This window comes from Dasypus novemcinctus, chromosome 23 (assembly GCF_030445035.2).
Source record: "Dasypus novemcinctus isolate mDasNov1 chromosome 23, mDasNov1.1.hap2, whole genome shotgun sequence".
Lineage (NCBI taxonomy): Eukaryota > Metazoa > Chordata > Mammalia > Cingulata > Dasypodidae > Dasypus > Dasypus novemcinctus.
In genome coordinates this window covers 40,804,049-41,957,481 of record NC_080695.1, presented here as the reverse complement: position 1 = coordinate 41,957,481, position 1,153,433 = coordinate 40,804,049, and the positions used below count along the sequence as shown (strand labels likewise).

General features: G+C 39.7%; 13 protein-coding genes, 2 long non-coding RNA genes, 2 other non-coding genes and 6 pseudogenes across 44 annotated transcripts; 11 read left to right on the top strand and 12 right to left on the bottom strand.

Moving 5' to 3' along the window:
• Nucleotides 1-159,012: 159,012 nt before the first annotated feature.
• Nucleotides 159,013-159,130, top strand: LOC111763635 (5S ribosomal RNA; annotated as a pseudogene).
• Nucleotides 159,131-219,408: 60,278 nt separating this feature from the next.
• Nucleotides 219,409-223,089, bottom strand: LOC139437436 (uncharacterized; annotated as a pseudogene).
• Nucleotides 223,090-278,822: 55,733 nt separating this feature from the next.
• On the bottom strand, nt 278,823-279,529 carry LOC139437435 (carboxymethylenebutenolidase homolog pseudogene; annotated as a pseudogene).
• Nucleotides 279,530-404,126: 124,597 nt separating this feature from the next.
• LOC131275565 (ral guanine nucleotide dissociation stimulator-like) lies at nt 404,127-405,369 on the bottom strand. The gene is made up of 4 exons (XM_058286316.1): nt 405,288-405,369; nt 404,847-404,879; nt 404,390-404,511; nt 404,127-404,208 (listed from the first exon to the last, which is right to left on the bottom strand). Exons 1-4 carry the CDS (start codon nt 405,318-405,320, stop codon nt 404,160-404,162), a joined length of 237 nt encoding a protein of 78 aa, XP_058142299.1. The 5' UTR covers nt 405,321-405,369; the 3' UTR covers nt 404,127-404,159.
• Nucleotides 405,370-405,833: 464 nt separating this feature from the next.
• LOC131275522 (uncharacterized) lies at nt 405,834-407,712 on the bottom strand. The gene is made up of 3 exons (XR_011647250.1): nt 407,634-407,712; nt 407,068-407,152; nt 405,834-405,906 (listed from the first exon to the last, which is right to left on the bottom strand). It is a non-coding gene; the product is annotated as an uncharacterized lncRNA (long non-coding RNA).
• Nucleotides 407,713-483,493: 75,781 nt separating this feature from the next.
• Nucleotides 483,494-484,222, top strand: LOC101413063 (ubiquitin-conjugating enzyme E2Q-like protein 1; annotated as a pseudogene).
• Nucleotides 484,223-611,828: 127,606 nt separating this feature from the next.
• Nucleotides 611,829-640,407, top strand: LOC101435427 (acyl-coenzyme A synthetase ACSM4, mitochondrial). The gene is made up of 13 exons (XM_004474073.4): nt 611,829-612,072; nt 615,387-615,597; nt 619,377-619,584; nt 626,860-627,003; nt 627,712-627,868; nt 629,511-629,590; nt 631,326-631,449; nt 632,159-632,239; nt 632,353-632,454; nt 633,285-633,412; nt 633,497-633,596; nt 638,760-638,879; nt 640,054-640,407. The coding sequence occupies exons 1-13, from the start codon at nt 611,872-611,874 to the stop codon at nt 640,138-640,140; spliced, it is 1,743 nt and encodes a 580-aa protein (XP_004474130.1). The 5' UTR covers nt 611,829-611,871; the 3' UTR covers nt 640,141-640,407.
• LOC111759312 (U1 spliceosomal RNA) lies at nt 615,901-616,060 on the top strand. Its single transcript, XR_002793342.1, has one exon. It is a non-coding gene; the product is annotated as a U1 spliceosomal RNA (small nuclear RNA).
• On the top strand, nt 635,294-635,831 carry LOC139437475 (ribonuclease P protein subunit p25-like protein; annotated as a pseudogene).
• Nucleotides 640,408-643,055: 2,648 nt separating the features above from the next.
• Nucleotides 643,056-650,847, bottom strand: THUMPD1 (THUMP domain 1 NAT10 acetyltransferase adaptor). The gene is made up of 4 exons (XM_004474072.5): nt 650,425-650,847; nt 648,819-648,990; nt 647,645-647,893; nt 643,056-647,194 (listed from the first exon to the last, which is right to left on the bottom strand). Exons 1-4 carry the CDS (start codon nt 650,653-650,655, stop codon nt 646,773-646,775), a joined length of 1,074 nt encoding a protein of 357 aa, XP_004474129.1. The 5' UTR covers nt 650,656-650,847; the 3' UTR covers nt 643,056-646,772.
• Nucleotides 650,848-660,313: 9,466 nt separating this feature from the next.
• Nucleotides 660,314-693,521, top strand: ACSM3 (acyl-CoA synthetase medium chain family member 3). 7 transcript variants are annotated; one of them, XM_058286308.2, is made up of 15 exons: nt 660,320-660,569; nt 662,117-662,239; nt 665,676-665,945; nt 666,674-666,884; nt 672,438-672,645; nt 675,176-675,319; nt 675,438-675,594; nt 675,874-675,953; nt 677,876-677,999; nt 678,925-679,005; nt 681,088-681,189; nt 682,600-682,727; nt 683,093-683,192; nt 692,541-692,664; nt 693,049-693,521. In XM_058286308.2, exons 3-15 carry the CDS (start codon nt 665,745-665,747, stop codon nt 693,129-693,131), a joined length of 1,743 nt encoding a protein of 580 aa, XP_058142291.1. In that variant the 5' UTR covers nt 660,320-660,569; nt 662,117-662,239; nt 665,676-665,744; the 3' UTR covers nt 693,132-693,521. The 7 variants fall into 7 exon arrangements, with proteins under 7 accessions (XP_058142292.1, XP_071067390.1, XP_071067392.1 ...); XM_058286309.2 differs by lacking the exon at nt 662,117-662,239 and having other exon boundaries at nt 660,314-660,569; XM_058286310.2 differs by lacking the exon at nt 662,117-662,239 and having other exon boundaries at nt 660,319-660,569; nt 672,456-672,645.
• Nucleotides 692,512-700,832, bottom strand: ERI2 (ERI1 exoribonuclease family member 2). Of its 4 annotated transcripts, none has more exons than XM_004474062.5 (10): nt 700,752-700,832; nt 699,745-699,846; nt 699,350-699,417; nt 699,180-699,263; nt 698,521-698,648; nt 697,576-697,732; nt 696,562-696,662; nt 696,222-696,303; nt 695,571-695,659; nt 692,512-695,381 (listed from the first exon to the last, which is right to left on the bottom strand). In XM_004474062.5, exons 1-10 carry the CDS (start codon nt 700,772-700,774, stop codon nt 694,041-694,043), a joined length of 2,175 nt encoding a protein of 724 aa, XP_004474119.2. In that variant the 5' UTR covers nt 700,775-700,832; the 3' UTR covers nt 692,512-694,040. The 4 variants fall into 4 exon arrangements, with proteins under 4 accessions (XP_004474119.2, XP_023439127.2, XP_004474120.2 ...); XM_023583359.3 differs by having other exon boundaries at nt 700,435-700,816; XM_004474063.5 differs by lacking the exon at nt 699,745-699,846 and having other exon boundaries at nt 700,752-700,815.
• A 445-nt stretch (nt 700,833-701,277) lies between these two features.
• On the top strand, nt 701,278-808,021 carry REXO5 (RNA exonuclease 5). 5 transcript variants are annotated; one of them, XM_058286305.1, is made up of 19 exons: nt 701,278-701,415; nt 705,727-705,839; nt 706,918-707,044; nt 708,446-708,542; nt 743,507-743,650; nt 750,820-750,908; nt 751,941-752,056; nt 754,102-754,240; nt 754,408-754,502; nt 755,479-755,581; nt 758,169-758,269; nt 759,312-759,432; nt 778,922-779,026; nt 779,479-779,616; nt 780,420-780,512; nt 781,135-781,213; nt 782,660-782,778; nt 806,768-806,860; nt 807,030-808,021. In XM_058286305.1, the coding sequence occupies exons 1-18, from the start codon at nt 701,278-701,280 to the stop codon at nt 806,852-806,854; spliced, it is 2,004 nt and encodes a 667-aa protein (XP_058142288.1). In that variant the 3' UTR covers nt 806,855-806,860; nt 807,030-808,021. The 5 variants fall into 5 exon arrangements, with proteins under 5 accessions (XP_058142288.1, XP_058142286.1, XP_058142285.1 ...); XM_058286303.1 differs by having other exon boundaries at nt 781,135-781,351; XM_058286302.1 differs by lacking the exon at nt 807,030-808,021 and adding an exon at nt 781,541-781,728 and having other exon boundaries at nt 781,135-781,351; nt 806,768-806,953.
• Nucleotides 708,218-708,324, top strand: LOC111759313 (U6 spliceosomal RNA). The gene has a single exon (XR_002793343.1). It is a non-coding gene; the product is annotated as a U6 spliceosomal RNA (small nuclear RNA).
• LOC139437413 (uncharacterized) lies at nt 718,960-739,223 on the bottom strand. Its single transcript, XR_011647204.1, has 2 exons — nt 722,483-739,223; nt 718,960-721,839 (listed from the first exon to the last, which is right to left on the bottom strand). It is a non-coding gene; the product is annotated as an uncharacterized lncRNA (long non-coding RNA).
• On the bottom strand, nt 744,777-747,635 carry LOC139437474 (mitochondrial genome maintenance exonuclease 1 pseudogene; annotated as a pseudogene).
• DCUN1D3 (defective in cullin neddylation 1 domain containing 3) lies at nt 795,632-834,650 on the bottom strand. Its single transcript, XM_012531203.4, has 3 exons — nt 834,459-834,650; nt 797,786-798,321; nt 795,632-796,342 (listed from the first exon to the last, which is right to left on the bottom strand). The coding sequence occupies exons 2-3, from the start codon at nt 798,214-798,216 to the stop codon at nt 795,859-795,861; spliced, it is 915 nt and encodes a 304-aa protein (XP_012386657.1). The 5' UTR covers nt 798,217-798,321; nt 834,459-834,650; the 3' UTR covers nt 795,632-795,858.
• On the top strand, nt 834,118-859,877 carry LYRM1 (LYR motif containing 1). 9 transcript variants are annotated; one of them, XM_023583365.2, is made up of 5 exons: nt 834,118-834,232; nt 834,553-834,788; nt 848,271-848,429; nt 856,443-856,535; nt 858,061-858,660. In XM_023583365.2, exons 3-5 carry the CDS (start codon nt 848,271-848,273, stop codon nt 858,175-858,177), a joined length of 369 nt encoding a protein of 122 aa, XP_023439133.2. In that variant the 5' UTR covers nt 834,118-834,232; nt 834,553-834,788; the 3' UTR covers nt 858,178-858,660. The 9 variants fall into 9 exon arrangements, 8 of the variants coding, with proteins under 8 accessions (XP_023439133.2, XP_058142297.1, XP_004474123.2 ...); XR_188792.5 differs by lacking the exons at nt 834,118-834,232; nt 834,553-834,788 and adding exons at nt 846,598-846,802; nt 859,356-859,877 and having other exon boundaries at nt 858,061-858,251; XM_058286314.2 differs by lacking the exon at nt 834,118-834,232 and having other exon boundaries at nt 834,681-834,758.
• Nucleotides 859,878-861,390: 1,513 nt separating this feature from the next.
• On the bottom strand, nt 861,391-1,053,489 carry DNAH3 (dynein axonemal heavy chain 3). 3 transcript variants are annotated; one of them, XM_058286298.2, is made up of 62 exons: nt 1,053,153-1,053,489; nt 1,043,214-1,043,455; nt 1,038,952-1,039,056; nt 1,038,141-1,038,363; nt 1,035,015-1,035,087; nt 1,033,398-1,033,572; nt 1,031,391-1,031,580; nt 1,028,913-1,029,108; nt 1,027,307-1,027,432; nt 1,025,960-1,026,155; nt 1,024,040-1,024,219; nt 1,020,833-1,020,969; nt 1,017,889-1,017,994; nt 1,017,525-1,017,703; nt 1,012,816-1,013,000; nt 1,011,458-1,011,581; nt 1,006,911-1,007,064; nt 1,005,977-1,006,121; nt 1,000,008-1,000,219; nt 995,269-995,360; nt 992,293-992,407; nt 990,159-990,275; nt 989,029-989,208; nt 987,051-987,187; nt 985,084-985,285; nt 983,128-983,220; nt 981,969-982,079; nt 976,240-976,354; nt 973,747-973,945; nt 971,856-971,964; nt 971,516-971,629; nt 970,480-970,656; nt 968,369-968,460; nt 965,471-965,690; nt 964,700-964,834; nt 956,574-956,685; nt 953,286-953,527; nt 946,878-946,978; nt 945,295-945,400; nt 942,982-943,111; nt 941,620-941,865; nt 921,708-921,811; nt 919,449-919,743; nt 916,869-917,048; nt 907,014-907,137; nt 906,768-906,924; nt 906,403-906,546; nt 904,715-905,381; nt 903,200-903,365; nt 901,471-901,687; nt 899,958-900,140; nt 891,829-892,027; nt 886,779-888,920; nt 882,112-882,337; nt 878,808-879,052; nt 877,010-877,126; nt 874,086-874,240; nt 873,162-873,329; nt 867,612-867,754; nt 865,320-865,524; nt 864,518-864,655; nt 862,671-863,070 (listed from the first exon to the last, which is right to left on the bottom strand). In XM_058286298.2, the coding sequence occupies exons 2-62, from the start codon at nt 1,043,241-1,043,243 to the stop codon at nt 862,717-862,719; spliced, it is 12,210 nt and encodes a 4,069-aa protein (XP_058142281.1). In that variant the 5' UTR covers nt 1,043,244-1,043,455; nt 1,053,153-1,053,489; the 3' UTR covers nt 862,671-862,716. The 3 variants fall into 3 exon arrangements, with proteins under 3 accessions (XP_071067388.1, XP_058142281.1, XP_058142282.1); XM_071211287.1 differs by lacking the exons at nt 862,671-863,070; nt 1,053,153-1,053,489 and adding an exon at nt 861,391-861,560 and having other exon boundaries at nt 1,043,214-1,043,735; XM_058286299.2 differs by lacking the exons at nt 862,671-863,070; nt 864,518-864,655; nt 867,612-867,754; nt 1,053,153-1,053,489 and having other exon boundaries at nt 865,364-865,524; nt 1,043,214-1,043,735.
• On the top strand, nt 1,053,446-1,066,660 carry LDAF1 (lipid droplet assembly factor 1). 4 transcript variants are annotated; one of them, XM_071211288.1, is made up of 6 exons: nt 1,053,446-1,053,639; nt 1,056,558-1,056,751; nt 1,059,308-1,059,476; nt 1,062,415-1,062,553; nt 1,065,307-1,065,400; nt 1,065,835-1,066,660. In XM_071211288.1, the coding sequence occupies exons 2-5, from the start codon at nt 1,056,656-1,056,658 to the stop codon at nt 1,065,356-1,065,358; spliced, it is 456 nt and encodes a 151-aa protein (XP_071067389.1). In that variant the 5' UTR covers nt 1,053,446-1,053,639; nt 1,056,558-1,056,655; the 3' UTR covers nt 1,065,359-1,065,400; nt 1,065,835-1,066,660. The 4 variants fall into 4 exon arrangements, with proteins under 4 accessions (XP_071067389.1, XP_004474112.2, XP_004474116.2 ...); XM_004474055.4 differs by lacking the exon at nt 1,065,307-1,065,400; XM_004474059.5 differs by lacking the exons at nt 1,053,446-1,053,639; nt 1,065,307-1,065,400 and adding an exon at nt 1,053,700-1,053,938.
• A 10,721-nt stretch (nt 1,066,661-1,077,381) lies between these two features.
• ZP2 (zona pellucida glycoprotein 2) lies at nt 1,077,382-1,088,134 on the bottom strand. The gene is made up of 17 exons (XM_071211470.1): nt 1,088,073-1,088,134; nt 1,087,908-1,087,996; nt 1,087,037-1,087,120; nt 1,086,535-1,086,629; nt 1,084,819-1,084,971; nt 1,083,772-1,083,936; nt 1,083,040-1,083,136; nt 1,082,766-1,082,947; nt 1,081,972-1,082,098; nt 1,080,944-1,081,131; nt 1,080,749-1,080,840; nt 1,080,527-1,080,651; nt 1,080,197-1,080,386; nt 1,078,924-1,079,059; nt 1,078,756-1,078,852; nt 1,078,234-1,078,314; nt 1,077,382-1,077,518 (listed from the first exon to the last, which is right to left on the bottom strand). The coding sequence occupies exons 1-17, from the start codon at nt 1,088,132-1,088,134 to the stop codon at nt 1,077,382-1,077,384; spliced, it is 2,100 nt and encodes a 699-aa protein (XP_071067571.1).
• Nucleotides 1,088,135-1,111,799: 23,665 nt separating this feature from the next.
• ANKS4B (ankyrin repeat and sterile alpha motif domain containing 4B) lies at nt 1,111,800-1,131,344 on the top strand. The gene is made up of 2 exons (XM_004474054.4): nt 1,111,800-1,112,022; nt 1,129,084-1,131,344. Exons 1-2 carry the CDS (start codon nt 1,111,859-1,111,861, stop codon nt 1,130,168-1,130,170), a joined length of 1,251 nt encoding a protein of 416 aa, XP_004474111.3. The 5' UTR covers nt 1,111,800-1,111,858; the 3' UTR covers nt 1,130,171-1,131,344.
• Nucleotides 1,131,345-1,132,440: 1,096 nt separating this feature from the next.
• On the bottom strand, nt 1,132,441-1,151,612 carry CRYM (crystallin mu). Of its 2 annotated transcripts, XM_058286297.2 has the most exons (9): nt 1,151,350-1,151,612; nt 1,150,716-1,150,869; nt 1,147,920-1,147,982; nt 1,142,740-1,142,841; nt 1,140,753-1,140,936; nt 1,137,104-1,137,225; nt 1,135,949-1,136,033; nt 1,134,091-1,134,147; nt 1,132,441-1,132,554 (listed from the first exon to the last, which is right to left on the bottom strand). In XM_058286297.2, exons 1-9 carry the CDS (start codon nt 1,151,517-1,151,519, stop codon nt 1,132,457-1,132,459), a joined length of 1,035 nt encoding a protein of 344 aa, XP_058142280.1. In that variant the 5' UTR covers nt 1,151,520-1,151,612; the 3' UTR covers nt 1,132,441-1,132,456. The 2 variants fall into 2 exon arrangements, with proteins under 2 accessions (XP_058142280.1, XP_004474110.1); XM_004474053.5 differs by lacking the exon at nt 1,132,441-1,132,554 and having other exon boundaries at nt 1,133,806-1,134,147; nt 1,151,350-1,151,611.
• Between the last annotated feature and the right edge of the window lie 1,821 nt (nt 1,151,613-1,153,433).

The following is a 1,153,433-nucleotide window of genomic DNA, read 5'->3' as shown; positions in this document are numbered from 1 at the left end:
ACATAGAATGGACAAGATGCATACTTAGAAACTGTCAGAAAAGCAGGGGCAGAAAATGTGGGTGCTGAGTAAGACACAAGTAAAGGTAGGAGAATGGATGGAGCAGCAGCAGGGGACTGATCACATGAAATCCCAGAGATGGAGGAGAAAGGACATTGGGAACAGGAGCTACATGTACAGATTAAGAGATTCTGCTTCTGTCAATGGGGAATGGGACTGGAAGTCAGGGGAGGAGGGAAAAGGGGGGACACACAAAGAAGTTACACACCCCCAACCCATGCTGCCTCTGTTAGCATTCAGTTTGTCAAACACATACAGAGTCATCATTGGGCCACTTTTCCTTTTCACATTCAGAGAAGAGCCTGACTGCCATGTTCACTTAACTCTACTCCCTCCAACCAAAATACCCTGACCTGGTCTCGGATCCCTAAAAATTTGATCCCCTGCTACATGTTTGAGATATTTCATAAATAATGGGAATCATAATATTAAGCAACATCTCATTCTCTACTCTAGGTCAGTGTGGGAAATATTTAAATAAACCAAAAAGCAGGCCTTTGTGTTTTGCCAAACACCAAGCTTTCCTCAAGTTGCAAGCTCCTCTCTACACTTCCAGATCTAAAGTACAAATTCTTAAAGATGAGATTCTGGCACAATGTTCTTCAGATGTTTGCTCACAAAGGAATGAGATGAAAGATCTTTACCTGAAAACACCTCCAAACACAGGATCAATTTGGTCATAAATAGGCTGAGTGTGGCTTCACTCAGATCTGTTCTTGCAAGAGACCTGGAGGCACAGATGCCATTCTTCAGGCAGACAGCTTTCAGGTAAAATCTTCGGGACTTTGGGCTGACCACCCACAGATACAGGTGAAGAGGTCAATCTGGATTTCATTCCTCTCCTGCCCAAAGTCTTAGAGCGCAGCTGACCTGTCCTACTGACCCTAGCACTTTTATTTTTTTAAAACATTACATTAAAAAAATATAAGAGGTCCCCATGTACCCCCATCCCCATCACATCACCCCACTCCTCCCACATCAACAACCTCTTTCATCATTGTGGCACATTCATCGCATTTAATGAATACATTTTGGACACTGATGCACCACATGGATAATGGTTTACACTGTAGTTTACATACAATGTCCAGCAACTGTCCCTTTAGTACCACCCAGCACAACTCCAAGTCCTGAAAATGCCCCCACATCATATTTCTTCTTCCCTCTCCCTACCCTCAGCAGGTACAATGAACACTTTCTCCATATCAATGCTACAATTTCTTCCATTACTAATCACACTAGTTCCATAGTACAATATCAGTAAGTCCACTCTAGTCCATACTCTATTCCTCCATCCTGTGGAACCTGGGATGGTTATGTCCACTCCATACCTGTATCAAGAGGAGGCTTAGATTCCACATAGATGATGGATGTAATTCTCCTGCTTGCAGTTGTAGGCACTCTTGGCTCCATATTAACTTCAAAAAAGATAATAAGGAAATAAAATTAAATTAAAAAAAAAAAAAAGAAGCGGTAGAAAGTTCCCTAGAGATATATTCCTTCCTAACTATTTTATGGGGAATAGGACCTCAGTGCCTGGGAGCCACTGTAGCTTGGAGCATGTTCAGGCCCTGGCTGTGGATAACAGGCTGTACCATGCTGTCCATGAGCACCAAGGCAAGGAGGCTCTGCAGCATGAGGATGAGGAGGGAGCCTGTGGGCAGTGGGAGCCAGTGTTCCCTAAGGCCCTTAGTGATACAGCCCTGCATGTCCCTCACTACACACCACCTTCTAACCTCCCCCCACACCACACAAAGGACTTGCAGTCTTCTACCTGGCTCATTTGCTCAGGCCATTTCTCCCCCATAGTGTGACTTTCCTTCCTTTCTGCTGACCTCCTCCTCACCCTCCCTGGTCCAGTTTAAATGTCAACACTGTAAAGCACTCATACCTACCCTGGGCATGGAGAGTCACTTGCAAATCTGAGACAGTGCTGCTCCTTGCACGTCCAGCCCCATGTTTCAGGAAAGGAGTAATGATTCCCTATTTTGGTTGGGATTCTCCCTTCAACCTGGATGTCCCTGGACAGTAGGGTCTAGGGCTGCACCTCACTCACCTCTCCTTCTTTCCTCCCCAGTGACATGTCAATTACTTGAAAACCAACTTTCTCTAATCCTTGATGGTGAGTAGAATGCTCCACCAACTGTTCAGTCAAGAAATATTCCTCAGACCATCTCTGTGCCAGATGTGGGGCCAAGTGCTGAGAGCACAGAGCTAAACATGAATGTGAAGAAGGATGGTCCAGGACAGTTGAGCATATATGTATCCATAGACCAGGAGAGAAAATGGTCACAGAGAGACTCACAACATAGAGAAAAAAAGCAAGTGCACCTGCTCCATGAGTCTCAGACTCGAATCTCCAGTATTCTCTGGCTCAGGTTGGGGATGTAATAGAGTGATTGTTGATGAAGTGGGAGGAAGGAGGAATGTGGAAATCTCATATGTCTGGAGGATAGCATGTGTGATGGGTGGGTACAGACCACGAGGATACTGAAGGACATTCTACAGCTCATGGACAGGAATGTCCATGGGCTCCTGAGGGGAAAATGGACAGTGTTGAGAAGAAGCATCCAGATCAGACTTCTGCCTCCCCCATTGGACTCTTGACAGTTGATAAAAATGATTTTTTTCTAATTCCCCAACTTCTTGGAGGAGTTGAACCATGAGCAGCCTGCTGTGAAGCAGTCAGAATGCTGGTCTAATCCTCTGAAGCCAAAAGTGTAATCCCAAGAAAGGAACCACTGTGCATCTTGGAAAAGTCCCTCCTTCCCACCATGGGCCTCAGCCTCCCCTTCTGTGCATAGCTGCCTGTGGTGGTTCAACTCATGTGAGGACTTGGCTAGCTTATGCTGTGCTGTTGTGCAGTCAAGCAAGTACTGGCCTGTTTGTTAGAGTATTTTGAAGATGGAAGCTATCAGTTAATTGCATCTAGGGGTGATTATATTTACAATTAACAGAGGAGATTGCCTTCAACCATGAGAGGAGTCTCATTGAATCAAGTGAACACAGGGGAAGGAGTAGGTGAACTGCAGATTTGCTGGTCTCTGGTTAAACTACAATTTTGGAAATGTTCTTTTGGCAAATATGCAGGGGGAATTACTGGTATAGAGTGTTGGATGTGTGTGGGGGGGTATAAAAGATACGGTGCACCTGCAGGGGGGTGTCTGTGGAATATGTAAATGTTCATCTTGTCATATTGTGTTATATCAGTGGGCAGTGTCTCACACAATAAACAGGAAAATATTGAACTCCCATCCTGAGAGTCATGAAATGTTCTTTTAATCATCAAATGGAGATGCTGAAGTTTCCAACTGCAACATGAGTCTGGCTAACTTTACATTTAGTTTTAGCAATGTTTGCTTCATGTATTTTGAAACATTGTTATTTGGTATGTAACTATTTAGGATTATGTCCTCTTGATGATATAACCACTTTTTCACTATAAAATGGTCTTCTTTACTCCTAGTAATTCTTCTTATTCTGAAACTTATTTCATGTGATATTTTTAAAAATATACATTTTTTATTTTTTAAAAGATACTTAGATTTTATAAACCTTACATTAAAAATTAAGGGGATTCCTATATGTGCTGCTAACCACAACTCCCTCAACTGATATTAATTACTCTTTTCAGATTAATATTCCAAAGTGTGTGTATATATATATATATATATATTTCTATTCTTTGGCTTTTACTCTAGCCACATCTTTTTACTTAAAGTGGGTTTCTTATAGATAACATATAATAAAAGGGACTTGCTTTTTTATCTAACCTGATCATCTCTGCCTTTTAGTCGGTGTCTTTAGAATTTAGATCATCTGGCTGTTTTCTATTTGTACTTTTAGGTTTTCATTACTTTTGTCCTCTTTTGATGACTTTTTGGGGAATTGAGTATTTTTCCAATATTGCATCTTCTCTCCTTCATTGACTTGTTAGATATATCATTTGATTTTTTAGTGATAGCTCTAGGGCTTATAATATACATCTTTAACTTATCGCAGTCTATTCAAGTAATATTAACTCACTTTAAAACTGGTATAAAGTATCAACTATTGAACCCTTACAAGAATATATTTCCATTTCTCCCCTCCTGGTCTGTGTTCTACTGTCACCAAATGTTTTAAACCTCACTAGGTGGGTCAACAATGGCCTTACATCTAGAGCTATTTTGGCTCCTCTACTGAGGCCCTCTCCTTGATGTTGTGTGTGTAAAGAGGCCTTTGTGTGGACTGCTCTGAGCTGTGTGGTTCCACATGAGCTGTGTGGACTGCTCTGCCTGCTCCTTTGGGTGGTTCATTCCCCATCCATGGTTGTTTCCTCTCATGCATGTACTTATCAAACACTCAAGAGGGACTCCTTCATATCTCTGGAGCTTTCACTCTGTCCAGCTCTCTCCTCAATGGCACACTATCCTGTGAATTCTAATCACCATGGCTCCCCAAAATTTTGAATTCTGCTCATCTCAGGGAGAGCACCAGGCTCTATTTGGTTCCCCTCTCCCAGTGCTATGGCCTAGAAAATCTCTCTAGGGCTCATCTTGTTTGTCTATCTTCTTTCACTGTCCTTTGCTGACTATTATCCAATGTAGGAAAACTGCTGTTCCATAACTTGTGTCCATTTGTAGTTGTTTAAGGCAACTGGACCCTGTGACTGTATTATGGCTGATAGGATCCTCCACATCCCTAACTTGTATAGGAAAAGCAAAACCATGCCAACAGCAATAGAACTGTATTTGTTTCTAAGTTTAAAATGAAAAGGAATAAAATACCTAGATCCACCTCCATGGCTGAATCCATTTTTAGTTTACTTAGATAAAGATATTAAAACAAAGAGGAAAGGGTTTATAATCTTATTTGTTTAAAGGGGTCAAAACTTTTGAAATAATCCAGTTCATCTCCCTCATTTTGAATATGAGGAATCAAATCTTAGAGAAGTTAAGGAATTGTCAAAGGTCACCTTAATTCTGGGCCTAACAGGGAGTAGAACACAAGTCTCCCAACAAACAAGCCATTAAACCGTGTTACTTCTGTCGTGCCCAGAAATATTATTATAATTACCATTTTCTTTAGTACTTTAAAATATTACTTAAACATCCTGACAACCTTAGTAGCATCAGGGTATGTAGAACTATTACCACCTCTTTTCAGTTAAATAACCTGATTAATGACTTGTCTAAGACAGCAGTGCTCAAATTTTGGGCTCTGAAGCTCCTTTAGGGAATCTGCTAGGTCAAAACAATTTTTAGAAGAGTAAGTTATCATTTGACTTTTTTTTTTTTTTTATCATGTTGACATTGGCACTAATAGTGTAAAAACAAAGATGGGTGAAACCCCTTGCATCTTAGCATGAATCAAGCCAATTACAACTAGGAAGTCTCTTTGGTCTTGCCCAGTGTTAACTTCCTACTTCTCTGTGGTTTAAGATAGATTGCACATGGTCAGTATAGTAATTGTTTTTTCAAGGAATTGTTTTCTTGGGCACCTGAAGTTCCGATTTTATGTACTACAATGGAACCGACCACTGTGGCGTTAAGCCTATATTCTGCATGTACTTGTGGATTGTGGTAATTAGGTAAATGACTGCTACTGGGAAATGAAGTAACTCTTTGCTTCCTCCAAGGGAAATTACATGCTCTGTATTAAGGAAAAGTATGTTTTTCAAAGCTGCAGCGGTGGGAGTAGGGGAAGGGATTGGGCAGAGGCAGATTTGGGATGCTACTGGATGCTGATTCAGAGGTATTCTAAACTAACGGCAAGTCAGGCTCCTTGAGTGTTTGGGAGAGATGAGATGATCAACTCAGCCTGGTCTGAGCAGACAAATTTGGAGACTCATGTCAACAGTAGCTTCAACTCTGACAAGGAATTTATATTTATATCATTTGGGGGATGGGCAGGCAAGCCCCAAGATCCTGAGTTAAGGCAAGATGGTCCAAACATACCTGACAGAAGTATTAGTTCAGAGGAAGCTGTTAGAAACTGTCTCCTGAAGCAGACAAAATGAATTCTAAATTGATACACCATCACTGATTGACCTATAATCATTTATTGACATTTACTGAATGACTAAAATTTTATGTCGATAAGGGATTTCCTGCTTTAAAAAAATTGGTCTTGAGATTTTGGTTATACTTGGGACCCAGAAGCAAGGTCACTTGGTCCCAAATCCTAGCTCAGCCATTAGCTGAAGGACCTGTGGATAAACCATTCTGTGCCCTAGTTTCCTTATCCATGAAATGCGAACAGTAATATTACCCACATCTCAGAGCTGCTGGGAGCCGAGATGAACTAGCTGATTAAGAGATTTCCAGTCCTAGACACAGGACCAGGTGTCACCAGGATTGTAATGTGGATGACTCATTAGTCAGGAAGGGCAAAGGAGACACGGAGAGACTGTGTTTCTAAAGCCACAGCCCCGGAAGAAAGCCCAACTCCAGCACACACTGCAGTGATGCAAGAATGGCAAGCGCTGGCAGGCCTCCTCTCCTGTCCCCTGGCCATGTCAGGCACACTTGGCAGAAGTCATCCAGCTCTATGTGGACCCACATAATGACTGTTTCTTCCAGCTTCTGTCCCTGCTTCTTCCACACCATAGTGCACCCCCTGGTTTTGGATGCAGGTTACCTTCAGGAGCTGAAATTGGAGTTGCATCTGCTTTTGAGCCCTTTCAAACACACCCTCAGCCACCTGCTGGTCCACCCCTCTTATGACGGCATTGTTCATTCTCTCACAGGCTTTTGTGCAAGTGATCTGAGCTGCCTCTGCAAAAATGATAGCCACAGTCACACTACAGCAAAGACCTAGATATCTTTAGCATCAGGGAAAAATATGTGTGTATACATGTACATATATGTACCTATATACATACATATATATACCATTTCCACAGTGATGGAAATAGTTTAAAAATACAATGGCACAAGCAAATAACTCTCTCAATATTGAGATAATAACTATCATTCAGAAAATCTGTGCAAACTAAGCAGAAGTTTACAAAATCCAATCCCTCTCTCCTCTTTCACAATGGGGCCACCAAAAGAAAAAAAGGCTCTGGAAAGTGAATTTACATGTACTTAAAGAACGTAAGAATGAAGCATAGACTTCAGAATTTGGAGTCTAAGTAGCTGAGATTCAGCATGGTGAGGAGAAGCAAGGAATCCAGATAAAGAAAGCAAGTAAAAGTGTTTGTAATTGGCCTTTCCCCAGGCCCTTGCAATTATTTTGACCTAAGACATGGGAGGACAAAGACTTTGAGGAACGAGGGCAGTAAAGGTTGCTGACAGGCTGAACAGATAGCCCCTGAGGAAGCAGGGATTCTGTTCTCTTGAGGCTGCACCTTCATAGCAGGATTTCAGTTCCTTCTGAACAGAGGTGCTGAGAGACTAAGGATGTTGTCTCCCAGCCTCCAGGATGGCACTTACCTGGGAAGCCAGGGTAAAAAAGGCCCTTTGCTGCAATTCCTTCCAGAGCAGCAGGTGGGTGTTCCTGTGTGTGGCAGGAATTCCCCTGCCTTACATCGTGCTTGATTGCCTCCAGGCTGTCTCCACTACTGGGCTGCAAGCTTTACAGACCAGAAATTTGACATAAGACTCTATTAAACAAAAGTTCTTCCTATAGCACCTCGCACTGAGGAAGCATTTGGTAAATATTTGCCAAGTTGAACTCAAGCATGTGCCTTGAGTGGGATGGTACTGGAACAGGCCCTTTTGGGTGGGGGCACAGGCTATTTCTCTAGTGCTGCCATGTAAGTTGGGCTGAGCCTGGAAGAAAGTAAGCCACGGACAGGAATTTTAGGGACTCAAAACTAAAACATGATACTTTAACTTCTTTCAGCTACTCTACTTTGGATGATATTGTATATCACTGGCAAAACTGTTGGAGACAATAATGAAAATGTTAAATGATTTAAATTTTTAAAAACTAAGGGTTCTCTGAGGATTCCAGCCTCAGGATTTACTGTCAGTTGCTTTCCAGTGGAACAAACTTGGCCTGGGTGTTCCACTTCTTTGTAGCAGCCTCCCCCTCTCCCCTACCCCTTTATGGCTTGTATTTCCTTATTTATTTATTTGATTGTTTGTTTATATATCCCCACCCAACCCCCCATTGTTTACATTCGCTGTTCTGTGCTCTGTGTCCATTCACTGTGTGTTCTTCTGTATCCGCTTTTCTTCTCTTTAGGTAGCTCAGGAAACTGATCCAGGGACCTTCTGGACTGGGAGAGAGGTGCTCAATCACATGCACCACCTCAGCTCCCTGGTTTGCTTCATCTATTGTTGCTCCTGTATATCTCCTTTTGTTGCACCATCTTGTTGCGTGACCTCTCCGCATGGGCCAGCACACCTGCATGAGCCAGCACTCTGTGTGGGCCAGCTCATGGTGTGGGCCAATTTTCCATCACCAGGAAGCTCCAATATTGTAGATAGGAGCCCAATCACTTGAGCCACATTGGCTTCCTGTATGGCTAGTATTTCATAACTTCTCCTAGGAGAACTTTCAGACCCTGGAAACTCCTGGGGAATAAGCAGGAAGATAAATGGGCAAACTCCAAAATCTTTCTGGAAAGCCACTACTCAGCTTTGCTACCTTCTTCACTCTATAAAGAACTTATCTCCTGGATTAGGAAACTGTTTTCCACTATCATATTTTCAACCATTTCTTTTCCCAATTTCCATCATTTACTCCTGCAGTGAGTGCTTAAAAACAACTATGCAAGGCATCAGACCTGAACCAGAAGGGTTCCCAGACTTACAGAAGAAAACAGAGCAATATCTTAAGAGACATTAGTGGTTACTGTGGAGTAAAACAAACAAAAACTACCTTGTGGCCTTGAATATATTTCTAAGCAAATAGAAGGTAGATGAGACCTAACTGTTATCAAATGCTAATAATGTGCCAGTCAGTGTGACTGTACTAAGCCCTTGACTTAAAAAAAGCTATGAAGTTGATGTAATAATTATCATTTTATAGATGAGAAAACTGAGGTTCAGAGAGAATTACTGATGTATCGAAGGACACACAGCTAATAAGTGACAGAGCCATATTTTGCCTATAAAATTCATCAACTTTGCACTACCCAGTTGTTTCTACTTGAAAGGCTGGAACTTGATCTATACTTTAAAAGACAGGTGACATTTAGGGAAGTGAACAGAAGGAAGAGTTATTCACTATGGGGATAATATAGTGAACAAAGTTTCAGAGTATCCCAGGAGCAAGATGTAGCATGTTGCAGAAGAGAGAGTATAGGTTTTAAAATCTAGCTCTCTACTTATGGCCTGGGTGACATTGCAAATTTTGTGTAATTCCTCCCAATTTCAGGTTTTTCTATATAAAAAGACAGAAGCCACTTAATTGGGTTATTGGGAGGATTTGAGGATGTAATTCTTATAAAGTGCTCAACAGAGAGCCTGACACATCACAGTAACTCTTTCTTTCCTGGCAGGCTGGCCACAGGGCAGGAAGGACAGGAAAAGGCAACTGGAGAGTCTTGAATGAAACTCTAAGGATTTTGGAATTTATCCCACAGACTTCTAAACAGAGTTGGGTGGCTATAGATAGAATGGCCAAGATGCATATAAAGAAACTGTCAGAAGAGCAGGAGTGGAAAATGTGGGTGCCAAGTAAGACACAAGTAAAGGTAGGAGAATGGATGAAGCGGCAGCAGGGGATTGATCACATGAAATCCCAGAGGTGAAGGAGAAAGGACATTGGGGACAGGAACTATACTTAGAGATTAAGAGATTCTGCTTCTATTAATGGAGAAAGAGACTAGAAGTCAGTGGAGGAGGGAAAGAGCGAGAACACAAGATGTTAAACCCTCCAACTCATGCCACCTATGTGAGCATTCACTGTGTCAAACACATACAGTGTCATCGTTGAGCCAATTTTCCTTTTCACATTCAGAGAAGGTCCTGACTGCCATGTGTTTGCTTAACTCCACTCCCTCCAACCAAAATACCCTGACCTGGGCTCAGATCCCTAAAAATTTGATCCCCTGCTACAAGTTTGAGATATTTGATAAATAATGGGAATCATAACATGAAGCAACATCTCAATCTCTACTCTAGGTCAGCATGGGAAATATTTAAATAAACCAAACTAAGAAGGCCTTTGTGCTTTGCCAAACACCAAGCTTTCCTCAAGTTGCAAGCTCCTCTTTATACTTCTAGATCCAAACTACAAATTCTTAAAGATGAGATTCTTGCCCAACGTTCTTCAGATGTTTGCTCACAAGGGAATGAGATGAAAGATCCTTTGCTTGAAAATGCCTCCAAATTGGGATCAATTTGGTCATAAATAGGCTGAGTGTGGCTTCACTCAGATCTATTCTTGCAAGAGACCTGGAGGCACAGATGCCATTCTTCAGGCAGACAAAGCTCAGAGTCTGGTGAAAACCTTGGTTTCCTTTATTCCTTTACTTTTTTTCAAATTTCTTCAGTGCTCAGTAAAGAAGCAGTCAGTATTACTTTGTGGTTTTCTCCTGCCTGGGTTAAAGGCCACAGGCATGAAAAACAAAATACAACTCATTAAATGACTGAGTTTGAAATAAAAGGGACGAGCATGAAAACTTTGGGTAAGTATGTACAATGAAGCTAGTCTGACCAATTTCCCAAAAGAGTAAAGGGCCATAAAATAAAGATATATATAAAAAAATTAATTACAGAAAGAAATTAATGCCAACCACAAAAATGTAATTACACTGTGGTTAACTTCACATTTTGTACAAGGGCATCTAAATTAGTAATCCATAAAACAGGAACATCTTTCGCTTCCTCTTCTTCACTGTCTTTTTAGGTAAAATTTTCAGGACTTTGGGCTGACCACCCACAGATACAGGTCAAGAGGTCAATCTGGATTTCATCCCTCTCCTGCCCAAAGTCTCTTAGGGCACAGCTGACCTGCCCCACTGACCTTAGCTCTTGGCCAGGAACTGTCCCCTACTCTTCTATTTTACCCAAGTCTAGGGGCTGAGTTCTTGTTCTACAGCTGTGGGAAGATGTCCTGGGAATGACTGGTCATTGCTGCAGTGATTTCAAGGCCAAATCAGTGGTTCTAACACATTCTGGGGTCAGTTGACCTGGTCCAATTTTAATTTTAAAAAATCCATCTTCTACCAAAAGTCCACACACATTAATAAATGTAGTTGCATAGCCTTACTTCTTTTCTAGAATTACAGCCCCCACTGCTTCCTCCCAGGTGCTCCTTTATAAGCTGCTGCACAGTGCTGAGAGGGGCATCTATACTGGCTTCACCAGTTCTGCCACCTATTGGAAACAAAGGGCTGTCAGGTGAACTCTGTGTAGCAGTATGTGCATCCCATCTTCTGAATGTAGCCTATGTGACACTACCCCAAAGATCCTGTACATTTACATATTTTTTTATCAGCTTCACCCCATGTGCCATGATCTCTGATAACACACGTATATTGTAGATAGAGCATAATTCTTCCTGAGAATGCATTTTGCCCTAGAATTTACATTGGAAAACCAACTCCTCTTCTTCAGTTTTAATTAGTATCACCAAGAACTTCCCATTCATCTGTAGATACCACCGACTAATAAGAATAATTCAAATGGTTACTGAATAAAACATATACACATATAAACAAAAAGCTTATTATTTAATTAGGAAGAAGGCTAACTTTTTCATTCAGGTATTAAACAAGGAAAACAGAAGGAATTATTTCTATGAGACAGTGGGCAGAAAGGACTGGGAAAAGTGGTATATAAATTGCCATTGAAGCCAAGAAAGTGGAAGGTGACCCAGGCCTCTTTTTTCAGAAGGCATGGAAGTCACGTTGGATCACATAGAGAGAGAAACTGGGGTTTGAAGGTAACCCACAGGATAGGTGAAGTCATTTAAGGTTTTGGAACAAGGGAGGGACACAGTGAATACAGGGTTTTGAGAGCAACAGTGTTCAGGGTGAACAGGAAGAGAATCTCTCAAAGGAAAGGTCTTAGGCTACTGCCTAAGTGGCCATGAGGAGAGCAGAATAAGGACTGGAAATTCATCAGGTGAAGGAGGATTGTAGAAGGATGGTTAGAGCAATTTGCTGACAATGAGGGAAACTAAATAAAATTAAGAAAATTTCAATTTGTATATTCTGAGGAAAAATGATTAATTCCAACCACTGAAGAAATGGGAATATTTTTATACTTAATGTCCTCTGGGACATTATATGACATCTCACTCTATATCTAGAAGAGCAAAATATTGAAAACTGCCCAAATGTCCACCACAGACTAAATTCAAGAGAATATTATGGAGTCACTAAAAATGATGTAAATATGCATAGGATATAGATTGGGGAAGGAAACTAGGCTATAAAATAGTATAAAATATGAAATATAAAGTATCTCCATAAAAACATTTATTAAAATCCTTTATCTATTCTAAAAACTCTTTCACATACATACAGAAAACATTTCCTATCATCTGGTAATATAATTTCCAGTGACATACTTGCAATTACTTTTCCCTATCATCATGTATGGATATTTAGAAACCTGTAATATGTGTACAAGGTACAAAATGCTTAAGTACTAAGCAGTATATTGTATAATATCTTTCTTCCTCCCTTCATGATTCCCTAGCCACCAAATCCTCCTCCCCATGGTTTCATGTATCCTTTCAGTTACACACATGTGGTGCATTTTCTATTTGCACAAATGATAATATACTCTATATACCACTCTGCTCCCTTTCTATATTTCTTGAACAATGTACCTTAGAGATCTTCACATATTACATAGAATACTCCTTATTTTATTTTTCCTTATTTTTTTAATGTTACATTAAAAAATTGAGAGCCTCATATACCCCCGCCCCCTTCAGCCCACTCCTCCCACATCAAAAACCTCTTTCCTCATTGTGTCACATTCATTCTCCCAATGTAACAGAATTAGACTCATTTATAATTTCCCTACACATGACTCTTCTGCCCTTTTTAGTTGAACTCATGTTAAGCACTATATTCATTAAGTATATATCCCAGGTACTTCAATCTTTGGTCTCTTCGAATGTCGGTGGAGCCCTGAATCTCAGCAGAGTTGCAAAATCTACTCTCCAGTTCACTGGACTTACCCAGGACAACTAACAAAAGGATAACATCCATACGCAATAAACACAGAGTATCTACAATGGGAAGCAAGACAGCTCCATCCCATCTGCCCCATGGATCTAAGCCCCCACTCAATCAGAAACAGAGTGGCCATCACCATCCCAACATCCTCAAGATTGAGGAATGAACAAACATAAGGGGGGAAAGCAATTATGGACTAATGTAGACATTAATTTTCGAGCAATGGAAGAACTTGTAACATTGCCATAAAGGTAGTGGCCACCACAGTTTCTGAGGGGAAGGAGAGGGAAGAATTGGTGCAACATGGATATTTCTGGGACAATGGAATTGTCCTGCATCGCATGGCAATGATGGATACAGATCATTATACCTTCTGCCAAAACCTATAAAATTGGGCAGTGAAAAGTATAAACTATAATGAAAACTACACACCATGGCTAGTCCAATGCTTCCATATGTGTTCATCAATTGTAACAAATACACTACAATAACGAAAGATGTTAGGGGGAAAAGTGAGGGAGTGGTGGGGATGGATATATGGGAATCCTCCTATATTTTTGATGTAGCATTTATGTAATTTAAAGCTTCTTCCAAGAAATTGTATCACTGATGTGGAGAAAGTGTCCATGGTAGCTGCTGAGGGTAGGGAGAGGGAAGAAGAGATAAGATGTGGGGACATTTTCAAGACTTGGAGTTGTCCTGGGTGGTACTACAGGGGCAGATGCTGGACATTGTATGTCCTCCCATGCCCACTGGGTGGGCTGGGGGGAGCGTAAACTACAATGTAACCCACTATCCATATGGTGCAGCAGTGCTCCAAAATGTATTCACCAAATGAACTTAATGTGTCACGATGATGAAAGAGGTTGTTAAAGTGGGAGAAGTGGGGTAAGGAGTATGGGGAGTATATGGGGCTCTCATATTTTTTGAATGTAACATTTTAAAAAAATAAATAACATTTCTGATCCCTTGTGTTACAAACATGACTCGATGAGTATCCTTGAATATCAAAATCTTTGCCACCTATGTGCAGAAAATATTCATAGAAGTGAATGGAACTAAGTCTACGTGCAGAAAGTATTCATAGAGTATGTGCAGAAAATATTTGTAGAAGTAAATGGGACAAAGACAAAGGATATGTGTACCCTATATTTCCTTAGCTTTCAATCAATATCACAAAAATGCCCTGCAAACAGTGTACTAATAATTTACATTAACAACATAAAATAGTGCCTGTTTCCCCAATCTCACTAAAAAAAAAAAAAAAAAAATTCAGCCCGGTGCACCTGCTGTGGAAACCAGTTTGATGGGTCTTCAAAACATGACCTGGAAATTCCATTCTAGGTATATTCCAAAATAACTGAAAGCTGGGACTCACATATGTGTACACCAATGTTTAGGGAAGCATTATTCACAATAGTTAAAAGGAAGTGGAAAAACCCACATGTTCCCCAATGGAAAATGGATAAACAAAATGTGGTATATTTATACCAAAATGTTATTACTCAGTTCTAAAAAGGAATAAAGTTCTAACACTTGCTACAACATGGATGAATAGTGAAGACATCACGCTGAGTGGAATAAGCCAGACACAAAAGGACAAATACTGCATGATTCTACTAACGTGATGTGTCTAGAATAAGCAAATTCAGAGACAGAAAGTAGATTAGAGGTTGCCAGGATCTATGGGTGAGAAGAATGGGGACTTAATGCTTAAGGGGTCTTTTCTGTTTTGGGTAATGAAAAAGCTGTGATAATGGATGGTGGTGATGTTAGTACATTGTGCATGTATCTAATGCCACTATATTGTACACTTTAAAATGGCAAATTTTATTGCACCTATGTTACCATGATAAAGCCACATGTTTGTAGTGAATTAGGGATTTCCCTAATTCAGTTTGGCTTCACTATGGACATGGTAATAATCAGATGATATTATTTTATCTGGAAAAAATATTTCATCACAGTGTGGTGTGTTGATAGATCGATGTTGTTTGGGAATTCTGCATGTGTGCATGATTGTTTTATAAGTTTACAACTTTGCCATAAAAATTATATTTAAAAAATAATATTAGGGTGGTTTGGGGGGGAAATACACCAAATGTGAGAAAAGGACTATAATTAGTAGTAAGATTTTGACAATATTCTTTCATAATCTGTAACAAATGTCTCATGACAGTGAAAGGTGTTGGTGAAGGAATGATGTATGTGACCCCAGTTTAATGTTATACATGTTTGCTTTGTAAGTCCACAACTTTTACTATACACTTATTTCTTATGTATGCTCATATAGAAATGATATAAACTAATAATAATAATACGGGGGTTGGGGAAAACACTTTGGTTAGTAAAAATATTTTAACAATGGTCTTTAATCATTAGTTTAGAATGTTTAACAACAATGCAAGGCATTGGTGGTAGGGTGAGTTATGAGAGCCCTGTATGATGGTATCTATGTTTCTTTTGTAAGTTCACAACTATTACTATACACTTATTGTTTACGCATGTTTATGCATGAGTGGTATACTTCGATAATTTTTTAAATGAAAAAAATACATTGAGACTATTTTTTTAAAGCACAAGTTCCATAAGTTTGATGTTAAAAGTAAGAGTTAACTCTGTTGTGGTGACTTGGAGCTCTGTAACCCAGAAAAACAAGTTCTTAGAGTTAATCCATTCCTGGTGGTGTGAACCCTTGTAAAAAGGAACTCCTGATGTGGTTATTTTGGTTGAGGTGTGGCCTGAATGAATTAGGATGGATCCTAATCTTATTATTGAAGGCCTTACAGGAAAACTACAGAGAAAGAGAGAGTTTGGGAAAGAAGCCAGAAGCTGGAAATCAATGGGACCTGGAAGAGAAAGGAGAAGAGGCAGCCATGTGCATTGCTCTGGGAAAGAAAAGCCAAGGACCAAGGATCTCAGGCATCCAGCCCCAGAACACCAAGATATTCTGGCAGAGAGCACTGCCATGATGACACCTCGATTTTGGACTTCTCTTAGCCACAAAACTCTGAGCCAAAAAATTCCCATTGTATGGTAGTTCTTTTAGCAGCCAGGAAACTAAATCATGTATGAACTCTTCAGACACCTAGATTTAAGCTTCAAATTTTCTCAAAGAGACCATTGTTTAAAATGACCTTTGACTGGTAAGCTAAACAGAATTGATTGTGCCCAAATTACATTTGGAATAGTGCATAGAGAAGGGAAACGTAATTCTATAGATAGATTGGGAATATGTCATTTTTAAAACTATCCAACTTTGAAAAGGATCATATTTGCCCATCATGCTTATATCAACAGCATTTGCCGAATTCAGGAACACATGAAATACAATATCATCTTCCATGTATAACTGATGTATGGAACAGGAATGTGGACTTGTTATGCTACACTGTTTCCATTTTTATTAAAATATATTATATTCAAAGTTATGATATCATACACAAAATTGTCAATTACATAAATATTATCCTTCATAGCTTTATTCTGACAATTTTTTTAAAAGAAATCCTCAGTGTAGTAGAAGTGGAAAGGTTTAAAGGGAACTATTCTAACAAAAATTCTGAATTGAATGACATCCATGGTGAACAAGGAATCATCTGATTGCCATTAGTCCTAAGTCAGAAATCAAGACTAGACTGGAAGAGATCGCTTTCTCTGAATGACAGCCGTCAAAGCCAATATGGGAAATGTATCTGGCACTCTTGATGTAGTCTGTTAAAAACAGCAAAAGGATGCTAAGGTTGGCCCTCACACCTGCTAAACTTCACTTTGTGTAGTTGCTGGGCTTTCAGAAAGAAAAAAGGAAGAAAAGAAACCTAGCTTCCAGATCTGTGTGGATTTACTTTATTTTTATTTAATTTTTGCTAAAAAAATGTGTTTTTGTGTGTGGGTGTTTGTACTTGATTATTTCTTGTTTTTTTTTTCTTCATTTTATTTAATGGCTCATTACAATCTGACCACAAACAGGAAAAGTCTCCATAAAATAAGACTAGGCAATTTAAACTATTTTTTTGAGGAGTGGACTGTGTATAAATCAGTTTACTAGAATTTAAACTAACTTCTAGTAGTTTAGTATAGCTCTGCATAATATACTTTTATTACTCAATAGAAGAAATTACAGAAAGTTTCAAAGACAAAATTGAAAATAACTATGCAATATTCAGTGCATTGATCACAATAAATATTTCTTAGATTTATCACTTACTAAATAATGTAAGATACATTTTTCTCAGTTTTAATATATATTACAGTGACCATCAATAGATAAAGCAAACATAAAAGAACACCTACTTGTGGTTCTCAATAATTTTTCAAACTCTGGAAAGATGCTGAGGACAAAGCTCGAATCCCCTTTCTATTTAATATTGCACTGGGAGCCCTAAAGAGAACACTAAGGCAGTAAAAACAAACACATGTACACATGTAAAAGAGACAGAGACTGGAAAGAAAGAGATAACATTATCTATTTGCAGTCAACATGTTTATTTATATCAGAATTGCTCAACCTCCACATTACATTCAGTCGAGAAAAAGTTTGCTCTGTGTAGCTTCCCTATGCCATGTAATCTCTTTGGTAATATATTTACTCCCTCACCATTAAATGCCAGGAGCATTCTCCAAGTGATGAGAACCAGAAATGTCTCCAAATACCAAATATCTCCTGGGTCAGAAAATAACCCCCAGGAGCAAACCATTGGTCTTGCTATAAAATCATTAGGAGTCTAACAGAATACCACTGGGAAAATATGTACATTTAACCTGGATGCAGAATAGAAAGTCAATACACAGAAAACAATGAAATTTGTATAGATTAGCAACAAGTTTTTGAAAACTGGAATTTAAAAAATATATTCATATTTGCATAAACATAAAATATTAGGAACAATTTAACAAAAACTTTTAAGATCAGTACAATAAAAAGTATTAAGCATTGCAGATTAAATGAAAGAATAACTAAATAAATAAGGACCTAAAAATTCATGAATCAAATTATTGTTTTCAAAATGCTCATTCACCTCAAAAGGATTTATATAATTAAACACAATCTCAATGAAAATCCCAGGACGCATTTTTTGGGGGAATTGATAAGATATTTTCAAACTGTATGTAAAAATTAAAATGACCTAATATGCTCAACATGATTTTTAAAAAATAAATAATTTGGCGTTAACACAATCTTTTTTTCACACTTAATATTTTAGTAATCAAGCTAATGCCATGACACAAGTTTAGTCATTTAAATCAGTGGCGTGGAATGGTATCTACAAATTAATGCAAACATCTGCAAAGAATTCATTTTAATAAATGCATTGTTCTGTAAATCAGTTTAGGTAGAACTGACATCCTAACACATGTAGACTTCTAATACATAAACATGGAATGTGCTTCCATTTACTTGGGCCTTTGGCTTCTGACATATTTTGTAGTTTTCTGAATATAGGTGCTTTTCCCTGGTTAAGTTTATTACTAAATATTTTATTCTTTTAGTGACTATTGTAAAGGAAATTTTTTGTCTTACTACTCAAACAGTTCATTAGTAGCGTATAGAAGTGATAAGAATGAATCTTGCTCCCTCTCAAGTTGTTTATTAGGTCTAGTATCTTTGTTGTGTTTTTCTTGTTTCTTTTTGCATGGTGTTTTTCATGTTTTCTACTTTAATCAATTCACTGATTAACCTGAAATTAATCTAAAATTATAGAGAAGATTTGAACAAGAAATTTTTTTCAAGCATCAATGGATTTTTAAAATAATAATACATGGAACTTAAAATGATTATTAACAACATTAAAATGTCACAAACACAGGGAGTTTAGATTCTCTTCAGAATATGGTAAAATGGAAATAATAATGAATGAGCAAACTGAAAGTCCCAACATGTATGGAAATTAAAATATAGTATGATAAATATCACAGTTCAGATATGAATTCAAAAAGGAATTCAGAAAATATGTTGGAAGTTATTTTTAAATATTATTCATCAAAATATGTTGGTTGCCAAAAATAAAAGGTGAAGGAACATTTCTAACTTACAATGCATGATTTAGATACAAAGAAGCAAAGCAAAGTGATTGCCAAATCACAAAATTTTCCAAAATTGATAGAAAACTAAACTCAAAGGAGATAAATATAAGGAGAAAGAAAACTCAAATTAGTGAAATAGGAGAAAGAATAGACAGGATGAATGGAAGCAAAAATAGATTCATTGAAAAGATTAATAAACTTGATAAAGGTATGTTATGTCTGATCAAGGAAAACAAAGAAAGAGGCATAAATATCAACATCAGAAATAAAAAGACATAAATATTTTTCAACAGATAAAATGGTATTTCAAAAGTGGTGTGAATAGATTTGGAAATCTCAATGAAACAAACTCATTGTTAGTAAAACATTACCACATCTGGCAGAAGAAGAAGTAGGAAGCTGAATTTAGAATTCCATTCACAATTTAAAATCAGAATCATGAACATTCCCACAGAGAAAATTTTGAGCCCAGATTTCAATACACATTCAAAAAAAGTTTTTAAAAAGGTTAAAATGGTAACACCAGCTGCACCAGAAAACATGAATTATTATAAAGATATTTTTAAGACAGTATGGAGAAGAGCAAAGACCTGAATTGAAAAGGAGAGGAAAAGCTCAAGATATGTATTTATTCATTTGACTGTGACAAATGTGGCCTAAAAGCAAAGTGGGAGAAAAATATTTTCAATGCAGTCTGCTACATCATTTGCATACCTTAATTGAAATACTAATACTTGATGCCTACTCATATTCTATCCAAAATCAATTGCAGAACACAACAGAACACAAAATTCACAATCGGTAAGGGAGAATATAGTTGAATTGAACTAAATGTACATTCAAAAGTGATGTCATTGGAAAGATACATTTAAGAGTTGAAATGGCAATCCAGACAGTGAGGGTTGATATTTACCGTACGTTGCCAACTAATGACACAAGTCTAGTGATAAAGTTATGAAATAGTTTCAAAATGCTTTTGGGATTATTTTTGCCCTTTGATGGAAAAGATGTACATTTCAGTATAGACAAAACACCTGAGGGGGAATCATTTCTTAAAAGTGAAAACAAAATCTAGGAATGATAAAACAGTTGTGTGTGTGTGTGAGTGAGTGATATAAAAAGTTTAAACCAGGAAGGAAAATATTTCAGTGATCTTACATAATAATTTTAAATGCTACCTCATAAGAATCTTTAAATTAATTACAATGCAGCATTTGTCACATACAGCATTTAATGATTTTTAAAATATAACTATGAGAAAAAAAGGAGAACCCATAAAAATCAAAATATCTAAGAAGATAATTTACAAAAAATTTATATATATTTATGTTAGCATTAAAATAAAATGATAGTGAACAGTTTTTTCAAGAATCTGACAAACTAATAAAGTATCTCCACAACAATAAATTGGGATACTATTTGCAGTTGTTTTTTGACAATGTATAAAATATCTTGCCACTATGTGTGAAAATACCTAATGTATAAATTAACCATCTGGAATGTATATTCAGAAAAAAAAGATATTTTCACAAAGATAAATGTTACAAAATCCACTTACACAAATAGTTACATTATCAGAAGATTGAAAAACATCTCATGTCTACACCAAAGTATCACTTTAAACTGATGGATGATACAGAGAATCAGGCCCTGTACAGCCATTAAAATCAAGTTGCATGTAAATATTTATTGATACATGACACTGATGCATAAGAATGCCAATTACTAAATAATTTTAAATTCTAGGATAACATTATATATATATGATGCAGTAAGTGGTAAGATAACTTTCCGTCATTCTGATGGTTGTATTTCTATGTATTTTGGTCTCTCTTCTATATTTGTACTTTTATATGTTTACTTAAGAGCATAGCTATCACTTAGTTTAACAAGTGAGTTTATTCTATTTTCTTTATATATATATATTTGCCAATTTGGGATATTATATATAAAATGTGTCATACACTGTAGCAGTTTTATATGGTTTATGAATTCCAAAAATAGATATTGGACTATGTTTGTAAATGGGTCTGTCCTTCCAGGCATATTAGAGTATATTGAATTCAGAAATTTAACTTTTACTTAAGCAATGATTAAGGCTTTGATTGGGCAATGTTAGCAGGATGTTGAGTCCCCATCCCTTTGAAACTATACTGCAGAGAAGGGAGTTTCAGTTTTGATGTTGGAGTTCTGATGTTGGTGTTTTGATACTGAAGTTTTGATCTGAAGCCCGGGAAGAGAACACACAGGGAAGAACACAGAGGAATAGTGATTACTCCTTAGACACAGCAGAAGCTCTGAGGAGAGAGACAGAGCCATTCACCTGGTAGTCTACAGCTGATGTTGTGAAGAGAGCCCAGCAGCTGAACGGGGAGAGTAACACAGCGCTGGGAAGAGAGGAAACCAGAAAGCCAGAACACTGCCAGCACATGGCAACAGGCTATGATGAGGGAAGTAACTTATGCTTCATGGCCTAGTAACTGCAAGCTTCTACCCCAAATAAATACCCTTTATGAAAGTCAACAGATTTCTTGTATTTGATATCAGCACCCCTTTGGCTGATTAATACAGAATTTGGTACTGAGGAGTGGGGAAGTGTTTTTGAAATTACCAAGATGCTGGAACAGTTTTATAAAAGGCTAAGGGGTATGTTTTGAATGAATTGTGAGATACTTGGGAGAAAAGACCCACAGTGCTTTGAAGAGACTGTTGTAGTAATAGAGAATCTAAAGAGACTTTTTATGAGGGCTTAGGAGCAAATGATGAAACTATTTTTGGAAAATGGAGGTATGGTGAACTTTGTTTTAAAGTTGCTGAGAACCAAGCAAGATTAACTCCTGATGTTTTATGGAAGACAGTATTTAAAGAAGACAAACCTGGGCATTTAGCTGAAGAACTTTCCAAAGTAAACTGGGAGAATGCAACTTGGCTCTTCCTTGCACCTTATGGCAAAGAAGGAGACAAACATAAGCTGAGGACTGAACTGTTGGGCATAAAGAAACCAGAAAATGACTGGAAATTCCAAGCCTCTAAAAATCAAGCGCCAGGTTATACTGCCCCATTTGAGGACATAACCAAACTCAGAACTTGTAAATCAGGATTGAAGAGGCAGTTATCTTGGAAAGACTTGTGGAAAGTCTATCTGATGGCTTGGACCCCTGCTTTTTTTGCAGGCTAAACCAACAAGCTTATTGAGAGAGCTGTATGAAGAAAAACACTGTCAACTTGGATAAAAGTGACATGGTGAGGAGAGACTGAAGGAGAAACAGTTTTAAGAGAAAAATCATGGCAGCTGATTTCTTGAATTAAGTTGTTGCCTTGGGCAAAGAAAGGAACCCCACTCATGCATACAGAGTGGATGACTTTCAACCAGCTGTTGAAAAGAGTGGATATTCCCACCTGATGTTCAGGGAGAATTTGCAGCCTCAGGGCAGAGATGATGCAACACATTTTTCAAGGAAGAAAGCAGTTAAGGTCAGCACCCAATAGGCCTGAGAGGGGTGCACATTTCCCCATGGATTAGGGAAGACAGGTGGTCAACTCATTGCTCTGAGAGGATTGAGCATGTATGCCAAAAGTTAGGGAGGATGTTGCCTTCATCTCAATGTATTAAGGTGGTTAAGTCTCCAACCCAAAGATTGGGTAAGGTGTGGCAATCATCCCAGTGCCCTTTGAGGATAAAGTCTGGAGCTTGGTCACCACCTAGATGCTTGGTTAAGATGGAACCAAGAAAATGGCCATTAGGCAAGCCTATGGAAAGTGTGGGTCCACATGTGACACCAAGAAGAAGAAACCATCATCTTAACAATTACCCTGAGACTTTGAAATCTAATAGAGGTTAGACTGTAGGTCCAGTGAACAGTAAAGGAACCATATCTCATGTTTTCCTCCCAATTTCTCCTTATGGTAATGAAATGTTTATCCTTTGCCCATTTGTGTATTGGAAGCAGGTAATGGTCTTTTAAAATTCAGAAGTCTACTGTAGATGAGACTTTGCCCCAAGGCATACTGAATTTATTGAAACTGATTGCAATGCGATGCTATACTTAGCATTGCTACTGATTTAAGCTTGTTTTAAAAAATATTTTAATGTCTTTTTGGAATTCAGAGGTTGGTGAGTAGAAGTTTGATATGGTTTATGAATTCCAAAAATAGATATTGGATTAAGTTTGTAAACTGTTCTGTACCTCCAGGCATATTAGAGTGTTTTGGGTTCAGAGGTTTTGCTTTTACTTGATTAGGATTAAGGATTTAATTAGGGAATGCCAAAAGGGTGGTGGTCCCTTAACATTTGTTGGGCAAGGACTCACTGAAAAACTATGCTGCAGAGAAGGAAGTGACATATTGGTGTTGGGAGTTTTGATGTTGGAGTTTTGAGTGGGAGCCCGGGAAGTGAACACACAGGAGAAGAATACAGGGGAATAGTGACAGCTTCTTAAAAATAGCAAAAGCCCTGGGGAGAGAGACAGATCAATTCACCCATAAGTTATTTAGGCTTTTGTCTCAATCATAAATGAATCACATCTTTTAATATTTAATTGGTTTGGTTTTTAGATTTGCTGCATAGATCCAATCCATAATGCTCATGTTAGGTAATTCCTATCTCTATTAGTGCTATTTTCCCTTCCATCCAGTTTATACCTTTCTCCCCACATCTCACTGTGACCAGGTTGGCACCTGTCAGTATCAGCAGTCAGTTTGATAACTGGCAAACACCTACTGACTCTTTTGTGCTTCCCTTTTATCAAGTCTGAGACTCTGTGGCTTCACTCTGCTTCCCCTTGCAAAGACCATCCATGTGAGTGTGGTGGAAGGTTTAGGGATAAATTAAAAAACATTTTTTTGTGGCTATGGACGGTAAGGTTTAGGAAGTTCAGGGTATTCAACAAAAGACAGTCCCTCAATGATTGATCATTGTCCATCTCCCACATCAGGTATCTCTGGGCCAAGCAGGTCAATGTGGTAAGGCTGATGTGCATAGCAGTGCTGAGCCTCTGGAAGGCTCAATGAGACATTCTTGTTCAAGCTGTGATGACAGGGACCAGCATCTTTTTCTAAGGCCATATTTTCTCCTGTAGGGTTGAGATTCTGTGTCCTGTTCACAAGAAAGTTCTCAAAAAAAGACTCTTGACTAAAAATCAATTGATATCTCATCCAGAAAATCTTTATTATTCAAAGATGAAAAGATAATCAATTGAATTAACTCCCTAAAAATGTTTTATGGACTAATACAAAGGATACGTTATTCACAGATAGGGTTCTGAAGGTTTCCTTGAAAAGACAGAGTGTATCCCATGAGATCCTATCTTCTTTTTTGTTTTTCCAGTGTCAGAACAGAGGCAAGAAAGTGGAGAAAAAGGGTGAATTAAAAGGTAATGTTCTGCTCTTCCAACACACCTGCTCCAAGGTGAACCATACCCTCAACCCCTCAGAGCCCAAATCACCTTAAGAGTCTGAGCCTGTCAGTTGTTAAAGACCCCCTCAGAGAGCAGAGGTCCCAGAGGGTGTGAACACAAAAAGACTCACAGAACTTTGGACACTCTCATATCCTCCATGCATCCTTGTAAAGAAAGAGGGAAGGTGTTGGAGGTGTAGCAAGTGTGACATGCAGTGAAACAAATCTAGGAGGGATGGGAAGTTAGGAATTGAGTGGCCTTCTAGAGACAAAGAGTTGAATTGTGCTAAACCTGAGATTCCACCTGTGAAATAACCTTTATGCAGTTTAATTTACATGGTATTTGTAGGGATACAATTTGTGTGAAAGTCCTTGATAAAAGATGGCACATTAAACATGTGTGAGACCCTCCATTGTTTCCCCTGATCATTCAACATCATTTCCTCACTCTGGGAGCTCTTAGAATCTATTTCCCAAAGAGCCTCATTCAATGGGCTGTGGCATGCAGCCCCACAGCACATGTTTTACTCTTGCCCTCACCAATGTAACCCAGTCTCCTAATTTCCCACCTTGGAGAGCCTGCCAGGTAGGTGCCGTGGGAACACCAGGTGTGAGTCCTCCTCAGAAAAGGTGATTCATCTCTATGCCTTCTTTCTTGCTCTCCCCCTCCCCCCCCCCCCCGGCCCAAACATGACCTGTGCTATCTGGGCATCCAGAGCACACTAGGGTGGATAAGAAATGGAACCACAGAGAGAAAATGTGCAGAAGAAAGCCATGGGGATTTGGTAAAATGTCTCCTAGAAAGCCAGGGATGCAAGGAATCAGTTGGGACTGAGTCCTCAGCAGCCCCTTCCTGGCCAGGCCTGCTAGGGCCCCTGCTCCCCTTCTTCCTTTGATTAAAACCTCTGCTTTGTTTCCTGCAGTCCCATGTACAAGGAACCTGGACCAGACAGATACCGTCATGTCAACTGCCACACACGGGCCTTTCCTCCTCTGTGGGATGACTGCCTGCCAAAGGGGGACCAGGTGGAGGACGTTGCCCTCTCAGTGACCACTTGGTGGCCCAGTGTCTGGTTACCAGGCAACCTTCACACCTGCAGAGTGAACCATCTGTGACATCTCTGGCTGGGATCACTCCTAGTCTTGTCTCTGGTGGCTCACTCTTCCCTCCCGGGCACAACCACCTGCCTCTCTGTGGGAGGCCCCTGCATGACTGCTGGGGGTGAGACCCTCCCACCAGGTGGTGTCTGCAAAGCCCAACCTCCTTTCAGAAACTATCCTGGTCCTTTCCTTTTCTTCCTCTTTCCCACCCTTTCCCTCCCTCCCCCATCATTCCACCCTGGCCACCCCATCATCACCAACATCTTTGGCCATTTCCCTCATTCCAGAATCCTCCTTGGCACTACCCCCCATATCCCCATCCATTTTTACCATCACCCTGAGAGCCCCCTCACCCTTTCCTCCTTGGTTCCCCTCACCCCGCACTTCTTTTCTCATCTTCCTGATATTCTGATCACCCCTGTCACTGGATTTTCCATCTCTGCACCAGTAGACTTCTGGCCCATTCCACATGCCCTCCCTCTGTTCCTCCCTTTCCTCACCCCCAACCCTGTCCTACCTCCTAACCCTGCCCACACCTTCCCTTACCTCTCTCATCTGAACTCCTCTGTTCTTTCAGGACGTTTCTGGAGAGCATGGGCAAGAGGCATCCCTCTACCCCATCCACTTGCCCTCTCCCACACCTTAATTCAGGCCAGTAACACCACTAACATCAAGGCCAATCAGACCCTGTCCAGGAGTGCACTGGGCAGTTGCCCTCTACCCCTTACCCCTGCACACCAGGCTACTGCTGGTGCAAATTTGCAGCCAGAAGCAACCAAATCTCCCTCCACTGGGATTGGATTCAACATGGATGTAGAGCCACAGCTACAGGCTTGCCAAATTAAATTGAACTTGGAATCAGGTAGGTTGGCTTCTGGGGCCTCTCACTGTCATGCCCATAGTAGGAATGGTGGACACCTACCCACTATTCAAATGGTGTGTCCTGTACGGAGACCAGGGGGAGCAGCCTCCAGCAGGAGGACCTCCCTTATCTTCCTTAAAAAGAAGCAATAAGACTATATTCCATCCACTTCTCAAGCAGGACGGCAATCTACACCCCTCCTTAGAATTGTCCACCAGAAAAATGGCCAAGGGACCCCCCAAGGCCAAGGAAAGAGAAGGAAAGAGAAGCTCCCCACCGAGATCAGAGATTTTCCTGACAAACTCCATGATCCCCCCAGGCTTGGAAGACAACTCCCAGGGTTTCTCAAAACCCAAATGAATGAACATATTAAGGAGGGGCCTTTGTTGGATTTTGAAAAAGAGAAAGACAAAGGATCCAGGAAAGCTGCAAGGAGGTGGATCAGCCCCTGGGATGTCCTCTGACCCAGAAGAACATGCCACAAAGTTCAGGGACTCCCTAAAGTGAGATTCAGCTTCTTGGAACCTAAACCTGGAGCCTCAGGCTAGTCCAGGTGGAGACTAGGGCATCAGGAAGAAACAACCACTACATCCACAAAAAAAAATGTGCACATGAAGGACACCTCAAGTTGTGTACTTTAATTTCTACCTCTCCCCCAGTGAGCTTCTGCTAGGTGCACTGATTTTCCAGGTGGGAGTCAAACCCCAAAATCCTCAGGGAGGTTTTTTTAAGTAGGAGAACCTCTATTGCAGAGGATGTTTTCCCCACAGCTCCTGAATGCATTCTGAGAACAATAGTTATTCTTGTTTGAAGTCACTGCTTTTTGTGATAATTTGTATCAATTATCAAGCAACTCATACACCAAGCACCAAACAGTGGAAAACGCAAAACATCACAGTATCCCACAACTCCCTGACTCACGGTCTGTTTATGAAATTGGAGAATTTACCCCAATTTGTAATTCTGAAATTTGACATTTTAAGTGAGTGATGAGTGAAACCCTAAGGCAACACTTACATCTTGTCCAAAGTGAGTCATACTGAACAGCAATGCCTCAAAGGATTGACAGATTACTAATACTTTTATAAAGCATCTAAGGAACCTTTGTGTTTGACTCATTTGAATTAGATAAATCAAGATTTTTTGATATTGTTTTGATGAAAAAATGAGAAGACAGATGAATAATGTGCTGAAGGGATATCTGTTACTGATGGTTTAGTGGATCATCAGTCTTCAAGGTTCTTGGACCTACACATACCGACTCCAGCACCAAGTATAGATTCAAATAGAAGGTACAAAAGAGGCAAGTACAGAGAAGTCACAACTGAGTCCAACTCTGTCACATTCAGGAGAACAAACTCCAAAGAAGGGCCCACTGGCAAGGCACCAACTCCACAGCTGTCTGCCATGACCATAAGATCTAAGTATCTCCAGAGCCCTGAGGAGCTCCACTATTTGGCGGAAGTATTTACTTTGGCAGTTTATGAGATCCTGCTGAGAAGTGCATAAGCGTTACCTCTGGGATGAACTCCTGGCTCACTTTTTTCTCTCTTTGCCATATGAATCCATTTGTCTTGACCTTTCTCCATTTATTCAAGGTCTTTTTCAAGTTGCATGCTCAGTAGTGTTTGGTAGTAATGACTTGGTGCCAGGGAGGCTCATTTCTGATAGTAATGTGCCACACTGGGGGAAGGTACTGCATTTCTATGCTGACTTTGGCTTAGAGAGAGGGCACATTTGAGCAACATGGAAGCTGTCAGGAAGTAATTCTTAGGCACCCTATAGCACTAGGCTAAGTTGCAATTTCTACAGCAAAGGCTCATAAGCATAAGTGTCCATCAAAGGACCATCCTTCTTCACTAGTCCTTGCCCTGCACTTGGGGTATTGTTGGTGTTCCACTAGAAAATGTGGCAGAGCTCTCCAGGTTGGGAATTCAATATACTTTTGGTTATTGTATGAATATCCACCCACAGTGACAATGTCCCATGAACATTTGAAAACCTTTATGTATCTTATATGTATGCCCAGGAGAACTTCCCCCCATCTAGCCCCCTTCACTGACACCCCACACCAATAATCTTACCCTGTCATAGCTGTAGCCTTCTTGTCGTCCAAAACTTCTTCAAAAATTTAGCCAAGAATACCACCAAATACAATTAATAGGGAAATGAAATAATGATTGGTTTAAAGATAAGAAATGAAATATGTAATGATTTAGAAAACCAAAATGAAAATAAAATTTTAAACTTGGGATATTAAAAAAATAATGAAAAATATTTTTAAAAATTTCTATGAACATTTTGCCTTTCACCACTGTAATATCTGTTGTCCTGTATGTACAGTGATGTTTTCTTCCATTTTTTCCCCAATGTCTTACTTTTTTTCATTTTGTCTTAAAAAAAGTTTTAGGTCAGAGTAAAGTCACATACAGAACACAGGATACTTCCATACACCAAACATCCTCCCCTTTCCCCCTTTCCCATATCAATAACACTTTAAATGTGGATGGTATATTTGTTACAAATGATGTATGAATATTGAAATATAGCCATTGACCTTGGTCTACACTCTAGACCACATGCTTACAATTTTTTGATGGAATTCAGCATGACCTGTATCCATCATTGCAAGATCATGCAGAACAGTTCCATTACCCCCTAAATACCCACTCTCTTTTGTCTACTCTGTCTTTCCCTTTACCTCACTTGGGGCCCATGGTGACCAACAGGCTTCACTCCTTGCAGGACAAGATACAAAGTTACTTGCAAACACAATGAAGGTTTAATACATGGGTCTGTCCTCCACTATTAGGAACTGCCCTTCCTCTTGAGGGACACCCTCCCCTCTGTTTGCTAACATATCAGGCCACCCAAGGATGGAAGTCCAACTCCTTCTGCTCATTATGTGGGTCTCCAGCCACTGACACAACACACTTTAACAAAAAAGATCAGAGCACATTCTCTAGAATAATGCCCCAGTTGTGCCCTGTCCCAAATGCCCACTATCCAACACCCTAAACCAGCAACCTTCCTTGTCATATTGCCAAAAGAGTTTCCCCAACATCAAAGTTTCAACCACATACCTGCCAATGCCCAGTGTTCACCTGCAATCTCCCACAATGCTAACTCAGTTCCATGGACTAACCAACCCACCCTTCCCCAAACTAACCCCTGTCAAACCTGCATCATCCAACCCAATAGTATCACTACATCCCTATCATATCCTTTCAACATATAATTACTCACTTCCAACTTATAGATTTTGCCCATATGGGCATTTGTTCATAACCTTCTCCTTTTCTATTTCCTGTAAACCTTTATTCCAAACTGTACCTCTCTGATTCTGTTTGATTTCCTTAATTCATGTCAGTGAGGTCATGTAAAATTTTCTTTCAAAGTCTAGCTTACTTCACTCAGCATAATGTCCTCATGATTCATCCATGTTATCCCATGTGTTAGTGTTGTATTCCTTCTTACAGCTGAATAATATCCCATTGTATGTTATACCACATTTTGTTTATCCATTCATCTCTTGATGGGCATTTGGGTTGATTTCAACTTCTGTCAATACTGAATAATGCTGCAATGAACATTGGTGTGCATGTATCTTTTTGTGTCTTGACTTTCAATTCTTCTGAATATATACCCAGCAGTGGAATTGCTGGATCATGTGGCAGATCCATAGTTAGATTTTTTTTTTTAATTTTTTAATTTTTTATTGACTTTGTAATAATATTACATTAAAAATATATATGTGAGGTCCCATTCAACCCCACCCCCCCACCCCCCCTCTCCCCCCCCCCCAACAACACTCGTTCCCATCGTCATGACACATCCATTGGATTTGGTAAGTACATCTTTGGGCACCTCTGCACCTCATATACATTGGTTCACATCATGGCCCATACTCTCCTCTATTCCATCATGTAGGCCCTGTGAGGATTTACAATGTCCGGTGATTACCTCTGAAGCACCATCCAGGGCAGCTCCATGTCCCGAAGACGCCTCCACCTCTCATCACTTCCTGCCTTTCCCCATACCCTTTGTCCATTATGTCCACTTTTCCCAATCCAATGCCACCTCTTCTATGTGGACACTGGATTGGTTGTGTCCATTGCACCTTTATGTCAAGAGGAGGCTCAGATTCCACCTGGATGCTGGATGCAATCCTCCCATTTTCAGTTGTAATCACTCTAGGCTCCATGGTGCGGTGGTTGTCCTTCTTCACCTCCATCTTAGCTGAGTGTGGTAAGTCCAATAAATCAGATTGTAGGTGCTGGAGTCTGTTGAGGCTCAGGATCTGGCTATCACATTGTCAGTCCAGAGATTCAAATCCCCTAAATATATCTTAAACCCCAACTTTAACTGCACCTCCAGCACATTAGCATGAAAGTCTTATGAAGGGAGATCCCATCTGAGTCCAGATTCATCACACATAAACACCATTTCCAAAGAGGGGCCATCTGCCCTGGTAGTTAACCCCATCGGCCATGACCATAACTCCCATGGGTCTCTTTAGCCCTCAAAGGAACCAATATCTGGGAGTTGTATCTGCTTTATCTGTCTCTCTGACTCTGCTCAGTTGTGCATGAGGGCAAACCTTCTGCCAGCCTCCAGACTCTTTTTTAGAAACTCGTAGCCATATAAACTCATTTCTCCTTTCCATTTCCCCCTTACTTTAGGTCAAACAGCATTTTAAAGTCATGGTATTTTATGTAGACATGGATATTCTGCTGATCCGCATTGAACCTTCCGTATAAGGTCATTTTCCAGTTGCATCATCAGTTGGTAGTTGATAGTGGTCCCTCGTTGCCAGGGAGGCTCATCCCCGGGTGTCATGTCCCACGCTGGGGGGAAGGCATTGCATTTACATGCTGAGTTTGGCTTCGAGACTGGCCACATTTGAGTAACATGAAGGCTGACAGAAGGAAATTCCCAGGCACAAAGTTGCTCTAGGCCTTGTTCTTATTTTGGGTTTATCAGCTCACAAGCATAGTCATTAGTATCAGGGGCTCACTGTTGAACCCTCACTCCCTCCCGGTCCCCACCACTGTACCTGGGAGACTGTCGCTGCTCCCCTAGGGACCACGACAGAGCACCACTGGCCAGGAACCCAGTACCCCCCCTACTGTGGTTTTTAATTGTTGCCACTATGAGTATATCCAAACATTGCCATGCACCCTGGACATATGTTCAGTACCGCTCCCTGTCAGTCATATATCACCTGTCATTGGTATCCCATACCAGTATCCCTCTATTGCCATTGTTGAAACACTCTGTGATCCAGAACTCCCCGAAATTTGAAGCCCAATATAATGTCATGGTCCCTTACTAGGGAATGGCATATAGCGATGAGTTTAAAGGATAGATAAAGAACTTGGATAAAGTTAGATAAAGAACTTAGATAAAGAGTGTTGACTTGAAAAAATTCCACATCCTATTTTTTTCTTTTTTTTTTCTTTCCCCCCCCCCCCCCAATTATTCAGCTTTTCTTCACAGGAGTCCTAGACCACAGCAATGTATATATATAATATACAGCACTCCCACACATCCACCAGAAAACCTTTTCCCTTCCACAGTGATACTCTTACGCCCTATTCATATCATATTTACTTAAAGTGATGTACAGAGTCTGAGACATTAGCTTTCTAACAAGGTGACATCTGTGTTTACATTATGGTGCATACTTTAGGATACACAGTTCTTTACATTTTTAGTTATCCTATGTTTTACATTATGGTTTACATTATCAGTCTGTCATCTCCTATATGTTATGGTGTAATATTACATGTTTTATATCCATCCTTGTGTACTCTCAAGAAACTCCTCTCTTACCCCCCATTTACTTTGGTTCCACACATTTAACGTCCATTTTCCCTTCCACCTTGGTGCCCTCAGTGATAGCCAACCTCCGTTTCCTGAGGAGCCACTTCCAGAGATAGATGGAATAGTGTTCAGGGCCTAACTTGCTCAACTGCCCCAATGCCCTGGGAGCCACCCTTTCTCTCGAGGGATACAGTTCCCTCTATTGGATGGCATTAGTCCTCCCCAGGATGTGGGTCCTCCCCCACTCTCACTACTTGGGTTTCTACCCCATGGTGTCACCCACTCTGGCAGAATGAGCATTTAGACATTCCCCAGGAGCCCGTCCTGCATCAGACCCTCCCCTCCGAGCATTCTAAACAGGTAACCCTCTTTATTATATTTTGATATGATTTTCTCGGCATTTTACTCTCCACCAACACCTGACCCTCTCCTGATTCGTATGCTACCCCTCCCTCCCCCCACTTTTGGGCAACGTTACCCACCCGTCCCTCCCCAGCCACCCTCAAACCCGCAAAGCCCCAAGCAAAGGCAACCCCTTGCCCCCCTTTTATCTCTTCTTTGTGTTCATACTTACCACCATCTCATCTTAAATTCCACCCCTGCAGACATCGGCTCATATCCTTCCTCCACCCTCCGATTTCCTGCAAGCCTATCGTTCAGTCTCTTGCTATCTAGGGCAGCTTGTTTATTTCATATCATTGAGGTCATGTAGTATTTGTCCTTCAATGTCTGGGTTGCTTCACTCAACATAAGGTTCTCAAGATTCATCCATGTTATCACATGTGTTTGTAGTGTGTTTGTTCTTACAGCCGAGTAGTATTCCATTGTGTGTATATACCACATTTTATTGATCCACTCGTCTGTTGATGGGCATTTGGGTTGATTCCAACTTTTGGCAATAGTGAACAATGCTGCTATGAACATTGGTGTACATATATTGGTTTGTGTTCTTGTTTTCAGTTCTGCTGGGTATATTCCCAGCAGTGGTATTGCTGGGTCATATGGCAAATCTATGGCTAGTTTTTTGAGAAACCGCCATACTGTTCTCCAGAATGGTTGGATCCTTCTGCATTCCCACCAGCAGTGGATGAGTGTTCCCCTTCCTTCACATCCTCTCCAGCACTTGTATTCTTCTGTTTTTTTCATAGCTGCCAATCTTATGGGTGTAAGATGGTATCTCATTGTGGTTTTGATTTGCATTTCCCTGATAGCTAGAGATTTGGAACATTTTTTCATGTGCTTTCTTGCCATTTGAATTTCTTCTTCGGAGAAGTGTCTGTTTAAGTCTTTTTCCCATTTTTTAAATGGATTGTTTATCTTTTTATTTTCAAGATGTAGGAGTTCTTTATATATGCAAGTTATAAGTTTCTTATCAGATATATGATTGCCAAATATTTTCTCCCACTGTGTGGGCTCCCTTTTTACTTTCTTGACAAACTCCTTTGAGGTGCAGAAGGCTTTAATTTTGAGGAAGTCCCATTTATCTATTAGTTCTTTTGCTGCTCGTGCTTTTGGTGAGATATTCATAAATCCATTACCTATTACAAGGTCCTGTAGATGTTTCCCTACACTGCTTTCTAAGGTTTTTATGGTCTTGGCTCTTATATTTAGGTCTTTGATCCATCTTGAGTTGATCTTTGTATAAGGTGTGAGATGGTAATCCTCTTTCATTCTTCTACATATGGCTATCCAGTTCTCCAGACACCATTTGTTGAATAGGCCACTCTCTCCCAGTTGAGAGGGTTTGGTGGCTTTATCGAATATTATGTGGTTGTATATGTGAGGTTCTATATCAGAGCTTTCAATTCGATTCCATTGGTCTATATGTCTCTCCTTATGCCAATACCATGCTGTTTTCACCACCGTAGCTTTATAGTATGTTTTGAAGTCAGGTAGTGTGATTCCTCCAATTTCGTTTTTCTTTTTCAGTATGTCTTTGGCTATTCGGGGTCTCTTTCCTTTCCAAATAAATTTCATAGTTAGTTTTTCTAGTTCCTTAAAGAAGGCTGCATTGATTTTTATTGGGATTGCATTGAATGTGTAGATCAATTTTGGTAGGATAGACATCTTTATAATGTTCAGTCTTCCTATCCATGAACAAGGAATAGTCTTCCATTTATTTAGGTCTTCTTTGATTTCCTTGAACAATCTTGTATAGTTCTCAGTGTATAAGTTCTTTACCTCTTTAGTTAAATTTATTCCTAAGTATTTGATTTTTTTATTTACTATTGTGAATGGTATTTGTTTCTTGATTTCCTCCTGATCTTGCTCATTATTGGTGTACAGAAATGCTACTGATTTTTGCGCATTGATCTTATAACCTGCGACTTTACTAAACTCATTTATGAGTTCTAGAATCTTCGTTGTAGATCTCTCAGGGTTTTCTATGTATAGGATCATGTCATCTGCAAATAATGAAATTTTGACTTCTTCCTTTCCAATTTGAATGCCTTTTATTTCTGGTTCTTGCCTCAGTGCTCGAGCAAGTACTTCTAAGACAATGTTAAATAGGAGCGGCGACAGTGGGCATCCTTGTCTTGTTCCTGAGTTTAGAGGGAAGGAGTCTAGGATTTCTCCATTGTAAACAATATTGGCTTTAGGTTTTTCATATATACTCTTTATCATGTTCAAAAAATTTCCTTGTATTCCAATCATTTGGAGTGTTTTTATCAAGAAAGGGTGCTGTATTTTGTCAAATGCTTTTTCTGCATCAATAGATATAATCATGTGATTTTTTTCCTTCAATCTGTTTATATGGTGTATTACGTTGATTGATTTTCTTATGTTGAACCATCCTTGCATACCTGGGATGAATCCCACTTGGTCGTGGTGTATAATTCGTTTAATGTGTTGTTGAATACGATTAGCAAGTATTTTGTTAAGTATTTTTGCGTCTAGGTTCATTAGAGAAATTGGTCTGTAATTTTCCTTTCTTGTGATGTCTTTGTTTGGCTTTGGTACTAGGGTAATGTTGGCATCATAGAAGGAGTTGGGTAATGTTCTTTCTGTTTCGATGGTTTGGAATAGTTTCAGCAGGATTGGTGTCAGTTCTTTCCGGAATGTTTTATAGAATTCACCTGTGAAGCCATCTGGCCCTGGGCTCTTCTTAGTTGGGAGATTTTTAATAACTGATTCTATCTCTCTGCTTGTGATTGATTTGTTAAGATCATCAATTTCTTCTTTTGTCAATATGGGCTGTTTATGTGTTTCTAGGAATTTGTCCATTTCCTCTAGATTGTCATTTTTGTTGGAATATAGTTTTTCAAAATATCCTCTTATGATAGTCTTTATTTCTGTGGGGTCAGTGGTGATATCGCCTTTCTCATTTCTTATTTTGTGTATTTGCATCTTCTCTCTTTTTTTCTTTGTTAGTGTTGCTAAAGGTTTGTCAATTTTGTTAATCTTCTCAAAAAACCAGCTCTTGGTCTTGTTTATCTGTTCAAGTGCTTTCTTATTTTCTATTTCATTTAGTTCTGCTCTTATCTTTGTTATTTCCTTCCTTCTTCTTCCTGTTGGGTTACTTTGTTGTTGTTTTTCTAATTCCTTCAAATGTGCAGTTAGTTCTTCAATTTTTGCTCTTTCTTCTTTTTTGATATATGAATTTATGGCTATAAACTTCCCTCTCAGTACTGCTTTTGCTGCATCCCATAAATTTTGGTATGTTGTGTTATCATTATCATTTGTTTCAAGGTAGTCATTGATTTCTTTTGAGATTTCCTCTTTGACCCACTGTTTTTCTAAGAGTGTGTTGTTTAATTTCCAAATCGTGGTGTGAAATCTGGGCTTCTTTCCCTTGCAAATCTCCAGCTTGACTCCACTGTGGTCAGAGATAATGTTTTGTATGATTTCAATCTTTCTGAATTCGTTCAGCCTTTCTTTGTGGCCTAGCATATGATCTATCTTGGAGAATGATCCATGTGCGCTTGAGAAAAATGTATATCCTGCTGTGTTTGGGTGTAGCGATCTATATATGTCTATTAGATCGAGCTCCTCTATTATACTATTCAGATGTTTTGTTTCTTTGGTGATTCTCTTTTGAGATGTTCTGTCCAGAGTTGATAGTGGTGTATTAAAATCCCCCACTATAATTGTAGATGTATCTATTCTTTCACTTAGTTTTTCCAGCGTTTGCCTGACGTATTTAGAGGCACCCTTGTTAGGGGCATAGATATTTATGATTGTTCGATCTTCTTGACAGATTTTCCCTTTGACTAAAATGTAGTATCCTTCTTTGTCTCTCATAATTGTTTCACATTTAAAGTCTATTTTGTCTGATATTAATATAGCTACTCCTGCCTTTTTTTGGTTATTGTTAGCTTGTATGATTGTTTTCCAGCCTTTCACTTTCAATCTCCATGCGTCTCTGGGTCTAAGATGTGTCTCTTGTAGACAGCATATGGATGGGTCATATTTCCTTATCCAGTGTCCCAGTCTGAATCTTTTGATAGGTGAGTTTAATCCATTGACATTCAGTGTTATTACTATCAAGGATTTATTTGTGTTAGCCATATTTTGATTGGATTTGTGTTTGTCATATTTTGTTTGTATATTTTTTTTTTGTCTTTTTTGTTGTTGTTGTTGGTCTTATACTCTCCTCCAACTTTGCCTTTCCTGTTTTTTCCTTTCTTCCTGCAGCACTCCCTTTAGAATTTCTTGAAGTGGAGGTTTCTTGTTGGTATACTCTTTCAGTTTCTGTTTGTCTGCGAATATTTTGAACTCTCCATCATATTTGAATGCTAGTTTAGCTGGATAAAGTATTCTTGGTTGGAAATTTCTTTCCTTTAGTACCTTGACTATATCATACCACTGTCTTCTTGCCTCCATGGTTTCAGAGGAGAAATCAGCACTTAATCTAATTGAGCTTCCCTTGTATGTGATGGTTTTCTTTTCTCTTGCTGCTTTTAGGATTTTCTCTTTGTCTTGAGCATTGGATAATTTGACAAGTATATGTCTTGGGGTGGGCCTGTTGGGGTTTATGACTTGTGGAGTGCGCTGTGCTTCTTGGATATGTACATCTGTCTCTTTCAGTAGATTTGGGAAGTTTTCAGCCATTATTTCCTGCAACACTCTTTCTGACCCCTTTCCCTTCTCTTCACCTTCTGGAATGCCTATAATACGTATGTTTGAGCGTTTTGCATTGTCATTCAGGTCCCTAAATCCTAATTGGATTTTTTCTATCTTCTTATTGACCCCTTCTACTATCTGTTTGATTTCTGATGTACTGTCTTCCACATCACTAATTCTCTGCTCTGTCTCTTCTAGTCTGCTGATATTTGCTGCAAGTGTATTTTTGATTTCTTGAACTGTGGTGTTCATTCCCATCATATCTGTTATGTTTTTGCGTATGTCTGCAATTTCCCCTCCAAGTGATGTCTTCATGTTGTTAACCTCTTTCATTACTGCATCAAATTTGTCGGTGATAAATGTTCTGAGATCTTTCATTGCTTGTGCCAAGTTTTGCTCCCCTTCGTGATTATTGGTTTGTTGATTGGATTCAGCCATGTTTTCCTGATTATTGGTTTGGTTCGTAGATTTTTGTTGCTTTCTGGTCATCTCTTTATTTTGACGAATTTAATCAGTTCCTTAGCTTCTTTGTCTGCTCTTGGAGGTTAATTAGTTGTTATTTTTGCACAGGTGTTATATCTTCTCTTTGTCACTTTTTTCTTCTTATTCTAGTTACTTGTTGTTGGTTAAGTTCACGTTAGAGGAAAGTATTAGTGTTGGGGAAAGGCAATTGTGTAAGCAAGGGAAAAGTGTAAAGTTGTATTGGTGATGTATGTTAATAAAGCAGGAATATGAGATCTGGAAGGATGGAGGTTAGATTCATGTAGATTGTATAGAGTTATAGCTGTAGGTAGAGTACCTTTTATGAAGTTGATGACTGAATTTGGGAGGAATATGGTATGAACTACACAGCTATTGTTTTCATGAGAGAGGGAAAAAGAAAAGAAAGGTAATAGTTTCAAGAGTGGATAATAGACAGAAAACAGAACAAAGGTATTAGAAATTAAGAGTTAGACACTTTGTGGATCAAAGAACGGGAGGTGGGGGGTGGAATATAGGAGAGACAGTAGATGATAGTGGATATCAAGATGCAGAGGAAGGGGGATAGTGTAGGTAGCCTAAATCAGTTCACACAGAAATGAGGCAGTGGAGGATGGGAAAACCCAGCAAATGTGAGGTGTTCCCTGTAGCACCTATTGTATACTTGAATTAAAGTAAAAATAAGTGGAAGATGAGGGACAAGAGGGAAAGAGAAAACCGAAAAAAAAAAAAAACTAATTATAATAAAGAAAAAAGAAAGGCAAGAAGAAAGGAAGAAAGAAAAAGAGGATGGGCAAACGGTGGGGAACGGATAGGGAGAAGAGAGATACAGGTACACACGTGTCACAATTGCAACACTATCTAAAACAACAACTTCCCCCCGCTTTGCCCTAATACCCCCCCGTCTGTCTGCCCAAATGGGTCTGCAAGCACCTCCCTTCCCACAAACCCCCAATAGGCCGCCCAGGGCCCACGAACTCCCCGGTACTGCAGATGCTCAAAAAAAAAAAAAAAAAAAAAAAAAATTAAGTAAAATTAAAAAAAACAAAAAAACAAAAAAACAAAAAACAAACAAACAAAAAAAAAAAAAAAGAAAAAAAAAAACAAAACAAAACCAGAAACCCCTCCGCAGGCCCAGCTCCGCCCGCCGCGGAGGCTTGACCCGGCTCTGCCCGGCTCCTCACGCCGCCTTGGCCTGGCCTGGCTCCGCCCAGCTCCGCTCGCTACAGCGGCCCAGCCGGCTCCGGCGTCCACCTCCCGCCACCGCGGCCTGGACCGGCCCTGCCCCGCTCCGTACCCGCCGCGGCCTGACCCGGGCCCGCCGGCTCCAAACGCTACCGCGGCCCGCAGCCGGGGCCTGCACCGGCCCCGCCCGGCTCCAAGCGCTACCGCGGCCCGCAGCCGGGGCCTGCACCGGCCCCGCCCGGCTCCAAGCGCTACCGCGGCCGGCAGCCGGGGCCTGCACCGGTCCCGCCCGGCTCCAAGCGCTACCGCGGCCGGCAGCCGGGGCCTGCACCGGCCCCGCCCGGCTCCAAGCGCTACCGCGGCCCGCAGCCGGGGCCTGCACCGGCCCCGCCCGGCTCCAAGCGCTACCGCGGCCCGCAGCCGGGGCCTGCACCGGCCCCGCCCGGCTCCAAACGCTACCGCGGCCCGCAGCTGGGGCCTGCACCGGCCCGCCCGGCTCCAAACGCTACCGCGGCCCGGCTCGGCCTGGCTCGGCCCCGCCCGGCCCCGCTCCGGCGTCCGCCGCTGCGGCCCGGCCTGGCTCAGCCCCACCGAGCGGGGCTAGATGCCTAGTCTCCGCCTACCCAAGAAGGGAATCCTCTACAGGTAGCTGGGATCTCCGTGTATATTTCACAGATCCATAGTTAGATTTTGAGGAACTACTCAACTGTCCTTCATGATGGCTTGAAACTTCTACATTCCCAACAGCAGTGGATGAGGATTCCCATTCCTTCACATCCTCTCCAACACCTGTAGCTCTCTTTTTTATTAATAACTGCCAGTTTAATGGGGGAAGATGATATCTCATTGTAGTTTTGATTTGCATTTCCCTACTTGCTAGCGATGATACGCATCATTTCATGCCCTTTTTAGCCAGTTTTATTTCTTGTTTGGAGAAGTGTCTGTTCAAATCACTTGCCCATTTTTTAAATGGGTTGTTTCTCTTTTTATTTTTGAGAAACAGGATATCTTTATATATGCTGAATATTATCCTCATATCAGATATATAGTTACCAAATCTATTCTCTCATTGGATAGGCTGTCTTTTCACTTTCTTGACTAATTCCTTTGATGTGCCAAAGGTTTAAATTTTGAGGAGGTCCCATTTCTCTATTTTTTCATTCATTGCTCATGCTTTGGGTGTGAAGTTCATGAATTAGTTTCCTACACATAAGTTCATGTAGATGCTTTCAAGGTACTTAATTATCTTCCAAGGTATTTAATGGTCTTGACTCTGATATTTAGATCCTTAATTCATCTTGAGTTGGTTTTTGTACAAGGTGTAAACTGGTGATCCACTCTCATTCTTTGAATATGGATATTCAGTTCTCCAAGCACCATTTTTTGAAGAAGCCATTCTCTTCCAGTGGACTTGGTGGCATTCTGAAATATCAGAGACCTATATACGTGAGGATCTTTCTCAGAACTCTCAATTCAGTTCCATTTGTTGGTCCCTCTATTCTTGTACCAATACCATGCAATTTTGACCAATGTAGCTTTGTAGTATGTTTTAAAACCAGATAGTGTGATTCTTCCAATTACATTTTTCTTTTTCAATATGTCTTTGACTATTCAGGACCTCTTGTGTTTTCAAATAAATTTCATAACAGGTTTTTCCAATATTGTAAAAAATACTGTGTTGATTTTTAATGGGATCGCATTTAATCTGTAGATCAATTTGGGTAGCATAGATATCTTAATGGTGTTTACTCTTATCATCCACGAACAGGGAATATTCCTCCATTTATTTAAGTCTTCTTTGCTTTCCTTTAACAGCATTGTGTAGTTTTCTGTGTACAAGTCATATGTATCTTTAATCAATTTTATTTCTAATATTTTTTCCTTTATTTGCTTTTGTAAATCGGATTATTTCTTGATTTCTTCCTCTGATTGCTTATTTTTGTTGTATCAAAATGTTACTGATTTCTGTGCATTGACCTTATAACCTGTGACTTTACTGAACTCATTTATAAGCTCTAGAAGCTGTGATGTAGATTTCTCAGGGTTTCTATGTAGAGGATTTTGTCATCAGCAAACAGTGAAATTTTTACTTCTTTCTTCCCAGTTTGGATGCTTTTCATATCTTTTCCTGGCATACATGTTCAAACATGTAGAAAAAGATAGATAAGAACAGTGATCCTGGTTACCTTGTCTTGTTCCCAATCCAGAGGGAAAGCTTTTAGGATTTCACCCTTGTATATTAGGTAAGCTGTGGGTTATTCATACACCCTTTATCATGTTCAGGAAATTTCCTTCTAGTCCTCTACTTGGCAGTATTTTTATAAGGAAAGGGGGCTGTACTTTGTTGACTGCTTTTTCTGCATTTGTAGAGATGACCATGTGACTTTTTCTTCTGATCTGTTCATGTACTATATTGCATTGTTTGGTTTTCTTATGTTGAAGCATCCTTGCACAGCAGGGATGAAAGCCACTTGACCATGCTGTATAATTCATTTCATGTGTTGTTGAATATGAGTAGCAAGTATTCTGTGGCAGATCTCAACATCTAGGTTCATTAGAGGGGGTGGCGTATAATTTTCCTTTCTGGTGGCACCTATATTTGGCTTTGGTATTAGGGCAAAGTTGACATTATAGAATGAGTTAGGCAATGTTCCTTCTACATCTATTTTTTTTTTTGTAAGAGTTTAAGAAGGATCGATGTTATTTCCTTCCAGAATGTTTGGTAGAATTCACCTGTAAAGCCATCTGGTCCTTGGCTCTTCTTAGTTTGGTGGTTTTGGATGACTATTTCAATCTAATTACTTTTCACTAGTCTGTTGAGTTCATCAATTTCTTCTTTCATCAAAGAAGGCAGCTTGTGTGTTTCTAGAAATTGTCCCTTTCTTCTAAATTATCCTTTTTGTTGGCATATAATTTTCAAAGGATTCCTCTTATGATGCTCTTTATTTCTGTGGAGTAGTGGTGATAACCTCTATCTTGTTTCTTACTTTATTTGCATCTTCCTCTTTTTTTTTTTTTTTTGTCAGTCTAGCTGAAGTTTTGCCAGTTTTATTGATCCCTTTGAACCAGCTTTTGGTTTAGTTTATTTTTTCTACTGCCTTTTTATTTTGTTTCATTTAGTTCTGCTCTAATCTTTGTTATTTCCTTCATTTTACTTCCTTTGGGCTTAGTTTGTTGCTCTTTTTCTAATTCATCCAGGTGTGCAGTTAGGTCATCAATTTCGCTCTTCCTCCTTTTTTGATATATGCATTTATGGCTATGAATTGCCCTCTCAGTACAACTTTTGATGCATCCCATAAGTTTTGATATGTCATGTTGTCATTTTCATTTGTTTCAAAGTAGTTATAATTTCTTTTGTAATTTCCTCCTTGACCCACAGTTTGTCTAAAAGGATGTTGTTTAACTTCCATATGTTTGTGCCTAATCTGGTTCTCTGGCCTTCACTATTTCCAGCTTCATTTCCTTGTGGTCAGAAAAAATTATTTGTATCATTTCAATATTTCTAAATTGATTGATGATTATTCTCCTGCCTAGCATGTGGTTCATCTTTGAGAATGATCCATGTGCACTCAAGAAGAAAGTATGCCAGCAACTTAATATCAGACTTAGATCCTCCAGAAGTTGGAGAGAATAGAGTTCTGTTGTTTTAAGACATCCAGTGTATAGTATCTAGCTGCAGGCCTATAAAACCAATACACTCAATAAATCACTATTTTCCCAAATGAACAATGCCTTATGTTACAAATTTATGCATGGAAAAAAATCCATTAAATGTGAATATTAACTCAGTGAATTTTAATATAAGAAGCAAAACAAGTTAAGAATCATATTTTTAGATTCCACATTGCAACTAAGATTTAAGCAACATCCTCTTGGCAAGTTAAAGTATATTATCAAAAGAGAAAACTACAATTATCTACAAATTATGTTACAATACTTCTCATTTTCCCAATACATACCTGTATGAGGCATGATTTTCTTCATATACTTCAACAAAAAACAAAATATTTCAACAGATTGAATGTAGCAACTGATGAGTTACCCATATCCCATTAAAAGACATTTAAATATTGCAAATTCTTACTCATTTTTTTGAATAAAATATAGTTTTTTAAATATAAAATACAATATTTATGTTCACATGTAATGGGGATTGTTTTTTCTTAGTGCATTAATAAGTTCATTTTTCTCAGTTTTCATATATATTACAGTGACCACCAATAGATAAAGGCAAAATAAAGAACACCTACTTGAGGTTCCCAATAATTTTCAAAGTCTGGAATGATGCTGAGGATATAAGGCTTGAATCCCCTTTCTAGTCAATATTTTGCTGGAACCCCTAAACAGAACAGTAAGGCAGTAAACACACACACATAAAAGAGACAGACATTGGAAAGAAGGAGTTGACATTATCTATTTCCAGCCAACATGATTATTTACATCAGAGTTTCTCAGCCTCTACAGTACATTCGGTCCAGAAAAAGTTTGCTCTATGTGGCTGCCCTGTGCAATATAATCTGTTTAGTAGTGTCTTTACTCCCTTGCCATTAAATGCCAAGAGATTTCTCCTAGTGGTGAGAACCATAAATGTCTTCAAATGTTGCCAAATATCTCCTGGGAGGCAAAATAACTGCCAGTAGAGAACGACTGGTCTTTCTTTAAAATCACAAGGATTCTAACAAAACCACTTGAGAGTATGTACAGAAATGTACATGTAGAAAGTTAATACACAGAAACCAATAAAATTCCTATAGATTAGCAACAAGGTTTTGAAAGATGGATTTTACAAATGCATTAATATTTGCAAATACATAAAATAATAGAAAGAAATTAACAAAAACTTTTAATAGCTGTATAATTAAAATGATTAAACATTGCTAAATAAAGATCTAAATAAATGAGGACATAAAATATTTATGAATCAAATTATTGATTTCAAAATACTCAGTCACCTCAAAAGAAATTTATATATTTAAACACAATCTCAATGAAAATACCTGGAGGCATTTTTATGGGAATTGACGAGATGTTTTTGAACTGTATATAAAAATTACAATGACCTAATATGCTCAACACAATTTTTTAAAAACAAAAAATTTGAATAAGTTAATACAATCTCTTTTCCACATGTAATACTTTAGTAATCAAGCTAAAGCCATGACATGTTTAGTCATTTCAATCAGTGGAGTGGAATAGAATCTACAAATTGATGCAAACATATGCAATCAATTAATTTTAATAAATGCATTGTTCTGTACATCAGTTCAGGTAGAACTGACATCATAACATGTGTAGTCTCCCAATATAAAATCATGGAATGTCCTTCCATTTATTTAGGTCTTCTTTGGTCTAGGTTACAACATTTTGTAGTTTTCTGAATATAGTTCCTTCATGTTCCTGGTTAAATTTATTACTAAATATTTGATTCTTTTAGTGGCCATTGTAAATGAATTTTTTTCTCACTTCCTACTCAGACTGCACATTAGTAGTGTATGGAAGCACTATGAATCTTGCCCTCATCAGGTTCGATGAAATTGTCTATTCTAGTAGCTTTGTTGTGTGTTTTTTTGTTACTTTTTACATGGTATTTTTCATGTTTTTTACTTTAAGCAATTCACTTATTAAACTGAAATTAACATAAAATTGTATAGAAGATTTGAACAAGAAATTTTTTTAAATAACAGTATATGGAACTTAAAATAATAACAAAATTAAATGTCACAACCACAGGCAGGTTAGGTTCTGTTCAAAATATGGTTAAATGGAAATTAATAATAATGAATGAGCAAACTGAAAAGTCCCAACATGTTTGGAAATTGAAATATATGATCATAAATATCACATAGTTCAGATGTGAATACAAAAAGGAATTTAGGTAATATGTTAGAATTCATTTTTAAATACTATATATCAAAATATGTTGGTTGCCAAAAATAAAAGTCAAAGGAAAATTTCTAACTTACAGTGCATGATTTAGAAATAAAGAAGCAAAGCTGTCAATCACAAGAATTTTCCAAAATTTACAGAAAATTTAAACACAGAGGAGATAAATATAAGGAAAAAGAAAACTCAAATTAGTGAAATGGGAAAACAAGAATAGTCAGAGAGGACAAAGGGAAGCAAAGATAGGTTCATTGGAAAGAGTAATAAACTTGATAAGCATCTTTTTAAGACAAATCAAGAAAAACAGAAGCATAAATGTCGACATCAGAAAAAAAGACATTTTTAAACAAATTTTTCACCAGATAAAATGATATTTTCAATTAAATATTTTCATTTTAAAAATTTATCATATTTCAACAGATAAAATGATATTTCAAAAGTGGTGTGAATAGATTTTTAAATGACATTTTCATTTACAATTTTATTTTTAAATGACATTTCATTTAAAAATTTATTTTCGTTTTAAAATTTAGCATTTTTCAACAGACCAAATGATATTTCAAAAGTGGTGTGAATAAGTTTGGAAATCTCAATGAAATGAGCTCATTGTTAGTAAAATATTACCAAATCTGACATAAGAAAAATTAGGAAACTGAATTTAGAATTACGTTCACAATTTAAAATCAGAATCATGAACATTCCAACAGAGAAAACTTTGAAGTCCAAAAGATTTCAATGTACATTCAACAAAAATTTTTCAAAAGGAAAAAATGGTAGGGAAACAAACCACTAACATACCCATAGGTCAGATGTATTAATTCCAAGACTTATGATGTACTCTTACCATCTCTTTTTATTTTCAAACTTTCGCAAACAAGTTTTTACTAATTTTTCACAGATTAAACTTCAGCTTTCCATTCTCTAACCACATGCTATTGTCTCAAGACATATTCTAGCAATTAACTCCAGAAATTTGCTCATTATATTTAGCTCATAATAGAGAAATTAAAAAAAAATACTTGTCCTTTTGGACCTTGCTTGCTTGAATCGCCATAATGTCCTCTAGATTCATCCATGTTGTCATATGCTCCATGAATTTGTTTTTTCTGACAGCTGTATAATATTCCATCATGGGTATAGATGCAATTTGTTTTTCCATTCATTGGTTGATGGACACATGGGTTGTGTTCTTCTTTTGCAATTGTGAATAACATCACTATGAACATCAATGTGCAGATGTCTGTTCATGTCACTACTCTCACTTCTTCTGAATATATACCTAATAGTAGTTTGCCAGTTGACATAATAAATCCATATCTAAGATCCTTAGCAACTGCCAATGAATGCACCATTCCACATTCCCAACAGTAGCAAACAAGCATCCCTATCTCTCCATATCATCTCCAACACTTGCAGGTTTTTTTTACGGTTATCAATTGTATTGACACATAATAATAAAGGATAAATTCATGCAAAGAGTACAATCTCTGGTATTCAGTGTAATCACATATTTGTGCATTCATCACCCCAATCATTCCCAGAGCACTTTCATTATTCCAATAATAATGAACAAAAAGAACCAATGAATACCTATCACCTCTCCGTGTCTCTATGCCACATCTGCTGTAAATACCTGTCCTTCTTATATCTTCTCTCTAGTATACTTGCATTTAGATTTTGTAAAAACAGTTATATATATTCAATACCACCCATATTCATGTTTTACATGAGGGTTTGCTATCTTATACAGATTCATGTTACAATTTTTAGCTTTCCTTCCAGTAATATTCATGAACTTGGGCTTTCCCTTTCAAACACTGTCATAAGTGTATAATAGCTCTGTTAGTTACAAACATCATGATCTATTTTAATAATGTGGGTTTTTTTTCCCTTTCAGCCTACAGCAAACCCTATACTATCTCTTGTAGTTCTGGTCTTTGGGTAACATATTCTACCAATGTTTGTTTGTCTGTGAAGACTTTGAACTCACCCTCAGTTTCGAAGGACATTTTTTGCAGGATACAGAATTTCTTGGCTGGCAGTTTTTCTCTTCCAGTACCTTAAATACACCATACCACTTTCTTCTTGACACCAAAGTTTCTGATGAGAGGCCAGCGCTTAATCTTATCAAGTTTCTCTTGTATGTGAGGCTTTGCTTTCTTCTTGCTGCTTTTAGGATCCCCTGTTTTATCTCTGATATTTGTCGTTCTGAATAGGAGGTGTTTTGGGGCAGGTCTATTTGGATTTATTCTGTTTGGGGTGAGTTTTCCTTCTTGGATTTGATACTTATATCCTTCATGAGGGTTGGGAAGTTTTGGTCATTATTTCTTCAAATTTTCTTTCACCTCCTTTTCCATTCTCATCTCCTTCTGGGACACCAATAATGTGAATGTTTGTGCATTTTGCATTGTCATTTAATTCCCTGAGACTCTGTTTCATTTTTTCCATTCTTTTCTCTTTCTGCTCTCCTGACTTTTCCAGTTCAGAAGTTCTGTCTTCAAAATCACTAAGTCTTTCTTTGAGCAATTCAGTTCTGTTCTTATGTGCCTCTAATGTACTTTTAATCTCACCTATCCTGTCTTTCATTCCTATAAGGTCTGTTACTTTACTTTCCAGGCTTTCAAATTGCTCTTTATGCTCTCCCAGTGTTTCTTAATATCTTTTATTTAGCCATGTTTTCTTAAATTCTTTGAAATGATTTAGGAGAGTCGTGTGGTTATCAGTGATTAATTGTATTAAATCATGTATCTCTTCAGAATGTTTGATTACTTCTTTTGGCTGGGCCATCTCTTGGTGTTTCCTAGTATGACTTGTAATTTTTGGCTGATGTCTAGCCATCTGAATATGTTGGTGAATTTACTCTGATGAACAATTTCCCTATTGCCTACAGTCCTTTTCCCCCCACAGTTTTTCTTTGATATTTGGTTCACTTGATTCCATGTCTTTAAAATTGCTCAGCTTAAGATATGAAAATCAGGCAAGGGCCTCACTAGTGGGGCACACATTTTCTCCCATGGTAGGACACAGAGAGAACCAAATTTTTGTCCAGGCAATCTCCGTACTGGCCAGCATATGGCACACATCAGCGCACCTTTCCATGGAGTTGTTTCAGTCTGGGCTTTCCTGTATTCCTGTGTTGAATCTTCAGAGAAGAGATTCAAAGCAGACTCTGCTGGCCCAAGGCACTAAAGAGAAACACCGCAAGTTCCCCTCCATTTTCCCTCAAAACAGCTGTTGGGGATGGAGATGTCTGTTTCCCTGCAATTGGCTTCAGGAAGCCAAGGATTTTATCCCCAATGAATAATATCTTGGTGGTGGGAGAGCAGAGCACTTCCTGCTTCACATGAGCTTAGTAACTAACTTTTGTCCTTCTGGCTTCTTGATCTCTCTGTCCCTCACCCACTTGGAAGTTGGAAGCTTTGGAGCAATGTCCTAGTCTGCTGACTCCCAAAGGAGGTTCCCCCAGGTAGCTTATGACCATTTTTCCATTGTTTTTGAGACCATTGAGCTATGCCTCTTAGTTTGATGCCACCTTCCCACAGTTCTCATCTCCTACAGTTTTAAATTGAAATAGACTTCACATACCAGAAATTTCACCATATACCATATACATTGTATACATACCATATACCTTAGTTTATAATAAATGTATAAACTTATGCAGTCATTTCCATTGTTGGTTTTCAAAAAGATAATTATCCCATAAAGAAATTCCATATCTCTTGAATTACTGTACAGTTCCTTGCCCCGGTCTCCTGGCAAAAATATATTCTATTTTCTTTATATATATATTTGCCAATGTGTGACATTATATAAAATGCTTCATACACTGTAGTAGTTTAATATTGTACGATTTCTGAAAATAGATATTGGATTATGTTTGTCAACTAGTCTGTCCCTCCAGGCATACAAGAGTATATTGGAGGGAAGCGGACTTGGCCCAGTGGATAGGGCATCTGTCTACCACATGGGAGGTCCACGGTTCAAACCCCAGACCTCCTTGACCCACGTGGAGCTGGCCCATGCACAGTGCTGATGCACGCATGGAGTGCTGAGCCACGCAGGGGTGTCCCCGCTTGGGGGAGCTCCATGAGCAAGGAGTGCACCCCATAAAGGGAACCGCCCAGTGCGAAAGAAAGTGCAGCCTGCCCAGGAACGACAACGCACACATGGAGAGCTGACACAACAAGATGACACAACAAAAAGAAACACAGATTCCCATGCCACTGACAACAACAGAGGCAGACAAAAGAATAACATGCAATGAATAGACACAGAACAGACAACTGGGGCAGGGAGGAGGGGAGAGAAATAAATAAATAAATAAATCTTAAAAAAGAGTATATTGGATTCAGAGAGTTTACTTTTACTTGAATAAATAATGATTAAGACTTTGATTGGGCATGTCCATAGGACATTGAGTTCCCATTCCCTTGCTGAGAAGGGAGTTGGACTTTTGATGCTGGAGTTTTGATGTTGGTGTTTTGATGCTGGAGTTTCGATTATGGAGCCTAGGAAATTGAACACACAGGAGAAGAACACAGAGGAATAGAGAAAATTCCTTAGACACAACAGAAGCCCTGAGGAGAGAATCAGATCTATTTTCCTGATTTGTCTGCAGCTGAGCTTGACATAGCACAACAGCTGAGTGGGAAGAGAAACCCAAGAAGCCAGATCTCTTGGAAGAAGTCAACAGTCAACTTGCCCAAACATGTGGCAATAGGCTTTGATGAGGGAAGTAACTTATGTTTCATGGCCTGGTGACTGTAAACTTCTACTGGAAATAAATGCCCTTTGTGAAAGCCAATAGTCGATATTTCATAAAAGAATTTGGCTGGCTGGAAAAAGAAGTAAGGGCCAATGCTGAAGTGAAGGCAGAAATTCTCCTACTGACTCTGAAACCCCCAGTTCTGACTTTAAGTCTTCCCGCTGACTGTGTGAGGAGACTCCCTATATTGCAGAAGGTAATCTCCTTCTTTGATTATAGATATAACCCATTAATTATTGATGCAAATTCCATCCACAAAATGCCCTCAAAGTAACCAGCAGAGTAGTACTTGACTAAAGAACAGGACACTATAACCTTGCAAGCTGAGGTTTAACCATCACAATCACAATTTAACCAACCATCAGAATTTAACTATCACAATCTCTTTTTCTGGATTTCCTCCTTTATTTTGTGATATGTTGGGCAGTCCATGTCAAGAACCATCTATCTTGATTACATTAGCTTTATAGTAAATCTTGAGTTAAGTAGAGCATATCTCTACCTATATTCATTTTCTACTCCGGGTATTTTTGCTTATTTGTGTTTCCTTTGTATATGTATATTTTAAAATCAGTATGTAAATTATGTGTTAAAACGGTGGGAATGTGATTAGGATTCTCCAGTATCACTAATGGAAAGTGACATCTTAAGAATACTAAATGTATCAGCTGTAGAACATGATATAGCACTCCATTAAATTAAGTCTACTTTTATTTCTCTTAGCTACATTTTATAGCTATCATTGCAGAAGTTTTCTTCATTTCCTGGTAAATTAATTCCTGATGTTTATTGTTTTATAATACTTTAAGTGAAATTATATCTGCTTGTATTTTCTAATTGTTCATTTCTAGTATATAGTAATCAATGGATTTTTTCACACAATAATGTATTCTACACCTTTTCTAAAATCATTTATTAGTTCCAATTTTTTGAGAATCATTAGCATTTTCTATGTACATGATCATTTAATATTTAAAGACAGTTTAATTCTCTTTTCCTGCTTTTATTTTATCTTGCCTTATTGATCTTGTTAGTTAGTTGATTAGAAGTGGCAAAGCCATCATATTTATATTCAATTATTTACCATTAGTTATGACAATAAGTGTATGGATTTTTTTGGTAAATGTCCCTTTTTCCAAAAGAGGAAGTTCCTTCTTTTTCATGTGTGCTAAGTGTTTTTAACTTGTAACATGTTCAATTTTTCAAATTTTTTTTCTGCACCTATAGAAAACATCATATGTTTATGTTATTATTCTGTTACATGATGGATTAAATTAAGGGAATTTTTAATGGTAAATTTACTGCATTCTTGAGATAAACCTGCTTAGGAATGACATAGTATTCTTTATATTTATTGCTGAATTTGATTTGCTAGTATTTTGTAAAGGATTTTTGCATCTATGATTATAAGGCATATTGGTCCATAATTATCTTTCCTTTTAACTGTTTTTGTCAAGGTTTAATGTAAGTCTTTGCTGGTCTCCTAAAATGAATTCAGGTTTCCTTCCTTTTTTTTCTCTTTCTGAAAAAGTTTGTATGTTTGATATTACATTCTCCTTAAATGTTGGATAAAATTTACCATTAAAACCATTTGGACATGGACTTTCCTTTGTGAGAAGATTTCTGATATAAGTTTCTTTGATATAGTGTTGGCCCTCTTTTAATATCATATTTTCCCACCCTATAAGGTATGTTTTTCAAGGCCTTTATCCATTTTATCTAAGTTGTTTGATTTTTAGCATGAAATTGGCATGGCATTTGTTTAATATTCTTTTTATGTCTGCATGATCTGTAGTAATAGTAAATTTTATTCATGATATTGGCAATGTGAACTTCAATCTAGCTAAGAGCTTATCAATTTAAGATTTTCAAATAGCTAACTTTTGGCTTTGCCACCTTATTTGCCTTAATTCAAAATATTTATGTATTATTTCCTTCCTTTTATTCACTTTGTGTATATTTTTTTGATATTTTCTAATTTCTCAATTTCAAAACTTCCATGATTTCGTTTAAGCTTTTATCCTTATTAAGAGAATTTTCTCTTGTCCCTACTTTACCGGCATTCTAAAAATTTTCCTATAATTTATTTTCATTGTCATTTAATTCTAGATGGTTTATTTCCTTTATGATTTCTTTTTTAATCCATTTAATCCATGAGTTATTTTAAAATTTGTTACAAATAATGTCCTATTACTGAAGTCTCTTACAAGATAAGGAAATTCAGATAAAGAAAGCCACAGAAAGTAAAAACTTAAATCAACAAAACGCAGGAGAGAAAGAATAGATCAGGAGAAATCACCATGTGTCTTGCCATGGGACAAGTTAAGGACCAAAGCTCGCCAGCAACCATCCCCAGAACACCATAGACTTGGTTAGAAAGAGTTGCCTTGATCATGGCTTTATGTGGACATTTTCCCAGTCTCAAAACCATAAGCTAATAAATTCCCATTTTTTAACTTGTCCTATTTCATGGTATTTATTTGGAGAGGCCTAGCAAACTAAAACAGATTTTGGTACCAAGAGAGTGGGTACACAAAAACACAGAACAATGTGCAAACAGCTTTGAAATTTGATCATGGATTGATAGGAAAGGCCTAGACCAGTTTGAAGAAACTGTTCTCAGGATTATGGATGCTAAAGGTAATTCTCATGAGGACTTAGAAGAAAATGATGATTGTGCTATTGGAAATTGATGGAAAGGTGATCCTTCTCTTAAAGCTGCAGAGATTTTGGCAGAATTGAGTTCTGATGTCAGGTGGAAGACAGAACTTGACAGGGTTAAACTTGAATATTTAGCTGAGAAGATTTCCAAGGTAAGTGTGAAAAGTTCAGTCTGCTTTCTCCTTGCAACATATGTAAAATACAAGGGGAAATGGATAAGCTTAGAACTGAACTCCTGGGCACAAAGAAACCAGAAACTGATGGTTTGGAAAATTCTGAGTTTTTGGAAAGTAACTTCCTGGAGATTAATGTTCCATCCATGGGATTAAATGCACATGCCACCAGTTAGCAATTTCCGGGGAAGTCAGGATTGGAAATACAGTTATGCAGGAAGAATATGTGGAAAGTCCTTTTGACTGATGGTCTGGACCCATGTATTACGTGCAAAATCAAGTTTTTAGTGAGAGCTGTATGAAAAGAACCACTGCCAGCCTGGAATAAAAGAGACCAAAGAGGAACAGATTGAAGGAAAAAAATAATTTCAAGGGCAGAAAGAGAGAAGCTGAGTTTGGTTCTGAAGACATCTTCTTTGGCCAAGATAGTGGGTCCACCCATGTGTGTGGAAAGGGTGAGTCTGCCTGGCACTTGGAGAGGGTGGGCCTTCCAACCAATTGTTCAGGAAGATTGCTACCACCCCAGTGTTCAGACAGGGTGGAGTCTATACCATGGAGATTGCAGAGTCTGGCCACCAGCCCAGGGTTGTGAGAGGGTGGGGCCTGTGCCCGAGCACTTGCAGAGAGCCAGCTGCCATCCCATTGCTTGGAGAGCATAAAGCCTTCACCCCAGTGTTTGCAAAGAGCATGGCTGCTCTACAAGCTCTTGGAAGGTGTGGGGTTGCCACTCCATCAGACCCAGTGGAAGAAACATCATTCTATAGATAAATTACAGACCTTGAAATCTACTACTGTATATCCTGCAAGGTTTTAGAACTGTTTACAAACTGTGACCCCAGTTTGCCTTCCAGTTTCCCTCTAGGGAATGGAAATGTTTATCCTATGCCTGTCCTTCCATTGATTTTGATGAGATTCTAGACTAAGTATTGTTTCTGAAATGACTTAACACATTTGAGACATTGTAATAGAATTAGTGTATTTTGCATATAGGAAACATGTTTTGGGGGGTCTACTGGGGGGAGTGTAGTATTCTGAAGCTGTTATGGATCACAGGAAAATCTGTTAAATTTATTCCATTCCTGTGGGTGTGTACACACTGTAAGTAGAACCTTTTGATGATGCTACTTTAGGTAGGATGTGACCCACCTCAATCAGAATGGATCTTAATCCTCTTCCTAGCGTCCTTTACAAGAGGAGGAAATTCAGATACAGAGAGAATGGCCCAGGAAGTAAAAAGCTAAAACAAAAGAAACCTGGAAGAGAAGAACAAAACCAGGAGACACCACAAGGTGGCTTCCATGTAACAAGCTGAGGACCTTGGGTCACCAACAGCCATCCCCAAAACTCCACAGTCTTGGGGAGAAAATATTGTCTTGATGACTTGATGTGGACATTTTCCAAGCCTCAAAACAATAAGCTAATAAATCCCCATTGCTTAAGCCAACCCATTTCATGGTATTTGCTTAAGAAGTCTAGACACTGAAACATTAAGCTTCTATCACTTTGTAAATCATGGAGATTTCTGCTGCAGCTGAGCATATATTCCATTCTGGTGAATGCTTCCATTGCAAGCACACATTCACATAAAAATGTGCATTCTCCAATTGTTGGGTATAGTGTAATTTGATGACCAGGTAGTGTCACTTGAATCTTTATATATACTTACTGAATTTATATTAAATATTTAAGTGCATTTATTTTACCTTTATTTTTGAACAATAGTTATACATCATATAGAATTCTCTTGAAATTTAAAAGGTTTTTTTTTTTTTTTTTTTACAGCAAGTTGAAGTATGTTCCTGCATTCCCTTTTCTTGCTGCAGTTATTGGTACAGGTGAGAACTCAGGACCATTTGTATTGTTGTTACATGATGTATAATATGCTATTAAACTTTGTTCAGTCAATTTTTAATTTCTTATTATAATTTCTATTCTAGAATTATGAGTGTGTTATCGATTAGCAATGTTAACCGGACTCAGACTTTGAATATAGTTCCAATTGAGAGCTTTATTAGCCACGCGGTGACTGTCTTATCCTACGCAGAGGAGAGAGCAGCCCCAAGTCTCAGGGAAGAGGTGTTTTTATAGCTTTTTAGAAGGTGGAGGGGGTTTACAAGCAAGCAAGCAGGCACAGAAGCGGAACACTGCGGTTAGCTGAAGCCAGCGTATCTATTTTTTTTTTCTTCTAAAAGCCCCATGAAATTTATTGGCACTTTTCTTGTGGGCAGTTCTGAGTTATTTATTAGCACTCTCCTTGAGGCCACCTTAAGTTATTTACTGGCACTCTCCTTGGAGGCTGCCTTAAGTCATTTATCTATCTGAAGGCATTTGAAATTCCCACCTCCCAATGTAGTTCTATTCCTATTTTCCCAATGTGGCCTCACCCCTACAAGTGTTTTTATGTTCTATAATTTTGCTTAAAATTCCATCTATTTATGAATTATGTATATAATTTTAAATCCATGAATATATTTATATTAACTGCACTAAAGCTCTCGCTTCTTGATTACAATATCTGAGTTCCCTCAGCTTTAATTTCTATTGAAGATTTTTTTGTTCTGGAGAATTGGTCACATTTTTTTTTTTTTTGCATGTCTATTGATTTTTTATTTGAGTACTAAGCATTATGCCTGATATTTGAAAAGACTGCATTCTATGATGTTCCCATGAAGAGTGAGATTTGTTTTAAGGCTGGACCCTTAAAAAAATTTCTATTCATTTTTTAAACTTCTACCTGCTACAGTTTGCCAAACTTCCTATGTTCTCCTCATGCATTCACAGGTTAAGCAGATAGCCATATATTTAGGTAAAATTTGAATGCAGATTGTAGATTTTTGGGGTCCATTTTTTCTGTTGGCTTCCTCCCTCTCAGAATTTCCCTCTGACTTTCCTGTCTTATCTTTTAACCACAACTTTATCCTCTGACCTTAACCCAGTGAGCCTAAAACTTTCTGCCCTCAGAGCTGCACTCAGTTGGAGAGTGTCTTTGTCCAAAAGCCACAAACACAACATTTACATGTAACATTTCATTCTACTTTCTGCCTACATTCTGTTGTTGGCTAGTACTTTCAAATTTCAAATAGATTTGCTTTACTAGTTGTTTTTTTTTTCCTCTGTGTTAGTGTTGGTACTAACAAGTTATTCTGTCATTATCCCAAAGGCTTTTTGTTAGAAGCTAGACACATTCTTTTTTGTTAATTGTCTCTTGAATGATTTCAGTTTATTAATGATAAATCTGTTTTATTTGTATTAACTGTTAAAATTTATCTAGTCTTATTTCTTATTTTAGTCTAGCTGTGCATTTCTGTCTTTTATTGGTATGTTTTGCTTGGAGCTTCAGAATGATGGCTATTTGATGTAAATGTAATTACCAATTTTGTTATTTAGCTTCTTTAATATAGTGATGAGAGGACCAGAGTTATGAACAATCTCAGCAGTGAAATCTATATTTGTGTATCCAGTACCTCTGCATAGATTCATCTACAATGAAGAAGCATGTTGTAGGTGTCTCTGGCCTCTTTCCTAGAGCTGGAATGCATCACATCAGGAAAAAGTTTCCCCCACTTACTGCTTGAGTTCGCCACAGCATAAATCCCTTCAACTTCCTTTGCAATTATTTTGTTCAAAGTTTAAATGAGGTGTTATTTCCCATAAAATCATAAAATCCCCCATTATGTGTGTATAATGCAGTGAGATTTAGTAAATGTATACAGTTGTACAGCCTTCACCATAATCCAGTTTTAGAACACTTCCATTGCCCCACAAATCCCTCAAGTCCAGCTTTGCAGTCAATCCTCTCTCCCACCACCAACTCAAAGGAAATAATAATCTGATTTTCATCTCCATTGTTTCCTAGAAATTTCACATAAATAAAATCACACAATATGTGGTCTGTTCTGTCTACATTTTTTCACTTAAAATATTTTTGATATTCACACATATTTTTGCATCAGTAGTCTGTTCCTTTTTATTATGGTATAGTATTCCATTACAACAATATACCATAGCACCAGCTATGGACACTTGGGTTGTTTCTAAGTTTGAGGTTTTCTTTTTTTAAATATTATTGCTCATAGTTTAATGTCGTAAATATAATAAAGGAACACCAGAGCTATCCTGGTGGTCTGATATAGTAACTCCCATTACCTCCCCAAATTATAAGGTTTAGTGTGGGATTTTGATTTTGTGTCTAACAGTTATTTTCCAAGAATAATGAGATATTCTCAAAAGAATTAATAGTAAGTAGGTACATTCACTCAGTTTTGTGGCTGAAATTTCTTGGGTTTAAACAGTGCCCTTCCTTCCCAGGAAGAATGTTTGTAACATTGTTGGTCTGAACATTTGTTTTAATATTTTATTATTTAAAACATTGGAATCTGTGAGGAGAGGAAAGTTACTAAATTGCTGTTTCTTGGAAAGTCCTTACTGCAGTTTTTCCTCAAATTTGATCAGCAAAATCTTTATGCCTTATTTCTCTAAAATGCTAAGATTATATAAATCACAGTCTGTTTCAAGTCTCTAATAAAACTTAAAGAATATTACATTCCAGTAAATAATTCAAATCACTAAGAAATTATGCATTGACAGGTCTAGCTCACACTATGGACAACTCACTTCCAGTATTACTACATACCTTCTTTCATATGGCAAAGAGTTGTTTTCTGATAGATGTACATCAAAGTGGCGGTTCAGCAACTCCAGAAAACATCCTCATCTGATTTTTCACTTTGGCAGAGAAATCTGGAAAACAACCTTTTTCTGACTCTAAGATCCAAAACCATTAACAATTGAATAACACTGCCTCAGATGGAAACTACCATTAAAAACACATGTCAAACTAGTACATGATGTTGACACTCAAAACTCAGAACAAATCACACCATGCATGATTTATATGGAGCAGAAATTGAAGGAAAATTAGAGTCTAGATTTTTCATGTAGAATTTCCAAGATTCTCTTTTTCAGTGTTTTGCAGACTCCATCTATGCTGTGACATAGAAGTCATCATTGGAATAACATATATTTCAGAACACTAAGACATAATTTATATTCATCTTTTATCTCTTAAATTGTAATTTCTTGGGATAAGTGAAGTTTAGCTAACCATATTGTGGGGCAATGTAAGTGTTCTAAAACTGGATTATTCTGTCCTTCACCTATGTGCCACAGAATAAAAATCACTACAGAAATATTATATGTGTTATAGTGGCAATTGCAGGTGTGATTTTTACAAAGGAAACATATCTTGTACTTATGTAAAAATATTTTCTAAAAACAGGATGCCATTAATGTGAGAGATATTAGTTCTTAATTTAGGTGTTTTATTTTCCCTGTCTAACCATAAAGCCGACTATAATGTCTTCTTCTTTTTCTGGTTCTCAAGGAAGAATGTCAGTATAGATTTATGTATATATGTATATTTATAACTATACATAAATTATATTCCTTTGTAAGTCATCTTAATAAAAAATGGAAGTATTATCAAATACAATATTTTTGTGTCGCAAAACTCCAAATAAAGCAAAATATAATTTATTCTGAATTACTGACAGAATCATAGTTCCTTCTCAAATACCTCCTGCTTAAAGTGTAAACCTGTACTGTTCAGACCACATACACCATCCAGAGAATGCCTTGTTTGTTTCATTCTGCCTCTCATCAGCAGTCTCTGCTGCAGCAAACCCTTCTTAATGAATTTTCAGTCTCAAGTATTTATTTGATCCTTAAAGAAAATTTAAGTAAGCCTAAAGGGAAAATATCAGTAACGCCATTTAGACAAAAACAAAAATGGATAAGGGCTTTTAAGTGTGATTTGCCCATTTTTCTTAAACTGGGAGATAACTGATGAGTTTGAGAAAATGAGGAATAAATTATCCTAGCAATAGTTAGAATCTAATTTGTGAAAAACTCCTTTCCACCATTTTACTTCACCCCATATATCCAGATTATTCTACCTATACCTATACCTATATTGCTTTTTTTTTTTTTTTGCAGTTTACTATGGAAGATAATTGAGCATGGCTTACATTTCTCATTTTCAAATGCCTTGCAATTTTCTTATCTGCAGGTTAGAAGCTAGAAAATTAAAGCTACCTTTTCTATGATCTCTTAAAGATCAAGGTCCCCATGTGGGGAAGTTGTGGGGTGAGTGGGTAGAGGGTATATGGAGACCTAATATTTTTTAATGTAACATTAAAAAAATTAAGACAAAAAAAAGAAGAAGAAGAAGAAAAAAAAAGGTCCCCATGTGGCCTAGCATCTACCAAACATGAACCTTGAACCTTGCAACATGAGCTGGTTCTTAAAGCACTTGCCCAGGGTGCACACATCCTTTTGACTCCCACTTATTGACTCACATTTCTTTTACAAGAGCAAGTCACCTGGCCTAGCCTTCATCACTTGTGTAGCATATAAATTGCCCTCAGGACAGGCAGCACATATCTGAGAGCAATAACATCGTACTTTAAGCAGGAGAAGAGCACAATCTTATTTATTTATATCAAGAAATAAATTATAGGGAAACAAAAATGGAAGAGTGAAGCTAGTTAAGAAATGTTTCCAATGTCCAAGAAAGATATGATTTGTGGCTTCTACAGAGCATTTGGAAATGGAGAGAATGTGATGTGTTTTGGTGGAGAGTCAACATGACTGGCTGATGGATTAGATGCTGGGTATCAAGGAAAGGAATCATTCAAAGATGATGATGCCATGCTTTATTTAGCCAATTATGAAATAAAGCATGAACCCAAGAAAAGTTAGAATCCAGGAGTGGGGATTCACCAGGAAGGTGAATCAAATAATTCTTTCCCCAACTATGACATCCAAGGTACCAGGAGAAGATACATCTACATGATATGCCACCCCAAGCATTAAGGAATATATAATACCTATGTTGTATAAATTGATCCAGGGCCAAAAAATATATTTAATTAGCATATTGTGATACTGATAATAAAACTTAAAGGAGAAAGCACCAATAAGGGGAAAATGCAGCCTATCTATAATTTTAATATAGATTTCTTTGAAAAATCTAAATTCAAACTTAGCAAATTAAAATCCAAAGATTCTGAAAATAATGCACAATGACCAAATATTCTGTAATCTATGAACAAAAGTGTGATGCAAAATTTAGTAAATCACTAAATATAATAATCACATAAAGAGTTTAGAAACATCAATCATATCACCCCTCTCTCTCCTAGGACATATACCAAAGCCTTTGTTCTTGGAATTTTTTCCCAGAAGTTTGGTCTAACAGGGCCATTAGGCTCAAAACAAGGCAATTCAATTACGTTCCACTCAATTTTTCCCAGTCTCTCTCTAGCAAGTAATTTATAACTCAGTGATCTCCAATCTAAGAGGTTAATGTTCCCCTGACTTTTCCACACAGGATTAATTGCCTTAGGGGAATTCCACAGAAAAGACAATGAGTGCTTTTGGATTGTTTCATTTAACATTTCTTGCTTCTTTTACTAACAATCACAGTGGATGAGAAAGTTGGAGATAAACACATCTTGTAAAAATCAAAGTCCACAAACTACATACAACTAATTGGAGTTGTTTACTTCTTCATTTATTCACCCTCTCAACAAATATTTACAGTTTCTCTAATACATTCCAAACACTGTGCAAGGAAGTGGGAGTGAAAGTTCTTGAAGAAGTTCTTGAAGAATTTTTTATAGGTATATTACTTTAAAAGTCTATCCATATAAACATAGGGTAGATACATAAAGCAAAAAGAAAAATCAGTAACAAGGCACAAGTTAACTGAAAACAAAAATTGACATGATATTTTTGATTGATAGAAGTTTGGGATGTGATAACATAGCCAAGTGCTTGGCTGATCATCTTGTATGTGGTCCACATAAGTAAAACGTGGACAGAGGGTACTAAGGGTAGAAAACCGAGAGCAGAGACATTTCTCAATTTGTCTTTAGATCAGTTGTGGATCTAGGAGGAAACAGAAAGTACATACTTTAATTACGATTATTCATGGAGGATTTAATAAGGTGGCTAATTCCAAAGATGTAAAGAGGGGGTAGGGAAAGCACCTCCTGGGGGCAGGTTCTGGAGAAAGGACTGCAAAGGTGGCAGCAGCCTGAGACAAGCCAACAAACAGGCAATCTGGAAAAAAAATATCCAGCCCTCACCTTCCTTTTCCCTACCAATCCCCTGCTTGGCTCCCCATTGTCCAAATCCACCTATAAGTTAGAGCAAATATTAAATTACTTCAGATTAGCCCATTCAAACCAGAGAAGTAGAGCAAGTAGACCTGGAGGGAAAAAAGAGAAACGCAAGATATTCACCAAAGTCCTCTCAAAAAAGATGTAATAAAAAAAAAAAATTAATGTATAGCTAAGTACTATGATCATGAAATCCCATAGAGCAGCTGCATTATAATTCATTAGTGATGCTCTAAGCAGAGCCCATGTGGCATATAGTGTAGCTCCATGAATCCCCACAGATATGAAACAGCACAGGATACCGTTTTAACTCCAGGGATTCCACAGAGTGAATTCAGACTCTCAGTCCTCTGCTTCCCCCTCACCCTGGAGCTAGAATTTGGAGATGCCCTCTTGGGACAGGAACCCTCCCTTCAACTGCCACCAAAAAGCAGTTACTTCAGAAAAATCAGGCATGAGATCAAGCTGGAGAGCTTCTTCATGGAAGAGCTGACAGACCAGTGTGTCAGGGAAGAGGCCCTCTGCCTGTGCTCCTGATGCTGGACAAAGCAGCAGCCTCCCTGACACCTGGAGGTTCTGTGTTCAGACGGAGCCTCCTCCCTCCCCAGGGCCTTCACCTCAAACTGCGCAGTCCGTGCAGGCTGAAAATGACGCTTCTGAGTAGGATGGGGACCAACACCGCAGCCAGAGGTCTCAGGTCAAGGATGTCCCCTACAAAAATGGTGTAAGTTCACCCCACAGTCTGCCTTGGGCACAAGTCTACATCAGGTCCCCTGCTTTATGGGTGGAGAGTCATCATTTTTTTTTCAGTCCATCAACATTTAATACATGTATTGCTGTAGTTGGAGTCAACTATAGCATTTTATAAATAGTTTTGTGCCTGTTCTTTCTGTTTTTTAAATTCCACCCTTCTTTTGGATGATTTAAATATTTTCAGACTTTCATTTTAATGTCTGTTGTTTTTCTATCCATACTTCTTTGCATTATTTTCTAGTGGCTGATCGCGGGATGGAATTACACAACTTCAACTTTTTGCCACCTAATAAGAGTTGATCTTAGACCATTTCTACTAAAATATAGAAACCTTTTAATTATATAGGTATAGTTAATCCCCTGCCATTTATTCTATGAGCTACATCTGCGTATGTAATAAACCACACAAGACAATATTATGACGATGCTTTAAGTAGCCGTATGCTTGAGAATGAATTTAAGAATGAATATTCAATTATATTTACCATTTCTCATGCAATTCCTGCATTCTTGGAGATTGCAATTTCTCCGGTATCATTAACCTTGCTTAACAGAGTATTGCCGTCAATATATATTTTTTATAGAAAACGTGTTTGCAATCTAAGAAAAAAAAACATTACTTCACTTTTTTTTTATTGAATTACTAGAGGAATTTGGGCATATTTATGCAATTTATTATTTTTATCAATTAGAATACTTTGGTTTTTTTTTAATTTGAAGTTAATGAAAATAGCTGGTGTGGAAGCGGGGTAGGTTAGGAGACGAGCATGTTTGACCTCTGATGGACTGATTGTTCCAGTTATTTAGTAAGAGATGGGATTTGGTTACTTATTAAGCATTTATATATTGAAAATAATTTTAAGTGGTAAGGACCAAGAGAGAGAAAAATGTTAAAAATATCCATTGAAATTGTACTTATAATGTAAAAAGCTAAATATCTAAAGAGATATAGCCATTTAAAATAATATTATATTTTTTAAAGTAATGTGAAGACACATGGGCAATTTTTATATCGTGAAAAAAATCTAATGGGAAACGGATTTGGCCCAGTGGTTAGGGCGTCCGTCTACCACATGGGAGGTCCACAGTTCAAACCCTGGGCCTCCTTGACCCGTGTGGAGCTGGCCCATGCACAGTGCTGATGCGTGCAAGGAGTGCCCTGCCACGCAGGCGTGTCCCCCGCGTAGGGGAGCCCCACGCGCAAGGAGTGTCCCGTAAGGAGAGCCGCCCAGCGCAAAAGAAAGTGCAGCCTGCCCAGGAATGGCACGGCTCACACTTCCCATGCCGCTGAAGACAACAGAAGGGGACAAACAAGAGGCAGCAAATAGACACAGAGAACAGACAACCGGGGGAGGAGGGGGATTTAAATAAATAAATAAATCTTTAAAAAAAAAAATCTTATTCCGGGCTTGGCTTTTGGATGAGAAGCTCCCCAACCGCTCATAAATAAATTCTTTTTTCCTTCCCAAAATTATTACTGAGTCCTGGCCTTTCCATATGCAAATAATTGAACCTCTCTCGACATCTATACTACTCTAGACTCATATTTAAACCTTTGATATATGATGTGAATTATAACTCTAGAGCATACTTTTCTTTAAAAGCAATAATATGTTCCTTATTTGAAGGGTTTAATATTGTTCTGGAGACCTGCCAAATGCAACTTGAAGAACCAAAAATACTATCACTTATTTATCAAAATGTTTCAAAAACCTAAAATGAAGGCAGGAACCATGGAGATTCTAGGAGAAATTGTAGGAAAATATCTTAAAGACCTGGTGGTAGGTGGCGGATTCTTAAAGGAGATAAGAGGAGGATAGAGATGGACTACTGATTTTTAATATATGTAGTTTTACTTAGCTGTACTGTAAAAGTTTGGAAATGTTTAGACTGGATGGTAACAAAGAGTGAGTAACAACTCATTTATAAATGGGGATGTGGCTTAAAATGGCAGCCTAGGGATGTAAATGTTAACTGACAGAATGCTAGAGAATAATCTAGGAACTGAATAGCACAGTAAACCAAGAGGTGGATGAGAATTGTGGTTGATGGTCCAAATGCAAGACTGTCCTTTGTGAGCTAGAGCAAAAGTACATCACTAATGCAGGGTCGTGGGAATGTGCAGAAGCATGGGGAAAATCACCACTGGAGTGACCTATAGACTGTGGTTAGCAGTAACAATCTAATATTCTTGCATCTATGCCAAAGATGTATTGTGTTGATAATGGGGCAGTATGGAAAATATGTGCCAAATGTACACTCTGGATGTGGTAACAGTCAGGTGATATTATCTTATCTGTAACTAATGTTCCACCACAATGTGGTGTGTTGATAGAGGGATGTTGTTTGGGAATTCCGCACATGTTCCTGATTGTCTTATAAATTTACAACTTCATCATAAAATTTTTAAAAAATAATAATAGGGTGTATTGGGGGGAAAGTACACCAAATGAAAGATAAGGACTATGATTAGTAGTAAGATTTTGACAATATTCTTTCATAATTTGTAACAAATGCCTCACAACAATGTAAGATGTTTGTGGAGGGTTGATGTATGATACCCCTGAATGACGTTATGCATTTTGCTTTGTAAGTTCACAATTTTTACTATACACTTCTAGCTTATGTATGTTCATATATAAATGATATAAATGATAGAGTGGGTTGGAGGAACATACTTTGATTAGTACTATTTTGAAAATGTTCTTTATTCAATAAAGTGTTTAACAACAGTGCAAGCTATGGGTGGTAGGCTGTGTTATGAGAGTCCTGTATGATTTTAGAGATGTTTGTTTTCTAATTTCACAACTATTAATATACACTTTATTGTTTATGTGTATTGACGTATGAGTGATGTATTTCAAAAAATTAAAATATATGTATTAATATTTAAATAATAAAATGTTACACACAAAAATAATGATCCCCATATGCCCCACTGCACACACATCCCACCCTTCCCCGCATTAACAACTTCTCTCATTAGTGTGGTACATTCATTGCAATTGATGAACACATTTGGAGCATTGTCACTTATCATGAATTATAGTTTATATCATAGTTTACCCTCTCTCCCACTCAATTCTGTAGGTTATGGGAAAACACATAAAGGCCTGTATCTGTCATTGCAGTGTCATTCAGAATAATTCCAACTCCTGAAAATCCCCCATATTACATGTTTTATTCCCTCTCCCTGCCTTCACCTCCTCCAGGGGCCCCAGTATCCACATCAATGATACAATTTCTTCCATTGCTAGAATCCCGATAAGTCTATAGTAGAATACCAGTAAGTCCACTCTAGGCCATATTTTATTCCCCAATCCTGAGAATTCTGGGATGGTGATGCCCACTCCACCTCTAATTGAGAGGAGGTCTCATTCTCATATGGCTGATGGATAGGACTCTCTTCCTTGCATTTGTAGCCTTTCTCTGTTCCTTGCTATGATGGTTGTCCATTCTCACCTCCTTGTTAGTTGTCCTGGGTGAGTGCAATAAACTGGAGAGTAGGTGTGGCAACTCCATTGAGGCCCAGGGTCCAGCTGGTAAAAGGACAGACCAAAGATTCAAGTCTCTTGGATGTACACATATCAAATCCAGTGCAAACTATAGGTTCAAAAAAAGGGACAGAAGAGGCATGTGTAGAGAAGCCACACATGAGTCCAACACTCAGGAGCAAAAATTTGAAAGAAGGGCCCACTCATTGGTGTGGAGAAAGTGGCCAGGGTGGCTGCTGGGGGTAGGGAGTGGAAGGAAGAGATGTGATGGGGGGCATTTTTGGGGATTGGAGTTGTCCTGGGTGGTGCTGCAGGGACAGTTACCAGACATTGTATGTCCTCCCAGGACCCACTGTGTGGACTGTGGCAGAGTGTGGGCTATGGTGTAGACCATTGACCATGAGGTGCAGTGGTGCTCAGAGATGTATTCACCAATTGCAATGAATGTCTCATGATGATGGAGGAGGTTGTTGTTATGGGGTGAGGAGTGGATGAGGGGGGTGGGGAGCATATGGTGACCTCATATCTTTTGATTGTAACATTAAAAAAATAAAGACAAAAAGAAAAAAAAGAAGGGCCCACTGGCAAAGCATAAAGTTCTGGAGCTATGTAGGATGACTAGGATATGTGTGTTTCCAGAGCACTCAGGAGCCCCACTATTTGGGGTAGTATCTACTCTGGCAGTCTATGAGATCCTGATGAGATGTGCATAACTGTTATCTATGGGATAAACTCACGACTCGATTTGATGCCTCTTAGCTATACGAAATCATTTTTGTTTACCTATTTCCCCTTTTATTCAAGGTCCTTTTCCAGATGCAATGCTACTTGCTGCTCGTAGTAATCCCTCAGTGCCAGGGAAGCTCATCCCTGGGAGCCATGCCCTACACTGGGGGGAAGGTAATGCATTTATACACTGAGTTTGGCTTAGCAAGAGGCCACATTTTAGCAACATGAAGACTCTTAGGAGGTAAATCTTAGGCACCCTAGAGTACTAGGCTAAGCTGGAATTTCAGGAGCAAGGGGTCATAAGAATAGTCACAAATATCATGGGCCCAACAAGGGACCATCTGTCTTTACTAGTCATTGTCCCCCACTTGGAGGATTGTTGCTTTTCCATTAGAAAATGTGACAGAACTCCCTAGGAAGGGAATTCAATATTCTTTTGGTTAGTATGTGAAACTCCACCCACTGGGACAATGTCCCATGAACATTTCAACACAATTACATTATTTATATGTATGCCCAGGTGAACTTTCTCCCATGTATCCCCCATTACTGACACCCCACCGCAATGATTCTTCACTGCCACAGTTGTAACCCTTCCGTGATCCCAAACTTCTTCAAAAGTGAAGCAACGAATATCACCAAATACAATTAAAAGGGAAAAGAAATAACAACGATAGGTTTAACCATAAGATATAAAACACACAACAATTTACAAAAACTGAAACTTAAATAAAATGAAAAATATTTTTAAAATTTTTTGATGTTTTGCCTTATATTGCTGTAATGTCAGTTGTCCTGTATGTACAGTCACATTTTCTTCCATTTCTTCCCCAGTGTCTTAGTTTTTGTTTTTGTGTTCAAAGAAGTATTAGGTCACAGTAAAGTCACCTACAGAACACTGGGGACTCCCATATATCCAACATCCTCCTCCTTTTTCCCCTTCCCATATTAATAACCTTTTTAAATATGGATAGTACATTTGTTACAACTGATGTACAAATATTGAAATATAGCCACTAACCATGGGCAATGCTTTATATTATTTCTACACTCTAGACCATACATTAAGTTTATGATGAAATCCAACATGGCCTGCATCCATCATTGCAAGATCGTTCAGAACACTTCCATTGCCCCCTAAATACTCCCTCCTCCATCTTCTCTATTCCTTGTTGCCCCTCCCCTCAGCGACCACCAGACTTCGCTCCTTGAATGACAAGATTCACAGTTAAATTGCAACAATTCTCAGGTCTTGTCACACTGTTCTGTCCTCCTCAATTAGGAAACTCCCATGCTCTTGAGAGACACCCACCCTTTTGGGAACATATTGGCCCTCCCCTGGATGGGATTTCAACTCCACCTCACTCATTATGTGGGTTTCCACCTAATGAAACAATGCACTATGACAAAACAATCACCTCACACCTTCTCTAGATGACTGCCCCAATTGTGCCCTGTCCCGAATGCACCCCCATTCAACTCCCTAAACCAGTAACCCTTCCTTGTCATATTGCTGAGAGGTTTCCCAATATTGTAGTTTCAACCACATGCCCACAAATCCACAGTATTCACCTGCTCCTTCTTCCAGCCCTCTCCCCAGTTCCACAGACTGTTCACAACCCACCCTCTGCTCCTGTTAAACTTGCACCACCCAAACCAATAGTATCAATGCACCCGTCAGATCCCTTGACTGCACAACTACTCTCTTCCACCTTATCATAGATTTCACCTACATGGGCATTGGGTCACAATCTTTTTCTCCATTTCTATTTCCTGTAAACCTATCTTACAGACTCTAGCTCTCTCAGTCTGTTCAATTTGTTTAATTCCTATCAGTGAGGTCATGTAATATTCATCCTTCAATGCCTGACTTCCTTTACTCAACATAAGGCCCTCAAGATTCATCCATTTTATCCCATGTGTTAGTACTGTATTCCTTTGTACAGCTGAGTAATATTCCATTGTATGTATATACCACATTTTGCTTATCCATTCATCTGTTGACGGGCGTACGGGTTTATTCCAACTTTTGGCAATAGTGAATAATACTGCAATGAACATTGGTGTGCATATATCATTTTGTGTCCTTGCTTTCAATTCTCTTGTTATAGATGGAGCAGTGGAACTGCTGGATCATATGACAGATCTATAGTTAGGTTTTTGAGGAACCACCAAACTGTTCTCCGCCATGGCTGGACCATTCCACATTCCCAACTGCAGTGCATAAGGGTTCCCATTCCTCCATATACTCTCCAATACTTTTAGTCCTCTGTTTTTTTAATGGCAGACAGGCTAATGGGAGTAAAATTTCATCTCATTGTAGTTTTGATATGAATTTCCCTAACAGCTAGTGATGTTGAGCATCTTTTTGTATGCTTCATAGCCATTTGTATTTCTTCTTTGGATAAGTGTCTGTTCAAATCACTTGCCCATTTTTTAAATGGGCTTTTTGTCTTCTTTTTTTCCCCCTTCAAGGTATAGGATTTCTTTATATATGCTAGATATTAGGTTCCTATCAGATACATGGTTACAAATATTTTCCTCCATTAGGTAGATTGTCTTTTCACTTTCTTTATCATCAATCTTTTATTTTGTTTTTTTTATTTTTTGTCTTTATTTTTTAATGTTACATTAAAAAAATATGAAGTTACCATATACCTCCCACCCCCCTCACCCCACTCCTCCACCCATAACAACAACCTCCTCCGTCATCATGAGACATTCATTGCATTTGGTGAATACATCTCTGAGCACCGCTGCACCTCATGGTCAATGGTCTACACCATAGCCCACACTCTGCCACAATCCACCCAGTGGGTCATGGGAGGACATACAATGTCTGGTAACTGTCCCTGCAGCACCACCCAGGACAACTCCAACCCCTGAAAATGCCCCCACATCACATCTCTTCCTCCCACTCCTTACCCCCAGCAGCCACCATGGCCACTTTCTCCACACCAATGCCATATTTTCTTCAATTACTAATCACAATAGTTCATGAATAGAATATCAGTAAGTCCACTCTAATCCATACTCTATTCCTCCTTCCTGTGGACCCTAGAATGGCCGTGTTCACTCCACATCTATGTCACTTTCTTGACAAACTTCTTTGAGGTGCAAACGTTTTAAAATTTGATGAAGTTTCATGTATTAATTTTTTTCTTTTACTGTTTGTGTTTTAGGTATGAAGCTCAGGAAAACATTTCCTATTACAAGTTCCTGTGGATGCTTCCCTACATTATCTTTCAAGGCCTTCATTGTCTTGGCTCTTATAGATCAATCTTTGACTGGTCTTGAGTTGATTTTTGTATAAGGTGTGCAATGGTGTTCCTCTCTCATTCTTTTGGATATAGATATCCAGTTCTCCAAGCACCATTTGTGGAAGAGGCTATACCTTCTGCCAGTTGAGTGGGCTTGGTGGCCTTCTCAAATATCAGATGACTCTATATGTAAGGAACTATATCAGAACTCTCAACTCCATTTCATTAGTCAGGATATCTATCCTTTTGCCAAACGTGCCATTTTGGCCACTGTAGTTTTGTAGTATCTTTTAAAGTCAGGAGTTTGAGTCCTCCAATTTCATTTTTCTTTTCCAATGTGTCTTTGGCTATTTGGGACCACTTTTTCTTCCAAACAAAATCATGGTTAATTTTTCCAATTTGGTAAAAATGGTGGGTTAATTTTTATTGGGATTGCATTACATCTGTGGATGAGTTTGGGTAGGATGGACAAATTTTTGATATTTAGTCTTCCTGTCCATGAACAGGGAATATTCTTCCATTTAAGTCTTCTTTGATTTCTTTAAACAGTGTTATGTAGTTTTCTGTGTATAAGACTTTTACATCTTTAAATTTACTTCTAGGTATTTGATTGTTTCATTTACTGTTGTAAAGGGTATTTTTTTCCTGATTTCCTTCTCAGATTGCTCATTATTGGTGTACAGGAATGCTATTGAATGTGCACATTGATCTTATAACCTGCAACTTTAATGATCTCATTTATAAGTTCTAGAAGCTTTGTTGTAGATTTCTCTGGGCTTCCTATATATAGGATCATGTCATCTGCAAATAGTGAAGTTTTGACTTCTTCCTTCCCAATGTGGATGCCTTTTATATCTGTTTCTTGCCTCAGTGCTCAAGCAAGTACCTCTAACACAATGTGTTACACAGGAGCATTGATAGTGGGCATCCATAGAGGGAAATATTTTGGGATTTCACCATTGTATATGATGTTTGCTGTGGATTTTTCATATATACTTTATCATGTTGAGGAAGTTTCCTTCTAATACTATCTTTGACAGTGTTTTTTATCAGGAAGGGCTGGGGTATTTGGTTGAATGCTTTTCCTGCATCTATAGAGATGATCTTTTGACTTTTAAAATGTGATCTGTTTATGTGGTGTATTGCATTAATTGGTTTTCTTGTGCTGAACCGTCCTTGCATAACAGGGCTGAAACTCACTTAGTCATGTATTATTCCTTTGATGTGTAGTTGAATATAATTAGCAAGTATTCTGTTGAGGATTTTAGCTACTAGGATCATTAGAAATATTGGCCTATAATTGGTATTACGGTAGTATGGGCATCATAGGAGCAGTTAGGAAATGCTCCTTCTACTTCTAGTTTTTGGAAGAGCTTAAGCAGGATTTTTGTTAGTTCTTTTTGGAATGCTTGCTAGAATTGACCTTCATAATTATCTGGTCCTGGGCTCTTTATTTGGGAGGTTTCTGATGACTAATTCAATCTTGTTACTTGTGATTGGTCTGTTGAGTTCATCCATTTCTTCTTTTATCAATAGAGACTTCTTGTGTGTGTCTAGGGATTTGTCTGTTTCTTCTAAATTATTATTCTTGCTGGCATACTATTTTTCAAAATATCCTCTTATAATATACTTTGTTTCTATGGGGTCAGTGGTGATTTCCCCGTCCTCATTTCTTACTTTGTGTATTTGGGTCTTCACTCTTTTCTTCTTTATTAGTCTACCTAAGGATTTGTCCATTTTATTGATCTTTTTGAATAACCAGCTTTTTAAAAAATATTTTTTCTAGTCTTTTTTCCACCTATTTCATTTAGTTCTGCTCTAATCTTTGTTATTTCCTTCTTCCTACTTCCTTTTGGCTTAGTTTGTTGTTTCTTTTTCTAATTCCTCTGGGTGTGTTGTTATGTCTTCAATTTTACCTCTTCTTTTATGATATATGTGTTTATGGCTATGCATTTTCAACTCGGTACAGCTTCTGTTGCATCCCATAGGTTTTGATATTTGTGGATGTAATTTTCATTTGTTTCAAGGTAGTTACTGATTTCTTTTGTAATTTCCTCCTTGATCCACAGCTTGTCTAAGATTATGTTGTATAACTTCCATATCTTTGTGTCTAATCTGTTCCTCTCCCATTACTGATTTCCAGCTTCATTCCATTGTGGTCAGAGTAATCACTTTGTATAATTTCAGTCTTTCTGAGTTCACTGAGATTTGGTCTGCACACAAGCATGTGGTCTATCTTGGAGGATGATCGATGTGCCCTGAAGAATCGATGTATACTGCTATATTTGTGTATAATACTCTGTATATGTTTATTAGTTCCAGATCCTCAAGGGTGTTATTCAAAATTTTTGCTTTTTTTGGACTCTCTGTCAAGATGTTCTCTCTAATGTTGATAATGGTGTATTCAAGTCCACCATTATAATTGTATAGGCATCTACTTCTGCACTTAGTTTTTCCAGGGTTTGCCTCATGTATTTGAGGTTTCCCTTGTTCAGTGAATTAACCTTTACGATTGTTCTTTCTTCTTGAAAAATTACACCTTTTACTAACATGCAGTGTCCACCATTCTCTCTTAGTTTTGCATTTAAAGTCTATTTTGTCCAATATTATTATTGCCACCTCTCCCACCCTATTTTTAGTTGCTGTTTTCTTGTAAATTTGTTTTCCAGCCATTCATTTTCAGCCTTCTTGAATTCCTGGATCTAAAGTGGATTTCTTGTAGACAGCATATAGATGGGTCACATTTCCTTATTCATTCTGTCAATTGTGTCTCTTGTCTGAAATGTTGAATCCATTAACAATTATAGTTATTACTGTCAAGGAGTTATTTATATCAACTATTATTTTCCAGGGGTTATGTCATATGTTGTTTTTAGATATTTTTAAAAAAATTTTTACACTCTTCCCCCACTCTCTAGATCCTGTTTTTTCCTTTCAACCTGCTGCATTCCCCTCAGTATTTCTTGAAGGGCAGGATTCTTACTGGCCTACTCTCTTAATTTCTGTTTATCTGTGACTATTTTAAATTCTCAATCATTTTTGAATGCCAGTTTACTGGATATAGAATTTTTGGATGAAAGTTATTTTCTTTTATCAGCATAACTTTGTATTACCAGTGCCTTTTTGCATCCATGGTTTCAGATGAGAGATCAGCACTTATCCTTATTAAGCTTCCCTTGTATATGATGGTTCTCTTTTCTCCTACCACTTTCAGTATTTTCTCTTTATCTTGAGCTCTGGACAATTTGACAAATATATGCCTTGGAGTAGGCTTGTTGGGATTTATACTGTTTGCGGTATGATGCTCTTCCTGGACATGTACATCCATCTCACTAAATAGGGTTGGGAAGTTTTCACCCATTATTTCCTTCTGTCCCCTATCCTTTGTCTTCTCCCTCTAGGATATCTATAATACATATGTTTGAGTATTGCATATTCTTGTTCATATTCCTAAATCCCTGATGGATTTTTCCTATCATTTTATATGTTGTTCTACTATCTTTTTGATTTCAGATGTTCTGTCTTCCACATCACTAATTCTTTCCTCTGTCTATTCACATCTGCTGTTCTGCCTTTCTAATATATTTTTATTTCTTGGATTGTGCCATTCATCACCATCATATCCACTATCATTTTATGTATATTTACAATTTCTTCTATGTTCTCCCACTGTCTTCTTAATATCCTTGAACTCTTCCTTCACTTCATTTAGTTGGTTCTATAAACTGGGTTTTAATAATATGGCTTTACTAAAAGAAAAAAATGATGAGTCTGGGATCACACATATATTTACGGAAATTAAATTCACTAATATCCTTTTTCATCTTAGAGTTCCACATTTTGTTTATTGTTATATAATTAACGTTCTGGTTTAACATAAATTAAACTTTTTTTTTGTAGTTAAACCAAGGATATATTGGTTGGTTGCTGTCATTGAATGATGTCATTATGAAAAAAATTTTAATAGAGTAAATGGTTGTGGAAGTTTGTCCACATTTTGTTGCCAGAAGGTAAGATGTCTTCCCATAATACCTAGGACTGTGAATATTATAGGATAATATACCCCTCTGTAATTATGCTGTTAATTGGAAAAATGCAATTTTACAGATGTGATTAAGGTTACTAATCAGATGACACTGTGTCACTCAGAAGGGAGATTATGTTAAGGGGAAAGTAGTCAGTGAACTATTTAAAAGTAGAAAATGTAGTCCAACTTGTGGCAGAAGAGAAATCAAACTAAGTGTGTGAAGTCAACATGTCATTGCTGGTTTGAAGTTACAGGGAGTCAGGGAGCTGTGTAAGGAAGAATTCAGGCAATTTCTAGGAGTTAGGAAATGGGGACTTCATATGCAGGCAAAGAACTCTTTTCTGCAATGTAAATGAGCTTCAAAGTAGATTGAAAATTCAGAAAATGTCAACATAATCAGCACACACTTATGCATTACCTAATAGCCCTGTCATTAGAAATACTCTGATTATAAGCAGAGATCTTCTCCATTCACATATTTATTTGTTCAAACTGTCATATGCTGCCTTCTGCCAGTGACCTGCTTGGGGGTATAAATTGAGGACCTCCCAGGACTTTGGGTTTAGGGATGGGAGGGGATATCCTTATCCTTAGCTCTTAATGACTGTCTACTTTTACTTCTCAAGGTAAAAGAGGATGGGAGGAGGCTGACAGTGGTGGCGTTTACCCACCCATTTCTGGGTTCCGGCACCACACCAGCTCAGAGATCTAATTAAGCAGTTTCTTCATCATCTATTTTTAGAAGAAATATAACAAAAATGCATTAATACCTTTTGGAGCTATTCAAATCAAGGCTCAATATAAATGAGACTTTATCCTGCTCCTTCTTATCCTTTAACATTATACATGTGTGTGGATGGAGAACAGGTGGAAGTGGGGAGACTGGGATTAGAAAAGGAAATATCCCATTGAACTTGCAAAATCAGTAAATTTGAAGTAGCTTTTATAGTACATGAAATTTTGAGGAAGAATTTGGAGGTGATGGGACCCTGTATTGACACTTAATAATAATACAATTTCCAATGATGAGGAATAGTTGTCAGCTGCCCCAAGCATCCTTTCCCAGGCAACCAGATTTGGGGAGAAATGCACTGCTACCCACCTCTCCATGTAGCCTTGGTGGAATTCTACAGAAGACCAGCTACTTTCCCTCCTCCACCTTCACATACTTGAGAACAGGAGGATACTGGAAACTTCCTGATCTGTGGAGCCTAGGCACAGAGCAGGTTGGGAGGTGGTGGTACTCCTGTTCACTGACCTGCCTCAGTGGAAATTTGACCTTTGCTCAATGTCCTGTGTAAGAATGCTAAACTACTTTTCTCTTCCACGCTCAGAGAGGGAAGACAGCTTAGTGTGAAAGATACAGGTGTACGGCTAAGTGTGGAGTTATCTGGGCTAGGAGGCTGTTGTACACCATAAGCCTGGGTTTGAAGTCTGTGTGGAATTGGGGAATGTTCAGTAAAGCAGTATTCCTTATCTTCTTCTGATTCCTAACAAGGGGAGTCCAAAGAGAAGGCATATCAGAAAAAAGTACCAGCCAAACCGAGAGGCAAAGAAGCACATGATATTTTCACTTTATACAAGGTATCACCAACAATCCACAAGTATTCACTTTCCAAAATCTCATTGGGAAGTTACTTTAAATGTAGGTACACAAGATTAGACTCAGGGTGGGGTCATGTGTCAATGACTATCCCCATTCAGAAGGGGGTCTGGAACAGGAGCTAGTTTCTGGTGTTATCTGGATACAGTGCTTCGGTGTTTACTTTTTTTCCTCTTTTATTCTTAAAGACTTATTTATTTATTTATTTTTCCCCTTCCCCTACTCCATCCCTGCTGTTTTTGCTTTGTTGTCTTCTCTTCTCATTTTCTGTCCTCTAGGATTCACCAGGATTCGATCTTGGGGACCTCTAATATGGAGATAGGTTCACTGTCAATTGCATTACCTCATGTTCTGGTTTCTGCTGAGCTTTACCTTTGACTCTCCCTTTTTCTCTCCTGATGTGTCATCATCTTGCTGTGAGACTCACTTGCACAGGGCACTGGCTCATCACACAGGCACTCATGCAGGCAATCATGTGAACACTGGATTACCACACGGGCACTCAGGAAAGCAATGGCTTGCTATACCAGCACACTTTCCCTTCTTTTTCACCAAGAGGCCCCGGGGATGGAACCCAGGTACTCCCATATGGTAAGTGGAAGCTCTACACTTGAGTCACATCTGCTTCCCAGCTTAGGTGTTTCTTAAGGAGATATTCCTTGATGTATCAGGGACTGGGTGGTGTGGAGCCTAGCAGTAGGATAGGTGCTACATATGTATTTGGCATGGTTGTCATTTAACTTTGAACTCAACACTGAGGTCTCCCCAAGTAGTAGTTACCTTGAGGTATGCAGTCACCTCTCCACATTATCTTCACAGTGGCTGGCTTGAAAGTTCAGTCAGGTGGCACTGGAGATAATGTTTCTGGTGCGACCACATACACACCTTACGAAGAGTGAGGCATAAATTTAAGACAAGGTTTTGTGTTAACTAAGTAGAACAAAGAAAACAAAGAGGGAGAAAATGACCAGCTGATGAGAAGGAATGTAGGTACCCTAACAAACATTGATTCTCTCACTCTCTCACATACACACACACACACACAGCTCAAAGACTCAATTCATTGTGCCTGGCCAATGCTCTGAAGGGCACTTTGTTGCCATGTCTGTAGATTTCACATGGGCTTTGGATTTTGGTTCAAGAAAAATGGGTGCTAGTATTAAAATCTCACTTTCTGAGCAAGGAGAATTCTTCCCTTTTTTCCCTCCCTACTCTGTAAGAATGGCTTAGATCTTCTTGATATTATACTGTTGCCCCCACTGTGATTGGCTTGCTGCAAATTGATCTTTCTAAATTAGGTAGAACCATTTAAATCTCCCCTGATTCAGCCTCAGTACATCAACCACAGGTGTGTCCCATACTTTGCATAAAGATTACAGTGGTTTGGGATCACTGAATTCCTACCCAGCCCCATGAACTCTAAAGTACAAAATTCACCAGATGGATCATCTTTGTCCTTATCTACGTTTTCTAGCTGAAGCTTGTACAGGGCCAGAAAAAGCAACTTCTTGTTTCATTTCCCTGTCTACAACCTCCAGTACAAGGTTAAATAGCAATAGTTAGAATCTCCATCCTCTTGTTGTTTTGATCTTAAGTTTTCTCCTACATTGGTATTTGTGGAATTTTGTAGGTGGGATTTATCTGATTTAGGTAGTTCATTTGGTCTGCTTATCTTGAATGGGTGTTGGATTTTGTTAAATGCTCTCTCTGTTGATACAATCAGGTTTTTTTTTTACCCTTAATTCACTCCAATACTTTTGAAGATGAGGGGTATACAAGACCATTTGTAGTTCTGAGAGTAATAAAAGCATGGCCTGGGAGTCCAAACATAATTGCTTCATTTGTTTATGCCTCAACTATCAGTACTTTTTTAACTTAGATAGACACATTTGACTCCTTCATTCATTCAGCAGACATTTTAAAGTTCCTATATGAAGCTAGGTTTTTTGTGAAATTCAGGAATGTCATAGAAAAGAGGTAAGCAGGCCAAATATAATGTATTGCTTGTTTCTGTATGACTTGAGAGTTAAAAATTGTTATCCAAAATTTAAAGGGTTAAAAAATAAAAGGAAGCATAATATTTCATGCAGGAAAAAACTGTAGGAAACTCAGATTTCAGTGTCTGTATATAAAGTTTTATTGGAACATAGCCACACTCATTTATTTATGCATTGTCTATGGTTATTTTTGTGCTAACATGTCAGAGTTTGTAGCTGCAACAAAGACTATGTGGCCACAAAGCCTAAAATAATTACTGCCTGTCCCTTTACCAAAAATGTTTACCAACTCCTGCTGGTGATGCTTCAGATGCAGGCTTTATTTTGAAGTAACTTCAAGAAGGGGATGACTAAAAACTATTCAAGACAAAGTAATACAGATGGTACAATAAAAGGTCAATGGCATTATCACCGTGTCCAGGAATGCAGTGGAGTTTCAAATGTAGACTACCTAGTACCACATCAAATGAGAGGAGTATTCCCCTGAAGAAGACACTTCTTAAATACTGAGAAAAAACTTCACCATGCAAAATAATTCTGTGGCAGACATTTCAATCAGAACAAGTTGAGGAAGCAGGGAATATTATGGAATAAGTGGGTATTCTATCAGAATTAGGAAGAGTTATAAACAAACAACCAAAAAGGACATGGCAAAAAGTATGGCAGAAATATGATGATAAATTTGAGAAGCCACATCATGAAAAGCATTTTGCATCCTTGAGCGGGCTTCAATTTCATCTATTTTTGCCATAGGATCTGAAGTACTCAAATTACATGACCAGGTTTATAGGTTAGAAAATACGCCTGAGGGATGGATTTATTTTTTCAGCAGAGAAGATTTGAGTGACGAGTTTGAAAGCAAATAGAAGTGCTTGAATACTTAACAGGAGGTGAGAAAATGATTATGGTAAGTGTTCTGAAAAATATTCTGTGAGATAATTAGATGAGATATGGGGGGAATATTGCAAGGTTGCTATAGAGAGATGCAAGTTAGGGAGAAGAATTTTATGGTCGCTGTGATTTGAGCATGCATAAAGTTATGCATGAGAAAGTAGAGTGGGAGCTGTTCACTCTGAAGAGTGGTGGGGTAGTGAGAGAAGGAGATGTACTCTAAATAAGGTAGGACAAAATTGAACCAAAGGTGTGTGATGCATAACATCAAATATCATGAACCACACCAGGCACTCACACTTTGATGAAGGAGGTGATGACAAATTTATAGCAGGTATTCTCACAGATGAGGATGATCTATCATGATGGATGAAATGCATTTTTTTAGTAATAAAATGGGTTGCCTTGTAAGAACAAGGAGGTGAATTCATAGTGGGTTTGATGAGAGTGAGAACAGAGAGTGTTGGATACTTTAAAGAGAATGTGGCACTGGGTGCTTCTCTTAAGGAAAAACTGATATTAGCATCTTGAGTGAAAATCAGGTCAGGACACATTACAACAATATCATGTGTAAAAGCAAAGGAGTAATACAGCTCTAAAAGGCTAAAAATTTTGGCATATGCCTTAGTAGGCAAAATAGCAAAATTCACATGGTTTGTGATTTCAAGACAGTCTTTGAATCTACATTCTCAACTAGGAGCCAAGTTGCTGGATGGGGGGCAATGAATTTTTTTTTTCTTTGGTATTTTTAATTTTGATTGGAGAATGACGTGGGGAGAGAAGAGGTTGGAAATATGGATACAAATCATGTTACAAAATGCCTATATTAGAGTGAAGGTTTGAATTTTATTTTGAGGATAATGAGGACTCACTGAAGGAATTTAAGAAGGGACTTAACTTGGTGAAACTTGAGATTCAGGAAATTCACTCAATACAGAATTGTGGATGACACAAATGCCTGAAGACAGAGACTAATGCCATCGAGCCCGTTAGTGTCCAGTGGGAGTAGATGACTACATTGAATGTGAGTTAAAAAAGAAATCACTAGAAGTAGAATAGGGAGAATGGCGAAATGAAGAGATGTGTTGTTTCTGCTAACAAGTGTTCAATAAGAAAGAATACAGAAGTTCAGTATTATAAAATAAAACCATTTTATCATGCTGAAATATACCAAGGATCAGAAATGCAGAACAGGGAAACAGACTTGGTCCAGTGGATAGGGCGTCTGTCTACCACATGGGAGGTCAGTGGTTCAAACTCCGGGCCTCCTTGACCCGTGTGGAGCTGGCTCATGAGTAGTTATGATGCGCACAAGGAGTGCCGTGCCATGCAGGGGTGTCCCCGCATAGGGGAGCCCCATGCACAAGGAGTGCACCCCATAAGGAGAGCTGCCCAGCACTAAAGTAAGTGTAGCCTGTTCAGAAATGGTGCTGCCCACACGGAGAGCTGACACAACAAGATGACACAACAAAAAAAACACAGATTCCCATGACGCTGACAACAACAGAAGCAGACAAAGACGACGACGAAGCAAATAGACACAGAGAACAGACAAATGGGCAGGGAGAGAAATAAATAAATAAATAGATAGATAAATAAATAAATAAATAAATAAATAAATCTTTTTAAAAAAGCAGAGCAGACATAGGAGGGATGGTTTTTTCATATCCAGAAAGTATGGTATATCTCAAATGACTAAGGGCTGGAATAACTTAAGTTAGATCACCACTTCCATGTTCTAAATCTACCACACATGTGAAAGTAAGTGCCTACATACTTTTCCTAAATGAAGTGCTGGGGATTGATTTCAGGATCTCGTACATGGGATGCTGGAGCTCAAACCCCTGAGCTACACCCACTCTCAGTATAATCTTGACATGATAGCTCAACTGTAATGCAATATTTAAATGGCCTCAATAATTTTGGTCCTTAATTTCAATTAATTACTCAATGATTTCTAATGGGTACATTATAATCATTCATTAACTGCTTCAACTTTTATTTGGCAGTTGCTATTTCAGAAATTTCTTCCTCCACTTATTATTTCAGCATTCTAAAAATCATGCTGTATGTAGCTACATATACCCACAAGCACAATGATTGCATCTGTCTTTGGAACATATGATGCAAAATATTTGAATTATTTTAAAAGCATATATTTTTACCAAGTCCTGAATGTGTACAGAAGCAAAGCACAGAAACTTAGCATTTTATATGTATCTGGTTGTGTGTAATGTCAGAGAGTATCAACTTAGTTTTTACCTGCTTGAGAATATCATTGACTTCCTGATTTTGATAGTACTTAACAATTAAAATTAATCTATTCTTTCCATGATATAAATGTCTACTGCACAAATTATTGAATAGAGTGATTCAAGCGATGGTAAATAAATTTAACATTTTAATACATTTTGGAACACACATCTTCTTAAATATGTAGGTTTTGTAGTTTGATGTTATTTATGAATTCCAAAAAGAAATATTCTAGTTGTAAACTACTCTGTTTGTTAGGCATGATGCCCCTTTGGATGTATTAAATTCAGAGGTTTCATTTTTACTTCATTAAATCATGCTTAGGGCTTTGATTCTACCATGTCATGTAATGGCCTGGTGTAAAGGGAGGGATGGAATTTGGATTGTACTACATGATTTTTCAAGAATGGATACAGATCACATCAAACTTATCCAAATTTATGAAAGTGTATGGTCCCAAATGTAACACACAATGCAAATCATTGATAATGGTTAGTAGCAACATTTCAATATTTGTATATCAATTGCCACAAATATACCATCCACTCTAAGATATTAATAGGAGAAAGTAGAAAATGCACAATGAGTAAACGGGAATCACGTCTATTCTGTACGTGACTTTTCTGGAACCTAAAGCTTCTTTGAAAAAAATGAAAAAAATCTGCCTCTGGGTGAATGAATGTAAACAAATGTCACTGTACATACAAGACAACAGATCTTAAGAGTGATGATAGCCATATTTTTAAGAAAGTAAATAGTGGGACTCCTGAGGGCTCTGGAGACATCCAGACACTATAGGTAGGGCAGGCAGCCCAGGAGGTTGGCACCCTGTCAGGGGGACTTACTTTGGAATTCACGCTCCCCAGTGTGATAGGGTTGGACTCAGTTGTGTTTTCCCTGCACATGGCTCTGTTGCCCCTCTATCTGAACCTACACTTAGTAGTAGAATTGTTAGTTGTATGTCCAAGAGACTTAAATCTTTCGACTGTTCATGTGCCAGTTTCGCCCTGAATTTCAACAAAGCTGTAATAACTACTTTAAGGAGAGTTTTAAGAGCATTATTGATGAATACAGGTAAGAAACTAAGAGTTCCATTTTTTTATAGTCATTTTCATTCTGAATCATTGGAAAGACCTTTTCCTATATTTACTAATCAGTTTGGTAAATGCTCATTTAAAAATATGTGCATAATAGTATTATTTTGGCTGGTTGGATTTCTCCTGTAATGGAATCAAATTGGTTTCCATTTACAAAATGGGTCAATCTAAAGGAAGCTGCTAACATATTATTTCAACTTACTAGTTACTTTAATAGTTAACTCTGTCCACAGAGTTCCCCCTATAGCTATTATGTATCTTAAAGTAAAGTATACTGTGACAATATTAAATAAAAATGTCCTAAACAGTATCTCACACAGATATTCCAATGACTTATTAGGTCAATGAACTAAAATTTTAAAATTATATTTGAATTCTGGATGCATATTTAAATACCAAATTGCAATTAAAAAATTAATAAACCCCACTGTCTTCTTAACCATATTTTAACAATTATAACTACTTTTTAAAAATGAGACTTCTGTAAAATTATGTTACTGACAAAAATAATAATGTTTTGAATGTCTTAAGTCACTTTCAGACATATTTTTTTTAATTTATTTGAATGGATATCATAGTTTTAGATCATATTTTTTAGGTAAGTTTAGAATATACTAACTTTGTATAATAGATTCTTATATGACAGAATAGGAAATATTTTCACTGTATAAATACAAAAAAGCTTCATATTTCACTTTGTAAAATATATTTCTAGATTGATTACTTAAGGCTCAGAATTCTTGAATATTAATTGTCTGACTTGGTAAATTTTTTAAAAAGATGCCTAGGAGTTGTTCAAGATATCTATGTTTTTCTCTGAGATTCTTATGAATTCTACAGAGTTGGAGCCTTTGAAGACTGTTTTACGGTAAACTTGCCCTTATATACTAATCAAAATCTGAGAAGACTAACCAATCTGGAATAATATAATTCATTTTAAGAAAGGACTTTAGCTTGTCAACAGTGTTGACAAACATAATTTATTCAGAGCCAACCCAGTTTAACTGAACACTACTAGAAAACAGCCACGTTATTCTAATGAAACAAGGACTTAAATTTTTAAGGAAAGAGAACTTTCATGAACAAGAAAACTATTGTTTTAAAATAATTCCTTCCGCTTATTTTTTTGTGAAAATTAAATCCAGTATGGAGAAGATAATAAACACATTAGATGGCTGTTAGTACATTACTTTAATTGGTTTTAGTATTTACTCTATGATCTAATTTGAACATGAATTTTATGTTTTGGTCTTTATGTTCTATTTATATTATTAGAATGAAGAGAGATAGAACAGTAAAAGTATTCTAATGACATAATTAGAAAAGGTAGCATCACCTTGAAACAATATTTTTAAAAGATATATATATTTTTTTACCCCGACTAAAGCACTTATTTCCATATTTGGAAATGGGCTTGAAAACACAATGAAATCAAATTAAATTTTATATTCCATTTTTTATTTCAAGGCATGGATATACCATCTAACTATGAATTCAAAGATTCAGGTTAAAATTGCCAAGTAATTTATACACGTAAAAACATGAGTTTAAATGGAGTGTTGAAGGTTGATGATGGGAAGCGGCTGTGGCTCAATCAGGTGGGCTCCTGTCTACCATATGGGAGGCCCTGAGTTCATGTCTTGGGGCCACATTGTGAAGGCAGGCTGGCCTGCACATCATGGAGTGCCGCCCGGCCTGCAAGTGCCGCAGAGAGCCAACTCAGCAAGGTGACACAAAAAAAGGTTATGTAAAAAACACAGAAGAACATGCAGTGAATGGACACTGAGAACAAAGCACAAAGCAAGCCACAAGGGGGGAGCATAAATAAATAAAATAATTAAAGACACATAGAAGAACACACAGGGAATGGACATAGAAAGCAGACAACAAGCAAGACATGAGGGGGGGATTAAAAAAAGGTTTATTATGAGACATGATACAGCTATACAAAGTGTTATTAAATTAATTTTTTAAAATTATAATTGTACATAATTATGTATTAGACTAATATCAGGATTAAAGATTACAACTAAATAATTTTTTAGTTATTTTCAATAATGTGGAATGGTAAAATACAGAGGTGAAATTAATATTTTAAAAAGTAAACTGATGCTTTTTTTACTCCTTCACTAGAAATTTTATCCTCATGGGATGTAAGTATTTAGCATTTCAAAGGTCCACGGAGTTGGCAATTTCATTATTTTGCTTTCAAAGGTATTGTGTTTTTAATGTTAGAATATTAGTTTTAAAGTAACTTTTCTGTTTCATTTGCATTCTTCATAAACAAAGTACTTGAGCTATTTATTTTACCTTGATATTGCAATAATTTATAATAACTCACGGAAATGAGGTAGCACACAGAATTTTTAAGGTAGCAATCCCTCCTTAGAATTAGAACATTCAAAAGTCCAGGTCTCCCTCTCTCACCAGTCTCCATTAACTTCATTTCCTACTTCTCCTAAGAAACCCCCACCATTGTGCACTATTAAACTAGACTACTTTTTGAATTTTTTCCTAAAATATTCCTGCATGTCTTTGCTTATATGTGCAATGGTTTGAAGCTATATGGATCCCAGAAAAGTATGTTCTTAAAGTTAATCTTTTCTTGTGGGTATGGACTCATTATAAGTAGGAACTCTTTCTGGGTTGGATCTTAATTTAAATGTGACGCTCCTCATTCAGGTTGCATCTTACTCCTCTTACTGGAGTCCTTTATGAGAAAATGGAATTTAGACCAAGAGAAGTAAGCCATGGAAGCAAGCAGCTGAAAGCCATGAAACCCTGAAGAGAAGGGAGACACCCACAGATACAGCGATGGACCTTACCTTGTGGTAGAGGAGTCCAGGATCGGTGGTAGCTGGTTGTATTGCCTGAAGATGCCTTGATTTGGACATTTTTCTCAGCCTTGAAACTGTAAGCTTGCAAACTACTAATTTCCCATTGATAAAAGCCAACCTATTTTATGGTATCTACATGAGCAGCTTTAGCGCTGTTCTTCTAGTTAGAATGTTCCCTAGCTCAAAATATGAAACTACTACATATCCTTCTAGAACATACTGCTTCTTCTCGTTAGAATGATCCCTATCTCCAAGTATGAAAAATCCTTCAAGGCCCATTACTAAACTGAAATTTTTTAAAAATATTAATTAATATATGAGAATTATAAAAGTTAAAACAATAGAAAATATCTAGGGAAAATTAATAAACTCTCTTCCCCCTTTTAATCTCTCAATTTAAAGTAGGCTTTCTACAGTTAAATGCTACTGCCAGCATAAAGATTTATTTCCTTGATCACATTCCAAGTATATGTTGTACTTTGTACGTGCAAGTCATTATCATATTCTCTACGAATCTGGTTTTGCATAAAAATTTGTGTTTTATATATTCAGCCATAACCCACTGAATGTACTGGGGGAAAGTGTGAAATACAGGGTAAACTATTATCACGAGATGCAGCAGTGCTCCAAAATGTGTTCATCAAGTGAGATGAGTGTGTCACAATGATGGGGGAGGTGGTTGGTGTGGGAGGAGTGGGATGGGGAAGTGGCGGGTATATGGAAACCGCTTATGTTTTTTAATGTAATATTTTTTGAGAAGTATAGATCTTCAAAAAAATACCATTTACAAAAATGATGGGGATAGGCGATGGGGAGTGGGTTATATGGGAACCTCTTATGTTTTTAATGTAACATTCTTTGTGATCTATTAACTTCAATGAAAAAAATTGTTAAAAATTGCACACACTGTTTTAAAGAGAAAGAAAAGTTGTAAAACTGTCTGTACAGTATAACACCATTTCAAAATATTAATTATTCATATATATACACATGCATCATAAATGTATAAAATTAGCAATAAGGAAAATACTGGAATATATCCAAAAAATTGTGTTTATTATTTTGTTACCCTTTGTATTAGTCAGCCAAAGGTGTGCTAATGCAAAATACCAGAAACTGGTTGGCTTTTATAAAGGGTAATTATTTGGGGTAGGAGCTTACAGTTTCCAGACCATAAAGCATAAGTTACTTCCCTCACCAGGCTATTTTCACCTGTTGGGGCAAGATAGCTGCTGATATCTGCGAAGGCTGAGGCTTCCTGGGTTCCTCCCTTCCTGGGGCTTGCTTCTCTTTCCTCTCTAGGCTTACTTCCTGCGGCTCCAGCTTAAGGCTTCAGCATCAAACTCCAACTTCAGAATTCCAATATCAAAAAACCCTCAACTCTTTCCTTTGCCATGCCTTTCATCTGTGAGTCTCCACCCATTAAGAGGTGGGGACCAATGCCCTAATGACATGGCCCAATCAAAGCCCAAATCATAACTTTATCATGGCCAGGTATAGACCAGATTACAAACATAACCCAATATCTAGTTTTGGAATTCATAAATATATCAAACTGATACACCCTTATAATTCCCTGGAGTACCAGGGCCTTTTTTTTAAGCTCACTGGCGTTTGGTGTGTTCCTGAAATACCAAATAGGCTCAGTTTAGCAAAAGAGTCTCAATAAATATTTAAGTAAATTAATGAATTCTTGAATATGTTCATTTTAATATTTAATGTGTTAACATAATAAGAACATGAATTGCTCCCAAGAAAAATTACTAACTTACCATCACATCTTGGAAAAGGATAGCTCCAAATTCTGTTGATCATGTGCTGACAAGCAAGGACCGGATGGCCTATTAAAATGTACCCAGGATAATACTCAAAAGATATTGATTGTCTGACACCATAATCTGAACTGATCATATATCCATTTTGAAACGGAGGAGGATCTGGGCAGTTCTGTAACTCATAGTCTGAAATAAGCAAAGAAATAAAATCAAATTATGACATTAAATTAATCTAAAATTTATAGAAAAAATGATTACAAATAGCTTTTTATTTCTAAAGATAGGTTTTTTAAAACGAATTTTCAAATTAACATCTTGAAAAAACAAACAACACAGCAGGATTAAAACAACATGCATTTATGAAGACTTACTATGTCCTTTAGAAGTAATATAACACATACTAAAAATGAATTTGACAATGTTTAACTTAGAAAGTATATCGAATGAATTTGATAAAAAGTCAGTAATACAGAGGCTAATAAAAACGAGTCTATATGGAATGCCTGATACAAATATCCCTACTATTCCCTTTTAATTTAAAAGTGAAAGATAGGACCATGCTAAACAAAGTGCTTCTAAGGAGGAAATATATAGTTGTTTCCTTTTGTTTTTAGTTTGTCTGGTACATCCATAATAGTGAGATTTATTTGATTTTATTTCTTGAAAAAATACCTGTAGAATCACTAAGTTAGCAATTACCATCAGTACAACATTTTTATAACATATACTTTATTATACTTTATCATTAAGTCCTTTGTGTGCTCTAAAATAAATTCTAGGTAAGATGATAGATAATAAATGTTACTTGCAATCTGTGTGATTCAAAAATGTATCCATAAATTAATAAAAGCTAGATAATCCATAAATTAGGTGCAATTTCCTAATGATCATATCATCTTTCAACTAACAGAGACAACCTGCAGACAATTTCCCCCTATCTACGCTTGACAGGGGAATGAAAATTTTAAGCACTAGAAGCCCACTGTATCATCTTTTAGAGTATGCTGTTACACACAAAGGTGACAGAGAATTCACTTCTAATACAACAATGAAGCCAAATTGTGCAGAACCGACTCCAGAAGAAATTGTGCTCAGCTTCTCCTTTCCTGTATTCCTGCTGAAAACAAATCAATGATTCTGAATCACAGGCAACATACAATTTAAAAAGAACAAGAGGTAATCCATTATTTTCCTCACTATCAACTGAATGTAGAGTAGTAATATAAAGGTTGCAAGTGACTGCTAGAGAGGCCTTTCATAGGGAGAATAAAATAAAAAGGAAATTTTAATTTTATATTTAAGTTCTTTTATCAGGTGATAAACATTGGTGAATGTGTAGCGTTGAAATTTTAAAATAAATGCTGAAAAACTTTATGCTCTTTGATTTGTACCAGGGATTTCCCAGGGTTTGGAGTATAATTTTCTGCATGAATTACCTGACAAAATAGAGGCAGAAGAGTTGAGGATATGGCAAAAGGAACAAAATAGCTGAATGTGCAAAATTGATGGACATATGAAAATGTCTAAGGCAGAGGAATATTAAGTAGTTCTTTAAGACTGAAATACAGAGTACAGGATTTGGAAATGCCCAGAAATTAGACTTCTGTTTTCCTGGAAGAGGAATTGGACTGCATATCATACTAAGTGGACTGGATTTTACTATAAAACCAATGTGGGAAGTGGATGTGGCTGAGGCAATTGGGCCCCCATCTACCATATAGGAGGTCCAGGGTTCGATGCCCAGGGCCTCCTGGTGAAGGCAAGCTGGCCCATGGGGTGAGCTGGTCCATACAGAGTGCTGGCCTGTGCAGATTACTGCCCCAATCAGGAATGCTGCCCTGCGTAGGAGTGCTGGCCCATGTGGAGAGCTGGCACGGCCAGATGATGTAACAAAAAGAGACAGAGAGGAAAGATAATAAGAGATGAAGCCGATCAGAGAACTGAGGTGGTGCAAGAGAATGATTGCCTCTCTCCCACTCCATAAGGTCTCAGAACTGGTTCCCAGAGCTGCCTAATGAGAATACAAGCAGACACAGAATAACACAGTGAATGGACACAGAAAGCAGACAGTAATGGGGAGGGGAGGGAGGAGAAATAAATAAATTAATAAATCTTAAAAAAAAACAACCAACCAACAAAAAGAACAACGTGGGAACCCCCTGGAAAGATATTAAATAGAGCTACTAAGTGGACTTGAAATTTGAAAGATCAGTGTAGTTGCTGTTAGGAGTTTAGTAAAAACGTGGACATTAATCATCCTGTGGAGTTATGAGGTTTTATAATTAATAGATTTTTCTTATTTAATAGCTCAGTGAAACGGCATTTTCCTCTTTATATTTAACAATACTTAATGCTAGTGAGTGAACTGGATCATTTGATTATGGAAATATAATTTGCAATAATCTTTTGTGAAAGCAATTTGAATAGAGCTATAAAAAATCACTTACACCATTTGACCTAGTAATGTCATTTACAGACATCTATACTATGAGAAAAATTTCAAAGAAGAAAGAACTCAGTATTCACAGTTGTTAGTTACTATATATGTATTTGTTTTTTCATGTTTTCAAAATAATAAAGAGACCATGCTCCAGAACAAAAGACTAAGACGGTTAGACCCTGTGATGGTTAAGGCTATTGTGTCAACTTGCCCAGATGTTTGGTCAAGGAAGCACTGGGGTAATTGTAATTACAAGGGCATTTATGGACTTTAGTCACCATTGAGTTTACTGCAGTGGTAGATCATAGATAGCTGGTTATAATTACATCAATCAGGGAGATTACCATCAGCAATGAGTGACACTTAACCCAATCCTTAAATCCATTAAAAGAGGAAGTGATTCCAGCATTGAGAGAGAATTTCCTAGCTGGTCTTTGGACAGCCAGCATCTCCCAGACCTCGTCAAGAATCTTCGTTGGGCTTCCATCGGAGCTCCTGGTTGCACTTTGCCTGCAGAACCTGGACTTGTGCATCCCCACGGCTGCATGAGAGACTCTGATAAATCTCTTACTATTGACAGATATCCCTTGCTGATTCTGTTTCCCTAGAGAACCCTAACTAATGTCGACCCTTTCTTCAGGTAGCAGATTAGAAGAAATCCTGAATTTCACATTTCTGTTTTCCTTGATTTGTTTATTATCATATCTCCATATGATAATATGAAGATATGTTCATATCTTCCACTGTATAATGTCTCAGAACAAAAGTCAAGTAAGCAGTTGAAGAGAAACTGAGAGCAAGAAAGACAATAAATGGCAAAGGCTTTTTTCAACATTGTTGGATAATTCCTAGCATTGACTCCCCAAAGAACCAGAACTGAACAAAACCTAGTGTTAGACAAAGCCATACCATAATGGGAGTGAAGTCAACATACCTACAGGAAAGAACCGAAAAGTATCTGAAAATCACGACTCCACAACTCATTTTGTCACATAAACATGAGGATCTTGTGTAAATATTTCCTAATTGTTTCCAAAGTCACATCTTGATTGTACCATATCAAGATGGAATGAAGCACTTCCTACTCATCAAGATTGTAATGAAAATTAAATAAGTTAATTTATAGAACTTTATAAACTGTAATATGCTATCAATGGAGTAGTTTTGTTTTAATTTCTAACATACCTGAATTTTATAAAGAGTTACATATAGGATGTATTCGTAATATGAAAGAGGGAACAAGTGTCTGAAGTTGAGAATTTACAGTAATAGGATGCCATTCTTCCACAATATCCTTTAGAATTAAATGAGTCGGTGTAAGTTTTATTTACAGAAAATCAGACATAATTTACCAACATTAGAATGAATTTTATGGTGTTGCCTTTTTGGTGAAGTTATATTATACTATGGAACTTCCCACAAATAGAAGGAAACACTATATAAGAAATTATGCCAGGTCAATAAACATCATAAGCACAACTGTTAAAGAAATTTAAAGTACTAAAAATCATTTGCAAAAGGACAAGAGCTTTTAAGTCACAGTTATTTGAAAATGGAATTTGAGTTTACCATAAAGATGATACTTGCATAGTCTGTAAGAGTGAGTTTTCTGTTTTCACATCTTATAAGTAGAGTATCCGACTGCTCGAATCCTCCGCATAATACAGGCCTCCAAGGGAAAAATCTAGAGGTGTCCAAAGGAAAAGAGTATTCAAAACCATAAGAAATGAGTCTGTCATACTAGAACACACCCTCCTCGTGACGGATGCGGTGGTGCTGTGCTGTCCCTGGCCGGGCCTGAGCCACGCGGGACTCGGGACCGACATGGATGGGGAACGGGACCGCTCCCCGCGCTCTGCCCGCGGGGCCTGCCTCTTCCCCACCTGCTTGGCGGGTGCGGGGACGGGCAGGGGCTCGGATCCGGCCCTCCGGCCCAGTGGCCATCCCTCGTTCGCCTGTCCTGGCTCTGTGTTCCCGCTCGGCCCCTCTCCGCGGCGGGGTGGTCTCGCTGTCGCTGCGGGAACGCGCCTCGCCGGCCCCTCCTGAGCCCCTGGAGCTCTGCGGGTTGTGCCTCAGGCGCCCGCGGCGAGCGGTGGCGCTGCTCCCGTTCCCGGCGTCCCCTGCGCGCCGCCGCAGGCGCCTTTCCTGTGTGTGCCCCGGATGACGCCAGGGGGTCGAGGGCAGTTACGGGCACTCCTCTGCCTGGGAGGGTACCCGTGTGCGTCCCAGGGGCAGCGCCTGGCCAACTTTTGGCCAACTCGAGGGTTGTCCTGTTCTGCCCGAGTTGCCCCGAGGGGCCGTGTCGCGGGCCCCCCACAGACCTGGTGTTTGCAGGAGCTTTAGAGTTGGGCCTTCCCTAAGGAAATGCGCGAGGGAGGCCGGGAGCTGTGTGTGGTGCCTTTGGGTGCCAGGAGCGCCCTCGGGATGCCTGTCGCTATCCAGCCTGCTGCATCCAGTGGAATGGAGAGGGGACCTCAGCGATAAAAAGAACACACCTCAAAGGCTAGAGTGGCATGCCTCTCGTTATTTGATTTTCTAAAGTTATGCCCTGTGTGATAAACAGGGTGCTTGGAAAATTATGCTAATAAATGCAGAAACAGGAAACATTAAAGTAGAAAGTCAACACAAACCTTTCTTTCCCTTTCTTTTTCTCTATTTCCCACATATACACGCCTTTTTCCCGTTACTCCATTGTGCTTCTCCCTAGGACAATCTCATAAAACACAAAGCCAGGCCACTATTCTCTCTTCAAAGTGCCAACCCAAGTGAAGGTCATAAAAACACCTCTTGAAAGCCAGGACTAGTCGTCCGGGAAAGTGTCCACAGGACATGGTATCCCTCCTTACAAAATTGTTTTTTGACTAAAATTTTTTCATAGACCCGTGTCACAAAAAGAACAAATAATTCCGAATTGTGTTTGAACGATCAACAAATTCCCTTCTGAGTTATACTCTGTAGATAAAATGAGCAGGCTTGTTCTCATTCTTGTATTTGCTTGAAAAATAATTATAATATCAAGAAAGTCCATTGGAGAAATGAGTCCTCTAATATACAAAAACAAGGCTAAGAAAGAGAAAAAGCTATCAAAAATGGCTTGCCATTTCCATGGGAGGAGAATCAAATGAATTTACATTCAACACAACCTAACCCTCATTGGATGGTTTCACTCCTGATTTACATGCCTTTGTGGTATTAACACAAGCACACGCACACACACTCACACATCACTCATGCATTTTAACAAAACGTAACATAAAGCATTTTATTAAATTTTGTTATACAGTTTGCTGTATCGTTTTATGACTGCAATCATGTTCTCTTTAAAGCTAGATAAAACTAGAGCCGAAGGGTGCTGACCTATTTCTGCTAATATAATTAACCTCTGTCAAAGGGATCAATATGGAAGACTGCAAAGTTGCCCTCCAGGTTAAAATCCCATGATTCAAATAGCCATGGAATACTCTAATAGTTGAGAAAATTGATGTTTTCCCTCTCTTTTAATGGCTCTGACACAATTTTCCTGTGTGGGAAAATATATGAGGAAGTGTGTCTATGTATGTGCAAGAATGGTTTTTATCACCTCTTCATTTATCGAGTGAAATAAATATTATTTATTGTCTAAGTTATAAATGCTGTTATAAATGGTAACTCAACAGAACTGGGTCTTGCTCTCATGAAGCTTACATTTTAAGAAAAACAAAAAATTAATTGATAATTATACGAAATAGTTTTAAGTTGTTTTAAAATAAAATAAACAACTGAAATAAAAGCAAAACCAGGTCAAAGGTATGCAGGGGTGGTCAAGATACCCTCTTTTGAATAAGTGATGTTTTAGCTGAGTTCTAAATGGTGAGCTGGTATAGAGCAGACAAAGACCAAGGAAGGATGGCTTTTCAGGCAGAGGAAGTACTATGCTGCTCAAAAAAAGTCACTTACCTGGGATAAAGTGGAGAGGTCAAGGAGACAGACTTTTTAAGCCATTTCCCCCAACATTTGTGTTCACAACCTTGCTTGCTCCTATGACAAGAGGTACCAGAAAAAAATAGGAGAGCCAATCAAACATGTTTTAGAAATAAAATAGATACTTCTTCAAAGTCCAGGACTCATTTCTTCATCTCATAAGGAGTATCTGCCAGGCAATATCACCAGAAATGCATGACTTATTTCAGAAGTTTCTGAAAATATAAAAGGCCAAGTATTTTTTAAATTATGAATTATACAGGTAGCTTATAGATCAGTTAAAATTTTTAAGATCTTTGTGCCAAATTTGTTATTTAATGCAATAGTTCAGTATTTAAATAATGACATGAATGTTTTCCCAAACTTTTGATACATAACTTCACAAATCACTTTTTTTTGTGAATATCTTTGCTGAATTTGTATTTATATAAAGGACCATTTTGGGAGGCTCAGGTAAAGTAACTAATAGTAATAAAAATAATTATTTAGTATGCTAAAATAGATAATTTTTGGAAGACCCTTATTATTTTTTAGAGTAAGTGCAATAGGTTTTCCATTACCTGTTTTGATATTTATCATCACCTCTAAAGATTGTGGCACATAAAAGGGTATGGTTTGGGAGCAGCTGTGGCTCAATCAGTTGGGCTCCCGTCTACCATATGGGAGGCCCTGGGTTCGAGTCCTGAGGGTTCCTTGTGAAGGCAGGCTCGCCCACATGCTGTGGCCTGCAAGAGTGGTGGAGTGCTGCCAGGCCCAAAAGCAACACAGAGAGCCGACTCAGCCGGATGACGCAAAAAAAGGGAGACAAGCAAAAAAAAAAAAATGCGAAGAGTATGCAATGAATGGACACAGAGCAGACAGCAAGCAAGCCCCAATGGGGGGGAAGGGAAATAAATACAAAAAACAAATACAGACACAGAAGAACGCACAGTAAAAGGACAGAGAGCAGACCACAAAGAAGCTGCTGCAAGGGGGGGGGGGAAGGCAGTTATTTTTTTAAAAAGTGTGTGGTTTATTGAGGTATAAATTTGAATTATATGTACTCTAGGCTTGAGGATGGGGAAGCACTCAAGCCTAGAATCCTCATCAAACTGTCAGAATCCTCGTCCAAGCAAGGTTCTGTTCTCTACTCATGAAAGCATTAATCTGTATAAACTGATTTTTTAAATATGAAAAGTTTAAATTTAAGGAAAACAGCCATCAAGTAAGAGAATAAAAGTTAAAAAGAAAAAAACTTCAGGTGAATTTGATAAAGTAGTTACCTTCTAGTGTACAGAGGTAAAAAGCAACATTTTCAACTGAAGTCTAACAACTTGTTCATAAATTTCTACATTCATACTTGGCAATTGCTACAGGTTTTCAAAAATATTATTTAGTAAGTTGCATAAGATTTGTTGTACTATCATAGAAAATTGAAAGAGAATCATCATCAACAGAGAAATCTTCTTCAGAAGTCCAAAACCTTGAAGCAGGTTTGCAGACCAGCTCTGCGATGTGAAATAGACATACATTCCCCCATATAATGACTGTGGCATCTTGGATATATCACTTAAATTCCATGTCATCATTCCTTCATCTATGAAGGCACAATAAATATACCCTTCTTTTAGCAGAACTACAAGAATTAAATGTGATATTAAATGCAATGAACCATGATTTCCATACATTAGTTCAATAAAACCTAGACTAGCCTGCAAGGATTCTCTAGTTTCTGATAGAATATGTTACACAAATTAAGTTAAAACACTTGACCCACTTCTTATATAATCTCTTTGATGAAGGTAAACCAGAGAGAAATAAACTACTGCTTCTAATGTTAGAAATTAACGGGAAGGATTTTGAGAAAACTGAACCTTGGAACAGGGAGATGGCAGTTTATACAGTATACTAATTTGAAGCCCAACTTGAGATCTTGAAGCCGGGGTATCTGTAGAAGCTGAACCATGTATTGTGGTCCACAGACTTTGTCAAATCACACATGCATAAGCTTACCAGTGTCCTCATAGGCTGTTCTAACTTCCTTATAGAGTGCATCATGTGTCTTTTGTAACCAGAGGTATGATCCTGGCTTTCAGGTTTAAGATACATATTTTTTGCATAAATGTTAATGCCTTGATTTGGTACCTATTTGGGAAGCCAACCAATATTGTTAAAAGAGCAGGCAATCCTAGAATTTTGGGACTAAGTAAATCCTCTTCTGGGAGATCTTTAACCAAATTCCTTGCTCACAATTGCAAGTACCAGTGTATCTCACATTTGACTAACCAAGCAGTGAGTGTCCAGTGTTATTTATACGTTACAGCCTTTGCATTTTGGAGAAAGTATAAAGTTGACCCAGATGAACTGTTGAAGTCACTGAAGTCAAGGACGGTGGACTCACAAAACATTTGATTGTGAATATGCTGCCTGGACTCAGAATCTGTGATTTTAGCTGCCTCACAATTTTGGGTTAGACTTCGAAGAAGGACTGAGAATATGGATACCTGAAACTAGTTTGCAGGTGGTTAAAAAAAGAGAATAAGCCCCTTGCCCTTGCTCCTTCAGTTAAATCAAGGTTGCTCAGGATATTCTATTGAAAAGAAAGAGTTATTCAGTTTTAGAAACATTTCAATTTCTTCTAGAAGTTACGGTTGTATCCATAAGGAGCAGTTGATACAGCCATGCAATCAGTTAGAATGAATTCTTCAGTTACTCATTATACATAAAATCAGTTTAACTGCCTCTCCTTCCAAAAGGGAAAATGATATCTATAAACTACAGCCCATTTTCACATAAATCCAATTCATGCAAAATTCAGCAGTTTTATGATTGTTTTGAGGAATAAGTGGATTGAACATTGCCTATTATGTTTTTAAAAGTGTTTAACACGTACAGGATAAAGAAAAAGACAGAAGATATTCAACTTCTCCAAATGCCAAATTACAGAAACTAAAAGGAATTCACAAAAATTTTTAATGTGACAAAATTTTTAAATATTACGAAAAGTCTAAGGGTATGAAGCCCTATAAGAGTAAGGAAAGGCAGAGAATTTTATATAACTCAAGGCCATTTGTAAATAGATATCCACTGTTTGGATCTGGGGAATGACTACTACTTACATCTATCTATCCTGAGCATAAATTGTGTCATGTTTAAATCATAAGCACTTAATGTGACTGCTGATGGGCTCATGTATCATCTTTCTAATCTCTATTATATTTGGTAACTATTATCTAATTAGTTGAAAGCTATCTTTACCTAATCATCTGTTTTACAATAATTGATTTAAAAATAGGGTACATAAACTTGACTAAGTTAACAAAGTTCTGTCTCTGCTATTTCATTTCTCAATTCTTTATAAGTAATTTAACTCAAGACAGCTATATCTACAACCATTTTTAACCATTTTATAGCCATAAATATAAGACACGACTTAAAAGCAAGGTGTAGAACACAAACAGCGTTCGGAATGACTAGAAACATTTGCATGATTTACGCATCGTCTTATAAGTTATGAATTATATCCTTAGCTTATTATAAATCACAAACAGAATTTAGAAATTTTAAGGTGACTTAATAATGAGTTGAATGTCATTTTGCCAATTTATCAATTTTATAAAATGATAAACACTGATAAACTATTTAATTAAGCTTGAAATGTAAATATCAGATATGATATCCTAAACTCAAAAATATTTTTTATTTCTTAAATTCAATTTGTCTTTATAACTGCCAGTTATAGAAAATCTATTATGTATAATAAAAATGTGTATTTTATAGGGACATCTTTTTAAAAATGTGAATACTTAGAATCAGGTGTCAAATCAAGAAAACATTCAGTCAACCAACCAGAGGCTTGGCCTAGTTGAGGATTCACCAATTCAATGCTTATGGGGTCAAGCAGGCCACTTCAAAAAGCAAAGCATTCCAGAAGCCACAGAAAACTTTTTAACTTTTAAAGTAAATGCTGTCCCACTCCGAAAGAAGCTATTACTCTGACACCTCTTCTGATTGTCCCCATATGTGAATGCTGAATCAATGTTTTTAGATTCCAATACCAGGAGAGAAAAAGGAAAGGTGAATCTATGTGTATTTCCCAACTGATGTGAAATCTAATTCTAAATACTGACAGTACTTAGCATATTGTACGAGCCAAATACAAAAACTTTTCTGGTCTAGATGATTGTTAAATAACTGTTTTTATTTTTGGAGAGTGACCTAATTGGTAGCTTTTTAAACTCTATAGACATGGCTTTAATGAGCCAATTTAGAAAATATCAAAAGAAGTAAAACAAAATAAATGTATTTGAACCACAGAGGTTACAAGTTATGTAAGATAAAATATAATCTCAATAATATGTGATAAACAATACTAGGATGGAATCTAATTTGAGTTCTTTGTGGTTTAAATAAGGAAAGAAAATTAAAATTTGAATGGGGTACAGCAAGTATTCAAAATGGAGGAGGTTTCTTGAAAGGATTCAGTTTTAGTGGAGATAGACATCTTAAATAGTGGTTCATGGTTTAAGACATATAATTATATATTTTTTCCATGGCTCAACTATTAAAATCATGCTAATGAACCAAGTGAAGATTACTATCTAGTGACCTAATACATAATGATGATCAGGAATGAAATGTTGAGCTTTTAACAGAATGTATTTAAATAGGAATAAATGCAGGTCTGAAACTTATTGGAGAAAATAAAAAATTAAACAAAGTAGGGAAGAAGTGAGGCCATATAGAGAAACATGAAAAAGAAGCATAGAAATAATAGTAAACATTATTCCATTTTAAAATTTTAATTCAAGAGCCAGGTTAAGGTAACATTACGGAAGAAAATTTTGTTGAAGTTGAAGCCATCGTCTCTCTTTTAAGCCTGTGACAGCATGCTAAAGGATTTTGTTGTGTTCCAAAATCCATTCTCGCATTGAAGCAAATTTCTTTTCATTTAAAAATCCTTTAATGACTTCACATTGCACCTGAAGAAAACCAACAATCTGAGACCTGTGAATCTCTCAGACCTTATTCTCCATTATTTTCTAGCCATATTTCTCTCTGTTCTTTGACTGCATCAAACCTCTCTCCACCTGGAAAACATCTCCCTTGCATTTTGCAGGCTTGGCTCTTATCTGTCAATCTTAGCCTCAATTCCACTACTAATGAAAGGCAGCTCCCCAGGTCTCCCCATCATTTTCTTTCTATCACCCTAAGTGCTTCCTTCATAGCGGGTACCAATAATATTGCTTTTATTTTGATACACTTCCTCATCCACGCCTGAGATTCTAATAGTAAGCATCTAGAGGGTCTCTTTGCCTGCAGTCTCCCTCTGTTTCACATACCTGCTTCCTGCCCCATACAAGTTCCTCATCTACTCTATATTTGATTAAGCTTTAAATAAATGTGTTTATTACTATTTTAATTCCCTGTTTAAAAACCTTCAGTAATTTTTATTGCTTGTCAGAGTCCAAAACCTTTTATATATGGACTCTTTTGGAAATTAAGTGAGTCTATTAAACTTCCCAAAATAATGCTTTTGAATGCTCCAAATAAAATTCATTAGATTGCAAAGGAAATCAATCATATTAAAATATAATGATTAAGGTGTGTTAAAAACCAAATATGTGGCATAGTATTATATGGGCTCTTATTTCATTAAACGACAGGGGGCAAATTTAACAAATACCTGGTATAACTACAAAATAGTGTATAAATAGTATTTTGAGATATTTGCAATAAGTTTAATAAGATATGAAATTACCTGTGATTTGCTGACTAAGTGACATATGGTAATATTTTATTAGTTTGGCTGCCTATGATCAAAACTCAAGAATATGCAAAATATCAGTTAAAAGTTAGGAAAAATAAAGCTTTGACTGCAATATTGAATTCTATACATAGGTCCCTTGAATTCTATACGTAGAGCCCTCTAACCAATTTTTAGAGAATAAAATCAAGTTTTTAACACTGGGAGCAAATGACTTCAGTCAAAAATCATGCATCCTACCCAGTTTATTTCCATACACTTCCTTCAGTCACTCATGAATTTCTGATACTGATAAGTCCTTGACCAATCAAAGCTAATGATTCCCACAAAGGCTCTTTCTCAGTAAAAACCTTGTATGTTTGCCTAATCTGGTATATCATACAGTGTGTTCCCCTCTACTGGATTCTTCCAAATGGCTGCAGATACTTCAGTTAAAGAAAGTCTCTCATTGGATTTAATTTGTATTCAAATACCTAGTGCTCCCACTAAATTATGTATTCAAATATCTAGTGCTCCCACTAAATGAGTTTAGTGTTGAGAAATAAAAAGAATAACCTTGCAAAAATATCTCATAAGTCACTCATGCCCCTGCTTCTGTAAATCAGCCTGTGAAAACAGGGCCTTGCAGGAAAATATCAAATGAATGACTCCTACCCATTTGTCTATAAATTAGCCTGTGAAAGCATAGCCTTGCACCTGCATTCTGCTTCTCTAAACCTGCTTGGAAATTTCACCTAGCAACGCATTAGCCAATGAGCAAAAGTTATGCTAACCCCACCTGAAATCCTATACCAACCTAAGGAAACTGAAAAACAGGGCTCAGAATTTGAAGACTGACTCTCTTCTGGACCTGCACATAATATATCTGTTCCTCCACTTCTCCTGAGTGCTGGATTTGGGTTTCTTCTGTGGTTCAGTACTCTTGGCTTTGCTGCAACATTAGCACAGCAACCAAGACTTATTTTAATCCCTATTTTTAATAGGATTGTTAAATCCTATTAAATAAATTGATACCTTCAAAAAATTGACTTAAATTGCAGTTGAACAAGTTTAGATTATAGAGACTTTAAAAAAATATGTTTTAAGACCCTTAATATGGGAATTTTACAAACTGGAATGATTAAACATGGATCTATACTCTGAAGCTAAGCTGATTTGACTGAAATTGTCAGTTTTCCTTAGTTCTACTGAAACAGATCTACTTATTTGACAGACCTAGTATTTTATCAATAATGGAAGCATCAATCATAAGTGTTTACTATTTATGCAGTAAATGTTACAGCAAAACAAACAAAACGAGTGGCTGAAATTCCCTAGTCTAATTAGAAGAAAATAAAATGTCATGTTTATGTTCATGTTTTTTCATTTATAAAACATATTTGATATTAGAACATTATTATGATTTTGTCTTTCTATTTCTAGCACTCTGTGGTTATATGTACACATCTTTTAAATGAATTGGAATACTTTCACTTGGAAATATTCAAACTAACCTAATTTTATTTTACTTTATTTTTTTAGTTTATCTCCCCCACCCCCCCCAGTTGTCTACTCCTTGTGTCCACTAGCTGTGTGTGCTTCTGTGACCACTTCTATCCTGATAGTGGCACTGGGAATCTGTGTTTCTTTTTGCTGCATCATTTTGTGTCGGCTCTCTGTGTTTGCAGTCCTAATTTGATTTTAAATTGAATCCACAAGTCTGAAATATAACTGAGTTCTTCATATTAGTTGACAATTTCTACTGAGAAGTAAGTCAAAAGCAAAATTAGCCTTCAAAATGTAGTTAAATATATGCACGTGATCACAGTCTGACTGTATTGCTGCAGCAGGCTGCCTAGCCACCCTCACCCTTCCCTTTGTCCTTAAGAGAGGAGTCTTACTTTTCTTTGAAAAAGAATATGCCTGAGGTGAAAAAATATATATTTTCCAGCTTTTCTTTAGCAAAGGATCTTTACAAATCAAGTTTTTGCCAACTAAATGCAAGAAAAATTCACCACTTGAAATTCCCAAAGAGGCTCTTCAAAGCTGGTTGACTTTATTTTTTCTCTCCAGCCTTTCTTTGCATGTCTGAATGTGGCTCTGATATCGGAGGTGGAATAGCCATCCTCCAACAAGGATGAAAAGACAAAGCAACTCACAGAACCTTGTCTGATGTATTTCAATCAGTAGATTGGATAGCAGAAGTCCAGTCCACATCTGGACCTTTCATTAGGATGCACATTGAGAAGTCTTCAAGCATTTCCACTTTAAAAAGAACTGATATACATATATGTATACAAAATAATTTTATTTGTTTTTAAATACTGAATTTGAAATAAACACCTTCAGAGAGTTGCTTGTATTCATATACCGTCCTTTGGGAAACAACTCATCTTGTAGAAAGCCAGATACTGGTGTAGGTGTAAGCGTAAGGTCACATTGGGAAAATAGGAATAGAACTACATTTGGGAGGTGGGAATTGCAAGTGCCTTCAAATAGATAAATGACTTAAGACAGTCTGTAAAGAGAGTGCCAATAAATAAATTAGGATGGAATGATAAGGAGAGTGCCAATAAATAACAGGACTGCCTGTAAGGAGAGTGCCAATAAATAATATGGGACTGCTTACAAGAAAAGCCTTTCAAAAAGAAAAAAAAACATAGATACGTTATCTTCAGCTAACCACAGTGTTCCGCTTCTGTGCCTGCTTGCTTGCTCGCTTATTAGTAGACACCCCCCTTCCTAAAAAGCTATAAAACCACCCCTTCCCTGAGACTTGGGGCTGCTGTCTCTCCTCTGCAGAGGAATGAGTTGCTGAGCAGCTAATAAAGCTCTCAATTGGAACTATATTCAAAGTCTGTGTCTGGTCAGTATCGCTAGTCTATAACATAGGAAAGTCTAGGGGATTCTTAATGACACAAAACCTGTAACATCCTCATGTCTCTGGAAATTGGGCCCAAACAATTCTTTCTACTTTAAGTTGTAACTATTCAGGCAATTACTCACTAGGACATGACAGTCTAGTCTAGAGGCAAAGCCAATAATAATAAGTTAAGATAAAACTTCCCATGTGGAGACACTTCAGACTGGATAGCAGAAAACCAATCCACACCAAATCCACTTTCTTATGAAGTATTAAACCTGGACACAGGCAGTTTTCCCTTAATTAATCCTGTTCTGCAGGTTTACTGTCTACCAGGCTGAGACAATAATGTCTTCCTGGAAACTAATATCAGATACACAAAGATGGGATTATAGCAAACATTATGAATGTGATCAACAGCACGGCATTATATATTTAAACATGGTTAAAAGGGGATATTTTAAGTTGTATATATGTCATAAAAATTTTTAAAAAATCAATGGGACTGTACAACACCAACAGAGTACCATAATTTAAACCATGGACGATAGACAGTAGTAAAATGTGCTTTCTTCAATTGTAACAAATGTACTACATGAATGATAGGTGTTAATAATAGGATGCTATATGGGGACTCTATATGGGTATGATTTTTCTGTTAACCCACAATTTTGCTAATAAAAAATGATTTCATTAAAATGATTTTATGTAAAAATTAAAATAATGCCTATAGTGCAATATATATTATACATCTTTTTTAGCATGTCAGGATCTTCATTTCAAATGGAAAGTTTTAAAATTAAAAAAAAATTAGAACAGGCTTTTTTCCAAAAGTAAACTGCTGCCTGAAAGAATAATCATTTAAGTTATTAACTTTATTTGCATATCAATACTGCATGGAAGAACTTCAGATATCTGTGTTAAAGATGTTTGAGTGTTTGTTTAATATGTAATCTTTTTCCCCCCAATTTGCTTAGGTTTTATAGAAAGGGGAATAGCGATCAAAGTTTCAATTGTTTCAGAATCTACAAGGACAAAATCCAGTGACCAGCATCCAGTAAGAGCAATGACATAGGAACACAGGTATCCTGAAAAAGTAAAACATGGATATAAAGGCAGAAAATTAGCATGGATTGAATCACATAGAAATGTGTAAAGTTGTCTAATTATCTACTTATTTATGTCCTCTTTTATTAAGGTGAAAGGAGAGTGTGAAGTGAAGAAAGAAGCCAATTCAGGAAGCTGGTAATAAGTCATGAAAGAGCCATATGTCTTGACCCTCCTATTTCCTATATTGTTTTAATGTGGCTAGAATGTGAACTTGAAGATAAAATTAGGCAAATATAATTGTTAATGCTTGTTGTTTCAGGAAAATGACAGAGATGTTTATACAACTTAATTTTAGAACTTTAGATTTATTTGAACTTTGTTTCTGTTGTGTGTGTGTGTGCCCCCTAATCACTTTAGTGTTGAATCTTTATACTTATAAACTGAATTTTAAATAACCACAGATAATTTTGATGGATGGAAAATAAGGTAAGAGGCAGAAGCCCAAAGAAGAATGCTGCTATCACTCATCATCATAGAGTTTTCTTTTCTACTCAAGAGGAAGATGAGACAGTATTTGGTCAAACATTTATAGAAGAGATAAAATACTCAATTCATCATGTGAAGTTTTTCAAATCCTTAATATGCATGACTTTGCACTTTCTCTACTGTACCTCAGAGTCCAATTTTCCTCCTTGTTGCTCACTTCGTGTTTGTTTATTTTTGCACATATCATTATCTACCAATTTTCTTTTGGATTCTAGGAAGAGGACTAAGTGGCGTACATACATACAGTGTTGTTATCAGTACACCTGTGTTAATTGGGAGCTCCAGTCACTCTGTGTTGAGAGTGATGATGGGATTCCTGTACTAGTAGGGGTTCAGAGTCTGAGCGCCCAACCCTAAATTCATTCTCTACCCACATTTGGGCATGGTTGTTGCCTTGGCCTCAGGGGAAAAGAGAAGCCATTCTGAACAATAAAGGAGTAACAATATACAGCTGAGAGCATGGTGAGAAGGGCAATCAGGAAGGGACTGAGAAAAGCAGGTTAATAATATACAATGAGAGAAAAGATTTGTGAGAATGCACCCAAGCCTAGGCTTGGAGCATGCAGTGTGGTAGAAGTAGAAGACAAAGCTGGGAAGTTGAGAGGAGGAAGGATGGAATATACTGTAAGCATTAGCATGGAGAAGATCAGGTGACAGGTTTGCAGAATTTGAGGCAGCAGCAACTGCTGGTTGAGAGCACAGGCTCTAGCGCCAAAGGTCCTGGACTCAAATCCCCATCATTCTATTGACTAACACTTGGCCAAGATATTTGATGTCAAACTTGACCTCAGTTTCCTCACTACTGGTGATTTGGCCAGCAGAGGCCTGTTGTAAGAATTAAGAAAATGATTCCTTGTAAAGTTCTCAGAAAGTTCTATATAAGTGCTTGATAAATACATCATGGAGTAAGTTTCTGATTTTCAGAGGCCATGAAATTATATGATGCCTACAAAATTGCACCTGGATCTGTAAGAGGAGAGCCACAGCTGACATGTGGATTATGTAGGATACTAAGAAAAAAGCATAGCAAATCTTAAGGCATGTGTTAGAAATATTTATGGAGAACATTTGACTCATAGATTTCTAGCAAAGCTATTTTAGCAGCCTCAAAACTTGAGTTTAAAGAAGTAAGTCTGTCAGGTGTCATGTCTGCACACCAAAAAAAGTTATTTATGTTTTCCCATAGTCAGTGTTCTTCAGATAAATGGTTTACTGGTTTTGCAAACTCTGAGAGAAAATTGGACTTCTTAATCTCACCCTGTTATGATTTAAACACAATTTTTATATTAATGTGGTGACAAAAGCATTGAACTTAGAATCTAAAGATCTTATCATTTCCCTTTCTTCAATAGAATGACTACTACTTTGGAATCAAGAAGATTACTATGGGGTTGAATTTCAAATCATAATCTGCACATAGTTATTCATATCTCCACAGTTTGTTCTATCTCCTTGAGTTTCATTTTCCTTATCTATAAAAAGTGCATACTGTTAATTTAGAATTTAAAAGACAAAGCATGGGATGTGGCACACAATGAGTGCTCAATAATAGCTAACACTGTCATTATTTTTAATGTGCTAAAATATGGACATTTAACTCTTTAAAAACAACTTACACTATTTCAAGATCAAATGAAGAAGTATTATGGGTTGAATTGTGTCCCCCCAAAAGATATGTTGAGGTACTCGCCGTAGTACCTAAGAATGTGATCTTATTTGAAAATAATGTCATTTCAGATGAATTTAATTATGATAAAATGAGATCTAATTGGAGGAGGGTAGACCTTTAAACCAACATGGTGGGTACCCATATAAGAAGAGAAGAGATGGAGACACACAAGGGAGAAGGCCGTGTGAAGACCCAGGCAGGGGAGTTACAGTGCATGAGTCCATGGAGTGGCAAGAAATGCTGGCCACCTCCAGAAGTTAGGAAGAGGCATGGAAGAATTCTTACCTAGAGCCCTTGGAGAGTGCATGGCCCCCCTGAAACTTTGCTGACTTGTAGACTCCAGAACTGTGAGAAATACATTTCTGTTGTGTTCATGGTAACTTGTTATAACAGCCCTAGAAAGGAATAAAGGAAGCATATGTGAAAACACTAATAAAATACCCTTTTATTTTACAGATATAATTAGCATAGAAATATTTAGTTTATGCAGACTTTTGTTCAATATGTAAAAAGAAATTTGTTGTGCATTTATTTTTTTGGTGTTTCAGAGCCCCTCTTGCTTAAGGAAACTTCTCCTCTCTCTCAAACTATTCCAATTTCAAGAAGTCTGTTAATCACATTTTCTTACCATGTGACCCGAGCTGAACTTATATAGAGTACCAATCTACCTGGTCTCATAGATTGGACTTGGGAGTCGTGTCACATAACTCATGCTGGTCTATTAAGAATGTGCTCCAAAAAGCTGCACTAGGGAAGAAGAGTCCTGTTCTTACTGGCTAAGAAAGGCTAGAATGTTGCCATCCTCAGATCTCGAGTCCTAGATTCCAATCCTGCACCAAATGCCCTGGAACACTGAATTACTGCTTAGACTAGCTTGATTTGGGTTCCTGTCAGTTACAGTGGAAATAAAAAGTTTTCTTCCCTACAATATTAATCAGATCTAGCCACTAATTAATGGTACTTATTTATGGACTCCAGGTTAATCCAAGAATTTGATCAAGATTATGTATCTTCACTCTTTTATTTCCTACCAATGTATAAGCATATCTATAGAATTCAAAGTGAGCAGGGAATTAATTATGGTCCTTGAGGTTCTTCCCTTTAAGTTTTGGGGTGGGAATGGAGGAAATAGAATGAAAATAAGAAATGCATGGTACTGGTTTTTATTTCAATACTGGTAGCTCTACTCAAGGTACTTCCAAGGCTATTTGCACACATGGATAGAACAACCAGGGCCCGAGGTAGTCACTGATAAGCACTGCAAATCCCACCATCTTTGCTAAAACAGAAGGTACAATTCAAAAATGAGCCCACTAAAAACCAAACCATTATGATGGTTGGACATGTGATATTTGTGCCAGGATCTGCATTGGATAAGCAAATTGGCTAGCAATATCTGGCAATGAGTAGGGAATAAAAGAGATTCAATTTAATGATGCTGTCAGAGCATAGAACTTAACCTAAAGGGCTGTCTAAAATGCATCTGCAGCACAGCATAAAGCCCTTGGCAATTGCAGTAGTAGAGCATCAAGTATGTAGAGCACAATTATACACTGGGGACCTACTGTGAGTTAGGGACAGGGCTTCATGCTGAGCATAGAGCAAGGTAAAAATAGAAATGATTCCTCTCCCCGTGAGGTAAATTCTTTCTGATTAGACATTCTTTAAAATATAAATATACCATTAATTCCTTATCTTAATAAATCCTATGGAATATTATCCATAAAGGCTAATTAACACCACAGCAGCAAAAATCATTCCAATTTCATTGCTTGTGATGGCAGGAGGACTCTACTTATGGAGTTACTAAGAGACCCAGCCTGACTGAGCAGCCATCATCCTGGTGGCTGCTAAACTCCACTTAAGAAAGGGATGGAAGAGTAAACCAGGTTCTTATGACTCCCATTTTATAGGGCATTCACTTCAAGGTCATCAACCAAAGCAAGCAACACCACCAACAACTCTTAAAAGGGTAAGGCAGTGCATCATGACTCTGTATCAGAACTCAGAAGGATGGGATCCATTTGGAGAGCAGCACCAATGACTACCACACACAGAGAAGTCCGAGGTGATGTGAAGCTTCACAACAGGAGATTTAGCCTAGTCTGGGTGATCAGAAGATGCCTCTTTTAAGAGGCACAAACTGAGTGTAAAATGATTAACTAAAGGAGAGTGGGGTTAAAGAAGAGAGGACTGCATTTCTAAAAGCCCATCAGTAGAAAGAATCTTAGCCATATATGTTATTGGAAAGTCCATTTGGATGAAGTGCAGTGAGTGAGATTAAGGGTTCAGGAATAAAAAGCTGAAGGATTATGTCTGTTACAGAACTTTTTACTGGGGATTGATCCCAGAACCTTGGACATGCACTGAACAACTGAGCTACATCTACTCCCCAAAGAGAGTTGGTGTTTTTTCATTTGTTCATTTGTTTGTTTGTTTGTTTATAGGAGGTAACAGGACTTTGCACATAGGAAACAGGTGTTCAATCACTTGAACTACATCCATTCCCCTGTTACAGAATTTTCATTGTAGTATAAGAATATAGGAAAATATAGTGAGGACTTTAATCAAGAAAAGAACAAATCACATTTTTTTTGGAAAGATGAGAGAAGTAGTAAGAATAAATGTGATAAAACCTTTAAGAGGCAAAGAATTTAGTAGGAAAAGGGTGAGGATGGTTAAGACTATTAGTGGTAATGGAGATAGAGAAAATGAGGTGGATTCCAGGAATATATTTGAGGTGGATGAAGTCTTGGTGATTGGTTTAATAATGGGGTGATGAAGAAAAATGTACCCATGAAAGGCACGAATTTACAACTGGATAAAATGTGTACCATTCATTTACTATGGACAACACCAGAGAATGAGCATATTTGCCAAGCAAAATAGTAGAGATCGTTTCAGTCACAGAGTCCAAAGGCATGGTAATACCTAGTAGACATGTGGCATTGTGAGTTGGAGATCTAGTTCTGGAACACAAAGAAAGACTTGAATCAGGGATGTAAATATAAGAGTTAATTATTATTACTATCATGGTCTTTGAATCCATCAGTGTTTGTGATCCTCAGGGAAAGAATGCGATGGAAAAATATCGACCTCCAACTAATTCCTCTACTAAAGTTGTCAGAAGACAAGAAAGCACAGAAAATAAGGGAATAACCAATGTGATAGCAGAAAAAACAAGAAATTATGTTCTCATTGAAAGAAATGGGAAAAGGGTATTAATTCATAAGAAATGGTTAATGGTACTGAAAACTTCCAAGAAATATGAGAAAAGAAGACTACCAAGTGGATTTATTCATCCAATTGAAAAAAAAATGAAAGAACTTGTCAGTAGAAGAGTGCTAAAGCCAGATCAAAATGATTAAAACAGAAAGAAGTGTGGAAATTGAGTAAACTAATGCAGATAATTCTTCTGAATTTTTTCCTTAGAGCACAGACACTGGAGGAAGATAAGGGGTCAAAGATGCTTTAATATATATGAGATATATATATATATATATATATGCAAATATGCGTGTGAGAGAGAGTGTGTGTATACATGTGTCTGAGAAATTTTTGAGTATATTTTGAACGCTATTGGGAAAGATCTAGTAGAGAACTGACAGTTGAAAATGCATTGGAAGGAAGTTAACCCCCAGCTTAATTTTTCTGAATCAGTATATAGGAATGGAGTCTAGAGCCTAGAGCATGGAATGGATTAGACTTTGGTAGGGGAAACATGCCCATTTAAATGAGAGAGAAAGACCAGAAAATAGGTGCACATGCAGGAAGATTCATGGATTTGTTGTGGGAAACCACTTCTATGATGCCCCTTATCTGTTTGTGTGTGAGTGTGTCCTTGTATGCCTTTCAAATAAGAAGTGATAGTGTTTGCTGAGAAAGAAGGAGTATGCATGTATTTATGTAACAATTTCAGTAACAGTATCTAAGAACTTAACATAAATTAGTACTCTCTTTCAGTATTAAAATATTAAAGCTCTGTTTCCAAGGTCAGTCTAGAAAATAAAGGAAAGCAAGTGCTTTTACCAAGTTTTAAAAAAGGTCACTAGATTTGTCATTTTCTACTTCATTTGATTCAATATTCAAGAAAAGGGCAGCTAAATTATTTCATATGAAATGAAATTTTTCAACATTTTCATACATCAAAAATTCTTTGGTAATGTTGATTCAAACTTCCTTAATGATTTCATATTTAGATTGACTGAAAGGGATACAGTTCATTTACCGAGATTTTTTTTCCTCATACAATTCGAACATGACTTTATAGTACTTGTAGCCATTAATTTGAGCTGAGCGACCCTGCCACTGCCAGACCAATTTCACCATGAATTGACCCTTTCTACGGTAGTCAGGAAGCAACAGGAAAAAAGTACAATTGGTTAAGAGGAGACACAGTGGAAACTACTGTCTGAAAGTTTAGTGACAACGACCTTAGGAGAGAGTATAAAAAGGAGGAGTGTGGATGGAGCTGTGAGAATAACTGCAGCCAGCTATGCCTGCAGAGTCTACAGCAACAGCTCCTCTACTGATCAGACAACTTTTCATTAAAAATTATTTCCGTTCTACACTTTATTAACCAATGAGTGACCTGCAATATAAACATCAAAGGCACATTTGCACTTTGGATTCCTTACCTTGATAAGCCACTCTAAAATCTTACTGGCTTAGTGAATGATCACTGTAAAAGTGGAAGAGGGTTTCATGCGTTGTACTCAGCAACACTGAGGGTAGATCTGTACCACTGAACTGCCCAGTCATAGAGCTGCAGTGATAAGGGCCATTTTGAATTTCAAGGTTATCATGATTAGCTTCAGTAGAAAAATTCAGAAATTGACCACAGGTATCTATGAAAAAATATGCAAAATTAATGAAAATTAATATTGAAACTTACAAAATAAATGTTAGAAAAAAGAATTAAAATATTATTAGTTCCCCAAAATAACAGTTCTCTATGAAACAGAAGAGTGTAAAGACTTAGAGCACTTAGTTTGGATTACAACAGATCTTGCTTCAATTTTATCTCTGCCACTAGTGGTTGCATGATCTTTATTACAATTAACATCCAAGTCAGCTTTTTGTGAAATATGAATAATCATAGAACCTGTATCATAGAAATATATGGGTATAATTCTTAGAATAGTGACTGATATATAGGCCAATTATTTTGCTTTATAATTATTATAAACATACACACATGTTTATAATTGTATGTCTTTGCATTCATAAGTTAATCAACAGCTTTATCAAGGTAGAAGCTCTTATAGGTCTAAAAACTGTAAGAAACTTTAAGTGGCTTTTAAACCAATTGAATGATCAAAGCATTGTCCAAGAGATTTATTAGTTTAGCAAGTGATTATTTTCAACTGTATTTTATGCCAAAAAATTATTGATGTTTATAAGAAATCCAATCTGAAAAAAAGGTACCATAATTCACATGATTCAGTCTAACAGCCTGGCATAATTCACCATACCGAAAGCCAGTCTAAATGACTGGTATCACTGGTATCTTATTAATCTGTGTAGTAGATATACTGTAGTTGATAATTTAGAAGAAAATTAAAATAAAAATACTTTAGAGTTATTTACTCTGGGATTGTGTCATATTTGAAAATTGATATGATTACTGTGACTGAAATGTTTGAATACATTTCAATAGTTTGATTTGAGAAGTCATTAGGCTTTACACAAATCCATGCAATCAAGTTGGTTAGGAAACTGTGAACTAAAACTTCCAGAGCTAATATAATATTCTCCCAACATATGAGAAAGCTCTACTTTGCACTGATCTTCTGCTGCTTTTTTCTTTTTGTTTCTTTTTTTTTTTTTTAATAGGAGACAGTGGCTTTATTTTTACTTTTCACCTAATACGTTTGATACTTATTTCCCAGGTTGGGAATGCTATGGATAATACTTATTTTGGTTACCCTACATAAAGGTAAATTCAGAGAATCTTTCAGGGATAAAAATTTACATGGGTATTGAAAGAAAACACAGTTAACAAAAAATAGATTTTGGTGAAAAAAGAAGTTAAAAAAAAGCTCAAGTACACAGAAAAAACTAAAATTATTCAATAAAATTTAAAATCATCCAAGAAGAACAATTTCATAATTTATGAAGAAATCTTTGTGAGGACTAATATAGTAAATAATGGCCCTTTCTGTTTTTTTAAAAAAAATTTATTGAATCATATCCTTCATACATGAACATACATAAACAATAAGTGTATTGTAAATGTTGTGAACTTACAAAACAAACATGCATCTGGTACAGGGCTCCCATACATCACCCCACCTGTAACACCTTGTATTGTTGTAAAACATTTGTTACAAATTATGAAATAGCATCATCAAAATACTACTATTGACTATAGTGTGCTTCTTATATTTTTGTATTTTTCTCCCAATCCACCTGACTATTAACCCCTTTATTAGTAGTACACATGTAATGGACTTTTCTAATTGGACATATAGTAAGGCTAAAGTTATGGGGGGAATTGCATCCTCCAAAAATATATGTTGAAGTCCTAATCCCCAGTACCTCAGAATGTGAATTTATTTGGAAAAAAAGGTTGTTACAGATGGAATTAGGCAAGTTAGAATGAGGTCATTCTGGATTATGGTGAACCCTTAATCCAATATGGCTGTAGGCTTCCTAATAAGAAAGCTGACATATACTCAGATGCTGCAGGCAGAGGCTGAGTTAAACCACAAACCAAGGAATGCCAGAGATTACCTGCCACAAACGGCAGCCAGAAGAGAGGCATGCAACTTATTCTTCTCTACAGACTTCTCTACAGGGAGCATGGACATTCCAACACCTTAATTTAGCCGTTCAGCCTCCAGAACTGTAAGACAATGTATCTCTTTTGTTTCCAGCCATCCAATTTGTAGTATTTTGTTATGTAACCTTGGAAACTTAGGCTGTCAAGTATCATCACTGAGGATAGATTTATTAACTAATTTTTTCCTCACAATTGTCCAGCAAGGCAATCGATATTATTATTAGAATGTAACAGGTAAGTAAGCTGGTGTTCAAAAATATTAGGTATTGTGCCCAAAAGCAATACTGGAAGAGAAAGAGTTAGAATTTAAACCCAACTCTGACTTACAAAGCAGTCATAATTTCTTGTCTAGCATCCAAACATGATAGACAAGAGCTAGGAATCTTAGGATGTTAAAAATATTCTAATCCTTCTCAGATAAAATAAATTTGTATTAAATTTGTTCAATCTAGTTTGGAGGAGAATAAATAAAAGGAAGTAGAAATGTGGAATGTTTCAAGGAGAGGCAAAGGAAGCAAAAAGCAGAAGAAAGTATTCTTTATCAGATCAATAAAAAATTATTTTAGAATGGGTAATGGGGTGCATATCACATTGTCCAGCTCTATTTATTAGTAATACATCATCATCAGATGAGGAATATCCCCGTCTATACGTGTCCTGGTACTCTAATATCATATGCAATACACAATTTTCCTTTTATGATTGGAATTACTCTAAAATTAATTTTAAAACATTTCTGTAAATATTTGAAAATGTCAATTATTGATATTTGCTTAACAGCCTTCAATGAGCAAATAGTTTTTCTGTACAGATTAGCAAATATATTTGCAAAAAAAAGAGAAACACTGGAAGCAGGAAAAAGAAAGAAAAAGACAAGTGAGTAATAGCAGTGAAATAGCAGCCTCCACACTGCCCTTAGGGGTTGGTGGCCCAGGATAGCTTACACACCAGTTTCTGACTTGTTGCCTCACCCATTGCCCAAAACCCATTGACAAATTAAGAAGAGTTTCCTTTATAGCATGTCCCAGAAATAAGGCAAAAAATGTTTGACCCTAGTAAAAAGGTTGTACTAGACACTGTTTTTCTTGTGACTATTCTAGGGATGCCGGCCCATGACGTCTAGAGAGTTCCATAAATACCCAGTCTCCTCTATCCCAGTCAGGTGGAGTGTGAAAGCTGACACAAAAATAATCTGAAACAAACTTTTGAAGTACTGGTATTGCTATGTAGACCCAAAAGTATCAAATAGGACGTAAAACTAGGACAAGACTGGGCCATTTAGAAATATTTTATTCTCCATTTGGGTGGAAAATCAAATAGGAGAGAAATGGCTTGAATAGCCTAATTTTAAAGGTAGATTTGCAGGTTCAAGAAGTATTTATCATGAAGGATTTTGGAATTCATGGATAACATAAAAAAGAAAGAAATGGAAGACAGCAAGCAGATCAAAGGGTAAAAAATATTGAAGATGGCCAGTATCTTAGAAGTATAAGAAATAGTAGAAATAGTTATTTACTGATTGAGAATTAACCTTGAAGTGGAAATGGAATTACAATTATGACAATTATAGTACTATGAACAGAATTAGCATTTTAAGCAGGGTAAAATATTCATCCATATATCAAACCACCTAATACATATTAGGAAATAGAACAAAGCTCAGCTCTGATCTGCTTTAAGATAGATTTATTTAGCTATTTAATTTTCAGCTTTTTATTTCGATTTGACAGCATAATGTCAAAATGAAGGGATTAAAATAAGAATAACCTCAGTATCCTTTTATTATCTCACTGAATATTTTTTAATGTTATTCCAGCAGAGAAACCAATCTGAATGCGTGCCTTTGGGTGGAATTTACACAACACATTTTCATCCAATTCTACTTACATATTGAAAATTAAGTGCCCCTAAAGAGTTACCTGCACAAGGGTTTTTTCCATCTGTGCTTGGACCAAAATTGAATAGCTATGTGACAATGATTCAAAGTTAAACCTTCATAATAACTGATAGAACATATGACTAATAATCACTCTATTACACATCTTCTTCAGGTAAAAGTACAAGCCAGAATATTTAATAGTTACAGAATTCACTGAAAACTGTTTCTACAGAATCTTCTGTAAAAGCCCTGCCTTTCTTGATTGTCAAAAACCATGGTGATTTTGGACAGCATGATATGCAATTTTAGTGCACTGATTATTAAATTATAAATGTAAAGCACAGAATACTTAGCTTTCTATTTATTGTACTCTTTCAAGAAAACAGACAGAAATTCTGAGTTAAATGAGCGCATGCAAAGCAACACAGAACAGCAGCCCCAGTTTGTGTAAAAGAAAGAAAACTACCTCATGTTATCAGAGAATTTGATTTAACTACTAAAAGCAATTAACAATTAAAACTTGCCTATCCTGTATCAAGCATTTGTATTTACTTAATCCTCCAAAGAGTTCTATGAGATTGATATTTTATTATAGCTATTTATAAGATTAAAATAACAGGGTTTAAAAAATATTTTTGTAATCTGAGTAGCCAGTAATTGATAGAGCTAAGATTTCTAATCATCTAACGCAGAGCCCCAAAACATGAGAGACCATCACATACACTGCCCATGCATCAAATATTTTCTGCCAGAACTGCCTTTCATCATTGCAAGACACAGGCTGCCATTCTTTCACTAACACAGTGTGTAGGATAGTTGTCACTGGAGTGAAGAGAGAAGAGAGGAAACTGGTTTTCCCTTGATACCAATGCAACCAATCATTTTTGCCCATTCATATTAAACAACTGGCTGATTCTTAGAAATGGAAAAGAGGTATGATTAATCAAATCTGACTAAACTGATAACTGTTAACTAATGAATTGGATAATCTATTGGACAGTCTGATGTATATCCAGGCAAATGGAAAGATTTGAAGCACTGTGGTATATATGTTATTAGAATAAAAGTTTAAGAACAAAACAAAACAGAACTACACAACACAGAGAAGCATATCATAAATGTTGGACTATAGTTAATAGTACATTTACACAAATGCTCTTTTTTGCTTAAATGAATTGTAGCAAATGTACTGCACTAATGCAAGGTGCTAATAATAGAGTGGTATATGGGAACTCTGTAGTGAATGCATAATTTTTCTGTAAACCCACAACATCTCTAATTGAAAAAAATGCTCTGTTAAAATCCTCTATGAATGAAAGGCTCGAGAATAGGCAATAATGTCTCATATTCTAGATTAATGGCGTTATTCAGAGTAGTTGGAGGAGCAAGAGTCATTCATGCTTATCAATTCAAAAATCATTAATGTGATGGGCAATAAAAAATTAATACTGCCAGTGAAGGAAACAGGGCTGTACATTCAGATACTACAGAAAGTATTTTAAGAAATGAGGTAGCTAATTTTTTTAATATAAAACTTATTTTTTTAAATGCTCTATACAAGAAAAATAGGAACATTTTGGTCATTCTCTCTTACTAAATAATATACTAGCTCCACTTACAAGCTGCTAAAATCTTATGATTTTCACATTTCTTTTCACCAAGCCAATTTCTCCACCATACATAATATTTATGTGTCTCTTATGAAAATCTTTGTGCATTTCTTATCTTTCTAACATTAAAAGCACACTTCTATAAGTGCAGAGAATACTGATTCTAGCCTCCAAAATACCAAAAAGTGTTAGGTGAAAATGCAGAATACTTTATTCTATTCAGCCATAGGAACTGAATGAGAAAATCTAGGGCCCGGAAAGAGGAGTCTACATTTCAACAACTCTACCTCCTCCAAACATTCCTGTACACAGTAGTATTTATCACTGAACTAAGCTTGTTCTATTTCCCTTGTTACAAAATGTGCCAATAAATCTCAATAAGTCTAACATTCTCTTTAGATCCTAAGTAAGTAATATTCCCAGAATTTCTGTACTGATATTTATGGTGATACTGCAAGGACACATTTTATTTTTAAATTTTATTAATTTATTCACTAGAGTAGTTGTGAGCTTACAAAACAATCATTTATAATATGCAGAAGTCCTGTATGTCACCAATACCTTACATTGCTGTGGAACATTTGTTACAGATTATAAAAGAACATCATCAGACTATTATCACTAACTATGGTCCATAATGGTTAACCACACAAATATAAGAATGTTCTCCTGTGAACTAGAACAAACATATGTCACTAACACAAGGCAATAAGAATATAGTGATACATGGGAAAACTACAACTAATATAATTAATATAACTTATAGACTGTAATTAACAGCAATATTGTACTAGTCTTGAATCAATGTGGAAGAAGATACTATATCAAGTATCAAGGGCCAGCAATAGGGGCATGGATCTATTGTTTTGGACTGAGGAAAACATTTAAAGATTTCCTGGGTGGATGACTCTACAACTGCGTGATGACAGTGAGAGCCACTGAGCGCACACTTTGGATGGAATGTATAAGGCATGGGACTATATAACACTGTGAACCACGTGCTGGAAGATGGACTGTGGTTAACAGTACAAATCTGAGAGTGTTCTCTTATTAACTATAACAAATGTACAATGCTGACACGTGTTAATAATAGCGGGCATGTAGAAAAATATACCCAGCATTTTACTTTTTAATTATATCCTGAGAGAGAGCAAAGAGAGAGGAATGGTAGATCACTCTTCCCCTACAATTCCCAAAGCAGGAAATCTAGGGTGGACAAAAGGAGATGAATTGTAGTAAGTGTGCAAGTTTATAAACCTATCAAGAAAAGTTAGTTTGCTCTACATTATTAATGTAAACTACTTATTCCATATGTCTTTTCACAACATTAACAAGAAAATATCTTTTTACTTTCATCTTTGCCAAGATCATCCTGGCAGCAGAAATTTTGCAGGTAGACATTTATTGTGATCTCAGCAGGAATAATTGCCTACCCGCTCTACCCTCCTCCTTGTCTCACTATGAAACCGGGACCTTTTCTCAGCTGTATTTAGAAAAAATCTTTCAGCGCTATCCTCAGGTTGGGGAACTGAAAGGGAGCAATATGGGAGATTAAAGAAGAGGGGCAATAATAATGAAGAGAGACAGTGGACACCTTTGCTATGTTTCCCAGTTGTGTTTTAAAAAGAAGATTTTGGAGCTCTTGATTGAAAAATACAGATCCCTGAACTTCAACTCAAATGTACTTTCTTAAAATTTCTAGGAAAGAGATTTGAGGTTTGTTTATTATTTGGGAGATTCTGGGAAGCACCTCCTACTAAAACTAAGGAAACGAGAGCACCTATGTTAATGGTAGTGTTACGGGTATAATGACATAATGAAATAAGAGAATCTAGTTTGGAATAAGCTGATGAAAGGGGAAGAAGAAAGTGATAATTTTACTTTTATACCTATTGAATCTGAGGTGACCCAGGTAAAAATATTTCATGTGCACATGAAAACATGATTTGGCATTTGAGAACAAGACAAGGGATCTATTTTTTTTATCTTTCTTTTTAAAGACACATAAATCACACAAAATGTTACAATAAAAAATATAAGAGGTTCCCATATACTCCACTCTCCACCCCACCCCCCACTCCTCCCACAACCTCTTTCATTAGAGTGGTACGTTCTTTGCTTTTGATGAGTACATTTTGGAGCATTGCTACACAGCATGGAGGGATGCTGTTTTAAGAATCATATATGAAGAGAATTAAAGCTATGAGGTGATGATGTAGAGTAAAAGACTAGAAATGAATCTGAAACAGAAAGTGCGTTCAATTATAAAAAGTGATGGAGGTTTGAAAACTAAGCAGTAAAATCTTTTCTGCATCTTCAAAATATAAAAAAATTAGTTAAACCCTTACAAAGTACATCTAACGGGACTAGTGATATTCCAAATATCCACTCTGTCAAGAGACCAACCACCATTGTACCTTACCCTTCACTAATTTTGTAACTTCATGTTTTGAAGTGTATTTATATATTATCAATTCATAGCAGATAAATCTACTCTATTACTTAAATTTTATCTGTAGGAAATTGTTCTAAAGCATAAATTTGTCTATTATAAAAAGCTAAGGATGGTCATGCAGTTTTGTATGCATTTAAGTTTATTTTGTCTTTTCTGCTGGATGCTTTTTAAACCACAATACTATATAATATTGAATATTTTAAGACATTTTGTTTCATGATATTTCATAATTTTTTGGTGCTGTTGTTTTTTGGCCTTACTTCAAATAAATATTTTGCTTAGTTTCAAAGATCTTGATCATGAATTCAGACAATTTGGTTCAAATGATTTTATTTCCCTTAATTATTCTCTTGCATATTAGTTTATGAATGAAGAGAATAAGGATTTATACCAATCAAATCATCGTTCTCAGAAATTTTACGATGGTAAATTTGGGGTGAGAGAAAATAAAGGAAATATTTATACCTTTCAAGAATAAAACATTTCAAATGAGTTTTGAAGGGAAAGTGAGAAATATTTGAAATAATAAAAAAAGCTAACATTTTTACTGTTTAACATATGGCAAGCCCTGTGCTTAACTTCTCGCCTGAGTTATTTCAGTCAATCCTCACCAAAATCCTATGACATTATTTGAGCTCTTTAAAATTCTTGTATTACTTTTTTTTCTTTATTAAATTTTTAATGTTCCCCTTTGCCCTCAGGGCTCCATCATCTGTCTATTCATTGTCTGCTCGTCTCCTTTAGGAGGCACTGGAAATTGAAACCAGGACATGTCATGTGGGACACGGGTGCCCAATTGCTTGAGCCACATGCCCTACAGCAGTTTGAAAGTTGAAGAAATGAAGGATCATAGAGATTCATCCATTTTTGTACGGTCACAGCTCCAAAATGATGGAGCTGCAATTTGCGGTAGATTTTTCATTCTTTGCTATTTTCTACTAAGAGAATATGTAAAACAATGTAGAAAGCCTCTGTGGATCTGCTGTTGAAAAGCTCTTGGGTTCCATGTGTCTCTGATACAAACCTTAACACCTGACTCTAAAGAAAAGGACTAACCAAGTCCTTATCTTCAGACTTCAATCCTAAGAAAATTCCACACAGCTTTTGAGAATAACTGAGACTATGTTGGTTTAGTAGATTCAGGGTCCTCTCTTTTATTAAGTTCAGAGAAGAATCATCGTTTCCATGTTCAGAATGTTTATTATTTGAAAAATCAAATAAAACTAAACTAAAAAGCCTGGGAGAAATAGGGAGCTCCTGTAATCTTTTTTGCATGTGAAGAGGGTCTTCTTTCCTTATCGCAATGCCTTCTGGGTGAATCTTCAAGGACTCAATAGACATGAATTCCCACAGCTGTTTATTCCCCCTGAGGATGGTCCTCCATGTTCCTCCTCTCTCTCTGGTGTTGCACAGCATTTCAACATGTGCACACCTTTCCATACCCTCGCCAGCAGCTTCATGCCTGATTATTCCTCTTTTTTTTTTTTAATTCATTTTTTTAAAAAAAATATTACATTCAAAAAATATGAGGTCCCATTTAACCCCACCGCCCCCACCCCCCACTCCCCCCACAGCAACACTCTCTCCCATCATCATGACACATCCATTGCACCTGGTAAGTACATCTCTGGGCATCGCTGCACCCCATAGTCAATGGTCCACATCATAGCACACACTCTCCCACGTTCCATCCAGTGGGCCCTGGGGGGATCTACAATGTCCCGTAATTGTCCATGAAGCACCACCCAGGACAACTCCAATTCCCGAAAACGCCTCCACATCTCATCTCTTCCTCCCAATCCCCGCACCCAGCAGCTACCATGGCCACCCTTCCCACACCAATGCCACATTTTCTCTGTGGACATTGGATTGGTTGGGTCCATTGCACATCTATGTCAAGTGGGGGCTTAGATTCCACATGGATACTGGATGCAATCCTCCTGCTTTCAGTTGTAGGCACTCTAGGCTCCATGGTGTGGTGGTTGACCTTCTTCAACTCCATGTTAGCTGAGCGGGGTAAGTCCAATAAATCAGAGTGTAGGAGCTGAAGTCCGTTGAGGCTCAGGGCCTGGCTATCATATTGTCAGTCCACAGATTCAAATACCCTAGATATAGCTTAAACCCCACCACCAACTACAATTCCAGTAAAGTAGCATGAAAGGCTTGTGAAAAGAGATCCCATCTGAGTCCAGTTCCATCACGCAGAAACACCAGCTCCAAAAAAGCGCCATCTGACATGGCAGTGAACCCCATCTGCCATGACCATAGAACCTGTGGGTCTCTTTTTCCCTCAAAAGAACCAATACCTGGGGTTGTATCTACTTTATCTGTCTCTTAGACTCTGCTCAGTTGTGCATAAGGGCAATCCTTCTGACAACCTCCAGACTCTTTCTTAGAGACTCGTAGCCATATAAACTCATTTCTCCTTTCCATTTCCCCCTTACATTAGGTCAAACAGCATTTCAAAGTCACGTTATTATATGTAGACAGGGATATTCTGCTGATCCGCATTGAACCTTTAATTCAAGGTCATTTTCTAGTTCCATCTTCAGCTGGTATTTGGTAGTGATCCCTCGGTGCCAGGGAGGCTCATCCCCGGGTGTCATGTCCCACGCTGGGGGGAATGCACTGCATCTACATGCTGAGTTTGGCTTCGAGACTGGCCACATTTGAGTAACATGAAGGCTGTCAGGAGGAAACTCCCAGGCACAATGCTGCTCTAGGCCTTGTTCTTATTGCAGGCATATAGGCTCACAAGCATAGTCATTAGTATCAGGAGCCCACTGTTGGACCCTCATTCCTTCCTGGTTCTTACCGTTGCACCTGGGGGACTGCCGCTGCTCCCCTAGGGACCACGACAGAGCCCCCCCGGCCAGGAACCCAGTACCCCCCCAGCTGTTGTTTTTAATTGTTTCCACTACATAGAAAACCCTGAGAGATCTACAACAAAGCTTCTAGAACTCATAAATGAGTTTAGTAAAGTTGCAGGTTATAAGATCAATGCGCAAAAATCAGTAGCATTTCTGTACACCAATAATGAGCAAGATCAGGAGGAAATCAAGAAACAAATACCATTCACAATATTAAATAAAAAAATCAAATACTTAGGAATAAATTTAACTAAAGAGGTAAAAAATTTATACACCGAGAACTATACAAGACTGTTCAAGGAAATCAAAGAAGATCTAAATAAATGGAAGAATATTCCTTGTTCATGGATAGGAAGACTGAATATCATTAAGATGTCTATCCTACCAAAACTGATCTAACATTCAATGCAATCCCAATAAAAATCAACACAGCCTTCTTTAAGGAACTAGAAAAACTATGAAATTTATTTGGAAAGGAAAGAGGCCCCGAATAGCCAAAGACATATTGAAAAAGAAAAACAAAATTGGAGAGGAATCACACTTCCTGACTTCAAAACATACTACAAAGCTACAGTAGTGAAAACAGCATGGTATTGGCATAAGGACAGGCACACAGACCAATGGAATCGAATTGAAAGTTCTGATATAGAACCTCATATATATAGCCATGTAATATTCGCTAAAGCCACCAAACCCTCTCAACTGGGAGAGAATGGCCTATTCAACAAATGGTGCCTGGAGAACTGGATAGCCATATGATTATTCCTCTTGACTCCACTCTGCTGAGCAATCTGTCCTGGCAGTCCCATGCAATAGTCATATTACTACTGCCATTCTAGGCAGACATCCTTAAAGCCAAACCTGTGAAATCTTAATAGAAAAATAAAATCATCTTCTGGAGCAGTGATGCAGTCACACTTATATTCAGTCCTCATTCAACTAACATCTATTTAATGCATCGGTTCACTATTACTATACATCAGTATATTCGTGAGCACTCATATTGGTACATCTATTAGAGTGTGTTCTCGTGAGAAAATCTCATGTGGGAAAAACCTTGATTAATAGATTTTATCAGTCATTATAGTGAATTAATGCATTATGATTCAATAGAAACCATTTTCTCATAAGGAAGGGAATGAGAGGGAATCCTAATTTCACAAAGACCATGCATCTCTGAACACTGGTCAAAATGGAGTTTAGTGTGCATGGCAATTAAAAGTATTAACTAAGGTGGATAACCTGAAAGTTCATAAAATATTTCTGAAGGAATAATGTTTTCAAATTGTGTGTCATATTCAACACAAAATATGTTAGAATTTTAAAAGTCTGAAAAATTTCCAAAAGAAACAATACCCATTATTGAACTCTGGTGATAGATTTGAAAAGGAGGTATTATAAATACAGAGATAGATAAATGAATTAGAGGTGTTGCATTTTACACCTCACCTGCCCAGTTTATCATAATTCAGCTCATTTAATTTGCCTTGAAAAGAGCTGCACAGCTAACATGATTTTTCAAATAACTTTTAGTTTTAAAAGTGATTCCCCAGAGCTTCAATTTGTAAGCCACTTTCAATTAAAGGCACAGTTGTGTTAACAGAAGTAGGTGTAATTATTACTCAGCTTAATTCTGTTCAAGATAGAAGAAATGAGAAGGTGAACTTTAAGAATGTGAACTGTGTTCATTTACCCTAGCCAATAGGCAGTGAGATCTTCCTAGGGCAGTCTAGGGTGTTGGGGAAGCTGCCTGGAAATCCTGGACTCAGGATCACGGCCCCAGCTGGGCAACGTTCCTCCACATGTGGCTGTTAAATGAACAACAGCGTCAGTCCCGCGAGGGCATCCTTGTCTCCCAAAAACATGTAATTCAAACAACTCTACCACGCTAAGTGAAAGCAAGTCTTCAGGACTGAATTTTGTTTCTAATTACAGCACGTAATACAAATGTTTTACTTTAGTTGCTTAAGGGGCTTTTGCTCCCTCTTGACTATGAATCTGCTTAAGTTTAAAGACAATTTCTCAAAATGTACCTGTTCCTCGTACATGGAGGCTCTCAGTAAAAATTAAATTAATGTTTATATTTTGGTCACATATCTTTACTAGAAAGTATTTGTTAATGATATGCTACATAATATGCAGAAATAAATAGATCAATTCTCACAACAGCTCTAAAAGTTGATATTACTATTAATTAATTTTTTTAGGAGCTACCATGATGGAACCTGGGACCTCGTGCATACAAAGCAGGTGCTTAACCACTGAGCCCACTTCATTTTTATAAGGTTTAGACCTTACCACTGCTATCAAAAAGCAATAAAACAGAAAAAAATTTTATGAACCATGGTGTTTTATTTAATAGTATCAACAGATATATTTATTTGATCATTTCAAATATTAAAATTTGGACATTTAAAATATGCTGACATATAATTAGGATTAAGTATAATATCTCACAATAGATGTTTAAAATCCTGGCACTCTAATGTGGAAAAGCAAAGAAAACAAAACAAAGCCATAAAAAGACAAGTTCCCTAATTTGAACAGAAATACAGTTTAATGACTTCACCCACTATGGACCATAAAATGTAAAAGCTATGAAATAGACACATATAATAAGCCTCATCATGTCTCTGGAATTTATTGTAGGCATTAATCCAAAACCATTACACAAATTTCAAAATATAGTTTGTTTAAAACTTATAAATGAAAATTACTCTGAAACTTATGATAAACTTGCAATTTTTATCAAATGTTTAGAAAGGAAAAATAGGATTTTGTAGGTAAAATGAGTTGAAGTACATTTAGACAACTTTCTTCTACTTGGCATTGTCTTCATATTGATTGAGATGGTGAATTTTACCATTAGAAACTTAAAAAATATGCTATTCTAACTAAAATCTCAAAGTTGCAATGAATGAAGTAACCAAAGAGAGAGGAAAGCAATCCAAGTGGAGAGATCAACTGAGTTGGATTATTTGTTAGGGAAAGAAGTCAAAGAATATGTATGTGAGTACTTGAACATGCAACATATAGGTAGATAATCATACACACTATGGAAAATTGGGAAGACTATCCTCTATCTTTATTAAGAAGAAATCTTGCTCACACAGTTTAGTGAAAACAATTAAACAACAAATCTTTTGGAAAAATTTATATTTTGTAAAAATTCATCTTTCTTTATGTGCATTTAAGTATAATACAACCTAAGACAGAATTATTTTCAACTGTCTCTGTAAATCCAGACACAGATGGAGTAAGAAATCATAGCTTCACTTAGGGAGACCCATGTAAGTTTGATTATACAGAAAATAAATGACAAAATGCCATGGTCTCATAGACATAATATAAATGTGTTACTCTGGATACAGAGTTTTGTACCTCATTGTTTATTAATGAGTTTATAAACTTCCATAACCACAAACGTTATTGATTGAGAAAAGTCCATTAATAAAAATAACATCCAAGAAAATCAAAGCAAACAGTTTTTTCCCCTCATTTAATACCTAAGAAGTCTAGAGTGTATATGGAGCTAAAAATGTTTTCTTTTATCTATAAACTGTTGAACAGTTTCAGCCGACATAATAAACACTATTATGAATAAATGTTATTTCTATTCCTTAATTTCATTAAAGACTTAGTTTTATTATTTTTATTATTATTATAGATTATTGTTATTACATTGCTTGGGCTCTTGAAATCATAGGAGATTGTGTGTCCAGTGTTAACACAGATGATAAGATAACTTGGGGGGAGTTGAATATTTTATCCCCCTTTTGGTGTTTCATAAAGTATGTTAGTATACTAAAAACACAGAGAAATCCAGCAGGGATTCACCTTCTTCAACTTTATTTAACTCTGAAATTCAAATATTTAATTGATCACAGAGCAAATTCAGTCTTTGTACCACCCATTAGTAATACAGGGAGCTGGTGTTCTACAGAACATTTGAGAAGCACTGATCTTTTCCAATATTCTCATTTATAGATAACAATGTCAAGTCTCAGAGAGGTTTAAGTAATTTATCCAAGTTCCTATAACCAGAAAATGACATAATGTGGTTATAAGACCCAGATCTTATAAATGTCAGTTTCTTACTCATCCCACTAGCACACAATATAATCCTATGTGTCACAGCAAGAGTAAAATTGTCCTGGACCATTAACTTACTTATCTGGCTTGAGAGGACTATAAATCCATTGAGACAAAAACTGTTCATCTTTGTTCATTAATACACATACTGCAGCTAGCTTGCTGTCCAGAAGAAGCCAAGATGTACTTGATTTGTTAATAAAAAATTAGATGAAAGGATGATGAACTTTGACAAAAAATGATGTCAGTCATTACTTTAAGGATATTTTGGCTGCTAAATAATGTTTTTTTTTCATATTTTCTTTTAATAAAGAACTAATGCTATGAAAGGAGTTGCCTTTGATGAAATGTATCTATTTATGAAATAACAATTAACAGGTTAAGAGTGCACAAGACTCGTTATTCAAATTATTCCTCTCTTGCACTGAAAAATGAAACATCTGGCTTTACATAGGGTCCTGAGTTGTGTGTATATGGTTGATTTGAATTTTACGATTATTTTTGTGAATGGGAATTATTTTTTTTCTTCATTTTTTTAATGTTACATTCAAAAAATATGAGGTCCCCATATACCCCCCACCGCCCCCACCCCACTCCTCCCCCCATAACAACAACCTCCTCAATCATCATGAGACATTCATTGCATTTGGAGATACATCTCTGAGCACCGCTGCACCTCATGGTCAATGGTCCACATTATAGCCCACACTCTCCCACAGTCCTTATTAAGGATACAGTTGTGCCTTTTTTTTCCCATGGAGCTATTTATTATCAATGCAAACAACTTTTATGCACATGCAAAGTTATTAGACATACATGTGGCTCAAGAAATTTAGAAAATTACAATTAATTAGAATTTAAATATCAAACATTGCAATTGAACTTAGTCTCAATTACACAGAAATGAATTCATTGTATTTTATAGCATTTCTTAGTAAAGACCCATTTTATTTTTAATGAGATAACAATGACAATAATATTTTAAAGGCTTCTTAGGTTGCTTAATTTGTATATCAGCTATATTAAGATGAATAATGACATTAAATGTAGACATTTAATATAAGTGAATATTTGTACATATATGATGCATTACAAATAGTTCATATTCACATGGTTTCTGGATTTTTAATTTATACAGCAAGTACCAGATATTCAGATTTAATTAAAATCCTTAAAACCCACAGGCCAAATCAACAGGGAAACGGACTATTTCAAGCAGTTTTATTGAAATATTTAGTAAAAAATAACCATAATTTTCATAAATGTGTCTTGTTTCAAGGTTTTATAGTTGGAGTCAACATACTACATACTGAGAAAAATCGTTCCATCCCTAACTGTTTACATATAGTTTATAGATGTTACAATACTTATTATCCAGTTCCTTATATAAACATTTCTTGACTTGTTCTATAATGATTTATTTTATGCTCAAGATATAATCCTAAATTTTTAGATATAGCTATTTGATCATTACAATCAGATCTTTTTGATATTTATTGTTCCAGAAATGCGAGGAAACATGCTGGACTAATATATATATTCACAACATTTAAAATATAATGTCAGAAATCTATGCAAAGTAATCATATTCACATTGAAACAAAATGTGAAATAAAGTGACATAGAGGATTTTGATATTACTTAACATTTGCAAGTTATTAACTCTTAACCACATTTCATAACAAAGGTAATATATAATGCAATGATATACAATTATTCTTTGCAAATAAAATTAAGAAATTGATGGTGCAATAATGAAATAAAGGAATGTTTTTAAAAATTTCTGTTGCATGAAAAATGTGGATTAATTTACTTAAGTCATTCTATTGCCTGATTCATACTTTACCCCCACCCCAAGATGGCTCTGTCATCTGTTTGCTTGCTGTTTTTGCTTGTTGTTTATTTGTTGTTGTTGTTGCCCATTGCTTTAGCTCATCTGCTACTTTTTTTGTTTAACTTTTGTTTTTTGTTTTTTTGCTCATTGTCTGCCTGTGGTCTGTTTGTTTTTTCTTTAGGAGGTACTGGAAACTGAACTCAGGATCTTCATGTGGGAGGTGGGCACTCAACAACTTGAAGCACATCTGCTGCCAGTTCTTTGCTTTTGTTCATTGTCTCCTTCTTGTTTTTGCTCATTGTCTGCTGGTTATCTTTTCTTGTTGTCTTTTCTCATTGCCTACTCTTGCTTTTGCTCATTGTCTGCTCATGTTTTTGCTAAATGTCTGCACCCCATATGTGTGCTTCACATGAACCTACCAAGATCTCTGTTCTCATGCCCTATGGAATGTCTTAGTTCTGAAATCCCTGGTATCACCCTTCATTTTTCTGTCTCTTTGTGGAGTGCTCTCTTCATTCTCTGAACTGCCATCAGAGATTCTCTCCTGTCCGTAAGTCCCAGTGAAGCGTATGACTGACTAAATGCCAGGTGTGTTCTCAGGCCTAGTGGCTGCACAACTTGTGCCCTTTTGGAGTTGGGTTCTAACAATAGCCTTAGTAAATGCTTTTTTTTAATGACTACATGCATCATGTGCACCTATAGAAAATACAAGGCAGTTAATAAATACGTAAAATTCAAAAGTTATTCACACATTAAAGAGTTTAATTATAAATGTGTTTAAAATTCAATGTGGAAAGCAAGATATGACCACAGCTGCATCCCTAATCTCTTTAAGCATTTTCCCCAGATTTCATATATCAGTTAATAATTAAATATCAAGAAAACAAAGGAGCCAACAAAATTTGTTGAATTCAATGAGGAGATTAAAGAAAGAAGAAAGAGGCAAACTTGGGGGATCCTAACATTGCCTATGATCCCAAAGGGCTAACAATTTAATGGGGTTCAAAGGACCAAAAAGCAGAAGAACAAAAAGCAGAAGAGGAACAAAAAGCAGAAGAGAAAGAAATGAACATGAATTGATATATTCAGGACTTAGAGAAGGGAACATCTTGAGCAGTTCTAGAAGTATAATAAGGATAATTAGGAAAGTACAGGAGGCAAGGAGAATGCAGTAAGCGTTTATTTGAAAGTGAAAACTTATAAGGCATTTGAGGGACTACATCAGTCTGAATTAAAAGAAAAGAGACAGAGATATATCTTTTGGGATTATGAAGAGTCCTGAGTACCAAGAAAACGACATTGCATAATGGCACAGCACTGAAGGATTTTTAAGATGGTTTTAATCACATGATCAAAGTGACATTATGGAACAATGAAGAGTGCAACACTGTGATTAAAAAAAAGGCAGAGACAGAAACGTCAGAGAGTTATCACTTTAGTTCAAGAGAATGGAAACATTGTGGAGAACAGACTATTTTGAAATGAAAAATAAACAAGTGCCATAAAAAAAAGAAGTGCCATAAAAAGCTTTCTTGCAAATTTCACTTACTTTAGGAAGTATTTTAAGATTTCATGATAAACTGTGATGAGTTCTCTAGGAAAGGAAGTTGTTTTTTTTTTAATTGATTTTGTAAAAATATTACATTAAAAAAACAATATGAGGTCCCATTCAACCCTACCACCCCCACCCCACCACTCCCCCCCAGTAACACTCACTCCCATCATCATGATACATCCATTGCATTTGGTAAGTACATCTCTGGGCATCGCTGCACCCCATAGTCAATGGTCCACATCATGGCCCATACTCTCCCACATTCCATCCAGTGGGCCCTGGGAGGATTTACAATGTCCGGTGATTGCCCCTGCAGCACCATCCAGGGCAACTCTAAGTCCCAAAGGCGCCTCCACATCTCATCTCTTCCTGCCATTCCCCATACCCATATCAGCCACCATGTCCACTTTTCCCACTCCACTCCAATGCCACCTTTTCTCTGTGGACCTTGGATTGGTTATGTCCATGGCATCACTATGTCAAGAGGAGGCTCAGATTCCACATGGATAGTGGATGCAATCCTCCTGCTTTCAGTTGTAGGCACTCTAGGCTCCATGGTGTGGTGGTTGTCCTTCTTCAACTCCATCTTAGCTGAGTGAGGTAAGTCCAATAAATCAGATTGTAGGAGCTGAAGTCTGTTGAGGCTCAGGGCCTGGCTATCATATTGTCAGTCCAGAGATTCAAATCCCCTAAATGTATCTTAAACCCCAACACCAAGTACAATTCCAGTAAAGTAGCATGAAAGTCTAATGAAAAGAGATTCCATCTGAATCCAGTTTCATCACGCAGAAACACCAGCTCCAAAGAAGGGCCATCTGACATGGCAGTGAACACCATCTGCCATGACCATAGAGCCCGTGGGTCTCTTTAGCCCTCAAAGGAACCAATACCTGGGGTTGTATCTACTTCATCTGTCTCTTAGATTCTGCTCAGTTGTGCATAAGGGCAATCCTTCTGACAGCCTCCAGACTCTTTCTTAGAGACTCGTAGCCATATAAACTCATTTCTCCTTTAGGAAAGGAAGTTTTGACCTTATTTTCACTTATTGCGCAGAACATAAAAAGACCAGGCAACATTAGTGAAGGGACGCTGGGACAATCCAAAAGTTTGGGGAGTGGCCCTGTTCTCATATCCACTTCTAATATCTCTTGACTCTCATAACTATCCCTCCAACCTGCCTCAATTCCATTTATATGACCAACATCCACTCCCCTGTGTCTAGTTCCTTGATCAAAAAATCTAATAGGGTTCAGTTGATCATAAATGATTAATTGGTGGTTGGCTAAATCACATATCCATTAGTCATTATTTATTCCATTTCTAGCATCTTTATTCCCTAATTACTTGCCATCAAAATTTTGCAAGAGCTGTGATAGAATAGAGAATTCTTTCAAGTTTTAACATCCAAGAGATGATAGTGTAGCATCACAAAATTTATGGTCTGTCATTTTAAAAAATATCCTAAAACCAAAGAACTGACTTTAAAAATAGAGTAATAATGATTTTCAAGTGACTGCAACTTGTTAGTAAAATAATATATTTCTAATTATGAGCCCCTATTGAATTATATTCTCTGGAGGACAACCCCTTCCACGATTCAATTATCTGGTCATAGAGTATTTATATGAATACAGAAAGGGTAAAAGCAGAGAATTGAGAATTGAATTTGTCTTAATATTTTAAATAAGTACAGATAATGTAAGTTTAATGTCTATTAAATAATTTCCCTGTAGTTTTCCCAAATGTGGACTCATAAACCCACTGTCTGAACAATTTTAGTTTTCTGCAAAATCAAATACTTACATTACACGTTCAATTATAGACTAGATTCAAGTAAACAATGTAGCACTTAATGAAAGCAAACTAAAAAATAGATAGCTTTCAAAACCATAAAGAGAGCTGCATTACAAAGAAAATAAATATCTTGCATTTTTCAGAACTATGTAGATTCATATAATAAGCTAGAAACCCCAAATATTTCAGTTTCCTTCACAATTTATGTGCTAACTCATGCTGTAACAGTCAATGGGAAAAGAAGCACGCTGTTACGAGTTGGAAGTTTCAACATTTGCAGCAGACATTCAGAGAAGAAAACTGACAATAAACCCTCCACAGTTGGGAACAAATAAGAAAACAAGGCATTAAAAAGATGTAGCTAAGAGGCATGACATGAAAAGATGGTGGTGAGAGATGTTCCAGGGTTTCCTCCCAAACACAAAATCTTGAAATAACCAGCAAAAACTGACAGAGCCATCTTTATTTGAGTTTCCAAAAACAAAGCACTGCAGTAACTGGGTAAGTTCCAAATCTAGAAAAAGGTGATTTAAAAACTGCAGGAAAACTGTTGCTGGTTCTTTCCTCACCTGCTTCCCAGCACAGTGTGAAGCCAGCCCACAATCTCAGTGTGGGTCTCTGTTCTGGGTGCTGGAGAGAACCCCTTTCTGTATACTGGTGTCAGCCGGAAGGACTGAACCAGGACACTGTCTCAAGCTCACCGTCCCAGAACCTGACCTGTATGCAGGAACAACCCACCCGCAGCTAAATCAGTGTAAGAAACAATCAAATTCTAAAAGTCTGAGACAAAGGATTATCAGCTTTCAGAGATACAGTAAACTGTGTATTCTTTCTGTAATATTTCTGCAATTTTCCTATAAGTTTGAAATTATTCAAAATAAAACATTTTATGTTAAAAATTAAAGATATGTAGTAGAGTGATCAGGAGTAGGAAAAAAGACTATTTCATAGGGAAAAGAGGGGTCATCAGATCCCTGTAAAGAGGGAAAACATTAAGACCAAGAACAAATGCCCAGGACAAGACATACTTAGAAAAGACCAGACACGGCCCTGTTCAGACTGTTCTTCAGGTTCACTGAGAAAAGGAGTAAGCTCCAAAGGAGCTCAGTACCCAACACAGAGTCAACCTGCAGGAACTGTGAAAAGTATTTTTAGTTTGTATGTTCTTTGTTTTTGTTAGCTCCTGGTACTCAAGGAAACCCCTATCCGGTCATATAACTAGGTGGATAAAAGCTTAAGGATAGACATTTCTAGGGCTATATCACTGATTTAATATATTAAAATATTAAAAATAATAGACAATAAAAAATATTGGGAGGAGAAAAAAAGAATAGTGGGGATGGAGAGAATAGGAGACAGTAGAGATCCAACCTACTCTTCTTCCATAAAGGTTACATTTTTCAATATGAGAATATATAATAGCATATTTTGAATCAAATTCCATTCTCAGTCTAGTTCTCCAATTTTCATGGCCAGTGGGCTTGAGAGTTCATTTTATCCTCACTTAAATAAAATCTTATTTTTATTGTCATACTTTTATGAAAAACATCTTAAAAAATAAAATAAAATGTACATTGTGTAACAAAAGATTAAAAGGCATATGAAGAAACCAGAAATGACGGCCCAACCAAAAGATTAAGGTAAAACAACAAAGCGGCTCAATAAAGACCAGACTTTTTGGCCACACCATTCAAAGACATTAAACTAAATGGTCAAAAATATGCTCAAAGACCTAAAGAGAAACACTGAGAATGAAGTGAATCATATCAGGAAAATGATATATGAACAAAATGAGAATTTTGATAAAGAAAAATAAATTCTAAAAAGGAGCCAAACAGAAATACTGGACCTGAAAATTACCACAACTGAAATTTTTAAAAAATTACCTACAGGGGGTCAACAGAACATTGGAACTGGCAGAAGAGAGAATAAGTAAACTTGAAGATAGGATAAGTGAAAGGATTCAGTCTAAGATTAAGAAGAAAACAGATTAAATAAAAGTGAATAGAGGGGAACGGACTTTGGCCCAGTGGTTAGGGCGTCCGTCTACCACATGGGAGGCCCGCGGTTCAAGCCCCGGGCCTCCTTGACCCGTGTGGAGCTGGCCCATGCGCAGTGCTGATGCGCACAAGGAGTCCCGTGCCACACAGGGGTGTCCCCCGCGAAGGGGAGCCCCACGCGCAAGGAGTGCACCCATAAGGAGAGCCGCCCAGCGCGAAGGAGGGAGCAGCCTGCCTAGGAATGGCGCCGCCCACACTTCCCGTGCCGCTGACGACAACAGAAGCGGACAAAGAAACAAGACGCAGCAAAAAGACACAGAAAACAGACAACCCGGGGAGGGGAGGGGAATTAAATAAATAAAAATAAATAAATAAATCTTTAAAAAAAAAAAAAAAAAAAAAAGAAATACCCAACATGGCAACAGAGTATGTTTGGCCAAAATTTGCAAAAAAAAAAAAAAAAAAAAAAGTGAATAGAGCCTATGGGACTTGTGGGGCACACAGAGCATATCGAAATATGTGTTATTGGAGTCCCAGAGAAAGAAGGATAGAAAGGGACAGAAGGAATATTTGAAGAAATAATGGCAGAAAACTTCCCAAATTTAAGAAAAGACATGAATATAAATATTAGAAAGTTCAGCAAAATCCAAACAGAATAAATGCAAAGAGATCCATAAACAGAAATATAATCAAACTGTCAAAAGCCAAAGACAATGCGAATATCATGAAAACTGCAAGAGAAAAACAATATGTCAGGTACAAGGGCCTTCAATAAGATTCAGTGCCACTATCTCATCAGGAACTATAGGGGCAATAAAGCAGGAGGGCAACATAGATAAAGGACTGAAAGAAAATAATTGACAAGTGTGTTATATGTGGTAAAACACTCTTTTAAAATGAGGGAGAGATTAAGACAACCCCAGATAAACAAAGCTGAGGGAATCTGTCACCTTTAGAACTCTTCTACAAGCCAATGCTAAGGCAGGATTTTTAAATGGAAAGACACTAGATATTAGATTTTATAAAGAGAAAACAAAAGATTACTGGTAAAGGCAACTACATGGGTAATTATAATTACCATTATTTTTGCATTTTTGGTTTGTAAGTTACTTTTTACTCCTTACAAGATCTACAATGCAAAAAAATAAAAAAAGCAATGATATATCTGTGGTTTTGAACACACAATGTCTAATGATGTACAAGAAACAACATAAAGGTAGGAGGACAGAGGAGTATAGTAACAGTTTCTGTGTTATTGACATTTGGTATCAAATCAAATGAATATATTATAAATATAGGTTGTTAAATTTAATCCCTATGGTAAACACAAATAAAATGTCTTAAAATACTCACAGAAAAAAATAAGGAAATGGAAGAATTGAGGGACAGAAAAGGAATAAGACTTACGAAAACAGATAGAAAATACAGAAGAAAATCCTTCTTTATCAGTAATTATTTAAAATTAAATGATTAAACATTCTAGAAAAAAGGCAAACATTGGCAGAATGGACAAAAAACATGACCTAACTATATGCTTTCTGCAAGGGACTCACCTTGAATTCAGAGATACCAGTAGGTTGAAAGTGAAATGATGACAAAAAATATTCCATGCAAATAGTAAGCAAAAAAGAAGTGGGATGGCTATGTTAATATTAGATAAAACAGATTGAAAAAAAAAACTGTTGTATGAGACAAAGTAGGATCCTCTATATTGATAAAAGTGTTAATTCATCAGGAAGATGTAACAATGATAAATATATACGCACATATCAGTGGAAAGCCAGAATATATGAAGCAAATATAGACAGATTTGAAGGGTTAAATAGATGGTTCTCCATTAATACTAGGAGACTTCAGTATACCACTTTCAGAAATGGATAGACCATCTAGGCAGAAGATCAGTATAGAAATAGAAGACTTGAACAATACTCTAAGCCAACTAGATATAATTAACTGGCAAAGAAAGAGAGAGGATGCAAAGAAACAAAATCAGAAATGAAAGAGGTACCACTGATTCCAACCCCACAAAAATAAGAAGGATTATAATGTGATATGAACAGTTGTATGCCAACAAATTAGATAACTTAGATGACATGGGAAAATACCTAGAAACACAAAAACTACCTAAACTGACTCAAGAATTGGAGACCTTAACAAATCTGTAACAAGTAAAATAACTGAACAAGTAACAACAACAACAACAATAAAGCCTCCCAAGAAAGAAAAACGAGGACAGGAAGACTTCACTAATGAAATTTACCATATATTACAAAAATAATTAATACCAATGTGTTCAACTACTTCCAAAACACTGAAGAGGACAGAACACTTTCTAACTCATTCTCTGAGGTAAGCATCATCCTACTAACAAACAAAAAAAGATAGAGATATAAGAAAAGAAAATTGCAGACCAACTACCATTATGAATATAGGTACCAAAATTCTAGAAAACAAACAAAAAACAAGAAGTAGCAAACTGAATCCAATGGGATTATACACCTAAGAGGGATTTATCCAAGTAATACAAGTATTGTTCAATATATGAAAATCAATCTATATAATGAGCCACATTAATAGAATGAAAGCCAAAAAAAGAAAAAAGAAAAAAAAAAAAAACACATGGTAATCTCAATTGACACATCAATACCAATTTGCAAAATCCAATATCCATTTGTTAAGAAAACTGTATTAGTCGGCCAAAGGGGTGCTGATGCAACATACAAGAAAATGTTGACTTTTATGAAGTATATTTATTTGGGGTAGAATCTTACAGCTATCAGGCCATAAAACACAAATTACTCACCTCACCAAATTCTGTTGCCACCTGTTCGAGCAAGATGGCTACCGACATCTGCAAGGGTTCAGCCTTCCTCTTCCTCCTAAGACTCTGTGTTCCCAGCTTCTTCCAATCTTAGCTGTAGGCTGTGATAAGTCTCGTCTCTCCCAAGCCCATTTCTCTGTGGGCTCAGGTGCTTTGCTCTAACTACTAGGTCAGCTATATTCTATCAGGCTCTCTCTCTTCCTGGGGCCTCTGCTGTGTCTATGGAGCCATCTCTCTTCCTCTGTGTTCTTCTTCTTTGTGTATTTACTTCCTGGGGCTCCAGCATCAAAACTCCATCTCTCTCTTCTGCCAAGTCATTTTCTAAACCTCCTACTGATGTGGCCCAATCAAAGCCTTAATCATAATTTAATCAGGTAACATGAAACCTCTGAACATAATACAATCTAATATGCCTAGAGGAAGAGACCAGTTTATAAGCATAATCCACTATTTTTGGAAGTCATAAAAAATGCCAAACTGCTACACTCAGAAAACTTGAATAGATGGATCTTCCTCAACATTCCTCAACATGAAAAGGAACATATTTGAAAAACCCACAGATGTCATCATGCTGACTGGTGAATTACCAAAATCTTTCCCCCTAAGATTAGGAACAAAATAAGGATATCCATTTTTATCAGACTCTTCAGCACTGTTCTGGATTTTCTAGCCAGAGTTAAGTAGGTGAGAGAAAAAAAATACATTTAGTTTTCCAAATTGGAATGAAAGTAAAAAAAACTTTCCCTGTTGGCAGATGACATGATTCTACATGCAGAAAACCCTGAAAAATCTTCAAGGAAGATACTAAAGATAATAAATTCAGCAATGTGTCAAGGCCCAAGACAATCTTAACAAACTCATTCGTGAGTTTACACATCAGCAATGAACAATTCAAAAGGAAATCAAGAAAACTATTCCATTTACAATTCTAGGAATGAAATTAACCAAGGATGTAAAGGACTTGCAAACAGAACACTGCAAAACATTGCTTAAAGAAATTAAAAAGAAGAATTTTAAAAGTCCTAAATGAATGGAGAAAGCTTCTGTGTTCATGGAGTGGAAGACTAAATATTGTTAAGATGTCAATATTACCCAAAACAATTTACAGATTCAGTGCAATCCCAATCCAGATTCCTACCTCATTCTTCACAGGAATGGAGAGACCAATTTCCAGATTCCTGTGAAAGGGCAAGGGAGTCTGAATAGATAAAATTACCTTGAAAATGAACAACAAAGTTTGAAGACTTACATTTCCTGATTTTAAACACATTAGAAAGTGACAGTTATCAAAATAGTGTAGTACTGGAACAATGACAGACAAATAGAACAAGATCGATTTGAAATGAGAGTTGATCAACAAACCCCACTTCTATGGTTAGTTGACTTTTGACAAGGATGCCACGTCTGCTCAATGGGGAAAAACTCTCTTCAACAAATGGTGCAGGGATAGTTGTAGATCCATATACAAATGAAGGAAACTAGACCCCTCCCTCATACCATATGCAATAATTAACTAAAAATAGATCAAAGGCCTAAATATAAAACTACAACTACAAAACTCATAGAAGAAATTATAGAAGAATATATTCCAGACCTTGTGTTCCTCAACTTTACAGCAAAAGCATGAGCAACGAAAGAAAAAGATAAGTTGGACATTATCAAAATTTACAAAAATATTATGCATCAGAGTCATCATCAAGAAAGTGAGAAGACAACTTATAGAATGGGGGAAATAACGTATTTCATAAGGGTTTAATATTAATACATACAATATGTAAGTTCACCTACAATCCAACAACAAAGACAACTCCATTTAAAAGTGAGCGAAAGACTTGAATATGTATTTCTCCTAAGAAGGCACATATGACCAATATGCACATAAAAAGATCCTCAAGATTGCTAGCCCCCATCCCAAGGAAATGCAAATCAAAATCACAATGGGATGTCACTTTACACTATTATAATTAATAGAATCACTATTTTTTTTAAAGCAGAAAACAGCAAGTATTGGCAAGGATATGAAGATGCTTTCATTGTTGGTGGGAAGTAAAATGGTGCAGCACTGTGGAAAATGGTTTTGAGTTTCTAAGAGAGTTAAATTTTGAATTACCACATGACCTGAAAATTTCATTTTGAGATGTATACCCACAACAATTGAAAGCTAGGACTACAACAGAAATCTGTAACCAATGTCCATAGCAGGATTATTCACAATAGACAAAAGGTGAAAACAACCTAAGCGTCCATCAACAGATGTATGGATAAACAAAATGTGGTGATATGTATAATGGAATATTAATGCACTGTTAAAAAGGAATGAAGTTCTGATACACGTTACATGTGGACAAACCTTAAAGGTATCATCCTGAACGAAATAAGCCAGACATAAAGGGACAAAAACTGTGTGATCCACTTATATGAAATAACCAGAATATGCAGATTCATGGAGACAGAGAGTGGATTACAGGGTGTGCGGAGCAGGGATGAGGGTAGGGAATGCTGAATGGGTACAGAGCTTCTGTTGGGGGTGGTGGAAAATCTTTGGTAATGGATTTGGGTGATGGTAGCACAAACTTTGTGGATGTCATGAAAACCCATGAACTGTGTATTTGAAACCAGTTAAAATGAGAAATTTTATGCTGTATATAAGTTGCCACAATAAAAATTTTTAAAAGATGTTTATTTATTTCATCAGCAATCTTTATTGACCCACCACTTTAACGTTTTAATCATAAAATCACGTGATTCCTTAAAAATAAAAAAACAAAATATTTTGAATATTTATAAAAATTAAAACTGGAAGAAAATTTTTATCTTTTGCACCTTCATAGGAAAATAATTGAATATATATTTTCAGAAATCAGAATGTATTTGATAAGGTGGACTCTTTGGAGAAAGTATTTTTAAGTATCCCTCTTTCCTCCCGTATCTTGGCAGACAGTAATCAAATCAATTTTTCCAATCAAATAAAAATTTCACAGCAAAACTCTCGGGCATTCTTATTTCCCACTTTTCCTTATTCTCTTCGCCTATCATCACCGGCTGTTACTTCTACCCCCCATTTGCATTTCAAATCCATCTATTTTCCCCTGTCTGGTCATAGCTACACAATCTTTGATCTGGACTACTGCTCCGGCTGCCTGACCAAGATTTTTCTCTTGCCAGTCTCCATAGTGTTCTCTACTCAGTTACCCAAGTGATCTGTTTAAAATAGAAATCAGATTATGTCTTACTTCCCTGACTAAAACACTTTAAAGCCTTTCACTTGGCCTGAGAATAAAATCCTGACTACAAAGTCCTTCAACATATAGTTACACCTAATTTTCAAGCTCATTTCATGGCTCTTTTCTAAATGCTCATACCACTCCACTTATTCTTGACTTCTGGTTTGTTTCATGAATATGCCAGGTAGGCTCATTCCCACCCACAGTCTCTAAGCTGGCAGTTTCCTTTGAATAGAATGCTTTCCTCTAGATCTTTGTGTGGCTCACCAGGGCATATTTTTTTCACCCTTCTTTCAAAGAATACTTCCATTCTAAAGGAGAGTCAGCACAGTTATTCTACATCTCAGAACTGTTTATTTACTGAAAAGTGTTTATCACAATCTGTAACCATCATGGTTACTTAGGTGTTTTCTTGTTTATTTTGCTCCATCACTCAAATGTAAATTCCACCTAATCAGAGACCAGAACTGTTCTATTCTCACTACACTATCTAGAATACTCACAGTCTAGAGGATGGATCATGGCTATATAAGAGGTGTCCAAATAATTGGTGATGAAGCAAGGATACCCAAAATTCATTTTTTTTTTGATGATGGGTAGGAGGAGATGAAATAAAAAGTACATGCGCACACTGCTGTGAAAGCCACTCCACATGGTAAACAACATAAAGTGCTCTCCCATGAGTCACAAGGGCAAACTCAATTAACGACAACTATAAATTTGAAATCAAACTCCTTTTCATGTGTGAAACTCTCAAAGTAAGAATCAGCAGAATTTATTTAATGATTGACAATTCTCTCAAGTAATGACAGAGCAGCCAGCTAGTATGTGTAAAGTTTTCGATGCCTTTTAAATAAGTGCGGACAGAGTAGGTGACTGTTCACAAGATTTGACTTTATAAGACCATAGTTCTATAAAATCTACCCTTCCCCTGCCTTTCTCAGATCTATCAATTATTGAAATTCTAAAGACAATCAGATTTGTTAAGATCAATGGAGAAAATTTGTGAGAATTGCTTTATTTTAGAAGAAAGTAAAATGAAAAACTATGAAGTAATTTATATAGCACCCTTCACTTAAATTTAAAACCAGTTAAAATGTCCAAATATCCCAGGATGTTACTCTTATATTAAAATCGACACCACATAAATCTGGATTCTCCTGTCAGAAAATAGTTAACATTGAATGCCTAAAATTATCTTGTAAGAGAAAATTTACATTCCTATAAAGATCTGTTTGGTGTGAGATAGAAGACAGGACTTACAATATTTTGCATATTCCCATTGTCCTTAGTATGTTTCAAACAAGTCGGGAATGAGGGAGTCATGAACTGATCGAAGGCAGTTTGAATAGGAAGCAGGAATACACTCTTTGCTCATCAAATCAGAGTTTAAAAAGCACCTTAACAAAATTTTAGAGAAAATCTCAATCATTGAATAATCAACGTAGAACTATGTATAAAAAGTAGTTTAACATGAGGTCATTAGGAAGATAAGTTAATTATACCATCGAGAGAACACTCATTTAGAGAGCATCCATTTTGTGCAACATTCTGAGCTGTCATTTCTGGGTATCACTGAAGGAAATTTTCTGTAAGCATATTCAGAAGTACATTGAAGCTCACTCTTGTCCAATTTCTCATTACCTATCAATTTATTCCCACTTATCATTCAAGTTGAGAAATTTCATTAATATTGTTAATGTAATAGTAAAGTGCATTGAAATATATTAATATTCTACATGTATTTATAAGGATTATTGTAATCATAGAAGGCTAACCTAAGAGCTCAATATTCAGTTAAAATAATATGCTATCAAGATATTTAGTATTTCTCATTTTAAAAGACTTAAGTCATTTTCCAGATATTTAATCCTCCTTTGGATGCTTTCACACGCCTGTTTTGAGAGTAGCACACAAAGGAAATTGCAAGTAGTCCATTTTTGCTAAGAACTCTGGGCGGCCCGTGTGTTTGGGTCTGTGTGTGCTGGTGAGTATGAGCACGGGCAGGCAGCGGTGCCATGTCAGGGAGCTGGTCCACGTAGTCGCAGGGGTGGATCCTGAGCTGCCGAAACCGCTGTCCTGCTTTCCTGCGCGGGCTCCTTCAATCCCATTGTTATTTTAGGTCCGCTCGGGTCTAGCCGCACGTGGAGCCCGAAATCCGGGCTGGGCGCTACCGCGGCCTGGGCCGAGCGGCTTCACCGCAGTAACAGCGGCGCCCGCGGCGGCAGCAGCCTCTTCCCGGACAGGAGAGCACAGGCGGCCGAGAGCCCACACGGGCGTTTAGAGAGCACGGCAGACGATATTGATAGTGAAGAACGCTTGAAGCTCCTTACAAGACTTGCCTAACTGTATCTCTCCTCTACTCCCATGAATTCACCTTGATTCCACTGTGAACTGTCAATCATAAGCATGAGAACAAGTTGGGCAGTGCTAACGGCCATGAAGAACTCAGCAAAAAAATGCTTTGCATTTAAACTTTAGATCTTCTTACATGGAAGAGGTCAAATCCAGTTAGAAGTTAGAGCAAAACACCTTTACAGCAGAGGCCATATAACCAAAAAGTCCAAAGGCCCAGCCCTGGGGACCATTTACTTCAATGATGTTCAGTTCAAAATTCCACTGCCAATAAAAACATTGGAAATTCCCCTTTAAGTTGTAACAGGATTTGACTATTAGGGTGGGTTTTGATAAAGCTTCTTAATAAAGTTTAAATTGTTAATCGATTTTTTAAAAAGTGCATTTTAAATTACTAAACACAAGTATGGAGAAAAGGAATTTTAAAAGGACATCTTAAAGTAACGTGATTTTAGTAATTTTCTATTGGCTGATTTAAACATCCCCCTGAAAAAATTAATGTGAAGTATATCATATTCCCAACTTTTTATCAAAAATTGATGAATGATTGTCATGTAAAGATCATTTCTGTATTTTTTAGAAAATCTTTGTTTAAAGACTATCTCCCTCTCAAGTGACAAATATCATGTATAAAATAGCGCAAGTAAAGAGTTTACTTAACTGCTACTTCCTTTTTTAAAAAGATTTATGGAAAGAAGATTCAAATTTAATGCTTATTAATCTAGGAAGCTAGAAATATTTATATCCTCCTCTTTAGTTTGGTTGTCTTTGTAAAACTTTTATTTCCTTAAAATAATTGTATTTTTGTATACATAATATTTATTTTAAGTTGCATCAAATACTTTTTGGAAAGCAAACAGGTTATCAAGTTTTTAAAAAGTCTAGGTAATCATTTTGTTAATCATTTAACTATATACCTTTTGAATAAGATCTTATCTATCTATTCATGATATATAATGTTTGTTTACTACATATCTATCAATTACACAAATGCATATGTGAAAGGCTTAATCAGTTTTAAGGAACTTTTACTTGACATATTAATACTATATTTCAGAATGCTCTGAATAAATTAATATCTGCAAAATTTTTGAATTGTGAATGAAATCAGCAATGATATAGTAAAATATTTCATATGTTTAATAATGGTAAGAGATCATTTTTACTAATTACAGTAATTACAAATTATAAACATGCTAAAAATGTGGAAAATGTTTTTCATTTAATCCTACCTTGTAAAGGAATATCATTCAATAAAAACAAGTAATATTTACTTTATTTCTAATTTTTTCTCACAACTACAAATCACTGATTCAAATTCCTCCTTTTCTCAGAATAAATATAATGTAAATTTGCTACTGCAATATTTTTTATTTTCTTTACCTTTTCTTCTTTTCCTTTCCTTTCCCTTTTTCCCTCCCTCCCCTCCTCCTATTCCTCCCCCTTCCCTCCTTTCCTTCCTTCCTCCAACCATCCTTCCATGTTCCTTCTTCTCCTCCTTTCCTATTTCTGTCTTCTTTCGGATATGAAACTGACATTGCCACAGATTTTATGTTTCATGTTCAACTCCATCTGTGGAGTCTTTTATATGTGAGGGCCAAGGCCTAGACATAGGAGCATGGTTTCCACATTGGACTGTGTCTGCCTGCTAGACTGCTTTGTAAGATACCTGGGATTTATACTGTACAGTATAATTTTCTATTGCATTTGCCAGTAGTAAATGTTAACAGAAAACGCTATTAAAGGGAGTAAAATAAAAATGCTTCCACATTTAGAATTACATTGGTGCCACGTGAATCACTGCAAATCATTGTCACTAAAACAGGCTTGAATAATTGCTGCAAGCTTTCCCTTGAGGTAAAATAAACTGATCAGCTTTATGACATTGATTTTGAATAGATACCAGTAGGTGATGGTATTAGATGGCTCACCCTATCTCAGAAATTAACTATCTCTAGTGATTTAGCAGAGTATAAACTCACAACAATTGTCCAATTTAACAAAGAAGTTCTTAAAAATAAAAATATGATTAGTAACAAGTATTGCTATATATAAAATCAGAATGAATAGTTTCTATTTCAAGCAAACTCTAAATTGGAAACATATCCAAACTAGGTAAGATTTCCCTGCTAATTAATTTATTTTACTAATCTTCTGGTATTTTTCATAGTTATGATAAAAACTATATCACTACTTTAAAGTTATGTGGGTATAATTAGATAGATAGATAATTTCTTTTCACAATGGTCGTTCAAGAATAACTTTCTCCAAGGTAATGTTACGGATTGAATCATGTCTCAACAAAGAGATGCTCAAGTCTTAGTCCCTAGGCCTCTGGATGTGATCCTATTTGTAAAGAGGATCTTTGAAGATGTGATTAGTTAAGGTTGGTGCCATATTGAATAAGGGTGGATCTTATCCAATGTGACTGCAGTCCTCATAAGCAGAGGAAATTTCAAACTCATTACCAGGAGACAGATATGGAGAGCAATGACCACGTGACAGAGGCAGACATAGAGTTATGGTCTGCCTGCACAACACCACCAGGTTACTACAGACTTCAGAGAAAGCATCTTCTTACTGAAACCTTCATTTTGGACTTCCTGTCTCCAAAATAGTGAGCCAATAAATTACTGTTGTTTATACCAAATAGTCTGTGATACTTTGTTACAGCATCCCTGACAAACTGAGATAGCTAATCTAAAAAACCTTATTATCCACATACCCATTGTTGGCCCATACAATTAAAAAATAACTTATGATGGAAAGTGGCTGTGGCTCCTTTGATTGGGCTCCCATCTACCATATGGAAGGCCCTGAATTCACATCCCAGGGCCTCATTGTGAAGGCCAGCTGGACTGTGCCTGTGGAAAGCTGGCGGCCTGTGCCCGCAGGAAGCTGGCCCAGCAAGATGACACAACAAAGAATACAAGCAGACACAGAAGAATGTGCAGTGAATGGACACAGAGAGCAGTCAGCAAGCAAGCCACAAGGGGAGAAATGAATAAATGAATGAATGAATGAATGGAAATAAATCTTTTTAAAAAAAAGACTTTATGATGACTTCCACTTCCACTTATGAGGTAAAATCTGCAAAATAAAACAGCAATCCCACTTTAACAAGGAGAAATACTAGAGAATCTATAAAATCATAACTTTTTAATAATGCATCAGGGAGCTGATGCTGCAAGGGAAACATATAATATGAATTCAAAGAAGGACAAGCCTCTTCAAGGAGAGCTGGGACATACAAACTGCTCACTTTTAGCTAAGCACAGGAGGAACAGATACCAGCTTCCATGGAAACAGGTAAGAATAAATCAGTTAACATTTTAGCAAATTGTTAAGGCCAGGTGTAGGTCTCAGATAGCTCAAAGACCCAGACATAAGGGGAGTATGCAATTCCTTTCCACCAGGAGATTGAGAGAAATATTCAAGACACAGCCGGACCCTAGAGAGAGTCCCTCCTCAGGGTTCTGTGGAGGGAACAGTCAACAAACATATGACCATGCACCTCTCTGAACCCTGTACTCTTGGAAATCAAAAGTCTTAAATTATCAAAAAGCCTGCAGGAAACATGGGTGAAAATGAAAAAAAAACCAAATGAGTCAAATAGAAAACAATTGGAAAGATGGTAGTTTTAAATTCAGTCATTATTGATAATTACATTAAATGTAAATAGCTTAATTTCCCTACAAATTTTTGTTGTTTCTATTTCCCTGTGAAGCTAGTGGAAGGGTTCTCTCAGTGAAGAAGGCACCTAACTTTATACTACAAGACACACAGCATTTTCATTAAAGATGTTGAAAGAATTAATACAAGATGCATAGATATCTTATTGCCCTTTTAAAAGTTTTGATAAGTAAGACATTTGATACAACATAGCAAAAATATTAAATTACATTATTATTATGCCTTCATGGAAAATAAAATATACTGAGGAAATTAAAAACTAGACAGACAAATGTCCATAAGTTGAGTAGCTAGTCACATGAATGATTTTCTTAGAATAAAGGAAATACAGCTTTATTTTAAAATACTTTAATATTAGGGAAATTGGGTTAGTGGAGAAAGTAGAGCACATCAGAATACAAATAAAAAGAAATTCCCTGAAAGGATAGCAAACCTTTTTTTAAGTGTTATACTATCACATCGTATAAATGATAGAGATTCCAATGCCATGGCCCATGTGTTTAGTCTTTTTAAACTTCTTCTCACCAAATTCCATGCTGAAATGAAACTCTTATTTATTTGAGTATGTATATTTAGTTTAGCTGAGAGAGTGTGTGTGTATGTGTATGTGTATAGTCTCCTTCTCTCTCTAAATATGTACATATTATATTTTATGCGTTTTTTTTCCTGGTGAATTTAAGAATATTTACTGTATTCTAGTTTCCTCTCAGCAAGTTCCATGCCTTCAGGTCAGATTTTGTAATTTCCAGGATACACTAACATCATTATTGTCTACATATCCGTATTCTAAATTTTCTGGATATTTGTTCATTTATTTTGTTTTGTTTTGTTTTGGTAGTTTTACTTCAGAGAAGAGGCCATGTCAAGAGTGACAATGTGTATATTGTATTTCTTGCCTCTGGTCAAATATCAAATCAAACCACTAATAAAAAAGGAGGATAGATGGCAGCAGGAATATAAGCAGCATTTCAAATATCCTGATCTTTCAAGGTTTTACCTAGATTTTTAAAGTTAGCAGAAAATCTAGATCATACATATTAAAGTGGATCTCCTTGGAACTGCTTTGTTAATCATTAATATTTTGCATCCTATCACTTTGAATGAAGTTATTGTTTACTGTGTGAGATATTCTTATCAGCTTTCATTTAGAATAAGGGACTATTACATTTAAGAGGACCTAACTGTCCATTTCCAAAGGAGAAAAATGATGCTCCCCAGGTGAAAGCAAAGGTGGGAGAGTCATAAAGCCACAGGGTCCTAAAGCCAGACCACCTTGCTTTCCAACACCAGCTCACAAGCACTTTGATGTTCCATTCAATGTTTAATACTAGTGACTCTTAACACTTGCAATTGTAAAACAGGGCAATCTGCGCACTTCCTTTCTAATATGGGAGTTGGGATAGTTATAACAGGATAGTTGGGATACTTACAAAAGTTAATTGGTGAAGTGTATTTGTGATAAAGTATATTTTTGTGCCTCTGTATTCTATCAGTATTAGCAGTGTGACTGTGACCAGGGCAGGTTAATAACATTCCAAGTTCTCTTCTTTCACTTTTAAATACCCAGGATACTAATGCCTCACTAGCATTGTGTGAGGGGAGAGGAAAAAACAGTTGTAACATGCTACAAGCAAGATGTGGCACAGGATAAGTGCTTATTTTTGTTTTAATCATTGTTGTAGGATATAAATCTTAGGGAAAATCTCAGTTTGGAAAATTGCAAATTGGAAATACTTTGAGGTACATGAAAAAATACTGTAATGAATTTAAAACTTTGGCAATCTGTTGGTAACTTATTTCAACAGTCTTTGTACCCTTTGGTACAGATTTTATTAAGGTTAATTCTACAGATTCCTCGTATAATCCATATTTCAAACTCTGAAACAAACCTTTAGAATAGACAAATGACAGCCTATAAATCCATTGGAAGTAAAGAATGACACGAACCATTAGAATGGTGTGAGCATCAGAAAACAACCATTTAAAAAAGAAATAACACATGAAATGCTCACTTTAAATTTGTCCAAATAAACATAAATGAATTAAATAATTAAACTAAATCTTACACTCTTGAACAAGGTTCATTTCAATGATACAGTAGTCTTGTTCTTTTAATGAATTATAATGTTTTATTAATAAATAGGTTGTAGATAATTATATTTTTAGAGCTGAAGCCCATCTGTATATATAGAAGAGTTTGCAGAAAAATTATTTTATGAGCACCTCTTTGTATAAAAACCGAATGAAATGTCAGAAGCTATTTTAACAGGAATAGAAAAGAGCATTCATCAATTTTAAAATAGCTAAAATATTAGTGAATTTATTAAGACTATCATAAATCAATTTTATAATTTACTAACTACAGATGTTCACAAAATGTATCAAAGTAACAGATTTTTCCAAATATATCCTACACAAATAGCATCCACAGTATCATTTTATACTGTCATTAAAATGACCCTTTTCAAATAAATTGAAAAAAAGTTGCATACAAATACCTGTAATCAGTAGGGAAAGTTAACTAGAATGTGAAACAGCCCTGTATTTTGAGTCTAGTGGAAATCTGGCCTTTCAAAAATATGCATGCAATTACATCCTTGCAAACTGTTTATCTCAATTCATAAGATCACTTATTAAAGCTTACCCATGTATTTGCTTATTTGCAACTGCTTATTAAAGGAGATGAATATCAACATTAAGCATTTTTAGTGCTCAAAAACATGTTCTAAAATAAACCACACCCTCACTGGAAATTCTTACTTTGCTTTTACATGCACAATCTAACACCAAAGAAGATTTGTGATTTTTAACTTTGTCATCCCATTTATCAGACTATTAACTCAGTCACACATCTGTTTTTAAAAGGTTAGAGTCTCCTTTGCAATGCCTACTTCCAATTAAAAAAAAAAATACATGAATGAAAGCACTGAAGATACTGCCCTTTGTTAGTCCTGATGTTAACAGCTTTTGAGACTAGAAATAAAAAGGCATATAATAACCAGAATCTGCTTGGGAATTATGGTTTTCTATAGTTTTGGACACTTATAAGAATATCTGCTATGACTCAGAGAGAATCTGGTAATCTACAAACTATTTTTTTGCGCTTTCTCATGCGAACAATCCAAAATTTTAGTAGTTGTTTTATACAAGCACTCCATTCATTGACTTTTCAATTTTCTCATTAGTATTTCTTTTAAAATAAATATGTCATCAAGACAGGTTTTCTAAGATCCAATTACATGCAAATCTTAAACACAGTTTTAGAATAATATTATTTCCTTGGATAATAAGAACATCAATTTATTTTTTTTCCTTTAAGAAAATTCCTCAATATAACAAAGTTGGCAGCAGAAATAGTTGACCTTACTTTGTTATTCCAGGTGAAAACCAGCAGTGGCCACACTAATATCTCGTTGGAAATGTCAGTAGAGTCAATTGGAAGTGCTAGGACCATGCTTCCTATAAGAAATAAGGTAGATTTCACTTTAACCAATGCATTCACTTTTTCAAGTATTAAATATGTGAGGCTATTTTTAGGCTTATAAATCGCCGTAGTTTGTCTGATTTAATGTAAGGATTGGCATTTAGCATTATATATTGAGTCTTTCTACTGTTGATGGTACAACAAAAAGTTCGACTTCATCTTCTCTACCCTGCTCAAGCACAAGACGTGACTAGCTTTATATCATGTCAGTGAATATAAAATCTTATTATATTTTAACGGTGCATTTGGTTTTCTATATTGCTTTCTTTGAACATGTAATATTCTGCCTTTTTGTTTGTTTGTTTTGATTTGACATGTACAAAGAGGGAACAAATTCTCAGCCTAATGGGGCTGAGGGAGCAGTCAGTCTGAGGAGATGTGGATCCAATGGATTATTTTTATGCTGTTGCTTTTGATTATATATCTCTTTTCCATTCTTTGTGAGACTCATACTGAATCATGTTCCCCCTGAGATCTGTGAATAAATTCAACAAAGAATGTGTGAAAAGGGAAATATGGGTTTATTTTTATATAATGCTCTTTTTACTTAACATGTCCTAGCCTGTGTCACAGCAACTCAGGAGAATTACTGATCCAAGGACAAGGGCGAGAAAGCAGCTCTCACACTGGAAGATGCTGAGATAAAGAAAAATGGTCATGAGTCAGTTTAAAATATTTTGGCTCAATGAATTGTCCCGTGGGAAAATGCTACACAAGTTTTAATCATTTTTTTTCCTTAAACACATATGCTTGATATTCTAATATATTAAAACTATTCCCTAGGTAAGCACTGTGTACATAGTAGTTGTCAAGGAACTATCCATTCTATAAAACTCGCCACAGTACAGGCAAATTATTAGAGGAAGATATGATGAAGATAACTCCAATGTATGAACAAATAATATTTATGTAGTAGAACAAAGAAATAAGTTGATTATTCAAAACGTATAAACATTAATGAAAAGATAAGATACTCTGCGGTGGCTTGCTCGGTCGGTAGAGGTGGGGTCTGGCTGCGGACGAGGGGTCGGTCCAGCTCTGGACGAGGGGTCGGTCCCACTTGGGACGAGGGGTCGGTCCGGCAGCAGACGAGGGATCGGTCTCACAGGGGTTGCACGGTTCGGCTGACGGGGTCGCCCGGCAAAGCCGGCGACGAAGGGGTCACCCGGAGAAGCAGGCAACGAAGGGGTCGCCCGGAGAAGCAGGTGACGAACTGGGGACAAGGGAGGCCAGGCCCTTGTCGGGGGCTCTCAGGACTAGAGGGCGCACGGCAGAAGAACTACCGCGGAGACAAGGTAAACACGCAAGTCCAACTTTATTGAGGGAGAGGCAACAGTTTTATAGGGGCTGGGGAAGGCTGATTGGTCGAAGCCACGCCCTGTTCTGATTGGTTGCTGGTGAAAGGTCAGTGGGCGGTACTGGACGGGGGAGGGGTGGTGGTTAGGGGTTGGCTGTCGCTGTTGCTGGGGGAAGGGGCAGACTTGAGTTTCCCGCCCACGCCTAGCTGTTGCTGCTGTTGGGGGAAGGGAAAAGGGCAGACTGGATTTTTCCGCCCACGCCTGGCTGTTGCTGCTGTCGGGGGAGGGGAAAAGGGCAGACTGGAATTTTCCGCCCTGCGCCTGCGCAGGGAGAAAGAAGAAGAAGGGTGCCGCCCCACAGGCATCGTGTGGCGCCATCCGGGAGGAGGGGCGGCCGCGGAAGCATGGCTGCTGAGAAGGGGAGACCCGAGGGCACTCTGCGCCCATGCCGAGCTCCCTTCAGGGGTGGCGGTGAGTCCGACCAGCCACCCTATTATGGGGGCAGCGGCTTGGCCTGCCGCGGCTGCTCCCCCGCCAGGCCAGCAAACCACACTTCAGCCCGAGGGGTGACCGCAATACTCTATAATTCTTCATGTCTACTTACACAATACCAATGTCACAATATCATCCAGTAGCTTTAAATAAAGAGTTCCATGAAAGGACTCCTGCTGTCTCTTGATTATCCTAAGGCTTCATAAACTGAAAGTGTCCAAACCTGATCATAACCTGCCTCTGGCTGACCTCCCTTGTTCAATGTCTCAGTCAACAACACTATCAATCTCCACCCACATCCTAGCATAGGAAAGTTCCTTCCTCTCCATCATGCCATACTGCTCTCTAATCAGGCCATCAGGCCCTTAGTAGCCTGCTGCCTAAATCCCTCCCCCTTTCACTCACCCCATCTTTCCATCTTCGCAACTATCTGGTTCAAGCCACCAATTCTTTTAACCAGGATAAGGGTGATATTTTTCTAACATGTTTACTGAACCTACATTTGTCCCAATCCAATTAATATGCTGTTAGGCAGTTAGAAAGCTCTTTTATTGGACTTACCCTGGCCAGCTAACAGGGAGGTGAAGAACGTCAACCACTACACCAGGGAGCCAAGAGTGCCTACAACTGCAAACAGGAGAGCTGCATCCATCATCCAAGTGGAATCTAAGCATCCTCTTGATACAGAGGTGGAGCAGACATAACCATCCCAAGGTCCACAGAATGGAGGAACAGAGTATGGATTAGAGTGGACTTACTGATACTCTCTTCTGGAACTAATGTGATTAGTAATGGAAGTAAATGTTGCACTGAGATGGAGAAAGTGGCCATGGTAGCTGCTGAGGGTAGGGAGTGGGAAGAAGAGATGTGATGTGGGGGCATTTTCAGGACTTGGAATTGTCCTGGGTGGTACTGCAGGGACAGTCACTGGACATTGTATTTCCTCCCATGGCCCACTGGGGGACTGGGGGAGAGTGTAAACTATAATATGGACCATTGACCATGTAGTGCAGCAGTGTTCAAAGATGTATTCACCAAGTGCAATGAATGTCCCATGATGATGGAGGAGGTTGTTGTTATGGGAGGAGTGGGGTGAGAGGGGTGAGGGGTATATGGGGACCTCATATTTTTTTAATGTAACTTTCAAAATATAATAATAATAAGTAATGGGGAAAAAAAGAAAAATATAGTAATAGTTTTTATGATTTTCCAAGGAGCTTGCCTAAGAGCTTCATATACTATATTTTTTTAAAAAAATAAAAAATAAAATAAAATAAACATAAAATTATGTCATATTAAAATTCTCACAGATATCCCATCATTGTAAGATGAGTTTCAAATTCCTTAAATTGGCCTACTGAGCCTCCTCTCATTCTTTTTCACAATTCATTTCTCCTGTCACATGGCATTCCCTAAATATAGGCCTAGAATGCTTTTTTTACTTCATCCCTAGTCCATTTCCCCTTTCTTATTCCTACTTGTACAAAAGTAACCACTTCTTCCTTAACTAAGCCATTCACTATTAACTACCATGGGTTTACAACCTATGTAGAACTATTAGGCACCTCTCCAAATACACCAATTACTTTTTGACTCAGGACAAAGCAGAATGCTTCCCAATTAGGACTGAGATTAAAAAAATACCAGCTTCTTTAAATACTTTAGAAAGATGAACAGACCAATCTTGCCACACCGAATATGAGACCGTTAAAGTTTCAGTCATCTATTCTTTATTTCTACTGCCATCATGCTAGCCTAAGCCACCTTCATATCTTACCAGGACTACCGAAATCGCCATCAATTTAACTTCAAAATCACTATTTGCCATTCTATATACTCCTCCTCCTGCATGCAAAACACCTTTTGACAAATGCATATTATTTGTTAATTTTGTTCATAAACATGTGATATGGGCTATTTCCTTTAAATATGTGTTTCTTCTCTCTTCATATTTTTTAATATTTATTTTTTTAATTTTTAAAGCAGTTTCATTGAGATATATTCACATACCATACGATCTATCAAAAGTGTACAATCAACTGTTTTAGTATAGTCATAATATTGTGCATTGATCACTACAAAGAATTTTATAACAATTTCGTTACTCTATGGACTATTTCTTTTATTTAAACTCTGAAGTAACTTCAATATGCCCTGTGGGCCATTCTATAGAGTTGGGGGGACATTTCATCTCTAGCATTACTGAGGAGTCCTTCTCTGCCCCAGATATTAAATAGTCCCAACATTTGGTCCCCTGCTTTTTATTCCCAATATCCTCCTTTTCCAAGCTCATATTATCCCTTGAATTCTAGTGCTTCCAATACTCTCTTGCACATTTTTACAGAATGCGCTTTGCCAGTTAAGGCCCTGACCCTAGAATCTAGCCTAAGTACTTCACGCTGCCATTTTCATTCTGAGGTACTACCACCTCCTTGTGGTGCTGCAAGGATATCGTGATAAATTATGGGCTGATGGCCGGGCCAAGGGAAGGTCACTGACTTCCAATCTTGGCAGTCATTTTAACCTGTTGAACTTCGAGCCTTCATCACCATCCTCTCAGCTTCTTAAACAGTGAGCATAGACTTTTAAGTGTCCAAAGATGGAAGAGATTTTACCGTAGAAAATGGACACCTGCTGCTTTTAATCCAAGCCAAATGTTAACAACGATCTGGCAGTCTTCCTGGAATGAAGAAGAGAAAAATACCAGTTGAGCGAGACGCAAACACTTTCACAATAGTATAACCTGTCACAAATGCAAATGAGTTTTTAAAAAATTCCATTCTGAAAATACCTTAAGGACTTCTTGTTCAACTAACACAAAAAAATGTTTCATTGGGTTTAAAAGTTTCACCTACATTTCAGACATATAAACTTAACTAGTCATTTTAGCATTTTTGGCCAATCAGTACACTATGAATCTCAAACCATTATCAGCATGTATAGTAGGAACAGAGAAAAGGAGAGAAAAATATGTATCATCCACTCCTTACAAGATAATATGTGAGCCTGTGTGGATGACACATGTGCATGGAAAGGGGCTTTTGGAAATGGGATTCCTGACAGAGATTTAGGGTTTGTGCCGCAATCCATTTACTCACAGCCAAAGTGGGTTGACTTCCAGGAGTCTTTTCATTCCTGCATCGTTAGTGCATAGTTCACCCAAAGGATGCTAAAAAATGTGTTTCGAATGATAGACACTTTGAAATGTCTTCAGGTGTTACCCCTTTATGACCCTGGTAAATATATCTTCTAATTGAATAGTTTGGGAGGAGAAGCTATAAGTTTCTCCCTGCTGGTGAGCAGAAATATACAGAGAGACTACTCCTGACAGCTACATAGTAACTAACAGAAGCACATGGGGGCAATGCAGTAAGTGGGAGAGCCCAGGCCTTTTTTCCAAAAGAAGCAATCTTCCTGAGTCAAACCCTCTCCTCTGCCAGAAGCAAACTGCTGGCTGCCAAGCTGAATAAAAGAGCCCACTCTGTGGCCACGAATCCCAAGGACTTAGAGTGAGACTTGCGCAGGCCAAGGAAAGAAGCAAGGAAGTGAGGGAGAACTGGACTGTGCCTGTGGTTGGACCAGCTCTAAACCATTCTATACCAAGAAAAGAGACATCTACTTAAAACACCTGTTCTTTATATATTTATGATGTTTGCTGTCCTTTTGTCCTTTCACTAGGTTTTATTTTTACATTTTGGCTGATATTTGTAGAAAATACAAAATTACTATAGATCTAACTAATTTAACCAAGAAAGTTTCCATTGTACCATTTATACTACATTTTTCTGGCTTTCCTATGATTTGTGTTAATCTGTGACTTTTCGGACCACATTACTCTAATATTTTAATTAACTGTAAATCCTTGTAAGAAATGTTGTCCTTCCTTGCTTTCCTACTATGGGTGTCCTGTTACTGAGATGAGAATCAGCTCAGTTCTCACCCCCTCATAGAAACCACTCTTGGCCACCCGTGTTTGTAGTGGGATATATTTTCTCTGTATTGAAAGATACAGCTTTCCACTTCTCATACAATGCTTTATACTTGGTTCTTTTTTTTTTTTTTTTTTCAAATATAGCCTTTTTGGGAGATCAGACCCTCACTTATCTTTATTTTTGAAAGCCCACAACCCACAGCTCAGTAATTCACACATGTAGGTATTCAATACACATGCACTGGTTGTTTGACTGTTCTGTTTGTTCATTTTCCTTGGTTGCATTACTGTGGAAGGGTTCTGGATAGGGAATCAGAAAACCTATTTCCAGTCCTGGCACAGATGGAAATTAGCTCTGGCACCTTGACTAAGTCACTAAAAAAATTGAAATATATTCCTACGTCGATAAAATGATAATAATTCTCTTGTAGGAATTTGTAATGAATGAATTGTGTATATGAAAGTATTGTGTATATTTAAAGTATCATGCTCCCTCTACTGTTATTAATTGCAACAAGAAAACTCATAAGAAGTCCTGTGTGTAATTCTGTTACAACATATAATCATTTGCTATTCTACAAAAATTCTAGGTCTTGATGCTTCAGGTGGTAGTAAAGACATGCAGGTATCCCGGGAGGGCTGAGAGGATTCTGCGTACCTGGGCACCCAGACCAGAGCTGGACAGAGGGCATGCCCTGCTCCACCTCCTCAAATTGGATTTTCGCTTTGGGCTCTTAACTGAGTGGACTGTAAGAAAGAGCTTATTTCTGCCGTATGAAATAAAATTGATTTTTTTAAATTGCCAGATGCAGAATCTGTTTATCACGTTGTTTTACTGTGACCTAGAAAGACAAATAACTAAGAAAATGGAGAAAATTTTATTATAAACCCTACAAATTCTACCTTCAGCCCACTAATATTTACTTCCCCTTAACACTGTCAGCTACAAGTTGTCACCAATTTTGCTATATTTTTTGCATTTATAATTTATAACCTGTCTACCTCCAAATTTGATTTTAAATGGCTTACAATAAAAGACCAGATACATAGGACTACTCAAATGGAAATGAAAACTCAAAGCACAGAGCTGATTAAAGGAGTTTGTCAGCAAGTCAATCTTTTGTTCTGAATTCTTTACCTCTGCCACCGACTTACTTTTTTTTGTATTTTACTCAACAACTAACTTTTAAAATATGATTAATTTATCTTTCATGAATGTTTAACAATTTTGTCAGAACAAAATGTTTAAATATTGATTGCTTAATATTCTGACTGATTTGTCATTTTTTCCATATAAAGAGTTTTTTTAAAACTCTTTTAAAATTTTCAAATGAATAGTTGCAAGTAGACAACAACTCCCATATATCTACTAGCTATATATTCATCTTGATTCTATCTGTCCATCTATCATATAAAATGATTTTATTCTGAACAATTTGCAAACAAATTGCAGTCATGATAACCCAATATTCCTAAAAATTCCCTTGTATTTCTTAAAATAAAGTAGTTCTCTAGAAAAAAAGGGTGACATTGGGATAACACAACCATCTAATCCACAGACACATTGATTTTTCACCAATCTGCCTACAATGTCTTCTATTCAAAATGATTCAATCTACAAAAAAATCAGTGCATTTAATACCATGTCTCTTGTTTTCCTCATTCTTTGTCTTTCATCAGTTTGACACTTTTGCAAAATGCAAACTGTTATTTTGTTGTATGTTTTTCAATTTCAGTTTGCCTCATGCTCTTCATGATTAAATTTAGGAACTGTACTTTTGGCAAGATATCACAAATGTGATGCTATACTTTTCCTTTTTTTTCCTTTGAAGATTTATTTATTTATTTTAACCCTTTGCCCTCCTCCCTCCCTGCTGGTTTTGCTGTCTGTGTTGTCTTCTCATTTTCTCTCCTCTAGGATTCACTGGAATTCGACCCTGAGACCTCTGATAGGGAGAGAGGTTCCCTGTCATTTGTGCCACCTCAGTTCCTGGTTTCTGCTGCACTTCACCTTGACCTTCCCCTTGACTCTCTTTTGATGTGTCATCATCTTCCTGCATGATTTACTTGCATGGGGCACTGGCTCACCAGGAGTGCACTCGCACGGGCACTACTTGCCATGTGGGCACACTTTCTCTTCTTTTTCACCAGGAGGCCCTAGGGATTGAACCCAGGTCATCCCATATGGTAGGCGGAAGCTCTTTCACTTGAGCCACATGCACTTCCTGATGCTGTATGTTTCTTAGGACATTGTATCATATGGCACATTGTCAATCGTGTTCAGAAGCTGGCTTGTAAATACTTGCAGGAGGTAATTCAGCACATTTCCTCCCAACTGTGTATTCACTGATATTATATTGATGTCTTGAAATCTGGCATGGTGGGCATGCTTATACCACAAAAATGACAAATGCTACAAATCTGGATTTCTTTTTTTTGAGAACAGGTTTAACTATGAACCACTGATTATGATGTCCCATTTTTGGTGCTACCAACATAACCTCTTGGCTAAGATATTTTCTGCTAGATTTCTCTATTACGAAGTTACTATTCTCCTCTTCTGTATTACGAAGTTACTATTCTCCTCTTCTGACGATATGGGGTGATATATTGAGATTAGTAAGTGTCCTGTTCCTCATCAAAATTTTACCCACTATTTTTAGCTTCCTTAGCTGCTAAAAGTCTGTGCTGAATCAAATGATGGTGACCTAATTCCATCTTTCTTCTACACTTATTAGGTGGCATTCTATAATAAGGAAAACTTACTCTTCTCCAATTCATTCATTCATTCATTCATTTATATAAGCGTGGTTTCATAGATTTCTATTATACAAAATTGTTCATCTTGTATTTTTGTCCTGCCACTGTCTTGGAGTCAGCATTTCTCCAAGGAACGCTGTTTGTTTAAGGGACAATGGTGTTTTCAGTGATATGAAAGAACAAAGACTTGGGTACTTGGTTTGTTCATTGCCACTAGGCTGTTACTGTTTCTATACCTGCTACAAGTCAGAGGTAGGAAATACATTATACATGTACACACACACAGATACACATACACACATTTTATTTATTTCAATATCTAAAAATATTAAAACCATGAGTTTATACAAAATTGCCTCTAACTCAAATACAGCACTAAGAGGTTCATTCTATCCTTCCTCTTTGCCATTTTTCTTTTTTTTTACTTTTTTACTTTTGTTTTTATTTTTATTGAAGTATATCATTCGTACATGAACACACATAAACAATACGTGTATAGTAAGAATTGCGAACTTACAAAATAAACATATATAACATCACACAGGGGTCTCATATTTCACCCCTCCACCAACTCTCTGCATTGCTGTGAAACATTTGTTACAAACTATGCAAGATCCATCATCAAAATATTACTACCAACTATATTCCTAATCTTACACTTGGTGTATTTTCCCCCAAACCATACTATATTTTTAAAATATATTTCTGTTACAGATATTGTAAACTTGCAAAATAATTATTTTTTCTAATGCTCTTCTCAGACAGGTAGAAATCTGGTTCATGTGAACCTCCGTATTTTTCTTTTTGTTCACAAAATTCCCAAGCATGTGCTTCACTGGCATTTCCTGAGCCCACAACCCTACCTAGCTACCAGCATACTCAACCGCATTCTTGCTCAGCTCCTAACTATGCCAAACACATCCATACATATATGGAAAGAGCACGTCAGCCAATATGAAACTTTAAGATTCATTCTATCCCTCATGAAATTAAGATTATAAAGAAATGTGGCTGAGTTCACAGGGCAGTAAAACTCTCATTCTTCACTGCTTCAGGGATCTGACCATAATGAATAAAGAGAAGGTCACTAGCCAGAAGGGAAATGAAATTTCGCATTTTAAATTTGGAAAAATAACTTATAACTCTTGAAAGAGGCAGGGCTGTTGGTAATCTGACTTCGGGTAAATTTAGTAAGCCCTGTTTGCCTTGCTTTTTCTCTTATCCTGTTAGAACTTGGGACTTACTTATATGCTGAGGTATGCATGCAAAAAAATTCAGAGTGAAATAAACATAAAATAGATTCCAAATTCATTTACCCAGAAAGTGGCAGGGCCAAAGCTGGAACTCCCAAGGTACCTGTAAGCAGCCAAAACATTAAGAAAGAAAGAGAGAGGTCTATTCATATAAGAATAATAGACAAAGAGGACTTCAAATAATGGTTTGAATGGCAGGACCACACCACAATGGCTCTGCTTATTATATACCAATGCAATGAATATAAGACTCTCACTAAACAGAAGGGTCATTCCTTTTCCCTTGGGGAGAAGTGAGGAAAAGAAGAGAGTGACCCAAAATTTTCATATAAAACTAAGAAAGTCACAAAAATCCAATTGTCAATGGACCAAGACAGACAACCAATGTGAGACAATGAATACTCTTTTTTCCACTACCATTATATTACATGAAAAATTATATTGTAAAGAGAATATAAATTAAGGGATTTTCATGATGACTTTTTCTAATTGAACATGCAAATAGAACCATGACATCCACAATGGCCACAACCATAAACTACCTCAAATTCATCAACATGGCTCTTGCACATAGGTATTTTTTCTCACAGAATACATAAGTGACAAAGCAAAGTAACCGCTAACATGGGCTCACTCACGAGAATATTATTGTCTCAGAGCCCGGAAATGTCCATAACTGAATTTCTTTGTCATAGAAAAATTATATATCACTGCCTATTGAAGATCTCCATGATCTAAGCCTTTGATGTTAAATTAAGAAATGCGTGTACTGTGTTAAACTTCAAAAAATGTCTATTTGAAATTAAATGCACATTGTTTAAGGGAATGTGTTTTAAATTTAAAGAAATTCAAGTTAAGCGAATGTGAAAGTATATTGCCATCCTGACTCTTAAGTTTGTTGTTTGATTTTTATAATTTGCTGACTCTTAAGTTGTTAGAAAACTTATTTATATAAAATAATCTTATTTTACACTCTTTCCATTCAACTAAATTATTTTAATTGAATTTCTATCTTCATTTTTTTAACAAACCAATTTTAATGAAACTCTTAAATAGAATCCATTCAAAGTATACACTCAGTGGTATTTGGTGTAATCGCATAGTTGTGAATTCATTACTTCAATCATTTTTAGAGCATTTTCCTTATTACAATAATGATAAAAATTAAAAAAAACAGCCAACCAAAAAAACCTCGTCTCCTCTCAATCTCTCTGTGCTTCCAATACCATACACAGCTGCTAATCTGTTTCCAGCTCTCTAGTTTATTTGAATTTATATTTTACAAAAACAGTATTATTTTGATGCCCGGTCCCACCTGCCTGAGCCTGGGTCCTGGGCCGGTGCCTTCCCCGCCGGGTCCAGCCCAACACCAGCACCCACCACCCGGGCCCACTCGGGCCCGAGCACCTTGCTCTCCCAGGCGGACACCCGCTGGTCCACTGCCCGCGAGGCCTCTGGCCCGTGCCCCTCTGGCCCCAACAGCAGGCAGGAGACTCCTTCCCCCGGGGGGGGGGGGGGGGCGGGAGGGGGACGGCAGGGCCCGTGGGCCAGGATCTGTGCTCGGGGCACCAGGGCACACGAGGGCACGGCGAGCAGAGGCGCTGGTCCTGGCAGCCTGGTCCCCCGTCCAGTTGGGCTCGCGGCTGGGAGACCGAGGCCCAGCGGTGCAGGGTGTCACTGGCGGCGGGCAGGTGTGCGGAGGCCGGGTCTCGCTAGCGGGAGACCTGAAGGAAGCGGCCTCCCGAGGGGATCTCCCCCACGGGGCGCGCGGCGCGGGTTGCAAGGGTCCCTCCCGCCGGCGGCAAGCGCCCAGGCGCCTTCTGGAAGGTCTGGCCGAGCCGGCGGCCGTGTCGCCCTCGCCTCCCGCCAGGCGCATCTGCAGGAGCTGGGCGAGCTCCGCCGTCAGCAGGCGCTGGCGACAGCGAGGCCTAGGCCGGCTGAGGCCGGGACGCCTGGAGGGGCTCGGGGTGGCAGGGCAGCGGGCCGGGGCCCCAGCTCTGCGACCCAGGGCCTCTGCGAGGGGAGGCCCGTGCCCACGGCAGCCCGCAGGGCCCAGGCGCAAGTGCGCGGGCACCGAGGCCACGCCCACCGCCGCGGCCCGGGGGCGCTTCCGCTGCGTGCGCCTCGGGGCCTCCCGCTGCGGCTGGGCAGCCCCCGGTGCCAGGTGCAAGGGCCTCTGCTCTGGCCCCAGCTGCGCAGGCCTGCGGACAGCCTGGCCCCGATCCGGCCACCTGCCGCTCTCCACCTGGCTCCGCGGTGGGCGTTTGCAGCCAGCGCGGCCGCCCGCATCCGACAGCGGCTCGTGGCCGCCGCTCCAAGGGAGAGCGGCCGCTCCCGCGCACGGCGCGGCTGTGTGGCGTGAAGGCCGGGCGGCGTGCGGGGCGACCCCCGCCCTCCGCGTGGGCGTGGCTCCTGAGGGCGGCCCAGCGGCCGAGGGCAGAGCCCGGCGCGAGGCCGGGAGCGCGAGGTCTGGACGCGAGGACCCGCTGCAACGGCCGAGGGCCCAGGGTCCGAGCTCCGGGGGTAAGGCGTGCGGGGTGGGGGCGTGTGTGCGCGTGTGTGGGGGGGCCGGGGGCGTGCGGGCGCGTGGGCGGCAGGCCGGGACTGGGGCTGGCCCCGCCTCCTGGGCCGGGGCGTTACTGGCTCAGGGGCGCCGGCTGGGCGTGGTGGCAGGTGCTTGGCCCGGGCGCTGGGTGGTGAGGCAGGGCCGGCCGGCAGGGGGCGCCGGCGCTTGCGCCTGAGGCGGGTCGCTGCGGGAGAGTCGGGGGCCGGCCGGCCTGGCACCAGGGGTGCGCGTGGCGGTCGGGGGTCCGCAGGGCGCCGTCCACGGACTGAGCCGTCGGTGGCGCGGGGCCCGCGCCGTGGGCCCGAGAGCGGAGCAGGGTCCGCTGACGTGTGGGCAGGGGAGCGGCGGGGGTCCCGGGAGCCAGTGGCGTGCGGGGGAGGTGGGGCTCGAGGCCAGGTAGGACCAGAGCGGCGGGCGGCGGCGGCGGGCTGAAAGGCCGGTCCCGGAGGCGGCCGCCCTCAGCCTCCGGGGGCGGGGCGGGAGCGGAAGGCTGGCGGCTGACTGCGCGGCGGCCCGCAGCGGGCTCTTGAGGCTGCAGGGGGCGGCAGCCGGCGTCGACGCCCGTAGCACCCTGAACGCGCCCGATCTCGTCTGATCTTGGAAGCTAAGCAGGGTCGTGCCTGCTTAGTCCTTGGATGGGAGACCGCCTGGGAATACTGGGTGCTCTGGCTCTTGCCACGCGCCGTCCCCTCCCTCTCGGTCGCGCTCCTTTTGCCCGCCCCGAGCCCGGCTCCCCGCAGCCCTCAGGGCCAGGTATGCAGGCCCTCGGCCCCCGGCCCCAACCCCAAACCGCGCGCGCCCTTCCCTGGCGGCGCAGCCACGCAGGCCGCCACGCAGGCGGCGGCCACCCAGCCCTTCCTTGGAGCTCGCAGCCCCGCACCAACCCACACCTGGCTGGTGCACGCAGGGCCCCGCGCCCACTGCGCCTGGGCCCAAGAGCCCAGGCCCGCTAGACCTGTCGGCGTCCGGCGGGCCCTGCCTCTGGCCCGTGCCCTGGAACCGTGCACACAGGGCCTGCCCCTTCTCGCCTTTCCCTGCCTTGCCTTGAGCCACGCCGATGGGCCCCATGCCACAGACTTCCCGTGGCCCCCTGAGCGCAGGGGACAGGCCCTACCCAACTTGAATAACACAGTGAGCCCTATTGTAAACAATGGACTAGAGTTAATAATACATCTCTAAAAACGTCCATCCATTAATTATAACAAATGTACCTCTCTAACACAAGGTGTTAATAATAGGATGGTTGATATATTGGAACCTTTTGTTTTATATATTTTATGTAGTACATTTCTGTACATCTACAACTTATCTGAAAATATTAATTAAAAATGGTAAAATACACAGTCTGTCAAAATACATGTATGTTTAATATCTTAAAATATTATATTTTCCAAAAAATTAGTGGTAAGAGTGACAATGATTTTTTATATCCTTACAAAGGTCTTTAATGTCTGATTCAATAGAAAATACCTGGATTCTCATATCTGCTTCTTCTTTCAATCTATTTTACTATGCTGCCTTGATTGAAGTACATGAAGAAAATCAAGTTTCAATCAGATATGTATTTGGAAAAGAAAGGAATATTTTGACAAACTTTCCAGATCATGATGAATATTTTTCTTTGATACTACACCAACATTCAACTTTCCTTAAATAACGGTTTCTAATGGTTAGTTAAAACATGAAATCTGAAACCTCATCAATTAGTTTTTTGTGCTCTTACTTTAAAACAAATGGCCTCTCTCAGGAAACTATTAAACTCATGATGGCAAAAACAAATTTTCCAAAATTATAATTTTCTCAAAAGCCTGAATCTCATCAATTAGCCACAAATATTGTCAGTTGTTTCCCTTAAAATGACAGGTTCACCTGATTTCTTTTAAGAACATAGCTTCCAGATAACTTGTTCTGAGATTCCATGGTCTCTAAGTTATTCTTTTAAATAAAAATGTTGTTCTATGAATAAAGCTACTAGATCATCCCACAACTCATAGCAATCGTGCTGCACGTGCTTTTCCTGGATATAACCTTGTACTCTGGTATACAGCAGAAGTGCTTTACACATACTTCCATTTTGTCACAATGGATGTTTAAAAATGTGTGCTCATGGATTGATAACTAATGAAATTTATACATTTTTCCTGCTTTACCAAGAACATTCTTAGGCAAAACTGGTTTTGCTTGTATTTGTTTATTTTTATTGCAAGTACACAGAAGTGAGGGATATGAAAATAATAACTTGATTCTAGTGCCTTGATTCATGCTAAGACACCAACAGTTTTACTGCAATTGCTTGTATACCATCCTTGCAAATGTCAGCGCAGTGAAAAAGGCCAAAAATGTCCTAGTATTATTAAGAAAATTTCACTGACATTTCAGGCTCCCTTTAAGGATTTCTGGGATGCCTAGGGGTCAGAAGACCAAGCTTTGGAAATTACTGTTCTAACAGACATAGTCGAGTTACCTTCCATGATAACTACCTAGAGGAAATCTGCACTTTGATCAATCGCCTAAGAAGAAAGAGGCTTATGCAATTTTCAGAAAGGTGGCAATATAATTACCATATGTTTAGAGTCAGGAGAAACTAGGTTTTAATTCAGCCATGTAACTTAGAATCCTATAGCCTTTGACTAATTACTTAACTCCTGTTTTATTTATTTTTTCCTTTTCCTTACTTGCTAAAATAAATTAGGTATATTGTAAGAATAAAATTAGAAGGCACACATACACCGTCAATACTGGCATATTGAAAATATCTGATAAATAGCAGCCCCTATTATTTTTGTTCTTGCCAACAAAATATGTATAATTTAGTGGATATGTTTAACTTTTGATGCCTCTATCCAATGTTTACTGCATGAGCAATGTTACAGGTGAATGTGGATTACAGTAAAAGAGCCAATTTTAATACATGTGCCATGACAGGTGATTCCTTCTAAAGATAATAGCACTAGAAGATTAATGCAGATAGAATTACAGTATTCAGTTATTTTGAAAAAAAAATATTTCATTAATGTCTGTCCTTCCATGCATCACCATTTTAATCAGAGAATTTTGTTTATGAGTCATTGTGGCCCTGTGAGAAGAAAATGTCACAAGACTTGGTAGAGCTAATTAGCAAGTCTGGGACACCAGAAAAGAGTCACAAAAGGAATGGGCACTTGTTTCTTATTTTAGGAAAGTACTCTTCACATATGAAAATGACTCAACTCTTGCAAGAATTCAAGGCAAATTGAATTTTTATCTTTGTCTGACATAAGAATCTAAATTGTGAAAATGAGAATGGTGCAGTTATATCAAGATTGGACTTCCATTCTGTTTAAACCTATTTCGTTGCTATTAGCATTAAATGAAGACTGTAGAAAATGATAAAGAATGTTGGGAAGCTATGGCAAAAAGTCAGGTTGGATTCATGTTCCAGTTCTGTTACTTAGTGTATGTCTAACCCTGAGTAGTTCCTTAATTGCCCTAAGCCCCCACTTCCTCAGACGTGATGGAAAAAAATATCTACCTCAAGGTGGTTCTGAAGGATTGAAGTGGGGCAAACTATTAGAAGTACATAACATCCTCACGTGGAATGTGTTGCCTAAATATTTGTTTCTTTACAGCTTTTGGTCTAATTATTACATTACGGGAGGCTCACAGATGTACTAGTGAGGAGAGAGCATTTCAAATGGACACACTGGTGTGTAATCAGGTAGACATGCACACATATGCTTATTTATATACTCTCAAGGCATATAGGTCCTTCAGTTTTGACGTGTGTAGGGAAGCGTGGGATGTGTCTGGACAAGGAGGTAGTGATCAGAATTTGAAGAGTCTTATGTGTCAGGGTAAGGGAGAGTTGGGTTGTCAGTATCTCAACAGAAGCTTTACTTGGATAGTTCCTAAGTACAAGAAAACCTGACAAGAGTACATAATCAAAGCCACTCACTTTGTAATAAGAATTTCTAAAAATGTGTTAAAAGTTCAGTCATTTTAAGCCAAGTTTAGATTGCATTAATTTATTTTGGGGAATGAAGCTCTGCTATTTAGGTTTAGCCCTGAGGCCGATGGCAAGTTGTCAATATGGATTTTGGTGTTGAAGGCAGGGGACCCCTTTTGGCCGAGCCTGTGGGAAATCTTGCTTAACTGCTGAATTGCAGAAAAGTTTCCAAAGGCTTCCATCAGCCCTTGGTGGACAATTAGCAAAAGGAACTGCAGTGAAACAAGTACATTTTATAACATGCTAACAATTTACAACTCCAGGTGTTTTTTATGAGTAGAAATCTCAAAAAATCTTTAAAACACAGAGAAAGGGTTTTAGCAAAATTGTCAGTTGTACTTCGCTTTAAAACATAGTCTAAACATTTTGGAAATAGCGTGTAACAAAGAAGTAGATTTACTATGAAAATTACTTATTTTAATGATATACTAATGTAAGTGGGACAGTCCGCTAAAACACGGCCTCAGTGTATGCCTCACATCCTTGATAGTGGTTTATAAAATTCTAAAATGTCCACAGAACTAAATGCAGGTGTCAGAAACTACCTTCCCTCTCTAGCTTCTTAGTGTCTATTCCAACCAGGTGTTCTTAATTAGCTCCACCTGTAAACTTCAATCATTTCATTCCTGGAATTTGGCTGTTTGCCTTCCCAAAAAGCAACTATCTGTAAAACTCTTGCTTTACTTACAAGTCTCTTATTGTCATCAATGCCTTTCACAAACTCCCACATTTTTTGAAGATAGCTGGGTTCCAGAGTGTTCACCTCAATTTTGGCCACCCTTTTAGGTTTCCTCTTGGTTTGTGTCCATGAAGCTTTTGGGCAACTATTAGGAGTCTTATATTTGTTCCTGTTTTTTTACCTTGAATTGTTCACATTCCCTGACTAGATCTTATTTATAATTGTCTCCTTTTTTACAACTGGAAATGTGCTTCCTGGATTCAGAAAATTTTCCAAAGACCTTAACTAGCTACTCACATTAAGTTAGGACAAACAACCTTCTTTTGGTTTGTTTGTTACATTTAAGTGCAGTTTGAAGAGAAGTCAGTCTGATTTACATTTAAATGTTAAGTCACCTGGAACACTTTAGGAAACTTGCTCAAGAGTTTGAGGTCAGGATTTGAGGAGTACTCTGCTGTGCACTTTGTTTTTTGTTCATTTAGAGGTAGCTGGATCTGGTGGATCTTCTAGCTGGCCACCTCACTCACATGCCTGGCCCTTCTGACCACCCTCTTTCTCTGGGCATAGCCTCTTATCCTTCATGGCCTCTCCAAGTGGTTTGGCTTGTCACAGCCTAAAAGTCTCAGGGTTGTCTGGCTTCAGACATGGTAGCTAGCTCCACACAGAAGTGTTCCCACAAGCCTCGCTGGAAACTGCAAGGTTCCTTATATACTACCCTGAAAATGCCAACATACTCTTAGCATTCAATTGGTTAATCAAGTCCTAAAGCCAGCCCAGATTCAAGAGAAAGAAAATATAGATTATACCTGCAGCTGGGGGAAATGCCATGCACATTTTAAGAGGGAATAAATTGATGTTTGATGTGTGAAGGTAAGAAAATAAGTAAACTGAAAAAAATTTATAAACTACTTTTTCAAGAAGCTTGACTGTTGAAGTGAGAAATACAATAAGAAAGACTGGTAAAAAGAAGGAGTTGTTGTATTGAGGGAGGTTTTTCTTTTGTTATATGCTCTCCCATTTACCAGTTGTAAGAAATTCCAGTATATACTGAGGGAAAACAGAGAAGCATGAACTACTGGAAAAAACAAATTGACAATGGATTAATAGATGAATCAATGTTATTGAGCATAAACTAGGGAATATTAATAAAATTAAAAGATTCAATTTAGGTGGAAAAGGCAGTAGGAAATAGACTAGAGGATCAGGAATTGGAAAATTTTACCTAAGTTTTAAACTGAATTTATAGGGAAAGTTATCTGCTGGGACAGGGAGCGAGAGATGTACAGAGAACTTGCAAAGAGACATGAAAGTTTGTAATAGGTATTATAAGGACATAGTGGTATAACTCATAACTAATACAAGTAAAATTAATATTTAGTGCTGTGTTTAGAAACAGAGATTAAAAATTTAATTTCTAATGACAAGCATACACAATTGAATGACTTTTACTACTAGTACACAACAACCCTGAGCTCAAATGACTGCCTGACTCTTGCTGATGGGATAGCATAATGAGTGTATTTTACCCTTTCATTTATGCTTGAGGCTAAAATCCTATGCATTCAGTGTTCTTTTTTCTTTTTTTTTCACTTTTCCCTATCTTACATAGTCACTTCTTTCCTGCATAGATTTTTAATTTAAGGAACAATAGATGGTAATATATGAAAGAGATGAAATACACAATAAAATGGAGATGAATATCCCATTGGAAGATCCAGATAGCAGAACTCAATGTTTTTTTACATACTAAGAAGTTAACATTGTACAACAAATTCTTTTATACTTTTCTTCCTTACTGGTCTGATCCTATCTCATGGATTTAATTCTCATATATGCACTCATGATTTTCAAATCTATGTCTCCAACCCTGACTACTCCCTTGGGAAGCAGACATATTTATCCAACTGTTTAGTTAACATTTTCCACTTCTGTGATATATATTAGAATTAGGAGCTAGGCTATCATATTAGCTCTACCACTTATTTCCTATGTAACTTAGAGAAAGTTACTTAATATATCCCATATCAAACCTTTTCTTCTGAAAATGGAGGTAATATTTCCTATATCATGTTTTAGGTAATTGTGGATTGAATCATGTCCCCCACAAAAGGTGAGTTCGGGTCTTAACCCTGGTCCTGTGGGTGTAAGCCCATTGTACGTGGGACCTTTTGATGAGGTCTTTTCTTGTTAAGGTGTGGCCAGCTGAATCAGGCTGGGCCTCAATCCAATATGGCAGAAGTCCTTATATGCAAAGGAAATTGGACAGAGAAGAAGCAGCCATGGGGAACAAAAAGAAGGTGAAGTCAATAAAACCTGGAAGAGAAAGAGGAAGATGCTGCCATGTGTGGAGAATCTAAGGTCTAAGAAAAAGCCAATGACCAAGGTCACCTAGAGGCAGTCCCAGAATACCACAGTTGTTAAGGCAAAAGCCTCCTCTTGCTCATGCCTCGATTTGGGGCTTCTCCTAGCTTCAAAGCCATGAGCTAATAAATTCTCATTCTTTAAGGCAACTGTGGTGGTGAGAGGCTGTATGTACTCCAGAAAAACGTTTTCTTAAATTTAATCCATTCCAGTTCTGAACCCATTGTAAGTAGGACCTTTTGATGAGGATACATCAGGTAAGGTGTGGCCCACCTCAATCAGGATGGGTCTTATCTTGTTACTAGAGTTCTTTATAAGAGAATGAAGTTCAGAGAGAGAGAAAGCCAAAGGAGGCAAGAACCACATTAGAGGCACCCAGATGAGAAAGGAGAGACCAGGAGATACCGCCATGTGCCTTGCCAAGTGACACAGGAGCCAAGGAAGCAGGCAGCCAGCCCCAGAACACCATAGCCTTCAGGAAGAAAGCATCGCCTTGAGAATGCCCTGATTTGGACTTTCTTTTAACCTAAAACCAAAAGCTAATAAATGACCATCGCTTAAACCAACCCATTTCATGGTACTTGCTTAAGCAGCCTAGGAAACTAAAATACCAACCCATTGCATGATATTCCTTTTAGCAGATAGGAAACTAGGACAGTACTGATAAAGTATATTAACATATCCACAGTGTTAAAATTAACAGAAAAATATTTTTAGGTAATGTCTAAAATTTGCAGCTATTAAAGGAATTCTTGTAAGAACATATATTCCACCCAATTCTTCCCATAATATTTTATATTTTATTATTGGCATAGCCATCAACCCGGTTGCCTAGACTCAAACCAGAATGTTGCTTTTATTATTCTGGGCCCAGATCAATCCATGAACTAGTCCTGTTATCTCTCTCTTCAAAATATCTTCTAAATTCCTTGATTTTTATGACCTTCACTTTTATTTCTCTGGTCAAATCAAAAGCTATTTCTTATCTGGCTACTGCAAAAGCCCTGGTTAAACAAAATTTTATATTGCCCACACAATCTATAAAATAAATTTGAGACTATATCATCTGTAAATCATATACATTTATTATCTATCAATAAGTTTTACAAATTATGAATCATATGAATTTCTGCAGATAGAGTATTTTAGAGAAAACAGAATAATCTATGGCCAAACAATGTTCCTACATAAAAGAATTATATAAACCAGATAAAGTAAAAAATCACTTCTTTAAAAATATCAGAGCCACAGAAGCAGCAATGGCTATAAGTCTAACATTTTGGAAAAAGTGAATCACAGATTTTAGTGGACACTTTTCAGCCCCCTTTGGGACATTTTACCATACTTGGTGCTTAAAAAAGGCTTGGTCTGATGAACACATGCACATGATGAAACTCTCCAAGAAAAGAACCACCTGAGGGATCAAAGATAGCAGTGGCCACCTCACACACAGCACTGAGTGCAGCGCCCACTACCACCTCCCAGGCTAGTGAAGCCTCTTGATTCAGACGTTGCACCTAAATAGTGGAGAACAATTACCAATAGACTGCAAACTGACGTTCTACCTAACAAATCTTAAAAACAGGACCAAAAGGATCAAAGTGTATTCAAGTAACTTATCTGCATCCCAGAAAAGAGCTCAAGAATATTTTATAGGAATGGAAAAAAATATCCAACACCAAAGTCAATTGTAGTACTTGAAGCCTGTATAATTTACTGAGTATGTTAGCAATTTTCAAGTGTCCTCTGTAGCTGATAATACGTGTCTGTAATAAATAAGACTCCACAACTGTGGGTCATAGGAAACAGGGAGGACACACAGAAAGAGATCCAAAGAGAATAATTCAAAACCACTACCTCACCATTTCCTTGATGAGGATGACCTGGCCACTGATATCTGAATCAAACTTTCCATTCTTTGTGGTATTTTCAATATAAACACCACAATGAATTGAATATGGTTTTTATTAAAGTGGGTGGGATATAGTCATTCTCAACAAATCCTTGTGTAATTTTTGCAATTACCCAAGACAAAGAATTTCTCTTATGTATTAGTGCATTAGTCAGATAACATATTTTCCTTTAAATTCCGATAGACGTCTGGCCCCCTGAAAATTATGGGGCTGCTGTGAGGAATAAGCCAATCGTGGTACCTATTCTCATAGAGCCTGCAATTTAGTGGAGAAGTCTGGCATTAGCATAGAATCACAGATATTCGATTGAATATTTTATGAAGAGAGTTAAGAGGCTGATGAGACACAATATTCAGACCGGCAGACATGGGACTCCAGTGGGTAGCAGCACAGCAGCCCTCCTGAGGACATCATCCTGACCAGAAATAGTTATCTGTGTATGTTACAGGCAACAAATTCAGTCTCCATGGCCTAAACCAGGGGTGGGTGAGCTTTTAAGGAAAACAGCTCAGCAGCTGTCTTTGCCTGGCATTATTATCCTTACAACTGTCCAACAAAAAAAGAGTTATATTGGTATATGGCCATGAGATGTGATTCTGTATTTTATACACTGAAACACCCGCTTGAGAAGAAGCAGTTCTTGAGCTGAGTTTTTTCACACCAAGGATATCAACAATAACTTGTTAATTCCCTGCTATAGAAACTAGAACCATGCCTCGGAAGAATGTTACCCTCATTTGGTCCTGTTTACATTTTAATGAAATAAAACCTATGTCACAATAGTTGTCTGTTAGCTAGAGTTTATTTTTTTTAATGCACTTAAAGAAAAGTAAAATGAGATGAGACGTGAGCATTCTAAAATACCTGTTATATTTATAAAGGAGCAAAATGTAGTGAGGCTGGTGTGAGAAGAGGTTAGCATGTCCCATTCCACTTCTGAGTGCAGATGCTGCTCTCTGGTCATTTCCAGAAGATGTGCTCCCCTCTTGATTGTGTTCTCTATTTACTTGGCATGTCATTATCTGGTACAGAAGCTTGTTGCCACAGTCACTGACTTTTTCACTGGTTTTCAGCTATCTTTGGATACCCTGGTATAGACCCCAGTATTCTGCCATATTTTGGGTCAATCTTTCTGCTGAAAGCCTCCAAATGCTGATTAGCTGCTCTGTCCATTGCAGTACGGAGGACTCCATCACAAGCCCACCACAAGCTGGCAGGACAAAGCAATCTGGAAGACATCTCCTTATAGAATACTGACTTAAGGTGAATGAGATAAACTTTCATGAAGAGAGAAAATCTAGGTGGTAATAAAAGCTAGTTGTGTGGCAGTGTTAAATGCAAGTCACAAAAATTACTATAATTTCATTTCAAGTTCTAGTATCAGAAAAGCAAATTTATTAGTCAGAAAAGGGGTGTTGATGCAAAATACCAGAAATTGGTTGGTTTTTATAAAGGATATTTATTTGGGGTAGGAGCTTGCAGTTACCAGGCCATAAAGCATAAGTTACTTCCCTCCCCAAAGTCTACTTCTATGTGTTGGAGCAAGATGGCTGCTGACTGCTGTGAGGGTTCAGGCTTCCTGGGTTCCTCTCTTACAGGGTCTTGCTGCTCTCCAGGTTCAAGGTTCCTTTCTACCCAGGGCTTTCTTCTTCCTGGACTCAGGGTTCCTCTCCTCCTAGGACTGGAATCTCTTTCCTCTGTGAGCTTACTTCCCTGGGCTCCAGCTTAAAGCTTCAGCATCAAACTCCAACATCAAAAACCCTCAACTCTGTCCTTTGCCATGTCTTTTATCTGTGAGTCCCCACCCACAAAGGGGCATGGACTCAACACCCTAATAACATGACCCAATCAAAGCCCTAATCATAACTTAATCATGCCCAGGTACAGACCAGATTAAAAACACAATCCAATATCTATTTTTGGAATTCATAAACATATCAAACTGCTACAGCAAGCAAACCATTCTCTCTAAAGAAATGTGGCTGAGAGTTACTAACAGAGGCAAGAGAATATTTTTAATTAAAATATTCTGAGGTAATGTTAGTGAAAAATGGCAAGTTGAATTTTTTTCCTTTTACTGCTGAAATTTTGCCTTAATGACAACATGTACAATTGTGTGAGAGCTTAAGTCAAAGAATAAATGTAATTAACAAAGGCCTAAATTCTGAAAAATACCCATGTCAGCAGCTTCAGCCACTCTTGGAGGAGGAATAACCCAAAAATGATAGCAAATGTATAGATATTGTAAAAGTAAAATCAGTGCAAACACCCACATTAGAATCAATGGATTCATCCTCTTGATTGAACTGAAAAATGTGTTTGGCCTATTTGTCAATTCTTTTAATAATAATTAATTTATGTGTGAAACTCAACTGCTGGTATGTTCCTTAATATCTGTGTGGGTGCATGTAGTGGATGAGTAGGCTATCAGAGGAAGTTTCTGTTAAAGGAATACAGTCTCAAATAGTTCTGTTTAAAATTAACATGTATGTATATACGGTAGATGAGTTATTCCCTAATAGGCTTCATAAATGCAGGTCTTCTTTGATTTGGGTGATGTAATCAGAACAACAAGCCCAGTGGGGTCACATCCAAGTGCTTGTTCTCCTTTAATTCCTAGCACCTCTGAGCAGCTGCACCCAATCCACGGACAACACTCTTGGTTTCACACAGGGCACAGCCAAGCCTCCGTGTTTTTGGCAGCACAACTCTTCTCGGTGTTGAGCTGAACGCTCCTTTTTGTGAGTGCATCCACAGTGAAAACTCTCCACATCCTTTACCACAGGCTTCACTGCACAGGAAGAATACTTAATTCATAAAGAAATGGACCACTTTTTGATCCTCATCTCCAGTAAGAACACGGTATCGTATTTCTAGAAATTTAACAGCAGACAAAGGAAATAAGTTACTCGCATGCTAAGAAACATGATGCTGTTTGGCCCATCTTCCTTATGGCCAGTGAAAATAGCTACTCCCTTTGTGGCCCGCTCATAACTTGTCACACATAGTGCCCTAATGTCAACTTTCTATGTCTATCTAAATAGCTTTTGCCCCCATCATGTAAAAATTTGAAAAAGTTGATGTTGGAATAGCCACCTAAGAGTGACTAATAGAATTAGCTGAAATTACTGATATCATCTATTCCAGATTACTTCCCCATTCTCAGCAGAATATTTACTTTTATCTTATAAAGTTTTCAGGTTAATCTATACAAATTCATTATCAATTCTGCAATGGTATTGGAGAAAAATTCCTTGACATATGGCCAATAGTACTGCACAGTGTTATAAATAAGAGAAAACATAAAATGTTAGAAAGGGCATTTGTCACTATTACATAGCATAGGGGAAGATACATCTTTATAGACAAATAGATTGGGAATTACAGGAATGAAGGGTCCCTAATTGTGCCTAACATTATCAGAGTAAATTATTGAGGAGAAAACTCAACAGTTTTAGAAACACACAATTTCATGTTTCATTTTCACACAAAGTTGGCAGATTTCCAGATTCTAGGGTGAATTTTTTCTGTTTGTTTTAAATTCAGAGCACAGCGCAAACTCCCTCAGGATGATGCTACACCTCAAACTGAGCAGAGCCAATTAATTTTGTAATATTAGAATTCTGAACTGAGTCATTTGTGAAAGGTTTGGTCAAATCTACATGAACCAATTAACGGGGTCTGGCAGTCACCAAGATGTCAGGGTTCTTCCTCCCTCACAGACACTTTGGAATGATGCCTGCGGTTGGCAGTCCTGGGCTGGAGTCACTGGTTTAAAGGAGAGCTGTTTGAGCGCTGCGCCCCCTGCCTCCCTCACTTCTGCTAAGGCAGCCCCGTGAGCAGTGCTCGGGAGCCCAGAGGGGGCACTCATCTGCCATCCTTCTTCCCACAGGATGTGAAACCTTCACAAGTTACTTAACCTTTTTTACCCCCGTTTCCTCACATGTACAATGTAGCTCATCAGAGTACCTATCTTTGGGGTTTCTTTCCATATCAAATGAAGCAAGACTTCCAAAGTACTTAGTAAGGTAACTGGTCCATGTAAGTAGTCAATAATTATTGTATTACACATGGGTTTCTGAAAAGAAATGCCATCCATCACCCACCTAAATTCCAAAATGTGATTTACTATCCATATTTTAATTGTAAGCTAAGACCTATTCAGCAAAAACATGATGGTCATCCATTAAGAACTTCGAGTGGGTCAGATGTTTCATAAATGTTGGTCTTACGCTTTCAATAAGCCTAGAAAATAGGTATTTTTATGACCATTTTGCAGATCTAAAGAATGAAATAAGTGCTTCTTCCAGGGCACGCACTACTAAATGCCATTGTCTCTGACTGAATCATTTTACAAATTATTATATCTTGTATTGGAAATACACTTTCTCACAATAATCCTATTTTTTATGGTTAAACTTGATACACACACACATGCACACCAATTTGTTGTTTTTCTTTGGAAAATCCCATCTTTAACAAATTTATTTCTTTATTTAACTAATGTTTACATTTTGCTCAATAGGCCCCAGACTGCAGTATAACCATTTTATATGTTAACCCACTTAGTCCTTATATTGACCCAAAACAAAGGTACTTCTATTTGTCTTTTTTATAGAGGGTGACATCGGCACAGAAAGGTTAAAAAATTTCCTCCACACATGATGAGGAGGCAGCAGATCCAGGAAGTCTCTCTCCAAATGCTCACTGTTGAAAATTTCTGCTAAAGGGCCTCTTAGAGATAAAACCTTTCCATTGGAAGTTATGGCATTTTACCAGAGTTTTAGCACAATTTTTCAGCACACCTTCTTTGTCCACATTCTATTAAAAGGCATGGCAGATGGGGAGTCCATGTCGTCATCAGCTGCTGTCAGTCACTGCTCCTCAGGATTGTGTTGTCCAGTGTAGCTCATGGCCACTTAACTGAACTTAACATGAAGCTGTAGCCAAAGCTAAGAATTTTTTTCTTCACTATTTAAATTTTGTGGGCTAAACAGCTGCTACCAGGTAAGAAGGAAAAACGTCATCACATCTATACAGTTTTGTAAGAAGTGACTTGATTAAAACCATTATGAATATGCCAAGTGAGTTCAAACTCTTTCCCAGTATTCAATATGCACGATTGATGAATGATTGGCTAACCCTATGAGGAAGAGGATTAGGGTATGCATGACGTATTGCCACCACAGCACTACTGAGCAGTAAAATGAGTAAAAATACCATGAAATTAGACATAAAAGGCATTTGCATGATTCCATGGAACTCTTTCCCCTACTTTTTATTTTCTTATTCTTCCAGTTCCAAGGGAAAGAATAAAACCCTTTGGTTATTGTGGGGAATGTATAATACTTTTTGTTAAAGATTATACAGTTCTCAGATTGATTCAGCGTTGGGTGGATATTAACTGCCAAGTGCAGATTTTGATAAAAGCCTCTAGGGAGGAAATGTACTGAGAGGATTTCTCTTTTTTCTAGCTCTCAATGCAGTTTTTGCTGGGCAGACTTTCCAGTTGTCAACAGGCCCCTATAAACCTGCAAAGCGCCAGCTGAGTAATGCTGTGTATTTAGGCTATTTTAAGGAAGGCATACAAGGTGCAAAATGCCATAGAGTATGGTCAGGTAAATCCAGGGCAGCTAGAGACTCAGCTTTTTAACATAAGCTCTTTAAAGGGAGGATCCCCGATACAGAACCTTCAGACAGTTATTTTTCCCTCTTATTTACCCTATGAAATTTGTTATACTATCATAATTATGAAGAATTTGAAGAAGTATATGGTTTGATAAGCTTCGATATTAGAAGTCCCTTTTTACATCATTACCTCCGTCTCTTCTGATTCTTCCTAATCTATTAAATAGCACAGCATTTTCACATTTCCAGAGTTTTCCACAACCCATCTGTTCTTTCCTTACCAAAATATGGAAGCATAAATTCTTTCTTTGTTACCTTTTGCATATAATTTGCTTCTTTTGTTTTATCTCTGAGGACCAATATGCTTTTCATGTCAGCTGCCAAATGTTCAAAGATCCTCTGAAAGTGGGTGACATTTAGCAAATAGTAGTTACATTTTCGAAGCCCTGTTCTGCTTCATTTAAAAATAAAAAATAAACTAGAATCAGGCCAAGCCATTGTATTTTGCCAAATCCCCTTTACACTTTAACATGCACAGAAAAGAATGTATCTTTTGGAAACTTTGATATGAAAATGAAACAAAAGAAAGGGAGTTTCAGGGAACACTAAAGCAAATAAAATGAGCTCTAGAGGTTTGAGGGGTAAGATGATTGGATTCCAGTGGTTGTATTAAATAGGCAAATGATTTCCCATGTAATTGGCTGGAATGTCAATATAGCAACAACTGCTATTTTTATTCCACTCATGTGCATTTGTGATTCCTTAGAAAACATATTATCATTTGCTATCCAGTGGAGATCAAAGACTGAATTTGGACATGGCCAATTCATGTAATTAATTTCAGAAACATGAATTGTATGGATTGTACACTTGCAGTATTTATACATATAATCCTCATTATGTGAATAAGTTAGTGCTTAGTCTATTTAGAATCATATCCTAATTTGCCTGGTATATTTGTTTGATCCCCAGGATGATGCACTTGTACAGAGTTTTACTGAAATGTTCAGAATTATGAATTTTGGGGTTACTGGGATATTTTTCTAGTCCTGTGATTTCTTCCTGCTATTAAACTGAAAATTTTAAATCTTCCTTCATCTCCTTAATCACTGAAAGATTTTGAGTTCTCCAGAGAGGTTTATCTGCTTTTAAGGGGCTCTGTATTCAATATAATTTGTAGTTACAAAATTCCTGCATTTCACGAGGTTGCCCCATCAATGGAGAAGCTAATTTCTAACTTAATGGAAGGATTTGTAATGGCTTAAGTATTTCATGAGGCTAAAAATTTAGAACAAACCGGTTTTAAATCTCAGTTCAGGATAAAGATGGTTATGACCCAGGAATTATTGACAAAACCATATACAGTTTTAAAAGACACAATTTAAAAAAGCTCAAAAACAGACCTTTTCTTTTCAGTTTCCTTGTTGGTGCTGGGAGGAACAGTCATCCCATCATGTTCATTTTCTTCCATGGTTTCTGCACTCAGAGTCTGGTGCTTCAGGGAGAACCCATATCTTATGGAATTCACATGATAAATAGGCACTCAATTTTAGTGTGAATTTATCCCATGTTAATGTGCAATTGGTCCATGGAATTTATAACTAATTCTAGCTTTTACACTCTTGTTTTCTTAGCTCAACTTTGGCTAAATTGTCAGAGGCACTTGTAAACATATTTATGCTTTTACAGCATGATAAGATGCCGTGGGGAATGCTGTGTCAAACATAACTATTTCTCACCAGAAAAATACCTTCATACTTACCAATTTACCTAGCTTGTTTGGGATTATAACTTTGAATTCCTTTAAGGTAGTAACTTAGAGACTATTGATAATTACTCCCTAGAGAAACCTGAAAGCCTCACTTGAATATATGTAACTAATTTCCAGTTGGACAGTGATTAAACATGGCATGTATAAATAAAGATTTGATAAAAACAAATTGGAATAGCAGGACATGCTTTAACTCTTTATGTTCTGTCATAGCACATATTATCAAATGATATTGACTTCAGGAAATCCAGACGAGAGGACAGGGAGTTCTCCTAGATATGTTCTAGGGAAATATGTTTAAGTATTACAGTTTACTTATATATGTATGTGGGAAAGATTGTACATTACTTGAGTAGGAAAAACTGTTTTTTTTTCCCTCTTAGCAAATGCTAGTTTTGAGATAAGGTAAACACAATCAAATAAACAAAACCCTCCATTTTACCCATAAAAGGATGATATGATAGTTGGACACAGTAGTCCTACAATGGCGAATCTCATTCATTACTCCATGGTGACGTGTTGTGAGGCCAGTTGTGATTTACTGAAGATCTCTTTGAATATTCCCTCTTTCACTTCCCAGCTGAGTAACCTTAGCCACATCTTTTAAGGTCATGTGTCTGTCCTCTGGAAACTGGAGATCAAAGGTTTAATAGGTTTGTGAGGATTTTAAAAAGTAAATAGTATGTGAAAGCAGTTGGAATATATACTCACTAAAGTTTGGTTGAATCAACAAATATCAGGCTAGGATTTTTTTCTTCCTCTTTTTGTCTTACTCCAGGACCTAGCAATTTAAAGTCTGGATTTATGAAATACAAACAAACAACTAGTTTCCTTTGACACAAGGAACAAAATAAGAAAGAAAAATAAACTTTATTAAAAGCATCTTTTTTTATTTACAGCAAATTTTATGTAATTTTAAATCTAAAGTTAACTATGTGTTTCAGAAAAGAATAAAATTGTAATGAGAATTACAGTGGGTTTATAAGCAAATGCCATGCACTATAAACATACAGACATGGAACGGAATCAAGTCTATACCAGCAGAACTGGTGAAGGCTTCATATGGGAGGCCAGGTTTGTGTTGGGATTGAAGTATGAATAGATTTGGAACCATCAACTGAGATAAGAGAATTCCACATATTTGGAGAAGTATGAGCAATGCCATGTAAGTGCAGAGTGGGTTCATCACGGTCAGAAAGGTGGAATAAAGGAGAAAGCAAGGTTTGATGGGGTAGGATGTCAAACAGCACCAGTAACAAAGTAAATAAGATGCCAACATTTGTGTCCATCTGTATGGCATATATTCACAAAAAATTTAAGACTACCCCTTAGTTAATCCAGGGAATCACTGTTGTTGATAACACGATTATAACAGCTCTGAGTCACGACCTTATCACTTGTTCATGTAGTGTAATACATTAAAAAGTTTAATGCCTGCCATTATCAATCCCAGGGAATATATAAATACATAATAAATAATTTAGTTTTAAGACATCTGGTAGGATTCAACCTTGATCCCTCATTTACTATATGTGAATAAATGATCTGAAAATTTAACAAGCTTATGCCAATACAGATATTGAATGGCATCCCATTTTATAGTCAGATAATGATTGGAAAGAACTTAAAAAATTTATTGGGAAATAGCACATTCTCTAATTAGAATTTTAACAAAATCATTGAAACCGATGTAATATAAAAATAAATTACACTTGTTTGAGAATATGCACTTTGTATTCACCTCCACCCAAGGAAAACTCAAAATATGCTGACTTTTTCACTATTGAAAAATGGTGATCTTTTTTAAAATTCTGGAAGCAGGGAACATCAAAGTAACAGAAAACCACCTAGTTCTAGAGAAGCTATATACTTTTAGTGGCTTAAATTATAAAAATTAATGTTCATTTAGGTAGAACACTTTATGTGGAGTTTCGCTTACAGGCAAATACCCCGAAGTTTTCTCAGGTGCCTGTGTTTCTGTAACATTGAACTGGTCAAGGTTTCTCAACCCACTAGTCATGGATCTAACTAGTCACCTCCAATCTCTGTCCCTAGGCTGATCCCAAGGTCACATAGCCTTCTGTGTTGAGACAAGAGCTCTAGGTGACCCTTCCTGATACTGTCGGAAACAGGTTGCCTACCAAGACAAACTATGAGAGCAAGTAAGATATTGAAGGAAAGGGTTTGTTTAAATTTTCTTCTGTTGTTGCTGTTTGTTTCACATTTCTTTTTATCCCTTCCTTGGAGCCCACTAATATATGAATATTCTTCTTTGGGGCTCTCAAGATTAATACAAAATATACTACTTCTTAATTAAATACATGCAAATGAGATTTTGAAATAGACAATAAAAAATTTGAATGAGTAGACTCATCAGTTAATGATTCCCAGTATTATCCTTAGCCTGCAATCGTGATTAAAATGTGCTTATTTTATTGCTATAGTTGTCTGTCATTTCATGGTTTTGATAACTTGTTTTATTTTTCTTCTGGCTGGCTGAATATTCTTAATAAGTTGTACAAATATGCACACACATATCTGAGTTCATATACTAAAACTATATTTTGCAAATGCACATGGAAATCTATAAAAATCCACATATATGTCTTAGAGCATATATAAGATTTTTAAATTATAGGTTTATTTTATATTATTTATATTATTGTATGTTTATATTCTTACAGGAAATTTTAATGTATGATACAAGTATTTTCATCCCAGTATTAATGAGAAAAGTAATGAACATTTCTATTCATGAAAATATTTAAAAGAGAAGCAATCTTACCAGAGAGATGAAAGATTTGACAGTAGTTTTGGTGGATTGAATTATCTACACCAATTAGATATGTTCTTGAACTTGGTCTGCATTCCTATCAGTTTGAACTCATTATAAAAAGGATCTCTTGAAGAAGTTATTCCTAGTTAGGTTGTGGACAAGTTGAATGAGATAGAGTCTTATTTTTATTTTTTTATTTTTTAAATAAAATTTTATTGAAGAATATCATTCATATAAGAACATACATAAATGATAAATATATATTAAAAGTTGTGAACTTACAAATAAAACACACGTTATCATCCTACAAGGCTCCCATAGAGCTACCCACCTCCAATACCTGGCATTGTTGTGAATCATTTGTTACAAACTATGAAAGAGAGTGTAAATGGTAATGTAAACTGTAATCCATCATTAGTAGCAATGCTTCAACTTGTATTCATCAATTTAACAGATGTACTACACTAATGAGGGATGTTGTTGATGTGGGAAATTATGGGAGGGGGAGAGAGTGGAGCATATGGGAATCCCTTATATTTTTTATACAACATTTATGTAATATAAAACTACTTTAAAATTTTTTTAATTAAAAATATTACTACTAGCTGTAGCCCATATCTTATATTCGGTGTATTATCCACCCACCCACCCAATTATTAACACCTTGTATTAATATTGTATATTTGTTATCATTCATGAGAGAACATTCTCATATTCTGTTAACCACAGTCCATCATCCACCACAGGATTCACATATAGTCCCATGCTTTGTACAATCCATTCAAAGTGTACACTCAGTGATTCACATTTTCCTCATAGAGTTGTGCTGTCATCACCTCAGTCAATTTTAGAACATTTTCATTACTCCAAAAGGAAAAATCCCATACCCTTATGCCCCCTATTCCTTCGAAATGAAATATCTTCTCACTGGTAAATATCATTCATAAGCTGCATTAGTTGTAATTTTTCCCTTGTGTCAGCATAGTCTTAGCACTTTGTGAAAGAAGAGCATTCTTTCATTTATGTTGTTAAGAGGTTTGGTCTTACTCCAGATTACTGGAGTCCTTCATAAGCAGAAGAAATGCAGGAATAGTGAGAAGGCTCTGGGAGGACAGAAGCTGGAAGTCACTGGAAGCTGAGGGAGAGAGAAGAAGCTGTTTTCTTGAGATGGGAAAGCCAAGGAACCCAAGAACCACAGCCATCCAGAGCACTGCAGACCTGAAAGGAGGCAAGCCTTCTCGCCGCAGAAACCAGGAGCCATGTTGCTAAGCTAACACACTGCACGGCATTTCTCACATCAGCCTGAAAAGCTAAGGCAGCCGGCAACATCCAGATGAATGTTCACAAGTTTAGTATGCATCTCAAAAATCTTCATGATGCTAACTAAGGTCCCTGTCTTTAGACGTACTTTCTTATTTTGCTAAAGCACCCATATCCTCTTGGTAAATCCAACGATTTTAGTAACAGACACATTTCAGTTTCTCTAGAAATATCTCAGTTTTCCATGAAAAATCATCATCAGGTTGGTGTCTTTGAGTATTTTAAAATATTCTGTCCATAGCCTTGGAGTGAAGGGAAAGCAGTGAAAAACTGCTGCCTTTTTCTGAATGATTATATCTAGAATTTATCTCCAGTTATTGGTTACTACTTTGATTTTTTTTCCATTCTGGGTGTTCTCCATAAACACAAGTCTTCTCACATTCTTTGTCTAGTTCCCACTTTTAAATTTCCATTACCTAACCATGGCTTCCCTCATTTCTGGGCTGTACCACATTGTATATTCTTTCTATACCACAAACTTTGCTTAGCAGCCCTTCAAAAATCATGTCAGGCATTTTTTTTCCTGTGAAATTTCCATGTGATATTCAAAGAGTTAAGCATAGCTTTTTTGGGTTGCTTAGTATCTTGCATGTGGTCCTAAGGTAGAAGATAAAGCAAACAGAAAATCTTAAGCGTATTTTGATTTTTAAAGACTGTTTTGCAGGGTAAAAGACATATAAAAGCTGCACATATTTAAAGTGTATAATGTGATACATTTTTACATTTTTTCATAAAATCATCTCTACAATCAAGATAGTGAACATAAACATCATCTTCAGAAGTTTCCCTCTGCTCCTCTGCCCCTTGATAATCTCTTTATGTTACCGACTCCACTCACCCATTTATTTACCTTCCAACAATCTCAAGCACCCCAATCTGCTATCTGTCACTATATATTAATTTGCCATTTCTAGAATTTTATGTAAATAAAATCATGGAGCACATGCTCTGTTATTGGCTTCTTTCATTGATAATAATTTAGAGATTCATTAGTGGTGTTTTCTCCATCAACAGTTCATACCTTTTTATTGGTGACCAATTTCAATTAAATGATATACCACAATCTGTTTATCCATTTACTTGCTGATGAATTTGGGTTCTTTGTATGAACACATGATTACTATTATTTTCTTTATCTTCTGTTAACACTGATGAGCAGAATGGCTAGATCTTAGGGAGATGTACATGTCACTTTTTAAGAAACTGCCAAAAGGTTCCAAAGTAGTTATACCATCTTTAATTCCCACAAGAATTCTATGATCATTCTAGCCCTCCATATCCTCAACGTATTTTCTAATTTCTCTTTTAATTTCTTCTTTGTCCCATAATATGCTATACTGCTTCTTAATATTAGAAAAAATGTTAGCTATTTCTGTTAGGAACATCTCATTTAATTCCATTGTGCTCAGATAATATACTTAGAATAATGTGAATCCTTTCAAATATGTTAAGACTTGTGTTATGACCCGGGATATGTCTGTCTGGTAAATCCTGAGAGTGCACTTGAACCGGATGTGTTTTGTGTTGTTGATGTTGGTTAGTTCAGGTTGATTAATTATGTGGTTCATATCTGCTAATACACACGTCTTCACTCTAAACTTCAGTGCAGTCCACACAAATCACCTTGCAAGCTGAAGTAGTGCAAAGAGATCTTAAGGGCAAAAAAAATGCAATTGTGCCACGACATTTAAAACTTTTTGCCAAAACCTTAAACATTTTCTCACGTCAGTTATCACAATCACTCTCCTCATTTATTTCAAGAAGTTTTCCATCACTAACTTCTTTTAGTTGTGTCTCTAGAATCTCTCGAATGGCAGCAAAGTCAGTATTCTCATGGTCAGCTCTTTCTTCTATAACACCTTAGAATCTAGAGCACAGTTCACTGCAGCATCCTTATCTGCCCTAGCAGGTTTACCAGGTATTAAACATTAATCAATTTGTGTCAACTTCTGAATTAATGAACTCAGTCTCTACTGGAAGTAAAATGTTCTTCTTTGGTCTGTTTGTAATTACTGTTTTCTTTCAATGTGGCAAATAATTTGATACTTCTCTATGAATGCTAGCCAAAATTATGATGATCAGTACAAAGAAGTAATTGGATTCCACTTAAACCATAAAAGGTTTTCCTACCCTCCAGTAATTTAAATTGAAATATGTTGAAATGACATTTCCTTTTTATTTAATATCTGTCATGCTTTTCAATAAGTTTCATATTGTATCTTCATGCAGGTCAAAGTTTAGTTCTATCTTTGCTTAATATTGCCATTTTCAAAGTCAAGTTCTACTTCCTGCATAATCAACTTTTGATTCTTTGTTGTTCTTACATCTTTGCCAACTCCCACTTTACCTATTTATTTTTGTAAACTGCCAAATGTGTTTCACTGGGCGATAAGGAAGCAATACATGTACATTCTTTGCTGTCAGTGTAGGAACTGAAAACATAGGAACCATGACCTGTCACTGACAGACTTTGAAAGAAGTCATGTGACTTGTCACTGGTCATGATGGGCCTCTGTTATCCATATAGTGATTTGTGAACTCAAGAGTTAGTATTAGTAAAATTTGAGTTTACTAAATAACTCACAGTTAAAAAGTCATAGTAACTTAACTGTGAACTGAGTTGTTGAAGAACTCATATTATTTCACTAAACCATGGAACCTGAAATACTTGTGTATTGAAAGTGTGTGATGTGAAGACTGTCTATATTTCCTGATAAATCTTCTACTTGTATTATCAATTAGTGAGATAAAGATATTGAAATCTCTCACTATAATTGAGGAATTGTGTAAATCTCCTTTATATCCTCTCAGTTTTTGCTTCATGTATTTTAAACTTCTATTATTAGATTCAGAAATATTTAGAATTGTTATTTCTTCTGGATAAATTGATACCTTTGTCCTTTTGTCATTATAAATTTACCATTTTACATCTTGTAATAGATTTTGCTCTCTAGTCTACTTAATCGGGTATGTATTAAACCTCTTCTGTGTTCTGTTGTTGAATGCTATCATGGTGTGATAATTGTATGCAATGAAACAACTTAGGTGTTGTTGTTAAGGTATTTTGTAGATGTAGTTAACATCTAAAATCAGTTGACTTTAAATAAAGGTGATTCAATAACGTGGATAGGTTCATTTAATAAGTTGAAAGGCCTAATTAAGAGCAAAACTCAGGTTTTACAAAGATTGTCTTGAGACTGCAATATAAAATCTTAAGTTTCCATCCAGCTGGCCTGTCATACAAATGTTAAAATTTCAATCCTCACTTGTATGAGCCAATTATTTAAAATAAACCTATGTGTCTATATATAAGTCTCTATATCTATTTATCTTTTTATTTCTCTCTCCATAGCTATATATGATTAGTTCTCTTTCTCTGGAGCACCCTGACTGATTCAGGGGGTGTATATTTTTCAATTATTTTTGTTTTAGTATTTATGCTCTTTTTGTATTTAATGTATTTTTCCTGTATGCAACATATTTTTGGGTTTTCCATTTTTTATCTATCTTAAGAATCCTTGCCTTTTAATTGGGATGTCTAGACAATTTATATTTAGTGTTATTATTGATATGTAAGAGTTAAAATATAATATTCTATTTTTCCTATCTGTTATTTGTTTTGTATCTTTCTCTGTCTTTACATTAATTTTGATTCACTTTATCATTTCTTTGTGGCCCTTTGTTTTGTGGTTTCATGGCAGTTTTAGGTTTATGATATACATGTTTTACTTATCACAATCTACATTCAAGAGGTAGTACATAATTTAATGTTCACTTAAAATAGTATACTTTTATTCCATTTCCTCTCCTCCCAGCCATTTTGTCATTGTTTTCAACTATTTTATTTTCAATGTGTATTATAAATGCCACACTCCACTTATTTAATATTTATTTAAAAGGTGAATTGTCTTGAAGAGATTTTAATAATGTGAAAGATATTTTACCTTTACCTATGAATTTATCATTTCTGGCATTCTTCATTCCTTTTCATAAATCTCTTTTTCATCTGGTATCATTTCCTTTCAGTGTGAGGGACATCTTTTAATTTTTTATATAGTATAAGTGTGCTGAGAAAAAATTCTACATACCTGGCATTCATTAAATACTCAGTGCATTCAATATTTATTTTTATCTATTAATATCTTAATTTGCTTTTTCTGAATATTTATTTGATTTTCAATTTCTTTAAAATTTCTAATTTTATTACCAATTTTAACATTTTTCTTATTAACAGCAACTCATTTTCCTTACTTATGACATATTGCTATATTTCCCCCATCATTAATAAAGAAGGGATATCTCATTTCAACTATTCTACAGTATTAGATGCTATCTTATCATGTTTCCTGTCTTTAGAATGTTAGCTGTGATAATTCAGTTTACAAATAAAAAACTAAAGTTGACCCCTTTAATGCTGAAGGAAAAATGTTTTATATGTTTGACTATTGAATTAATCCATTAATCTGCTTATCACTATCTACCACATTGCAAATTAAGAAAGATTTCAGATAACTTCCTGGATATCATTCACATTTTTTAACCCTGCCGCTATTGTAGGAGATTTAACACCACCAGAATATCTAAATTAAAGTAAATAATGACTAATAAATGGATGCTGATTTGGATTTCTTGGTAGATAATTGCTTTTAGTGGAGTGAATTAAGGAATTAATGCTGGTTTTCATCAGATAGCAAGTATCTTTGAGGGTCATTATGTATACTTGAGTCTGTTAAATTTTCATCTCAAAAATAAAAAGATGTGATGTCTATATCAAGAAGCTGAAATGTGGTGAAATAAAGAATGCAGATTAATGACTCTAAATCATGTTTATTCTACTATTGTTAGTCATTTATTTATCAATTCATTCAAATAATTGCTTATCAAATATATTCTAAATGCCTGGCAATGTGCTCGGATACTGTCATTTGAAATGCAATTTTCTCTTCACTTGGGTTTATGATTTCATGAAGAGAGCCAGATAGATAAAAGTCTACAAAGTGTTAATGGTTCAGTTTTATAATTATTTATTGGATGTATTAGGAGAAAATAAAAAGGAGTGATCACCTACACACCCAGAAAATTATTTCTTATAATATTTTGTCAGTTCCAGATTTAATACCTTGTATTAAAGCACAAGTGCTAAACAGAATACCTTAAACTAGCCATTCTGTCTATGGCTTATGTACCATTGGGGATTCCCTAGGTAATGTAAGTGTAGCCTGTTGAGGCCAAATCTATTTTTACAATAATTCTCATAATAATTTTATTTCATAAAAATACAAAAATAAGTAATAATGACACTTGCCCTTTTCATGGTGCTGACATTTTCACTGATGTTGCAAAAGCAATGGTGGGTAAAACTGGGGTGCCTTCCAAAGAATCAAGTACCAACTATTACTAGGACTTCTATTCTGCACTGCTACACAATCTTGGAAGAAACAAAAGACAGTCTCACTTAAAAAATCCTTTATAAGGAAGTAAAAATTATTAACATTATTAAATATTGACCCATGAGTATATATCTTTGTATTGTTAAAGCATGCATTCAAACTTATTTTAAAAGTAATGGTATTATTAAGAAAATGTTCAAAGACAAAAATTTGTTTTCACTTGGTTTTGAGTCTTCACTTGAAATGTTGCACAAATTCAGAAATGAACTATTAATACTTGGGAATCAGCATATTTATTTGCATGTGTTCTTACATTTTTTCTTTTTTTATAAGAGTAGTTGTAAGTTTGCAGAAAAAGCATACAGAAAATACAGGAATCCCATAAACTACCCTATTATTAACACCTTGCTTTTAGTGTGGTATATTTGCTGCAAATAATGAAACAGCATTTTTATAATTATACTATTATAATTACATATTATAAATATAATAGGGTTCAATGTGTTGTACAGTGCTATGGATATTATTTTATATTTATTGTAGTAACATATATACAACTTAAAACGTAAAACCACCTTTATATATACATATCAGTGCTGTTAATTATTTTCACAATGCTTTGCTACAATCTCCACCATTCATTACAAAAATTTTTCCAGTCTTCCAAATAGAAACAATGTGCAATGTCAGCATTAAATTTCCATTTTCCACCACCACCCTGCCTCCTGGTAATCTATATTCTAGCGTCTGACTCTATGAGTTTGTTTATGCTAATTATTTCATATTAGTGAGATAACACAATATTTGTCCTTTTGTGTCTGGTTTATTATACTCAACATATTGTTGTTGTGTTTATCAGGACTTCATTAATATTTGTGGCTGATTAATATTCCATTGTATGTATATATCACACTTTATTCATCATTTGATGAACACTTAAGTTGTTTCCATCCTTTGCAGTTGTGAATAATTCCTCTATGAAGATCAGTGTGCAAATACTGGTTTGCATCCCTGCTTTAAGTTCTTTTGGATATATATTTAGAAGTAGGATTGCTGAATCAAATAGTAATTCTGTACCTAAATTTCTGAGGAATTGCCAAACTGTTTCCACAGTAACTGCACCATTTTACATTCCACCAACAATTAATGAACATCCACTATTTCTGCACATCCTCTCCCACACTTGTAAATTTCTACTTTTCTTAATAGTAGCCATTCTAGTGGGTGTGAAATAGCACCTTCTTTTGGTTTTGATTTGAATTGCCTTAATGAATGATGTTAGTCATCTTTTGATATGCTTTTCTCTTGCAGCTTTTACTACATTCTCCTTGTCCTTTGCATTCAACATTATGATCATTATGGAATGGGACATTATGTTTCTTCCAAGCTTATGTTATTTGATGTTCTCTGGGATCCTTGAATGTGTGTATTCCCATTGTTTGCTAAGTTTTAGAAGTTCTCTGTCATGGTTTCTTTGACTATTCCTTTTGTTCTTTCTTCTTCTCCTGGGATGCATACAATGCATGTATTGGTACACTTAATGATGTCCCAGGGATCTCTCAGGCTATTTTTGCTTTCTTTTTTCTTTCTGCTCCTCAGCATGATGCATTTCAGTTGTCTTTGAGTTCACTGTTTCTTTCTTCTGCCAGTTCCAATCTGCTGTTGAAATCATCCTGGTAATTTTTCATTTACCAGGTGTTCAACCAGTAGTTCTGTTCAGTTCCTTTTTAAAGTTTCTATCTCCCTCTTGAGTTTCTCATATTGTTCCTTTAGAGTTTTCCTGATATTCTTTAGTTAGTCTACTGTATTTTACTTCATTTTCATGAACATACTGAGGATTTTTTTTTTACTCTTTGTTATTTCCACAGGCTGGTCTTCTTTGATATTTTCTGTTTTGATCCTCTTCCTTCGGATGGGCTGACATTTCCTATTTCTTTATATTGTACTCTTTTGTGATACAATGTACATTTTAATATTTTAAAATGTTAATTCTGAAATTTAGTTCCTAAGCTGTTTCTTGAGTACCTCCTATCTAGTTAGTGATATGAAGTATATTTTCTTGGGGGCCAAGAACTAATAAAAACCAAATAAACCAATGTAAAAGTCACCTACCACAGTGTTACAAATTGGCTTTGCAATGGCCTATATTTTCTTTGAACATTCAAGAAGGTCTGCCCAAGGTAAATGCAAGGTACAGGGTCCTCCCTGTCTTTTTTGGGCCTGGTCTTGTTCTTGGCTTGTTGGTAGTGTCCTTAGGAGATCCCCTGTTTACAGGAATTTGAATGCCCCTTCTTTGGCCCAGAAAACAATCCTCTCCCTCCCAGAGCTTCACATCAGGGCTTAGGGCAGGTAAGCCTTTGCCCCAGGCTGCCAGACTTAATTGTTTCTTATTCTGCTTTTGTTGTCTAAGCTGCTTTGCATGGAGAGCAGATGCTGAGAGGAGGGACGAGCTGGAGAGGAGTTTCCCAGGTCAGTCTTTCTCATCTGCAAGGAGACTGGCAACCCATAAAAGGAATGCTCAAGAGCTTCACACTGCCCTATGGAGAGTGTGAGGGAGGGGCCATCACCAGGAGTTCCTCCCATGGTTTTAACGTTGTGTTTTCTTGATTTAACACTTGCCCTGGTAAATGCAGCCCTTTGACTCCTTTCTGTAGTTTTGAAGAAGGCTCTCTAAGACTCATTCAGCTCTTGCCTGGGAAGGTTGGAAGAATGGCTGCCATCAGAATTAGGCGCCCCAGTGATCTGGAGTAGCTAATCAAAAGCAGTGATCAGCTATCAGATTGTACACCATTAGATCTTGGGGAACTTGGTCTTTTATCCCACCCTGGCACCAGAAAAATGCACAAAGTGCCAGGGTTGTGTACCTTACTGCTACCTGCCATGAGTCTGAGAGATGGGTGACAGTAGCCACTGCCTGGAGAGTGCAACTCACTAGTGTTTAGTGTGATTTCCTGGCATCTTCTTCAGATCTTCCCTGGAAGAACATAGTGTTGTTCTAGATTCCAGAGTTTGAAAATAGTTGATTCAGAAAGTTATGCATGTTTAATCATTGTTCTGATGGAGGAACTTCTTCCTGAAACTTCCTACTCTGCCATCTTCCCACAATCCCACACATTTTAATATTCTGTGTGACAAAATGACAAGCGTATATAGTACACTCCAGATACATACCAGAGTATGATCTGTTGTTCGATGATTTGAGTTGCAAGCTGAGCCTGGTGCTTTTTTCCACTGAACATCATTTTTACTTGAAATTTAGGGTGACAGACAATCTATGCTAATTTGGACCCAGATATATATAGTAGACAATTTTTTTTCAAAATTTGAAGTGTATGCCTATCACTTCAGTGAAGATGACTAAGGGTATGTGTTGAAAATTTGTTGAACTTACATGCAGAATTTACAATTGAGGAGTTTTTTATTCACCTCTGGACTCTTGATAGCTTCTCAATGCTTAACCACTTTTCTAATAAGAATGGTGGTGATACTAATAACTGCTATTTTTGGAAATTTTTATAATTGAATGTGTTAACATTTACAGGATCATCAAAACTCAGAAAACCAATATTTTTCAAAATGACCAATGCATAATACTACAAAAGCATTTTGTGTGTAGAAGATCCATTCAAGGGAAGCAGGTGTAGCTCAGTGGTTGAGCATCTTCTTCCCATGTACAGGGTCCTAGATGCAATCCCTGGTACTCCTAAAAAATTTGTAGTTGAAGAACCATTCAAGAGTGAAGTACAGCAATGGATTTGATTGTAACATAGTACGCAAAAATTGATCAATATGTTTTCAGATTTCACAGTGCAGCTAATATATGAGACTACCACTTGTCAAATTTTGATGTAATATCAAAGAAGTATACCCCCATTAATTGTAAAGATTATTAAAATAATTTTTCCTTTTCCAACTTCATTTAATTGTGAGGCCAGAGATACCTCAATATTTTAAGTTGAAACATTACTATAATAGGCTAAATGCAGAAACAGACATGTGAATCTAATTACCATATATTAAGCCACAGAGTTAAAGAATTTATATAAAATGTAAAATGATGCCACTCTTACCACTTTTTGTTTTAGAAAATGTAATTATTTTTCATCAGAGATACATTATTTATATTAACATCTTTATTCTTTTAAATGAAGTAATAAACAATTTAAATTTTCTGTGTGAATATAAAATATGGTAAATAATGTCCAAACAACAGGGCTTTGGAGTCCTCAATATAGTTTTAATAGTGTGAAGGGTTTGAGATAATTGAAAAAACAACTGAGACCCACTTTTTTGAACAACTGTCCAACCTCAGAGTAATCTCCAAGTAGGATATAAGATAAAATTCAGCAACATAATAAGGGGTAAATAATTTACTAAATTTACTTCCCTTATAGCCTCCACAGAATATTCTGATACCTCTATATACAAATAGTTCTTAAAAATTTCATGGAGAAATAAAAGAAACTTTTTACCATCCCCACTCTTATTTGAAATAAAGTTGATATATTCAGGAATTGCTTATCCTTTAAAAGTATTTTCTATAAAATCCTATGGGCTTATTTTTTTAAATTATCTGACCTATTTGATGTTAGTAGAAAGCAATGGAAAGAAATAGTGAGGTACTGTACATATCCTATAAATCAGAACACTTTAAATGCAAAGATAAACAATGGAAAACCTAATTCAGAGTTCACTTTATTAATACTTTCATACAAGCTTTAGATTACATAAATGTTATATCAGAAATACAGGGGATTTCCATAAGCTCCATCCCTACCCCCCACTCTTCCCCATTAACAACATCTTTGATTGGTGTTGATTAGTGTGGTACATTTGTTACAATTGATGAACACTTATTGAAGAAAATCCTGAGTAATTTTTAAAATTGTAGCATTGTAGCATTCTAAGATTTCCCTTCTGTTTATGGATAATAAGTATATTTAATAATAAGCAAGTTTGTATACATATATATTTATATATACATATGTGAGTGTATATACACAAATATGTATGTGGATGTGTGTATCCGAGAGTGATATATTTCTCCATTGGACTGAAGTATTCCAGTTATTTTATTATTCCTCAGGTTCATAAGCAATTTGCATTAAATAATTTCTGAGGAACATAAGTCTTGGGTTACCTCTTCCTCCTTGTGAGACAAAATCCCGTACAAGTCACTGAGTTATTGAAGATAATGAATACCCAAAAATTGGTAATATTTTAGAGTTTTTGCGAGGAAATATACAAAAGTCAGGAACTTCTCTTTTTATGTTCATGCAAATAAAGTATACGCTTTTCCAAATTAAAATTACAAAGAAAGGAATAGCTTGGCCAAACAAAACTAATTTGCATCCATCCCCCATTCTCCCTTAATTAAACAGATATCATGTAAACTTTCTTTAATTTTATAGGTATCGTTATATCATGATTTCTAGTTGGTAAACATATACTTATTGGCTAGCTACTTTGTTTGGTGGCTAATACTGAGATTAAAGTGCTGAAAAGGAGTCACAGTTTATGCTTTCATAAATGTTTCAGCATTATTGTAATGAAATAGTCCCAAACAGGAAATCATCCACAATTGGCTTATATTTTGTTTTATATACAGTTTTTATATTTTATTTGCAGATAATAGATACTTCCCTTAAGTATGTTTGGAGTTTAAAATTAAGTTTACCTTACTGTGAGAGTCATAAAGAAGGAAAGCCACATAAAATATTAGATGGTATTTGAATCTACACTGAAACTAAAAGGTTTATTAGAGTCTATTTATACATTGAAAATCAAGTGCTAATGGTGGAATTTTCTTGTGAGTTCAGTGTTTTTGCAGTGTTCTCCCTCTTCAATAAGCCTTGTTCCCTTTCTGAAAGCTTGCTTTAGATCCATGGTGAGATGACATGTTGTGATAAATATATGACAATGCATTGATATTTAGCCCTTTCCTAACTTCTAATATTAAAAACTACTGTAATCTTCAGATTTTTCTATTCATACTTAATCTCAAAGCAATGCATCTCCTGGCATGTATTCTAATGAATTTAAATTACACTGACTCAGCACTATTCTTGCTATATATTCTTGCATTCAAATTCTCTATATCTAAATTCTTTGTGCATTTCAAAGGTTGGCATGTGATAATTTTTACTAGAAATAAGGAAGTTTAAAACAGAACATTAACTAATTTGAAGGATTAAACAAAAGGAATAAATTTATCTTTACCTAAGTTAATAAAAGGTAATACTGAAATCTGGGTGTGTTTTTTTAATGAGTTCTTTTAGGTATGTATAAATTCAAAATAACAGAATCCCCAATACTTAGGTTATTCCCTTTTGAAGGACCACCTGAATATGGTGTGTGGGGCAGGGGTGGCAGCGGTCTAGAGCCATGTCTTTTATCTCAAAGGAGATGGCATGAGGATTCATAATATCCAATTGCACTTTATGTCAGAAGGTTTACTCATAATTAAAATTTGAGATAATTGGAAATGGCACAGGTTTATATCCAGGAATTTAAAATTTCATCTACATTGATTTATTTATGAAGTGATACCAGACAAAATTAACTGGGTTATGTTTCTTACTCAGTTTTTTTCATAAACATTCAAAAAAAAATTTTTAAGCAAAAAAATAGGAATTACGGTATAGGAGAAATTTTACAAACTAAGCCAGTGCTCAAGAGTTGGGCATTATATAAAAAGGGGATAAATGTAATTCTACAAGACTGAAATATGCATGTTATTTTATTCCCTTAATGCTTTAATGTAAAATCAAATGTTTTAATGTGCCAAACATAGTGTAATTTAGAAGGTTTAGGTTAGTATGTTGGTGGAGGGAGAAGGAAGTCAAATATCTAACATTCACATTTTTGTGGTTATCAACTATTGATATCGGTGCCATTGTTTGGCCATTAAAAGCTTAGAAAATGATAATACCGATGGTGATGATGAGGATAATGAACACAATAACATAATAACAATAAAGGCTATGGACACTTTACGAAACTATTTACAAATCTGTCCTCATTTGACAGGTCAAGATTCATATACCTAGTACTAATTTGCAACTGCTTGGACAGATAATTATAATTACAGGACAAAAATTCTCTCTGAGGATTTGAAATGGCAAGGATCAAAAGGGTTTTTAAAAATATGCATCAGTTTGCACTTTCAGTGGGAATAACATAACTTCTGATTTTAAATCCAGGGCTGCTATCAGGGAGAACTGGTTCCCCATCACCACCTGTTGTTTGCAAATGGCGAATGCAGATGTTTCTTTTAAAGATCAACATTGATTAAGATGTGCCCTGTAGTCTGACCCAGCCCTGCATTTCAGTTTACACCAGGCTCCAGTCCTAAAAGTGCTTTAGGTATCATATATATCAAGTACCGTCTGGCTCCCCAGTAATTAGTTCACAACCAGTGAATAATAGAGAATCCATTACTCTCATTAGGCATTTGCTCTCTCAATGGACTAAGTTATTTTACTGTGCCAGCCTGAAAAAAACAGACAAAGGAAATCCAAATCTTGTGTGGAATTCACTTTACTAATTCAGGCGAAGCTTTTTCTGGAAACTGTCCAGCTTCAGGAAATAAACTGTTCCACATTTTACTACTTCTCTTCTTCTTTCCCTATGCTCTCATAATTTCTCTTCATGCCCACATTCTCTGAAATTCATCCTTCTTCGTTTTTCTCTATACACACTTAATCATTTCATCAGAATACCAAGAACATACATATCTCAGTTTTACCCTTGGATTCCAGCTTTTCTGACACCTGCAATCTGCGTTAACAAAATATAAAGCCAGTGATTTTTTTTTCTAATTAATTTACTTTTAAGTCAAGCACTGGGATATATGCAGACATTCTAGTGGATCAGCTATGTTGCAAAGTAAACTCTGGATTTCATGTCCAGTGAGATTTAGTGTATTTAGAATTTGGAACTGCTGCCCTCATATATATACAATTGCTTAGAAATGTGGAAGACCAAAATATGTATTATATAGTTTAAGATTTTCAGCTCCAAAAGACAATTTTCCTTAGGTCTTTAAATCTTTAGGTCAGCATTAGAAATATAATGCATGACATATGAGTAATTTAAAATTTTCTAGTAGTAATATTTTAAACACAAAAAAAGCAGTGGAGCACAAGCACAAAATGACAGAGTAGGAAGTTTTACAAATCACTCTCTCCTCTAGAAAAGTGAAAGAGCTGGAAGAAGATACTGGACTTAACAAGGTGGTCACCCTGGAACCAGAATGGCCCTTTAGAACAACTTTAGGAGTGCCAGAGGAATCGAGAGGCTTCAGTGTTCAGCTTTTGTAAATGAATGCCTGAGCCTTGGGCCAGGCCTTCTGACTTAGCAACTGCAGAAAGGGCTAGACTGTGGTTGAGCAGTGCAGCCTGGATTCTGGGAATGCCCATCTGGGGCCAGTGCTGGCCAAGGAAACCTCTTCCTCCAAAAGTTGGGATTGAGGTTGAAAATGTTCTGGGGAATCCCTGGCAGGCCAGCGTGGAAGCTGGCCTCAGTTTCCGCCTTCTGGGCAGCAGGGCATCCACTCTCTCACAGGCATCTGCCTGGATGTAAAGAGCTAGTTACCTTCTTAGCTGTTTCCCCCTTCTCTTTGTGGACACTTCCTGGTTTGGCAGATCCCTGAGAACACTGCAGAGACTCTGGTCTAGTTTCAGCCCTCTCCACAGCAAGGTCTTCTGGCCTCACCCCAGCGTTCACCAGACGTAAGGCCCCAGTGAACTTCTTGGTTGGCTGGGTTCCTTCTGACTCCTCATGCCATCTAGTCTTGCAGATCCCTGAGGGCCTGGGGCAGGTGCTGGTCTCCTGGCCTTTCACCAGCATCTACAGGGACATATGGAGCGAAAGCCCCTCTTTTTCTTTTACTTTGATTTTCAGTTGGTTGAATTTTTTTCTTCTCTGTTTATATTTCTGGATCTGGAGGAGCCCTGAAGGACAAGCAGAGACACTGGCCTAGGATTGGGCCTTGAAAGCAGCAGCTTCTGGCCTCCCACAAGCACATAACAAGAAATTTGAGGAGGCATTGTGCCTCATTTTTTTTCATGTTATTTTTTGTGAATATTTTGTTGCTTGTTAGTATTTTTAACTCTTTCCTTCTTCCTTCCATTTTTAGCCCTTTCTCTCTTTCTTTCTCTCTTTCTCTTCCTTCCTTCCCTCCTTCATTCCTTCCTCCCTTCTTCTTTCCTTCTTTCCTTCCTTCCTTCCTTCCTTCCTTCATTCCTACCTTCCTTCCTTCCCTCCCTCCCTCCCTCCATCTCTCTCTCTCTCTCTCCTCTCTCTCTCTCTCTCTTTCTTTCTTCTTTTTCTTAGTCTGGTGGACTGATGAATGGGAGAACCAGTTTTCCAAAGTGACTACAACAGAAAACTCAGAATGGCCAGTACTCAACAACAACAAAAAAATGACAAAGCATGCAATGAGGCAGGAAAGTATGGCCAGTCACAGGAAAGAAAAAGGATTTTAATGGAAAATATACCAGAAGAAGAGCAGTATCCTGAATTAAATTAAAGATCTTAGAACTCTAATAAATAGGATCAATGAGCTAAATGGAAACATGAACAAAGAACTAAAGGAAATCAGGAAAACAATATATGAACAAAATGAGAATTCCAATAATGAGACAAATTATAAAGAAGAACCAAATGGAAATTCTGTAATAAAAAATTATAATAACAAGTGAAAAATTCAATATAGGATTCATGAGCAGAATGGAGGAAGCAGAAGAAATGATTAGTGAACTCAAAGGCAAAACAATCAAATCTGTTCAGGCTGAACAGCAGAAAGAAAAAAGAATGAAGAAAAAAATGAAGAGAGCCTGTGGAATCTGTGGTACACAGTCAAGCACAATAGGCATATCATAAGCAATCCCAGAAGGAGAAGTCAGAGATAAAGGGCCAGAGAAATTATTTGAAGAAATAATGGCAAAAACTTCCCAAATCTGATGAAAGATATAACTATACAAATCCCAGGTACTCGACCAATGCCATGCAGGATTAACTCCAACAGGTCTGCACAGAGATACATTATGATCAACTGACAGATGCCAAGGACAAAAACAGAATCTTAAAAACAACGAGAGAAGTCATGTGTCACCTATAAGGGAACTCTAATAAGTTTAACATCTAATTTCTCAAGAGAAACCATGGAGGTCAGAAGGCAGTGAAGGGATATATTTAAGTGCTGCAAGAAAGAAAGAAAAAAACAAAAACAGTAACCCAAGAATAATATGCCAAGCAAAGTTGTGCTTCAGAAATAAGAGTGAAATTAAGATATTTCCAGACAAACAGAAATTGAGGGAATTCATCACCACCAGGCTGCCTAAATGGAGCCCTTCATATTGAACAGAAGCAACACTAGAAAGTATCTCAATGCTGGCTTAAGAAGTAAATATCTCCAGTATAAGTAGCAACATAAGTAAATATAAAACCAATATTATATCATTTTTCATTTATAAAGCTGTGTTTTACTTCTAATAAGGTTTAGCATTCACATACATAAATAAAGAATAATGTTTGTTACTGAGCTCATAATGCATAAAGGTGTAATTTGTGGCAAGAACAACATAAAATGGAGGGATGGAGGGATGGAGGTACTACGTGTGTGCAGGCTATTGAGGTGAAATTGGTATCAACACAAATAAATTGTAATAGATTTAGTATGCTAAACATAATCCCCAGAATACCCATAAAGAAAATGTCTAAAAATGTCTAAATGAATGAAAAGATAAGTGACTTGGAATGGCTTTATAGAAGGTCATCTTGAAAAGGAAGGCAGTAATGGGGAAAAGAGGGCACAAAATATATGACATAATAAAACAATTAGTGTGGTAACAGAAGTAAATCTTGCCTTATTAGTAATTTCCTTAAGAGTGAATGGATTAAATTCTCCAATCAAAAGGCAGAGACTGGCAGAATGGATAAATAAACATGATCCGACTCTATGCTGTTTACAAGAGACCCATCTTAGAACCATAGGTACAAATAAGTTTGAAAGTGAAAGGATGGAAGAAGTATTTCATGCAAATAGTCATCAAAAAGAGAAGGGGTGGCTATATTAATACCAAGATAAAGTTAAAAATTGTTAAAAGAGATATTATATGACTGTAAAAGGTTCACTTCAATAAGAAGTTTTAATACATAGTGGCAACAATTAAAAATCACAGCACAGGGGGTACTGGGTTCCTGGCCAGTGGTGCTCTGTTGTGGTCCCTAGGGGAGCAGTGACAGTCTCCCAGGTGCAGTGGCGGGGACCGGGAGGGAGTGAGGGTTCAACAGTGAGCCCCTGACGCTAATGACTATGCTTGTGAGCTGATAAGCCTAAAATGAGAACAAGGCCTAGAGCAGCATTGTGCCTGGGAATTTCCTCCTGTCAGTCTTCATGTTACTCAAATGTGGCCAGTCTCGAAGCCAAATGCAGCATGTAAATGCAATGCCTTCCCCCCAGCATGGGACATGACACCCGGGGATGAGCCTCCCTGGCACCGAGGGACCACTATCAACTACCAACTGATGATGCAACTGGAAAATGACCTTATACGGAAGGTTCAACGCGGATCAGCAGAATATCCCTGTCTACATAAAATAACATGACTTTAAAATGCTGTTTGACCTAATATAAGGGGGAAATGGAAAGGAGAAATGAGTTTATATGGATACGAGTTTCTAAAAAAGAGTCTGGAGGCTGTCAGAAGGATTGCCCTTATGCACAACTGAGCAGAGTCTGAGAGACAGATAAAGCAGATACAACGCCCAGGTATTGGTTCCTTTGAGGATTAAAGAGACCCATGGGAGTTATGGTCATGGCTGATGGGGTTAACTACCAGGTCAGATGGCCCCTCTTTGGAACTGGTGTTTATGTGTGATGAATCTGGACTCAGATGGGATCTCTCTTCATAAGACTTTCATGCTAATGTGCTGGAGGTACAGTTAGTGTTGGGGTTTAAGATATATTTAGGGGATTTGAATCTCTGGACTGACAATGTGATAGCCAGGTCCTGAGCCTCAACAGACTCCAGCACCTACAATCTGATTTATTGGACTCACCACACTCAGCTAAGATGGAGTTGAAGAAGGACAACCACCACACCATGGAGCCTAGAGTGATTACAACTGAAAGTGGGAGGATTGCATCCAGCATCCATGTGGAATCTGAGCCTCCTCTTGACATAGAGGTGCAATGGACACAACCAATCCAATGTCCACATAGAAAAGGTGGCATTGGATTGGGAAAAGTGAACATGATGGCTGATGGGTATGGGGAAAGGCAGGAAGAGATGAGAGGTGGAGGCGTCTTTGGGACATTGAGCTGCCCTGGATGGTGCTTCAGGGGCAATCACCGGACATTGTAAATACTCACAGGGCCCACTGGATGGAATGGGGGAGAGTATGGGCCATGATGGGGACCATTGGCCATGAGGTGCAGAGGTGCCCAAAGATGTACTTGCCAAATGCAATGGATGTGCCATGATGATGGGAAGGAGTGTTGCTGGGGGGGGGGAGAGGTGGGGTGGGGGTGGTGGGGTTGAATGGGACCTCATATATATATATATATTTAATGTAATATTATTACAAAGTCAATAAAAAAAGTTTTAATAATTATAATAAATATACACCTAACAGTAGAGTGCCAAAATACATGAAGCCAACACTGACAGAATTGAAGAAAGAAATAGACAATGGTACAATAATATATGAAGATTTCAGTGCTACTTTCAACACTGTGTAGCACATTGAAAGGGAAGATCAATAAGGAAGTAGAGCACCTAACAACACTATAAACCAACTATATCTACCCTACATATACAGTACACTTCACCCAATAATAATGGAATACTCATTCTTTTCAAGGGCACACAGGTCATTCTTGAGGATAGACCATGTTCTAGGGCTCAAGAGAAGTCCAAACAAATTTTAAATATTTGTGGGAAGGTGCCTCTGGCACAGGTGTTGTATTGGCCATCTTGTTGCTAAGCGCTATTTTTAGATACTAACCTGGTTAAGTTTCTGTTTCCCCACCCTTGCTGAAGCAATTAAGTTTCTATTCTTATGCCACTCCCCCGGGCTCCAATTGGGCACTCCCTAAAGAGCACGAAAGTCTTTCCTCAGATGTTGCCAAATAACCATCTGCACGTGCGTGTGGCGTGAGAATCAAAATCTAGTTAACCAATCATTTACTGACACATGTGTTGTCATCAGTATGTACCACCTCATTCATCCCTGGCTATAAAAACCCCTGATTGACCCTCAATAAATGAGACTTGATCAGAATCCTGTCTTGTCTCCATTCTTTGTGTCTCTTGTCCCTTTTTCATTCCCACTCCCTCCCTCAGGTCTCGGTTCGACTGATCCGCGGGTCAGGTCAAATTTTTGAAACTATAAAAAAGAAACCTCTCTGACCACAATGCAATAAAATTAGAAATCAATAATAGAAGGAAAAATGCAAAAATTTCAAATATGTGGAAATTAAACAGTACACTCTTAAAATAATCATGGGTTTAAAAAATTTCAAGATTTAGAAAATAAAAAAACAAAAACTCAAAATACCAAAACTTTGGAATGCAATAAAAGCAATACTCAGGGTGAATGTGTGGCTATTAATGTGTGTATTAAAAAAGACAAAGATCTCAGATTAATAACCTTAATTTACATCTTGAGGAAATAGAAAAACAAGAGCAAAGTAAACAAGTACAGGATCAAAAGGCATCACCAGAAAAAAAATATTATAGACTACTTTTCCTTATGAATAGAGATGAAATAGCCTTAAAAATACTAGCAAAACAAATCCAAAAGCATATTAAGTGGGAGTCATGTCAAGAATGCAATGCAAGTCTTGTTCAACATATACTAATCAATCATTTTAACACATTACATAAATAGAATAAAGGAAAAAAAGCCACACAATTGTGTCAATAGTTGCTGAAAAAACATTCAACCAAATACAGCTCCCTTTCATAACAACAACAAAAAATCAGAAATGTAGGAAGAGAAGGAAATTTTTCAACATGATAAAGACCATTTGTGAAAAAACTACAATGAACATCGTACTCAATAGTAAAAGACTGAAAACTTTGCCTATAAGATAAGAAACAAGACAAGTATGCACACTTTTCTTAATTCACCACTGTTCTTCCGTAGTCTGTTAGAACTTCTGGCCTGAGCAATTAGGCAAGAAAAAGAAGTAAAAGGTAAAATTGGAAGGTAGAAACAAAACTATCTCTATTTGCATATGATATGATCTGTTATTCCAAAGGAATCCACAAGACAACTACTAGAACTAATAAATGAATTCAGCAACATGGCAGAGTAAAAGAATCAACACACACATGCAAAAATTATGTCCCTAAACCCTAGCAATGAACAATCTGAAAAGTAAAATAAAAAATTAATTCCCTTTATAATAATACCTAAAGCTGGAGTTCTTAACCAGATTCCATGAGCTTGAATTGAAATTTAAAAAAAAAAACATAATTCATATGGGAACATGTTGGTGTGGGTGTGATATTTTTATTAAATAATACACAGTATAGTATAGGTTTAGTAAGGGATCCATAGTTTTCACTTGACTGGCAAAGGGGTCCATGGAACAAAAAGTTTACAAACTCCTAATCTAAAAGAATATTATATCTAGGAGTAAATTTAACTAAGGACACTAAAAATTTGTATACTGAAAACCATAAATACTTCCAAATTAACAAGGACCTAATTAAATGGCAAGACATCCCATGTTCATGGATTGGAGGAATTTACATTGATAATGTGTCAATTGTTACCCAATGAAATACCTACTAAAATTCCAACAGCATTTTATGCAGAAATGGAAAAAGTCATCCTCAATTTATATGGAACTGCAAGAGACCTGGAATAGTCAAAAACAGTCTTGAAAAAGATGAACAGTGTTGAGGATTCATACTTCCCAATTTCAAATAGTATGACAAAATGACAGTAATCAAAAAAGTATGGGTAATGGCACAAAGATAGACAAATCAGTGAACAGAATTTAAGTCTGAAAGTAGATACATATATCTATCATAATTTGATTTTTGACAAGGATGCTAGATACAGGTAGTGGGGAAAGAATATTATCTTCAACATATGGTGTGGGGAAATTTGGATATCCACATGAAGATGCCTGTAATTAGACCCCTACCTCACACCATTTACAAAAATCAACTCAAAATGGATCAAAGACCTAAATATAAGGACTAAAACTATAAAACTCATAGAAGATAAATTAGATGCAAATCTTTATGAAATGGAATTTGGCAATGGATTCTTAGATATGATACCATAAAGCACATGAAACAGAAGGAACGATAGATAATGTGATTTCATCAAAATTAAAAGCTTTTGCACATCCAATGAAATTATCAAGAAAGTGAAAAAAGAACCTACAGAATGGGAGAAAATAATTGCAAACCATATATTGGATAAAGGCTTAATATTACAAGAAAATATAGAATGGTTGCCATGCAATAACAAAAAGCCAAACTGCAATTTAAAATGGGCAAAAGACTTGAGTAGTTATTTATCCAAAGAGGATATATAAATGTCCAATAAACACATGAAAAGATGCTCAAAATCATTAGCCTTTAGGAAAATGCAAATTAAAATCAAAGTGAAGTACCACTTGACACCATTTATTATTTTAAAAACAGAAAATAAGTGTTGGAGAGGATGCAGAGAAATTGGAACCCTGGTTCCTTGTTGGTGGGAATGTAAAATGTGCAACCACTGTAGAAAGCAATTTGGTAGTTTCTCAAAAAGGTAAATATACACACAATCACCATATGACCTGACAATCCCACTTCTAGGTACTTTTAGTTATAAACCTAAATAGAGTGAAAACAGGGTTGCCAATTTGTGCACCAGTGGTTTACAGCAGCATTAGTCACAATAGCCAAAAGCTGAAATCAACTCGAATCCATCAACAAATGAATGGATAAACAAAATGTGGTATATACATGCAATTAAGCTTATAATAGCTATTACAGTATGCTCTACTTGAAACATTTAGCAGTATTACATGGACTAGTAGAAAAAAAATCTCTTAATTGAAATATTTGTTGATGGAAAGCCATAGAAAAATGAAGTTATGAAATATCCTGCACCACGGAAGAACCTTGAAAACATTATGCTCAGTGAAATAAGTAAGGCTCATGAGCACAAAAATTGTGTGGTATCACAGCCACAAGATGTCTAAAAGTAACAAATTCACAGAGATAGCAAGCAAATTACAGGTTACTGGAGAAGGGGGAGAGGGGCATATTGACAGGAGAGAAAGGAAGGAGTAAGTTTTAAATTTTTTAAATTTAGAAACGAATTTAAAAAAGAAGTGAGATTAATATTAATAATATATTTTGTTTAATCCCATGTTTGCAAAATAGTGTCCTCTCCATCTCTGATTAATATTGAACATGTATTGAGAAATTTTAACTTCTCAATTTCATGTCATTGAACTTTCTTATGTATTTAGACTTACATTTTAATTCAAGCATTAACATTTTATTCTTCATTTTCTTTTAAATGCTACATTCAAAAAATATGAGGTCCCCATATACCCCCACCCCCCCATCCACTCCTCCCACATCAACAACCTCTTCCATCATTGTGGCACATTCACTGCACCTGGTGAATACATTTTGGAGCACTGCTGCCCCACATGGACAGTGGTCTACATTATAGTCTGCACTCTCCCCCAGTCCACCCAGTGGGCCATGGCAGGACACACAATGTCCAACATCTGCCCCTGCAGCACCACCCAGGACAACTCCAAATCCTGAAAATGCCCCCACATCATATCTCTTCTTGTTTCTCCCTAACATCAGCAGCTACTGTGGCCACTTTCTCCACATCAGTACTACAATTTCTTCCCTTACTAATCACAATAGTTCCCCAGAAGAACACCAGTAAGTCCTCTCTAATCCATACTCGATTTCTCCATCCTGTGGGCCCTGGGATGGTTATGTCCAGTCCCCCTCTACATCGAGAGGGCTTAGATGCCACATGGATGATGGATGCAATTCTGCTTGCAGTTGTAGGCACTCTTGGTTCCCTGGTGTGGTGGCTGACCTTCTTCACCTCCCTGTTAGCTGGCCAGGGTAAGCCCAGTAAACCAGAGGGTAGGAGTTGCAAGTCTGCTGAAGCTCAGGGCCTGGCTGTCACATGGACAGTCCAGAGATTCAGCTGTCCAGAGTATAACACCAACCCAAACACCAACCACAGGTCTGGTAAAAGTAACAGAAGAGGCATGTGTAGAAAGTTCATATCTGAGTCCAACTCCATCACACTCAGGAACACAAACTCCAAAGTAGGACCAACTGACATGGCACTGAACTCCAGAGCCATCTGCCATGACCATAGAACCTGTAGGTCTCTGTAGCCCTCAACCAGTACCTGGGTTTCTATCTACTTTGGCTGTCTCTGGTACCCTGCTGAGGCATGCATAAGCATTACCCCTCTGATGACTTCCTGACTCTTTTTTGGAGATTCACAGCCATATAAACTCATTTGCCCTTTCCATTTCCCCCTTTTATCCAAAGTCAAAAAGCAGTTTTTAACACCTGATATTACATGTAGGCTGAGAAATTCTGCTGTTCTGAGTTGACCCTTTTATTCAAGGTCTTTTTCTAGTTACATCATCAGCTGGTACTTGGTAGTAATCCCTCAGGACCAGGAGGCTCATCCCCTGGAGTCATGTCCCACCCTAGGGGAACAGTAATGCATTTACATGCTGAGTTTGGCTTTGAGAGTAGTCACATTTTGAGCAACATGGAGGCTCTCAGGAGGTAACTCTTAGGCACCCTGCAGCTATACAGTCCTGTCAAAGCAATAAAATGGCATTAAAAAGAACAAACATTTTATACTGCTTCAGTTTCTAAATTTAAATTTAAAGTTAAAATTAAATTAAAACCTAAATTCCTAGTTACAGCAGCCTCATGCCAAGTGCTCAGTAGTCACACAAAGCTGGGATCTACCCCGTGATTGGTGCAGCTATGCATGCTTTCAAATCCACTCCCAAGGTCAGGGAGTATTTTTTCTCCTGACTGGGGATGAGCATCCAATCTGTGTGCTCATGCACGGTTCTGTCCTCTAAGGACCCTTGAGTTTAATACTCTGCTGTCAATATCCTGAAGTTCATAACTTTTTTTTTTTATCCATTGTACGGATACACCACATTTTCTTTCCATTCATCAGTTGATGGGCAATTGGGCTGATTCCATATTTTAGGAATTTTGAGTAATGCTGCTATGAACATCATTGTGCAAGTGTCAGTTCACACCCATGCTCTCAGTTCTTCTGAATATATTCCTAGTAATGTAATTGCTGGATCATATGGCAGTTCTACATTTAGCTTCTTGAGGTTTCCCCAGTCTTCCACAGAGGCTGCACCATTACACATTCCCACCAACAATAAAGGAATGTTCCTAATACTTTACATCCTTTCCAGCACTTGTATTTCTCTGACTTTTTTCAAATGGTCACTCTATAAGGTGTGAAATGTTATCTCGTTGTAGTCTTGGTCAGCATTTCCCTAATAGCTAGTGAGGTTGAACATTTGTTTTCATGTACTTTTTAATGTATTTATTCCCTCTTTGGAAAAATTTCTATTCAAATCTTTTGCCTTTTATTTGTTTAGGTTATATTTCCTTTTTATTGTTGAATTTTGTGATCTCTCTATATAACATCCTATCAAACCCTTATCAGGTATATGGTTTCCAAATATTTTCTCCCATTGAATAGGCTGCCTTTTTACTTTCTTGCTAAGTCTTTTGAAGAACAAAAGTATTTAATTTTGAGGAGGTCCCACTTCTCTATTTTTTCATTTGTTGATTATGCTTTGGGTGTAATGTTTAAGAAACTACCACCTACCATGAGATCTTTTTTAGGAGTTTTATGGTTGCAACCTCAATATTTAAGTCCTTGATAAATTTTGATTAATTCTTCTTAAGGTATGAGATAGGGGTGCTCTTTTCTTTCTTTTGGATATGGACATCCAGTTGTCCCAGCACCATTTTCTGAATAGACTGTTTTGGCCCATTTGGGTGTGCTTGGCAGCCTTCTCAAATATCTCTTGACCATAGATGTAACGACCTATTTCTAAGTTCTTATTTGGGTTCCATTGGTCAAAATGTCTATCTTTCTGCCTGTATGATGCTGTTTTTTCCATTGTAGCCAAATAATGTGAATTAAAGTGAGGAAATAATAGTCCTCCAACTTTGTTCTGTTTTAAGACATTTTTGGCTACTCAGGGCCCCTTATTCCAAATAAATTAGCTAAATGGCCTTTCCACTTCTGTAAAAAAAAAAAAAAAGTGGGGGCTGTTGGTATTTTGATTGGGATTACATTATCTCTGTAAATCAGTTTGGGTCAAATTGCCATCTTCACGATATTTAGTCGTCCAACACATGAACAAAGAATGCGCTTCCTTTAATTTAGTTCTTTGGTTTCTTTTAGCAATGCTTTTTAGTTTTCTGAATACAGGTCCTTTATGTCCTTGGTTAAGTTTATTTGAAATATTTGATTCTTTTACTTGTTATAAATGGATTTTTTCTGACTTCTTCCTCACAATGCTCAGCAGTAGCATATAGAAAGACTTCTAATTTTTGCATATTAATCTTGTATCCCACTACTTTGCTGAACTTGCTATTAAATTGAATACATATGCTGAGGATTTATATAGGAGCCTATCAACAATAAATAGTGAAAATTTTACTTCTTCCTTCTTATATGGGTGCCTTTTATTTCTTCATCTTGCCTAATAATTCTAGGTAGAACTTCTAGCAAAATATTGAATAACAGTCATGATAGAGAGCATCCTTGTCTAGTTCCCAATCTCAGCAAGAAAGTGCTCTTTCATCATTGAGCTCAATGCTAGCTGTGAGTTTTTCATATATGCACTATACATATTGAGAAGGCTTCCTTCTATTCCTATCTTTTGGAGAGATTTGTCAAGAAAGGATACTGTATTTTGTCAAATGCCTTTTCTGCATCATTCAAAAGGATCATGTGATTTTTCTTCTTCAATTTATTAATGTGGTTTTTTATGCTAATTGATTTTCTTGTGTTGAACCACCCTTGCATGCCTGGAATAAAAACCACTTGAAGGTGGTATATAATGATGGTAATGTCCTTTTGGATTTGGTTTGCAAGTATTTTTTTGAGGATTTTTGCATCTATACACATTAGAGAAATTGGTCTGTAATTTTCAATTTTTTTGTATTTTATCTGGTTTGGGAATTAAGGTGATGGTGGTTTCATAGAATTAGTCTGGTAAATATTCCTTCCTATTCAATTTTTTGGGAGAGCTTGAACAGAATTGGTACTAGTTCATCTTTGGGTGATTGGTAAAATTCACCTGTGAAGTCATCTGGTCCTGAAAGCTTCAGTTTGGAGAGGTTTTAGATGGCTGTTTCAGTCTCTTGTGATTTGTTTTTTGAGGTCTTCTGTGTCTTCTAGGATCTGAGTAGTTTGTTCCTGTATATCTAGGAACTTATCCATTTCATCTCCATTGTCTGTTGGTCTGTTGGTATTCAGCTGTTCATAGTATCCTGCTCCAGCCGGCAGGGGCGAGTCCAGGGACCTGTGGGAAGAAGCAGGGTGGGGCAGGAGTCTAGAGGAGAATGGAGGCAAGACAGGGTTCTGATCAAGCCTCGTTTATTGGGGGTAAAACACGGGGATATATAGAGAGGGAAGGGAACATGTACATAGGTGATAGGCTGGTCTTGTGGGTGGCAAATGTCCAAGGAGGGGATTGGCCAACAGTTCGCACCGAGTCTGCAAAGTTTCGTGCCTTGTGCATGCATATTGCTATAGTCACCTGACTAGTGGCGGGAGGGGGAGAACAAAAAAGCAGGGAGGAGAAGAATAAGGAAATAACAGGGCAGATTTGTAAACTCCGCCATGTTGTAGGAGGTTGTAGATAAGTCTCACAGCAAGTGGCTCCCTACAGTATCCTTTTATGATCTCTCTTATTACTGCCGTGTCAATGCATCTTCTCACTCTTTTTCTTTGTCATTCTAGCTAATGGTTTGTAATTTTGTTTATCTTATAGAAGAACCAATGTTTGGATTTGTTGATTCTCTCTTGTTTTGTTTGTTTTTTAAATTTAATTTATTTCTGCTTTCATCTTTATTGTTTATTTCCTTTGGCTTTGTAAAATTAGGACTTCATTTCAGCTCTTTCTTCTTCTTTAATATAAGCATTAAAACCTGTAAATTTCCCTCTCAGCACTATTTTGCTCTATCCCATAGGTTTTGATATGTTCTGTTCCCTTTTTTATTCATCTTGAGATATTTACTGAGTTTTCTTGCAATTTCTTCTTTGACTCACTGATTATTTAGAAGTTTGTTGTTTAATTTCCATATATTTATGAATTTTCCCTTTTTCTATCCACTATTGCTTTCCAGCATCATTCCACTATGATCAGACAAAGTGTTTTGTATAATTTCAATCTTTCTAACTTTATTGAGGCCTGTCTTGTGACCCATCAAATGGTCTATCAAGGAGAAGGATCCATGAGTATTTGCAAAGAACATATATCCTACGGTTTGAGACGTAATGCTTTGTAAATGTCTGTTAGGTCAAGTTCATTTATCACATTATTCTAGCTTTCAGTTTCCTTATTTATCCTCCTTTCAGATTTTCTATCCAATGCCGATAATAGTGTATTGATGTCTCCAACTATTATTTTAGAAATATGTATTTCTCCCTTCAGTTTGGCGGAATGTGTTTCATGCCTCTTGGGGCACCCAGGTTAGGTGCATAAATATGTATTATAGTTATTTCTTCTTGGTGAATTGATCCTTTTATTAATATATAGTGACCTTCTTCATCTCTTATAACAGTTTTGCATTTAATATGTTGTCAAATATTCTCTTATACCAGTTTTGTAATTCATATTTTGTCAAATATTACTATCACTAATACAGATCTTTTTTTTAATTACTATTTCTATGGAATATCTTTTTCCAACCATTCACTTTCAACCTGATTGTGTTTTTACATGTGAGGTGAGTCTCAATGGTCTTTTTTATCATTTCTGTGAGTCTATGTCTTTTGATTGGGGATTTCAATCCATTAATGTTCAATGTTATTATAATAAAGGCATTACTTAACTTCATCCATTTTATCCTTTGACTTTCTGTTGTCATATCTGACTATTGTTTGTCTTTTTACCCTTTAATTTATCCTCCCAAATAGTCTTCATTTCTACAATCTTCTCCAAGTCTCTCTCCCTTGTCTTTTCCTTTCAGGGTGTAGCACCCTTTAGTACCGCTTGCAAATCTGGTCTTTTGGTAACATACTCTCTCAGTTTTTGTTCATCTTTGAAGATTTTAAACTCACCCTCATTTTTGAAGGACAGTTATTCTGGATAAAGATTCTTGGCTGGCGGGTTTTCACTTTCAGTACCTTAAATTACATCATAGTACCTTCTTCTCACCTCCATGGTTTCTGATGAGACATAGGCACTTAGTCTTATTGAGCTTCCTTTGTGTGTGATGCTTTGCTTCTCTCTTGCTGCTTTCAGAATTCTATCTTTATCTCTAGTATTTGTCATTCTGAATAATAGGTGTCTCAGTGCATGTCTATTTGAATTTTTTCTGTTTACGGTATGTTTTCCTTCTTGGATATTGATATTTATATCTTTCATAAGGTTGGAAAGTCTTTTATCATTATTTCCTTAAATATTCTTCCTGCTTCTTTTCTTTTCTCTTTCCTTCTGGGCCACCAATAATATGTATGCTTTTGCATTTCATGTCATCATTCAATTTCCTGAGATCCTGTTCAATTTTTTCTGTTCAATTTTCTATCTGTTCTGTCTTCTAAAGTTCAGATTTTCTCTTCTCAGTTTCACTTATTCATTCTTCTGCCACTTCAGATTGGCTGTTCTATGCCTCAGATATATTTTTAATCTCATCCATTGTGTCTTTCATTCCTATAAGCTCTGTTACTTTTTGAGCAGACTTTCAAGTTGTTCTTTATGCTTGCCCAGTTTGTTTAATATCCTTTATCTCTTATGTCATATTTTCCTTCAAGTCTTCAACTTGACTTTGAAATTTGTGTGATTTTCAGTGATTAGTTGTCTTAAATCCTGTGTCTTATCAGGATTTTTGGTTTGTTCCCTTAGCTGTTCAATATCTTCCTGTTTATTAGCATGGCTTGTAATTTTTTGCTGATGTCTGAGCATATGATTCTATTGGTGGATTTACTCTGACAGTCAATTTCTTGCTCTTGTCTTGTGGTTTTGTTTCATGGTTCTTCTTTGACATTTTGGCTCAACTTATTCTAGATCTTTAAAATTGCCCAGCATATAAGTTATCAAAATAGGGCCAGGGACCCACTAATGGGTGCAGATTTGATCCAAGGGGTCTGAAATGAAAGACTCCAAAAAGCATTTTTTTCTCTTTGCAGTTCCTAGGCAGCCAGTGAGATGGCACTTGTCAGAAAATCTTTCCACAGAGGTGTGTCTTTCAATCTCCACTTGCTGTGATTCTGGTGTGTCCAGAACCAAGATTCGAAGAAGGCTTTGCTGCCCGAACTCATTAAGAGAAACCACTCTCCATCCTTTGCTGCACCCTCCCTCTTCCAAGGGATGAAGAAGTCTGTTCTCCTCTCATTTGGCTACAGAGAGCCATGGGTTTTATCTAAAACATTCCTTTAAGTTTGGGGGATGGGCCCATTCCCAACTGTGGAGACCAGTAACACATGATTTTCATTTTGACTTGTTTCTCTGTCCCTCAACTTTCTGGAGGATGTGCAGCACTTTCCTGGTCTGCTGATCCCCAAAGCATCTTCCTTGGACAGCCTTCTGCCCTTCCTCCGTTTTTTTTATGAGGTAGTTGAGATATGACTACCTACTCTGACACCATCTTCCTGAAAGTCCCCTCTAGTGTGTTTTTATCTTTTGGAATTTTCAATAACCAAAATGTCACAAGGTGTTCAGCTGCCAAAGGAATTATCTGACCCTATACCAAATTATTCATACACACACACACACACACACATATCCTTTTAAACTTCCTTTTATTATGTTTGATTACAAAATTACTAAAGTAAATAAAAAATGTTATCTCTTTGCTGTCATTATCATTCTTTTGTTTCTCGATTATAATTTAAATCCCACAAATACTACATATTTGAACATTCCTAAAATATTGAATATGATATGTTAAAAATTTTTGATTGAAATTGACAGTTGAAAATAAATTAATTTAATGACATAATCATCATGTAATCCTCCCCATTTTTACCATTCCTTAGTTACTTGACCAACTACCAACTTGATTAGTTTGAAATTGTAAAATTTGGTAATGGAAGGAAGTTAGCATTTGTATTGATTTGCTTCAAGCATAAACATGTATACTGGAATGTGAAATAGTAATGATTAATTGGGAATGCATTAACAGAGCAAACTAATAAATCCTTGATAGAACAGGATTTGTTTATAAGATGTAGAATACAACAGTCAAGGAGAGAGGAGGGTAAGGGAAAGGAGAAAGAGCAGCAAGCATAAAAATCAGAATAATAAGAAAATGTGATGGAAACATTCTATATGCCATAAATTGTTTTAAATGCCATATATGGATTATTTCTTTTCTTCTCCAAACAACTTTGGGATGTAAGAACCATTGTTATTCTATTTTTACAGTTGATGAGATTTAATAATGTAAAAATTGAATAACTTGCCACAATTTGCATGGAGAGAAAATCGTAGAATTTATACTTTGAAAGAAGAAATATCAGTGCACCTTACCAATAACGAATCAGAAATCTTAGGGCCAAATTTGTTTCAGAATTCTGAATTTTCAGTTTTATAATAAAGTAGTACTATGCATAGACCACCTATTTGTAATACCAGTGGAGTATATAACACCTTATCATTGAACACATTATGATTTTTTGTATCAAAATATGAATATCCATCCTAAATTTTAAAAATTCAGAAAATATATCATTTATTTTCATATTAGTTTTTTCTCTTAAATGAGTTTTGGGGATAAACTTAAAGGAAAATTTTGTGTTTTCAAACATCATTTGCATTTTTAAATGAAAATAGGTGATTTAAAACTTGCATCAACTGCACAAGATGTATGATTTGAAAAGATATACTTTTGTGCAAGATATGAATTTTACTGATAAAGCAGTTTATGTTATTAAATTATTTTATTAACATGCATAATGCCAAAATACATGCTCTCTACTCAGTACTGTGTTTGATAATTATAAAGAAATATTTGTCAACACGTCTATCTAATCAGTAGGCATGGAATGATACAGAATGATTATGTTAAATTTGGGATTTGGGTATAAAGGAAGATTGAGCAAACTCATTAAGATTTCATGCACAAAATGTGAACAGAAGCTGATGAGAAAATCACTAGAGTCAATGTGGTTCCAGTGATCCTGACAGCCTGAACCAAGGATGGCAACTTCAGCAATGGAAACTGGCAGCAGAAGCAGCCATGAGAGCAGGAGGGCCCTATGTGCTACATAGACATGGAAAAGGAATTCTTTCAGCTATTAATATCTGTGTTTTTGCAAACTGAGTGGGTCAAGTGCAGTTTGCATGTATATTTCCATGTTTTTGTTTCTCTCATTTGAAAACAATTTCCTACAAAATCAAGAACTCTTCTCAAAACCAATACAAGTCTAAATGTATGAAATTATATTTGACTACACAATAATAATAATGTAACTTTAAATTACAGCTTTTTTTGGCCAGTCACTTTGGTAAAGGGCTATAAAACTTATTATCCAGAAAATTAGCAACTTTCATTTGAATAATTCTTTCAAAATACAATATCAAACTTTGGGTGATACACATAAAGCAGTGCTTAAAAACACAATGCAGCACATAAAGCAATGCTTAAAAGCACAATGCAATTATTAGAAAATTACAAGAGTAGAAAGAAGAGGAAAAAAGATTAGACTAGAGGTTAATTATATAAAAAATTAAGCATAAAGTTGGTTCTTCGCAAATATTAACATACAGCAAAGTTGGTGAAGAAAACATATATACAGCATACATACATGCACAGATAAGAAAATCATTTTTAAAATAGCTGACATTAAACCTAATGTCTTATAAATAAATAAAACAAACATCTAATTCCAATATTAGAACTAAATACTGGAAAACAGTATAAAAGATGAATGAGATGATGAGATAATTTGAGTAAATTATTCTAATATTCTTTTGTTTTCTGTAGGAACATGAAAATATTGATTGAATCTAGAATGCTTTTAAATATTAAATGAAATCTAGAATGCTTTTAAATATTAAATTTAAAAGCAAAATAGACATAAATTACAATCTGATAATAATATATGAGAAATCCAATAAAAATATGTGCTGAATTTTATCAAAAACAAATGAGAAGAAAATGTATACATATGAAGGGCAGGATCAAGAAAAAACTCAAAATAAGGTCATAGTAATAATTTCAAGTATTTCAGTAATGGTAATACAGTAAATGGACTAAACGCAGCAGTTAAAGGACAGGGATTGCCACATTTGATATAAAATCTGCTCTATTTCAACTGATCAGCTCAAACACAGAGAATTATAGATTAATAAAGACAATCTATCCCTTGAGACAAAACGAGCAAATTATTTTAATATCTGGTTCTATGTTCCATTTTAAATCATTGAAAAATATACATATATAATATAAAATTTCCTCCATCTCTTAATTTGAACTCATTGCTATCCAATGTGCAAATATTAATCATCATGAATTTCTTTGGTATTCATTGTAATACCCTAATTATCATAAAAATTATTCTTTCTTGCGGTAGCTCTGATCATGAAAAATTCATGCTACATTTGTGAGGGTATCACACGTATCACATGTAATTTCTGTGCACAAAATTGTAATTTAGCACCTGTGAAAAATTACTTAATGATAACAAAATCAAATAGTACTCACGTTAAGAAATTTGTCTATACTACGAATTCAGGAGTTAACATATTAACCAAATTACGGGACACTGTAAACCAAACTACAGTCCCCAGAACTTTTTATATTATCTTCAGAAAAAAATATAATCAGATTTTGATAATAGCACAATCCAAGCTTTATCTTTATAAACAATTTTAACATGTTTACGTCTATATTTAGAAGAACTCTAAAAATTTGTGTGTAATAATTCATTTTCAGAATACAGGCTAACTCTATTTGCGTTAAACACCTTTAAATATTATAGCTTTTTAAAAAAAATTTTTTTTTGGTGGGACACTGGTTAACATTAATGAAGAAATTAAGAACATTTAAAGTTGTGTTTTATATTATTAATAATCCATATACATTTTGACTATTTTCAATTACTAACATAATACTTGCATTGATGAATGCTATATAGTATCATTAACTTCAATTGTGCAAACTTCTATTTTTTTAAAAAATCCTTCCCTTGGAAATGTAAGAAAATAATCCTGAGTGCCACAGCTCCTAAAATTGTGCATTAACATCTCTTGCATAATTCAGAAAAAGATGAAACTGATTTCCAAATTGAATCCATTTTATTGTTATAATAAGTTATTTATCTTTTTCTATTAAACTTTTAGAAAAATCACCCACTTAATAGAATTTCATATTGAAAGTGTGATGGTTAGGCTAAGGTCTCAACCTGGCCTGGTAATTGTGCCCAGTTGTTTGGTCAAGCAAGCACTGGGCTAATTATAATACAAGGACATTTATGGACTTTAATCATCAGTTTGCATAGATGGCTGATTACATCTACAATCAACCAAGGAGATTGCCTTCAGCAATGAGTGACATTTTGTCCAATCAGTTGAAGCCTTAAAAGGGGGTGTAATTTCAGCATTCAGAGACAACTTTCCAGCTCAGCTTCGGACAGCCAGGGCCTCTCCTGGGAACTCATCAAGGACCTTCATCAGAGCCCCTGCGGGATTTGGACTTCTGCATCCCCACGGTCATGTGGGAGAACTTTCTAAAATCTCATGCTAATTATAGACATCTCCTGTCACTTCTGGTCCCCTAGGAAACTCCGACGAATACAGCTTGGTACTGGGCTGTATTAATACAGACTCTTAAAAATGGGATTTCTGAATTGACTCGGGATTTGCAGGTATCTTCTGTCAATTCAGTTTCCCTAGAGAAAGCTGACTAATACAAAAAGTTACTACTGAGCTTTACATCATTTATGTTTTCATAAATTGCTAGCTTTCTTTAGTGCTCTTTTTCTATGGGTGAAATTCATATTTCCCTAGATGAAAAGTTAATACTACTTGATTAAAATTTCTAAAACTTCAGTATACCAAGACCTCTGATTTGCATATTCCAAAGAAAGTCCTTGGCAAGGGTGAGGTTTGTTCTATCTCATTTGCCTTATCTATAAAGTGGGTATAGTAATATTTACTGCTCCTTTTATTTGCCATGTATCTAATTGCATTTTTAGTGGTGGAGTCACATGTGCCAAAGGTCATTCACCTCACTTTTCCCCCTTCCTTCTCTGTATACAAGGTGGGAAGTTGAGCCACCACCTATATTCCCTGGCAAGCTGTTTCCTTGCAGCCTCCCTTTTCCTGACCCTGCCTCCATGTGGTCGCTACCAAACTATTATTATTATTATTGTCTCAAGTTAAAAATAGGTATAATATTGCTTTACTAGGTTTCATTTTTCAAGATATTTATCTAATTTATCTGATGAAAATTTAGAAGTGCTATGCTTCCCATAAACAGTTGTTTCTATTTCCTGTCATAGGATCCTCATTCTTAATAGGTTTAACTCTTTTAGCCACTTGGATGGAAAACTATATTAAAATTGCTTTTGCCTGTGGAGCTTGAAAAACTATATATCAGACTCAGGAAGGGGCAGGCACTGGGATAAAATGTAAAGACTATAAACTGAAGTCATTCCAGTTTGCATCAATATCCAGAGTTCTAATCTTTCACCTGAGAACTGGCTTCAGGAAATTCTAGGCAGAAGCCATAACCTACACTTGTAATAATCCCTGTGTATATACAGACGTCCATCCCAGCCAGCAAATGAGTTCAGGGGTTAAGACAAAGGGCCTCAGGGAAATGAAAGGGGGCACACATCAGGGTTCTAACCAAGATGCCTCGAGTTCAAACAGGAATCCAGCTACATAAAGAAATTGGAATGCTCAGCAGACAGTATGGCAGAAACCCTGTAGTATGGAAGGAGCAAGGTGGCAGGAATGAAGCACAGACATACCTGTGGCATCATGCCAAATACACGTCCACGACACAACGGATAATTCTAGACAAAACCCACCCATGTATCTTGGTCTTTGAAGATACTCATAATCCAGACTCAGCTGACATGAAAATGGACATGATGAGTACAACCAAGCAAAGCTTGAGAAGAAAACAGCTGATGCCAGAGCTCTGGAACTGTTCAGTCCAACTCTATCACCTTGTCCACAGTACGTAACCCAACACTTTAGGTCAAAATCATGAATAAAATAAACAACCGTAATTTATTATATTAATCTGTCAAAATACTCAGTGTTTGATTCTTCAGCAGGGAGACTATAAGAATAATTCCTTTCTGGAATTTTTTATTCCAGAGCCAGACCCTCCATGGGTTTCACATGTCCTTTATCTCATGCAGTCTGCAAATCTTTGGGGTTTCAGAGCTGTGACTACATATGTCCTGGTATTGATTAAACATTTACCTGAACTAAAATATTTAAGTGTTGAGGTCATCTTATTTTTTTGCCTATAGAAAGAATTACTTTTCTACATAATGCAACAAATAGGCGAAAGTCCTACTTTGCTTGTCAGGCTGCTATGGTTTCTACTGCACAATGGGTTGGCTCAAACAACAGCAATTTTTTGGCTCACAGTTTTAGGGGCCAGAAGTCCAATCAAGGCATTGGCGAGGAGGCTTGCTTCCTCCCAGAGCCCATGGTGCCCCAGCTGACCAGGAAGAGGTGGGTTCCTGGCTGTCCCGAAGCATGGCGATGCCCTCTCCTTTCTAAAGAGAGGTTCATTTGGCTCCACCTTCCAGCTCCTCTCCTGGGCCACCTCTGACACTGGGTTCTGGTTTTGTTCTCTTTATAAGACCTCCAGGAATCCACAGGACAAACCACCTCATTCAGTGTGCCACACCCAGCTAAAAGTAACACCTTTAATTGTCACGTGATGGTTTTGTTTTTTAGATTATCACTGCAGGTAGGTCAGTCCTTACCACAAGTTGGTCATTTTTTTAAATGAGTGGATTTTACAGATACATCATGATAAATTGTATTGCTACATTTTTGAAAAATAGGGGATGATGTGGGACAGGGAGGGGGGTACACTGGAATCCCTCATAATTTCTATGTAATTTTTCTGTAATCCAAAACCTCTTTAAAAATAAAGTTTATTAAAATTTTTAAAAAGTAACAGATCTTCAACATGTTACTTTTCCTCCCCCACTCAGTGTGTGTGTGTGTTTAACACAGTGACACACTCTCATGTTGCATCTCAGCCAGGGAATTGTGTACCCAGGCCTGATTTCAAGCCTCTCTGTAAAGGGTGAGGCCAGGAGTATGTTAAGAAATGTCCCAAAGGATTCAGATGAGCAGTCTGGTTATGCACTACTCACAGATATAATTTCAAACTACCTGTAGGTGTGAGTGCACAAGTGCACTCTTAGGGAATCCCGTGCTATGAAAGGAAAGAAGTGCTATACTACAAATGTAAAATAATCATCTATGAAAAAATGGAAAAATACAGAATGTTGGCATCCTTTGACCAGAAATTTTTGAGAAGTGCCTGAAGGATGAAAGGAATGAAGGAACAATACCAGAAAGGTCTGCAAATCAAAGCCTATTCAGGTGCAAATGGCTGCTGAAGTGGAAACTCCAGGGCCCTCAAGTCAAGATTCCAGGAAAAGAAAGAGAAGGCCTTTTCTGGCTGGGGAGGGAAAGTGCCTTCCCAGGCACGGCAGTCGTGAAAATTTGCCACAGTCTCCTGTTGTGGGGAGCACTGTGGACTGACAGCACCAGCTCCTGCCCCCTGCACCTTCATGTTTGTGCCAAGACCACATTTTCTGTCACTGGTTCCAGTCTATATCCGAACAGCAGGGGCTCTAATGCAGTCCAGTTCCTGCCTGAAGCAGATCTCCTCCTGCAGCTACATTAACCCAAAGATTTTCCATCCAGCTGGCAGAACCTTTCTTAGAACTCTGCTGTAGTCTGTGACTCTGTGACCACTTCCATGTCTCTTTCCTAAACTGGTGTTAGACCTGCACTGTGATGGGAAGGCTCTCCCTGCCTTCTCGGATTCCTTCACAGGGGTTACCTCTAGTAAATTTCTTGCACATCTCATCCAATCTTAGCATCTGCTCCCCTGAGAGAGCGTGCAGTTGAACTCTAAGAGGCACTGGGAGTGCCTCTCCCCCAAAAGGGCAGCCCAATTCTTAAATCATTAGATTACCATTAAAACAAAAAGAGACCATATTTCAGGTATTAAGATGACAAGGAATTACTATGGTGGATTGAACTGTGTCCCCCAGTTTGGACATGTTCTTAGTCTTGATCCACTTTCTGGTGGGTGTGTCCCATTAAAATAAGATCTCCTCTAGATGTCAATTCAGTTAAAGTGAGACCCTGGTGAATCAGGCTGGGTTTGATCTAGATTACTGTAATCCTTTTTATACAGTGTAAAAGTCAGACCAAAAGAAAAGCCACAGGAGTAGCCAGAAGCTGGAAGTCAGTTAAAGCCAGAGAGAAAAGAGAAGACAGCTGCCATGTGCACTGCCATGTGACGGAAATGCAACAACCAAGGGTCACTGGCGGCGAGCTGTAGGATGCTACAGTCATTGGGGAGGAAGCACCACCTTGCTGGTGCCTCAATTTTTAAATTTCTACTAGTCTCAAGATGTGAGCCAATACATTTCCATTTCTTAAGCCAACTTGTATGGCATTTGCTTTAGCAGCTAGGAAACTAAAACGATTGCCATGCTAGGAAAATCAATATGGTGAAACTATCCCAATACACCAAATTTTCAAAATCTATAACCAAGAACACAGAGAAAATATAAAAGAAGAAAGTTTTAGGAAATGTAAAATTAAAAGCTCACAGAGATTTGGGAAATTATATTACTTATGGAATAATAAGTAATCTTAAAAATCAAAACATTTGATTGCCAAATGTATCAAAATTATCATTTCTAAAGATGACCTGATGAACATAGTCAAGAAAAAATAATAGAAATAGTGGATAGAAAACAACAGAGGAACAACAGAGGAAATCTCCCATTGGGGGAGAAGAGATTCTTAATATAGAGTGTAGCCCACAAGTCATAAGAAAAACAAATTAAAAATAAAACAGACTCAACAAATTTTAGAATACATGTTTTTTTTTAAAAAAAAGAAAAATTCCAAATTCCAAAAGAAAAACAAAGAAAATAAATATATTGACATTAGGATGGATGCTGGTAGCACTGGATAATAGAAAATAATATAGCAGCTTCTGAGGGTAGATGAATTTGATCTAGAAAATTACATCCAGCCAAAATGGAATTTAAATTAAGGACTCAGAAAATTTATCATCCATAGACTCTCCTCTTCAAGAGTTACCTCAGGATGTACTCTCAGTAAAGGAATAATTAATTAAAGAGAATAAAAGTCTACAGGAAGTACTGATGAGCAAAAGAACTGAAATCCTAGAGTTAATTCTACATAATCGTTAATCCATAATACAAAAAATTTAAACCCTAATCACCATAGAAAAAAGAGAAAATGTTCTATAGCTCTTAATTATCAATAGATATCTATATAAGTATAAGATAAGACTTGCTTTACTCCAGAGTTTAAACTTTCTTATGTCTCAGCATTGATCCCTGTTCTTGGGGGCATGCATTTTTGTGCTGTCTATGTCTGTGTACTTGTGTTTTCATGAGTGTCTGGATTTTATTATTAGGGCAATTTGTCATTGGAATTGAAGAACAAAAATATATGACACCAGACTGATCTCCCTTTTTGTCCTTGTCAGACACATTATACTGCTTTTGGCATGGAATAAATCAAAACTTGGAAACATGTGTTATCTGAATACTATGTTCTGTAGTATTTTTGAGGTCACGAAGCAAGATAAAAAATCTATAAATAGATTTATTTTAAGAAAATGGAGTTCGAGATTCTAATCTGAGGCAAGAAATGAGGATTTAGGAAAGTATTTTTTCTCCTTCTAGCCCTCCTAATAGTTTTCTTGAATCCTGGGGACAGAAATGCCTGAAATTCTTCCATTCTTTCAGTGTAAATTGGCATTGCCACTGCTGCACATCAGGAGATAGGTTGGAAAGGAATTCTGACACCAAGGTTGGGAAAATGTGATTATGAGAGTCACACAGAGTACCTCTTTTACATTACTTCCAGTTTTGCTTATTTTCCTTCTATTTTTATATACCTATCAGTATATTCTTGGGAAAGTTATATACTAGTCATTGTTGACTTGTGGGGAGAAAAAATTCCATAATATTATGCTTGAGATGGCATGGCAATTCATTCATTTTCAATGTGAAAAAAAATGATGTACTCTTCAGACTGTTTCTCTCAACTTACAAAACATTGAGTATTCTGCTATTTGGTTCATTTTTTCACTTTTATTTTAATACATCATGTTTTCCATCATTTTTGTCAGCATCTCCCTAATTGATTGTGAAAGCCTTGATTATAGTAATAGAAAATTTTCAATTTTATATTTCTAATACCCTGCAAGAATCTTAGCATATCTACAGAAACTAAAATGGATATTCTCTGAATGGTTAAAGAGATGTGATTGGGCTAATAAGGTCCAAAATAAATATTCTCCAAATGGAGACACTGACAGTTGAGCAAAGAATATACTTTGTCGTCATGGCTTTGTGGAACAGTCATGGATATAAAAACATTAACAAGTGTGATAATCCCCTGTTTTCAGCATGTTCTGAAATAATACACAGGAATCTAGGAAAGAGAGATGGGGAAAGTCTGGGAAAGAGTCCTTAACTCTTGGATTTGTAGGATTTGTGTTGCACGATGAGAATACCAGCACTTCCACTGGCATAAAGAGGGACTGGCAAAACACTGGCCAAAAGTCCTAGTCTATCCCTGCACATTTCATCTCCTCTGAATATCAACTCCTCTGCTGATGTGACTGAAGGTGAGTGGGCAGAATCAAGTCTTGTGTTGGCAATGGGACTATATGGTTGAGACTTGGCTTCCAGTCTTGGGAGTATCAGCCATTCCTCGATGATCAGGAGATTAATGTACAATTGTTGTGATGACAGCTATGTAGCACTATGGATTAACTCCCTCTCTGGAGGGCCAGCAGACTGGATATAAATCTTTGATAGTTAATGTATTAGGGTTCTCTAGGGAAACAGACTCAACAAGAGATAACTGTCAATAGTATGTGATTCTGTAAGAGTCTCTCACGCACCTGTGGGGATGCACAAGTCCAGGTTCCACAGGCAGGCTGCAACCAGGAGCTGTAATGAAAGTCCATTGAAGGTTCTTGACAAGGTCTGGGAAATGCTGGCTGTCCAAGACGAGCTGGGAAATTCTCTCTCAATGCTGGAATCACTTCCCCTTTTAAGGCATTCAACTGATTGGGTTAAGCATCACTCATTGCTGATGGCAATCTCCCTGATTGGTGTAATTATAACCAACTACCTAGGATTTACTACCACTGCAGTAAATCAATGGTTACTGAAGTCCATAAATGCCCATGTATTGCAGTTAGCCCAGTGCTTCCTTGACCAAACAGCTGGGCAAAATTACCTAAGTTGACACAATAGCCTCACCATTGCTGCCCACCCCTTGTCAACTCAGCAACTATACACATCACCTTAAACCATACTTAGTCTCTAAACAGAAACAATGACAGGCATGCATATATATATATAAAAAACAATGTTCAGCTCTCCTGTGTGCAAGTGGAAATGCATTAATTCCATGCAGAATAGGGTGCAAGTTCTTGGTTAATTTTCACTCTCAAACTTGATATCCTCAAATATCATGACATGAAATGGATACAACTTGTTATATGATAAGGGAAAAATTGGGGGAGGAAGACAAAGAAATTGATTTTGTGTGCCTATACAATCATCATAATAATGAAACAAGGAAGTAAGATTCATGACCATTATAGTCCTAGTCTCTGTAACTGGTCATGTGATCGAAGTTCATATTTATGACTACCTTCTTCCACTACCCATTCCATGTTTCCATTACCCTCAGCAAGCACTTCAGCTGGCCATGGTTCTTTGCCTGGTTGGGTAACCCAACTTTCATTCCTGAAGATTCTGGGCCATGTTAGTCCTGCTTGGATTGGGTTGTTGCAGTTTTCCACTCACTTTAATCACAGGACATGGCAGTACTAGGAGATGCCCTAGAGGATCTCCTGTATTCCAGGCAAACTCTTCTTTACCCACATTATGTAGATGCAGTCCTATTTCCTTTTGATAGGATCAGTCACCCCAGCCAGTATAGTAATTCCCTTCTTTGACTGTTGGTTCAGAGGTACGAAGAGCCCGAAGTGGCCAGTTGGCAGTTTTAACTTCCAGTTCAGCGGGATCACTGTTGCGTTCCCTGCTGACTGCACTCCTCCATTTGGGACTAAAACCTGTATATCAGCAGAGTTTGAGGTTGCAGGGACAGGAAGCAAAAATTTTCCTAGTGGGTCACTAGGTGTAATAGTCAGTGGTGCCACTCCCATTTCTACCCCTTGATTCCTGGACCAATGGATTCTGGTTATGAGAGAAACATCACCATAGAGTGGATGCTGATTTAGAGCATACACAGCCTCCTGGAGAACATTGTCCCAGCCCTGCAGGTATTGCCACCTAGTTGACTCTTTAAAAAGTCATTCCACCCTTCTATCAATCCAGCTGATTCAGGATGATGGGGAACATGGTAAGACCAGTGAATTCCATGGGCATGTGCCTATTCCTGCACATCATTTGCTTTGAAATGGGTTCCTTGATTGGAAGTAATGCTGTGTGGAATGCCATGGTGGTAGGTAAGACATTCAGTAAGTCCATGGATGGTAGTTTTGGAAGAAGCATTGCATGCAGGAAATGCAAACCCATATCCAGAGTATGTGTCTATTCCAGTTAAAACAAATCACTTCCCCTTCTGTGGTGGAAGTGGTCCTAATGTAGTCAACCAGTCACCAGGTAGCAGGCTGGTCACCTCAAAGAATGATGCCATATTGGGGGCTGAGTATGGTCTCTGTTGCTGGCAGATTGGGCACTCAGCAGTGGCTGTAGCCAAGTCAGCCTTGGTGAGGGGAAGCCCATGTTGCTAAGCCCAAGCATAACCTCCATCCCTACCTCCATGGCCACTTTATTCATGATCCCACTGAGCAATGACAGGAGTACCTGGGGAAAGAGGCTGAGCATTAGCCACAGAGTGGGTCATCTTATCCACTTGATTATTAAAATCATCCTCTGCTGAAGTTACCCACTTCAGCATTCACATGGGACACAAAAATTTTCATGTTTTTTGTCCATTCAAAAAGATCAATCCACATACCTCTTCCCCAGACCCCTTTGTCACCAATTTTCCAATCATATTCTTATCCACTTGATTATTAAAATCATCCTCTGCTGAAGTTACCCACTTCAGCATTCACATGGGACACAAAAATTTTCATGTTTTTTGTCCATTCAAAAAGATCAATCCACATACCTCTTCCCCAGACCCCTTTGTCACAAATTTTCCAATCATATTCCTTCCAAGTCCCTGACCATCCAGCCAAACCATTGGCAACAACCCATGAATCAGTGTACAAGTGCACCTCTGGCCATTTCTTCTTCCAAGCAAAATGAACAACCAGGTGCACTGCTCGAAGTTCTGCCAACTGGGAGAATTTGCCCTCACCGCTGTCCTTCAGGGATATCCCAGAAAGGGGCTGCTGTGCTGCAGCTGTCCATTTTTGGGTGGTACCTGCATATTGTGCAGAACTATCTGTAAGCCAGGCCTGAGTATTCTCTTCCTCAGTCAACTGATTGTAAGGGACTCTCCAAGAGACCAAAGATGTGGGCTGGGAAAGAGAAGATAACATGGTGGGGGTGGTGACCATGGGTATTTGGGCTTTTTCCTCATGTAACTTACTCATGCCTTCAGGATACACTCGAGCCCTATCTCATAAATACCACTTCCACTTTATTATTGAGTGCTGCTGTGCACATCCAACTTTGTGGTTTGGTGGGTCAGGCAATACCCAGCTCATAATAGCAACTCATGTCTCATGGTAAATTGATGGCCCATGGTTAAGCATTCAGTCTCTACTAAGGCCCAATAGCAGGCCAAAAGCTGTTTTGAAAAAAGGGAAACAGCTATCTACAGAGGATGGCAGGATTTTGCTCTGAATTCCTAAGGATCTGCATGGTGGTTCTCCTATGGGGGCCTGCCAAAGGCTCCAGACAGCATCTCTATTTGTCATGGAAACTTCCAGTACCATCAGATCTGCTGGATCATACGGCCCAAGTGGTAGTGCAGCTTGCACAGCAGCCTGGACCTGACACAGAGTCTCTTCTTATTCTAGTCCCCGATCAAAACTAGCAGCTTTTCTGTTCACACAGTGAATGGGCCAAAGTAGCACACCCAAATGAGGAATGTGTTGTCTCCAAAATCCAAAGAGACCAACTAAGTGTTGTGCCTCTTTTTTGGTCATAGGAGGAGCCAGATGCAACAGCTTATCCTTCACTTTAGAAGTGATATCTTGACATGCTTGACATGCTGGACACCTAGAAAATTCACTGAGGTGGAAGGACCTTGTAGTTTAGTTGGATTTATTCCCCATCTTCTCTCATGCAAATGCCTTACTAGTAAGCCTAGAGTCTTTGCTACTTCTTGCTCATTAGGTCTTATCAACATGATATCATCAATATAATGAGCCAGTGTTATGTCTTGTGGGAGGGAGAGACAATCAAGATCCCTGCGGACAATATTAAGACAGGGCTGAAGAGTTGATATACCCTTGAGGCAGGACAGTGAACGTATACTGCTGGCCTTGCCAGCTAAAAGCAAACTGTTTCTGGTGGGCCTTACCAATAGCAATTGAGAAAAAAGCATTTACCAAATCAACAGCTGCATACTAGATACCAGGGGATGTATTGATTTGCTCAAGCAATTATACCACATCTGGGACAGCAGCTGCAATTGGAGTCACCACCTGGTTAAGTTTATGATAATCTACTGTCATCCTCCAAGATCCATCTGTTTTCTGTACAGGCAAAATAGGGAAGTTGAATGGGGATGTGGTGGGAATCACCACCCCTGCATCTTTCAAATCCTTGATGGTGGCACTAATTTCTGCAGTCCCTCCAGGAATCCAGTATTGCTTTTGGTTTACTATTTTGCTAGGTAGGGGCAGTTCTAGTGGCTTCCACTTGGCCTTTCCAACCATAATAGCCTTCACTCCACAAGTCAGGGATCCAACATGGGGATTCTGCCAGTTTCTGAGTAAGTCTATTCCAAGTATGCATTCTGGAACTTGGGAAATAACCACAGAATGGGTCTGTGGACCCACTAGACCAACTGTGAGATGGACCTGAGCTAAAATTCCATTAATCACCTGGCCTCCATAAGCCGCTACTCTGACTGGTGTACCACAGTGATGTTTTGGGTCTCCTGGAATTAATGTCACTTCTGAGCCAGTATCTAATAATCCCCAAAATGTCTGGTCATTTCTTTTTACCCAATGCACAGTTGCTGAGTTTCCTTTTAACTCTGCTACTCGTACAATGAAAGTCTGAGTTTGTTTCTCAGATATTTCAAGCTTGTGGGTACAGGAAACACACAGAAACATTTGCATCATCCATTCGGTGTTTACATTTCACATTTGAAGCCTTTAACTCATCTCTTTCTTTTGTAACATTATCTAGGGTATCTAGGAGAAGTTGACCAACATTATTATACTGTTTGACTCTGCAAAACTCTGTTAATGTGTTGAAAACACTCTCACCCAGATCCTTGCTTCTTATAAGCATGGAATTAGGGGAATCCAGTGATGCTATTTTGTGTATCTCAATTGCCAATACACACCATGGACTGTTAGCAGCCTCTTCACTATTGGAAAGTGAGTCATCAGTACCCTTGAGTCCAATTAAGGTAGAGAGACAATTGCAAAACTCCCAGAACCACCTCAGATACCCTATATTTAAGATTCTGTTCTTGAAGAAGCACTCCTGGTTCTATTATTCAGGGTTCTCTAGGGAAACAAAATTAATAAGAGATATCTGTTAATAGTATGCAATTCTCTAAGAGTCTTTCACATAGCCATGGGGGTGCACAAGTCCAGGTTCTGCAGGCAGGCTGCAACCAGGAGCTGCAATGAAAGTCCAGTGAAGGTCCTTGATGAGTTCTGGGAGATGCTGGCTGTCCAAAGACAAGCTGGGAAATTCTCTCTCAATCCTGGAATCACTTCCCCTTTTTAAGGATTCAACTGATTAGGTTAAGCATCACTCCTTGCTGATGGCAATCTCCCTGATTAATGTAACTATACCCAGCTACCTTTGATTTACCACTGCAGTAAAGTCAATGGTGACTAAAGTCCATAAATATCCCTGTATTACAGTTAGCCCAGTACTTGCTTGACCGAACAACTGGTCACAATTACCTGACCAAGTTGACACAATAGCCTAACCATCACAGTTAACTTCTATCACTCAGATGTTTACAATCTTTTTTATGGATAATCAGGAACTAACATGATTACCTTGTAGCAAAGAAAAAAAAATTCTGGAAAATTGTTCGGAAAATCAAATTTGGCTGTTTATATTGTAGGCAGGATGATGATATAAATCCAGTTAAATTGAGAATGCCCCTTAAAAATCTGGAAAAGGAACCTGGCATAAAAGTGAAGGAATTCTGAATCCCCAAAAGGAACTAGAAAATACTTCCCAAGGTATGTCAAGGCTTTGGCAGTTTCAAAGAAATCATTTGTTTAATCCTTACTGGTCATTAACTTTCTCAGAAAACTGCCATTCAAAAAATAGGACAATATTTTTATAATACAGATACATGGGAAACTTATTAAAATGTCTGGGGACAGAGCCATGGCATTATAACGGAATCCCAGGTGATAATATCAATGCTATTGGTACTCAGAGCACAGCAGCAATAAGGACAGGAAAAATGGTGATCTATATATCTACAGTCACTCATCTATTGTAGTTACGATGAGTTTAGAAATGACCTCTAAGATAACAATATATTGTGATGTTTAAATTATATATAAACAGGTAATATATATGACAGCAGAAGCACAAAGGCTGGCAGTGGGAAATGGTAGTATATTGTTAGAAGTCCCTTATGTTATACATTATAATTAGTATAAGAGTAGTTGAAGATAGACTCTAGCAAGTTAAAGATGCATATTGTAAATCACAGAGCTACAATGAAAAATTTTTTTTAAAAAGTAGTTGTGTTAGACTTAAGCTGTAGGTACCCCAGAAAAACACGTTAAATCTAATCCATTCCTGTGCGTATAAACCCATTGCAAGCAGGCCCTTTTGAGGAGGCTACTTCAGTTAAGGTATGACTCACTTGATTCAGGATGGGTCATAATCCTATCATTGCAGTTCTTTATGAATAGAAAAATATACAAAGAGAGAGAAAGGCATGGAAGCAAGAAGATAAAATCAACAAAACCCAGAGAGAAGGGAGACACTAGCAGATGCTGCCACGTGCCTTGCAGAGCTGCCAAGGATCACTGGCAGATGGTCTTTGGGAAGAAAGAATCTCCTTGATGAAACCTTTATTTGGACATTTTCTCAGTCTCAAAACTATAAGCTATTAAATTCTCTTGTTCAAATCCAACCATTTTATGGTATTTAAGTACCCTAGGAAACTAAAACAGAGGTATAAGAAATAATCCAATAGAGGAATAAAATTGTGATATTAAACAATACTCAATTCAAAATAAATCATGAAGATGGAAAAAAAATAAAGAAAAAATTAGACATACAGAAAATAAATAGCAAGATGGTAATATTAATAACACTGTAGACATAACTAGATATCTAGATAACTCCCTAAGGAAAAGAATAAAAATAATCATGCAGAATAAAAATATAAGATCCAGTGTTTATGTGTGATGAATCTGGACTCAGATGGGATCTCCCTTCATAAGACTTTCATGCTAATGTGCTGGAGGTGCAGTTAATGTTGGGGTTTAAGATATATTTAGGGGATTTGAATCTCTGGACTGACAATGTGATAGCCAGGTCCTGAGCCTCAACAGACTCCAGCACCTACAGTCTGATCTATTGGACTTACCACACTCAGCTAAGATGGAGTTGAAGAAGGACAACCACCACACCATGGAGCCTAGAGTGATTACAGCTGAAAATGGGAGGATTGCATCCAGCATCCATGTGGAATCTGAGCCTCCTCTTGACATAGAGGTGCAATGGACACAACCAATCCAATGTCCACATAGAAGAGGTGGCATTGGATTGGGAAAAGTGGACATGGTGGACGATGGGTATGGGGAAAGGCAGGAAGAGATGAGAGGTGGAGGCGTCTTTGGGACATGGAGCTGCCCTGGATGGTGCTTCAGAGGTAATCACCGGACATTGTAAATCCTCACAGGGCCCACTGGATGGAATGGAGGAGAGTATGGGCCATGATGTGAACCATTGTCTATGAGGTGCAGAGGTGCCCAAAGATGTACTTACCAAATCCAATGGATGTGTCATGATGATGGGAACGAGTGTTGTTGGGGGGGGGGAGAGGGGAGGTGGGGGGGTGGGGTTGAATGGGACCTCACATACATATTTTTAATGTAATATTATTACAAAGTCAATAAAAAAAAATATAAGATCCAACAATATGCTTTCTCAAAGAAAGATACTTTAAAAGAAAGACATGTATAAGTAAAACAAAAGGATGGAAAAAGATTTACCATGTAGACTCCAATTTTAAGAAATCTGTCATGGTTATATTAACACAGGACATAAAAATCAGAACAAGCAATTTACCAAAGATACTCAAGGGTATCTCATAATGATGAAAGTGTCATTTCAATAATGAGACATAACAATTCTGAATGTATATGCACCTAATTATCTGAAGTCAAAATATGTAAAACAAATAATGACAGAATTAGACAAGGAGAAAATCTATAAATATAGTTGGATATTTCAATGTTCTTCTCTCAGGAATTGATAAAATAGTAGAGAATATACCAATAAGTATAACCCTGGCCACTAACAAGCAAATTGGCCTAACGGATCTTTATATAACATTATGCACATCAATAGCAGAATATGTTATTTTAAGATGTATATTGAACATTCACTAATGGTCATCATATACTGGACCATGAAACAAGTCTCAGTAAATCTGTAAATATTAAAATCATATGTAGTGTTTTCTTTAACCAAAACAAATTTAAATTATAAAACACTTGAAAATCATAAATAAAACTAGAAAACGTTTAAGAAAGGGTAATGAGGCACAACTTATCAAAATTGCAGGATACATCTAGAGCAGTTCTTAGAGGAAAATGGACACTTTTTAATGTTTATATGAGAGCAAAGGAAAGACTTAAGTCAAATAGCCAACCTTCTACCTTAAGAAGCCAGAAAAAGAACAAATTTAAGTCATGTGAAAACAAGTAAATAATAAAAAATAAGAGTAGAAATCAATAAATAGAAAATAAGCCCATTTTTTTTAGTCCAGTGGTAGCTCTACAAAAAAATCATACAGAAATTAAAAGTTTCCATATACCCCCCACATGAAGTTTTCCCTATTATTAATACTTTTCATTAGTGTGTTAACATTGTCACAATTGATGAAACATTATTGCAATTATACTACTATCTATAGGCCATAATTTACATTGCACTTCACTCCTTGTGTTTTTAGCTAGTACTTTATCAATTGCATATTTGTTTGGACTAGATAATAGAATGATTCTTGAATTCATATGTCCTTTTCTTTTTGATTTTTATGGAATACTAACATAATCCCTTTGACAAACAGGGTTAAAACTTCCTCTCTTTAAATATAGCATATTTCCTTATGGAAAGTAACAAATCAGGCACATTATTCAGGTCAATAAATATAAGGCATTGAACTTAAGATAATATTTCATTGAGCCAATAGTAAACAATATTTTATACCTTTCAATCGGTGCAAAAAATGGTAAGCAGCTCTTCATCATGCTCCTGTGTCAGGAAATGTCACCAGATTCAATGTTCTTGCTTGTGGCAAAGGAGAGCAGAAAAACCCAGCACATGTCAAAAGTTTATTGGTATCATTTAAACAAATTCACACAAGGAAATTAGCTCTTATAAGGAAAAATTATCCTAAGTAGTATCATACACGGTCAATAAATGTAGGCAAACATATTAATGGAAAGAGCATATTGCCTTGGCATCTTGCTCTAAATTTCTTCACTCTGTTGTATAACTTCAGAGACTGGGCAAGAAGGAAAGTTTCATAAATTACAACCAGATGTTAGAAAATAGTTTCATTATGCGATGTTAGAAACCCAAATTAATGTATATCTCCTCACTGTTAGCAGATCTTTTCTTACACTGCATATGTTAAAAACATCTGGCAAACTGATGAAGATTTTTCAGGGTACCCATATTTATTTTCTTATTGCAAGTTATAATGAATGTTTGCTGTGTGCTAAAAGCCTTATAAAATGTACACATGCATGTGCGGTGTCATGTTGAAAAGGTAAGAAAGAGAGAGGTGATATAAGACATGCTCTGGAGAAATTGCTAATAAAGGAACAAATTCCACTTGCTTAGAACTTCAGAAGGAACTAGAAACTGGAAAAGGACTCCACAAAGGCAGAATCAAAGAAAAAGAAAAGTCATCTCCAGTGCAGGTAGTAAATTTCTACGCTGGAGCCACTGGTCCATGCACCTCCTGCTTATCGGTCCGGCAGGGCTTGGGAGTTGCTGGGCCACGGCAGGGCGGCCTGGCTCACTCCCACCATGGAGGGAGATTATGGGGACACAGCAGTCAGTCACAGCCCTGCGCATTTCCAGGTTCAGAGACCCATGTCCTGAGACCCAGAGTGAAGAGAAGCTGGAAAGCCAGGCTGCATACAAAGGGTTCCCAGGGGAAAAGGAAGGAAAGAGACCTCAGCAGACCTGTTGGCAGAGGTGTGTTCATGCAGCTCATCTTCTGCGGCTGCACCACCTAAACACAGAAGACACTTTCTGGATGAACCCTGTCTGGCTCCCTGTGTGGAATATACTAAGAGGGAAAAAACAGATGCAGAAAAGGCTCACGGGGAAAAAAAAGGCAGTGTAGTTAAACTGAACTTCTGTAAGACTGGACAGGTCCCACAACTGAAAAGTAAAGGAAAATGGGGCATGAAAGAGGGAGAGAGTTTAAACAAATCAGTTGAAAAAGAGCTGAAAAACCTGAACAGTTAAAAAAGGGCAATCCTCAAGGTTTAAAACATGTTGGACCAAGCATCAAAGAAGAGCTTTGACATAATGTAAAGCCAATTAGCAATAAAACCCTAAAGCACAGGGAGAGATTGGCCATCGGGGGTAATTCATCAAGCTCACTACATGCCCACACATCAGCAAAAAATCACTATACTAAGAAATAGTAAGATATGGTTCAGTCAAGGGAACAAATTAACACATCAGCCATCAGCAGAGACTCAGAATTTGAACACAAATCAAAGAAATTCAAACAAATCTAAATCAATTCAAAGGAGTTGTAGGAAAATATGGATAAAGGGATAAAGGATATTAAGAAGGCAATTTTTAGCATAAAGAAGAACTTGTAAGTATAAAAAGAAACAGAAATCATGGGGATGAATAAGACAATGATAGAGGTTAAACATACACTAGAGATTAAAAATACATAAGACAAAAGGGCAATTGAAATCATGCAATCAGAAGAGCAGATACGAAAAATAATAGAAAAAAATCTCAGGGATTTGAGTGACAAAATGAAGTACACAAAAATATATGGCATGGGTGTCCCAGAAGGAGGATAGAAAGGAAAAGGGGGCAGAGAGACTATTTGAGGAAATAATGGCCAAAAATGTCCCAACTCTTGTGAAAGAAATAAAGATACATATCAAAAAACCACAATGTATTCCAAACAGAATAAATTGTGATAGATCTACAGCAAGACATGCACTAATCAAAATTTCAAATACCAAAGGTACAGAGAGAATTGTGAAAGCAGCAAGAGAAAAGTGATTTGTCACATACAAGATCCCCAATAAGACTAAGTGCTGATTTCTCATCAGAAACCAGGCAGGTGAGAAGGGAGTGGCATGATAGTTTTTGACTCTCTCAGACTCTAAAACATCAGGAGTGGGGAATGAACTATGGATTAGAGTGGACTTACTGGTATTCTACTATAGTCTTTTTTTTGTTTTTTCTCTTTTTTTAAATGTTACATTAAAAAATATGAGGTCCCCATATACCCCCCAACCCCCTCACCCCACTCCTCCCACATCAACAACCTCTTTCATAATCATGAGACATTCATTGCATTTGGTGAATACATTTTGGGGCACTGCTGCACCACATGGATAGTGGTTTACATTGTAGTTTACACTGTCCCCCACTCCACCCAGTGGGCCATGGGAAGACATAATGTCCAGCATCTGTCCCTGCAGTATCACCCAGGACAACTCCAAGTCCTGAAAATGCCCCCATATCATTTCTCTTCTTCCCTTTCCCTACCCTCAGCAGCTACTGTGACCACTTTCTCCACATCAATGCTACAATTTCTTCCATTACTAATCACATAGTAGATTATCAGTAAGTCTACTCTACTCCATATTCTATTCCTCCATCCTGTGGACCCTGGGATTGTTATGTCCACTCCACTTCCATATTGAGAGGGAGCTTAGATTCCACATGGATGATGGATGCAATTCTCCTGCTTACAGTTGTAGGCACTCTTGGCTCCCTGGTGTGGTGGTTGACCTTCTTCACCTCCCTGTTAGCTGGCTGGGGTATGCCCAATAATCCAAAGAGTAGAAGTTGCAAGTCTGCTGAGGCTTAGAGCCTGGCTGTCACATGGGCAGTAGAGACTCAGGTCTCCTGAGTATACCAACCCCAGCGCCAAGCACAGGTCATGGGACTTGATTCCCAGGATGACCCTCCCTGGCGCTGAGGGATTACTACCAAGCACCAGATGATGATGTAACTAGAAAAAGACCTCGAATAAAAGGGCCAACTCAGACCAGCAGAATATCTCAGCCTACATGTAATATCAGGTGTTAAAAACTGCTTTTTGACCTTGAATAAAAGTAGGAAATGGAAAGGACAAATGAGTTTATATGGCTATGAGCCTCCAAAAAAGAGTTGGGAGGTCATCAGAGGAGTCATGCTTATGCTTATGCACACCTCAGCAGGGTTCCAGAGACAGCCTAAGTATATACAACCACAGGTACTGGTTCTGCTGAGGGCTACAGAGACCCACAGGTTCTATGGTTATGGCAGATGGCTCTGGAGTTCAGTGCCATGTCAGCTGGCCTGACTTTGGAGTTTGTGTTCCTGAGTGTGATGGAGTTGCACTCAGATGTGACCTTTCTGTCACTTTTACTGGATCTACATAGTCTTATTGTGATTCTAGCAATGAAAGAATTTATATAATTGATGTGGAGGCAGTGGCCACTGGAGGTTCTATGGTCAGGAAGAGGGAAAACAGGTGTAATATGGGGGCATTTGGGGGACTTGGGAATTGTCCCAAATGACATTGCAATGATGGATTCAGGTCACTATATATCTTGCCATAACCTACAGAGTTGTGTGGAAGAGTGTAACTACAATGTAAACTATAATCCATACTTAATGACAATGCTCCAAAATATGTTTATCAATTACAATGAATATACCACACTAATGAAGGATGTTGTTACTGGGGGCAAATGTGGGTGGTGTGGGGAGCAGGACATATAGGAAACCCTATATTTTTTATGTAACATTTATGTATTCTAAATGTCTTTAAAAAAACATTTAAAAATTTTAAAAACCTAATTGTAGAGTATCCTCTCGCAATACTCTTTTATTCCTATAAGAGTCAGAATACAATTGAACACAAGGAAAAGCATATTTCATGAAAATGGACATGAAAATATAATGTGATAAATTGGGACAAAAACAAGATAAATAGGGGAAAGAGGAATATAGGAGCATAAAATGGGTATGCTATTGAAACTAAGATGGCATCTCTTCAAATTAATAGATTATAGATGTAGTTTGTATAATACAACCATAGGATGGTTATATTATACCATAACAGCAATGAGAGTATTTTAAAAATATACAAAAACAGAAATGATAAAGGTATCAGTCAGATAGATCACAAAGTTAAACTATACAGAAAAAAAGGTTGAAATAAAGGAATAAAGGAAAAGAGAGACCAAAAAAAAAAAAAAAAGGTATGACATAAAAAAACCAAAGTTCAAAATGGCTGAAGTAAGTCTTTACAATAATAACACAGAAAGTTAATGGATTAAATTCCTCAATCAAAAGACACAGATTCACAGAATGAATGATTTAAAAAAATCCTGATCAAACTAATGTTGTTTACAAGAGACTCATCTAAGACACAAAGATGCAAATAGGTTGAAAGTGAAAGAATGGAAAAATATATTACATGTAAATAGTAAACAAGAAAGAGCTGGTGTAGCTACAATCATATTGGACAAATAGACTTTAAATCATGGAGACAGTGGCCACAAGAGTTGGTGAGGGCAGGGAGAGGGAAGAAGAGGTGTGCTATGGGGGCATTTTTGGGACTTGGAGTTGTCCTGAATGATATTGCAGGGACAGATGCAGGACATTATATAACCTGCCATAACCCAATGAATGGACTGAGAGTGTAAACTACAACATAAACTATAATCCATGCTGTGTAGCAGTGCTCCAAAATGTGTTTATCAATTGCAATGCATGTGCCACATTGATGAAAGAAGTTGATGTGGGAGGAGTGGGGGTTGGGGAGTGGGGGTATATGGGAACCTCATATTCTTTAATGTAACATTTTGTGTGATCTATGTATTTTTTAAAAGGTAATAATATAAAATAATACAAAAATTTTTAAAAGCTGTTGTAAGAAACAAAGAAGGAAACTATGTATTAACAAAAGTGCCAATCCACCAAGAAGAAATAATAATCATAAATTATTATGCTCCTAACCATGGTACCTGAAAATACATGAGGCAAACAACAGTAAAATTTGAGAGAAATAAACACCTCTGCAAAAATGGTTGGAGAATTCAATACATCACACTAATCAAGAGATAGAACATCTAGACAGAAGAACTTGAATAATGTGATAAATGAACTAGACTTGAATGTATGCTGCAAGGAAACAGAGGGATTTATACTCTTCTCAAGTGTGCTGGGATCATTCTCAAGAATAGAGCACATGCTGATTTACAGGACAAGTCTCAATAAATTTAAAAAGATTTTCACTGACCATAATGGAATGAAGCTGGAAATCAAAAACAGGAAGAGAACAGGAAAATTAATAAATATATGGTAGTTAAATTACAGATACTTAAGCAACCAATCAGTCAAAGAAAAAATTGTAGGGGAAATCTTGAGACAAATGAAAACAAGAACACAACATATCTGAACTTATGGGATGCAGTGAAGGCAGTGCTGACAGGGAAATTTATAGCCCTAAATGCTTAAATTTAAAAAGAAGAAAAATCTAAAATCAAAGACCTAACTGCACACTTGGAAGAACTGGAAAAAGAAGAACAAACTAATCCCAAAGGAAAGAAAAAGAATTATCAAAGATTAGAGCAGAAATAAATTAAATCGAGAATTAAAAGACAATAGAGAAAATTAATAATACCAAATGCTAGTTATTTGAACAATCATTAAAATTGACAATCTCATGGCTAGCTAACAAAGAAAAAAAAACAGAAACTGCAAATAAATAAAATCAGAAATGAGAGGAGAGGTTACTACTGACCCCACAGATTTACAAAGGATCATAAGAGGATACTATGAACAAATATATGCCAACAAGTTAGAAAACCTGGGTGAAATGGGCAAATTCCTAGAAACACATGAACAAACTACACTGACTCTAAAAGAAATAGAAGATCTCAACAGAGCAATGACAAGTAAAGAGATTGTATCAGTCATCAAAAACCTCCCAACACAGAAAATCCCAAGACCAGATGACTTCACAGGTGAATTTCATAATCATTCCAAGAAGAATACCAATCCTGCTCAACCTTTTTCAAAAAATTAGGGAAGGAAAACTACCTAACTGGTTCTATCAGGCCAACATCACCCTAATACCAAAGTCATATAAAGATACTACAAGAAATAGATTACAAATTTCTCTTAAGTATAGATGCAAAAATCCTCAACAAAATGCTAGTGAATGGAACCAACAGCACATTAAAAGAATTATACACTATGATCAAGTGGGTTTTATCCCAGGTATACAAGGGAGATTCAACATTAAAAAAATCAATTAATGTAATACACCATATTAACAAAATGAAGGGAAAGAATCACATGATCATCTCGATTGATGCTGAAAAGGCATTTGGCAAAATCCAGCATCCTTTCTTGATAAATACACTTAGAACACTAGGAAGAGAAGGAAAATTCCTCAACATGATTAAGGGCATATATGAAAAACCCACTGCTAACATCACACTCTATTTGTAAAAGATTCAAAGTGTTTCCTCTAAGATATGGAAGAAGACAAGGATGTTCCCTGTTACAACGCTTACTCAACATTGTGAAAGAAGTTGTAGCCAGAGCAGTGATAGAAGAAAAAGAAACAAAAGGCATCCAAATCAGAAAGGAAGAAGTAAACTTTCACTCTTTGCAGATGACATGATCCTATATATAGAAAGTCCTGAAAAAGCTACAATGAAGCAACTAGAGTTAACAAATGAATTTAACAAAGTGTCAGGGTACAAGATCAACACACAAAAGCAGGATTATTTCTACACACTAGTAATGAACCATCTGAGGAGGAAATCAAGAAAAAGTTCCATTACAATAGAAACTAAAAGAATCAAATATCCAGGAATAAATTTAGCTAAGGATGTAAAGGACTTGTACACAGGAAACTACAAAACATTGCTTAAAGACATCAATGTGTAAAATATAATGTAAACTATAGACCATGGTTAGTAGCAATGCTTCAATATGTGTTCATTAATTGTAACAAATGTGCCACACTAATGAAAGATGTTGGTGGGGGGGGGAAAGTGGGAGAGGGGGAATGCTTGGGGTATATGGGAATCCCCCTATATTTTTGTTGTACTATTTATGTAATCTTAAGCTTCTTTCAAAATACTTTTTTAGAAAAAGTATGTGCATCAAAGGGCATTATCATGAAAGCGATAAAACAACCTATTCAATGGGAGAAAATATTTGTTAACTGTGTGTACAACAAGGGATTAATATCCAGAATATATACAGAAATCCTAAATTCATTAATAAAAAGACAAACAGTACAACTAAAAAACCCAAAAAAGACTTGACATTTCTCCAAAGAGGATATACAAATGACTAAAAAGCACATGAAAGATGCTCAATGTCACTAACTATTAGGGAAATGCAAATCAAAACCACAATTTGATCCCATTTCATACCCAATAGAATGGCTCCTATTACAAATACAGTAAAGGATGTAGAGAAATAGGAACAGCCATTCATTACTGGGGGAGATGTAAAATGGTGCTGCCACTATGAAAGACAGTTTGGCAGGTCCTCAAAAAGCTAACTCTGGAATTACTATATAACCTGAAAATCCCTCTACTGCATATGCTCCCAAAAATTTTGAAAGCATGGAACTGAACAGATATTTGCACACCAATGTCTGTAGTGGCATTGTTCACAATTGACAAACGATGGAAATAACCCAATTGTCCATCAACTGATGAACGGATAAACAATATGTAGTTTATACATATTTGGAATTTTTTCAGCTGTAAAAAGGAATAAAGTCCTGATACCTGTGATACATGAATGAACCTTGAAGACATTATGCTGAGTGAAATAAACTGAACACTAGGACAAATATTGTATGATCTCTCTGATATGAAATATTTAGAATAAGCAAACTCATAGAGTTAAATTTAGATTATAGATTACCCGGGGTTGGGTTTTGGGTAAGGCACAGGGAGAGAGTGCTCAAATGCACAGCATTTGTATTTAGATTGATTGTAAAATTTTGGAAAAGGATGGTGTTTATGGTAGCACATTATTGTGAGTGTAATTAACAACACTGAATTATAGACGTGAATGTTGTTAAAAGGGACATTTTAGGTCATATATATGTTATTACTATAAAAATTAAAACATAAAATATAGGGCTGGATACACAATGAACCCTACTGTAGATGAGGGTGTATAGCTAGTACAATTTTTATATTTTTTCATCAGTTGTAGCAAAGATACCACAGCTAATGCACAGTATCAACAATGAGGGGATATACAGGAATGCTGTTTTTTTTACACGATTTTCCTGTAAACCTACAACTTTCTAATTAAAATTTTTAATATATAATATAAAGAGAAAAATAAATAGGTGAACAAAGAACAATATAGAAATCATAAATCCTACACAAAAAATACTACCAACACTTAACGTGTTCTGCAAGTATCCCCTTGGTAGCTGGTTTCCTTATTAAAGTAGCCATGATTCTGTCCACGACATTTTCTGGATGAGCTTGTGAATGCATCATCACTTTTGCTGCATTCTACTAATCCAAGTAAATCACAAATCTCTGCCAGATTTTTTTAGGGTTTGAAGGTAGGAGATGCAAAGCCACATTGCAATGGACATGAATACAGAAGGGATGATTGGTACCATTTTTGCAAGCAATCTATCAAGTCCAATCTCCATTCCCAATTATTCCTGAATACTCCACATCTACACATGCTCACTCCCATCTCAGGATTCCCCAAAGTCTCTCCCATTTGTGATGATAATCTCAGCATACCAGCATATCGTGATCTATATGAGATCTTGATGTAGATCTTTAGATATGGCTTCTTTTGATTTTGAGAAGTGGGAATTGAAAAAATGCATTATATTTCTTACACACACTTAAAATTGTGAAACCCATGGCTATTTGATAGCAAATTGAGTCATCATACTTATTCCAATCCATATCAGAATGGACAGCTATTCCTGAACTCAGTGCTTCTACCAGTACCTCCATGCCAGTACATTATCTAATTAACTTATTAACATGCCAGTGAAAATGGTGAATGGAAAATTACAGGAACTGTGGAGTAAAAAAGAGAAGACAAGCAAGGACAGTCCCCATAGGCATGAGGGTTCAGATCACATAACCAGATGACCATTTCCAGCTGCAGCCCTAGTTGAGAGCGATGCAAATCTTGAATGGATGGCACAAGAAGAAAATGACTATCAATTACAGTAGCAACGATTGGATTCTGTAGCATGTTTCACTAATCCTAGTGTGTCAAGTCTTTTGTAGAGATTTAACCCCTTTAAAGACTTTGACATAGGAGAATTCATATAAAACATGAACAGCTCAGCATGGTACAAGAAGTAGACAGCTTCAGACACGTGTGGTACCTGGAATCACATCTTCTTAATCCCAACACGTAAGCATTTTAGACAGTTCTTTGGAGGCTTACATCCACTTTCCTCTTTGGTTTGACAGCATCTTGTCTTTAGTGCATGAGGCTTCAACTCTCTTAAGGATCTTCAGATGCGAAGCATGCTAGTAAAACGTGCTCATACCACTTGCAGAGAAATAACATCCCGTGCAAAGATTCAACCAACGGGGATTGATAGTTAAGGGATAAATTCCCCCACCTCCACTATTTAGACAGAAAATTCTGAGGTGTTACGAACGTCCCAGAGGATACTACACACAAAACCAACTGCATGACCCCTTTTAATAACAAAGTCTGTATTAAGGAGCCCATAGTGAAAATATTTGTGTGTGGGGGGAGTTTGCTAATCCTAGCATTCCAAAAGCTATGTTCTTGTGAGTTTTGGGACTGAATCTAATTTTATTGCCTTGTAATACTGGAAAATTCTGAACTTGCTGCTACTTAAGTATAAAGACATGCTTTTTCCTCTACTTCTTGTGTGAGAATTTCATTCACTCAAGTACTTCCTTTGTCTCTTCCTCAATATCCTGCCCTCTGGTCTTAAGTCTGCCATTGAAGTCAAGAGACCACTTTGAAGACTGAGTTCTCTGGAAGGTGAAAAATTTCTAATTTTCAGCCCATGTGCTGAACTCACAGCCTTCTGTACTCATCTATATCCCTGCATCACAAAGAGCACTCATTGAGTTAAAAGAAAGCAATGCCACAAGGATGAATAAAAGCAGAATGCAGAATGTTTCAGAGAATGAGACTCAAGCAGATGTCCCTGCTGCTCTTTTTCTTATTTCTTCTCTTCTTGAGATATCAGTGGAAGCTTTTTCATTCAGTAAACAGCACACATTAAAAAAGAGCCAGCCTAAAAAGAAATTAAGAAAATGCTCTGGCAATTTTAAATCTCATCAAAACCATTAAGTTATGCCATTTAAAATAAGTTCACTTATTTAATCAGAAGCAGAAATCATATATTCATTTATTGACAACTTACAGACCTTTAGAAATATTCAGTAAAATCTATTTTTAAAATACTGCAGATAAAACAGAATAATATTTTGCCTAAATATTCAGTTTGTTTCTACAGTGACTATTTTCTAAATGCTAATTTAGGCCCTAAAAGTAGTACTAAATAAACTTATGACACCTCAATAATTTAGATATTCTCATTTGAAAGTCTTTTCAGATTAAGTGTCACTTCTTTCAGACTTTCTGCTCCTCTCCTTCCTCAAAAATTTTGCAAATTTGGAATCAAGACTGTAATCTTTGTGGTCTTGAAGTAGCACATTAGAGGGTACCTGCTTCCCAAACGCACATGTACTGCCACTTGATCTTCTGGTCTGTAAGATTTCACTATTACTCTGCTGTGTACCCTGCTAAGTGCCCAAAGCTAAATCTGGCAAGGTTGAACCTTGTGTGTGTATTATTGTGGTTATCCTCTCTTTTGTCAAAAACTGTGGTTTTGGTCCCACTCTAACTCTCGTTACGATGAGAAACCATGGAATGTGTTTCTGACACCTCTTTTCCTCCGATGATGTGTTTATTAATACTTAACAGGTGAATGCTAACTAAACCCATATAATATCAATTTTCCTAATCAAAGTATGAGAAATTTATGAGTCCAACAATACCGAGTTTTGGGACAAAATGTGGTCATCTGAGTTCGTATACATCACCGGTGTGGGTGTGAACTGGAGCCTGTGAATAGGGAACTAGAGGATACTAATAAGTTAAAGGATACTCATTCTTTTCAAGTCAGAAATTCCATACCCAGGCATCTGCTCCAGAGAGGCACTTGCAACTGAACACAAGGAAACATTCTCAAGGATGATTTATTGCAGCCACATTGTTTATAATAGTAAAGATATCAAAAATCTGAGTTTTTCAGTTCAGAATACCATTGGCAATTAAATTTTGAAAAGTAAGTTTGCATGCACCAACACAGACTCTCAAACCAACTCCTACTCTCTGGTTATTGGACTTACCCAGGTCAGCTAACAGGGAGGTGAAGATGGTTCACCACCACACCAGGGAATCAAGAGTGCCAACAACTGCAAGCAGAGGAATTGCATTCATCATCCATGTGGAATCTAAGCCCCCTCTTGATGGAGAGGTGGAGAGGACATCGCCATCCCAGGGTCCACAGAATGGAGGAATAAAATATGGATTAGAGTGGACTTACTGATATTCTATTATAAAACTATTATGACTACTAATAGAAGAAATTGTATCATTGACAGGGAGATAGTGGCCACAGTAGTTGTTGAGGGCAGGGAGAGAGAATGAGAGATGTGATGTGGGGGCATTTTTGGGACTTTGAATTGTCCTAAATGATATTGCAGGGTCAGATGCTAGGCTTTACATATCCTGCCATAAGTCACTGAATGTACTGGGGGAGAGTGTGAACTACAGGGTAAACTATTATCCATGTGGTGCAGCAGTGCTCCAAAATGTGTTCACCAAGTGGGATGAGTGTGCCGCAATGGTGAAGGAGGTTGTTGGTGTGGGAGGAGTGGGGCGGGGGGATAGAGGGTATATGGGAAACTCATATTTTTTAATGTAACTTTTTTGTGTGATGTATATCTCTTCAAAGAATACAATTTACAAAAATGATGGGGTGGGGGGTTGGGGAGTGGGGTCTTGTGTTTTTTTATGTTTTTATGTTTTTTAATGTAACATTCTTTGTGATCTATTAACTTTAATTTAAAAAGTGTAGAAAAAAAAGAGCAGTTGCCACAGGTGATGACATATGCAAGCAAGCATTTCATATTTAATGCTGAGGGAAAAAAGGAGGTGATAAAATGCAGTGTACAAGCTTATGCCATTTCTATACATTTAAAAGATGCAACATGAAAGTCGATATTGTTCATAGATATATGCATATAGGGGAAAATTCAAAAGCATGCATTAGTCACAAGCTTTTCAGGTTAATAATTCATACTCAGTTAGAAAAGGGGAGAAAGACAATCCAGTAACATCTTTAAAGTGTGCTTCTTGAGGATAAAAGAAAGCCCTCCGGATAAGCTTCCTAGGGCTGCGGTAACAAATGGCTGGAGTAAAGCAACAAAAACGAACCTTTTGGAGATCTGGAGACCAAAGTCTGAAATCACAGCGTTGGCAGGGTCACACCCTCAGAAGGCCCCAGGAGAATCCTTCCTTGCTTCTGCCAGCTTCTGGGCTGGTGGAAATCTTCACAGCCGTGGTTCGTAGACACAGCATTCTCATCTCTGTCCGTCTTCACATGACTCTTTGCATGACTTTCTCTGGATCCCATTTCCTTCTGCCTTTCTCTCAAAAGGACACCTGTCATTGGATTAGAGCCCACCCTATATCCAGGGTGATCAATCTTGATAGCCTTAACTTTACTGCATCTGCAAAGACCCTTTTTTCAAAACAAGGTCACATTCTGTCTCTGGGGTTTAGGGCATGTACATCCTCTTGAGGGCCACCACTCAAACCACTATTTCATTAAAATAAGCAAGGCAAAAATAGTTTACATGTGCTTAAAGTCTATGAAGAAAGCCTAGCTGCTCTTCACATTATTTTTTATAATTCTCTGTAGTATTGAGATGTTTCATGATCTATGATAATTATTAACAAGGGAGACCCAGATGCTTTTGCTAACTGAGAGGTAGTATTTGAAGTTGGAGTAGTTAAGTAGAATTGTTGGGGACGCTTAAGACAGCACTTGCCTTCAGCAATATCAAAGAGCACATAATGGCTGCCAGAGCTGATACAGTAATGGTCTACAGTATACTCAGCCTCCTTCACGGAGGACGGTTCGAGCCCTTTCTTGCAGTTACCGCCCAGCCAACGCCTCAGGCAGTCAGTGCGACCACCAATCAGTAATTGCCTCCTAACCTTACTTCTGCCATTTCCCTCAGTAACAGCCAGAACCAATCACCTTACCTCTGCCACTTCCCCCAGCAACAGCAGCTGCCAATCCCAGACCGCCACCTGTCCTTACCCGCCACCCCCCCTCCTCCCTAGAGTATATATGCTCAGCCCCTTCAATAAAATTTTGCGGGGGCAGCAGTTTGCAGCTTGATCAGAGCACCGTCTTGCTGTCGTCCTTCGTGTCTCTTGTCCCATAACATTCCTTCCTGACCGGTACTCGAGCCCCTGTCAGTGTCCCGTGGGCCGGGACGACTTTCACAATTATATATCATGAATAGATAAGATCTTATTCAAAAGGTATATATTTATATATTTAAATGATTAACAAAATGATTATCTAGACTTTTAAAAAACTTGATAACCAGTTTGCTTTCCAAAAAGTATTTGCTGCATCTTAAAATAAATATTATGTATACAAAAATACAATTATTTAAAAGAAATAAAAGTTTTAAAAAGACAACCAAACTGAAGAGAAGGATATAAATATCTCTAGCCACCTAGCTTATTAAGCATTAAATTTAGATTTGAATCGTCTGGCAATAAAAGAAAAATCATTAAATAAGATGTATTTCCATAAATCTTTTTTAAAAAAGAAATAACTAAGTAAACTCTTGTGCTATTTTCTACATGATATTTGTCACTTGTGAGGGAAGTAGTCTTCAAACAAAGATTTTCTAAAAAATACAGAAATTATTTTTATATGACAATTGTTCATCAATTTTTGACAAAATGTTGGGAATATGATATACTTCACATTAATTTTTTCAGGAGGATGTTTAAATCAGCCAATAGAAAATTATTATTAAAATCATGTTACTTGAAGATGTTCTTTTAAAATTACTTTTCTCCATGCTTGTTTTCAGTAATTTAAAATGGACTACTTTTAATTACCTTCATGTGCTAGTCTCAAAACAGGCATGTGAAAGCATCCAAAGGAGGATTATATATCTGGATAATGACTTAAGCCTTTTAAAATGAGAAGTACTAAATATCTTAATAATATGTTATTATAACTGAATATTGACCACTTAGGTTACCCTTCTATAATTTTAATAATCCTTTCCAATTCATGTAGAATATTAATATATTTAAATGCACTTTACTATTACATTAGCAGTATTAATGAAATTTCTCAACTTGAATGATGAGTAATGAGAGGTTGGATAAGAATGAGTTTCGATATACTTCGGAATATGCTGACAGAAAATTTCCTTCAGTGATATCCAGAAATGACAGCTCCGAATGCTGCACAAAATGGTTACTCTATAAATGAGTGCTCACTCGATGGCATAATTAACTTATCTTCCTAATCAGCTCATGTTAAGCCACTTTTTATACATATTTCTACATTAATTATTCAATGATTGAGATTTTCTCTGTGTTTTTATTTTTAAAAATTTTGTTAAGATGCTCTTTAACTTTGATTTGATGAGCAAAGAATGTATTCCTGCTTCCTATTCAAATTCCCTTTGATCAATTCATGTCTCCCTATTTCCTACTTGTTTGAGACACACTAAGGACCATGGGAACATGTAAAATATTCTAAGTCCTGTCTTCTAACTCACATCAAAGAGATCTTTACAGGAATGTGAATTTTCTCTTATAATTTAAGGCATTCAATATTAACTTAACTGTTTGGTAATAGGAGAATCCAGATTTATATGGTGTTGACTCTAATATAAGACTAATATCCTGGGATATTTGGACATTTTCACTGGTATTAAATTTAAGAGAAAGGTGCTATATAAATTATTTCATAGTTTTTCATTTTACTCTCTTCAAAAATAAAGGGATTATCACAAAGCTTCTCCATTGGTTTTAACAAATTTGATGATCTTTAGAATTTCAATAATTAATAGATTTGAAAAAGGTAGGGGAAGGGTAGATTTTATAGAACTATGGCTTTATCATAAAGTCAAATCTTGTGGACAGTCACCTCCTCTGTCTGCACTTATTTAAAAGGCAAGTCCCATCGTTAACTTTAAACATACTGGCTGGCTCCTCTGTGGTTACTTGAGAGAATTGTCAATCATTAAATAAATTCTGCTGATTCTTACTTTGAGAGCTTCCCACATGAAAAGGAGTTTGATTCCAAATTTATAGTTGTGATTTGTTGTGTTTGCACTTGTGACTCATTGGAGAGTACTTTAAATTTGTTATTTACCATGTGAAGTGACTTTCACAGCAGTGTGCATATGTGCCTTTTATTTCATCTCCTCCAACCCATAATCAAAAAAGTGAATTTTGGGTATCCTTGCTTCATCACCAACTATTTGGACACCTCTTATATAGCCATGATCCATCCTCTAGACTGTGAATATTCTAGATAGAGTAGTGAGGAGAGAACAAAACAGTTCTGGTCTCTGATTTGATGGAATTTACATTTGAGTGATGGAGCAAATAAACAAGAAAACACCTAAGTAACCATGATGGTTATGGATTGTGATAAACACTTTTCAGCATATTAACAGTTTGAGATGTAGATTAACTGTGCTGACTCTACTTTAGATCAGAAATATTCTTTGAAAGAAGGGTGAAAAAAATGTGCCCTGGTTGGCCACACAAAGACGTAGAAGAAAGGATTCTATTCAAAGGAAACTGCCAGCATAGAGACTGTGGGTGGGAATGAGCCTACCTGGCACATTTATGAAAAAAACCGGAAGTCTAGAGTAAGTGGAGTGGTATGAGCAGTTAGAAAAGAGCCATGAAATGAGCTTGAAAATTAGGTATAACCATATGTTAAAGGACTTTGTAGTCAGGATTTTATTCTCAGGCCAAGTGAAAGGCTTTAAAGGATTTTAGTCAGGAAAGTAAGACATGATCGGATTCCTATTTTAAACAGTTTATTAAGTAGAGAACAGTATGGAGATTGGCAAGAGAAAAATCTTGATCAGGCAGCCAGCTGGAGCAGTATTCCAGATCAAAGATTGTACACGTATGAGCAGACAGGGGAAAATAGATGGATTTGAAATGCAAATGGGAGGTAGAAGTAACAGGATATGATGGTAGGTGTAGAGAATAAGGAAAAGTGGGAAATAAGAATGGCTGAGAGTTTTGCTGTGAAATTTTTATTTGATTGGAAAAATTCATTAGATTTCTGTCTGCCAAGATGTGGGAGGAAAGAGGGGTACTTAAAAATTCTGTCTCCAAAGAGTCTACTCTGACCATCTCAAATATATTCTGATTTCTGAAAATATATATTCAATTATTTTCCTATGAAGGTGTAAGGGATTAAAGTTTTCCTTCAGTTTTAATTTTTATAAATACTCAAAATATTTTGTTTTTTATTTTTAAGGAATCACATTATTTTATGATTAAAACATTAAAGTTGTGGGGTCAATAAAGATTGCTGATAAAATAATAAACATCTTTTTAAAATTTTGTGGCAACTTATATACAGCATAAAATTTCTCATTTTAACTTGTTTCAAATACACAGTTCAGTGGTTTTAATGACATCCATAATGTTTGTGTTACCATCACCAAAATCCATTACCAAAAATTTTCCACCACCCCAAACAAAGCTCTGTACTGATTAAGCATTAACTCCCCTTCCCTACCCTCATCCCTGCCCCTGATACCCTGTAATCCACTTTCTGTCTCCATGAATTTGCATATTTCATATAAATGGATTGCACAATATTTGTTCCTTTATGTCTGGTTTATTTCATTCAAGATGATGCCTTTAAGGTTTGTCCACATGTAGTATGTATCAGAACTTAATTCCTTTACAATGGTGCATTAATATTCTATTATATGTATACACATTTTGTTAATCCATTCATCTGTTAATGGATACTTAGGTTGTTTTCACCTTTTTACTATTGTGAATAATGCTGCTATGGACATTGGTTACAGATTTCTGTTGTAGTCCTTGTTTTCAATTGTTGTGGATATACATCTCATAACGAGATTGCCAGGTCATGTGGTAATTAAAAATTCAACTCTCTTAGGAACTCAAAACCATTTTCCACAGTGCTGCACTATTTTACTTCCCACCAACAATGCAAGCATCTCCACATCCTTGCCAATGCTTGCTTTTTCTGCTTTTAAAAAAAATAGTGATTCTATTAATTATAATGGTGCAAAGTGACATCCCATTGTGATTTTGATTTGCATTTCCTTGGGGTGGGTGGTAGCAATTATGAGCATCTTTTTCTGTGCTTATTGGCTATAGTGCCTTCTTAGGAGAAATATATATTCGAGTCTTTTGCTCACTTTTAAATGGAGTTGTCTTTGTTGTTGAATTTAGGTGAACTTACATATTGTAGGTATTAATATTAAACTCTTATAAAATATGTTTTTCCCCATTCTATAGGTTGTCTATTCACTTTCTTGATAATGACTTTGATGCATAATGTTTTTTAAATTTGGATGATGTCCAACTTATCATTTTTTTCTTTAGTTGCTCCTGCTTTTGCTGTAGAGTTGAGGAATGCAAGGTCCAGAAGATATTCTTCTATAATTTCTTCTATGAATTTTATAGTTTTAGTTTTATATTTAGGCCCTTGATGCATTTTTAGTTAATTATTGCATATGGTGTATGGTAGGGTTCTAGTTTCATTCTTTTGTATATGGATCTACAACTATCCCAGCAGCATTTGTTGAAGAGACTTTTTTCCCCATCAGGCAGAGTTGGCATCCTTGTCAAAAATCAATTGACCATAGAAATGGGGTTTATTGATCAACTCTCATTTCAATTCAGTCTTGGTCTAGTTGTCTGTCATTGTGCCAGTACCACACTGTTTTGATTACTGTAGCTTTCTAATGTGTTTAAAAATCAGAAATTTTAAGTCTTCCAACTTTATTGTCCTTTTTCAAGGTGATTTTATCTCTTCTAACTCCTTTGCCCTTTCACAGGAATCTGGAAATTGGCCTCTCCATTTCTGTGAAGAAGGCGGTAGGAATTTGGATTGGGATTACACCTAATCTGTAAATTGCTTTGGATAATATTGACATTTTAACAATATTTAATCTTCCACTCCATGAACGCAGAAGCTTTTTCCATTTATTTAGGACTTCTTTAATTCTTCTTTTAATTTCTTTAAGCAATGTTTTGCAGTGTACTGTATACAAGTCCTTTACATCCTTTGTTAATTTCATTCCTAGAATTGTAAATGTAATTGTTTTCGTGATTTCCTTTTGAATTATTCATTGATGAGTGTAAACTCATCCAATGATTTCATTAAGATTGTCTTGTGCCTTTACTTCTTGCTGAATTTATTATCTTTAGTAACTTCCTTGCAGATTTTTCAGGATTTTCTATATGTAGAGTCATGTCATCAGCCAACAGGGAAAGTTTTTTTTTTCTTTCTTTCCAATTTGGGTAACTAAACATAGTTTTTTCTCTTACTTACTTAACTCTGGCTAGAAATTCCAGAACAGTGCTGAAGAGTAGTGATAAAAATGGGTATTCTTATTTGTTCCTGATCTTTGGGGAAAAAATTTTGGTAATTCACCATTCAGCATGATGACATCTGTGTGTTTTCCATATATGCTTCTCTTCATGTTGAGGAATGTTGAGAAAGATTCCACCTATTCATGGTGTTCTGAGTATTTGTAGCAGTTTGGCATTGTTTATGAATTCCAAAATTATAGTGGATTATGTTTATAAACTGATCTGTTCCTCTGGACCTATTAGATTGTAGTATGTTCAGAGGTTTCATTTTACTTGATTAAATTATGATTAGGGCTTTGATTGGGCCACATCAGTAGGATGTTTAGAAAATGACTTGGCAGAGGAGAGTGTTGGTATTTTGATGCTGCAGCACCAGGAAGTAAATACATAAAGAAGAAGAACACAGAGGAAGAGAGATGGCTCCATAGACACAGCAGAGGCCCCAGGAAGAGAGAGAGCCTGATAGTCTGTAGCTGACGTAGTAGAGAGAACAAAGCAGCTGAGCCCAGAGAGAAATGGGCCTGGGAGAGAGATAAGACTTATCACAGCCTAAAGCTAAGACTGGAAGAATATGGGACCACAGAGCCTTAAGAGAAAGAGAAAGGCTGAACCTTTGCAGCTGTCTGCAGCCATCTTGCTCCAACTTGGGAAAAGATTTTGGTGAGGAAAGTAACTTATGCTTTATGGCCTGGTAACTGTAAGCTTCTACCTCAAATAAACACTTTATATAAACCAACATATTTCTGGTACTTTGCCTCAGCAAACCTTTGGCTGACTAATACAGTGCTCTTAAAGAATGGATGCTGGATTTTGTAAAATGGCATTGCTCTGTCATTTGAAATTACCATGTGTTTTGGGTTTTTTGGTTTTGCCTTTTTTTTTTTTGGCTTTCGTTCTATTAATGTGGTTCATTGTATTGATTGATTTTCATATATTGAACAATACTTGCATTACGTGCATAAATCCCTCTTAGGTGAGTAATCCCATTGGATTCAATTTGCTACTTCTTGTTGTTTTTTTAAAGAATTTTGGCATCTATATTCATAATGGAAGTCTTTCTGCAATTTTCATTTCTTATATCTCTATCTTTTTTGGTGTTAGGATGATACTGACCTCAGAGAATGAGTTAGAAAGTGTTCCTTTCTCTTCAATGTTTTAGAAGTGGTTGAACAGGATTGGTGTTAATTCTTTTTGAAATATATAGTGAATTTCGTTAGTGAAGTCTTCCTGTCCTGGTTTTTCTTTCTTGGGAGTTTTTGTTTTTGTTCTTTGTCACTGACTCAATTATTTTACTTGTTATAGATTTGTTAAGGTCTCCAAGTCTTCTTTAGTCAGCTCAGGTGGTTTTGTGTTTCTAGGTATTTTCCCATGTCATCTAAGTTATCTAAATTGTTGGAGTAGAACTGTTCATACCACATTATAATCCTTTTTATCTTTGTGGGTTTGGAATCAATGCTACCTCGTTCATTTCTGATTTTGTTTATTTGCATCTTCTCTCTTTCTTTGCCAGTTAGTTAATTACATCTAGTTGGCTTAGAGTATTGTTCAAGTCTTCTATTTCTGTATTGATCTTCTGCCTACATGGTCTATCCATTTTTGAAAGTGGTATATTGAAGTCTCCTAGTAGTAATGGAGAACCATCTATTTAACCCTTCAAATCTGTCAATATTTGCTTCATATATTCTGGCTTTCTGCTGTTAGGTACATATGCATTTATAATTGTTACATCTTCGTGAATAATTAACATTTTAATCAATATGAAGGGTCCTCCTTTGTCTCTTGTAACAGTTTTTTTAATTCATTCTGTTTTACCTAATATTAACATAGCCATCCCAGTTCTTTTTTTTTTTTTTTTTTACTATTTTCATGGAATATTTTTTGCCATCATTTCAATTTCAACCTCTGAATTCAACATGAGTCCCATGCAGAAAGCATATACTTAGGTCATGTTTTTTTGTCCATACTGCCAATGTTTGCCTTTTGTCTAGAAAGTTAAACCATTTAATTTGAGATAATTACTGATAAAGAAGGATTTTCCTCTGCATTTTGCTATTTGTTTTTGTAAGTCTTATGCCTTTTCTGTCCCTCAACTCTTCCATTCCTGCCTTATTCCCTTACATTTTTTCTGTGAATATTTTGACATTTTACTTGTGGCTACCATAGGGATTAAATTTAACAACCTATATTTATAATATATTCATTTGATTTGATACCAAACTTCAATAACACACAAACTATGTTACTGTACTCCTCTGTCCCCCTACCTTTATGTTGTTTCTTGTACATCTTTAGACATGGTGTGTTCAAAACCATACATATATCATTGCTTTTTTATTTGCATTTTAGATATTGTAAGGAGTAAAAAGTAGACTTACAAACCAAAAATACAAGAATATTGGTGATTATAATTACCCATATAGTTGCCTTTACCAAAGATCTTTTTTTCCTCTTTATAAAATCTAATATCTTGTGTCTTCTTTGCATTTAAAAAACTCACCTTAACATTGGCTTGTAGGGCAGTTCTAATGGTGACAATCTCCCTCAGCTTTGTTTATCTGGGGTTGTCTTAATCTCTCTCTCATTTTAAAAGAGAGTTTCACCACATATAAAATACTCATCAATTATTTTCTTTCAGTCCTTTATCTATGTTGTCCTCCTGCTTTATTCCCCCTATAGGTCTTGATGAGTTATTGGCACTGAATCTTATTGAAGGCCCCTTGTACATGACATATTGTTTCTCTCTTGCAGCTTTCATGATATTTGCATTATCTTTGGCATTTGAAAGTTTGATTATGTTTCTGTTTATGGATCTCTTTGCATTTATTCTGTTTGGATTTTGTTAAACTTTCTAACATTTATATTCATGATTTTTCTTAAATTTGGGAAGTTTTCTGCCGTTATTTCTTCAAATATTCCTTCTGTCCCTTTCTGTCCTTCTTCGCTGGGACTCCGATAAGGCATATTTTGATATGCCTTGTAGTGCCCCACAAGTCCAACAGGCTCTATTCACTTTTATTTATTCTGTTTTCTTCTTAATCTTAGACTGAATCCTTTCACTTATCCTATCTTCAAGTTTACTTATTCTCTCTTCTGCCAGTGCCAATGTTCTGTTGATCCCCTCTAGGTAATTTTTTAAAATTTCAGTTGTGGTAATTTTCAGTTCCAGTAGTTCTGTTTGGCTTCTTCTTAGAATTTCTTTTTCTTTATCAAAATTCTCATTTTCTCATATATCATTTTCCTGATATGATTGAGTTCTTTCTCAGTGTTTCTCTTTAGGTCTTTGAGCATATGTTAAACCACTTAGTTTAATGTCTTTGAATGGTCTGGTCTTTATTGAGCTGTTTTGATGTTTTACCTTTATCTTTTGTTTGGGCCATCATTTCTGTTTTCTTTGTATGTATGCCTTTTAAACTTTTGTTGCACAATGTTCATTTTATTTTATTTTATTTTTTAAGATATTTTTCATAAAAGTATGACAATAAAAATAAGATTTTACTTAAGTGAGGATAAAATGAACTCTCAATTCCACTGGCCATGCAAATTGGAGGAATAGGCTGAAAATGGAATTTGATTTAAAATATGCTGACATTATATATTCTCATATTGAAAAATGTAAACTTTGTGGAAGAAGGGTAGGTTGGATCTCTACTGCCTCCCATTCTCTCCATTCCCACTACTCTTTTTTTGCCTCCAATTTTTAAAAAAATTTTAATTGTCTATTACATTTTAATATTTTAATATGTTAAATCTGGAAAATAGTCCTTGAAATGTCTATTCTTTAAGTTTTTATCCACCTAGTGATATGACTGGAGAAGGGTTTCCTTGAGTACCATGAACTAACAAAAACAAAAAACAAACAAACTAAAAATACTTTCTACAGTTCCTGCAGATTGACTTTATGTTGGGTACTGAGCTCCTTTGGAGCTTACTCCTTTTCACAATGAACCTGAAGAACAGTCTGAACAGCGCCCTCTCTGGTCTTTTCTAAGTATGTCTTGCCATGGGCATTTGTTCTTGGTCTTAGTGTTTCCCCTCTTTACAGGGATCTGATGTCCCTTCTTTTCCCTATGAAATAATTCTTTTCCTACTCCTGATCACTCTACTACATAGCTTTTATTTTTAACTTAAAATGTTTTATTTTGAATTAATTTCAAACTTACAGGAAAATAGCAGAAATAATACAGAAACAATACATAGTTTACTGTATCTCTGAAAGCTGATAATCCTTTGTCTCAGACTTCTAGAATTTGATTGTTTCTTACACTGATTTAGCTGCCTGTGGGTTCTTTCTGCATACAGGTCAGGTTCTGGGACGGTGAGTTTGAGACAGTGTCCTGGGTCAGTCCTTCAGATTGACACCAGTACACAGAAAGGGGCTCTCTCCAGCACCCAGAACAGAGACCCACACTGAGATTGTGGGCTGGCTTCACATTGTGCTGGGAAGCAAGTGAGGAAAGAGCCAGCAATTGTTTTCCTGCAGTTTTAAAATCACCTTTTTCTATATTTGGAACTTACCTAGTTACTGCAACCCTTTGCTTTTGGAAACTCAAATAAAGAAGGTTCTGTCAGTTTTTGCTGGTTGTTTCAAGATTTTGTATTTAGGAGGGAACCCTAAAACATCTCACACCATCATCTTTTTATGTCACTCCTCTTGTCTACATCTTTTTTAATGCCTTGTTGTCTTATTTGTTACCAACTATGGAGTGTTTATTGTCAAGTTTCTTCTCTGAATATCTGCTGCAAATGTTGTACCTTCCAACTTGTAACAGTGTGCTTCTTTTTCCATTGACCGTTAGGACATGAGTTTGTACATAAATTGTGAAGTAAACGGAAATATTTGGGGGTTCTAGCTTATTATATGAATCTACATAGTTCTGAAGATTGCAAGATATTTATTTTCTATATAATGCAGCTCTCTTTATGGTATTGAAAGCTGTATATTTTTTAGTTTGCTTTCATTTAGTGCTATATTGTTCAGTTGAATCTAATCTAGATGTTACATGTAAAGTAACTACTTGATGTTGTAGAAAATGAACACTGTTCAGACAGTGGGTTTATAAGTTCACATTTGGGAAAACTACAGGGAAATTTTTTAATAGACATTAAACTTACATTATCTGCACATACATAAATTATTAAGACAATTTCAATTCTCTGCTTTTACCCTTTCTGTATTCATATAAATACTCTATGACCAGATAATAGATACATGTAAGGGGTTTTCTTTAGAGAATATAATTCAATCGGGCCTCATATTTAGAAATATATTATTTTATTAACAAGTTGTAGTCATTTTAAAATTATTATTACTCTGTTTTTAAAGTCACTTCTTTGGTTTTAGGATATTCTTTAAAATGACAGACAATAAATTTCGTGATGCTACACTACCAAAGTCTTCTTGGATGTTAAAACTTGAAAGAATTCTCTATTCTATCACAGGTCTTGCAAAATTTTGATCATAAGAAACTAGGGAATAAAGATGCTAGAAATGGAATAAATAATGACTAATGGATATGTGATTTAGCCAACTACCAATTAATCATTTATGAGCAACTCAATCCTATTAGATTCTGTGATCAAGGAACTAGACACAGGGGAGTGGATGTTGGTCTTATATATAAATGGGATTGAGGCAGGATGGAGGGATAGTTATGAGAGTCGAGAGATATTAGAAGTGGACATGAGGACAGGGCAACTCCCCAAACTTTTGGATTGTCCCAGCAACTCTTCACCAATGCTGCCTGTTCTTTATGTTCTGTGTAATAAATGAAAATAAGGTAAAAACTTCCTTCCCTAGAGAACTCATCACAGTTTATCATGAAATCTTGAAATACTTGCTAAAATAAGTAATAGTAGCAATAAAGCTTTTTATGGCACTTCTTTTTTTTATGGTTCTTGTTTATTTTTCAAATAAAATAGTCTGTTCTCCACAATCTTTCCATTCTCTTGAACTAAAGTGAAAACTCTCTAACTGGCCTTTCTGTCTCTGCCTTTCTTTTCATCACAGTGCCACACTTTTCATTGTCCCATAATGTCACTTTGATCATGTGGTTAATAACTGTCTTAAAAATCCTTCAGTGCTGTGCCATTATGCAACCTCATTTTCTTGGCACTCAGGACTCTTCATAATGCCAACTGATTTATCTCTGTCTGTTTTCTTTTAATTCAGACAGATGTAGTCTCCCAAACATGCCTTATAAGTTTTCATTTTCAAACAAATGCTTACTCCATTCTCCTCACCTTCTGTCTTTTCCTACTTTTCCTTATTATACTTCTGGAACTGCTCAAGCTGTTCCCTTCTCTAAATCCTGAATATGTCAATTCATGGTCATGTCCTTCTCTTCTCCTTTTTGTTCTTTATGTCCTTTGAACCCAATTAGACTGTTATCCCTTTGGGATCACAGACAATTTTAGCATCCCCCAAGTGTCCCTCCTTCTTCTTTAATCTCCCCATTGACCTCAATAAATTGTATTGGCTCATTTTTTGTTTTCATGTGATTTAATTATTAACTGATATACCCAATCTGGGGAAATGCTTAAAGAGATCAAGGATGCTTCTCTGATCATATCTTGCTTTTGACATTCCATTTTAAACACCTTTATAATTAACCACTTTAATGTGTGAATAATTTTTGAATTTTACATATTTATCCACTGGTTTGTATTTTCTATAGGTGCTCATGATGATGTAGTCATTAAAAAGAAAGCATTTACTAAGGCTATTGTTACAACCCAACTCCAAAAGGGCACAAATTGGTGCAGCCACTAGACCCAAGAACACACCTGGCATTTAGTCAGGCATACATTTCATTGGGACTTATGAACAGGAGAGAATCTCTGATGGTGGCAGTTCAGAGAATGAAGATAGCACTCCACATAATTGAAGAAAATGTGGCATTGGTGTGGAGTAAGTGGCCATGGAGGCTACTAGGGATAGGGAGTGGGAGGAAGAGATGTGATGTGGGGGCATTTTTGGGGTTTGGAGTTGTCCTGGGTGGTGCTGCAGGGACAGTTACTGGACACTGTATGTCCTCCCATGGCCCACTGGGTGGACTGTGGGAGAGTGTGGGCTATGGTGTGGGCCATTGACCATGAGGTGCAGCGGTGCTGAGAGATGTATTCACCAAGTGCAATGAATGGCTCATGATGATGGAGGAGGTTGTTGTTATGGGGGGCAGAGTAGGGTGAGGGGGGTGTGGGGTATATGGGGACCTCATATTTTTTTAATGTAACATTAAAAAAATAAAAGACAAAAAAAAAAAAGAGAGGAAAATGAGGAGCGATGCCAGGGGTTTTAGAACTAGGACATTCCACAGGGCATGAGAACAGAGATCCTGGTAGGGTCCCATGATGCGCACACATGGGGTATGGTGATGCTCTCACTACGCTGTAGGAGGGCCCTTTACCAAGGATGTTTAGGGCTTTGGGAAGATCATAGTTTATGATATCATCTATGCATTCTCTGCTCTCTGGGGAAGGTGGTTAACCTTTATCCTTATGCCTAGGACACACAGGTGACTCTGTGCTGAGGACTTAGATATCCTAGGTTGTGGGGATACACAGTCATTCATCTTAAGGATCTCATTCTAAAGAACAGGGAGGTACAAGTAAGAGAATTATGCAGTGCAGCCTGTACTATAAGTACCAGTTCAGGATACCTTGTTCACACTTGTATACTGTTTCTTGTTTTAGACATAATATGTTCCTTTTTAAAAGTATGGGAGAGTGGATATGGCTCAAGTAGTTGAGTGCCCACCTCCCACATGGGAGGCCCTCGGTTCATTTCCTGGTGTCTCCTAAAGAAGATAAATGAGCAACACGCAGACATTGAGGAGACATTTAGCAAAAACATGAGCAGACAATGAGCAAAAGCAAGAGTAGGCAATGAGAAAAGACAATGAGAAATGACAACCAGCAGACAAGGAACAAAAATAACAAGCAGACGATGAGCAAAAGCAAAGAGCAGGGAGCAGATGTGCTTCAAGTAGTTGAGCACCCCCCTCCCACACGAAAGTCCAGAGTTCAGTTCCCATTATCTCCTAAAGAATAAACAAACAGACCACAAGAAGACAATGAGAAAAACAAACAAGAACAAAACAAAAATTTAGCAGATGAGTAAAAGCAATGAGCAACAACAACAAATAAACAATAAGAAAAAACAACAAGCAAACAAGAGGGAGGCTATTGGGGTGGGGGTAAAGCATGAATCAGGCAGTTGAATGACTAAATTAATCTACATTTTTCATGCAACAGAGAAATTTTAAAAAATATTCCTTCATTATTGCACCATCAATTTATTTATTAGAAAAGAATAATTGCATATGGTTTAATTATTTGCCTTTGCTTTGAAATGTGGTTAAAGGTTATTAACTTTTGTTATGTGACATTATTTCACGTTTTTTTCAATGTGAATGTGATTTATTTCATAGCTTTCTGACATTATGTTTTTAAATGTTGTAAATATATGTATTCATCCAGCATGCTTCCTCAAATTTCTGGAACAATAAATACCAAAAATGTCTGATTATAATGATCAAATAGCTATATCAAAAAATTTAGGATTATATTTTGAGCATAAAATAAAATAGTATAGAACAAGTGATCAGCAAATTTTTATTTAAGAAACTGGATAATAAGTATTTTAACATCTATAAACTACAAGAAAACAATTAAGGATGGCCAGAGTTTTCTCACAGTATGTAGTTTGTTGGCTCCAGCTATAAAATCTTAAAATAAGACATATTTATAGGAATTATGGCTATATTTTACTAAATACACTTTATTTCAATAAAACTGCTTGATTTAGTCAGTTTACTTGTTGATTTGGCCATTGAATCTTAAGGATTTTAATTAAATCTGAATATCTAGTACTTTTTAAATAAAAAAATCAAGAAAATATGTGAATGTAAATTATTTGTAATACATTGTATATGTACAAATATTCACTTATATTAAATGTCTACATTTAGTGTCATTATTCCCCTTAATATAACTGATATACAAATTAAACAACCTAAGAAGACTTTAAAATATTTTTGTCATTGTTATCTCATTAAACATAAAATGAGTTTTTACTCAGAAATGCTATAAAGTACAATAAATTCATTTCTGTGTAATTGAGGCTAAGTTCAATGCAATATTTGATATTTAAATTCCAACTAAATTTAATCTTCTAAATTTCTTGAGTCACGTGTATCTAGAAAATTTGCATGTGCAAAAAGTTGTTGGCATTGGTAATAAATAGCTCTATTAAAAAAAGGCACAACTATACCCTTAATAATAATTCCCATTCACAAAAATAATCATAAAATTCAAATCAACCATAAACACACAGCTCAGGATCCTATGTAAACCAGATGTTTCATTTTTCACTGCAAGAGAGGGATGTTGAGTAACATGTCTTGTGCACTCTTAACCTATTGATTGTTATTTCATAAATAGATGTGTTTCATCAGAAGCAACCCATTTCCTAGCATTAGTTCTTTATTAAAGAAAATATATAAAAACATTATTTAGCAGCCAAAATAAACTAATGAATAAACCATTCTAGTGAAAATTTGTCATCCTTTCATGTGTTTATTAACAAATCAAGTACATCTTGGCTTCTTTCAGAGAGCAAGCTAGTAGCAGGATGTATATTAATGAGCAAAGATCAACAGCTTTTGTCTATATGTGTTTTGTACTCCTGTCAAGTCAGATAAGTAAGTTGATGGTCCAGGACAATTTTACCCTTGCTATGACACATAGGATTGTATTGTGTACTAGTGGGATAAGTAATAGACTGAGATTTATAAGATCTCAGTTTTTAAACCATATATATCTTTTTCTGGTTATAGGAACTTGAATAAATTACTTAACCTCTCTGAGACTTGACAATGTTATCTATAAATGAGAATATTGGAAAAGATCTGTGCTTCTCAAACTGTTCTGTAGAGCACTAGCTCACCGTATTATTAATGGGTAGTACACAGACTGAATTTACTCTGTGATCAACTAAATATTTCAAATCAGAGTTAAATAAAGTTGAAGCGGGTGAATCCCTGTTGGATTTCTCAATGTTTTTAATACACTAACGTACTTTGTGAACCTCTGAGAGGGGCATAAAATATTCAACTTTGCCTTAGTTATCATCTCTGTTAACACTGGACACACAATCCCTCTGTTTTCAAGAGACCAAACAATCTAATAACAATAATCTGTAATAATAAAAATAATAAAACTAAGTTTTTAATAAAAGGAAGGAATAGAAATAACATTCATAATATGTAAACTGAACCTGTCATTTGTTTCATTTATAGATAAAAGAAAACAGTTTTAACTCCATATACACTTTAAACTTCTTAGGTAATAAATGACGGGAAAAATGTTTGCTTTGATTTTCTTGGATGCTATTTTTATGAATGGACTTTCCTCTATCAATAACGTTTGTGGTTATGAAGGTTATTGACTCATTAAATAAACAATGGGGTACAAAACACTGTCCAGAATAACACGTTTATATTATGTCTATGTCTATGTCACCGTGTCATTTGTCATTTATTTTCTCTGTCATCAACTTTACACGGGTCTCCCTAAGTGAAGCTGTGATTTCTTCCTCCACCTGTTTCTGGATTTACAGATTGGTGGCAACAATTTTGTGTTAGGTTGTATTATACGTAAATGCACATAAAGAAAGATGAAATTTTACAGAATCTCCAGAAGATTTGTTGTTTAATTGTTTTCACTAAACTGTGTAAACAAGATTTCTTCTTATTAAAGTTAGAGGATAGCCTTCCCAATTTTCTATAGTGTGTATGATTATCTACCTATATGGTGCATGTTCAAGTACTCACATACATATTCTTTGACTTCTTTCCCCAACAAATAATCCAAATCAATCAATCTCTCACTTGGATCTGCTTTCCTCTCTCTTTGGTTACTTCATTCATTGTAATTTTGAGATTTAGTTAGAATAGCATTTTTTTAAAGTTTCTGATAGTAAAATCCACCTGCTATGTCAATCAATATGAAGGCAATGCCAAGTAGAAGAAAATTGTCCAAATTTATTTCAACTCATTTTATCTACAAAATCTTATTTTTCCTTTTCTACATATTTGATAAAAATTGCATGTTCATCATGCGTTTCTGAGTAATTTTCATTTATAAGTTTTAAACACACTATATTTTGAAATTTGTGTAATGGTTTTGGATTAATGTCTAAAATAAATTCCAGGGACATGATGGGGCTTATCGTTCTTGTCTGATTCATTACTTTTACATTTTTTGGTCCATGGTGGGTGAAGTCATTAAATGGTATTTCTGTTCAAATTAGGGTGCTTGTCTTTTTATGACTTTGTTTTTTTTTTTCGTTTGCTTTCCCAGATTAGAGTCCCAGATTTTAAACATCTATTGTGAGATATTAAATTTAATCATAATTATATAAGGCAGCATATTTTAAAATGCCCAGATTTTAATATTTGAAATGATGAAATAAATACCTGTTGATACTATTAAATAAAACACCATGGTTCATAAAACTTTTTTCTTTTGTATTGCTTCTTTATAGTAGTGGTTCTAAGGTTCCAAACCTTATGAAAATGAAGTACTTAGGAAGTAAACTAAAAATTCTGATTTTCTTGCCCTAACATCTACCCTATGGATTCTAATTGACTTGTTCTAGAATAGGCACAATTGTATTTAAAATTAGTATGCCAGGTGACTCAGAAACAGGTGGTTGGTGAACTACCTTTTATGGAATCATTGTTTCACAGTATTTGCTATATTGTCATTTATGGTATAGTATAGAAGTTTGCTATGATTTGTTAGAAGTAGAAAATCTTCCTATCAAATTTTGCTTATCTGAAAATGTACTCCTTCCATATGTCTCTCCTGTAAAACTAATTGTGAATTTTCTTATCATATACCTGTGCTTTACCACTGCATTCTATAGGTATTTAGAAGTTGTTTTATTGTTTTATTGCACACTTCCCAAATGTCTATCTCAGTGTCAAAATAAACACCTTTTTTTTTTTTTAATAAAGAAGGTACTGGGCAGTGAACTGGGACCTCATAAGTTGGAGGCAGGTGCTCAACCACTCAGCTATGTCTTCTACCAGTAAGCACCTTTCAAAATGACTGTTTTCACAATTTTGTCTGTCACTTATATGATATTGCCAGCCATGTTCAACAACATAAAATAGTGGTCTCTTTCAAATGAAACATCATACTTCTAAAACTCTGCATAAAGGGGAGGTTTGTATTTACATTTCACATTTATGAACTTTACTTTCTATTGGGGATTGATTCATATCCCCCACAAAAGATATGTTTGGATCCCAACTCCAGGCTCTGTAGGTGTGAACCTATCTGGAAATTGAACCTTTGTCGATGTTTGTAATTAAGACATGCCCAAACTGAATGAGGGTGGGCCTTTACCTAATATGGCTGAAGACCGTATAAGCAAAGGAAATTGAACACAGAGAGGAAGCCATAGGAAGCAGTAAGAAGCTGTAAGTCAGAGAACTGGAGGAGAAAGAAGAAGATATGTCCATGTGCATTGTCATGTGACAGAAAAAAAACAAGGACAAGGACCACTGACAGCAAGCTTCCAAAATGCCAGTCTTCAGGCAGAAAGCATTGCTTTGTCAATGCCTCCATTTTGGGTCTCTCTGACATGGTGGCTGATGGGTATGGGGAAAGGCAGGAAGAGATGAGAGGTGGAGGCGTCTTTGGGACATGGAGATGCCCTGGATGGCACTTCAGAGGCAATCACTGGACATTGTAAATCCTCACAGGGCCCACTGGATGGAATGGAGGAGAGTATGGGCCATGATGGGGACCATTGACTATGAGGTGCAGAGGTGCCCAAAGATGTACTTACCAAATCCAATGGATGTGTCATGATGATGGGAATGAGTGTTGCTGGGGGGGGGAGAGGTGGGGTGAGGGGGTGGGGTTGAATGGGACCTCACATATATATTTTTAATGTAATATTATTACAAAGTTAATAAAAAAAAAAAAAAGAAAGAACCTTTTGTTTTGGTAAGTTAAAAAAAAAAAAAACCCATTGTTTATGCCATCCCATTTTGTTATATTTGTTTTAGCAGCCAGGAAATAAATACACCTTCTTTCTTCTTGTCATATCTTATTACACATTTTGCTTAGTAAAATGATTAAATACAACAGTTTAACCTTTTTCTTTACCAAAATATTCTTCAGTCTTCCATCTCCTGTCCCCTCAAAATTCAAGTTATTTGTTTTTTTTCCTAAGTTACTGACTTTTTGCATTACACTGTTGCTAGTATCCCAGGAGATATCCCAAATGATTCTTGATTATGATTCCATAATGTACATAGTTGTTCTTTCCTTATGAAGGCTTTGCCACTATTTCTTTATTGCACAGGAAACTATTATGTAGATCTCCAAGAAAATTGATCCTCTATTATGTTTGAAATATTTGATCAATAATGGAAATCATAATATTAGTCTGAAAGCAACATCTCAATCTCTACTCTAGGTCAGCATCTAAGAAGACCTTCGTATTTTGCCAAACACCAAGCTTTCCTCAAGTTGCAAGCTATTTTTTACCCTTCCAGATCCAAAGTACATATTCTTAAAGATGAGATTCTGGCCCAATGTTCTTCAGATGTTTGTTCACAAAGGGAATGAGATGAAAGATCTGTTGCCTAAAAATGCCTCCCAAAACAGGATCAATTTGGTCATCAATAGACTGAGTGTGTCTTTATTCAGATCTATTCTTGCAAGAGTCCCGGAGGCACAGATGCCATTCCTCAGGCAGATAGCTTTCAGAGTCTGATGAAACCTTGGTTTCCTTTACTCCTTTACTATTTTCAAAATTTTCCATTCTCAACAATGAAGAAGTCAGTATTACTGTGTGGCTTTCTTTTGCCTGGGCTAAAGTTCACAAATGTGAAAAAGAAAACACAACTCATTAAAGGCCTGAGTTTGAAATTAAAGGGATGGGCATGAAAATTTTGGGTAAGTTTGTATAACAAGCCAGTCTGACCAGTTTCCCAGAAGACCGAAGGGCCATAAAATTCAAATATACACACACAATTAATTACTGAGAGAAGTTAATGCGGTTCACACTGACAAGAATGTAAGTACACAGTGGTTAAGCTTCACATTTCATACAAGGGCATTTAATTTACAAATTCATGAAACATGAACTACTTTTACTTCCTCTTCTTCACTATCCTTTTAGGTAAAATCTTGGGACTTTGGGATTACCTCCAACAGATGCAGGTCAAGAGGTCATCTGGATTTCATCCCTCTCCTGCACAGAGTTGATTAGAGCACAGCTGACCTGTTCCACTGATCCTGGCTCTTGGCCTGGAACCATCCCCTACTCTTCTATTTCATCAAGCCTAGGGACCTGGGTTCTTGGTCTGCATTTGTGGCAAGATGTCCTGGGACTGACTGGTCATGGCTGCAGTGATTTCAAGCTCAAAGGAGCAGGCTCAGTGGCTCTGACACACTCTGGGATCAGTTGACCTGAGCCTTTTTATTTAATTTTTTAAAAATCCATCTTCTACTAGGAGTCCACACACATTAATAATTTTTAAAATTCATATCTATTGCTGTTTATTTTTAAGTTTTTAATTTTTTTTAGTTCTACGATCTCTTTTATTTTTTAAAAATGATATATTAAAAAAATAAGAGGTTCCCATATATCCCTTCCCCCAACCCCTCACCTCACTACTCTCACTTCAACAACTTCTTTCATAATTGTGGCACAATCAGTATATTTCATGAATACATTTCAGAGAACTGCTGTACTGAATGGATTATAGTTTATGTTATAGTTTACACTCTCCCTCAGTACATTCAGTGGGTTATGGCAGGATATATAATGTCCAGCATCTGTCCCTGCAATATCATTTAGGACAACTCCAAGTCCCAAAAATGCGCCCACATCACGTCTCTTCTTCCCTCTCCCTGCCCTCAGCAACCTCCATGGCCACTTTCTCCACATCAATGCTACAATTTCTTCCATTACTAGTCACAATAGTTCCATAATAGACTATCAGTAAGTCCAGGCTAATTCATATTTTATTCCTCCATCCTGTAGACCCTGGGAAGGTGATGTCCACTCTACCTTAACAAGAGGGGCCTTAGATTCCACATGGATAATGGATGCAATTCTCTGGCTTGTATCTGTATGCAGTCTTGGTTTGCCTGCTGTGGTGGTTGACCATCTTCACCTCCCTGTTAGCTGATGTGGGTATGTCCAAAGAATCAGGGCTCAGGGCCCAGCTAGCATTTGGACATTCCAGAGATTCCAGTCAAACCCTAGTACCAACCACAGGTTCAGTAAAAATGACAGAAGAAACGTGTGGAAAGGTCACATCTGAGTCCAATTCCATCACACTCAGGAACACAAATTCCGAAGTAGGACCTACTGACACAGCACTGAACTCCAAAGCCATCTGCCATGACCATAGAATCTGAGTTTTCATAGCCCTCAGGAGAACCAGTACCTGGGGTTGTATCTACTTTGGCTGTCTGTGGGGTTCTGTTGAAGCATGTGTAAGCATGACCCCTGTGATAATCTCCCAAATCTTTTTTTTCCTAAGATTTATTTAACTTATTTATTTCTCTCCCCTTCCCCCCTCCCACCTTGGTTGTCTGTTCTCTGTGTCTATTTGCTGCGTGTTCTTCTTTGTCTGCTTCTGTTGTCAGTGGCATGGGAATCTGTGTTTCTTTTTGTTGCATCATCTTGCTGTCAGCTCTCCATGTGTGCGGTGCCATTCTTGGGCACAATGTCCTTTCTTTCGTGCTGGCCAATTCTCCTTATAGGGCACACTCCTTGCACATGGGGCTCCCCTATGGGGGGACACCCCTGTGTGGCACAGCACTCCTTGCACACATCAGCACTGCACATGGGCCAGCTCCACAAGGGTCAAGGAGGCCCAAGGTTTGAACCACAGACCTCCCATGTGGTAGATGGATGCCCTAACCACTGGGCCAACTCTGCTTCCCCCAAATCTTTTTTGAAGACTAAGTCATATAAAGTCATTTGTCTTTGCCATTTCCCCCTTTTATTCAAGGTCAAAAAGCCTACATGTAGGCTGATCTGAGTTGACCCTTTTATTCAAGGTCTCTTTCTAGTTGTATCACCAGTAAGTGATTGGTAGTAATCCCTCAGCACGAGGAAGGCTCATCCCTGGGAGTCATGTCCCATGCTGGTGGGAAGGTAATGCATTTATATGGTGAATTTGGCTTAGAGAGTGGCCACATTTTAGCAACATGGAGGCTCTCAAGAGGTAACTATTAGGCAATCTGCAGCTCTACGCCTAGTTCATATTTCAGGAACACAGATACATAAGCATAGTCATCAGTATCAAGGGTTCATCATTGGATCCTCCTCCTTCATTGGTCTTTACTGATGTAATTGGGGGACTGTTGCTGTTCCATTGGGGAATGTGACAGAGCCCCCTGCCTAGGAACTCAGCACTCTCTCAGTTGTCATTTGTAATGTAACTACTATGAAAATACCCAACATATATCTGAACATTTTTATGTAGCCTGCATATATGCCCTGGAGAACTCGCTCCCAAACATGTGCCCCTCATCAATAACACTCCATACCAGTTTTCCCTCCTTGCCATAGTTGAACCTCTCTGTGATCCATAACTTCTTAAAAAATGAGGCCTAATATATTGCCAAGTACAGTTAATGAAATAGACGGGTTTAAAGATTAAAAATAGAATAAACACTAATTAAGAAAAATGAAAATAAAGTAAAAATAAATTGGGGTATTAAAAAATGAGAAAGCTTATAAAGCTTTGTTTTTGATGTTTTGCCTTCATCACTGCAATAGGTGTTACCCTGTATGTACAGTGGCAAGGCAATTTCTTTCATTTCATCCTCAATGTCTACATCCTTTTTTTTTTTTTTCTAACTTTTAATTTTAACTTCACTAAAGACTTAGAACACAGTAATTCAGATCTATGATATAGTGGACTCCAACATCAATCCCTTTTCCCCCTTCCCCAGCAATGATATTTTTACATGTTCATGATGTATTTGCTGAAGCTGATGTACAGATATTGAAACATAGTTATCAAACATGATTCCATTTTGGTTTACAGTATGGTTTATATTTTAGACTGTACAATTTTCTAAAGTTTTAGTTACCTTATGTTTTACATTATGGTTTACATTTTAGCCTAAAGACTTTTATACATTTTTTATGTAATTTAACATGTCCTATTTCCATCATTGCATGATCTTGTGGAATACTTCCATTGTCTCCCAGTTACCTTGCTTTCATCTATACCTCTCTCCCTCTCCCCTCAGGGCCCATAGCGACAATCAATCTTCACTGTTTAAAGGAACAGATTCACAGATACTTGCAACTATGCTGATGGCTTGACATACTAGACTCCCCTAACCCATTGGGAGCTACCAATTCTCGAGAGACACAATTCACTCTGTTTGAGAACATCAGGCCTCCCCAGGATGTGGGTTCACCTTCCCACTCACTGTATGGGTCTCTACCCAATGATATAACACACTATGACAAAATGATCACTCACACTCCCTAGAAACCTTCCACTGTGCCACATGACCCTCCTTAAGCACCTTAAACAGGTAATCCTTCCTTATTATATTTTTCAAAGAGTTCTGTCAACATTATAGCTTCAACCACATACCTGAAAATCTCCCATATTCAACTCTTCCCTCCAGGCCTCCCCCCAATACCTTGGGTCAACTGACCCATCCTCCCAACACTAGACCCCCTCAAACCCACAAAACCCCACCCAAAAGTATCCCTATGCCCCCATCTAATCCCTTCCCTGTACAAATACTTACCTACAGCTTCTCATAGATTTCACTCATGCAAGTGTCAGCTAAAAACCTTCCTCTCCCCCCATCTTCCTTTAAGTCTATCATCCAGTTCCTAGCTCTCTGAGACAGCTAGGTTTCCTTATTTTATATCAGAGAGGTCATGTAGTGTATGTCCTTCAATGCCTGGCTTGCTTCACTCAACATAAGGTCTTCAAGATTCATCCATGTTATCCAATGTGTTTGTACTGTATTCCATCTTATAACTGAGTAGTATTCCATTGTATGTATATACCACATTTTATTTATCCATTAATCTTTTGATGGGCATTTGGGTTGATTCCAACTTTTGGCAATAGTGAATAATGCTGCTATGAACATCGGTGTGCGTATATCAGTTTGTGTCCTTGTTTTCACTTCTTCTGGGTATATACTCAGCAATGGAATTGCTGGGTCATATGGCAAAGCTGTAGCTAGTTTTGGAGAAACTGCCAAACTGCCCTCCAGAATGGCTGGATCCTTCTGTATTACCACCAGCAGTGGATGAATGTTGCCATTCTTCCAAATCTTGTCCAACACTTGTAGTCCTCTGATTTTTTTTATAATTACCAGTCTTATGGGAGTAAGATGGTATCTCATTGTAGTTTTGTTTTGTATTTCCATAATAGCTTGTGATTTTGAGCATTTTTCTTATGCTTTTTAGCCATTTTAATTTCTTTGGAGAAGCATCTGTTCAAATCTCTTGCCCATTTTTAAAATGGGTTGTTTGTCTTTTTATTTTTGAGATATAGGAGTTCTTTCTTTATGCAGTATATAAGTCTCCTACCAGATATATGGTTACCAAATATTTTCTCCCATTGGGTAGGCTGTCTTTTCACTTTCTTGACAAACTTCTTTGAGGTGAAAAGGCTTTAATTTGAAGAAGTTCCATTTAACTATTTGTTCTTTTGCTGCTCATGCTTTGGGTGTGAAGTTCATGAAGCCATTTCCTACTACAAGGTCCTGTAGATGCTCCCCTACATTGTTTTCCATGGTCTTTATGGTATTGGCTCTTGTATTTAGGTCTTGATCCATCTTGAGTTGCTTTTTGTATAAGGTGTGAGTTGGTAATCCTCATTCATTCTTTTGCATATGGATATCCACTTCTCCAGGCACCATTTGTTGAAGAGCCCATTCTCTCCCAGTTGAGTGTCTTGGTGGCCTTTTCAAATATCATATGGCTGTATATATGAGGATCTATATCAGAACTCTCAATTTGGTTCCATTGGTCAGTGTGTCTATCCTTGTAACAATACCATACCATTTTCACTACTGTTGCTTTGTAGTATGTTTTCAATACATCTATGACTATTCAGGGCTTCTTTCCTTTCCAAATAAATTTCATAGTTTTTCTAGTTCATTAAAGAATGCTGTGTTGATTTTTATTGGGATTGCATTGAATTGGAAAATTAGTTTTTGTGGGGTAGACATCTTAATAATATTTAGTCTTCCTATCCATGAATAGGGACTATTCTTCCATTTATTTAGCTCTTCTTTAATTTCCTTGAACAGTGTTGTGTGGTTTTCTGTATATAAGTCTTTTACATCTTTAGTTGTATTTATTCCTAGGTATTTGATTTTTATATTTACTATTTTTAAATATAGTAAATCTGTTTCTTGATTTACACCTCAGATTGTTCATTATTGGTGTATGGATAGGCTACTGATTTTGCACATAGCCTGCAACTTTACTAAACTCATTTATAAGTTCTAGAACTTTGTCATAGACTTCTCAGAGCTTTCTATGTATAGGATCATATTGTCTGCAGATAGTGAAATTTGACTTCTTCCTTTCCAATTTGGATGCCTTTTATACCTGGTTCTTGCTTCAGTACTCGAGCAAGTACGTCTAACACAATGTTAAATAGAAGCAGTAATAATGGACATTCTTGTCTTCTTCCTGATCCTAGAAGGAAAGATTTATGATTTCACCATTGTAAATGATGTTAGCTGTGTGTTTTTCATGTATACCCTTTATCATGTTCAGAAAGTTTCCTTCCACCCCTATCGTTTGCAGTGTTTTTATCAAGAAATGGTGCTGTATTTTGTCAAATGCTTTTTCTGCATCTATAGACATGATCATGTGATTTTTATCCTTCAGTCTTTTTACTTGGTGTATTACACTCATTGATTTTATGTTGAACCATCTTGCAGAAATTCCTTTAGTATTTCTTGGAGGCCAGGTTTCTTGTTGGCATACTCTCTTAGTTTATCTTTATTGGTGAATATTTTGAACTCTCCATCTTTTTTGAATGCTAGCTTTGCTGGATAGAGTATTCTTGATTGGAATTTTTTTTCTTTTAGTACCTTGACTATGTCATACCACTGCCTTCTTGCCTCCATGGTTTCACATTAGAAATCAGCACTTAATTTTATGAGGCCTCCTTTTTATGTGATAGTTCTCTTTTCTCTTGCTGCTTTTAATATTTTCTCTTTGTCTTGAGCTTTGGATTAATTGACTAGTATATGTCTTGGGGTAGGCCCGTTGGGATTTATGCTGTTTGGGGTGTATTGTACTTCCTGAACATGTGCATCCATCTCCCTCAGTTGGTTTGGGAAGTTTTCAGGCATTATTTCCTCCAACACCCCTTCTGTCCTCTTTACTTTCTATTTCTGCATTTAATGCATATGTTTGTGCATTTTGAGTTGTCATCCAGGTCCCTAATACCCTGCTGGATTTTTTCTTTCTTTTTATTCATCAATTCTACTATCTGTTCAATTTCAGATGTGCTGCCTTCCACATTACTGATTTTTTCCTATGCCTCCTCAAATCTGCTGCTATTTGCTGAGAGTGTATTTTTCATTTCTTGAATTATGCTGTTCATCATCATAACCATTATCTTTTTGCATATGATTAAAATTTCTTCTGTATGCTCTCCAAGTGTTTTTTAAATATCCTTTTTTTTTTAAAGATTTATTTTATTTATTTTAATTCCCCCCTCCCCCAGTTGTCTGTTCTCTGTGTCTATTTGCTGCGTCTTGTTTCTTTGTCCGCTTCTGTTGTCATCAGCGGCACAGGAAGTGTGGGCGGCGCCATTCCTGGGCAGGCTGCACTTTCTTTCCCACTGCGCGGCTCTCCTTATGGGTGCACTCCTTGCGCGTGGGGCTCCCCTACGTGGGGGAAACCCCTGCGTGGCGCGGCACTCCTTGCGCGCATCAGCACTGCGCATGGGCCAGCTCCACACGGGTCAAGGAGGACCGGGGTTTGAACCGCAGATGTCCCATGTGGTAGACAGACGCCTTAACCACTGGGCCAAGTCTGTTTTCCTTTAAATATCCTTAATCTCTTCCTTCACTTCATTAAATTGGTCCATGATATATGTTTTGACAACTTTGATTAGTTGTCCAATGTCCCATTCCTCTTCTTGGTTTTTAATTTGTTTGTTGGGTTAGGCCATCTTTTCCTGATTATTGGTATGTTTTGTAGTTTTTTGTTGCTGTCTGGAGATCATTTTATTTTCATGAGTTTATTCAGTTGATTAGCTTCGTCTTGTCTCAGTTTAATTAGCTGTTGTTTTTGTGTGTGTGTTAAGTCTTCTACTTGTCATGTCATTCTTCTTATTCTATTTCCTCACTGTTGGCTAAGTTCCCTTGAAGGAAGATATTAGGGGCAGAGAAAGCAAAGGCGATAAGTAAAGAAAAAATATAGTAGTATTGATAGTAAATGTTAGCAGAAGAACCATGTGAGATATTAAATGGATATTAAACTCATGTAACCAGTGTAGAGTTATAACAGTAAAAATGTGGAGTACCTGTAATGAGATAGTAAACTGAATATGGGGAGGAATATAGTCTGAATTAAAAAGCTAGTGTGGTCAGGAGAGAGGGAAAGAGAGAAGAAAGAACAATAATATAAAGAGTGAATAATATGTAGAAAACAGAATAGAGGTATTAGAAATAAAAAGTTTTAAAAATTGTGGGCTAAACAAAGAGAGGTGGAATGTAAGAGAAACAATAAATAATGGAGGATAGACTGATGTAAAGGAAAGGGGATGGCATTGGTAGACAAAATCAGCACATGCAGAAAAGAGGAAATTGAGGATGAGGAATCACAGCAAATAAGTGCCACCTGCAACACCTAATATAAAAAAAGAAAAAAGCAAGCAAAAAAAAGAAAAAAAGAAAAAAAGAAAAAGGGCCATGGGGAGATAAAGAGGAGGGAAAAACAAGAAAACAAAAAACAACAAAAAAAGACCACACAAGGCCTCAAGCACGGAATCCTCTTTGCAATTGAATAAACTGCTTAGGAGTCTGACCTTCCCCTTCTCCCTTCCTCAAATCCTTCTCTCCCAGGGCCACAGGAAGGTTGTGTGAGGGGTTCCATAGGAGATTCAAATGGGTCTCTGGTGAACCAACTCCCCACAGAAAATAATGACTCTTAATTTCTTGAGAGAGAGCACCCATACCTTGCCCAGAACCCTACCTATGCTACTGGAGGCCTGCAAAGCACGTTCTATTGTCCCTCTCCCTTAGGTGTGCTAAAGGGGGACTAGTCAATTTTCTGACTCCACCTTCTCCCAGACCAAATTTCTATCCAAGGGTGTTTAGGTAAATTGGGCTTTCTCAGAATATTCACCTCTCCTCTCTTCCTAGGCTCTCTCCAAGCCAGCTGGTATGCTCCTACAAGCTCAAAAAAAAAGAGGGAGAGCAGAAAATTGAAATGCACTCCTCAGGCCCCTCTGCACCTCCCACCTAAACCTTCCCACTCCCAGAGTTAGTCCAAGACCAGAGGGCTAGGGTAATGCTGGATTTCAGAGAGTGCTGGCTTCAGAAAGCAGGGGCCTGGGAGAATGCAGACTCAGGGTACATGGGTCTGTGGAATGTGGGTTATGGGGCTTCAGGGAACATGGGTTTGGGGATCATGCATTTGGGGAATGTGGGGCTCAAGAAACCTGCCTCGTGACCAGGAGTTTTCAGGAAATCCTGTAGCCCTCAGCCCTATGGGGAAGGGTTTTACCTTCCCACAGCTTCCAACTTCAGTGTTAGAAACTCGCAGTTTTACCTTGAGCAAGCACAACTTTTGTCACAATCTCTCCATATCAACATCTAGATACCTCTTCCTTTGTAGGTTCTCAAAAAAGCCCACTCCGGCATGATTCCGTCCCCACTCAGTCGGTCCTCTGCAGGAGAGATGAAGAGGGTGTACTCACTCAGATGCCATCTTGCCCCACCTCCTACCACTACTTCTTTATAGCACAGGAAACTATTATGCTCTGTTCTTGTCATATTTTAACAATTCTATCTCCGTAACATGTTTTAACACTTCTATTGCCATGCTTCTCTTCAAACCCAATTGCTTTCTTTTTCTGTATCTCCTACATCTTTAACTATTCCCACTGCTGTTGAGATCGTTCTCAACCATAAAAATATCACTAAAAAAGTCCCTGTGTTTTAGCCCATGACATCAATCCACTATTTTTACTGAGTTGAGTTAATCTTAGTGTCACAGGATATTTTTATTTTTATTTTGCATCACGAGGAGATAAATGCAATATATGGAAAATAGTTGGACATTAGTCCAGGATAGTTCATTAAATATTTGCGGATGATCATATCCATCATTCACCCATTCTGTAGCCCAATTTCTGGATATATATATTAACAGGTTAAGAGATATTTGCTAGAATGTGCTCCTACAAATATCATGTATTACCTTTTTTATTCTTTGCCACTAACATACAATAGAAATATAATGATGCCCAATATATGCAAAATGAGTGAAAAAGTAAACGAAGGAAGGAGGGGAAGAAACATTCCTTCATAGCATTTCTTTTAATATTTCAAATATTGTGTCTTTTAACATTTCAAATATTATGGTCTTCATATAACTACTACCAAGTGTTACCATATTAAACACTGATTAAAATGATTTTTTATTATATTAAGTAAATTTTCTGTAATCCCTCCAGTTATAGATGTAAATGTAGCTTATTTTTTAAGGGGATGAATTGGACTTAGAATTGAAGGTAGAAGAATATAAAAATAAATTAATATACAAGGCAAATCAATACATAATAAACTCATATAATAAATAATTAAAAACACACAGGAGAACAGATATAGCTCAGTGGTTGAATGCCTACATCCCATGTACGAGGTCCTAGGTTCAATTCTTTGGTATTTCCTAAAAAACAAAAACAACAAAACATGTTATCTTTGGTGTAAAGAGATAGAAAATTTAGTAGTTGGAATTTGATTTTGAATTACATTCCATGTTTCATTTTTTAAAAATTGCAAAATATTTTTCCTCTTCTTTTTTTGAAAATTGTGTGATTGGTACTTTCTGATCTCTAGCACACCTGATATGTACTTGAAGTATTCCAAAATGAGGGTTATGTAGTATTACCATCAATTATATTTTTAATATTCCAAATTTTAGTTGGTAATTTAATACCAAGTGTGTTTTAAGTGTATATTTTCAAGGTGAAATCAAAACCTAAATGAGATATATGTTAGGAAAACCTGACAAATTCTAATAGAAAAATGTTGAAATTTAAATGTAGTTAAAATCTATATTCTAATATCAAAAATGGAGAGAGATAGATTAGACTTACACTAATAAAACAAGTTAAGGATCTAAGTGGTTGTACTTTTCATAATTAGTAATTTTATCTTCTATGAAAAGTCCTCTATGATTTGGAATTCTAAGCTATGAATAAAAGATATTGCTACTTAATATAAAAAGTATTTATGATTTCTAAAGTGAAGCCATTTAGGGAGAAATTAATTTCATCAATAAATAAAAAGAAAAAAAACCTTCATGAGACAACTCTTATATACTCATCCCATATAGAATCAATGTATTTTGTGGCTTGAACTTCTCCAGCTGGTTTATGTACCAGTGACACAATTTCTATAGCCTGGTATTCTCAAATGAACAAACAAAGATAAACGGGATTCACTTCTCTTTCTTTGTTTTATACTCTCATGAGTGTGGGTAAAGTGAAGCAGACTAATCATTTTCAAACTTTAATGCATATGAATCATCTAAGTGGTATTAAAATGTACATGCTGAATAAGTAAGCCTGTGGCTGCATTTCTAGCAAGGTCTGTACCAGGTTTTGAATAGCAAGCAAGTAGAGGATCTTTGCCATTAGCAGCATACCAAGCAGACAGATTGAGGGCACCTCAAAGGCTGTTTCTTGGCAACGTGACCTTCCTGCTTCACTTATCTGGTACCTCTAATGGCTGCCTGACCAGATTCACTAGCCTAGATCCAGTGTCTGTTTCATAATTATGCAAACTGTGCAGTGTTAACAATTTAGTCTTTGAGAACTTGTGTTTTGTAAGTGGAGTCCAGAAGGACAGAGGAGCAAGTGTGTGAATGGAGATGTGCTAGCTGCAGCAGCCACACTGTGGCTAAGTCTCATGAACAAGATGGGACAACAGACATTTTCATTTTGCATTAGTCTGTGCAAATGATGGAGCTGGGACTGTCTCCACCTTCTCTTACCACTTCATACCAGTGTGTTCCTCTGGATAAAGTAATCTTTCTCACCCTTATCCACCTATCCTACTTCACTGCTTTCCTGTGTCCTAGTCTATTAGCATTTCTGAAATATTCATTAGTGTGAGTGTTAAAAATTCAAGATTACATAAAGATTTTTAAGTTGTCTGTTCTAGTGTAATCTTTCTCCCCTATTTCTCACCTTTCCTGGATAATCCATTGGTATATTTAACCTGAGGAAAAAAGGTTGTGAGAAGACACCCTGGAACAGTGGGAGAGATTATTTGAAGTCAGCGGGTCTTTAGCAACCTTTTCAATGCATTTCTGCATCTACAAAATACCTTAGTGGCATACTCTGTTTATTCTTATAGGAAGTATTTTTGCAGATAACTAGCAATATTAAGTAATATTTGGAGTTAATTTATCTGATATTTTAGGATGAATTCCAATACTACATGTTGCATTTCTTTAGCAATATTAAGTAATATTTAGAGTTAATTTATCTGATATTTTAGGATGAATTCCAATACTACATGTTGCATTTCTTTTCATTTGTGAGTGACCTGAAAGCAATTTAATTTAGTAAAGTAACTGATTATTGCTTCAAGATCTGTAAATATTGGTTCTGTCTACAGAAAATTTTAGGGGAAAGTTTTATTGTCTTTAAATAGAGAGAGAGTGAGCACTACTGTACATAAATTATCTGTTCTCATACTTTTTTCTGGATGAATGGAATTCCGATTCACACTAAAATTTTTTAAATATTGCAGAGTATGCTTGAAAAAAGTACTGCGAGAGGAAAGTCATGGAGTTTTCTATATAATTACAAATAATTTTTTTAGCACTTTAAAATATGTATGGATTATAACTAGGGTGTTTTATACTAAGCATAGAAGTAACAAATTTTATCATTATAAAAAGACTTGGTTTTATGTTATAGGAATAAAATAAGCTAATATTTACAAATGAGCTTAAAGCTCTGAAATTGTGTAAACCCTTCTTTGTAAAATAAGAGAAAGAGTTCAAACCTCTGTTCATTTCTAACAGGAGAACAGAAAAAATGGTCATTTTATTATTCAGGCCATAAAGATACTCTTTATATCATACAATTTCTAAATCTTTGTCTTTGCGTTTCTGCAGCTGTAGGACTTGCTGCCTGGCAAGAACCAGCACTTCCAGGCAATGGCATCAAAACAGGGCATTGATACACGGTCAATGTCATTCTCTCCTTTCAGCATCAACTGGGGTACACATTGCAGGTATTTTTCTTTTGAGTTCGTGTTCATAAAAAGGGTCCAACATAGTAATCCTTGGCCAGCTTATTTAAAGCTAAAGCCCTAGATTTGCACCTGAAGAACTAATGTATTTCCTTTCACCTGTTTTGTTTATCAGAGTATCCATATTAACCGTTCATGCTGGTAGTGTTCATTATCATGTGAAAACAATTTCTAAATAGTAAAGCACTATTCCATGCCCAGTTGTGCATCTTCTCATCATAATTAGTTTATTTCATAATGTATTCTCTCCAAATAACCATGCATATAAAGTTCTGAAGGACAAAGTATAGTATCTCCCCAGCCCCAGAAGTCCTGTCCTGGCAACTCAGTTATTGGATCTGTTTCAGAGCCACCTGTTTATTCTGTTTTGCAAACTTTTTTTTTTAAAATTCTCATCCCCCCCTTGTGGCTTGCTTGCTGTCTGCTCTCTGTGTCCATTTGCTGGGTGTTCTTCTGTGTGTCTGTATTGATGTATTTATTTTTTACCCAGCCCCTTGTGGCTTCTTTGTTGTCTCCTCTCTGTATCCATTCGCTTCACTCTTCTGTGTTTTTACTTGTCTCCCTTTTTTGTTGCATCAACTTGCTGAGCCAGCTCTTCACAGTGCTTGCAGGCTGGGCAGCACTCCATGGTGCTTGCAGGCCAGCGGCTCTCCATGGTGTGCAGATGAGCCTGCCTTCACAAGGAGAACCTGGGACATGAACCCAGGGCCTCCCCTATGGTAGACAGGAGCCCAACTGATTAAGCCACAGCTGCTACTCCTAAAAACTGTTCTCATGATGCAATTCACTTAATCATCATCAGTTGCCTTCCATGTGCCAGATAGTGTGCAAGGAATCAGGTGATAGATTTGGATAATTTTTAAGAAATATGAATTACAAGTTTTTAAAATTGCATTTTATATGAACTCTGGCAAGGAGCATATTTGTTCTAAACCAATGTATAGCAAGAGTAGTCAAATCTCTGTTATTTATTTTGCAGTTTAACCACAGATAAGCTTACTCCCAGAATAGTTTCTCTATGTCATTTAGCATGATTCTTATATAATTCTTCCTGCCAAAAATAGAACTTGATATTCTGAATGTGTTTATTCCACAGTCCAGGATATATATTAAATCTTATTTGTTTGTACCCTTGAGTTAATTTAGGAATAGAGTACTTTTGGCTGTGTATGTTACAACATTGAAACTAATTATTCAAGGGTGCTTATTTTCATCATATTCTGCAGCTGCATAAAACAGGCTGAATAAGCATCAGAAAGAAGTTGCCAAAATACAGCTGTGCAGGTACACCATAGAGCATAATCCAATGTCTGCGTGTGTGCAGGAGTAAATATCTCACAGGACTGAATCAGCAACAGCCAGCAAATGCTGAACAATTATTGGGTGCCATGCCGAGTGCAAAACTTCACATAATGATTACACTCAAGTAATTCTCAATCAACCATATGATGTGGGTGCTATTTTTTCTATATCTTTCCCAGAGGGGAAGTTTAGAGGGAGGGAGCAGAAGAGCCGGTGAGGTCAGCAGGAGCAGATCAAGCAGACCCTTGTGTAGAAATTAGAGCATGTTTCAACTTTAAAGAAAATATCTTTAAGGTGCCCAGTACATTTCAGTCAATGAACACTGCTAATTACTGGAAACAAATTATCAGTATACAAAATCACCTTTGTAAAAACAAGATTGCCACGTACATGACATAGATTTGAGTAGTGACTGTGATGATTACTTTGTCTCTATAAAACGATGGACAGATTCTTACAATGTTGAACAAATGTTTCTACATTGGACATTTAAGGAGATTTTGTAAAATTCTGCTATCTAAACAAGTGTTTAACCGAGCAAACTAAGACTCTTTTAATTGATTTTTTATGATAGCGTTTTCTGCTTCACATGTTATAGTCACATCACAAGTGTTTCATTTACAAGGCCATTTTCTGAAGAAAGAAAAAACAAAACTCACATAGCTCATTCCTTTGGCTTAAATTGTATAACAGAAATATATGTCAGTAATCCCACCTCCATATATACTGTTGTGCTATATTTATGTTTTTTTCTTGCAGTATAATTGAATTAAACCAAATAAATATGTTCTTTCTTTTCCCAGCTCCTACACGTTGATATTTCTTTTTGCTCATGTATGTCCATATTCGTTCCCTTGTTTAAGGGGTCACATTCTCATTCCTATTAGCACTCTTTTAGAAATATCACTATATGTAGAAATATCACTACAGCCTTAAGAGAAGAAAATAGAAATGATTCTTATTAAGGGCATTTCTTACAATGAATTGCTTAATATGCTGCTTAGAGAAAAGGCCTGTGAAACACATCTGCAGAAACCAATCAGACCATTTATTAGCTGTTTTTCAAATGCAAACTAAGCTTATTTCTTCTGTATTACAGGTAAGTGTCAAGCTTTGAATTCACAAGCTGTTGTTTTTCATTCACATGAGCAAAACAGGATTCTGGCTTTTTGTAGTTGCTAAGAGCTGACAATTTTTACTAACAAATTAATATATTTGAATGACAGCATGTATAACTTACATGATATTCATGAAAAGCATTTTTCATGGCATAGTTTATACACAAATATCTATAAATATATGTTTGGTGAGATTCACAGATATGACCCAGTGATGCCATGGCATGGCATGTTTAAAGTAAACCTTGCATATTTGATTAATTTATGATTTCTGTCTCCTCTAGATCTGTTTAGTATTCTTTCAAAAGATGAAAAAAGAAAATTCCCATTTGGGAATAAACTAGTAAATAAATACACAGGCCCTGTCTTGTTTTACATCTTTTACAAAAACTTTAGGTAGAATCTCTAACATAAAATGTTTGAACCAAAATCAATAGCAGAAAATTACCCAGATTGCTTTTTTATTGGTAGTCTTCAAAAATTATTTTTAATGACTTTTGCAGTTTATGTTTGCATATATTTTATAAAGAAATTTATTAGGGAAAATGTAGTGGATATAGAGGAGCATGAATTTAGGGGGAAAACAATGTGAAGACTTCTCTAAAAATAAATAGTCTTCCTTTGCTGTAGGTACTTTAAGAAAATACCAGGAAGCATGAGAGAATGAGTTCTGGGGCAGATGAACTGGGTATAAAATACTTCTAAGTCTAGGGAATCAGTTCATCACTGATAACTGCATTAGTACAAATTCTTATTTGATGCATTCACAATATGGTTGAGATTATTTAATATGAATTAAAGATTTGTTTTTCAGTTGTCTTTATGCAGTTATGGCAGATGGACATTCATGAGATAAGTAAGTGGATCTGCCGTGGAGTCACAACTACGGGAAAAAACCTCTGTACATAGAACTACCTAGTTACCACCATCTCTTTCAATTTAAGAAAGATGTTAGCACAAAACATATCAGAATTTTACCCTCAGCTTTTTTATTTTTAAAAAAGGAATAATAAAAAGTATTTCTGAAGGTTGAATGTTGAAAGCTTCATATATTAATATTTTAAGGAACAGGAAACTTCTAAGCAATTATGATTAATTTCATTTCAAGCATGTTAATTCACAGCTCCTGAGGCTGTCTCTTAATAAAATGAATATTAAGTCTCCATTTCCTCTGAAGAAGGAAGAGCCACTCAGTCCTTTGCTGGACCATAATATTCCAACAACTTGTTCATGAGCAATAGACAACCACAAAAGTTATCGTTTCATTAGCTGATGGCATGTTGCTGACTTTTTTTGTTGTTGTTGGCTTTTATAAAGTGTATTTGTTTGGAGTAGAAGCATACAGTCAGAAGGCCCTAAAGAGTCCCTCTCAAGGTAATATAAGAGGTGCTTTATCACTTTCCACATGTTGAAACAAAATGGTAGGCAGGTCTGCGAGGGTTCAACCTTCCTTCTTCTCTAAGGCTCCATGATCCCAGCTTCCTCATGTAGGCTGGCATGAGGCTCAGCTCCCAGGGCTTCTCAGCTGCTCTCTTCTCTTCAGCTCCAAATTATCTGTTGCTGATATTTTACCTTTTTAATCAATACTGAGTATTTCCAAATCATTTTCAACCACTCAGACCAAAAGCTTAATTTCTGATTGAGAAAAAGTTTTGCTTTACCCAATTCAATTAATCCTCTTTAAGTATTAGAAAAGGAGCATGGCAGAAATTAAAGGATACTGTAAGATTTTATTTTTAGTGAGAAGATTGACTATATTTTCAGTGCATAGCATCCATTAATAGATACTAGTAGAAATTTATTCCAGGATTTCTTGAAAGCATTTTTTAAATGTTTGTAATTATATCATAGGAGGACAACCAAATATTTTCCACTAGCATTTAGTCATTAAATAATATACTTTCAGTCAGTGAGTTTTATTTCATTTTCTTCTAAACAGTGTCAGTCCCACATTTCTTGTATGCCAGGAACTGTCCATCGTCAGAACTAACCATCTCCCCTTTGCATTGCTATGGGCACATCTTCTCTGATTGTGCTGCTGAGCACACAGATTGTCAACGGCCTAATGGTGGTGTGCTTGGGGCTTCAAATATTGCACTTTTAAATCTGCCTCAGCTGAGTCAGTGTAGTTCGGTGGTTGAGTGCCTGCTTTGCATGTACGAGCTCCTGGGTTCAATCCCCAGTACCTCCTAAAAGAATGAATATCTAAATAATGCATTAAAAATAAATGTTTTTTTTTCAAACTATATGTTATAAAATAATATGATGTAAGAGAGGTATGATAAGGATTGAGCATGAATCTTGTCTTACTGCATGTAGTAACTCAGCCTTTTCAATCAGTGGCTTAAGATCAGTGTGCACAGGTAGGACATAAAATTTTTAGCTTAAGGCTCTAAATTCAAATTTCATTTATATCAGAAGTCCAGTTTATTGGTTTATGGGAAGGAATGAACACAACTGGTCTGAAAATCTTCGCAGTATTCAGTAGGTCTTTCTCCTCATTAAAGCCAAGATTTCAGAGACAAAATTCAGAAATACAATTAATTGATTTGAGGGGGGTGATAGTGTTTTAGAAATGGAAAATTGACTGTTCTTGTGGATGTTCCCATCCAGCCTGGACTTTCAGACTGTCTTTTCAGAGGAAACATTTCTAAACATTGTATTTAAAGAGGAAGAGCCGAAGTCCAAGGCTCTGTACTCTGTTAGCCTGGACTTGGGGATGGGAATTTGAAAGCTCCCGTGAGGATCACAGGTGGTCACCCTTCCCCTCCATTGTACAGGAAGACCTTCAAGTGTGAAGTCTGGCAGTTTTCAGGATTTCAGGGTACTCTTCTTTGTTCTTCTTTGAACTCTGCATGTTTCCCTTCTCACTTGGGCCCCAACTTAATCCACCGTCTGTATGTTGTCTCTGCCACTCAAATATTTGCCTATAGCTAAGGTGACCATAATGACTTCATATGTCAATGATTGTTATTATCTGTGCTTGTTGTCCCAGCATTATTGTGGCCAGTTGTTCTCAAAGCCTACCATTCTTTTGCTTGCCATTTTCACATAGATCTCTATGCACTTTCCAACAATCCACTTAATCTCATCCATGTTCAGAGCTGTGTCAAGTCAAATTGGAGCATGAGACAAGAGGAAACACAAAAAACATTGATCTTCTTGTTCTTTAATTTTTTTCCAAAATTAAAAAATAAGTTTATTAGCTTAACACTGAACCGTATTTCAATCTCAATACTACTCCCCTTGCAGTATATGAATATGACAAATTGAGCTCCATTAAGACAAAGGCAAATGTCTAATTAGGAGGGGCTTTGGTCTACTTGGGTTTGCAGTTCATGCTCTTAACGTCTCTGCCGTATTGGTCATTTGAATGGATGTATTCAATAAAGATCAGGAAGGCCAGACCCAGGCTGCTGGGGAGTTTTTACTGATAGTTCTGATATTATTCTATCATTCAACCTCTGCAAAGACTGACCTATTAATTTATTTTAAACTTTTAAGCATTTAAATATAAATGTTAAAATGAATTTAAATCATTTCATACATGATCATTTCCTAGTGAATTTGTGATTCAGATGAAATCATGAATTTTAGGATTCCTTTATTTGTTTTATATAAAATGAAAATTAAATCAAATAATTCAAGTGGTTAGAAGCACATTTTCCAACCGAAGCTCTTTTGAGAAACCCTGCCCTTAGCCACTTTTAAACGTACTCATTCAACCACTCAATTAGATTCCTCCTAGCAGCGTAGCGTTTGTCTGCAGGTGAACCATCTTCTCTTGGTGCACGAATCCATGAGTTTGTCCAGAAAATGTTTTAACTTGATATTCAACTTTGCAGTGTTCTTTCAACTTCTTGGTCAGCAGAGAGACTTGCTCAGGAGAAATTACTGCACCGATTTTAGCAAAAATAATGCGGGTTTCTTTAAATTGCATATGTCTTCAAAATCCTCGACAATGCCATGGAGGAACAGCCCTGCCCTGAATTCCGAGTATTTCATCATCTCGTGATGGACAGCTATGCCACCCCAGCAGACTCCCACGATGTTGGCTTTCTGTGCATGATACTGTTGTTTCAGATACTTCAAGACGGCGTCTACCACCTTATCAACTTTGCTGGCGTTTCGCGTTTTCACCCACTCTGGGCTGGGGGACCAGTCGGGGTGCCATGGCCATAAAGAAGTCTGGGGCAATGGTTGTGTATCCATTTCTTGTGATCACGGCAGCCATATACCTGGTATTTGGCAATTGTCAGCCAAAAATATGAATGTGATAATCACAGCCTTACTGGTGTCATAGAAGGTTCGCTGACATACCCTGGATGTGTTTGACTTGAATTTCAGGCCCCATCCCTCCATGCTCGAGGTTATGGCTGATGTCACAGGGACAAGGATTAGCTTCGTTGGCCAATGTGGATATTCAAGTCCTGAGCTCGGCCTGCAGCCCTTTGAACTCAGAGCGACCTCTCTCCAAGGCAGGGGCACCGGGAAGCACAGGGAAGGGCGCGGTGAGGGCGCCAAGAGGCGGGCGGAAAGGCAGGAGCTGGAAGAGCCAGGTCAGGAAGAGAAGCAAATGGCAGGCCCTGGGTGGCCAGGGCCTGGAGTCAGGAGACTGGCCGCAGCTGGTGGGCGGGGCAGGGCAGGGCAGGGGGAGGGGAAGCTTGGTGGGAGGGGAGAAAGGGGGAAAAGGGGAAGAATATGGCCTGGTATCTGTAAGCACCTACCACAAACAAATACCCTTTATAAAAACCAATCAATTTCTGGTATTTTGCATCAGCACCCCTTTGGCTGACTAATACACTACTGTAACATGTTTTTGCTTCTAATTCCTAACAAGGTGTACAGAGAGGTAGAATCATCAACCTTTCATTGGAAAACTCACAAACAATCCATACTAGATCTTAGCAGTAGATTAATCCAAACTGGGAAATTTTAGTAGTAGAACTCAATAAAGAAATACTGTTTTATTTATTAGCACCTGAAAATCTCAAGTCCTGTTTTGTTTTTTGTTTTTGTAATTAAGTAAGAGTACTAATGAACACAGTCTATATAACAAAAGTTTCTATTAAATTTGCTAAGTGTCAGACATTGTTCTCAGGGCTTAGGAAATCTCAACTGTCTTATGTATCATGACAAATCACAGAGTGCTCTTGCAATTGACTGAGGTTCTGCAGCAGAGCTGTCACGGGGATGGATTTAGTCGGACTCTCTCGCTTCATCACTACACCTTACAGCCTCTCCAGCAGGGGAGGACAGGTGCCCTTTAGTAAAAATTGTATATTTTCTTTAGAAAAAATCATGAATCTGCACAAAATAACAAATACAAGTCCAGTAACATTTGAAATCCCTACCTATTTTATAAAATTAAACAACTTATTCTTTAGACATACCATATTTACCCCAAATTCCTGATGTATGCTGTTTACTTAGAAGGAAGGGATTAACATTGGAGGTAGGAGGTCAGTCCATCAAGCGGTTATAAGTAAGCTATGGGGAAAAGGCAAACACTGATGGTAGCATGGAACAAATGTAAAATAATCAAGACAAGTCCACATACTACATTTTTAAATATGACAAAGGATAAAAGATTGATATATAGCTCATCTTCATCCATCAATTCTTATATTTTTTAGGAAAAAGAAAGGATTACTTGTGGTTACAACTAAGTACTCAAGTCATTATGCTATTATTTTATGAGCGATAGGAAATGTACCCAATATCTAAGCCTACACATTTATCTGCCTTCACATTAACATAAATCTTGGCCTGTATTCAATACAGGCATTGCTATTGGCAGTGAGTTCTATAATTCAGGCCCTTTATGGAATACCCATGTAAGAGTATCTCAATCCCTAACCCAAGATTTACATGGATATTTCTGTTTCAGAAATAATCACTGCCCCATTTTTGGCAAAAATTATTCTCAAAATTTAGCACTTTGAAAACTGCCATCTTTATTTCATGTTGCTTTCCTGTATATGTCATTATTTTTCTCTCCCCTTCTCTGTCTCCTCCCTCCCCCCCCCCCAGTTGTCTGCTCTCTGTGTCCATTTACTGTGTGTTCTTCTGTGAACGCTTCTATCCTTATCAGCAACACGGGGAATCTGTGTTTCTTTTTGTTGCATCATCTTTGTTGTGTCAACCCTCTGTATGTGTGGTGCCATTCTTGAACAGGCTGCACTTTCTTTCATGCTGGACGGCTCTCCTTATGGGGCACACTCCTTGTGTGTGGGGCTGTCCTACATGGGGGACACCCCTGTGTGGCAGGGCACTCTTTGCGCGCATCAACACTGTGCATGGGCCAGCTCCGCAGGGGTCAAGGAGGCCCAGGGTTGGAACCATGGACCTCCCATGTGGTAGGCAGATGCCCTAACCACTGGGCCAAGTCTGCTTCCCTGTATATGTCATTGATTTGGCCTGTTTAATGTATGCCTTCCTTGTAGTTGAACCTCTCTATATATTTTCATTGCAGCTTGTAAGGGCCCTAAATGAAGGAACATTATGGCTATAGATATATAGGCATGCTACTCCCATTTACTAGGGTGTCTTAAAGAAAGTCAGCAGACTCTTGGCTAAAATGAATACCAAACTTTTCAAATATCTGGTATCTTCCACAAAGCACTCACCTTGAGAGGTTATACTTTTAATATCAACAAAGTTCATGTTTTCTAAACTTTTCTGTAATTCTTGACTTATACCACAAAAGTATATAGTTTTTAACTTGTTATTTTGCACACTTATTGGGAACCAGATGATGATTCCCTGACTTGAGCAATTGCCATATTTGCTATACTTGCCTCTGTGAGTCTTCTAGATATTTTCTTGTATTGAATTACTCTCTAAAGATAAAACTTTTCTACCTTGATGAAAAAAAGGTAAAAGACTCCACAGCAGGTTCTGAAGGACTTCTTAAAGAGAGCTTCCAAAAAGAGTTTGGGTAATGAGAGCACTGCTAGCATAAAAATAAAGTCTTTTAATGTGGCAACCTGGCACACAGTGGCACAGCTATGGGCAATTAGTTTGAAATATATGTAACTGCCACTTGAATAGGTCAGAAATGATCAAATATTAGATTTTCAACAGCAGATCCACAGAGACTTACTACATTGTTTTACATATTATCACAGTAGAGAAAAGCAAAGAATGAAAAATCTACCACAAATTGCACCTCCATCATTTTGGAGCTATGGCCTTACAAAAATGGATAAATCTCCATGATCCTTCATTGCTTCAACTTTCAAACTGCTGTAGGAAATGTGGTTCAAGCAATTGGGAACCTTGTGTCCCACATGACAGGTCCTGAGTTCAATTTCCAGTGCCTCCTAAAGAAGATGAGCAGGCAATGAACAGACAGACGAGGGAGCCATGGAGGCAGAGGGGCATTTTAAAAAATTAATAAAAGTTTAAAAAGTAATAACAAAATTTTTAAAGCTGAAATAACATCATAGGATTTTGGTGTGGATTGACTGAAATAGTTCAGGCAAGAAGTTAAGCACAGGGCTTGCCATATGTTAAAGAATAAAAACATTAGCTTTTTTATTATTCCACTTATTTCTCACTTTCCTTTCAAAACTCATTAGAAATGTTTTATTCTTTTTATTTATTTATTTATTTTTATTTATTTAATTCCCCTCCCCTCCCCCGGAGGTCTGTTTTCTGTCTTTTTGCTGCGTCTTCTTTCCTTTCCGCTTCTGTTGTCGTCAGCGGCACAGAAAGTGTGGGTGGCGCCATTCCTCAGCAGGCTGCTCCCTCCTTCGCGCTGGGCAGCTCTCCTTATGGGTGCACTCCTTGCGCGTGGGGCTCCCCTACACGGGGGACACAGCTGTGTGGCACGGCACTCCTTGCGCACATCAGCGCTGCTCATGGGCCAGCTCTACACAGGTCAAGGAGTCCCGGGGCTTGAACCGCGGACCTCCCATGTGGTAGACGGACGCCCTAACCACTGGGCCAAAGTCCGTTTTCCTATTCTTGAATAGATATAAATATTTCCTTTATTTTCCCTCACCCCAAATTTACCATCATATAATTTCTGAGAAGGATACTTTGTTTGATATAAATCCTTATGCTCTTCACTCATAAACTAAAGTACAAGAGAATAATTCAGGGAAATAAAATCATTTAAACAAAATTGTCTGAATTCATGATCAGAATCTATGAAACTAAACAAAATATGTATTTGAAGTAAGGCCAAATAACCAAAAAAAGAATTATGAAATATCACAAATCAAAATGTCTTAAAATTATTTGATATTACATAGCATTGTGGTTTAAAAAGCATCCAGCAGAAAAGACAAAAAAAAAAAAAAACAAAACAAATGCATACAAAACAGCATGACCATCCTTACCTTTTTATAATAGATGAATTTATGCTTTAGAACAATTTCTTTCAGATTAAATTTAAGTAATATACTAGGTTTCTGTTATAAATTTTATAATCTATTAAATACACTTCAAAACATGAAGTTACAAAATTAGTGAAGGGGTAGGTATAATGGTGGTTGCTCTCTTGACCTAATGGACATTTGGAATATCGTTATTCCTGCTAATGTTACTTGATAGGCGTTTAACTAATTTATTGCTATTTTGCAGATGCAGAGAAAATTTTACCACTCAGTTTTCAAACCTCCATCACTTTTTATAATTGAGAATGCATTCTGTATCAGATTCATTTCTAGTCTTCTTTTATCTCTACATCATCACCTCATAACATAACTCTCTACACATATGATTCTTAAAACAGCATCCCTCCATGCTGTGTAGCAATGCTCCAAAATGTACTCAGAAAACACAATGAATGTACCACACTCACTGTCAATGTGGGAGGAGTGGGGGTTGTGGGGAATGCTTGGTTAAAGCACTTGCTTTCCTTCATTTTCCAGACTGACCTTGGAAACAGAGCTTTAATATTTTAATACTGAAGAAGACTACTAACTTATGTTAAACTCTTATTGTTACTTAAATTGATACCTAAATATATGCATACTCCTTCTTTCTCAGCAAACACTCTCACTTTCTATTTGAAAGTCATACAAGCAAACACTCATATACAGACAAAGGACATCTTAGAAGTGGTTTCCCACAACAAAACCATGAATCTACCTGCATGTGCACCTATTTTCTGCTCTTTCTCTCTCATTTAAATGGGCATGTTTCCCCTACCAAAGTCAAATCCATTCCATGCTCTAGGATCTAGGCTCCATTCCTTTCTACTATTTCAGAAAAATTAAGCTACGGGTTAACCTCTTTCCAATGCATTTTCAACTATCAAATCTCTACTAGATCTTTCCCAATAGCATTCAAAATAGACTCAAAAATTTCTCAGACACATATATACACACTCTCTCACGCACACATTTACTTACATACACATACATATATGTATATGTATGCATCTTTGGTCCCTTATCTTCTTCCAGTGTCTGTGCTCTAAGAAAAAATTCAAAAGTATTATCTTCACTAATTTTCTCAATTTCCACCCTTCTTTCTGCTTTAATCATTTTAATCTGGCTTTAGCACTATTCTACTGACAAGTTCTTCCATTTTTTTTCAGTTGGATGAATAAATCCACTGGGTATTCTTCATTTCTCATCTTTCTTGGAAGTATTCAGTAAAATTGTTAACCACTTCTTCTGGTCTAATACACTTTTCCCATTTGTTTCAATGAGAACATCATTTCTTGTTTTCTATACTATCACACTGGTTATTCCCTTATTTTCTTTGATTTCTTGTCTTCTTCTGACAACTTTAGTAGAAGAATTAGTTGGAGTTCCATATTTTTCCATCATATTCTTTCCCTGAGGATCACCAACACTCATGGAGTCAAAGACCATGATTATAGTAATAATTAACTCTTATATTTATATCCCTGATTCAAGAATTTCTTTGAGTTCCAGAACTAGATCTCTAACTCACTATACCACATCTCCACTTGGTATCACCAAGACCCTTGAAGCCTGTGACTGAAATGAGCTCACAATTTTCCTTTCCAAATATGCTCATCCTCTGGTGTTGTCCATCATAATAAGTGAGTGGTACACATTTTATCCAGTTGTTTCAGCTGTACATGGGTGCAATTTGTGGTTCCATTTTTCTTCCTCACCCCACTATTAAATCAATCACCAAGTCCTTTCCTCTACCTCAAATATATTCCTGGAATCCATCTCATTTTCTCTATCTCCGTTACCATTAATAGTCTAAACCATCCTCACCTTTTTCCTAGTAAATTCTTTGCCTCTCAAAGGTTTTATCACATTTATTCTTATTTCTCTCATCATTCCAAAGAAAAATGTGACTTGTCCTTTTCTTGATTATAGCCTTTACCATGCTTTTCTATATTCTTATACTACAGTTAAAATTCTGGAACAGGGGAGTGGATGTAGTTCAAGTGGTTGAGCACCTGCTTCCTCTGTACAAAGTCCCATTTACCTCCTATAAACACACATACACACAAACAATCAAATGAACAAATGAAAAAACACCAACTCTCTTTGGGGGGCAGATGTAGCTCAGTGGTTGAGTGCCCGTACAAGTTCCTGGGATCAATCCCCAGTAAAAAATTCTGTAACAGACCTAATCCCTCAGCTTTTTATTCCCCCACCCTTAATCTCACTCACTGTACTTCAGCCAAATGGACTTTCCAATAACATATATGGCTATGATTCTTTCTACTGATGGGCTCTTACCCATGCAGTTCTCCCTTCTTTAACCCTATTCTTGTTTAGTTCATCATTTTACACTCAATTTGTGTATAATCTCCTAAAAGAGGCATCTTCTGATCACCCAGACTAAGTTAATCTCCTGTTGTGAAGCTTCCCATCACCTTGAACTTCTCTGTGGGTGGTAGCCATTGGTGCTGCTCTCCAAATGTATCCCATCATCCTGACTTCTGGATAAGGGTCATGAAGCACAGCCTTACACTTTTAAGAGTAAGTGGAGGAGTTGCTTGCTTTGGCTGATGACATTGGAGTGAATGCCCTATAACATGAGAGTCATAAGAATATGCTTCCTGCTTCCATCCCTTCCTTAAGTGGAGTTCAGCAGTGACCAGGATAATGGCTGCTCAGTCAGGCTGGGTCTCTTAGTAACTCCATGAGTAGGGCCCTCCTGCCATCACAGGCAATGAAATTTGGAATAATTTTTGCTACTGTGGTGTTAATTAGCCCATGTGGACAATATTCCATAGGATTTATTAAGATAAGGAATTGATGATATATTTATATTTTAAAGAATATCTAATCAGAAAGAATTTACCTCATGGGGAGAGGAATCAGTTCTATTTTTACCTCGCTCTGTGCTCAGCATGAAGCCCACTCCCAGACTCACAGTAGGTCCCCAGTGTATAATTGTGCCTGCCATACTTGATGCTCTGCTACTGCAGATGCCACGGGGCTTTATGCTGTGCTGCAGCCGCATTTTAGACAGGCATTTATATGAGGCTTACCTGCAGTTAAATTCTATGTTCTGACAGTGTCATTAAATTGAATCTATTTTAATCCCTACTCATTGCCAGATATTGCTAGCCAATTTACTTATCCAATGCAGATCCTGGCACAAATATCACATGTCCAGTCATCATAAATTTTGGTTTTTAGTGGACTCCTTTTAGGAATTGTTCCATAAACTAAATAAATCCTGGTTTAGCATAGATAGTGGGATTTGCAGTGCTTATCAGTGACTACTTTGGGCACTGATTGTTCTACCCATGTGTGCAAATAGCCCTGGAAGTACCTTGTTCCAATATGGAAATACACACCAGTACAAAGCTATTCTTATTTTCATTCTATTTTTTCCATTCCCACCCCAAACCTTAAAGGGAGGAAGCTAAAGGAACACAATTAAGTCCTTTCTCACTTTGAATTCTATAGATATGCTTGTACATTTGTAAGAAGTAAAATAGTGAAGATACACAATCTTGATCACATTCTTAGATTAACCTGGATTCATAAATAAGTACCATTAATTTGTGGCTAAATCTAATTAAAATTGTAGGGAAGAAAACTTTTTATTTCTACTGTAACTGACAGGAACCCAACTCAAGCTAGTCTAAGTAGTAAGTGCAGTGTTCCAGCTCAATGTGTGCAGGATTGGAATCTAGGACTTGAGATGTGAGGATGGCCACATTCTAGCCTTCCTTAGCCAGCAGCAACAGGACTCTTCTTCCCTAGTGCAGCTTTTAGGAACACATTCTGTATGAACCAGCATCAGTTAAGTGACACCCCCCAAGTCCAATCTCTGAGACCAGGTAGGTTGGTACTCTATACTAGCTCAGCTCGGGTCATATGGTAAGAAAATGTGATTAACAGGCTTCATCAAATTGGAATAGTTTGAGAGAGAGGAGCAGTTTCCTTAAGAAGGAGCGGGCCCAAAACAGCAAAACAGTAAATGCACAATGAATTTTACATATTGAACAAAAGTCTGCATAAACTAAATATTTCTATGCTAAGAAAATCTGTAAAACAAAGGGGTGTTTTATTAGTGCTTTCATAGATGCTTCCTTAATTCCTTTCCTAGGGCTGTTATAACAAGTTACCATGAACTTAGTGGCTTAACACAACAGACATTTATTTTTCACAGTTCTGGAGTCTACAAGTCAGCAAAGCTTCAGGAGGGCCATATGCTCTCTGACAGCTCTAGGGAAGAATTCTTCTGTGCCTCTTCCTAACTTCTGGGGGTGGCCAGCATTCCTTGGCACTCCATGGGCTCATACACCATAATTCCTCTGTCTTGGTCTTTGCATGGCCTTCTCCCTTATGTGTCTCCATCTCTTCTCTTCTTATATGGGGATCCACCATGTTGGTTTTAAGGTCAACCCTCCTCCAATTAGATCTGATTTTATCATAATTGAATTCATCTGAAATGACATTATTTTCAAATAAGTTCACATTCTTAGGTACTAGGGGCTAGTACCACAGCATATCTTTTGGGGGGACACAATTCAATCCCATAATACTTCTTCATTTAATCTTCTTGAAATAGTGTGAATTGTTCTTAAAGAGTTAAATGTCCATATTTTAGTATATTAAAAACAATGACAGTGGTAGCTATTCTTGAGCACTCCTTCTTTGCCACATCCCATGCTTTGTCTTTTAAATTCTAAGTGGACAGTATGCAGATTTTACAGATAAGGAAAATGACACTCAAGGAAGTAGAACAAACTGTGGAGATATGAAAAGCTATGTGCAGATTATGATTTGAAATTCAACCCCATAGTAATCTTCTTGACTCCAAAGTAGTAATCATTCTAATAAGAAAGGGAAATGATAAAATCTTTAAACTCGAAATTCAATGCTTTAGTCACCACATTAATATAAAAATAGTGTTTAAATCATAACAGAGTAAGTTTAAGAAGTCCAATTTTCTCTCGCAGTTTGTAAAACCAGTAAATCTTTTATCTGAAGAACACTGACTATGGGACAACTCAAATAACAATTTTTGGATAGACATGACATGATGATGGGATTTCTATACTAGTAGGGATTCAGAGTCTGATAGACATGACACCTGACTGATTCACTTATTTAAACTCAAGTTCTGAGGCTGCTGAAATAGCTTTGCTAAAAATCTATGAGTCAAATGTTCTCCATAAATATTTCTAACACATGTCTTTTTTTTTTTTAGATTTATTTATTTATTTAATTTCCCCCCCTCCCCTGGTTGTCTGTTCTTGGTGTCTATTTGCTGCGTCTTGTTTCTTTGTCTGCTTTTTTGTCCGCTTCTGTTGTTGTCAGCGGCACGGGAAGTGTGGGCGGCGCCATTCCTGGGCAGGCTGTACTTTCTTTTCACGCTGGGCGGCTTTCCTCACGGGCGCACTCCTTGCGCGTGGAGCTCCCCTACGCGGGGGACACTCTTGCGTGGCACGGCACTCCTTGCGCGCATCAGCACTGCGCATGGGCCAGCTCCACACGGGTCAAGGAGGCCTGGGGTTTGAACCGCGGACCTCCCATATGGTAGACGGACGCCCTAACCACTGGGCCAAAGTCCGTTTCCCTCTAACACATGTCTTAAGATATGGTATGCTTTTTGCTTAGTATCCTACATAATCCAGATGTCAGCTGTGGCTCTCCTCTTACAGATCCAGGTGTAATTTTTTAGGCATCATATAATTTCATGGCCTCTGAAAATCAGAAGCTTTCTCCATGATATATTTATCTAACACTTATATAGAACTTTCTGGGAGCTTTAAAGCGATCGTTTTCTTAATTCTTACAACAGGCCTCTGTTGGCCAAATCACCATTTCCCTTAGTAGTGAGGAAACTGAGGTTTGACATTGAGTATCTTGGCCAAGTGTTAGTCAATAGAATGATGGGGATTTGAGTCCAGGAACTTTGGTGCTAGAGCCTGTGCTCTCAACCAGTACTTGCTGCTGCCTCAAGTTCTGCAAACCCCTCACCTGATCTTCTCTGTGCTAATGCTCACAGTATATTCCATCCTTCCTCCTCTCAAGTTCCACACTTTGTCTTCCACTTCTAACGTACTGAATGCTCAAAGCCCAGCTTTGGGTGCATTCTCACAAATCTTTTCTCTCATTGTAGATTATTAGCCTGCTTTTCTCAGTCCCTTCTTAATTGCCCTTCTCATCATGCTCTCAGCTTTATATTGTTATTCCTTTATTGTTCAGAATGGCTTCTCTTTTCCAGTGAGGCCAAGGTCCCAACAGTGACCAAATGTGGGAGAGAATGAGCTTGGGTTTGGGTGTGCAGACTCCGAATCCCTACTAGTATAGGAATCTGATCATCATTCTCAACACAGAATCACTGGGCCTTCCAATTAACACAGGTGTACTGATAACAACAGTGTATGTATGTACTCCACTTGACTCTCTTTCCAGTACCCGAAAGAAAATTGTTAGATAATGATATATGCAAAAATAAACAAACATGAAGTGAGCAACAATGAGGAAAAGTGGACTCTGAGGGGTAGCAGTAGAGAAAGTGCAAAGTCATGCATATTAAGGATTTGAAAAACTTCAAATGCTGAATTGAATATTTTATCTGTTCTATGAATGTTTGACCAAATATTGACTCATCTTTCTCTTGACTATAAAAGAAAACTCTATGATGATCAATGATAGTGGCACTCTTCTTTGGGCTTCTGCCTCTTACCTTATTTTCCATCCACCAAAATTGCCTGTGGTTATTTAAAATTCAGCTTATGAGTGTGAAGATTCAACACTAAAGTTATTAGGGGGCACACACACACACACAACAGAAAACAAAGTTCAAATAAATCTAAAGTTCTAAAGTTAAGTTATATAAACATCTCTGTCATTTTCCTGAAACAACAAGCATTAATAATTATTTTTCCATAATTTTATCTTCAAGTTCACATTCTAGCCAAATTAAAACAATATAGGAAGCAGGAGGGTCAAGAAATATAGCTCTTCCATGACTTATTTCCAGCTTCCTGGCGGTTTTTTCTTCACTTCACATTTTCCTTTCACCTTAAAAAAAGAGGACATAAATAAGTAGATAATTAGGCAACTTTACATATTCCAATGTGATTCCATCCATGCTAATTTTCTGCCATTATATTCATGTTTTTCTTTTTCAGGATACCTGCGTTCCTGTGTTTTAAAAAGTGTCATTGCTTTTAATGGATGCTGGTCACAGGATTTTGCCCTTGTTGATTCTGAAACAATTGAAACTTTGATCGCTATTCCCCTTTCTATAAAAACTAAGCAAATTGGGGGGAAAAGATGATATATAAACAAACATTGAGAATGTCTTTAACATAGATATATGAAGTTCTTCCATGCAGTATTGATATGCAAATAAAGTTAATAATTTAAATGATTACTCTTTCAGGCAGCAGTTTACTTTTGAAAAGAAACCTGTTTTAATTTTTTTAATCTAAAACTTTCTATTTGAAATGAAGATCCTGACATGCTAAAAAAATTATATAATATATATTGCACTATAGATACCATTTTAATTTTTACAGAAAATGACTTTAATGAAATCACTTTTTATTAGCAAAGTTGTGGGTTAATGGAAAAATCATACCCAAAATAGAGTTCCCATATACCATCCTATTATTAACACCTATCATTTGTGTAGTACATTAGTTACAATTGAAGAAAGCACATTTTACTACTGTCTATAGTCCATGGTTTAACTTAGGGTTCTCTGTTTGTGTTGTACAGTCCTATCGATTTTTTTTTTATTTTTATGACATATATACAACTTAAAATATCCCCTTTTAACCACATTCAAATATATAATGCAGTGCTGTTGATCACATTCATAATGTTTGCTATAATCACATTTTTGTGTATCTGATGTTAGTTTCCAGGAAGACATTATTGTCTCCACCTGGTAGATAGTAAACCTGCAGAACAGATTTAATTAAGGGAAAACTGCCTGTGTCCAGGTTTAATAATTCATAAGAGAGTGGATTTGATGTGGGTTGGTTTTCTGCTATCCCGTCTGAAGTGTCTCTGCATGGGAAGTTTTCTCTTATCTTAACCTGAAGCTTATTGGCTTTGCCTCTAGACTATTCAGTCATGGCCTAGTGCCTGAGGAATTAAAACTTAAAGTAGAAAGAATTGTTTGGGCCCAATTTTCAGGGATATGAAGATATTATAGATTTTGTGTCATTAAGAATCCCCTAGACTGTTCTGCACATGTATCTGACTTTCTACAAGATGAGTTGTTTCCCAAAGGGTGTTTTATGAATACAAGCATCTTTCTGAAGGTGTTTATTCCAAATTCTGTATTTAAAAACAAACACAATTATTTCATATACATATATGTATATGTAATTCTTTTTAAAATGGAAATGCTTGAAGACTTCTCAATGTGTATCCTAATGAAATGTCCAGAGGTAGACTGGACTTTGCTATCCAATCTACTGATTGAAATATATCAGAGTCAAAGTTTTGTGATTTGCTTTGCCTTTTCATCCTTGTTGGAGGATGGCTGTTCCACCTCCAATATCAGAGCCACATTCAGACCTGCAATGGAAGGCTGGAGAGAAAAAATAAGGTAAACCAACTTTGAAGAGCCTCCTTGGGAGTTTCAAGTGGTGAATTTGTCTTGCATTTAATTAGCAGAAACTTGCTAAAGAAAAGCTGGAAAATGTAATTTTTTTCAACCCACACATTCCTTTTCCAACAAATGTGAGGCTCCTCTCTTAAGGAAAAAGGGAAAGATGAGGATGGCTAGGCAACCTGCTGCAACAATACAGTCAGACTGTGACCACATGCACATATTTACCTAACTTTTCAAGGCTAATTTTACTTTTTACTTACTTCACAGTAGATATTGTCAACTAATATGAAGAACTCAGTTATATTTCAGACTTGTCGATTCAATTTAAAATCTAATTAGGGTAGTTTGAATATTTCCAAGGGAAGTGATTCCAATTCATTTAAAAGATGTATACATATAACCACACAGTGCTAGAAATAGAAAGATAAAATCATAACTAAAGTTCTAATATCAAATGAGTTTCATAACAGAAAAAACTTAAACATAAACGATATTTTATTTTCTTCTAATTAGACTAGAGAATTTCAGTCACTCCTTTTGTTTGTTTTGCTATGTTAGATTTACTGCATAAACAGTAAACACTTATGATTGATGCTTCCATTATTGATAAAATACTAGTTCTGTCAAATAAGTAGATCTGTCTCGGTAGAACTAAGAAAAAATGACAATTGCAGTCAAATCAGTTTAGCTTCAGGGTATGGATTTATGTTTAATCATTCCAGTTTGTAAAATTCTCATACAAAGTATCTTATAACATTTTTAAAGTCTCTATAATCTAAACCTGTTCAACTGTAATTTAAGTCAATTTTTGAAGGTATCCATTTATCTAATAGGATTTAATCATCCTATTAAATATAGGGATTAAATTAAGACTTGGTTGCTGTGTTAATGTTGCAGCAAAGCCAGGAGTACTGAACCACAGAAGAAACACAAATGCAGCACTCAGAAGTGGAGGAACAGATTTATTATGTGTGGGCCCAGAAGACAGTCAGTCTCCAAATTCTGAGTCCTGTTCTTCAGTTTTCATAGATTTATATAGGATTTCAAGTGGGATCAGCATAACTTTTGCTCATTGGCTAATGCGTTGCTAGGCAAAATTTTGCAAGCAGGGTTACAAAAGCAGAATGCAGGTGCAAGGCTGTGCTTTGATTTACAGATGCAGGGACAGGAGTCATTTGATATTTTCCTGCAAGGCGATGTTTTCACAGACTGATTTACAGAAGTGGGGGCAGGGGTGACTTATTAGGTATTTTCACAAGGTTATGCTTTTTATTTCTCAACACTAAACTATAATTTAGTGGGAGCACTAGATATTTGAATACAAATTAAATCCAATGAGAGACTTTCTTTAACTGAAGTATCTGCAGCCATTTGGAAGAATCCAGTAGAGGGGAACACACTCTATGATATATTAGATTAGGCAAACATACAAGGTTTTTACTGAGAAGGTTCTTTATAAAAAGGACCATGTGAGTCTTTCTGGGAATCATTAGCTCTGATTGGTCAAGGACTTATCAGTATCAGAAATTTCTGAGTGACTGAAGGAAGTGTTTGGAAATAAACTGGATAGGATGCATGATTTTTTACTGAAGTCATTTGCTCCCAGTGTTAAAAACTTGAATTTTTTCTCTAAGAATTGGATCCAGGGCTCTATGTATAGAATTCAGTATTGCAATCTAAGCTTTATTTTCCCTAAACTTTAACTGATATTTTGCATATTCTTGAATTTTTATCACAGACAGCCAAACTAATAAAATATTAGCATATGTGACTTTGTCACCAAATCACAGATAATTTCATATCTTATTAAACTTATTGTAGATATCTCAAAATATTATTTATACACTATTTTGTATTTACACCAGCTATTTATTAAACTTGCCCCCTGTCATTTAATGAAATAACAGCACATATAGTACTATGCCACATATTTGGTTTTTAACACACCTTAATCATTATATTTTAATATGTTTGATTTCTTTTGCAATCTTATGAATTTTATTTGAAGCATTCAAACGTATTATTTTGGAAGATTAATAGACTTCACTAAATTTCCAAAAGAGTCCATGTATAAAAGGTTTTTTACCCTGACAAGCAATACAAAGTTACTGAAGGTTTTTAAAGAGGGAATTAAAATAGATATATACACATTTTTTTAAAAAGCTTAATCATATATAGGGTAGATGATGGGCTTTTATGAGGCATAGAAAAAGGTTTGGAAAACAAAGGGAGACTGGAGGCAAAGAGACCTTCTAGATGATTACTACAGAGTCTCAGGCATGGGTGAGGATGTGTGTCAAAATAAAAGCAATATTATTGGTACCTGCTATGAAGGAAGCAGTTAGGGTGATACAAAGAAAGTGATGGGGAGACCTGGGGAGCTGCCATTCATTTGTAGTGGAATTGAGGCTAAGATTGAAGGATAAGAGCCAAGCCTGTAAAATGCAAGGGAAATGTGTTCTAGGTGGAGAGAGGCTTGATGCAAAGAACAGAGAAAAATTGACTAGAAAGTAAGGAGGGATATGTCTGAGAGATTCACAGGACTCACATTGTTGGTTGGGACAAGTTCAGATTTTCATCAGGTGCAATGTGAAGTCATTAAAGGATTTTAAGTAAAAGGAAAATTACTACAATGCAAAAATGGATTTTGGAACACAACAAAAGCCATTAGCACGCTGTCACAGGCATAAAGGAGAGATGATGGCTTCAACTTCAACACGGTTTTCTTCTCTAGTGTTACCTTCACCTGGCTCTATGCTTGAATTAAAATTTTAAAACGGAATAATATTTACTATTATTTCTATGCTTCTCTTTCATGTTTCTGTATATGTGGCCTCACTTCTTCCCTATTTTGTTTAATTTTTATTTTCTCCAATAAGTTGCAATCCTGCATTTATTCCTAGTTAAATACATTCTGTTAAAAGCTCAACATTTCGTTCCTGATCATCATTTCAAATTTGGTCACTAGATGGTAATCTTCACTTGTTTCATTAGCATGACCTTAATAGTTGAGCCATGGAAAAACTATATAATTATATGTCTTAAACCATGAACCACTATTTAGGTTGTCTATCACTGCTAACACTGAATCCTTTCAAGAAATCTCCCCCTTTTGAATACTTGGTGTACTGATTTCAAGTTTTAATTTTCCTTCCTTATTTAAACCACAAAAAAACTCAAATTAGATTCCATCCTAGTATTGTTTATCATGTATTTTTGAGACTATATATATATATTTTTAAAGATTTATTTATTTAATTCCCCCCCCCCCCGCCCGTTGTCTGTTCTTGGTGTCTATTTGCTGCGTCTTGTTTCTTTGTCCGCTTCTGTTGTCGTCAGCGGCACGGGAAGTGTGGGCGGCGCCATTCCTGGGCAGGCTGCTCTTTCTTTTCACGCTGGGCTGCTTTCCTCACGGGCGCACTCCTTGCGCGTGGGGCTCCCCCACGCAGGGGACAGCCTTGCGTGGCACGGCACTCCTTGCGAGCATCAGCGCTGTGCATGGCCAGCTCCACACGGGTCAAGGAGGCCCGGGATTTGAACCGCGGACCTCCCATATGGTAGATGGACGCCCTAACCACTGGGCCAAAGTCCGTTTCCCAAGAGACTATATTTTATCTTACATAACTTGTAAGCTCTGTAGTTCAAAACCATGTTTGTTTTTTTTTTACTTCTTTTGATATTTTCCAAATTGGCTCATTAAAGCTATGTCTATATAGTTTCAAAAGCTACCAATTAGGTCACTCTCCAAAAACAAAAACAGTTAGGAATCATCTAGACCAGAAAAATTTTTGTATTTAGTGGCTTGTAAAATATGCTAAGTATTGTCAGTATTTAGAAGTAGATTTCACATAACTTGGGAAATACACATAGATTCACCTTTCCTTTTTCTCTCACAGTATTGGAATCTGGAAATATTCATTCGGCATTCACATATGGGGACTTTCAGAAGAGGTGTCAGAGTGATAGACTCTTTCAGAGTGAGACAGCATTTACTTAAAAAGTGAAAAAGTTTTCTGTGGCTTCTGGAATGCTTTGCTCTTTGAAGTGGCCTGCTTGACCCCCTAAGCATTGAATTGGTGAATCCTCAACTAGGCCAAGTCTCTGGTTGGTTCACTGAATATTTTCCTGATTTGACACCCAATTCTAACTATTTACATTTTTTAAAAGTTGTCCCTATAAAACATTAGCTTTTATTATAATTGATTTTCTATAACTCAGAGTTATAAAGACAGATTAAATTTAAGAAATAAAAAATATTTTTGAGGTTAGGATATCATATCTGATAGAGATATACATTTCAAGCTTAATTAGATAGTTTATCTATGTTTATCATTTTATAAAATTTATAAATTCACAAAATGACATTTAACTCTAAGTTTTAACTCACCTTAAAATTTCTAGATTCTGCTTGTGATTTATAATAAGCTAAGGATATAATTTAATAACTTATTGGGAAGCAGACTTGGCCCAGTGTTTAGGGCATCCGTCTATCACATGGGAGGTCCACAGTTCAAACCCTGGGCCTTCTTGACCCATGTGGAGCTGGCCCACGTGCAGTGCTGATGGGTGCAAGGAGTGCTGTGCCACGCAGGGGTGTCCCAGCGTAGGGGAGCCCCACGTGCAAGGAGTGCACCCTGTAAGGAGAACTTCCCAGCTCAAAAGAAAGTGTAGCCTGCCCAGGAATGGTGCCGCACACACGGAGAGCTGACACAACAAGATGATCAACAAGATGATGTAACAAAAAGAAACACAGATTCCTGTGCCGCTGACAACAACAAAAGTGGACAAAGAAGAACACGCAGCAAATAGAGAGAGCAGACAACTGGGGTGGGGGGAAAGGGGAGAGAAATAAATAAATCTTAAAAAAAAAATAACTTATAAGAAGATCTTCCAAAAAATCAATACAGAAAGAACATTGCCTAACTCATTCTATGATGCCAGTATTTCCCTAGTACCAAAGCCAAGCAAAGACACCACAAGAAAGGTAAATTACACACCAATCTCTCTAATGAACCTAGATGCAAAATGCTGAACAAAATACCTGCTAATCAGATTCAACAACACATTAAACGAATTATACACCATGACCAAGTGGGATTCATTCCTGGTATGCAAGGATGTTTCAAGATAAGAAAATTAATTAATATAATACACCATATAAATAGATTGAAGGCAAAAAATCACATGATCATATCTATAGATGCAGAAAAAGCATTTGACAAAATGCAGCACCCTTTCTTGATAAAAACACTGCAAAAGATTGGAATACAAGGAAATTTTCTGAACATGATAAAGAGTATGTATGAAAAATCCACAGCTAACATGATTTACAATGGTGAAATTCTAAAATCTTTCCCTCTAAGATCAGAAACAAGATAAGGATGCCCACTATGACCCCTTCTATTTAACATGGCCTTAGAAGTACTTGCTCAAGCACTGAGGCAAGAACCAGACATAAAAGGCATCCACACTGGAAAGGAAGAAGTCAAAATTTCATTATTTGCAGATGACATGATTCTATACATAGAAAACCTTGAGAAGTCTACAAGAAAGCTTCTAGAAGTCATAAATGTGCTCCGTAAAGTTGCAGGTTATAAGATCAATAAGCAAAAATCAGTAGCATTTCTGTACACCAATAATGAGCAATCTCAGGAGTAAATCAAGAAACAAATACCATTTACAATAGTAAATAAAAAAATCAAATACCTAGGAATAAACTTAACTAAAGATGTAAACAAAACTTTTACACAGAAAACTACACAACACTGTTCAAGGGAATCAAAGAAGACTTAAAAAAATAGAAGATTCCCTGTTCAAGGATAGGAAGACTAAATATTAAGATGTCTATCCTACCAAAACTGATCTACACATTTAATGCAATCCCAATAAAAATCAACACAGCATTCTTTATGAACTAGAAAAACTAGCCATGAAATTTATTTGGAAAGAAAAAGGGGCCCCCAATAGCCAAAGACATATTGACAAAGAAAAATGAAATTGGAGGAGTCACACTTCCTGACTTTAAAACATACTACAAAGCTACAGTAGTGAAAGCAGCATGGTATTGGCACAAGGATAGACACATAGACCAATGGAACCTAACTAAGAGTCCTGATATAGATCCTCATATATACAGTCATATAATATTTGACAAGGCCACCAGACCCACTCAACTGGGAGAGAATGGCCTCTTCAACAAATCATGGCTGGAGAGCTGGCTATCCATATGTAAAAGAATGAAAGAGGATTACCAACACACACCTTATAAAAAAATCAACTCAAGATGGATTGACAACCAAAATATAAGAGCTAAGACCATAAAGACTTAGGAAAGCAATGTAGGGAACCCTCTACAGGACCTTGTAGTGGGAAATGGCTTCATGAACTTCACACTAAAAGCACGAGCAGCAAAAGAACAAATTGATAAATGGGACTCCCTCAAAATTAAAGCCTTCTGCACCTCAAAGGTGTTTGTCAAGAAAGTGAAAAGAGGGAAACGGACTTGGCCCAGTGGTTAGGGCATCCGTCTACCATGTGGGAAGTCCGCGGTTCAAACCCCGGGCCTCCTTGATCCGTGTGGAGCTGGCCCATGTGCGGTGCTGATGCGCACAAGGAGTGCCCTGCCATGCAGGGGTGCCCCCGCGTAGGGGAGCCCCATGCGCAAGGAGTGTACCCATAAGGAGAGCTGCCCAGTGCGAAAGAAGGTGCAGCCTGCCCAGGAATGGCGCTGCCCACACTTCTCGTGCAGAAGCAGACAAAGAAACAAGATGCAGCAAATAGACACAGAGAACAGACAACCGGGGAGGGGGGAAATTAAATAAATAAATAAATCTTTAAAAAAAAAAAAAGAAAGTGAAAAGAGAGCCTACACAATGGGAGAAAATATTTGGTAACCATATATCTGATAAGAGACTTATATCTTGCATATATATGAAACTCCTCTATCTCAAAAATAAAAAGACAAACAGCCCATTTTAAAAATGGGAAAAAGATTTGAACAAACATTTCTCCAAAGAAGATAAACAAATGGCTAAAAAACACATGAAAAAAATGCTCACAATCGCTAGCTATTAGGAAAATGCAAATCAAAACTACAATGAGATACCATCTTACTCCTATAAGATTGGCCGCTATGAAAAAAACAAAAGACTACAAGTGCTGGAGAGGATGTGCAGGAATGGGAACACTCACCCTTTGCTGGTGGGAATGCAGAAGGATGCAGCCATTCTGGAGGACAGTTTGGTGGTTTCTCAAAAAACTAGCTATAGATTTGTCATATGATCCAGCAATTCCACTCCTGGGCATGTACACAGTAGAACAGGAAACAAGGATACAAACTGATAAATGCACACCAATGTTCATAGCTGCATTGTTCACTATCGCCAAAAGTTGCAATCAACCCAAATGCCCATCAACAGATGAGTGAATCAATAAAATGTGGTATATACATACAATGGAATACTACTCAGTCATAAGAATGAATACAGTACAAACACATGTGATAACATGGATGAATCTTGAGGACCTTATGTTGAGTGAAGCAACCCAGGCATTGAAAGACAATGTCTGATATGTCTCAGAGAGCTAGAGACTGGATAATAGGCTTAAAGTAATTTGGGAGGTAGAGGAAGGTTGCAAGCTGACACCTACCTGGGTGAAATCTATGGGAAGGGATAAAATGGGGGCATAGTGATACCATTGGGTGGGGCTTTGCAGGATTGAGGGGGAATAGGAATGGGAGATGGGTAAGATTGCTCAAGAAATTGAGGGAGAGTGGGGGGAACATTTGAACATGGGGGATTGTCAGGTATGTGGTTGAAAGTATAATGTTGAGAAAACTTTTTAAAAAATATAATCAAGAAGGTTACCTGTTTAAGATAATGAAGAAAATTTGACACATGTCAGGCTTCTAGGAAGTGAGTGCTCATTTTGTCATAGTGGGTTATATCATTGGATGGAGACCCAAACAATGAGAGTGAAGGTACACCCACATTCTGGGGAGGACTGATGTTCTAAAATAGAGAGAATTTTATCTCTTGAGAGAATTGGTGGCTCCCAGTGGGTTAGGGCAGTCGAACATGTCAAGCCCTCAACATTGTTGCAAGTATCTCTGAATATGGTCCTTTAAGTAATGAAGATCGATTGTCACTGTGGGCCCTGAGGGAAGGGAAAAAGAGGTACTGAATAGACTTAATCAGTGTAACTGTGGGACAATGGAAGTGTTTCACATGATTATGCAAAGATGGATATAGGACATGTTAAATACACCAGAAATGTATAAAAGCCTATAAGCTAAAATGTAAACCATAATGTAAACCCAAGTGTAACCAGGTTTGAAAGCTATTGTCTCAATATCTGTACATTAGTTGCAGCAAATATAATAAGAACATGTAAAAAGATCATTGCTGGGGAAGGGACAAAATGTTCAATGCCAGATATGGGGGAGTACTGTATATTGTATATATGAATTACTGTGATCTAAAACTTTTGTGAAAACAAACTTAATAATTAGAAAAAAAAAAAGAAAAGAAAGAATGTAGACACTGAGGAAGAAATAGAAGAAATTTCCTTGCCACTGTACGTACAGGGCAACACTTATAGCAGTGATAAAAGGCAAAACATCAAAAGCAAAGCTTTCATTTTTTAATTTTTTGGTGCCCACATTTATTTTTACTTTAATTTTTCTAAATTAGTATGTATTCTATATCTAACCTTTAAGCCCATCAGTATATTCCATTTTACTATTAATGGAACCTGGCAATATATTAGGTTTCATTTTCAAAGTAGTTTTGGATCACAGGGAGGTACAACTATGGCAGGGGAGGAATACTGGGGTGGGATGTTATTGATAGGGAACACATGTTTGGAAGGGGGTTCTCCAGGACATGTATACAGGTACATAAAAATGTTTGGATATTTACATAATGGTTACAGTTAAAAACTACAACTAAGGGAGTGCTGAGTTCCTAGCTGGGGGGGTGGTGGTGGTTCTATCACATTCCCCTATGGAACAGCAACAATCCCCCAAGTGCAATGGATAAGACAAATAAAGAAGGATGGCCCAACAATGAGCCCTTGGTACTAATGACTATGCTCATGAGCATGTGCCCCTGAAATAAGAAGTAGGCCTAGAGCTGCAGGGTGCTTAAGAATTACCTACTGAGAGCCTCCATGTTGCTCAAATGTGGCCAGTCTCGAAACGAAACTCAGCATGTAAATGCATTATGTTCCCCCCAGTATGGGACATGACTGCTGAGGATGAGCCTCCCTTGCTCTGAGGGATTACTACCAAGTACCAGCTGATGATATAACTAGAAAATGACCTTGAGTAAAAGGGTCAACTCAGACCAGCAGAATATCTCAGCCTACATGTAATATCAAGTGTCAAAAATGCTTTTTGATCCTGAATGAAAAGGGAAATGGAAAGGACAAATGTGTTTATATGGTTATGAGTCTCCAAAAAAGAGCCAGGAGGTCATCAGAGGGGTTGCTCTTCTGCACGCCTCAGCAGGGTCCCAGAGGCAGCCAAAGTAGATACAAGCATAGGTATTGGTTCTTCTGAGGGCTGCAGAGACCCACAGGTTCTATGGTCATGGCAGATAGAGTTCATTGTCATGTCAGTTGGCCCTACTTTGGAGTTTGTGTTCCTGAGTGTGATGGAGTTGAACTCAGATGTGATCTTTGTTCACAAGCCTCTCCTGTTCCTTTCACCAGACTGGTAGTTGGTGCTGGGGTTTGGTGTATGCACAGGGGACCTGAATCTCTGGACTGTCCATGTGATACCCAGGCCCTGAGCCTCAGGAGACTTGCAACTCCTACCCTCTGGTTTATTGGACTTACTCTGGCCAGCTAACAGGGAGGTGAGGAAGGTCAACCACCACACCAAAGAGCCAAGAATGCCTACAACTGCAAGCAGGAGAACTGCATCCAACATCCATGTGGAATCTAAGCCCCCTCTTGATATGGAGAGGGAGGGGACATAACTATCCCAGGGTCCACAGGATGGAGAAATAGAGTATGGATTAGAGTGGATTTATTGATATTCTATTCTGGAACTCTTGTGATTAATAATGGAAGAAAAGGTAGCATTAATGTGGAGAAAGTGGCCAAGGTAGCTGCTGAGGGTAGGGAGAGAGAAGAAGAAATATGATGTGGGGGCATTTTCAGGACCTGGAGTTGTCCTGGGTGGCACTGCAGGGACAGTTGTTGGACATTGTGTGTCCTGCCATGGCCCACTGGATGGACTGGGTGAGAATGTAAACTACAATGTAAACCATTATCTATGTGGTACAACAGTGCTCAAAAATGTATTCACCAAATGCAATGAAAGTGCCACAATGATGAAAGCGGTTGTTGATGTGGGAGGAGTGGGGTAAGGGGGTGGGGTTATATGGGGGACCTCATTTTTTTAATGTAACATTAAAAAATTTTTTAAAAAGCTATTTATAATCATATTCTTCCTCTAAATGTTAGACTAATTTAATTTCACATGTGAATTTTATTTCTTTGTTTGTTTCATTCTGTGAATTACAGAACTGCCCAGATCTTCCTCCTTTTCAAAATGGGTATATGATCAACTCAGATTATGGTGTTGGACAATCAATATCTTTTGAGTATTATTCTGGGTACATTTTAATAGGCCATCCAGTCCTCCCTTGTCAGCATAGGATCAACAGAATTTGGAAATATTTTTTCCAATACGCGATGGTAAGTTAATAATTTTTCTTGGGAGCAATTCATATTTTTAGTATGTTAACACATTAAATATTAAAATGAACATATTCAATAATTCATTAATTAACTCAACAAATATTTATTGAAACTTTTGCTAAACTTAGCCTATTTGGTATTTCAGGAACACACCAAATACCAGTGAGCTTAAAAAAAAAAACAACCCTGGTCCTGAAGGGCATTATAAGGGTGTAGCAGTTTGACACATTTATGAATTCCAAAAGTAGATATTGAATTATGTTTGCAATCTGGTCTGTACCTGAGCATGATTAAGTTATAATTTGGGCTTTGATTGGGCCATGTCATTAGGGCATTGAGTCCCCACCTCTTGATGGGTGTGGACTCACAGATAAAAGGCATGGCAAAGGACAGAGTTGAGGGTTTTTTGATGCTGGAGTTCTGATGTTGGAGTTTGATGCTGCAGCCTTAAGCTGGAGCCAAAGGAACTAAGCCCACAGAGGAAAGAGTAGCAAGCCCCAGGAAGGGAGGAACCCCGGAAGCCTGAACCTTCGTAGATGTCGGCAGCCGTTTTTCACCAACATGTGAAAGTAGACTTGTGAGGGAAGTAACTTATGCTTTATGGCCTGGTAACTGTAAGCTCCTACCCCAAATAAATACCCTTTTATAAAAAACAACCAGTTTCTGATATTTTGCATCGGCACCTCTTTGGCTGACTAATACAAAGGGTAACAAAATAATAATCACAATTTTTTGTATTTTCCAATATTTTACTTATTCCTAATTTTATATGTTTATGATGCGTGTATATATAGGAATAATTAATATTTTCAAAGTGGTGTGATACTGTACAGAGTGTTTTACAACTCCTCTTTCTCTTTAAAACAATGTGTGCATTTTTAAACTTTTTTCATTAAAGTTAATAAATCACAAAGAACATTACATTAAAAAACGTAAGAGGTTCCCATATAACCCACTCCTCATCCCCCCATCCCCATCATTTTTGTAAATTGTATTTTTTGAAGATGTATACAACTCAAAAATTGTTACATTAAAAAACATGAGGTTCCCATAGACCCCCACTTCCCCACCCCACTCCTCCCACACCAACAGCCTCTCCCATCATTGTGGCACACTCATCGCACTTGGTGAACATATTTTGGAGCACTGCTGCACCCCATGGATAATAGTTTACCCTGTAGTTCACACTCTCCCCCAGTACATTCAGTGGGTTATGGCAGGATATATAAAACACAAATTTTTATATACAAATCCAGACTCAAAGAGAATAGGAAAATGAATTGCATGTACAAAGAATGACACATACTTTGAATGTGATCAAGTAAATAAATCTTTATGATGGCAGTAGCATTTAACTGTAGAAGGGTTACATTAAACTGAGAGATTAGAAGGGGGGAAGAGTATTAATTTTCCCTAGATATTTTCTATCATTTTAACTTTTATAATTATCATACATTAATTTATATTTTTTTAAAATTTCAGTTTTGTAATGGGCCTTGAAGGATTTTTCATCCTTGAAGGTAGGGAACATTCTAACTAGAAGAAGCAGTGTGTTCTAGAAGGATATGTAGTAGTTTCATACTTGGAGGAAGGGAACATTCTAACTAGAAGAACAGTGCTAAAGTTGCTCAAGTAGATACCGTAAAATAGGTTGACTTTTAACAATGGGGAATCATTACTTTACAAGCTTACAGGTTCAAGGCTGAGAAAAATGGGCAAATCAAGACATCCTCAGGCAATGCAACCAGCTTCCACCGATCCTGGACTCCTCTGCCACAAGGCAAGGTCCATCGCTATATCTGTGGGTGTCTCCCTTCTCCTCAGGGTTTCATTGCTTTCAGCTTCTTGCTTCCATGGCTTACTTCTCTTGGTCTGAATTCCGTTCTCTTATAAAGGACACCAGTAAGAGGATTAAGACCCACCCTGATGAGATGGATCATATTTAAATTAAGATCCTACTCAGCAAGATATCCTACTTATAATGAGTCCATACCCACAGGAATGGATTAACTTTAAGAACATACTTTTCTGGGGTCCAAATAGCTTCAAACCATCATGCATATAAGCAAAGACATGTAGGAATACTTTTAGGAAAAAATTTAAAAAGTGGTCTAGTTTAATAGTGCATGATGTTGGGGGTTTCTTAGGAGATGTTGGAAATGAAGTTAATGGAGAGTAGTGAGAGAGGGAGACCTGGATTTTTGAATGTTCTAATTCTAAGGTGGGATCACTACCTTTAAAATTCTGTGTGCTACCTAATTTTCATGACTTCTTATGAATTTTTGCAATATCAAGGTAAAATAAATAGATCAAGTACTTTGTTTATGAAGAATGCAAATGAAACAGAAAAGTTACTTTAAAACTAATATTCTAACACTAAAAATACAACACCTTTGAAAGAAAAATAATGAAATTGCCAACTCTGTGGACCTTTGAAATGCTAAATACTTATATTCCATGAGGCAAAAATTTCTAGTGAAGGAGTAAAAGAAGCTCATCAGTCTACTTTTTAAAATATTAATTTTACCTCTGTATTTTACCATTCTACATCATTGAAAACAAGTAAAAAAATATTTAGTTGAAAACTTCAATCCTGATATTAGTCTAATATATAATTACATACAATTATAATTTTTAAAAATTAATTTAATAACACTTTGTATAGCCTTATTATGTCTCATAATAAACCTTTTTTAATTCCACCTCTCACATCTTGCTTGTTGTCTGCTCTCTGTGTCCATTCGCTGTGTGTTCTTCTGTGTGTATTTATTTTATTTATTTACATCCCCTCCCCTTGCAGCTTGCTTGTTGTTTTTTTCTCAGTGTCCATTCACTGCATGTTCTTCTGTGTTTTTTACTTGTCTCCCTTTTTGTTGCATCACCTTGCTAAGTTGGCTTTCTGCGGCACTTGCAGGCCAGGCGGCACTCCACAGAGCTGGCAGGTCAGTGGCTCTCCATGAAGTGTGGGTGAGCCTGCCTTCACAAGGAGGCCCCAGGATGTGAACCCAGGGCCTCCCATATGGTAGACAGGAGCCCAACATATCGAGCCATAGCAGCTTCCCATAATAAACCTTTAGCACTCCATTTAAACTCATGTTTTTACATGTATAAATTACTTTGCAATTTTAACCTGAGTCTTTGAATTCATATTTTGATGGTAAATCCTTGGCTTAAAATAAAAAATGGAATAAAAAATTTAATTTGATTTCATTGTATTTTCAAGCCCATTTTCTAAATATAGAAATAAATGCTCAGGTCAGGGTGAAAAAAATATATATATATGTTTTTAAAATATGGTTTCAAGTTGATGCCACCTTTTCTAATTACATTATTAGAATACTTTTACAGTTATATCTCTCGTCATTCTAATAATAAAATAGAACATAAAGAACAAAACATGAAATTCATGTCAAATTAGATCATTGAGTAAATACTAAAACCAATTAAAGTGATTTTCTAACAGCCATCTAAAGTGCTTATTATCTTCTCCACACTGGATTTAATTTTTACAAAAAAATAAGCAGAGGGAATTATTTTAAAACAATAGTTGTTTTATCCATGAAAATTTCTATTTCCTTAAAAATTTAGATCCTTGTTTCATTAGAATAATGGGGTTGTTTTCTAGTAGTGTTCAGTTAAACTGTGGTTGGCTCTGAATAAACTATGGTGTCAACTCTGTTGACAAGCCAATGTCCTCTCTTAAAATGAATTGTATTAATCCAGATTGGTTAGTCTTCTCAGATTTTGATTAGTATATAAGGGCAAGTTTACCATAAAACATTCTTCAAAGACTTCAACCTGTAGACTTCCTAAGAATCTCAGAGAAAAACATAGATATCTTGAACAACTTCTAGGCATCTTTATTAAAAATTTACCAAGTTGAACAATTAATATTTAAGAATTCTGAGCCTTAAGTAATCAATCTAGGAATATATTTTGCAAAGTGAAATATGAATCTTTTTTGTATTTATACACTGAAAATATTTCCTGTTCTGCTGTATAAGAATCTATTATACAAAGTTAGTATATTATAACCTTACCTAAAAAAATATGATCTAAAACTGTGATATCCATTCAAATAAATTTAAAAATATGCCTGAAAGTGACTTAAGATATTCAAGACATTATTATTTTTGCCAGTAACATACAGAAGTCTCATTTTTAAAAAGGAGTTATAATTATTAAAATATGGTTAAGAAGACAGTAGGGTTTATTAATTTTGTAATTTCAATTTGGTATTTAAATATGCACCCATGCTTCAAATATAATTTTAAAACTTTTAGTTCGGTGACCTAATAAATCACTGGAATATTTGTGTGAGATACTGTTTAGGACATTTTTATTTAGTATTGTCACGGTGTTCTTACTTTAAGATACATAATATATATAGTGGGGAAATCAACTAGTAAGTTGAAATAACTATGTTAGCAGCTTCCTGTAGGTTGACCCATTTTATAAACAGAAACCAATTTGATTCCATTACAGGAGAAATCCAACCAGCCAAAATAATAGTATTATGCACATAGTTTTAAATGAGCATTTATCAAATGGACTGGTAAATATAGAAAAAGTCTTTTCCAAAGGTTCAGAATGAAAATGACTCTAAAAGAAATGGAACTCTAATTTTCTTACCTGTATTCATCAATAGTGCTCTTAAAACTCTCCTTAAAGTAGGTGTTGCAGCTTTGTTGAGACTCAGGGTGCAACTGGCACATGAACAGCCCAAAGATTTAAGTCTCTTGGACATACAACTAACAATTCTACAACTAAATATATGTTCAGATAGAGGGGCAACAGAGCCATGTGTAGGGAAAACACAACTGAGTCCAACTCTTTCACACTGGGGACTGTAAACTCCAAAGTAGGTCCCACAGGCAGGGTGCCAACCTCCTGGGCTGTCTGCCCTACCTATAGTGTCTGGATGTCTCCAGAACCCTCAGGAGCCTGGCTATTTGAAGTAATATTTACTTTGGCAGTCTATGATTTCCTGCTGAGACATGCATAAGGGTGACCTCTGAAATGACCTCCTGACTCACTTTGAAATCTCTTAGCCATATAAACCCATTTGTCTTACAATTTCCCCCATTTGGTCAAGGTTTATTTCCAGTTACATTGCTAGTTAGTGCTTGCTAGTAATCCCCTGGTGCCAGGGAGGCTCATCCATGGGAGTCATGCCTTTACTGGGGGGAATGTAATGCACTTATACACTGAAATTTAGCTTAGAGAGAGGCCACATCTGAGCAAGAAGGAGGTTCTCAGGGGGTAGTGCTAAGGCACCTTATAATGTTATGTTAAGTTTCAATTTCAAAGTAAAGGTTCATAAGTACAGTCATCAAAATCAAGGCCTCTTCTTCCTTAGTCTCTGCCCCTTTACTCAGGGGATTCTTGCTGTCCCAATACAGAATGTGGCAGACCTCCCCAGGATGGAAATTCTATATTTCTTTGGTTATTGTGTGGTTTGCCACCCACTGTGACAATGGCCGATGAACATTTGAACGCATTCATATTCCTTATGAATACGTACCCCAGGTGAAGCTCCTCCCATGCATCTCCCCTCTGACACCCTGCAGTAGTGATCCTCCACTGTCACAGGTGTAACCCTTCAGTTATCCAAAACATCTTCAAAATTGAAATCAACAAAATAACTGAATACAATTAAGGGTAAAATGATGTCATAATGATAGTATTAAAATATGAATAAAATAAAAATGTTTTAGCAAGTTTGAAATAATGAAAAAAACTAAAAATTAATTTTTTAAAATTATCATGACTATCATCACTCTAAGATCTGTTGTCTTGTATGTACAGTGACATTTGTTTCCATTTATTCACCCAGAGTCAAATTTTTTTCACTTTTTTCAAAGAAGCTTAAGTTCCAGAAAAGTCACATACAGAATATATGTGATCCCCATTTACCATTCATGCACTACGTTTTCTCCTTTCTCCTATTAATAACATTTTACAAGTGGATGGTATATTTGTTGCAATTGATATACAAATACTGAAACATTGCTACTATCCATTGTCAAAGATTTACATTGTGTGTTACATTTTGAACCATACACTTTTATAGATTTTGATCAGTTTGATGTGGTCTGTATCCATCCTTGCAAAATCATGTAGTAAAATTCCAAGTTCCACCCCCCCCCTTTACACCAGGTCATTATATGTCATGGTGGAACCAAAGCCCTAAGCATGATTTAATAAAGTAAAAATGAAACCTCTGAATTTAATATATCCAAAGGGGTATCATGACTAACAAACAGAGTAGTTTACAAACATAATATCTCTTTTTGGAATTCATAAATAATATCAAACTGCCATACCTACATATTTAAGAAGATATGTGTTCCAAAATATATTATAATGTTAGATTTATTCACCAAAGCTTGAATCACTCTATTCAATAATTTGTTCAGTAGACATTTATATCATTGAAAGAATAGATTAGTTTTAATAGTTAAGTGCTATCAAAATCAGGAAGTCAATATTATTCTCAGGCAGGTAAAAACTAATTTGATACTCTCTGACATTATACACAACCAGATACATATAAAATCATAAGTTTCTGTACTTTGCTTCTGTGCACATTCAGGACTTGGTCAAAATATATGCTTTTAAAATAATTCAAATATTTTGCCTCATATGTTCCAAAGAAAGATGTAATCAATGTCCTTATGGGTATATGTAGCTATATACAGCATGATTTTTAGAATGCTGAAATAATAAGTGGAGAAGAAATTTCTGAAATAGCAACTGCCAAATAAAAGTTTAAGCAGTTATTGAATGATTACAATGTACCCAATAGAAATCATTGAGTAATTCATTGAAATTAAGGACCAAAATTATTGAGGCCACTTAAATATTGCATTACAGTTGAGCTATCATGTCAAGATTATACTGAGAGTGGTTGTAGCTCAGGGGTTTGAGCTCCAGCATCCCATGTACAAGATCCTAAGTTCAATCCCCAGCACTTCATTTAGGAAAATTATGTAGATGCTTCCTTTCACATATGTGGTAGATTTAGAACATGGAACTGGTGAATTAAGTTATCCCAGCCCTTAGCCATTGGAGATATACCATACCTTGTGGAGATGAAAAAGCCATCCCAACTATGTATGTTCTGAATTTCTGATCCTAGGTATATTTCAGCATGATAAAGTGGTTTTATTTTATAATACTGAGCTTCTGTATTCTTTCTTTATTGAACAGTTATTAGCAGAAACAGCACATCTCTTCATTTTGCCACCCTTTTCAATTTTACTTCTAGTGATTTCTTTCTTTTTTTTAAATTATAGTCTTTATTTTTTTTTTAATTTTATTTATTTTATTTTTTTAAGATTTATTTATTTCTCCTCCCTTCCCCCACCCCAGTTGTCTGTTCTCTCTGTCCATTTGCTGTGTGTCCTTTTTTGTCCACTTTCTGCTGTTGTCAGTGGCATGGGAATCTGTGTCTCTTTTTGTTGGGTCATCTTGCTGTGTCAGCTCTCCATGTGCGGCCACACTCCTGGCAGTCTACACTTTTTTCACGCTATGCGGCTCTCCTTACAGGGTGCACTCCTTGCGTGTGGGGCTCCCCTATGCGGGGGACACCCCTGCGTGGCATGGCACTCCTTGCACACATCAGCACTGCGCGTGGGCCAGCTCCACAGGGGTCAAGCAGGCCCAGGGTTTGAGCCGAGGACCTCCCATGTCATAGACGGATGCCCCATCCACTGGGCCAAGTCCGATTCCCTAGTGAAGTCTTTCTGAACTCACATTCGCTGCAGTTGTCTACTCCTATTGGACACTAGAGGGCTCCATGATATTAGTCTCTGTCTTCAGGCATATGTCACCCACAATTTTATATTGAGTGAACTTTCTGAAACTCAAATTTCATCAAGTTAAATCCCTTCCTAAATTCCTTCAGTGGGTCCTCAATATCCTCAAAATAAAGTTCAAACCTTCACTCTTATATAGGCACTTTGTAACATGATTTATATCCACATTTCCAACCTCTTCTCTCTCCATGTCATTCCCTAATCAAAACAAAAACACGAAAAAAAAAAATGCATTGCTCCCCATCCAGCAACCTGGCTCTTAGTTGAGAAAGAATGTGTATTCAAAGACTATACTGAAATCGCAAACCATGGGAATTCTGCTATTTTGCCTATAAAAGGCATATGCCAAAATTTTTAGCTTTTTAGAGCTATGTTACTCCTTTGCTTTTACACACGATCTTGTAATGTGTCCTCACCTGATTTTCACTCAAGATGCTAATATCAGTTTTTCCTTAAGAGAAGCACCCAATGCCACATTCTCCTGAATGTATCCAAAACTCACTCTTCTCACTGTCCTCAAACACACTACGATTTTACCTCCTTGTTCTTACAAGACAACCCAGTTTATTACTAAAAAATACATTTCATCCATCATGATAGATCATCCTCATCTGCAAGAATACCTGCTATAAACTTGTCATCACCTCCTTCATCAAAGTGTGAGTGCCTGGTGTGGTTCATAATATTTGAGGTTGTTATGCATCACACACCTTTGATTCAATTTTGTCCTACCTTATTTAGAGTACATCTCCTTTCACTACCCCACCATTCCTTAGAGTGAATGGCTCCCACTCTACTTTCTCATACATAACTTCATGCATGCTCAAATCACAGCCACCATAAAATTCCTCTCCCTAACATGCATCTCTCTAAAGCAACCTTGCAATATTCCCACCATATCTCAGTGAATTATCTCACAGAATATTTTTCAAAACATTTACCATTATCACTTTCTCTCTTCCTATTAACTATTCTAGCACTTCTACTTGCTTTCAAATTCATCACTCAAATCTTCTCTGCTGAAAAAAAATCCATTCATCAAACATATTTTCTAACCTATAAACCTGGTCATGTAATTTGAGTACTTCAGATCCTATGGTGAAAATAGATGAAATTGAAGCCCACTCAAGGATGTAAAATGCTTTTCATGATGTGGCTTCTCAAATTTATCATCACATTTCTGTCACACTTTTTGCCATGTCTTTTTTGGTTGTTTGTTTATAACTCTTCCTAATTGTGATAGAACCCCCCATTATTCTGTTATATTCCCTGCCTCAAATTGCTCTGATTGAAATGTCTGCCACAAAATTATTTTGTTTGGTGAAGTTGTTTCTCAGTATTTAATGAGTATCTTCTGGGAAATACTCTTCTCATTTGATGTGGTACTTGATAGTTTCCATTCGTAATTCCTTTGCATTCCTGGACACAATGATAATGCCATTGGCTTCTTATTGTACCCTCTGTATTACTTTGTCTTGAATACTTTTTAGTCATCTCCTTCTTGAGGTCACTTCAATTTAAAACCTGCATCTGAAGCGTCACCAGCAAGGGTTGGTAAACTTTTTCGGTAGAGGGACAGGCAGTAAATATTTTAGGATTTGTGGCCAGATAGACTTTGTTGCTGCTACAAACTCTGACATCTTAGCACAAAAATAACCATAGACAATACATAAATAAATGAGTGTGGCTATGTTCTGATAAAACTTTATATACAGACACTGAAATTTGAGTTTCTTACAATTTTCTCCTGCATGAAATATTATGCTTCCTTTTATTTTTTAACCCTTTAAAATATGGATATCAATTTTAACTCTCAGGTCATACAAAAACAAACAATAAATTATATTTGTCCTGCTTACGTCTTTTCTATGTAATTCCTGCATTTCACAAGAAACCTAGCTTCATACAGGAACTTACAAATGTCTGCTGAATGAATGAAGGAATGAAATGGGTCTATCTAAGTTTAAAAAAAATATTGATGGTTGAGGCATAAACAAATGAGGCAATTATGTTTGGACTCCCAGTCCACACTTTTATTACTCTCAGAGCTATACATGATCTTATATACCCCTTATCTTCAAAAGTATTGGAGTGAATTAAAGGCAAACAAACCTGATTGTATCAACAGAAAGAGCATTTAACAAAATCCAACATCCTTTCATGATAAGCAGACCAAAAGGAACTATCTAAATCAGATAAATCCCATCTACAAAAAGCCTACAAATACCAGATGTAGAATAAACCTAAGATCAAAACAAGAAAAGGATAGAGATTGCAATTATTGCTATTTAACCTTGTACTGGAGGTTGTAGACAGGGAAATGAGGCAAGAAGTTGCTCTATCTGGCCCTTTACAAGCTTCAGCCAGACAACGTAGATGTGGACAGACATTGACCCATCTGGTGACTTTTGTGGTTTAGAGTTCATGGGGCTGAGTAGGGATCCAGTGATCCCCAAACCACTGTACTCTTTATGTAAGGTATTGACACACCTGTGGTTAATGCCCTGAGGCTGAACCAGGGGAGATTTAAATGGTTCTACCTAATTTAGAAAGATCAATTTGCAGCAAGCCAATCACATTAGGGGCAATAGTATAATGGCAACAAGATCTTAGCCATTCTTATCGAGTAGGGACAGAAGGAAGGGAAGAATTCCCCTTGCTCAGAAAGAGGGATTCTAATGTTAGCACCCATTTTTCTTGAACCTAACTCCAAAGCTTATGTGAAATCTACAGAGATGGCAACAAAGTGCCTTTCAGAGCACTGGCCAGGCACAATGAATTGAGTCTTGGAGCTCTGTGTGTGTGTGTGTGTGTGTGTGTGTGTGTGTGTGTGTGTGTGTGTGTGAGAGAGAGAGAGAGAGAGAGAGAGAGAGAGAGAGAGAGAGAGAGAGAGAGAGAGAATCAGTGTTTATTGGGGTACCTGCATTCCTTCTCACCAGCTGGTCATTTTCTCCCTCTTCATTTTCTTTATTCCACTCAGTTAACACAAAACCTTGTCTTAAATTTATGCTTCACTTTTCTTAAGGTGTTCTATGTGGCCACACAGGAAACATTATCTCCAGTGCCACTGACTGAACTTTCAAGCCAGCCACTCTGAAGACAATGTGGAGAGGTGACTGCATACCTCAAGGTACCTACTACTTGGGGAGACCTCAGTGTTGAGTTCAAAGTTAAACTACAACTATGCTGAATACATATGTAGAACCTATCCTACTTCTAGGCTCCACACCACAAAGCCCAGAAGACATCAAGGACTGTCTCCTTAAGAAACACCCAAGCTGGGAAGCAGATGTGGCTCAAGTGTAGAGCTTCCGCCTACCATATGGGAGGATGTGCATTCCATCCCTGGGGCCTCCTGGTGAAAAAGAAGAGAAAGAGTGCCTGAACAGCAAACCAGTACCTGCTTGAGTGCCCGTGTGGCGAGCCAGTGCCCGCATGAGCACCCGCATGAGTGCCCGAATGCATACCTGTGTGATGAGCCAGTGCCCTTGCAAGTGAGTCACACAGCAAGATGATGACACATCAAAAGAGAGACAAAGGGAGAGTCAAAGGTACAGCACAGCAGAAGCCAGGAACTGAGGCGGCGCAATTAACGGGGTACCAATCTCCAAATCAGAGGTCCCCAAGCTCAAATCCTGGGGAATTCTAGAGGACAGAAAATAAGAAGAGAATACAACACAGCAAAAACAGCAGGGCTGGAGGAGGGGAAAGGGGGAAATTAAATAAATAAGTAAATAAATAAATAAGTCTTAAAAAAAAAAAAGAAACACCCAAGCGCTGTGTCCAGATAGCACCAGAAACTAGTTCCTGTTCCAGACCCCCTTCTGAGTGGGGGTAGGCATGGACACATGGTCCCACCCTGAGGTCTAAGATTATGTACCTACATTTAAAGTAACTTCCCAATGAGAATTTGGAAAGTGAATACTTGTGGATTGTTTGTAATACCTTGTTTAAGGTGAAAATATCGTGTGCTTCTTCACCTCTCAGTTTTGGTAGTACCTTTTTTCTGCTATCCCTTCTCTTTAGACTCCCTTTGGCAGGAAGTGGAAGAAGATAAGGAATACTGCTTTCCTGAACATTCCCCAATTCCACACATACATCAAACCCAGGCTTATGGTGTTTAACAGCCACCTAGCCCAGGTAACTCCATACTTAGCCATACACTTGTATCTTTCACAATAAGCTGTCTTCCCTCTCTGAGGGTGGAGGAGAAGAAGTAGTTCAGGGTTGTTATACAGGACATTGAGCAAAGGCAAATTTCCATTGAGGTAGGTATGTGAACAGGAGTACCGCCACCTCCCAACCTTCTCTCTACCTATGCTCCACAGACCAGGAAGTTTCTAGTACCTTCCTGTTCTCAAGTTTGTGAAGGTGGAGGAGGGAAAGTAGCTGGGCCTCTGTAGAATTCCACCAAGGCTACACAGAGAGGTGGGAAGCAATGCATTTCTCCCCAACTCCAGCTGCCTGGGAAAAGATTCTTGGGGCAACTGGCAATTATTCCTCATCATCAGAAATTGTATTATTTTTGACTGTCAATACAGGGCCCCATCACCTCCAAATTCCTCCTCAAAATTTTGTGTACTATAAAAGCTACTTCAAATTTACCCATTTTGCAAGCTGAATGGAATCTTTTCCTTTTCTAATCTCAGGACCCCCCTTTTGCCTCTTCTCCATCCACACACATATATAACTTTAAAGGATGAGAAGGAGCAGGATAAAGTCTAATTTATATTGAGCCTTTATTTGAATAGCTCCAAAATGTATTAATGCATTTTTGTTATACTTCTTCTAAAAATAGATGATGAAAAACTACTTAACTAGATCTCTGAGCAGGTGCAGTGCTGAAACGCAGAAATGGGTGGGTAAACGCCACCACTGTCACCCTCCTCCCATCCTCTTATATATTGAGAAGTCAAAGCAGACACTCAGAGCTGCCCTGGATGGTGCTTCAGGGGCAATCACCGGACATTGTAAATCCTCACAGGGCCCACTGGATGGAATGGGGGAGAGTATGGGCCATGATGTGGACCATTGACCATGAGGTGCAGCTATGCCCAGAGATGTACTTACCAAATGCAATGGATGTGTCATGATGATGGGAACGAGTGTTGCTGGGGGGAGGGGGGGGAGAGCTGGGGTGGGGGGGTGGGGTTGAATGGGACCTCATATATATATTTTTAATGTAATATTATTACAAAGTCAATTAAAAAAAAAAAGAGCTAAGGATATCCCCTCCCATCCCTAAACCCAAAGTCCTACAAGATTCTCAATTTATACCCCCAAACAGGTCACTGGCAGAAGGCAGCATATGACAGTTTGAATAAATAAATATATGAATGGTAAAGATTTCTGCTTATGATCAGAGAATTTTTAATGACAGGACTGTTAGGTAATGTGAAAATGTGTGCTGATTATCTTGAAATTTTCTGAATTTTCAACCTACTTTGAAGATCATTTACATTGCAGAAAACAGTCCCTTGCCTGCATATGAAGTCCTCATTTCCTAACTCCTAGAATTTGCCTGAATTCTTCCTTGTGCAGCTCCCTGACTCCCTGTAACTTCAAACCAGCAATGGCATGTTGACTTCTCACACTTAGTCTGATTTCTCTTCTGGCACCCTGTTGGAATACATTCTCTGCTTTTGAATAGTTCACTGTTTACTTTCCCCTTTCCATAATCTCCCTTCTGAGTGACACAATGTCAACTGATTAGTAACCTTAATCACATCTGTAAAATTGCATTTTTTCCAATTAACAGCATAATTATGGGGGGGTCTGTTATCCTATAATATTCACAATCCTAGGGATTATGGGAAGACATCATACCTTCTGTCAACAAAATTTGGACAAACTTCCACAACTCTATTAACAGTTTTTACATAGTGATATTGTTCAATGACAGCAACCAACCAATATATCCTTGGTTTAACTGCAAAAAAGATTTATTTATGTTAAACCAGAGTGTTAATTAGATAACAATAAACAAAATGTGGAATTCTAAGATGAAAAAGGATGTTAGTGAATATGATTTCCATAAATATATGTGTGATCCCAGACTCACTATTTTTTCTTTTAGTAAAGTCATTTTCTTTTTTAAAAATTTCTCTCCCCTCCCCCCAATTGTCTGCTCTCTGTGTCCATTCACTGCCTGTTCTTCTGTGACCGCTTCTATCCTTATCAGTGGCACCGGGAATCTGTATTTCTTTTTGTTGTGTCATCTTGTTGTGTCAGCTCTCTGTGTGTGCAGCGCCATTCTCAGGCAGGTTGCACTTTCTTTCGCACTGGGCAGCTCTCCTTATGGGGTGCCCTCCTTGTGCATGGGGCTTCCCTACACGGGGAACACCCCTGCGTGGCACGGCACTCCTTGTGCGCATCAGCTTTGCGCATTGGCCAGCTCTACACAGGTCAAGGAGGCCCAGGGTTCGACCCTCGGACCTCCCATGTGGTAGGTGAATGCCCTATCCATTGGGCCAAGTCCACTTCCCTAAAGTCATATTCTAAAGACCCAGTTTATAGAACCAACTATTTGAAGTGAAGGAAGAGTTCAAGGATATTAAGAAAACACTGGGAGAACATAGAAGAAATTGTAAACATACATTAAAAGATAACGGATATGATGGTGATGAAAGGCACAACCCAAGAAATAAAAAATATATTGGAAAGACATAACAGCAGATTTGAATAGGCAGAAGAATGAATTAGTGATGTGGAAGACAGTACATCTGAAATAAAAAAGACTGTAGAAAAAAATATATAAAAAGATAGGAAAAATCCAGCAGGGATTTGAACAACAATATGAAATGCACAAACATATGCATTATAGTCATCCCAGAGGGAGAAGAGAAAGGATAAGGGACAGAAGGAGTGTTGGAGGAAATAATAGGTGAAAACTTTCCAACCCTATTTAGTGAGATGGATGTACATGTCCAGGAAGAGCAGCATACCCCAAACAGTATAAATCCTAACAAGCCAGTACAAGTCATATACTTGTCAAATTGTCCAGAGCTCAAGATAAAGAGAGAATACTGAAAGCAGCAGGAGAAAAGAAAACCATCACATACAATAAGATTAAGTGCTGATGTCTCCTCTGAAACCATGGATGCAAGAAGGCAGTGGTAGTACAAAGTCATGCTGATAAAAGAAAAGAATTTCCATCCAAGAATTCTATATCCAGTAAGCTGGCATTCAAAAATGATTGTGAACTCAAAATATTCACAGATAAACAGAAATTAAGAGAGTAGGCCAAAAAGAAACTTGCCCTTCAAGAAATACTGAGGGGAGTACAGCAGGTTGAAAGGAAAAAACAGGATATAGAGAGTGGAAGGAGAGTGTAAAAAATTAAAAAGTAAATAAAAACATGTGACATCATAACCCCCCTAAATAATGGTTGATGTAAATAATTCCTTGACAGTACAAACTGTGAATGTTAAAGGATTCAAAACTCCAGCCAAGATGACACAATTGACAGAATGAATAAGGAAATATGACCCATCTATATGTTGTCTATAAGAAATCCACTAGAGACCCAGGGATTCAAGAAGGCTGAAAATGAATGGCTGGAAAAAATTTTACATCAAACAACAACCAAAAATGAGGTGGGAGAGGTGATAATAATATTGGACAAAATAGACTTTAAATGCAAAACTATTTTAAGAGACAATGGTGGACACTGCATATTAGTAAAGGTGTAATTTTTCAAGAAGAAAGAGCAATTGTAAACATTAATTCACCGAGCAAGGGAAACCTCAAAATACATGAGGCAAACCCTGGGAAAGCTAAGTGGAGAAATAGATGCCTACGTAATTATAATAATGGGCTTGAATACATCATTATCAACATTAGAGAGAACATCTTGACAGAGAATCAACAAAAAAGCAAAAATTTTGAATAATACCCTTGAGGATCTAGACCTAATAGACATATACAGAGTATTACACACAAATAGAGCAGTGCACATCGATTCTCAAGGGAACATGGATCATCCTCCAAGATAGATCACATGCTTGGGCACAGAAAACTCTCAATGAATTCAGAAAGACTGAAATTATACAAAGTGATTACTCCGACCACAATGGGATGAAGGTGGAAATCAGTAATGGGTAGAGGACCAGATTAGGCACAAAGATATGAAAGTTATACAACACATTCTTAGACAAACTGTGAATCAAGGAGGAAATTGCAAAAGAAATCAGTAACTACCTGAAACAAATGAAAATGACATCACCACATATCAAAACCTCTGGGATGCAGCAAAAGCTGTACTGAGCTGAAAATACATAGCCATAAACACATATATCAAAAAAAAGAAGAGCTAAATTTGAAAACATAACAACACACATAGTGGAATTGGGGGGGGGGGGGGAACAACCATCTAAGCCAAAAGCAAGTAGGAAGAAGGAAATAAAGATTAGAGCAGAACTAAATGAAAGAGGGGGAGGGAAACGGACTTTGGCCCAGTGGTTAGGGCGTCCGTCTACCACATGGGAGGCCCGCGGTTCAAGCTCCGGGCCTCCTTGACCCCTGTGGAGCTGGCCCATGCGCAGTGCTGATGAGTACAAGGAGTGCCCTGCCATGCAGGGGTGTCCCCGTGTAGGGGAGCCCCACGCGCAAGGAGTGCACCCATAAAGAGAGCGGCCCAGCACGAAGGAGGGAGCAGCCTGCCGAGGAATGGCGCCGCCCACACTTCCCGAGCTGCTGACGACACCAAAGAAACAAGACTCAGCAAAAAGACACAGAAAACAGACAACCAGGGGAGGGGAAGGGAATTTAATAAATAAAAATAAATCTTAAAAAAAAAAAAAAAGAAAGAGGGGGAGAAGGCACAAGAAAAAATAGAGAAAAACAAAACAAAAGCTGGTTATTGAAAAAGATCAATAAAATGGACAAACCCTTAGCTAGACTGAAAAAGAAGAAAAGAGTGAAGACACAAATACACGAAATAAGAAATGAGGATGGAGAAATCACCACTGACCCCACAGAGATAAAGTGTATTATAAGAGGGTATTTTGAAAAATTATATGCCAACAAGAAGAATAATTTAGAAGAAATAGACAAATCCTTAGACACACACAAGCAGTCTTTATTGATAAAAGAAGAAATTGATGAACGCAAGAGACCAATGACAAGCAACAAGATTGAATTAGTCATCAAAAACCTCCCAACTAAAGAGCCCAGGACCAGATGATTACACAGGTGAATTCTACTGAACATTCCAAAAAGAACACCAATCCTGCTTAAACTCTTCCAAAAAATAGAAGTAGAATGAACATTTCCTAACTCCTTCTATGATGCCCATATTACCTAATACCAATTATAGGCCAATCTCTCTAATGAACCTAGAAACTAAAATACTCAAGAAAATACTTGCTAATCTTCAACAACACATTAAAGGAATTATACGACATGACCAAGTGGGTTTCATCCCTGGTGTGCAAGGATGGATCAACATAAGAAAATCAATCCATGTAACACACCACATAGATCGCATTAAAAAAATCACAAGATCATCTCTATAGATGCAAGAAAAGCATTTGACAAAATACCCACGCTTTCTTGAAAAAAATATTGCAAAGGATAGGATTAGAAGGAAACTTCCTCGACATGATAAAGGGCATATATGAAAAACCCACAGCTAACATCATATACAATGGTGAAATCCTAAAATCTTTCCCTCTAAGATCAGGAACAAGACAAGGATGCCTACTGTCAATGCTCCTATGTAACACATTGTGTTAGAAGTACTTGCTTGATCACTGAGGCAAGAAACAGATATAAAAGGCATCCAAATTGGGAAGGAAGAAGTAAAAATTTCATTACTTGCAGATTATATGATCCTACACATAGAAAGCCCAGAGAAATCTACAACAAAGCTTCTAGAACTTATAAATTTAGTCCAGTAAAGCCATAGGTTATAAGATCAATGTGCAAATTCAGTAACATTTCTGTACACAATAATGAACAATCTGAGGAGGAAATCAAGAAAAAAATATCATTTACAACAGTAAATGAAAAAATCAAATACCTAGAAATAAATTTAAAGATGTAAAATAATTATACACAGAAAACTACATAACACTGTTAAAAGAAATCAAAGAAGTCTTAAATGGAAGCATATTCCCTGTTCATGGATAGGAAGACTAAATTTCATTAAGTTGTCTGTCCTACCCAAACTGACTTACAGATTTAATGCAATCCCAATAAAAATTAACCCAGCATTTTTACCAAATTGGAAAAATTAACTATGATTTTTGTTTGGAAGAACAAGTGGTCCTGAATAGCCAAAGACATAGTGGAAAAGAAAAATGAAATTGGAGGAATCAAACTCCTGATTTTAAAAGATACTACAAAGTTATAGTGGTCAGAATGGCATGTTTGACACAAGGATAGACATACTTACCAATGAAATGGAATTGAGAGTTCTGATATAGATCCTTACATATACAGTTATCTGATATTTGAGAAGGCCACCAAGCCCACTCAACTGGCAGAAAGTAGCCTCCTCCACAAATGGTGCCAGGAGAACTGAATATCCATATCCATAAGAATGAGAGAGGAACACCATTGCACACTTTATACGAAAATAAACTCAAGACCAGTCAAAGATGGAAATATAAAAGCCAAGACCATAAAGACCTTGGAAGATCATGTAGGGAAGCATCTACAGGCACTTGTAATAGGAAATGGTTTCCTGAGCTTCATACCCAAAACACAAGCAGCACAGGAAAAAAATAAATAAATGGAACTTTGTCAAATTTTAAAACTTTTGTATCTCAAAGAAGTTTGTCAAGAAAGTGAAAAGACAGCGTACCTAATGGAATAAAATGTTTGGTAACCATATATCTGATAGGACCCTAATATCTAGCATATATAAAGAAATCCTATCTTGAAGGAAAAAAAAAGAGAAAACAAACAACCCATTTAAAAAATGGGCAAGTGATTTGAACAGACACTTCTCCAACGAAGAAATACAAATGGCTATGAAGCATACAAAAAGATGCTCAACATCACCAGCTATTAGGGAAATGCATATCAAAATTACAATGAAATGTCATCTTACTCCCATTAGACTGTCATCCATTAAAGAAACAGAGGACTAAAAGTGTTGCAGAATATATGGAGGAATGGGAACCCTTATTCACTGCAGTTGGGAATGTAGAATGGTCCAGCTATTGTGGAAGACAGTTTGGGGGTTCCTCAAAAAACTAACTATAGATCTGTCATATGATCCAGCAGTTCCACTGCTGGATATATACCAAGAGAATTTAAAGCAAGGACACAAAAAGATACATGCACACCAATGTTCATTGCAGCATTATTCACTATTGCCAAAAGTTGAAATCAACCCATATGCCTGTCAACAGATGAATGGATAAACAAAATGTGGTATATACATACAATGGAATAATACTCAGCTGTATGAAGTAATATAGTACTAACACATGGGATAACATGGTTGAATCTTGAAGACCTTATGTTGAGTCAAGCAAGCCAGGCATTGAAGAATGAATATTATATGACCTCACTGATACGAATTAAACAAATTGAACAGACTGAGAGAGCTAGAGTCTGTAAGATAGGTTTACAGTAAATAGAAAGGGAGAAGAAGATTGTGAGCCAATGCCCACATAGTGAAATCTACGATAAGGTAGAAGTGAGTAGTTGTACAGTCAAGGGATACAATGAGTGTATTGATACGATTGGGTTGGGTGGTGCAAGTTCGACAGGGGTGGAGGGTGGGATGATCAGTCCATGGAACTGGGGAGAGGGCTGGAAGAGGAAGCAGGTGAACACTGGAGATTTGTGGGTATGTGGTTGAAACTACAATGTTGGGAAACCTCTCGGCAATATGACAAGGAAGGGTTACTCGTTTAGGGTGTTGAATGGGAGTGCTTTTGGGACAGGGAACACTTGGGACAGTCTTCTAGAGAAGGTGTGAGTGATTGTTTTGTCATAATGTGTTGTTACATTAGATGGAGACCCACATAATGAGTGAGGAGGAGTTGAACTCCCATCCTGGGGAGCGCCAAAATATTCTAAAAGGGGTGGGTGTCTCTTGAGAGCATGGCAGGTTCCTAATAGGGGAGGACAGACAGTGTGTCAAGCCCACAGAACTGTTGCAACTATGAATCTTGTCCTTCAAGGGGTGAAGTCTGGTGGTCACTGAAGGGGGGAACAAGGAATAGGGTAGATGGAGGAGGGAGTGTTTAGGGGACAATGGAAGTGTTCTGAATGATCTTGCAATGATGGATACAGGCCATATTGGATTTCATAAAAAATTTAAAAGTGTATGGTCTAGAGTGTAGAAATAATATAAACAATTGTCCATGGTTAGTGGCTATATGTCAATATTTGTACATCAGTTGTAACAAATGTACTGTCCATATTTAAAAGGTTATTAATATGGGAAGGGGAGAAAGGAGGAGAATGTTGGATATATGGGAGTCCCCAGTGTTCTGTAGGTGACTTTACTGTGACCTAATACTTCTTTGAAGACAACATGAAAAAAACTAAGACACTGAGGAAGAAATGGAAGAAAATGTCACTGTAAATACAGAACAACAGTTATTACCCCAATATAAGGCAAAACATCAAAATTTTTGAAAAATATTTTTCATTTTTTTACTATCCCAATTTTTTATTTTATTTAGGTTTCAGTTTTTCTCAGTTATTATGTATTTTATTTCTTATGTTTAAACCTATCATTGTTATTTCATTTTCCTACTAATTGTATTTGGCAATTATTCTTGGTTTCAATTTTGAAGTTTGGAATCACAGAAGGGTTACAACTGTGGTAGTGGAGAGTCATTGAGTTGGGGTATCAATGATGGGGGACACATGGAAGGAAATTCACCTGGGCATACATATAAGTAATGTAATTATGTTCAAATGTTCATGGGGCATTGTCACAGTGCGTGGAGATTCACGCACTATAATCAAAAAAATATTGAATTCCCATCCTAGGTAGTTCTGTCACATTTTCTAATGGAACAGGAACAATCCTTCAAGTGCAGGACAATGACTAGTAAAGACAGGTGGTCCGTTGATGGGCCCTTGATATTGATGACTATTCTTATGAGCCTTTGCTTTTGAAATTACAACTTAGCCTAGTACTGTAGGGTGCCTAAGAGTTACCTCCTAAAACCCTTCAAGTCTCTAAAATGTGGCCTCTCGCTAAGCCAAACTCAGTATATAAATGTATTACCTTCCTCCTAGTGCGGGGCATGACTCCCAGGGATGAGCACTGAGGGATTACTACCAAGCAGCAAGTAGCATTGCATCTGGAAAAGGACCTTGAATAAAAGGGGAAAAAGGTAAAGAAAAATGATTTCATATAGCTAAGAGACATCAAATTGAGTCATGAGTTCATCCCAGGGGTAACAGTTATGCACGTCTCAACAGGATCTCATAGACTGCCAGAGTAGATACAATCCCAAATAGTGGGGCTCCTGAGCACTCTGGAGACACTCATATCCTACAGTCATGGTACATAGCTCCAGAGTTTTGTGCCTTGCCAGTGGGCCCTTCTTCAGAGTTTGTGCTCCCGAGCTTTGGACTCAGTTGTGACTTCTCTACACATGCCTCTTCTGTCCCGTTTATTGAAGCTATAGTTTGCAGTGGAGTTGGTAGGTGTATGCCCAAGAGACTTGAGTCTTTGGTCTGTCCTGTGCCAGCTGGGCCCTGGGCCTCAATGGAGTTGCCACACCTACTCTCCAGTTCATTGGACTCACCCAGGACAACTAACAAGGAGATAAGAATGGACAACCACCATAACAAGGAACCGAGAGAGACTACAATTACAAGATAGAGAGTCCCATCCATCAACCATATGGAAATGAGGCCCCCTCTCAATTAGAGGTGGAGTGCACATCACCCTCCCAGAATCCTCGGGACTGGGGAATAAAATATGGTCAAGAGTAAACTTACTGGTATTCTACTACAGACTTATTGGGATTCTAGCAATGGAAAAAATTGTATCATTGATGTGGATACCGGGTCCCCTGGAGGTGCTGAAGGCACGGAGAGGGAGGAAGACATGCAATATGGGGGATTTGGGGGAGTTGCAATTATCCTGAATGACACTGCAATGACAGATAGAGGCCTTTATGTGTCTTCCCATAATGTAAAGAATTGAGTGGGAGAGAGGATAAACTATGATGTAAACTATAATTCATGATAAGTGACAATGCTCCAAATGTGTTCATCAATTGCAATGAATGTACCACACTAATGAAAGAAGTTGTTAATGTGGGGAAGGGTGGGATGTGTGGGGAGTGGGGCATATGGGGATCCATATTTTTGTGTGCAAAACATTTTATTATTTAAATATTAATACATATATATTTTAATTCATTGACTTATATCACTTATACATAAATACACATAAACAATGAGTGTATAGTAATATTTGTGAACTTAGAAAACAAACATCTCTACCATCATACAGGAATCTCATAACACACCCTACCATCCATAGCTTGCACTATTGTTAAACATTTTTAATTAAGGATTAAAAAGCATTTTCAAAATATTACTACTAACCAAAGCATTTTCCTCCAACCCACTCTATCATTTATATCATTTACATATGAACATACATAAGCTACAAGTGTATAGTAAAAGTTTTGAACTTACAAAGCAAACATGCATAACATCATTCAAGGGTCTGATACATCAACCCTCCACAAACATCTTGCATTGTTGTGAGACATTTGCTACAAATTATGAAAGAATATTGTCAAAATCTTACTACTAATTACAGTCCTTATCTTTCATTTGGTGTACGTTTCCCCCAACCTCCCCTATTTTTATTTTAAAAATATATTTCTTATGACAGAAGTCATAAATTTATAAAACAATTAGGTACATGCGCAGAATTCCTAAACAACATCCCTCTATCAACATACCACACTGTGGAGGAACATCAGTTACAAATAAGATAATATCACCTGATTGCTACCATGTCCAGAGTATACATTTGGCACACATTTTCCAAACTGCCCCATTATCAACACAGTACATCTTTGGCATAGATGCAAGAATATTAGATTGTTACTGTTAACCACAGTCCATAGGTCACTCCAGTGGTGTTTTTCCCATGCTTCTGCACATTTCCACCACCCTGTATTAGTGACGTACATTCTAGCTCACAAAAGACGCTCTTGCATCTGTACTGTCAACCACAATTCTCATCCACCTCTTGGTTTACCGTGCTATTCTGTTCCTAGATTATTTTCCAGCATTCTATCAATTAGCATTTACATCCTTAGACTACCATTTTCAGCCACATCCCCATTTATAAACTAGCTGTTACTATTTGTTATGATCCAGCCTATACTTTTCCACACTTTTACAGTAAAGCTAAATAAAACTTTTATATACATTAAAATCAGTAGTCCATTTCTATCCTCCTCTTATCTCCTTTAAGAATCCACCACATACCACCAGGTCTTTGAGACATTTTCCTACAGTTTCTTCTAGAATCTTCATGGTTCTTCCTTTTACTTTAGGTTTTTTATACATATTGATAAATGAATGATAGTACTTTTGGTTCTTCAAGTTGCTTTTGGCAGGTCTCCAGAACAATATTAAACCCTTCATATAAAGAAGACATTACGGCTTTTAAGGAAAAGTATGCTCTACAGTTATAATTCACATTTTAAATCTAAGGTTTAAATATGAGTCTAGAGCTTAATATTGTTGTAGACATTGAGAGAGTTTCAATTATTTGCATATGGAAGGCCAGGACTCAGTAATAATTTTGGGAAAGAAAAAATAATTTATTTATGACCAGCCAGGTTCAGGGAGCTTCTCATCTAAAACCCAAGCCCCGAATAAGATTTTACAGTTCTTTTTATACAGAGGAAGAGTTAAATGATCCTTTGTTTCAGTGCTCAATAAGTTTGAATTAACACAAACCCCCACATTCTAGGTTAACTTTTAGCATGAACTTCATACATTCCATATAAGCTTTTAACACATTTGGTTTGCATTCTTACTGAATATTTAAAGTTTATAGAATTTACATTGCTTGTTTTTTGGGGACTGGAGTTGTTGCAATGGTTACCAAAGGCAGCGCTACAGCTCTCGCTGCCTGACACACAGTTCAGGTTACCAATGAAGAGATAAACACCCTCCATGCATAGCCTATATCAATACATGCTCATTCATTATATTTTTAAATGAAAAACAAACTAAAATAAGTTCAGATATTATTACACAATCAACATTATAATATTTATAGAACCCTAAAAGATAACATATTAATCACAATTTATATTCCCAAAAAATCAAAAGCAATTTTTTAAAATTAATTTTATTTCTAAAGAAGCTTTAGATTACATAAATGTAACAGAAAACATACAAGGTATTCCCATATGTCCCATTCCCTCCCCTTCCCACACCTTCACAGATGAACACCATCCCTCAGTAGTGTGGTACATTTGTTACAGTTGATGAACATATATTGAAGCATTGCTGTTAAGCTATTGATTACACTTTATATTATAGTTTACACTCTGTCCTGCACAATTTTGTAGGTTATGACAAAATATACACTGGCCTGTATCCATCATTGCGATGTCATGCAGGACAACTCCCATGTCCTGAAAATGCCCCCATATTACACCTCTTCTTCCCTTTCCCATCCCTCAGAATCTGGTGGCCACTGCCCAATTTTTATTAGTTTTCTTTCAGTCCTCATTCACCTGGTAACATAATTTTACAGGATTGTAACCATGTTGTAGATGCAATTTTATATTCGACTTCTTACATTTTTCATGTTATAACAATTGTTCATGTGTCTTCATATTATTACTTTAAAAAATCTGTAATATTATTTTAAATGGCTATATCTTTAAATGGCTATATCTTTAGATATTTAGCTTTTTACATTATAAGTAGAATTTCAATGGATATTTTTGACATTTACTTTTTGAGTCTCTTGGCCTTTATCACTTAAAATTATCTTTCAATATATAAGTTCTTAATAAGTAACCCAATCCCATCTCTTCCTAAATAATTGGAACAATCAGTCCATCAGAGGTCAAAGAAGCTCATCTCCTAACCAACCCCACTTCTACACCAGCTATTTTCATTAACTTAGAATTTAAAAACCCCAAAGTATTCTACTTGATAAAAATAATAAAATGCAAAAATATGCCCAAATTCCTCTAGTAACCAAGAATTCAATTTTTTTAAAAAAATGAAGTAATTTTTTTTCTTAGATTGCAAACATGTTTTCTGTAAAAAAATATATATTGATAGGCAAAATTCTATGTTAAGCAAGGTAAAGAAAAGGTAGTGAAAACATAAGAAACCTCAGCAAAGAAAAGAAAATTATGAAACTGAAATAAATATTAGTACTGAAAGAATTCATTATATGTAAGAAAGATTCACTGAATGGTTTTAAGAGAATAACGGAGATGGGGAAGAGTCAGTGAACTTAAAAATAAATCAACAGACCTCATATTATTTAATGTAACGTTTGTGTGATCTATGTATCTTTTAAAGAAAGACAATAATAAAATATTTTTTAAAAAACTAAAATCAATCAATAGAAATTCTCAAATTTGAGAGAAAAAATTTATTTGAGAAAATGAACAACACCTCAGGGACCTGTGAGACAATTTCTAATGATCTAAGATTTGGGAAGTTTCCTAGAAAAGGAGAGAGAGAATGGGACAGAAACATTGCTTAAAAGCCTGAAAATGACTCGATTTGGGGACAGATATAAATTTACGGATTAAAGTTTAGCAAAACCCAAACTGGATGATTTTGGAAACAACAAAGCCTACCAGAGCATAAGCGTCAAATTGGTGGGAACCAAAGATAAAGACAAAATCTTGAAGGTAGCCGGGAAAAACCCAGATCTATTATAAACTGGGAAAATTGATTTGTTAGAAACTGTAGAGACTAGAAGATGGTTTCACTGTAAAGTTCAACAAGAAAAAAAACAAACTGACCAACCATCAAAAAACCTCCAACCCCGACTTTTATATTCAGCAAAGCATAAAGTATGCAAGTGTAATTAAAACAAAGATTTAAAGGCATCCTGCGGCGGACAGAGCGGGGCGGGCAGGAGCCCCCGAGCCGCCGCCAGGGCACGCGGCGCCGCCAGCCTAACAAGCAGCCGGTGCCCAACTTAGCTGCAACCGCCTCTGGGCCGCGCATGGGGAGGCCGGGCTCGTTGCTCAAAGACCCCCGGTTGGGGCTGTTGCCCAGAGCCTGCTGCGTGGCAGAGCTGGCAGGAGAGGGGGAGCCCAAAGGCGCCCAAGCCGTGGGACGCGAGCTCCGGGAGCTGGGCGGGCCACAGGGTGCGGTCTCGCAGCGCAGCCACGGGGGCGCTTGTTGCACTAAAAAGGTGAGTGCTGCAGTCGGCCAGGCACTTGTCACGTGGACAGGATCAGCGCCCCAGTAAGCTGAATTTCGCACCTTCTCTTGCACGGACTCTGGCTCCTCCCAAGCAGCCTGGGGTTATTTAAAAACAAACAAACAAAAAACCAAAACCCAAAAACATTAACTTTCGAAGGTTAACCATACCGGAGAAATTGCAATCTCCAAAAATGCATGAACTGCATGAGAAAAGGTAAATATAATTGAATATACAAAACCATTTTCTTCTTAAATTCATTCTCACGCATATGGCTACGTAAAGCATCGTCATAATATTGTCTTGTGGGGTTTATTATGTTCGCAGATATAGCTCATAGAACAAATGTAATAAAATGGCAGGGGATTAAATATACCTATATAATTAAAAGGTTTCTATATTTTAGTAGAAATGATCTAATGTCAACTCTTGTTAGGCGGCAAAAAGTTGAAGATGTATAAACATTTAATGCCCCGATCAGCCACTAGAAAATAACGCAAAGATGTATAGGGAAAAAAAACAACAGACATTAAAATGAAAGTCTAAAAATACTTAACTCATCCAAAACAAGGACGGAATTTTAAAAAAACAGAAGGGAACAGGCACAAAACCAGTTATAAAATGCAATAGTTGAATCCAACTACATCAATACATGTATGAAATGTTGATGGACTGAAAAAAAATGGTGGCTGTCCACCCATAAAGCAGGGTACCTGGGGTAGGCTTGTGCCCAAGGCAGACTGCGGGGTGAACTTAACACCATTTTTGTAGGGAACATCCTTGGCCTAAGACCTCTGGCTGCGGTGTTGGTCCCCATCCTACTTAGAAGCATCATTTCCGTCTGCGCGGAGTGCACAGTTGAGCTGAAGGCCCTAGGGCGAGAGGAGGCTCCTTCTGAACACAGAACCTGCAGGTGTCAGGGAGGCAGCTGCTTTGTCCAGCATTAGGAGCACAGGCAGAGGGCCTCTTGCCTGACACACTGGTCTGTCAGCTCTTCCATGAAGAAGCTCTCCAGCTTGATCTCATGCCTGATTTTTCTGAAGTAACTGCTTTTTGGTGGCAGTTGAAGGGAGGGCACCTGTCCCAAGAGGACATCTCCAAATTCTAGCTCCAGGGTGAGGGGGAAGCAGAGGACTGAGAAGACTGAATTCACTCTGTGGAATCCCTGGAGTTAAAAAGATATCCTGTGCTGTTTCATATCTGTGGGGATTCATAGAGCTACACTATATGCCACATGGGCTCTGCTTAGAGCATCACTAATGAATTATAATGCAGCTGCTCTATGGGATTTCATGATCATAGTACTTAGCTATACACTTAAAAAATTTTTTTAAATTATATCCTATTTGAGAGGACTTTGGTGGATATCTTCCTTTTCTCTTTTTTCCCTCTAGGTCTACTCGCTCTCCTTTGTTTTGGAGGGGATAATCTGTAGTAATTTAACATTTGTTCTAACTTCTAGGTGGATTTGGCTAATGGGGAGCCAAGCAGGAGATGGGTGGGGAAGAGGAAGATGAAGTCTGGATATTATTTTTTTCCAGATTGCCTTTCTGTTGGCTTGTCTCAGGCTGGCTGCCACCTTTGCAGTCCTTTCTCCAGAACTACAGGATGAGTACCTCCCCAGGTCTCTTGGATCTGGAGTTGGAAAAACCCCCAGGAGGTGCTTTCCCTACCCCCTATTTACATCTTCGGAGTTAATCACTTTATTAAATCTTCCGTGAATAATCATAATTAAAGTATGCACCATCTGTTTCCTGCTAGAACCACAAATGATAGAAAGCAAATTGGAAAATATCTCGGTTCTCTATTTTCTTAGTAGCCTCTATCCATGTTGAACTTACATGGTCCACATACAAGATTATCAGCCAATCACTTGGCTATGTTATCACATCCCAAACTTCTCTTAATTAAAAATATCTTGTGAATTTTTGTTTTCAGTTAACTTATACCTTGTTATTGTTTTTTCTTTTTTCTTATATATATCTACCCTATGTTTATATGGATAGTCTTTTAAAATAATATTCCTATAAAGAACAAAATTCTTCAAGAACTTCAAGAACTTTCACTCCCACTTCCTTGCACAGTGTTTGGAATGTATTAGAGAAAGTGTAAATATTTATTGAGTGAGTGATAAATGAAGAAGTAAATAACTCCAATTAGTTGTCAGTAGTTAGTGGCCTTTGATTTTTACAAGATGTGTTTATCCCCACCTTTCTCATCCACTGCTGATTGTGAATAAAATAAGCAAAAAACATGAAATGAAACAATCCAAAAGCACTCATTGCCTTGTCTGTGGAATTCCCCTAAGGCAGTTAATCCTGTGTGGAAAAGTCAGGGGACCATTAAACTGAGAGTCAGTTAGATTGGAGATCACTGCGTTATAAATTACTCACTAGAGAGAGAGACTGGGAAAAATTGAGTGGAAAGTAATTGAATGACCTTGTTTTAGCCTAACAGCCCTGTTAGAGGAAACTTCTGGGAAGAAATTCCAAGAACAAACACTTTGATATATATCCTAGGAGAGAGAGGGGTAATATGATTGATGTTTCTAAACTCTTTATGTGATTATTATATTTAGTGATTTCCTAAATTTTGTTGTTTTTTTTTTTAAAGATTTATTTTTATTTATTTAATTCCCCTCCCCCGGTTGTCTGTTTTCTGTGTCTTTTTGCTGCGTCTTGTTTCTTTGTCCACTTCTGTTGTCGTCAGTGGCATGGGAAGTGTGGGCGGCGCCATTCCTCGGCAGGCTGCTCCCTCCTTCGCGCTGAGCGGCTCTCACTATGGGTGCACTCCTTGCGCATGGGGCTCCCCTATGCGGGGGACAACTGTGTGGCACGGCACTCCTTACGTGCATCAGCACTGCGCATGGGCCAGCTCCACACGGGTCAAGGAGCCCCGGGGCTTGAACCGCGGGCCTCCCATGTGGTAGACGGACGCCCTAACCACTGGGCCAAAGTCCGTTTCCCTGATTTCCTAAATTTTGAATCACACTTGCGTTCATGGGTTACACACTATTTGGTCATTGTGCATTATTTTCAGAATCTTTGGATTTTAATTTACTAAGTTTGAATTTAGATTTTTCAAAGAAATCTATATTGAAATTATAGATAGGCTGCATTTTCCCCTTATTGGTGCTTTCTCCTTTAAGTTTTATACTCAGTATTATGATATGTTAATTAAATATATTTTATTGGCCCTGGATCAATTTATACAATCTAGGTATTATATACTCCTTAACACTTGGGGTGGTATATCATGTAGATGTATCTTCTCCGATACCTTGGATGTGATAGTTGGGGAAAGAATTATTTGATTCACCTTCATGATGAACCCCCATTCCTGGATTCTAACTTTTCTTGGGTTCATGCTTTATTTCATCATTGACCAAAGAAAGCATAGAGGAGTCATCTTTGAATGATTCCTTTCCTTGATCCTCAGCATCTAATCCATCAGCCAGTCATGTTGACTCTACCACCAAAACATATCACTTTCTTTCCACTTCCAAATGCTCTGTAGAAGCCACGATCATATCTTACTTGGACATTGGAAATATTTCTTAACTAGCTTCACTCTTCCATTTTTGTTTCCCTATAATCTATTCCCTGATATCAATAAATAAGACTGTGCTCTTCTCCTGCTTAAAGTACGATGTTATTGCTGTCAAATATGTGCTGCCCCTCCTGGGGGCAATTTATATGCAAGTGATGAAGGCTAGGCCAGGTGACTTGCTCTTGTGAAAGAAATGTGAGTCAATAAGTGTGAGTCAAAAGGATGTGTGCACCCTGGGCAAACACTTTAAGAACCATCTCATGTTACAATGATCAGGGTTCCTTTATCCCTGCACAATCTCTGATGATCATTTGTTTGGTAGATGCTAAGCCACATGGGGACCTTGAAATTTAAGAGAGTGTGGGAAAGGTAGCTTTAATTTTTTAGCTTCCAACATGCAAGAAAATTGCAAGGCATTTGAAAATGGGAAATGTAACCCATTCTCAATTATCTTCAGCAGTAAAATGCAAAAAAAAAAGCAATATAGGTAATAGGTATGGGTAGAATAATCTGGATAACTGCATATATGGGGTGAACTAAAATGGCAGAAAGGAGGTTTTCACAAATTAGATTCTACCTATTGCCAGAATAATTTATTCCTTATTGTCTCAAACTCATCAGTTATTTCCCAGTTTAAAAAAAGTGGGTAAATCACACTTAAAATACCTTATCCATTTTTGCTTTTGTCTAAATGGCATTACTGATATATTTCCCTTTAGGCTTACTTAAATTTTCTTTAAGGATCAAATAAATACTTGAGACTGAAAATTCATTAAGAAGGGTTTGTTGCAGCAGAATGACTGCTGATCATAGGCAGAATGAAAGAAACAAGGCATTCTCTGGATGGTGTATGTGGCCTGAACAGTACAGGTTTACACTTTATGCAGGAGATGTTTGAGAAGAATCTATGATTCTGTAATTAATTGAGAATAAATTATAGTTTTGCTTTATTTGGAGTTCTTCAACACAAAAAAATACTGTATTTGATAATACTTTCCTTTTTATTAAGATGACTTACAAAGGCATATAATTTATATGTATATAGATATATGTATATACATAAATTTATACTGCCATTCTTCTTTGAGTACCAGAAAAAGAAGAAGACATTATAGTCGGCTTTAACATCATCTATGGTTAGACAGGGAAAATAAAACACCTAAATTAAGAACTAACATCTCTCACTTTAATGGCATCCTGTTTTTAGAAAAAATTTTTACAGAAGAAGGAGATTGCCTTCTGCAATATGGGAAGTCTCCTCACACAATCAGCTGGAAGATTTAAAAGTCAGAACTGGGGGTTTCAGAGTCAGTAGAAGAATTTCTGCCTTCACTTCAGCATTAGCCCTTACTTCTATTTCCAGCTAGCCAAATTCCTTTATGAAATTTGGACTGTTGACTTTCATGAAGGGCATTTATTTGAGGTAGAAGCTTACAGTCATCAGGCAATGAAGGATAAGTTACTTCCCTCATCAATATCTATTGCCATATGTTGGGGCAAGTTGACTTTTGACTTCTTCCAAGATTTCTGGATTCTTGAGTTTCTCTCCTCCACTAAGCTGCTGTGCTCTGACAAGCTCAGCTACAGATAAAGCAGTAAAATGGATCTGACTCTCTCCTCAGGGCTTCTGCTGTGTCTAAAGAGTTGTCTCTATTCCTCTGTGTTCTTCTCCTGTGTGTTCACTTCATAGGCTCCATCTTAAAACTCCAGCATCAAAAGACCAACAGCAAAACTCCAACTCCCTTCTCTGCAGTAGGGTTTCCAAGGGAACGGGGACTGAACATCCTAGTGACATTCCCAATCAAACCCTTAATCATTATTTAATCAAGTAAAAGCAAAATCTCAGAATCCAATATACTCTAATATGCCTGGAGGGATAGACCAGTTTACAAACATAATCCAATATCTATTTTTGGAAATCATACAATATCATGCTATTATAGTGTATGATGCATTTTGTATAAAATGTCCCAAATTGGCAAATATATATATATATATAAAGAAAGTAGAATATTGTTAGCCAGGAGATTGGGGGAAAGGGGCTGTACAGTATCTCAAGGGAAATTTCTTTATGGGATAATTATCATTTTTGAAAATAGACAATGGTAATGACTGCACAAGTTTGTACATTTATTATAAACTATTGTATATGGTATATGGTAAAAGTGTGACTTTTCTGGTATGTGAAGTCTATTTCAATTTTAAAATATAGGACATGAGAACTGTGGGAAGGTGGCTTCAAACTAACAAGCATAACTCAATGCTCTAAAAAAATTGAGAAAGGGTCAAAAGCTAACTGGGGGCCTGCAGATTAGGACAGAGCTACACAACTTCCTGGTGGGTGAGGGACAGAGAGACCAAGAAGCCAAAAGGGCAAATTTAGTTACTAAGCCCCTAGTGAAGCAGGAAGTGCTCTGCTCTCCCACCACCAAGATATTAATTGGGGATAAAATCCTTGGCTTTCTGAAGCCAATTGGAGGGGAACAGACATCTTCATCCCCAACAGCTGTTTTGAGGGAAAATGGAGGGGAACTTGCGGTGCTTCTCTTTAGTGAATTAGGCCAGTAGAGCCTGCTTTGAAGCCCTTCTCTGGAGATTCAACACAGGAACACAGGAAAGCCCAGGCTGAAACACCTCCATGGAAAGGTGCCCTGATGTGTTCCATCTGCTGGCCAATATGGACATTGCATGGACAAAAACCTGGTTCGCTCTGTAGCCTACCATGGGAGAAATTGTGTGCCTCACTAGTGAGGCCCTTGCCTGATTTTCATAACTGGGCAATTTTAAAGACATAAAATCATGTGAACCAATTATCAAATAAAAGCTATGGGGAAAAAGGACAGTAGACAATAAAGAAATTGGCCATCAGAGTAAATTCACCAACATATTCAGATGGCTAGACATCAGCCAAAAAGTACAAGTCATACTAGGAAACACCAAGAGATGACCCAGCCAAAAGAAGTAACCAAAGATCCTGAAGAGATACAGGATTTAATACAATTAATCACTGATAACCACACAACTCTCCTAAATCATTTCCAAGAATTTAAGAAAACATAGCTAAATAAAAAATATTAAGAAAATACTGGGAGAGCATAAAGAACAATTCGAAAGCCTGGAAAGTAAAGTAACAGACCTTATAGGAATGAAAGACAGGATAGGTGAGATTAAAAGTACATTAGAGGCACATATGAACAGAACTGAATTGCTCAAAGAAAGATTTAGTGATTTTGAAGACAGGGCTTCTGAACTGGAAAAGTCAGGAGAGCTGAAAGAGAAAAGAATGGAAAAAATGAAAGAGTCTCAGGGAGTTAAATGACAATGCAAAATGCACAAACATTCACATTATTGGTGTCTCAGAAGGAGATGAGAATGGAAAAGGAGCTGAAAGAAAATTTGAAAAAATAATGACTGAAAACTTCCCAACCCTTATGAAGGACATAAGTATCAAATCCAAGAAGGAAACTCACCCCAAACAGAATAAATCCAAATAGACCTGCCCCAAAACACCTACTATTCAGAATGACAAATATCATAGGTAAATAATGGATTCTAAATGCAGCAAGAGGAAAGCAAAGCATCCCATACAAGGGAAACTTGATAAGATTAAGTGCTGACCTCTCATCAGAAACCTTGGTGGCAAAAAGAAAGTGGTATGATGTGTTTAAGGTACTGAAAGAGAAAAACTGCCAACCAAGGAATTCTGTATCCTGCAAAGCTCTCCTTCAAAACTGAGGGTGAGTTCAAAGTCTTCATGGACTAACAAAAACTGGCAGAATGTATTACCCAAAGACCAGACTGCAAGAGATAGTATAGAGTATGCTGCAGCCTGAAAGGAAAAAAAACCACATACTATTAAAATATATCATGATGTTTGTAACTAACAAAACTATTATACGTGTATGACATTGTTTGAAAGGGAAAGTCTAAGTTCATATATATTACTGGAAGGGAAGCTAAGAACCGAAACATGAGTCTGTATAAGAGAGTTAAACCTCAAGTAAAACATGAATATGGGTGGTTTTGAATATATGTGACTGGTTTTACAAATTCTAAATACAAGTATACTACAGAGAAGATAAAAGAATAACAGGTATTTACAGCAGGTGTGGCATAGAGACATTGAGAGGTGATTAGTTATCTTTGTTTCTTTTTGTTTATTATTATTATTATTGGAACAATGAAAGAGTTCTGGGAATGACTGGGGTGATGAATGCACAAATATGTGATTACACTGAATACCAGAGATTGTAGTCTTTGGATGGATTTATCATTTATTAATATGTATCAATAAAATTAACTTGCTTAAATAAACTGCAAGTGTTGAAGATGATATGGAGAGATAGGAATGCTTATTTGCTACTGGTGGGAATGTGGAATGGTACAGTCATTGGTCGTTGCTGAGGATGTTAGATATGGATTTACTATGTGAACCAGCATACTACTATTAGGTATATATTCAGAAGAAGTGAGAGTAGTGACATGAACAGACATCTGCACACTGATGTTCATAGTGATGTTATTCACAATTGCAAAAAGAAGGACACAACTCATGTGTCTATCAACCAATGGATGGATAAACAAATTGCATCTATACCCGTGATGGAATATTATACAGCTGTCAGAAGAAATGAAGTCATGGAGCATATGACAACATGGATGAATCTAGAGGACATTGTGTAGGGTGAAGCAAGCCAGGCACAAAAGGACAAGTATTTTATGATTTCTCTATTATGAGCTAAATATAATGAGCAAATTCCTGGAGTTAATTGCTAGAATATGTCATGACACAATAGCATGTGGTCAGAGAATGGAAAGCTGAGGTTTAATCTGTGGAAAATTAGTAAAACTTGTTTGTGAATGTTTGAAAATGAAAAGAAATGGTAAAAGTACATTAGCACATCTAACCTATGGGTATGTTAGTGGTTTGTTTGATGGGGCCCTACCATTTTATCCTTTTTAAAATTTTTTGCTGAATGTATATTGAAATCTTTTGGGCTTAAAGTTTTCTCTATGGGAATGTTCGTGATTCTGATTTTAAATTGTGAATGCAATTCTAAATTCAGTTGCCTAATTCTCCTTATGTCAGATTTGGTAATATTTTATTACAATGAGTTCATTACATTGAGGTATCCAAATCTTTTACACCACTTTTGAAATATTTTATCTTTGGAAATATGATAAATTATAAAATGAATATAAGTTTTTAGATGAAAATATTTAAAAATAAAGTTGTAAATGAAAATGTCATTTAAAATCTATTCACGCCACTTTTGAAATATCATTTTATCTGTTGAAATATGATAAATTTTTAAATGAAAATTAATTTTTAAATGAAAATTTCATTTTATCTGCTGAAAATTTTGTTTAAAAATGTCTTTTTAAGTTTCTGGTGTTGAAATTATGCCTCTCTTTGTTTTTCTTGATCAGTCTTAAAATGCGCTTATCAAGTTTATTACTATTTCCAGTGAATCTATCTTTGCTTCCGTACATCCTCTCTGTTTATTCTTATTTTCACATTTCATTAATTTGAGTTTTCTTTTTCCTTATATTTATCTCCTTTGAGTTTAAGTTTTCTGTCAATTTTGGAAAATTCTTGTAACTGACAGCTGTGATTCTTTATTTCTATATCATGCATTGTAAGTTAGAAATTTTCCTTAAAATTTTATTTTTGGTAACCAACATATTTTGATATATAGTGTTTAAAAATGAATTCTAACATATTATCTAAATTCCTTTTTGAGTTCACATCTGAACTATGTGATAGTTATGATAATATATATTAATTTCCAAACATGTTGTGACTTTTCAGTTTGCTCATTCATTATTATTAATTTGCATTTAACCATATTTTGAACAGAATCCAACCTGCCTGTGGGTTATGACATTTTGATTTTATTATTTTAAGTTCCATATATTGTTATTTTAAAAAATCCACTGGTGCTTGAAAAAAATGTCTTGTTCAAATCTTCTATATAACTTTAGATTAATTTCAGGTTAATAAGTGAATTGCTTAAAGAAAAAAACATGAAAAATACGATGAAGAAAGTAACAAAAAGCCACAACAAAGCTACTAGAACTAATAGACAAGTTCATCAAACCTGATGGGGGCAAGATTCATTCTTAGTGCTTCTGTACACTACTAATGTGCAGTCTGAGTAGGAAGACAGAAGAACATTTTCATTTACAATGGCCACTAAAAGAATCAAATATTTAGTAATAGACTTAACCAGGGACATAATGTACCTGTATTCAGAAAACTACAAAATGCTGTAACAGAAACCAAAGAAGACCTAAATAAATGGAAGGACATTCCATTTTTATATATTAAAAGACTATATATGTTATTATGTCAGTTCTACCTAAACTGATGTACAGAACAATGCATTTATTAAAATGAATTATTGCATATGTTTGCATCAATTTGTAGATTCTATTCCACTCCACTGATTTAAACAACTAAACATGTCATGGCTTTAGCTTGATTACTAAAGTATTACATGTGGCAAAGAGATTGTGTTAACTTCTTCAACTTTTTTATTTTTAAAAAATTGTGTTGAGCATATTAAATCATTTTAATTTTTATATACAGTTTGAAAACATCTTGTCAATTCCCACAAAAAAATGCCTTCAGGTATTTTCATTGAGATTGTGTTTAAGTATATAAATTTCTTTTGAGGTGACTGAGCATTTTGAAAACAATAATTTGATTCATGAACATGTCTTCATTTACTTAGATGTTCTTTAATTTAGTGATGTTTAATCATTTTAATTGTACAGCTATTAAATTTTTTGTTAATTTGTTCCTAATACTTTATGTTTATGCAAATATGAAGGCATTTTTAAAATTTCATCTTTCAAAAACTTGTTGCTAATCTCTAGGAATTTCATTGTTTTCTGTGTATTTTCTACTCTGCATCAAGTTTAAATGTACATATTTCTCAGGTGGTTTTATGTTAGACTCCTAATGATTTTAAAGAAAGACCACTGGTTCTCCCCTGGCAGTTATTTTGTCCCCCGCCCCCCAGGAGATATTTGGTAACATTTGAAGATATTTCTGATTCTCACCACTAGGAGAAAGCTCCTGGCATTTAATGGTGAGGGAGCACTACAATGTGGACCACTGTCCATGTGCTGCAGCGGTTCTCCAGAATGTATTTGTGGGGTGCTGTGGATGTGCCACAATGATGGAAGAGTTTGTTGATGTGGGAAGGGTGGCATGAGTGGGGTGGAGTGGGGGTTATATGGGGACCTCATATTTTTTTTAATATAACATTTAAAAGAAAAAAATGAAAAAAAATATAGAACAACAACAAAAAAGATACCACTAAACAGATTTATCACAAAGGGCAGCCACACAGAGCAAACTTTTTCTGAACTGAATGTAGTATGAAGGTTGAGAAACCCTGATGTAAATAATCACATTGGCTGCAAATAGATAATGTCACCTCCTCCCTTCCAGTCTCTGTCTCTTTTATGTGTGTGGGTGTATGTGTGTGTTTACTGCCTTAGTGTCCTGTTTAGGGCTTCCAGCAAAATATTGACTAGAAAGGGGTTTCAAGCCTTATATCCTCAGCATCTTTTCAGATTTTGAAAAATTATTGGGAACCTCAAGTAGGTGTTATTTATGTTGGCTTTATCTATTGATGGTCACTGTAATATATATGAAAACTGAGAAAAATGAACTAATGCACACACAAAAAATCCCCATTACATGAGTACATAAATATTCTATTTTATAATAAAAAGCTATATTTTATTCAATAAAAAGATTGAGATTTTGCAGTTTTTAAAATGCCTGTTTTAATGGGATACAGGTAACTCATCAGTTGCTACATTCAATCTGTTGAAATATTTTGTTTTTTTGTTATTGTTGTTGAAGTATATGAAGAATATCCTGCCTTATATAGGTATGTATTGGGGAAAGGAGAAGTGTTGTAAAATAATTTGTAGATAATTGTAGTTTTCTCTTTTGATGATATACTGAAATTTGCCAAGAGGTTGTTGTTTAAATCTTAGTTGCTATGTGGAATCTGAAAGTATGATTCTTAACTTGTTTTGCTTCTTATATTAAAATTCATTGAGTTAATATGCACTTTAAATGGATATTTTACCCATTCATAAATTTTTAACATAATGCATTGTTCATTTGGAAAAATAGTGATTTATTGAGTGTATTGGTTTTGTAGGGCTGCTATAGCAAGTTACCATACACTGGATGTCTTAAAACAACAGAACTCTATTCTCTCACACTTCTGGAGTTGCTGGCATACTTTCTTCTTGAGTGCACTTGGATCAATTTCCAAGATAATCCACATACTAGGCTGCAGAATAATCATCAATCAATTTAGAAATATTGAAATGATACAAATTAATTTTTTTGACCACAAGGGAATGGAGCTGGAAATAGTAAAGGCCAGTGACCAGATTAGGCACAAAGATATGGAAGTTAAACAACACACTCTTAGACAAACTGTGGGTCAAGGACGAAATTACAAAAGAAACAACTACTTTGAAACAAATGAAAATGACAATATGGCATATCAAAACTTATGGGATGCATCACGAGAAGTACTAAGAGGGCAATTCATAGCCATAAAGGCATATATCAAAGAAGGAGGAAGAGCTAAATCAAAGACCTAATGACAAACCTGGATGAATTAGAAAAAGAGCAACAAACTAAGCCCAAAGGAAGTACAATGAAGGAAATAATGAAGATTAGGGCAGAACTAAATGAAATAGAAAATAAAAAAGCACTAGAAAAATAAATAAAACCAAAAGCTGGTTCAAAGAGATCAATAAAATTGGCAAACCCTTAGCTAGACTAACAAAGAAAAAAAAGAGGAAGATGCAAATAAAGTAAGAAACAAGATAGAGGTTATCACCACTTACCCCACAGAAATAAAAAGTATCATAAGAGGAATCCTTTGAAAAATTATATGCCAACAAAAAGGATAATTTAGAGGAAATGGATAATTCCTAGAAACACACGAGCTGCCTACATTGATGAAAGAAGAAATCGATGAACTCAATAGTAATTAGATTGAAATAGTCATCCAAAATCACCCAACTAAGAAGAGCCAAAGACCAGATGAGTTCACAGGTGAATTCGGCCAAACATTCTGGAAGGAACTAACACCAATCCTACTTAAACTCTTACAAAAAAATAGATGTAGAAGAAACATTGCCTAACTCATTCTATGATGCCAACTTTGTCCTAATACCAAAGCCAAATAAAGATGCTGCCAGAAAGGAAAATTATAGACCACTCCCTCTAATGAACCTAGATGTTAAAATCTGCAACAGAATACTTGCTAATTATATTCAACAACACATGAAATGAATTATACAGCATGGTCACATGGGTTTCATCTCTGCTATGCAAGGATGCTTCAACATAAGAAAACCAATCAAGGTAATATAGCACATGAACAGATCAGAAGAAAAAAGTCACATGATCATCTCTACAGATGCAGAAAAAGCAGTCAACAAAATACAGCGTCCTTTCCTGATAGAAACACTGCAAAGTAGAGGAATAGAAGGAAATTTCCTGAACATGATAAAGGGTATATGAAAAACCCACAGCTAACATAATATACAATGGTGAAATCCTAACAGCTTTCCCTCTAGATTGGGGACAAGACAAGGTAACCAGTATCACTGTTCCTGTCTTTTTCTACATGTTTGAGCATGTATGCAAGAAAAAGACATGAAAAGCATCCAAATTGGGGAGAAAGAAGTAAAAATTTCACTATTTGCAGATGACAAAATCCTATACATATAAAGCCCTGAGAAATCGACATCAAAGCTACTAGAGCTTATAAATGAGTTCAGTAAAGTCACTGGTTTTAAGGTCAATGCACAGAAATCAGTAACATTTGCTACAACAGAAATGAGCAATCTGAGAAAAAAATCAAGAAAAAAATCCAATTTACAATAGCAAATAAAAGAAAAAAATATCTAGAAATAAATGACTAAAAATATACGTGACTTATACACAGAAAACTACACAATACTGTTAAAAGAAATCAAAGAAGACTTAAATAAATGGAGGAATATTCCTGTTCATGGATGATAAGAGTAAACACCATTAAGATGTCTATCCTACCAAAACTGATCTACAAATTAAATTCAATCCCATTAAAAATCAACATAGCATTTTTTTTACCACATTGAAAAAAACAGTTATGAAATTTATGTGAAAGCACAAGAGGTCTTGAATAGTCAAAGATGTATTGAAAAAGAAAAATGTAATTGGAGGAATCACACTATCTAATTTTAAAACATTCTGCAAAGGTACATTGGTCAAAACTGCATGGTATTGGTACAAGGATAGATAGCTCAACCAATGGAACTGAATTGAGAGTTCTGAGATAGATCCTCACATAAATAGTTATCTGATATTTCAGAATGTCTCCAAGCCCACTCAACTGGAAGAGAAAGGCCTCTCCAAAAAATGGTGCTTGGAGAACTGGATATCCATATCCAAAAGAATGAGAAAGGATCACCAGTTTACACCTTATACAAAAAGCAACTCAAGATGAATTAAAGATCTAAATATCAGAGCCAAGACCATTAAATATCTTGGAAGATAATTAAATACTTTGGGAGCATTTACACGAAATTATAGTAGGAAATTATTTCATGAACTTCACACCGAAAACATGAGCAATAAAAGAAAAAATAGAGAAATGGGACCTCATCAAAATGCAAACCTTTGGCACATCAAAGGAGTTTGTCAAGAAAGTGAAAAGACAGCCTATCCAATGAGAGAATAGATTTGGTAACCATATATCTGACAGGAGGCTAATATATAGCATATATAAAGAAACCCTGTATCTCAAAAGTAAAAAGAGAAGTAAACCATTTAAAAAATGGGCAAGTGCTTTGAACAGACACTTCTACAAAGAAGAAATAAAAATGGCTGAAAAGCACATGAAATGATGCATATCAACACTAGCAATTAGGGAAATGCAAATCAAAACTACAATGAGATATCTTCTTCCCCCATTATACTGGCAATTATTAATAAAACAGACAGCTACAAGTGTTGGAGAGGATGTGGAGGAATGAGAATCCTCATCCACTGCAGTTGGGAATGTAGAAATTTCCAGCCATCATGGAGGACAGTTGAGTACTTCCTCAAAAAACTAACTTTGGATCTGCCATATGATCCAACAATTCCACTGCTAGGTATATACTCAGAAGAATAGAAAGACAGGACACAAAAAGATACACGCACACCAATGTTCATTGCAGCATTATTCAGTATTGACAAAAGTTGGAGTCAACCCAAATACCCATCAAGAGATGAATGGATAAACAAAATGTGATATATACATACAATGGGATCTTATTCAGCTGTAAGAAGGAATACAATACTAATACATGGATAACATGAATGAATCATGAGGACATTATACTAAGTGAAATAAGCCAGGCTTTGAAGGAAAATTTTACATAGCCTCACTGACATGAATTAAGGCAATCAAGCAGAATCAGAGAGATAGAGTTTGGAATATAGGTTTACAGGAAATAGAAAAGGAGAACATTATGAACCAATGCCCAAATGGGCAAAATCTATGATAAGTTAGAATTGAGTAACTATAGGGTGAAGGGATATGATGGGGGTGTAGTGATATTATTGGGTTGGATGGTACAAGTTTGATGGGGGTTAGGCTGGGGAGGGTGGGTTGTTTGGTCCATGGAACTGAGGTCAAGTTGTGGGAGATAGTAGGTGAACACTGGGCATTGGCAGGTATGTGGTTGAAACTTCAATGTTGGGAAAGCTCTTTTGGCAATATGATAAGGAAGGGTTACTGGTTCAGGGTGTTAGATGGTGGGCATTTGGGACAGGGTGCACCTGAGGCATTATTCTAGAGAACGTGTGCTGATCTTTTTTGTTAAAATATCTTGTATCAGTTGCTGGAGATCCACATAATGAGCAGAAGGAGTTGGACCTCCATCCTGGGGAGGCCTGATATATTAGCAAACAGACGGGTGAGTGTTCGTCAACAAGAAGGACAGTTCCTAATAGGGGAGGACAGACCAATGTGTTCCAGTTTGTTTGCAAGTAACTTTATATCTTGTCCTTCAAGGAGTAAAGCCTGGTGGCCACCATGGGCCCCAAGTGAGGCAAAGGGAGGAATAGAGTAGATGGAAGAGAGTGGGTATTTAGGGGGTAATGGAAGTGTTCTGCACAGTCTTGCAATGCTGGATACAGGCCATGTTGAATTCCATTAAAACTTTGTGTGTGGTCTAGAGTGTAGAACATAATGTAAACCATTGACCATGGTCAGTGGCTATATTTCAATATGTGTATGTCAGTTGTAACAAATGTAACATCTACATATAAAAAGGTTATTGATATGGGAAGAGGGAAGAAAGGGGAGGATGTTTGGTATACGGAAGTATCCTGTGTTCTGTATGTGATTTTACTGTGACCTAAAACTTCTTTGAAGACAAAATTTAAAAAAACTAAGACATTGGGGAACAAATGGAAGAAACTATCTCCGAACATACAGGATAACAGATATTACAGTGGTAAAAGGCAAAATGTTCAAAGAAATTTTTAAAAATATTTTTCATTACTTTTTTAACATCCCAAGTTTAAAATTTTATTTTCATTTTGGTTTTTCTAAATCATTGCATATTTTATTTTTTATCTTTAAACCAATCATTATTATTTCATTTTCCTATTAATTGTATTTGGTGGTATTCTTGGCTTGATTTTTGAAGACGTTTTGGACAACAGAAAGGCTACAGCTATGAAAGGGTAGGATCATTGGTGTGGGGTGTCAGTGAAGGGGGTTATATGGGAGGAAGTTCTCATGGGCATGCATATAAGGTACATAAAGGTGTTCAAATGTTCATGGGACATTGTTACTGTGGGTGGATATTCATACAATGACCAAAAGTATATTGAATTCCCATCCTGGGGAGCTCTGCCACATTTTCTAGTGGAGCAGCAGCAATCCCCCAAGTGCAGGGCAAAGACTAGTGAAGAAGGATGGTCCTTCATTGGGCCCTTAATATTGACAGTTATGCTTATGAGCCTTTGCTGTAGAAATTGAACTTGGCCTAGTGCTATAGGGTACCTAACAATTACTTCCTGACAGTCTCCATATTGCTCAAATACACCCTCTCTCTAAGCCAGAGTCAGCATAGAAATGCATTACCTTCCCCAGTCTGGCACATGACTCCCAGGAATGAGCCTCCCTGGCACTAAGGCATTACTACCAAACACCACTGAGCATGCAACCTGAAAAAGACCTTGAATAAATGGGGGAAAAGGTCAAGAAAAATGGATTCATATGTCTAAGAGACAAAAAAGTGAGCCGGGAGGTCATCCCAGAGGTAACACTTACACACGTCTCAGTAGGATCTTATAAAATGCCAAAGTAGATACTACCCCAAATAGTGGAGCTCCTGAGGGCTCTGGAGACACCTAGATCCTATGGCCTTGGCAGATAGCTCTGGAGTTGGTACCTTGCCAGTGGGCCCTTCTTTGGGGTTTGTGCTCCTGGGTGTGAAAGAGTTGGACTCAGTTGTGACTTCTCTATACACGCCTCTTTTGTACCTTCTATTTGAATCTATACTTGGTGTTGGATTTGGTAGGTGTATGTCCAAGAAACTTGAAGACTCACACTCTACTAAGTTGTCAGTAACAGATATCCCTTCAGCACATTATTCAACTGTCTTCTCATTTTTCATCAAATCAAAACTGTCAATAAACCTTGATTAATTTAATTCAAATGAGTCAAACACAAAGGATTTCTTTTTTTAAAGATTTATTTATTTTTTTCTCCCCTCCCCCCCGACCCAGTTGTCTGTTCTCTGTGTCTATCTGCTACGTGTTCTTTGTCCGCTTCTGTTGTCAGCGGCACAGGAATCTGTGTTTCTTTTTGTTGCGTTATCTTGTGTCAGCTTTCCGTGTGTGCGGTGCCATTCCTGGGCAGGCTGCACTTTCTTTCATGCTGGGTGGCTCTCCTTACAGGATGCACTACTTGCATGTGGGGCTCCCCTGTGCGGGGACACCCCTGCGTGCGTGGCATGGCACTCTTTGTGCGTATCAGCACTGCACATGGGCCAGCTCCACACAGGTCAAGGAGGCCAGAGGTTTGAACCGCGGACCTCCCATGTGGTAGATGGACGCCCTAACCACTGGGCCAAGTCCGCTTCCCTCAAAGGATTTCTTATATGCTATATAAAAGTATTAGTAATCTATCAATACTTTGAGATATTCCTGCTAAGTATGACTCACTTTGGATAAGATATAAGTGTTGCCTTAGGGTTGACTTATCACCACTTACAAAGTCAAATATCAGAATTATAAATTGGGGTAAATTCTCCAATTACGTAAACTGTAAGGGAGTTGTGGGCCACTGTGCTGTTTTTCTTTTTCCACTGTTTGGTGTTCAGTGTATGAGTTGCTTGATAAGTAACACAAATTGTCACAAAAAGCAGTGGCTTCAAACAAGAATAACTATTTATTGTTCTCAGAATGCATCCGGGTGTTGTGGGGAAAACATCCTCCGTAATAGAGAGTCCTGTACTTAAAAACCCTCCCTGAGGATTTTGGGTTTTTGACTCCCACCTGGAAAATCAGTGCATCTATCAGCGGCTCTCTGGGAGAGAGGTGGGAAAATAAAGTACCCAACTTGAGGTGTCCTTGAAGTGCACTTTTTTGTGTGGATGTGCTGGTTGTTTCTTCCAGATGCCCCATTCTGCACCTGAACTAGCCTAAGGCTCATGTTTAGGTTCCAAGAAGCTGACGCTTGCTTTAGGGAGTCCCTGAACTTTGTAGCATGTTCTTCTGGGTCAGAGTACATCCCAGGGGCTGGTCCACCTCCTTGCAACTTTCCTGGGTGCTTTGTCTTTCTCTTTTTCAAAATCCAACAAAGGGCCCATTCTAATATAGTCATTCTTTTGGGTTTTGAGAAACCCTGGGGGTTGTCTTCCAGGCCTGGTGGGATCATGGAACAAAGGGTGTCAGGAAAATCTCTGATCTGGGTGTGGGGCTTCTCTTCCCTTGGCCTTGGGGGTCCCTCAGCCCTTTTTCTGGTGGACATATTCTAAGGAGAGCTGTAGATTGCCCTCCTATTTGAGAAGTGGATGGAATGTAGTCATATTGCTTCTTTGTAAGGAGGATTAGGGAGGTCCTGCTGCTGGAAGCTGCTCCCCCTGGTCTCCCAATAGGGCCCATCATTTGAGTTAGTGGCCTGGTCCCCACCATTCCCACCATGGGCATGACAGTGAGAGGCCCCAGAAGCCAACCTACCTGATTCCAAGTTCAATTCAATTTGGCAGGCCTTGAGCTGTAGCTCTACATCCATGTTTCTACTGGCTGCAAAGTTGCACCAGCAGTAGCCAGGTGTTCAGGGATGAGGGATAGAGGGCGACTGCACAGTGTGCCCCTGGACAGGCTGTGATTGGCCCTGATGTCAGTGGTGTTATTGACCTGAATTAAGGTGCAGGAGAGGGCAAGTGGATGGGGGGAGGGATACCTCTTGCCCATGCCCTCTGGAGATGTCCTGAAGGAACAGAGGAGGGCAGAAGGGAGACATAAGGCAAGTCAAGGGAAGGCATGGACAGGGGTAGGAGGCAGGACATGGCTGAGGGTAAGGAAAGGGAGGAGCAGTGGGAGGGCAGGTGGAATGGGCTAGAAGCCAACAGGGGCAGAGATGGAACATCCCATGGTGGGGGTGATGGGAACATCAAGAAATGGGAAAAGAGGTGTGGGGTGAGGGGAAGCCAGGAGGCAGGGGTGAGGGGGCTCTCAGGGTGATGGTAAAAACAGGGATGGTAATGTGGGGGGTATTGGGGGGTAGTGCCAGGGAAGATTCTGGAATGAGGGAAATGGTCAATGATGTTGGTGTTGATGGGGTGGCCAGGTGAGATGAGGGGAAAAAGAGGTAAAGGGAGGGAAAGAGGAAAAAAGGAAAGGACCAGGATGGTGTCTCTAAAGGGAGGGTGGGCTTCACAGACAACACCTGGAGGGAGGGTCTCACCCCCAGCTGTGCTGCAGGGTCCTTCCACAGAAGGGCAGGTGGTTGTACCCCCGGAGGGAAGAGTGAGCCACCAGAGGCAAGGCTAAGAGAGGTCCCAGCAAGGGATGTCACAAATGGGTCACTGTGGGCATGGAAGTTGCCTGGTGAACAGACACTGAGCTATCAAAGGGGTCAGAGAAGGAGCAGCAGCCTCTACCTGGTCCCCCTTTGGCAGGTGGTCATCCCACAGAGGTGGAAAGGCCCACGTGTGACAGTTAACATGAGGGTATCTGGCTGGTCTAGGTCACTTGCACAGGGGGCTGCAGGAAACAAAGCAGAGACTTTAGTCAGAGGAAGAAGGTGGCAGGGGCCCTAGCAGGCCTGGCCAGGGAGGGGCTGCTGCTGACTCAGTCCCAAATGATTCCTTGCATCCCTGGCTTTCTAGGAGACATTTTACCAAATCCCCAACCTTCTGCACATTATCTCTCTGAGGTCCCATTTCTTATCCACCCTAGAGTGCTTCTCGATGCCCAGATAGCACAGGCCATGTTCAGGAGGGTGAGCAGGAAAGAAAGAATAGAGATGAATCACCTTTTCTGAGGAGGACTTACACCTGGTGTCCCCACGACACCTCCCTGGCAAGCTCTCTAAATCAGGAGACTGGGTTACATGTGTTGAGGCCAAGAGTAAAACACCTGCTATGGGGCTGCATGCCGCAGCCCATTGAATGAGGCTTTTCGTAAAATAGATTCTAAGAGCTCCCAGAATGAGGAAATGATGTCAAATGATCAAGGGAAACAATGGAGGGTCACACACATGTTTAATGTGCAATCTTTTATCAAGGACTTTCACACAAATTGTATCATGTGATCACTACAAACACCATGTCAATTTAAACTGCATAAACGTTATTTCACAGGTAGAATTTCAGGTTTAGTGCAATTCAACTCTTTGTCCCTAGAAAGCCATTCAATTCCTAACTTCCCATCCTCTGAGATTTGTTTCACTGCATCTCACACCTGCTGCATCTCCAGCACCTTCCCTCTTTCTTTACAAGGACGCGTGGAGGATATGAGAGTGTCCCAAGTTTTGAGAGTCTTCCTTGTTTTCATGCCCTCTGGGACCTCTGTTCTCTGAGAGGGTCTTTAACAACTAACAGGCTCACACTATGAACGTGACTTGGACTGTCAAGGATTGAGGGTTTGGTTTAAACTTGGAGCAGGTGTGTTGGAAGAGCAGAACATTACCTTTTAATTCACCCCTTTTCTCCACTTTCTTGCCTCTGTTCTGACACTGTAAAACCAAAAAAGAAGATATGATCTCATGGGATGCATTCTGTCTTTCCCAGGAAACCTTCAGAACCCTATCGATGAATAACATATCCTTTGCATTAGTCTGTAAAATATTTTTTGTGAGTTAATTCCATTGATTATCTTTTGATCTTTGAATAATAAATATTTTCTGGATGAGATATCAATTGGTTTTTTTATTCATTTTTAAAAAATATTACATTAAAAAAATATGAAGTCCCATTCAACCCCACCGCCCCCAACCCCCCACTCCCCCTACAGCAACACTCTCTCCCATCATCATGACACATCCATTGCATTTGGTAAGTACATCTCTGGGCATCACTGCACCTCATGGTCAATGGTCCACATCATAGCCCATATTCTCCCACGTTCCATCCAGTGGGCCATGGGGGGGGATCTACAATGTCCTGTAATTGTCCATGAAGCACCACCCAGGACAACTCCAAGTCCCAAAAACGCCTCCACATCTCATCTCTTCCTCCCCTTCCCCATACCCAGAAGCCACCATGGCCACTTTTCCCACACCAATGCCACATTTTCTCTGTGGATATTGGATTGGTTGTGTCCATTGCACTTCTATGTGAAGAGGGGGCTTAGATTCCACATGGATACTGGATGCAATCCTCCTGCTTTCAGTTGTAGGCACTCTAGGCTCCATGGTGTGGTGGTTGACCTTCTTCAACTCCATGTTAGCTGAGTGGGGTAAGTCCAATAAATCAGAGTGTAGGAGTTGAAGTCTGTTGAGGTTCAGGGCATGGCTATCATATTGTCAGTCCAGAGATTCAAATCCCCTAGATATATCTTAAACCCCAGCACCAACTACAATTCCAGTAAAGTAGCATGAAAGTCTTGTGAAAAGATATCCCATCTGAGTCCAGTTCCATCACGCAGAAACACCAGCTCCAAAGAAGGGCCAACTGACATGGCAGTGAACCCCATCTGCCATGACCATAGAACCCATGGGTCTCTTTAGCCCTCAAAAGAACCAATACCTGGGGTTGTATCTACTTTATCTGTCTCTGAGACTCTGCTCAGGTGTGCATAAGGGCAACCCTTCTGACAACCTCCAGACTCTTTTTTAGAGACTCATAGCCATATAAACTCATTTCTCCTTTCCATTTCCACCTTACATTAGGTCAAACAGCATTTTAAACTCCTGTTATTATATGTAGACAGGGACATTCTGCTGGTCCATGTTGAACCTTTAATTCAAGGTCATTTTCTAGTTGCATCATCAGCTGGTACTTGGTAGTAATCCCTCGGTGCCAGGGAGGTTCATCCCCAGGTGTCGTGTCCCACGTGGGGGGGAATGCACTGCATCTACATGCTGAGTTTGGCTTCGAGACTGGCCACATTTGAGTAACATGAAGGCTGTCAGGAGGAAACTCCCAGGCACAGTGCTGCTCTAGGCCTTGTTCTTATTTTAGGTTTATAGGCTCACAAGCATAGTCATTAGTATCAGGGGCTCACTGTTGGACCCTCATTCCTTCCTGGTTCTTACCGTTGCACCTGGGGAACTGCTGCTGCTCCCCTAGGGACCATGACAGAGCACCCCCGGCCAGGAACCCAGTACCACCCCAGCTGTTGTTTTTAATTGTTTCCACTATGAGTATATCCAAACATTACCATGCACCCTGGACATATGCCCTGTATAACTCCCTGTCAACCATATATCGCCTGTCCATAACATCCCATACCAGTATTCCTCCGCCTCCACTGTTGAACCACTCTGTGATCCAAAACTTCCTGAAAAGTGAAGCCCAATATAATGTCAGGTTCCCTTACTAGTAAAATGGAATATAGCGATGAGTTTAAAGGTTAGATCTAGAATACGTATTGATTTGGAAAAATTCTACATCCTATCTTTTTCTTTTCTTTTTTCCTAATTACTGAGCTTCTCTTCACAAGAGCCTTAGATCACAGTAATTCATATATACAATATACAGTACTCCCACACATCCACCATAAAACCTTTTCCCTTCCACAGCGATAATTTTATAACTTATTCATATTATATGTACTGAAACTGATGTACAGACTCTGAGACAATAGCTTTCAAACAAGGTGACATCTGTGCTTACATTGTGGTCCATACTTTAGGGTATACAGTTTTCTATATTTTTAGTTATCCTATGTTTTACATTATGGTTTACATTATTAGTCTGTCATCCACTATATGTTTTTGGTGTAATATTATATGTTTTATATCCATCCTTGTGTACTCTCGCGAAACTCCTCTCTTACCCCCACATTTACCTTGGTTCCATCCATTCAACATCCATTTTCCCCTCCCCTTGGGGCCCACAGTGACAGCCAATCTCCATTTCCTGAGGAGCCACATCCAGAGATACTTGAAACAGTGTTCAGGGCCTGACTTGCTCAACTGCCCTAATGCCCTGGGAACCACCCTTTCTCTCGAGTGATACAGTTCCCTCTGTTTGATGGCATTAGTCCTCCCCAGGATGTAGGTCCACCCCAACTCTCACTACTTGGGTCTCTACCCAATGGTGCAACCCACCCTGGCAAAATGAGCATTCAGACATTCCCCAGGAGTCTGTTCCGCCTCAGACCATCCCCTCTGAGCATCCTAAACAGGTAACCCTCCTAATTATATTTTGATACGATTTTCTAAGCATTTTATTCTCAACCAACACCTGACACTCTCCTATGTTTCTATGTTGCCCCTCCCTCCCCCCAATTTTTTGGGTAATATTATCCATCCGCCCATCCCCAGCCCCCCTCAAGCCCACAAAGCCCCACCCAAAGGCAACCCCTTGCCCCCATTTTATCTCTTCTTTGTGCTCATACTTACCGTCAGCTCATCATAGATTCCACCCCTGCAGACGTCGACTCACATCCTTCCTCCACCCCCCGATTTCCTGTAAGCCTATCTTCCAGTCTCTAGCTCTCTGAGGCAGCTTGCTTATTTCAATCATTGAGGTCATGTAGTATTTGTCCTTCAATGCCTGGGTTGCTTCACTCAACATAAGGTTCTCAAGATTCATCCATGTTATCACGTGTGTTTGTAGTGTATTTGTTCTTAAAGCCGAGTAGTATTCCATTGTATGTATATACCACATTTTATTGATCCACTCATCTGTTGATGGGCATTTGGGTTGATTCCAACTTTTGGCGATAGTGAACAATGCTGCTATGAACATTGGTGTACATATATTGGTTTGTGTCCTTGTTTTCAGTTCTGCTGGGTATATACCCAGCAGTGGTATTGCTGGGTCATATGGCAAATCTATGGTTAGTTTTTTGAGAAACCGCCAAACTGTCCTCCAGAATGGTTGGAACCTTCTGCATTCCCGCCAGCAATGGATGAGTGTTCCCCTTTCTTCACATCCTCTCCAGCATTTGTATTCTTCTGTTTTTTTCATAGCTGCCAATCTTATGGGAGTAAGATGGTATCTCATTGTACCTTTGATTTGCATTTCCCTATTAGCTAGAGATTTGGAGCATTTTTTCATGTGCTTTTTAGCCATTTGTATTTCTTCTTTGGAGAAGTGTCTGTTTAAATCTTTTTCCCATTTTTTGAATGGGTTGTTTATCTTTTTATTTTCAAGATATATGAGTTCTTTATATATGCAAGTTATTAGTCTCTTATCAGATATATGGTTGCCAAATATTTTCTCCCATTCTGTGGGTTCCCTTTTTACTTTCTTGACAAACTCCTTTGAGGTGCAGAAGGCTTTAATTTTAAGGAAGTCCCATTTATCTATTTGTTCTTTTGCTACTTGTGCTTTTGGTGTGATATTCATGAAGCCATTTCCTATTACAAGGTCCTGTAGATGTTTCCCTACACTGCTATCCAAGGTCTTTATGGTCTTGGCTCTTATATTTAGGTCTTTGATCCATCTTGAGTTGATCTTTGTATAAGGTGTGAGATGGTAATCCTCTTTCATTCTTCTACATATGGCTATCCAGTTCTCCAGGCACCATTTGTTGAATAGGCCATTCTCTCCCAGTTGAGAGGGTTTGGTGGCTTTATCGAATATTATATGGCTATATATATGAGATTCTATATCAGAACTTTCAATTAGATTCCATTGGTCTGTGTGTCTCTCCTTATGCCAATACCATGCTGTTTTCACTACTGTAGCTTTGTAGTATGTTTTGAAGTCAAGTAGTGTGATTCCTCCAATTTCGTTTTTCTTTTTCAATATGTCTTTGGCTATTCGGGGCCTCTTTCCTTTCCAAATAAATTTCATAGTTAGTTTTTCTAGTTCCTTAAAGAAGGCTGTGTTGATTTTTATTGGGATTGCATTGAATGTGTCAGTTTTGGTAGGATAGACATCTTAATAATATTTAGTCTTCCTATCCATGAACAGGGAATATTCTTCCATTTATTTAGGTCGTCTTTGATTTCCTTGAACAGTCTTGTATAGTTCTCAGTGTATAAGTTTTTTACATCTTTAGTTAAATTTATTCCTAAATATTTGATTTTTTAAATTTACTATTGTGAATGGTATTTGTTTCTTGATTTCCTCCTGATCTTGCTCATTATTGGTGTACAGAAATGCTACTGATTTTTGCGCATTGATCTTATAACCTGTGACTTTACTAAACTCATTTATGAGTTCTAGAAGCTTTGTTGTAGATCTCTCAGGGTTTTCTATGTATAGGATCATGTCATGTGCAAATAATGAAATTTTGACTTCTTCCTTTCCAATCTGAATGCCTTTTATATCTGGTTCTTGGCTCAGTGCTCGAGCAAGTACTTCTAAGACAATGTTAAATAGAAGGGGAGACAATGGGCATCCTTGTCTTGTTCCTGACTTTAGAGGGAAGGATTTTAGGATTTCTCCATTGCAAACAATGTTGGCTGTAGGTTTTTCATATATACTCTTTATCGTGTTCAAAAAATTTCCTTGTATTCCAATCTTTTGGAGTGTTTTTATCAAGAAAGGGTGCTGTATTTTGTCGAATGCTTTTTCTGCATCTATAGATATAATCATGTGGTTTTTTTCCTTCAATCTGTTTATATGGTGTATTACATTGATTGATTTTCTTATGTTGAACCATCCTTGCATTCCTGGAATAAATCCCACTTGGTCATGGTGTATAATTCATTTAATGTGTTGTTGAATATGATTAGCAAGTATTTTGTTAAGTATTTTTGCGTCTAGGTTCATTAGAGAAATTGGTCTGTAATTTTCCTTTCTTGTGGTGTCTTTGTTTGGCTTTGGTACTAGGGTAATGTTGGCATCATAGAAGGAGTTAGGCAATGTTCTTCTGTTTCGATTTTTGGAAGAGTTTCAGCAGGATTGGTGTTAGTTCTTTCCGGAATGTTTTGTAGAATTCACCTGCAAAGCTGTATGGCCCTGGGCTCTTCTTAGTTGGGAGGTTTTTAATGACTGATTCTATCTCTTTACTTGTGATTGGTTTGTTAAGATCATCAATTTCTGCTTTTGTCAATATGGGCTGCTTATGTTTTCTAGGAATTTGTCCATTTTCTCTGAACTGTCGTTTTTGTTGGAATATAGTTTTTCAAAGTATCCTCTTATGATAGTCTTTATTTCTGTGGGTTCAGTGGTAATATCTCCTTTCTCATTTCTTATTTTGTGTGTTTGCATCTTCTCTCTTTTTTTCTTTGTTAGTCTCGCTAAAGGTTTGTCAATTTTGTTGATCTTCTCAAAAAACCAGCTCTTGGTCTTGTTTATCTTTTCAAGTGTTTTCTTATTTTCTAATTCATTTAGTTCTGCTCTTATCTTTGTTATTTCCTTCCTTCTTCTTTCTGTTGGATTACTTTGTTTTTGTTTTTCTAATTCCTTCAAATGTGCAGTTAGTTCTTCAATTTTTGCTCTTTCTTCTTTTTTGATATATGAATTTATGGCTATAAATTTCCCTCTCAGTACTTCTTTTGCTGCATCCCATAAATTTTGGTATGTTGTGTTATCATTATCATTTGTTTCAAGCTAGTCATTGATTTCTTTTGAGATTTCCTCTTTGACCCACTGTTTTTCTAAGAGTGTGCTGTTTAATTTCCAAATCATGGTGTGAAATCTGTGCCTCTGGCCCTTGCAAATTCCCAGCTTCACTCCACTGTGTTCAGAGATATTGTTTTCTATGATTTCGATCTTTCTGAATTCATTAAGCCTATCTTTGTGGCCTAGCATATGGCCTATCTTAGAAAATGATCCATGTGCGCTTGAGAAAAATGTATATCCTTCTCTGTTTGGGTGTAATGATCTATATATGTCTATTAGATCCAGCTCCTCTAATATACTGCTCAAATGTTTTGTTTCTTTAGTGATTCTCTTTTGAGATGTTCTGTCAAGAGTTGATAGTGGTGTATTAAAATCCCCCACTATAATTGCAGATGCATCTATTCTTTCACTTAGTTTTTCCAGCATTTGCCTCACGTATTTAGAGGGGCCCTTGTTAGGAGCATAAATATTTATGATTGTTTGATCTTCTTGACAGATTGTCCCTTTCACTAAAATGTAGCATCCTTCTTTGTCTCTCACAATTGTTTTGCATTTAAAGTCTATTTTGTCTGATATTAATATAGCTACTCCTGCCTTTTTTTGGTTATTGTTTGCTTGTATGATTGTTTTCCAGCCATTCACTTTCAACCTCCATGAGTCTCTGGGTCTAAGATGTGTCTCTTGTAGCCAGCATATAGATGGGTCATATTTCCTTATCCAATGTCCCAGTCTGAATCTTTTGATAGGTGAGTTTAATCTGTTGACATTCAGTGTTATTACTTTCAAGGAATTATTTGTGTTAGCCATATTTTGATTTTTGTTTTTTTTAAGATTTTTTTATTTTTATTTTTATTTATTTAATTCCCCTCCCCGCCCCTGGTTGTCTATTTTCTGTGTCTTTTTGCTGCGTCTTGTTTCTTTGTCCGCTTCTGTTGTCGTCAGCGGCACGGGAAGTGTGGGCGGCGCCATTCCTGGGCAGACTGCTCCCTCCTTCACGCTGGGCGGCTCTCCTTATGGGTGCACTCCTTGCGCGTGGGGCTCCCCTACGCGGGGGACACCCCTGTGTGGCACGGCACTCCTTGCGCACATCAGCACTGTGCATGGGCCAGCTCCACACGGGTCAAGGAGGCCCGGGGCTTGAACCGCAGGCCTCCCATGTGGTAGACGGACGCCCTAACCACTGGGCCAAAGTCCATTTCCCCCATATTTTGATTGGACTTGTGTTTGTCATATTTTGTTTGCTTTTTTTTTCCTTCTATTTTTGTCTTTTTTGTTGCTCTTACACTCTCCTCCAACTCTGCCTGTCCTGTTTTTTCCTTTCTTCCTGCTGAACTCCCTTTAGAATTTCTTGAAGGGGAGGTTTCTTGTTGGCATACTCTTGCAGTTTCTGTTTATCTGCGAATATTTTGAACTCTCCATCATATTTGAATGCTAGTTTAGCTGGATAGAGTATTCTTGGTTGGAAATTTTTTTCCTTTAGTACCTTCACTATATCATACCATTGCCTTCTTGACTCCATGGTTTCAGATGAGAAATCAGCACTTAATCTTATGGAGCTTCCCTTGTATGTGATGGTTTTCTTTTCTCTTGCTGCTTTTAGAATTTTCTCTTTGTCTTGAGCGTTGGATAATTTGACAAGTATATGTCTTGGGGTGGGCCTTTTGGGGTTTATGATGAGTGGGTTGCGCTGTGCTTCCTGGATATGTACATCTCTCTCTTTCAGTAGATTTGGGAAGTTTTCAGCCATTATTTCCTGCAACACTCCTTCTGACCCCTTTCCCTTCTCTTCTCCTTCTGGAATGCCTATATATAATACGTGTGTTTGAGCATTTTGCATTATAATTCAGGTCCCTAAGTCCTAGCTGGATTTTTTCTATCTTTTTATCGACCAATTCTACTATCTGTTTGATTTCTGATGTACTGTCTTCCACATCACTAATTCTCTGCTCTGCCTCTTCTATTCTGCTGATATTTGCTGCAAGTGTATTTTTGATTTCTTGAACTGTGGTGTTCATTCCCATCATATCTGTTATCTTTTTGCATATGTCTGCAATTTCCCCTCCAAGTGTTGTCTTCATGTTGTTAACCTCTTCCTTTACTTCATTAAATTTGTTGGTGATAAATGTTCTGAGATCTTTCATTGCTTGTGTGAAGTTCTGCTCCCCTTCCTGATTTTTAGTTTGTTCATTGGATTCAGCCATGTTTTCCTAATTACTTGTTTGGTTTGTAGATTTTTGTTGCTGTCTGGTCATCATTTTATGTTGACGGGTTTAATCAGTTCCTTAGCTTCTTTGTCTAGTCTTGGGGATTAATTAACTGTTTTTTGCATAAGTGTTATATCTTCTCTTTGTCACTTTGTTCTTCTTCTTCTAATTTCTTATTCCTGGTTGAGTTCACTTTAAAGGAAAGTATTAGGGCTGGGGAAAGGCAATTGTGTAAGCAAGGAAAAAGTAGTATTGGTGATATATGTTAACAGAGCAATAATATGAGATCTGGGAGGATATTAGATTCATGTAAATTGAGTAGAATTATAGCAGTAGGTAACGTACCTATAATGAAGTAGTTGACTGAATATGGGAGGAATATGGTATGAATTAAAAAGCTATTGTTTTCGTGAGAGAGGGAAAGAGAAAAGAAAGGCAATAGTTTCAAGAGTGAATAACAGACAGAAAACAAAACAAAGGTATTAGAAATTAAGAGTTAGACACTTTGTGGAGCAAAGAAAGGTAGGTGGAATATAGGAGAGACAGTAGATGATGGAGGATATTAAGATGTGGGGGAAAGGGGATAGTGTAGGTAGCCAAATCTATTCACACAGAAATGAGGCAGTGGAGGATGAGGAAACCCAGCAAATGTGAGGTGTTCCCTGCAGCACCTATTGTATAGTTAAGATAAAATAAAATAAGAAGACAATGAGGGACGAGAGAGAGAATAAAAAAAGAGTAGAAAGAAAGAAAGAAAAGGGGGGTGGGTAAAGGGCGGGGAACTGGTAGGGAAAAGAAAAAAAAGATATACACCTACCACAACAGCCACAATAACAATAAAAAAAAAAAGAAACCCTAAATAACTGAAAAAAAAAAGACTTTGGGGGATAAGCTGGGAGAAAAGACTAGGGGAAATGCAATGTTAGCAATCAGGACATTAAAAAATAAAATAAAAAATAAAATAGAATAAAAATAAAAACAAAACAAAACAAAAAAGAAACAATGCAAACATTGAGGGTTAGGACATTCAAGGACCTCAGATGGACCTCAGGGCATGATGGATTCAGGGATGGAAAGTCTGAGCTATTGAAGACTCAAGAGGTGTGAGTCTCTGGGGTGTGGGCCACCAGGGTTTAGGGGACTCAGACCTGGCAACCTCAAATCTGGTTAACAGGGAGCCTGGAAGTACCACAGTGCATCACAGCCTTCAGGGATCCCCGCAGCTGGGTGCCAGCCCTATGGGTTAGGTCACATCTGCAAGCTCTATCCTGTATGTCTGTACCCCACAATTCACTCACTCACTGGGGTCTATTCTGTGGATGTATCACCAATTTGACTTCAGGACCCCTCCCACCCTGTGATCCCCCGGAACGGCCACCTGGGGGCGCCTCTACACTGCAGCCAATTTAATGACGCAGATCAATAGCCAGGCCCGGGGGTGGGGCTCCAGCCAGAAACGCTAATAACAGAGTCCAAACCCGAAATTCCCATGCTTCGCAAAATATTCCCCTAATTGGCTTCCAAATGTCTCCCACCCTGCCAGACCCTGGTGGTGTCTCTTTATTGCTATCAATTTAAGTCCACTGTAGATCGGCAGCTGGGCTTGGGGGGGGGGCGGACTCTAGGCAGAAGCGCTATTGTTTGTGTCTGCAATCAAAAATTCCCCCGCTTCGCAATAAAACTCCCGTTTGTCTCCCCAAATCGGTCTGCAAGCGCCTCCTGTCCTATTAACCCCCCAATAGGCCGCTCAGGGCTTATGAATTCCCCAGTACTGCAGAGCCTCAAAAAAAAAAAAAATGCCGTGGTGGCTCCACCCACCCTTGGAGGCAGCGGTCCACGTGCAGCCCAGACTTCCGTGTAAGGAGTCTCAATTATATTTTATAGATGTATTTTCTCTGTTACCTTCCCACCAAATCGATGTCCAGACACCTTCTGTCCTGCAAAAATCCTGAAACAGCCTGGTCCCGAACAACCTCCAATGCTGCCCAGCCACTTCTTTGCAGGAGATATTATCAGGTAAGCTCACTCAGCCACCATCTTGCCCCCCTCCTCCTTTCAATTGATTTTTAGTCAAGAGTCTTTTTTGAGAACTTTCTTGTGAACAGAACACAGAATCTCAACCCTACAGGAGAAAGTATGACCTTAGAAAAAGATGCTGGTCCCTGTCATCACAGCTTGGACAAGAACGTCCCGTTGAGCCTTCTAGAGGCTGAGCACTCCTATCCACATCAGTCTTACCACATTGACCTGCTTGGCCCAGAGATACCTAATGTGGGAGATGGACAATGAGCAAGTGTTGAGGGACTGTCTTTTGTTGAATACCCTGAACTTCCTAAACCATACAATCCATAGCCACACACACACACACACAAATGTGGTTTTTAACTTATCCCTGAGCCTTCCACCACACTCACATGGATGATCTTTGCAAGGAGAAGCAGAGTGAAGCCACTGAGTCTCAGACAGACTTGATAAAAGGGGAAGCACGAAAGAGTCAATAAGTGTTTGCCAGAAATAAAACTAACTGCTAATACTGACAGGTGCCAACCTGGATGGAAGGGAAAATAGCACTAGTAGAGATAGAAATTACCTAACATGAACATAATGGATTGGATCTATGGAGCAAATCTAAAAACCAAACCAATTAAATATTAAAAAGATGATTCATTTATGATTCAGACAAAAGTCAAAATAACTTAAGGGTGAATTGCTCTGCCCTCTCTGCAGGGCTTCTGCCATTTCTAAAAAGCTGTTACTAATCCTCTGTATTCTTTTGTGTTTTCACTCCCAGACTCCAGCTCAAAACTCCAAAATCACAACTCCAACACCAAAACATCACTCCCTTCTCTGCAGTACAGTTTCTCTGTGAGTCTCTACCCACCAAAAGTCTGGGGTACAACATCCTACTGACATTACCTAATCAAGTAAAAGCAAAATCAAATAAAAGCAAAATCTCTGAACCCAATGTACTCTAATATGCCTAGAGGTACAGACCAGTTTACAAACTTAATCCAATATCTACTTTTGGAATTCATAAATTATATCAAACTGCTACACACAACCCTCTGAATTCCAAAAAGACACTGTAATATTTTTTTAAAAAGCTTAAATCAGCAGCAATGCTAAGTATAGCATCATATTGCAATCAGTTTCAATAAATTCAGTATGTCTTGGGGCAAAGTCTCATCTGCAGACTTTTGAATTTTAAAAGATGATACACAAATGGACAAAGGATAAACATTTTCATTACTCTAAGGAGAAATTGGGAGGGAAACATGAGATATGGTTCCTCTACAGTTCAGTGGACCTGCATGACATCCTCCACTAGATTTCATAGTCTAAGAGTCATTATTAAGATGATGGTTTCTTCTCCTTGGAGCCACATGGGGACTCACACTGTCCATAGGCTTGCCCAATGACCATTTTCTTGGTTCCATCTTCACCAAGCACCTGGGTTGTGACCAAAATCCAGACCTCATCCTCAAAGAGCATTGGGGTGATTACTACACCTTACCCAATCTTTGGGTTAGAGCCTTAACCACCTTAATACATTGAGATGAAGGCAACATCCTAACCTTTGGCATACATGCTCAATCCTCTCAGTGCAATGAGTTGACCACCTGCCTTCCCTAACCTTTGGCATACAGGCTCAACCCTCTCAGAGCAATGAGTTGACCACCTACCTTCCCTAATCGATGGGGATAGGTGCACCCTCCCAGGCTTATGGGGTGCTGACCTTAACTGCCCTATTCATTGAGAAATGTGCTCTATCATCTCTGTACCCTGAGGTTGCAATCTCTCCCTGACCACCAGGTGGGAACATCCACTCTTTTCAACTGCTGGTTCAAACTCCTTCACTCTGTGCACATGGGTGGGGTTCCTCTCATTGCCCAAGGAAACACCTTAATTCAAGATCTCAGCTTCCATGATTTTCCTCTTAAAACTGTTACTCCTTCAGTCTCTCCTCTCCATGTCCCTTTTATCCAAGTTGATATTATTTTTGTTCATAAATCTCTCTCAATAAGCTTGCTGGTTTAGCATGCAAAAAGCAGGGTTTCAAGCCATCAGACAGACTTTCCACAAGTCTTTCCAAGATAACTGCATCTTCGATCCTGATTGACAAGTTCTGAGTTTGGTTAAGTCCTCAAATGGGGCAGTATAACCAGGGAGCTTGATTTCTAGAGGCTTGGAATTTCCAGTTATTTTCTGGTTTCTTTATACCTAACAGTTCAGTCCTCAGCTTATCTTGGTCTTCTACTTTGCTGTAAGGTGCAAGAGGAAGCCAAGTTGTATTCTCCCAGTTTACTTTGGAAAGGTCTTCAGGTAAATGCTCAGGTTTACCTTTATCAAATACTGTCTTCTATAAAACATCAGGAGTTGATCTTGCTAGGTTCTCTGTAACTTTAAATCAAAGTTCACCAAACTTCCATTTTCCAAAAATAGTTTTATCATTTACTTCTAGGCCCTCATAAAAAGTCTCTTTAGAGTCTGTATTACTAAAACAGTCTCTTCAAAACACTGTGTGTCTTTTTCCCAAGTATCTCACAATTCCTCCAAAACATACCCCTTCCTCTTTTATAAAACTGTTCCAGCATCTTGGTAATTTCAAAAGCACTTTCCCACTCCTCAGTACCAAATTCTGTATTAATCAGCCAAAGGGGTGCTGATGTCAAATACGAGAAATCTATTCGCTTTCATCAAGGGTATTTATTTGGGGTAGAGGCTTACAGTTACCAAGCCATGAAGTATAAGTTACTTCCCTCATCAAAACCTGTTGCCACATGTTGGCAACTTTCTGGCTTCTTGGGTTCCTCTCTTCCCAGGGCTCTGTTACTCTCCCAATTCAGTTGGTGGTTTCTCTCCACAACATCAGCTGTAGACTCTCAGGGGTATGGCTCTGTCTCTCTCCTCAGAGCTTCTGCTATGTCTAAGGAGTAATCTCTATTCCTCTGTGTTCTTCTCCTGTGTGTTCACTTCCTGGGTTTCAGATCAAAACTTCACTATCAAAACACCAACTTCAAAACTCCAACATCAAAACTTGAACTCCTTTTCTCTGCAGTATAGTTTCCAAGGGGATAGGAACTCAATATCCTACTAACATTGCCCAATCAAAGCCTTATTCATTACTTAAGTAAAAGTGAAATCTCTGAGTCCAATATACTCTAATATGCCTGGAAGGACAGACCATTTACAAACATAACCCAATATCTATTTTTGGAATTCATAAACCATATCAAACTACTACAGTGTATGACTCATTTTATATATAATATCCCAAATTGGCAAATATATGTATACATAAAAAATAGAATAAACTCACTCATTAAACTAAATGATAGCTATGCTCTTAAGTAAACATATAAAAGTACAAATATAGAAGAGAAACCAAAAGAGAAAAACAAACCATCAAAACTACAGAAAGCTATCTTACTCACTACATCATATATATATATATGATACTATCCTAGGATTTCAAAGTATTTAAGAATTGGCATTTTTATGCACCAGTGTCATTTATCAATAAATATTTGCATGCAACTTGATTTTAATGTCTGTTCAGGGCCTGATTCTATGTATCATCCATCAACTTAAAGTGATATTTTGACATAGACATGAGATGGCTTTCAGTGTTCTGGTAATATAAGTATATGTGTAAGTGGATTTTGTAACATTTATCTTTGTGAAAATATCTTATTTTCTGAAGATACATTCCAGATGGTTAATTTATACATTAGGTATTTCTACACATAATAGCAAGATATTTTATACATTGTCAAATAAACAACTGCAAATAGTATCCCAATTTATAGTTATGGAGATACTTTATCAATTTGTCATATTCTTTAAAACACAATTCACTATTATTTTATTTTAATACTAACAAATATACATGTAAATTTTTTTGTAAATTGCCTTCTTATATATTTTTATGGGTTCTCCTTTTTTTCTCAGATATATTTTTAAAAATCATTAAATTCCATATGTAACAAATGTTGCATTGTAATTGAAGTTCTTGTGAGGTAGCATTTAAAATTATTACGTAAGATCATTTAAATAGTTTCCTTCCTGGTTTAACCTTTTTATATCACTCACACACACACACACATCCACACACACATAGAGTCTGTTTTATTGTTTTCAGGCTTTGTTTTCACTTTTAAGAAATGATTCCATCTCAGGAGTTTAGTCTATATTGAAATGTACATCTTTTCCATCAAAGGGCAAAAATAATCTCATAAGAATTTTGAAACTATTTCATAATTCATATCACTAGATATGTGTCATTAGTTGGCAATGTATGGTAAATATCAACCCTCGCTTTCTGGATTGCTATTTCAACTCTTAAACATATCTTTTCCAATGACATCACTTTTGAGTGTACATTTAGTTCAATTCAAGCATATTCTCCATTATTGATTTTGAATTTTGTCTTCTGTTGTGTTTTGCAATTGTTTTTGTATAGAATATGAATAGGCATCAAGTTTCAGTATTTCAATTAAGATACACAAATGACATAGCAGATTGCATTGAAAATATTTTTCTCCCACTTTGCTTTTAGGCCACATTTGCCTCAGTCAAGTAAACAAAAACATATACTTTGTGAGTTTTTGTTGTCCTTCTCAATTCAGGTTTTTGCTCTTCTCCATACTGTCTTAAAAATACCTTTATAATAATTTGTGTTTTCTGGTACAGCTGGCATTACCACTTTAACCTTTTAAAAAATTTTTATTGAATGTGTATTGAAATCTTTTGGGCTCAAAATTTTCTCTGTGGAAATGTTCATGATTCTGATTTTAAATTGTGAATGCAATTCTAAATTCAGTTTCCTACTTCTTATGCCAGATTTGGTAATGTTTTACTAACAATGAGTTTGTTTCATTGAGATTTCCAAATCTATTCACACCACTTTTGAAATACCATTTTATCTGTCGAAAAATATTTGTCTTTTTATTTCTGATGTTGACATTTATGCTTCTCTCTTTGTTTTCCTTGATCAGGCTTAACATACCTTTGTCAATCTTTATTAATCTTTTCAATGGGAAGAAGACTTGGCCCAGTGGCTAGTGCATCCATCTACCACATGGGAGGTCAGCGGTTCAATCCCGGGCCTCCATGACTGGTGTGGAGCTGGCCCATGTGCAACGCCGATGCATGCAAGGAGTGCCACACCACGCAGGGGTGTCCCCCGTATAGAGGAGCCCCAAGCAAAAGAAGTGCACCCTGTAAGGAGAGCCTCCCAGTGTGAAAGAAAGTGCAGCCTGCCTAAGAATCTCACCGCCCACACAGAGAGCTGACACAACAAGATGACGCAACAAAAAGAAACACAGATTCCCCTGCTGCTGACAACAACAAAAGTGGACAAAGAAGAAGCAGCAAATAGACACAGAGAACAGACAACCAGGGTGGGGGTGGGTGGGGAGAGAAATAAATAAATAAGTAAATCTTTTTTAAAAATCTTTTCAATGAATCTATCTTTGCTTCCATTTATCTGTCTATTCTTTTTTCCATTTCACTAATTTGAGTTTTCTTTTTCCTTATATTTATCTCCTTTGAGTTCAGTTTTCTATCAATTTTGGAAAATTCTTGTGATTGCCAGCTTTGCTTCTTTGTATCTAAATTCATGCATTTTAAGTTAGAAATTTTCCTTTGACTTTTATTTTTGGCTATCTACATATTTTGATGAATAATATTTAAAAATGACTTCCAACATATTTTCTAAATTCCTTTTTGAATTCATATCTGAACAATGTGGTATTTATGATAATATATTTTAATTTCCAAACATGTTGGGACTTTCAGTTTGTTCATTTGTTATTATTAATTTCCATTTAACCATATTTTGAACAGAATCTAACCTGCCTGTGGTTGTGACATTTTGATTTTGTTAATAATTATTTTAAGTTCCGTGTATTCTTATTTTAAAAATCCACTGGTGCTTTTAAAAAAATTTCCTGTTCAAATCTTCTATGTAATTTTAGATTTATTTCAGGTTAAGTGAATTGCTTAAAGTAAAAAACATGAAAATTACCATGCAAAAAGCAACAAGAAAAACACAACAAAGTTACTAGACCTAATAAACAACTTGAGAGGAAGCAAAATTCATTCTTAGCACTTCTATACACTACTAATGAGCTGTCTGAGTGGTAAGTGAGACAAAGTTTCCTTTACAATAGTCACTAAAAGAGTCAAATATTTAGAAATAAATGTAACCAGGGGCATAAAGGACCTATATTCAGAAAACTCCAAAATGTGTCAGAAACCAAAGACCCAAGTAAATGGAAGGACTGTCCATGTTTATGTATTGGAAGACTACATATGTTAGGATGTCAGTTCTACCTAAACTGATTTACAGAACAATGTATTTATTAAAATTAATTGTTTGCATATGTTTGCATCAATTTGTAGATACTATTCCACTCCACTGATGTAAATGACTAAACTTAATGTCATGCCATTAGCTTGATTACTAAAGTATTAAGTGTGGAAAAGAGATTGTGTTAACTTCTTCAGCTTATTTATTTTTTAAAAATTGTGTTGAACATATTAGGTCATTTTAATTTTTATATACAGTTTGAAAATATCTTGCCAATTCCCAGAAAAAATGCTTTCGGGGATTTTCATTGAGATTGTGTTTAATTATATAAATCCATTTGAGGTGAATGAGCATTTTGAAAACAATAATTTGATTCATTAATATATTAAGTCTTCATTTATTTAGATATTCTTTAATTTAATTAGAAAGTTTAATTATTTTTATTGTACAGCTATTAAAAGTTTTTGTTAATTTGTTCTTAATATTTTATATTTACACAAATAAGAGTGCATTTTTAAAATTCCATCTTTCAAAAGCTTGTTGCTAATCTATAGGAATTTCTTTGTTTTCTGTGTATTAACTTTCTATTGTGCATCCAGGTTAAATGTACATATTTCCCTAGTGGTTTCATGTTAGACTCCTAATGATTTTATAGCAAGACCAGTGGTTCTCTCCTGGAGGTTATTTTCTCACCCAGGAGATATTTGGTAATGTTTGGAGACATTTCTGGTTCTCACCACTTGGAGAATGCTCCTGGCATTTAATGGTGAGGGAGTAAATATATTACCAAAGAGATTACATGGCATAGGGAAGCTACACAGAGCAAACTTTTTCTGGACTGAATGTAGTGTGGAGATTGAGAAACTCTGATATAAATAATCATGTTGGCTGCAAATAATGTCACCTCTTTCTTTCCAGTCTCTGTCTCTTTTATGTGTGTGCACATGTTTGTTTTTACTGCCTTAGTGTTCTCTCTAGGGCTCCCAGCACAATATTCAAGAGAAAGGAGTTTTTCAAGCTTTATGCCCTCAGCATCTTTCCAGAGTTTGAAAAATTTGAGAACCTCAAGTAGGTGTTCTGTATGTTTGCTTTATCTATTGATGGTCACTGTAACATACATTAAAACTGAGAAAAAATGTATCTTACATTATTCAGTAAGTGAATAAATTTAAGAAATGTTTATTGTGGGCAATGCACTGAATATTGCAGAGTTATTTTCATCATTGTCTTTGAAACTTTTGTAATTCCTTCTATTGAGAAATAAAAGTATATTATGCAGAGCTATAATAGCTACTAGAAGTGAGTTTAAATTGTAGTAAACTAATACGTAACCAGCCCACTCCCAAAAAATAATGTAAATCACCTAGTCTTATTTTATGAAGACTTTTCCTGTTTGTGGTAAGATTGTAATGAGCCATTAAAAGAAAAAAAGAACAAATCAAGTAAACACACACATACAAGACACATTTTTTAAGTAAAAATTAAATAAAAATAAAGTAAATCCACACAGATCTGAAAACAGTGTTTTCTTTCTTCCTTTCTTCTATCTTAAAGCACAGCAACTACACAAAGTGAAGTTCAGCAGGCATCAGGGCCAACCTTAGCATCCTTTTGCTGTTTTTGACATACTACATCAAGAGTGCCAGATGCATTTCCTATATTGGCTTTGACAGCTGTCATTGGGAGAAAGCAATCTCTTACTGTCTAGCCTTGATTTCTGACTTAGGGTTAATGGCAATCAGACAATTCCTTGTTCACCATTGATGTCATTCAATTCAGAGTTTTTATTAGACTAGTTCCCTTTAAACCTTTCCACTTCTACTACACTGAGGATGTATTTTTAAAAATTGTCAGAACAAAGCTAAATGATAATATTTATGGATTTGCCAATTTAGTGTGTGATATCATGACTTTGAATATAACATATTTTAATAAAAATTGAAACAGCATAGCATAAAAATTCCACATTCCAGTTCCATGCATCAGTTATACATGGAAGATGATATTGTATTTCATGTGTTCCTGAACTAGGTAGATGCCATGGATATAGGCATGATGGGTGAACATGATGCTTTTTGAAAATTGGATAGTTTTAAAAATGACATTCCCAATCTATCTATAGAATTAACAAGTTTCTATTCTCTATGCACTATTCCAAATGTAATTTGGGCACAATCAATTCTGTGTAGCTTAAAAGTCTTAAAACAATGGCCTCTGTGAGAAAATTTGAAGCTTAAATATACGTGTCTGAACAGTTTATATATGATTTAGTTTCCTGGCCACTAAAAGAAATACCATGCAATGGGTTGCCTTAAACAATGGGAGTTTATTGGCTCACAGTTTGGGGGCTAGGAGAAGTCCAAAATTGAGGGGTCATCATGGCAGTGCTCTCTGCCAGAACATCGTGGTGTTCCTGGGCTGGATGCTGGAGATCCTTGGTCCTTGGCTTTTCTTTCCCAGAGCAATGCACATGGCTGCCTCTTCTCCTTTCTCTTCCAGGTCCCATTGATTTCCAGCTTCTGGCTTCTTTCCCAGGCTCTCTCTTTCTCTGTAGACTTTCCTGTAAGGCCTTCAGTAATAAGATTAGGACCCATCCTAATTCATTCGGGCCGCACCTCAACCAAAATAACCACATCAGGAAGTCCTTTTTAAAAAGGTTCACACTGCCAGGAATGGATTAACTTTAAGAACTGTTTTTCTGGGTTACAGAGCTCAAAGCACCACAACAGAGTTAACTCTTAACTTAAAATTCAAACTTGTGGGATTTATACTTAAAAAATAATCTCAGTGTATTTTTTTCATTTAAAAATTTTTTATTAAATATACCACTCACACATAAACATACATAAACAATAAGCATATAGTAATAGTTGTGAAGTTACAAAACAAACATATATAACATCATACAGGACTATCATAACTCACCCTACCACCAATACTTGGCATTGTTGTTAAACATTCTAAACTAATGATTAAAGACCATTTTCAGAATATTATTACTAACCAAAATATTTCCCCCAACTTCCCATATTATTATTATTATCTTTATATCATTTCTATATGAACCTAGATAAGCAATAAATGTATAGTAAAAGTTGTGGGCTTACAAAGCAAGCATGCATAACATTATACAGGGGTCACATACATCATCCCTTCACCAACACCTTACACTGTTGTGAGATATTTGTTACAAATTATGAAAGAATACTTCTTACTACTAATTATAGTCCTTTTCTTACATTTGGTGTATTTTTCCCCAAAACCACCCTAATACTATTTTTTAAATATATTTTTAATGACAAAGTTGTTAACTTATAAAACAATCACACATGTGCAGAATTCTCAAACAACATCCATCTATCAACACACCACACTGTGGTGAAATATTTTTTACAGATAAAATAATACCATCTGATTGTCACTATGTCCATAGTGTACATTTGGTACACAATCTCGATACTGTCTCATTATGAACACAGTACATCTTTGGCATAGATGGAAGCTTATTACATTATTACTGCTGACCACACTCCATAGGTCACTCCGGTTGTATTTTTCCCATGCTTCTCCACATTCCCACCACCCTGCAGTAGTGATGTACATTTGTGATAGCTCACAAAGGACACTCTTGCATCTGTCCCATAAAGCACAATTCTCATCCATCTCTTGGTTTACTGTGCTATTCAGTTCCTAGATTATTAGTTAGCATTCTGTCAGTGGGTATTGTATTAGTCAGCCAAAGGGATGCTGATACAAAACACCAGAAATGGGTTGGTTTTTATAAAGGATTTTTTTTGGCATAGAAACTTACAGATACCAAGCCATAAAGCATAATTTACAACCCTCACCAAAGTCTATTTGGAGCAAGATGGCTGCTGATATCTGTGTGGGTTCAGGCTTCCTGGGTTCCTACATTCCTGGGGCTTGCTTCACTCAGGCTTTCCTTGCTTCTGGGGGCTCACTTCGCTTTCCTCTGCATGCTGACTTCCCAGGGCTCCAGTTTAAGTCTTCAGCATCAAACTCCAAAATCAAAACCCCAACATTAAAAACCCTCAACTCTGTTCTTCACCATGCCTTTTATCTGTGAGTCCCTAAGTCCTAATCTTAATTCAATCATGCCCAGGTATAGATCAGATTACAAGCATAATCCAATATTTCTTTTTGGAATTCATCAATTATATCAAACTGCTATAGGCATTTACATCCCTAGACTAACATTTTCAGCCACATCCCCATTTATAAACTGGCTGTTACTCACTATGTGTTGCCATCCACTCTACACATTTCCACACTTTTACATTAAAGCTAACTAAAACTTCTATGTACATTAAACATTAGCAGTCCATCTCTGTCCTCCTCTTATCTCCTTTAAGAATCCACCACCTACCACCAGGTCTTGAAGATATTTTCCTGCAGTTTTTTTCTAGAAGCTTTATAGTTATTGCTTTTATTTTTAGGTTTTTGATCCATTTTGAATCAATTTTTGGATAAGGGCTGAAATAGCAGTCCTCCTTCCTTCTTTTGGCTATGGATACCCAGTTCTTTCAGCATCATTTGTTGAATGGACTGTTTTGCCTGAGCTGTGTGGGTTTCACAGGAGAATCAAAAATCACTTAACCATTCATGTGAGGGTCTATTTCTGAACCATTGATTTGGTTCCATTGGTCTTTGTGTCGGTCTTTATGCCAGTACCATGCACTTTTTACCACTATAATTAGGTAATATGATTTAAAGTCTGGAGAGACAGTTCACTTTTCCTTTTTAAGATGTTTCTCGGTATTCAGGACCACTTACTCTTCCCAATAAATTTGATAATCTTGTTTTCAATTTAAAAAAGTACCTGGTGGAATTTTTACTGGGATTGCCTTGAATCTGTGTATCAATTTGAGTAGAAATGACATCTTAATGGTATTTAGTCTTCCAATCTGTGAACATGGAATGTTCTTCCAGTTATTTAGGGCTTTTTAAAATTTCTTTTAACATTGAGTTGCAGTTTTCCGAACACAAGTGCTTTACATCATTTGTTAAGTTTATTCCTGACTATTTGAGTTTTATCTTCATATTTTATTGTCAGCACTCTTTTGATACTTTTAATTACTTTTATTAATATAATCATCATTTCTAGACTCTTCCAGGCCTCTTTCTCCTGTCTTTTCTTTTCAGGCTCTAGCACACCCTTTATTATTTTTGATAATCTGGACTCTTGGTTAGAAATTCTTTCAGTTTCTGTGTATCTGTGAATAATCTAATCTTGCTCACATTTTTGAAAGACAGTCTTGCCTGACATAAATTCTTGGCTGGAAGTTTTTCTCTTGAAGTATCTTAAATATATCATACCACTGTCTTATTGCTTCCATGGTTTCTGGTGAAAAATCAGCATTTAACCTTATTGGGTATCCATCCTATATTATGCATTGCTTTTCTCTTGCTGTTCTCAGAATTCTCTGTGTTTGGCATTTGACATTATGATTAGTATGTGTCTCAGAATTGGTTTGTTCAGATATTTTTGGATGGGTGTACATTGTGTTTCTTGAACATGGATATCTATGCCCTTCAAAAGGTTTGGGAATTTTTCTACCATTATTTCTTCAAATATTCCTTCCGCCCCTTTTCCCTTCTCTTCTCCTTCTGGGACACCCACACCGCATATGCTTGCATGTCTTTTGCTGTCATTTAGTTTCGTGAGAACTTGTTCAATTTTTTTCCATTCTTTTCTTTACCTTTTCCTTCGTATATTCACTTTCAGAGGCCATTTCTTCAAGCAAACCAATCCTTTCTTCTGCCTCCTCAAATATGTGGCTATATGATTCCAATGGTTTGTTTTGCGTTATACCCCTCCCATGGCTTTTTTGCTGAATTTACCCGGATAGGCTAGTGCAGGACCCACCATCCTCTTCCCTGCCAGAGGTGTGGCTAATGCCTAGCCTAGGGCTGCAAGTCAATCTAGGTGAAAGAAACTGGTTCCTACCATAACTGTGACTTTTGGTCCTAGCTTCCCATCAGTTTGGGGGCACTCAAAATTGTGGCCAACAGCCTTTCTCTGACTTGGACAGATTCACACCCTAGCTGTTCCCCGGGTTATACCCCAGCCAGCTGATTCTACTAATCAGTTGCCAAAATCAGTGGCTAACCATCTCCACCTCCCCTGTTTTTGGGAAATGGCGCTTCCAATTACAGCCATAAAATAGCTCTCAGGGCAGCTTGTGCTGCCAAAGTCAGACAATCACTGACTTCTATGGCTTGGCTGGTAATTTCCCAGAGAGGCTGGTGCAGGTTCCCCCAGCTACAGCTGCTATCTGATCTGGATGGAAAGAAGCCAGTCCCCACCAGCACTGGGATTTTTACTCTGCCCTGCTTCCCCTTGTGCCAGGGACAGAGTTAAGATAGTGGCTACTGGATCTTTCTGACTTGGACAGGCTCAAACTTTAGCTGTTCTTGGGATTATACCTTAGCCCAATAGTCTCTTCCTCTTCCATTTTTGGAAAGTGGTGCTTTCGGTTCCAGCTGCAGTACAGTTCCCAAGGTGACTTGTTCCTCCAGTGGAGGATGGGTACCAACCTCAGGGCTTGAAATTCTCTACTTACAAGTCTTCTGTACATATGGGCTTTCTCTTCCTTCCATTCCTTTAAGGATGTGGCAGGTTGCTCTTCTGGTCTCCTGGAGCCCCCAAACAGGTGCTTCAGCTAGCTCCAGGTAGTTCTGGGTGTTTGCTAACTGCCCTGCAGCAGGAACTGACTCTAGGAGCTCCTTACTCTGCTGCCATCTTGCTGGTTCCCTCTCAGTGTATTTTTTAAGGTGGGTATGAAAAGCTCTTTTCATGGTGAAGTATATTCTAAGGTGCCAGGTTAAAGATATTTATAAATATGTATATATTTAAAAGCACAGAAAAATCTAAAATCCAGGGCAATATAAACAACTGAATGGTTTATTATCTTTTTACCCATAACTGTTCAGTCTCATGTGTTTTACATTGGATATTGGACTTGTTAGGATGTTCAACTACTTAGTCCTAATCAATAGCTAAGCATCTCTGAGATTAGTACTACTACTTATCACTTCCTCCCTGGTCTCCCATTGAGCAGTAATTAAGTAAATATATCTAATTATTAATCTCAACTGGATACATTCTTTTTTCTGAATTAAACATTTCCTCCCTCATCCCGTCCTCTCTCTATTACATGTTTCTTTCTCTCCCTATCACTTCCCTTTAATAATCAGTCATAGTGAGAGAATGATGGTGATGGAAGTGTCATACCTTTCAGGAGTCTTTGATTTAGACATAGCAGGGAAATGAAAAACATGACCCGTCAGTACTCAGTCCAGAGATTCAAGTCTCCTGGATATACACGAACCCCAGCGCCAACCACACCACAACCTCCTTTTCTGTATAGTTAATCTTTTGAGATATATCTGACTGATCTGTTTCTAATTTCTCTTTCTGTGTTTTTAAAAAATACTTTCCTTGTTATTACTATGTGGTTTATATTGCACAGCCTACATCTATAACCTACCAATTTGAAAAGATGTGAAATTAGCTTCAAAGGTATATCTATTCTTCACACTATTCCAAGTTATACTCTCCTGTCTTTTCCTTTCAGACTTGCTGATCTCCCTTTAGTATTTCTTGTAAAGATGTCCATGGGGGCTGCTGGGTGTGGGGAACGGGAGGAAGAGATGAGATGTGGAGGCGTTTTCGGGACGTGGAGTTGTCCTGGATAGTGCTTCACGGACAATTACGGGACACTGTAGATCCCCCCAGGGCCCACTGGATGGAACGTGAGAGAGTCTGGGCTATGATGTGGACCATTGACTATGGGGTGCAGTGATGCTCAGAGATGAACTTACCAGGTGCAATGGATGTATCACGATGATGGGAGAGAGTGTTGCTGTGGGGGGAGTGGGGGGCGGGGGCGGTGGGGTTGAATGGGACCTCATATTTTTTTTTTAATGTAATTAAAAATAATAATAATAAATAAATATTTTTTTTAAAAAAAGATGTCCTCTTCTTGATAAACTCTCTCCATTTCTGTTTATCTGTAATATTTAAAACTCTTCCTCAGTTTTGAAGGACAGTTTTACCAGATAAAGAATTTTGGGCTGGTGTTTTTTCTTTTTCAGTACCTAAATATATCATACCATTGTCTTCTTGCTTCCATGGTTTCTGATGAGAAATTGACAATCTTATTGAGGATCCCCTGTATGTGAGGAATCACTTTTACTGTGTTCAGAATCTCTCTTTAGTAGTAATCTCTCACTGCCAGGGAGGCTCATTCCCAGGTGTCATGTCCCACCCTGGGGGGAAGGTAATGGATTTACAGGCTGAGTTTGGCTTAGAGAGTGGCCACATTTGAGCAAGATGGAGGCACTCAGGAGGTAAATCTTAGGCACCCTGTAGCTCTAGGCCTAGTTCATATTTCAGGCATACAGGCTCATAAGCATAGACATCAGTATCAAGGGCTCATTGTTGGACCATCCTTTACTGGTCTTTGCCATTGCACTTGGGGGACTGTTGATGTTCCATTGGGGATTGTGATAGAGCTCCCCTGGCTAGGAATTCAGCACTCCCTCACTTGTCATTTGTAACTGTAATTACTATGAAAATATCCAAACATTTCTATGTACCCTGTATACATGCCCTGGAGAACTCCCTCCCAAACATGTGCCCCCATCAAATAACATCCCACACCAGTGTTCCTCCCCTGCTATAGTTGAACATCTCTGTGGTCCAAAACTTCTTCAAAATTGAAGCCTAGTATATTGCCAAGTTCCATTAACAGTAAAATGGAATATAGTGATGGGTTTAAAGGTTAGATATAAAATACATACTAATTTAGAAAAATTAAATAAAGAAAAAATTAATTGACAAAATGAAAAAGTTTTGTTTTTCATGTTTTTGCCTTTCATCACTGCAATAGGTGTCGCCCGGTATGTACAGTGGCAAGGCAATTTCTTTCATTTCTTCCTCAAGTGTCTACATCCTTTCTTTTTCTTTTTTTTAATTATTAAGTTTGTCTTCACAAAAGTTTTAGATCACAGTAATTCACATATACAATATAGGATACTGCCACATCTTCAACATCAAACACTTTGTCCCTTCCCCAGCAATGATCATTTTCATGTTCATATTGTATTTGTTGCAGCAGATGTACAGATATTGAAATATAGCTTTCAAACATGGTTCCATTTGGGTTTACATTATGGTTTATATTTTAGACTATACTATTTTCTAAAATTTTAGATATCTTATGTTTTACATACTTGACTGCCCTAATCCACTGGGAGCCACCAATTATCTTGAGAGATACAATTTCCTCTGTATAGGAACATCAGCCCTCCCCAGGATGTGGGTATACCTTCAGTCTCATTGAATGGGTCTAAACCCAATGATATAACCCACTATGACAAAATGAGCACTCACATGCTCTCTAGAAGCCTACCCTGTGTCAGATGAACTCCTTAAGCACCTTAAAGTGGTAATCTTCCTTATTATATTTTCTAAAGAGTTTTCTCAACATTATAGTTTCAACCACATACTTATAATCTCCTATTCAAATGTTTCCCCAAAACTCTCCCCAATTTCTTGGGTCATCTGACCCACCCTCCCATCCCTAGCCCCCCTCAAGCCTGCAAAGCCCCACCCAAAGTTATCCCTATGTCTCCCATTTTATCCCTTCCCTGTACAAATATTTACCTCCAGCTTGTCATAGATTTCACCCATGTAGCTGTCAGCTCTAAACCTTCCTCTCCCCTCAACTATCTTTAAGCCTATCATCCAGTCTCTAGCTCTCTAAGACAGCCTGGTTCTCTCTTTTCATTATCCTTCAATGCCTGGGTTTCTTCACTCAACATAAGGTCCTCAAGATTCATACATGTTATCACATGTGTTTGTACTGTATTTCTCCTTATAGCTGAGTAGTATTCCATTGCATGTGAATACCACATTTTATTTATCCATTCATCTATCCATGGGCATTTGGGTTGATTTCAACTTTTGGCAATAGTGAATAATGCTACTATGGACATTGGTGTGCATATATCAGTTTGGTCCTTGTTTTCCGTTCTACTGGGTATATATCCAGCAGTGGAATTTCTGGGTCATATGGCAAATCTATAGCTGGTTTTTGAGAAACTGCCAAACTGCCCTCCAGAATGACTGGATCCTTCTGCATTCCCACCAGCAGTGGATGAGTGTTACCATTTCTCCACATGGGATTAAGATGATATCTCATTGTAGTTTTGATTTGCATTTCCGTAACAGCTAGTGATTTTGAGCATTTTTTCATGTGCTTTCTAGCCATCTGTATTTCTTTGGTGAAGCATCTGTTCAAATATCTTGCCCATTTTTAAAATGGATTGTTTGTCTTTTTATTTTCAAGATACAGGAGTTCTTTATATATGCAGAATATTAGTCTCCTATTAGATATAGTTACAAATATTTTTTCCCATTGGGTAGGTTGTCTTTTCACTTTCTTGACAAACTCCTTTGAGGTGCAGAAAGCTTTAATTTTGAGGAAGTCCCATTTATCTATTTGTTCTTTTGCTGCTCATGCTTTTGGTGTGAAGATCATGAAGCCATTTCCTATTACAAGGTCCTGTAGATGGCTCCCTACACTGCTTTCCAAAGTCTTTATGGTCTTGACTCTTATATTTCGGTCTTTGGTCCATCTTGAGTTGATTTCTGTATAAAGTGTGAGTTGATAATCCTCTTTCATTCTTTTGCATGTGGATATCCAGTTCTCCAGACACCATTTGCTGAAGAGGCCATTCTCTCCCAGTTGAATGGGTTTGGTGGTTTTGTCAAATATCATATGACTGTATTTATGAGGATCTATATCAGAACTCTCATTTCTGTTCCATTGGTCAGTGTGTCTTTCCTTGTGCCAATACCATACAGTTTTCACTACTGTAGCTTTGTAGTATGTTTTGAAGTCAGGTAGTGTGAAGTCTCCAATTTCATTTTTTTCAATGTCTTTGGCTATTCAGGGCCTCTTTCCTTTCCAAATAAAATTCATAGTTAGTTTTTCTAGTTCATTAAAGAATGCTGTGTTGATTTTTATTGGGAGTGTATTGAATCTGTAGATCAGTTTTGGTAGGAGAGATATCTTAATAATATTTAGTCTTCCTATCCATGAACAGGGAATATTCTTCCATTTATTTAGATCTTCTTTGATTTCCTTGAACAGTGTTGTGTTGTTTTCTGTGTATAAGTCTTTTACATCTTTGGTTAAATTCATTCCTAGGTATTTGATTTTTTTTTACTTACTATTGTGAATGGTATTTGTTTCTTGAATTCCTCCTGAGATTGCTCATTATTGGTATTTGATGTTCTGATTACTATGTGTCTTAGAGTATGTCTATTTGGATTTATTCTCTTTGGAGAATGCTGTGCTTCTTGGCCATGTATAATTATGTATTTCATAAGAGTTGGGAAATTTGGGGCTATTATTTCCTCAAATATTCTTTTTGCCCCTTTTCCTCCTCTTCTTCTGTGACACCTGTTATACATATGTTTGTGTGCTTCATGCTGTCACTCAAATCCCTGAGACACTGCTCAGGTTTTTCTATTTTTTCCCTCTATCTGTCCTTCTGTATGTCTGATTTTGATTGCCCATCCTCTAGTTCACTGATTCTTTTTTTCTGCCTGTTCAAATCTGATGTTGCATGCCTCAGTGTATTTTTAATCTCTCTATTGTGCCTTTCACATTCTTTTTATAATTTCAAATTCTATTATGTTTTTTTTTGTACTTTAAAATTTTTCTTTATGCTCACACATTGTCTTCTTAATACCCTTTGTATCTTTATGCATATTTTCCTTTATCTCCTTGAATTGAGTTAGGAGATTTGTTTGAAATTCTTTGGTTAATTGTTTCCAATTCTGAGTCTCCTCTAAAGTTTTAATTTGTTCCCTTGGCTGAGTCATATCTTCCTGTTTCTTAGTATGGCTTTTAATGTTTTGCTGATGTCTGGAAATCTGATTATCTTGATGAGTTAACCCTGATGGTCATTTTCTCCCTCTTGTCTAGGGTTTTCTTGTTGATTGGCATTGTGTTAATTCTCTTCCTAGACTCTTGATCCAACTTATGCTGGGCCTTTAGAATAACATGAGTTTAACTGATCAGATTTTCTCACCCTATGTTCATCTGATTCTTGCCCTGGATATGTCATTCAAATTTTAAGATTGTTCTTTTTGTGTGATTGTTTCAACTGCAGGAGAAAGCTTCCTTTCCTCAGTTCCCCCCCCCCCGCCCCCCCCCCCGGAATCTTAAACTCTTCTGTTGGTTTTTGTGCAGAAATTTCTCCCCAGCTCTTATGATTTGTTTAAATTCTCTCCCTCATTCAGTGCCATATTTTCCTTATACTTTCAGTTCTGGTAACCTCATTCTTATGGTAGTTAAGTCCCCCCACCATTTTTTTTCTCTGTGAGGTTTTACTGTCTCTGCTTTCTTCCCTGTTAGGTTCTCCTACCAAAGGGAGCCAGATAGAGTCAATCCAGAAGCTGAGTCATTCAATAAATGTCCATTCAGCATCTACGGTATCATGCTGACAGTATTTGTTTTTTTTCCCCCTCATTTGCTATCATAGGTACAACTCTTTGGGGCATATGCTATTCTGTATAGAAGAAAAGATTATCAGTGACTTTTGCATTTCATATAATTTGCCATGATTTCATATGTTCAATCTCCTAACCAACATCATCTCCTCCCTAACAAAATTTACCTCTTCTGAATCTATCAAAATCACTGGGTCCTAACAGGAAATTTCAACTGATTGAGAGAAGGTAGAGTTGATCAGTTGCAAAAGAAAAGTCTTGAAAAAAATTTTAAATCTCAAAGAATTTGTATTTCTAATATATTTCTCTCCCTTTAAATCATGTTTGCATTTGTTAGCAAGTGACTTTAAATCATGAGCTCCTTCATTTAACTTTTCAAGTAGATATATCTTAGTAAGTTTCTTAAACATAACTATACCTCCTGGTCTCAAGTGTTTTAGGTAGCTCCTATTCCCTCTTTCCCTTGAGATTTTGAGAAAGCCATCATTTTACTCAGGTGATGGATATATGATGAAGACACTAACAATAGCATCACCTGTCATATACCCTTAAGTGCAACTAATGTACCAGATATTATACTAGGCATTTTTCACATACTTATTTACAACATTTCTATTTAATCTTGCAACAACTAGGAGTCAGTACTGTTATCCCCATTTTACAATTAAAGTTACTAAATCTAGAGAATTTGAACTGCATGCTCAAGTTACTTAACTTGTATGAACAAAGATTCAATCCCACATTTATTTAACTCTAAACCAGAACACTTTCTAATACAGCTTTATAAATACAAAGTGTTGATATTTGTAAACAATAATGTGTATTCAATATAACCATAATTCTATTTATTGTTAATCAAACCAAAGAGCATTCTTTCCCAAAAGTAATCACATTAACCAAAGTTCCATAAGAGAAAAGGTTTTTAAAAAATAAATCAGGAAGTAGAAAACATGGTAAAATTTTAACTGCAGTTTAAGAAATCTTTTTTTCCAACTAGTGACTCTAAATTTAATCTACTTTTTGTTTTAGTGTCAGTTCTCTTATACTGTGTAACATTATAGCATTGGTATAAAACAGATATTCTAACACTGTATAATTTTCCTTTCCATAAGTATAGCCATGAAAAGTGGTTCACTGTCAGCACACACAAAGCCATGTTTACCATGAATTTTACTTTAAATAATACAAAATTCAAGGAGGCTTTCCCAATATTAGGGTGCCATTACTCTAATGGAGAATGATTTTCTGATAATAAATTTGTCTATAAATTAATCTGAATATTTTTCAAAAGTTTATTGATTACTTTTAGCATTAAGACAATATGGGTAATTTTCAATAATGCAATATAGATTTCAATAACAAATATAATAAGAATAAAATATAATAACATGGATATCCTTTCCTGGTTTATTAAGAATTGGACAAAAAAAAAAAAGATTTGCACCAAATACAATTCTACTCTATGAGAGGATTTCCATTATCCTTTCATATATCTATTGCACACTAGATGATGGATATTGGACTGTAGCTGGCATGAGTAATTGTCTTGAATATTCTAGTACCTTGATTATTTAAAATATAATATTTTAATGTATAACATAGTCATTATAGAACATTTTTGAGCTTTAGAGAAATTTAGATATCATCTGCTTCTGGATTGATAAATCTATCTCATTTCAAATACCAACTAAGAAACTGCTGAAAAGTCTATATTAGAAAGGACTGAAAATTCATACCCAGATCCATCAGTGAAGAAGGTTGTGTTTGATTAATTATGTTTGTCATGGGCACAGGTATAGAAGCATCAGTATATATGCTCTGTATTTCCCGAGCAAAATCTAGTCTGACCTGAGGGTAAGCACATTTTTCAATGTAATATGAAAGATTATTCCCTAAATTTCCAATATAGAATTTTTTAACATGCTCTATAAATTTGGAATCTATTTTCCTTCATATTTTAAAGAATAATCTATCTTTGTTCTCAAGGGTAGATTTAAAAGGAAAACACTAAAAAATGTTTTCAAATAGTTTGGTCTTTCTCAGAAATGGTGTCAATGATATATTCTTGTTATTCAGATCTAGCCAATGGTCACTTCTTTACACTTCTGCCTATTGTACATTAATGTGGGAGGGCTATGGAGAAAAAATAACCATCTTATTGGAAAATAGACTCAATTAAATAAAAGGACAAAAAAGAAAGTTCTGTAGGTTGAAATCATCACATTGATATATATCCAGAAGCAGCTGAATTCTTTTTTAACTCAACAGTATCTGTACAATTTTATTGATGTGAAATTCATATAACATAACTTAACAATTTAAAATTCATTGTCATTTAGTACATTCATCATATTGTGTATCAACGTTATCTAATTTCAGAACATTTTTATCAACTCCAAAAGAAATCTCATACCCACAAAAGGAGTTATTCCATGTTCCCCACTTCCCTCAACCATTAATCATCATTCTGTCTCTATTGACTTGCATATTATAAATATTGCATAAAAATGGAACCATTTTAAAAAATGACTTTTGTATCTGGCTTAAGTTTTGAAAACAATTAGCATGTTCTCAAGTCTTTTCCATGTTTTAGTTTATACCATTACTCTATTCCATTTTATGACTGAGAAAAATTCCAATATATGTATATAAGACATTTTGGTTATCCATTCATTATGTGAAAGTTATTTGGGTTGTTTTTACCTGTTACTGTAAATAGTGCTGATATGAACATTTGTATACAATTACTTGAATATTTTTCTTCAGTTTTGGGGCTATCAAGGAACAGAATTTCTACATGATCAGCTAGTTCTGCATATATCTTACTAAGGGATTGCCTATTTTCCTTAGTGGTTGTACCATTGTACGTCCCTAACAACTGTTTACGAGGATTCCATTTCTCCACATCCGCCCCAATAGTTTTTTTTTCATTTTTTCTCTTCTTTATTTTCTTTTAAATGTTACATTAAAAAAATATGAGGTCCCCACCTCCCCACCCATGCCACCCCTCCCACTCAACAAACTCTTCCATCATTGTGGAACATCCATTGCACCCAGAGAATACATTCTGGAGAACTGCTGCAGCACATGGACAGTGGTCCACATTGTAGTCCACACTTGTTATGTTGATAACAATTGTCAATAAAATGGTCTGGAAACTGGACCTTTATATTGCTCTATTACATCTTTATTTCCCTTTTTAACATCCATGGCTAACAATGTCCTACCAGATCAGACCTCTTTCTCTTCCTGTGCTAATCTGTCAATCTCCCCATCACTAAGAAGAAGAAGTCCTTAGTTACTAGTCTTGTCTCGGGGCCTTTACCCTGGTCATTCCTTTTGCCTAGAACACATTTTGCTCAGATCTTCACATCATGTAATTTTTCAAGAAATAGTTATTGACTAAATGAATATGTGGCTGGAAGGATGAATAGTAAGAGAAAGGCCCATTTTCACTGGCTGGTTGCCCAAGTGTGAATCTTAGTGTTCAGATGTCTTTCTCAGATGACAAAGCAGGGACATAAGTGCACTTTAGAAAATACCTGTGAATATCTCTCTGCTCCTGCGCTATGCTGCTCTCTTTGTTTTTTCCAGCCTCCTCCAATGTGATAAGCTCAAGGAGCTCATAGGTCTTCATTGGATTCTCAGGAAAGACAGTATTTAGAGAGTGTTGTTTTATTGTTGTGTTGATGATGTTACCAGCCACATATGTTAGTATACTTGCTAGAATGGAATTGTAGGTAGTGGACTAGCACCAAGGGAAACATCATCTGTAAGAACTGAGTTCTTCTCTAGGGCTTAAAACCCCACATATGAAGTAAATATTAGGCCCTAAGTCTGTTATAAAACTTGTAAGTGATCTTCTTTTACAGAATCTTCTTTAACCATGTAAATATTTGTTTTTATGATTTTAAAGCAAATGGATGAACAGACTGTCTTTTGACAATTACATGCTATCTTTCAACAAACAATACATATGGCAGAAGAAATTGTTACTGACAATATATAATAGATCTCAATTTAAAAGTTTAAGATAATATGCTCATGTGATATTACCAGGTTTTGTTTTGATTTGTCCATCATAAAAAGTTATATGTTAAATAAGGATATGTTTCCCTCAGTTGGCCTTAGATATATTGAAAATGTCATGTGTAATCCATTTTTAGTGTGTTGTTTTTTACTATACTTTGGTTTTATGTACTTGATCTAAGTTAATTAAGAAATATTTGAGGAAAGTTTTATTATTTTTATTTGTTGTCTTCGTCAATTCTTTTCTTAAAAACTGAATAACAATGTGGATGTCATTTTTAATTCAGGTTTAATTAAAATGTGAACATTTGAACATTGATGTGAAAAATTTGAATGTTACAGTTGTAGTAGATGCTCTACTATGTTTAATCTTTGTTTATATGGACATATATGTGCAGTCCACAAAAGGAGACACAGATTCCCAGTGCCACTGACAGGAATGCAAGCAGACACAGAAGAACACACAGTGAATGGACACAGAGAGCAGACAATGGGGGGGGGCGGAGGGGAAGGAGAGAGAAATAAATAAAAAGAAATCTTTAAAAATGCAGCAACAAGGAAACAAATGAAAAAACTAACTCAGTGGCTCAGTGGTTAAGTGCTGGTTTCTCACATATGAGGTCCCAGGTTCAATCCCTGGCCATGGAACCTCAAAAAACAAAACAAAACAAAACACAACAATTCAAAGCCACTTACCTGCCAGTTCCAGTCACAGAAATTCCTCTATTGCTTTATTATTTCCATGAATATTATAACACCAGTTTGTTATTTCATCTGTATACCAAGTTCTCCTAACTGGCTTTCCTGTTCATAGAAATCCTCTAAATAGAATATGTGCCAAGAGCTAAAAGCATCTGTAAGTAGTTAGGATTTCTGCCTTGATCCTCATCGTCACCAGGACTAACAGGGAGGCCTAGGCCCACCATGGCCCCGGGCCACCACATGGCATTGATCTGCATCTTCTGCCCAGAGGCTCAGAGCTGTGAAAGGGGCGCTGAGTGAGAGTATCTCTGTGTCTTGTAGGAACCAGGACCACACAGAGGACAAGGGGAATTGTCAGCCTTCCAACAGCACTCAGGGAGGAGACTGCTCAGGGGAGGGCTGGTGAAGAAAGACAATGAACAGGATTCTGCCGACCAAAAATAGCACTTGTCCTGAGCTTATGGAGGGATGGGAGGGTTAGGGAATAAAAAGGACAGGTGTGGGAAAGGAGATATCATAAATTGTCAGGTGTCCATGAAAATAAAATCATACGCAATTGTGTACACCTGTAAACAGAGTGATACAGAAGCTATATTGTGAACTTTTAAGTTAATATGCATAGACATATAAATAGGTAGATGTTAATATTGGTGCGACTAACATTTTTGAACAGTTTGTGCTGAGCTCAGAAAATGCTTATAAAGTCATGTTAATGAAGAAAACAAGATACAAAACTGCACATACAACACAGGCCTACAAAAGCCTGGGAGATAAGATTCTAAAATGTTAACTGTGCTTCTCCCTGTGGGAAGGGAGTAGTGGTGGGCGTTCACTTCTTTATGCCTCTATCTATCTCTAACATTTAAGAGCACATATTACTTTTACCACTAGAAAACCAGGGGCAAATTTGAGCAACAACTAACAGGGAGAGTGAGAAAAAGCCCCCAGCCGGGGCCTACTCCCAGGGAGCCATGGGCTGTGTGGGCAGCCCCCGAGCTAAAGCTCTGCACCAGGGCCTCCTTCTTGAGAGCCTTCCAGGTGTCAACCAGGGCCTGCCAGCGATGGTGGCCTCCTGCTGCAGGGTAGCCTCCATCAGGTTGAGAGACAGCTGGGCAATGGCCCTGCAATTGCCCAGCACGGCCTGGTTTATGAGCTGTGGTCACAGGAGGCCAAGGCTTTAGATGGGGTGGGGCCTTTCACAGGAAAAAATGAGGCTCAGGAGGGTGGTTGGGGGGGGCTGGAGGTGTAGCCCAAAGGTTAGGGGTCCAGGGGTGGGGGATGAGGTGCAATGGCAGGTCTGAGTGATGCTGAGGAGTCCTGAGGGGTCAGTAGATGCTCCCAGGAAGCTGCCTGGCACTGAGCAGGCACCTGTGGTAATGGGGTCAACTTTCAAGGCTTAACCTGGTCCCTGAGTGTGGTTAGCTTTACCCCAACTTCAAGGTCACATAAGGCATTTGTTAGAGAAGGAGAAAGGAGTCAAGCACCCCAGTGGGGTCAAAGGGTTTCAATGTGTTTTATAAATTTGTTCCAAAGCAGAGCGCTCCTGTTGTCTGATACCAGCCATATAGCATTGTTAAGAGCATGTTCTTTTTTCCTATTATCAAGTGAGATCAGTGCTAGAGTATTCCTTGGCAATCCTCCCAGTCTTTCTCACCTGCACATGTGGCAAGGGAGGATAGAGAGGAGGCGGACAACTCTTCACTATGTGGTGCTGTTCTGTCACTTGGCATCCCTGACTCTTCTTAAATGAGGGTGGTCTTCCCAATTCCCTCTTCTCCTAGCCACTGAAACAACCAAATATGTCTCCACAGATTTCCCAAAGCCTTCTGGGGACTTGGCTCTGCCATGAGGCAGGGGTGAGAACCCTGTCAAGCTCTGAGGGTAGAAACCCCAGTAACAATAGCTTTCCAACCAATCCTGAGGTTTGATGCCAGCTGTCCTTACTAGCTGGGGGGTCACTGGCAAGTTCTTCCTAAATCTCCAGTCCCACAACCAGGGTATGGGGAAAATGCTCTTTACAATGTTGGGATTATGTCACATTAAATGATATAAATGCACACAGACCACAAACAGTGCTGGTAGTTATGAGTAAAATAAGCACAGGAACTCAAACACTGCAACAAGCAGAACACTGATAGCTCAGAATCTCCTAATGAGTAAAATGTTATAAAATTTAGGAACTTCTCATTTATCTGAAAAAGAGAGCTATCACTGCTGAGGCCTCTTTTCTTGTCCTTCCAATAACCATGTAAGTATTATCATGCCCATTTGATGGACTTGGAGTTCCAGGCTCGGACTGAGACATTTCCGGAGCTTTCCCATGTGGGCAGTGTGGAGGGTGGGCTGTTCTCATCCCCAGTCTGTGCTTTGCTCATGAGACCAAAGTGCAGAGTGGGGCTGAAACTTCCTGGGATTCTGACACCAGACTCCTCGTGCCCTGCTATGCTGCCAAGAGGTCCATTATCTGGCAGGCTCAGCTGTCTGCATATGGTCAGGAAAGCCATGCACATAAAACATACCCCTGACAAAAGAAGTGTTCCTGGAATGGAGGGGTTGCCTTTACCTTTGGAGACATCATTAACAACCCGGAATTTTTTATTTTCCACCCCTAAGAAAGCAGCTGGGGGAAGACAGGGATGTGGACGGGGGAAGCAGTGTGGACAAAATCAAGAGGCTGCTGTGGTTCAGCAACAGGAACTGGAAGCCATTGGAGGAGATAAGAACTAGAAAACTGGACACAGCAGGGAGGGGTCATTTAGGAGACTGCAAACCACCCTGAGGTCTCAACAGCCCAAGAGATGGTGACGCATCAGGTAGCTCCTTCTGAACACGGTGGCTGAGACACAGCAACCTCAGTGAATGGTGACAATCTCCCAATATGTCTGGTCCCCGTGAGACTATGAACTTAGTCCCCCTGCCTTAGCCCCTGCCCAGCAGGCACTCAGGACAAACATCAGCACTCAAGACAATGACACTATGGTAGATAGGCATGGTTTAAGATGGCAGGGAAATAGGAGAATTCTGTTGAAAATATGTACAATCATAAAGATGCTGATTCTGAACCGTAAGTGGCCAGCCAGTTACTTGGAAATGTTACACATGAGAAGTTGCTGGGGCATCCTCCCGTGGTCCTGATGATGAAAAACATTCACCATGGCTTCTTTATATATCAGCCTGTAGACATCAGGTTGCATGAGGTAGGAGATTTTTTCTATGATTTCCACATATTTCTTCAACACATTTTTTAGCTAGAAATGATGAGGCACCATTTAATGACTCTCTCTTTTCTTGGAGAAATCAAAAGAAACAGAAGGGTATCCTTTCAGTCAAGCAGAAATCACCAAGGAGCCCATCCACATGCCAACACATGATCAGCTCGCAAGAACTCAAGTGAGTGCAGTGCTTCATCCAGCTCCTTAACGCACTGCTTTCAGAGCAAGAACTTCTTGGCCACCTTGTCCCACAGCTCTGACAGAGTCTACACAGAGAAGTGGGGCCAGGCTGGGAAGCAGGAGGGAAGGGCAGGAGCAGGACCTGGGCAGAGGAGGGTGGGGAGGAGCGGCCATGGGGGTCCCTTACTTGGATGGTGCAGTCCTTGAGGTTGAAGTCATTGTCCACCTCTGTGAAGAGACTGGCAGATGCCATCCTCAGACTCAGCCAACTTTTTCAAAAGAAGCACTCCTGGCTCCACGATGTGAGGCTCCATTTCCTAAAACAGGCCACGAGGGTGACAGCTGCAGCACTCATGCCCTCCTACAACAGGGCAGTGCAGGCCAGGTCTCCAGAAATGATCATCACCTCCTAGCCCTAAGGAGCTGAGCCACTGAACCACAATTTTTTTTTTTTAAATATTACATTAAAAAAATATGAGGCACTGACCCACAATTACAGCTGAGGACAAGAGGCAACCATCTGCTTCCCATCACAGCCTAGCAATGGCAGCTGCTTATTAAAGAACTGGCTGAATGAATTTCCAGTGTACATCAGACAAGGAAACTGAGTCTCAGTGAGATCATGTGACCAAGGCCTCAGCACTCATGAGTGGCAGTTGAGCTCATATATCCTTGGGATGCACATGGGAAGGTGGTAAGCTGGCATCAGGTACTGAGGCAGCTCCAAGAATCTAGAGCATGTGAATCCAGGCAGGGGATACTAGGGGAGAAAGTGGTGAGGGACATGTGGGGGTCAGAGAAGACTGGGGAAGGCAAAGGTTTGCAGGCAAGAAGGCTGGTCTCATTTAGGAAACATTCTAGAGAGCACTGTGACTAGGGACAGGTTCTCTGGAATGGAAAAGGGGAAACAAGTATGGGGGTGGGTAAGGCCAGTGGCACTGAGCAGTCAATGGCAGCACCTACGACTGAGCAGCAGGGTCACTGACTGAGTTTTGACATCAGACCTCAGGTCCATCTCCCAGTTGACCACTTGCATGGTGTGTGACCTCAGGCAAGACTCTCTAGGCCTCAGCAGCAAAATGGAGAAAATAACAGAACCTAACTTCTGGAGCTGTTCCAAGAATTAGGGGACCTATTCTCATCTCGAGCTCAGCACGTAGCCAGCATGCACTAAAAACTCAAAAATGGCTATGGCAACCCACTGTGGACCTGCAAGCTGGGGTGGAGAGTGAGGGTGTGTGCCATGATGAATGTACCTTGGGACAGGCATGTGAAAGGAAGAGGAGGGAGAGGGAGATCCTCCCCATCCTGATTTGCATAAGTTCACCAAAGCTTTCTCATAGATCTTTTTCTTGTGGTCTCTTTGCCCTTGAAGGGTGATGGTGCTTATCTTCTCAGGCACTAGGGGAGAAGCAATGGAAGTGATAAGGCTGCCCTCAGAGCTCCAGGAAAAGGCAGCACAGGCAGACATGTGTACCCTGTGGCCTGTCTTAGAGGATGGAGAGCAAAGACTGGCAGCAGCGACAGAGGCTTATGGAGAAAGGGAAAGGGACCAAGGTCTCAGATACACAGTTAAATGCAGAAAAGAAGTTCCAGAATGGTATTTCATAGATGCAAACACATATAAAATAACAGTAACCAACACTTACATAGCACTTACCACGTGCCAGGTATTGGTCAACTCAATTAGTCTTCCTAATGAGGCCAAAAGTCAAGTTCTATTATTACATTTATTTTTTTCACAAGTGAGGAAGCTTAGGGTGGGGGTTAAAGAACATAGATTGCAAGTGGCTGAGCAGGGCCTTGAACCTGGGCAGTTTGGTTCCACAGTCCCCACTCTCACCCACTTGGCCCAGGATCCCCTGCAGATGTGTGGGAAGCTGTACAGTCTGGTTTAACAGTGACCCTCCCTTGAGAGGAGAACAGGTGCTATTACAGAGGGGGAGTTTTTACGTTCTGCCTTATCTTCTTCTATACTGCTTTAATTTTGTATGGTGATCATATATTACTGTTTTTAATCATAAAGAAAAAGCTTTCAATATTGGGTAAAGAAATAGTAGGAGAATGTAGTATGAAGGAAGAAAATGTAGACTGTGAAATACTATCATGAAACTAGCAGTAAGGTAACTGGCATCATTTGGCCACCTGTTTTCCAATAGCCAACCCCCACTGTGCAGGCAGCACCCCAGCACAAAAGTGAACCTCACACACTTCATGATACACAAAAGGACCTCCTTTGCTCAATAGCCTTTCCGTGTGGCTTGCTTCTATATAGGGAAAGTTCATGGCCTTGGGAAAAGTGGGGGGAGTGGGGAATGGGGTGTATGAAAATCCCCTATTTTTTTATGTAATTTTTTGTGTGATGTATGCAACTTTTAAAAATGAATAAAAATTACATTTTAAAAACTCTTTGCAGAATTGAAGGGAAAAGTGGACAGTTCTCCAATAATAGATATTTCAATATGCCACTTTTCAAAAAATTTTTGTCTTTATTTATTTTTTCAATGTTACATTAAAAAAATTTGAGGGGTCCATATACCCCCCACCCCCTCACCCCACTCCTCTCCCCACAACAACAACCTCCTCAATCATCATGAGACATTCATTGCATTTGGTGAATACATCTCTGAGCACCACTGCACCTCATGGTTAATGGTCCACATCATAGCACACACTCTTCCACAGTCCACCCAGTGGGCCATGGGAGGACATACAATGTCTGGTAACTGTCCCTGCAGCACCACCCAGGACAACTTCAAGTCCCAAAAGCACCCCCACATCACGTCTCTTCCTCCCACTCCCTACCCCCAGCAGCCACCATGACCACTTTCTCCACACCAGTGCTTCATTTTCTTCGATTACTAATCAAAATAGTTCATGAATAGAATATCAGTAAGTCTACTCTAATCCATACTCTATTCCTCCATCCTGTGGACCTCAGAATGGTTGCATCCACTCCACATCTATATCAAGAGGGGGCTTAGATTCCACATGGATGCTGGATGCAATTCTCCTGCTTTCAGCTGTAGGCATTCTTGGCTCACTGGTGTGGTGGTTGACCTTCTTCACCTCCATGTTAGCTGAGTGGGGTAAGTCCAATAAACCAGAGTGTAGGTGTTGCAAGTCTGTTGAGGCTCAGGGCCTGGCTTTCATAATTGCTAGAACATTGAGACAGAAGATCATTAAGGAAACAGAGGACCTGAACAACAGCACTGTAAACCAATTATACCTAACAGCCATGAACAGAACACTCCACCCAACAACAGAAGACTATACATTCTTCTCAAGAATGTGCATCATTCTCCAAGATAGACCATATATTGGCCCATAAATCAAGGGTTAGTAAATTTAAAAGGATTGAAATCATACAAACTATCTACCTCACCACAAGGGAATGAAGCTAGGAATCAATAAAAGAAGGAAATCTGAAAAACTTATAAATATTTGGAAATTAAAAAACATAATTTTAAACAACCAATATGTCAAAGAATAAAATCACAAAGGAAATTAGAAAACATTTAGAAATGAATGAAAGCAAAAACACAACATACCATTAACTATGGGAGGCAGGGAAAACAGGGCACAGTTTATAGATATAAATGCCCACATTAAAAAAAAAAAAGATCAAAAGTCATTAACTTGACACCTAGAGGAATCAGACCCAAAGTTACCAGAAAGAAGTAAAGATCACAGTGCAGATAAATGAAATAGAGAAAAGAAAAACAACATAGAATGAACACAACCAAAAGTCAGTTCATGAAAAGATCAATAAATTTGACAAACTTTTAGCTAGACTGAAAAAAAAAAAAGAGAAAGAGCACAAATAACAAATTTCAGAAATGAAAGAAGGGTCATTACTACTGACCTTACAAATTAATGATTATAAAAGAATAATATGAACAATTGTATGCCAACAAATTAGATAACAAGGATGGAATGGAAAACTTCCTAGAAACATACAAATTACCTAAACTGATTAGGAACTAACAGAAAATCTCAACAGAAGTATAATAAGCAAAGAGATTGAATTGATCATGAAAATCTCCCAACAAAGAAAAGTGGAGGACTGGCTAGCTTAACTGCAGAATACTATCAAACATCCTATTAATCTTTCTCAAACTCTTACAAAAAAGTAGAGAAGGAGGAACCACTTCATAAATCATTCTATGAGGCCAACATTACATGATACCAAAGCCAGATAAAGACAGCAAAGAAAATAAAATTACAGACCAATATATCTTAAACATATAGATGCAAAAATCTTCAACAAAATACTGGTAAAATGAACCCAAATGTATATTAAAAGGATTATACATACATTGCTGGGATTTATTCTATGAATGCAAGAGTGGCTCAAGAAACGAAAACCAACAGAAATCATCACAATACACCACATTCCTAGAAAGAAGGGGGAGAAAACCACACATGATCATATCAAGTGATGCTGAAAAGGCTTTTGACAAAATCCAACATCCTTACAGGATAAAAACACTCAGAAAACTAAGAATAGAAGGGAACTTTCTCAATATAATAAAGAGCATTTATGGAAAACCCACAGCCGCCATCATACACAATGGCAAAACAATGAAAACTTTCCCCCTAAGATCAGACACAAGACAAGGATGCCCGCTGTCACTACTGTTGTTCAAAACTGTACTGGATGTCCTAGTCAGGACAATTTGGCAAGAAAAAATAAATCATTTTTAAAAATAAATAAATAATTAAAACTGGTTTAGATGATTTTTATGTTATTACATTTTACCACAACCTAAAAAATTGTGGAGTTTCAAAACAAAAAGGCTTATCAGTTTTGAATTATCAAATGAAATTAAGAGGTCCTTTTTGATCACAAATCCCTACACCAATCATTCACGATTAAAAATTGTAGCCCTTTACTTAACTTTCAAGTAGTTTTTTCATTTGAGACCTGGGAAACTAAAATCCTCTAAATTCCATTTTTAGGTGGTGGGGAAGCAACCCTGCCCAGAACAAAAGCAGCAAACAGTTTAACTCTGGTTCACAGTGTGTAAATGTGCAAAATCAAGCTGACCGATGAAGGCAGCTACGACCACAGAGCTGGATAAGGTTCCTGCCCTGCCCTGCACCACCATAGCACCCACTGGGAGCCCACTGGAGGGGCCCAATACACAAACAATGGTCAGGGCTTCTGCCACCGCCCCACCCCCTGACACCTGACACCCAAGGGGAGAATACCCTGAAGGTTGTTGCTGAGCAGAAAGGACACACTGGGAGCAGCAGGTGCTTCCTCCAAAGAGCTCCCAGGAGACCTGCCCACGGGGCTCTGTCTTGCCCAGGCCAGGTGTGCCCTTCCCAGCAGGAACAGAGGCTCACCGACAGTGTCCCTGAGGCCCTGGACTTCTCCAGCAGCGGTGGTGCTCTCACTCTCTTGGGCTTTTTCCTTCTGGGCTGCTTTCTTTTCCCTGAAGCACAGAGAACAGAGCAGCTCTTTGTCTCTTAGGAGAGTCTCTTAGGAGCAGACAGGCCTCTACAAATGAAGACACCACCCCTGCCCTCAGGGAGCTGGTCATGGCTTTGGGGTCCAGGAGGAAACAGAGAATCTGAGGGGGCATGACCAGCTGCATAGAGCCAGGGCTTTGCTAAGTGCTCAGCATGTGTCATTTGCTCTGGCAGCACCTTATGAGGGAGCTGGGTGGCTGTTTTACAGGAGGGGAGACAAGGGCTTAGAGACGACACTATAAGCAGCAGCCCTGGCACTCCATGACAGGCCCCTGTGATTCCAAGGCCCAGGGCACCAGGCAGGGGTCTACAGGGTGGGCAATCTGAACTCAAGCCCCCATCAGGCTGAGGTGGGGCTTGGGTGGGCAGTGGATTTGCCGATCTATAGGTAGTTAAGGGTTCTGAGGGTCAGAAGCCTTAGGGCAGGTTACCCTGGAAGGTCAAAGGGGAGGGCAAGGCAGAGAACTTTACTCAGCATTGGATCAGTCCCTGAACCTAAGCCAAGGACTGACACACCACGAAGGGGGAGAAGGAGAAACAAAAGGCGGGTGGAGGAGCACTGCCTTCTCTTCCTGAGTCCCAGACTGGGCTATCTTGTGCAGAGTTTGGAGAGGGGAAGAGAAGCCCGCCTCAACCCCCTCTCACCAGAGCCCTGAGGGAGAAGAGGTGGCACCTCCTTTCCTTTCCTTCTACCTCAGTTGAGGAGTCTGACCTCGGGGAGCTGAAATGACCTGCTTGGGAATCTCAATCTAACATGTTGAGAGCAGAACTTCTGGTTCCCTGCCTGGGACTCCCAGAACCCTGTTCCCTGTCCAAACCATCACTAGAGGTCTCCTGCCCGCTCTCTCACAGCCTCTGCCTTGGCTTCTGAACCTTCCCACAAGTTGGGGTAGGGGAGCTGCTTATTCACTTACCACCAAGGCCTCAAGGTCCCTGCGGGTGGGCCTCCACACTCAGTGCTTGGCCCCAGCTGCTCAGACAGTAATTACTGGCATGCAGGAGAGTGGAGGGAGAAGCAAACACTCCTGCAGGGCAGGTTTTATGGCCTCCCTCTTTCAGGGTAAGGACCTGTGCCTTCACTCATACCTAGGATTCATCCTGTAGGAGCTCTGGTGTTTCATTTTGTTTGTTTAGGAGGTACTGGTATTGAAACTGGGACCTCATACGTGGAAAGCAGGCACTCAACCACTTAGCAACACCTGCTCCCATGATGAGTTCTTTTTGAGTTTCTGAAGTCTCTGAGCTACACACTGGATGTGGGGTATGGGGTGTGGCTGGACAGCAGGATGTACCTGTAGAGCACAGGGTTTTCTGTGGCCCAGTCATTGGGCAGACTATGCACCCAGTTCTGCTGCCAAGGAGACAGCATCTCCCCTTCAGGAATTTCCACCTTCTTCATCAAGGGTGTCCTGCTGCTCTTCAGGCTCTCAGAATGCTCCACCACCTGCTTCCTGCTGACCGCCAGGGAGCAGACCAGATGCACCTGAAGCCACAGATCAGCGGGTCAACACCACACACTCCCTGGCACCCTCAGGCCCACCCTGCTGCTCTTAGAAGGTCAAGTGGTTGCTGCCCCTAGAAGGCTCTTTGCCTGCACCACACACACCCTGGAAGAGGGTTCTCCCTGTCCTTAGATAGTCACTTAAACTGTCCAAGGTGGTCATGCTGGGCTTTCTTTTATACTCATGAGTAACTGGAAAATATGGAACTGACTAGAAAGAGGGGGTTGGTTGAGTAAACAGGGTACATCCATTCAATGGAAGGCTATAAAGATATTTATAATGAGACCAACAAAGAATTATGACTAGGGGAAATGCTCATGTGATGACATTGTGTGAAAATATTAATTAAAATATTTTTAAAATTATACAGTATAATTTCAAAATTTGAAAATGCACAGAAAAATGACCAGAAGGAAATAAGCCAAAGGACTAAGAATGGCTTGTTGCAGGATTGTGGGAGTAGTTTCTTTAATCATTTCTTTGCCTTCTTTATATTTTGTTATTTTGAAACTTTCTAGAGAGAACATTATTCAGGACTCAAATTAGGAATGAAAATCCTTTTTAAATAAGTACTGCAGGACTCCAAAGGAGGGTTCAGTTCTGTGTGTTTCTTTTCAGAGCCTTGCTTTGTCTGTACAGTACTTTATACATCACAAGGAAATTTCAACAACCTCAATGGCCATCAGCACAGGCTACTTTAATTGTTACAGGAGGCCCCAGGCTGAACAACAGACTTCTGCTCACACTGCCCTGGGATAGGGTCTCCAGATACCAGCGAGGGGCAAAAGCACATTTAAAACACTGGCAGAGAATCAAACCCTTTTCTTTTCTTTTCTTTTCTTTTCTTTTCTTTTTTTTTAAAAAGAAAACAATAAACAAAAAACCCAGTAATGCTTTTATGCTTGGGGAAAAGAACCAGGGCACAGAAAGATTAATTCTGGCTATCTTTAACTAGCTTAAATTTTAATTTAAATGTTCTAATCTTCAAGATGAGAATTTTTTCTTTATCCACACATTTTAAAAGCCATTAAGAAGGAATTTTAAATTCAAAGCAATGTCAAAATCCTTTATTTAATTGGCTTCCCCTCCAGGAAAGCCCTCAGAGCAAGGGGAATTTGGGTATGGGGTGGGGATGGGAGGAGCAGAAAAGGGCACCAGAGAAGGAGGCGCTGGGGGGGGGGGGAGGGGGAGTCGGGAGACAAGGAGGAAGGCGGGGCCGGGGGCCAGTGCCTGCCGCAGCGGGGAAGACCTGCTGGTAGACCCTCCCGCAGCGGGGAAGATCTGCTGGTAGACCCTCCCGCTCGCGGCCCGGGTCACGCGCCCCGCTGACGGCCTCTCGGTCGCCCGCCGAGCGGCTCCCCCTGGAGGCCGCTGTCTGGGACCCCGCCTGGGGCGCGGCCTCAGGTCCTACGCGGGAGGCTGGAAGGCGCCGGAGAGCGAGGGTCGGGGAGGCCCCGCTGAGCTCCACCTCCCCAGGGCAGAATCCCCCAGGAGGCGGCTCTGGCCCCGGCGCGGCGCCTTCCCAGACGGGCTTCGGGAGCGGAGGAGGAGGAAGGACTGTTCTGTGCTTCACGCTCGGAAGTTTTCCTGGGAAAAGTGAAGGCGCGCAAGGTCTCCGTTGGGTCTTGAACCCGCCCTTCCTGGAGCCCACACCCCGCACGCTGGACTCGCCATCACTACTCTCCGGACACCGGCGTGGCGCGGAGGCAGGGGCCGCGGGAGCAGCCTGAGGCCCGCGACAATGACTGGCGTCTCCGGTGTGTGGAGCAGACCCGCCCGCCCGAGGCCGTACCCCACCCCGTCCTGTCCCCTCGCCCACCCCAGCCCACAGCCCGCGCAGCTCCAGGACGTCCGCGGAGCCCGCGGGTTGAAGGGAAGGCCCTGCGCCCAGGGGCCCCGCTCCCCCACCTTCTGGAAGCCCTTTCAGGTCCTCCTCAGCCCTCCAGCCGAAACCGGTGCGCAACGCCCGCTGTGTCCGCGGCACGTGGGGGGCGAGCCGCTTGCCTGCCCGCACGGCCTGAAGGCGGGCGGTTGCCCTGGCACCCAAGGTACCCCTCTAGGGTTAGCAGGGTTCCCAGCCACCCCCTTTCCTGGGGGCGTGGCTCTCATCCGTAGGAGGGCGGGGAAGCCCACCGGTCTCTGCGGAGGGAGGGTCGGTTAAAGGTTTTGAAAACTAGGAGATAGATTGGGCACGACTCTGTTATTTTCAGGAAAATCCACCCTATCTTCTTTGCCTTGGTAAAAACCAACTTCTGCTGGAGGTAGCAGAGGGTAGTGCTTGGCCTTTGAAGTCGGAGGAACCATGTTCAAACATTTACTCGCTGCCTCACCACCAGCAAGTTACTAAGTTCTAAGTCTGTGTCTTACTTGTAAGAGAAAAAGGCCCACTGGACTGGATTTTTTTGGTGCGAATAAATCCAAAGCTGCAATATTCTTTCCTAAATCTAGAATTTCTTGAGCACCTTGTGTGATGGGCACTGATGTAGGTCCCTGGAATACAGTACCTTATCTCATGGAGATCGATTCTAGTGGGGGGCTGGAGGGTAAACTGATATTGATGTCACACCAGATGATGATAAATTGCCAGGAGAGACTTCTGGTGCCAGGCAAGATGGCACGTCAAAGCACTGTGGTAGTGCTGAACCCCGGGGTCTTCCAGAAGAACCTGCCGTTCTGGGTCAAAGGGTAAATGCGATGGGCAGCTAATCCCCTCCCACATGGCCGAGAAGTGGGCTGCCCCTTGGATGATACCTCCAAGTAACTGAGGGTTACCCACCCCCATGCTTGAAGGTGAACTATAAATTCCCCTGGTTGGCAAGTGTGACTGGATGCTGCTGATCGTTGGGGTATGGGGACTTAAGTGGGGGAAGGGGGACTGCAAGGCACAGTGTTTTTCATCGGGGTGATTATTTTGCATCCAGGGGACAGCTGGCAATGTCTGTAAACATTTTTCATGGTGAAAACTGGGTAGGGGCTGCTACTGGCATCTGGGGGTAGAACATCCTACATGCACAGGATAGCTCCGGCAACAGAGAATTACTTGGCCCAAAATGTCAGTAGTGCCGCGGTTGAGAAACCCCACTCTAGGTGAAAGAAGGAAGGCGCATTGGACTGCATCCCCATAGGGATGGGATCAACTTGGGCCCCTGGAGGCCTAGAGGAAGTTTAGGTGAACAATGGACAGTGCATGAACCTGTTGGCTCTTGCACCCAGAGCTCAAGTTGCACTATCTGGGCTTTGGCCCAGTCATCAGTGGAGACTTGATCCCCACGATCCCGTCAACCTGTACGCCAATTCTGCTGACATTGACTGTGTAGCAGGCAACATGGACCAACAACATGGGTGGCCGTATCTTTACCAGCATCATGTTCCAGCCATCAGTAAGGACAAGAAGGCCATGAGGGAGTAAGCAGGAGGCATGGGAGCCAGGGAGAGTGCTGCAGGGCTGCTGCTAGGGTTAGCCTGGGGGAGGCAGTGGGGAGACATTAGCAGAGGGGTAGGAGGGAGGATGCAAGCAATGAGTGAGATGGAGGCTCGGTGCAGATGTGGTCTCCTCTGGGTACTGTCACTGCACTTTGACCAAAGGGAGCCCAAAGGGTGACATGAGCCCCCTTCTTTCACATTGGTGTGCACAAGATATATTAAATCTGCTCTCAGGAGCCCCCCAGGCCTGCAGGAGACACCTTTCAGACACCAGTGCTTTTCTCCTGGCCCAGGACAAGACTGGGATCTGGCACATCCCTTTCTCTTGGGGAGGGTCACAGTTCATTTTGATTTCATTTACCGAATGGCTTCCATTTCACCATTTCCCTCCCAGGACCCCTGTGCGACATTAGCCACAACCTGGGCTGTGGGGGACCAGCATTGGGCTCAGAAGAGGCTGCACTGAAAGGCCTCCCTGGAAGGAGAGAGGCCAGCTTTGTGCCTGGGAGATACCTGTGGTGTTCAGGGAGAAGGGGGGATAACCCAGGATCTGTCACTCCATCTGGCTCTTGAAGTTACAGGAGGGATCCAGGGAATGATGTTCACAGTACTTGACCTGCCCAGGCAGGAGGCTGGTGCAGGGCCCAGGCTCAGTGCTCTGCCAGGTGTTAACCATTTAGCTCCTGATCATGGGGAATCCTGGGGAGGGCATGCAGGGGTAGCTCAGGACAGGGCCCATTCACCAGACAGGAAGCCCATGAGTAATTTAATTTGTGGTGAGTCTCTGTGCAAGGCTGGAGGTCATTAGCCTTGGTGGCAATCCCAGCCCCCGCCCCCATCATGCCCTTCCTTATGCGCTCCCCATGCAGGAAGAAAGGTTCACCCCCCCTCCCCCCATGCCCTTGACAGAGGCAAAGCACAAATTTTGGACAATGGACACAGCCCTCCCAGGGGATGCAAGCTTTAAAAGCTCTGGTCCTAACTCTCCTTGAGGACAAGTTGATAACAACACAACTGAGACTGTAAAATTGTGATCCCAAGATGGTGGACCTGGAACCCCACTGCCCCAGATATCACCTACCCACAGGAAGGGGTGTGTGGGGTCTATAGGGGGCAGGAATAAGTTCCCTTGTCCTGGCACCAAAGCTCATGCCTGATGCCTCAGGCCCAAGCTGGGGAGGGGGACCCCCAGGTACCAGACACAGAGGCTGGGGCCTGCCAGGGATTTCCTGGGTTATGAAATTGCACAAGGAGTGGCAGGGAAGTGAGAAGACTAATTCCTAGGGATCAGTCATGCTTATGGCACAAGGCCCACTAGAGCCTTAAAAGCTGCATGTCAATTCCCCCAGACCCCTCATAAGGAAAAGGATTTCTGGTGCCAGCAATAAGGATCCAAAGCATGAAATCTAAGGTAAAGATTTGAACGTGGTGCCCTAGAGAGGAACTGAGGAGGCAGAGTTCTGGCAGCCCTTGGGCCGTGTATTAGTCAGCCAGAGGGGTGCTGATGCAAAATACCAGGAAATCTGCTGAGTATAAAGGGTATTTATTTGGGGTAGGAACTTACAGATACCAGGCCATGAAGCATGTTACTTCCCTCACCAAAGTCTATTTGGAGCAAGATGGCTGCCAATGTCTGCAAGGGTTCAGGCTTCCTGGGTTTTTACGTTCTGGGGCTTGCTTTACTCTGGGTTCAAGGTTCGTTTCTTCTTGTTGCTGGCTTCTCTTTCCTCTGTGGGCTTACTTTTGGGGCTCCAGCTTAAGTCTTCAGCATCAAACTCCAACATCAAAATTCCAATATCAGAAACCCTGACATCAGAAGCTCCGACTCTGTCCTTTGCCATGCCTTTTATCTGTTAGCCCCCACCCACCAACAAGTGGAGACTCAACTCCCTAATGACCTGGCCCAGTCAAAGCCCTAATCATAACTCAGTCATGCCCAGGCACAGATCAGATTACCAGCATAATCCAATATTTCTTTTTGGAATTCATCAATTATATCAAACTGCTATAGGCCATGTGCTAATAATCTGTTCTGTTCCTTTCCATATTGCAAGCTTTGTTCTAATTTTTTCCCTCCATAGTGCTGATGTAAGTCTCTAAACCCCATAGTCCTAATTGGGGGTCCCAGATTTCCAGGTGCATTGATATTGAAATGCACTTTTGCTCTGTGAGAGGGAATTTGTGTTTGCTTCAGTAAACCCAGAAAGGGTGGCTGGCTCTTTTCTCTTCTCCCATATAAAATACACTGATGACTCTGCATGATTTTTGGTTTGAATGAACAATGTCAGAGCTTGCATGTCATTTCAATTAACACAGTAAATGAAAGAACCAAACCTGAACTCCCAGGCTCTAGTAGAAACAAGAACTTTAATAATAAATATGCACATCTAAGTTTAACTATTTACACTAGAGAAATATTGTCTCTCCCAATTGGTGTGTGTATATATATTACTTTTCTTGCTGAGTCACACCAGGCAAGAGGGGTTCCAGTGGAGTCTGGGGATGTCCCAGGTTACCTGGCGAGTGAGGAAAGGGAAGGGAAGTGCCTGCCTGGCCCAGCCCACTGTGGCTGAGATCAGCCAAACTACTTGGCCAGGCAGCTGTGAGAAGGGGGACCCTGAGGTGGGTGGGCACCAGGGTTCAGTTAGAATGTCCCATTTCAGAATTTGGGACCCTTCTGCTTCATCCCCAGAAAGGCTGAGATAGCTTTGTTTTTGATCTTGGCATCCAAGGGCTTGGTCATCTTCATAAGAATAAAGTGAAGATTGGCCGAGGGATCCACAGTGCATAAACATTCAAGCTGTTTGGGATCTCCCACACTGCAGAAAGGGGCAGAGTAGTGGTCAGCTGTGCTCCGGGGGACCACAGGACACCACACCCCTTTGTGCCCTCATGAGAGCAGGCTTTAGCTCAGGCCCTGAGTCTCCTAATCCAACTCCAAGACCGAAAAGGGGCCCTGTGAATACCCACCTGAAGGAAAGACTCTACAGAGGCACAGCTGAAAATGAAGGAATCTTGGTTCAAAAGTGACTCTGACTCACAACTGCCAACCTCAAAGGGAGCTGCCAAGAAGTCATCTACTCCCACACTCAATCCCCTGCAGGCTTCACTGTTCAGAATCTTGGACCTGAACTTGGCTTTCTGGAACCCAGTGCATGTCCCCTGAATCCAGCACTACCCAGGACAGGACACCTGAGGCCCAGGCCTGGCCCTGGCCTCCTGAGCAGGGCTCCCGAAGGCCTCCACGACCATGCAGCATCTGACACTGAGCAAGTATTTATACCTTGATCCTGTTTTCCTGTCTTCCTGGCCTAGAGCCAGCTAGGAAGAAACACTGGACTGGATTTTATACTCTGTCCTCAGTGATGTGGCTTCTCATCTCCTTTCTTAGCTTCTCTAATCCTCGAGCTTCCTGTCCTGTAGTGTGGGGTCTTCTGCCCTATTTCACACCTCACAGCTCCCATGTTTGATTTGAAAGATGAGAGGGCATTTAGAACCCACTTCTAGGAATGGTGGGGGTCATTTTAATTTGCATGGGCTATGGCTGGGAGAGGGGCATCACCTCAGTGACAAGAATAGAGTCAATCTTATTGTACATGTGTGGGCTATTTTCTCTCCCCTTTGGATGCTTGAGAAATTGATCTAAAGGGAAGGAGCTCAGGACACCTGGCTCTGGGATTGTGCTGTCCTTCTGGATTCTTTCCCTTTCCCAGTCTTAGGATTGCATTGGTTCCTTAGAGCATCCAAAAGGGATCAAGGAGATTTTGTCTAGTTTTCACCATCATAAATACATGGTCTGTAGCACATTTGATGCTTCTGTCCACCAGTCATGAGGCTTTTGATGCAGTCATGAGGAAGTCACCCCCTCTGTCCAGAGAGTGCACTTCAAGTTGAGTCACTCTGCTTGGCCATCTCTCCAATGGACCAAGGTGAAAAGCCCTTTATCTAGGTACCTCAACGATGTTAGCTTTGTACTTGGTTTCCCAAAGGCTTGGACATGTCCAGGGAAGGGTACATAAGAGGGAGATGGAGCAGGCAGGGAGAAGATGCTGTGGGTGGTGAGTAGTGTCTGGGGTGACTTGGTGTGTGGACAGGGTGCCTACTCACCCTGCTGTCAGGTTTACTGGGGCCAAGGAACTCAGGTCAATGGGCTGGGGACATGGTGCTCACACCTACCCCTTCCACCATCCCCTCTCCAACTTGGCCTCTGACTCACTTCGGTCCCCTATGATTTGCACCAGCTTGTAGTCCTCTGCCTTGTCCTCATGCAGGTTGTGTTTGTCCATGGCCTTGCGGATCACGACTGGAACCTTATCTAGGCTGGTCACCTGGGTGGGTCAAGGGGCAGGGTCTCAGGGTATGGGTTCAGGAGCCGACTCCCTGAGAGTGCAGCTGCCTGAGACCCTGTGGAGTCATTAGTGGTCAGGGCTGTGTCTAGAGCGTCCTCGCTGTCTTCTTCTGCTCCCCAGGGAGAGTTCCATGGAATGAGGGGGGCTTTTCCAATCATTCCTTAGCCCATCTCCTATAAGAACCTACACCTCTGTCTTGAGGTTGTTTCCCAGGGTGGGTACAAACCCCTGCCTTGTAGGCTGAACCCTAGGTCATTGGTCTCCACAAGTGTTATGGGCTCCCAGGGCCCTGGGGACAGAGGGTGACCATGCAGCAGAGGGCGCAGACTGGGGAGTGAAAACTGGGTCTCTCTCTGACACCTCCTGCCTCCAATCATGGGAGACAGCTTGTCCTCATGGAATTCTGCTGTCCAGACCCTGCCCCTCCGGGACACCTTCAGGTAGCAGTGGCACCTCAAGGCAGAACACAGGACATCTACTCCAAGCCCAGATGTCAATGAGGAGTGGGGGCTGGATGACAACCCATGGCACATCAGGACTGCCCTGGGTTCCAGGATGCAGCCATTGTCAACAAGGTCCAGGCCTTTCTGGCTTTGAACACTAGGGCCAGGGCACAGGCAAGGCTCAGGCTAAGGGTCAAACAAGTGACACCTTAGTACAACCATATGTGAAATGACAGCACTGCCAGCCTCTGTGCAGTGCGGGCTGGGGTGGCTCCCTCTGCACATCCCATCCAGGATGTGGCCCCTGCTCATGCCTTCACAGCAACTACCCAGGACCACCCCTGTCCTCCCCTCTGGGTCACAGCAGCAGCCCCTCACTGGTCAGTGTCTCTACAGAATGGCCCAACCTCCACTTTGAGGCCAAAGTTCCCCAGCTGTCCCTGTTCTGCTCTGACCCTGCTGTGGCTCTTGTTTCCCCACTTGAGAAAGTCTAGTTTGTCCAGCAGTGCCTGATGTGACCCAGCTCCTAACACCTCTCTGACCTCAGCTCTTCCCCTTGACCCCTGCTCTTTCAGCCCTGGCCTCCTGGCTGTTCCTCGGTCCAGCCAAGCGCACACCTTCCTTAGCGCCTGGCAGGCTGTCCTCTCCTTCCTCCTCTCTGGGGAAGCTTCAGCATGCTCTTCCCAGGCCATCATCACTCAGCGTGCCAGCCTCAACCCCTCCATCCCCCATCCTGACACTGACTGCCATTAAACACACGCTCTTCTTGCTCCTGTAGTTGGCTGTCCTTCCCCACCCATAAAGAAATTTATTCCAGGATGGCAGGGAAGGAACATGTTGTTCCTTATGTGTCTACTGCCTGAAATCTGAGGGGCCAGGGGGCGTCTCCCACCAAGCTCACCAGGATGCTTTTGTACACAGTGCCATTGTCCTCATCCAGGCTGTAGCAGTCGCCCACCTGCTGGTTATAAAGCGGCCGTGAGCCACAGGGCACGTTGCTCATTCCGGTGGCCCTGGATTTGATGGAGGAGGAGGACGAGGATGTTCCTCCAGATGCTGATGTTACAATGGAACAGTTCTGTGTCGATGTTGAGATGGACTCCTCAAACTCTGGGGACAACAAGATCAGAAGAAGGCCTGGAGCCTTAGGGAAACCCAGACCTGCTCTAAAAGCTCCAGAAGGCTCTAGAACAGGGATTTTTAACCAGGTGTCTGTGAGATTAAATAATTTTAATTAATTTTGAATAATCCTAAAATTTAATTGAAAGACATGCTGATTTTGAATGTCATAAAACTAATTGCTGCTATGTTCTTAGAAGGGGTTTTAACCTGACTGGCAATGGGGTCTGTGGAACAAAAAAGGTTAAGAAGTCTCTAAAAGTTCTATAGAAGTCAAACATCCTTAACCCCTTTGTTTCCAGTTGCCTTCATTTCCTGGCCATGTTGGGCCTCTGAGACATGGTCCAGGTGGATTTCCAGAGTAGACCTTGAGGAGCTGGCCTTGCATTTGGGAGGTGAGTCAGCTGCATCCCCGAGGCTGAGGTCAAGGGCACCCTGGAGCTGGACACTGGAGTGGGAGGTGCTGCTACCACTGGGCTCAGAGTCGGGGGCCTGGAGGCTTCATGGATGGATCATCTCAACTTGGGGTCCTCACGTGGGATGCAACCAACCCCTGCCCTGCTACGACTGTACCCTGCTAAGTGTTTGGTCCATGAGTAGTAGCCAGTGGACTCAGACTGCCTGAGAGATGGGGCAGCATCACCTCATTTCACAGATGAGGAAACAGGTCCAAAATGGGGTGACTCACCACATTTGCAGGGTTGTTCAGGAGTGGAGAAGGGATCCCAGCAATAAACTGTCAGGCTCCAAATCCCACACTTAGTTTGAGGCTCCCCTGAGCCCCAAGCCAGCCCACACTTGCCACCCTGGATGGGGAACTCACGCTTCACTCCAAGGCCTTCTGGGAAGTGATCAGTCTTTAAGCTCTAACTGGCTGCCTGGGGTGGGGGCTCCCTTTCACAAGACAGGCGGTAGCTGCAGGACAGAGTGGTGGCTGTGAGGCTTCTGGGAGCCACACCTCAGTCCTCCTTCCCAGTGTATGCACAGCGGCGGCATTTGTGTGTCCCAGCTCTCTTCAGGGAATAGGTCCTATGCTGACCCAGGAGCCACCAGGGCAATCCTGCCATACCATGGCCTGAGTCTATCCTGGCCTCACCTGTCAGCCTCGCTGAGCTGCTCCATGGCCCCAAACCAGGCTGCAAATGGCTCACTGGGCACAAGGGTGTCAAAGCAGCAGCCTGCCTGGAGCTGCTGGAGCTCAGCAATCATCTGGTATTCCTGGGGCCAAAAGAAAGAAGTGGTGCCACTGAGGCCTGTGTGGGCTTGCTGAGTGGGAGGGGGCCAGGGGCTGATTTGGCTCCTGTGGGTCCCCTCACTCCTCCACTCCCACCCAGGCTTACCTGCTCTCAGGGCTGACTTCACACAACTCATCCTCCACGAAGTTGTCCTTCATCCCACGTATAACCCCCACCCTCCAGAAAAGGCTGTCTTTTCTCCTAAAACTCTTCCTGTCTACCTAAGCGGTCATGGGTGTCCTACCCAGGAGGGTCTCTGTTTTTCTCCTCCTCACCCCAGCCCAGACATTGTCACAAATGATGGCCACAGCTGCTCACCTTCCTTTTTTTCTCAAAATTGACCATCATTCCCTGGAAGACAAAGAGTTTGCATCCATCATAAAAGGGCCCGCAGCCATTGCCATCCCCATTGCCCTGAGTTCCTGTCATGCTGCACCACTGGAGGGTCAACATGTGTGGGGCAATCCAGCCCAGGGATGGATCCAGGCAGGCTTCTGGGCACCAGGAGTGGGGACTGGGAGTGGAGACAGAGAGACCTTCCAGTCCCAGGCTCTGAGGACCATGGGGAGATGGACATTTTTACCAGGCCCTGGTTACTCATCTGTAAGAAACCCATGGCACCCCAGCTCCCAGTGCTGCTGGGAGGCTCCCAGAAGGTGCGGTGTGCCCACTGCTGAGAGCGCTGTGCTCAGGGAGGGCCTCTCATCCCAGGCCTCATGGTCCCTTTCCCACCCTGCCCCAGCCCCCAGGCTCACTCACATCCAGATATTCCTTCATGGCACAGTCCATCATCACAAATTTTGTGAGGAATGTCCCAAGGTATGGGACAGTGTCCTGGATGACACCCTATGGCATTAGGAGGGGGTGGGGTGGGGATGAGCACAGATTCTCAGGTGTCCCCAAGACCTTCCCTGAAATCTCCTCAGCCTCAGGCTCAGGGACCACCCAGCCTTCCAATGGGACAGCACAGGACACTGAACTGTCACCCCTAATTTCCCCTCCCCAACCTCCAAGGACCCCAAACTCCCTTGCAGTCACCTCTCATCAGTGCCTTTTCTTTCATCAAGATGTTTACCCTCCTCCCCCACCCCATCCACCCAGAGTTGCCTATTCCCAGCTCTTGCTGTGACTGGCAGCAAATAGTTCCCCCAGGATCCCCATGGCTCCTGGCCCTAAAGGTTCCAGTGGGGGTGCACTGAAGGGAGGCTTTCCAGGCTATGTGGCCCAGGAGGGATGGGTTTGAGGAGGTCCCCATCCTGACTTGGAAGCCACCTGGCCTGACCCTCCCAGCCTCAGGCACACTCACCCTCTCCTGCTGCTGCTGCTTCTGGGTCCTCTTGGGGTTCATCTTCAGGGTAGATAACTTAAAGATCCCCTTCTGCCAAGGTTGAGGACGAGGTCAGTGAGGCTCTCCACCTCTCACCCATTGTCCCTGGTTCCTTGGGTGATTTGTACCACATGGGCAGGTACAAATCTGCCACCATCACTTCCTGATATCCCTGCATAACCTTGTGCAAGAGGGCTGGGCTCCTGAGCCTGATTGTTCATCTGTGACTTGATGACAAAGACCTAACCCCCCTCATTGGATCCAGAGCTCTCAGTGATGCATGCTAGCAGCACAGATGCTCTGAACATCATGCTTTCCTCCTCAAAGTCGTGGGAATGCTCAGCCTCATTCTTTTTCTCCCTTTAACCTTGACACCTCACTGTGAAGGTGAGCCCCACTGGATGGTCATACCTCCATTCCATGTGAGGACACAGAGATCCAAGAGTGTATCGACTTGTACCTATTCACTCAGGGTGTTGGAGGACAGCCTTCTCCCTCTCAGATGGAGGCCTCTTCTGAAATATCACCCCACTACCCACTGTGTGTGTGAGGGGCCTCATATCATCCCAGCCATGGAGCTTGAGGATGGGGTGTCTCTGGAGGCCTAGCTGAGTACCTCCTTTAACCCCATCCCACTTTAGTGGAGACCCCAAAGTCTGCCCAAAGTCTAACCAAAGTTGATCCCCAGGATCAACTCAGGATATCCAAAGTTGATCCTCAAGGTCAACTCAAAATATTCTGTCTGAAGCAAGTCCCTGCATCCACTCAGGAATGGTCTCCCAGATGCCAGGTCTGACTGTCCAGGTAGAGTGGGGGCCACCTGGAGCACTGCACATTAATGTTTTGCTTCTTCTTTTATGTTGAAGCTTCTAGTTATGGTCAGGAAGGACCTGACATGTTTTCCTGTCTTCCAAATATTTCTCGTGGTCTTCTGGCACACACATCATTGCCAACGTGGCACTGTTATGAGACTGTCCCCCATGGATAGACACTTCTCATCCTGCCAGTTCACCATCTCCTCCTGAATCATCACAGCCACCTCCACCACATCTGAGAACCACAGCCTACTGTTCTATAACTGCCCCCCACCACCTGCCCATGAACTAAACATATCTATCTTCCACACAAGAACAGATAGAATTTTCCAACAAAACTTTCAGTGAGAAACTAAGAAAACCACATCCCACTCAGAAACCCCGGCCTCCTCTTTACCTTGATGAGCCGCTCCTTGCTCTGTGAGTAGTTGTTGTCATTTGGGGACATCTCAGACAGCTTCTGAAATAGGTGGAAGCTGTCCCTGAGGGAGAGCAAGAAGGGAGAAGAAAGGTGGGAGTGAGTGGGAGGATGTAGGGGCTATTCCACTTTATTTTAGCCACCTAGGACTTGGACGGCCTGGATGGGTGATGCTGAAACTAGGTAGCTCTGAGTGCTGCAGGATATCATAGGACTTGGGTCTGAGCTCTCATGTGGACACAATGGGGATCCCAATTCCCATTTCATGAGCAGCTGGTTTTCACACATGTGGATTTCAATTGGACAGAGTATTGCTGAGAAGCAAACACTTCACATGCTCCCATTTTACTCGACTCTGTATCTGACAGAGGAAGGAACCAGTGCTGAGGTAAAAAGCTGACCTCAGGTCATGTGGGGACCTAGAGCACGACACTGCCAGGCCCCTGCTCAGGAGCTGCTGCCTCCCAGGCTCCCTGAATGGCAATGCCCAGCCCCCACAGGGTCCCTGGTCCACCCTGGTGCTTCCTGGCGTGAGGCCTGCCCACCTGGAAACTTCCTGCCATGTCTTCTTCAGACGGTGAATTGAATGACTCTGAAGAGCAGAGATGACAGCATAGAATGAGGAAAAGTTCCTAAGGATTCTGCACTCCTGGGAAGAGAGAAAGAATGAGCCATAAAGTGGGGTTTAGTACCCCCCTGCTCCAGCTCCAGCCCCATCAGCTGATTTCTCCACTCTTGGATTAGATAGGCACAGAGAAATCCCCTGAGGGACAGCTCTGGGCCCAGTGTGCGACACCAACACTCAATCCAAGGTAGTAGTCTGGGTGGGAAGTGAGGAGAGTGCAGGGCTGTGCTACAGCCAGGGAGGGCCTATGGTCCTGAGAGCTCATAAGACAAAGAGGGGTTCTAGGATCCCAGAAAGGGCCCCTAAGAGTACCTTGGCCACCTCGATCCAGTGCTCCACCACCCTGGCCCTGTCCGGGGCCTTCATGTTCCAGTCCCCGAGGCAGGTGGTGATGACGCAGTTGGTCACATAGTTGAACTGGGTGATGGTGGCGCGGATGGTGGGTGCCAGGTGCTCCTTGCCCTTCTTGTTACACTGGGACCAGATGGAGCCCAGGCAGTGATAGGGCACCACCTTCTTGAACAGCTCCTGGAGAGAGGGGATGTCAGCAGGCCCCACCCTACCCAGCTCAGACTCTGCAGGCCCTTAGGACCCAGGCCAGTGTCCAGTGGTCTCAGCTGGAGCTCAGCAGCCTGAGGACAGGGTGTGTTCTCTGCCCCTTAAGGGGACCTAGCACTCAAGTGACTGAGGGCTCAGGGCTAGTGGGGGAAAAGAGCGCTGCATTTTCAAGTCCACCTCACAACCCCAGCACCTGGGGGCCTCATGCCTCCAGAGGTCCAAGCAGCACTGTCACCCCTCCTGATAGTGTCTCCTGTCCCCTTTACAGTCAGGTGCACAGTCCCTGTGGGGACCAGAGGCCTTGGGTGCCGGCCAAAGGATCAGTGCACATCAGGGTCTCATTAGTGTCAATGCTGTGGAGACCCCAGTCAGAGTGGGCCACCTGGAGCTGGCTGTACCTTAGTGAGTTGCCTTGAACCCTCCAAAGCCTACACCCCCAAGCCTTCCTATTTCTTTGCTCTCATGTGGTCCTCATAGTCAGTACATGTGGCAGGTAATGCCAGTGTCCTATATCTACCCTCCAGAGAAGTAGTGTGGGCTTGGGGATTAATCCATTTGCCCAGGTTACACTGCTGGGGGGGAGCCAGTGTTTAGACCCAGATCATAAGATTCTGGATCAGGGGATGGTAAGGACTGGGCTGCAGTTCCTGGGAGGAAGATCCACCCAGCTCCACCCTGCTGAGCCCAGCTGCTCACCGCATCCCTTCGAGTGAGCTGCTCTGCCACCAGCTCAGGAGGGAAGGTCAGGAGGTCAGCCTTCCTACTCAGTCTGTGCTCTGAGCTCTCAGGCCAGGTGCAGGAAGGCTCTGGTTGTGCGGCCCACCCTGGTGCTGGTTTCAGCACTGGCAGTGGCTCTGGTGGTGGTGCCACACTTGTCTCACCCTCGAGAGTCAGTGCTGCTGAAGGTGGGTTAAGAGGCGGTAGCTCCACAATGGGCACTGGTGTGAACTGTGCAGGTGGCACTGGAGGTAGTGGTGCGATGGCCTCCAGCTCAGGAACTGGAGATAACGATGGTGATGCGGCTTCCTCCAGTCTGGGTGTAGGTGCTACACCTGGGGCTGGAGCCGCCTTGACCATCCGCACTGTGTGGGTCTCCTCCCTCATGGGCGCCGAGTCATTCTTCCTCTGGCGTGGGACAGGGAGGCAATTGTGGTCAGAAGCTGAACCATGGACCCCCGGGTGGGGCTGGAGCTGAGGGCAGACCTGCTGCACCCAAGCCCTCAGCGACTGGAGTCAGAGGGGGACGTGTGTGCCTCTAGCAGAGAAAGGTCCCCGGCCTTCAAATTGAATTTGAGGTTAGGGAATAATAGAGAGATGAGACCAGACCCTGGCAAAGGGCAGAAGCCTGTGGTGTCCCTGGGGGAGAAAGACCCCTGCAGGGCTGAGGATCTGAACACACACCTTTGGAAACAGCAGACCCACATGGTCAGTAATGATTTTTGGGACTCCACTGGTCTTGGGGACAAAACCACAAGGTGATGCTTTTTGCCACTCTGACCCCAGATCAGGTAAAAGAAGGAAAATAAAAAGAGCCAATTCTAGGCAGGGTGCAGGGAGGCTCCTACCCACAGACAGCTGGGGGGAGGAAATGCTCCAGCCTTAGGGAAGTTATGTGGCCCTTGCTGTGGAAAGGGATGTCTGTCTGTCCTCTGCCCAGCCATCCCTTTCCTGGGAGCTTCTACCAGGGGCAGGGGGAATCAGAGCCTTGTGGCCCATGGGAGGTGCTCAGCGCAGCAGTGCTGAAAGGGCCACAGGAAAGGACTGTTCGAGGTCCATGGCACTGAAGGCAGAACGGCTGCGCTAAGCTACCTTCCTTCTTGAATATTGGGCAGCTGAGGCAGGCCTCAGCTCCTGGCCTGGGCAGGTTAAGGTGATGGATTTTGGAGATGGCAAGAACCCATGTAAGTGAGAGGAGCTGTGTGACTTGGAGCAGGTGAGGAAGGACAGTCCCCAGGGCTGCTGCCTGGGGGACTGGGGCCAGGGAGTGAACAGAGGTACAGCAGCAAAACGCAAATGTGTCTGAAGTGAGGCCACTCTTCAGCCTGCCCTGAAGGGAAATCCATGCAAGGCAAAATGCAAATGTGTCTGAAGTGAGGCCACCCTTCAGCCTGCCCTGAAGGGAAATCCGTGCAAGAGACTGCTCTCTGATATTCCTATAACACTGGAAGTGCCCTGCCCCCTGGTCTGAGGAATGGCCCTGTGGTGGGTGATTGGGGGTGACCCAGGTTCCTGGAGAAGAGGGATCTTGGGCCACTCAGGCATGAAAGCCTTGGGAGAGAGAGCAGTAAAGTGGCCAGGGAGGGATACAGATCCTGGGGTGCTCTCCCTGGTTTTGAGGCCCCCATCGGCATCCGCTCCCACCTGGAACAAGCGCTGGCCCTGGCCAGGGCCCTAATGGACCTGCACCTTCTGTAGAGAGACAGTATAGACAAGTCCCTCCTCCAGCTCCTTGCCAACCACCTGCCTGGAGCTCTGTGAACACAGTGCCCGGCAGCCGGGTCAAGACCATCAGCAAGTGGCCTGCCCTACTCCTCAGGGGAAGCAGCACCTCTTTTGGGCAGGGATCCAGTTCAGGACCAGATGGGTGTCAGCTTTCCACTCCAGCTCCATTGGAGAGGAGATGACAGCTTGGGGGCTCAGCATTAACATGGCACATGTGGGGGTCACCCCCAGATGCCGTGACCTGGCAGGTAACAGGGCAGCATCTCCTGGGTCCCATACCCCAGTGGCCTACTCCTTCCCAGGGTGATCCCCTGCTCATGCCTCCCTCACCCTGAGAGGTGGAAGGGATGTGGGGCCTCCCAGCAGGAGCTCAGAAGTGACATGTGCTGAACTGGTGCCCTGGGCCACCCCACGTTACCTTTGGGTACCTCCTGGCTGATGGCCAGGAACTTTGAGGCTGAGGCCTTAGCCAAAGTTGAAAGCGATGGAAAGGCGACTCATTTCTGGTTTGGTTGAGGCTGGAGCCTCGGGATATAGGACAACAGCAGGGAAACATTGTGCTCTCTTGAGCGTCTCCTGCCAAGTGAGCTGGAAAGGGGGCTGCCTTTGGAATCTGGGTGCCTGGTTACCAGGGTTCCAAGTTCAGTTGGGGTCTGTCACCAAAGAAGTGAGGTCACCTCCTTAGGTTTCCTTACTCAGTCCCTTCAATGATAAGAGGCCCGCAAAGCCCTCTGCAAAGCTGTCTACCCTCCTCACCTAGGTCTCTTGCCAACTGGGCACAGTTCTACCAACTTGTCCCTCCCCACATCTACCTGGGAAGGCCCATGCGCATCTCTCAGCTCCAGCTATGAGGACACCCAAATGAGTTCAGATCTGCCTACTCTTTCTTTTCACTTTGTGACCCCAGCCTAGTCCCTGAGGCCTCCCCAGTCTCCTCATGACACTGTGGGATTCATTCCAGGCTCTGCTTCCTGGGGACATCATCCAGTCCATGTGGGGTGAACACCGCATACCCATAGTCTTGTTTCACACATAGCTAATACACATAGACATGGAATAAACAGGAGGGGATGGACATAACATTGATACAACTCAAAACGGGCTGGGTAGGGCAGTGTTATCTTCAGAAGCTCACTTTCACCCCTGGACTGCTGTCTCAGGCTGTACTGTGATGAGATTGAAATGAGATGAAACTCAGGCATTGTTGCTGGGCCACAAATCCTCCCAGAGGCTTCCCATTGTATTTAGGGTCAGAGGCAGGTGCCCCCTCTCACCTCTGTGGTGACTGCCTGTGCCCTGGTTCCCTGCCATCTCTGCTTCCAGGTACAAGCAGCCCCATAAGCCCCCCTTGGAGTGAGTCCTGGCCTAGGGACTCACTGCTAAACAAAATATGACTGAATGTTGGACACCCTTCCTAAGACTCACATCAAACGCTTTTCTGTCTCCATGACTCTCTCTTGTAAGTGAATTCCCCCTCTCTCTATCTCCCATCCCAATATGAATCCTGAAGATCAACACAGCAGAGCTGGGAAGCAGCTCCTTCCCCCAGCTGAGCTCAGCTGAGGCTCTGCCCTCAGCTGCGTGGTCCCAACCTCCTCTCTGGTCACAGTCCCTCTGCCTCAGACTCCTCCCCTGCTGTGCCTTCTCCCAGGGGCCCTCTTCCCACACGTGTGCAGGGCTGGCTCCTCTTTTCTATCTGGTCACAGTGCAAGAGCTGCCTCAATGTGTCCTTCCAGGCCCCCCCACCTGGTGGTCCCTAGCCCGCCGTGCAGCACCCTGCTTAGCTTTCTCTATAGTGCTTTTTCCTTTCTTATGCTTGTGTTTGCTTTCATGCTTTTGTCCACTTCCCTTCCAGAATGTGAGTAGTTGATGGGTAGGGCCCTCTATACCCAGGTCTGACACAGAACTTGGAGCAGGGTGAGTACTTGGGGAAATGTTGCTGAATGAATAACTGAGGTGATCTTGGAGGCCCTTTAGCAGCCTCTGCCCACATCAGAATGTGGAGATGGGTGCTAATTATGGGAGGTGCATATTGAATCTGAGGCAGGTGGATGGCCATAAAGACCTCTGGATGCCTCTTCCCAGTGTCCGGGGGCTGCAGCATGCACAGTGGGCACAGCTGGTGACATGACAGCCCCACCCCTGCTGGCCAGCATTAGTGCTGCTGCTCCTGGCAGGGCATACACAACAGGGATCACACACTTTGAGTTTCCTCAAGGCAGCTGTCCAGGGCCCCAAAAGAGTAGAGGCTTATCAAAGGAGCACCAAGGAGAATGGACAGTTGCCTACATCTGTGGAATTCCTGTGCTCACCCATTCTAAACACCCCAATAAATACAGGAGACTGAGTTCTCTCTCCTGGAGCCCCTTCCACTCTAGGGAGGGGCTCATCCCAGTTCCAGGCACCCAGAGGCCCTCTGACCCCAGGCCTGGTAATTCACAGTCATCCTGTATCTGTCACCACCCTTGCAACTTGGGGATCCCTTTGCACATCAGCTTGTCATGTTTCCCCATCCAGATGTATGAAACTGTGGTGACAGGAGTGGGTGCCACTCCCCACAGCGGAGCTGCCTTCAGCATGTTCCTCAGTTCCTCCAGCTGAGCCCCATGGTGTCCTCTCCTCCTCTGACCCCAGCCCCATGGTCCACACCTTTGATGTCATGTGTGTGCTGGGCCCATGCTGGGATGCCAAAAGGAAAATTGTCTCATAAGGGAAGTCAGAGCAGTGGACCCAAGCTGGAGGGGCCCTTATTCTCCCAGCAAGTGAAGGGGGCACTGTGGCACTGCAGCCTAGAAAGAAGTTGCCCTAAGTTACCCTTGGTGCTCTGCAACCTCAGAGGCCCTGGGCCATTCTGTGTGCCTCAGAGCCTCAGTATCCACATGGTACCTGGTTGGTTGGATGTGGAAGTGCATAAGCTTGTGCTCACACAGGACATGGAGACAGGCCCCCTCAAGGGGCAGACCTGGAGGTGAGCAGAGACCTCTGTCTGTGCAAGGAAAAAGGAAGGTGAGTCTTCCAGATCCTTCTGCTTTCTGCCTCCTCCTGTCCCCAGTGTGAGAATCTGGGGCCCCTGATCCAGGATGTCTCTAGCAGAGGCCAGGAGGCTGAGAGGGGCAGGAGGGAGTTCAGGCTGGGGGCACACCAGACCACCAGGGCTGAAAGTGGGGGACATGCCCTGTTGCTAAGGAGCCACTCCTGGGCCCCCCTGACTTTACCCCACATTGATGGGTGAGCAGGCAGCACCAGCATCAAGTCCTCCAGCTCTAGGAGAGCAAGCCCAGCCTCCAACACGGGCTCACGTGCACTGCTCTCACCCATTCCTCTTCCTGACTGGGGCCTTGTCCCCTGGCACGTTCACTGGAACAGAACAACTCCTGAGCCCAAGTTCCTTGCAAGCCTTCAGCTTGCCTGCTTCAACCCCCAGCACATGCTCCAGAGTTGGAAATCTCTGGCTTTCTCTGATGCTCAATAAAATGAGCATCTGGGATCCTGGCAGAGGGCAATGTCATGCTCTAGATGTGGGTTTCTACTTGGACACTTTGACCCCAAAGTTCATGCTTTACAGAGGAGCCCAAGAATGTGACAGGGAATAGCCATGCGTTCAGGGGGCTCTTGGCATGGCCTTGGCCTGGTTAAGGCAGAAGGAGGTTCCCATGAAGCTGGAACACAGGGTGGGGGAGCACACTGGGGAGGGCTCCTTGGCCACAGCACCCAGAATGGAAAGAGCTGGTGGGAGCTGTGGAGGTACAAGCATGTACCCAGCCCAGACCTAGATCCCTGAGCATAAGTCATGGATGAGGAGGCCTGCCTCAGGTTCCTACTTTGACTTTGAGTACTCTGGGTTCTACAGTGGCCTCCCTGGCTTGACAGTGTTGCCCATGAGTCCCAGGCCTAAGAGTCAAGCAGCTGTGTTCAGGAAGGACAGTGCCCAGAGAGGCTTCTTGTCTTCTTGTTCTTGAATCTTACCAGTGGCTCAAAGGCATGCAGTGACCAGCCTGATTAACTACAGCTCAGAGGCAGTTCTAGGAATGCCTTTTAATGTTTTCTTTCTGCTGCCTCACAGTCATGCAATCACTCAACAAACCTATATGGAGTGCCTTTGGGGGTCTGGAGGCATGGGAGAGGCTGTTCTTGACTCTCATTGGCCTGCTATAGTGGGCAGCTGGGGAGGGGTAGAGTTGGACCTAACAACATTGGAAATGCTGACAGAGAGAGAGGAGAAGGTGTTATGGGAACATGGAAAGCACCCACTCTGGAGGGGGCACATCAATGTAGGGTCCTGGAGGAGTTGGCAGCAGAGTGAGTCACTGGGAAGTGTGCAGGTGGTGGGACAGGCATGAGGGAAGAGCAGCCTGACTGGTGGGCAGTGTGAGCATGAGTGTGCTGGGCCAGGCCCATAAGCACATGTTTGTTTGCCAAAGGGCTGCCGATGCAGAGTACCAGAAATGGGTTGTTATTAGGGGATGTATTTGGAGTAAAAGCTTATGAGACCACAAAAAGTCCAATTTGAGTCCCCATAAAAGGAGCTTTCTCACCAAAGGCAACTGCACCAGAGTGACACACATGGCCACTGATCTCTGCTGAGGTCTGTTCCTTTCTGCAGCTATAGGCAAACAGCACATAGGGCTTGTCTCTTGCTGGTCCTCCCACCCAGTCTCGCATGGCAGGAGTTCTCCTCCTGTCTGTCTCTCTGTGCTTCCATTTATATCAGATTAAGCAAGGGGGTGGAGAGTCAACCTGACTCAGGCCTCATTGATGTAGCCAATCAAAAGACCTGATCAATCTTATCAAGTAATCTAATCAAAGGATACCCAACTGAATTTAGTGCAATCAAAGGGTATCACACTCTCAGGAAGAGATCATTTTAAAAATATAATTGTTCTTCATTCGGGATTCATAAAGAAATTCCAAACTGCTGTACTATGAGTGATGTCAGACTGTAATAAGATGGGAGGAGGCCCTTGACCATGAAGGGAGGACCTGAAGATTAAGATGCAGTGGCCCAAGATGAGTGTGGCTGCAGGCATCTCTACATGTCATTCATTGGGGTGGTACCTCCTAATGTTAAAGCTTCAGTGCCCACAAGACTTTAATCTCTCCTGACACCTGTATTTACAGAAACTTCAGAACTGACACTCTGGGGTAGGGCTAAGGTGTCCCTGCCTGGATACTGCCTCAAAGCCACTGGTTGGCATAAGTCACAGAACATTATGGGCTTACATGTTTGGAGGTTTGAAATCCAAAATCAAAGTATTGGCAGGGTTTGTTTTCTCCCAGAGTTTGTAATATTCTCTTATGATTTATATTTGCACTTCTCTCTCCATTACTTGAGAAACTTGGTTTGTCTGTCTCTTTCTCTCTTTCTCTCTCTCCCTCTTTGGTTTCTTTTGGGTCCTGGCCTAACTGACTCAGTTAGAAGGAAGGGTCTGCCTGGGGAGGGAGAGGTTCGCATTGGGCGAGGTGCCCAGTGGGCTTCATGGTTTCCCCATGTGTGTGCAAGAGGGGGTCATGGAGGTGCTCAAGGTCAGAGGAGCTGGACTCAAGAGCATCTGAGTGACCCACCCTGACTCTACCATTCCATGGCCAGGGGTGGAGGAGGGTGCTGTGCATCACAGGCAGACAGGGTGCAGCTCAGCCATGGCATGTCAAGTTCACATAGTGCAATATGTCTCTCTTCCTCCTCCTCCCTCTTCAGCCTCCTTCCTCCCTCTCTCCCTTCCTTCCTCCTGTTGTCCTGTCCTTCTGCCCTTTTCCACTCATTCACTCAGCAGGCACTTGACCTTGCTGTGTACCAAGTCTCAGGGCAGAAGCCAGGGTGGACATGAGGCAGGAAGTGGGGGTCAAAGCTGAATAAAACTTGTTTCTTCATGTTGAAAATCCCACAGCCTAGAAGACTCAGCATGCAGCAGAAGGGGTCAGAGCTAGAGAGCGCTGCAGGCATCTGGAGGATGAGGGCAGCAGTCCCTTCTGTGTGTGGGGGTGGACAGGGGCCATGACCTGGGGACCCAGGGAATGAGGGTCAGGTGGCTGCCACAGTCCAGGGTGGGAGCTGAAGTTCCCACGTGCCCTGACCTGCATCTGAGCAGGCCCTGGGGTTGAGGAGTGCCACAGTGATGAGACAGATGCCCTGAAGGTGACCCTGCAGCAGAGGCCACCAGGGCTAGAGGAGCCAGAGCCCCCATCTGATAGTAGCTGTTTACACAGAGCTACTTACACTTCCAGGGGGTTGTAAGGGTAACTTAGTGGGTTGAAACAGAAGAACAATGAATGGAATCAGTAGCCAACCTATCAATTGAAAAATTAATTTAGTTCTGACAGGAAGATTTCTTCTTATTTCAGTTACATTAATAAGCACAATAAATGTGAAATAACAAAAAGTGTCAGAACTTCACCAATTCATCTTTGTTCAAGTGGGTAAAAGTTTTTGAATGTGGAAGAATATCACCCCACCTATTTTTTTTTTCTTTTTATGATATAATAGCTACAATCATAGCACAGGTCCAAGTTTCATCTGGATTCTTTACATTTTCTCCTTCACTCTATTGCCTCACTTTAGAGGCAATAAATCAAGCCCTAACCAGCAGTGCTCACCTAGTTCCATGGTGTAAGTGCCCCCACTGTGGCTGATTTCAGGCTCCAAGGTGAAGTCACTGAATAAGGCATTCAGGAAGAGAAGTGCAGCAGCACCCCACTGTGGAATATTTCCCACCTACAGACACAATAGATGCAAATCGCCTTGAGGGGAGTAAAGGTCACAAAATAATTAGGAAGTGATGAGTTTGGATTCTTTATCATCTTCATTTAATAAGCTTATATAATTTAATTGTTAAAATGACTGTTTAACAACTGCTTGCAAACTTACTGATAACTTGATTGTTGGTTCTTCCAAGTTGCCAATCAGCACACCACTGCATCTGCCTCTGAATGCCAAGGCAGGGCTCTAGGAGGTGCCTGAACAGGGCTTCAGGGGATTCACCAAGACAGGCAGGCCTGGCCCAGGTTCAGACCCTCCAACATACAGGCTCCTAGATGAGTCACACGCTGCCAAAAAGGTCAGGAAGCTCTAGGGCGAGAGCTCCACTGAGCAAGGAGGAAGGTGACAGCAGGGAGGATGGCTCCCTTCCTGGGCAAGTCAGCACCCCTCTCCTGGCTTCCGTTTCCCCATTTTAAAAAAGGGGTGATACAACCTACCTCACAAGGTAACTGTAAAGATTAAATTAGACAATATGAAATAGAGGGCCTAGGACATGTGCCACATGATAAAGTGACACCAACTGATGAACGCTTTGATTGCGTATTTAGCTAATTGCTGTGGAGAGGTAATGTTGAGACCAAAGGAAGCCGAGGACTGTGGGAGCACAGATGTCACCCCCACCACAGCACAGCACAGGGGTGTTGGGGAAGGGAGTGTGAAATACAGAAAACCTGCACTCTGGACTCAGGGCTCTATGCCTCTCCTCAGTTTGATCTCCACAGCTGCTTTTATTCCATGAAAAAAATCTTATAATGAAAAGTCTTTAAGTTTTACCTTATCCCAGAACAGATCTTGCCTGCTTTCACCTTCCACTGATTTCATGATGCCTTCCCTTCAGAATGGACTTTTACTGCTTCTGGACACAGTCCTTCTTCTCCTTGGTTGGAAAGCAACCCAGTTCTTCATTTAACTCATGAAGATTGCTGTCTGCTCTGTGTCAGGCACCAAGCTAAGCACTGGGGAGAAATACACAGCTGTCAAGCAGTGCGACTCTCTTGTACTGAACTTAGAACAAGTTTTAAAAAGTCAAATGGCCTGTGTTCCCTCCATTCTGAGGTCACCACTGTGAACAACTGGGTATCATAGTGTTTCAAACCCAGTTTCTGTTTTCTTACCTGAAAGTACACCATTAGCCCATTTCTAAACCATCAGTCTTAGGTGGGTTTCTAAAGTTGGGAAGCACTGCTTTGCCATTGCCTTGTAGATGCTGTTTCTGCTTCAGCCAATCTGCCTGGCCAGCTCTGTACTCACCAAAAAGAGGACAAAGTCTGGATTTCAAAGCTCAAGAAATGGATCTTGGTGACCTCTGATTTGGGTTGACTCCAGCGCTTGCTCTACCTCTTCCCTGCAGTGGTTGCTGGAGGAGGCGGTTAGTTCAGGGGGCCAGACCCAACAGCTAGGGACCCTAATTTAGAGTTACACTGCAACCCTCCTGGAGCTCACCTGCTTGAGCTGCCCGGGCTCCAGCCCAGCCCAGCCACTCTAAGCAGACAGGCCCAGGAGCAAGGTCACAAAAAGAATCAGGGGAGTCTGTTTAAGTTTATATGAGAAGTATCCTTTATTTATTAAATGAAAAAAAATCAAGTTAAGCCTGATCCCTTTGTGCTTAAAACTTTTATAATTTATAAATATGTATAATTATGGCAGAGAAAGGACTTTCATTTTCTACTTTATTCACTTGTAGATTTTTGAATGTTTTACAGTGAACATGCAATACATTTGAAATGTTAGACACATGTATGAAGGAGAAATTGAGAGCAAGAGCAAGCAAGAGGATTCTAACACAACCTTGGGCAGCCCCTGCATATTTGGTTAGCTTGTATTCTTAGAAGTAGAATTCCTAGAAATGGTATGGCTGCATTTTAAAGGTACTTAGTGTATATTACAAAATTAATTCTCAGGATGATTATGCCTGTTTCCCTCTGACCAGCAGGAGGTCACAACTAGCTGTCTTAAGGCTCAGTACTGCTGGGAGCTGTTTTCAACATCTGCAAAGGGAAAGGGACACTTGGACAGGGACATGCTGGCTTATGCTCTCTGAGATACTCCAATTCATCCTTCTGTGCCTGGGGCCAGCTGCACCCTCATCTCTCATGCACAATCCAGATTCCAAAGGCAAGCTGCAAAACATGAGCCCTAATGAAAGTCCAGTGAAGATCCTTGATGAGTTTTCAGGAAACGTTGGCTGTCCAAAGACAGCTGAAATCACTTCTCCTTTAAGGCATTCAACTGACTGCATAAAATGTCATTCATTGCTGATGACCACTCTGGTTGATCATAGATGTAATCAGCCATCTATGCAGTAAACTCACTGATGACTAAAACTCATAAATGTCCTTCTATTACAGTTATCCCAGTGCTTCCTAGACCAAACAATTCAGTACAATTACCTGGCTGAGTTGAGACAGTAGCCTAACCATCACAACCACAGTCCTCATAGACCACCGAGATTACTACATTATACAGTCCCTGGATTATCCTCTAGCTATCTTTCAATTAACATTATCCTCTGTAGCCTACCCCTTTCAGCCACAATAATGTTTATAAACCAGCAGTGTTAGTTAGGCTCACTATATTGTTTACCATCAACTCGAAGCATTTCCACATATTTACAGCCCCTCTTCTTAAACATTTTAACTGCATTCATCATCAGCTCCCCCCTGTCAAACCCACATTTTGTCTCCTACTAACCTATCTTCTGTAGTTTAACTCCATAAGTTTACTCATTGCATTTACAGATCTATGTATTAAAGATCACTCTCATTGCAGTGCAGTGTGTAGGTCAGGTTGGAGATGAGCAAGAAAGGGGCAGGAAATCCAATCAAGATACTGCGCCAGGGGTCCAGGTAGGAGGTGATCTAGCTCCACTGAGATTTTCGTGGTCATCTGGAGATGGCAGGAGATAAAAACAATAGGACTTGGTGAGAAGATTAGGGAGTGGGAGAGGTCAAGGGTGATTCTGGGGTTTCTGGCTTGCACAGTGGGATGGATGGTGGCCCCTGTCATTCACTACTTGAGAAAATTAGAAGAGTGGGACTGGGATGGAGGAAGAAAGAAAGCAGGGAGGAAAATGATGAGTTCCACTGTAGACACATGGAAGCCATCAACACATCAAGGAGAAATGTCACCTCCGTAGTTGGACATGCAGTTCTGGAGTTCACGTTCAAATTCTGGGCTGCAGAGTCAAGTGAGTGAGTCTTCTGCATGTAGATGGTCATTAAAAGCACAGGAAGGGCTGAGGTCACCAAAAAAGAGTGAGATGAAGGGCCCAAGGGCTGAGATGCCACTGGAGGTTAGGGATTCTGCATTCCTGGTGATTCCAGGCTTCCCTGGGTGCTGATCCTGTCCAGCAGTTCTGCTGTCAGGAGCTAGGAGGGAGGGAGTTGAGGAAGAGATGGACAGGATATCTGTCTGCAGATCTCAATAGGAGAGATGGAAGGAGCAAGAGAAGCCTTATAGAACACGTGCAAAGGCCAGGTACTCTCACATAAAATTCGCCCTTCTCCAATCTGGCATTTGCTACCAACTCCCCCTGAAATCTTCTTGTGGGGTCACCATTACCTGCTTTCTGCAAAACCCAGTAGAAGCATTTCATCACTCTTCTTACTGATATGCCAGCTGTATTTGGAGTGATTGACAGTGTTCTTTCTGGCTTCATGACACCCCATATCCAGGTTTTTGCCAACCTTGCTGGTTTCTCCTTCTCAGGCTCCAGTGAGGGCTCTTCTTTCTTCAATTGTTCTCCATGTTGATGTTTCCCAGGTGGGCTCTGTCCCCAGTTCATGGCTCTTCTCTCTGTCCTCCCTTCCTGGATTTGATCTCTTATGATCTCCTTGCCTCCAGATCTTAGGTCTGCCTCCCAGGCCCAGGCTTCCCTCCAGAGCTCTGGTGGCCTCCTGGACACCTCTGCCTAGAGGATACATAGACTCTTTAACTCCACATAACCACCTGAGTTTCACTCACACAAATACTTCTCTTATGGCCTCATATCAAGACAGCTTACCACTAATTAGCCAGGTGCCCAATCAAGACACATGGGCACATGATTTTTCTCCTCTGTATTTTTACCCCCATGTCCAGTCAGTCATCTGTCCTACAGATTTTACCACCAGAATACCTCTCTGGTCCATTCTCCACCATCCACACCCACTACCACTTCCCAGTAGGGGCCTCTTCCTCTCTCCCATGGGCCTCTGCTCTAGCCTCCTAGCTGCTCCCCTTAACTCCACACTTTCCCACTCAGATCCATCCACACCAGCCACCAGAGCAGTCTGATAATGTGCAAACCTCAACAGGTACCCCTGCCTGACTTACCACCATTCAGTGGTGCCCTGTTAACCAGAGGATGAAGTTGAAGCACAGTAATGGCTTGAAGACACTGCCTGCCTCTCCAGTCTCACCTTCCCTGTCCCTGTTTTGCATGCTACACTTTAGTCTCTCTTTCTCTTTCTTTCTCTCTTTCTTTCTCTTTCTTTCTTTCTTTTCTTTCTTTCTTTCTTTCTTTCTTTCTTTCTTTCTTTCTTTCTCTTTCTTTCTTTCTTTTTTTCTTTCAGGAGGAAGCCACTTGGTTCATTTTCAGTCTGATATCAGTATCAGTTGCCACACTACCAAAATCTTTCAGTAACTTCTATCTAGAGAAATGAACTGAATTATCATCTCTAAATGCTTGTTCATCTGATGAGATAATAGTAACAGATAACTTGAACTTAAGGTATACTATATATCCAGCACCACTAGGCTCTTCATAATAATTTTCTCATTAATTCTTCTAAAAAACATTGGGATAGGTAGTTTTGAGAACCCTGAGACTCCAAAAAGCAAAGTTGCCTAATGGAAAAAAATAGATTATTTACCCTAAACATTGATCAAGATAGTGGGAACTCCAGGAAGCATGTTATTTCAGAAAGAGCATGAACTTATGAAAATAATTTTTTTCCAGTAGCCACCAGCTGACATCACCTATCATGATTTTAAAGCCAATTGTGTTTTTCCCCTTGGATTGTGAGTTAATATATAGCTAACCAGTGCTTCAAACTCACTCCCAAACTGTGAAGAAAACAGGCCTATTACCCTTCAGAAAATACAAAGCTAGAGTTTCACCCAACTAACCTGGAATCAAGGGCTTCCCCTGAGATGGCTCAGGAAGGATGGACTCTTCCTTCCCAATCATCCCACTGAAGAATGCATGTTGCTAAAGAGCAAGCCCAGCGTTTAGATCAGATGTCCTCTAAGAGGAAGAGCAAGAGACTTTGGAGTGCTCAGACCTACAAAATCCGGCCTCTGGTGGAATATTTTAAATTTGAGGTAATAAAATGAGTGTTTCAGGCCCACTTACTCCAAATTCCCAGTCCAGGAGAAAGGCCACATACCTGCCAACCTCAAGGCTATGGCTCCACAGTGCACAGCACCATTTGTGTTCAGGTGGAGCCGCTTTCCATGGCGAGCTGCTTCTCTGCCTCCTGGGTCAGGCTCTCGGGGCCAAGGTGCTCTCGTGGTCACTCAATTCATCACTTGGCTAAGAACTCAAACATGAAAGTCTGTTTCAAGTTTTCCTTTTGCTTCTAGGTAAGAATGTTATTTTCCCCAAACCTGTTTATCTTCTAGCCTGATTTTAAAACTATACATATGCTGAAATTAAACCATGAAATACAAAATAACTGAGGGACATGGGTTTCATTACAGAAACTGATTCAGGATTCTCTAAATTAAGAAATCAAAGCAAAAGAAAAGACACACGGGGCCAAATAGCATGGTATGAGGTAGTCAGTAGTGTAGTTTATAGTCCAGTCATCCCACCTCAGCCTTCCCAGAGCCTGGAAAAGATTCGGTAGGGTCAGGAGTCCACAGGCTGCCAATGCAGGCCCCTCCAGAACTACGTGGTCACCAGGACCCAATGAAACCAGAGCCAAGCTGTTTTGTTCTAGCCATAGCAAGCCCGTGTGTTTTCTGGAATAGTTTCTGCCCCAACCCCCTTGCCGGGGATGTCATCCACTCAGCCTCATGGAGGTTTGGAAACTAATACAGAAAGCTGCACTTTGGCTGGATATCATCAAGAAGCTATTGCAGCTCCTGATCTCCAAACCACCCCTCCAGTCTTGGGATCAGAGCCCTGGGCTCCTCAGCAGCCTCTGGGGAAAGGATGTCCAAATGGGCCAACTCAAACTTATGAAGATTTTTTCTGGACCAACAAGCTCTGGACATTGGCAACTGACCAACTGAAATGGGCAGTGTAGTTTAAAGTCCTCGTGAGGACCTGTGAGAGTGCCTGCTCATCCTGTGTGCTCTCATTCTCCTGCATCAATGCTCCAGCAGCACAGGGACCTCTGAATTTGGAAGGGTCTCAGCTACTTCAAACTCTTTGGGAAAGGCCATGGCTGTGCCACACACCTGCCTGGACACTGCCTTTCATGCTACACTGTAGGAATGTATCACTGCTCCTAGATCCCCTCCCCCAACACCTTGGGTTCTTAACCTTCTTGCCATTGCAAATGCTATTCCCTCTGTCCAGAATACCCTTCCATGTGCCTGACTCACTTCTTCTTCACTTAAATCAGGTATTCCCCTTCTTTGAGAAGTCATCTGATGTTTTCCTTTCCCCCATACAAAGACTGGATCAGATGTCCCTTTACCAAGTTCCCATAATACGCAGGTGATACATATATCTCCATTTTGCCCCTGGGAAACTGAGGTTTAGGGGAGTACAGTGAGAGGCAGTCAAATCTACTGGAAGGAATCTGAACCGTGGATTTTGACCTGCTCCTGGCTTGTTGTGGGCATTTGCTTCCCTTGTCTGAGCCTCAGGATTCCCATCTGGTAGTTAAAATATGAATGCTGACTCACTGATCATTTACTAGGTGCCTGTTCTCTTAACCACCCTAGGATGCTGACACTTCTAGTATCTCCCCTTTTAGGACTAGGCAAGAGAGGCACAGGGCAGTCCAAAAGAGAGGGAAGCTGTTGGACAATCTCATACAATGCTGTTGTTTAGCCACTCCCTCCATCCCACTCCCCCAGGAGATGCACACATAGGCTGTGGAGCTATCTGGGGGCCTCTCTCCTCGGAGCTCCTCTGCTCTCATACTTTCCTGGGTCAACCTGTGAGTTTGTCACTGATCCTGTCCTGCCCAGGCTCTTTTGGCCTTCTCAGACACTTCAAAAGTCCATTGATAGTTTGAGTCTCCACCTGTTACAGCACTCTCCCAGCTGCCACCCTGTAACTAAAGAAGATATCAATTAAATCCTGGAGTATTAGATTGTGACCTTGAACCCGAAGACCTAACCATGTGTCCTTGGGCATGCCACCTCCACTTTGTGAACCTTAGTTTTCTTGACTGCATAATGGTTGAGAGTCAATCTGTAAGCCCAGGGCACAGAGTCCATGCTTGTGATGGTCGTCATCCTCCTCTACCACTAGGTCCAGGAAGGGCCTGAAAAAGAGTGAAAAAGCCCAGCTCAGGGCAGTGGGTGACTCAGATTTGCCCTGCTCTGTGTTCTGGTCTTACCATGGCCATCACGGTGGGTCTCATGATCCTGCAGGTGTGGATTGCTGCCACCTTCTTCTTGCAGCCAAGATGAGCACAGCTGACAAGCAGAAGCCCTTGGCTCTCAACAACAGGTGCGGGGAGAGGGATGAACTGTGGGGTCCCTGCTTGGCATCTCTGCTCCCTGCCCCCTTGCTCTTGTGAGAGTCCTGGGGGTCCTTGTCTCTCTGAGAGGAGGTATGGGATCATACTTCAGCAGGGGGCTCTGGAGTCAGGCTTCAATTCCTGCTTCAGCACGTATTGGCTGTATGACCTTAAGTGACCTTGCTGCACATCTATGACCTTCAGTTTCTCCATTTCTCAAATTATTGTACTTACCTAGAGAGTGGTTGTGAGGATGAATTTCATTAACATCTGAAAACTCTTTAGAACACCAGTGTCTGGCACATGTCATCTTTCCTGATTTGTTCATTCAGAGAAACTTAATCATGGATGAAAGAACAAGGGCATTGAGGTCCAGAGAATCCTTTTATGACAAGCTCTGAGGCCACTCGAGTAAACAGGCAAATACAAAGAGAAACACATAATCCCGAGGGGCCAAACAAGGAGGAAAAAAAGGCATCACTGGGAGGAGAGGGAGGAGTGGTGAATTCATCTGCAGGTGGGACGTTGCAGTCGAGGGGCATAGGATGGTGGGATCTAAAGGCAGAGAGGAGAGGAGGGCATGGCTGGGGGCTGCACAAGCCTGGGGGAATGCTGGAAGTCACAGAAGGGCAGAGCACCCAGGATACATTTGAGGGGTGAAAGCCTTCTCATTTGGGGGGTGCAGGGCCTGGAGTGTTAGTTAAGAAGGCCCAGTCACCAGACCATGAGGCCTGGACTTTTCCTTAATGGAGGGGTCCCAACACTTATGAAATCCTTGACCTTCCAGCATCCAGCCTCTGGTGGCCCAGGTGCTGCACAATGGCTGACTACTATTTAAAATCCCTCCTGCAAGGCTTGGGGTTGCACAGCAGCCAGGCATGCTCTTCCCGCCATTCCCATCCCACCACCTGCACAATTCCTGATGACTGATTCTGGTATCACCTCTTCCAGGAAGCCTGTCTTGGTTTTTACTCCCTCTGAACTGGGTGCCTTTCTGTGTTCCCATAATACCCATCTCTGTGTCAGTATTTACTACATTGCTATGCCCATCTCTAACCCTCCCCTGTGAGCTCCAGGAGGGCACGGATTGGGCTTGATCCATCTCCTCAGGTGCCTGGCACCCAGGAGGCCCTCTGTACATGTATACTTAATGACTGCATGAATGGAGGCAGCTGAATGTACACCTGCTTAGGGTGCAGTCAAAGCACCACTTGTGAGCTGTGGGACATTGGGCAGGCCACTCCACCCCTCTGAGACCCAGGGGTGGAGATTAAAGGGCATAATGACACTGGGGCTAGGAACCCTCCCTGGACATTGACACTGAGCAGCTATTTTGTCAAGGAGTGAGCTCTACCTTCCAGTCAGCATAGCCACCCCTGGGAGTAGACCAACAGCTGCCATAGCACCCACACTATACAAAGGAGGACACTGAGGCAAGCCTCCTTATCCATGGCTGGGTCTTGGGAATCTGTGCTTGAGTGGGGGTATAGACCAAGTGCCCGCTAAGCTTCTCCAGCTGTGGGTGACTTGGCTCTGAGAAGCCAGCTTGCCAGATCCTACGACCTAACTATGCCCAAGCTCCAGACAGAAGCAGCCCAAGCCTCACAGCACATGGAGGAATGCAGCCCTTGTGTAGAGTGGTTCTGGACTCTGACCTTTGTGACCTTGAACCCCTTGAGTCCCTTCTCATGAAAGGGGACCATTTGTGGGGACTGACTGGGACCGTTCTCTTCCTACTGTCTTCCAGTCCAGGGTGGTAGAGCTATGCATAAGCAAACAGACTCAAATTCTCTTAGGGAACCTTCTGATGCTGGAGTCTGTCATGTCCCATTTCTTGCCACAAGTCACCGAGGGCTTGGGAGTACCACTCTGAGCTCCAATCTCCAACGATCCTGTGGTGCAGTTGTCCCTCCTTTGACTCATACCCAGTGTGAAAATGAACTGACCCTGAACACAGCTGAAACCTGCTCAGCGCAGACTGTCCAGGCAGGCACATCCGAGAAGCTGGAAGAGCGCGTGCTGCCTGCCTTCCAGGACAGCGACTTTCACACCAACCAGCTCCTGTTGATGTGGGCTATGGGTGGGAGGCTCTTTGTCTCTTCAGAGATAACCTAAGCTTTCTGTCCTGACTTGTGGGTGTGGGACAGTAAGAAGCTGCAGTCCTACCCTTGGTGACCATGGCAATGACTCCAGTCCCGGGAGACCATTGAGCAATGCAAACTCGATATACATACCAGTCAGTCCAGGGAAACTCTGATGGTAATGATGCTGAAACTTAAGGGAACTTGGACTTGACCTCGAATGAGAAATATAATATAGCCTGTGCATAAATTCAAAATTATCTAATTCTGTATCCAAGTGTGCCTAGTCTCTAGAAATCCAGTTAAGTGATATAGGCTTTGAATGTTCAGAAAGGATGTAAGACTAATTGTGTATTCGAGGTTGCATCCAGATGGAATGTGAGCAAGATGTTAATTCAAGGTCACCTGAAATTGGGCGATATGTTAATTCAAAACATATCTGGTACTCAGGCAAAGACTTAAGTAACAAAGAAAGTAGTTTTCTTTGATAAAAGCACCATTTGACTCCCCACCCTGTATAAAAGGAACTTAAAAATCTTGTTCTGGGCTCGGGTTTGAAACAGAAAGCTCCCAAGTATGGCCATCTGTCAATAAATCATTTTTCCTTCTCAAAATCATTTCTGAGTCCTGGCCTTTCTATATGCAAATAATTGAACCTCTCTCAACTTCTACAACACTGTTACCCCACTGAATCTACACCACCACCCAACATGTTGAAAAGATAAGTGCCTGCCCCTGCACAGCACAATGATGAATCTGCCACCCACTAGCTGTGGGCCTTGGCCTTGTCATTTAACACTCTAGACTCATTTGCACCTCTTAAAAGCAGAATGCTAAGAGGACTTAACTCCTAGGGTTTTTGTAAAGACTAAGTGGATAATCCATGGAAACTGCCTCCCTGGACCCTGGCTCAGTGGGAAGGGCACTGGAGGGGCAGAGGTAGTTGATACGTAGTGTTTTTCTCTATCCCATGAAAATGCTTCCTGTATTCTTCCTCACTGGCCCTTGGAGCTTGGGGGAAGCCTGTTTTTCCATCTGTAAAGAAGGTTTGAGATTCCAAGCAGTAAGTCCCATCCTGGGTTTAGCTAGTGCAGGGATCACTAGGGGCTTACAGCACCCCCCCCCCCAACCCACCAGATATCCAAGAAGGCAAAGTTCAGGGCTCTCTCATTTAAAAATGTACATAAAGTGCCCACTGTATGCAAGAACATTTTTAGGCACTTAGCCTAACTCAATTAACAAAGGAGACAAGAGTCCCTGCTTTTCTGGGCTCCATTGCTGTCAGCGAGTCAGAAGGTAACAGGGACTGGGCCCATAAGTAAAACAAGACACCTTCATTGTCTCCCATAGAAATACACGAAATCTCCTGTATTTGATGGGGATGGCAATGCCACCAACTAAAAACAGCACTTGGGCTCTGGGTGTGGAGAGAGGGGAAGGACTCGTCTTACCACAGACCACTAGAGGGAGTTGGGGATTGAGGCAAGATTGGCACAGGGCAGAGCTCTGTGTCCACACATGCCATGTTTCCAGCTAGAGGGCTGAAGTCTAGGGGCTTCCCCCACAGAAAGAAAAGAGTCAAATGGGGGTGTGAATGGGACCTGGGTGCCACGAGAGGTTCCTTAACTGGAAACTCTTTGGAATGGCTTCAGGGACAACAGGGTGTCCAGGCTGGTTCTCAGAAGAGAGCCAGCTCTTCTTCCTAGGCTGCTCCAAGTGGCTGCTGGGATGGGGGATCCTAGGGCTCTGAGGCTGAGGAGTTTTCAGGACTGAGTCTTGGGGGCTCCTGAGAGCTTGTGCTCATCACTGCTCCACCCAATGCCACAGGATGTCATCCAGGGCACTTTCCCATACATGGGGACAATCCTCATGCAGTTTACACCACTTTACCTGTGCTAGGTAATTTTTAGGGTTAAATGGCCTCTCCTTCTTGTGAGAATTTTTATGTTCTTGGATATCTGTGAGGCTGCTCACCTGAAGTCTCTTGTGTTATCATCCATGAGGATGTCTCCTTCTGTGCATGATGGAGAAATAAGGACTGGTTGTGCCTTCCCACCATAACTAATAAAAACACTAGACAGAATATGTGAACCCACAGTTCTCAGGTGCTGGATGCATCAGTGCACAGCAGAGATCCCTGAGGGAAGGGAGGCTGTGAGGTGATGGCCCCAGCCTGTGGACAGTTCACAAGCTACAGTGCAGTCCAGAGGGGTTTGGCAGGGTCCTGCACTGAGGATATGCAGCAGGGAGTCAGGAAAGTCGTGACAGCTACTTCTGCAGGCAGAATGCCAGAGGGAGAGAGCTGCCTGCAGAGGAAAGGGCTGAGCAGGAAAGACAGCCCCAGAGCAATGGAGAGGCCTCCCCTTGGGTCTTCAGCTGCCCCAGCACATGTCCAAAATCCACCAAAGGCCTCTGGAGAAAGCAGGAGAAACTACAGGCAGTGCAGCTCTCAGAACTCACCTGAGACTGGGAACAAGTCAGGATTCCACCAGTCACCATGGGAAACACTAATAATTTACAGAAGTTTGGGCTTCAGAGGGTATTGCCTCTCTAGTGGGGAATAATTAGTCCTTGACTAAAGGTTGCTGTGGTTCCACCTAACACAGAGTAAAAGCAACCCTGGACAGGACCAAACTGCAGCCCAGAACAGAGCTCCAGGCTGTTGAAAGGAAAACAAAAATATCTAGCATCCAATGATACGCAATTCACAATGTCTATCATCCAACAAAAAATTACCAGATATGTAAAAAAGCAGGAAATACTCCCTATAAAGGGGGAAAAAACCAATCATTAGAAGCAGACACTGAAATAACACAGATTGTAGAATTTACAGAGAGGGACATGAAAAACATTATAACAATTATCTTCCCACCTGAATAATTTTATGGACAACAGAAAACTCCCCTCCAAGAGTGTCAGAGACAAATGGAGTCATCGTATTAAGTCTCATCTCAATCCTGAGAGGGAGCTATTTTAATCTCTGAATTCATAGTTGAAACAAATTCTTTAAAATCATGAGTGGGGAATAGAACTTCATCTTTCTATGGGCAGAGTCCATAATCTTTCCCAGATTCCTTGACTCTCTAGGGCAGGGGTTCTAGAACTTGAACTTGAAATTCAAAAAACTTGAATTGAACTTGAACTGAAATTCAAAAAAAACATTACTTTTGTGGAGATGAGGTGGTGTGGGTGTGATATCTTGATTAAACCATACACAGCATAGTGTGGACTTAGGAAGGGATCCATGGTTTTCACCTGACTGGCAAAGGGGTCTGTGGAACAAAAAGGTTAAGCACCCCTGTTCCAGGGGCCAAGTCACTGTGGCCAGGGGAGCAGGCCCTCGTGCAGTCAGGAGAGTCCCACGGGTCCTGAGAGCCACAGGGCAGGCCAATCTCAGGGCTGGGGCACATTTCATCCTGGGAGAGATGATTAGGTACCAGGAAAGGGGAAAGGGTTGGGGATGTCATGGGGACTGATGAACAGTTTTTGGATATATGTTTATTAAGAAACCTGTGAAATAATCATGACTTTTTACTCTACAATTCCAATTCTGGCAGCTTATCTGAAAATGGAATTGGAAAGGTTTTGTATGAAATAAAGAATGTAAAATATCTCATTAATATATTTTATATCTACATTTCGAAATAATATTTTTGATATTGAATTCAATACAATATATTATAGCCATTCTTATCCATTTTTCAGTTTTTAAAAATAATATCTCCATGAAAATGTCATATGTATGTGTGGAATCATTATATTTCTCTTTGGCAACACAGCAATAGAGTGTGCTAATACAAACACATGCACACACATATTTGTGTTATGCACTGAAAATTTCTTTAAGGATACACAAGCAACCATTAACACTGTGCCCTCTGTTTGCTCTGGGAAAAAATATTGCTATATGAGTTGGAGGAAGAATCATTTTACACTATTTCTTTGCATGTTTACAAAGGAAAGAGCCTGTATCTACATTAGAATAATGCGAAGGGAAATTTCAAAGGTGGCACAGTGCTCATGCTTTCCTCTAGTCCCATAAATCACAGAAGGAAGGCAGAGCAGTCATCACTCATGTGATAGATATGGAAACTGAGGTTCAGACCAGGGAAGTAAGTGGATCTGGACCCAGACCAGGGCTGTGAGAATGGGCAGGAGTGCAGGCTTCCTTGTTCCATTCCTTCTCCTCCCTGTGGCCCCCACCCATGGCTCTGCAACCTGCTCAGCACTGTGGTGGACCATGGTTGTCATCAGCTGCAGGCAGGGCAGGGTGCAGCAGCAGCATCCACCTGCTGACTGGGCCTGGGAGATGAAGGAAGAGAGAGGGTGAGGCAGGGCTGTCACGAGAGCTGGGGTCCCTTCCTGCCAGGAGAGACTGCTCTTGGATGCCACCTGCAAGAGGCCCATGCTTTGGGCAGGCAAATAGGGAAGGTGAAAGGGCAGGATGCTCTAGACAGGTGGGAAATGGACTTGGGCTTCCTGTAAGTGTATATGTGTATGCATGTGGGGGGGGGGAGAGGAAGGGAGGGGGAGAGAGAGAGAGAGAGAAAGAGAGAGAGAGAGAGAGAGAAATGCATTAGACCCTAAAATTCCATTGATGTCTACATGCTAGTGTTCCCTAAACATGTAGGGCCATCCCCTCTTCTCGCACTGATAACCTTGAGGTTGATACTTCTGGTGTCCTTGAGTCCCCCTGGTGTGCCTTTGAGCCTACTTAACTGCCTGGGGGCTCAGTGTGATTTCCTAATGCCTTGCACCCCTGAGCACAGTACAGATCCTGACACAGTAGAGAAGCTGGGAATGTATAACAAGTAAAAACGTCTATGGGTCACAAAGATTTGCTCTGTAGCACCTTTCTTGGGCAGTTATTTAATTTTGGGAGGATATTGTTTCCTCTGTTGTAAAAATGGAGATGACAATGCTTACTCCTCAGTGTTGTGGTGAAAATCAAATGAAGATTCCATGCAGAAAGTCAAACTCATTGTAGGAGCTCAGTTCTATATGCATACATTTATTAATATTTGTTTATTCATCTATTCCTGCCAATAGATGTGATTGTCCTTCCACCCAACCACTATCCTTGGCACCAAAAAAAAAAAAAAGACCCAAGCAGATGGGGCTCCCCAAAATGTGGGAAACCTGCAGAGTTTCATGTTGTCTCCCTTTACCATCTGGTGAGTTCCAAAGTCCTGTGGAGCCTTGTTGGGCACCTGTCCCTGCTCTGTAGCACCTGCTCCTCCCCTTCCTCTACCCACTGCAAGCACATCTCTACTCCCTCCACTGGCCCTTAGTCAGAGACCACCTTTTATGGGCTCAGAGACTTTGTCTTGCCCAATTACACTTTACAATTACTCTTGCTTGAGTTTAGGAGACTTAGTGCCTTAGACTTTCTATAGAAGACATGTGCATAATGTACACAATCTGGACCCTGCCTATTGCAATGGAATTCTGAGTAAAGCCAAGTGCACACTTTTCTGCTGAAGACACTGAAGGCCTCCCAGAGACCTCTTACCTGTAATAGACCAAAATGTGGAAGAGATAACTCACACATGTGAGGGAGGCAGGCAAAATGGTCACCACCCAGACTCCTGCAAGGGACAGGATGACATGGGGGACCTTGGAAAATAGACCAGAAATAGTATTTTCTAAACATCACATCAGGAAGGTAAGACAGAAGATACCATAATCCCTGAAGAATTGTTTTGGTAAATAAAATTTTGGCTTGTTTTTCTTGTACATTTTAGATGAACCCCACTTGATATACAATATTTGCTACACAATCCTCTACTTGTTACTATTGTTTTCACTCTCCAGTATGTAAAGGATGAGAAAATGGAGTATACACATCATAAGAGTCACTGGCATTCTTCACTCACATTTGAACTTGTTTGGGTGGTGACCCACCTCTAAGGACACAGCAGCCATGTGCAGGATGACTGGAACTGAGAGACCTTCGCTATCAGTTCATCCATTTTCAGGATGTTTTTAATATTTAGAATTTCATTTGCTTTAAAATTCATTTAGTGTGTTTGTCAGAAAAAGAGAGGAGGAGGAGGAGGAGAAAGAGAAGCAGTACCAAAAGCAGCAAGGAGAAAGAAACATGATTGGTTTAAAAGCTGCTGTAGGGGGCGGGGCAAGATGGTGGTTAAATGAGTGCACCTGATAATCTCTCCTGCAAAGAAGCAGCTGGGCAGCATTGGAAATTCTTCGGGACCAGGCTGTTTCAGGATTTTGTAGGGCAGGAGGTGTCTGGACATCAATTTGGTGGGATGTCCACCCCTGAAGGCTGGCTGCCGATCTGCAGCGGCCTTAAATTGCTCACAATAAAGAGATGTCACCAGGAGGCTGTTTCAGGGGCTGGCAGGGTGGGAGATGTCTGGAAGCCGATTAGGGGAATATTTTGCGAAGCGTGAGAATTTAGGTTTCAGACACTGAAATTGGCGCTTCTGGCTGGAACCCCGCCCCCTGGGCCTGGCTACCATCTGCAGCATCATTAAATTGGCTGCAGTGTAGAGGCACCCCAAGGTGACTGTTTCGGGGGATTGCAGAGCGGGAGGTGTCTTGAAGTCGAATTGGTGATACAGCCACAGAAGAGACCCTAGTGAGAGGGTGAATTGTGGGGTTCTGACACATAGGTCAGAGTTTACGGATGTAACCTCCCCCATAGGGCTGGCACCCAGCTGCAGGGATCCCTGAAGGCTGTGTTGCACCTGCGGTGCTCCCAGGCTCCCTGTTAACCAGATTTGAGGTTGCCAGGTCTGTGTCCCCTAAACCCTGGTGGCCCACACCCCAGAGACTCACACCTCTTGAGTCTGCAATATCACACACTTTCCATCCCTGAATCCACCATGCCCTGAGGTCCATCTGAGGTCCTTGAATGTCCTAGCCCTCAACATTTGCATTTTTTCTTTTTTGTTTTTTTTGTTTTGTTTTGTTGTTTGTTATTTTTATTTTATTTTTTATTTTTATTGTCCTGATTGTTAACATTGCATTATCTCCTAGTCTTTTCTCCCATTGTATCTCCCAAGGTCTTTTTTTTTTTTCAGTTATTTAGGGGTGTTTTTTGTTGTTGCTGTTGTGGTTGTTCTATATCTTTTTTTCTTTTCCTTACTTGTTCCCCTCCCTTTACCCACCTCCCTTTTTCTTTCTTTCTTCTCTTTTTTTTTCTCTCTTGTCCCTCATTTTCTTCTTATTTTATTTTATCTTAATTATACAATAGGTGTTGCAGGGAACACCTCATATTTGCTGGGTTTCCTCATCCTCCGTTGCCTCATTTCTGTGTAAATTGATTTTGGCTACCTACACTATCCCCTTTCCCCCACATCTTGATATCCTCCATCATCTACTGTCACTCCTATATCCCACCTCCCTTTCTTTGAACCCCAAATTGTCTAACTCTTAATTTCTAATACCTTTGTTTTGTTTTCTGTCTTTTATCCACTCTTGAAACTATTGCATTTCTTATCTCTTTCCCTCTCTCATGAAAACAATAGCTTTTTAATTCATACCATATTCCTCCCATATTCAGTCGACTACCGCATTATACGTACTCTACCTACTGCTATAACTCTACACAACTTACATGAATCTAACATCCATCCTCCCAGATCTCATATTGTTGCTCTGTTAACATATATCACCAATACTACTTTACACTTTTTCCTTGCTTACACAATTGCCTTTCCCTGGCCCTAATACTTTCCTTCAAAGTGAACTCAGCCAGCAATAAGAAATTAGAAGAAGAAGAACAAAGTGACAAAGAAAAGATATAACACTTACGCAAAAACAACAGCTAATTAATCCCCAAGACTAGACAAAGAAGCTAAGGAACCAATTAAACCCATCAAGAAAAAATGATGACCAGACAGTAACAAAAATCTACAAACCAAACCAGTAATCAGGAAAACATGGCTGAATCCAATGAACAAACTAAAAACCATGAAGGGGAGAAGAACTTCGCACAAGTAATTAAAGATCTCAGAACATATATCACTGACAAATTTAATGAAGTAAAGGAAGAGGTTAACAATATGAAGACAACACTTGGAGGGGAAATTGCAGACATACGCAAAAAGATAACAGATATTATGGGAATGAACACCACAGTTCAAGAAATCAAAAATACACTCGCAGCAAATAACAGCAGATTAGAAGAGGCAGAGCAGAGAATTAGCGATGTGCAAGACAGTACATCAGAAATCAAACAGATAGTAGAATTGGTCGATAAAAAGATAGAAAAAATCCAGCTAGGACTAGGGACCTGAATGACAATGCAAAATGCACAAACATACATATTATAGGCATCCCAGAAGGAGAAGAGAAGGGAAAGGGGTCAGAAGGAGTGTTGCAGGAAATAATGGCTGAAAACTTCCCAAATCTACTGAAAGAAACAGATGTACATATCCAAGAAGCACAACAAACCCCAAACTTCATAAACCCCAACAGGCCCACCCCAAGGAATATACTTGTCAAATTATGCAACACTCAAGACAAAGACAAAATTCTAAAAGCAGCAAGAGAAAAGAAAACCATCACATACAAGGGAGGCTCCATAAGATTAAGTGCTGATTTCTCATCTGAAACCATGGAGGCAAGAAGACCGTGGTATGATATAGTCAAGGTACTAAAAGAAAAAAATTTCCAAACAAGAATACTCTATCCAGGTAAACTAGCATTCAAAAATGATGGAGACTATAAAATATTCACAGATAAACAGAAATTGAAAGAGTATGCCAACAAGAAACCTCCCCTTTAAGAAATTCTAAAGGGAGTTCTGCAGGAAGAAAGGAAAAAGCAGGACAGACAGAGTTGGAGGAGAGTGTAACAGCAACAAAAAAAGACAAAAAGAAAAGAAAAAACAAACAAACAAACAAAATATGACAAACACAAGCCCAATCAAAATATGGCTAATATAAATAATTCCTTGAAAGTAATAACACTGAATGTCAATGGATTAAACTCACCTACTAAAAGATTCAGACTGGGACATGGGATAAGGAAATATGACCAATCTATATGCTGTCTACAAGAGACACATCTTAGACCCAGAGATTCATGGAGGCTGAAAGTGAATGGTTGGAAAACAATCTTACAAGCAAACAATAACCAAAAAAAGGCAGGAGTAGCTATATTAATATCAGACAAAATAGACTTTCAATGCGAAACAATTGTGAGAGACAAAGAAGGATACTACATATTAGTGAAAGGGACAATCTGTCAAGAAGAACCAACAATCATAAATATTTATGCTCCTAACAAGGGTTCCTCTAAATACATGAAGCAAACGCTGGAAAAAATAAGTGAAAGAATAGATGCATCTACAATTATAGTGGGGGATTTTAATACACCACTATCAACTCTGGACAGAACATCTCAAAAGAGAATCACTAAAGAAATGAAATATTTGAACAGTATATTAGAGGAGCTGGATCTAATAGACATATACAAATTATTACACCCAAACACAGCAGGATATACATTTTTCTCAAGTGCACATGGATCATTCTCCAAGATAGACCATATGCTAGGCCACAAAGAAAGGCTTAATGAATTCAGAAAGATCAAAATCATACAAAATAATATCTCTGACCACAGGGGAGTGAAGCTGGAAATTTGCAAGGGCCAGAGGCCCAGATTTCACACCAAGATATGGAAATTAAACAGCACACTCTTAGAAAAACAGTGGGTCAAAGAGGAAATCTCAAAAGAAATCAATGAATACCTTGAAACAAATGATAATGATAACACAACATACCAAAATTTATGGGATGCAGCAAAAGCAGTACTGAGAGGGAAATTTATAGCCATAAATTCATATATCAAAAAAGAAGAAACAGCAAAAAATGAAGAACTAACTGCACATTTGGAGGAATTAGAAAAACAACAACAAAGTAACCTAACAGGAAGAAGAAGGAAGGAAATAACAAAGATAAGAGCAGAACTAAATGAAATAGAAAATAAGAAAGCACTTGAAAAGATAAACAAGACCAGGAGCTGGTTTTTTGAGAAGATCAATAAAATTGACAAACCTTTAGCGAGACTAACAAAGAAATAAAGAGAGAAGATGCAAATACACAAAATAAGAAATGAGAAAGGAGATATCACCACTGACCCCACAGAAATAAAGACGATCATAAGAGGATACTTTGAAAAACTATATTCCATCAAAAATGACAATTCAAAGGAAATGGACAAATTCCTAGAAACACATAAGCAGCATATATTGACGAAAGAAGAAATTGATGATCTCAACAAACCAATCACAAGTAAAGAGATAGAATCAGTCATTAAAAACCTCCCAACTAAGAAGAGCCCAGGGCCAGATGGCTTCACAGGTGAATTCTACAAAACATTCCGGAAAGAACTAACACCAATCCTGCTGAAACTCTTCCAAAAAATCAAAACAGAAGGAATATTGCCTAACTCCTTCTATGATGCCAACATTACCCTAGTACCAAAGCCAAACAAAGACACCACAAGAAAGGAAAATTACAGATCAATTTCTCTAATGAACCTAGATGCAAAAATACTTAACAAAATACTTGCTAATTGTATTCAACAACACATTAAAAGAATTATACACCACGACCAAGTGGGTTCATTCCAGGTATGCAAGGATGGTTCAACATAAGAAAATCAATCAATGCAATACACCATATAAACAGATTGAAGGGAAAAAAATCACATGATTATATCTATAGATGCAGAAAAAGCATTTGAAAAAATACAGCACCCTTTCTTGATAAAAACACTCCAAAAGATCAGAATAAAAGGAAATTTTTTGAACATGATAAAGAGTGTATATGAAAAACCTACAGCCAACATTGTTAAAAATGGAGAAATCCTAAAATCCTTCCCTCTAAAGTCAGGAACAAGACAAGGATGCCCACTGTCTCCCCTTCTATTTAACATTGTCTTAGAAGTACTTGCTCGAGCACTGAGGCAAGAACCAGATATAAAAGGCATTCAGATTGGAAAGGAAGAAGTCAAAATTTCATTATTTGCAGATGACATGATCCTATACATAGAAAACCCTGAGAGGTCTACAACAAAGCTTCTAGAACTCATAAATGAGTTTAGTAAAGTCGCAGGTTATAAGATCAATGCACAAAAATCAGTAGCATTTCTGTATACCAATAATGAGCAAGATCAGGAGGAAATCAAGAAACAAATACCATTTACAATAGTAAATAAAAATATCAAATATTTAGGAATAAATTTAACTAAAGATGTAAAAAACTTATACCCTGAGAACTATATAAGATTGTTCAAGGAAATCAAAGAAGACCTAAATAAATGGAAGAATATTCCTTGTTCATGGACAGGAAGACTAAATATTATTAAGATGTCTATCCTACCAAAACTCATCTACACATTCAATGCAATCCCAATAAAAATCAACACAGCCTTCTTTAAGGAACTAGAAAAACTAACTATGAAATTTATTTGGAAAGGAAAGAGGCCTCAAATAGCCAAAGACATATTGAAAAAGAAAAACGAAATTGGAGGAATCACACTACCTGACTTCAAAACACACTAAAAAGCTACAGTAGTGAAAACAGCATGGTATTGGCATAAGGAGAGACACACAGACCAAGGGAATCTAATTGAAAGTTCTGGTATAGAACCTCATATATATAGCCATATAATATTCGATAAAGCCACCAAACCCTCTCAACTGGGAGAGAATGTCCTATTCAACAAATGGTGCCTGGAGAACTGGATATCCATATGTAGAAGAATGAAAGAGGATTACCATCTCACACTTTATACAAAGATCAACTCAAGATGGATCAAAGACCTAAATATAAGAGCCAAGACCATAAAGACCTTGGAAAGCAGTGTAGGGAAACATCTACAGGACCTTGTAATAGGAAATGGCTACATGAATATCACACCAAAAGCATGAGCAGCAAAAGAACAAATCGATAAATGGGACTTCCTCAAAATTAAAGCCTTCTGCACCTCAAAGGAGTTTGTCAAGAAAGTAAAAAGGGAAACTACACAATGAGAGAAAATATTTGGCAGCCATATATCTGATAAGAGATTTATAACTTGCATATATAAAGAAATCTTATATCTTGAAAAGAAAAAGATAAACAACCCATTTAAAAAATGGGAAAAGATTTAAACAGACACTTCTCCAAAGAAGAAATACAAACGGCTAAAAAGCACATGAAAAAATGCTCCAAATCTCTAGCTCCCAGGGAAATGCAAATCAAAACTACAATGAGATACCATCTTACTCCCATAAGATTGGCAGCTATGAAAAAAACAGAAGAATACAAATGCTGGAGAGGATATGAAGAAATGGGAACACTCATCCACTGCTGGTGGGAATGCAGAAGGATCCAACCATTCTGGAGAACAGTTTGGAGGTTTCTCAAAAAACTAACCATAGATTTGCCATATGAACCAGCAATACCACTGCTGGGTATATACCCAGCAGAACTGAAAACAAGGACACAAACTGATATATGCACAGCAATGTTCATAGCAGCATTGTTCACTATCGCCAAAAGTTGGAATCAACCCAAATGCCCATCAACAGATGAGTGGATCAATAAAATGTGGTATATACATACAATGGAATACTACTCGGCTTTAAGAAAAAACATATTACAAACACACATGATAACATGGATGAATCTTGAGAACCTTATGTTGAGTGAAGCAACCCAGGCATTGAAGGACAAATACTACATGACCTCAATGATATGAAATAAGCAGGTTGCCTCAGAGAGCTAGTGACTGGAAGATAGGCTTACAGGAAATCGGGGGGTAGAGGAAGGATGTAAGCTGACATCTACATGGATGAAATCTATGATAAGCTGGAGGTAAGTATATGTACAAGGAAGGTATAAGATGGGGGCATAAGGTTAGCTTTGGGGGTGCTTTGGGGCTTGAGGGGTCTAGGGATAGGCAGATGGGTAATATTGCCCAAGAAATTGGAGGGAGGGTGGGGCAACATATGAACATAGGAGATTGTCAGGTGTTGGTTGAGAGTATAATGCTGAGAAAAACTTTTCAAAATATAATTAGTAAAGTTATCTGTTTAAGATACTCAAAGAGGATAATCTGATGCAGGACAGACTCCTAGGGAATATCTGAATGCTCATTTTGCCAGAGTGGGTTATACCATTGGGTAGAGACCCATATAATGAGAGTGAAGGTAAACCTACATCCTGGGGAGGACTAATGCCATCAAATAGAGAGAACTGTATCTCACAAGAGAAAGGGTGGCTTCCAGGGCATTAGGGCAGTTGAGCAAGTCAAGCCATCAACACTGCTGCAAGTATCTCTGAACATGGCTCCTCAAGAAATGAAGATTGACTGTCACTGTGGGCCCCAAGGGGAGGGGGAAGTAGATATTGAATAGATGGAACCAAAGTAAATGTGAGAGCAAAAGAAGTGTTTCACAAGAGTACACAAGGATGGATATAAAACATGTAATATTACACCAAAAACATATAGGGGATGACAGACTAATAATGTAAACCATAATGTAAAACATAGGATAACTAAAAAATTTAGAAAACTGTATAGCCTAAAGTATAAACCACAAGGTAAACACAAATGTCACCTTGTTTGAAAGCTATTTTCTCAATATCTGTACATCAGTTTCAGTAAATATGACATGAATAAGTTAAAAGATTATTGCTGTGGAAGGGAAAAGGTTTTATAATGGATATGTGGAAGTACTGTATATTGTATATATGAATTACTGTGATCTAAGGCTCTTGGGAAGAGAAGCTCAATAATTAGGAAAAAAGAAAAGAAAAAGATAAGATGTAGAATTTTTCCAAATCAATATGTATTCTATATCTAACCTTTAAACTCATTGCTATATTCCATTTTACTAGTAAGGGAACCTGACATTATATTGGGCTTCACTTTTCAGGAAGTTTTGGATCACAGAGTGGTTCAACAATGGCAGTGGAGGAATCCTGGTATGGGATGTTATTGACAGGCGATATATGTTTGACAGGGAGTTATACAGGGCATGTGTCCAGGGTGCATGGAAATGTTTGGATATACTCATAGTGGAAACAATTAAAAACAACAGCTGGGGGGGTACTGGGTTCCTGGCTGGGGGGGGGGGCTCTGTCATGGTCCCTAGGGGAGCAGCGGCAGTCCCCCAGGTGCAACGGTAAGGATCAGGAAGGAATGAGGGTCCAACAGTGAGCCCCTGATACTAATGACTATGCTTGTGAGCCTATACACCTGAAATAAGAACAAGGCCTAGAGCAGCACTTTGCCTAAGAGTTCCCTCCTGACAGCCTCCATGTTACTCAAATGTGGCCAATCTCAAAGGCAAACTCAGCATGTAAATGCAATGCCTTCCCCCCAGCGTGGGACATGACACCTGGGCATGAGCCTCCCTGGCACTGAGGGATCACTACCAAGTACCAGCTGATGATGTAACTAGAAAATGACCTTCAATTAAAGGTTCAAGGCAGACCAGCAGAATATCCCTGTCTACATATAATAACAGGAGTTAAAAAATGCTGTTTGACCTAAATTAAGGGGGAAATGGAAAGGACAAATAAGATTATATGGCTATGAGTCTCTAAAAAAGAGTCTGGAGGTTGTCAGAAGGATTACCCTTATGCACACCTGAGCAGAGTCTCAGAGACAGATAACGTAGATACAACCCCAGGTATTTGTCCTTTTGAGGGCTAAAGAGACCCACAGGTTCTATGGTCATGGCAGATGGGGTTCACTGCAATGCCAGTTGGCCCTTCTTTGGAGCTGGTGTTTCTGCATGATGGAGCTGGACTCAGATGGGATCTCTGTTCACAAACCTTTCATGCTACTTTACTGGAATTGTAGTTGATGCTGGGGCTTAAGATATATCTAGGGGATTTGAATCTCTGGACTGACAATATGATAGCCAGGTCCTGACCTCAACAGACTTCAGCTCCTACACTCTGATTTATTGGACTTACCCCACTCAGCTAACAAGGAGTTGAAGAATGTCAACCACCACACCATGGAGCCTAGAGTGCCTACAACTGAAAGCAGGAGGATTGCATCCAATATCCATGTGGAATCTAAACCCCCTCTTGATATAGATGTGGAATGGACACAACCAAGCCAAGGTCCACCGGAAGGAGGAATACAGTAAGGCTCAGAGTGGACTTAATGATATTCTATTCATGAACTATTATGGTTAATAATCGAGAAAATGTGGCATTGATGTGGAAAAAGTGGCCATGGTGGCTGCTGGGTGTGGGGAAGGGGAGGAAGAGAAGAGATGTGGAGGCATTCTTGGGACTTGGAGTTGTCCTGGGTGGTGCCCCAGGGACAATTGCCAGATATTATATGTCCTCCCATGGCCCACTGGATGGAACATGGGAAAGTGTGGGCTATGGTGTGGAACACGGGACATGGGGTGCAGCGATGCCCGGAGATGTACTCTCCAGATGCAATGGATGTGACATGATGATGCGGGAGAGTGTTTTTGGGGGGGGACTGGTGGGGTGGGGGCAGTGGGGGCAAATGGGGACCTCATATTTTTTTAATGTAATATCTTTTTAAAAATGAATAAATTGAGTAGAATTTGGAAAAAAAATAATATAGAAGTTACCTAATGGCCAAAAAATAAATAAATAAATAAAAATAGACACCTTCCTTGAACGCGTTACCAACGAGCGCCATCTGCTGGCCGTCCAGGAAAGCGCAGGATGAAAAACTGCTTTTCAAAATCTCTCATGTCCCAGAACACTTGGATCTGATCTGCACCCCCTTACTGGGTCCCTGGCCCTATTTTGATCACTTAAGCTGGAAATTTAAAGATTTAGAAAGCACAAGTGATTTCTCTAAAAATTTGCTATGTATGAAGGCATAGAAAACCAGAATTCAGATTTAATTTAATGAAGATAATAATACATTTATAGATACATCTTTTGGCCACATAGACTGAACATTTGTTAGTGAACATTATTCTCTTTCTCCCTGGAAATTAATTGTATTTCTGCAGTTAGAATTTGAGGCAAGTTTCACCGTCAATCAGTAGGGGTTATGAGAGCAACTCCCTTGCAGAAAAAAAAAAAAAAACCAGTACCAATCCATTCTGAAAATATGCTTGGCAATATTAAAAATTCAAAAGGAGAAAGTGGATTTTTTTACACTGGTAAATTGAATTCATAACGGAACTGTCCTTTCCAAATGTCTTTATGTGCACCAAATGTGTAATAAGACAGTTTTGATTTTGATGATTGTTTTTTGTCTGGCTTTAAAAAGCCAAAGAGAGTAACACTTTTTCCTAAAATTTCAGACTGTATTTTTAAAACATGCTTCTCATCGAGCTAAAGGATAAACCACTTTTTCAAGTCAAGGGAAGTGAGACAATTTCTATTTGGGTAAAATTAAGCATTCTTATTAAGCTACATGGCATGAAATATACTGATAGTAAAGCTTTGAGGGAGTCCAGAGTGGTGATCTATAATTTTGCTGCTCAGTAAAGCTCCTCCCTTTTTAGAGTAACATGCCTTCCTCTAATTACACTTATGATTCAGGAGGAAGTTCCCATCAAGATTCTGCACTTACTACTGACAGGCCCAAGAGTGCTGATAACTCCTGGTTAGGAAACTCAGTACACACACCTCTGGCCATAAATGCTAGGTCCACAGATGGAAACTTCATCTGGTCTGGGCCTATTGGAGCTCTCCTGCCAATATTTCTAAACTTGGGACCAGAGAGAGTAAAGCTGAGAAATGTATGGTGTTGAGGCCATCATGTTTGACCATGTAGGAAGCCCATCTGCTGTGTTAAAGCCAACAGACAAGCAGTAGTAAGTGGAGACAAAAGAAAGAATGAGTCCAAGTGGTGCCCAACAACCTAGAGCCACTTGACTTTCCGGCCAGATATATAAGCATTCCAGTGTTTCCCCACCCCCTCTTCTCCCCTTCAATAATATGAGTAGAATTTCTTGGTTTCTGACCAATCTATCTAAAGATATCCTATGAAATTAATACAGTTGGTGAGGGGGGGCAGAGAGAATTTTAAAAATTAATAAACTTTTTCAATACATGAGAAACTATTTTTTTGGTGGTAATGGCAGAAGAATACAAAATAATCCACACTTACCCAAACACTTGGGTAAAGAACGATCCCACAAACCATTTGCCATAAAGGTTAAGGCTGAAGAGCCCAGCAAGTAAAATCCCTTCTTGCAGTGATACATAACAGTGATTCCATACTGAAAACTCTCAGGGAAATTCTGTTGCCCATGATGAATGGCCTTTTCTACACAGCCTGTATCTGAACAGTTCACCACTGGAAAATAAAAACATTTTATACATCATTTAAATACATCTATAAATTATAAAGAAAATGTATCAGAAAAAAACTCAAGTCCTCACCATTTTAGAAAGTTCATAAAAGTAAAACATTACTAGCTGAGTTTTATCATGAAATTCTATTCCCTTAACGAATTCTTTTTATTACTTTGGGCCATTATACTTCCAAAAATGTCAAGTTTATAAACACATTGAAAACTATAGCAATTTCAACAATATGTGTCTAGTTTCCTTTAACTATTTCCTGGTAATACGTTTCTTCAATATAGTCTAAAAATAATTTTCTTGGCTAATACTTTTTTCTGGGTCAAGTTTTCATGTTATAAAAATGGTAAAATATCAAATGTGGCCAGTCTCGAAGCCAAACTCAGCATGTAAATGCAATGCATTGCCCCCAGCATGGGACATGACACCTGGGGATGAGCCTCCCTGGCACCGAGGGATCACTACCAAGTACCAGCTGATGATGCAACTAGAAAATGACCTTGAATTAAAGGTTCAATGCGGACCAGCAGAATATCCCTGTCTACATATAATAACAGGAGTTTAAAATGCTGTTTGACCTAATGTAAGGGGGAAATGGAAAGGAGAAATGAGTTTACATGGCTATGAGTCTCTAAAAAAGAGTCTGGAGGTTGTCAGAAGGATTGCCCTTATGCACACCTGAGCAGAGTCTCAGAGACAGATAAAGTAGATACAACCCCAGGTATTTGTCCTTTTGAGGGCTAAAGAGACCCACAGGTTCTATGGTCATGGCAGATGGGGTTCACTGCCATGTCAGTTGGCCCTTCTTTGGAGCTGGTGTTTCTGCGTGATGGAGCTGGACTCAGATGGGATCTCTTTTCACAAGCCTTTCATGCTACTTTACTGGAATTGTAGTTGGTGCTGCGGTTTAAGATATATCTAGGGGATTTGAATCTCTGGACTGACAATATGATAACCAGGCCCTGAGCCTCAACAGACTTCAGCTCCTACACTTTGATTTATTGGACTTACCACACTCAGCTAACAAGGAGTTGAAGAATGTCAACCACCACACCATGGAGCCTAGAGTGCCTACAACTGAAAGCAGGAGGATTGCATCCAGTATCCATGTGGAATCTAAGCCTCCTCTTGACATAGATGTGCAAAGGACACAACCAATCCAAGGTCCACAGAGAAAATGTGGCATTGATGTGGGAAAAGTGGCCATGGTGGCTGCTGGGTGCGGGGAATGGGAGGAAGAGATGAGATGTGGAGGCGTTTTCAGGACTTGGAGTTGTCCTGGGTGGTGCTTCAGGGACAATTACCGGACATTGTAGATCCTCCCAGGGCCCACTGGATGGAACGTGGGAGAGTATGGGCTATGATGTGGACCATTGACCATGAGGTGCAGCGATGTACAGAGATGTACTTACCAAATGCAATCGATGTGTCATGATGATGGGAGAGAATATTGCTGTGGGGGAGTGGTGGGGTGGGGGCGGTGGGGTTGAATGGGACCTCATATTTTTTGAATGTAATATTTTTTAAAAATGAATAAAAAAATGTTTTAAAAAATGGTAAAACAAAACTTGGTGAAGTTTGTTCATTTATTTATTTATATCCAAGTGTAATATTTTAGGGCAGCATGTGACACAGTAATCAATTACTTTTTCTTCTCTCCCAAACAAGCATTAATGCTTCAATATATGTGCCAAACATTAATTTCTGTTACATGGCTAATGCAAATAATGACAATTGTTCTGTTGAAACTTAATAGAAATGTAAACCAAGCAAACCTCTTTGCAAATAGTCACACAGTAAGGTGGTCAGCTGTGACTTGCAGGACATGCTCTGGTTAATCTGAATGGCACTCTGTTGGTCTGAATGCCTACTGGCATCTGTGAGGGTATTAACAATGTGCTTTCTCCAGGTGCAGAGGAAAACGAAAGAGCCCTTGACTAGCTCACATTTGACCCAGTGCAGCAGCGAAAGAGATAGCTTCTCTGGAGGCTGCACTCTCCCCAGATATTTCTCACTCAGAAAAATGTTGTGACACTAATTCCCAGGCAGCCACTACAAGTTGTGGGTCCCAAATAACAATATTTTTTTAAAAAGAAGAGACTAATGCCCTAATCACTGGTATTCTTGAACTTTAGATTGCATTAGAATTACCTGGAAGGTGTATTAAATGCTGAGATCCAGGATCCTCCCATTCGTTCACCTAGCTCACTGCCATTGGAATATTTAAGTAATAAAAAATTCTTGACATCAATGAAGACTCCATGACCTCCAACTGGGAAACTTGACTTGATCCTTAAGTTGGAAGCAATTTGCAAATACTCCAATCTGAGAACACGTTTTTTTAATCCTGTATAGTAAAGGGGTCAGAAAGAACATTTATTTATTTATTTATTTATTTATTTATTTATTTATTTATTTATTTCTCCCTCTCCCTATATTGTCTGCTATCTGTGTCCATTCGCTGTGTGTTCTTCTGTGTCTGCTTGTATTCTCATTAGGTGGCTCTGGGAACTGATCCTGGGACCTTCCAGAGTGGGAGAGAGGCTATTCTCTTGCACCACCTCAGATCCCTGGTCTGCTGTATCTCTTGTTGTGTCTCCTCTGTCTCTCTTTGTGTTGCATCATCTTGCTTCATCAGCTCTCGGCATGGACCAGCACTTCTGCATGGGGCAGTACTTCTGCATGGGGCAGCATTCTGTGTGGGCCACATGGGCCAGCTTGCCTTTACCAGGAAGCCCTGAGTATTAAACCCTGGACCTCCCATATAGTAGACGGGAACCCAATTGCTTGAGCCACATCTGCTTCCCTAATATTTATATAAAATCTTTCATATTTATTTCTGACTCTCCATCAGGAGAATCTTCTGGAGAAAATTATGGTAGAAATAATTTGATTATTTGGATATGACAAGAAAATATTTCAAGTCGCTTGTTGCAAATGGATGTTTGGACATATGGATGGAAAGCGAGCATGTTACCTATTGGAAGAGTTAATTAATGTCAAATCAATACAAACAAATAACTTTTCAGTCTTTATTATTTCTCCTATTTTTTCATATCTAGGGATCTAGTGGGTTGAGGCGTCCACATCTGACATATTTCAACTGCCAGCGCACAATGTATAATGATGACTCAAATTACTTAAGCCATCTTGCACCATATGAAATGACCAATGAAGTTAATGGTGTGAATACATGTCAATCCAAATCAGAAACTGCTAAAAATACTTTTCAAAATTTGGTTTATGACATAATGTTAAGCAAAAGGTGATGCACCGGAGAGAAACTGATAATCAGCTCAGTGTGAAAGTCTGTACCTTAACATCTTACTCCTACTAAAACCTGACATCCAACTAAAGTTTACCACTGAAAAGTAATGGAAATACTATCTATACTTGGAAGACTGGGAAACGTTCAGGTGGTTACACCAAATGTATCCCATGGGTATATTTGTGAACTCGTGGGAGGTAAGGGAAGAAATTAACATAATTATCAGTAATATGCCCAAGGTCACAAAGATAGTTACATTAAAACTGTATGAGGACTAAGAACCCCTGATTATCTGTCCAGTAGCACATATTTATAAAAATCCATAAGTATTTCTAAAACATGAATTGCAAATGAAATCCTTATAGAAGACTGCTGGAAAATTAAGGTCTCAATAATGTTTTATAGGTTATCTATTAACCTTTTTTCCCCCTTTTTTATATGGTTCTTTCTCTGAGAGAAATCAAGGGCAGACAAGATTTAATTAAAGTCAACATATAAATATAGATAAGAATATGCTATCTCCTACAACTTACACTTAAAATAATTTATTCTCTTCTAAATTTTGAGCTTGCTCTCTGTTGTTTTTCATCCAGTTACAGACTATTCTCTTTCAGTAAGTAGACAACCTGATTAATGAAACATATTACAATATTTTTGAGACATGATAGTTGAGCTGTTTTACTTTATCTTCAATTTTTGTTACTGTTCATTTTCCTTTGGAATGCTTCAAACTATAGGACTTAGCAAAGCACCAAAACTCTGATTGCTGCTCCATGGAAACCAGCTTTATTGTCTTGCCATTCATGTCATCTCATTAACCTTCCCTGGTTTTCTCTGCTCTCCCTAATTCCCTTCCCATATACTGAAAACAATATCTGTCCCACATTCTTGTTACCATTCAGAGCCCACAGCAATAATGACAGTTCCATGAAAATCTCTCTAACTATAGGGGAATATGACCAGTTTCAATCCTAGGCTCCTTCTCCAGCTGTTCAAATCTAAAAATTTCACCACTCTCATTTCTTCTACATTGTTTGACTATAGGGTAAATGGCAATAACAGTATATAAACCACAAGAGTTTAGCACCATAAATAATATCATGGATTTTTGAGTTCTGACTTGAGGTGCTTTAGGCAGTTCAATTGTTATGATAACTTTGTAGACTTATTATTTGATTCCAGCCTGCATGTAATAAATTCTTACATTAAAAAAATTTAATTCCAATAAGGGTAAAACAAAGCAAAACAATATCTTTGACATGTATTTTTACGTTATTTATTTATACATTTAAATGTGTTAATTAATGAAAAAGCATCAATAAGATTTTACCTAAAGAGCTTCTGAGATAATTATAGCAGATACATCAAAGTATAAGTTGCATTTCCAAAATTTTGTGAGAAATTGAAAATGCAAAATAGAATCAAAAGCACTTCCAACTAAGGGATCAACACTATTTCCTGCAAGTAAATTGTTGTGGTTTTTGTTTTGTTTTGCCTTTAGAGTATAATGATGCATCTGATTGTCTTGTCTAGCAGCCCACTTCTGTATAAGATAAGCCTTGGGAGAAATTCATTTTGTTTTGAAAGGCAAACCCTAAAGATGACATTTATTTATTTATTTATTTCTTACCCCCCCTTGTGACTTCTTGCATGCTGTCTGTTCTCTGTGTCCATTCACTGTATATTCTTCTGTCTGTATTTGTTTACTTTATTTCCCCTCCCCCCTTGCAGCTTGCTTGTGGTCTGCTCTTTGAGTCCATTTACTGGGGGTGCTTCTGTGTTCTCACTTGTCTCCCTTCTTTTTGTGGCAATCACCTTTTGCTGAGTTAGCCTGCCACTGTTTCTGCAGGTCGGGTGGCACTCTGCAGCATGTGGGTGAGCCTGCCTTCATTTCACAAGGAGGCCCCAGGAGGCAAACCGAGGGACTCCTATATGGTAGACAGAGCTCATCTGATTGAGCCACAGCTGCTTCCCATGTTTATTTATTTTTAATTTCATTATCATTCTTACTTTAAAAGAAAATACAAATTGTCAGAATTAAACTGAATACTAAAGGCTATACTTGTATGTGAAATTTTAGAAACAGATAGTATATTAGCAGAGTTGCCTCAAAGTGAAAATGCACTGGTAACTCCCGGTTTTGGAACAAATAGATTACTGATAATTACAGGGGGGAAATCATGAAAAACTACATGTATATTTCCAAACGGGCTATGAGGAATATATTGAGAATAGAAAAGCAAATACTTTTCCTTATATTTGGAAGTGTACTGAGAGGTCATGTTTTCATTTCCCTGCTATGTCTAAATCAAAGACTCCTGAAAGGTATGACATTTCCATGACGATCATTCTCTCACTATGACAGATTATTAAAGGGAAGTGATAGGGAGAGAAATAAACATGTAGTAGAGAGGAGGATGGCATGATGGAGGGAATGTTTAATTCAGAAAAAAAATGTATCCAGTTGAGATTAATAATTCAAATATATTTACTTCATTATTGCACTGTGCAAGACCAGGGAGGAAGTGATAGGTAATAGTCCTAATCTCAGAGATGCTTAGTGGTTGATTAGGACTAAGAAGTTGAACAGCCTAACAAATGCAATATCCAATGTAAAACACAGGAGACTGAACAATTATGGTTGTTAATAAAGTTAATAAACCACTCAGTTGTTTATATTGCAATGAATTTTAGATTTTTCTGTACTTTTAAACTTATACATATTTATAAATCTATTTAACCTGGCAACTTAGAATATACTTCACCATGAAAAGAAGTTTTTATATGCACCTTTAAAAATATATTGAGAGGGAACCAGGAAGATGGCAGTGGAGTAAGGATCTCCAAAGTCAGCTCCTACTACAGGGCAGTTAGTATACACCCAGAACTCTCAGGAGACCAGAAGAGCATCCTGCAACATCCTTGAAGGAATGGCAGGCGTAGACTGCCCATCTGTAGAGAAGACTCATAAGTAGAGTGCTCCATACCTTGCATGTCAGTACCCATCCTCCACCAGAGGCACAAGCCATCTTGTAACTGTTCAGTGGCTGGAACTTAAAGCTCTACTTCCCCAAAACAGGGGAAGAAGAGATGGTTGGGCATCAACTTCAGCTACTGATGAGTAAAGTCAGCAGGTTAAAGTATAATCCTGAGAACAGTTCACTTTGTGCCTGATGAAGTCAGAAAGAGGCTGGGAGCTGCCATCTTAACTCCATGCCTGGCACAAGGGGAAATGGGGTGGACTGAAAATCCCAGTGCTGGTGGGGAACAGCTTCTTCCCATCCAGATCAGACTGCAGTTCTAACTGGGGGAAACTGTGCCAGCCTCTCTGGGAAATTACCAAGCAAGACATGGAGGCCAAGTGATTGTCCTACTTTGGCAGCACAAGGTGCCCTGCAAGCTATTCTGTGGCTGGAATTGGAAACTCTATTTCCAAAAAACAGGGGAGAAGGAGATGGTTGGCCACTGATTTTGGCTACTGATTAGTAGAATCAGCTGGGTAGGGTATAACCCTGGGAACACCTGGGGTATGAATCTGTCCAAGTTACAAAGAGACCAGTGCCTGCCATTTTGATCCTGCCCCCAAACTGAAGGGAATCCAGGAACGACAATCACAGTGATAGTATGAACTGGTTTCTTTTACCCAGATCAGCCTGCAGTCCTAGGATAGGCTTCAGCCCCACCTCTGGCAGGGAAGATGTTGGTGGGCCCTGCAGCAGCCTATCCTGGTAAATGCATGTATCTTTGGCTGACACAGACTGAATAATTGGAAGTCTACCAGGGCAACTGCAGTCATTTGGACTGACACTGCATAGACTGCTGCCCACACCTGCAGCTGCATTCCTGCCCCAAGAATAGGAGAAAGGGATGTGTAGCCTTATCAGTCTCTCTGGGCAACTATAGTCTAGGCTTGCATGACTTGGATCATTCCACACAGCTCTGACTCTGTCCAAACCTTGGCAAAGGAGAAAGTTTGGAGAAGCTTGAGCCTTCACAGCTTATAGTGCCAACTGCATCCTAACCTCTTACTGATCAACCAGCAAGGGAAAAAGGGCAGGAAGCCCAAATAGACAAACTCTGAGAAACATACTAATCAGAATGTCAAATGCCAAAGACAAAGAGAGAATTCTGAGAGCAGCAAGAGAAAAGTAATGCATAACATATAAGGGATACCCAATAAGATTAAGTGCTGTTTCTCACCAGAAACCATGGGGACAAGAAGACAGTGTTCTGATATATTTAAGTTACCACAAGAGAAAAACTTCCAGCCAAGAATCATATCTGGTAAAATTGTCTTTCAAAAATGAGGGCAAGATTAGAATATTAACAGATAAACAGAAACGGAGAGAATTTCTAAGCAAGAGATCAGATTTTCAGGAAATACTGAAGTGTGTGCTAGAGCCTGAAAAGAAAAGCCAGGAGAGAGAGGCCTGGAAGAGAGTCTAGAAATGAAGAGTATATCAATAAAAGTAACTAAAAGTATCAAAAGAGTGGTGAAAATAAAATATGACACATAAAACTCAAATACTCAAGAATAAACCTAACCAATGATGTAATGTGCTTGTATTCAGAAAACTGTAACTCAATGTTAAAAGAAATGAAAAAAGGCTTAAATACCTGGAAAAACACTTCATGTTCACAGATTGGAAGACTAAATATCATTAAGATGTCAATTCTACTCAAATTGATATACAGATTCAATGCAATCCGGTAAAAATTCCACCAGCATTTTTTTGTGTGTGTGTTGAAAACACAACTATCAAATTTATTTGGAAGGTTAAGAGGCTCTCAATAGCCAGAAATGTTGTTTGGGAATTCTGCACATGTGTATGATTGTTTTATAAGTTTACAACTTCTGTCATAAAAAAATATATATTTAAAAATAATAATAGGGTGGTTTAGGGAAAAAATATGCCAAATGTAGGATAAGGATTATAATTAGTAGTAAGATTTGATAATATTTTTTCATAATCTGTAACAAATGTTTCATGACAGTGCAAGGTGTTGGTGGAGGGTTGATGTATGTGACCCCAGTATAATGTTACGCATGCTTGTTTTGTAAGTTCACAGCTTTTACTATATACTTATTGATTATGTAAGTTCATATATAAATGATATAAAGATAATAATATGGTGTGTTGGGGAAAAATGCTTTGGTTAGTAGTAATATTTTGACAATGGTCTTTAATCTTTAGTTCAAAATGTTTAACAACATTTTGCAAGGTATTGGTGGTAAGGTGAGTTATAAGAGTCCTGTATAAAGCAATGCATGTTTGTTTTGTAAGTTCACAACTATTACTATATACTTATTGTTTATGTAGGTTTGTGTGTGAATGGTATACTTCAATTACTTTTTTTAAAAATGAAAAAAAAATACATTGAAATTATTTTTAAGTATAAGTCCCTTACGTTTGAATTTTAAGTACAGGGAAGGCTACAGAGAAAGAGCCTGGGAAAGAGGCCAGAAGTTGGAAATCAATGGGACCTGGAAGAGAAAGGAGAAGAGGAAGCCATGTGAACTGTTCTGGAAAAGAAAAGCGAAGGACCAAGGATCTCTGGCATCCAGTCCCAAAACACCACGATGTTCTGGCAAAGAGCATTGCCATGATGATATATCTCGATTTTGTACTTCTCCTAGCCACAAAACTGTGAGCCAATAAATTCCCATTGTTTAAGGCAACCCATTGCATGGTATTTCTTTGAGCAGCCAGGAAACTAAACCATGTTTGAACTCTTCAGACACCTAGATTTAAGCTTCAAGTTTTCTCAAAGGGCCCATTGTTTTAAGATGATTGTTGATTGTTAAGCTACACAAAACTGTGCCCAATTTACATTTGGAATAGTGCATAGAGAATAGAAACTTGTTACTTCTATAGATAGATTGGGAATATGTAATTTTTAAAACTATCCAATTTTCAAAAAGGATCATGTTCACCCATCATAACTATATCAAAAAGCATCTGCCTAGTTCAGGAACACATGAAATACAGTATCATATTCCATGTGTAAGTGATGCAGGGAATGGGAATGTGGAATTGATATGCTATACTATTTCCATTTTTGTTAAAATATGTTTATTCAAATTCAGGGTATCACACACTAAATTGGCAAATACATAAATATTTTCCTTCATTGCTTTCTTCTGGAATTTTTTAAAAAGAAATGTTCAATGTAGTAGAACTTGAAAGGTTTAAAGGGAACTATTCTAATAAAAATTATGAATTGAATGACATCCATGGTGAAGAAGGAATTGTCTCATTGCCCTACACCCTAAGGGCTAAGTCAGAAATCAGGACTAGACAGTAAGATATTTCTTTCTCCCAATGACAGCTGTCAAAGCCATATAGGAAATGCATCTGGCACTTTTGATGTAGTCTGTTGAAAACAGCAAAAGGATGCTAAGGTTGGGCCTGATGCCTGCTGAACTTCACTTTGTGTAGTTGCTGTGCTTTAAGATAGAAAAAAGAAGAAAGAAAACACTGTTTCCAGATCTGTGTGGATTTATTTTATTTTTAGCTTAAAAAATAATTTTTTTCCTGTACATTTACTCAACTCTTTTTTCTTGTTTTTTTTTTTTTTCATTTTCTTTTAATGGCTCATTACAATCTGACCACAAACAGGAAAATCTTCATAATATAAAACTAGGAAATTTAAATTATTTTTTTGGAGTGGGCTGGATACAACTTAGTTTACTAGAATTTAAGCTAAATTCTAGTACTTGTATTATAGCTCTGCATAATATACTTTTACTTCTCAATAGAATGAATTACAGAAAGTTTCAAAGAGAAAGATGAAAATAACTCTGCAATATTCAGTGCATTGCCCACAATAAACATTTCTTAAATTTATTCATTTACTGAATAATGTAAGATAAAAGGAAACAGGATAGCAGGACCTGAACTTTCTGATTTTTCACAAACTGTGCTTCCTTACACAGAGTGTTTTCCCTTTGAAGGTTGTATCTGTGAAGAAAGAGGCTATTTCAGGGTAGAGGTAGACAGGTTGAGCCACTTTCTAGAAATCTATACCTAATTTAGTCCCACTTTGACATAGATTTACTCAGAGTTCAGTTCAGAAATTCTGTATGGAGTTGCTCTGGCATTCCATAAAACTTCAAGAGATGACAGCAGTTCTATGACCTTGCCAGTAGACATTTAGCAATGTTACTGAGAATTTAAGGAAAAAATATACACATACCTGCATAATTACATGAGATACAACATCCTATAACTTCTGTGAAATTATTCAAGGAACCCCATAATGGAAGAATCATGTTAAAAATCCCCAGCAAGTTTATTAATAGAGCAGCTAGTTGTTAAATTCAAGTTTTTGAGATTTCTGCCATTTTTCTAAAAGCTTCTCATTTTATCATCTTTGTGATAAAGCATTTTAAAAATCATGCTTTTACTACTTTAGTAAATATGTATGTAAATCTCATGTGTTAGTTTGTATTCCTTAGCCCACAAATAAAAAAACAACAACAACAAAGCAATATACGGGGGGAGAGTGTATACTACAATGTAATCTATAATCCATGCAGTGCAGCAGTGCTCCAAAATGTAATCACTAAATGCAATGAATGTGCCACAATGATGAAATAAGTTGTTGATGTGGGAGGAGTGAGGGGGGAATGTGTGATATATGGGAACATCTTATATTTTTTAATGTAACATTTTTTGTGATCTTCAAAAAACAATAAATTAAAAATAAATAAATAAAATAAAATAATAGAAATTGAGTAGGCAGACACTTTGGAGATGATTTCATGATTTTTGATCTGCCTGCCACTTGATTGATATTTGTCAGTCCACTAATCTCTTCATTAGATTTATTTGAATTTATAATCATTAAAATTAAGAAGTTTCCTACTTTGCTAGCTTCAAGAAACAATCTCTTGGCAAGTTTCATTATATTATCCAAAGAGAAAAACTACAATTATCTACAAATTATATTACAGTACTTCTCCTATCCCCAATACATACCTGTTTGAGGCAGGATTTTCTTCATATACCTCAACAAAACACAAAGTATTTCATCAGATGGAATGTAGCAACAGACAAGTTCTCTGTATGTTATTAAACCAGACATTTAAAAAATTGCAAAATCTCACATTTTTATTGAATAAAATATAGTTTTTAATTATAAAATACAATATTTAAGTTCATATAAAATGGGGATTATTTTTAGTGCATTAATAAATACATTTTTCTCAGTTTTAATGTATATTATGGTGACCATCAATAGATAAAGCCAACATAAAGAACACCTACTTGATTTTCTCAATAATTTTTCAAACTCCAGAAAGATGCTGAAGACATAAGGTTTGAAGACAAGATATTCAAGAGTAGAAGACTTTGGTACGGGCTCTCCAGCATGTAGGATCAGATAACAGAAAATGAAGTTCTGACACTTTGTTTTTGCCATTTTAACGTCCCCTTCTCCCTATTCCCCCCTTTTCCCAAAGTCTAACATGCTATTAATAAGATTAATACAGAATCTTCCCAGCTGTTGTCTGTCAGTCAGTCTCACTAAGCCTGAATCTCAAAGGTTTGAGAGGCCTGTTTTTATGAAGGGCCTTCTCCTAAAGCAGGAGTGTTGTGCTATGCGGAATGAATTCTCACTGGGTTTCATTTCAGGGTATCTTTTATCTCATGGGATTTTATTTTGTTTGGTGGTCATAATTTCTTATATTCAGTGTTTTGTTTTTCCTTTCCTAATTTATGATTAGTTCCATGGATTTGGTTGAACGGTCACATGGCAGTAGCATTCTGGGGAATCATTGTCGTGTATAAGGGATTCCTCCAAACTTTTTCAAAGTTTAAGTCTTTGTAGGTGATAAAATTAATGTAAAAACAGCGACTGCCTTGTGGAAAGGAGTCTTTAGCATGGTTACATTAGCAGGCTAGGTTAAAACTTGGTGTCAGATGAAGGTCCTAAGTGAAATCTGAATGGCTATTTCACTGACTTCTGTTCTTACAGAAACCTAGTGCTTGCCTTCCTTCAGCGAATGGATATAGTAGTAGTTGGGATTACCATACTTTTCCTGTAAAGGGTAGATCATTTGCAGCAACACTTCTCCCATGGAAAGTTTCAAGTTAGTAGTATTGGCTACATAGTTCTTCTAAAATGGAAGTCTGCATTTTTCCTGTGTATTATAAAGTAGGAAATGATTGGATTACTTTAACATTATTTTGCAGCATGTAGATCATAGAGAGAAGACCATTTTTTGTGTGTTTTTTTAGCCAAGTTTATTTGCTGATAATCTTCTCTACAATATGTTCTTCACTCTTTCTTTTGTTTTTATTTTATAAGACTCATTAAGGTCATCAGTTTGAATGCTTTAGTGAAGATTGTTTGCAGATTGTACTTTGGTCTCATGGTGTTTTTCCTAGTCAATTCACAATAAACCAAATGTACCCATTATGGAATTTTTAAGTATTTTTTATTGATCCCTATCCATACTCTGAAGATCTACTACTTGGTTCTACTTTGACTCCATTATTCATTTTACCTAACAAAGTGAGGTGACTTTTTGGCAAATGTTAAAGGAGTAGAATGATTGGGAAGTGGATATGGTTCAGCTGATGGAGCATCCGCCTGCCATGTAGGAGGTCCAGGGTTCAAACCCAGGGCCTCCTGACCCATTTGGTGAGCTGGCCCATGTGCAGTGCTGCCATGCAGAGGGAGTGCCATGCCACATGGGGGTGTCCCTTGCGTGGGGGGGCCCCACATGCAAGGAGTGTGCCCCAGCAAGGAGAGCCATGAGGTCAAAAGGAGTTCAGCCTGCCCAGGAATGGCGCTGCATGTGTGGAAATCTGATTCAGCAAGATGACGTAACAGAGGGAGACAGATTCCCAGTGCTGCTGACAGGAATGAAAGTGGACACAGAAGAGCACATGGCAAATGGACACAGAGAGCAGACAATGGCGGGGGGGTGGGGGGGTGGGTGGTGAGAAATAAAAAAAATAAATCCTTAAGAAAAGAGTAGAATGATTCAAAAAAAGACAGACCCTAGCAACACACTGTGTGTGTATTAATATTTGCCCTTGAATGTTTGGAATTTTATGTCCTACCCTAATCCTCTTGTACATGGCACTTTAGTTGAAAGTGTGGTATTTAGAAGTATGGAAGAATAAGAATTGTGAGGTAGAAAGAGCCCTGGATTTGAAGTAAAGGAATTCTAGGTTTGTACCTAAGCTTCCATTATCTAGCAATGGACATCAGAACAAATCTCTTTGGTTCTCTCTTCTCTCTTGTAAAATGAGGATTTTGATTAGTGGTCCCCAGCATTTCATATACCATAAAACTGTCCACTTCAAAGAAATGTTTACTGTAATTGCAATTTATAATTTTTAACCATCTGATTTTTTTAAACTGAGGTGCAACTTGCATAGAGCAAAATTCACCTTTTTTGGTGTGCATTTCTATGAATTTTGACAAATACAGTTGTGTTAACTACCATCACAATGTAGAGAGAATAGTTCCACCATCCCTCAGATTTCCCTCTAGCTTCTTTGTAATCAGCCTTTCTCCCTGTCCATCACCAGGGTGTTTTTATCCCCATAGTTTTGTCTATTCTAGAATGTCATTTAAATAGAATCATAGTTTAATTTGTAGTGATTTGAGTCTGGCATCTTTCATTTAGCATAAGAGCAATTTAATTTTAATTACTTTTGATTTTTGATTTTAATAATCCTACATGGCAAGTGAGGGAATTTTGGAAACATCTCAGAAAAGGCAAAGATTCTTTGAGATAACAGCTGTTAGTATTTTTCTTTTCAATGGTGTTTTCAATGAACAGGTGACTTTCATTTCATAGTCATTGATACCTAACTTCATTCCAATGTGGTTAGAGATGATGCTTTGTGTGATTCCAATATATTTTTTTTAACATTTATTTTATTGAGACTTATTTTGTGATCCATTCTGGAGAATGACCCATGTTTACTAGAGAAAATATGTATTGTGTTGTTATTGGATGGAGTGATCTCTATATATGTTAGGTCTCGCTGATTTATAGATAGCACTGTTCAAATCTTTTGTTTCTTTACTGATCTTAGGGATAGATGTTCTATTCATTATTGAAAGTGTTTTATTCGAGTCTTCAATTCTTATTGTAGAATTATCTATTTCTCCTTTCAGTTCTGCCAATGTTTGCTTCATTATTGGAGTTCTTTTATTAGAAGTGTAAATGTGTATCATTTTTATGTATTTTCTTGTTAGAGTGAGCTCTTTAAAAATATTTAGTGTCTTTTTCTGTCTCTTATAACAATTTTTAACTTAAAGTCTATTTTTTTCTGATATTATTATAGGCACTCCAGTTCTCCTTTGATTACTATGTGCATCTTTTTTCATCCATCCTCTTTGAACCTATTTGTCTTTGAGTCTAGAGTGAGTCTATTGTAATAATATTTAGTTTGATCATACATATTTAAAATTCCATTCTGCCAATCCAATCTTTGGCTTGTTATTGGAGAATTCAATCCATTTAGAGTTATATTAAGATAATTACTGATAAAGCTTACTTCAGCCATTTTGCCATTTATGTCTTTTTTGTCCTTATTTTCCTGTATTACTGCCTTATTTGGTACCTAGTTGACATTTTGTATTGAAACAGTTAATCACCTGCACCTTTCCTTTCCTACATATTTATTAAGCTATATTCTTAATGGCTACAAGGGGGTTTACACTGAACATCTTAAATTTAGAAAAATCTACATTGAATTGATATCAATTAAATTCAATAGGATATACCTATTCCTCCCTCTTTATGTTGTCACAAATTACATTTTAATACTTTGTGTGTCTTATAGAAATATAATTTTTTATACATTTGTATTTCGGATCATGTAAAAAAAATAGTGTCACATACAGAGTGGTTTCAGCTTACTGTCTAGTGTTCTTTCCTTTCATCATGAAGGACCCTTTTTAGATTTCAGGGCAGGTATAGTGGTCACAAATTCCTTTTGCTTTAGTTTATCTGTGGATGTCTTGATTTCCCCCGCACTTTTCAAGAATACTTGACTTTTTTTTTTCCATTTCAGCATTTTAAATATGTCCTCACACTGCTTTCTGGCCTCTACAGTTTCTGATGAGAAATTGGTACATAATCTTGTTGAGCATACTTTTATGATTTATTTTATTTTATTTATCTCCCCTTTCCCCCCTTTGCTCTCTGAGTCCATTTGCTGTGTGTTTTCCTGTGTCCATTTGTATTATCAGGCAGTACTGGGAGACTGCATCTCTTTTTTGTTGTGTCATCTTGCTGTGTCAGTTCTTGATGTGTGTGGTGCCACCCCTGGGTGGGCTGCACTTTTTTCATGATGGGCGGCTCTTCTTGTGGGGCACACTCCTTGCATGTGGGGTTTCCCTATGCTGGGGCACCCCTGTGTGGCATGGCATGCTCACCACATGGGTCAGGAGGCCCAGGGTATAGAATCCTGGACCCTCCATATGGTAGGCAGATGCTCTATTAGTTGAGCCATGTCCACTTCCCTATTGAGTATAGTTTATATGACTCTCTGGTCTCTGGCTGCTTTTAGGATTCTTTTTTTGTCTTTGTACTTTGACAGTTTGAATATGTGTTGCAATGTGTATCTCTTTTAGTTCATCCTATTTTAGTTCACTAAGATTATTGAATGAGAATATTCATGTCTTTCATCAAATTTGGGAAGTTTTGGGTGGCCATTATTTGTCAAATATTTTTTCTTCCCCTTTCTCTTCCTTCTTCTGGGGCACTCCTTGTTAGAATGTTGGTATGCTTCATGATATCCACAGGTCCCTGAGAATCTCTTCACTTTTTTTTTTCATTCTATTTTCTTTCTGCTGCTCAGAATGAATAATTTCAATTATCCAACCTTCAAGTTCACTGATTCTTTCTTCTGCTTGTTCAGATCTGCTGTTTGACCACTCTAGTGTATTTCTTTATTTCAGTTATTCTGTTTTACAGCTCCAGAATTTGTTTGGTACCTTTCAAATTTTCTAATTCCTCCTTTCATCATGCTTTGTTTTCTTGCTTGCCTTTATTTCATTTCCATCTTTTACTTTGGTTCATTGAACTTTAAAGAATTAAGTTAACAACTATGAATAGTTTTTCCTATGTTTAGATTTCTTCAGGGATAGTTACTTTCATTTCATTTTTTTCTTTTGCATGGGCTATCTCTTTTTGTTTCTTTATACATTGTGTGTGTTTTTTTGTTGTTGAAGTCTAGAGTATGGATATTCTGATGTGTTAACACTGGAACTCAGTTTCTCCCCTTTCTTCAAGGTTTGATTTTTCTGTTGGTGGTGGTGGTAGTAGTGGTGATAGCAGTGATGACGGTTGTTGAAGGCTGAAATTTAGATTGGTTCTGTATTGAGTCTCTCCTTTGATGCTTAACCCAGTTCATATTGAACTTATAAATCAAACTGTAGTTTGACTCTTTTCAGGACTTTCAGAACATGGTCCTTTTGTGGGTATGTGTGGTAGCTTTAAGGATTTCCCTAATGAGAATGCTCCTATATGTCCTATTTTCCCTTCAAAAAAGAGAGTTTCTTTTCAACTCCCCCTCCTAGGCCCCAAGCATGTCTTACATCTCGAACTCAGACGGCTATGGTTTGCTCGTTTCTGTTATACCTCTCTGCCCTGTTTCTGTACTCCAGGTAAACTTCAGGGTAGGCAAACCAAAGAAGTGCCTTGAGTCCATCTTCCAGGAAGTGGTTCAGAACATAGAAACACACCTTGTGTGCGCTACTCTTAGACACCAGGGTCCCACACAGGGAATGTAAACTGCCATGCTAGGAGCATGGCCACTGAGCTCCCCTCAGCCTCGCAGCCTGCTGTGCCCAGCCGGAGAATGGGGTGGGCCCAGGACAAGTGATAGCATCCCATAGGTTTCCTACCTCTTTCAGGTTTTCATTTTCTTGATTCAGTACTCATTTTGTTGTAGTGAATCCTTAGTAATTTTCTGTCAATTTTGGAAAATTGTTTCTGCCATATTTAACTTGTTGTTTGATGTTTCTGAGAGGGAGTATTCACCAAGAATGTTTACACTGCCATCTTGCTGATGTCACTCCCCATCTGCCTATTCTTAACGATGAAATGTTCAAGCCACTTCAAACTCAGTTGCTGTCTGGCTTCTTTTGTTCCACCAATCAGTCATTTGGTTAATTTATATTGGTTATGTACTGTGTGCCAGCCCTGTACAGGTTCTCAGGATAGATGAGTGAACAAGACAAAAGAATCTATGCCATCAAGGAACTTACATTATAGTAGGAATTGTCAAAAATAAATGAATAATATTATTTCTGTGCTATAAAGAAAATAAAACAGAACACTGGTGTACAGAAAGGTGAGATAAAGTTGCTGATCTAGCTAGGTTGCTCAAAGAAGACCTGTTTTCTTTTGGCTGAGAAGACAGTAATTTGAAGGTTTGGCTGAAGGGTATTTCAGGCAAAGGAATAGCATATGCAAAGAAGCATGCTTGGATAGTTCAAGGGTGAAAGAGAAGACAGTGTGACAGAGTCCTTAAATCTCATTCTAGATGATATTAATCATTCCCATGGTTTTAAATATCATCCATATGAGCTATGAGACACCAAATTTTTTTTTTTTTTTTTTTTTAATTTAATTTCCCCCCCTCCCCTGGTTGTCTGTTCTTGGTGTCTGTTTGCTGCGTCTTGTTTCTTTGTCCGCTTCTGTTGTCGTCAGCGTCACGGGAAGTGTGGGCGGCGCCATTCCTGGGCAGGCTGCACTTTCTTTTCACGCTGGGCGGCTCTCCTCACGGGCGCACTCCTTGCGCGTGGGGCTCCCCCACGCGGGGACACCCTTGCGTGGCACGACACTCCTTGCGCGCATCAGCACTGCGCATGGCCAGCTGCACACGGGTCAAGGAGGCCCGGGGTTTGAACTGCGGACCTCCCATATGGTAGACGGACGCCCTAACCACTGGGCCAAAGTCCGTTTCCCGACACCAAATATTTTTGAAAAACATTTCCAAAGTCATATTGCTTAGTTTTTTTAAGTTTTTACTTATACGACACAATTCATTTTTCCTTTTTTTTTCTTTTTTTTTTTTTAGTGGAAAACTTCATGTTACTTTTAGTATATTATTTTCCCTGCATTCTTTCTGGGTCTGACCAGCTATATATTCTATAATCCCAATATTTGATATATAAACTTCTGTGTAATAATATTCCTCGTGACATATTCCTTCAGATGGGAATCACAGAGACAGAACCACAAAATATTAGAGATGAAAGTAAATAAGAAAATAGACTAAACTACTTGTAAAAGTACAGAGTAACTAATATTTGTTGTACTAGTCTCTTTACTGAGCAAAATTGGGTTCGTTGTATATACTTTCATTAAATCCTCAAAATAATTTTGAATAATAGATACTTCATGTGAGTAAATGAAAATGGAGGCTCATGAAGGTGTACTGCCCCATGATCTGGCATCCAGCAAAAGCTCCTACTTTAATCCTGGTTCTGCCATCCTCCACACCTTGAAAGTTGTGTAACCTCCTGGACCTCAGCTTCCATAACTAAAAAAAAATTAAATCTTTGAATTGTCTTATTTAATTCTTTACCACTAAACTTCTTGGATTTTTAAAAACTTTTTTGAGGTACCAGGGGCAGGGTATGAACCCATAACCTCATATATGGGAAGCCGGCACTCAAACACTGAGTCATATTGGCTTCCCTGAGTTGATATTTCATTTGTTTTGCTTGTTGTTTGTTTTTGGTTTCATCAGGAGGCACTGGGAACCAAGCACAGGACCTCCCATGGAGGTGGAAGCTCAGCCACTTGAGCCATATTCACTCCCATTTTCTGGGATTTTGTACTACAAGTTTTTATTTTATTTTTCAGTTACAATCCACCAAGACTGATCTCTAATTTTCCTAGTTTCTCAGGAATTAAGTTTTGCCTTTCCAGTATTAAAGGGTTAGCTAAATTAGCAAAATGTTATCTTTTGCTCCATCTCCCAAAGTTTGTTTTCCTAAGAAAACAGATTAAAATGTTAATGTAATCAGTGTTCTCGGACATTCCATATCCAGTGGGACCTCCTTGCTTCCACTCACACTGTTTCCTTGTCTGGGATGCTCTGTCCCCACCAGCCTCCCTACTCCTCTCTACACTTCTACATTTATCTGTCTCTCATGGCATTTAATTCTTAGAAGTAAAAGTCTAAACTTTTTTCCTTTCATTTTTCCCTCCTTCTTTGCTCTCCTTTTTTCTCTCTTCCTTCTAATTCCTCCTCTATTTACCTTTTATTCCTTTATTTATATTCCCTTTTGCTTGTAATCACTTTCATAAAAAATGAATTATTTTGGTTTCAAGAAACACATAAGGAAATGGGGGAGAGGTCTCTTCTTAGGATACATGTGTACTGGAACTAGAAAGCCATAAAGAACTTGACTCTAGGGACTAGTTACTCTTTTTGTGCTCTTCTCATGAGCAGTGTGCTCTCTGGAGGCAGGTAGACTTCCTTCAGCTTGGCAGTTCTGCCTTCCTCTTAGAAACAGCACGTGTCTGTGTTTCCTCCATTCTGAATAGGGTATTCTTCTCCAGAACTGTTGTGACTCTTGCATATCTGTTGACTCTCAATGACTCTTAATGGCATCTTTTCAGCTATAGCTTTCGCTGCTTATGGCTTCATATCATTTGTCCTTCATTACTAACATTTTCAGAAAAGGGAAATAGCAAGGCCCTGAACATATATTAGTAAAACATTCAAATATACGTAAGCTACTGGTCAGTGGAAGCATTACATGCTTTGAATTGAAATTCCCACCCTTGACCCAAATTTTACTAGATAGGGAAGCTGGGTAAAGTTGTTAGTAAAGCCTGGAGGCTGGGCAGGGATGTTTCATAGAGACAGGACATGGGCTAGAAGGCGGGATGGAATAAAGTTAGAAAGATAGAAGGTTTCAGTGTTTTGGATACCAGATAGGTAGCGTGGTCCTTATTTGTTGTCCAATAGAGTCATTAAGAGTTGAATTTTTCAAGAATGTAATTGAGGTTTCAGACATCAGAAGCCAAAGTATATTTTAAAGGAATTAATTACTTTACATTAGAAGATAGTTTAATTAAGTCCATGATAGCAGAGTTAGAGGTGAGAAATAGGTGAAATTTAGATGTAAAAGTTATAATATGCATTTAATTACAATGCTCTTTTACAAGTCAGCAAATTAGAGTATGTAGGGAGAGTAGAGAGAGGGGGCCAGAAAAAATAGCCTCATCATTGCACTGTAATAAAGTAAACACTTGGAAATGTCACCCCTTACCTCTCATACAAGAACTGCAAGTTCTACAAGTCTAGTTGGTTAGTGGGTGTTTCACTGTCAATCCATTAATATTAAATATTAAACAATATATATCACAACAATACATTTTTGTGAAATGGATATGGCTCAAGCACTTCAGTGCCTGCTTCACACATGGGAGGTCCAGGGTTCAGTCCCAGGTGCCTCCTAGAACAAACAAAAGTCAAACAACAAGTAAATAAATGAAAAAACAACTCAGGGGAGCCTATGTGGTTCAGTGGTTGAGCACTGGCTCCCCGTATATGAGGTCTCAGGTTCAATATCTGGTCCTGGTGAAAAAAACAATACATTTTTGACAACTTATTCCTGAGCAAACTACTCCTTTCAAGCCTCTAATGTTACAGTGATGATAAGAATTTGCAATTTGAATTTTAATACTTCTTGTACTATATATTTTTAAAGAATTTGTAGGTATTAACTAAGTTTTCTGGGATCCAAACTACTAGTAGACATTGTACAAATAATCTATAGAAAGAAGCATCTGAATTTATGTTATGTAGGTATAAATGTCCTATGTAAGGCTCTAAGTTGAAATAATTCTATTATAGATAAGTGAAAGAAATCCTTAAAATAACAAAGTGTTGGCACTGAAATTATTATTTAGTGTGTGTAATTTTTTTTTTGAGGAAGAGGTAATTGGATAAGTTTCATCCTTGCTGAAATAAAATTTCTTACAAATCAAAAAGGGAAAATGCCTTTTAAATGTAGATATTGCTTTTCATTTCAGAGAGGAAGTACTGAGTCTACAAAAAGTTGAAAGGAAAACAATGTCAGTGTTGACTTCTGTTAAACTGATTATAGCAGGAAGTTCACAGGTTCCCCCAAACACATCTCCCTAGAGAGGGTTGTCTATCATTTAAAAGTCACAGAAAGAGCAGGGATGTTGCTGCTAGGGAATTTCAAGCAGAATGTGGTCTGCGTAACAACACATGCTTTATTGTTAGGAACCTAAAAACACATCACCTTGCTGAAGGTCTAAAATGGTTAGAGCTTGTCTCAACTTGATCAAGCTTAAATGTGCCTTTGGATTTCTAAACAAATAATCATCAACAATAAAAATACACAGTAACAATAAATTATAAGAGCAAGTACTTTAAAATGTGTGAATTTATTCAGATTTTTCTTAAATTGGTTTATTCTAAAATGAATCAAACCAAATTTGAATTCATAACTTATATCATGAAATCATATATTTGGATTTAATATTTTGGACAATCACAGAGCTAATTCTCCAGAGGTAATTTATGTCCTCACATGTAAAGCCTTTGAGGATGGCCTTTTTATTGTATGAAAACTGCCATCGAATGTGTTTAAACAAAGCTGTGTGTTTGGGTATATAGATGAAAACACTTTTTACTGTGGTTTTTGGTACTCAGCATCTTTTTATTATTAAAGATATTTTAAGAAAATAATTTTATTTTGAAAGAATAAAAATATTATTTTATAAAACCTCCTTTTAGTTTACAAAGCTTTTTAACAAACAATATCTCCTTAGCTCATAGCAGCATAGGGTATGGAATTACGCTTGGCTTTTTTTTTTTTGGTTCTATGATCTTTTATTTTTTAAATGTTACATTCAAAAAATTGTAAGAGGTTCCCATACACCCCACACTCCCTCACCCCATTCCTCCTACATCAGCAACCTCTTTCAAAATTGTGGCACATTCATTGGATTTGGTGAATACATTTTGGAGCACTGCTGCACCACATGGATAATAGTTTACATTGTAGTTTACACTTTTCCCCAGTACATTCAATGGATTATGGCAGGATATATAATGTCCAGCATCTGTCCCTGCAATATCATTTAGGACACTCCAAGTTTGGAAAATGCCCCCACATCATATCTCTTAATCCCTCTGGCTTTTGATGTCAATTTGATTAAAATTTAATTTTTTATTAATATCTATGGCTTGTGCCCTGTGATATTTGAAAAGATATATTTCAACAAAATTAGAGTTTAAAGGATGCTAAGCCCAGTAAATTTTCTCTTTAGAAATATTTATCTGGGGCACTAAGGACCCTGCTTGAAGTAGGTTGAATTCCATGACACTTTCCATTTTAAAGAATTAGTTTTCTGTACAATTAGTATCTCTTGATGCTGATAGAATAGGTAGTTGGGATTTATCGAATTTATTGTTTGATTATACATAGCCTGCTTGTCACCAGTCTTTTTCTTTCATTTTATGTCACTAACGGCCTATCTCTGTTTCAGAAACTCACCCATATTTTACATTTAATCACTCATCACTTTTCAATTATCTTCTGCCATCTGTCATCCACTCAGGCTTATCTATTTCATTCTGTGCTTCCACAGCATTTCAACTAAGTATCTTTTCTTCAGTCAGGAAGCTATTTTGGCATTATCTTTCAAGAGATGGAGTGCTGTTTTTATATTACTTGGATGGGAATCTCCAATTTCTCCCATTTTATTCTACTACTATTCCATGGGGGAAATTTTTTTTAAAAAAGGAGAAGTAGACATTTTAAAGTCTTGTTTTAGAAGAATTACACTTAAATTATGCTATTTCTGATGAAAAGAATGATAGTCATTCATCCTTGATAGAACTGTCTTCATATGATACAGCAATAAGTATTTTGCTTGAGGGATTATAAGAAACATTTACCTAGTGATGGCAGTAAAAATATGGTGAAAGTACTATTCTGTACTGAAGTTTAAAACGATCAAAAGTCAATATATTTAGTAGATAAATCTTTAATTGTTAATTCTTTAACTCTAGTACACCACTGCACACTGATTGGGAAACTTTCACTAACACATAACAAACACTATGAAACAATCAGGGTTGGAGGAAAAAGTAGAACCATCTTAATGATGAAAGTTGATATATTGGTAGGTCACAGATTTATGAGTCACTCGATTATTTTTAAATGATATTGATAAAGTTATTTAGGAAAGGAAATGTTGAAATCCAATTCATTTCTCACATCATATAGCAAAATTAATTTTAGGTGACAGAATCCAGGAATGGGGGTTTTCCATGAAGAAGAATCAAATAATTATTTCCACAACAATCACATCCAAGGTACCAGGAGAAGATATAGCTACAAGATATGCCACCCCAAGCATTAATGAATATATAATACCTAGATTGTATAAATTGATCCAGGGTCAAAAAAATGTGTTTCATTAGCATATTGTAATACTGAGAATAAAACTTAAAGGAGAAAGCACCAATAAGGGGAAAATGCAGCCTATCTATAATTTCAATGTAGACTTCTTTGAAAAATCTAAATTCACACTTAGCAAATTAAAATCCAAAGATTCTGAAAATTATGCACAATGACCAAATAGTGTGTAATCCATGAACACAAGTGTGATTCAAAATTTAGGAAATCACTAAATAAAAGAATCACATAAAGAGGTTAGAAATGTCAATCATATTATCCCCCCCTCTCCTAGGACATATACCAAAGCCTTTGTTCTTGGAATTTCTTCCCAGAAGTTTCATCTCACTAGGCTGTTAGGCTAAAACAATGTGATTCGATTATTTTCCACTCAATTTTTCCCAGTCTCTCTATCTAGTGAGTAATTTATAACTCAGTGATCTCCAATCTATTTGACTCTCAGTTTAATGGTCCCCCAATTTTTCCACACAGGATTAACTGTCTTAGGGGAATTCCACAGACAAGGCAATGAGTGCTTTTGAATTGTTTCATTTAACATTTCTTGCTCCTTTTATTAACAATCACAGTGTATTAGAAAGGTGGAGATAAACTCATATTATAAAAATCAAAGGCCACAAACTACTTATAACAAATTGAAGTTATTTACATCATTTATTCACTCACTCAATAAAAGTTTACAGTTTTTCTAATACATTCCAAGCACTGTGCTAGGAAATGGCAGTGAAAGCTCTTGAAGAAGTTCTTGAAGAATTTTTTTATAGGAATATTATTTTAAAAGTCTATCCATATAAAAATATATATGATAGATGTAAGATAAAAGAAAAAACAATAACAAAGTCCAAGTTAACCAAAAACAAAAAAATTCACTAGATTTTTTTGATTGATAGAAGTTTGGGATGTGATAACATAGCCAAGTGGCTGGTTGATAATCTTGTATGTGGACCACGTAAGTACAACATGGATAGAAGGTACCAAGAGCAGAAAACAGAGAACAGAGACTTTTACCAATTTGTCTTCTTATCATTTGTGGTTTTAGCAGGAAACAGATGGTACATACTTTAATTATAATTATTCATAGAGGATTTAATAAAGTGAGTAGTTGCAAAGATGTAAAGAAGGGATAGGGAAAGCATGTCCTCGGGGTTGTTCCCAACTCCAGATCCAAGAGACCTGGGGAGGGGCTCATGCAATAGCTCTGGAGAAAGGAGTACAGAGGTGGGTGGCAGCCAGCCTGAAACAAGCCAACAGAGAGGAATTCTGGGAAACAAAATATCCAGACTTCACCTTTCTTTTCCCTACCCAGCTCCTGCTTGAATCCCCATTGGTCAAATTCAGCTAGAATGTTAAATTACTACAGATGAGCCCATCCAAAATAGATAAGTAGAGAAAGTAGACCTAGAGGGAAAAAAGAGAAAAGGGAGATATCCACCAAAGTCCTCTCAAATAGGATGTAATTTTTTAAAAAATTAAGTGTTTAGCTAAGTACTATGATCCTGAAATCCCATAGAGCAGCTGCATTATAATTCATTAATGATCTTCTAAGCAGAGTTCATGTGGCATATAGTGTAGCTCTATGAATCCCCACAGATATGAAACAGCACAGGATACTGTTTCAACTCCAGGGATTCCACAGAGTGAATTCAGTCTCTCAGTCCTCTGCTTCCCCCTCACCCTGGAGCTAGAATTTGGAGATGCCCTCTTGGGACAGGAGTCCTCCCTTCAACTGCCACCAAAAAGCAGGTACTTCAGAAAAATCAGACATGAGATCAAGCTGGAGAGCTTGTTATGGAAGAGCTAACAGACCAGTGTGTCAGGGAAGAGGCCCTCTGCCTGTACTCCTGATGCTGGACAAAGCAGCCGCCTCCCTAAGACCTGAACCCTCTGTGTTCAGGAGCCTCCTCTCGCCCCAGGGCCTTCAGCTCAACTGTGCACTCCTTGCAGACGGAAATGATGCTTCTAAGTAGGATGGGGACCAACACTGCAGCCAGAGGTCATAGGTCAAGGATGTTCCCTACAAAATGGTTTAAGTTCACCCTGCAGTCTGCCTTGGGCACAAGCCAACCCCAGGTCCCCTGCTTTATAAGTGGAGAGTCACCATTTTTTTTTACAGTCTATCAAATTTTAACACAGGTATAGATGTAGTTGGATTCAACTATAGCATTTTATAACTTGTTTTATACTTGTTCCTTCTGTTTTGTGTTTAATTCCACCCTTCTTTTGTATGATTTAAATATTTTTAGACTTTCATTGTAATGTCTGTTGTTTTTTTATCCATACCTCCTTGCATTGTTTTCTAGTGGCTGATCAGGGGATTACATTACACTTCTTCAACTTTTTGCAGCCTAAGAGTTGACATTAGACCACTTGTACTAAATATGGAAACCTTTAAATTGTATAGGTATATTTAACACCTGCCATTTTGTTATATTTGTTCCATGAGCTACATCTGCGTACGTAATAAACCCCACAAGACAAAGCTATGACGGTGCTTTAAGTAGCCATATGTGTTAGAATGAAATTAAGAAGAAAATGGTTTTGTATATTCAATTATATTTACCATTTCTCATGCAGTTCATGCATTCATGGAGATTTCTATTTTTCCGGTATCATTAACCTTCGAAGGTTAATGTTTTTGGGTTTTGGTTTTTGGATTTTCGCTTGTTTTTAAATAAATCCAGTCCGCTTGGGAGGATCCCGACTGGGAGCAAGAAAGGGGGTGCGAAATTCAACTTACTAGGCCGATCTTGTCCAGGTGACTAATGCCTGGCTGGCTGGAGCACTCACTTGGTTAGTACAAAAAGCGGCCGGGTGGCTGCGCTCCGAGACCGAACCCTAGAGCCCGCCCAGCTCCCCGAGCTCCCCAGCGCATTTGGCCTCCCCCTCCCCTGCCCGCTCTGCCCCCAGCGGGCTCTGGGCAACAGCCCCAGCCGGGGGTCTTTGCGCAACGAGCCCGCCTGCCCCACCCCACGCGGAGTGCAGAGGCGGCTGCCGCGTCCCTAGACGCCTGGGGGCTCCGTTAGGCTTGTAGGCTTGTGGCGCCACGTGGCCTAGGGGCGGCTCCGCGGGCTCCTGCCCGCCCCGCTCCTTCCTCCCGCGGGATGCGCGGTCGGGGTGCGGCTGTCAGCAGTTCATTGTCTGCTCCTCAGCCTCCAGTGCCATCAGAGCAGCCCCAGCCTTCGTCATCCCATCCGTCGAGGGGCTGCTGTCCTCTGCTGGGTCCCTCCCCTCCCCTTTGGTCTCCCAGTGGCCTGGGGTGCGGAGGGGGACGAGGTGTCAGGAGGGGAGCCTGGGCACGAACACCTCCTGCGTCGGCTTCTGGGGGCGCTGATCTCTGCGGGGACAACCAATTCCTGTTTGTTTTTCCCCTCTAAATCTTGATATTTTAATTATACTTATATACTTTATGCTTTGCTGAATATAAAAGTCTGGGTTGACGGTTTTTTGATGATTGGTCAGTATGTTTTTTTCTTGAACTTTAAAGATACAGTGAAACCGTCTCTGGTCTCCATAGTTTCTAACAAATCAATTTTCCCCAGTTTGTAATATGTCCGGTTCTTCCTGGCTAGCTTCAAGATTTTGCCTGTATCTTTGGTTTGCAGCAATTCGACATTTATGCACTGGTAGGTTGTACTGTCTCCAAATTCATCCACTTTGAGTTTTGCTAAACTTTAATCTGTAAATTTGTATCTGTCCCCTAATCGAGTCATTTCTGGTTATTATTAAATAATCTTTCTGTCCCATTCTCTCTTTCCTCTTCTAGGAAACTTCCCAAATCTTAGATTTTTAGAAATCGTCTCACAGGTCACTGAGGAGCTATTCATTTTTTCAAATCTATTTTTTTATCTCAGACTTGGGAATGTCTATTGATTTATTTTTAAGTTCACTGACTCTCTCCCCATCATCTCCATTATTCTCTTAAAACCATCCAGTGAATTTTTGTTACAGATAATTAATTCTTTCAGTACTAAAATTTATTTCATTTTATATTTTTTCTTTGCTGAGGTTTCTTACATTTTTATTCACTACCTTTTCTTTACCTTACTAAGCATAGAGTATTTCCCATCAAATTATATTTTTTATAGAAAACGTATTTGCAACCGAAGAAAAAATTACCTCATTAAGAAAAATGAATTCTTGGTTACTAGTGAAATTTGGGCATATTTTTGCATTTTAGTTTTATCAAGTAGAATAATTTGGGTTATTTTTATTTGAAGTTAATGAAAATAGCTGGTGTGGAAGGGGGTAGGTTAGGAGACAAGCATGTTTGACCTCTGATGGACCGATTGTTCCAGTTATTTAGGATGAGATGGCATTGGGTTACTTACTAAGCACTTACAAAATACTGAAAGGTAATTTTAAGTGATAAGGACCAAGAAAGTGAAAACATAAATGTCAAAAAATATACATTGAAATTCCACTTACGATGTAAAAAGCTAAATATCTAAAAAGATATAGCCATTTTAAATAATATTATATAGATTTTTTTAAAGTAATTAGAAAATGAAGACACATGAAGAATTGTTATACCATGAAAAAATCTAAAAAGTTAAATATAAAATTGCATCTACAACATGGTTACAATCCTGTAAAGTTATGTCACCAGAAGGATGAGGACTGAAAGAAAAATAAAAATTGTGCAGTGGCCACCAGAGTTTCTGAGGGATGAGAAAGGGAAGAATTGGTGTAATATGGGGGCATTTTTGGGACATAGGAGTTGTCCTGCATACCATTGCAATGACAGATACAAGCCATTATGTATTTTGTCATAGCCTACAAAATTGTGCAGAACAGAGTGCAAACTATAACTGTAATCCATGGTTAGCAGCAATGCTTCATCATGTGTTCATCAACTAACAAATGTACCACACTAATGAGGGATGTTGTTGATGTGGGAAAGTGTGGGAAGGGGAGGGAGTGGGACATATGGGAATCCCTTTTCTAGGTGACCTAAAGCTTCTTTAAAAATAAGTTTTTAAAATTGTTTTTGATTTGTTGGGAATAAAAATTGTGATTAATAGGTTATCTTTTAGAGTTCTGTAAATACTATAATGTTGACTGTGTAATAAAAATATCTATTTGAACTTTGTTTTTTATTTTAAAATTTAATGAATGAACATGTATTAAGCTCTAGACTCATATTAAAACCTCAGATTTAAAATGTGAATTATAAGTGTAGAAGATACTTTAATTTAAAAGCAATAATGTCTTCTTTCTTTGAAGGGTTTAATATTGTTCTAGAGACCTGCCAAGTTAACTTGAAGAAGTAAAAAATAGATGGCTCTGGAGTTCAGTGCCATGTGAGTTGGCCCTTTTTTGGAGTTTGTGTTCCTGAGTGTGATGGAGTTGGACTCAGATATGACCTTTCTAAACATGCCTCTTCTGTTACTTTTACTGGACCTGTGGTTGGCACTGGGTTTGGTGTATACTAAGGAGACCTGAATCTCTGGACTGTCCATATGACAGCCAGGCCCTGTATCAGCAGATTTGCAACTCATACCCTCTGGTTTATTGGACTTAGTCTGGCCAGCTAACAGGGAGGTGAGGAAGGTCAACCACCACAACAGGGAGCCAAGAGTGCCTACAACTGCAAGCAGGAGATTTGCATCCATCATCCATGTGGAATCTAAGCCCCTCTTGATATAGAGGGGAAGCGGACATAACCATCCCAGGGTCCTCAAGCTGGAGGAATAGAGTATGGGTTAGAGCGGACTTACTGATATTCTGCTATGGAACTATTGTGATTAGTAATGGAAAAAATTGTAACATTGATGTGGAGAAAGTGGCCATGGTAGCTGCTGAGGGTAGGGAGAGGGAAGAAGCGATATGATGTAGGGGCATTTTCAGGACTTGAAGTCATCCTGGGTGGTACTGCAGGGACAGTTGCTGGATATTGTATGTCCTGCCATGGCCCACTGAGTGGACTGGGGGAGAGTGTAAACTGTAATATAAACCACTATCCATGTGGTGCAGCAGTGCTCCAAAATGTATTCACCAAATGCAATGAATGTGCCACGATAATGAAAGAGGTTGTTGATAGGGGAGGAGTGGGTTGAGGGGGGTGGGGGATATCTGGGGACCTCATTTTTTGAAAGTAACATTCAGAAAAATTAAAGGAAAAAAACACTATCACTCATTTATCTCCTTATTCATTGGTACATGCATTAATTATTCATTATGTTTTACTTTGTGCCAAACACAGAAATAAGTATTAGAATGAGTAAAACATTGTCCCTGCCCTCAGTGAGCTCTTAGAATACTGAACGGCAGGCTTACAAATGAGAACAAAACCAAGCAAAACAAAACTTCTAATAGAGGCTTGCTTTGCTTTTTAAGATACAGATAGATGTTGTCTCTAGATTGCCTGGGAAGAGCTGATGGAGAAGAGATGCTGTTCTTGGATGCTGTTCTGTTAGAAAATGGCAGGATAATTGAATATTTATAAAATTAAATATAGAGAAAGCGCTAGGGACCCCTAGGGAGAAGGGGACCCCTACTTCCTCTTTTAGCTCCCTCTTGAGTTTTTCTTGTTATCTTTTGAAATATGAGATCCCCACCAAGCCACCTGACTCAGATAGCCAATCAAGCCCATGTATTGTTCAACTCAATACAAAATAAGATGGATGAACCCTTGTCCAATCAATAGGAGCCAAGCTAACTACCTTTTTCTCTCTACAAAACTCATTTGCCATCCCTTGAATCCCAAAATCATTTCCATTCATGACAGTGATCTGGCTTCTGCTGCTGCAGCAAAACTTTGACATCCTGAATAAAATGCTACTGTCTGCAAACTTGACTCCAATTTGACATTCAACAATCTTTAATGGATAACATAGAGTCAAACATGGAAAGAAGAAAAGTTGAAAGTAATGGACTTCTAAAGCAGGATTAGCATTTGAAAAAAAACTGAAGATTGGGGACCAGATATGGCTTGGGGGCAGTGGAACACAAGTCATATCTACAGAGAAACAAGCAGTAAGTGTGGAACGGTAGGCAGAGAGGTGCTCATGAAGGCCCATACGTGCCATTAATATAATTATTGTAGACTTTTTAGACTGTTTGCTCATTTACATTTTAAAAGTTATATCCAAATAACATCACATTTTGTGACAGAAGTAGCTTTCTTATCACAAAATGGGACAATTGGGCTATTTTCAGCTCTGATTCAAAATGGGCAAATTCTGTAACATCTCTGTAATTTAACTAATTTGATAGTTAGCTTTTAAATTAGTTTGTGTTATCAAGTCTAATATCTTAACTGTATTCATTAAAATAATAAAATGTAAAAATATTAACGGTTTCAAGATACATTATCAAAGCATTCCAGATGGATGAAAAAGTTTTATTTGATTCAAATAGGAAAATGCTAATAAAAGCAATTGAATTTCCAGGAGTCAAATCATTAATAAAACACTACAAGCAAGTTAGAATCAAATATATTGTTTTAATGGGGCTGGTTATCTTTAGATTTATAGCTACTCCCAAATGATAGCAATATTTACAACATGTTTCAATTATAACTGTAAAAATACTATGAATTATTACCAATATTTTTGGAGATTTTCCTATAGCAGACCCAGCAGCAAGTACTTTATACTTTTTATCTCATCTAATTATCCTGTTAATCAGGTACTTTTATCTTCATTTTAAAGGAGATATAGCTGAGACTTAAATTCTGAATAAATTTCCCAAATTAATTTAGCCAACAATTTTTAGAGTAATGATTCAAACTAAGGTCTTTCTGCTTTCAAAGCCTAAAATGAGGCAAGACTTGGAATCAGTTCACTTTTCCTTTATCTATGACAACCTGTTTCATGTTTTGTAAGACAGAGCAATCTGCTAAATTGGGGGGAAATAACAAGCTACTATCAAATTCTGTTAATAGGAAATAAGTTCTTCTCCCTTAACAAATCCATTTTTACTCTGATGTATGAAAATTAATCAGGTTTGTCATGGTATGCCTAACTATGGGCTGTTTTTAATGGTTATGAAACTATCAGGATACAGAGTTTGACTTAATAACCTGGTATGAACTACATTCCCAAGGCTGATTTTTATGGTGCATGCATTAGAATTTCCATATATTAGTTTCCAGTTGGCTGACTACTCATTCCTGAAAAGGAGATAAAAAATTCTTAAGGTTAATTTTTTCCCCCAGGAACAATATGGCCTTTGGTCACAGGATGTTAGTATAATGGAAACATCCATGGTGATTTGCATATATGAAGTTAACATTTTGTAAACACTTTTCATTTAAAGCAATTTTATTAGCAATTAAAGACTTCTTTTTAGTGGAGAAGATGAATCAATTGCCTATTCTGACATGTTATTTTAGAATCAAGGTAGCCCTTCCCTATTACTGAACATAAAAAAAATAAGAACGCTGTTCTCCAACATGACTAATTTTTTTGTAGATGTTTAAGCAAAGGTGGTTTAAGATTTAAACCCATAAAAACCATATAAATGGCACTGAGAATATGAAGATGGTATGTATATATCTGGAAGGAAAAAAAGAAAAACTATGCCTCACTTACTGATATTATGCCTCAGAAACCAGGCTGTGGATACATGCTTTTTTCTAGCCACAGAGATAAATAACATTTTATTTGAAGAAATCAGGTAGAAAACTTAGCAACTATTTCTCTGCGCTGCAGAAATTAGGATCCCCCAAACATGAATTTTTCTGTTACCTTTTGCCTGTTTTTAAATTTGTTGTCTTATTTTTCTAGGGTTGCTAAGACATATACCACATGATGGGTTGGCTTGACCAAGAATTTGTTGGCTCATGGTTTTGAAGGCTAGAAGAGCAAAATCAAGGTATCAGCAGGGCATCTTTCTCACCGAAGTCTGTAGATTCTGGAATTGGCTTTCCTCTATCCCCAGAGCTCCTAGGCTTGCATCTGCCTCTGTCACATGGCGATGCCCTTGATGTCTTCCTCGGGCTCTTTCTGAAGTCTGGCTTTCCTTTATGAGGCCTCCAGTCATAAGAAATAAAGGCCCACCTAATTCAGTTTAACACACCTAAATAGGATCATAGAAAAACCTATTCAAAAGTGAGTTCATCCCTTAATTGATGGGTCTATTTACAAACTCACAGGAATGTGGATTAAGATTAAGAACATGTCTTTTTTTCAGGGTAGATGATTCAACCTACCACAGTCATCGTAATGCCATCATATTCTTGTACTCAGGTTGCTTTTTGTGTATGAAGACTCTAGATATATAGCTTACTGTATATTTGTTACAGATGCTGAGGGCAGGGAGAGGGAAGAAGAGATGTGATGTGGGGACATTTTCGGGACTGGGTGTTGTCCTCAATGGTACAGATGCCGGACATTATACATCCTGCCATAACCCACTGAATGGACTGGGGGAGAGTATAAACTACAGTGTAAACTATCATCCATGTGGTACAGCAGTGCTCCAAAATGTATTCACCAAATGAAGTGAATGTGCCATAATGATGACAGAGGTTGTTGATGTGGGAGGGGTGGGGTATCTGGGAAACTCTTATATTTTTTAATGTAACATTTGTTGTGATCTATGTATCTTTAAAAAGACAAGACAAATAAATAAATAAAATGAAAATAAAGAAGTAAAAAAGACAAGACAAATAAATAAATAAAATGAAAATAAAGAAGTGACTTACTTTGTCCAAATTCTTTTAATACTTACCCAATATGTGTTGGTGGTTACACACACTTTAGATATGATAGGACTGTGGGCAGCACTGGATTTCAGAAAATGATCAGAGAGTGGAAAAAGAAGAAGAGGCATAAATTAGGGCAGTAGCACACAAAAGATCAGAATTTACTGGATTTCCTTTCTTCCCCATCCATTCCACATCATGGTATGTCATTCCAGAGCAGCTCTGCAAGTACCCTCAGCTCTCTTGCCATGCATTCACAACATACAGCCAATGACCATGCCAGCAATTGTCCTAATTTATTCCACAATGCTGGTCACTGCTAAAGGAATTCACACAACTATTTGGATATATTTCTCTTCAGATTCACGGCATTAAACTTTAGCAGCCAACAAAACAATTTGCATCATTGTATCTTTACATATTTCTCCTTAATTCTTCAGTTCCTTCTTGTGGTATCTTCAAACATCAAGTAGCCCTATGGCAGGTGAGAAAAGAACTGCTGCTCTGCTCATCATCATAAAGCAAAATAAACAAGAAAAAAAAAAAAACAGCCAGTGTCAAGAAGCACTGTCACTCTTTTCCAACCTATAGCTTCCACCGCCACCACCCCCCCACACAGAGATCATGGAGTTTCCCAAAAATGTATATAACCTCCCAAATTTTCATCCAGGAAGTGCAGAGGTAGAAGCAGTAACCTTAGTAGTGCTAGTGGCATATGAGTAAACTCGGCTCATATCTAACACTATTTTCCCATACAAGTTCGAAATGCATTTCAATCCATGCCCCTAAGTGAATTGACCCCTAAAATCACAAATGTAAGAAATGAATTCTGAACGCTATTAATGAATTCTGAACACCCTCCAGGAGGAATACTTGCCTGATATGTGGTAGAGCAATGAGATAGGTCCATGGGCAATAAAGCATAGATCCACTATCATCTAGGGGATCAACTTGGATTGCAGAATATATATTGCTATTGAAGGACCTGAAAGTTCTGGGCCATGGGGCAGAAATGGAGAGAAATGGGGAAAAAAATCACACACATGAAGCCAATGTTAAAAGGTGTTGATATTAATGTAATGGAGAGGGCCTGGTGAGATTTCTCTTACTGCTGGATCTTAAGAACAGGTGATTCTTGTGAGAGCCTATGACTTCACCCTGCCAGGAAAAGAGGGATAATTTTTACCCATTTGAAAGTAACTGACTTAATTACTCCCTTTTATTTTATATTCTGAATCGTGAAGAAGACTCAGCTGTATTAGGCTTTAATTTATGTTGCTGTCTTCTCTGATATAAAGAGAGACTGAGGTATAGCCAGGGACTTAGTCCTTAATCAGCTTCCTACAGTGGCTGCAGGACTCATGGAGAAAATTCAATTCCATACTGTTTCTTACTATAGCTCTTTCTGCCATCCCCTGTGCAGACTCTCTAGCCATGGTAAATTCTGATGGACTATCAGAGCTCCAAGACAGTTTTTGTCCTTTTAGCCTAAGACCTATATTTATTAATACAACAAATATTTATTGAGTACTTATGTTTTACCAGGCACTGCTTATGCACAGGCTTACTAATATAAATTATATGTGTATAATCCCTGCCTTCATTAAGATAACAGATCAGGGCAGAAAACCAGTTAATAAGAAAGATGAATTGGCTAACTTCTCCCTGTTCGATAACAGTGTGAACTTAATGAAAACAATTAAATCCAATCCAAGGAGCAACTTAATAACAATTTTAGGTCTTAGGTAAAATATGAAATTACCTAATGACAATAACTGAGGGATGGAAGATGAAGGCCTGTAGGAGAAATGTTTTTTACTTTGCTTTTTCCCATATGTAGAATTACACAGTTTTGTCTCCAAAGTTAATTAATGGACGGTTACATGTGATGTGGTAACTACGCAGGTGATGGAAACAAGCCTACCCACCATTCTAAATGGTAAGGTACTGATCCAGAACTGAAGGAACCCGGTTGATCAGAGCCCTCTGTTCTCAGGAACTTCTGAGATAAAGAAAAGTAAGTGTTCACTGAGATGAGACCCAAGAAACAATTTTATTTTCTAGAAAATAAGAAGAAACAATTAATAAAACCAGTTTTCATAGAAGGGGTAGGGTTTTCATTTCTTAGGCTGCTTCACGCAGATACCATGAAAGGACTTGATTTAAACAATAGGAATTTATTAACTTACAGTTTGAGACCAGGAAAATGTACAAATCAAGGCATCATCAAGTCAATGCTTTCCTCCTGAAGATCCTTAGTTCCTCAGCTACATGGCAAGGCACATGGTAGCCTGTGCTCCTATCTCCCTTCTCTTCTTGGTTTTGTTATTTTCAGCTTCTACTTTTTTTTTATCAGCTTTCTTTCTTACTTTCTTTCTGTTTTCTAGTCATTCTTTTAAAAAATATGCACATATTAACAACCAGCAAGATGATGGCAGAGTAAGAATCTCCTAAAGTCAGCTCCTGCTACAGGGCAGTTAGTTAACACCCAGAGCTATCCTAGCTGAAGCACCTGTTTTGGGGCTCTGGAAGACCAAAAGAGCATCCTGCAACATACCTGAAGGGAAGGAGGGAAGAAACTGCCCATCTGCAGAGAAGATTCCTAAGTAGAGGACTCCAGGCCAGAGAAGCCAGTGCCCATCCTCCACTGGTGGCATAAGCTGCCTCAGGAGCTATTCCATGGCTGGAATTGAAAGCTCCACTTCCCCAAAATGGGGGAGGAAGAGACAGTTGGGCACCAACTTCAGCTACTGATGAGTAAATTCAGCAGGCTAAGGCATAATCCTAAGAATAGATGAAGTTTGAACCTGTCCAAGTCAGAAAGAGGACAGTAGCTGCCATCTTAACTCAATGTCTGGCACAAGGGAGAGCAGGGCAGACTGAAAAGCACAGTACTGATAGGGACTGACTTTTATCCATCCAGATCAGATTGCAGCTCTAGCCTAGGTTCCAGCCACACCTCTGGCAGGGAGGAGGTTGGGGGGACCTATGTCAGCCTCTCTGGAAAACTTCCAGCCATGTTGCAGACGATGGTGATTATCCTACTTTGGCAGCACAAGTTGCTGAGGAGCTATTCTGTGGCTGGAATTGGAAGCTCCATTTCCCCAAAAACAGGGAAAGAGGAGATGGTTGGCCACTAATTTTGGCTACTGATTAGTCAACTTGGTCGGCTAAGGTATAACCCTAGGAACAGCTAGGGTGTGAATCTGTCCAAGTTGGAAAGAGGCCAGTGGCTGCCATTTTGACTCCACCACCAGGATGTAGGGAAGCGAGGCTGACTGAAAATCACAGTGACTGTAGGAACCAGTTTTTTTCAACCAGATTTGCCTATAGCCTGGGCTAGGCTTCAGCACACCTCTAGCAGGGAGGAGTTTGGCAGGCCCTGCACCAGCCTGTCCAGGTAACTGTAGGTACCTTTGGTTGGCACGTATTGAATAATCAGAAGTCTACTGGGGCAACTGTGGTCATCTTGGACCCACACTGCATAGATTGCTGCCCACACGTGCAGATCCATCCCCGCCCCAGGCAAGGAAAAGGGCCATGAAGCTTCATCAGTCTCTCTGGGCAACTATAGTCTAGGCCTGCACAACTTGGATTATTCCACACAGCTATGACTCTATCCCTACCCCTGACAGAGAGAAAGTCAGGAGACGTTTCACTGGTCCCTAGGGCAATGGGGCAGCTTGAGCCTCCACAGCTTATAGCTCCAAGTACATCCTTGGCTCCTATTGCACAAACAGCAGGGGAGAAAGAAAAACTGCACTCAGAAGAAACGCTCTAGTAAGCCAGATGTCCAGAGACCAACAAAAAGTTACAATCCACACCAAGAAATAGGATTATATGGCCCATTTAAAGGAACAAGACAAGCCTCCAGATGACATAAAGGAGTTGAGACAAATATTCATAGATATTCAAACAAATCTCCTTAATAAATTCAATGAGATGGCTAAAGAGATTAAGGATATTAAGGAGACATTGGGTGAGTATAAAGAAGAATATGGAAGCATACATAGAAAAATAGCAGATCTTATGAGAATGAAAGTTGCCATAAATCAAATAAAAAAACATTGGGAGCATATAATTACAGATTTGAGGATGCAGAAGAAAGGATGGGTGAGCTTGAAGAAATGGCCTCTGAAAGTGAACATATGAAAGATGGAGAAAAGAATGGAAAAAATTGAACAAGTTCTCAGGGAACTAAATGACAGCAAAAGGCATGCAAACACAAGTGTCATGGGTATCCCAGAAGGAGAAGAGAAGGGAAAAGGGGCAGAAGGAATATCTGAAGAAATAATGGTAGAAAATTTCCCAACCCTATTGAAGGACATAGATATCCATGTTCAAGAATCACAACATATTCCCATCCAAAAAAAATCTGAATAGACCAACTCTGAAATCCATACTAATCAGAACGTCAAATGCCAAAGATAAAGAGAGAGCATTCTGAGAACAGCAAGAGACAAGCAATGGATAATATATAAGGAATATCCAATAAGACTAAGTGCTGATTTCTCACCAGAAGACATGGAAGCCAGAAGACAGTGGCATGATATATTTTAAGATACTACAAGAGAAAAACTTCCAGCCAAGAATCTTAAATCTGGCAAGATTGTCTGTCAAAAAATGAGAGTGTAATTAGAATATTCACAGACACACAGAAACTGAGAGAATTTCTAAGCAAGAGATCAGATTTTCAGGAAATAGTAAAGGGTGTGCTAGAACCTGAGAAGAAAAGACAGGAGAGAGAGACCTAGAAGAGATTCTAGAAATGAAGATTATATCAATAAAAGTAACTAAAAGTGTCAAAAGAGTGGCGAAAATAAAATACGATGGATAAAACTCAAGTTGTTAGCAATAAACTTAAACAACAAGGTAAAGCACTTGTATTCAGAAAATGGCAAGTTAATGTTAAAAGAAAATTAAAAAGTCCTAAATAACTGGAAGAACATTCCATGCTCAGAGATTGGAAGACTAAATATCATGAAGATGTCAAATCTACTCAAATTCCGATACAGATTCAATGCACTCCCAATAAAAAATCCACCAGCACTTTAAAAAATCTAAAACAGGATTATCAAATTTATTTGGAAGGGTAGGGGGGCCTGAATAACAAGAAACATCTTTAAAAAGAAAAGCAATCCTCATCTCCAGTTTTTAAATCATATTACCTAGCTATAGTGGTAAAAACAGCATGGTACTGTCATAAAGACAGACAAAAGACCAATGAAACCAAATAGATGGTGCAGAAACAGACCCTCACATATAGGGTCAAGTGATTTTTGACTAGCTAGTGAAGCCCACACAGCTCGGGCAGAAGAGTCCATTGGACAAATGGTGCTGAAAGAACTGAATATGAAAGAACTGGATATCCATCGCCAAAAGAATGAATGAGGACCCCTATTTCACACCTTATCCAAAAATTAACTCAAAATGGATCAAAAACCTAAAGTAAAAGCAAGAAACATAAAGATTCTAGAAGAAATTGTAGGAACATATCTTCAATCCCTGGAGGAAGGTGGTGGATTTTTAAAGGAGATATAAGGAGGACTGAGATGGAGTACTGATATTTAACGTATGTAGAAGTTTAAGTAGCTTTACTGTAATAGTGTGGAAATGTATAGGGTGGATGGTAACAAACAATGAGTAACAGCTAATTTAGAAATGGGGGCCGAGTGGCCCCGCCTGCCCGCGCGATCGGGGGGCGCCCGCCAAGGCGAGCCCGCGCCGCCGCCGGGGCCTAAGGTGGCCACGCTGCTCCGCAAGATCCGGCCGATCCGCCTGCACCACCGGGACACGGAGGACCCAAGCACCCGCACAACTACCGCGTTGGCGGCGGCGGCGGCCCGCAGAGCGCGTCGCTGCGCGGCAAGGGCGGCCGGAAGAGCGGCGGCCACCAGCAGCCGCCGCCGCCCCCCGGGGGCTACGCGAGCCCCGGCCCTGCCGGGCGGGGCCGGAGGCCCGGGAGGCGGGGGCGGGCGGCAGCACTGCACGCAGGTGCGCAGCCGGCGGCTCCGGAAGGAGCTGCAGGACATCGGGCGCCTCAGCGACCGCGTCATCTCGGTGGAGCTGGTGGACGGGGGCTTCTTCGACTGCAACGTGAAGCTGCACCAGGTGGACAAGGACTCGGTGCTGTGGCAGGACATGAAGGAGACCAACACCGAGCTCATCCTGCTCAACCTCACCTTGCCCTTCTCGCCGCCCTTGGTGCGGGTGCTCGGCCCGCGCCTGGAGAACGGCTGCGTGCTGGACGGCGGCGCCATCTGCAGGGAGCTGCTCACGCCGCGCGGCTGGTCCAGCGCCTGCACGGTGGAGGCCGTCCTGCGCCAGTTCAACGCCAGCCTGGTGGAGGGCCAGATATAATTAAGCAGAGCTGGAAAACGAATAGCCTAGTGAGCCTGTTGACTTGGAAATCAAGATTGCCTGTATGATTAAAGAGCCAGTGATAACGTTTGGCATTTCCTTGCCACTCAAAAAAAAAAAAAAAAGAAAGAAAGAAAGAAATGGGGATGTGTCTGAATTGGTAGCCTAGGGATGTAAATACCCATTGACAGAATGCTAGAGAATAATCTAGGAAATGAATAGCACTGTAAACCAGGAGGTGGATGAGAATTGTGGATGATGGTACAGATGCAAGATTGTCCTTTGTGAGCTAGAGCAAATGTACCTCACTACTGCAGGGTGGTGGCAATGTGGAGAAGGATGGGGAGAACACAACTGGAGTGACCTACGGACTGTGATTAGTAGTAATAATATAATATTCTTGCATCTATGCCAAATAAGTACTGTGTTGATAATGGGGATCTATGGAAAATGTGAGCCAAATGTACAGTATGGACATTGTAACAACCAGATGATATTATCTTACCTGTAATGAATGTTCCACCACAGTGTGGTGTGTTCGTAGAGGGATGTTGTTTGGGAATTCTGCATATGTGCATTATTGTTATATAAGTTTACAACTTCTATCATAAAAAACCTATTTTAACCCTTTTATTCAAGGTCTTAGAAAAATTAAAGTAAAAATAAATTGGGGTATCAAAAAAGAAAAGATGATAAAGCTTTTTTTTTGACATTTTGTCTTCATCACTGCTATAGATGTTGCCCTGTATGCACAGTGGCAAGGCAATTTCTTCCATTTATTACTCATTGTCTGCATTTCTTTTTTTTCTACATTATTATGTTTGTCTTCACAAAAGTTTTAGATCACAGTAATTCATACAACATACAGTACCCCCACATATCCAACATCAAACCCATTGTCCTTTACCCAGCAATGATTTTTTTACATGTTCATATTGTATTTGCTGCAGCTGATATACAGATATTGAAACAACAGCTTTCAAACATGTTTCCATTTGTGTTTACATTATGGTTTATATTTTAGACTATACAATTTTCTAAATTTTTTAGTTATCTTATGTTTTTCATTATCATTTACATTTTAGCCTTTAGAATTTTAAACATTTTTGGTGTAATTTAATAACATGCCCTATATCCATGACTTGGAGTTGTCCTTGGTGATACTGCAGGGACATATGCAGGACATTGAATGCCCTGCCATGGCCCACTGGGTGGACTGGGGGAGAGTGTAAACTACAATGTAAACCACTATCCATGTGGTGCAGCAGTGCTCCAAAATATATTCACCAAACACAGTGAATGTGCCACGATGATGAAAGAGGTTGTTGATGTGAGAGGAAAGGGGTGAGGGAAGTGAGGGGTATATGGGGCCCTTATATATTTTGAAAGTAACATTTAAAAAAATAAAGAAGGAAAAAAATAAAAAATAGAAAATTAAAAAAATTTTTCAATTTGAATAAAATATCCATCGACTATATATATATATATATATATACTAGTAATATTTTGAAAATGCTCTTTAATCATTAGCTAAAAATGTTTTTTTAAGATTGTTTTTATTTCTCTCACCCTTTCCACCGATATCTGCTCTCTGTTTCATTCTCTGTCTGTTCTGTGTCTGTTTGCATTCTTGTCAGCAGCACCAGGAATCTGTGTCTCCTTTGAATGCATCATCTTGCTGTGTCAGCTCTCCATGTGCGTGGTGCCCCTCCTGGGCAGGCTAAACTTTTTTCACAGGAGGCAGCTCTGCCTGTGCATGGGGCTCGCCTTCATGGGGGACACCCCTGCATGGCATGGCACTCCTTACACACATCAGCACTGCACATGGGCCAGCTTACCACATGGGCCAGGAGGCCTTGAAATTGAACCCTGGACCTCCCATATGGTAGGTGGAAAATCTATCAATTGAGCCAAATCTGCTTCCCAGCTTAAAATGTTTAACAACAGTGCAAGCTATTGGTGGTAGGGTGTGTTATGAGAGTCCTTTAGGATGTTATAGATGTTTGTTTTGTGAATTCACAACTATTACTATACACTTATTATTTATGTATATTTATGTATTAGTGATATACTTCAATAAATCAAATCTATATATTAATATTTAAGTAATAACAAAATGTTAAACACAAAAATATAAGGATTCCCATATGCCCCAATCCCCACACCTCCCACCCTTCCCCACATCAACAACTTTTTTCATTAGTTTGATATATTCATTGCAATTGATGAACACATTTTGGACAATTGCCATTTATCATGGATTATAGTTTACATTGTAATTTATGCTTTCTCCCACTCAAATCTGTAGGTTATGGGAAGATATATGAAGACCTATATCTGTCATTGCAGTGTCATTCAGGACATTTCCAACTCCCAAAAATACCCCCATATTACATGTCTTTTTCCCTCTCCCTGCCTTCAGCACCTCCATTGGCCTGGGTCTCCACATCAATGATACAATTTCTTCCATTGCTAGAATCCCAATAAGTCTATAGCAGAATACCAGTAAGTCCACTCTTGACCATATTTTATTCCCCAATCCTGAGGATGCTGGGATGGTGATGCCCACTCCATCTCCAATTGAGAGGGAGCCTTGATCCCATATAGCTGATGGATAGTACTCTCTTGCTTGCAGTTGTAGCCTCTCTCAGTTCCTTCCTATGGTGGTTGTCCACTCTCACCTCCTTGTTAGTTGTCCTGGGTGAGTCCGGTGAACTGGAGAGTAGGTGTTGTAACTCCACTGAGGCTCAGGGCCCAGCTGGCACATGAACAGACCAAAGATTCAAGTCTCTTGGACATGCACTTATCAAGTCCAGTGCAAACTATAGGTTCAATGAAAGGGACAGAAAAGGCATGTGTAGAGAAGTCACAACTGAGTCCAACACTCAGGAGCACAAACACCAAAGAAGGGCCCAGTGGCAAGGCATAAAACTCTGGAGCTATGTGCCATGACTGTAGGATATGAGTGTCTCCAAAGCCCTCAGGAGCCCCACTATTCGGGGTAGTATCTACTTTGGCAGTCTATGAGATCCTGTTGAGGCATGAATAACTGTTACCTCTTGGATGACCTCATGACTTGCTTTGGTGCCTCTTAGCCATATGAACTCATTTTTCTTTACCTTTTTACCCTTTTATTCAAGATCCTTTCCAGATGCAATGCTACTTGGTGTGGTAGTCATCCCTTGGTGCCAGGGAAGCTCATCCCTGGGAGTCACACCCCACAGTGGGAGGAAGGTAATGCATTTATATACTGAGTTTGGTTTAGTGAGAGGTAACATTTTAGCAACATGGGGCTCTTAGGAGGTAACTCTTAGGCACCCTACAGTACTAGGGTAAGTTGTAATTTCAAGAGCAAAGTTTCAAAAGCATAGTCATTGATATCAAGGTCCTATTAATGTACCATCAGTCTTTACTAGTCATTGCCCTGAAGTTGGAGGATTGTTGCTTTTCCATTAGAAAATGTGACAGAACTTCCTAGGATGGGAATTCAATATTCTTTTGGTCATTGTGTGAATCTCCACCCACTGTGAAAATGCCCCATGAACATTTAAACATAATTATATTACTTATATGTATGCCCAGGTGAACTTCCTCCCATGTATCTCCCATCACTGACAACACTCCCCTGCCACAGCTGTAACCCTTCAGTGATGACAAACTTCTTCAAAATCAAAATCAAGAATATTGCCAAATACAATTAAAAGGAAAATGAAATAACAATGATTGGTTTAAACATAAGAAATAAAATATATAATAATTTAGAAAAACTGAAACTTAAATAAAATTAAAAATTGGAATATTAAAAAAATGAAAAATATTTTAAAAATTAAAAATTTGTCTTTTATTGCTGTTATATGATATCATGTATGTACAGTGACACTTTCTTCCATTTCTTCCCCAGTGTCTTTTTTTTTTTTTTTCATTTTGTCTTCAAAGAAAGATTAGGTCACAGTAAAGTCACCTACAGAATACTGGGGACCCCCATATATCCAACATCGTCCTCTTTTACCCCTTCCCATATCAATAACCTTTTTAAATGTGGATAGTACATTTGTTACAACTGATGTACAAATATCGAAACATAGCACTAACTATGGACAATGGTTTATATAATTCCGCACTCTAGACCGTACACTTTTATAAACTTTTGATGAAATCCAACATGGCCTGTATCCATTGTTGCAAGATCATTCAGAACCTTCTATTGCCCCCTAAATACTCCCTCCTCCATCTACCCTATTCCTTGCTCCCCCTCACCTCAGGGTCTACAGCAACCACCAGGCTTCACTTCTTGAAGGATAAGATTCAAAGTAACTTGTAACAACTCTGAGGGCTTGACACACTGTTCTGCCCTCCCCTGTTAGGAACCTCCTGGTCTGCCCTCCCCTATTAGGAACCTCCCATGTTCTTGAAAGACTCCCACACCTTTGTTTGAGAACATCTGCTGTGTTGTTTCAGTAGGTGGAGACCCACACAATGAGCAATTCTTTCTCGCTCATTATGTGGGTCTCCACCTACTGAAACAACACACCACAACAAAACAATCACTCACACCTTCTTTAGAAGACTGCCCCAGGTGCACCCTGTCCCGAATGCACCCCTATTCAACACCCTAAAACAGTAACTCTTCCTTGTCATATTGCTGAGTAGTTTCAACCACATACCCACAAATCACCAGTGTTCACCTGCTCTGTCTTCCAGCCCTCCCCCCAATTCCACACACAGTTCAACCCACCCACCACCCTGGCCAAACTTGCACCAACTAACACAAAAGTATCACTACACCCCTTTCATATCCCTTCATTGCACAACTACTCACTTCTACCTTATCAAACATTTCACCCACATGGGCATTGGCTCACAACCTTCTTCTCCCTGTTTCCTGTAAACCTATCTTACAGATGCTAGCTCTCTCAGTGTCTTCAATCTGCTTAATTCATATCAGTGAGGCCATGTAATATCTGTCCTTCAATGCCTGGCTTGCTTCACTCAACATAAGGTCCTCATGATTCATCCATGTTATCCCATGTGTTAGTATTGTGTTCCTTTTTACAGCTGAGGAATATCCCATTGTATGTATACATCACATTTTGTTTATCCATATGGGTTGACTGCAACTTTTGACAATGGTGAATAATGCTGCAATGAACATTGGTATGCATATATCTTTTTATGTCCTTGCTTTCAGTTCTTCTGGGTATATATCCAGCAGTGGAATTGCTGGATTATATGACAGAACTGTAGTTAGATTTTGAGAAACCACCAAACTCTCCTGCACAATGGCTGGAACATTTTACATTCCCAACTGCAGTGGATAAGGGTTCCCATTCCTGCACATACTCTCCAACACTTACAGTTCTCTCTTTCTTTAATAGCCACCCATTAAACGGGTGTAAGATGATATCTCATTGTAGGTTTGATTTGCATTTCCCTAATAGCACATTTTGTGTGCTTCATATCCATTTGTATTTCTTCTTTTGAGAAGTGTCTGTTCAAATCACTTGTCCATTTTTTAATGGGTTATCTTTTTTTTCAAGATATAGGCTTTCTTTATATATGCTAGATATTAGGCTCCTCTCAGATATATGGTTACCAAATATTTCTCCCATTAGGTAGGCTGTCTTTTCACTTTCTTGGCAAACTCCTTTGAGATGCAAAAGTTTTTAAATTTGATAAGGTTCCATTTATCTATTTTTTCTTTCACTTCTTGTGTTTTGGGTTGAAGCTCAGGAAACCATTTGCTATTACAAGTTCCTGTAGATGCTTCCCCGCATGATTTTCCAAGGTCTTTATTGTCTTGGCTTTTATATTTAGATCTTTGACCCATCTTGAGTTGGTTTGTGTATAAGGTATGCAATGGTATTCCTCTCTCATTCTTTTGGATCTGGATATCCATTTCTCCAAGAACCATTTGTTGGAGAGTCTACTCTCTCCCAGTTGAGTGGGCTTGGTGGCCTTTTCAAATATCAGATGACTGTATATGTAAGGGTCTATACCAGAACTCTTAATTCCATTTCATTTGTCAGTATGTCTATCCTTGTGTCAACCATGCATTTATGACCACTGTAGCTTTGTAGTGTGATTCCTCCAATTTCATTTCTTTTTTCCACTATGTCTTTGGCTCTTTAGGTCCTCTAGTTCTTCCAAACAAAAACCATAGCTAATTTTTACAATTCGATAATAAAAGCTAGGTTGACATTTATTGGAATGGCATTAAATCTGTAGATCAGTTTGGGCATGATAGACATCTTAATGATAGTATTCCTATCCATGAACAGGGAATAGTTTTCCATTAAGTCTTCTCTGATTTCCTTTAACAGTGTAGTGTAGTTTTCAGTGTATAAGTTTTTTATGTCTTTAAATATATTCCCAGGTATTTGATTTTTTTTTCATTTACTATTGTAAATGGTATTTTTTTCTTGATTTCTTCCTCAGATTGCTCATTATTGGTGTGCAGAAATGCTACTGATTTTTGCACATTGACTTTATCCCCTGTGACTTTAATGAACTCATTTATAAGTTCTAGAAGTTTTGTTGTAGATTTTTCAGGGCTTTCTATGTATAGGATCATATGTCATATGCAAATAGTGAAATTTTGACTTCTTCCTTCCCAATTTGCATGCTTTTTTTGTCTTTATTTTTTAAATGTTACATTCAAAAAATATGAGGTTGCCATATACCCCCACCCTCCTCACCCCAATCCTCCACATATAACAACAACCTCCTCCATCATCATGAGACATTCATTGCATTTGGTGAATACATCTCTGAGCACCACTGCACTTCATAGTCAATGGTCCACATCATAGCACACACTCTCCCACAGTCCACCCAGTGGGCCATGGGAGGACATACAATGTCTAGTAATGGTCCCTGCAGCACCACCCATGACAACTCCTACCCCCGAAAATGCACCCACATCACATCTCTTCCTCCCACTCCCTAACCCCAGCAGCCACCATGGCCACTTTCTCCACATCAATGCCACATTTTCGTCGATTACTACTAATCACAATAGTTCATGAATAGAATATCAGTAAGCCCACTCTAATCCATACTCTATTCCTCCATCCTGTGGAACTTAGAATGGTTGTGTCCACCCCACGTCTATATCAAGAGGAGGCTTATATTCCACATGGATGCTGGATGCAATTCTCCTGCTTTCAGTTGTAGGTACTCTTGGCTCCCTGGTGTGGTGATTGACCTTCACCTCCATGTTAGCTGAGTGGGGTAAGTCCAATAAACCAGAGTGTAGGAGTTGCAAATCTGTTGAGGCTCAGGGCCTGGCTATCACATGGTTAGTCCAGAGATTCAGGTCCCATGGGTATACATTAAACCCCAGCAACAACTACAGTTCTGGTAAAAGTAACAGGAGAGACTTGTGGACAAAGATCACTTCTAAGTCCAGCTCCATCACACAGAAACAAATTCCAAAGTAGGGCCAACTGAGATGGCACTGAACTCCATCTGCTATGATCATAGAACCTGTGGGTCTCTGTAGCCCTCAGAAGAACCAATACCTGGGGTTGTATCTACTTATTCGGTCTCTGGGACTCTGCTCAGGTGTGCATAAGGGCAACCCCTCTGATAACCTCCCGGCTCTTTCTGGAGACTCATAGCCCTGATGCCTTTTATATCTGTTTCTTTCCTCAGTGCACAAGCAAGTACTTCTAACACAATGTGTTACATAGGAGTGGTGAAAGTGGGCATTCTTGTCTTGTTCCTGATCTTAGAGGGAAAGATTTTAGGATTTTACCATTTTATATGATGTTAGTTATGGGTTTTTCAAATATACCCTTTATCATTTTGAGGAAGTTTCTGTCTAATCCTATCCTTTGCAGTGTTTTGTTTTTTTTTTTAATCAGGAAAGGGTGCTGTATTTTGTCATATGCTTTTCCTGCATCTACAGAGAGGATTATGTGATTTTTTAAATCTAATCTCTTTATGTGTGTATTACATTGGTATTTGTATGTTGAACCATCCTTGCATATCAGGGATGAAATCCACTTGGGAATGATGTATAATTAACTCTGATGTGTAGTTGAACATGATTAGCAAGTATTATTTTGAGGATTTTAGCAAATAGGTTCATTAGAGAGATTGGCCTGTAATTTTCCTTTCTTGTTGCATCTTTGTTTGGCGTTGTTATTAGGGCAGTGTGGGCATCACAGAAGGAGTTAGGGAATGTTCCTTCTACTTCTGTTTTTTTGGATGAGTTTAATCAGGATTCGTGTTATTTCATTTTGGAATGTTTAGTAGAATTCAACTGTGTAATCATCTGGTTCTGGGCACTTCATTTGGGAGGTTTTTGATGACTAATTCAATCTTGTTACTTGTGATTGGTCTGTTGAGTTCATCAATTTCTTCTTTTATCAATATAGGCTGCTTGTGTGTGTCTAGAAATTTCTCTGTTTCCTCTAAATTATCATCCTTGTTGGCATATAATTTTTCTAAATATCCTCTTAAAAGTGGTGATTTCCTAATCCTCATTTCTTATTTTGTGTATTTGTGTCTTCTCCCTTTTTTCTTTATTAGCCTACCTATGGTTTTGTCCATTTTATTGATCATTTTGAATAACCAGCTTTTGGTTTTATTTTTTCTAGTGCTTTTTAATTTTCTATTTCATTTAGTTCTGCTCAAATCTTTGTTAATTCCTTCTTTCTACTTCCTTTGGGCTTAGTTTGTTGTACTTTTTCTAATTCCTCTAGTTGTGAAGTTATGATTTCAATTTTAGCGCTTTCTTCTTTTTTGATGTATGTATTTATGGCTATGAATTTTCCTCTCAGTACATCTTTTGGCACACCCCACAGGTTTTGATATGTGGTGTTGTCATTTTCATTTGTTTCAAGGTAGTTACTGCTATCTTTCATAATTTCCTCCATTACCCATAGTTTGTCTAAGAGTGTGCTGTATCAATTCCATTCTTTGTGCCTAATCTTGTCCTCTGCCCATTAATAATTTCCAGCTTCGGCATTTTCGGGACGTGGAGTTGTCCTGGATAGTGCTTCATGGACAATTACGGGACATTATAGATCCCCCCAGGGCCCACTGGATGGAACGTGAGAGAGTCTGGGCTATGATGTGGACCATTGACTATGGGGTGCAGTGATGCTCAGAGATGAACTTACCAGGTGCAATGGATGTGTCATGATGATGGGAGAGAGTGTTGCTGTGGGGGGAGTGGGGGGCGGGGGTGGTGGGGTTGAATGGGACCTCATATTTTTCATAATGTAATTAAAAACTAAATAAATAAATAAATAATTTTTAAAAATTAAAAAACAAAACAAAAAAAAAAAATTTCCAGCTTCATTCCATCATGGTCATAGTAATGACTTTGTATAATTTCAGTCTTTCTGAATTCACTGAGACTTTTTCTGTGGCCAAGCCTGTGGTCTATCTTGGAGGATGATCCATGTGCACTTGAGAATAAATTATATCCTGCTGTATTTTTGTGTAATGTTCTGTACATGTCTATTAGGTCCAGATCCTCATATGTATTATTCAAAATCTTTGCTTTATTATTCTCTGTCAAGATGTTCTAACAGCGATAATGGTGTATTAAAGTCCACCATTATAATTGCATAGGAATCTATTTCTCCACTTAGTTTCTCCAATGTTTCCCGTATGTATTTTGAGGCTGCCCTGGTTTGGTGAATTAATGTTTATGATTGTTCTTTTTTCTTGAAAGATTCCAACTTTTACTAATATACAGTGTCCATCTTTGTCTTTTAAAATAGTTTTGCATTTAAAGTCTTTTTTGTTTGATATTATTATTGCCACTCCCACCCATTTTGGTTGTTGTTTGCTTGAAAATTGTTTCCAGCCATTCACTTTCAGGCTTCTTGAATCCCTGAGGCTAAGGTGGATTTCTTGTAGACAACATATAGTTGGGTCATATTTCCTTATTCATTCTGCCAATCTGTGTCTCTTGACTGGAGCGTTGAATCCATTAACATTCAACATTATTACTGTCAAGGAGTTACTTTCATCAACCATATTTTTTGGGGGGGTTTATGAAAGCCATATGTTATTTTTATTTCTTTTAATTTTTTACACTCCCCTCCACCTCTATCCTGTTTTTACCTTTCAACCTGTTGCACTCCCATCAGTATTTCTTAAATGGCAGGTTTCTTATTGGCCTACTCTCTTAATTTCTGTTTATCTGTGAATATTTTGAATTCTCAATTAGTTTTGAATGCCAACTTACAGGAATTAGAATTTTTGGATGGAAGTTCTTTCCTTTTATCAGCATAATTATGTAATACCACTGCCTTCCTGCATCCACAATTTCAGATGAGTAATCAGCACTTAATCTTATGGAGCCTCCCTTGCATGTGATGGTTCTCTTTTTATCCTAATGCTTTCAGTAATCCCTCTTTATCTTGAGCTATGGACAACTTGACAAGTATATGCTTTGGAGTAGGCCTGTTGGGATTTATACTGTTTGGCATATGCTGCTCTTCCTGGACATGTATATCTCACTCAATAAGGTTGGGAAGTTTTCACCGATTACTTCCTCCAACACCCCTTCTATCTCCTATCCCTTCTCTTCTCCCTCTTGGATGCCTATAATGCATATGTTTGAGCATTTTGTATTGTTGTTCAAATCCCTAATTCCCTGCTGGATTTTTCCTATTTTTATATTTGCTTGTTCTTCTATCTGTTTGATTTCAGATGTACTGTCTTCCACACTGATAATTCTTTCCTCTGCCTATTCAAATCTACTGTTACATGTTTCCAGTATATTTTTTTATTCCTTAGATTGTACCTTTCATCACCATCATATCCATTATCTTTTGATGTATGTTTGCAATTTCTACTATGTTCTCCCAGTGTATTCTTAATGTCCTTGAACTCTTCCTTCACTTCATTAAGTTGGTTCTATAAACTGGATTTTAAAAATATGACTTTACTTTACCAGAACTGTAGTTGGTACTGGGGTTTAGTGTATACCCAGGGGACCTGAATCTCTGGACTGACCATGTGATAGCCAGGCCCTGAGCCTCAACAGATTTGCAACTCCTACACTCTGGTTTATTGGACTTACCCCACTCAGCTAACATGGAGGTGAAGAAGGTCAACCACCACACCAGGGAGCCAAGAGTGCCTACTACTGAAAGCAGGAGAATTACATCCAGCATCCATGTGGAATATAAGCCCCCTCTTGATATAGATGTGGGGTGGACACAACCATTCTAAGGTCCACAGGATGGAGGAATAGAGTATGGATTAGAGTGGACTTACTGATATTCTATTCATGAACTATTGTGATTAGTAGTAATCGAAGAAAATGTGGCATTGATGTGGAGAAAGTGGCCATGGTGGCTGCTGGGGTTAGGAAGTGGGAGGAAGAGATGTGATGTGGGTGCATTTTCGGGGGTAGGAGTTGTCCCGGGTGGTGCTGCAGGGACAGTTACCAGACATTATATGTCCTCCCATGGCCCACTGGGTGGACTGTGGGAGAGTGTGGGCTATGGTGTCGACCACTGACCATGAGGTGCAGCAGTGCTCAGAGATGTATTCACCAAATGCAATGAATGTCTCATGATGATGGAGGAGGTTGTTGATATGGGGGGCGGAGTGGGGTGAGGGGGAGTGGGGGGTATATGGGGACCTCATATTTTTTAATGAAATATTAAAAAAATAAATAAAAAATATGGCTTTACTAAAAGAAAAAATGAGTCTGGGATCACACATATATTTATGGAAATCAAATTCACTGACATCATTTATCATCTTAGAGTTCCACATTTATTGTATCTAATTAACATTCTGGTTTAACATAAAGAAAGTTTTTTGTAGTTAAACCAATGATGTATGATGTATTGGTTGGTTGTTTTCATTGAATAATATCATTATGTAAAAACTGTTAATAAATTGTTGTGGAAGTTTGTCCAAAATTTTTTGATAGAATAAGATGTCTCGCCATAATCCCCAGGACTGGGAATATTAGGGGATTACATAACCCTCTGTAATTATGCTGGTAATTGGAAAAAAGGCAATTTTGCAGATGTGATTAGGGTTACTAATCAGTTGACATCTTGTCGCTCAGAAGGGAGATTATGGTAAGGGAAAAATAACCAGTGAACTATTTAAAAGCAGAGAATGTATTCCAACTGGTGGCAGAAGAAAAATCAAACTAAGTGTGAGAAGTCAACATGCCATTGCTGGTTCTTAAATTAAAAGGAGTCAGGGAGCTGTGTGAGGAAGAAAGCAGGCAAATTCTAGGAGTTAGGAAATGGGGACTTCATATGAGGCAAGGAACTGTTTTCTGCAATGTGGATGAGCTTCAAAGTAGATTGAAAATTCAGGAAACGTAAAGATAATTGGCACACACTTGCACATTATCTAATATCCCTGACATTAAAAATTCTCTGATCATGAGCAGAGATCTTTACCCTTCATTTATTTATTTGTTCAAACTGTCATATGCTGCCTTTTGCCAGTGACCTGCTTGGGAGTATAAGTTGAGGATATCCCAGGATTTTGGGTTTAGGGGATGGTAGGGGATATCCTTAGCTCTTAATGTGTGTCTGCTTTGACTTCTCAAGGTAAAAGAGGATGGGGTTTTGGCACCACACCTGCTCAGAGGTCTAATTAAGGCATTTTTCATCCTCTATTTTTAGAAGAAATATAACAAGAATGCATTAATACATTTTGGAGCTATTTAAATAAAGGCTCAGTATAAATTAGACTTTATCCTGCTCCTTCTCTTCAATATTATGTGTATGTGTGAATGGAGAACAGGCATAAGTGGGGTGATTGAGATTAGAAAAGGAAACGATACCATTCAGCTTGCAGAATGGGCAAGTGTGAAGTAGATTTTATAGTACACAAAATTTTTAGGAGGAATTTGGAGGTGATGGGACCCTGTATTGACAGTTGATATTACAGTTTCCAATGATGAGGAATAGTTGCCAGCTTCCCCAAGAATCGTTTCCCAGGCAACCAGAGGTGGGGAGAAATGCACTTCTTCCCACCTCTCCATGTAGCCTTGCTGGAATTCTATAGAGGCCCAGCTACTTCCCTTCCTCCACTTTCACATACTTGAGAACAGGAGGGTACTGGAAACTTCCAGATCTGTGGAGTCTAGGCACAGAGCAGGTTGGGAGGTGGTGGTACTCCCAATCACCTACCTGCCTCAACAGAAAGTTGACTCTTGGTCAATGGCCTGTGTAAAGACCCTGAATTACTTTTTCTCTTCCACTTTCAGAGAGGGAAGACAGCTTGGTGTGAAAGATACAGATGTATGGCTGAGTGTGGAGTTCACACTTAGCTAGGAGGCTGTTAAACACAATAAGCCTAGGTTTGAAGTCTGTGTGGAACTGGGAATGTTCTTTAAAGCAGTATTCCTTATCTTCTTCCACTTCATAGCATGAGGATTCCAAAGAATAGGGATAGCAGAAAAAAAGGCATTAGCAAAACTGAAAGGTGAAGAAACACATGATGTTTCCCTTTAAAGAATACATCACAAACAATCCACAAGTATTCAGTTTACTTTCCAAACTCTCATGGGGAAATTACTTTAAAGGTACATAACAGTAGACCTTGGGGTGGGGCCATGTCTCCATGCCTACTCCCAGCCAGAGAGGTTCAGGAGTAGGAACTAGTTTCCAGTGATATCTGGACGCAGTGCTTGGGTGTTTCTTTTCCTTTTCCTTCTTTTTAAAAGATTTATCTACCTATCTATCTATCTATCATCTATCTTCCCCCTTCCCCTCCTCCTGCCCTGCTGTTTTTGCTGTGTGTCATATGTATCCAGCATGGCTGTAATTTAACTTTGAACTCAAAATTAATGTCTCCCCAAGTAGTAGGTACCTTGAGGTATGCAGTCACCTCTTCACATAGTCTTCAGAGTGGCTGGCTTGAAGGTTCAGTCAGCTGGCTCTGCAGATAATGTTTCCTGTGTGGCCACTAAGAACACCTTATGAAAAATGAAGTGTAAATTTAAGACAAGGTTTTGTGTTAACTGAGTGGAAGAAAGAAAATGAAGAGAGAGGAAGTGACCAGCTGAAGAGAAGGAATGCAGGTACCCTAATAAACACTGATTCTCTCCACCCCCCCCCCCCCCCCCCCCCCCCCGCCTTTTATCTCTCTCTTTCTCCTTTCTCGCACACACCCACACACAGCTCAAAGACTCAATTCATTGTGCCTGGCCAATGCTCTGAAGGGCACTTTGTTGCAGTCTCTGTTGATTTCGTATGGGCTTTGGATTTAGTTTCAAGGAAATGGGTGCTAATATTACAAGCTTTTTTCCTGAGCAAGGGGGAATTCTTTCCTTCTTTCTGTCCCTACTTGATGAGAATGGCTAAGATCTTACTGTCACTATGCTGTTGCCCCCAATGCAATTGGCTTGCTGCAAATTGATCTTTCTAAATTAGGTAGAACCATTTAAATGCCCCTGGTTTAGCCTCAGAGCATTAACCACAGGTATGTTCCACACCATGTATAAAGAGTACAGTGGTTTCGGGGTCACTGGGCCCCTTCTTAGCCCCCTGAACTCTAAACCACAAAAATCTCCAGATGGGTCAACATCTTTGTCCACACCTATGTTGTCTGGTTGAAGCTTGCAAAGGGCCACACAGAACAACTGTCAGCAAAGAAAATACCATAGATTTTGGTTAAAAAGGAGGCAAATTTAATATGGTATCTGCATGATATGTCTAGTGTAAGGAGCCTGGAGATGTGTGAGGAGCTACCAATGGACCTAGGATCAAGAAGGGAGAAGCAAGGGGGAATGAAGATACTTGGCTTTCAAACTGTATGCCTTTACTTCTTTTTCTTGCCCCATTTCCCTGTCTACAACCTCCAGAACAAGGTTAAATAGCAATAATTAGAATCCTCATCTTCTTATTTTGATCTTAGTTTTATTCTACATCTGGTATTTGTGGATTTTTTGTAGATGGGATTTATCTGATTTAGGTAGCCCCTTTTAGTCTGTTTATCATGAAAGGGTGTTGGGTTTTGTTAAATGTTTTTCTGTTGATATAATCAGGTTTTTTTGCCCTTAATTCACTCTAATACTTTTGAGGATAAGGGGTATACAAGATCATTTATAGCTCTGAGTAATAAAAATGTGGACTGGGCATCCAAACATAAGTGCTTCATTTGTTTATGACTCAACCATCAATACTTTCTTTAAAAACTTAGACCCATTTCATTCTTTCCTTCATTCAGCAGATATTTGTAAGTTCCTATAAGAAGCTAGGTTTTTTGTGAAAGGCAGAAATTACATAGAAAAGAGGTAAGCAGGTCAAATATAATTTATTGCTTGTTTTTGTATAACCTGAGATTTAAATTGATATTCATATTTTAAAGGGTTAAAAAATAAAAGGAAGCATAATATTCATGGCAGGAGAAAACTGTAAGAAACTAAAATTTCAGTGTTTGTATATAAATTTTTATCGGAGCATAGCAACACTCATTTATTTATGTACTGTCTTTGGTTATTTTTGTGCTAACATGTCAGAGTTTGTAGTTGCAACAAAGATTATGTGGCCACAAAGTCTAAAGTATTTACTGCCTGTCCCTTTACAGAAAATGCTTGCCAACCCTTGCTGGAGATGAATCAGATGCAGCCTCTAATTTGAAGTAACTTCAAGAGGGAGGTGACTAAAAAGTATTCAAGTCAAAATAATACAGAAGGTAAAACAAAAGGCCACTACACCAGGGAATTAAGAGTGCCTACAACTGCAAGCACAGGAATTGCATCCATCTTCTGTGTGGAATCTAAGCACCCTCTTGATTTAGAGGTGGAGAGGACATCACCATAACCAGGGTCCAGGTTGCTGGATGGGGGGCAATGTATAATAATATTTTAGTGTTTTTGTTTTTGATTGGGGAATGACATGGGGAGAGAAGAGGTTGGAAATATGGATACAAATCATGTTACAAAATGCCTATATTAGAGTGAAGGTTTGAATTTTATTTTGAGGATAACGAGGGCTCACTGAAGGAATTTAAGAAGGGACTTAACTTGATGAAACTTGAGATTCAGAAAATTCACTCAATACGAAATTGTGGGTGACATATACCTGAAGACAGAGACTAAAGGCATGGAGCCCTCTAGTGTTCAGTAGGAGTAGATGACTGCATTGAATAGGAGTTCAGAAAGAAATCACTAGAAGTAGAAGAGAGAAGAGTGGCAAAATGAAGATATGTGCTGTTTCTGCTAAAAATTGTTCAATAAGAAAGAATACAGAAGTTCATTATTATAAAATAAAAGCATTTTATCATGTTGAAATCTACCAAGGACCAGAAATCCAGAAAAGACATAGTAGGGATGGTTTTTTCATCTCCACAAGGTATGATATAGCTGAAATGGCTAAGGGCTGGAATAACTTGAGTGAGATCACCAGTTCCCTGTTCTAAATCTAACACTCATGTGGAAGGAAGTATCTACATAATTTTGCTAAATGAAGTGCTGGTGATTGATTTCGGGACCTCATACATGGGAAGCTGGAGCTCAATCCCCTGAGCTACACACACTCTCAGTATAATCTTGAGATGATAGCTCGAATGTAATGCAATATTTAAGTGACCTAAATAATTTTGGTCCTTAATTTCAATTAATTACTAAATGATTTGTAATGGGTACATTATAATCATTCAATAACTGCTCAAACTTTTATTTGGCAGTTGCTATTTCAGAAATTTCTTCCTCCACTTATTATTTCAGCATTCTAAAAATCATACTGTATATAGCTACATATACCCAAAAACACATTAATTACATCTGTCTTTGGAACATATGTGGCAAAACATTTGGCTTATTTTGAAAGAATATATTTTGGCCAAGTCCTGAATGTGCACAGAAGCAAAGTACAGAAACTTAGTGTTTTATGTGTATCTTGTTGTGTATAATGTCAAAGAGTATAAAATTTGTTTTTACCTGCTTGAGAATAACGTTGCCTTCCTGATTTTGATAGCACTTAACAATAAAAATTAATCTATTCTTTCAATGATATAAATGTCTACTGAACAAATTATTGAACAGAGTGATTCAAACTTTGATGAATAAATTTAACATTACAATATATGTTGGAACACATATCTTCTTAAATATATAGGTGTGGTGGTTTGATATTATTTATGATTCCAAAAATAGATATTGTGTTCATAAACTTTTCTTTTGTTAGGCATGATATCCCTTTGGATGTATTAAATTCAAAGGTTTCACATCTACTTTATTAAATCATGCTTAGGGCTTTGATTTCACCCTGTCATGTAATGACCAGGTATAAAGGGGGAGATGGAATTGTACTACATGATTTTGCAAGCATGGATACAGACCACATCAAACTTATCCAAATCTATAAAAGTGCATGGTTCAAAATGTAAAACAATGTAAATTATTGATAATGGTTAGTAGCAATGTTCCAATACTTGTATATCAATTGTAACAAATGTACCATCCACATGTAAAATGTTATTAAAAGAAGAAAGGAGAAAATTAACTGCACTCTGGGTATATGGGAATCACCTAAATTCTGTAGGTAACTTTTCTGTAACCTAAAGCTTCTTTGAACAAAATGAAAAAAATTTGACTCTGGGAGAATAAATGGAAACAAATGTCACTGTACATACAAGACAACAGATCTTAGAGTGATGATAGTCATAATGTTTTCAAAAACCTTAATTTTTAATTCTTTTCATTCTTTCAAACTTTCTAAATTTTTAAAAAACTTTATTTGTATTTTTAAAACCATCATTATTATATCATTTTCCTATTAATTGTATTCAGTTATTTTGTTGGCTACAATTTTGAAGATGTTTTGGATAACTGAAGGGTTACACCTGTGACAGTGGAGGATCATTGGTGCCGGGTGTCAGAGAGTGGCAATGCATGGGAGGAGCTTCACCTGGGGTATACCTGTAAAGAATATGAATGTGTTCAAATGTTCATGGGGCATTGTCACAGTAGGTGGAGATCCACACAATAACCAAAGAAATATCGAATTTCCATCCTGGGGAGCTCTGCCACATTCTCTAATGGGACAGCAAGAATCCCCTGAGTAAGGGGCAGAGACTAGGGAAGGACAGACCCTTGATTGTGATGACTATACTTATGAATCTTTACTTTGAAATTGAAAGTTACCATAGCATTATAAGGTACCCAAGCATTGCCCCCTGAGAGCCTCCTTGTTGCTCAGATATGGCCTTTCTGTAAGCCAAAATTGAGTGTATAACTGCATTACCTTCCCCTCCGTGTGGGGCATGACCCCCGGGGATAAGCGTCCCTGGCCTGAGGGATTACTACCAAGCACCAACTAGCGATGCAACTGGAAAAAGACCTTGACCAAAATGGGGAAAGGGTAAAGACAAACGGATTTATATGGCTAAGAGATTTCAAAACGAGTGAGGAGGTCATTTCAGACGTTACACTTATGCATGTCTCAGCAGGAAATCATAGACTACCAAGTAAATATTACTTCAGGTAGCAGGGCACCTGAGGACTCTGGAGACATCCAGACACTATAGCTAGGGCAGATAGCTCAGGAGTTTGGTACCCTGCCCATGGGACGTACTCTGGAATTCACACTCCCTAGTGTGATAGAGTTGGACTCAGTTGTTTTCTCCCTGCACATGGCTCTGTTGCCCCTCTATTTGAACCTATAGCTTGTACTAGAATTGTTAGTTGTGTGTCCAAGAGGCTTAAATCTTTGGGCTGTTTAAGTGCCTGTTGCGCCCTGAATCTCAACAGAGCTGCAGCACCTATTTTAAGTAGATTTTTAAGAGCACTGACTACAGATAAGAAAATTACATTTGCAATTCTTTTCTAGCCATTTTCATTCTGAACCATTGGAAAAGACCTTTTTTCTGTATTTACCAATCAGTTTGGTAAACACTCATTTAAAAATATGTGAATAATAATATTATATTTGACTGGTTGGATTTCTCCTGTAATAGAATTAAATTGGTTTCTGTTTATAAAATCCGTCAATCTAAAGGAAGCTCCTAACATAGTTATTTTACCTTATTAGTTACTTCAATAGATAACTCTGTCCACAGAGTCCCCCGCTATATACATTTTGTATCTTAAAGTGAAGTATCCTGAGACAATGCTAAATAAAAATATCCTAAACAGTATCTCACACAAATATTCCAATGACTTATTAGTGCAACAAACTAAAATTTTTGAATTATGAGTGTGGATGCATATTTAATTACCAAATTGCAATTAAAAAATTAATAAGCCCCCCTGACTTCTTAACCATATTTTAACAATTATTAACTCCTTTTTAAAAATGAGACTTCTGTTACTGGCAAAAATAATAATGTCTTGACTGTCTTAAGTCACTTTCAGACATATTTTTAAATTTATTTTAATGGATATCTCAGTTTTAGACCATATTTTTTAGGTAAGGTTTTAATATACTAACTTTACATAATAGATTCTTACATAATAGAACAGGAAATATTTTCACCATATAAATACAAACAAGCTTCATATTTCACTTTGCAAAATATATGTCTAGATTGATGACTTAAGGCTTGGAATTCTTGAATATTAATTGTCTGAATTGGTTAAGTTTTTAATAAAGATGCCTAGAAGTTGTTCAAGATATTTATGTTTTTCTTTGAGGTTCTTATGAAGTCTACAGGGTTGGAGGCTTTATAGGCTGCTTTTCAGTACACTTATCCCTAAATGCCAATCAAAACCTGAGAAGACAAACCAATCTGGATTAATACAATTCATTTTAAGAGAGGACATTGGGCTGTCAACAGAGTTTGCTGCTGTCGCTATTCAGAGCCAACCATAGCTTAAATGAACAGTACTAGAAAACAGCCCAGGTATTTTTATGAAACAAGGACTTAAATTTTTAAGGAAATAGAACTTTCCATGGATAAAAACAACTATTGTTTTAAAATAATTTCCTCTACTTATTTTTTTGTAAAACATAAATCCAGTATGAAGAAGATAGTAAACACATTAGATGGCTGTTAGAACATCACTTTAATTGGTTTTAGTATTTACTCAATGATCTAATTTGACATGAATTTCATGTTTTGGTCTTTATATTCTATTTATGATATTATTAGAATGACGAGAGATACAATAGTAAAGTATTCTCATGATGTAATTGGAAAAGATGGTATCATCTTGAAACAATATTTTTAAAAGATATATACATTTTTTCACCCTGACCCAAGAGTTTATTTCCATATTTGGAAGCTGGACTTGAAAATACAATGAAATCAAATTAAATTTTTGATTCCACTTTTTATTTCAAGCCAAGGATCTACCATCTAAATATGAATTGAAAGGATTCAGTTTAAAATGGCACAGGAATTTATACATGTAAAAATATGAGTTTAAATGGAGAGTAGTGTTAAACTTTTATTATGAGACATGATACAGCTAAACAAAGTTTTATTAAATTAAATTTTAAAAAATTGTAACTATGTAATTGTGTATTAGATTAATATCAGGATTAAAAATTATAACTAAATATTTGTCTAGTTGTCTTTAATGATGTAGAATGGTAAAATACAAAGTGAAATTAACATTTTAAAAAGTCGACTAATGTGCTTTTTTTACTCCTTCACTATAAATTCACACACAGCTAGATTCCTTTACTTTTTTCCCCATGGGATAGAAGTATTTAGCATTTCAAAGATCTACAGAGTTGGCAGTTTCATTATTTTTCTTTCAAGTTACTGTATTTTTAGTGTTAGAATATTAGTTTTAAAGTAACTTTTCTGTTTCATTTGCAATCTTCATAAACAAAGTACTTGATCCATTTATTTTAGCTTGATATTGCAAAAATTTCTAATAAGTCATGAAAATTAGGCAGCCATTTTTATGCCATTTTTTATGGCAATTATGCAGAATTTTTAAGGTAGCCATTCCTCCTCAGAATTAGAACATTCAAAAGTCCAGGTCTCCTTCTTTCACCATTCTCCATTAACTTAATTTCCAGCATCTCCTAAGAAACCCCTACCATCATGCGCTATTAAACTAGACTACTTTTTAAATTTTTTCCTAAAACTATTCCTACGTGTCTTTGCTTATACTGCCAGATGGGTTGAAGCTGTATGAACCCCAGAAACATATGTTCTTAAAGTTAATCCATTCCTGTGGGTGTGGACCCGTTTTAAGTAGGATCTCTTGCTGAGTAGGATCTTAATTTAAATGTGACCCATCTCATTCAGGGTGGGTCTTAATCCTCTTACTGGAGTCCTTTATAGGAGAATGGATTTCAGACCAAGAGAATTAAGTCATGGAAGCAAGAAGCAGAAAACAATGAAATTCTGAAAAGAAGGGAAACACCCACAGGTACAGTGATGGACATTGCCTTGGGGAAGAGGAGTCCAGGATCAGTGGTAGCTGGTTGCATTGCCTGAAGATTCCTTGAATTGGACATTTTTCTCAGCCTTGAAACTGTAAGCTTGTAAACTAATAATCTCCCATTCTTAAAAGCCAACCTATTTTATGGTATCCACTTGGGCAGCGTTAGCATTGTTCTTCTAGTTAGAGTGTTCCCTATGTCCAAGTTTGAAAGACCCTTCATGGCCCATTACTAAACTGAAATTTAAAAAAATATAAAAATTAATATATAATTATAAAAGTTTAAACAGAAAATATCTAGGGTAAAATTAATAAACACTCTTTCCCCCTTCTAATCTCCCAAGTCAGTGTAATCACTCTAGAGTTAAAGGCTACTGCCATCATAAAGATTTATTTTCTTAATCACATTCCAAGTATCCCAAGTATATGTCATTCTTTGTACATGCAATTCATTATCATATTCTCTTCGAGTTTGGCTTTGCATATAAATATTCCCTGTTTATTATTTTGTTACCCTTGAAGGCCAGGGATTTTTTTTTAAGCTCACTGGTATTTGCTGTGTTCCTGAAATACCAAATAGGCTCAGTTTAGCATAGTAGATTCTCAATAAATATTTGTTGAGTAAATTATAAATTCTTGAATATGTTCATTTTAATATTTAATGTGTTAATATACTAAAAATATGAATTGCTCCCAAGAAAAATTATCTTACCATCTCATCTTAGAAAAGGATAGTTCCAATTTCTGTTGATCCCATGCTGACAAGTGAGGACTGGATGACCTATTAAAATGTACCCAGGATAACACTCAAAAGATACTGATTGACCAGTACTATAATCTGAGTTGATCATATACCCATTTTGAAAAGGAGGAGGATCTGAGCAGTTCTGTAATTCACAGGCTGAAACAAACAAAGAACAAAATCAAATTCATATAAGATTACATTAGTCTAAAATTTAGAGGAAGAATATGATTAGAAATAGCCTTTTAAGATGAACGTTTCTAAAGACAGATTTTAAAAAATAACTTTTCCAATTACCATCTTGAAAAAAGCAATCAATGTAGAAGATTATAACAACATGTATTTATGAACACTATGTTCTTTAGAAGTATGGCACATACCAATAATGAATTTGACAATATTTAACTTAGCAAGTATATTAAATGAATTTAATAAAAAAGTACAGTAATACAGAGGATAATAAAAAGTGTCTCTGAAGAATGCTTGGTACAAACAGCCCTAGTATTTCCTTTTAGTTTAAAAGTGAAATATACTACCATTCTAAACACAGTGCTTCTAAGTAGGAAATACATAGTTGTTTCCTTTTCTTTTTAGTTTAATTATCAGATATATATATAACAGGGAAATTTATTCTATTTTCTTTATTTCTTGAAAAAATACCTGTAGAATCACCAAGCTAGCAATTACCATCAGTACGACATTTTTACAACATATAGCTTATTATACTTTATCATTAAGTCCTTTGTGTGCTCTCAAATAAATTCTAGGTAAGATGATAGATAATAAGTGCTATTGCAATCTGTGTGATTCAAAAATTTACCCATAAATTAGTGACAGTTAGCTAATCCATAAATTAGGTACAAGACACCTTCCAGACAATTTTCCCGCATTGACTCTGGTGCAGGGGAATGAATAATTTAAACAGTAGAAGTTTACTATATCATCTTTTAATCTTTAGAGTATGCTGTTATACCTAAAGGTGACAGAGAATTCACTTCTAATACAATAAGGAAGCCACATTGTTCAGAACCAATTCCTGAGGAAATTGTGCTCAGCTGCTTCTTTCCTGTATTCCTGTTGAAAACAGATCAATGATTCTGAGTCCCAGGCAACACACAAGAAGTTAAAAAGAACAAGAGGTCATCCATTATTCTCCTCACAATCAACTGAATATAGAGTAGTAATATAAAGGAGGCAAGTGACTGCTAGAGAGACCTTTCACAGGGAGAATAAAAAGGAAATTTTAATTTTATATTTAAGTTCTATAACCACATGATCAACTTTGATGAATGTGTAGCTTTGAAATTTTAAAATAAATGCTGAAAGGCTTTATGCTCTTTGATTTGTGCCAGGCATTTTCTGTGGTTTGGGGTTTATTTTTCTGCATGTATTACCTGACAAAAGGGAGGTGGGAGAGGTGGGGACATTGCTAAAGGAACAAAATAGCTGAATATACAAAAATGATGGGCATATGAAAATGTCTAAGGCACAGGAATATTAAGCAGTTCTTTAAGACTGAAATACAGAGTGTGGAATTTGGAAATGCCCAGAGATTAGACTTTCATTTTCCCAGAAGAGGAATTGGCCTGCCTAACATACTAAGTGGACTGGCTTTTACTATAAAACCAATGTGGGAAGTGGATGTGGCTCAAGCAATTGGGCTCCCATCTACCATATAGGAGGTTCAATATTCTATGCCCAGGGTCTATTGGTGAAGACAAGCTGGCCCAAGCGGGGAGCTGGCCCATGAGGAGTGCAGGCCTGTGCAGAGTAGTGACATAGAGGAATGCTGCCCCACGCAGAGGGCTGCCCTGTGCAGAGAGCTGGCGCACGTGGAGATCTGACGCAGCAAGATGACACAACAAAAAAAAGACACAGTGGAGAGATAGTAAGAGGCACAGCAGACAAGGGAGCTGAGGTGGTGCAAGAGAATGATGGCCTCTCACCCACTCTGGAAGGTCCCAGGATCAATACCCAAAGATGCCTAATGAGAATACAAGCAGACACAGCATAGCAAATAGACACAGAGAGCAGAAAACAGTGGGGAGGGCAGGGAATAGAATTAAATAAATAAATAAATCTTAAATTAAAAAAAACAATGTGGGAGCGACATGGAAAGATATCAAGTAGGGCTACTAAGTGGACTTGAAATTTTAAAGATCAGCATAGTTGCTCCTTGGAATTTGGTGTTTGTCTTTATTACCATTTGCCAAAAAAGTAAGCATTAATTATCCTATGGAATTAATAGGTTTTTCTTATTTAATAGCCTAGTGAAATGGCATTTTTCTCTTTATATTAACAATATTCAATGCTAGTGAATCAACTGGATCATTTGATTATTGCAATATAATTTGCATAATCCTTTGCAAAAGCAAATTGCATATAGACATAAAAATTCATTTTTACCATTTGACCTAGTAATATCATTTACAGACATCTCTACTATAAGAATAATTGCAAAGAAGAACTCAGTATTCAAAGCTGTTAGTTACCATGTATGTATTTGTTTTTTCATATTTTCAAAATAATAAAGATACCATGCTGCAGAAAAAAAGAACACGATAGTTAGACCCTATCTTTAGTTAGCAAATTAAAAGAAATCCTGAATTTTACATTTCTGTTTTCTTTGATTTTTTAAAATTATTTTCATATCTTCAGCTGTGCAGTGTCTCGGAACAAAAGTCAAGTAAGCAACTGAAGAGAAACTGAGAGCAAGAAAGACAATAAATGGCAAAGGCTTTTTTCAACATTGCTGGATAATTCCTAGCATTGACTCCCCAAAGAACCAGAGCTGAGCAAAACCTAGTGTTAGACAAAATCGTATCATAATGGGAGTGAAGTAAACAGTACCTAGAAGAAAGTACTGGAAAGTATCTGAAAATCACGACTCCACCACTCATTCTGTCACATAAACATGAGACCCTTGTGTAATTATTTCCTAATTGTTCCCAAAGTCACGTCTTGATGGTACCATATAAAGATGGAATGGAGTGCTACCTACTCATCAAGATTGTAAAGAAAATTAAATAAATTAATTTATAGAACTCTATAAATTATGCTATAAATGGTGTAATTTTGTTGTAATTTCTAACATACCTGAATATTTTAAAGAATTACATATATGATGAATTGATTATAAGAAATAGAGAATAAGTGTTTGAAGGTATGTATTTACAGTAACAGAATGCCATTCTTCCACACATATCCTTTAGAATTCAATGAGTAGGTGTCGGTTTTATTTACAGAAAATCAAACATAATTTACCAACAATAGAATGAATTTTATGGTGCTGCCTTTTTGGTGAAGCTACATTGCAATATGGGACTTCGGGGAAGGAGACACTCTCTCTATAAGGACTTATTCTGTTGTGGAATTTAAGAGAAGTTCAATTATTTTAGTATAGAGAGGCCAGGACTCAGGAATGATTTTGAGAAGGAAAAATGGTTTATTGACGGCCGGCCGGACTCGGGAGCTTTCTGTTTGAATCCCGAGCCCCGAACAAGATTTTCAAACGTCTTTTATACAGAGAGGAAAGGCCAAATGGTCCCTTTGTTTCAGTTCTCAATAGGCTTCAATTAGCATATATCTCTTTCACATCTTAGGTAAGCTTTTAGCAAGGACTCCAGACATTTTAGATAAGCCTTGGTTTTTGCATTTCCCCTAAATACTTAAAGTTTATAGCCCTTGCTTTGTTAAACATTTCCTGGGACTGGAGCCTGCTGGTCCCTAAGAGCAGGACTGCAGCCTCTTACCGTTTCACACCCACAAGTCAAACAACTTAGTTATCTCTGAAGAGACAAAGAGCCTTCCACCCATAGCCCACATCAATTCCAGGTCAATAAGCATTATAAGCACAACTGTTAAGAGAAATTTAAAGTACTAAAGATCATTTTCAAAAGGCAAAGAGATTTTAAGTCACAGTTTTTTGAAAATGGAATTTGAAATTTACCATAAAGATAATACTTGCATGGTCTGTGAATGAGTTATCTAGTTGTTTTCATATCTTATAAGTAGAGTATTGGACTGTTCAAATCCTCCACATAATATAGGCCTTCAAGAGGAAAAATCTAGAGGTGTCCAAAGGAAAAGAGTGTTCAAAACCATAAGAAATAAGTATGTTATGATAGAACACACCTCTCCTCATGATGGAGGCAGTGGTGCTGTGCTGTCCCGGGCCGGGCCTGAGCCGCACCACAGGGCGCGCTTTTATGGCGGCAGGAAGACTCCCCTCGCTCTGCCCGCGGGCCCCTCGCCTCTTTCCCCACCTGCTTTGCTGGTGCAGGGATTGGCACCCCCACAGGTCAAGTGCCCATCCCTCGTTCGTCGGTCCTGGCTCTGTGTGCACGCTCGGCCCCCCTCCGCGGCAGGGTGGTCTCGCTGTTGCTGCTCAAACGCGCCTCGCCGGCCCCTCGCCGGCCCCTGGAGCGCTGCGGGTTGTGCCTCAGGCGCCCGCGGGGAGCGGCGGCGCTGTTCCCGTTCCCGGCGCCCCGCTTGCCCCGCCGCAGGTGCTTTTCCCTTGTGTGCGCCAGGTGCCGCAGGGGGTTCCCTCTGCGTGAGAGGGTGCCCCTGCGCGTCCCACTGGCAGCGCTGCGACCAGCTTTTGGCCGACCGACCGCGAGGGCTCTCCCGTCTTGCCTGAGGGGGTCGTGCCGTGGCCCCCCACAGGCCTGGTGATTGCCCAGAGCTTTAGTGTTGGGCCTTCCCTAAGGAAATGCGCGAGGATGGCGGGGATCTGTATGGGCCAGGCAACACTAAAACAGAAAGTCAACAGGAATTTGTCTTTCTTTCCCTTTCTCTTTCTCTATTTCGCACGTATACATAACCTTTTTCCAATTCCTCCATTGTGCTTCTCCCTAGGACAATCTCACAAAACACAACAACGCCAGGCCACTTCTCCCTCTTCAAAGGGCCAACCCAAGTGAAGGCCATAAAAACACCTCTCTTGAAAACCAGGGCTAGATGTCCTGGAAAATAGCCACAGGGCATGGTATCTCTCCTTACAAAGTTGCTTTTCAAGTCTAAAATTATTTTATAGACCTATGTCACAAAAAGAACAAATAATTTCAAACTGTGAACTATCAGCAAATTCCCTTCTGAATTATACTCTTTAGATGAAATCAGCAGGTTTGTTCTCACTCTTGTATTTGCTTTAAAAATAAAATATAATAATAATAAAGTCCATTGGAGAAGTGAGTCCTCTAATACACCAAAAACAATGCTAAAAAAGAGAAAAAGCTGTCAAAATGGCTTGCAATTTCCATGGGAGGAGAATCAAATAAAATTATATTCAACACAACCTAACCATCATGACCCGGCCCGCAGGTCAAACGAACCGGCACCTGAAAGAGTGGGAATTGGGGGACAAGAGGCGAGAGAAACGGAGACAAGACATCTGGGGTGATAGGCTGATGAAGCGGCTCTTCCATATAAGGCAATAAAATGCTGTTACACCACTTGCTATGATGTGGGCTATGGGTGGAAGGCTCTTTGTCTCTTCAGAGATAACTAAGTTGTTTGACTTGTGGGTGTGGAATGGTAAGAGGCTGCAGTCCTGCCCTTAGGGACTGGCAGCTGCTCCAGTCCCAGGAAATGTTTAACAATGCAAGGGCTATAAACTTTAAGTATTTAGGGGAAATGCAAAAACCAAATATGATAAAGGCTTATCTAGAATGTCTGGAGTCCATGCTAAAAGCTTACCTAAGATGTGGAAGATATATGCTAATTGAAGCCTATTGAGAACTGAAACAAAGGGACCATTTGGCCTTTCCTCTCTGTATAAAAGACGTTTGAAAATCTTGTTCGGGGCTCGGGATTCAAACAGAAAGCTCCCGAGTCCGGCCGGCCGTCAATAAACCATTTTTCCTTCTCAAAATCATTCCTGAGTCCTGGCCTCTCTATACTCAAATAATTGAACTTCTCTTAAATTCCACAACAGCTATAGGTTGCGAGTCTTCAATGCTGGTCATGGTTTCGGCACGACACTTTTTGCCTGGGAAACTGGGGAAAGGGGAAGAAGAAGGCGGAAGCACAGGGGTGGAGTAGGCGTACTTATGAAAACCGCCACGGTGCTGGAGACCGCAAATGCACGTAGCTCCAGGCGGCTCCCCACACCATCACTGGAAGATTTCACTCCTGATTTAACATGCCTTTGAGGTATTAATACAAGCACGCACACATACACACACTCACACATTCACTCACATATATTTTAATAAAATGTAATACAATGCATTTTGTTAAATTTTGTTATAGAGTTTGTTGGCTAATTTAAGAACTGCAATCATGTTCTCTTTAAGGTTGGATAAAAATGAGGCTGAAGGGTGCTGGATTATTTCTGCTAATATGATTAACCTCTGTCAAAGGGATCAGTATGGAAGATTGCAAAGTTGTCTTCCAGTTTAAAATCCCATGATTCAAATAGCCATGGACTACTCTAAGAGTTCAGAAAAAATGAACTTTTTCCTCTCTTTTAATGGCTCTGACACAATCTTCCCATGTGTGAAAAATAAATGAGGAAGTATGTCTATGTATGTGGAAGAATGATTTTTATCACCTCTTCATTTATTGAGTGAAATAAATATTATTTATGGTCTAAGTTATAAATGCTATTATACATGGTATAATATTCATGCTTTCATCAAGCTTACACTTTAAGAAGAACAAAAAATTAATGTATAATTATGAAATAATTTAAAGTTGTGTAAACTATTGTTAAATAAAATAAATAATAACTGAAATAAAGGCAAAACAGGTTGATGGTAATGCAGGCTTGGTCAAAAAACCCTCTTTTGAATAAGTGACATTTTAACTGAGTTCTAAATGGTGAGAAGGTACAGAGCAGGTAAAGACCAAGGAAGGAAGGCTTTTCAGGCAGAGAAAGTAGTATGTTTGCTCAAAGATAGAAAGAAGTCACTTGTCTGAAATAAGGTGGAAAGTTCAGGGAGATGGACTTTTTAAGCCATTTCTCCCAACAGTTGCGTTCACAATCTTGCTTCCTTCTATGAGAAATAGGAGATTCAATCAAACATGTTTTAGCAATGGACATAGACACTTCTTCTAAGTTCAGGACTCATATAAGGAGTATCTGCTAGGCAATAAAAACAGAAATGCATGGCTTATTTCAGAAGTGTCCGAAGAATGTAAAAGGCCAAGTATTTTTTTAACTTGTGAATTATACACTTAGATTATTAATCAGTTAAGCTTTTTTAGATCTCTGTGCCAAATTTCTTATTTAACGCACTACTTTGTATATAAATAATAACATCAATTTCTCCCAAACTTTTGATGTGTAATATCACAAGTCATTTTTATTTTGTAAGTATCTTTCCTAAATTTGTATTTATATAAAGGACCATTTTAGGAGTCTGAGTTAAAGTAACTAAAAATAATAAAATAATTATTTAGTATGCTAAAAGAGATAATTTTTGGAAGAATCCTTATTGAGTATTTTTTAGAGTAAGGGCAAGAGATTTTTCCATTACCTGTTTTGATATTTATCTTCACATTTAAAGATTGTGGCACATGAAAGTGTATGGTTTTTTGAGGTATAAATTTGAATAATATGTACTATAGGCTTGACTACGGGAGAGCACTCAATCAACTGTCAGAATTCTCATCCAAGCAAGACTTTGTTCTCTACTCATCCTGAAAGCATTAATTTGTGTAAACTGATTTTTAAAATATAAAATGTTTGAATTTAACAAAAACAGCCATCAAGTAAGAGAATAAAAATATTAAAAAACCACTTCCATTGAATCTGATAAAGAAGTTAACTTGTAGTATACAGATGTAAAAAAAGATTTTCAACTGAAGTCCGACAACTTGTTCATAAATTTCTGTATTCCATACTTAGGAATTGCTAAAGGTTTTAAGACCTATCATCTAGTAAGTTGTATAAGATTTGTTGTACTATCATGGAAAATTTGAAAGAGAATCATCATCAACAGAAAACCTGCTCTTGAAGTCCAAAAGCCTTGAAGTAGGTTTGCAACTAGCTCTGTGATGTGAGCTAGACCTACATCCCCCCCATATAATGCCTGTGAGATCTTGGATATAACATTTAAATTCCATGCCTTCATTTCTTCATCTATGAAGGCACAATAAATATACCCATCTTTTAGCAGAACCACAAGAATTAAGTGTGATGATAAATGCAATGAACCATGATTTTCATACATTAGTTCAATGAAACCTAGACTAGACTGCAAGGATTTTCTAGTTTCTATGACAGAATATGTTACACAAGTTAAACACTTGAGCACTTCTGATAAAATCTCCTTGATGAAGGTTAACCAAAGAGGAATAAACTACTGCTTCTAATGTCAGAAATTAATGTGAAGGACTTTGAAAAATCTGTACCTTGTAGCAAGAAAATGGCAGTTTAAACACAATATTAACTGGAAGCCCTACTTGAGATCTTGAAGTTGGGTTGTCCGTAGGAGCTAAAACAAGTAGTGTGGTCCACAGACTTTCTCAAATGCACACATGCATAAGCTTACCAGTGTCCTCATAGGCTGTTCTAACTTCCTTATTTAGTGCATCATGTGTCTTTTGTAACCAGAGGTATGATCCTGGCTTTCATGTTTAAGATATATATTTTTGCCCAAATGTTAATGCTTTGATTCGGTATCTATTTGGGAAGCCAACCCATATTGTTAAGATAGCAGTCACTCCTAGATTTTTTCTGCTAAGTGAATCCTCTCCTGGGAGATCTATAACAAAATTCCTTGTTCACAATTGCAAGTACAATTGTATCTCCTGTTTGACTAATCCAGGAGTGAGCATCCAGTGTTCTTTATATGTTACAGCCTTTGTATTTTAGACAAAGTATAAATTTGATTGAGACAAACTGTTGAAGTCACTGAAGTCAAGGACTGTGGCCTCACAAAACATTTGATTGTGAATGTGCCAGCCTGGACTCAGAATCTGTGATCTCAACTGCCTCAGAAGCTTGGGTTAGGCTGACAAAGAAACAGGCAGAATATGGACACCTGAAGCTAGTTTGCAGGTGGTTAAAAAGGGAGAGTAAGCCCCTTGCCCTTGCTCCTTCAGTGAAATCAAGGTTGCTCAGGATATTATATTGTAAAGAAAGAGTGATTCAGTTTTAAAAACATTTTGATTTCTTTATTTTTTTTAAAGATTTCTTTATTTATTTCTCTCTCCTCTCCCCACCCCCCGCCACCTGGCTTGTCTATTCTCTGTGTCTATTTGCTGCATCTTCTTTGTCCGCTTTTGTTGTTGTCAGTGGCACAGGAATCTGTGTCTCTTTTTCTTGCATCATCTTGTTGTGTCAGCTCTCCGTGTGGGTGGCACCATTCTTAGGCAGGCTGCACTTTGATTCACGCTGGGCGGCTCTCCTTAGGGGGCGCTCTCCTTGTGCGTGAGGCTCCCCTATGTGGGGGACACCCCTGTATGGCAGGGCACTCCTTGCGCGCATCAGCACTGTGCATAGGCCAGCTCCACACAGGGCAGGGAGACCCGGGGTTTGAAGCGCAGCTCTCCCATGTGGTAGACGGATGCCCTAACCACTGGGCCAAGTCCATTTCCCAGAAACATTTCAATTTCTAATTCTAGAAATTATAGTTGTATCTATAAGGAGTAGTTAATACAAAAATACAATCAGTTAGGATGAATTCTTCAGTTACTAATGGTACATAAAATCAGTTTAACTGCATCTCCTTCTAAAGGAGGAAGTGATATCTACAAACTACAGCCCATTTTCACATAAATCCAGTTCAAGCAAAATTCATCAGTTTTATATTGTATTGAGGAATAAGTGGATTGAACATAGCCTACTATGTTTTTAAAATAGTGTTTAGCACATACAGGGAAAAAGAAAAAGAAAGAAGATATTCAACTTCTCCGAATGCTAAATTACAGAAACTAAATGGCAAAGGAAGTCACTAAAGTTTTTATATGACAAAATTTTTAAATACTATGAAAAGTCTAAGGGCCAGAAAGCCCTATATACCATAAGAGTAAGGGAAGGCAGAGAATTTGGTATAACTCAAGGCCATTTTTAATATAGGAATCCACTGTTTGGATCTGGTGTAATGTCTATTATTTACATCTATCAATCCTGAGCAGCAATTTTGTCATGTTTAAATTATAAGCACTTAATATGATTGCTAAAGGATTCATGTATCATCTTTCTAATCTTTATTATATTTGGTAACTATTATCTACTTAGTTGAAAACTATCTTTACATAATCATATTTTACAATTATTGATTTACTAATAGGGTACATAAACTTAATTTATTTAACAAATTTCTGTCTCTGCTATTTCATTTTTCAGTTCTGTATACATAATTTAACTCAAGACAGCTATATCTACAAACATTTTAAAACAATTTTATAGCCATAAATAAAAGATACGACTTAAAAATAAAGTATAGAACACAAACACCATTTGGAATAACTAGAAATATTTGCATGATTTATACATCTTCTTATGAGTTATTAATAATACCCTTAGCTTATAATAAATCACAAGCAGAATCTAGAAAATTTAAGGTGACTTAAAAATCAGTTAAATATCATTTTGCCAACTTATACATTTTATATAATGATAAACATTGATAAACATTGATAAACTACTAGAGATTGAAAATGTAAATCTCTATGAAATATGATATCCTAACCTCAAAAAATTTTATTTCTTAAATTTAATCTGTCTTTATAACTCTCAGTTATAGAAAATCAATCATTTATGATAAAAACTAATATTTTGTAAGGACAACTTTTTGAAAATGTGAAAATTTGGAATTAGGTGTCAAATCAAGCAAACATTCAGTTAACCAACCAGATACTTGGTCTAGTTGAGGATTCACCAATTCAGTGCTTACAGGGTCAAGCAGGCCACTTCAAAGAGCAAAGCATTCCAGAAGCCAGAGAAAACTTTTTAACTTTTTAAGTAAATGCTGAAAAAAATTACATTTTTCAGCTTTTCTTTAGCAACAGGTTATTACAAAGCAAGTATCTGCTAACTAAATGCAAGACAAATTCACCACTTGAAGCTCCCCAGGAGGCTCTACAAAGCTGGTTGGCCTTTTTTTTTTCCCCTCCAGCCTTCCTGTTTCGTGTCTGAATGTGGCCCTAATATTAGAGGAGAAATATCCATCCTCCAATAAGGACGAAAAGGCAAAGCAAATCATAGAACTTTGACTTTGATATCTTTCAATCAGTAGATTGGATAGTGAAAGTCCAGTCTACCTCTGGAACTTTCATTAGATTACATATTGAGAAGTTTTTCAGCATTTCCATTTTAAAAAGAATTACATATATATATGTATAAAATAATTGTATTTGTTTTCAAATACTGAATTTGGAATAAACACCTTTGGAAAGATGCTTGCATTCATAAAACACCCTTTGGGAAACAAATCATCTTGGAGAAAGCCAGATACTGGTGCAGGGAAATCAAAGGGATTCTTAATCACACAAAATCTATAATATCCTCATGCCCCTTCTCAGGAAATTGGGCCCAAACAATTCTTTCCACTTTAAGTTGTAATTGTCCAGGTGATTACTCACTAGGCCATGACTGACTAGTCTAGAGGCAAAGGGTAAGCAAGCAGCAGGTTAAGCAAGAGAAAACTTCCCATGTGGAAACACTTCAGACTGGATAGCAGAAAACCAATCTAATTTCTTGTGGATTATTAATCCTGGACACAGGCAGTTTTCCCTTAATTAAACCTGTTCTGCAGGTTTGCTATCTACCAGGCTGAGACAATAATGTCTTCTTGGAAACTAATATCAGATACACAAAGATGTGTTGGTAGCAAACATTGTGAATGTGATCAACAGCACTGCATTATATATTTGAATGTGGTTAAAAGGGGAAATTTTATGTTGTATATATGTCATTAAAATAAAAATTTTTTTAAAAATCCATGGGACTGTACAACACAAACAGTGGACCCAAAGGTAAACCATGGACTATAGACAGTAGTAAATTGTATTTTCCTCAATTGTAGCACATGCACTACATGAATGCTAGGTGTTAATAATAGGATGGTGTATGGGAACTGGGTATTTTGGGTATGATTTTGCTGTTAAACCACAACTTTGCTAATAAAAAATGATTTCATTAAAATTATTTTCTGTAAAAATTAAAATAATGTTTATAATGCAACATACATAATTTTTTTCAGCATGTCAGGATCTTCATTTCAAATGGAAAGTTTTAGATTAAAAAAAAGTTAAAACAGGCTTCTTTCCAAAAGTAAACTGCTGCCTGAAAGAGTAATCATTTAACTTATTAACTTCATTTGCATATCAATACTGCATGGAAGAACTTCAGATATCTGTGTTAAAGACATTCTCAATGTTTCTTTATATGTAATCTTTTTTCCCCAATTTGCATAGGTTTTATAGAAAGGAGAATAGTGATCGAAGTTTCAATTGTTTCAGAATCTACAAAGACCAAATCCAGTGACCAACATCCATTAAGAGCGATCATACTTTCTAAAACACAGGAACGCAGGTATCCTGAAAAAGAAAAACATGGATATAAAGGCAGAAAATTAGCATGGATAGAATCACATCAGAATATGTAAAGTTGTCTAATTATCTAGTTATTTATGTCCTCTTTTATTTAAGGTGAAAGGAGAATGTGAAGTGAAGAAAGAAGCCAAGTCAGGAAGCTGGAAATAAGTCATGGAAGAGCATATTTCTTGACCCTCCTGCTTCCTATATTGTTTTAATTTGGTTAGAATGTGAACCCTGAAGATAAAATTATGCTAATATAATTGTTAATGTTTGTTGTTTCAGAAAAGTGACAGAGATGTTTATATAAACTCAACTTTACTACTTTAGACTTATTTGAACTTTGTTTCTCTTGTGTGTGTGTGTCCCCTAATCACTTTAGTGTTGAATCTTTACACTTATAAACTGCATTTTAAATAACCACAGATAATTTTGATGGATGGAAAATAAGGTAAGAGGCAGAAGTCCAGAGAACAGTGCCATTATCATTCATCATGATGGACTTTTATTTTATAGTCAAGAGAAAGATGAGTCAATATTTGGTCAAACATTTATAGAACAGATAAAATATTCAATTCAGCATTTGAAGTTTCTCAAATCCTTAATATGCATGACTTTGCACTTTCTCTGCTTCTACCCCTCAGAGTCCACTTTTCTTCCTTGTTGCTCACTTTGTCTTTATTTTTGCATATATTATTATCTAACAGTTTTCTTTTAGATACTGGTAAGAGAGTCTAATGGATTACATATGTGCAGTTTGTTACCTATATACCTGTATTAAGTGGAAGGCCAAGTGACTCTGTGTTGAGAATGATGATGGGATTCCTCTACTAGTAGGGATTCAGAGTCTGAGTCCCCAACCCCAAACTCATTCTCTATACACATTTAGGTGCTGTTGGTGTCTTGGCCTCAGGGGAAAAGAGAAGCCATTCTGAACAATAAAGGAATAACTATATAAAGCTGAGACCATGGTGAGAAGTGCAATCAGGAAGGACTGAGAAAAGCAGGCTAATAATATACAATGAAAGAAAAACTTGTGAGAATGCACCCCAGGCTGGGCTTTGAGCATGCAGTGCAGTAGAGGTTGAAGGCAGGGCTTGAAAGGAGGAAGGATGGAATATACTGTGAGCATTAGCACAGAGAAGATCAGGTGAGGGGTCTGCAGAACTTGAGGCAGCAGCAGCGAATACTGGTTGAGAGCACAGGCTCTAGCACGAAAGTTCCTGGACTCAAATCCCTGTCATTCTATTGACTAACATTTGTCCAGGACACGCAATGTCAAACTTGACCTCAGCTTCATCACTACTAAGGGAAATGGTGATTTGGCCAACAGAGGCCTGTTGTAAGAACTAAGAAAATGATTCCTTGTAAAGTTCTTAGAAAGTTTAATATAAGTGTTTGATAAATATATCATGAGGAAATCTGCTGATTTTCAGAGGCCATGAAATTACATGGTGTCTCAAAAATTACACCTGAATCTGTAAGAGGAGAGCCACAGCTGACATCTGGATTACATATGATAGTAAGAAAAACACATATCAAGTCTCAAGGCATGTGTTAGAAGTATTTATAGAGAACATGTGACTCATAGATTTTTAGCAAAGCTATTTTAGCAGCCAAAAAACTTGAGTTTAAATAAGTGAATCTGTCAGGTGTCATGTCAATACATGAAAAATTGTTATTTGACTATTCCCCATAGTCAGTGCTCTTCAGATAAATGGTTTACTGATTTTACAAACTGTGAGGCAAAAGTGGACTCCTTAAAGTTACTCTGTTACAGTTTAAAAACTATTTTTATATTAATGAGGTGAATAAAGCATTGAAATTAGAGTCTAAAAATTTTATCATTTCCCTTTCTTCATTAGAGTGATTACTACTTTGGAGTCAAGATGACTACTTTGGTGTCGAATTTCAAATCATAATCTGCACATAGCTATTCATAACTCCACAGTTTGTTCTACCTCCTTGAGTCTCATTCTCCTTATCTGTAAAATGTGCATAATGTTCACTTAGAATTTAAAAGACAAAGCATGGAATGTGGCACACAATGAGTGCTCAATAATAGCTACCACTGTCATTATTTTTAATATAATGAAATATGGACATTTAACTCTTTCAGAACTCACACTATTTCAATAAGATCAAATGAAGAAGTATTATAGGTTGAATTGTGTCACCCCAAAAGACATGTTGTGGTACTAGCCCCTAGTACCTAAGAATATTATCTTATTGGAAGGTAATGTCATTTCAGATTAATTTACTTATGATAAAATGAGATCTAATTGGAGGAGGGTAGACTTTTAAACCAACATGGTGGGTACCCATATAAAAAGAGAAGAGATGGAGACACACAAGGGAGAAGGGCGTGTGAAGACCAAGGCAGGGGAGTTACAGTGCATGAGCCCATGGAGTGGCAAGGAATGCTGGCCACCTCCAGGAGTTAGGAAGTGGCAGGGAAGAATTCTTCCCTAGAGCCATCGGAGAAAGCATGGCCCTCCACCACTTACTCCTGAAGCTTTGCTGACTTCTAGACTCCAGAAGTGTGAGACTATGAATTTCTGTTGTGTTAAGCACTAGGTTCATGGTAACTTGTTATAACAGCCCAGGAAAGTAATAAAGAAAGCATATATGAAAGCATTAATAAAACACCCTTTTGTTTTGCAGATTTAATGCATTAACATTGAAATATTTAGTTAATGCAGACTTTTGATCAATATGTAAAAATTTATTATGTATTTATTGTTTTGCTATTTCAGAGCCCCTCCTTCTTAAGGAAACTGCCCCTCTCTCTCAAACTATTCCAATTTGATGAAGTCTGTTAATCATATTTTCTTACCATGTGACCTGAGCTGAGCTAGTATAGAGCACCAATCTACCTGGTCTCAGAGATTGGACTTGGCGGGCTGTCACATAACTCATGCTGGTCCATTAAGAATGTATTCCTACAAGCTGCACTAGGGAAGAAGAGTCCAGTTGTTGCTGGCTAAGGAAGGCTAGAATGTGGCCATCCTCACTACTCGAGTCCTAGATTCCAATCCTGCACAAGTTGAGCTGGAACACTGCACTTACTGCTTAGCTAGCTTGATTGGGTTTCTGTCAGTTACAGTTTTCTTCACTACAATATTAATTACAATATTACATTAAAGTTTTCTTCACTACAATATTACTTAGATCTAGCCACTAATTAATGGTACTAATTTATGGAATCCAGGTTAATCCAGGAAATTGATCAAGACTGTGTATCTTCACTATTTTACTTCTTACCAATATATGAGCATATCTATAGAATTCAAAGTGAGCAGGGACTTAACTGTGGTCTTTTAGCTTCCTCCCTTTAAGGTGGGGTGGGAATGGAAGAAATAGAATGAAAATAAGAAAGCATGGTACTGGTGTGTATTTCAGTATTGGTAGCTCTACTCAAGGTACATCCAGGGCTATTTGCACACATGGGTAGAACAATCAGTGCCCAAGGTAATCACTGATAAGCACTGCAAATCCCACCATCTTTGCTAAACCACTAATTATTTAGTTTAAGGCAAAATTCCAAAATGGAGTCCACTAAAAACCAAAACGTTATGATGACTGGACATGTGATATTTGTGCCAGGATCTGCATTGGATAAGTAAATTGGCCAGCAATATCTGGCAATGAGTAGGGATTAAAATAGATTCAATTTAAATAAGCTATTAGAGCATAGAACTTAACCTAAAGGTAAGCCTCATATAAATGCCTAAAATGCAGCTGCAGCACAGCATAAAGCCCCTTGGCATCTGCGGTAGTAGAGCATCAAGTGTGGAGGGCACAATTATACACTGGGGACCTACTGTGAGTCAGGAACTGGGCTTCATGCTGAGCACAGAGCGAGGTAAAAATAGAACTGATTCCTCTCCCCATGAGGTAAATTCTTTCTGATTAGACATTCTTTAAAACATAAATATACTATCAATTCTTTATCTTAATAAATCTTATGGAATATTGTCCATATAAACTAATACCACAGTAGCAAAAATTATTCCAAATTTCATTGCCTGTGATGGCAGGGGGGCTCTACTCATGGAGTTCCTAAGAGACCCAGCCTGACTAAGGAGCGATTATCCTGGTGACTGCAGAACTCCACTTAAGACAGGGAGAGAAGAGTGAATCATGTTCTCATGACTCCCATTTTATAGGGCGTTCACTCCAATGTCATCAGCTAAAGCAAGCAACACCACCACTTACTCTTAAAAGGGTAAGGCTGTGCATCATGACCCTGTATCCAGAAGTCAGGAGGATGGGATACATTTGGAGAGCAGCACCAATGGCTACCTCACCCAGAGAATTCCATGGTGATGTGAAGCTTCACAACAGGAGATTTATCCTAGTCTGTGTGAAGAGAAGATGCCTCCTTTAGGAGAATTATGCACAAACTGAGTGTAAAATCATTACTTAAAGGAGACTGGGGTTAAAGAAGAGAGGACTGCATGTGTAAAAACCATCAGTAGAAAGAGTCATAGCCACTTATGTCATTGGAATGTCCATTTGACTGAAATGCAGTGAGTGAGTTTAAGGTTGGAGGAAGAAAAAGCTGAGGGAGTTGGTCTGTTACTGAATTTTTTACTGGGTATTGAACCCAGGACCATGTATTGTCACTCAACCAGTGAGCTATATCTGCTCCCCAAAAAGAGTTGATTTTTTTTGTTTGTTCATTTGTTTGTTTGTTTGTTTATTGGAAGTAACGAGACTTTGTACATAGGAAGAAGGTGCTCAACCACTTAAGCTGCATCCACTTCCCTGTTATAGAATTTTAACTGTAGAATAAGTACATAGGAAAGCATGGTAAAGCATTTAATCAAGAAAAGGACAAGTCACATTTTTCTTTGGAAAGATGAGAGAAATAGTAAGAATAAATGTGATAAACCTTTAAGAGGCGAAGAATTTACTAGGAAAAAGGTGAGGATGGTTCAGACTATTAGTGAAAATGGAGATAGAGAAAATGAGATGGATTCCAGAAATATATTTGAGGTGGAGGAAAGGACTTGGTGATTGATTTAATAGTGGGGTGAGGGAGAAAAATGGAACCATGAATAGCACCAATTTTGTAGCTAAAACAACTGGATAAAAATGTACCACTCAGTTATTATGATGGACAACACCAGAGGATGAGCATATTTGGAAAGGAAAATTGTGAGGTCATTTCAGTCACAGGGTTCAAGAGCCTTGGTGATACCAAGTGGAGATGTGGTATCGTGAGTTAGAGATCTAGTTCTGGAACTCAAAGAAATACTGGAATCAAGGACATAAATACAAGAGTTAATTATTACTACTATCATGGTCTTTGACTCCACGAGTGTTGGTGATGCTCAGGGAAAGAATATGATGGAAAAATATGGAACTCCAACTAATTCCTCTACTAAAGTTGTCAGAAGAAGACAAGGAATCAAAGAAAATAAAGGAATAACCAATGTGATAGTATAAAAAACAAGAAATTATGTTCTCATTGAAACAAATGGGAAAAGTGTATTAAGCCAGAAGAAGTGGTTAACAGTTTTACTGAATACTTCCAAGAAACATGAGAAATGAAGAATACCCAGTGGATTTATTCATCCAACTGAAAAAAAAAAATGGAAGAACTTGTCAGTAGAATAGTGCTAAAGCCAGATTAAAATGATTAAAACAGAGAGAAGTGTGGAAATTAAGAAAATTAGTGAAGATAATATTTCTAAATTTTTTTCTTAGAGCACAGGCACTCGAGGAAAATAGGGGCCAAAGGTGCATTTATATATATATAATATATATGTATATACTATATCTATCTCTCTATATATGTAAGTAAATGTGTGTGTGAGAGAATGTGTGTATATATGTGTATGAGAAATTTTTGAGTCTATTTTGAATGCTGTTGGGAAAGATCGAGTAGAGAACTGACAGTTGAAAACGCATTGGATAGAAGTTAACCCATAGCTTAATTTTTCTGAAACAGTACAAAGGAATGGAGCATAGAGCCTAGGGCATGGAATGGATTTGACTTTGGTAGGGAAACATGCCTATTTAAATGAGAGAGAAAGAACAGGTAATAGGTGCACATGCAGGTGAATTCACGGATTTATTGTGGGAAATCAATTCTTCTATGATGTCCTTTATCGGTTTGTGTGAGTGTGTGCTTGTATGCCTTCCAAATAGGAAGTGACAGTGTTTGCTGAGAAAGAAGGAGTAGGCATATGTTTAGGTAACAGTTTAAGTAACAATATCTAAGAGCTTGACACAAATTAGTAGCCTCTTTCAGTATTAAAATTTTAAAGCCCTGTTTCCAAGTTAAGTCTAGAAAATAAAGGAAAGCAAGTGCTTTAATGAAGTTTATAAAAAGCCACTAGATTTGACATTTTCTACTTCATTTGATGTAACAATATTCAAGAAAAGGGCAGTTAAATCATTTCATACGAAATGAAATTTTTCAACTTTTTCACGCATCAAAAATTCTTTGGTAATGTGATTCACACTTTCTTAATGATTTCATATTTAGATTGATTAAATGGGATACAGTTCTTTCACTGAGATTTTTTTCCTAACATAATTTGAACATGAATTTATAGTATGTATAGCCATGAACTTGAGCTGAGAGACCCTGCCACTGCCAGACCAATTTCACCATGAATTGACTCTCTCTACAGTAGTCCTGAAGGAACAAGAAAAAAGTACAATTGGCTAAGAGGAGACAGAGTGGAAACCATGTCTGAAAGTTAAGTGACAATAGCCTTAGGAGAGAGTCTAAGGAGAAGGAGGGAATGTGGTTGGAGATGTGAGAATAAGTGCAGCCAGCTATGCCTCCTGAGTCTACAGCAATGGCTCTTCTACTAATCAGAACACACTTCATTAAAAATTATTTCCATTCTACATGTTTTTAACCAATGAATGAGCATGCCATATAAATATCAAAGGCACATTTACACTTTTGATTCCTTACCTTGATAAGCAAGTTTAAAGCCTTACCGGCTTTGTGAATGATCACTGTAAAAGTGGATGAGAGTTTCATGCGTTATACTCAGCAACACTGAAGGTAGATCTGTACCACTGAACTGCCCAACCACAGAGCTGCAGTGAAAAGGGCCATCTTGAATTTCAAGGTAATTATGATCAGCTTCAGTAGAAAAATTCAGAAATTGACTACAGGCATCTATGAAAAAAATATGGAAAATTAATGAAAATTAATATCGAAACTTGCAAAATAAATGTTAGAAAAAAATGATTAAATATTAGTTTTCCAAAATAACAGTTTTCTATTACACAGAACAGTGTAGTGAATTAGTGCACACATTTTGGATTACAACAGATCTTGGTTCACTTTTACCTCTGCCACTGGTGGTTGTGTGATCTTTCATATAATTAACATCCATGCCAACTTTTTGTGAAATATGAATAATCATAGCACCTGCATCATAGAGATATATGGGTATAATTCTTAGAATAGTGACTGATATGGAGGCCAATGATTTTGCTTTATAATTATTATAAACATGCACCTATGGTTATAATTGTATGTCTTTGCATTCATAAGTTAATCAACAGCTTTATCAAGGTAGAAGCATTTACAGATCTAAAAAATGGAAGAAACTTTAAGTGGCTTTTCAACAAATTGAATGATCAAAGCATTGTACAAGAGATTTATTAGTTTAGCAAGTGAATATTTTCTAATGAATTTTATATGCAAAACAAATTACTGATGTTTATAAGAAGTCTAATCTGAAAAAAAGCTACCATAACTCTCATGATTCAGTCTAACAGCTTGGCATAATTCACCATACCGAAAGACAGTCCAAATGATCAGTATCACTGGTATCATATTAATCTGTGTAGTAGATAAACCATAGGTGATAATTTAGAAGAAAATAAAAATAAAAATAATTTAGAGTTATTTGCTATGGTATTGTGCCATTTTTGGAAATTTATATGATTACTGTGACTAAAATATTTGAATTCATTTCAATAGTTTGAATTCAAAAGACATTAGACTTTGCATAAATCCATGCAATCAAGTTGAGTAGGCAAGTCTAAACTAAAACTTCACAGCTAATATAATATTCTTCCGACATTTGAGAAAAGCTCTAGTTTACACTGTTCTTCTACTGCTTTTATCTTTTACTTTTTCTTCTTCTTTTTCTTACAGATGAGAATGGCTCTACTTTAACTTTTCACCTAATACATATGATAATTATTTCCTAGGTTGGGAATAGTATGGATTATATTTATTTTGTTTACCCTACGTAAATGTAAATACAGAGAAACTTTCAGGGAGAGAAATTTACACAGATATTGAAAGAAAACACAGTTATCAAAAAACAAAATTGGTGCAAAAGGAAGTAAAAACAAAGCTCAAATACAGAGAATAAACTAAAATTATTCAATAAAATTTAAAGTCATCCAAAAAAAACAATTTCAATATTTATGAAGAAATCTTTGGGAGGAAGACAAATAGAGTAAATAATGGCCCTTGTTTTTTTTAAATAAAATTTTATTGAAGTATATTCTTCACACATGAACATAAATAAACAATAAGTGTATTTTAAATGTTGTGAACTTACAAACATCACGCATGTCATACAGGGCTCCCGTATATCACCCCATTACCAACTCCTTGAATTGTTGTAAAACATTTGTTACAAACTATGAAATAACATCATCAAAATATTACTACTGACTATAGCACACATCTTATTTTTTGTGTATTTTCCCCCCGGGCCACCCGATTATTAATACCCTGTATTAGTATTATAAATGTTATGGCCTTTTCTAATTTGACATAAAGTAAGGCCAAAGTTATGGGTGGAATTGCATCCTCCAAAAATATACGTTGAAGTACTAATCCCCAGTACCTTAGAATGTGAAATTATATGGGAAAAAAAGGTTCTTACAGACAGAATTAGGCAAGTTAGAATGAGGTCAGAGTGGATTATGGTAAACCCTTAATCCAATATGGCTGTTCACTTTCTAAGAAGAGAGTTGAAATAGACTAAGAGAAAGAAGGCAGCCATATGACACTGCCAGCAGAGGTTGAGTTAGACCACAAACCAAGGAATGCCAAAGATAACCTCCCAAGATCGGAAGCCAGAAGAGGGGCATGCAACTTATTCTTCTCTAGGACTTCTCTACAGGGAGCATAGACATTTCAATACCCTAATTTAGCCTTCCAGCCTCCATACCGTGAGACAATATATTTCTGTTGTTTTCAGGCATCCAATTTGTAGTACTTTGTTATGTAAGCCTTGGAAACTTAGGCTGTCAAGTATCATCATTGGGGATGAAGTTGTTAACTAATTTTCTCCTCACAATTGCCCAGCAAGGCAATTGATATTATTATTAGAATGTTACAGGTGAGAAAACTGGTGCTCAAAATATTAGGTATTTTGTCCAAAGCAATAGTGGAAGAGACAGAATTAGAATTTAAACCCAACTCTGACTTACAAAGCCCTCACAATTTCTTGTCTAGCATCCAAACATGCTAGATAAGAGCTGGAAATCTTATGTTAAAAAATAGATATGTGGAAGTAGAAATGTGGAATGTTTCAAGGAAAGGCAAAGGAAGCAAAAAGCAGAAGAAAGTATTCTTTACCTGATCCAGCAAAAGTTATTTTAGAATAGATAATGGGGTTCATATTACATCATCCAGCTCTATTTATTAGTGATATATCACCACCAGATGAAGACTATCAAGTCTATGGGCCTCCTGGTCACTCTAATACTATATGCAATACATAATTCTCGTCTTAGTATTGGAATGACTCTAAAATTAATTTTTAAACATTTCTGTAAACATTTAAAAATGTCAATTATTGAAAAAAAATTTTAAAAAGTAAAAATGTCAATTATTGATATTTGCTTAACAGCCTTTGATGAGCAATCTTTTCTGTAAAGATTAGCAAATAAATCTGTAAAAGAAAAGAAACACCAGAAGCAGGAAAAAGAAAAAAAAAAAAGAAAAGTGAGTAATAGCAGTGAAATAGCAGCAACCCTTACGGGTTTTTGGCCCAGGGTAGCTTACACACCAGTTCATGACTTGTTCCCTCACCCATTGCAAAGCACCCATTGCCAAATTAAAAAGAATTTCCTTTATAGCATGCCCCACAAATCAGGCAAAAAAACGTTTTGTTCCTAGTAAATAGACTGTACTAGGCACTGTTTTTATTGTGTCTACTCTAGGGATGCCAGCCCATGACATCTATAGAGTTTCATAAATACCAAGTCTCCTCTATCCCTGACAGGTGGATTGCAAAAACTGACACAAAACTAAACTAAAACAACCTGTTGAATTACTGGCATTGCTATGTAGACCCAAAAGTATCAAACAGGATGTAAAACTAGGACAAGACTGGGCCATTTAGAAATATTTTATTCTCTATTAGAGTGGAAAATCAAATAGGAGGGAAGTAGCCTAGTTTTAGAGGTGGATTTGCAGGCTTAAGATGTATTTATCATGAAAGATTTTGGAATTCATGGATAAAACAGAAAAGAAAGAAAAGGAAGACAGCAAGCAGATCAAAGAGTGAAAAATATTGAAGATGGCCAATGTCTCAGAAGTATAAGAAATAGTGAACATGGTTTTTCACTGATTGGGAATTACACTTGAAGTGGAAATAGAATGACAATTATGAAAATTATAATATTGTGAGTAGAATTAACATTTTAAGCAGGGTAAAATATCCATCCATATATCAAACCACCTACTACATATAAGGAAATAGAACAAAGCTCATCTTTGATCTGGTTTAAAATAGATTTATTTAGCTATTTAATTTTCAGCAAATTGTGTTCAATTTGACAGTATAATGTCAAAATGAAGGAATTAAAATAGAAATAACCTAAGTATCCTTTTATTATCTCACTGAATATTTTTTAATGTTATTCCAGCAGAGAAACCAATCTGAATGCCTGCCTTTGGTTGGAATTTACAAAGCGCATTTGCATCCGATTCTAGTTACATATGTAAATTAAGTGCCAGTAAGGAGTCACCTGCCCAAGTGAATTTTGCATCTGTGCTTTCACAAAAATTGAATAGTTATGTGATCATGGTTCAGAGTAAACCTTCATAATAATTGATAGAACATATGACTAATAATCACTCTATTACATATCTTCTTCATGTAAAAATACAAGCCAGAATATTTAATACTTACAGAATTCACTGAAAATTTATTCTAAAGAATATTCTGTAGAACCCTTGCCTTTCTTGATTGTCAAAAACCATGGTAATTTTGGACAGCATGATATGCAATATTAGTGCACTGATTATTAAATTAAAAGGTAAAGCACAGAATACTTAGCATTCTGTTAAACGTGCCCTTTCAAGAAAACAGAAATTCTAAGTTAAATGAGCTCATGCAAAACAACACAGAACAGCAGCCCAAGTTTGTGAAAAGGAAAGAAAACTACTTCATGATATCAGATAATTTTATTTAACTATTAAAAGCAATTAACACTTAAACCTTGCCTTCTCTCTGTCAAGCATTTGTATTAACTTAATCCTCCAAAGAGTTCTATGAGATTGATATTTTATTATAGCTATTTTTAAGAAAAAAAACAGCATTTAAAAAATATTTTTGTAACTTGAGTAACCAGTAATTGATAGAACTAAGATTTCTATTCATCTAACTCAGAGCCCCAAAACATAAGCAACCATCACATATACTGTACATGCATCAAATATTTTCTGCCAAAAGTCCCTTTCGTCATTGCAAGACACAGGCTGCCATTCTTTCAGTGACACAGAGTATAGGATAGTTGTCACTGGAGTGAGGAGAGAAGAGAGGAAACTGGATTTCCCTTGATGGCAAAGCAACCAATCACTTTTGCCCACTCTTATTAACTGGCTGATTCTTAGACTTGGAAAAGAAGTATGATTAATCAAATCAATTATTTGACTAAACTAATAACTGTTAATTAATGAATTGGATAATCTATTGGACAGTCCCATGCATATCCAGGCAAATGGAAAGATTTGAAACACCCTGGTATATATATTATTAGAATTAAAGTTTAAAAACAAAACAAAACATAGGACTACACAACACAAACAGTGAACCATATCATAAATGATGGACTATAGTTAATAGTACATTTACACAAATATTCTTTTTTGTTTAAATGAGTTGTAACAAATGTACCACACCAATGAAGGTGCTAATAACAGGGTGGTATATGGGAACTCTCTAGTGAACGCATAGTTTTTCTGTAAACCTGTAACTTCTCTAATTGAAAAAAATATGCTGTGGTAAAATCCTCTATGAATGAAAGACTCAAGAATAGGCAATAATGTCTCATGTTCTGGATTAGTGCCAGTATTCAGTGTAGTTGGAGGAGCAAGAGTCATTCATGCTTATCAATTCAATAATCATTAATGTGCTGGACAATAAAAAATTAACACTGACAATGAAGGAACCTGGGCTGTACATTCATATACTACAGAAGTATTTTAAGAAATGAGGTAGCTAACTTTTTGATATAAAACTTATTTTTTAAAATGCTCTGTACAAGAAAAATAGGAATTTTTTGGTCAATTCTCTCTTACTAAATAATATACTAGCTCCACTTACAAGCTACCAAAATCTTATGATTTTCATATTTCTTTTCACCTAAGCAATTTCTCCTGCATAGGTAATATTTATGTGAATCTTATGAAAATCTTTGTGCATTTCTTATCTTTCTCAACCTCACTCAGCTAAGATGGAGTTGAAGAAGGACAACCACCACACCATGGAGCCTAGAGTGCCTACAACTGAAAGCAGAAGGATTGCATCCAGTATCCATGTGGAATCTGAGCCTCCTCTTGACATAGAGATGCCACGGACATAACCAATCCTAGGTCCACAGAGAAAAGGTGGCATTGGAGTGGAGTGGGAAAAGTGGACATGGTGGCTGATATGGGTATGGGGAATGGCAGGAAGAGATGAGATGCGGAGGTGCCTTTGGGACTTAGAGTTGCCCTGGATGGTGCTGCAGGGGCAATCACCGGACATTGTAAATCCTCCCAGGGCCCACTGGATGGAATGTGGGAGAGTATGGGCCATGATGTGGACCATTGACCATGAGGTGCAGAGATGCCCAGAGATGTACTTACCAAATGCAATGGATGTATCATGATGATGGGAGTGAGTGTTACGGGGGGGGGAGTGGTGGGGTGGGGGTGGTAGGGTTGAATGGGACCTCATATTGTTTTTTTAATGTAATATTTTTACAAAATCAATTAAAAAATAAAATTTAAAAAAAGCACACTTGTATAAGTGGAGAGAATTCTATGATTCTAGCCTCCAAAATATCAAAAATTGCTGGGTGAAAATGCATAATTCTTTGTTTCATTCAGCCATAGACACTGAATCAGTACCTAGGGCATCTAGGGGCCAGGTAGAGGAATCTACATTTCAACAACTCTACCTCCACCAAAGATTCCTGTACACAGCAGTAGTTATCACTGAACTAAGCTTGCTATATTTTCCTTGTTATAAAATGTGCCAAGTTTAAGAAGATATGATTCCCAATAAATCTAACATTCTATTTGGATCTTAAGTAAATAATTTTCCCAGAATATCTGTTTTCTGATATTTACAGTGACACTCCAAGGAAACATTTTATTTTTAAAATTTATTTATTTTTTATTAGAGAAGTTGTGAGCTTACAAAACAATCATGCATAATGTACAGAATTCCTGTACAGCACCCCTCCATCAACACCTTACATTGTTGTGGAATATTTGTTACAGATTTAAAAAAACATCATCAGACTATTATCACTAACTATGGTCCATAATGGTTAATAATACAAATACAAGAAAGTTTTCTTGTGAACTAGAACAAATGCATGTCGCTAACACAAGGTGATAAGAATATAGTGATGCATGGAAAAATACAATTAATATAATTAATATAATGCATGGACTATAATTAACAGCAATATTGTACTATTCTTGCATCAAGGTCAAAGAAGCTCCTATATCAAATATCAAGGGTCAATAATAGAGGCATGAGATTTTTGTTCTGGACTAAGGAAAACATTCAAAGATGTCCTGGGATGAAGACACTACAACTCTGTGATGACAGTGACAGTCACTGAGTGCACATTTTGGATATAATGTACAAGGCACGGGACTATATAGCACTGTGCACCATGTGGTGGAAGATGGACTGTGGTTAACAGTACAAATCTGAAAGAATTCTCTCATTAACTATGACAAATGTACAATACTCAGACATGTGTTAATAATAGGGGGCATATGGAAAACTATACCAAACATTTTACTTTGTAATTATGTCCCAAACCTTAGGAAAGAGAGAGGACTGAGAGAAGATCACTCTTCCCCCACAATTCTCAAAGCAGGAAATCTAGGGTAGAGAAAAAGATACTAAATGTAATAAGTGTGCCAGTAGGTATTTGTCAAGAAAAATAAGTTCAATCTATATTATTAATGTAGACTACTTATTCCATATATGTCTTCTCACAACATTAACAAGCAAATATCTTTTTACTTTTATCTTCCATATGATTACCAAGGTCATCCTGACAGCAGAAATTTTCCAGAAATTTTCCTGCTGTGACTTCAGCAGGAATAACTGCCTACCCTCTGCACATCCCTCCTTGTCTCACTACGAAACCAGGGCCATTTTCTCAGCTGTATTTACATAAAACCTTTCAACACTATTCTCAGGTTTGGGTACTAAAGGGGAGCAAGAGGTTACAGAAGAGGAGCAATAACAATGAAGAGACAGTGGTCACCTCTGCTGTTTCCCAATTGTGTTTTAATAAGAAGCTTTGGAGCTCTTGATTGAAAAATACAGATTCCTGAACTTCAATCCAAATGTACCTTCTTAAATTTCTAAGAAAGAGATTTGAGGTTTGTTTATGATTTGGGAGATTCTGGAAGGAACCTTGTGCTAAAAATAAGGAAAGGATTGCCCCAGGGATAATGGTAGTGTTACAGATATAAATCCACAGTGAAATAAGAGAATCTAGATTGGAATAAACTGATGAAAGGGGAAGAAGAATGTCATTTATTTGAATTTTATACCTATTGAATCTGAGGTGACCCAGATTAAAATATTTCATGTGCAGGGGAAAACTTGATTTGGCATTTGATAACAAGACTAGCGATGCTATTCTTGCTTTTGTTTTTAATCTAATTTTAAAAAAATACATAAATCACACAAAATGTTACAATAAAAAATATGAGATTCCCATATACCACACTCCCCACACCCCCACATCGACAATATCTTTCATTAGTGTGTTACGTTCATTGTGTTTGATGAGTACATTTTGGAGCATTGCTACACAGCATGGAAGGATGCTGTTTTTGTTTTTTGCTAGTTCAAAATGGAAAAGCAGTTTTATTTCATATTCATTTTGGATTAAGTGAGAAATCAGCTGGCGATTAGAACTCTTCTGGTTCATCCAATCCTTGAGGCTCTACGAGCTTTATTTATTTATTTAAATTAAAGTTAATAGATTACAAGAAATGTTGCATAAAAAAACATTAAAAAACAAATAACATAAGAAGTCCCCATATACTCCAATCCCCATCCCCCACCACATCATTTTTGTAAATTTTATTTTTTTGAAGATATATACATCACAAAAAAAATGTTATACTAAAAAATATAAGAGGTTCCTGTATACTCCCCACTCCCCCTTCCCACTCCTCCCACACTAACAACCTCCTTCATCATTGGGGCACACTCATCACACTCGGTGAACACATTTTCAGGTACTGCTTCACTACACAGATAATAGTTTACCCTGTAGTTCGCACTCTCCCCCAGTACATTCTGTGGGTTATGGCAGGATATACAAAGTCCAGCATCTGACCCTGCAATAACATTAAGGACAACTCAAAATGCCCAAAATACTCCCACATCACATCTCTTCTACCCTCTCCCAGCCCTCAACAACTACTGTGGCCACTTTCTTCACCTCGATGATAACTTCTATTACTCATCACAACAGTTTTATAGTAGAATATCAGTAAGTCCACTCTAGTCTGTATTTTATTCCTCCATTCTGTAGACTCTGGGATGGTGATGTCCTCTCCACCTCAAGAGCAAGAAGGGGTTTATATTCCACATGGATGATGGATGCAATTCCTCTGCTTTCAGTTGTAGGCACTCCTGATTCCCTGGTGTGGTTGTTGACCATCTTCACCTCCCTGTTTGCTGATCTGGGTAAGACCAATGAACCAGAGAGTAGGAGTCACTACTCTGCTGAGGCTCAGGGCCCAGCAGGCACATGGGAAGTCCAGAGATTCAAGCCTCCTGAGTATGGACCATCCCTAGCGCCAACCACAGGATCAGTAAAAGTGACAGAAGAGGCATATGTAGAAAAGCCACATCTGAGTCCAGCTCTATCACACTCAAGAGAACAAATTCCAAAGTAGGGCCCTCTGACATGGCACAGAGCTACAAATCCATCTGCCATGACTATATACCCTGTGGATCCCCATAGCCTTCAGGAGAACCAGTACCTAGGGTTGTATCTACTTTGGCTTTTTCTGGGATCCTGCTGAGGTTTGCATAAGCACAACCCCTCTGGTGACCTCCAGAATCTTTTTGGAAGACTCTTAGCCATATCAACTCATTTGTCTTTGCCATTTCCCCCTTTTATTCAAGGTCAAAGAGCAGTTTTTAACAACTGATCCAAATGTAGGATGAGATATTCTGCTGGTCAGAGTTGATCCTTTTATTTGAGGTCTCTTTCTAGTTGCTTCTCCAGTTAGTGATTGGTAGTAATCCCTCGGTGTTAGGGAGGCTCATCCTCAGGAGTCATGTCCCACATTGGGGGGAAGGTAATGCATTTACATACTGAGTTTGGCTTAGAAAGGGGCCACATTTGAGCAACATGGAGGCTCTCAGAAGGTACCCTACAGCTCTACACCTAGTTCATATTTCAGGCACACAGATTCCTAAGCACAGTCATCAGTATCAAGGGCTCAGTATTGGACCATCCTTCCTTGTTGATCTTTGCTGTTGCACTTGGGGGATTATTGTTGTTCCATTGGGGAATGTGACAGAGCTCCCCTGAGTAGGCACTCAGCACTTCCTCAGTTGAAGTTCGTAACTGTAACTACTATAAAAATATCCAACATATATCCTAGCATATTTATGTTTCCTATATACCTGCCCTGGAGAACTCCCCTCTACCCATGTGCCCCCCATCAATAACACCCTACACCAGAGTTCCTCCCCTGCCCTATTGAACCTCTCTGTGGTCCAAAACTTCTTCAACAATGAATCCTAATATACTGCCAAATTCAATTAATAGGAAATGGAAATACACTGATGGGTTTAAAGTTTAGAAATAGAATATATTAATAATTTAGAAATTCTAAAATAAAGTAAAAATAAGTTGGTGTATTAATAAAATGAAAAATATTATAAAGCTTTGTCTCTAATATTTTGCCTTTCATCACTACAATAGGTGTTCCCTTGTATGTACAGTGGCTAGGCACTTTCATTTCTTCCGCAGTGTCTACATGTACATCCTTTCTTTTTTTTTCTAATTTTTAATTTTGTCTTCAAAAAAGCTTTAGATCACAGTAATTCACATACGCAATATAGGGGACTCCCAGATATCCATCATCGAGCCCTTTTCCCCTTTCCCAAGCAATGATCTCTTTACATGTTCAGTTATATTTGCTGCAGGTGATGTACAAATTTTGAAACATAGTTAACAAACATGGTTCCATTTGGGTTTAAATTATTGTTTATATTTTAGACTGTACAAATTTCTAAATTTTTAGTTTCCTTATGTTTTACATTATAGTTTACATTTTAGTTTATAGACTTTTGTACACTTTAGACGTAAGTTCACATGTCCATCATTGCATGACCTTGTGGAGCACTTCCAATGCCCCCCAGTTCCCTGCTTCTATCAATGCTATATCTCTTCCCCCTCCCCTCAGGGCACACAGTGTCACTCAGTCTTCACTACTTGAGGAACCATATTTACAGATACTGCAACAATGCTGAAGGTTTGACATACTAGACTGCCCTAAATAATTGGGAGCCAGTGATCCTCTTGAGAGACACAGTTCCCTCTCTTTGGGAACATCAGGTCTCTCCAGGATGTGGGTACAACTTCACACTCGTTTATGGGCCTCCAACCAATGATATAACACACTATGACAAAATAAGCACTCCCATACTCCCTAGAAGCTTACCCCTATACCAGATGCTCCCCCACTTAGCACCTTAAACACATGATCCTTCCTTTATATATTTTATAAAGAGTTTTCTCAATGGTAGAGTTTCAACCATATACCTGATGTTCTCCCATATTCAATGATTCCCCCCAGCCCTCTCCCCAATTCCTTGGGTCAACTGACTCATCGTCCCAACCCTAGCCCCTCTCAAACCCACAAAGCCCCACTGAAATGTATCCTTATGCCCCCATTTTATCCCTTCCCTGTAAAAACACTTACCTCCAGCTTGTCATAGACTTCACCCATGTAGGCGTCAGCTCACAACCTTCCTCTCGATCCCAGATTCCTTTAAGTCTATCTTCCAGTCTTTAGCTTCCTAAGACAGCTAGGTTTGCTTGTTTTATATCAGAGAGGTCATATAGTATTTGTCCTTCAATGCCTGGGTTGCTTCACTCAACATAAAGTTCCAAAGATTCATCCATGTTATCACTTGTGTTTGTACTGTATTCCTTCTTATAGCTGAGTGTATTCCATTTTATGTACATACCACATTTTATTTATCCATTCATCCATTGATGGGCATTTGTGTTGATTCCAACATTTGGCAATAGTGAATAATATTGCTATGAACATTGGTGTACATATATCAGTTTGTGTCCTTATTTTCAGATCTTCTGGGTATATACCCAGCAGTGGAATTGCTGGGTCATATGGCAAATCTATAGGGAACTTTTTGAGAAAATGCCAATCAGTCCTCGAGAATGACTGGATCCTTCTGCATTCCCACCTGCAGTGGACGAGTATCCCCATTCCTCCAAATCCTCTCCAGTACTTGTAGAGTTGCTTTTTTGATAGCTGCCAGTCTTATGGGACTAAGATGGTATCTCATTGTAGTTTTGATTTGCATTTCCCTAATAGCTAGTGATTTTGATCATTTTTCATGGGCTTTATAGTCATTTTTATTTCTTCTTTGGAGAAGCATCTGTTCAAAACTTTTTCCCATTTTTTAAAATGGGTTGTTTGTCTTTTTATTTTCAAGATATAGGAGTTCTTTATATATACAGGATATAAATAAGTCTCTTATCAGATATATGGTTACCAAATATTTTCTCCCATTGTGTAGGCTCTCTTTTCATTTTCATGACAAACTCCTGTAAGGTGCAAAAGGCTTTAATTTTGAGGAAGTCCCATTGATCTATTTGTTCTTTTGCTGCTCGTGCTTTGGGTGTGAAGCTCATGAAGTCATTTCCTATTACAAGATCCTGTAGATGCTTTCCTACATTGTTTTCCAAGGTCTTTATGGCCTTGGCCCTTACATTTAGGTTTTTGATCCACCTTGAGTTGATTTTTGTATAAGGTGTGAAATGGTAATCATCTTTCCTTCATTTACATATTGATATCTAATTCTCAAGACACCATTTGTTAATGAGGCCACTGTCTCCCAGTTGAGTGGGTTTGGTGGCCTTGTTGAATATCAGATGACTGTACATATGAGGATCTATATCAGAACTCTCAATTTGGTTCCATTGATCAGAGTGTCTATCCTTGTGCCAATACCATGCTGTTTTCCCTACTGCAGCTTTGTAGTATGTTTTGAAGTCCAGTAGTGTGATTCCTCCAGTTACATTTTTCTTTTTCAAAATATTTTTGGCTGTTCAGAGCCTCTTTCCTTTCCAAATGAATTTCATAGTTAGTTTTTCTAGTTCATTTAAAAAATGCTGTGTAGATTTTTATTGGGATTGCATTGAATGTGTAGATCAGTTTTGGTAGGATAGATATCTTAATAATATTTAGTCTTCCTATCCATGAACAGGGAATATTCTTCCATTTGTTTAGGTCTTCTTTGATTTCCTTGAGTAGTTTTGTGTATTTTTCTTTTACATTTTTGGTTAAATTTATTCTTCAGTATTTGATTTTTTAATTTACTATTGTAAATGGTATTTGTTTCTTGATTTCCTCCTCAGATTGCTCATCAAGGTGTGCAGAAATGCTACTGATTTTTGTGCATTGATTTTATACCCTGTGACTTTGCTGAACTCATTTATAAGTTCTAGAAGTTTTGTTGTAGACTTCTCAGGGCTTTCTATGTATAGGATCATGTCATCTGCAAATAGTGAAATTTTGACTTCTTCCTTTCCTATTTGGATTCCTTTTATATCTGGGTCTTGCCTCAGTGCTTGAGCAAGTACTTCTAACATAATGTAAAATAGAAGGAGTGATAGTGGGTATCCTTGTCTTGTTCCTGATCTTAGAGGGAAAGATTTTAGGAATTCACCATTGTAAATGATGTTAGCTGTGGGTTTTTCATATACACCCTTTATTATGTTCAGAAAGTTTCCATCTATTCTGATCTTTTGCAGTGTTTTATCAAGAAAAGGTGCTGTATTTTGTCAAATGCTTTTTCTGCAGCAATAGATATGATTATGTGATTTTTTTTTCCTTCACTCTGTCTATCTGGTGTATTACATTAATTGATTTTCTTATGTTGAACCATCCTTGCCCAGCGACTGGCAGGTCTCAGTGATCGCCGTGGCTCTTAGCTCTACAGAAAGGGATTTACTTTCCCACAGCTTCCGAGTTCAGTATTAGAAACCCACAGTTCTACCTTGAGCAAACACCAATTCTGCTGCAGTCTTGCCACACTGATGTCCAGACACCTCCCTCCCTGCAGGTTCCCCAAACAGCCTGCTCCTGTAGGACTCCATCACCACACAGCCAATAGTTCCTAAGAGAGATGACGACGGTGTACTTACTTGGATGCCATCTTGCCCCACCTCCTTAAGAATCCTATGTGTAGAGTTAAAGTTATGAGGTGATGATATAGAGATAAAAGAAGACTAGAAATGGATTTGATACAGGGGTTTTCCATTATAAAAAGTGATGGAGGTTTGAAACCTAAGCAGTAAAATTTTCTCTGCATTTGCAAAATATCATAAAATTAGTTAAACCCCTACAAAAGTAACCTGAGCAGGAATAATGATATTCCAAATATCCACTATGTCAAGAGACCAACCATCATTGTACCTACCCCTTCACTAATTTTGTAAGTTCATGTTTTGAAGTGTATTTATAGATTATAAAATTTATAACAGAGAAATCTAGTGTATTACTTAAATTTAATCAGTAAGAAATTGTTCTAAAGCATAAAGTCATCTCTTATAAAAAGTTAAGGATGGTCATGCTGTTTTGTATACATTTAAGTTTATTTTGTCTTTTCTGCTGGATGTTTTTTAAACCACAATACTATGTAATATCGAATATTTTAAGACATTTTGATTCATGATATTTCATAATTCTTTTTTTAATTTAGCCTTACTTCAAATAAATATTTTGTTTAGTTTCATAGCTCCTGATCATGAATTCAGACAATCTGGTTCGAATGATCTTTTTCCCTGAATTATTCTCTTGCATATTAGTTTGTGAGTGAAGAGCATAAGGATTTATACCAAGCAAATTATCCTCCTCAGAAATTATATGATGGTAAAATTGGGGCGAGGGAAAATAAAAGAAATATTTATATCCAGTCAAGAATAAAACATTTCTAATGAGTTTTGAAGGGAAACTGAAAAATATTTAGAATAATAAAAAAGCTAACAGTTTTATTAACATATGCCAATCCCTGTGCTTAACTCCTTACCTGAATTATTTCAGTCAATCCTCACCAAAATCCTATGAAGTTGTTTCAGTGTTTCAAACTTTTTTTATTACTTTTAAAAATTTTATTAATTTTTTAAAGTTCCCCTCTGTACCCACGGCTCCCTCGTCTGTCTGTTCGGTGTCTGCTCAACTTCTTAAGAAGGCACTGGAAATTGAACCCAGGACCTGTCATGTGGGAGGCAGGGTACCAAATTGCTTGAACCACATCCCCTACTACAGTTTTAAAGTTGAAGAAATGAAGGATCATGGAGATTCATCCATTTTTGTAAGGCCATAACTCCAAAATGATGGAGCTGCAATTTGCGGTAGATTTTTCATTCTTTGCTTTTTTCTACTATGATAATATGTAAAACAATGCAGTAAGCCTCTGTGGATGCACTGTTGAAAAGCTCTTGGGTTCCATGTGTCTCTGATGCAACCCTGACTCTAAAGAAAAGGGCTAACCAAATCCTTATCTTCAGACCTCAATCCTAAGAAAACTCCACCCAGCTTTTGAGAATAACTGAGACAATGCTGGTTTCATAGATTCAGGGCCTCTGTTTTATTAAGCACAGAGAAGAATCATTGTTTCCATGTTCAGAATGTTTATTATTTGAAAAATCAAATACAACTAAACTAAAAAGCTTGAGAAAAATAGAAAGCGCCAGTAATCTTTTTTGCATGTGAAGAGGGTCTCCTTTCCTTATCGCAATGCCTTCTTGGTGAATCTTCAAGGACTTAATAGACATGAACTCCCACAGCTGTTTGCTCCCCCTGAGGAGGCTCCTCCATGTTCTTCCTCTCTCTCTGGTGTTGCACAGCATTTCAACATGCGCACACCTTTCCATACCCTCGCCAGCAACTTCATGCCTCATTACTCCTCTTGACTCCACTCTGCTGAGCAAGTCTGTCCTGGCCGTCCCATGCCATAGTCATATTACTACTGCCATTCTAGGCAGATGTTCTTCAAGTGAAACCTTTGAAATCTTAATAGAAAAACATAAGCATCTTCTGGAGCAGTGATACGGTCACACTTATATTCAGTCCTCATTCAACTAACATCTATTTAATACATCGGTTCATTATTACTATGTATTAGTATATTCGTGAGCACTAATATTGGTACATCTATTAGAGTGCAATTTCATTAGAAAATCCCATGTGGGAAAAAAACTTGATTAATAAATTTTATCAGTCATTATAGTGAATTAATGCATTATGATTCAATAGAAACCCTTTTCTGATAAGGAAGGGAATGAGAGGGAATCAAAATTTCACAAAGACCATGCATTTCTGAACACTGGTCAAAATGGAGTTTTAGTGTGCATGGCAATGAAAATTATTAACTAAGGTGGATAACCTGAAAGTTCATAAAATATTTCTGAAGGAATAATGTTTTCAAGTTGTATGTCATATTCAACTTAAAATATGTTAAAACTAAAAAGTCTGAAATTTTTTCCAAAGAAACAATAGCCATTATTGAACTCCAGAGATAGATTTGAAAAGGAGGTATTATAAATATGGAGATAGATAAGTGAATTAAAGATGCTGCATTTTGCACCTCATCTGTCCAGGTTATCATAATTCAGCTCATTTAATTTGCCTTGAAGAGAGCTGCACAGCTAACTTGATTTTTCAAATAACTTTCAGTTTAAAAGTTATTCCCCAGAGCTTTAAGTTGTAAGCCACTTTCAATTAAAGGCAGAGTTGTGTAAAAAGAAGTAGGCATAACCATTATTCAGCTTAATTCTGTTCAAGACAGAAGAAATGAGAAGGTGAACTTTAAGAATGGGAACTGTGTTCACTTACCCTAGCCAATAGGCAGTGAGATCTTCCTAGGGCAGTCTAGCGTGTTGGGGAAGCTGCCTGGAAATCCTGGACTCAGGATCACGGCCCCAGCTGGGCAACGTTCCTCCACATGTGGCTGTTAAATGAACAACAGCGTCAGTCCTGTCCCGTGAGGGCATGCTAGTCTCCCAAAAATATGTAATTCATAAACTTTACCGTGCTAAGTGAAAGCAAGTCTTTAGAACTGAATTTTGCTTCTAATTACAGCATGTAATACAAACATTTTACTTTAGTTGCTTAAGGGGCCTTTGCTCCCTCTTTACTATGAATCTGTTAAAGGATAAAGACAATTTCTCAAAATGTACCTGTTCCTCATACATAGAGGTTCTCAGTAAAAATTAAATTAATGTTTACATATTGTCACATATCTTTACTAGAAAGTATTTGTTAACGATATGCTACATACTATGCAGAGATAAATGTATCAATTTTCACAACAGCCCTAAAAAGTTGATATTATTTATTTATTTATTTAGGACCTACCAAGGATTGAAACTGGGACCTCGTGTGTGCAAAGCAGATGCTTAACCACTGAGCTCCACCCACTCTGCTTGATATTAATATTATTCTCATTTTACAGATAATGAAATCAAGCCTTAAATAGATTAAGAAATTTGTCTAAGTAAGTAGCAGAACTAGAATACAATTCTAGGTGTCTGATTCCAGAACCTAATTTGAATCAGCTTACATGAACTTCAGATTTCTTTTCAATTTTGGCATTCAGCTAACCCTAACCACTTTCTCCTCAGGAAATCATGTGTTGTTGACATGAGAATGCCTGTAAGTTCATATTTCTGGCCTTTGCGTGGCTATTCTACATTATATTTTACTGTATCTCAGACTTGACTATAAAGAGACATAAGTCATTTTGTAACAAACATGCTAAATATTATGCATTGAAGTAAATGAAATTCTAATATTTGATCATTTGTGACCTAGTCAAGTGGCAGTTACATATATTTCAAACTAATAGTCCATAGCTGTACCACTGTTTGCCAGGTTGCCACATTAAAAGACTTTATTTGTATTTTAACAATGCTCTCATTACCCAAACTCTTTTTGGAAGCTCTCTTTCAGAAGTCCTTCAGAACCCGTAGCGGAGTCTTATAACTTTTTTTCATCAAGGTAGAAAAGATTTATTTTTAGAGAGTAATCCAATACAAGAAAATATCTAGAAGACTCACAGAGGCAAGTCTAGTGAATATGGCAATTGCTCAAGCCAGGGAATCATCATCTGGTTCCCAATCAGTGTGCAAAATAACAAGTTAAAAAATAATATACTTTCTTGGTATAAGTCAAGAATTACAGAAAAGTTCAGAAAGCATGAACTTTATTGATATAAATCTTGACTTAAGGATTGACAAACTCTTATATGGGTACCCTGTAAAGGGCCTGAGTTTTAGAGTTCACTGCCAATACCAATGCTTGTGTTTAATAAAGGTCAAGATTTATGTTAATGTGATGGCAGATAAATATGTAGTCATAGATACTGGGTACATTTCCTATCACACATAAAATAATAACCCAATTACTTAAGTACTTAATTGTAAACACATGTAATCCTTTATTTTTCCTAAAAAACATAAGAATCAATGAATGAGGATGAGCTATACATTAATCTTTTTTCCTTTGTCATATTTAAAAATGTAGTATGTGGACTTGTCTTGATTATTTTACATTTGTTCAATGCTACCATCAGTATTTGCCTTTTCCCCATAGCTTAGTTATAACCATTTGATGGACCGACCTTCCACTTCCAGTGTTAATCCCTTCCAAGTAAACAGCACACTTCAGGAAACTTTGGGTAAAAACGGTATTTCAAAGAATAAGTTGTTTAATTTTATAAAATAGGTAGGGATTTCAAATGTTACTGGATTTATATTATTTTGGGCAGATTCATGATTTTTTCTAAAGAAAATATACAATTTTACTAAGCGCACCTGTCCTCCCCTGCTGGAGAGGCTGTAAATTGTAGTTATGAATCGAGAGAGTCCAACTAAATCCATCCCTGTGACAGCTCTGTTGCAGGGCCTCGGTCAATTGCAAGAGCACTCTGTGATTTGTCACATTACTTAAGACAGTTAAGATTTCCTAAGTCCTGAGAACAATGTCTGACACTTAGCAAATTTAAAAGAAGCATTTGTTATATAGACTGTGCTCATTAGTACTCTTACTTAATTGAAAAAAACAACAACAACAGGACTTGAGATTTTCAGGTGCTAATAAATAAAACAGTATTTCTTTATTGATTTCTACTACTAAAATTTCCCAGTTTGGATTAATCTGCTAACATTAAGAAAATCTTTCAAAATCAATCCTTGAGATTTAATACAGCTTGTTTGTGAGTTTTCCAATTAAAAGCTGATGATTCTACCTCTCTGTATACCTTGTTAGGAATTAGGCACAAAAACATGTTACCGTAATTTAAATATTTTCAATATTTGTGAATATGCAAGACATTTTAAGTAAAAATATAAAGTCAATTATATTTTGCTAATATAAGTTATCTATTCAAAATAAAATCTTTCATTACATAATATTGAGTGGCAGCAATGGCTATTATTTGATTAAGTGCTTATTAGGAAATGGTGTCATATTAAAGTTTAAAATATTTCAATTCCCAAGTTTAAGGAATGGCAGGGAGAGAGCTTAGCTCACTACAGTAGGTACATTGACCATCATTTTATTTCTCCCTTCCCAATCAAGCCTAGGATTTTAAACCCCCATACAAATAACTTTGAGTTTTAGGTGACATGTTAATGTAGATACTCATTTCACTGAGAAAAGCTTTCAAAAAATAAGAAATTAGTCATCAAAGGACATTTTTCATTTGAAAACAAATATAATATGGTGAACATTGTATAGACGTATCATTTCTTGGAAGGACTTTCATATAGGCTGCAGTTTTGTTTTTTGCTTGTTTGTTTTGTTTTACAGGTTTGGTTTAGTTTTACTTTCCTTTGTATACAATTGCATCTGTTTCCTATTTAAAGTAGTTAAATTGTATATTACTAAAAACATTTAATACTTAAGATTTGTTTGAGAAGTGGGGAAATCAGGCTGTCAGAAGAGCATGAAACACAAAAGGGAAGAAATGCCTTGTTTTCCCTATGGGGACCTGAACAACACACTCTACCCTCATATTCCTTGGCAAACTGAATCATAAACAGAATGTAAATAGCTTCGAGGAAAATTCTGAGATTATGGCCTTTGAAATTGCTTGGACAGTGGAATAAACACATTCAGAATATCAAGTTCTATATTTGGCAGGGAGAATTATATAAAAATCGTGCTAAATGACACAGAGAAACTATTCTGGGAGTAAGCTTATCTGTGGTTTAACCACAAAATAAATAACAAAAATTTGACTACTTTTTCTATACATTTGTTTAGAACAAATATGCTCCTTGCCAGAGTTCATATAAAATGCAATTTTAGAAACTTCTACTTCGTATTTCTTATCCAAATCTATCACCTGATTCCTTGCACACTACTTGGCATATGGAAGGCAACTGATGATGATTTATTGAATTGCATCATGAGAACAGTTTGCAAAACAGAATAAACTCATGGCTCCAAAGCAGACCCAATAACTGAGTTCCCAGGACAGTACTTTTAGGGGTTGGGGAGATATTATACTTTGTCCTTAAGAACTTTATCTGCATGGTTATTTGGAGAGAATACATTTTGAAATAAACTAATTATGATGAAAAGATGCTCAACTTGGGAATAGTGCTTTACTATTTAGAATTTTTTTTCACATGATAATGAACACTACCAGCATGCATGGTTAATGTGGATACTTTGATTCACAAACTAGGTGAAAGAAATACATTCATTCTTCAGGTGCAAACCTAGGGCTTTAGCTTTAAATAAGCTGGCCAAGGATTACTATGTCGGACCTTTTTTATGAACACAAACTCAAAAGAAAAATACCTGCAATGTGTACCCCGGTTCACACTGAAAGGAGAGAACATCATTGACCATGTACCGATGCCCTGTTTTGATGCCATTGCTCCAAAGGGTTGTTTCTTGGCAGGCAGCAAGTCCTACAGCTGCAGAAATGCAAAGATAAAGATTTAGAAATTATATGATATAAAGAGTACCTTTATGGCCTGAGTAATAAAAGGAGCATTTTTTCTATTGTTCCCCTCCTGTAGAAATGAACAGAGCCTTGAACTCTTTCTCTTCTTCTTTTACAAAGAAGGATTTACACAATTCCAGAGTTTTAAGCTAATTTGAAAATATTAGCTTATTACATTCCTATAACATAAAACCAAGTCTTTTCATAATGATAAAATTTGTTACATCTATGCTTAGTATAAAATGCCCCAGTTCTAATCCATAAATATTTTAAAGTGCTAAAAAGTTATTTGTAATTATATACAAAACCCCATGATTTTCCTCTCTTGCAGTTTTTTTTTCAAGCATATTCTGCAATCCTTATTAAAAAAAAATAAGTGTGAATCTGGGAATTATATCCATCCATAAAAACAGTATGAGAACAGATATTTTATGTTCAATAGCACATTCTCTCTTTCTATTTAAATACCATAAAACTTTCTCCTAAACTCTTATGTAGGCAGAACCAATATTTATAGATCTTAAAGCTATAATCAGATATTTTACTAAACTAAATTGCTTTCAGGTCACTCATAAATAAAAAGAAATGCAGCATGTAGTATTAGAATTCAGCCCAAAATATCAGATAAATTAACTCTAAATATTACTTAATATTGCTAGTTATCTACACAAACATTTCCTATAAGAATAAGCAAAGTATGCCACTACAGTATTTTGTAGACGCAGAAGTGCATTGAAAAGGTTGCTAAAGACCCACTGACTTCAAATAATCTCTCCCACCATTCCACAACCTTTTCTTCCCAGGTTAAATATACCAATGGATTACTCAGGAAAGGTGAAAAATAGGGGAGAAGGATTTCTGTAGAGTAGATTATTTAAAAATCTTTATGTGGCCTTGAAATTTTAACACTTACATTAATGAACATATCAGAAATGCTAATTAACTAGGACACAGAGGAATGGGGCTGGAGTAGGATAGGTGGGTAAGGGTGAGAAACATTATCCAGAGGAACACACTGGTATGAAGACAGTCCCAGCTCCATCATTTCCATAATGCAAAAGGAAAATGTCTGTTGCCCTGTCTTGCTCATGAGACTGAGCCACATGTGTGGCTGGTGCAGCTAGCACCGCTCCTCCATTCACACACATGCTCCTCTGTCCTACTGGACTCCACTTACAAAACATAAGTTCTCAAAGACAAAATTGTTAAAACTGTACAGGTTGCATATGTATGAAGCAGACAATGGATCTAGGCTACAGAATCTGGACAGGCAGCCATTGGAAGTGTTAGATAATTGAAGTGGGAAGGTTAAATTGCCAAGAAACAACCTTTGAGGTGCACTCAGTCTATCTGCTTAAGGTATGCTGCTAATGGCAAAGATCCTCTACTTGCTAGCTTTTCAAAGCCTGATGCAGACCTTGTTGGAAATGCAAAGTCACAGGCTCACTTATTCAGAATCCACATTTTAGCACCATTTAGGTGATTTATATGTATTAAAGTTTGAAAAAGACTGGTCTGCTTCACTTCACCCACATTAATGAGAATATAAAACAAAGAAAGAGAAGTGGATCCTTTTTATCTTAGTTTGTTCATTGACAATACCAGGCTATAGAAATTGTGTCACTGGTACATAAACTAGCTCAATAAGTTCGAGTCATAAAATACATTGATTCTATATGGGATAAATATATATGAGCTGTCTTGGGAAACGGACTTTGGCCCAGTGGTTAGGGCAAACCCCGGGCCTCCTTGACCCGTGTGGAGCTGGCCATGTGCAGTGCTGATGCGCGCAAGGAGTGCCCTGCCACGCAGGGGTGTCCCCCGCGTGGGGGAGTCCCATGCGCAAGGAGTGCGCCCGTGAGGAAAGTCGCCCAGCATGAAAGAAAGTGCAGCCTGGCGCCGCCCACACTTCCAGTGCCGTTGACGACAACAGAAGCGGACAAAGAAACAAGACGCAGCAAAAAGACACCAAGAACAGACAACCAGGGGAGGGGGGGAAATTAAATAAAATAAATAAATCTTTAAAAAAAATATATATATATATATATGAGCTGTCTCATGAAGATATTTTTTTTAATTTAGTGTTGAAATTAATTTCTCCCTAAATGGTTTCATTTTAGAAAACATAAAACACCTTATACATTAAGCAGCAATAATTTTTATTCCTAGATTAGAATTCCAAACCATTGATAGCTTTTCAAAGAAGATAAAATTGCTAAGTATGGAAAAATACAACCACTTAGGTCCTTAACTTGTTTTATTAGTCTAAGTCTAATTTATCTCTCCCCATTTTTAACTTTAGAATATAGATTTTAACTACATTTAAATTTCACCTTTTTTTTTTTTTTGGCTAGAATTTGGCAGGTTTTCCTAACATATAACTCATTTAGGTTTTACTTTCACCTTGAAAATATATACTTAAAATACTCTTGGTAGAACCATGGTGTTTTATTTAACAGTATCAACAGATATATTGATTTGATCATTTCAAATATTAAAATTTAGACATTTTAAAAATATGCTGGCTTATATAATTAGGATTAAATTGAATATCTCACAATAGATGTTTATAATCCTGGGATTCTAATCTGGGAAAGCAAAGAAAACAAAACAAAGCCATAAAAAGACAAGCACCCTAATCTGAACAGAAATACAGTTTAATGACTTCACCCACCATGGTCCTTAAAATATAAAAGCTTTGAATCAGACCAAAACAATAAGCCTCATCATGTCTCTGGAATTTATTGTAGACATTAATTCAAAATGATTATACAAGTTTCAAAATACAGTTTGTTTAAAACTTACAAATGAAAATTACTCTGAAACACATGATAAACATGCAATTTTTATTAAATATTTAGAAAAGGAAAAATAGGACTTTTGTAAATAAAATGAGTTGAAATAAATTTGGACAATTTTCTTCTACTTGGCATTGCCTTTATATTGATTGACATAGTGGATGGATTTTTGTTGGAGATTTGGACCCAAAGCGTATTGGGAATGAAAGAGAAAAGGGGAAAGGAATGAGAAAGAGAGCTGGGATCAGGGGGTCTGTGAGTAATAACTCCTCAGACAACTATATTGTTTACAAGGGGCTCTCTATATACTCCAGTGTATGTGACAACAAGCAGGAACACATAGCCTACGTGACAATAAGCAGGACCACGTATGAAACATCAAGCAGTATTACCCATAGTCTAAGGAATTTTAAAAAATCTTATCTCAAGGTACAAAGTCTAAGTGTTCTATTCACTACAAAAGGTATGTGCTCATCTTTTCTTTCAGCCTTTAACAGCTTCATCTCATTTGCTGGGAACTCTTAATTACCACATTCCTTAGGTTGCAAGTGTAGCCATGGAGACAGCACATCTCTCCTTGCGAGGCCACTGTGCCTCAGTTTCCAACATCTCTCCCTTTTTGTTTTAGTCGAGGTGACCGTGCCTGTCTTAGGTTGCCCTCCTCTGAGAGTCTTATCCATCATTGACTACTGGCCAGCTCTTCGACTTGGGGTAATTATTGAAGTGCTTTTGCTAGTACCAGATTATTTGCATGACCCATGGCTGTTACGCTTTGCAATTTTCTTTGAAAGCACTGTCTGGCACAGGTGAGAATCATGAGCAACAGAACAAATATGATTAGCCCTATTCCTAAAGCTGACAGGAAATGCTGTGATTTCCACCAATTAACTGGGTTAAATTTTATAATATGTGAAATCACATCTGAGAAAATATCCGTATCATTGGCTACATGAATTGATTTTGAGACATTTCTAATATTTTTCTTTGTAATTCCATTATTTCCAGAGAGATGTTTTTTTATGGCCTAGCAAATGATTCTTAATTTCCCCCCATTCTATATCAGATGAATTATAGGCAAGAGGAATAATACAAAAGTTGCTTTCATTCCAATCACATCTCAATCCCCTTAACAAATTTAAATTATACAATTGATCTCCAATATGCAAACCAGCAGATTCTAAATCTGATTATTTAACTGTTCATTAACCTGATTATTTAACTGTTCATCAACGTACTCTTGGCTATGCCACAAATCACTAGCATGTTTATGCCAATCATGCACGTATTGTTGAGTATGAACAGTCTGATGCAAGGCGACAGCAGTGGTTGCAGCAGCTGTGATGATTCCAATTAGTCCCATTATACTAATTATTAGGAGTCCAATAAATCTTTTTGTCTGTTTCATGATTTCTTGTGCCATTGGAGCAATAGCTGACTTTCAGGTGATGACTGCCATATTCGGTTCATTTGGACAGGAATCCATATACCTCATCGTCTTCTGGTTATTGTGATGGTGTCTCCATCCTGCAACACACTTTCTGACAGACATGTATACAAGGCACCATTCTTATAAAACAAGGCATTATCTTTTATGGTTACTTTTCCAGTAATGAATACGAAAGGATCCCTGACACATGCTTTCAATTGATAGGTTTGATTTAATTGTAGATATTGACCTGTTTGACTGTAATTACTAATCCATTCATAAGTAGGGACAATTCCAAGAAATACTTTCCACAAGTTTTTATGTATTTTAAGATTATAGGTGTCATTAATCCAAGGGGTTGGTAACCATTTTCCTTTACATTTCCAAATAGTAAAATTGTTAATATATACCACGTCTTTACCCAAGAATAGAGATTCTGACTCGTTGACCCTTGTTGTTAAGTCCATACCATATAAATCTGCTGTTATATTTTTTGGGGGTTTCCATAGGAGTACTTTCCCACATTATTCCATGTGAATCATTAAAAATTACAGGTCCTCTTCCTATATGGCATTCCTGCCATTCTTCTTTCTTTTCAGGTTTTTGCAGTGGACAATTATAATTTTGCTTTTTAGTTACCGAAGAATTATATAAAGGAAACAAAGTTATTAATAATTTTGCACCATTATTTTTCATGGTAACCATAGTCCGATTTTTTGTTTGCATGCAAGGGGGACTTTTTCCAATACATAATGGTCTAAGATCAAAAGGAAGGATAAGATTATATATTTCCTTCCCTTCTTCATCAGGTTTTAAGGGTAGTCTGTCATCTATAGGCCCAGGAAACACATGTGTTTTATTCAAAAATACAGGAAATGATGGGTCTCACCATGGTAGAGCATGTACTAGAGGTGGGTTAGGAATATATGCCCAATAAGTGTGATTTTCACCTGCATGACCCAGAGTTACCATTGACATGACCAGAAGAGGAGAAATCATTGTCAAAATTCTCTTTCTTCTTCTCTATTCATGGTTTAATCCATCGAGCTGGCAGCCAAATTTGTTCCCCGTCTTCTGTAATGACAAGAGCATATCCTCAACCCGTACTTTAACCTTTCCCTTTTGCCAAGTGTTAATTAGTACATCTTTCCAATATATTGGCTGATATTTAGCTGAGTCACACAATACCTTTTCTTTATTCTTATTCAATGCATAATGCCATTCAGCAGGTGTTATTGAATCAAATACATTAAGGAAATTTAAAGTGAATAAAACTTTTGCCAATTGGTACTGTGGTACTGTAATGCCATCATCTCCCCCTTTTTGTTTAAATAACATTTGCTTAAGGATGTGATGTGACTGTTCAACTATGGCTTGAACTGTGGGATTATAAGGGATTCCTGTGACATGAGCAATGGAATATTTAGAGCAAAATGTTGCAAACTGTTTGCCAAAATAAGCTGGATCATTATCAGTTTTGATTTCTGCAGGGCATCCCATAACTGCAAAGGCAGACCACAAATGTGAACGAACATGACAAAACCTTTCCCCACTATGCGCTGTAGCTTAGGCAAAGTGAGAATAAGTATCAAGACAAACATGAACATATTGCAATTTACCAAAAGTTGGAACATGTGTGACATCCATTTGCCAGATCTGATTTGGAGCCAGCCGTCGAGGATTAGTGCGTTTATCAAATGGTGCTGACACGAGAGGGCCACAGGTAGAACAATGTTTTATAATATCTTGTGCTTGTAATTTTGTTAAAGATGGATATTTATGTTGCAATCCCTTAGTATTAATGTGAGTTAGAGCACGATATTTGGCAGCATCATGTCTAGACCTTACCAGAATATCTGCTCATGCATTATGTGTGGATAAGGGGCCAGGTAAAGCAGAATGTGATAGAATATGGGTAATGTACAGAGAATTTACTCGTTGATGAATGAGTGCCTACAATTGCAGAACATTTGAGAAAGCTCATCAGTTACAGAGATATTAGCAGTTTCAATTTGAGCAACGTTTAAGCAAACATACTCAGAGTCAGAAATAATATTGAGAGGCTCTTTAAAAGTTTGTAGGACCATGAGAACAGCTGATAATTCTGTACGTTGTGCAGAATTACGCAGTGTTTGCCAAACCTTTTCTGTAAAAGGAGTGACATAAGCCGCTTCACCATTGCTACTACCATCTGTGAAAATGGTAAGTGCATTTTCAATTGGAAATGACTTAACTATTTTTGGTAAAATCCAAGTTGTTTTCCGTAAGAATGTTAACAGCTTAGAAGTGGGGTAATGGTTATCAATAATTCCCTGAAAATCACTAATAGCAACTTGCCATTGTGTATTTATAGCATAAAGATGTTTAATTTCATCATTAGACTATGTATTATTCGATCAGGATCAGTCCCTTTAAGTTGCATGAGCCGTAATCGTCCTTTAGCAATAATAGAAATGTTTTTGTAAATATGTTTGCAATCTTTTTTTGTTTATTAGTGGGGATAAACACCCACTCTAATATACCATCTTGCCAGAACAGGGTGGTAGGAGATTGCGGGGTAGAAAAAAATCACCAAGTCTATGGTTTTGTCAGGATCTATTTGAATCCATTGTCCCTGTGAAATTCGTTCTTCAATGAGATTTAATTCCTTTTCTGCCTCTGAGGATAATGTCCTCGGATTAAGAGGGCAGGCTCTCCTTCTAAAGTTTGAAATAGGTGCTGCAACATGTAGTTAGGAATGCCTAGAGTAGGACGAATCCAATTAGTATCCCCTAGAAGTTTTTGAAAGTCATTTAAGGCTTTTAATTTATCACATCACAATTGTATTTTCTGTGGGCGTGGGCGTCCATTTGCCAATTGCATACCTAGGTAATAGGGGGCGTTCCGCTGAACTTTTTCAGGGGCAATCTGTAACCGATACTCAGGAAACACCTCTTCAGCATACTGAAACAATTGCTGTGACTTGTCGTTTGAAGAATGTGCAAATAATATATTATTCATGTAATGAATAATCGTAGCTTTTGGAAACCTTTTTCTTAGCACCTGTAGAGGTTGATGAATGAATAATTGATACATGGTAGGACTGTTCATCATGCCCTGAGGCAACACACACCACTGATATCTCTGCATAAGGGACTGATTATTTATAGTGGGAACAGAAAAGGCGAATTTCTCTTTAACAGAAGGATGCAAAGGAATAGTAAAGAAACAATCTTTCTAATCTATAATAATCAAAGACCAATTCTTAGGAACCATAGAGGGCTGTGGAACCTCTGGGTGCAGTGCCCCCATAGGGCTCATAACCTTATTACCACCTCTTAGATCAGCTACCATTCGCCATTTTCCAGATTTCTTTTTTATTACAAACACTGAGAACTCCAAGGACTATTTTAGGGCTCAAAATGTTTCTGAGATAATTGTTCTTTTATTAAACTATGAAGCGCATTGAGTTTTTCCACAGGCAGGGGCCATTGATCAACCTACACTGGTGTTTCTGTAAGCCAGGTAATGGGAATAGTAATGCCTTTATTGCAATGGCCCCTATGTTAAATTTTGCATCTCTGAATCCTGTCTCAGTGTAACAGAACCAAGTCCTCTATGATCCCCTTGTTAACATATGTTAGGGTTATACTGCATATCAATAAATAAAGCTTTTGCCTGCTCAGACAATGTAGGAATGTGAACAAAAGCTCCCCACTGACTAAGTAAATCACGGCCCCATAAATTAAGTCCAACATCAGCCACATAAGGTTGTAGCATAGATTTTTACCCATCAGGTCCTAATACATCAAAAATAGAGGTACTCTGATAAATATCTGTCATAGTGCCAATGCCAGTAAAGACTGTTGGGACTTTTTGTAACATCCATGATTGAGGCCAATATCGTTTAGCAATGATGGACACATCAGCTCCTGTGTCTATTAATCCCAAAAACACTTTTCCATCAATAGTAATAGTAACTTCAGGCCGATCATCACCTACAAAAGTTTGCCAATAAATTTCATTCTCTGTAAATCCAAATTCCCCATTTCTAGCAGAAGGAACAGTGCATGGTTTGTAATAGGGTAGCTATACATTGCCCCAAAATAACTTGTACTTGATTAACAGCTTGCAACATAACCTTAATTTCTTCCTTATAATCACTGTCTATAATGCTAATTTGTCCTAGCAGTCCTTTCATAGTTAAACTACTCCTACCTACAATTAAGCCAACAGTTTCAGGAGGTAATGGGCCTTTTACACCTGTAAATATAGTTTGCATACCCATAGCAGGAGTAATAAGTTTAGTTTCTGTAGAAGGTAAATCAACAGCAGTGCTCCCCCGAGTAGCAGCCTTTAATTCAGAAACTGGGCTGCATGCTGCTGGCCATTGCTGACTGGGTATCTTTCCTGTAGGCTAATATTGTTTGTCTGAGGGCCTTGAGCTAGGCCCACAAAGCAGTTTCCCGACGGTGAAGTGGGAGAGTCAATTTTATGAAATCTAGATTTACATTCATCAGCCCAATGAAAGCCCTTTTGACATATAGGGCACAGTTAGAGGAGGTTTTTCCTCCCCCATTATTTTGTGGCTGAGCAAAATTTGCTCTGCAATCCCTTTGAAAATGACCAGATTTCCCACATTTAAAACAACTACCTCTTTTAGTCTGGGGTCTCTGATTGCCCCTTATTGCCGCAGCTAAATTTGCCATCTGGTGGGTGGTGGAACCTATGTCCTGGCAAGCTTTAATATAGTCTTGTATTGACCCTCCTGCTGCCTTAACAGGTCTAATAGCTTTTTGGCATTCACTGTTTGCTTGATCAAATGCAAGAGTTAACAAAATCAAGTCTCTAGCATCCAGAATTTCTATAGTTTTTTGAATAATATCTGATAGCCTAGCTACAAACTCTACATGTGGCTCATTTACTCCTTGTATAATTTTAGCAAAGGATTGTACAGGTTTGCCATGGGCTGAAATTTTTCTCCAAGCTGCTAAGCAGGACATTCTAACTTGAACTATTGCTACATCATCATACTGCATTTGTCTGCCCACTCCTGCCCAAGCTCCTATTCCCAAAAGCTGTTCTGCTGAAATAAGCACTGGAGGGTCTTGATTAGCATTTCGCCGGGCAGTCATATTAGCCTCATTGGTCCACCAAGTTTTAAATTGCAGAAATTCAGCAGGACTAAGAACAGTATGGGCTAACATTTCCCAGTCCCAAGGAATCAATCTATCTGCCTGAGCCATGCCCTGAACTAAGCCAAACGTATATGGAGAATTAACCCCATATTGCACGCAAGCCTGTTTTAAATCTTTCAATAGTTTAAAAGGTATTGGTTCATGATGGAACTCAGCACCTCCCTGAGGATTACTAGCATCTGATGGAATTGGTCATGATATAACCTGATAAGCTGATAAAAATTGCACGGCCTCCAGATCCCCTTGTTGAGATCCTTGCAATACACAGCGCATCAAGGGTGTTTGAGGAGTGGGGTTGGAAACAACTATCTTTTTAACACAGGATATAGTGTGCCATATCTGAAAAAATTCCAGGGGCTGAGGTCAGGGCAGCCATAAGTGGCGGCTCATCAGGCGCAGTATGTTGGACTGAATATAAGCTAGGATAAGCACCTGTATGAGATATATGGAGATTGGATATTTCATTAGAGGAGACAGTTGTCTTTTTATCTATAAAAGGATTAGTACTGGGATTAGGCATAAAGCCAGGAGATTCTCCTCCACCTTTTGGTTCAGAATTTAGTTCTTTCAAATGGCCCTCCATTTTCTTTTTGTCTATGGGTTTTGAAAAGAGAATAATTTCTTCTTCCTCATCTTTATCTGATTGTGAAGGATCTAAGGTAGCAGCAATTTGCTGGCACAAAGACCTCACAGATAAAGGAATGGATTCCCCTTTCCGATATGCTCTTCATAAAGCCTTTGTTACACCTTTCCACTGTTTTGAAAGTAAGATATTATGTCCCCGAGGCTGAAACCAACCACAATACTTTTTTATTAAAGCAAACAGTTCTTTTAACTCACAACTTTTTAAGGCACCCCACTAGCTTTCCATAAGGTTTTTAACACTTGCGAATGTTCTTCCACATGTCCAGTTCAATTACCCATTACCCTGATGACTTCGTGGAAAATGTTACTTACCTAAAAGAAGACTTGAGTCACACTGCTTTGGACGTCACACAACCCTCGATGAGGTCTTTTCCATGGTTCCTGATACTGATTTGGAAGACTTACTAACTTCTTCAGGCCCCACGTTGGGCGCCAGATGTTGGAGATTTGGACCTGACGGGTATTGGGAATGAAAGAAAGAGAAAAGGGGGAAGGAATGAGCAAGAGAACTGGGATCAGGGGGTCTGCGAGGAATAACTCCTCAGACAACTTTATTGTTTACAAGGGGCTCTCTATATACTCCAGTGTATGTGACAACAAGCAGGAACACATGATCTATGTGACAATAAGCAGGAACATGTACGTGACATCAAGCAGCATTACCCATAGTCTAAGGAATTTTTAAAAATCTTATTTCAAGGTACAGTGTTTATTCACTACATAAGGTATGTGCTCATCTTTTCTTTCAGCCTTTAACAGCTTCATCCCATTTGCCAGGAACTCTTAATTACTGCATTCCTTAGGTTGCAAGCGTAGCCATGGAAACAGCACTAGCGTGGAGACAGCACGTCTCTCCTTGTGAGGCCACTGTGCCTCAGTTTCCAACAGACTTTACCATTAGAAACTTTAAAAATATCCTATTCTAACTAAAATCTCAAAATTGCAATGAAAGAAGTGACCCAAGAGAGAGGAAAGGTGATCCAAGTGGAGAGATTGATTTAGTTGGATTGTATGTCAGTGAAGGAAGTTAAAGATTATATAGGTGAGTACTTGAACATGCAACATATAGGTAGATAATCATACACACTACAAAAAATTGGTAAGACTATCCTCTAGCTTTAGTAAGAAGAAATCTTGGCCACACAGTTTAGTGAAAACAATTAAACAACAATTCTTTTGGAAAAACTTGTATTTTGTAAAAATTCATCTTTATTTAAGTATAGTACAACCTAAGACAGAGTTGTTGCTGACAACCTCTGTAAATCCAGAAACAGGTGGAGGAAGAAATCACAGCTTCACTTAGGGAGACCCTTGTAAGGTTAATGATAGAGAAAATAAATGTCAAATGCCATGGTCACAGAGTCATAATGTAAATGTGTTAACCTGGACACAGAGTTTTATAACACATTGTTTATTTAATGAGTTGATAAACCTTCATAACCACAAATGTTATTGATAGAGGAAAGTCCATTAATAAAAATAGCATCCAAGAAAATCAAAGCAAAGAAAACTGTTCTTTCCCCTTATTTATTACCTAGGAAGTCTAGAGTGTATATGGAGCTAAAAATGTTTTATCTATAAACTGTTGACATGTTCAGCCCACATAACAAACACTACCTAGTATGAATATATGTTATTTCTATTTCTTCCTTTTAGTTAAAACTTAATGTTATTATTTTTATTATTATTATAGATCATTGTTATTAGATTGTGTGGTCTCTTGAAAACAGAGGGATTATGTGTCCAGGGTTAACAGAAATGATAAGACAACTTGGGGGATGTTGAATATTTTATCCCCCTCTTGGAGGTTCAAAAACACTGAGAAATCCAGCACAGACTCACTCTCTTCAACATTATTTAACTCTGGATTTCAAATATTTAGTTGATCACAGAGCAAATTCAGTCTGTCTACTACCCACAAATAATATAGGGAGCTAGTGTTCTACAGAAGAGTTTGAGAAGCACTAATCTTTTCCAATATTCTCCTTTATAGATAACATTGTCAAGTCTCAGACAGGTTAAGTAATTTATTCAAGTTCCTATAACCAGAAAATGACATACATGGTTTAAAAACCCAGATCTTTAAATGTCAGTCTATTACTCATCCCACTAGCACACAATACAATCCTTTGTGTCATAGCAAAAGTAAAATTGTCCTGGACCATCAACTTACTTATCTGGCTTTACAGGAGTACAAAACCCATATAGACAAACACTGTTGATCTTTGCTCGTTAATATACATCCTGCACCTAGCTTCCTGTCCAGAAGAAGCCAAGATGTCCTTGATTTGTTAATAAATAGATGAAAGGATGACAATTTTTGACTAGAATGACGTCAGTCATTAGTTTAATATTTTCGCTGCTAAAGAATGTTTTTACATATTTTCCTTTAATAAAGAACTAATGGTATGAAATGGGTTACTTCTGATGAAACACATCTGTCTATGAAATAACAATCAACAGGTTATGAGTGCACAAGACATGTTACTCAGCTTTTTCCTCTCTTGCAGTGAAAAATAAAACATCTGGCTTTACATAGGGTTCTGAGCTCTGTATGGTTGATTTGAATTTTACAATTATTTTTGTGAATGGGAATTATTATTAAGGATATAGTTGTGCTTTTTTTTCTGATAGACCTATTTATTACCAATGCCAACATTTTTTTGCACATGCAAATTTACCAGACACACATGAGGCTCAAGAAATTTAAATGTATAAATTTCATGGGAATTTAAAATAACAAACATTACACTTGAACTTACCCTCAATTACAAAGAAATGAATTTATTGTACTTTACAGCATTTCTGAGTGAAAACAGATTTTATATTTAATGAGAAAACATGACAATAATATTTTAAAGTTTTCTTAGGTAGTTCAATTTGTGTATCAGCTATATTAAGGGGAATAATGACATTAAATGTAGACATTTAATATATGTAAATATTTGTACATATAAGATGCATTATAAATAATTCCCATTCACATAATTTTTTGATTTTTTAATTTAAAAAGCAAGCACACCAGATGTTCAGATTTAATTATAATCCTTAAAACTCACATGCCAAATTGACAGGTAAACTGACTAAATCAAGCAGTTTTATTGAAATAATGTATATTTAGTAAAATATAGCCATAACTCCCATAAATGTGTCTTATTTTAAGGTTTTTTTAGCTGGAGTCAGCAAACTACATACTGGGAGAAAAATCTGGCCATCCCTAATTGTTTACATATAGTTTATAGATGTTAAAATACTTATTATCCAGTTCCTTAAATAAAAATTTGCTGACGACTTGTTCTATATTGTTTTATTTTATGCTCAAGATATAATCCCAAATTGTTTGATATAGCTATTTGATCATTATAATCAGATATTATTGGTATTCATTGTTCCAGAAATTTGAGGAAACATGCTGGAATAATATCTATATATTCACAACATTTTAAAATATATTGCCAGAAAACTATGGAATAAATCACATTCACATTGATGCAAAATGTGAAATAATGTGACATATAGGATTTTGAGATTACTCAAAATTTGTCAGTCATTAACTCTTAACCACATTTCAAAACAAAGGTAAATAATTCAACCACATACAATTATTTTTTCTAATAAGTTAAATTGATGGTGCAATAATGAAGTAAAGGAATATTTTTAAAAATGTCTCTGTTGTGTGAAAAATGAAATATGTGGATTAATTTATTTAATCATTCAACTGCATGATTCATAATTTACCTGCACCCCAAGATGGCTCCCTCATCTGTTTACTCATTGTTTTTGCTTGTTGTTTATTTGTTGGTGCTCTTGCTCATTGCTTTTGCTCATCTGCTAATATTTTGTTTTGTTTTGTGGTTTTTTTTTTTTTTTTTTTTTTGCTCATTGTCTGCTTATGGTCTGTTTGTTTTTTCTTTAGGAGGTACTGGGAACTGAATTTGGGACCTTTGTGTGGGAGGTGAGTGGTCAGCTACTTGAAGCACATCTGCTCCCTTCTCTTTGCTTTTGCTCATTGTCTGCTTGTTGTTTTTGCTCGTTGCCTGCTGGTTGTCTTTTCTCACTGCCTACTCTTGTTTTTGCTCATTGTCTGCTCAATGTCTGCTTGTTGTTTGTTTATCTTCTTTAAGAGGCACCGGGAAATGAACCCAGGGTCTCCCATGTGGGAGGTGGGCACTCAACTGCTTGAATCCTATCCACTCTCCCATACTTTTTTAAAAGGAACATATTAACTCTAAAACAAGATAGAGTACACAAGTATGAACAAGGTACCCTGAACTGGTACTTATAGTACAGGCGGTATTGCTTAATTCTCTTGCTTGTACCTCCCTGTTGTTTAGAATGAGATCCTTAAGATGAATGACTGTGTATCCCCACAACCTAGGATAGCTGTGGGGGCCCAGGGCCCCCTAAGTCCTGAGCACAGAGTCGCCTATATGTCCTAGGCTTAAGTTAAAGGTTAACCACCTTCCCCGGAGGGCAGAGAATGCATAGATGATATCATAAACTACAATCTACCCAAAGCCCTAAACATCCTTGGTAAAGGTCCCTCTTGCGAGCTTACTGAAAGCATCACCACACCCCATGTGTACGCTTCACATGACCCTAGCAGTATTTCTGTACTCATGCCCTACAGAATGTCTTAGTTCTGAAACCCCTGAAGTCACCCTTCATTTTCCTGTCTCTTTGTGGAATGCTATCTACATTCTCTGAAGTGCCGCCCTGAGAGATTCTCTCCTGTCCATGGTCCCAATGAATCTTATGCCTGACTAAATGCCAGGTGTGTTCTTGGTCTAGCAGCTGCACCACCTTGTGCCTTTTTGGAGTTGGGTTGTGACAACAGTCTTAGTAAGTGCTTTCTTTTTAATGACTATAAGCATCATGAGCACCTATGGAAAATATAAAGCAGTTGATAAATATGTAAAATTCAAAAATTATTCTTACATTAAAATGGGTAATTATAAAGGTGTTTAAAATGAAATGTCAAAAGCAAGATATGATCACAGATATATCCTCGATCTCTTCAAACATTTTCCCCAGATTGGGTGTATCAATTAATAATTAAATCACATGAAAACAAAAAATGAGCCAACACAATTTATTGAGTTCAATGAGGAGATTAAACAAAGGAGGAGGAGGCAAACTTGGATGATGCTAATATTGTCTATGATCCCAAAGGGCTAACAATCTAATTGAGTACAAAGGCCATAAAGAACAAGACGTAGAAGAGAATGACATGACCATGAATTGACATATTCAGGACTTAAAGAAGGGAACAGCTTGAGTAGTTATAGAAGTGTAATCAGGAAAAGTAGGAAATGACAGAGGGCAAGGAGAATGGAGTAAGAATTTGTTTGAAAGTGAAAACTTATAAGGTATTTAGGGGACTACATCTCTCTGAATTAAAAGAAAACAGATGGAGATAAATGAGTTGGCATTATGAAGAGTCCTGGGTGCCAAGAAAAGGAGGTTGCATAATCGCACAGCACTGAAGGATTCTTAAGAGGACTATTAATCACATCATCAAAGTTACAGTATGGGACAGTGATGAGTGTGGCACTGTGATGAAAAGAGTGGCAGAGACAGAAAGGCCAGTTAGAAAGTTATCACTTTAATTCAAGAGAATGGAAAGATTATGGAGAAGAGACCATTTTAAAATGAAAAATAAGTGCCAAAAAAAGAAATACTAACTATATTTATTTTAGGAAATATTTCAAGATTTCATGATGAACTGTGATGAGTTCTCTAGGAAAGGAAGTTTTGACCTTATTTTCACTTATTACACAGAACATAAAGAATAGGCAACATTGGTGAAGGGTGGCTGAGGAAATCCAAAATTTTAGGATTTCCACTTCCAAAATCTCTTAACTTTTTGACTCTCATAACTATTCTTCCCACTCTCATAACTATTCTTCCCACCTGACATTTATATGACCAATGTCCACTCTCCTGTGTCCAGATCCTTGATCACAAACTCTAATAGGATTGAGTTGATCATAAATGATTAATTGGTGGTTGGCTAAATCACAAATCTGTTAGTCATTATTTATTCCATTTCTAGCATCTTTATTCTCTAGTTATTTACCATCAAAATTTTGCAAGACCTGTGATGGAATAGAGAATTCCTTCAAGTTTTAACATACAAGAGATGAATTTGGTAGAGTAGCATCTCAAAATTTATAGTCTGTAGTTTTAAAGAATATCCTCCAACCAAAGAAGTGACTCAAAAAATAGAGTAATAATAATTTTCAAGTGACTACATCTTGTTAATAAAATAATATATTTCTAAATATGAGCCCCTATTGAATTATATTCTCTGGAGTACAACCCCTTACATTTATCCATTATCTGGTCATAGAGTATTTATATGAATACCGTAAGGGTAAAAGCAGAGAACTGAATTTGTCTTAACAATTTATATATATTCAGATAGTGTAAATTTAATGTCTATTAAATGATTTTCCTCTAGTATTCCCAAATATGGACCCATAAACCCACTCTTTGAACAATTTTAGGTTTCTCCATCTTAATACTTACTTTACATGTTCACATATAGACTAGATTCAACTAAACAATATAGCACTTAATGAAAGCAAACTAAAAAATATATGACTTTCAAAATCATAAAGAGATCTGCATTAGACAGAAAATCAAATACCTTGCAATTTTCAGAACTATATAGATTCAGATAATAAGCTAGAATTTGTTTCCTTCGCAATTTATGTTCAACTCATATTTTAACAGTTAATGGGAAAAGTAGCATGCTGTTATAAGTTGGAAGGTACAACATTTTCAGCAGACATTCAGATAAGAAAACTGACAATAAACCCTCTACAGCTGGGAACAAATAAAAAATAAGGCATTAAAAAAGATGTAGACAAGAGGAGAAACATCAAAAGATGGTGGAGTGAGGTGTTCCAGGGTTCCCTTCCCAACACAAAATCTTCGAACAACTAGCAAAAACTGACAGAACCATCTAAATTAGTTTCCAAAAACAAAGTGTTGCAGTAACTGGGTAAGTTCCAAATCTAGAAAAAGGTGATTTAAAAACTGCAGGAAATCAGTTGCTGGTTTTTTCCTCACCTGCTTTCCAGCACATTGTGAAGCCAGTCCACAATTTCAGTGTGGATCTTTGTTCTGGGTGCTGGAGAGAGCCCCTTTTTGTATACTGATGTCAACCTGAAGGACTGAACCAGGACACTCTATCTAGCTCACTGTCCCATAACCTGACCTGTATACAGAAACAACCCACAGGCAGCTAAAATCAGTGTAAGAAACAATTACACAATTCTAGAAGTCTGAGACAAACGAGTATCAGCTTTAAGAGATACAGTAAACAATGTATTATTTCTGTATTATTTCTGCAATTTTCCTGTAAGTTTGAAATTATTTCAAAATAAAACATTTTAAATGAAAAATTAAAGATATATTGTAGAGTTATCAGGAGCAGGAGAAAAGACTATTTCATGGAGGAAAGAGGGGGCATCAGATCCCTGTAAAAAGGGGAAATCCTAAGACCATGAACACATGCCCAGGACAATACATACTTAGAAAAGACCAGAGAGGATCCTATGCAGACAGTTTTTCAGGTTCATTGGGAAAAGGACTAAGCTCCAAAGGAGCTCAGTACCCAACATAGTGTCAATCTGCAGGAACTGTAAAAGGTAATTTTAGTTTGTTTGCTTTTTGTTTTTGTTAGTTCCTGGTACTCAAGGATAATCTGTGTCCGGTCATATCACTAGGTGGATAAAAGCTTAAGGAATAGACATTTTAAGGACTATATTCCATATTTAAGATATTAAAATATTAAAATGTAGAGTGTGCAACAAAAGATTAAAAGGTATACAAAGACACCAGAAATGATGGCCCAACCAAAGAATTAAGGTAAAATATCAAAACAGCTCCATGAAGACAAGACTTTGGCCACACCATTCAAAGACATTAAAATAAATGGTCTAAAATATGCTCAAGGATATAAAGAGAAACACTGAGAAAAAAACTAAATAATATCAGGAAAATGATATATGAACAAAGTGAAAATTCTGCTAAAGAGAAAGAAATTCTAAAAAGGAGCCAAACAGAAATACTGGAGCTAAAAATTACCATAACTGAAATTTTAAGAAATTACCTAAAGGGTTCAACAGAAAAATGTAACTGGCAGAAGAGAGAGTAAGTAAACTTGTAGGTAAGTGAAATTATTCAGTCTAAGATTAAGAAGAAAACAGAATAAAGAAAAGTGAATAGAGTCTATGGGACTTGTGAGACACCATAAAGCATATCAATATATGCATTATGGGAGTCCCAAGGAAAATAGGATAGAAAGAGACAGAAGGTATATTTGAAGAAATAATGACAGAAAACTTCCAAATTTAACAGAAGTCATGAAAATAAATATTAGAGTGTTCAAGAAAATCCAAACAAAATAAATGCAGAAAGATCCACAAACAGAAACCCTCAAATGCCAAAGACAATGAGAATATCATGAAAGCTGCAAGAGAGAAACATGTCATGTACTAGTGGCCTTCAATATGATTCAGTACCAATATCTCATCAGGAACTATAGGGGCAATTGAGCAGGATGACAACATATATAAAGGACTGAAAGAAAATAATTGACAAGTATTTTATACCTCATGAAACTCTTTTAAAATGAGGGAGAACACCCTGGAGAGGCCTAATGTTCTCAAATAGAGGGAATTGTGCCTCTTGAGAGAATTGGTGGCTCCCAATTGGTTAGGGCAGTCTAGTATGTCAAGCCCTCAGCATTGTTGCAAGTATCTGTGAATCTGGGCCTTCAAGTAGTGAAGATTGATTGTCACTGTGGATCCTGAGGGTAAGGGAGAGAGGTATAGACTAGATGGAATCAAGGTAACTGGGGGGCAATGGAATTGTTCCACAAGATCATGCAATGATGGATATAGGGCATGGTAAATCATACCAAAAATATATGAGAGTCTATAGGCTAAAATGTAAACCATAATGTAAAACATAAGGTAACTAAAATTTTACAATATTGTACAGTCTAACGTATAGACCATGATGTGGGCCAGGATGGAACCATGTTTGAAAGCTATGTTTCAGTATCTGTGCATCAGTTGCAGCTAATGTAGCATGAACATGTAAGGTATCATTGCTGGGGAAGGGAGAAAGGGGTTTGATGTTGGATATATGGGAGTCCCTTATATTGTGTATGTGAATTGCTGTGATCTAAAACTTTTGTAAAGACAGGGTTGAAGACTGAAAGGAAATAAAAAAGGAGGAGATGTTGACAATGAGAAGGAGGTGGGGGAATATGCCTTGCCAATGTACATGCAGGACAACACCTATTGTGGTGATGAAGAGGAAAGCATGGAGGGCAAAGCTTTATGGTGTTTTTCATTTTTTAATGCCCCAATATATTTTTACTTTGTTGTGGTTTTTCTAAGTTGGTTAGTATTCTATTTCTGATCTTTGGGCACATCACTGTATTTAATTTCCTATTAATTAAATCTGGCAATATTTTAGGCTTCATTTTTGAAGAAATTTTGGACCAATTTTTGAAGAAATTTTTTGACTATGGCAGGGGAGGAACACTCATGTGGGGTGTTATTGGTGGGGGCACATGGTTGCAGGGGAGTTCTCCAGGGCATGTATACAGGGTGCATAGAAATGTTCAGATGTATGTTGGGTGTTTTCATAGTGGTTACGGTTAGACGACAACTGAGGGAGTGCTGGGTTCCTGCTCAGAGGAGCTCTATCAGGTTTCCCAATGGAACAGCAACAATCCCCCACGTGCAATGGAAAAGACCAGTGAGGAGGGATGGTCCAACGATGAGCCCTTGATTTTGATATGTTTGGGAGCCTGTGTGCCTGAAGTATGAAGTAGGCCTGGAGTTGCAGGGTGCCTAGGAGTTACCTACTGAAAGCCTCCATGTTGCTTAAGTGTGGCCACTCTCTAGGCCAAACTCAGCATGTAGGTACATTACCTTCGCCCCAGTGTGGGACATGACTCCCAGGGATACACCTCCCTGGCGCAGAGGGGTTACTACCAATCATTAACTGGTGATGCAACTAGAAAGAGACCTTGAATAAAAGGTCAATTCAGACCAGCAGAATAAATATATCAACCAACATGTAGGATCATGTGTTGAGGACTGCTTTTTGACCTTGAATAAAAGGGGGAAATGGCAAAGACAAATGAGTTTATATGGCTAAGAGTCTTCAGAAAAGAGTGGGGAGGTCATCAGAGGGGTCACACTTACACATGCTTTAGCAGGACCCCAGAGACAGCCAAAGTGGTTACAACCACAGGTACTGGTTCTCCTGAGGGCTATGGAGACCCACAGGTTCTATGGTCATGGCGGATGACTCTGGAATTTGGTGCCATGACAGTGGACCCTACTTTGGAATTTGTGTTCCCAGGTATAACAGAGTTGGACTCGGATGTGACCTTTCTACACATGCCTCTTCTTTCACTTTTACTGAAACTGTGGTTGGTGCTGGGGTTGCTGTGTACTTGGGGGACTTGAATCTCTGGACTGTCCATGAGCCAGCTGGGCCCTGAGCCTCAGCAGAGTTGCAAATCTTACCCTCTGGTTCATTTGACTTCCCAGGTCAGCTAACAGGGAGGTGAGGATGGTTGGCCACCACACCAGGGGCCTGGATTCCCTACAACAGCAAGCAGGAGAGTTGCATCCATCATCCATGTGCAATCTAAGCCCCCTCTCGATATAGAGGTGGAGTGGACATCACTATCCCAGGGTCCACAGGATGGAGGAATAAAATATGGACTAGAGTGGACTTGCTAATATTCTACTATGGAACCATTGTGACTAGTAATGGAAGGAATTGTAACATTGATGTGGAGAAAGTGGCCACGGTGGTTGCTGAGGGCAGGGAGAGGGAGGGAGGAATCTGATCTGGGGGCATTTTTGGGACTTGGAGTTGTCCTCAGTGATACTGCAGGGACAGATCCTGGACATCGTATTTCCTGCCGTGGTCCATTGGTTGTGTTGGGGAAAGAGTGTAGACTACGATGTGAACTGTTGTCCATGTGGTGCAGCAGCACTCCAGGCTGTGTTCGCCAAGTGCAGTGAATGTGCTGTGGTGATAAGGGTGGTTGTTGGTGTGGGGGGAGTGGGGCTGGGGGGTAGGGGTATATGGGAACCTCTTATATTTTTTCTAATGTAACATTATTTTGTGGTCTGTGTATCTTCAAAAAACTACAATTAGGGAGATTGATGGGGTGGCGTATGGGTAGTGGTGTGTATGGGAACCTCTTGTGTTTTTAAATGTGATGCTTTGTGTGGTCCATTGACTTTAAAGGAAGATAATTTAAAAAATAAAATAAAATAAAACAAAATCATAAAAAAATAAAATGAGGGAGAGATTAATACAACCCCAGATAAACAAACCTGAGGGAGTTTGTCACTATTAGATCTGCTCCACAAGCCACTGCTAAGGGGAGTTTTTTAACGGGAAAGAAGACACTAGATACTAAATATTATAAAAAGAAACAATAACAACAAAATCTCTGGTAAAGGCAACAATGTGGGTAATTATAATCACCAGTCTTCTTGTATTTTTGGTTTGTAAATCCACTTTTTATTCCTTACAGGATCTAAAGGGCAAATAAATTTTAATAAATGATATATCTATGGTTTTGAACACACCATGTCTAAAGATGTACAAGAAACAACATAAAGGTAGAGGGACAGAGGAGTATAGTAACATAGCATGTGTGTTATTGAAGTTTGGTATCAAATCAAATGAGTATTTTATAAATATACATTGTTAAATTTAATCCTTATGGTAACCCCAAACAAAATGTGTTAAAATAGTCAAAGAAGAAAATAAGGGAATAAGGAAGGAATGGAAGAATCAAGGGACAGAAAATGTATAAGACTTACAAAAACAAATAGAAAAATGCAGAGGAAAATCCTTTTTTATCATTAATTATTTTAAATTAAATTGTTAAACTTTTGAGACAAAAGGCAAACGTTGGCAGAATGGATAAAAAAGCATGACCTAATTATATGTTGCCAATAAGGAACTCACCTTAAATTCAAAGATATGAGTAGGTTGAAAGTGAAAGGATGACAAAAAGTATTCCATGCTAAGAGTAAACAAAAAAGACTGGGATGGCTATATTAATATTAGATAAAACAGACTGAATAAAAAAGCTGCTATAAGAGACCAAGGAGGACCCTCTATGTTGATAAAAGTGGTAATTCATCAGGAAGATGTAACAATTATAAATGTATATGCACCTAACAGTAGAAACCCAGAATACATGAAGCAAATACTGAAGGGATAAATAGATGGTTTCCCATTGGTACTAGGAGACTTCAATATAACACTTTAAAAAATGGATAGAACATCCAATCAGAAGATCAATATGGAAATAGAAAACTTGAACAATCCCCTAAGCCAAATTGATGTCATTAGCTGGCAAAGGAAAAAGAGAAGATGCAAATAAAATCAGAAATGAAAGAGGAAGCATTGATTCCAACCCCACAAAAATAAAAAGGATTATAAGATGATATGAAAAGTTGTATGCCAACAAATTATATAACTGAGATGACATGGGAAAATACCTAGAAACACAAAAACTACTTTAACTGACTCAAGAATTTGAAGACCTCAACAAATCTATAACAAGTAAAATAATTGAGTCAGTAATAATAATAATAATAATAACCTCAAGAAATTAAAACCAGGACAGGAAGACTTCACTAAAGAAATTTATGATATATTACAAAAAGAACTAACACCAATCCTCCTCAACCTCTTCCAGAACATTGAAAAGGAGAGAACAATTTCTAACTCATTCTCTGAGGCAAGCATCATCCTAACACCAAAACCAGATAGAGATATCATAAGAAAAGAAAATTTCAGACCAATTTCCATTATGAATATAGATCCCAAAATCCTAAAAAACAACAACAAAATAGCAAGCTGAGTCCCATCGGATTATACACCTAAGAGTGACTCATCCCAGTAATGCAAATATTGTTCAATATATGAAAATCAATCAATGTAATGCAACATATTAATAGAATGAAAACCAAAAAAATAAAAAACAAAAGCAAAACACATGGTAATTTCAATTGACAGAGCAACACCATTTTACAAAATCCAGCATCCATTCTTTAAGAAGACTGTATTAGTCAGCCAAAGGGGTGCAGATGCAAAGTACCAGAAATATGTTGGCTTTAAAAAGTGTGTTTATTTGTGGTAGAAGCTTACAGTTACAAGGCCATAAAGCATAAGTTACTTCCCTCATCAAAGTCTTTTCCCACATGTTGGAGCAAGATGGCTGCAGACATCTGCAAGGGTTCAGCCTTCTTCCTCGTAAGGTTCTGTGGTCCCAGGTTCTTCCAATCTTAGCTTTAGGCTGTGATAAGTTTCATCTCTCTCCCACACCCATTTCTCTCTGGGCTCAGCTGCTTTGTTCTCTCTACTAGGTCAGCTGTAGACTATCAGGCTCTCTCTCTTCCTGGGGCCTCTGCTGTGTCTATGGAGCCATCTCTCTTCCTCTGTGTTCTTCTCTGTGTATTTACTCCCTGAGGCTGCAGCATCAAAACACCAACTCTCTCCTCTGAAATGTCATTTTCTAAACACCCTACTGATGTGACCCAATAGACCTAATCATAGTTTAGTTAAAGTGAAACCTCTGAACTTAATACAATCTAATATGCCCAGAGGAACAGACCAATTTGTAAACATAATCAATTATCTATTTTTGAAATTCATAAATGATGCCAAACTGCTACAAACACTCAGAAAACTATGAATAGAAGGAATTTTCCTCTCAACATTCCTCAACATGAAAAGGGACATATATGAAAACCCCCCAGGTGGCATCATGGTCAATGGTGAATTACCGAAATCTCTCCCCCTAAAATCAGGAACAAAATAAGGATATCAATTTTCATCACTACTCTTCAGGACTGCTCTGGAATTTCTCGCCAGAGTAAGTAGTCAAAAAAACATATAAGTGTATTTATCCAAATTGGAAAGTAAGGAAAAAAACTTTCCCTGTTGGCACATGGCATGATTCTGTCACAGAAAATCCTAAAAAATCTTCAGGAAAGCAACTAAAGATAATAAATTCAGCAAGATGTCAAAGTACAAGACAATCTTAATAAAATCATTGGTGTGTTTAAACATAAGCCATGAACAATTCAAAAGGAAACCAAGAGAATATTTCCACTTAAAATTCTAGGAATGAAATTAACCAAGGATGTAAAGGACTTCTACACAGAACAGTGCAAAACATTGCTTAAAGAAATTAAAAAATTTAATCCCTCACAAAGGACTCCAGAAATAGGATAAAGACCCATCCTGATTGAGGTGGGTCATTCCTTAACTCAAATAACCTCTTCAAAAGTCCTACTTACAATGGGTTCACACCAAGAGGAATGGATTAACTTTAGGAATATATTTATATGGGGTACATATATTTTCAAACCACCACGGTGACCATTTTCAGCTCTTCAGATGTTACGTTTTGTATTTATCACCACTTTTCTAAATGACAGTTATACTGCTAGTTATTCATGTTATTTCCAGGTTTGTGCATTATCCATTCCCACTATGGGGAAAAGAGCTGAAGTCTACCTCAGCTGCCATCCATAAATATGCTATCTCCCATCCTCCCAGGACAGCTATATCATAATTTCATTTAGATCATTTTTTTGTTTATTATGACTATATCAGACAAGGCATTCAGAATACTTTTTTCTGCAGCTCTTTATTTTCCCTGGGGATAATAACTGTCTTATTTTTCTATAGTTTTTATAGTGTAGCTTTCTACTTATCTATCATTAGTTCTTCTCTAAACTCTGTATCCTCCACTCCTCATTTTCCTCAATCTTCGTTTGATATAGGTATCCTACCAATTTTATCTCTCTGTGACTATCTCCCCCAGCTTTTTTATTTTCTTCATATTGGACCAATTGCTCTCTACATCTATTTCATGGCTGTCATGCGGTGATTTCCCTTCTCCTTAATCCTGGAGCTTCTTTTTGATTCTCTTTTGGGTTGAATCTTCTTCTTTCTTCTTTCTTTCTTCCTCTTCCTCTTCCTCTTCTTCTTCTTCAAAGTGATCTGTTTAAAATAGAAATCAGATTATGTTTACTTCCCTGACTAAAATCCTTTGAAACGTTTCACTTGACCTTAGAATAAAATCCTGGACTACAAAGTCCTTCAAAATATGGTTATACATAATTTTCAACCTCATTTCATGGCTCTCTTCTAACTGCTCCACTCCACTTATTCTAGTCTTTTGGTTTGTTTCATGAATGTGCTAGGTAGGCTTTTTCCCACCTGGTCTCTAACCTGGCAATTTCCTTTGAATAGAATGTTTTCCTCTAGGTCTCTTTGTGGCCAACAAGTGCACGTTTTTTTCACCCTTCTTTCAAAGAATATTTCTGATAAGTAGAGTCAGCAGTTATTCTATATCTCAGAACTGTTATTTTGCTGAAAAGTGTTGATCACAATATGTAAACAACATGGTTACTTAGAAGTTTTCTTGTTTATTTTGCTCTATCACTCAAATGTAAATTCCATCAAATCAGAGACCCGAACTGTGTTGTTCTCTCCTCACTACTCTGTCTAGAGCACTCACAGTCTAGAGGATGGATCATGGCTAGATAAGAGGTGCCCAAATAGTTGGTGATGAATCCAAAGATACCCAAAACTCACTTTTTTTGATGATGGGTAGGAGGAGGTGAAAGAAAAGGCACATGTGCACACTGCTGTGAAAGCCACTTCAAGTTGTAAACAACCAAACATAAAGTACTCTCCAATGAATCACAAGGGCAAACACAACAAATGACAATTATAATTTTGGAATAAAACTCCTTTTCCTTTGGGAAAATCTCAAAGTAAAAGTCAGCAGAATTTATTTAATGACTGACAATTCTCTAAAGTAATCACAGAGCAACCAGCTAGTATGTATAAAGTTAAAGATGGGACTTGCCTTTTAAATAAGTGCAGACACAGTAGGTGACTGTTCACAAGATTTGACTTTATGATAAATCCATGATTCCATAAAATCTACCCTTAACCCTGCCTTTCTCAAATCTATTAATTATTGAAATTCTAAAGAGTATCAGAGTTGTTAAGAACAATGGAGAAGATTTTTGATAATTCCTTTATTTTAGAAGAAAGTAAAATGAAAAACTACGAAGTAATTTTATATTGCACCTTTTACTTAAATTTATTCCCAGTGAAAATGTCCAAATATCCCAGGATATTAGTCTTATATTAGAGTCAACATCATATAAATCTGGATTCTCCTGATTCACCAATTAGTTAATAATGAATGCGTAAAATTATCTTGTAGAGAAAATTCACGTTCTTGTAAAGGTCTCCTTGATGTGAGACAGAAGACAGGAATTAGAATATTTTACATGTTCCCATGGTCCTTAATATGTTTCAAACAAGTAGGCAATGAGGGAGACATGAACTGTTTGATGTTGAAAGCAATTTGTATAGGATGCAGGAACATATTCTTTGCTCATCCAATCAAAGTGTTGGAGAAAATACAGTGCTTACTGGGACACGAAGACTGATTGACTATAGACAAAGAAAGATTTATTGAGAAGCTCTCCCAATCAGGGGGTCTGAAGAGAGACTTCACCCTGCCCCTGGAAGGGGGGATTTGGATTTATACACAACTTCCCTAGGTGAGGAAAGGATAGTTGGTGGGAGGGGGATGAGGGTCCGAGTCAAGAACAGGGACAATGGGAAGCCCTTAGAGGTGGAACTTTTCCTGATAGTGACTAGAAGATAGTGGGTTAGGGAGATATTTTTTCTTGGAATGCTGCAGGAGTAGAGGTTTCTTTGTTTTGTAGGAATTTTATTTCCCTCTGATATGTAGTAGGGAAGGTTTCCATTTCCCTTTACTCCTGTCTCTATGTGGTTTCTTTATTTAACCTGTGGGGAAGTGCCATGCCCTTGGACATGTAGGCTTATGGGGATGGGGTTAGTCTTTCCCCAGTGCATATCAGGGGAAACTGAGCTACAGCTTGTTAATTATGCAGACCTCTAACACAGAGTTTAAAGAGGGTCTTAACAAATTTTTTAAAAAGTAAAAACACTTAAGAGAAAAACTCTATCAATGAATAATTAATATAGAAATATGAATAAAAAGTGGTTTAACTTGAGATGATTAGGAAGATAACTTAATTGTATCACTGAAAGAGCATCCATTTATAGAGCATCCATTTTGTGCAACATTCTGAGCTGTCATTTCTGGGTATCACTAAAGGAAATTTTCTGTAAGCATATTCAGAAGTATACTGAAGCTCAGTCTTGTCCAACATTTCATTACCTATCATTTCATTCCCACCCATCATTCAAGTATAGATTTTCATTAATATTATTAAAGTAATAATAAAGTGCTTTGGAATATATTAATAATCTATGTGAATTTAAAAGTATTGTAATTATAGACAGCTAACCTAAGTTGTCAATATGCAGGTATAATAATATACTATTAAGATATTTAGTACTTTTCATTTTAAAAGACTTAAGTCATTATCCAGATATTTATTCCTCCTTTGGATGCCTTCCCATGCCTGTTTTGAGACTAGCACAAGAAGGAAATTAAAAGTAGTTCATTTTTAATTACATTTTAATTTTAAAAACAAGCATGGAGAAAAGTAATTTTTAAAGAACATCCTCAAGTAAAATGATTTTAATAATAATTTTCTTTTGGCTGATTTCAACATACTCCTGAAGAAATTAATGAGAAGTATATCATATTCCCAACTTCCTATCAAAAATTCGTCAATGATTGTCATGTAAAGATCATTTCTGTATATTATAGAAAATGATATTTTTAAGACTACTTCCCTCACAAATGACAAATATCATGTAGAAAATAACACAAGTAATGAATTTACTTAATTGCTATTTTCTTTTTTAAAAAGATGTATGGAAATATATCCTATTTCATGTTTTTCCTTTTATTGCCAGAATATTCAAAGCTGCTAGAAATATTTACATTCTTCTCTTTAGTTTAGTTGTCTTTTTAAAACTTTTATTTGCTTTTAAATAATTCTATTTTTGTATACATAATATTTATTTTAGTTGCATGACATACTTTTCGGAAAGCACACAGGTTATAAAGTTTTTTAAAAAGTCCAGACAATCTTATTTTCTTAATCATTTAATTATATACCTTTTGAATAAGATCTTATCTATTCATGATATATAATGTTGGTTTACTGCATACCTATCAAATACACAGATGCATATGGGAAAGGCTTAATCAGTTTTAAGGAAAATGTTCTTGACATAGTAATACTATTTTGCAGAATGATCTGAATAAGTTATTATCTGCAAAAGTTTTGAATTATGAATGAAATCATTTATAATAGTAAAATATTTCATATGTTTGATAATGTTAAGAAATCATTTTAGCTAAGTACATTAATTACAAATTATAAACATGCTAAAAATGTGGAAAATTGTTTTTCATTTAATCCTACCTAAAAGGAATGGACATTCAATACAATGAACAAGTAACATTTACTTTATTTCTAGTTTTCTCTTTTCTCTCACAACTACAAATCACTGATTCAAATTCCTGCTTTTCTCAGAATAAATATAATGTAAATCTGTTACTGCAATATTTTTTCTTTTCTTTTCTTTATCTTTTCTTTTTTTTTCTTTCCTTTCTTCCCTCCCTCCTTCCCTTCCTTCCTTCCTTTCATGCTCCCACTTCTCCTTTCTTCCTATTTCTGTCTTCTTTTGGATATGAACTGACATTGCCACAGATTTTATGTTTCATGTTCTGATCCATCTGTAGAGACTTTTATATGAAAGGGCCAAAGCCTAGACATAGGAGTATGATTTCCACACCAGACTAGGTCTGCCTATTAAACTGCTTTATAACATACCTGGAATTTATACTGTACAGTAGCACATCTATCTTACTTTTCTATTTCATTTCCCAGTAGTATATGTTAATAGGAAAAAACTAATAAAGGGAGTGAAATAAAAAGGTTTCCATATATAGAATTATGTTGGTGCCATGTTGAATCAGTGCCAATCATTATCACTAAAACGGGCTTGAGGGAAGCAGACTTGGCCCAATGGATAGGGAATCAATCTACCACATGGGAGGTCTGGGGTTCAAACCCCTGGCCTCCTTGACCCTTGTGGAGCTGGCCCACATGCAGTGCTGATGCGAACCAGCAATGTCCTGCCATGCAGGGGTGCCCCCTGTGTAGGGGAGCCTCACATGCAAGGAGTGCGCCCCATAAAGAGAGCTGCCCAGCATGAAAGAAAGTTCAGCCTGCCCAGAAATGGTGCCGCACACACAGAGAGCTGATACAAGATGACGCAACAGAAAAAGAAACACAGATTCTCGTGCCACTGACAACAACAGAAGCAGACAAAGAAGAACACGCAGCAAATGGACACAGAGAACAGACAACTGGGGGGGGAGGGGAGAGAAATAAATTTAAAAAAACAGGCTTGAATAATTGAAGCAGGCTTTCCCTTGAGGTAAAATAAACTGATCAGTTTTATGACATTGATTTTGGATACATGCCAATAGATGGTGGTATTAGATGGCTCACTCCTGTCTCAGAAATTAACCATCTCTAGTGATTTAGCAAGGAGTATAAACTCATAATAATCAGTTAATTTATTAAAGAAGGACTTAAAAATGAAAATATGATTTTAAAACAAGCATTACTATATATAAAATCCGAATGAACAGTTTCTATTCCAAGCAAACTCTAAATTGGGATCACATTCAAACTACATAAGGTTTCCTCACTAATTGATCTTTAATAATCTTCTGGTCCTTTTCATAGTTATGATAAAAACAATATCACTACTTTAAAGTTATGTGGGTATAATTAGATAGATAGATAATTTCTTTTAACAATGATCATTCAAGAATAAGTTTCTCCACGGTAACATTAGGGACTGAGTCATGTCCCAACAAAGACATGCTCAAGCCTTAGTCCCTAGTCCTACGAATCTGAACCTATTTGTAAAGATAATCTTTGAAGATGTGATTAGTTAAGGTTGGTGCCATATTGAATAAGGGTTGATCTAATCCAATGTGACTGCAACACTCATAAGCAGAGGGAATTTGGGCCTAATTACTAGGAGTCAGACAGGAAGAGCAATGACCATATGGCAGAGGCAGATATAGAGTTATGGATTGCCTGCAAGCCACAACCAGGTTGCTATGGACCTCAGAGAAAGAACCTTCTTACCAAAACCTTCATTTTGGACTTCCAGTCTCTAAAATTGTGAGCTGATAAATTACTGTTGTTTATGCCAACTAGTCTGTGATACTTTGTTACAGCATACCTGGCAAACTGAGATAGCAAACCTAAGAAATAATCTTAGTATTCTTATAACTATTCTTGACCCAGACAATCAAAAACTCTTATGATGACTTTCACTTCCACTTATGAGGTGAAATCTGCAAAATAAAACAGTCCTCCCACTTTAACAAGGAGAAAATCTAGATAATCTATAAAATCATAACTTTTAAAATGCATCAGGGAGATGAGATTGCAAGATAAACAGGTAAACCAAATTCAAAGAAGAACAAGCCTCTTCAAGTCGATTTGGGACACACAAACTGTGTCACTTTTAGCTGAGCATGGGAAGAAGAGATATCAGCTTCCATGGAAACAGGTGAAAATAAATCAGCTAACATTTCAGCAAATTGCCAAGGCCATGTGTGGGTCTCAGAGAGCTCAAAGACCCAGACAAAAGGGGAGTTAGCGTTTCTTTTCCACCAGGTGATTGAGAGAAATACTCAGGATACAGCAGAAGCCTGGAGAGAGTCCCTCCTCAGGGTTCTGTGGAAGAACAGTCATCAAGCATATGACCCTGCACCTCCCAGAACCCTGTACTCTTGGGAATCAAATGTCTTAAGTTATTGAAAAGCCTGCATGGAATGTGGGAGGAAATGAAACAAAAAATATATGAGACAAATAGAAAACATTGGAGAGATGGTAGATTTAAATTCCGTCATTATTGTTAATTATATTAAATGTAAGTAGCTTACTCTCCATGCAAAATTTTTGTTGTTTATATTTCCCTGTGAAGTTACTGGAAGTATTCTCTCATTGAAGAAGGCACCTAACTTTATACTACAAAATTCATAGCATTTTCATTAAAGATGTTGAAAGAATTAATATAAAATGTATAGATATCTTAGCACCCATTTGAACGGTTTTATAAATAAGACATTTCATATAGCATAGCAAAAATATTAAATTACATTATAATTGTGTCTTTAAGGAACAGAAAACATAATGGGAAAATTAAAAACTAGCCAGACCATGTAGGCATAAGTTGAGTAACCTGGTCACATGAATGGTTTTCTTAGCATAAAAGAGCTACAGCTTTATTTTAAAGTATTTTAACATTAGGGAAATTTTGGTTACTGCAAGAAGTAGAGCACCTCAGAATGCAAATCAAAAGAAATTCCCTAAAAGGATATCAAACATTTTTTAAAGTATTATACTGTCACTTCACATAAATTATACAGATACCAATGCCACAGCCCATGCGTTCAGTCTTTTTAATCTTCTTCCCACCAAATTCCATGCTGAAATGAAACTCTTATTTAGTTGAATATGTATATTTAGTTTAGTTGAGAGAGGGTGTGTGTATGTGTATGTGTGTATAGTCTCTTTCTCTCTCTAAATATGTACACACTATATATTCTGCTTTTTTTTCATGGTGAGTTCAAGGATAGTTACTGTATTCTAGTTCCCTACCAGCAAGTTCCACGCCTTTAGGCCAGATTTTGCAGTTTCCAGGATGCACTAACATCATTACTGTCTACATATCTGTATTCTAAATTTTCTGGATATTTGTTCATTTATTTTGTTTTGTTTAGTCTTGGTAGTTTTTCTTCAGAAAAGAGGCCAGGTCAAGAGTGACAATGTGTATGTTGTATTGTATAACTCTGGTCAAATATCAAATCAATCCAATAATATAAAAGAAAGATAAATGGCAGCAGGAATATAAGCAGCATTTCAAATATCCTGATCTTTCAAGTTTTTACCTAGATTTTTAAAGTTAGCTGAAAATCTAGATCATACATATTAAAGTGGTCTACTTGTAACCATTTTGGTTATCATTAATATTTTACATCCCCTCACTTTGAATGAAGTTTATTGTTTTCTGTGTGAGCTATTCTTACCAGCATTCATTTAGAATAAAGGACTATTATATTTAGCCATCATTTTCCACATGAGAAAAATGAGGTTCCCCAGATGAAAGCAAATGTGGGAGAGTCATGAAAGCACAGGGTCTTAAAGCCAGACAGCCTTGATTTCCAACAGCGACTCACAAGCACTTTGATTTTCCATTCATTGTTTAATATTACTGACTCTTAATATCCTCAATTGTAAAACAGGACAATCTAATTCTATGGAGAACTGGGATAGTTGTAACAATATTTGGAATACCTACAAAAGGTAATTGGTGAAGGGTATTTGTGATAAAGTATATTTTTGTGCCTCTGTGTTCTATCAGTATTAGCAGTGTGACTGCGAAGTGGGCAGGTTAAAACACTCCAAGTTCTCTACATTCATCTTTAAATACTGACCATATTAACACCTCATTAGCACTGTGAGGGGAGAGGAAAAAACAGTTGTAACATGCCACAAGCAAAATGTGGCACAGGTAAGTGCTGATTGCTGTTTTAATCATTGTTTTAGGATATAAGTATTAGGGAAATTCTGAATTTAAAATTTGCAGGTTTGAAATACTTATTGAGGCATTTGAAAAAAAAAAGTCAAAAGATTAAAAACATTGGCAATCATAGAAATAAGTTCGTAACTTATTTCAACAGTCTTTACACACTTTGATGCAGATGTTATTAAGGTTAACTCTACAGATTCCTCATATAACCCATATTTCAAACTCTGGCACAAAGCATTAGAATAGAGAAATGAAGGCTCTAAATGCGTTGGAAGTAAAGAATGACATGAACTATCAGAATGGTGTGAGCATCAGAAGACAGCCACTTGAAAAAGAAATAACACATGAAATGCTCACTTTAAATTGGTCCAAATAAAAATAAATTAACTAAACTAAATCTTAGACTCTTGAAGAATGTTGATTTCAATGATAAATACATTAGTCTTGCTCTTTTAATGAATAATGATTTAGAATTAGATTGTAGAAATTATATTGTTAGACTGAAGCCCATCTGTGTATATAGAAAAGGTTGCAGAAAAAATATTTTAGTAGCACCTCTTTGTATTAAAAATTGAATAAAAAGTCAGTAGCTACTTTAATAGGAATAGAAAAGAGCATTCATCAATTCTAACATTGCTAAAATATTAGTGAATTTATTAATACTATCATAAATAAATTTTATAATTTACTACCTGAAGATGTTCACAAAATGTATCAAAGTAACAGATTTTTCCAAATATATCCTACACAAATAGCATTCACAGTATCATTTTAAACTGTCATTAAAATGGTCCTTTTCAAATAAATTGGAATAAACTTGCAAACAAATGCCTATAATAAGTAGGGAAATTTAACTAGAATGCAAAACAGCCCTGTACTTTGAGTCTGGTTCAGAATATTTATCATCAGCAGGAAATCTGGCCTTTTAAAAACATGCATGCACTTACATCCTAGCAAACTGTTTATCTCAGTTCAAAAGATCAATTATTAGAGCTTATCCATGTCTTTGCTTATTTGCAACTGCTTTTTAAAAGAGATGAATATCAACATTAAGCATTTTTAGTTCTCAAAATAATGTCCTAAAATAACCCTCATCCTCATTGGAAATTCTTATTTTACTTTTACAAGGTTTACCTGCATAATCAAACACCAAAGATTTGTGATTTTGACCTCTGTCATCCCATTTTTCAGACTATTAACTCAGTCATACACCCTTTTTTAAAAGATTGTAGTCTCCTTTGCAATGCCTACTTCCAATTAAAATGAATAATACACAAACGCAGGCACTGAAGTTACTGCACTTTGTTTGTCCTGGTTTTAAGAAATTTTGAGACTAGAAACAAAAGGACATATAACCATAATCTATTTGGAAATTATGGTTTTCTATATTTTTGGACACTAATAAGAATATTTGCTATCACTTCACAAGAAAACTGGTAACATATAAATGATATTTTGTACTTTTTAATGTGAACAATTCAAAACTTTAGTAGTTGTTTTAAATAATCACTCCATTCACTGACTTTTCAATTTTCCCATTAATATTTCTTTTATAATAAATATGTTATCAAGACAGGTTTTCTAAGATCTCATTTCATGCAAATCTTAAACATGGTTATAGAATAACATTATTTCCCTGTATAACAAGAACATGAATTAATTTTCTTCCTTTAAGAAAATTTCCCTGTATAATAAGAACATGAATTTATTTTTTTCCTTTAAGAAAATTCCTCAATATAACAAAGTTGGAGGCAGAAATAGTTGACCTTACTTTTGTATCCCAGGTGCTGTATTCCAGCAGCGGCCACACTAGCATCCAATTGGAAATGTAAGTAGAGTTGGTATCATTCAGCAATGCTGGCACAGTGGTTCCTGTAAGAAATAAGGCAGATTTAACTTTAACCAATGCATTCACTTTTTCAAGTATTAAATATGTGAGGATATTTTTAGACTTATAAATCTCCATAGTTTGTCTGATTTAATTCAAGTATTGGTATTTAGCATTATATATTGAGTCTTTCTATTGTTGATGGTCCAACAAAAGTTAGACATTGTCTTCTCTACCCTGCTCAAGCACAAGATCTGCCTAGCTTTATATCATGCCAGGGAATGAACACATAAAATCTTATATTTAATGATGCATTTGGTTTTCTACATTGCTTTCTTTTAACATGTAATAATCTGCCTTTTGTTTTGTTTTGACTTGACATGTACGAATAGGGGACAAAATCTAAGCCTTCAAGTCTAATGGGGGTGAGAGAGCAGTCAGTCTGTGGAGATGTGGATCCAATGGATTATTTTTAAGATGTTGCTTTTGATTATGTATCTCTTTTCTATCTTGGTGTGACTTATACTGAATCATATTCCCCCTGAGATCTGAATGACTTCAAATAAGAATGTGTGAAGAGGAAAATATAGGTATATTTTTATATAATGCTCTTTTTACTTAAAATGTCCTAGTCTGTGTCACAGCAACCTAGAAGGAGAATTACAGATGCCAAGAAGGGGAGGGAGAAAATCTCTGACACTGGAAGATGCTGAGGTAAAGAAAAATGTTTGAGTCTGTTTAAAATATTTTGGCTCAATGTATTGTCCTGTTGGAAAATGTTAAGCAAGTTTAAATCACTTTTTTTCTAAAACATGTATACTTGATACTCTACTATATTAAATCTATTCGCTAGGCAAGGACTATGCACATAGTAGTTGTCAAGGAAATATCCACTGTACAATACTGACCATGGTACGGGCAGATTATTAGAGGAAGGCACCATGAAGATAACTCCAATGTATGAAAAACTAATATTTAAGTGGAAAAACAAAGAAATAAGTTGAGTATTCAAGAAAGATAAACATCAATGAAAAGATAAAACAATATGATTCTCCTTGTCTACTAAAGCAATCACGATGTCACAATATCATCCAGTACCTTTAAATAAATAAAGAACTCCATGCAAGGACTCCAGTTGTCCCTTGATTTTCCTAAGGCTTCTTAAACTGGAAGTTGAAAGTGAAATGATGGCAAAAAATATTCCATGCAAATAGTAACCAAAAAAGAATTGGGATGGCTATGTTAATATTAGATATAAACAGATAGAATAAAAAAAGGAGGGCCCTCTATATTGATAAAACTGTTAATTCATCAAGAAGATGTAACAATTATAAATGTATATGCACCTAACAGCAGAAAGCCAGAAGATATGAAGCAAATATAGACAGATCAAAGTGTTATATAGATGGTTCTCCATTAATACTAGAAGAATTCAATATACTACTTTCAAAAATGGATAGACCATCTAGGCAGAAGATCAATATAGAAAGAGAAGACTTGAACAATACTCTAAGCCAACTAGATGCAATTAACTGGCAAAGAAAGAGAGAGGATGCAAAGAAACAAAATCAGAAATGAAAGAGGTAGCATTGATTCCAACCCCACAAAAATAAGAAGGATTATAAGGTGACATGAAGAGTTGTATGCCAACAAGTTAGATAACTTAGATGACATGGGAAAATACCTAGAAACACAAAAACTACCTAAACTGACTCAAGAATTGGAGACCTTAATAAATCTATAACAAGTAAAATAACTGAGTCAGTAATAACAACAACAAGAAACCTCCCAAGAAAGAAAAACCAGGACAGGAAGACTTCACTAATGAAATTTGCCATATATTACAAAAAGAATTAATACCAAAACTGTTCAACCACTTCTAAAACACTGAAGAGGAAGGAATACTTTCTAACTTATTCTCTGATGTCAGCATCAACCTAACACCAAAAAAAGATAGAGATATAAGAAAAGAAAATTGCAGACCAACTACCATTATGACTATAGATGCCAAAATTCTAAAAAACAAAAAAACCCCCAAGAAGTAGCAAACTGAATCCAATGGGATTATTCACCTGACTAAGAGGGATTTATCCAAGTAATGCAAGTATGGTTCTATATATGAAAATCAATTTATGTAATAAACCACATTAATAGAATGAAAGTCAAAAAAAGAAAAAAAAAAAACAAGAACACATGGTAATCTCAACTGACACATCAATACCAATTTGCAAAATCCAGTATCCATTCGTTAAGAAAATTGTATTAGTTAGCCAAAGGGGTGCTGATGCAACATACAAGAAATATGTTGACTTTTATAAAGTTTATTTATTTGGGGTAGAAGCTTACAGCTATCAGGCCATAAAACATAAATTACTTCCCTCACCAAAGTTTATTGCCACCTGTTGGAACAAGTTGGCTGCCGACATCTACAAGGGTTCAGCCTTCCTCTTCCTCTTAAGGCTCTGTGTTCTCAGCTTTTTCCAATCTTAGCTGAAGGCTGTGAAAAGTCTTCTCTCTCTCCCAAGCACATTTCTCTGTGGGCTTAGCTGCTTTGTTCTCACTACTAGGTCAGCTGTAGACTATCAGGCTCTTTCTCTTCCTAGGGCCTCTGCTGTGTCTATGGAACCATCTCTCTTCCTCTGTGTTCTTCTTCTTTGTGTATTTACTTCCTGGAGCTCCAGCATTCAAAACTCCATCTCTCTCCTCTTCCAAGTCATTCTCTAAACCTCCTACTAATGTGGCCCAATCAAAGCCTTAATCATAATTTAATCAAGTAAAATGAAACCTCTGAATATAATATAATCTAACATACCCAGAGGAAGAGACCAGTTTATAAACATAATCCACTATCTATTTTTGGAATTCAAAAACAATATCAAACTGCTACAAACACTCAGAAATCTATGAATAGATGGATCTTCCTCAACATTCCTCAACATGAAAAGGAGCATATATGAAAAACCCACAGATGTCATTATGCTGAATGGTGAATTACCAAAATCTTCCCCCCTAAGATTAGGAACAAAATAAGGATATACATTACCAGTACTCTTCAGCACTGTTCTGGGATTTCTAGCCAGAGTTAAGTAGGCAAGGGAAAAATATACATTTAGTTATCCAAATTGGAAAGAAAGTTAAAAAAAAAATTTCCCTGTTGGCAGATGATATGATTCTACATGTAGAAAACCCTGAAAAATCTGCAAGGAAGCTACAAAAGATAATAAATTCAGCAAGATGTCAAGTTCCAAGACAGTCTTAACAAAATCATTGGTGAGTTTACACATCAGCAATGAACAATTCAAAAGGAAATCAAGAAAACAATTCCATTTACAATTTTAGTAATGAAATTAACCAAGGATGTAAAGGACTTGTACACAGAACACTGCAAAACACTGCTTAAACCAATTAAAAAGAAGAATTAAAGAAGTCCTAAATCAATGTAAAAAGCTTCTGTGCTCATGGAGTTGAAGACTAAATAATGTTAAGATGGCAATATTACCCAAAGCAATTTACAGATTCAGTGTAATCCCAATCCCAATTCCTACAGCCTTCTTCACAGGTATGGAGAGACCAATTTCCAGATTCTTGAGAAAGGGCAAGGGAGTCAGAATAGATAAAATCACCTTGAAAAAGAACAACAAAGTTGGAAGACTTACACGTGCTGAGTTTTAAACACATTAGAAAGCTACAGTAATCAAAACAGTGTGGTACTGGTACAATGACAGACAAATAGAACAAGATCAATTCGAAATGAGAGTTAATCAGTAAACCCTACTTCTACGGTTAATTGGCCTTTGACAAGGATTCCAAGTCTACCCAATGGGAGAAAGTCTCTTCAACAAATGGTGCTTGGATAGTTGTAGATCCATATACAAAAGAAGAAAACTAAACCCCTCCTTCACACCATATGCAATAATTAACTAAAAATGGATCAAAGGCCTAAATATAAAACTACAACAACAAAACTCATAGAAGAATTAATAGAAGAATATATTCCAGACCTTGCATTCCACAACTTTAGAGCAGAAGTGTGAGCAACTAAAGAATAGTTAAGTTGGACATAATCAAAACTTACAAAAAATATTATGCATCAAAGTCATCATCAAGAAAGTGAAAAGACAACTTATAGAATGGGGGAAATAACATTTCATAAGGGTTTAATATTAAGACCTACAATATGTAAGTTCACCTACAATTCAACAACAAAGACAACTCCATTTAAAAGTGAATGAAAGACTTGAATACATATTTCTCCTAAGAAGGCACATATGGCCAATAAGCATGTAAAAAGATGCTCATAATTGCTAGCCCCCATCCCAAGGAAATGCAAATCAAAATCACAAAGGGATGTCACTTTACACTATTAAAATTAATAGAATCACTATTTTTTTTTAAAGCAGAAAACAGCAAGTATTGGCAAGGATGTGGAAATGCTTTCATTGTTGGTGGGAAGAAAAATGGTGCAGCACTGTGGAAAATGGTTTTGAGTTCCTAAGAGAGTTAAATTTTGAATGACCACATGACCTGGCAATCTCATTTTGAGATATATACCCACAACAATTGAGAGCAAGAACTACAACAGAAATCTGTAAACAATGTCCATAGCAGCATTATTCACAATAGACAAAAGGTGAAAACAACCTAAGTATCCATCAACAGATGAATAAACAAAATGTCGTATACGTATAATGGAATATTAATGCACTGTTAAAAAGGAATGAAGTTCTGATACACGTTACATGTGGACAAACCTTAAAGGTATCATCCTGAACGAAATAAGCCAGACATAAAGGGAGTTTTGGCAGTTCCTAAAGTAGCTGAATACTCCTGAGTACATATCCAGAAGAACTGAGAGCAGTGACACAAACAGATATCTCTACACTGATGTTCATAGTGGCATTATTCATGATTGCCAAAAGTTGGAAACAACTCAGGTATCCATCAACCAATGAGTGGATAAATTGTGGTGTAGTCACATGATCAAATATTATGAAGCTGTAAGAAGAAATGAAGTTGTGAAGCATGACAACATTGATGATTCTGGAGGACAATATGTTGAGTGAAGCAAGTCAGACACAAACGGACAAATAATGTATGGTTGAGCTATTATGAACTAAATATATTATGTAATCTCATGGAGTTAATAACTTGAATATGGATCACCAGAAAATAGAATGAGGTTAGAGAATGGAAAGCCAAGGGTTAACTTGTGCAGAATTGGTAAAAAGGATGTGTGATCTTTGGAAATTAAATGAATAGGTGAAAGCCCAACATAATATTTGTAACAAGCAGTAGTATTATATAGGTATGAAAGTGGTTTAAAGAGAAAGTGTAAAGTCATGAGTATTACTAAAAGGAAAGCTAAAAAATGTAACATGAAACTGTACTGCATAGTAAAACTGCATGTGAAATATGAATATAGGTAAAATTGCATACATAAGACTGTTTTTCTTTGAAACTGAACATGGGAAGCAGATGTGGTCAGCTGATAGAGTAACCACCCACCATATGGGAGGGTCCAGAGTTGGATACCCAGGGCCTCCTGACCCGTGTGGTGAGCTGGCTCACGCGCAGAGCTGCCATGTGCAAGGAATGCTGTGCCATGCAGGGATGCCCCACGTGCAAGGAGTGCACCCTGCAAAGAGAGCTGCCCCATGTGAAGAAAAAGTGCAGCCCGCCCAGGAGTGGCACTGCACACCTGGAGAGCTGACGCAGCAAGATGATGTAACAAACAAAAAAAGACGCAGTTTCCCGGTGCCACCAAGGGTGCAAGCAGACATAGAAGAACACAGCAAGTCAACACAGAGAGCAGACAAAGGGGGGGAGGGGGGAGGGGAAGGGGAGAGAAATAAATTAAATAAATTTTTTTGTTAAAAAAAGAAACTGAATAAATGTAAGTTAATACTACAAAATGTTAATATCATACAAAAAACATATTATTCTAAGTGAAAGAAACCAGACACAAAATACTACATATTGTATGATTCCATTTATATAAAATATAAATATAAATCAATTTATAAAGATGAAATTAGATAAATGGCTGTGTAAGACTAGAGAAAGACAGCTAAGTCTTTTTTTCTTTTCTTTTTGGAATAATGAAATTGTTCTAAAATTTTCTGTGATGATGAATGCGCAGTATTGTGATTATACTAAAAGTTATTGATTATACACTTCGGATAGATCATATGTGTATATATCTCAGTAAAACTGCTTGTACAGCAGGGGAAGCATAGAAAGGTTGAAAGGTGAAGAATTTTCTTGTTCGTTTGTCTGTTCTTTATTATTATTTTTTGAAATAATGAAAATGCGCTAATGATTGAAGTCATGAATGCACAATTATGTGATTATACCAAATACCATTGATTGTATACTTTCTATGAATTGTATGCTTTATTAATATGTATCAATAAAATTGATTTGTTTAAAAGAGAGAGGTGAACTGCCTTGTCCTTGTAAATTGCCCGACCAGATTTCAAACCCAAACATTTGGTTTCAAGTCCAATATTCTTTTTTTTTCCCTAATGATCCCTTGAGGGTGTTTAAGGAAAAGAAAGTCAATACTTTTGAATCTAGGAAACAAATAGAATGATGTTACCCAGCAATATAAAAGGAAATGGAAGGGAAGTTGGATAAAGGCCATAGGATATGATATTAGTAACAGTGAAAATTTATCTACCATGTCTCCTTTTTTTCCTCACTATAACAAATAGTTAAACAATACAGGCTATGAAAGGGAGCATGAGAAAAAGGAAAATGTAAGGCAAGAAAAAGGAAAATTTCCTCTAAGAAAATGATTTTTGTGAAAATATATTGTAAGAATTGATCATTAAAATGATTTTATATAATTCTATCAGAGAATGGGAGAGAAGGGTTCATTCAACAAATATTTATTGAGTACCTACTATGTGCCAGATACTGTTTTCAGCTGTGGATATACAATAGTGAATAAATCTGCTGTCATAGAGCTTGCATTATAATGGGGAGAAAGGTGATAAAACAGGTAAATTAATCAACAGGCCGCATAGATAGTGAGTTTCAGAGTAATGAAACGACAATTTTTTTTTGTTTTTTCTTTTAAAGATTTATTTTTATTTATTTATTGCTCCCCCCCCAGTCATTGTTAGCATTCGCTGCCTGCTCTCTGTTTCTATTCGTTGGGTACTCTCTGTGTCTACTCATCTTCTTTTTAGGATGCTCCAGGAACCTGAGACCTCCCATGTGGGAGAGAGGCGCCCAGTAGCTTGAGCCACCTCCGTTCCCTGTTTGTTGTAGCTCTCATTGTGTTTCCGTGTTGTGTCTCCTAGTTGTACCATCTTGATGTATCAGCTCGCTGCACCAGCCCATCGCGTCAGCTCACCATCTTGCTCATCTTTAGGAGGTCCTGGGAACTGAACCCAGGACTGTCCATGTGGTAGGCAAGCACCCAAATGCTTGAGCCACATCCACTTCCCGAGATGATGATTTAAAGAATGAAGAAGGGCAGGGGTAGGATGAGGAGCGCTATGATAAAATAGGGAAGTCAAGGAAAAGCTTCTCTGAGGAAGTGGCTTTTTGAGTTGAAACCTGATGAATGGCAACTCATTATGTGAAAATCTGCAGTGACACATTCAAGGCTGAAAGATCAGCAAACGCAAAGGTCCTAAAGCAGGAACAAGTTTCATATGTCCAATGAACAAAGGAAGACTTCTTTAGCCTTCTTGAGGCTTTTTGTTGAAAGGGGAAGAAGTGTGGTAGGAGACCAGGCTGGAGAAGTAGGCCACAGCAAGAACATGTACTCAAGTGCGGCGGCTTGCTCGGTCAGTAGAGGTGGGGTCTGGCTGCGGACGAGGGGTCGGTCCAGCTCTGGACTAGGGGTCGGTCCTGCTTGGGATGAGGGGTCGGTCCCACTTGGGACAAGGGGTCGGTCCGGCAGCAGACGAGGGATCGGTCTCACAAGGGGTTGCGTGATTCCGCTGACGGGGTCGCCAGGCGAAGCCGGCGACAAGGGGGTCACCCGGAGAAGCAGGCGACGAACTGGGGACAAGGGAGGCCAGGCCCTTGTCGGGGGCTCTCAGGACTGGAGGGCGCACGGCAGAAGAACTACCGCGGAGACAAGGTAAACACGCAAGTCCACTTTATTGAGGGAGAGGCAACAGTTTTATAGGGGCTGGGGAAGGCTGATTGGTCGAAGCCACGCCCTGTTCTGATTGGTTGCCGGCGAAAGGTCAGTGGGCGGTACTGGACGGGGGAGGGGTGGTGGTTAGGGATTGGCTGTCGCTGTTGCTGGGGGAAGGGGCAGGGTTTAGGGATTGGTGGCTGCTGTTGCTGGGGTAGAGGGCAGACTTGAGTTTCCCGCCCACGCCTGGCTGTTGCTGCTGTCGGGGGAAGGAAAAAGGGCAGACTGGATTTTTCCGCCCACGCCTGGCTGTTGCTGCTGTCGGGGGGAGGGAAAAGGGCAGACTGGAATTTTCCGCCCTGCGAAGAAGGGTGCCGCCCCACAGGCATCGTGTGGCGCCATCCGGGAGGAGGGGCGGCCGCGGAAGCATGGCTGCCGAGAAGGGGAGACCCGAGGGCACTCTGCGCCCATGCCGAGCTCCCTTCAGGGGTGGCGGTGAGTCCGACCAGCCACCCTATTATGGGGGCAGCGGCTTGGCCTGCTGCGGCTGCTCTCCCGCCAGGCCAGCAAACCACACTTCAGCCCAAGGGGTGACCACACTCAAGCCTGAAGGTTCATCGGAATCACTCCAGAAGGGGGTAAGGGGCTGCTAAAAAATATACTGATGCCTGGGTTCCTACTCCCAGAGCAACTGATTTCATTGGTCTGGGGTGCAGCTCAGGCATAGATGCTGCCCCAGTCCCCGAGATGGCTCCCTTGTCTGTTTGCTGATTGTTTTTGCTCATTGTTTGCACTCCTTGTCTGCTTGTTGATTTTGCTCACTGTTTTTGCTCATTGTTGTTTTTTGGTGTTGGTTTTTTTGTTTTGTTTTGTTTTGTTTTTTACCATCTCCTTGGGTTTTTTTCATCTTTAGGAGGCACCGGGACCACCTTGAGGGAAGAAGGCGCTCAACTGCTTGAGCCACATCCCCTCCCACATAGGTGTTTTGACAAGCTCCCTGGACATTCTGAAGGGTAGCCAAGGCTGAGACCCTCTGATATTGAGACTTCCAGATCCTGGAGTAAGCAGAATGTTTGTGAAAGACTGGGTGTGGATGCAGAGAATTAATGAAAGCTAAAACTGGCATGCGGAAGAACCATTTCAAAAGAACTTCTTATTCAAGAACATTCCCCCACAGAGAAATCTGAGCAGTCTTAATTGCCAGATCTCCTGGGAACATAAAAGCATTGTCTGCCAAGAAAACTTGGTCCAAGAAGCACCAACTAATAAAATGTCTTGTTTTTTCCATCTTTCAAGCTAGCTAAAAGGTATTGAGGCTGTAATATGTGCCAGGCATTGTGTGCTGAGCAGTTCACTACATGTTCTCATATTATCCTCAAAACATGTTCCTCCTGTCTGTGAGGTAGACCCATTGTAGAGACAAGAACACTAAGCCTTTGAGAGGTTGTGTCTTGCATAATGTCACACAGTTATTAAATGGCAGAGCTGGAATTTACTCAGGTCTTTCTGATTCCAAATGTCTGTGGCAATAACTAGATCTAATTTCTTGAGGTTAGAAAATGACCAGCCCTGGTTTTTTAAAAAGTGCTACTGCTCCTTTAGAAAAGTCCTCCTGGATTCTGTTATGAAAGACTCCTGAAATAGAATGAATCTAGGATAATCTAGTAAGACAACATCTGTGAGAGTCATTACCCAGCTATCCACCCCCCAGGCAATGGTAGGATTTGCACTAGGGCCATGTGACAAGTTCTTGTCAACGAATTGTGAGCAAAAATTATGTGTCATTTGTAGGCTAGAGAATTTAATTGCTCCCCCTTCTGCACCTACTGGTAATCCTTCAAATAATGGTTGTTCCATCAAAGGGATCATCAAACACCCCTCAGCTGACATGTTAGGGACACAAAATAAGAGCAAGAAATAAATCTTTCTTGTTTTATAATCCACTGAAATTGAGGAGGAATATTTATCACTGCAGCATAGCATAGTTTATCCTGACTGATACCAACTAACTGGGTCCTCCTTCCTTGAGTATGACTAGGGCTGACAAATGCATGGCTATTTATGCATGACACATGACCAAAAATGTGTGTGTGAGTGTGTACTGTTGCAGATCTATTAAAAATGGAAAATTCCAAGTCCATAAATGAAAAGTATTCCCCTAGATATTTTTTCATTGCAAAGGATATCAGTATGATAGCAATTGTTCATTTGACAAGACAGTTGAATGGAAGATAAATAGTAGCTACAATTCAGACAACAAATACTTCCCTTGGGAGGAAAGTGAGCCAAGCTAGGGCAAAAGGAAGGCCCCTAAAAAAGAGCCTATACATATCAGTTGCTGTGGGAGAAATTCATTCATTCATTCAACAATTATTGTTTGAAAAAGCTATGTGCCAGGCATTGTGTAAGTTCCTAGAGATAGAAGAGTGAAAAGAACAGACAAAAATCCCTCCTCTCATGGAGTTTGTATTTCAATGGAGTGAGGAGAGGTAACAAAGCTTCAAAAGCATTTAATTGTGCCTGTATGGTCTTCCTAGTTCTTACAATCTGAGCACCCAGCTGAGTAAACAAGGAATGTGGCAAGCCAACAATCTCCCTCCTACCTCTATATTTAGGGTAAAACCTAAAGCAATATGTTTGGTAATCTAATCTATATCTTTGGGGGCCCCAAATTGCAGATCATTAATTTGGCTTAAACTCTTAAATACTGGTTTTTAATTTCCATTTATAGGAAACAACAGCTCTTTCTTTTTCTGGCTGCACCTGGAGTCCTGCCCACTGACCTAGAAGAAGAGGAATTGATGTTTTGATCACTACATCTGGCATCTAAAGTTCCCTTCATCCCCTAGGAACCCCTTGAGGATGTAAGAGTACTGTTTAAGAGCCAGCACTCCCTAGGGAATCGCCCACTCAGACCAGAAGCATAGGGTTTAAAGTCAATGTTAGCACTGTCTTTGACTGAACCAGTCTATCTACATAGAAAAAACTGCAAATGTGATTCGCTATTGTCTAATGTATGTGCCATTAGTTTCAATGGTGTCAAAGAGAATGACAGTCCACCCCATCTCTTTCATTCCAATAATTATAAGCTGTTATATTTCTGTGCCTTGTGCATCTTCCTAATCCTGAATAAAGTCTGGTACAAAATATGTAGATATTGTAAATATTTATAAGTATTTGAGGAGTAAATGAGCCCTAAATAATCACAGGCTTCAACCAAAATACAGATAGCTACAAACACATAATGCTAATTAACAAGAGCAGAAAGGTCAGTTAACTTACTGCTTACCTCATGGCTCCTTTATGAAATAATACATTATGGGCCAAAATGCCACAGTGACTATTTCAACACTTAACTATAAGACCAATCCGGGGAAACGGACTTTGGCCCAGTGGTTAGGGCGTCCGTCTACCATATGGGAGGTCCGCGGTTCAAACCCCGGGCCTCCTCGACCCGTGTGGAGCTGGCCATGCGCAGTGCTGATGCGCGCAAGGAGTGCCTTGCCACGCAAGGGTGTCCCCCACGTGGGGGAGCCCCACGCGCAAGGAGTGTGCCCGTGAGGAAAGCCGCCCAGCGTGAAAAGAAAGTGCAGCCTGCCCAGGAATGGCGCTGCCCACACTTCCCGTGCCACTGACGACAACAGAAGCGGACAAAGAAACAAGACGCAGCAAATAGACACCAAGAACAGACAACCGGGGAGGGGGGGAAATTAAATAAATAAATAAATCTTTAAAAAAAAAAAAAAAAAAACTATAAGACCAATCCTGGGTAGCAGTTCTTATATTAGTAAAGTACCCTCAACATATGATGGTTGATTAATTGTCAAATACCTTTTCTCATTAAAAGAAACCAGTACTCCTTGGAGAAATGGCTGATTTTAGGACTGGGACAGGAAGTGTTCAAGATGAACCTGGGACATCTTATTGTGCCAGAAAGCAAACTTTCAAAGATCAATGGATTGGAGTCAAAAGGACACAGTATCAGCCTATAGGTTCTTCCACAACTCAAAATTGGGACCATTTGAGCATAACAAAATAATGGCTATATTGGATTAAAATATATATATATTTTTACACATATATACATATACATTTATGAGTTCATAATCATACTTTAAAAATTCAGTAATCATCATTATTATAGGTTTCTGGGGCACCAATTTATTATGCTACAATTGATGATAATAGTGAGGAGAAAGAATTGAGCATTAAATAAGACTAGGCCCTAGGCAAGTTACTTAACCTCCAGAGTCCCAGTTTCTTTATTTAGAAGATAAAGGTACTGATAGTACTTAATTCATAGGATTGTTGTGAGGATTACATGAAATAATATCATATGGATCACAGGAAATTATTAAGTATGTATAAATGTAAAGGATAGCTGTTTTTACTGTGTGGACCGTTTCCAGGTGAAACAGATATCTGAGAACTTATGAGTGTCTGGTTTCTGGGTTGATGTGCTTATGAGACCCTGAGGAGAAGTCAACATTCTCAGCCTCTGATCCAAGGAGTTTACGAATTTAAGTGTAGATTCTCTAAATCACGGTATGAAAAAGTTGTAGGTACAGTTGAAATTCCTGATAATGAAACACAATTGGGATTTCTTCAGTGATAAAATCTGCATTTTTGTATTTTGAATAATATAGCTGAATTTGGTGTAAATTTTTCCTTTTTTTTCCTTTTTTGGCTTCATATCATTTATTCAGTATGAAATCTTTATACTATATGTTTCACATGTAAAGAATAAATGTACATTAAATCTTGTTTTTTTAAAAAAAAAGTGTAGATTCTCTATTCTTATACAATTCACAGTCCCCCCCTTGAGACCCATGCTGGGTTCTAATCACCTTAGCTCCTCAATTACCAGGATAAAGTATGCTCCCCACAGGCCCCGCTAAGGATTCATGTTGCATGTCCATAAGCTCCCTGGGGTCCCCTGCATAATGAGATCCCCGGTGCTTACCAACACTGGAAGAAATAGTGGTCCTTCCCAAAAGGACCATTAGTGGGCTGGTGGGAATATGGTGGTGGCTTGTTATCTTGTCTTCCCAGTTTAAGCAGGAGGCTTTCACAGGGTTCCCAAATAATCAAATAAGAAAACATTTATGCATGCTGTCCCTTGCAGGACAGAGTATCCTGCACTTACAATCTAAATGTAGCATTCAAAAACCTTGAAGATGCTCAAAATGCTAAATGGACCCCAAGTGACCATGTTTGAATGACCTCTGTCCCAAATTCTGGATGAAATTACAAAGGAGAGAGAAATTCTGAGAAGTGGAATTCAGGAGCAGATTGTCCCAGAATTAGTGATTTTTTTTAAGGACATCCTTGAGAGAGAAGATTGGATATGGTCTCGTGTTTCCAACTCCTGGCCCTGAGCCTGGTGTGTAACAAGCATTTAATAAGCAGATAGAGATCTAAGATTGTCTCCCTAGCAACCAATTTCTGGGACTAGCTTGTCCTCTCAAGTATGTGGCTAACATGCTAGTTGCTATATTCTTTCTTGACCCCAACCCTAAGATGGCCTCATGGGGTTGACCCAACCCAAAGCAGTTCTCCAGAATTTTTCAAAGTATGAAAGAAACTGTATAACGAGTCCCTTGAATGGCAGGGGTCATAAGATGAAAAAGTAGGCAACTGACAAAGGCCATTTTCCACCACCTGTCAAAAGCCAATTTTCGGGGAAGAAAATGCATTTAACCCACAGGGAGAAGCAGAGATAAGAAATGGAAAATAGAGACTCCTGATGTTGTTCAAGTCCTAATTTTTACTAAGATCCAGCTGTTCCCTGGCATTCCTTTGGTTTAGCTGATCAATATATCCTTGATCTGCAAGCCAATAAATCCTATTTATCCCCCAAACTGCACAGATTGGGATTTTCTTACAACCAAATGGGTCTTGACCAATATGGTATTGGTTATTCCCAGCTTCATGTGGGGGGTGACAACAGAGTTCAGTAGCCAATCAACCTTTCTATTTTGCCTCTGAAATACTTCCCAACTCCTCTCTACTTCTGAGATCTCTACTTCTTACACATCTTCTACAACATTGCCAGAAGAATCATCCTAAAATACTTCTTTATAAAACATTTCCTGGCTCCCACATCTCCCTTCCCCACTATGAGCTGAGGAGAATCAACTACTCCCTCCCTCTGTTTAGACACATTGGTGGACTAATTTCTTTATGAATCTCTTCTCAACCAAAGTGTCATACCATCCAGGACAGGCTCCATGTCTTACTCATCTGTGACACCCAAGTTCCTACACAGCCAGAAATATTGTAGGTGTTTGTGACTCTGTGCTTCCCAACATGTCTCTGTGGGAAGTTGGTGTGGTCCTTATTCAGGTCTTCAGCTTTTCTAAGAGAATGCCAGCCCAACCCTCGCTGCAATAGAGCATCTGGACTTAAAGGGCATGTTTGATTATTTCTCTGTTCCTTAACCTTTATAGAAGTAGCTTTTACCAAATTGTATGGTGATGAAATGCTTTTGGCTTGAGTGCAGAAATGAACTGAAAAGAAACTCATTGCTGAATTTACTGTAGGAATCATATTGAAGATGATATGCCTGATCATATGCAAGAGAAAAATTTGCCTCTGGGCTCAATATCAGGAAAAAGTGGGATTTTCATGAGCAATTGGTTTGTATTTATCTGGTGGACACTATGTGTGCCTGACCAAGTTTCACTCTTCAAGTTGGATGGAAGAAAGTTCTAGCCAGATTGCTGATGTACTTCTAGCAACTGATAGGTCTTTGTGGCATGTGTTTTGTTTACTAACCTCTCTCTGGTTTTCATCTAGTTCTTCCACTTTATTTTTATCTTCTTTGCTTCAGCATCTTTTTTTCAATGGAGTATATTTTCTTCCATTCTTAAATAGCCACAGTTGCTTTTTTTTTTTAATTTCTCTCTCCTTCCCCTCTCCCTCCCCTCCCCCCCCCTCCCAGTTCTCTTCTCTCTGTGTCCATTCGCTGTGCACTCTTCTGTGACCGCTTCTCTCCTTATCAGTGACACCGGAAATCTGTGTTTCTTTTTGTTGCATCATCTTGTTGTGTCAGCTCTCCCTGTGTGTGGCGCCATTCTTGGGCAGGCTGCACTTTCTTTTGCGCTGGGTGGCTCTCCTTACAGGGCGCACTCCTTGTGCGTGGGGCTCCCCTATGCGGGGACACCCCTGCATGGTACGGCACTCCTTGTGCGCATCAGCACTGCGCGTGGGCCAGCTCCACACGGGTCAAGGAGGTCCGGGGTTTGAACCGCAGACCTCCCATGTGGTAGGCGGACACCCTATCCATTGGACCAAGTCTGCTTCCCGCCACAGTTATTTACTAAGGTTACGTTCCATTTATTAGGCATCAAAATTTGGAATCACATTGGACACTGCCACCCTCTTCCTCTTCCACAATGATTTCCATACAGTACTCATTTTTACAGATCTAATATAATCTTCATTCTATTTTCCTGGAAATAATTTTTAATAATATTTTTTACATTTTAAAATACTTTTAGATTTACCAAAAAGTAGCAAAGACAATACAGAGTTCCTATATCCACCTAACTCAGTTTCCCCTCTTGTAAATATCTTAGATTTCTATGGCACATCTGTCACAGTTAAAGAGCCAACACTGGAACATTTATATCAACCAAACCTCACCCTTACTTTGCTTTTCACCAGTTTTTCTCCCAATGTCCTTTTTCTGTTCCAGGATCCCATCCAGAAGACCACATGACATTTAGTCATTATGTCCCCTTAGCCTCTTCTGGTCTGTGGTAGTTTTTTTCAGACATTTCTTGTTTTTGATGACTTTGACAGTTTTGAGGAGTGCTATTTTAGTTTGAGTTTATCTGGTGTTTTTCTAATTGTTGGGCTGGGGTCGTGGGTGTTTGGGAGGAAGATCATAGAGGTAAAGTGCCCTCCTTGTCACATCTTTTCAAGGGCGGAAGCTAACAGTGTGGCATGTCACTACTGATGGTAAAACATTGATCACCTGGCTGAGGTAGTGTTTTCCAGGTCTCTCCACAGTATAGTTAATGTAGGTACTTTCCAGCTCTTTCCATGCTCTACTCTTTAGGAGTAAGTCACTAAGCACATCCCAGGCTCAAGGACTAGCATGACTTTGAGCAGGAAGAATTAAGCTCCACCATAACAAAGTACCACATCTGGGTGGATTAAAACAACCAAAAGGGAAGCAGATGTGGCCCAAGTGAAAAGGCTTCTGCCTACCATATGGGAGGACCCAGGTTCAATCCCTGGGACCTCCTGGTGAAAAAGAAGAAGATAAAGTGTGCCTGCATGGTGAGTAAGCCAGTGCCCACTTGGTGAACCAAATGCCCATGTGAGTGCCCACGTGGTGAGCCAGTGCCTGCACAAGTGAGTCATGCAGCAAGATGATGACACAACAAAAGAGAGACTAAGGGGAGAGTCAAAGTGAAGTGCAGCAGAGACCAGGAACTGAGGTGGCACAATTGACAGGGAAACTCTTTCCACATCAGAGGTCCCCAGGATCGAATCCCTCTGCATCCTAGAGGAGAAAGATGAGAAGAGAAGACAAAAAGAGAAATAGATACAGAAGATCACACAGCGAATGGACACAAACAGCAAAAACATCAGGGTGGGGGAGGGAGGGGAAAACTAAATAAAATCTTTAAAAAAAACAATCAAAATTTATTCTCTCATAGTTTTGGTAGCTAGAGGTCTGAAATTGAGGTGTCCCCATGGCCAGGCTTTCTCCGTAGTCTCTAGAAAAGGATCCTTTCTTGCCTCTTCCTGACTCCTAGTATTTACCATCAATTCTTGGTGTTCCTTAGCTTGTAATAGCATACCAGCAATATCTACCTTTGTCTTCACATGGCTATCTTCCCTCTATGCTTGTTGATCTCTGTGTCTAAATTGTATTCTTATAAGGATACTGGTCATATTGAATGTGGGTCCACCCTAGTCCGGTATGACCTCAATTAACTAATTACATCAGCAAAGACCCAATTTCCAAATAAGGTCACATTCACAAGTACCAAGGATTAAAACTTGAACACATATTTGGGGGGACAGAATTCAACCCACCACAGGAGGGTATTTACATAAATTATTTGGAATTCTTCTGCCCCCCATTTATTTATTTAAGGAAGTTTTGGATAACAGAAAGGTTACACTGTGGAGGGAAGGATCATTGATGTGTGGTGTCAGTGATGGGGGATGCGTGGGAGGAGATTCACCTGGGGCATAACTATAAGGCATTTAAATGTGTTCGAATGTTCATGAGACATTGATACAATGGGTGGAGATAAAAAAAAAATAACCAAAAGAATAGCAAATTCCCATCCTGGGGAGTTCTGCCACATTCTCTAATGGGACAGCAAGAATCCCCCAAGTACAGGGACAGCGACTAATGAAGGAGGATGGACCATTGACAGGCCCTTGATATTTTTTTTTTTTTTAAAGATTTATTTATTTATTTAATTTCCCCCCCTCCCCTGGTTGTCTGTTCTTGGTGTCCATTTGCTGCGTCTTGTTTCTTTGTCCGCTTCTGTTGTCGTCAGCGGCACGGGAAGTGTGGGCGGCGCCATTCCTGGGCAGGCTGCTCTTTCTTTCGCGCTGGGCGGCTTTCCTCAGGGGCGCACTCCTTGCGCGTGGGGCTCCCCCACGCGGGGGACATCCTTGCGTGGCGCGGCACTCCTTGCGCGCATCAGCACTGCGCATGGCCAGCTCCACACGGGTCAAGGAGGCCCGGGGTTTGAACCGCGGACCTCCCATGTGGTAGACGGACGCCCTAACCACTGGGCCAAAGTCCATTTCCCGGCCCTTGATATTGATGACTGTACTTATGAACCTTTACTTTTGAAATTGAGACTTATCTTAATATTATAGGTTGTCTAAGAGTTACCTACTGAAAGCCTCCTTGTTGCTCAAATGTGACCTCTTTCTAAGCCAAACACAGCATATAAATGCATTACCTTCCTCCCAGCATGGTGATGAGCATCCCTGGCACCGAGGAGTTACTACCAAGCACCAACCAGCAATGCAACCAGAAAAAAACCTTGACCAAAAGGGAGAAAGGGTAAAGACAAATGAGTTTATGTGGCTAAGAGTCTTCAAAGTGAGTCAGGAAGTCATTCCAGAGGTTATGCTTATGTACATTTCAGCAGGATCTCATTGACTGACAAAGTAAATATTGCCTCAAATAACAGGACTCCTGAGGGCTCTGGAGACATCCAAACACTATAGGCAGGGCAAACAGCTTGGGAATTTGGTGCTCTGTCAGTGGGTCCTACATTGGAATTTATGCTCCCCAATGTGATAGAGTTGGACTCAGTTGTGTTTTCCCTACGTATGGCTCTTCTGATTCTTTTATTCAAACCTATAGTTAGGACTAGAGTTGATATGTGTACATCCAGGAGACTTAAATCTTTAGGCTGTCCATGTACCAGTTTGGCCCTGAATTGCAGCAGAGTTGTAACACCTACTTTCTTACTCTTTGGACTCGCCCAGGACAACTAACAAGGAGATAATAATGGACAAAAACCATCCCAAGGAACAGAGAGTCTACAACTGGAAGCAAGATAATCCCATCTTGCTTAGTCCCGTGGGTTCTAAGTCCCCTCTCCATTAGAGGTGGAGTGTGCATCACCATCCCAGAATCCCCAGGATTGGAGAATGAACAATGGGCTAGAGTAGACTTACTGGTATTCGACTACAGACATATTGTAATTCTAGCAATGGACGAACTTTTATCATTAATGTGGAGCCAGTGGCCACTGGAGGTTCTGAGGGCAGAGAGAGGGAAAAACAAGAGTAATATGGGGCATTTTGGGAACTTGGAAATTGTCCTGAATGCCATTGCAATGAAAGATGCAAGCCATTATATACCATTCCATAACTTACAAAATTATGCAGAAGAGAGTGCAAACTACAATGTAAACTATAAACCATGCTTAGTGGCAATGCTCCAAAATATGTTCATCAATTGTAACAAATATACCTCACTAATGAAGGATGTTGTCAATGTGGGAAAATGTGAGAGGGGTAGGGAGTGGGACATATGGGAATCCCCTATATTTTTTATGTAACATTTATGTAATTTAAGTATCTTTAAAAAAATAAAAAATATATTAAAAAATAGTGCATATGTAAGAATGGTTTTCTAAACATGCCAAATGTAAGATATGGGCTATAGTTAATAATATCATTTTGACAATGCTCTTTCATAGTTCATAACAAATGTTTCACAACAATGCAAGGTGTTGGTGATGGGGTTATCTGTGGGAGTCCTGTATGATGATATGCATATTTGTTTTGTAAGTTCACAACTTTAATTATACACTTACTGTTTATGTGTGTTCATGTATGAATGAGTACTTCAATAAAAATTTTTTAAAATAAAAAAAAAAATGTTTTTCTCTGAAACAGGTCTCAGCCAGAACTCACAAACTGCCACAGTAAACAAAGCCTCAAACAAAAGTGCCCCTGAGACTTGAATCTCTGGATTTCCATATGCCAGCTGGGCCCTGAACCTCAGCAGTCTTGCAACTCCTACTCTCTGGTGCATTGGACTTACCCAGGCCAGCTAATAGGGAGGTGAAGATGGTCAACCACCACATCAGAGAACCAAGAGTGCCTACAACTGCAAGCAGGAGAATTGCATCCATCATCCCTGTGGCATCTAAGCCCCCTCTTGATCTAGAAGTGAAGTGGACATCACCATCCCAGATTCCACAGGATGGAGGAATAAAATATGGATTAGAGAGGACTTACTGATATTCTACTATGGAATTATTGTGACTAGTAATAGAAGAAATCGTAGTTTTGATGTGGAGAAAATGGCCACAGTAGTTGATGGGGGCAGGGAGAGGGAAGAAGAGATGTGATGTGGGGCATTTTGGGGACTTGAAGTTGTCCTGAATGATGTTGTAGGGACAGGTACTGGACATTTTATATCCTGCCGTAACCCACTGGGTGGACTGGGGGAGAGTGTAAACTACAATGTGGAGTGTAGTTTGTGGTGCGGCAGTGCTCCAGGGTGTGTTTGCCAAGTGCAGTGAGTGTGCCGTGGGGGTGGTGGGGGGGATTGATGATGTGAGAGGAGTGGGGGGGGTATATGGGAACCTTTTATATTCTTTGAATGTAACATTAAAAAAAAAAGAAAGAAAAGTGCTACTGAGAGGCATAGGGACATCCAGACACATAGGGAAACCACACAGCCTCACAAAATCAACAACCCCCCCCCAGTGGGTTCTATCTGGGAATATATGAAAATCCATTTCCCCAATATAACATCGTTACACTAATTTATCATTCCGCTAATCATGATTCTTCTACTTCTTTTATTTGAACCTAAATTTTCAATTTACCTGTTAGGTATATTTCTCAGAGACTTAAATCTTCGGATTGTATATATATACTAGTTGTGCCTTGAAACCCAGCAGAGTTGAAGCCAAATCCTACTCTCCAGTTCTTTGGGATTCCCCTGGACAACTGACAAAATGATGATGATGGACCAGCCCCATCCCAAAACAAAGAGTATCTTCATCTGCAAGCAAAACAATTCCTTTTCTCTGCCCCATAATATTTACATCTGCTCTCAGACTGAAGCAGTCAGAGTAGATATTTTCCCAAATCCCTCAAGATTAAGGAATGAACAAAAATAAGGGGTGAGTGTAGCCATGGACCAAAGCAGATTCATTGCTACTGTAGTTATTATCTTATGTTAAAGAATAACTTATAACATTGATATAAGATTTTTTAAAAATACTTCTACTAGCATCTGAGGTCCTCCATAACCTGTCTATTCAACTTTTTCACCCACTTTTCCTCAACAGACAGTTTTGTTCCAGAGATTTGACTATTTATCATCCCTGACCAAGCCTGCTCATTAGTACCTTCTTGTCTTGACCAATGTTATGGCCTCTTTCCGAGTTGCCTGGTAATTCCATTCTACTGACTCCTAGTCTTGCCATCCTCCAAAACCCAATCCTAATTTCTCCTCCTCTAAGAAGCTTTGCCAACCAACCCAGATGAAAGTGAGCTCTCTTGTTTCTGAATTCCTATGTAGGAGGAATGGAGAGGGGTTATGCAATGGAGAAAAATACATAGCTATCATTGGCCAAATCTGTGCTTTTTGCTAGGTACCGTACCAGATGCTTTAGTTATTCTATATAATGTATTCACAGTAATCCCATTGAGATGACTATTATTATTCCCAGTGTATAGACTCAGAGAAGCTAAGTAACTTTCCCAGAATCACAGAACTACTGAGTAGCAGATCCAGGATGCAAAACCAAGTCAGTCCAACTCCAAAATCCATGTGTTTTCTCTAGCACAATGTGATTACCATTGGAGCCACTCAGTGTACAACCATATGAAGCCCCCATACTGCTGTTAATTTTTCCTGTGTGCTCCCTGACTTCCCAGCTAGACTGGAGTTCTTCAGGGGGCAAAGACAGTGATGTGCCGCTCTGTGTTCCCAGTTTACCAGGTTGCTGTGAGTTCAGTGAATGGATACTTCTCCTTAGTAAATGCACCATCTTTTCTGCCTTTCCTGACATAGGGGCTGCCCCATTGAATGGATCCTTATTTTATAAATGTATACATATATATAATCATAACTATTTATTACCCGTATTTTACAAATGTGTATGTGTGTATATATATATACTTATATAACCATAACTATATATATTTGGGTTGTGGGTATGTACATTTACAAAAACACATAAAAGAAGGACTGAAAGAAAATAATTTCAAATATAATATCTATTTCCTGAAATCTCTGGTTGGTGGGTGTGACAGTTTGAGATTATTTATGAATCCCAAAAAAGAAAAAGATTATGTTTGTAAATTGATCTATTCCTCTGGGGGTGATATCCTTTGATTGTGTTAGATTCAGCTGAAATATCTTTGATTAAATCATGTTACGATTAGGGTTTTGATTCAAACATGTCAGTAGGGTGTAACTCAGGTTGAGTCCCCACCCCCTTGGTGTGCCTATAAAAATGGACACTCACTCAAGAAGAAGAGATAATTTTGTCAGGTTTGTTTTGTTTTGTTTTGTTTTGCTTTTGAGGTACCAGGGGCTGGGGGTTGAACCTGGGACGCTAGTGTTCAGCAACTAAGCCACATTGGCTTCCTTGAGTTGGTTTGTTTTGCTTGTTGTTCATTTTATCAATTTTTTTTCAGGTGGCATGGGAACCGAACCAGGGACCTTCCATGTGGGAAACTGGAGCTCAACTGCTTGAGCCAATCTGCTGAGCCCTGGGGAGAAATGAGCCTTTCACCTAATCGTTTGCAGCTGAACAGCTGAGAAAGCCTGGAAAGAAGCCTAGGCCATACTGATATAGGAAGCCCTGAGAGACTAGCCCTACGCTGGTCTACAACTGAGATCAGAAAAAGCTGGCCCATAGAGACTTAAGAGGAAAAAGGAAAGAGAGACCAGGCAGAGATTGCCCACCATCTTGCTTCAACCTGGCAACTGACTTTGTTGAGAAAGCAGCCTTGAGTTGGACTCTTTAGGACTTTGTAACTGTGCTTACCCCAAATAAATACCCTTTATAAAAGCCAACAGATTTCTGCAAATTTACATCAGCACCCCTTTAGCTGACTAATACAGAATTTGGTACCAGGAGTGAGGTATCTGATGCAATTACCAGAAATGCTGGAAAGATTTTTATAACTGGGTAAGGGGTATTTTTTTTGGAGAAATTGTGAGATGCTTTATAGAAAAGGCTAGATTGCTTTGAAGAGACTGTTGGTAGAAGTGTGGATGTTAAAGAGACTTTTGATAACGCTTTAGAAGTAAATGATAAAACTATAATTGGAAAATGGAGGAAAGGTGATCTGTGTTTTAAAGTTGCAGAGAGAGTGGCAGACTTGGCCCAGTGGTTATGGCATCCGTCTACCACATGGGAGGTCTGCGGTTCAAACCCCGGGCCTCCTTGACCCGTGTGGAGCTGGCCCATGCACAGTGCTGATGCGTGCAAGGAGTGCTCTGCCACGAAGGGGTGTCCCCGCGCAGGGGAGCCCCACACGCAAGGAGTGCGCCCCTTAAGGAGAGTCGCCCAGTGCAAAAGAAAGTGCAGCCTGCCCAGGAATGGCGCCGCACACACGGAGAGTAGACACAACAAGATGACACAACAAAAAGAAACACAGATTCCCGTGCCACTGACAACAATAGAAGCAGACAAAGAAGACAACACAGCAAATAGACACAAAGAACAGACAACTGGGGGGGGGGGAGGGAGAGAAATAAATAAATAAATAAATCTTTTTTAAAAAAAGAAGTAATCTGATTGGTCCGGCTCACCCCTTGAGGCGGAGCCTTTAAAAAATAAAAAAATAAAGTTGCAGAGAACTTAGCAAGATTGACTTCTGATGTTATATGGAAGGTAGAATTTCAAAATTATAAAATTGGACATTTAGCAAGGAGATTTCCAAATGAAACATGGAAAATGCAGCCAGACTTCTCCTTACAGCTTATAGTAAAATGCTAGATGAGAGATAAGCTGAGAATTTAATTGTTGGGTATAAAGAAACCAGAAACTGATTCTAGAAATTCTAAGCCTCTGGAAATCAAGCTCCCAGATGATAGTGCCCCATCTGAGGAATTAACTAAACTTGGAACTTGTAAGTCAGGATTGAAAATGCAATTATCCAGGGAAGACTTATGGAAAGTCTTACTGTCTGATGGCTTAGACCCCTGCTTCCTGCATGCAAAACCAACAAGATTTTTGCAAGATCTGTATGAACAAAACCACTGTCAGTCTTACTAAAAAAGACAAAGAGGGGAGAGATGGAAGGGAAATCAGCTTTAAAAGGAAAAACATGGAAGCTGAGGTCGGGAATTAAGACATCTCCTTGGGCTGAGAGAGGCACCCCACCCCTATATGTGGAGAGGGAAAGAGTGGCCATCACCCGAATGCTCTTGGAGGGTGAGGTCTGGAGCTTGATGCTACCCAGATGCTGATGAGGCCATTGGGCAAGTCTGTGGAAAGGGTGGGCCCCCATGAGGCCTGGAGAAGAAGAAACCATTATCTTAAGAATGACTCTCAGACTTTGAAAACTATGACCTGCAAGTTTTCAGAACTGTTGGGGGGACCAATGACTCATATTTCCCCTCCAAATTCTCCTTACAGTAATGCAAATATTTATCCTATATCTGTCCCCTTCTTTGTACATTGGAAGCAGATAAATTGTTTTGTAAGTTTCAGAGGCGTATAGCCAGAGGGGACTTTGCCCCAAGACAAACTGTATTTCTATAACTGATTCATGTGATCTGATCTTGCACTTAGAATTGCTAACTGAAAGAATTTAGGGTTTTTTAAAAAATACTTTAATGTCTTTTGGGAATTCGGAGGGTGAAGTGTGGCAGTTTGAGATTATTTTTGAATCCCAAAAAAGAAAAAGATTATATTTATAAACTATTCCTCTGGGTGTGATTCTCTGATTGTGTTAGATTCAGCTGAGATGTCTTTGATTTAAATCATGTTACACTTAGGGCTTTGATTCAAACATGTCAGTAGAGTGTAACTCAGATTGAGTCCTGCCTTTGATGTGCCTGTATATATGGACATCACTCAGGAAGAGAGCAGGAACTTTGTCAGTTTTGATCCTGGGGCCCTGGGGAGAGATGAGCTTTTCACCTCATAGTTTGCAGCTGAGCACCTGAGCAGCTGAGAAAGTCTGGAAAGTAACAAGCCTATGCCAGACTGGTATGAGAAGCCCTGAGAGACGAGCCGTCTACCAGCCTACAGCGGAGATCAGAGGAAGCTGGACCCACAGAACCGTAAGAGAAAGAAGGAAGGAGAGACCAAGCAGAGATCACCCTAGACTATCTTGCTTCAACACATGGCCACTGACTTTGAAGAGAAAGCAGGCTTGAGTTGGACTCTTCAGAACCTTGTAACTATAAGCTTTTACCCCAAATAAGTACCCTTTATAAAAGACAACAGATTTCTGGTACTTTGCTGCAGCACCCATTTGGCTGACTAATACAGTGATATTACGAGTAATTTTTATTTTTTACAAACTTATTTTCTTATTACAAAGTTAGGGTTTTTTTCCAAGTTTTTTACAATGAATATATATGGACTTAAAGCAGAAAATAAAAGGAAGGTAAAGTAGAATGAGAAAGAGACACCATCTTGCCTTCTAGGAGTTTGGAATTAATAGGAAAGAGTTTGAATAAATCACTTTAATATATCACACACTGTGATTACTAATTTTTTACCACATAATCATAAAGATGCAGAGGGCTGGGAAAATATAGGAAAAGGACAGGTTAACATTTCAATAACTGCCCGGTCCATTTCTCAAGGTAGGAAAAATATCACCAGTGGTTGCAAAGTTATAGGGCTGTAAGATTGGGCCCTGGGTCTGGAGTCAAAAGAACTGGGTTCTCAGTCTACGTCCCCTCCTCTCCCTGAGCCTCCATTACCTCATCAGGAAAATGAGGGGATTCGTCTGCACACAGTCAAAGACTCATCTAGCCTTGACAATATCACAATCTCTGGGCTTTGTACCTGGGCAGAGGCTTGGACAAGTCATTTATTTAATTGACATTGAGCTCCCACTGTATGTGGTCCCTGAGTGTGTTATGTTTTTTTATGGTTGCTATAACAAATAACCACAAGTTCAGTGGCTTAAAACAACTCAAATTTATCTTATAGTTCTGGAGGTCAGAATTCAAAAATCAGTTTCACTGGGCTAGTGTCGGCAGGCCTGTGTTCTTCTGAAGGCTCTACTGGGGAATTCATGTCCTTGCCTTTTCTAGCTTCTAGAGGCCACCCGTATTCCTTGGCTCATGACCCCTTCTTCCATCTTCAAAGCTAGCTGCATAGTGTCTTTACATCTCCTTCACTGATTCTAACCCTCCTGACTCTCTCTTAAAAGGACCCTGATGATTACATTGGGCCCATCTGTATAATTCAGGACAATCTCCCCATCTCTGGACCCTCAATTTAGTCATATCTGTGAACTCCCTTTTAGTGTATAAGGTACCATATTCATAGGCTCAGATGATTAGGATGTAGACATCGAGATGGGGACTTTATTCAGCCTACCACACTGGGCTTGGCCTTGGGCTTCATTTATTAAAATACCAAGCAGGGCTTTTATTATGCCTGAACCCATAAGGGTTCTCTGACTATCACATGGGGTACTAATGAACTCTTATTGGGAAAAGTGCCACTGTTGGAATATTATTACTGTCACTGTCACCAAGAAACATTTAGGCACAGACTTCATGGTACCCAAGCCCTGTTGTCAGCAAGTGACATTCATTGCAGTACAGATGGGTAAATTTTATGTTCAAGCCAATCAGCAACTTATCTCAGGATGATTTCCAAAGGAAATAACATCATGGCAGACACCTAGCGGGGCCTGGCACATAATAGATGCTCAATAAATGCCTGGAGTTATGGGGATTTCTTATCATCAATGAGTTGAGGGTTCAGATGTGATTCTGTTGGCTGTCCTGTTTAACATTTTGCTCAGCCAGATCCAGTTATACCATATAATTGAGCACATCAGTGTCCTGGCTTACTGGATAATTATGTAGAGAGGCTCTGACAATAGGCCACTTCAGCAGGCTGGATCTTGATACTAGATGAGAATAATCTGGTAATGTTTTGGAGCTTAGCCATTGTTTGGCACTGAACCATGAGAGGAGTTTGCTTCTGTATTTCCTTTCTTCCCTTCCATCTGTGACTTATAAATTGCTGTACCTTTAACCACAGGTAGTTATGAAAAACCAAAACTCTCCTCCCAGGGGATTATAAGCCTCCCAGCTGCACACCAGAGCCTCTGAGCTACGGTGGCATAGATGCCACCAAAGAAAAGAAGGAAGGATCTGGTCTTCTGGCAGGGACAGAGCTGAGTCTTTGTGAGGGAGCTGGAGGCCTTTCTGAACCAATAAAACCACTTTCTGGTAAGGAAAAATGCATGTGGTAGCATGGAGGTGAATCTAGAAAATGAGGAGTAGTGAGCATGGGTTAAATCTACAGAACAGTAGTGAGAGAACAGTCATGTCTTCTTGCCCACACTAAATAACTGCAAACCCAATTCTGTATAACGTGTCCTGTTGACAGAGAAAAGTACTGCCCTTCTACTTTTTGAAGATTGATAGAAATGTAGCAAAAATCTGTGATAGTTGTTCCTTGCATTAATTTTGGAGGCAACAAGGACAGGTTGGATTTTTGCTGCTTGCTTGATGAATGGCCTTTGGTAAATTACTCACATCTTTGTGCCTCAGTTTCCTTGTGTGTAAAATATTATAGTACCTGCCTCCTAGGGCTATTCGGAGAATTAAACAAAATATTGCAGTAGTTAATTAGTAAAGTACTTAACACATGATAGAGTGCTCAATAAATATCTTCATTGTTAGGATTTCCAAATGTATTCTTACCCTCTGGAAATTCCTAAGATTTTTTAAAGTATCTAGTTCAACAGTGTCACTTTTACAAATACCTTCTGGAGATATTTTTAAAACACTTCCATGTACAAAATTCTACAAAAATAATGTTTTGACTTAAAACAGCCAGTGATGCTCAGATCTGACCATGGAATTATATAAACTTCCCATAGAATATCTCAAATCAGGAAATGGCTGTTCGATACAAAATGGCGGTTTTTTAAAGTGTTATGCTTTCCTTGTAGTTCTATCGGTAACAAAACGAGTGTTCAGAAAATCAAAGCAGACCAAAGAGAGAAAAGAAGGAAAATGACTGGCAAAAATTGTTTAAAGTTTAATTGAAAATTCCTACTTGATGATGTCTTGATTTGTATTTTATTACAAACATAATTATTATGTTTGCATATTCAAGACCTATTTCACACTATTTATGCACGTAATATGAGAAATGCTGAAATGTATATGCTGTCAGATCTGTTTATGATATTTAGCTAGTGTGTTAGTTTGGTGATTTATTAAGAAATGGGAAATTTATCCATGGAAGTATGGGAAATAAAAACGATTCATGAAAAAGCACCATATTTCAATTTGGAAGAGACAATGGAGCTAGGATTTGCAGGGAAACCTATCTGTGACACTCTGCGCCATACTCCTTAGGAAGCAGGAATTTTCAGGTATTCTATTTCTTGGAAGTCTTTCCAATTCATTATTAAACTAAGTCTAAGAAAGGCCAAAGGATGGAAATTCAGACTAGAATGCTTCAGATTGATGGGGTCTCGGTTCATCCCCAAGAGCTTGGGGTACAGTGATGGGCATGAAAAGAAACAGAAATAAGATAAATGTTTGTGGCTCCAATCCAATAACTTTTCTGATTTTTTTTATATGTCAAGCAGCTAAAGGCTTCAGCCATAAACAGTTTCAAGGTTCACTTTGTAATACCTACGATGTACCTGACATTGTACTAAGGTACTGATTTAACCCCACAATTAGCAAATGAAGATAGCACTATCATTACCCTCATTTACAGATGAAAATGAGATTATAAGTTAAACAACTTGGCCAAGGTCATCCAGAGAGGCTGTGAGTGTGTGTGCCTGTGTGCCCAAGTATGTGTGTGTGTGTGTGTGTTAGGAGAAGGATAGGGTGTAGCTTTTCTCAGAATGCTAACTCATGAACATGGCCACTCTGCCACCTCCCTCCCCATCTTATTTACTCTTGACATCTCCACTTAGCTTCCAGGACATCGCCCAGGTAATTCCCAATCCCTCTTCTTTCTACCTCAAAATGACAGAGTTGAATATCCACCATATGTCCACAAATAGCTCTACAGTAATTTGCATTTATACCAAATGGGCTTCTCACTTCTCCAGAAGTCATTCAAAGCAGCAAAGAGGGCTTGGCGACAACAACAAGGGGATGGAGCACACTGCTCCCTTTGTTCTATTGTTTATTTGTTGTTGCAGGGCTGCAAACCCAGGGAGCCGAGCACCTGCAGGTTTTCCCACTCCATACAAGGCAGTTACATAGGACTGAAGGGAGTGAGAGTGAGGCTGTTCACCAGCAACAATTAACCTTCAGAGAGAGGGGCAGCACAAAGGAGACCGACTAGCAGAGGGGTTGGGGAGGCAACCTCTTGCTGCCACAGCCATGAACCAGACGAAGTTACTTAAGCCAAATGAACCTCAGGTTCCTCATCTGGAAAACAGAGATAACTGTAGCACCAGCCTCACAACCCTGTTTTCTATGTTGACTGATACCAACATAGTACCAAGCACTTAATATTAGCTCTTATTCTTGAGGTTCTCTAGGAGTCCTGTTCAGTATTGAGGATGTAATACATAACCTCTGACCATATCACCTAAGTAGGCTAGGGAGACAGGGCACATGGGTTAAAAACAACAATTAATAATACAAGGAAGACAACTGTCATGTGAGTAATACAGCTGCATAGTATGGAAATTGAAAGGAAGAAATATTCCTAGGATTAGAAAAAAAATGTTAGATTACAGATGGCAGCTCAGAAAGGTAAGGTGACTTTACCAACGTCACCAAGCTAGTTTTGCAAGAGTTGGGAGTAAAATCCAGGCCTCCTGATTGATACTGTTAAGGCTGCTTCATGAAATTCTGCCACAACAGTGATAATGAAAATAGTCATGACAATAGCAGTAACTAACTCTTACAAGGCCCTTTTTACACACCAGGCATTTTACATGCACTATCTTATTAAATCCTCATAATAACCCTAAGGGGGAGGTGGGACTACTATCTTTTTCTCATTTTATAGAAGAGAACATTGAGGCACAGGCAGGATAAATAACTTGCCCAAAGTCCAACAGCCAGAAAATGGCTGAACCAAGAATGGAGGGCAGAGAAGCCAGAAGAAGAATGACAGGCCAAATCTTCATGTATGAAATGTGAATAGGGTGTGATCAATCCCACTGAATGGTATGCTTGGGAGTAGTTGAGATAGGAAAGTTTATGTGTGTTTCAACCCAACTCTGAAGGGCACAGGTTGGAGCAGCAGTAAGACCAGAGAATGCACTAGAACAAATGGTTAGACATGAGCTTTATTGGGACTTATGAATAGGAGAAATTTCAGTTGTGGTTGCTGGAAGTATAAAGTTAGTGCTTTGCCAAGAAGCAAGAAAAGGAGGGGGAATATAAGGAGTCTCAGGACAAAGACATTCCACAGCGTATGAGAACAGAGTTTCTGCAAAAGTTGCAAGAGGCACTGCACAAAGGGTGTGTTTGGTGATGTTTTCACAGGAAGGGGATTAAAATTTACAGGACATTCTTTCCTTTGGGGAGGTTTGTTACTTTTTAACTAGTAAGTGTCCAGGTTAGGCCCAGCTGCTCCATGCTTCAGACTGTGTTTGAAGAGGGAGGGTATCCCTGTCCTGTGGGCCCCCACAATATTGTATAAATGTTTCCTCAATTTAAAAAAAAGTGATTAGACCACTTTTACTGAAATAGGAGAACCTAGTTGAATTAACAGATGTATTTAGAAGTGAGTATGAGGCAGGCAGAAGGGACCCTTGAATGGAAGCCAGGCAGTAAATATTCTCTTGGTTTGCTGTTTGTTTGGGGAGAAAGTAAGAACCCAAGATGGGAGTTGGGCAAGGCTACAGATGTGCTTTTTCAAGGCTAATCTGGTCACAGACAGACTGAAGAGGGAGAGCCCAGTAACAAGGACACCAGCCAGTGGCTCCCTGCAGCAGCTCTGAAGAAGGATGAGGGGTTTTTCAGATGCTCCCCCAACTTCCCAAGGGCACATAGCCACAAGTACTCTCCCAATCTCACCATAGAGGGCCGGGAAAGACTGACGCTGTCCTCCGATCAATCCCCACAGGCTGTGGTGCATCCACCTCCAAATCGGTAGACAAAGTTCTTTTGGAGTCATGAAGATTTTTTTCCGCTACCAGACATTCAGGTTCATCTGGCTCACCAAGCCAATTGCCCGGCACTTTCACAAAGATCACCAGCTTTGGGCACCACTGACACTTAATGACTTTGAAGCCATAAATCGCTGCCAGAAGACCTTGCCTAAGAACTTTAACTTTGCTGGGGATGTGCTGGACCAGTGGTCCCAAAAGGAGAAGGTATAAGATACTGAGTTTCCATTAGACACTTGGTGTCCACTGATCTCTCAGCATCTGGTTTTCTTATTCTGTGTTCCACTTGTCAGATTTAATTCAATTCTATCAATCCTCTTGTTCTCCTTGTTTGTTTTCCAGTTGCCCTCCTCTCTCCCTAGGGGGGATCAATTATCCTCAGCTACATGTGGCCAGCTTCTCTGGAGAGCCATGTTCCATCTTCCCAGGCATGATACTCACTGTTGTTACGCTTCTTTCCTTCTTTTTTTTCCTAAGTCCCACACAGCAGCTCTTTCCTCCCAGTTCATGAGTTCGGGCTATTCACAAGCTTATCCAAAAAATGGTCATTTGAGTTTTGGTTTCATGATAGAGCATCACCAACAAATAATCATTGTTTGTGTAATTACAAAAGGAGAGATGGAGAAGAATAAAGCAAGTCAACCCACTGGCTGGTCCCTGCTTACACACCCTCACCCCATGCCAGGCACTGAGCTAAACATTTTGCTTATCAGTTCTCACCAAAATGCACTGCAAGGACCTTTGGTTCAGAAGATGATGTTAGGTATCACGTATATGAGGCATTAAATAACTCTGAATCAACCCTTCTCATTAAATAGAAAGGAAGTTCTTTATTTAAAGTCATCATGTTCTTAATACCTCTCTAAAATTTCTCACACTCTCTTTTGAATAAAAAAGACTATTGTAGCAGAGAGAAGTTGGGTGTTCGTGGTATTAAAGGCCGGGATGTGAGAATCTGAGAAGGAAGATTTAGTAACAGCCAGCCAGACTCAGCAGACTTCTGTCCAAAAAACCGATCCCAAATAGGATTTTTGGGTACCTTTTATACAGAGGACGTAGGAGTGGGGAACAAACAGTGCTTTTATGCAAAAGGACTTTCTTTGTTAGTTTTTTTAAAATTATAAGTGTTTATCAGATAGGTCTTAAATTAACACATATCCCCCACATTCCAGGTAAGCTTGAATTAACACATACCCCCACATTCCAGATAAGCTTGAATTAACACATACCCCTACATTCCAGATAAGCTTGAATTAACACATTTTGTCTGCATCCTCCCTGAATATCCAAAGCCTATAGAGCCTATGTCACTTAATTGGCTTTCCAGAAACTAGGCATACTTGGATATAGAATAAGTTTGAATTTATGCACAGGCCTTATTAAGACCAGGCAGAAGTAGATAATATCCAGCTAAAATTTAAGACATAGTTTTGTTGTCAATAATTTCTTTTCAGTAAAAAAAGAAATCAGAAAATCAGTTGGTACTGATTTTCCACCTATAGTGGTAATCACATTTTCCTTGTTAAGTAAATTTATATAAGCAAAAGTGGATTCATGTAAACAGAAATATATACTTTTTTTTTTTAAAGATTTATTTATTTAATTTCCCCCCCCCCTCCCCTGGTTGTCTGTTCTTGGTGTCTATTTGTTGCGTCTTGTTTCTTTGTCTGCTTTTTTTTTTTTTTTTTTCTTTGTCTGCTTTTGTTTCTTTGTCCGCTTCTGTTGTCGTCAGCGGCACAGGAAGTGTGGGCGGCGCCATTCCTGGGCAGGCTGCACTTTCTTTTCACGCTGGGCGGCTTTCCTCATGGGCGCACTCCTTACGCGTGGGGGCTTCCCCACGCAGGGGACACCCTTGCGTGGCACGGCACTCCTTGCGCGCATCAGCACTGCGCATGGCCAGCTCCACACGGGTCGAGGAGGCCCGGGGTTTGAACCACGGACCTCCCATATGGTAGACGGACGCCCTAACCACTGGGCCAAAGTCCGTTTCCCTATACTTTTTTTTTAAGATTTGATTTTTATTTATTTCTCTCCCCTTCCCGCCCCCCCGCCCCCACCCCAGTTGTCTGTTCTGTGTCCATTCGCTGTGTGTTCTTTTGTGTCTGCTTCTATTCTTTGTCAGCGGCACCGGGAATCTGTGTATCTTTTTGTTGTGACTTCTTGCTGCATCAGCTCTCTGTGTGTGCCACGCCACTCCTAGGCAGGCTGAATTTTCTTTCACAGTGGGCGGCTCTCCTTACAGGGCGCACTCCTTGCGTGTGGGGCTCCCCTACACGGGGACACCCCTGTGTGGCAAGGCACTCCTTGTGCGCATCAGCACTGCATGTGGGCCAGCTCACCACACGGGTCAAGGAGGCCCTGGGTTTGAACCCTGGACCTCCCATGTGGTAGGCGGACTCTCTATCAGTTGAGCCAAGTCTGCTTCCCATGTAAACAAAAATGTGAGGTAAAGAATAATAGCACAGGTGTGAACAGAGCTGGCAAAAATAGTGAAAGCATACTCAAATGACTAAAAATTGAGAAATACTAACCGATTTTATTTCATCAAATCCCTGCGATCACCGTGGAGAGCTGCAGATAAGTAAACCAAAGTTCATGGGAGTTAGGTTATTTGCCTAAGGTCACACAGCTTCCAAGGTGTGTGAACCAAGTCCCTGATCACGAGGCACTTATAATCACAAGGTAGGGAAACTGTAATATAATACAATGTAATAGAGCTTCCTGGAATTTAAATGCAATGCTGCAGGAACACAAAAAGTCAGTGGAGACAAGAAGAGGCTAAAAAAGGCTTCACAGAGGAAGTGAAATGTAAATTGGACTGAAGTAGTTTGCTAATTGAGGAAAGTAAAAGGAGCATTCCAGATGGGGGAGGGAGGTAGGAGTGATGGTGTTTCCCAGGGAACAATAAAACGGAGAGGTTTTGTAGTGCATGGAGAAGTTTCCCCAGAGATCAAGCAAGTTGACTGAGCCCCCACAGCCCTCCAACCTGCCCCTTATTACCAATTAAGCCCACTCCTCAACCTTCTCAGTATGAACAGTGTTAAATCCTAATCAACCTTAGTTTGCCCATTAGGCTTATTAAGATGGAACAGAATCTAACTTGAAGAGGAAAGAAAGTTACAGGAGAGAGATGGGAGAACTCATAAAATTGGGTGGGAGGCTAGAGACTCAGTCTCAGCAAGAGCAGGAACCAAGACAGTTCTCAGAAAGGGGCGGTGAGGACACCAGGACCTGAGAACTGGAGTTTCTTGCTCCAATTGTCTTCTGTCTTTTGGTGCCTCTTGGAAAACTCAAAGTCCAGGGAGAGAAGGACTGATTGACCCAAGGTGGACCACATGCACACCCACTAGACTGGGAAGTCTAGTTTGTCTCACCAAGATAGTACTCAATAGAAGAGTAGTTCCCCCAAAGGCAAACTGGGGTGCTTTTACTGAAATGCAAGGAAGTAGTGACAGATGTCCCCTCTATATGGTAACCAGATATGTAAGCACCTTTTCTCTTTCCAATGTGTCCCTGACCAGACAGGAGAAAGACCTGCCAATCCAGCCTTGTGGTGGGTGAATGGCAAAGGCGATGAAGTGAAATGGAGCTTTAGGGAACTCGGCTCCCTGTCCCGAAAGGCTGCCAATGTGCTCACCAAGCCCTGTGGCCTGCAGAGAGGAGACCGGGTGGCTGTAATACTGCCCCGAATTCCGGAGTGGTGGCTCATAAATGTGGCTTGTATACGAACAGGTCAGTGTCAATATTTAGCATTTTTAAATCATACAGAAACAGAGCGATTGAAACTCAGTTGTTTTTTTTTTCTTTCCCTGAATTGTTAGTTCTGATAAAAGCCTGATGGGAAAAGTAAGAGTTGAAATTAAGAGTAGTCATGTCGCAATAACAGTAACTACCTTAAGAGAAAGATAATGTTATGATACCCACTTTGTAGGAGAGGAACATGGGGCTTGGAGAGCTTGAGCATATTGCCGAAGGGCATACAGCTAGAAAGTATGCCATTAGATTTGAACCCAAAGTCCTTCAAAAGCAAATATGATACTTACCTGGCCGGGGAGATGCCATGATCACGAAGGTGATTTTCTCAGGGCGAGGCTTATCCATTGCACTCTGGATGTGCCGACTCCTGCAATTTCCCCAAATGTAAGAAACCTGACTGTATAATTTGTGATAGTGGGGGGCTGTGTGCTCGCCCCTATTTTAAAAAAAAAAAAGCAAATATGAGCACTGGCACCTCTTTGGAGTATGATATGATCATCCAGTTGATTTAGAAGGGCTCTGTTGAATGCATTTGGATTCTCACTGATATGAAAATGCAAAAGGAAGAAAAAGTATTTTAAAATGCCCAGACTCATAAAAATGTGACCACAGACCCCGGTTAGGAAACCTCCACCTGTTTCCAGACAGAAAGTTTGAAGTCATTCAAGGATACATATTCTCTCAAAGGAGTAATTTTATGGCACCCCATGCAGTTTCTGTTGGAGGAGATGAAAAAGTTGGAGTATTGGATATTGGTGATGGTAACACAAGAATGTGAATGTAATTAATACTACTGAATTGTACACCTAAAAGTGGTTAAAATATAAAATTTTGATTTGTGTTTATGATATTACAATTGAAAGTTTAAAAATTTATAATGCACCCCAAATAAAAAATCGAACAGGATCCTTTTGTCCCCTAGGACAAAAGTAGACTAACTACGGCTCATGGACTGGCCACCTAGTTTGTAAATAAAGTTTTAACGGAATGCAGCACACTCATTTATTTACATATTGTCTATGGTTCATTTTTCTCTACAGTGTCAGAGTTGCTAATTAAGACAGAGACTGTATGGCCTGTAAAACTTAAAACATTTACTATCCCTGCTCTAGACCATGACATAAATGTTTAAAAATCAATTCAAAAATAAGTAAGAATGCCAAAGGATATACTATTATAGAGAACAGAAAGATGTGTGTTCCAGTGTCATTTATAATGGTAAAAATTTGAAACAAATTATGTAGAAATGGTTAAATAAATCATAGCTTAGATTAAAATTTAATTGAAGGGTGTTCTTTGTTGACTGAAATTATGGTATTTCAACGTCTTGGAATATCATTAAAAGGATAATGATATAAAGCTTTTATAGCCGTGTTAAAAACAGTCCTCTGACTACCAATATTAAATAGAAACAATTATTATTACAAATATTAAATAGAGAAAATTATTTCTTCATTCAGTATAAAAGAACTTGCAAATGTAAAACCAAAGTGAGTTGGGAAGAGATTAAGGGTGGTTTATTTGTCTCAGAAAAATGCATTTAACAACACTTAATATAACATACAATTTGTAAAATTTTGATTAAAAATGAACACAGAAGCTGAATGGTTAAAAACATTCAGTTAATTGAATGTCAAACAAACAGTTGAGGATTATATTTTCTAACTCAAAATTATTAACTCTTCTGTGTGACTATTGGGGTTGCTTATATACAGAACATAGTAAAATATTTTGCTTTGCTCTAAAGTATGTACAGTCTGAAATCGACTAAGATTATACCCAAGTTAGTCCATCCATTGAATACATTCATGTCACAAATCCACCAAGAAGACTAAACATTACTGAGCCATTACGAACTAGTGGCTGTAAACTAAATCATCCTAGAGTTTTATGTTGACTGAATGTTCTGAGATTCTCTAAGGAGTTTCCTTGATCAACTCCCTAATCATCAGGTATTTATTCATTTTCTCAAGAGGAGATGACAGTATCTTAGTTTCCTGGCTGCCATGACAAATCCCACACAGTGGATTGACTTAAACAGTGAGAATTTATTGGCTCATGGTCTTAGAAGCCAGAAGTCCAAATCAAGGTGTTGGCCAGAAGGTTTGCTTCCTCTCTGGCAAGGAGTGTTCTGGCTGGCTGACAATCCTTGGGGTTCCTTGACTGTTCTGTCACACGGCTATATGCACACGTTTTCTCCCAGATTCCTGCTGGCTTCTGGCTTCTGGCTCCTCCCTGTGGCATTCTCACCATTCAAGTTCCAGTAACAGGATTAAGACCCATCTGATTCAACTGGCCACACTTTAACTAAAAATACATCTTTTAAAGGTCCTATTTAACAGGAATGGAATTAAGATTAAGAGCATATTTTTGCTGGGGTACATAACTCAATCTGCCACAACATGTAAGAGGTTTTAAAATATGTCCAGGAAGCAGGTGTAGCTCATGGTTGATTGCCTGCTTAACACTTAAGAGGTCCCAGGTTCAATCCCCCAGTACATCCTAAAAAATATATGTGTGTAAGATATATATTCTATCTATCTATCTCCAATAAAATCTCCTTCCCAGGAATTCAACTCCTGCACCCAGGAATTCAATTCTCCCTATTCAGCTAACTTCAGGGAATTTATCAAGAAATAAATTGTCTGGAATAGAGCACAGGTCCTGGCCTTGGGAGTCAGGCAAATGTGAATTTGAATCCTGGCTCTGCCACTTACTGGTTTTGTGGCCCTGGATAAGTTGTCATCCTCACACTGGGAGTAATTTTAAGTGAGATATAAAGCACATAGTAAGTTCTCAAGAAATTAGCGTGGTTATTTGTAATGCTTTATACTCTCTTCTCATTGAGACACTGTAAAAAGTAAAAACTCCCTTCCCCCTGTTTTTCATCTAATTCTCCCATTTATGCTCTTCTCATAAGGAGCTGACGCTTTAAATTTAGGCCCATCTCAGGGTGGTGCTTAGGATGGAGCAAGGAGCTGGGCTAGGTTAAACATTGCTGAAGTAGTCTAGGCAAACTTCAGTGAGACTGGACCACTGGGAAGCCCCAGGTTTGAGGACTGGCTCTGCTGTGACAGACTCTCATCTTCCATCAAATGACAGTTGTACGGACCTATCAGTGTTGCTGTCCTACCAGAGTAGCAGTCTCCAGACTTTTTTAGTTGCACATTATTGATAAAAAATATTGAGGCACACACCCTCCCAAGTATCTCTAGCTATTTACATTGTTCTACTGCACTAACATATTATGCATATTATAAAACATATAAAAATAATGAGATTTTTAAAATGCAAAAGGAATTTTAATGTCTCAATTAAATTTTTTAAAATTCTCATCTTGAATGGATTTGTCTTGCAAAACTCACTTTGGAGACCTCTGGTTCAGATGATTAAATGAGATAATGTTCATGAAAATGTGTCATAAGCCAAAGAGTGCTATTTAAATGTTACCTAATAAGGATTCAAATATTACCTAATAACCACCCCCCTTTATAATGCTTACTATATGACAGACACATTACTATTATTAACTCATTTTACAGATTAGGAAACAAAGGCACAGAGAGAACAAGCTAGTAAGTGGCAAGTTCAGGATTAGACTCGGGGTCCATCTGACTCTGTTCTAGGGCTGGCTGAAGGCTGGATTCTGCAGCGACTCCCCACCTAGGCACTAAGCCCAAGTTTTCCACAGTATGCAAAGTCTTACCTAATGACAAACAGCCCTGTTCAGCTTGGGACCCCTTGTCCTACCCTAGGGCTTGTCTTCATGCCAGGAACAACTCAGCTGACAGCCAAAGACATTCTCTACCGGCTCCAAGCATCCAAGGCCAGGTGCATCGTAGCCAATGAGGAGGTGGCCCCGGCAGTGGAGTCTATTGCGTCAGCATGTCCCAACTTGAAGACCAAACTCCTGGTGTCTCCGCATAGCCGGAACGGGTGGCTCAGCTTCCAGGAGTTATTTCAGTGAGTATTATTCCCAGCCTCGTCCAGCAGCAACCGAATCACAGCTAGTCCCCAGCACTCCAAAACACTGTAAGTTGATCTGGGATCCTTCCCGGGAAAGAATCACCTAATTAAAGACTTTTAAAGACGAAGGAAGGAATATAGCACTGCCTCCATTTCCCTCCTCCTGATTTCCTACTGCAGCCTGTGGGAAGTAGCAGCCTCATCTGGACCACATCTCCGACCACTCTCCCAGCCTTGACTCACTCTGATCACCTTTATATTCCTTAGACATGCTCCACCCCAGGGCCTTTGCACCTACTGTTCCTTCTGCTTGGAATACTCTTCCCTTAGTCCTTTTTTTTTTTTTTTTTTCTTTTATAAAGGGTATTTATTTGGGGGTAGAAGCTTACAGTTACCAAGCCATAAAACATAAGTTACTTCCCTCACCAAAGTCTGTTGCTCCATGTTGGAGCAAGATGGCTGCTGACATCTGCAAGAGTTCAGGCTTCCTCTTCTTATGGCTCCACGAGCCCAGCTTCTTCTATTATCGGCTGTAGGCTGGGTAAGTCTCGCTCTCTCCTGGGGCTGTTTCTCTCCGGGCTCAGATGCTCTGCTCTCTCCACAAGGCCAGCTGTAAACTATCAGACAGACAGACAGCTCATCTCTCTTCCCAGGGCCTCTGCCAGGTCTAATGGAACCTTCTCTCTTTCCCCAAAACTGCTTCTTTGTGTATTTACTTCCTGGAGCTCCAGTATTAAAACTCCCCTAGTCCTTTTCATAGTTGCTTTTTCTTGTCAGATTTCGGTTCAAATGTTTTTATCTAAGTGAGACTTTCCCTGACCTCCCTATCTGGAATAAAACTCCAAGCCCCTCTCTATCACAGCACTCTGCTGTTTCTTCACAGCGTTCTTCACTATCTGATATTATCACATTAATTCATTTGTTTCCTTAGTTACTGTCTATTTTTTCTCCCCTAGAGTGGGGGTTGGCAATCAGGACCCATAGGCCAAATCCAGGCCTCCATCTATTCTTATCAACAAAGTTTTATTGGAACACAGCCATGTTCATTTGCTTACACTTGATCTATGGCTATTTCTACATCACAAAATTGAGTTTGGCCGGCATATGGTTCACATATCCTAAAATATTTACCATGTTGTTACCGGATTTTATTTAGGTTCTTCACTATGCTGCAGAAATGAAATTTCAAGAGCATGCCGGGTGAGTTAGGCCAGTAATTTATTCAGGTAGGGAGGGAAGAGAAATGGGAGAAAATAACAGATCAGGAGTCCCAGGTAGAGAGGAAGGGGTTGAAAAGTGATAAAGTGGGCTGATTTACAGACTACAATTCCCCATGATAGATTATAAATGCACAAGTTTTACTTGGGTATTCACACGGCAGAGGAAGAATGGTGAGACCAGTGTACAGAAGGCAGGACAGTCCACAGGCAAGAGAGCATGAGAGCGAGCTTAGGCTCTGTGCCTGCCTTTTTGAACTGTTAATTATTCCACCCCTTTCCTAATGGCAAGGGAGGGGTTCCAGCTGTTCGCTGTTTTGATTGATTACCCCACCCATTAATCTCTTATGAGGGCCCAATGATAAAGTCCTTGGGGAATATCCAGGGCTTCTCCTGGCTTCCAGAGGAAGTCTTTGTTCTGGATGGCAGGATTTTGGGGTGGGGGTCTTCCAGCAGCCTTCTTGGATGTTATTGATGTCCACATGACTGCTGCCAGGTTCCAGACTCATCTATTGATTCCCTATCTTACTAACCAGCTTCAATGTGGTTCTTTACAGAAATAGTTTGCCAGTCTCTGCCGTAGACTATAATCTCCAAGAAGGCAGAAGTTTTGTCTGTTGGTCTATTTGCTTGATCACTATTAACCCATTCCTATCACCTAATAGGTGCTTAAGAAATATTTATTGAATAAATGAATGTGTATACAAAGCAGATCACTTAACCTCTCTGAACCTCAGTTTTTTTCACCTGTAAAGTGGGGATAATTATACTGCATATATCTCAAGGGTTGTTGTGAGGAGAAAATACGCTAATATGAGAGAAAGTGCTTCACATGTTGTTTTAAAAAAGTGAGTAAAATGTTAATTATTAGACCCAAAAAAAAGCAAAAAAACTAAAACAAAAAAAAGAAAGAAAAACGAAAGGAGAAAAATAAAAAAAACAAAGACAAAAAAAATTAAAAGAAAGATAACGAAATGTTAATTATTGGTATCATTCTTCAAAAAGATGTTAAATAGCTATGTTTAAAATTTTCTCCCAGAGAAGTTTCTGGAAAGGAAAGTCATGAAAACCCCATTGACTAATAGGGCAATTTCCTTTGCTGGCATGAAAATTTATCCTACTAATTAATGTAAACCAAATCCTATTCACCAATCCCCAAATTCCTTCCCAAGAGCCACAGCATTGAATCCTGTTTGCATCTTTTATAAGCTGTGTGATCTTAGATAGTTTCTACCTCATGAAGTGGTATAGGAAATAGATGTGATAAAGCATGTGGAATGCCTGGCACAGAGTAATAACTCCATAAATATTATAATCATTATAACTATTATTATTACTTCCAAGCTATCAAAATCATTCAGCAATGCAGTGATTCTCTTAAGCTAATAGTATCCAGATTATTTAAATGTGAGCCCTTTCAGTAAAATATTTTTGAGTACACTCCCCTAATATATGTTTAACTATTTATTTATAAATTATATATATACTTTAGTGCTTTATAAAAAATACCAATTATTTTAAAATGTAAAGAATGAGTAAAACATATAGTTTGATGTTCTCCTGTTTTTCCCCCCCTCCTAGCTGTCTTATACATGCCTTGGCAGCATGCACCCTCACTTCAGAGGTCCCTGGTCCTAACAACTCAAATGCTTTTGAGTCCCCAGAAACCTAAAGGTGCCACAAAATTCACAAAAGAAAAGTGACTTTAAATTCATATGGATTTTGAACTGGAGATTAGCACATTTTGGGGGGAGTGGCTTTCAAGATGAAGGAAATTTCCTCTGCAAGCAATTGACTTTGGAATATCGTAACTCCAAAAAGGCTGTGGACAATTTCCCTAAAAAAGTAAGACCTGAGGAGCTAGCTAGTCTTTCAGCACCCCACATAGAGCAACGAGAGCTAATTCTGCATCCAGTCAACCTTCTCTTCCAGGAGTTCATTTCAAAGTTTCTCACCTTCTGTTACTTTCCAAGGAGAGAAGCCTATTTGAATGCTCTCCAGAGTCTTCATAATAGGATGGGGACAAGGACAGAATTATGGACCAGACTAATGCTTCTCTTTTCCTGTCCTAGTGAAAAGGACTCTGCTCTGGGAGCCTAAAGCCTTGTATTCTGGTCTTGAGGGAATCGAGACAGTGTTACAGGGAATAGCATGAACAAATGTATGGAAGCAAGTAACAGCCTGAAATGGGCAAGGAATGAATTGCAAGCAGTGTGGGGGTGGCTGGAGAACAAAATATAAAGAGTGGAGGCCAGAGGAACAAGGAGGGTTAGATTATGGGATATCTCATATGCCATGATCAATCTTTAACTTGCCCCCATAAACAAGGGACACCATTGTCAGGGTTTAAGAAAGGAAGTGTCAAGGTCAGTTTTGGGTTTTAAATAGATCTCTCTGGCAGCCTATAGACTAGAGGATGAATCTGAGGAGAAGCAAATGGCAACCAGAGGGACTATCTTGGAGCCTGAGGTAGTTATCAAGAGAACAGATGATGAGACTCTAAATCTGTGCTCTAGCAGCTGGGATGGAGGGAAGAGGCCAAGCTAAAGAGCTAGCAGGAATTGGAGACTGCTTGGATGTGGAGGATGAAGCAGAGAGGAGTCAAGACTGAAATTTTTAACCTCAGTGAGCAAGAGAGTCAGGAAAGGAAGGTTAAAATCATGATTTTAAAGTTGGACATACTGAGATGGAGGGGCCTGTGTACACCCAAATATCTAGCAGGTGGAATTATTTAAGTCTCAGGCTCAAAGAGGTAAAGATACAAATTTGGGAGTCATCAGCATAGAGTCAGCTCTGAAAACCCAGGAAGATGTAAGGCTAGCAGACACTCAGGGAAAGAGAAACAAGTCAGACAATGGAATCACTGCTTGAAAATCTCCCTGTCACTTATTGATTGTTAAGTCTTTTCTTTTAAGAAGAGAAGAGAAGAGAAGAGAAGAGAAGAGAAGAGAAGGGAAGGGGAAGGGGAAGGAAAGGGGGAGGGGGAGGGGGAGGGGGAGGGGAGGGGGAGGGCCTTGTTTTGAAAGGTTTCCATACTGGATTGAGAAGGCCTTATTGCTGAGTCTTCAAATTTGAGTGCTTTGGTTTTGTTTTTATTCACAGTATTAGATACTTTGAAAAAAAATCTTTCTCTCCAGCCCAGTATATACCAACTTCACCCTATATTTATATTGAGAAAGCAATACAATTAATGTATCTTTGTCTACTTTTTGGGGAAAAAATGAGTTACCAAGGACACTACGTAAATATTTCCTGAAATTATTTCTGACAATGTGATGCATGTACATATAATTACTCATTCTGGTTTCTCAGTTTCAATAACATCAATCATTCACCATGGAGACAAATTAAAATGGCATCATTAACCCTATCCCTTTCAACCAGGAAAATTTTAATCCGATACATGGGTCTTAAAAATTCTTAAATTACTGTTTCAGTTATTTATGGCTGAGTAACAAACCATCCCAAAACTTAGTGGTATAGGACAACAATCTTTTTTTTTTTTTAAGATTTATTTATTTATTTATTCTCTCCCCTCCCCCCACCCCCGCCCCAGCTGTCTGTTCTCTGTGTCTATTTGCTGTGTCTTCTTTGTCCGCTTCTGTTGTTGTCAGCGGCATGGGAATCTGTGTTTCTTTTTGCTGTGTCATCTTGTTGTGTCATTTCTCCGTGTGGGCAGTGCCATTCTTGGGCAGGCTGCACTTTCTTTGGCGCTGGGTGGCTCTCCTTATGGGGCGCACTCCTTGAGTGTGGGGCTCCCCTACGCGGGGGACACCCCCGCGTGGCACGGTACTCCTTGCGCGCATCAGCACTACGCATGGGCCAGCTCCACACGGGTAAAGGAGGCCCGGGGTTTGAACCGCGGACCTCCCATGTGGTAGACGGACGCCCTAACCACTGGGCCAAGTCTGCCACCCAATCTTTTTTTTTTTAAGATTTTTTTTTAAATTTCTCCCCCCCTTGTCTGCTCTCTGTGTCCATTCGCTGTGTGTTCTTCTGTGTCCACCTGCATTATTGTCAGCAGCACTGGAAATCTGTGTCTCTTTTTGTTGCTTCATCTCACTATGTCAGCTCTCCGTGTGTGCAGTGACACTCTTGGGCAGGCTGTGCTTTTTTTCGCGCGGAGCATCTCTCCTTACAGGATGCATTCCTTGTGCGTGGGGTTCCCCTATGCAGGGGACATCCCTGCATGGTATGGCACTCCTTGCACACATCAGCACTGCACATGGGCCAGCTCATCACACAGGTCAGGAGGCCCTGGGTTTGAATCCTGGACCTCCGTGTGGTAGATGTATGCTCTATCAGTTGAACCAAATCCACTTCACCAATGATTTTATTTGCTCATGATTCTATGGGTCAGGTATTGATGAAGTGCTCAACAGTGGCAAATTGTCTCTGTTCCACACACTGTCAGCCAAGACCGCTTGACTGGGGCTGGAGGATGGAAGGTGGGTTCAGACCTGGGGACTTGGTGCTGGCTGTCATCTGGAGCACCTCAGTCCCCCTCCACATGTCCTCTCTCTCCAGAGGGACAGTCTGAATGTCTTTATGTGGTAACTGAGTTGCTCCAGGGAAAGTAAAAACCATCAAGCCACTTAAGGCCCAGATTTCCCAGAATTTCACTTCTACCACATTGTGTTAGTCAAATCAAGCATGAGGGAGAGAACATTTTCAAGGGGAGAGAATATGGGCCCCATGCTTCAGTGGGGCATGGCATACTTGTATAAAGATGGAAGAAATTGTTAGAGCTATCTATGCAGACAATCTACCACAGATACTGTTATCAGTTAGAATGCTTTTGGCTTAAGTAATTAACAGGAGACTCACGTGAAGATGGCTTAAACAATTTTATTATCTTACAATAAGAAGTGCGGAGGAAGGGTGATGTGAGGGTTGGTTAACTCCGTGGTTTGAAGAAATTAACAAGGACCCAGGTTCATTCATCTTTCCATCAGGCCCTCCTCAGTACATCTGCTACTCCCCCTCAAAATCCCAGCATGGCTAGGGAAGGTGCAGGCATCAAACACTTTCATAGTAATACCCAGAGACCAGAAAACAGCAGGAGTGGGGGTGGGGTGAGGCAGCATCCCTTCCTCATGATGCTTTTTAAGAACAAGGAAACATTTCCCATAAACCCTTACACCTCATTGGCCATAACTGCATCATGTGCCCATGCCTAAACCAATCACTGACAAGGAAAAGAATCACTGTGCTTGGCTTAGGTTAATCATGCTTTAACTCAGGAGCTAAGTGGGGAGCAGTCTTTCCTGAAGCACATGACTGCCTGATAATCTGAATAAAATGCATTCTATTAGTGCAAAGAGGAGATGGCTATTTGGTAAGCAACTAGCTGTGTCTGCCAAAGATAGTGAACAAAAATTATTAAAACATTTAATTTAAATGCCAAAACTCTTCCTTTAAAAAATAAAAACTTCTGAAATATAACAATTTAGAAAGATTCAATACTGGTTTTTAAAATTAAAGATTAAAAAATAGATTAAATTGGAAATAGGCTGTGGCTCAATCAGTTGGGCTCCCGTCTACCATATGGGAGGCCCTGGGTTCACTTTCCAGGGCCTCCTTGTGAAGGTAGGCTCATCCGCATGCCACGGAAAATCAAAACACAACCAAAAACACAGAAGAGCGTACAAATGGACACAGAGAGCAGACAGCAAGCAAACCGCAAGGGGGGAGGGGAAAAAATTTAAAAATAGATTAAATTTATTTATTTAAATAAAGAAAACAAATCTTCTTCTGTTATTAATACTGAATGTTAACTCGGCTATTCAGCTGGCCTCTAGGGAGGTAGAGCTTTAAAAAATTAAAAGGATCTGAGTTGGTAAATCTTGACACTAGATCATATCAGATCACAAAATCCAACTAAGCTTTCTTGAAGAATTTTAAGATTTCTTACACCTCTGGGGGAGACTTTGGATTAGGTTCTGTACTATTAAATGTCTTCTGTATCAAGAGAAGAAGTAGCAGCACAAAAAAAAAAAATCAGTTAAACTGGTTTGCCATCTTCATCAGTCATCTTGGGGTCCATATTTTGCAGATCTGCCTCTGAGGAGCACAGCTGTGTGGAGACAGGAAGTCAAGAACCCATGGCCATTTACTTCACCAGTGGAACCACAGGCTCTCCCAAGATGGCCCAGCACACCCAGAGCAGTCTTGGCATTGGGTACACCCTCTGTGGGAGGTAGGGAGGAAAACATGGTTCATTTTTGGTGAACTCTCCTCGAACTGCTAACACATATATCCAACTGTCTAGCTGACATCTCTCTGTGGATGGCTAGTAAATATCTCATAAATAACATAATAAACTCTGGATGACTGCCCTAGCTCCATAACTGACCCATCTAACCAAATGATCAAGCCAAAAAGGTAGGATTCAGCTTTGATTCAATCCCTGAAGCAGTATGTATGCACACTGCATATCCTTCTCCTCTTTGTCAGACAGGCCTACCTAGAGATAGAAAAACTGTCTCATTATCTTGTTTCATTTTCCTGGTAGCACTTAATATTATTTGAAATTATGACATTTATTTATTGTGTGCTTTTTCACTATCTGCCTCCTGAACTATAATCTGGTCTTTCTTGCGCACAGCTATAATGCAGTGCCTAGCACGCACAGTAATTGTTCAATAAATATTTGTTGTATCAAAGGATGAAATCAGAAAATCATGTCATACTCAGCCTCCCACTCCTCTCTCAGGCCACCTGGGATTCTGAAAGGGCCCTCTAAAGAGAGTGGCCATGCTTAGAGGGCCTTTTGAAACTTCTCTGTAGCAGTCAAAGTTCTGGGACAAGACCACTCCACAAAGACACCAGCCTGTTTGCTTTGCTTTGCTTTTTCCTGTCTTGTTGTTGTTGTTTGCCTGTTTTGTTTCTTCTCCATACCATTCAGGTATTGGCTGGACTTGAAGGCCTCAGATATAATATGGAACATGTCCGACACCGGCTGGGTCAAGGCTGCCATTGGCAGTGTGTTTTCTTCCTGGCTTCAGGGAGCCTGTGTTTTTGTGCATCGGATGGCCCAGTTTGACACAGATACCTTCTTAGATGTAAGTAGTGACCTTCGGCTGCACATAATGAGAGCTCTATCTTATCTCCCACAAGACCATAAAGAAATAATTTCTCAAAATACAGGGCTCCTTGGGCTTATGGATATCATTCCTTTTAAAGAAGCAAAGACTCCATGGACTTGGCTTCTGACTGCATTTAACACAGTGGAGAGAGAATACTCACCACACTCTCAGGCATGAAATCCATTCTTCTGCTTCAAGTAGTTCAGGATTTGCTAGTGTTGCTTAATCTGTGGGCATTTAAGAGCCTGGTTCTAAATAATTGATTAGAATTCTCAACCAAATACTTGGTTTCTGATTCAGTGAAACAAAGAGAATAGTTGGTAAATCCGAACTCCTATTTGGAGGAGACTAAAGTAAGGGATACTTCTCCCATAGACCAGACCATTCCTCCTACTCCATGCTTCTCACTTTGTGAAATCTCAGAATCCAATACTCTTTCCTGAAACCAGGCATGTCCTTTCTTCTCAGCCAGAGACAGCTAGATTGAGATATCAGATAACTCTGGTTTCTTTAGCCTTTAGAAAAACATAATGCAGGACAATTATTTTTCAACCATGAAAAACCAACTAAGTTTAAGGAAATGCATATTATTCAATTAACACCACACCTGTGTGTAAATAACAGCAATGGTGGCCTGGTTATTTCGCTAACTGGTCTGACAAGATGGTTTGAGGGTCTCAACAGAAATCTAGGGTGACACAAGAACATCTGGTTCACAAAATGCCCTGAAATAAATAAATTAGCTTTGCAAATAAATGTATGGTTCAAAACCTACATTTGTAGAAGAAGAAGAGATAATAGGTGTGTTTTAAGTGCTGTAAAAACCTTTATGAATTCACACTGTTCTTATATATATTGCACTTAGTAAGAACAATTAGAACAAAAGGATACACACAGTGGAGAGACTCATTTACAGATCACAAGCTATTGCTGGTCTACAACAACCCAGATAGCCTAGACATGCGTCTTAGGAACCTTCTCCCAAATGCTGAAATTTACATTGTAGAATTCATATAGTGGAAGCTCTCCAGAGAAAAATCTCCTGGCAAAATTAGTGTTTCTCTAGATTTATGATACCTAGGTCACTATTTTGATTTTAAGAAGCTGGATGTCCAGTGAGCCTAGAAACCTTAATTCAGAAAATGCCTAAGAAATGTTTTATTTATGCATTTCATCAATCCACTCAAAAGAACTGACCGATCTTATCAGAATAATACTGAAAGGTCCCAGTGAGTCAAGCTTATACATTCAGAGTCAGTATTATGCAGGAATATGTCAGCAGTTTCAAGATTCCACTGTGGAAGGTACCTTGCATCCCTGAAGTAGAATAAACAGGACATACCTTGTGGTTCTTAAATTCAACAATTCCCTTGTTGGTTGTGTTTGACTATATATGTCTATTACTGTAACTGTTATACATTCTTTCCAAAAAATTGGAAAGTACCAATAGACATTCAGTCACAAGTGACAAATGAGAAAGTATTTGCTTCTTTATTCCTGGTAGTGACCATAAAATGGACACATGGTGATGAAAGACAATGAAAGAGGGTCAACATCAGCTCTACTGGTGGCCTTCAATTAACCACTCTGATATCTGTCTCTTTCCTAAATCATGCAGACGCTGACCACTTATCCCATCACGACCCTGTGCAGTGCTCCTACTGTGTACCGGATGCTTGTGCAAAAAGACCTCAAGAGGTATTTAGGCAGGGAGTGGATGTGGCGCCAGTGGTTGAGTGCTAGGAGGTCCTACATTAGAGGTCCTGGGTTCAGTTTCTGGTGCCTCCCAAAGCCAAAAATCAAACAACAAGCAAGCAAACGAAAAACCAACTCGGGAGCCGATGTGGCTCAGTGGTTGAGCACTGGCTTCCTACATATGAGGTCCCAGGTTTCATTCCTGGACCCAGTACCTCAAAAAAAAAAAGGAAGTACTTGGGCAGAAATCTCCATTACCGCAAAAAAATACATATAATCCAGCGTACAAATCTCTACTTCTAAGCACAGGATAGCCCATGTTCTCAAATGTTGACATTTTGTACCAAATATTTCTCTGCATGGGCGGGGGGGGGGGGGGGGGGGGTTCTCCTGGGCATTGCAGGACATTTGGCAGCACCCCTGGTCTCTGCCTACAAGATACCAGTAGCACTTCCTCCCTACCACCAAGTCATGACCATCAAAATTGTCTCCAGACATTGCCTAACGTCCCCTAGGGAGCAGAACTGTCCCCAGTTAAATCGCTGGGATAGCATCTAGGGGCAATTGGACATTTTCTGGGGGATAAAAAACAGACTCCTACAGTCCCAGAACTTCCATTCCCCAAATGTTTGCCTTTTAACACTACCTGCAGTTAAGAATTGCCTCAAAAGTCTTAGCAGTCTTTTTTTCTAACTGCCTCGAAGAGAAGCTAATGAAGTCTTATGTGGTTATATTCAATTTAGCCAACTCACCTGAGCATACAGCAGAGTTGCAGTGTATATTTATTTAACTAATATAAATGTAATATGAGAGAGATAGTGCAGTCTCTTCCACGCTCTGTTCCCACCAAGAATTGGACAATCGGAAGGAAGAGCACTGGGAGAAACTTCCTAGTCAGTGTTTGAGGCCCCCAAAAGGCGCACATCAAGGGTTATTCAATGTTGATATTGAATGCATACAGTTTGCGTCTTACCCACACCCACCTGGCCATTTGGGACGCCACTCTTTCAGAATTGGGCTGATTCAAGCTTTCTAATCCAAGTCCCATTAGTGACAGAGTAGTAAACTTGAGCTTAAAAGTTCAAGCTCCAAGCCAAAGGAGGAAGGGTTTTGCTACTTACAGTCAAGCTGGCCTGGCTAAGCCTCTAGTAGCTCCATCTATAAAGGAGTAAGAAGAGTGACCTCAGGTGGTTGTGGTGTGAATGCATTGCATGCACCATGCTTGGCCCAATACTTGACAAATGCTAAGGACACAGGACAGCACATCCTCTGCAGCCCTTTATTGTTTGGCATACTTTGGGTGAGTTCCTTAACCTCTCTGAGCCTTGATATCCTCATCTGTAAAATAGTTGTTATGAAGATTATAAGAGTGCTATTTAAAGTCCTTATATCACAGTAACTCCTCAACTGATGTTAGCTGTTCTATCACTTGGCTCATAATAAGCACTCAATATCATAATTAGTATTTTCTCTCACGTTTTTACTTTTTTTAGTAGCTAACTTCTCTTCCCCCTGCTAAAATGTAAGTTCTACCAGGAATCTTCATTTTAATTACTAATGTATCCCACATGCCTAGCTAGGACAATGTCTGGATATGTAATAGTTGCTCAAGAAATATTTGTTGACTGAACTTTCTCAAGACCATCCTCTCGGAGCTCGTTTGCTTGAACATCCTATCTTGCAGTGAAAGCCACTCAATTTTCTCCCCCAAAGATCCCTTGCAACTCTTTCTCTCCAGATACAAATTCAAGAAGCTGCGGCACTGCTTGACAGGAGGAGAGCCACTCAACCCGGAGGTGCTGGAGCAGTGGAAGAAGCAAACTGGCCTGGAGCTGTATGAGGGCTATGGACAGACAGAAGTGGTATATTTAAAGGGCAAAGTTTGAGTTTAGCCTATTGGGTAACACTTCAGACCCTGAAGCAGCCCCATTGTGTTCTAAACTTTTATGGTGTTTCCCTGCTTACCTTGCCAGCAGTTACCAAAACTTGTGAGTTGCTCATTTAGGCTTAGCAGAAGAGGAGTTACGATGACTCCACACAGCCTTCCTGCCTCCTCCCCACACTTGGAAATCTCAGAGGTACTGGAGGTTGGAGAGGTCCTCAATAGAGCAGGTCGTAGTTCCACTGCACTAACTGGGAAGGACTCCCGTTGGGAATTTAGTCCAACCAAGGTACTTAATGGTACCCTTATCTTCAAAATGTGGTTCTCAAACTAGCAACAGCAGCACCATCTGGGAACTTGGTAGAAGTGCAAATTCTCAGGCCCCGCCCCTGACCTGGTAAATCAAACTCTGGGATGGGGCCCAGGGATCTGTGTTTTAACAATGCTCCAAATGTAACTTTTTTTTTTAATAATAAAGAGATCTTAGGAAAAAGAGAAAAAAACAATACTCCGGTGATTCTAATACACGCTCAAGTTTGAGAACCTTTGGTTGACTAAAATAACATATTTCAGAACATGATCTTGCATACCGATCAGTCAGAACTGAATCTTATGTTTCGTTCTAATGAGCTGAACGACTACAGAAAATGGATTTTTACATACTCATGTAAAGCATGTCCTCTGAATAGGGAATAATTTGTGCCAATCAGAAAGGACAAGAAATTAAACCAGGTTCAATGGGGAAAGGAGTTCTACCTTATGATGTCCAGGTAAGTTGAGAGAATAGTTTAGTTTTCTGCTATTCACTATACAACTATTCATAATCCATTTTCATTTTGTGAAAAGAACATTTGAAGAATCTATATCATTTCTTTCATTCTAGATTATAGATGAAAATGGCCATATCCTACCACCTGGCAAAGAAGGGGAAATTGCCCTCAGAGTAAATTCTACATGGCCCTTTTGTTTCTTCACTGAATATGTGGTATGAGCATGTAGAATGTGTTATCATGTTTTAATAGAAAAGGTAGTATAGGGATTAAATACAGAGATGCGTCCCAATTCCACATTCACCATTTCTTGCTGTGTGATCTTGGACAAGTCACAAAATCCAAGTCTATTTCATCAGTTATAAAATGGGGAGAATAGCTTCTATCTCCTAAGAGTTTTGTAAAGGTTAAATTCTATATGTAAGGAACAGGTTGCTGTGATTGTCTTCAGAAGGGAAAACTGGGTGGGTTAGCATGGTAGAAGTGGCAAAGAGGCTTACTTTTTTTTCTTTAAGATCTATTTATTTTATTTCTCTCCCCTTCCCCCCTGCCCCAGTTGTCTGTTCTCTGTGTCTATCTGCTGTGTGTTTCTTTGTCCGCTTCTGTTATTGTCAGCGGCACGGGAATCTGTGTTTCTTTTTTTGAGTCATCTTGTTGCATGCGCGGCACCATTCCTGGGCAGACTGAACTTTCTTTCGTGCTGGGCGGCTCTCCCTATGGGGCGCATTCCTTGCGCGTGGGGCTCCCCTACGCGGGGACACCCCTGCATGGCACAGCACTCCTTGAGTGCATCAGCACTGCGCATGGGCCAGCTGCACACGGTTGAAGGAGGCCCGGGTTTGAACCGCGGACCTTCCATGTGGTAGACGGACTACATAACCACTGGGCCAAGTCCGCTTCCTGTAGGCTTACTTTTTATTATACTCTTTGGATCTTTTGTATATTATACCAGGAACTACTTTTTAAAACTAATTTATTTTTAAAATAGAATGTGTAATGTACTAGGGTGCCAAATTAATCCCCAAATGTCATCTTTGATTCCTAGGATAATCCAGAGAAAACTGCTGCCACAATAAGGGGAAATTTTTATGTCACTGGAGACAGAGGAGTGATGGACAGTGATGGGTATTTTTGGTTTGTCGGCAGAGCTGATGATGTCATCATATCCTCTGGGTCTGTACACTTGTCACACATTTGCCAGGGGAGATTTCCTACTTGGGTGGTGCAGTGACCAAAGGCTTCCTTTTTCTCTTCTAGGTACCGTATTGGGCCGTTTGAAGTGGAGAGCGCACTAATTGAGCACCCAGCAGTTGTTGAATCGGCTGTTGTCAGTAGCCCAGATCCAGTAAGAGGAGAGGTAGAGTGAATGTCATTAAGTTTTCAAGTTTCAAGTTTCATGCACTGGATCACTGCAAAGACTGAATCAAGAGTAGTCATTTGCTTCTCATTATGAAGCACACATGTGGCAAAAATATCTGTACAATCAATTTTACCAATGCTTTGTTTCCCAAGGGAGAGTTTTAGAATACTTTTGGTAGCAAGTGACAGAAACTCAGCTCAAACTGAGTTAAACAGGGGTGGTGAGCAGTTTTGCAGAGGTTCTTTACAAGGGGTCTGTGAACTTGAATTGAAATTTAAAAAAATATTCTCGTGGGGACATGTTGGTGTGAGTGTGATGTATTTATTAAATAATACACAGTGTAGTGTAGACTTAGTAAGGGGTCCGTGGTTTTCACCTGACTGGCAAAAGGGTCCGTGGAATGAAAAAGGTTACGAACCCCTGGTTTATTGGCTCACATAAGTGAGAGGTTTCAGGGGTAGTGAGGCTTCACGTACAGCTACATCCAAAGGCTCACACAAAGTTATGTGGAGAGTTAGTCTCTATCCATCTCTTAGTTCTGCTGTTCTTTATGCTGGCTCCATTTGGGCAGGTTCTTCCTACCTGATGGCAACCAACTTCAGGTTTACCCAGCTTAATAACCCCAGTGGAAGGAAAGAGATTCTCTTTCCAACAGTTTCAAACAACTCCCAGGATTACATTGGCCTATTTTGGATCACATCTCTAAACTAACCAACATGGCTGGGGGGAATGGTATATGCTAACCGGCCAGACCCAATACCTGTCCGTGGAGCTAGGGGCTGGTGTCAATTCCACTGTTATTAAAAAGGGAGAACATCACCATCCCAGGGTCCACAGGATGAAGAAATAAAATATGGATTAGAATGGACTTGCTGGTATTCTCCTATATAACTATTGTGACTCTAGCAATGGAAGAAATGGTATCATTGATGTGGAGACAGTGGCCATGGGAGTTGCTGAGGGCAGGGAGAGCGAAGAAGAGGTGTGATGTGGGACATTTTTGGCACTTGGAGTTGTCCTAAATAATATTGCAGGGATAGATGCAGGACACTATATATCCTGCCATAACCCACTGAATGGACTGGAAGAGAGTGTGAACTACAATGTAAACTATTATCCATGTGGTGCAGCAGTACTACAAAATGTATTCATCAGATGCAATGAATGTGCCACAATGATGAAAGAGGTTGTTGATGTGGGAAGAAAGGAGGGGGTGGGAGGGGTATATAGGAACCTCTTATATATATATATATATATTTTTTTTTTTTTTAATTTCCCCCCCATTGCGGTTTGCTTGTCTGCTCTCTGTGTCCATTCGCTGCACATTCTTCTGCGTTTTCGGTTGTCTCCCTTTTATTGTTGTGTCACCTTGCTAAGTTGGCTCTCCATGGTGCTTGCTGGCGTGGTGGCACTCCACGGCACTTGCGAGGCCCCGGGACTAGAACCCAGGGCCCCCCATATGGTAGACAGGAGCCCAACTTGGTGAGCCACAGCCGCTTCCCTTGTATTATTTAATGTAACAATTTTTGTGATCTATGTATCTTTTTGAAAAAAAGACAATTTAAAAATTTACTTAAAAAAAAAAAAAGGGAGAACAGCCACGGCTTCCGCCCGCATACCCCCTTAGCTCCAGATACAGCATGAGGGCCCCTGAGGCACGTTGGCAGCAAGAGTTATAGACAGAGCCAAGCAAGATGGAGCACTACCAGAAAGCTGGCTCTGTGGGGCTCCTAGTGCCTTCCCTGGTGTCCACTACCTACTGATACCCAGGAGGAACTGGTCTGAGATGGCAGCAAAATCTGCAACCTGCTTGCGGCTGGCACTGGATCAGTTGGAGGGTGGCAGTACATGGCATGACACGTGGCGTTCTCAGGTTCTGGCCGGGCAGCAGGGAAGGCTCTCAGCTGCGCTGAGATAGTCAGGCATCGGGTACCAGGCCTGCACCAGCTCATGAAGCTATGCTTTCTGTAGACTGAGGACAGCTGGGTCCCAACCTCACCAGACACAGACTTAGACCCCCTCACAGTATGCCGCCATGTGCCTGCGATGTGGCTACTGCTCAGCCGGGACCCCCTGGGCCCCAGTGAGCATGGCTACCAGTCCCCAGGGGTACCGCCTGGCCTGGGTTCCACACCCAGTCCCAGCTTTGGCCCTCAGCCCCAAAGAAGAGTTTGAGACACCCAGTCAGGGGGACCTGCTGAGCCAGGCTGCTCTCCAGACCTGGGTATCTAGAAAGGCTGTATCTTCTCCGAGAAGCCCCTCTAATTGCTCAACATCCTCAACAAGACTTGAACCCACAGAAGTGGACCTTGCCGTCCTGCTTCCCCTTTCCCTTTGAATGTGAGAAGCGATCGCAATGAAGAATTAAAGGTGTTGAGGCTCTTTTGGATTCTGGATTGCTTAAGAAGGGCCCACCTGCCTTCCAAATACAGTGCTCTGCTCTACCTTTTGAACAGAGGTCTATAGGGAGTGAGTTAGGAAATAAAGGTTCTATCCATTTGTCTAATGAGCCTTTGCTCAGCGTGCTGTGTAGAGTTGGCGTTAGGGGAATGGGAGCCCCTGCGTTGTGGGAGCTCATGAGCTGGAGACAGAGGTAAAATAGACTCAGGCTGGTATGGGGACAATCTCAAGTCAGTGAGAAACTTAAGCAGCACACTGCATATAATATCCAGGCTCCTGGGTGGCCGCCTGCTGCCTGATTTGAGTTGGTTTAGGAATTCTGCCAGCTCTGATACTTTTTTCTGTCCATGGACATGTCTTATGGAACTCAGGCGTCTGTCACTTATTAGCTTTGTGACCTTGGGCAAGTCACTGCTCTGTGCCTTAGTGTTCTCATCTTTAAAATGGGGATATTGTGCATACCTCATAGGATTAAATGAAGTAATATATACATGACACTTAGATACCACATGAACACATAGTACTCTGTTGAGGTTAATTGCTATTTTTATTAATGACTCAACCTACAAACATGCTTTTTCTTATCTTAAAACATCTCAATCCCATATCTCCCTCCAGATCTCATCCTTGCCTTTCTGTCTCTTTTTGCTCCTTTGCCTCACCTTGGCCTTAGACTCTCAGATTCACCACAGTGAGGCCGGGGACATGAGGAGAGAGGTGAAGGTTGCAGCAGTAACCATGGGAGTGCAGGGACCAGAGCAGAGTGGTGGGCAGAGGTGGAGTCAGTGAAAAGTTGAGTTAATTGGTCGCCCACTGTTTTTTGTGTCATTTTTTTTTTCTTGGTGTGTTTTTTTTTTAACAGTTTTATTGCAATAGTTTCTTATGCCATGCAATCCATCCAAATTGTACAATCAATGGCTTTTGGTATGGTCACAGTGTTGTGCATTCATCACCACAAAAATTTTTAGAACAAATTCATTGCTCCAAAAGGAAAAACTCCACACCCCTTAGAAGTCACCGCTCAAAACCTCTGTCCTTCCCCATCCCTAAATAACCACTAATCTATTTCCATCTTTATATATTGGTTTATATTTACATTTTATATAAATGGACTCATACAATTAAAAAAGAAAAAGAACAGGGAGCAGATGTAGCTCAGTGGTTGAGCACCTGGTTCCCATGTACAAGGTTCTGGGTTCAACCCCCGGTACCTCCTAATATATATATAAAGGGTGACAAGATACTGCATAAACAAATGAAGCAGATTTTACTGTATGCACCATTGTTATGGAACTCAGAATACATTTTCTTATAGAAACGATACAAACAGGAGATTGTGGGCAGGTTCACAAGCAAGCGTCACAAGCCTATTTCAGAACTAATGAAAGGGAGCTCAGGCAGTGAGAGTCATAACCTGGAAGGAAGCCATAAGGTATGGAAGGGAGTTTTCTTTCCTCATGAAAAGTTTTCTACAGACCCAGAAAGAGGTAAAATTTGAAAATAATTTGTCTGTCAGCATTCTCCCAACATCTTTCTCTACCTCCCCCTCACATATCGGTGACCTGCAGTGACACTACGGTGCCCAGCTCCATATCCTGTATCACCTCCTGTATCACCTCCACTCTCAATGAATTCCATGCTCCAAAAATAGTTCCCACCTGCCACCCTTTTCTCGGTCTGTCAAAATAACTGGTTTCAGCCATGTGTCTCACCTTGTAGTATACCCGCACCCATGTCTGAGGTGTGTACTTTTTTTCTTTTCCCTTGTTTTTCAATAAACTCTTTACTTCCTTGCCTACCAAAAAACAAAAAACAAAAAAAATTGGTTTCAGCTGAACATCAGAGGTAAACACTGCTTAGAATCAATGTGTGAACTGATTCTATTCACAATGCATGCATCAAGGATTTAAAGGATACTTATTAATCACAGTAATTATCTAATTAGGAGAGTGGGTGTAGCTCAGTGGTTGAGCACCTGCTTCCCATGTACAAGGTCCCAGGTTTAATCCCCAGTACCTCCTAAAAAATAATAATTATTATTATCTCATTGGATTTTAAAGTGTTAGAAGCAAAAACTCTCAGACAAGAAGACCTCACAGGGGTAGATCAATCTTTCCTGAGAGTCCATGTCTCAGGACACACAATTCTTCCTCCCCAAATCACTTCTAACCACCTAGAAAGGGGTTCGTAACCTTTTTTGTTCCACATACTGCTTTGCCAGTCAGGTGAAATGAATAGTACAGTAACTTATTTATTGCATACATTCATAAGTGAAGGAAATGCTAGATTGCAATTCGAGGTCAGAAAAAATAAAGATAAGTTGATTTTTTTCAATTCAAGCTCACGGACACCCCCTAAATCTTTCCACGGACCCCTGGTTGAGAATCCCTGCTCTAGAACCTCCATTTGCTTCTAACAATGTGTTTGTGGAGTAAGTGGTCATGTGTAAATCAAGGACTGCCAGTGTAATAAATAAGGCCAGCCTGATTGAAATGTTAAACACATGCATGACAGATATATAAAACTCAACCTTTGGCTTTATTGAATACCTGTCCTCCTCCTGCTTGAAAATCGCTTTCTGTAATTAGATCTCAAAGTATCACTTTATAATTGTATCCAAGCTTTGTTTAGAGGTGATCTCAAGTATTTGCATTCATCACTCAAGTTGCTATATCAACTAATAAGTACTTGTGTTCAGCAATGCATCCAAACCCTTGATGTATGTGAAAAAACAAACAGCAATATGGCTTTTTCCTACAGGTAGTGAAAGCTTTTGTTGTCTTATCGGCACCCTTTAAATCATCCAATCCAGAGAAATTAACTCTTGAACTTCAGGATCATGTGAAAAAATCAACTGCACCTTACAAATACCCAAGAAAGGCAAGTACTCTGCCCGAATGTTAAGTGTGTTACAAAATTAGGGTCTAAGCTAGTATATAGACTTTGCTGGCTTTTGACTTTATAATGACTCATTATTTAGGTAGAACACTATTTCAATTTGTTTAATGCTCAGAATTTTGCTTTAAAAGGTTTTATGATGGAATGCTACAAATGTTTGATTCAGTTTACTCAGCTCTGCACTCTATAATACTGAAAAATTACTAAAGGCCTTTATAGAACTAATCAGTCCCATTTCACTTTTTTTTTTTAAATGGTAGCAAACAATTGTCAAGTGCCTTGATTTTAGGGATGGCACCTTGATTCATCTATCTTAATCCTCTTGGGCCCTAATACTCCAATAAATTCAAAGTACATGCCTTTAAGTATCAAGTGACCTCATTAAGGGATCAGTAAGAAGATACTACCCGAAGAAACTATGGAATCTTCTCCAAAGTTATCTTCTTCAAAGGAGAATTTAAGAACAATTCTATATAAAGACAGGGATGGCACTGTAGTTTCCTCCTAGCCCTGGTTAATATTGAGTGCTCCCTTACATGAAAATTACATTTCAATTGGCATTTCACACAAAGGGCAGTTAATTTTCTAACAACCAGTCACATTTTCTTCATTAAATTCACTAAATCAGTGACCAATTGATTTCCTGAAATTTTCTTGGAAGGCATTTAAAAATACAGTAGTCACATCCTAGAAGAGGGGAACAAAAGCAAGATTTTAGGATCTTCAGGTCAGAGCATAAGGGAAAATTTGTATATACTAAAAAATACCTCTTAAAATCTCCATAAATAACCTCCAAAACCCATTCTTAAAAGCTCAAAAGCCAAGAATTAACTTTGTTTCTCTTTGCCTTTAGAGGTGAACTCCATTTCCCTGGAGCAGTTGAGACCTAGCACTAGTTTGAACTGGGGGAAATCAATGGGGTACGGGGATTATTTCTTCTTCTGGCTAAGAATATATGTGAATCTGTACCAAAAAAATCATATGATGGGGCTCTACTGTCTTCCTTACTATATAAACGTAACAATTTCTGATGAATGAGTTAAGGAGAATCCCAACTTTAAAACGCAACACCAGTTTTATAAACACTTTTATTATACTGAAAGTTGGGATAAGTTAAAACAAAATCAAGTGTCTCTTATGTTTTTCTGTCAATTAGGTGGAATTTGTTCAAGAACTTCCAAAGACAATCACTGGGAAAATCAAACGAAATGTTTTAAGAGACCAAGAATGGAGAAGAGCATAGCTTGATAAGAAAACTGAGGCATTATATATGACTGCATTCTTTTAGTTCTTCCTTCCCAATAATTCAGTAATTACTCTTAAAATGTTCATTAAGTTCTTTCCTGGTAGAAATTTTCAACTGAGTTGTTTTTGTACAACCCCCCCAAAAAAAATCTAAAAATATTTGGGAAGAAAAATTATGATTAAACTGACAAAGGCAAGCATTATGATTTCTAGTGTTTAAAATAGAAGAAATAAAACGATTACTTAGAAAATAGCAGGCAATGAATATCACTAATCTTGTGTCTTGATTAATTCAAAATAAAGTTAAGAACTATTCTAAGAGAAATGGCATGAGACAGAATTCCTTCTGCTTAACATCTTTATGTATTACCAATACTTTAAGTGAATTAAAATGCTAAGAATGAAGATAATATAACTAATTTAAAAGGCAATAAATGAATTTAATGAAATCTCAAGTAGTGTACTACTGTACCCCCCTTTTAAAGCAAATCCAGAGATTCAAGTCCCCTGAATACACAACATCCCTAGCGCCAACCACAGGTTCAGTAAAAGTGACAGAAGAGGCATATGCAGAAAGGTCACATCTGAGTCCAGCTCCATCACACTCAGAAACACAAACTCCAAAGTAGGGCCCTCTGACATGGCACAGAACTCCAAATCCATCTGCCATGACCATATAACCTGTGGGTCTACATAGCCTTCAGGAGAACCAGTACCTAGGGTTGTATCTACTTTGGCTTTTTCTGGGGTCCTGCTGAAGTGTGCATAAGCATGACCCCTCTAATGACCTCATGACTCTTTTTTGAAGACTCTTAACCATATAAGCTCATTTGTCTTTGCCATTTCCCCCTTTTATTCAAGGTCAAAAAGCAGTTTTTAACACATGATCCTACATGTAGGCTGAGATATTCTGAGCTTTTATTCAAGGTCTCTTTCTAGTTGCTTCACCAACTAGTGATTGGTAGTAATCCCTTGGCGCCAGGGAGGCTCATCCCCAGGAGTCACATCCCACACTGGGGGGAAGGTAATGGATTTACATGCTGAGTTTGGCATAGAGAGTGGCCACATTTGAGCAACATGGAGGCTCTCAGAAGGTAACTCTTAGGCACCCTGCAGCTCTAGGCCTACTTCATATTTCAGGTACATAGGCTCATAAGCACAGTCATCGGTATCAAGGGCTCAGTGCCAGCTGGACCCTGAGCCTTAGCAGTGTTGCAAGTCCTACTCTCTGGTTCATTGGACTTACCCAGGTCAGCTAACAGGTTGGTCACCCACCACACCAGGGAATCAAGATTGCCTACAACTGCAAGCAGAACTGCATCCATCATCCATGTGAAATCTAAGCCCCCTCTTGATCTACAGGTGGGAATTGACATCACCATCCCAGGGTCCACAGAATGGAGGAATAAAATATGGATTAGAGTGGACTTACTGATATTCTACTATAAAACTATTGTGACTAGTAGAAGAAATTGTAGCATTGATGTGGAGACACATCAGTTTCCCATACAGAAGGTCCTGGGTTCAATCCCAGTATCTCCTAAAAACAACACAGACAAAAAAAAAAAAAAAAAACTCTCATTGGGGCACCTGATTCCCATGTATGAGGTCCTGGATTCAATCCTGTTACCTCCTAAAAAAATTTTTTAAAAACATAGTCATATTAAGGTAGTTCTAGCTTGAGGAGCCCTCATCTGCATTAGCAAAGCTGTATTTTCCTTACCACCCCCTCACCCCCAAATCCTTCTAGTCTGGCTTACAAAACAGGACCACTAGCTAGGAGGATAAAATACATTCTCATGTCACCAGCCATTTAACATAATAGCCAAATGTGCAGGAAGCCTTAAGGATTATATTAATTCCTAACGTTCTAAAATTTAAGTTGCTGGGGGCAGGGAGAGGGAAGAAGAGATGTGATGTGGGGGCATTTTTGGAATTTTGTCCTAAATGATATTGCAGGGTCAGATGCTGGACTTTATGTATCCTGCCATAACCCACTGAATGTACTGAGTGTGACCTACAGGGTAAACTTATTATCCATATGGTGCAGCAGTGCTCCAAAATGTGTTCACTGAGTGCGATGAGTGTGCCACGATAGGGGAGGTTGTTGGTGTTGGAGAGGGGTGGGGAAATGGGGAGTATACTGGAACCTCATGCTTTTTTTAATGTAACATTTTTTGAAATCTATGTATCTTAAAAAAAATACAATTTACAAAAAATGTTGGGGGGTGGGGAGTGGGTTATATGGGAACCTCTCATGTTTAATGTAACATTGTGATTAACTTTAATTTTTAAAAGTGTAAAAAAAATTAAGCAAATCCACTGTAAAATATCCAAAACTTGGTGGCAGACTTGGCCCAGTGGTTAGGGCATCCGTCTACCACATGGGAGGTCCGCGGTTCAAACCCCGGACCTCCTTGACCCGTGTGGAGCTGGCCCATGCGCAGCACTGATGTGTGCAAGGAGTGCCGTGCCATGCAGGGGTGTCCCCCGCGTAGGGGAGCCCCACACGCAAGGAGTGCGCCCTGTAAGGAGAGCCGCCCTGCGTGAAAAAAAGTGCAGCCTGCCCAGGAATGATGCCACACACATGGAGAGCTGACACAAGATGACGCAAGAAAAAGAAACACAGATTCCCGTGCTGCTGACAACAACAGAAGCGAACAAAGAACATGCAGCAAACAGACACAGAGAACAGACAACAGGGGAGGGGAGAGAAACAAATTTTTAAATCCAAAACTTTAATGATTTAGGAGAATTGATTACTCAAGAGTAATTAATAATATTTTTACATTTTTAGGGCCATGCACATGGCTTTTTAATCTGATAATCTGACATGTAAACACCTTTTATGAATATTTCTACTGAGAGATTTAACAAGAGGCAGAAAGAATGGAAATGTACAAAACACCAGTCTTCAGGGACCAGATTTTAATTTCTCTGAAAATATCAGGAACTATGAAAAACAAGCTGAATATCTGACTGTAGCAAAAGTGAAATACAAGTAACATTTAAAAATCATGTTTAACCTTAGAGAAATATGTTTAAAAACATACCAAGTTTAACTTTTTTCTCTCTAGAGCAAAACAAGTTAACTAAATCACAATACTAGAGTTTTCTGTTACTGTTTTTTAACTGACATAATTTTTTAGAAAGAAAAAAGCAGCACTCAATTCCCACCCTGGAATCTCACCATTTATAAAATAACAGGCTCAAATGCCAGTGAAAATGAATAGTTTATAAACCTGAAAACAAATCTTTCAATGAAAGAATTCAGATTCCAACAGAACATGGTAATGTATAGCTGGGGAAGAATAGCTTGTTTTACCAAATACAAATAAATACAAAATAGATTGAAAACAACCTATAAAATCAGAATCTTTCTATAGAGAGCAGCTTTCACAAAGTAAAAGCACCTAGTTTCAGCGCTATACATCCTCTAGGTATACGGCCAATTTTATTCTGGAGTCCCTTTGTCTCATAAATCAAAATAAAAGTCTCTTTATTTTGGAGCAAGTCTGCTAAAAAAAAAAAGTACCAAAATCCTACCCTTCCTGTTTCTCCAAATGATACTAACAATGGTTTTGTAATTCCTTCAAGATGACTTCAACACCATTAAGAGTTAACATTCTAAATGTTAAAGTTGTATTAAAGGGGAAGCAGATGTAACTCAAGGGGTTGAGCACCTGCTTCCCAAACAGGTCCTGGGTTCAATCCCAGTACCTCTTAAAAACAAAACAGACCAAAAAAAAACAAAAACAAAAAAACTCTCATTGGGGCACCTGATTCCCATGTACAAGGTCCTGGATTCAATCCTGGTACCTCCTAAAAAAAATTTAAAAACATAAAGTTATATTAAGGAAGTTCTAGCCTGAGGAGCCCTCATCTGCATTAGCAAAGTTGTAGTTTCCTTACCAACCCCCTTCACCCCCAAATCCTTCTAGTCTGGCTTAGAAAACAGGACCACTAGCTAGGATACAATACATTCTCATGTCACCAGCCATTTAACATAATAGCCAGATGGGCAGAAGTCTTAAGATTTAATTACTAACATTCTAAAATTTAATAAATTCATCACGAAAGCTAATTTCACCGCCCTTTAAATTTCTCTATCTGGATAGTTATTTTACAGCCTTCTTTGGTATCAGTCTCTTCCAGCCTCTTTTAATCTTTGTACTCTGGAGGAACCCTTAAAGTAACTTTCAAATTCAGGGAACCCCTGCAGGGAACACTAATGGTACGGCAGAGCGAGCACCAAGTTGTAGCTGTAAGGATACTCCTGTATCACAAAAATCCAGAAATTATCAGATTAAAGCCTACAGAGTTCTTCCTCTTCTCTCAAAGACAAATTCTCAGACTGAGCAAAAGATTTAGAGTAAGGGTTCCTCACCCAGTCATAGTCTAGTGTTCCAAAAAGGGGAAGTACTGTTTCATTTGGTTTTGTAGTTCTTCCAGGTGGTTTTTAGTAAAGCTTGAGAATCACTGCTATCTTTCTTCATTCTCAAGCCAGGTTGGCCGCGGAAACATGTCACGAGCTTCTCTGGAGATGTGATTTTTCCAAAATCCTTTCAAATCTAAGAATCCTGTCACTTTGAAATTGGCCTACTATTTTAAGAACTATGGCAATTCACCTTTCAGCTTAGTCACCCTGTTCAAAATTCTTCCTCTCATAAGCCACTGAAGTTCTGTATGTACTAGGAGATTCGTACGCTCCACTCGTTTTAATTTTTTGTTTTTTAATATTCTTACATTAATGGGTCTAATTAAACTTTATTAAAAGTTAAATATTTTCATAGCATTACTCAGAACTTTCTTCATCTCTAAGTTTTTGTTAGCATGTTCTGTGAAGAAAGAAATGTGCTGTAATGTCAACGTTAGATTTTCTTTTTTTATGAGGACTTATGGAACCAATCACTGCACCAACAGTAGAGACGATAGACCTTTGGCTTCCAGATATGAAGACACTACAATTATATATTGCTGTTTGTTTTCGGCAGCTCTGTGCAGCAGTTTTCTTGAATTTTATCATCACTTAAAAAACTTACAAATGCTATAGCAGGGCAAATATTGGCAAAATGTTGATTCATTAACCCAGATAGAGAAGCTGTTCCTTTTCCGTTATTCACACAAACCTCTTCAGCATCATGTGACTTACCATCAATAAGTCAAATTCCTCTATTGAGAATAAAGTCTTTTCACTTTATTCACCTTCCATTTTAATGTTGGCATTTTTAGATTCCAAGCAACTATGCAGATTTTCCTTTTCTAGGGTAAGTTCTATTACAAAATAACTTGTTTCCTAAACCTTTTCAATGCATGTGACTTTTAAAACAAAACTTTACTGTTTTGCTATTTCAAGAGTCATTTAAAATAATCAACATCTTTACTAATCAAATACTTATGACTAAGGGAAGCAGACGTGGCTCAACTGATAGAGCGTTCACCTACCATATGGAGGGACCAGGGTTCAATACCCAGGGCCTCCTGATCTGTGTGCTAAGCTGGCCCACGTGCAGTGCTGCCACACAAGGAGTGCCATGCCATGCAAGGGGGCCCCCGCATAGGGGTGCCCCACATACAAGGAGTGCGCCCTACAAGGAGAGCCACCTAGGAGTGGTGCTGCATACATGGAGAGCTGACTCAACAAAAAAGAGACGCAGTTTCCCAGTGCCGCCTGACAATGCAAGTGGATGCAAAAGAAAACACAGTGAATGAACACAGAGAACAGACAACAGGGGAGAAAAGGAGAGAAATAAATGAATCTTTTTTAAAAAAAACCAACTTATGACTATAGTTACAATTGTTGGAGCAACTGTTGGATTTTTAAATGTATGCCACAGACAATGCACAATGGAAAAGGAAAGCTTGGAGAACACAAAAACCTTGGAAAAGTAGCTTTCATTATGAAGACACTTTCTTTGTGTCCCCTGTTGCATTAGTATACAAAGTAAGTCAGAAAATTGTAATTTTTCATCACTAACCTTACCAGAAATGCCTGTAGATCTACACCTAGGAAGGTCCTCTTTTCAGACATGTTGCCTTCAAATACTGCAGCACTGGACCATCAAATTTGTTTGTTACAAACCAATGTTAATAAAATATAAAAATGGGCATAATAACTAAGGAAATTCACAAAAAAATTCAAAAAAGGCACAAAACAATTCATTTCTAACCTATACAAATCCATGGTTTAGAAAGATTTACAACAAAATAGCAAGGACATCTGAGTTGTGGCTTGTAAAAATTCCTTCCTTAGAAGGAAAATTCCCTTCTAATCTCCTATTACACAGAGCTTATTTGCTCCCAAGTCAGAGGGCAGTACATGAGGAAGGCTGAGGAAGGTAACAATGAGGGAGAGGTAAACATTATTTTCCTACCACCCTTCCTTCTGTATATAATACAGTGTTCACCAATAATCAATAGCTTCCCCCAACCCCACCAAATGCACACGACCCTACTGCATACTGTCAAACAGGGCAGAAAGATCACTAAGAAAACTGTTAACAGAGCTGCTCATTGTTCACTACTTATATGAGTACAGTACACAAAGTTCAAAAACAATATTTTCAGTCATAATTTTATATAGAACCCCAGTTTTGAAACTGACCACCAATGTCAGATTTTTTTCCCCCCCTATGATAGGTCATTTTCATTTGATTTGGATTCTTCTGTGACTTGACTTGCAAGTTCAGGTTTAGCTCCGCCCTCATTCACTAACTGTATCTCAGACTTTGTTTCGGTCTGCCCCACCTCCTCACTATTCTCTGGCACCACCTGCTGGTTATTTTTTCCTTCTGCTGGGTCACTTTGATTTGATTTGTCACCAGATTCCAATTTAGCTTCTTTCCCATTTCTTGCTTGCACTGTCTGCTTTGGGTTAAGCTGTGACAGGTCCTTAGCACTCTTCACCACTTCCTGGAGATTGTACTTTCTGAACAACATATAATCTTTCACAACACTCAGGCAACAGACAGCTTTGATGATTTCTACTACCACTGTGTACTGTGGGTTGGTAAGATCCACTTTATTTTCTGAATTGAGGCTGCCAACTATTCCTGTAACAAAAATAACAGGGCAACAATTAGGCAGAAAAGGATACCATTAAGCTTGATGAATTAAAAATAACAATCTTTTCTCCTTCTTTTGGGAACTCGTTAAACACACACACACACACACACGTATATATAGAGCAGTCCATGCTTCTACATGGTCTTTTAGTCAAATGCACTAAACCTTTTCAATAAATAAATACAAACAAAATCTTGAGACAAGTGATAAAAAAGTAAATTTAAAAAAAAATTCAACCTTGATTTCAAAAGACTTTACCTAAAAATCTCATCCAACGTATCTAAATCATTTAGGTTGGATATTATTTTAAGGACATTTTAATATATTTGTTGTATACTCAAAAATATAAACATTAATTCTTGTTAAAAAAAATTCTTAAAAACAAGGACAAGTATTTAATAATGGACAACAATATATAGTCATGAACAGAAATATACCTGCCAATTCTTTGATAACTTCTTCTCTATTCATGTGACTGTTATTTCGAGATTTATATACTATTTGAAATGTCCCTTTATTTGGAGCTTTAAACCAGGGTTCCAAAAATGTTTCTGCATATTTTTTCATATCCTCTAAGAAAGCCTTGCACGTGCCAGAGATGGGTAACATTCGCAGAATAACCCGAGTCTTCTTCTTCTTGGTTTTGTAAATATCCTGGAGAATATGATGTACCAATTTCTCAGGTTCTAAAAAAGAATCAACAAGTTAATATAAATTCTCAGAAATTTTAGAGATTCTTCAAACTCTCTAAAACAATTTTCGTTGGCACTGACATAAGGTGATGGTAGATGTAGAAGAAATTTTTGTGATGAGTCTACCCAGTCATTTTTTTCCAACTAATATTTGTTCATTGTCCATTACGTATAAATACTGTAGCTAATATTCTAACTCTTTAGCATTATTACTGCTTCCACTAAAAACAAATGTTCACTCCAGTAAAGACAATGGAGTTAACATTTTTGTGATATTCGGATTTATCTGACTATAACACCAAACTCCCCCTCCCCCATATCAGTGGCGACTATCAGAGTAACAATTTTTAATAGTGCATACGTTTTTACCAAAAAAAAAAACTGCAAGTCTCTCAAAAGGATTTAATTAATCCATTAGCTAAGTTACCACAGAAATCTAGATCTCAAATCTGCAAGGAGCCCCAGACCCCCGAGTACACAAAACCAGGGAGTAGAGGCTCTTAGGTTACATCATGCCTACATACAAATATGTTTGGGGCTGCTCAGAATTTTTTTGTTTCCCACATTCAAAAATTAAGAAACTTCTCCAGATTTCCAACTTCTTTGAAAAAAGTGGAAGATTTGATCCTACCAGGACCACATTCCCAAATGGCAACAATTGGATGGAGCTGAGGAGCAGCTACCCCTTTTACATAAGCCATACCTCCATTTTGCCTAAAGTTACGGTAAAGCCAGGTTTCCATCCCAAGGCAGTGCTATGTCCGTGACCCAATCCACTCTAAATGCCTAATGCTAACACAGTGTAGAAAGGATGCAATCAAATGATTAACTGAGTCATGCCCATGAAGCCATTTTCTAGGCAAGGAGATGTTCAGGTGTTACAGCATCAACAAGTCTAAAGAATATAAACCAGACATACCTATTCCAAGTGTCCTAATGAAGACAACATTGTTTGCTCCACTCTCCACTGACTGGAATCTTCTTAGCCTCATTTCTGTAGATGCCTTAATGTCACCAACTTCTTTCTTCAAAGCAGCCTCCACATCATCTTCTTCCTCACTTCCAGATGGCTGCTGATCCTTCTCTGTAAACTGTTTGCATAAATAAAACAAATGAGCAGAAATGCCATGTTTAAAGCTATAATTAACTACTTACATGAAACCCCCCCAGTGGCAGATGGCTCAATACCGACAATTAAGCTTTTATTGAGAAACTGAAACATCACTCCTTCAAAACACGGAGGAGGGAGTTCCCTGAAACTGTCCTGCATATAATTTTCAAAGCATCTTGGCAGTACAGGACAGGGGGAAATGCTTTCACCAGATGAATCATTTCAGGATGGGCCTTAAAACCATCATTAGATATCTTTGTGCTTCCTAAGTTGGGAAACTCTTTTTTTGGTGAGATGAGACCAAATACTTACAGAGTTCAAAATCCTTACTCCTGTAATACTGAGGAACAGGGCAGAGAAATAGTTCAACTTACTCAGGATACCAGTATAGACTTGTTGCCTAATTCTCTGCAACACTCACAGGCTTTCCAATTTACCACTAATAGTAATTACACCTATTTATGAGGTCTTTTTAATACACCAGGACATATTTTATGTATACTTTTTAGCCTCAAGGAAACTTTACAAAGTACTATCATTATTATCGCTTTACAAATAAACTCAAGCTCAGCAGAGTCAATTTGCCCAAGTCCCAAAGCTAGTATATGACTGTCCCCTAACAGCCAGAATGCAAATCTGCTCTGTGCTATCCTCCTCTACTTAATTGCTTAGGGAGGAAGAGGGATGGCAAAAGGGGGGGGGGGGGGGGGTGTTAGTATGTACTGGTCCAGATCCCAAGCCAATAAAATAGTAATTCCCAAACTGTGATGAACAGTTAGATTTTAGGTGGTATTGGTACAAACTCTTTACTTTTCAAAACTTACTTTAACATGCATTTTAGAAATAACAAGCTAAATCCGGTATTTCAGAGATAATACTGCTTAGAACAAATATGGATTACAACCATGGTGTTCAGATGGTGAGACATAGCAAACATCATGAGGATGAATGAAGTTTGTCCTTGCGAACTTGGACCATCTACTTAATCTCCTTGAGCCTCAATGTCCTCATAAACGTTACCTCACAAGTATGTCATGAGGAGTAAATGTTATGTTTCTGAAGAGCTTCAGCACAACGCCTGGCCCGCAGGAAGCAATCAATAAACGGGAGCTATCGTGATTAACAATGGGGTGAGGAAAGTCCAAGGTGCAAGGATTTCAAGCACAAAACCGGGCAGGCGTTCAAGGTTTCTCTGGGGCATCCGAGGACTCCAGAGTTACGGAACACAACTTCGACGAGGTCTCGAACTCTGGTTCCAGAGAAAGCCAGTGTGTGTAACCGAGTAAACACGAGATCGCCACACTCCTCCCCGTTACCGCCCGCGGCTGAGGCGGCGCGCAAGCGTATAAAGGCAGCCGGGCTGCTCGCCTTCCCTCCTCCCCACAAGCCTGCCCGCCCGCTCTGGGATCGGTACCTTTTCCGGCCCATACATGTCGTCGCCGTATTCGCTGAGCAAGCTGTAAGCCTCCTCTACGCACTTGCGCTCGTTCATGTTGCAGGTGATAAGGATGCCCTGTAGCCCGGGCTCCAGTTGTCGGGGCCCGCCGGCGTCGCAGTGCCGAGCCCGCTTGGCCTGCACATACTGCGCCTTCCCTTTGCGCTTTCCACCGCTAGTCTGAGGAGGCTGCTGGGCGGGGGTCGCCATGACGCTTCGTGTTTCTTCAGGGCTCCCGCCGACCTCGCTTCTGCTGGCGCCGGCTAGTTACGTCAAAGTGGACGCGACGGCCTCCACCTAGCCCCGCCCCCCATCCGCGTCCCATCCTGGGTGGGGTTCTAAGGCCTAACTGCTGCGTACTGAACAAGGGCGGCCCGAGCCCCGCCCCTCGCGAAAACGGACAGGCGTTTAGTTTCCGCTGGGCGCAGGAAGCAGGCCATGGAAGCATGGAGTTCCGGCCTGCTGGCGGAGCCGGCTTGTATACTTAGGTTTTGAGCGCAACTGGATACAGGCATTGCTTGCAAAGAATCCTTTCATTTACTCATTCATATTCATTGTTCATTCAGGTCCTATGTAATGACACCTATGTGCTAGTTGTTCAGAGTATTGGAATCCAGACCATGAGCAAAAGAACATAACCATTCTGGCTTTCATGGGTCAGTATTTCTTAAAAGTCAGTACCACCTTCAAACCCATCCTACTTATTTTTTGCTCCTACTGAGAAATGTATTTTCAATAGAATTTTTTCTAGTGCCCCTGTTGCAGGACCCCTGGAGTACTGTAAGAAAGAAATCTTCTGGAAGAAAATAAGACCCAATTGTGAAGAAGAAAGTAATTTATTCTCAATCTTGTAAGAAGGGGCGCACAACCAGAAAACGTGGCTGGCACCCTGAACAAAGAAAAATGACACAATTTATACCCCTTAGCCTAGCACACAAGCCCTTTCTCTGTTTCTCCATAGACTGGATACTTTAGAGGTTACAGTCTATCCAAGAAGATCTAAATTTCCCACGCAGACGTATGTGATTAACTGCTTCCCCCATCACATTCCAACCATTTCAGTTTTTACCTGCTCCCCTTTGCCAAATAAGGAATGGAATTTAGTGCTGAATTGGTATTGACTTAGCTCTGTCTTGGGAATCTTTTTTACTACCTGTAGGACTGGTTTAAGCTGGTTTCCTTTGTTCCTGCTTAACCCGGGAGCAGGAGACTGAGGCCAAGGCTGCCAGGTTACATTAATTAATATTTTCTTCCTTTATGTGAAAACTAAACTAATCTTCATTTCTTACAGTATAAAAACCAAGATTCCGTGAAATCGGGGAGACCTGATTACCGGAATGAGATGCATTAAAATACAAGGAATCATGGCCAAACTTATTAACAGTAAATTGTCCTAATGGGAACAATTAATTTTGGTGTGTAAATTAAATTCATGTTAATATCAAAAACATATTGTCCTTATCAATTTCTTCACACACTTTTGTCCTGTAATGAAATCATAACAAGTGATAGAGACATCCGTTCAGAGTTGTTCCAAGTGCACTTGGTTTGGGCAGGAAAGTCACATTCCTCACTTCTGTACAAAATCATGAGGAGTCAAAAGAGGATTCATGTTTTGTTGCCCTAGAATCAATTAACCAATCCAGTGGCGTAAAAATGTGGAACAGATTTTAGTAGGAAGCAGAAAGACTCTTATTTATTGTAAGGCCTGCATCTCTCAGATTCTCATTCTTCTGACCCCAAGAAAAAGTAAGGCTGATATGAAATAATACATATGAAAGAACTTTCATTAACTATAAGAGGAAAATTCATTTTCTTTCCTCCAAACAAGTATCCATTTTCTTTTTTCCATTACCTGACCCCAAGAAAAACTTAAGAAAACTCAATTCATTTTGTATTGGATAGGTAGGCAATCCCTTCAGGGGTAACATCACAAAATTCCCCATACCAAAAAACAGAGGAATATATCCCCTTATTCATCATGCAAATAGAAGTCAGCTTGAGGGGAGCAGATTTGGCTCAAGCAGGTTAAGTGCCTGGATTCCACATGGAACATCCCACGTTCAGTTCCTAGTGCCTCCTCAAAACAAAAATGAAAACAAGTAAATAAATGAAAAAACCAACTCAGGGGAACCAATGTTGCTCAGTGGTTCATCGCTCACTTCCCACATACGAGGTCCAGGGTACAATCCCCAGCCTGTGGTACCTCAAAAAAACAGCTTGAGTTTTAGAAATCCCTTGTGTTGGGGGTAAACGTTAGACAGTGTATTGCTTGTAGTGAGCAACTAAAGAATAATGTACATTTTATTGACTCAGTTATTTCCATCTCCTATTCTGAGATTTCATTGTTATGTATGAGAAAAGATATTAAGAGGAGGAGAAATAATTAGCCTGATGTTGAAGTTCATGGATAACTGTGGAGGTACTTAGGGTTTTTAAAAAAACTTTGGTGGAATTTTTTAGATACTAATGACTTTTCTGGTGAAGAAATATCTATCTGGAGTTTGACAATTCTCCAGTTTGACTTCAATTGCTTGCCTGGCAAAATTTAATTTAATACCGTTTTATTTAAAATATTTTGTGTATCTTGGGTCCATTATTTTATCTATCTGCTTAGCCACCTACCCTTCTATCTGTTAATATGAATAGAGAATCTAAAATAATGAACACCAAGAGTGGCTTCTTTGTGTTGGGACTCAAAATTGCTTTTTGGGAAGTGGATGTGGCTCAAGTGATTGGGCTCCCGTCTACCATATAGGAGTCCAAGGTTCAATTCTTGGGGCCTCCTGGTGAAGGCAAGCAGGGCCCATGCAGAGTACTGGCCCATGAAGGAATGCTGACCCACACAGGAGTGCTGGCCTGCAAGGAGAGCTGGTGTATCAAAATGACACAACAAAAAGAGTCCCAGAGGAGAGACAATAAGAGACACAGCAGACCAGGGAGCTAAGGTGGTACAAGAGACTGAGTGCCTCTCTCCCACTCTGGAAGGTCCCAGGATCAGTTCCCAGTGTTGCCTAAAGAGAAGACAAGCAGGGAAGCAGATTTGGCTCAACTGAGCCACCTACCACATAGGAGGTCCAGGGTTCAAACCCAGGGCCTCCTGACCCGTGTGGTGAGCTGGCCCATGCGCAGCGCTTATGTGTGTGAGGAGTGTCATGCCACGCAGTGGTGTCCCCTGCGTAGGGAAGCCCCATGTGCAAGGAGTATGCCCCTCAAGGAGAGCCGCCCTGTGCAAAAAAAAGTGCAGCCCACCCAGGAGTGGTGCAACACACGCGGAGAGCTGATGCAGCAAGATGACGCAACAAAAAGAGACACAGATTCCTGGTGCTGCTGACAAAAATGCAAGCGGACAAAGAAGAACACACAGGGAATGGACACAGAGAGCAGACTATGGAGGGTGGGGTGGGGGAGGGAAGAGAAATAAATAAAAATAAATCTTTAAAAAGAAAGAAAGAAGACAAGCAGATACAGAAGAACACAGAAAGCAGACAGCGAGCACAAAAACAAGGCGAGGGAGTAAATAAATCTTAAAAAAGCAAAATGGCTTTTTACTTTCTTTGTATTTTTATATGTTGTTTAAATCTTAAAATGAGTATGAATCATTATATATAAAAATGATAATTCTAAAAAAGAATTATTCTTTATTGTCTGTTTTTTTCAGAATACTGTTTTCATAGATAGGTCTTCTTTACTCATTTATCTAACAAATATTTATATTTGTACCATATTATACTGAGTTAGGCCCTTTTGTAGCTACTTGGAATTAGGTGGTAAAAAAGATAAACTACATTCATTCTAATTTGTCTAGAATGTGCTGACAGGACTCTTTAGTTAGATATTTACTAGGAGTGTTGACCATTGTCTTATTCCTGATTAGCATTTCACCATTAAATATTTCTAATGGATTACCATCAAACTTAGGTTGTTGAGAGATACTCTTATTATGACTTTAAGAAAATGCCCTTCTACTCACATTTCGTTTTATTTTAGGGGTTATGTATGTGTGCCATGAATGATTGCTGCAATTATCAAATACATTCTCTACATTCACTGAAATACTAATATAGCTTTTCTCCCTTAACTTATTCTTGGGGTAAACTCAAACTCGTCTTTTTAAACAATTTTTTAAAATATTTTTTTATTTTATTTCTCTTCCCTTCCTGCCCCTCGCCCCATTGTCTGCTTTCTTGTGTCCATTCAGTGTGTGTTCTTTTGTGTCCACTTGCATTCTCACCAGGCGGCACAGGAATCTATGTCTCTTTTTGTTGTGTTATCTTGCTGTGTAAGCTCTCCATGTTTGCCAGGTGACTCCTGGCCGGGCTGCACTTTCACGCAGGGCTGCACTCTCTTGCAGGGTGCGCTCCTTGCGGATGGGGCTCCCCTACACAGGGGACACCCCTGAGTGGCATGGTACTCCTTGTGCACAGCAGCACTGTGCATTGGCCAGCTTACCACACAGGCCAGGAGGCCCTGGGTTTGAACCCTGGACCTCCTCCTGTATGGTAAGCAGACACTCTATCAGTTGAGCCACATCTGCTCCCCTCAAACTAGTCTTGATGGGTTTTTGTCTATATATTACTGGTTTCAGTTTCCTAATAATCTATTTTGGATTTTTCTTTATGTTCAGAGTTTTCCTGTGATTTTCTTTCTAGTAGTATTCTTGTCTGGTTTTGCTATCAATGTTATTCTTATCTCCAAAAATGAAATGAGGGGGCTTCCACTTCTGGGAAGATAGGTAGTTGTTTTTTCCCTGTTTACAACTGAGTATAATTAAAAACAATGGCATCATATATAAAATAAACTAAAAGAAAGCAGAAGGGAAGAAATAATACAGATAAGAGCAGCAATAAATGAAATTGACAATAGAAAAACAGTAGAGAAAAGCAATGAAAGGAGTTAGTTCTTTGGAAGTTTTTATTTTATCATTAAAATTTGCTGTGACCTGCGTGGGTGAACTGAGAACCTGAGGGGAGGTGATGGGAGCTGAAGAAAGACACACAGAGACAAAGACAAGATTAGTGGGGACCAGGTGGGCCAGGGCTAGCTGATGGCAAAGACAAGGCCCTGATCTGGCACCACAAGCTTATTTAAAGCAGTTAACTAGGTCATTGTTCTCAGAGCAGAGGCTATCAGTCAAGAAGTTCTTTGAGGAGGGTTCGTAGAGTTTCTTCTTGTCAGGACATCAGCTCCTTTCTGCTTACTGGCAGGTACAGACATGGCTGACCACACTCTCACCTCTCTGCACTCTCTCTAGCAACATGACTTGAGCCCTGCACATTTACTTCAGGGACCCCTACGAAATTGATAAAACTCTAGTAGATTGACAAAGGAGTAAAGAGATAAGGCACAAATTAACAATCAAGAATGAAACAAGGAATATCACTATGGACATCAAAAGAATAATAAAATGTCTTTGTTTCCTTGCTGTTAAAACAAATACCAGGGAAGTGGGCTTGGCCCAATGGATAGGGCGTCCACCTACCACATGGGAGGTCTGCGGTTCAAACCCCGGGCCTCCTTGACCTGTGTGGAGCTGGCCCATGTGCAGTGCTGATGCGCACAAGGAGTGCCGTGCCATGCAGTGATGTTCCCCGTGTAGGGGAGCCCCACGTGCAAGGAGTGCACCCCTTAAGGAGAGCCGCCCAGCGCGAAAGAAAGCGCAGCCTGCCCAAAAATGGCGCTGCACACACGGAGAGCTGACACAACAACAAGATGACGCAACAAAAAGAAATGCAGATTCCCAGTGCCGCTATAAGGATAGAAGCGGTCACAGAAGAACACACAGCGAATGGACAGAGAGCAGACAACTGGGGCAGGGGAAGGGGAGAGAAATAAATAAAAAATTTTAAAAAATAGAACAAATACTATACAATGGGTTGGCTTAGCAACAGGAATTTATTAGCTTATAGTTTCAGAGGTAGAAGGCTTACTTCCTCCAATGACTGGTATCTTCTCACTGGTTGACCATCTCTGGGGTTCCTTGGCTTTTCCATCATACGGCAAGGTACATGACAGTGTGTTCTTTCTTGTCCAGGTTCTGTTGACTTCCAGCTTCTGGCTGCTCCCCATGGCTGCTTCTTTCCATGTCAATTTCCTTGGCTTATAAGAACTTTAGCCATATTGGATTAAGGCCCACCCTCATTCAGTTTAGGCACACCTTACCTAATAACATCTTCAAAGGTCCTATTTACAAATGAGCTCACACCCATGCATCCAGGAGTTGGGACTTGAACATGCCTTTTGTGGGGGCATAATTCCCAACATAAGGGAATACTATAAACAATCCTACATACATAGATTTCACAACTCAGACAAACAGCACCACTTCCTCAAAAACCACAAACTATCACCACTTACCCGATATGAAGTGGATAATTTAAATAGATGTATATTCAGTACTACGGACACTGAATTCATAATTTTAAAAGTACCAAAATAGAAATATCCAGACCCAGATGGTTTCACTGAAGAATTCTACCAAGTTTTTAAAGAATTACCAATTCTATACAGTCTCTTTGAGAATACAGAACACTTCCCAATTTACTTTATGAAGGTAGTATAACCCTGTTATCAAAACCAGAAGACAGTACAAAAACAAAAGTACAAACCAATGTTTCTCATGAATACAGATACAAAAGTTCATAACAAATATTAGCAAATAGAAGTCGGCCATATATAAAAGACTTACACACCAAGACCAGGTAGAGGTCATTCCAGAAATGCAAGTTGGTTCAGTGTTTGAAAATCCATCTATATAACCACCCAGATTGACAGGCTAAAGAAGAAAAATCACATAATTTTATTAATTAAAATTCATTTGCCAAAACTCAACACATATTCATTTTAAAAAATAACACTACTTAATACATTTTATGAAGCCAGCATCACCCTAATACCAAAGCCTGATAAAGATACTACAAGAAAAGAAAATTACAGACTAATCTCTCTAATGAACACAGATGCAAAAATTCTCAACAAAATACTTGCAAATTGAATCCAACAGCATATCAAAAGACTTATAAACACAACCAAGTGGGATTTATTCCTGGTATGCAAGACTGGTTCAACACAAGAAAATCAATCAATGTAATCTACCACATTAACAAACTGAAGGGAAAAAAACCACATGATAATCTCAATAGACCCAGAAAAGGCATTTGACAAAATCCAGCATCCTTTTTTTGATAAAAACATTCAAAAGATAAGAATGAAAGGAAAATTCCTCAATATGATAAAAGGCATATATGAAAAACCCACAGCAAACATCATACTCAATGGGGAAAGGTTGAAAGCTTTCCCTCTAAGATTGGGAACAAGACAAGAATGCCCATAGTCAACATTGTTGTTCAATATTGTACTAGAAGTTCTAGCTAGGGTAATTAGAGAAGAAAAAGAATTAAAGCCATCTGTATTAGTCAGCCAAAGGGGTGCTGATGCAAAATACCAGAAATTGGTTGGTTTTTATAAAGGGCATTTATTTGGGGTAGGAGCTTACAGATACCAGGCCATAAAGCATAAGTTACGTCCCTTACCAAAGCCTATTTCCACGTGTTGGAGCAAGATGGCTGCCGACATCTGCAACGGTTCAGGTTTCCTGGGTTCCTCCCTTCCAGGGACTTGCTTCTCTCTGGGTTCAGGGTTCCTCTCTTCCCAGGGCTTACTTCTTCCTGGGCTCGGGGTTCCTCTCTTCCTGGGACTTGCGTCTCTTTTTTCTCTATGTGCTTACTTGCTGTGGCTCCAGCTTAAGGCTTCAGCATCAAACTTCAACATCAAAAATCCTCAACTCTGTCCTTTGTCATATCTTTTAATGCCCTAATGATGTGGCCCAATCAAAGCCCTAATCATAACTTAATCATGCCCAGGTACAGACCAGATTACAAACATAATCCAATATCTATTTTTGTCATTCATAATCATATCAAACCGCTACAGCATCCAAATAGAAAAAGAGGAAGTAAAACTCTTACTGTTTACAGATTACATGATCCTGTACTTAGAAAATCCTGAAGTATCCATGACAAAGCTACTTGAGCTAATAAATGAGTTCAGCAAAGTAGCAGAATACAAGACCAACACCCAAAAATCAGTAATGTACACTAGTGTTGAGCAAGCTAAGGAGGAAATGGGGGGAATTCTATTTTCAAAGGCAACAAAAAGACTCAAATACCTAGGAATTAATTTAATCCAAGAAGTATAGGACCTATATGCAGAAAACTATAAAACAATGCCAAAAGAAATTTTAAAAGACTGAAACAAATGGAAAGACATTTCATGTTCATGGATTGGAAGAATATATATTGTGAAGATGTCAATCTTAGCCAAACTGATTTATAGATTCAATGCAATATTAATCAAAATCCCAACAGCTTACTTCACAGAATTAGGAAAGGCAATTACCAAATTAATTTGGATGGGAAAGTGCAGCTGAGCAGCCAAAAGCATTCTAAAAAAGAAGAGCGACTTGGGAGGAAATTCACTGCCTGACCTTGAGACATATTACAAAGCCAAAGTGGTCAAAACAGCATTGTGCTGGCATAAAGATAGACACATTGATCAGTGGAATAGAATTGAGAACCCAGAAATAAACCCTCACCTATACAGTCAACTGTTTTTTGACAATCCTACTAAGTCAATGTTAATGGGACAAAACAGTCTCTTTAATAAATGGTACTGAGAGAACTGGATATCTATAGCCAAAAGAATGAAAGAGTACCCCATCTCACTCCCTACACAAGAATCAATTCAAAATGGAACAAAGACATAAACATAAAAACTAGAACCATAAAACTCCTAGAAGAAAATGTAGGGAAACCTCTTCAAGACCTTGTAGTAGTTGGTTTCTTGGACCTTACACCCAAAGCACACGCAACAAAAGAAAAAATAGATAAATGGGACCTCCTCAAAATTAAACACTTTTGCACCTCACAGGACTTTGTCAAAAGGGTAAAAAGCCAGTCAATTCAATGGAAGAAAATACTTGGAAATCACATATCTGATAATAGTTTAACATCCAGGATATATAAAGAGATGTTACAACTCAACAGTAAAAAGATAAATGACCCAATTAAGAAATGGGCAACAGACCTGAATAGACATTTGTCCAAAGAAGAAATACAAATGGCAAAAAAAAAAAAAAAAAAATGAAGAACTGCTCAACATCACTAATGATTAGGGAAATGCAAATCAAAATGGAACTATTGTGATTAGTAATGGAAGAAATTGTAACATCGATGTGGAGAAAGTGGCCATGGTAGCTGCTGAGGGTAGGGAGAGGGAAGAAGAGATATGATGTGGGGGCATTTCCAGGACTTGGAATTGTCCTGGGTGGTACTGCAGGGACATATGCTGGACATTGTATGTCCTGCCATGGGGGGACTTGGGGACAGTGTAAACTGCAATGTAAACCATTATCCATGTGGTGCAGCAGTGCTCCAAAATGTATTCACCAAATGCAATGAATGTGCCACGATGATGAAAGAGGTTGTTGATGTGGGAGGAGTGGTGAGTATATGGGGACCTTTTATATTTTTTGAATTTAACATTAAAAAAAAATAGAGAGAAAAAAAACTACAATGAGATGTTATTTCACATCTATTAGAATGGCCACTATTAAAAAAACAGAGAACTACAAGTGTTGGAGAGGACGTGGAGTGATAGGGACACTTATACACAGTTGGTGGGGATATAGAATGGTACAGCCACTGTGGAGGACTGTTTAGCAGTTTCTAAAGAAGTTGAATATAGAGATGCCATGTAACCCTGCAATACCACTACTGGGTATATACCCAGAAGAACTGAGAGCAGTGACATGAACAGATATCTGCATATCCCCTCCCACAAGGAGCTTGCAGTGTAAGTAAATCATTGCCTGTAAGAGGAACTGCCAGGGATTGTGTAACATTTCCCTGTGCACTTAGCCCAAATCTTCTGCTCTTCCCTCCAGAGTGTCTCCACCAGTCAATAATGAAAGGCCCTCTGGGCACTTCTTGCTCCTGATTGTCAGACTACTTCCTCTTTTGCCTACTATCTGGAATAAAGTCAATATGAGTGATCAAGTTTCAGAGCTGTTCTGCTAGAAAACAAGGCAGCCATCTTCTCCAGCTGTGTTGGAATCTGTAACATTGGTGAGTACCTCCTTTTCTGTGTAAATTTTGCTGGGCTGACACATGCACTTTGAGCAAAGATAACAAGAGGACAAAATGAACAAATCAAAAATGCTCTCACTGGCAGAATGTACCAGGAGCTGGGAGGGGGAGGGACGAATGGGGAGTTATTGCTAAATGAATATAGTTTCTGGGATAATGAAAGTGTTTTTATAGGATGGTGGTGATGGTCGTACAACATTGTGAATGTAATTAATGCCACTGAATTGTGCTCTTAAAAATGGTTAAAATGGCAACATTTATTATATGTATGCTACCACTATACAATTTTTTAAAAAGTCAATGCTCTAATTGTAATGTAACAGAAGAATAAAGGAAAGAATTCATAATAACAAATGTTTTTTTAAAAAATGCTCTCAACTAACATCTTGGGCAACCAAGTGTTTCTATTAGAATTTCTCGGTGGTGGTATGATACTATTTAGTAAGCAACGAGGAACATGTACACAGAAGGCTGTACACATAGCAGCTGAGTTTTTCATTTTAAGCCTTTTAGTACTATTTGATTTTTTAAAAAGCTAAATACATGTGTTCACTTGATAAAATGTTTTTGGGGGAAAAATTGAATCTGAGTAGCAGCTGAGTTTTTACTGCATTGTTTAATTAGCTCCCCACTCTGCTCAGTGACAGATGGGAATCCTTCTTCTGCTTCATCCAGGAAGAATGCAAACTACCCCTAGAAAACTTTGGGAAACATAGAAGCAAAACCAAGAAAATAACATGTGAACAATTACTTTTCTCCACTTGACAGTCAAGGATAGCTCCAGAAAGTCTATAGAAGAGGAATTTAAGACAGAGTCTTGTTAGGATGTGGCAAACATTAGGACTTGACTTGGCTGTTTTGCAAGTCACTACTATTGAATTGCTTGTTCATTTGGAGTGTCTTGGGTGGGGTGGGGTACTTGTGGGGGTATGGAAAGACTAACCCCACTCAAGTACCTTGGCAGTGCTGTTTATGTGGAGGTTAGAGTATGCATTTCAGAGGGAGCTTAAATCCTTTCAAAAGCCCAAAAGACAAGTAGAGGAACTTTGTTAGAAGAATTTTCCTTAGCATTGTCTCTGTGGCTCATTATAAAAATCTGGACTCACATGTGGTGAGTTCTCTTAGTTCTTTCACATAAGAAGAATTGTGGAAACCTGGAAAAGGGAAGTTGTAAGCTGCTAAGATCACTGAAAAGACAGGAACAAATGATGGAGTCGGAGTCGGTGACCTGAGGTATCGGGAATGAAAGACAAAGAAAGATTGGGTTCAGGGGATCTGAGAGCATTGATTTCTCAAGCTCATCAGACAACTTTATTGAGTCGAGGGGCTAGTATATATACCCCTAACATATGTGACATTCAGTACAAAATCAAGTTACCTATTACCCTTACCTCATTCTATATTAACTAGTGATTGATGAACACCAACAAACTTTACTGGAACTATTATTATAAAAATCAGTAACTATACTTATAAATCTTGTTACTCAGGTCGTTCTGTTCTGTATGTTATTGTTCTGCCTGCAGGTGTGCTTTCCCTGCCAAGATTGTGATCCGCACCGATAATCACAAGGGACAGTTTGACTCAGTGGTCAAGGAAGTAACTTGCTTCCATGGAAACAACATGCATTTGTTTCCCACAAACAAATGGTGATGTTACAGTTTTGATGAGAATGTTGTCATTTTCTATTTGGTAGAACAGAGTGGTTAGGTTTGTTAGCACCAAGTGACGGGTCAATTTTCTTTTCATTATATGAGGAAGGATTCTGGATATGGCGGAAAGTTTTTTCTGGGGTGTGGGTGAGAAATGTACTGATAAACTGTGAGTTTACTTCGCATTGGCAAGTTAAGTAGAGTGGATTTATCCCCAGTGATATTAATTAATATATGTATAATTGTTTTATGTCTTCCTTAATAGTTACAAGCTTCATGTGGGTGGGAACCAGCTGTGTCTTTTTCTTCACAGTTGTATTTTCAGTATTTAGTACAGGTCTGGCTGAGAGCAGGTGTTCAGTAAACACCTGGTGAATGAACTAATGCATTGCCCAATTTGGATGTGTATGTCTGTATGTGTTTCCTTATCTTTTAAATGGAGATAATAGTAAATGAATGTAAGTGCTTAGCATAGTGCAGCCACTTGTCAAATCGTGGCAAAAATGTCACCTCCCTGGAGAGATCTTCTGAAAGAGCCTCCCTTTCTCCCCATTATCCTCTTTGCTTTTTTGTGTCACTTATCACATTTATTTGTTCACTTATTATATGTATCTCCCATGAGAGCACGGAAGACCTGGTCTCTTTCATTCACTTCTATATTCTCTGTGCCTGAAATGGTTCGTAAGTGGATAGTCAATTTTTGTTGAATGAATAAATAAATGAATCATACCAACCTACCAAAAATGTTATTTGTTCTGACTAGTCCAAATTCCTGCCTCTTATTTTAATAGGATCAGAGTTTTCTTCTGATACTTCTTAGCCATTTTTAAATCCTTTTTTGTTGTTGTTGTTGTTACATCCAAGTACTTAGAGAAAGAATGAGGACATTCCTTATGGAGGAAATAGTTTCCAAATTTCAACTAGATTTCAGAATAATGGAAATGGCTCAAGTGATAATCTGTAAAGTATTAGTTTAAGACTATGGTGCAGGTGTTCACTGGAATTCCATGCAACTATTGAAAAAAAAAAACAGAATAAGGAAGATGTTGTACTTCTGAAATACATTGTTAAAAAAAAATTAGGGAAGCAGATGTGGCTCAACCAGTTGGGTGCCTGCCTACCACATGGGAGGTCATGGGTTCAGGTCCTGGTGCCTCCTAAAGAAGATGAGCTAGATGCTGCTGCACCTGCCACAATGATGCCATAGCCCATGGAGAGTGGATGTGGCTCAGGCCATTGGGCATGCAGCTCCCATGTGGGAGGTCCCAGGTTCAGTTCCCAGTGTCTTCTGGAGAAGACAAGCAAACAATGAGCAGACAGACAAGAGAACCATCTAGGGGAGGGTGGGGGATAAATTTTTAAAAATAGAATAAATAAATAAATGCATAAATATTTTTAAAAAAACAATACCCACAAAGTCGTGAGTATTCTAGGCTACTTACTTTGTAAAAGGGGTGGAGAAATAACAGTCTATAATCATATTTGCTTGAAAGCACATAAAGAAATGCCAAAGGGATACATAGAATTAATAATTGTTTCATGGGTGTTGGGAGTGGGGTTAAACTGGGCAGCTGAGAGACTGGGAGTAAATGTTAGTCAAAGATACAGAACTAACAGGAATTACAGATACATCCTAAAAACAGATACCAATATTAAGAGATTTATTATAGGAATCAGCTCACACAACCATAGGAATTGGGAAGACCAAATTCTATAGGGCAGGTGCAAGCTGGAATTTTCAATAAAGGTGAAGTTTCATTCCCCAGGAGAAGCTAGGTGACTGAAGAAGCAGAAATTCTTTTTTTTAACATCTGAAATCCTCAGTTCTGGCTTTAAAGCCTACAACTGATTGGATGAGGACTCTCCCTTTAATGCTGAGGGCAAGCTCCTTTGTTGATTGTAGATGCAACCAGCCATATGTGCAATCAACTGAAGTGATCTCCCAGGGCTCCCAATGTGTTGGGTGCATCAATGTGATGCCCAAACATCTGGTCCACTTAGGGCAAAACTTATGACTGACATCCATTATTAGTTATTATTTTGGCAATTTATCAATACAGTCATGCTTTCACATAGCCATCCTGCTTTGCATACCACACAGCTAGAACCGTAGTCTAAAATGATGAGTTAATGATTCTGAGAGCAATATGTTTCATTGTAGGAAATTTGAAATTTTACAGAAAGTATAAAGAAGAGGACCTCAAATATAATCCCTAGAGCTGTATTTTTAACAGTTTCATTCAATGAGACCTCAGCCAACTAAATGGCATAGTGATCAAATGGTTTCCCTCTGAGGCAGGGAGTGCTGGGTTGCCTGAGGGGGACCTTCCCCACAAAAGTCCTAAAGTTTAAAACCCTATTATTACATGTCCACTAAATGCAGTCTAAGCAAGTTCCTCCAAGCCTGGACTAGAAGATAGCATGGTCTCCTTTTGGGAGCATGGGAACTGCAACCTGAAAACCAGAAAATCTTTGAGAGCGCTTTCATCACTAATTAGGTCCTGGGCTATTCTCAGTGCCATCTATGAATTTTTCACTGGGGAAAATCTTCAACATTTGTGAACTCCTTTTGAAATCTGCATTTGAAAGGTAAAAAGGCTCTTTACTTTCAATGAGACTAACTGGGTGACCCAGATCTTTACTTCTTTAGAAATGCATATGGGAGGCAGTAGCATGTCATAGTTAGGCGAATGGCCTAGACCAGACTGTTGTTCTGGGTTCAAATTCAGTCTCTGCTTCTTACTAGTTATGGAGCCCCAGCCTCATTGAACTTCATTCTATCTGTCTGTAAACAGATGACAATAGTATTCATTTCACAGAGTCACTCTGGATGTAATGAGAAAATGTAAACCACTGAGCACAGTGTTTGGAACTTAGCAAGTGCTCAAAATATGGGTTGTTTTTTTTTAAGATTTTATTTTATTTATTTCTCTCCCCTTCCTCTCCCCCCCTCCCCCCATTATCTGCTCTCTGTGTCCATTTACTGTGTGTTCTTGCATTATCTTGCATCTGCTTGCATTATCAAGTGGCACCGGGAAACTGCGTCTCTTTTTTGTTGCATCATTTTGCTGCATCAGCTCTCCATGTGTGTGGCACCACTCCTGGGCGGGCTGCACTTTTTTCACAGGGGGTGGCTCTCCAAGCGGGGTGCACTCCTTGCACATGGGGCACCCCTACACGGGGGCGCCCCTGCGTGGCTTGACACTCCTTGCATGCAGCAGCACTGCACATGGGCCAGCTTACCACATGGGTCAGGAGGCCCTGGGTATCGAACCCTGGACCCTCCATATGGTAGGCAGATGATCTATCAGTTGAGCCATGTCTGCTTCCCTGGTTTTTTTTTTTTTTTAAATTTTATTATTAATACTTATCTTTGGAGTATGGCTACCATCAGGACTTAAACAATATGTGTCAATTTTTTGCTGGTTTTCAGATGATTTGGTTTCTGTAGAAATCCTGATTGCCAGAACATTCAACAAGACTGCTGCCAGCTCTTGTAACCATGGAGGTTTTACTTCGTGCCAACTGTTTGCAGCGCCTGGCAACTCCTTGTTTTTTGAGAGCATTGCATAAAGATTATAGAACCGTGGCCCCTCAGAATTTCTCCAACTATGAATCCATGAAGCAGGGCTTCAAACTTGAGATCCCAGAGTATTTCAACTTTGCCAACGATGTCCTGGATCAATGGGCCAAGAAGGAAAAGGTATAGAGGAGTGGCCTCTCCGGCTACATCTGATTCTCAAAAGGGAGGAATTTTGCCCCCCGGGGACATTTGGCAGTGTCTGGAGACATTTTCCTTGTCATGACTGGGTTGAGAGGGGTGGTACTAAAATCATCTAGAAGGTAGAGATCAGGGATGTTGCAAAACATCCTACAATGCACAAGGCAGCCCATTCCCTCTTTTCCCCCCAAGAATTATCTGGTCCTAAATGTCTATAGAGGTTGCGAATGTTAACAATGGCTAAGACCCTGGATTATTAAAAGGATGATTCCAGGTTGATTAAAAAAAAAATGTGACAGAGTAGGGAGCGAATGTAGCTCAAGTGGTTGAGCGCATGCTTCCCATGTGCAAGGTTCTGAGTTCAATCCCTGGTACCTCCAAAAAAAAGGTGATAGAGTGAAAAGTGGTTCCTAGAATCAGAAATGGTAGGAAATAAGGCACAGATATAGCATTGAGAAAGACATAAAGGGATGCAAGAATTCTAACTTTTCTCATTTAGAAAAACTAAATGAGAAATGATAGGAGCCAAAAGATATAATATGACTCCAAACATTTGGGGGGAAAAAAAAACAGAGTTATTTCTAAATCCTTCATATATGTCCTAACTAATGATCTGTGAATTTTCTTCAAAGAAAATATTCCATTAAATGAGTTGAGATCGAATTTAATTGCACAATAACTTTATATTCATCTGGTTTGTCTTTGGTCAGGCTGGAATGAGGCCTTCTAATCCAGCCTTTTGGTGGATAAATGGCAATGGAGAAGAGGTGAAATGGAGTTTTGAGGAACTGGGATCTTTGTCGAGGAAATTTGCTAATATACTTACAGAAGCCTGTGCCTTGCAAAGGGGAGATCGAGTAATTGCGATTCTGCCCAGGATCCCAGAGTGGTGGCTGGCAAATGTGGCCTGTCTGCGAACAGGTTAGTAATCTTTACAACCTGATCATATGTAAACTAAGCTAGGTGAGGGAGTTTCCAAAACTTCTAAGTAAGACATTTATTGGATATTATTTGAAGAATTGTGAACAGGCCAGTATTATCATCAGTAACCTTAGAAATGTTGGAGACATGATGAATCTTTTGGCTGAAACTAGGAATTGGGTTTTTTCATAACAAAATAGGTTTGTTAAGTGAATGCCAATCAATAATTGATTGATGCACTTCTCCTTTTACAGGACCAACAGGCACCTGAAACTCAAAGCATCTAATATTGAGGTTATTATGTGCCCATTTTCCCCAGTTCTTGTTTTATGCCTTTATTTCCTTTCGTGGTTAATTTCCATCCACCTGCAACTCCTCCCTGCTAATCAGTTTTACATCTTAAGGATTTGATACCCTTAACCCCTCCAAGCTCCCTCTTTTCTCCAATTCCATTGCCATTGCCTTGCCCCACATGTTTACCATCTCCTGACTGGCTTTCCCCAGAAAGCTCCCTAATTCTGGTCTCGTGTGTGTCCACACCCCACCCCAACCACTTCATCCTCCATAGCCAGGATTTTTTCTAGAACACACATTTTATCTTTTCATTTTACTGCTTGGCATTATTTAATAACTCCCCCTTGCCTACCAGGTAACATGTTAACCTCTTTCTGTGTGTCAAGGAAGGTTCAAGCCTTATTCCCTTTATTGCTCTCATTTCCCCCACTCTCACGCTCCAGGCTCCAGCCTGTAAGCCTATATGTTTTATGATCTTTCCTATTTCCTGGCTTTTGTCCACAGTTTCCTCTCCTTGAAAAACCTTTCCTTCACACCTAATTACTTAGACAATTCCTTCTCAATTCTCAAGTATCAGTTCTAATGTCTTCATCTCCAGTAACCCCACCCTGATATCCTAATGCAGGTGGTTTCTTCTATGGACTCACCAAAACAATATGTACATACCTCTATTTTAACTTGTATTATGTTGATTATGTTTTCTGGGTACTATTTGCTCATCTGTCTGTCATCTCTATAAGACTCTGCAAGCTTCTCAAAGGCAAAGACTATGATACATTCATCTCTGCACCCTTAATCATTGATACATGGGAAATGCTCAGTAAGATATTTGTTGAATTAATTAATATTCCTATTGTCAAACTAAAATATATTAAGTAACCATTCTTAATTTATTATAATCCTTGCCTCTATTTGAGGAGAATAAATATACTAATTTCCTTTGAATTATATATTGGAATAACAGATCTCACTTTTACAGTTTTGTTTTGTTTTTTGTTTTTATAAAATGATTGCTTTCATGAGTGCTGCTTAAGCTCTCTGTCTTAGTAAAGGACTATTTGAGTGCTAGAACCAGAAACTCATTCATATTAGTCAAAGTAATAAAGGAAAGTCAAGAAAGGCTACTGGAGAATCTCACAGATAAAACAAGTACAGAGATAATCATCTCTGCAGGGGAACAGGCTATTCAGCAGGCAGCTTCATTCTCTATTTCTTTCACTCTGAACCCATAGAACCTCTTGTCTCTGCCTTACTTGTGCTTCTGTTCCTTCTCTCTCTTCTCTTTTTTTTTTTTTTTTAAGATTTATTTATTATTTATTTAATTCCCCCCCTCCCCCGGTTGTCTGTTCTCTGTGTCTATTTGCTGCGTCTTGTTTCTTTGTCTGCTTCTGTTGTCGTCAGCTGCACGGGAAGTGGGGGCGGCGCCATTCCTGGGCAGGCTGCACTTTCTTTCGTGCTGGGCGGCTCTCCTTATGGGGAGCACTCCTTGCGTGAGGGGCTCCCCTACACGGGGGACACCCCTGCGTGGCAGGGCACTCCTGCGTGGCAGGGCACTCCTTGCATGCATCAGCACTGCGCATGGGCCAGCTCCACACAGGTCAAGGAGGCCCGGGGTTTGAACCGTGGACCTCCCATGTGGTAGACGGACGCCCTAACCACTGGGCCAAGTCCGTTTCCCCATTCCTCTTCTCTCTTGTTGACATACTTTCTCTGCTTTCCCATCATTTGTGCTGGTGCTTGACTCTGGTTTGCCACATAGATGCCTAAGGCCCTGATCTTATATGACCTTGCATCTCTGTTCCTGACATAATCCACTCTGTCTCTTAGATTAAATATTTGAGGCAGAATCTGATTGACACAGCTTGGGTTAAGTGTCTCTTGCTGAGCTAATCTGATACAAACATGCTTCCTAGGGTAGTAGGAAGGAAGGCAGATTCTCTTAAGTGGAGAATGAGATGGCAATGATTGATAGATCTAATATACTAATCATGCTATTCTTCATGACTGAATTAGAAATGAGCTCATACTTATTTGATTTCCTAAGAATTAGGTAGGGATTGCATAAAATATTTGCAAGGACTTCATTTTCATGTGTAACCTAGTGTTATGTACATATGTGATAAATGATAAAGAAAAGCAAAATTGGTTAACACAACATTCTGAATAATGGCTTTCTGGAGTGGTATGGGGTGGAGAGGGGGATTTAACTGGGGCAAGGGACACAGGGACTTAAAATATACTTTTAAATTCTGTTCCTTAAACTGGGTGGTAATCGATAATGCCTGTTTTCATATTTTAAAAAAATAATTATACATATACATTGCACATACTTTGTTGACCCCCTGGTATATTTTGCAATACATAATAAAAAGAAAATTGTATAATTAAAAGGTACATTTTGAGGAACCTTCAAATGTTTGAAAGGGCATCACTAAGTGGGAGAGTACTGGGATGAGTTTTAATGAGCTTTCAGAAAAGGAAAGGCCCACAGCACTGCAGGGGGATAGTGCTAAACCGTAGTTCTCAAACTGTGGCCCCTAAACCAGCAGCTTCAGCATGACTAGCAATATGTCAGAAATGTAAACTCTTGGACCAAACTCAAGATCTACTGAATCAGAAACTCTAGGGGTGGGACCCAGCACTCTGTGTTTTCGTATCTCTCCAAGTGATTCTGAGGTATAAAGTTTGAGGACTGCTGAGCTAAAGAAATGTGATCACTATCTTATTGGCGATCTTATAGGTTAATAAAACCTTGGGGACTTTGCTAGATCTGGCCACCCACCTAAAAGGTCAGAAACCTGTTTATATCAGTATATGGACAGGAGAACTCTGTAGCTTCTGAGAGATCTCTCATTACTGTGTTTATGAGATAACTTGATAAAATATTACCAATTTCTTCATTTGCATGAAGAAACATAACTATCACAAAGGCCAAAAGACTCTAGCACTTCTAGCTATTACCTTCCCTGTTAACAAACCTACTCAAGAAGACAAAGTTTAGCCTGAAGTTTGGTGGACAGCACTAATCTACTCAAAATATTTTAAATCTCACTAACCTAGCTTGGATATGTGCCTACTATCTGTCTCCCCCACTAGAATGTAAGATCCATGAGGCAGGATCAACTTGTTCTCTACTACATCCACAGCACTTAGAAAAGTACCTTCCACATTCAATATTTGCTGAATGAATGAATGAATCCATTCCATTCATAATCAACTAGGACATTGTGCCAGAGCAATACTGGAAGATTTACTTTTTTTTTTTTAAAGATTTATTTATTTCCCTCCTGCCCCCCCCCCAAAGTGTCTGTTCTCTGTGTCCATTTGCTGGGTGTGCTTCTGTGACTTCTTCTATCCTTATCAGCAGCACCAGGAATCTGTGTTTCTTTTTGTTGAATAATCTTGTCGTTGTGTCAGCTCTAGTGTGTGAAGCGCCATTCCTGGGCAGGCTGCACTTTCCTTCGCGCTGGGAGGCTCTCCTTACAGGGTGCACTCCTTGAACGTGGGGCTCCCCCACACAGGGAACACCCCTGCATGGCACAGCACTCCTTGTGCGCATCAGCAATGCACATGGGCCAGCTCCACACAGGTCAAGGAGGCCCAGGGTTTGAACCGCGGACCTCCCATGTGGTAGGCAGATACTCTATCCATTGGGCCAAGTCCGCTTCCCTGGAAGATTTACTTTTTATTGAAAGCAACAGTCTGCCCCCTGGCAAGAAATGATGCAGTCTTTTCCGGGATGATTAATTCTGGGGGAAAGATGATTTGATTGGTAAGACTGATCACTGTTAACATGTTCTTCTAAAAAAATTGTATGAATTAAGTATTGGCAAGAATTAAATATCTAAAGGTAATGTGTTTAAATAAAGCACATTTTATGGACGATAAAAGTTGGTGGTGGGCTTGTTTTTAGATAGTGCCTTTAGGATGTAGAAATGTTAGGTAAGTTAACTCCATATCCCTGGGTAGAATATCTCTAAAGAATAAAGTCAGTTAAAGCCTCATAAAAAATGTTGCATTGCCATGATTAGAAAGGGAAGTTATTCTGAAGAGCCTTGTGTTCTGGTCCCAGTTGTGTACTTCCTGAAGAGCTCTACCAGAGAGGCTTGCCCTTTCCCAAAATGAAAAGATGAGCCAGTGTCAAGAATCCAGGAATGGCCAGCCATGTGTTCTTTAATCTTCCTTGCCTGCTGAGTCATCTGAGAAGAGTGAAAATCATCGTGAAAAAATTCAAGCTAACACCTTCTGCCTCTTTCTGAGAGTCTAGGACTTAAGAGTTGGGGGCCTAGGATTTTTTAAAAAATGTGTATATATATATACATATATATATACACACACACACAAAAACATATATATATACACAAAATACATATATATACACAAAAATGTGTATATATATACATATATACACACACACACATATATATGTGTGCTTTTAAGTCCATTTATCCTTTGAGAAAATAATAGCTAAAATTGACCAAGTGCTATTCTAAGCTCTTTACATATATTAACACATTTAATCCCGAGATAATTCTATAAAGGGTGTAATATTATTATAATCCCCATTTTATAACTGCAGAAGCTGAGCTGATGAAGGTGAAGTGGCTTGTCCAAGGCCACCCAGGTATAAAATCATCTGGCTCTAGCGCACATTTTTAACCATTACATTATACCTAATAGTACAAAATCCAGAAGCAGGAACAGAACAACAGAAAAGATGCACACCTGAATACTTCCCTTTGGAAAGGAACATGAAACAATCATGTACATTTTGAGAAGCAGTATACTGAAGTGATTAAGTGTATAGGTTCTGACAGTAAGCTGCAGGGTTTGGTTCTTAGATGATGCTACTTAGATGATCTTGTTAAGTTAGTCATAGCTTTGTGGTTTTGTTTGGGTTTCTTTGCTGGCAATTAAATGAGTTAAAACACATTACACACTTAGAATAGCCTGATGCTTTGTAAATATTGGCACTATTATTCTTCAGTCAAAACCCCCTTCAAGCTCAATGTTATGAATGGTCTTCAAATAGATGATAGTTATCCTGAATTTAACTGTATAGATCAAAAGGGTCAGGAATTTGAGATCCCTTGAAAGTCAAAAGCAGGATAATAAAAGGAAGACAGATAACTGTGCCTGGCAAATTAATTAATTCTTTCTGAGAAATACAGAATGTACATGAACTATATATACTACCCTAACAAACATGATGAAGGAAACTTTTCCTTCTAGACATTCTTTCTTTTTCTGCTCTTTTAGGGACTGTTTTCATTTCAGGAACCACTCAACTGACCCAGAAAGACATTCTCTACAGACTTCAAACTTCAAAAGCAAAGTGCATTATTACCAATGAAGTTTTAGCCCCAGCAGTAGACGCTATTGCATCTAAATGTGAAAATTTGCACTCCAAGTTAATTGTGTCTCAAACCCCCAGAGAAGGATGGGGGAACCTCAAAGAGATGATGAAGTAAGTAGCCATAATTGTTGGAGAACAGCTTCCCCCAAAAGAAAGTCAACAATGAAAAAATTTGGTCAGCTCACTAATGGTCAAAAAATTTCAATTAAAACAAATACAAAGTTCTCTCATGAACTATAACAAATGTATAATACTAATACATGGTGTTATAACAGAAGGTTTACAGAAAAAATTATACCAAATATAAGCTATAGACCATAGTTAGTGGTGATAGTCTGATGATGTTCTTTCATAATCTGTAACAAATGTTCCACAACAATGCAAGGTGTTGGTGGAGGGGTGATGGATCGGTATTCTGCACATTATGCATGATTGTTCTGTAAGCACAAAACTTCTCTAATAAAAGTATGTATATTAAAAAGACAATAGGCAAAGGCAACAGTTTATGATTAGTGCTGTGCTGATAGTACAAGACTCTGGGGCAAGGAGGAGCTTGGAATATTTTTCATAGGTTGGGATCCCCAGGAAACAGACCCAGTTTGTTTTGACACTGAGATTATTGTGTCAATTTAATAAAGCATTCTTTTGGGATCAACAGCTGTAAAGGAACAGTTGTGAGACTGGGCAGAGGAAGAAATTTATCTTTGATGCATTTCCATCGAAGCCCTCAGCCAACCCCAAAATGTGACCTCTGGAGCTTGCATAGCCCGTCCAAACTATCCCCAGTCAAAGTAAAAGGTCTGGGCCTTTATAAATCCATGTTGATGAAGATGTAGGCTGTCCTTAGAAGGAGGCACAACCTTTGACAAGGCAACTCTCCTTGGCCAAGGCAATCCCCAAAGAAGATTGCAACTCAGAAGTTCATCACACTCAGCCCTTTTGTAGGCTGTATCATTCCCTGGGCAGCAGCAACACTTCTATCAGATTATAAGAAGAACACTTAACATTAATGGTTACAATGATAAAACTGAATTGCACTCATGTTAAAGCCTGGCTATGGTGGTGCTGCTAGGGTCAAATGGAACTCTTGTTAGCTACTGGCTTTAATATCTTAGCATTACGTTGCTAGCAAATTCCCTCTCTAGAATGAGCTTCCTATCTTTACTGAAAGGTTTGAGAGACTGCTTTAAACTATGGACTTGTCCCTACCTCCTCTAAAATAGCTAACATTTATTGAGTTCTTACCAAAGGCCAAGTACTATTTTAATAAAATTAAATGTTATAATTGCAATAATAGCTAAGATTTATATGACACTAGTTATGTGCCAGACATTGTTCCAAGCATTTTAGGTATACTAACTCATTCAAATCTCTCAACGCCTAGGGAGTAGCTACTATATACAGATGAAAAGTGTCAAATGCTAGAATCTGGCAGAGCTGGGTTCAAACCCAGATAGTATAGCTTCTGAGCACTCTCTTACTTTCTGTACTTACTGCCTCTCATAGTAAGAGGCAGGTATGATAACTCTGTCTTGGGTTTTGAGGGCAACCATATCTCTGATAGACATGATAGGTACACAGCTATAGGTACCAAATCTTTTTAAGGAAGATAATTATAGGATCATAGACTAAACACTCAGCCTATCTTTGTTAGGTTGTGAAAGCAGCTTCTCCATATTTTCCATGACTTGGATGTTTCTGATTCATTCATTTTTAGCCCAATATTCCCAAATAAATCTGTATGTTGCTTAGACATTTGATGTGTATATGTGCAGAGTTTACCTCCTCTCAGCTGCCTTAATGGGTGACTTCTAGAGAAGCACAATTATCTTGTGAAATTAAAATATTTTATGTCTTTTTAAAAGGGGTCCTTCCCCCCCTGAATGGATACTTAGACCATTTTCAGTCTTATAGTTTTCTATATCAAGAACTCTATAGACTCTCTTGTGGAAAACAGAGAAACCATCTTTTCAGGGGTCAGTAAGTGTTTTTTACAAAGTGTCAGGTAGTAAATATTTTAGACTTTGTAAACCAAATGGTCTCTCTGGCAATTACTCAACTCTGCTATCATAGTACAAAAACAGTCATAGTCAATATGTAAATGAATGGGCATGTCTATATTCCAATAAAACTTCATTTTCAGAAACAGGAGGCACAGGTTGAATTTGGCCCATGGGCTATAATTTGCTGACCTTCAATTTATACCATTAACCATGACTTCTATGAACATGTTTATTTTTCTTTAAAAAAAAAAAAACAAAATCACATTTTAAATTATCTTAAGGATACTGTATAGGGGAAGGAGCAGTTTTTCACAAATCCATTGTTACAAGGTTATAGAATCCTCATTCTATTGGAGATATAGAACTCTTGAGGTTTTGAAATGCTTCAATTCTTCTACATCAGGCAGTAAAATACTATAAAATTGGCTTTTGGACTATTGATGGCAAAGTTTAGTTTGATTCCAGAAAGCACCAAAAAGATGTAGAGAGGGCTTTTAACTTGGAATTCAACCTAAGTCACTGGGGCTTGCTCCATGAGATGGCAAGTTCAGAAGAGATGGTTTCTCACATCCTGCCTAGTGGTAACAGTCCATGACATTGTGTTGTATGTATAGAATCATTGTAGTTTCCCTTTGTAGACATGCCAGTGATAACCACACCTGTGTGAAGACAAAACACAATGAGATGATGGCCATTTACTTTACCAGTGGTACAAGTGGATCTCCTAAAATGACTGAGCATAGTCACAGCAGTTACGGTTTAGGATTATCTATAAATGGAAGGTACTTCTACAACATTGCAGCTTGAAGTGTCCAAACTGCAAAGGTGACGATCATTTACTGGACTTTCTCATTTTTTTTCTCTCCCTGTATACATTGGGACTATTCTTTGTTTTCCCAGGTGCTGGCTGGATTTGACACCCTCAGATATAATGTGGAATACCTCAGACACAGGTTGGGCAAAGACTGCATGGAGTAGTGTTTTTTCTCCATGGACCCAGGGAGCATGTGTATTTGTACATTATTTGCCACGTTTTGAGCCAACTTCCATCTTGCAAGTAAGGCAGAGCACAAGATGCCAACATTTAGAAATGCATTAGCAGTATCACTGGCAGAACTGGTAAATAAAGTAACTTGCAGAGAGATGAGGGTAGGCAATATGATTTAAGCTATTTCACATCCAAAAAGTTAGTAAGTCTGAAAAGATGTACAAAGAAAAGGTGTGAATGCATTTACATTAAAATGAGAAACAATGCTAGATTGTGCTATGCCTACCACAAACATTTAAGTACTTACTAAAATTGCAGTAATTTCAAGAGTTTACCTCTAAATTGCAGACGCTCTCAAGGTTCCCCATCACAGTCTTCTGTTCAGCTCCAACTGCATACCGAATGCTTCTACAGAAAGATATGACTGGGTAAGAAATATTGATAAGTGGCCAATTAGTAGAGGGGGGAGGAAGGAAAAAAAGCTATAAAAGAGCTTTCTGCCTAAAAACAGCTGCAGACAAGTAGATATAGGATTTCACTTTGTCTTCCTCCTTTTTCTTTTTCTTTTTTTAAAGATTTATTTATTTTTCCCCTTCCCCCTTCCCTGTCCCCACCCTACTGTTTTTGCTGCCTGTGTCCATTCGCTGTGTGATCTTCTGTATCTATTTTGTCTTCTCATCTTTCTCCTCTAAGATTCAGAGGGATGTGATTCTGCGGACCTCTGATGTGGAGAGAGGTTCCCCGTCAATTGCACCACTCCGTTCCTGGTCTCTGCTGTGCTTCACTTTGACTCTCCCCTTCATCTCTCTTTTTGTTGCATCATCATCTTGCTGTGTGATGGCACTGGCTCACCACGTGTGTAGGCACTTGGTGGGGTGCCACATGGGCACTGGCTCACCATACAGACACACTTTTTCTTCTTCTTTTTCACCAGGAGGTCCCAGGGATTGAACCTGGGACCTCCTATATGGTAGATGGAGGCCTTATCACTTGAGCCACATCTGCTTTCTTCCTTTTTTTTCTTATATTCTTTAAATGATTATTACTGTGTCCAGAGTGGGCTCCCCCAAGCAAAGAAAATAAAGAAAGTATTCAACCATATAGAGATTATGGGTATGAAGGTGTTTAATCTTTTGGGTGACAGCTGTTACCTGAGCTGAGAATATGGAGAAGTTACGCTCAATTTGAACAATATCCCGGCAAATAGAAAAATAGATGAATGTCTTTTACTCTATTACTGATTCCATTAGAAAGGGTGGATTGATAAACATTTAAAATTTGTATTTACTTTCTGAATAGGAGCACACATTCATATGACAAAATTAAATAGGTACATAAGAGTATGTAATGAAAAGTCGCCCTCCAACTCTTGTCCCCAGTCACCCAGTTGTCTTCCTCCATGGAGGCGGCCAATGTTTCCAGTTTCTCGGGTATCCTCCTTGATATGTATGTGCAAGCCAGTATGCATATGTTCTCCACCTTTCTTTTATAAATGTAAAAGGTGGTATACTATGCACATAGCTCTGCACCTTGCTTTTCCCCCTAACAATACCTCTTGGAAATTTGATGTCCAATATGGTAGCCACTAGTTACATGTGGTTATTCAAATTTTTATTTTTTAAAGATTTGTTATTTATTTATCTCCCTCCCTCATTTGTGGTTGCTGTCCACTCTCCTGTCCACTCTGTGTGCTTTCTGTGTGTGCTCTTCTTCTCTCTAGGAGACACTGGGAACTGAACCTGAGACCTCCCATGTGGGAGAGTGGTGCCCAATGGCCTGAGCCACATCAGCTCCCTACTTTCATTGTCTTTTCGCTTAGTGTCCTTTTGTTGTGTCATCTTGCTGCATCAGCTTGCTGCACCTGCCCTTCGCACCAGATCGCCTTCTCCAGGAGGCACCGGGAACTGAACCCGGAACTTCCCATGTGGTAGGCGGAAGCCCAATCACCTGAACCACATCCACTTCCCTCAAATTTTAACTAAATAAAAAATTCAGTTAGTCATACTAACCATATTTTAACTGCTCAATAGCCACACAGAGCTCACGTATATTGTAGTGGATAATGCAGATTAAAGAATATTTCTATCACAACAGAAAGTTCTATTGGACAGCATGGTCCAGGATCTTCCTTACTCTTTTTTTATAACTATATAGTATGTAATTATCTAAGTATACCACAGTCAATTTAGCTACATAATTGGTGAACTTTTAATCACTAATTACCTTCCCTAAGTTAAGACCTTTATGGTGGCAATCACTTTTCTTTATGGCAAATAAAAGAAAAAATCCTAATTTCCATTTCTCCTCATTTTTCTTCCTAAACCTAAATCAATATCTGTTTTCTGAGAAGCTATAAGTTCGAAAGCTTAAATCACTGTGTGACGGCTGGGGAACCAATCAATCCTGAAGTGACTGAGCAATGGAGAAACAAGATGGGCCTGGATATCTACGAAGGATATGGCCAGACGGAGACGGTATACCAACCTCACTGCAAAGATAGGGCTGGATTCTTTTTAGTTGGATGAATAAAAACCAAAGCATCTACTATATCCTTATGATTGCTTGAGGGCTAGGGGAAGAGTGGAGTAGTTAGCAGAATGGTTAAAAAAAAAAGCTTTAGAGAAGTGAGTTGCAAAAATGTTCTTTAACAGATACAGTTGTTATGCAAACAGCCATTCTATAACTATCAGGGTGAGACTATTACAATACTTCTCAAATGAAAAAAATAGTAGATCTAAAGAAAGAGGCAGTTCCCCTTATGTAGTAGGGAACTTGGTGATGCCTCAAAAGAGAAAATGCTGAATTCCTTGCTACTTGAAATAGCAAGAGTTTGCTGCATAAATACTTGGTAAGCATACTCGAAGAAGTATTCTCTAAAGAACTTATAGAAATAATTAAGACTAAGAAAAAATTCCAGAAGAAATTAATGAAAAAATAATAAAAGTAATATGTAAGAATTGAGGTGAGACCATAAGCAAATGAGGTTACTCTGAAAGAAACTTCAGTGTGTGTTTTTAGAATGCCTCAATCTATAAACTGTTAGAATGTATTACCTGGACAAAAATTAAAATACCCCAAATAAAATCAAAACAAAAATTGACAAATTGAGAAAGTTATTAAATAGAATCAGTGTCATGTTAATATGAACACAATGTTAGTATATTCATTTTATAATATAGATATTTTAGTAATTATAACTTCATTAAAAGTTATAACTTATATTATGCATATTTCTTAAGTGTCTCTCTATATTCCATGAGAGCAGAGACTTTGTTTTGTTTTGAGGCTGGTTCATAGTAAGCACTCAATAAATTTATTGAATACTGGCATGGTGGAAAAATGAATGAATTTTAAGTTACTCATAATGTTAACTTACTCTTCCTTCTTCACCTTAACTAGGTGTTAATCTGTGGAAATTTTAAAGGAATGAAAATTAAGCCTGGTTCAATGGGAAAGCCTTCTCCTGCTTTTGATGTTCAGGTTTGCATTACCTTCCAGGAAAATATCTAACAACCCAATCCGTATGTCACCTGCTCCTCCACCCCACTCCTTGTTTTTCAAGTTAAATTTTATGTGTTCATCTGGCAATACCATCCAGAGATAGGAAGATACACATCAAACATATAGACAGGCACAAATAGAAAGCTTATAGCTTCAATTTTTATTTTTTAGCTATGAATCGTATATAAAAGCACAGAAACAGAAAAAAGAAATGCATAACTCACTAGTTTATATAAAAGACCTGGCTTTCTGTCTTTGCGCTACTCATATTTTTTATCAGAATTTTGTTCTTGGCATGTGGGACAAGTTGAGGTTAATTGCTTAATATGAGGGCCAAAACTTTCCATCAGTTTTTATGGAGACTTTTAAGATGGTCTTTGCCCTAATGTGTAATATAATGGAAGCTTTGCTCTATGTCTTGAGCCTATTTGACCCTCAAATTTATTGTGGAAACATGGGAGGTCCACGGTTCAAACCCCAGGCCTCCTTGACCCCTGTGGAGCTGACCCATGCGCAGTGGTGATACCCGCAAGGAGTGCTGTGCCACACAGGGGTGTCCCGCGTGTAGGGGAGCCCCACGTGCAATGAGTGCACCCCGTAAGGAGAGCCGCCCAGTGTGAAAGAAAGTGCAGCCTGCCCAGGAATGATGCTGCACACACACAGAGCTGACACAGCAAGATGATGCAACAAAAAGAAACACAGATTCGCATGTTGCTGACAACAACGAAAGCGGACAAAGAAAAAGATGCAACAAATAGACACAGAGAACAGACAACTGGGGTGGGGAATGGGATAGAAATAAATAAATAAAATAAATCTTTAAAAAAAAATTTACTGTGGAAAGAAGGAACCTGGGAAGCAGACTTGGCCCAGTGGATAGGGCATCCATTTACCACCTGGGACGTCCACAGTTCAAACCCCGGGCCTCCTTGACCTGTATGGAGCTGGCCCACGGTAGTGCGCACAAGGAGTGCCGTGCTATGCAGGGGAGTCCCCGTGTAGGGGAGCCCCACACGCAAGTAGTATGCCCCATAGGGAGAGCTGCCCAGCGTGCAAGAAAGTGCAGCCTGCCCAGGAATGGCGCTGCACACACGGAGAGCTGACACAAGATGACACAACAAAAAGAAACACATAGTCCTGTGCCACTGACAATAACAGAAGCAGACAAAGAAGAACACGCAGCAAAAGAGAGCAGACAATGGGGGGGGGGGGGGGTTGGGGGTGGGAAGGGGAGAGAAATTTTTAAAAAAATCTTTAAAAATAAATAAATAAATAAAAGAAGGATACTGTAGTTCCCTTTCCAGGTCAGTCCATTCAGCTTTTGCCTTCAAGGATTTAGCATCTGAGGTTCAGACCAACATGTGTAAAAGTTAATGTAGGTCTGATAACCCTAGATCTTAAGCATCCAAAAGAATTCTAAATTTACCTGTGAATAATTATGCCTCTGAGTTCCATCTCTGACCACAAGTGATGGTGGTCAGAACTCTAGGTTCTGTGAAGGGTTTAATCTTAAAGGGCATCTGCCTACTTTCCTTTTCGTCCTTATCTTCCAAGTAAAAGGGTAAATGAGAAAGATTAGTAAATTCAGGGTAATTAGGCAAATGGTGATAAATAGAAGGGGGTGAATGCAGTCAGAGTCAAGTCAGTTTGTCCACAGTCCTTGGTTGTCTCAGCTTCTCGTTTCTTAAGTTTTTCATTGGCTTTTTGTAAGCAGTGAAGTCAGTCAAGGGTTTAGAACCATCAAGTCTAGGTTTCTCATGAGCTTTTAATTTTTCATTTGCCTTTTATAAAGAATCCTTTAATTAAGCTATTTTAGAGTCTTGCAATCTCTTAGAAGACTGTGGGTGACAATTAAAATAGGCACCCCATTTCCCTGTTTAATTCAGGAGCTCTTTTTCTTGAGTGCACCTCTGAGATGAGTAAGTTGGAAATTTTTTGAAGTCTGTGTTCTTAAATGACAAAGAAAGTAAAGATTTAAGTAAAGTAAAAATAAAAAAGCAAAGACTTAAGAGATGTGGCATTAAATAAAAACTCTCTTAAACTTTTTTTGTTTTATCTTAGATTTTAGATTTAAATGGCAATGTTCTACCTCCTGGACAAGAAGGGGATATTGGCATTCAAGTTCTACCTAACCGACCATTTGGCCTTTTTACTGGTTATGTGGTAAGAGACTTATTAAATAATCTCTTATTTTCTTTTTATTTCTCAAAAGTAATTGGGAGCTATATATCTTTGCCACAAAATACACCCTGGATAGACCTTGGTTCTTTCTTGAGAGATACATTGTCCTGAATTGTAACCTCACAGACCACAGAGGGGATGCTCTACAAATGTTAATGAGCACTTGGTACTTTGAATGTCTCTTAGACTAGAGACTTTGTAAGTGGAGTTTTGATGATCAAGAAATATCCAAATCCTATTCTAGATCCCTGAAAGAGAGAAGTACACAATAAGGCAACCATATAATTTGTCCTCCAAATTTGCTTTTGAAAGTGAAGGGGAGCTATTAATAATTATTAATAAACCAGTACTGTCCTAGATGAATCAGGATGTACAGTCACCATGGTCTATGGAGAAGGAAAATAAAGAAGCATTTCATTTGGCTGAGCCTTTGTTAGAAGCCCTAGTGCAAAGAACCCTTCTCTTCCCTAACCTTGAACCAAAACTATGCTCCTGTCAGGAAAGATAGGAAACTAAAGAAGCACCTGAATACTTGATAGAGAAGAGCAAGCTGACCTCCCTAGACTAGATCACTGTTCCAGGCCCATGAAGGCAAGAGGAAGGGAGCCCTAGCAAGAAGACAGCTCTCGTAACATTCATTGACCCTCTCCACAATAAAACCAGCCAGTCAGTATCCTGAAATCTGATTAGTGATCTCCTGTCATGGGAATAGTGTGATAGGGAATGGGGCAGAGAGATTAAGGCCCTTTTACTAGAGGCCTTCAAAACTTATTTTCATCTCTAATCACATATTTTAATCACATCTCTAACCATATTTTCATCTCTAATGACAGAATACAAATTAGAGTGAACTTTCTACCAACATAATATAATGTTCAGATTCTACTTGTCAGTAAACTTCACATAATCTAATATTTCATTCACTTTTTCTTATGTCAATTACAAAACCAATGCTCTGCTTTTGTGTAAAACAAAACAAAAACAAAAAACCTGTCTGCTCAACAGAATTATTAGGTGTTGGTGCTCTTTTAACTCTGAGTTTTCACTTCCCTCTCTTCCTACCAGAATTAAATATTAACCCATTAACAAAAGACTTACTGAACCTATTCCTCTGAGCTCTGAGCTCCTGCAATATTAATTTGCCATCCATCTAAGAAAATTCTCAAGTTGGAGGCATGTCTAATCTTTGTAGATGTAGTTTACCTCTCTTATGTTGGGCTAGCTCCATGCTGGAATTTCATCCCTACTTCACACTCAGGCTCCTCTTCATTCTATTTTGTTGCTAGAGGCTTCTTAAAGGAAGCCAGACTTCTCTTTTTCCTTGAGCATTTAAAAATCCAACTGAAAGGTCACATCCACATTAATATTAACAAAATTCTATTCGTTTCACAGGATAATCCTTCAAAAACAGCTTCAACTCTGCGAGGCAATTTCTATATCACTGGGGACAGGGGGTATATGGATGAAGATGGGTATTTCTGGTTCGTTGCAAGATCAGATGATATCATATTATCCTCTGGGTAATTTTCCTTTTCATCTGTGCACATGTCGATGTTAACTGATCATCAGTAATCTGGAGTAAATCTGCTGCCCACCTTTATAAATTCCTGCCATATGCTATTTATTTATTTGTTTGTTTATTCCCACCCCCCTTTGTGGCTTGCTTGCTGTCTGCTCTCTGTGTCCATTCGCTGTGCATTCTTCTGTGTCAGCTTGTCTCCCTTTGTTGCATCATCTTGCTGCACCAGCTCTCCATGGGCGTGGGCCAGCTTGCCTTCACAAGGAGGCCCTGGGAAGTGAACCCAGGGCCTCCCATATGGTAGACAGGAGCCCAATCGACTGAGCCATGGCCACTTCCTAACCTGCCATATGCTTTATTTCTCAGTTACCGAATTGGACCATTTGAGGTAGAAAATGTTCTGAATGAGCATCCTGCAGTTGCAGAGTCAGCTGTTGTCAGCAGCCCAGACTCTATCAGAGGAGAGGTAAAAGAATTCATTCATCTCAATGTTATAATCTGTTGGCAATCCAACCTGTACTTTTAAAAAAAGATTATTGAAATATATCACTCATACATAAACATACATAAACAATAAGTGTATAGTAATAGCTGGGAACTATAAAACAAACATATATAACATCAAACAGGGCTCTCATACCTCATCTCACCCTACCACCAATACCTTGCATTGTTGTGAAACATTTTTAACTAATGATTAAAGAGCATCCTCAAACTATTACTACTAACCAAAGTATCTTACAATTGGTATATTTTCTCCCCAATCCGGCCTATTATTATTAGTACTACTAGTACTATTACTGCTACTATATCACTTATACATGAACATACATAAACAATAAGTGTATAGTAAAAGCTGTGAACTTACAAAGCAAACATGCATAACATCATACAGGACTCCCATACATCAGCCCACTACCACCACCTTGCATAGTTGTGAGACATTTGTTATAAATTATGAAAGAATGTTGTCAAAATCTTATTACTAACTATAGCCCTTATCTTACATTTGATGTATTTTTCACCCAACCCACCCTATTATTTTTTTAATATATTTTTATGACAGACGTAAACTTATACCTATACAACACCCCTCTATCAACACACCACACTGTAATGGCACATTTGTTATAGATTGAGATAATATCATCAGATTATTACCAGCCATAGCATACATTTGGCACACTTTTTCCATACTCCCCCTTTATCAATGCAGTACATCTTTGACATAGATGCATGAATATTACATTATCATTGTTAACCACAGTCTATAGGTCACTTCAGTTGTATTTTTCCCATGCTGCTCCACATTCACACCGCCCTGCAATAGTGATGTATATCTGCTCTAGCTCACAAAGGACACTCTTGCATCTGTGCCGCCAACCACAATTCTCATCTGCCTCTGGGCTTACTGTGTTAGTCAGTCCCTAGATTATTCTGTAGCTTTCTTTCAGTTGGCATTTATATCCCTAGACTACCCTTTTCAGCCACATTCCCATTTATAAACTAGCTGTTACTCACTATAATGTGTTACCATCAACTCTACATTTCCGTCCTTTTACAGTAAAGTTAATCAAGACTTCTACATACATTAAACATCAGTAGTCATCTCAGTCTTCCTCTTATCTCCTTTAAGAATCCACCAGGTTTTAAAGATATTTTCCTACATTTTCTTCTAGAAGCTTTCTTGTTCTTGGGTTTATATTTAGATTTTTGATCCATTCTGAGTTAATTTTTGTATAAGGTGTGAGATAGGGGTCATTTTTCTTTCTTTTTGTCTATGGATATTCAGTTCTCTCAGCACCATTTGTAGAATGGACTGTTCTGCCCAAGCTGGGTGTGTTTGAGAGGCTTGTCAAAATCTCTTGACCATAGATGTGAGAGTATGTTTCTGAACCAGTTCAGTTCCATTGATCTGTGTGTCTGTCTTTATGCCAGTACCATGTTGATTTTTACCACTGTAGCTAGATAATATGATTTAAAGTCCAGAAGTGAGAGTCCTCCAACTTTGCTTTTCCTTTTTAAGATGTGTCTGGCTATTCAGGACACCTTATCCTTCCAAATAAAATTGATAATCATGTTTTCCATTTATTTAAAAAATGCTGGTGAAATTTTTATTGGGATTGCATTGAATTTGTATATAAATTTGAGTAGAATTGACATCTTAATGATATTTAGTCTTCCAATCTGTGAGCATGAAATGTTCTTCCAATTATATAGGTCTTTTAAAATTTCTTTTAACAATGAGTCATAGTTTTCTGAATACAAGTGCTTTACATCATTTGTGAAGTATATTCCTGAATATTTGAGTTTTATCTGTCATATTTTTCTTTTTTGCCGTTACTTTTCTATTTGTTGTCATATTTTTATTCTCACCACTCTTTTCACACTTTGAGTGACTTTTATTGATATAGTCTTATTTTCTGGATTCTTTCAAGCCTCTCTCTCCTGTCTTTTCTTTCCAGACTGTAGCACACCCTTTAGTATTTCCTACAAAATTGGTCTCTTGGTAACAAACTCTCTCAGTTTCTGTATATCTGAATATTCTACACTCACCCTCATTTTTAAAAAACTACTTTGCTGGAAGTTTTTCTCTCATAGTATCTTAAATGTATCATAACACTGTCTTCTTGCCTCCATGAGAAATCAGCACTTAATCTTACTGGATATCCCTTATATGTTATGCATTGCTTTTCTCTTGCTGCTCTCAGAATTCCTTGCCTTTGGCATTTGACATTCTGATTAGTATGTGTCTTGGAGTTGATCTATTCAGATTTATTCAGATGGGAGTATGTTGTACTTCTTGGAATGGATATCTATGCCCTTCAATAGGGTTGGGAACTTTTCTACTACTATCTCTTTAAATATTCTTTCTGCCCTTTTTCCCTTCTCTTCTCCTTCTGGAACACCCATGACACATATTGCATGTTGTATGTCTCTTGCTGTCATGTAGTTCCCTGAGAAATTTTTCCATTTTTTTCTTCATCTGTTCTTTTGTATGTTCACTTTCAAAGGCCGTTTCTTCAAGATCACCGGTTTTTTCTTCTGCCTCCTCAAATCTGCTATTATATGATCAGTGTATTTTCATTTATTTTTTCTTTAAAATTTTTTTCATTATCTTTTTTTTAAAAAGATACATAAATCACACAAAACCAGTGTATTTTAAATTTCATTTATTGCACCTTTCATTTTGTAAGATCTGCTATTTTTCTATGCATGCTTTCAAGTTCTTCTTTGTGCTTATCTCATGTCTTCGTAATCTCTTTAGCCATCTCCTTGAATTTATAAGGAGATTTGTTTGAACATCTATGATTAGTTGTCTCAACTCCTTTATGTCATCTGGAGGCTCATCTTGTTCCTTTAACTGTGCCATAGCTTTCTGCTTCTTGGTGTGGTTTGTAATTTTTTATTGGTGTCTTGGTATCTTGCTTACTAGATGTATTTATTCTGGGTACAGTTTCTCTCTTTAGTTTAGGGCTTTCTTGCCCTTTCTCTCTTGCTGTTTGTGCAGTAGGAGCCAAGGATGTAGTTGCAGCTGCAGGCTGTGGAGGTTCCTGGGACAGATGAAGCTTCTCCCAACTTTCTCCTTTGCCAGGGGTAGGGACGGAGCCACAGCTGTGTTTAATAATCCAAGTTGTGCAGGCCTAGTATTATAAACCAGCGATATCAACCAGACTCAGACTCTGAATAAAGTTCCAATTGAGAGTTTTATTAGCCATGCCACGACTGCCTCATCCTACACAAAGGAGAGAGCAGCCCCAGGTCTCGGGGGGGGGGGGGGGGGGGGGGGGGGAGAGTTTGCTTATATAGGCTTTTAGGTTCGGGGGCGGGCAATAGCTCAGCAAGCAAGCACGTACAGAAGCAGGTGTTTGTGGTCAGTCAAGCGCTGGGAATTCTATCAGGGGAGACAAGCGGTCGGGGAGTTCTTGTTATTTACAAGGGTCTAGGTCAGGTTGGTCTTTTGGCAGGGGCTGATGAGACTTTCTACAGGAGGAGGCCTTGAGATAAGGTTTTACAGTCGAGCAAGCTTGTTACAGAAGCGAGATATATGCAGTTAGGGGGCTGTGGAATTTTCCTCTTGGGTGGGGGTGGTCACAGGCTCCTACTTCTCCACACTAGACTGTAGTTGCCCAGAAAAACTGATGAAGCTTAATGCCCCTTTCTCCCCTACCTGGGATGGGGATAGAGCTGCAGGTGTGGGTAGTAATCTATGCTGTGTGGGTAAAAAATGACCTCAGTTGCCTGGGTAGATTTCTGGCTATTCAGTGCCAGTCAAATGTTTCTGCAGTTACCCAGAGAGGCTGGTGTAGGGCTCACCAGCTTCCTCCCTACTAGAGGTGGGGCTGAAGCCTAGGCTAGGGCTGCAGGCCAATCTGGGTAAAAGAAACCAGTCCCTACCTTCACTGTGACTTTCAGTCAGCCCGGCTTCCCCTCATGGTAGGGGTGGAGTCAAAATGGCGGCTACTGACTCTTTCTGACTTGGACAGGTTCAAACTTTAGCTGTTTTTAGGGTTATACTTTAACTAGTTGAATTTATTAATCAATAGCTGAAGTTGGTGGCCAACAGTCTCTCCCTTCCCTGATTTTAGACAATGGAGCTTCCAATTACAGCCACAGAACAGCTCCCAGAGTGGCTTGTGCCGCCAGAGCTTGGCCTTTATTTTCTCAGAGATGCTGGCACAGGTCCCCCCAGCTTCCTCCCTGTCAGAGATGGGTCTGAGGCTTCTGCTAGAGCTGCAATTGAATCTGGAAAGAAGGCAGTCCCTACCAGCACTGTGATTTTCATTCCATCTGCTTCCCCTACTACCATGGCAGAGTTAAAATGGCGACTCCCAGCCTCTTTCTGACTTGGACAGGTTCAAACTTTAGCTGCTTTTAGGATTATACTTTAGCCTGCCAAATTTACCAATCAGTAGCTAAAGTTGTTGCCCAACTGTCTCTTCCTCTCCCATTTTTGGGAAGTGGAGCTTCCAATTCCAGCCAGGGAACAGCTCCCGAGGCGGCTTGTACCACCAGTGGAGGATGGACAGCAGCCTCTGGGGTGTGGAGATTTCTACTTACGAATCTTCTCTGCAGATGGGCAGTCTTCTTTCATTCCTTCAAGGATATTACAAAAGGCTCTTCTGGTCTCCTAGGGCCCCCTAACAGGTGCTTTAGATAGCTCTGGGTGATTATTAACTGTCCTGTAGCACGAGCTGACTCTAGGTGCTCATTACTTTGCTGCCATCTTGCTGGTTGTTCAACCTGTACTTTTTAACAGTTCACTGAAACAAAATTACTCAAATTATGCATTCACTAAATATGCAAATCAGATAGAAAGTTATGAAATATACAATACAAGTCAGAAAGAACTGCTATAGAATATTGCTGGAAAAACTTATATTAGAATGAATTTGAATCCTTTCCATATAAAGATGGTGTGATTGCTAACAACCCAGGCTCACATCAGGATAGGGTGCCAGAGGTCAGGCTAGATGGGATCAACTTGTTACCCAGAATATCTAAAAACCAGCATGGTCCCTGATATAGCTGAGTATAGGCTGGCATCAGATATCAGCAGTGGGAGCAAGGTCAGAGGCAGAACCTGAGTCAACCAGAAACAGGCTGGGCATGTAGATAAGTAGAGGAGTCAGGAAATAAGCAACAAACAAGGCAGGAGTCCTTAAAGCCTACTCCTACTGGAGCTGACCACAGGATAGTTTGGCCTGTGAAAGTCTACAATATGGCCCCAGGGTTTGGGTTGGGCTACTGATGCCAATACAAATCCAGAAATTCCTGTATTCAAATTCCTAAGCTCAAATCCTAGGTGTAGGAATTGAGGCAATAGGGTACAGGGCAGAGTTACAGAGTAGGTAATCTGCAGGTTGAATGGGTCGAGTTTAAGGCAAAATGGGAGATGTGAACATGTGGACCTTCTCCCAGGACTGATTCTCCTGATCTGTGACATGAGATTATTCTAAGTCATCCTGGATGGCCTGGCATTGTTCCGGATATTGACCAGAGGCTAGAGTTTTGTAATTTGCAAAGATGCTAAGATGAAAACCCTATTTACTATGAGAGGGTATATTCTGGATAGATGAGTGCAGGGAACAGATTCAGTGAACTCCAGATAGGGTTTCACGAGTCCCAGTTCCTCCAGAACCTCTCCCCTAGCGTCAATCATCATCAGTTTTATCCACACAGATAGGTACTTGAGACAGGTTGGTAGCTGGGCTGTTAGAACCAGGGTTGGCTTGGGAAAGTCACCAGATATCCCAGTGTGATATAGCAAAGATTTACAAGTGAGTTAAGGGGTCTTGGTATATGGCTTGGATTAGGTGGAGAAGGGGGAAAGGTTGACAAGTTTTTCAACACTGGTAGGCTATGGAATTTCCTGGCAAAAGGTGTGGGTGGGTGTTCCAAATGAAGTGTCCATGCACAGGGTCTCCATGTGCTTCACACCACAGATAGCTCCTTTCTTTCTGGCAGGCCTATTCTGGCTGTCTAGTCTTTGTCCAGGACAATCCCTGCCAGGCCTTTGGGTAGTAAGTCCAGAAGAATTTATTAAAATCAGATAAAATTAAGACATTGGAACAGTATCCAAAATAATAATTTTTATCTACCTACTGTAGTCTTACAACTTTTTATGTGCATTTTGCACTGTTGCTTATTCTGCAGATTGCTTTTGTTTTTAAAATGTCTAATAAGATTAGCTAATTGTAACTACTTTGGTCAGTTTTCATTAGCATTTTTTTCTAAGTAAATTTGCCAAAAGCAAATAGGGTTAAAAAATAGTATTTCCTTAACTCCTGTATTGATAATTTTTGTGCACCCTCAACTGATTTTTACATTTTAATATTTTATAGGAATTTCATGTATTTGCTTTTTAAAAATTTGTTTTCAGGGAGCAGATGTGGCTCAAGCAGTTGAATGCCCACCTCCCATATGGGAGGTCCTGGGTTCGGATCCCAGTGCTTCCTGAAAAAACAAAAACAAACAAGTAAAACATATGAAAAAACTAACTCAGGGAAGCTGATGTGGCATGGTGGTTAAATACTGCTGACTTTCCACATGAGGTCCCAAGTTCAATCCCTGGCCCTGGATACCTGAAAAAAAAAATTTTTTTTCAGCCAGTGATGACATTCTTTATCTATAAAAAATGTAGATTTTCTATAATCTCTCTTTAAAAGACAAAATTTCCATTAGGGATAAAAGAATGGATGATTTTTGTTATCGATAATTATTTCTGAAAATAACATTTATAAATGTTATTTATAATAATATACAAATATTATTTTAACATTGGAATGTGAAATAAAGAGCTAAGAAATCATTTGTCTAGATCACTGGGTTCTTAACATTTTTTGAATCACATACCTATTTGAGAATTTGAAGAACATAGACCAGGGTTGGCCTTTCTGTAATAACAGAAATGGTCTATATTGGTACTGTCCAATACAATAGACATACATGGCAGCTGATCACTTGAAATGTGGCTAGTGCGACTGAGGAACCAAGGAATAGAATTTTTAATTCTATTTAATTTTAATGACTACCATATTGGATGGCCACCATAGACTTATCTCAAAAAAAATGCAAAACTCTACATAGAATTTCAAAGAAACTTTGGACACCAACTCATAGATTCCAGGTTAAAAACTCCTTATAGTTCTACTACTAGCAGTACTAATAGCTCACATTTTTTTGAGGATTTACTATGTGCCAGGCATTATTCTAACCCCTATAGCTATATTTGCTCATTTAACCCTCACAAAAACTTTTTTTTGAAAGATTTATTTTTATTTATTTCTCTCCCCGTCATCCCTCCCACCCCAGTTGTCTGTACTCTGTGTCCATTTGCTGTGTGTTCTCCATGTCCGCTTCTATTCTTGTCAGTGGCACCAGGACTGTGTGTCTCTTTTTGTTGCATCATCTTGCTGCATCAGCTCTTCGTGTGTGCAGTTGCCACTCCTAGGCAGACTGAACTTTCTTTTGCGCTGGGCGGCTCTCCTTATGGGGTGCACTCCTTGCATGTGGGGCTCCCCTACGCGGGGGACACCCCTGCATGGCAGGGCACTCCTTGCGCACATCAGCACTGCACGTGCGCCAGCTGCACACGGGTCAAGGAGGTCCTGGGTTTGAACCGTGGGCCTCCCATGTGGTAGGCAGACACGCTATCTGTTGAGCCAAGTCTGCTTCCCAGCAACTTCTTTTTATAGAGTAGGAAACTAAAGCACAGAGAGGTAAAGTAACTTGTCTAAGTTTATACAACAAATAAGTATGACTTAAACCTAGGTAATCTGGTTCCGGAGTTTATGCTCTTAATCACAATATTAGTTTGCTTTTTAAAAAAATTTATTGTTTACATTTAATAATTGAAAATATAAATAATTAAGAAATAAAAAGAAAACAGTTGAATAAAAATATACTAGGTTGCTTTTTGTTAACTTATTATCTGTAATGGGTTTATAAAGGCTTTTGTAAAAAAATAAAGGTTTTATCCAAGGTATAGAAGTCAATATGTGAATCAATAATTGAAAACACTAAGTTTAAAATAACTCACCTTTGAACAATTCACTTATAGCAAGGATAAAATTTCTGTTAATTCACAAAAAATGTTGGTAAAGCAGCAGAACAGACATCACTATACATACACAAAATTTGTAACTATAAGACTTTATTTCTTATCAACTGGTTATCTTGACAAATTTATTGCTTCAATTAATTTTGAATCAAATCTTTACTTTCAGATCAAGATGGATAGGAAATATTGCCAACTTATCTTCAAGCTGGACAGAGGAATCTTTGAATTCAATAAAGTCAAAGCCCCTAAATGCAGGACATTTAATTATTTTTAAAAAGTACTAGGAGACTCTCCTGGAACTGTGTCCAAAAGAAAGCATCGTTCCATGGCAAACCCTGGGCTAGTAAACTGGATCTGGTGGTGCACACTAACTGACTCATCTAGAGTCATACCTCTAGGGAAGACAGTAAATGGTAATGTTGGCAGTATCTACTCAGGAGAGAACATTATAGGACACCAAACACACTCTTGAAGGGGGCTACATATGGGGATTGGCCTATCTTTCTGCCTTATACGTTAAAGATCCAAAAACACTCAGCAGGATTGCCCAAAATATCTCTGGGAAGGGTGAACCTTGGGGAACAGGATTCTTGAGCATAAAGCGATGAGGTCTTCCCTGTCTTTTGCCAATCACAGAGCAAAGGGCACCGCCACTTCTACTCATTCCTCAGGGATGGCCATGAAGTGGTCAGACCAAAAGCAAAGTGGCTGCTAGAATCTTTATAGCCTGCATCAATAGAAGTGTCTCTGGAATAAAGAGCTCGTGGTCTTGGTGAACTATTCCCTTCAACAAGAAAATGGCAACCAGTGTGAAATCTGTTTATAAGGATTATGCTGAGGGTGGGGACCTAGAAGCCACACTGGATTGAGCTGGATTATTACCCAAGGCTGTGCTTTAGTGTATTTCCAAGTGTCTAACAGGAAACTTTATTGAAGGAGATAAAAGATGAGACAAGAAATCAAGAGCAGAAATAATCAGAAACGGGTCAGAAAGTGAGAGTTAAGATGTAGTTAGAAGAGAGGGTGCCAGAGTCAGATCATAAACAAAGCAGTGGTCCAGAAACTCTCTTGTATTAGGTACAGGCCAGGAGGTACAGAGGTTGACTGGTTCAGAGCTGGGAACCAACTCTTGCTGAAACCTCTGGCCCAACACACCTGGCCTAAGATTACCAGTAAGAGAAAGCAAATGTGACATGTTAAAACATAAAAATACACAACTCACTTTCCTGGTGTTTCAAATATTTATTTTAGGTAGTAAAGGCTTTTATTGTCCTGAAACCTGATTACAAGGCAAATGATAAAGAACAACTTAAAAAGGAGATTCAGGAACATGTAAAAAAAACTACAGCACCTTACAAATATCCCAGAAAGGTAGGTATTCTAATTATGATGAATATTTGCTCAATGTTACGAGACTTTTAGTTATTTATTTTTTCCTTTTAAAGAACATTCTCCTCAAATATGCTACACCAAATATTCCAAACTGAACTAATGACAGATGGAAAAGAATCAGAATATTTTGAGATTATAAGGAATCACCTAACCTAATTTGTTAGCTCACTGGACTTGTAGTAAATACTAAAAATCAAGAAAAGCTCCTCAATAACACCCCTCTCCCTTTTTGGTTATCACCCTCTCCCCTGATGGGTGTCCCAAACCTCTCATCTAGAATTCATATAGAACTGCTACATAATTAACTCTTTCTAAAGATAAAAAGCTCTGGGCTAATAATTTTCTCCCCCTTGATACCAACAGGTAGAATTTATTCAAGAGCTGCCAAAGACTATCAGTGGGAAGATAAAAAGAAATGAACTGAGGAAGAAAGAAAGGGAAACAATTTAAATTCATTCTATTAATTATCAGGGTATATGTAAAACAAAGACTCTGTAGATCCCACAGGATTATTGAGAGGTGATTTAAAAAATGAGGTAATATGCTTATAAACTGATTTAAAATATTTTGTGGTTATAACATCAGAAACTGAATTTTGAAATAAGACTTTCAGAAAATGACTCTGTATTGTGTCAATAGTTTTATAATTTGATAGAATACTGTCAGAATTTTTAAATGCACAGTAGAGATGCAGTTTCTAAACCAAGTCTCTGCCCTGTTGGTTTTCGAACCTTAGCTGAATAATTCTTCTGGCATATTAACTTACAAATCAGAACCAATCTTCAATCTTAATAATACTTAACAATTTATTTAGGTTTTTAAGGGGAAAAAAAAGATGAACATAATCCTTATAGTACATTCTTCTACCTAAAAAGAGACTAGTGAGTTTTATTAGTCACATATTTATTCAAATAATTTAAAAATACTTTAAAATTTGTTTCAAGGTCTAACTATAAAAGGATACCATATTCTGTTGTTACTTTTTAAATTAATAAACATGGTTTACAAAAAATTTCATTTGTTGTTCTTCAAGTAAGTATGATAAATTCAGCAAACATTAATATATAAAGCACAAAGTGTAAGAATGCTCATAATGTTTGAGAAGTTAAGGAAGTATCAAAATGCATACATTAACAAAGAAAAGGCAAATGTAAGACTACACTGGTGAATGAATTGGAAGTCCATGAAATTTATTTTCCCTATTTTCAGTTTATATGTGTGTTTAATAGTCCCATTTGAGATATGTCTCTAAATCCTCTGCACTTGTAGTCCTATAATACTCTATCTCTACCATATTAAAATCACATTTTAAAAAATCACATTAAAGCAAAAATACAGTGTAGATGTAAAGAAAGTTTATCAACTCCTCATTGAAGGTCTGAGTCTCAAAAAATTTTTAGTAGAAAAATTTACATTTTTGTCAAAAATATGGCTTGCTTTGGGAGAACTAAAAGTGAGTCTCCCTGGGGAATGAGACAAAACTGTGTTGTTGGCTCTCTCCTTTCGAAGTGTTTGTTCCCATTTGAAATAACCACATCGTTTTCTGTTTTCTTGGTATTTCCCAATAGGGCAACAATAGAAGACTTTTCCATGATTTGGTCCATTATTAGAAACAATAAGTCTCTTAGCTCGTCGGCCACACTTGCATAAAGGTGGTGTCATTTTCCCACTCTTCCAAGGCTCTTGCAGGTTAACTGTAGAAGTTAATATAGAGGGGAGAACCTTCCGAGAGGAACTTCTGACTGGGGAACAATCAGATGATGCAGGTTTTTCTTCATGAATAGTGAAGGTCTGTTTTTTTGAAGGTGGGAAGGCTGGGAGACTGGAAGAATTCCTTTTGGTACTGCCTAAAAGAATAGGATGTTTCCTCAAAACTGAAGGATGAGACATATTGACATTAACACTATTAAAGGTACTTAATTTGGGTTCAGGTAACTTAAAGTCAGAAACATTTGAAACTGGGTCTTTGGCTTCTTTTACATTATAAATCGTAGTGTGAGGACTCTTGTACACAACAGACTTAGAGGTCTCAGATTTTTGAGGAGTTTGCTCTGCACATCCAGAGTTTTCATGACCTAGCATTTCAGTTTCTTTTAAAATCATTAATCTTTCTTCAGAATTAAATGAAGTATCTGAGTTTGAGTCTCTAATAGGAGATATACAATCTATACTTTGTTGAGGCTGAGATGCTGGCAGTAAAGCTACATCTTCCCAATCAGCCAACATAGGTAATGAATCAACAGTAGAACTCATTTCCATATCAGAAACATGATTAACAGATGAAATGGTAGTAGAAACAAGTACCAATTCTGAGCCAATTGTTGAAGAGTTAGATTTAGTATTAAATACAAGGTGTTCATTTTTTATTTTCTTCTGCATGTAGATAGGTGATTTCAAGTTAGGAGACTGCAACTGCCTCAGAGAAGTAGAGGAGTTATTAGAAAGAGAGAAACAGCTTTTGACATTGTGAATACCTGTTTTTACATTGTTCTTTAGTTGTAACTGATCTTGCTGTACCATTAGAGGAAAATTCACACAAGCTGACCTTATTTGAACTTTTTCATCAGAATTAATTGCATTCTTAGGCTCCTTATCATATATGCTGGGAACCTGGATGCTCTTGCTGCAGTCAGTAGTTTCTTCAATCTGATTTGTGTTCACATTTCTGGCCAAAATGTTGGGATTCCTCACAGTGATTACCTGTGATTCCACAACAAATCCAACAGCTTTGGAAATGGCATTGATAATTTCTTCAATATACATTATATGAATACAACAACAACAAAAAAATGTACTAACATAAATTACTACACACGTGAAATGTACATTTCAATGAACTTAAAATTACTTCTAGGGTTTAAAATGACAGAAAGGCAAAACACCACTAACCTTGTTCAAGGATTTAGTAATTTTCATTAAGCAACCATCCCTGATCATTTTCCACGCAAGATGGGCAGTATTCCGAGAATCATCTAGCCCTACGGAAAGAGACAAACACTTGATGGTACTAATGTAAAGAAATATGAGGGGGAAGTCACCACTTACATGGAAATTGGGACATGCTATTAGTTTTACGATCTACTAATTCTAATCATGATAAATTTGTGCTGAGGCAGCATTATCACTGAAAGATGCAATTGCCTACATTTACTGAGAAGGATGTAAAAAACCTGGTAGGTAGGCCACAAAATGTGAGCAGCATTCTGAAGGGACTATAACTTAAGAGTAATCTAATAGTCTTACCCAATTCTTTCATTAGTCCACCCTGTTATCTGGCATTTGTTTAATCTTCATGATTCTATTTCTTTTCATTCTTTTTAGCAACTAAAAAGCCACTAGATGGCAGTATTTATTTTACAATAGTTTATGAAAAGTATTTTAAAGTCTTAGGAACAATTTGAATTGTATATGTTAGGAGCTTTTTAAGGCTGAATGACATTTCTTACTAATGCTATTGTAAAATAAATGGATTCACATGAACTACTATATAAAAATAAAATACTCATAACTTACACAATACAATTTTCAATTCATACTAACCAGAATGCTCTCGCCCAGAGAATTTTATTCCCACTTCCTGCAAGGCACCACTTAGTCCTTTTGGTTTTCTTCTATAGAAAAGCTAATCAAATAAAAGAAGACATATCTAAAAAATGATTATCATTTGAAAGGCTATGTTTTAACCACTTAATTTTCATCATTTTTAGTCCTATGAAATGTGGAATGTGCTCATTTTGTTGTCTTGAAATACTTAAGGAAATATATTTATGTGAACATTTAAAAAGGAAATATTTGTAGAAACCAATAACCATGTGTAGATAAAGCTTAATCATTTTTCAATAGAAGAAAAGTGGACATGCCTCCATCTTTTGACCTGTACCTTATAAGTTGCTCTGAGATCAATCCAAGAATTTAAGAACACAGGTTTTAACAGCTGTTTTCTTTTACACTCATACTCCAGGCAAACCCCCAGGTCCCAGTCTGCATTAAGTACATTAAAACAGAATATTTTTTTACTCATGCTATCATTTATAAATAAAATGCTATAATTTCTATGTTTATAAATAAAATATTGGAAGATGGTATAAAATAGAATAATAAGACATAATTGTTCTGTTAATATCTAGCAATTATTCACTTTATAAGACTCACTGTTAAGAATTAGGTGGTGACTAAGTTTCAAAATGATTTCTTAAAAAAAATTTGATATCTTACTCTTCTTTCTGAAATAGTATGTTTTACTTTAATAATGAAATCCATACCAACAGAAATAATAGTACGTTTTATTACATATGATTTCAGAAAGAAGGGTAAGGTATCAAATTACAAGGCCTATATGGAGTTTTCCATATAGGCTAGGAAAACATTAATGAATATTGAGAAACCAAACATTTTATAGCAAACTGAAACCAAATATGAGTATAAATATTATGCTATCAATGGCATAGCATTGGTATCAATGACTATTAATGGCAATGCTATATCATAGTCATTCAAAAGACTTACTTTAAATGGTCCGTTTTTTCTTAATGTCTACATTAGTAAGTATTAAAGTATAAAAGAATGTGAGCTGAATAAGAACTCTTTTTTAATTCAAGGCTGTAATAAATAGCACAGGAGTTTTTACTTAATTATCTTTGCCTGCATTCAGAAGAACAAAGAGGAACATCTAGAAAGATTCTTAAAGTTAAGGTTTAAAGTTTTAAGTTACCCCAGGAATAGAAAATTTCAAAAGTATGAATGAATTTACTTTTCTTGGTTAACATTTGCTAGACACTCGGCTTTCTTTTCCTGACCCAGGAGGTTAACAAGTTATAATTTTTATTCGAGATAAAGAATTAACATAGCAAAAATGCTATCTATTCATGACTGATAGGCACAACTTGTTTTTTACCTGACCAAGTAACAAATGCACATAATTTTACTTCAGAAGTAGGAGGATCTGAAACTCCAGTAGCAAAAACAATTTTCTTCTGTTGCTGAATCTTATGAATCCATTTATAGAACTGAGATAAGCAAATCTTCAGAGGGACCCCATCATCAACTTGTGCCTGAATAGAGAGTCACAACATCTGAATTCAACAATCTGAATTCCTTAATTATTGAGCACTTAATATGGGTAGGCACTGTGGTGAATATAATGAAAAGGTTCTAACTGGCAAAGAGTTTATCAAGTGAAAAGATGTTAAAATACATAGGGAGAAAAATAATATTATGATTAAAACTTTCCATAAAATAAACTTGCCATTCATTTATTTAATTTTTAATTACCTTTTTTTATTTTTAAAGGGGCTTTAGATTACATAAATATTACATAAAAATATAAGGGATTCCCATATGTCCCACTCCCTCCCCCTCCCTCACTTTTCCACATCAAGGACATCCTTCATTAGTGTGGTACATTTGTTACAACTGATGAACATATATTGAAGCATTGCTACTAACCATGGACTCAGCTCACATTGTTGTTGACACTCTGTCCTGTACAATTTTGTAGGACAAAATAAACAATAGCCTGTATCTGTCATAGCAATGTCATGCAGGACAATTCCAATGTCCCAAAAATGCCCCCATATTACACATATTCTTCCCTCTCCCAACCCTCAGAACCTCTTTTTCAAATACTATTTTTTTTCTAATTTTTAAAGATTTCAATGGATTTCTGGAATGAACATTATTTGTCCGAACACTGAATAAATATAACCCTAAATGGTATACAGCTTTTATTTTCTTTTTGAAACTGATTTCTGAATTTTAAAATTTGCATCCTAGTGCTTGGTGGGCTTTTTTGGAGGGAGGGAGGGAGATGTGAGAAAAGGGGGGAATGAGAAGGACATACCTGCTTTATGCCTGTCAGTTCTTTACAAAATTCAGAAAGAACTGGATGTTCCTGAGGCTGAACATAAGCATGGAACTCACATTCAATCTTTCCAGTTGATGTGTCCAACAATACTGCTGGAAATTCAACTAAATGAAAGAATCATCAATTGCCATTTGGACATACAAGTGCTAAATTAATGTTGTAATCATTCTAAATTAAATGCATGTAACCACCACATAGTATTATTAAACAGTCATTTTTTAGTCAAAGCATATTAAATTGACCAAAACAGCATGCAATAATGCTTATAATAAAGTTATGCCAAAAATAAATAAAAATATTGAAGTTCTGAGTATTATCTATTTAAAAGAAAACTCTTGAATACATTTCCAAAATTAAAGATGAAGACTAAATGGAAGCTGAAATGTACCTCTCTTTTGAAAAAGTATTTTTCCAGTTTCTGTGCAATTGAAGTTTTATAAGGAACCCTAAAACAATTATTTTACACGATGACACATTTAGGCATTAAGGTTTTCGTTTTTAGTTAATCGGGTTTTATAATAAAATACCAATTCATAAACCATCTCGTTCTCTTAAACTAAGAGTTGACTTTATGTATACAAACTTTAAATGACTCATCTAGTGCTAGCTTTTGGCCATTGGTCATCCAGACTTACTTATTTCCTGGCAACGGTGGTGGGTCCCATCATTCCAGCACGTTGACTCAAAATCAATGACAATTAAGTAGTCAAACAACTGCTCTGCAAAAGACCAGGGCATCTTTATTCTTTACCAGTATTAAAAGTGCAAGGCTTTAAAATGTAATGAAACTAAGCACACTACTTACTGGATTTGCTTCTTTCTAGATTCCCATTTGCTGGTGCAATGGACTTTGTCCTAATTAATCCAAGCTGCCTGAAAATGTAAATCAACCCAATATGATCAACAAACTCATTCACACTGCTTTTATAAACTAATGGTAGTGGGCATATGGCAAAACCCTCATTATCAAAGTATTATGATTGAGGGGAAATTGACGAGGTTTTCATCCTAACTCTTGCCACCTTCTCTTGATTTTTAGTAGTCATTTTATTTAAGTCATTTTGAGGGCCTCAAAGCACATATTTGCAAATTTAGGCTAATTCTTATCGATTCTTATCTGCGTCCCTTAATTCACAGTAATATTGAGGAACTCAGATGGTTGTAGAAATAAAGATGCATTTAAAAGCTTGTTATTTTTACCTTTGCATTTTCCAAGCCTTTGTTATGTGTATGTGTATTTCAACTATGGAAGAGCTGAAAGCAACATAGGGCATGGTCTTGTCTTCTAAGAGCTTAAAAAATCTGGGTAAAGAAACATGACACCCATAAAACCACTGCAAGGTAATATATGATAAAGAATTTCCAAAGGCAATACACGCTAAGGAATCCACAAAAAGGGAAGAGTTTGCAGAGGTCTTAAGTGGGCGTGAGACAAACTACTGTGATGAGTGCATAGAGTTTGACTGGGTATAGGGATACCTCAGGTTGTAGTTTTGGTTTAAAAGGTATGATGGTAAGTGCCGGGAGGGAGTTATAACAGCTAACATTTATTGAGCTTACTATGGAGCAGGCATTGAACTTTAGATGGTAATCCTCAACAACTGTACGAAGGAGACACTTCTGCTACCTATATATTATGAATGCGAAAACTAAACACTTGGACCAAAGCACACATATTTAGCATGTGAACACAGGATTGTCCAATTCTGAAAGCCCAAGCTCTTCAGTGCATCACACTTATACTAGACATCACAGTGTGCACAGCGTGTCCAGGAATCAGGCAAATGGTAACATTGATCCATATGAATTAAATGGCTGATCCATATGAATTAAATGGCTCAAATAAGAAGTGGGGTGAACGGCTTGACCGGGCCACTGAGGGCTGCCTACCGCCTCCATACAGAAGTGCCGTCACGTCGTCGTTTCCGGAAAGCTAGCATGGACAAAGATTGGCTCAAGGCCACAAGCAAAGAACCTGGGTCTCCTGGGCCTCGAGCTCAGTTCAGTCCACCCTCGCGCAGAGGGTCCGAGGCTCGGAACACGGAGCCAGACAGGCGCCTCTCAGTCCCTGTCAGGGAAGGCGGGTCGGAGATGAGAGGGCTGCGATAAATGGAAGCCGCAACCGCCGCTGACGACACCTTCCTGGCCCTGCCACGGACGTCAACGCGGAGTCGTAGCGACCCCTACCCGGGAAACCCACAGCATACCGCGCCAGCCTCTTTGTCGCCATTCCTGACACGCTTTTCTCTTCAGCGGCCAACTGCCGGAAGTCGCTTGGCTCTCACTTCCGGTCTGTTCAAATGACTCCCGCGGCTGAGGGGGGGAAGGTCGAAGCGACTGAGGCTGCTGAGGCGATGGCCTCTGCTCTCCGCCGGGTTTCTCTAGGGCGTTTCCTGGGCTTGGGGGCGTGGGGAGTGGTTTTAGGCGGGGAAACCGCTTGGCAACGCCCACTCTTCCCGTTTTTCCCTGAGGGCTGAGGCGCGTGGAGCTTCTGGGGCCGGGTTTCGAATTCGGCTTCGGGGGAGGACTTCACCCCCGTTTGGCCCACTGCCGTGTGGTTTTCTCGTCAGCAGAGCAGGGAGGATCATTGGCACCCTAGCTTTTCCGGGCGGCCGGGGAGCGGTTTGTGAAGTGTGAAGTGAGGAGCGGATCTGAGGGAGGTTATAGGCTGGAGAAGCCAAGGCTGCACTTTCCGGAGACAGGCCGGGGAATCTGGGCTTTCTCCACAGTTTCATGGCGCCGGAGAGGGAAGGAACCGAGGGACACCCCAAGAAGGGTAGGAAGAGGAAGCGGGCCCGTAACAAGCTGGTCGGGGCGGCCAAGGCGAGGAGAGCCGGTTGGGATCTTGAGGAGAAGCAGCCCGAGGCCAAGGTGAGTGAGCCACGTGGAGCTCGAGCGGGCGACCCAAGGCGGCGTGGGGCTTCCAGTCCCTCGCCCCAACCGCCCTCGCGGCTTCGGAGTGGGTACGACTCACTTAGTCTCTCCATACCTGCCTCCTGTCTGTAAAATGGGAATGATAACGTAATACTGCCTACTTCAGAGCTGTTGTAAGGGGGGAGTAAATACTGGGTTAGGGCCTGGCACGCGGTAACTGTTCGTTCAACAAGTATTTGCTGAGTCCTCAGTGTGCATATTTTTCTAGGTGTGGGGCATACCCCAACGCCTGAAAACACAAAAATCCCTCCCTTCTTGGAGCTACATTTCCGTAGAGGAAAAATAGGGTTATGATCACCACCGTTTATTAAGAGCTAAATAAGATTGTTGTTATAGGGGGAGGAGTGAGGTGAGGGAGGTGGGGGTATATGGGGACCTCATATTTTTTAAATGTAATCTTTAAAAAATAAAGACAGAAAAAAAAGAGCTAAATATAAGCCATTCACTCCTTCAGGCCGTCGTATTTTTATTGTCAGCAATGCGGTGCGTGCTGTCCTAGGCATTTGGGGTGCATCAGTGAATAAAACATTGGTTCTAGTAGAGAGAGAAGCTAAATAATAGATACGGTAAGTTATATAGTATGTTAGAAGGTGATTTTAAAAAAATGGGATTCCATTTTTTGTCTATCAAGTTGGCAGAAATTATTTTAGAGGTTAAGGTGGTAAGAAGTGTAAGGAAATTGGCATCTTTTCACTTCTTAAATTTTGAAACAATCTCAAACTTCAAGTTGCAAGAACGGTACAAAAGCCTGCCCACACATTTGAATGTAGTTCATCACACCGGGCCCCAATACCCTCACCATATGTATTTTCTTCAAACAAGTATATCTTCCTACATAGCCATAATGCAATCATCTAAATCAGGAAATTAGCATTGATAAATTGCTACCATCTAAAGCTCAGACCCAGTTCACATTACTCTGGTTGTTTCAGTAATGTTCTTTTTAGCAGTAGGATCTAGTCTAGAATTACGTTACATTTAGTAGTCATGTCTTCTTCAGTCTGAACAGGTCCTTGACAATCATGACCTTACTGCTTTCGAAGATTATTAGACCAATTTTGTAGAATCCTTCAAGTTAGGTTTGTCTGTTTCCTCATGAGTAGATTCAGTTTATATAATCTTTGGCAGGAAAATCACAGAAGTGATACCATTCTCTTGAATTTTACTAGGTAGTACACAATTTTGATTTATCCCATTAGTGGGTGATATTAACTTTGATTACTTGCTTAACATAGTGTCTGCTAAACTTCTCTAAAATTACTTTTTCCCTTTGTAATGAGAATTTTGTAAGGAGGTGCTTTTTCATTAAGATTTCATTTTATTATTTTTTAAATCCATATAAAGTCATAGATTCCTGTTTTTATTCAATGGACTATAATCCATCTCTATATTCTGATGCTTGAAATATCCCAGATTTGGCCATTTAGGCTGGCTTCTCTGTTCTTTTGACATGACCCCATCATGTTTAGGCAGTTCCTTATTTTAAGCCACAAAAAGATATTCCAGGCTTATCTTATCCTTACCCTCCTCCAGCTCTGGAATCAGCCATTTCAACTAAAACACCTAGTTCTTTTTAATGGAGAACGACATTTAGAAACCCAAGATCTGGCTGCTAAATGTGCTTTTGCTATTGGGATGTCAGTACTCCCAGAAGATAGACCTAGGGAATGTGTATACTTATATGTATGTATATACACTAACATACACATTTACATTAAAAAAAAATTTTATATCCCCTTGTATTGAATGAATTCACATCCAGTTATCACCCCATTCCAATCCAATACCACAGGGTTCATTCTCGTTTTCTCTTTCATATTTATAACTTCTCTAACATTGAGAAACCTGACTCCCATTATCCTAAAGGCATTTGTTCGATCCTCCATTGATGCCACTGCCCCACATTCCCACTCTTCATCGTGCTTGGGCTCCATCCATTGCACAGGCTGTATTGCCTTGCACTAGGTTAACCCCCACCATCACTACCCAACCCTGCCCCATGTGAATGCCCTTATAACTTCTGTGACGGGATACTACTGACATCCTGCATGGACCCCTTCACCCTGATCAGGCTCTGAATCCTTCGACAGGCCACTGGTTGTCTCCCAGCATTGATGTCCTCCTTACCCTATACATTTTCTGGCATCCTATGCCAGGCCTCACTGCTCATCTCCCCACTGCATGGATGCCCCTCCTCATGCTGCTCAGGCTTTAACACCACAAACCAGGTCACTCTCTTGCATGAATGTGCAAGGCTTCTACCAGGGCTGGGCTGTCATCCTAGCCAGGCTACCTTGGTTATATATCCCCTCACAGACATCTGCCCTGCTCATTCCTACCTTATCAGTATCAAACATTTTTGGTTGGTAAATAAATCGGTATATTCTTACAGGCGCCAGAAGTACTGTATCAAAATATAAAATTTACATGCCTGTTTTGACCAGGGATTTATTCTTAGATTATATAGGTGTATAAGAATGTTATACATCATAATATTGTTTGTATTTAAAACAAAAAACAACTGAGTATCATTAACAGGGAATTTTTTCAGGTAAACATTATAAATTTTTAGGTAAATTTAGATAATGGACTATGTTAAGGTGCTAAAATTAATGTTTGTATATATTTATCTGTTATGGAAAAATATTCACGTATTAAATTGGGAGGAAGTTTGTTACAAAATATAATTAATGGTATAATTCCTTGCGAGTAGTATAGCATAGTGATGAAAAGAGCCTGGAGCTTTGGAACCTGCATTCTAGTCTTAGTTCTCCCATTTACCTATTGTTCTGTTTCCTTATCTATAAAATGGGGTCAGTAGTAGTACGCACAAGAGGAGTTGTGAGAATTAAATGATTTAATACAGGTAAAGTGCTCAGAACTATATCTGGCTAATAGTAAGTGTCCAACATACAAAGGCCACAGGGGAAAAAACAGCAATAAAAATATTTGATATTGAGTAATTGTAATGAGTCATGTGCTATCCTATGTACTTTGCACTTGCACTGTCTCATTGGTCTTCATAATAACCTCATGAGGTAGAGTTATCATATTTTATAGATGAAGAAACTGAGAGAGGTTAAGGCACTTGTCCAACATGGTAGAGCTTGAATTTTGTACTCAGATAGTGTATTACTCAGCCAGAAGGGCTGCTGATGCAAAGTACCAGAAATCTGTTGACTCTTTTAAAGGGTATTTATTTAGGATAGATGCTTACGGTAACAAGGCCCTAAAGAGTCTAACTCAAGGTACCATAAGAGGTTCAGCCTTCCTTCTTCCTCGTAAGGCTCCATAGTCCAAGGTTCTTCCAGTCCCAGCTGTAGGCAGGCATAAGGCTAGGCTCTCAGGATTTCTTAGCTGTTCTGTTCTCTTGAACTGCAAACCAGAAGACTTGTCTCTCTTGCCTGGAGCCTCTGCCATGTCTATGGAGCTGTCTCTCTTCCTCTGTGTTCTTCTCTGTGTGTCCTACTTCCATGTCCTTGATTGAGCAACCATTTATATAGCCCACCAACCCTACATACCCTAATGACATGGTCAAATCAAAGCCCTAATCTTGATTTAATAAAATAAAAGTGAAACCTTTGAATTTAGTACAATCAAAGGGATATCACACCCAGAGGGAACAGACTAGTTTACAAATATAATCAATATCTCTTTTTGGAATTCATAAATAATATCAAACTGCCACAGGTAGTATAATTCTGGGACTTGAACACTTAGCCTTCCAGACCAATATGAAAATGGTAATTATCTCTGAACTGTTCAGTTAATTACAGGAGACTTTTTTTTCCTTTTGCATCTCCACCATTCTGTAACATGCGTTCTTCGCACTAGCTAAAACGAGCTACTTGTTTGGGCATGATGTTCCCTCTCTAATCTAGCAGATTCATAGTCTTCAAAGCTCAGCCCCAGTATTTTCATTTCAGTGAAGCCATTCCCAAATTTCTCCAACCACCAAGGCAATCAGCCTTCTTGCTTTCCTACCTTTGTGTAATAGTGTTTACCACAACATATTGGAATTACCTGTTACTGCATTTTCTCCCCCGGGGACTAGACATCTTAAGAGCAGGAATCGTGTTATATTAAAATTTTTGATAGTAATGATACATCACAGGTTGTTTTAGACCATTTTCAATTAATTGATTGGAATCATCCTTATATTTGGCTATATGGTAAAATAAAAACTGGAATAATTTAATAATTTGTCTTTTTAAAATTTTTCATGTTCTCAATAATCATGGTTTGCAGAGAGCCCGTTTATCTACCATTTTATTTGCTGAAAACTGTGAAGTAACCCACGGCCAGCTAAGTGAATTGCTGAAGTATGCAGTTCTGGGTAAATCCAGTGTTCCTAAACCCAGGTATGAGGTAAACTTAATTGATGGGTATAGAACAGAGGTTTCAAACTAGTGTCTAGAAGATCAGATCTCACTTATTGACATTAATTGTTTTCTGTGCTTCTATGCATTAGGTCCTAAGCTTTTTTTTTTTTTTTTTAACAGTAGTTGCTAACACGTAAATTTGGGAATTCCTTTATGAAAATCCAGATTTTGGGCTTCTTTGAAAAACTCAAAGATCTGGCAAAACCCTGTCCTTCTATGCCTGCATGACAGTAATTAGGAAAGCTGAGAAGTGGTCTCCCACTTTAGATGGGAAATGTACTCTCCAGTGTCTCACCCAGCCTGTTTCCCTTACAAGTATCTTTCTGGCCTCTATAGGCATTTTGGTTTATTACTTCTAGTAGATCCAATTGAAATAACATGATCATACATTAAAATATGTCAATCTTTTCCTTTTTTTTTTTTTAACAAATAAAGGGCAAAATGAGAATTTTACTATTCTGATGTTGTTAAAGCCATTATTAAAAGTCTTAAGAAAATTGTTCTTGTGCATGTGCCAATAGAGATTTTCAAATGCACACATCTGTGTGCAGGAGGTTGTTGAAAGGGCTAGACATCTCAAAAACCATTTTTTGGGGAGTGGATGTAGCTCAACTGTTTGAGTACCTGCATCCTACATATGAGGTCCTGGGTTCAATCCCCAGTACCTCCAGAAACAAAAGAAACACATGAAAAAACCAACTCTCATTGTATGTAGCCCAGTGGTTGAGCGCCTGCTTCCCGTGTAGCTCCTTAAAAAACAAACCAAAAAACCATCTTCTGCACCAGTAGATATTACCACCGGGCTGTCAATTTATCTAAAACTGGCTTTCTTGAAGCCAGTTACGTGAGTACCCAGTTTAGGAAGGGCTGCAGAGAAGGTTGGGGTCTTCTAGGAAATGAACCTTTTTGAAATGAGTCTTGTTCTGGTTTAAAACAAGCCTTAATAGGACAGTGGATTTGAATGTATGCAATTAGCTGTTGCTTACTACTTCCTTTCTGTATGCCTATACTGTCTTGAGGGTATCGCTCTTACTGTGTTGGTTTAATTTTTCAACAGCTGGTGTCAGCTTTTTCACCAAAACCACCTGAACAATGTGGTGGTTTTTGTTCTGCAAGGGATGAGTCAGCTGCACTTTTACAGGTTCTATATGGAATTTGGATTTCTTCGAAAAGCATTCAGACACGTAAGTAAGAATATTTTGAATTCAAGGCTGAGTCAGGTTTCCCATCCTGACACTTGTGCATGTGCCTTGGATTGTGTTCTCCTTGGCCATGTGACTGAGCAAACAGTAGGTGTTGTAGAAAGCAAAATGGACTGGGGTTTAGAGACATGTTGAAATTAGCTTTGCTCTGATTTTCTTTGGTTATCTACTATCTGTAGTTCTCAATTTGATACTGTTAATTTTGGGGGGCTATATGGTTTTTTAAAACATTGTAAAATTGAAATAAAATCTAAATTTTCTTTTCACCTCTCTTAAAAAAAAATCACAAGATTGGGTACCTGGAGCTGAATAGCAGTTACCATCTTTTGAAGAGGGCTGATGCTCTCCATTTTGTCATAGCCTCTTCCATTTCCTATTGGCCTGTTTTATCCATTTCCCCGGAGGCATTTGAGTTGGTGAACCTTAATTCTATTTTAATCTCTTCCTCCCTCCCTCCCTCCCTTCCTTCCTTCCTTTTTCTTTCTTTCGAGGTACCAGGGCTGGGGATTGAAACTGGGACCTTATATGTGGGAAGTCAGTGCTTAACCACTGAGCCACATTGTCTCCCCTGAGTTGGTTTTTCCATTTGTTTGCTTGTTGTTTGTTTTTTGTTTTTTTTTTAGGGGGTACAGGAATTGAACCCAGGACCTCACGTGTGGGAAGCAGGTGCTCAACCACTTGAGCCATATCTGCTCCCCTCCATTTTCTTTTTGTTTCCACTTCCTCTGTTCTAATCACTATATTAATCAATCTACATTTATCATCTTAAAGTTCTCCCAACAATCCTATAAGGAATGAATACTTTTTTATTCCCATTTTACAGATAAGGAAACTGAATTATTTACCCAAGTTACAGCTACTAAGTGATGGAGCTAGAATTTAAGTCCAGGTGTGACTGAGTCCAAAGCTTTCAACCTCTTTGCTGTCTCATCTGTCCTAACTTTTTGGACATAATTCAAATGAAATAATAGATGTGGAAGTGCTTTGAAAAGTTTTTCTAAGTTGTGCATTTGTGTAATACTAATCTTTTTTACAAAGTATAATCAGAAAAGGAGAGAATTTCTGGGGGTGAGGTAAATGTAACTCCATTGACCTAGTCACTTTTCCACATTAATGAAACAGTCCTCATTTTACAATGTTAAAAGTTAAGGTCCAGTGCTCACTTCAAAAACACATATATTAAAATTGGAATGAAACAGAGAAGATTAACATGGCCCCTGAGCAAAGAATTCATGCGAATTTGTGAAACATTCCATATTTAAAAAAAAAAAAGGTTAAGTCCCAGATCTTTTATAGCACTAAGCTGACAATATAGGCCCAGGTCTTCCACAGTATTTTAACTGCTTTCAAGCATTTTTGTAAAAACTTGTTATGTATTTTCAGAAATTCCGTTTGCCTCCTCCATCATCCAGTTTCCTAGCTGATATCACTGGGCTGCAAAAGAAACAAACAACTGGGGATCTGCCCAGGATGATGGAAGGTATAGCTGTGACTCTGGTTGATGATTTGTTAATGCTAAAAGATACATGGATATACTTGTAAATAGGTCTATCAGTCAAACTTATTATTATTTCAGTAACAAAACTCAGTTTTAATGAATTTAAGCAGTAATACAATTTTTTAGAGGACAAATGGCAGGTACCCAAGGAGCCTCAGGAACCACAGACAGGGTTGTGCCTCATAAACAGTTGGTTAAGTAGCTAAGACTATCCCTGGATATCGCAGACATTGTACTCTTATTAATTATTTTGAAGAATTTCTAAGCTGTCACTAGGTCTCTGTCTTACCATGGCTTTCAGGATCCAAAGGCCCAGGGGAAGAATGGTGCCCACAACCTGGCTATTGGGAACTAATGTAAGGTACACACATTAATAATATCTCACAGTGAGGAGTAAGCAGGGGCTTTAGATGATGGTCAGCTAAAAGGCAAATATACATGAGAGCAGTGTTTCTCAAATGGGTTGTACCCCATTAGCAAGTTATAGCTAACCTTTTTTAAGCCAGCAGGAATGAATAATGGAATAGAATAGAACTCACTAGAGTCCATCACAAATAATAAGGGAAAGTATTGTTTGATTATACTTTTTTGTGTAATCAAAAACAATGGTACTATAGTAGATAAGATAAACTTAATTTCCTGAGGGGACATGAAAAGAGTTATGAGTATCCAGTGATTCTTTTCTATCCTCTCTAGTACTGTGCTTTTTTTTTCTTTATTATTATTATTTTTATTTTATTTGTATTATCCTCTGTCTTAACAGCATCTAACTTCTAACCTCCTGCCTTTTCATTATTACCGTCTCCCTCCAAAAAGTACCAATATTTGCAGGTGTGTTTAATTTGACCGTTATTGCATTGTAAATATATTTGAATGAATCTCAGAATTATCATTATGAGACTCTAGGCTTGTGTAAAGCCATGAAATTGTGAAAGAAAATGTGTAATCAAGGAAGAAGGAATTTGATGTTGCTAAAGAATATGGAGTATTAGGAATAATGGAGGGAATAGGAAGAGGTAGGTGGCTGGCGATGAGGCTAGAGAGGCAAGTGAAGGCCATGTCCTGCAGACTTTGAATACCATACTAAGGACTTTATCCTGTAGGCAAAGAGGAGCCTATCCTCTTTAATGATTTTGTTTATTTTCCCATTCAAATAGCAAAATGTCCCAGGCATACTCCATAGCACTCTGATCTTCAACTTAGTCCTTGCTTTGGAGTCTTCATCTCTTTTTCTAAGGTTACCTGTCACTCCTTTTTTTTTTAATTTTTATTTTTTAATTTATTGAACTATATCACTCATACATAAACATTCATGAACAATAAATGTATAATAGTTGTGAAATTACAAAACAAACATATAACATCTCACCATACACCAATAACTTGCATTGTTTTTAAACCTTTTTAACTAATGATTAAAGAGCATTGTCAAAATATTACTACTAAACAAAATATTTTTCCCCTAACCAATTCGATTATTATCTTCTTTATATCATTTATATATGAACATACATAAACAATTAAGTGTATAGTAAAAGTTGTGAACTTACAAAGCAAACATGCATAACATCATATAGGGGTCCCATACATCAACCCTCCACCAACACCTTGCATTATCATGAGACGTTTGTTACAAACTGTGAAAGAACACTGTCAAAATCTTACCACTAATCATAGTTCTTATCTTACATTTGGTGTATTTTTCCCCCAACCCACTGTATTATTATTTTTTAAATATATTTTTTTATGACAGAAGTTGTAAACTTATAAACCAATGAATCATGCACATGTGCAGAATTCCCAAACAACACCCCTCCATTAACACACCATGGGTGTATCATTTGCTACAGATAAAATAATATCATCTGGTTGTTGCCATGTCCATAGTGTAAATTTGGCTCACATTTTCCATACTGCCTCAGTATCAGCACAGTACATCTTTTGCATAGATGCAAGAATATTATTACTACTAACCACAGTCCTTAGGTCACGCCAGCTGTATTTTTCCCATGCTTCTCCACATTCCCATCACCCTGCAGTAGTGATAGACATTTGTTCGAGCTGACTCTTGGATCTGTACCATCAATCCAGTTCTCACCCACCTTTTGGTTTACTGTACTATCCAGTTCCTAAATTATTCTCAGGTATTCTGTCAGTTGGCATTTACATAACTAGACTACCATTTTTAGTCACATCCCCATTTATAAACTAGCTGTTACTGTGTGTTACCATCTACTCTATACATTTCCACAATTTTACAGTAAAGCTAATTGAAACTTCTACATACCTTAAACATCAGTAGTCTATCTCAGTCCTTCTCTTACGTCCTTTAAGAATCCACCACCCACCACCAGGTCTTCAAGATATTTTCCAGTAATGTCTTCTAGAAGTTTGATGGTTCTTGCTTTTACTTTTAGTTTTTTTATTCATTTTGCGTTAGTTTTTGGATAAGGTGTGAGATACGGGTCCTCCTTCTTTCAGCTATGGATGTCCAATTCTTTCAGCACCATTTGTTGAATGGATTGTTCTGCCCAAACTGTGTGAGTTTGACAAGCTAGCCAAAAATCATTTGACCATACCTGTGAAGGTCTGTTTCTGAACCATAAATTTGGTTCCATTGGTCTGTTGTATCTGTCTTTAATACAGTACCATTTGTTTTTACCACTATAGGTAGGTATTATGATTTAAAGTCTGGAGATGAGGGTTCACTTTTCCTTTTTATGGTGTTTCTGGCTATTCAGGACTCCTTACTCTTCCAAATAAATTTAACGATTGTGTTTTCAATTTTTTCTTTAATGCTGGTGGAATTTTTATTGGTATTGCATTAAATCTGTGTATCAATTTGAGTAGAATTGACATCTTAATGATACTTAGTCTTCCAATCCATGAGCATGGAATGTTCTTTCAGTTATTTAGGGCTTTTTTGATTTGTTTAACATTGAGTTGCAATTTTCTGAATACAGGTGCTTTACATCATTGGTTAAGTTTATCCCTGACTATTTGAGTTTTATCTGTCATATTTTATTTTCACCATTCTTTTGATACTTTTAGTTACTTTGATTGATATAATCTTCATTTCTAGACGCTCTTCCAGGCCCCTCTCTTCTGTCTTTTCTCTTCAGCCTCTAGCACACCCTTTAGTATTTCCTGAAAATGTAGTCTCTTATTTAGAAATTCTCTCAGTTTCTGTTTAGCTGTGAATATTCTAATTTCGCCCTCATTTTTGGAAGACGGTTTGGCTGGATATAAGATTCTTGGCTGGAAGTTTTTCTCTTGTAGTATCTTAAATATATCAGACCACTGTCCTCTCGCCTCCATGGTTTCTGGTGAGAAATCAGCACTTAATCTGATTGGATATCCCTTATATGTTATGCATTGCTTTTCTCTTGCTGCTCTCTGAATTCTCTCTTTGACTTTGGTCTTTGACATTCTGATGAGTATGTGTCTTGGAGTTGGTCTGTTTGGATTTTTTCGGATGCGAGTATGTTGTGCTTCTTGGATAGGGATATCTATGTCCTTCAATAGGGTTGGGAAATTTTCTACCATTATTCCTTCAAATATTCCTTCTGCCCTTTTTCCTTCTCTTCTCCTTCTAGAACACCCATGACATGTATGTTTGCATGCCTTTTGCTATCATTTAGTTCCCTGAAACCTTGTTCAATTTTTTCCATTCTTCATCTGTTCTTTTGTATATTCATTTTCAGAGGCCATTTCTTCAAGCTCATGAATCCTTTCTTCTGCCTACTCAAATCTGCTATTATATGATTCCAATTTTTTAAAATAATTTCATGGATTACACCTTTCATTCCCATAAGATCCGCTATTTTTCTATGTATGCTTTCAAATTCTTCTTTGTGCTCATCTAATGTCTTCTTAATATCCTTAATCTCTTTAGCCAACTTATTGAATTTATTAAGGAGATATGTTTGAATATCTATAATTAGTTGTCTCAACTCCTTTATGTCATCTGGAGGCTTATCTTGTTCCTTTAACTGGGCCATCACTTCCTATTCCTTGGTGTGGATTGTAATTTTTTGTTGGTGTCTTCACATCTGGCTTACTAGAGTATTTATTCTGGGTGCTGTTTTTCTCTCTAGTTTAGGGCTTCCTATTGTTTCTACCTTGCTGGTTATGCAGTAGGAGCCAAGCATGTAGTTGGTGCTGTAAGTTGTGGAGGCTCAAGCTGCCCTTATTGCCCCAGAGACCAATGAAGCCTCTTCCAACTTTCTCCTTTGCCAGGGGTAGGGACAGAGTCACATCTATGTGGAATAATCCATGTGCAGGCCTAGACTGTAGTTGCCCAGAGAGACTGATGAAGCTTCACATCCCTTTCTCCCCTACCTGGGGCAGGGATGGAGCTGCAGGTGTGGGCAGTAATCTATGCAGTGTGGGTCCTAAGATAACCGCAATTGCCCTGGTAGACTTCTGATTTTCAGTCTACAGCAGCCAAAGTTCCCTGCAGTTACCTGTATAGGCTGGTACAGGGCTCTTCAGCCTCCTCCCTGCCAGAGGCAGGGCTGAAGCCTAGGCGGGCTGCAGGCTGATCTGCAGGAAAGAAACTGTCAGCCTAGCTTCCCCTCAGGCTGGGGATGGAGTCAAAATGGTGGCTACTAGCCTTTTTCTGACTTGAGCTGGTTCTCACACCATCTGTTCCCACGGTTATCTCTTAGCCAGCCAGGTCTGCCAACAAGTACCTGAAATCAGCAGCCAACCGTCTCTTCCTCCTGTGTTTCTGGGAAATGGAGCTTCCAATTCCAGTCACAGAGCAGCTCTTGGGGTGGCTTGTGCCGCCAGAGTAGGATAATTAGCCTCCGCGGCTTGGCCGGTAATTTCCTGGAGAGGCTGGCACAGGTCCCCGCAGCTTCCTTCCTGCTGGAGGTGGCACTGGGGCCTAGGCTAGAGCTGCAATATGATCTGGATGGGAAGAAGCCGGTCCCCACCAGCACTGGGATTTTCAATCCGCCCCGCTTCCCCTTGTGCCAGGCGTGGAGTTAAGATGGTAGCTTCCAGCCTCTTTCTGACCTGGACAGGCTCAAACCTTAGCTTGTCTCAGGATCATACTGTAGCCCACTGAATTTCTTCAACATAGCTGAAATTGGTGCCCAGCCATCTCTTCCAGTGGAGCTTTCAATTCCAGCTGCAGAACAGCTCCTGAGGTGGCTTGTGCCTCCAGTGGAGGATGGACAGTGGCCTCCAGGGCGTGGAGCACTCTACCTATAAAGTCTTCTCTGCATATGGGCAGTCTCCTTCTATTCCCCCAAGTTCATTGCAGGATGCTCTTCTAGCCTCCTGGAACCTCTAAACAGGTGCTTCAGCTGGCTCCTGAGAGCTCTGGCTGTTTGCTAACTGCTCTGCATAGCAGGAGCTGACTCTAGGAGCTCCTTACTCTGCCACCATCTTGTTGGTTCTCCTACCTGTCACTCTTTTATGGATGACTTCCATTTCTTCTTCTCTACATCTGATGTCCCAGTTTTCACACCTGCAGTTTTGTTTGCCTGCTGGACATTGCAAATTGGCTATTCTACTGTCCCCTCAATCCTAACATGGCTAAAAGGATTTTTCTTATTTCCCAACAGGCCCCCATCTTCAAATGCCTTCTTCTGTTAGTGCCATTTTTCTCTTAAGACACCAGTCTTGGATTTCAGAATTGTTTTTTTTTTTTTTGATCCCTTTATCCAATCTGCATAGCTCATTCCTTGTACTCCTATAAGCCTGTGTTCAAATGTCACCTTTTCATCAAACTACTTAGAATATATGAGATAACTTTCTTTTTGCCCCAGCACACTCTTTTCTCCTTTCCTCCTTTACATTACTCCATTGCCCTAGTTCCTGCCTAATGTATTATATATTATATGTTTATCTCCCAACCTAGAATTTAAGTTCTGTGAGGAATTTTGTCTTTTCCAGTGGTCAGACAATACCAGGAATATAATAGGCGTGATCTACTTACTATCCTAATATAGTCTCTCATCATTTTATTGTTCTGTAAAACCTTCTCTAATTTTTCTCTTCTACTCCATTTTCCAAATATCTTTGAGATTGATTTTTTTTTAAATACTGTTTTGGTTATGTCACTTCCCTTCTCAGGAGTTTTCTGTTGCTCCCATTATGTATTGAATGATGGACTAAAGTCCACTATCTAGCCTAAGATTTTTTTTTTTCTTCATGGTGTATAATTATTTTAAAAGCAATTTTACTGAGATATATTCAGGTACCAAACAATACACCTAAAGTGTATATTTAATGGCTTTTGGTATAATCACAGATTTGTGCATTTATCACTGCACTCAATTTTAAAAAATTTTTTAATAGTTTTATTGAGATATATTTGCATACCATACAGTCTAGCCAAAGTGTAAAATCAATGGCTTTTGGTATAATCACAGTGTTGTGCATTCATCACCACAAAAAATTTTAGAACTATTTCATAACTCCAAAAAGAAAACCTCCACACCCCTTAGTAGTCATCTCTCAATCCCTTTTATCTTTCCCCAGCCGTACATAACCACTGATCTAGTGCCATCTTTATAAATTGATTTATATTTACATTTTATATAAATGGAATCGTACACTTTGTGTCTGGTTTCTTTAACTTAGATAATGGTTTTGTGTTTGTTTTTTGCCTCATTAACATATATAACATTTGTTCAGTTTCAAAGAAAAACAGTCATATATGTAATATTACCCATACTTATATTTCACATGAGGTTTTACTATGCTATACAGGCCCCCCATATTATATTTTTTAGCTTTCTTTTTAGTAATGTACATGACCTTAATCTTTCTCTTTCAACCACTGTCATATACTTATAATAATACTGCTAGTTAAAAACATTATGTTGTGCTTTCACCTTTTCTGTTCATTTCCAAAGATTAATACACAACCTTCTTAGAAATACTATACAAGTTAACCCTCAGCATTCCATTCTGTAAACTCATTTTATGTTCTGGTGACCCATTTTCTTGTTATTTACTCCATGAGTTTACACAATATATTTAGTTCATAATAGCACAATCATTCAGTATTTGTCTATTTGCGTGGCTTGCTTCACTCAATATAATGTTCTCCAGGTTCATCCATGTTGTCATGTATTTCATGACCTAATTTCTTCTTTTTTTTAAAGATTTCTTTATTTATTTATTCTCCCCTCCCTCATTGTCTGCTCTCTGTGTCCATTTGCTGTGCATCCTTCTGTGTCTGCTTGTCTTCTTTTTAGGCGGCACCGGAAACCAATCCTGGGACCTTCCAGAATGGGAGAAAGGCGCTCAATCTCTTGCACCACCTCAGCTACCTGCTCTGCTGTGTCTCTTATTGTTTCTTTTCTGTATCTCTTTTTGTTGTGTCATCTTGTGCCACCAGTGGGCCAACTTGCTGTGTGGGCCAGCACTCCTATGTGGGCCAGCTTGCCTTCACCAGGAGGCCCCAGGAATCAAACCTTGGACCTCCCATATGGTAGACAGAAGCACCCATTCACTTGAGCCACATCTGCTTCCCCTACTTTCTTATAGCTGGATAATTTTCCACCATGTGTATATACCACAGTTTATCCATTCATTGGTTGATGGATACCTGGGATTTTTCCATCTTTTGGCAATGGCGAATAACACCATTTTGAACATTGGTGTGCAGATGTCTGTTTGTGGCATTGCTCTCAGTTCTTCTGGGTCTATGCCATCTATATTCAACTTCCTTAAGAACTGCCAAACAGTCCTCCACAATTGCTATACCTTCTACATTCCATACAACAGAGAATAAGTGTTGGTATCTATCCACATCCTATCTAACACTTGTAGTTTTAATAGTGGCCATTGTAATAGTTGTAAAATGATTTCTTGTTGTAGCTTTGATTTGCATTTCCACAATTGCTGGTGAAGTTGAACACTTATTGGATATGTGATTTCCAAATATTTTCTGCCATTGAGTTGGCTTAGTTTTCATCCTGTTGACAAAGTCCTTTCAGGTGTAAGAGTTTAATTTTGAGGAGGTCCCATTTATCTATTTTTTCTTTTGTTGCTCATGCTTTGGGTGTAAGATACAAGACATACCACCTACCACAAGATTTTTAAGCTGTTTCCCTACATTTTCGTCTAGTCTTCTAGGCATGGTCCTGGCTTTTATATTTAGGTTCTTTGATCCATTTTCAGTTGATTCTTGTATAGGGAGTGAGATGGAGGTCCACTTCCATTCTTTTGGTTATGGATACCCAGTTTTCCCAACACCATTATTGGAAGAGACTCTTTTGTCGCGTTAACATGGATGGACTTGGTAGGTTTGTCCAAAACCCAGCTGTCCATAGAGATGAGGGTTTATTTCTAGACTCAATTTATTCCACTGTTCGACGTCTATCTTTATGCCAATACCATGCCTTTTTGTTTCTCCCTAAAGATTTATTTCTCACTCCCCCCGGCCCCCCCCCCCACTGTTGTCTGCTGTCTGTTCATTCATTCTGTGTTTTTCTGTGTCTGCTTGTATTCTCATTAGGCAGCTCCAGGAACCAATCCTGGGACCTTCCAGAGTGAGAGAGAGGTGATAATTCTCTTGTGCCACCTCAGCTCCCTGTTCTGCTATGTCTCTTATTGTCTCTTCTCTGTGTCTCTTTTTGTTGCATCATCTTGCTGCACCAGCTCTCTGCGTTGGCTGGCACTCCTGTGCGGGGTCGCACTCCAGCCAGCTTGCCTTCACCAGGAGGCCCTGGGCATCAAATCCTGGACCTCCTATATGGTAGACAGGAGTGCAACTGCTTGAACCACATCTGTTTCCCAATACCATGCTGTTTTGACCACTGTAACTTTGTAGTATGTTTCAAAGTCAGGCAGTGAAAGTCCTCCTAAATGACTCTTCTCTTCTAGAATATTTCTGACCATTAAGGTTCCATTTTCATTCAAAATAAATTTTGTAATTGCCTTTTCGATTTCTGTAAAGTAGCCTGTTGGAATTTTGATTGGTATTTCATTCCGATTGACACCTTCACAATATTTAGTCTTCCAATCCATGAACACGGAATGTCTTCCCATTTGTTTAGGTCTTCTTTAATTCCTTTTAGGATTGTTTGATAGCTTTATGAAATATAGGTCTTGTACTTCTTTGGTTAAATTGATTCCTAGGTATTTGAGTCTTTTCGTTATTGTAAATGGTATTTTTTTCCTAATTTTTTCCTTAGATTGTTCAGTACTAGTGTACAGAAACATTACTGACTTTTGTGTGTTGCTCTTGTATCCTGCCACTTTTCTGAACTCATTTATTAGCTCAAGTAGCTTTGTCATAGACATTTCAGAATTTTCTAAATATAGGATCATGTCATACACGAATAGTGAGAGTTTTACTTCCTCTTTTCCTATTTGGATACCCTTTATTTTTTCTTGTCTAATTACTCTAGCTAGAACTTCTAACACAATATTGAATAACAGTGGTGACAGTGGGCATCCTTGCATTGTTCCTATCTTAAGGGAAAGCCCTCAACCTTTCCCCATTGAGATGACATTGGCTGTGCGTTTTTTATATATGCCTTATATCATATTGAGGAATTTTCCTTCCATTCCTATCTTGCAAAGTTTTTATCAGGAAAGGATTTTAGATTTATTGAATGCCTTTTTTGCATCAATTGAGATGACTGTGGCTTTCTTCAATATGTTAATGTGGTGTATTACATTAATTGATTTTCTTTTGTTGAACCATCCTTGCATACCAGGAATAAATCCCACTTGGTCGTGGCATATAAGTCTTTTGGATTGCAAGTATTTTCTTGAGAATTTTTGCATCTGTATTCATTAGAGATTGGTCTGTAATTTTCTTGCAGTGTCTTTATTTGGCTTTGGTACTAGGGTGATGTTGGCTTTATAAAATGTGCTAGGTAATCTTCCCTGCACTTCAGTTTTTTTGTAAGAGTTTAAACAGGATTGGTGTTAATTCTTTTCAAAATGCTTGGTAGAATTCACCCATGAAACCGTCTGGTCCTGGTCTTTTCTTTGTTGAGAGTTTTGAAGACTGATTCAGTTTCTTTAAATGTGGTTGGTTCTTGTATTTCTTGCAGCGTCAGTGTAGGTTGTGCATTTCTAGGAGTTTGTCCATTTCATCTAGTTGTTTGATTTGTTGGCGTACAATTTTTCATAATATCCTCTTATGATCCTTTTTATTTCTGTGGGATCAGTCATAACTTTGCCCCTTTCATTTCTGATTTTATTTATTTGCATTTTCTCTCTTTTTTTTCTTTGTTAGTCTACCTAGGGGTTTGTCAGCTTTTGCTTTTGTTGGTTTACTCTATTTTTTGTGGTTGTTGTTCTCGATGTCATTTATTTTTGCTCTATTCTTTATTATTTCTTTCCTTCTGCTTGCTTTGGGAATGGTTTGCTGTTCTTTTTCTTGTTTCACCTGCTTTTCAGTTAAATCTTTCATTTTACCTTTCTTTTCTAATACAGGAGTGTAGGGCTATAAATTACCCTCTCAACACTGCTTTTGCTGTGTCCCATAAGATCTTTTTTTTTTGAGGTACTGGGGCCGAGAATTGAACCTGGAACCTCATATGTGGGAAGTCAGAGCTCAACTACTGAGCCACATTGACTCCCCAGAATTGTTGTGTTTTTTTGTTTGCTTGTTGTTTTTGTTTTTAGGAGGAATGGGGGATTAAACAGAGGCCTTCCCTTGTGGGAACTGCTGCTCAACTGCTTTAGCCACATCTACTCCTCCCATAAATTTTGATAATTTCGGGTTCTTGTTTTCATTCATCTCAGTTTATTTACTGATTTCATTATTTAGGAGTGTGTTGTTTGGCCTCCACACAATTGCAAATTTACTTCTTTCCTATTATTAATTTCTAGTTTTTTTCCTTTATGATCTGGGAAGCTACTTTGTATAATTTCAATCTTTTTATATTTATTGAGAGGTACACTGTGACCTAACATGTCATCTACCTCGAGAAAGATTTGTGGGCACTTGAGAAAAATATATAATCCGTTGAGTTTGGGTGCAGTGTTGTATATGTCTGCTAGGTCTAGCTTGTTTAGCATATTGTTTAAGTTCTTTTTTTCATTGTTGACTTCTGTCTATTTCTATCTAATGATGTGAATGTTGTGTTAAAGTCTCCAAACATTATTATAGAGATGTCTATTTCTCCCTTCAGTTTGGCCAAGTTTGTCTCATGTGTTTGGGGCACCCTGGTTAAGATTATAGATATTTATGACTGTTATTTCTTCCTGGTGGATTGTGTCTTTTACTAGTATATAATGGCCGTCTGTATCTCTTATAACTTTTTGCATTTGAAGTCTTTTGCCTGATATTAGTATAGCTACCCCTTCTCTTTTGGTTACTGTTTGCGTGGAGTATCTTTTTCTGACCTTTCACTTTCAGCTGGTTTGTATCCCTGATTTGAAAGTGAGTCTCTTGTAAGCAGCATATAATGGCTCATGGTTTTTTAATTCATTCTGTTAACCTATATCTTTTCATTGGGGAGTTTAATCCATTCACATTCAATGATATTACTGCAAATGCATTATTTATTTCCACCATTTTATTCTTTGCTTTTCATATGTCATATCTTACTTTCATTTGTCTTTTTATTCTTTTAGTTATCCTTTCTGCTATTCTTTCTTTTATACTCTCCTTCAGGCCCCTCTCTCTTGTCTTTTTCTTTCAGCTTGTAAGTCTTCTTTAATATATCCTGCCATGTTGGATTCTTTTTTACAAACTCTCTTAGCTCCTGTTTGTGAGTGTTTTAAACTCAACTTCATACTTGAAGGACAATTTTGCTGGAGGAAGAATTCTCAACTAGTAGTTGGAGTTGGTCTATTTGGATTTATTCTGATTGGGTTACAGTGCACTTCTTGGACATGTAAGTTCATTTCTTTCATAAGCATTGGGACATTTTCAGCTATTTCCTCAAATACTCTTTTCCTGCCTCTTTCACCTTCTATTCTCTTCCTGGAATTCCCATAACATGTATGTTGTTTCATTCTGTGTTATCATTCATCTCCCTAAGCCTCTTCTCTGCTTTTTCCATTCTTTTCTCTCTTTGTTGTTTACTCTCTTCAATTTCAGCTGTTCTCTCTTTTGTATCACTTACTCATTGTTCTGTCATTTCAACAGTGAAGTTGTGTGCCTTAATTTTATTTTAAAAGATTTATTTCTTTCCCCTTCCCCCTTGTTGTCTGCTCTCTGTGTCCATTCGCTGTATGTTCTTCTGCATCCAATTGCATTATCCAGCAGCACTGGGAAACTGCATCTCTTTTTTGTTGCATCATCTTGCTGTGTCAGCTCTCCGTCTGTGCGGTGCCACTCCTGGACTGGCTGCGCTTTTTTATCACACAGGGCACACTCCTTGCATGTGGGGCATCCCTACGCGGGGGCACCGCTGCATGACACGGCACTCCTTGCGTGCAGCAGCACTGCATGTGGGCCAGCTCACCACACGGCTCAGGAGGCCCTGAGTATCAAACCATGGACCCTACATATGGTAGATGGACACTCTATCAGTTGAGCAATGTCCACTCCCCCTAATTTGTTTTTGTTCTCACTTATCAAGCCTTTTCATTTCCGTGTGCTCTGTTAACTGTTTTTTGTTCAGGTTTTCAAATTCTTCTTTGTGCTCCCTCATTGTCTTCTTGATGTCCTTTATCTCTTTTGCCATATTGTTTTTCATTCTTTTTTTTTTATATACTTTTTTTTTTTTTAAGATATTTAGGTTACATAATGTTACATAAAAACTGTAGGGGATTCCCATTTGCCTCATTCCCTACCCCTCTCACACTTTCCAGCATTAACAACATCCTTCATTAGTGTGGTACATTTGTTACAATTCATGAACACATTGGAGCATTGCCACTAAGTATGGATTATGGTTGACATTATGCTTTAAACTCCCTCCCACACAATTCTGTAAGTTATAACAAGATATATAATGGCCTGTATCTGCCATTGCAAAGCCATTCAGGACAATTCCAATGTCCTGAAAATGCTCCCATGTTACACCTATTTTTCCCTCTTCCTCCCCTCAGAACCTCTAGTGGCCACTGCCTCCATATCAATAATAAAAGTTCTTCCATTGGTAGAACAACAATAAGTCTATAGTAGAATAACAGTAAGTCTACTCTAATCCATCGTTCATTCCCCAATCCTGAGGATTCTGAGATGCTGATGCCCACTCTGCCTCTAATTGAGAGGAGCCTTAGATCCATGGGGCAGATGCATGTGACTATCTTGCTTGTAGTTGCAGGCTCTCTCTGTTCTTTGGGATGGTTCTTGTCCATCATCATTTCCTTGTTAGTTGTCTTGGGTAAGTCCAGTGACCTGGAGAGTAGGTATTGCAACTCTGATGAGATTCAGGGCCCACCTGGCACATGGAAAATCCTTGAACATAAACCTGTCAACTCTAGTACTAACTATAGGTTCAGATAGAAGGGACAGTAGAACCAAGTGTAGGGAAACCTCAACTGAGTCACACTGGGAAGCATAAATTCCAAAGTAGGGCCCACTGGCAGGGTCCCAAACTCCTGAGCTGTCAGCCATTCCTATATAGGGTCTGGATGTCTCCAGAGCCCTCAAGAGTCCCACTGTTTGAGACCATATTTACTGTGACAGTCAATGAGATCTTGCTGGTGTGTGCATAAGCAAAACCTCTAGAATGACCTCCCGATTCACTTTGAAGTCTCTTAGCCATTTAAACTAATTTGTTTTACCCTGTCCCCCTTTTGGTCAAGGTCTTTTTCCAGTTGCATTGCTAGTTGGTGCTTGGTGGTAATCCCTTGGTGCTAGGGATGCTCATCCCTGGGAGTCATGTCCCTCACTTGGGGGAAGGTAATGCATTTATATGCTGATTTTGGCTTAGAGAGAGGCCACATTTGAGCAACAAGGAGATTCTCAGGAGGTAACTCTTAGGCAAATTATAATATCAGGCTAAGTTTCAATTTCAGAAGAAAAGGTTCATAAGTACCGTCATAAATATCAAGGGCCTGTCAATAGTCCATCCTCCTTCAATAGTCACTGCCTCTGTATGCGGGGGAATTCTTGCTGTTCCATTAGAAAATATGGCAGAACTCTGCAGAATAGGAATTGGATATTCTTTCAGTTATTGTGTGGCTCTTCATCCACCATGACAATACCCTATGAACAACTGAACTCTTTCATATGCCTTACAGGTATGCCCCAGGAGAACTTCCTCCCATGCATCTGCCATTGCTGACACCCCACACCAATGATCCTCCCCTGCACAGCTGTAACCCTTTTGTGGTCCAAAACTTCTTTAAAAAGCCAACAAAATAACAATAAAATTGATATGAAAATGAAATAATAAAGAATAACAAATAAAATATACAAAAATTTCTTTAAAGATTTGAAATAGTAAACATTTTTTTAAATAAATTTTGGCATTATGTCTTTCATCACTGTAAGATCTTTTGTCTTGTTTGTACAGTGACATTTTCTTCCATTTATTCTCCCAGTGTCTTATTTTTTCCATTTTATCTTCAAAGAAGCTTTAAGTTACAGAAAAGTCACATATAGCATATAGTGGATCCCAATATACCCAACATCCTCTCCCTTTTGTCCCTTTCCCCTATTAATATTTTACACATGGATGGTACATTTGTTACAATTGATGTACAAATATTGAAGCGTTGCTACTAACCAATGTCAATGGTTTACATTATGGTTTACATTTTGGACAATACAATTTTATAAATTTTGATGAAATTTAACATGGCCTGTATCTGTCATTGCAAGATCATGTAGAACAATTCCAATGCCCCCAAAATGCCTCATGTTCCATCTATTCTATTACTCCCTACCCATCCCCTCAAGACCTATGGCAACCACCAAGCTTCACTGCTTGAAGAACAAGATTCATACAAAAAACACTAAGCGCTTGATACTGGCCTCTTCTTCCCAATTAGGTACTGCCTATGCTCTTGAGAGACTCCCATCCCTCTATTGAGAACTATGATGGAAGTCCAACACTTTCCCATTCATCTTATGGTTACCCACCCACTAATAAAATGCACTATGACAGGATGAACACTCACATACTCCCTAAAAGCCTGCTCCAGGTGCAACCTGCCCTGCATGCCCCCCACATCCAATACCCTAACCAGTAACCCTCACCTGCCATATTTGTCAAAAGAACATTCCCACATTATAGTTTCAACCACATACCACATACCCACAAATCCCCAGAGTTCATCTATTCCCATCCCCTAGTTAATGGACTGTACAACCGCCCCGACCCTACCCCCATCACAGACTAGCACTGCCCAATGCAATAGCATTACAGCACCACTGTCATGCCCATCCACTGCAGAACTATACCCTTCCACCTTATCAGAGATTTTTCTCACATGGGCATTGGCTGACAACCATCTACTCCCTTTCTGTCTCCTGTAAACCTATCTTCCAGACTCAAGCTCTGTGAATCTACTCCATTTGCTTAATTCATATCAGTGGTGTCATGTAATATTTATCCTTCAGTGCCTGGCTTGCTTCACTCAAATATAAGGTCAACACAATTCATCCATGGTATCCCATGTGTTAATACTGCATTCCTTCTTACAACTGAGTAATATTCCATTGTATGTATATAAAAGAGTTTGCTTATCCATTCATCTGTTGATGGACATTTGGGTTGTTGTCAATTTCTGGCAATAGTGAATAATGCTGCTCTGAACACTGATGTGCATGTATCTATTCATGTCCCTGCTTTCAGTTCTTCTGGCTATATACCCAGTAGTGGAATTGCTGCATCATATGGCATTTCTATAGTTAAGCTTCCTAAGGAACTGCCAGACTGTCTTCCACAATGGTTGCACCATTCTGCATTCCCGCCAGCAGTGGCTAAGGGTTCCCATTCCTCCATATCCTCTCCAACACTTGTATTCCTCTGTTTTTTTAAAAGCCACCAGTCTAATGGATGTAATATGATATTTCACTGTAGTTTTGATTTGCATTTCCCTAATTGCTAGTGATGTTGAACATCTTTTCATCTGCCTTTTAGCCATTTAAATTTCTTCTTTGGAGAAGTGTGTATTCACTGTTTTTTAAATGGGTTGTTTGTCTTTTATTTTTGAAGTATAGGATTTCTTTTTCTATCCTGGATATTAGACCCCTATCACCTATATGGTTACCAAATATTTTCTTCCACTGAGTAGGCAGCCTTTTCACTTTCTTGAGAAACTCCTTTGAGGTGCAAAAGTTTTAATTTAGAGGAGATCCCATTTATCTATTTATACTTTTGTTGCTTGTATTTTGGGTGTAAAGTTCATGAAACCATTTCCTAATACAAAATCTTGTAGATGCTTTCCTGAATTATCTTCCAAGATCTTTATGGTCTTGACTCCTATATTTATATCTTTGATCCATCTTGAGTTAATTTTTGTGTGAGATGTGAGATGGTGTTCCTCTCTCAATCTTTTGCATATGGATATCCAGTTCTCTGAGGCCATTGTCTCCTAGTTGAGTGAGCTTGGTGTCCTTGTTGAATATCAATTGACTTTATGTGTGAGGATCTACATCTGAACTCTCAATTTGGTTTCATTGTTCATTATGTCTGTCCTTGTGCCAATACCATGCAGTTTTGACCACTGTAACTTTGTAGTATGTTTTAAAGTCAGATAGAATGATTCCTCTGATTTCATTTTTATTTTTCTATATGTCTTTGGCTATTTGGGGTTCTTTGCCCTTCCAAATAAATTTCGTAGGTAACTTTTCCAATTCATTAAAATATGCTTTGGCAATTTTTATTGGGATTGTGTTAAATCTTGTAAATCATTTTGGGTAGGATAGACATCTTACTGATGTTTAGTCTTCCAATCCATGAACAGGGAATATTCTTCCATTTATTCAGGTCTTCATTGATTTCCTTTAACACTGTAGTTTTCTGTGAACAGGTCATTTACATCTTTAGCTAATTTATTCCTAAATTTTTGATTCTTTTAGTTGCTATTGTAAATGACATTTTTTTTCTTGATTTCCTCCTCAGATTGTTCATTATTGGTGTACGAATAGATTTTGCACATTAATCTTTTAACGTGCCACTTTACAGAAGTTGTTTATAAGCTCTAGAAGCTTTATTGTAGATTTCTCAGGACTTTTGAGGTAGGATCATGTCATCTGCAAACAGTGAAATTTTACTTCTTCCTTTCCAATTTGGATGCCTTTTATATCTTTTTCTTGTCTAAGTGCTCAATCAAGTACTTCTAACACAAATGTTAAATAATAGCAGTGACAGTGGGCATCCCTGTCTTGTTCCTGATCTTAGAGGGAAAGCTTTTAGAATTTCACCATTGTATATGATGTTAGTTGAGGATTTTTCATATACACCCTTTATCATGCTGAGGAAGTTTCCTTCTATTCCTATCTTTTGTAGTGCTTTTATCACAGAAGTGTGCTGTATTTTGTCAAATGCTTTTTCTGCATCTATAGAGATGATCATGTGATTTTTTCTCTCTGTTTATGTGGTGTATTACATTGATAGATTTTCTTATGTTGAACCATCCTTGCATACCAGGGATGAAACCACTTGATCAATGTGTCTTAATTTGTTTAATATGTTGAATATGATTAGCAAGTAATTTGTTGAGAATTTTAGCCTCTAGATTCTTTAGAGAGATTGATTTATAGTTTTCCTTTCTTGTGGCATCTTTGTTTGAGCTTGGCATTAGGGTGATGTTGGCATCATAGAATGAGTTAGGCAATGTTCCCTCTACTTCTATTTTTTGGAAGAGTTTAAGCAGGATTGGTGTTAGTTCTTTCTGAAATGTTTGGTTGAATTCACCTGTGAAGCCATCTGGTCGTGGGCTCTACTTAGTTGAGAGGTTTTTTGTTTTGTTTTGTTTTGTTGTTTATTTTTATTTCCCCTTTCCCCTTGTGGATTGCTTGTTCTCTGCTCTCTCTGTCCATTTGCTGTGTGCTTTTCTGTGTTTCTGCTTGTCTCCCTTTTTTGTTGTGTCACCTTGTTGAGTCAGCTCTCTGTGGCACTTGTGGGCCAGGCAGTGCTTCATGGCGTCTGCATGCTGGGTGGCTCTCCACAGTGTGTGGGTGAGCCTGCCTTTACAGGGAGGCCCCAGGATGTGAACCCAGGACCTCCCATATCATAGGCAGGAGCCCAACTGAATTCCTCAAGGTGTGCAGTTAGGTCTTTGATTTTAGCTCTCCTCTTTTGTATAGGCATCTATGGGTATGAATTTTCCTCTCAGTACAGCTTTTGCTGATTGCCATAGGTTTTGATACATTGTGTTGCCATTTTCATTTGTTTTAAGGTTGTTACTGATTTCTTTAAAATTTCCTCCTTGACCTACTGTTTGTCCAAGAGTGTGTTGTTCAACTTGCATATCTTTGTGCCTAATCTGGTCTCTGTCCCTCACTGATTTACAGCTTCATTCCATTGTGTTCAGAGAAATTACTTTTTATAATTTCAGTCATTTTGAAATCATTGAGTATTGTTCTGTGGTCTAGCATGTTGTCTATTTTGGAGAATGATCCATGTGCATTTGAAAAGAATGTATATTCTCCTGTATTAGGGTGTAATGTTCTCTAAATGTCTATCAGGTCCAGATCCTCTAATTATTATTCAATATTATTCAAGGTCTTTGTTTCTTTATTGATTCTCTGTCAAGATATTATCTCTAATGGTGATAATGGTATATTAAAGTCCCCCACTAAAATTGTAGAGGCGTCTATTTCTACACTTAGTTCTTTCAATGTTTGCCTCACGTATTTTGAGGTGCTCTTCTTAGATGCATAAATGTTTATGTTTGGACTTCTGGGAAAATGGCGCTGAAGTAGGTAAGCAGAGTCTGACCCTCTCACTTAAAAAGAAGAGAGAAGTCAGGGACCTATCTAAAGAAGCTGCTTTGGATATATTGAGAACAGGAAGGTGCTCTGAGTCATCTAGGAGGGTCCTGGAAAGATAAGGAAGCCAAAGGAAAACCATGAGTTGCTCACCCCTGTGGCTGGAAAGGGCACATATACCCCACCTTCAGTGCAAGTAGCCTCAATAGATCCTCTGGCTTGCTGCTGCCAGCAGAGGGGAGGGGTCTGACAGAGGGTGGTGGGTGCTTTCTTTGCAGTGAGTTTGGCCAGCTGAGCTGTCTTTGAATCTTGGAAAGGACCCTGACTGGGCAGGGAGAGGGGAGGGGGATCAGCTGAGGCAGGATGTCGGACCCAGAGGCCTGGGGAGAGAGAGGAACTAGATTTGAGAGGTGGCAGGGCCAGGTGCCTAATCAGTAGGACTCTAGCAAACTGTACAAGTCTAAAACGCCTGAGGGAAAGGGGTAAGATAGCTTTCTGGAGCCTAATTAGCCTAAGGAGACAGTTTAGCCCATGGAGGAATTCCCTCCTTGCAGATATGTGGTCCCTGGTTTGATTCCCAGGTCTCCTTAGAGAAATGATCCACTGAGTTATCGGGCATCCAACTAATACCTTATGACAGGGAACATATAGACATTCTTTTTGTTTTAGGTTTTCTTAAATATTATCTTTTTTCCCCTTATTTTACTAGCTAAAACCCAGTATATCACCTGTAGAAGGCAGGCTGCAGAGTGATTAATGAAAACCAGCAGCCTGAGAAGCTCCGTAGGGGCCTAAGAGGGAAGGCTATTTTTCCTTGGTGGTGGTTGTTTTTTTTTAGTTGCTGCTGTTTTGTTTCTTATTTGTTATGTTTTCCCCTTTGTTTCCCTTTCTTTTCCTTTTACCTATTTTTTCTACCTACATTATTTCTTTTCTTTCCTTCACATTATCTTTAAACTCATTAATTTATTTTAGAGGAATATGAGCAGATGTCTGTTCATGTCATAATTTTTAGTTCTTCTGGCTATATTCCTAGTAGAGGAATTGCTGGATCATATGGCAGTTCTATATTTAGCTTCCTGAGGAATTGCCGAACTGTCTTCAAAAGAGGCTGCACCATTTTACTTTCCCACCAACACTGAAGGTGTATTCCTATTTCTCCACAGCCTCTCCAGCACTTACTTTTTTCTGTTTTCTTAATAATGCCATTCTGTGTGGTATGAGATGATACCTCATTGTTGTCTGGATTTGCATTTCACTAATAGCTAGTGATATTGAACATTTATTCATGTGCTTTTGGGCCATTTGTATTTCACCTTTGTAGAAATGTCTATTTAAGTCTTTTTTCTGATTTTTAAATAGGATTACTCACTCTTTTGTTGTTGAGTTATATAAACTATATAGAATGGAAATGAAACCCTTATCAGATACGTGGTTTCCATATGTTTCCTCTCATTGAGTGGGCTGCCTTTTCACCTTCTTAGTGAAGTTCTTTGAATCACAAAAGTGTTTAAGGTCCCATTTATCCTTTCTTTCTTTGCTGTGCTTTCTATATAACTTTAAGAATCCACCATCTACCACCAGGTCTTGAAGATATTTCCCTACATTTTCCTTTAGGAGCTTTATGGTTGTAAGTTTTATATTTAGGTCTTTGATCCATTTTGAGTTAATTTTTGTTTAAGGTGTGAGATAGGGGCCTTCTTTCTTTTGGCTTTGGATATTCAGTCCTCCCAGAACCGTTTATTGAATAGACTTGTTTTGCCTCAGCCGGATGGGTTTGACAGCCTTGTCAAAAATCACTTGAGGGAAGCAGGTGTGGCTCAAGTGATAAGGCCTCCACATACCATATGGGAGGGACCTGGCCCTGGGGCCTCCTTGTGAAAAAGAAGAGAAAGCATGCCTGTGCGGCAAGCCAGTGCCCACATGGTGAGCTGAGTGCCCATGTGGTGAGCTGATTGCCCGTATGGTGAGCCGAGTGTCTGTGCAAGTGCCCATGTAAGTGCCTGCGTGGTGAGCCAGTGCCTGCGTGGTGAGCCAGTGCCTGCATGGTGAGCCAGTGCCTGTGCGGTGAACCAAGTGCCTGCATGGCAAGCCCAGTGCCCATGTGGCAAGCCAGTGCCTGCACAGTGAGTTGAGTGCCTGCGTGAGTGCCCACAAGGTGAGCCAGTTGCCCATGTGGCGAGCTGAGTGCCCACGCAGCAAAACTGAGTGCCTGCGCGATGAGCCAATGCCTGCACAAGTGAGTCATGCAGCAAGATGATGATGTAACAAAAGACAGACAAAGGGGAGAGTCAAGGTGAAGTGCAGCAGAGACCAGGAACTGAGGTGGCGCAATTGACAGGGAACCTCTCTCCACATCAGAGGTCCTCAGGATCGAATCCTGGTAAATCCTAGAGGAGAAAGATGAGAAGACAAGAACACAAATAGATACAGAGGATCACACAGCGAATGGACAGCAAAAACAGCAAGGGCCGGGGAAGGGGAGGGGAAGAAAAAGTAAAAAAGTAAAAATACTTTAAAAAAAAAATCACTTGACCACAGATGTGAGGGTCTGTTTCTGAACCATCAGTTTAGTTCCATTGGTGTATGTGTCTATCTTTATGCTAGTACCATGCTGCTTTTACTCTGTTCCTAAGTGTGGCAATTTGGTATTATTGATGAATTCCAAAAAGAAATACTGATTATGTTTGTAAACTGATCTGTTCCTCTGGGCTAATGATACCCTTAGATTGTATTGAATTCAGAGGTTTCACTTTTACTTGATTAAATTATGTCTAGGGCTTTGATTGGGCCATGTCAGTAGGATGTCGAGTCCCTGCCCCCATGGCAGTCAGGGACTCACAGAGAAAACAAGGCAGAGGAGACAGCTGTAGTTTTAATGCTAGAGCCCACAGAGAAGCAGATACCTAAGAAAGGAGAGAAGGCTCCATTAGACAGGCAGACGCCCCAGGAAGAGAGATGAACCATTAGCCTGATAGTCTACCGCTGGCCTTGTGGAGAGGGCAGAGCAGCTGAGCCTGGAGAGAAACAAGCCCTGGGAGAGAGACGAGACTTACCCAGCCTACAGCTGATATTGGAAGAAGTTGGGACCATGGAGCCTTAAGAGGAAGCCTGAACTCCTGCATATATCAGCAGCCATCTTGCTCCAACACATGGCAGCAGACTTTGGTGAGGGAAGTAACTTATGCTTTATGACCTGGTAACTATAAACTTCTACCCAAAATAAATACCCTTTATAAAAGCCAACAGATATCTGGTATTTTGCATCAGTACCCCTTTGACTGACTAATACACTAGATAATATGATTTAAAGTCCAGAAGTGAGAGTCCTCCAACTTTATTCTTCCTATTTAAGATGTTTCTGGTTATTCGGGATCTCTTACCCTTCAAATAAATTTGACAATTTTTTTTTCATTTGTTTTAAAAATGCTGGTGGAATTTTTATTGGAATTGCATTGAATCTGTGTATCAGTTTGGGTAGAATTTGACACTTTAGTGATATTTAGTCTTCCAATCCGTGAGCATGGGATGTTTTTCCATGTATTTAGGTCTTTTTAAAAATTCTTTTAACAATGCATTATAGTTTTCTGAATACAAGTGCTTTACATCCCCGGTTAAGTTTATTCCTAACTATTTGATACTCTTAACTGTTATCTGTGGCAGTTTGATATTATTTATGAATCCCCAAAAGAGATATTATGTTTATAAATTAATCTTTTCCTCTGGGTGTGATGCCGAATGCATTAGATTCAGCTGGCATGTCTTGATTAAATTACCTGTTAAGATTAGGGCTTTGATTTGACCATGTCAGTAGGGCTTGACTGAGAATGAGTCCTCACCCCCTTGGTGGGCTGGCATAAACAGACACACATTCAAGAAGACACACAGAAGAAGATACCCAAGGAGAAAAGAGAGAACTTTGTCAGTTTTGATCCTGGAGCTCCAGGGAGAGATGAGCCATTTGCCTGATAGTTTGCAGCTGGAGAGAATTGAGCAGCTGAGCAGCTGATAAGGCCTGAAAGAAACAAGCCATAATGCCAATCTACAGCTGGGATCAGAAGAAGCTGGGCCCACATTGCCTTAGGAGGAAAAAGGGAGAGACCAGGCGGAGATCACATGCCATCTTATCAACATGTGGCAACTGACTTTGGTAAGAAAGCAGCCTTGAGTTGGACTCTTTAGAGTATTGTAACTGTAAGCTTTTACCCCAAATAAATATCCTTTATAAAAGCTAAGAGATTTCTGGTACTTCACATCAGCTCCCCTTTGGCTGACACTATTGTAAATGGAATTCTTTTCCTCAGATTGTGCATTACTAATACATAGAAACACTTTTTTTTAAAAATTAATCTTGTATCCTGTCATCCTGCTGAAATGGTTTATTAGCTCTAGCAGCTTTGCTGTAGATTTTTTGGGACTTTCTATGTATCAAGTCATATCATCTGCAAGTAGCTAAAGTTTTACTTCTTTTTTTCCAATTTGTATACCTTTTGTTTTTCTTGTCTTATTGCTCTAGCTAGAACCTTTAGCACTATGTCGAACACAGTCAGGGCAGCAGACCTCCTTGTCTTATTCCCTATCTCAAAGGTAAAGCTTTAAGCCTTTACAATTGAGTACAATGTTAGGTGTGGATTTTTCATGTATAGCCTTTATCATGTTGAGAAAGTTTCCTTCAGTTCTTGTGTAGTATTTTTACCAAGAAAGGATGCTGTATTTTGCCAAGTGCCTTTCTGCATTGATCAATAGGATCATGTGTTTTTTTCTTCTTTGATTTATTAACTTGGTGTGTTACACCTTGCATGCCTTGAGGTTGATGTATAATTGATCCTGATGAATAGTTGTTTTAATGTGTTGTTAGATTCGATTAGCAAATATTTTCTTCAGGACTTTTGCATCTGTATTCATTAGGGAAATGGGTCTGTCATTTTCTTTTTTCATAATATCTTTATCTGGCTTTGGTATTAGGGTGATTTTGGCTTCATAGAATGATTCTGGTAGCTTTAATTCTTGTTCAATGTTTTGGAAAAGTGTAAGATTGGTATTAAATTTTTTTGAATGCTTGTTAGAAATCATGTGTAAAACCATCTCATCCTGGGCTTTTCATTTTAGGGATTTGTTTGATAGCTTTTTCAATGACTTTACTTGTGATTGGTTTGTTGAGGTCTTCTGTTTCTTCTAGGGCAAGTGTAGGTTGTTTGTCTAGTTTGTTGGCCTACAGTTGTTCGTAGTACCTTCTAATGATCTCTTATGATTTCTGTGGAATCAGTAGTAATATCCCTGTTTTCCGTTTTGATTTTATTTGCATCTTCCCTCTTTTTTTCTTTGTCAGTCTAGCTAACTGTTTGTTGATTTTATTAATCTTCTTGGTGAGCCAACTTCTGTTTTTTGTTGATTCTATTGTATTTTTGTTCTCAATTTCATTTATTTCTGCTCTGATCTTTTTTGTTTCTTTCCTTCTGCTTGATTTGGGATTAGTTCACTGTTCTTTTTCTAGTTCCTCCAGCTTTGTAGTTAAGTCATTTATTTTAACTCTTATTTTTTTTGCTCATGTAAGCATTGAGGGCAATAAATTTCCTTCTCAGCACTTCCTTCGCTACATTCCATAGCTTCTGATATGGTGTGTTCTTATTTTCAACTGTCTCAAGATATTTATTGATTTCTCTCAAAATTTCTTCTTTAACCCACTGATTATTTAAGAGTGTGACATTTAATTCCATATATTTGTGAATTTTCCCTTTTTCTGACTCTTCGATTTCCAGCTTTATTCCATTCCATTATGATCAGAGAAAGTTCTTTAAATAATTTCAATTTGTTTGAATTTATTGAGATGTACTTTCTGACTCAACACATGGTCTATCCGGGAGAAAGATTCATGAGCACTTGAGAAGAATGTATATCTTGCTGTTTTGGGGTAGAGTGTTCTGTATATTTCTATTAGGTTTAATCCATTTATTATGTTATTCAGTCTCTTTATTGATCCTCTGCCCAGATGTTCAATTCAATGCTGAGAGTGGTGTATTGAAATCTCCAAATACTTTTGTAGAGACATCTGTTTCTCTCTTCAGTGCCAGTTTTGCCTTGGGACATCCTGGCTAGGTGCATATTCATTTATGATTGATATTTCTTCCTGATGAATTGCCCATTTTATTAACATATAATGACATTCTTTGCCTCAAACAACAGCTTTGCTTTTAAAGTCTATTTCATCTGATGTAAATAAAGCTACTTCGGCTTTTTTTTTTTCTTTTTTGGTTACTGTATGCATTGAATATCTTTCTCCAGTCTTTCATTTTCAATCTATTGGTATCCTTGGGTCTAAGGTGAGTCTCTTGTAGAAAGCATATAGATGGCTCATATTTTATCCATTCTGCCAGTCTGTGTCTTTTGATTAGGGAGTTTAATCAATTAATATTCAATGATAGTCTGTAAAGACAGTTCTTTGCCCATTTTAATATTTGGGTTTTATCTATCATATTTTCACCATTCTTTTTACACTTTGTTACTTTTACTGATACAATCTTTATTTCTAGACTCTCTGCCAAGCCTCTCTATCCTGTCTTTTCTTATCAGTTGTAGCACTCCCTTTAATATTTCCTGCAAAGCTGGTCTCTTAGTTACATACACACTCAGTTTCTTGTTATCTGTGAATATTCTGAACTGCCCCTCATTTTTGAAAGACAATCTTGTCAGATATAAAATTCTTGGCTGGCAGTTTTCTCTTGCAATTTCTTAAATATATCATACCATTGCCTTCTTGCCTCCATGGCTTCTGATGACATCAGCCCTTAATGTTATTTGGGTAGCCCTTCTATTTTTCTCTTGCTGCTGTCAGAATTCTGTCTTTGGCATTTGACATTCTGATTAGTCAATATTTGGGAGTAGTTCTATTTGGATTTATTTGGATGGGAGTATGTTGTGCTTCTTGGACACGCATATCTATGTCTTCATTAGGGTTGGGAAATTTTCTACCATCATTTCCTCAAATATTCCCTCTGCCCCTTTTCCCTTCTCTTCTCCTTCTGGGACATCCATGACACATATGTTTATGCATCTCTTGCCGTCACTTAGTTCCCTTCAGACCTTGTTCCATTTTTTACATTCTTTATCTGTTCTTTTGTGTTTTATCTCAGAGGTCATGTTTTTAAGCATACTGATCCTTTCTTCTGCCTCCTCAAATCTGCTGTTATATGCCTCCAGTGTATTTTTAATTTCATTTATTGTCTTTAATTCCCATAAGGTCTGCTGTTTTTCTATGTATGCTTTTGAATTCTTTATGCTTACAAAGCTTATTCTTTCTATCCTTACTGTCTGTAACCATCTTATTGAATTTACCTGGAGTTTTTTGAACAACTATGTCTAGTTGTCTCAACTCCTTTTTTTAAAAAAAATATTTATTTATTTTGTTTATTTCTCTCCCCTCCCAGCCCCCCCCAGTTGTCTGCTCTCTGTGTCCATTCACTGTGTGCTCCTCTGTGTCCAATTGTATTCTTGTCAATGGCACCAGGAATCTGTGTCTCTTTTTGTTGCATCATCTTGCTTCATCAGCTCTCAGTGTGTGCGGTGCCACTCCTTTTTGTTGCATCATCTTGCTTCATCAGCTCTCAGTGTGTGTGGTGCCACTCCTGGGCAGGCTGCATTTTTTTTCACGCTGGGCGGCTCTCCTTACAGGGTGCACTCTTTGTGCATGGGGCTCCCCTACACCAGGGACACCCCTGCGTGGCAGGGCACTCCTTGAGCGCATCAGCACTGTGCATGGACCAGCTCATCACACGGGTCAGGAGGGCCCTGGGTTTGAACACTTGACCTCCCATGTGGTAGGCAGATGCCCTATCCATTGAGCCAAATCCACTTCCCTTAACTCGTTTGTGTTATCTGGAATCTTATCTTGTTCCTTTGACTGGGCCATATCTTCCTGTTTCTTAGTATGGACTGTAATTTTTTGTTAGTATCTTGACATCTGGCTTACTCATTATTCTGGGTATAGTTTCTTTAGTTTAGGGCTTTCATGCCCTTTCTCCTTGCTGGTTATATAATAGGATATAGTTGGTACTGTGCTGCCCTCATAGCCCCAGGAACCGATGATGCTCACCCACCTTTCTCCTCTGACAGGGGTAGGGTTGGAGCTCCAACTCTGTTTAGTAATCTACGTCATGCAGGCTAAGAGCATCTGTAGTTGCCTGGAGAGACTGATAAAACTTCATGCCCCTTCCTTCTTTTCCTGGGGCAGGGATGAAGCTACAGGTTTGGTTACAGGTTTAAGTGTAGCAGTTTGATATGGTTATGAATTCCAAAAAAAGATACTGGATTATGTTTGTAATCTGGTCTGTACCTGGGCCTAATTACGTTATGATTAGGGCTTTGACTGGGCCACATCATTAGGGTGTTAAAAGACATGGAAAAGGACAGAGTTGAGGGTTTTTGATGTTGGAGCTTTGATGTTGGAGTTTGATGCTGAAGCCTTAAGCTGGAGCCCTAGGAAATAAGCTCACAGAAGAAACAGAAGCAAGCCCCAGGAAGAGAGGAACCCTGAGCCCAGGAAGAAGCAAACCCCGGGAATAGAGGAACACTGAACCCAGAGAGAAGCAAGACCCTGGAAGGGAGGAATCCAGGATGCCTGAACCCTGGCAGATGTTGGCAGCTATCTTGCTCCAACATGTGAAAATAGACTTTGGTGAGGGAAGTAACTTGCACTTTATGGCCTGGCATCTGTAAGCTCCTACCCCAAATAAATACCCTTTATAAATACCAACCAATTTTTGGTATTTTGCATCAGCACCCCTTTGGCTGAATAATACAGAATTTGGTACCGAGGAGTGGGGAAGTGTTTTTCCAATTACCAAAATGCTGGAATGGTTTTATAAATGGGTAATGGGTATTTTTTGGAGGAGTTGTGAGATGCTTGGAAGAAAAGACCTACAGTGCTTTGAAGAGACTATGGATAGCAATATGGATGCTAAAGAGATTTTTTATGATACCTGAGAAGTAAATGATGAAACTATTATTGGAAATTGGAGGAAAGGCGATCCGTGTTTTAAAGTTGCTGCAGAGAACTTAGCAAGATTAACTCCTGGTGTTTTATGGAAGGCAAAACTTGAAAATGGTGAGCCTGGGCATTTCAGCTGAAGAAATTTCCATAGTAAACCTATAGAATGTGGCTTGGCTTCTGCTTGCAGCTTATTGCTAGATAGAGAGATAGACTGAGGACTGAACTTTCAGGCACAGAGAAAACAGAAACTAATTCTGGAAATTCCAAGCCTCTAGAAATCAAGCTCCCAGATGAATGTACCCCATTGGAGGACTTAACTCAATTTGGAACTTGTAAATCAGGATTGAAAATGCAGTTATCTTGGAAAGTCTTACTATCTGATGGTTTGGACCCCTGCTTCTTGCATGCTAAACCAACGAGGCTTTTTGAAGAGAACTGTATGAACAAAACCACTGTTAGCTTGGACTGAAAGGGACATTGAATGGAACAGTTGAAGGAGAAACAGCTTTAAGAGGAAAACCATGGAAGCTGAGATCTGGAATTAAGACATCACCTTGGGCCAAGAATGGAACCCCTCCCATGTGTACAGAGAGGGTGAGTTTACATCAGTAGTCAAAGAGGGTGGCTATACCCACCCAATGTTCTGGGAGAGTTTTGCCACCTCAGGGTGCAGAGAGGGTGAAAGCACATTCCCCAAGGATTATGGCAGTTAAGCTTAGCACTCCACAGGTCTTATCTGTCTAAGCCATGTCAAAAATGGCCTCAGTTACCCAGGTAGACCAATGTAGCACCAGCCTCCCTCCTCCTCTGCCAGGGATGGGGATGATTCCTCTGGATTGCCCAACGATCTAATCCTTGTAGGCCAAAAACACCTGCAGTTGTCCTGAGAGGCCGAGGGAATACTGTTCCTTCTGCCCTTTAAGGCATGGAGATGGAACCACAGGCTCCCAACATTCCAGTCCGTGTGAACCAAAAGTGCTTGCCATTGCTTGCAGAGGCAGGGGAAACATAACTCTCCTCCTGTCCTCTTGGGGTGTGGGGATGCAGTCACAGGTGTCTTAACTATTCAGTCTGTGTACGCTGAAAGCACCTGCAGTTGTCCAGAGAGGCTGAAGAAACACCAGTCCCTCCGATTCTATGGAGGCCAGGGACGAGGATCAAATCAAAGGTGTTCAACAAATTAGTCTTTGCAGGCCTAATGCACCTGCTGTTGCCCAGAGAGGCCAAGGAAACACAGCTCCTCTCCTATCCTATTGGGGTACAGGGATGGAGCGACAGGTGTCCATCTGTTTAGTCTGTGCCAGCTGAAGTGCCTGAGTTTCCCAGAGAGGCTGTTGCATATCCCTGCACCTTATTCTCTGCCAGAGCTGGGGCTGGAGCTTAGGCTAGAGCTGCAATCCTATCTGGGTGGAAAGAAGCCATTCCCTACCTTCACTGTGATTTTCAATCTGCCCTGCTTCCCGTCAGGGTGGGGACAGAGTTAAAATGGTGACTACAGGTTCTTTCTGACTTGAACAGGTTCAAACTTTAGCTGTTCTTAGGATTATACTTGGGCAGCTAAATTTAATTCTCAGTGCTAAATTTGGTGCTCAGCTCTTTCTTCCTCTTCCATTTTTGGGAAATGGAGCTTCCAACTCCAGCCATGGAATAACTCACGAGGCGATGATGGGCACTGGCCTCCACGGTGTGGAGTGCTTCTACTCGAGTCCTCCCTGCAGATGGGCAGTCTCCTCCTTCCATTCTTTTAAGGCAGTTGCAGGATGCTCTTCTGGTCTCCTGGGGTCCCCAAACAGGTGCTTTAGATAGCTCTGGATGATTATTAACTCCTCTGTAGGGTGATCTGACTCTTGGAGCTCCTTACTGTGCCACCATCTTCTGCAGCTGTGACTTTTAACTCACAGTTTTGCCATCATGATTCTTTACCTTTCTTCCTCTCTCCTTGGCATTGTCCAATCTTCCCCTGGTGTCCTAAACCCTAGAAGAATTTTTTTCCAAGCCATTTCTGCTGTCCTCTAGCTATTTTTCTGGGAGAGAATAAAGTCCCATGTTGGTCTAGTCTGTCATCTCTAATGTGTTTTTTAATCTCACCTTTCATTCCCATAAGCTGTTACTTTTCTATTCAGGTTTTCAAATTCTTCTTTGTGCTTGCTCAGTGTCTTCTTGACATCCTTTATCTCCTTAGCCATATTGTCTTTCAGCTCATTAATTTGATTTTGGAAATTTGTATGAATCTGTTGGTTGTCTCTAATCCTGTGTCTTATCTGGGTCTTTTTCTTGGTCCATTTCTTCCATTTTCTTAGTATGCCTTGTTTATAATATTTTTCTTATGTTCGTGTATGTGATTATGATGGTGAGTTTACTCTGATGCTTGATTTCTGTCTGTTTTGTAGGGATATAGTGACAGGAGGCTGTGTTACTGCTGTTCTTTGATTCTTGGTTCACCCTGTTCTAGGTCTTTAGGATTGTCCCTGTTTGTTTCTCAAATCTGATCTCTGGACCCAGTAATGGGTTGCAGACCCACTTCTAAGGGCCTTGGGTCAGGAGGCTGGGAAGGCTGGAAAAAGCTCTTATATACAATTTTTCATTTCCTCACATGCATGTCCTTAGTTGACCAGCAGATAGCACTCCTCGACTGTCCTCTCAGTTCAAAGCTGGTTGAATGTGTTTGCTGCAACACGAACTGGATTGGTGTGACAGAGTGTCCTGCCTAGGAGCTAAGAGCCTCACAATTTAAACGTTCTCAGGGGCTGTTCTTCAACCTTTGCTGGCAGCCTCATCTCTTTTCCTGGGTAGGAAAAATTCCACTACCCTCTGTATCTTCAATAACCAGTCCTGGTCAGTAGGGAGGATGAGTGACAGAGTTGGATTTCTTTAGTCCAGTGCCCATTTCCAGAGCAAACAGTGGCCCAGCCCCACCTGACCAGGAGTTGCTTGTGGAATATAGCATATCAAATATGTGGGTAAAAAGCTGAATCAGCCTTAAACTACATCCCTCCCTCTCTCCTTTCCTGGGGAGGTGGTTCCCTATGGCCCCCTTTGTCTGTAGCTGCCAGCCCAGGCTGGAGAGTTCAAAATTGTTTGATTGTAGGATCAAGTAAGGGTGCTGGCAGTTTCACCTGCAACTTCTACTCAAAATATTTCCGTCAAAATTCTTTTCCTTTGCCCCTCTCTCTTCTGGATGGTGTCCAGCCTTCCTCTGGTGTCCTAAACCCTAGGACTTTTTTTTTTCCAGGACATTTTTTCCTATCCTCTAACTACTTTCCTGGGAGAGGAAAGAGTCCCATGTCTTTTTCATCTGCCATCATCCTGGAAGTTTTGCCTAGCCTAGCATTCTTAATAATCTATAATTCATTTTCATTCCTTTTCTCTCAACCTTGTTTCCTACACTTCTCGGCAAACATATTTTTTTTTCTCCTTGACTTGTCTGCTTACTCACATAGCAACTTGGCTTTATATATTTCTGCCTTACCTGGAATGCCCTCTTTTCCACTTTCCTGTTTGCAAGGACTGAGTACTCATTGAGGCCAACTTAAGAAAGGGAAGATTATTTGAAAGATGCATGTGTACCAGAAAGCCACCAGGAATCTTAAGTTCCTCTAGGGAAGAGCTCATCACCATGCCTCTCATGGCATCTTTTCTTTTTCCCTTTTAACTTTTTATTTGGAAATACTTTCAGACTTATAGGATAGTTGCAAAAATAATTCAAACCCCATACAGAAAACACAAACATGACTCCCACCTAGATGCCCAGATCCAACAACTTCTATTGTTTTGCCATATTTACCATATCATTTTAAGTATTTATCTATTTTCTAAACATTTGAGAGTAAGTTGTATATATCATGCTCATTGAACACTTAATACCTCTATGTACATATCCTAAGTATAGAGAAATTCACTTAAGTAACAACTTTAAATACAGTAATAATGCTTAAGAAATTTAGCATTGATATAAAGCTTACAGTCTAGACTCCAGTTTTTGCAGATGTCAAAGTAATGTTCTTATAGGCATTTTCCCTTCCATTATTAATTAGAGCCAGTCTGGAATCATGTATTGTATTTAGTAGTATTGTCTCTAATCTCTTTTTTAAATTATGGAAATACAAAAGTGAACTTTCCCATCTCAGCCACTCCCAGGCATACAATTTAGTGAGATTAGTATGCACAATTTGTGCCACCCTCCCCACCATCTGTTAACAGTATCTTTACATCACCCCAGACAGAAACCCTGAACCCATTATTCATTAACTTCCCCTTGTCCCTGCTTTCCGGCCCCATAACCTGTACTCTATGAATATTCTAGATATTTTATATATACAGAATCATACAATATCTGGCCCTTTATGTTATAGCATGTATCAGAACTTCATTCATTTTTAGGGCTGAAAAATAATCCATTACATGTATTATACCACATTTTTATCCACTCATCTGCTGATGGACATTTGGGTTGCTTCCACCTTTTGGTTATTGTGAATAATGCTAGTCCCTGCTTTCAGTTCTTTTGGGAAATGGGACTGCTGGGTCATATGATGGTTCTGTGTTTAACTTTTTGAGGAGCTGCCAAATTGTTTTCCATACAGGCTGCATAATTTAGTATTTCTACCCAAATGTATTAAAGTTCCCTTTTCGCTGCATCCTTATCAGCACTTGTTACTTTCTGTTTTTTTAAATAGCCATTTTAGTGGAGATGAAGTGGTATCTCATTGTGGTTTTAATTTGCATTTCCTGGGAAATGGATGTGGCTCAAGCAATTGGGCTCTCGCCTACTACATGGGAGGTCCGTGGTTCAGTTCCTGGGGTCTCCTAAAGAAGACAGTGAGTTGGCATGACAGGCAGGTGCAGCAAGCTGACACAAAAAGGTGATGCAACAAGAGACACAAGAAGAAAAACATAATGAGAGACACAGCAAAGCAGGGAGCAGAGCTTCCCAGTACCTACTAAAGAGGAGGAGCAGGACAATGAGCTGGTGCAACGGGCAGGTGCACCAAGCTGATGTGACAAGATGACGCAACAAGAGACACAAAAGGAAAGACAACGAGAGACATGACAAAGTAAGGAATAGAGGTGGCTTAAGTGATTGAATGCCTCTTTCCCATATTGGAGGTCCCAGGTTCAGTTCCCAGTGCCTCCTGAGAAACAAAGAAGATGAACAGACATAGCAAGTGCAAACAACAAGGGGGTTGGGAGAGAGAAATAAATAAAAATTAAAATTAAAAAAAAAAAATTTTGCATTTCCCTAAAGACTAGGAATATTGACTTTTTCATGTACTTATTGGATATTTGTATATCTTCTTTAAAGAAATGACTATTAAGTCCTTAGCCCATATTTGAGGTGATCCCTTTAGATTCCCTTCTTATTTCTTTCTGAGCATATTTTCCCAATATTTTCTCTGTGTTAACCATGGGGGTTAAATTTAACATTCTAAATCTATAACATTTTCATTTGCTTTGATACCAAGTTAACTTCATTAGCATATAAAATTTTTATAATAGTGACATACATTTGTTCTAGCGCATAGACGTACATTCTTGTATTCGTACTATTACCCAGAATCCTCATCTACCTCCAGATTCACTGGTACACATTCCCTAGATTATTCTCTAGTTTTTTTTCTATTAACATTTACATCCCTAAACTACCCCTTCAACCACAATCCCATTTATAAACCAGCCATGTTACTTATACTCTCTATACTATTTTACATTAACTCTATCCATTTAATTAGCATGACTATTAAGGTTATGCAAATTTAAAATTCTACATACTATAAGCATCAGTACCCCCTCTCAGCTCTCAACTTATCTCCTGGTAACGTATGCTCTAGGTTTCAACTCTGTATGTGTTTATTCATAGTATTTAGTTCATATTAGAGACCATATAATATTTGTCCTTTTGTGTCTGGCTTATTTAAGTCAGCATAATGTCTTCAAGGTTCATCCACATTATCATATGTATCATTTCTTCTTACAGGAGCATTGTATATATTACCACATTTTGTTTATGCATTCATTGGTTTATGGACATTTGGTTGTTTCCATCTTTTGACAATTGTGAATAATGCTGTGAACATCAATGTGCAGATGTCTGTTCATGTCTAGTTCTTCCTAGTGAAGAGATTGCTGGATCATATGGCAGCTCTATATTTACCTTCCTGAGGAACCCGCCAAGCTGTCTTACACCAAGACTACACCATCCCCACCAACAGTGGAGTATTCTTATTTCTCCACATCCTTTCTAGCACTTCTTATTTTCTGTGTTTTTTGTTTGTTTTTTTAATGATGGCCATTCCATGAGGTGTGAGATGATATCTAATTGTTGTTTTGACTTGCATTTCCTTAATAGCTAGTGATATCGAACATTTTTTCATGTGCCCTTTCCTCTAAATGGACTTATGATTTGGTGATTGCCCTGTTACCTCAGTCTTTTAACTGTTTTCTGGAACTTTAAGAAAGATGATTCTGCCTGCTTTTGTTTGTTGCTTAAAGCTTTTCTGGGGACATAGAGCCTTGGAGCACTCCGCCATCTTCATGACCAAAAACTATCATATGGCATCTTTAGTTTCTCTGTGTATTTCCCCTTCCAATTGCTCGATTCTCTATGATTTCTAGTTCAAATTCTGGATTCAGATAGTCTAGTGAACCTAATTTCCATTGTCCTTTTTGAGCATGTCTTGCAAGGACATTTAAGAGTCACTGGTCAGTCTGTAGGTGGGTCCCTCTTGAGCTAGGCCCCACACTTATTATAATCAGTGACCATGCCTGATTAAAGAACTGGCTGCTGCTACTTGAGTAGGTGGCTGGGAACGGAGTAGATTTAGCTAAAATGGGTAATGGGGAGTAGCAGGCACCTGTAATAGACAATTCTAATACACCAACTATCTGAATTCTGAATTCTGCCTTTTCTTTATGACTCAGCTAATCTCTTCCTCTCTTAAACTGTCTCTGACTATCCCAGCCTAAAGTGTATTCTTCCTTTCCCTTTTATAGACTTTATTATTATTACTCCTTTGGGAATTATTTTCTTTTTGTCTTTTTATAAAACTATTAAATTGCAAACTCCTTAAAAGTGGGGTCCTGGGCCTTAGGCATCTAAATCTTTGCCTTGCTTAGTCTGTACAACATTAAAAGACATGTTCTCTGAGGTTTCTTAAACACATTCTCACATATGTTCAATTGCCCTTCTTGTTTCAGGATCTTTACTTTCTGCCAGTTTTAAAGCCAGTGTCAACCTGCAGAATGACCCCATTATTCAGAAGTATGGCTCCAAGAAAGTGGGATTGACCAGATGCCTTCTGACTAAGGAGGAAATGAAAACATTTCACTTTCCATTACAGGGTTGGTATAGATTTAATCTGATACTGATAACAATGTAAGAATATCAGCAATTCATTGAAAATATTATTGTTGAGAGTTCATTTTTCTGGCTGTTTTCCAAGTGACTTATTCTTAACTTATTCCATCTACTAAAGGAGGAAAATACTTTAAGAGCATTGTTTCCCAAAGTGTGGTGGGATATATACAGCATAGTTGGTAAAGCAGTGATTTTAAATAGTACATGAATGTGACATTAAATAATTTTGGAATAAATGAAAAAAGTTATCCCCTTTCAGTTTATTTTTTCTTTGTTCCTTATTACATCAAAGTGAAGTCATTATGTCTTTAACACTTTGACGCATCTCTAATGCTTCTCATCTTCTTTCTACTATCACCATGTCCTTTTCTAACTAATAGAATAGGACTGGGCTCAGAGCCTTAGTCAATTATATATCAAGAATTTAATAAAATTGTTTTGGTTTAATTTTATTTTTTTATTATTTCCTATTTACAACTAGTAATATTGATTTTCCATTTACAGTGGTGATAATAAATTTTCCCTTTTTTCTTAAGAAATTGGCCAGGGATCAAACCTGGGACCTCATATGTAGGAAGTCAGCGCTTACCACTGAGCCACATAGACTCCCCTGAATTGGTTTATTTGTTTGTTTGCTTGTTGTTTGTGGTTTTTTGTTTGTGTCTTTGCTTTTAGGAGGCACCCGGGAACCAAACCCAGTATCTGCCATGTGGAAAGGAGATGCTCGACCACTTGAGTCACATCCACTCCCTAAATTGCCTGTTTAAAAACTGCTTTATTGAGATATGATTAACACACCATACAATTTGCCCATTTAAAATGTACAGTTCAGTAGTATTTAGTATGTTCAGAGTTGTGCAACCATCACCAAAATCAACTTCATCACCCAAAAAAGAAACTTTGTACCCATTAGCAATCACTTCCCACTTCCCACTAATCTCCCTTACCCCTGGTAACTACTAATCTTTCTGTCTCGGTAGTTTTGTCTTTTCTGAACATTTCATATAAATGAAATCATATAATATGTTGTCCTTTGTGTCTGGCTTATTTCACTTAACATAATTGTTTTAGTTTGCCACAGGCTGCCAATGCAAAATACCAGAAATTGGGTTGGTTTTTATAATGTGAATTTATTAGAGTACAGGGTTACAGTTCTGAGGAACTGTAAAAATCTCCAAGTCAAGGCATTATCAGAGATGCTGTCTCACCAAAGGTTGACTGCTGGCGATCCTAGACTTCTGCCATGTGGTAAGACAAAATGGTGGCCAGTCTCTGTCTTCTCCTTCAGGCTCACTTTCTACAAAGTTCAGCTGTGGGTGATCAGGCATATGACTCATCTCTTCACCTTTGGGACCCTCTCTTCGCTCAGCCACTGGCTGCAGGTGATCCTGGAGTTCTCTCTCACATGGCAGAGTAAAATGACAGCTCTTTCTCTGTCCTCTCCTCCATTTCCATAGGACTCCAGTAAAAGGATTAGGTCCTACCCTAGGTCCTGCAATCTGAAGCAATCTAATCAAAAGTGATCTAGTCAAAAGGTTCTGTAATGAATCTAACCATAAGGTCCCACATACAGTAAGCTTACATGCATGGTTTAGCTTAACATAATTTTCTGGGGTCTACAAATGACTCTACAAATGACTCAAACCAGGGCAATAATGTTTTCAAGAGTCATCTAAGTTATAGCAAATATTAGTACTTCATTTGTTTTCATTGCTGAATAATATTCCATGTATGGATATATCATTTTACTTATATGTTCATTAGTTAATGGACATTTGGGGTGTTATTTATGTTTTAGCTGTTAGGAATAATGCTCTTGTGAACATTCATGTACAAGTTTTTGTGTGGACATATGTTTTCACTTCTTTTGGGTATATGTGTAGGAGTGGAGTGGCTGGGTCATATGACAACTCTAATGTTTAACCTTTTGAAAAATTGCCGGACTGTTTTCAAAAGCAGCTATACCATTTTATATTCCCATAAGCAATGTACAAGAGTTCTAGTTTCTCTACATCCTTGCCAAGGACTTGTTATTTTCTGTCTTTATGATACAATAGCCATTTCAATGGATGTGAAAGTAGTATTTCAATGTGGTTTTGATTCAGTTTTGCATTTCCCTGATGGCTGATGATGTTGAGCAGTTAGTTTTTCATGCTCTTTTTGGCTCTTTATATATCTTCTTTGGAAAAATGTCTGTATTTTTTGTTTTGCTTTGCTTTTTTTTTTTTACTCTTATCTTGTATTTTATTTCTTATAAGTAATAATTAATGAAAGGAAAAAAGCAATAGTAGCAGCCTGCTATTTCAAGGCAGCAAGTTAAATGCTAACAGACCCTCTGGGGAACCTCCCCAACTCCACTCAGGACTGTAATGGGCATTTATTTAAGTTTCCTGAAGCCAATGACAATAATTACGTATCAAACACACCAAAATCAAGAGATTTTATTGTACCCCCAGAGCTAAAAAAGTTCACAAACAATAGATTTTTCTCTATGTGCATTGTCCATTGACTCATATCAGTATACAGCTACTAAAGCATCTGTATTTATGAGTTTTCAACTGGGGTCTTGCTATTTCTGGGGTCATTTGGTAGAATGCCAAGAGGCATAGCAAAAAATGTTGTGAAATGCTCCATCTTCTTAGACCACAATGTTTCCTTGATGCTAAGTAACCACATACTATTTATTTTTCAGAAACTTTAAATGGAAGCTTTTTTTCCCCAAATGAAATATGTACAAAGCCCCAATATACTAAAAAAGTTCTAAGGAGACTTCATTGATGGTGGTAAGCAGTAGTTGGCTGATGTGAATTTTTTCTCCACACCCAAAGTTGTGTGTTGCCTCCCGTCCACTGCAGTGGACCCCCAGGGAAAAGTGAGAAGCGGGGACCTCTGTATGCTGGGCACACCATGCCATGCTGCCTTTCAATCTCTAATTCTGAGACTGGGCATCCTGCCTGGGACACAAAAGGGTTGACAGGCGAGTCTGGGAGCCACTAGGTCTGTGCCCATCCTGCTTGCTCTCTTTCAGGGATATAATAGTTGGAGGTAGCAGACTTGGTATTTTATGTGCTTAAAGTCCAGTTTTTTAAAATCTAAACTTTTCTGACTTTTCAGTCATTTCGGTTGCAATAAATTTTAACAAAGTGCTCATTCCATGTATGTTAACATAGCTCTCAGATCCCACGGCACCTCCATTTTTAGATCACAGTAAATAGCAGAATATCTTCCCCAATTGTGTGAAAGTATGGAAAGTTCCCAAATGGCCTCCTGCCTCCTACTCTGGTTTCTGAATGCTCTGTTTCTTTTTCTTCTCTCTGTATGGTCTGGTTGAAGGAAGCACTTGGCCAGTACCGAGAGCAGAGCTTGGTGTCCATGTGATTTGTGTAGGCAGTGGATCCATCTTTGTAGGCTACCACAATTAAAGAATGGGACCTGAAAGTTATAGTTGACATCATGGTTTATGGCACCAACATATGCTACTATTTGTAGTGGGTTGTCAAATGTATTTTAGATAAAAGACTGTTTTTTTCTGATGTCTTCTAATTGATCACACACAGCTTGTCCTGATACTCAGCCACATAGTCCACTCAGCCACATAGTCCAGCTTTAGGGTCTTGTGCTAAATAGCACTTTTAAGAGCTTGCACATCACTGACATCTTTCAGAATATGCTGGATACTTTCAGATCCGAGGAAGTCATCATCTCTTTTACGTTCCCCAGGGATGAAAGTATGCTTTTCAAAGCTTCATGAAACCATTTCCTTTGCAGAAATGTGTTGAATTATAGTCTGTAAATCTGTCTTCCCCCAGTTCCAGAATCTTCTGCTATTTTCATCTCTCCAAATAGAAGATCTGTTGTGGCGTCATGGTCTATTGAAGGACCTGGGTCACACTTGGTATCACAGTTCCTTTTCAAGGGGATATTTAAAAGAATTGAAAGGTCACTTGTATTTGATTTTTTTTTAAGATTTATTTTTTATTTCTTTCTTTCCCCTCCCCCCCATTGTCTGCTCTCTGTCTATTTGCTGTGTTTTCTTCTGTGTCCACTTGTATTCTTGTCAGTGGCACAGGGAATCTGTGTCTCTTTTTGTTGCGTCGTCTTGCTGCATCAGCTCCATGTGTGCAGCACCACTCCTGGGCAGGCTGCATTTTTTTCGTGCTGGGCGGCTCTCCTTATGGGGCACACTCCTTGCGCGTGGGGCTCCCCTACATGGGGGACACCACTGCATGGCATGGCACTCCTTGCGCTCATCAGCACTTCATGTGGGTCAGGATGCCCTGGGTTTGAACACTGGACCTCCCATGTGGTAGGTGGATGCTCTATCTGTTAAGCCAAATCCGCTTCCCTGGATTTGACTTTATACCTCTCTCTGGATTGAAGAGAGGAAGCCAGTTTCCTGGAATTCTTGCTTGATCATCTTGCTTTCAGGGCTTACATTTACTCACAAGCCCATAGAGTAAAGCATCTTGAATAGTGATTCTGGAGTGTAATCATGGCACCTGAATGACAAGGGAGACAGTACAAAAGCAGAGTATTTAACTTGGTCTACTTCTTGGTAAGGGTTCACTTTTTATTTCCAGTCACATGAATAAGAGGAAGTAGAGAAACCCACAGAGGAGAGGGCTGGTTCTACTGAAAACCCTTTGAACTTCTGAGCTGCCTACAAATGGTCTGAAAAGCCTTCATCCATATGTGTGTGTGTGTGTGTGTGTGTGTGTGTGGTCGCTTCCCTTCAGCCTATTTGCAACATTGAGGACTTTTTTTTTTTGTCTTCCTCAGAAGAAGCGAGGCAGCAATGTTAATGCCTTGCTTCTTAGGTGGGAAGAACCCTTAGGAAACCATACTTTCATGGGTCTCCCTTTGTGTATTTTTTAATTCAGTTATTTGTCTTTTCATTGTTGATTTTGTATGTTCTTTATATATTCTGGATAAATTTCCTTTTAAAATAAATTTAAGTTAAAAGGCCATCTGCTAAATGGAATTAATAGTTTAAATATCATAGAGTTGCCAGGACAATTAGATGAATTAATGTAGTTTGCATGGTGCCTCCCAAAATATTATTTTTTGTTATTGTTGCTACTACTAATAAAATGGTAATAGGTATAATGTCTCCCAGATTTGGGGGATAACCTCTCTTTTATAAGCTAGATCATATTTTGATTGTTTTTAATTACAGTGAGTTTGAAATTTCAGGATGTAGGAGGTAGAAACTGGTCAAGGTTTTCATATTCCCCTTTCTAGTCAAACAAGATCCTAGCATTCTCCTTACTGCTTCATCCTCTGTCTGAAGGTGAGAATCTTTAAGGATTCAAATGCTTTTGGGCTTCTAAACTGAATGTGCCTGGTTAGTGATTTAGGGTACACAACAGAGAGGGTATCTAAGCCCTATATCTGAGCCTCTGTAGGTAATTTTCAGACTATGGTTCCAGAAAATGAAGGCAAGTCTCGGAACAGAAATTACAGAGAATTCTCCAGGATTGGGTGGGAAGGGCATGACGAATGTTATTTGAACTTTCTGCCTGCAGAGAAATCCATTTAGACCTGACTGGTGAAATCTCATTCCTACTTTCCCTTCCTTCTGGAAAAAAAGATGCCATATGCAATTATTTATTGACATTATTCATCCTACCTTTTTGTCAGTATGGAAAGGGTACAGTGATGTGGGGTTAGCCACAATTTAAACAGTTATCCCTTCCACATCACAGGGGCTAGGGGTGTGGCACCCCCACAATCTGGAAAATCTGCATGTAATATTTTTTTGGCTCTCCCTTTATATCAGAATGTTGTTTTTTTTTTAAGGAGGTACCAGGGATTGAACCCAGGACCTCATACACGGGAAGCAGGTGCTCAACCACTGAGTTACATCCACTCCCTGGTGAGAGCTGTTTTTTCTTTGTTTCTGTTTTTAGGAGGTACAAGGGATCAAACCTGAGACCTCATACATAGGAAGCAGGTGCTCAACCACTTGAGCCACATCCATTCCCACTCTTTCGTTCATGGGGTATTTACCTTATTAAATATGGGTATATCTATGGTATTAAAGTATAAAATATGTTGATATTCTACAATACTATATATATGTTTTATGCATTTCTGAATTTCTACACATTTTCTGTGTTGCCTGCGGCTTTTGCAGAATTCCCATTTAATTTATTATACCAACTTGTGATACATTGGAACCACATTGGGGAAAGTCATGATGTGGAAGGGATGTTTAATCTCTTTACTCATTAAAGGAAAAATCATTACTTGGTAACTGCCAGGAAGTCCAGGCCCCAAACCCCACCATAACAGCAGCCTGTATTATTCTCTCAATATAAAAATGAATGGTGGACCAAGTCCGTCAAATGATGAATAGATAAATAAAATGTATACATAGATACTGGATATCTAATATCAATAAACCATAAAAAGGAGTGAGGTTCTGATATATTGAATAACATGGATGAACCCTGAAGACATGTTGATTTAAATAAACCAGACACAAAAAGATATTTTATAATCTCACTGATAGGAAATAATTAGCATAAACAAACTCATAGTCAGAATCTAGAATATAGGTTACCAGGGGACAGGGTGGGGATAGGGAATGGGAAGTTAAGGCTCAAAATATACAGGGTTCCTATTTGGAATGATGAGAATATTTTGGTAATGGATGATGGTGATGGTAGCACAACATTGTGAATGTAATTAACAGCACAGAAATGTATATATGAATGTGGTTAAAAGGGGAAATGTTAGGTTGTATATATGGTAATAGAATAAAAATTTTTTCAAACCCATGGATCTGCACAACACAGTGAACCCTATGCTAAACCATGGACTATAGTTAATAGTACAGTTATAAAAATTTGCTTTAATCAATTATAAAACAGGTACCACACCAATGCAAAGTGTTAATAATAGGGTAGTATATGGGAATCCTGTATTTTATGCATGATCGTTCTGTAAACCTATAACTTCTCTAATTTTTTTAATGGGTGGGGGAAAACTTGAGAGCAGAGTTGTCTCCTATTGAAATTTTTATATTTCAAGTGCATAACTTAGAGAAGGTGCCCACCAAATGTGAAATTTCAGTTTTCCCTAAATGAATCCAAGAGTGATGCTTGTCATCTTTAGTTCTAAAGACACATTTTATTCCTTTGCCTTGTAGGCTTTTCTGACTGTGAAAACTTTGTACCTACCAAATGTAGTGGTTCTGTAACTGATAACAGCCCTCTCTTTGGACTTGACTGTGAAATGGTAAGTACTACTTTAGATTTTTCACTTGGCGTGCTGCAAACTCTAGTTAGAAGATCATCTGGGGCCAAATGGAAGATAATTTCTTGAATCTAATGTATCAATAAACCAGTGCATTCAGTTCCATTATTCAGTTTAAAATAGCTGAACATAAGTCCTTTTTCTCAATTTAGAAAACTTGAATTTATACTCCAGGATGAAGAATAAGTATCGAAAAAGTTTTCTAACTTGTTGCTATATTTAATCAAGTCTATGCACATTACTAGATATATATTCCTGTCTTTTGGACAAGTGTTTTGTTGTTGCTGCTATCTCGAAGACTTTGCCTCGGAAGTGCGATTTCACTGCGTATACTCCCCTTGTTTTTTACTTTGTCTGATTCTAGTAAGTTTCCTTTCAAAGACAGTACATCCCTCAGTTCTAGTGCTGAGTATCTAGAAACCAGTTTCTCAATTCTTTAATAGAGCGGCTAAGAGCCCAAGTTTTGGAGACTGACATATCCTGGTTTGTATCCTGACTTTGCTTATTATTGGCTATGTAATGTTGGACAAATTCCCTCACCTCTCTCAGCCTCAGTATGCCCCCATGAAGTAGGGATAAGAGAGGTGACCTTATAGGTTTAATAACCCTTATAGAGTTATAATGACATTTATATACAAAGTGCTTCGTATAGTACTAGATAATAACAGAGTGTGCTAATGTTACCTATTAGTGGTATGTAGCATAATACTGGAAAGGTAGTACATACTCAATAAATGGTAGATCCTATTACAATTGACATTATTATTTCTATTCATCTTCCTTGAGCACATCCTTCGCAGATAAAAATTGCCCTGTGTTTATTCCCTTAAGTGTAACATTCAGCAGCTTGCCTAACTATTATTTTATTCACTGAATCCTCTAGTGAGCAAAAGCTGTGCCTTCACCACAGGGCCCCTAGGAGATTAGGGCAGATAGCAGTTGATGCAGTCTGAATAATGAGAGGAAGCAGGAGCTTGTACAGTTTAGCAGCCTGACTACATCCTGGTCTTTCAGTGCCTTACATCCAAGGGGAGAGAGCTAACACGCATCTCACTGGTTGCTGAAGGAGGCTGCTGTATTATGGATGAACTTGTAAAACCTGACAACAAGATCCTGGACTACCTCACCAGGTATTCTTCACCTTGCCTCAAGTACTTCCTAGTTCAGTTAGACTAGGGTGGAATGAGACTTAATAGCAGTAGCACATAGCTTCTGTTTAGTTAGGTATTAATGTACCTGTATGTTATCAAAGGAAAGGGTGGGGCAGTACTTAAATTCTGAAATTGGACAATGCTTGATCTATAATGCTCTCCCTTCTTGTTTCTAATCTTCTTGTGACTTTAGATCAACAAAATATTATCTTCTTTGTCATATAATTTCCTATTCTTTTTTTTTTTTTTTTAAAGATTTATTTATTTATTTAATTCCCCCCCCCTCCCCTGGTTGTTCTCTGTGTCTATTTGCTGCGTCTTGTTTCTTTGTCCGCTTCTGTTGTCGTCAGCGGCACGGGAAGTGTGGGCGGCGCCATTCCTGGGCAGGCTGCACTTTTCTTTTGCGCTGGGCGGCTCCTTACGGGTGCACTCCTTGCGCGTGGGGCTCCCCCACGTGGGGGACACCCCTGCGTGGCACAGCACTCCCTGCGCGCATCAGCACTGTGCATGGGCCAGCTCCACACGGGTCAAGGAGGCCCGGGGTTTGAACCGCGGACCTCCCATGTGGTAGACGGACGCCCCAACCACTGGGCCAAGTCTGTTTCCCTAATTTCCTATTCTTAATCATTATTTAGTCACTGCCAAACAGCTGGAGCTTTGCTGTCTGATAAGACCTCATTTGAAAATCTGAAAATTGTCATTTGGCAGTCAAACATGATCTTAGAGTTTGAACCCCTCCCCCCAAGACCAAAACAAAACTTAAATTCCTGCATAACAGAAATTTGAAACTCAAAACCTTAGTCTATCTTTCCAAAGATTTGCATGTAAATTTAGAACATGCATTAATTCATTTCAGAGAAAAAACCAGTAAAGCATTACTGTTTCCATTCATTGAGGTTGCACCTATAGGTGCTTGCTTATGTAGGCACAGGAAAGGTCATGATGGTGATAGAGACTGTCCTTTTAGCAGCTGTGATAACTGAATTAGAGATAATATTCTTAGGGAAAATTTTTGGATGTCAAAGATATATGTACAGGGGATGGCGGACTTGGCCCAGTGGTTAGGGTGTCCGTCTACCACATGGGAGGTCCGTGGTTCAAACCCCGGGCCTCCTTGACCCGTGAGGAGGTAGCCCATGCGCAGTGCTGATGCGCGCAAGGAGTGTCCTGCCATGCAGGGGTGTCCCCCGCTAGGGCAGCCCCACGCGCAAGGAGTACGCCCCATAAGGAGAGCCACCCAGCGCGAAAGAAAGTGAGTGCAGCCTGCCCAAGAATGGCGCCGCACACATGGAGAGCTGACATAACAAGATGACACAACAAAAAGAAACACAGATTCCCATGCTGCTCACAACAGAAGCGGACAAAGAAGATGCAGCAAATAGACACAGAGAACAGACACCTGGGGTAGTGGGGGAAGGGGAGAGAAATAAATCAATCTTAAAAAAAAAAAAGATATATGTACAAGCATGTTTATGATAGTATTGCAAAAATATGAGAATATAAATGGCTGAATGTAGAGGACTGACGAACGTACACCATATGCATATAATGTACTACTCTAACCATTTTAAAAGATGTGCCGAAATAGATTTATTGATGCAAAAACTTGTTCATGATATATTAAAAATGACAAAATCATGATATAAAGCAGTATATCCACTATGATTCCATTTTTATAAAAATGAGATATATGTGAATATATATTGTATTTGGAAGGATATTTACTAAAAAGTAAGACGTAATAATCAGGGTCCAAAAAAAAAAGGATATTTTCCAGGACCTCCTATGTGGAAAGCCCATGCTCACCTACTGAACTACATCTGCTCCCCAATGAGAGTTGTATTTTTCATTTGTTTTTCTTTTTAGGGGTACCAGGGATCGAACCTAGAACCTTGTACATGGAAAGCAGGCACTCAACCACTTGAGCTACCTCTGCTCACAAAATATTCTTTTTTATAATGATGCTCCCAAGAAGAAAATTTGCTAATATCCTGACTTGTCCATTTCTCTTTTATTACTGAAAGTTTTTCAGGAATCACAAAGAAGATTCTTAATCCAGTGACTACCAATCTTAAAGATGTACAGAGGCAATTAAAAGCATTGCTTCCTCCAGATGCTGTGTTAGTGGGCCACTCCTTAGACTTGGATCTCAGAGCATTGAAAGTGGGTATCTGATTTAGATTTTAGTTTTTTCTTGTATAAATTCCATCTGTTCCACTTATCTCTAAATTTAAAATCTTGGTCCCCTCTACTCCCTACTCCCTACCCCTAGTCCACTTAATTTCTCCTGTAGCATAGGATGTTATTCATTCTATTCTCTTTCTCCTCAGATGATACATCCATATGTTATTGATACGTCATTGCTTTATGTCAGAGAGCAGGGCAGAAGATATAAGCTAAAGTTCTTAGCCAAAGCTATTTTGGGGTAGGTTTATTTGTATATTATAATATTGCCTGACTAACTGTACCTAAGTTGGCATATAGTATCTAATTTAATTCATAATGCAAAATTTAGAGTCTTTGCCCTTCTTAGTTTGAAAACATTCCTTTCATTTCTTAAAGAACCTGGTAACCTAATTCCCGAGAGAAGTTTGACTCAGGAATAAAGAAATTGTGGGATTAGAGAGAGGGGTTTACATTTACAGATAGACAGGGAAGGATAGAAAAGTTAACCAAACTTTTAAAAATATATCTGATGAATGTATCTTATTGTGTAAAAACACGTATCTACAAAGATGTTCGCTGTAGCATGTTTTAAAATAGCTAAAAACTATAAACTTTCCAGAGGACTGGTTATTATATAAATTTTGATTATCTATCATCAAATACTTTCTTTTTATTCAAAAGAACATGATGGATCTGTGTGTGCTAATATAAAAACGCTGCTAAAATAAGAGTGAAAATAAAATGGAGATGCAGAGCAAGATTATATTCATATGCCTAAATATTGATATGAGATAGATTAGATTTAAATATATCAGTATGGGTTCAATTTAGAGATTTCTAAAGACACAGATATATGTATATAATTTTTAAGTTTTTTTAAAAAACAACCAAGAAAGGATGTAAGTGCATAGAGACATTTATATACAAATAGAAATTTAGGGGAGGAAACTTTAAAGAAAGGTTACATCTAAAAAAATTATACAAGGGGCTGGCTGGGGAGTGGGCTTTTGTCCAGGTGTTTCGTCTGCTGTGGATAAAGCTATTCCCAATTGCTTGCATCTCTAGCACCTCTCTCAGGGCCTGACACTTAGCTGGAATAGAGGGATCTTGATTGTTGTGATCCAAATCTGATCATCAGAATGTTGAAATTTTACATGTAACTGGAACATCTGAGGTGGTTGAAAGACCTTATCATTAAAATGTTCCCAGATATGTAAAATATCTTGACTTTCCAGGAAGGACATACAGTGTCCAGACAGGCTTGGTCATGATGCCACAGAAGATGCTAGAACAACCCTTGAATTGGCTCAGTATTTCCTTAAGTATGGCCCAAAGAAGGTTAGTATCGTGAATCAGTGTTTTTTTGCCTTTCTTAAATTTATGGGACTGGAAAGGACAGTTGTAGACCACCATCTCCTGTTTGTATCTTTCTTTATAAAATGGGAGTATGATTTGAGCTGAGCATGTACTTGAAATTAGGGTCCAAATCACTAGCATAATGTAGTCGTTAAGTATGTAGTGTCTGGAGTTGAGGTATTTGGTTTTAAATACAGGCTCTACTATTTTTAACTGCATGATACTTGAGCAGTATCTCTGTACTTAAGTTTCTAGATCTGTAAAACAGGAACACCCAGTTTTATGGGATATTGGTGAAGGCAAATGAGATACTGTATATAAAGCTCTTAGCACACAGTGCCTTGAATATATTAAAAATCCATTATTGTCATGGTAATCATTGTAGCTGATACAAATAATTGTAATAATTATAAAATTCTGCATAGATTTCTGCTCTTTTGGGATGAGAAGAGCATACCATTGTTTCAACAGTAGTTCAGTGAGTGTAGATTAGAATACAAGGGAAATATTGAAGAGGACATAGTTTCTGACATACCTTGTTAAAATGCATTCTAATTTATTAGATTGTCCCATGGCATAATGTTTCATCAAAACTCCACTAGGAAATGAGTTGATTACATATGTAGATTTAATAATCAACAGCCAGAATAGTATAATGTGTCATGATGGTAGATGTTCTACAATAGTCTCACTTATCATGTAGATAATAATAACCACCATTCATTGAGCTCTTACTAAATGCACGATTCTAAAATGCTTTAACTTATTAATCCCCATAACAACCCTGTGAGTTAATCATATGAGGGTTCTGAGGTTTTGAAGGTCTAGATAACTTATCTGGGGTCCCACAGCTGGCTATTCAGAGATGGAATCAGGATTCAAATTCAGATCTATCAGATTCCAAGGCCTATCTTTGCTCTACACCAGAGGTCAAAAAACTTTTTCTATAAAGGCTAGGTGGTAAATATTTTAGGCTTTGTGTGCTGTGCTCTTTTTTGTTACAGCTACACAACTTGCTATTATAATGTGAAAACACCCATAGACAACACATCAATGAATGGGCACAGCTGAGTTCGAATATAACTTTTTTACAAATAACAGGCATTGGGCCAGATTTGACCTGAGGGCTGGAGTCTGTCAACCCTTGCTCTAAACTACTATATTAGAGGTTCTAAAAACTTTTTGGTTTCAGGCCCCATTTACAAAAATTGTAGAGGACCTCTAAGAGCTTTTGTTTATGTAGGTCATATCTATCAATATTTTCTGTATTTGAAATTAATCGGAAAAAAATTGTAATGTTTTATTAATTTATTAAAAATGTCCAAAAAACCATTACATGTTAACATAACATTTTGAGCAGTAAAAGAAAAATTGTGGTAAAAGGATCATTGTTTTACGAATTTTGCAAATCTCTTTTATGTCTAGAGCAGGGATTTTAACAAGGGGTCTGTGAGCTTGAATTGAACTTGAAAAAAACATTAGTCTTGTGGGGTGTGTGCAGGTGTGATATATTATATAATACACAGTATAGTGTAAACTTTGTAAGGGGTAAGTGGTTTTCACCTGACTGGCAAAGGGGTCCATGGGACAAAAAAGTTTAAGAACCCCTGGTCTAGAGTAATAGAAGATAGATGGCTTCTTGTATCTGTTTCTATGTTTAATATGTTGTTATGTAGTTGGAAAAAGGAGGATCTTGTGAGCCCCTCCTGAAAAGTGAGTCTCTCAAATTCCCATGGTCTCTCAAAACACACTTTGAGAACTAGTACATTAGATTATCTACTACTTGATTTTTAGTGAAAATTGTATTCCTTAGATAAAAACTAAGTAAATCTGAATGGACTTTAGTTAATAGTAGTGTTACCAATATTGATTCCTTAATTTTAACAAATGCACCACAACAATATAAGGAATTACTAATAGGAGAATGTGAGTATGGGCATATGGGAACTCTATACTAACTTTGTAATTTTTCTGTAGATCTAAAATGATTCTAAAATAATTTTATTTTTAAAAATAAATTGTATCTTACTGTCTGCATCACAAGTCCTAGGTAGTCACCACTTTATGGGAGAATAAACATAAACTAGATTAGGCTTTTATACCATGCATGGATTTTTTTGCATCCTTCCTGTAGTGTTAGAATAAAAGTTTAAAAACTTCAAAAATTAACAAAATGGTATTGCTTGTATTGAACTAATAAAGAGTTTTTTTTGATGTTGCCATAAAAGCCATTCTTTTATTCCCAAAGTTCATGTTTGCAGAGAAGTAAATTTTAAATAACTGATTATGGAATGAGTGATGGGCCAACATGGCCATACTTCTTCACTCAGCCCTATTTAGCCCTTTCCCATATTCACGCAACAACATTAGCAGCTGGTAACAGATTGCCATTCTTTGCTAAGCAGTCAGAAACCATCTGGTAACCATTAAAGCCAGCCTGGGATTTGTGGCAATGTCAAAGCCAGTTTAAAGAAGCAGAGAACACAGTTTGAGCAGGTTTTTCTTGTTTTGTTTTATCTCTGTTGCTTTGCAAGAAATTAGTTGAATTTACCACTTTTCTTTCTTCAAGATTGCAGAGCTAAATCTGGAGGCACTAACTAGTCAACAAGAATTGCAACCAAAATGCCAAGAGCCAAGAGATAAGACGGTAGTTCAGCAGCCAAATGCAAGGTATTTTTCAGTCCTAAACAAAAGCAAAGGCAAATGGTGTTTTTGGTTTCTTATTTAACAACAAAACTTGGAGAAAAAAAAAAAGATATATAGACTAGGTGGTATTTTGAGTAAAAGAATGAATTTACAGCCTTAATGTATTGCCCAAACTAAAAAACAAAAGGGCTAGTCTCAGAAGGAGTTTGGCTGCAGACCATATAAGTGTATCAGATCCTTAAAACCTGGCCTAAATGTTGACAGAGGGCTTTTAGTATATTTCCTGTTTATCCTTCCTCTCCCTAAGTATAGAATAATGCCATCCAGGATGATTTTCTGTGGTATTGTAAACAGTATCTATCTGCGTTATGTAATAGAGTAGTCACTAACCGTATGTTACTAGTATGATTGAAGAACTGAATTTTAAATTTTACTTAATGTTTTTTTAATAAAGATTTATTTTTATTTATTTCTCTCCTCCCTCCCCCCCATTCCCCACTGTCTGTGTCCATTCGCTGTGTGTTCTTCTGTGTCTGTTTGTATTCTCATTAAGTGGTTCTAGGAACTGATCCTGGGACCTTCCCGAGTAGGAGAGAAGTGATTACTCCCTTGGGCCACCTCAGCTCCCTTGTTCTGCTACGTCTTCTTATTTTATCTATTCTGGTCTCTTATTGCATCATCTTGCTGTGCCAGGTCTCCACATCAGCTGAAATTCCTGCACAGGGCGGCTTTTCCCTCGTGAGGCAGCATTCCCACGCAGGGCAGCTTTCCTGCACCAGGCTACATTCCCGCACGGGCCGGCACTCCGTGTGGGCCAGCTCTCTGTGTGGGCCAGCTTGCCCTCACCAGGAAGCCCTGGGTATCAAACCCTGGACCTCCTATATGGTAGAGAGGAGCCCAATGGTTGAGCCACATCCATTTCCTTTACTTAATTTTTTGTTAACTTTAATTTAAATAGCCACGTGGGCCTAGTGACTACTGTATTGGATGGTGCAGGTATAGAGAAGTAACTGTTTGGTTATGGAAAACTGTTGTTCTTACTTTGATATCTCCTATTTCTTTCCAGTGTATTAGAATGCTTGGATTCAATGGGTCAGAAGCTGCTTTTCTTGGCCCAGGAGACAGATGCTAGTGAACTTTTTTCTTCTAGAAACTGTCAAAGTATTAAGTGCCTTTCAAATAAAGAGGTGAGTGCCTTATTGTTCCTTGCAGGTTATATTCAAAGCAGGGAGGGATATAGTCCTTTGTATCCCATGCAAGTGTCAAGCTTTTTTCCATTAGCAACCCTGACTATTATTAGCAAGTGTAAATTCTGTCTCACATTATATATGGGGCACATTTAGTGCCATTAACCCACAGGAGAAGAACTGTAAGCTACCAGTGTCTGCTTCCAGAGCCCAGCAAGCCTATAGGTTTGGCCCTGCACAGATTTGGCTAGTGAGAGCCCTCTCAAGCTGACTCCTTTGTCCTTGTGACATGCCCCCATCTTTTTGAGCACTTGCTTTCTTTCTGGCACAGCAGGATATTTTGATTCATGGAGATGTTTATCTTGATTTTGGGCCTGGATGTATGTATTTTATTTTCTCTTTTTATACTTTTTCTATCACTGCTGTATGTGTGTGAAGCAGAAGGGGTACAACAAAGCATGAATCCATTGTGTCATCTTTTCTAGAAGATAGATATTTCTTTTTTGTTTTTTTAAAACATTTTATTTGGATATAATTTCATACCTCCAGAAAATTTGCATGAATGATAGGACACTTATATACCTTCTGTCTAGATTCACTTTTTGCTAACACTCTCCACCATTTGTTTTATTTGTATATGTGAATACCTGCTTATATTCTCCCCACCCCTCAAACTCTCTATATGACATTTTACTTTCTCTGCATGACATATTACCTTTTGAAACATTTGTGGCTAAGCTGCATATAAAATGACCCCTTTACCCACCAAATACTTCAGTGTGTATTTCTTAAGAATAAGAATATCCTTTTATACAACTTTCATTATAGTTATCAAATTCAGTCAATTTAATATTGAGACAGTATCTTTATCTAATTTTTGTCCCCATTTCAGTTTTTTCAGTTGATCCAATAATGTCCTTTATAACATTTTCACCCCTCAGAATACTATCCATTTTAGGGTCATGTGTTACATTTAGTTCTCAAATATTTTTAGTCTCCTTTAATCTGGAACAGTTTCTTAACCTTTTTTTGCCTTTCATGGCATCAATATTTTTGAATAATACATTCCCCCCCCAACACTCCCTTTCTTTTTAAAAACCCTCAATTTGTGTTTGTGTGGTGTTTCCTCATGATAAGAGGTATGCATTCCTCGCCAGAATATACATAAGTGATGTTGTGTCCCTCTTAGGGTATCACATCTGGAGACATAAATGTCCATCTGTTGTCTCTCTTTTGTTCTGCTTAATCTCCTGATGAAGGTTTTGTTCAATTTCTCCACTGTAAAGTTACTAATTTTAACCTTATTTCTGATAAGTAATATGTAAGGCAATCTTTTAAGACCATGCACATATTCTGCTTTTCATCAGAATCTCCCCACTGTATTTATCATAAATTAATGATTTTTTTAAAGTTAATGATTCTTATGTGAACCAGTCTTTACTGTAATGGTTACAAAATGATGATTTTCAAACTCTAGCACGTCTTCCACATTTTCTAGTCAGTACTCAGCATATGGTAAGCAAGAGTCTAACTTCCCCATTTATATTTTCATTATCAATATGAACTCATGAATTTCTTTTTTCAATGGTTTATAATTCATGTATGTATGTATTTTGATTTTCGGATTCCCAGTTTTGGCTAGTGAGGGCCCTTTAAAACTGTCTCCTTTGTCCTTGTGATATGGCCCCATCTTTTTGAGCACTGTTTTTGCTTCTGGCACAGAAAGATATTCAGGCTTATCTTGGTATTAGTAACCAAGATCTGAGTGCTGTGTGTACTTACTGCTCCTGGGGTATCTTTGCTTCTAAACTCTTTCAACAGAGTTAGGGAACATATGCATTTTTATATACACAAATACGTATATACACACACATATGTAAATATAAATATTTTTACACACATAAACACAAATACATATTTTGGAAGTCATGTGTCAATACCAATACTTTCAGTTTAAACCCATTCATAAAGTTCTTTCTTGATTTCCCTCATTTCATATTTCTTTCTCCCTTTTTCTACCTTGAATTGGCTCCCAACAATGTGAATATTTACTTATTTACTCAAACCTAAACTATACCCATATACCCATATCACTATACAATGAGTTCAGAATTTCTTTTGTAGTTCTACCCTCCTATGTTTACCCTACCCAAGACTGAGAATATACTGTATATAAATATTTGATTTTTAAGTTTTTCCCCTTCTGATTAGCTATGTTATGCGTTTAAAATATAGTAGGCTTGGGGGATGGGGAAGCAAAGATGGTAGCAGAGTAAGGAGCTCCAAGAGTCATCTCATCCTGCAGAGCAGTTAGTAATCACCCAGAGCTATCTAAACCACCTATTTGGGGGTCCCAGAAGACCAGAAGAGCATCCTGCAACACCCTTAAAAGTATGGAAGGAGGAGACTGCCTATCTGCAGAGATTTGTGAGTAGAACCCTCCATGCTACAGAGGCTGGTGCCTGCGGCACAAGCCACCTTGGGAGCTATTCCGTGGCTGGAGCTGGAAACTCCATTTCCCAAAAACAGGAGGAAGACACGGTGTGACACCAACTTCAGCTACTGATTAGCAAATCCAGCAGTCTAAAGTATAATCCTAAGAACAGCTAAAGTTTAAACCTGTGCAAATGAGAAAGAGACCGGAAGCTGCCATTTTAACTCCATCCCTGGCATGAGGAGAAGCAGAGCCATTTGAAAATCACAGTGCTTGTAGGCTCCAGCTTCTTTCCACCCAGATTAGATTTTAACTCTAGCCTAACCCCAGGTCCCACCTCCAGCAGGGAGGAAGCTGGGGGACCCGCACCACCTCCCTGGGAAACTGCAAACCATTCCACAGAGGCCAGTGCCCATCTAGCAGCGCAAACTGTCTCAGAAGCTATTCTATGGCTCAAGTTAGAAGCTCCATTTTTCCATGAATGGGGGACGAAGAGATGGTTGTTCACCTACTTCAGCTACTGATTGGTGTACTCAGCTGGTTAAAGTATAATCCTAGGAACAGGTAGAGTTTAAAGCTGTCCAAGTTGGAAAGAGGCCAGTAGCCACCATTTTGGCTCTGCCCCTGGCATGAGGAGAAGCCGGGCTGACTGAAAATCAGAGTGAAGTTAGGGACTGGCTTCTTTCCACCAAGATTGGACTGCAGCCCTCGCCTAGGCTCCAATCCTACCTCCAGCAGGAAAGAAGCTGGTGGAACCTGCACTAGGCTGTCCAGTCAACTGTAGGTGCTTTCAGCCAGCACAGACTGAATAGTCGGGCACCTGGGGCTGCATCACTGCAGTCCAATAGGATAGGAGAGGACCTGGGTTTCCTCGCCTCTCCAGGCAACTGCAGACGTTTTCAGCCCATAGGAACTGGTTTGCTAAGTGCCTTTGATTCCATCTCCACCTCTGACCCCTCCCATAGGTTGGAGGGGGCTAGTATTTCCACAGCCTCTCTGGGCAACTGCAGGCACTTTTGGCCTGCACGAACTCTACTGTTGGGCATCTGTGGCTCCACCCCCACCCCAATAGGACAATAGAGGAACTGTGTTTGCCTAGCTTCTCTGGGTAATTGCAGGTACTTTTGGCCCACACAGACTGAACTAGCGAATACTTGTCGATCCATCCCCATCACACAATAGGAAAGGAAGGGACTTGTGTTTCTACAGCCTTTCCAGGCAACAGCAGGTACTCTCAGCCTAAAGGGACTGAAATGTTGGGTGCCCATGAATCAACCCCCACCACCCAATAAGATAGGAGGGGGCTGGTGTTTCCTCAGCCTCTCCAGGCAACAGCATGTACTTTTGGGCTGCAGGAAATGAAATGTTGGGCATCACTGATTCCATTTGCACTCCCTAAAGGGCAGAAGGGACAGTACTCCCTCAATCTCTTAGGGCAAACTGCAGGCACATTCAGCCCACACAGATTAGATTGTTTGCCACTCCGGAGGATTCATCCCCACCCCTGGCAGGGAGGGGAGGCCAGTGCTACATCAGTTTACCTGGGCAACTGGTCATTTTGGATCCACATGGCATAGATTTCTGCCCACACCTGCAGCTCCATCCTCACCCCAGGTAAGGGAAGAAGGGTTGTGAAGCTTTATCAGTCTCTCTGGGCAACTACAGTCAGTCTTGTTCTACACAGCTTGGATTACACATGACTGCAGTTCTATCCCTACCCCTGGCAGAGGAGAAAGGTGGGAGAAGCCTCATCAGTTCCTGGGGCAATGTGGGTGGCTTCAACCTCCATAGCTTACAACACTAACCACATTCTTGGTACCTAGTACACAACGAGCAAGGGAGAAAAAACAAGAAAACCCTAAACTAAAGGGAGAAACTGCACCCACAATAAATATATCTAGTAAGCCAGATGCAAAGACACTAACAAAAAATTACAATCCAGAGAGAACCAGCAAGATGGTGGCGGAGTAAGGATCCCCTAGAGTCAGCTCCTGCTACAGGGCAGTTAGCAAACACCCAGAGCTCTCTGGAGCTAGCTGAAGCACCTGTTTAGGGGCTCCCGAAGACCAGAAGAGCATCCTTCAACGTCTTTGAAGGAGTGGAAGGAGGAGACTGCCCATCCTCCACTGGAGGCACAAGCCGCCTTGGGAACTGTTCCACAGCTGGAATCAAAACCTGCACTTCCCCAAAACGGGAGGAAGAGACAGTTGGGCACCAATTTCACCTATTAATGAGGAAATTCAGTGGGCTACAGTATAATCCTGAGAACAGGTAAAGCTTGAGCCTGTCCAAGTCAGAGGCCAGGAGCTGCCATCTTAACACCGTGCCTGGCACAAGAGGAAGCAGGGCAGACTGAGAATCCCAGTGCTGGTGGAGACCAGCTTCTTCACATCCAGATCATATTGCAGGTCTAGCCTAGGCCCCAGTGCCACCTCCAGCAGGGAGGAAGCTGCGGGAACCTGCGCCAGCCTCTCCAGGAAGTTACCGGCCAAGCTGTGGAGGCTGGTGATTATCCTACTCTGGCAGCACAAGCTGCCCCAGGAGCTGTTCTGTGACAGGAATTGGAAGCTCCATTTCCCAGAAACGGGTTGAGGAGATGGCTGCCAATTTCGGCTACTGATTGGTAGAGTTGGCTGGGTAAGTGATATAACCGTGGGAACAGGGGAGTGTGAACCAACCCAAATCAGAAAGAGGCCAGTAGCCACCATTTTGACTCCACCCCCCTTAAGGGGAAGCCAGGCTGACTGAAATTCTCAATGCCTACAGGAACCAGTTTCTTTTGCGCAGATCAGCCTATAGCCTGCCTAGGCTTCAGCTCCGCCTCTGGCGGGGAGGAGGCTGAGGAGCCCTGCACCAGCCTATATAGGTAACTGCCGGTAACTTTGGCTGCCATAGACTGAAAATCAGAAGTCTACCAGGGCAACTGCAGTCATCTTGGACCCATACTGCATAGCTTGCTGCCCACACCTGTAGCTCCATCCCTGCCCCAGGTAGGGGAGAAAGGGCTGTGAAGCTTCATCAGTCTCTCTGGGCAACTACAGTCTAGGCGTGCATGACTTGGATTATTCCATATAGCTATAACTCTGTCCCTACCCCTGGCAAAGGAGAAAGATGGAAGAAGCTTCATTCGTCCCTGGTGCAATAAGGGCAGCTTGAGCCTCCACAGCTTACAGCACCAACTACATGCTTGGCTCCTACTGCACAACCAGCAAGGGATAAATGATAGGAAGCCCTAAACCAAAGAGAAATCTGCACCCAGAATAAATACTCTAGTAAGCCAGATGTGAAGACACCAACAAAAATCACAGTCCATACCAAGAAACAGGAAGCTATGGCCCAGTTAGAGAAACAAGATAAGCCTCCAGATGACATAAAGGAATTGACACAACTAATTTTAGATGTTCAAACAAATCTCCTTAATAAATTCAATGAGATGGCTAAAGATATTAAGGATATTAAGAAGACATTGGATGAGCACAAAGACGAGTTTGAAAGCATACATAGGAAAATAGCAGATCTTATGGGAATGAAAGGTGCAATCAATGAAATTTTAAAAACACTGGAATCATATAATAGCAGATTTGAGGGGGCAGAAGAAAGTATTGGTGAGCTTGAAGAAATGGCCTCTAAAAGAGAATATACAAAAGAAGAGATGAAGAAAAGAATGGAAAAATTGAACAAGGCCTCAGGGAAGTAAATGACAGTAAAAGGCATGCAAACACCGTGTCATCGGTGTTCCCAAAAGAGAAGAGAAGGGAAAAGGGGCGGAAGGAATATTTTTTAAATGATAGAAAATTTCCCAACCCTATTGAAGGACCTAGATATCCCTGTCCAAGAAGCACAACGTACTCCCATCCAAAAAAATCCAAGTAGACCAACTCCAAGACATATACTTATCAGAATATCAAATGCCAAAGACAGAATTCTGAGAGCAGCAAGAGAAGAGAAATGCATAACATATAAGGGATATCCAATAAGATTAAGTGCTGATTTCTCACCAGAAACAATGGAGGCAAGAAGACAGTGGTCTGATATATTTAAGATACCTACAAGAGAAAAACTTCCAGCCAAGAATCTTATATCCAGCAAGACCGTCTTTCAAAAATGAGGGCGAAATTAGAATATTCACAGATAAACAGAAACTGAGAGAATTTCTAAGCAAGGGAACAGAATTTCAGGAAATATTAAAGAGTGTGCAAGAGCCTGAAAAAGAAAACAAAGGAGAGAGAGGCCTGGAAGAGAGTCTAGAAATGAAGATTATATCAATGAAAGTAACTAAAAGTGTCAAAAGAGTGGTAAAAATAAAATGACAGAAAAACCCAAAGATCAAAATGGATGAAATAAGAACTGCCTGTATTTTACTAACATTGAATGTTAATGGATTGACCTCCTGATTCAAAAGACATGGGCTGGCAGAATGGATAAGAAAATATGAGCCATCTATATGTTGCAGTCTGCATGAGACTCACCTTACACCCAAGGAAGCCAATGGATTGAAAGCGAAAGGTTGGAAAAAGATATTCCACACATGCAGTAACCAAAAAAAAAAAAAAAAAAAAAGCTGCAGTAACTATACTTATATTGGATAAAATAGACTTTAAAAACAAAATCATTAGTAGAGACTAGGAAGGAAATTACATATTAATATTAATAAAAGGTATGATTCACCTGGAAGAAATAACATTCATAACTGTATGTGCACCTAACCAGGATGCCCCAAGATACATGAGGCAAACACTGGTAAAACTGAAGGAAGAAACAGACATCTCTATAATAGTTGGAGACTGAAATACACCACTGTCATCACTGAATAGAACATCTGTGCAGAGGCCTAATAAAAAAACAGAAAGCTTGAATAATATGATAAAGGGACTAAACCTAATAGAATGTACAGAACATTGCACCCCAAAACAGCAGGATATACATTCCTTTTAAGTGTCATGGATCTTTCTCCAAGGTAGACCATATGTTTGGTCACAAGTAGATCTCAATAAGTTCAACAAGATTGAAATTATAGAAAGCATGTTCTCTGATCATAACAGAATAAAGTTGGGAATCAACAAAAGGCAGAAAAAGGGAAGATTCACACATATGTGGAGGTTAAACAACACATTCTTAAATAATCAGTGTGTCAACAAGAGAAATCTGTAAGTATTAATATATCAAGGCAAATGACAATGAGAACACAACATATCAGAACCTACAGAATGAATGAAGGAAGTGCTGAGAGGGAAATTTACAGCCATCAGTGCTTAACATTACAAAAGAAGAAAGAACTAAAGTCAATGACCTAACTACACAGTAGAAGGAACTAGAAAAAGAACTACAGACTAATCCAATAGCAAGTAGAAGGAATGAAATAACATAGATCAGAACAGAAATAAATGAAATTGAGACCCAAAAAAAATAGAGAATTAACAAAACCAAAAGTTGGTTCTTTGATAAGATTAACGAAATCGAAAAACCCTTAGCTAGACTGACTAAGAAGAAAAGAGAGAAGATGCAAATAAATGAAAAAAAAAAAAAAAAAAAAAGAAAATGGGGGCAGCAGCTATGGCTCAAGCAATTGAGCTCCTGTTTACCATATGGAGGACCTGGGTTCAATCCCTGAGACCTTCTGGTAAAAAGCAAAAAAGAAAAAAGGTGTTCCAGACCTGTGTGGAGAGGTGCAAGCCTCTGCACAGCAAAGTAATGCAAAAAAAAAAAAAAAAAAAAGCAACCAGGTAGGGAAAAAAAGAAAAAGGGAACATTACGCCTGACTCCACAGAAATAAGAGAGATCAAAAGAGGATAGTATGGACAAATTTATGCCAAAAAATTAAACAATGTAGACAAACTGGAAAAATTCCTAGGAACCTACAAACAACCTACATTGACCAGAGAAGAAATAGAAGACCTCAACAAACCAATCACAAGTAAAGAGATTAAAACAATTATCAAACAGCTCCCCAAAATGAAAAACCCAGGACCAGATGTTTTCACAGGTGAGTTTTACCAGGCATTCAAAGATGTAATACCAATCTTATTCATTCATTCAAGCTCTTCCAAAAAATCGAACAAGAAGGAATGCTACCAAACTCATTCTGTGAAACCAATATCACCCTAATAGCAAAGTCAGATAAAGATATTACAAAAAAAGAAAATTACAGACCCATTTCTCTAATGAATAGGGATGCAAAAATCCTCAATAAAATACTTGCTAATCGAATCCAACAACACTTTAAAAGAATTACTAATGGGGAAACAGATGTGGCTCAACCAATTGGGCTCCTGTCTACCATATAGGAGGTTCAGGGTTCAATGCCCAGGGCCTCCTGGTGAGGGCAAGCTGGCCCAAGTAGTGGAGTGCCAGCCCACATTGGAATGCCGCCCCATACAGGAGAGCCCCCCTGTGTGGGAATACTGCACAGGAGTGCTGGCCTACACTGAGCGCTGGCACAGCAAGATGGTGCAACAAGAGGCAGGAGAGAAAATAAGACATAGCAGAACACAGCGTTGAGGTGGTGCAAAAGAGTAATTGCCTCTTTCCCATTCCAGAAGGTCACAGGATCAGTTCCTGGAGCCACCTAATGAGAATACAAGCAGACACAGAAAAACACACAGCGAATGGATCCAGAGAGCAGACAACAGAGGGAATGGGTGGGGGGAGGGGGGTGTAATAAATAAATCTTTAAAAAGATTTACTTGTCATGATCAAGTGGGTTTTATACCAGGCATGAAGGGTGGTTCAACACAAGAAAATCAATCAGCCTAATACAGCACATTAATAAAATCAAAGAGTAGATATCACATGATCTTATTTATTGACACAGAAGTCATTTGACAAAATATAGCATCCTTTCTTATTAAAAATGCCACAAAATATAGGAATTGAAGGAAATTTTCTCAACATGATAAAGGCCACATATGAAAAACCCATAGCTAACATTGTACTCAATGGTGAAAGACTGAAACCTTTCCCATTGAGAGCAGGGACAAGACAAGGATGCCCACTGTCACCACTGTTGTTCAATATATAGTGCTTTAGGTTCTAGCCAGAACAATAAAGCAAGAAAAAGAAATAAAAGGTATTCCAATTGGAAAAGAAGTAAAATTTTCACTGTTCGCAGGTGATACAATCTTATACCTAGAAAGTCCCCAAAAATCTATAACAAAGCTGCTAATAAACTATTTTAGTAGAATGTCAGGATACAAGATCAATATGCAAAAGTCAGTGGTGTTTCTATACAATTGTAATGTGCAACCTGAGAAGGAAGTTAGGAAAAAATTTCCATTTACAATAGCAAAAGAATCAAATACTTAGGAGTAAATGTAACCAAGGATGTAAAGCTCTGTATTGAGAAAACTACAATGTGTTGCTAAAGAAATTAAAATTAAAAAAAGAGATCTAAATAATCGGAAGAATACTCCTTGCTCATGGATTGGAAGACTAAATATCATTAAGATGTTAATTCTATCCAAATTGATAAACAGATTCAATGCAATCCCAATAAAAATTCCACCAGCATTTTTTAAACAAACGTAAAACACAATGATCAAATTTATGGAATGGAAGGGTAAGAGGCCCCGAATAACCACAAATATCTTAAAAAGGAAAAATGAAGTTGAAGGACTCTCACTTCCAGAATTTAAATCATATTACCACCTAGCTACAGTGGTAAAAACAGCACTATATTAGCATAAAGTAGACACATAGACCAATGCAACCCATTGATAATTCACAAACAGTCCCTCACATCTATGACCATGTGATTCTTAACAAGCCTGTCAAACCTACCCAGCTGGGGCAGAACAGCACAACAAATAGTGCTGGGAGAACTGAACATCTACAGCCAAAAGAAAGAAAGAAGACCCCTATCTCACACCTTATAGAAAAATTAACTCAAAATGGATCAAAGACCTAAATATAAAGCAAGAACCATAAAGCTCCTTGAAGAAATGATAGGGAAACATTTTCAAGACCTGGTGGTAGGTGGCGGGTTCTTTTTTTTTTTTTTTTTAAGATTTATTTATTTCTCTCCCCTTCCCCCACCCTGCCCCGGTTGTCTGTTCTGTGTCTATTTGCTGCATCTTCTTCTTTGTCCACTCCTGTTGTCAGTGGCACAGGAATCTGTGTTTCTTTTCGTTGCGTCATCTTGTTGTGTCAGCTCTCCTTGTGGGCGGCGCCATTCCTGGGCAGGCTGCACTTTCTTTTGCGCTGGGTGGCTCTCCTTACGGGGCACACTCCTTGCGCGTGGGGCTCCCCTACGCGGGGACACCCCTGTGTGGCACTGCACTCCTTGCACACATCAGCACTGCGCGTGGGCCAGTTCCACACGGGTCAAGGAGGCCCGGGGTTTGAACCGCAGACCTCCCATGTGGTAGATGGACGCCCTAACCACTGGGCCAAAATGCACCGAAAGCACAAGCAACTAAAGAAAGCGTGGATAAATGGGATATCCTAAACACTCCTATAATTCAAAGGACTTCATCAAGAAGGTAAAGAGGCAGCCCACTTAATGGGAGAAAATATTTGGAAACCACATATGATAGAGGTTTGATTTCCATTCTATATAAAGAGATCATACAACTCAACAATAAAAGAGGTAGCAATCCAATTAAAAAATGGGCAAAAGATTTAAATAGATATTTCTGCAAAGAAGAAATACAAATGGCCAAAAAGCACATGAATAAATGTTCAATATCACTAACTATTAGGGAAATGCAAATCCAAACAACAATGAAATATCATCTAACACCACATAGAATGGCCATTATTAAAAAAACAGTAAGTGCTGAAATGGATATGGAGAAATAGGACCACTCCTTTACTATTGGTGGGATTGTAAAATGGTACAGCCTCTGTGGAAGACAGTTTGGTGGTTCCTCAGGAAGCTAAATATAGAACTGCCAGCAGTTCCTGGAATATATCCAGAAGAACTAAAAACTATGATGCAAAGAGACATCCGCACACTGATGTTCATAGTGGCATTATTCACAATTAACAAAAGGTGGAAGCAACCCAAGCCATCAGCCAATGAATGGATAAATAAAATGTATATATGATGGAATACTGTGCTGCAGTAAGAAGAAATGAAATTTGGGCACATATGATAACATGGATGAATCTTGAAGACATTATGCTAAGTAAAGTAAGCCAGACACAAAAGGACAAATATTGCATGGCCTCATTAATATGAACTAAATACGAAGAATAAACACATGGAGTTATACTCTAAAACCTAGAGTATAGGTTATTAGGAGATAAAAAGAGGGTTGAGAAGAACTACTGATGGTTAATATATGTAGAAGTTTTAATTAATTTGACTGTAAAAAGTGTGGAAATGGAAAGACAGCTAGAGAATTATGTAGGGACTGAAATAACACAGTGAACCCAGAGGTGGATAAGAATTGTGGTTGATGGTGTAGATGCAAGAGTATGCTGTGAGCTAGAGTGGATGTACATCACGATTGCTTGGTAGTGGGAACGTGGAAAAGCATGGGAAAAATATAATTGGTGTGACTTATGGACTGTGGTTAACATCAATACTATAATCTTGCATCAATGCCAAAGATGTACTATGTTGATAATGGGGGGTATAGAAAAAGTGTGCCAAATGTACAGTATGGACCATGGTTGGTGGTAATAGTCTGAAGATATTATCTCATAATCTGTAACAAATATTCCATCATGCTGTGTGTGTTGGTGAAGGGGTGTGGTGTGGGAAGTCTACACATGTGCGTGATTGTTTTAAGTTCACAACCTCTGTAACAAAAAAATATATTTTTAAAGATAGGATGGGTTGGGGGAAAAATATACCAAATGTAAGATAGGGACTATAGTTAGTAGTGATTTTGATGCTTTTGCATAGTTTGTAACACTTATTTCACAACAATGCAAGGTGTTGGTGGAGGGGTGATGTACCAGACCCCCTGTATGATATTATGCATGTTTATTTTATAAGTTCTCAACCTTTACTATAAACTTATTGTTTATTCATGTTCATATGTGAATGATATACTTCAATAAAACATTTATTCAAAAAAATATATTAGGGAGTGGACGTGGCTCAAGTGATTGCATGCCTCCTTCTCACATGGGGGGGTCCTGGGTTCGGTTTCTGGTGCCTTCCAAAAAAATAAAGACAGACAGATAGGGAGTGCAAAACAGCGAAGGGGGAAGAAGAAATAAATAAAATTTTAAAACTATATTCAATAGAGTATACCCAGAGAAGTATTATACCCTCTCTTACCTCTTTTACCCTTTCAATGCCCCCTCCTCATATATGTAAGTAGTTTTTTTATTTTTCTGACTTTCTGTTGTTAAGATAAACAGATATATCCATGCTTTCTTATTTCTCTTTCTTACACAGAAGGTAACATACTATATAAGGTCTTGCTCTTGACTTTTTTTCCCCTTAACAATATATCCTTGGAAATTATATCAATTCACTAAGGATCTTCCTCATTATTATACCTAAATAATACTTTAGTGTGTATGTACCTTCGTTTTATTTTTTATTTTCCAATTGTTATGTCTATAATTATTTTCTCTTGCCTAAATGCTTTGGTTAATGCTTCCAGAACAATGTTAAAATAGGCCTTCTTGCATTTTTCCTGACTGTACTAGGAATACCTCTTGTGTTTTCCCATTAAACAAGATGCTGACTTTAGTACTGAAATACATATATTTCATCATGTTTAGGAAGTATCTGTACCTTCTTTTCTTGGGAGTTTTTAATCAAGTGTTTATTAGGAATAGGTATTGAATTTTGTCCATGATTTCTTCAATATGTCTGAATATTTTTTCCTTAGATTTATAAATATGATTAGCTGTATTAATCGATAGTCTAATATCATACCATCCTTGTATTCCTGTTATAAAACCCATTAGTCATGGTATGTAATTTTATAAAACGTGCTATTTAGAATCTCTGGTAGAATTTTATTCAGTATTTCTTTTTTGTTATGTCCCTATGTCATTTCTTATTTTATACATTTATATTGTGCTTTTATTTTTGCCTTGATTAAATTTGCTAGTAATTTGTTTATTTTGGTATTTTTCCCACAAAGAGCTAAGGTTTTGATTTATTAATTTTATTTGCTGTTTCTCTGTTCTCTGCTATTTTAATTTCTGCTTTTTACTTATAGTACTTTATTTTTTGTTGTTTTCCTACCTTTTTTGAATTGAGAAATTTATTTTTAATTTTTTCATTTTTATTAATGTGCATCTTTAGGACTTTTCTTCTCTAATTATTGCTTTGAACATATTCCATAGATTTTGACAGCTAATATTTTCATTCTTGTCATTTTCAGAAATTCTGTCATTTCTATTTGTATTTCTCATTTCATCCAAGATTTTTAATTTCCAGGTGGAAATTCCTGTGTTTTAAAATTAAACCCATCATTTTAAAAAATGTTTTATTTTAATTTTTTATTTATTTCTCTCCCCTTCCCCTTCCCCTTCCCCACCCCCCACTGTCTGCTTTCTGTGTCCATTTGCTATGTGCTCTTCTGTGTCCACTCGATTCCTGTCAGTGGCACTGGGAATCTGTATGTCTTTTTGCTGAATTATCTTGCTGCATCAGTGTGTGGCACCACTCCTGGGCAGGCTGTGCTTTTTTTGTGCAGGGCGGCTCTCATTGTGGGGTGCACTCCTTGTGCATGGGGCTCCCCCACATGGGGGACACCCCTGCATGGCAGGGTACTCCTTGTACATGTCAGCACTGTGCGCGGGCCAGCTCACCACACGGGTCAGGAGACCCTGGGTTTGAACCCTAGACCTCCTCTATGGTAGGCAGACACTCTATCAATTGAGCCAAATCCGCTTCCCATGTTTTTTGATACTATGTTTGGTGTCCATTCTGCCAAAAGTTTATAATATGCTGTATTTGCTATGTTTCTTTCTCTTTTTGGTGTGTTGCTTTTGCCTGTTTTACATTTCATTTTGGTATTTTAAAAGGTTTGTTGTTTTGCTAAAATAGGTACCTTTATAATTAAAGCCTGTCACCCCACTTTTTCATATTTAACTTTTACTGTCTGGCTTGTCAATTTTAAATGGCATCCATTTACTCACATTTATGACCTGTACAGTAGTGGTTGATGGTCTTATTCTACCTTCTGTTGTCTGTGATTAAAGACTGTTTTATTTCTTCCATTCCAATCTGTATCCCTTTTATTTCTTTTTCTTATTTTACAGTCTAGAACTTCTAGCATACTATTGAATAGAAGTGGTAAGAACAAATACTTGACTTTTTCCTGATCTTAGGGGGAAAGCACTTTCATACTATTAGTTGTGATGCTAGTGGTGGTAGGTTTTTTGGAGATTCTCATTATCAGGTTGAAGAAATTCCCTTCTATTCCTACTTCTCTGAGAGTTTTATCAGGATTGGATTGTAGGATTTTATCCAATGTGTTTTCTTCATCTATTAAGGTATATAATTGGGTTTTATTGGTTTATTTTTTGTTTTGTTTCTTTTTTTAGGCTGTTAATATAGAAAATTAAATTTTTTGGTTTTCTACTATTAAACTAACCTAGCGTTATTTGGATAAACCCCATTTAGTCATGGTCTATTATTGTTTTTATATATTGCTGAATTTAATTTTTCCAAATTTTAAGAACTTTTACATTTATATTCATAAGAGATATGGGTCTGTAATTTTCTGTCTTTATGCTTATTTTTAGCTAGTTTTGTCTTTTTCTGTTTTAGAATGAGTTAGGATTCCCAAATTCTTCTTCAGTTTTCTAGAAAAGTTTGTGTAGATTGGATTTTACTTCTTCCTTAAGTGTTTGATAGAATTTCCAGTGAAGCCATCTCACTGGAATCTAATTTGTTGGCATTTTCTTCCAAAGATATAGGGCTATTCAGGCTATCTGTTTTCTTCTTGAGTGAGCTTTGCTGGTTTGTATCTTATAAGCATTTGATCCATTTCATCTAAGTTGATTTTATTAGATAACATTATTCATAATAATTTTTATTATGCTTTTAACGTATAAAATCTGTAATGATGTCATCTCTCTTCCTATTATTGGTAACTCTGTCATCTCTATTTTTTTTCTTTACTGATGAGTCTAGCTAGAGGTTTACCAATTTCATTGATATCCTCGAAGAACCAGCTTTTGGTTTTATTAATATTTGTCTGTTTTTCTATTTTTTTATTTAGAAGTGGAAATTTCCCTCTTGTATTCCACAAATATTGATAAGGTGTGTTTTCATTTTCATCAGTTCAGGATACTTTAAAATTTTCCTCTTGATTTCTTCTTTGACCTATGGCTTATTTCAAAGTATGTTATTTAGTTTCCAAACATTTAGGGATTTTTTACAGATATTTCTTTTGTTGTTTCACTTTTTTATTATTCTTTTTTCATAGATATTTCTATTATCGATTCTTAATTTCTCTGGTTGGAGAATATACCTTGCATGACCTGAATCCTTTTACATTTATCGAGAGTGGTGTAATCTCCAACTATAATTGTGAATTTGTCTATTTCTTCTTGTAGTTCTATTTTTGCTTTATGTGTCATGGTTGCTTTAGGATTTATAGTATACACTTCTTTAACTTATTGGTTAACGTTTAAGTGATGTTACACAACTTTACATATCAGGACCTTACAACTGTATACTTGCATTTCCCCCCTCCTGGCCTTTCATTTCTACATGTTATAAAACTTAGAATATATTACTATTAATTTTGTTTTAGTCTTTTTTTTTTAAAAGTCATTTATTTTTAAGGAAATTTTAGTAAGAAGAAATAAAGGGATTGAACCCAGGACCTCATACATGGAAACAGGCATTCAAACCCCTGAGCTTTACCTGCTCCCCCAAAAAACTGACGTTTTGGTAGTGTAAATCTATTGGTGATGAAGTCTTACAGCCTCTCTATATCTGAAAAAGCCATTTTTTTTAGCCTTTATTTTTGAAAAGATATTTTGTCAGGAACAGATATGTAGATTGAAATATTTTTTCTTTAAATACTTTAAAGTTTTGCTTTACTGTGTTTTAGTTTATGTGGTTTCTGAGGAGAAATCTGCTATCACCCTTATTTTTGTTCCTACATACGATGTATCTCTGACTGCTTAATCACTACTTTTAAGCAATTTGATTATGATGAACCTTAGTGTCACTTTTTAAAAATGTTTCTAGTGTTTGGGATTTGTTGTGTTTCTGGAACCTGTGAGATTATTTTAATCAAATTTGAGAAGAAAAAAAAAAAGGTCATTATTTCTTCCAATTATTTTTTTCTTTCCCCATCTTCCCCTCCTTTGGTAACTCTGCATATATGTTAAGTTAGGCCATTCAGAGTTGTCCCACTGATCACTGATGCTTAGTACTTTTTCTTTCCTCAGTTGTTTTTCCTATCTGTTTAATTTTGAATAGTTTCCATTGCTGTGTCGTCAAGTTCCCTGGTTGTTTTTCCTGCAGTATCTAATAAGCTATTAATCTCATCCACTGTACTTACATCATGAAAGTATTTTTTATTTCTAGAAATTCAGCCTGGCTCTCTTTTGTATGTTCTATGTCTCTAGATGAGTCTTTCCTCTAGCTTCTTTTTTTTTTTTTTTTTTTTTATTGACTTTGTAATAATATTACATTAAAAATATATATGTGAGGTCCCATTCAACCCCACCCCCCCACCCCCCCTCTCCCCCCCCCAACAACACTCGTTCCCATCATCATGACACATCCATTGGATTTGGTAAGTACATCTTTGGGCACCTCTGCACCTCATAGACAATGGTCCACATCATGGCCCATACTCTCCTCCATTCCATCCAGTGGGCCCTGTGAGGATTTACAATGTCCGGTGATTGCCTCTGAAGCACCATCCAGGGCAGCTCCATGTCCCAAAGACGCCTCCACCTCTCATCTCTTCCTGCCTTTCCCCATACCCATCATCCACCATGTCCACTTTTCCCAATCCAATGCCACCTCTTCTATGTGGACATTGGATTGGTTGTGTCCATTGCACCTCTATGTCAAGAGGAGGCTCAGATTCCACATGGATGCTGGATGCAATCCTCCCATTTTCAGTTGTAATCACTCTAGGCTCCATGGTGTGGTGGTTGTCCTTCTTCAACTCCGTCTTAGCTGAGTGTGGTAAGTCCAGTAGATCAGATTGTAGGTGCTGGAGTCTGTTGAGGCTCGGGACCTGGCTATCACATTGTCAGTCCAGAGATTCAAATCCCCTAAATATATCTTAAACCCCAACATTAACTGCACCTCCAGCACATTAGCATGAAAGTCTTATGAAGGGAGATCCCATTTTAGTCCAGATTCATCACACATAAACACCATTTCCAAAGAAGGGCCATCTGCCCTGGTAGTTAACCCCATCGGCCATGACCATAACTCCCATGGGTCTCTTTAGCCCTCAAAGGAACCAATATCTGGGGGTTGTATCTGCTTTATCTGTCTCTCTGACTCTGCTCAGTTGTGCATGAGGGCAATCCTTCTGCCAGCCTCCAGACTCTTTTTTTTAGAAACTCGTAGCCATATAAACTCATTTCTCCTTTCCATTTCCCCCTTACTTTAGGTCAAACAGCATTTTAAAGTCATGGTATTTTATGTAGACATGGATATTCTGCTGATCCGCATTGAACCTTCCATATAAGGTCATTTTCCAGTTGCATCATCAGTTGGTAGTTGATAGTGGTCCCTCGTTGCCAGGGAGGCTCATCCCCAGGTGTCCTGTCCCACGCTCCTCTAGCTTCTTGAAGATATGAAATACAGTTGCAATAACTATTTTAATGTCTTTGTCTACTAATTTGATCATCTATGTCATTTCTGGGTTAACTTCATTTGATTGTATGTTTTAAATGCTGTTTATTTTAAGGATGATATACTGGAGAGAGGGAGGGGCTTATAATGTTGGGGGTGGGGGTTGCCTTTTTCTTTTTCAGGTTCCTTAATTTCATCCTCTCATTTCCTACTTTCCCGTTGCTATATTATCTTCAAGGGGTACCACCTCTTTATATATCTGATTCTTTCCTAGAAGTACTGCTTCTCTGAGACTATCAAGCCTCTTCCCTATAGTTAAGTGCTATGAACTATCAAAGTCATAACCTGTGTTCATTATTTTGGCAGTTAATTATATTTTTTTCTTTCTGGGTTGATTTTGTTTTTGCTTCATCTGAGTCTTCCATGCCCCTTGATTCTTTTCAAGAGTCTCTTAAGCCCCCTTTCTCCTACTCTCTGTACTCATAGGCTTGCAGTAGTATGCAACAATAGGATCTTTATTGGAATTTAACTCCTTTCTCAACTTAGAGGTAATTTGAAGATTGTAGTAGTCTTTGTCTCAATGCTGAGGGTATAAGTCGTACATGGTTTTATTTATTCTCCTCATTTATTTTACAGTTTTTCTGGGAGATTATGATATTACTATTTTCCTCCACATCTGGAAATTGACCCCATATTGTTTGTTTCTTACTAATTGAGATGAGAGTCACATAACATAAACTATTTTAAGGTAGACAACTCAGCGGCCATTTAGTACTTTCATGTTTACAACCACCACCACTATCTAGTTCAAAAATATTTTAGTCATCACAAAAGGAACCCTTGTAGCCATTATGCAATTTCCCCCTTCCTCCCAGCCCTTGGCAACTACCAATCTGATTTTTGTCTCTATGGATTTACCTATCCAGATATTTCATATAAATGGAATCATACAACATGTGACCTTTTGTCTCTGGCTTATTTCACTTAGCATAATGTGTTTGAGGTTTATACAAGTTGTAGACCATATCAGTACCTTGTTGTGGCTAAATAATAATCCGTTTTATGTGTATACCACAATTTGGTTATCCATTCATCTGTTGATGGACATTTGGCTGTTACCAGCTTTTGGCTCTCGTGAATACTGCTGCTATGAACATGTGTGTACATGGATTGTTTGGGTATATGTTTTCAATTCCTTGGGATATATACATAGGAGTGGAATTTTTAGGTCATATGGCAATTTTGTATTTAGCTTTTTGAGGGACTGCTCAAATCATTTATATTATTGTGGCTCACCTCCAGGAGCCAGCGTAGACTACTAAGTTCCTAGATCATTCAGGCTCCGCTGTTTTCTACAGATTCTTGAACAGGCCAGGGTGGAAATCCCTCGATTTCCCTTCAGTATTGTCCAGTTCTCCTTTGAGCCCCTTTCACCGAAGCTCACTGAAGAGATGAACAAAAGAGTAAGTGATTGGTTCTGCTGTATGATTTATGTAAATACATATTATAGCCCCCTCTATTAGAGATAACAATATATGCTTTAGTTTGTATTTCTCCATATGTTTTCCTATGCCTATATATTTTTATAAAAATGGGTATCACACTATGCATACTGTTATATACCTTTTTTTTCTTTTAACAGTATATCTTGTACATCTTTACATGTCATTAACTATCTTAGCTACCTTGTTTTTAATGGTTGCATAGTATTCCATTGCATGGTATACCTATTGTTTACAATATTTGTGCTTTATAAATTTTTGCTATTATAAATAATGCTGCCATGAACGTCCTTGTATACAAATCTTTTACATTTGGCAAGTGTGCCAAAAAAGCTCCTTGAAGTGCCATTATCTCATTTTGTTACTCATTTCCTAATCTACTTCCTCACTTTATTCTGTTACTTTTCCTCTAGATGAGGGTCAAGTGGACAGAGATGTCAACTGTCTATGCTGGACCATTTAGCAAGAATTGCAACCTCAAGTCTCTGAAGAGGCTTTTTAAGAGTTTTGGTCCAGTTCGGTCATTGACTCTTGTTCTTGAAACACATCAGGTAAGGAGACCAGAAAAAACAGAATTTGAACTTCTAGATTACTGTTGGAAAAACAGATGTCAATAGGGGCCATGCAGGTGACAAATGCTAGTGAAGTGAACATGATTGTTACCAGCTAGAGGGTGAGACATGCTCCAATTGGGGCATTTGCTGACCCAGTATTGCCAGATCTTCTGATTTTTTTAAGAGAGTTGGGAAATCTGCCAATTTTCATATGTTGGCTCTGGCTCAGATAATCACAAAGATTTAGCTACTCTGAGATCAAGCAGGAAAGCATGGGGAACAAGCAGTACCTTAGAGAGTAAAGAATACCACTTTAGAACAGACAAGATATTATTGTACAGAGAGGATAACACCAATGGTTCCATTTGGAGATGTGGCCTATCCAGTGGAAAAACTTAGCTTCTCCAAGCTTACAGGAAAGCTACCTGCCTAACATAAAAGACAAATGAGAATCTCTCCTGTGACTTGCATGGATGCCATAAGGCTTTGGTGACTCATAAATACTATGAAAAGCAAGTTGGGTAGTAAAGAATTTGTTAATGCTTTCCCCTCCCACCCCGGAAGATAGGGCTTCAATTTTAAATGACAAACGCTATTATCTGAGAACCAGTTCCTGAATCTTGGTGATTTCACTTAAAGTTGAATTTTACCATGAGACAATCTGCAATCAGTAGCTAATTCAGCACAGCAAGGGTGTCCATCCTGGTGTTTTTGGGCACTAGATACAGCCCCTTCTCCAGCCCCTACTCTCTAGTTTGAACCTGGAAAACAAGGGTGAGGAAATGTTGGTCTTTCTGTAGCCTCATCTCTGCATCCAATATGAAGTTCTGGAAGCTGCCCAGCTGGCCATAGAGACCTTAGATGGCATTCTGGTAGAAGGTACCTTCATCAAGGTAGGAAGAAAACAGCACTATTCACTCAGCCATGGCCCAGATAGCGTGTATTTACTGTGCCCTGAGATGTATAGGAAACACCTAGGAAGGCCCAGGCACAAGACTTTCTGTTATGGAATGTCTTCAGCCAAGCCTGAAGTTTTCCTAGCAATGAGGTACTTAAAAACATGAGAGTTTTTGTTTTTGTTCAGATCAGCCTTGGCTAGATTGGGTTCTTCCTTGGACTCTTTATCACTTGTTAGGGTCTCAAATTGTTTATTCTGGGTGATTCTTTGTGGTTGCCCTCTCTTTCACCTTTTAATGGGGATCAAATGGTGTTATTGTGAAGTTTCTTATGCAAGTAAACAGAATTTCATTAGGGGTAGGAAGAAGGATTGATTTCTATTGGCCAGGGTAGGGGGGGATATTTACATAAATACGTAATACATAAATATATTTATGTATTATATATGTCAGTTTAATCTACAGCATAGTTCTGTAAAGCAGTAAGTTATAAGCTTCATTTTACAGAGGAGGAAACTGCAAAATTAAGTTACTTACCCAAGGACTCTAGCTAGTATATAACAAGCCTGGGGGTCGAAGTGGTGACTTTTTACTGTTAACATTATCTTTCCTCGGTTAGGTACAGAGGCCTGTCACAGAGCTTACACTTGATTGTGACACCCTCGTGAATGAGCTGGAACGAGATTCTGAGAACCGAGGTACTATTTACCTATCTGGAGTGAATGAAACCTTCAAAGAACACCTGTTAAAACAATCTAGCCTTTTCCTTGGCCTAGAAGCTGTGATTTTGCCTAAAGATCTTAAAAGTGGAAAGCAGAAAAAGTACTGTTTCCTAAGTAAGTCTAAGCCACCAGTGTATCCTTGGGGAAGGAGATTTGGGGTGGTGATAGCATGAGGTCAGAGAAGGGCAACTTCTGATTCTCTCCTCACATGGCCTTGGGTGGGTACCACCTTGAACGGTGACCAGGTTTCTTGGCCTTTGGTAATAGCTTTTGGGGGTGGGGTGGGTATATTTTTGTTTTCAGAATTCAAAACTTTTGGCAGTGCCCAGATGGCCCTAGACATTCTCACAGGCAAAGACTGGAAGCTGAAAGGCAGACATGCCCTAACCCCCAGGCACCTCCACGCATGGCTCAGGGGCTTACCTCCAGAATCAAGAAGGCCCCCAGGGCTTCATGTCATAACTCCTGCCTCAGAGCAGCAGGCCTTACAGGTGAGCTAATGAATGAGTATATCCTGAGATTAGAGGGGAAAGTCAGCTGTTCTGGTTGGCTGGCTCTGAGCTTTGTTTCTGGAAATCAGTCAGGAGAGTCCTGCTCAGTGACTAAGCCTTCAGTTTCTTTTCCTGCCCTGGTTCTAGTCTTATGTCCCTCTTCAGTTTCTTCCAGCCCTGGTCACATCTGTCTTTCTCCAAGATTCCTCATAGGCCTTGCTCCCGTCATACCTACTAATATCAGGTTTTTAGTCCTCCAGGCAGATTTCCAAGGAACTTTGAGGGACTAAGGTAGTAAATCAGAGAGTTGGACAAGTCTTCAGTGATCTAGTCTATAGTTTCCCAAAGTGGAGTACACACACGATGGTATTTGGTGTTCATACATGGATTTTGTTTGTTTTTCTAATACTCATTAACATACATAACAATCACCCTGGACATGTGATTTCACAGATAATACTGCTTAGACAAGGCTAAGAAAGAAATTGACTCACTTTAAAGAAAAAATTACAGGGATGCAAAAGAAAATGGTGAAGGCCAAATGTGAATGACTGAAATTTGGGATATCCTGCCCTAATCTAACTAACCTTAGCAAATGAGGACTAGAGGCCAGAGCTGGTAAGTGACTTGTCCAAGGTCAAAAAGATACTTAATGGCACAGGCCAGACTAGAGTCTGGCTCCCCTAGCTCAAGGCCCTAGAAGACTCAACTGGAGGAAAGGACAGCAGTCTTCCTTCTCTGAGGAAGCCATAAACTGACTCTGGGGTGGATAGACAATCCTGCAGTGTGGGCTGTAGCTTCGATCAGGGGATTTGTATGGAACCTTCCCTGGGTGCCCATGGCCCTAGAGCCTCAGGAAGAGTGTTCCATCCTCTCCAAAGGCAAACAGAGGGTGCTATGGCTGAGTGTTGATATATGGCTTTGATCCCAGACACTGAAGGTGGACCACCCAAAGATAGCAGCCTGGCGCTGGGGCCGGAAGATTGGAAAGCTCTACCACAGTCTGTGCCCAGGCACCTTCTGCCTTATCCTGCTGCCAGGGACCAAGAGGTAAGGACTATGAAAGATTGTCCCTTTATGACTTTGGCCTCTGGGCTTTAGCTGTTCTTGGAGAAAGGCCTTTTGTTGAAGTCTAGGCACATAATGAGGACTTCCATGAACCATCTCTTAATTCTTACTGTAGCCCTGATAGGTAGTATATTCCCACTTTACATATATATGTTCTTAAATAATTTCACTTATTGCTCCCTCAAGGACATAGCATATCCCAGTTTAAAGCCGGAGGTATTAGGTCCTGCAGCTGCCTAACCTCACTTGAATAAAAATAGTCAAGAAAAAATAAATAGAAAACACACACACATACACACAAAGGCGGGCAAATACATTCAGGAAGTCCTCGGACAAGGCCCATGCTTAAGTATGAGTAGGGCCTATCCTCCCACATACTAGGATCATGTTCCTGCCTTCCTTGCCTTCTCTGTCCTTGCCACCTCTATTTATTTTTAAGAGATAGCAGGGCTAGTATGACTGCTTCTGAGCCTGAGGATACTCAAGCAGGACTCTGGGTCCTAACCAAGCTCTATCACTTTCCCACTATGGGTTTCAATTTTCATTTGGTTAAGTGAAGGATTTGGAGTGAATTAGTGATTTTCAAACCCTTTTAGCTATAAAACTCTTTTATTTAAAGAAAAACTGATGTTAAATCCCAAAACAAAAATGGGCAGTTGCGGATATAAGTAAGTGGTTAGATAAATGAATGTGTGTATGTATTAGGAGGTTGAGGGGGAAGGAGGGCACGGATATTTTTCAGCAGTTTGAAAACTATTGGACTGTATTATTTAACTCTCTTACAATTCTGCATTTTTAGTATTCTTTCCCAGGCCCTAGGTCCCAGATGGCAAAAAATGAACACCTCAGGTCCTGAAAACTGGATCAAAAATTAATTTCCTATCATGAAGTCTTTGTTTTGTTTTGTTTTGTTTTATTTATTTAATCCCCCCCCCCCCCCGTTGTCTGTTCTCTGTGTCCATTTGCTGCGTCTTGTTTCTTTGTCCACTTCTGTTGTCGTCAGCGGCACGGGAAGTGTGGGCGGCACCATTCCTCGGCAGGCTGCTCTCTCCTTCGCGCTGGGCGGCTCTCCTTATGGGTGCACTCCTTGCGCGTGGGGCTCCCCCACGCGGGGGACACCCCTGTGTGGCGCGGCACTCCTTGCGCGCATCAGCACTGCGCATGGGCCAGCTCCACACGGGTCAAGGAGGCCCGGGGCTTGAACCGCGGACCTCCCATGTGGTAGACGAGGACGCCCTAACCACTGGGCCAAAGTCCGTTTCCCCATGAAGTCTTTGTAACATGCATCTTGGACCCACACTTGAGAGGGCTTCCTGCTGGGCTGCATGAGAAAATTGCTGTCTCTGAGAAGCAGAAATAAGTACTAGGTGTTTGCATTGGGTGGGGGGTAATCTTAAAACTGAAATACTTTTCATTGGCTGTGGGTAGGCTAACAGCAGGTTAAAAGGACCATAAGTTGCCAGAAAAGCTTTTTGGTTAACAGTGTGGGCTGTGGGAACAGCACACCTGCACAAGCACAGCTCCTAAGGGCCAAAGTACAGAGGCTAGGGGTAGAATAGAAGACTGGGTTTTCATGTTCCCAGGTAGAATACTTAGATGCAGTCCCCCATTGTGTAAGCAAACTAAGTCAAGTGGCCCAAAGCTTTCTCCTTTGAAAATTGGCTGGGCTGTGTTACAGTTTCAGTGGGCCGCAAGAGGATGAGGGCTTGGAGAATGTTGGAGTCAGGGAGCATCTAGGCTTACAGTACTGCCTGAGGTAAAGATCTTAAGACAGATTCAACAAGACAGAAGAACAAGATCCTCTGGACACAGCAAATACTGCAGTGAGGAAGCCTGATGTTACTCCTTTCTTTTAACATTCACATTGACTTCAGCAGCCATATTGATCAAATCCAGACACAGGCATATGCATTTTCCCAAATCATGTAAGCTAGCTGTGTGGCTCATTTCTTTAAGCCTTATCTGTACAGTTATCACTATGATGCCAAAACAGATGTCCTTGGGAAACCAAGCAGTTCAGGAAAAAGGAGAGCAAAGAGAATAGATTTGCTCAGGCTGGAGGCCTCAAGTAATTTTGCATTTCTGGTACCTGCTAAGATATTGAATATATTAGTACTTGCTATGATTTATCAAACCCTTAATATGCATCAGGTATTATGCCAAGGTGATTTTATGTATTTTGGGTTGAGGTTGATAGAATCCCCATTTAATAGTTGGTAAAAAGGATTCAGATTAAACAATTTGCATAAAGGTCTCATAGCTCGTAAATGTCAGTCAGGATTTGAACCCTGATGGTCTGATGACAAAGTTGCTCTTTAGCCTTCAAAGCTCTAGTCCTCCATATCCAAAAAGACTAATACTTGTTAGCTTAAGTTCAGAAATCAGGTGGCAAGAATCTTTGTCTTTGCCTGACTCAGCTTGTTTTGCATTAGAAAGCTCAGCCCTCTCATCTAACCTAACATCATGAATATATATGACAAAGTGGCAGGGAACTAACATGTGTTAGATGACTCCTAATTTCTAAGCACTGTGTCAGGTGATTTACATTATTAAATAATGGCTGTTTTTTTGTAGGTTTCTTGAAAAATATCTGGCACATAGTAGGTGCTATACAGTTTTTAAGTAAAATGAATTAAAAAATAGTTTGAGAAATTTATGAGAACTCTGATGACAGACTGCCATTATTGAAATCTGGGTTTTGTCACTTACCAATAGTTGTATGATTTGTGCAAGTTATGATTCTGAACCTGTTTATTTGAAAAATGGAGATAATAATTGTACCTACATAAATGAGTTGTTTTGAGGAATGAGACAATACATATGAAATACTTAGAACAGTACTTGGCATGTAGTCAGTGTTCAGTATATATTAGATTATCTGTAGTCCTTTTAAAAACCCCAAAAAATAAAACTTTAAATATTCTGTAGTTTTATAGATTAAGAAACTTGATGCTCAATTGAGATGATTTGCCTCACTTTTCTTAAATAGCAGAATTAGGATTTGAATCTAGGTCTGGTCAGTAATCTCTCCATTGAGATCCATCTTTCAGCCAACAGCTTCCCATAAATCATCTACCTGCCCTTCCCCCATCCCATGCCACACACACATACCTGAAAAAAACTTTCCTTTTCTAGCTAGGAATTTATAACCATTTATTCAAACTATGGATTAAAAAAAATCTATCTTCATTCCTCATTTGTTGCAGCACCCATGGATCTCTCTCTGGCCTAGGACTGATGGGAATAAAAGATGAAGAGGAATGCATCCCAAACATGTTGTCATGAGCCTGCACACCACTTTTCATTTGCCATTTCTTATCCTTCATTGGCAACGGCAGAAAATGGTCTGGCCACAGCCTCTCCAGACTTTGCCAGACCTCTCCATCCAGCAGTCAGCTCTTGTAGAAACTTGGTGTCCACACTAAGGAGTCTAGTTTGTTTAAATGGCATGTACAAATTTTCAATAAATTAAACACCTAAAATTCAACCTTTCCTCATCTTGAAAGAGGGTGAGGGAAAGAAACTATAATTTATGTTTTCTTTGTGTTAGTGGGTTTGTGTGCAGGTGCTCATTCCATGTAGCATTCCTATTAAATGGCATATATGGATGAGGAAACTGGAAGGGGTGACTCCTTTGTGGAGAAAACCCAGCTATATTATATAATTTTTCAAAGTTGTAAAATCTGTGAAGCACATTTCTGTAAGGCAGACTCTTTCTCATTGACAACTGTTATAAAATTGGAGGTGGAAAAAAAAAAAAAATGACAAAAATCTGGCAGGTCCACCAGACAGAAAATAATGGAAAGGTCTGTTTGATTTTAGCAACACTGTAAACCAATTTCCAATTCCATTCTTAGGAATACCTCTTTCCCTTCAAAATGAGGCTGCATTGTCCCTCTCACCAATAGGTGCCTTCATCACAACAGAACTTCTTGAAACTAGAAGCTTCAAATTCTACATTTTAAACTATTCTCAAACTGGTAACGTTGCCTAGGGGGTACAGGCCCACTGTTCCAAAACTGGTAGAGATATTGGCTGCCCTCCAGAAAAGATTAATTCATCTGGCTTACCTAAAAAACCTTTTAAATGTCTCTCTACACTGGCCCGAAAATTCTACTTATAAAGTATTAAAAGTGAAAGTTTCACAAAAACACATATGAAGGAGTTATCACAGGATTATTAAAATGAAATTCTAGGTAGCCATTTTAAAATACTGTGTGTGTGACAAATTTCTAGTAGAGATCTGCCAAAGGCAGTAGGGTTCTGGGTCCAGACTACCTGGCTTTGAATGCCAGCTTTCCTACTTATATGAACTTGAATTACTTCAATTGGATTGCCGTGAAGATAAATGAGATTGCACATTCATGGTACTGTATACGTAGTATTCATGAAGTGTTCGCTATCTTATATACTGTATATGCAAAGAGGAGTTACAGAAGAGTATCATTTGAGGCCATTTTTGTAGGAAAAACAATACAGGCTTGATATAAAACCTGTAAGGCTATATGCCAAAACGTTAAGAGTATCACTGGCTAGTGGGATTGGCAAGTTAGTTTTTACCAAATATCTGTGTCTGGGCAGGATTTTTTTTCTATAATCATTCAGTATATATTATTTATACTAGAAAAAAAATTTTACTTAAAATTAACTCTCAAGGTTGGGTACTTGAGGCAGTGTTTAATCCTTTAAATGTAGCTTCTCCAAAACCTGGGCTTATTCTGTGAAAGTTTAGAATCAAGAGTTAGAACTGAAAAGCTTGATTTGGGTTTGGGACACTGTTACTTGAAACCCCCTCCTGAGGAGGAAAATTCCCCAGGTGTACTGCTGACTTCACCTGCAAGGCCCTGAATAAAGCCAGCTCTTTTATAATAGGAAAGCTCTGCTGGGACTTTGTTAGTTATACTCCACTGTCTAATCTTTGACCTATGGCAGTTCCTAACAAGGCCCACCTTTCCAATTCTCAGTTTTCCAGCAGTGTTGCTGGATTCCTTCCCATTCTGCTGAGCTCCAAAACTATGCAAGCTTGGCCACTGTTCACCTCTTGAGAGACATTCTAGAGTAAGGCCCCTGCGTTTGGATAGACAGTACTGGGTTGGAGCTTCAGCTCTGCTCCTATGTATTCTTGAGCTAGTCAGTCTCATTTTAGTCCTTTTCCTCAGCTTTATAAAATAAGGAAATACCTATTTTTAAGTATTGTGAGAATTCAAAGGGCTAGTTTATGGAAAATGACAAAATACTAGGCTATGGATGTATAAGGTGAGCCTCAATCTTCTCACCTTTTTTCTCACCTCTAAAATGCGGACATTAAGTACCTATTTCCAACGATTAGAGAAAGCCTAGATTGAGTTCAATATATAATATTTTACTGAGAGCTATTTACCAAATGCAGGATCACAAAGCACATTAGGGCTCACTGTGACAAGAGCTTTCCCCTTGCTCCTAGGAAGAGGTGAGTCCATTTCCTTCTCCTGGATGGTTGGGGATACATTTTCCCCAAGGATTTGCAACCCCAAAATCTGCAGAGATTAGGGCCTGGATCAAAAGGCCTCTGAGTCTGCACACTCTGTTCTTTGGGCTGATGCTCCCACCTTTTGGAAGCCAAAACTGCCAACTTGGCCTCTTGCAAAACACACATTCCATTCATAAGTGCGTTTGTGCATTTTTCTTCCCACACCCTTTTAGGCAGCCAAGGCAGAGCTGCCAAGGCAGCTGCTGCTGCAAGAAGCAGCTTCTTGTGGGGGTGGGGGGAAAGGGCAACTTCATGCATTTTTACATTACACTTGGCTTAATGTATTTACTCCCATTTCCTGGCCTATCCTGACATGTAGGGATTAACTCAGGGCATTCAGTCACATTGGTGTTTTCATTTCCTTTTGTGAATAATCTTTTTTCCTATTATAAAGGAAGGATACTAACAAATTTGAAAACTCCAGAAAAAAATCACTTATAATCTCACTCCTCAGTCAATAACTGCCAATGTTTTAAAACTTGTCAAACTTCTTCCATCATTACTCAAGAACAGTTTTTAATAGCTGCATAATATCCCAAAACATGTTAATGGCTCATAATGTTTAAATCAATCCCCTATATTATTGACATTAAAGTTGTTCCAGTATGGTGCTGTCAATTATTATCCTTGCAACATACATCTTTGGCAGGTAATACTACTTCAGGAAAAATTCCTGGAAGTGAAATTATTGGGTTGAAAGGCAAAAACACTTTTTATGGAGATTTTTTAATTCCAGAAAGGTTTTTACCCTGTGTTTGCTAGCTTGGTTTGTTTTAAAACTTGACCAATTCAATAGGTTAAATTTTTCATTCAACATTTAATTTGTTTATTTGAATACCATTTAGATAGGTATGCAACTTTTTTTCCAGAAGGTTTTTGGCCAGTCTTTCTTCAGTGTGTTGTGTGGTCCCTAACCTTTGCCCATTTTCAACTGGGAAGCTAAGTACTTTTCCATACTGAACTTTTAAGAGTTCCTATGGATTATGCATACTGTTATCAATTATTGCAAAAATGTTTCTAGTGCTTATTATGTAAGCTGACATATGTACTACAGTGTATCCATATTGTCTTTTACTACTACCGTAATATTTTGTGGCTTTATATTTTACTATACCAACAATTTCAGCAGCACCTCCCCAGGTAAGCACAGGCCTTGCTATTGCTGCCATGTTCCAATAGAACTTTCTCAGCATCCCTAATGCAAGTGACTGAATCAAGGCCAGAACATTGCATAGCAAGGTTAACTCAAGTAGCAGCCTTATGGCTTTCTAAAGATTGGGTATCTTCAAAAGTCAAAGTAAAGGTAATGGCTTCCTTGCCTCTCCTTCCCAAGCAAACCAACACTTCTGGACATAGGTAGGAATCCAGAGTGGAAATTGTGAGGAGGTAAGTGGCTAATGCTGAGGTGACTCTTTTGTGCTCCTTTGGATCCTCAGCACTACCCACAGAATACCTTACCTAGTAGAGAAAGCCAGCTTCACATCCCTTAAGCTCATCTGATAACTGTGATGTTGCTTGCCCTTCCCTCATCTAATTTAAAATTGGGTTCAAGGTGTTAATAATCCATGTAGCACTGTGACATACTTTGAATAGCTCCAGGCTCTATAAATGCATCAAAAATCAGTACCCTCCAATTTGTCATTCCTTATATCTGTCTGCAAGGCCCTGGCTGGGCTTGGTAGCTCAGAGGGGCCAAAGCACAGACACAAACCCAAAAGTGAACTGGAGAATAAATGCATTTTTTAAGTGAGGAAAAGTCTCCTCCTAGATTTCCTTCCAGGCCCCATCTGATGCTGCATTTGTCATAAGGGAAGAAGGGAAAAGAAAAATTACAGTTCATTGAGGAAAACTCAAAAACCTTCCTAGCTAAAAAAGAATATAGCTATGACTCCCAAGCCCTTTCCAACTGAAAAGAAAAATAAAATTCCATCTAGTCCCACAACTGTCTAATGTTTAGGGGATGTCAACATGAGTAAGATGGCCAATAACAATGACTAGACAAAAAATACAACAGAAAGAAGCTAAGGGTCATAAATGGTCTGCCACAATCAGGCTTCTAGAACGTGAGAGCCAGATGGAGTCATTAGGGCACAGGGAATCAATCCCTCTCAGGCCTCCCCCACTCCCCCATCTCCCACCCACATTGGGCACAGAAGGAAAAAGTTGAGTCCTTAAGGACAATGATTTATGAAAGGTCACCTGTAGCCAGGCCAAGTCCCCCTTTCTGGAGCCCCTACTTTACTCATCTGACATCTTTTTCTAATGTATGAGCACTTAGGTGTCTTAGGTGATTTATAAAGCCTTTTAAAAAAATACTAAACACTCGTTGATGGAAGTAACATTATCTTAACTTTATAGGTGAGTAAAAGGAATTTTAAATTCACTAACTTGACAAAGGTCACCCAGCAGTAGCATCTGACAGTTAAAGCTAGATTCTACTAATCTATCTTTTGCCTTAATCACTGCCAACCTGAAAGATCTAAGAGCCACCCATTTAACACAATGCTCAAATTCACTTTTTTTATTCATGGAAATTCACATCAGTAGGTTACTAAAGTAGGAACTACCTACTTAGGCAGTGGCCGTGTGAGAATTTGTTTGCTCTTTGTCTAGAAATACTAGGACCCCAAAGGCAACCCTATTAACCTTGGAGATCAACACCCTTGTTTGGAGTCTGGAGATCCTGTACCATCTGGATTATTTTCCAAAGCATATGAATTACTATCCAAGATGGTGCTGAGAGGTGGGTAAATCTCACCCCAGAATAAAGTCACTGCTTTTTTTTTTTTTTTCAGAAATGCAATAATCATATAAACAAATTTATTAAATCCAACAGCAGAATAACCTTCCAGATTTAAAAAAGCATAAAAAAAGTAGACATCAAAGACAAATACGTGTGAAACAAGTTAATAAAAATATTCAAGGGGCCAGTTTGAGAATGCAACAATGCAGAGAATACAAATAAAAGTATTGACTTGTTGACAAGTCTGTACAACCTCAAGAAACAGAGACGCTTGTCACAAACCAAGAGGGATCTACAAAGATGGAGGGTCACCTGAGTAGTGGACTCATCACCTCAGTGGGTTAAGGCAGGGTAATCTGTAGGATCCATTCATCTAAGCCCCATGTGCCTACTGCTTCAAATTCCCCTTTGAAACCTAGAATTATATTCATTAGTGCAACAGGTCAGAACAATTAATCACAGACTAATCACAAGAGGCTGGGGACCAGGGTCAGAGTGAAGACACTTCTCCCAAAGTAAATAAGTGTGTCGAGGAAAAGACACAGCAGCTGCTGAATGGCTTCCTTTGGCAATATCCAAGGTTTGTATTAAAAGTGGTAGGAATAGCACGTGGGTTATAGGATTAGCTTATCTGTGAATATGGACTTAATTTTCAAGAAGAGAAATGCCCCAGCACCTGAATCAGAGGCAGACCCTGATGGTTACTGAAATCTATTCACACTATTTTAGCTTCTGCAATGAATGCTCAAATGTCAAATTTTTTCCTTTCAAAACAGAAACATAAACTGCTGATCCTCACTAAATATAGTCTGAGTGTATGCAAAACTGGACAAATGCTGTATTAACTACAGTTTACCACACGGAAATAAACTCTGATGGGGAGATGGGAACACTGGGAGAACAGATTGTGGGATAAGAGGAAGGTCAATATGACAGGTCCTCAAATGAGTCCCAATTAATACATGTAAATGGTATAAAACCATCATTGTCCTTTCTGCCGTTTAAACAAAACACTGCTGCAATTCCTAAGGAAGACCTTTGTTTAAGGGGTTCACGTCATTACTAATCAAACATAAAAGACACAGGAAAATTGGCAAAGCAGGCAACTAAAAACATGAAAAGAGCAGTAGCAGCTTCCTTCTAGCCCTTACCTTATAATTGGGTCTACCTTTGGGCTTCCTGCTCTAAACACCTAACTTTTAAGTATGGCAAACCAGTCCTAAATACAGATCTGTTGGGTTTTAAACTTTTAGAGGAACCCATACCCCAGTATCCTCCCACCACTGTTTGCTACAATTTGACACTTCTTGAAGCCAGGCCATCACTCTCTAGCACTCAGGACTGAATTTTGACAAGAGTCCCCAGAAGATCCGTACAGTTCTGAGCCAGTTTGTACCTTCCTTAGGGTAGTTTAATATTGAAAACACGGCCCTGTACATTCTCAAAGGAATTCCCTGAGCCTAGAGGCTTGGTTGAAATGTGTATCTTCACCCAGCTCTAGATTTTTTTTCTTCCTCATCAGAAGGGTAGATAGGAGATCTTGTACCTAACTCATAAAAGTGGGCATATCTGGCAGGGATGAAGGAAGAGCTGGTGAGGTGACCAGCTGAAGCATAGCAAAGTGTCATTTAAGGAGGTACAATTAAGGCAAACATTCAAATTTGGCAAGGATGGAGGAAGAAGGAGCAATTCAATGAAGCAATGTTTTATCACACCAGCTTTCTAATATATTGCTAAAGAGATACCATAGGCAGCCATTTGCCAAAAAAAAAAACACAAGCAATTTCTCAGCCCTTAATTCATTGTTGTCATCACCCTCAAATATTGCTGACCTGAAAAAACAGCATCAACACCCTGCCCCTCCACACCACCCTGGTGTTATAAAGTGAAGGCTCCTTGGGCTTACCTGAGGGACATGCATTTGGCCTCTTCCAAATAAGTACTACTCACTAAACTGTAAACCTATTTCTAGGTTAAGAGAAACAGGGGCTTTTCATTTTGCAGAAGTGCAACTGCAAACCCTACCCACAACCACAACTTGGATCCCTTTGCAGAAAAATTGCTTTTCTCGTGGTCATGAAAAAATCAAGCATTGGTCCAGAGCTACTGCTTGAATTCACTGTTGAACATCAGAGGCCCAACACTGGAAGGAACAGTAAGTCCCTCCCTGACTGCTCCCTTTTCTGCTTCTCATTTACATCTTTGTAACACATGGATAATTCAAAATAAAATAATAACATTTTTAAGTGGCCCTTTTTGGGAGATGGGGGAAAAAAGCTGAAGTTAATTAAAACAAAACAAAATTCACTCACTCTATAGTACACCTAATGCATGGAATGCCTTCTTTATAGGCTAGGGAAGGATTTGTTCCTCCAAGACTCTCAGAATCCTCAGCTGCTTCTGTCTTTTGCATACTCCTCTTCATATACCCTTCTGACCTGGGTCAGGTAGAGATTTGCCTGGCTAGGGGCAGCCTCCTTCTAGCCAATCCAGAACTGGGAAGAACTGGGGATGCAAACTAGCTGGATAAAAAGTCAGTCTCTTTAAGACTTCAGACTGGTATCCAAACCACAGTTGAGCCCACAAAACTTCTGCTGGAACCCCGGAGACTCCACACCATGATGCTCCTGTCCTATTTAGCCAGAACAAACCCAGGCATCTGACCTGAGATCTCCTTTAGCTTTCCAACAGTATTGCTAACCTACCTTTTATGGCCGATTTTAAAGTTTTCCATCTGCTCCTCTAGAAGGGACAACAGTCAAGTTTAGGAATTTTTTAAAATCAAATTCCAAGTACATTCTTTATGTCAATTTTAGAAAGACACTGACTGCATTAACTTCTTAAATAATCATCTCTGTAAAGATGGGAGCCCAGAGCCATAAGAATACAAATAAAAGAACTCAATATGAGCAATTCCTACCCAGACTGAGAAATATACACCCAGGGTGGGGGATGGGGGTGGGGCAGTTAGGAGATAAAACTCCAAATGTTTAATAGACAAACTCTCATTACCTCAAGAGTATAAATATTTTTATAAGTTTTTTATTTAAAAGATTCCCTTTTCAGTCTGTTCCAAAGTATTGGAAGCTGAACTATACAAGTTCTGGCCACCCCCACTTCCAGTACAGGTTTCTGAGGACATATTTTCTTAAATGGAAAAGTAACAGGACCCTTTACTGAAAACAGCTTGTAGGACCAGAGTCAGCTCTAGACTCTGTGGCAGTTTAGCCAAAGCTGGCCTTAACAGAGCCAGTGTGTGTGGAGGAGTCTGGGGGAACTGGGCCCCTCCTTCTGAGGAAAGGGCTGAAAAATTCATCTTTAGTGAAAATGGTCCAAATTCAGATTCCAAAGCCTCCTTCATTCTGATGTTTCCTGGCACTCTTCTTATACTTTATACACTAAAGGCAGCTTCCTCTTTATGGCCAGTTTTAGCAGGCAAAAAAAAAAAAAAGAATATAGATACATATATGTGTATATATATATATTTTATATAGGTAAAATATATACCTATTTTATATATGTATATATACATATTTAGGGGTGGGGAAAAAGGGTCATGTAAACCTAAACTGTCATCACATTACCCCAAATGAGCCTGACTGTTAACAAAAAAGATAATAAATAACTCCTGGGGGTTAAGTGACAACGTGGGTGCAGCAAGAAGGGAAAGGGCACAAAGTTTAACTATTAAATACACTTCTATATTTGTTTGGCAGAGTTCAGGCCAGCCCAAGGCTTCTGCACTTGCCAGACAAGTAAGCTGATGCTCCCCAAAGACAAAAATTTAAAAAAAAAACAAAAAACAAAAACTCAAGCAGAGCTCCATACCACAGTTTTCCTTCAAGTTAGTTGGCCGGCACACAGTTTTCCCAGCCACCAGGAACAGAAACTTTGGCTCCAAGGCAAATGAAAAAAAAAAAAGTATTTCCATTTACAACACGAAAATACAGAAACGTCAAAGAAAGAAAACTATCAAACAAGTCTACTTCCAGCAAAACTGAGGTAGCACTGCTTTCTCTGCATTCAATGCTTAAGTGGTTCTCAGCACAATGTGTTTAAAAACAAAAAACAAAAAAACCTGCTCACTTGACTGACAGGTGCAGCATGTTGATGGATAAACTCAACATGAAATGCAATAGGTCAAAGAAGGAATGGGCAAGAAGTGGGGGGAAGTGAGAGGAAATAAGGGTCTCGCATAAATTAGCTTAAAAGAAGGTTGTCACCAGACTACAAAGGCTCTCAAGCTGGCCTTGGCTCTCCAAGAGCTTTAAATCGTCTGGGAATTAATGCAATGTGGTTAACAGTTAACACTGCTATTCAACTCTGTGTAAATCTTTATAATTATTACAACCTAAATTCAACCATGTAAACAGCACTACACACAGTACAGACCTGCCCTGAAAAACAGAATATGCAAAACTGATATCTGGCACTGTAACATTTTGTAATGTTAATTCAACCTAACCGTCCCATCCCCCTCCCTGATCTTTTAACCCTCCCCCACCAAAAAAAAAAATCTAATTTGTGCAAGAAACGGCAGGCTTATTCTATCTGAAGGCTTCAAAAAAAAGATACACAACATGTAGCGAGGTTCAAATGTTTTGGGGGACCCCCCAAAAAAGGAAATAACCAAAATAACCAAAAAATGAAGAAAGTGCCTAAAACATGATACAGCATTTTAGAGCCCTTTCAGATACAAGGCAGAGAAAGGTGTAAAGTAGAAAATATCCGGATCTTCAGTAATTTCCAGAAAGGTCCAATTCCTCAGTTGGCTGCAGGGCAGTGGGCTGCTGTTCCTGGGACAGAGCCACTAAGTCTGCTCCTCCAGACACAAGCCCTCTGGCCCTGAGCTGAGTGCACCTCTCCCTTCCCCTTCTCTTTTCCTTCGTTCCATCTCCCACTCCACAAAGGTATCGAAGAGACTTGGCCAGGCCTCATCTTCACTGTAGTTACTGAGATCAGGGCCAATCACCTGAGTGAAGTTAAGGAACATGTTCCAAGTGTCCCGGGAGATGCCCTTGATCCCCGAGGGGTTCTCTGTTAGGAAGTTTAGCCACTGGTCCAATACTGGAGGATTGTTCTGAGTGAAGACTAATTTCCACAGGGCAATGGCTATTTCCCGATGCAGTGACCGCTGCCCTTCTTCGGAGTCCAGGCCAAACTGAAATGTAAACCGGTAGAGATCCTTGAATTTATCCTCTTGTTTGGCTTCCGTTAAGAGGCTAGGGAACCGTGCACAGATCCCATCAATGCTGTCTGCACTTATTGCTTTGCAGCCATCAAAAAACTCCTTCCTGCAACAGGAAGAAGGAGGAGGCACAGTTAGTAATTATTATAGCTGGTATCATTTACTGAAAGGCAATGTAGTGCCAGTGACTAAGAGCCTGGTTATAGGGCTGAAAGGCCTAGATCTGAATTCCAGCTTCTTCATTAATTAGTCCTGTTTCCTCATCTGTCAAATGGCAAGACTAAAATCTAACTTCATGGGGTTTGGGTGAGGATTAAACAGTTAGCATAATAAGTCCTAAAATACCTAGTACCTGGTAGGTGGTGATAATGGTTCATCCATTCATTCATTCATCCCCCCAGAGCTGGGGCTAAACTCAAGCCTCCAGCTTCAGGCCACATACCTCATTCTGCAGTACTGATTAAGCTGCAGTCTCCTTCTTCCCCCAGATGGGGGTCTTCCAGCTTCCCTTTTGATTTTCTATGGGCTGTTTGTTTCTCCTGTATTTTTGGTGGCTGCCAAAGGAGTTTTATGGAGCCAAAGATTCTGGATGAACCCGGCTGGGTAACTGTCACTAGTGGCCAAAGTTTTCTGTTATTAAAAAACAACCTATGTATGTATCTTGAACATTATAACACTTTCTGCTGTTACCTTGATCATCAGGCTGAGGAGATGAGGCCTGGAGGGTAACCTACCCAGGGGAACCTAAACTAGAGCTTTATGGCTAGGTTGCCCAGTCCATTTTTTCATTCTTCATCTTGTTCTCCCTCTCCCACCAACAACCCCCTCAGGCTGCTGGCCACAGCAATATGGACCTCTACTGCTCAATAACTGGGTCAGCTGTCTTGATTGGCCAAGGATGGTGTGCTAAGGACTAGCAGGTGCAAATGGGCAACTGGCTTCAAAGGGCAACAAAGGCACAACGGCACAGTAAGGTGCACAAAAAATATCAAGGGAGGGAGGAAGGAAGGGAATTGGCAAGTCAGGAAATTAAAGAAAAGGTCTGAAACAGCAGTGGGTAGCAGCTCGCAACAGCGCTCACCCATGATTATTCCCCATTTTACTTCAGGCAGAGATGGCTGGTGCCCAGTTACTCAGAGGATGCCTAGTGATGCTGTGGGTGTGGACCATGACAGGCCTGAAACTTGACCTACAAATGAGGCACAAGATTTGTTCTTTGAGAAGAAATGTGGGATACCCATCAGAATTGGACATGAGGTTTGATCAAAATAGAAATGCCTGGGCCTTATCCCAGATTCCTTTCTATTCAGGAGATCTCCTCTAGGGCCGTGTGTGTGGGCGTGTATTTAACTCTTAGGAGGCGGGGAAGGTTCTCTGAATAAGAACCTCAAAGACTCAGAAAATTTAAGTTATAAAGAAATCAGTCAGAAGAAAAGACTTACCAAACCCCTATGAATTCAACCCAGTTCTCTCCTAGCTGGGCGTGAATGCCCAATGGAGTTCTCTTTCCTCCTCTTTCACTTGGTGAAATAAAATATTTGCGACTAACCTGGTGAATTTGCACATGGTAGCGGCCTGGAACTTCCAAGCCAAAAGCAGCACTCGAAATTCCGTGGGGTCAACACATAGGTCATTGCAAAAGCGCTCCATGCCTTCCTCCAAAATTGCATCTTCCCGCTCGTCCTTGTAGCGCCTGAACAGTTCTTCCAACCTCTGCAAGGAAGACTCCTCAGCATTGGACTTGGGCTCCCTCCCAGCATCTCCTGAGGACGTTGGCAGCTGGCAGACCTCAGTGGCAGTTTCTGCCTTTTTGGTCCCATTGGCCAGGATATCCCCACCTGGCTTGCCACAGGCTGGCGCCTGTTCCTCGCGGTGGCCTGCTCCCCGCCTGCTGTGTGACTTGCTGCTGGGGTCACGGTCTCCATTCTTGCTGCCCAGGGTGGATGAGGGATTCTTGCACTTGGTGACGCACTGGCCCATGGTGCTGGTGGCCTGGCCTCTAGAGTGGCCCCCTCTGGACTGGATGCCCTTGCTGCCCCTGGCCCATGTGCCTCAACATGCCATCAGCCAGAGGAGCCAGCCAACCTGGAGGGAAATCAGAGCGCAGTCACCTCGCAAGGGAGACATGGTATGGATGCTACCCCTCTAGGGACTGCCCATTGACACACCAGTCCATTTCATCAGGGAGTCAACAATGAACCAAGGGAGACACCCAAAGTCCCTGCCCATCTATCACCACCCTTGTACATCAGCTCTATACCTTCACATTGGAAATGCAGTTCTTCCCAGAGACAATGGCACATATAGAAAACTAGTAAGGGAAACTCCTAAAATTCTTAAGGTAACGCAGGTTAAAAAGGTAACACAGGTTACAAAGATGCAGAATGCATCAAGGAAGACTTCAATTTTGCCAGAAATGTTCCAGAGGAAATCTGCCTTACCAACTTGCCATCACATAAGAAAGTTATTTGGATCTGAGTTAAAACAGAAGGAAAAAATAAAAAGGTTCGACACCTAGTCCCTAATGTCAACATTCCCTTGATTATCTTTTTGATTAGGATGAACAGGGAGAGAATAGTGGCCATAACTACGACAGTGATACAGTTTATGATGGTATTTAAAGATGAGGTGAAGGGAAGCGGACTTGGCGCAGTGGTTAGGGCGTCCGTCTGCCACATGGGAGGTCCACGGTTCAAACCCCGGGCCTTCTTGACCCATGTGGAGCTGGCCCATGCACAGTGCTGATGCTTACAAGGAGTGCTGTGCCACACAGCGGTGTCCCCCGTGTAGGGGAGCCCCACGCGCAAGGAATGCGCCCCATAAGGATCACCCACTGTGAAAGAAAGTGCAGCCTGCCTAAGAATGGCGCCGCCCACACGGAGAGCTGACACAACAAGATGACGCAACAAAAAGAATTCCCATGCCTCTGACAACAACAGAAGTGGACAAAGAAGACGATGCAGCAAACAGACACAGAGAAGAGACAACCGGGGCAGGCGGGGGGGGGGGGGGGGGGGGGGGAGTAAGGGAGAGAAATAAATTAATTAAAAAAAAAAAAAGATGAGGTGAAGGACTTGCAGTATTGTGACTACAAGCAGGGGCCAACCAAACAACGTGAAAGGTGTCTCTGGTTTCTCCAAATGACCTTCAGGCCCTACACTGTAAAGTAGGTAAAGTGCCTGCGCCCCCCCCCCCCTTTATGCCTCCCCCAATCCATCAAAGCCTATTTGCCAAACCAAATATCCAGGTCTCCAAGGTTTTATCTCTTTCCCTTAGGTCCTTGGTGAGGCAGTTTACAGAATGTAAGCCAAATTCACACTAAATGTGAGTGGCTAGAGGCTCTATAGGCTCAGTCCTCCGAGAGGAATCTCTACTTTAAAAGCTGATTCCAAATAGAATCTCTAATGGTAGGATAAGTGCTAGATGAAAAAGAAAAGGCTCAAATAATATATAACAAATGCCTCGTGGCGGTTTATTTCTATAATTGAAATGTATTTTTTTAAAGAATTACTAGAAATTTCTGAGCCCAACCAAGGTCAGACTGTTTCTCTAAGACTACCAGGGACCCTTATTCCTACCTTCAACTAGTCTACTGGAAGATGTATTTACAATTTAGTATCTAATTGTAAAATTTGCCAGCTGCTATAATAATTGTAGCCACTGAAATGATGATGTTAACAGAAAATACAGACCAGGATCCAGGAGAAGTATGTTAGGTAAAGTATACCCCAAACCAAACCAGTCATTCCAATGTTTCCCAGTTCTAGGGAGCTTCTGTGGACCTTCATGATCCAAATTAAAAGCCCTTAAGGAATTGGCAGTAGAGTAAAAGGGTGGTAAAACTATGAACTTTACCTGAAGAACTTAGCCTCCTCCAGAGAAAGGAGGATAAAATCAGGGTCATCTTCAAAAAGATTTCTAAGGGTAAGCTTTGAGTGCACAAGTTTACAATGAAGACTGGATCATTCCTGTTGTTAGTAGCAATTATTCTCACCAGGGTGTGTCCCATTCCCCAACCTCTAAAGGAATAAATGACAAAAAGACATGTCTATACATGCCCTCAAAAGACTTGCAATTTCATTTAGGTTCAAAATACAACTGAAAGCCTTATACAGATGTCTTAATGTAGACCCAAGTAAGTTCTTTTTATAATGTATTTTATAATGTATAATGTGAGCAATAAGCACAGCCTACTAAAAATTTAAAAGGCAAGGGGTTAATTCTTTTAAGACCATCATACAAGGAAAGCAACTGTTCAAGCTGAATTATCTCAAAACAAGCAGGACAACACCATGTGGAGGGTCTGGTTTCCAGATTTATGTTTCCAAAGACCAGAGTGCTAAAAGAAACAAAAAGGCCCAAACTTCCACAAACCCCACATGCTCACAGACAGGCAGATCTAACTCCCAGGCACACGCACAGGAACACAGCTTGCTGTTCAGCTCCAGCTGCAGGGGAGACTGGGGTGCCCAAAGACATTACAGGATTTCCCAACCTTGGTCTGACCTATCTATCTCAGGTCACTCACCTCCTGCACTCCAGACACATACTGCTTTACATCAGCTTCCTGCAAATCCTGGTGCCAAGATCCGCAGGTAGGAACAGAACAGATGGGACTCCCTCCCAAAGAGGTCTTAATCCACCCTAACCCTAACCCTAACCCTGTTTACCCAACCAGCCCTCCACCTAAGAGCATCTTTGACAACCTGACACAGCAGAATCAGTTGCAACCTGAAGGCCAGCAGATGAAAAAAAGGAGGGAAAGCTCCATTTAGCAAGTGTCAGAAGGTCAGGCTCTCCCATTCAGGACAACGTCTTTGAAATGCCTCCATTCCATCAATGCAAGTGGTGGTCTCAATCCAGAAGAAAAGAATTGCAGTCTGAAGAGCACAGCCCCTGATTACTGTCCAATGACTCCCTTCTTTTATCTGCCCCTTTTCTTTGGGAAAATACATTGGGTTCTAGTTTTATCCCCAGACTCAATAGCAGTGCCTGCCTGTGTCCTGGGCTGTGGCACTTCAAGTGTTTCAAATTGAAGGTCTCTCTGGACCCACTCCACTAACTGCTGGCCAATAGCTAACAATAGCAGTTATCAATTTTTGAGCACTTGATATGGTGCCAGGCACTAAGCTGTGTACTTTGTGGGCATTAACTCATAAATCCTCCTACCACAACCCCATAAGGTAGGTACTATTAAAACTCCCATTTAAAGACTGGGAAACTGAAACTCAGAGTAAAGTAAATTGCCAAGATTATATAACAGAACCAGTGTTATGTCTGACTCAAGAGACCATGGCCTTTACCACTAGGCTAAACTGCTAAGCCGTGTACAGCAAAGAAAGCCTGCAGAGGGGCAAGTTCAGAAGTGGCCCCATAGCTCTCTCAATGGGGAAAGTCTGTGCCCAGGGCTCAAGGGTGTCCCCCCTCCAAGGTCAACCCACCTGCATAGACCCTAGAGGTCGTGATATTTCAGACCATCAGAATGGCTAAGAGATCCAACTCTGAAGTCAAATCCCAACACTACCACTGGCAACTTGTCCAAACCTGAGCAAGACACTTGATTCTCAAAACCTAAGTCTCCCCAGTCTATAAAATGTTTTCTGTCTCTTAGAGGTGTTCTGAGGATTATAGCAGGAAATGCATATAAAGGGTACCTGGTGTACTTTGCTCAACTCACAGAAAACACTTGCAATGAAAGCTTTTATTATTAGTAGCCCACTGGACACCCCAGCTGTTGGCCTGTGTGAACAATGGGCTCCAGGCCTCAGCTTCCCCAGGCCTGGTCAGGACTCCTACCCCTGCCTTAAGCTCTTAGCTAGGGTTCTCTCCTGCTCAAAAACAGACCAGTCTATTGAACCCCAATGCTGACCCTGCTCAAATGCATTACTGTCCAGGAACCAGGTTCTCTGCAGGTCTGGACTTCCTTGTGGTTGATCCTGGGTAAAACCCTGCCAGGTATTTATTGTACTCTCTGGATGGACCCTTTCCAATGCTTGCCAGTCCCTGTCCTTGACCTGGGGGTCAGGTTTCAGGCACTTTTCAGACTTTCAAGGCTTGGTCCCAGCTCTGGGAATCACAAAAGACAGGATTTTCTAGCTGGCTATTTGTTTAGATTCAATTTATTAGAACTGCCTTTTCAATCATGCCCTCTTCCATCTCTGCCACTTCTCTGAAGTGGAAAGCCTCTGCAGAACCTGAGCACCCTGAGTCAAATTTTTCATCAGTAATGAACCATCATTTTTAACAAGCATGGCTTTGTATTTATTAGTATGCTATAATAGCTATATATAAATGTAGCGCTGTGAAATAATTACCCCCATTTTATAGGAAGAGAAATGGAGACACAACTAGGTCAAGGAACTTATCTAGGAAGGGAGAAATCAAGGACAGAGTAATTAAGTGAAGAGCTTTGGGATCAAACACACCTGGATTTCAGTTATGACCATCCATATGTATTATAACTTTAAAATGGGGGCAATGATGGCAGCTTTACCTCAAAAGACTGCTACATAAGATAAAATGAATTAATCCATGTAAAATGCTCTGTCCAATACCTGGCTCACAGAAACTATTCAGTAAGCATTAACCTTTATTTTAGCTGCTGTTACTATTATTGCAAAGTTGGTGACAGTAACATGTCTCCCTTCTCCCAGAAAAGTGCTCCTTTCAGTAGCCAGCTTAGTTCTGCTGTGGCAATTCGGGTATGCAGCAGCTCTCTTTTTCTCACAAAAAGCTACTCTGCCCTCCTGCCTAATTTAAATGGTTTAAATGGGTTGAATGGAGTCAAGGACAAGAAGGGATGGGGAGAAAGGAAAGATAAGAATAAAGAAAAAAAAAAACCTGGGACACCTATTTCTAAGCACAGTTATAGCTTTGGGTGTTTACCTGAAAGATGGAAGACAGTAACTGCTCAGCCTTATGGTGGATGCAGATCAGCCTCCAGCTTTTCTCCCTCCATCTCAGCTCCCACTGTTTCTACCTCCCTCCCTTCCTCCCTTTCTCCCTCCTCTCCCCCACCCACATCGGCCTCCAGACTCCCTCCTCCCCTGTGCCAGCTTTGGCTACTATCCCCAGGAATGGGGTTGGCTACCCAGCCTGGCCCATGGCCTGAAACAGGCACTGTTGGGCCCAGAGGGCAATTCTAGAGGTTGGAGTTGGTCCATCCCTGTGGAAGCTCTAGCTCACAAGAGGGGTCAGGAAGCTGTTCCCTAGAGGGCATGTTCTGCGCTGTAAGGGCTTACTATCTACTGCTGAGATAGAACTTCCTCATAAAACAGAACTCCCAGGAGGGCAAAGTCATACAACACAGTGCAACTGGGGTAGGCAAAGAAGAGAGAAGTATGAATGGAGGGTGCAGAAACAAAGGCAGAGGGAATGAGGAAGAGGAACCAATGTTTGTGGAGATGGGGCCCCATCTTCATGTTTCACATGCATCATTACCTTCATACCTCACAACACCCTGGGAAATAGGTTGTTATAGATTTTACAAAAAAGAAACAGGTTTCTTAACTATTAAAAGCAGTAGAACTGGGAAATGAAACCAGATCTGTCAGATTCCCCATGCCACAGGGAAGGTTTCAAGGAAAAGACAGGGCTTGTTCTGGCCCTTAAATGGCTGGAGGTATAAATGGAAGGAAAGAGGGAGAGGGCCAATATGGTTGGCCCATGGCTAGAGGTGATTTAAAAATAAATTTATTAATAGCATTATTTTAAAAATAATTACCTCTGTTTACTGAATGTTTACTTAGTCTGTGTCCGAGACCAGTGCTAAGGGCTTTATATGAATTGCTGCATTTAATTCACTACCACCCTATGAGGGAGATGCCATAATTTTCATTCCACAGATGGGAAAACTGCAGAGAGGTTAATTTGGCCTGAGGTCACACAGGCAACATAAGAAGAAAAAGGGAGTCAAACCCAAACAGCCTGATTGTACATTTTCTACTCCACATCGATGGCCTCACTACTGTTCTGTGCTATGATCATGTGCCAGGATGTACCCCTTCCCTAAGGGATGATGATGGCCCAAGAACACCATGCACATTATCAACACCTAAGCAGACTCCAGAAGTCGTGAGGTGATACAGTCTACTCCCAGGAAACCTTCCCTTCTGGTCCAAGATTTCCCTAAGCTTTGTGTGTCCTTAAACAAGTCACTTAACCTCCCTGAGTTTCAATGACCCCAACATTAAATTGAGGGGTCTGGACTAGTCCTTTCAACTTCTAATATTCTGGGCCAGCCTTCATCTTTTTGACATCTAAATGTGTAACCCTCCGAAGACAGGCCTACACCTCCATAGTGAACTGCACATGGCTCACATATTCCTCCTTGCCCAAGCATATCAGAGCCAAAGGAAAAAAAAAAAGTACGAAAGAAGAGAGAAAGCAAGGCAATTCCAATCTGAATAAGTGGTGGTAGATAACACTGGTTTTGTGGCCGTCCCTCTCCCTAATCACCTTAGTTTCATCTCTGCAAGCTAAGCAATAGACCCTGACATGGAAAACAGAGCAAAACAAGATGGCTCATAGCAGTAGCTGGTTAGGTTAGGAAGCTCAGAGGAATGCTATATTGGCCGTTGATGGGGAGCCTGCTACCTAAGGAAATGAGGAGCTAAAGAACAGGAGGCAAATGCCAACTGAGAAAATGGCATCAGCCAGGCACCTGAGATCTGCTCAGAGGCTCCTTAAGAGAAGGGTCCAATCTGATCCACCTCTCCATTCTGTTCCCATCCAGAGTCCACTAATACCTACTAGAAAGTATCAGTGTTTCTACATATCAGCAATAAGAAACCCATCTTTTCAGCTCTCATCTAAACAGTTTATAGAGCTAGTTGGATGCATGTTCTTATTTCTCACTACTTATCCCAGATACCCAAAGGCCAGAGAACATGAGTACATGAATTCCTCCAGCTGCCAGAGTCTCAAGTGCTGTACCAGGAGAAGGCATTCCACCTGAGATTGTCAAAGCAAGATCAGAAGAGCCCCTTATTCCACCTGGCAGCCAGACTCAGAATGACCTGAGGAAAAGATAGAAAATAGGTGACATCCCTTTGTAAAACACCTCCTAGATAATTAACATGCAAAAATAACAAGGAGGAAAGATGGAGGGAGTATTTTAACTGCAGAGTCACTCCTGTCACTTGGAACTTGGGACTTAAAAGATCACCTTTGATATTAGGTCTTACTCAGAGCTACGTTTAAGGGAATGCTGTTCACTCTGCCAAAGCAAATGAGACCCGTTTGCTTCTATTTTCTGCTTTTAAAAAGACTTTTTGTCCTAAAATGTACCGCAGTGGCAAGCTAAGACAGCAGTTCCAGTAGGGTTGAGTAGGAACACATGACTTCCTACTTCAACCAACCCACAAGTAAAAAGAAAAGGAAAAAAAAAAAAGAGGATGAAGGAAAGGAAAAAGGAAGAGAGGGAGAGAAGGAGGAAAAAAAATTTTTTAAAAGAAAATAAACCAACTCGATATAATTCTGTTAAAGACTATGAGGTCACATGACTAAGACCAGCCAGCTTAGCACAAAGGAATTTTCTTTTTCTTTTATTAATAAAAGTGCACTTACTTCATATACTCTAATAAGAATATATATCCAGTTGAGGCCTGAGGACTGAAGCCAGTGTGGGGCTGGCTTGAACAAATACTGCCAAGCCAATGCATGCATGTATTATCAGGTTTCCAAATACCAAATAATGAAGCATTTTTGGTCTCCGGGTTTCAGAGCTAAATGTTGAATTCCACATGACTCAAAAATCATCAGAAAAGGTCTGGATCACTTTATTGACCCTCACATGAAAGATTTTTTGCATCATTAGTAGTCTGGGCACATCTGAACACCCATTTAAAGGCAAACAGGGCATCATTAGGAGGTGCTAGGTTGGCCGTTTTTCTTCTGCACCAGCTTTTCAAATTACTTCAGTTCAAACTTAGAGGGTTGTCTTCGATTTGTGCTCCATGGTACCATAATAAAAACAGCATTATCTGCTACATTCTTCACCTCTAGCCTTAGGCTTACAGTTTGTTTTCTTCCTTGTAGGACAGAGCCTTATTAGACCCCATTGAAGGTAAAATCATTGCTTAGGCACTAATTCCCTCCTTCCAGTTAGCACATGGGTCCCAACCACCCTGGGGATTTACCTGATTGTAGCTGATCCGTGTTTAAAAACCCAATTACCACATCAACTATTCACTTTTCAGTCACCTTCTGAGGAATTCACTAGTCAGTGACTGAATGAAAAAATAATTAACCGGAGATGAGACTAGAGTTTTGCATCCAAGTACAAAAAGACTGTCAAATGAGTCAAAATATGAGGGAAGAATCCAATGTAAAGATGATAAATGACTGCATCAAAATGTCTTCAAGGGGCACCTGAATGATCATAAATGTATAGACGTGATTTCTAGAGCCACATTTCCTCTAACTAGAACTCAGGTTTATCACTGGTAACTAATCATTCTCTTTAATGCTCACTAATTCTTGAAAAACAAAACCAAAACCCCACCCAAATCTATAAGACCATGTTTATCAGTTTTTTCCTAGAGGCAGAGGATGGAGGCTGAATGCTAATGCAAAATGGATGGGAAGAAGAAGAGGGGAAGTTAAAAGACCTGTATAATATTAGGTTGGTGCAAAAGTAATTATGGTTTTTGCATTGTTGAAATTTGCTATTTGATATTGGCATATTCTTAAATAAATGTGGTTATGTTATACATCATTTTAATGTGCATTTCTTGCTTTATGTTTTTTCACTAATGACTTATTACTTGCTGTTTATTTTATATTTATTTTAGGCTATGGAAATGTTAGATAAAAAGCAAATTCGAGCAATTTTCTTAGTTTAGTTAATGGGTCATAAAGCAGTGAAGACAACTCGAAACATCAGCAACACATTTGGCCAGGAACTGCTCATGAACGTACAGTGCAGTGGTGGTTCAAGAAGTTTTGCAATGGAGATGAGAACCTTGAAGATAGGGAACATAGTGCCTGACCATCAGAACTTGACAACAACCAAAACAATCATCAAAGCTGACCCTATTAAACTACATGAGAAGTTGCTGAAGAACTCAAGGTGGACCGTTCTACGGTTGTTCGGCATTTCAAACAAACTGGAAAGGTGAAAAAGCCTGATAAGTGGGTGCCTCATGAACTGATCGAAAATTTTAAAAATCGTTTAAGTGTTGTCTTCTCTTATTCTACGCAACAACGAACCATTTCTTGATTGGATTGTGATGTATGATGAAAAGTGGATTTTATACAACAGCTAGCAAAGACCACCTCAGTGGATGGACCAAGAAGAAACTCCAAAGCACTTCCCAAAGCCAAACTTGCACCCAAAAAAACCATTATGGTCACTGTTTGGTGGTCTGCTGCCCGTCTACAGCTTTATGAATCCTGGTGAAACCATTACATCTGAGAAGTATGCTCAGCAAATCGATGAGGTGCACCAAAAACTGAAACACGTGTAGTTGGCATTGGTCAACAGAAAGAGCCCACTTCTTCACAATGCCCAACCCCATATCGCATAACCAATGCTTCAAAATTTGAACGAATTGGGCTACAAAAGCTTTGCCTCATCGCCATATTCACCTGACCTCTTACCAACTTATTACCATTTCTTCAAGCATCTCTACCCGCAGGATGCAGAAAATGCTTTCCAAGAGTTTGTTAAATCCCAAAGCACAGATTTTTAAGCTACAAGAATACACATACTTATTTCTTATTGGCAAATATGTGTTGATTATAATGGTTCCTATTTTGATTAATAAAGACGTGTTTGAACCTAGTTATAATGATTTAATATTCATGGTCCAAAACCACAATTCCTTTTGCACCAACCTAATAAAATAATGGCTGGCTTTCAACCACATCAGCAAACTGGTCCGAGAAAGAAGGAAGTTGCCAAGGCTTTCCCTCTTGCTGCCAAATCCAAAAATATTACATACTTATTCTGTGGGACTTAGAAGCACAAAGGAAAATAAAGCCACCTAGTCTTTTTCTACTAGCACATATAAAGAATGTACACATTATGCACGTGTAACTTAAACAAAGCTGGGGTCATATTGTACACGCTATTTTGCAAACTTTCCCCACTGACCTCTTTTTTTAACAAAAATCTTCCCCTCTCACAAAATGCCTTTAAAAGAATAGGAATTCAACAATAGTACTTGGGATCATTTGTAATAAAGGGGTGGCATCACACTACTAACTCTCCAGCTATTTCATGAACCCAGAGACTAGACCCAACTAGACAAATCTGTCAAAAATCTGGTACAGCACTGCTGAAGGGGGCAAAAAGGTTGACACTCTTTGTGTTAAACCATATTTAATAGCCAGATAAGTAGTTTATTGAACAGGGGTACCATAATTTATCAATTTAATCTTGTTGGACATTTAGGTTGCTTCCAATAGTGCATTACTATAAACAATACTGGGATAATAAAGAGAACATGCAGCTAAAATTCAGCACATTTATAATTATTTCCTGGGAAATCCCTACAAATGATACCAACGAATCAGAGGACATGAAAAAAACAATTAAATATATAATCAAACTTTCAACAAAGTTGAGTCAACTTAAATTCATAGGGTATGAGAGTGCATATTTCTCCCAACACGTTCCTGTAATATTTGCCAACTAATTCAATTCCTAAAAAAGGAAAGGGAAGAGGATGTGAATCAAGTGATTGGGCTCCCACCTACCACATGGGAGGTTGCTGGTTCAGTTCCCAGTACCTCCTAAAGAAGATAGCGAGCTGGTATGACAGGCAGGCACAGCAAAGCTGATGCAACAAGAGACACAACAGGAAAAACATAATGAAAGACACAACAAAGCAGGGAACAGAGGATTGCCCAAGTGATTAGGCACGCCCCCTTCACATCGGAGACCCCAGGTTTGGTTCCCAGTGCCTCCTAAAGATGAAGAGACACAGCAAGTGCAAACAACAAGGAGATGGGGATAAATAAATAAATGAATAAAATACAATCTTAAAAAAAAAAAGGAAACTTTACCTAAAGCACAAAATTCCATTATAGCTAGGTAGATCATTATGATGCTATTTGAAAGACAAACTAAAGGAATCTTTCCTAATGTAATTTTCACAACCTTAGGCATATGTGCCACAAAACACAGTTACTTTATTCTACTGTATATGCATTTTCTGCCACTTTCATGTTTCCAAGGAGGTACCTTCTCCCAGCATTCAGATACCATGTGAAAGGTTGTAAAGCTAGAGTTCTGGAAATCTTTCTCTGCAATAATAACAGGAATCAATCTTCCAGCTCAAACAGGTATTTGATTTTAAACCACATACTATGAAACTGAAAGACCAAATCTGACCAGAACCTGGATACCCTCTTGGTTTCAATTACTATCACCGAAACAATTTCTCTTTGATTTTTAAGTACTGAAGTACCTATTTAGAAAGTGTTCAGCTTTTGAAGATACCGACAGGAAAGGCTCATGTTTGTGTTTATTGAAAACACATTCCCAGCAGGTTGAAACTTGAGGTCCAAGGTTTGGGTTTTGGTTTTTTTTTCAAATTGCTTATTTCACAAATGCATACTCATATGCCGAGAGTGCAGGGTACATTAACATGTGTAGAGATATGCAAATAATTAAAACAAAAATAGAGCTCTATACCTGATGGAGCCATCATTGTGTTGCAGGTTTTGCAAAGTAAGACATCTGATGATTCCTGCCCACTTCCAGCCCACACTGAACCTGCCAAAATTGCCACCACCTAATAGCCATCACAATGCTGTCTATTAAACTATGCTCTAGAAACTAGGCCTTATTTTAAGATAAACCAGTCTGAAAAAACTCTCAAATAGAGCAACAGCACCATAAGCTCTTTGATCATCACCTCCTTTGAAATGTTGACGACAGTTAAAGACCTCAAAATAAACTGTACATACACATGCCTACACTCAAATTATACATCCGATTATAGGGGGTCCAAGAAATTACATGCAACTTTTCTGAATTGCCCATAATACAATCACACAACCACATTCCTTTCATTCAGAAACCAGTTGCAAAAATTCTGCAGCTCCAACAGCTATGCCAATAGTCATGTGCATTCCATTTTCCAGGAAGGACAGAATATACAGCAGATGCAGAATGACGAGGTTGCAAAGCCCAGCTTTATCAGTTCCCCAGCGCATAACCATCTTGCACCTCAGTTTTCTCAAATGCCTGTCAAAGAGTCTCTGTGAAGAATGGCTTCTTCCTATCAGATGGATCTCAGCTACATGCTGAGTTTACTTTCCCTGTATAACCAATCTAAAGCACCATCCCAATCTGATCCAGCATTAGCACCATTTTATTCCTTGACAGCACACACCACACTCTGAAATTCCTACTTTCTGATTTATTGTCTGCTCTCCCTACTGGAAGGGAGGCACCACAAGAGCAGAAATTACACCTAGTCTTATTCACCATTTATATTATGCACCTATGCTAAGAGGCACATAGCAGGTACTCAATAAAAATTTGTTGAATGAGTAATAATCACTGATACTTATGAGCACTTATATTCTATACAATGCACCAATCTATGCCCATTAAATGTATTACCTTGTGAGTTCATGAGTGTCCCTAGCACCTAATTAGTTCTCAACAAATTGTCGCTATTACTATCAATTATAATTACTACAATGATAATGTTAACCAATAGTCAACAGTTGAGTATCAAATACTAATCACCTTAAGGACGCAGAAATTGATTTCACATCCTGAAGGCTGGTTCCAAGGTGTGATTTTTCCTGGACCCCTTCGAACACCCCCTCCACCCTCAGAGAGAAGGGAAAGTTAGGAAAATATTCACTATGCCTACTATTCCTTATTTCTTCAGTTTTTCAGATAATCGGATGAGAACACAGCTTCTCGGTCAGCAGTCTACAGCTCTGTGTCTCTTTACTCCACAAACTAATTTTCACCTCAAACACAATGAAATCCAAAATTTGAATCTGAAACAGGTAGATATTCAACCTGTCATACCTTTTTTTGAACTGCATTTCAGTCACTTGGAAAAAATTCACATCATTAACAGAAATCACTCCTGCTTCTCACTTTCAGCAAGAGAGTAAGTTCAAAGAATTGATTCAAGCCATGGCCACAAAGCACTCTAGAAGATACAGGGGTTCATAAATCAAGTGTTCTAGTGAAAAGTCTCTTGGTTGAACTGTGTCTTCCCAGCCTCAATCAACAAAGGCATAATTAAGGTGTCTGGAGATTAAAGAGCAAAAGCCAGCAGCTTTTTTAGAATACTTGCTTACTTAAAGCATGGAGGCCTAAAAAAAAGGTCTGAATGCTTAAACACAGCCAGTTTTACAATTAATGGGATATGACACTAAGATATTTATTAAAACTCATTTGGGGAGCAGATACAGCGCAAGAGGTTGAGCACGTGCTTCCCATAAGAGGTCCGGGGTTTGGTCCCTGATGCCTCCTAAAACAAACAACAAGTAAACAAACGAAAAAACCAACTCAGGAGAGCTGATGTGGCTCCATGGTTGAGTGCTAGCTTCCCATATATAAGGTCCTGGGCTCATTCCCTGGCACTACAAAAAACTCATTTGATGACAATGACTTCTAACTCTGTGGACTGGAGCATGTACCCTGTCAAAGAGACTAAGAGATGGGGACTACCACAGGCTTCCACCTCTTTAGAACCACTGCAGACAATGGACTCTAAAGAACATGATGGCAAGAAAAGGACAAGAATGAAAGTCCTAATCAAAGCCTCCAAAGCCTGATATACTTGCCAAGAAAGCAAAAAGCACATTCTCCCTCCACTGGATGGTAAGCCCACATTCTGCTCCAACCAAGTGAAACAGCCAGCTCTTGTTCTCCCTGAACCCAGACTCAATTATGATATTTGGGGTGGAGATGGATGGAAGAGAAACACTATGGGGATTTTTCTAGGAGTATATGTTATAAAAATGGAGCTTCCAATTTTAGATATAAAACAGAAATGGAAAATAGCTAGAATTAGAAGTTTGCTTTAGCACAATTCATTGAAAATTACAAGTTTAAGTGCTGGTAGCTGGGGAGAGGGGAATCACACCACCACATGATTTCTCAGTAAGTCATGAAAAAAAAAGTGCCAGCTTGTTTAACAGTGGACATTCAACAGCAGCAGAATTAAGAAGTCCACTGTGTCAGATGATGGAAAACCAAACTGACATGCCCATATTTGTTTCAACAGTGACAAAACTAGCACAAATGGACTGCAGCAGCAATTTAAAAGACAGAAACATGAATAAAACTTTTGTGAGGCTAGTCAAAAATGAAATACTTAAAACCCTGAATAATTACTTACTTTACAGATGGTAAATCAGTTTAATAGAAAAACCACCTCAACTATTAATAAACTGGTAACTAAAACATTTCTGGATTTCTAATGCCCATTCTAGATTAACATACCTTTGTGTCAAAGCAAAAGCCAAGTACAGATAACATTATCTGGATTCAACATTAAGGAACAGATACCTCAGTGTCTAAATTCCACCAACAATACATTAAAAAATAGCAAATGTCCAAGTTTCAAAAAAATATTATGGGGGGAAGCGGATCTGGCTCAATTGATAGAGCATCTGTCTACCACACAGGAGGTCCAGGGTTCAAACCCAGGGCCTCCTGTTCCGTGTGGTAAGCTGGCTCACATGAAGTGCTGATGTGCGCAAGGAGTGCCGTGCCATGCACGGGTGTCCCCCACGTAGAGGGAGCCCCACGTGCAAGGAGTGTACCTTGCAAGGAGAGCCACCCTGCATGAAAAAAAGTGCAGCCTGCCCAGGAGTGGCGCTGCTGCACACATAGAGAGCTGACGAAGCAAGATAGTGCAACAAAAAGAGATACAGATTCCTGGTGCTGCTTTACAAGAATGCAAGCGGACACAGAAGAACACAGAGCGAATGGACACAGAGAGCAGACAACAGTGGGAGGGAAGGGGAGAGAAATAAAAAAAAAAACTTAAAAAAAAAAAAAAGATGACAGGGGAGCAGATGTGGCTCAAGCAATTGAGCACCTGCTTCCCACATGGGAAGTCCTGGGTTCAGTTCCTGATGCCTCCTAGAAGCAAAAAAAAAAAAAAAAAAAAAAAGGGAAAATAAGAAACAAGCCTTCCCACATACAAGATTTTGGGTGTGGAAGATGGAGAGTCAAGAAAATGGAAAAAGCTGATACCAAATACCACTGATTGTACAATTTGGATGGACTGTATGGTTTATTAATACGTATCAATAAAATTGATTAAAAATTTTTTTTAAAGTTTAAAAAATATGACAAAACATACAAGAAGTGGGAAGTGATGGCCAGGACAAAGGAGAAAATTAAAGCTTTAGAAACCATCAGGGAAACGGACTTTGGCCCAGTGGTTAGGGCGTCCGTCTACCACATGGGAGGTCCGCGGTTCAAACACCGGGCCTCCTTGACCCGTGTGGAGCTGGCCCATGCACAGTGCTGATGCGCGCAAGGAGTGCCCTGCCACACAGGGGTGTCCCCCGTGTAGGGGAGCCCCACACGCAAGGAGTGCACCCGTAAGGAGAGCCACCCAGCGCGAAGGAAAGTGCAGCCTGCCCAGGAATGGCGCCGCCCACACTTCCTGTGCCGTTGACAACAGAAGCGGACAAAGAAACAAGATGCAGCAAAAAGACACAGAAAACAGACAACCGGGAGAGGGGAGGGGAATTAAATAAATAAAAATAAAAATAAAAAAGAAACTATCAATGAGGAGGATCAGACTTGGGACATACCAAAGACTTTTAAAAAATGGTTGCAGATACGCTCAAAGAGCTAAAGGAAAACACAAAGACCTAAAGGACATCAGAAAAATGAAAGATGAACAAAAAGAGAACATAAACAGATATGGGAATTATGAAAAGGAACCAAAAAGAGCTGAAGATGACAGTAACAGAAATAAAAAATTTCCTAGAGGTGTTCGACAGCAGATTGGACCTGGCAGAAAAAAGAACTAGTGAACTTGAAAATAAGTCAATTGATATCATCTAGTCTGAGGAAAAGAAGGAAGAAAAGTGAACAGAGCCCGAGAGACCTGTGGGATAAGAAGGAAGAAAAGTGAACAGAGCCCGAGAGACCTGTGGGATACCATCAAGTACACCAATATAAGCATTGTGGGACTCCCAGAAGAACAGAGGAAGGGAAAGGGAAAACATTTAAAGAAATAATGGCTGAAAATTTTCCCCATCTTAACAAAACAAATCTAAGACATTCAATGAACTCCAAATGGATAAACCGAAACAGACCCATGCTGTGGCATATTATAATGAAACTATTGAATGCCAGAGATGAAGAGAATTCTGAAAGCAATAAGAGAGAAGCAACATGTCATGAACAAGGGAGCCTCAGTACAATTAAATGCCAATCTCTCTTGCATCATGGAGGCATGAAAGAAAAGGAATGACATATTTAAAGTGCTAAAACCAAAAACCTGTCAACCAAGAATTCTGTATCTTGCAAAACTGTCTTTCAAAAGTTAAGGGTAGGTAAGCAGATGTGGCTCAAGTGATTGAGCTCTCACCTACCACATGGGAGATCCCTGGTTAGGTTTCCAGTACCTCCTAAAGACAGCAAGCTCGCATGATGGGCAGGCGCAGCAAGCAGGCACTAAAAGTGAAATAATGAGATGATGTAATAAGAGACGTATCAAAAGACACAAGAAGAAAAAGCATAATGAGAGACATAACAAAGGGGACAGAGGTGGCTCAAGCGATTAGGCACCTCCCTCCCATATCAGAGGTCCTGGGTTCGGTTTTCAGTGACCCCTAATGAAGCAAGGAAAACACACACAGCAAGTGCAAAACAATGAGGGGGTAGGGAGAAATAAATAAAATAAATCTTAAAAAAAAAAAGTAAGGGAGAAGCAGACGTGGATCAAGCAATTGAGCTCCAGCCTACCGCATGGGAGGTCCCAGGTTCAGTTTCCAGTGCCTCCTAGGGAAGACAAGCAAGACAGTGAGCTGGCGCGATGGGCTGGCATGGCAAGCTGATGCAACAAGATGACACAACAAGAAGACACAAAGAGGAAACACAATGAGAGACACAAAAAAAGCAGGGAGTGGATGGAGGTGGCTCAAGCAATTGAGTACCTCTCTCTCACATGGGAGGTGGTCCCAGTTTCGGTGCCAGGTGTCTCCTAAAGAGAAGATGAGCAGGCACAGAGCGCACACAATGAATGGACACAGAGAGCAGACAGTGAGCACAAAGAAAGGTGGTGGGGATAAATAAAAATAAATCTTTAAAAAAAAAAGGGTGCAGTGGGCATTCTTGTCTTGTTCCAGATCTTGGAGGGAAAGTCTTTAGCCTTCCATCATTGAGTACAATGCTAGCTATGGTTTTGTCATACATACTTTCTACCATGTTGAGAAAGCTTAATTCGAGTCCAATCTTTTGAAATGTTTTTATCAAGAAAGGATGCCTTTTGGCAGCACACTTGGCCCAGTGGTTAGGGCATCCATCTACCACATGGGAGGTCCGCGGTTCAAACCCCGGGCTTCCTTGACACATGTGCAGCTGGCCCACGCACAGTGCTAATGCACGCAAGGAGTGCCGTGCCACACGGGTGTCCCAGCGTAGGGGAGCCCCATGCACAAGGAGTGTGCCCCGTAAGGAGAGCCGCCCAGCGCGAAAGAAAATGCAGCCTGCCTAAGAATGGCGCCACCCACATGGAGAGCTGACACAACAAGATGACGCAACAAAAAGGAAATACAGATTACCGTGCCACTGACAGCAGCAGAAGTGGACAAAGAAGACGCAGCAAATAGACACAGAGAACAGACAACTGGGGGAGGAAATAAATAAATAAATAAATCTTTAAAAAAAAAAAATCTTCTGTTAAGTGAAGTATGCCAACCACTAAAGGACAAATACTGCATGATCTCACTGATATGAATACTGAGCAGGATCACAGAGGTAGAGTCTGGAAGATAGGTTAGCAAAAGATAAGACAGGGAGTAGAGAGTAGTGAGCTGATGCTTACTCTGGACAAAATCTATGAAAAGATGGGTGGTGGTGGTATGGCAGTGAAAGGGGGTGATGGTGGTGCAGTGATTTCTGTGGGGTAACAATGCTAGAGTGAGTTTGAGCAGAGTTGGGCCACCCACGGAGTGGAAAGAGGGCTAAGGAAATAACAGGTAAACTCGAAAAGCAGAGGACTGTGGTTGAGAATACAATTGTGGGAGTGTTCTTTTTTTATCTGTGGCAGGGGAGGTTCACTGGTACAGGATGTTAGTGGTGGTGGTGATGGTGATGGCTGAGGAGGGATGCACCTGGGGCATGCCTCTTGGGAATATGAATGTCTTAATGTTGTCATAGGTGTTTTCTCAGTAGGTGGAGACCCACATAATAACTAACAAAATATTAAACTCCCATCCTTAGGAGTCCTGCTACATTCTCAAATAGAGTGGCTAGAATGTCTGGTGTATATACGCAGTCTAGTAAAAGAAAACAAACCAATATGCCAAGCCTTCTATATTAATGCTTACACTTAGGAACCTCTTCTTGTAAAATTGAAATTTCGCCTAATAATGACTATTACCTAAGAATTACCTCCTGAAAGCTTCTTGTTACTCAAATGTGGCCTCTTTCTAAGCCAAACTCAGCAAATAAAATCATTATCTCCCCACCCCACCCTGATGTGAGGACGTGACTCCCGGGATAAGCCTTCCTGGTACCAAAGGCTTAAGACCAAGTGCCAACCAGCAATGCATTTGGAAAGAAGACCTTGACCAAGAGGGAAAAACATTAAATACAAGGGAGTTTATACAGCTAAGAGATTTCAAAGTGAATTGGGAGATCATTTCAGAAGATATACTTATACACATTTCAGGCACATCTCACTAACTGCCACAGTAAACGAAGCCTCAAACAGGGGTGCTCCCAATGGCTCTACCGAGGTCTGGACCCTATAAGCAAGGCACATAACCCCAACAAATCAGCAATCTGTCTGTCGGCCTTATCTTGGAATATATGATAATCTATTTCCCCAACATATCAGAGTTGGACTCACTTATAATTTATCTACATATGATTTCTCTACCCCTTTTTATTTGAACCTATAATTCACACTACACTCAGAGACTTAAATCTTTGGTCTTTTCATATGCTGGGTGAGCCCTGAATCTCAGCAGAGTTGTAGCCAACACTTACTCCCCAGTTCATTGGACTAGCCCAGGACAACTAACATCATGATGATGAGGGACAAACTCCATCCCCCAAAACAAAGAGCATGTACAACTGCAAACAACTTTTAAGTATTTTACAGGTAAGGAAATAAGCTCTAAGTCCCTCTCATCTGAAGCAGGGTAGGCATCATCATTCCCAAATCTTCAAGACTGAAGAATGAACAAATATTAGGGGGAAATATAACCACAGACCAAAGTACACATTATTATTGTATTAACAAAAGAACTTGTAACATTGCTATAAAGACAGTGGTTAGCAGAAGTTCTGAAGGGAGAGAAAAGGAAGAATAGGTAGAATATTGGGCATTTTTAGGGCACTAGAGTTGTTCTGATGATATTGCAATGATGGATACATACTATTATACATTTTGCTGAAACCTATAAAACTGTAACATGCAAAGTGTAAATTATAATGTAAGCTACAGACCTTGGTTAGTAGCAATGCTTCAATACTGGTTCATCAATTGTAACAAATAAGACATTCTCAGATAAACGAAAGTAGGGGCAGTCTGTCACCACTAGACCAGCCATACAAGAGACACTAAAGGGAATCCTGCAGTGTGAAAAGAAAGATTAGACAACACATGGAAACAGCAAGAAGAAACAAAATCTCCAGTAAGAGTAATGACATGGATAAATAGAAACGCCAGTACTAATGTATTTTTGGTTTGTAAGCCCACTTTTTCTAACCCACTTTTAAAGAATATGAATATTTAAAATGTCTCTTTCAAAGAACATACAATAATGTTTATTTTGGTGTGCATTTAGCAGCTGAGAAAGAGCTAAAAATTGATGACTGACTTTCAAACTTTAGTGCAACCTTCAGTGAAAAACACCTTTTATATCCTGACCCAAAACACATAAATACATGAATAACTGAAACAAGTTTCATGAAATACTTATCCTTATTTCTATAATTTACTCTTTCCAATAGTTGGTTGACCCATAATTTGAAAATCTCAATTCCAGACAAACTTGAAGATTCCCTCCAAGGTCTTTATTGAGCCAGACATAATGCTGGGTATTTTATAGCTATGACATCACTTAAGCCAGCAGCTAACTGGTGAGGTTGGTACTATGAAAACCCCTATTTTACAGGTAAGGAAATAAGCTCAGAAATAAAAGAATTTACAGCAGTCCCTAATCTGTGGCAGAAAGTGGAACTCACCACACATTTCATCTGTTACCCCAGTTTCCCAGCCTCTAGTTAGGCAGGACAATGTGACTATTTCTGGCCTATAAGGTGTAGACAGGTTGGGATGTAGGCAGACATGAACTGACAGCTTCCAGGCCCAAGCAGAGAGCTGGCACATGACAATCCAGACATCTCTTCCCCTGCCATGGTGAACAGACAGTACAGATAGTACAGTATGAGAGAGTGGAAGCTATATGGGCCTGGGTCCCTAAATGACTCTGAGAGAGGACCCGTCCCCTTATTGAACAGGAGGGATATGTGGTACAAAAAATAAACTTTCATCACATTAAACCATCTTTATAAATTCTAACTTCTGAATATCTACCAGCCACCTCATCTCTACATTGACTCACTTAGTTCAAGCGCCTACAATCTTTATTGTGAATCCTCAACAAATGGTTTACCTGTTTCCAGGATCACTCCTGAAATCTCTTCCCTACACTGCTACTGGGGTGGGTTGTTGTCTTAACATACATACACACTCACAGATACCCCATAGAGAATAAAATCCAAATTCAGCAAGGCATAAAAAAAGGCCCTTCTGGATTTGGCCTCAACTACTGTCCAGCCCCCCTCTCATTTCAGGTAGGGCAGGCAGACCAAAATTCCCAGTGTGTCACGCCTCTTGTGCCTCTGTAATTTTTGTTACCACTGCTTGAAATGCCTCTATACTCCCCAGTCTTGCTCAGATTTTAAGTCTCACAGAAATCCTTCCCTGACTCCTTCAAGCAGACCTAGAGCCCCTTGGCCTCTCAGCACCTTCATTTATAACACGGATATTTTTATAGCACTGATTTTAAAACATTTTCTAATTGTTCTTGAGTCTGCCCTCCTACCAGAATGTAAGGGCCGTAGGAACAGTATCTACAGTAGGCCCTCAAATTTGTTGGACTGATTAACTGGTAACATGCAAACACACTTCTTTTTCCTGAAACACCAAAAACTAATCCTTGGGTCAGTCCTTAAGAAAAATTAAGATTCCACATACTTCACTTTGAATATAACAGTGAGGCTATTAAGTTTGGAAGCCAAATTTTTCTAATTTACAAGTCTGCTTTTGACTTTCAAAAGTTAACTATGGGAATGGATGTGGCTCAAGCAATTGGGCACCTGCCTTCTACATGGAAGGTCCTAGGTTCAGTTCCTGATGCCTTCTAAAAAAGACAAGCAGATGCTGTAACCAGCAGGATGCAAAGTGACTCAAGGGAACCAACCACCAGCAGGGAATGAAGTGGCTCCCACATGGGAGGTCCCAGGTTCAGTTCCCAGTGCTTCCTAAAAGATGAACAGATAGAAGAGGGAGTCATTGGGGGTGTATGTAAAAATAAATGAATAGCGTTTTTAAAATGTTACCTACAGAGAGCGGATATGGCTCAAGCAGTTCAGTGCCTGCTTCCCACATGGGAGGCTATTAAATTTGGAGGCCAAATTTTTCTAACTTACAAGTCTGCTTTTGACTTTCAAAAGTTAACTATGGGGGGCAGGTGTGGCTCAAACGATTGAGCTTCTGCTTCCCACATGGAAGGTCCTGGGTTTGGTCCCCAGTGCCTCCTGAAAAAAAACAAGAAAGCAAAAGAAAAAATCAACTCAGGGAAGCCAATGTGGCTTAGTGGTTGAGGGCCGACTTCCCCACTTAGGAGGTTCCAGGTTCAATCCTCAGCTCTGGTACCTCAAAAAAAAAAAAGAAAAAGAAAAAAGTTAACTATGAATATGCACACTTTGCCTGGGAAAGCTCGTCCCTTGCTCATATGTATCTATCTTAAAAACTACAATCCTAGTTCTTTTAAGAGAAAATATCTTGCATCCCTTTGGAAACCTTGAGTACCGTTAGGAATGTTTTTGAAAGTTTTCTTCCGTTAAACTGCTATTGTAATCAACAGCTCTCTTGCTTAGAAAGGGTGAGTCAGAAGTACTAAATGCCATTGACCTTCAGAACTTTGTACTGAGTGAGTCCATTTAAGCATTGTATGCAAATAGTAAAGCAACAAATCAGATAGGGGAGGAAAAGCCATTTCCATCCAAATGGGGAAAAAGCAATTGAAAAGATTTTCACTTGTTGCATAATTTTTTTTTATCTCTTTCTGCTAGGCCAGCAATGGCTAAGAAGCTGGAAACTTAGAAAAGCAAATGCTCTGAAAAATTAAGCAATTCCACACAGACAAATGAAAGTCAGAGTTAAAGTCTTTGACTGAACTTTTTTTTTTTTTTTACTCAAAGTTAGCATGAAAGTTCAAGTTTCCAACATCCTGAGAGGCTGTTAGGTAAAAAGATGAATTGCAAGCACAGTCTACTATGGTACTGGAAATACGTAAGAACCACTTGAAATGGTATTGAACCCCATCATTATGCTTATAACTCTCTCTTATCCCAATAATATATTTTCTAATTTTCAAATGTGTGGTTTGGAATACTTCTGTGGAAATTATATTTATATAATTATTTGTGTGATTGGGAAATACTCTTCTCTTCTACATAGAGCTACACAGGTCTCACCTTTAAAAGCCCAATTGCGGGAAACGGACTCGGCCCAGTGGTTAGGGCGTCCATCTACCACATGGGAGGTCCGCGGTTCAAACCCCAGGCCTCCTTGACCCATGTGGAGCTGGCCCATGCACAGTGCTGATGCGCGCAAGGAGTGCCCTGCCACGCAGGGGTGTCCCCCGTGTAGGGGAGCCCCATGCGCAAGGAGTGCATCCATAAGGAGAGCCGCCCAGCATGAAAGAAAGAAAAGTGCAGCCTGCCCAGGAATGGCGCCGCCCACACTTCCTGTGCCGCTGACGACAACAGAAGCGGACAAAGAAACAAGACGCAGCAAACAGAGAACAGACAACCGGGGGAGGGGGAAGGGATTAAATAAATAAATAATCTTAAAAAAAAAAAAAGGATTTCTTAATAAAAAAAAAAAAAGCCCAATTGCTCAGCTACCCATAAGAGATATGCATTAAGACACATTGCTCCAATTCCTAAGAAAAGAGAAACAACCCCACTCTAGCTTTGCAAATCCTCATCTACAGATCAAGAACAAATGTCACAACCCTGCCTGCAACCCTGCCCGCCCATCACCTTTAAGAATTTATCTAGACTGATCAGCAATTACCTATAAATAATGGCTAACCTGCACCAAGGGAAATGGACTCTGTGCTTTAGAAACCCCACATCTACCCTGAGTGGGGTGGCCTTGTGACTTTTACATTCAAAAGAAAGGTAAATTGCTTGGTTAAAACTCAAATAAATTGAGGATGCTTGCTGTATGTCATGAGTTAGATCCTAGTGGGAAGGAAGATTTTCAATCCTGTAAAATATAGTCCTGAATAAAAGGCTTTTTCATTTTCCCTATGCACTCAATAACATGGGTCACCATCTCTCTCAGGAGTCAAGATAGTATGAACCACTAATAAAAATTTACAAAGGATAAGGATTCTGGCATGGAACAATAGAAAAAACCTTAGCTGAGAACTTCTCATTATGAAATCATGTAGAAAACTTGTATTAAATAAAAAAAAAAAATAGAAGGAAAACCTTGGGCTACATCATAGTTACAACAATTTGAAACATTAAATAAATCATTACAAGGAACTACTCCAGCTCCATAGCCCTTTTAGCTGAGTTAATTTTAGAACAAGATCACTTGCAGTACAGACCAAGAACCAATCGTGGATATTAAAAGATGATAATGTTAAGGTACACTGAAAATGTCTTGAAACGAAAGGCAATTAAGGCTTAAAAAAATTTTTTTTAACTTAAACTATAGACTAACATCTAAAAGAAGCTTTCTTGACTTCTGTTGCTCCATCAAGATTTTAGTTTTATTCTGAGATTTTACCACTACTCATTTTCCTTTTCAAGGCCCAACACTACGTTTAATTATGAACATGACAGAAAGTGGAACAAAATTTTAAATAAAGTCTGCCTCACTTTAGGGCAAATGTCACTCTTTCCCTTTAAAGCAGTTACAAGCAAGAGAGGGCAGAGCCTCAGCCTACTACTCCAGCAGTGAGTTCATGCATTGGCTTGGATTCAAGAGAAGTAGTTAGGCTTTTTCTCCCTCCCCAAAAGAATAAATCAGAATCCTAACTCCTACCATGGGATATCATAACAACAAAGATTAAAAGGAACTGATGATCAATCCAGGTTATGGGGAAACTGCTATAAGTGAAAGACAAAACAATATTACTCATTTTTTCAATATAGGGGGAAAAAAACAACAAAAAACAGCTGATCACCACTAACTCCTACAACATTTTAAATTCTACATAACCTGCTAATGAGTACTTTTGCCACGAATGCAGAAATACAAATGTCTCAATGTGCTTGAATTGGGCAAGTCTTTAAACCCATTCAAATTAAGACCTGCCCATCATCACAAAAAGTTTACAAATTAATTTGTGGCACTGCACAAGAACTGAGTCTTGGAAGTGACAAACTTCAGTAATTTCTATACCACCTTCATGATCGTACTATACCAATTACTGTTCACTTAATATTTTTCTTAAAAACTTAAAAAAATAAATCTACCTACTTCAGTATCATTTTAAGCAACACTATCCATGAAGTCATAGGCCTGATATGCTAATTGTTTTCACTAATGCACATTAAAATATAGAACTAGTAAACAAATATCTCACACCACAGTGATACAAAATACATACCTGAGTACTCATTTAAGTAGCACATATACTAACAGTGTAAAAAAGACCACACTTTCAGAAAGTGATCCATTCCCAAACAAACCCTTTGTCACAACTAAGGAAATAAATTAAAAGAGGGACAGTAACTTGCCCAAGGACATCCAGAAATGGTAGCAGGTTCTAGACTAGAATCGCCGACTTAGTCCAACAGTGGTCCCACTTTAGTTATAGAGAGAATTAGAGACTTGGTATGGGGGTGTTCACCAATACATGAAACATAAGTAGTTGGTAAACCATTTGCATGCCGATTTGGGTTGTTCATGTTCTCTGAGAAGGAACACATATACACATAACAAGGTACTTGCCAGCCGATTCTTTCAAAGATTGTTTGGACTGGGTGAAATAAACCAGCTGTTTCCTTCCTGAAGTCTTATGTGGTTTTTACCCAACTCACTGGCATACTGCCAAAGACAAAAAACATCTCCTGGATCAGTTTCCCATTTTTTGATGCAACAATATCCTAGCCACTGTCCCCTGTCCCCATTGCTATACTATTTATGCAGGTTCCACAGGGTTTTGGTAGGAAGATTTTCCATCTCTAGATTTTAAGGACAGCTTTGGAAACAGGTTGGAAGTTTCCATTACAGTGTTACTTTTGTACTTCCCAGATACCCAAAAGGGCAGGTTTTATTTTCTGATAAAAATTGTGTATATTGTGTGCCTAGTAATGACTTATACCCTGTTCCAGACACCCACTATAAGAGGAGGTAAAATGCTATATACAGATGGCCCATTGGAAGTTGCCAATCCAGGTGAGTTTAGCTGTGTATGCCTTGTAGCTCATAATAGCTTGTCCAAAACAGGCGGGGGCGAGTACAGGGACCTGTGGGAAGAAGCGGGGGTAAGGGCAGGGGACGAAAAAGAATGGAAACAAGACAGGATTCTGATCAAGTCTCGTTTATTAGGGGTAGGGTAGGGGTATTTATAACTAGGAAGGAAGAAGGTAGTACATACTGACGACAGCGCATGTGTTGGTAAATGATTAAGTAACTAGATTTTTGGTTTTCGCGCCACACGCATGCGCAGATGGTTGTTTGGCAACGTCCGCGGAAAAACGTTCGCGCGCTTTAGGGAGTGCCCAATTGGAGCCCGGGGGAGTGACGTAAAGAGAAATAGAAACTTAACTTACTTCAAAGAGGATGGGGGAATAGAAACCTAACTGGGTTAGTATCTAAGATGGCATTTGGTAACAAGATGGCCGATACAATACTAGTGCCAGAGGCAGCTTCCCACAATAGCTAGCATTATTAAATGTTATATGCCAGGCCCTGTGTCATGTCCAAATGCACTATTTTATTGAATCCTCACAACTATTTACTATGATTATCCTCATTTAATAGATGAGAAAACTGAGCCATAGAGATGTTAAGTGACTAAGGTCCAATGGCAAGCAGGTGGTAAAGTTCAGACTCAAACGTAGGCTGTCTTAACCACAGCATTATATATATATATACCTGTACCTTTTAAAATTCCTTAATGTTAAGGAAACATTAAGTCTGTATGTCTGATTTCTTATTAAGCGAACTTGTTTCTTGTGTTAGAGATGTCTACACCTCATGCTCCTGTGAAGTTCAACAATATAGCACATTCTATGAATGGCCTTTTATACTGATTGAGGGAGAAGTTTGCTCTTGTAATCTGAAACCATACAGTGTACAGTACCTGGATGTCAAGAAACTACATCATATAACAATAGATATACATTACTCTTCACCATCTAAATCAACTTTAGATGGCCTTATTCCATTACTACTTATGGGATTCAAAGCAGGAGCAATTAATAACCTCAGAAATAAAGAGGTCCACATTAAAGCCAACTTAACTGATGCTTCGAAGCCACTTCCCTGCTTGATAGAATCATTAAGTCTACAGCTGTCACCAATTCAAAGTACTGCTTTCAGCACTTGTAGGAAATTTGGCCCTATGGAATCAATTCACAAATAGCTGATGGAATAAACATTTTTTAAAAAAAGAAAGACTAAAGAACCAATTCGATCTGCTAAATAGAACAAGAAATGTTGTAGAACTGTGAAGTCAAAAATTATTTTCTGGGAAGTGGATGTGGTTCAACTGATAGAACATCCACCTACCGTACAGCAGGTCCAAGGTTCAAACCCAGGATCTCCTGGCCTGGGTGGTGAGCTGGCCCATGCAGTGCTGCTGCGTGCAAGGAGTGCCATGCCACACAGGGGTGTCCCCCAGGTAGGGGAGTCCCATGAGTCAGGAGTGCACCCCACGTGAAAAGAAAAGCACAGCCCCCCAAGGAGTGGAGCTGCACACACAGAGAGCTGACGCAGCAAGATAATGCAACAAAAAGAGACACAAATTCCCAGTGCCACTAAGAATGCAAGTGGACACAGAAGAATACACAGCAAATGGACATAAGAGCAGACAACAGGGTAGGGGGAGGGGGGGAGAAAGAAATAAAATAAATCTTAAAATAAATATATATATTTTTTGGCCTTAAAAAGGTCTACCCCGCTGGGGAGCTGATATAGCTCAGTTGTTGAGCACGTGCTTCCGACATAAGAGGTCCCGTATTTAAACCCTAGCAAAAAAAAAAAAAAAGGCCTACCCCAGGGTCCCATGTGCACTTTTCACCCTGTAGCCTGCCTATACCCATTTTTTTATTTAATAAACTCTTCCCTCCCTTGCAAAAAAAAAAAATTATTTTAATAGTTTCAATTGTAATTTATTCCACATTTACTATAGTTTGCATGAGAGAGAATGTAATGAATTACCTCAACTGTTTACATTAACTGCTCCCTTTGGATAGCAGCCATCGTTCAATGACACTGGGCACCATCTAGTGTTCTTATTATGTACTTTAACCCAAAGTCTAATGGACCCAGAGGCATTACATTCCCTCCTGTTTATCAACGTCTGATTTGTCAAAAGAGACAGAAATCTAAAAGGGGGTGGGGGGGAAGCCAGCATTCCATAAATCACGACTCACTAGTCAACTTTTTAGACCAATCTGGTCAAACCAATTCCTGCCCTCAACCCTCCCCAAAAGAAAAGCACTTTCCAGTAGTAGGAGACAGGATGTGTAGTCAGGGCCATCACACTGCCCACCTCCATGGGGCTACACTCCCTCCTTGAGAAGAGAATTTGCTGGAAGCAGGCAATCCTGTAGGCTGCTCCTTCTCTACTCACTCTTCCCCCAGTAAATTCCATTGCCAGCATTTTCCACTCTTCCCCACCTTGACCACTGGCATTTCTCTTCACCCTGGATATCGAGTCCACAACACGGCCAATACCCCCCTGCCTTTCCAAAGGCCGGCCCCTGTACATCCCCCTCCCCTACAACTATACCCTCAATGCCTCTGGGAAAGTCTTTAGACTTTTCTCTTTCATAAAAGGTTAGGAAACTCCCCAAACAAAATTTTCCTTACCATGGACATCAGTTATAACCAAATGTTTAAAGCAAATAAATGGTTGACTAGTCATTCAAAGAATAACTAATTTACTATGGAAACATTCTTAAAAATGGACACAAAGCATTCAACATTATCACTCCTCACTTCCAAATTCCATTTACTTAGAAGCAAGACAACTTTTCTGAGGGAAAATTGTCTCCTTCAGAGAGTATAGAACTTCTAGCACATTCACAATCCTGCTACCTAGGACCCACTCTGCTAGAGTCTCAGTACACTCATGCAGTGGTAATCCTAACCACTCTCTTTTGTTTAAAGAGCAGCCACCGGGTAGTCATCTAGTAGATAGAAAGCTAGTGTTTAACTGAAAGCAAATTTGCTTCATAGATTAGGGGAAAAAAGGAATGTGGCCATTGTGGTTATTCTACAAAACTGTTCTGTCAATGGGTACACCTGGGTTTTCCTGTTGCAATTCCATAGCAGGTCACTGGGAAAAAGTAGTAAACCTATCAGCATATTGTGGAGCAGGAGCTCTTAACCAGAGGTCCACGGTTAAGATTTTAGGGGGTCCATGAGCTTGAATTGAAAAAAAATCAACTTATTATCTTAATTTTCTCTGACCTCTGATGTTAAGTGTCATAAAACTATCTGCCACTACATTCTGAGAAGGGGTCCTTGCTTTTCACCTGACTGGCAAAGGGGTCCATGGAACAAAAAAGTTAAGCACCCCTAGAAGTATTCTCTACAGCATGAGGCTAACTTACCTTAAGAATTTAGAGTGGTAAGTCCTCCACTCTAATTTGAAAGTAATAAGGTAACAAGGCCAGTACTCCTAATAAGTAGCCAAAACCTCTGCTAAACTAGGAAGCCTCTCATCGCATTACCCATTACTAACTTCGCTTCCTGTATGCATCAAACCTGACTATAAAGTCTTCTCTGAAGAATAGTGTGACAAAATGTCAAGTTGAAAGTTCAGAAACTAAAGTGAGTGAAGAACCCAGGAACATAAAAGAACAACAAGGATGTGATTAAACTCAAACGACTGAATGCCTAACACAACTTGTTTGAGAGGCAGTGTAACTGAGAGAACAAGAATTAGTTCAGAGAAGGCCCAGTTTTAGTCCTGTAGCTGCCAGTATCTTGTTCTATGACTTTAAGGAAGCTTACTAAGCTTTCTTGATTCCTGTTTCCCCACTAAATCACTGCTTTTCAACCTGTTTCCAGCCTCAGAATGCTTTCCTTGGAATCCCAATATAATAGAACATCACTTAAAGTAACCTTTCACAAGGCAAAGCATAGTGGAGTGAAATGGAAAGAAGACAGCAAAACTCCCTCACCTCTGCCACAAGCATATTTCAGCTATGGCCCTTGGGAGGACACCTCAGGGCCCAGTTTGAAAAAACTTCACACCAGATATTCTAAGGTTCTGGGAGGGTCTGACTTTTCCTGCTTCTTCCTAAACTAGAAGAAGAGAAATTAACTGCCTTCAAGTCAGAATCAAAATTATAGGTCACACACCAATCCACTTTAGGTAAACACTGCATAGAGTCCAAACCCTTCATCAATCAAGCTGTAGCAGAAGTATATTGTCTTGATAGTGTGGAAGTAATCTACTACAAAAATAAGGAGGGAGGTCTCTGTCTTCTGGACTGACAAGCAAGAGATTGGGACAAAGGCTGCAAGATTCTAAACACTCTCCAAAAATTTTGGGGAACAGATGTGGCTCAAGTGGCTGAGTGCTTGCTTCTCACATAGGAGGTCCTGGGTTCGGTTCCCAGCGTCTGCTAGAAAAAAAAAAAAACACAACAAGCAAAACAAAGGAAAAAATGAAGGCAGGGGAGCCGATGTGGCTCAGTGGTTGAACGCCAGCTTCCCACCACATACCAGGTCCCAGGCTCCATACCTGGCCTTCAGTACCTCAAAAAAAAAAAAAAAAAAAAAAGTTCTATACTTTCCAGTGGTACTCTCTGAGACCCTCAGTCAGTCAGATCTGGTCTGGCTCTACAGGCCTCTGTGCCAAAATTATTTCCAGCCCCAAGGTCCTGAGGTTGAAACTTCCAACAGAATAGGGCAGAACAAGAACACAGATGGAGCTTCCCAATGCTATGCAATCTAAGACTCCACACTGCAATTCAACCCCAAACTGAACAAAGAACACAGCTCGAAGAAACTATTAAGCAAGACCAAGCCCTTGGGAAGGACAGGAGTCATCAACATGATGTCTGCTGGTCCATACAATCAGACTGGTATCAACCTGGCCATAAGGTGGCTTATTTTGCCACAAGGTAATCACCACCTCTAATCAGGGTCAAGTGACTTACTAAGCTTCACTATTCTTATGTATGGTATTTAAGTAAGGTCACTTTAGTACACAGTTTAAAGAAGATGATTTGGCATTCTTCCCCTCCCATCTTCTTTCAGGCTATCACAACTCCAAAGAATTCCATTTTGAACCAGCCCCAAATAATGCCTCATTATTTCATTAAATTGTGTAAATTCTAGTTTCTAATTATTTACTAATGAAATGGTCAAGTGCATTGCAGTAATCTCCAGGTCCCTCCCCAAAAGAAATAGGACACAAGAACTAGTGAAACTAGATTTGAATTGAAGGACATGTACAAAAGAGCTCCAGAACACTGTTCCAACATTTAGGGAAAATTGATCTTGGTTCACTGGTATCAACATCTGTAAATAGACACAAAGAGATAATTGTAAATTATCAAGAGCTAGGGAAACGAGTTAACATGCAATTTCCATTATTTCCACTTGAGTTACCAAGTCCTCACCTCAAAACCAGCACACATTTAACTTTCCTTATAACTAAAGCACATGTCAAAACATTCACAAAATCAGGTTAAAATTAGTCATATAATAAAATGTAAAATCACCCCCAATAGCAAGTGGCATCAACTGGCCTGCTAGGTGTGCTTTCAGAAAACTTTGCCCAAAAGATCCCAAAGTTAAAGAAACAAACACACTGGTATATACTAGGTTAAAAGGTCAGCCAGCTCCAAGAATCCAAATTCACTTAGATTTGCAAATTCTTTCCCCAAACACAATTAATGGCCAACGTAGGAGTCAATGGCTTCTCCCTGTGTTCAAGTCCCCTCCTACTCATCCACCTCCTTTCGGAAATTAGAAAAGCACCACCAGTCTCCAAACTGGCTCATGAAATTTCAACCTACGGGGTATTTTCATACTTGAGTTATAATAAACCATTGAAAAGAATAAAGATGAACACTGGGCAGCTTAATAACCCATTGGCTAGAGCATTTTAAAGTTAAATCCATAATTTTTTAACTTGGGGTAAAAAAAAAAATCAGTATTCATTCTCCATTCCTTTGGATTACTCTTAGGTATGAGTGGTGAGGGGTAGAGTCTATTGTCTGCCTGGTCCTCCTCACTCATTTGTTATCCCAAAGGGCTTTCTATTTATATTCACATTGGAATTCAGTACCAGGCTCTACTCTATGCCTACGCTTTATGGCCCAGCAATGCCCAAGAAGCTATATTCTGCTTAGTTCTGACATTGCATCTACAAGAGCTACTAAAATACTAGACTAGACCCTAAAACAGGTAACAAGTCCCTAAATACTGTCTTTCTAATACCACATTTACTACAAGTCAACATTTAAGTCTCTCAACCCCCTGGCTCAAAGGTCCAATTCATTCAAAGAACACACCAGTCAGTGCTGTAAATTCAAGAAAAGGAAACATTAAATTCTTTCTGCTTTGACCTACTGCCAAGGCTCAAGAGGTCTAAATTAAGAAGTCTTGATTGGGCCTCTCTAAGGTACACAAGCTGATTAAGGTGAAGGTGAGAAGCAGAAAATTATTGAAGATTAATGGACCCGGCTGATGGTAAAAATAAATTACACCCCTTGGTTACAAGGCAGCCCAAAGATGGCAACATGGTGGGATCTAACCCCGTAATGGCCATTTACCTAATGCAATCCACTGAGTAAATTTCTAGCACCAATGAATACTTCCTCTAAATGTCATTAGTTTTCAGGAGGACCAGGCCAGAGTTAACGGTTGCAACACAAGGCCTGCCTCCCTACTAAATAAATAAATAAATACTTTAAACTTAGAACCTGAGGGTCACCTTTGTAAACCAAGAGGGGCATATTATTATCGTTTGCCCAATCCTTCAACCCTGTTGACACAGAACTGAAAGCAAAGGAGCATACATATACTACAACACATCCAGAATAATACTATACAATTTAAAATAGCAACATATTTTACAAATAAAATTTAAAAAACAAAAAATTTTAAAGAAGTAAAATATGGAGCAGCTGTGGCTCAAGGAGTCGAGTACCCACCTCCCACATGGGAGGTCCCAGGTCTGGTTCCCAGTGCCTCCCAGAAACAAAAAAACAAACAACAAGCAAACAAATGAAAAAACCAAACCAGGGGAACAGATGTGGCTCAGTGGTTAAGCATTGGCTTCCCAGATATGAGGTTCCAGGTTCAATCCCCAGCCTGGTATCTCAAAAAAAAAAAAGGAAAAGAGCAGCATATTTTTATAATTCCTTCATGAAAAAGGTGTGCCTTCAATGAATGGATAAACAAACTGTGGTCTATTCACACGATGGAATATTATGTAGCTGTAAGAAGAAATGAAGCCGGAAAGCATAAGACAACATGGATAAACCCGGAGGGCATTATGTTGAACAGGGCAGGCCAGACACAAAAGGATAAATGCTGTATGACTGCATTACTATGAACCAAATATATTGTGTAACATATTGTATGACTCAAAAAAAAATTTATAAGTATCCAATACATTTAATTGAGAAATGTATGTTTTTATTCAACTGTTTTCAATTTTTGTTTATATTTTCAATTATTAAATGTACAAAATAAAGTTAAAAAAAGAAAGGTATGCCTTCAATCAAACATCCCACTGAATTTTGAACACCTAGCTCTTTTAGGAGAGTTATCTGCCAGAAGAAAACTAAGTGGCCAATGGCTTTTCCTCTCCCATTCTCAGCAGGGTGGTTTTATTTATTACAATAGTCCATGGGAAACGGACTTTGGCCCAGTGGTTAGGGCGTCCGTCTACCACATGGGAGGTCCGGGGTTCAAACCCCGGGCCTCCTTGACCCGTGTGCAGCTGGCCATGCACAGTGCTGATGCGCGCAAGGAGTGCCGTGCCACGCAAGGGTGTCCCCCGCGTGGGGGAGCCCCACGTGCAAGGAGTGCGCCCGTGAGGAAAGCCGCCCAGCGTGAAAAGAAAGAGCAGCCTGCCCAGGAATGGCGCCGCCCACACTTCCTGTGCCGCTGACGACAACAGAAGTGGACAAAGAAACAAGACGCAGCAAATAGACACCAAGAACAGACAACCAGGGGAGGGGGGGAATTTAAATAAATAAATCTTTAAAAAAAAAAAAAACACAATAGTCCAATAGTACTTGCAAAAACAATAAGCAATAATACTCTAGGAAAACCAAAGAAATTAATCAAAAAGGAGCATCACTTTCTACTTCCTTCCCCTGCTTGATCTTTATTTTGCCAACCTATTCTGAGCCCCACCCTCACCTCTCTGACCTTGTGTCTTTCCACTCTTTCCCTTTGCTTATTATTAAGCTTTACTGTCCCCTCCTCCCTCACCTCACCTTACCCCCTCGCCCTTTTCCCAGTCCCTGGAACATGCCAAGCTCATTCCAGTCAGTTTCTACACTAGCTGTTCTCTGAAACCAGAAGGCTCCTCCCCTTACCTTCGTATGCTTGGTTCCTTCTTTTAATTTAAAGCTCAGCTTAGGCATCAACTCCTAAGAAAGATCTCCCTTGACTGCATCCTACTCAGACAATTTCTATCACATCACTCTTTTATTTTATTCAGGACTCATCAAAATCTGACTTAATTCCTTATCGTCTCTCTGTCCCCATCCCTCCCACCTCATACAAATTCCATGAAAGCATGGACGTTTTGCTTGTATTCACCTTTGTATGCCCTGTGCCTGAAACACTGGCTAGCACTTAGTATCCAGGAAATAAATGTTTGCTGAATTAATGTATTTTGGACTTTTTATTCAATGGCAAACTAGGTTCCCAATCAACTAAGTTCAGTTCAAGTAGAAATTCTTTTCTAACATCTAACCATGATGTTACTTGCACAAAAAAAGGCATTAAATATTCTGTACTATCAAGGCCTGTAAGCACTGATAAATTAGGGTGGGACTCTCCCGGCATCAGAATACTCACTAAAATAAAACTTCTAGCGATATTCATATCAAGTTCTGTTATTCAGGGACAGGATTTATGGACACATATGATAATCATAAAACCCCTAAAATTTGGGCACTATTTCTTAAAAGTTCTTCAGAAAGCACAGTTCCAAGACTAGACAGGATTTCCAAAGAAAATGTTAACACCCAAACAGGAATCATTATGCTTCCCTAGGAAATCCATATGACAAGATAGAGGAGAGTTATTTGGTGATACACACACATATATATATACACACACACACTTGTTTTTAAAGCAACATCAACCTTCTTTCCAATCATTGTTTTCTTAAAAAAAACTTTCATGCTCATTGGTTTGTGGTCTTCTTTAAAACAAAACTAAACAGATCATACTGTCTCGTTTAAGATCATTATATATAATAAATAAGATGGAAATCAGCGAAGTTGAGTGTCACTGAACACTTGTGTGTCAGGCACACAAGGGGAGAGATAAAAGAGCTACTGTTCTATTGTGGAAACAAAAAAGTAATATGGGGTTTTCTGTTCTCTGAAGTGCATCATCAAGAGTGGGTGGAGAGAAACACAGAAAACCAGAATTAGCCCATCATCAAATCATTTTGTAAAGAGTTGACAACATGTAAATGCCTCACACATAAAGTATTCAGAGGAAGGAAACTTGATTCCTGGACTATTATACCATTTAGGAATCCTTACAAGGGCTTTGGAAGTCCAGTATTCATGGGAGAAAATGCTCCTTATAATCGGGAGCTACCAGGCTTTGAGAGGTACTCCCAATGTTACATAGCCTATAACTGAAAAATTAACAAAGCCTGCAGATAAGATTTGGGATAGGGACTGAACACCAAATTTAAAAGAGGTAACCAAGGTACTAAGTGCCAGTTTAAATTAAAACAAACAAACAAAAAACATGATTGCCACCCAGTCATAGTGAATTAAAGTGGAAACCAGGGGGAGGAAGAGGGGTGAGAGGAGTGGGCAAAAAAAAATTTCTCGCCCCGTCCCACTTCCTATACAGGATATAGGTAAAGCCTCCAGCCCTAAAAACCTGAGGCACAAATAGTTACCGTTCATAGCAAAGGTGCACAGAAAGGCCTTCGGGTCTGAGCCCCTTAATTCCAGGGCTGTTAATGATTAAAGCGAAGGATGGGGGTGGGGAGGGAAATGAGGACCGTGGAAGCTGAAGATTCACCCCACCACCTCCCAGCACTTACCCGGGGCATAGGACCAGAGTGTGCAACCCCTCCGGGGCAGCTCCGGCCCCGGATTCCCAGGCCCTGGGTGGAGGGGTACTTTGCGGTGAGGAGGCAGGGACAGTAGGTAAGTTTTCCGAGCTCTGCGGCTGACACGCCACAGGCTCCCCTCACAGCCTCTTCTTCCAGAGGGACCAGTCCAGACCAGGCGCTGATTTCCACTCCTCCCCTTCCACCACCCACCACTACCACCACCCCCCTTCTCGAAGGTACCCAACCCCCGCCCCTTCAATTCTCAACGCTCCTCTTCTCCTTAACCTCCCCCCCACCCCCACCGGCCGCCCCAAACTCACAGCTGCTCCAGGGGTTCTTCCAGTCAAACCTTTTCTGGAAACGACGGCGGCCCGGCGGGTCCAAACCACCTACCATCCCCGCTTGCGTTTCCAGGCTCCCTACCCCCGCCGCCGCCGCCTCTTCTTCCACCGCTGCCACCGCCTCCTCTTCATCGGCGGCCCACCGGCGGCGGCCGCCCTGAGGCCCCGCCTCCTCCATTGCCTCCAGCGTCATCACTTCCGGTAACCCCGCCGGCCGCCCGCTCCAGGAGGGAGAACCGGAGGGAGAAGTGTGGAGAAGGTGGAAGATTGCGTCACGAGGTACGCAAAGACGTACGAAGCCGTCGCCAAGTAAGGGCAAAGACCTAGCGACCGGGCAAGACTGCTAGGAGGAGCTGGGCTGGACCATTCTTTTGGTTGGAATGGGGGGTGGGGAGAGGAAGGATGGCGAAAGAGGTAAAGGGAAAATGGGGAGACGATAAGGTTGGCTATCTTGCCAAGTATTCCGCGGAGGGTGGGATAGAGTTTGAAGTTCAGGGAGGCTCGAAACTAACCCTGACCTGGGACTATACTCCCACAGAGGTCCGCCTAGTGGTTTAGTCCGACGTGGCCTACTGGACCTGCCTGAGCTCTGTCAGCCGCGGCTTCGCTGAGTTTTCGGCGCAGTCTCCTCCCAGCCCGCCGGGGGCTTGGCGTTTCTGTGGGTGGGGGAAAGCAGGACTGACGCAGAGTGAGTGTAGGGGATGGCGACGCTCACTTTAGGCGCGGGAGACTCGGGGAAGGGGGTGGCTTTCCAGGGGTAAGGATGGGGTGGGGGTGGGGACGCAGTGTTGCTAGGAGACGAGCTTGTGTGACCCGAGTCTCGCGGGGGCGGCTGGGTGTTATGGCCTCTGGCCTTGGGAAACTGCCTCAGTAGGCCAGGAAGGGAAGGCTTGGTTTGGGGACGCCGAGATGCGGGTTTGGGGCTCATCTGAAAGTTTTCTGAATCTTTAGTATTCCCGAGTGTAAGTGGTAGATAAAAGGGCGATTCCCTTCTTCCCAGCGTGCTGGGAGCGGGAGACGTCAAACTGCTGAAGGTTACCCTAAGTGAGGCACCATTGAAGAATGGGTGCATGAGCGCCGGCTTCATCAAACTTGAGAACAAGACAATTTTTCCGTATTTTTTCGTTCGAATGCAAGAGAGAGTTAACAAGTAAATCAGTAAAGAAGATATCAGCAAGTGGGAAATATCCCAAAGACAATAATACCTAACACCGGGTGAAATGACAGACGGTCGCCATCAGGAAAGGGCCACTTTAAGTCGGTTAAGGCTATTTAGAGAAGGCAGTGGCTTTGCCCAGATAAGAGAGAAGAGGGAAGATAGGAGATGAGCTTCCTAGGTGGAGAAAAGAACCAGTGTAAAGGTTCTAAGGAAGGAAACAGGAATGAGCAGGCTCTGTGGCTGGACCAGAAAGAGCAAGGGATAGAGTGATCTGTGATGAAGTTGAAGAAATGGCAGGGCCTTTTAGGCCATGGTAAGGATTACTATGTGAGGGTTTTACAAAAGGGAGTGACCTGGCCATATATACATTTTTAAAGCATCACTCTGGCTGCTGCATAGAGAAATGTGGCAGTAGTCAGACCTGTTAGGCTCTCTCATTAGGCCAACGGAGAGGTGATGCTGATTGTGTGGACATGGAGAGCAATAGATTCAGAATATATTTTGGAGGTAAAGCTTGCAGGACTTGCTACCAAACTGGACATGAGCTGTATGGGATAGGGAAGAACTGGGAAAACAGTTTGGAAACGAATATCATAAGTTCTTTTTTGAACATAGAAGGTTTACTGGGGTACAAATGCAGTAGTGACATGCCAGGGAATTAATCCTTGGATTCATTGTTTCACAATTTGGTAATTTCTTGAAGATGTCAAGGAGTTAGATATATACAAGTTATGGGAAAAGTCATAGTTGGAGATAATAATTGTGGGGGTTGTCAAAATAAAGATCACCTAGGAAGAGGATGTCACTGAAAAAAAGAGGAAGGCCCAAGACTAAACTCCCTGGGACTCACAACATTTAGAGGTTACACAGAGAAAAAGAAGCTAGCAAACGAGACTTGACACAGGCAAGGCTTCAAAGATAAAAAGGCCCCCTTAATATCCTGGAATAATGGGACTCATCTTCATAATCAGTGAGTCTCATCACCCCACCCCCACCCCCCAATGGCCAACTACATCCCCCTACTCATCTTTAAGTTCTGGCTCAAGTGTCTGCCATCTCTTCCTCTCCCAGGTGTCAGTGCTTTTGGACTTCTGCACAGGTAATTGCATCCATCATAGCAAACCTGACTTGTCACTTACTTATCTATCTCTTTCATGGACTCTAAACCCTTTGAGAGCAGAGACTATTGCTTCTTCTTTGTGTACTGCTGGTTCCTAGTACAGATATAGGGCCCAGATGTGGCTATAGCTTGGTAGGAACACAACAGTAGGAACATTCATAAATTATCAGCCATGGAATTTGACAGCTTCAGACAAAGCGGTTTTTGTTCCTGCCAGCTCACTGCTGCCACCACTGTCCCTACCACCACCACCTAGATATAGAGGGAAGGGTGGTCAGAAGGCCGAGTTTCAATCTTAGATCTACCAGTGACCAGAGAGAGTGGCCTTGAGTAAAGGAGTTGGCCTACATTAGAGATTGTAGACTGGCAAGACAGATTCTGCCTGCAAATATACTGTTCAGCCCACAAAGTGATTTAAATTCTCTTAATTTACTTGCCAGCTTTTAAAAATTGGACATCGAAATCCAGATTTTCAGCTTCATTTGAAAAAAACAAACAATCTGACAATACCAGGCCTGAGGTCCTACACAGCAACAGAGTGAATGAGCAGCTTCCCTATTTGTGTGTGGTTCATGCTCAAGTTTACTCAAAAGGCCTTCTCTCCCTTCCTCATGAACTGGCTGATCCCTATGTGTATTTGAGTTCCAACCCTTTGTTTAGGGCCATGCTGTCTGATATGTTGCCACTAGCAGTCTATGACTGTTTAAACTTAAGTAAAATTTAAAATTCATTTCCTCAAAAGCCCTAATCTGGTTTCAAGTGCATGATAGCTATTGCAGAAAATTTTCTTGGTCAGAACTGCACTGGAGGACCTTTAAGTCCTGACTGCTAGTCATTCTGTGCACCTGAAAAATGAATTAATCATTGCTCCTACTCTCCAGGGACTTAGTCTAGTGAGGAGCTTCAGTGCCTCTGTGGATGAGAAAAGTTGCTTGATAATTTTTTGATAGGTAAAGGGTACTTAGAGGCTGCTATGAAGGCAAGGACCCCTGTACAAGCAGCAAGTTATTTATCAAGTGTTTCCAGCAAGGGTCAAGTGCTAGAAATCTCTAGCTGTTTCCAGAGTTACAACTGAAGCCCTTTTGTCAGTTTCCTATTCCAATTCCCTAGAAAAATCTCAAAAAGGAGGAGTTTAAATTTGTATTTTGTGCTCTTTGAGTTTTCTAGTTCCTGTGGAGGGTGAAAGATCACAGCTGGGTGGGTTTAAATGAAAGTGTGGGGTGATCTTTAGCACTGGCCTAGTTATCATCTTTCCAGCCCCTCCCATTCACCTCTAAGGCTGTCTCCTACTTCTTTTTTTTTTTTAAGATTTATTTTATTTACTTCTGTCCCCTCCCTGACCCATTTCCCCCATTTTCTGTTCTCTGTGTCCATTCGCTGTGTGTTCTTATGTGTCTGTTTGTATTCTCATTAGGCAGCTCCGGGAACCAATCCTGGGACTTTCTGGAGTGAGAGAGAGGCGATTACTCTCTTGCACCACTTTAGCTCCCTGTTCTGCTACCTCTTATTTTCTCTGTTTCTCTTGTGTCATCTTGCTGCACCAGCTCTCTGTGTCAGCTGGCACTCCTGCACAGGGTAGCTTTCCCATGCTGGGCGGCATTCCCATGCAGGGTGGCACTCCTGCACGGGGCCACATTCCCGCATGGGCCAGCTCACCACGTGGGCCAGCTTGCCCTTACCAGAAGGCCCTGGGCATCAAACCCTGGAACTCCTATATGGTAGACAGGACCCCAATTGGTTGAGCCACATTTGTTTCCCTGTTCTACTTCTGATAACTGGTTCTTACTACCTCCCACTGACCCATCTGGTCTTCCTTGGCTGGCCTTTGTCTTTTAAAATATGTTGATAAGGAAATAGATATTCTATTACTTTTTTTTTTTTTAAGGAGGACAGTGGATTGAACCCCGGACATAGTATGTGGGAAGCCACTGAGCCACAATGTCTCCCCTGTGCTTTTTGTTGCTTTGCTTTTTGTTGTTTCTTTGTTTTTTTTTAAGGAGACACCGGTTTTGAACTGGGGACCTCCCCTGTTCCAGTGCCTGGGAAACAGGCATCAAATGCTTGAACCACATCCACTTCCCCATTACCTTTTAATTTAAACTGAATTTTGGCTTCCATTCAGAATCTCTCTCCCTAAGGGGGGAAATAGCTCTTCTATCCTGATTACAATAGCCTGATTTGAGTTCACTATCTGCATAATCTTGCCTCTGCTGCAGTTGCTGGCATATAAAATAGCAAATGGGTGTACTTCCCTCCTATGATCTCGTTTGAGAATATTTTAGCAGCCTGATGACATGAAAATTTTTGGTTTTTACCCACGTGCTGAAGATTTCCCATATTACAGAGCCTAACCGAATATCTTTTCCTTTATTTAAAATAAAAATAGGCTACCCTCTCTGCCCGGTCCCTGACACACCATATTCTTCTCACTTTCTGTATAAAAAGATGTGTTTCAGAGAATAGCTGTGGTATGATTAAATCCACACAAGCATATCCTGAGAGGTTCAGAAGTGTGTGGCATTACACTTCCCTTTTTGTATTCTAGTAACCAACAGTTGAATCCAAGACAGGAAACAAGCCCATGATGTGTGTGTGTGTGTGTGTGTGTGTGTGTGTGTATTGACGGGGAGGGATTGGGGAAAAGGGACAGGGATGTGTGAGAAACCATTTAGCTTAAAGGGTGTTCACTTTGGGTAAAACTGATATTATGTAGGGTATGCATTGTATGCCAAAAAGCAGTGAGTATATCAGATTTAGGAGGATAGTGCACCAAAGGATAAACAAGGAGTAAGAGAGAAAGGAAGGAAAATAGGAAGGGAAGCCTGGTGATGCTTTTAGTGTTGGCACTTGCATTCTATTTCCAGTAAGAAGCATGAGCTGCAGTCTGAAGATAAGCAGTGCCTGCAACAGGGTTATTTACTCATACAGGAGAACAATAGCCCTTCACTGTACAGGGATTATTAATGATCAGAGGGAAACAGCTTTAGGAAAATCCATTACTACCACAAAGCAGTAAATTGGCCCAACAGGCCACACATTTCTGTTCCCTCCTCTGCAGACAGCTCTGGCTAGATAAAAGGCCTACTGTCCCTTCTCTATTTCCTCCCATTCAGGTAACATTTGCTTTTGTTAACTCACAGTGCTAAGTGATTTACATGAATTATCTCATGAATAATTGGTAGACCCACTCTTTGAAGAAGGTACTATTGTTACCCATTTTACTTTTTTTAAAAGAAACTGACACTGGAAGGTTAACATGCCCATGGGGTGAAGTCAGTGAAGTCAGGATTCCAGCCCAGCCCTGACCTCCACCATTCCAGAGCCTATGCGTTTATTATTTGCATTATATATTTCTGTCTCTTACAAATGTGGAAAACTTTGAGTGCCTAAAATCCGAGACAGTCATTTCCTACTGTGCTGTGCAGGGCAAGAAAACCTGATTGCTTTGGCATTATCAAGAGTACTTCAGTTCTCTAGAGGTTTTCAAATGACAAAAGCTTTCAATTACAATTTTCTGGGTTGCTTTGACCTCTGATCATTGGGTGCAATGGACCTTATTCCCGAAAAGGATTCTTTTTAAGGAACCTTATTTTTCTCTATGTTTGGTTCTAAGCTTCACAGAAACATGTTAAGGTATTTTAAGTCTAGTACATTACTAATGGCCTTAGAAGAACTGTAAGTTATACATAGCAGTAAATTATGCTACCCGAGATGGAACCAGGCCTCCCCTCCACCCACCCAGGAAAATGATACTGTGACTTCAGATCCTTATCTTGGCACCCACGTGTCTTGAAAACATTCCCGTGAAGGTTAATCAGGATTTGAAAGTGTTCTGAGGTCTTCATTGGGAAACCTGGCCCAAATACCAGCTGTATGAGAATGGATATTACTGGTGGTCATTCTACAAATGTAACTGTATTCTCCTAACAATTATTTCTCAAGCTCCAACTATGTACCAGGCCTAGGAGTGTAGAGAATGTGACACGCTACCACCACCCCCACTCCCTCACATATCCCCCACACTTCCCACCACACTCACACACAGTGGAGGAGAAAAGTAATATAAACAGAAAATGACAACATAGGAGGATAAATACTCTGATGGGGGTTAGAGGTGCCATTGGTACACAGAGGAGGGATACTGACTCAGTCTCAGCATGAAGAAGATGCCCCACGATAAGTGATATCAAAGCTGAAAGAGAAAGCACCAGCTAGGCAATGAAGCGTTTCAGGGAGACAGGTGTTTCGGGGAGAGAGGGTTGTTGGGGACTTTGATTGGCAAAGGGAAGTGGCCCCAGATCTAAAGAGATAGGACAGCATGATGTAGTAGGTGCCATCACTGATGCACAAAAATTAGCACATAAAACAGTGATTTTGTTTGGGTGGATTTTACAATCTCCTGTCCCCCAACACGTACCCCATCCCCAAAATCATAATAAAGTACTTAGGAGAGAAATTTGGCTACACTACAGTCTTTGTTATAAGATAATGAGGGGAAAACACATTCCACCTAGAGGCAGATCTTCCTGGAAAGAATGGAAAGGGGCCTTTCCCTTTACCTCCTGAAGACTCAGAAGTCACTTAATTTTCCATGCCCTTTGTGTGTGTGTGTGTGTGTGTGTGTGTGTGTGTGTCCTGGTTTGTACTGCAACACTTTTTCTTTAGTAGAAGGCAAAAGCCTCATGAGAGTACAATTCTTGGAGCTCTGACATTCCCGAGACCAGAGTCATACATAAATTTCATCTGGCGAAAGAGAATTTTCGTATCTGCTGTTAAAACTCCAGTGTTTGTGCTCTAATGGTCTTTCCAAAGGTGGGGGAAAGTGGCAAAGTGGATAAAGCCCCTAATACAAGCAAATCTTTCCATAGGCCTTCCCTCAAACTGGATCTGCCATGCCAAGTCCTAGTCTGAACCACATATGTGTAGTTGTGCCATAGAGATAGAATTCTTAGGGGAGTGGGTATAGCTCAAGTGGTTGAGTGCCTGCTTCCCATGTAAGAGGGCCCAGGTTCAATTCCCGGCACCTCCTTTAAAAAAAGAGAACAGAGAATGGGTTCTTAGAGTCTCTCAGGCCCTTTCACTGTACTTATTTATACTCTCAGTTCTAAGTGGAAGAATGAGTGGTTTGTTGTTGTTTTAAGAAATTGATCACTCCTTGTTTTGAGTCCTCATTACCAACTTTAGAAAATAAGAAAGAAAATAAGGAAAAGCTTGTGGTCAGACAGGGAAATAATCATTCAGCTTTTTTGGCTTTTAATATTGATTCTTCTGTCAATTAGGTGATGTCAGGCAAGATTCTTGCATCACCATCTGCAAGGTTGGTAGAGCTATAAGTACTTATAAAACAGTTTGAAATCTAGCACAACATTAAAAATGTAAATCAGACCATGTACTACCTGGCTCAAAATCCTTTGCTCTTAGAATACAAGCCAAATTCCTTTCCAAGGCCTACCCTCCCAACCTGTACTGGACTCTGCCAACTAGTGGCTTCATCTCCCACACATTTGTTTTTTGGTTTTTTTTTTTTCAGTAGGTACCAGGGATTGAACCTGGGACCTTATACATGGGAAGCAGGCACTTAACCACTTGAGCGACATCCTCTCCCTCACATTTTTTTTTAAAGATTTATTTATTTTATTTCTCTCCCCTATCCCCCCCCCCCCCCCGCCCCAGTTGTCTGTTCTCTGTGTCTATTTGCTGCATCTTCTTCTTTGTCCGCTTCTGTTGTTGTCAGCAGCATGGGAATCTGTGTTTCTTTTTGTTGCATCATCTTACTGCGTCAGCTCTCCGTGTGTGTGGCACCATTCCTGGGCAGGCTGAACTTTCTTTCATGCTGGGCGGCTCTCCTTATAGGCGGCACTCCTTGCACGTGGGGCTCCCCTACGCGGAGACACCCCTGCATGGCATGGCACTCCTTGCGTGCATCAGCACTGCGCATGGGCCAGCTCCAAATGGGTCAAGGAGGCCCAGGGTTTGAGCTGCAGGCCTCCCATGTGGTAGGCAGACACCCTAACCACTGGGCCAAGTCCACTTCCCTCACATTTGTTTTTGAAGTTGGTTTCTATCTCAGGGCCTTTGCTTGTGCTGCCTTTCCCTTAGCTCTTCCTGTCGATGGGCTTCATTCAGGTCTTAGCTCAGTTGTCACTTCCTGAATGATCAGGCCTTCCCTGATTACCTGTTCATTCATTTTAAGTATATTTTACATACATATAGAATATATTTATTTATAGACTTACATTTTATTTATATATACTTTATATAGGCCGTGCCACTGCTCACTCATTTTATGTCACTGTTTAGTTCCTTCAGAGCATATCATTACCTGAATTTTTTTTCTCTTTTATGTCATCTGCCTTTGCCACTAGAATATAAGCTCTTAGAGGGCAGGGAGCATGCCTACTTATTTATCACTAAATCCCCAAAACCTAGCAGGTGCCTGGCACATATGGGCACTCAGTAAATGTTTCCTGAGGGACTGGATGATGGCTTCTTGGGAGGGAAGACTAAGGCCTGCATGGTGGTCGCACTGTAATGGGCCCCTGCCCTTGTGTCTCTTCTATGATGTCAGCTGCCTTTGGAGTCAGAGGGAACAGGGTTGCCACAGGGAGTAGAAGAGTGGGGCAGTCCACGTGCACAGCCTCCTTTAAAGGTGCTGGTGTCTAGCATAATTATTTTTTTTCTTTTTTTTTTTGTCTTTATTTTTTTAATATTACTTTCAAAAAATATGAAGTCCCCATATATGTAGCATAATTATTGAAGAAGGTCTGTTGCAGGGTGGGGATAGGGCAGATGGCAAACTTATAAAAAGGATTATTGCAATTTGTGTTAAGGTGAAAAAATTTTGTATAGGGTTGAAATAGAATTATTTAGTTCCCTTTATCACAATTGGCTAAGTTCTTTAAGGCCAATCAAATAATAAAACATTTGATAACATTTATTGAGACTGAGCAGCCTAGTTGAGTGATTAAAAGCACCTGGGTTTGTATCGCCCCTCCCCTCCCCTGCTAACTGTGTGACTGTGGACAATTTAATCTCTTTGCTTCAATTTTTTTCCATGTAGAATGAGGATAGTAGTATCTACTTTATAGAGTAGTTGTGATGATTATGGGAGTTAATGGGTGTAAAGCATTAGCAAAGCATTTGGCACAGGGTAAGTGCAAAGCCAACGTTAACTGTTAATAGTAGTAGTAGTAGTAGAATGAACAAGACAAAGTCCCTATCAAGGAATTCAGAGTTTTGGAGGAAAGTGCAAAAGAATAATAATGGGCTATGATAGAAGTGGGGGGTGAGGTTGGGGGCGTTGCTCCAAAAAGTATCATAGCAAACAGGTGTCTTCTAGGTGAGGTATGGTGGGTAGCAGAAAAGAGGCATTCCAAATGGAAGACTCCCCCAGGACAAACAGCAGGACTGCCTTAGATACTGTAGGGTGACTTAGGGTAGAGCAGGAGTTCCCAAACTTCTGTGATTCAGGGGCCATTGTCACAATTTTTGAGATTATTTATATTTTAAATCAACTTTTTAAAAATGTTTAACTATATTTATTTAAAGGAAGCTCTTTAGTTCTATAGCTCTAAGTCACTCTTAAATCATGGGTTTAATGGGCTATTTTAGTGTAATACACATCTAATAATCACAACTAGTAAAGTAAATACTTGTATTGTACATCTAAAATCACCTCTCCATCTTTTGGGACACCTGCATCAGGGGAAACTTCTCCCGACCATAACCAGAGGCTAATACACAGTGCAGCCACATCCGCTAGCCCTTCCTTAGTGGCATAGGCCTGCACACAGTAGGTGCTTGGTAATGAATTTCATCTGAATGCTATGTTTAGACATGAGGTCCAATTTCAAAAAAGAAACCAGCTTCCAGGTATACCTCATATCTCCAGTCTATCCTCATTCTGGGGTTTTAAGATAAAGATAAAATTATGTAAGAACAGATTTCATGGCCAGACTGAGGTTCAGTTATGGACCTTGGAACAGTTTATATTCCTGGTGTAGCCTGTGGAAAACCTCAGCAGACCCCATTGTATCATGTCAACTGCTGATGCTAGTGATGAAGGAAAAGACTGCCTGGGCCTTGCATTAATAGCAAGAGACCATTGATAGTTTTAGAGGGGAAAAAATGTTGGTTTCAAGGTATTGAATCCAAAGGAAGGAAAACTCTTCAAGAAAAGGCAGTTTTTCTAAATGATTGCTATCTAGAAGCAAAGACAAGAATATAAACCAAAATGAAAAGAGCTTTTCAATTTGTGTGTGCATGTGTATGTATATATATATATACATATACCTACCTACCTACCTACATACATACATAAATACATAGTTGATTCTGTTTCTAACACCACAAGCTTTCTTTAGCATGAGACATTTTCATTTGTTTAGCAGACATTTGTTGAATTCCAACTATGTTCCAACCACCTTGCTAGATAATGAGGACTTGGCAGTAAATTAAAAAGGTTAGGGCCTCTTGGGAGAAGACAGACCTTAACAAGTCAATACTTGAGTGATGGACCCCACAAAGAGGTTCTGGGTTCAATCCCTGGCCTCAGCAAGAAAGAACATAGTTCCTTCCAGCAAGGGAAGAACAAAAAGAGCGTTTTTCTTGTCTTTTCTCTCCAGACTTGGAAGAAAATAGTAGGCCAGACTCGTTAATAATATATAATGGGGAATACAGCTTCTGACCCTTCTCTCTGGAAGTCTTTGGGACTTTCTGGGTCATCCAGTTTTGGAGAGGAGACATCACATATCTCCCTTTCAGGATTAGTTTTCACAACATTTACACATTAATTAATGCATTCTGAAAATAGTCCTATTAAGTACCAATTGTTAATAGTGATTGTTACCTTGAGTACCTAATTGCAGGGCTTGTGGATCAAATTATGACTTAAGAGCATCAGTTACCGTTGGAAGCTGTGCTTAGAATAGTTGAAGGAAACCAATGAAAGGCTTTGGAAAAGGTTGCTGTTGTTTTAATTTACCAGACCTCCTTCAGTTGCCTGACCAAGTTTCAGGCAGTCAAGGAAGCGTTGTCAATGTCAGGGAAATGAAGCAATTACTAATACATGTTAGTTACAGACTCCCTGCCCCTCACAGAACTGACTCACAGATTTTTATATGAAACCATGGAGTTTTTAGGAGAGCCAGAAACTCAGAAACCTGTTTCCTTACCCGGAAAAATGTCATCATCTCATCTGGGTTTTTATTATTATTAGCTATAAAGCATGATGTTCTGTCTCAGTTTTTATGAACTCCTTTTAAGCATTTTTTTCTGTGAAGCATCATGGACCTCAGAATTGGAGTTGTCTATAACTGCTTGGGTCCCTATAACTTTTGAATTGGGTAAAATAGTACTTTCAAGCCCTTCATCAAATGGTTAAGCCTTGGTTTATTCCTCCTTGCTCAAAAAAGGTCACCAAGGTCAGGAAAGTAGGAGAGTCACTTATATTCGAAAAAGAAACTTTCTGCAAGTTGAATTCCTTGCAGCTAGGGTACTGAGAATTTCTGAATAAACATACCTCCTTCTAGCTTCTATCTGCATTCTTTAGTTGCCCAAATTCTCATAAGCTCAGGACCACCCTAAAGCATACAAGCTCCAAGTAGTAAGCCTCCCCCATGGGTTAGAAATGGGTCATGTGCGCAAATGACAGTGAGTAGCCTACTTCCCGATCCTGACGAGCCTTTTTGAGAAAATGCCAGGACTCATAATGAGGTGTCCAAGTGCCTGGCAGCGCCTGGCCCTGCTGCTTACTCACCAAATCTGCCCCGCTTGCCTTCCCAGCCATTTGTTCAAGTCAGTACAGTATTCATTATTCTCAGTCCAACTCATCAGAGTCCTACCATAATGGGGTTCTTTTAGATGTAGAAATAAATAGTAAAGAGGTAGGCCGAAGTTTTTGCGTAAGTAAAATGTCCATCAACAGAATGGATATTGAGGTATCTTCATTCAGAGGAGTGATTTGCAGTCACAGGAAGGTATGAACTAGAGCTACATAAAGCAACATGGATGCATCTTACAAATATAATAAGGGAAAAAAGCAAGGTATGAAAAATATACTTTTTTGGGGGGTGGGGGTACCAGGGCCAGGGATTGAACCCAGGACCTCATATGTGGTAAGCCAGCACTCAACCACTGAGCCAAATAGGCTCTCCGGAGTTGGTTTTTCCTTTGTTTGCTTGTTTGTTTGTTTGTTTGTTTTGTTTATAGGAGGCACTAAGAACCGAGTCCTGGACCTCCCATAGGGGAAGCAAGCACTCAACCGCTTGAGCCACATCCACTCCCCAATGCTATTTTTATAGTTTTTAAACTTGGAAAGAAATACGATATAATATTAACGTAAAGGTAGGCACCAGAGATAAAAAACAAACTCAGGATAGTGCTTCCGTCTAGGAGTGAGGAAGGAGAATGTAATTGAGAAGGGTACTATGGGAGCTTCAACTGTATAATATTCTTTAAGGTACTTGGTGGATATATGGCTGTCAGTTTTATTACTTTCTACCTTTTTGTATATTGGAAATATTTCATAATAAAACTAAGATACAGCTGACATGAATTTTACTTTTTAAATTACCATTAGTTTTAGGGTATATACTTAGTTCAGTTTATATTCTGCCAAGTCCTTTGAAATGAAAATTGATCTTTCAGAGTTAAAACTCAGAGGGACCCGAAGATCTTCAGTCATCAGAAAGATTTTTAATTATATTCATTGTATGGTGCTTACATGGACAAGGAAGTAGACTGATAATTTTGAGAAATATTTTCCACAAGGCTATGGCAAATTGGAAAAGGGTTTGCAGCCTGACAAGCCTCTGAGTGGAATTGAGTCTGCAGACTCATTTTATTTGGCCCTCAGTGGTGCTCACATTTTCAAAAATAATAAATTATTGTCTTTGGAAGATTTCTCACTTTTAAAAAGTCTGGATTATCGCCTATTCTTGAACTATCAGGAAAACTGGCATCTCCAAGCCCTCATTTCCACATGGCCACAGCTCCCTGGAGCTGAGTAGTGACCATCCCTTTTCAAGGGGGCATGACCTCTCCAATTGGCCACTCTCCCCACCCAGTCATTTCCCTCATTTATGTTGCCTGCTAGGTTCTCACATGCACTTGATTTTGCAGCTTTTACATTAAATCCCAATTCTCACTTAAATCCCAGAAAATTCACCTATCCAAAATGTCTTCTAGACACTCAGGTGAGTGATACAATTTTACCAGAATATCCTATCCCAAGAAGACAAGTTTAAAGAATAGTCAGGTATGTGTTCATTTTGCCATGTTTTTAAAACTGGCCATGACTGGGGTGATGAACAAGGCTCATTGAGAAATACATAGCTGGTATTCCTACTATGCCAGTCTGGCAATGCTACCAGACAGATCTGTTGAGAAAGAGCAATTATTTCTAGACTAATTAAAGAACTTGATTTTAAAAAATTGTACATCTGCCTAGCTGTCTGCTGTCAAACTGAATTTTTATGCAAAATTTTCCTCCTCTATTTTGGTGGTTCCGAAGATGACAACAGTAACACGACAAGAAGTTCTTGGCCTCTACCGCAGAATTTTCAGGCTCGCAAGGAAATGGCAGGCAGCATCAGGGCAGATGGAAGACACCATTAAAGAAAAACAGTACATATTACATGAAGCCAAAACACTGTTCCAGAAAAACAAAAATGTAAGTAGGTTCCAGTTAGAGTTTGCGAGGTGGGGAGCAGTTTCTTGAAGCATTCATTTCTTCTCTGTCCTACATATGAGAGACTGAACAGCACAAGTCAGAGTGGTACAACGCAGGGCAGGAAGGCTCACCCAGCCCCCAGAAAGGAGACTCCAGCCCCTGTTTCTCTCTTCACTTGTTCTAATAGCTCAGTGTCCTCAGAAGACCAAATGAGCCATGGACCATCAAGCCATTGAGACTTCAGGGGAGAAGCAGTTCCTCATCTCTTGAGCCAATTACTGGCCATTCCCACAGGAAGTGCCCGGTTAAAAAAAACTTTTTTTTCAATCATAACTACCCAAAGCCTCCAAATATAAACCCACTCAGTGGGAAGAGAATAAGAGGAGACACAGTATTGCCTTCATAACTCTGCTTTGAACTCAAACATCTTTGGCTAGCAAAGTAAGTTTGCCTTTTGGGACCACATAACTGGGTAAAGTAGTGCCTCCATTAGATAGTTTAACCAAACTCCACACCCAGAAATGGGAACCCAAAACCATTTCCAAAAGGCATTTTGAGCCATCCCAACAAACCATAAAGCTATTAGCTGCTTAGAAAGACTAGGCATGAAGCATAAAAAGAGGCATTCAGCTCCTGACCTTTATTCTGCCTCCTTCTCTTTGATCTAATGATTCGTTGCTATCTCTTCCCCTGCTGAAACTTCCTGACCACCTATTCTCTTGACTTTTTCCCCCTCTCTGATGTCTTCTTTTCCTTTTTGCACTGTGCTCTGAGTGCCTTCCTAACAGCTGTAGGGGTCTCTGAAAGGTCAGGCCTCTACCTTGAGGCCCTCAGAATGTGAAATCACCTTAAGGTTCCAACTCTCACATCTGAATACCTCCAGTCTCTGCCTCTCCCCAGCCACCTGAAGGGCCTCCCCACCAACCTCGAGGGCTTAATAAAGCAGAACATACCTCCCTTCCCAGCTTGTACATTTCTGTCTTAGCTCCTGTCACCAGTCTTTGCTCTTAGTCTTTCTTTCAAAATATATGTGAGTCTCACCAGGTGCTAAACACTCAACTAGATGCTGGAGATATAAAAATGAGCAAAACCAAGAGAGAGTCCCACAAAGATGCTTCAGAGTTAGATGGAAATGTATGTAAAATTACAATTGGGACTAGTTCAATGAAAGAAACTTTCTTAGTCCACAGTACCATTCTCCTTTCCTGACTTCCTGTAGTTTTCCTACTTCTATTATTTTTTTCAACTTTGTATTTTGAATAATTTAAAACTTATAGGACAGTCATAAAACCTATACAAATATCTCGAACATACCCCCTGCCCAGATATCCAGATCTATCAAGTTTTAACATTTTGCCACATATCATGCTATGTATAATCTATTAATCTATCATAGTCTTAACATTTGAAAGCAAGCTGCATATATCAAACACCTTGAACATATAGTACTTCATGTATGTTTCCTAAGAACAAGTGTATTCACTTATGTAATCAGCTTAAGTGCCAGAAATTTAGCAATGGTATAAAGTTTACATTTTATATTCCAATTTTTTATGTCCCCTATATTAGTCTGCCAAAGGGGTGCTGATGCAAAGTAACAGAAATCTGTTTGCTTTATAAAGGGCATTTATCTGGGGTAAAAGCTTACAGTTACGAGGCCATGGAAAGTCCAATAAGAGGTAGTTTCTCGCTGAAGTCAGCTGCCACAAAATGAAGCAAGATGGCGAGCGATCGCTGCCTGGTCTTTCCTCCTATAGGCTGTTAGGCAAATGACTCATCTCTCCCCAGGCTTTAGCTGTTTGAGACTTCTCCTTTCTGTCACATGACAAAGTTCTCTCCACTGACATCTATGGAGCTCTCTTTCTTCCTGCGTGTCTTCTTGAGTGGGTGTCCTTTTATATAGGATCACCAAGGGAGATAGGGACTCTACCTGAATCATGCCCGGCGTGGTCAAATCCAAAGCCATAAATTGACTCTATCAAGTAAATTTGAATCCTTTGAATTTAAAATAATCAAAGGGTATCAAACCCAGAGGAATAGTTTACAAACATAATCTTTCTCTTTTTGGCGTTCATAAATAATCTCAAACTGCCACATCCCCATAGCGTCATTTTGAGCCTTTTCTCCTCCATTTTTAGATCCCATCCAGTATCATGTGTTGCATTTGTTATTATCTCTTTAGCTTATCTTTCTTTTTTTTTTTAATTGTGGAAACATACACAACATAAATTTTCCCATCTCAACCCCTCCCAAGCATTCCATGCAGTGGGATTAATCACATTTGCCATGTTGCACCATCTATTACTAGAACTTTTCCTTCACCCCAAACAGAAGTCCTACACTCATTTTGTTAATACCTCACCATTATCCCTTCTCCCCACCCCTGGTAATTTATACTCTACTTTGTGTCACTGTGAGTTTGCTTATTCTCCATATTTTCTTTGTGGTTACCTTAGGGTTTAAATTTATCATCCTAAATCTATAACAATCTCATTTACTTTGTTTCCAATTTAATGTCAATAACATACATAAACTATGATCTTATATCCATTCCCAACCCCCCACCTTTAGGTAGTCTTTGTCACAAATTACATGTTAGTACATCATAAGTCCCAATACCAGGGCCAGGTATTGAACCCAGGACCTTGTATGTGGGAAGCTGGCATCGGCTCCCCTGAGTTGGTTTTTCCATTTATTTGCTTGTTTGTTTTTAGGAGGCATGGGGAACTGAACCTGGGATCTCCCATGTAGGAAGCAGATGCTCAAGTGCTTTAGCCACATCCGCTCCCTTATCATTACATTTTATGCATATGACTTAGATTCTGTGGGAAGTAAAAAGTGGAGTTATAAATAAAAAAAATACAAGAGTATTGGTATTTATATTTAATCATATCTTTACCAGAGATCTTTTTTTCTAAAGATTTATTTTATTTATTTCTCTCCCCTTCCCTCTCCCCCCCCCCGCCCCCATTGTCTGCTCTCTGTGTCCATTCTCTGTGTGTTTTTCTGGTTCCACTTGCGTTATCCAGCGGCATTGGGAAACTGCGTCTTTTTTTTTGTTGCATCATCTTGCGGCATCAGCTCTCCGTATATGCAGCGCCACTCCTGGGTGGGCTGTGCTTTTTTCATACAGGGCGGCTTTCCTTGCAGGGCGCACTCCTTGCGCGTGGGGCACCTTTATGCAGGGGCGCCCCTGTGTGGCACAGCACTCCTTGCGCATGGCAGCACTGTGCGTGGGCCAACTTACCACACAGGTCAGGAGGCCCTGGGGATCGAACCTGGACCCTCCATATGGTAGATGGACACTATCAGTTGAGCCACTTCCACTTCCTGTACCAGAGATCTTTATTTCTTCTTGTGGCTTCATTGAATTATTTAGTGTCTTTCCTTTAAATCTACAGAATTTCCTTGAGCATCTCTTGTAGGACTACCCTAATGGTCACAGACTCCCTCAGCTTTTGTTTATTTGGGAATGTTTTAATCTTTCCCTCATTTTTGAAAGACAGTTTTGCTGGATATAGAATTCTTGTTTGGCAGTTTTTTGCATTCAGCACTTTAAATGCTTCCAACGGGAGACTGGCACTTAATCTTATTGAGGTTCCCTTGTGTGTGACATGGTGTTTCTCTCTTGCAACTTTTAGAATTTCCTCTTTGTCTTTGGCATTTGACAGTTTGATTATAAAATGCCATGGTCTGGGTTTGTTTGTGTTTATCCTGTTTGGAACTTATTAAGCAGCTTGGATTTGTATATTAATGTATTTTTTTTAAAAGATTTATTTATTTATTTATTTATTTATTTATTTATTTATTTATTTATTTATTTCTCTCCCCTTCCCCCCTGCCCCAGTTGTCTGTTCTCTGTGTCTATTCATTCCGTGTTCTTCCTTGTCCGCTTCTGTTATTGTCAGCGGCATGGAAATCTGTGTTTCTTTTTGTTGTGTCATCTTGTTGTGTCAGCTCTCCGTGTGTGCGGCACTGTTCTTGGGCAGGCTGAACTTTCTTTCATGCTGGGCGGCTCTCCTTATGGGGCGCACTCCTTGCGCGTGGGGCTCCCTTACATGGGGACACCCCTGCGTGGCACAGCACTCCTTGCACACATCAGCACTGTGCGTGGGCCAGCTGCACAGAGGTCAAGGAGGCCCAGGATTTGAACCGTGGACCTCCCATGTGGTAGACGGACGCACTAACCACTGGGCCAAGTCCGCTTCCCAATGTCTTTTGTTAAATTTGGGAAGTTTTCAGCCATTATTTCTTTCTTTCTTTCTTTCTTTTTTCTGAGGTGCCAGGGATTGAAGCCAGGACCTCATATGTGGGAAGCCAGCACTCAACCACTGAGTCATATTGACTCCCCTGAGTTGGTTATTTCTATTTTTTTTTTTAAAGTAAAGACAAATGGGTTTATATGGCTAAGAGACTTCAAAGTGAGTTTGGAGGTCATTCCAGAGGTTATACTTGTGTGTGTCTCAGCAGGATCTCATTGACTGCCAAAATAAATATTGCCTCAAATAGTAGGGCTCCTGGTGGCTCTGGAGACATCCAGACACTATAAACAGGGCTAACAGCTCAGGAGTTTGGTGCCCTGCCAGGGAGCCCTACTTTGGAATTTATGCTCCCCAGTGTGACAGAGTTGTACTCGGTTGTGTTTTCCCTACACACAGCTCTTCTGCCCCTTCTATTTGAACCTATAGTTGATAAGTGTATGTCCAAGAGACTTAAATCTTTGGACTTTCCATTTGCCAGTTGGGCCCTAAATCTCAACAGAGTTGCAACACCTACTCTCTGATTCATCGGACTTACCCAGGATAACTAATAATAAGATGATGATGATGGATGATGCCCAGCCCAAGGAACAGAGAGAGTCTGCAACTGCAAGCAAGATAGTCCCATCCATCTGCCCCATGGGATCTAAGCCCCCTTTTAATTAGAGATGGAGTAGACATCACTATCCCAGAATCCTCAGGATTGGGGAATGAACGATGGACTAGAGTAGACTTACTGGTATTCTCCTATAGACTTACTGTAATTCTAGCAGTAGAAGAACTTACATCATTGATGTGGAGGCAATGGCCATGGAGGTTCTGAGGGGAGGAAGAGGGAAAAACAGGTATAATATGGGGCATTTTCAGGACTTGGGAATTGTCCTGAATGACATTGCAATGACAGATACAGGCCATTATATATCTTGCGATAACTTACAAAATTGTGTGGGAGAGAGTGTAAACTACAATGTAAACTATAATCCACACTTAGTGGCAATGCTTCAGAAAGTGTTCATCAATTGTAACAAATGTACCACACTAATGAAGGATGTGTGTTTTAGTTTCTGAGCTGTTAAAACAATACTATAAAATGGGTTGGCTTAAACATAGGAATTTATTGGCTCACAATTTTGAAGCCAGGAGTAGTTCAGGATCAAGGTGTCAGCAAGGCAATGGCATCCTTGAGCTGGCTGCCAACAATCCTTAGTCCTTGGCTTTTCCATGACATGGCAGCGCACATGATGGCATCCTCTCCTTTCTCTTCCAGGTCTCACTTCTAGCTTCTTGCTTCCCTTGACTTCTCTCTTTCTCCAATTTCCTTAGCTTATAAGGACTTTGGCCATATTAGGTTAAAGCCCACCCTTATTCAGTTTGGGTACACCTTAACTAATAACATCTTTAAGAGTCCTATTTTACAAATGGGTTCATACTCATAGGAACCAGTGCTTGGGACCTGAACATGCGTTTTGTGGGGGCATAGTTCAGTCTCCAACAGGGTTGTATATGAATAGGGCAAAATTGTGCAGGCAGCCCATGAATGACTAAGGTCTGGAGGACTGTAGACCAAGCTTGTTCAAATAGACAGATGGAGCCCCAGTATTTCCCAGCCCCCTTAACTACATCTTTGAGAGGGCTTTTCATTTCTCCCTTATCTCTTATGCAGACATAAGTAACTTCTTGTCACCTCACTTGCTGTAAGAGTATAATAATCCAAAAATATCTCACAAAGTGCTCTGGATCCCTGTGACAAAAGGGAACATGGAAATCTTATTCCCAAGGTGGACATCAGAGTAACAGCTTCTGAGAAGCCCAGAGGCCAGAAGTTGAACCTTTGCCCCAAGGGATTTAGTTGCGGTTCCACACATTGCTGTTCCTGGAACTCTCCTCTGCTCCAAGAGGTATCATAGGACAGGAAGGCCCTTGAGATTTCCAAGCCACGCCTTCCCAGACTTTACTGTGGGTGTCATCTGGGCTGGTACAATTCTAGTCTGCTTTGAGCCCTACTTGCAAACCTTAACAGAGCCATGTGTTGAGTAACTTCCCAACCCAGAATGAAAGTGCTTCTTCCCTATCTCCTTTCTGGCTTTTTGTTTTTCAGAATGAAGTTTTCATTCCTTTATAGGCATATCTCAGAGATATTGTGAGTTTGGTTCCAGACCACTGCAATGAAGCAAATATCGCAGTAAAGTGAGCCGCACATATTTTTTGGTTTCCCAGTGCATGTAAAATTTCTGTTTACACTATAGTGTAGTCTACTAAGTGTGCAGTAGCATTATGTCTAAAAAAACAATGTACATACCTTAATTAAAATGTGACAGAGACACGAAGTAAGTACATGCTGTTATAAAAATGGAGCCAATAGATTTGATCAACACAGGGTTGCCACAAACCTTCAATTTGTAAAAGATGCAATATCTGTGAAGCACAATAAAATAAGTGCAATAAAACAAGGTGTGCCTGTACTTGAAACTAGACTACCATGATTTGACTGTTGAAATTTCAAAAACTTTCTTCCCCTTAGCAATGAGCCAAGGCAGTTTACAGTTCAAAATAATAGATCATTCTGCAATATCTTACTCAGAGGTATTCTGGACAGCACTTGCTGAAATAATTACTTTAAAATTTAACCAACATGTGGACTGTGCGGGAAAGCACTCTCATACAACATTGGGGGGGCATGTATATTGGTGCAATCTCTAGAGGTTAATTTGGGAATATCTGTAAAAATTAAAAATGCATATCCTGTGTTAGACCTAGCACTTCTCTCTCTAGGGATATATCTTTTAGATATATTTACATTTGAGTACACATACACTTTATCGGAATCCATAGTAGATTTGCTTGTAATGGCAAAAGATTATAAATGTCCATCAGTAGGAAACTGGCTAAATAAATTATGGTACAGCCTTAGAGTGGAATTTTATGCAACTATTAAAAAGAATGAGGGAGGGAGGAAAGTGAATGTGGCTCAAGCAATTGGGCTTCTGTTTACCACATGGGTGGACATGGGTTCAATCCCCGGGGCCTCCTGGTAAAGGTGCACCTGTGGGGTAACCAGACCCACATGGCACACAATGCGGTAAGATGATGATGCAACAAAAGAGAGAGGCAGGGGAGAATCAAGGCAAGATACAACAGAAACCAGGAACTGAGGTGGTACAAGTGAGAGGGAATTTCTCTTCCACATCAGAGGTCCCTGGGATAGAATCCTGGTGAAGCCTAGAGGAGAAAACAAGAAGAGAAGACAAAAAGAAACAGACACAGAAGATCACACAGTGAACGGACATGGCAAAACAGCAGGGTTGGGGGGGAGGGGTGGGAAGTGAGGGAGTTCTATATGTGTGAATATAGAAGGAGCTCCAAGTTATGTTGTTAGTGAAAAAGTAAGGTTTGCATCAGAGTAAACTATCATTTGTGTAAGAGTAAAATATAAACTTGCTTAAATATACATAGAATATTCTTGGAAGGACATAAAACAAAGTGGGAACTGGGGGATAAGGGCAAGAGGGAGACTTAGTTTTCATGCTATATCCTTTGTAGTAGTTGAATTATTTTTACCATGTGCATATGGTACCTACTTCAACACTTTTTCAAATTTACTCTGCTGTAAATTTTAAATTGCTTTTGACTTTTCAAGTTATCAATATTTAATTTATTAGCTAGTGAACTGGAAAAGTTTAAGAAAATGTATACCTATATTTTATGTAGCTTTAGAAAGATGCTAACAGCCTCACCTGTTTTCCCCTTTTAATAGCTCACAGACACAGGCCTGATTAAACAGTGTGTAGACGAATGCATAGCCAGGATTGAAATTGGACTGCATTACCAGATTCCTTATCCAAGGCCAGTAAGTGTAACTCCAGTTAACATGTGGATACTAATCTTTGTCAACCTGCTTATTTCCAAAAGAATGTACCAAGAGGACTAGTGCTTGCTGAGAAGCCTAGAGCTCCTTTAGGAGGCATATTGGAAAACAGCTATCCTTGCATGCCACCAATCCATTGCAAGAAATTAAAATGGCAATGAACGCATGATTTCTCCTACAACTTTCCCACATACAGATAGGAAAATCAGCTCACATGTACATGGCTTTTCTCTTTTTCATGGAAATGTTTTTATTTTCTTTATTATAAGACATATTTGTTAAGAAAAGAATAAAATTCAAACATTAAAGGAACACATCAAATAGAAAGTGAAAATTGTCCAAAATTCTCACCCCATAGAAGTGACCAGTGTAACTATTAGATTGGGCCATGTGAAATTGCAGATAATTTAACTCCTTGACCTATATAAACAGCAATTTCATACTGTATTGGTTAAACCTAATAGTTTGGTAATGTATCTATTATTTAGCTTTTTTTTGAGATCATGCTGAGCTTATTGCTTTGTTTGCCTACTTATTTTACTTGATCTGTTCCATATATCTTTGTGTAGAATTCTACCTTAATCTTTTTAAATGATTGCATTGTATGCTATAGTAAGAATGTGCAATAATTTAGCTCCCTAATAGTAGATATTTGGGTTCCCAGTTTTCTACTCTGCACTGAACCTCTTTGCACACACTTTTCCCCTCCCCTGTCTTTGAATTCCCATCTTGCTGTGTGACCTTGTGGTCATTTTTTCCCCATGTAGAGAAAATGTCAAAGAAGTTAAGATTACAAGCTCTAGAATCAGACAGATCTGAGTTCAAATCCTTTTCCACCACTTAATGTATAACCTTGGACAAGATATTTAACTTCTTTTTTTTAAGTTGTTTTTCTTTTTATTTCCCCCTCACCAGTCAGTTGTCTGTTCTCTGTGTCCATTTGCTGTTTGTTCTTCCGTGACTGCTTCTGTCCTTATCAGTGGCACTGGGAATCTGTTTCTTTTTGTTGTGTCATCTTGCTGTGTCAGCTCTCTGTATGTGCAGCGCCATTCTTGGGCAGGCTGCACTTTCTTTCGCACTAGGTGGTTCTCCTTACAGGGCACACTCCTTGCGCATGGGGCTCCCCTACGCAGGGGACACCCCTGCATGGCATGGCACGCCTTGTGTGCATCAGCACTGCACATGGGCCAGCTCCACTTGGGTTAAGGAGGCCCAGGGTTTGAACCGCGGACCTCACATGTGGTAGGCGGCCACCCTATCCATTGGGCCAAGTCTGCTTCCCTATTTAACTTCTTTGATCCTCTGTTTTCTCATCTACAAAAATCAGAATATTAATCCCTTATGAGGTCATTGTAAGGATTAACATATATAAAGATTGTTGAGATTAATGAGTCGGTATAGATTTGGTACTTAGTGGAAAGCCTGTAACTTAATAAATCCTCAACAACTGTAAACTGCTGCTATGAATATGATTTTTAATGTCATCATTATTCTCATTATTATTCAGATTCATCTGCCACCAATGGGCCTTACTCCACTACGAGGCAGGGGACTTCGAAGCCAGGAGAAACGGAGACGACTTTCTAAACCAATATATCTCAAGTCTCATGATGAAGTTTCCTAACCCTGGAGCAAGTTTATTTCTGAGAATGATGAGCCAACTGGGTCTTAAATGTAAACCAGATGACAAAATATGGCGTGAGTTCAAATAGCTTCTCAACTATTCGCCCCATGATGTGTGCCTGCCCGTCCCTAGAGTTTGCTGGCGTCTTGCTGCCTGAGTGGATGCCATGAACCCTAAAGGTCTTGGACCCTGCATCCTCACAGAAGTCATATTTTGAAACAAGACTAAGGGCTGTGGGAGGAAGGCTGAAGGATAATAAAGTTTATCACACTTGCCCACTGATATGGAGAAATTAGCCAATTGTCGGAAGTTCTTATTGCTACTTTGAATATATATCCCACCCTTAAAATATTTTTTAGCCTTTTGTTTTTTCAAATTATGGATTTGCTTAAAAGTAGGCTTTGGGAAGGGTTGGATAATGTTGCTTTTATTGTTTTGTTTTGGACCCTTCCAATTTCCAAATAAATTGCCCTTAAAATAGTGCATCTTTGGATTGTTTAGTTTTTCATGGAAATTTTATAGGAGACCCATTCTTCCTGCCCACCCCCCACACACACAAAAAAGGAAGTACATGTCTTAAATACATGTTTGCCTAATTAGAAAGCCTATGCATCTTATGTTGCTGATCACTTGAAACTCATACTATATTCATTTGAGTATTGGCATTACCATGATTGAAAAGCAGAGGACCAAGCTAGCTCTCAAATTATATCTAAACAAAATGGGAAAGGTAGAGATCAAAATACAAAGGATTTGGGAAGCAGATGTGGCTCAATTGATTGGGCTCCCGTCTACCATGTGAAGGCAAGCTGGCCCACGCCCTTGGAGAGCTGACAGCCTGTGCCTGTGGAAAGCTGACAGGCCGTGTGCCCACGGAGAGCTGGCACAGCAAGGTGATGCAACAAAAGAAGACAAGCAAACATGGAAGAACATGCAGTGAATGGACACAGAGCAGACAGCAAGCAAAGCGGCAAGGGAGGGTGGGGATAAATAAATAAAATAAATACATCTTTAAAAAAAATATGAAGGATTTATACCTCTGCTTATGGAGTCAAGTGAGATTCCTGTGGCATGCTGTTTGTACATCAGTGTCATTCCCTTTGACCAACAAAGATGCCAGGCATCACCAATAAAGACACACATCCTTCAGTTGTTTTCTCTCTGTATTCTTTTTCCAGATGGCCTTGTGACCCTAGAAGCAGCAGTTGTATTCCCCCAACCATACCTAGATTTGGTATTTACTTGTTGCATAGCTCTTCTAATTCAAAATAAGTCGTGTACTTCAGTCTCAAAACCTGCTTCTATGAGGATGCCATTTCATTTCAGGGTAAGTATTTCAGGGTTTGGCAATGACATGAAGAACCAATATAATACTCTATTCATGGGAAACGGACTTTGGCCCAGTGGTTAGGGCGTCCGTCTACCATATGGGAGGTCCGCGGTTCAAACCCCGGGCCTCCTTGACCCGTGTGGAGCTGGCCATGCGCAGTGCTGATGCGCGCAAAGGAGTGCCGTGCCACGCAAGGGTGTCCCCCGCGTGGGGAAGCCCCACGCGCTGCGCCCGTGGGGAGAGCCGCCCAGCGTGAAAAGAAAGTGCAGCCTGCCCAGGAATGGCGCCGCCCACACTTCCCATGCCGCTGACGACAACAGAAGCGGACAAAGAAACAAGACGCAGCAAATAGACACCAAGAACAGACAACGGGGGGGGGGGGGGGGGGAATTAAATAAATAAATAAATCTTTAAAAAAAATAATAATACTCTATTCATGGAGTGATAATGTATGCATATTTACCTTAACACAAACATAGCTATAAGGCCCTTGGTGGAGAGAGAGAGAGGTTTAAATGTTTAATTATGCTAGCACTTGTGCTGGCCATTCCACTCAGCCTGAATTGGGAAACTGTTCCCTTGGTCACTCTCCTTCCACCTAATCTCTATGGAAGCATCTCCCTGCCCTGAGGTGATTCTAATGTTTCACACAACTCGGAATATATGGACTGTGAGCTCCAGCCAAGTACTATGCGGTGGTAAGAAACAGTGATCTGTTCCTGCATTGGAGGAAAAACTGGCCGTGCTGGACCAAGCAAGACCTGGCATGCCTGTCTCATGATCCCTTTCTGAGTAATTCAGGTGATTTTGTGGGCAATTTTTGTCTTATTTTGCTAAGACCACCCCCCCCAGCCTCCTCCAGGATGGAAGTCTGCGCATAATTGCAAACTAGCCTTTGAATAGCTTCTACAAGTCAGTAATCTCACCTAAGTGTGAATATTGTATGTTCAGCCTAGTTTTGCCAAGATGCACATAGTCCTACATAAAAACGTAATTGTCAATTTACTACCAAACCTATCATGTAACCTATGTTTTGATTATAACACAAACTGTTGTGGTTTTTTTTCACTTTCTCTCTAAGACTACAAAATCCTCATCTGTCTTCTACCTTCCCTAAAGCCCATCCATCAATGTAATATTCTCCCAACACTGACAGGGACTGAATCATAACTGTTTACCCCACAACCAGATATTTAAAGAGCAAGGACTAGCTTGGTGACAAGGTCTTCTGATGTCATCTGCTGAGCTATTTATAGGCAAAGCCTGCAGCTTCTCGCTAAGCTGATCTCTGGCGGCCTCTGCCCCCGGAGTCCAGCCTCTAATGCACGTGATTTCTGAAGCACACATTGCTCTTTCCCAGGGGAAGACATTAATACCACATTGGCCCCAAAAGAAAGTGACTTCAAATTTAAGGCACTCTTGTCTAAGCGAAGTAAATTTTTTAAATGACAAAAATGTAATCCATCGTGCAGAAACATTCTGTCTCTTGACCCTTGAGGAATGAGACAGTAAGTCCCTGCCTCCCTCAGCTTTTTGTTTCTGAAGCTGGAGTTAGATAACTGTAATTAAAATGTAATTGTTCTCTTGGCAACCCCCTCAGTGCTAGCTCTCTTACAGCTTGCAATGTGACTTACCTACCAGTCCAAGATTCAGGGATTTGGGATCCTGACCATCTTTCCGTCTTGTATGATTAACAACCTTGTTTGGAACGATATAACAGTGTGAGCAATTTGATCATTTTGAATTTTTCACCCCCTTGGGAAAAGTTATGTTTCTTTTTAAAAAAAAAAGCTAGAGGAGACTGGCTCCTCCCCCTCACTGTCTCTTTTATTGCCCCTGGCAGGACTTGGAGGACATCCCATGGGTACTTATCTCTAGGATTTGAGCACTTGGATGATGAGCCAACCTCAGAATTCATAGTCCTCCATCAGAATTTGGCTGGTGCCATTTTCCCATGAAGAAACAGGGTTTCTGGAATACTTCATGTATTCCTGGTTCTCAGCAGCTCCCCGCATTCAGGAAAATTCACAAACCCCAAGTCAGAACATATCTTCTAGTGAAGAGGGAGAAAAGCCAGGTCAGACACATTAAGATTCTCAAAACATCTGTTTCGTTTTGCTCAACTAGAATTGAGCAATGGAACAACCTGAAAGGAACCACTTAGAGCCAAGGAGCTACATGAGTCAGTGAGTTGAGAATTTGATTTTTATCTCCTCAGGATTCTCCTACAGCTGGCCCTAGGGAGAAATAAGTGATAAACCAGAAATTTCTGGGACATGATGGTTGAAGAACCCTCTCTCTTCAAAGAGTCTACATCACAATCTAACCACACCCTTGACTGGCAGTCAACACATGGTGTTGGAAAACGCATGAAAGTCAGAGAGACCTCTGGTCAAAGCTTGGCTCTGCGATGTGAATGAGCGGTGTGACCTTAGGAAAGTCATTTCATCTTCCTGAACCTCAAGAAAGAGAGAGTCACTCCCACTACATAGAATCAAGTGAGATATCTAGAGGACCAGGTACAACCCCAGACACAGGGTAGGCAGGCAACAAATACTGGTTCTTTCACCTCTCCTTTCTTTCTAAAATTTCAGCCCATCTATGTAGGATAGGACAGAAGCAATTATTGGGTCCAAGTTCTATCACTCACTTGCTAGCTATGGAACTATGTGCTAGTTACTCTTCTAAGTTTCCATTAAGCCTCCAACATAAGGTGGTTGTGAGAAGTGCATTTTAAATATATCAGGAGTCTTTAAAAAAAAAAAAAAAAAAAAAGAGTGTCCCAGGCCTCTCTTAACCTCTCAGAGGCCTTGATTTTAGCCAGTGTAGATAGCCTAGGAAAGAAGCAATTGATGTGCTATAGCAAAATAATAGGGGAAAAAAATAACCTCAAGGGAGCTTAGCCAAATGTTTAAAAAGTGCAGGTTAAAGAATCCCACTACCTGTGTTCAAATCCAGACTCCATCACATAGTATTTAACTGAATTTAGGGAAATTTACTTTCTGTGTATCATGGCTTCTGCAGTCAAAAATAGGATAATTGTGATTCCTTCTTTAGAAGTTTGCTCTGAAATACCTGTCTCACAGCAAGTGCTCCATTAATATAATTGTCATCTCCATCATCATCATCATACTATATGACTCAGAAGAAAAGCTAGGTTGTAGTTGAGAATAAAATGCCTTTTATTTTCGGTGTTGGGACAAATGCCATCAGTTATCCAGCTGGCACAGTGAGGCTACCCCTCGGTTTATCCAGTGTTTCTGGGGCCTGTATGTTGGGAGTTCAATAGAGAGGACATAGTTGGTGGAGTGGCCAGTAGTAGAGAGGATGCCTCTCCGGGCACTAGTTTTGTAGACTGGACACACATAAATGTCCTGATGCAGAAATAGTTCACTCTTCCCAGGCTTTAGCCATATGATGGGCAGGGGGTCATAGAGGATTTTGGGGAGAGACTCTGCGATCTGCATAGTTTTCCTGTCCCAACGGGCACCTTCTAAGAAAAGCCCTTTTATGTAGGCTCCATCATTTGGGTTACTGTCCATGACTGTTTCTTGGCTGGTCACCTGAAAGAGTGGAAAACTGTCAGTTCCATCATACACCATTTTCCTAAATGGGACAGCACTAAAAGACTGGAATCCTCTGACATCCAAAGTGCAATTTGGCTGTAATGTCTGTTTCCCCCAGGATACTGGGGCTTCTGTGATAACATCTTTGCCTGCCATACAAGGGCCAGGTTGGATTCCTAGTTAGCATGCTGAGGCAGAGAGATAGAGCACTAAGTTTGGAATCAGGATACCACATCTGCACAATCCCTCCTCTTTCTGGACCTGCATTCCTCATCTATAAAGTGAGGGGTTAGAATCAGAGGCATGCTGGTAAAATCGTTCTCTTGGGGAGTGGAGAAGGGAACTTTGATTTGTAGTTTTTGTAATTTCTATGGTGTGAATACTACCACCATGGTCAATTCCAGGTCACCAACTCTAACAACCTACTCACAGAATTTTTGGAAATGTAACACCTGGCTCTGGTAAGCTGGTATGAGCCAGCTCAGCATGTCACTGTTTATAGTCATAGGTAATACACTCACTTCTTCAGATAAATGTAGAAAATGGTCTAGTATCCAATAAGGAGTGGTGAGGATTACAGTGAACAGGAACACACAAGCTCCTTTTAAAATCATTAAATTTTAATCTTTTTGTTATTTTAAATGGAATGTTTTTCCCCATCTCTACTTCTTGCTAAAGTATTTTACTGCTAAAATAGAAAAAGCCTTTTTATTTATCTTTGTATATTTAACCAGTATCCAGTTGCCTTACAAATTATTCTATTAATTCTGTTAGGTTTTTAGGGTTTTTAAAAATTTTATTTCTAGATATGTAGTCATTTCAGCATCATAAAGATGCTTGATTTTTTTCCCCAATGTTTACCCCAGTTATTATGTTTTCTTCTTGCATTCACTTTGGTTTAGCATTATCTCAAAGGTCCATCCAAATTAAGTTCATTCGTAAACTAAATTGAAATCTAGAGTAACTAGTTAGTAACCTATAGATGATCTCAAAGATCTTTCCATAGAATTTTAAATTCTGAAATGCCTTATAAAAGTCCATCTTTCCCTTTCCTCTCCATACATGGAGAGGACATGAATACTGGCCATTCCTGATTTACTCCAAGCAAAGGAAAACCCAATAGCATTAATATAATTCCAAATGAAGAGTCCACCACATTGAATAGACAGCATGGGAAGACACTTTCATATTTCTTGGTGCGACACTGGCAGAGTTTTTCCCTGGGAAGGGAAAAAGCCTTGGGAAGAGACAAAGCCTTGGGAATCATCTGATTCTGGTGGGAATAGTTTTTGGAGCTATTATAAGTCATGCAAAATATTTCACTTGTGCCATCGCTGAAGCATTTGGGCCTTGATGTATCCAAAAGTTTGAACACAATAGGAAATAGGCAAGATTATTTTCTCTGGCTGACCCCTTGAACTGGCCTAAAACAAAGTACTCATACCTCAAACTCAAATCCAATGTGGTCAATGGGGATGGTGTATTTCCGGGCGTAGTTCTGGGAGACCCCCGTCAAAAAGGACTGTGTGAAGTAGAATCCAGAGATCCAAAAGACCACAGGGGGCCCTTGGTCAATCCATTCCTGGAGAGCCAGAGAAATTGAAATTCAAAACCAAGAACATATCAAAGATTGTACACAAACACAGGTAATATAAATTAGTCCCATACAAAAATAAGCTTTTTCTTAATTTTCTTGAAACAGGTAGCCTTGCCAGTTTAGCTTACATTTTTCCACATATAATGGTGATGAACATACAGAGAAATATAATTTCTACTTTATGAAGAGCATAAGTGTAAGCCAATGTCAGGGATAAAAAAAAGAATGGGAACTTTGGTAGCAGAGAATATGTATCCTGTCTAAACTAAGTAACAGTCATTCATGTCCAGCAATTGTTGCCAGGCAGGTCATTATTTCAGGTCTTCCATTTTTTTGAACAACAGGACAAACATCTGGATTTTTTTTGGTAATAATCCAGTATTTACATGCTAACCCCCAGATTTTGAGATTACCAGGCAGTCAAACCAAACATATCTATGTGGTCAATTCTGGCCCATGAGCCACCAGTTTGTGATGTCTGTTCTAGCTCCTCCTCCTGCCTCTATAGGCTATCTAGGTGTTCAAACCAGGATGCTGCATGGCTGCCTGCCCTTCCCCTCCTGGTCTCCGCCTCTAATCTGTCATTTCAGAATACCCTCTCCACCTGAATGAACATGCCAGATGCCCAGTTACCCTGCTTCTCAGGTACCTGGAAAAAGGCCAGGCGGGCCAGCAGATCAACCACATAGCCCCCCAGGGGCTTCAGCGATGGGTAGGACTTAGCCGCCCACATGGCTGGCACTTTACCGACGAGCATGCTATTGAAGACATCCTCCAGTTCCGAGGACATCAGAACCTGCCCTTTAATTGCTCGGCCAAGATCGATGAGGCTTCTGCGAACCACTTTGGTCAGCCTGGAAGAAGAACGGAGCCAGCTCAGCCTGGCTCTCTAGTGGCCCCATTCCAGCTAAGTAAACTGACTCCAAGTCTACTCTTACTTTTTACCCAATTTTAAAAGGTCACACAATCCACTTCATGGTAGAAAAATCAGAGAGATGAGAAAAATATCATCTATTATCTCACCACCTGAAGATAACTTTGGTGTATATCTTTCCAGATTTCCAGATTTTTCTCTACGTAAACACAAAGTTTTAATGGGATCAAACTATATAATATTTTTGTAATCTGTTTTATAGGGAACAACTTTCCTGAAAAATGGAGTGCAAAGTGTTCCAATTTATTTAACCATTCCCCTATTGTTGGAAATATATTTTATCTAGATTGTTGTCACCATAAACAGCATTACTAGGAACATCCACCCATATCAATATTTATGCACATTTCTAATTATTTCCTTACTAAACATAAAACTTCTGGGTCAAAGGGTATGCACAGTTTTGGAGCCTTTTTTCCATATGGCCAAGTTCTTCTTTTTATAGACTATGAGGCACACACCTGAGAAAAGTCAACTGAAGGGTGCCTAAGAGATGCCAAGATCTCCTGCCTCTCTCTCTGACCTTCATGTTCTGAGGTCCAGCCAAGCCCAAGAAGAAATTCACCTGAGAGTGAATCTGTGGTGGCCAAAGAATCAGCCTCCAGAGAGAGCTGTCATTTTCAAAGACATATAGAATCTTAGCTGAACAGATATGAGAATGACCAACCCAAGAAAGGGATTTCTGGGAATGTAATCACTGAACATCACATCAAGAGGAATTTAAGAAGAAAAAAAAAAGAGGAATTTAAGGTTGAGACATTTGGTGTATGTCCTTGGCTGAGGAGATGAACAATGCTCCCATCTGAGGGATTATACTACAGACCTCTAATTATTAGAGGTTTCTAAAGGCCTACTTGCCATTTTTTCTCCTCTGTTCTTGTAAGAAATTAAAACTGCTTTAGAGGTTTTAGTACCCAAGGAAAAGACACTTGCCTCAGAAGATGCAAAACTAGTTCCCCTGAGCCACTAATTATATTTTGATTTTCTCATACCACTGGAACAACTGCATAAAAAGGCAGGGAGGAGAGTATTGCCTCCAGTGCTTAATCCTGAATATCATTGGAAAATAAGATTGCTGTTATCCTATTCGACTTGTATTACAACAGCCAGGGGGTAATATGAGTGAACAGAATAACAGTTACCAAGGAAGAGCTCCAGTGGCTTTAGGGCAGGGTGGGTAGCAGAGAAGGGAAGCCATCTGCTAGCCTGCGGAGATGTCCTTCTGACTCACAGCAAGGTGCTTGACTCAAGGTGTCTGGTCACAGACTATGCTCACACCCTATTCCTTGCTTGGTTTACATATGGCCAAATGCTTATTGACTCTAGAAAGTAATGGTAAGACACGGGAAGCCAAGATTCTTACATGATACTCCTCCAGTTGTTCAGTCCTTCAGAGCCAGGCTATCCCCTAAAACTGAGCAACGACCTCATGAGGCAAAATGGAGACAGCAAAGAATGGAGCATCTGGAGCAGAAAGAAACTTGAACTTGGAGGCAAAAGTGATGAGTTTCAGCCCATGCTGAATGACCCTGAGGCACTTGAGACCTAGATCAAACCACTGTCATCTCCAGGACTCAGCATCCTTATCTAGACTAGATGGCCTTTGGGAACCCTTTTGTTTTGACTATTTAGAAGGTGACACCACTGCAGTAACTGGGGGAGAAGTGAGGAAGGGCTAAAATAGAAGGCCCAAGACTCTTCGTCCATTGGCCAGCTCATAGAACCTCTTCTCAGGTGACTCTAATGATTATTTTACTATTAGTCCTTACTTGGTATTAACTTTAACCTGACTTTATAGATGCCCCATGAATGAATAGGAGAGAATGAATCGAAGGAGCCCTGATCCACACATTCTGGGGATGGGCCTATTTATAGTCCTACCCCTGGGTGGAGCAAATCATGTCCTCTGCAGAGCAATCCTTACCAAATGTCCGTCTGAGCTACTGCCCATTAGATCTGACCCCTCCCACTCCAATAGTGAGAACCAAGCAATATTACTGGGCCCACCTGTTGAATCTGATGAGCTCCTGCCTTAGAACGGTGTTCATGGATTCCTCATAGATAACAGGGTACAACTTCATGACCATTTCCAAGTCAAAGTCATTGGGAAGCTTGGAGAGAATGTCCTGGGCCAGCTCCTCAACTACTTCCTTAAAGTGCAGATAGTAGAGAAGTGAATGAGAAACAAGACCCTCCAGCCATGGCTTTGTCTGGGCAAAGTCAAAGTAGTGAGCATCTGTTTTTTCAAACACATTCTGTTGGGCCTTCCTGGGAACTATCCTATAGAAGACAAATCTGCCTCTGGGAGAGGGAGGAGGACACCTATTACTCCTAGGTGCCATGGACATGACATCATTCCTTGGAAGTGAAAAAGCTGAATGATGAGAGCCCTGTGCTCACAACTGGAGCAAGGGCCCGAGGATCAGGTGGGAAAACCATGCTCAACCAGGTAGCTTCAGTAAAGTGTTGAATTCTGCATAACTCTTCCTGTCTTTTTGGTCACCCATGAGTGAGCATCTCTCACAACTGTCCTGGCTGGGCCCCTGAGAACCAGCTCCTGGTGCAGATGGTACTCTTGCTTGGGACCCAATGATGCATGGGAAGGCTCTAGGCCATTTCTCAGCACTGAGCAAGAAAAGCTCAAGGCAGTAGGCTTAGCAGAGCATGGAGGGATCAGGCCTATAGGTGCAAGGAGGTGTAGGACCTGGGTATGGGAGAGACAGACATCTCTGCAATTCCATGGATATCAGAGGCTGGAGCCTACGCTTTATTCCCTCCTAAAATGAGACACACCAACCACCCCGGTTTACCTCCACATCTATTGGCATTTGTGGCACTGCAGACCAAATCAAGAAACCAAATAAGCAAGATCTAAAGCTGAGAGGGGTTAAGTATGTGGTACTTGGAAGAAGGAGTAAGGATGGAAGAAAATGGGAGACACTGGTAATCAGGAGATCATGGTTCTGGGTTTGGGTCTGCCTCTAATTTTAGGAATGACTTGAAGTGGTTTGTCTCCCTTTCTCTTGTAGACTGAGAAAGTTGGATTAGGTCAGAATTTCACAAAGTGTGGACTGGTACCACTAGAGGTACTCATAATGATTTAGATGGTTAAATGATACAGAGCAAATAACATTGAATCACATGGTGAGAAAGTTGTTGTCCTTTCTTCATTCCCCTCTAGGAGAAAGTCTCAGCTTGGTGCAAATATAACAGCTCTGTAACACTTGCTAACATTTCCTTTTTCACAAGAAATGAGCAAGGTCTCAACCCACAGGCTTTGGCCAGCAACATCATCTGGGAAGAACTTAATAACTGTCCAGTTTTCTTTTTTCTTTTTGTGCCTATCATGAATGTATGGAAATGGTATCAGTTTTCTACTACATGCAGTTCCTTTTATAAATAAATGTAAATGTAAATGTTATGTAAATGTAAAGGGGTGTGGGAAGCTCCAGGAATCAGTCCCTCCACCAAAACACTATTGAAACGGTAGGTGATGTGGGCTATAGGTGGGAGGCTCTTTGTCTCTTCAGAGATAACCTTAACCTAAGCTGTCTGTCCTAACTTGTGGGTGTGGATAGGTAAGAGGCTGCAGTCCTGCCCTTGGTGACCATGGCAATGACTCCAGTCCCAGGAAACAGTGTAACAATGCAAGGTCTATAAACTTTAAATATTCAGGAGAAATGCAAACCAAATGTGCTAAAAGCTTATCTAGAATGTATGAAGTCCATGCTAAAAGCTTACCTAAGATGTGGAAGATATATATGCTAACTCAAGCCTATTGAGAACTGAAACAAAAGGACCATTTAACCTTTCCTCTCTGTATAAAAGAAACTCGAAAGTCTTGTTTGGGACTCAGGTTTGCAATAGGAAGCTCCCAAGTCTGGCCGTCCGTCAATAAACCATTTTTCCTTCTCAAAATCATTCCTGAATTCTGGCCTTTCTATACGCAAATAATTGAACCTCTCTCAAATTCTACAACAGTAGGAACTGTCTGAATCTACTATTTCGGAACCCTGGAATCTAGTGGAACACTATGCAGCATTCAGGGAACAGCTGGAAAAAGAGGTTGGTAAATTAAATGCTGGTAAATTTCACCCTCTAGGCAGTGGCTACCATGACTATCTCCAACTGCATGGCAGGCAGCAATGGGGACTGTAGTCTGGGCTCCTGGTGCAACTTGTAGTGCTAGAGTGGGTTCTAAAGACCTAATCCCCCATAATCTGGGGAAGTGTGACCTGATCACTGATCACTGCTTTGAATGAGCTACTTTAGGAGGAGCCAGCTCTAAAGGCAGCCCTTGTTCTAGCCTCCACTAAGGGAAAAGTGACAAAATAGTACCTATTTTGTTCCCCTCCTCTTGACATTTTCCATTCCCTGTTTGTGAACAAAATTGTTTGGAAAAGTCATAAATTGATGGCACCAGCCCTCAACAACAACAATAACAACAAAACCCTTGCAACCCCAACAAACAATTCAACAACCACAACAAAACCCTTGCAATCCCAGAGAAGTGAGAGAACTAGATTTTCAGAATTGCAGCAACATAATACTTAGAATGTCCAGTATGCAACAACAACAAAAAAAATTACGAAACATACAAAGAAAGAGAAGAGGGGTCCATTCAGAGGGGAAAAAAAGAATTTGTCAGAAACTATCCCTAAGGAAGTTCATGCATTGGAACTATTAGTCAAAGAGTATAAATGAACTGTCTTAAATTAAATATGTTCAATGAGCTAAGGGAGTCCATATATAAAGACTTAAAGGGAACTAAGAAAACATTAGCTGAACAAAATAAAGAGATGGAAATTATGGAAAGGAACCACACAAAAATTCTGGAGCTGCAAAGTACAGAAATTGAAATGAAAAACTCATTAAATGGATTCAACAGAAGATTTAAACAGGCAGAAGAAAGGATCATTGAACTTGAAGATAAGACAATAGAAATTTTCCAGTGTGAGTAGCAGAAATTTAAAAATAAGAAAAATGAACAGAGCCTGGGAGACCTAACAACACTATCAAGGGTACCAACATACACATCACTGGAGACAGAAGGATAAAAAAGAGAAAAGAGCAGAAAAAGTATTTGAAGAAATAATGGTTGAAAACTTCCCATATTTATGAAGGACATGAATATACACATCCAGGAAGCTCAGCAAACTCTAAGCAGGATAGATTCTAAGGGATCTACACCAAGACACATTACAGCAAAATTGCAAAATCTAAAGACAGAGATTTTGAAAGCAGCGGGAGAGAAGTGACTTTTCACATAGAAGGAACTTCCAATATGATTAATAGTGAATTTGTCGAGGCTCTCAGTTCCAAAAGCTGTGAGTCCCCTGGTCCCATCTTTATCTCCTCTCTTGTGTGTTTCTCTCTGTTCCTTTATTTTGTAAAGTTCTACATTGCCTTCTCTTCAAGTCAACCTATTGTGAGCTGATTGCAGCAGGTACAGGTAACTAAAGGTAACTAAATAGGTAAATATAAAATCCTGTATTATTGTACTTTTGATTTGGAAATGCTTGTTTCGCTTCTATTTGACTTAATAGGCAATTCTGTAAAAATAACATTATAAATCTATGTTAATGGGAAGACAATGTTTGAAGATGTAATCTGAGTCAAGAACAAAGTATGAATGGAGATATATACGAATAGAGTTTGTGAACTACTGAAATTAAGTTGGTCTTGTTGAATAAGGTAGTTATTTGTTTAAAATGTTCATTGCCTTTATAAGAGTAACCTCTAAGAAAATAACTAAATAATATAGAGAAAAGGAAATAAGAAAAGAATCAAAATGGTACAGTACAAAAAAGGGCAGTAGTGGAAGAACTGAAGAACAAAAATCATACAATTTATATAGAATGCAGCTAAATGGCAGAAGTAAATTCTCAATTATTACCTTAGATATCAATGAATTAAGCTTTCCTGTTAAAAGGCAGAGATGGGCAGATTGTATGAAAAGGCATGATCCATTTATATGCTTTCTACAAGAGACTCACTTTAGGTACAAAGAAACTGAGGTTGAAAGTAAAAGGTGGAAAAAGATATTCCATGCAAACAGTAATCAGAACAGAGCGAGACAGAAGCAGATGTGGCTCAACTGATAGAGCGTCCACCTACCATATAGGAGGTCCAGGGTCCAAACCCAGGGCCTCCTAGCCCGTGTGGTGAGCTGGCCCAAGCACAGTGCTGCCATGCGCAAGGAGTGCCCGGTCATGCAGGGGTGTCCCCTGTGTAGGGGAGCCCCACACGCAAGGAGTGCATCCCTCAAGGAGAGCCACCCCATGTGAAAAAAGCGTAGCCTGCCCAGTAGTGGTGCCATACACATGGAGAGCTGACACAGCAAGATGACACAGCAAAAAGAGACACAGATTCCTGGTGCTGCCAAGAATGCAAGCGAACACAGAAGAACACACAGTGAATGGACACAAGAGACCAGACAATGGCGGGGGCAGGGTGGAAAGGGGAGAGAAATAAATAAAATGAATCTTAAAAAAAAAACAACAAAAAAAAACCAGAGCCAGAGTGGCAATATTATTGTCAAACAAAATAGACTTTAAAGCCAAAAAATATTACAAGAGACAAAGGAGGATATAATGTATTGATAAAAGATTCAATCCAGCATGAAAAAGTAATGATTATAAACACGTGTACTTCAAAACAGAACCCAAAAACCTATGAGGCAAAAACTGACATAATTGAAGAGAGAAGTAGATAGTTCTACAATAACAGTTGGAGACTTCAATACACCACTTTCAACAACTGATAGAATATCTAGGCAGAAGATCATTAAGGAAACAGAGGGCTTGAACAACACTATTAACCAATTAGACCTAAGAGTCTCATATAAAACACTCCACCCAAACATAGCAGAATATACATTCTTCTCAAGTACACATGGAACATTCCCCAGGATAGATTACATGTTAGAACACAAATCAAATCTTAATAAATTTTAAAATATTGAAGTCATAAAAGTATCTTCTTAGACCACAGCACAACAGAATAAAACTAGAAATCAATAACAGAAGGAAAAGTGGAAAATTTTCAAATTTATGGAAAGTAAACAACACATAATCAATGGGTCAAAGAAGAATTCACAAGGGAAATTAGGAAATATCTTGAGATGAATGAAAATGAGAACACAACCTACGAGATCTTATGGGATGCAATGAAGGCAGTGCAGAGGGAAATGTATAACTCTAAATATCTAAATGTCTACATTAAAAGGAAGATCACAAAGCAACAACTTAACTTCACACATTAAGGAAGTATTATAGAAAGAAAAGACCCAACTAAAATATTGTGTAAATATAACAGATTGAGATGTAGATAAAGCAAAAAATCATTAAGGTTATGATTGCAGTTTTGGAAACACTGGCTCCCTTTCAGACCTGTGTTTAAGGATTATAAGCAGTAAGAGCAAAGCTCAGCCCCTTCCTCGGGATTCTACCAGTTTCCATTTTTCTGCCCTCTAGGTCATCACCCACAATCCTGTGTGTCCACCAGATGTAAAGCTGCCCAGGAAATTGATTCTTCCCCTTGCCCATGCCCGGTTACCTGAGGGGACTTGCGACTGCCTGCTGACTGCCTAGGGAGAGTCAGCAGCACCCCATGAAACAGCTGGTTGGTTTCCTGGTTGTCCTTGGTGATATCAGCATTCTCATGGAGACCAAATACTTCAGGATGGGCCACAATGGGAAGGTTCCTAAGATACTCAATATAGGTCTGGAAAGGAAATCTTTAGTTGGCATAAATGCTGGACAGGCCATCACACTGTGTGAGTAGCACAGGACACACACACACACACACACACACGAGCTTGATGCACATATCTCAAGCTCTTGCTCATACAATTTTCTGGGAAGTGGGTATGGAGGGAGATGGGGCTGTGTATCCCTTCCCATCCCTGGCTTCCTCTCTGTTCCCCCAGTAGACCTGGTAATTTTGGAGTTACAGAGAACTGGGTTTGGATTCTATCTCCATTGCAAGCTAATGGTGTAACCTTGAACTAGGCATCTGCCGTCTCTGAAACCCCAGTTCCCTTATCTATAAATGGAAAGATAAATGAAGTTATGCACATCCTGGCACATAGCAGGTGCTCAATAAAAGCTAGCTCCTTTTCATCCTTCCTCCAAATTTCTTGTTTCCTTCAGTACCCCCTTCTGTTTTTCTGTTCCTTCCCCTATGCTTCCTTCTGGATCTTTGAATAACATTTCCCACCACCATTCTTCCTCCTTTCTCCCAGACAGACCTCATATTTTGAAAGATCCTGTCTACTAAATGTCCACATGCATTCAACAATAACAACATCTCTCTTGTGGGCTTTTTGGAATATGGGAAATAGCTTATGGACCCAAGTCAGGAAGCTCCAGGCCACCCCTGGGCATTCCTTTGCTAGAAATTCTGCAGCTACTAGCTCTATTGAGACTACTGAGCTCCTGCAGGGGAAAGAGGGAGGCCTCTCTCTCCCACCCCTGTCACCTGGTAGGAGCCATGGGAAGGGACGTAGTAAGTATCTCCTGGAGCGAGAGGGTAACGGTCTTGCTCGATTTCCTTACAGTAGAACGTGGACAGAAGAGACAGTAGGAGACGCCTGTCTTTGTCATCAGTTACTCGGCCTCCATAATTACATTCCCCTGTAGAGAAGCAACAAGTTGAACCCAGAGAGGGTCATAATGAGCTTGGTCATTAGCTTACAATAGGGAATTTTTTTCTGCTGGGACACAGGGTCGATAAAACCACACTGAGCTTGGGATGAAACCAGGCTTTTTGGTATTATGGTTGTCACAAAAGTATACATATTCACCACATTTGAAATTACAAAATAGAGATAAGCAAAAAGAAAAACAATGTAATTGCCAACAAATTATCACCAAACAGAGATAACTATTAGTATTTAGGCATCTTCCAGGTATTTTTTCTAGGTACGCGTATGAATGTATACAAATTTGGTTCAGGGCAAGGACCTTGGCATGATAGAGTTCTGAGTACCACTTCCAGCTCTGTCACTTAATAGCAATTTCTTATCTGTCAAGAAATGGGGATAATCATAATACTCATCTTACAAGATAATGCTTTTAAAGTATTTAGTACAATGCTTAGCATGTAGTAAGCATTCAGTTAATTGGAGCTATTACAAATACACGTTTTGCAAACTGTAAGAAATGAAGATTAGTTTAGTTTTCACATAAAGGAAGAAAATATTAATTAATGTAACCTGGCAGCCTATGGCCTCAGTCTCCCACTCCTGGGTTAAACAGCAACAAAGGAAACCAGCTTAAGCCAGTCCTATAGACAGTAAAAAAGATGCCCAAGAAAGAGCTAAGTCAATACCAATTCAGCACTAAATTACATTCCTTATTTGACAAAGGGGAGCAGGTAAAAACTAAAATGTTTGGAATGTGATGGGGGAAGTGGTTAATCACAAACTTTTGCGTGGGAAAGTTAGATCTTCTCGGATAGGCTGTAACTTCTGAAGTATCCAATCTATGGAGAAACAGAAGAGCTTGCGTGCTAGGGTTAGGAGTATAAATTGTGTCATTTTTCTTTGTTCAGGGTGCCAGCCACGTTTTCTAGTTGTGTGCCCCTTCTTGCAAGATTGAGAATAAATTCTTTTCTTCTCCACAATCAGGTGAGCCTTATTTTCTTCCAGAAGAAGATTTCTTTCTAACAAAACTGAAATTATCTTATATATTTACCGCTTTAAGACCTCCATCAACATCATTCTCTGAGATTCATTTTTCTACAGTCAGATTTCTATACAAGAATGAGACAATTTTTTGAAGGGTACATCAAATCATCAAATCCAGTTCAGATGCCCCCAACCCCTGAGCTCCAGGAAGCATTTTCCAGTGGGTCCAGATTCCACAATTATATTCTATTGCACTTAGAGTATGTTGGTGCCACCAGGTATTTGGTGGTTGGGGACAACCTATTAAGTCTTCAAGGAAGAGACATCTGCATGAGAAGGGTCCAAGGATTCCCCTGCGGATGTGCTTATTCCAAATTTCAACCATTCCAGGAAGGTCCTGAGTCAGACCACAGGAAGTGTGACCAGAGTTAGGTGAGAGGCCTCAGCTTCTCGTCTGGACTCGGAGAGGTCTAAACATCTAGTCAGAGGATCTTGGGTGGCTAGTTAAAGGAGAAGTAAAGGACTAAGGGGAAGCTCATTTTGAGTAATTCGGGTCCCAAAGAAGCAGATCAACTAGATTTCTGAAGCTCTTCACTTCAGGTCTTCAGTAAAGTTCGTTTTAACATTACAGCTTGTGTCAGCCTTGTAGAGGTTTGTGACAGCACTTGAACTACAGTATTAAAGGGAAAATAGTCTTTCCCCTGAAGCCAGCATGGCAGGGCCACAGAGACCCCAAGATGGACCCCAAGTGGAGGGAAATTCAGGCGCTGACTAGAATCAGGGCCCAAGGTCCTGCCACTACTCTTTCATTAGTGAATTTCCTTTCAGGGGATATGCTTGTAGGTTCTGGGTTTTATATTTATGAAGGAAGTTCTACTTTTTAAATTTTATTTTTTAACAAATCAATTTTCTTGCTACATATTAATAAAGAATAAATCCATGCAAAGGAAGGTACATTTCTTTATAGTTGCATATGTCTACTCATTGCAGCAAGAGCGTTAAGTTCCTAGAGGGGCTAGGGTGTGTCTTATACCTCTTGTGAATTCTCCACTGTTCCTGCCACAGGGTAGAGTACAAATTAGGACTTGATAACCACTCTCTAAACAGGACTGACTTTTCAGTCAGTGTTAATGGAGAGTTCTAATGGCTGCCTATGCCCAGTTCTTCATTCCTTCCAGAGGACAATTACATGTCCCTGGGCCCCTCCAGTGGAGTGGGGCCAAGTGACAAGTTCTTGTGCTTTTACTTCTCAGTGTGAGCCCCTCGGTGCTATCCTTGCAGCAGTGACCACACAAACATGTGTTGAGATGGTGGCATCAAAAGATGGTGGAGGAAGCGGACTTGGCCCAGTGGTTAGGGCGTCCGTCTACCACATGGGAGGTCCACGGTTCAAACCTCGGGCCTTCTTGACCCGTGTAGAGCTGGTCCATGCACAGTGCTGATGCGCCCAAGGAGTGCTCTGCCACGCAGGCGTGTCTCCTGTGTAGGGGAGCCCCACTCTCAAGGAGTGCGCCCTGTAAGGAGCACCGCCCAGCGTGAAAGAAAGTGCAGCCTGCCCAGGAATGGTGCCACACACACAGAGAGCTGACAGAACAAGATGACGCAACAAAAAGAAACACAAATTCCCGTGCCACTGACAACAACAGAAGCGGACAAAGAACATGCAGTTTGTTGAATGAATGAGAGAGTAAATGAAGGAGACAGGAACAGGGGAGCAAGAGGGTGGAGCACAATATTGGAGGTTTTCAGCAGCAAAGGCTTCTCCCATAAATACCTGTTAAGTAGGTCAGAGCTTCAAATGGCACCTCCTTGTATTCATTCAGGAACATCTGGATCTGCCGCATACTAATCCTCAGGTCAGATTCATTGAACTCATAAGGAATGTTCCAACCTATAGGAGGCAGAGAAGAATTGGAGGCCTCAGCACTGAGCGCTCTTCATTTCCACTCAGGGACTAGATGGTGGAGTTAAGCATCATTATGGCTCAAGAGCCTCTTTCAGCCCCATGTATATCAAGCCTGAGGCCAACTATTAGCCTTGACATTTACTGCCACCATGGGAGCCATTCTGCCCGAGAAACTATCCATTCTAAATCAATTTCCATATGGATCTCCCCATTTGTTAAGGAAGAAGTTAACATCCCAGGATTTATGGAATGAGAGTTATTCACTGTGGTTGAAAGGCAGTAGCAATGCACAGGTCTCCAAAAATAACACTAAAGCATAGCTGGAGAGTGGTGTCTCTGGTGAGGCAATGGAATTAAGTTAGCTTTGAGAAATGCCCTCCGCACACTCACCGGAGAACTGGATCACCAGCCTTGAAGAAACTGAGGCTTATATTTCCAAGGGTATCATATGAAATGCCCAATGGGGACAGACAAGCAACATCAGTGAGTGACCCAGGCCTGGTGGAAGGCAGCAGGGTATGGTGGGAACTGGGCTTGACAGAGGGGTGACTTTCCTCTAAACAGTCACACTATTCAAAGTGGAAATAAAATAATGGAACTATTTAAATTTTATTTAACTGGGCAGCCAGGGATACTTGGAGATCTGGCATGCTTAGGAGAACAGTGGTGGGGGAAGGTGATGAATAAAATGTAGATGCAGAGGGAGTGTCATCTTTGGCTGTTTTGCGCCCCCCCCCCCCGCACCCCCCTTCCTCTGAGTGAAGAGTCAGGTGGTCTCTGGAGCTAACTGGGGCTGGGTGAGTGGAGGTACACGGGAAGGGAGATGTTGCTCAGAAAAGAATTACCAAGAGAACAATTTACCTCCTTACTTTACCCAAAAGACGGGCTGAGAATACCTGGGGGGCTTATTTCAAGTCTATGAGAAGAATCAGAGGCAGACTGTGTGTGAGAGAAGGGTTATCTGACCTTAAAACTGAAATGACTTGGGGTTTGTATTTTGCATTTGATGATCGACTCTGACAAGATTATTTATTCATAAATTAGGTCATGGATGTTATATTAATGAAGAAATTTATTTGTATATTCACATTTTTTTCAAGAGGTCACATGGACAAATGTCCCAGGTGTGATATTTTTGTCTTTCGTTGGTATGCACAAGAACTATCTAAAAGGTTGTAAATTACCTAGCAACAACTCTCTGGAGAATGGTCATTGTGCCTAAAATGGCAAACACATGCCAAAGGGAAGGGCTCCCAATCTTATTCTTACCACATTACTTTCAGTAACTAGGGAACCTCTGATTTTAGGGGCATCACCTCTTTCCCCGACATTGGTGTTGACCTGGTTATAGGGTTGCCTGATTTAGTCAATAAAAGTATAGGCGGGTGTGGATGTAGCTCAGTGGTTGAACCTGCTTTCCATGTTCAAGGTCCTGGGTTCATTCTCTGGTACCTTCTAAAAGACCCACAAAACTACAGGACAACACCCAGTTAAATTTTAAAACAAGTCATTTTTAGTATAATTATGTTCCAAATATTGCATGGGACATACTTATACTGTATTTTAGTGGCAACCCTACCTGCACACAAACAAGAACACATGCATGTAAATACATCTGCATCCAAATTTCCCACAGGGAAATGACAGGTTAGCTGTCTTTGCTTACCCAGGGGTCCAAAATTTCTCCTCTCTTGAACAATGGCGTGGAAGAAGCAAAGGCCAAACAACAGCTTTTGCCACATCACTCCCTTTATACAGCTTTGAAAGAATATGGGGTCCGAGATGGGGTCATTGAGGTAGGAGCGCAAAAGATTGGCTCGGAGCCCTTTTGGGGGCTCATTGGTCATTTTGATCCCATTCTGGAGAATGCTGACCGGAAACTTCTCCGATGGATAGCTGGTTAGCCAGAGTCTAGAAAGACAACAGACCCAACTGCTTACATTGAAAAACAATAACAATAAATAATAGCTACTGTTTATTTAGCACCACTAGATGCCAGACTCCATGCTCAGCATTTAATATACGTCCTTTCATTGAACTTTCATCCCCACAGCCACCCTACTGGGGATGGGGTGGGGAGTAAGTACTCTTCCCTTTCACCAGTGAAGAAACAGGGCCAAGGAGAGGTCAAGTGACCTTTTTCAAGGCCACACAAGGTAAAAGTGGCTAAACCCAGATGTGAACTTGGGGTGCTCTGACTCAAAACCCCTGTCCTCCATCACCATACCAGATGCCTCCCCTGCTGGACTTGTACCATCTACGATGGGTAAAGTACTATACCGGGCACCACAGGACTGACCAAAGTCAGCAAAGCTTTGTTTCTACCTTCCAGATGCCTAGACCCCTGCTGCAGGGGGGCTGGAAATGGGCGGCTGGGCAGGAGAGAAAAGACAAGCAAGCAGGATACTGGAGTACAGCATGATAAAACCAAGACCTCAGGGAGGAGGCGAGTAGTAGGCTCTGGGGTCAGTGGAAAGAAGAGGTTTGGATGGGTTGGTGGTAGCCAGGCAAACAATGGTAAGTGAATCAGATCCAGCAAGCCCCTTGTTTTTGTAAATAAAGTTTTACTCAGACATGGCCATGCCCCTTCAGTTACATTAGTCTCTAGCTGCTTTCACCCAACAATGGCAGAGTTGAGTAGTTGCAACAGAGACCATAGGACCCACAGAGCCTAAAGTCTTTACAATCTGGCCCTTTAAGCAAAAATTTGCCAACCCCTGTCTTAGAGGAAATGGTCCCAGAAACAAGCCATGAAGAATATGGGTGATTTCTTTCTTTAAAATTCAAATGTTCATCTCTGCCTGTGAAAAACGGGAACACTTGTAAAAGTATTTACAAGCGTTTTTTAATTTTACCACCCAGAGGTTAATAGTTTGGCATATTGTCTTCCAGGCTTTTCTTCACTTATTTTTCTTACCTGAGCTCAAGTTATACACACACTGTGGCATCCTGCCTCTATGCTTGGCATTAACAGAGGTTTCCGGCAGGAGGGTTTGGGGATGGGAGGTCATTAGAGACAGAAAGGACCTGCCAACCAACAGCAGAGTGGGGAAAGCCAGCAACGTGGTAAGGCTGGAGTGGTCCAGGCCCAGGGAGGGCACCTGGGAGGGGAGCAAAGAGCCCACAGACTGGAGACCTGAGGCCTGACTGGTGGGTGATGCTTGGCTCACATTACATGAACCCACACAAAGTGGTGCCATAGTTTTAAAGTAGTTGCCAACTTTTAAAATCTAGGGAGTTAGGGGAGCGGGTGTAGTTCAGTGGTTGAGCACCTGCTTCCCATGTACGAGGTTCCAGGTTCAATCCCTGACACCTCCTAAAAAGCAAACAAACAGACAAACAAGCAAACAAAAAACTAGGGCTTTCTTTTAAACTTCTAAATGCCCACTTCCCTTTCAAATAATCAGAAAATCTGGTCATGAAAGGCCTAAATTCTTGCATGGCAACAGTTAGCTGGTATTAAACATAACTGCCCCCTCTTTACAGGGCGTGTGTCCCGAGTTTGCCACAGTCCCCACTGCTCCCTATCAATGTCCGATACTGAGGCCAACTGTCTGAGATGATTGCTGTTATACTGTGGAAAGAGGGACATTTCTTGGTGCCCAGCCTTCTTCACTCATTTATGTTATATTCCTGGACCCTGTAGGCACTGGAGTTCGTGACTTAAGAACATATTATAGAAGACCTTGAATGTCAGCATGACTAATTTTTCCTCATTAAGTGTGTCATTGATGGTCAATGAGTCAACTTACCCTCCCAAACCAAACAGCATTCTTGAAATTAATGAACCTCCTATAAATTCTCTCTCTTTTGGAAGTGCGACATGATTACAAATCAACTATGGCCTAATCTGACTTTGTAAATAAGCACCCAACACTTTCCTATTTTCAGGCAGACATGACTAAAATTAAAATAACGAGTATGCTTGATTGCCAGAGTGGGGTTTGGCAAACTTCCTGTAAAGGACCACATAGGAAACATTTTAGGCTTTGCAGGCCATATGGGCTCTGCTGCTACTGCTGGCTGTAGCACAAGAGCAGTCATAGATTATACAGATATGAATGAGCCAGACTGTGTTTCAATAGAACTTTATAAATGGACACTGAAATTTGAATTTCAGGTAACTTTCATGGGTCATGAAGTATTATTTTTCTTTTGATTTTTTTTCAACTATTTTAAAAATGTAAAAACTCTTCTTAGCCTGGGAGCCAAACAAAAGCAGGCAGCAGGTTGGATGTGCCCTGCTGGCCAGTGTTTGCTGACCCCTGGCTTAGAATAAAAGGATCATTGAAGGCCTGAGCCAAAAGGGGCTTTAAGGTCTTTTTAGTCGCCTCATCATTCGATGATGCAAAAACTGAGACCCATCCTTGCTGGGTATTAGAGTTCACGAAAAACGAAGTAGTTGTTTCCAATGTAGGTTACAAATCCACGGAGCCCAAAGAACTATAGGAAAGAGCAAGAAAAAATGGTACCTGGGCTACAGGTAGGATTTTTTCTTTTTTTAGATAAATAACAATTTCAAAAAATCAGATTTACTGGCCTTTAATCTACCTTCCAGACATATTGTATCTCCTATCACCTCTCCTCCCACATATCCCCAGGATCCCTTCTCTTCTCATTATTACTTTGGTATATAGCTTTGCTTTTACAAATGCTGTAATTTATGCTTGGAATGTATTTCCTGGGCAACTCCTATTCATCTTTCAAAATCCCAGGTAATTGTCAGGCCTCCAGACCTTTCCCAACTTTTCTGTCCTTTTTTCACACTCCATCCTTCTTGCTCAAATGAGGAGGCCAGGTATTGCACTGTTTCAACATTACTCATGGATGGGTTGCCTTCCACAGACTAGTCACTGCTTCTTAAGGGTGGTAACTGTGTCTTGTTCATCCTTGCATTCCCAGCAACCAGCATAATGTCTGGAACTTGAGGTGGAGGCCCAGAGATAGGCAGGGGTGGGGGAGCGTCTCACCTGAACCGCATGTGGGTGCTCTCAGGGATGATCACCTCCCCACAGATCCTCTCCAGAGCAGGCATCCAGCTCGTGGCAAGGTGGCAGTTCTGTAAGACCACCCATGTCCCATCCTTGATGGCAGTGTTGATCATTTTGGCAGCAATAGGGCCTTGGCCTTGGCCAAGGGAGATGGTCTGTGTTTTGGTACCTCCCATACCAAGATCATCAGCAAACTTCAGTAGGCCTGAGACCAGGAAAAAAGGGGGTTCTTGAAAGAGGACAGGCCAGCTAAGACCAGATTACCCATAACAACACAAAAGGAGGGATTACACTACAAGAGTCTGCACAGAAAGAAACTCACTGATTTCTATTAATTACCAAATAAATATCTCTCTGGGGAAGTTCTGGTAACATGGCAGACTAAGTTATAATTGACTCCACTTGGCTCCAAACACATAGACATTCTTGATTTAAAAAAAAAAAATTCCATAAACTGAAAAAAAAAAAAAAGAAATCCAGGTTTGAAAGAAAGAGAAATTCCCAGGTGCCAAAAATGAAGAGGTAACTCAAAACCAGAGAGGTGAGTATACAACCAAAGAACTAGGGCAGGGGTTTTTACTAATTTATTTTACTTAGAAATACAGGACCCAATCACATTTGTAAGTTTGAAAGTTCTTTTAAATATGAAAATGTATTTAATAAAAAAATTTTTCTTTTTTAAAATTGTAAAGTGAAAAGGAAATCTTTTTCACCTCCCTCAGCCAACCTGTGTTCCCAAGAGGCAACCAATGTTGTTACCTTTTTGTGAACTCTTGCAGAGATATTTTATGCATTTAAATAAATGCACATCCTGAAATAAGAACAAGGCCTAGAGCTGCAGGGTGCCTAAGAATTACCTCCTGAGAGCCTCTGTGTTGCTCAAATGTGGCCAGTCTCAAAGCCAAACTCAGCATGTAAATGTGTTGCCTTCCCCCCAGTGTGGGACATGACTCCCAGGGATGAGCCTCCCTGGCACCGAGGGATTACTACCAAGTACCAGCTGATGATGTAACTAGAAAATGACCCTGAATAAAAGGGTCAACTTGGACCAGCAGAATATCTCGTTCTACATATAATACCAGGAGTTAAAAATGCTTTTTGACCTGAAGAAAAAGGGGAACTGGAAAGGGCAAATGAGTTTATATGGCTGTGAGTCTCCAAAAAGAGCCAGGAGGTTATCAGAGGGTTTGCCCTTATGCACACCTCAGCAGAGTCCCAGAGACAGATAAAGTAGATACAATCCCAGGTATTGGTTCTTCTGAGGGGTACAGAGACCCACAGGTTCTATGGTCATGGCAGATGGAGTTCAGTGCCCTGTCAGTTGGCCCTACTTTGGAGTTTGTGTTTCTGTGTGATGGAGCTGGACTCAGATGTGATCTTTGTCCACAAGCCTCTCCTGTTACTTTTACTGGATCTGTAGTTGGAGCTGGGGTTTAGTGTATACCCAGGGGACCTGAATCTCTGGACTAACCATGTGATAGCCAGGCCCTGAGCCTCAACAGACTTGCAACTCCTACACTCTGGTTTATTGGACTTACCCCACTCAGCTAACATGGAGGTGAAGAAGGTCAACCATCACACCAGGGAGCCAAGAGTGCCTACAACTGAAAGCAGGAGAATTGCATCCAGCATCCATGTGGAATCTAAGCCCCCTCTTGATATAGATGTGGAGTGGACACAACCATTCTAAGGTCCACAGGATGGAGGAATAGAGTATGGATTAGAGTGGACTTACTGATATTCTATTCATGAACTATTGTGATTAGTAATCGAAGAAAATGTGGCATTGGTGTAGAGAAAGTGGCCATGGTGGCTGCTGGGGGTAGGGAGTGGGAGGAAGAGATGTGATGTGGGGGCGTTTTAGGGGGTTGGAGTTGTCCTGGGTGGTGCTGCAGGGACAGTTACTGGACATTGTGTGTCCTCCCATGGCTCACTGGGTGTACTGTGGGAGAGTGTGGGCTATGGTGCGGACCACTGACCATGAGATGCAGTGGTGCTCAGAGATGTATTCACCAAGTGCAATGAATGTCTCATGATGATGGAGGAGGTTGTTGTTATGGGGGAATGAGTGGGGTGAGGGGGGTGGGGGTATATGAGGACCTCATATTTTTTTAATGTAACATTAAAAAAAAGAAGACAAAAAAAGAGAAATAAGACAATAAATAAATAAATAAATGCACGTGTAACTATCACACTTACATAAATTGTAGAATATTCCATTTGCCTTAATTCATTTAAGAATGTACCTTACAAGTGTCTCCATATTGGTACATATAGAAAAGACTTGTTTTTTTTCATGGCTACATAGTATTTCATCACAGCAAAACACAATACTTTATTAAACGGTTTAGAGGTAGGAGTTTTAAAGGCTATGGGAGACATTGCTTTGCTCCTAGGAGGTGGTGAGTCGGAAGTGAGACTTTTGTATAAAGTTAGGATCCTCAAAGTGTTGTACCTTCATGTTATGAAGGACAGACATCAGGTCACTGACTCAAGAAAACACTATGGAAGCTCGTTACGTGTCTGGAGTCTGGGTGGAAAAAAAATAACACTAACTCTCCAGTGTTAAATAAAAATACAAAGCTTTTGCCACATGCAGATGAGGAGTGTGAATTTACAGTACCCTGTAGTAGGGGATTTCCAAGCTGAGAAATTTCCCATTAAATTAATTCTGCATGGTGAAACCCTTGGGGCACCAGTGTTTCTATGTACAAAATTGTTCTTTTGTGATACTCCAAAACCCAACTATATGAGATTCGCACAAAATAACATAAGCTTGCTGATGTGAGCTAATGGAAAAAAACTACAAACCACATGAGGAAATAGATCATTAGAAGGGATAAAAACACCCAAAAGATTACATCTGATCTCTGAAAGAGACTATAAAAGAAACAGTTCTAAAGTCATGAAAAAGAAGGAATACAAAGCATAATAAAAAGTTCAGAATTCTATAGAAAAAGAATACATGGATCTGGAATAAAAAAGATAAAACTTCTAGAAATGGAAAACATGGTCATTGAAAATAAAAACTCAAAGCACTGAATTAGAAGAGTAGATTAGATACAGATGAAGAGAGAATTAGTGAACAGAAAGGCCTAGAACCAACGATCTATGTAGTAGCAATGGTCCTCCCTAGCATCCAAAGCGTGTCTCCAAATACCATTGCCTGTTAAAAGAGCTAGGGTCCCTTGGAGAAGGTGAGGGCTGGGGAGGTGGATCCCCGAACACAGCAAAGAAAGACAATGTGCCTCCTGAGGCAATGGGAGGTACACATTCCCAATGAAGCTTCCTTTGCAATCATCCCAACTAAATCTGACCAACCCTCTAGAGCTAACCTCAGTTTACAGGAAATTCTAAGGGATAGGAATATGCTAACCACTGCCATTGGATATAACCAACAAAGCCTCTACTGGCACAATATTATTATTTTATAGAACTGATTTTGACCTTTTCCCATTTCTCTTCCTTACCTTTCCTCATTTCCCCCTTGTTTCTTTATAAACTGCCACATAAAGGACAAAGGTGCTAGAAAGGGGTCATGAATTGATATCTTAACAATAACAGTTCGGTGTTGTATAGGAACCTGGAAATCAGTTAATTTCAGCTCCCTCCTCTGTCTTCCTCCAAGGGCCAGAGATGGTGGTATTCTATCCCAGGTGAGGGGGCATGTCAAACTCCTAGCTTTCTCAGGAGAATGCCAGCCTTGTCACTTGTATTTCTGGTAGCCTTTCTTCATTCAGCAACAGAAAAAACTAAAGCTTTGACTTCTCCCAACAGAACAGAAAGCTAACCTACTTCTGTCAAAAACTCATATGCTTCTAGATGTGTAAACTATTTCTGTATATAATCACAGGAAACTGTTGCATACCTCTGGGGAGATTAGGAGGAAGATGTACCTTTCACTCCATACCAGGGTTTCTCAACCGCAGCACTACTGACATATTGGGCTGATAATTCTTTGTTGTGGGGGTTCTCCTGGGCATTGTTGGATATTTAGTAGCATCTTTGTCTTCTTCCCAACAGATGCCAGTAGCACCCCCCCCCCCCACACACACACACCGGTTATGACAGCAAAAATGTCTTTAGACATTGCCAAATGCCCTCTTGGGGGCAAAATCACCTCCCTCTCCCATTGAGCCACTGCCCTATACCTTTTTTGTATTGTTTGATTTTTTTTTTTTTTTTACCACATATAGTATTAGTTATTCAAAGAATTTAAAAATTTTTGAATCAGAAGAAAAGTAAAAAAGCCCAGCAGAGAGAAGCAATACTTAGAAAAAACGGTTTATGGCAAAGATTAACAACACAATCAGCAGGCTGAATTCAGCCAGGACAATGTGTTAAAATTTTTTTTTGGTGAATGACTTATCAAGATTAAACAATGGGAGATTTCTGCATTTCTAGTTTCTCTTGAAAAATAAGATAACCTGGACATACTGAGCTCACATGGAGCTGAGCAGAAGCTGTCCCCTTTAGGCAGGAAAAGAAGTCACCCTGGCACCACCTTCAGTTTGCTGACTGATTGGCCTCCTAAGCCATTTAAGCCAGCTGTAAGGAATATGCTGCCATCATCCATGCATGTGTTCTGGGCTTCCTATATTCTAGCCTCATTTTGAGTTTGATTTCACACGATGTACTGTCCTTACCTGCCATTGGGTCTGCACCAGGAGACAACACAAAAATCAGTGGTACACAGCAACTGGAATCATTGTATGAACCCTGGAGATCAAATGTAGGAGGTTCAATGTACACCTTTCCCATGTTTTCAGCAATGAACTCCCGAACAGCTGGAACAATTTTGTCTGGCCGCAGACATCGGAGGATTACCATCCTCTCCAGTCCTTGAAGGAACTTCCATGGTCCAGGGAATTTCTCCTCGTGGGGCCAGGCTGAGTCATAGATAATCTTCCATTCGTTAATGTGTTTTTCCAAATGTTCCATCAGGCCTTTCAGTTTTGGCAGTGTGGACGCACGGACAACTTCTGCCCATGCCTTCTCAGGCAGCCATTCAGGAACAGGGTTGGGGAAGGGGTTATCCAGTGCGATGCCTCCAGTGAGAAGGAAGTACCAGATTTCTTCATTAATCTGATTTTTCTCTTTCATGATGCCAACGGTCAGGAGGAGGGAGAACAGCAGCTTGTCCTTTTCAAACAGAGAGCGGCAAACATTTTTGTAGATGCTCAGGGTGAAATGCTCAATGATGTATTCAATGCGTAGTTCCAGCTCTTCACTCTTCCTGCTGTGAGCTAGGGACTGCACATATAGATTAATGAACCAGGTCAAGGAGTATTGGTACATGGGCTCAATGTTGGCCAGGTCCGAGATGCAAAAGAAGATGGTGGCAGAGTGGACAGCCACTGGCTTGTAGCCCATCCGCGTCTCATCAATCTGCATTTCTGTCAGGGAAGCAATTTCCTGTTTCTCAGAGATTTCTTCAGACAGCAGCTTAGAGGAAGACAAAATTTTGATGGCAGTTTCATCCTCAAGAATGTTGCCCTCAGACATGGAGAGGACTGCCAGGATCTTATCTTCAATTTCTTTTAGCTGCTTCTTGTTCTTGGCACTTTCCACAATCAACTTATTCTTCTTCTCTTCCAGTTCTGGCTTCTCTTTGGCAGCCACAGTGCCAAGAAGTTGGTCTTGGAGACCCAAGGGGGTGATCATGAAGTTGAGAAGACAGACTTTGACAGCAACTTCAGGGAGGTAATGTGGGTTCCTCAGGCGGGTTGTGATGTAGAACTTGAAGTCCTGGGAGTATTCAATGATATTTTCACCCAGCCTCATGTACTCAACCCCTTGCTGCTTGAATGTTGCCTTCAGCAGGATGGGTTCAATAAAGGTATCCAGCTCTTCTCCAATGTTTTCAAGTAAGACGGGAGTGCCCAATTGCAGAGCATTTTCCAGTGTCCTCACATAGTTAGTATCCGAGAACTTGATGACCGACAGCTTATTAGTTTTCTCCATGTTCTTGATCCATTTATTGGCCTGTCCCTGAGGGTCAATCATTAAGGCCCAGCGTCTGGAGTTGGATACAATGATACCATTGTCAATGGAGAATGAGTCAATGGGCAGCCCTGCAATCTGCCAGGCACGGATTTTGACAGGATCCCCTAATATGTTGCTGAGATTGAAGTCACTGGAGCCAGGGATGACCTTCTGTTTGCACTGGTCCAACCACTCCTTTTGGCATTTGGCCCGATAATCTACTGTAAAGGCCCCCAGGTAAGCCACAGTCCCTGAGGACACCAACACATCCCCTGTCAGATTAGTATAGCGGATCCCCAGCTGCCGGGCTGCTTCTGTCCATCTGTCCTTTTCTCCTCCAAGACCACTGATCAGCTTCTCTGCCCTGACCAGCTTTTGGGAGCAGATTTCAATGTTTTCCTCCAAGGTGTTTTTCTTGATGTTCATCTCTTCAAAGTCATCATTCAGGGCCTGGAGACGGTCTACCACCAGCTTCAGCTCTGCTCGCTTCTGGTTCAGCTTCTGCATCTGTGCGTCCAGCTTCCCCTCAGCCTCCTTCAGACGCTCCCGCTTTGGGGCCACCACTTTGGCCACGCGGTCATATACCTCCATGGCCCTCACCCACTTGCACAAACCCTCACAGGCAGATGATACGTTTTTAATGACAGACGGCTGGAATTCTGGGTGATCAATAAACCTTTCGCGGATCCTCTTCATGATCACTGGGGGGATGTTGTCTTTATCATATGTCTTAAGACTCTCCAAGAACTTCAGATCTCCAAGAATCTTTCTGGACACCCCCCAGTAATCTTCTATCATCTTACCTGTTTGGTACAAGGAGCAGAGACAACAGGTGCCTCATTAAGACATTCTGACTGAGATTTAAGACTTCCTACAGTGGCTACTCATCATATTTGGGGAAAAACATCCAAGTTCCCACCGACCTCACCAACCTCATCTTCAGCCACTGTCTCTCACTCTCTGGACATCAGTCACAAAAGACCTTCTTCAGTCCCTCAATTATCCCAAGTGCTTTCCTACCAAGAGCTCTTTGTCTATGATGTAAATGACATCTGGCTGGCTCCTGCCCAAACTGCAGGTCTCATTTTAAAAGCCGCAAAGGGACTACCCTAGGCACTCTTACTAAGGCGACCCTCTAACCCTCCCCCAGCATCTTCTTTAATCTCAGCTGCCAGAACACCAATTCACTTTATAGCATTTATCCCAAGCTGTAATTTTTTGTTTACTTTTTATCATCTCCCTCTCCCTCAAAGCTGTAAGATCCTGCTGTGAATCCAGCACAGTGTCTGATGCTCAGTCATCAATAATTATTTATTGCACAGATGTGACCCTGTATCCCATTTGATAGGTTAAAGCATGTACTCCAGAAAAACATGTTGTTAATCTTAATCTATTCCTGTGGTTGTGAGCCCATTGTAGACAGGACCTTCTGAAGATGTTATTTTTAGTTAAAGTGTGGCCAACTGAATCAGGATAAGTCTTGATCTGTATTCCTGGAGGCGATTATAAGCAGAAGAAATTTAGTAATAGTAAGAGAAAGACACATGAAAGAACAGAAGCTGGAAGTCAATGGAACCCAAAAGAGAAAGGAGAGAAGACAACACTGTGTGCATTGCCATGTGATGGAAAAGTCAAAGACCCAAGGATCACTGGTGGTTAGCTCCAGAACGCCACAGTCTTCAGGGAGAAAGCATTAGCTTGCTGACTTCTAATCTGGGACTTCTAGCCTCAAAACTGTGAGCCATTGAATTCCTGTTGTTTAAGTCTATCCACTTTGGGGTATTTGTTATTGCAGCTGGGAACTAAGACACTGTTCACAATGTAAAGGGCAACAGGAACAACAACCCAAGGTCAAGTATTTTGAATACTATTTCAAATCTTGGGAGTGAGGTGGATGGTGTGAGTGAGTGAGGTGGCTATCTCAAGAAAAGAGCAAATGTGGGAGAAGCAGCTCACAGGCTTACAACTGGACTGAAGGGCACCAATGGCTTGCCCAGAAAATAAAGTTAGGCTCTTATTTTCCTTTGTACCAATTCTGCTGACTAACAACTGATCAAGTGAGTCAGATCCCATCCTGGGACAGTGGTCCTTTTGTTGACATGTTGGAAAAGAGCTGGGATCCTTTTGGGCTCATGGTTCTATAAACCCTTGCCAAGCTTGGGCTTGTCAAGATAGTTACACTTTGAGGTATACTCAGTGAAAGAGGTCAAATGTGTGCCATCTGTAATGTAAGCACAGCAACCAGCCCAATATTTCCCCTGAAGGTTTTTGTTTACCTTCTGGAAAATGATCTGCTTCATTTAAATTCAAGGTACCCAAAGCTAATTCAGTGGCTCTTCTGCTCCATTCAAATGTACTAAATTCTAGGGGATGGGTGAGTAATATGCATGGTCACTTTAATTTTAAAGTGAGGAAGGTGAATGTTAGGTTGTGTGCTAATTATCAATGATCCAAGAAGCAAAGCAGCATTCGCGACCTGGCAGTACTTGGTGTATCTCAGCAGTTCTCAATACCAGTTGCACCTCAGAATCACTGAGGGAGCTTTTATAAAATACCTCCATACCCAGACCAATGCAATAAGAATCTCTGGGGGTGGGACACAGGCTTCAGCATTTGTGACACTCCCTGGTGATTCTAGGGTGAAGTCAGGTTGGAGAACTGGTGAGCTTGTCTTTGCTCTAGCCATCTTATTAAACCTCAGCTGCTTTCCTAAAGGATTCCCTTGTAAAGCCCATCCCCTACTTCTCCATTTCTAACCTTCTTCTTCATGTGGTTTCTGGCCTGAAACCAGCCAGAGAGGAGGGAATGCGCAGCAGTGAGAAGCAGGAGTCGGAGGCTCCCAAGTGAGGGAGCAGGGATTCCTCACACCCCTGAGGAACAGAGAAAGGGCAGGCCTATTTCCAGGATAGGAAGAATTCAAAAAGCAGGAAATATCACTGGCCTTGGTCTTTCAAGTTCTTGCTCAGTTCTAAGATGTCGGTCTCAATATAAAGACCTACCTCTAATTCAGATTTTAAGTAAAATGAATAGTCACCTATTAATGCCTCTAGACTCAATTGTACTTATAAGGGTGCTTTCCTTCCTTTCCTAATCCTTTCTCCCCATTTCTGAGTCTCTACATCCTTACTCTTACCATTGCTCTCTCTGTTTCTCTCTCTCACTCTGCCCCTGTCTTTCTCCGTCTAACTCTCCGTTTCCAGGTCTCTCTCTCTTTCTCCTGTCCCTGCATCCAACTTTGTGTGTGAGTCTCTGTCTCTCTGAATCTGTCTCAGCCTCAGCCTCTGCCTCCCTCCTGGTCTTCCTCTCCTGTTTCACTCTCTATGGGTGTGTGTCTGGGTGTCTGGTCTCTCTACCCATCTCTGTCTCTCTCTCCCACCCACTCACCCCGTGTATGCCTGCCCCACACACAGTGCTCTTTGTCTACCTGACCTCCGCTGTTGCCATGATCGCAGGCGGCGGCCTTGACTCAGCTCAGCTGCACCCACAGATACCTGCATCTTCCCCGCCAATGGCGAGAGGGATGGCAAGAGGACGGAGAGGAAGCACGAGAGAGATTTTGGGGTGTGCGTGCATGTTCTGGCGCTTTTCTTAACTCCTCCAAAACGCAACAGTCCTGTCTGTGGGCCTGGGGTCGGGGGCTGGCACCCTTCCTGCCAGGGACCCGAGGACAGTGCCTGTGTCTGGGTGGGTTGGGATGTTGACAGGGGTTACCGCTGCCGCTGGGGTCCGGCTTCCTCTCTGGTTTCAGCCCTTTCATGACACAAATGCTCTCCATGACCAGCTTGACGGGGCCTGGGGGGTTCTGCATCGACTTCACCAGGGAGATGTCGGTGGGGTTCAGGGTGTCGAGCGCAGCGAGCGCCGCCTCCAGCGCCGGCATGGCCTCGGCCAGGTCCCCCTCACATTCGTTCTGCGGGCAGCACAGAGACAGCAGGGATGAGTGCCTGGGGTCAGGCACACCTGGGGGAGGGTGGGCACAGCTCTGCGCGGCGGGGAGGCAGAGGCAGCGGGAAGGGGCGCTCCCTGTCCAGAGTACTTCAAGGGCTGTGCCTCTGAGAGCTTGGCACGTGGGTGGCTCGAGGTGTGGAACAGTCACCAGGAAGAATGCCCTTGGGGGCTGCCCTGGATGTGTGAGCATTTACCTGGTTTGTAAATCTTAAAAAGTTAAGCTTTTTTTTTTTTTAATAAAAAAGCTTTTTATTTTAAAGTAATTTCAAACTTGTAGGGCAGTTGCAAAAATAATACAAAACCCACAGGACCCAACATATGCCCCCAGATACCCAGATGCAGCAACATTAAACATTTTGCCATGTCATTATCTGTCATTATCTATCTACCTTCCTGCCTAATCATCTATCTTTCTCATCTTCTAAACATTTGAACTTCTAAACATATTTCCAAGGAATATAAGCATGAGTGAATTCATGCCCATAGATCAGGGGTGGGCTGAGAGATGGATTAAAGGATGAGGGTGAGGCTTAGGGGTTGAGTGACAGATGGATTGAGGATTGGGAACAGGAAGAGGGATAGGCATGAGGGAGGGGGAATGGTCAGGAATGGGGTAAGGAGAGTGAGGAATAGATTGCAGTTCAGAGAGGGACTGGGGTGGGGCCAGGGATAGGATGAGGGTTGGGGGATACTGTAGAGTTCAAAGTCATGTGAGAAGGAGGAATAGGATAGACATTAGAGCTGAGTAGGGTGTGAGAGGGTGAGCTCAGGGAAAGGCAAGTGGTGTCTGTTTTGCCCATTATTTGTTATTTAAAGACAAAATTAGTACAATTAAGTATTATTCAGTCAAAAAAAGATGCACTAATTCATGCTACAATGTGAATAAACCTTGAAAATATTATGCTAAATGAAAAAAGCTCACATATTGTATGATTTCATTTATATGAAATACCCAGAATAGGTAAATCCATAGAGACAAAGTAGATTAGTGGTTGCCAGGGCTAAGGGGGAGGAGGAAATGGAGAGCTGTTGCAAAATATAGGTGCAGGGTTTCTTTGGGGAGTGATGAAAATGCTCTGGAATTAGTGTTAATGGTTGCACAACTTTGCTGAATATACTAAAAACCACCGAATTGTATGATTTTAAAGGACGAATATTAATGGCATGAGAGTTCTTTCTTAATTAAAAAATCAGAAATCCTAACGTATAATGGATTTTAGAACTGGAAGGAACCTTTAAGATCATTTAATAGTCTGATTGGCAAATTCCAACAAAAAGGAAAATGAGATTAGTCTTCAGGGAAATGCAAATAGCAACCACAGTAAGATACCACTTCCTACTCACTAAGAATGGTTATTATTAAAATAAAACAGAAAATAACAAGTGCTAACCAGAATGTGGAGAAACTTGGAACACTTACACATTGTTGGTGGGATTATAAAACGATGCAGCCACTGTGGAAATCAGTTTAATGATTTCTCAGAAAGTTGAACATAGAATTGCCATATGACCTGATAATTCCATTCTTGGTACATAACCCAAAGAATTGGAAGCAGGGGACTTGGACAGATATTTGTATACCAATGTTCATAAGCAGCATTATTCACAATAGCCAAAGGATGGAAGCAACCCAAGTATCCATCATCCGATGACTGGATAAATAAAATGTGGTATATACACACAATTGAATATTATTTAGCCAAAAAAAAGAATGAAGTTCTAATACAATGCTGCTTCATAGATGAGCCCTGATGACATCACGTTGAGTGAAATAAGCCAGACACAGAAAGACAAATACTGTACAATCTCTCTTACATGAAATACCTAGAAAAGCAAATTTATGGAGACAGTAAATTACAGGTTACCAGGGGTCAGGGGATAAGGTGTAGAAGAAGTTATTGCTCGATAACTTACACAGTCTAGATAGGCAACAAATTTTGGTGACGGTTGCACAATATTGTGAATGTAATCGATTCAACAAACCACTGGACTGTAAACTTAAAAGCAGCTAAATTGGGAATTTTTGAGTTGTATATGTTACCAGAATAAAAAATTAAAAAAATTAAGAAAAGAGAAACAAGGTCCTAGCAGGCAAAAGGAGTTAACGAAGGCCACACAGGTGGTTAACCAGAGTCAAACTCCAACTTTGGGCTCCTGGCTCCCTACTCAGTGACTTCTTGGTTAGTTCCCCCAGCCTGAGGCTGATCACATGGTGTGATTAAAGTAGAACTTCACAAGAGAACATCAGTTCTTAGAAAAACTAAAGCAAGCAGGTGTTGAAGTCTTTATGTCCTGCAGACTTGCTTGTGCATCTTGGGAGTGCACTCACACCTATGTATATGTGCATCTGAATGTCATGGACTTTTTATTTTAGGTTTTCTGCTTTTCTTACACATTTGCAGCAATGTTTTATTTGGCTGCATCATAGTAAACCTTCCCCACACCCCTGCCAAAAAAAAAAAAAAAAAAAGAGCTATATCAGATGTCTGCAACATTGAAATAGAATGTTCTGCTTCAGGTGGCAATAATCCCTCAATTCCAAGGGCAACTCAGCTGGGGACATCCCTAGAATGTCCACCAGCATGTGAGGCAAGTGAAAAAATTCAAACCTGTTTCTCCTGCTTCTCATGGTTGGCTTCAGAAAGATTTGGAGGAAGAGGAGACCAAAGGTGTTAGCTCAACCACAGCTTTGTATTTTCAGTGCATTTCAATGATTCCAGGTGCCCATGGCATCACATCAATAACTCCATATTACTTTCTTATAAAGTGCCAGACAACTAATGGCCCACGCAGATTTCAGACCTCCCAGCGGCTTCGTAGTTTTGCTCTTTTTCCTAATGGGCAAAGGCCAGTTTCCAGCTCTGTCTTGGAGCAAGCCTCATTTGCAAGTGACTCAAAAAGGCCTTTAGTTGCAACATAGTCCAATAGTGGTTCTCTGCACTGGCTGCACATCAGAATCAGTGGGGAGTACTTAGAACACCCTCGTGGTCAGGCTCCCTGCCCAGAGAGTCTGATTCATTCAGTCTGGGTGGGGTCTGGCCATCTGCATTTGCTAATACTCCAAAGGTGATTCTGACGCACAGCTTTGTTGAGAAACTCTGGTTTACACTATTGCAACACCAAAAACAAAGGGGAAGGGCGGATAGACCTAAATGCCCAATAAGGGAATGGCTACTTCATGGGTGAGGCCCCTCCTTAAAACAGCCATTAAAATGAGTACATGACATTTTGGAGCAACATTTGTGATAGGATGTTAAGGGGGGAAAAAGGGCATGATATTTGTTTGCTAATGTTCGCAGAGACATTATTCACAATTGCCAGAAGGTGGAAGCAACCCAAGTACCCATCAACAGACGAATGGATAAAAAAATATGGTATACACACAATGGGATATTCAACCATTAAAGGAATGAAGTTCTGATACATGCGACAACATGAATGAACCTGAGTGAAATGCTGAGTGAAATGATCCAGACACAAAAGGATAAATATTATATGATCTCACTGATATGAAATAATTAATTCAGAGTCAGAAACTAGAAGACAGGTTACCAGGGGCCAGGGTGAGGCTAAGTCATGGAGAGTTAATGCTTAATTGGTACAGAGTTTCTGGTTAGAGTGATGGGAAAGTTTGGGTAATGGATGGTGGTGATGGTAGCAGAACGTTGAGAATATAATTAGCCTGAATTGCATACTGAAATTCTAGGTTGTATCTTTGTTACCAGAATAAAAATTTTTTTAAAAAACAAACACAGAATTATATAGCACAGTGAACCCTAATGTGAACTACAGACTATAGTTACTAATATAATTATAATATTGCTTCAGTAATAGTAACAAGGGTACCATACTAATGAATGATGTTAATAAGAGGGAAAAATCATATGTGTGTGTGCCATATAGAAACTCTGTACTTTGTGCATGACTTTTCTGTAATCCTACAACTGCTTTAATAAAGAAAAAAAAAGGGAGGGGTGTGATAAAATCACAATTAGCTGTGACTGCAATAATATAATACTATCCATGACAGGGACCTGGAAGGAAATATGGAAAAATGAAAAGCTGTTAAAATAGAATTTTCGGAAGTTATTTCATACTTGTCATTACTGCTACATTTGTTTCTTTGATGAAAACATCCCAATTTAAAATGACCCAGGGCCGGGGGGAAGCAGATATAGCTCTACTTATAGAGCATCCACCCACCATATAGGAGGTCCAGGATTCAAACCCAGGGCCTCCTGACCAGTTTGGTAAGCTGGCTCATGGGTAGTGCTGCCACACACAAGGAGTGCCATGCCATGCAGGGGTGTCCCCCGTGTAGGGGAGCCCCTCGCGCAAAGAGTGTGCCCCACAAGGAGGGCAGCCATGCGCGAAAAGCGCAGCCTGCCCAGGAGTGATGCCGCACGCATGGAGAGCTGACGCAGCAAGATGACACAACAAAAAAGAGACAGATTCCTGGTGCTGCAGAGAATGCAAGTGGACACAGAACACAGCAAATGGACACAAAAGAGCAGACAACGGGAAGGAGGGAGGGGAGAGAAATAAATAAAATAAAATAAATATTTAAAAATAAATAAATTTTAAAAAATAAAATGACCCAGGGAACAGGTGTAGCTCAGTGGTTGAGAGCCTACTTCCCATGTAGGAGGTCTCCAGGTCCATCCCTGGTACTGCCTTAAAACAAAACAAACAAACACTGGACAGTGGGACTGTTTGAGAGACTAGCAGCACAATGTACTTTAACAAAAAGTCATCAGATCTGCAGCAATTCTAGCAGCATTTATTATCCCCATTGGGGGAAAGGAAATGATTCATTAGCTTACAAAGAATAGATCAACTTAAGCACAACTTTATGCTTGTACATCATATGTGCTGGAGGTGGTACTCTCCTCCCAGTCCCCTAGCTTTCCCATCCTGGGTTCCACTCACATTGTTGAGGCTCTGCTTTGCATTAGGCCTCACCCCGGGTGCTCCCTGATGCCATCCGCACATTCTAGGGGTGCGAGGAGCATAGAGAAAATGAGCTGTCCTTGAGTGGAGGGAGTACCATAGCCCTGAAAGGTTCAGGAGGGAATTCTAGTCCCAGGGAACGGGCAGAACAAACACCAGCTGCTTCTCCTCCTTCCATAGTTTCGTCTGCTCCTGAGTCACCTCCTGGATGTCACTCCCAGGACCCAGGGAGGGTGGCAAGACATTAGATCTCACCCTTTGTACCGAAACCCAAGGTGGCAGTTATTGCCCAGCGTGGGTGGGGTGGGGAGCCCGGGTCATCTCCTTGTAAAACTTGCCTTTGCAAACTTCCCCTCCCTTCTGCTTCAGTAAGTCACTGCTGCTCCAAGAGGAATGCAGGGCAGACTCCTGGGTGTGATTTTCCCCTTCCTTAACATATCTGCCCCCCCCCCCCCGCCCCTTGGAGCTTTGTCAAACAGGCAAGTCCAATTGGATAGAGGGCAGAGAACAACTGTTTTGTACAATAGCCAACAATGACCTGTTGTGTAAGCCCTGACTGTGTGCAGGACATGGGCTACAAACTTTACATGTTTTTCTCCTAGGATGCCCATTTTATAGATATGGAAACTGAGGCTAGAAAGGAATAGATTGAAAATTGAGCCCTGGAGTACCCAGTTCTAGACAAGAACCTTGGAGGAGTTGCAAACTCCTGTGCCTTCAGGAGCCACCAGGCTGGAGACATGAGTGGGAGCAGGCTGGCTGGGGCTTTGGTGAACTGGGACACACTGGGGGCAGCATCTATTCAGTGCCATGGATGGTGCAACACAAGAGTTCAAGTTCAATGTTGCCATACTGCCTGATTTTTTTTTTAATGCTGAAAATTCAGAATTTTTATTTGAAATCTCTTGATTTTTAAATGTTGCTCATGATCTCAAAGAAATATATACTGTATTTGCCACAGTATTTGTATGCTAGTTTGCAACTTCTGGACTAATAATGAACTGCAAGGGCTTTGGAATTAGATGGCTCTGGGTTTGATTCCTGATTTAGTAATTTTGTAGCTGCATGATCTTGGGCAAGTCATATAAATTCCTTGCATCATGATGGCTTCATCTATAAACTAGGAATGATACCACTGGCCTAGCAGGCCTGTTAGGATGGAAAAAGGCAATGTAAATCGAGCAGAATATAATCTCCAAGAGGAAAGGAATTATGTCTTCCTCCTTCAGTCCTATTTCCCCCACTACCTAGAAAAGTGCCAGCACATAGTCAGTACTTAATAAATATTTGTTAAGTGATGGAATACCAGAGAAACCACCATGGTGCCAATAAGGTGTAGCTATCCTTATCATTTGCCATACAAAAGCAATCCACCTGCTACTTTATGGGTCATGGCGTCCAGCGGCCACCATCTTTCATCGGTTCATTTGCCTCCTGCCTGAGCTACTAGGACTGCGAGTGAAGCAGCCCCATCATCCAGGGCATTCACTGTGTGTGTCTCTGAGACCAGGGATGGGAGCCCAGGTGAATCTACAAGAAGCCAGGTCTCAGGACTCATTGGACAGAAGTCAGTCTGGAAGGCAGGACTTTTATAAGAAACTGACCTGGGCTACTTCTCTTTCATACTCATGGTTTGAAGAATGGTTGGCGTATTTTTCTAACTGCTAAGTGAGGGCACAGGAACAAGAACTTTAAACTCAGTACGACAAACCTTGGATTCTAATCGCACAATCTAGCTGTGGGATTCTGGCCTTGGACTTTCAGCTGTGAACCTCAACGTCTTCGACTCTTAAATATTGACATCCACCATTTTTAAGTCTCAAGGGTAGTTGTGAGACTCAAGCGGAATCATGTACTTTAAAGTACTAGATGATATGACATAACATCACATCAATGCTAATCAGATTTTCTTTTAGTGGTTGAAAGTTGGCCAAGGCTTTCCCAGGACTATTTCTTCTTCAGGTACAAGCATCACTTTCAGATGGGGTCCTCTAGGTTCAACATTCAGTCACTCAACAAATATTTATTCCATACCTAAGACATGGCAGGCACATTTAAGGAAAAACATGAAATAGGTGAGGAAGACAGCCATGTGGATATCTGGAGGGAAGGGCACTCTGGGAACAGGCAGTGCAAAGGTTCTGGGGTGAGCACTTGCTTTGTGTTTCTTTAAGGAATAGCAAAGAGGTCAGGATGGCCTGAGCAGAGCGACCAGAGGAAAATCAGTATGAGATGAGTTCAGACCATGTTGGGACTTGTCTGAGTGATATGGGGACTATTAAGATACAGAATACTTCCTGCAGAGATCTGGGTGTCAGAAAGAATTGCTTCATCCCGAGCTATGTGTTACTGAGCAAGTCACCCACCCCTTCTTTTTTTTTTTAAAGATTTTAAAAAATTTTATTTCTCTCCCCTTCCCCACCACCCCCAGTTGTCTGCTCTCTGTGTCCATTCGCTGGGTGTTACTTCTGAGTCCACGTGTATCCTTGTCAGTGGCATGGGGAATCTGTGTCTCGTTTTGTTGCATAATCTTGCTGTGTCAGTTCTCCATGTGTGCAGCACCATTCCTGGGCAGGCTGCACTTGCTTTCATGCTGGGCAGCTCTCCTTATGGGGCACACTCCTTGCGTGTGGGGCTCCCCTACGTGGAGGACAGTCCTGCATGGCACGGCACTCCTTGTGCGCATCAGCACTACGCGTGGGCCAGCTCATCACACGGGTCAGGAGGCCCGGGGTTTGAACCTTGGACCTCCCATGTGGTATGTGGACGCCCTATCTGTTGGGCCAAATCCTCTTCCCTACCCACCCCGTCTGAGCCTCACTTTTCTCACCTGTGAGCCTGCCATGACCACACACGTTCCACAGGACTGGCTTTGTCTCTAGCAAGAAAATGACTAGCCCCGAAAGTGGTAGTTCCCTCCCTTTCCTCTTGGCTATTTATACCTTGATCGCTTGAGCAACTGCAGCAGCAGCATTGGCTTCTTTTTCATCCGCCTGCACCAGAAGTTTCTTGGCATCGGCTTCTCTTGTCTCCTCTTCAATTTTCACCATCATCTTAGCAGTCGTCTCGGACGTGTGCATGAGCTGAGGTTGAAGGGCAGTCAGTTCAACTTGCATGACAGCCACCTAGCAAGGAGACAGGGACCAGAGGAGAGCAGGTCCAGCTACGTCAAGGCTGAGAATGGCAACATTGGCAAGGTTTGAAATGCTCATCTACCCAACCATATATACAGAAAAATACTTCCTCATGGTTTTGACATGGTGCTTGGTAGACTTGTCAGTGCTCTTATCTCTTTGATCTTTCAACACTTAGTTACTGAGTTAATACTCTGTTGTAGTTATCAAGCACTCTACTAGAAACTAGGCATAAAATGATAAACTAGAAATAATAAAAAGAAATAGACACAGTTTCCTCCCTGGTTGAATATATTGTCTAGTGTTGGCAGCAGAGAGAGAGACAGACCAAAAACAAGGTACAAAATAGCTACATTTATTTTAAGGCTGTGAAGGAAAACACACAAGGCTGAGATATACCTGGGAGAGAAGGAAATTTCAAGGCTATTTTTTCCAACAGTCTGATTCACTCTATAACATTCTTGCCAAATGGATTTTTGGCTTCTGTTTGAATACCTCTAATGATGGGGGAGCTTACCACCTCTCAGGGGAGTTGTGCCTTTTCTTCAGACAACTAAACCCATTAGATTTTAGAGCTGGGATTTACTGTGCTACAGTTTTAGCCTGCTGGTCTCAATTTACACCAGACTGGCTTTCAAGTATTTGAAGAGGGTTTCTCCAGTGTGCTCCCACGGCCCCAGGAGTCTGTGAAGAAGCACAGTAGGCTGGCCTGGTGAGGAACCCAGGTGCTGGAGCCCAGCAGACCTGGGTTCAATTTTGGTTGCCCGGACATCATGGTAGGCAAGTTGTCAGGCATTTTGCTATGGGCTGTACTTATGTCAGTTCATTTAATCCTCATAACAGCCCTATGTAGTGAAAACCATCTTTATCCCCTTTTTACAGAAGATTAAATGAGGCCCAAAGAGGTAAAATGTCCACGGTTCTAAAGTTGGTAAATTGTAGAGCTGGAATTTGAGCCCAGGTCTATCTGACTCCACAAAGCCCTGCTCTTAGCCACTGCCTTATACAGCCCAAGTTCCCCACTGAGAATATCCAAGCCTGGGACAAGGAAATTAAAAAAGCTCAGTTCTCAAGGTAAATAGTACCTTAATACAGTATTTAAAACATCAAAGTTAATGCAAAAAAATCCATGATGAACTAAATATCAAAGTTTTAAATAAAGACATGATCTGATGGGGCCAGAAGTAGGGTGAGGCGTCTGAGGTGAGCTGGGTAAACGTAGGGTCAAATGTTCTTGGTATCTGACGCTCCGTCAGTGTTGCATCTGACCTTACTCACCTCCACCCAGTCCGGTCCCCATTCTGGTTCAGCAGCTGCTCACCTGGGAAGCTGCAAAATCGAGTTTTTGCAGGCCTGTCAGGTAGCGGTTCCTCATCATATCAACCTCTTGCCTCTTAATATTCAGGAGTGTCTTGAAGGTCAGAATCAACTCAAGGTAGGAGGTGGGGGTGACGTAGTTGTGTCTGCGAAGTGTGTTGTAATAATCGAGTGACAGCTTCTTCACGCTCTCCTGAAAGTATTTGCACATGGAAACCACCCTGCCAAGGGCATGGAGGTAGTTAGGTGGGACCCAGCTTCTTCCAGAGAGATCTAGTACTACTTGGGTTACAGATGTGATGGAGTGAGAGGGCGCATGTTAATGGTTGCCCATTAAAACCCAAACTTCTCTGAAGACAAGTTAACACGGGTGAGATAGAGAGGGATGGGGGTGGTGTCTACCCTTTCTGGAAAGATCTTTGATTGAGGCATCCCCATCACTAATCCTTTTGAGGAATCACCAGGAGTTCTTAACATTGGGCCACCTGGTGAAGGCTGGACTTACCAAAATAATGGTTTTAAATGCATAAAATAAGACATATAGGATTACAAAAGAAACCGATGATATTGAAGTAGAGCTTTCAAAATCCCAATCTGTTATATAGTAATATATGTGCTTCTTTAGATGATATAAAAATGAGTGGGCATGGTGATGTTCCAGTGAAACTTTACTTACAAAAATAGGATGCCAAGTGGGTTTGGCCTGGGGGCCAGAGTTTGCTGACCCCTGCACTAAAAAACAAGATTGAACCACAGGTGTAAGAGCTGGCAACATTTTCAAGGAATGATATACAGAGGCATCTGCAATGACTGAAACGAGTTATGAAATTAGCTGGGATTCCACTTGATGACAAAGTCACAGGTTCTGATAATCCTACCGGGATTTGTTGCCTACATTTATCACTGAAGGAGATTCAAAGTACCTACAGTTGGATGTCAGTGAAAATGAAGATCTAACTTTGTCCCAGTTGCCCAGGCTAACAGGTCTCCTGGCCTAGAGAACAAAGTTCAATGTACTCTAAATGAAATTTAAGGCCATCAGCCTCAGACCCTACTTCTTCATTTTTTATTTATTCACTTAATAAACATTAATGGAACCTACTGTGTGGCAGGCACCTGTTTGGCCCTGAGAAGACAGAGGTAGATAAGGTAAGTGACATGAACACTGCAGTCTTGGAGAACAAGAGTGGTCAACATTCTCATCTCTTTCCTTACTCTAGCCAAAATTAATTGCTTTTCCTTTCTTTTTTTTTCCGGTTTATTTGTGCTTTATACACGAAAGATTAAATTTTTTTTCACTCTCCCAAGAACCAATTTTTTTGTCCCCTTGGCAACAGTGCCCCTGTTGAGAATGCATGTTCTTTTTTTTTAAAGAGGTACCAGGAATTGAACCCAGGATCTCATATATGCAAAGCAGGTGCTCAACCACTGACCTACACCTGCTCCTCAAGAATGCATGTTCTAAGATGATTCAAAGAGCTATGTTCACATCCAATTCCTCATAACTGTGACAACAGTGCATTCCCAGGACAATTCTGAACAATGCAATTTTATTCTTTTTTCAGCAAAGGTGTTTTATTAAATATAAAACTAAATTTAATTTGATTTAAAAAACAAGACTTTTTACATATATAAACTGAGAAATCTTTAAAAGAACAACAAAATTAGAGCCAGCATCTCGATTTCCAACTTGGAATATTTAGTTGGGGTACTAAAATGCAGGTAACACTTACTCTACCCGAATGTTGTCATCAAGCTCCACGTCTTCCAGAAATTTGTTGGCCACCAACTCCAGGGCATCTGTGGGCCAGGACTGGAACCAATCAATTGTACAGCAATTGATCAGTGAAGGGAACATCCGCAGGCGGTTCCGGAAGGCGTCCCCTATTGGACTCATGGCTTGTGAAAAGTGGACTTCGTTAGTTTCCTTCCTCTAAGGTAAGGAGGCCCCCAAGGATAGGTAGGTGGGGTGGGGAGGAGGGGGAAGAAAGGGAGAGGGTTATGTTTCCTGTTGGTTCCCCAGGGTATAATCAAGAATAGCCAGGGGGATCATGGGATATTATCATGCAATTTTGTGATGGGATCTCAGTGTATTACCAGAGCCTTATAATTCTTATAATTGGTCTTCTATACCCACTGTTGTTCCTTCCAGACCCTTTCAGTCACTTGGTCAGGGTGGCTTAGAGCCCTTTGATCCACTTGCTCTATTTATACTGACTCACAGACATAAGGGAGTGATGCATACACCATAGCTGCTTATAGTTTCTGACTTCCATATCCATTCAACCAAAAGTTCAGGTTCTACCCCAAATTCCATTCTTTGGCATTGTAATAGGAGGAAGTGTGATGGAGCATGGTAAAACTGAGAAGATCAGGGTGGCTGAAGAACAGAGAGAAGAGGAAGCTTGGTTTGAGATGAAGGTGGACAGGAGATGAGGTTATCTGGCGGGGGTGGAGTGTGGGGTGTGGGGGGGTGGGACGCTTATAAGACCACATGAGGAATTTTAGTATTTATCTTAATGAGAAGACATTTAAGTAGAGAGGAAGAGAGAGTGTGTGTGATGATGATATTTGCAATAAATGAAAAACAAAACAAAACAAACCATCCTAACTCAGTGGAACAGAAAGTTCTGGAAGGGACGAGAGTAGATATAAAGCAGGGAGTCTTAAAAAGGGTTCTGTGAGCCTGAATTGAAATTCAATAAAACATTATTCTTGTGGGGACATGTTGGTGTGGGTGTGATATATTTATTAAATAATACACAGTACAGAGTGGACTTAATGTGTCGTGGTTTTTACCTAACTGGCAAAGGGATCCGTGGAACAAAAAAGGTTAAGAACCCCTGATATAGAGAGAACAATTTGAAGGCTGCAGAGATGAAGTCTGGGTGAGATGATGGCAACTTTTCAATTTTGGATAATACAGGTAAGTGGATAGATATATGAGATGTCTAGGAGTAAAATCAATAGGACTGAGTAATGAGAAAGAGGATTCAGAAAGAACACCACCAGAAGTCATTGTGTGAGGCTGCTGGGTAAAGGAGAGAGATCAGAGGAGAATTCAGCAAACTGAGGTTTAAAATAGTTGTTCAGGAGAGTGGAGGAGTTGCCAGGGGAACTCCAACCCCTGGGCTGGTACTTTGGCTGGATCAAGCCTGGGACCTTCACAAGGGAATTGGGCTGAGGACTCTCAGAAGACGCTGCTATACCCAGGGAAAACTAGTCAGACTGGATTTGCTTCTTCTTACCAAGGACAATGTGAAGGTTCTTTTTCACCCTCTCAATAAAGTAGTTATACATAGAAAGGGGAGTTGCTTCAACCTTCACTCCCTCTGTCCTGACCACCATTTGCATTTTCTCCACGATGTCAGCTTTCTCATCAGCAGGGAAGATGTTGGGCACATCGCCTGTGTTCAGAAGCATGTTGATGTCCTCAACAAATGACTCGTCCTTGATCTGGTTATCGGCAAAGAGGAAGACGGTCCTCTTGCTGACCAAACCGACCTGAAGCATGATCTTCTTTAAGTCCTCCCGCCAGTCGTGGTTGGTGTAGTTCTTTGTGATCTCGATCTGGTACAGCTCATAGGAGTTCATGAATGTGGACAGTTTGCTGGCGCTCTGTCGCCCGCTGCCTCCAATCCCCACCAAGAGCAAGTGGCCTTTGTCCTGTTTCAGGACCCTGCAGATCCGGGAGATGTGCTCAATGGCGAACTTGAACATGACCAAGGACATGGGAGCCTTGCTGATGTTGTTGTACTCTTCCAGGTAGTACTCCATCACTGTGGTGAGCTGTTTCAGGTCCATGATCTCATCATAGATTTTTGAGTCACTCTCTGGTTTCAAGAAATCTCCAAAGAAGAGGCTGCGGATGTTATCATCAACAATCTTTCCAGTGGGAGACAGGTGGATGAGGACCTATGAGGAAGCTAAGTCTCAGCCAGTCATTGACCACTAGCCCAACAAGGACAGTGGGAGATGTGGAGGGAGGAAATAGGACATGTGCTGGTTTCCTTTAAGCATATAACTCAAAAGTTGTGGTTTCTAGACAGTTTTAAAAACAAACATAGTATGTATATCTGAGGATTGTAAAGACTCTGATGAAAGGACATTAGGGAGAAAAGAGTGTGCAAGTAAGGGTCAAACTGTTCACTAAGTGGTTAAAACACTGATGGTCAGGTTGTAAGACCCCCAGAGAAGACCATCAAAGGATGGCACCATTTTTTTTTTCCAGGAGGTACCAGGGATTGAACCCTGGACCCTGTACGTGCAAAGCAGGTGCTCAACCATTGAGCTACACCCATTTTGCAGGATGGCACCAATTTTACCTTCACCAAACAGAGGCAGAGGTGCACTCCTCATTGCCACTCTCTGTGCCTAGAGCAGGAATTTTTGAATGCCTCCTCTTCTTGATACTAGACCCTGGTAATACTTCTGTACTTGGTGTCTGAATGTAACATGATTGCTACAGAGAAATTACAGATTTTGGCAATGGAAGCAGAACTAGATTATGTAAATATATAGGCTTGAAATAATCTTTTCCTATATCAAAAGAGAAAATATTCTCAAATGGGATACCATGTCAATCTTTCACTTGCGTTTTACCAGGGTCTCAATCAAATCATGAAAATTCATTAATAGTTTCTTAACTCCTGAATTAATTGACCCTAAAATATGCATTTTAACCAAATCATAAACAAATAACATCATCTAGAAAACCACTTTGAATGGATCCAAATGTATATTATCATAAAAGCAAAGCAAAATCAGGCAGGAAAAATATTACCAAATGAAATGATTATTTGACTCAGTCCTATTTCCCAATTCAGAGAGCAGAGCTATGAGTCTCCACTGGCAATGGAACTGAAATTTGAGTTTAAAACTTGATCAAACATTTGGAACCATTTCTGAGGACAAATGATCACAGAATCTGGCTGACCTTCTCCATGGTCTGCTTGAAGCAATTGGAGGTGGTTTCCTTTACCATGTTGAAGAAGACCTGTCTGTCCTCACTGTCAATCAGACGGTCATAGAAAACCCGGTAAACCTCATGGATCCAAAGTCGGATAAGTTTTTCTACATCCTGAAAACCCAGAGTTAATTATTTGAATAAATGGGAAGTGGTGGTCAATGTAGTAGATCAGAAAGAGTACCTAATCCTGGGGTTGATAAGAGGATTATAAATGCTTATAAAACACTTAGCATGATACGTAGCAGAGTCAGCTATTGTTATCATCATTGTATATCCCACATAGCCAAGGATATCGCTGAATGATCTTGGTAACAGAAATGATAGTGGCTGACCTGCAGGTGGGTGTGAGGGCAGAGCAGGACACCTTGAATCACCCGTGAGAAGTCCCTCAGGTTGAAGACATAATGTGACTTGGAAGGAGTTGGCAAGAAGTTCTGCACTGCAGCTCTATAAATTGTCATAGTAGCTTGCACCAGCATCTTTCCATACCTTGGGAAGAAAGGGAAGCAGGCAAGTCAACAAGGGACCCAAACCAAGGAACCCCCACCCATTTCTGCGAAGACACAAGAACCTCTTACCTTAAGAACATCACCTCGAACCCTCTCCCAAAGTGCCAGTCAACAATACAAGAGAAAATCTTGGTTAAAACGTCATCCTCAAAGGCGTTGATAGAAATGATATTCAGATGGCGAGTGAAACGTCCTAGAAAACATGCACACACGAGTGTCTGCAAATGCATACACTTACCTCCTAGACTTAGTGACTCTGGGATCTACAAAAGTCAGTTTTCCCTCTGCCTTTATGTTCTAGAACTATGCTGTCCAATATGGTAGCCCCTAGGCACATGTGGTTATTTAAACTTTAATTAGTTAACTAACATTAAAAACACTGATTTCCAATGTCTCACTAGCTACATTTCAAGTGCTCAAGAGTGGTAACTGTAGTAGACAGTGCAGGTATAGAACATCTCCATAACTGCAGAAAGTTCTATTGTACATCACCAGTCTAAAGCTCAACAAATTTTTAAAAGATAAAGGCCACTAGAATGGTTATTATTAAAAAAAAACAGAAAACAACAAGTTTTGGCAAGGATGTGGGGAAATAGGAAACTTGCACATGGTTGGTGAGAATGTATAATATCATACAGCCACCCTGGAAAACAGTTTGTTGGTTCCTTAGAAAGTTAAGTATAGAATTACCATACGACTTGGCAATTCCCACTTCTGGGTATATACTCAAAAGAATTAAAAACAGGAACTGGAACAGATATTGATGCACTGATGTTCCTGTGGCATTATTCACAATTGCCAGAAGGTGGAAGCAACCCAAGTGCCCATTGACAGATGAATGGATAAAGAAAATGTGGTATATCCATGAAATGGAATATTATTTAGCCATAAAAAGGAATGAAGTTCTGATATATGCTACTTCACGGAACCTTGAAGACATAATGTCAAGTGAAATAAACCAGACACAAAACTAACAATAGTCTATGATCTCACTCATATGAAATAATTAGAATATGCAAATTCATAGTTAGAAATTAGAATATAAACTATCAGGGACAGAGGGGGCAGTGGGGATTGGAAAGTTAATTGCTTAATTCCTACAGTTTCTCTTTGGGGTGATAGAAAAGTTTTGGTAATGGATGTTAGGATGGTAGGACAGCACTGTGAATGTAACCACAGAAATGTATACTTGAAAGTAGTTAAAATGGGAAAGTTTAGGTTGTATCTATGTTACCAGAGTAAAAATGAAAAAAAAAAAACCAGCCAACATAGAACTGTTTAATACAAAGAGTGAAACCAAATGTAAACTATGAACTATTGTTAATAATATAATTATAATAATATTGTTTCATAAATTGCAGCAAAGTTGCCATACTAATGCAAAATGTTAATAGGGAAAACTCTGTGTGTGTGTGTGTGTGTGTGTGTGTAATATGGGAACTCTGTACTTTGTGCATGATTTTTCTGTAAATCTACAATTGTGCTAATAAAATTTTTTTTTAAAGATAAAGGCAACAGACGACCATTGTAAAATAGTCAAACAATTCAGAAATAAGTTTGTAGAAAGTGAATATCTCCTTTTCCTCTATCTCCCATCCACTAAATCCATTCTTCCCAAGTTAACTACTATTAATTTGGTATTTCTGCATATGTATATGTATATCCTTATATAGCTATATTTTTCCATATATAGATATAGATTATATACATAAATAACTTTATTGAGATATAATTTATATATCACACAATTCACCCATTTAAAGGACACAATGCAATGTTTTTTTAGTATATTCACAGAGCTGTACAAGCATTACCTCAATCAAATTTTAGAACATTTTCCTTACCCCCAGAAGAAACCCTGTACCCATTAGAATACTTTGTTTCCTCACGGGCCTAGGCAACCACAAATTTACTTTTTGTCTCTATAAATTTGCCTACATATCCTTTTTTTTTTTAAACAAACATTTTATTATAAAGTATTATTGTTATTATGGACTCATGAATTTTAATACATTTTTATCAGTTTCAATCCATTGCAATTACTATCATTGCTGAAGTTCAAATTATTCCATCTTGGGCTAATAGGAGCCTCTTCATTTTGGCTCCTGAGTCCTTTTGACATGAACCTAGTCTTTGATATCTTTCTCACTATTTCATATATCAAGATGTTCTGGACTGATTTTCTGTATGTCATGTAATCGGCCACTTCTAAAAAAAATCCTGGTTCCTTTTAGTAGGAAATTGGGTTTCAAGACAACAATGTGGGTGCCAGGCAGGCTCACTGTTAATGCAGTGGCCATTAACTTGTAAGTCAGGGTTGAAAATGCAGTTATCAGGAGAAGATGTGGCTCAAGTGATTGAGCTCCCACCTCCCACACACGAGGTCCCGGGTTCGGACCCCTGCTTCCTGCATGCTAAACCAACAAGCTTTTTTTTTTTTTTTTTTTTTAGGTACTGGGGCCGGGGATTGAATCTGGAACCTTGTATGTGAGAAGCTGGTGCTGAAACACTGAGCTGCAATGGTTACCCTGAGTTGTTTTTTTGTTTGCTTGTTGTTATCGTTTTTGTTTGTTTTTAGGAGGCACTGGGAACCGAACCAGGGACCACCCATATGGTAAAGAGGTGCTCAACCACTTGAGCCACATCTGCTCCCCGCAGCAAGCTTTTTGAGAGATATGTATGAATGAAACTACTGTCAGCCTGCACTAAAAAAGATAGGGAAGGTAGAGATGGAAGGGAAAACAGCTTTATGAGGAAAACCATGGAAGCTGAGGTCTAGAATTAAGACATCTCATTGGTCAAGAGAGGGACCCCACCCATTTGTACAGAGATGGTGAGTTTGCCCCAGCAGTTGAAGAGAGTGTATTTTCCAGCCCACTGTTCAGGGAGAGTTTGGCTGTCCCAGGCTACAGAGAGGGTGGAGTGCATCCCTCTACGTTTGAGGAGAGTTAGGTTGCTACCCCACTGCTCTGAGGTGGTTGGGCCTCATCCTCATTGATTAGGGAGGGCCAGGTCACCACCTCAGTGTTCTGGGGGGTTGGGCCTGTATACCAGAGATTAGGGAGAATGTTGCTGCCCTCTTACTGTACAAAGGGGGTTGAAACTGTACCACACAAGTTGGGGAAAGTGTGGCTATCACCCCAATGTTCTTGGAGGTTGAGTTCTGAAGCTTGGTTGCCACCCATATGCTTGATGAAGGTGGAACTGAGAAAATGGCCATTGGGCAAGCCTATGGAAAGGGTGGACCCCCATGAGGCCTCAAGGAGAAGAAGAAATCATCATTTTAAGAATGACTCTCAGACTTTGAAATCTAATGGAGTATGCCCTGCAGGTTTTCAGAACTGTTGGGGACCAGTGATGTGTTTTCCTCCCAAATTCACCTTATGGTAATGCAAATGTTTATTCATGTCTGTGCCTCACTTGTATATTGGAAGCAGATAACTTGTTTTGTAAGTTTCACGGGTCTACAGCCAGAGGTAACTTTTGACTGAAGATAAAATATATTCCTATAACTGATTTTGATGTGATTTTGTACTTAGCATTGCTACTGAAATAAGATTAAGACTTAAGATTTTTGGAATATTATAGTGTCTTTTTGGGATTCAGAGGGTAGAGTATGGCAGTTTGAGATTATTTTATGAATACCAACAAGAGAAAAATTATGTTTGTAAACTAATTTATTCCTCTTGGAGTGATATCCTTTGATTGTATTAAATTCACCTGAGGTGGCTTTGATTAGCTCACCTGTTAAGATTAGGGTTTTTGATTTGACTATGTCAGTGGGAGTATCTCAGGTTGAGTCCCCATCCCCTTGCAGGGTCTGATATAAATGGGCACTCACGCAGACAGACAGACACATGGAAGAGAAAACTCTGTCATTTTTGATCCTGCCATTTGACAGAAAGGAGAAAGTTCAAACAGCTGAAGCCCAGAGGACAGATGAGCCATTCACCTGATAGTTTCAGCTGACCTCGGGAAGAGAACAGAACAGCTGAGACTGATAGAGAAGACCCAGAAAGAAACAAGCCCTATGTCAGGAGGAAGAGGACTACAGGATCACTTAAGCATGAAGCCTCAAGGAGCCAAGTCCACAAAGAAGAGGAAGCCCTGAGGAGAAGCCAGAGACCAGCCAGATTGCCAAACATCTTGCTTCAACACATGGCAATGGACTTTGGTGAGAAAGCAACCTTGAGTTGGACTTTTTACAGTCTCGTAATTATAAGCTTTTACCCCAAATAAATACCCTTTATAAAAGCCAACAGATTTCTTGTACTTTGCATCAGAAGTCCTTTGGCAGACTAATACACCATCAATATGTCAATGACTCTATAGTTGCTGTGATGATCTGAAATCCATTTTCTAGTTTTTTCTAGTAGATTCCTCAGGAAGGTCTTATGTGACTAATAATAACAATAGTCCCTAAGTTTTTATATGCATGTTGTTAACAGTATTCTTTTTACATTTGATGGTTAGTTTCACTGGCTGTAAAATCCCATTTTATTTCCTTGAGTATCTTAAATATGCTACTCCACTTTTTTTTCTGGCATAAAGCATTGCTATTGAAAAGTCTTAAGATGATCTACTTTCATCGCCCTTATTTTATGCTCTTTTTGGTTATATGCACACATATTTTTTCTTTATCTTTAAAGTCCAATAATTTTATGAGTGTGTGTCTTTCTAGTGATCATTTTGAGTCAATATACTTAGGTACATAATACACTCTTTCAATAGGTAATTTTCAAAAGGAATTTTTTCTTTTATTTTAGGAACATTTTATTGGATTATAATTTGCTGAGTTTCTTTACTTTGGTTTTCTTCTTCAGACACTCCTATTATTTGTATGTTGCATTTTCTTCAACTAACTTCAGTATTTATCACTTCTTCTCAAAGCCTTTTTATCCCTTGCTTCATTTTCTTTTTAAAAAAATATTTGCAATAAATATATATAGTAAAGACCTTATATCTAGAATTTTAAAAGTAACCATGGCTGCTTAATTTTCCTTTTATGATGGAGAGATCATATTTTTTTATTAAATCAGTGTTACTGATACATATTCACAAAGCATACAGTCCATCCAAAGTGTACGATCAATGGTATTTGGTATAGTCACAGAGTTGTGCATTTATCACTTCAGTCAATATTAAAGCATTTTCATTACTCCAATAATAGTAATAAACAGAAACCAGACAAACAAAAATACTTTACCCCTTATTAATCACTTCTCAATCTCTATCCTTCCCCTGCTGTACATAGCTGCTATTCTGTTTCTGTCTCTCTAATCTTCATTTCTTTTTGATGTTAAAAATTTACTCATTTTAATTTTTTATTTCTCAGGGCATTATTTATTGTATTCCTTCTTTCTTGTGTTCCTTCTAGTTTACATTTCATTTTTAAAATAACTTTTTCCCTAATTCTTTCTTGAGTTTCAGCATCCAATTTCTGAGTTTTTCTAATTCTGATTTATGTTATCCTTTTATCAATTTTTAAGATTGTTTTGAAATAATAGATTACAATTTGGTCTGTTTGGTATGTTTTTGTGAGTGTTTTTCTGGTGTGCTTTTGAAGTAGTCGTATAATTCTTCTCTTTATTCCTTCTTTTCCTTATAGTAAGTTTTATGGAATATGAACTTGATACTTTTTTGGGCTCATTTTTATGTGTGAAATCATAAGAAGGCTTGGTTCAGATGGCTCTTCTACTTCTAACTCCACAAAGCTCCTTTTTCTCTTGACTTCTTAAGTGTTCAAACATATAGTGACTTACATATAAATTATGTTCTACCTGTCAATTAACATAGCCTTAGTAAGAAGGTAAAGGTGGAACAAGGTCAGGGGTCTTGATAGGGCCTTTTGAACATCTTGAACATCATATAGCTACATACACCTATGGAATATAAACGGGACCTCATTGCCATAGTTATATTTTCTAGATAGATAGAGGTTTTTTGTTGTCACAAAGAGTCTGCCCTCACAGTAGCTTTCTCATGAGGGGAAGTCCTGCTGATTTCTCAAATAAGATGACCAAAAGCCCTGGATTATACAAGCCTTGCCTAATAAAGGAAAGCAAGTGAATAAGCCAAGCCCCTGATCCTAAAATTTGCACCTAAGAACCTTATTCCTACAATGATGAACCTAAGCCTAATAACAATTAATGCCTAAGAGTAGCCTCCTGAAAACCACCTTGTTGCCTCTCTCTAAGCCAAACTCTGCAAATACACTCACTACCTTCCCCCCAGTGTGGGATGTGACATCCAAGAATGAGCTTCCCTAACACTGAGGGATTCTAATGTTGCATTAATCAGTCATGCATTTGGAGAAAGGTCTTGATCAAAAAGGGGAAATATTAAATAAAATGGAGTTTTTATGGCTAAGAGATTTCAAAGAGAGTCAGGAGGTCATTCCAGAGGTTACAATTAGGCAGGTCTTAGCCAGATTTCACAAACTGCCACAGTAAACAAAACACCAAACAAAAATGCTCCAGAGGGCCCTAGAGATGTCCAGGCACCATAGGCAAGCCACACAGTCTCATGAAATCAACACCCCCTTGGTGGGCTCTATCTGGGAATATAAGAAAAGTGATTTCCCCAATATAACATAGTTATACTCATTTATAAATCCCCTAATCATGATTCTTCTACTCCTTTTATTTGAACATATAATTTTCAATTTACTTAAATTTATTTCCCAGAGACTTCAAACCTCCAGATTGTTGCTATGCTGGTTGAGCCCTGAAGCCCAGCAGATGTGCTGTAAATTCCCACTGTCCAGTTCTTTGGGCTTGCCCTATTCAATTAACAAAATGATGCCCCTAAGCAAGGAGTATCTTCGACTGCAAGCAAAACAACTCCATTCCTATGCCCCATAATATCTACGCCCCTTCTCAGCCTGTAGCTGTCAGAATGGATATTGTCCCAAATACCTTAAGACTGAGGAATGAACAAAAACAAAGGGGGAGTGGATCCATTGACTAAAGCAGATTTATTGTTATTGTTGTTATTATCTTGTGTTAACTGAATAATTTGTAGCACTGATATAAAAACAATAAAAAATTGGAGCAAACGTGGCTCAAGGGTTGAGCTCCCACCTCCCACATGGGAGAGCCTGGGTTTGGTTCCCTGTGCCTCTTGAAAAAACAATAACAAACAACAAGTAAAACAAATGAAAAAATCAACACAGAGAAGCCGATGTGGCTCAGTGGTTGAGTGCTGGTTTCCCATATATGAGGTCCTGGGTTCGATCCCCAGCTCCTGGTACCTCAAAATAAATAAATAAATAAATAAATAAATAAATAAAATTAAGAATGCTAGAAAAAAATACATAATGACTTGCTTTCTGAAATTTTCTACCTCTGTTATCCTCTCTCAATTTTATTTGGACTTTCTCTCTCCTTTGTTTCTATTACTCTTAACCTGCTCAATTCTGATTCCACTCCTAGCAGTTTCTCTTCAGTGTCGGGTCCTGCCTTGGATGCGAGCCTGGCTGATCAGTTCTGAGGGCTCACAGGGACTCATGTTCCAGTCCCTTCAGAGCTCTCCGCAAGCTCATGACACTCACTTATTACTTGAGTAGTAAAAGTTCTGCCAACTTCAGTTCCTGTTCTCAATTGGCAGTCACACTTACCAGTGAATACCCATTGTCTACTATTGTGGTCTACAATTCTCAGGACTGTGAGATGCCACAGCACTCCCCTTGGCTTTTTCCTGCACAGATGCAGTAAATATGTAGTTCTTATAGCTGTCAGTAATTTGTTCCCACCCACATGTATTCTGTAGTTTATGGGGATATTCTGCCAACTATTTTTATAGTTGTTTGTAGGCTTTTGATTTTGCCATTTAATGGCTCTAATTTTATGAAGGGATTTGGGAAGATCCAAAAACTTATACTGCCACTGCTGCTGTCAATTTCCCCAAATTCTTTCTATGTTTTTAAACATCCATGGTTTGTATGTGTACATACCCCCCCACACTTATCTCCTGACATATGTATGTTTTACTTAAAAATATATCATAATGATATTTTATACATGGTCAATCTGGAACCATTGATATTTATGTGAACTTGAGGAAGTTGCCCTTTTGATGATAGGGACGATAATAGTACTTAATGTCTTTTAATGTTTACTGTGTGTTACCCAATTCCAGATCTGTCTGCTGCTAAACCATATTGTCAATCACCATACGATATTGCCTTGTGGCTCAGTTTCCCATCTTTGCTCTGAAAGCTGGTAGATATTAGGTGCCCTGGGCAACTATCAGCCAGGCTGTGGGTTCCCAGCTGAACACAATTTCATTAAATTTTGACATCAGATATGATATAGTTACTTCATGGCTATGATGGAACAAGACAAAAACAAGATCGCTCTGCAATCATTAAAATGACCAGTCTCTCCCTCTCCCAGCTGAGTGACTCCTTTACCAGTAACAGTTATAGCATCACTTTCTTCCTATTGCCTCCTAGAGGTAAGTTAAGATACCCACTTACCAAGTTGGCCCCATATCCTGAGAGCATCCAATACAGAACAGAACCCCTGCTTCCTTCAGCCCTCCCCAAAGCACCCAGCTCAAGCCCATCTGACTCCTTCTTACCAGGCACTCCCATGCTTCTCCATGGTATGCAGACTCCCTTGTTGCAGCAAATTAATAAATCTGATTTCACTTGACTACAGATGGATTCCTGGTGGTCTGTGGACACTGGGCTTTATTATAAGTCTTTGCAAAGGTCAAGCTTGTGACATAACTTGGAAACATAATTGCATTGCAAATTCTAGTTATTACTATTTCTGTGATGTGGACTGGGAATAAATAATCTCCGCTGAATCGCTAGGTTTTACACAGGGAAAAACAATGAGCTGAGCTCCTCACCTCTCCCTGGTAAGAAGGGTATAGAATTTATAAATGCTAGGACCTGCGAAACTGTTATATTCAAACTCAAAGCAAAGCAACTTGTAGGCTCCATACTTGAAATGGAAGGTGGCGGTTTGGGTAACCAAATGAAATCATTCTGTCCATTTTCTTTAGCGATGAGTAAGCTGAGTGACAGAGAGGAGAGACTTGTTTGAGGGTAGACAGTGATTTAATATCTTGCAGAATCTAAGTATAGAATGGTGTTAAGATTCTTAACCAGGTACGTACATTGGAATAAAAATACAGTGCATCAAGTTGCACCTACTCCTGGCCTGTCGAGTGGCAGGGAAAAAAACACAACGCCCTTCCCTCCCTTCCTCTCTCCCTCTTCCTTTCCTTTCTTCCCTTTCCCCTTTCCCTTCCCCTCCACCCCCACCCCCACTCTCTCTTTCTTTTTTGCTTAGGCCACTTTGGGTTGGGTTTTCCATTTCTAGCAACCTGAAGAATTGTAACAAATATATGGGCAATTCTGACATACCCCTAGTTGAGAAGCTACCATGTACCCTCCCCTCCTGGATCACGTGCTGGCTACACTGAACTCTCCCTTCTGAGACTCTCTGTTCCTCTAGGGCATGGGGTTCTTAACCTTTTTCATTGCAGGGACCCCTTTGCCAGTCAGGTAGAATGAATACTACTGTAATTTATTTATTGTATACATTCATAAGTGAATGAAATGCTAGATTTCAGTTAGGGGCCAGAGAAAATAAAGATAATAAGTTGATGTTTTTCAGTTCAAGCTCTGGATCCTGTGAAATCTTTCCACAGGCCCCTTGAGGGGTCTGTTGACCCCTGGTTCAGAACCCCTGCTCTAAGGCCTGGGCAAAGACTATCATATCCTCTTTTCATCTTTCCTTTCTTTTACACAACTTCCATACATAAAGTCACCCGGTGTCACTCCCTGGAGCTGCAGCCTAAACACATTTTTTTGCTCCTCCCTTAGAGTGCCCTGCATCCCTCCTCCATGTCCAAAGGCAGCCTGGCTCTTCAGTGGGTGAGGAGGGACGAATTCTCTCTGTCACCTACCAGTAATGTCGTTCCTTCCTCCCCCGGGGGGCCCCATGGCTGTCACGAGCAGCACATCCTTGATGTCCAGCCTATTTGTGTCCTTCTTGTCAAACCAGTAACCGTGATCAATCAATTGCCTCAGGAGCTCGATGGGGGGCTGGGCCCCATACACCTCTTTGGCGGGCATGTTGAGGTCATCTGTGGAAAGAAGCCATGCCCACATACTGTAAGTCATGGAATCCTCTGGCCAAATCTGCTCCCCCAGGAGGTAACAGACGACTTTTTCCTCCTAAAGGGGAGCTCATGTCCAGTTGTCCCAACCCCACGCCAGGTAGGGCCCAGCTAATGGACATGCTGACCAGCTGAGAAGGAATTTTCTTTCATTCTGGGCTCTCTTGCTTCACCATGTCTTTCAGGATGCATGGGTTGGCATCAATAGGCAGGTTTTTTTTTTTTTTTTTTTAACCATACCCTCAACAAAAACATATTGACTGCCTACTAAATGCTAGAGTTTGCTAAGTGCTGGGGATAAGAGTGGTGATGTCAGCCTCCCTCAGCCAAAAAGGCCTGGACTATGTCCCAATTATTGACATCTTGGCCTATATATAGTACATGTCAACAAATGCTTGTGTAATGAAAGAAGGAAGGAATGGAAAGGAAAGAATGAAGAGAAATGTAAGGAAGGGAGAAAGGGAGGAAGGGAGGGAAGGACATGATGTTGGCAGTACTCTGAAAGGCAGCATTAGCTCAGACCTTGCTCCAGAGGGCACTGTATCTCCCACCTTGGGGACACAAGAATTTCAAACTCAACACATCCAAGACCACACTCATCATCTTCTCACGTGTGTTCACTTTTGGAGTAAGGCCTCTCACCCCTGAAGCTGATTCAGTGCTTCTGCCATGTTCTCCCACTACTCCTTGTGCTTCCCTCCTGGACCATTACCATCCAGCCAGGGCTGGCTTCATGGGCCTGCAACCTGTGCAATGGCATGGGGCCCCGTGCTCTGAAGAGCCCAAGGCTTGGTTGAATGCTCCTGCTGTTGCCATCTTGAAATTCTTGAATTTTGAACAAGGGGCCCCCTATTCGTACTTGGCACATTTAGTTTGTCTGTTACTCCTACTAGCTTCTTGAGGGAAGGGACTTACTTGTTTGCCATATTTATCCAGAGCACATAGTAGCTGTTCCACAAGTGAATGTAAGGAAACTAGTAAAAAAAAAACACCCTTATTTATTTATTGAGCATCCCTCATAGCTTTCAAAAGTTAACTCAAATGGTTCATAGACCTAAATGTAAAACATAAAACTATAAAACTTCTAGGAGAAAACATAGGTGATCTTGGGTTTGGCAATGACATTTTAGATACTAAACCAAAAGCATGACCTAAAAAAGAAAAAAATAAGTTGGACTTCATTAAAATTTAAAACTTATACTCTGGGAAAGACACTGTTAGGAGCATGAAAAGACAATCCATAGACTGGGAGAAAATATCTGCAAAACATATAAAGGACTTGTACCTAAAATGTACAAAGAGCTCTTAAAACTCAACAATAAGAAAACAAACAACTCAATTTAAAAGTGGGCAAAAGATCCAGACACCACACTAAAAAAGATATACAGATGGCAAATAAGCGTATTTATTGATCATGTACCTTGAACTTTGAGACAGTGAGGGGGAAACAGAGAACAAAACTTGGCTTTGAGGAGCTTAATTCCAAAGAGTGAGACAATAAAGTGATAAATAAATGTATAATATGGTGGCGGATTTGGCCCAGTGGTTAGGGCGTCCGTCTACCACATGGGAGGTCCATGGTTCAAACCCCGGGCCTCCTTGACCCATGTGGAGCTGGCACATGCACAGTGCTGATGTGTGCAAGGAGTGCCATGCCACGCAGGGGTGTCCCCCACGTTTGGGAGCCCCATGCGCAAGGGGTGTGCCCCATAAGGAGAGCCTCCCAGTGTGAAAGAAAGTGCAGCTTGCCCAGGAATGGTGCCACACACATGGAGAACTGACACAACAAGATGATGCAACAAAAAGAAACACAGATTCCCGTGCCGCTGACAATAACAGAAGCGGACAAAGAAGACACAGCAAATAGACCCAGAGAACAGACAACCGGGGTCAGGGGGGAAGGGGAGAGAAATAATAAATAAATCTTAAAAAAAAAAAAAAAAGTATAATATAAACATCAGGTAGTGAGTGGCATATGCAGTATAGGGAAACAGAGCTGAGTAAGGGGGTGATGGAGAGTGCTGTTTGGGGTGCTTAGAGAGGGGCTCTCTTGAGAAGGAGGCATATGAGAAGAGACCTGGATAAAATGAAGGAGCAAACCACAAGAATGCCTAAAGGAAGAGGGTTCAAGGCAGAGAGAACAGGACATGCAAAGACCCTGAGGTGACTCATGTGGCTGGGTGTAATGAATGAGGTGAGCATGGTAGGAGATGGCATGGAAGAGGTGACCAAGAGCCAGATCCCTTTACAAGATTTGGGGGACAATGCTATATTATATTAACCAGAATCTTTCAGAGAGATGACCCTACAAAGGGAGCTTCTGGCTTGCTGCAGAACCTGGTAGTGCCCAGTCAGTCAATGCCTTACCCACAAACACCACCACTTTCTTTCCTATGGGGGGCCCAAAAAGGCCCTTCCGCCGTCGATCCAGCTTGGACATGATGATATCTTGGGTCTGATTGGCTGAGGTTCTGGCAGAGAAGTTGATGAAGCTGGGCAGGTAGTAGCTTTTGGGAAGGCGGAGAAGGAAGTTGTTGGTGATGGCTGATTTGCCAGTGCCTGTGGGACCCACGAACAGCACTGGAATCTCGTGGTCCACGTAGGTTTTCAAGAAGAAGGACTGCCGGGCTGTCTCCACTGTGGGGATGATAAGCTCTGAGACCTAAATCACAAAGACATGGGAGTGTCTTGGTCCTGGGCCCAGGAGGCTGGGTCTTGGCGTTTGAGAGAAGTGGGTACAGATTTTAGTTCCATTCCTTACTATCTTTGGGACCCCTCTGGGAACCTCAGTTTCTTCATCTGTGAAATGGGGATAATAATGGCACCTGGTCACAGAGCTGTTCTGAGGATGAAATGAGGCCATGCATGAAAAGGTGTCCAAGATTGTCCCTGTTTTGTAGACAGTGACACTGAGGTTCAGAGATCTTCTGTAACTTGCCCACATAACAAGGCAAGTCAGTGGAAATGCAGGGATTTGAATCACAGCTTGTCCTGATTCCAAAGTCTACACTCTTAACCACTGAGTGACCATATTAGAAAGTTGAGTTACAGTAAGGACTGATTCATAGTTGCTGCCTTCTGATACCACTGCTTTGCACTAACCTGTCTGCCTGGCTCCAGAACAGGTACACCTCCTTATATACTGCCTGGCTCATATGGGTCTGATGTGACCCTGGACCCCCAGCCTCTGTGCTTGTTCCTGAGATCTGCCTTTCCCAACATTCATTGCCTTGGTTCTAAGACTCATCCCCACCTAATCCCTTGCCTCTTCCAATACCTCAATTACACGCACTCTTCTTGGATTAGTCTTGGGCTCCTGGAATCCCATTCCTTTGGGCAGAACAGTTTACCATAGATTGGTTTCTCAGAGCCTGAACCCTGCCATCAGCCATGTGGCCATATTTGGTCCCTTCCTGGGGGCAGAGGAAGGGGCAGCAAGATGTATATCATATGCTGAAGTCTCCAGATGGCTAGGCTAGAAGGAGCTAATGAACATAGGGCTCTAAGGAAAAGGAGCAGATGGGCAAGAGAATTGAATGCGGAAGAGAATGACTTGGTGTGGAGCTGTGCATTTTTGCATGCATTAACCCCTGCAGTCTTCCCTGTAACCCTCTGAGGCAGTTTTTTAGATGAGGAAACCCAGTTTTTTAGATGAGGAAACAGAGATTTGATAAAAGCTGGCAGGTAACTCGTCCAAAGCCACACAACCAGTAAGCGATGCTGGTTGCAGAGTCAAAGTCCAGATTCCTATTTTGCTCCTAGGACTCAGAATTTAAAGCAAATGAGGTTTTGAAGATTTTTTTTTGGTTGTCAGGGGCTTGGATAATTGTTTGATCAGGGAAAGGTTCCCAGCAGAACTGAAAATATTGGACTCTTTTATCCATATGAATTCAGCGAAATTTCAAATTCCTGGAGTTTAAGTGACTAAGCTCTTTAAGGAGAATTAACATTTAGGATTTCACAACACAGCCCTGAGTCAGCATTCATTCACCCTGCTTATCACGCTCTCTTCACACACAGCAACGGTCCTCCCCGGTGTCTGATGTGATTGTCTAAATTCCCACTTTCCTATCCACTGCGACCACTCCACCCAGGTCCTGAACGATCTGCAATCATGGCAGAAAGATATATTATGCCTGTCACATTCCATCAACAAAAGCATAAAAGTGCTATGTGGAAAATTGATCCACAAGGATTGGAATGAGAAGGGGGTTTAGGTGAATCGTCTGCTAACCAGAAGACCTGTGAATCAGGCCACTTTTCTGAGAATTCTGATCAAGGAAATCTTTCTCTGGTATTATTGAAGGTAATTAGAATAGCAACCCACAAGCACCTACTTTGTGCCATGTGTTCATGTGTATTGCCTTCAATCCTTGTAGCCCTCCTTTTCTTCCATTTTATACTTGAGTAAACTGAGGCAGAGAGAAAGAAGGCTAAGTAAGGAGCCTGGGTGTCTCTGATTCTCAAGTCCATGCTTTTGAAGGTTCAATCCAGCCCATGTTTATATCTTTTATCTAAAGAAAGCTCTTTAAGGATGCTAACACAGAGCTGACATCAATTCTCCCATCTTAGAGAATATCTGGGTAATTGTAAAACCAAAACTCCAGAGCCAATGGCTCTCTTTACCTTTGTACCAGCTGGGATAATCTCCTCCTCTTTGGTGACATACTCTGTCCATGCGTCCCATCGTCCACTAGCTTGCTTGATGAAATAAAAGTCATAGACGCTACCTGGGCCACAAAGAAATAGAATAGATTTTCAGCCACACACAGGGTTTACATCTCAAATTTGAGGTATGTAGCACAGTAGAAACTTGGTGGTTTTTGTCACCAGTTATCTAGGAGGTAACCTTTGAATCTTTGGAATCTCCTATGATAGGAGTGTCTTTACTTCTTCTGCAAGGGCCCAGGACCACCCCTAATAGCTCATATGCTAAGGAGATGACAGGCTGGGGCCAGCCTTTCCTGTAGTCTTGGGGAAGGGGGTTGCCACACCAGAAAGACCAATCATGTGATTAGGGGATTGGGACTTTGAGCCAGTGCTGTCAGCCCAACCTCCCCTACCTCTGGGAGGGAAGCAGGGCAGCAGATTGAGTTCAGCTATGTGGATATTGATTCCACCAATCATGTCTGCAGAATGAAACCCCATAGAAACTCAGGGTACTTGAAGTTCTGGGGGAGTTTTCATGAGTGCTAAGCACTACCATGCTAGGAGGGTGACAGCTCTGCTCCATGTAGAGAAGACAAGGAAGTTTAGCATTTGAGACCCTCCCAGACCTTGCCCTCTGTGTCTCATCTTTAGGTTTCTTCTTGTTTCCTTTTATTATAAAAACCCCCAATAAGTCTAAATATAGTGCTTTCAGTGAGTTCTGTGAATCATTCTAGGGAATTAGCAAACCCAAGGGGTGGTTTTAGAGCAAATTGGTTAGAAGGGCAGGTGGCCTAGGCCCTGGTGCTTGAAGGCAAATCTGAACCTATGGAGTCTGGCCTAACTCTGGTACTTAGAGTCAGAATGGAGCTGAACTGAGTTACTGCAGTGTTTGTAGCTGGTGGCAAAAGCTGAGGGAAGGGAAGCGGACTTTGCCCAGTGGTTAGGGCGTCCATCTACCACATGGGAGGTCCGTGGTTCAAACCCCGGGCCTCCTTGACGTGTGTGGAGGCGGCCCATGTGCAGTGCTGATGTGTGCAAGGAGTCCCCGTGTAGGGGAGCCCCATGCGCAAGGAGTGTGCCCCTCAAGGAGAGCCAACCAGCATGACAGAAAGTGCAGGCTGCCCAGGAATGGTGCCGCACACACGGAGAGCTGACACAACATGATGATGCAACAAAGAAACAGATTCCCGTGCCACTGACAACAACAGAAGCGGCCAAAGAAGAACACGCAGCAAATAGACACAGAGAACAGACAACCGGAGTGCGGGGGGGAAGGGGAGAGAAATAAATAAATAAATAAATCTTAAAAAAAAAGCTGAGGGAAGTTGATAAAAGTTTTTTCAGTTTTTATAAGGTATTTATTTGCTTCAGCAATAGGCATCTAAAAATGTACTGGTACAGCTGTGGTGAAACTTACTGAATGATGGCTTATTTGTATAAAAACAATATAATCATACAAATTATTAAATTATTTTAAATAATGTAAATAGGACGTACTGAACAGAACAAAAGAGAAGGCAATAAATCACTTTAAACCCTACATCCAGAAACAACTTTTGATGGCTCTCCTTCCAGTCCTTTTTCTAGGCACAGAAACATATAGAAGATGGATGGGCAGATAGATGAGAGAAAGGATTTTATAGTAAGGGGATCATTTTACACATATTGTAACTGTTAACTACAACTACACTGTTTATACTTGCTACCGTAATGGTTATTTCAACATAGTTCTAGCTTAGTTCTACCCCTTTAGATGGTACTATAGTTGTTTATACTTGTTATTGTAACGGCTATTTTAGCTTACTTGCACTCCATATTTATACCTGTTAATGTGATAGTTACTTTACCATAACTCCACTACTTTACATTTCGTAAACTGTAGTTGCTTATACTTGTTACTGTAAAGGTTATAAATCTACCTCCTCGTGTTTTAATCCATAAAATCCCTAAACTCCTTACACAGATTTTAGACCCCTAGGCTATCTGATTTGCTTGCTTCACTACATAGCAATAAACTCTTTCACCCTTTGAAACCCCAGTGTCTCAGGAACTGGTCATTTGAGCTCATCGGGCAGAGAACCCCCACTTTGATGGGTAAAAATACTATTTAAATATAAAGATATTACATTCATTTTACTTAAATTTAGCAGAAGAAATGGAGACTAAAGTGAAAGTGAAGGACCTGCTGAATGTGAGATAATTCTTCAAGGGAAATTGGTTTATAAGTTAAAAAGAAAAATAAAGACATTGTTTTAGTTGCTAAAAGCTGCTGAAAGCAATATACCAGAAATGAGTTGGCTTTTATGATGGGCTTTATTGGCTTGCAAGCTTACAGTTTGGGAATGAGAAGAAAAAAAGTCCAAATCAAGCATCTGGTGATGCTTTCTCTCCAAAGACTGGCTGCTGGCAATCCTGGACTCTGTCACATGGGAAGATGCATGGTGGCGTCTGCCCATCTCTGCTGTCTCCTCTGGGCTCTGTTGCTTTTGGCTTTGGGTTGCTCCAACTGTGGCTTTCTCTCTCAGCTTCTGTGGGTTCCTCTCTGACCTCCTGTATCTCTCCTTTCTCTGTGTTTTTGGATTCACCTCCAGTAAGATGAAGATCCACCCTGCGCCATGCCCTACTGAAGTAATCTAATCAAAAGGCCCTTAACTGGAACCACCTAATCAAAAGGTCCCACCTACAATAAGTTCACACATACAGGAATGAATTAGCTTTAAGGACAGGATTTTCTGGGGTTCATCCAGCATCAAACTGGGTCAGTCATTAATGGGTTTAAATCATCAGGCTTTAAAAAAAATCATTTAATCTTCCTTTGATATTGTACTTTAACTTTTCATTATGGAAAAACTATAAATACACAAAAGTAAGGAGAATAGCACGATAAGCCAGTAAATCACCATGCATTCAGTATCCAGCTTCAACAATTATGAATGTTTTGCAAATCTGTCTCATCCATTTCCCTACCACAACTATCATCATATTCCCATATTCACTTTTCTTATTTTCTTCCTTTTTCTTCCTCCCTCCCTTTCCCTCCCTCCCTCTCCCTCCCCCTCCCCCTCCCTCTCCCCCTCCCCCCCCCCCCCTCTCCTCTCTTTCTGTCTCTCTTGTGTGTTCTCTTTATCTAGACTATTTTAAAGCAGCCAGACCAATTTCATAGATTCCTTTTTGGACTAAGACATGGTTAAATTTCACTCTTCCTCCACCTCCCTTCCCCTGCCTCCTTTTGCTGTGGTTGATGACAGAATTCTTACTTTGTCAGGGTTTATAACATATATCATATTTGGTTCTACAACTCTAATTCCCTCATTCTTTAGTCTTATGTCTATATTTAAATAAATTCAATACTCAAACTCAGGCCTTTTAACAGAAACCATTCAAGAGTTCTTTATTTTGATTCATCAATTATTTGGCTGATTTTTAGTAGCTTTTAAAAGAAGGGGCTTATAGGTGCACAATCCCCTTGGTTCTTGCATGTTTGAGAATGTCTACCATCTTGCTTTTATATTGGAACAGTGACTTGGCTGAGAGTAATACATATTCTTACGCCACATTTTCTTTCCCTTAAAATTTTGCTTCCTTGCATTTTTAAGTTGCTGTGGAGAAGCAACTTCTCCACAGGACATATTTTTCCCTTTATTGACTTGTTTTTCCCATCTAGTTGTTTGATGGAATCTCTTTTATCCAGAAAGCCCAATAATTTAATCAGGCTAGGTTTTGTTCAGTAAAATGTATCAATTTTTCTTAGAACATAAGAATTTGTACAGTTCTTTCTTCATTTCAGGAAAATTTTCCACATTTATATCTTTGCATATATTGTCTATTATTTGGCTTCCATATAAATCATACTCTCTCCAGTTGTTCAACATCTTTGTTTTTATTTTATATAAATGTAATTTTCTCAAACGTTCTCCCTAAGCCATTTTTAGCCTGTATAATTTATTCCTTACTGGTTCTAGATTATTAGATTTTGATGGAATTGTTTGCTTCTCAATATAGTTCTTTGGTTTTTCAATCTCTCTTTTTGAGGTAGGTTAGTTTACGGAATGGGAAGACAAATCTAAAACTTGGCAGAAAAACATGGCTGGAAACATGTGACTGTGGCATGTGGCCATGGAACCCCACACAGAAAACCCCTAAAGGAAAGACCCCACCAAAAGACTACCAGAAGAACCCTATAAGAATCCTCCATCTGGAATGAGATTTTGCCCAGGATCAAGGAAAAACCCCAAGTATTCTCAAGGGGAATTAGCATTGCCCCCTGCCCCCTGCTGGAACTGATGGGTGGAGTAATCAATCAAAACAGCAAACAGCTGGGACCCCTCCCCTGACCATTAGTAAGGGGAGAAATAATTAATGGTTTAAAAGTAGCTGCACAAGCAAAAATCTCTATCTCTCTGCTTGGAGTGGCCTGCAAGTACACCTGGGGACCAATAATCTGTTATTTTCTCCCATTTCTATTATCGTCTCTCATTTCCTTAATAAACTACTGGCCTAACTAAATTGGCATGTTCTTAAGTTCTTTTATGCAACATAGCCAAGAACCTAGAGAGAATCAGGCAACATTTTGGTGAGCAAGCCAGGAGGTCTAGAGCAAGCCAGGAGGTAATCTTCCCAATCCTGGCAAGCACTGGGTGAGTCTAAACTAAAAATTACAGGTTGTTTAATACCCTCTTTTGGTTATCCATTTTAAATGGTTTCCCCTATGAGCCCCCACAAGATATAATCCCAGGCTGAGGGTGGGGACCAGGGCACAGGACTGTTCTGTATCCATGCCGCATGTCCAGATTTGTTGGCCCTAACTCTGGCTGAGAGGGCAGGGGCGCAGGGCAGAGACTCAGAGCAGCACCCTGCCAAGACAGGGGGTCCTGGGACTGAGCTCCAGGTGCAGTGGAGCCACATTTTCCAGCCTGGATGGGGCATCTCCCCACGAAAGGCCAGGCCCTGCTCCCAGGGCTGGCTGCCACCGCCTTCTCCCACTGTAACCCCCCTGGTAGTGGTGGCGATGGCCAGGAGCTTCAGGGGCTTGCACTCCTCCTGCCTCATGCATGTACCCTCTGTACGTCCGTGCCTTGCTGGCTCGCCTTCCTACTGACCACCTAGCTCTCCAGTCTGGGATGGGGCAGGAGAGCGGCAGCAGGGAGGGCTGGGGTGGATGCTTTGGGTGGCTCTCGTTCCCTTTCCTACGGGGTCATGGACCAGGACGCTGTGTCCATAATTCACCTCAACTCCACATTTAATCTTCCTACTACTAAATTCCTCATTTCAGACTTGTAAAATGCTTTAGAATGTCTTAGAAACTGAAAATGCATTTGCTAGTGAAGCTTTGGTCCTACCCATGGTACACCCCTGGGAGGCCCTGGGGCTGGGACTGGAACAATTAATTAATCTCTAATCTCTTAATGGGTTTTTAATGTCTGGTTTAATTGCGAAATTCCCAGGTAGCACCATAAAATTAGACTGCTTCCTAAGACCTCTGTAAGAAAAGGGTTGGAAAGGAAAGGAGAGAGGGGGTTTCAAGCCAGTCCCTTTTCTAAGAAGTACCTTGTATTCTGGGTGCTTTGGTTGGGGGTGGGTGGGTAACTGTCCCCAACGTCTCCCACAAATCCCATTTGGGTGCTTTGGTCTGACTCTCGGGTTCAGGCATTTATTATCCAAAAGGGATTCTAAGCCAAAGCACCAGAAATCTGTTGGCTTTTATAAAGGATATTTATTTGGGGTAGAGACTTACAGTCACAAGGCCATAAAAGATAAGTTACTTTTCTCATCAAAGTCTGTTGCCCCGTGTTGGTGCAAGATGGCTGCCGGTCTCTGTGAGGGTTCAGCCTTCCTTCCCCTCCTAAGGTGCCGGGGTCCCAGCCTCTTCCAATCTCAGCTGTAGGTTGGAGGGCTCATCTCTCTCCCTGGGCCTCATTTCTCTCTGGGCTCAGCTGCTCAGGACCCTGGTCTCTGCAGCTGCAAACTATCAGGTGAACGGCTGATCTCTCTTCCTGGGGCCACAGGATCCTGTCTAATGAGCTGTCTCTTCTGTATTCTCCTTCTCGGTGCATTTACTTCCTAGGGCTCTAGTATCAAAACTCAAAACTCTCTCCGCTGCCATGTCATATTCTTTAATCCTACTAACATGGCCAAATCAAAGCCTTAACCATAATTCAATCAAGTAAAAGTGAAACCTCTGGATTTAATACAATTTAATACTCCCAGAGGAACAGACCAGTTTACAAACACAATCCAATATCTATTTTTGGAATTCATAAACAGTGCCCAACTGCGTCTCCTAAGACCTAGTTCAGCCCTGGGGATGCCCTGTGGCAAGGGCTCTGTGATTTCCAGGACACCGGGAACCAGAGAAGCAACTCCAAATGTACCCTGAAACTTAAGTGGCTTAGGCTCTTAGTTTGGAGGATAAAAGTTTAATCAGATTAGGACGCTGGGACACCAGGTTAGTTGACCAATAAAATTGTTTTAGTTGCTTGCTTAATAACAGGCACAGCCTCTAGTATACCATCAGGCTCCCCACTGGGTTATATTCTCGAGAATTGGATACCTTGCCCACTGAAGGGTTGAAGGAGAGAATGATCTTCTGCAACACTACATGGCCACACTGTGTCCATTTTTAAGAAACAGCCAGCAACGGCCTGTTAACAGTACTCTAAATTATGACCCTATTTTGTAGTTAGACCTCCTGTGTAAAAAGGAAGGGAAGCAGTCAGAGATCCCATACTTCTAACTCTTTATGACTCTATATTAGGACAAGAGTTTAAAATGGATCTGGCAAGCAGCATTATGCTACAGAAGAGAGAACCTGAGAAGGAGGGTAATATCTTAAATGATCCCCTCCTCTGTTCTCCCCCATACTATAACCCGGTTCCCAAGCCTAAGGCTTCCTTGGGCTCACCTCCAGACTCTGCACCCCCATTTCATACACACATAGCTAGTTTAGCAGGAGTCATGAGGAGTGGGGCGTCTCTTCACCCTACCAGGGGACCCAAGAACGGCCTCTACCCAATAAAGGAAGTAACGAAGATGCGGAAACAATTAGAGTCTATGTTCCTCTCTCCCTGGCAGGTTTGGCTCAATGTGTAAAACAGGTGGGGCAATTTTCTCTTTTAGAAGCAGCTTTTTCTGTCTTCAACAACTGCGACAAGGCATCGAGGAGTTGGAGGTAAGGAGAGCCATAGGCAGTGGCCTGCCACCTCAGGGTCACCCTAGCTTGGGCTCCGAAGCATCGAGATCCTGCTTCAACTGTGGAGAGCTTGGCCACTGGAAGAAAAACTGCCCTAGACCCCTGCAACCCCACAGGGAGCTCCCAGGTCCCTGCCCCCAATGTGGGAAAATAGGCCATTAGTCTTGGGAGTGTGCCAAATCCCAAAGGGGAGGCGGTGCACAGCCCATGCACCCTTACGACAATGGCCACCAAGGAGGACTGATGGAGCCCGGGGCAAAAGGTGGCTTCTTGGATGACTCCATGGAACATCGAACTGGAGGAGCCCCAGTTTACCTTTGATATGGCAGGTAAAAAGATTGATTTTTATTTGAAACGGGAGCCAATATTCAATTCTGACCTGTTACTCCAAACCACCCTTCCCCTGAACCTGTCCAGTAGTGGGTATTGATGTTAAATCTAAAACTAGTTCCTTTACTGAGCCTCTCCACTGCCAAATAGGAGACCTAATGGTTAGCCATCAATTTTTAATTATAGCTGAATGCCCCACCCCCTTACTAGGACGGGATTTACTTGATACTCTGGGGGCATGCACCCAACTGGTAGGGATAAATAGATTTTAAGAACCATCAATAGCTTTGTAATACCAATTTATCTTGTCATACCCAACCCATATACTCTGCTAACCCAGGTCCCAGAAACCACAGCTTGGTTTACTGTTCTGGACTTAAAGGATGCCTTTTTCTGCATTCCTCTCCACCCACACTCCCAATTCCTTTTCACCTTTGAATGGTGGGAGTTCAAATCTAAACCTCCAGTCCAGCTTACATGAACTGTGTTGCCACAAGGGTTCCAAGACAGCCCCTATATTTTGGGAATGCCTTAGCTCAGGACCTAGCTGATCTCTACTTGCCTCAGAGCTCCCTCCTACAATATGTGGATGATCTGTTGCTTTGCAGTCCCACAAAGGAAGTTTCTGATGCCAATACCATTTTAGTCCTTAATTTCCTAGCCGAAATACAAGTTAGATTATTGGCATCTAAGGCACAAATCTCTCAGCAGAAAGCCTCCTATTTAGGATTTCTACAGGGAAAGGTATCTCTCCCCAGAAGGAGTTCAAACTATCACCAGTATTCCCCAGCCTCAACAAAGAAACAACTGTGGGCTTTCCTAGGAAATGACTAGGAATGACTAGGTTACTGTAGACTGTGGATACCTAGGTTTAGTAAAACAGCCCAGCCCCTGTATAGTGCTTTTTTTTTTTTCAAGATTTATTTTATTTATTTCTCTCCCTTTCCCCCCATTGTCTGCTCTCTGTGTCCATATGCTGTGTGCTCTTCTGCGTCTGCTTGTACTGTCAGGCGGCAGCGGGAAACGGTGTCTCTTTATCATTGCATCATCTTGCTGTGTCAGTTCTTCATGTGTGCGGCAACACTCCTGGGTGGGCTGTGCTTTTTTCACGTGGGGCGTCTCTCCTTGCGGAGTGCACTCCTTGCGTGTGGGGCTCCCCTACACGGGGGCACCCCTGCGTGGCATGGCACACCTTGAGGGCAGCATAACTGCATGGGCCAGCTCATCACACAGGTCAGGAGGCCCTGGGTATTGAACCCTGGATCCTCCATATGGTAGGCAGACACTATCAATTGAGCCACGTCTGATTCCCATACAGTGCTATTGCAGGGGCTGATAAACATCCCTCAGAATGGGGAATAAGCCAGAAAATTGCCTTTCATTCTTTTTTTTTTAATTAAGATTTCTTATTTTTTATTTATTTCTCTTCCTTCCCCATCTCCAGTTGTCTGCTCTCTGTGTCCATTCACTGTGAGTTCTTCTGTGTCTGCTTGTATTCTTGTCAGTGGCACTAGGAATCTGTGTCTCTTTTTGTTGTGTCATCTTTCTGCATCAGCTCTCTGTGTGTGCAGTGTCACTCCTGGGCAGGATGCACTTTTTTCACATGGGGCAGCTCTCCTTATGGGGTGCACTCCTTGCATGTGGGGTTCCCCTATGTGGGGGACACCCCTGCACTCCTTGTGCACATCAGCACTGCGTGTGGGCCAGCCCACCACATGGGTCAGGAGGCCCTGGGTTTAAACCCTGGACCTCCCATGTGGTAGGTGGATGCTCTATCCATTGAGCCAAATCTGCCTCCCGCCTTTCATTCTTTAAAGCAGCTTTAATTAGCTCACCAGTCTAATTTCTTTCTAAATAAAACTGAGAAGAAGGGAGTGGTTCTAGGAGTGTTAGTCTAGAAACTGGGTGAGATTTCTCGACCAGTAGTTATTTCTCCCAACCTCTGGATAACACTGTGCAGGAATGGCTACCTTGTCTGAGAGCAGAGGGTCAATGGCCCTTTTAATTGGGCAAGCCAGCAAATTAACTTGGGAGCAACCTCTCACAGTCTTCACCTCACATCAGGTGAAACATGTGTTTGACCCAGGTCTCTCTCCTAGCCCTTATTACAGAACAAATGACTGGCAGAACAAATGACATCCCACCAGGGCTAAGCACTTTCCCTTCAGAAGGGAAACAGCAAATGAGGTGGCTAAGAACCCACTTCAGCTTAGCCCCTTCGAGATGGTCTATGGGCAACGTTTCCTCATGCAGGACTTCGAAAGCAGACTCTGATCAAAACCTGGGAGGAGAACAGGCCTCATTCTCAATTAGAGCCAAAATGGAAGGGACCTTACTCTGTGGGTCTGATAACTCCCGCAGCTGTTACAGTTAAAGGAATTCCCAGTGGGGTGCACTTATCTCGAGGGAAGCCAGCTGCCCAAGAAAGTGCCAACTCACCAGAAGCATCTGATGGTACATATGAGTGCCACTCATTGGACAGCCTGAAATACCTCTTCAAGAGACAAAGCTAAGTAGTGTCTGTGTTAAAGCCAGGTGTTCCCTCTAATTCTAGCACAAACGCCTATTGTTAGGAGGAGGGCAAGTCAGACACCCTAAATCAGTCAGCCAAAGGCGTGCTGATGTAGAACTCTGTTGGATTTTATAAAGGGTATTTATTTGGGATAGAAGCTTACAGTCACAAGGCCCTAAAGTGTCCAACTCAAGGAACCATAAGAAGTACTTTCTCACCCAAAGTCATTGGCCACATATTAGAGTAAGATGGTAGGTGATGTCTGTGAGGGTTCAGCCTCCCTCTTCCTCTTAAGGCTCCATGGTCCCAGATTCTTCCAATCTCAGCTGTATGCTTGTCTCTCTCTCCCTGGGGCTCATTCCTTTTTGGGCTCAACTGCTCAGTTCTCTTCACAAGGTCAGCTATAGACTATCAAGCTCATCTTTCTTCTTAGGGCCTCTGCCATGTCTTATGAGCTGTCTCTCTTCCTCTGTGTTCTTCTCTGTGTATTACTTCTGTGTCAGGGTCTGCCCATCAAGGGGGTAGGGACTCAATGTCCTACTGACATGACCAAATCAAAGCCCCAATCTTAATTTTTAAAAAAAGATTTATTTTTTCTCCCTCCCTCCCTGAGGTTGTTTGTGCTTGCTGTCTTTTCTGTCTCCTCATCTTCCTTTTTTTTAGGAGGCACTGGGAACTGAAACAGGACTTCACATCTGCTCCCTGCTTGTTGTGTCTTTCCTTGTGTCTCCTCATTGTGTCTCTTCAGTTGCGCCATCTAGTTGCATCAGCTTGTCACACCAACTTGCTGTCTGGCTTGTTTTCTTCAAGAGGCACTAGGAACTGAACCCAGGTCCTCCCATCTGGTAGGCGGGCACCCAACAGCTTAAGCCACATCCACTTCTCTCCCAATCTTAATTTAATCAAGTAAAAATGAAACCTCTGAAAATAATACAATCTAATATGCCCACAGGACCAGACCAGTTTATAAACACAATCTAATATCTATTTTTGGAATTCATAAATAATATTGAACTTCCACAAACTCCTTAAGAAATCTTGTCTGTTTCCATTTCCTGTATTTTCACCTATGCAATAACTAAAAGGGCAATGCCTCATCTCAACCCCCTCTTAGTTGTCTTAAACATAACCACCACTGTGGAAAACTGGGGTTGGCAATTTATATCAAGCCCAGCTTGTCTCCACAATCTCTCCCTGGAGTTAACAGCATAGAAGAAACTAGCCATGCCTTAGAAGCTCTAAGACAATAAACAGTTTTCTTGCCACTGTGGTACTGCAAAATTGCAGGGCACTTAAAGTGCTAACAGCAGCACAGGGAGGAACATGTCTGTTCCTTAAGGAATGCTGTCTCTATGTAAATCATTTTGAAATAGTCCTAAACAGCATTCAAAACAAGCAAAATAAAGCCCACCATCCTTGGAGGATGCAGCTTTGAAAGCGCCTGGACTTTCCTGCTCTTGTGGTCCAGTATCCTTTCAGTGGGACTATATATTTTCAAAATTCTAATTAAGTTTATTTCTTCCAGAATCAACACCTTATTAGCCAGGTAGGAATTTCATCCAGCTTCACCCATGATACAAGTTTCATCTTCCACCAACCGTGCTAGAGTAGCAAAAGAGTTTTATACCTTGTCAGGTAGGGCCTACTGCCCCTAATCAGCAGGAAGTAATTGCAGAAGAATGACCATCATCCTTCCCTTAAGAATAAGGGTGTAAACCCTCTGAGGGTGGAGTTGAGGAAGGCAAGTTTAGGGAATGGGAAGACAAATCTAAAACCTGGCAGAAAAACATCACTATGAAACACATGGCCATGGAACCCCAAAGACCCCACCAGAAGGCTGTTTGAAGAACCTTGTGAGGATGCTCCATTTGGAATGAGATTTCATTTGGGATCAAGGAAAAGCCCCAGATATTCTCAAGGGACATTATCATTGACACCCACCCTCCCCAAACAACAGGTGGGGTTATCAATCAAAACAGCAAACAGCTGGGACCCCTCTTCCAAACATTAGCAAGGGGAGGAATAATAATGGTTTAAAAGTAGCTGCACAAGCAAAAATCTCTCTCTGCCTGGAGCAGCCTGCAAGTATACCTGGGATGCATAATTTGTTATTTTCTCCAATTTCTATTCTCTTCTCTCATTTCCTTAATAAATGACTGGCTTAACTAAACTGGCATGTTCTTAAATTCTTTTATGTAACATAGCCAAGGAACTAGAGGAAATCCCGCAATACATATATCTTGTTTTGTGGTTTTATCACTTCATCTACAAACTTTTTTTTTTAAAAAACAGCTTTATTGAGTTATAATTCATGTACCATACAATTTGCCCATTTCAAGGATCTACTTCAATGGCTTTTAGTGTATTCACAGCATCAAGCATCCATCACCACAATGAATTTAGAATATTTCATTATCCCAAAGAGAAATTCCTGTTTCTTAGCCATCACACCACCCCTAGTTTTGCCATCCTTCTCCCACCCCGCCCCTCACCACAGTTCTTGTCAAACATTACTTTCTTTCTCTATGTATTTGCCTGTTCTAGACATTCCATATAAATAGAATCAAACAATATGTAGGTTTTTTGTGTGTGTGTGACTTGCTTTTTCCACTTAGCAAATTTTCAAGGTTCTTCTGAGTTGTAGCATGTATCAGTGCTTCATTTCTATTGCTGAATAATACTCCATTGTATGGATAGTCCACATTTTATTTATCCATTCATTGGTTATTTGGGTTGTTATCACTTTCTGGTTAGTATGAATAATGCTGCCATGAACATTTGTATACAGGTTTTTATGTGGGCATGTTTTCATTTCTCTTGTACATATACCCAAAAGTGGATGGCTGTGTTATGTGGTAATTATGTTTAACTTTTGAGAGATTGTTTTGCAAAGCAGCTGTAACATTTAGCAATTCCTCCAGCAGTGTATGAGAGTTCTGATTTCTCCACATCCTCACTAACACTTGTCATTGTCTTTTGATTACAGCCATCATAATGAATGGAAAGTGGTATTTCATTGTGGTTTTGATATGCATTTCTCTGATGGCTAATGAAACTTTGAGCCTCTTTTTATGTGCTTATTGGCCATCTATATATCTTCTTTGGAGACTGTCTATTCAGACACTTCACCAGTTTTTAACTTGGGTTATTTATCTTTTTATTATTGAGTTTTAAATAGTTGTAGACATAAGCCCTTTATCAGATAAATGATTGGAAACCATTTGCTCCCATTCTGTGAGTGTCTTTTTGCTTTCTTGAAGTTGTTCTTTGAAGCATAAAAGTTTTTTACTTTGACAATGCCCAGTTTATTTTTTTGCTCTCTTCTGTTTGTGCTTTTGGTGTCATATCTAAGAAGTCACTGCCTAATCCAAGGGCATGCAGATTTGCACCCATGTTTGTTTCTAAGTCTTATAGTTTTACCTCTTACATTTAGGTCTTTGATCCATTTTGAGTTAATTTTTGCATGTGGTGTGGGGTAGGGGTTCAAATTCATTCTTTTGCACGTGTGGATATTCAGTTGTCCCAGAATCATTTGTTGAAGACTATTTCTGTCCTCCATTCAATCATCTGGACACCCTTGTTGAAAATCAGTTGACCATAAATATGGGCGTTTATTTCTGGACTCTCAAATTCTATTCCACTGGCTCTATATGTTTATCTTTATGCCAGTACCACACTGTTCACTTATGAACTTTTAAACAAAATTAAATTCCTATTATTACTTAGTTCCATCAACAGAAATAATTTTCTGTTCCTTGGGTCATGTTTTCCTTCAGATTGGGTTTTTCTCTTTCTCTCTATGTTAGCACAATTGCCATACTGTTCTTGCTATGATATAGTGTGGGTAAATTCTTCTTGACACCTTTCCCAGCATTATCCGGGGCCAGTTTATCTACCCTACTTTCTTGGCCACAATTCAAGAAATTGGTATATGACTTTATTTTCTGTAAGTTGAGGTTACAAGGGTTGGGGAATGGGCAATATTCAGTGGCCCTTGCTAGGTAACCTGGGCTCTGTGTTCTCTTTCTCTGAAATTTTGTCCAACTTTCTGGAACCACCCCATCTAGCAACCTGCCCCATTTCTGCAAGATTCAGCTCATGTTTTCACCTAGCATGGTGTTCCGAAAGATGTAAACCCTGGTAGTTTCTCTTGCTACAGAATGATGCAGGGACTTCTCTTGCGACAGAATGACGCAGGGACTTCCATGGTGGAGGGGTTCTTGTAGACATTCTCTGTAGCTGCTCACTCACTGTTGTGGCCCATGTTTTTCCACGGCTGTGATTACTGGTAAGAATGCTCACAATTTTGTTAACTCATCTTCTTTCTTCTCAGTATCACTTCACCAGGACAGTGGGGTGGTGGGGGCTGGGCTGGGAGATGCATCATGCCTGGATCTTTTGCTTCTCTCCCTGTCCACCATTTTTCAATGTTTATAGCATTAACTCATAACTGTCTTTGGTTATTGCTGAGGAAATATTTAGTCTTTTTAAAAAAAATCTATTTGTTGCTGTTCATTTCATTAGGTTTTAGAGAAGAGAGCTTTTGTTATCCTACGTCACTCTGCAGCTTTACCTAGAAGTCAATCTGGCACAACAATTTTAGAAAACAATCTGGCACTATGCTTACAGAGCTATAAAAATGTTCTCTAACTCAGAAATCCCACTTCTGGGAATTTATCATAAGGAAATAATTCACAATTTTAAAAAATCTGTATATATGAGTATATGCAACACCATCTGTGATAGCAAAAACTTGAAAATAACTTCTATGTCCTTTATGGCAAAATTGTGTCTTACAAGATAGATGGAATATTTTTCAGTCATTTAAATGATAGCTAAAAAAAAAAACCCAAAGTATTAACATAGAAAGTGCTTTAAGAAACAATGACAGATGAAAATAGCAGAATAAAAAATTCCATATACCATTATGGCAGCTATGTAATGAGATGAAAGCAGGTAAACAAGCCCGAGAAGGAATTCTTTGAAAACTGAAATGTCTGCTTCAAAGAAGATATTTTTCATCATTTTTCCTTAGTAGAGTTGAATTGTTTTGTAATGAAAAGGGGGAAACTAAAGCATAATCAGAAAGACACTTATCCCCCTTCCTTTGCTGATGTTGATAAAGCTGGTTTGCCGCTTGATACAGGAACATTAAGGCCAAAGAGAAAAGGCCCAACTGAGTAGAAGTAGATTTACTAGCTGTGTGGCCGTGGTCAAAGCAACTGTTTGCGCATCTATAGAATGGGCCTAATGGTATGTCTTTCTTAGAGAATCACTGCAGAGAGTGAATGAAACCTACGTGTCAAGCATCTAGAACAGCTCTGGGCAGGCAAAGGCGCTCCATAACATCTGGCTCTTGGGCTCCCTGGTTCTCATCACAGCGATGGCTCTTGTTACTTTGTGTTGTGTGTACAACACAAGCTCTGATCAAGGGCAAGGGCAAGGAGGTGAGAACAACTCTTTTTCTTTTCTTCCCCCTGGGAGAATAAGGCAACGTTTTCAACAGAGTTGAGTAACTTTTCAAAAGGAGGGAAATTTAGCATTTTCTGAACAAGTTTATTCCTAGGTTGACAAACAAGGATCCATGTAAGATAACGTGAACCTGACCTTCAGGGAAGCCCCCAAAGCCCCCAAAGGCCTGTGAGCTCCCCAACGTGGTTCCTCCAGCATTTATGCAAGTGATCAATTTCCCCCAGGGGTCCTAGATCATGGACAGGCCAGAAGACTGTGCTCTAAGAGGTCCAGGAAGGCCTCTTTGGTGCTCTCAGCATGGACAGGCTAGAAAGGCATTTTAAACTTGTTAAGGTAGGTATAAGAACGTATACGCAAAGCCAGATTCAAGAGGCCACATATTGTTTGATTTCATGTTTACGCAATGGCCAGAAAAAGGTTAATCTTTAGAGATTAGTGATTGCCTGGGGTTGAGAGTGGGAATCACGATTAATTATAAATGGACATGAGGGATCACACTGGATAGAAATGTCCTAAAACTAGATTGTCATGATGGCACACAACTTGGTGAATTTTCTAAAAACCATTGATTTGTTCACTTAAAATGGGTAAATTTCAAAGTGTGTAAATATAACTCAATAAAATTGTTTTTTCTTTTTAAAAGAAAGTATACTCAACACATAAAAAACATACCTTTTGATTCATATGGGTTCTGGCTAGGAACTTCCCAGCTTCCCACTAAAATACATATGAAAGCACAGGAGAAAGAAGAGGAAGGATGCCGCTGAAAACAAATAAAGAGTCAGGGCAGAATTGCCTCTACCTAGAAAGCAGACAAAGCTGGATTGAATAAATGTATCTTTTTTCTTCTCCCCCTCGCCCCCACCGTATTGTTTTTGCTGTCTGTGTCCATTTGCTTTGTGATCATCTGTGTGTTTCTCTTTTTGTCTTTTCTTGTCTTCTCCTCTAGGATTCACTGGGATTCGATCCTGGGTACCTCTGATGTGGAGAGAGGCTCCCTATCACTTGCACCACCTCAGTTCCTGGTTTCTGTTGCATCTTGCCTTAACTCTCCCCTTCGTTTCTCTTTTTGCTATGTGGCTTGCTGCACAGGCATTGACTTGCCGTGTGGGCCTGGCTCACTGTGCAAGTATGCCTTTCCCAGGAGGCCCCAGGGATCAAACCTGGGTCCTCCCATATGGTAGATGGAAGTCCAATCACTTGAGTCACATCTGCTTCCCAGCAAATGTATCTTAAGAGAGTATGGGGCAGGGACTTGGCCCAGTATTTAGGGCATCTGTCTACCACATGGGAGGTCCGCGGTTCAAACCCTGGGCCTCCTTAACCCGTGTGGAGCTGGCCCATGCACAGTGCTGATGCGCGCAAGGAGTGCCCTGTCACGTAACATTGTCCCGAGTAGGGGAGCCCCACGCGCAAGGAGTGCGCCCCATAAGGAGAGCCGCCCAGCGCGAAAGAAAGTGCAGCCTGCCCAGGAGTGGTGCCGTGAGTGCAAAAAGGCATCATTTTTAATGAAATAGGACAGCAAGCCAAAGGAAAAATTAGGCTAAGATGAAAAGGCAAGAGAAGATAAAAAGGGAGATGTATGAGTATTAGAAATGATGATGGTGGTGGTAAAAGCAATAATTGCTAATATTGATTTAATACAGTCCATATGCCAGGCTCTATTATAAGTGTTTGTACATGTATTAACTCATTTAATCCTCACCAGAACACCAGGAATATGTACTATTATTAATGTCCCATTTGATATTTGAAGAGAGTGAGATGGGTTAAGTAACGTGTATCAGGTCAACAAACTTGTAAGAGCTGGAGCCAGAATTCAAGCTCTGACGATTTGATTCCATGGTCTATGTTTTCAATCATGATCCTAAGAAAAAAGGCAAGGAAATAAAAAAGTACAGTGGCAGAATAAAAATCATTTAAGGCAGTATGAACCATAATTGGAGTCATGGGCAATTGATATCAAAGGTAAAGATGAGAAGCTCATCTAGAAAGGGCAAAACCATGAAAACAAGGAAAGAGGAGCTGATAGATATGGAAGCCAGAACATTGGAGGCAACTTACAGATAACTGGTCTTTCCAAAGGAAGGCCTAAAACTAATGGAAGAGACACCAAAAATCAATGATAGAATAGAATAAAACTTCCCAATTCTTGCTGAAAGGACTTATCAGGTTCCAGGCAAAATAAATAAAAGGAGACTTGATCAAGATAGAGTCTGTTAAAATTTTTGGACCACAAGAACAAAGAAAAGGACCTTCAACAGAACATTAAACAATGACTATGAATAGGTCGACCCAGATCATCTGAAAAACAAACCACTAAATGTTTGCGTGTATGTGTATATACGTGTGTGTATATATAAAATCTAATTTCTAATTAAAAAGAGAAGAAAGCTGATACAATGAGAAACTATTTTTACAAAATGACAATAATCAGTGTTGGTGAAGGCACAGGGAAATTTAACAATCAAACCTTTAACTATTTATTGACTTTTTGGCTTACTTATTCTATTTACAGGAAATTATCCTTAGGAAATAATCATGGTTTAAGAAAATATATAGCTAGCAGAATGTTGCTCAACACAGTATTGTTTATGATAGGTAAAAACTGAAAGTATCCTGAATATTTTAAAATATAGGAGATTGGGACATCCATTCAATTTTTTGTGTTATTAAAGTTTTTGCTTTATTTTTTAATTAAAAATTTTTCCCATGCAATTTTTAACATATCAGTAGAAAATCACATTGTAGAAAAAATTGTTTGAGTAGAAAGTTGTTCCCAATATATTAAAGAATCAGGTTTCAAAAGAGTAAGTATGGAATGATCCCATCTTTATAAAAATATAACTCAAGACATTTACATACATAGGGAAATATCCATGAGGATAGCCATCAAATTGTTAATAATGGTTGTCTTTTTAAATTATACCTTTTATTTATTCATTATTATTCATATTTATTTTTTCTTAAAAAAAAGAACAAGTATACTACTATCTAGCTAATAGATTGACACTGGCCTCTCACACAGGTCACCTGGCAGATGATTCTCACATCGTGTGTGCCAGGGAAAGAGCAGGGTACCATGGAGGTGAAGGAAGACTGTGGCCCATACTTGATCATTCTTTTTTCAAAATTTATTATTATGAAAAATTTCAAACATATAGTAACATTAGAAGCATTGTGCAGTGAACATTGGTGACCCTGACTCTTGGACTTTGCATTACCACTTTACTTATTTTATCACATACCTGTTCACCCATCGGTCCATCCATTAATCAATCTTTTTTTTTTTCACATATTTCAAAATAAATTGCAGACATCTATACACTTCCCCCTAAATACTTCCACATGAGTGTCATCATTTAGGTTTTGATATTTGCTTATAGGTGTTTTCTTTTGATATAAAATTTACATACAGTGAAATGTCCTATCTAAATGATAACGTCATGGAGTTTTGACAAATATACATGTCACTATCAAAAAATACAACATCACCATCACTTCAGGTTGTTCTCTTATGACTCTATGTAATTTTTTACAATCACAGAAAGTAAAGCTATTTAGAAAGCACCTATCCTGTGACCTCCTCTTTGTTTACATATGTACCAGAAGAAAAAATATTAAAAGTCATCATTGATCTTTATTTTCTCCTCTTCTGTTCTCTGTATTTTCTAAATTTTCTAAAATGTATAAATATTACTTGGGTGGTAAGAAAAAGCAATAAAAGCTACTTAAGAAAAACATCTTTCAATCCTTTAGTAAGTGATATCACACACATAGAATACATGAAGCCATTAAAGTGATCACCTGGGAGATAATATATGTAGCAAAATGGGAAAACTTTCAATGTGATATTAGACTAAAATGACAAAATTGTTTTTATGGGGTGAGGGGGGTGGGGATTTATGGGGACCTCATATTTTTTGAATGTAACATTAAAAAAATAAAGACAAAAAAATGTGAAAGAAAAAAAAAGAAGGATGAAAATGGCAAAATAACATTGTGAGCACACCATGATCACCCATGATGTGAAAGCATGTAAATAAATTAACAGGACCAAAAAGGAGTAAGAAAAGCAAAAGTGGCCATATTACCCATTCTGTCCCCTTGGAGTCTGTTTGGTGATGGAATTATGAATAATCTTTGAATAAAATATAGAGTATGACATCATCTTTATCTAATTTTTTTTAAAAAGCAGTTAAACTATCCCATAAGATCCTGACTGTAAGGTTCCTCATTTCGTATATACATGGGCCAGCTCTGAAGACAAAATCTTTCTTGGTTTTTGTAAAGGGCTTACTTACATAACCCACACATTTTGGTTGGGTTTGGAACACAGAAGCCAAACTGGTATAGCAGGACACAACAAAGAGGTACTAACTTACCTCTTTCTGGAAAGATGTTGTTTTTGGTGAGTTTGACGCTTTTGGGCCTTGGGTGGCTATCATTCATGCCCATGATCAAGTTGCGGAAAAACACATCAAACTTCTTTCTGCTATCCGAGTTGATGGTGCCAGCTACGGTCCATACTAAGGCAAAGAGGAATAGACCCTGCAGCCAGAGGAAGATCTGCTGGCTTGTCAGGTTTTCAAATAATTCACTGTCCTCTTCTTCTGCTTCCTTGATTTCATCTAAAAGAGAGGAAAGGGAACATCGGGGAAGGGTGCAGAGGATGTGAACTGGCTGCTTTTACCTGGAGAGGGGACTAATATTGGCTGGTGCCTCTCACCTGCCAGGCCTTCATCCACATGCATCTTTAATTTTCATAACAAACTTATCAATGAGGCATGGCTCCCTCCATTTTACAGATGAGGCAATTAGGGTGCAGAAAGGACACATAGTTAGGATGTAGTGAAACTAGGATTTGAATCCAAGTCTGATTCTGCCACTACACCAGCGCTTCTCAAATTTTAATACAGACAGGAAACACCAAGGATCTTGAAAAAAAGCAAATTCAGGTTCAGGATGTCTGGGGTGGAGCCTGAGCCTCTATTTTTCTAATGAGCTCCCAGGTGATGCCAGTGTTGGTGGCCCTTGTTACTTTGAGAACCCACAGGAATAAAACGAGAATTAGATGAAATTTGTCTTCCAAACGCTCCCTTTTCCTTTTAGCACTTCACCAACTTCTTTCAGAGACTTTTTTCTATACCCTTTGTGGCAGCTTGGAGCTCTGTACCCCCGAAAAACATGTTCTTAATCTTAATCCATTCTTGTGGGTATGAATAGATTGTAAATAGGGCTTTTTTTTTTTTAATTTATCCCCCCCGCCTCCCCGTTGTCTGCTCTCTGTGTCCATTCGTTGTGGGTTCTTCTGTGACCGCTTCTATCCTTATCAGTGGCACTGGGAATCTGTGTTTCTTTTTGTTGTGTCACCTTGTTGTGTCAGCTCTCCGTGTGTGCGGCACCATTCTTTATTTCTGTGATACATACAAATGTCTCATCTAAATGTATTTCCCTCCAGGATATCTCAGTGAGGTAAAGAGGGACGGAGATTATTACTCACATTGCATGAGGAACCTAAGGCTAGAAAAAGATGGGGTAATTTGCACAGACACACAGAAAATCAGGGCGAGATCAAGGCTAAAGACGAAATACACTGTTTTTCCACCAAACTACTATCTATAGTCGAAAGGTTTGCTTGTTCTAGGCTGAACAGCCTGCCCAATTGTAACTCATGGGCGCAAAAGAAAGATAGGGAGAGAAAGAATAGCCGAGGTGCCCCCACCCCCATTATGGGTGGCACTTACCAAGCAGAGAGGAGTACAGCCTCATCATTGAAAAGGCAAGGTGGATGGGAGATGTTTGGACCACAAATCTACACTGAAGGCGAACAAATTCCAGGCAGGGCTGCATGAGCCACATGAACATGTCATTGACCTGAGAGTAGAAAGCCAGGTGGGTTGAAAGACAGTATCAAAAAGCGGGTTAAGACCAGAACTCTGTCCACCTGGGAGGAGGTGGGTAGAGCTGCTGGTGAGATTTGCTGATCATTTTGAGTATAGATGCATAGGGGAATGCCCACTGGCGCTAAAGCCCCTGTACTCAGCTACCCCTTTAATGGTCGAAGACTGTGCAGCCCACCAGTCATGCCGACTCAGTTTCCCCTCCCACCTCTCCCATTCTACTGCCCACAGCTAGATGCTCAGAGAGGCTAGAAGATACTGTGGGTTAGTTACAGGACACATGAAATAGGACCCAGGCACTAGTCACCAGTATCTGACTTTGTTTCTATAAGAAATGTTAGGAATTCTAAATATCCAATTTACAAGTGGCTGTTTGGCGTTTTTAAGAGTAGACCCCCATAGAGAGGGGTCACAGGAAGTGCAGAGCTACATTTTGGGGCTCATTTTCAGTAATTCCCCTATTTATTTTTATTTTGGGGGAGTACATGATTCTTGTCTCTGCTACTGATCCCATTTAACCTGTAAAAGAATTGTTTCACTTTTCATCTTGTATTTTAATGTTTTTCCCCATTTTTGTTATATTTTACTTGTGATTCTCACTGTAAATTACCTTAAATTATTTTGGGGGAGAAGTAGGTAGGACATCAGTAAGTACTTACATAGGCGTGTATATATGTGTATGCACATATCCAGGTATGTATTCATGCATTTATGAGTATATGTGAGTACCTGTGTTGACCTGGATATGTGGTATATTCATTCAATCAACAAATATTTATTGAGGACCTACTAACTGCACTGTGCTACATGCTGGGGATAAAGGATGGACAAACTAGGTGAGGTCCCTGTCCACATGGAACTTTTAGCCTAGCAGTGAGGGGACACAAATAATTAACCATGAAGCAAGCAAAACAATAAAGTAAATACTTAAAGGTCCTGGAAAGTACCAGCAGGAAACAAATAAAGCTGTTACAATGGAGAATAACAGCGGGTTTAAAGTGGGTAGCCATGGAAGGCTTCTTGGAGGAGGAGTCTTTTATGCTGAGACCTGGATGACCAGAGTGAGCCTCATAAGGAAAACTGAGGCAAGACTTCCATGAAGAGGAATAACAAGTGCAAAATCCTTGAGGTGGGGAAACCTGGAATATTCTAGGGACAAAAACAAGACAAAGGGGGTGGAGAGTAATGAGCTGTGGCTGAGGAAGAGGACAGGGGGTGAGGGGTTGCAAAGGTGGCAGGGTGAGATCACATAGATGGGCCAGACCCTGGTAAGGTATGGGACTTGGTACTGAGGACGCTGGGGGGTTCCTGAAGGACTTTCTATGGGTGTGTGGGGTGATTTGGCAGCTTTCTGTGTGTGTGTATTGGTCACTGAATGTGCATGTGGACATGTGTGCATACGTAGTACATGTATGTCAGTGATGTGACAGGCATGAGACATTCCCATGTAATTTCCCAGAGTCTGCACTGGGGGAACAGAACCCAGCTCGGACCCTTTTTGGGTTCTTCAGTGGGAGCCTTTCCTACGGATTTCTTAATCCTGAGAAGGACAAGAGGCACCACAAGTACAGGTTCTCCCTATTTCTTCCTGCGTCCTCGAGTTCCTGCCTGAGAGTGTGGCCCAATACTGAACTGTCATACCTCTTTTTGGAAGGGAAGAAGGGAACGGTCATACTTAGTAGCTGCAATAAATGCATTTCTAACTGATACCTGCTCCCTGGAATATGTGGGAGGCGTGTGGTCTAGGATACAGGAATGGAGAGTGGCAGGGCAGAAAGAAACACGGCTCTTTCTAACTTGGACCATCTCCAGAGCAACTTCTAGAGATGTTCCCACTAGTAGGGCCTTAGGGAAGGGGATGGCACTCCAGCCACCATACAGAATGGCTCCTAAAGCACTGGAGTTCTCCACCAGGGCATGAAGGAGTGATGGCGAAGGTGGAGGAGGAAGGAGGAACTGACTGCAGCACACCTGACCCCCACCCCATGGAGGAGAGAGTTGGAACCATGGCGGCAGCCTGGAAACAAAGTTGCTGGGGATAGGCAGGCAATCCCCAACCCCTTTCTTGCCTCCTAGAACTCTAAAAGGTGAAGATGACTTTGAGATGAGGAAGAGGGAGGCAAGGAGGAGGGGGAGGGAAGGGGCCGGGGGTCTCACCAATTGCTTATGCTCCTTGGTGAGGTTGGAGGGCAGGGTGTCCATGTAGGAATCTTTCAGGGGTTTCCAGCCCAGCTGATGGGGCTCCATGTAGATCATCCCACACCTGCCGAGGACAAACAGAGGACCATCCTGGTGCACACCTGGGCTCCCAAGCACAGAGGGGTAAGGCATCCGAGGGCAGATGCGGGGAGGTAAGGAGCTGGAACTTGGGTTAGGGCATGGACCTTCACCAACTCCAGGCAGAGGGAGGGTGCACAGGTTTTGTCAGGAAAGAGTGGAAACACATGTCCACTGTGCCATTTGTCCCCTGAGAAGAGCTAGGTTTCCAAAGTCAGAGATACCTGGATTCAAATCCCAGCCCCTCACCCTGCTAGCTGAGTGACCTTAGGCAGCTTTCTGGAATTTCTCTGAACTTTCATAAAAGAAGGAATAGAAAAGACATGTGGCTCATAGGCTACTATAGCGATTAAACAAGAAAATACCAATAAAGAATTGAACACCACGACCAGCACATAGAAAACTCTTTATCAGTGGTAGTTATGATGATCACAATGGTACTGAGCCAGCCTTTTAGGCAGTTAATGTTTTTCCTGTTCTGTCACATGTCGATGCTTTCTGATTTGTTACTACCATTTCTGGAGTATCTACTGCATACCAGGTTGGTGCTAGGCCTTCACGGTCTTCATTTCCGAATCTTTCTCCTCCTGGTCTATGTTTTAAACATGAGACTGTGCTTCAGAGAGGGTAAGAAACTTAGAAGACATCACATAGCTAGGGAGTGCCAAGGTCAGACTGGAAGCCCAGGTTGGTTTAACTTGACACAGGGTTTTTCTAGACTCCATCACATTGTCTTTGGGCCGACTTAATTTTTTTATGGACTTCAGGCACACCTAATGGGATTAATCATCATCCTTGCCACACTCTCATCATTAGCCCATGCATGGCCTTTCCTAGTTGTTTTCAACAGTGTATGAAGCATCCAGGAACCCTCTACCCAGACAGAAGCTAGGATCTTGGTGATAACCTTTCCCTAACCATATACGGTTCCCGTGACACTATCCCCCCACCCTGCTGCCTTTCTCCACCTGAGGTATCACGGCATATTGAACCTCATTTTCACCTGTCATCTCTTTCCTTCTTATATTCTTTTATAGCATTTTAATATATTGCTAATATATAGTTTAATTTTAGTTGTTTAAAAATTGGGCGTTTGAGTTATTTTCAAGTATTTGTTATTGCAAACTGTGACACCATGAATGTCCTTGTTCGTGTCTCCTATTGTACATGGGCAACAGTATATATCTGGGTATATACTTAGGAGCAGAATTATTGGGCCATGGGGCATATGGATGTTCGACTTTGGGAGACAATGGCAAACTCTTTTTCAAAGTGCTTGCCTGATTTTAGACTCTCACCAGCAATGTGGATTGAGGACTGAGTTTATTTCAAACCTAAGTCATAGCAAATAAGGTAGGTGACCTGCTGGTTCATGGCCTCTGTGGATTTTTAGGCCTCTCCTCCCTGCTCAAGGTTCGTTGGGCCATACCTTCCCTTGGGTGCAGAGGCGCTGGCTGACTTACCTGCTCACAGTGGCTGGTGAGGCCTGTTCCAGGTCAGCGGGCTCAAAGATCAGACTCATCTTGGGGCTCATCTGGATAATCTCACCACTCATTAAACACAGCTGAGGGTGTCAAGCAGAGGGGTGAAAGGTGGTCAAAGGGGTTAAATTCCATCAGCAGATATGTTTCAAAATTTGTACATCACCTGCAGCAAATATAACATGAACATGTAAAGAGATCATTGCTGGGGAAAGGGGAAAAGGGTTTGATGTTGGATATCTGGGAGTCCCCTATACTGTGTATGTGAATTACTGTGATCTAAAACTTTTTTGAAGACAAAATAAAAAATTAGAAAAAAAAAAAAAGAAAAGAAAGAAAGTAGACACTGAGGAAGAAATGAAAATGTCATGCCACCATACATACAGGGCAACACCTATTACAAGGATGAAAGGCAAAATGTTAGAACAGAGCTTTATAATATTTTTCATTTTATTAATACACCAATTTATTTTTACTTTATTTTAGTATTTCTAAATTACTATGTATTCTATTTCTAAACTTTAACTCATCACTGTATTTCAATTTCCTATTAATTGAATTTGGCAATATATTAGGATTCATTGTTGAAGAAGTTTTGGATGACAGAAAGGTTCAACTATGGCAGGGGAGGAACTCTGGTATGGGGTGTTATTGATGGGGGGGCACAAGGGTGGGGGGGGAGTTCTCCAGGGCAAGTATATAGGGAACATAAATATGTTAGAATGTATGTTGGGTATTTTTATAGTAGTTACAGTTACAAACATCAACTGAGGGAGTGCTGAGTTCCTACCCAGGGGAGCTCTGTCACATTCCCCAGTGGAACAACAATAATTCCCCAAGTGCAATGGCAAAGATCAACAAGGAAGGATGGTCCAATGGTGAGCCCTTGATACTGATGACTATGCTTAGGAGCCTGTGTGCCTGAAAAATGACCTAGGTCTAGAGCTGTAGGGTGCCTAAGAGTGACCTCCTGAGAGCCTACATGTTGCTCAAATGTGGCCACTCTCTAAGCCAAACTCAGTATGTAAATGCATTACCTTACCCCAACGTGGGACATGACTCCTGGGGATGAGCCTCCCTAGTGCCGAGGGATTACTACCAATCACTAATTGGAGAAGCAACTAGAAAGAGACCTCGAATAAAAGGGTCAACTCAGACCAGCAGAATATCTCAGCCTACACATAGGATCAAGTGTTAAAAACTGCTCTTTGACCTTGAATAAAAGGGGGAAATGACAAAGACAAATGAGTTGATATGGCTAAGAGTCTTCCAAAAAGAGTTGGGAGGTCATCAGAGGGGTCGTGCTTACAGACACCTCAGCAGGAACCCAGAAAAAGCCAAAATAGATACAACCCTAGGTACTGGTTCTCCTGAAGGCTACAGAGATCCACAGGGTATATAATCATGGCAGATGGATTTGGAGCTCTGTGCCATGTCAGAGGGCCCTACTTTGGAATTTGTGCTCCTGAGTGTGATAGAGCTGGACTCAGATGTGGCTTTTCTACACATGCCTCTTCTGTCACTATTACTGATCCTGTGGTTGGCGCTAGGGATGGTTCATACTCAGGAGACTTGAATCTCTGGACTGCCCATGTGCCAGCTGGGCCCTGAGCCTCAGCAGAGTGGTGACTCCTACTCTCTGGTTCGTTGGTGTTACCAAGGTCAGCTAACAGGGAGGTGAAGATGGTCAACCACCACACCAGGGAATCAAGAGTGCCTACAACTGCAAGCAGAGGAATTGCTTCCACCATCCATGTGGAATCTAAGCCCCCTCTTGATCTAGAGGTATAGGGGACATCGCCATCCCAGGGTTCACAGAATGGAGGAATAAAATATGGACTAGAGTGGACTGATATTCTACTATAAAACTGTTATGATGAGTAATAGAAGAAATTTTAGCATTGAGGTGGAGAAAGTGGCCACAGTAGTTGCTGAGGGCAGGGAGAGGGTAGAAGAGATGTGATGTGGGGGCATTTTTGGGATTTTGAGTTGCCTTAATGATATTGCAGGGTCAGATGCTGGACTTTATATATCCTGCTATAACCCACTGAATGTAATGGGGGAGAGTGCGAACTACAGGGTAAACTATTATCTGTGTAGTGCAGCAGTGTCCGAAAATGTGTTCACTGAGGGTGCCGCATTGATGAGAGAGGTTGTTGGTGTGGGAGGAGTGGAGTGGGGGGTTGGGGGAAATACAGGAACCTCTTATATTTTTTAGTGTAACATTTTTTTTGTGATATATCTATATTCAAAAAAATACAATTTACAAAAATGATGTGGTGGGGAGTGGGGAGTGGGTTATATGAGAACCTCTTACGTTTCTTGTTTTTTTAAGTTTTTTATTTTTATTTATTTATTTTTAAAAGATTTATTTATTTATTTATTTATTTATCTCCCCTTCCCCCCGCCTCCACTCTGGTTGTCTGTTCTCTGTGTCTATTTGCTGCGTCTTCTTTGTCTGCTTCTGTTGTTGCCAGTGGCATGGGAATCTGTGTTTCTTTTTGTTGCATCATCTTATTGTGTCAGCTCTTCGTGTGTGTGGTGCCATTCCTAGGCAGGCTGCACTTTCTTTTGCGCTGGATGGCTCTCCCTACGGGGCACACTCCTTGCCCGTGGGGCTCCTCTATGCGGGGGACACCCCTGCATGGCAGGGCACTCCTTGCGCGCATCAGCACTGCGCATGGTCCAGCTCCACACGGGTCAAGGAGGCCCGGGGTTTGAACCGCGGACCTCCCATGTGGTAGATGGTCGCCCTAACCACTGGGCCAAGTCCGCCGCCTTTATGTTTTTTAATGTAACATTCCTTTTGATATATTAATTTAAAAATAAAAAAAAATTCCATCAGCAGAGAGACAGCCGGTTTGAATTCATTCAATAAATATTTTTTTGTGCACCTACTGTGTGCCACAGGCACAGTTCTCAGTGAAGTAAGATGGAAAAAAATCCCAGGCCTGTTGAAGTTTGCATTCTGCTGGCAGAATATGGACATTAAGCAAAATAATATATAAAATGGTTAAAAGGGCTATGGAAAAATATAACCTAGAAGAGGAGGTTAGAGAATGCTCCACTTGTGTTGGACGGCCTGGAATTTTAAAATAGAGAGGGCAATCACTGAATTGCAGGCTTAGATGCAAGCATGGAAAAGTTATCAGACTGCATGAGGTTTCATGGTCCATTTCTCAGTGTTTTTATTTAACATAGAACTTAATTGCATACCCTCATCCTTTTCTATCTGTTCAAGGCTGCCACAAATGACTATTTTTATAATTTCGACATGGGCTTGTCCAAGGCTAGAGTAACCAGAATTTCTGCATAAACACTTTTTTGGAATGGAACTGAAGATCTTCAGAAGTCTTGGAGTTTAGCAGGTATATCCTTTTTATTTATTTATTTCTCTCCCCTTCCCCCTGCCCCCCTCCCCGGTTGTCTGTCTGTTCCCTGTGTCTATTTGCTGTGTCTTCTTTGTCTGCTTCTGTTGTAGTCAGCGGCATGGGAATCTGTGTTTCTTTTTGTTGCATCATCTTGTTGTGTCAGCTCTCCATGTGTGTGGTGCCATTTCCAGGCAGGCTGCACTTTCTTTTGCACTGGGCAGCTCTCTTTACGGGGCACACTCCTTGTGCGTGGGGCTACCCTACGCAGGGGACACCCTTGCGTGGCAGGGCACTCCTTGCGCGCATCAGCACTGTGCATGGGCCAGCTCCACACGGGTCAAGGAGGCCCGGGGTTTGAACCTCAGACCTCCCATGTGGTAGACGGATGCCCTAACCACTGGGCCAAGTCCACCGCCAGCAGGTATATCCTTGTAGACAAGGGGTTCTTAACCTTTTTTTGTTACATGGAGCCCTTCCCAGAATGTAGTGGCAGATAGTTTTACGACACTCAACTAGTGTTGGGACTAACAACTACTGTAATTCCGAAGTATGGATGAGTGTAAAAGATTTTTTGAGATATGCAACAATTGCAATGTGATATGAAATGAATACTACTGTAATTTATTGCATACATTCATAAGTCAAGGATATGCTAGATTTCAGTTAGAGGTCAGAGAAAATAAAGATAACAGGTTAATTTTTTTCAGTCCAAGCTCATGGACGCTCTGAAATCTTTCCAGGGACCTCTTGGGGGCTGTGGATCCCTGGTTAAGAACCCCTGTTGTAGAAAGAAGCACGAGTACAAAGGAGAGCCTTGTAACATAGGCTAAATTAGTGGTGCTCTTTCCATTTGTCAACAAGCCTTCAAGAGGGATGTTTAAGTCATAAGATGGCCTGAAGTGTCCTCAATGATCACCCTAATATGCAGTTAAAAAGCTCCCTATACGGTTTCTGTTTGAGATGATAAAAAAGTCTGGGTAATGAATATTGCCGATGGTGGCACAATATTGTGAATGTAATTACTACCTTGAGTTGAACACTTGAAAGTGGTTAAAACGGGAAATTCTGAATTGTATATTTGTTCCTGTAACAAGAAGTTTTTTAAAAAGTCAAGTTCATAGAATATAGTCAATATCATGCTATAAAACATTTCTATTTTTACACATTATATAATCAACTTATGCATATGCTATAATTAGTGTATGTGTATAATTTATATAATTAGGTCTTCCATTATTAAGCATGACTTACTCTTAGCCTTGAGAAATTTAAACACAGTTATGAAAATTTTGATTTTTAAAAAGATTTATTTATTTATCCCTGACCCCACTCTCCCCCTACTGTCTTCTCTGTGTCCATTTGCTGTGCGTTCTTCTGTGTCTGCTTGTCTTCTCTTTAGGCGGCACTGGGAACTGATCCTGGGACCTTCCTGAGTGGGAAAGAGGTGCTCAAACTCTTACGCCACCTTATCTCCCTGGTCTGTTGTGTCTCTTACTATCTCTCCTCTGTGTCTCTTTGTTGTGTCATCTTGCTGCGCCAGCTGTCTGCTTGGGCCAGCTTGCTGCATGGGCCAGCATTCTTGCATGGCCCAGCACTCCTCATGGGCCAGGTTGCTGCACAGACCAGCACTCCGTGTGGGCCAGCTTGCCACATGGGCCAGCTTGCCTCCACCAGAAGGCTCAGAAATCGAACCTTGGACCTCCCATATGGTAGATGGGAGCCCAATTGCTTGAGCCACATCCACTTCCCTATGTTGATTTTATAATGATTTATTCAGTATCGGAATTCTTCCTTGAAGTGGTCATCAGTTTTATTTTGTTTATTTTATTTTGTTTTACTTTACTTTAACATTTTTTATAGCACTTACCATATTTAGGCACCATTATAAGCAGTTTGCAAATATTAATTATTTAATCTTCCTAACAACAATATGAAGAAGATACTATTATCCCCATTGTACAGGTGATGAAACTGAGTCCTATAGAGACTGTTAAACAGCTAGTAAGAGGCAGAGCCAGGATTTGAACCCAGCAGTCTTGCTCCAGAGTCTAAGTTCTTGAACCACTATATTTACTGTGACAATGTATTTTCCAAAGGCTACTGCAGCAATATCTCCCATCCTATATGCACTTTTCCTGAATGAGCCTGCCACACATCCTTAAAGAGGTGGAGACACGTCTTCCACCCCTTTGAGTCTGGGAAACCCCTATGACTTCTGACTAATACAATTCAGAGTAAGTGATGCAGTGCCAGTTACAGGCACAACCCTTAATTTCTTGGAAACTTCCATTTCTTGCCTCTTGGAAGCCAACTTCCACGTAAGCAGTGCCATTTTCCTGAGGTCACCAAGTAAGAAGCCCACACTGGTTGGAGAGGCATGGAGGATGAGATGCTATTTGGAGAGGGAGAGAGGCCAAGGAGAAATGAGAACCCAGACATTGAGTAAAGAAGGTTGTGTTAGGTGCGGATCCTCCAGTCCTAGCTGTCCCCACTGGCATCATGAGGATTAGAGACCAATTGCTCAGTTGTGCCCTTCCAAAATTCCTGACCCACAAAATCATGAGCAAAACAAATGGCTGTTCTAAGCCACAAACTATTGGGGATGTCTACTACACAGCAATGGGTAACCAAAACACTTCCTATATGAGGTGTATTAGGTATGAACTATCTCATTTAATCCTTAATAGCCTTATTTTATTATTACAATTTTACAAATGAAGAAACTGAGGTTCAGAGATGTTAAGCACAATGCCCAACACAGCTTAACGGTAGGGTGAAGGATCTAATCTGAAGCCAGCACTAAGGCTTTTAGCCAGTATACAATATTATCTCTAAACTCAATTCAAGCACAAACAAGAAGCATAATTCATGAATTGACAACTGTTACTCTCTTATGGGACATTTACTCTTAGTGTAATAAATGTATATATCATACAGTTTTAATCAATCACTCACTTCAATAAAAGAGTTTATCTACCCTACCCCACCATGTAAAAGTGATATCACACGTAGTAGCTACCTTTTTATTGTCATCCAGAACAGTGTTCATATTTTCAATCCAAACAGCATCCACTGGCCCATCAAATATAATCCACTTGCGGTCATCAGATATTGATGCTGCTTGCTCCCGGAAAGTGTTGGCGAGGACACCGTCTGTCCACTCATGGCTCACTTGGTCAAAGCACCCATATAGCTGCCCCATGGTGATAGCTTTGGGGTTGATGATCTTGTACTCCACGGCAAACTCCTCCATCTGGTTGGCTGGGTAAGAAGATCCAACACCAGTTAGAAAGGCTCTGGGTGAGATCAGAACTTTAGATGAGAGATAATGCCATCTCAAAGACCAACCAATCTTTATGAATATGCCATCAAGGACAGTCCTTATAACAATTGGGATAGTTGGTTAGGCAATGTCTTAAAACGTCAGGTTAATATTGTCATTACTTTCTCACCACATTCTCTTCTGTGGCTCTTTTCAAACAGGGCCAATGTGCCAGTCAGATGTAGGACTAAAGAAATCTGGCTGGGCCTAAAACAACTTAAGCAGTAAGGGAGAGAGATGTCATATATTTGGTCCTCGTTATGTATCTGATGCCTTCACAGTCACTCTAGGAATTTGGACTTTGATTTGGGAAAATGAAGGTAAAGAAAGATTCTGGAAAATGATAGTTATCTTTTTTTCTCTCACTATCTGGTTTAGCTCTGAAACCTCTTCCCCAACTGTTCAATAAGTGATGAAAAATACTGTGTCGTTGGACTTACCCAGGTCAGTGGACAGGGAGGTGAGGATGGACAACCACCACACCAAGGAACCGAGAGGGTCTAAACTGCAAGCAGGAGAGTCCCATCTATCAGCTATATGGGATCATAGTCCCCTCTCAATTAAGGGGTGGAGTGGACATCGTCATCCCAGAGCCCTTAGTATTGGGGAATAAAATATGGACTGGAGTAGACTTACTGGTATTCTACTATTGAATTATTGTGACTCTAGCAGTGGAAGAAATTATATCATTGATGTGGAGACAGTGGCCACTGGAGTTGCTGAAGGCAGGGAGAGGGAAAAAGAGGTGTAATATGGGGCATTTTCGGGACTTGGAGTTGTCCTGAATGATATTGCAGGGACAGATGCAGGACATTGTATATCCTGCAATAACCCACTGAATGGACTGGGAGAGAGTGTAATCTACAATGTAAACTGTAATCCATACTGTGTAGCAGTGCTTTAAAATGTATTCATCAAATGCCATGAAAGTACCACACTGATGAAAGAAGTTGTTGATGTGGGAAAAGGGGGGGTGTGGGGAGTGGGACATATAAGAATCTCTTATATTTTTAATGTAACATTTTATGTGATCTATGTATCTTTTTTAAAAAAATACAATAGTAAAAAAAAGAAATACATGTCATTTGTCTCCTGAGAAGTGCACACTATTGTAGTGCAGAAAATACAGTTGATGGATGGCACAGAATGTGTACTTAGTAACAGAAAAGAACATCACACTTTACATGATCCTTCAAAGTGAGGAAAAGTGAGAGTGCCTGAATCACGAACTAAATAAAGAACCATTTCTGCTGAATCCCAAATCTTTATTTAGTTTCCTAAACTATTCCCAAATACAGAATGCCCAAATTCACTATTAAGCCTGTGGTAGTCCCCAAATCAAAACCTCAAAAATCCAGCAAGGTGGCAGATTTGGCCCAGTGGATAGGGCGTCTGTCTACCACATGGGAGGTCTGCGGTTCAAACCCCATGCCTCCTTGACCCATGTGAAGCTGGCCCATGCACAGCGCTGATGCACGCAAGGAGTGCCCTGCCACGCAGGGGTGTCCCCTGCGTAGGGGAGCCCCACGCACAAGGAGTGCACCCGTAAGGAAAGCCGCCCAGCGCAAAAGAAAGTTTAACCTGCCCAAGAATGGCATCGCACACACGGAAAGCTGACACAACAAGATGATGCAACAAAAAGAAACGCAGATTCCCGTGCTGCTGACAACAGAAGCGGACAAAGAAGACGCAGCAAAAAGACACAGAGAACAGACAACTGGGGTGGGAGGGAAGGGGAGAGAAATAAATAAATAAAATAAAATCTTAAAAAAAAATATCTTAAAAAAAAAATCCAGCAAGAACTGTCATCAAATATTAGAAAAAAAGAAATTCAGATGATGTACTTGAAGTGATTAAGTAAATACATCCATAATGAGCCAATGCTTTTCAAAATTATAGGGTTGCGTTTTATAAAAATAACCCCCAAAAATGTTTCTTCGGCAATAAATATAGCCTATATTCATCGAGGAGGTACTGTGCTAGGTTATTTATCTGCAAATCTCATTTAATGTTCAAAACAATCCAATTTTACAGCTGGGAAAGCAGAGACTAAGGTAGGTTTAGTCACTTCCCCAAGGTCTGGGTCTGATTCAAAAGTCTGAGCTCTTACCCTCTACATTAAAAGAAAGGAAGGAGGGAAGTGAACTTGGCCAATGGATAGGGCATCCTCCTACCACATGGGAGGTCCGCAGTTCAAAACCCACACCTCCTTGACCTGTGTGGAGCTGGCCCATGCGCAGTGCTGATGCATGCAAAGAGTGCCATGCCACGCAGGGGTGTCCCCCACGTAGGGGAACCCCACGCGCAAGGAGTGTGCCCCATAAGGAGAGCTGCCCAGCGCGAAAGAAAGTACAGCCTGCCCAAGAATGGCACTAAACACACAGAGAGCTGACACAAGATGATGCAACAAAAAGAAACACAGATTCCTAGTGCTGCTGATAAGGATAGAAGTGGTCACAGAAGAACACAGAGCGAATGGACAGAGAGCAGACAACTTGGGGGGGAAGGGAAGAGAAAAAAAAAAAAGTTGAACTTACCCTATTTAAAAAAAAAAAAAGAAAGGAAGGAGGGGAGGGAGGTAAGGAGAAAAGGGAAGGAAAGCAAAGAAAAGGGAAAGGATGGGAAAGAAAAAAAAAAAAAAAGGAAAAGAAAAGAAAACATGTGATGATTTGCTTGCAAATTGACCTGACTGTGTTTAGGCCAATGACAGGTGTTACTCTCATATTGGGAAAGCTTTGGAGAAGCCATTGTTCAGCATTTGAGAAAATTCCTTCAGGCTCAATAACACGAACATAAAACCCCCAGTTAGAAGTCCCCCGCCCTTTTCTTTTCTGCCTGCAGACATCTGCATGCCCTGTTCTATTTCTAGCTCTGACGTCACCATCCAGGGCTGGCAAAACTAACAGCCTGGCATTATCTCCATGGAGCTAGCCAAATGAGTGGGGAGTCCTGTCCTTCCCTAGAAGCCAGAGATGTGAGTTTTACCTGCATGTAAATCACCCAAAGCTGCAGCCAGTACTTTATACGCACAGGTCTTGCCTCCCATGGGGTCTCCTACAATCATGTAGCCATGTCTCACCAGCATCATCTCATAGATCTGAAAAGAGACATTATATCAGAAGTGAATCACTGTGGACCTCTCAGAACCACAAGAAAGAACTCAATGAAGAATGAGGGGTCAAAGGGGAGCCCCACAGTCACTTCTACACTAGTGAACCACCATACTTTATGTGATCTTTTGGGTTTTTTATCTTATTTAATTTTTAATTAAATAAGCTGAAGATTACATAAATGTTCCTTCAAAAAAATATAGGGGATTTCCATATATCCCCCATCCCCCCCTTTAACATCTTTCATTAGTGTAGAACATTTGTTACCATTGATGAAAATTTATTGAAGCATTGCTACTAACCATGGTCTATAGTTTACACTTTGCACTGCACAATTTTACACTATTGACAAAATGTACAATGGCCTGTATCTGTCATTGCAATGTCATACAGGACAATTCCAATGTCCCCAAAATGCCCCATGTTTTTCCCTCTCTTTCCCCTCAGAACCTCTGGTGTCCACTGCTTTTATATCAATAATACAAGCCATTGCTAGAATAATAATGTCTACTTCAGTCCGTAGTTGCATTCCCCCTTATGTTTATTCATTCCTCAGTATTGAGGATTTGGGGATGGTGGTGCCTACTCTGTTTCTGCCTGAGATGGAGCTTAGATCCCATGGGGGAATCTAAATATTTTTTTGATGAATAAATAGGTGTATGTCTCAGATTATTTAAGGTGCTAAACATCAGATGATTTACCTAAATAATTCCACTTAATCCACATGGATATCATGAACCACTTTTGATTGATGGGAAAACAGCCCAAGAAAGGTTAAGTAACTTGCCTAGGCTCATCAGTGGTGGAGTCAGAATTTTAAAACAGGACTGTCTGACATCATTGTTCCTGATCTTTTCATTAGTCATTGCCAGTTTGCTTTTATAGGGGAAGGGGAAACAGTGGTTGTTTGAGCACACTGTACTTCTACTGAAACTTTCTTTCTCAGGGCTTAACTGCTATATTGCCTTGACTGGTGCTCTCAGGAGATGGCAATGCCTTTTCTGAGCCAGGCCCCATACTATAGCAGGTAAATAAACTTTCAGGCAATCTTCCCCTCTAATCCTGAGAATTAGCCATGTGGAAGCCCATTCCTCGAATTTTCTGATTGCTCCTCTCATAAGTTGCCCATAAGAGGTGAAATACAGATGCTCTGGTCATTTATATTTATGTGGAGTTTTATGGCATTTTTTCTCTACCCCTTTAAACTGTGAGTACCTCAAAGAAAAGGGACACTCAAGAGCTTTTTGTTCTAAATTAATTTCTCATTATTGTTCATCTTGGAGGTAAGTGACAATGTGGGTGTAAAGGAAAGAACAAATACTATTCAACAAGTGTTTATCAAGTACCTATTATGTGCCAGATACTGTTCTATCCATAGCCATGGGTACAGCAGAGAATGAAACAACACAATATTGAATAAAGGTGAATGGAGTGACTGTGTATTGGAAACAAGGGGGAGGAAGGCATTAGTTATTTAACAGGTTCACGCCTTCCTCCTCCCACACCCCTTAAATGGATTATCAAGATATCAATATACAAAAGGGCATATAGCTCCAAATATCTTGTCTTTTGAAAAGATTATCAATTGGTACTGAGCTATATAAAAAATTTATCTGTGATGAATAAGTCTGCCCCTTATTTTGAAATACTTGAAAAAATAAGATAAATGGATGAGTGGGTAGGTGGAAGAAGTAGGGATAAATGATAAAGCAAGTATATAAAATGTTCATTGTTAAAATCTATGTGGTAGGGACATGGGTGTTCACTGTATAATTCTTTCAACTATTCTTTATGTTTGAAATATTTTTTCCACTTTTTTTATTTTTTAAAAGATACTTCGATTACATAAATGTTACAGAGAACATACAGGGGATTCCCATATGCCCCACTCCCCACACCTCCCACATTTTCCCACATTAGCAATTCCTTTAATTAACGTGGTACATTCACTGCAATTGGTAAACACGTTTTGGAGCATTGCCACTAAGCAAGTATTATAGTTTACATTGTAGTTTATATTTTCCCATTCGACTCTGTAGGTTATGGCCAGATATATAAAGGCCTGTATTTGTTGTTGTAATGTCATTCAGGATGATTCCCAAGTCACCAAAATGTTCCCCTATTACACCTGTTTTTCCTTCTCCCTAACCCCAGAACATCCATGGGTCACTGCCTCCACAACAATGGTATTCCTTCCATTGCTAGAATCACAATAAGTCTATAGTAGAATACAAGTAAGTTTATTTTAGTCCATAGTTTGTGTCCCAATCCTGAGGACTGTGGGATACTGATGCCCACTCCACCATTAACTGAGGGGGCTTTGATCCCATACATCCGATGGTTGGGACTCTCTTGTTTGCAGTTATAGGCACTCTCAGTTCCTTGGTATGCTGTTTGTCCATCATCTCCTCCACATTAGTTGTCTTGGGTGAATTCATTGGACTGGAGAGGAGGTGTTGCAACTCCATTGAGATTCAGGGCTCAGCTGGCACATGGATAGCCCAAAGATTTAAGTCTCTTAGACATACACATACCAACTGTTGTACTAATTATAGGTTCAAATAGAAGGACAGAAGAGTCATGCATAGGGAAACCACTCACATTGGGGAGCATAAATACCAGATTAGGGCCCACTGGTAAGGGGTCAAATTCCTGAGCTATCTGCCCTGACTATAGTGTCTGGATGTCTTCATATCCCAGAGATGCTTTGCTATTTGGGGTAGTATCTACTTTGGCTGTCAATGAGATCCTGTTGAGATGTGCATAAGTGCTACCTCTGGGATGACCTCCTGACTCACTTTGAAGTCTCTTAGCCATACAAACTCATTCGTCTTTAGCTTTTCTCTCTTGGTCAAGATCCTTTTTTCTTTAGTTTTTTTTCCCTCCAGATGCATTGATAGTTGGTACTTCGTAGCAATCCCTTGGTGCCAGGAAGGCTCATTGCTGGGAGTCATGTCCAACACTGGTGGGAAATTATTGCTTTTATATGCTGAGTTCGCCTTGGAGAGAGGCCACATTTGAGCAACAAGGAGGCTCCCGGTAGGTAACTCTTAGGTGCCCTAAATCACTAGGCTAAATTTCCATTTCAATTGCAAAGTCTCATAAGCATAGTAATCAATATCAAAGGCTCTTTAATGGCCAGACCATCTTCCTTCACCAGTCATTGTCTTTGTACTTGGGGCATTCTTGTTGTTGAATTAGAGAATGTGGCATAGCTCCCCTGGATGGGAATTTGATATTCTTTTGATTATTGTGTGAATTTCCACCTATTGTGACAATGCTCCATGAACATCTGAACACATTTATATGCCTTATATATAAGCCCAGGTGAACTTTCTCCAATGTATCCTCCCTCACTGACACCCCACACCAATGATCCTCCCCTGCTATAGATAACCCTTCTGTGATCTAAAACTTCTTAAAAAATGATGCCAATAAAATAGCTACATATAACTATAAGAAAATGAAATAATGATAGTCTTACATGCAAGTAGTATAATATAGAAAAAATGAATAAAAAGTAAAAATAAAATAATACTTTTAAAAATTCGGATATTAAAAATAATGAAAAAATATTTAAAGAAAAAAATATCTTTTTTTTTTTTACATTTTGCCTTTCATCACTGTAAGACTGCTGTCCTGTATGTACAGTGACATTTTCTTCCATTTATTCCCCTAGTATCTTACTTTTTATTTTCTTTCATTTTTTCTTCAAAGAAGTTTTAGATCACAGTAGAGTCATGTAGAGAATACAGGGGATTCCTAGATATCCAACATCCTTCCCCTTTTCTCCTTTCCCCCATCAATAACATTTTATGTGCAGATGGTACAATTGCTATAATTGATATACAAATATTGAAACATAGCTATTAATCATTGTCAATGGTTCACATTACGGTTTACATTTTGGACCACATACTTTAAAAAATCTGATAAAATTTAACATGGCCTGTATCCATCATTGCAAGATCATGCAGAACACTTACATCACCTCCAAAATGTGCCCCCTGTTCCATTTATTTTATTCCTCCCCCCCCCTCCCCTTTGGGCCCATGGTGGCCACTAGGCTTCACTCTTTGAAAGACCAGATTCATAGTTACTTGTATCTTCACTGAGGGCTGTCCTCTCCTATTAGGCAACTCTGATGCTCTCAAGTGACTCCTGTCCCTCTGTTTGAGAGAACATAGTGGGCCTCCCTAGGATGGGAGTCTGACACCTTCCTGCTCATTATGTGGGTCTCTACCCACTGATGCAATACACTATGCCAAAATCACTCACATGCTCCCTAGAAGCCTGTCCCAGGTGCACCCTGACCCGAATGCCCCCATATCCAACACCCTAAACCAGTTATCCTTCCTTGTCATATTGCCAAATGAGCATTCCCAAGATTGTAATTTCAACCACATACCCACCAATCCCTAGTGTTCACCTGTTCCTTTCCCAATCCTCCCCCCAGTTCCATGGACCATCCAACTCAACCTCCCCACCATCCCCGTCTGTCAAACCTGCAGCACCCAACCTAATATTATCACTATACCCGTCATGTCCCTTCACTGCACAGCTATACATTCTACCTTGTCATAGATTTTGCCCATATGGGTGTTGGCTCACAACCTTCTTCTCCCTTTCTATTTCCTGTAAACTATCTTCCAGACTCTAGCTCTGTGAGTTTGCTCAGTTTACTTAATTTATGTCAGTGAGGTCATGTAATATTTGTCCTTCAATACCTGGCTTGCCTCACTCAACATAAGGTCCTCAAGGTGCATCCATGTTATCCTGTATGTTAGTACTGTATTCCTTCTTAGAGCTGATTAATATTCCATTATATGTATATACCACATTTTGTTTATCCATTCATCAGTTGATGGGCATTTGTTTCCAACTTTTGGCAATAATGAATAATGTCACTATGAACATTGGTGTGCATATATCTGTTTGTGTCCTTGCTTTCAATTCTTCTGGGTATATACGCGGCAGTAGAATTGCTGGATCATATGATAGACCTATAGTTAGTTTTTTGAGGAACCACCAAACTGTTCTCCACTATGGCTGCATCATTCTTTCAGTTCTCCTGGATGTATCTCTAGTAGTGGGATTGCTAGATCATATGGTAATTTTATACTTAGCTTTCTGAGGAATTTCCTCTCTTTCATAGTGGCTGTACGATTTTACAGTTCCATGAACGATGAATGAGTGTTCTTATTTTTCCACATCCTCTCCAAGATTTATAATTTTCTATTTTTTTTTTTAAATAGTGACTAGTCTAGTAGGTGTGAAATTGTATCTCATTGTAGTTTTCATTTGCATTTCCATAATAGCTAGTGATGTTGAGCATCTTTTCATGTGCTTTGTAGCCACTGCTATTTACTCCTTGGAGAAACATCTAAGTCCTTTGCCCATTTCTTAATTGGGTTGTCTATTTAATATCATGCAGTTTTGACCACTGTAGCTTTGTAGTATGTTTTAAAGTCAGGTAGTATGATTCCTCCAATTTCTTTTTTCCTTTTCAATATGTCTGGCTATTCAGGGCCTCTTGCCCTTCCAAATAAATCTCATATTTAGTTTTTCCTATGTTTGAAATTTTTGAAATTAAAGATTGGGAATAAAAGCTCATGCATAGTTAGAAACTAGTCCATGTATAAATCCTGATGAATAAATTGGCATGCAATATTGGTTTAAATTAATTGTACTGAAAACTAGCTCACTTGGTGAAATAAAAGGGGTGATAAATAATTATTTTTACCACGAGGTGGTCTGATTTCAGAATCTGGAGACCTGGATCCTAGCCTTCACCCTGAATTCTAATTTATGTGACTTTGGGAAATGATGACGCTAAGGATGCTAATAATGATTGTCGAGATGGCGGGGTTGATCGTGATGTAATATCAGGAACTATACCTGTCAATTTATAAATGCCTGTTCTCTCATAATTACCCTTTGGGGAGGTTCCACTGTTTCCATTTTATAGATGAGGGAACTGAGGCTCAGAAGATGTGAACTAACTTGCCTAAAATCCCACAGCATAAAAAGTGATGGGAGTGGGATTTGAACCCAGGCCTGTATTAATCCCAAGTTTCCTCCTTCTCTGGATCCCCCGTCTCCTTGTGGACACTGGGTCAGATGGCATTTAAGGTCACTTGTAGCTCTGGCCTGTACTTCTGCAGAGAAAGTACAGTTGGAGCTTGTTTCATTCACTTGATCATTTTAAGTTGTTTTTATATAGAAAGGGACCCCAGGGAAGGAACTCTGAAACTAGCCTGAAGCTTCACTGAGGTTCTCCAGAGTCAGGACTGTAGAGACATATGTGGTTTCCCTTCTCTTACCTATTTTTTAAAAAATCAGTCAATGGCTCCCCCATTACATTTATTTATTTTTTTTAAAGATTTATTTTTATTTATTTCTCTCCCCTTCCCCTCCCCCCCAGCTGTCTGTTCTCTGTGTCCATTTTGGTGTGTGTTCTTCTTTGTCCAATTCTGTTGTTGTCAGTGGCACGGGAATCTGTGTCTCTTTTTGTTGTGTCATCTTGCTGTGTCAGTTCTCCGTGTGTGCAGTGCCATTCTTGGGCAGGCTGCACTTTCTTTCGCGCTGGGCAGCTCTCCTTATGGGGCACACTCCTTGCGCGTGGGGCTCCCCTATGCGGGGGACACCCCTGCATGGCAGGGCACTCCTTGTGCGCATCAGCACTGCGCATGGGCCAACTCTATACGGGTCAAGGAGGCCCGGGGTTTGAACCACGGACCTCCCATGTGGTAGGTGGACTCCTTAACCACTGAGCCAAGTCCACTTCCCTTCTCCACCCAGATTTTCCATGGGGAACCACTACTTGATTGGTTCAGTCCACTTTACTTGGGTAGAGTCTCTACTTCCAAAGGAGATGCGGGGCCTATGGTCTAGGTCTTGTCCTTGCGTCTGGTTCAGGGAGTCATGTGACTTATTAGAACCATCTGAGACTTCTGCTGAAGCCACCATACTCTCTTATGTTCTGGGTTTGAGTCCAGGATGATGTTAGCCTGAGCAGCTGGGGGCCTGTGTCAGAATGAAATTTTAACATAGAGAGAGGCAAAGCCAAAAATGAAGAGAGACGGATTCCTTGTGACATTCTCTAAAAACCTGGCTCCTGCTATACTTGTGGACAACATGTTCCTGGATTCTTCAGGTGAGTGAGTAGATTCCGTTTTGTTGATGAAGACAGTTAAGCTGGGTTTCTGTCACTTGGAACTGAGAGAATCCTGACTAATTTAGCCCAATGACCCCATGGTGATTGAACCTGTATGTACCTCAGAAAAACACGCCCTTAAATCTAATTCTTTTCTGTGGCTGTTAACCGATTGTAAGTGGGGTATTTTGATGAGGTTACTTCAGTTAAGGTGTGTGTGGACCAGCCCAATCAGGATGGGTCTTAATCCTATTCCTGGAGGCCTTTATAAACAGAATGAATTCAGACATGAGAGAGAAAGCCATGGGAAGCAAGAAGCTGAACCTGGAAAAGAAGGGAGAGACCAGGAAATGCTGCCACATGCCTTGTCACATGATAAGCTAAGGACCCCAAGATCACCAGCAGCCAGCCTCAGTGTGCCACAGTCTTTGGGAAAAAAAGCACCTCCTTGATGATGCCTTGATTTCGACTTTCTTTTAGCCTCAAAACTGTAAGCTAATAAATTCCCATTCTTTAATCCAAACCATTGCATTGGCATTTGCTTGAGCAGCCCAGGAAACTAAAATATCCCCCTCCTCCAAGTATCAAGTATCTGTTTCATTCTCAAGTTAAAGATCATCCCAAGGAAGGTGATCACAGGAAAAATATTGGATTTTAAACTTCAACTCCTGGCAACAAAAACTTAAGGCAGAGAAGTCTGCTAAGTGATTTTTTTTTAACTTCCATCTCTACTCAGGCACCTCTTATTGCTATTGGTTCCAGGTTGTTATAATAAGTCTTTTCTAATTCCTGACTCTATCAGTCAGTAAAACAGGTACATTCCTATATGGGTATAAGGAACTAACCTGGATAATTTTCCCAATAAACCAAGGTACTGGCTGGAGTTTCATCTTTTTGATGTTCTCATTCAGTACTTCCAGAAAAACATCATAGTCTGGCTTTGGAAGAACAATTCCAGGAAACAAGTCTGAAATAATTCCCTGTCAATGAGAGTTCAAGAGAAAGTAGAGAAGATAAAGTATCAGATATATGATTTCAACACTTTTCTAAAGAGATCTAAAGACAGCAGAAATCATGGAAAAATTCCAAACCCCATTTTTCCTCCACCAAAACTCAGCAAAAATTACAAATTGCCAACCTATCTATAAAACATGACTCCTCATCCAAATACTTGTAAAAGTCAATAAATACTTAATGAATCTATACTATCACTATCTTCTAGTTCTTGTACTAGGAATGAACAAGAGAGTCATGGCTTCCATCTTGATGGTATGGAAACTTACAGCCTGGTAAGGAAGATAGGTATTAAAATAAATATAAAAGGAAATGAATTAAAATTGATTAAAAAAACTATCCAAACACAACAGCCAATATTATCCTATCAGGGAAATCATTTCAATTAATACCATAACTAGACAGAGAAGTTTGCTATCACCATTATCATTCTTAAAATTCTTGAGAGGTTACTAGATGCCAGGGACACTGGCTGGAGGTAGAGAGGGTATCAAGAGATAGAAGAGGAACACCACAAAGGATGTGGAGAGGGTACCAAAGGAAATTTTCATCTTCAGAAATTGAACTGCAGTCTTTGGCCAAGGCCCCAAACCACTGCATACCTGAAACAGAGGGACATCTTGAGCCAAGAACTTGGCCAAGTTGACATCCAACAAGGCCCGGAGCAGCAAGACGCTCTCATTCTCCTCTGGGTACTTGAGCTTCAGGTTGCCAGCAGCCGTGAGCACAGACTTGACAGCACGCATGCCGTAGTCATAGTGGTGTTGCGAGGACAGCTGCTCCGAGCACAGGCGGTAGGTAGCCACAATCTTCTGAGCCAGACTGGGAAGGCAAAGGCAAGCATGCAGACCAACATCCCTGTTCCTAGGCCCTTCAGAACCCATGCTTGGCCATGGACTAGATGGAGAAGTCTGATCATTTGAAGGGTTTTAAAAATAGAGTTACCAGAATGAGCTACGGTCGCATTTTAATTTTCTTTCAACATTGGGAGTCTTGATGGTATGTCAATGAAAAAAACCCCAAATACACACATATACACACATATATAAAAGGTACCGTATATAGGGAAGCGGACTTGGCCCGGTGGTTAGGGCGTCTGTCTACCACATGGAAGGTCCACAGTTCAAACCCTGGGCCTCCTTGACCTGCATGGAGCTGGCCCACGTGCAGTGCTGATGTGCGTAAGGAGTGCCGTGCCACGCAGGGGTGTCTCTGCATAGGGGAACCCCATGCACAGGAGTGCACCCCGTAAGGAGAGCCGCCCAGCGCAAAAGAAAGTTCAGCCTGCCCAGGAATGGCGTCGCACACGTGGAGAGCTGACACAGCAAGATGACACAACAAAAAGAAACACAGATTCCCGTGCTGCTGACAACAACAGAAGCAGACAAAGAAGAACATGCAGCAAATAGACACAGAGAACAGACAACTGGGGTGGGGGGGGAGGGGGAAAAATAAATAAATAAATAAATAAATCTTTTATAAAAAAGGTACTGTATATGAAATTATATATGTATTTACTTTTATGTGCACATGTGAATGTATGTGCACATGTATACATACATATATACACATATACAGACTTACATAAATTTGGGAAGAATACATCAAACTAACAGTGTTAATCCCTGGAGAGTGGGACTAAAGGTCACTGAGGAGGAACTCTTTGTTTACATCTGTAACATGATGATTTTTTACAAAGGCCCAGGTTTTGCTTTTTTTAGTTTAAGAGACTCAATTCAAAGTTTAACATACTCAGCACACAACATATGTAAACTGGGGTGCACTGACATTTTTTTCTCTCTGGGCACAGAGTGGGTTCATGTTTCCCAGCCTCCCAAGCATTCAGTTGTGGCCAATGCTCCTGAGCTCTAGCCAACGGTTAGAATGAAAATGGGAATGAAAGAGAAGTATACCACTTCCAGGGCTGGCTCATCAAAGCCTCCACTGTGAGATCCTCCATGCTCATACGCTGTAGCCACAAAATATAACCTGTGGTCAATGAACCATCCCTCGGGGGATAACTGCTCCTGCTCACAAACACCCGTTTTGGGTTTCCAGGGAGTGAAAAATAAATTTCTGTTATGCTAAGTAATTGGGATATATGGGGGTTCGTGTTACCTTAACTACTATACTATCCACACTTCCCTTTTGGGGATCTTCTTCTTTTTTTTTTAAAGATTTATTTATTTTTTATTTATTTCTCTCCCCTCCGCACCACACACCCCGCTGCGTTGTCTGTTCTCTGTGTATATTTGCTGCGTCTTCTTCTTTGTCCGCTTCTGTTGTTGTCAGCGGCATGGGAATCTGTGTTTCTTCTTGTTGCGTCATCTTGTTGTGTCAGCTCTCTGTGTGTGTGGCGCCATTTTTGGGCAGGCTGCACTTTCCTTTGCACTGGGCGGCTCTCCTTACGGGGCGCACTCCTTGTGCGAGGGGTTCCCCTAAGCGGGGACACCCCTGCGTTGGCACAGCACTCCTTGCGCATATCAGCACTGTGTGTGGGCCTGGGGTTTGAACTGCAGACCTTCCATGTGGTAGACGGATGCCCTAACCACTGGGCCAAGTCCACTTCCCGGGGATCCTCTTAACAAAACTGATTTATTTTAAAAGTTGAGTCTGTCTCTGTTGTTCACCAGCACCCAACACAGGGCTTGGCACAAGGCAGGTGCTTGATAAAGGTTTGTCAACTGAATAAAGATATGCATTGAATGGGCAAACCAAAGTAATCCAAATCTACTCTAAAAAATAAATTAAATCTCACCTAACTGACACTAAATCTGAGGCAGCCTCTTGGGCTAGAAGGGGGACACATTCTATTGAAGCTTTCCATAGCCGCTTGGACATGTTATGGATATTTGGGCTACAAAGGCACTGAAGACCTTGCAGAGACATCTGTTGCAACAAAAATTCAATTGATAGTGGCCAGGACAAATGTAAAATTTGGACTAGGTCGATAAAAGCCCCTTTACAATGAATATTCATAAACTCCTGAAGTGTGTGTTGTGTGTCAATACTCACGTGCACTTGAAGACGCTAATAAGTGTGTGCATGTGTATGTCTTTGAGAAATGGATCACATTTGAATAAGAGATAACTTGGTTGACTGGAGTCGATAAATGTTGTGTTGATAATGATGCTAATTGCAAATTATACTCCATTTCTCTCTTCAAGTTTGGAATAAGTCATATGTTTCAAAGTCTTGCCTAGGCCATTTAGCAATGTATATGTGTGGGGGGTGTGCCTGCGTTGAGTGGGGAGTTGGTAGGAAATGGGTGATGTATGTAAAGAAAAAGGAGGCCCTTTTTGGGGGGAATTTGGTCCATTTGCCAGCCAGGAGTGAGGTCAGGACCAAGGCCAGGACTGCCCCAGAACAGACAATGAGTAGAAGCAAGTTTCTCTCTTTTCTTTCAATGAACAACCTTCCTCAGATCTACCAGGCAGGAAGCTACCCTTTTAAGGGCCTTTCAGAACTCACTGGAAAGGTGAAGACCCAATGTCACATACCTTCTAGAGTCCAGAAATCCCATAGAGTAGAGGGAGATTTCTCCAATCAGGGCATAATCTGGCACCATCATGGCCACTGTCCGGAATAAGGCCTGGCAAAGAAACAACCAGTCAATCAGAACCTAAACACACATGGTGAACTTGAATATCTGAAGTGAATACTGGGGACAGGTACATCTACAAAGACGAGGAGAAGTAGCATAACCATTCAGGCCACTCACCTTTATTGGACAGATCTCCTGCTCAACTAACTTCCCCACTGACCCTGCCCAGGTATGTACTGTTACACTGATTCCTCAGTGGCTGTGTGGAGGGTCCTAGGTGCTGAGGTTCCAACAATACCTCATTTTCCTATACCAAATGAAGACGTGTCATGGCATCATTCAACCACTGGAGTTTATAGGGTTCAATATGGACAGCAGAAGTCATTTAGGAATGCAGGACTAACATGCAGCAGAAGAGCCCTGCAGTCATACTGATCTTCATTTGAGTCCTTGTTGCACCATCTACTCGCTGTGGCAAGTTATATAAGCCCTGTAGATCACAGTTCTTTCATTTCAAAATGAGTTAACAACTGTACCTTATTCACTGAGTTATTGTGAGAACAATGTAATAATGTAAGTGAGGTGCTTAGAAAAGTGTGTGGTACATAGTAAGTGCTCAATAAACATCAGTTACTGTTATTATCTTATGTTTAAGAGAAGTATTCCCAGATAATTGACATGACCTGTCAAAGTCATGTAGTTAGTCATGTAGTTAGTTAGAGGCAGGACTGTAACTCAGGCCTGACATCAGCCCCTGGGTGCTTTCTTCTAAGTCACACCGTCTCGTAAAAATTACTTGTACAGATTTAACATGGTTGTTGGCTGGGAGTGGTGCAGGCTGGTGGAGTCACAATGAATGGGTGGTGAAAAAAAAAAGGGAGAGAGAAAGAATGTGGATCTGCATTTTGCTTCTGCATTCACTGGCTTATGTTGACCAAGAGGGGAGGTGCCACTTTTATGGGTATCCCTGATTCTTTTCCACTCCCAGAGAGGAGGACAAGCAGTCTGTCTGGGTAAGATTCCTGAGCAATGATTGGAATGGATTTCTAGCATGTCAATAGGTGTAGGTGTGGCTGGGTATTTCTTGTCTCTTCCATGCAATGGGCTGGAGCAATGAATTAGAATAAAACCACTAAGGGAGCAGGCCTGCAAGTATCTTTCTGGTCAGTCTTTTCACCTAGCTGAAATGGTAGGAGCTCTTCCCACAAGGAGACCTAACCATCTTGTACCCTTTGGGTGATTTCCCATCCATGAGAGTAGCATGCTAAGGTCATCTCGGTCTGTTCCTTTGAAGATGACCTGGTTGGCTCCCTCTTCTCCTTCAGAGGAACTTTCCTTTTCAGCTAGCAGCAGGGCCAATGTCAGCAATGGGTATGCTTAAGCCATATACCTATTACCATGCATTAAAGAAAAATGTGCTCTCTTGCTCTCTTTTTTGCTGGTTGGAAAGCTTGCCTTAAAATTACTTAGTCTTAACCTACTTAGTGAAAGGAAAGCTCCATGTGGTCCAGCCTGGGTTTACCAGGGGTCTCTGTACTGACCTTTGACACATTCTTGTAAATAGATCTATTTTGTTTGGTCTATTTTGTTTGCTTTGTATTGAACTTGGATCTAAAACTCAAATACCTTTAAAAATTCAAATTTCTGGATTCTCTTGAAAAACGAGAAGATTCAGCAATTCCTTCTCCTCGGCAACAGTAGGCCAGAGCTCAGTAGTGGTTGCTGCCTTTCAAAGGGGCGTTCACCAGAGTTCCTACCTCACCTAGCCTGAGTCTCACTTATATTACCTGTGTGACCCCTGGAGGACGTTGAAATAGCGACCCTTGTTATAGTCTCACTGTTTCCTATTTACCACTGGTTATTACTGTTTTGGGGAAATAACTATGAGGCCAAGTACCATCTGAGGCCAAGTACCATCACAATACCATCAGCACTCCATTATTTCTTCTGACAGCTGAAAAACACCTCCTGGTCCAATCGATGGGCTCCTCTATGAGATCCCCAGTTACCTTCACAAGTTCCTGTACCATGAAGTATGCCCAACATTTATACACTCCGGATGTTTACCTTGAGGTTATCTGGTAGCTCAGCCCTGCCAGCATACCCAGGGTTCATGGTGATGAAGACAGCACAGGTTGGGTTCAGAGAGAGCTCAGTCCCTTCAAAGATGAATGTCTTAAGCTTCCGGATAATGGCTTGTTGAATGCTGAGGATTTGCTGAGCTACCACAGACAGGACTTCCACCTAGGATGAGAATGTTTGGCTGATAGGAACTTCTGCTTCTGGCAGCCACCCAACTCTGCCAGAGTCCCCTTCACTCAGCAAAGAAAGAACCCAGTCTCTGAGAACCAGAACTTCACATTCAAAATGAAGAGCATGATTTGGAATTTTGGTAGAGAAAAGGGAAATTGCTGTGTGTACACGTATGTGTGTGTGTATGTCAGTGGTTTCTATATTATTTTATCTGTCTTTGTTCTAGTACCTAGCATAGTGTTTAACACAGGGAAGGAATTCAAACAGTGTTTACTGATTCATATTGCATGTTTAATTTCCTGATCTTCATTTCCCACCCACCTAGGACTGGCCATTCCCACTTTTGTGCTGCCTCCTTTTTAAAAAAAACTTTTTATTGTAGTAACATACATACAACTCAAAATTTCTCATTTTAACCACTTTTAAGGATACAATATTGTGCTACCATCTCCAATATCCAATACTCCAACTTTTTCTGTGCTGCCTCTTTTGTGCCACTACCATAGATTTCAATAATATTGTATTTGTTTCATTTAATTTGTATTTCCTTCTACAAGATTTTAACAGTCTAAAGGGAAAGACCAATTCTTTTTCATCTTTGTATCATGGAGGTATGCAGTGTATGTAACAGACAGTAGCTGTTCAATACATTTTGAATGAGTAAATGAATGAATAGGATGGGGGTGGGGGTGATGTGTATAAAATATTCTTTTTTGTCTCCTCGAGGTTGTTTTCATTTAATTCATTGAAACCTACTGTGTGCAAGGGCCTGTCATTAAGGAACTGAGTGCCCAGGAAAAGGCTCCAGTATATCTAAACCCTCTGTTTTGTAGCCTAGTAGAAGAGTTACCTCAATCCTGTTGAACTCATCAAAGCAGGCCCATGCTCCAGCCTGAGCCAGGCCCTTGAAGAACTTGCCCATGGCTTTGTAATCCAAACCGTCTGAGCAGTTGAAGACCACACACTAGAGAGAAGAAGGAAGCAGGCACCATTCCAGATGGAGTCCATCACATCTCAACCACCCTGACCCATCGGGCAGATGGTGAGCCCAGCTCCTTTCTTCCTGTTATACTGGAGGAGCCAGGGCTCCACTTTTCTTGTCATGTTAAACCATCTAGAACATCATGCTAACTTCCCTGGACAAGGGTCCTGAGAGGGGCAGGAAGAGAGGGTGCACCCTATTTCCCTACCTGCTTGGCCAAAGCTTTGGCCAAATCTTTGGTGGTCTCCGTCTTGCCTGTCCCAGCTGGACCCTCCGGAGCACCCCCAAGGTTTAGCTTCAATGCCCCCATCAGTGTCCTAAGAGGAAGAAAACAAGTATTCTGACTGCTAAGACACCAGAAATTGAACAGAGAAATTGGCTTTTGTTTGTTTTGTTTTGGCTCATACAAATAGTTAAAAATTTCCCTTTGATTACATAAGTGATACATCATTATTGTAAAAAATTCTGTTTCACTCAGTGTCATAACCTCAGGGCCTGGCATGTGTGTGGCGCCTATTATCATTTATTTGTTGAATGAATGATTGAGTGAACAAATGAATACACACACATGCAAATAAATCAAATATGAGAAAAATCCTCATAAACTCCTCATTCCAAAGATACATAATGCTAATGGAATGGTATTTCTACCACTACATTATGACTCGAATTTGGGAACTATATTTGATTCAGTTCCATATCCCCAGTGACCTAATACAGTGCCTGGGACTTTGTAGGTAGAACACAAATATTAGCAAATAAATGATATGGGAGCTGTAGTTCTACAGCTTCTTGTATGAGCCTCTATAATTTCAGTTTACATACTATTTTGTAATCATCTGTGTATACGGCTCTTTCTCTCCCACTATAGACTGAGAGTTCCTTGAAGATATGCATAGTTGCAGAGGAAAGTTCAAGAAAAAGTGATTGAATAATGAGTGGAATAAATGAATGTATGAAGAACAAAAAACAGAAAAAAGAAAACAAATGACTGATTTTTGTGTGTGACTGATGATTTTGAAAGGAGAAGATATCCAAGTATTATGATTATAATTTACAAAAATTCCTAGTATCATTATTCACCATATCCAAAAGATGGAAGCAACCCAATTGTCCATCAACACAGGAAAGGTTAAAGAAAATGTGGTCTATAAGGACAATGGAAAATAATTATTCAGCCATGAAAAGGAATGAAGTTCTGAAGCATTATGTTGAATGAAATAAGCCAGACACAAAAGGATGAATATTGTATGATCCCACTTACATGAAATAACTAAAATATGCAAATTTCAGAGACAGTATATCGGGGGCTGGGGTAGGAATGGGGAATGGGGAATGGGGAATTAATGCTTAATGTGTACATAGTTTCTGTTTGAGGTGAATGTAAAGTTTTGGTAATGGGTGATAGTGATGGAGGCACAACAGCAAATCTAATTAACACAGCTGAATTGTGTATTTGAATGTGGCTAAAATGGGAAATGTTATGCTATAAATATCCACAATAAAAAATTTTTTTAAAGTGCTAAGGAAAAAGAAAATTCCACTGTAAGGAAATATGAAAAAGCAAAGAAAATCTAAACCTCATGAAATTGGCAAATTCATGAAAGCCAGCTTTCCAACATTATGAATTCTACGGAAAGCTGCAAAGCACTGGTTGATTCTAACTCTTCATCACAGTCCCTCTAAGCCCAGGCTGGCTGGCAGAGCTTAGAGACAAGGGCCTGGGCCCTCTGCCTGGCTTCTTGTCTTTCTCTTGGCCAAGGAACCTCTAGGCGCCGTCTTGATTCCTGCCATTAGAGAGCTTTCTAGGGAAGGACCAGGTCATTTTCAAGGACACACACCAACAGTGCCCTTGTGGATTCAAGCGTAGTAATTTGCACTAGGATTCCTATTGGGTTCTCGTCGAGGGTCTGAAGGCCTTTTTCCATCCTCATCTGTGAGGCCATGGTGACTAAGATCAAATTCTTAAAACCTGAGAATCTGAACTGTACAGGGCAAAGGTAAAGAATCCAAGGTGCCCCTAACCTCCCTTTCTACATTCTTTTCCCTCTGGACTTCCTCTCTATTTGCCTCTCAGTTCTGGGGGACCCCCTTTTTACCTGTAGCAGCGGTCAGTGAGGGGCGTAATCACCAGCCGGGGGGAGTTGCCCAGGTACTCATAGCCATACAAGGCTTCTGTGGTTATCATCTGCACCTTCACATCCTGGCTCTCCCAGTAGTAGCGCAGCTGGGAGATCCACTGGAAATCATTCAGATCAGAGATCTTGTCCTCAGATAACTTCTCCACCACGTCGCGAGCTGATGGAACACAGGCACAGAAAGACATACCCGCAGAGCCACTAGAATCCTCTCATTTCCACAGACTTAGAGTCTACAGGGATCCCCAAGTACACCCCTTACTCTCCAAACAATTTTAGGCTCAACTCTCCTCCTTGTCCACACCCAATGTGCAGGCAGCAATCTCTTCTAGAAGCTGGTATTTGTTTCCTTTCAATGAGCCAGGCAGAGAAATTGCTGCATTTTGTTTTTCCTCTTCATAGGAGGTACGGGGGATTGAACTCAGGACCTTGTATATGCAAAGCAGGTGCTCAATCACTGAGCTATACCTGCTCAATTGCTGCTGCATTTTATGCTCTCCGGACAGGTATTAAAAGTGCACACTCTCTGGGTTCAAACTGTCTGGGTTCAAATTCTCGTTCCACCATTAACTAGCTATGTGGCTTTGGGTAAGTTCCTCAACCTCTCTGTCCCTCAGTTGCATAATCTGTAAAATGAGGATAACAGAGTATCAACCTTAACAGGGTTTTTATAAGGATTAAATGAATATGTGTAAGTGTGTGTGTGTGTGCATGCATGTATATATGAGTGCCTGGCACATAAAAATGTATAAATATCCTACTGTTCTACTATGGTCCCCAGACTTAGGAACTAACCCAGAGGATTTTGCAATATACAGTAACCCCAAGTACCATCATCTCCTCAAAGTGGTTTTGGCCTGTTTGAGGCCTCTAAGATATCTAGGAGAATGCAATGAAGTTGGCCTGTCTAGTTCCCAAGGGAAGAGGTCCCAGGATTTCATGGTTAGAGGTATTCTTTGCATCTTGGGGCCTGAGCTGGAAGAAACTAGTCTAAGTTTTTACCTTTTTCTCATAGAATTGTAAGCCCAATGAAATTTTCACACAGTGACAAGACCCCTGAAGTTGGAGAGTGGACGTAGGTTTATGAGAATCATTGTTCATTTGGTTTTTGTAGATCCCTCACAAGGTAAGAGCTACTGAGAGCTCAACACTAGTACAACAGGCTTATGAGGATCATTGATTATTTTGTTTTAGATCACAAAGTAAGAGCTACTGAGATCTCAGAGCTATTACAATAGGCTCCAAATCTGGATCTCAGAAACATAACTTGACAAAGGGACCTTTCTGGGAGTCTCTGTGAGACCAGGCTTCCTTATTACAGCAAATGCCAAAACCCTGCGGAGGACAGTCCTTGAAGATTACATCAATGGCCCTTCCTTCCTTCCTTCCCAAGGAATTTAACTGCCCCTCTGGGTTGGTTAGTGAACCCACAGAGAGGTGGCAGGATTAGGGGTCTGCACAAGAGACCCAAGAGGAAGGCGAGCAAAGGAACTGATTTGGAGATGCCTTTGCTATGCAGTGTGTGTGCTTGTGCATGTGCGTGCTCACACGTGTGCGTGTACACACAAGCTGCCACTGCAGACGCCTAACCACTCTGGGGTGGCCTGTGTACTAACCACACCTGCACTCATTATTCCTCACAGCTGTGTATGTAGCCAGATGACGCTCACATTCTCCCTCTCTCTCCAATTTTATGCTAATCTCTCCGAAGAAAATGAGATTGTAACGAGCATCATCCTTGAGGGAATAAGAGGCTGCTAAATGCCAGTAGGAAGTTGGGTGTTTGAGCAAGAGAGACACTGTTCCCAGGCAACCAGCCTGGTCCAGCCCTGGTCTCCTTGGTGATGATGGAGGGAGGCTGTGGGGGTGGTTTGTTTTACATAAAGACCCCAGTTCTTCCTCTTCTTTTTTTCTCAGGAAGAGCCGGAAGGCATCATCTCTCACCCACTCCCTCCCTGCATCACTGCCCATTTCCAGTCCCTGGGTTTGGAATCAGACAGGCGTAGGTTCAAGTCGCAAAACATCCTCTGCTACTTACTAGCTGTGTGCCCTCAGCCAGTTATTTACCTAAGCCTCGGGTTCTTCATCTGTGAAATAAATCTAAAGATGAGGTACTGTATGTCAAGCACTTAGCACAAAGCTTGGCACCGGGTGAGTATTCAACAATATTAGCTAATGTTAGCCCAAGGAACTCACCCCAAGTGAGTGCATCTCAGAAATAGCTTTAGTCATTCCTGTCTTAGTGAGAATTCTACTTGCAGAGTTCTTGGAAACAAGGTCAGGGATGAGAGGTAAGATCATAAGATGGGGATACACAGAACCTCTTCGGGGTTGGCTTCTCTCCTCATTCCACCCCGGAGAATGGAGGGAGGCCAGCCTGTCTGCAGTTCCTTGACAGCAGCATAAATGCTGTAAGAGTTGGTCAGTCAGGCCATAGGGAGACTCTCTGCTTACCATGGACATCGATAACCGTAAGGGCCCCGAGGGTGAGCCGGGCCCCACTGCTCAGCTTCCCCCGTACCAGCTGGACAATCTCTGCAATCTGATCATTGCTCTTCTGGAGAAAATCCTGGCATGGACATAGGGGGGACAACTGGTTAAATTCGATTCTCCTCTGGTAATCACTATTCCAGGGAATGGCACCATCAGCCACCCAGTGACTCATGCCAGGGTCCTGGATTTCATCCCTCAAGCCTCCCTAGCCCTCATTTCCCATCATTAACTTCTAGATATTCCTTAATACCTTACTACCTCCCTATTTGCTAATTTTCCCCCATTCTCACTGTCACCACCCCAGTCCACCACGCTGTATCATTTGGGATATTCCAGCAGCTTGTTACACTCATCTTCCTGCAACCAATTTTGCCCCCACTGATCTATTCCTCACATTTTAAAGCATAAATCATTTCATGTTATTCTTCAGTGGGAAGGAGGGCTTCTGCTAGGATGCAGAAAACTGGGAAGGATGTTGCTTTCATGTTAACAACTATAAACTACAAAATTTTAACTTTTATGGAACCCATCAAGGCAACCAAGTAGCCTAAAACTTAAGGAAATACAGGTATTTCAAGAAACAATGGGATGCAAGCACTGGCTTACTTGATTTTAAGAATTACTATAAAGTGACAATAATTAATTCAGTGTGGTATTGGGAAAAAAACACAGAGATCAATGAAACAGAATGCAAATAATGCTGGGATGATTAGATATCCATAAGCAAAAAATGAACCCAATTTATACTTTACATTACATATAAAATTACAAGATCATAGACCTAAATGTAAAACTTAAAACTGTAGTCTACAATAAAACATAGGAGAAAGAAAAAACAAAAACAAATAAAGAAAAACAAACAGGAGAAAATCTTTTTGACTTTGAATGAGGAAAAAAAAAATAGATTAGTTGGATTTCATCAAAATCTTAAAATGTCTGCTTTTTGAAGACTATGCTAAGAAAATTAAAAGACCAGCCATAGACTGGGAAAATATATTTGTAAAATACATGTCTGTTAAATATTTTACACCCAGAACATACATAAAGAAATCTGAAAACTCAGTAAGAAACCAAACAACCCAATAAATAGTGGGAAAATATTTAAATGAATACTTTCTCAAAAAGCATAAGCACCTGAAAAGACATTTAACCTGATTAGTTATTAGGGAAATGCAAATTAAAACCACAACAGTATACCACTATACACCTATTAAAATAGAAAAAAAAAAAACCAATAATACTAAGTGCTGACAAGTTTGTGGAGCATCTGGGGTTCTCATTCCTTACTGATAGGAACTGAAATGGCACAGCCACTTTGGAAACCAGTTTGGCAGTTTCTCATCAAGGCAAACACACACTTACCATGTGACTCAGCAATCCCACTTCCAGGTATTTACCCAAAAGAAATGAAAATTTAGGTTCACACAACAACTTTTATGTGAATATTTATAGCAGCTTTACTCATGATCATCCACAATGGGAAACAACCCAAATGTCCTTTGACTGGTAAACGGATAAACATAAAATGGAGTACTACTCAGCAATGAAAACAAACTACTGATCCCCACAACATGGATAAGTCTCACGTGTATTATGGTAAAGGAAAAGAAGCCAGATTTGAAAGGTTACATACTGTATGCTTTCATTTGTATGATATTGTGGAAAAGGCAAGATTCAGGGGCAGAAACAGATTGGCAGTTACCAAAGGCTGGGAGTGGGGGAAGGAGTTGATTAAAAAGGGTAGGAGGGGGAAACGGACTTTGGCCCAGTGGTTGGGGCGTCCGTCTACCACATGGGAGGCCCGAGGTTCAGGCCCCAGGCCTCCTTGACCCGTGTGGAGCTGGCCCATGCGCAGTGCTGATGCGCGCAAGGAGTGCCCTGCCACACAGGGGTGTCCCTCGCGTAGGGGAGCCCCACGCGCAAGGAGTGCACCCATGGGGAGAGCCGCCCAGTGCGAAGGAGAGTGCAGCCTGCCCAGGAATGGCGCCGCCCACACTTCCCGTGCCACTGAGGACAACAGAAGCGGACCAAGAAACAAGACGCAGCAAAAAGACACAGAAAACAGACAACAGGGGGAGGGGAGGGGAATTAAAGAAATAAAAATAAATCTTAAAAAAATTAAAAAAAAATAAATAAATAAAAAGGGTAGGAGGGAATTTTCTGGGGGTGTGTGGAACTGTTCTTCATCTTGATTGTTGCCTTAATTATCAAAACTTTTTTCACTGCCTCAGAGTCCATCTCACTTGGCTAAGCCACTTGCCTCAACACTGACCTTTGGCCGAGTTAATAAGCAACTTCCCAATCCTGGGACATAAACTCCCCCAGAACCCACACCTGTGGCCACCACCCAGACCCCCCCTCACCTCACCCAAAAGCCACAGTTAACCATCCCCATAGCCTTCAGACCACGCCCCACCTTTACCCTTTTGTACACATTTGCTTTAAACGAACCAATTCTTGACTCCCACAGGAATCTACGAAACTCTATCTTTGGGCTACAATAAAGACATAAGCCCGCAGGTCTCTCTCCTCTGCTTAAGAGTTCCCCTCCTGCTGGGTGAGCACCGCCCCCCACAATCCTCCTCCAGCCAATTGTACTTCCGGTTGATGCCCCGCCTCCCCATGGCACCCCTCTCTCCCTTGGACCTGCAAGTAACAAACTATCTTTTTTCTCATACACGAAGGCCTCAGTTTCCCATCGTGTGGCGCCTGACCTCTACCCTGACTGAAATTTAAAATACAATTTAACTAATTCAAAACAATTGTGATGGTGGTTACATGAATGTATGTGTTTGTGAAAACTCATAAATGTATATGGAAAAGCAGTGGATTTTACTGTAAACAAATTATAAGTAAACCAGAATTAACAACAACAATAAGGATTGAGAAATTGTCTCAGATTACAGGAGGCAGAAGAGAAATGAAAAGTAAATGCAGGGAAGCAGACTTGGCCCAATGGGTAGGGCATCTGCCTACCACATGGGAGGTCTGCGGCTCAAACCCCGGGCCTCCTTGACCCGTGTGGAGCTGGCCCATGCACAGTGCTGATGCGTGCAAGGAGTGCCGTGCCACGCAGGGGTGTCCCCCACATAGGGGAGCCCCAGGCAGAAGGAGTGCACCCTGTAAGGAGAGCCGCCCAGCGCTGAAGAAAGTGCAACCTGCCCAGGAATGGCACCACACACACGGAGGGCTGACAGAAGAAGATGATGCAACAAAAAACCCAGATTCCTGGTTCCACGGATAAGGATAGAAGAATCACAGAACACACAGCGAATTGGGGGGGGGGTTGGTGGTGGAGAGAAATAAATAAAAAATAAATCTTTTAAAAAAAGTAAATTCAATGTGTATTCCTGTATTGGATCTTGGATGAGGGAAAAAACGACAGGTCTATAGATACTGTAAAGCATTCTCCTTGCTTTACAGGTAGGAAAACTAAGGCACAGAGATGCAGTCACAACTTAGAAATTTTAGTTTTGAAGTTTCAAATGATGTAAACGAGAACAGTCTGCCGAGTATAAAGTGGACTACATCTATTAGAAATTGTCAACATGCAATGTGCACACATTTGAATCATGGTCAAATATCGATGTCCTAATTTTTTTTCTTTAAACATTTTATTTTGAAGTAATTTTAAACTTACAGGAGCATTACAAAAATATTACAAAATATTTTTTGTAATATTTTAAAATATACAAATAAAAGAAGTTGTTGATGTGGGAGGAGTGGGGGGTGTGGGAAGTGGGGTGTTTGGGATTTTTTAATGTCACATTTTGTGTGATTTATATATATATATTTTAAAGACAATAAAAATATTTAATAATAATAATAAAAATCGTGGAGTTAATAATTAGAATATAGGTCACCAGAAAATAGAAGGAGGGTAGAGAATGGAAAGCTGAAGGTTAATCTGTGCAGAACTGGTAAAAAGGTTGTTTACAAATCTTTGGAAATGAATAGAAATGGTGAAAACATATCATGGTGTTGACAACTAGCAGAGCTATTATACGGGTATGACAGTGGTTGAAAGGGAAAGTCTAAGGTAGTGCATATTACTAGAAGGAAAGCTAAAAACTAACATGGGACTGTGTAAGATAGTAAAAACTCAGGTAAACACAAATATGGGTGATAACGCATATATAAGGTTGTTTCTATAAAACATAAATATAAATACTAGAGAGAAGGAAAAAGAATAGCAGCTATATACAGTAGGGGAAGCATAGAGAGATTGAGAGGTGAGTTTTGTTTGTTTTTTTGTTTATTATTATTGAAATAATGAAAGTGCTCTAAGAATGACTGAAGTGATCACACTGAACACCATTTATTGTACACTTTGGATGGATTTATGCCTTATTAATATGTATCAATAAAATTGATTTGTTAAAAAATAAGCATGGCATTATATTCTTTTAAAAAGTGAATTTAATGGTATGTAAATTAATATTGTCAATTAAAAAACAAAATAATTCTCTAAAAAAATAATATAAACCCAATACAGAAAACCAAAATACCCCCAAACCCACCCAGAGATAAAGATCCACCAATTTTAGCATTTTACCACACTTGCTCTATCATTCTATCATCTATCAATCCATCTGTTTTATCTATTGATCTATATCTATCATCATCATCTATTTATCTTGTCCTAATTTTAATGTATAAAATAAAAATATATTCTGGTCCATAGCCAATAAGAGGGAGAATAACAGGAGGTCTGATGAGATCATCGTGGGAAATAATAGCACAGTAGAAAGGGTGGAAATGGAGTTACCATTCATTCATTCAATAAATATTTATTGAGCACCTACAATGTGCTGGACACTGTATTAACCCCTGGAGGTATAATATGAGCAAAGGAGACATGGTATCTGCCCTATGAGATTTGCAGCCTAGCATCTAAGTACTAAGCAATTTACTGGCATCTCATTTAGCTCTCCTACAATACTAAGATGTGGTGCTGTAATTACTTGCATTTTATAGACAAGGTGACTGAAACTCAGCTTAAGTACTTGACCATGGTCACACAGCTAATAAAATGAATGTGTCAGGATTCGAACCCAGGTCTACCAAAGTCTTGCACTCTGAAGCACTGGCATTGATGACAGGAGTTGACTGGAAATACAAGTGTGTGGATTCATGCTCAGGATGGGTCTGAGGATGAAGCACTTGCACACTCTTGGAAGGGCTGGAGGGTGTTTGTGTCGGAACGGGGTAGTGAGAAGGGGGTCGTGGTGGAAGTGGAGAAGAAGAAAACAGGACCAGGTGGTCTCTGGGTCCAGGATGAAGTACAGGGTTGGATGGGGGGGGGGGGGGGAAGGGGCCCTTTCCATTGGTGGAAATCCTGCCAGCTTGAACCGTGGAGGCAAGGGGGTTAACTGGCAAAGTCAATCACTTATCAAAGACTTAGAATGCTGCAACTCATGATTTCTGGTTAGCAAGGCTTGTGACTGCTCTTCCACTATAGAGTTCCAGTACAGCCCCAATCCCAGATTCTCCACCCCACTGTCCCCATGATTTCTGGTTAGCAAGGCTTGTGACTGCTCTTCCACTATAGAGTTCCAGGACAGCCCCAATCCCAGATTCTCCACCCCACTGTCCCCATGAGAAACCGTTTTATTTAGAAAACATGGATCCTCTAATTATACATCATTCAAATGAAGTTCCTCTACAAGCTTCATGACAGGCTCACTTACCAGTAGAGTCTTTTCTTCCAGGGCTTGGGATACCTCTTGGGTCCAAAAGATGGAAGAGACACAGATTACCACCTGGCCAGGCCACTGCAAGACCCAGTGATTACGCGGGACCTGGGAGAGCACGGTGGGGCATGTCGCAGGATCAGTTCATCTTGGCCATGTGTGATTTAAAGTGAAGGCATAAAAACAGCCCCCACCAGGAAAACAAAATCTTCTCCCACCCTCAGAGGCTACAGGGCTTACTGATTTATGCCTCCTTCTCTGAATTTTATGAAGAAGACGAAAAGCACCTGGTCGTTATCAAGTCTTTGCATTTTCCCCCTGCTCATTTACATATTGCCTATGACTGCTTTTGCTGGCCAAAGGCCAAGTTAAATAGCGGTGATAAGGGTGTGTGGCTTGCAGAGCTGAGAGTATTGGCTAGCTAGCCCTTTACAGAAAAAGTGTGCTGACCCCTGTTACAGATGGATTCCATGAAGTAATTTCATACATGTAGCTGTCTTTCTTTAATTGAATTTTTGATTTAGAATCTATCATCAGAAAAAGAATTCACCTTTCATTTACAATGCAAACACTATCGAAGGAGGGACAGTGCAATCGCAATCATTTAGTGGTAAGGCGTAAATTGAATATTCTTCTCAGAAAGAAAAGGTACATAAAGTAGAGGAGGTGGCCCTAAAGTTGACACATTAACCTTGCTAGGGTCAGACAAAAGGGCTATTGAGATAGGTTCTTTTCTCTTAGGTTTCAGGTAGTAGATGTTTCTCTTGAAAGCTTTGGGAACTTAAAGAGTTATGCCATTCAGAGCCGTGTAATGCCAGTGAAAAACCTAGAGGTGGGAATGCTTAAATGGAAGAGGCTCTAAAGAAACCTGAGCCATCAATTCCTGTCCACAGAAAGGGCTGGTCCGTGGCAATCAGAGAGGGTCCTGGCTAATAGCCTTCTGTCCCTATCAGCTTCTTCTAACCACAAATGTTTCACCAGAAATAAGTTTATTTCCCCAGGATGTACAGGGAAAGGAAAGAGAGACACAGAGGGGTCAGATGCCTCCCAGCAGAAGAGGGGTGGGTTTAGGCAAAGGGCCAATGAAATGGATCTGTTCAGCGTTCTCCCCAAAGTTCCCATTACTGTAGCACTGTGTGCCCCGTTTCTTGTTTACCTTGGCATATGCTTCAATCCCAAGTCTAATAACTTCCCGCATGCTGGCGAGCATCACCTGCTCCACCTGCTGGAGCCACTTTTCCACCATGCCCTGTGGGGCAAGACAGACAGTGACAGTTAGCCAAGGCAAGGAGGGAAGGACAATAGGGGTGGGGAAGTAGAACCCAGCTCTTGAGGGGGACAGGGCTGAAAGGAGGTCAAAGATTCAGCACCCCTTCAGGCTAATCTTCTTTCACTATTTATTTGCTTTACAACTATTTACTGTATTCTAGTATGCATACACCTTGTGGCGGCAATAGATCTTTAACATGCATTTCTTTCATGTCATTTTTCTGAAAGACAATTTCTTGGGAGGCAAACAAAACCACTTAAATTTCCATTAATAAAACCAATCACTCATTTCTAAAGAACTGTTCTAATTCATGCATTATTCCAGTGGTCCCCAGCTTTGCTGTGCTTTGAAAGCATCCAGAGATTAAACAAACAAACAAACGTGGCTCTTGGGCTCCACAATGAGACACTGGGATTTATTTGGTAGGGGATACCAACTGGACATCGGGAGTTTTTTAAAGTTCCGTGGGTCACTCAAATGTAAAGCAAATAATTCAGTTTTAGAATTTCAGCTAACTGTAGCCCAAACCACAGTTGTCAGCTCACTGGTTTGGTGCCATGACCCTAGATGCGGGTGGCAAAAATGGTCAATGAAGTGAGGCAAAGGGGACTTGCCTATTTCCACTCAAGGGTACTATGTAGTTCAGGAGGGTTGGAAGTAGGTTATGTTTTATTCATTATATAAGGACACATGAGAACATGAGCTTAATGGCATTATCTCTCTCATTCAGTCCATGCTTTTTTAAAAAATTATTCTTGTCCTTTAAAAACAGGTGCCCCAGGAAGCTTTTGACTGGGCTCTGTTCATGAAAATATAAACAGCATAAGTTGTTTGGACCTGATTCCTGCTACTGCCTCCACATCAAATTTGGCTGAAATACCTTCCACAAATTTAGCATGTCACTGGCATTATACACTGATGGAATTGGACTCAGAGGGGATCTCTTTTCACAAGACTTGCATGCTACTTTATTGGAATTGTAGTCGGTGCTGGGTTTAAGATATATGTAGGGGATTTGAATCTCTGGACTGATAATATGACACCCAGGCCCAGAGCCTCAACAGACTTCAGCTCCTACACTTTGATTTATTGGACTTACTCCACTCAGCTAACATGGAGTTGAAGAAGGTCAACCACCACAACATGGAGCCTAGAGTGTCTACAACTGGAAGCGGGAGGAGTGCATCCAGTACCCATATGGAATCTAAGCCCTCACTTGACATAGATGTGCAATGGACACAACCAATCCAATGTCCACAGAGAAAATGTGGAATGGGTGTGGGAACGGTAGCCATGGTGGCTGCTGGGTGTGGGGAACGGGAGGAAGAGATGAGATGTGGAGGCATTTTCGGGACGTGGAGTTGTCCTGGATAGTGCTTCACGGACAATTACGGGACATTATAGATCCCCCCAGGGCCCACTGGATGGAACATGAGAGAGTCTGGGCTATGATGTGGACCATTGACTATGGGGTGCAGTGATGCTCAGAGATGAACTTATCAGGTGCAATGGATGTGTCATGATGATGGGAGAGAGTGTTGCTGTGGGGGGAGTGGGGGGCGGGGGCGGTGGGGTTGAATGGGACCTCATATTTTTCATAATGTAATTAAAATAAATAAATAAATAAACAAATAAAAAAAAATAAACCCATTGTAGAGATGGGTAAACTGAGGCTCAGAAAGATTGAGTAATGTCCCAAAGGCACCCAGTTTTTGAGTTGTGGAGCTGGGATTCACATCCAGGGAATCTGGAACCAGTCCCAGGGCTTAACTAATATGCTCTCTGTCCACCTCTGTTTTGCACTCTTAAGGAGAAGGATCAAAAGTGGGTGGGGGAAGTTACTTTGGCTTTAAGTGGGTAGATTTTCTGTTTGAACGGAACAGTTTCTTTTTCCGAGCTGATCATCCCCACAATTTCTAGGTCTTCTGTAAACTCCAGCTTGGCAATTCCTTCAAAGCACTTCTTCAAGTGTGGCTGGACTCGGAGGGGATCTTTTGTCTCTGACAAGATCTCCAGCAGCTCATCATTTGATAGAAAGAAGAACCTATTTCAAAGCAAAGGAAGATGGCAATTGGGATCTCTTCTGTGAACTTCTATTATCAACAAGGTGATCCGCCCTCTGCCTCCATTATGTGTGAAAACAAATAAGGCTCAAATGGTCTTAATAGTTGGGTGTTGGAAAATGCTACCTGCTAACAGAGGATATGTGTAACATGTTAGAGCTAAAAGTGAGAAGTATAAATGCACTGCACTGAAATTTCTGTCTTTGCAAAAAACCTGTGTGTGTGGGGAGGTGGTTGAGGGTGGGGTATGGGTATGGGTATGAGAACCTCTTATATTTTTTTAATGTAACATTTTTTGTGATCTATGTATATTAAAAAAATACAATAAAAAACAAAACAAAGAAAGAGTAATAATATATATCTATAATTTTAAATTAAATGTACCATTTAGTTCTCTATTTTCAAGATAAAATTAATTTAAAACATGATTATCAATAACATTTCCAAAATGTTTGCTGAGTGTTTGATTTTATTTAAAAATTTGCATAAAGAAATACTGAGATATTCTTATCTGCGTGTGTGTGTGCATGTGTGTATGTGTTTAACTTATGGAGAAAATGTGGCCCAGGAAGGTTAAATGACTGGGTATTTTATCCAGACTTCCTGGGCTTGAATTCCAACTTTGCCATTTACCAGTTCTATGTTTTTGGGCAAGTTATTATTTCTTCACTTATAAAATAAGGGCAATAAGTAATGGTATCAACGTCAGAGGGTTTTAGTGAGGATTAAATAAATTCATATATGTAAAGTACTTAGAGAAGTGTCCTGGCATATGTTAAGTGCTATATTAATGTTGATTATTATTAATATTATTATTAGGAATAACAGTAGTGGGAATAGGCCTAGTAGCCCAAACCTCAGGAGTTTGCTGAGTTTAATCTCTTCCTAAGTTTTTTGCTTCCAAACCACTGCGGAAAGATCTGGATAAGGATAGACTAAATAGATACCAAGGACATTTCTGAGTCCCAAATAAATCATATATAGAGAGAACAGGGAGCTCACTTTGTCCCCAGTTAAGAAAACACTAAAATTATATATTTTAAAGGCAAATCGGAATCATACCCACATTCTAATCAGAGCCAAATGACATGGAGTGGCCATTCATGGTGAATTAAAAATGAATGGATTATTGGAAATAGGGACTCTCCTTTTTGGAACTAACCCTCTAAATCTACATTGACTTTTACACAACAAAACATTGGCTCTTATGGAAAGAGTCAAACATTTATAAATATAACTACCAGAAAGTAGAAAATGGGATGGCAAAAAAAATTAGCTGAAATTTCATACACACAGGCTAGGTGCTAAATGCTTTCCATGCATTATCTCAACTTTGATCTGCACTACAAATATATGAGGTAGTTCTATCCCTATTTTATGGTGAAGAACCTGAGGCTTGGATAGATTTGCTTTAGTTCTCATGATTAACAGGTGAAAGAGCTTGGACAGAGGACTGCCTAACTTCAAAGGCCAGGCTCACAGTCATGACTACCAGACCCCCTTAGTTGGGGGAAGTGTTTATGGTGGTTAGTCAAAGAGTGGATATATGGTCCCCACTGGTGTCCGTTCAACCTCTCTTTAAACAATGATGTGAATATACGCCTCACTCCTGACAGCCATCTCTTGGGGATGGAAAACTAGGAGGGACTCTGAAGACAGATCAGAAGCCAACCCTGAGTAGGAAAAATGTGATTCTAGCTATATGTGGGTCAAAAGGGCAACTTCAAACAAAAGAACACTGAATACCTAGGGAAAAATAGCCTCTTCTTCTCCAAGTAATCATTCAAGCCCCTTTGGATGTCCTCCAGCAGAAGGTTGGCTTCTTGAAGCTTCTCAGACATCCTTGGCTGGTCTGCTGCCATTAGAACCCTGGCATCTTTCACCTGGGTTCCATTAAGAAGAGTGAGCATCATCATGGGCTTCACTTCTGACATGACCATCATCCCAAGTTCTGGAACTGGTCATTGAGTGTGTGACTAGCCAATCAACTAATGACCGCCCCCCCCACCCCATTCAGCTAACCACTTCCTCAATCTAAGGCAAGCGAATTCCTGGCAGTCCAGCTCATGTAACATGACCTTGTTCTTCTTGCTGTGGTTGACTGGGTGGGGGTTGGGCAACTGGATCAAAGTGAGTTGATAATAGTTTAACTTTCAGGAGTTTGGAATTTAGACTATAGCATTCTATGCTAGTCTGGGTTGGCCCCAAGGACTTTGGAGCTGTGTGAGGGCCACTTTCCACCATGTGACTAGCAGGGCAAGCCAGTCTACTGAGAGATTTTGACACAGGTATGGGAAAAGGAGTTGAGATGAGAGCCCTGATCACTTCCCAGTTTCTAGATCCATCCTTTATAAGGCAGGCTGCATTTCTGCCCTTGGGTTCCATGAGACACCCATTTTGTTTGCATTATCTAAGTAGGTTCCTTGCAACCAATGTTAACTAATACTGAAATGGGAGAAGCAGGGCAAAATGAGAATTGATTCCATGGCTGGACTGCTATAAACTCATATTTATCTCACTCTTGCAATCAATGAATTCCTTTGAGACTTAGATGTGGTGAAGACATGTTCTTAATCTGCATTCCTGTGGGTGTGAACTTATTTGTAAAGAGGACCTTTGAAAGATGTTAATTATTATTTAAGGTGATGCCAACTGAATCAGGGTGGCTCTTACTCCACATTGCTATAAGCCTTGTAAGGGAAGGCTACACAGGAAGAAACCAGAAGTAAGTGGAAACTGAAAGAGCAGATACAAGGAGAGAGACCTAGATGTGTGATGGGAGGCAGAAGTGCAAGAGCCACGGAACCCAAGGATTGGGGCAAGCCAGCACCAAAATGCTATGGACTTTGGGGAGAAAGCATGGCCCTGCTGATGCCTAGATTTTGGACTTTCAACCTTCCAGAATGTGAGCCAATAAATTCCTGTTGTCAAGTCAACCCAGTGTGTGGTATTTGTCAGAAGAGTCCAACAAATTAAGACAAAATCTTTATAAGTGTGCCCCAACCTTGAGTATGCTTTAATTAAAAAAGAAAAAAGATATTAGTCTCTTAACAGATGCCACTGTCTGCCTTGGACACTTGGTGAACTTCTTGTCCTTCAAGATTCATCTCCAATGTTACTATCTTGGGAAGCCTTCCTTGACCCTCCCAGACAATGAAATTACACTTCTTTATTCTAAAAACAGTATATATTTATATTATAGCTCTTATCATCTAAGCTTGTCTGTCCTTCCCCTCTCAAGACAGTGATTCCTATGAAGGCAGAAATCACTTTCAACCATCATCAAGTATTTTCTTACTCCTATGATGATGTCTGAGCCATCACAGGTACTGCAAAAACATTTGTTGAGTGACTGAGTGACTAAATGTGGATAATTATTTGAATTCCAAAAGGATTCTCAATCTCTTAAAACTTTATTGCATTATCCTGTAACAACTCAAGTCTTCTACCTCATTAAAAATGATAGCTAAATAACGCAAACTGCTAACAGTCTCCAGGGAGCTGGGATTTCAAAAGACTTCTACTTTCTAAATTACATATTTCTATGTATGAATTTTTCATAATAGTGATAACTTTGAAATGAGAAAAAAAGACATAAAAATATCAAATTTGCAAAATTCCCATTGACATACAAGTTTCAGGGGACACGACTATGATGCACACCAAGGAACATCTGTATGGTATCCCACATGCTAGTGAGATTTGACAGAAAGCAAAAACTTACCGCTTGGGACATGATTGATTTCCAGTAACCATCAACAAGGGCAAATTTCCTGCCCTCTTCTGGCATCTGCGCAATGATGTCCTCTGAACTGAAGATAGGTTCCAGGTACAGCCAGGTGGCTTGGCATTTCAACCAGGCATCCAAAGTTTCCTGCATGCGAACTAGCTTTTCTTCCCACTTCTGCAAAATTAGCATTTCGTAACTGAATCATTAGCCTGCCGCTTTACATCAGAGGCCCACAGATCAAACAAGTGGATGGATGGATGGATGGATTCATTCATTCATTCATTTAACAAATACTTATTGAGTGCCCTCTACATTCAAGTCACTGTTCCACACTCTGTGGATACAGCAATGGAGGAAACAGACAAGAGAACTTGCCCTCATGGAGCTCACAATCTAGCAGAATAGTAATAATAACAATGATAATAATAGACAAGATTTAATGCTTACTATGTGCCAAGTGCTGTTCTGGTATGTAAGACTGATAAATCTTCAAAACAGCCTTCTGAGGTAGAGATCATTAGAAACCTCACTTCATGGATGCAGAAACTGAGACACAACAGTTCTAATAACTTGTCCAAGATCACACAGCTAATTGGTGTCAGAGTCAGAATCTGAACCCAGCCAGTCTGACCCCAGAGTCTGTGCCTTTAGTCTATGCTACTTCTCACAAGCAATGATCAAAGACAACCAAAATCCTTACTCTCAATTCATTTACATTCTAGATTACTGTAATTCACAGGATATTCATATAATTTCCAAATGTATTTTTTGTTTATTTATAATGGTTTTATTCTTTTTTAATACTATATATATGTACATTTTTTTTTTATTAGAGAGGCTGTAAGCTTACAAAACAATCAGGCATAACTTGCAGAATTCCCATTCCAAATGTATTTTTATCTGATGTATTCAAACATCTCGGCTTCTCTTTGGCAGACTGTTCCAAAGGCTAAGAATGCCATACCCTTGCTTGGATGATTACTGCTTTTAGTTTTGTGTTAAGTTTTTTCCCAGTCAGAAGAGAGTGAGTCTTCTTGTAAATGGAACATGAAAACTTTCTCCCGCCTCTGAGAAACCCAGAACTGATGGGACATCACAAAACATGCAACCCTATTTTCTCTTACCCGGCATTCTGCTTCTATTGGTTTGATGAACGGAGAGCCACACATGGTCTGGGTCTTTATCACGTGGTCGTCCAGCAGGAGTTGAATGTCATCGACTGCACACAAGATGCTTGTATCCTGCCAAGGTGCCCCCACCCCGTTGAAATCATGAGCCCTCTACATTCCATGCAGACCCCCAAGCCCTCATGGTTCAGTTCTCCACTCCAGTAGGTCAGGAAATCTACATCTTGCAGGGGATGGAATTTCTATTTTCTTCCTTGAAACATTTTTAAGAGACATTTATTTTCTACCTGCTTTGGAGAAATCAAATGCAGTCTAAACCCAGACATACAAATTGTATCCATTGGGGAGGACAGTTCTGCCGCCTTCCCTGCGCTTCTGCTCCTCTGCCCTCTCGCTTTCCTGGTTCTGCCACAGGAAGGATCAGCGGCTACTCTGACTGTGGTTCCCAAACTGCATGCTGAGGTGCTCAGGGCACTGCAGCAGAGGCACAGGAAATCATTGTAGGCATTTTAAAGTTTCTATTATTTTTTTTTCAGCTTATGTGTGTGTTTATATATACATTTCAAGCAGCTGCTATATTGTAGGTCATAAATAATTAAGGGATTTGGATCTAATTACTTAATAAACAAAACAAATTTCTATTGGCCCAGGGGACTGGGATCCTTGGCCCTATACATTTGCAGGCCATATTTTGCTAATAGTTAGGGTTATGTGCCTTAAAGATCGAAGGCAGTTTTCCTCACAGGTTCATGTGGCCAGCAAGCTCCTCAGGGCCTGGCACTCTCTGTTTTCACTTCCTTCATCTGGGTAAATTGGGTCTAGAATATATCCTCTCCTCTCTCATTGGCAGCTCTGTGCTAGGAGGCTTGTCCATCTAGTAATAAAGTGGTAGCTTCATTCCCATTTTGCTATTGGCCCTTGTCTAGAGCCACCTCAGGCAGAAACTCTGAGGATTAGCCAGGTGCACCTGAGATTTCCCAGGTTCTCTTAACTCCTCATTTCAGCCCAACAGCCTCTCTCTGAGCGGGTGTAGCACCAAGCTTAAGGCAGATGATGCGTCTTGGTGCTGATACCCACAGTAACCTGCACTTTCTGGGAGAGGCCCAGTAACTAACCCGTGTGTCCCCAGTTCTTATCCCTCCCATGGGTGCATCCCAGTTCTTATCCATCTGAAATCAGAGCATCATGACTACTGAAACTGGAGGGGGCAAGAAGTCAAAAAAGGTTAATATGCAGCTGGAAGGATGGGGTAGCGGAAGTCTTTAGGATTTTGGTTCTCAACCCAGGCTGTACATTAGAAAAACCAGAGGAACCTGAAATATACGCACGCCCAGGTATTCTGGGGGTGGACGGGCCAGGAAGAAGGAACTGGGATGTGTTAAGCTTCCCGGGTGATTGCATTGTGCGGCCAGGTTTGAGAAGCAGAGCTTTAAGGGCTGATGGTCTGCAGTAGGTGACTTTCTACCTGTTGCCTCTGTGATTGACAGCTCATCTCAAGCAGCAAACACATCCTCATGCCCCATTCTAAAAGCAAGTCAGACCTACAGACAGCTGAGCAAACACTGTATGAACTCCTGAGTTCTCTACAAATGCCAGTGAAAAGCACTAAGTTTACAACCTTGCTATTCAAAGTGTGGTCCATGTGCCTTCAGCATCACCTGAATTTGTTAGAACTGTGGAACTCAGGCCCCATCCCAGACCTGCTGAATCAGAACTTACCCTTTAGTGAGATCTCCAGGAGATTCCTGCGCGTATTAACATTTGAAAAGACCTCATCTAGGCCCTTGTCCATCCCAGCTATGCTTCTGAGGGATGTGGGGAGCTTTGGGAAGGAGCACATACCCCTGGGGCCACCCAGGGATCTGCTAATTCAGGAGGCTACTCAGCTCCTTTCTACTGAGAAACTGCTGGATCAAAAGACCTTTCAGGTTTGAAAATGCATCCCTCTGGTGGCGACTGGGAGAAGGGGTAACTGGAATCAGAAGAGAGTCAGGGGTGGAAAGAAAACCAAACAAGATGTCAGGGATTAGTCCTCTCTAAATCCTGCTGCAATTCGCAAAGAATCACCTCTGTCACATGAATGATAAATGGGGCTGCCTTCAGGGGGTCGGGCAGGTGGAGTCACACTCACAGTATCCCTGTATTTTACGAAGTTGAAAGTCATGTTGACCCAGTCCAACTTCATCTTCTCTAGGTTTTTCTCCAAAGAATATTCTTTACTTGCCGCTGCGCTAATGGGCTCCAGTCTAAAGAGAAAACACAAGAGCAGTCACATCAGGAGGAGGCAGAGAAAACGGGCTGAAGGGGGGGATTTCAGCTCAGCCTTAAGAGAAATTCAAAAAGCCCATAGTTTTACCAGAATGTTTAGATTCTGAGATTCATCAGCTACCACCAATGTTTTGCAGGTTTCTCCCCCTTGCCACTGTTGACATTTTGGGCTGGATAAGTCTTTGTGGTGGGGAGCTGTCCTGAGCACAGTAGGATGTTTAGCAGCACCCCTGGTCTCTACCTACTAGATGCCAGTAGCAGACCTCACACCCCCCATCCCTGGCACTTTTGACAACCAAAAATATCTCCAGATGTTGCCAAATGTCTCTCTGGGAGGTGGAAAATCCCCCTCCCCAGTTGAGAACCACTGCTTTAAGGTTCTCTAAGACAAGACCTCATTTCCATTTTTGCTTCCTCCTTACTTGCTCACATTCTGATTTCTTACTCAGATTTTGAACTTCTGTTCATTTATGTGATACCAAAGACCCCTGCCAGTTTTCCTGAGACACTGGGTCCACCCATCTATAGCCCTTTGGTGACAGAGAAAGGGAGAAGGACTGAAGGAGACAAATTCCTTTCTTCTTGCTTTCATGCAGAGCCCTCTTGTGTGGATGAAGAGTTGGAAAGAAAAGTTCTTGGAAGGAGAAGGAGGGAGTCATTCCCCCTGCCTCAGCTCCCATCTGCCACTGCATCCTGGAATATGGAAGGGATTATTTGGTCTAATCTCTTTACTTATAGGTCAGGAAAGGGAGGCTCAGAGGAAGCAAGTGATGCTCCAAAAGCAGTGCTGGTGGGTGGTGGAACGAGGTCTGAAAACCAGTTCTTCTGACCCCTAATCTGTTGTTTCTTTTTCCCCTATTATGTGCCATCTCCCCTTTCTGTCAGAAGGAACAATGGAACCATTATTATTCCCGCAGTTCACACGTGGTCAGGCAAATAGGACCAACTACAGAGAACGGCAGAATCCCCACTTAGCTTCATGAATGGAGGCAGATGAGGCCCAGATAATTTCAAACGACTAAACCAGACCTCAGCAGCAGGGTTCTCATCCTAAATGCCATCTTCTTGGGAGACGACCAAAACATGTGGGTAGCATGTAGGGAGCACTTAATTAGCAAAGGTAGGTGCCATTCCAGGTGCACCTGGCCTCCAGTTTCTCCACCTGCCCATACCACAGTATTGTTGGTAAAATTCAATGAGAGATGCTTGCAGTGGTCATGGTGAACTGCCCAAGGGCATGACTTTGCCCAAGGCAAAGGGGAGGGGTTTATCAGTTTGGGAGTCCAGAAAGTGGATCAGGGGGTGGCCTCACTTATATGTGTTGGAGAGGTTCGTTAACTGTGGGCTGTGAAAAAGCTGTCATAAGTACAGGGTGGGATGGAGGTGGGTGGGTTCTCCCACCCTGGCACGAATCACCCAGTGACTTATTATTCTTCCCACTTGAGAGACAAGGACACAGAGGCACTCAGAGGTAAACAAGTTGGCTGAGGCACCACCACCTCTGGATTGGTCCCAACACTGGCAGGGAGAAGGACAGAGTAGATACATGTTAGCTGCTTATTTTTAGGCAGAAAGGGTGATGATTAAGGCTGTGGGGTCAGGCTGCCTGTTCTCAAACTGTGGTCTTGTCAGTTACTAGCTGAGACTTCTGGTGGGTTACTGATCCCCTCCAATGTCAGCTTAGTGCCACATCTGTAAAATGGGAATAATACTATTAGCTGGAACATTGGGCTGCTGTGATGGATAAATGTGTTAATGTATTTAAAATATTTGGGGCAGCATACATGTTCAACAGCTGATATCTCCTGGGAACATCTTGCTGGGGAAAATGAAGCCCTTTAATAAAATACCCTAAACCCAGTGAAAGTGCATGGGTCTCTAGACCTGCTCCTTAAAGAGGGACAGTAATGGGGTACTGGGGTGGGGGTATCAGAGCATTGGGGTGGTCAGGAAGGACCTTAAAATAGAATAGACTGATGTGTCCCAGTGTGGAACAGGGGTTTTCAAACTCTACCAGGCATCAGAATTGCCTGGAGCAGCAATGCCCAATAGAAATTTAATGTGAGCCACATATGTAATGTCAAAGTTTCTAGCAGCTACATTAAAAAAAAGAGGGGAGCGGGTATAGCTCAGTGGTTGAGCATCTGCTCCCCATGTACGAGGTCCAGGGTTCAATCCTTGGTACCTCCAATATAAAAATAAAAAGAATCAGGTGAAATGAATTTGAATAATTTCTTCTATTTAACTTAATAAACCCAAAGCACTATCATTTCAACATGTACTTGATATTAAAAATTATTAGATATTTTGCATTTTTTTTCTTAACAAGTCTTTGAAATCCAGTGTGTATTTGACACTTAACAGCATATCTCAATTCAGACCAGTCAAATTTCAAGGTCTAAACAGCCACATGTGGTAGTAGCTACTTTATTGGACAGCTCTGACCTGGAGGGTTTGTTAAAGCACAGATTGTAGGGCTCCACCCCCAGGATTGATGGTTCAGCAAGTCTGGGGGGAGCCTGAGAACGGGCATTTCTTCTAACAGGTTCCAGGTGGGTGCAGATGCAACTGGTCCAGACCATGCTCTGAGAACAACAGGGTCTGACTCAATTTTCTAGGCTCACCAGTCATCAGATCTGCTGTTGAAAATTAAAGCTTCACCAGGACCTTGTTAGCCCAAGTAGAGGTGATTTTAAAAGTCTGAAGTCACACTAAGCCAAAAGGAGAAAAGCAAACAATTTTATATCATGCCAATCATGCCACTGTGGGGGTCGTCAGATACCTGGACCAAAATGAAACAAAACAAAAAACAACTCCTTATGGAAAAGATGAGCCTTACTTGTCAATGAATTTGCCAAATCCAAATTCCAGCATGTTTAGGAGGCAAGTCGTTTCTGTGGGTTTTATTTCATAGCCGACCAACTCACTGATCTGCAAGGAAAAAAGGAAAACTAGTTGTTTATCCTCCAAGATAGTGCTGCCCAATAGAGCTGTCTGTGATGATGGAAATGCTCTCCATCTGTGCTGTCCACCAGTGGCCTCTAGTCGCATGGCTATTGTACACTGGGCAATGTAGTTCACATGACTGAGGAAGGGATTTTTAGTGTTATTTCATTCTAATTAATTTACATTTGAATTTAAATAGTCACATGTGGCTAGTGGCTACTGAATTGGACAGGGCGGCTCTATGAGTGGCCCAAGTGAGCACCTTGAGCCTGTTTCTGTGCTCCTAGGACCTAGGGCAAAGCTGGCCAGTGACAGAAGCTGCAGTAAGTGCTGAGTCAAAGAAGGAAGTCACAAGTGCATGGGTCAGAAAGGGAAGGGGTCCCCACCTCCCAGTAGCCCCCCTTCTGCCCAGTGTGCTAACTTGTTGAACTCTCCCACTCCTTTGGTTTAAATATTATCCCAGGCTTAACTTTTAAGAGCAAGTATCCCAGAGAAAGGTTTTAAAGGGAAGGCTCTGATGGCTTTTGAAAACTTTTCTCAGGGACTGAGAGATCTGGGCAGTGTGAAAGACCTCACTTCTGCTCATTTCTGTCCCTGTCCGGCTCCCATAGGACAAGAGACTGTCAGAGCAGGAAAGGTCATGATTGCTGCCACGGTCTTTCTTGTTTCTCCCCGGATCTCTGCTGCTTGGCATTTAGTAGATAGCAATAAGCATTTGTGGAGTGAGTGCATAGGGGGATCAGCCAATTCAAATGGCTTCCAACCTGGGGCCTGGGGGCTCCCGGAGTTCCACAGAGGTAATGGAAGTAATATAATTAACTTTTGTTGAGGACTTCCTATGTAAAAGGCCCTGTTTTAAGAACTTGATGCATTTATTTCATGCTCTCAACACTCTGCAGAAGGTACTAATGTATTATTTCTGTTTTACAAATAAGGAAACTGAGACAAAGAAATAATATTTTCCAAGGTCAACCAGCTAATAAATGGCAGAATTGAGACTTGGATCCAAATCTTTCTGACTCCAAAGCTTTTATTCATCACACTCTAGTCTCACTCACAGGTCTTCCATGTACAGTTGTGCAGTGTATAACCTGCACAACTGTTCCTGGTGACCTTAGTATTTCCAATGCCTGAAAGTCAAATTTAGAACCATGCACTAATTATTCCTAGGATTAAATCACAAAAACACGTCAAGTACTTAGTATACTATTAATACTTGGCCCATGTAAGGACTCAGACTGGATTGGTAGTTTTATTTTTGAAGTCACTTTTGTTAATTAGAGATTCACAAGGCACCTGGCTCTCTAATTCTAAGAGCATAGAGCTGTGCTTGTCTAATATATAGCCACTAGCCACTGGTAACTATTGAGCCCTTGAAAGTGACTAGTCCCAACTGAAATGTGCTCTACATATAAAAACCATATTTCAGGGAAACAGATGTGGCTCCACACAGGAGGTCCGGGGTTGGCCTGAGTGGCGAGCTGGCCCACATGGGAGTGCTGCCCTGTGTGGGAATGTCACCCTACATGGGAGTGCACCTGATGTGGGTGATGGGTGGGAGGCTCTTCGTCTCTTCAGAGATAACCTAAGCTGTCTGACTTGTGGGTGTGAGATGGTAAGAGGCTGCAGTCCTGCCCTTGGTGACCATGACAACAACTCCAGTCCCAGGAAACAGTTTAACAATGAGAGGTCTATAAACTTTAAGTATTCAGGGGAAATGCAAACCAAATATGCTAAAGCTTATCTAGAATGCCTGAGGTCCATGCTAAAAGCTTACCTAAGATGTGGAATATATTTATGCTAATTCAAGCCTATTGAGAACTGAAACAAAGGGACCATTTAACCTTTCCTCTCTGTATAAAAGAAACTCGAAAGTCTTATTTGGGGCTCGGGATTGAAACAGAAAGCTCCCGAGTCTGGCCGGCCGTCAATAAACCATTTTTCCTTCTCAAAATCATTCCTGAGTCCTGGCCTCTCTATATGCAAATAACTGAACCTCTCTCAAATTCTACAACACACCCCCATGCAGGAGTGCTGCTCCATGCAGGAGTGCTGGCTGATGCGGAGAGCTGGCGCAGCAAGATGATGCAACAAGAGACATAGAGGAGAGACAATAAGAGATATAGCATAACAGGGAGCTGTGGTGGTGCAGAATGATCACCTCTCTCCCACTCTGGAAGGTCCCAGAGTTGGTTCCCGGAGCTGCCTAATGAGAATACAAGCAGACAGAAAGAATACACAGTGAATGCACACAGAGAGCAGACAATGGGGGTAGGGGGGAGGGTAGAGAAATAAATAAATAAATCTTTAAAAAAAAGAAAAAAATCCATATTTCAAAAGCTTAGTATGAAACATGTAATGTAAAGTATCTCATTCTTCTTTAAAATATTGATTACATATTGAAATAATATTTTGGATATATTTGGTTAAATAAAATATATTTAAAATAAACGTGAACTATAAAATTAGTTTCACTTGTTTCATTTTACTTTTTAAAAATGTGGCTACTCAAAACTTAAAAATTACATATGCGGTTTGCGTTATATTTCTACTGGACAGTGCTGTCCTAGAGGCCCAGCTTTGGCATATATCAGCGCATTTTCTCCCTAAAGTCAAACGCTTGTTAGCAACCCCTTTGCCAAAATTAGCAGCCTGTGTCCAAACATAGCCACTCACCTTTCTTGCTTATATTCTGGGAAATGGCCAGAAACCTCAGCAAAGCCACCCTATGACCCTAGAAGGCCCACATCTTCTAGCCTCGAGAGCTCTAAGTGGTGTGGCCTTCAGAGCCCCCTGCTAGAGCCAGCATCTGTGCAAACGGGGCTCCTGAGCCAGGCATTAGGACACACACTGGCTTCCTCCCCACGTTTCAGCCTGGTGACCTGGTGCTGCTCCTAGGGTGGCTTGTGGGGTGACCTACACTGCAGGCAGGAATGGGTCCCTGAGTGGGGGCAGCCCGAGTGTGACTAGTGGCCTTTGTCCTTTCATCTCTTAACTGCTGGGTCCACTTGGCTTCCACTTTAGGGGCTTACTGCTTGGGATCCACCTTCCAGGCAGCACCCTATTCTTACCTACAGTTCACCATAGTACCCTGCTGCCTGTTCCCTCCCTCTGACCTGATATTACTGCCCCCTTTAAACCTTCTAGGTGGAGGCAAACAGACCTAGGTTTCCAATTCCCTCCCCCACCATGTGATAACTTCCTTAATCTCTCTGAACCTCACGTTTCTTATCTGTGACATGGAGATAATAAGAGTTCCTACTTCACAGGGCTATTATGAGGATGAAATGAGAGAGTCCAGATAGAGCCCTCAACACAGTACCCAGTACATAGGTGCTATTACTGTTATTTTACCATCATCCCAGGGAACCTTTCCCATCTGGCCATCCTTGTGGTCTATACATGAGAATTCCACATGTCTAGGAACGGCTGGGATTTTCAGAGTGCCCATGGGTGACGTGGTGAGCACAGCATCGTCATGGGGGAAGCGCCAGGTTGAAAGGATGACTTTCCCAGCTGTCGTGCAACAGTTCATAAATGCCATTGATGAGAACACTTTTGAAAATGTTGTCTCATGGAGGGATCTATCACTTCCACAGGCCCTTTGTCTACCCAGCCTCCCTAATCCCCAAAAAGGGCCTAAATTGCAGTTAGGCTAGGCCCATAGGGAGAGGTGCCCTATGGGCACTAAGGGAGGGCAGTGACCCCCATCCTCGTCCCTCTGCGGGGGCTTCTCAAGATGAGAGGACTACCCAGATGAGATGACTCCCCCCACCCCCACCCCAACTGCCTTTATAGCACCTCATCCTTTCCTTAGCTCTTGAGTCACATGGTTTTCTGGGAAATTTAAAGTAGTTCCTCTCCACAGAAAATTCCTACATTTCTTGTGTATCAAGAACTCTGTCTTCCAAGGGAGATCAAAATGCTTCTAGCCACTGGGTAGGGGCTCCATTTCCTTGAAGGCAATGCTCTCAGTCTTCAAGAAAGGAAATTCCAGGCCAAGTCAGAGAGGAATCTGCCCCACAGAAGGCCATCTCATCTCCACCTCCCAATAGAACAACTTCCTGGTAGAGGACGTTTCAAGGCCATTGCTGGCCCTTGATTGTGACAATTCATTTAGAAACTCAGTGAGCTTTCTTTTTTCTGCTTAGTGTTCACACCACACTTATCACCCTCACACTCATCTGCTCATAAAAATCCTGACTATTTTTAGGGAAGATATTTATTATTCTCATTTATAGACTCCAAAGGCTGAAAGAAGAATGCAGCATTATTGGTGAACACAGCCTGTTTGCCAATGAAACTGCACACCAAAGTCAGCCCAAACAGAAATCCCCTGGCATTGGCAGCAGCCCCCGTCAGCCACATGCTTAGGAAAGCAGAAAAGGAGACCCTTTGTGGCCACTGGAGGGAACAAACTTGATCATCAGGAAAGGGGTCCCCCAAAGAAAAGAGTCAACCTGTTCATGTAGAAAGGTGGCCAGTTCAACCTATATCCCAGACATTTCCCCATGACTATGCGAAGTGGCTTCTCATTTCAGAAATTCGTCCCAGTAATATTTCCCACCTTCCAAAGAACTACCAATGACCAGGTGTGGGTTGGGGTAGCTGGGGGTGGGCAGTGATAGGAACCTGCTGCCAGTGCCGGTCTTTCATCCCCGGGTTGCAGGAAATGCTAAGGATTGGAATATGCTGCTTGAACTTCTCAATCTTGATTTTCACATTCTCTGCTAAGCGCCTGGGTGCAGGCACATCAGCTAAGGTCTTGGTCAATTTATATATCGTCCTCCACATAATCCCTATTTCCTCTGCAATTTCTTCAGCATTCAGTAAATAGAGTGGTCCTGAAAGAGAAAAAAAATGGGATGAAGGCAGGGGAGACCATCAAATAGATACTAGCCACATGTACCTCTAACTCCCTGAATTTAGAATTAACTTATGGTGGGGTATATTGGAACAAGCACAGCTTTGACATTGGGCCTAGATCTGAATCCACCATTAGTCAGTGAAACATACTTGGGGATATTACTGAACTTTTCTAAGCTTCAATTGTATCATCTCTTATATGGGGGTAATGGATACCTTGGAGGGTGATTATAAAATTAAGTGAGATAACAAATAAAGTGACTAACATAATACCTGGAATATGGTGGAATAGCCATTTGAGTATTGGTTGTTATTACCAGCCATATAGTAGTATACATAGTATACTATTATTAAAATGTGCTCCTCAAATACAGAACAATATTAACAATTGAGGAAATGTTGGTGAATGGGGGATATGGGAGTTCTCTGTACTGTTTTGGTAGCTTTTATGTAAGTTTGAAATTATTTTAAAAATAGACTTTTTAAAGTGCCTTGTTAAAATGTGCTCCAAAATCTCAATTTCCTTCTCTTCCTTTTCTCTTATAGGGAGCATTTAGCATTTGGGTTTCACATTTAGACCAAATCTTTCCAAGCTGCTGCTTCTCCTTGAATACTTCAAATTTGTATTAACCCTTGCCTTGTGATTTTGCTAATTTTTTCAAAAAGAGTTTTCTTCCAGGGAGGTTGAGAATAAATATAACTTCATTAATTTAACATGAGTCACCAACCCAACATTTTTGTTGAGTAATCAAAAGATTAAAATTTAAAAAAGAAAAAAGGAAAAAAGAAATGTGACTGCCTTTCACCATCCAGGAACTATTCTAGGTGCTAGGTTAGAGTGGAAAAGCACTAAATGACAAGTGAATAGACTCTACCCAGAAGGGTTTGGCTGGTTTATCATTGTGACTTCACCAGTAGGATAAGTAAATCATCTAGGGCTAATACTTCATTATTCCCACTCAATAGCAGTAAAGTCACTTGCCCAGTTACTTGCAATCAAGCTGACTAAGGAGAGACCTAGCATTTCCCAAGCCAAAGCAATTTCTCTCAGGTGATGATTGTTTAGAGATAGCCTGAGGTGACTAATCTATGCCTACAACAAGAGGGAAGTTTTTGAGCTAACTCTCGGGTTTAAGGAATTGCTGTTTGAAAAGAAGGTATGATTCACTTCACTCACACTCAGTGGTAACTTTTAACTTCATAATTCAGGGGCAAAGATGCCAGTCTGGAATTCTACCTCTGATCTTAAAGGTTGAGAAAACAAGTGGTAATTTTTGTAGTAGCGTGTGGACATGGTCAACTCAATCTATATTCATATACAGAGGTTGGAGGAACAACAGGGAAATTCTGGAATTCTAAAAAACTTTGCCAAAGTCTTTTCCCAAGGTCATCACTCTTCAGCGTCTAGAAGTCAACAAAGAACAACTTCTAGGCCAACATGTGAATTTGAGTCCTATTCTAACTCCTCTTGAAACAATCAAAGGCAGATAATAAAGCTGAAAACCTGCATTTCTACTGGAAACAAGGGGTACTATCCAAATGTGAGCTACCAGGAGGAATTGCTGTAGGATATAGAAGTAACTTTCAAACTTGAGTGTGCATCAGAACTGCCTCGAGGGCTCTTAAAACACAGATTTCTGAGCCCCACTCCCAATAGGTCTCAATAGGGTAAGCCTCAAAATTTTGCATTTCTAACACATTCCTAATTGATGCTGATACTGCTCGTTCTGTGGCCATACTTTTTAAATGCAAGGGAAAATTGGTAGGAATCCCAGTGTAAAACTCACATGCAGAGGGATGTGTCAAGCCAAAGCACAAGCACTGCTAAAGCAGGCTTTCAGTTTATCCCATTAATCAACACTCTACCCCATAACAGCAGAATACACATTCTTTTCCATTGCACATAGAATATGGCCACCACAGATGACATCCTGGGTCATAAAACAAACCTTAACAAATCTAAAAGATTTCAAATCATACAAAGTGTTTCCTGTGGTACTTTATGTATTAGAATTAAAATAGATAAGGGAATTAAACTAGAAATAAATAATAGGAAGATAATAGGAAAATCTCCAAACACATGGAAATCAACACACTTACAAATAATCCACAGGTCAGAGGAAGTCTCAAGGGAAATTAGAAACTTTTAAGAAACTATTTTGAACTGAGCAAAATTTGTGGGATGTAATTATAGAGGAGAAATTTTACAGCATTAGTAAAGGAGAAAGTTCTGAAACCAATAAGTTAACATCTTAAGAAATTACAAAAAGCAGAGCAAAGTAAAACAAAAGGAGGGAGACGGACTTGGCCCAGTGGTTAGGGCGTCCGTCTACCACATGGGAGGTCCGCGGTTCAAATCCTCGGCCTCCTTGACCCGTGTGGAGCTGGCCCACGCGCAGTGCTGATGCGCGCAAGGAGTGCCGTGCCACGCAGGGGTGTCCCCCGCGTAGGGGAGCCCCACGCGCAAGGAGTGCGCCTCGTAAGGAAAGCCGCCCAGCACGAAAGGAAGTGCAGCCTGCCCAGGAATGGCGCCACCCACACTTCCCATGCCACTGACGACAACAGAAGCGGACAAAGAAACAAGACACAGCAAATAGACACAAAGAACAGACAACCGGGGGAGGGGGGTAATTAAATAAATTAATTAATTAAAAAAAAAAACAAAGGAAGCAGAAGAAAGGAAATAGAGCAGAAATCAAAGATACTGAAAACAGAAAAAAAAAAGATAATCAATGAACCTATAAGCTGGTTCTTTGAAAAGATAAAACAGGTAAACCTAAAAAAGGTGATAAATTTGTAGCAAGACTGACAAAAAAGAGAGAAGACACAAATACCAATATCAGAAGTAAAATATGAACTATTACTACAGGTCTCTTAGGCATTAAAAGTATAATATGGGAATACTAAAAACAATTCTATGCACATAAATTGACAACTTAAAAAAAAATGGAGCTATTCCTCAAATCTTCAACAAATGTCCAAAACCAACTTAAGATGGAATAGATAATTTGAATAGTCTTATAACTATTGAAGAAATTGAATTCCTAATTTCAAAACTTCCAAAATAGAAAACTCCAGGCTCAAATGATTTCACCAGAAAATTCTACCAAACGGTTAAGGAAGATTCAATACATTCTCACCCCCAAAAGAGAAACAGAGAGAACACTTCCCAGTTTATTTTAAAAGGTGAACACTACTCTGATACAAAAACATTACAATAAAGAAAACTACCAACAATATCACTCACAAACATTCTAAAGCTCTCAACAAAATATTAGACGTGCAAAATGAATCCAGCAATATATAAAAAGAATGGTAAAAGACTAAATACTTTCTTCCTAAGATTAGGAATATGAGAAAGATGTTCATTCTCAAATCCATTCAACATCATACTATAAGTTCTAGCCAGAGCAACAAACAGGCATGAAAAATAGATGAGGCATACAGACTGGAAAGGAAGAAATAAAATGTTCCTATTTACAGATGGTATGGTTGTTTATGTAGAAGAGTCCAAGAAATCTAAAAAAGAGAGAAGCTCCTAAAATGAAAATTTGTAGTACAAATTCAACACATAAAAATCAATTGTATTTCTATATACTAACAAGGAATAATTAGAAACTGAAATTTAAATATAATTTCACCAATAGGTCCAAAAATGAAATACTTAGGTATAAATTTAATAAAATACATGCAGGATTTCTATGATTAAACTTATAAAACACTGATAAAAGAAGGCAAAGAAAGATCTAAATAATTGGAGTGATATATTGTGCCCAAGAATTGGAAAACTCAGGCAGTAAAAAAGTCCATTCTCTCCAAGCTAACCTGTAGATTTAATGCATTTCCAATCAAAATCTCATCAGGTTTGTGTGTATGTATGTATAACATTATCAAATTTATTGGAAAGGCAAGGTATTAGAATAGCCAAAACTAATTTGAAAATGAAGAACAAAGTTGGAGGAATCACACTATTTGACTTTAAGATTACTATAAAGCCATAGTGATCAAGATTGTGTGATATTGGGGAAGGACAAGACACATAGATCAATGAAACAGAATAGAGTCTAGAAATAGACTCATATACATACGGAAAATTTGATTTTTACCAAAGGTACAGTGGAGGAAAAATAGCCTTTTCAACAAATGGTGCTGGACCCATTAGACATCCATATGCAAAAAAATGAACCTCATTTTAAACCTCATACCTTATGTAAAAAATAACTCAAAAAAGATCATGTATCTAAATGTAAAAGTATAAAACTTGTAGGAAAAAAACAAGAAAGCTTCTTCATGAACTGGGTTAGGCTAAGAGTTCTTAGACATAACACCAAATGTAGAATCCATAAAAAAGACTGACAAAGTAGACTTGATCAAAATTTAAAACTTTTTATCTGTGAAAGTCACTGTTAGGAGAATAAAAAGATAAGCTATGGACTGGGAGAAAATACTTGCAAATCACATATCTGCCACAGGGCTTGCATCCAAAATATATAAAGACCTCTCAAAACTCAAACGTAAGAAGACAAACAACCCAATTTTTAAAATGGACAAAAGGTATGAACAGACATTGCAAAAGAAGATAGAAAGAAGGAAAATAAGCACATGAAATGCTGTTCAACATCCTTAGCCATTAGCGACATACAAATTAAAACCATCTATTAGAATAGCTAAGATGGAAAAAATACTGACAATACCCAGTGCTGATGCCCGAACTTTTCAACTGCTAATGAAAATTCTAATTGGTATGTTTGCAGACAACTCAAACTCAATGCATTCACCTCTCCCTCACTACCCCTGCCCCATATCAAAACAATCATGAAGTCCTATTGATTCTACCTCAACATATCTCTAGACTCCAGAGTCTAGAGTAAAGGGGATAGTTGGCAGATGTCTATGGCACTTGAGCCTTTCTTGAAACATCACAATAGTGGAACTGCTACCTGGTCTTTCTACTATTTGCCTTTCTGAATTGCTGTCTCTGGTGGTTTGTAACTGAATGTACCCCAGATAAGCATGTCTTAAAATTAATCCATTCCTGTGGATGTGAACCCATTGTGAACAGAACCTTTTGATGACGCTACTTCTGATTAGATGTTACTCACCTCAAACAGGATGGGTCTTAATTCCTATTACTGGAGCCCTTTATAAATGGAATGAAGAGAGAAAGAGGGAGGGAGAGAGGGAGAGATGAAGAGAGGGAGAGAGGGAGAAAGAGAGAGAAAGCCATGGAAGCAAGAAGGTGAAATCAAAGAAACCTGGAAGAAAAGGAACAAACCAGTGGACACCGCCATATGCCTTACCATATGAGAGAGAAGCCAAGGATCACTAGCAGCCAGTCTTTGGGAAGAAAGCACCACTTTGATGATGCCTTGATTTGGATATTTTCCTGGCCTCAAATCTATGAGTAAATAAATTCTCATTGTTTAACCTGACCCGTTTCATGGTATTTGCTTCAGCAGCCTAGGAAACTAAAGCTACAACACTGTCCAATCCATGGCTCACAGTGGCTGCTCTATTCTATTTTACCATGGCAATAGATCTGGCTCTTTGATCCCCATCTTCCATCATCAGCACACCAGAAAATTTTGTCTATGGCCACCTTAATCCATAGTGTCAGAACCTGGTGAAAAATCCAGCAAGAAGCTGAAGTCCACACCTTATTTCAGAACTGACTAAAGGTGGATTATCTTCCCCCCACCCCCATTCTGCCCCAGCAGATGGAGACCACATCGTACCATTCATCCACTCCTCTGACTTGGTGCTGAACTCATAGGTTGTCACCCACAGCTGCTCATAAGGCACTTTGTTGGTCATCACGGTCTGCAGAAGAGGGAAGGAACTCTTCTCCTTTTCCAACAGCTCCTCCTCCTTATTGATCAACTATAGAGCAAAAGGGATGTTGTTTATGGAGTGGGTGATTCTCCTGAACCCTGACAGCCACTGTGGCAAAGTTTTCAGCACTTTGAAAACCAAGTGGAGGAAGATGCTATGTACATTTGAAGAGCAAGGAAGGAAAGAAAATAAGTCATGATCTCAAGAAAGCAGATTCCTTTGCTACCTCCAAGAGCCATAGCAACTGAGACCTGGCTGGTTGAAGCTCTTGGATAATTTGCTACTTGCTTCATAACCTTCACCCCCACTCTACCATATCTCCATTTTCACAATTTTTGTTTGTATTTTGGCTGGTAACATGATGTTGTCTCCATATGCTGACTTGGTTCAAAGGGAAGAACTTTTAATGGCTAAAGAACTTATTAATTGATCTTTGGGGTAAGTGACTTAACTTCTCTAAGCCTTAGTCCCCCCATTTTAAATAAGGATAAATTGGAGGTAACAGTACCTCCAAAGGGATGTTATGGGCATTAAGTGACCTATCACGTATGAAGCCCTTTTACTCATTGCCCAGCACATAGCAAATATTCAATATAAATGAGAAATTACTCTTATTATAATTCTTCTTTGTGTACTTGGTAACTAATAAGAAAACCTGGTACAATTTAGGGGGTACAGCAAAAGTTAGTTAAAAGTACTCATGAAAGAACTGGTTAATCAATCAATCAATCAACCAATGCTATCCCCTTGACAGGAGCTATCAAGAAAATACAGGACCAAGGACCAAAACCATCACACCAGTACAGAGTCATAAATCCCAGTCCCAAGACTCCAAACCTCAAATTCCACCAGTGCCTGGTCCAGATTCTTTGATAGCTCATTAAGTTTTTCAACATTGTTCTTCATTTCTTCTGGGGTCATTACTTCCCGCTTCCTAAAAGATTCCAGTTCCTTGTTGTAGCCCTCAAGTTTTGACTCAAATTCTGAGCACCTGAAAGCAAAGACACCCACTAACATTTGGAATTTTCATTTTGTACACTTTTACAGTATCAGTATTGATCAATGACATTCAAACCTGGGGAGAATTCGATCTTCTGGTGTAAATGCATATATATATAATATCAGTATATATGTATATTCACATATGCGTATACATATCTATCCTGATATTAATGAGGCTAACTTTGCTTTCTTTTACTTTGTACTTTCGTTCTATACTCTTGCCCACATACAAATTTAAGTTTTCCCTGCTACTCACTAAAGCAGAAAATCAGAAAGGAGATTAGATTAGTAGCAAGAGTAAATCAATTATTAACATTTTATAGCAAATAGAGGACAGAGGAATATAGCAAATGACACTACAGAGACACAGCAAAATCCAGATGTAGTACAAATGACAAGTTTTCTCCAATAAATTACAAGGTTAAAAAAGGGGGGGGTAGTAGTTGTGGTAAAGGCAGAACCTATAGATGAAAAGATATTTAAGAAATACATCAACCAATCTGTAATGTGTAGACATTATTTAGATTCTGACTCAGGTGAGCAAACCATAAAAAGAAAATATTCATTAGGCCATTTTGGGCCCCAGATTAAAACCTTCAATGACTCTATTGTGATTAAAAAGGAATCTGAACTCTTTACTAAGAGCTTCAGGACCCCGAACTGTCCAGCTGTGTTACGTAGCCGCCCTCTTCCTTAGGTCAAGGTCTTCCCCCATCTGAGCTGTGCTCTATGCCTGGACCGGCCATCCTGCCATCCTCCCCCGCTTAACTAGCTCCTTCTCATTCAATTCTCATCTTAAATGAGCTTCTCCCTGGCTCACTCAATAAGCATAATCACTGCATTCTGTTTCCCTGTTAAATTACTTTGTAATGCTTATGTATTTCTCTCCTTTGTTTGTCTTCCATCTCCCCATTTGACTGTAATGTCTCCATAAGAGCAGGGACTATGTACCTTTCATTCTCTGTATCTTCACAGAAGAATGGAGGTAGGAGCACAAAAGGGAAGAAGGGAAGGCGGCCTCCTGCTATCCTCTTCCTCATCTGGTTATTTTTCACCAAGGTCTTAAGGATTCAGAGATAAAAACACAAATGATCTGTGAGAAATAACCTGCCTTTCTTTTTTCCTGTCTCCCTGCCTCATCTTAGTTTTCTAAAAATTGTTTGCGCTTTGTAATAGACTATGATTTTAGATACTGGTAGGTATTAAAATTTTTAAAGAATGTCCTTACTGTGGAAAAAGTTTGATTCAATCAATCATTCATTCATTCATCAAAACAGTAAGTACTGTTGCTCTATCAAGAGGCACTGTGCTCTCTCTCTCTCTGGTTCCTTAAGGCTTTGGTGAAACCCATCAGGATTCTCTCCCTGAGACATCTTCTCATGTTCCCCCAAGATGCCGAAGGGGTTTCCATAGCACTCTTAGGCAGAAGTGCCACTCACATTTCTGAGCTGTTGGTCATGTATATTCCATGTTGCTTCCAGGCCATGGAACCGACCAATGAGTTGGGGAAAATAGAGGCAGAGGGTGGAATAGCCAACTTGCCTGTTGCCCAGACAATGAGGTGCTGCTGGGTACTTTTTCACATTAAAATCCTTTCTGAGGCTCTAAATATGGTACCCACATACAAAGAGAAGTCTCTGATAAAAGCAGTTTTGAAGACTCCCTAGAGGGCAGTGGTTTATATAAGTTCAGTGATTACCTAAAATATGTTAGTGTTATTACTATGTAAATTCTTATAATCGCTTAGCACATTAGTTTCCAAAGTGCCCTCATGTTCATTATATAGACAGATCAACAGATTGATGTAGAAATATAGACAGAATCGTTACATGGAATATGCATATGTGTGTGTATCTGTGTACATATTCCATGTAATAATATAATAAAATCATCAGTAAATAGTAGGCACTTAGGAAATTAGGTTCTGCAAGTAAGTAGCACCCATGGTACCACCTGGAATACAATGTAGGAAATCAAAGTCGGTGACTTGGTTCTAGGAGGAAATAAGAGTTCTAACAAAGAGGCTTTAATGAAGGGACTACTTACAGAGGTGAGATGTAGGGTTAAAGGGACAATTGGGGGACGGTGAGGAACCCAGAGACCAGCCTCGAAGGAGCCATTATGTCCCCATGAGCTGAGGGGACATAGAGATCCAGAACCGTGGAGGGATGCAGGTTCTGTGGCAGCCCAGGCCCCAGCAGGGAGGAGGGGAGGACAGCCCCCAAGTCACTGTCTGCTTTCCTGCCCGTGCTTCCCTGGGGGCCAGGGAGGCTGGCCACAGGAATGGGGGGGTAGGGGGCTAGAGGAAACAAATGGAGACCACTAGAGAGGCCAAGAGTTATGCACCCTGGGAAAGGAAGGTCAAGATCCTTGGGGAGGGACGGGATTGTTTTCACCGAAGGTGAATGAATAAATGAACACTGCTTAGCCCTTTGTCATGAGGATGTTTTCGATATTTTTGCAGAATGGGCAAATGGTTTTCAGGTTCATGAGGAGAGGGCGGAGCCCAGGGCTGCAGACCCTTCCCCTCACCAGAGAGCTTTTCTAGAGCCTCTCCTCTGCTGGTTTCTGCCGTAAAGCACTCCCAAACAGTTGTTTAAGTCAAGCTGATAGCCGTCACCCCAAAAAGGGGAAGCCAGGGCATTCTCATCACAAATTAGAATGTTCTCTTTTCTCCCAGAGGCTTCTCTTGCTTCTCTCAACTCCCAATAGAAGTTACGGTCCCTAAGTGGTCTCTTTCCAGCTTACAGTAGAGTTATGTTCTAAAAGCATGCTTGTAAGGGCTGTGATTTGGACATTAAGAAACATTTTTCTCCCAGAAGAAGTCATTGCTAAAAGGGAGAAGGCCTTTTGAATGCCTTGAACATGGCACTTTTTGAATGCCTTGAACATGGTGGATGCAACCGGGATATAATCTCACATTCTCCTTTCAGCACAATGAGCCAGGCTCTACTGTCATCCAGTTTTCCAGGTAAGGACACTAAGGCTCCAAAAAGATTAAGAAACTTGGTCCTGAAACTTGGTTTTGCTTCCAGTTTGGTCATCAAAAGTCAGTCCCACCCATCAGGCTAAATTCTGTGTTCTGGCAACAGTATCCATTTGGGAGGACAAGGATATAGAATTTTGCAGGGGAGCATATCTAGGTCACTTTTAGGGTTAGCACTGGGATAGGTTTACCCTTCAGCTCAAATTCCCATTCCTTCATTGCAGCCAATTTTAGCAAGAGGTTTGAAGAAAAGTCTCTGGTTTAGAAATCCCTGATTTCACCTTTCTTTTTCCTTTCTTGAGAAAGGATTTGCAGGGATTATGGCAGCTAAAGTTGGGATTGGGAATTTCATGTCTGATAGTGACAGGGTAGTTGGCAAAAATCTGCAATTCATAAAGTGTCATGAGCTGATGTGTATGTGTGCATGTATGCACGTGTGTGCCCAAACATATGTGTATGTGCTTGTGCATGTGTCTGTGTGTGCTGTGTGGATGGTAGTTGGCCCACTTTGAAGTGTCTGACTTTTCACTATATCTATCCTTTCTATGTCACTGGATTAATTTTTATTCTAGAATAGAGCATAGCACATAGTAAACATTCATACTGAACACTGAGTCAACAAATAATGAGTGAATAAATGATTACAGTCATATTAATCATCTGAACAAAACTAAGTGCAAAACAGGCAGTTTCTGGGAAATGGATGTGGCTCAACCAACTGGGCTCCCGTCTACCATATAGGAAGTCCAGGGTTCAATGCCCAGGGCCTCCTGGTGAGGGTAAGCTGGCCCACATGGCAAGCTGGCCCATGCGGAGTCCGCCCCACATTGGAATGCCGCCCTGCGCAGGAGTGCCAGCCAACGCTGAGAGCTGGCGCAGCAAGATGATGCAACGAGAGACACAGAGGAGAGAAAATAAGAAGACGTAGCAGAACAGGGAGCTGAGGTGGTGCAAGAGAGTAATCGCCTCTCTCCCACTCCAGAAGGTCCCAGGATCCGTTCCTGGAGCTGTCTAATGAGAATACAAGCAGACACAATACACAGCTAATGGACACAGAGAGCAGACAATGGGGGAAACGGGGGAAATGAGGGAAATGGGGTGGGGGGAGGAAGAAATAAATAAACTAAATCTTTTATTTTTGCCTTTCCTCTCTGCACTGCCAAATTTCAATTATTCAACGCAGGGGAGGAAAACACTGGCAGGGGTTACTCCAGTGAAGCAGGCTTAAAGAGAACATCCCTCAGTGGGAAACAAAAGGAGATTCCTTCCGCACCAATTATCTTCAGCTTTTGCCCAGGTATTGCTGTAGGGAGCTCTGGACAGAACAGGAAACTTTAGCATGGGTTTTGAAGCTGAGCCTTATTTCCAGAACAACCTAGACTGGGTTACCTGTTACCTTTTAATCAGGTCCATCTCTGCTTGATCCCTCTTGTTAAGGAGCAGGTTTCGGCTATTATCGAAGATATCTTCTATCTGGTCTGGCCAGAGGAACAAAGTGCTGTTCAACTTGATGTCCTCTTCTGCAAAAACATATATGGTATGCTCTAGGACACCCCTCAGCATGTGGGGAATGGATTCAGCAGGAAAAAGAGATCAGTAAAAGTAGGTGTGGATATATGGCATAGGAGCAGGAGACTTTTCTGAAAGATGAGTTAACTTCCCAAGCCCAGTATGGATGAATGGCAGCCAACATTTATTGTGCACTTATTAAGGGTCAGGCTAGAAGGTTGGTGGTATCATCATACCCATTTTTACAGATGGGAAACAAAGAGGGTAAGCTAAGTGGTCAAGGCCATGCCACTAGAAGGTGGCAGAAAAGAATGTGAATCCAGGGCTAACCATCTCCATAGTCTATGTTCTTAACCACTAAGATTCACTGTCTTGCCAGCTGGGCCCAAGTAGAGCCAGAAACGTGGGCTGAGGTTCCAGTTCTATTCATCTGAGTCTCAGTTCCCCTTTGGTTAAATGGAGGCAATAAAATCAATGCCAGATGCCCCAACCATCTCATAGTTCTGGTTAGTTAAAATCCCCTCCATAACCTTGGCACTTTAGGGGACAGAGATCCCAGGGGGAGAGTCACATGGTAGAAGGAGAACACAGCTCATGAATGGGCACGGGTGAGGGAGATGGTTCATGGACCTTTCATTCCCAGTCCCCATCTCCCTCCCTCCCATTATGAACACCAGCTAATTCACAGGTATTTCCAGATGGAAAAAGGCTCTGAAACGTGGCTTTCAGAGAGCATATCAGCTATTTCCTTCAGAACCTGATCTTTACTTACAAAACTCTAACTTGGTTCAATAAACCTTCAAGGGGCCCTGGCCATTTCTTTCTTTTTAAGATATGCAGGAGGTGCATAGAAGAGCCTTGGCCCCCTCAACAGCAAGGTTATATTACGTTCATTGACAGTGCAATCTATCCATTTATAAAAAGGATTCTGCATTTTGAAGTGACCATTCCAGGAACACCAAGCACAAGATGCCAATCAGGCATCCAAGAACTAGAAGTCAAGCACCTAGATATCCTCTTTTTACAAAATTTTTGCTTTTGTCTAACAAGATTCCCTTTATTTGATTCAAATTTCTGTGGAGAAGAATGTAGATTTAGTGTCTCTAACATACAGGGCCACTTGAAAAGCAGCTCTTCTGATATTTAATGGTAGGATTGCTATAACTCTCCTCTCCCCAACTTCCTATCCTCTAAAATATAAATATACATATACATTTGTATATATGCCTATGGCATTGGACTTACGGGGCAAGTCTGCATAGTCCATCAGGAACTCTAATCGTTCAGCTGCATCTCTAAGTTGCCTCCTGAGTTTGAACACGGTGATGTTGCTGGATTTTCTTAAGAATTCAATGAGGTAGACCAGCTCTTCAGTGTTGGTGGGAATCTCACTGACTTTGTCTGCGATGGTGCTGTACTGATTGCAGATGCTTCAAAGAAAGAAACAGCCATCATCATTATCGTTAGCATCACATAAAATAACTTTCTTGTAAGGACCCATCATTGCTGAACAAACATGATTCCTGTTTGGGGACCAGAACAATGGTTTCCAATTCTGCCAATGCCAATCTGCCAGTCCTTGATGGATAACAATCACATGCACATGCACATCACAGTATTAATAATGACAGCAGTAATAGTAATAATATTTGACATGAATTAAGCTTTTCTAGGTGTCATGCCCCATTATAACCACTTTACAAGTTTTGCCTCATTTGATCCCCACAACAATTCTAAGTTAGGTACTATTATTATCTACATAATGCAAGAAAGCAAGGCTGAATAACTTTTCTCTAAGCAACATGGTCCATAGGCATCGGAGCCAGGATTTGAGCCTGGGCTAATTAACTTCAAAACCCACACTTAAAAATTTTTTTATTTTGAAATAATTTCAAACTTACAGGGTAGTTGTAAAAATAATAAAAAACTCAGACATAGAACTCAAAATATACCATACTCAGATACTCATATCTACTAACTTTTAACATTTTGCCACATTTGCTGTATCATTCTATCTATTCATCTGTCTATTTGTTTATCTATTGTCTAAACCTTTGAAAGTAGATTGTATACATCATCCTTCTTGAATGTGTACTTTTCCTAAGAACAAGGATATTCACTTATATAACCATCTTAAGTTCCATTATAAGGTTCTGGAAATTTAACAGTGACATAAAGCTTCCAGTCTATATTCCAGTATTTTTTGTACATCTCATTAATGCCCTTTTGGGCATTTTCTTCTCCATTATTAGATGCAGTTCAGGATCATGTAATACATTTAAATTGCCATTGTCTCTTTAATCTCTTTTAATTGTGGAAATATATATATACACAACATGAACTCTTCCATTCAACCAGTCCCATGCCTACAATTCAGGGCAAAGACCACACTCTTAACATTTTCACCTCAGAATCTAGATTCAGATCAAAACAACAACCCCTCAAATTTTCTGCTGATGTAGAACACAAGTGAATTTGTAATGACCACTCTTAACAGTACACCAGTAAAGTTTCTCCTAAAGTGTTGCAGGTAATTCCTGCTGGCATAGAGAAGTTATATTTAATTGCTAAGACTACTGGTTCTAATTGCCCCCTTCTCCTCAAACACAAACCTGTGAAAAAATGATATTATTATGGGGATAATTTGAATATGCTCTAATTTATACAACACCTAATAACCAACAATCTTTAGCATTTTAATTATAATTTGAGACAAATGATCTGCAATACACCCATGCATAGCCAAGAACAGCCCTCAACAGATGTTAGAGCAGTACTAGTTCTTATAGTTTTTTTACTATCAATCGACCATTACATGTAGACAGTCATTCGCCAGGGATGAAAACCGCTTTTCTAGATGTTTTCCATCCTCAGTATTCCTCCTAAACGTATGGAAGCCCTCCATAATGGAGCTAATTGTATCAAACAACAGAAAATGACAAAAATACCTTTGATTTTAGAAATGAATTTTAACACAATGGTGAATATCTGAGGAACTTTCTGTAGAGAAAGATTATCTACCACACTACTTGGGTTCAGAGTATTCTCCAGCTCTTGGACTCACAGCTAGATTATATTTTCTAACCTCCTTGGTAGTTGGGTATGGTCATGTGGTTGAGTTCTAGCCCATGGTAAGTGGGCAGCAGCTATGTGTGTCAGTTTCAGGTCTGCACACTCTGTCCCTGCATAGTCCTCCATGCTCTTTCCTCCTTCCAACTGTCTAGGATGCCCTTGGAAGCTATGTGTTGAAGATGTACAGTCACCATCTGCCTGAGTTTCCTAATGCATGAAGTAGGTCTTCCCAACCAATATGAAACACCCTGAGTAAGAAATCAACTTCTGTTGTGTCTAATCATGACATCTTGGGTCTAGCTGTTACAGCAACTAGTTGTTAGTTGTTAGCCTACCCTAATTAATACAGGTAGATCTTCTCAGTCTGATAAGACTCATCCCTTTGTATGAGAATGTGCAGAATGAATGTCATATAGCTGTTGGCTACCAGCTTTTTGGAAGGGCTCAAAAGGGTGGGAGCAGCTGATGACAAGACCCTCTAAAAGGGCCTGAATATTGTAGATGGCATTAGGAATCTGACCAACATAATACCTTAGCAATATCCAGGGATAAGATATGCCTTCTACATGTACTGAAAATATAGTTTAAAATCTAAAAGGTCAGGGGTCCCTTTGTCTGGTGTAGGGGATGGTGTAAGGGAGACCAATAAATCTTTCATTGATCTGTGGCCCCTCTCCACCCTGTTGTCATTGTCTGGACAAGCCCGCACCCCCTAAAGGAAACATGCAGCCAGACAGATGGGATAGTCTCATATTGCCATCAGGCCTTGCATTTTTGGCCAGTACTTCAGGTCACTGTTTTGGCAAGATTAAACAAAAATATCCCTAGTGAGGATAGTTAGCATGACCAATACCCTCCGTGGCACCCTCTGCCTGTATGCCCAGGACCCTCTATTCTAGGGCACACCTAGTTTTTGGAAACAGGAAGGCACCCCCACTCAGCAAGTATGTTAGTAATTAGGATTTGGAGTCAGAAGACTCAAATTCAAACTCAACTACTTGGGCAAGGTAGTTTTTCTTTCTGGGCCTCATTTTCTCCTCCATAAAGGGACTTAATAAAAGTCTTAACTACCTTACAGGGTTGTTGGAAAGTTCAAATGAATCAGAGTCACTCGTTTTTAGGCAGAAAGAAACTTCAGAACTCAACCAACAATATGGCAGTTTCTGCATCCTTAGATATCCCTTGGTTCATAAAGGGGCCCTTATTTTCACTTATTTTAAAAAGTTCTAGGAAATGATACATTTATTTTGATAAGGGTGGATGCACTGGCCATTTAAAGCACCATGTTGCTCTGATTTGGTGGGAACAAATAGATGATTGTTTAAGAAAAATGATTTGATTGCTCCTACTTTCCAAGGAAAGTATCTTAGTACTGTGAAGGCTGAATTTACTGTCCTAGTCTGAAACCGATATTCTCTAGGTGAAGACACTGAAGATCATAGAGGTGACACAATTTGCTAGAGGTCATATGGCTAGTAAATAGAAGACTTGGATTCAAAATTAGGTCTTCTGGCTCCAAAGCCAGGAAGCTCATGACTTCATTATACAGTGTGAAAGCTGAGTATTGCAGGTAAGAGCTTGGCCTCTTTGGTCAAAATAAACCAGATTAAACCTTGGCTGTGCTACGTGCTAACCCCTCTCTGAGTCTCAGGTTCTTTGCTAACACAATAGAGAGAATAATGTCTATGTCTTAGGGCTGCTGTGAAGATTGGATTAGATACATAATATTCAGAAGGTTTACATGGCACCCTGCCTGTTACATGTGCTGGATAAATGGTAGCTGTTAATATAATTAAGTTGCTGATGAGTTTATAATACTTATGGTACTATTAATATAAAATGTTATAATCATAAGTATCATAATAATAATAGTGATTATTATTAAATTTTCTTAGTCTATAGCTTAAAATACTCAGAGGAAGAGAGCTAGAATAATGTAGTCATTTTATAACATTCAAATAGAGACATTGGCACAGACAGCATCCATTCTCTGTTCTGGTAACCACACCCTAAATTTTTTGGGGGAACTGCCTCTCTCCCTCTCAGGGGATTGGTTTAGGGTTTCACAAACAACCCAAGTCAAGCCAGTGTCACATGGACCAAGACTTTTGCAAGACTGTTGGAAAAATATTTTCTCCCTTCTGTATGGGAACCTGGGAGGATGTAAGCCTGGAGGTACTGGAACCCACAAACTGTAGAGAGCTTGTCTAGGAACAGAGCCAACCAAGAGGAAAGCAGAGTGGAGAAAGGGAGAATGTGTCTTAATTGCAGAATCCAGAGCCTGGAACCAGCCATGTCTGAAGCTAACACTCCTGATCATTTTGATATGCAAGTCCCCAATTCCCTCCTGGCTGAGCTATTCTGAGTTGGGTTTTTATTTCTCATAACTGAAAAAGTCTTGACTGATATATAACCATTAAGTAAAAAATAAAAGCCCAGTAGAGAACTTAAGATCAAACCACCCAGATCCTAACCTAGGAAGTCTAACATAGGAATTGTTCTAGGGGGTGCTCGAACACCCCGTGCTTCGATAAATGTGTTAGATAACTGGCAAGAAGGGCCTCTGACCTCAGACAGTCAAGCCCAGGAAACAGCTAACATTTCTGTGAAGTTGCCTGCAAGAAAGCAAAGGCTGGAAGTTCAGAGAAGAATTGCCATAGGACGCTCCCCACCCTGCTACTCCCATCCCACATGAACTTTTCCCCTGACTGTTCAGCTTCTTGTCTAACCTGAATTCCCCAGTCATTCTCACTTTGGGGCCAAAACAACTTGAACTGCAAGTCTCATCTGGTCATCGCTGGAAAGTACAAGTTCTGGCCACTTTCCCATTAACCAGTTCATGCCAAAGATCATTGCTGTTTCTCCACCCAGAAGAACACTACCTGGAGTTGGTGTCCCGGTTTATATCCACTTGGAACTGGATCAGCCGATCTTTAAGATTTTGGGCTCGCTCACAGAGATCATAATTTAGGGTCATGGCATCAAGGCAGAACATGGCCAAGGGCACGGTGATGTGCATAGATGCAATTCCACTTCTCAGCTTTTTAATGGCATTGATACTCTGCCGAAAGGAGCACATTCAGTCTCTTAATTTGCCTTTGAGCTTCAACCCACCCACCCCAGCCCTACCCCAGTCAAGCCTAGCCAATGTTGCTCAGTTTATAGACTAGCCAAATACATATAGATTACTCATTGGATTGTCTGTAGCACATGCTAAGGTAGGAAATGTGAAATGGCATCTCCTACCTGCACAAAATCCTCAATTTCATGATTTTCTTTAAGGAACGCAGTGATGTTTTGCTCTGCCATGTTGTCTAATAAGTCATCGTACTTTTTGTATACATTTATGTATCTTCCATATATAAGAGCAAAAAATAAAAAGACACACAAATACAGGTCAGAAAATCAGATCAGTCAGAGTTGCAAATGAAGAGATAACATCTTAAAATTTAACACAGTCCAGGAAAGAGAAATATAGTATGGCAAAAGTTCACCAAACTGGAAATTCAGAACTTTGGGTTCAAATTCCAATTTTGCCACTTGCTAGCTGCATGAACTTGGACAAGATATTTCACTTTTTCAAAGATGAGAATCCTCAATTTTTAGTGGAAATGGTAATACCTCAGCAGATAGTTGTAAAACTTAACTGTAATGTTCTATGTAAAGCAGTTAATACAAAGCTTAACATACTGTGAATGTGAAGTGAACACATTCCTTCCTTCTGGATCTAAAATTTTATGTTTAAATTTAAAGATGAAAATTGGGAATCTATGAACCTAAAATTTACTAAAAGAAATTAGGTTTCCCTCTGCTATCAGGTCATGCAAAAATGGCTGGACAGATTCCCTAAAATTGGTAAACATGCTTACCATGGTCTGACTTAAAATAAGTTTGAAAAATGATATGGAATGGGCAGAATTAACTCTGGCACTAGTGGGACACTTCCAAGAGTTGGTCAATACTTCAGAGATTCTGAAACTGAACTACAAAAAGAAGCCCATGTAAATTACAATGTAAACTGTTATCCATATGGTGCAGCGGTGCTCCAAAATGTACTCACCAAGTGCAATGAATGTACCACAATGACGAGAGGGGTTGTTGATGTGGGAGGAGTGGGGTGAGGGGGGCTGGGAGTATATGGTAACCTCTTATATTTTTTCATGTAACATTAGAAAAGAAAGAAAAGAAAAAAGAAAAGGAAAAGAAGCCCATGGAACTGTCTGCCAAGAAAGAAAAACTATATGTATAAAATCCCATGAACAGAGAACACCGGGATTTCAAACTGAAGGCCCCAAATCAAATTTAAAAAGGCAGAAGTTCCAAATCTGGGGCCAAGATTTTCAGACAAGGTTAGCTTTCAACTAGTGGCAATATTGCTCCCCAGGGGAAAACTGGCCAAGTCTGGAGAAATTTTAGCTTGTTACAACTAGGGTGGGGAGGAATGTGTTAGTGGGTAGAGGCCAGGGTTACTGGTAAACGTTTTACAATGCACAGGACAGGCCCCAGAGCAAAAAATTTTCTGGTCGAAAATGTCAATAGCATCTCTGCTGAGAAAACCCCAGGGAGAGTGACCATATTCTCTTGTTAGTCTGAGATAGTCTCAATTTACACCTCTGGTCCCATCATAATGATTAATAGCATCCTTTTCTTCTCAAAGAGTCCAGTTTGGAAGTGTAGCAATTTGATATGGTTATGAATTCCAAAAATAGATATTGGATTATGCTTGTAATCTGATCTGTACCTGGACATGATTGGGTTAAGATTAGGGCATTGAGTCTCCACCCCTTGGTGGGTGGGAACTCACAGATAAAAGGCATGGCAAAAAAAGAGTTGAGGGTTTTTAAGGTTGGAGTTTTGATGTTGGAGTTTGATGCTGAAGTTGGAGCCCTGGGAAGAAAGGAACCCTAAGCTCAGAGAGAAGACCTGGGAAGAAAGGAAACCGGGAAGACTGAACCCTTGCAGAAGTCAGCAGACATCTTGCTCCAACTTGTGAAAATAGACTTTGGTGAGGGAAGTAACTTATGCTTTATGGCCTGGTATCTGTAGGCGCCTATCCCAAATAAATACTCTTTATAAAAACCAACCAATTTCTGGTATTTTGCATCAGCACCCCTTTGGCTGACTAATATAGGAAGCTACTTGTTCGGTCATGCTAAACTGGTGACGACTCACTAAAGAGAATGGGCTATGGGTTCAGATAGCCAGTCTTCAATCCCAAAATATAAAAAAGCACTGAAAACAAAAGAATCTTCAAAATTCATACATTAGCCAAAGCTGGCCTAAATTGCTTTGAGGCTATGTATATGAATATCAATACATTTGGTTAAGGAGTACCTCACAGAGCAGGTGTTCTTAACCAGGGATCTGTGAGCATGAATTGAAATTCAAAAGGGGAAGTGGATTTGGCTTACTGGATAGAGCATCTGCCTATCACATGGGAGGTTCAGGCTTCAAACCCAGGGCCTCCTGACCTGTGTGGAGCTGGCCCACGTGCAGTGCTAATGTGCGTAAGGAGTGCAGTGCCATGCAGGGGTGTCCCCTGTGTAGGGGAGTCCCATGAGCAAGGAGTACACCCCATAAGAAGAGCCACCCAGCGCAAAAAACGTGCAGCCTGCTCAGGAGTGGCACCGCACTCACGGAGAGCTGACACAGCAAGATGACGCAACAACAACAACAAAAATAAATAAATTAAACAAAAACATTATTCTTGTGGGAATGTTTGGTGCAGGTGTGATCTACTTATTAAATAATACACAGTATAGTGTGGACTTAGTAAGGGGTCTGTGGTTTTCAACTGACTGGCCAAGGGGTCTGTGGAACAAAAAAGGTTAAGAATCCCTGTTACGGAGGCTGCAGTATAATATATGAAAGACATTGTGTTGCTTTTCTAAAATCCAGACATTTCTAAATGCCAAAACTCATCTGGCTCCATGGTTTTCAAATAAATGGAGGTGAACCTGTAACTGAATTGGAATTTTTGCTTTGCTATTTATTTGCTGTGTAACTTTGGGAAAGGTATGGTTTTATCATCTGTAAAATGGAGATAATGGCAATACCTAGGTAAGTATTGGCTCTTTTTATTATTAGGTATGTGTTTCCAGATGTGTGGGAAATAGGGATTATTTGATGATGGTAGACTCCACCAAAAGGCTAACTGATAGGTAATAAAGTTACAACTAAATCAACTTACTTGTGGGGGCCAACTTGGTTTTTCTGAAATACCTCGAACGTTTGATCCACAAAATCAGAAACCAGTTTTTCTTCGGGGCACACAGTCGAAAGAACCAGCTTATATCCTTTCAGTTCTGGGAACAGGATAGATTCTACCTAAAGAGTAGAAATCACTTTTGGATGTCACAGAGGAAAGGAGATTGTACCAAAATCTCCTGTGGTAGACTCATTTCCAGGAATACCAGTTGTACTTTTACCCCATTTCCTCTTGGATGGTTCCAGAATTGTTCCACTGTTCTTTTTACCTCTATTCTCCCCTTTTTTGCACTTGCTTGGATCATTCATCTTTCAAATCCCTGCTGCTCTCGTTTCATGCCCTTAGAGGTGCCCAGGGGACCCAGTGGCTGTTAGGTTTCCCTAAAAGGAGTAAAAGCTCACTTTCTGAACTTCTTGTGCTCAGCACTCATCACAATTGTAATTAAATGAGTATGTAATGAGCTGTTCTGTTTGTCTTTCCAGCTAGACTATACATATCATGAGGGCTGGGATATCTAATTTGATTTCTTCACTGTTGTATCCCAAGGGACTAGCAAAAGCTTGGCAAATAGTAGGTGCTAAATAAATTTTGTTTGAGGGAATGAATATTAGAGTGGTGCCCTCCCTCACACCTTCCTTTTGTCCTCACTAAAGGAGGTGACATGGGTTCTAATTTGGACTCTACCACTGAATAACTATGTGACCTTGGACAAGCTGTTTCTCTTCTCTGGACTTCAGTTTTCTCATCTGTCAAAGAAAGAGAAGTACTAGGTTCTCTTCTCAGCTAAGGGTTAAGAAAAAGCCATGGCTTTATGATTATAAAGTACTAAGAATATCTCTTCCGAGAATTCAAACTCACCAGCATCTTAATTGCACGTGTGCATCTCTGAAGATGCTCTTATTCACACAATTCATGTAGGCTGCAAAGTCCTTGCTGGGGACCCATTGCCTTACACTGTCCCCTCTGCTAGGAAAGTTTTTAGTGACCAGTCTCCAGAAAAGAACTTCACAATGCTTTACTGAGTTATGCACCTTTGATGAGAGTGCACTAATTTAGAGAAAGGGTAAAGCAAGGGCAAATAATCTTTGTGCTCCCTCTTTGGCCATCCAAATGGTTTTAACCCAGGGAAGGAGCAACTTCTTTCCTGTAACCAATAGTTGAGACACTGCTTGAGAGCAAGGAGATGGAGGGGCTGACATTGGTCAACTGTGTTCATGAAATGGCTTAGGGCAGTACAATGGATGTGTCTAAGCCAAGCAACAGATTAATGGATAATGGATTGTCTCTTGGGAGAAGTCTTCATCTAAAGAGGAAGAAGCACCTCTTACTGCTCTTTAAATGTGGCTGGTTCTCCCAAATTCTATAGAGAAGTCTGTAAAATGGAGCCAAGAATGACAATACCCTTTCCAGATACTTGTTACTTTCTGCTGATCTTCCTGCCTCTCTGATACTGGATTCCTTAGTTTTGCCATCACCTTCATACTAACACCTGCCCATCCTGATTTTGGCATTCCCTTGTGCTTTCAATGAGACAATTCTCCCATTAGGAAAGAGACTGGCCCTAGCAGGCCTTTTCCATAGTAATATATTTTTTTCCAATTATGAAAGTAAGTACAACAACATGGCTTCTGGCATTTCAATTCTGCTAATAAGCATTTTTAGTCAAAAACAAAAACAAAAAACCTTCCCTTATCTCACTCACCTTCATTTTATTTCTGCCTCTCATTCGCCTCTTGCCATTTCAGTCAGTGTTATATTAAGAGCATCCATGTTTTCCTTGGTTTTATTGCCAAGATACATATTTTCTATTACTTACTTTAGTTTCCTTTAGTAACTCTTTTCCACAAATATGCTTTCCTTTTGCACCTTGAGTGCTATCTTCTCTATTTCCAAAAGCCTCTTGCTGATTTTTCTGCTCCAACTTCTTAACTCATGTTTAACCATAAATAAGGCAAGACTGGTAGGGAATGGGGGTACTGTCCACCTTTTGCTATTAGAACCTTCTTCTTAACTATTCAATGTGAGGGACTGTTCTTTTATATTTTCACTATCAGTTCAGGGGTAAAACAGTCTGAGGGGCTTGGGGAGGGAACTAGTACTATGGGCAAACCAAATGGAGAACTCTGAGTTTGGTTCAGCTTTCAACTTTTTGGCATTACAATTCCACTAAATTGAGTACCAGCCCTGCAGCCACATGAGCCTTGGACTTTCCCAACCCAGCTGCTTTCAAACATTGTTGATCAATACCAGTGAAGGAGAATTCAAAGGGCTATGTACTTTATCTGTCCCCAAGCCCCACACTTATCCCTCCAAATTGCAGGGTTGTCTCTTTCATTTTCTTCCTGTGGATACTGGTGGTAGGAGAGCTGTCCACTGTTTCTTCCTCTTCCATACACCTATTTTCTTGTTCACAAGGCTCAGGTGGGTTCAAAACCCCAATGTCAGAATTTTTTGATCAAATCGGGTAGATTATTTGGTTTCACTTCCTTCCGCAGAAACACCAACTCTAACCCTTGAGCTCTTAGAACCTCTATGTACAGAATTGCAGAGAGACGAGTGTTCAAGTGTATCCACACATGAACAATGAGAGAGAAACACGACAGCCCAGGTCTCTTTCCACTGTGAGACTGGACCAACCACCCACAGGCAAACAGAAGACAACCAAGGTCAAAAGAGTGCATGTTCCTGCCCAGTAGTCTGGAATCTGACTAGTAACTCACCCTGCAAAGGAAACTGGGAAGGATTGGGGATGGGAAGGAAAGCTTTGACTTCTCTCCTAGAAGCCTATAGTGGTTAAAAACATATAGAAATACAAGAATGAAATTAAATATACTTTTATGAAAAATTTTGACAAGTTCACAGCAATTGATTCATAACACATGACAACCCCAAACTGGCTTGGGACACATTTGCCTTTTTGAGGTTGGCATCATGCAGGAAACTATACTCTTTGACAAAGTAACTCTTAATGCACTTGTTAGAAGCACAAGTCTGGCTTGCATGGGTATTTCTTTATGGCCTAGATCCTCGTTCTTGGGTGAAGGGTGTATAATCAGGATAGATCCCCCAAAGTGAAACTCCCATTTTTTGAATATCATGCTGCCTGTGCCTTGTACAAATGGCCACTTTAAATATATTTTTTCAACAAGTGAACAAAAATACAAATGAATGAATAAGTGAATACTATACCTTGGGGATCCCCTCAGAATTCTTAATAATTTCCAAGAAAGAGTTGCGTATTAATTCCCAGCATTCATCAAAAGATGGATTAAAGACAATAATGGGCTCATTTACTTCCAGTTTGATCGTGATGAGTTGAGGTATAAAGAACTTCATCTCTTGGTAGGGCTCCTCAAAGTCATTGCCATCCTTCAGGAGACATAGGGATGGCAATCGTCACAAAACGGGGCGTTCCAAAATGAGGGAAGTGTGTCCTAGCACTTTATAACACTCCACAGCACCAGAAAAGGAAGTGAAGGATTTGAAATACGAGCCGGGTACAGCCTTGCCCACCCTGAGCTCCATCCCTGACCCTCACCCAAAATCTTTCTTCAGTGTAGTTTACTTTGCTTGGAAATTCCTGCCTCTCTAAATCCTTCCCATCCTTTGAAAGTCAGCTCAACATCCACACCCCTGGGAAGTCTCCCTGTCCCCCAACTAAACATAATCTCCTCTTTTCTGAACTTCATAGTCCTACTTTCTTAAGGGTGTTTTTACTTTCTTTCTTCCAGGGATGTATATACAACAGCTTATATTCTCCACTCTACTTGTGAGGGCACGATCTGTGCCTGATTCATCTATTGCCTCAAAAATACCCAAGACAGCTTTTAGTACATAGTAGTAGGTGTTTAAGAAATATTTGCTAATGGAATCAAAAAGTATATAAATTGTTATCTGTGTACTCATATGAGTAGTAGCTGGTGAACATATAGTCTATTTTAGACACTTAAACCATCAATCTTCCAAAGCAGAAACACTGATGCAAAGATACTTCTAATTCCCCATGGAAGCTAGTATCACAATATCTTTAATAAACTGTAATACCTAACGAAGATTGCCACGGGGTCGCTGTAAAGTAATTGTCCAAGTTATCGATTTTAGAGATCTCTAGATCTGATTAAGGATGATTAATAAACATTTGTTGAACATCAACTGTGTATCAAGTATCCATGAATTTTCCTTTCTCTCAGATATACAGAATTCTTTACTTTTCCATCTGAGTGGAATTTCAGAGCAAGATTTATTTTCATATCTGGGTTACTTCTGCTTAGCAAAGAAAATGATTACAATGACATCTACAGACTGGTCCCCTTTAGAGTGCTAACATTGCAGTTAAATTCAGTGGCATTGGTTTATATATAAGGGAGTATAGATATCTACTTGTGTGTGTGTGCGCATGTGCATAAAAGATCAATTTGCCATCTCTTCTTCTGGAAAAATATTTAGAATTTTAACCTTTTGTAACTAGCCAATTTTGAATTTTTATTACTCTTTTTATGGTAAAATATGCATGTGGTATGAAAATCCAAGGGAATATTTTTTTGATTCCTACACTATCTAAATTTAGGGGATGCTATGATATCTTAAAAACCAAGACTTAGTGTTTTTACTTTTTATTTCAACTTCAGTGAAGCAATTTCCTGGAGGAAGTTATTAATTTGGTCAATATAGCTATAAAAACCCAAGAAGACCGTCCCTTCCAAAGACCAAAGACCAAAATATAATGATTACATGCGGCCCTCCCTGACTATCAAGTCAAAGGTTCTAAAACTTTTTTTCAGCTCTTTCCTTATAATGGAGGGGATGAAAAAGTGATTCTCATACTGCTAAGAGGTATATATTTCATTTTATGCAATCTTTAAATTTTCTTAACTACTTCTTCACTTATGTAGATTTCTACCAATTTAAGAGTAGGTAGGTAACTATCCCAAGAAATCTTGTTTTTATTTAAAGAAAACATTTTTATAAACCAAAAATCACCCTATGCGTATACAAATCAAGAATTTTACTTTATGACCTGGCTCACAGCAGAGGACATACAAGACAGAATACTTGGATCTACCTGGGTTGTTTCTTCTCACAGTGCATTTTACTGGTCTCCATACATACCTTGTGTATCATGAAGAAGGAAACGAGGTCCTCGAGAGATTTAATGACCAACTCCCTGAGCTGGAGTGACATGAAGGCTGCAACAGAAGCAAAATATTCTTCAATGACACGAGAGGAGTCATAGTCGCTCTTGGGAGCAAAATGTATCCACTGTTCCTTCTGAGTGACAAAAAGTTTGGCACTGGTGGGGATCCACCTGTCAAGATAGGAGGGCATCCAAGTAAGAAGCTCCTTGGAGCTCTGAGAAGCTCTCTCAGTCATCCCACACATTCTTCAACAAGAGAGTTGGGCTCATTCCATGCTAAGCAGTCTTGCAAATTGGCACCACGATATCCCACTACCACTCTTTTTTCTTGGGGAAAAAAGTAATAGACTTGAATTAAGAGACTATTCTTTCATTAACATTAAACAAATCAGCAGAGGACATTAGTGGCACTTCCAATTGAATCTCCACATTCTTCATGATAACCAAAAGTTGGGGTGAAGGAATAAGGAACTAGAATGATTCTCTCTAACTTCTCTCCCTGGAGATTTGGACTTAGTAGGGGGAAGAAAATTTGGGATGAGAACTCTAGTATGTAGGTGGCTGCTCAGAACTTGAGGGTAGAAATCAGACAACCAAAAGAAGAAATGGATGCATCACTGTTCCTTTCTTCCCATACCCCCCAATTTCTAATTCCCAGTGGAAACCACTGCCTCATGGCTTATTTATTCCAATCATGTTTCTTCTTTCATTGCTAGAAAAGTACCACTATACCAATCAGAGAGGTACTAATTACAGTGGTAGTCATAGAGGTACTAATTATGATAATTATGATATAACTGAGTAGCTACTGTATACCAGTTACTGCATACATATTTCCTCTAACAGAGAATATCACATACGGTAGGCATTTTTTGTCCCTGTCTTTGGACACAGTCTTGCATGCATCTTCAAAGGAAAAAGGAATTGTCTGAGTGACTGAAAACCCCTTAGCCTTAATATCGATAAGCTGTTTATCTGCCTATCTGATCACAAGTCATTCAAATGCATTGTCCTGTTACCCAGCAAGGCCTAAAGGATTTCAGAGTGAAGGAATGGAAGTGATACCCTCATGAGGAATGGAAAATGAGAAAGTTTTGAAAAGGCAGGAGGAGATTAGGCTGAAGTGGCAAAGAGCACTTGGCAATGAAGAAATACAGAGGATGGGGTGATGGCAGTACAGAAGGAAGAGTACAGAAGAGGATGACAGTAGGAAGTCAACGAACTCTGTGCAACCCCCAGGCTGGGAACCAGTTTTCCTCTCAAGATCACTTTCATTCTTCATGAAACTGTGCTGCAGCCCCATCCTGAGGCCAGATACTGACTTGTTGAGGAGAATTTCACGTGCTTCCAAGCAGTGTTTCTGGATCACATCTTGATATTCACGAGGCTGCAGTGGCAATTTCCCTGTCAGTAACTCTGCTGTTCGAACAAACCTGAGGTCACTAAATCTGCCAAAAGAGAGGGAGAAATTTCCTGAGCTAAAAGATGCTTAATAACAAATTCAGCAGGTCAGATTCAAAAGGCATATGTTCTCTAAGTTTTCAGTGGAGAGGAAACTTAAGTAGATTAAAACTAGTTAAATCCAGAATTTAAAAAGGAAACTGACAAGTGTTGGAAAGGACATAGAATCCTTGTACATTGCTATAGGAATATAAATTGACACAGCCACTGTGGAAGGTTTGGCAGTTCCTCAAACGATTAAACATAGTTACCATATGACCCAGCAATTCCATCCCTAAGTATATATCTAAACCATTTGAAAATGCATCCATGCAAAAACTTGTACACAAAAGTTCATGGCAGCATTATTCATAGCTGCCAAAAGAGGAACCAACCCAAATACCCACCAATTGATAAATAGATAAACAAAAATGTGATACATCCATACAATGGAATATTTTTCAGCCATAAAAAGGAATGAAGTACTGATACATGAGACCCCATAGCTAAACCTTGTAGACCTTATGCTAAGTGAAAGAAGTCATACACTAAAGGCCACATATTCTATGATTCCATTTCTATGAAATGCCCATAACAGGCAGATTCAGAGACACAGAAAGTAGGTTCATAGTGGCTGAGACAGGGGAGAGGAGGGATGGTGAGTGACGGCTAGTAGGTACAAGGTTTCTTTTTGTGATGAAAATATGGAATTACTGGTGGTGGTTGTACAACTTTGTGGATATGCTATAACCTACTGAATCATACACCCTGAGGGGGTGAATTACATGGTAAATAAAGGATATCTCAATTTTTAAAAAGGGAAATATGCCTCCCACCTCCTCTGGACTCTTGCAATTCCTGTGACCAATTCAATCACTGATAAGCAAAACTGCTTGCCATCCCCATGCTGGCAGTGAATTACTTCAAAGAATAAGAACCAAACCTTCACAGAGTTAATAGACTAGAGGGAGAAATAAAGAAATATCCCATCATAATTCAGTGTGACACACATCATAATGGAGGTAATAGCTAATTAAACTTGCAGGGTGATTATGTTAGATAAGACACTGTTTTAAGTCTCTTGCATGCATTAAGCTCTTTATTGCCCCTATTAACTCAAATTTAGAGATAAGGAAAGCAAGACATAGAGAGGTGATAGAACACATATCCATATTAGCCATGAAGCTGTAGAGCTAGGGTTTGAACCTGAGGCGGCTGCCTCCAAGTGTGTGTCTTAATCTGCTTGTTTCAGTGCTTAGAGATAGGCACTAACTGCGGGGCGAGAACAAAGGAGGGTCACCTACCCTGAATGGAGGGTGGAGAGTTATCAGGTATAATCTCAGATACATGCTTGGCCTAGAATTTTTGTACATCTCATTTCACTTCAAGGCAGGGATTCTGCTTGATGGTATTTCTGCTGTGCTCAGCACAAAAGGTTCTCTTATGTGTGGGAGCAATAAAGACAGGGCGAGAGGAGGCAGTTCTTACTCTGAAAACCACAGCTCTTTCAGGCTGAGCATCATGGGGTTGACTGTGTGCACATGCTCCTCATTCCACTTCTTGGCAGTATTGCAGACCGTGTGCCAGGGTACGGGGGCCCGGATCACTCTTTGAGGAAACAAGCGTGGGATGCTCTCAATGAAGAGTCTTTTTCTTTCCATTGGGTCCATGAGGATGTAATCAACTATAACCAAGAGGGGAAACACCCCTTATGAAGCACTCTGTGGTCGTAGCTTTGACACTTAAGAATGTATGTGAGTTTCTATCCATTTACACTTGGAAACGCCCCCTCATTTTACCACATCATTGGTAACCCCTTGGGAATTGCTCCACTGGGACAGGTTCCACTCCTAAGTGTGTGTTTTCTTTCTGAAGATATGTTAGGAGAAGGAGAAGTGTAAGTTCATGCTCTGGAGCACTTTAGACCCTGGCCTTGAGCCCTGTTAGAATATCTAGCATCACATATGACCATGAACTTGTATTTGCTGACACCTCATTCATAATTAATTGATTTCTCACATCAAAAAAATGTATACAGAAGGCGGATTTGGCTCAACTGATAGAGTGTCCGCCTACCAAATGGGAGGTCCAGGGTTCAAACCCAGGACCTCCTTGACCTGTGTGCTGAGCTGGCTCACGTGCAGTGCTGATGCGCACAAGGAGTGCCATGCCATGCAGGGGTGTCCCCTGCATAGGGGAGCCCCATGCACAAGGAGTGCACCCTGCAAGGAGAACTGCCTTGTGTGAAAAAAGCACAGCCTGCCCAGGAGTGGTACCGCACATATGGAGAGCTGATGCAGCAAGATGACGCAACAAAAAGAGACACAGACTCCTGGTGCCACTGACAAGAATACAAGCAGATGCAGAAGAACACACAGTGAATGGACACAGAGAGCAGACAATGGGGGAGGGGAAGAGAAATAAATAAAAAATAAATCTTAAAAAAAAATGTATACACAAAAAGTCAGCACATCCTGGATGACACCAGATGTTTTCTAATGGAAATTTAGAAACTAAAGCTTTTGTTTGCTAAGGAAACAAAGAGTGGTAAAAGCTCCACAGAGGAAGTAACATTTGAGGTGGGTCATATTGCATGGGGGCACATAAGGAGGTACGGTGCCGTGACTTTTGTATGGTACGTTCAAGGAGCTGTGAGCACTCCTGCGGCGGAAAAATCAGGTGCAAAGTAGAAGAGTTTAAGGTGAGAAGAGTGGGGAAGAAGGTTGAGGATGGAATTTGAAGGGCCTTCCAAGTTTATCCTCAGGAGCTTGGTTCCACCCTATTGCACACCAGGAGCCAGTAGACCGAAATCATTAGAAAGTTAACTAAGAAAATGAAAAATAACTAGTCATCTCGGTAGACAGTATTGTGCAAACAGAACAGGATGGACCATCATGGAGTGACGGGGTGTGAAAATAAAATCCTGAGCAAAATTTGGTTAGATCTCCAAAGTTTCATTGACTCATGTCATGAATTGGGTAGATTCCAATCACCATGAGGCAGAAAGGAATTCCACTAAACAAAGAGAGCAACCAGCTTTTATAGACAGAACAAGGGAATACATTAGAAGAATGGATTCATTGGTTAATGCAGACTACATTTCTTAATAGGGTTAGTACAGATGGTTGCTTAGTAATGAGGAAATTAGCTGGCATAAGAATAGGGAGTTGGCAACAGCTGATTGGCTGACTGAAGTTCTGTTTTCTGGGCAAGCTGAGCATTTACAGGGAATAGACACTTACTTAGAGTTTGGTTTTGCTGACTTGGGGCTTAGCACGGGTGCCTTCTGTTAGGCCGACCAGATTTTATTTATCAGGGGGAACTAATATGTTCACCCCTTCCCTTTGATGTGCTTCTCACATTACTGGCAAATCATCAAATATTTCTCAATGTCCTACTGTGTGCATAAGACATTGGGCTAAGAATGAAAGGGAGCCAGGATAAATACCCTCCCCTCCCCCCCCCATGAAAAAGCTGACAGTCTAATAGGAGAGCCAAGTCCCAGGAGAAGGGCAATGCCAATGCCAGTGTCAAACAGCTGGACAGAAAGTTTCAAAGCAGGATGAGTTATAAGTAGAGACAAGAAGTGCTATGAATTCAGAGGACAGGGTGATTGCTGAGGGTTTGGAGAGAGGAGATCCGTGTCAAATAAGACTTTGCAGTTTGAGAAGGTACTGGCTACTCAGCATGTAGCCCCAGGCTCAGTAGCACCTAGGAGCCTCTTAGAAATGTGGAATCCTAGGCTCCAAACCAGATCTACTGAATCAGAACCTGCAACCTCACAAGAGCCTCAAGGGGCCTTATATGCACATTACAGTACAGGAAGCAGCTGGCATAGACTTTAGTGATGGTTGTAGGGGGTTGTTGAGTTAAAAGTGAAATGATGGCTTTGGCATTTGCAGAGGAACCAGGCAGAAGGTTGATAAGTGAGAGGAAAGAAGGTGCCCCTTTTCTGCCCAGCCTTACCAATGCTTTTCTTGAGGCTACAGTAATAATCATTTTCCTTCTCCTCCACGAGGCTGTTGAGCAGCGGTTCCAGGAAGGGACTTGTGAGCAGCTTGTTAGAAATCAACCTTGAAATCCGAACCATCACGTCCTCCTCCTCAGGGGCAATCATGTTTCTTTGGATCCCATTGGCCAAATAGTAAGCATATCTCTTCCATAAATAAACAAGCACCAAGAACATAATCCTGATGGGATCTCTGTACCCACCAACCCATACCCATTGCCTGCCACAGGGTCCTGTTCACACATCACCCCTCCTCACCCTCCACTGCCAACTACAATCATGCTTTCTGGGCTTGTCTCTTCACCCTCATTGCAATGACCCTGCTGGCACGTTTCCCCCAAGACTCCTGAGGATTAAGCCAAAGCAAGAGAGAGATTCTGGTGGGGTATGAGGAAGGACTTGTCAAGGGCCTTGGCCTTGGGGACAGGGCCAGCAGAAGCACTGAGGCCAGGGCTGAGAGCCGTATATTGAAGGAGAGAGAGGATGAGCTCCTCAAATGGACTCAGATAACTCACCTGCCTGGATAACAATGATCCTTTACACTTTGATCCCATGGCTTTGTAGCTATCAGTGGGAGACCTAGGAGTGTTCTTCTAATCCATTCACGGTTTTTTGTTTTGTTTTTGAGTTTAGAAAATGACACAAATACAGGAATGAAAAACAGCCAATATGACCTGATGACGTCAGGAAATTTCATTTGCGACTTGCCTCCAAGCTGCCAGATGGCTAAGTGGCTCTGAGCTAGAATATTCCCAGATGGAGGAAAAGCACCAAGTGTGGGAAAAGGGTCTGAAACCAGCTTGGAGCTTCTGTACCTTCTGTATTGAGTTAGGAGAGGCTGCTGCTGGTAATTGCTGCTCACTTTCTCCAGCCTTACTGCTAGGGCTGAACCGATTATTAAGAACTGCCTAGGCATGCAGAGTGAGGAGACCTTTGCTAAAATGCAGATCCCTAGGTCCCTCTATGGCAGCTTGGGGTGCTGAACAAGCACCCCAGGTGATTCTTACCTTCAGGCAAGTTTGAGAAGTGCTGCATAGCTCTTAAGAGTTCAGAGACTTTGGCAAGAGGCAGACCTGGTCTGAATTCTAGTTTTGCCTCTTACTGGCCATGTAATCTTGGGCAAGTTGTTTAATCAGCCTACCTCAGTTTCTACACCTGGACAATGGGAATAATCAAAGTAGCCAGGTCTTGAATGGAGTCAAACATCTAGAGGATTTAGTGTGGAGCTTTGCCCATGGCATATGCGCAGTCATTAGGAGTTTTTATTATTAATAATTTTATTACACGCGTTAAGCCCACAAACTATTGTTCTAAAGCTTTGTTCTTCTCTTAAGATAGGGGTTTTTCAAAGCCTATGTGGAGACAGGCAGGTAATGTTAATAAGTGAAAGTTGGCTGAACATAAGAAAATAGTAAGGAATGGAGGGGGACTATGACAAACTGGATGTATTTCTCATCTAAAGGAGGCAGCCCTCCTCAGCTCTAAGAATTTTTAATTTTTCAAAAGAGGCTGGAACTCTAGCTTAGGTAGATTTCTCTTAGTTTCAAAACACACTTACAGGCCAGATTCGACCTGTGGTAGGTCTGCCCCCATAAATTACAGGATGCACAGGAACATACACATACTAAACAAATTAGTCATTGCTTATCTGACATTCAAATTTAACATAGTGTCCTGTTTGTCATTTTTGTTCACTTGTTTTGCTCAACTTCAGGTCATAGGCCATAATTTGCAACCTATGTTCTGAGAAAACTCAAAGGGACCAGTTTCTAAGACCTACTGGAACACAGAACTTACACACACACAGACATATGTCCCCATGCAGTACTCTGTTGTGGGGCCTGAGTGTTGGCATTTTAAAAACACTTTCTGGGAGATTCAGCTGGACCCTCCCAAGTTGGAACCACTGAGATGTCACGAGTAATACTTAGCAAACTGAGAGAAAGGAAGCAAGAACAACATACCTCCAAGTCTGACTGAGATGGTTTGGTTTCTTTACCTTCTATTTCCATCTCCTGCTGTAACATGACATTAATCTGTTCTTCTGGACTCATTGGTCTGCTTCCCGGGATTTTCAAAGATGCCCCCACCTCCTTCTTCATAGGTGAAAAAGTGGAGGTGTAGTAGGCTAACTTGGTCCTGAAATGTAGACACAGCTCAGCCCTTGGCGCCTGGACCGACATGGAGGTGCTATGGTGTCAAGCCCACTTTCTTCAAACCCAGTGAGGAGTCATTTGGCAAGAGAAGCCCCTCTCTTTTGTGTCATCTAATGGCTTGGGTGTGTACTTCATTGATGACCTCTAACCACTGAACTCCTCAGGGACATTCCTCCCTGGTTTTGTAAACTTGGTTAATTTACTTTGTCTTTTTGGAGGTACCGGGGATTGAACCCAGGACCTCATACATGAGAAGCAGGTACTTAACCACTTGAGCTACTTGAGCCCTAATGAGAGTTGGATTTTTGATTTATTTGTTTTTAGGAGGTACTGGGGATCAATTCTGGGATCTCATACATGGGAAGCAGGTGCTCAACCACGTGAGCTACTTCATCTCTCCTTTATTTTTCTTTAGAGCCTAAAAGAGATTCAAATTGGTTTAAAACAAGGACAGCTGAAACTAAAAAAAATAATAGTAAAAGGGAATTAGGAAAAAATGTTTGTGTTGAAAAAGGGGGGAAAGAAGAAATGAAGATTAGAGAAAAAAAACAGACCTAAAGAAGGGGCTGCAACTGAGTATAAAGTTTGCTCTGAGCTTCTGTTACCCAAGTCAGTCTGGGAATTATAATGGACAACAATGCTCATTAACTTCATAAAGGAAGCACAGCATAATTTAAAAAAAAATTAAAGTACACGAAAGAAGCACACGTGAAATAGCCAGATAGAAGGGACATCAAAAACAAAATAGATGGCCTCCCCAGGAATATCTCGCCAGCATTGTAGTTGGGTGAAAACATGAGCGTTGAAATCAGATTGCAAAATCCACACTCCTAACCTCTACACTAGTGATTCTCTAACTCCTGTATCCAGCAGAATCATCTGGAGGACTTTTTACATGACAGATTGTTGGGCCCCATCCGTAGAGCTTCTGATTCAGCAAGTCTGGGGAAGGGCCTGGGAATTGGCAATTCTGACAAGTTCCCAGATGGTGCCGATGCTGCTGGGTAGGGGAGCATACTTTGGGCAGTACTGCTCTATGTCATGGTGACACTGTAAATATTAAATGAGTAATGGACATGGCCCAGTATCGGCATCAATGGGCATTCAAAACATGGCAGCCGTCATATCTATATCCCTTTGCCCTCCTCTCTACCATCTTTCTGTTCTTTGTGTCTTACTAATTTCTGTAGTCCCAACTCTCAGTGCCTGTCATTTAATAGTTTCTTGATTTTTCGGTATAGAGTAAAGAAGAAAAGAAAAGTTTGGATTAAGGGGGGTATGGTGGGAAAAAAAACATGTGCGAGGATTCTCTGAAGCCAGGCAGCAGAGCACGGAGAGTGGTGGAGAGTGGCTTCCGTGAGACCACCATCTTCTTCCAGTGCAGCCCGGTGCCCACATTCCCCTCTGCCCATAGTGACACCTTACCTGGTGGCCTCCTCTTTTTCTTTGTAGGAAAGTTTCATTTTCTTCTTGTAGGGATCTGCTGAGGTTTTAGTTGCTAGAAGAGTGGAGAAGTAAGACATGAATGACAAAGCAGTGGCTTTGGGCCATTCTCTGACCACAGGGACGTGATCTCTTGGGCAGTCCAGAAGCAAACTAAGGTGAGAGGGCACCATGTGGTGAGATGAGGCAGGAGAGGGGGGCTCTGGTCCCACCACAGCACTAATTAATTACATCATCCTGAAGAAGTGACTTCACCACACTGGGCTTCAGCTCCCCCAATTAAAAATGTGTGTATTTTCCATTCATCCATGTATTTGACAAGTATTCAATTTGGTCCCTAACACTGTCTGCTCTATTTTCTAAACATCACTTGTATAATTATTTTATATTTTTCTTTAAATAGACTCAGGTTTTAAAAAAATCACTTCATCCATTTCTTTTCAATTCTTAACCTTTTTATTTTGAAATTTCAAACTTAGAGAACAGTTGCAAAAATAATACAAAACTTAGAGAGCACATATTGCCCCCTCCTGGAGACCCAGATCCACCAATTTTAACATTTTGCCACATGTGCTGCAATATGCTCATTTTAAGGAAATTTTATATGATTACTACAAATAGAAAAACCAGTTTATCATTTGCAATAAACATAATTATTGCAAATAGGGAAGTCAATATTATTTGCAATAAGCAGTAGGTAACTGTACAAATAAAAAGAAATTCAATCAATAATATTTTTAAAAAGCTATATTCTTAAAATTTAGCTAGAAACTCACTTGCAAAGTCTCTAGCCAGAGGAAATTAACCAGTAATATAAAACTGTTAGAAACTTAATAATATTAAATTTACACTTTGAAGGAATCCATGAGAACTGAAGACTCCCAGTTAGGATAAATTGTGAGCTCACACTTTGAGTTCCCACTGTACTCTAAACACAATAATAATAAATAAAATTGTCTTTAAAAGTTAAAAAAACAAAACAACACATTGTATTGTTCAACACTCTTCTCTGTGGACCAGAAATAAAACAAAACAGTGTGAAGTAGAGCCAAAGTCACAAACTCATGGGCTTCTGACTCCAGAAGCAGGCAGAAGTATTTAGGAGTTTGATACCTAGGGGAGGAACAGAATTAAAAAACCTACCAGGATGGTGGGAAAATGAAACAAGGCTCATGGCATAAAGCCAGGGATTGAAACAAGGCTTCCTTGCCCATGAAGCCAGGCCACTGTCATGTGGACATAAACATGTATGTTCTGAAATTATATAGTGGCTGGAGATAGCAGGGAAAGGCTGGTGGCAGCTGGGTTACTCCTCCCACCTTCTCAGGGACCAGAACTACAAGATGCCAATATCACCTTAGGCTGGGAGCCCCAAGCCACCAATGTAAGACCTGATACCAATTTGGGATTCTAAGAGGGCAGGTGGAAGCCTAAGGAATAAAAAGGTAGATTAAGAAGGGTGCATCAAAATAGTACATACTGACATTTAAAAATGGTTAAAATAGTACATTTATATCATATTATGCTACAATAAAACTTAAGAGTATATACTATGATTACATTTATAATTAAGAGCAAGCAAAACTAATCTATGGTGATAGGAATCAGAAAGTGGTCATTCTGAGGTGGGGTGGGGTTGGGAGAGGAATTGATTTGGAAAGGGATAGAACGGGACTTTCTTGAGTGATGGGAATGTCATTTCCTTCTTTAGATAGTGGCTACGTGGTGTAAATAACTGTCAAAACACATTGAACTGAACACAAGAGCTGTGCATTTTATGGTATGTAAATTATACCTCAATCTTAAAAAATAAATGCATGCAGCAAAAGAGAAAAAAAAGAAAAAAGCCCTCAACATGAACCTGCAAACTTTTATCTCAAAATACTTGAGAAAAACCAATGCTAGGAAAGATAGCCAACAAACTCAACAATCAAGGGATAGATTCACAAAATAGAAATAACATAACAATATCAATATTCCTCAAAAATAAATGTCTAAGATCCTCAAAGAAATGTTGAAAGAGGTATGCCCAGAGAAATTAGAAGGGTAGGGAAACCCACAAGCAGAACTGTTTATAAAATCTGAAAATGAAAAAAATAATGGCATTAAACTAAAAAGAAAAAACCAACACTCAGACATGATGAACGCAAGACCAAAGTCAGCTGGAGAGCAAATTAGTGAATTGGAAGAATTCACCCAGATGTAGCACAGAGAAGAAAATGAAAAATATGAAAATGAATTTGAGACACAGGGCAGACCGAGAGGCTCCAGAATATATCTAAAAGGAATTACTAAAAGCTACTTACCCTTAAGCAGACAAACATTTACCCAGTGGGAATAAATAACTTAATACATATAAAGCACTGCGGAAGGCAGCCTCCAAGATGGCATCCAACAATTCCCAACCCCTGGTATTCATGCGCTTGTTTAATCTCCACCCCTTGACTGTGGACTGGGCTTAATGACTACCCTTTAATGAAGAGAATATGGCAAAAGTGATGGGATATTACTTTCAAGATTGAGTTCCAAAGAGACCAAGGTTTCTGTCTTACCGAATCACTCTCTCTTGCCCCCTCTCTTCGTTCGGTCTGAGGGAAGCCAGTAGCCATGTTGTGAGCTGCTCCATAAAGAGGCCCAGGTGGGAGGGAACTGATGTCTATGGCCAACAGCCAGAAAGAACCTGAAGCCTGTCATCAGTCACGCAGGTGAGCTTGAAAGTGGATCTCACATGGGTGAGATGGCCACAGCCCTGGTCAACACCTGGACTGCAGACTTGGGGCAGTCCCTGAGCCAGAAGACCCAGCTAAGTCACACCCAGATCCCTGACTTCCAGAAACTGTGAGAAGGTCTATTTTTGATATTCTAAGCCATTTTATTTTGAAGAAGCAAATAGATAACTAATACAAGTATGCAGAATGATGCCTGGTATATGATAAACAGTCCATAAATATTACAACCATTCCCATTTTACAGATGATGAGACTGAAGTTCCATGAGGTTATCCAAAATTAGCTGCAGCAAGAGGTAGAGCTAGGATTAGAACCCAGGGTTAGAAATATTACCCTCAAAGCCCCATTCTTAGCCACAATAGCATGCGTTTCCAAATACCTGAAGGCAGCCCCTGAATGTTCCTTTCCCTCGGGACATTGATGGTGACTGACTGGTAGACCTTCGGCAGCTCCTTCAACTTCAGGTTCTGAGCCAGCAAGGAATAGTTGTTGGCAATAGAGTCACTGGGTCCACGGTGGTGATGCTGCTCTTTGAAGGGTGCAGCCAGTGTCCATGATGTACGTTGCATCAACGGGGGATAAAAGCTGTGTGACATGACAGTCTGCCAAGGAAGAAATGCAAAGCGAGCCATAATGAGGGACATTTTTCAGGAAGCCTGGGTTCAGCAGGGCCTGGGATCTGCTTATGTTGAGATTCAGGGGGTCCCATATGCCTTAGGCTGCTTTTATCTTCTGCACACCCATCCTCACTATGTATGGAAATAGCAATTTGTACTTCTCTGACAACTGGGAACAGTGCTTTCTGACTGCAAGGATAATAGCTTGCATTCCACATACAGTGTTTGTGGATCAGGTAATTTACATCGATTGCCTTTCTTCCTTATGGTTGTCAGGCAGGTATAATTACCTTCATTTTACAATTGAAGATACAGGAATTCAGAAGGCTTATTTAAAACAACACAGCAGGTAAGTGGGAAGGCCGGATTCTAACTCACCTTAGTAAAATAGCATAGCCCTTTCTGCCACACCACAATGGTGTCTTCCAGTGGCACAAATGACCAAAACCACCAATCCCATTTGTTAAGTATGACCACTTGGCCCCCACCTGTAACTGCTGATTACCCAGAGAGACAGGGCCATGGTCTTCGCTTTGTAACCCTCAGTGAAGAATGGCAGCCAGGTAAGCCTACCTGATAGAGTTCAGATGGTTCCTCATGGGTGGAAGCAGGCAGAGGGGGCAGCTCTGGCCGCATTTGGGAGTGACTCATATGATGTATTGAGTCACTTCTGGGGATCTGTAGGAATAGATGCAAAGTCACTCTTAGGAATGAGGAAAGACTCCCAAGCACCTGAGAATATAATAAAGGGCTATTAAGGGCCCCAGGAATGTTTTCAGGTACAGAGTTCTGCCCACGAACCATCTTTCTCACCCCCACCCATTATGTATTTTTCATTTTTTAAATATCAGTCTCTCTGTTCTCCAGCATTTCCCCCTGGGATTCACATCTATGAGCAAACTTGGGGATTTCTTCCCCTGACAAGAGCCCAACTTCTGAGGGCCATCCCCAATACCTTCCCCTGGGTTGTGACTCAAGGAATTAACTTTAATAAAAGTTTGGCTCTTGCATTCCACATATGCAAAGTACCAAACAGAAATTTACTCATGCAGTGGTATTGCATTTTATGTGTGCTTAACATACACATAAGCAACTGTCTGTGCTTTTTGTGAAAATAAAGAACATATTTAAATAATGTGTTTGAGTCTACCATTCCATTTGGCAAGTGTGTGTACTAGCGAGTGAGCCCAGGTAGGAGGTATGAACTTGTGAATTCCAGGGTCACTCTTAGTTCCCAAATCCCTCTTCTGGGTGAGCAAACTGTAGGGCTAAAAGTGACTATAGTGTTGAATGACAACCAAGTGCATTTTTGTCTTACAACTCAGCATCTATGTACAAGGCAACTACTTCATCTGGGGCTGTGATAGAGAAAAATGCCATTTGTTCCAACACTGGGTGGGGAAACTGCTGGGAGGGACTTATTGAAAGGCGTTAGTATAGAGCACTTTAAAGGTAGTTTGAGGATTTTCAAGCATAATTTTGGCTCTCCAAATGTCATCTTAGGCAGTGACTTTGGGTTTAACTCCTGTGTAAGATGAGACATTACTGTATCAATTTGAACCATTTAGGGCAGCAAATTATGTCATGCAGGATAATGGGGGGCGGGGGCATGAGTCAGCTGTTAGCCATTCCCTGTGTCCCAACCAACCCTTACTGTTAACTCAAATTAACCTCCACTATTTTCCCTGGATCACCTATCACAAATAATGACAACAACATCTATCATTATTTCAAATTATTATGTGTCAGGCATTGTATAACTTTATGAAAAAATTTTTATGCCCATATTCTAACTGAAGGAGCTAAGGCTCAAAGAGGATAGCTAACACATTCCTCTTGTGGCAGAGAGGCAGAGAGTTGACTTCTAAGTTAGTGTTTTTAAATACTTGTCACTCTGCATCCCAATACATTGGAATTGACAAGCTGAGGCAAATTAGTTTAGGAAGGTTGTTGACCTTTAAATTAAACAAAGTGCAAATACAAAAACTATGGTGTATTAAGCCTGGGATCATAAAAAAAAGATAGAATGGGTACACTGACCAAAGGAATTGTGGTACATAAGACTCACCAATGGAACTTTATTAAAAGTAGGTAATGCTTGGGCCCCAAGATGAGTTTGAGAGCTACTAGACACTGTCCTTTTCAACTTAGACAACTTGCAATGTTAATTTAAATCACTGAGTCCTCTCTTTGTTATTACCCCAATTTCAAGAATCTGAGAATTCATCAAACATCTCCAAGAGCCCCCTCATTCACTACTGAAATTAATTTGATATCTGCACTGAAGAGGTGAACAAAATAGAAAAATCTCAGCATCAGTTTCAAAGGAATCTGGTTATCCAAAGCAGATACTATACCATTCAAGGAAGATTTTGACAGCAGTACTTTCAGGGATATGAAGTCATTCATGATTTCTTTCAGGATCCCAGATGTAAGACATATACTGATAAGTTAGGGCTGTCTTTGTAAAATCTGTGGTCAGTGGAAATCTTTCCTTTGACCTAGCTTTTAAATGTTTCAAACAAAAATCCTCATTAAAAGAGCAACAAGAAAACACCACAAGACTTGGACATCTTGAGCAAGTTACAAAAAGAATGGGGATGAGCAGATAAACTGAACAACCCTGTCCTTCTGACGTCAAGGAGGACATTAATATTATTGAGGAGGTGTTTTGGCATTCATGCTTTGTTGGGGACAATTGGTGCGGGCATACGCTAAGATCAGCAATGCCAATGGCATGGCCGCCAGAGCGGAGCCCATTTCCTGGTTCTTCTCCCTCCCTGCTCCTTTGTTCTCTGTTCCCGCCACTGCCCAGGCTGACACAGTAATGCGCAGGTGAAAGGCGCAAAATTGAAGTCTGCCCTCCACCCCAGCAACAGCCATAGCCAATTCCTAAACCCTGCCACTTCCCCCAGCAACAGCAATAGCCAATCCCTAACTGCCATCCCTCCCACTACCCCTCCCCTTCCTAAGAGTATAAATGCTTTGTTCTCGCAATAAAATTTTGCAGCTTGATCCTCACCCTGTCTCGCTGTCATTCCTCGCGTCTCCTGTCTCACCATTCTCCTCCGCGCGACCACGAGTCCCCGTTCGCAGCCCTGGAGGTCGGGGCTCATCTACTTTAACAATGCTTCTGTTCAGTGTGGGATAAACCTGATTTCAGCCCCAATACCAACTGGGAAATTACTCTTTCCACTAAAAGACATGGAATATAGCTCTAGTGGACATCACCAGCTATAATCCAATTTCAGTTCAGGTCATACAGTGGGGCTAATCCCAGCTCCTGGCGGCAGAGCAGAGCATGTGACACAGGCCTGGCCAATCAGAATACTCAATCCCCCTAGATACAGTAGTTGGTTCAGGGATAGGCATTTTGGCCCAAGCTGGGCTGATTATAGTCTCTCCTGACAGTTTTGCTAGAGCTGTTGAGAAAGGCACACTCTCCTTTCATTAGGGTCACTAACTATGAGGGTGTTTATGACTACAGCTACCAAGAGCCATCTTTACCCTCTGTAGGAGGAAGTCTGTTTTAAATTAAAGCCAACATAGAAGAAAGTAGAGCAACCACAAGGAAAAAAATAGGTTCACAGTGAGGTCAACTGGACTCTGGGATCCGACCTGGACTCCACAGATTCCTTTTAGGTTTGAGCCAGTCTGGGTTATATTTCTGTCCCTTATAATTTGATGGCTTCCTCCATACTGAGAAGGTCATTCAAGGGATAGACACGGAGACAGGTTAGAGAACAGAGATACCATATCACACAAACCAACAAAGAAGCCACTCTTGGGATTTACAGAAAGCAAACCAAGGACATTTTGCAGAACACAATGGAGAGAAGAAGAGCAGAACAAACTTTGAGCTAGTTCAGAGGCACAGATTAAGACTAATCCACAGAGGCATAAATGCACTGATAGCAGAAAACATCTCAATCCATAGGACAAGAACACATGGAACGCACACAAGATCAGCAGTAGAACTAGAAATCAATTCCAGAGCAGAACAAAGGGAGTTTTCTTGACCATACCTGGCTAAGAATTCTCCATGGTACCTTCAAGGGGAGGAGAGGGAGATTTTTGTAGGAACTACCTGGCTACATAAAATGATTAGTCAAAAAAAATATTAATGTTTAAGTCCTTTCTGATAAAATGCCAGGAGCTTTCATTTCAGAGCATGGGCTTGGTCTTCATCAACAAATCCATTTTAATTTCCAAGTTTCCATTTAAAATGCTCCTCTAGGCACTTTAATATGTGGTGACTTTAGTGGATCTTGGCTTTTACAACCAAGATTTTGGCACTCCGAATGGGGAGAACTATTACTTGTGGGTGGCTTATGTTTGATTAAATGACTTCTGTATCTCCTTCATGTAAGCAGTTCCCAAATGCTCCTGTTAAAACCTGCTACACCAGAATTGCTCGGTCCCAGTTAAAAATACAAATTCCAGGCCGTACTCCAAACTTTATGGATCAGAATCTTTGGGCATAAGGATCAAGACTGTCTGCTTTTAGGAAGTTTCCAGGATTATTCTGATAAGCAACCAGATTTGGGAACTGTTAGATGGACTATGTGGTCTAATCATCTTTAAAAGGAAAGGAAAGGAACAACGAATATCTATTCCTGAATTTTTATCAGAACTTGAAGCTGTTTCCAAAAGTCTAATCTAGCAAAAAGACCATTTCAAAGATCACAACAAAAAATGTTAGATTCGGTCAAGGATACTGAACACCGCAATTGGTCTATGATAGAAACATCGCCTCCAGCTTTCATACTTCCCAATTCCCTACACAAATAAAATACAGATTAAGAAAAAAAATGTCTTAGAAAATTCATACCTACCTTCTGACATGAGCAATCTGTGTCACTCATGGTGTCCTTTCTAATTGTGCTTATTTAAAAAATGAATAAAGAGCCCCCTGTTTCTCCAGGGACAGTACTCTCAACCAGAGGCTCAGGAATTCACACTTCTTTAGAGCATAATAGGGATGGCACAGGAAATGGAACTTTTGAGATGTTCTGGAAGCTCTGTTCATAGGGCCACTTCCTCTGAGGTCATAGACTTCAGTCTCTTGGGGAGTTTCCTGGTAGAAGAGGAGAGAGAAAAAAAAGATAGAGAATGAAGAGGAGCATCAGGGTTCTGCTGGGCTTTCTTGCTCCAGTTCCTTCGCCACCAGCAACGGCCACTCTTCTTTTCCGAAGTGGCTCTTCTCAGGGGATTTTTCCAGTAACGCAACACATTAAGTGTAGAAGGAAATTGGAAGCAGAGTTATGTTCTACTACTGGGAGAAGTGGGAGCAAGCACCCCATAAACACCACCCCTGTCCACTTCCACTCTTCACTCTCCTCTTTCCTGGGCTGTTTGAACACTAAGGTGCTTTGACACCAGCTTTGGGGCCAGTAACTAGGTTCTAGCGTCTGTTGCTAAGAGAAGGGGCCTCTGCATGCCCAGATACAAGACTGGGCTTGACCTGGCTCCCTTTGTTGGAGGCCTGGTCGAGCAGCAGAAGGGAAGATGGGAGAGTGTTCAGCAATGATCCAGGAATGGAGAGGTGAGTGGTGACAAGACACAATGCCCAGCATGGGAAAAATACAATGAATGTCACCTATGGACTATAGTTAGCAGCAATTCTGGAATATTCTTGCATCAATGCCAAAGATGTATTGTGTTAATAATAGGTGGGCATGGAAAAAAGACACCAAATGTATGCTATAGACCAGAGTTTAGTGGTAATAGTCTGATTATATTATCTCATAATCTATAACAAATGTTCCACAACAATGTAGTGTGTTAGTGGAGGGGTGGTGTTGTATGAGAGTTCCACACATATACAGGATTATTTCATTAAGGTCACAACTTCTCTAATAAAAATACATATTTAAAAAAAAGACACAATGTCTTTGGGGAGGACTAAATGCATAGAGCAGGGTGGCCAAACTCTTGGGCTTCAGAGCTGGGCAGGTCTGAGCTCACATCCTGCTCTTTCCATTAATTGCCTGGGTGGCTTGTGCAAGCTGCTTCATCCCTCTAAGCATACATTTTCTCTGTAAAATGGCAATAGTGTTTGTATCTGCCTCATCAGGTTGATTTGAAGATAAAAGGTGATAATACTTATGAGCAATGTAGTTTTCCTGGGAATCTCCAGGCTTTAATACTAAAAGTCCTGCAAACTGGGGAGGCCCTCCATCCTGGGCAAACTGAGACAGTAGGTCACCCTGCACAGCAGGTACTTTATCAGTGTTGGCTGACATCATTACTATAAACACAGAAGCATACACATGTACTCACACACACATATATACAAGTAACAATATTGGCTGTTTCCCAAACATTCAAGGGACATGTTACATGGCCATCTCCTAAAGTTCTCTCGAAACCAAGTTAACTTACTGAGTTCTTTCTGGGTGCCAGGTTTGCGTATCATTTTTATCCTTCAATTTTCCCCAAAATGCCTTGATGTTCTCATTTTATGGATGAGAAAACCAAAACGCAGATGTTTAACTTTCCCAACCTAAGGCTACTCCTAAGTAGTACTGATGGAATGTGAACCCTGTTCTTCTGATTCCAAGTCCAGCGAAGTTTCTTTAAGTGCACAAACATTTCTGAGAGCCCACCGAGTATTGCCTACCAAGTGCTTCCTCTTCTCCTTTTCACTCATTCCTTCCTCAAAGCTGGACTCTCCATACTCTCAAAATAACCCCGAGGTTCCTCATCTCTGATAGGCTACACCATAAGGTGAATATAACTTTTATTTATTTATTTATTTTTAAGATTTATTATATTTCTCCACACCCAACTGGTTGCTTTGCATTTGCTGTGTTGGTTCATCTTCCTTGTTTCTTTTTTTTTTAGGAGGCACCCAGAGCCATACCTGGGACCTCCAAAGTGGGAGGGAGGTCCCTAATTCCTCAAGCAACCTACGCTCCCTGCTTTGTTGTGTCTCTCATTGTTTTTCCTCCCCACATTTCTTGTTGCATGATCTTGTTGCGTCAGCTTGCTGTCTTCTTTAGGAGGCCTCAGGAAACTCTGTTTCCCGCTTTGTTGTGTCTCGATGTTCGCTCTTGTGTCTCGTGTGTCAGCTTGCTGCGCCTGCCCGCTGTGCCAGCCCGCTGTCTTCTTTAGGAGGTATGGGATCTGAACCAGCAACCTCCCATGTAGTAGGCGGGAGCCAGTCACCTGAGCCACATCTGCCTCCCCGTTTGGAATAAGAGATCCAGTGTCAGGGTTTGCGACTTTGGTTTAGCCAAGATGGGGTTATTAACAGGCTTCCTATGCTGGGTGAAACCTCATGGCCAAAATAACAGCAGTTGTAACTCCATGAAGTAAAGAATTAAGGAAGGCCTTTCACGAAGCTAATGAGCCCTATGATTTTGGGCGTGAGTAGGAGACATGTCTCCATTTGAAATGTAGTGTGCACTGAGTCTGTGCTCATAAAACATTAACACAATAACAAAGCTTCCATTTATCAAGCCTATGCTAACTGCTGGTGCTGGTACTAAGCATGTTAGGAGGACCATCTCTCTGTATCTTCTCCACAACCCTGACGATAAGGGCTATTAGTAACTCCCCTTTTAAGGTTGAAGAAATTGAGGCACAGGGTGGTTAAGCAACCTGCCCAAAGTCACTCAGCTAGGTAAGCAGCTACATTGGAGCTTGAACCTGTTTATAGAATCTTCTCCATGGCTTTACCAGATACCTATAAGTGATTTAAAGAAACATGGAAAAGTAATACCATACCTTTCCAAAGAGACTGAATATACCAACCCCACCTCATCCAGGCTACTTCAATACTTCCACCAGAACTGTTTGTTGTCTGACTCTCTCTTCTATTCAGTCATTCTCAAGAGAGGACGCAAGCTTCAAGTCCCTTAACAGCCCCCCACCCCAACCCCAAGTGCAGTGGGGTGCCAGAAAGAATGACATTTTTAGTAGACCTAAGTCCCATTCAATATTTCAGGCATATGTCCAAAAATTATTTGTTGTTTACCTGAGGTTCAAATTTAATGGGGGTCATACGTCATATACTTTTTTTCCCTGAGGTACCAGGGGTCAGGGATTAAACCTGGGACTCATATGTGGGAAGCCAGTGCTCAACCACCGAGCCACATTGGTTCCCCTGTGTTGGTTTTCCCATTTGTTTTTGTTTTGTTTTTATATTTTGTCTTTATTGTTTTTCTCTATTATTTACTATTTAATCAATTTTCATTTAGTTTTTCCTTTATTTTACTTCCTTCGGTTGTTTTTTTTTAATTCCCCCTCCCCCTCCCATGACTTGCTTGTTGTCTGCTCTCTGTGTTCATTTGCTGCATGCTGTTCTGTGTTTTTACTTTCTCCCTTTTTTGTTGCGTTACCTTGCTGAGTCGGCTCTCCACGGCGCTTGCAGGCCAGTGGCGTGCAGTTGAGCCTGCCTTCACAAGGAGGCCCCGAGACACAAACCCAGGGCCTCCCATATGGTAGTCAGGAGCCCAGCTGATTGAGCCACAGCTGCTTCCCTGTTTTCATTCTTTTTAGGAGGCACTGGGAACCAAACCTAGGACCTCCCATGTGGGAAGCAGGCACTCAACCATTTGAGCCACATCTGCTCCCATGTCATATACTTCTTTTTTAAAAATTAATTATGGACATATATCACCCACACACAAACATACATAAACAATAAGTATATAGTAATAGTTGTGAACTTACAAAACAAATATATATAACATCATACAGGACTCTCATAACTCACCCTATACCACCAACACCTTACATTGTTGTTAAGCTTTTTTAACTAATGATTAAAGAGCACTGTCAAAATATTACTACTAACACTAGTATTTTCCCCTGACCCTCCATATTATCTTTATGTCATTTATATATGAATGCACATAAACAATTAAGTGTATAGTAAATGTTGTGAACTGACAGCAAACATGCATATCATACAAGGTTCCCATACATCAACCCTCCACCACCACCTTGTGTTGTTTTGAGATATTTGTTACAAATTATGAAAGAATATTGTCAAGGTCTTACTACTAATTATAGTCCCTATCTTACATTTGGTGTGTTTTTTTCCCTAACACACCTTATTATTATTTTTTAAATATATTTTTTATGACAGAAGTTGTAAACATAAAACAATCACGCACATGTGCAAAATTCTCAAGCAACACCCTCTATCAACACACCACACTGTGGTAGAACATTTGTTACAGATAAGATAATATTATCTGATTGTTACCATGTTCATAGTATACATTTGGCTCACATTTTCCATACTGCCCCATTCTCAACACAATATATCTTTGGCATAGATGCGAGAATATTGTATTATTGCTAACCACAAGATGTGAGAATATTGTATTATTGCTAACCACGGTCCATAGGTCACTCCAGCTGTATTTTTCCCATGCTCTTCCACATTCCCAACACCCTGCAGTAGTGACACACATTTGATCTAGCTCACAAAGGACACTCTTGCATCTATACCATCAACCACAATTCTCATCCACCTCTTGGTTTACTGTGCTATTCAGTTCCTAGATTATTCTCTAGCATTCTGTCAATTGGCATTTACATCCCTAGACTACCATTTTCAGCCACATCCCTATTTATAAACTATCACTATTTTTGCCATAAATTCTATACATTTCCACACTTTTACAGTAAAGATAATTAAAACTTCTACATACATTAAACATCAGTAGTCCATCTCAGTCCCTTTCATATCTCCATTAAGAATCCACCACCTACTAAAGGTCTTGAAGATATTTTCCTACAATTTCTTCTAGAAGTTTTATGGTTTTTGCTTTTATTTTTAGGTTTTTGATCCATTTTGAGTTAATTTTTGCATAAGGTGTGAGATAGAGGTTCTCTTTCCTTCTTTTGTCTATAGATATCCAGTTCTTTCAGCACCATTTTGCTGAATGGACTGTTCTACCTGAGCTGTGTGGGTTTGACAGGCTAGTAAAAAAATCACTTGACCTTACATGTGAGGGACTGTTTCTGAACCAACAATTTGGTTTCATTGGTCAATTTATCTGTCTTTATGCCAGTACCATGCTGTTTTTACCACTATAGCTTGGTAGTATGATTTAAAGTGCAGAGATGATGGTTTGCTTTTCCTTTTATATGTTTCTGCCTATTCAGGACCCCTTACCCTTCCAAATAAATTTGCTATTTGTGTTTACAATTTTTTAAAAAATTGCTGGTGGAATTTTTATCAGGGTTGCATTGAATCTGTATATCAATTTGAGTAGAATTGACATCTTAATGATATTTAGTCTTCCAATCCATGAGCACTGAATGTTCTTCCAGTTATTTAGGACTTTTTAAAATTTCTTTTAACATTGGGTTGTAGTTTTCTGTATACAAGTGCTTTACATTGTTGGTTAAGTTTCTTCCTGACTACTACTTGAGTTTTATCTGTCATATTTTATTTTCACCACTCTTTTGACACTTTCAGTTACTTTTATTGATATAATCTTCATTTCTAGATTCTCTTCCAGGCCTCTTTCTCCTGTCTATTCTTTTCAGGCTCTAGCACACCCTTTAGTATTTCCTGAAAACCTGGTCTCTTGCTTAGAAATTCTCTCAGTTTCTGTTTATCTGTGCATATTCTAACTCTGGCCCTCATTTTTGAAAGACAGTCTTGCTGTATATAAAATTCTTGACTGGAAGTTTTTCTCTCATAGTATCTTAAATATATCAGATCACTGTCTTCTTGCCTCCATGGTTGCTGGTGAGAAATCAGCACTTAATCTTACTGGATATCCCTTATATGTTATGCAATGCTTTTCTCTTGCTGCTCTCAGAATTCTCTCTTTGTCTTTGGCATTGGACATTCTGATTATATGTGTCTCGGAGTTGGTCTATTTGGATTTTTTTGTATAGGAGTACGTTGTGCTTCTTGGACATAGATATCTATGTCCTTCAACAGGGATGGGAAATTTCCTAACATTATTTCTTTAAATATTCCTTCTGACCCTTTTCCCTTCTCTTCTCCTTCTGGGACACCCATGAAGCATATGTCTGTACATCTCTTGCTGTCGTTTATTTCCCTGAGACCTTGTTCAATTGTTTCCATTCTTTTCTTCATCCGTTCTTTTGTATGTTCACTTTCAGAGGCCATTTTTTCAAGCTCACCATCCTTTCTTCTGCCTCCTCAAATCTGCTATTAAATGATTCCAAAGTTTTAAAAATTTCATTTATTGTACCTTTCATTCCCACAAGATCTATTTTTCTATGCATGCTTTCAAAATCTTCTTTGTGCTCATCCAATGTCCTTTTTTTTTTTTATAAAGATTTACTTTATTTATTTCTCTCTTCCCCCTGCGCCCAGTTGTCTATTCTCTGTGTCCATTTGCTGCGTGTTCTTCTTTGTCTGCTTCTGTTGCTGTCAGTGGCATGGGAATCTGTTTCTTTTTGTTGTGTCATCTTGCTGTGTCAGCTCTCCGTGGGTGTGGCGCCATTCTTGGGCAGGTTGAACTTTCTTTCACGCTGGGCAGTTCTCCTTATGGGGCACACTCCTTGCGCGTGGGCTCCCCTAAGCGGGGGGCACCCCTGCATGGCACGGCACTCCTTGCGCACATCAGCACTGTGCATGGGCCAGCTCCACACGGGTCAAGGAAGCCTGGGGTTTGAACCACGGACCTTCCATGTGGTAGATGGACACCCTATCCCTTGGGCCAAGTCCGCTTCCCCAATGTCTTCTTAATATCCTTAATCTCTTTAGTCATCTCATTGAATTTATCAAGGAGATTTGTTTGAACATCTATGATTAGTTGTCTCAACTCCTTTATGTCATCTGGAGGCTTATCTTGTTCCTTTAACTGGGCCATAACTTCCTGTTTCTTGGTGTGGATTGTAATTTTTGGTTGGTGTCTTGGCATCTGGATTACTAGAGTATTTATTCTGGGTATAGTTTTTCTCTTTAGTTTAGGGCTTCCTGCCCTTTCTCCCTCGCTGGTTGCGTCCTAGGAGCCAAGCACGTAGTTGGTGCTGTAAGCTATGGAGACTCAAGTTGCCCCAGGATGGATGAAGCTTCTCCCAATTTTCTCCTTTCCCAGAGGTAGGGAGAGTCACAGTTGTGTGGAATAATCCAAGTTGTGCAGGCCTAGACTGTAGTCACCCAGAGAGACTGAGGAAGCTTCATGATCCTTTCTCCCCTGCCTGGGGCATGGATAGAGCTGCAGGTATGGGCAGCAATCTATGTAGTATTGGTCCAAGATGACCACAGTGCCCCAGGAGACTTTAAATTAATCAGTTTGTGCCAGTCAAAGGTACCATCTTTACCTGGATAGACTGTTGCTGAGCTAGCCAGCCTCCTCCCTGCCAGAGGTGGGACTGAAACCTAGGCCAGGGCTGCAGACTGATCCAGGTGAAGGAAACCGGTTCCTACGGTTCCTACCATCACTGTGATTTTTGGTTGGGCCCATTTCCCCTCAGGCTGGGGGTGGAGTCAAAATGGCTGCCACCGGCCTTTTCCTGACTTTGACAAATTCACACCCCAGCTGTTCCTAGAGTTATTCCTTAGCCATTTGAGTCTACCAATCAGTAGCTGAAATCAGCAGCCAACCATCTCCTCCTCCCCTGTTTCTGGGAAATGGAGCTTCCAATTCCAGTCACAGAATAGGTCCTGGGGCAGCTTGCACCACCAGAGTAGGACAATCACCAACCTCTGTGGCTTGGCCAGCAATTTCCTGGAGAGGCTGGCGCAGATCCCAGCAGCTTCCTTCCTGTTGGAGGTGGCACTGGGTCTTAGGCCAGACCTGTAATCTAACCTGGATGGAAAGAAGCCGGTCCCCACCAGCACTGGGGTTTTCAGTCCACCCCGCTTCCCCTCGTGCCAGGCACAGAGTTAAAATGGCAGCTCCTGGCCTCTTTCTGACTTGGACAGGCTCAAACTTTAGCTGTTCTCAGGATTATACTTTAGCCCGCTGAATTTTACTCATCAGTAGCTGAAGTTGGTGCCCAACCATCTCTTCCTCCCCCATTTTTGGGAAATAGAGCTTTCAATTCCAGCCGTGGAACAGCTCCCAAGGCGGCTTGTGCCTCTGGTGTAGGATGGGCACCGGCCTCCGTGGTGTGGAGCCTCTACTTATGAGTCTTCTCTGCAGATGGGCATCTTTTCCTTCCACTCCTTCAAGTTTGTTGCAGGATGCTCTTCTGGCCTCCTGGAGCCCCCAAACAGGTGCTTCAGCCAACTCCAGAGACTTCTGGGTGTTTACGAACTGCCCCGTAGCAGGAGCTGACTCTAGGAGCTCCTTACTCTACTGCCATCATGCTGTCTTCCCAGTCATGAATTTTTACTTGCTAAATCTGGCAACATGGGGAGGGGACAATGCCTAGGTTCCAGGTTGTCCAGTCTCTGTTATATTTCCAATTTAGGCTTTCAATTTGTTGCTGGGAAATATACATCATATTTTTTATTCAGAGCCCAGTGCTCCTGGCAGATCTTTTCTGCAGCCTGAAACATTGTTGAGCCAAAGCAAGTAACAGGAAATGTATAGAAGAGGCTGCATGTGCATTTATTTCATCAACCCATCAAAATTCATTGAGCGCTAAGGCCTGATGCTATGGGGAAATGCTAAGATCCATGCCATCGGGCAATGGATGTGGTGGACGGGGCAGCCACTGACATATTGTGAGAAGAAGCAACAAATGGCTGGTGCCAGAAGAGGGGTCCTAAGAAATTTCCACAGAGGTGGGAGGAATTAGGAAATGATTCACAGAGGAACCCCTGGACAAAAATCCCGGTGGAACTACCAAGGAATGAGGGTGGCTTTGTTGTGCTGTAAGGGGGGAAAATACATAATACACCTTTTCCTGGGTGGGGCATCCATGATACTTCCGCTGAACAAAGTACACGAACCCTGGCAGGACTATCTGAAACTCAAGAATTTAGGAACATTTGTATCATTGTTATCACCACCATTAGCTTCCCCCTTCTGGGGCTGTAGTAGAGTTACAGCAGGATCCCTTAGCCGATTGTTATCCCCAAGCTTATTTCACTATCCACTTGCCTCACAGAAATATTAGGTGGTAGAAGTAATACCATCACCAAATATTTCTGAGCCCCTACTATGTGTCAGATAGGTGCTAAGTTCTTTAGAGCTCATGTTGTAGGGAGTCTTTGCTACAACCCTGCCATAGTTTCCGTTATTTTGTAGGTTGCTTTGGCCACAGGCCAAGGAGAAGTGGTAGGTCAGCGGGGGATGGAAAGTGTCCAGAGGACTACAAAGTAGCAACGGAAAGCTCCTGTCCATCTCCCTCCCTGTTCTACAGATGAAGCCGAGGCTCAGGGAGGTAATTCCGTCCAAAGCCACCCAGTTAAGAGTCAGACCCCAGACCAAGGTCTTTACCAGTAGGCTAGGGTTGTGCTTCTCAGGGGCCAATGTGCCTCCCAGGGGACATCTGGCAATGTCTGGGGATAATGTCTAGTTGTCACCGCTGGGGGTGGGAGGATTGCTACCAGCTAGTGGGAAGAGGCCAGGGATGCTGCTAAACATCCTGCCATGCACACGACAACCCCCAGCAGAATTATCCAGTCCAGAGAACCAGTAACACAGCTGCTGAGAAACCTTGTTCTGCCAGCTGGCTTTGGGGTCAGGAGACGCGGGTTCCAGCCCTACGGTGGATTCTTACTCACCAAGGGATATCGGTTTAGCCACTTTGTCTCTCTGACCCTCAACTTCATCTGTAAAATGGAGACACCAATCTGATCTCCTAGGAGCTCACTGGCTCATGGCATTTGCAATTGAGGGGTAAATGTTAAAACCCTCAAGTCAGGGTTGTACCTTGTCACGTATATGTCCCGCGAGCCACAGATGCCTCTGGAAGAGTTGGTCCTAGGTTCTTAGGCCTAAAGACCCTGTGAAAAGCCATTCTCAGCCGCCAGTCCACTGTTTCGGAGGTGGCCCTGCGCTCTCTCACTCCAAGCCCAAACCCGCTCCTTTCACCAGGGCAAGTCATGAGCTCTCTGAGCCTCAGTTTCCTCATCTGGTCCGAGTGGCACTGGGCGAGCTCGGCCAAGGCGTTGGCGCGCCTGGGCGGTGAGTCCCTGCTGGGTCCTCCCGGCGGGCTGGAGCGCGGAGCCGCCGGGCCACGCCGAGGGGCGGCGCCCCAGCCCCGCGAGCCGGAGGAAGGCGGCTCCGCTTCCCCCTCCCACTCCGCGCGCGCGGCCCTCCCTCCTCCTCCTCCTCGCGCCTCCCTTCTCCGAGGCTGAAGAGGCGGGGGGGTGCGCGGGGGCTGGGACCACGGGGACTGCGGGACCCCCAGGACCAGGTGAGAGCTTGAAGCTTGCGGGTGCGGGGTCCCGGCTGCCCCGGCCGCCCGGAGCCCCTCGTCGGGCGTAGGGCCCTGAAGCGCCTCGGGCGCGCCTGGGGCGTCTCTCCGTCTCCGGCCGCGCGGCTCGGGTCCAGGATTGCCCGCCCCACCGCATCCCGCGACGCCGCTCTCTCTAGGGAAACCGCCGGAAAGACGTCGCGTCTCCAACCCCCCCCACCCCCCCAGGATTAAACAGATCAGGTCCCTTGCGGGGTCCCTCTCGTCTCCCAAGGCCCCAACGGCACTGCAGAGAAGCGGTGAGGCTCGGAGCACCCGAGGCGGTTCCCCTCCTCCCCAGATTAGTGAGACCGGCCGCTCCCACCCGCCCCTTCCTGACAGCCCGCCCCCCACGCCCCTTTGCTCCCTGCGCTCTCCGGCGCCGAGCCCGTTCCAGGCACCCTCATCCCCTTCCCCTTGGATCCCAAGAAACGGGGTGCCCCCACCCCGCCTTTGAAGACCGAAAGACTGGAACCAGATGGGAAGGGGAGAGCCCGGGGGGCGGGGGGGCCCGGCCCCAGGGGCGCGGCAGGTCCCTTCCCCCAGCCCGGGAGAGGACGCCCGCGCCCCCGGCCGGAACGTTGAGGGTGGCCGTTTGCCGGGCTGGGACGGGGGTGCGGGAGCCTGGGCCTGTGTCTGGGGACTTGGAAGGGAAGGGGCCGCTCGGCGGCGTCTGCTCGCGAAGTGCGGAGGAGGCGGGGCCGCGCTAGACTCGGGGTTAACTCCTTCCGCCCCCGGGCGGTCTGGGGGCCTGGGAGGGCCTTCCGAGGGGTGAGTGGCCGCGGGGTCGGGCCTCGCCTGCCGGGGGGGCGGGGGGCGGGGGGCGGCCGAGGTCCCGAGCAGTCGCCCACCTTCACCGCCCTCGCACTCCCCAAACTGGTCGGAGTCGCTCTTGGGTTTTCCAGGCCCTGAGACCTGCCAGGATATTGGGCTTGTTTGTGCCGGTTGCTGAGGTGAGATTTGTGGAGCTGAGGGCCGGGAACACCCCAAATTCAAGAGCTGTGCCGGCGGCAGCGTCCAAGGCAGAGTATGGGGCGAAGGCTTTCCTGTTTTACAGAAGGGGTCTTCGCCGAGGCCCTCTAGCTCAAGCGATTAAAATGTTCTATTTTGCATACTGGACTCCTGTCCACATTTGTAGTTAAGCCCCCTCCCACGCCAGGAATTCACCTAATTAGCTGGTGAGATACTCAATGTGGTAAACAAGACGTGGGGGTCGCTCAGTATTCTGGCCGAGGGGACAGAATCGGTTAGGCATTTGGGTGTTAGGTCAGGAGGTCAGTTTTATGGAGAAGTGGAGAAGCTATCTGTCCAGCCCTCCACTTGTAGCACTGGGAAATAGAAAAGAATTAAGAACAACATATTTGTTGATCTGAAAACCCTACAAGGGTCAGAAGAAGATAGATAACTAATTTGTCTTCTTGCCTGTATTGAAATATAAATTATGTGCTATGAGGATAGGTGGGAAAATGCCGACTTTTTGGCCCCAGAATGTAACTGTGGCGATTTCGGTCCCTCATATGCCTGTCTGTCTTATTAAAAGTAAAGAGGCACAAGAATAATATTTAAATTATTATTTATTGTTAAAATACTAAAATTATGAGATGGAAGTAGTAATGGTTTATGGCATAGTGTATCTGGGATCCAGCCTGTACAGTGTGGGCAGTAAACATAGGAGAGAAATTGGTCAGGGTTCAGTTTTCTGGGAAAGACCTTATAGAGAAAAAGGCAATGGTACTTGAGACGGTCTCCTTTAACTTTCTTGTTTTCTGCATATTCAGTTTTATTGCTTTCTTTTATATGTTTTATAGCATTTTGTTGGCTAAAAAACAAACGGTTCTCAGATAATACCATCAACATTTTGTGTATAACCTTTTGCATCTTTTACTATGCAATAAAAATACATATGCATAAGTGACAAAATGGATTATTTGGTCATCTATTTTTTGGCTTATAGACATCCCCTCGTCACTAAATAAATAAATAGCCACATTATCATTTTAATTACTGTACTTTTTTTTTTGAGGTGCCATGACTGGGGATTGAACACAGGACCTCAATGCAGGAGGCCAGTGCTCAGCCACTGAGCTACATCGGCTCCCAAGTTGTCTTTCTTGTCTGTTTGCTCGCTGTTTGCTTGTTATTTTGCTTGTTGTTTATTTTCTTTAGAAGGCACCAGGAACCAAATCCAGGATCTCCCTTGTGGGAGGTGGGCACTCAACTGCTTGAGCCACATCTGTGCCCTCCTTTTGGTACTTTTTTTTTTTTAAGATTTATTTATTTTTTAAAATTTATTTCTCTCCCCTTCCCCCCACCACAGTTGTCTGCTCTCTGTGTCCATTTGCTGTGTGTTCTTCTGTGTCTGCTTGTATTCTTGTCAGCGGCACCCACAATCTGTATCTCTTTTTGTTGCATCATCTTGCTGCATCAGCTCTGTGTGTGTGTGGACAGGTTGCACTTTTTTCACACTGGGTGGCTCTCCTTACGGGGCACACTCCTTGCTCGTAGGGCTCCCCTACGTGGGGGGCACCCCTGTGTGGGACAGCACTCCTTGCACACATCAGCACTGTGCGTGGGCCAGCTCATCACACGGTCAGGAGGCCCTGGGTTTGAACTACAGACCTCCCATGTGGTAGGCGGATGCCCTATCCGTTGGGCCAAATCTGCTTCCCTTGGTACAATTTGATATGCAGTCTGTCTGATTATTTCCTTCAGTTTCCTGGAAAATAACTTGCTTGATCAAATAATGTGCAATTTGAAATTTTGGTAGACATTGCCAAATTACTCTCATCATCAGTGTGTGAGGACCGTAGAAGCTCTTCTTAAAATCAGTTGACACCATTAATGGTTTAAGACACTTTTTTTGTTTCTTCCACTAACAGCAAGTGACAGGGTGACATGAGAGATTCGACTTCTCCCTGCATTGGTGAGCCCCCTGGTAAAAGAATCATTTGCCAAGGAGACTGAAGTGGGTTTCAGGATGGCGAAAGAGGAACCCTCAAGTACCTCAAAGGACTTGCAGGAGCTGCAGAGGAAGCTGTCTTTGCTGATAGAGTCTTTCCAGAATCATTCAAAGGTTGGTTTCTAATCACTGTGTGTAATGGAAAATCCCAAAGTAACACTAGCTTAAACAAGATAGAAAGTTATTACTCTCTCAGTTGAAGAAATTTAGAGGTAGGTCAGGAACCTTTCTAGCTCACCACCCTGCCATGTCTAAACTGTGACCCTCAACCTCATTATCCAAGATGGCTGCTAAAGCATCTGCCATCAGATCACTGTTCCAGGCAGTAGAATGGAGGAGAGGGGGAAGAAAGATTGAACATCCACCCGCAATTTAATGAGACTTCCTGAAAGTCACACACATTGCTTCCAATTATATCTTGTAGGCCAAAATTTAGTCACATGGCCATACCTAGCAGCAAATGTAATCCTTTAGTTGGATGTAGACAGGTGACTTTCTCTCACAGTTATCATCCTTTTTCTGTTTTTGTTTTGTTGCTTTTGTTAATTTGGGTTCATCTCTTACCCTGAAAATGACTGGCCAAAACCTGCTTTAAGATTTGGATCCAGCATTCCACTATAGTTCTGTCCCATAGAAATATGACACAAGCCACACAAGTAATTTTAAACTTTCTAGCAGCCACATTTAAAAAGTAAAAAGAAATAGGCAAAATTAATTTTAACAGTGTATTTTATTTAACCCAGTATATCCAGAATATTATCATTGAAACAGGTAATCATAAAAATTATTAATAAAAAGAATTGAGGTATATTGCATTATTTTTGGTACTAAGTCTGTGAAATCCAAGGTGTGTTTTATACTTACAGCCAATATCAATTCTAACTTAGCCACTTTTCAGGTGTTCAACAGCCACTCAGTGGCTATGGGACTTGAGATAGTATATTCTGCTTTCTTGCATGTTTAGCTTTATTGCTTTCTTCTGTACACCTTTCAGCAGCTTGTCAAGAGGAAAAACAAAACCCAGCTCTCGGTGATAATAATATGAACATTTTGTTGTATGCCCTTTTGATCTTTTTCATTGCAGTCTACCTATAAATATACGGATGTATATGTAACAAAATGAACAGTTTTGTGATCTATTTTTTGCATTGGACACCACTTTGCAGTCTAAAACTACACTGCAGAGACCTTTTCTGGACTCAGGCCGGAGTGGCGTCCATGGATTTACCAAGCTATTTTTAAACTGGACAAGCAGGCTTCTAGTCAGCACATTGAGCCGCTTGTAACTAAAGGTTAGCTCAGTAGGAAAGGCCTTCAGGCTTTTACGATATTAATTAATATTCATGCTTATTATTATATTAATTCACTTCAATTGAGCACTTAATATATATGCTAAGCATTGTGTTAGGTTTTTGGCATGCCTTAACTTATTTAATGTTCACATCTGCCTCCTGAGGGAAGCATGTCAAGGCATTGGAACTCTGGCTTCTTGGTATTTCTTTACTCCTTTGTCGATGTCATAACTACCAAGTAACTGACTCCAAGAATGAGGGGACAACTTATCATTTGGCTAAATCCTGATGTTCTTCAGATAGTCCTGAGGTATGGGACCGTTTGAGTTTGCTAAAGGTTGCCAAGGCAATACACCAGAAATGGGTTGGCTTTTACAATGGGGATTTATTAATTTATAAGCTTAAAATTCTGAGGCTGCGAAAATGTCCAAATCAAGGCTTCAGCAGGCGATGGCTTTTCTTCCCAGCTGCTGGCACATGGAGGCATCTGCTGGTCTCCCTGCTGTTCCAGGTTTCATTGCTTCAGCTTCTGGCTTCCTCTAACCCGGGTTCCATGGATTTCAGCTCCTTGCTCCCATGGCTTTCTCTCTCTACTCTTGTGGCTTTTTCTCTGTATCTCTCTCTCCATATTCATCCCATTTATAGAGGACTCCAGTAATAGGATTAAGATCCAGTCTGGGTCCTGCCCTACTGAAGTAATCTAATCAAAAGGAAGGTCCCACCTGCAATAGGTGTACACCCACAGGAATGGATTAGCTTTAAGAATAGGATTTTTGGGGTCCATAAATGCCTCAAACTGCCACAGGAACCATTTTTAAAAGTTTTAGTAATTGTATTAAGAACTCAGTAGAGTAATAATGGCGGGAAAAGGCAAGCAAATCATCTGTAATCTGTTCGCTAACAAATTCCATGGTGGTGGTGATTATTCTTATTGTAACTATGCCCCTTTGGCATATGATTTTTATTATTCTTAACCTCCTATGCCTCATGGTCTCAACTATGAAAACAGCTGTAAGGTAGGTTGCAAATTGTGTATATGAATACATCAGTGCAAACATATGCTGAGGATGTCTCCTGAGAGGGACTGTAGAGCCATGCCTGGCTCTCTTCTCCTTTCTAAGGCTTGTGGTTGGGTGGGGCCCTCAAACCTGCCACCTGCCCATGGCTACCTTGAGTTGTTGATGGAGTGACTCATGTCTTGCGAAGTCCTATTGTGGTTTATTACCTCCGAGCCTTTCAACTTTATGGTCTTGATCTCCGGTAGCGCTTCTCACAACTTGGGTCAACCTGGGATACAGGACCTCCAGTGAGTTTGCCCAAAGGTGATGAAGGGAGATTCTGACATTTGGTGTTCTGACTCCTTCTCCTTTACCTGCAGGTGGTTGCCTTCATGAAGTCTCCAGTGGGGCAGTACTTGGACAGGCATCCTTTCCTGGCCCTCACCTTGCTGGTGTTTGTTGCCATGTCAACTGTTCCTGTTGGATCCTTCCTGCTTCTCGTGTTGCTTACTTCTCTGGCTGCTTTTGTGGGAGTCATATTACTGGAAGGTATCCTGTGCAGTTATTCACCCCCTTCAAAAGTGACTCCGTTGGGAGTACATTACTTACTAGGCACCTGTCACTCCCTTTCTGGTCAAAATTGCATCGTCCAAGGCAGCTTGTCAGAGGAGGTTAAAAATGGACCCTGACGTCTGGCATAGCATTCCACTTCTACCACTATGATCTTGGACAAGTTCTGAACCCTCTCTGATCCATGAAGTCCTTGTATATAAAATGGGGATATTATAGAACCTATCTCAAGGGGTTATTGTACGGATTGAAGCTGATGGTTCTGTGAAATTCCCAACACTGTGCCTGGCTGTTCAGTGGACGCTATTGTTAAACAGCAGTCATTCATGCCACAGCTGGTTGTTGAATACCTACTGCATGCCTGATGCCTTGATAATTGCTGAGTCTCCACCTTCTCCACCTTTCCCCCTAAAGTCCTACTGCCAACTGACAATTTCTCCCAGTGGTACCGAGTTAAAATTCCTGAGAAAGAAAATCTCGTTGTCTCAAAGTGCCTTTTCAAATAGAATCATAAACCACAGGAAATTGGCCAAAGGCATGGCTGCCAACAGGTCTGGTGAGCTCTGCTGGTCCATTCCATGGCCTCACAGATCTTAGCACCCAGGGTTGTTGCCCAGGCACCATGGACAAAGCAGTTAACACTTGAAGGAGAAGGTGGACATGGTAGGCAGATGGATTCAAATGCAGCTGCAAGTAGTTTGGTAAATATTGATGGATAGATGGGTAAATGAATGAATGGGTGGGAAATGAATGAGTACTATAACAAGTAAATTTAGACAGAAAATAGGGAGCCAGTAGATTTTGGTGGTTTCAGGAAGGCTTTACAGAAGAGGGGCTCTTAAAGGTATTAAAAACTTTTTCTCAGGATGGTCAAGGAAGGGTTTCCTGGATAGGGGATCAGCATGTACCAAAGCCTTTAGAGCAGTGGTTCTCAAACTTAAGTGTGCATAACTCTTCACCTGTTTTTTAAAATATAGACCTCCAGTCTTCATGCAGAGATTGTTATTCAGTAGGTCTGGAGTGGGACCCAAAAATCTGAATTTTTTAACTTTTTGGTGTATCTGATTTTCATGCAAGTGGTTGGTGGCCACACTTTGAGAAACACTGATCCAGGATTCTGTAAATGGAAATTTCTATTGAAAGGCAGACATGTTCCTTCCTTTCCAGGGGCTATCCCTGAAACCATCACTGAGTACTGCAGGAATGGAAGACTGATTGGCCAGGCCTGGGCTATAGGGCCACTCCCAAAGCAAGGGGAAGGATAGTTGCATACCATAATTGCATATTATCAGTTCTATATTGGAAAGAGGACATTCGTTATATGGGAGGCAAAGAAAAGCATGCTGGGAAGACGAAAACTACCACCAGGGGAGAAGATGTAGCTTAAGTGGTTGAGCACCTGCTTCCCATATATGAGGTCCAGGCTTGATCCCCAGTTCCTCTTAAAAACAAAACAAAAGCAAACAAATGAGAAAAGTAACTCTCATTGGGGAGCAGATGCAGCTCAGTGGTTGAGTGCCTGCTTCCCATGTGTATTAGTCAGCCAAAAGGGGTGCTGATACAAAATACCAGAAATTGATTGGTTTTTATAAAGGGTATTTATTTGGGGTAGGAGCTTACAGATACCAGGCCATAAAGCATAAGTTACTTCCCTCACCAAAGTCTGTTTTCACGTGTTGGAGCAAGATGGCTGCCAATGGCTGCGAGGGTTCAGGCTTCCTGGGTTCCTCTGGGCTCAGCTCCTCTGTTTTCTCCACAAGGTCAGCTGTAGACTATGAGGCTCTCTAGGCTTTGCCTCTCTCCACAAGGTCAACTATAGACTATCAGGCAAACAGCTCTGTCTCTGTCCCCAGGGCCCCAGCTTAAGACTTCGGTATCAAACTCCAAAATCAAAACTCCAACATTAAAAGCCCTCAACTCTGTTCTTTGCCATGCCTTTTATCTGTGAGTTCCCACCCACCAAGGGGTGGAGACTCAACGCCCTAATGACGTGGCCCAATTAAAGCCCTAATCATAACTTAATCATGCCCAGGTACAGACCAGATTACAAACATAATCCAATATCTATTTTTGGAATTCATCAATAATATCAAACTGCTACACCATGTATGAAGTCCAGGGTTCAAACCCTGGTACCTCTTAAACAAACAAACAATCAAAAAACTACCACCAAACATAACACAGTGACTCATTTCATTGTCATGTTAACACTTCATGGTAATAACTATTGTACCGTTTTTATAGATGAGTTAAACTATAGCTCCAAGAAACCCTAGTTAAATATGTGATTTAATTCAGATTCAAACTCAGGTGTGTATACTGTGAAAGTCCATGCTCTTTCCTTTGTACCTTTTCCTGTTTTCCCCCCATGGATCCCACATTATGAAAAATGTCTTTTCCCTGCATGTATTAAATGGTAATTAGTAATTTACATGTTGCTTCATTTAGCCTAGATTGTGTTTATCTCGATAACCTGCAGGTAAGTATAAATTGCAGTATTCATTAAGCAGTTTGAAAAGTTGGGGATAATTTACATTCCCCATTCCTTTCCTTGCTGGCACCTCCTGGAGGATTTGGTTGGGAACCCACCCCTGACCTTGAGGATGAGGGGTCTCAAATGCAAATACCTTTGGGCCAGACAATAACCAAAATGAGCAAAGCAGGCCAAGTGCAATACAACTGTGAGGTGGGGACTGGGGGGAGCTGACGGCCAGCCAGGTGTGGCCGTGCAGTACAGTGCCGTCCACTCGGTGGTCCTATCACTGCCTTTTTAAGTCTTGCTGGAAATCTGGATTTTCATGGGAAATTTCCCGCTAAAAAAAAAACCGGAGCTAGCTGTCGTTATTTTAAACACGCTGGCCCCAGGTGCATAGTTTTCTATTTTAGATGAACACGTCTAACCATGATCTGCTCCTAGGACTGGTCATTTCTGTGGGCGGCCTCTCCTTGCTTTGTGTTCTCTGTGGCCTGAGCTTCGTATCACTTGCCATGTCGGGGGCACTCATCGTGTCCTACGTGGTGGTCTCCAGCCTCATCAACTACTGGTATTCTCCCAGGTAAACGCATGTCAATGGGGTCCCTTAATAATCTTTACCATTTGGGGGGATTTTCACAGACAGTACCCTAATGCTGGTCAGTGTCCTGAAGCAAAATTATAAGACTCTGATGGTGCTCATAGTTCCCTCTACACATCAGACATCCAATGGGAATTTGCAGTGCAGTTTCAAACAGAAACTCTTGTGACCTCCATGCATCAAACACATAACTCATTTCATTGTCATGGCAATACTATGAGATAGTTACTATTGCCTCCTTTTCTAAGATGTCCATTTAATTAAAAAAATCTCAAAGGTGGGTTTTTCTCAAAGGAAGGCCAACAGGGGAAAAGTGACCCATCATTGTAGTCAGCACATGTGTACCCCAGAATAGTAAGGGAGCTGTGAATCCCCTGCTCCCAGAGTCTGCTCTTCAGAGTGTGAGTTCTTTAGCAGACTTCAGTGGGAGTCTAGTGTTGAGTATACGGATCTTGTTCCTATAATCTCGCTTCTTCATTCTGGGCCCTGACTAACGGGACAGGGAGCTACTTTGAGGCCTGAGAAGAAACCAACTGTGTGGAAATTACTGGAATACAGTATTTTGGTCCATAACATATCACCTTCCTAAGGGATTTTCAAGGGTGATTTTGTTTATGCTTTGTTTTTCCCCTGTGTGTTGGTTTTAGAAGCTAAGTCCCAAGTGGGCTAGACTCCAAGCTCTTGCTAGACTGATATAGTGACTGACTGATACAGTGATACAGTGACTGATACAGTGCCAGGGACTCTGTTAAGCTCTCCGCAGGCCTTATCTCATGTAATCCTCCTATCCCCTCTCTGAGGCAGCTTTTAGTCCCATGCTGCAAGAGGCAGAGAGGGGACTTAAATACAGATCGGTTTACTCCAAAATGCTCTTAAGCAAGATATAAAGTGCCTCTCTAAAACAGGGGTTGACAACTCTATCTGGAAAGGGCCAGAGAATAAGTATTTTAGATGTTGTGGGCCATATGGTCTCTGTTGCAGCTACTCCACCCTGCCACTGTAGTGTGAAAGCAATGTGAACAATATGTGAGTGAATGTTTGTGGCTGTGTTCCATAAAAATTTGTTTACAAAAACAGACACTAGGCTGAATTTAGCTTGAGAGCCATAGTTTGCCAACTCTTGCTCTTAAAAGAATGGATATCCTGAGTTTTGAAGGAGTTTTTCTATATAACAGCCCTCAGACTTGTTTCCAAATAGGTTATTATTTATTTTCATTTGATGAAAAAGAAACCGTGAAGTGGGTATAATTTAAAAATCACTCGAGTGGTTTGCATAGGATTGCTTAATTGATACCCCTGGAATTACAGTCAGCTTCTTATAAATTGTTTTCACCACTGTCAGTCTGAAAAGAGAGAAAATGAGAAAGGTTGGCCTCTTTGGCTTACCAAGGCTGATGCTTCTGAGCCCAAATCCCTCCCTGTCTCTGAATACTGCTCTGACCTGATAGGGTGAGGTCTTAAAAACTTCTACCACAGTATGTAGCAAAACCTGAATAGACCTCTTTTCCCAAAGAAGAGATTGAAAAAGACATCTGAAACTTATCTTCAGTCAACCAAGACACTTGGATAGGTTATTTTCACCAGGGCATGGAGTCTCAATAATTTCATTCTTAAGACCCCATTTACATACTTTGAAATTATTGAGGCTTCCCATGAGCCTTTGTTTATGCAAGTTAAATCTGTCAATGGTTAGTCCAGTAGAAAATGTAAAAAATTGAAAATATATTGATTTATTCTTTGAAAAAGAACGGTATTACATGCTGACGAATAACATTTTCATGAAAAGTAACTGTATTTTCCAAAACAAAGTAAAACTAGTGACAGGAGTGAGTGGCATGGTTTTACGTCTTGTAAATCTCTTTAATGTCTGCCTTCAGAGAAGAGAGCTGAATCTCATTTGTGTGTCTGCTTTCCTTCTGCTGTGATATGTTGGTTTGGTTGAAGTATCTGTAAGACCCAGCTTCACAAATGTATACCTGGAAAAGGGAGGGAAAGCTTTTTCAGATGACTGAATATTCTTCCTTGATGAGTGGAAGTTTCTTAAAGGTTAATTGAAATGTAAAATTTTTGTATTCTGTTATATTAAAACCTACCTTATACTTTAAATTGCTCTTTTATTATGCATAGTTTTGTAAATTCTTGCCTTAGCATTGGGAAAATACTGTTTCCCTGAGTCGTGCAGCATTCCAAGAGTGCTGCAAAAAACTTCACTGTTCTCATTTGAGAGAATGAGATTGAAAAAGGCAGGTAACATGCTGTATTAGTCATCTGAGAATGACTGCACTTGTGAGTTCTTTAAAACTCAAAAAGCAGGTAACACCCTGTTAAATGATTGAAAGCATGGGGGGTAGGGTGGAGGAAATGAACTATCCAATTTATTCCATGATGCAAGTAGGAGTTTGACCCTAAAACATAAACAATAACCACACTGCAATTTTTAAAAAAGAAAGAAGAAAGCAAAACTGTAGGATATCCTTACTTATGAGATTGGCTAAACAATCTTTTGAAGAAATATATTGACTGGCCTTCTGGGTAAAGTAGCCTCTGAGGAGGAAAGGCTGTGCTGTTTTTTCATGGAGACAGTGAGGTCCCAGGACCTTTGGTCTGTGCTGTAGGTGTGGGTGTCTGAGGTAGCAAGACTATTTGAAATGCAAAGATAATACACAGATGCAATTTGGTTAATATAATAATGCTATCTTCCTTCTCACTGCCCTCTAAAATCTACAATCACACAGACTAAGACAGACAGATCTCTTGCTCTTCCTTTCTCCCCTGCCTCTCTTCTGATGAAGGGATCAAGAAACAGTCAACTGGAATCAGAAAATATGGGTCTGGATCCCAGCTCAGCTGGGTTTTTTTTTCTTGTTTGTTTTTTTAAGCTGTGAGATATTGAACAAGTTGCTTGACATTTCTGGGCCTGAGTTTTCCTTGATTGGTAAAATAGGGTTACTCCTTGCTTTTATCTTTCACACTGGATTGTTTTAAGGATGCAAGACAACAACTGGAAAAATGCAATAGACCAATTTAACTAGCACAGGGGAAAGAGGTCCTTATCCTTACCTTTAACTCAGTCATTTTAATTTCCTGCAATGAGACCACAGTTTCCCCAGTCGTAAAATGGGTATAGCTCCAAATCTGGTGTGGTTGCAAGCAGCAGCTAAAAATAAGCTAGCAGAGGATGTCATGTATTCAACTCTGTACTCTCTCAGCCTTGCTGTTTCAAGAGGTCCTAGAGCTAATCATTTTGTCTTGTTACCAAACAGACCACTGACACAATCAGACCCTCGTGGTGACTGCCAAGTGGCTATGAAGACTGCAGACTACGAGGGCCTCTACCAGGAATGACCAGCCGGATAGAAACAGAGCTTCTCTTTACAAGCATTTTTAGAAAGCGGTTGGGTTATGACTCTGAAGAGGGTGCTGAGTCATCAAGCCCTCCTTAGATGTGTACTGTTGCTTTTTTGTTTGTAGACTCCTGCAGTGGCCAGTTTGAGGATCTTGTTGCTCTTGTGTGGATTCTGTCAGTTGACCCACTCTCACTGGGAGAATCAACAGAAAATTGCTGTGATGGCTCAAGAGCTCCTCCACCTCCCAGCCCAAGTGTGCAGATTTGACCTTGGCAGGGTCCTGGGCCTCTAAAGCCCTGAAACTTGACCCCCAAAGCCCTATGTCCAAGAGCCCAATTGGGGCATCAGTATAATTTTTTTTTTTTTTTAAGAAACGAGAGAAGCCATTTATTTCCCCACCTCTTTGTGAGAACAGGAGGTGGAAAAATGATCCAAAACGCAATAAACTGTTCTGCCTTACTATCTTATTATCAGGGAGAACAGCAACATTTGGGAATAATGGCCTCTCAGACAAAAGTTGGAAAATAGGGTAAAAATGTAACTTTATGGCCAAGAGCATTTTTTGAAAAAGCCTGAAGGTATAGTTCCCTCTGTTACTGTTGAGTACTGTTAATCTTTTAAACATTTGCACTTGATACACTTTTGTATTGTTTCAAAGAACTTGTCCTGTTATGCCATTTCTTTCAAAAGTCCTAAAAATTCTATAGCTAAAGGACTATAGAAAATAAAAAATAAAAAATTCCATGGAATTTCTGCTTCATTTTTTAAGGTGGCATTTTATTAAATTAAATATTTATTTAGGTGGGCTTTTCTTTACTCTTACCCCCACCCCTCTCTATACTGATTCCTTCTCTGTCAGTTGTATGGCAGATACTGGATGTATTAGTCAGTCAAAGGGATGCCAATACAAAGTACCAGAAATCTGTTGACTTTTATAAAAGGTATTTATTTGGGGTTAAAGCTTATAGTTACATGGCCCTAAAGAGTGCAACTCAAGGTTTTTTTCTCACCAGTCAGTTGCCACATGTTGAAGCAAGAAGCTTGCTGATCTCTGCCTGGACTCTCTTTCCCTCTGGGCTTCAAGTCCTCTTCGTGTCTTGGGGCTTCCTCTATCAGTCTTGGCTCTCTTTCCAAGGTCAGCTATAAGCTATCAGACAAATGACCCATCTTTCCCCAGTCTCCAGGATCAAAAATGACAGAACTCTCTATTCTGGCATGTATCTTCTTAAATGAGTGTCAATTTATATCAGCCCACGAAGGGGTCAGGGACTCAACCTGAGTTATGCCTTAATGACATCCCATTCAGAAGCCCTAAATTGATCTTATCAAATAAACTTAAATCAGAGGCCCCTCACTGAATTTAGTACAATCAAAGGGTATCACCCAGAGGAATAGATTAATTTATAAACAGTCTCTTTTTGGGATTCACAAAAATAATTTCCAACTATCACACTGGGTAATACAGTTTTGTTTTTATTTGCTGGTGATGAGGCCCAACTCAAAGTGGCTTTTAAAAGTGGGGGTGGGTGGGGATGGGAGGTGGGTTTGTTTTACTCAAAACACCAAGGGGTAGTTCTTTAGGCACTGCTGGGTCCAAGGGCTCAAGCATCATTAGATCTCTCTTCATCTCTCAACATTGCTTTCCTCTCTGCCAACTGCTTTTTTAGTCAGGATCTTCCCACGTGGAGGTCCCAGCAGCTCTAGTTTTATATCTGCCTTACCTTTAGCACTCCTTATTGCTTAAGAAAGCTGCTCATCCCCAATAGTCCCTGCAAATATTCTGGGTTTAACTCTGATTGTATAGAATTCGGTCATCTGAGTAATCCTGAACCAATCACAGTGGCCAGGGGCATGGAATATGCTTATAGGCCAGGGCTGGGACCTGTATCCATTCAGAACCAGGGGAACAGGGCAGGTTGGCCTCACTGGTTCCACATAGGGTGAGTGTGATGGTTGATTTAATGTATCAGCTCAGCTAGGTTCTGGTGTCCGTCTGTTTGGTGAAACACTGACTTGCTGGTGACTAGGAGGGTATTTTGAGATGGAATTTGTATCTGTAATTGGTTGATTGTACCCACGATCAACAAAGGAAATTGCCTTCAGCAATATGGGGAGTTTCCTTATCCAATCAGCTGGAGGTCTTAAAAGCCATAGCTGAGGATTTCAGAGTTCAGAAGAATTTCTACCTCAACTTCAGCATTGGCTCCTTTCAGAATTTCCAGCCAGCCAGCTTCCCCTGGGGAATTCGGACTAAAGACCTCAGCTTTTCCTTTACCGGAGTTTCTGGAGTTTGGACTCACCAGCACCTATGGTCTTGTGAACCAATTCCTTACAATAAATCATAAGATTATATATCTTGTTGGTTCTGTTTCTCTGGAGAACCCTGACTAGTACAGTGAGGATGATGGGCTGCAGGGAAAGAAGAGAAGGCTCTGAAAGGAATATCAAAAGAAAAAAATGGTTGCTGGGCAGACAAAACAAATGCTTGCTACTTGTCATGGAACTTATGAAGGCCTTATTTCGGTACTGAAACTTTTCTGCATCCTATGGCAACCACCTACATTTTACACTAAAGATGGCCTCACCTCCCTTAACAAGCAATAAGTGTTGGGAAGTGGATGTGGCTCAACGGATAGAGCTTCTGACTACCATATAGGAAGATTAGGGTTCCATACCCAGGGCCTCCTGGCCCGTGTGGCGAGCTGGCCCATGTGGAGTGCTGCCATGTGCAAGGAGTGTCGCCCTGCACAGGGGTGCGCCTCATGCAAGGAGTGGTCCCTGCACAAAGAGTGCAGCTCCACACAGGAAGGCAGACCTCCCAGCAGTGGAGCCGCCCATACTGAGAGCTGACACAACAAGATGACACAACAAAGAAGAGACAATATTATTGAGATGCAACAAACGAGGGAGCTGAGGTGGAGCAAGAGAATGATCGCCTCTTACTCCGGAAGGTCCCAGGATGGGTTCCTGGAGCCGCCTAATGAGAATACAAGCAGACACAGAAGAACACACAGCGAATGGACACAGAGAGCAGACAACAGAGGGGGGAAGGGGCGAGGGGAGAAATAAGGGAAAAAAATGTGCATATTCCTGTGACAATGCAGTAGGGTGTTCATATTAATGGCTGTTCATTGAATGTTTCTTTCCTTCTTGCAAGTGCATGATGTGGTCTGCTCACAGGAGCCACTTTACAAGTGTATGTTATCTGCTGGTGTAGCACATGGAAATAGAAGCTCTGACTGCAAAACCCACCCTAGTAGCCAGTGTGCTATTAAATGTTATCTTTTCTGCCTGATGGTAATGTCTTCCAGGATTTGGCCCCATCCCCTACTAGACATTGTGAGAGTACCCCATGACCTTGGCTGCTGTGTCAACTCCAGGCACCACAGTTTTCATGGAATAAAATGAATGGTTGGCTCCCCCTCGGGTTGTGCAGCACAGGACATCCCCCCCACCCCCCAGCCCTGCAGTAGTCCTTGTCTCAAGCATGAATCCTGTGTGGCTTCTACTGTCTGCTCCGCCTAGAACAGTGGAAACCAGACTTGACGTCATGATACCTGAGTTGTCACAAGAAGCTTGAGTATGACTAAAAGGACTTCAATTTACATTCTGATGGGTTTCCTTGAGTAGATGAGAAAAGGTGGAGCTAGAGAGCGGAGGTGGGATTTGGGAATAACCAGCATTCTCTTGCCTGTGCCACAGCACTTTCCCCTCCAAAATAAGCAAATATACACACACATACACACATGAGTGATTAAACCTGCATGAGCAGATACACACATATACACACATGTGAATGATTAAACCTGCATGGGCATGTACACACATATACACACACACATGAATGATTAAACCTGCATGGGCATGTACACACATACACACACACTTTGAAGGACTGGTAAATTTGTGGCAATTCTAAATCGTTGAAGGGCTTTACCTTCCTGGGGGCAAAAAACAGGTGGGGATTACATTAATAATCTGGTATGCCTTTTGATGTTTCATTATTGTGAATATTTTCCACCGTGTGTGTGGTGGAAAAGTTGAAAATCAAAGGGGCTGGAAACGTCCCTCTCCCTTACCTCCCATCTGCCGAGATCCCCACTGTCCAAGAGCCGGCCCAAGGCTTTCTCCCTCGTGAAGTCGTGTCTCCTTCTTATGTACTGGTCCCTGCAGGTAGTGCCCTCCTAGACCAAGGGTGGCAAGGGTGGCACCAAGTAACAACTTCTCTGTGTTTTGATTTCCTCAATTTGTATGTGAGAATACAGCCACCCCTGAGTTATTGGGCAAGTATGTGAGGCAGGTGAACTCTACATCTTAAAAATGCTACGAAACATCGGAACACCCACACTTTGCTTGCCTATATTGTCTCTTATTTGGGGCAGTTCTCTTAGGCTTATCCTCCCTGCCCCGACTCCGTCACCGATGCTCTGGGGAGAGGAGACAATGTATCTTTCACCTCAGGTGGCACTGGACCTTATAGACAGAAGCTCCTGGATAATATTTTCCATTGACTGGAAAGACTGAGAAGACTGAATCTAGACTAGTGGTTCTCACCTGGGGGCAGTTTGACAGTGTCTGGAGACATTCCTGGCTGTCACAACTTGCTGGGTGTCCCGGTGGATGCTACTGGCATCTAGTGGGTGTAGGCCCCAGGGATGCCGCTAAGCATCCTACGATGCACAGGACAGCCCCCCAGAGCAAAGAGTTAGCAGGTCCAAAATGCCAGCAGTGACACTGCTGAGAAACCCTGGCCTAGACAAATAACAAGAGCCAAGAGCATTAGGCCGAGAACAGCAGAGCTAATCTGGGGCCAGGGAGACCCCAGAACAGCCACTTCCTTCATGGCACCTGGGATGCACGTTCACAGTTGTGAAAGATTCCAGGTTTTCAAAGAGCTTTCACTGCAGTGCCCTCTTTGACCTTTCCCCACAATCCTGACAGAGGCTGTCCTCACCGATCCCGTACTCGTAACTTGTTAAAGAGGAACTGGGTTAAGAGGGTGAATTATTGCTTTAGGTCCCAGAGCTAGTGACCAGGCCACCAAAACCCCGGCTACCTGCCTCCCGGCTCAGGCACCATACCGATTTCCAGCTGACTTTTTTGTTATAACAGAAACAAGGATGAGATGGTTAGGAAGGTGAACCACTGCACACCATGGCAATTGGGAGTCAGAAAACCCCCCAGGATGAGAGGGCTCAAGCCCCCATACACATGCCCTGGTTGTCCCTGAGCCCCTCCTTATGTGCCAGAATTTTCAAGTCGTACCTCAAAACCTTAATAAACGAGCAGGGGTAGAGGGAAATGGAGCAGGAAGCGTTCCCTAAAGAAAGTGTTTACCATCTGAGCCAGTAGAGGGCGCTCACACCCAGGTGATGTGATCCAGCTAGGTTGAGCATAGCACTGGGAGTGGGGAAGGAATATTAGACCAGGGCTCCTCAAACTTTAATGCGCATACAAATCACCTAAGGGTAGGGGTCCCGTTAAAAGGCAGATTTTGAGTCAGGAGGTCTGGGGTGGAATGTAAGTTTCTTCAGTACTAATGAGCTACCATCACACCTGGTAAAGCAAGGTAATAGATGTTCTCTCCAATCCTCTCCTTCTATAGATGGCAAACCCAAGCCCAGAGAGGGAAAACTGCTTACCCAAGGCTGCACAGTAAGTCCTCAGTGCCAGGACCAGAACTTGTGTCTTCTACATCCAGTGTTTGCTTCAAGACATCGTTCCTACCCCTCTGACCCTGGACAGAATTGAAGGAGGAGGATCCCTACATGTGAGTGATGAGAAGCAAGAGGATTTCCAGTTGGCTTTAACTCTAGCTGCTTGGTATATAATTTTTCACCAATCACTCCCCTATCAGAAGTACCAATGGGAAATCAAAGATGAACAGAACTGGACTCTGGTCCTCTCAGGCCTTGAGGGAAACAAAGGAAAATACATTTGTTAACAAAAGTTATTCTCATTCTTGGCTTATACAAATTTGGCTGTTAATCCAGAGAAAATGTTCTTATGGATGCAAATTATAGTCATAGGCTTTCTCCTAAAAACTCAAGTTTCTTTAAGACTGAATCAGAGTAGGAGACAGATGTTCTGATCTCTGCCAGTTAATCTTGTGAAAGAAAATGCCTAAAGTCAAAAGAAGCCGGAAGCCTCCTGCAGATGGCTGGGAGTTAACTGAGCCAACTCTGGATGAATTAGATCAAAAGATGTGAGAAGCTGAGACAGAACTTTATGAAGGGAAGAGGAAAGTGGAGCCCCTGTGGCCCTTATTCAGGATCCACCACCAGAAGATGCACTACATCTTTGGCCTGTTCTACAAGCTGAAAGCAGAGAGCTCTACACTAGAGAAGGCTATGCAGATAAAAACCTGATTACAAAATGGAAGAAGCAGGGCTAGGAGAACTTGTGCTGCCTGCACTGCATCCAGACTCGGGACACCAACTTTGGAACTGCCTCTGCCAGGTTCCTGAAAGCAAGCTGGAAGTGGGCTGGATCATCTAATGCACACACTGTGGCTGCAGGGGCTGCTCTGGCTGAGGCCCAGACTCGACTTCACAGACGCCAGCCTCTGTGTGCCCATTTCCTGGGCGCAGCTTTCCTCTGCAAGGTGGGCCTGCCCTGGCCACAATTGGACTGTGGGCTATACAGGTGAAAGTTTTGGGGTTCATCAGCTGGGATTTGTAAAAATAAAACCTTTAGATCTCCTGAAAAAAAAAAAAAAAGACAATCAGTTTGGATGTTTTTACAGAATGAGTACCCTTGAATAAGGACCACCCTAACAAGAAAAGAAAAGAAGGACTACCCATCCCTGAGTTATTGGGAGATTAAGGGAGGCAAGTGATCTTTAGATTATAAAAATGCTACAGAAGTTAGAGTGGCCACAGCCTGCTTGCCTAGATAGTCTGTTTGCTACTGTTCTCTTATTTTTGTCCTTCTTCTCCTTCTTCCTACCTCCTTCCCTCCCACTCACTCCCACATCCACTCCCACAAGAGGCAAGTGGCTCCACAGTTAACTCAGGGAACACAATGATTAAAGATTTAGGCTCTCTCTGTTGTGTACCACCATTTTCAGGGCATCCTTAGGTTTGCTTCTTCATAGTCACAAAAGGGCTGCCATAGCTCAAGGAGTCACAATGTCATATGACCACATCCAAAGGCAGATGGAAAAGTGCCTTAACCTTATAAACTTTTTCTTGAAACAGGAATGAAGAAGATAGAAGCCCCTTTCTTCCCAATTTTCCCTTAAATCTCATTGAACGGAACCATATCACAGGACTGGCTAAACAAATCTCTGCCAAGCAGAATGGGGTCTTAGCTTGATTGTCTTAGACCAATCGGGAAGCATCCCCTTGGGGTATGTGCAGTTCCTGAGCACTCAGTGCTGTGCCAAACCTGAAGGAAGTCAGCGTTCTCCTAACATGGAAGAAGGGGCTGGGAGAGAAGGGAAAAGAAGGGGGAAGAAGAACGCTTTTGATTGAGCAGTCTCTATAAAGTCCCAGCACAGTCATGAGGGCTTTAGTTGTGTTAATTCACAGATTAAGAATCTTCAGGTGCTGAGATCAAAGGTCCAGGCCAAGGAGGATTTAGCCAGATCTAGAGCCCCAGGCAGGGGACTCTACCCCTAAGTGAAACATTTTCCCACGCTGCCTAATAGCCCAGCCGGTGAGCACTAGAGTCCACCAGCTCATTGGGAGATACCCGCTATAACCAAGACCATGGATAGGATAAGGTTGACTGAGCAGAGCACTTTCCCCCACCCCTGTTCTGTCCATAGTGTGGCAGTGTCCCCCTCCATGTCCCACTGTCTTCAAGAGAACAATGTAGGTCGATGGATTTTTCCACTTTATTGGCAGAGTAGTGGCACCACGGGAGGTAATTCACATCAGGTTGTATCATGGGATACAACTTTAACTCCCTAAGGATGGGGTTTGTATACTTGGCAGTTTCCCATCTTCTGTTCATCCAGGATATACCAGTAATTTGGAAATGAAAGTTGGTGGTGCTACCAAGTGTCTGGAAGTACACGTTGCTCCCGTGCATTCATCTTGTGCCAGCAACAATGTTTATTGCTCAACATTGTTTGTGATGAGGTTTGCCAGCCTTTGTCTAGCACAATGATTCTTAGCCAGGGGATGTTAGAATCATCTGAGAAATTTGAACATGCCTAGACTCCTCTCCTTAAAGACTTCAGTTTAGGAGGTGGGGTCAGGGAATGTATAGTATACAAAATAGGTGCCCAATTTAGAGCTCTGGCCTAGCACATAGCTTTATCCAACCTCTAGTTATTGTTTACGTTATTGCTGATGTTTTAGAACAGTGCTTAGATCAGTGTTTGAGAGCTCCAGTATTGATTGGGCAACATATACATCAACACATCGATTATCTCATTAAGCCCTCACATACTTCCAAAGTAGGTTTTATTCCCATTTTAAAGATGTGGAAACAGGCTCAGAGATTATTCCATCTGCCCAAGGTCACACAGCTAGTAAGAAGTAGATCCAGAACCCAAACTTGGCTCTGGTGTCAGAGCCCTAAGCATTCCAAAATCTGCCCAAAGCAGCAGAATGTGGCAGGAAAGACAAGAACAAATTTAGAGGGGGCTTCCTAGTCCCTCCAACCTCCATCACCAGAACCACCCAATGGAGTGTTAGTATCCCAAAGCCCTCTGTCTCCTGACCCCTGCCTTGCAATGACAGCCTATCTCGTCGAGATAGATTGCAAATGCTAGTTTGGATAGGAGCCACCTCTTAGAATCTGAACTGTCTTCCCACACAGCTCCTCTGCTATTTAGACTGCCTCCCCCATATACAATAGGGCACATAACACTTTAATCAACTCCCGTTATTCTCCTTCCAGGCTACCATGGCAACAAGTGTTCATCCCAGCTGCTGTTCCACAGCCAACTTGGATTTCCTCCCTCAAAGTTCCCCCTCAGCATTTGCAGCAAACACCTCAGAGCCAAGTTCTGCTGTGGTTCATCACGGTTCAGCCTTGAAGCCTGGCTCGCCTTATTCCTCGTGACCACCCACACAGACCAACTCGAGGACAAGAGGTTCCAGTTCATGAAATCTTGGTTAAGTTACTCTAAGGTTTGAGTTGCTCATCTGTGAAATGATCACTTCTAGTAGAGTGATGTGTCGGCTTCCTATGGCTGCTGTACCAAATTAGTACAAATCGAGTAGCTTAAAACAGGTCTCACAATTCTGAGGGTCAAAAGTCCCAACTGGGCCAGCAGGGCTGCATTCTTTCTGCAGGTTCTAGGGGAGAATCTGTTACCCATGCCCTTTCTAGAACCTGCATTCTTTGGCTCACGGCCCTGTATCATTCCTGCTTGTATTATCACCTGTCCTGTCTCCCACTTATAGGGAGTGATTAGACTGCCCCCCCACTCCCCCCCCACCCAGGTGACCCAGGATAACATCCTAGTCTCAAGATCCTTAGTCACTTCTGCAGAGCCCCTTTTACTGTGGAAGTTAACATTCACAGATTAGGACGGACCTCTTTGGTGGCCTTTGCTCAGCCTGCCACAAAGGGTCAGGAAATCATTTATGTTACCAACTTTTAAAAGCCATTAAACATCAAAGTACAAAGTATTGTTTTTGGTTCTAATATGCAGAAGTATAACATGATATAAAGTACTCCTTAGTCATAAGAGTTTGAATCAAGGATCACCTCTTGCATTGTAAGAATACCCTATTCATTTAAAAAGCAATGTCAGAGAATGGTCCTGATGGGATGGCTTGAGCTTTTGGTCTTTGCTACTCTGGAATGATCAGACCTTCCACAAAATGCAATTGAGTGCATGGTTTCTTTCCCTACACCAGGGACAAGCTTTCCCATCTAGTTAATAGACTGGTCACCTAGTTTGACAAAAGATTTTAGAAAGGATGTATTGGTAACCAAGGGCTAAAGAATCCCATACAAACTTAAACACCTACAGTGGCACAAGGTGGTATTCTAATGATATTCTTTCCTCAACCTCAGGATAGTCCAAGAGTATGGCTACTTAGCTGGGGGTTGAGAAGAGGCTGAAAGTACTAAAGACTATTTTACTCCCTCTAACCCCCAAGTATAGACTTAAAAAGCACCATACTTTTCCAGCAAAAATGCTAGATCCAAACTTTTAGAGACACAAGTTTCCGTATTAGCTACCTGAAGAGGTTTAGAGCTATCGTGTGAAGCAAGTAGTAGTCATATGGATAATGCAGTTTAAGCCTAGCATAGGGTAGGGCACCCCCAGGGGGAAAAAGCCTTTAGGAAGTGTTAGAGGCTTACAGTAATTAACAAGCTGTAGCTCAGTTCCACCTGACATGCTTTGGGAAAAGGCAAACCCCCTCCCCAATAAGCCTACGTGTCTAACGGCAGGGCACTTCCCCAAAGTTGAACAAAGAAACCACAGAGACTAAAGTGAGATGGAGACTTTCACCACCTGCATATCAAAAGGAGATGGAAACCATCATTACCTGCATGTCAAAGGGAGATTTTAAAAAAAAACAAACAAAACTTTATACCCTATAGATCAAAGAAACACCTGCTCCTCCAGCATTCAAAAACCTAACTCCCTAACCCACTACCCCTCAAGCCATACAAGAGAAAATTTTCACCTCTAGGGCTTCCTATTGGCCCCTGCACCTCCCTTGAACCCTCATTCCCCTCCCACCAACTCTCATTTCCCTACCTTGGGAAGTTCTGTATAAATTCAAATCCCCACCTCCCAGGAGTGGGCTGAAGTCTCTCTTCAGACCCCCACCATGCTGGTGGGAGGGCTGAAGTCTGTTCTTCAGACCCCCTCAATTGGGAGACCTTAATTTCTCTGCCTGTGGTCATATCAGTTTCTGTATCCCAGTGAGCACTGTTTTTCTCCAACAGGAAGAGTGGAGGGAAAGGAAGGGCAGCTCTCCAGGCTCAAAGAGGAAAAAAGGTATTGAGTTGTGGGGTCTTAATACCAGGAATGTTACAGCACCTAAGGAAGCTAGAACCTTCTAGTATTCCTTTCCCTCCCCAGAAGGGAATTATTGATCTTTACTCAGGCTGGGAGTAAGGGGGAGAGTATCAATCTTTAAGCTCTCAGGAAAGAATGTCTATTTTCGTATTTGAAGCAGTAAATTGAGTTAGGAAATACTCAAGTTGGATACTACATCACTATTGGGACGTTTCCCTTCCTTTTAAGGAAAGGGTAGTTATGCCTATAGGTAGGGGAAGTTTTGGTGGTGGTGGTAGGAAACCTATTGACTGGCAGTGCCCAAAGCTTCAGATATGGGATGGGGGGGGGGGGGGCAGACAGGAGTCTTAGTGGAAGGAAGTGGGTCAGCCATTCGTTACTTTGGTTGTGTCTGCACAGACTAGAGCCAACCCAGGGGACAGTTACTACACCTATTTTAAAAGGTAATGACAGAAAAATTGAACTCCATCTAATCTTAAAAATACAAGCAAGAGGCTTATTTCAACTACTTTATTTGAACATCATTAGCGATTTGACATAGGTCTCTTCTTGCGCAGATAAATGAAGAGGCCTAGAATTGCCATGACACCTGCTAAGGCAGCCATAACCACCACTGTTTTGAGAGCAGCATCTTCAGCAGTCTCCAGTCCTTTAGAGGCTCCTGAGAAAGGAATGAATTTAGGCCTCAGAACTTGCTTCGGAGGCTTACCCCCCGGAGCTATCCCCTCCTCTCTACTTCTATCCTCACTCCCCATTTGCTTTAACAGTCTAGAATCAGGTTGTACTATACCTGGAGAGTACCTTAGAGTCCCAGCACTTTGTTAACACAGCCTAGTGCTAACAGACATGCTTAGCTGTCCCTTGAGTTAGGGATATAAGACTGCTTCATTTTAGGCCTAGAATTTGAAGTTGAAACTATCTGGGATGAAGATATGAGAATAAAATCTAGTTCAGACTTGAGGTAAATTAGGCAGTAGCAAATTAAAACGCATATACCTTCTGACCTATTGTTCCTACTTCTAAAGATATTTCCTGAATTTCTTGCATAGTAGGTAAAGTTTGAGGATTCTGCTGTGGCACCGACAACCAGCATTGACCTAGATATCCATGATCGAGGGCTGTGACTAAGTAGAACTACACGGAACCCTACATAGCTTTTAGTAAGTAGATCTTCATACAGTTAAGAGTGGCTAAGAAGTTGAGGTTATAGAATAGGCAAAATGTATAGTCCCACTTGGTTAGAGATTTCCACAAGGGTGTCCAAGAGATTTAGAGGTTACTGCTGAGAAGATACTTATTCTGTTACTGCTCAGTTTTAGCACAAAAAGCCAAGAACGTCGAGAGTCCAGGAATTACCCCAGGCTTTAAATCCATACCTCTGAATGTGGAGTCCTCTGACAACAAGAGGATGGGTCCTGGGAGGCTTACTGTTGTTTTCCCTTCAGCAGACGCTGTGGCTATAGACACAAACAAGTATTTGGCTTTTGGATTGTGGTTTGATATGTGCTTGTTGATACTCCCATGACTTTTACTGTTCCCTCCATTTATCTTTGCCTGTATAGATCCATACATCTTACTGAATAAGTTGGATATTCTTAGAGAATTGATCCCAAGATTAAGTTCTAATCTACCCAGAGTCAAGAGTAGCAACTTCTTAAAGGTAAGTCTGCAAGAGATCAGGTTATAGCCCATGTGCAATAAGAAGGTCTATAGGACTGATCAAGAACCTGCCCATCTCAAACTTAGCTTGGCCTAGTCTATCTTGCTCATTAAGAGGTTTCCTAGGCTCTTGGAACTAAGCCAAGAGTGAGGCATCCTTAAGGCCTTCAGTTCTGAAAGGGTAAGTCTTGCTTCAAAAGTTCAATAGACTTCCAGTAGTGAAGATTTGAAGTTTTTACCTCGCCTTGTCCTAGATGATACAGGGCAAGTCCTAGAACATAGGGGAGAATCAGGAGCAAGGCTACTGCAGATTAAGGCGCTGCAGTGGAAGTAGACCTGGAAATGAGAAGAGTTAAGTGGAATGTCTGTTCATACATTCAACCCACCCCACATGACTTGTTACTTACCAGGTCAGAGAATGCTTGTGTCCCTGATACAAAGGCAAAAGTCTTCACTTCAAACCTTTGATAGTGATGAGGATGGGCCACAGAGTTGCCAACTGGATGGAAGGTTGTTTGGTGGTTGTCCAGGTTATATTCACAGCTAGGAGGGACATCAGCCACTTTTACCTCAGAGTCTATGTCAGTGTTTGCCCCATGTGTAAGACACCTTCACACTATTATCTACTTTCTACCTGTACCTTTATTTTATTTGATATACCTCCTACCTGGTCCTGTACAGCAGTATCCATGGAGTCCTAAGCTTGGTCTTTTATTCTAGGATTTAAGATTGATTTAACAACTTAAGAATTGAGTTATACATGTATCACTTCAGAAGACACTGGCTTCTTTCTACTAATCTGAGTAGTTACCATTCCCAGGCACTATTTCAGACTATTAGCATAGGCCTGTGACTGAAATAGGTAGAGATCACCCTGTGTTGTATATCTTACATGCTAGCAGGGTAATAGGAGGTAGAGTATGTTAGGCAGTAAGTACAAATGAGATAAGCCAGGGTAAGGGGAGTTTAATTTTAGCTAGGAGGGTTAGAGTAGGCCCTCCTGGGAAAGAACACTTGAACAAGTCTTCCGTGAGCTATAGGAGTGAGCTGTACAAATGGACTAGTTACACTATCCTAGGTCAGAAATACAATTAGAGTTAGTATGACTAAAGGTTGAGAACAGACCATAGCAGCTTCCAGAAAGAACCCTTATCCAGGTGCAGACCCAGGTGCTGAGAGGCCCACCGTGCAAACAAAGGTAGCCACAGCCTTGAGAACTTGAGCTCTACAGTGCACTGAAGTCAATTTGGTGCTCAGCCCAGCTCTATCATTACTAAGTATTAGTTTGTGCTGTTTAAGTGGCAAGCCTGGATTTCTTCATGAAGTGGTGTGGTTAGTGTTTCCCTTATTGGGTTGCAGAGTTCTGATGCTTCCTGTGACGCTCTGTACTACATGATGTGTGTTAAATCAATGGTTAGGACTGGAGCTCTGTTCTCCAAAAGAACATTAGAGTCAAGCTTCCTTGAGGAAGATCCCATTCCTTAAGATTCAAGAGCAATGTCCAGTATAGGAAACCATAAGTCATCTGATTAGGCTAAGGATTGTATACTGAGAAATAGGTACTAGATCTGTATCTTTGTGACCTAGAGCTCCTCTACAGTCAAGAAACATTTTAGTCTTTCTTCATTAGCAAGCTTTGATGGGTAATCTGTACAACCTTGAGGTATGGAGAGTACCTACCCATCTACAACAATATTCCACTGGGGGAGAGAGGCTGGGTCCGTGGTGGCTGTTGCCCAACAGTCATCTAAGACCAGCTTGATGTTGGGGTCATTCCTGTTTAGGACTTTTACTTCTAGATATATTGGTTGGCGGAGGTATCTCACCACGGGATATTCTTTGTCCCCGTAAGGTTGTAGGTAAGAGGCATCTGGAATGGAATGGAAGCCTCTTCAGGATTTAGATAGTTGATGGTTGTAACAGAAGCTCAAATATCACTACTGTGCAATTAGTCTTTATGCATCAGAAAGTCCATCTTAAAGAAAAGTTCAAGGGTTTGCTTTGTCTCACCTGGGTAGGTTTGAAGGGTCAGGGCAAGTGGGCCAAGCTTCACAGAGGCCACTGGAGGAGGAAGACTTTCCACATTTGTATTTATTAGCATGTCATCACTGCTGTAGTAGCATTTCACTGTCATCCTGTAAGAGAAAGTAGGGTTATTAGGGGTGTGGTCAGTGCAAAGAATTTGAGGTTAACTTGAAATTTGAACTAGAATTTGAGTATGTCATATTCTACCTGAATTCACTATCCCTGGAAATTTTGCTTGGAGGAAGATCTACCCAGAGTGCACGTATCTCATTTTCATAGATGGTTTTATCATCTTTGAACTTGATAAGTTTAGAGTTAGGTTAGAGGAGTTGGAAATTGGTTAACCACCAGTTACTTGGAAAACAAGTCTTACTTAACCTCTTATTACCTGCCAGTACTAACCTCATATCTTGTTCCACACCCATTCAAGGGTATGTGAAACTGTGCCAATCCTTGAGACTGATCCTTGAATTTCGGCCGACAGGATGAGTTTCCTACTCTGAGAGTATCCAAGTTGAGAGCTGGTTTTGTTTGGTTGACGTAGACCTCGAAGTCCATATATCCATCCTGGGTACACAGGCCACCTGTAACTAGACAGCAGAGGGTTAGAAGAATGTGCCTGCCATATGTTGTCACCTACAAGCCTTATGGTGTCACTCATCTGTTAGAAACAAATTTTCAGCAGGAAGTTTGGGAAAAACACCTAGAGTAGTAGTTTGAGTTAGTAGTAGCTTGAGTAGTTTGAGTTAGAAGGAGAACCTAAGAATCCCAAGGAACAGTTACGCTCTTCTGTATGAGAGAACAGAAGGGACCAGGAGACAGGGAATGAAGTTTCATAAGGGATAAAGATTTGTAAGAAAAATCCTGATGAGGGCAGAAATGAGTGAAGAATCAGATTCAGTGGCTTAAAGTTCAGTGCCTGTGTGAGATTGTCTCTTCTTTGAAGGCTCAAATACTTAGTGATTTAGTATGTGTGTGTGTGTGAGTTGAAGTAGGAACTAGTGTTCCTGTTTGGCTAGACCCAATACAGATAAGATGGTAGGTAGCACAGGTGCAGTGGCAGTGCTAACAAGAGCAGACAGACACTATACTCCTTCTCTGAAACTTGCAGGAGTTGAGAAACATCTATGGTTCCTCTAATTAGAGGTTTGAGGCCATCTTACCTAAATGGTAGTTTTATGACTAAGAACTTAGGTTATTATGAGTCTATCTGTGAGATCTACCTGTATGCATATCTAAACTCAAGCTGCCTAAGATAAAGATGAAACTGTCAGATCTACCTTATACATATATTCAGAATGTTTCTTACTGAAAGCCCGAACAGCAGCTAGTCTGTTTCTGACTTGTCTTTAATTCAGCTTTAAGCCAATTCAGGAATTTAACAGTTTTCACATGCACAAGAACCAAGGTAGAAAATTTTTAATATTTACCTATAGAAACTGATGGCTCACAGAGACACTCAGGATAAACTACCATGGATACCTTCTCCAGACCAAAGTGAAAAGTCAGCTTGAGGGAAGATAAGTAGAACTGATATGATAAACATTTTTCTGAGAACTAGAAGGAGAGAAGAATATCAGTTTGTAATTTGCAGCCACAGTCTGATCATCCAGAGCCTAGAGCAGGGGCAGGGATGCAGAAGGATGATGTTTAGTACTGTAGGTATATTCCAGACATCTGGTTTCCCTTAAGCCAGAACAGGGGAGACTCACTTCCCCAGGCAGGATGTTGGAGCATGCTCTTTGTACAAGACACTAAAGCATGAACTAACAGACCAAATTCCCATGAACATTATGCCCTGCCAAGTCAAATATCAGTAAGAAGGACTCTACAAATGTTATAGAATGCTTTTGTAAAACAAGTACTCCATGATTGCAGGGGGACGCATGTCTGGCATTCCTTGACAATTGTACTGGAGACTGGTCTAAATGAGAGCAATGAGATCTTTGTATCAAACTGTCCTGTTCTGTGATATAGAAAAAAGGTTCATCATTAGAAACTTGACATGAAGTTGATAGTACCCTGAACTGGGACGCTTAGGAAGATTTCCATGGCAGAAGTTAAGAAGTGAACTTGTTTCTTGGACATTCACTTTTTCATTCAACTTTGGAATGCCTATCACACTAGCGATTAGTTAGTGGGCAAGTCAGCTATATCATGATTATACAAGAGACTATTTCAAGTCAGATTTCTACAGAGTTTAGTGGTTGATGATGAAACATACTTTGGTTTTGAGAAGAGTTTTGCTGAAATGCAGTTTCAAGCCATTTGTTGCTTCTATGTCAATACCACTGTCATTCAAGTGGCTCATGGCAACATTCTTATTTTCAATGCTCACAGTCTTTAACTTCCCAGGAAACTCCGGAATGGGGAGCGTCATGTGTGTGGCATTGCAGGTCACAGGATCTGGAAGGGATGACCAAGAGAATTGCCCATCAGCCTTGAGCAACCCTCCAGAACACCATCTCAACTGGGGTTGCAGCTTCCTAGGGCCTCACCTGGGACACAAACCATTCGTGATGAGAGGGAGAGCTTGCCTCCAGGAGATCCAAATGAAAGTTTCAGAGGCACAGTGTAGAGATGGCTGTTCTCTTGCTGGTGGAAGAAAAGGGGGACATGAGGGAGAAGGGACAGGGAACATTTTGAGAGGCATGTACTTGAAACTCTAACCAATGATACAAGAATAAGCAGGGCAAGTATGCATTCAGATACTGGGCATTGTTTTTAGCACAAACATAGATCTGTCCAGTGATTGTTCTAGAGGTATTAGTTTTGATAGTTTTAAAGTCTTGTATTCTATAACACCTGAACTCTAGTGATATCTGCTGATATGACCTGTAGCTGATCATTTCTAGGCAGACAGTAATCAAAGCTGGTCTCGTTTTGCGACTATAGTATTGCAGTCAGAATTAGTGTTTAAGACTCAGCAATCTGAGTGAAACAGGACTGTTAGTTAAAATAATGGCCAACATTCAAGCAATTTCTACATGTCAGGCCCTATTCCAAGCATTTTATGAGTTCATTTGTAGTGTCTTGACTGTTGACCTAGAAAGCACCAATTCCTACTGTTCTACAATATGGGACAGTCAGTGATAACCCAAACAGAACATCTTAATTCATAGAAGTTTACAAGTGCCCTAGTCCTATATTATGTAGATTTGGATCCTTGGGGAAGGGGAATAGACTAAAATAGCCATGCACTAGTGGTAATACAAGAAGTTCTCACCTACCTTGTAAGAAGTCACTCCAGTGGCATTGAATGACACTTGTAACACCATCTTGTGGCCATCGATCAGGAAAGTATATCCTTGTTCCATAGCCTCCTGAAGGGTCAGAGTTTCAACTCTTGGACCTTCACCAACTTCAAGGGTCCATCCCATCTGAGGTTCTGGCTCCTAAAGCCAAAAACTTTATTTGAAGGGCTGGGGCTTACCTTCACTCGAAAGCTGTTGAATTGAGCTCATGTCATCCATTTATTTTAATCAGAATTAACATTAATGATACCCCTTAGTAAATATGAAATTAAATGTTACTTGCATACCATAGTCTCGTCATCAAAGCCAGGGATAATCTGTGGAAAGGAAAGCTGGAGGGGGAGAGGGGAGAGAGTCATAAATGAAGGCTTTGATTTGGAAAACACTTCTAAAGGCACATCATCTGCCAGTACATGGTGAATACCTAAGCAACTGCTGTGTAGTTCTTATGCCAAGAGGTTCTCTGGTTGAATGCAGTAGGAGGTGCACAGGTCCCACTACAGATTCAAGCTATGTCCTTAATTATTTCTTTGAGTTTGATACCAAAAAGCAATTGGAAAATCCAAGTTCCCTTCCAGGTTTAAGTTGATACACTAAACAGCCTTTCACTATGTTTAGAGCTGTATTTCGAGCCATTTAGTTATCAATGAAGTATGGGTGTTACTGTTTCTGTTTTCCATATTTGATTAAGTTCCATGAAGGTGTGACTGGGGTCTTGTTCACTTACTATATCCCAGCACCAGGCATAGGGCCTGGGAAATAGGTCTTCAGGTTGTCAAATTATATAACCAGCTACTAGTTGAACTATTTCTATAGTCGGTGTGCTGAGGCAATTCTTAAAGCCACCCTATGTGCATTGGCTGTCCCTATTTCAGACTTGGAAACAGGCTCAATATACTTAGGAAATTAGCAATACTTATGTGACTTCTGTCTTGAACTGAATTCTAAGCCCTGTTCTGTCTTGGCCACCACCATGTTTTCTCTGTGGTAGCCATATGAGAAGCAATCAGTCTAACCACTCACAGACATAAAGTCCTTCACGCAGTTTGTAGATCCTGAAAATGCACTGGTCCGAGCCTCTTCTGCTTGCATAGCTGGGCAGCTGATCTGATATGTGACAGCCTGTCTTACAGCATCCTTGTCCATGAGTTTGATGGTCATCTGGTACTCACCTTGCTGTGTGGATGGGATAGAACAGAGTAAGTGTGGGGACCTCAGTGGGAGAGGGGATTCCAGATTACCATCTGACCTAGCTGAGTGCCAAAACCTTCATTAACCACCACAGGATCTAGAAAGTAACATTACTATACCAGGAGACTCTAGCTAGCCCTTTCAGATATCTAGTAAGATTTATACATTGACAGAACAGTTCTCTTGCACTTCAGGAATTGGAACTTTGTTTCATCTGACTACTATATCTGGGAATCATGGCCCTGGCTGGTTTGGGTTCTCTACCCAAGTCAAACACTCATTGAGCACCCGCAGAGCAGTCACTGTGCTGAGTGCTGGGCACAGTCATCTGATCCCACCCCCATCCTCAAAGTACTCAGTCTAAAGCATGTGTCAGCCACTCTAAGGCGTTAGATGGGTAAATATTTTAGGCTTTGTAGACCACAAACTTATGTAGCTTTAAGAAAATTTGAAAAAAGTATAAGCAATTCTTGGTTTGAGGACCACTGGAAAAAAAACGTGGGTCACAGCCTTAATTAGGCCATCCACAGGCCTAATTAATTAGCAGAACCCTGGTCAAAAAAAGAATAGTGCAACTCTAAACTTCCTAAAGTTGAGGAGGGCTGTTTGATAAGGGAAGAGTTTAGCCAGAGGTTTTTATGCACACACAAAAATACGTGATTCCTTCATAGCACAGAGTGCCTCAGGTGACCGGATGAACTTAAGGTTCTCAAGCCCCTTTAGACAAGGGACTTATAGACTTGCATCAGGGTCGAAGAGGTAACCTGATAAACATGCTGATTTCTGGGACCCACCCCACACCTGGTAGATCAACTAAGTCTGTACTTCAAGTTCCCCAGGTGATTCTTATATACACTAAGGCTTGGAAACTACTCCCTTAGGTCATTTTTATTGCTTGTAATAACACTGATTGGGCAACAGTGTTGCTTGGCAATAGAGCAAACCAGCCTGCTTAGCTGTTGCTGTTCGTCTTCCAACACTTGTTTCTATAGTTTAGAGCTTTCCCTATTCGCTAGCATCAAAATAACTTTCCATTTCACATTGGGATTACAGATAACAGATAACCTTTGAACATTCTGTTCCTAGGCACTGTGCCAGGTTCTACAACTGCATTACATCACTGAGCTTCAGTTACCCTGTGGAGAGGGTACCATTATCTCCATTTTCCAAGTGGGCAAAAAGAAGCTTAGAAAGTTTAGACAACTTGCCCCAGGTTATACCAAGAAACTGGCAGAGTTCAATACCAAGGACTTGACTCTAGAATTTCTCATCCTCATCACTATTGATTTTGGTACTGATAATTCCTGGGGAAGGGGGAGGGCTGCCCTGTGCATTATAGGGTATTTAGCAGCATCTGTGACTTCTACCCACTAGTTGCCGGCAACAGCTCTCCAATTGTGATAACCCAAAGTGTCTCCAGACACTGTCAGATATCTCCCAGGTGTAGAATTCATCGCCGATTGAGAACCACTGCTTTAATCCAAAGTCTGCATCCTTGACTATTAGGTTATACCACTTCCCACAGCAGTCCCCATAGCAATTACTCACCACCCTCCTGGTGCAAATCTCATATGGAACCCTCAGGGTGAGCTTTTCTGGGTCTAGGATATGAGTGCAGTTTGGTATGTCCAGGCCAAGGGAATCTATAGAAGACAGAGCAGTTTAGACAGGGGATAGCTGAAAGCATCTGAGAAAAGATTCAGTGACAGGGCCAACCAAGGCTCTGTACTCTGTACTGTCAAGCCATATCCAAGGCTACATAATTTTTTTTTTTTTAACTAATCCAATTAGGTGATGCAACCTAAGATTTGAGAGATGCAGTGACAAGCAACTAAAGTTTTCCCAGGGGATTCTGATATAAGCCATTTCCAAGATAAAACAGGTCTTCCATTCCTGGCAAAAAATGCAAGTTGGGGAGCCCTGTGGCATCCTGGGAATCAGATGCCAGTTGCTACTTAGAGTTGTATACTCTGTTAACCAGATAAGGCTGGCCCCAAACCAAGGGATTTCTACTAAGCAGGACTCAGTAGAGATAGTACATGTTACCTACCCACCACGGATGCATGCCATTTCTTAGTGTCAAGATCTCCTGGAAATTCCACTGTCATCCCATCTTCACTGCAAATGACAGTGCCTGGAAGAGCAAGGAAGCATGGGAGGCCTCTTTGAGCTTCAGGAGGCATGATTCCTACTGAATCATGTGGAGAGACTCTTCTTTAATAGGCATCAGGGAAGGATGCCGGTTGGGAGATGCAAAGTTTAACCTCTACCCCCAGGGAGCTCACAGATTTGTAGGACAAACATACAACTACAGTGAACAGAGACTGTAAGATAGTTATCAGTGAAGTGCCCAGGATTTCCTGCTCAACTTTAAGGATAGAGCTGGATTCAAGTTTAACACTACTCTTTTTGTTTGATCTTGACCTGGTGGAGGAGAGGATTGTAGGTTTTTTCTAAATTCTAGTTTAAAAAAAGTGTCCCAGGTAAACCCAAGGATATTTCTGTAGACAAGTTTCTGACTAAATTACCACTCTGCAACCTCTGGCAAAAGTTTTGACAGCTTTGGTTCAAGTGAAACAGTTCTATTTTGTCAAGTATGTTGATGTTTCCTTTAAGCATGAGTTTGCATTTGAGGACCCTTGCTCCTAGATATGGGAGCATAACGTTGAGGCTTAACATTCTATGGATGCCATAAAGCTAGAGGCAGGAAGGGAGTGATTTTTCGCACATGCATTTTTACAACCTCTTATGGAGCTGGTATAGCAAACACAGAGACACACAACTAGAACTAATGACTTGACCAAGGCAAGGAAGGACGTGAGTAGAGATTGCCTGACTCAGCTTGGGTTTCCTGGCCAGTTAGATACACTAGTTGCACCCTTCTTCCAGCTTAGGGCATTTCCCTCACCAAAGAGGCATACCTGGGAAGTCAGGATTCACCAACTGAGGGACATCCATTGAGCTGGCCAAAGTCACAAGGGCAAAGAAGAGACGAAGTAATCCGTAGGTGCTAAAAGGGGATGAGAGAGTGTTGAGGAGAAACAAAGGTCACCGTGTCCCCTCTCCCCACCCCTAGAATTACTCACCTCATGCCTGCACAGGACCAACTTGGGGAACTACTGGCATCTGCTCCCCGCCTGTACCCCATGGCCAAAGGCACCACCAAACCAACCAGCTAGCGATAGGGTGGGTTGTTCGTGTTTTTATAGCAGGAAGGCTGGGGCGTGACCCTGGCAACCCCTCCCAATTGGGTGCACCTGAATCATCTCAGCCCTCCCACCTGATAGGGTTTTGGGGAGCAAGGGGCTTTCTGGGAAGCCTGAAAGAAGTAGTGTTCTGCTCTCCACTGGGTACTTTCTGAAACTCTGCCTTGGGTATTCCACCAGCTGCTTGTGACACCAGTTTCTTAAAATTGTCTTCACATGTGTGAATTGGAGTTTTTCTCCCTGACTTTGGGACCTGTGATCAACTTTTTTTCAGTATCTCTCACTGTTTTCAGAGATGCCTACTTGTCTGCAGTCCATTTTTCCATAACAGGTGAATAGAATTCTCATATCCTGTGCCTGTGTGGGGTAGAATTTGTAATTCATGTTTTTATGTGTTGCCTCTGTGATGTAAATGAAGGTGAAATCTCCACTCCCTGTTGTAGGCATTTGAAATACCATCGCAGGTTAGAATGGTTTCCCCAATCTCCTTGATCAAAAAGATCACAGGGCTGTCATTAATATCACAAATTACTGGGCCCCACCCCCAAAAAACTACTGAATCAGACCCTCTAAGGCAGGGGTTCTTAATAAGGAGTCCATGAGCTTGAAGTGAAATTCAAAAAAACATTATTCTTGTGGGGATGTGTTGGTGGGGGTGTGATATATTTATTAAATAATACACAGTGTGGACTTAGTAAGGGGTCTGTGGTTTTCACCTGACTGGCAAAGAAGTCCGTGGAACAAAAAAGTTAAGAACTCCTGCTCCAAGGGAAGGGTTTGGGATAACACATTTTAACAAGCACCACTGGTGATTCTTCTGATCTGAAAAATTTGGGAAATGCCTGGGGAGAGGAAGGCAGGACAAATGATTGCCAATGGTTAACCTCTTAATGGAAATTTATTTGTTAGATTATGTCTCAGTGGAATTATGGAGAGGGGACAAAATACAGGATAAGTAGGTTTTAGGTGTAGAAATGATGAAAGGATTTAGAATTAGAGGGAAAGCTCTATAGATGATTACTCCCCCTCAGTGGCACCTTTTCTCCAAAGCTGAAGACAGTTTGTTGGCCAGCTAGTTAAGGTTATGAGGTGAAAGAGGAAGAAGCCAGAACAAGACTCAGAGACCTATGGGACGGTGGTCCGAGAGGTGAGTGGTTAATTTGCTTGCTCTGGCTGCCAAAAGGCACAGGCCTTGCCCCCAGGCTCGCTGTCACCTCCCCACCCCCCACCCCCCATGGTGCTTTTCTCCAGAGTGTGAGGTCTTGCTTTGGAGAGAACAGTCTTCCTTAGATACCCAAACTGGGGCATCTGGGAGGTTAAGAGACAGCACAAAGGCCCTGAGCAAGAGCCTGGGAGAGAGGAAGGACCACCGTAGTGGGTGGTGAAGGTGGTGAGTGCACCAGGGATTAACTTCAGCTGTGCTTAGCACAGTCACTGAAAAATGGGTTCAAAGTCCATAAGAATCAATTTCTAGGACCTGCCCTAGAGAAACCCTTGTGTAAGTCCTCAAGGATACAGAGACTACACGCCCAGTGCAGCCAGCTTTGAAAGGAGGAAGTGGCTGCTTCTTAGCGAGATGGTTTCTCAATATCAGCAAAGAAAAACTGGTCTTTACAAAAATACTATTTTGCTAAATAAACAGGTATCTCTTTCCAATGTGTTTTCCACACTAAAATTTTTTATTTAAAAATTTCCAGCTCTTACATACACTCTCTACCCAAGCAACAAGTTCCCCTTCTCCCCTCCCTTATCTGCTGTTACCCTCCAATCTATTTTTTGTCTCTATGAATTTGCTATTTCTAGATATTTCATAAAGTGGAATCACACAGTACTTGTCTTTACGTACCTTGCTTATTTCAGCCAGCATAATGTTTTCAGGGTTCATCCATGTTCCTGCATGCCTTGAAACACCATTCCTTCTGATGGCGGATAATATTCTGTTGTGTATATGTACTACATTTTGTTTATCCACACTTGTTGGTCAATGGACACTTGGGTTTCCACCTTTTGGGTGTGGTGCTTAATGCTGCTGTAAAATTGGTTCATATCATATCTGCTTGAGTCTTTGTTTCCCATTGCTTTTGGGTATATATTTAGGAGTGGAATTATTGAGTTGTATGGCAGTCCTACATTTAACTTTTTGAGGAACCGCCACATTGCTTTCCAATTGCTGCACAAGTTTACATTCCCATTCCACACTCTTTTTAATGAGCCCTTTTAAGTTTGCCAGTTTTGAGTACAAGCTCTTCCCTCTCCTCTGAGTAGCCTGATCTCTTCTTCCCTGAGTGTCAGGAGACAATTTCTCACCCACTAATCACAAGACATTTTTGTACATGAAGGATGCCTATAGTTTTGTTATTGTCTCAGCCTGGTAGCTCCCCTCCTTACTTCCTGAATGTAATTCTTATAAATGATAGTGTCTTATTTTTCAATTCTGAGTCTGCTGTCTTATTTTCCACAATTGTAAAAATATTAATTTTGGAAACAACTTAAATGTTGTTTAAGTCTGGATGAGAAGGCAGCTTAACTGAAAGTCTAAGTTACTGCACACTGCGGGAGGAAGAGTTCCCTAAAGTCACCTCACGGTGCTGCCACTGGAAGAGAAGAAAGATCCTGGACAGACAATCATGTCACTGTGTGTACTTAAGTTTCCTCATTTATATTTACATCCTGTGTGTTACATGAGTATGGAACTCTTCAGGAACTGAAATTAATCTATGAATTCATTTTATTATAAGACAAATCGGAGCTGAGTTTGCAGATTACAGCATTTTTGTCGGGACACCAAAAATGTTGCTGTAACAAGGAAGCCGGATCACTTGTAAAAAGGGGAGCAGCTTTAAGCCTCTAGGGACTGCAAGCGGTTTTTAGAGACACAAAAAGGCAGTTAGTTTGACTCCTCGTGATTAGATGAGGGTTTGCCCTGCTTTCAGGGCTGGGTTTAGGGCATGTGGACTTTATTTCTCATTGTGTCAAACAATGAATTAGGGGTAAAGCTGTCAGACTCAGTCACCTTAGCGGGGTTTTCAAATTTCAAAAGATATAAAGAGGAAACTCAAGAGGGAGTTCAAAGAGGAAGAGAGGAAGTAAAGCACTTTTTTTTTTTTTTTTGGTTCTGAGGGTCCCCTGGGGATTTCTTTATTTTATCAATTTGGATCTACACTCAAGTGAAAGATGTCCACAATAAAGTTGGGAGGAAAACCTCTCAAGTTTCAGAGCTGTATAATTTGTATGGTTTCATATATTGCTTTAGAAAAAAAAGTAAAGCAAAAAATCGTATATGTGTGTATATACATTTCTGTGTCTTTGTGCGGATACAGAAATGTGCTTCTGCATTAAAGGTCTAGAGGGTATGCCAGGGCAGGGGACTGTTGTATTTAGCAAGTCCACCCCAGGACAGCTCTGCTGGGTATTAACAACCATTGTTGGTTCTGATTTGTTTGTGCTCTTGCTCTACTGATCTTAAATATGTTTAATCACTGCTGGGAATAGGAATAGGGAGATGGGAGAATGGATGACTCCTGCTTTATTTTCTCTATTAATTTCCAATTGGTTGAATTATTTTGGTGCTAAGCAATAAAAATAATTAAAAATCAATAGCCACTACAGTAAATCTGATTTCTATAGAAGTTTTCTATAGAAGCTATAGAATCAAAGGCTTATGGGTTGTAACTTTATGGTATAAAGGAATAATGCCCAAGTGAATGGATTCAGAGCATGAGGTTTCCAAACAAAGTTGAATTGTCTGTTGTAAAATAGAGAAATTAATCCTAACATGGTTTAGTGATTGCTCAAGATCAATAGCAAGGTAGTAGAAAGAGCTCTAATGAGAAACCAAGCCTCCTGGTACCCTCCAGGGCTTTTCTGCTTCATTATGTTTGTGTAAGAAAGAAAGGAAAAAAGGAAGAAAGAAAAAAGTTTTAAAACTGTGCTTTTCTTGTAGCTTAGCTTTAAAATACAAGGTAAGATTACTTAGAATTTAGCAGTATAAGATAAATAAGGAATGTAGAAACTCATACCAGTTATGATAATAGAACTTAAAATAGCTTTCAAATATGAATTTGACTTGGAAAAGATAGACTATGTCAATGGGAATGTTCTTGAATATTTGCAACATACCTATGTAACATTAATGTTATTTTTTCTTTTGAACCTTTGTACAGTTTCAAGTTGAATGAGCCTCCTAACAATATAGGCATACCGCATTTTATTGCACTTCATTTTATTGTGCTTTGCTGATATTGTGCTTTTTTTTTTTGACAAATGGAAGATTTGTGGCAACCCTGAGTCAAGTAAGCTTATCAGCACCATTTTTCTAAGAGTATGTGCTTACTTTGTGTCTCTCTGTCACATTGTAATTGGGCTATGTACATTTTCTTAGATATACTGCTGTTGTACATTTAATTTTTGGGGAAATCAAAAATTTGTGTGAATCACTTTATTGGGATATTCATGTTATTGTGGTGGTCTGGAACCAAACTCACAATATCTCCAAGGTATGCCTTTAGTGGATTCAGAAAGAACTAGGAAAAGGCAGAAAAGACTTCATCCACTTGTAATTATGAAGATAGGGCAGTTTAGCTAAATGGATGACAGAAAGGGTCTAGAAATTCTGAATAAAAATTTATTTACATACAAATATCAATTCAGAGGAGTCCATAACTAGTAGTTAGTGCAATGGCTGCCACAAAAATAAAAGAGAAATAAAGCCATCAAAATTGGAAAGGAAGAAGTAAAACTTTCACTGTTTACAGATGACATGATCTGATAAAGTCCTGAAAAAGCACTATAAAGTTACTAGATCTAATAAACAAATTCAGCACAGTGGTAAGGTACAAGATGAACACACAAAAATCAAAAGTGTTTCCATACACTGGTAATGAGCAATCTGAGGAGGAAATTAAGAAAAATATTCCATCTACACTAGCAACCAAAAGAAACAAATATCTGGGAATAAATTTAACCAAGCATATAAAGAGCTTGTACATAGAAAACTACAAAACATTGCTAAAAGAACTTGAAGAAGATGTAAATAAATGGAAAGATATTTTGAATTCATGGAGTGGAAGACTAAATTTCGCAGGGATGTTAATTCTACCCAAAGTGATTTGCAGATTCAATGCAATCCCAATCAAAATTCTAATAGCCTTCTTTTCAGAAATGGAAAAGTCAATTATCAAATTTATTTAGAAAGGTAAGGGGTCTGAATAGCCAAAAACATCTTGAAAAACGAATTTGGAGGATTCACTCTTCCTGACTTTAAAGCTTATTACAAAGCTAAAGTAGTCAAAATAGAATGGTATTGGCACAAGGATAGACATTGACCAATGGAATCAAATTGAGAGTTCAGAAATAGACCCTCCTATCTATGGCCAATTGATTTTTTTTTTAAAGATTCATTTTACTTATTTATTTCCCCCACCCCCCTATTGTTAGTGCTAGCTGTCTGCTCTCCATGTCCATTCTCTGTGTGCTCTCTGCATCTGCTCATCTTCTCTTTAAGAGGCACCAGGAACTGAACCTGGGACCTCCCATGTGGAAGAGGTGCTCAGTCACTTGCTGTGTCTCTCATTGTGTTCCCCTGCTTTGTTGTCTCTCATTGTGTTTTCTCTTTGTGTCTCCTTGTTGCATTATCTTGTGTCTGCTCGCCATGCTAGCTCCTGTCTTGCTCATCTGCCGGAGCACAGTGAACTGAACCTGGGACCTCCCATGCGGTAGGTGGGAGCTCAATTACTTGAGTTGCATCTGCTTCCCCCAAATGATTTTTTAAAATACAATTTTATTGAAGTATATAATTCATACATGAACAAACATAAATAAAAAGTGTATAGTACAAATTGTGAACTTACGAAAAAAGCGTGCAGGTCATCATACAGGACTCCCATACATTACCCCACCAAAAACAACTTGCATTGTTGGGGAACATATGTTATAGACTATGAAGGAACATCATTAAAAATACTATTTTTTAACTATAGCCCATAGCTTGTATTTGGTGTATTTTCCCCCCAATGCACCCAATTATTAACACTCTGTATTAGTATTATTCTAATAAAAATATGAGAACATTCTAGTATGATATTAGTATTATACTAATACAAATATGAGGACATTCTCATATTTGTCCCCTTAACCACAGCCCATCTTCCTCCACTGGATTCCCTGTGTTATACAGCACCATGTTTTGTGTGTTCAGTGGCTCTCATTTTCATCAAAGAGTTATTCTGTTATCATCTCAGTCAATTTTAGAACATTTTCATTACTCCAAAAGGAAAAATCCCATACCCCCTTATCCCCGCTATAGTTGTCTCTTATAATTCATATATCTTCCTTGCCATTGCTGCAAAAACATTGCAATATTACTGTTAACTATCATCCATAAGATACATTGTTATAAGTTTTCTGTGTATCATCATATTCTTAACATTTTGAAAAAAAAACATTCTTATATTTATGCTATTAACTGCAATCTTCATCTACCCCTAAAATCATTATGTTACCTAGATTTTTCTCTAAATTCCTTTCAATTGACATTTATGTCCACCTATTACTACTTTTAACCACAAACACATTTATAAATTAGCAATGTTATACTCACTATAATGTGATACCATCAACTCCATTCATTTCCATACGTTTAATATAAACCTTATTAAAAATTCCATTTATATTGGTTATTAGCTCCCATTCTCAACCCACATTCTATTTCCTAGTAACCTATATTCTAGAGTTACCTCTGTGAGTTTACTCATTGTATTTAGTTCAGATTAGTGAAAACATTCATTATTTGTTCTTTTGTGTCTCATTTATTTCCCTAAACATATTTTCAAGGGTCATCCATGTTGCTATATGCATCCCAATTTCATTTTTTCTTACAGCTGAATAGTATTCCATTGTAAGTATATACCACATTTTGTTTATTCAGTTATTGGTTGATGGACACTTGGGCTGGTTCCATATTTAGCAGTTGTGAATAATGCCACTATGAGCATCAGTTTCCAAATGTGAGTTTGTGTCTTTGCTTACCATTCTTCTGAATATATTCCTAGTAACAGGATTGCTGGATCATAAATGGCAGTTTCTATATTCAGTTTCTTGAGATACTGACAAACTGTCTTCCACAGAGGCTGCACCATTCTATATTCCCTAGTGAAGGAGTGTTTCTCTTTCTCCACATTTTTTCCAGCACTTGCAATTTGTTGTTGTTGTTGTTGTTGTTTTATTTTTATTTATCCCCCTCTCCCCCTGTGGCTTTTTTTTTTTTTTGTATGCTGTCTGCTCTCTGATCCTATGCATTTGCTCTGCCTTCTTCTGTGTCTGTATTTATTTTTATTTATTTCCCCCTGCCCCTTGCGGCTTGTTTGCTGTCTGCTCTCTGTGTCCTTTCACTGCCCACTTGTCTGTGTTTTTGCTTGTCTCCCTTTTTGTTGCATCACTTTGCTGAGTTGGCTCTCTGCAGAACTTGCGGGCTGGGTGGCACTCCACAGCATGTGGGTGAGCCTGCCTTCACAAGGAGGCCCCGGGACACGAACCCAGGGCCTCCCATATGGTAGATGGGAGCCCAACTGATTGAGCCACAGCCACTTCCCTGTCATTATTGTTTTTTAAAAATAATGCCCATTCTATTAGGTATGTAGTTTTGATCTGCATTTCCATAATACTTAGTGATGTTGAACATTTTTCATGTGCTTTTTGACCATTTGTGTTTTCTCTTTGGTTAAATGTCTACTCAAATCTTTTGCCCATTTTTAATTAGAGTTGCTTATCTTTTTATTGTTGAATTGTGTGATCTCTTTATATAACACGGATATTGAACCTTGTCAGGTATGTGGTTTCCAAATATTTTCTCCCATTGAGTTGGTTGACTTTTTACTTTCTGACAAAGTTTTTTGAAAACCCAAAGTTTAATTCTGAGGAGGTTGCATTTATCTATTTTATTCTGTCATTGCTTGTGCTTTCGGTATAAGGTTTAAGAAACGACCACCTACCACAAGATCTTGAAGATGTTTTCCTACATTTTCTTCTCATTTTATGGTTGTTGCTTTTATATTTAGCTCCTTTATCCATGTTCAATTAATTTTTGTATAAGGTATGAGATAGGGGTCCTCTTTCTTTCTTTTGGATATGGCTATCCAGTTCTCCAAGCACCATTTGTTGAATATACTACTTTGGTCCAGCTTGGTGGGTTGGACAGCATGATCAAAAATCACTTGACCATAGATGTGAGGGTCTATTTCTGAGTTCTTGATTCAGTTCCATTGGTCAATATGTCTATCTATATGCCAGTACCATGCTGTTTTTTTTTTTTGTTTTTTTTTTTTTACCTATGTAGCTAACAATATGCTTTAATGTCAGGATGTAGAATCCCTCAAATTCATTCTTTTTGAAGACATTTTTGGCTATTCAGGGCCCCTTATTCTTCTAAATAAATTTGATAACTGGTTTTTCCACTTCTGCAGGAAATGCTGTTGGGATTTTAATTAGGATTGCACTGAATCTGTAAATCAGTTTGGGTAGAATTGTTATCTTAATGATATTTAGTCTTCTAAGCCATGAACACAGAATGTCCTTCAATTTATTTAGGTCATCTTTGATTTCTTTTAGCGATGTTTTGTAATTTCCTTTATGTCCTTGGCTAAGATTATTCCTAAATATTTGATTATTTTAGTCATAGTATCTTTACTTGGTTTTGGTATTAGGGTGATGTTGGCTTCGTAGAATGAGTTTGGTAGTATTCCTTCCTGTTCAGTTTTTTGGGGGAGAAGAGCTTTAGCATTTATTGAGGCCTGTGTTGTAACCCAACATATGGTCTGTCCTGGAGAAGGATCCATGAGTACTTGAAAAGAATGTGTATCTTGCTGTTTTGGGGTATAATGCTCTATAAATGCCTATTAGGCCTAGTTCATTTAACATATTATTCAAGCTCTGTGTTTCCTTATTTATCCTCTGTCCAGATGTTCTATCCAATGCTGAGAGTAGTGTATTGAATTCTCCAACTATTATTGTAGAAACATCTATTTCTCCCTTCACTTTTGCCAGTGTGTACCTCATGTATCTTGGGGTACCCAGGTTAGTGCATAAATATTTATTATAATTGTTTCATCTTGGTGAAATGCCCCATTTATTAGTATATAATGACCTCCTTCGTCTGTTATAACAGTTTTGCATTTAAAATCTATTTTGTCTGATATTAGTATTGCTACTCCAGATCTTTTTTGGTTACTATTTGCATGTAATATCATTTTTCAACATTTACTCTCAATCTAGTTGTGTTCTTATGTCTGAGTTGTCTCTTCTAGACAGCACATAGATGGCTCATATCTTTTATAAAATTTTCACAAACAAAAACTGAGTTGGTCACCAAGAGATTAGATTTACAAAAGATACTAAAGGGTGTGCTGCAGCCTAAAGGAAAAGACAATGACAAGAACTTTGGAAAAGTGTAGAAATGAAGATTATTAGTACGGATAACAAAGGGGAAAAAGACAGACAATATTAAGATATGACAATGGAAAGCCAATGGATGAAATGGGCAAAGTGGCTTTCAGCCTCTACCATCCAGTGATTCTGGACTGTCCAGAGCCAAGATTCAAAGTGGATTCTGCTGGCCAGATTTATTGAAGAGAAACCACTCTTCACCTGCCACTGCACCCTCCCTCTTCCCAAAGAGGAAGATGTCTGTTTCCCCTCTCAGTTGACTGCAGTGAGCCATAGGTTTTATCCAGGCTGTTCACCCTGAGAATGGGGGATGGGTGCCATTTCCTGCTGTGCAACTAGTAACTTATGGTTTTGTTTTGATTTCTTCATCTCTCTGTCCCTTGTCCTCCTGGGGGATGGATACTTTTGTGGTCTGCAGAGTCTTAAAGCAGGCCCTGGGACAGCTTTTTCGCCCTTCCTCTGTTGTTTTTGTGAGAGAGTTGAGCCCCGACTACCTATTCTGTTGCCATCTTCCCAGAAATCTGATGTACACCAATTAATTTTTCACAAGGCTGCCAACTACACTCAATTGGGAAAAACTAATCTCTTCAACAAATGGTGCTGGGTGAATTGGATAGCCATATGCAAAAGAATGAAAAAGGACCTCTATCTAATACTAAATTAACTCAAAAGTGATGAAAGACCTAAATATAAGAACCAGGCCGGGAAACGGACTTTGGCCCAGTGGTTAGGGCGTCCATCTACCATATGGGAGGTCCGCGGTTCAAACCCCGGGCCTCCTTGACCCGTGTGGAGCTGGCCATGCGCAGCGCTGATGCGCGCAAGGAGTGCCGTGCCACGCAAGGGTGTCCCCTGCGTGGGGGAGCCCCACACGCAAGCAGTGCGCCCGTGAGGAGAGCCGCCCAGCGTGAAAAGAAAGAGCAGCCTGCCCAGGAATGGCGCTGCCCACACTTCCCGTGCCGCTGACGACAACAGAAGCGGACAAAGAAACAAGACGCAGCAAATAGACACCAAGAACAGACAACCAGGGGAGGGGGGGAAATTAAATAAATAAATAAATCTTTAAAAAAAAAAAAAAAAAAAAGAACCAGGCCTATTCAACCCCTAGAAGAAAGTGTAGGGAAGTATGTTTGGTATCTTGTTTTGGGCAATGGTTTTGTGGCCTTTACAACCAAAGCACAAGCAATGAAAGAAAAAAAAATAGACATGGTACTTCCTCAAAATGAAAAAGGTTTTCACATCAGAAGACTTGGTCATGAAAGTGAAAAGACAACCTACTCAATGGGAGGAAATATTTGGAAATTGGTAAGGGTTTACTATCCAGAGTATATAAAGAAATCCTAAAAATCAACAATAAAAAGACAACCCAATTAAAAATGGGCAAAAGATTTGAATAGACATGTCTCCAAAGAGATTATACAAATGGCTGAAAAGCACATGAAAATATGCTCACCATTGCTAGCTATTAGGGAATGCAAATGAAAACCACAATGAGATATCATTTCATACCAGTAAAATTGCTACTAATTAAAAACAAAACTACAAGTGTTGGAAAGGATGTGGAGAAACAGGAAAACTCATTCACTACTGGTAGGAATGTGAAATGGTACAGCCACTGTGGAAAATAGTTCGGCAGTTCCTCAGGAAGCTAAGTATAGAATTACCATAGAACCTAGCAACCCTGCTACTAGGTATATACCAAGACAAATTGAAAGCAGGGACTCCAACAGATGTTTGCATGCTAATGTTCATTGCAACATTATTGATAATTGCCAAAAGATGGAAGCAACCCAAGTGTCCATCAATGGATGAATGGTTAAACTAAATGTGGTATATACATACAATGGAATATTACTCAACCATAGAAAGGAATGAAGTCCTGATGCATTCATCAACATGGATGAACCTTGAGGACATGCTGAGTGAAATAAACCAGACACAGAAGGACAAATATGGTATTATTTTACTGATATAAACTAATAATAATAAGCAAACTCATAAAGTTATAATCTAGAATATGTTATCAGGGATTAGGTTGGGTTAGAGAATTGGGAATTGTTGCTTAATTTGTACAGAATTTCTATTTACGTTGATTGTAACAGTTTGAAAATGGATGGTGGTGATGGCAGCACCATTTTTGTGAGTGTAACTAACAGCACTGAATTATATATGTGAATGCGGTTAGAAGAAGAAACTTTAGGTCATATATATTACTAGAATAAAAATTAAAAGTTAAAGCATAGGACTGTATAACACAGTGAACCATATTGTAGATGATGGTACAAGTAAAAGAATGTTCTTTCATGAATTTTTAACAATGTATGACATTAATACAAGGTGTTAACAGGGAAAAATACAACTAATGTAAACTATGGATGATTGTTAATAGTACCATTTTAATAATTTTCTATCAATTGTAATAAAGGTAAATACTGTTAAAAAAAGTATAATTTCAAGAAAGTGCTATTCTCAATTATAACAAATATTCTGCACCAATGCAAGGTATTGGTGGTTGGGTGTTGTATGGGAATCCTGTATTTTATGCATGATTGATCTGTAAACCCACAACTTCTCTAATAAAAATTTTTAAGAGTACAGAGAAAAGGTTTTCTTAACATTGCAGCATATTCCTTTTAGTTGATAGAATATAAAATATTTATATTAAATATGAAAGCACTTAAGGTGATATGGTAGATGGATTTTCAAGGCCTTCACCTCTCTCTGTATCATCACACTTTGTAAGGTGTCATTGTAGTCAGCCCACTTCCCTGTACCTTGAATCTGGGCTGGCCATGTGACTTGCTTTGGCCTATGGAATGTGCTAGAAATAGCCATGTGCCATTTGTCTATCCTGTATCTCTTTCCTTTCTCTTGGTAATAAACACCATTATATGGCTTTAGGGAATTCTCTTTCCCCCATTGAGTACAATTTTGGTGAGACTTTCAGTCAAGCTGCCTCCAATACCACTTGGCCAACATGGGGGTGGGATGGGAAGGACATATGACTGAAACTAATCCAATAATCCCTCTGTGGAATTTAATCTTGCACAAGTTAACACAGGTTGGAACTCAGCCATCCCCATTCATTGAAGGGTTGTCTCTTAGATCCCACAAGCCTCTCTGGTTTGTGGTCTAGTGATGATGGGGTATGTGTGTTTAAGTTTTCTCTCCAAATTTTTTTTTTACTTTGAAATTTTATATACACAGAAAAGTTAGAAGGAACAGAACAATGATCATCCATAAACCCTTCATGGAGATTCAACAATTACTAACACTTTGTTATATTGACCTCATTGTGGTTCTCTTGCAATATGTTTTTGTTTAGGGTCATTTAAAAGTAAGTTGTGAATATCTTGATATTTTATCCCTAAATATTTCAGCAAGCATCTGCTGAGAATTAGGACATATTCCTACATAACCAAAATACAATTATCACTCCTAAGAAAATTAACAAATAATGCCATAGAATCATCTAATATACAACCCAAATCCAGAATTTCCCAATTGTCTCAAGAATATCTTCTATAGCTTTGGTTTTTGAACCATGATTAATGTTCAGGCATTGAACTTGATTATGTCTCTTTGGTCTCTTTCATTCTAGAACAGTCCATCTCTTTTTGGTCACGACATTGGCATTAATGTCTGGTATAAGTGACTTTTTCCTTGAGAAACTCCATTTCTTACTAATAAATTCTTACTTAAAAATGTTTTTATGAGCTACCCAGAGTTGTCTTCTGTTGTTTGAAACTAAAGAACCCAAACTGATCCAGAGCGTTAACTGAAGTTGGAAGAATGAAGGTGGATGGGTGGGGGCTGTAATTGTGGAATAAGGCTCCTGAAATCTGTTGAGTTGTTACTCTGAGCCAGGTACTGTGCCAGGCTCCTCCCATGTGCACAGGGCAAGACAGAAATAATGTTTGGGAATAGCTGAACACTGAGTTGGCAATCTCTATTCCAGATGAGTATGTGGTTTTTCTCATAAGAGTTTAGTTCAAGAGATGAGCAGTATAATTTTTTTTTCTGGAGTGACCTGCATATGAAAGGCAGTGATTTAGCAAGAAATGGGCTGCTTTTCTTAACTGTGGTAGAGATCTACTTGTTTAGCAAGTGTCTTTGTAAGGGCTTACATAGCAAGGGAACTAAGGAACTGAGATGAGTTCTTCCTAAGGTCATCCTTGTAGCTGTAATTCTGTTGTACGTGGCTACTTCTATTATTTCTGTATCATCAGCTTAATTGGGATAAAATTATGCTGCAAATGTGTGTGTATGTGAATGTGCTCTCTTTCAACCAATATGTAATCTTTCTGCAATTGTACAATATGCAAGCTTGTTTAAGTCTCACAACCCTATGAGGGAAGGTTTCAATATCCCCATGTCCTAGTGAGAGAAGTCTTGATGATGGTTGGGAATTGGGCAGAAAAGCAGGAAATGGTGAATAGCAGGGTTTTCACATAGATGTTCAATATATATTTGGTACAGAAAGAAATGAAGGCTGTTCAGAATGTATGTACTGAGGAGACCCTGCCAGGCTCAAAAGGCCCTCAGGGACTAGGCATATGTTGTATGGGATTGAAATGAGTTGGGTGAAAGAAAACAGCTTCAGTGTAATGAAAAGTGGCAATTAGCTAACTATGGGCACCATTGTCAGGATGACAGCCCAGGGTGGTAGGAGTTGAGGTGGACAGATGGGCCTAGGTTGTAGCTAAAAGGGCATCTGTTACTCAGCTCAGGCTGAGGATATTGCCATGATCATCAGGTTTACATCTTGAAACTCAAAATCCAGTTTCTATTAAATTTTCTTGATTTTAAGTGTTGGCAATGAATTTAAAAAATATTTTCAAAACCCCGTGTCAGCCAAACAAAAGATATCCGCAGGCCACATTCATCCCATCAACCACTGGCCTCTGAACTCAGAAAACTTGGAGACTGTGTATGTTGTGGCTGCCCTTCTCTGCTGGCTCACCTTGTTGGTGTCCGGCTGGGGGCGAACCCACAGCGCCTCTGGCTCCCTCCAGATCTCCTCCTTCAGCTTCTCTGAATCCTGGGTCGCGTGAGTGTAGAGCTGCGTGGTGAAAGGTGACAGCTCATCAAGTTGGAGGTGGTGTTCTCGTGGGTTCCATTTTGTCCTTCAGAGTTCCAGTTTGACCTTGCTCTATGCCATTTCACACCTATCTTCCCTTTCCAATCACGGGCCCTACTGACTTCAGGTCTAAACACCAGATGTAGAAGATAGAGCCTTCCTAGACCAGCTTCCACATGGTCATACATTCCTTATTCCATATCACTTAGAATGGTTCTGCTTCTCCGTTATAGAATTTGGTCACTCTGTCTTCATATTATAGGTAAGGAACCTGGATCCCAGATAGATGTAATAAAGCAAGGCCTTTCAGTTACTTGGTGACACTACTGAGAAGTGAATCCAGGTCTCCTCTCATCTCTATGCTGTTCTCCCTACTTTTAAAGAAGTTGATGCTCACATCTGTGTAATTTTTAAGGCATTTTTTCATATATTTAGTAACTGATCATCACAGAAGGACATGATGACTGATCAGTCCCCATATTCAAGATGCAAGTGTGTTCTCTTAAATCTGCTTTCACTGTAGCTCTATATTCCTTCCCTTTTTCTTTTGGTTCCCCTGCAGCCTTTCTAATCCATACCTTTATCATTCATTTTTCACATGGATTACTGGGAAGGAGTAGATGGTTTGCAGAAACTCTGTGAGTTGATGAGTGTCTATAGGAAGAAGGTAAGGACCGTTTTGTTAAGGCCATGTGTCTGAGTCCTGTGCTGGGCACTGATGCATAGACCTTCAAGGTAGGAATAAGAAAAGGAAATGAAGTTTCCTTGGGGTGAATTTTCCCCCAGTTAACAGCTAGTAAGTACATAGCCCAGATTGAAATCCAACTCTTTGCAACTATAAAACATATATTCTTTTTACAATACCATAATAAAGCATAGGCCAAACCAGGTTCCAGCTGCTATTGTTGAGAAGAAAAATGCAGAGGAAAGAAAAGAAGGTTTAAGAAAATGTAGTAGTTATACTACCTATGATTGACCTAAAGAAGGGAGGGACTTTTTACTTCTCTTTTATTGCTACCACTACTTCTATCACTAGTTCTACTAATTGACATTCATTAAGTACTGACCGCTCACCAAACATTGTGCTAAGTATTTTGCAAATATCAGCTCAGTAATTAATTGCAATAACCCTGTTAGTAATAATTGGAAATTTATTTTCCTCATTTTACTGATGAGGGAACTGAAGCTCAGAGAAAAGTAATATGCCCAAGTTAAATGCAGGGTCCAATTTCAGATTTAATGTCTGTCATTGAAGTCTCTGACTTTAGTAGAGTTCTGACCTTTATTCTGGCTGTAATTCAATACGATTCTTGGCTTCATGTTTATCTGTCTGTCCAGTCCAAATATCAGCTTTGAGAGCATTGAATAGTTTTGGTGTTATTTGATGAGCTGCTAAAGGGTACTGTAATACACCTGCCTTGTAGTTAAGTCTACCGTCTTAAAACAAAATGGCAGCTAATACAGGTTTTCTAATGATCATTGTTCCTACAGTTTTTATAGAAGTAAGTTTTGGATAAAGGTTCAGGTCATAGAGTTAGGTGATTATGTCAATTGAAGAAATTAAGTCACAAAACAACTAATTAATAGGAAGGGAAAGCCATAAGAAGAAAAAGGGAAATTTGTTGAGTTTACAAAGCCACTAAGTTGCTTCAAATGTAGAATTTAAGTTCATAGCCCCTGCTTAGACTTCCGAATATTCAATTTTAAAGAATTGTTTTTGAAGGCCTTTATAAAAACTCTCTACTGTTACAATGCAGTGCCATCTGGGATTTAGCATTTATAAAATGTACAGTTAGGAAATGCCAAGACATTCCTCATGCAAAGCAGATGGTACAATAACAGCTCTGTCTTTATTTTTCTGGCAGAAAAATAGGGCTTTGAATGGTTTGAAAACTTATGTGAATAAATTAAGCCCAATCAGTACTTCAGGGACATTACAATTTCAGTAGTCAACTTACCTACCTAAATATTTGTATAAATGCTTTCATTTGGAGAAGGCAAAACAAAAGGGCAGACAGTGGTTTCTTCTGATTGCTTCATGTTTATATTCTGTAACAATGTTTCTAAAGAAAACAACACCAAAGACCTCTAGTGTGGGAAGGAAAGTTTCTCCTTATTATAAGAGTGATTTAAATTAGAAGGCAGGTGGTTGAAATCCCTTTGAATAGGAAAAAATCCACATTAAATAGGTTGAACAGTTTTATTACTGTGCTAAAGAGAAAAATATACATGTCTAAGTGACATTTTCTGGATGGTGCATTTGAAAGTGTTTTTGTGCAAAATAAGTTTTTCATAAACCTAATTTCAGCACACACAGCAATGTATCAAGGATACCTTGTTTTTTGTGTAACAACAGGACTTTGTAATCCCCATTAATTTACTTTTTATTGTTGCTTTTATTTCATTAAAATTCATAAGATACTCATTAGATGAAGTAATCTTATTAAAACCAAATGTTCTACTTGGATCTTTTCTTTTTCCTTATTATGTAAAAATGTGCTTCTCCACCTTACAAGTGAATTTCTTCTGTGATCAGATGTGAATGGCTTTAGAGAGCAAATACAGTTTGCTTTTGAAGGCCAAATCTCTTGGTGTGGGAATAGGGCATCCTCATTACTAAAGATATGTGTTTCTGGGCTGCACAAACCATTGAATTTCTTTCCCAATTAGTGGTGAATGGTTTTCTTTTCTTTTTTTTCTTCAGAACAAAAAAAGAGAAGTGTGGTTTGCCCTTTGCTGGCATTGGTTTTTCTTGGGGTGGACTGGAATTATCAACTACCACTAATCTTTTCTGTTCCTTTCCTTTCCCTAGCAAATGAGTATACAGAACTCTGTTTTATACATAAGTCAGAGCCCTAGGTAATGTCTCCATCCAAGCGTTACTTCTCCTTGGCCAGGATTATATGTGATAGCAGATAGGACACCTGTTTAGTTAGCTGCTGCCATGCCAGGACTGGCCACAAAATTTTAAACATGACACTGAGGCATTGACAATGAAGAGCACTGCCAACCACTGCCCTGGGGGGTCACTTAGCCTTCTATTCTCCAGGGCACTGGCAAAAAGGAGTGTGTCTGGGCAGAACTGTCTTCTCAAAGTGAAATCGTTAAATGCTCAGAGTTTTTATAGTTTTAGGTAAAGGGGGAAGGAAATAATGTCCATCTCTCTGAACCTCAGTAGCAGCCAGAGGGACACAGAAGTAACTGGCAGAATGTTTCTCCAAGTTGAACATTACAGGAGTTTGGGGATGGGGGTAGGTGGGATGCAGGGGGTGGCTCTAACAAGAAGATTGCTGAGGACCTTGACTCACTAGGTAGTAGAACAATCAAGGGGACAGTTACTAACCCTCAAGTCTGGTCCTCAGTCTCTCCACCAGTGTGTATGGCAGATATTATTTTCTAACCTTCCAAGAGTCCGGCAGCATACTGTTGGAACAAACTCACACATACTTATTGCCACAAGACCAACACAAATCCCATAAACATATAGTCAAAATCTACAGTTGTTCCATTCCTCACAAGGAATTAGTGTCTACATTATATGCAAGCCTCTGTTATCTTTTCATTAATCTCTGCCCTCACTGTATTCCATCTTCTTTTGAACTTCCTTTGAATAGGAACATAGACCAAGTGCTGAGCTATAGCTCTTTCTGTCTGCTCTCTTAATCAACCAAACTACTTTTCCAGTTTTTAAAAACATACTTTATAGTTCATAAGGAATTTTATCTCATCTCATCTTTACTGTAGTCCTCTAAGTTTAGGTGTGCTAATTTGATTATGATGGTTAATTCCACGCGTCACCTTGGTTAGGTTATGGCATCCACTTGTATGGTCAAACGCTGGCTTACTTGTTACTGTGGAGGTACTTTGTAGATGGGCTTTGCATCTGCAATCAGCAAAGGAGTTTGCCTTCAACAATGTGGGTAATACATATCTTCATCCAACAAATTGAAAGTCTTAAAAGCCCAAATTGAGAGTTTCGGAGGTCAGAAGAATTTTTGCCTTAACTTCAGCGTTGGCTCTTGCCAGAATTTCCAGCCAGTCCCTTTCTCTGGGGAATTTGGAGTAAGGACTTCACATCACCTTATTAGAGTTTCCATCCTGAGGCCTACCCTATAGAATTTTGACTTGCCAGCCTCAACAGTCACATGAGTCAATTCCTTATAATCAATCTATATGTATATATGTATATGTGTATACACCCACCAATATATATTGCACATAATATTTGTTCATATATACACATATATTCTCTTGGTTCTATTTCTCTGTAGATCCCTGACTAATATAATGATCAGGATCAACATAAGAATCATGATCATGAACAGCTTCCAGTTTTATCCACAAGGAAATGGAGACTCAAACAGATGGAGTAACTTGGAGTAACTTGCTGCAGATCATATAGGTTCCGTGTCTTCTAGCTCCAGGCCCAACCTTCTTTCTCAATTCCACCTTGAAACAATGGAGTAGGAGGACCTTGAAGTTCAGAATAATTTGTTTCTACCTTTCCTCTCTTTCCCTAATTGTTCTTCTCCCAAGGAAGAAGTTTTCCCAAGGAAATGCCAGAGGTGTCAGAATCTTTACAATTTTAAAAAAGTTCAGATGTTTTGCCAATTCATAGGAGAGCTAAAGTCCAAGTTGTATTATTAGTACTGCTGGAGCTTGTCCATCTCCAATTCTTCCTCTTCCTCTGTAATCACTGTCTTCCTCCTCCTTCATCTCCATCATCATCATCGTCATTTTCATTAACATCATCATCTTCATCATTATCATCTTCATCTTCTTTTGGCAATAGCCTCCCTGTTTGACACTTAACATTCTGCTATGGACAGTCCTTCTTTGAGAAGCCTTCTCCCAGGTTTTGTATGTTTTTCTATTGCAGAGTACATTAATTACATTAATGATTGGAGGTGGCTTGTGTAAAAATGAATTGAACAACAACTTTCCCTTGTTCTTACAATATGCACAATCACATTTAGATATCTCACTGTCTCTGGAATAAAAAAAAATGTACATTCTCTTTATAGCTAAATAATGCTGCCCTCCAGGCTGAACCCATTGCTGTTTGCATAGAAACCAGACAAAGGAACAAAGAGTGACCTTTGAAGTTAATTAGTATTGTGAGGAAACAGCAGATGAAAGTTTTGTATTTTTTCAGAGGGTACATATAATTCATTCTTGAATAAAGATTTATTTGTATCAGACAAACAGACTTGAGCAAAAAAAGAGGAATAAACAGACTTCAAAAATAAAACTTCCTCACATAGATTCAGTGGACTATTATCCAAACATATTAAAGATTTTAAAACAACATGGGAAACTATGGTAGACTAAAGAAGGGAAAAGACACAATGCAAAGTAGTATATATTTGATGATAGCTATGTAAAGTATACCACAAGACAATGTAAAACAACTACATCTGTTGTGTAAAGGTGATGGGTTTTAATTTTATTGCAGTGTCTTCAGAAAATATAGTCTGCATGAAATCTATTATTTGGCATTTGTTGAGAATAGCATTGGTCTATTAGGTAGTCACTTTTTTTTTTTTCCAAATTCTCAATTTATTCATTTTTAAAAAAATATGAGGTCCCCATTCACCCCCACCGCCCCTACCTCACCACTCCACCCCCCCCCCCCCCCCCCCCCCGGTAACACACTCTCCCATCATCATGACACATCCATTGCATCTGGTGAGTACATCTCTGGGCATTGCTGCACCCCATGGCCTGTGGTCCACACCATAGCCCACACTCTCCCACATTCCATCCAGTGGGCCATGGGAGGACATACAATGTCTGGCAATTGTCCCCGGAGCACCACCCAGGACAACTCCAAGTCCCGAAAATGCCTCCACATCTCATCTCTTCCTCCCATTCCCCACACCCAGCAGCCACCATGGCCACTTTTTCCACACCAATGCCACATTTTCTCAATTATTAACCACAATAGTTTATGAATAGGATATCAGTAAGTTCACTCTAATCCTTACTGTATTCCTCCTTCCTGTGGAGCTTGGCTTAGTTGTGTACATTCCACATCCATGTCAAGAGGGGGTTTAGATTCCACATGGAAACTGGATGCAATCCTCCTGCTTTCAGTTGTAGGCACTCTAGGCTCCATGGTGTGGTGGTTGACATTCTTCAACTCCATGTTAGCTGAGTGGGATAAGTCCAATAAATCAGAGTGTAGGACCTGAAGTCTGTTGAGGCTCAGGACCTGGCTATCACATTGTCAGTCCAGAGATTCAAATCCCCTAGATATATCTTAAGCCCCAACACCAACTACAATTCCAGTAAAGTAGCATGAAAGGCTTGTGAAAAGAGATCCCATCTGACTCCAGCTCCATCACGCAGAAACACCAGCTCCAAAGAAGGGCCAACTGACATGGCAGTGAACCCCATCTGCCATGACCATAGAACCTGTGGATCTCTTTAGCCCTCAAAAGGACCAATACCTGGGGTTGTATCTACTTTATCTGTCTCTGAGACTCTGCTCAGGTGTGCATAAGGGCAATCCTTCTGACAACCTCCAGACTCTTTTTTAGAGACTCATAGCCATATGAACTCATTTGTCCTTTCCATTTCCCCCTTACTTTAGGTCAAACAGCATTTTTAATTCCTGTTACTATATGTAGACAGGGATATTCTGCTGGTCCGCATTGAACCTTTAATTCAAGGTCGTTTTCTAGTTACGTCATCAGCTGGTACTTGGTAGTGATCCCTCGGTGCCAGGGAGGCTCATCCCTGGCTGTCATGTCCCAAGCTGGGGGGAAGGCATTGCATTTACATGCTGAGTTTGGCTTCGAGACTGGCCACATTTGAGTAACACGGAGGCTGTCAGGAGGGAACTCTTAGGCACAGTGCTGCTGTAGGCCTTGTTCTTATTTCAGGTGTATAGGCTCACAAGCATAGTCATTAGTATCAGGGGCTCACTTTTGGACCCTCATTCCTTCCTGGTCCTTACCGTTGCACCTGGGGAACTGCTGCTGCTCCCCTAGGGACCACAACAGAGCATCCCCGGCCAGGAACCCAGTACCCCCCCAGCTGTTGTTTTTAATTGTTTCCACTATGAGTATATCCAAACATTTCCATGCACCCTGGACACATGCCCTGTATAACTCCCTTAATAAATATTCTCTGAGTGCTTGGAAGGAAAATGCATTTCCTATTAGGTACAGGGTTGCATATATTACTCTTAGATCCAGCTTGTTTATTCCAATTACATCTTTTACATCTTTACTAATCTTTAGTCTGACTGATATATAATATTCAGGGATGTATCAAAATCTTCCACTATGATTGTGGATTTGTTCTATCTCTAAAGTCTATTGATTTTTGTTTTCTCTATTTTGGTGTTATGTGATTAGGTACATACAGATTTAGAACAATCATTTTTTAAAAAATGAATTGTTCCTTTCCTCATTACATAGTATTTCTTTTTATCCCTAGTAATATTTTGTTTGTTGTAAAGTATATTTTGCAGGTGCATCATTTCTTGGTCAGTATTTGCTTGATATAACTTCTCCATTTTTTACTTTCAGTCTTTCTGTAATTTGATATTCTAGATGTGCCTATGTAAATAAAAACATGGCTGAATCTTCAGGCTGGTGAATTTGATCTATTTACATTTATTTTGATTACAGGTAGATCTGGATTTTTTGGGGGGTCTTATATTGTGCTCTTAATTTACAGTGTTTTTCTGTGCCTTTTCTTAAGGTGGAAGCTTAAATTACTGATTTGAGGTCTTCCTTATTTTCTAATATAGGCATCAAAAACTGTAAAATTTTCCCTAACCTCTGCTTTATCTGTATCCCATAAATTTTGATATGTTGTGTTTTCATTTTATTAGTTAAACTATATCTCATAAAGGACTTGCAGCTAGATTAATTAAAGAACTCTTGCAAATCAAGAAGAATAAGACAAACAATCCAGTGAAAAAATGGGCAAAAGGTTTGATTAGAAGAAAATGTAAGAATGGCTAATAGTCACATGAAAAGGTGTTCAATATCATTAGTCATTAGAGAAATGCAAATTAAAACTCAATGAGATACTACTTCACACCCACTAATGTGACTATAATTAAAAAGACATAATAACAGAAGTCATCAAGGATGAGGAGAAACTGGAAACCCTCATACATTGTAAAATATGTAAAATAGTATAAACTCCTTAGAAAACAGGTCATTTCTTTAAAAGTTAAATATAAATTTGCCATACAACCCAGAAATTCTCCTTGCCTTTTACCCAAGAGATGTGAAAATATATGTTCACATAAAGACTTTATGAATATTCATAGCAGAATTATTCATAATATCCAAAAAAAGTGGAAACAACCCATATGTCCATTAACTGTTGAATAGATAAACAAAACATACTATATTAATACAATGAAATATTATCCAGCAAATGAAAAGGAAGGAATGTACATGCTACAATATGGATGGACCTCAAAAAATTGTGACAAGTAAAAAAAAAGCTAGACACAAAGACCATATATTTCATGATCCATTTAAATGAAATAACCAGAAAAAGCAAATACGTAGAGACAGCAAGTAGATTAATGGTTTCCTGGAGTTGAGGGTGGGAATGAGGATTGACCGCTAATGAGCATAAGGGATATTTTTCAGGTGATAGTAAAGTTCTAAAATTAGGTTGTAATGATGGTTGCATAACTCTGTAAATGTACTAAAAATCACTAAATCATATACCTAACAAGGGTGAATTTTGTGGTATGTAAATGGTACCTCAATAAATCTGTTAGAAAAATAAATCTCCCTGGTGAACTATACTAGCTCTGAAGTTTGTAGAAATTTTTTTCTGCATTCAGAGCCTAGACGACCAATATTACATTCTAGAATTGTTAATGAGTATAGAAAAAAAATTCATCTCAATACACTTGAGATGAAAACTGTAGGTGTCAATGTTTCACTGGACAGACATTCCACAAGGACAAGGTCCAAGTTCAGTGCTGTACATATTTCTGGCTGCTTTCCAGGAGGGCGATTGGAGGAAGGGCTAGAGGGTGGGGTGAGCTTTGCCCTGGGGTGACACTCTTCTTAGTTACTGATTAATCTGCTTGGTGGTGGCACTCCTGGGTCACATCCTGCTCACCTGTAAGGAGAGATCTGGACAAGCTTTGGTGAGCAGAAAAATGTCTACTCGTTACCACCAAGCTGCTAGTGACAGCTACCTGGAACTTCTGAAAGAGGCTACCAAGCGAGATCTGAATCTTTCTGATGAAGATGGCATGACTCCCACACTCCTGGCAGCCTACCATGGGAACCTGGAAGCCCTAGAAATCATCTGCAGCAGAGGGTAAGTTCAGCCCAATGGTTTGGATTGGAAAACAGTGCTTACAGTAAGATTTTTCAGAGAGCAGCAAGAGGCATGAAGTAGTGCAAATACTTTGCCCTCTTTCTTAACTGTGCCAATAATTGGCTTTTTAGAGAAAGGGAGAAAGAAAGCTATGGCTAGAGATGCTTTCCTTGCACTGGGAACTATGACCCTGGGAGTGGCTGATCACAGAGAAAATTCTAAAGCACTGTAATCTGCCTGGGAGAAAATAACTTTTAATTCTATGCCTTTAAAAATATATTTTTAAAAAATCACATTTAAATGGTTGATTCTTTAAAAGGAGAAAAGAAAATGTAAACAGGAGCCAGATGAATTCAATTCAAGTCAAGTCAATGCATATTTACTTCCTATCTGCTATGTGTCTGCCATTTTGTTAGCTATAGGGAATACTGTAATCTACAAGACAGACAGGATTCCTGTCCTGATAATGATCGGCTTTGAGAGGGAAAGACAAATATCAAACAAGTCCTGTCTGACATGTGTTACAAAGGGGCAATAGCACTAAATAAATAGTACAGGTTTCTATTTTAGTCTGAGGGGAGAGCTTGGAAGGCTTTTCCAGGTGGAAAGCATTTAAGCTAGGATTCAAAAGAAGGCTTTCCCCCAAGACAGGGCCCTGTGCACTAGGAACTGAAGAAGTTGAGTATGGATGGAATATGGCTTGAGTGGGGTGAGGCCAAGTTGTAAAAGAGGAGACCAGATTGCAAAAGGCCTTGTGAGCGCTTAAGGAATTAAACTTTATCCTGAGGGCCAGGGGGAAGCCATGCCATAGGTTTATGCCCGGAACCACCAGATAGATTTTTGGTTTCCAAAATTTGTTCAGCAACTGTGGAGCAGATCAGAGAGAATATCTGGATGTGTTTTAATGGTCGAGAAGTCAGATGAACTGGTCTAGGGCACTGGCAGTGGGGACTGGGGCGATGTGGATGGATGTGATCGTGTTCTCTTAGACTAGGGCTTGGGGCTCTTCCCACCAGTAGAGCCCTTGCTCCATTTGAGGTCCACTTTAAATGGAGATGTCCTCTCTCTCTCCTCTGGATGCTAGAAATATTTTCTTACAATAATTATTGTACTGACCTTTATTTAATTACAAAAGTAAAATAAGATGAAAAGTAGACAACAAATACACCCATACAAGACAAAGAAAAAAACTATCCTATGATAATACACTTGCTGATAAAATTTGTGTATATGTTTTGAATATTTTATATATATATATAGCACACAAATGGTTTACTATATTGACATTTTTATAGCATGCCTTTTTAACCCCATAATACATCATAAACATTTTTCATATCAAAATATATTTTCTATAACTTAATTTTTAGGGATATCTAAAAATTCTAGTCAATAAATACATTTCTTATTCAATCCCTCTTTTGGACAAATTTGTTTCCTCTAGTTTAAATGGTGCTGTGATGTATATTTTTGTAACTAAATCTCTGTTCACACTTTCTTGAGGATAAATTCTCTCAAGTGAAATTTCTGAATTAATTGGCATGTATACAATTTGAAAACTTTTTTGTGTGTATTGACAAGTTGCCATTCAGAAATTATGCACCTATTTTTGCCAATCCATTTTGTTAGGTCCAAATGATTTGTCAGTGTTATTTTAATGTTCTTTTCTTTAATAACTGTGAGGTTGAAAATTCTTTTTGTTTGGTGGCATTGTATTTCCGCTTTTATATTGGAGTATTCAACAATTCTCATTGATTTATAAAAATGATTTTAAAAGTTAAGAATATCAACACTGTCATATATATTACAAATATTTTAACAATTAATAATTTCTCCTTTTTGACAATATTTTAAATATAAACATACGTGTGTGTATATATATTTAAGTATATATACTTTGCTCTCTCAATCTTATATAATTTTTGAATTTCAGGTCCTACCAAAAGATTGATATTTTCTTTATTACATTCTTGGTTTCATTTTTAAAATTTAAATACTTAATTCACGTATGATTTAAGATTTGAGGTTATTATCTACTATACATTCTCTAATTGGTTAGTCATTTTTTCCAACACAATTTGTCATCTAACCCACCCCTTTCTCCACTTATTTGACAAGGTAAAATAATTTCTCTCTTAATGTAACATAAAATTAAATTAAATTAAAATTATATTTATTAAGTACTGAATATGGACACAGAAATTCTTCTAACTTTGCCTCTTCTAGTCCTTTCTGCCCAGTTCTTGCAGCCTCATCATTTCTAGTACCTCCCAGGTTTTGTTTCCTTCCCACAGAAACATTGAAGATTGGCTGTGTTAAGCTGGACTTGTGTGGGACTGGAAAAAATGTCTGGTGGAGTTTTCCTAGGTTACCTCTCGTTTTGATGGCAGCAAATCTTTAGATGATCAAAACTGCCAGTTAGATTTAAGGGGGTTAAATAGGAAAAATAAATCAACATTAAAATTTGGAAGCTAATCCATCACTGAGATCCATTTCAGTCTGATAATTTAAATGTTTATCCATCACTACCTGACTTAGATAATGGATCATGGGTTGGCCATCAATATCAAAACCCTACATTTGGTTTAAAAAAAATCTGTTTTTTCTTAAAAAAAAATTTTTTTTTAAAAATTTTTAAAGACGCTTTAGATTACATAAATGTTACATAAAAAATATAGGGAATTCCCATATACTTCTCCCCCCCTCCCCAGTTTCCTCCATTAACAACATCTTTCATTAGTGTAGTACATTTGTTACAATTGATGAACACATATTAAAACATTGCTACTAACCGTGATCCATAGTTTACATTATGGTTTACACTTTGCACTGCACATTTTTTAGATTTTTTACAAAATGCATAATGGCCTGTATCCATTATTGCAATGTCATGCAGGACAATTCCAATAATTCCAATGTCCCCAAAATACCCATGTTACACCTGTTCTTCCCTTTCCCTCCCTTTAGAACCTCTGGAGGCCACTGCCTTATATCAATGATACAAATTTTTCTATTGCTAGAATAATAATGTCTACTTTAATCCATAGTTGCATTCCCATCCCCCCACCCTTATGTTGATTCATTCCTCAATACTGAGGATTTTGGGATGGTGATGCCCACTCTGTTTCTGATTGAGAAGGGGCTTAGAACCCCTGGGGCAGGTGGACAGAACTGTCTTGCCTGCAGTTGTGGATACTCTCTGTTTTGGGGATGCAAGTTGTCTATCATCATCCTTTCGTTAGTTGTCCTGGGCAATGACTGGAGTAGACGTTGCAACTCTGCTGAGATTCAGGGCTCAATGGGCATATGAACAGACTGAAGATTTAAGTCTCTGGGACATATACAATGAATGAAGTGCTAGCAGTAGGTTCAAATAAAAGGGGCAGAAGAGTCATGTGTAGGGAAATTATAAGTGAGTCTAACTCTGTTACATTGAGGAGCATATATTCCAAAGTAAGGCCCACTGACAGGGTGTCAAATTCCTGAAATTGTCTGCCCTGCCTATAGTGTCTAGATGTCTGTAGAGCCCTCAGGAGCGCTGCTATTTTAGGCACTGTTTACTGTGAGATCCTGCTGAGAAGTCCATAAGCATAACCTCTGGAATGGCCTGCAGACTCACTTTGAAATCTCTTAGCCATAAAAACTCATTTATATTTAATATTTCCCCTTGGGTCAAGGTCTTTTTCCAATTGCATCATTATTACATGTGTTATCCAATACACTATAAATATGGTCCCAACTACAAACAATTCCATTTTGTCTTTAAAGAGTGCATGGTTTTAATTTACTTTTTGGTTTTGTATATTTTCTAAAATTGAAATAATTTTTTCTCCCTGATCTTAAAAGGAATACATTCTTTTAAATCATATTGGAAATATATGTGTGATAAAGTGAAAATCGCACCAAATCTCATGGTCATTCACATTTGCATGTTATATCCTTCAGACTTTTCCTTTGAGCATATGCACACATATGCATGTTTCCCCCTTGAAATGGCAATCATATTATACAAACTGTTCTGAAACCTGCTTCTAATTATTTAACAATTTATCACAGATCATTCTCACTCTTAAGAATAGAGAGCCATGCTCACCACTTTGAATGACTACATGGTATTCTATTTTATGGTTTCATCATAAAGTATTTAAACAATTGCTTGTTTATTCATCTTTGCACAAAGCATTTATTAATCATTGATCATTTCTTTAGGGTAGTTCCTAGAGGTAGAATTGTTGATTTAAGAAGGTACCATGCTGTAAAGGCTTCTGGGAGATATTGTGCCAGGAAGTTTGAACCACTTTACGCTTCCTCCAATATTGTTCCTTTCCCTGCACTCTTCCCAAAATTGAGAATTACTATTCTTTTTAAATGTTGCCTATCTGATAGGCAAAAGAAAAATGGTGGTACACTGTCTTAATTTGCATTTTTAATTATAAATGAAGCCAAATATTCCTTCCTATATAGAAAGACATTTGAAAGAATGATTTTCTTCTGAGAAGAGCAATAAAAAACAAACACCTCAAGTCAACTTCAAAAGGAGAAAGTAGAAAGAACAGATGCTTAGAGTAATTTAATATAACCTAATTATTGAGTTAATGACAATGCCAAACTAACTTAAAAAATTATAGCATGGGTATGGAAAAAAATGTACCAGATTTATGCTATGGACCATAGTTGGTGGTATTAGTCTGATGATATTATCTCGTAATCTGTAATAAATGTTCCACAATGGTGTGGCGTGCTGGTGAAGGGGTGTTGTATGGAAATTCCACATTATGTGCATGATTGTTTTGTAAATTCACAAATTCTGTAATAAAAATATACCAAAAAAATTAAAGTATGGATCGACCAAAAATCAAGGCAAAATATGTGCTATTTTAAAATCTCTTCAGTTTTTCAGGAGAATAAAAGAGGGATGGGAGGAAACCAATGTTAGACTGAATTCAGTCAAAAGGAGCACTGGTTTGTGAATACCTTGGGGCACTGGTTTGTGACTATCTTGGCTGGTATATGCAATGGTTCTATCAAGAGATTTGGAAGACACCAAGAATCAAAAGACCTATGATTGCCTTGGATTTGAATTTAGAAGAATCTCCTGAAATTTGTCAATAGAAAATATTAGTTCTAAGTTGTATATCAATTTGGAAAGTTGCCTGTAAATAGAATTTTTGCAAGTAGAACCAGCTCAGGAATGCTAGGAAGGCCCAGGAATCATCCTACATACAGTTTCATCTATAAATCTGGATTTTTACATTTGAGATTTTCTTAAAACAAGACCCACCTTTGGGAGTCATCTCTGGGTTCCTCACGTTCTTTCTCCCATCTTGTAAGCATCATTTAAGGTACATGAAGATGGGTTTTACAAAGTGTTAAGAACATGGTGATGTATGGGAAAATTACAACTAATGTAACTTATGAACCATAGTTAACAGTAATATTGTCATACTTTTGCAGCAATGGCAAAGGAAATATTTTATCAATTCTAAGGGACAACAATGGGAAGTATTAAGCAGGTATGGAATTTTTTCCTTTTGGAGTAATGAAAACATTCTAAAATTAAGGTGATGACAGTACAACTCTGTGATGAAAATGACAGCCACTGAGTGTACATTTTGAATGGACTGTACAAAGCATGTGACTATAATAGAGTGAATCCTATGGTATAAGACAGACTGTGGTTAACAGGACAAATATGAGAAAATTCTATAACAACTTATAATAAATATATAGAACTAATACAGGGTGATAATAATAGGGTGGGTTGAGGGAAAATACACCAAATATAAGATGTGAGTTTATAGTTAGTAGTAGTATTTTGATGATGTTCTTTCATAGTTTGTAACAAATATTTCACAGCAATGCAAGGTGTTGGTTGTGGGGTGACATATGGAAGTCCTGGATGATGATATGCACATTTGTTCTGTAAGTTCACAACTTTACTATACACTTATTGCTTATATATGTTCATGTATGAATAGTACAATTAAATTTAAAAAAAAAAACTGTTCAGGCCAAAAAGATACATGAAGATGGGAAAATTCTACTACTTTATGGCCTCAAGCATGTAGATTTAGTCCACATGTCTTAATATTCCATAATAAGGCTCAGAGGGCTTCATTGATTAGCTCAAGGGTACAGAAGCAGTACAATTTAGGTTAGCTCACCTCTCCTAATAATTTATTTTTTAATTCTTTTATCCAATCCAAGGACAATCTCAGGAAAATTTAAACAGGATGTTTTTGTTAATGTTTATAGTAACATCTTGGATGTTTTACAATCCTTTTTTGATGTTGAGTCTACTTAAGGAGTCTTTGAATATAGTGTTTGGTTAAAATAAATAAAAAGTGAAGCCAGATCTTGGGGGTGAGGTACTGTGTTTCCCTAAGATCCATGACTGTGCTAAGATTGAAGGGGGGCTCCTTTGATCCAAGACAATTAGATCAGAGCCCTCTTGAAAGGGGCTGCTTTTTCTTATAACAAACTAAAAGTTGGAAGCTCCCAAGCGAATTGTCTTATTTAATATTTGTTTTCCTTAGATTAAATTTCGTTTTCTTTCCTTCCCTTTCTTACTCCTTTCTCTTGCCCCCACCTCCATACAGTCTGGGCACACTAGGGTATACCCCTAGTTCCCTGAATATGCACTGAAATTTTACCCATTATGTGCATCTGCTCACACTGTTCTCTATGCTCACCAGGAGGCTGCCAACTGCAGCTTATGGAAAGGGTCTGGTCCACAAATGTGTTTTATTTGGATCTCACTGTATTTTTCTTTTAAATCTGAGCCATCTTTAGAAACAAAAGAGATTCACACAACAATTTGGATTTCTGTCTTTGTTTGGAAAAAATGGAAACTCTGCCAATATCATGTTTGCTTTTATTCAAAGTAGCAGTCAAATGATGCGAAAGCTGCCCTTTCTAGAAGGAGGATGCTCTTAGTTGGGACTTGGTTGATAGAATAAACCTGGCCCCATACAGTTACTTACATTAACTGCTTGACTTTTTAATGCTGAGTTTGAAACTTCATGCTGGGAAATATAGGTGATACAAAGGAGAAAAAGACACAGGCCTGGACCTCTGAAGCATGCTAACCAATTAAAGAGATAGAGCATAAATATTTGACAAATTAAGTAATACTTTGTGTTAAAAAGCCCCAAGAGTGTCCATCAACTGATGAATGGATAAACAAATTGTGTTATATACACACGATGGAATATTATGCAGCCATAAAAAGAGAAGTCATGAAACCTATGGTAACATGGATGAACCTGAAGGATATTATGTTGAGTGAAGCAAGCCAGACACAAAAGGACAAATACTGTATAATTGCCCTATTATGAACTAAAGATATTGTGTAAATTTATGGAGCTAATAATTAGAATATATATATAGACATTATTATTCTAGCAATGGAAGAACTTTCAACGTTGATATAAAGGCAGTGGTTGCCAGAGGTTCTAAAGGATGGGAGAGGGAAGAATAGTTGTAATATGGGGCATTTTGGGGACATTGAAATTGTTCTGCATGAAATTGCAATGATGGATACAGGTCAATATACATTTTGTCAAACCCTATAAAAGTGTGTGGTGTAAAGTGTAAACTATAATGCAAACTATAGACCATGGTTACTAGCAATGCTTCAATATGTGTTCATCAATTGTAACATTGTACTATGTACATATGTAGTACAAATGTACTACACTAAGAAAGATGTTGTTAATGCAGAAAAGTGTGGGATGGGAAGTGGTTGGGGTATATGGAAATCCCCCTACATTTTTGATGTAACATTTATGTACTCTAAAGGTTCTTTAAAAATTAAAAAAATATTTAGAATATAGATCACCATAAAATAGATAGAGGGTAGAGAATGGAAAGCTGAAGTTTAATCTGTGTAGAACTGGTAAAAAGTTGGAAATGAATAGAATTGGTGAAAGAACATCATACTGTTTGTAACTAGCAGACCTATGCTATGTGTTTGATGGGTAAGTCTAAGAAGGAAAGCTAAAAAAAGTAACATGGGACTGTATAACAGTGAAAACTGTTGCAGCAAAGCCAGGAGTTCTGAGCAGCAGAAAAACCCGAAAGGTGCTCAGAGAGGTGGAAACAGATTTATTATGTGCAGGCCCAGAGGACAGTCAATCTCCAAATTCTGAGCCCTGTTTCTCAGTTTTCATAGATTTATATAGGATTTTATGTGGGACTACATGGCTCTTGCTCATTGGCTAATGCATTACTAGGTGAAAGTTTGCAAGCAGAGTTACAGAAGCAGAAGGCAGGTGCAAGGTCATGCTCTTGAGGGTTGATTTACAGAAGCAGGGGGCAGGAGTGGTTTTTTTTTTTAATGCATTTTATTTTATTTTTTTTATTTTGTAAAAATATTACATTAAAAAAATGTATATATATGAGGACCCATTCAACCCCACCACCCCCACCCCACCACTCCCCCCCAGCAACCCTCACTCTCATCATCATGACACATCCATTGCATTTGGTAAGTACATCTCTGGGCACCTCTGCACCTCATGGTCAATGGTCCACATCTTGGCCCATACTCTCCCCCATTCCATCCAGTGGGCCCTGTGAGGATTTACAATGTCCGGTGATTGCCCCTGAAGCACCATCCAGGGCAGCTCCAAGTCCCAAAGACGCCTCCACATCTCGTCTCTTCCTGCCATTCCCCATACCCATTAGCCACCATGTCCACTTTTCCCACTCCAATGCCACCTTTTCTCTGTGGACATTGGATTGGTTGTGTCCATTGCACCTCTGTGTCAAGAGGAGGCTCAGATTCCACATGGATACTGGATGCAATCCTCTCGCTTTCAGTTGTAGTCACTCTAGGCTCCATGGTGTGGTGGTTGTCCTTCTTCAACTCCATCTTAGCTGAGTGAGGTGAGTCCAATAAATCAGATTGTAGGTGCTGGAGTCTGTTGAGGCTCAGGGCCTGGCTATCACATTGTCAGTCCAGAGATTCAGATCCCCTAAATATATCTTAAACCCAAACACCAACTACAACTCCAGCACAGTAGCATGAAAGTCTTATGAAGAAAGATCCCATCTGAGTCCAGATTCATCACGCATAAACACCAGCTCCAAAGAAGGGCCATCTGACATGGCAGTTAACCCCATCTGCCATGACCATAGCACCCATGGGTCTCTTTAGCCCTCAAAGGAACCAATACCTGGGGATTGTATCTACTTTATCTGTCTCTTAGACTCTGCTCAGTTGTGCATAAGGGCAATCCTTCTGACAGCCTCCAGACTCTTTTTATAGAGACTCATAGCCATATAAACTCATTTAGGAGTGGTTTGTTTGATAGTCTCCTGCAAGGTCATGTTCTCATGGGCTGATTTACAGAAATGGGGAGCAGGAGTGGCTTGTTGGATATTTTTCTGCAAGGTTATGCTTTTTATTTCTCAACATATCCCCCCATTTAATGCCCTTATAATATTTATAGGGTGTCACTCGTGCTAAGTGGAAAAACAACTCAAGGTAGCAAAACATTTTACAAGACACAAATATGTTATTAAGATTAGTATTTTTTAAAAACTACACTCCAGTCTCTGGGAGCTGTAGTTTTTAGTTCAGTCCCAAACAGTAAGGCAAGCAATCTGAAGATGAGCAGGAACTACAGGGAACAGGAGTCCATCTAGTCAGTTGATGGTGATTCTCGGCTCCAGGCAATTTGGATTTTCAAGGGACAGTCAGGTAAGGGTGAGTTGTCCAGTTGTTTTTCACTGGAGTGTGCCTTTTTAACTCTAGTATGATGACTCCAAGGGGAAATACCTGAAACTTTGAGAGCAGTGGGGGTTACAAGGATAACAGTATGTGGGCCTATCCAGGTGGAAAAAGGGGCTCCTTTTTCCAATTATTTTTACCTAAACTCCAGGTAAGCATGGGTGTACTGGGTGGCCTAAAGGGATGGGATCCCAAGACAGGGCAGTTTTGTATATTTGGGCTAGGGTTTTTCTAAATGCTGGAGGGTGGAACTTTGGCCAGTTTTTCCTAGGAGTCTGAGATTTCCCTTGAAGGACTGAATAATTGGGGGTGGTTATCCAAATGGAATTTCGAAAGGTGAATAGCATGAGGGTCTGGGGGTGCCTCTGACTTTAAGGAGGGCTAATGGGAGTAGATCTACATATGGGAGGACAGTTTTTTGACAGAACTTGGCTAGGGTGGTTTTGAGGGTTTGATTTATGTGTTTTACTTTCCCTGAGCTCTGGGGCCTATATGCTGTGTGGAGTTTCCACTTAATTCTCAACAACTTCATTAGCTCTTGGATAATGGCTGCTACGAGAGCTGGGCCATTGTTGCTGCCTATGGATAAGGGTAGCCTGTGCCGGAGAACTATTTCTCAGAGCAAAGCTTTAGTAACTTCTCTTGCTTTTTCAGTGTGGGTGGGAAAGGATTTGACCCAGCATGAGAAGGTGTACATTATTACTAATAAGTGGTGGGGTGGGGGCGGTGGGGGCGAATGGGGACCTCATATTTTTTTAATGTAGTATCTTTTAAAAAAAATGAATAAATTGAGTAGGATTTGAAAAAAAAAAAGTACCTATGTACTCGACTTGGTTTTATCTCTGTAAAGTCCATTGTGAAGTTTTTAAAAGGAGCAGTTCCTGTGTGTTGGATGCTGGCTGGGACCTGAGGACCTTGGGAGGGGTTGTTTTTAGTGCAGGTTTGGCATCGGCTGCTAATGTGGAGCAGAGCAAGGCCAGACAGGCAATTAATATTTTCTGAGCTGGGCTCTTAAAGCAGTCCTTTCCAGTGGGTGAGTTGGTGGTATTGTGGAACAAGGGTGTAGGCAGGCCCCTTTGGGATGAAGACTCGGCCACCCAGGAGTAGCCAGTTTCCCTCTGGGGTCTGGTGTCCTTCTCTCTTTGCCTATTCCTGTTCCTCTGGGGTGTAATTTAGTTTCTCAGTGTGTTGCCCTAGAAGGGACAGGTGGGGTGCCAGCAGCAGGGCCTGCAGTTTGAGGGCTTTCTTGGCTCCCTGTTGAGCCACTTCATTGACTAGTATATTTCCTTTTAGTAACTGCATCCATTCCCTTTTTTTTTTTTCAAAGATGTATTTATTTTATTTCTCTCCCCTTCTCCCCCCCACCCCAGTTGTCTACTCTCTGTGTCTATTTGCTGTGTGTTCTTCTTTGCCCGCTTCTGTTGTTGTCAGCGGCACAGGAATCTGTGTTTCTTTTGGTTGCGTCATCTTGTTGTGTCAGCTCTCCGTGTGTGCAGTGCCATTCCTGGGCAGGCTGCACTTTCTTTCGCACTGGGCAGCTCTCCTTACAGGGCACACTCCTTGCGCGTGGGGCTCCCCTACGCGAGGGACACCCCTGTGTGGCACGGCACTCCTTGTGCGCATCAGCACTGCACATCGGCCAGCTCCACATGGGTCAAGGAGGCCTGGGGTTTGAACCGTGGACCTCCCATGTGGTAGATGGACGCCCTAACCACTGGGCCAAGTCTGCTTCCCCATTCCCTTCTGATATCCTTGACAGTGGATGACAGTGACTCTGCTTGGTTTCCAGACTCTCTAGTAGTTGAAGGATTTCTTCTTTATTTAATTTCTTTTCCCCCTTATAAATTGCTCCATGGATATGTACAGTAGCGAATGTATACTTAGAATCAGTGTAAATGTTTACCGTTTGCCTGGCGGCCAGTTGTAGGGCTAGAATTAGTCCCAGAGTTCTGCTTGTGGTGTAGACCACCCTTTAGGTAGGGGAGCAGCTTTCAAGACTTGTTCAGCCATGGTGGCTGTGTATTCAGCAAGCCTTTTTCCATTTCTGAAAAAACTGCTGCCTCTGTGAATAGGGTTTGATCTGGGTAAGGAAGTGGCCTGTCCCCGAGGTCACTGGCATACACTTTTTCTGTTATTTCTGTGCAATTGTGTTTAGAAGTTCCTCTTTCAGTTGGTAGGAAAGTGGCAGGATTCAGAAAAAGGGGTGGGGGAGTTTTTGAAGCCCTGCAGGAGCAGAGTCCAAGTTAATTGAGTCTTTTGTTGAGTTTTAGGATTTTCCCATTCAAAAGCTATTGGCTCTGGGGAGCCACCCGAAGGTAGAAAAAGACTTTTTTTAAAAGTTCAGACAAGTAAACCAGGGAGCCCCAGGTGATAATTGCCCCATTAACACAGGGGCTTTGTTAGGCTTTTTACTGGAGGCAGCAGAGTGTTTCAGGGCAAAGTGTTTCCCCCCTTTTTGGGGTGGCCTTTCTCGATTGGTTGGGTCTAGATTTTTAAGGCTGCTGCTAACAGGGAGACTTCCCTGTTTCATTTGCTTTTTCCCTTCCCTTTCAGCAGTTTTGTTCTGATTGATGAATACTTTTTGACTTTCAGGAGCTGGAAGATGTTTATCTCTGTGAACTCGTTTAGCTTCTGAAGTTTCTGTCTGATGTCCGGTGCCACCTGGGCAATGCAAGCTGCATTCACCATCCTCTGGCTTTCTGGGGCTTCTGGGTTGAAGGGGATGTAGATCCTGAAGGCCTTGAAGAGTTGCTTATAAAATCTCCCAGGGATTTTCAGTTTCTGGGTGATGGAGACCCTTTTGGATGTGTTTGTGGGCCACCTTGCTCCTTCCTGTACCCCTCTGAAAAGGGCTTCTTGATACTGCTAAAAGGCAGCCCGTCCCTGATCTGTGTTAAAGTCCCAGGCTGGTTGAACTTCTGGTCCTGCCTCTCAGGCCCATTCCTCTGGCTCCAAGACAGCTGCGGGGGCCTGTTTTCACAACCACTTTCTGGCTTCCATGAGGATCTGGTGTTTCTCTTCCATATTGAACAGGGTTAGGAGGAGTTGGGGGCAATCATCCCAAGTAGCACAGTGAGTTTGGAAAATGAACTCCATGAGGTCAATAAGAGCCTGAGGCTTTTCTGAATATGAAGGGGTGTGGTGCTTCCAGTTTAAGAGATCTGCACTTGTGAAAGGCTAATAAAACAGGATTGCCCTCCCAGGTTAGGCCTTCCCATCTGCACCAATCTGGACTGGACCCTGTGTTTTACAGAGGGGCATCTGAAGTGCAGGTTGCACTGACCCACGTCTCCTTGCCAAAGGGATTTCAGAATCCCCCTCGGGGGTGGGGTGGTGGTCTGACAGGGCTGGGGAGACTGAAGGTGGAGGAGCCTCTGGGACATCTGCTTGTGGAGGCTCCAGAGCAGGGAGATTTCCTGAAATGGCTGTAACATACAGCAGGGGTAATGAGTCTTCTTCTGGAGATTTTTGTAGAATAATAGGTTTTTGAGGGTCAGCCATTTGCGTTATTAGGACCCTACTCTGACCCTTCCTTCCAACACAGAATCAAACCAAGGGGGCAGAGTTTGGCTGATGTCTAACTAGGAATTGATGTAGGAAAACTGATCAGAGCGGTTGGAGGTCCCAGCGACTGCACACCAAACTGCACGAACCTTGGTTACATCCACGGTTCCCTCTGAGGGCTAGTTAACACCAAACTTAGGCCACTCCAATTTGCACAGAGTTCAGAGAGTTCTGGGGGACATATGGACACCACAATTCCCGGAAAAGCCCTTGAAGTTTTTTAACATACAATCTAAGACTGTGAGTTTGGATTGTGACGATCCCATCCCTGAACCGGTGTCGCAGGACAAACAAAGGAGGGGAGTTTCTCACGAGGCCACTCAGATGCCCGCCTGTCTGCGTCTCTCACAAGAACTTACACTCATCTTAGCTAAGGCATTTGTATAGAGTCTGGATTAGCTGTTATGCTGTATGATGTAGCCATGGAGAGCACATTGGGGCCCACTTGGACTCCATAGCGCAGGCTGTGGAGGCACAGACTGGATCGGCTAGGGCAAGCCTCTGCAGTCCCATCATTTACTCAATCACTCAGAGGTAACACAGTCCCACCCAAGGGACTACCCTATCCTGGAATCTCAAAGTTTGAGATTTTGGGAGGTGATTAGTCTCCGCTTCCATCTGGAGACGGGCCTGAGTCAGAACCCTGGGATCTTACCTTTCCAGTGTCTTCTGATGTTCAATCCAGCTCTCCACCAAGTCAGGCCATGGTGGAGGACATGGCCCACAGGGATCCTTCCCTTGAAGGAGGCCCCATCAAGAGGACAGGTGGCACTGCCTCGTTCGCGTGGAGATCTCTGCCAGCCATGCCTGCCGGTCCCAAAGTGGAGGCTCAAAGGGCCAGCGTGGTTGGATTTCCCAACCAGGAGAACAAAATGTTGCAGCAAAGCCAGTAGTTCTGAGCAGCAGAAAAACCCAAATGGCACTCGGGGAGGTGGAGGAACAGATTTATTATGCACGGGCCCAGAGGAGAGTCAATCTCCAAATTCTGAGCCGTTTCTCAGTTTTTGTAGGTTTATATAGGATTTTTTGTGGGACTATTACAGCTCTCATTCATTGGCTAAAGCATTGCTAGATGAAAATTTGCAAGCAGGGTTACAGAAGCAGAAGGCTGGTGCATGGTCATGCTCTTGCGGGCTGATTTACAGAAGCAGGGGGCAGGAGTGGTTCATTAGGTCACAGAAGCAGGAGGCTCAGGAGTGGTTTGTTTGATAATCTCCTGCAAGGCCATGTTCTTAAGGGCTGATTTACAAAAGTGGGGAGCAGGAGTAGCTCATTAGATATTTTTCTCCAAGGTTATGCTCTTTATTTCTCAACAAAACCTCATGTAAAATACAAATATGGGCGATATTGCACATATAGGACTGTTTTTTACAAAATATAAATACAAATAAACTAGAGAAATGGAAACAGAAAGCATCTATGAATGGCAGGGAAGGCATATAGAGATTGAGAAGTGATTAATTTTCATGTTTATTATTATTGGAATAATGAAAATGCTCTAAAAATGAATGAAGTGATGAATACACAACTATGTGATTATACTGAAAATCATTGATTGTACATTTTGGATGGATTTATACTTCATTACTATTTATCAATAAAATTGATTTGTCAAAAAAAATGCGAAAAAAAAATCTCTAAGAGCTATTGTAGTGTTATAGGAATTTACTTAACAGGCATGAAAGAAATTAATTATGTGAAATTAAGGCCTGTGGGTTTAGAGACACAGGAAATGATAATTATTTTTAAATATTCACTGTGCCAAGCACTTTTCTAATGCTTTATGTATATTAACTTACTTAACTTATATAAAAACTTGATGGATAGGTAATATTTTCCTCCATTTACAGAAAAGGAAACTGAATCCTAGAAAAGTTAAGTTAGAGGCCTGGTGTTAATGTTGGTCTGTATTGTGTTGGAGACAATTGGACTTTGAGAGTCCCTAGCCAAAGTGCTGCCTCTGCACCCTTGGGCAAATCACCTCAGCTCTCTGAGTCTTATTTTACCCCTTTGATAATTATTCTTGCCTTTCTTATCCAAGAGGGAGATTCTGATATGTGGGCGGGGGTGGGGCAGTGAATGTACACTTCATTACTGTAAAGCATGAGGAGGCCAGGGATTCTTCATGGAGAGGTTACAAATCTGATTCATTGAATTATAGGACACTGATTAGGCCATATTCACTATTGCAGCTCTTTACAATATGCACACACATAACTTGGAGATCTTGTTAAGCTATAGATTCTGATTCAATAAATTTGTGTTGGGGTCTGAGATTCTGCCTCTAACAAACTTGCAGGTGACACCAATGCTGCTGCTTCTGCTGCTGGTCTGGGACCATACTTTGAGTAGCAAAGAGCTCAAGGACTAAGTGGATGGATCATGCTCATTAACAGGCCAGTCCCAAAAGCATGATCTTCTCTACTGCTTCCACCTTGTACTGGGCATGAGGGTTACCCTTTTGCAGACTCCCTCCTGCCTTTCTCTGGGGCCACCCTGGCTTGAGTTAAGTGACATACTGATTTTTCTGTTCAGACTAGGGCTAAGGAAGGTGCCCTTTAAACTCTGTGTTTTCAGAGTTCTCAGCAATGGCTTGGGGTCAAAGCCATTGTTAACAATAAGTTATTATTTTACTTTCCATTTGTGCCAGGCTTCAAGAGTCCAGGGTGGTGGTAACTTGAGTCAGGATTTCAGAAGGCCTTCATTCATTCCACAGATCTATGTTAAGCACCTACCATGTCCTCCTTTCTGTGTTGGGCACTGGATGTCTAGCTTTAACACTGATTGTACCTTACACCCTTGCAGAACTATTTTTATGTATGATACTGTAATTTATTGGAAGTTGAGGAATAGAGATTTTCTAGCCTTTGTGCAAATAATGATTGTAACAGATACCGTTTGCTTTCCATATCCAACATCCATTCCTCTCCCAGTTTTGCTCAGTTATCTATTTCCCCACATATGAGTCAGGGGAGGGTGGCATTGGTGTGCTCTTACCGGTTTGTAATTATAAGCTAACTTTTCAAGAATTTTACAAGTTGGGCAAGCACAGCCATTATTAAAAATAAAATTACATACATCTGCAATTTCATAAATTCCCCTAAAAAAACATAGGTAATAAATTCTCAAAATGTATCACTTCCTAATTATTTCATTACATTTTACTATTATTTATGCTTTTGAGAATGTGTAAATCTATTATATTTGTATAGTGGAAGTAAGATATATAATGGTGTGCTATTGCACATGACTTCCAAATTCTTTGTCTAGTGACATCACATTGGTAGCTTGAAATCAGCCTTGGTGGATGCATTTATACCATAGAAATTGGCGCATGCTATAAATCAGAGTATTTTCCCCCCTGGTGAGTCAGTTAAATGTTTACCAGCATGCCACTGGGTATCCCTCTCTCCAGCTTCAGAGAAAGTCAAGTTTGTCAAACATGGTAGCTCCATTTTCCTTTCCTGAGGCATGTGACCCAATTCTGGCCAATGAGACTTGAGAGTTGTTCTGCGCAGGGATTTCTGGGTTTCTTGTTTCTGAAAAGGAGATGTGGGATAGAGATGGGCTCTTCATTTCTGCCATTGCAGTACCTGAATGTGAACTAGCTGCCCTTCCAGCAGCCATCTGGTAACAATGTCAAGACAGGATGCACATGCTGGCATTAATGTGTATTTTGGTTTGTTCTTTATTTTTATTTTTTGGACCTTATGTTCAGAGAAAAAAACTTAACATGTATTTTTAAATATTTTCTCTTCTAGAGGGAATGCTGATAGATGTGATATCTGGGGGAATACTCCTCTACATTATGCAGCCTCCAATGGCCATGCCCACTGTGTCACATTCCTAATCAACTTTGGTGCCAACATCTTTGCCCTGGACAATGACTTGCAGTCTCCACTTGATGCTGCTGCCAGCAGGGAGCAGAACGAATGTGTTGCTCTCCTAGATAAGGCGGCCACTGCGCAGAATGACATGAACCCCAAGAAGGTTGCCAGGCTGAAGGAACAGGCTCAGAAGAATGCCAGGAGGCAGATCAGAGAATGTGAGAGGCTACAGGAGAAACACCAAAATAAGATGGCCCGTAACTACAGCAAGGAGAGTTCTGGGACACTCTCTTCTTCCAAGGGCACCTTTACCCAGTCATCCTTTTCAAATGCTTCTGTTTCCAACACATTTGGGTCATTGTCCAAGGGCATTAAAGATACCTTCAAGATAAAATTCAAGAAGAACAAAGATACAGCAGAGCAGGTAGGGAAGGAAGGCAGAAGTGTGCAGAGGAATGTGATGGAAGTGTTCAGAGAGGAAGAGGAAGACTCATTCTCAGGGGACTTCACAGAGAAGCTCCAGTTCTCAGGAGAGGAGGATAACTGTGTGCAACACGAGTCCATTCTCAATCGTCCAGGCCTAGGAAATATTGTTTTTAGAAGGAACACGGTGCTTAGCCCTGAAGACATCTCAGACAGCAAGAGGGAGTTGGGGTTTAAAATATCCAGTGAATTGCTTGAGAGACAGGGAGCAGCAGAGATTGGTGAAGCTGAGGCTGATGAAGGAGAGGAAAATGGCCATGGAGATGATTTGCCTTGGGGAGAGGATGAAGTGGAGTGGGAGGAAGATGTGGTTGATGCCACTCCTCTAGAAGTGTTCTTGCATTCCCAGCACCTAGAAAAGTTCATTCCCATTTTTGTGAGAGAGCAGATTGATCTAGAAGCTCTGTTGCTTTGCTCTGACGAGGATCTTCAAAGCATACAAATGCAGCTGGGTCCCAGGAAGAAAATTCTTAATGCTATAAATAGAAGGAAGCAGGTGCTGCAGCAACCTGGACAACTGGTTGACACCAGTCTCTGAGGGAGAATGTTGGTTTAACAAGGGTCAGCCTGCAGCAGTGAAGTGATGGTGTGACCCAATGGAAGCACTTCTGAGAACACCCTTTCTCTACCTAATGCCGGACCATTGGGAAGGGCTTCTAGGGTTCTTGAGTCACATAAGAAGGAATCCCAAACTCTACTCTGGGAAATACTCTATGCCCATCCAAATAAACCAGCAGGGAAAAACTCCAGGAGACCTGAGAATAAGAAAATGATGTTTCTTTTAAATTGTCTTTTATATATTTTTGAGTAAAGAAAGGGCCAAAAGAATGGCAGAGAAGGGAAAATTGCTTGCTTTTTTCTCATTCTGGACTTAAAATTATAATCTCTCATCACAGTAGCCCGCTGCTTACTTTCTGATCCTCATAACCTGGGGATGGGGTTTCTATCCCTGGTTCTGTGCTTAGCACTATGATTTTCCCTATTGGTGGAGACAAAGGTTCCTCCACTGGCTGGAGATTTGATGCCTAATTTAAATATATCTAACCCTTTAATAGCTGTTTATATGTTTACAAGTAATGGAAATGGGTCTATAATACCCCTGCCTAAGAATAAGGGCAGAGTGGCTGGTGTGGAGAATGAAGAAAGAAATAGAATGTGGGGTACCTGAACAAGGCAGTAGAGGAGGAGAGAAAGGGTCAGAAAAATATCTGTCCTATTTGATGATTTTTCTAATGGTACACACATCTTGAAACTTACAAAAGGAAAAAAAAATCTAGTTCTTTGTAGTGAAGATTCTATTACAAAAGTAAATTTTACGTTTTCATGGTTATTATGTACATTTCTCTTATTAACTGTTGTCCATCACCATTGCTGCATATCTGAATACATGTAGGTTCCACTATATAAACTGGTGACATTGCTGCTGTCATTTTGTGCATGGCAATTCCAAATTCAAATTGAAACCCTACTGAATAGCAATGTATCATTGAATTTGCAGTCAGACTTAACATCAAGTGGAATTTACAATGGATTATGTATATAATATAGAAACAGGTATTTATCTTCACCATGCTTTCTAATTCACTTCTGTTTTGGGTTACTTCAAGTGGCACCATGGAGGATATAAGCTTAGGGAGGATACAGATGCTCAGTTGCCTCATTCTTCCTCAACCTTGTTAGTCATTGAATAAATATGTTGCATTTGGGGATGATTATGTTTATAAATATTGTATTTTTTTATTGGAATAAGCTGAAGTTACACTTACCTTCAGTAAAGTGCATGGAAGCAATTGGTACATAGAAAGAACTAAAAAATTTGCAGTGTTTGATTCTGCCTCCATTAGTACTTCGTTGTTATAGATGCCAGGATCCCCTCTTCCCATATTCCCCAGAATTTGCCTGATGAGACATTCATTGCTAAGATATAGAAGTGTAAGTCACTATAGGATTACTACTGTTAATAAAAAGGAAAATCTTCAGTAGTGTTTTGTGCATCATAATCAGAGGTAAAAATAATACAGAAAGCCTAGCGATGAAGTCTAGAAACACAAGGTTGAGGAAGTCTAAAGAAACCAACATTGGTACTTTGTTGGTCATTCCATTTCCGTAACACCAGGCTTGCCCTTCCAGGACCTCCTGCTACTATTTTCCACAATACTCCGTGCCCCAAATTGTTGACCTCTATGGACTACATGAACAGGGCTCACTTACTCTTGGGTTCTGGTTGGGTTTGGCCAATAAGAGGTACTAGTAAGGAAAGAGAGATTGGGAGTATTTATTCCACCGCAGGTAGCAGTGGCTGTCTTCCCCCATTTAAGCCACTGCTCCTTTCTGGTGGCCCTCCACTGCAGCTCCAGTTCTTAATGGGTTCCATTATTCCTTCAAGCTTAGAAGTGGCAGCAATTTCCTACTGTTGCTAGTCCTAGGGTGCGCCAGTATCTCCTACTGGTTTCTATCTCCTTTGTAAATAGTCCCTTCATTAAATTCTCTTTACCCTTTTGAGTGTGGCTTCTATTTCCTGATGGAATCCTGTCCTACATGCCCCTATAACACCAAAGAATTGTAATTGTCTTTTTTAAATATATGTCTTCCCTCCTAGACTGTGAACTCTTAGTGGGCAAAGACTATTTATTTTTTTGCTATATCTCCAGTGCCTACCAGAGTTATGATTGGGGCTCTGGTGGAAAGAAAGGAAGAAATAAGAAATACATGAATGAATGAAGGGCCTGCTCATAATCTCATCATCACACACCCCTCATGGTTACGATCATTAAGATCCCCAGAAAAACTCCACATTCACTTGAGCTGTGCAGAATCAGGTCTTTTATTCCACTGCAAAAGCCTCTATCAGGACAGGCTGGCAAACGTGATAGACTTCTAGCTGAGCTGCCTGGAGCATGCAGAAGGATTTCCAAGAGGAGTCTGGGCAGGAAGACAAATCAAATTAGCATGATTTCCTTTTTCGGCTGACTGATCTGATAACCTGAGGCAGGGATAGAGGGCTAGATTTGGATGGGATCTTTGTTGACAAGGGCAACACGGCTCTGCTAGTGATTCAGTGATCACTTTGGAAAACCTTGCGATACCTCAGTTTCCCCATCTGTAAGGAGGTTGAACTCTATGATCCCTCACTGCCCTTTGAGCACTGATCCTACGGTGGACAGCTGTAGATGTTGCCTACCTGGTATCTAGTCCTCCCTTCTCTCAGCTCATGTGGTCAGCTGGGCTGACAACACTCCTCAGTTCAGGGGTGGGCACGACCCAGGCCTGGACAATCAGGGCATCAGATCTCCCTGGACAATGAAACGGTGTAGGGGGAGGCACAAAGCCCCATCTGGGCCTAACGGGGTATCCCACCTCTTTTAGCCAGGAAGGGGCACAAGGCCCAGATGTTCCAGTGAGTCTCAGTTCTGGGAGTTTCAACTGTTGGGGAAGAAATCTCTATTTCTGCTAGGGTTGCTAAAGCAGAAAGAACATAGTTCAGAAGCTGATGGCAACCACTGAGCCACTATCAGGAGAATTTGCTTGAAAATGGAGTCAACATGGAAGAAAATGGAGCTGAGGGATGGAGGGAACAGAACTGTGGGTCCTGATGACACTTTGAACCCCTAGAATACAGCTGTAGTTGAAACTAGATACTTCTAAACTTCCTAATTACAAAAGCCAATAAATTCCATTCTCCATTCTCTATCCATTCACTCACTGGTTTTGCTTAAGATAGCTTGGGTTGTGGTATCTACCAGTGACGACCAAAGGAGACCAGGTCACTTACAGAAAAGCTATTGTTCCTTTAAATTTCAATTATAGGATAGAAACAAAAGGCCACAGAGCATATGGCTCCATTGATATGAAATGTCCAGAACAGGCAGATTCATAGAGACAGAGAGTAGATTAGTGGCTGCTAGGGGCAGGGAGGAGGAGGGGAGGGAACAAGGAGAGGCTGCTAGTGAGGACAGAGTTTGTTTGTGGGGTGATGGAAATGTTACGGAATGAGATGAGGGTGATGGTTGCATAACTGAATATACTAAACACCACTGAACTTGTATACTTTAAAATGACAGACGTTATGTCATTTGTGTGAATCGTATCACCAAAAAAATAGAAAAAAATTATAATCATCCTGCAGAGCGTGAATGGAAGCCCATGAATCCCCTTTTGCCACGAAGCAAGCACTTCAAGTTGGAAAATGCTTTATTTCAGGGAAAAACAAAAGGTAGTGAAATACAAGGGAAAGGAATATTACTATACCCTAGCATAACAGAGGAAATGGGTACTTAGTTTTGCTTTCAAACTATGAATATGAATGGGACTTTCATTACTTCAGGTAAGTGACAATAGCACAAAACAAAAGCTCACTGGTGACTGGGCTCTCTCATTTGCTCTAGCAATTGTGAGACAACCAGTGGCAAGTATCTCTTGAGCATCCATCTCAACATTAAATTCCTTTGTTTTATTTACCAGATGACCAGGAATCATACACTAGTTTGGCTGCAACCGTGTCTTCCACCGCCATGCCTGGAATAGACAAACATTTGGTTACCTGTTGTCAGAATCAGGTTTTCCTGAAACAACCCAGACCCCATGAAAGGCAGTTTCCTGACATCTTGCCCTTACTGCTAATGCCATTTAGGATAAAAAGGACTGGCACCCAGAGATGAACTCAGGCTTAGATGAGCTGGGAAGGGCAGGACAATGCAGAGAATACGATACTAAACAAGAAATGCCCACCAAACTAATCTTAAGTGTCCTTCAAGGTCTAGTTCAGGAATCAGCAAACATTCTGTAAAGGCCAGATGGTAAATACTTCAGACCTTGCAGGCCAGGTGGTCTTTTTAGTAATGACTGAATAGTGCAAAAACAGTCACAGGCGATACATACACCAATAAGTGTGGCTGTGTTCTAATAAAACTTAATTGACAATGAAATTTGAATTTCATATAATTTTAATGTGTCATGAAATCTTCTTTTGATTTTTTCCCCAACCATTCAAAAATGTAGAAACCATTTCTAGGTCAAGGGCTGTACAATAACAGGCAGCAGGCTGGATTTGATCTACAGGCTGTAGCTTGCTGACCCCTGGTCTAGCTCAAACCCTGCATCCTTTAGCATCTTCCTTTTGTCTCGTAGATTTGGATATATTTTAACCTCTGATGGACACATGTTCTTAATAGGCAGGAGCCGTTTCTTATTAATTCTTGTAGCCACCACTGGAGCTAGTACAGAGTCTGTACATAATAGGTCTTCTACATGCCTCTGTTAGATGGAAGCATGTGCCAATAAAATCAGTCCCCAAAAGTGAGAAAACAAAAGTTTCTCAGAAAGGTAGAGTGGGCTTCTGCAGGCTTTTCTCTCCTTAAGGGGGGTGGCCAAAGTCAAATTCAGCTCATTGCTATGAACTCAGAAACAGACACATCCCGATTAATGTGATATCTTTGATACAAGCTCTGGGTGAAGCTGATACTGCCTTTGCTTGTCCTTCTACTATGCGGGGGAGAGTTTAAAAATATTTAACAGCCAGGAAGGCATTGCTCTGGCTCACTGGCATGGGTGCTGGGTCTGGAGCACATTCAAGTCATGGCAGCTCCCTGACTTGCCGAGCATGAAATCTTTGGTGGTTTGATTCTGAAGAAGTTTGGAAAGCCCTGAGAGAGGGATGGAGGGCACTCCTGAGGAGCTAGGGCAGTAGTTCTTTACCAACCAGTTTGGCATCATCAGCTGAGCATGAGCATATAAGCTCTGTTTCCACCTGTACTTCTGTTTCCTTAAATCTGGTAGAGATGGAGAGCTGGGTCAGGGCAGACTGGGCACTGGAAGCCCACCCTCTGTTGAGTATGCCTGGACCAAGTCTGGTGGTCATGTGACTTCCCAGGGACGTGGGTGGGAAGGTAGGAAGGAGGAATCAAAGAGGTCTCTGGATATACTTTTTATCTGCCTCTTTTTCAGGTTGGGTGTCCCAGGCATTTCCCTTAAGCTCTCTGTCTTTTGACACCTTTAGCCCCCACCTCTAAAGGATATCTTCTTCTGAGTTTCACTGAGATCTAAGTCAAAGCGATTCACTTTTGACACTTGCAATGTGCAAACTGACTGACATGCACCTCACAGTCCTCACAGCAACTCAAGGTAACAGGTGGTAGAAAAACAAGAGTGGAGGAGTTCAAGGGCTGAACCACTACCTAAGACATGTAAGTCATTGGTCTGCATAATGGATTTCACCACGGTCCAGCTACAGAGCCTGGTGAACTGTCCTTTTTGCACTGCTGGGTAAACCTGGCTTGTGCTCTGGTCCACTCTGTACCCAGGGTGCAAAGGCTCTTACCCAAAGACTTGAACACTGTGGTCTTCTCACACTCGGCTGGCTTCACACCCTTCACCACTTCTCCCAGCTCGGCGAAGATGTCTGCCTGGGAAACAAACACACCCAGCTCCACACCATAGGTCTGTTGGGGGTTGACTGGCAAAGCTGACCTGGGGTGTCCCTGAACTGGATAAGGGATGAACTTGATAAAAAGATCATTTGTAAACTGGTCGCAAGTCTGGGAGGGGGCTTCCCTCTGAAATAATTTTTGGTAGCACTGGCTTTTGTGAGGCCCTGAGCCCAGAGATTTGTGCTGGGGGAATTTCCTGCCTCATCACTGTGGCAGTGAGGGAGGAGGCATGCTCTTATCTGAACCTTCATTTTGGCAGACCCCTTCTTGCTTTTAAGTCCTGATTAAAAATGGGTGGTGGTAGAGGGGAAAGACCAGAAGTGGCCCTCCCTGGTCTTGGGTGATAGCTACCCTGGGAAAGCTTCCAATGGGCTCCTGATCCCACTGACTTATTTCTCCAGTCAAAAATCTATCAGGTGTCTTTAGCTGAGTACAGTTCAGGGGATCCCTTCCACTTACAGGAAGGTGCTGCTTTCCTCAACACTGTGATCTGATCTGTGACTAATCTGTACTACACACTATTGTAAATGGCAAACAAGTCCATTGCAAACAAACTGAATGTACAAATCTCTTAGAAATCTCTTCAGGATAGTCATCATGATTTTAAAAAGTTTGTTTAAAAATTTGCATGCATTAAGTGTCAGTCAAAACTAAAGATGACACACTAATGAATGTTGTTGAGTTCCTATGCTTTAGGTGTACTTCCTTGTTAGTTTTCTTAGTTCTTTGCTATTTTCACTGTTCTGTGTCATTTAAATTTCCAACACGCTAATGTCGCTCAAGCGATTGAAATAAAATAGCTGTACACATATGTTAAAAAATTAAACAAACAATCCATCAAGCTTCTCTCTCCAGGTGAAGGGAACAGGGAGACACAGGTCACCACCATAAAAGCCACGTGATTCTGGAAGAGGATTCAAAGGAAGCTGGTTTCTTTGTGAGTGGATGGGGGCAGCTGAGATCCGGAGCAGGCCAAAGCGAAGGGGAAGTTAATGAAACCTGCGCTGTGGGGGAGGCCAGGGCAGTGACTGGGAGGGGAGGCTCACCCCTGACAGCAGGATGTCGCCAGACTCCTTCACCGCCGCCTCCTGGGAATCCACGTACAGCACGGCTTGTTTCATGAGCTCGTCATCCAGTTCTCTCCAGTCGGGTCTGCTGGCTCCCACGGCTGAAAGGCAGCAAAGCAGACCCTAAATCTAGGTACATTCCCCAGAAATACTAAAAGTGCCAAGGCCTGGAAGAGCATGGAGGTGGGGCGGGAGAAGGAGTTGAGGAAGGACAGGTGGACACCTTCAGATTCAGAACAGCTTCCTACTTCCCCAGGCCAAGCCGCTCCCAATCCCGGAGATGGAACACTTAACCACCTCTGAGTTTTTCCCTTCCATTTCATAGCCCAACTCATTCCCAAAAGTTTTTGGGGTGACAACACTCATTTATTGGGTACCTACTATCTTGGGACCTTTTTACACATACCATTTATAATCCTTCCAAGTACACTTCAGTGTCTGATTCCCATTCAACAGACGCAGAATTTGAGGTTCCGAAGTTGCCAAGGTCACACATCTGGTAAGTGAACTGGTCTGAGAGAGCGTCACGCCCTTCATGCATCCCCCTTTCCTTGGGAGCAAGGACTTCCTTATAAAATACTTGGAAGCAGAGGCATCACTTTCGGAGCCTATTTATACTCCTCTCCCTTCTGTCTGCTCTCACCCCATCTGTCTTAATTCATGACAAGAGCCAAGTGTCAGAGTGGTGGAGAAGTCCCAGTAAACAGAAAACTGGCTCCATACTGGCCCCGAGCTTCCTTATCCTCTGCGGAACCAACCAGAACCTTACGAGGAACCCAGGGCATTGCGCCTCCAGGTGCTGAGACTTAGGATAATGTGGAGGCTGCAACCAAGGGGCCACAGGGGCCAGGAAGGTGACGGAAATGAGCAAAGCCGGTCTGAGGGACTGGTGGAGGCTGAGGCACACAAAAGGGCGCAGGCCCTTCTAATGGGTGCTGACGCTGTTCAGCTCCAGCTAATTGTTGCCATGTGAGAATGCAGATCCAGTGTTAGCAGATTGTTCCCAGATATTCTCTTTTACCTAATTTTATTTTTAATAGAAGCAGGACATCTACTTGCATGTGCTATTTCTTGATTTTTAAAATACTGTATGCTCCAAACAAAACACATCTGCTGGCTGGCTGGAGCCATGACCAGCCAGTCTTTGGAAATGGGTATAAAGCATGATACAAACATAAAGCAACATTTCTATGCTTTTTTGCACTGCTGTCCAGTTTTTCTTTACTTGCTCCCTCTCCTGCTGTTCTCCCCCACTCTCATTTCCTAAGAAAGTGGTTAAAAATGTCCATTTTGAAGGCTGTTTGTGTGGGGAGTGTTATAGAACAAAAGCCCTAGCTAATGAAGCTCGTAAATAAATCATAAGCTGCTGGGAAAAAACCTAGCTTCTCAGGCCACCCTTTCTCACTGTATCCCCCCTCTGCCCCCATCACAGTTGATGTTTGTGAGCAGGGCGAGTTCTCAAAGGGTTGTGTAAGGTCACTCAGGCAGAAGGAGGTGGGCCAGGGGCAAAGGGAGAGGCCTGCTTGGCCTGGGCTCTGGTCTTGCTTTCAGAGGAGCTAGTATGGGTGAAGGTCAGAAGATGGCTGTCAGCGGGGGAGGGGGAGAGGGGGGAGACAGCATGAGGGAAGTGTGGGGGAAGCTGGGATTGGGCCCGCCTCTCAGCCAAATGGTAAAGTCAGTAAAATCTGCTGTGGGCATTTCCCCTGCTGCACTTGGAACACACTTTTCTTAAGCATACTTGCTGCCCCTGTGAATGAATCAAACCTGTTTTGTCCCTCGGCCTGGGAAACAGCAGATGCCTTGTCTCAAAATCAAGTCAGCCCTTTCTGGTGAGCTATTCAAAGCATGAGAAGATTCCATGTGAGGGAGGCTACCTGTGGTGGGCTTTGAAGATGGAGGGTCCATGTGACAAGGGAGCTGGGTGGCCTCTAGTGGCTGACAGCAGCCCCAAGGAAATGGGGACGTCAGTCCTACAACCATAAGGAACTAAATCCTGACACAGCTGCAGGGGCCTGGAAAGGCACCTGGAACTCTGGCTGAGTGTGCAGCCTGGACAGCACCTTGATTTCATTCATTTGAGCAGAGGACCCAGCTAAGTTCCAGACTGCTAGAACTGTGAGATAATAAAGTGTATTGTTTTAAGTTGGGGAAAAAATGAAAACAACCAAGTCAGTCTTGCTGAAGACTCAGCTCTCTTCCTGGGAATGCATTTCACTAAGGACTAGCTTCTCTTGATTTCCCAAGTTCTTCCAGAAATGGTCCCCAGACCCCTCTTACCCAACAACCAAGCTGCCTTTTACTTACACCCCCTTGGGCCCATATTGTAACACAGGTCCTCAACAGGCTGAGATCTTTGATTTGGCCCATTCCTCAGATATGCCATAGTTACTTCTACCTCAGGGCCTTTATGCTTGCTGTTCCTTCTGCCTGGCATGTTTTTCCTTGAGCTTGTGGCATGGCAGGCTTTTCTCACTATTCAGGTCACAGCTGAAAGATCACTGTCTCAAAAGGACTTTCTCAGACAGACCTGTTGAGAGTCTACCTTGGCCGTCTTCTTCCATTGACAGGTTCCATCACATTTTAGTGCTTTGTTTCCTTCTCTTAGCTAAAATTATTTAGTTTGTTTATCTGTGCATTGTCCTTCTTTCCTCACTAGAATGTAAGCATCATGAAAGCAGTGACCCTGAGTCCCTGGCACATAGTAGAGATTCCACAAACATTTGTGCATGAATGTATAATCATGACACTTGGCTCCTGACTGTTCACCTGCAGATGTGTGCAGAGCTCTTGGCTTCTGATGTCACACCACGGGCTCCTCACTGAAATTCAGGGCACTGATAGTACATTTAAACCCCCTAGTCTTTGCCCGCTCTGCTCACTGGAATCCAGCCTTCTCATCGAGAAAGAATATAGTCATATTTAAGAGCTTAGGCCGTGAAGGTAGACTGTTTCAGTTTAAATCCTAGTTCTGCCACTAAGAACCTCTGACTTTGGGTAAGTTACTTAATCTCTCCATGCCTCAGCTTACTCACCTGTAAAATGGGGATCAAGACAATAATAGCTCCTACCTCATAAGGTTCTTGTAAGGATTCAATGAGGTAACACATGGAAAGAATTAAGAACAGTACCTGGCACTAGGAAGTATCTGATAGAGACTAGCTCTTGCCATAACCCCCAGGGCTATTTGAAGTTCTTCAGAGACCCCAGGTATTCTTGCTTTTAGAGTCTCTCTTATCCTATCACACAAAGTAAAAAAGCATCCACACATTACACTGAATATCATTTTTGCTGTAAATTTTTTGAGAAAAGGTTTTATAATTCTAAGTTTTAAGAACAAACAACTCATTTGGCTCCTGTGATTTAAAACTTTGTCACATTTAAGAACTGAGTAGTGGCTAACCATTTGGTATCATGTTACTCTCTATAGGCCCTTAACTCAATATTTATTAATTCTGGGCTTGCTGTTTCTTTCAGTGTTTTCAGTGTTGAGGCGGTGTTGTTTTTCAGGCTTCGCATGTTTCAGTGGCCCCTTAAAGTTGGGTGTTCTGTTACGGGTAACACAGCTCTGCAGGTGCAGGAAGGAGTCTGGCCACCACTTGCCCATGGCTGGTAGCACTACTCTGCTTACCATTGATGTGAGCCCCTGGCTTCACCCATTCACCAAACAAAATGGGCTCTGTTGCCATGGTGACCGTGATGATCACATCTGCACCTGTCACAGCCTCCTGGACCGATGAACAGACCCGTACCTCTCCTTGCACCGTGTTCGCAAACTTCTCTGCATTTTCCTTGGTACGGTTCCATATCCTCACCTGCGTTGGTGGTAAGAAGAGAGACAATGGTACTATCTTTTCCGGCTGTTTGCATTACACCAAGCCCAGGGTTGCCAAGAGAAAATGGAACCACTCCGGGGTAGGGCATGGGGTTATCTAAACCATCCCCTGGGGAGAATGGACATTTGATAAAGGGGACAGCATTAATCTGGACAGATACCATCCAGGTATTTGAAAACAGGCTTTCTCTACCACCTTCCTTTTTAAAGAAGGCTGGAAAACTTTTGTTCTAGCCTGGGATGCATAGCTTAGTAGCTTAATAGCTACTATGTAGCTTGATGATTAGCAGAACAAGTTCTGGAGCCAGGCAAACTTGGAACAAATCCTTGCTGTGCCACTTACTGCCCCTCAAATGACTTAAAATCAGTCTCAGTTTTCATACTTATAAAATATGAATGATGACAAATAACGGAGGGACGGCCTTAGCACTTAGCACAGCTCCTGACAAAGACAAGGGCTTATCACATGGTAATAACCAAAAATTTCTACTCTCTGCCTTCCTCAGATGCTTTCCCATGTGAAAATCTCACCTCCACAAAGCAAATGGCAGGTGTCACCGGGACCTACCCGTGTTTCTCTATAGTGTCTAGCATGGGCCTGGACAAAGTCAGTATCAAGCTCAAGTTTATGTCTGAGACCCTGTAAAGGAGTCATAGGGGGTGTGAGATTGAAAGAAAGGATTATTTATTAATTATTTATGGTGATGTTTTATCTGAAATAACTTCATAACTTGAAGCATACGTAGGGAAGGGGGTAAATGGTGCACCAGATGAAGAGGCCAAGAGCGGTAGCTACAATCAGAATCCTGGAAGGTATCTGGGGGAGGGGGAAAGGGACAAGGGAGTGTGGTGTCATCAGCCTCACCAGGCGCTGGTGGACTTGCTAGCTTGTTAACAGGTCTCTATGTCTGGGGTGGGGTCATCAGTCTTCCAACAACTGTAAAGAAGGCTTAAAGAATCTTCTGGAACAAAATGTATAAATAAATACAGAAAGAACTTTCCTGTCAAACTTCATCTACTGAGGTGAAAACAATGTAACATGCCCAGGCCAAAAGGGAATGGTTAGCCATGGCACCTTCCGGATGGACAATTTACAGGTATTATGCAAAACACCAGTAATTTGGAAAAGTGATGATGTTTGACCATTTAATAAAAAGAATAGGATATACAGTGGTGTATATATGACATGATTAAAACTACATTAGAAAAAGCGGATGAGAGGACATTGGAAAACGTTGTCCGCATGTCTTTGAAAACAGCTGAAAGTTGTTTGCTTTCTTTCTTATAATCTGTATTTCCAAAGCAGATGTATGATTTTTTTTTATCATAAAAATACTTTGAATCCTCCCCACTCTGCACACATATAGAAAATAAAATAAAAGGGCTGTTAAATATTTCCCAGTTGGAAGGGTGAGCTATAAGTGGGGACAGAGGGGTGCCGGGGGCCTCCTGCTCTTGGCCTCATCCCCAGTTCTTGGCTCCATAACCCTGAACACTTAAAGACTCCTGGAATCTCCAAAGAGAAGCAGAGAGAGAGGCCTAAGGATGATAGAGTGAATTTAATGAATATAATCCTTTAATGAACCATGTAGGCTGCCTCTCTCTTCAGGCATCCCCGGGGAACTGAGAAACTGGAAAGAGGGGATTCAGGCCTTCCAACCAACTCAGCTTCTTAAGGGAAAAGAATGCTCGAGACTGGACTCTGGAACCAGTTAGGGCAGAACAGCCCTGGTGGCATGTGAATGAATGTGGACAAAGGACACTGGCCACCCGGTGGACTTACCTCCTTAAAGGAGAACTGCTCCGTGAAGACCTCGTAATGGCTATAGGCCTGGGTCCCAGCCCCAAGGATGCACAAAACTTCACTGTTGGGGGGTTTCAAAAACTATTTGAGAAAAATGAGGTAGCTGTCAGTTGAAAGGCGAAAACAAACAGTTTGATTATCAGGTGACTCCTGTCCTATCCTCAGCTCCCGCAAGAGCTTGTGGGCTTCTACTTCCCCTCAGGAGAGATGGAGAGGCAAAGAAGGAATGCTTTCAAATCCTTAATACATCCCAAGGCTCCATGATCTTATTTATTTCACATAATGACCCTATGAGCTAGATACTCCAATTGTTATCCTCCTTTACAGATGAGGAAACTGAGGTTCAGAGAGGGTAAGCAACTTGCTCAGATTCCTCCAACTGATCAGCAGCACAAACCACATCTTTCCTAGTCCAGAGTCTCCTGTGCAGCCCCACCTTAGGGACATGATAAGCAGCACCAACTCCTCAGAGCCCTGAGTTGCTTCTAGGAGCTACATGGAATCCAGAAGCCCTCGCTCCCCAGGGTTCTCAGTGATATTTGCCGAGTCCACTCTGTGCTGATCCTAAGTGAGGTGTGGAGAGCTGGTGTCTGCGCTGCCCCCTGAGGGAATATGAGAGTCTGTGTTTGGGAACAGGGTTCTGTAACAAACTCATGTTGAGCATCCCCTCTCCAGGGACCTCTTTCTGAGCTCTCTGGTAGAAGGAACCACTTCACAGCATGTATTTCTTTACAGATTCATTTTCTTATGCTGGTCTGTGAGCTTTGTGAGGACAGTCTTATTTGTACAGACCTGGTACATACCTGCTATGACCGACTAGGAGAACAGGGTTTTTCAACCTCAGCACTACTCACATTTGGGCTGGATACTTCTTTATTGGGAAGCTGTCCTGTGCATTGTAGGATGTTTAGGGGCACCCCTGGACTCAACCCACTAGATGCCTGTAGCACCTCTCTGCCACTACGAGATGTTATGCCACAAATGGCTCCAGACACTGCCAACTATCCCCGGGAAGTAGGATGGAGGAAAAGGGGACAAAATCTCCCCAGTTGAGAACCATTGGTACAGAGAAAGGACATCACTTGCCCCTTAGACCATGTGTATTAAGTAAGACCCTCTTCTGCCTTTTCTCTATTTCATTTAGTAACATTTGAGCTCCTTGGGTCTGTTCTTCCTTATAATTTAATTATTGAAATTCTAGAGTATAACTTTTAAAGTGAAAGTTTTCTTAATTATTAATAACTAGCAAAAAGGAAACTCAGAAGTATCAGGAGATTTCCATGTTCCCTGGAGCTGCAGGAGAAAGACAGCATTCTGTGTCATAAAATAGAGTTCAAAGAATCTGATGTGATGAAGTTTCAAAATGAGAACATTCACAAGGCTAGCAATCTTATCCTCTTGTCCAATTAGGCGAATTAGGTGACTTTTTCTTAACTGTGAACAATGTTTTCCTGTTTTCGGTTAATATGAATCTACTCTTTATAATTTAAATAGAGAGGTGTTAGGCACTTGGGATTTAGAATTTGCCACTGTGTTCTGTAGAAGAAACCCCCAACCCCTGAAACAAAATCTGTAATTCTGATCAGTTGTCATATTTGATAAGTCACTGCCTTGATAACAATGTAGTAACTGACATCCCTTTTCTTAAATGGTATAAACATCTATAAGATTTATTAGATCCTAATAGGATTCAGGGCACTTCATTCTGTCCTCATAGCATGCAGATAATTTCAAAAGGGTCTATCAATCTGCTATGTTTGTCATATAAGAAGAATTTGAAAATCTGCACTTCATTTCCATTTGCAAAGGCCTCGCAGAATCTGGCCCTCCCATCTCTCCAGCCCGTTCTCCTGCTATGTTTCCCTGCACTTCCTGTCTTCTAGTCACACTGGCCTCCTTAGAATTCCTCAGGCACATGTGCTCCTTCAACCATAAGGCCTTTGTACAGATGCTTTCCTCTGCCTGGAATGCTTTCCCCTCTGCCCTCCACAATTAACTCCTAATATCCTTCAAATCTCAGCTCAAATATCTCTCCCCTAAGGAGAAGCCTCCCTCAAGGCCACAGATTAGATTAAGGTTTGTGACCATCCCTCATAGCACTTCATACCTTTCATCCAATATACCTAGCAGGGTTGTAATTTTATGCTTATTAGGATGCTCTTTGGATTGATTCTATGCCCTGCACTGAGCACAGGGCCTAGCATTTGTTAGACACTCAAATATTTATTCAATGAATGCATGCCAGGGATAAACCCTGATATATGCTGTCACCTTGAGAAAGTATGTTAGAGCCCTCAACTAAGGCTATGTGAAACCCCAAAATGCAGAAGTTGTTGTGTCAATCAGACCTCTAGAAGTTACAGTATACATGACTCCTCATCTTCCTCCAAATGCCCTAAATGAAAAAGATGGGGTGCAAAAGAAAGCTCCAACAAGATAAAAAGTAAAAAGAGACTCTTTGTTCCTTATCAAAATAGCACATGTGGATGCCTGGGAATGAACTTTTGAAGTTTCAGTCTAAACTTTGAAGGGTGAAACCGAGGTTTCTTAACTCTTCTGGGATTGCAGATTTTTAAAAAAACCATTGCAACAAAGAACAGTGTATCTAAAAGAGGGAACTAGAATTTGCCAAATCTGGCTGATCATCAGAATCGACCAGGTACCATTAAAAAGCTTAGTTTCCTGGGCTCAACCCTCAGAGATTTTGAGGCAGTATTTCTGGGAATCTGAATTTTAAAAAAATTCCCCAGGGGATGCTGCTGTATACCTCAGGCTGGAAATGCCTGACCTAGAACAAGACATCGGGCAGCCGTGGAAGACCCCACAGCTACCTGGTTATGTGACTTCAGGAAAACCCTACTCTGCATTTCCTTCTGTGAAAAATGAAGCCCACAAAGCTTGCTCTGCCTCCCTCACAGAGGCTCAAAGTTAAGTGGAGACAAAGGGTTGGAACTTATTTTGAAAAAGACTCAAGTCCTTTATAAATGGAAGGCAGTTTTATTAGAGTCATTCCATTCCTAAGTTATCAGCAAACATATCTCAAGGAGTCCCTTGATTATTTCCATCTGAATTGGGCTTGGGTATAATTAAAAACCAGTTCACCAAAAACAAAAAACAAAAAAACAAAAACCAGTTCACCGAGGTGGGTAGTGCACTTCCAACATGTATAATTACGAGATTAAGTCCAACATTCTTTCCTTTTCAACACTTATTCAGAAAACCTTATCTACAATTTGAACACCTGGTCTTTGCTCTTCCAATGCCCGCTGGATCACATTTCCTTAGTGCTTTGTTCTCATAAACTGGTGTCCCCTGAACTGGTACTTCTTTTTTTTTTAAGATTTATTTTTATTTATTTCTCTACCCTTCCCCCCCACCCCGGTTGTCTGTTCTCTGTGTCCATTTGCTGCGTCTTCTTTGTCTGCTTCTTTTGTCGGCAGCGGCACGGGAATCTGTGTCTCTCTTTCGTTATGTCATCTTGCTGCGTCAGCTCTCTGTATGTGTGGCACCATTCCTGGGCAGGCTGCACTTTCTTTCACGCTGGGCGGCTCTCCTTACGGGGCGCACTCCTTGTGCGTGGGGCTCTCCTACGTGGGGACACTCCTGCGTGGTGCTACACTCCTTGCACGCATCAGCACTGCGCATGGGCCAGCTCCACACAGGTCAAGGAGGCCCGGGGTTTGAATCGCGGACCTCCCATGTGGTAGACGGATGCCCTAACAACGGGGTCAAGTCCGCTTCCTGAACTGGTACTTCTGAGCTTGTACTTCTCCATTTAATGTGAAAGGACCAGGCGTCGATCACTCCCACAGGTACCCAGTTTTCTAAGCTTCCTCTTCTTAATTTTAACCCTCCTAACCCCCCCCCCCGGCCCCCAATACTGTTTGTCTTGTAGGACACCCTGACACTATGTAGGAGTTTCATCATCCCCATCACTTGCTATTCTCCCTGCCTGGAATGCTCCTTCTTTACATTTTTGCATGGTTCACTTGCTGACCTCTTTCAGTCTTTACTCAAATGTCCCCGTGATGGTAATTTCATGTGTCAACATGGTTAGATTACGACAGCCGGTTGTTTGATTAAGCACTGGCCTGCTGGCTACTGTCAAGGTATTTCGAGATGAGACCTGCATCTACAGTCAGATGACTGCATACTATCAATAAAGGAAACTTTCCTCAGCAATGTGGGAAGTCTCATCCAATCAGATAGTCATCCAATCATGAGGTCTGAAAAGCCAGAGCTGAGGACTTCAGAATTCAGAAGAGAAATTCGGACTCAACTTCAGCATTGGCTCTTGTCAGGATTTCCAGCTAGCCAGCCTTCTGGGGAATTTGGACTAAGGACTTCAGTCAATATCCCCTTTATTGGACTTTCCAGCCTATAGACTGCCCTATGGAGTTTGGACTTGCCAGCTCCTACAGTCCTGGAATTCAGTTCCTTATAATCTCTTTTCTCTGGAGAACCCTGACTAGTATAGTCACTTTCTCAATGAAATCTTCCCTGGATAATGTAAAATTTCATGATCTCCCCAATACTCTGAATTCTGGTTTATTTTCATCCTTCTCAGACACTATGCATTTTACTTTTGATTTTGTATATTATCTCCCCTGTGAGTACCACTCTGTTTCATTCACTGCTGTATCCCCAACATTTAAAATGTCAGTCAATACTGGCTGAATGAACACATGAATCGAGCTCAGATCTGTCTGGGCTCACCCTTCTGCCACTTGTCCAGCTAGCAGTGGCTCTGGCCCATGAGCCAACCACACTGATATACCAGGATCAGGGTGGTGCAGGGGCAAGAAAGCAGTCCTGGCATCTGGAGAGGTCAAGTTTTAAATTCCTGCTCTGGCATTTCCTAGTAGTGTTAAACTGGGCAACTCACATAACCCCTATGAGCTGCAATCCCTGCACCAGACAAATGGAGATAATCATATTAAGTTTGCTAGGTTGATGCAAAAAGTAAGAATAATGAATGTTAAGTATTTGGAACCTGGTTGTGCTCAATAAATGGTAGCTAATAATTTCATGAGTCACTGTACCTATTTGAAATCCCATATTTGACATATGGAGTGCCAACTATGTCCAAAGTAAGACAAACACTTCTCACTTTGTCTTTCAAGCTACTCCACCCACCAGCTTGCCTTGAGAGCACATACCTTCGTGGCGATGGCAGATACTGCAGCTGTTCTCTTTGCAGTTATGACATTTCCATCCATGACCTTGGAGAGAAGGAGAGGCATTGAGCAAGGGGAACCCCTATCTACTATTTAAGCTGAGAGAAGCATCTCTAAAGAATAGTCCTAGAAAGTTTTATAGTATTCTACAAGAATACAGGCTTGGTGTCAGATCTGAAGCCAACTAATCTACATTGGAGATACTTTGAACAAATATCTTAATCTGTAATCATTGGTTTCCTCACCTGTAAAAAGAAAGATAATGGCAACCATCCAGAGGCTTATTGTGAGGATTAAATGTGTTGGCATATAAGAAACCAATATGGTGAGCTCTCAAGAATTGTCCATTTTCTTTTCTTGTCCAGGGATTCTCAAATCACCAAATTAAAAAAAAAAAACCTTCAAGGCTAAGATTAAATCAATTGACATCTGTGCTAGGGCTGTAAAACTTTACCTCAGTGGTTCTCAATTTCTGTTGCACATTTTTTTCTCTATTTATTTTTTAAAAATGTTACATTAAAAAATATATATAAGAGGACCCCATATACCCCCACCCCCCTCACCCCACTCCTCTAACATCAACAACCTCTTTCATCACCATGGCACATTCATTGCATTTGGTGAATACATTTTGGAGCACTGCTGCACCACATGGATAATGGTTTACATTGTAGTTTACACTCTCCCCTGGTCCACCCAGTGGGCCATGGCAGGACATACAATGTCCAGCATCTGTCCCTGCAGTACCACCCAGGACAACTCCAAGTCCTGAAAATGTCCCCACATCATATCTCTTTTTCCTTCTCCCTACCCTCAGCAGCTACTATGGCCACTTTCTCCACATCAATGCTACAATTTCTTCCATTACTAATCACAATAGTTCTATAGTAGAATATCAGTAAGTCCACTCTAACCCATACTCTATTCCTCCATCCTGTGGACCCTGGGATGGTTATGTCCACTCCACATCTATATCAAGAGGGGGCTCAGATTCCATATGGATGATGGCTACAATTCTCCTGCTTGCAGTTGTAGGCACTCTTGGCTCCCTGGTGTGGTGGTTGACCTTCCCCTCCCTGTTTGTGTTCCTGAGTGTAATGGAGTTGGACTCAGAGGTGACCTTTCTACACAGACCACTTCTGTCACTTTTACTAGACCTGTGATTGGCACTGGGGTTGATATATACTCAGGAGACCTGAATCGCTGGACTGTCCATGTGACAGCCAGGCCTTGAACTCTAACCCTCTGTTGCACATTTTTAACAACACAGATACTCCAGGCCCACTCTTAGATTAATTTAGTCTGAAAAACCTAGTGATAGGACCCAGGCGTTCTTGTTTTTAAAAGCTCCCCAGGAGATTCTGCTGCACAGTGAAGGTTGAGAATTATGGCCTGGCTAATGATAAAAACCAAGCTTTGCACTATTCTCCTCTTTTATAAGTTGTTCATCTCAATTGACCTTCACCAGGTAGGTGTCATTATTCTCATTTTGCAGGTGAGGACACGAATCACTGAGCTACTCAGCAGACTCAGCAAGGATCTAAAGCCCTAGTGTCTAGTTCCTAACCCTGAGCTGATCCAACTTTCCTGGGGAACCACTGTTGGTAGGGAGTATGGATGCTTTGTCCATCAGATGAATATGGGTGAGGAAGATATGAAAATTCCCAGAAGAAGTGATGGACAACTAGATTCCTTGGGGAGCCAGAAATTCAGGGGAGAAGGAAGGAGGGCTTAAGGATTTAGGGGAGTTACAGATGTACTTTTAAGGAGATTGTCCTGATAACATCTCTACTGCCTGGTCTCAAAGCCAGCTTGGGGGGTACAGAGCACAGGAGTTAAGAGGACAAGCTCCATAGCTAGACCTCGGATTGATTCCTGGGTCTTTCACTAGCCAGCTGTGTGACCTGAAGCAAAGAGGCTCAGCCAATTGGAGCTACAGGTTCCTCAAAGGGACTGTGGTGGGGTAGGGGGTGTGCTAATAAAAGTATCACAAAGGAAAGTTGTCAGAGTTAAATGAGATCATTATCTCCTCCTGGCACATGATAAGTGTTCAATAAGTAGCAGTTAAAAAGGTAATAGAACAGTGCTAAGAAAGCATCAGTCCCTGGAGTTGGACTGAGTATGTTTAAAGTCCAGCCATGCCACTTGTTAGCTACATAAACCTGGATAACTTGGGTCTTGTTGCTCTATGACTCAGTTTCCTCATCTGCACAACTGGGGTAATAATATTACCTGATTTGGAGAGTGGTTATAAGTATTAAGAGAGATACCATATGTAACGTGTCTGAAACACTGATGACATATAATAAATACCCAATAAATGTGAGCTATTGCTATTTTTAGGTACAATTATTAAATGTTAAAACAAGGCACTGTGGATTCTTCAGAAAAAGACTAGCAGGAGTTACAGAACATCCCCCTTTTTCCCTGTTGAAAGGGATTCACTCCATAAATGTTTCCTTGTTACTGGGTTACTTCAAGCTGTGTATTTTCTCTAACTGGGTGACCACATATATGAGAATGACAAGTCTATCACTTCTATATTGTCACACACGTGAAGCAATCTAGGGCTCTGGTGCTGGGTTGTGCATCCTTGGGCAGTCCTGGAAACAGATAAACTGTCACGGATAACCTTCACTGTCTGGCAGCCTGTCACTTACAGAGGGGTACGTGCTATCACAGTCAAAACTCCCTCTGCTCAGGCTCATGGAGCATTAACTTCCGGGCCAATCTCTCGGCTCAGGCCGACCCTCCACCCCAGGGCAGGGAGTTGCTCACCGCCAGCAGGGAGCCATTGCTGGGTTCAAAGAGCAGCACGGTGGCCTGGTGGGATGGGATGGTAGAGGTGGAGCTGTGGCCCTCGTAGAAGGTGACCAATTTGGTGGTCAGAGCGTCCTCGGCTGCGCTGTATGCCGGCATGACCCCTAGGAAACTAAAAGAGAAGAGAGGGAGCAGCTTCAACCCCCCCGCCCCACAGATCGCCTATCAAGTTCACATGTACCTTTTTTCCTCTTTCCTCCATCACTGCTCTACCTGCCCTCTCCCTTCGCCCCTTTCCTCTGGCCTTGTCTTAGGCAATATCCTCAAGAGTCTGGTTCTGCATGAGAAAATCCAGGTTCAATTACCAGCTTGGCCGCCTAGAAGCTGTGCTGTGTAATCCTGGGTAAGTCACTTAACCTCTCTGAGTCTGTTTACCCACCAGAGAGACAGTGGTATCGACATCTACCTGGGTGGAGTGGGTGCTGAACTAAAGAAGGTGAAGCTTGTAGCGTGCCACTCAGCAGAGGGGGGAGCAGCTGCTATTAGCCAAGACTGGGCAACGCCTTCCTTGCCTTCTCCCACCGCCTCTTCTCGCACCTTTCCTCTTGCTCCTTTCTCTTCCTCCAGGCTGAGCCCGACCTTCCCCACTCACCCCCTGTGCTTGGCCACCGGCAACACGGTGCGCACGGGCTGCATGACCCCTCCCTCGGGGCCGCTGGAGAAGTTGGCCAGAGCCGCCTCCAGCGGCGGGATGAGAAGGCTGGAGCTGCGGAGGTGGTCTTGCACCTCGGCCGCGCTCAGGTACGCCGGCGCCGGGCTCATCTTGCTGCCTTCCTGCCTCAGTCCCGGCACTGCGCGCCGCGATCCCGGACCTGCGCTCGGCGATCCTTCCGCTGCGCCCTATTTGAGAGTGCTCCATGCGCGGGTGCCGCCTCCCGGGCTGCACCAACCCCACCCCTCCCGCTGGTCTCCACCCTCTCCGCCCATGCCAAGTTCCCTGGTTGGGGAATTGGGTCACCTTCAGCTACTGATCCCCCCAGATTGGAGTCGTGGCAGCCTCCCGGAACTTGGTGGTTCTGGGACCACTTTCTCCATTCCTGTCGCTCGCTGCTGGCACGTTCCTTGCATGGCGTATCTCTTTAGGATTTTGGAGCCCCATTCCCCACCTCTTCCTATCTCACCTGCCACTTTCTCCACTACGTGCTGTTTCCATCCTGCCCTGGTCTAGAGGAGACATGAAAGGTGGGGCAAACGATGGCAGGGCTCCCTTATCTCTTTAATTATTGGTTGCTGCTAGGAGATCTAAGAAGGAGACAGACGGTTAATAAAAACATATTCCTTGCAGTCCTGCCCACATGTGGAGACTCTCATGGGAACCTCCTCTCTCCCGCCCCCGCGCCCCCGTCCCACCCCAGATCCCTGTTAGTGATTACGTTAAGGACCACTTTTCTGTAATCTAAAACTTCTTTAAAAATAAAATGAAAGAAAAAAGAAAAGAAAGATAAAGAAAGGAAGAAAGAAAGAAAGAAGAAGAAGAAAAGAAGAGTGACGATGCCCTGGTGGTTGGGAAAGCTGATTTTCATTACACAGATTTTTGTTTATTTAGTTTATCTCTCCTAGAAAGTCATGCCATGGGCTGCTGGGGTTACAGAAATGTTTATAGCTCATTATTTTTGTTGTTATACTGAGCATTATGTAATATTTATTAGGTTTTAAAAAATACAGAGGCATAAAGAAAATACACAGTTTGACCTATCATTGTTAAGGAAAAAAAAAAACAAAACAAAATCCTTACCAACTGAAAAAGAGATATGAGATAGGAAATCCAGAAATATGTTTGCTTCCATTGTGAGTTAAAGAATTTAGCCCTGATTAAACAGAAGGCTTCGCTATGTGGTTCCAGCAAATCCTGTAGGAATATGACCAGTCTGAGTCACTTCAAATCATCTTCCCTACAAGGCTCTGGATAACATCACCCAGCTCCTTAGTAAAGTAGTGATAGGAGGATTGATCCTGGTTGAGCTAATTCTGTTGGCATCAGAGACACAGGGAACTAAATGGTCCCAAGGCTTTTAAAAAATATTATTTTTAATTTATTTTTAAACGATACATAGATCACACAAAATGTTACATTAAAAAATATAGGAGGTTCCCATATGCCCCACTCCCCCACTTTCCTCCCACTTTTCCTACATCACAACTTCTTTAATTCGTGTGGTACATTCATTGCATTTGATGAAAACATTTTGGAGCACTGCTACACAGCATGGATTATAGTTTACATTACATTGTAGTATACACTCTCTCCCAGTCCATTCAGTGGGCTATGGCAGGATATATAATGCCCTGCATCTGTCCCTGCAATATCATTCAGGACAACTCTAAGTCCTGAAAATGCCCCCATAGCACACCCCCTTTTCCCTCTCCATGTGTGGCGCCTTTTGAAATACAAGTTATGCTATACTTCTGGTCTTGTTCAGGGGGTTCTCAGCAGAGGCGGGTAGAGGCCTTAGATGACCACAAACACCAGGAGTGCAAGTCCCAGGCTCAGATACTTCCTGCCATCTCTATTATTATTTACATAATATATTTAGTTTAAAAAACACATTACCCTCTTTAGCTTCAGCTGAAGCAAAATAAGCCTAATATTATAGATTGATGTTCTACTTCAAGTATTTCTAATCTGCATTAAAATAAATGCATAGCTACGTTTTTAAAAAGTGAGTCTGTGAATCA

Excerpts from the sequence above, each read along its gene's own strand:
- LOC131275565 (XM_058286316.1), bottom strand. The coding sequence starts at position 405,320 with ATGATGGACTGTGCCATGAAGGAATATCTGGAT. Across the intron at positions 404,880-405,287 it reads CCATGAAGGAATATCTGGAT|GGAATGATGGTCAATTTTGA; the intron begins GTGAGTGAGCCT and ends TTTGTCTTCCAG. Across the intron at positions 404,209-404,389 it reads CAGCTCAGCGAGGCTGACAG|CTACCGCCTGTCTTGTGAAA; the intron begins GTGAGGCCAGGA and ends TCTGTCCTGCAG.
- LOC101435427 (XM_004474073.4), top strand. The coding sequence starts at position 611,872 with ATGAAGATTTTTTTCCGCTACCAGACATTCAGGTTCATCTGGCTCACC. Across the intron at positions 627,004-627,711 it reads GGGTACACCCTCTGTGGGAG|GTATTGGCTGGACTTGAAGG; the intron begins GTAGGGAGGAAA and ends CATACCATTCAG. Across the intron at positions 632,240-632,352 it reads TTCTACCTTATGATGTCCAG|ATTATAGATGAAAATGGCCA; the intron begins GTAAGTTGAGAG and ends CTTTCATTCTAG.
- THUMPD1 (XM_004474072.5), bottom strand. The coding sequence starts at position 650,655 with ATGGCGACCCCCGCCCAGCAGCCTCCTCAGACTAGCGGTGGAAAGCGC. Across the intron at positions 648,991-650,424 it reads ACATGTATGGGCCGGAAAAG|TTTACAGAGAAGGATCAGCA; the intron begins GTACCGATCCCA and ends TTATGCAAACAG. Across the intron at positions 647,894-648,818 it reads CATTAGGACACTTGGAATAG|AACCTGAGAAATTGGTACAT; the intron begins GTATGTCTGGTT and ends ATTCTTTTTTAG.
- ACSM3 (XM_058286309.2), top strand. The coding sequence starts at position 665,745 with ATGGAGGTTTTACTTCGTGCCAACTGTTTGCAGCGCCTGGCAACTCCT. Across the intron at positions 675,595-675,873 it reads AGCCAACTTCCATCTTGCAA|ACGCTCTCAAGGTTCCCCAT; the intron begins GTAAGGCAGAGC and ends TCTAAATTGCAG. Across the intron at positions 679,006-681,087 it reads CTCCTGCTTTTGATGTTCAG|ATTTTAGATTTAAATGGCAA; the intron begins GTTTGCATTACC and ends GTTTTATCTTAG.
- ERI2 (XM_023583359.3), bottom strand. The coding sequence starts at position 700,484 with ATGCTAGCTTTCCGGAAACGACGACGTGACGGCACTTCTGTATGGAGG. Across the intron at positions 699,264-699,349 it reads TCTAGAAAGAAGCAAATCCA|AGCAGTTGTTTGACTACTTA; the intron begins GTAAGTAGTGTG and ends GGTCTTTTGCAG. Across the intron at positions 698,649-699,179 it reads CCACCGTTGCCAGGAAATAA|TTGAATTTCCAGCAGTATTG; the intron begins GTAAGTCTGGAT and ends TCTTTCATTTAG.
- REXO5 (XM_058286301.2), top strand. The coding sequence starts at position 701,278 with ATGGCGCCGGAGAGGGAAGGAACCGAGGGACACCCCAAGAAGGGTAGG. Across the intron at positions 750,909-751,940 it reads TTGGACTTGACTGTGAAATG|TGCCTTACATCCAAGGGGAG; the intron begins GTAAGTACTACT and ends CTGGTCTTTCAG. Across the intron at positions 754,241-754,407 it reads TGGATCTCAGAGCATTGAAA|ATGATACATCCATATGTTAT; the intron begins GTGGGTATCTGA and ends CTTTCTCCTCAG.
- DCUN1D3 (XM_012531203.4), bottom strand. The coding sequence starts at position 798,216 with ATGGGCCAGTGCGTCACCAAGTGCAAGAATCCCTCATCCACCCTGGGC. Across the intron at positions 796,343-797,785 it reads ACCATGTGCAAATTCACCAG|GAAGGAGTTTTTTGATGGCT; the intron begins GTTAGTCGCAAA and ends TTCCTGTTGCAG.
- LYRM1 (XM_004474065.5), top strand. The coding sequence starts at position 846,767 with ATGCATCTTACAAATATAATAAGGGAAAAAAGCAAG. Across the intron at positions 846,803-848,270 it reads TAATAAGGGAAAAAAGCAAG|ATGACAACAGTAACACGACA; the intron begins GTATGAAAAATA and ends GTGGTTCCGAAG. Across the intron at positions 856,536-858,060 it reads AGATTCCTTATCCAAGGCCA|ATTCATCTGCCACCAATGGG; the intron begins GTAAGTGTAACT and ends ATTATTATTCAG.
- DNAH3 (XM_058286298.2), bottom strand. The coding sequence starts at position 1,043,243 with ATGAGTGACACAGATTGCTCATGTCAGAAG. Across the intron at positions 968,461-970,479 it reads AGCTACCAGATAACCTCAAG|GCCTTATTCCGGACAGTGGC; the intron begins GTAAACATCCGG and ends TTTCTTTGCCAG. Across the intron at positions 879,053-882,111 it reads AGCACCCACATGCGGTTCAG|ACTCTGGCTAACCAGCTATC; the intron begins GTGAGACGCTCC and ends TTGTCTTTCTAG.
- LDAF1 (XM_004474055.4), top strand. The coding sequence starts at position 1,056,656 with ATGGCGAAAGAGGAACCCTCAAGTACCTCAAAGGACTTGCAGGAGCTG. Across the intron at positions 1,056,752-1,059,307 it reads CTTTCCAGAATCATTCAAAG|GTGGTTGCCTTCATGAAGTC; the intron begins GTTGGTTTCTAA and ends CTTTACCTGCAG. Across the intron at positions 1,062,554-1,065,834 it reads AACTACTGGTATTCTCCCAG|ACCACTGACACAATCAGACC; the intron begins GTAAACGCATGT and ends GTTACCAAACAG.
- ZP2 (XM_071211470.1), bottom strand. The coding sequence starts at position 1,088,134 with ATGGGGTACAGGCGGGGAGCAGATGCCAGTAGTTCCCCAAGTTGGTCC. Across the intron at positions 1,086,630-1,087,036 it reads ATGGCATGCATCCGTGGTGG|ATTCCCTTGGCCTGGACATA; the intron begins GTAGGTAACATG and ends TGTCTTCTATAG. Across the intron at positions 1,077,519-1,078,233 it reads AGAGGACTCCACATTCAGAG|GAGCCTCTAAAGGACTGGAG; the intron begins GTATGGATTTAA and ends TTCCTTTCTCAG.
- ANKS4B (XM_004474054.4), top strand. The coding sequence starts at position 1,111,859 with ATGTCTACTCGTTACCACCAAGCTGCTAGTGACAGCTACCTGGAACTT. Across the intron at positions 1,112,023-1,129,083 it reads GAAATCATCTGCAGCAGAGG|AGGGAATGCTGATAGATGTG; the intron begins GTAAGTTCAGCC and ends TTTCTCTTCTAG.
- CRYM (XM_058286297.2), bottom strand. The coding sequence starts at position 1,151,519 with ATGAGCCCGGCGCCGGCGTACCTGAGCGCGGCCGAGGTGCAAGACCAC. Across the intron at positions 1,147,983-1,150,715 it reads GCAATGGCTCCCTGCTGGCG|GTCATGGATGGAAATGTCAT; the intron begins GTGAGCAACTCC and ends CTTCTCTCCAAG. Across the intron at positions 1,137,226-1,140,752 it reads GCCAGGGGCTCACATCAATG|CCGTGGGAGCCAGCAGACCC; the intron begins GTAAGCAGAGTA and ends GCTGCCTTTCAG.